This window comes from Xyrauchen texanus, chromosome 43 (assembly GCF_025860055.1).
Source record: "Xyrauchen texanus isolate HMW12.3.18 chromosome 43, RBS_HiC_50CHRs, whole genome shotgun sequence".
Classification (NCBI taxonomy): domain Eukaryota; kingdom Metazoa; phylum Chordata; class Actinopteri; order Cypriniformes; family Catostomidae; genus Xyrauchen; species Xyrauchen texanus.
The window spans coordinates 16,241,904-17,232,238 of NC_068318.1; the positions used below are offsets into that span (position 1 = coordinate 16,241,904).

Consider the following 990,335-nt stretch of genomic DNA (forward strand, 5'->3'; position numbering starts at 1 on the left):
AATGTAACTGCATCTCTTGGACCTATTATAAAATTCCCTTCAGTCAGATCAGCCTGCAAGAATACCATATCCAGGCGGTTCAATCTTTCCCTGACTGGCATCAGGCTCAATTGTATTGTTTTCAGTTAATTCATTATTTTACTCTAATATTATAATAATGAAATTAATACATTATACACAATATAAAATTATCACACATGTGAGGGGAAATTATTTTCATTTATATAGCACATTAAATATACTATTCTTCTCTGATCTGCTCAATAGGTGCGTCCCAAAACGCTCACTTCTGCACTTTTCTACGGCATTTTGTAGCGCGATTAGTACGTATACACTGAAAATGCAGCAAAAAGAAGTGTACTTTAAGTACCCGGATGAGCGCACGCGGCTTGCCGTAGATATCGGAAGGGGCGGAGTTAACTGGCTGCGCAAATTGTCTGACAAAACAATTGTAAATAATGAAGAATGTACCAGCTAACGAAACCTCAGTGGACACAGCACCTTACAAATGGGAGTTGAAAGCTTTACCATCACCCCAAGCTGTCTGAATATGTACGTTGTTTGAGAGGCAAGTGTTGAACTGAGGTTGGCTAACGGCTAAAGCTAGTGGCAACACATCACATGCGTTTGAAACGTCACTTCAGTCAGCTATTAAACGCCGAACGCTTTCGTGTAGTAAAAACCGTTAAGTGTTCCATTTGGGACGATACTTCATTTTGAAAATGCATTCACTACATGGCTGAGTGCATAGTATATTTTATTAGTGTGTCGGTTGGGCCACAATTCGTATGTTCTGAATCCACTGAGGTGGGTAGTGGCAGATCACGTGACGCGCCTGTTGCCCCGCCAGCTGCCAGGGAGCAACTGCAAACTTACTGGAGCTGCTGTTTACTCAGTGTGCCATACATTTCCCACAGCCACATTCTCTCTCATTATGGGGGACAAGGCGGGTACGCGGTGAGTGTTTTTAACGCTTCAGACTTAAATAAAATGTGCCCGTTTACAATATAATTATAAAGCTAACAGCAGGATATCTAGTAGCTGGACGTGGCTGAAGAATCCTAGCGTGATGGAGAAACGGCAATTTGCATGCACGTTTATTATAGTAAAATGTTTTATGTTTCTGATGTTTTTTTTTCTATTTTTTTTCTAATATACCTTTGAAGTATTTTCTAAGGTTTTATTAGAAGAGAATTCATCCTTTGCAATGCATGTCGGATAGCCTGCCAGCTAACAACAGCTGCTCGTGCAGAACCAATGCAAATGTCGCTTATTGCTTCTTCTAATAACTTCAGCCATAGTGTCCGTATTATTAGTATTATTGTTAAGCATGCACTCGTACTAATTCTGTTCTTCGCGAGCAAATTAGATCTCTCTGCATGCCATTTGTTGAATTTCACCATTTGTTTGCACCTCTTGGTTGTCTCTGCAAAGCAAAACCAACATCTGCACCTGCTGTACTTTAAACTTATCATTCCTTATAGTTTTACACCTGATCAATGATTTTTATTATTATTTGCATTGTGGTGTTCTGGTGCTCTTATAATGTCTGTGATTATTCATACACTGACTGATTTGCATCCTTAAAAGGGTATTCAAGAAGTCCAGTCCAAACTGCAAGGTAAAAACTATTTTCAGGAATTATCTGAAGAATCAGTTTTGGTTTCCACAAGTTATTGTTACAGCTTTTATTATTTTACTGTGTGTTTTCATAGGTTACAGTATACCTGGGAAAAAGAGATTTTGTGGATCACCTAGATCACGTGGACCCTGTTGGTGAGTTACTTTATACAATCAGACTAATTGTTTTTGATTCAAAACCAATGGAGAACTTAAAGTCTTGTAGTGGAAGTTTCTGACATGGAAGATCTTATACTTATACAGATGGTGTGATCCTGGTTGACCCTGAATATCTCAAAGATAGAAAAGGTGAGCCAGAAAGCATCTTTGACTTTGCTGTCTGCACTGCAGCACAAAATACTTCTAGAGAATGTTTTGATAGTTTTTCCTTGTTTTTGTTATCTTGCCCCACATTAATTGGTGTCCCATTTGTGTAATTCTGGTAATAATCCAGTGACCTTAATGTATTCTGCCTTCCAGTGTTTGTCACCCTAACCTGTGCGTTTCGGTATGGCCGCGAGGACCTTGATGTTCTAGGGCTTTCCTTCCGAAAAGATCTTTACATCTCTACTTTTCAAGCCTTTCCCCCCATTCCAGAAGAATCCAAGACCAGCAGTCGTCTGCAGGAGAGACTTTTGAAGAAACTTGGCCAGCATGCTTATCCTTTCCATTTCACTGTGGGTGAAAACAGTTTCTGCTACATTTTAGAATCTATGCATATGTTGCAGTACACAGTATATATAAGTGTTTTGTTTTTTTGTGGATCTCAAAATAGTAATGTTAAAAATAAATTCACACTCCAAATAATGTTTTTCTATATTTGTTCATCAACAATTAATTTAATTGTTGTCATTATGGTTGCTTGACACAGCCAACAAACTGTTCTTCTAAAACTTGGTTTAGGGTTTTTTCAGAATCCCTAAAACCAAGACCACATTTTCTAACAATTAACTCCTCCTAGAGCGTTAAAGCTACATCCACCAAACTCAACTCAGCAGTTGGCTCAGACTCACTTAGGCTGGATGACACAAATTACACTACTTTTAAAATCTGAACAGATTTTAAAATGCTTTACTTCGGGGGGGTGGGTAGCTCAACGAGTATTGACACTGACTACCACCCCTAGAACCGTGAGATACACCGAAATGTTTTAAATATGTTATAATTTGTCTGTGACAAGGCTAAAAAAAGTCAAATCTATACATACAAGGCATTTGAAAAGTACCACAAACAAATGACGATGGCATGGTAAAAGTTTCCAATCCAGTTTTATTTGAGACCCTCATATAAAATCTGTTTGTTTTTATGAAAATTAACACTTGTTGAAGTTGAAAAGACACCCATATGTGTGCATTTAGTATCTGGTCTGTACTCAACCAGATACTAGGCTATATGGAGTATTTAGAGTGTATTTTGAAGTTGGAACGTTTGTGTGTGTTTCAGATCCCACAAAACTTGCCATGTTCAGTCACCTTGCAACCCGGGCATGAGGATGCAGGAAAGGTGTTAACACATACAAAACACAACAAACACATTCTCACACCTTCAGATTTGTCACCCAATTTTGCACATCTTATCTAATTTTTTACATTTGGACAAATTCTTAATGTTCTTTCTTCACCTCTATCTGTCTCACTCCAGGCTTGTGGGGTGGATTTTGAAGTCAAGGCTTTCTGTGCCAAATCGATGGAAGATAAGGATCACAAAAGGTTTGCTTTTTTGACTGCTAATTAATCGTGAGGCATTTCCTTGTAAAAGTTTAGACCTTTTTGAAGCTTATTTCTTCTGCTGCAGGAATTCAGTACAGCTGGTTATACGTAAGGTCCAGTACGCCCCCGAAAAACCTGGCCCGCAACCAATGGTGGAGACCACGAGGAGTTTCCTAATGTCAGATCGCTCTCTACACCTGGAAGCTTCACTAGACAAAGAGGTATGATACTGTTAAATTAATTGTTTACCCAAAAATGAATAGCCTGTCATCATTTACTCACCTTCATGTTGTTCAAAATTAGGTTTGTGCGGAAATTTCACTGATGATTAAATGTACGTTTTGGAGTCGACTAGTATAAAAAGTAAGAAACCCCCAGAAAACTGTCTAAATCATTGTGTTTATGCATCCCATTTAAAATACTTAATGTTTTCCAACAGCCAAATCCAACTGAAAAGGGGCAATTAACTGCAACGTGCTTACCTTGCATTATGATCATTGTACATAAATATAGAACATGATGCATTCACTGAATCAACAATTCTGAATACAGGCATACAGTATTTATTGAAAACAATTGAACAAATAGTGCAGGACCAATCGCCTGTTCTAAATGGAATTCTCCAAGTAAAAGTTACTTTTCATATAAAAAAAATCAGGACATTGTTTGTAATTAACAGGTAAGACAAATCTGTGTGAGAAAAAAATGTGCTGAAAAGTTGTGCGCATTTCACAACATGCATTAGCCTATGATCTAATATGACAGCAGTTCAGTTAAGAACGTTTAACCAAGGGCCTGGGTAGCTCAGTGAGTAATTGTCTTTGAGAGGATATTTTCCTGCGCGCCACGAGTGAGAGCGGAAAGAATCACGTGCTGAGGTAAAATTATGCTTTGTATACTCCTGCTTCAGATATCCTCTTTTTTTACATGATTGTAAATGATGCATGTAAAATATAATTAATTATACTCTAAATAAATATATATTTATATATATATAATTATATATATATATATATATATATATATATATATATATATATATATATATATATTTATTTATTTAGAGTATAATTAATTATACTCTAAATAAATAAATAAATATATATATATATATATATATATATATATATATATATATATATAGCCATACGTAAATGTGTAAACATTTTTAACAGATTAATAAGGAAAAATATTAATCGCCTAGTAATTCCAGTGTCGACTAGCAGCATCACTTCAGTTTTATCAACTAGCCGACTACTCTTGCATATCCCTACTCCAAACCCATATGACCTTCTTTCATACGTGGAGCACAAAAGGAAATGCTACATCCTCGGTCACCATTCACTTTTACTGTATGCAATGAAAGTGAAAGGTGACTGACAATAAAAAAAACTGCCTTTTGTGTCCTACGGAAGAAAGTCATAAGGGTTTTGAACAACATGATGGTGAGTAAATGACAGAATTTTATTTTTGTTGTTGTGATTTATCCCTTTTAAAGCACAGATCGGTTCTTATGTTATGACAAGTTTTAAGAAATGTTGGCTTCCCAGCTAAAATTTACATTGATCTTCTCACAGCTGTATTACCATGGAGAACCCATCAGTGTTAACGTACATGTCACCAATAACACAACCAAGACTGTCAAAAGGGTTAAAATATCAGGTGAGAGATTGCCATCTATCCTTGCATGACTAATTGAAGTTTATGATATTATTTTCATATCTCTTCTTTCCTCTGTGGTCTGTTAACATATTATTACTGTATGGCTTGCATATAATATCATGTTTTGCTCTCTCTCTCTCTAATGGCAGTACGACAGTGTGCTGATATCTGTCTCTTCAGCACAGCGCAGTACACGTGTCCAGTGGCTCAAATAGAGGCAGAGTAAGTTTCTTACATTCTGTCTTTTTGGAGTGTAAATAACTCTGTTTGGGATTAATTTATCTTTTCTATTTAAAGTTGAGTAATTTTAATTTAAGGAATAGTTTTTAAATTCCAAAATAACAATTCTGTTATCTTTTACTCACCATTGTGTTGTTTTAAACCTTTATGGGTTTCTTTCTTCCGTGGAGCACAAAAGGAGATGTTTGGCAGAATATAAGTGACAGAGAGCTGCAGTGACCATTAACATTCATTTAATTGAAAAAACAAAAGGAATGTTGACTGAGTCTGTCAGTCTCTTACACAGGGTTTCTGTGGGGCATTGAAAAGCATTAAAAGTAATTAAATGGATTTTGTGAAAAATAAGGCCTTAAATGGTATTAAAAAGCATTAAATGTTATTCCTACAAGCATTAAAAAGGTAAATGGTTTTGAAAACAATAATATTACCAATTTATTTTGAAAATAAACTTAATAATTAACAACTTCGATTTGATGTCGCAAAATATGTTCATTGGTGTGACAGTGGCAGGCTGGGACCTGTATGAGTTAGAACAGAGAAAGTACATTTAGTAAAGTCTCAAAGAAATGGGGAAGTGCAAATTCCAGCAAAAGTGGCTGGAAGACAAAGAATGTAGGACATGGTTGCAGCCCGTTGGTTGTCAACATGGAGCCGTTAAATCTCATATGCAGTCCGATGGCCACAAATTGGCTGTAAAAGGCAGACAGCCATTAACTATGTCTACCTCTTCAGCAACTACTACTACCACCACAAACACCACAACTGCTGCTGTAGTGACCACCGCTTCCAGCAGAGCCACTACCGAAGGAAAACAAAGAGACCTTGAGCAGCATTTGGTTCGAATGCGACGCTGCAGGCAGAGGTGCTCTGGTGTCAGAACAATGCCGTTCAGCACCAATCATACACATCCATTCGTTTAATTAAATGTGAAATATCTGCAAATAAATGTTGACATTTTAAGATGTCTTCTGAACCATTTCTAATTCAGTTCAGAGTGATACAGTTTATTTAAATTATGTAGATTTTCACAAATATCCAAGATTATCATCGACAAATTGAATGGTTACAATTAGGACATGTTTTAAAAAAAAATAAAAAGTCTAGTTTGTATGTATGTGTGTGTGTGTGTGTGTGTGTGTGTGTATATATATATATATATATATATATATATATCTCCGTGGTTAGTCATGGGTCGTGTATGGCATTAAAATTGATAAAAAGGTATTAAAAAGCATTAAATTAGATTTGATGATACCTGCAGAAACCCTGTTACATTTCGCATTTTGTGTAGAAGAATGCAAGACTTTACAATAAGGTTCCACTTGATAACTAACAATGAACAATACTTCTTCAGCATCTTGGTTAATTTCATCATCATACTCATAATGTTTTTTTTTTTAATCAAAATGTGTATTTGTTAACATTTGTTAACGCACTATTAACTAATTATGCACTGTTGTGTTTTTATTAACTAACATTAAGATTAAAAAAATGCTTTAAAAAATATTTTGTTCATTGTTTGTTCATCATACCTAATGCATTAACTAACATTAAAGAATGGAAGCTTATTGTAAAGTGTTACCCATATGGGTTTGGAACTATATGAGGGTGAGTAAATGATGACAGAATTTTCATTTTTGGGTGAACTATCCCTTTAAGAGCTACAGATCTAGATTGTAGATCAAATAATACAATACGGTTTTCCAAATTGGTTGTTCAGAAACTCATTGGGAAAACAAACATGCTCAAAAGGACATTTTTAGAAAAAAACTTGATCTCATGTGTCTTCTCCAGTCTGTTTAGTGACTTTGTTTATACTCCTCTGATCTACCTGTTTTCTGCAGTGATCAGGTGGCATCCAGCTCAACGTTTTGTAAAGTGTACACACTCACGCCCACCCTCAACAACAATCGGGAGAAGAGAGGCCTAGCACTGGACGGAAAACTCAAACACGAGGACACCAACCTAGCGTCCAGCACCATGTAAGTGTTTATCTTATTATTTTGATTTCAAGTCAAATGAAATCCACACTGACCCTACTTCATTTCTTAATCCTAAAATATTAAATATAAAAAAATTATAGTTCATGGTCTTCTTGTGCATGACTCGTTTGTGTGCATTATTGAAAATAAATGTTTTTTTTTTCATCACAATGAAATTTAAAACTGGCTCTGCTTCTGAAATGGCAACATAAATGTAGCCAAACGAATTGCTGAAAATACAGCAATTTTTAATGCCATGATAATATAAGTTTAATGACGGGATAATGTAATATAATATAATACAAGTATTCCTGTAGCGGTGCTTTTTTGCTCGTCATGCACAAGATCCCTAAATTCAATACAAATATGCAATAATTAAAGAAAAGACTGTGAACCCATTTTTACTTTTATGTAATGTTTTTAATGTTCTGATCAAGGTTATAATAGTTTTACATTTTTAATTTAGTTTATATTTCTATTTAATTTTAAATTGTTCACTCCAGCTTAGTTTGGTTTTCATTTTGTTTGTTAGTTATTTGTTCATTTTAGTTGAGTTTTATTTTTGAAATATTTTATAGTTTAGTTTTTCATTAAATTAAGTTTTTATTTTTGTTTTTATATTAAGTTATACATGTAGAATGGGGTAAACAGGCATTTGTGCAGCGTGGGCCATATTGCTGGACACCCAAATGTACAGTTTGTAAATAAACTTATAATATAGAAACGTTTCATTTTAATAAGACCAACAGAATTTCATTACTGATATTACAGTAGAAGAAAACACATAGTTCTGATTTAAGAATGCTTCTTTTTTTATTGAACTTTAACCAAAAAGTCCTCTTTAGTGCTTTTGACATGAGAAAGTAAGTCTTGTTGCAACTCTGAAAACTGAACATTAAACAAAAGTTAACTGTGCCATTAAGTAGCTTTAGGCAATGAGCCAATTAGCATCTGATAGGCTAATTGAAGTCAATTGGAGGTGGATGAATTTTAAGGTCTACCTTCAAAGCTTTTTGCTTTACAACATGGGAAAATTAAAATAAATCAGCAAAGATCTCAGAAATAAAATGTGGACCTCCACAAGTTTGGTTCATCCTTGGGAGCAATTTCCAAATTGCTGAAGGTACCACGTTCATCTGCACAACAATAGTACACCTGTATAAACACCATGGGACCATGCAGCCATAATGCCGCTCAGGAAGGAGATGCATTCTGTATCCTTGAGATGAACGCAGTTTGGTGCGAAAAGTTCAAATCAATCCCAGAACAACAGGGCCTTGTGAAGATGCTGGAGGAAAGTATCTATATCCACAGTAAAATGAGTCCTATATCATCATAATCTGAAAGGTTGCTCAGCAAGGAAGAGTCTACTGCTCCAAAACCGCCATAAAAAGCCAGACTACAGTTTGCAAGTGCACATGGGGACAAAGATTGAACTTTTTGGAGAAATGTCCTCTGGTCTGATGAAGCAAAAATTAAACTTTTTGGCCATAATGACCATCATTATGTTTGGAGGAAAAAGGTTGAGACTTGCAAGCTGAAGAACACCATCCCAACTGTGAAGCATGGGGGTGGCAACATCATGATGTGGGGGTGCTTTGCTGTTGGAGGGGCTGGTATACTTCACAAAATTGATGGCATCATGAGGAAGTAAAATTATGTAGATCTATCGAGGCAACATCTCAAGACATCAGCCAGGATGTTAAAGCATAGTTACAAATGGGTCTTCCAAATGGACAATGACCCCAAGCATACCTCCAAAATTGTGGCAAAATGGCTTAAGGACAATAAAGTCAAGGTATTTGAGTGGCCATCACAAACCCCTGACCTCAATCCCATAGAAAATGTGTGGGCAGAACTGAAAATGTGTGTGCGAGCAAGGAGGCCTTCAAACCTGACTCAGTTACAACAGTTCTGTCTGGAGGAATGGGACAAAATTCCAGCAAATTATTGTGAGAAGCTTGTGGATGGCTACCCAAGTAAAGGGGCAATGCTACCAAATACTAACAAATTGTATTGGCTAAATTTTTTCTACGTGAAATTGTATTTTTTATATATATATATTGTTTTATACGATTTTAACAACATTTTAGATATTTGTAAAATGTACAAATTCCATTGTCTATTCTATCCATATGATGTCATATTGCATGTGTAATAATGATATGACTTTTCAGTGCTTGAAATTTCTTGTCATCTTCACAGAACTTGGAACTTATTGATTATTCCACATTTTCACATTTGAGTGCTTGTACTATTGAAAAAATACATTAAAAAATACAGTTGTATGAATATAACCTGCAATCTCTAATTTAACACTGTGGCCATGGAAAAGTGAACATTTACAGTCACAACAAAAACATTTCAATTCCATTTTCACTTGTTGCGCAAAGAAATAGATCTGCTACTTTCAGCTTGTTGAACATTAATTTTCAGGTGGGCATTTATAATTTGTGTTGGATGATGATGGCACCAAGTGTGTTGTCACGGTAAACCTGTTTTACTTGATTTATTCGAATTCATGTTTTTTTTTATATTGCAGTACCTTGTGTTATATCACCCAGGCATTAAAAAAGAGAAGCTTGGTTTGGGAGCTTATTTGGAATGTACTTGTAGCAAAATAAATGCTTACTGTTAATATAAAGACCGAAAACACTGGACAAATGTAACAGCTCTCTTTACATCTCTCTCGCAAGAAAACACAGTTTCTATATTCCAAAATGCATCAAAAACATGAAAAGAACATAATGAAAAAGTTATGCAAAACTAGGTAAATAAATGCCTTAACAGCGTTAAATATATTAATCTCATGCATTGACAGCTGAATCCATGCATCAGAATAAATGTTTGTGGAACAGCACCACCTACTGTACAGGGGTGAATTTGTTTTTCATTTTATTTGTTTCGCTCTGTGTGAATAGATCAATTTGTCTTGGATTTGGTCTGAACAGGCCTTTACTCAGAAATGTGTCATTTTAAGTTCATTAGAAGAATTAACATGATTCTTATAGACAAGATGGGTTGTGGTAAGCTGACTGACTGATATTTGTTTGTTTGGGTTCTGCAGTGTGAAGGATGTGAGTAATAAGGAGGTTCTGGGAGTCCTGGTGTCATATCGGGTCAAAGTCAAGCTGGTGGTCTCCCGCGGAGGGTGAGTCATGTGTTCTGTCACACCTGCTTCCGCCTACTGTCACGCACTGGGAAACATTTGTCATTGGTGTGTAATCTTCCCCAGATTTTAATGACTGATCAGCCCAATTATGTCTCATGTAATGTAGTTAATTTTGTGTGTGTGTACTCGTACACAAATCACAAAAGTCACATGCAACATCAAATTAGGATTCACCTGCCTATGCTGTTTGTGTCACCTGCTCAAATTCTCTATTAAAATAGAGTAGTTAAAGGGATAGTTCACCCAAAAATGAAAATTCTCTGATCATTTACTCGTTTTCTACCGTGGACCACAAAAGGAGAAAATGTGAAGAATTGTATGGTGCTTTTGTGTCCTTTTTGACGTATGAAAACCTTAGTCACCTTGCATTGCAATTATATGTAAAACAATGACCAGTTATTTCGATATTTTTTCTTTGTTCCATGGAAAAAAGTCATACAGGTTTGGAATGACATTAGGGTGAGTAAATGACAGAATTTAATTTTTAAAGTGAACTATCACTTAAAGGGTTTGTGTAGATTTTGTTTTGCAGGATTTTGAGAGAGCCTTTTTGATATAGATTCCCTCCCTAAACTCTCGCCTCTCTGTGCTGCTTCGTTCAGGCTGTTGAATCATTTTGTCAATCTCCCATTGTTTTATCTCTCTCTCTCTCTCTGTATGTTTCCTTCTCCTCCATGTGTCTGTCGCATCAGGCTATTAAGCAGCTTGCTGGAGAGGTAAATACATCCAATGTGCAGTCTGGTGGCTTGCTGTAGTGCCTTTCTAGGTTTGCATTAAAAGGAGATTTGCATGGTGTTCAGCGCTCTGCTCATCTTTACTCGGATGTTGCCTGTCTGCTAACTCTAGTTTTAGAGCACTAACCTCAATACAAACATTTTATGTGTGGTTCTTGCTCCCGGTGAGGCACGTAGTGAGTTGTGCGTGGATGCCGTGGAGAATAACGTGAGCCTCCACACACACTAGGTCTCCACGGTAACGCGCTCAACAAGCCACGTGATAAGATGCACGGATTGACGTGTCAGACGTGGAGGCAACTGAGATTCATCCTCCGCCACACTGATTGATCCTCGTGTGGAGTCACTACATCACCACAAAGACTTGGAGGCTTTGGGAATTGGGCATTCCAAATTGGGGAGAAAAAGGGGGAAAATAAAAATACACACATTTTATGGCCACATACACATTGAAGAGTTTTAGGATTGACAACTGTATTTAAATGTTGTTTAGTGGTTTGTGTGTACAGAATACAGAGTAACTGCTGAAATGGCATTGCTTTATACAGTTATAACCATAGCAACACTTTATGTATAGCTGCTGTGAACAAACTTGTTTAGTGTTCACTATTATTGACCAAAATTATATTAGCGACCAGAGACATAGTATTGTCTGTGAATTTTTAGTTAACTGTCATCAACAGATGACCATGTTTTGTTTATGCTCATTATAGCCACAACTATGCAAGTATGTGAATGGAGATGCTTCTAGCTAAGCAAGCTTGATTTTTCATTCCAAAATGTGTCAGACCGCCATTCATAACACATCAGAAAGCGTTGCATTCTTAACGTTAGCACAAGAGGCACTATAGAGGACATTAGTGTGAACTGTCCGTTTCTACGGTGAGATAGATGCTAGCCTACTGTCATGGCAGAGCAACAGTTTGAACCGAATATTGCAGAGAAAGTAAGCTAGGATTAATATATTTATAGCAACATTCCTGAATAATAACACTTAGTTTAATTGCACAGACTTTTAATAAGGTAACTCCACAACAAACGCCAAGTTTGTTTTTGACTGTGTTAGCCAAGACTTAGTTTTATGCTTTGTCAACACGTTCGTTTGAAAACACTTCTTTTTCTCTACATTTTGGCCTTCCATCCACACAGAGATGGTATTTTGTCTGCGAAAACTGAGCTTTTTGAAAAAGTACTCCAAAGTGGATACATTTGAAAACACAGTTTTCGCATTGTAGTGTGAACTGTGAAAATGGATATATCTGAAAATGATGATGTATTTGTTGTCATGTGACAGAGTCCTGTGATCTATCCAACCAAAACAATCAAGATGGTGGCGACGCTGTTGTACTTGATACTCACTTTGATAGCGTTTAAAAAAAATAAATGTTACTTTGTAGGGTTGCAACGGTATGATAACGTCTCAGAAAATGTCACTGTATACGGTATTACACAATTACTATTATCAGTGAAAACAGAAGGGTTATTTTATTTATCTATTTATTTTTGAGCAAACACTTTATTATAATTGAAACTTGAAACCATTTATTTTACTGAAGTATGTAAAAATAAAGTCTCCCTTTTGAAAATAGAAAAAATAAGAAAGCTAACAGAATTATAATAAACAGAATTATAAACATGATAAAAAAAATTGCATGTAACTATAACATGTTATATAACTAAAGCATGTTAGCATAGAATGTTAAATTAACTACTAAATGAAAAATAACTTCAGCTGTATGAGCTTTTAAAGTAATGTCCTATGATCATTAACAGTTAACATATACTGCAGGTGCATGACAACACAGCCAGACTGCTCCTGTCTGTACATTTAACTAAACTGGTTTTGCTTCAGGACAGATTTTACATTGGAAATCAAGCGTCAACCTGGCATAGATTAAACATAACCTGTATTTAATGTATCCTGGGTTGCATGTCCTTTTGTGTTGTATAGTTTTGTTCATGGTTTTCCAGTACAAGGACATGCATCAAGTGACATTATTTTTGTTGATGTCAAAATCTACAGGAAGTTGTCTCTCCCCTTTTAAAAATTGAAGAGCATATTTACTTATATGGGCCCATTATTATCCTATTTGTTACCTAATATTAAATATTTATACACATATTACACAGAAAGAAATGCTCCTCATTACCATGGTTAGGTCAGTGTTCTAACATACACCTTCTGGTGCTACTTGGACACGTCATCAGTGTTGAACCCGGGGTCAAAAGGTGTTTCGGGTCTTTAATCAACAGACACTCTCGCCCGGGCGACCCAGCCGGGGGTGATCAGTCCCCGGCCTGTGTCCAAGTGGCGTGCTACTCCACGGTTACCCCTCCTGATCCACAACCATCGTGAGGCTTTTTCGGCAGCCTCAGAGATGTTCTTTATGGCTTGCCTGCACAGTTGTCCTTTAACTCCAAGGAGTTTGAGTGTTCGGGGTAACGACTGTCCTGCAAAGCCCCGGCAACCGACCTCCACTGGCTCATTGCGTGTTTTCCAGCCGCCGCTCCTGCACTCCTCCACCAGCGATACCGCCCATCCCCCAAAGCCTTTGGACAGCAGCTGAGGATGTGCTCCAGTGTGCCACTCCTTTGGCACAGTTGGCATGTTGGTAAGTCTACCAGGCCCCAGTGGTGTAGGTTGGATGGGCTAGGTAGAAGATCGTACACCGAACGGATCTGGAACTTGATGCGCTGTGGTTCAGAGCTCCACAGCTCTGCCCAGGTGATCTTGCGCTGCTCGGCGTTCTCCCACCTAGTCCAGGCGCCTTGCTGTTTCATACCGGCCATCTTGGTCATGCGGTCCTCCTCCACCTCTGCCCGCACCTCGTCCAGCACCAACTGACGCTTCTCCCTCCCTCTTGATTTGTCATAGCGTGGCTTAGGGAAACTGCCCAGGCCTGCACGTCCCACTGCCACGTTGCAACCAAGACACCATGCCTCAGCCGAGCCTCCGCTCTGTCCACCGCTTCCTGTGCCTTCCACTTCCTTCCCGTCTTAACACAGATTCCAGCTGAGGAGACTTTGGCATCGGAGGAATCTCGGTACATGATGACCTCCCGGGCACGTGTGACCTTGAATTCCTCGGACAAGCTGCTGATGGGAAGTTGCAACTTGGTGGAATGGCCATAGAGAGCGATGTTACTCAGGGACTGTGGGAGTCCTAACCACCTCCTTAGGAACTGACTGATGGTTCTCTCCAGTGCTTCTACTGTTGTCATGGGTACCTCGTATATAAGAAGGGGCCAGAGAAGCCTTGGTAGGATTCCATGTTGGTACATCCAGGTTTTGTACTTTCCTGGAAGCCCCGACTTGTCGACTGCCGTGAGCCAGTTCATCATGTCGCTTCTGGTTTGTTGGAGCGTGGTTGTGTCCTTCAGGAGCTGTCAAAGATCTTCCCCAAGCTCTTGACTGGTCTTTCTGTTACTGAAGGAATTTGTGTACCCTCCAAGTTAAAGCGGAACCTATCGGCCACTTTGCCTTTCTTTAAAACCAGGGACCTGGACTTGGCTGGCTTAAAACTCATCCTTGCCCATAGGATGAGGCGTTGGAGCCCCTGAAGAAGCCATCTACACCCGGGAACTGAAGCTGCTGTCACAGTAAGGTCATCCATGAAGGCTCTTATGGGTGGCTGCTGAGTACCAGATCTAGACATGGGACCTCTACATTCCACCTCTGCTGATTTGACGATCATGTTCATGGCTAGAGCGAAGAGTGGTACGGAGATTGTACAGCCAGTGATAATACCCTTCTCTAGCCGTTGCCAGGCAGATGTTACCGTTCCTGATGAAACTCTCAATCTGAAACTGTTGTAGTATTCCAGAATAAGGTTGCGGATCGTCTCTGGCACATGATGTCTTGTCAGTGCTTCTTTGACCAGCTTGTGGGGAATAGACCCGTAGGCATTGGTAAGATCCAGCCAGAGTACGGCAAGGTCTCCTCTGTTCTCCTTTGCCTCACGGATCAACTGGCTCACCACTCCTGTGTGCTCTAAGCATCCAGGTACTCCTGGGACTTCCCCCTTTTGCACTGAGGTGTCTATATACCCGTTCTTCAAGAGGGAACTCCACTAGCCGTTGTGACACGATCTTGAAGAAGATTTTACCTTCAACACAGAGCAGCGAGATTATGCGAAACTGCTCGATGGTACTTGCATTCTCTTCTTTGGGTATCCAGATCCCCTCTGCTGATCTCCATTGGGAAGCCACCTTCCCTCTCTGCCAGAACACCTTCAGGATTTTCCAGAGTCGTAAAAGGAGCCTTGGGCACTGTTTATAGACCTTGTAAGGTATTCCGCTGGGACCAGGAGTGGAGTCTTTAATAATAATAATAAATTATTTATGAAAAATAAATTCTAGTTGAAACACATCTTAAAACTACCATTGTTGATATAAAATGAGGTCTAATACATTCTACCTTTTAGATGATTTCATATGAAACTAAAACATTTTGTCAAAATATAACACTTCAGTTTTGATGTCTGCGCTCCGCAATAGCGAGGGAAGCCCAGTTGTTGAACGCGCATGCCAGAGAGAAGAGCAGATAATTAGCACAACTCATTACACTCGCGAAAGTGCAGATGAGAAGCCTTTAGCTGTTTGCGAGATTATCATTAAATCTGCCTCGGCAGTCCTAAATAGTTGATTACTTGGGCGGCCGCCGAAATATCTTCAATGGGGGTCTGACAGACAGTCGAGAAGGAAAGGAGATGTGCATGTGAGAATCTCCATCCGGTTGCATTTTTTTCTCAATACCGTAGATAAGCAAATGTACATGGTATGATAACCGTCAATTTTCAAACCGTGGTATACCGTGAAACCGGTATACCGCTGCAACCCTATTCCTTCAAATCCTATTCTTTCAAAGGGGAAGGGACTGTAAGGGGGACTGTAATGGTTCGAGAGAGAGAGAATTACGGGCATGTCCGTCATGTGCGTGATATGTTTGTGCTTTTGGTTTAAGTTTTCATTAAATTATTATTTATATTGACAAGCCGGTTCTCGCTGCCTCCTTGCCCATTACAGTGGTGAACCGGCTTGTCAATATAAATAATAATTTAATAAACTTAAACTAAAAGCACAAACATATCACGCACATGACGGACATGCCCGTAATTCTCTCTCTCTCGAACCATCGTCACCGGCCGCCTTTATCCTTTGCGCGCCCCATCAGGCCGATTGGGGACCGGGCGTGCGACATTCTAGCCCGGCCCTGCCCCGCCCCCCTCCGCTCCACAGGGACGTTTACTCGGAATTGGTGTCCTGCGACGGAACACAAAGACAATTGCGTTTCAGACCATACATGCAAAGGGGAACTTGCGCATGCGCAGTACAATTATTTCAGCGTTTTCATACGTTTCAGTGTGGACAAGCAACTTTTGGAAAATGCTCGAAAACACTAGTGTGGATGGAGAGCATTTTGAAACAAAAACGGCAGTTTCAGGATTAATGTAGATGTAGCCTTAATTTCACGTCTAGAGGCTGCTATTTTAACTGTTGAATCCACCAGTGCTGGCCACATAAAAAAAAAGTTTTTGCCGAGAACCGATATTTCTAAAAAACAAAAGCAACTAACGGCACAGATTAATCTGTGAAGCCACAGTCTTTCTTGCAAGTCAGTCCAATATCGGACATCTTTGGAATGCTCCCGGAAGGCTATTTCCAGTCATGCCAGTGCAGCTCCAATTTACTTGAATTAACACCAAAATTTCAAAAACCTTTGGTCAAGTTTACATTCAAAGAGCATATTTTAAATTGGCAGTATAAATCTGACAATACTGGTATCATAAATTGTGCTTCACCTCATATCACGCTAAAAAGAAAAAATTTCTCGGCTTGTATGGCTAATGCGCAATAGTTGATTGACAGGTGATGTCTGTATCTAAAAGGTGATTGGCTGGTTTAACTAAGGCGGGACTTCCTTTCTACATCCATGACCATTGGGTGCTCGGAGCTGCTTGGTTGGGCCTTCCGATTTCTCCCATTCATTTTAATAGAAGTGGCCCGTCTCTGCTAAATAATCTCTGGTAAAGCCAATATATTGGTCTACCTATAGTATTTATCTGATGTGTGTATGTGGCCTATTCTGAGCTAACACTCACCATAAGTATTTAAAATGATGGCAGCGTTGGTTTTGTTTTTCTCTTTTTCAGGGATGTCTCAGTGGAACTGCCATTTGTCTTAATGCATCCAAAACCCACAGACTCCACCCTTTCCCATTCAACCTCAGGTACAAATGAAACCATGATTAAACACAAACCACATCATTCATCACATGTATACAGGTGCTGGTCATATAATTAGAATATCATCAAAACGTTGATTTATTTCAGTAATTCCATTCAAAAAGTGAAACTTTGATATTATATTCATTCATTACACACAGACTGATATATTGCAAATGTTTATTTCATTTCATTGTGATGATTAAAACTGACAACTAATGAAAATCCCAAATTCAGTATCTCCGAAAATTAGAATATTACTTAAGACCAATTAAAAAAAAAAAAAGGATTTTTAGAAATGTTGGCCAACTGAAAAGTATGAACATGAAAAGTATGAGCATGTACAGCACTCAATACTTAGTTGGGGCGGCTTTTGCCTGAATTACTGCAGCAATGCGGCGTGGCATGGAGTCAATCAGTCTGTGGTACTGCTCGGGTGTTATGAGAGCCCAGGTTGCTCTGATAGTGGCCTTCAGCTCTTCTGCATTGTTCCTCTTCACAATACCTCATAGGGTTATGGTCAGGCGAGTTTGCTGGCCAATTAAGAACAGGGATACCATGGTCCTTAAACCAGGTACTGGTAGCTTTGGCACTGTGTGCAGGTGCCAAGTCCTGTTGGAAAATGAAATCTGCATCTCCATAAAGTTGGTCAGCAGCAGGAATTATGAAGTGCTCTAAAACTTCCTGGTAGACGGCTGCGTTGACCTTGGACCTCAGAAAACACAGTGGACCAACACCAGCAGATGACATAGCACCCCAAACCATCACTGACTGTGGAAATTTTACACTGGACTTCAAGCAACGTGGATTCTGTACCTCTCCTCTCTTCCTCCAGACTCTGGGACCTTGATTTCCAAAGGAAATGCAAAATGTATTTCATCAGAGAACATAACTTTGGACCACTCCAGTCCTTTTTGTCTTTAGCCCAGGCGAGACGCTTCTGACGCTGTGTCTTGTTCAAGAGTGGCTTGACACAAGGAATGCGACAGCTGAAACCCATGTCTTGCATACGTCTGTGCGTGGTGGTTCTTGAAGCACTGACTCCAGCTGCAGTCCACTCTTTGTGAATCTCCCCCACATTTTTGAATGGGTTTTGTTTCACAATCCTCTCCAGGGTGCGGTTATCCCTATTGCTTGTACACTTTTTTTCTACCACATCTTTTCCTTCCCTTCACCTCTCTATTAATGTGCTTGGACACAGAGCTCTGTGAACAGCCAGCCTCTTTAGCAATGACCTTTTGTGTCTTGCCCTACATGTGCAAGGTGTCAATGGTCATCTTTTGGACAGCTGTCAAGTCAGCAGTCTTCCCCATGATTGTGTAGCCTAAAGAACTAGACTGAGAGACCATTTAAAGGCCTTTGCAGGTGTTTTGAGTTAATTAGCTGATTAGAGTGTGGCACCTGGTGTCTTCAATATTGAACCTTTTCACAATATTCTAATTTTCTGAGATACTGATTTTGGGGTTTTTCATTAGTAGTCAGTTGTAAATATCAAAATTAAAAGGAATGAACACTTGAAATATATCAGTCTGTGTGAAATGAATGTATACATTATCCAAGTTTTACTTTTTGAATGGAATTACTGAAATAAATCAACTTTTTGATGAAATTCTAATTATATGACCAGCACCTGTATGTTAAAATAATAACAATAAAGAACTAAATTGACTTAGCCTCTTAAATTGTCTACTTATGTGTTGAATTGATGGAGAAATTATATTTCAAAATCTTTGTCTAAAAACATTGTAGGATGATAAATTCATTATTGACTCAGTGTTCCAGTCACTTAGATAAAACATATAATGTTCAGCTTATAAAAAGTACTCTAATACTGTCCCCCCCACCCCCCTTTTTCTTTTAACAGCTCCTCTAATGTTGGATCCACCGATTGACATTAACTTGATAGAGTTTGACACAAAGTGAGACAGATGTTTAATTTCCTGAGTTAAAATGTGTCCGCAACAAACATACTGTTCATTTGAATATTATCCATGTATTTCTCTTGTTCTAAGATTTGTTTTCCATTTTGCTCTTTCTAGCAGCAGTTTAACACCGGAAGATGACATTGTATTTGAGGACTTTGCCCGCCTGCGGTTAAAAGGAGTAATCGACAAGGAGGACGACTGCTGAACTTGCACTGTGCCCTTTTTCACATCTAATTAAGAAAGAACAGAAGATCTTAACATCTTAATAGACATCACATGAGGTGCAGAATCAATTGTTGCTCTATTGGCATAACAATTAAATAATAATTCTCAACTCATTGAGGTTGTCACAGTATTTGGACATTTTATGGAAAAGTGGAGAAGTAAGCTAATCATAGAGGAGATCCCAGGGAATCACATTCATTTTTGCATATTCATATTGTAACATTATCTCTCATATTGTGCCAACTGTTATGTTAAAGGAATAGTTCACCCAAAAATGAAAATTCATAATTTACTCAATTCTCATCATTTAATCACACCGATATAATGGTTTATATTCCATGGAACACAATAGATGTTAGGCAGAATGTAAGTCACCATTCACTGCATCTTTGTTTTTTTTCCATACACTAAAAGTGGATGGTGACTTACGCTGTCATTCTGCCTAGCATCTCATTCTGTGAATGAAAGTCATAAGGGTTTAAACCAGAATGTGGGTGATTAAATTATAACGATAATGATTTTTCATTTTTGGGTGAACTAGCCCTTTAAGAAATAAAAGCTAAATTTAAATTTTTAAGAGCCTCTATTTATTACTTTACAAAGACAGTCATGCTTTTCCTGTGATTTGTGTAAAATAGCCCCCTGTGCATTACAGTTATGGATGGTTTGTGATTTAGTCTGTGCATGTTTCTCAGTGCTGCTGTTAGGATAATATGTGACTGAATACATACTGTTCATTTAGGTTATAAATATATGAAAGTGCTGCTTTGATCTTTTCATTTTATCTTTTAAAGCCAAATTTGTATTTACTTTTTAAAATAAAAACAAAGAAAAATAACAGGACTGTTTCATTGAATAATAAGGATGTTAAAGGGATATGGATTATGAAAAGGATAGTTCACTCAAGTGTATATTTATTTTTACTATAAATATACACTTTCAAACAGCCCTCCTAAACGCTCCTCTCTTCTATGTGTTTTGTTTTTGTGATTCACATTCTTTGTGCATATTGCCACCTACTGAGCAGGGAGAACTTAAAGTAAAAAAGGAGTTAAATATTAATCGGTTTCTCACCCACACCTATCATACCACTTCTGAAGACATTGATTTACCCACTGGAGTTGAATGGATTATTTTTATGCAGCATTTATATGCTTTTGGGAGCTTCAGTGCTGAAATCACAATTCACTTACATTTCATAGATCAACGGAGCGGATTTTGTGTTCTGCTTTAGAAAGAATGGCATAAGGGAGGTTAAAAGATGAGACTTTTCATTTTTGGGCAAACTAGCCCTTTAAAAATAAACTTTATTACTGAACGTTTTAAAAAGAAAGCGTTTACTCTCAGGTCTTACCTCAGGTCCGTTTTTCTCTATTCTCTAATTTATGAAATCCTTATACTAAAACATTTACCTAGAGTGAAGAGAACTCTTCAAAAACAGCATAAAATTACATTTACAAGAAAAGGTCTGTAAAAGTATGTCTTAAGGAGGGAGCTGATCTTTAGCATCTGTGGGTTTGATATCTGAGGTAATGTGTGGATATGGTGGACGAGATCCGCCGCGGGGACGCCTCTTCAGTCGACCAGCCAGACGCTGCCATCTGGTGTACAAAAACAGAACAAATTAAACGACAGTATTTCAATGATGTAGGTACAATTCCATTAAGAATCAACGTAGCTGTTAAGAGTTTTTCAAAAATGCGACATCGCATGCCATGAATAGTACAAAATGTTTCTTTCACCTTTCTTGTATTGCATTGTGCCTATTAATCCTCTCTGCCTCCTGTTTTTTCTCCTCTAACCAGCGGTCTAGTAGCTGCTCCTTCTGTAGGTTTGCGGCAGTGAGCTCCTCCCTCAATGCCCTGTGCTCCAGTCTCAGCACTGTCAGTTCTTTTGATTGACACTCCAGTTTATACTCATATTCTTCTAGATCAGCCTTCAGTGAACAAGCTCCCTGGGCCAACAGGACCGCTTCAGTCCTGTAGCGGGCAACTCTACAGCAGTAAGACGTAGAACTCAATAAAGACCGCTTGTTTAAATGATTTCATGATCATTTTTAAAATGTCATTAAATGTTGACCTACTGGGAGTGACAATATTGTAACTCCGCCTCCTTCAGGTATAGACTGCTGGTCAGTTCTGAGGCTCTCTGCTTCATCTTAAGAACAAAATCACCAGCACACAGTTGCAGTGTATTTTATAGTTAGTAGTGACAGACTAACTTATTGGCCAGGCTGGTTAATCAGCTGAAATTTGACCATTTTGGGTTTATTGCAAACAGTGTTGGGTAGATTACTTCTGAAAATAATCTAGCACTGATTACAAATTGCACAACTAAAATTGTAATCAGTGACCTAATCTTTTAGATGGCACTTTAAAGGTAATCTAATCTTTAGCTCTCAAGTTTAAAATGTATTGGAGGATGAATTTACACTCCACAAACGCAGATTTATAAAATGTAATCTATATTGCATGTCACGTGTAATCTGATTACACACACACCAAATTACATGCAGTCCATTATCCAACACTGATCGTAAATTAAACTGTTAATTTCATCATCAATTTTATGTACATCTCATTTGCTGTCATTAAATTGTATTTGAGTTCAAGTCAGAAGTTTATATACAGCTTTACCTCAATTTTTCACAATGCCCGAGATTTAATCATCAACGTTCCCTGTCTTAGGTCAGTTAGGATCACTACTTTATTTTAAGTATGTGAAATGTCAGAATAAAAGTAGAGAGAATTATTTATTTCAGCTTTAATTTCTTTCATCACATTCTCAGTGGGTCAGAAGTTTAAAATACACTTTGTTAGTATTTGGTAGCAATGCCTTTAAATTGTTTAACTTTTTTCAAACTTTTTGGGTAGCCTTCCACAAGCTTCTCAGAATAAGTTGCTGGAATATTGGCCAATTCCTATAGACAGAACTGGTGTAACTAAGACAGGTTTGTAGGCCTCCTTGCTCACACATTTTCTATCAAACTGAGGTCAGAACTCTGTGATGGCCACTTCAATACCTTGACTTTGTTGCCTTAATCCATTTTGCCACAACTCTGGAGGTATGCTTGGGGTCATTGTCCATTTGAAAGACCCATTTGCAACCAAGCTTTAACTTCCTGGCTGATGTCAGAGTGGTGGTGGTGTAGTGGGCTAAAGCACTAAAACTGTTAAGCACTAAAACTGTTAAGCAGTAGGTAGACGGTTCGATCCCCAAAGCCACCATCATTGTGTCCTTGAGTAAGGCACTTAACTCCAGGTTGCTCCGGGGGGATTGTCCCTGTAATAAGGGCTCTGTAAGTCACTTTGGATAAAAGCGTCTGCCAAATGCATAAATGTCGCTTCAATATATCCACATAATTTTCCTTCCTCGTGATGCCATCCATTTAGTGAAGTGCACCAGTCCCTCCTGCAGCCAAACTTGTAGAGGTCCACAATTTGTTTTCTGAGGTCTTTGCTGATTTCTTTTGAATTTCCCATGATGTCCAGCAAAGAGGCACAGAGTGTGAAGGTAGACCTTAAAATAAATCCACAGGTACACTTCCAATTGACTCCAATTAGCCCATCAGAAGCTAATTGCCTAAAGGCTTGACATAATTTTCTGGAATTTTCCAAGCTGTTTAAAGGCACAGTTAACTTAGTATATGTAAACTTCTGACCCACTGGAATTGTGATAGTGAATTAAAAGTGAAACAAGCGGTCTGTAAACAATTGTTGGAAAAAAATTACTTGTGTCATGCACACAGTAGATGTCCTAAACGTCTTGCAACTATAGTTTACAAATATGAAATCGGTTTAAAAAATGTTTTAATGATTTCAACCCAAGTGTAAACTTCTAACTTCAACTGTATGTCAATATCGGCCACATATTGATCTAATGGTTGAAAATGAAAAAAAAAACTACAACAAATCTGAAATATAAAAAATGTGAACAGTGATAGAATGATAAAGTAAAAAGCAAACAAATAACACATTTCTCAAAAAAAAAAATTCAATTTAAGTTACTACCATGCATTAAACATGGAGTTTTGTGTCATGTGTTCTTTCTTTTTTGTATATTAAGACTTAAAAAGTACAACTGTCATTAATAAAGTTAATCAGTGATGTTTATGGTTCTGAATATTTCTCTCACCTGCTCATTTAAAAACTCTACTTCATTCACTCGCAGGTAAAGGGTACCACTTGTCACAGATCTTCCATCTTCTTTAGAACTGATTCAAAGTATAACAGCAAACAAAGGCATGTCAGGCTAGACCATAATGCTTGAAGGAATATTCTGTATTCAATACAACTTAGGCTCAATTGACAGCATTTGTGGTATAATGCTGATTACTGCAAAAAATTATTTCGACTCGTCTCTCCTTTTTTTCTTAATATATAAATAAATAAATTATGGGTTACAGTGAGGCACTTACAATGAAAGAGAATGGGGCAAATCAGTAATCCTTAAAATACTCACTGTTTCAGAAGTATAGCCACAAGACATTAACAATATGCAAGTTAACACTCGGTTAGTAGTAGGTAATTGAAAAGTAGAAAAGGTAATAATACATCCACAGGTACACTTCCAATTGACTCCAATTAGCCTGGTTTTCTGAGTACAGTTATATCCAATTTTACAATTCCTTTGCAATGACAACAACCATAAACGACAGTACAAATGATTGAAACATCTTTACAGCTCAAATAATACACACATTTTAACGGAAAAATGAATGCAAGTACTTTTATGAAATTATAAGCCTCAAATTTCTGAGGGACGAGGCAAAATACATTTTTGTGTTAATTAACATTATGCCACTGCTGACTAAGCTTGTATTGAACCCAAAATATTCCCTAAATACAGATAATACTTAACTAATTTCCTAAGTTTGCCTATTTCAACTCTTTTAATAAGTAAACAAATAAAAATGTCTAATAAAAAATTCAAAAGCATTTTGTGTCCTACCTGCAAGTGTCCTCCCAGAGTTTAATGTGAAAGTCCAGCATCTCCTCCAAATTAGCAACTGTTAAGGTGCATTTGTGCATCCATTATTGAATGAATAGTTTTTGCTTCTTTGTACACAATTTACACTCTCTGCAATTATACTCACCCTTGTCAAAGAGTCCCGAGAAAGAATCTTTCTGCCTGCAGTCTCTGTTATACAGCTCTGCTCGCACGTGACTTTTCCAAGACTCCATAATCTGGTTTGAAGCTCAAACTACCTATCTCACACTCTTTTCTAATGTATTTTCCGGCAGGTTTTTAATCTTAAATATTTAATCCAGCTCTAAACAACTAATTATTACCAGAAACGTCCTCCAGATCGTGCGCAAATACAAATAACTACTAATTAAACACCATCCATGTTTTGTTTTCTGTGGCAGGCTTCAGGATTCGCGTTCCATTTAATACGAGTGTTTTGACCGTCTGCGGCTGCCGTACTCTAGCTCCAACTGTTACATGTGATTAGTTTCAGTGGAAAATCTAATCAAATTTAGCCTTCTGCTGTAGTTGCAGATGTAAATTAACTTTCTATTCTTTTTTGAAAATGGTAACGATTTTTTGTTATCTTTCTTGTGTTTATCAAATTGTCATGCTGTTCTGCAGTCGATAAGAGGTTAGCGCCGTCTTAATTCGTTTTTACACATCTCTGTGTTTGTAGGTTGTGTGGTTGGAATGGCTAATGACGGGTTGAGACACTGGAGGCTGTGGAGAACGAGATTTATTGCTGCAGAGAATACTTCCCCCAAAATCTGGGAAAATCACATTTCTCCAAGTGTTGTAGTATAAACAGCAGCGGACCATTGATGTGTGAACTAATTTTGGTGACACTACACTGCATAAGAAAAAAGTTATTGAATATTTTTCCCAATAAAAATTCCCCAGATTTATGCAAAAGCCTTTTTTCTTTGACTAGACTCCAAAACTTTAAATTAGCTTCTTTTGAGCCATTCAGAAGTGGACTTACTCCTATGCTTTTGATCATTGTCTTGCTGCATAATCCAGTTGTGTTTGAGATATAACTCCTGGACTAATGACCGGACGTTCTCCTTTAGGATTTTCTGGTAGAGAGCAGAATTCATGTGTCCCTCAATTACTGCAAGTCGCCCTGGCCCTGAATCAGCAAAGCATTCCCACACATCACACTTCCACCACCATGCTTGACCGTAGGTATGATGTTCTTTTTTCAACTCTGTTTGAATTATGCCAGATGTAACGGGACCCCTGTCTTCCAAACAGTTCCACTTTCGACTCATCTGTCCACAGAACATTCTCCCAAAATGTCAGCAAGGATCATCAAGGTGTGTTTTGTCAAAATTCAAACAAGCCTTAATGTTCTTCTGGGTTCAGATTTTTTTGCCTCGCCACTCTTCCATGGATGGCATTTTTGATAAGTGTCTTTCTGATAGTGGAGTAATGAACAGTGACCTTCATTGATGCAAGAGAGTTCTGCAGTTCCTTGGATGTTGTCCTTGGCTTTTTTGTGACTCCCTGGATGAGTTGTCGCTGTGCTCCTGGAGAAATGTTGGAAGGTTGACAACTTCCGGGAAGGTTCCCTACTGTGCCAAGTTTTCTTCATTTGGAGGTAATGGCTCTCACTGTGGTTCTTTGGAGTTCCAGAGCCTTTGAAATAGCTTTGTAACCCTTACCAGACTGACATATTTCAATCACCTTTTTCCTTATAATTTCTTTCAAACTTGGCATAGTGTGACCATTTAGCCGACTTCATGGTGCTGATAAAGTTCTATTTAGGTGTTGATTTTATTGAACAGAGCTGGCAGTAAACAGGCCTGGGTGTGTCTAGTCCAGCTGAATCCAATTATTAATGCCGTTTCATAGATTTGGAGATTTAGTAACTGAGGGGGCAAATACGTTTTTTCCACACAGACCCAACTGGTATTGAATAGTTCCCTCATGCCATGCTCACAGAGGATGTGTGAACCTGGCGTTAGCCTACATCATTCAAATATATATATAAAAAAATTGCAATTCACACAGAAAAATAACTTTAATACACCTCTTCTTCTGTGATGAGCATGTTTTCAATTATTGTGTTCAAAGTAATTTCTGGATTGTATTTCTTGGATCTTAAAGTAAACAATGTCATATAGTATAACCAGAGCCCTTCTGTCAAGGTGAGCCTACAAGGTAAGCTCCAAAATGCCTAATGCGCCAGTCCCATAGACATTCTGTGTGCGGTACTCTTTAGAAGAGACAAGAGGCCGTTCTTTTTAAATGGATGTCAATGAAGGAGATGCTTTATGCTGTACACTGAATAAACTGCTTTTTTGAGGAAACATCTTATCAAGTAATGAGTTGACAGCCTGTCGGCTAATCTTAAACATGGTTTACACTAAACAGTCGAGTTTACTACTAAAATATTGCTGTTTTATAATAGAAGACATGGACAATATAGCGACAGGTGTCTGTTTTCGCCTCTCTTCGTTCATTTGTATGGTATCTGCAGACGTCGACTTACTGTCGTAACATGCGAAAATTATATCTAATTTTATTTATACAACAGTTAGTTCCAGTCCTCGAATCTGATTGGACAAGAGATGTTCCATTAGTATGATGTCTCGCACCATCAGCACTTTACGCTTTACTGTTTGTATCATTTCACTTGTGTTTCATGCCGTTCTAAACTAAAGTGTAAGAGCAGCACAGATGTGTAAAAGAGCTACAGTTGATATGTGTCTTTCCATTTTGCCCTGTAAAGGCCTGCATGGGCCTTAAAATAAAACCCAGCCTGTACCCGAGACCACATGGCCCGAATGATACCGTCAGATTTTAAGCGCGAATCCGAAATCGCTTAATATCTAATTTCTTCTCCTAGCAAGTAATGTTGCAATAGTCTGTATTTCTTGTAAGCATATATGCAACATTCGTAGCAGTACTGAAACAGTAAACATATACCGTTTTTACAAGGCACAGCAGTCCCTCAGTACACTAGAGCAGAAGGGGAAAAAAGCATTGCCTTACCATTTATGTGCTGAAACTTCACTTTGTGCAGAACAATCTGGAATAATATTAAACAATGCTACAGTCCCCTCTATACAGCATGAACTTGTTTAGAATGTTGAGTCTTTGTGACAACTGTGCTAAAAATAATCTAGATCCAGCGCAAAGAATGAAACAGAGCGCAGGTGTCTCAACATGCGTTTTAAAAATTTTAAGTTCTTTTTAACTTTACATGGTGTTTAAAATATGCCGGTCCTGCACGAGACGCTGAAGAAACAGCAGAGCAAAAATCAAAGACATTTGTCCAGCATGTGTTTAAACAATGGGAAAACAGAAGAGGAAGCCGTTGTCATGGACCCCAAGCAAGAGAGGGGCACCAATACGGATCTTACCCAGAATGTTCAGAAACAGCCATGACTCCTACTACACAGGACACTTTTTCTTATTCTTTTACTTAAAAAAAATTCAATTTTTGGTGAGGAAAAAGATAGGACACCCCCACATTTATTTACTACTTAAAATGCATTAAATTAGAATCAGGTGCAGCATATCAGGTGCAAAATATTAGAACATTGTTAGAGAGGATTGTGGAGGAGCTTATTTAAACCACAGACATTTAGTTGTTTTTGCTCTTGATTGTTGAAGTGAGTGAAATCACCATAGTGACATTAAAAGACCTCTCTGAGGCCTTCAGAAAGAAGGTTGTAGATGCATATGAGTGTGGGAAGGGATTTTAAAAAATCGACAAACAATTTGAAATCAGCCATTCCACTGTCTGGAAAATAATTTACAAGTGGACATCATTTAAAACAACTGTCAACATGCCCAGGGTCAGGCCATCCTAGCAAGTTCAGCACAAGAGCAAACCGCAAGATGTTTAAAGAAGTCTCCAACAATCCTAAAATGTAATCCTACAGGTAGCTCTTGCCACAATTGATGTCAAAGTACATGCATCTACCATAAGAAAGAGACTGCACAAGTTTGATTTACATGGGAGGTGTGCAAGGAGGAAACCCTTGCTGTCAAAAAAAACCCATCAGCTTTGGACAGATGAATCCAAAGTTGAATTGTTTGGGCACAGTAACAGAAGACATGTGTGGTGCAAACCCAAGACAGCATTTGAGCACAAGAACGTCATACCAACTGTGAAGCATGGGGGTGGAAATGTCATGGTTTGGGGCTGCTTTGCTTCAGCAGGACCTGGCCAACTCACTATCATAGAATCCACTAACAATTCTTCAGTGTATGTAAGACCATCTGTCCGAAAATTGAAGCTGAAGCGCATGTGGACTATGCAACATGACAAGGACCCAAAACATTTCAGTAAATCCACCAAGGAATGGCTCAAAAGAAAGAAATGGAGAGTTCTGGAATGGCCAAGTCAAAGCCCAAATCTTAATATATATATATATATATCTTTCAGGAACTATTGTGCTAGAACTTTCCAAAGAGTAGTCCAGTGCAAGTTTATTAGATTGACAGCCAAATCAGTTTCAGACCTCCATCAACAGAGTGGAGAGTGAACTCAATCTAGTAACTGTATATGAGGAGATTTTTACAAGAAAAAGGTAGCACTGAACAGTCTGAGATCTTTGAACTTTCTGGTGTTTGACTGGCACTACAGAGACCCAGATGATCTGCCGCTGTGCTGGTCTAACTTTCTTTTTTTTGTTCTTTTAAAGGTGGCAACAAGTCAGCCTCATGAGGGATCAACATACTCCGGCAGAAAGGACTGCCAGATGGTCCTTAACCATGCAGAATACACCAGTGTTAAACTGGGAGAGCTGGGACAGACCTGTGAGATAATGCTCGATCCACAGATGTAAATCATGTATTGAATAGACCATTGCTTTGTAATATTTGGTAGTAGACCTGATAGGAAATGTCAAACAGTCTCCAAACCACACACTGTTTCCATAATGTAAGGAAAAGTTGAACAACCAATCCAGTGATTTACTGAAATATATGCATCTTTTGTTGTAAAATTGCACCAGAGCATTTTGTCTTGAGAAATGTTACATGTGTACTATTTTCCTGTTATTGCTTTTTGTATAATTTTGCCAAAAGAAAAATAATACGTTTTTTTTTCTTACAGTATTTTATTCAAGGGAGGATAGATTCTCCATTCACTTTCTGTTATCTTGTTCATCCATTAGTGGTCATATCAAGTATACAGCAAAAGGGTTGAAGGTTACACTTAAATCAAATCACAGACATTATCATCTATTACCACACAAACATTTAAATAATGACATTTAAAAAATAAATATCCACCATACACACATAGATCCTACATGAACACCAGTTACTATAATAGGGACTCATAGTGTCATACAGTGATTTTCAGCCTATTTATCACGGGACAACCATTTGCTGCATCCAGCTAAATTTTGGGTTGATGGCATTATTTTATTATACTGTTCGGATTTAATTGACAGGGAATGTACAGAGAAAATTACTTACTGTTCTCAAATTTTACAGGAAAATACTAAGTAATAATTTGCTTCATATAACATGCATTCACAGTACTAATGCACACATCATGTATTACTCATCTTTACTATATCTTTTACATTATAATTGGACCTTTTGTTAATCAATGTCTTTTTCAGTATAGGTAAACCGATTTTGGGGAAAAAAAATTGTGAGCCAAAGGTAAACTGCCAATTTATTCCAATATACCGATTTAAAAAACAAAACAAAATTTCCTAGATTTCTGAGATTTCAAAAAAGTAGGAATAGTTATAGTAATGCTGAAATTGTCTAGGTTTATGTGACCATGTACTCCTGGCGCTTGTTGAGGCGAACTTGACACAATGACACTGCCCCGACACCTACATAGATGGCAGCAGCGATGAAGCAGTTAATGCCAACTTGGTTGTAGAGTCCATAAATTGTCTGCGGTGGATTCTTGCTGTTGAAGATAACATGCAAATCATGTCTTACAGAGTTAACATTTGCATTCTCACTCTTTGAATGTAGTTAAGACATGTATTCATAAATACATATATATATTATATAGTATAGCCTATACATAAGAGATATTTTAAGAGATATTTGATCAGATTGTTCTATGAAACATGACATTAGAGGAACTCACTCGCCACGGATGTCTTCCTCAGTGAACGGAACATCTTCGATCAGCACAGCAGATTTTGCACTGAAGAAGATCCCCAACATAGACTATAAAAGAGGGGAGAATAATTTTTGCTTTGTTTTGCTATGAATCTTTCATTTTAAGACCTTAGGTGAAATTACTATTACATATTTCATTTTTCTTTCCTTGGCTTGAACCGTTTTTTAGTCCCTGATCAAAACACACACACAAAGACAAAAAGAGCCTTAGAAATTTGTATTATATGTTTGTAAAAATTATATTATATGAATGTTGTTATTTGGTCAAACCAAGGTGGTAAACAATACTGAGGGACAATAATGTATTATAATGCCTTTGCATGCAATGGTTTTGACACCTGCTATAATGTTCCCTCTGCAGGGTGCTTATAAATGGGTATTAAGTAATTGAACATATCAATGTATGCATTTACACTAGTGGCCACATTTTTTTGAATAATGTACAGATTTTGCTGTTTCGGAAGGAAATTGGTACTGTAATTCACCAAAGTGGCATTCAACTGATCACAAAGTATTGTCAGGACATCACTGATGTGTAAAAATAGCACCATCACTATTTGAAAAAGTCATTTTTGATCAAACCTAGACAGGCCTCATTTCTAGCAGCCATCACTCCAACACCTTATCCTTGAGTAATCATGCTAAATTGCTAATTTGGTAATAGAAAATCCCTTTCCATTATATCAAACACAGTTGAAAGCTATTTGGTTCATTAAATTAAGCTTTATATTGTCTTAGTGTTTGTTTTTGAGTTGTCACAGTATGCAATAGACTGGACAAAAATGGCAAAAAAGAAACAGCTTTCTCTAGAAACTCATCAGTCAATGATTGTTTTGAGGAATGGATGCTTGGATTTCCTACAAAGGTGTACACTACATTCTTCAAAGACAAAGGACATCAGGCACTAACAAGGACAGAAAGAGATGTGGAAGACCAGATGTTCAACTAAACAAGAGGATACGTACATCAGAGTCTCTAGTTTGAGATTTAGACACCTCACATGTCCTCAGCTGACAGCTTCATTGAATTCTACCCGCTCAACACCAGTTTCATGTACAACAGTAAAGAGAAGACTCAGGAGGCCTTATGGGAAGAATTGCAAAGCCACTTTTGAAACAGAAAATGTTATGGATCTTAACCCCATTGAACTTTTGTCAGATCAGCTAGACTGTAAGGTGAGCTAGACCGACAAGACAGCCAAATCTATGGCAATTGAGAATTTTTCAAATTGTGATGGTAATTTTTTACGTTATTAATGTCCTGACTATAAATTGTGATCAGTTGAATGCCACTTTGGTGAATAAACATACCAATTTCTTTCCATAAGAGCAAAATCTGTAAATTTTTCCATACTTTTGGCCGAGTGTATGGGTGTGTGTGTGCACAGTGCATCCGGAAAGTATTCACAGCGCTTCACATTTTGTTATGTTACAGCATTATTCCAAAATTGATTTAATTATTTTCCTCAAAATTCTACAAACAATAACCCATAATGACAACATGAAAGAAGTTTGAATGAAATCTTTGCAAATGTATAAAAAAAATAAAACAAAAAACATAACATTTGCATAAGTATTCACAGCCTTTGCTCTATACTTTGTTGAAGCAACTTTGGCACCAATTAAAGCCTCAAGTCTTTTTAAGTATAATGCTACAAGCTTGGCATCCAGAGATGTTCAATCAGGTTCAAGTCTGGGCTCTGGCTGGTCCACTCAAGAACATTCACAGAGTTGTCCCGTAGCCACTCCTTTGTTATCTTGGCTGTGTGCTTAGGGTCGTTGTCCTGTTGGAAGATGAACCCTCAACCCAGTCTGAGGTCCAGAGCTCTGGAGCAGGTTTTCATCAAGGATGTCTCTGTACATTGCTGCATTCATCTTTCCCTCGATCCTGACTAGTCTCCCAGTTCCTGCCACTGAAAAACATCCCCACAGCATGATGCTGCCACCACCATGCTTGACTGTAGGGATGGTATTGGCCAGGTGATGAGCGGTGCCTGGTTTCCTCCAGACATGACGCTTGCCATTCAGGCCAAAGAGTTCAATCTTTGTTTAATCAGACCAGAGAATTTTGTTTCTCATGGTCTGAGAGTCCTTCAGGTGCCTTTTGGCAAACTCCAGGCGGGCTGTCATGTGCCTTTTACTGAGGAGTGGCCTCCGTCTGGCCACTCTACCATACAGGCCTGATTGGTGGAGTGCTACAGAGATGGTTGTTCTTCTTGAAGGTTCTCCTCTCTCCACAGAGAAATGTTGGAGCTCTGTCAGATTGACCATTGGGTTCTTGGTCACCTCCCTGACTAAGACCCTTCTCCCCTGATTGCTCAGGGTACAGAAATGTTTCTGTACCCTTCACGCAGATCTGTGCCTCGATACAATCCTGTCTTGGAAGTCTACAGACAATTCCTTGGACTTCATGGCTTGGTTTGTGCTCTGACATGCACTGTTAATTGTGGGACCTTATATAGACAGATGTGTGCCTTTCCAAATCATGTCCAATCAACTGAATTTACCACAGGTGGTCTCCAATCAAGTTGTAGAATCATCTCATGTATGATCAGTGGAAACAGGATGCACCTGAGCTCAATTTTAAGTGTTGTGGCAAAGGCTGTGAATATTTATGTACATTTGAGTTTTACTAAATTTGCAAAGATTTAAAACAGACTTCTTTCATGTTGTCATTATGAGGTATTGTTTGTAGAATTTTGAGGAAAATAATGAATTTAATCAATTTTGGAATAAGGCTGTAACATAACAAAATGTGGAAAAAGTGAAGCGCTGTGAATACTTTCCGGATGCACTGTGTATATACATATATATATATATATATATATATATATATATATATATACACATACATACATTATATACAAGGTTGGGTTACTTTTGAAATGTATTCCACTACAGATTACAGAATACTTGAAATGTAAAATGTAATTTGTAAAGTATTCCATTAGATTACTCAAGGTCAGTAACGTACTTTGGATTACTTCTTCAGCACTGGTAGATTTTTTCACTTGTTTTGATTATAAAAACTCTGCCAGTACAGTAAGACAAAATACACATTCTAAAAATACATTCTCTGAAAAACCTAAATATCTTATGCAGAGTTGTTTCTAAAACAAGATTAATCGAATTGATCTTGTTTTAAGGAGTTTTATAAATTTTTACAGGAAAACAATACAAAAATTATTATCAAGAATAAGATTTTTGCCCTAATATCAAAGGTCTTACTAGAAAAAAAGAAATGATGATCTAATGTGAATTTTCTTGATAAATAAATATGATTGTGTCTGGTAACGTGCATGTAAAATGGCTAGAAATATAATTTTAGCTTAGCATTTCTATTTCTTCTACTTCAAACTTCTCTGTCTGCTAGTATAAACGTAACACATAAGAACGTTTTTCACTGCTGTTCAAATGCACTTTGGATCGCATCATTTATGTGCATATATTTTTCCATCTGAAAGGACTAAATAATAAAACAAATGACAATAAAATGCAAAGTAATCTCTTCAGTAATCAAAATACTTACTAAATGTAACTATTGTAATAACCAATTATTTAAATTGTAACTGTAGTGGAATACAGTTACTTATATTTTGTATTTTAAATACGTAATCCCGTTACATGTATTCCGTTACTCCCCAAACCTGATTATATATCAAGATAACAGATTCATGTATTTCAATCAATGTAAATCCATTCACGTACATTTACGATACATTTATTGGTAAAATAAAATACATGTCGTTGAGATGAATCCTAGCTACAGCTAGGAAGCAATGTCACGAAGATTATGATCCTTACCAGCATAACGACTCCCCATATGCTCAACACGATCCCACAGGCGGCCAGTTTGGGCCCACAGAATAAAAGCGATGGCATTTTATGCGAGATCACCCAATGATTCTTTCTCTCGAAATTGGGGCGAGAAAGATGCTACATTCAGACGAGGTGACAGTCTGCCTCTTCCTTCTCGACCCAGTCAACGCGAATAGATCTATTTCGCTTACACTCGGATTAATTCGGTTATTTCCGTAAGGATAACCGATACTACTCGGCTATTTTTGTGTGGAAGTTGACACTCTGTATTTCGGCTGCACTCGGATTTTATCGACTACTCGGCTATTTTCGTGTGGATGTAGCGCAGTTTGTATGCGATCATTTGATTGGCGGAGGGCGGAGTTGTTGCCCAATCACACGCCTTGTCTTAGAGTCGCACTGTACTCTGGGAATTTTTAGTTCGAACCATTATGTTACGCGCATGCCTATTATAAGGAATTTATATTAGATATAAAATAATTATCGCATAATTTATTTATATAGCAAGCCAGCGCATGACCCTAACAATAATAGTACTGCTGTTTTAAAAGTTTTCAACCTTATATAGAGCCAGCCTGATTGAAACTCAACTTCATTGTTTTGTATTTGTGTCATTTCTGTTGATTTGGTCTCATCATTCCAGCATGACCTCGGCTTCCACGAAGGTAAAAGATTAGCTCTATCTGTTCTGCATCAGAAATATGACTAAGCAAGTGAAAAATGAACTAGACATATGTCCGTCAGGTGGGCGAGATCTTCTCGGCAGCAGGCGCTGCATTCACCAAACTGGGCGAACTGACCATGCAGCTGCATCCAGTGGCAGACTCCTCTCCAGCAGGGTGAGATATTTTCCATTAGATTCTTAGGAAACCTGCTTCCTTCCTAGTACATCTGCAGCTACAGAATTGTAATTGCACTGTTTGCTTCTGGTCTATGCATAACTGTTAAAAGGGACTCATTGTATGGATACAGAATCATTGTGTGGCCCTCACACTGGCATATAATGTGAATTATCTGCCTTTTGTGGGTTAAACTGTGCATTTAGGACGATAAAGACTATACAAATGTAATTTGGCTACCAAAACTGTATGCTTACACAAGCAAGAGGGGGATGGAAGGTCAATGTTGTTGAACTGAGTCCTTTTCCTGTGCATGCATCTCCTTACTATCCCTCTTAGTGCCAAATGGACCGACACAGAGATTGAGATGCTGCGTTCTGCAGTTCGGCGCTTTGGTGATGATTTGAACAGCATCAGCTCTGTCATAAAGGAGCGTACTGTGTAAGAGCCTGAAGATCTCCACCTATACTATTGATAATATTTTTATATATATATACACATATATATACATATATATACACACATACATACAGTATCTCACAAATGTGAGTACACCCCTCACATTTTTGTCAATATTTGATTTTATCTTTTCATGAAGACTTCATTACACTGAAGAAATGACACTTTGCTACAATGTATAGTAGTGAGTGTACATCTTGTATAACAGTTTAAATTTGCTGTCCCCTCAAAATAACTCAACACACAGCCATTAATGTCTAAGCCGCTGGCAACAAATTGGGCCCAATTAGCCATTTTCCCTCCCTGGTGTCATGTGACTCGTTAGTGTTACAAAGTCTCAAGTGTGAATGGGGAGCAGGTGTGTTAAATTTGGTGTCATCGCTCTCACACTCTCACAGTCTGGTCACTGGAAGTTCAACATGGCACCTCATGGCAAAGAACTCTCTGAGGATCTGAAAAAAAGAATTGTTGCTCTACATAAAGATGGCCTAGACTATAAGAAGATTGCCAAGACCATGACACTGAGCTGCAACACGGTGGCCAAGACCATACAGCGGTTTAACAGGACAGGTTCCACTCAGAACAGGCCTCGCCATGGTCGACCAAAGAAGTTGAGTGCACATGCTCAGCATCATATCCAGAGGTTGTCTTTGGGAAAATGACGTATGAGTACTGCCAGAGCATGATCCCCTCCCTTCAGAGACTGGGCCGCAGGGCAGTATTCCAGCATGATAATGACCCCAAACACACCTCCAAGACGAACACTGCCTTGCTAAAGAAGCTGAGGGTGAAGGTGATGGACTGGCCAAGCATGTCTCCAGACCTAAACCCTATTGAGCATCTGTGAGGCATCCTCAAACAGAAGGTGGAGGAGCACAAGTTCTCTAACATCCAACAGCTCCGTGATGTCGTCATGGAGGAGTGGAAGAGGACTCCAGTGGCAACCTGTGAAGCTCTGGTGAACTGCGTGCCCAAGAGGGGTTAAAGCAGTGCTGGAAAATAATGGTGGCCACACAAAATATTGACACTTTGGGCCCAATTTGGACATTTTCACTTAGGGGTGTACTCACTTTTGTTGCCAGCGGTTTAGACATTAATGGCTGTGTGTTTAGTTATTTTGAGGGGACAGCAAATTTACACTGTTATACAAGCTGTACACTCACTACATTTACATTGTAGCAAAGTGTCATTTCTTCAGTGTTGTCACATGAAAAGATTTACAAAAATGTGAGGGGTGTACTCCCTTTTGTGAGATACTGTATGTATGTGTGTATATATATATATATATATATATATAAACATTCATATATTTTGTTTTTCAATGAACCATTTACTATTTCACAATTTCAGTGAACTGCAAAAAATCTAAAATGTGATTAAATATGATTGAACTTAAAGAAAATGTTAACCAATCACAATACCAAAGTTATACACTTTTCTTCATTTATATACATTTTTGCCTAAAATATGAAGAAAAGAGTTATTGGACACACACACTATATATTTTCTACCTGTCTGTCTTTGTAGTATAAAAATAAAAATAGCAGAAAATAACCTCCCCTTATAGAGAAAAGTTCTGTTATTTTGTTTTCTCATTATCTTGTAGTGCCCAAATTAAGACCACAGTGAAAAGGAAGCTGTATGAGGACAGCAGGGTCCCACTCTCTTCAGAGTCCCCTAAAAAAACAATGAAGAAAACCACTGTGACGCTACCACCTCCTCCAGCATCAGTGGCCCCCACAGTTATCTCAGTGCCAACCTCTCAGGTTGTCGTGACAACAGGATTGCAGAGTGCTCCGTCTTTACCACCAGCAATTAAGAACCCTAAACCAGCAGGTGACTCACTTTCATGACATGAAATGAAGGAAGAGTTATTTCTAGAATTGCAATTAATAAGAAAAATACTACCCTCGTTACAAGTTGTGTAATTTCAGTTTATTTTTGGTTTAGATATTTACCTGTAAATGCGCTCACTTTCTTTATCTGTGTGCTCTGTCTGGCTCTCTATTTTCAGATGTTACTCTGAGTGCTCTGAACGACTCCGATGTGAACAGCGATTTGGTGGATATCGAGGGGCTTGGAGAGGGCTCCACAAAGAAACCAAACTTTGACCAGGGTGAGTGTTCATTTTCTCCATAAGTTGGGATTCTATGCATTTAAAGGGATGGGTCACCCCAAAAAATTGTCATCATTTACTCACTCATGCTGTTCTAAATCTAAGAATTTGTGGCACACTGAAAGAGAGGTTTAGCAGATTGTCCTGGGTACTCTTGTCCAATGATTAAAACATACAGTAACCAAGGGCTGTCGAGCCCCAAAGAAGCTGAAAGAAAACCATAAAGGTTGTCCATATGACTTTTGAAAATGGTATTCCAAGTCTTCTTAAGCCATATGATTGACTGAAATTTAAGTTATTATTCACTGAATTAAATGAGGATGATAAAATTGTAGAACTTAAAATTTTCTTTGAATTATTACTTTAAAGTTTGAATAATAGAAATGAATGTATGATGAAAATTATCTTTTCCTTCTCTTTTTTTTGACAGAGAGCTTGAATCTTGATTCCAGTCTGATAATGAACTCCAGTGATCTGCCCCTCCTGTCACGCTGACCCACAGCTGTCAGTCATGTTTACATTAAGGGCAAAAGCGCTTCAAAAGATTATTAAGAACAGCTCGTGAAGAAGCAGCAGTTTGATCATATGCTGTTGAAAATGCTTTTTATGAAACTGTAAATGTTGCTGTTGGCACCTGTTACCACTTTTCCTCTGTCGGTCTTAAGAGCACCAGACGAAACCTGAACAAGATCACCATCACTGAACTATTTTCCATTTACTGAAATATACTTTTACTCTATGAAATAACTTCCTCAGCTCTTATGATATGGCAAAAATGGAACATAACAGTCAGAATTTGATGGAAAATTTTTTTTAATTTGAACCTATGGAAGAAATGATATGCCAATAGTTGAGAAAAGGTTTACAGGACCATGGTGCAGTGGTCAAACGGATGTACTCCTGTACTTGTAAGCATGTTTTTGTTTTGTTTTTGACATTTATTTTTTTTTATTATTTTAACAGGCCTATTTTTATAAAAGTAAACCTTTTTTGGTTAAAGAAATAGTTCACCCAAAAACGAATCAACTTGTATGGCATTCTTCCTTCTGTTGAACACAAAACAAAGATTTTTAGAAGAATGTTTCAGCTCTGTAGGTCCATCCAATGCAATTGAATGGTGGCTAGAACATTGAAGCTCCAAAAAGCACATAAAGGCAGCATTAAAGTAATCCCTATAACTCCAGTTGTTTAATCCATGCCTTCTGAAGCAGTATGATTTGTGGTTGAGAAACAGATCAATTTTTAAATCTATTTTTACCATAAATTCTCCTCCCCAAGTAGGTGGCAATATGCACGAAGAATGCAAATCACCAACAAAAGAAGAATGTAAATGTGGAGGGTGACAGTAAAAAAAGGACTTAAATACTGAACTGTTTCTCACCCACACCTGTCATATAGCTTCTAAAAATATAGGTTTACCACTGGAGTCTTATGGATTAGTTTAATGCTGCGTTTGTGTATTTTGGCGCTTCAAAATTCTGGCACCCATTCACTTGCACTTTATGGACCTACAGAGCTGAAATATTCTTCTAAAAAGTTTTGTTTCTGTTCTGCTGAAGAAAGTCATACACATTTGGGATGGCATGAGGGTGAGTAAAGGATGAGAGAATTTTCATTTTTCGGTAAACTGTCCCTTAGAGATGCTGATTGTAGGGTAATATGTCAACATGCAAGCACGGAAGAAGTGTTATTTTCTTTCACTGCCACTGTATGTTAAGTGAGCTTTTAATGTATGTATGTAGTGTAGTAAATAGGACAATGTGTATATATATTATTTTTAACTGATAGCTATTAAACAGGTCATTTCAACTGAAAACACAATGTTGCATCTGGTTCTACTTAAATTACAAATGTACATTTTCGATGGCTCACCAAAGCATAAAAAGAAAGCGTGAAAATCAATAAAATGAGATTTTATTATCTTTTTCATAAAGAATATATATGTTATAATATACATATTTGACGTTGCATGAAATGTATCTTATAATTGGACATTCATCTTGTATGACTCAGAGGGAATACATTGATTTTTGCTACCAACATGTAAAAAAAATATCCATCTATCAGTTTTATTTTCTGGCCTCTAGAATATATTTACAACATTTGATAGGCAGAAAGCTATTGACTTTGGCATTTGATTAGAATGCTTTCTGCATGCTTACAATCCTCGATCCACAAAACTGTTTAACTCGTACACTGGATTTTCCACTTCTAATTGTTTTTACAAATAACTTAGTAACGGCACTCTTACTTGGAAGAAAACATTTGCAACAGAAAAACATCCTTCATTCTCAACTCTTACCCACAGATATAACTGATCCTATCGCAGGTGTGTATGACCATTTTTAAAAATAAATGACAAGTTGACAATGGGAAAATTAATAATACAACTGAACTGATTTTACAGAATATGACATATAGATCACTCAGTTCTCAATCTTCCTAAGTTGTCTATTCAGAATCTTGATAACTAAATGGAACTTATTCTGATGAACATGACAAATAATCATTCCAGCAACTTTCAATATTCAATTAAATGCGTAATTCACATAAATTATTTTCAAGACCCATAAACATTGGTATCAATCTTTAATCTCTCAAGGACCTCGACAACTGGAAACAGCAAATGGCAACCAGTTCAAGTAACTTTGGAATTCAAACTTAAAAATAAAACACTTCATTTTCAATCACATTATTGTGATTGAAAACGAAAGACAATGACATCAAATTGAACAAAATATTCCTCCTGATATTTAAAGGGTTCACCCAAAAATGAAAAAAAAAAAAAAGAATCTGTCATAATTTGCTCACCCTCATGTTTAAATCATATAAGTTTTTTGTGGAATGCAAAAGAAGATGCCAAGCAGAATGTTAGCCTCGGTCACCATTCACTTTCATTGCATAATTTTTGCATACAATGCAAGTGAATGGTGACTGATGCTGTCATGAGTTTGGAACATGAGGGGGAGTAAATTACAACCAAATTTTAATTATTTTAACTGATTATTCCTTTAAAAATGGAAACAGAGAATCAGTAATCTAGAACAGCAATCTTTGTAACTAAAAGTGTCTAAAGTTTAAAGCTAGAACAAGTGACAAATCTGTTAATTTCCAATGCCAAACATATTAAAAGGATAACAACCCCCCCCCCCAAAAAGAAAAAAAAATCTGTCATCATTTGCTCACCCTCATGTTGTTCCATACCCGTATGACTTTCTTTACAAAATATTTCTCAACAAAATATTTTAGGCACTATGCTAGTCTATGTCACTTTTACATAACATCTTCAGTGTTTCATGGAAGAAAGTCATACAGGTTTGGAACAAGAGGGTGCGTAAATGACCCAATTTTCATTTTTGAGTGAACTGTCCCTTTAAGGTGAAACAACGCAAGTAAAATGTACAAACAATATCTGTAACAACACAAGTAAATATGATCCCACTCATGTAACAGCAAGATTGATTAACATTATCTAACATTGTGCAAATAGTACAAAAATTGAAAAAAATATTATATTCACTGAAACAGTGTTTGTATGAAAGTAAAAATGGTCTATTTTTTGTTATTACATTTGTATAACCCATTTACGCAATATCCCATCCCTTGCAAATATATCGGTCCTTGACGTTTGTACATAATTCACAAGTTAAGGGTCTCAAGGGTTTTGCTGCACAAATGCAGTATTTCGTTAGGAGGAAAACAGTTTGATAAATGCTTTTCACACTTTGACGTTACTGAATAAGCAGCTTGCCTTAGATCAGTTTCATTCTCATTCTAGACATTCTTGGTCAGTTTTTGACATGGGATTTCAAATGCATGTGCTCGGAGAATAAATGACACCTCACCTCTACACTAAGAGCAAGCAGCGAGATGGTCTTGTTATTATAAACAAACACCACTTCGTTGACTATAACGAAGTTGCATGCTTGCATTGTAGAAATCTTTGATTATTACAGCTGGGTAAATCTCACAAAACCTGTCCAAAGAATGAAAGCTGTAAGAAAAAAATTTGCTCGAAGTCGATTGAGATTTTTTGCACAGCGACATTATTACATATTTACATATATTCTGATTCGTCCAACTGTATTCTATTTTTGTTGCGTCGCTTACATGCAGTGTAAACACTGTGCGAGAAGTTTGCTCTTTACGATACTTATTTTAAGGATTCTAAACGAAAATCTTTAATCAAAATGTGTAGGTTGCATTAGTGCTCTGGTTTTATTTACAATATTTTTAAGAATATGTTGCAAACTCTGAAGGTTCAGCCCAAACTAAAAGCTATATGGAAAAATAAACATATTTACAGATATCAGAGCCCTGGGATAAACAAAAGAGAAATGTAGGCGTATTAATACATACCAAAATAATATTTCATTATTCACATATTTATACACTATTCACATATTAACAAAAATGTGGACACTAAAGCCCACTGATTCTAACACTTTTTTCCTCCATTATCTGTTTTCAAGACTTTTGCTCAATCTGGATATTTTACCAGATCTTTGGACCCCATCAATGGAAGCTGATGATGTACCAAAATACAAAAGTGTTTTGCCACAACCGGTCTATTTCTTCCAACTATACACTGAAGTTATTCATTGCATCAGGCTGCAATAGCTTGAACACTCAACTGCAATCAATTTTTGCAGATACTATATCAGAAATACAAGTTTCTAGTCCACAGGCACCAAAAATCTGGCAGAAGACAATTATTCACAAATTACATGATAGCCTGCAGCACTCAGCTTCTGTTGTCATTTTAGATCCAACCAACGCTCTTGCCTTTGTCTGCTTATCCAAATAGATGACAAGATTTTCCTGATGAATTGGATGAATTTCCTTTGAAAGTGATTGAACTGAATAGAGTATTATCATAGCACCAAACTGAAAAGCAGAAGAACAGATCTTCGAAAGGAACAGAACCAAGTTCGGAATGAAGATTTGTCTTCATATAAGAACACCAGAGCTCTGGATGTGGTGAATACTGTGTCTGATGTCTAGACGCTGGGGTGGTGAGAGGTGAAAGCGGGTGGAGGGGAGAGGGGGCTGGCCTGGGCGTTTGAACCTACAGGTGCAGCTCCAGAGGAAGAGTCAACTGACTGTGAAACACTATGTACAGGAAATAAGGATTGATTAGAAGTAATTAACTGGATCCGAACCAATTCTAAGAAGGCACAAATTTACGGTCAAACAACTAATATCTGAGCAGCGTTACAAGATGCTTACCTGAATGTGTAACTGGTTATGTGAGCTGGGTCTGTGACTCCGGCAACAAAGAGCTTTTTAGGCGGCCCATCTGATTCCACTCCACCTGATTTGAGACTTCATTACTGTATTATTATTTTTTTTATTGTATTACTTGATTGTTTTATTGTTAATTAGCTTTATTTCAGTTCTTTTTTATAACTGTATTATTACTATTTTTTATATAATTGTATAAAAATTTACTTTTATTTTAATTATTTGTAAAAAACAATTTTATTAGTATGTTTTTATTATTTTACAATGTTGTATTTACAAATACACACAGGTCCTTATTTATAAAAACATGAGCAGAACACTCTTTTTTTACTTTTGTAACTCATTCATGAGTCCATTTGTGAAGAAGTTGTCCCATTGAACTGTATGCAACAGTTTACATAAGAATGGTTTTAGGTACGATTTACACTTGTGTTAAGAAATAAGATATAAGGCCTAATGGAAATGTAAACATGACTTACCTTTCCTTTTCAAAGGTACAACTGATGGCCATCTCACTCCAGAGCTCACAGATCCTCTGTTTGATCAAGATCACATCAAAAGTTTTGTTCTCACATCACATCAAAAGTTTATTTATGAAATCCAAACTTGTTTGTTTGGAAATCTGAAGAAAGAATTAATGTCCTATATATAGATAATCTTCAATGGTAACTGATAACTCATCAAAAAATGACAGAAATACTGTTGTTTTATTCAGAAACGTACCCGCGAAACCTTCGAATTGGACTGGGTGAGGAATTAGGAGTGACACCACTGTCCTGGGAATAGAATCCCTGTGTGGGACATATAGAGAGAAGACAATGGATTGAAATCCAAGAATTTATGACCAGAAACCTGATTAAACCTTAACAGAGAGAAATACTCACTGGAGACAGTTGGTCATGCCAATGACTCGCAGGAGGGAAGGGAATATCAGGAGAGGCACTTATGGGGGGGGTGGGGGGGGACACAAAACCAATAAATAAGTAATAAAACAACTTTGGCTTTGATACATACACTGTGCACAAATGTGCTTGGCATTTGTGAGGAGTAGTCTGGTTACCTTAGGCTCTGTAAATTCCCTCTCAGACTGAGCTCCATATTCTCATTCTGGGAGAGAAACAGTCATGTTAGTGAAGATAATTCTTATCTAAGCAATGGCAATGAATCTAAGGGACTTGGGTCTACCAGGTTCTGTCTTAATTATGTCAAAATAGAAATCGAATGGAATGCCTAAATGTGTTGAACACCCGAGTGTGCTTTTCCATCAACAAGACTACTTGTGTTCCTCATCAAGTCTTTGGTGCTCACCTGTCTCTTGTGTTCGGATCTCTCACGTGACAGTGAGAATGGGGACAGAGGAAGGGTCTGCAATACAAAAGCAACATATTAATGACACCTTCAAAGCAAATGCTCCACCTTGATGTTTGCAGCCTCAGTGCACACTCACCCGCGAGGGACAGCTTGGATTTACAGACACACTACTCCGACGATACCGAGCCAAACTATTAGAGCTGTATAATGTCATTCCATCACTGTTGTGACTGCAAGACAAAAAAAAATTATAAAATTACTGGAATCCTTAAAATACACCCATATTTAATTGTATATATTTACTCACCCTCAAGCCATCCCAGATCTTTATGACTTTCTTCTTTCTTATGAACACGAACTAAGTTTTCATATTCGATTTCAGTTTGGCAAGTCCTTAAATGCAAGTGAATGGTGACCAGAACTTTGAAGCTTCAAAAAACCCATAAAGGCAGCATAAATGTAATCTATAAGACTCAGTGTTTAAATCCATGTCTTCAGAAGCAATATGATGACATGTACTGGGCAGGGAGGAGAATTTACAGTAAAAAAGGAGTTAAATATTTTTTTATATCTGTTTCTCACCCACATTTGTCATTTAGCTTCTGAAGATATGGATTTAACCACTGGAGTCTTATGGATTGCTTTTATGCTGACTTTATGTGATTTTTATGCTTCAAAGTTTTGGACCCTGTTGACTTGCATTGTGTGGTCTACAGAGCTGAAATATTCTTCTAAATGTCTTCATTTGTGTTCAGCAGAAGAAAGAAAGTCATACACATCAGGGATGGCATCAGGGTGAGTAAATGATGAGCAAATGAAAAACATTTGGGTGAACTATCACTTTAAAAAATGACACAGTAACAGATATTGAGCAGTTTCAACATGTATCACACATCTTGAAAAATTGCGCTGGGATCAGATTATTTATGTTTCACAGTCATACTTACAATAAAATTACCTATTCATAAGGCCATACATTCTAGTCTATCCACCTTTTTCCTGAACGCGGAAATGTTCCACGGTTTGGTCTCCAGTGTTTTCGCTCACATCTGCGTAAATTCTTAGTGGGTACATGTGGGACATATATCCCTAGTGGGATATGTCACTCTCAGGGAGAGGAGATGACGCTCACTCGCTCCATAGGAGGAGGTGATGTGTGAGTCTCAACAGTGGCGGTGAATTAATTCCACCTTGTTGTCCATGTTGTCTGAACGAACCAGGACGTGACAATTCATTATTTCTGACTGAAAAGCCTTTAACCCTAGAATTACAGCCGATAGCTCTATGCAGATGATATTCCACGCCCTGCTCGCACCTGTCCAGGTGAAAAAAGTCCATTGCATACTGCCCCCCAACCTGAGTTGAAACATCTGTAGTCACCACTTTCCGCCTGACACCTTGTCCCAGAGCGACACCTCGCTGGTAAAAAGCAGGAGCTGTCCATGGTACTAAAGTAATTATACAATGGTGGGATATAATGATGCGCATGCACCCTTGGTGCCAAGCATGTTGTGGTACACGGTGGCTTCAGCCAGCACTGCAGAGGTCTCATGTGTAAGAGACCTAATGGGATGACGGCTGATGCCGCCGCCATAAATCCCAATACTTTCTGAAACAGCTTCAGAGGAAGTGTTCTCCCCAGTTTGAACTGAGACAGACACTGTACAGCCATGGCCAAAAGTATTGGCAGTGACATACATTTTGTGTTTCGCACAAGTTTTCTGCTTCAGTTATTGTGGTGTTGATTCTCATCGTTTCTAGATTATTGTGCAGAGTGATCAGATGCATTTTAAATAATTTCAAAAAGCTTAATTGGCCAAACAATTTACTTTATCACAAAAACACAAATTTCACAGTTTTTTGGCCCTGGCACAAAATGACCAGCTAACATCATTTCACTAATCATATCAGCAGCACCTGGGAAAAGTGTGAAAGAATACTAGTCTGATTTTATTATAAGCAAACTATTACTTGCTCAATATTGGCAGCAGGTTGGTGTGAGTGCATCTGCACGCACAGTGAGATGAAGTCTTTTGGACAATGTCCTGGTGTCAAGAAGGGCAGCAAAGAAGCCACTTCTCTCCAAGATAAACATCAAGGACACACTGAAATTCTACAGGAAGAACAAAGATTGGACAGAAGAAGGTGCAAAGTTATTTTATCTGATAAAGCCCCTTCTGACTGTTTGGGACATCTGGAATATCAATAGTCCAGAGAAGAAAAGGTGAACGCTACCATGAGTCCTGTGTTGTGCCAACAGTGAAGCATCCTGAGACCATCCATGTGTGGGGCTGCTTTTCATCCCAGAAACACTGCCATGAATAAAGAATAGTATCAAAACGTACTGCAAGAGCGTAACTCCTCCCTATGATCCAGGAGCAATTTGGTGTTGATCCGTGCATTTTCCAGCATGATGGTGCACCATGTCACAATACAAGAGTGATAATGAAGTGGCTTGGAGATCATTACATTGACATTTTGGATCCGTGGCCAGGTAACTCCCCGGATCTTAATCCCATAGAGAACCTGTGGTCTCAAAAGGTGAGTGGACAAGCAGAAGCCCGCAAATTGTGATCAACTCCGAGCACTAATAAGACAAGAATGGATCGCCATCAGTCAGGATTTGGCCCAGAAGCTGATATCCAGCATGCCAGAGTGAATTGCAGAGGTTATGAAGAACAAGGGTCAACACTGTAAATATTGACTGTTTGCATATATTGAATGTTTTTGCCAATAAAAGCCTTTAAAACTTATGAAATGCTTATCATTGTTTTCCAGTATACCATAGAAACATGTGAAAAAAGTATCTACAAATACTGAAGCGGCAAACTTTGCAAGACAAAATGTATGTCACTGCCTATACTTTTGGCCACGGTTGTAGAATGGCCTGAACGTGCCCACTCGTGGAGTCGAGGCGAACTCCCAAAAAGGAGATTTTTTGGCAGGGAGAGAGCGTGCTATTTCCCCAGTTTACATTGAGGCCCAAGCTGTTTAGATGCTGAAGCAGTAAGTCTCTGTGCTGGCATAACAGAGCCTCTGATTGTGCCAGTAACAGCCAATCGTCGAGGTAGTTCAAGATGCGTACACCGCTCAGTCTCAGAGGGGCGAGAACTGCATCGATGCATTTCATGAATGTGCAAGGAGCCAGAGACAGTCCGAAGGACAGGACTTTGAATTGATACGTTGTTCCCTCGAACGTGAATCTCCAAAACATCCTGTGATGTCATACAATTTGGATATGAAATTATGCATTCTTCAGTTCTATTGATGTAAACCAATCCTGTGGACACACATGCGTAAGATCAGTTTCTGAGTAAGCATTTTGAATTGGTGCTTTATTAGTGTGCGATAAATGTCTCCAATCTAGGATAGGCCGAAGTCCGCCATCTTACTTTGGGACAAGAAAATAAAGGCTGTCCACTGCACAGGTAAGTTCCTCCCTTCTGTGCAGGGTGGGAGCTGATACGGCTGACTCTGTTTGGGCCATGGCCTCACCGGTGGCTCGGTGGCGGCAGGTGCTGGCGCCGAGTTAGCAGGCATGGGTCTTTTAGCCAGGCGCTGGCTTGACAGAGTACCTCTTTGTTTGGAATACCTGGAGCACAGCCATTGCATGGAGTGCCACCTAGTAGGCTTTCCCTGCCAGTGTGGACATCTGTCTACGTGGCTTAGAAGGATTTATGGGCATGATTTCCACGCCCTGTTATTCGTAGGGCAGAGGTGTGTCGCTACCGCCTCCTCCACAGAGGGTAGTTGGGCATAGCCGTTCTTTTCCCTGTGGTCCACGTTCATGAGAACGGCATCACTGCACATGTGCGCTGAGAAGGGTGCATGCCAGGACCTAGATAGTATTTTGGGGAAAAAAGAGGCAGATCTGTGGGATGCAGACACTCGACGTCATCCGGACTGCAAGAACCACTCATCAAGGCGAGACTGCCCAGGTTCCTCTGTGGGAGACCAGTCAAGGGTGAGTTCTTCGACTGCCCTTGCAAAGATGCAAAGCATCTCCCTGTCAGTGGTGTGTACATGGTCCTCACCCTCGCTGAGGGGAGGGGCGGTAGCATCATCCACTGACCATTCGCCTGATGCGGCGAGAGACATGACATCGTCATCATCCCCAGCATCAGATCCGTCAAACGAGACGAGGCCGCACACTCCTTCAGAGGGCCGGAGCTCGTCTTGCACATAGCGTACTGGGAAACATGTGCTTAGTGGAGATTGAGGGGCTCGTGGGGCATGTGCCGGGACGAAATACACCTCAAATTCATCCTGCTCGACTGCGCGGCCCCGCTGTGCCTCCTTGTTTGAACCCTCCGGTATCACAGAAGAGGCGGGTAAATAAATATATATTTATATAATTTATATTTATATCACTCAAATACAATTGCTTTTTAAAAGGATACTCTACACCTGCCGACGCGCTGCGGAGAATAAGGATGCTGAGGCCCGTTCACCAATGAAGCGTCAAGTGGCGAGGCTGAGAGATGTTCACCAGAACACTGCAGGGGACCGGAGAGTCTTCTGGCTGCAGTGAAGATTCCGTCCACTGACTCGTGTGTATCGACAGCGAAGGGTAGAGGGCTTCGAGACAAGAGATGATCGCTGTCTTGAATGAAGAAATTCTGAGGAAATGGTGTCTGTGCACTTGTTTTTATAGCGGTCAGTTTTGCGCAAAAACAGGCGGGGCTCAAACACCATAGCCAATATTAGAATACTGGCGTTATTGTAGAGCGGTCAGTTTTCATACACGACCTATTATTCAAATAGGTCGTGTATGAAGGCACTCCCCATATGCGTTACTACGCAATGTCAAGTGGACTGAGTAGTAAGGAAACTGTGGATTCTATTTACTGCTATAAGTGTAATTCTTTTACCTGACGTTGATCATGGGGGCGCTGTTCGACCTTCGGAGGGATCCTCCTGCGCCTGCGCACTGGTCCACCTCCATCCTCTCCATAGCTCGTCCTCTGGCACCGAGACTGCGCGTCACTCACGGCCGGGCTGAGCGCGCCCCGACTCCGCCTGAGCCTGAAATATCCCCCGGCAAAAGCCCGACCAGCAGGCCTCTCGCCAAAACACCCGATCCAATTTCACTCCCCGGGACTGCTTTCCCTTGACTTGTTGTCTATCGCATTTTATCGAATGCTTTAAGGAAAATCGAGTCGGTTCGATCCAATAATTCAGTTAATACTAATGAGCTCGCGCTCAAACTTCGTATAAACTCCTCAAGTTGATTTCGTCGCCGTAAGCGCGAGCAGAGTACAGTTATTTATTTGCATTAAGGAAATTGTCTTAACATTTATAATATAAATCATGTATATTTTGTACAACTTCCAATGCAAATCCCCAAACTCGACAAGGTCCTTTGGCTTTTTAATCCAAACCAACTTCAAAACGTAGCAAATAAAAAACAACTAAAATATCGACCAGCCTTCAAGCGAATAAGCACAGATGAAAGTAATCGGGAATACGTTTTTCAAGTATTTTTAGGTCAAATGTCGTGATAAAGGTGAATCTTTCTGGCACGGCTTATTTTTTTCAAGTTTACCTGCTAGTTTGTAAAGCAGTCGGTAAAATGACATAACACAATCCTGATCAAACATGTGTTCCTCGGGTATGTCGGTGGAAGCATCCTCTTCTGAAAGTGCCTGCTGATACTGTCTCAAACACGGGATATATTAAAAGTTTTCCGGTCATATCTTAATTTAGAAAATAAAAAATATTTCCCGCAACCAAATAGAGATTGTGCATCTCCTTGTACAACAGCGCCTCGCTCTGGTTGACTAAAGAATTGCATGAAGAGATAAACCACTGCATTACAAAGGCTTCAGAAAAGTGAATATGTGACTTACATTTTTCTTCTGCATATTACTTTGCCCATTACTCTTATATTATATTTTGAGTTTTTTGCTTTTTGTCTTAATTTGATTAAATTAAAATTAATAATATTAACGAAAAGGAAATGTAAATATTTAAGATAATTTTCATTGTTGACTAAGGCACCTTTGGATACACGTCACAAATTATGTAAAAGATTTCATCAATGTGAATAACATTCATTTCATGAATGCCTAGTGTTACGTATGAAATGGTAAATGCTCAGGAATTATAAACTTACATATTCAAGCATAAATCAAGCATAATCATTTACGATAGTAGTTTGAAAGTTTCTGACTTTGACTGTCTGGATGGGGGAGTGCCAGCATGTTAATAAGACCCGTGACCCCAGATCACCAGGTGCTTATAAGATTCCATACTGAAAAATATGCTTTTATGTTTTTAAAAAGGGACTGCTTTATTTATTATAGAGTGCATTTAAAAACAAGGCTTTATTAAACTGTAAAATACTAAACATGTGCAACTTAAACACGGTCCAGGATCTGAACAAGATACAGGGCACGCCTTGCCTAATAATTTAGAGCTAAACAAGATGTAAATTAATAACTTTGTTTCCTGTTTCTTGTGTATATTATTTCCACCTGTTAACAGTTTCTTGTCAGTCAGCAACTTGTAACAACTTTATATAAGTTTACTTATTGTTTAATAAATCCCTTTTTTATTCATACTATAAGGTTTTAATTTTGTACTCATCAACAATAAAAAGAACATTTATTTTTAAAAGAGAGGGGTGGATATACTGTAACTACTAGATCAAATACTTGTATGAACAATAAAACATGCAAGTAGTACACTCCCATTGAGATATCCTCCTGTGCATTCCTGACCTGCAGTAGTCAACTATGTTATTCATGATGATTTTGAGTCACTCTCATGACCTTCATCTGCTTTAGGTGGATTCCCCTGCTCTTGATCTTCTGCTTCTTTTTGTCCTCCAAGAATCTGTAAAGGCCAGTGAAGGTGTGTTTGCTGACCTGCATTGGTCCGTCCACAGCAGGCTAAACTTTTGTCCCCTGTTAAGAAATAAAGGAGCGCATTGAGCCACGAATTGCAGGATGCCAGGGGCCGAGTGATCTTGTAGCATATGGAGACCATCCGCATGGTTTGGCACTCGACTACCTTTGTTTCTTTGAGGATGAGGAAGAGAGTCCTTGTGATGTGAAAAGGCAGAAAGCAAAGTGCAAACAAAAGCGTGATGGTGATGATGGTTTTGATGGACTTACGGCGCCTGTTGATGTACGGAGCATTCTGAGAGCCAGAGATGGACACGGATGTCCTATCCTTGACTCCTTCATCCCCACTGCACATCCCTCCTTCCTCCTGCATTTGGGGCTGGGACGGTAGCGACTGGAAGATGGTACGTACCACTTGTGAGTAACACCAGGCAATTACGATGAATGGGAAAAAGAAGCACAGCAGATGAAGAACAATTCCATAGGGCACATACTCTGAGAACTCACTGTCTATGGCATCGTCCCAACAGTTCCGGTATACTTCAACTTTTCCTGAATTTGTGCTACCTATGGACAAAGGATCGCCCCCTTCGTTTATCCCATCCCCTAACATCCTTGTTACATCCCCAGTTTTGGCAAAACGCACAATGGGGCAGGTAAGTATGAACACTACTACCCATACAGTTGTACAAATGCCTCTAACCGTCCGCTTGCTCTCCAGGGCGATGGTTCTGATTGGATGGCAGATGCCCATGTAGCGATGGACGGATATACAGGTGAGAAAGAAGATGCTGCAGTAGAGGTTGAAATAAAACAGGAAGCGCACCAGCCTGCACATGAAGTCTCCAAACACCCAATGATCACGCATGACATAGCTGGCCACGAGGAACGGCAGAGAGAAGCTGTACATCAGATCTGTAGATGCGAGATTGACCATGTAGATGAGGGAATTGTTCCACTGGCGGCCACCCCTACAGCGGTAGGAACGCAGTAGAACGGTGGAGTTCAAGACGAGGCTGAGCAAGAAGGTCAAGGAGTAGCAGAGAGGTAAGATGACATACTTGTAGGACTCATCGATGCTGCAGCTGTGTGGTGCAGTGTGGTTTTGAAGATCTGAAGCATTTGCTGCCAACAGCACCATTATGTGAGGCGAAGCCGTGGTCTTCATGATCGTCTACCGTTTATCTTGAAACCACAAAGCTACATCATTGTCTTGTCCACAACTCCTTGGAGACTTCTCAACTTCAATCTAAAAGGTCCACATTCTTCAAATGTCAGTTTTCTCATTAAAATGTCTCCTGTAAGTACATAACTCCACAAAAATGGACAAAAAAGGGGAACATTACTTTTTTATCCAATAGTTGGTCCAATATATAACAATAACACTATCATGACATTGTAACTCTTAGCTTTCAACTTTACAGTCTGCCCTGTAGTATATTTCCAAGCAAACTGCAAGTTGACCAATGACTTAGCCATTCAACTTTATCTGCATGTTGTGCTGATTCAGCCTCTTCTGCTCTATTACCCCATCAATAAGTAACAAACAATCCCGTAAATCCCTTCATTCATCTCTCCAGCCCCTATTTTCGGTCCCATTCAAAAGAATATTCCGGGTTCAGTATAAATTAAGCTCAATCAACAGCATTTAAAGCATAACGTTGATTACCACAATAATTATTTTGACTCACCCTTAATTTTCTTTAAAAAAACTAATATAGAGGTCACAGTGAGGCACTTACAATGGAAGTGAATGGGGTCAAATTTTGTTGGGTTTAAAGGCACAAATGTGAAGCTTATATTTTTATAAAAGCACTTACATTTATTCTTCTGTTAAACTGATGTATTTTTGGACTTGATATAAGGGATAATGTACAGTACAGTCAGCCGGTTATTATCGCAAAATAAAACTTGACCTGGTGATGAGAACTCCTGATCTCCTTAAGGGTTTTTTTATGATAACAACTGGCTGACTATACATTATCTCACTTATTACACAGCTACTAAGCAAATAAATAAAGTAATGGACATGAACCATTGATTTGAGTTGAAATTATTTTATTAGCTTACTTGTTGAGATTTCACAGTGATCCGAAAAGCAGCACAGATGACTTGCAATAGCCGAATGATACACTTATACAATAGTCTGATACACTTTAATCCCTATATGTGCGGTTGTTACTAAGAGAAGTCAGACTTATAGATGGCGCCATTAACTAATCAGAATCGAGTATTCCAGAGCACCATGTTATAAGCTATTTTTATCATGCTACAATCATGTAAACATGCATCTTTTTTTAAATCTTGTTGCTATACTTTTGAAACTGTGAGTATGTTAATGTTTATGGATTGGTCCCATTCACTTCTATTGTAAATCCATTGATCTTAACTTGTATTGAACCTGGAATTCAATTTTCTTGTCAAGAGAGATTACATCTAACAATCTTAAACCAATTATACTAAATGTAAACGTCTTAAATGGCTTCCCTTTATCCGGGTAAGGTTATAAACAGTTTAAGCAACAAAAAACAAACAAAAAAAAAGCACAATAAATAGAAAAAAGGATCGACACATGTAGGTTTTTGATTTAGATTTTGCGTTCTAAGTAAACACTGTATCGCCGTTTTTACCGGTTCATCCAACATGCTGCAGTGTTGTGCGCATGCCTGTTCACGTTTTAATATCAAAAGCAGAGAATAATCAGATTATTTCAAAACTCATGTAAACGCGGTTCTCTTGTTTTGCCACATTTAAAAATAATAATAATAATAAAATAATAATAATAATATATATATACACACACACACACACACACACACACATATATATATATATATATATATATATATTGGTAGGCCTAGTATACTCGCTTATAATTTCCCTTCTTTTCTTATGCTGAAAAGTTTTTCTTTGCATATATTACAGGTATGATCAGTACACGCTTCATTTCCTAACCTAGCTGACCCTGACGGCAGTGAAAACTGGAAAGCGTGTGCTCTAAGATTCCTAATTTATGTTTGGACATGCCTACATGGCTGATGCTTTCATCTATATGCACAGTAGTACCTACATAACATACAGCCCTGATGCCATGTTTCGTTCATAGACGAGCTTGTTTCTTTAAAGATATGCTTGTGTACTACAGAGGCAACTTTGGTATGACAATATCATGTGTCCAGCAGATATGTTCCAGTAAATAATTAATACCCCATTCATTCAGACAGAAATGCTGAGCGGAAACCCAATGCAGCGTACAGTACAACACAAAACTGCATAATCAATTATAAAAACACCAAGAATTTGATTATTAAAACTTAGAAAAAGAGAAAATATTATTCAGATTTTAAAAAAGATTTTAAAATGTAATAATGTGTATTCATTTATAAAGGCTGATCATTAATTATTTCCAAATAAAACAGCAAAGTGTGCTTTTACACAAACCAAGTAAATATTTATGAAATATCTTACCTGTTTCAAAGGTCAGCAAAAAACATTTATAAGATAACTCCAATATGCAGGCAAAATTCATTCATTTCTTCATGCATTTGATAAAAGGTCAAGACCAAAAATTCAGTGGCACAAGTTTCATAATGCTGCACCTGTTTGTCTTTTTCTCTTGGAACTGCAAATTTCTGTTTACAAATTACTTTCTCAAGCAGTTAAGCTGCGAGATATGAACTAATGACTTTTCTATCAGTTATGATTTCCTCCTTTCTCCCCAGCTTTTCTAGTCTCTCCACCATCCCTCTCTGTGTCCACTGTGCATAAATAATCAGTCAGCTGAGGTGCATGCAGTTGAGTACATTTACATTTAGCAACCTTACAGAAACATAAAGTTTGGCATATATATGGCATAGAAACCTTCTCAAAATTGACTGATAGAGTGTATATCGTGAAGAAATGTCTAGATCACGTTTCACCATAAAATCAAAAGAGAAAAATGTGAAATTATATTTTTTATGTGACATTATTTTTGACAATTGAGCCCATTTCCCCCAAGAGACATTTTTATTTTAATTGTAATACAATAATTAAAAAATATTACATAAAATCAGCATAAACAACAAATATTACTATAACATATACTTACATATATATATATATATATATATATATATATATATATAGTCATAAATACAAAATCTTTATGGTCCTGGAAATATAGGCTTCATTTTCTTTGTGTAAAATCAAATTTCTTTTTCTTTTCATTAAATGTGAATTACTTGATTTTTTTAAAAATACTACCCATGAACCAGACATAAAGTAAGCTCTGCTTTTCCAGTAAAATACAAAACAAAAAAAAAAAACAGACAACTCAATATGTCATATAAAATAAACAATTTATTAAATTATTATGAATATTTAGCATTGAGATATACTTCTTTCCCACATATAAGTACAATACTTAAGAGTTTTAAGGCACATTCATGACAGACAGCATAATTTAGGCTGTTTGTATTCCCATGATGGTTACATACATTATACTGTATTTCAAAGGAATGCTTAAAGTAGTTGATGATTAATACATCACAGTTATTGATCACATATGGCTTTGACAACAGCATTTTATATTCATTATGTATGAAAGCAACATTAAACCATGAATTATGAGACATTAGGTTTTGTTATTACGGCCAAGTTTCTCACAATAAAACTTGTGACTCTATACAATGTTACCCACATAACTGTGAGCATTAAAACAGGATATTCTGGCCTTTATTAGTCCCCAGGATGAGTAACAGTAAATTACTGCTTTCAGAAAGTGCCAACGTTGAACTGCAGTTTACAAAGAGTTGCAAACAAGGGTCATTCACGAAGATGTCATATCCTGTACATCCATGAGCAAGGCATCTTGCTTATTCCGAAGGTGGTCCCGTATTACAAGATGTTTCACCAGTTCTGAACTCAATTCTAAAACCACAGATCAAATCAGTGTATGAGTAAAATCAATCTAATGAATGTGAGAGGTGATGTCAAATATGAAACCGAAATATACGCTACATATGTATTTCTTTACGAAATTAATCTTTGAATAAAAAAATATGAATTTTAAAATGTTGGAATGGATTAATTGGACCAGAGAGTGAAGGAAGAGCAGACAACAAGTGTCCAGCATACATGGGAACCTTCAATAATAACCTAGGCAATAGGTGGCTTCTTTGAAGAGGCTAAGAAACAAGATTACGTTTTTTTTTTTTTTGGTCAATATACAATTTCTCTTACTCTTTCATAGTTTTGATGACCATCATTCTAAATGTGGAAAATAGTAATAATACAGAATGAGAATGAGGTGCGTCAAAACGTTTGAATGGTTTTTACACTGATTAAAATAAGTTGCTGTTTTATTGATTGAAAATGTTGTTGCAGTTCTATGATTACAGTGATTACAGCGTCTTTAAGGATTGTTTGTGCCCTTGAAGAAAAACTTACCCTGAATGTCTTCATTAAGTGAGGCCCTGAGCGCATTTAGCTGTAGCAAAGAGCAAGTTTGCAGATCACTAAGACTAAGAATTTTTCTCCTTATGTTCATCTTACTGTGGCTTGGTTCCTAAAAAAAGAACAAAAATATAAAAAAAATATCACAGAAAAGACCACAACAGCCGTGTACACACTGTACAGTTGTGAACCTGGCTTAAGACACAAAAACACCACACTTGATTAAGGGATAGTTCACCCAAAAATTATTTGATTAAAATATTTACTCACCCTCATGTTGTTCCAAACCCCTACGACTTTCTTCCATGGAACACAAAAGGAGGTCTTAGGTGGAATGACAGCCTCAGTCACCATTCATGCTCAGTGTACGGAAAAGAAGATGCAATAAAAGTGAATGGTGACTGAGTTTAAAATACTGCCTAACATCTCTTTTTGTGTTCTACCTTAAGAAAGAATGTCATATGAGTTCTAACAACAACATTTATATTTTGTGTGAACTATCCCTTTAAGTTCAAATAAAACAATATCCTCACATTTCTGCAAACCTCTCACCTCCTTCTCTTTCTGTTCGGCCCATAACTTGTCTCGGAGAGCCCTGATTGCTGTTCTCACTTCCTGTTTAAGCCCTGGAGAGCCACTCCTACGTACCTCTGTCTCACATGAGCTCTGATGACGAAATAACTTAATGCCTTTTGGAACCATATAAATCATGACCTGAGATACGACTCATAAATCGAAAAACACAAATCTCTGCACCCACCTCTTTGTTTGATGCCCCTTCGTCATCCTCCCCTTCACTCTCACTGTTATTGATGAAGCAGAGCTGAAGATTTTTAGGACTATTAAACCTGTGTGATGGAAACAATATCTGTGTTGAATAGACATATCAGAACACATTTTCTATATATTATGAACCTGCGTATGTGAAATACCGTGACGTTATGACTGGGACACGGCAGGGACTATAGTCTTCATCATCTGGCCATGGCTCCCTATGGAGTGAATTGTGTTTCGAATCTGTCCAGCAACCAAGTATTCTGTCTCGCTCCGGTAAACCCAGACTCTAAAAAAACAGACGGTATTTACTGTAGTTTAACTATTTACAGTACAATCATTGCTGGATGTGTCAAACTTCCATACAGGGAGGTGGTTTTCAGGAAAACTTTTTGTACAATGTTCACTGTAAAAAGTGACTATGGGCAGTTTTACCTTAAGGAAGTACAAGTACTTACACTTGTGATATTTGGTCATTTTTAGATTATTGGCATTGGGCAATAACTGCACCTAAATGGCTGATTATGTAAAACAAGTATTCGTTTAAGGGATAGTTTACCAAAACATTATAATTCTCTCATCATTCACTCACCGTCATGCTGCCTTTCTTCTGTGGAACACAAATGTAATTTTTTGAAGGATGTATGAGGTGTCTATTTTCCATTCAATGCAAGTCAATGGGGTCTAACACTTTCAATCTCTAAAATGGACATAAAAGCAGGATAAAAGTAATCCACAGGATTTGAGTGGTTTAATCCACATCTTTTGAAGCAATATAATAGCTTTGGGTGAAAAAAAAGAATAAATTCAGTCCTTATTCACCAAAAGATTTTCCACCCAGCTCTCCTATGCATGTTCACGAGAGAAGCTCATTCATGAATCCTCGCAAGAACATGCACATGCATCAAGTGCAAGGACACGCAAACAAGCATCTCTCATGAACATTCATAAAAGCTTTCATATCATTCATTGTTGATTACTTTTATGCTGTCACTTTGTCCTATTTGAAGCTGGAAAGTTTTGAACCCCATTGACATTCATTGCATTGTTTGGACAAAAAAAATCCTTCAAAATATCTTTGATTACAGAAGATGTTTGGAAAATATCTTCCTGCAGAAGAAAGAAAGTTTTAGATGACTTGAGGGTAAGAAAATTATAAGAGAATATTTATTTTTAGGTGAACTGTCCCCTTTAAATTTAAGCAATTTTGTGCACATCTTATTTGCTATCAATAATATCTTATGAATTTTATTATTTATATCAGCATTTTATCGACCATCAGCCATTAAAGAAAAAAATATATATATTGGTCAACCAATCATTTCTACCCGATCAGACTCTTTAAGAAACTTTTTTATGGAGTGTCTATTGGCATCCCAATAGTCTTGTGAAACCACAGAAATACACGACAAACTAGACAATAGATGTCGCTATCGATTTTGCACGGGGTGTAACGACGGTCTGGATGCATACTTTTGTCCTAGCGACTATGTTTCGAATGCGCCTTCTGTCGCACTCTTTTTTATTTTCTTTTATACTACTTATACTACTTAAAATATCAGATGAAAATGAATATTAATGTTGATTTCATCGCAGTGATGTTGGTTACGTTGAATGTCGAGGAGTGAAGAGAAGGGTTTGATGTGGAGGCGGGGTCTGTCGATCGCACTCGCTCCCACGGCTCAGGATCGCTTGTGTGTAGATTGCATCATACTATAGCAATATAGAATTACTATATTACTATAATATTGTAGTAACCATGCTTTTTGGCAGAAACAATAGTTTTAATGCAATTAACAATGGTGTTACTACAGTATTACTGTACTACAGTTACTACAGTAATATACTACAGTAATGCTACTGTAAATTTTCAATAAAATACCATGCTGAAACAGGTTACAGAAGTAAAACCAAGGTTATTTTTTCTAAGGTAATGTTAAGGTTAGGTTTGGGGGTAGGGGTTAATGCAGTGTGTCTGTGGGATTCAATAACACAATAAACACTGCAGAGATGCCCATACTGTATGTTAGTATTTAAATATGGGTTCAAGTAGTATCTGACACTATTTGCACTAGGGTGCTATTATTATCTACCATTATTTGCACCAGGATGCAACTAGCATCTGCCAACCTTTTATTGGTATAAGATAATGTATTCAGGTTTATTCAGTCATTTCAAATAATATATTTGACATTTAGTTGACATTATTAAGTCAAATAGAAATAATTACAATGTTATGTTACCATATGAAGTTGAGTTAAAGGGTTTTAATACTGGCAACAACAACACAAAGATTTCCAGTGACTTACAGGGTACCCTACCTGTTTCTCAACTGCCTGTTTTCAGAAATATAACCAAAGGTGAAATATAATAAATACAAAATGTTCATACCTCTGCTTTTACCCTTCGTTGCTCTTCCTGCCTCTCTAGCTCTGCAATTCGCAAGTTTAAATCCTCCCAATGCATTAAAGGTAGGTCGTGATCATCCAGGGGGGAGTCACACTGCAGTTTGGTCCCCTTGTCAGAGGTCGAGGGGTCATCAGTGGTCTTCTCATGCTGCTCACTATCAGGATTCTCCTCCATCCGTGATGCTAATCCAGTATATACAGAATAGATTGTCAAGAGTAGATTACATGCATTTAAATTCACAACAGAAACATCCACACTTCAGACTTCATATGATAATTTCCTAATTATCTTATATCACTAAAATAAGATTGCTTGCCTTTGACTTGAAATAACCTACAAAATGTAAAAGACCAGGAAGTTGTATTTGATTACAGAACATAAAAGTGGTTCCTTTCTGCATTAAAATTCCTGCTTTCAAAGAAAACATCTATAGCACTGACAGTTGCCCAATCTCTCTAAAGTGCAGTCTCTTTTCGGTTTGCGTCGTGACTCGTGAGGTATGAAAAATGCATCTTTAAAAATATCTCGTGTAGACCTATGTGAGTGTCAAGATGCTTTTCTTTAAATCTTACACTTTATACTTAATTTTAGAAGTGACAAGGCTGGTTTGTATCACTACTGAGTCCCTCCAGTTCTTATTATTCTCAAGAAAGGGGTCTAGAAGACAACAATTCACTCACCTCTTTATTGACAAACTAAACTTGACATCGCGACTGTTCAACCACGACCATAAACTTCAACGCATTAACAAAATCACGCTGTTTAATGAATTATTTCTCACTATTCAGTCCTTCCTCTGTTGGAGAGGAAACACCCCTTTGGCGTTCCCTTTCCTCCCGCCCTCCCTCTGTGTGTTTCTTCTCACAGTCTGTTTTCTTCAACCAAACAGCTAGAAGTTTGATCGTATGTAGCGAATTTTTGTAGATACTGATCTTTTTCTGAACTTCTTAGGGAAGTTACTTGTATTAAAAGTTTGGATTTTGAGTAAATGTTTTGTATACTTTTATAGTTGCAGCTGGAAAGTGCAGATAAGGCTGTTTGGGAAGGCTTGAGAAAGTAGGTGTCCGATTTCACGATGACAGTTCGGAGCAGATGCGGGACTGTGCCGTGTTGTTCACACTGTTGATAAAAGCTATGATGCAATGTTTCAATAATGTAGAACATCCGGTGGGAAATAACATCTTTAAATCCCAACTTTATACTGCATATTTACATGCCTATAAGAAAGGAGCTCGAGGTTACTGATTTGCTGGCCTCGAGTTTAGACCTTCAATTTTAAAGTAGTTTACTACTGTAATGCAAATGTGTAAACAAACATTGCTCAATAAAATGAATAAAGAAACATAACCGACAAAATAATTGCACATATTCTTACATAAGATAATTCATTCTTTTAACAACCACAACAACAAAAGAACAGAATTGTTACAATAGAGTAAAACATTTTACAATATATGTAAACCAATTAACAGTTTGTTTTTACTATAACATTTTTACATTCTTTTAATCGTTAAAAAAATATTTTTTTACAGTGTACATTTTTACACGTGTAATTCATATCCCAACATTATGCAATATCATTCAGTAAAAAAAGAAAATGTGATGGAATAAAATGAAAAAAGATTCTAAATAAAGTGAACTAAAATAAATGAATATTAGAGGGATAATTCACACAAAATTCTGTTCCATGATTCGACTGTTTTTAATTTCCGGTCTCTAGTGTTTTCATTCATTCATCAGCATATATTAAGGAACATTTACACGACAATGATGTACTAAAAACTGAAAAGTTTTTCCTTTGCTTTTTGAAAAGTTTTGCGTACAGACATCAACGTTGTCAAAACGATCCCAGTTCACACGGATCCACGAAAACAACTAAAAATGCTGTATTATGCATGCCAGGCCAGTAGTTGGCCATGTCACTTTGTAAAGAAACACTATGCGCACATAAGCATTCTTCCACAGAGCGGTGAATACAAACAATGAAGAAGGCTAAAGCATGGAGCAATTTTTTCTGGACGGACGATGAGGTTGCTTTATTATTACTCGTTGGCCGTGGCAGGCGTGGGCGTTGACTCGTTGGCCGTGGCAGGCGTGGGCGTTGGCTTGTTGGCCGTGGCAGGCGTGGGCGTTGGCTCGTTGGCCGTGGCAGGCGTGGAATGTTTAGAAGCTGAACCCGGGATTGAGAGAGGTGGTTCCTCTGCAGCGAATGTCTCCAAAACGAGCTCCACATACTCCTTCCAGATGTAAGCACCGGTCTCCGGCAAATCCCCCCATCGGCGTGTTGGTACACCGATCCGATAAATGTCCTTCAGGGCTTTGTCATCTAAACCAGTGTGGATGGTCATGCTGGAGAAGAAGTGGGAGAACTCTCGAATTGTTAAATCCACCTGGGTTAGTTCCATAAAGTACGCCGCTAGATCCATTTTGTGGTCAGTTGTTCTGTTACATATTGGAAGGAAGTTCAAGAGCTGGATCTAGGTGCTGCAAAACTGTATTTAATAAGATAAACAAAGTACAGATTAACGGGGTAAACACGGGAACAAAAGAAACATCCACATTGGAGAAAAAACACAGGATCAGAGAAAACATGAACACAGGTCTAGAACAGAATCAAAACACATACAACAACTGACAACCAATGATACAAACAACAGGGCTTTAAATACACAAAGGATAATGACTAAATAAAACATAGGTGAGGACAATGAAGGACAGCTGGCAGAGATGAAAGCAGGGAATTATGGGACGTGTAGTCCGGGAACAGATGACAAGGGACAAACACAGGGCAGACAACAGTGAATCGTGACAGTGTGCATGACGTCATCGTTTTCACAAATGTACGTTTTTATATGTTTACACAGAGATGATAACGGCATCGTTTTCAAAAACTTGCACTTTGAAACCCATTTTTAAAAGTTAGCATTTTCAGGCCCCAAAACGCCATTGTCATGTAAACGAACAGCCAAAAAGCATAAAAAGTTGTCAGTTTTTAGTTGAAAAGTTTGTCCTGTAAACGACTCCTTAGTGAGTAATGTAATGTTCAAGATACTTCATAGAGTCAAGATGACAGTTTTTTATGTTTTGAGTGTGAAGATGTCATTAAATAATTATTTGTTTGTAAGTTGTTATGACAGCTAACAACTGCACAAGTTGAGCATGAAGAAAAAAAAATTAAATGGTTGTTGTTCTCCATTTGAATTACTTGTTTCGGTGGTTTTTACACTGAGTCTCGAGACCAGAAGCAGGAAACAGTCATGGTGCCGCCCAGTGGTTGTTTAGGAAAACTCTGTATAAATCTCCAATTTAATTTCCACATTCTTCTTCTTCTTCTTCTTTTTTTGGTTATTCACATTCTTCGTGCATATCACCACCTAGTAATTGGGGTTGGTCAAAGGTGGAGATTTATAGTAAAACAATTACTGATCTGTTTCTCACACACACCTATCATATAGCTACTAATATATGGATTTAACTGAGTCGTATGGATTACTTTAATGCTCCCATTGTGTGATTATTTGTCCTTCAAAGTTTTGGTCACCATTCACTTGCATTGTATGGAACAACAGAGCAGAAATGTGCTCCTAAAAAGCTTTGTTTGTTTTCAGCAGAAGAATAAAATTCAAACACATCTGGGATGGCATGAGGTAAATGATGAGTGAAATTTAATTTTTGGGTGAACTTTTCCTTTAAATACGGTTTAAAATATTTTAATATGCGAGAAGAATGAGACCAAAGAGTGATGGAGCAATCGGTCAAAGGGAGCAAAATTGCTCACTTTTGATATTACAAAGTTATTAAGACTGTGTTCCTTAGGCAAGTGGAACTTTAAAGACGTCATGTTTAATTGGGTGCTTCCCCCTACAAAAAGACTTGAAATATGATACAGAGATGGAACAAAGTCACTGAAAACCAGGAAATATCAGGGAATTTCTCAAAAAGTAAGGGAAATTTCTTCAGTGAATATACATTTTTCTAGTTATGTTTAGCTTTAAAAATACTTAATTGGCTAGACATTGTTCTTTATGAGTACAGATCTCTGAAATTATTCCTAGTACATACAAATGATTGGTAAAAGTTAAAGCAAATTTGTTTGTCAAAAGGTTTGGGAACCTTGATGATGGCTAAACACTGTGAATCTAATTCATTTGTCCTTTTTCACTTTGTTCAGGCTGGCCTTTCAAAATCTCCCACTGTGTGGCATCAGTGAGCCTGTACTTCATCTGTCTGTATTTCTGTGGGTGTTTCCGCCTCTGTCTGCCCACCTTCTCATACAGGCTCTGAATGACTGGCCTTGGAGGAGTGAATCGACCCGCTCTGGCCAGATCCAAGTAATAATCCCACTGACCAGAGTCCAAATGGAGCAAATACTTCACCTGCACACCTGACTTCTGTTTTTTTCACACTGTGCTTCCTTCTCCAAGTCCTTGGGTGGGCAGCTTGACTGAAGCTTCAAGGACAGCAAGAGCGAATTGAAATATGATGGAGGGAGAAAGAGAGTAAGATTTTATAGATATTTGATATTCAATATTCAAACCACTGAATTTTACATTTTTAAAGGGACAGTTTACACAAAAATCAAAAACTAAGCCCCACCCATAGGACACAAAATGAGACTTTTTACAAAATGTTAGCCTCAGTCAAAATAAAATATGCAATGAAAGGGAATGGTGACTGAGGCTATTATTTTGTCTAACATCTTCTTTTGTGTTCCATAGAAAAAAATAATATGGATTTGAAACAAGATAATGGTGAATAAATGATGACAGAATTAGCATTTTTTGGTGAACTATCCTTTTAAGATGCTCTCTACTTACCTGACAGTGGAAGTGTATGAAAATGCAAATAATTTAGCAAATAAAAAGCAAATATCAGCACCAATAAATTGGTAAAATATATTTATGTGTCAACGATATATGTGTCAACCTCTAAATGTGAGAAAGTTCCAAAAAGCAACTATCGGCACCAATACATTGGTAAAACCGATATATCGGTCAACCTCTAAATGTGAGAAAGTTCCAAAAAGCAACTATCAGCACAGATAAATTGGTATAACTTATACATTGGTCAACAGTGGCACCAGTAGCTGTATGGTCATACGCACTGTGCATACCATGAGCGCTTTGACTGACCTGAGAAACATCATCTTTCAGAATATTTAATGAATCGTGAAGTGTGTCACATATTTCTGTTGGCTTTTTAAAAGAACTCGCTATGCCCAATTTGTGAATGAATAATTCTTTTTTTTTACATTCTCTTTATTAAATGTTCTACATTGGTACAAAAAAAACAACATTCCAACAAAATTAACTTAACAGACAGTGTATACAATAATATTCTTCCATATGTAAACAAATTATATTTTAACACAAATAATGATATGATGAATAATTCTTTTGAGTCGGTTCTGTTCAGTGAATTGGCTAAACGGGCTTGCAAAACAAACTGAATCGACAATTCATCACACTGAATCAGTACAACCGCTCTCTCTCATGGAATCATTTGGACCGGTTTCTCACACAGTAAAACTGTATCGGAGGATTTACGAACACAGAACAAACAGCGCTGGATAAAGTGGAAATTTGCCAACAATCAACTGAAACAAAAAGGCTGTCATTTTGAGAGGCAACTTTGAGAAACTTCAGCTAGTGCTGTGTCATGTGAACAAGGGCCTGTTCAAACTGAACATGTTTTTTTTTCAATCCTTTTAAAAGTAAACATTAGCTAGATGGATGTGCGTCACATTTCTGTGTTTTTAGCATCTCTCAATGGAGTGCTGCATTTTTAGATGCCATGTAAAATTAACATATTAAAATAACTTCTTCAACTGAAAAAAACTCTAACGTCTCTATAACGAGCGATAGTGAGAACAAACAGACCCAAGAGCAGAAGAATATAGGATTTATTTACAACAAATAATAGTCTCTGTGTGTTGGGGAAGTCAGGAATAGAATGGTGCAATCCTCTGTTGAAGCTTTGCTGACTCTGATTGAGAGAAGGATCTAAATCACAAACCTGAGCATTGGCTTGGGCTAAATCAACAGAAATGTCAACAGCAGATGCTCCAGCCCCCAAAACCACCACCGACTTGTTAGCGAAAGACTCTGTATAGTGGTATAAGTGACTGTGTAACACTTTCCCAGCACAACAGCAGTGGAAGCCAAAGATACATTTTGGAAGATGAGAGACAGAGAGATAAAAGGGGAGAAGCAGAAGTTTAATGAGACTAATGTTTAGGGCTTTCAGGGTTATCCATTTGTAGTGATCAGTGATCATTTGTTGTACCTTTAAAATGCTGTATTCGAGAAATACGGGGCAGGTGGGGGGTCGGAGTAATGCCTGCAGAAAGAGGAAAGAAATATGAGTCAGCGCAGAGGTGCTAAAGGTCTACTGTGGTCTTCTGAATTTCCTCACGGAAATGCCACGTGAATACATAACATAATACTCATTCACACGGCATCTGAGAGAATTCTTATCCTCCCTTTCGAGAGATGAAAGCCACTGGGTGTATTATGGGGTTAATGAACCTGCCACTATTTGAATAATGCTATGCATTTAGAATATCACCGCAAAGGCGCAATCTGAGATTAGATGCATTTGTGTCCATTTGAGCATGTCTGGGAGATAAAATGTCTCTTTAGATGGCATTACTCCTCACCCACTGCAGACAAACACAGAGTCGAATGTCTGCGTGTTCCGGTTTCCACGTGTGTTACGCGAAATTACCTCCCACGTCACAGCTCCCCCCTTGTCTGTCTCCATGGAGACGGGCTTCACCTTTTCCACCACGGTGTTGAACTGTGAGGGACAAAGCAGTCTGTCATAAGCAATATTCTTGCATCCGTTGATAAGAAAATTACTTATTAATACTGAGAAACTTTACTTGATCGATTGTATGATGTGACGCTCAAGTCTTTGATTGATGAGCAGGGGTCAGTGGGCCTTACACCCCTGAACAACGGTGCAATTTCATAATGGCTTCAACATGTCTGACCACTAATGGCTGTACAAAAACAAATGCCTTTGAACAATAATAACCCAATAGGTTTCTGTTTACTTGAATAATATGTCCTCAGATGGACCCGGTAATCTATGATGCTATTGTAATAATTGTGTTGTGGATGTTATAAAGTTACAAATATTGTCAACCCATGTTTCCTGCATCATTTGCTTTGAGACAAATGCACAGCATGCGGACTGATGACTGATTAGGCAGTGGGTTGTACATGCAGTCTTGTTTAAAGGTCATAAAGACTGGAGACAAACAGATACCTTAATATAAGGAGCAATAACATGATGCTCACAATATTTTTGTGTGGTGGACAAAAGATGGTAGGTGCTCATTAAAAGGGAAATCAGGAAACATCATAACCTCCTTAGGCAAATTTAACCTGAAAACATACATAGGATTTCCTAGCATGTTATGTACCTGAGGTCCATATACATACTACTGTAGATGGGTTATCCACTGTCATAGGTGCCCGTTCGTTCCTCATAGAACCAGGTGCCACCCACATGCTCGGGGCAAGACAAGATGTGTCGAGCGCTGCAGAGCCCTGCAGCCCCGGTCCCTCATTACTACACGTACTCTTCCACTTTGCTCCATTCAGATAAACATGGGAAAATTAACAAGCTACATAGCTACCCAGAAACAACTATATAAAACTTTGTGGGCGTTTCACAAGAACGTGTTTGTGGAACCATCTGCGCTGTTTTTCAAATGTTCTTCTACGTAAATATGTACTAGAAATGGACATTTTTGGCAGTTGAGCAGCTTCTCGCTGATTTTTTTTTTCAACGTCTTGCGCAGGAGTGCTGAGTTTTGTATACAGCTTGTCAAATTAAAAGAACTTAAAGGAATATTCCTGGTTCAATGCAAGTTAAGCTTAATCAACTGAATTGCCACTAACAACTCTTGTTGATTGCCACTAAAAACTCTAATCTCCATTTCTTAAAAAAAAGAAAGAAAGAAAGAAGTCACTTACAATGGAAGTGAATGAGGCCAATTTTTCAAAGGTTTAAAGGCAGACATTTTAGGCTAAGCTTTATTTCTAAAAGCAATTACATTCGTTTTTCTGTTAAAACTTCAACTTAGTGTATTATTTGAGCTGTAAAGCTGATTAAATAGTTTTCAAATAGTTTTTACTGCAATTTTATGGGTTTAGAGTTACGTCGTCATTGAATATTCACACAGGGAAAAGATAAGTGATTTTATCACACTAAAATAACAAGCATAGCCTATTGCTTACGTGTTTCATCTATACTTTTGAATTATAATTTTTTCATTTATTTTAGTATTTTAACGTTTATAGATTGGCCCCATTTACTTCTTTTGTAAGTGCCACACTAGGCTAACCCAGATTTTAGCTTAATTCGTTTTTTAAAGAAAGGTACAAGGTGCATGAGGTACAAGTCGAAATATTTTTATTTCGTAATCAACATGATGTCACAAATGCTATCGATTGAGTTTGATTTGTATTTAAACCGGAATATGTCTTTAAACTTTTAAAAACTTGTCACAAGACATTCATTTTGTGTTCTAGCTTCTAGATTTATAACACTAGAACGCGTTTGATCTGAACAGCCCCTAAAACGTATATTTGTGTAACGTGTAATTTTAATATAACATCACATAATGTCAAGATTTATTGCTCGAAGGCAGATGCGCATGCGCACTGTAATTCTTTATCAGTCCTGCTGCAGGTCTCATATGAGTCAGAACCAATTACCTGTTCTGGATCGGAAAACTCTGCGCCGGTAATCGCTACTCACACACGCTACACAGTTCACACAATGCTGTTTGCTGCGGAGATTTAGAGAGCATAATCCCTCATTTTGAAAGCCTTTCTTAAAATAAATGCTTGGTCACCACAAGATGAATAATGTGTCACTAATGTGAAATTCGGTCATGTCTTTAAGATTGTTGCCTCCAATCAATGCGGATTTCTCTGTTGTTTGCCGTAGTATGGCTGTAAATGAATATCTGCTGTCGTGGTCAGTTTATGACTGTCAGTTCTTATCAGTAACAATAAACATACACACACACTCACTGTATCCCCACTGCCTATTCTTAAAAAGTGTCACGATAGCAACGGGACATTTCCTCTCTTTTATTTTCCTAAGAAATGATCTGACTGTCTGGAAAAGGGGGCGGAAGAAACTACAGTAAGGCCCGTAAAATGAAATAAAAATAAAGGTACAAACCCTCGAAAAACTACGAAAAAGCAATCAAAAACTATCTGCAGGTGTGAAAACCTGAGAAGGACCACTTAGAAGTTTTTTGAAATAGTTACAATTTCATGGGCTCAGTGAACCCTTAGGTAGCTATTTGATGCTTGATGTTAAAGGGATTGTTCACCCAAAACAATTCTCATCAATTACTCACCCTCATTCCATCCCAGCTGTGTATTCATTTTTCTTCTTCAGTTATGTATTCATTTATTTTTTAAAAGCCCTGTTGGTCCATTCAATGCAAATGAAAGGTGAACAGAACTTTGAAGCTCCAAAAAGCACATAAATGGAGCATATGTGGCATAATGTTGATTACCACAAAAATACATTTAGACTCATTCCTCCTTTTCTTTTAAAAATCATAAATCGAGGTTACAGTGAGGCACTTACAATGAAAATGAATGTGGCCAATTTGTGGAGGGTTTAAACAAAAATGTGAAGCTTATAATTTTATAAAAGCACTTGCATTAATTCTTCTGTTAAAACTTGCATATTATTTAATCTATAATGTTGTTTAAATTGTCATTGTCACAGTCATTTTAGGGTATTAGGGTTTGTTGACATTACATTGTCATGGTAACAAAGTTGCAAAATTGGCTTTACCTTTACATAGAAAAGGTTTGTAAGTGATTTTAGCACACTAAAATCATGTTTATACACATATTGTTCATGTCTTGTGGCTATACGTTTCAAACAGTGAGTATTTTAATGTTAAAAATAATAGGACCCCATTCACTTCCATTATAAGTGCCTCCCTGTAACCTTCGATTTTTACTTTTTTTTTTTAAGAAAAGGAGGAACGAGTCAAAATAAATTTTTGTGGTAACTAACATTATGCCACAAATGCTTTCGACTGAGCTTAACTTGTATTGAGCCCGGAACATTCCTTTAAGTTATTTTTTTACTATAAACTTTCATTCACATTCTTCATGCATATCACCACATACTGGGCTGTTGTTCAAGTATGATTTATTTATTGTTTTCTTTTGCTTTATCCGTTCCTTTTTCTTTCCCCTTCCAGAATGTGGCGATATGCACAAAGAATGTGAATCGCTAAAAACAGAAGAAAAGCTTGGTCCTCTCATGAATGCGCATAGGAGGGCTGGTGAAAGTGTAGATTTATATAATAAAAATGGACTTAACAATTTATCTGTTTCTCACCCACACCTATTATCACTTCTGAACAAATTATTTTAACCACTGGAGTCCTATGTATTACTTTTATTCAGCCTTTATGTGCTTTTTAAAGCTTCAAATTTCTAGTCACCATTAACTTGCATTGTGAGGACTTACATTCAAAACAGAAGGTTCCATGCATGGTACAGTCATGGTTATATCATGGTGCTTTGATGTACAGTGTACTAAGGTACTGAATGATTACTATACTCATTTACCTTGATATTTTCATTACAAATTAAGGAACTTCAAAGAATACCTTGGTGCTACCATGGTATATGACCAAAAAAAAAACATGGTATTATAATTGTACTTTTTTTTTTGTTAGAGGCCACTTTGTTGAACATAGACAATTGTATAGATATTGTTGACAGGAAAGTGTAATTGAATTAGATTACAAGTCACAAGCTGTAAAACTAATATCAAATGGGATCTCTAACTGTACAATTTTGTTTATCAATGGACTTTATCATTCCTAAATGCTACAATTCCCTACATTATATAAAAATACTATAATTGTAGGCTACTATTAACTTTTTAAATATGGATATATAATGCTGAGTGGAACAGGAGTACTTGAGGCTGAAGTACAGAGAATTGATGTTACATAAGATAGCAAATCTCCATAAAGATTATATTATGTTTAATTAGATTTAATTATGTATGATTATAATGAATTAGAATTCACTGCAGGCAGTTACAGTCAAGATTTTTATTGAAGTAGGCTAAATTAGGCCTGTATTATAATATGCTCCCTCCAAACAATTTCTGAGGTAAATTATTCAATTCTTGGAAGGGCATATATGAAAAACCCCATAAAAGACACCAAGTTTGGTGAAAATTAAAAAAATTGGCCATGGTACCTTGTATGAATAGCATACATTTCCAATTAAAATTTAGGTTGACTGGTGACAAGTCATGACTGGTAACAAGATTGAGGTTAAACATAAGTATCTATAGTTTTGTGTGTATACTTTGTGGTTAAGCTTTCCTGTCTACAAAGTTTTTCCATTTTCTAGTCCTTTTTTCTTCAAAGTTATGTCTCTTTGACTCTTTGGAGTTCACTGACATTTATGGAGCTCACTGATCCGACGATGGCATTTTATCAGAGCTTTTCTGGTTTGAATTTCTATAGAGCAAGATGGACAGAGATGCGTGGTTGAGGGCTCCATTATATGGATTTAGAGAACATTTACTATGAGATCGGAAACACCAGTTTTTGCCTATATTCTCATGCATAAACGCCATTGTTCTCTCTTTTCTATTTAACTATTAAAGACTTGGCCCAGGGAAAGGAGAGACAGACTGACCTCACAGTGAAATCAGAAACAGTAGGTTCAACTAGGATTACTTTTCTTTAGCTGAAATTAGTCTGTGCTTACCGAAATTTAAATTTTTGCCCTCAGTGGCCAAAGCGATGTGTTGTTGGGGGTATGGGCACATGTGAGCTCCATTGTAATGTCCACAGAGTTGTGCAAAAAGCGAGTTGTGAAATGAGTTGTTTTCAGCTACAGACTAATACAGTGAAGAGGAAAATATATTTTAAAAACGGTATCCTGTAAACCAAACCCCAAACCTAAACCTAACCATCAGTGGACTAAAAATTTAATGTTACAGAGAAAAATGCAACCTCAGAATCGCGCTTGTCACTGATTTCGTGAACATTATTACTTCCTGGTTTCAACGCAGGATCTGAACCTGGGTCTCCCACGCTGCTGACGCAACACACCTCTCTGGTCACGCCACAAAGGAAGGAAAAAACACTGGAGCTGATGCAAAAATGTCTTATAGGAGATGCTGCTTGACAGTGAATCAGTATAATGTGGCCGATCCTAGGGTCCCGGAAGACAGACTGTATACAGATTGTAATTAGTCATTAGTGGTGATTTGAACAAACCCTATTATTAGTATTTCGCATCATAAAATTTATTTTTACATTTGTCAAAATCCTAAAACATTGTTTATTTCCAAGTTTTAATTACATTTTGAATCACAGATTTTCAATGGGATTGTAGACATTTAAATCCCAACTATTAATTTACAGTACTGTGTAAAAGATATTTCACTAAATCATTTGTCTTAAGATGGTTGTTTTATATACTCTGCTTTAGTGATGATAGTAAAAATCTGTTTTAGATGTCCAAACATTCCTTTTGTAAATAAGAATAGAATGGAAGTAGAACAAGGAATCTTGCAACAGATGGCCCCCACAGAGGCTGGATCTCAACATCATTGGGTCAGTCTGGGATTACAAGAAGGAACAGAAGCAATTGAGACAACTTAAATAAATAGAAGAACTGTGGCAAGTTCTCCAAGATGCTTGGAACAACCCACTTGCCAACATCCTTGAAAACCTGTGCTCAATTGTAACTAGGAGGATTGGTGCTGTTTAAAAGGCATAGATTGGTCACACAAAATCGTAATTTAGTTTTTAAGTTCATTGATAAATTTAAATTATCATGGCATTATTCTTTGGACAGCAGAGAGATAAAAAAGACGCATGCAGTAGCACAGGTACATTACAGTACACATCATTCAGCATGAGTTTATTTTTTAATACAGTGTGAAATTTGCATTTGTCTCTGAGCCTTTGGTTAAAGGGTTGTTGATCAGTCACATCCGATGCGGTATAAAACAGCCCAGGTTTCCCACAGGCATGTGGGCCGAGAACATGAAATTAATTTTTGCTATTTTTTCTGACAGTGTACATCCAAAGCAACAGGTCGCAGTTTTCCCAGAAGGCCACTTGATGGCAGTAATAAGTCAGCCTCTTTGGATTGGCGCCCTAAGGCATGATGATTGGCATTGTGTGTGATGTGTACAACAGCAAAAAAAAAAAAAAAAAAAATGAAACACCAATGTTACGTGTTTTTGCCAATCATTGATAAGAGAAAAGATGCTTTTCTCCAATGAACATGAATAAACTCTTGCGGGGGTTTAAATGATGTACAGTGGGGGAGGCAAGGAGAGAATGTTTTGGAGAGAGAGGACATCTGGCAGTTCTTTGTCTCAGACAGGCAAAAGCATTCAGCCCACCAGTTGTGTGTTGTGTGGTACTGTCGCTGTGCTACAGTACAGTGGCATGGCCTTACTGTGATATATGGAGAGGGGGTGTAGCCTACGATTCTGTAAAGAAAATCTAATCATATAACGACATGCAGGTGCTTTTATTATATCAAAGTGTCAAGCACAATGGAGTAATCCAAAAATGAAAATTCTGTCATTTTAATTACTCTCAATTTGATGCTGTTCTAAACACATATGACTTTGTTTTGAGGAAAACAAATCTCAGTAACCCTTAGAAAGTCACACGTGTTTGGAACAACATGTATGTGAGTAAAAGATGTCAGAAATGTCATTTTTGGGTGAACTATGCCTTTTAAAAAGCACAGAAATTGATCAATACAAGAGCAAGAATAACATAAAATTGAGAAGAAGGGCAAAGCAAAGAGAAGAGGAGGGGGAGAAAGAGCGAGGCAGAGAAATTGAAGGAATGGAGTGAATCAACCCTATTTTCCCCCGTCTTTGTATTTTACATTCAGCGCAGGTCGCTTCCTGGCACTTCATGGTTTCGACCCAGTCGTATGACGCACTGCTCCCAGATGAAGGGGACCTGCTGCTGCTCGGGCTGATAATGATAATAGTTATGATGATAACAGTAATAACCAACTTCCCATGTCGCTCTCGTCCTGCCAGCTGCTTACGTGTTAGGATTATCTGCCGCTCCGACACACTGCGGTGGAGATGCGGCGGTACCCTGGAGCTCGTGTGTGCGCGTGCGTTCGTGTGTGTATTTGTGCATGCATGCATGTGTGTGAGTGTCCACCTCCCTCTATATCCTGTCGATTACACTCTTGCCTGAGGATGGTGGCCCATTCAGCTGTATGCCCTGTTCTGACATATGATTTCTGATGGTGGTCAGGAGAGGGCAGTTACCAACTCAGCCTCTCCACCTTTAGAGCCCCTTCAGATGCACCTGCGCATCTGAAGGAGAGATACTATTGCTTCTAAATGGTGCAAAGAGCATATTGGAATTCTACAGGCCCTGGTGTGCTTACCGTTTCACAAAGAAACAGACATTTCTCAGACTGTCGTCAAGGACAAATGCTACAGAAACCATGAATACGTTTTACAAATGTCTACAATTATCTTTAAAGGGCTGTACTACTAATTTATGTCAGTTATTACACAGTAGTGATGGGAAGATTAGCTCATATGACTAACTTGAATAGAGAAAAAAAACCAACCAACCAATGGATATTGGTAGGCCTATTACTAAGTTTAACCCCTTATCAAAATACCCTAAACCTAACTATAAAGTCTATTGTTTTGGATGTCCTAAAAGTCTTACCATTTCGTACAATGGCCATCTTAGAATTTTACTTGTATCTTTGACCACCTTAAGTAATGGTCTTATTAAAAGTGCATGAATTTCCTTTCTTAATGCTTTGGTAAAACATTTGCCTTCTTATCACACAGTATAGGCAATTGAATATAAATTGTTTGTCTTTCAGTTGCTGTATTTGTTTTTTTTTTGTGTGTTTTGAGTCTGGCTCATGGGTACTTTGTGCCTCACTACACTTTCACTGGTACTGTATTCCTATCATGCCTTATATACTGATGACTTAGACACTCTGACTCAGTAGAGAAACTACATCCTTGATTTGTACTGGCACAAATGCACTGAAAGGACATTTGCTCTGAGAGCATACTCATTTCGAGGGATGAGGATAAGCACTTAAGTCAATTAAAATGGAATTTAAGCTTTGATTTCCAAGGATAGCATCTAAAAACGCTGCCAGTAAACAACACGCAAACACAGGTTGCACGTTGGCATTTCATGGTGAGAATTTTTGGTGGTTTCGTAATTAGCCTTCTTTCAGTATGTAAATAAGCAGCTGTTACTTTTAGATAGTTAGCTGCCAAGATCCCTAATCAGGTGTAATACAGAAATTTGAGAGCTAATGTGGTCACAATCCAGCTCTAACGTAACCACCTGAGACATGAGAAAAAGTTTTGGGGATTTGGATTTTAATTATAATAGTGTTACGAAAATAAGAAATAGATTACATTACATTATGACAAGATCCTATGTATTATATTATATTATATTATATTATATTATATTATATTATGTTGTGACAAGATCCAAAATGACCTCCTTTTTACCTTTCTTATGGACCTTAAGAAAAGATTAACCCCAACGGGGCAATTTTTTTTTTGGGGGGTTTATAAGCAGAAATGTGAAGCTTATAATTTTATAAAAGCACTTACACAAATTCATATGTGAAAACTTGTGTATTATTTGAGCTGTAAAGTTGTTTAAATCATAATTTCTGCAGGAATACAGGGATTACAGGTTTCCGAGGACTCTTATTTCGAAGTGTTTTACCAGACTACATTTCCCAGTATGCACTGCCATCTGTTCCTGATTGTTCTCACCTATTTACTATTCCCTCATTAGAGTTTGTATGTATAAATACCCTCTAGTTTAGTTCCTACTTTGTCAGTTCCCATTTGTTTATTGACTGTCATAATTTTTATTATAGCCTGCACATCGATCCTATGAGTAGGACACAGATGCTTCGTGACCCTTCCCAAAAGCAGCCGCTTTAGGGGGCTGTATACTACTAAAGTATAGTACCAAAGACTGTAAATACCTGAAGAATTGAGACCTCGGAATCCCATATTAATGTATAATATTATCACAATACTCTGTTTCTGTACATGTCTCCAAGTGTAGCAACACCCCTCTCAATCCACTCTGTCCAGCAGAAAGGGGACTTTTTAATGCATAATTTATCACAGGATTGGGAGGGTTACTTTTGAAATGTATTCCACTACAGATTAAATAAAACATGCTGTAAAATGTAATTTGTAATGTAGTTCCTTAGATCAGTCAAAGTCAGTAACGTATTCTAAATACTTTTATAATACTTCTTCAGCACTGGTAGATTTTTTTCACATGTTTTGACTATAAAAATTCTACCAGTATAGTAAGACAAAATATACGTTAAAATACATTCTCTGAAAAACGTAAATATCTTATGCAGTGTCGTTTCTAAAACAAGGTCAATCAAATTGATCTTGTTTTAAGGATTTTTAGATATTTTTACAGGAAAACAATACAAACATTATCATCAAAGAATGCAAATTTTGCCGTAATATCAAAGATCTTACTAGAAAAAAAGAAATGACGATCCAACGTGAATTTTCTTGATAAATAAATATGATCGTGTCTGGTAACATGTGCATGTAAAATGGCTAGAAATATAATTTTAGATTAGCGTAAAGCTGACAATTTACACAAGGTTAATTTCTATTTCTTCAGCTCCAAACTTACTTCAAACTTACTTCAAACTTACTTCTCTGTCTGCTTGTATGAATGTAACACATCATAAGAAAGTGTTTCACCGATGTTCAAATGCATTTTAAATACATAATCCCGTTACATGTATTCCGTTACTCCCAACACTGCCCAATCACAGGCTAATGTAAAAAAGTCCACCTTTCCATATCACTCGAAAACCTTTTTAATAAGTGTCAATATTAAATCATTCAAACTTGACGGAAATAAAATGCCCAAATACTTAAGGCCCTGCTTGGGCCACTGGAAGGTGCCATGCTGAAAAGCTGTTACAGGGCATTACACTGCCAGAGCCAAAGCTTTGGATTTAGACCAATCAACTCTGTATCCTGAGAATTTAGAAAAGGATTTCATAATTTTGTGGAGGCTAGTTACATTTTCAGAGTTTTTTGTGTGATGTATTGGGCACTCGGGTTTCATTTCATTTTGCCCTAGGTCATAACCAGTGCCTGGAACCAGTGGGGATGGAGGTTGGAGCACCCTCATTTCAGGAGTGGAGATGGGGAGGGTGGTGGTCTTTGAAAAAGGGTCATTAGGGAAAATTAACTTGTTTGTGGAGAAATGGGGTAGATATCTGACGTTGCTGGATGTGTGATTATTATTATAATTTTTTTGTGTGTGTGTGTCTATAATCATGTACAATAACTGGGATGTTGTTGGGGGCCAGGGTGGGTTTGGGAGTTCTGTGTTCAATATGTGAATCAATAAAAAATTGTTGATCAGAAAAAAATATTTCACAGAAGGAAATGGTAGAAAAAGACTCTCTCTATTTTATATATCTAGCCAGATGCTTCCCTGCTTTGTCCCCCAATTAAAATTATGACTGTCTTGCCCTAAATAGTTAAAACTCTACATTCTGCGAAAAAATAGTTTTATATCTGTACTACAATCGGGTCAATTCTCTGAAACCATAATACGACATTCGGCGCTTCAGCTCTGCCTTTGCACTTTTAAAATTCCCTTCCAATTCCACAAGTTCTTGTGCTTTGGATTTTTTGGTGAATGAGGCATACTGTATGATCCGGCCCCTAAGAACCATGCCTCCCAAGCCATGCCCATAGAGGATACTGAGGACCAGTTGGTCTCATTGATTTGGTCTCATTGATTTTCAGCCTTTAGCATTTGTTGGAATTCATGATTTTGCAAAAGGGATACATTAATACATCCTTTTCGTTTTTTACATTTTTATTTTATTTATTATGAAATAAATTAATATGGTGGCACAATTATATTGTTGTCTACAAAACTCATTTAAATAAACATTTAAGCTTACACCCTCCGATCAAAAGATTTTTAAGTTCATGAGAAACATTTCAGTCAAGTGTTTCAAAAGTTTTGACCTGTAGTGTATAAGAAAAAATAGATTGTGTGTCAAAAACAAGATTATAAAGACCACTTTCCAACATTAGTGCACCCATCAAAACTTGAACATCCCCCAGAACAATGTCCTGCAAAAAATACTCTACAAAACAAACTCCTGCCAATAGGTGGAATAAGCACAAAGAGCATATAGATTCATCCATAAAACTGTCCTGATGGTGTGTTACTCTAGAAAATAAACTCCAGCCGCTAGGTGGAACCAGCAAAAAACAAAAGTGTGCAGTTTCCCAAACAGTCAAGCGAATGTTCAATGAGTCGGTCCACTCAGCTTGACTTTATGAAGGACATCGCTTGCTGTGGGCATGTGAATGTTTTACAGCCATCCTTACCATCTATTCTCAAATTGGCTGGGAATATCAGTGCAAAAGAGACCTTACGCTGATATTAAAGTTTCTTACATTCCTTGAATTGATCACGTTTCTCTCTTGTCGAATTTGCAAAGTCTGGGAACAGGAAGATGTTGTGGTTCTTACAAGAAAGCCTTCCTTTATTCCTTTATTTTCGGATGATCTCAGAAATTTGGCCAGAATTTATCGGGGCCTGTCTCCCTCCGCGGGTCCCTGAGCGGGAACCCTGTGAGCTCGCTCGATTTCCATCCTATGGCCTGCTATGTCGAGCAGATTCATATGGAGTCCATCCAGGAATTTCACCATATCCTACACCGGCTACGGTTCTCCATGTCCTCCAACTTCTTCCAGACATGCTCCAAATCCACCTTTGGCGCTAGTGGATTAGCAGATAATTCCCCCTCTGATAACTCCAGGTAATCGATCCATTTCTCGACATCCCCCACTTTTGTAACCACATCAGTGAACTTCATCTCCATGGCAGTGATCGATCGACGCATCACAGCAAGATCCTCCAAGTCAGCAACGACCTTCGTTAGCATTGCTGACATGTTCAGCTTCTCTCGCCGCACCTCCTGCACTTCCCTGACTAAATCGACTCCCAGGCTTGCTCGGGGGCATCCACTTGAGCACGTGTCTTTCAGTGTCTCCAGAGCCCAAGGATCCCAAATTCCCCAACACACTGTCCTCCTAGAACAGCCATGGAACAGAGTGCATTTAAATAAAAAAAATAACAAGTGTTACAATTAGCAAAGTGCGCATAGCTCGCCATTCAGACATCCGATCCTCGCATGGCATGATTCCTTATGGACTATTCTAAGTATTTTTTTCTTGTTATATAGTTCACAAGGCCTAAAGTATGTCAACAAGTCCAATATTTATTTTACTCAAAGTAGTAGTATTCTCAAAGATCTTGCAGCCAATACTTCGAAATAACGTTTAAGTAAGGTCCAGGTCATCTTTGTTTGTTACATCTTAAAAAGACAGAATAAACCAATAAAGGACCAACCAATTGTAAGAAAACTGCTAACACCTGTTCACCCAACATAATTCAAATTTATATTTACAAGAGTAACAGATATATATATATATATATACACATTGCATCCGGAAAGTATTCACAGCGCTTCACAGCATTATTTTCCTCAAAATTCTACAAACAATAACCCATAATGACAACGTGAAAGAAGTTTGTTTGAAATCTTTGCAAATTTATACAAAATAAAAAACAAAGAAAAATCACATGTACATAAGTATTCACAGCCTTTGCTCAATACTTTGTTGAAGCACCTTTGGCACCAATTAAAGCCTCAAATTTTTTCGAGTATGATGCTACAAGCTTGGCACACCTATTTTTGGGCAGCTTCTCCCATTCTTCTTTGCAGGACCTCTCAAGCTCCATCAGTTTGGATGGGGAGCTTCGGTGCACAGCCATTTTCAGATCTCTTCAGAGATGTTCAATCGGGTTCAAGTCTGGGCTCTGGCTGGGCCACTCAAGGACATTCACTGAGTTGTCCCGTAGCCACTCCTTTGTTATCTTGGCTGTGTGTTTAGGATCGTTGTCCTGTTGGAAGATGAACCTTCGCCCCAGTCTGAGGTCCAGAGCTCTGAAGCAGGTTTTCAGCAAGGATGTCTCTGTACATTGCTGCATTCATCTTTCCCTCAATCCTGACTAGTCTCGCAGTTCCTGCCACTGAAAAACATCCCCACAGCATGATGCTGCCACCACCATGATTCACTGTAGGGATGGTATTGGCCAGGTGATGAGCGGTGCCTGGTTTTCTCCAGACATGACGCTTGCCATTTAAGCCAAAGAGTTCAATCTTTGTTTAATCAGACCAGAGAATTTTGTTTCTCATCGTCTGAGAGTCCTTCAGGTGCCTTTTGGCAAACTCCAGGCGGGCTGTCATGTGCCTTTTACTGAGGAGTGGCTTCCGTCTGGTCACTCTACCATACAGGCCTGATTGGTGGAGTGCTGCAGAGATGGTTGTTCTTCTGGAAGGTTCTCCTCTCCACAGAGAAACGCTGGAGCTCTGTCAGAGTGAGCATCGGGTTCTTGGTCACCTCTCTGACTAAGGCCCTTCTCCCCCGATTGCTCAGTTTGGGAAGAGTCCTCTTCCATTTACGTATGATGGAGGCCACTGTGCTCATTGGGACCTTCAATGCTGCAGAAATGTTTCTGTACTCTTCCCCAGATCTGTGCCTCGATACAATCCTGTCATGGAGGTCTACAGACAATTCCTTGGACTTCATGGCTTGGTTTGTGCTCTGACATGCACTGTTAACTGCGGGACCTTATATAGACAGGTGTTTGCCTTTCCAAATCATGTCCAATCAACTGAATTTATACAAGGAGGTCTCCAATCAAGTTGTAGAAACATCTCAAGGATGATCAGTGGAAACAGGATGCACCTGAGCTCAATTTTGAGTGTTATGCAAAGGCTGCGAATACTTATGTACATGTGATTTTTTCATTTATTATTTTTAATACATTTGCAAATATTTCAAACAAACTTCATTCACGTTGTCATTATGGGTTATTGTTTGTAGAATTTTGAGGAAAATAATGAATTTAATACATTTTGGAATAAGCTGTAACATAATAAAATGTGGAAAAAGTGAAGCGCTGTGAATACTTTCCAGATGCCCTGTATATATATATATATAATTTTTTTTAAATATTTTTTCCCTTATCAAATCTTAGAAATCAAGAAATTAAATCAAACCCATAATGAAAGGATTAAATAACACAAAACTTTATAAATAAATACAGAATTAAATCATTCATAATATAAATAATGCATACAGATATGAAGGCATATTTAACTGGCTCTTTTACATTACATTATATTATGTTATTTTATTAAACTATATTATATTAAACTATATTATATTATATTGAACACACTCCAAATCTTTGGCATCAATGAAAAGCCCAGGATGTCCTCTTTAAAATTAACCAGGACATAAAACAGTGGCATGCACGGTCTCAGAAATATTAACAAAAATATGTCCCCTACAGTGGACATGAAAATGAACTGCAGGGTCTCTAGAGAATAATTGTATCTGAAAGGCATTTAACCTCAGGTTGCTCCAGGGGGACTACTCCAGCAACACTAAATCTCTTCAAATAAAAATAATCCACTCGGGAAATACTAATTCCCAAGGTAATGTCAGATAGGATGTTTATGTTTTTTAAAGAGCTTTTAGATCCCTAAATACATACCCAAATCAATTTAGACGGCAAGTCTAAAATGTCACATGGAAAACAACCAGTCTCCAGATAAAGGACACAAGCAAGCACATTGTGAAATACTTCTTAACCTGCCTCCACATCATCATGAATCACTGAGGACGCTTAAGTCCCAGGTGCTTGCTTTCTTGTACAGTAATTAAAATACACATTTTGCGAGCACAACAGAATTAATTGTTAAAAATTGGGGCTCTGAGTGTGCAAATTTGCTTTGAAATAACAGACACTTAATTACTGGCCATAAATGAAGGAAAAGAACTAGTGCCATTAGTTGTAGGGCAGCGAGTATCGAGGCCATTAGCAATGTGCTAAATTGGTCTAATTTTCCGTGAGGGCTGTGTGTGTGATGGAGTGATTGAGAGGGAAAAGAAAGAAACGGAGAGGGGGAGGAGAGAAAGATGGGGTTTGGATGGGGGGTGGAGGCTCCATCAGTTTGGAAATGGTGAGTAATGGAGCCACAGCCGAATGAAGTGTATGAGTCAAACATTTAGGAATTAGATGTTCTGTAAATTAAAGATGTTTATCATGACTGCGCTGCCTTCAGCTGCCTTTAAGCATCTTTTAAACATGTGCGAGTGTTTCATTACAGCCGTGTCTCAATGGAGTCACATTGCCCATTTAATGATAAACATCTGCTCAGTGGGACAATTCTAATTTATGCACCTTTGTTGTAAAGGATTAGATTTGTCTTCTTTACTGTGCTATTTTTTAAAATGCTAAAGTGTTACGAACACTCTGCTCAGACAGTAATACATCCACACACAATTATATCGGAACATTAGGGTTAAAATGATTGCAATAGTTGGATACCAAACACACAAGTCATGACTTATATAATAATATAAGTCATATAGGGTGTGCAGTAGGTACACAAAACTAGTTCAGCTGAAGGCTGATTTTTTTTCTGGAATGTTACGGTTAAATATATTGCAATAGTTAGACATCTAACACTTAAGTCGTAGGGCACATATTATGTACACTGTTTACATGGCAATACAAATACAGAAAATTTTTTCAAAATGATACATTAAAATGACTTAACCTGTTCTCATAGAATCATGTTATTGTTTGCTAAATAATATTTATGTGCCTTGTGCTCAGGGTTGGGAGGTTTACTTTTGAAATGTATTCCACTACAGGTTACAGAATACATGCTGTAAAATGTCATTTGTAACGTATTCTGTTAGATTATTCAAGGTCAGTAATGTATTCTAAAGACCAATCAAATTGATCATGTTTGAAGGATTTTTTTATATTTTTACAGGAAAACAATACAAAAAGTATTATCAAGAATAAGATTTTTGCCCTAATATAAAAAATAAAAAAAATTATGATCCAACATGAATTTTCTTGATAAAAAAATTGGATCGTGTCTGGTAACATGTGCATGTAAAATGGCTAGAAATAGCATTTTAGCTTAGCGTAAAGCTGACAATTTACACAAGGTTTATTTCTATTTCTTCTGCTTCAAACTTACTTCAAACTTACTTCTCTGTCTGCTTGTATGAATGTAACACATCATAAGAAAGTGTTTGACCACTGTTCAAATGCACTTTGGATCACATCATTTATATGTATAAATGTTTTCCATCTGAAAGGACTAAATATTAAATAAAACAAATGACAATAAAATGCAAAGTAATCACTTCATCAAAATACTTTTTGAATGTGACTGTATTCTAATTACCAATTATTTAAAATGTAACTGTAGTGGAATACAGTTACTTATATTTTGTATTTTAAATACATAATCCCATTACATGTATTCCCCCACACTGCATGTGCTACATATTATGGCAGTTTTCTGCTGAAATAAACACTAGAAGTGCTACCACAGCAATAACTTTTATTTTAATCATGTAAAAGTATTTTAGGACATTGCAAAGAAACAGGATATAATGTCATGTGAAAGGGCTTTTGGTTACAAATAATAAATCACAAATAGAAAATAATGTTATATTCAATATACCATCTGCTCACTTCCCTACAATAAAAACATGCATGCTATCTTTTAAACAAATATCCTTTGAATTGAGCCAAAAAGTCAGTGTGTTACTATTGATCTTCTGTTGGTCACACGTCTTGTCCTCATCCAGCTTCACAGGTCAGAGTTCACCAAACTTGATCTTTCTCTGCAGCAAACATTTCTTCATATGAGATTGCATTTCCGATCTCCCACATATGATTGGGAGTGAAAGGATTGTGAAGTGTAGTGTGAGATTATCAGTTCATAAACACTTACTTTTCTCCCTCACACAATGCTATGACATCAAAACACTTTACTATAACACATGACTTGCAAGGTGACACATTAGAATGTTTGAATTACATAACTAACTTAGTTTACAAGCTTTTTCAAGTGTGATTAAAATAGCAGAGTAGCTCAACGGATAGAGCGTTGCTGTGCAAAGGACTGGGGTATGAGTCCTGAAGAGCACGTGAGTGGATGTGTGAACTGAAAGTGTCATAGAAGTACCACAAAATTACGAGGTTCAGCAATTGCATTTTTTAATCTCACATTTGCCTTAAAGTTCAGTGTAGGGAGCTTAGTTTTGTTAATTTAAAACTCTATAGAGCATTAACCTTAACCTCATCTGTTTGGGAGAAAATGTAACTCTCTTTTAGTACAGTGGAAGTTTCACCTCAAAACACAGTTGCGAAACATGTACTGTAATGAACCACGTAATATCATTTTGCAAACATTTTGTCAGTCACAAAATTTTCATGACATCTGGCCAATGAGGCTGATCTCACTTTAGTCACATAGGACTCATATTCCAAATATTCTGCATGAACTAACACAAACACATACATTTTTATAGGAACATTACTGTAAAAATTATTACAATAGTTACACCTAATCAAAAATATAGTATGTCCATTTTATAAACACCTCTTAATAATTATTTAACACAAACCCAAATGAGTAGAACATACATGCTTCTCACATGAACTTGTCCCAGACAGACACCTGAGCAGCCAAACATGCCTGTGAAAGCACTTACTCGCCATCTCGGCTACCCAGATAAAGACTGTGTGTGCGTCTGATAACAGCCATCGTCTGGGCTCCAGTGCCCTTAGGGTTTTAGGCAGAATGGGAGAGGCTAATCTCAGACACAATAACCAGCAGAGATGACAGACCAGCACACTGCAGCTGTGTCACGGTGCTGTGCACACCACACATTAGCCATTCACCGAGGGGGAGACGAGAAAATAAAACCTCAGTGAATACCAGGATTTGCTAAATGACTGACTGCTTATGTGTATGTCTTAAATTTGTCTTGCAGTTTTTGTGTAATTGTTTGTGTTTTAGTTATTTTCTGGCCCATGTCAGTTACGTTGGCGTGTGTGTGATTATTCTTTTATTGTGGTCCTTTATGATAGAAAATTGTCTTCCATTAAGCTCATTTGACATTGGTGCCTTTGATGTGCTCTGCCTGATAGGAGAGTGTGTGTGTGTGTGTGTGTTTTCTCTCAGAGGCCTGTAATATGTGTGTGCTTTGTGGTAGAGTAATGGTGTTGTGTGCTTTAATCCTGGTTCTGATGCTATACCTCTAAGCCTATGATAACCTAACTCTGTGTGTGTGTATGTGTGTGTGTGTGTGTTGCGTTTGTAACAGTGTTTATATATAAATATATACAGTATGTATATATGTGTGTGGGATAATGTTTCTTTAGACATCTCTCTTTTTTCATCTCTTTTCGTTTTTTGAACCTGTTTAACCTCAACATTTTAATCCCTTATATCAAAGAGACTGAGATAAAAAGGGAAAATGTGCTTACTCTTCTTAGTCTGTGCATATGTGCATAATAAATTTATATGTGTGTATACTGTCTATGTGTGTCTATGTGGCATTTCCATAAAAATGTGTTATAATAACAGCTTTGAAACAATATAATTACAGGGTCAATTATGACAGAATTGTATTGGGGGGTTGGGAGTGAGCCAACGCTTTAAAATGGGAGGGGAATACAGTAAACAAAGATTATTTTGTTAAATCTGTTAACCTACACTTTTAATGTGATTTTAAAGTGTCCCATTGCTGTGATGACGAACGTTTGTCATCAAAAATGAATCCATACTTTGTGTTGTTTTGACCATTGTTTGATGGTGACTCACCTGCTTCATACATACTTTTTCTCTTTCTTTGTGTCCCCATCTCTCTCACTTTTTCTGTGTCTGTTTTGTCTGTCTCCATCTCTCCCTCTCAATGTAAAAAGAGAGCACACACCCTGACAGGTCACTTACTAATGTGAGAAGACACAATTTCACATTTAGCATCAGAATAACCTGCCATCCAATCACAGGACAATCCACATCATCACCCCTCACTCTGTCATGATGATGTCACAGGGGTGTGTTGAGCGTGTAAGCGTGTTGCGTAGCGAGTGGGCACGTGGCAGTGCGGAGCATCGGCTCAAATCGAGCTTTATTGTGAGTGTCGTGCAGTTCTTTTTTCACTCCACCCTCTTTTTCATTTAACGTCACATTCACATCAATCATCACTTTTCTGTTGTCCCCCTCATCAGTTCCTCGCCATCCATCTCTCATCCGTCTTCTCCTCAGCTTCTCCTTCTTCCCTTATCAGTCTGTTTATCCCCCCTTTCCGTTGATCGTTATTGTTCATTTGCACTCTGACAGTATGAAAACACCTCAGGCTTACAACAGCTTGCTGTGCTGTTCTTTTTGATGAAAACCCTGGTGCCTGAAATAACAAGAAAGTGGAAGAGTTAAAAAATAACAGACATCATAAAGCCACATGGTATACAGGAATTAAACTGTCAGACAAGTAAGGACTGTGGCTCCGTGCGGGTCTGTAATCAGCTTTATTATACTTGCGTGCTACTCATCCCTTTGGTGGTCTATCACAAATTTTTTTTAAAGGAGAGAAAATGCCTTTATTTCACAGCCAGGGGTGATTGCTGAAGCGTTTCGAAGCCATTTGACTGAAAATGAGTGCAGCTCAAGCGTGGAAATGGCAAGCTGTTTATGATGTCACCTAAACCCTGACTCATTCTGTAGGTTCTTATTCTGTACTTTTTGAAATTGCATATCGGCCTGGCAGCGCAAATCTCTTTTGAGATAGCAGCTTGTTTTGGCAATTAAAAAGTCATACCCCCCCCCGACAATTCAGAGCAAAATCTGCCTGACATTTGTGCTCCATGTTTTGAGAGATGGGCCAATGGCGTGCACTCGGCTCACCCGTTTCTGATTGAACAATGACTGGAGTCTCACTTTCTGAGGTTGCTCCATTAGAGTATTTATACTACAGCACAACGATCCCTTCAGTCCAATCAGCAGCTGCCATATTAGAGCTGAAATGAAATGGTGGCGTGTTATGTTTTGCTCTTGTGTTCTTTGAGAGCTTGCAGCCGCATTGGCCAATCATTGGCGCAGCTTGCAGTCTCTCCCTTCTTTGTGATTTATTTGGAATGCTTTTGTTTGCTTAAATTGCTCTCTTCTTGCGCAAGAAAGCAGGAACAGAGTGCATGGCTCGAGAAAGGGCGGCTGATTGCGGCTATTGTCTAGCGAGTGTGGCTCATGTGCACTCACGGGGTAATTGCCGCTCAAGGAGGCTGAGGCGGGCTCTGTATGTGTACGAGAGCGAGCGTGTGTTTGTGAGGACGATGAGGATGGAGGCTACAATGGTGTCGAAAGGGTTTGCATTATAATTTACGATAATTTCAGAAAGAACGCTCTCTAGTCAGTAACCTGAGCTATGCTAGCATACAGTACACTCCAACGAAAAGACAATTGAGTAGGGATTTATAAAATTTTCCCAAAACAAATTCTCAGCCTATAAGCTGAGTTCCCATCTCTCACAGTGATGTGTGCCTTTGCCTTGCTTGGAGGTGATGTCAGGGAGATAGAAATGTTCAGACAGTAGTCTGCTCCATCAAAGGCACAGAGCCAAGAGCCATCATCATGATTTTAAAAGACATTATCTGTTAATGCGATGATCTTTGAGGTTTCATTCCACTTCAAGAGATTTACTTTGTGCTATCTCAAAAGATACATTTGCCTTTAAAGTGAAAACTCTGATTTGTTTTCTTGGCTTTTCCATTCTAACACACTGGATTCCATAAATTTAGTTGAAAAAAGAGAGCTCTCTCTACATCTGTTTCTCTAATGACAATATGCAATGCTGCCAAATCTATATTTGCATTTATTAGTGATTGTGTGTTTGTGTTTGTGTGTGTGTGTGATTGTGTACACATCAGTACAATTGTAGAGATTTTGGTGGCCTGAAATACTGTCACGTGTCTGGATGTGAGGGTCTTTGAACGTTCATGTTATCATATGTTGGCATTATCACAGGAGAGATTGGAGAGAGAGAAAGGGGGAGACTGAATGTGTGTGTACACTGTATATAAATTGGCAGATTGTAATTAAATGTGCAGACCTCTCCACTATCTCCTCCTCCAGCCCTGCGTCAGTGACGCACAAGCGGCTGCAGCAAAGTGAGTCATCCAGCCCTGAGGATCGCCAACCCTCCCTCTATCTCTGTATCCCCCCTCTTCCCCAGTCTCCCATTTACCTCGCTTTCTCTCTTACCCTCTCTCCATTCACTCCCTGCCACTCCATCCCTCTTCTCCGTTCCCCACTTTCCCCACTGATTTTTCCAGTCACATGGTTTTCACTTCTAGACTGATTCCCCCTTTCTCTCACTTTCAATATTTTCCTACTTTTTCGCTATTCTCATCTTCCATCTTTTTCAGGTATTCTGTCATTTTAGCAGTCCCTATTATATTTTGCCATCTTTCTTATTTCGTAGCTGCAACACAGTTTGTGAAGTTAAACTGATGTGTTAGATGACAGAAAGGGCACATAAGTTTAAGCACTAAGTTAAAGAAGGTAGAAACAAAGAGAAATAGAGTATTTGCAGTGGATTTATGCTACTTGCTGAAGTAACAAAACACTGTATACAGTACTTGTGTCTACATAATCGTATGACAACTTGTAATCATTCATATGGAATACTAAACTGTATAAGTAAGATATTATACAACATAGCTTGTTCAAAAAGGTATGGCTTTTAGACCAACTTACCAGGTATCACATTAGCGAGCCTTTATTTAATGAAAGGAAACATCAGTGAACCAAGTTTGGCAACTCATTCCATATTTTATTTCTGCAATATAAATGATTGATGCATGTCAATAACGTGTATTTCGCTTCCCTCATCTTGTTCCAAACCCTGATGTTTTCTTCCATGCAGCACAAAATAAATTTTCCTATTAAAGTCATGGTTAGAGTTGGGTTAGGGATTAAATTGTGAAAAATATTAATAACATTTAGAAGTGTTTCTCTATTGGAGCAAAAGTCATATGTTTTTTTATGAGCCAACTTGTACTATTATGACTTGTCATGAGATCAGTTTGCTTGTTTATACTGTATACTGGCAAGTAACCTACCTTAATCTGTCAAGAATGTAAATGTATGTATATTTTTAGGAGCAAAACTTGATTTACCACATGAGCCAAACAATATTCTGACTCAATATATGACTCATTATTAATCACTACATTTGAATAACATGCAACCTTTCAATAGTCATCAGTTGCAACCAAAACAAGCAATGTGTGTTTTAGGAAAGTGATCTGTAAATTGTGCAAGCAGAAACTGGCCATATGATGACTATAGATCGATCAGAACAGTTGTTACATGCCTGGAGCTTTAATAATGCTTAAATTATTGTACTCTTCTGAGGTCAGGTGCTCCAATTCGGTCCTTTAGGACATTTTGAAGGTAGTGTGAAGATGGCAGATCACATCCATGTGTCATATAATTGTTAGCACTACCCTGGATGGCTTTAACTGAAAAAAAAAAAGAAGTTCATCGCCTGAAATAAAAAAGCAATTTAGCACCTAACTTGCCGTGGTTATCCAATTAGCTTCATCTTAAACACGGATATGCATGGGGAGCAACATAATGATGTCAGTAACCATTTAAATGCTTTCAAAAATGTGCTTAAAGAGTTCTGCTGAAACACAATATGTTATGGAATCTATTATTTTATTCAAGTAAAAGTGGCCATAGAATAATAGCTGACTGGAGAGCCGGTTACCCGTGTAAATGAAAAGAAGCCGGAAAGTAACTTTTCAGACTCTTTAATTGGTTACAGCTCTGACTCATTCAGTTTGCTCTGCCATTGCAGCTGTGCGATGACTAGCTAAAGAGTCACTCTATAAACACTTTGATTCACAAACTCTCTATACTCTCAATTATAAGTTTGTTTTTGTTTCATACGTTAGCAAATATATACATTAACTATGTAAAATATAATTTTGCACAGATTTGTACCACTGTAATGGTACAGCATTAATAGAGCTGTTTTACTAATTGCAATTAACAAGCAATTATATTGTTGTTGAATGAAGTTACACAAGTTTACACTGGTTATTGATATAATAATAATAATAATAATAATAATAATAATAATAATTTGATATAATAATAAACAGCGAGCCATTTGTGCAGATCATTACTTTGATTATTTAGTTAGCACAAGCTTTATGCAACCTAGCTGGCAAGATGTAACCTACGATATATTCATTTATGACTACAGTGCAGTTTTGAAATTTGGCCTCTTTGTCCTGAAAAGAGGCTTGGAATGGAGAGGCAGCATGGGCGACATGGAGGAGATGATGAAATGCAGGGTAGCAGGTATGTCTTTATCGAAACATTATCTGGGACAACAAGGTCGTTGCTTGCCAGAGGACACTGCCTGGTCATTTCTATACTCAGAAAACACTATTAAAAACCACCCACCAAGATGCAGCTTAAAGGGACAATTCAAAAGCTTACTGTAGGTTGATTCTGCATGAGGCCAGTAAAAGAGTATGGACACAAAATTCTAAAATTACATTACAGTACATACAATGTAATCATTGTGTCGATGCTATAGCACAGTAAATAGCATCAAACATATAATAGAACCCATTTTTAATTGTCTGAAATATCAAAGCCTTATGAATGGAGCCCCTTATTCAGGGTAGATGCCATATTTAATTTAACACATATGAAAACAAGGGATATACGCTCTGTGAGGGGTAGATGTAAAGTCTGTTCAGTCTTAAATATTCCAGTTTCAATACAAGTCAAGCTCAATCGATAGCATTTGTGGCATGTTGATTACTGCTAAACTTAATTTTGACATGTCCCTCTTTTTCTAAAAAACAAAACAAAAAACAAACAAAAAATCTAGGTTACAGTGAGGCACTTACAATGGAAGTGAATAGAGACAATCCATAAGCATTAAAATACTCAGTGTTTCAAAAGTAGAGCTACAAGACTTAAAACAATTTGCATGTTAACATGTTTTAAGATAAAACCATAAACCCTAAAACAAACGTTAAGATGACTTAAACAACTTTACTGCTCAAATAATACACAAGTTTAAACAGAAGAATTAATGTAAGTGCTTTTATGAAATGATAAGCGTCACATTTCTGCCTTTAAACCCTCCAAAAATTGACGCCATTCACTTCCATTGTAAGTGACTCAAAGTTACCTTCATTTTTGTTTGTTTTAAATAAAAGGAGGCACGAGTCGAAATAATTTTGTGGTAATCAACATTATGCCAAAAATGCTGATGATTGTGTTTACATCCACAGAGTGTAACTACATTTTACATAGTGAAAAATACTGTGGTCTGTTCTCACCCAAAACTGATTGTATCCCTTCAGAAGACATGGATTAAGCCACTAGAGTCTTATAGAACACCTTTATGCTGCCTTTATGTCCTTTTTTTAAGTTTGGGAGTGTTGGATGCCATTACCTTGAGGGTATGTTTACTGAAAAGAAGTATTGTCAATGTTTCAAAGGCTGAACGATCAACACCAATGAACACAAATGTGCACCACACTTGCATGTGTATGTCATCCTCCCTTACAAAGATCCATATAAACATTACTTTAATATAATCGATTTTGGCAACTAGTACTGTATATTAGTCAGTGGCCACAGAAATACGACCTAACATCTATTATTATTTTATGTGCCTACCTTAAAGTCCTACTTTCTTTTATGGCACTTGAATGAAGAGTGTCCACAGATTCTGCTATGGAAAGTTGAGTAGTGAGTGATCTGCAGACTGAATATTGCAATATTTGAAGTGAGGCAAGCAAGTAAGTGGAGTGGATAGAATATTAGGAACATTTTCATCTGAAACATATGTTTACAAATCCTGAGAGTAAAGAGTAGCACAAAATAATAAAGAAGATTGTAATATGTTTGGTTTGTGGAGAATATAGCCATTACAAACAGAGAGGCAATATTGCTGAAATGAATGCAAATGGAACATTATTCATGTTTTGTAATGTGGCTCCTCCACAGTGATGCTAGATACTCAGTCAACAGTTGAGAAACAAAGGCAACAACAACCACATTCTTTTATCCTCACAGACGTTGCCCTTCTTCTGTATCATCTGAATATTCCCAGTGAATCTGCTGTCCTTTTGCTGGGGTTTATGTGCTAATCTTCAGTCATAATAGGTCTCATTATTTAACATATTGCTCTAAACCAACACAGCCATCTGGCACACTGAATGTGGCACTGAACAGGACAACAGCTACTGTTCCTTTCATGTCACCTAGTCATACCACACTATAAAAACACAAGCTGATACGATAGCTGGTTGAAGGGTGGTGGCGGTGTGATTTGATTGACGAGGGCATGAATGACCTCATAATGGATGAATTTGTATGAGGCGATGCAGAGAGGGCTTTGATGGACTGAATCAGCCAGTGGTAATTAAACGATTAATAGTACTTAGCTCAACTCAGATCATCTCCTGTGCTGGCTCCCGTGGGGCCCGTCATCATGTTGAAATTACACAGATGTTATCACTTTCCTCGCCTGTAGACAGACACGCAATCAGCATTGGGTGAGGACGCTCGATCATATACACTCACAATCCAATGTCAAATGACACAAAAATATATATTGGTAATGTTAATATGGTGCTGTCCTCATGATTTGATCAATTTGACTCCATATACGCTAATTCAAAAAGTCTAAAAGGCAACGACCACTGTTCCTAAACCCCTGCTTATAGTCCCCTATCGATTTTGATATACTGTAACTTTAATGCCATTACTGACTCTTGTGAGCCATACGAGTGATATTTACATTTGATCATTTAATAAAGTGACTTGGAAGAGAGTTGTACAAACCAGCAATTCATCATAAGGAGAGAATTACTTGAGATTTGGTGCAAAACAAAGTTCCATAGTTGGCTGGAAGGTACAAGCTACACTGAAAAAAATTATAATATTGTGGTGAAGTAAATATAGCACAAAAGATTAAAGGGATAGTTCAACCAAAAATGTAATTTCTCTAATAATTTACTCACTCTCATACCATCTTATATGTGTATGACTTTCTTTCTTCTGCTGAACATAAACAGATTTTCAGAAGAATATCTCTGCTCTATAGGTCCATTCAATGTTAGTGAATGGTGACCAGAAGCTCCAAATTGCAAATAAATGCAGCATAAAAGTAATCCATATGACTTTAATCCATGTCTTCATAAGAGATATGATAGGTTTGGGTGAATAACAGATTTTTGTAACTTTAAATTCTACTCCTTGCCCAGTAGGTGGCGATAAGTTGAAAACATGGCATGTTATAATAATATGTTCAGTTAAATTGTACTAAGTTTAAGTGTCATGTGTAACATATAAAACTGTATTTACTATACTATTTACCCCCCCTTTCTTGTGTTCATTATGACTGGGTAGTCGATTCCAAAAATAATTGACTGCTCAAAGGAATCGAATCCTCTCAGGGGCATGACGTGATCTTTTGACATTATAACAATCATACATTTTTCGAAGATGCTTACATTGCACTGTTTATTGTGAGATTTTACATTGCTTCACATTTTTTTTACTTCTGAAATTCATCTGGAATTGATTCATCGAATCATAAATCTGGAATCGGAGTTGTTTCCCAAATTTCTGGAATCTAAAAGCCTTGGTGTTCAAGGCAATACGCAACAAGGGATGTTAAGCGTCTGGATTAACAGATGTTGAGTGTTGACGAGGTGACGAGAACTAATGGAAAGGATCTGTCTAGACCTCCTCTTTACTCACAGAGCATTTTAAGAGAACGTGACTCTACTTTCTGCACAGTTACAAAAATTTTTGGGGGGGCTTGTGGAATGTAGCGCACATTCATAGTCTGTTTCCATTCATCTTTTTTTTTTTTTTTTTATCTCCCTCACCATCCCTCCGTCCGTCCGTCCGTCCGTCCGTCCCTCTCTCACTCGCTCGCTCGCTCGCTCACACACACACACACACACACACACACACACACACACACACACACACACACACACACACACACACACACACACACACACACCTCCCTCCCATTCGATGGATCAGATGCTTTTGGGTGTCGTGGATGAGTCATATCAGCAATTTGCCCAGTTTAAAGCATCTTTCAAATTACTTCCCTTCCAGTCGGGCACCGTGCTGATAACCGATAATAGTTTTCGTTGCTACAAGGAGTTTTGGAGGACACTTGTGCGCTCGTGTTCTCAAGCGCGTTGTTAATGGCGCGAAAAATTTGTGCGTTTCGTTGAGGTGCGCATGCGCACGTTTTGTAAACACAAATATTGTGGAAAACGTAACACTTTGTGACTCTGACATGAGCCGGTTATCGAGTCCAAATTGGGTTAATTGAAGGCAACAGTGCACTTTTTTCGTGCGGGAAAAAAAGGGTTAAATTTGTAAACCATTCGTTATAACGTTAACGCTTTCTTCCTGCAGGTCTAAAGGCTGCAATTTTTTACTGGGCCTCTTATATTTATTTTAATTATAGCACACGTCATTTGCTCGTTTATTGGTGCCATCATCTATTCACTCTTCAAAAACCTTATTCCAATGAAGCCACATACCATATCTTTCTGAAATCTGACAGAAAAAAAATAAAACTTTAATAGATTATATTCTCTCTCCCTTTCTAAATTTGAAGGCAACTTTAAATGTGAAATAAGCAACATCACAGGGGAATCGTAATTCATGAATCCAGTTATCACGTAATGACAGCGCCCTCTCCTGGATTTAACTTTGTTTAAATATTGAAATCACTCGGACAACACTAAGAAGTGTATTAAATACTATCTAGTATACTTTACATTTACTAAATCTTTCAGTCTTTAAAACTATCCATATAACACTAAAAATGAGGTAAAATGATTCAAATGAATCTGTATAAAGACATATTAAACTCCACTGTTACATTCAATGAAAACATATCTGTATTTTGGAGTTTTCTTTGTGTGGGGAAAAAAATGAAAAGAAACAAAAAAAGGGAAAAGGTGTGAAATTGGGTAGAAAGCCCGTGTATTATCAATGTATATGTTGCCTCACACTATAATGTGGCAAACCACAGGATTTATCTACACCACTGTTCTTCCAAATTCATGTGATTGTCTCACGGCCACTTATTAGGTCAAATCCATATTAGTGATTTTTAAGTGTTTATTATTGATTTTATTTTTCTCTATTTTGTTGTATTTTAATTTTGGTGCTTATTCATTGCATGATGTTTTGGTGAATTCACTTAAATATTATTCAGTGCATGATGTTTTGGTGAATTCATTTAAATAATATTAATTGCAAATTAAGGGACTAGTTAAGGAATTTAAATTACAATTATGCCAGGAATATATAAAAACTGTGCACATCATAATATTTTCACAATCCTTTTAAAGATTGTCATATCGGCCACAATTAAATCTGCTCTAATATTTACAGCATATATATATATATATATATATATATATATATATATATATATAACAGGCTGGACACGATATTTATTTACAGTAATTTATTTTATAAGGGTGGGCACACTAAATGCGCAAAATTATTTAATTTTCTATGACCATTACGCATTGGCATTTCTCATAAAATGTTGCCACATCACTCATTTTTCATACATTGTAATAATTAAACGAATAATGGCTATTTTATTTGAATGGCGCTTATGCCAAGTCAAAATGCTATGGGCGAGCTGATCTATCCCTCTCCCCGTGAAAGAACGAGAGATTGATGGCAGGGAACCGATGACTCTTGCTGATATCAATCGGCTCATTAACTCCAAATACGAAGCCAACCTCCGACGTAATATGCCACCAACCATAGCTTTTCATCGTATGGTGAAAATGCACATTGTTCTGTTCTCCAAACAAAAGGCTTAATATGCTGAATGTGGACAACACTGTTTTAAGAAACAGCATTGTTTGTCAAATTATTATTGGGAACATAACTCAATTGAGTTCAGAATAAATTTGATTTTTCTTTTCAATGAGTAGAAATCAGCTCAAATGTGTAGTAAGCAACCAAATCAGCGCGCATTTGCAAAAATGTCGATTTTCGCAACAGAATTTAAGCGAAACGCTGGTTTTGACTTCAGCCTGATTATCATTTAAATATTTCGAAATGGCAGAAGCATTAATCAAAAACGCGAAAATACAAAGCTAAATACTTTTGGTGAACGAGTCCTTGGGAGCGCGCACAGCTCTAATAAATGACGACGCACGCGAGGACGCAGTACGTATCGTTCCAAATGTGCAAACTGTAAATATGGAGAAATTCCAGGGTCAGTCATGCTCGCATACAAATTATGCTCCCTTGAGTCGAAATGTGTGAAATTCTGGCGACGCAGAGATTAAATAAAACAAACAACACATTTCCCGCAAATTGGACCAGTTGGAATGGTCAAAGAGCGCCTGCTGACACATTATGAATGCTCTCGATGGGGACAGTGCTACATTGACAATATTTACGTGCAATATTAGCACACCATTATTCGGGTTGAATTGTCTGACTCAAATGACTAAAATGTGACCGGTTCATATGTAACATGGGGCTTTTTGCGCGATGAGACACCTTTCAGTCCGACATTTTCGTCAAATCAGAGCTTATTGCCTCTAGAGAGAGCGGTCGCTTACGTGAATTTACCATAAAAACAGATGCGGTGCTCGTGTGTGGGCGCAAGGCATGGGGTTGGCTACACACCATTAAGCTTGAGTGAAATGGGAGAATAAATCGATCCCAGGACGATGCTTTTTTTCAGTCTAGTGGGAGTAGAAATTCTTGTATTCATGAAGAGCATGTTATTTCACTTGCATTAGGCGCTTTTGCACTTGATTTTTTTGAGTATATTTGAACATACATTTTCATAATTGCAGCCAACAAGTCTACAGTACACTTAAAACCTGACGAATATTTGTTCTTGCTTGTGGGGGTTGGAAATGTGGACGTGAACAATAATTCTCATTGTGGGCCTCATATAGGCTACACGAAACTTCAAAGTACTTTTTTGCACTATTTTGGCAATTTGTTTTACTTGAGTTTTCAACAGATAATGTATTCATTCGCTTCTTGAGTGAAATGGTCTGTGGGCTTTTTGGCTCTTTTATGAAGTGCATGGGCAGTTTGGGAGGAGGTGAGTCAGCGCGGGGGATGGAGAGCGCTGGTTAAGGGTCGCAACTGCGCTAATGCTGAGTGGCAGTAGATAATGCCAAGCCGTATCAAAATCTGACCCTTGGCCCGTACAGCTTTTAAACTATATGCCACCAAGGTAGAAAAGAACACGCATCCATCCTCATGGCTACGCACGCTTTTCGTTGCGTTGATATGTTAAATTTTCCTTTAGAGAATTTCCTCAAGATAATTTCCTCACCAACTTTATAATAATAATAATAATAATAATAATAATAATAATAATAAATAAATAAAAACACATGGCTGCTGAAAATATGTATAGCTTCACCACTCTGTAGCATAAATATTTCACCGACCTGATTAAGTCATTGCAAAACAGTAATTTAAAGACAAATAATATAGCAATCATTCTGTGTAAGAATGGGTCTTAAAGTTGCATGGCAATTCACAAACATGGGTCTATTGGATGCAACCTTTTAAATATTGAAATAAGGTTCCCACTCATAATGAGACAGCTTTGATGCTGCCATTTCGAGTGTGGCTCGTGGGACTTCAATAGACGCTCTGCAACTAATTCAATTACACGAATCATAAACTGTGATTGGCGGGATCGCTGTTGGCTCCAATGCCACGCGAGCTTTTTCCAATTAGGCCTATTCCTGAAACCTACAGTATTCATGTAAAGGTTCGAAACCAATTCAGGGGGAATTGTTATCTCTAAAGTATTGGTTGCACTCAAGTACCACCATATCACCTATCTTCATGAAACGCCTTGACATTTTTCCAGCGTTGTTTGTAGGGCAATGGAGTCAACTGGAGCTGACCTGTACATTCATATAATTAAACAAATACATGCTAATGTGGGAAAAAATGAGAATGAGGAAGAGACAGATGGATGAAAGTTAGGGGCGGCAGGAGACAAAGAGCGGAAAATTGAACGAGCTCGGGAAATTGAGCGGAAGTAGAGCAGTGAAGCTGAACTGCCTGCGTCACGGTGGGTTCAGCCGTTCGGTCTCTCTCCAGCACTAATTAAGGGCACCTCACAAACAATCAACAGGCCAAAATGGAAAACGCGCGCTAAAAGGGGATACTGAGTCAAATTAGACTGGGAACTACGTCGCACCTCCCCTAAATACAACCCAAGCATAGTGAATGAACGGAGATTAAATCTTAAAATGCCAATTGTTCCATACAGCAAAATCACCAGTGTCCAATCAACTCTCCAATTAAATTTGACATATGTTTGCGTTAATTTTACAGAGGTGCTTTCGCTGTGTACCACAGTGCTCTGTTCTTAATGGAGAGACTGTTTCATTCATGCAATCTCTGTTCATTCATCAGAGCACCGTAGCGTACCCTCTGAGTTCAAACGAGACACGAAATTCTTGTCAATGGAGAGACTGACGTCAACAGCAGCGCGATGACTCGTGGATCACATGTTCGGTCGCGTCTATACAAATTGGAGTTGCGCTGTCCGTGGTCCTGAATGAAAAAAACCCACGCGCCGCATTCATGTGTGAGCAAATGAAATCTCTCAACAGTGCAAGACAGATCGAAGTGTGTTCCAAATAGTTGTCGTGGGAACAAAACCTATTTTACTGAAGTTTTATATGAATTTAAGGATTGCAATTGTTTCCAAACCTCAACTGTCAAGGACCAAGACGCATACGATTTTGAGTTCCAGCTAATTTATTCAGGAAATCAGGTGAGTAGTGCATTGCCATTCCCTAATTTAATGCACCCTAAAACAGTTTATATGTAACCTAATCTATAGAAACGAAGATATGTTATGAAGGGCTGGAATGACGTTTTAATACAACGTTAACCGTTTAATACAACGTTCATTTTAGCTTTAGTCATTCCAGGAGCTACAGGTCGATCGACCAAAAAGCTTTTTTTTTTTTTTTTGTTGCAAAAATTAAAAAAACGATTTTTTTCTAACAATATCGATGTTTCTAATTTCATACAGTATGTAGCACCTTATGCATTTTTCCGTGAATGGCTAATTTGATCTTTCGTATCACTTTATTTTGTTAAGGCGATTCCAGATACCGTTCATTTGTGCACTGATTAATATTTGGTCATTGTGTGCACAAGAATGAGGATTTTGATGAAGTCTTAAGTCTTTCTGATAAAGATTAGTTCGCTGGAAGTTTATTCTTTGAAAACAAACGTTCAGATGGAAAGAGAACGTTCGTATTCGTGTCCATATGGCGTTTATATGAATGAATGAAAAGTAAATGCATATTGCTCGGACTGATTCATATTATAACGTGTGTTACGCTCGTTCTTTTCACGGCACAATCATCAGTATTGTCTTTATATTTTACAAGTAGCCTAGCTTATAATGCCATGTGATGTCTAGTTTTATCAGTGTTTCTTAAGCCTTTTCTGGAGTGCCACTAATACTACACAGTTAGCATATCTTCTTTATCTAATACACCTGATTCGACTGATTGGCTATATGAGAGTGCCTCATGATCTGAATTGAGTGTGTCAAATAAGAGAAACATCCTAAATGTGTAGTGTTAGTGGTACTCCAGGAAACGATTGAGAAACACCGGTTTAATGCATATGCCTCTTTGTTCGTTGATCCGAATCGAGAAGTGATTATCTACGTTGAAAAGGCATCCAGGGAATTCGCTCGACAGCAACGCGACATCTTGCCTTTTTGTGGAACTATGTAGTGTTGTGTGGACTCAGTAGGGTTGAAACAACAAAATCGATAAAAAGATTAAAAAAAAGACAAAATATTGTGTTGGACACAATTCCTGTAATTTAAAAGCGCATGTTTTAATGTTTAAACAAATTTCAGCGCACCCCAGTTACCCGCTGCTCTAATTGACAAACGTTAAAATTCTAAGTGTCAGCAAACTGTAGTCAAAATGTTAATGATCAGAAAACAACAGAGAATAATCTTCCTTTTTTTTCTTTGTCTTAATAAGGTGCTCCCCTCTCCCCATCACCCCATCCCGTTCTCTCTGCATGGTCATGTTCTGCTGTTGCTACCCCTCCAGCACCTCAGCTCTCCTGATAGTCCTCCTCAGCCTCACCCCCCTGCTGGCACTGGCAACACCTGCACTTCAGCAGAGACCCTCAGTCCGCAGCAGCATCAATGAGGCTCTCCACTTGGCAAAAAAGGACCAGGGGGCAGCAGAAGAAGCTGCTTGGACACATAGGAATTTGGAGAACCTACTCCAGAAACCCTTGGGACAGGAACATGTCTCAGATATGGACTATTCCAGTGCTCTAGCCTCTGTTCTACTTGAGGCCCTTGACCGTCCAGCCAGAGAGAAGATGACCATTAAATTGGATTCTGAAGAGAGACTCACATTGGAGGCAATGGGGGATCAGGGATCCAGCAAAGACCATGAACAGAACAGAGAGCATGAGGAGGGCATAGAGATATTATCAGATGCAACACAGAGTAAGAAAAACGAAGAAGGAGAACACAAGGAGAATGAGACGAATGTGGCTGAAGTGCAGAGCCAGTCTATTATGGCCAACCCCCTTAAGCGCAAAGCCAGGGGCTATTTTCAAAACATTGACCTCGGACTGCAAGACAATGAGATTCTCCCTCCTCTAAAAGGCTACAAAGCCTATAACCAACAGCTGGCCCAGGCCACCAAGAAGCTTAAGTGGCAAGAGGAGCAAACTAGAAACCCATCCCAGCTCGAAAGAAATTTCATGGATGATTTTGATTTTGTGGAAGAAGAGGAGGAGATTCTAACCCACAAGGAGGAGGAGTCACGGGCACGGGCAGAGCAGGAGGAGGTGAGGCAGCAAGAGGCAGAGGCACAGGAGGCACGCGAGGAGGAGCAGAGATTGGCCGACATCGCCTCTGACATGCTTCTGGACTACATGGGCAGAAAGCAGAAAGCATCCACCTACATGAGAGACATGAAGAAGGTGGCGCTTCTAAACAATGTGGCCGAGGACAAGCGCTCTAATGAGGTGGAGGACAGTGATGATGATGACGAGATGGATCCTCAGACGATCGACAGGCTAATCGAAATCTCAAGCAAGCTGCACCTGCCTGCTGATGATGTGGTCGAAATAATCAGTGATGTTCAGGAGAAAAAGAAAAAAAGGAAGGATTTACCACAAAGCAACATCCCTCGTTTCCGTCCTCTGGTTCCTCTCAAAGCCAAACTGAGGCCTCAGGCATATCAATTTTCTAGGTCACCTAAGAAATCCTCTAATCCAGTCAATCCTTATAAGAAATGGAAGAAGGAGAAAAACAAAGCCAAGCTCAGTAAGCAGGACTACTGGTTTAAGCCACAGAAGCAGTTTCTGGCCTATCCCTCATTTCCCTATTATCAGAAGCCATATCGAGCCTATTATCCTGTCTTCTTCCCTCCCCCTAAGCCCCGGTTCTATACCAATCCTGCTCTCTCCTTTGACTATAACTTTGGGGGCTCCTTGGGGTATGGCCTCAAACCTCCAAACCGTAGGCACAGAGACAGGGCAAAGGCAAGGGACTGGAAATGGGCACAAGCCCCACAACGCTCCCAGAGCCCATACCCACAACCAGACAGTGTCATATCTAATTACATTCTCCCACATCCTCGAACTTACCAGGCTCTCCCCATGCCCAAACCACGCTCTCCTCCCAGCGGGAGATCACCCTCTTACATCTACCCACCAGACTATGTGTACGATGAGCCAGAGTCTCCGCAGGACAATGATGAAGAGCTGGAGAACTTCATTGAGAAGATTTATTACAACCGTAGATTATTTTAGTCTGTGAGATTTCAGGAGTTTTATCCTAAAGCGATGAAACTAGCGATGAAAGATTGAGGAGAATGCTGGCAAAACCTGAAAGCGTTTTGAGCGTCAAAGCTGTGAAAAGACAGTTAGGTGTTTCTTCTCCACTCTTGTGTTTTAATACATTCCAAATCAGAAGAGAAGGTGCTGTAATCAGAACCTCTCTGCGTGCACTCATTTGGTTTCTCTCGCAGTTTACATTTTAATTTGGTGAGAGAATACACAGGTGAATTTGTAAGGTTTCATTCAGGTATGTTTTTGATTCTCTTGTACGTATGTCAAAAAAGAAAAAACAAAAACAAAAGAAAAAATTGAAAACAAAAATAAAACTGAAAATAGTCAAATTAACAACCAACCAAACAAAACATTATAGGTGCCAATTGCAAGAGACCCATGTTTACACACATATTATTTTCTTTAGGAAACACTTGATTAATTGTGAAGCAAAGAGATGTATTCTGGAGACTGCAGGGCACAGTAATAATGGCTATGGTATTAGTTACAAAAACAAGTAACAGTCAAATTGTCACAGGCTTTTCCTGAGGGTCTGTTGGAATGTATTGATCAATGTTCCTATTGCCTTAATACTGATCACTGTTTTAACTCATTCATGTGCATGCAGGTCTTGCACCACTAAAAATAAATCTGTCATGTACGCTGTATACAATGCTTGAAACAAAATCTTCCATTTTATGCCCTGTCAAACTGCTTGGTGGTATATACCTGTACACATGTGATTTAATGTAAACTTTACATCCTCCCAAAATGTTCAACAAATTTTGAAAGGCCCCTATTATTGTGGGTTAGCACCAACGTACAACCACTGAGTACAGGATTTTTGTCACAAAAGCCAACGGAACGCTGTATAGTAATGTTTGTTCCTAAAAAAAGTTTTAAAATGTCTGATATTTGTGAGGAATAATCTGAGGGTGAACAGTTTGCACGTCTATCTGTATTTGCATCTTAAAAAAAAAAAAAAAACTGATACATTTGGGGAAAATCGCCTCTGATCAAACTATGATTATTAAAAAAAATTATAATAAAAAAAAAGAAAGAGAACTTAATTACTATAGCAAGTGTTTTCATCAGTGAACTGTCTTGTGAAAGGAATTTGTTGTTGTCAACTTCCAGATTGTAAGTTGTACAGTGTCAAATAAACAAATGTGTGTGCAATGTGTAAATAACAGCATGTTGATTACTAGTTTTGCTATATGAAGAAAATAAAATCAATTATTTTATTAAAGTCCGTTTTTTAAAGAAATGTCTTATTGGAAAGTCATTGATCAGATTCTGAGCAGAATGCTCTGTAATTAATTAATTTATGTACCACATAGTGTGCTCACCAAGACCATATTCTTATCTCACCTGTAACAGAAATTGCATTTGACGTCACAAAGAGTTTGAACCGGCATGGCCAGTAAATCTTGGAATTTTATCTGTGTTTTTTTTCGTGAGTCATTGACATTCTATATTAAAACAGAACACTGATAAACACACATTGATTTTAGGTGGCACAGAGTCCAAGACAAATTTTAGTGTCAAGTTACTGATGTACCAAGACATGCACCTGTCAAGATCTCTTAGAAATGACTAACAGAAATAAAATAGGTAAATATGCAGTTCCGCAGTACATAAAAACCTTCACGACTGTGTTTCTCATGCATCCTGTTCTGCGACAAACATGCTAATGTATCATAATATAACTGAACAAGTTTAACTGGTATTATTCAGTTAAAACAGGACAACAACATATTTTCCAAACATCAGAACAAATCAGTTTTTCACAAACAAAATAACAGGCAAAAAATGAAAATTGACACATAAGGAGATTGCGTTCTATATGCATCTGTAACTCAGATCAGAAAAAAGCAAATAAGAAATGCATGTTTTCAACTTAATGGAAAGATGCCATTCGCTTAGGCAGTGGTAGATGAAAGTCATTCGTAAATGAAAAGGATTTGTAATAAAAAGAGAGTAATGTGAATGGCACAGACATGGAGACACACTGAGACCAAATGAAAGAGAGGGGTGGGGAGAGAGAGAGAGAGAGAAAGCTGCAGTGATTAATGAGTCACATGATTGACGGGTGAGTCATCTACTGCCATGCACCACCGCAAAACCTGGAGCACTTATCCCCCCACCCCCCCACACCCCGCACACATACCAGCCCATTCCCCCACACCCTGAATTTGGACACAATGCAGAACTCAATTATGCACAAAAAACATCTGCATTGGGATACTGCCACACATGCAAACACACACAAACGCTCATCAGCCCAACATTGCCATGAGGCCCTGCACTCTAATTTAGATTGCATGTATATTTTGCAAAGTCACACCACTGTGACCTCAGAATGGGCATTATTAGTGCGATTTGACCTCAAACACGTTCATTGTCATGTTGGTGCATTCTAAACGTCCACTATGGCTTTCGATCCATTCGCTCTAAGTGCTCGATCCCACGGCAAATTAACTATTGCAACCACAGACGGCTGCTGGAACATTTTCCATTAATGAACAGATCTCATGAAAATCCATACAGAATTGACAAGTTGGCTGACCCAAACCCCTTATTTAAACTTGACCAATCAGTAGAGTGTGTAAACATGATAGGAAGCTGTTGTGTGTGAGAGAAGCAAGTAATTGTCACATATTAGATGGAACCGATGCCCAGTGACGTCATTGGCTGTAGTGAAAGTCGTAGGGATTCAAATGAGTGCAGTCGCACAATATCATACAAATTAGCCAAATTTAGAAAATCCTGATGATTTCACCATTAGAGTGTGTTGGCCTTTGATGTGTTTCTCTCTCTCTCTTCTTTTCTTTCTGCTTTTGTGTCAAAATGCAGAGGGCCGAGAATGAGCGCAAGTGTGGAGAGGTCTCACGGCACTGCTGGTGGAGGCTGGTGAGTCATGGCCACTTGCATTCTCTTTCAACCTTCATTTTCAACAGTTTCATCGAAATATGCAGAGTGTGTTAAATTATGCTGATAATTACTGTAAATGGAAGCTTGATTGTTCAAAACCTTCACATACAAAATGTCATTAATGTGTGCAGCTGCCCCATGTTCTCCATCTGTCACTTATAGGTATGATCACACGCACACACTCATGCAAAAATCAGGCATAAACACATCCTGATGCACTGATGATAGAGGCGCCAGTGCTTCAGAGGTAAAAAGTGCCTGATAATGACTGTGACTCATACGGAAGCTCTAATGATGCATTCAGCCGAGCCAACCAACCAACATGCCATGGGAAAAACACTCTCGGCTAAAACTTTCTCTGTGACACACGCGCTCTGAGGTGCTTCAAAGTGCCTTGAAGATAGACAGCCCCATTTATGCCCTTCCTGGATTTCAGTGATTAGGCATAATTGAACAGAATCATTTAAATCTCAGCGAGGTTGTTAAAAAAATAATAAAATAAAAAATTCTCTTCCCCCCGTTCCTTTTCTGTATGCCAAACCTTTATGCATGATGGTAATTATCATGTAATTACCATTCAATTATACCCTCTGCTCACCCCATAAGAGCTGTCAGTGTGTCCGCAAAGAGCTGATTGCCTCGTCCGCCATTCTGTCTCACAGGATGTCTTTACATTTACATCGTTTTTTAGTGTCAAACAGCTTTCAAATGTACCTGCTCTGTCATGTCATAATGTATACTAAAGTATGCAAGGCATAGAACTTCAATATGTCACGTTCTAGATTAAAGACTGTGTGAAATGGTTTTCTTTCTGAATCAATTCAAAATGTTCCATTTCACCCGCCGGAGGGTAAATGCTCTTTGACAGCACTGGTAGGGGAGGCAGGTGTTGGGCTTTATGCTCCCAGCATGTACAAGCAGTCATGTTTCCATTAAAGAGCTTTGAATATTCAGACAATGATACAAGAGTGATGCAATAACTGTCGCATGTAGATGCTTACAATGTCTGACTAGAATTAATGCTTTGAATTTATCTAACTAGCTTTGAATTATGTATTGTTCTATGTGTTATGAGGTGCATTTCTTCTACACACACACACACACACACACACACACACACATTCACACACACACACACACACACACACACACACACACACACACACACACACACACACACACACACACACACACACACACACACACGTTGTGTTTCCATGTTTTATGGGGACTTTCCATAGACATAATGGTTTTTATACTGTACAAACTTTATATTCTATCCCCTAAACCTAACCCTACCCCTAAACCTAACCCTCACAGAAAACATTCTGCATTTTTACATTTTCAAAAAACATAATTTAGTATGATTTATAAGCTGTTTTCCTCATGGGGACCGACAAAATGTCCCCACAAGGTCAAACATTTCGGGTTTTACTATCCTTATGGGGACATTTGGTACCCACAAAGTGATAAATACACGCTCACACACACACACACACACACACACACACACACACACACACACACACACACACACACACACACACACACACACACACAAACCTCAGAAGCTAAATGGTGAGGACCTCTAAAAACACAAGGGTTTTCATACTAAGATAATGATATTTACAAAAGCCAACTCATAAACCTAATCCTCATCTCAGAATGCACAACATGTCAGAAGACCATGTCGGGCACTTTATTAGGACCATAGTCTATATATACTGTGTATATATATATATATATATATATATATATATATATATATATATATATATATATATATACTGTAGGTTGGCTATAATTTTGAGGGTCAAATTTTTGAAAATGTCTTCACAAATATAAAACATGTCGAAAAGTACTTCTGAAGTGCATGGTCCTCACAATTTTAAATGCTATTCTGCTCTCTACAATTGTACAGATGGGTTATCTGAGTTACCATAGCCATTCTATCAGTTCAAACTCGTCTGGCTATTCTCTGTTGACCTCTCTCATCAACAAGGCATTTCTGACGCAGAACTGCTGCTCACTGGATGTTTATTTTTTTTGGCACCATTCTGAGTAAACTCTAGAGACTGTTGTGTGTGAAAATCCCCTGAGATCAGCAGTTACAGAAATACTCAAACCAGCCCGTCTGGCACCAACTAGGGCTGGGCGATATGTAAAAAATATATTTGTTATAGCATTTCTTGTCATGTGTCACTCAGAGACAGGTCGCCCGCCTGTTGCGTGTAGATGAGCAAAATTATCCGTTAATGAAATATATATTGGATGAAGAGCTTGCAAACTGTGCCGTCACATTTGGTGGGTGGCGGGTTCTAGTTTCACACCTTGGCCACTGTTTAATATATTTGACGACTTCCCAGATCCATGGTTATGCCATATCCCGATATTGTCGATCATCATCTGTTCGCAATCGGCATCAGGATATTTGTAATACATTGTCGATATCTGATTACTTAGCCATATTGCCCAGTCCTAGCACCAACAATCATGCCATGGTTGAAATCACTGAGATCACATTTTTCCACATTCTGATGGATGATGTGAACATTAACTGAAGCTCCTGAACCATATCTGCATGATTTTATGCATTTCACTTCTGCCACAGGATTGGCTGATTAGATAATTGCATGAATAAGTAGGTGTACAGGTGTACCTAATAAAATGGTCACTGAGTGTACTGTATATATATATATATATATATATATATCTTTACTCCTGTATATGTGCAGCTCGTCAGAAAGCAGAGTCCCCGTAGCATCATAATCCCTGAGATGCTTTTTTTACATTGTAACGTTATTTTTACGATAGTTACGCATGTTTCACCCCACAGTTCTCAATACTACAATGCAAAAAATATAATTATAATAATATAATACATTTTTTCATTACCACAATGTTATGAAATTATACTGTGTATTTGAAGGGTTGATTCTCACAAAAATTGTTCAAGAAAATAGCCTAGTCATGTTTTATTCAAAAATCAAAAGAAACAAATTAGGAATTTTATGTTTTAAGGGTCTATAAGATAGTTTTTTTTTTACATTGTGACATTATTCTATGACAGTTATGCACATTTTACTCATTACAAAAAGAATGGTCATTATGATATTTTCATTGCCACAATGTAAAAAAATATATATAATTATAATGTATAATTAAAATTTTAAAGTATTCATACACAATAGTAATACTCACTTGTTACTGCCTTTTACTGCTACTGCCATTTTTTCTTAATAAAAACAATTGTGAAACAGCATTTTTTGTAATACAGTAAAACATTTCTTTGTTATGGTAATGAGAATCATAATTGAAAAGAATTGGAATTGTAAAAGTAAAATGTCCATATGGGTTATGGTAATGAGAACGAGGGGGTAAAATGTGCTTAACTGTCCTGAAAATAATGTCACAATAAAAAAAAACTTAATGGTCCAAAATGTAGACTTTATTTTCTTTATGCCAAATATAATTTCTCATTTACATTTTGTTTTTTTCATCTGAGGTTATATATGACCAGGACATTTACTTGACAAGTTTCGTGAAAATCCTCCATAACATTATTTATACTGTTATTACTGTAGACAAGCAATAACCCATATTTTTAGATTTTTTTTTATTATTTTTGTTTATTTATATTTTATGACTGGTCTTTCCAAATGACAACATACCCAGATTTCCCCAAAGTGAGGTTTTGTCAGATTTAGCTAACTTCTGAAGACAAATTTGTCCCCAAACTATAGCACAAATTTATACAAACACAAATAGCTCACACTCTATTAGAACTCCCGCTTGCCAATTCTTCCTGAAAAGTGTTGATCACGATCAGTTCCCGCAGAAACACCTGCAGAAGGTTAATAGTTGGAACTGCAGCGAGTGGAAAACAACATTAACACTTCATTTATCTGGGTCGGTGCTGCATCTTAAAAAGAGGAGAGGGGAGGTGAAGAGGGTGAGGAGCTGATGGAGTCAGAAAGAATGGAGGGAGTGAGTGAAACAAAGACAATAAAGGTGAAGGGCTGAATGACTCACTCTCTATAAGTACTTATCCAGCAGCTCGGTAAAGTGGCACACCACCTTCAGAGTGAAGAGCTCATTGCCTGGTTCCTCTATAGCACAGAACACACACATAGACATACGTATAGATATTGCTTAACAACACACTCATGCAGTACACTCATTTTCTGGTAGTGGTACTATTTACAATGGCCCTTAACTGGTGACTGTTCTAATCTGTCGTCCAGCAGGGAAAAAAACTTTGCTAAGTGCAGATAATAAAATGCAACTATCCATATAATTATGCATACAGTGGCCCCACAAAGTATTTAGACACTTAAGCCACACTTAAAAATGTATGAATAACTTTGCATATATAAAAAAACTATCATACCAAATGGCACATTTTAAAGAAATACAGCACAAACACACATTTTTCACAAAAATATGTTTGTTGGGTTTCAGATTATAAAAAAATGTATTTAATAGATACAAGTATTTGATAATGGGAATCCATTGTAGTTAAGAATAGGATAATAAATGATAAAATAAATGGGCTTATCTATATCATAAATGGAGAAAACACTTGCATGTAAAATTGCATGCAAACAAACTAGTAATTTGTACAATATTTTTGTGCATATTCATCTGTCACATGGTAGAATCTGGCAAAATTTGACATATGCAGACATGGACAGGTTGCATGACATGCCCTTATTCTTAAAACCCATTAACAAAACTATGCAAGGTAAAAGAAATTGCAATCCAAAATACATTAAATATAGGTTTACTTTTTAGGCTGGTAAATCTCACAAAATTGTCTTTTTCAATTTAGCCTATGCCATTTTAATAATTCAGACTGATCATACAGTAAATTTAACAACGATTCTGTGATGAAATCGATCTCTGCTTCTCGAAAACTGAATTACTGCCCCCCGTGGCCGAAACTGGAAGTGAAGTTGAACGTTCGGGCAGTGTGAGCTCCAGTTTACGGGTGGAATGTCCACAGAGTGGCGCCAAAAGTGAGTTGCATTGTTTGTTGAAAATGATATATTTCACTCAACAGGAATGCATATTTAATAAACATATATAGAAACAATACTTGGGTATAAAGTCCATACCTGCTGGTGCTCTGTGGAAAAGGGATAATCTATCTCATGAAAAAGATATATCCAAGACTTAAGCACTGAGACGTAAGTATAACTTAAGACTGAAGAAAGACTTTATTAAACCATGGCCAAAATAATGAAAAACCATGAACCGTCGTGTTGCGGGTAGAAATCCTTCATCAGGGCATGGGGGGGAACATTGAGAGTCCTTAAATAATGTGACTAATTTGTATCATGTGACATTTTCACATGATAGGACCACATGACACAATCACCTGACAGTGACACCTTCTAAGTGGGAAAAACAACACTTGAGAAGCTACACACAAAATCTCAAACATCAGTACCAACAAAAATGCATGAAAGGGAAATAGATACATAAATATAAGTCAGCAATTTTAAAAGAATCTGTAAACATCACAATATACGCAAGTACAGCTCAATATAAACTTTATAAGTAACATATTAAAATACAAACAAACCATTTACAAGTATGGTGAAAAATCGAATTCTCCATTTAAATCTGGGAATTGAGTAGCTAGCTTTCAATGTATAGATCCAAACAGATTCCCTCTGCAATAACATTTTTATCCTATCTCATCCCCTTATTGGATTTGGGATATATTTAATCCCAGATATTTTCAGTGTACTGGGGCCGCCATGATCTGCATCTCTGTAATGTAAGGCCACTGGATACTGAGGACTGCAGATTCGAATGGCATTGTTATTTTCTGCTAATCTGATTTTCAATTTTTGCTTTGTCCTCCCTATATAAAAACAACCACATGGACATGCTAACCTATACACTACAAATGAACTATTACGATTAATGAATGACTTTGTCAAATTTACGGCCTGATGTTACATCTGTAAAGGTATTTGTATTAACACAATTATCACAATTACCACATCTGTGATTTCCAATCTTAGGGCCTAACCAGGTATTTAGTTTTAAAAGAGGGAGATGGATTTTCACCATTTTAACTCTAATAGAAGGTGCTCGCCGGAAACTAATGTGTGGAGATTCAGGGAAAGTTTCCTGAGGAAGGGATCACTCAACAATATTTGTCACGAACCCCGCTCCCTTGCTCCGCCCCCTCGAGCTTCCACGCTCGTTCCGCCCCCTCGAGCTCGCACGCTCGTTTTGCTCCCTCGAGCTTCTGCGCTCGTTTTGCTCCTACGAGCTCTCACGCTCGTAGCAAGTCTCCCTCCTCATGCTCGTAGCAGGTCTCCCTCCTCGGGCTCACATGCCTGCTCCCAATGGCCAGAACATTATGACCACCTGCACTCGTCTCAATCACCCCTTTATTCGTTTCACCTGCACTCGTCTCATCACCTTTCATTGTTTACACCTGCACCTTCCCCTATAAATACCACAGCACATCCGTTTCACGGGTGTTGGTTATTGTATTTAGTTTCCCGTGTCTTTGCCCCCGCTAGTCTCGTCTAGTTTTGATCCCCTCTTGAACTCCTCTTGATTACCCCCTTAGCTTGCCAGCTCCTCGTTCCCCTAGTACCCCTGTCTACTCCCTTTGTTAGTTTACCCGCCTCTCGATCCTGTTTACCCCGGCTTTGACCCTCGCTCCCCTCGACTACTCTCCCGGATTTGCCCCTTTACTCTCTTTGATTCCCCGGCTTTTGACCCTACGCTTCCCTCGACAACTCTGCACTGGATTTGCCCGTTTGTACTTTTGCCTGCTTTTATTGTTAACAATAAAAGCAGTTTTTGACTTACATTGTGACTGTCTCATCTTGTGTGTGTGTGTCCGGGTTACAGAATAACCAACCTCACCGAAGACAGTCACAATGCATCACGCGGAGAATTCGCGCAGCTCACTAGAGCGGATGTTTTCAGCGCACTCTGCCCCAGGATCTACCGGTGGGAGTCATGATCGCGCGCTCACAGCCCAGGGCCAGCAGGTACGTCGCGATTTTTGATTTTTGTCACCCTGCTTCACCTGTGTCTGCCCCTGAGCCCGTTTATGCTTCCCATGCATATTTGGCGCCGTGAACTCTCCACCCCGGAGAGGTTTTTGGCTCTTCGGACGCTGACCAAGGGGTTTTTATGCGAGGCAGCGGTTGTGTAAATCATAACCCCGCCCTCGACATTAAGGAGCCAGCGGCCCGACTCTTGGGGTTAGCGTCAGGGAGTCAACCCTTGGAGGTTTTTGTTATGGATTTTTGTGCCCTGGCGTACCAGGTGAATTTTGATGAGGTGGCTCTGAAAGACATTTTTCAATGTGGACTGAATGAGCCAACCTCATCATTCATGCCAGGTGGTCGCTGCTCTCTCAACCTGGCTCAGTTTATTGACCTCGCCCTACTGTACGCTGGTTCCTCGTTTACTGTGGGGGAGGCAGAAACTGAACCAGCGTTCCATACCATGGCCCCCGTCTTGAAGCCTACCACGGCCCCCGTCTTGAAGCCTACCACGGCCCCCGTCTTGAAGCCTACCACGGCCCCTGTCCCGAAGCCTGACACGGCCCCCATCCCGAGGCCTGTCACGGCCCCCGTCCCGAGGCCTGACACGGCCCCAGTCCCGAGGCCTGACACGGCCCCAGCCCCGAGGCCTGTCACGGCCCCAGCCCCGAAGCCCGCCACGGCCGGCGAGTCAGCGCCCATGCCCGCCACGGTCGGCGAGCCAGTGCCTGTAGCCTCGACCGTCCCCATGGCCACATCCCCTGTTGGCCGAGGATGCAAGAGAAGGAAGAGGGCCCCTTTTCCCCAGTCTCGTCTTGTGCTCAAGACCGCAGAGGTTCCCTCAGAGTCTTCCATGGCTCTGCCGGGTTCTGCTCCACCCCCAGAGTCTTCCACGGCTCTGCCGGGTTCTGCTCCACCCCCAGAGTCTTCCACGGCTCTGCCGGGTTCTGCTCCGCCCCCAGAGTCTTCCACGGCTCTGCCGGGTTCTGCTCCGCCCCCAGAGTCTTCCACGGCTCTGCCAGCCTCTGCTCGCCCCTCAGAGCCCTCGCGGCCTTCGCCCTCCCGAGCCTCCTAAGGCCCCTCCTCCCGAGCCTCCTAAGGCTCCTCCTCTCGAGCCTCCCAGAGCTCTACCCCTCGAGCCTCCCAGAGCTCCGCCTCTCAAGCCTCTCAGGGCTTCTCCTCCCGAGTCTTTCAAGGCTCCTCCTCTCGAGCCTCCCAGAGCTCTACCCCTCGAGCCTCCCAGAGCTCCGCCTCTCAAGCCTCTCAGGGCTTCTCCTCCCGAGTCTTTCAAGGCTCCTCCTCTCTAGCCTCTCAGGGCTCCTCCTCCTGAGTCTTTCAAGGCTCCTCCTCTCGAGCCTCTCAGGGCTCCTCCTCTCGAGCCTCTCAGGGCTTCTCCTCTCGAGTCTTTCAGGGCTCCACCCCTCAAGCCTCTCACGGCTTCGCCTCTCGAGTCTTTCAGGGCTCTTCCTCCCCTCGAGCCTCTCAGGGCTCCGTCCCTCGAGTCTTTCATGGCTCCACCCCTCAAGCCTCTCACGGCACCCCCTCTCGAGTCTCTCAGGGCTCCTCCCCCTCTCAAGCCTCTCAGGGCTTCCCCTCTCGAGTCTCTCAGGGCTCCTCCTCCCCTCAAGCCTCTCAGGGCTTCTCCTCTCGAGTCTTTCAGGGCTCCACCCCCTTCCAAGCCTCTCAGGGCTTCATCTCTCGAGTCTTCCAGGGCTCCTCCTCCTCCCGAGCCTCTCGGGGCTCCGTCTCTTGAGTCTTTCATGCTCCCCCCCTCGAGCCTCTCGAGCCTTCCAGGGCCCCACCTCTAGAGCCTCTTGAGTCTTCCACGACCTTTTTCCCCGAGCCTCTCACGGCTCTACTCCCAGAGACTCCAGAGCTTTCTATGGCTCCGCCACTCAGGCCTCCTACGGCTCTACCCCCCGAGACTACAGATCCTGCCAGGTCGTCGCCTCGGGGACCTCCCACGGCGCCACCTCCATTGGTTCCACCCCCAGAGCCTTCCAGGCCTCCACCTCTAGAGCCTCCCACGGCGCCACCGTCATTGGCTCCACCTCCAGAGCCTTTCAGGCCTTCGCCCCTAAAGCCTCCTTCGGCTCCACCTCCAGAGCCTTCCAGAACCCCACCTCCAGAGCCGCCTACAGTGCCGCCTCTGACGGCACCGCCTTTCACGGCTCTTCCCTGGCCCCCTGAACCTGTCCGGTGGCCCCCTGACACTCTCCCTGTCCTGTGGCCTCTTCCCTGGCCTCCTGACCCTGTTCCTGTCCGGTGGTCACCTTCCAGACCCCCGGACCCAGTCCCTGTCCTCCAGTCGCCTTCCAGACCCCCTGACCCAGCCTCTGCCCTATGGCTGCCCCCTAGATCTCCCGACCACCCGCCTGTCCGCTATGTTCCCCCTGACCTTGCCTTGAAACTGCCCATTGACCCCATGGACTGTCTTATTTCCCTCTGTGCCCCTTGGACTGCCCTCAATTTTGTTTGTGTGTTTTGTGGGTTGTCTGTTCAGGGTTTTTTGTTTGTTGGGGTCGTCCAGCACCACTTCCTCGCAACCGAGCACGGCCGTCAGGAGCCGTCCGTTTTAGAGGGGGGAGTACTGTCACGAACCCCGCTCCCTCGCTCCGCCCCCTCAAGCTTCCACACTCGTTCCGCCCCCTCGAGCTCGCACGCTCGTTTTGCTCCCTCGAGCTTCCACGCTCATTTTGCTCCTACGAGCTCTCATGCTCGTAGCAGGTCTCCCTCCTCGGGCTCACATGCCTGCTCCCAATGGCCAGAACATTATGACCACCTGCACTCGTCTCAGTCACCCCTTTATTCGTTTCACCTGCACTAGTCTCATCACCTTTCATTGTTTACACCTGCACCTTCCCTTATAAATACCACAGCACATCCGTTTCACGGGTGTTGGTTATTGTATTTAGTTTCCCGTGTCTTTGCCCCCGCTAGTCTCATCTAGTTTTGATCCCCTCTTGAACTCCTCTTGATTACCCCCTTAGCTTGCCAGCTCCTCATTCCCCTAGTACCCCTGTCTACTCCCTTTGTTAGTTTACCCGCCTCTCGATCCTGTTTACCCCGGCTTTGACCCTCGCTCCCCTCGACTACTCTCCTGGATTTGCCCCCTTTACTCTCTTTGATTCCCCGGCTTTTGACCCTACGCTTCCCTCGACAACTCTTCACTGGATTTGCCCGTTTGTACTTTTGCCTGCTTTTATTGTTAACAATAAAAGCAGTTTTTGACTTACATTGTAACTGTCTCATCTTGTGTGTGTGTGTGTCCGGTTTACAATATTTCCCAATTCTTTTTAATGATTTCTTTCATTCTTGCTTCTGTACTATATTGTGTTACAAAATGAATCTGATTTTCAAGATGTTGTGATTTTTGTTTTTGTACCAATAATCCTTTTGCTTTATTGTAAGCTCTGCTAATAACACAATGTTCATACCCTCTTTTTTAAATCTTTCAACTATATTCTGAGCTTTGATGTCAAAATCTTCCTCCTCATCGCAGATTCGTTTCAACCTCTGAAACTGTCCAAAAGAATATTTTCTATTAGCCAGGGGGGATGAAATCTGTCTGCCCTTAAAATAGTGTTTCTACACCACCACACATTCTTCTCTAAATACAAGTTAAGAGTCAGAAAATACAAATTTCTTTTCCCAAAATCCTAAAAAGAAATTTGAGTAACTGGGGGCAAAACATGCACCCATAACTGTACCTTTAATTTGTTTATAAAATTGATACTGAAACAAAAATACATTATTATTCAATGTCCATTCTTCAAGCTGTAAAATAAAGCCAGTAGGTGGCATTTGTTCAGGTGATCTAATTTCTAGATAGTGTGATAATGTGATGGCGTAGTGGCTAATGCACAGGGCTGTTAATCAGAAGGTCACAGGTTCTAACCCCATGGCCACCACCATTGTGTCCTTGAGCAAGGCACTTAACTCCAGGTTGTTCTGGGGGATTGTCCCTGTAATAATTGCACTGTAAGTCGCTTTGGATAAAAGCGTCTGCCAAATGCATAAATGTAAATGTATATTAGTATGATTCTAAAAGTCACCAAGATAGATGATTTTGTATATTTCATCTCCTTAATAGTATTCAAAATATGAGTTGTGTCTTTAATAAATGATGGAATTTCACTAACCAGTGGTTTAATAAAGTTATCAACATATTTTGAAGCATGTTCAGTAATATACTCATTTCCACTAATCATAGGTCTCCCTTGTGGATTTTCAAGGTCTTTGTGGATTTTTGGAAGCATGTAAAATGTAGGGAATCTGGGTTTTTTACTAAGAAGAAAGTCGTATTCATTTTGTGATATCCATTTCTCATTTTCTGCTTGTTATAGTATATCAATCAGTTCAGTCTTAATTCTTTCAACTGGACTGAAACTTAGGGACTGATAGTACTCAGAGTTCTGCAGTTGTCGCAAAGCCTCTTTGATGTTTTGGTCTCTGCTCCATACCACAACAGCTCCTCCCTTATCTGCTCTTTTAATTATGAGATTGTCATGATTTGAGAGCCATTCCAAGGCTGTTGTTTCTTCTTTTGGAAGATTATACTCTTTATACAATTTTGTCAATTTCATATGTCACTTTTTATAGAAATAATTAAGAGTTGAGGAGGATAAACAAGGTATGAATATAGACTTAGGCTTGAGAGTTGCTGCTTTAGATGTATGATACCAGGCTTTTAGTTGGAGATTCCGGCATTCTCAGAAGTCAGACCTTTTGACAAAACAGAGACATAACTTGTTGAGAGGGTGATAGTTGAAATATTTATCACTATATCTTTTTGTTTCAGGATCAGTATGTATTTTCTGACTCTAACTTGTATTTAGAGAAGAATGTGTGGTGGTGTAGATTCATTGATGATATTATACGTATTTGGTCCAGGTCAGAGGCACAGTTATTGAAATTTCTCTCATATTTGAACAATACCAATAGTATTTTGAATCTCACTTTTTTCATAAACTGAGATTAACTTCCTCGATTTAAAGATCTTCAAAGATATTTATGGTGATTTACATATACGTCTATATATAGAAAAACAACAGATAGAAATACTAGGGCAGACAGATTTCATCCCCCCTGGCTAATAGAAAATATTCTTTTTGGACAGTTTCAGAGGTTGAAACGAATCTGCGATGAGGAGGAAGATTTTGACATCGAAGCTCAGAATATAGTTGAAAGATTTAAAAAAGAGGATATGAACATTGTGTTATTAGCAGAGCTTACAATAAAGCAAAAGGATTATTGGTACAAAAACAAAAATCACAACATCTTGAAAATCAGATTAATTTTGTAACACAATATAGTACAGAAGCAAGAATGAAAGAAATCATTAAAAAGAATTGGGAAATATTGTTGAGTGATCCCTTCCTCAGGAAACTTTCCCTGAATCTCCACACATTAGTTTCCGGCAAGCACCTTCTATTAGAGTTAAAATGGTGAAAATCCATCTCCCTCTTTTAAAACTAAATACCTGGTTAGGCCCTAAGATTGGAAATCACAGATGTGGTAATTGTGATAATTGTGTTAATACAAATACCTTTACAGATGTAACATCAGGCTGTAAATTTGACAAAGTCATTCATTAATCATAATAGTTCATTTGTAGTGTATAGGTTAGCATGTCCATGTGGTTGTTTTTATATAGGGAGGACAAAGCAAAAATTGAAAATCAGATTAGCAGAAAATAACAATGCCATTCGAATCTGCAGTCCTCAATATCCAATGGCCTTACATTACAGAGATGCAGATCATGGCGGCCCCAGTACACTGAAAATATCTGGGATTAAATATATCCCAAGTCCAATAAGGGGATGAGATAGGATAAAAATGTTATTGCAGAGGGAATCTGTTTGGATCATTGAAAGCTACTCAATTCCCAGGTTTAAATGGAGAATTCGATTTTTCACCATACTTGTAAATGGTTTGTTTGTATTTTAATATGTTACTTATAAAGTTTATATTGAGCTGTACTTGTGTATATTGTGATGTTTACAGATTCTTTTAAAATTGCTGACTTATATTTAGAAGAATAATCCTTTATTGTGGTCACACATTATACACACAGTTTTTTGCATATATACAGTGAAATTTATTAGTTTTCACATATCCCAGCTAAGCTGGGGTCAGAGTGCAGGGTCAGCCATGATACAGCACCCCTGGAGCAGATAGGGTTAAGGGCCTTGCTCAAGGGCCCAACAGCAGCATCTTGGTGGTGCTGGGGCTTGAACCCCCATCCTTCTGGTCAGTAACCCTGAGCCTCAACCACTGAGCCACTACTGCCCCCATTTTTGTTGGTACTGATGTTTGAGATTTTGTGTGTAGCTTCTCAAGTGTTGTTTTTCCCACTTAGAAGGTGTCACTGTCAGGTGATTGTGTCATGTGGTCCTATCATGTGACAATATCACATGATACAAATTAGTCACATTATTTAAGGACTCTCAGTGTCCCCCCCCCCCCATGCCCTGATGAAGGATTTCTAGCTGCAAATATGTAGGTTTGTGGTTTTTAATTATTTTGATCATGGTTTAATAAAGTCTTTCTTAAATTGTATACTTTATTCTGAGTGCCTTGGATATATCCTTTTCATGAGATAGCATATTTAATTAACGTTACCCCAACCCAAACCCCAACCCTTACCTTCGTGCTATCAGTAACGCCAGAGGGAAATGTGTTTGGGTTGAAATTAATACCAAACATATCTGATGAGGAATGCCGCTTGACAGTAATTTGACAGAATGGGGTTGATTTTAGGGAATATGACCTTTCAGAAGCAATGTTGATTTCCTGTGTGATAGTTTTTCATACTTTTGCATATTGTTAGGCCTATGCAGTTCACTGTAATATTAATACATTCGTTTTGTTTAACGATAAAACAATTTTGGGAACATCTTCGGGTGCCACTTGAAGTTAAATCAAAATCTGGGTCCTGAGGCAAAACCACTTGTTCTACAATGAGTGTGTAAACAGTCCTCTTGTCTCAAGGGCATAATCCATTCGCTGTTTACATGAGGGCTATTGTGGCAGATGGGGTTAAATATCCCTCAGGGCTGTTTCTCCTCAGCTGTGAGGACCAGACTGCTTACTGACTGCGGCAGACGAGGCCTGACACCTGAGCTCCAGTGCTATCACTCTTTACAGCAAATCTGCTTGTGAGCCATTGAGATTCATCCAAAGAGGCCAGAGTTTCTGTTTTGTGGGTAGAAGGGTTGAAAGAGGTCAAGCAAGAGAGAAAGAGAGAGCGCTTAAAACAAAAAGATATTGCTCCCTCGGAAATGGGGGGCTTGAGTGTCCCATGCCAAGACATTTTTATGCACACTGAAGCTAGTCTCACAGGTCAGTGAGATGGCAGGGATGGTAAACAACGGCCAAGCAGCCTGAGGGAGGTAGGTGAACTCTCCATGTACACAAGTCTTAATTGCTGAGGATTTTGGCTAGCTTCAGAGTGCATGAAAATGTATTGGCATTGGACACTAAAGCCTCCCTGTGTGTAATTTGGAGGCAGATGGATTAACTTATAACCTCCCGGGGAGCGGTAAACTTCAGAAATTGAGATGGACAGTCTAGGGACTGTCAAAGGACAGGCAATGCCATGTGTCAGGAACATCATATGTTAGATGAGTAAATCAAGGAAGTCAAATACAAGTAATATATAAGTTGAATTTTCTTTGCTTACAAAAAAGACACATACAGTGCCCTAACCTGGATTTACACACTTTCAAAAACACAGAGTGAGACCGACTGACCATGGTAATGTGGAATATAACATCTACCAGGACTAACAGGAACAGGTCAGAGTTGCTTTCTATCAACCACTCTCTATCAGCACAAGATTAATAATGATGTCACAATAGATCCTTTTGAATGCCAGCAAGATAAAGGAGCTGATAGTGGACTTCAGCACAAAGCAGGCGAGGAACTACCACCCCATTATGATCAACGGGGCCACAGTGGAGTGAGTTACCTTGGTATAAACATCTCACATGATCTGTCATGGTCCTGTCACATTAACACCATAGTGAAGAAGGCCCGTCAGCATCCTTACCACCTCAGGCACTTAAATTACTTAAAACTGCCCTCTATGGTGATAAAATTATTTAAAAATAAATTCCATTGAGAGCATCCTGACAGGACACATCACAGCCTGGTTTGGAAACTGTACAAATCAGGATAGACTGGCTCTACAAAGAGTGGTGCGATCAGCTAAGTGCATCACACACATCAATCTCCCTGACCTGCAGTCCTTCTACAGCAAACAGTGCTGGACCAAAGCCAGGAAAATCATGAAAGACCACAGCCATCCTGATAATAGACTCTTCTCTATGTCGCGGTCAGGGAAACGATTCCACTCCCTGATGGCCAAAACGGAGAGAGGAGGAGCTACTTTCCCCAGGCCATCCGTGTACTGAACAAAGGACAACACCAGGACTATAGGTTCAATATTCAACACCACACACTTGAAGCAATATTCTTCAGCAATATTCTGACCTGTTGCAGGTCTACATTACTACATACTGAACATTACTGCACAATTGCACTTTACCCTGCACAATATAAATATATTGCCAGCCTGCCAACTGTTGCTGCTTCTCTACATCTGTCACAACGCACTATTTCATATCAATATGCATACTTTGTACATATAGTAGATTTTTTCCCCCCTGTTTTATTGGGTATTTTATTGTTTTTAAATGGGTTTTTTTTTAAAATTGTGGTTATACTTCTAGTTCTACTCCTTATCTACATACAGTATATATATATATATATATATATATATATATATATATATATAAATCTTTATCGTTTATATATATACATTATATTTGTTAAGTAGCTGTCTAATAATATATGGATAATAGTCATTATCACAAAAATAAACCACCCTTTTACAACATTATGCCTTCCTTATTCAATATTTGATATTGTTGCACATATTCATATCGCATTAATTTTTCTTCAAATTAATTGCATTTTTGAGGGCCGAAACATACTCGAAAACTCATGAAACTTTGCACACGCATTAGAAGTGCCGATAATTTACATCTGATATAGGTTTAAGAATTAGGTGTGGCAAAATGGCTTGATAGCACCACCTACAAACATTCAACGATGTGCGCTATATGCTACGTTTCACCTACACATATGGCAATCGGTGCACATGTGTAACCTGCCAATACCTACAAGTAAGTCTCTTGGATCCATGCCCTAAACTCAACAGGAAGTCAGCCATTTAGATTTTTCTCTTAAATTTTATCTCAGTTTTTGCCATTTCCAGGCCTCATACTTTAACAAACTCCACTTAGAGATTTAATCCGATCTACTTCATATTCGGTCAGTCTAATTTAAAGGCCTTGGCAATACTAAATTGTGAAGCTTTTGAATTTTCACTGCATGGCGTGGCCGTGACGGTATGACAAGGTCCGATGTTTTGCCATGAAACAGGAAATTGTTATAACTCATCCATACAATGTCAGCCATTGTAAATTTTCTCTTAAATATTTGCTCAGTTTTGCCATTTCCAGGACTTGTACTTTAAGGAACTACTAAAGATTAAATCAGATCAACATCATATTTGGTCAGTCTAATCTAAAGGCCTTGGTGATGCTAAATTGTGAAGCTTTTGAGTTTTCTTTGAACGGCGTGTCCATGGCGGCCTGACAAAATTCGATGTTTCGCCATGAAACAGGAAGTTGTTATAACTATAAAATGTCCAATCTGCCCAAAACTTCCCATGTTTGATAACAGTTCCAGCCTGAAAACTTCTATATGCCAATATTCAGTTATAGTCATAGTACCACCTACTGGCAACAGGAAATTACATGTTTTACACTGTGCTAAAAAATGCTAAACAAAATTGGAGTGACATTCCCCTGGCACAGCAGCTCCAACATGCACAAGGGTGTGAGGGCCCGTTCATCACTGCTTGCAGCTATAATTATATATTTAATTCCATGACACAACGTGAATGCAGCATTAATCACTCTATTCTATTCTATTGTATACAGGGTGTTCCATGTGAGGTGGAGAGCTTTTGATTTAGTGAGTGTGATACATGAGAAAGCTGAATCCAATATGACCCCAAACATTACACAAGCCTTGGCAGCAGCACCTCTACAAACACAGAGTATGTCTGAATCCTGTCACTGTTACCCAGCTGACCAACTCTCACACAGAGATAACATACATTAAATGTGCTAAGTCATTTTAAACTGAGCAAATCTGCAGCACTAAAATCCAAATGCTGTTTACTCAGGTGGCCGATTGGAGACAATGGCCAACACACAGGCTTAATTTACTTGGGTATTTAGGGCTGTTTGTCCAGTGTTCAAAATAAAACATTGTAGAAACAACATTATTTCTGGGAAATTTCCCTGCTGTCTGTGACCCTATCAGAAAAGAACTGCAGCCCACCATTTGAGAACCACTGTGCTAACATATCCACTATGTCAAAAGTATAGCCACAAATGGGTAAACATTATATTAAATGTTAACATGACTATAGTGTGATAAAATCACTTACAGGCTTGACCGGCATTGCACCATCATAGACTAAATCTCTAATGATATGGTTAAGTGAATTTATCACTTAGAAATCATGTTAACATACAGTATACAGTACAGTATAATTTTTACATTTTGTGGCTATACTTTTGACAGTTTATGTTAACGCAGTTGATCTCATCTGGTGGCTACACTTTTAAAATGTGTATTTTAATGTTTATGTATGAATCCCATTCACTTCCATTTTAAGTGCTTTTCTGTAACAGTCATTTTTGCCCTTTTTTCTTTAAAGGTGCAGTAATTTTTTCCATGTTAAAAAAGTTTCACTCCTAAAGAAATGTTTTATTTTATTTTGAAACATTTTTAAAATCGTGACCACTCACATGAGATGGAGACTTCAGTCGGACTTCAGTCTTCAGTCGTAACCTTTTGAAATGAATGTTTTGTCTCACCAGCCACTGTGGCTAGTAGTTTTTCAAGGTCACTAGCCACTCAACCAAAACTGCCCACATTGTAAAGAGTGATAAAGGTAAATTAAGACTGTAGCTGTATATCCATTTGTTTGGACATACTATTTAAACAAGAATTATATGAGTTCAGCATGCCTAATGGATTAAGTAACCTATAAATATCCAAAGGTGAATGCCGTTAGAACAAGAGTAGGATAGAACAGAAGGAAAATATGTCTGTAATTTTTCCATAGATCATGGAAGTTTCAACCCCTACAAATTGCACTTGCATATGAAAGGTTACTATTGTTCTACCATTGTTTAACTGTGACATTTGTAATGATTAGTTAATACCATGGGTGGCTTCACATTACTGTGGTTAGGTTAATGTTGAAAGATTTTTCATTGTGTTTGAAAGATGCTGCATTCAAACCGCTAGGCGTCAGTGTAAGTCCAAGATGACAAATTAAAAAAATTACTGAGCGCACCTTTAAATAAACAAGGTTGAAATTATTTTTTGTGGTAATCAACATAATGACACAAATGCTGTCAACTGAGCTACATTAAATGGACATGAATGATACCTCAAATAATGGTTTGTTGAGAAGGTGTGCTATTACTTTCCTAAGCAAATTGACATTTATTGAATGGACTAAATGACTAAACAGGAGAAAAAATCCTGTATACTTAGATTGAAGGATGGAACCAGGGATATTGAGGAACCAAAATATCATATCCACTTAGGGGAGTACTCTTATGTTGTGGGCCAGTAATCAACGACCTAGCAACCACATAGTACCAAGCTATAAACCACTCAGCAGACATTAGCAAATGCCACTTTATCATAGTGGCAGAGACTTTATTTCAAGCAATACATTTCATTTAGAAATTGTGAACTTCTTGTTTATATCGAGAGTGCTATGTTTGAGACTGACATCTTGTCTGATTACTATAGGAGTCGCTCTTGAACTCTGCTTGTATTGCTTGAAATCTCTCTCTCTCTCTCTCTCTCTCTCTCTCTCTCTAAACATACCACAGGTACTGGTCGTGACTCTTGTTCGTTCTTGAGGTACATGATAACAATATAGGGCATGCTGTAATAGATTAATTATCTATTTTATCTGCAATAGATCAACACTCAAGTTGGGGTTCACTGACGTGGCATGCATTCAGTGTCTTGTTGCAACCATTTAAGCTGCTTGTAAATTTTGTAGCTGACTTTGTCGTTGCAAAATATTAGATGACATTCCAGTATCTGTCCATTAGATAGAGCAGTTCTGTGGAGAGTGACGATTTAACACTGCTCTCTAGTGGCGAGTATTTGAATTACCAGCGAGACACCAGGCCTTCTTTTGGAGAAGAGCACTCATTTCGCTCTCAATCTTTCCCCATGTGGGACAGTGATCGGCCGAGAGAGATGAAGAGGGAGGTGGGCGTGAATTCGGGCAGCTTTTGTCCTCACTGCTATCTTGGGCTGCCAGATGACACAATGCGCTGGGTTGAGGTGAGCACTTATTTACTTACAAAAATAAATAAATAAATAGAAGTATATATATATATCGTAGAAAACATTCCCTGTCAGTTAGGATTACTCATTTATTTTAAGAATGTGAAAATTATCAGAATAATAGTTTTTACTTCATCACATTCCCAGTTGTTCAGAATTTTTAGACTTTCACAAGCTTCTCACAATAAGTTGTTGGAATTTTGTCCCATTGCTCCAGACAACTGAGTCAGGTTTGTATGCCTCCTTGCTCACACACACTTTTCCCGTTTTTTTTTTCTTCAATTTTTTTTTTATTTGCATAGCGCCATTCACGAGACACATTGTTTCAAAGCAGCTTTACAGAAGATCAGGCATTAACAGAAGATAAAGCTGTAATGTCTATAATGTTGATGAGTCATCATTGTGTGATTAGATCAAATATGATTGTTAATCGTGTTTAAAAATAAGTAATTAAATAATAATTGTATTAATAACCCCAGTGAGCAAGCGAAGGCGACTGTGGCAAGGAACACAAAACTCCAGAAGATGTTGGTTAATGGAGAAAAATAACATTCAGAGAAACCAGACTCACTGTGGGGGCCAGTTCCCCTCTGGCTAACATCATGAATATAATGACATTATTACTTATGTATAGTGCAAACAAATTAAGGGACAGTGTTTAAACAAAGATTTTGTATGAAGTGTAAGATGAATGACTAATGTCTTTGAAGTCCATTCTGGATTAACTGCAGTTCTGATCACAAATTTTCTATCGGATTGAGGTCAGGGCTTTGTGATGGCCACTCCAATACCTTGAATTTGATGTCCTTAAGCCACAACTTTGGAGCTATACTTGGGGTCATTGTCCATTTGGAAGACCCATTTGCGACCGAGCTTTAACTTCCTGGCTGATGTCCTGATTGTTGCTTCAATATATCTACATAATTTTACTTCCTCATGATGCCATCTATTTTGTGAAGTATACCAGTCCCTCCTGCAGCAAAGCACCCCCACAACATGATGATGCCACCCCCATGCTTCAAGGCTGGGATGGTGTTCTTTGGCTTGCAAGCCTCACCCTTTTTCCTCCAAACATGACAATGGTCATTATGGCCAAACAGTTACATTTTTGTTTCCTTAGACCAGAGGACATTTCTCCAAAAAGTAAGATCTTTGGCCCCATGTGCACTTGCAAACTGTAGTCTGGCTTTTTTATGGTGGTATTGGAGCAGAGGCTTCTTCCTTGCAGAGCAGCCTTTCAGGTTATTTCAGTACAGGACTCGTTTTACTGCGGATGTAGATACTTCATTATCTTCACAAGGTCCTGTTGTTCTGGGATTGATTTGCACTTTTCGCACCAAACTACATTCATCTCTAGGAGACAGAATGCATCTCCTTTCTGAGCAGTATGATGGCTGCATGGTCCCATGGTGTTTATACTTGCTTACTATTGTTTGTACAGATGAACAGGGTACCTTCAGGTGTTTGGAAATTGCTCCCAGTAATGAACCAGACTTGTAGACATCCACAAAACATCTTGGCTTATTTCTTTTGATTTCTCCATGATGTCAAGCAAAGAGGCACGGAGTGTGCAGGTAGGCCTCCAAGCTGCTAAAAGGCACAGTTAACTTAGTGTATGTAGTCTTCTGACCCACTGGAATTGTGATATAGTCATTTAAAAGTGAAACAATCTGTCTGTAAACAATTATTGGAAAAAAGTCTTGCGTTATGCACAAAGTAGATAGTTTGCTAAAGTACTATAGTTTGATAAACTATAGTTTGCTAATATGAAATCTGTGGAGTGGTTAAAAAATGAGGTTTAATTACTTAAGTGTATGTACATTTCTGACTTCAGCTGTATATATATATATATATATATATATATATATATATACAACAAACAGCCCCAACATTAAAACCACCTGCCTAATATCGTGTAGATCCTCCTCATGCTTCCAAAACAGCTCTGACACGTCGAGGCATGGACTCCTCAAGACCTCTGAGGGTGTCCTGTGGTATCTGGCACCAAGACGTTAGCAGCAGATCCTTTAAGTCCTATAAATTGCGAGGAGGAACCTCCATGGATCAGACTTGTTGGTCTAACATATCCCATAGATGCTCAGTCGGATTAAGATATGGGGAATTTGGAGGCCACGTCAACACCTTGAATTCTTTGTCATGTTCCTCAAACTATTTCTGAACAGTATGGCAGGGCACATTATCCTGCTGAAAAGGCCCCTGTCATCAAGGAATACCGTTTCTATGAAGGGGGGTACGTGGTCTGCAACAATCTTTAGGTAGGTGGTACGTGTCAAAGTAACCTCCACATGAATGCCAGGACCCAAGGTTCCCCAGCAGAACATTGCCCAGAACATCACAATGCCTCCACCGGCCTGCCTTCTTCCCATAGTGCATCATGCTGCCATCTCTTCCCCAGGTAAACAATGTACACACATCCGGCCGTCCACATGATCTAAAAGAAATGTGATTCATCAGACCAGGCCACCTTCTTCCATTGCTCCATGGTCCAGATCTGATACTCACATGCTCATTGTAGGCACTTTCTGCGGTGGGCACTCTGACCGCTCTGCAGCTACGCAGCCCCATATGCAGCAAGCTGCGATGCACTGTGTGTTCTAACACCTTTATATCATGGCCAGCATTAAGGTTTTCTGGAATTTGGGCTACAGTAGTTCTTCTGTGGGATCAGACCAGACGGACTAGCCTTTGCTCCCCACGTGCATCAATGAGCCTTGGGTGCCCATGACCCTGTCGTCGGTTCACCGGATGTCCTTCCTTGGAACACTTTTGGAAGGTACTAACCACTGCATACTGGGAACACCCCACAAGACCTGCCGTTTTGGAGATGCTCTGACCCAGTTGTCTAGCCATCACAATTTGGATCCTAACGCTTGCTCATTTTTCCAGCTTCCAACATATGAAATTCAACAACTGACTGTTCACTTGCTGCCTAATATATCCCACCCCTTGACAGGTGCCATTGTAATGAGATAACTGATGTTATTCACGTCACCTGTCAGTGGTTTTAATGATGTGGCTGATCAGTGTGTGTGTATATATATATATATATATATATATATATATATATATATATATATATATATATATATATATATATATATATACTGTATACAGGCTAATATATTTATACTGTATAAATATATACATCTATCTATCTATCTATCTATCTATCTATCTATCTATCTATCTATCTATCTATCTATCTATCTATCTATATACATACTTAAAAACGTAAGATATATACAAGTATATTATATTTGATTAATGATTAGCCTACTCAATTCAATTGGATGGAATTTTGTTATGATATTTTGTTTTTGTATTTAATATTATTATGATATTATTTTGTTGTTTTTTGAGTGTATAAAAGATTATGTATAAATTGTTGAATGTGTTGAATATTTTTTTTTGCAGGCAAAATGTCTGTTATTTGATTGACTGAGTTCATCAAAATAAAGTTATCGGAAAAAACTACTTGACAACTGTCACTCCAACGATTGATGACAATGTAAAATAAATTATAAATAAACTGTGAATTTGTTCATATTGTTTTTCTAACTACTGTATAACCTTTACCAGAATTATTTATTTTTGGAAAACAAGTAATGAATTTTTTTCAGTTATATACATGTGCACCATTTAGGGGTTGGACTGTGACAGAATATAATTGTTTTTCAATAATACAGTATTAATGCTTTTTGAGGTCAAGGACAGTACTTAACTGCTCTTCTGTTACCAAGCGAAAACCAATTATTTGTTTCAGAGAAACAGAAACTTTTTTCAGAAGTCGCATTTCATGCTTTTTATTTGTCAACAGTGAGGAAATTCAACCTTTCAAGAATACCTTCCTGCAAGCACTGGATATTACGCTAATAATCCAAAAGTCATGGATATCTTTTTTGTTCTTGGTATTCACTATAGTGCTGCTTTTATTCATTTAGTTGAAAACTTGAAATGACACTAATGTATTATGTGCAATGTTGTCAAATAGCATGTATTTTGAAAATTGCCCAAATTTAGTTGCTTGTATACAAATTGACTTCATTATGTCAAAATTGTAAACATTGTGTAAATTAAAGATTGCATCAAAGGTCTAGAGTGTCTTCCAAATTGTTAATTTTATTTATTAGTTTTTGTATGTTGTAAAAACGTGTCATGGTGATGCAACAATAGTGATTATATCATAAACAAAATTACCTTTGTTGTGGTATTTTTTATGTTAAAATGTCTGTTTGTAACACAGTGAACTGGAGAATTTGTGCTCAGATGAATGAGCAAGGTAAACCTTCTTACGTTTTAACACTCTCATGACTAATATATATATATATATATATATATATATATATATATATATATATATATATATATATATATATATATATATATATATATATATATATATATTTTTTTTTTTTTTTTTCCATACATTTCCAAGTGTCCTATTGAGTGATAAAGGAAATATTCAAAAGTTAAACCAATCATTCTTTGATTAGCAAATTTGATGATCAGAGTGATTTTCAGAAATGAAGCTTGAGCTTGAATAGAGTGTTTGTGTCTATCGTATTAGTAAGTGATGGACTGAAAGCATTGACAGACCTTTCTGGGGTGTCATCCATCATAGGAAGTCTCTAACAGTCCTTGTCTTTCCAATCACTGCACCAGTGAACACTGCCAGGTTTAGTTTATTGTATGTTTGAGCTTATGGTGGAGATTTGGTGGCGTGTGCTCTGCAGGTGACCCTAGAAACCATTCTTAAGGCTCTGATTTGTCTCTGCAAGATCAAACATTGGACCAAATTATGTGTCTGGAATACTCTGTTTCGGAGTCTGGATTGTTTTGAGTTAAGTCATCTTTATTTTATGGGAATGAAACTTATTAATGTGGCTTCCATAATCAACAGACCCAACCTTGTGTCTAGTTATAGTGATTTGCTAGATGCTTTGATTTTCTTGAATTCAAGTGACCAAAGAGCAGAGGCTGGAGAGGTGCATATCTCTTTAGAATTCCACAAGCACAAACTTCACTTTCAGGTGTTATATGAGGCAGCCAAAATCTGGCTAACTCAAAGTTGCCTCAAGCTTAGATTTGATGTACACGTGGAATGACATGTCAACACAGTTCAGTCCAGAAACTCTCTCTGGCAGCTCCTTTGGGGTAATCATATACTATTGGTTTATATGTCAAGACAGGAGTGCCAAAATAATTTTCAATGGCTTTGTAAATCAAAACGGAAACAAATCATATTTAGCATGCATTCATACAGGCCAGCAAGCATGAGAAACAGGAATCTTTTGTTTCTTATAAAATAGAGGATGTTACCTCTAGATTGAAAAGGCTATAAGGGTAAGGGAAGGACTCACGTTATAATGATATATAATGTTATTGAGGAAGTTGTGGAATGTTGACACCATAATGGATATTGCTTGATACTGGATAATTACAGTAGTGCAAATGTACAATCACAGGATTCACATTAAAGAAAGTATCTGTGAAAAAATTAAGTAAAAGTTAACTTCACATAACTACAAAAAACTCTCAATTTGCAATGCACTTCAATGTTAGTCTGATTGTAGTTATGTGTAGGCCTATATGTAAATGTACTAATACAGTATATGCCAGAGGTAGACAACAACTACAGTACATGTGCGGAAAGGACCAACAAAAAAGGAAGAACAATTACCAAGTTCTCAGCATAAATTGCCAAAACACTGAAACTGTGCCTTTTTTAATCATTCCACTACATACTAATTCAGTTATCAAAGGTTTAGCTGTATTGCTCAGGGTGCGAAAGTAATGTCTCACTTCTTCATTTTGTGGATAGACCACTGTCTAAATGGGTTAGACGAGTAACAGCCTTATTGTAAAGATTCCAATATACCGTAAACACTAATGTTTCTGGAAATATCAAGTTGTCTTTATTATTGTTAATTAAGTTGTCTTAAATGTAATGTTTTGGGCTCATAACTCAAATATTTAAGTTCACTGAACTTATTTATCTTAAAAAACATCGACATAATATTAGTGTTAAGAACTCTAACTATTGAGTAGAAAACTTGGGGAATACCCACAATCCCTTGCACTTACATTATTTAATTATCTTTCCTTGGTCAAAGGAGTTATAGGTGCATTTAAATAGTTGTTATTAAGAATTCAAGGAGGTTTTAGCTCTTTATTATGTTGTTTTGCTGAAAATAGTTGTTTTGTGTGATGCCACCAACAGGGTGATCAGTGTCCCATTTGGTCAAATTGGACCCCGTTAAGCACAATTCTACTTGTAACTGAAGTACAGGTATTGTATTACTGTGGAGAATTAAGTTCATTCAATGACTGATCTCGAATTGCAGTTGTAATCCTAAACTGACCTTTGCTATTGTTTGATCTGTGCATGTTGTGTCATCAAATTAATATCACAAAAATAATTTTTTGATTAATTTTCCAATATTTACTTAATATCTCAATGGGGACATTTAGAAATATATAGAAAGAATAAATATTATAAGGACATAAGTAGATAAAGTTGCAGATCTGAAATTGTTCCCTGAGTTTGGGAGCTACAGGGTTTCAAATAATCATGCACACACTTTGAGTACAATCATATTTAAATTGGGATCCTTGGAATTGTTTGGACAAAAACAATTCAAGGCTTCAATCCAGGTCCTAACTAATTTCCTAGCAGTTCAATCTCCCTTTCACTCATAGTGATGGAGCAAAACCCTCCATCATTGTCACCATGGATGTCCTATCTCTGGCCCAGGTCCAGGCTTTCAATAGGATTGTGTGGCCAAGAAATGGGTGCAGAAATGGAACACTGCTGGCAGCATGAAGGGACACATCTGCGCTTCATCACTGTTGCCATACACCGATCAGCCACAACATTAAAACCACCTGCCTAATATTGTGTAGGTCCCCCTCGTGCTGCCTAAACAGTGCCAACCCGCATCGCAGAATAGCATTCCTAGATGCCATTCTTCTCGCCCCAATTATATAGAGCGGCTATCTGAGTTACCGTAGGCTCTGTCAGTTTGAACCAGTCTGGCTATTCTCTGTTGAACTTTCTCATCAACAAGGCATTGTCTTGATAAATTGGAGCATAATGCGTCTGCCGAATGTTTGCAGCCTCTTGATGCCATCTCAGAAAAATTTAGATATGTATCCACTTAGGCAACTGGAACTAAACTGAACTGGTGGGCTTAAAAGGCCCCTGTATTTAGGGGCGGACTGGCCATCGGTAATACCGGGAACAATCCCGAACGGCCGGTCCATTTCAGGCCGAAGACCGGCCGGTGGTCAAAGAGTTTTTTTTTTTTTTAATGATACGCGACCGGCCTAACCGGCCTCTCAGCTGCAAGCGGAACGCTGTGTGTGTGTGTGCGATTCAGACCGGGCCAGACCAATACTTTCAATCTGAGGGGGGATACGAGCGGCCCCTCCCAACTTGGACTGATCCTCGTTTTTCCTGACATCCGATTGGCTCAAACTAGGCGCCGATCAAAGGAGTTTACTTTTGGTCATGTTTGGCGGGTTTGTGTGAATGCAACAGATAGGAACGGTAAAAATGGCAAAAAGAAGGATAGAAGAGAAAGAAATGGGTGGGGCCGAAAAAATAAGAATTAAAAAGATAAAATTTTTGGCACAAGAGGCAGCTAAATGCGCCAAAGTAACAGATCTTTTCCGTAGTGGAAAGAGTGCTGTGGCAGCCGGAGGTGCAGATGAGGAAGGACCCAGCAGCATGGACAGGACAGGTGCACGATTAGGGATATATTACTGATTTATTATACACTGAAATTGTTTATATTTGCATTTAAATATAGGCATTTATTACATGGCTTGGTAGAATTCCAATGTAGGAAGAGAGAAGAGGAGCGAGGAGGAGGAGGAAGAGGCGGAGGAGCAGCAGAAACCAGGAAACAGACAGGTAGAGGGGCAGTGTGCAAGGCTGGGTAGGCAATCATTTTAGGCATATCAATCAATCAATCAATCAATCAATCAATCAATCAATCAATCAATGCTTTATTAAGGACACACACACACAAAATAGAAAAATACAGCACAATATTACATATTTACATATAGGATAAAATGCCAATAGTTCCACATACTAGATAATAACCTGACTGAAGCACAGATTGAATTAGAAAATGTATTATTTTTAGTCATATTTATTACTGATGTTCTTCTCAGCTGTACAATCAGTAAGCAGAGGCAGGGTCCAGCACAGGGGAAACTGAGCTGAAAGTGAGGACACACACACACACACACACACACAAATCTCTATTTTATGGGACTGCATTGTGTTTTTTGAGTATCTGAGTGGGTATTTGTTAGTATTTGTAACCATTTTATCACTCCGACTGACTGTACACATGACATGCTGGTAGTTAGCAGTATACTAACTATACTGTGACTTATGTGTTCGAGATTAGGTTTTGCTGACCTGGTTGTGTTCAGTGCAGTGGTGACTTGCTTATACAACCTGAAGAGGCAGGTGTCATCCTAAAATTTCTTGAAGGTCTTCAGTGTAATCTGATTCTCTTTATACCATAAAAACACTATTAGAATTAAAATAACTGCAAAAAATCCTTCTGCTCGTGCACCAAGGGCACTCGCGTAAAAGGCCTCTCCATCTTAAAGTCCCGGGTTGAATTTCAGTCCCAGTACGTCCCTGCCTGTATTTATACTACTATTTATATTAGCCTACTGAACGTTTCTAGAAGTTATTCCAAGTTTACTCAGCAATGAATCTATCTGGAATGTTCTGGAAAATAGGTACATTTCACAATATCACTGTCCTGGTCACAAAAGCAAAGTTTGTGGGGAATAGCAGAGATGGGGCAGTGGTGGCTCAGTGGTTGAGCCTCAGGGTTACTGACCAGAAGGTTGGGGGTTCAAACCCCAGCACCACCAAGATGCCACTGTTGGGCCCTTGAGCGAGGTCCTTAACTCCAGGTTGCTCTGGGGGGATTGTCCCTGTAATAAGTGCACTGTAAGTCGCTTTGGATAAAAGCGTCTGCCAAATGCATAAATGTAAATGTAACAGCCATTTTCTATGAAAAAAAATAAAATAAATTGTTACACGGTGTTATAAAACGTCACATTTTTGTTTCAAAAGAACTCTAGAATGTGGATGTGGCGGTCACATGTTAACACAATTGGTTCTTACATCCTATTAATTTTACATGAGATGAATAGCGTAATAAATTAACCAAATAAAACAACGGGCCAATGGCTAAGCTCGCTGCATCACCTCATTATTGATATTCATGAGCCCAGCACTGCCACGCCTTAGAGTGGTCTGCCTGTGTTTGTGTTGGGCAGACGCATCGTCATACTAAACAGGGCAAAAAGGGCGAATGTTCATTTATATTATTTATTTTTATGTAAAATATCATTAGAGTATGTCGTCGTTGTACAAACCGTTTTCTGTTTCGGAGAGGCCGTGTAAAGATGCGGGTTTGAAACGAGGATGCACACCGCAACAGCATCCCGCGCCGTTGACCCGGCCTGGCGGCGGCTCGACGTGCAATTTTACCCTAATATCCCAACATTTATTCAGGTCAAAGAAATTTAGCGGCCGCCGCCATCGGAGGGAGAAAAATCACCCATCCGTGGAAAGCTATCCTTGCAGGTAAAAGGTCCCATTGTGTTTGTGTTATAAGCAGACACGCTTTAATGTTTGGTGTTCACGCGATACCCTATTATGCACGAGCGCACAACAACAGTCATGCTTGACTATGGATCAAATATCTAGAGGAGCCCTAGTGTGCATGCAGTTACATGCATGTCCCTTTCCACAGCCCTTTCAAATTCCATAGCACTTTGTTGCTTTGCTTTTGCCATTGTTTCACTGTGTTAGTCCATGACCTGCATGTCTTTGGTGGGTCAACCAAATGGTAGCAGTTTATAAAGGTTTAGACATATTAGTACTCAATGCATTGAGATTTTCTCAAATACATTACAGTTTTATTATGTCAACAGTGTTACTTTGACAACAACATCGATTTCGTTGCAGTCATGTTGGGAATTGTGTGTGTTGTTGTAATTAAACGACTTTGTAAGAAACCAGCTTGTACTTGATGGCAGATAAAGAGCTGTACGCTTAACTGAATTTCACCGATTGCCGCTTGTGTCACCCAATGTAATTTGGACACTGTTTTGCATTCATATTCACTGATGATATAATTTTTACCCAGGTGGTATTGCAGGAGGTATTGAGATCTGCATCACATTCCCTACGGAGTATGTGAAGACCCAGCTACAGCTAGATGAAAGAGCAAACCCTCCTCGGTACAGAGGCATAGGTAAGGTGCCCAGGAGTTGGGACACACAGGTTTTGATTAGTTTGTCTGGAAACAAAAGTTGTGTTTGCAAGTTACCTCGATGCAATAAGCACTTTTAACCCTCCTGAGATCCGAGCATGACTGCTGTGTGTTTTTTCCATGTCCCTTTTTGATTTGTAACTAAACTCTGCAAAAAAATAATCGTCCTCTCACTTTCAACTGCTTTTATTTTCAGCAAACTTAATATTTGTAAATATTTGTATGAACATATAAAGATTTAACAACTAAGACATAAACTGAAATACTTGTTTCTATCCACGTATTTTGTGCTAAAGTTTTAGCGCATCCAAATAAAGCTTATGGAAATGCTAATTATCACTAAAATTTCACAAGTGTCGACATAATATTTTTTCGTTTAACTCTAGTGCATAAACTCTACATCAAATGTCGTGAAAAACTGGTTTGGAAACACTTGTCGAGAAAATTGGCATAACGCAAAAATGTAGTTTCACATTACAGAATTTACCCCAATCATTAGCCTGTGTTAATCATGACAACGAGGTATGCATCCTTAAAAGCCAATTTATTGTACGTGATTATGGATTGTTTTTAACGGCATATAGATCCAATGCTGCAAACATGACACTTCCAGGAGTACCAACACAAATATCTCATATCATTCACATCTACAAGTGCACAGAAAACAAACTAATGGCCACTGTTTGTGAATAATTTAATCATGTTAGTCATCCTTTTATTTATTAAAGCTGCTTTTCAACACCATTCAAAATTATAGACGGCAGTCATAGAATTAGCCCATAAAACATATCATTTTTATGCACAAAGATGTTTTAAATTAAAAATAAATACACAGTACTAGGAGAAAAGCTTCAGTGTGCTTTTTTGGAACACTAACATGTCGCCCAATTCTATGAAATTATTGTTTAGCTTACATTTGAAAAAATGCAGGCAAAATTACCTGTATTAAATCAAATAAATTACCAAACAAAAAAAAAAAGCATTAAATAAAAAACTATTAATTCCATAATGACACAATTTTTTTTTTTAGACCTATATATGCCTTTTCTTTACACAAACTTAAATTAGTCTTACCCTGTTCTGGTAGATGAAAAAAGTCGGCTGAATTACATTCTTGTACTGTTCTACACTTTTTTTCAAGACTATAAATTATCAGAACTATTTGTCCAATGAGTTCACTTTCAGAAAATTAGCTTTTGAACATTTTAAAACATTTAAATATTTAAAATCTAACCCTTTTTACCTCGGATCGTATTTGCTGAGCTTCTTCAGAAAATGTACTTTTGCTTTATAACGCTAAATACAATTTTAGAGGACAATCAAGGTCAGTTGGTCATTAAAAGTTGCTGGAGAAATATGCGGGATATAATGCAGTTGTGATGGTGATGCTTTAGATTAGATGATTGTTCAAAATAGCCTATTGAATATCAGAAACGTATCATATGTAAACTCTGATATTACACAGCATAATTTTTTCATTAATAGCAGTGCACATAGCATATATTTATCGATGGATGTTCCTTATTCTAAGACAGAAAGTTTCCCCCACTACTTGGTGCAGGTTGCCAGCTTGAACAGGGCCATGACGATTCACATTCGTGTCAGAACCGGTGGCAACCTGTGATAGGCGCAACATCAGGACCAATATTACAGTCCTATAAGTAGGGCAACTGTTCCTTTTTGATTGCAATTCCTCCTCTTCTGATTGATTTTATTTGTGAAATTAAAATTACAATAAACTGGCTAATTTCAATGAATTGTCTCAATAATCTCCCCATTTTACCAAAACTTCAGAGGAAAAAGATTAGAGACATCTGGGAGGCGAATTAGTGATAAATACAGATTTCTGTATGGAAACAGCTTAAAGGCAGATTTCTGTTTTGCGATAAACCACAACTTATGCGACAAAGTGTTTTTTTAGGCATGACGTCATCACACACCAATTTTATGGTGAAGGCATTTTCACTTTGTCTTTAACAAAATAGTGTGAAAAGTGGATGGAAACTAGGCTACAGACAAAAGTAACCGTCAGTATCTGGTGTGGCCACCAGCTGCATGAAGTACTGCAGTGCATCTCCTCCTCATGGACTGCACCAGATTTGCCAGTTCTTGCTGTGAGATGTTACCCCATTCTTCCAACAAGGCACTTGCAAGTTCCCGGACATTTCTAGGATGAATGGCCCAAACCCTCACCCTCCGATCCAACAGGTCCCAGACGTGCTCAATGGGATTGAGATCTGGGCTCTTCGCTGGCCATTGTAGAACACTGACATTCCTGTCTTGCTGGAAATCATGCACCGAACGAGCATTATGGCTGGTGGCATTGTCATGCTGGAGGGTCATGTCAGGATGAGCCTGCAGGAAGGGTACCAAATGAGGGAGGAGGATGTCTTCCCTGTAATGCACAGCATTGAGATGCCTGCAATGACAACAAGCTCAGTCTGATGATGCTGTGATGCACCGCCCCAGACCATGACTGACCCTCCACTTCCAAATTGATCCTGCTCCAGAGTACAGGCCTCAGTGTAATGCTCATTCCTTCAACTATAAACGTATAAAGTCTGACCATCACCCCTGGTGAGACAAAACCATGACTCGTCAGTGAAGAGCACATTTTGCCAATCCTATCTGGTCCAGTAAAGGTTGGTTTGTGCCCATAGGCGACGTTGTTGTCGGTGATGTGTGGTAAGGACCTGCCTTACAACAGGCCTACAAGCCCTCAGTCCATCCTCTCTCAGCATATTGTGGACAGTCTGAGCACTGATGGAGGGATTGTGCATTCCTGGTGTAACTAGGGCAGTTGTTGTTGCCATCCTGTACCTGTCCCGCAGGTGTGATATTTAGATGTACCAATCCTGTGCAGGTGTTGTTACACGTGGTCTGCTACTGCGAGGTTGATTAGCTGACCTTCCTGTCTCAATGTAGTGCTGTCTTAGGCATCTCATGGTACGGACATTGCAATTTGTTGTCCTGGCCACATCTGCTGTCCTCATGCCTCCACGCAGCATCCCTAATGCACATTCACATTCACGCAGATGAGCATAAACCCTCGGCATCTTTCTTTTGGTGTTTTTCAGAGTCGTTAGAAAGGTCTCTTAAGTTTTTATAACTGTGACCTTAATTGCCTACGATCTGTAAGCTATTAGTGTCTCAACGACCATTCCATGGGTGCATGTTCATTAATTGTTTATGGTTCATTGAACAAGCATGGAAAACATTGTTTAAACCCGTTACAATAAAGATATGGTAAAAGTTATTTGGATTTTGTACAAAATCCAAATAACATCTATAAAATACAGTGTCCTGGAAAAGGAGCATTTCATTTATTGCTGAGTTTATTAGCCCCTAATAAACGTGCAAAAAAAGTGTGTGTGTGTGTGTGTGTGTGGAATGTATATATATATGTATGTATGTTAGAGCAAATAGTTTTCCTAAAAATTTTATTTAGAAATTTTCAATAATACCAAGCTATAGAAAGTCAGATTTGTTTTTGATCCAGAAGTGTTGGTTATTCATGTTTTGAGATGTAACAGACGTTACAGTTGATGTTCTGTAAAGCTGCTTTGAAACCATGTGTATTGGGAAAAGCACAAAAAAAATAATTTGTCTTTTATATTACAGTGTTTTTTCTACTTTGGCGACCGAATTTCAGTGATCTCTTTGCACTGTCAAACAAACAAGTGATAGCCAGTGTTGAAGAATTTTACCTTTCAGACATTGGCGTAATTAATTCTGATTTAAGTAATAGCCATCATCATCCGATCACTGCCAACCACATTAAAATAAAATTATGCATTCTGAATCTAAGTAATGATTACCATTGCGCCATGTCTATCAACCATGTTGAGTGGTCCAAACATCATCTGCAGCCTGAAACTGAAATTTTGGTTGGATTTTAGAGTGATTGGACTTGGCTGGATAGGAAGCTTGGCTGGATAGGGAAGCTATAGGATGCTCCCTTACTCTCTATTTAGTCAGTTATTTTACCACCAGTGTTCTGTCTGCCTGCACTGGTCTCAGAACAGTTCGAAATGCACCTAATTTTCATTAAAAAAATGTTGCTTTTGGATGAACCCATTGATTCTCAATGTGATAATCTACAGTAAATATAGGATTTCTAAGGGAACAATAGCCCTATAGTCCACGATAGTGCTAATTTAGATTTTGTGATAAACCGCTCCAATTTTTAAAAAGGCATATCGGATGAAACTAGAGACTAAAATTTGGACTACATCTGGTTTCAATGTACAAACTTAATTAGGTTTCTTACCAGATATAGTTTTGTTGGCGTTTCTCCCTGAACTGAGATCAGTCGGTTTGAATGAAATTAAATGATGCACAGTGTAGCAAAGATAAAATACACAATCCATGCAGAAGGAAGCTGGGTCACGAGGTTAAAGGAATAGTTCTTCCAAAAATGAAAATTCTCTCATCATGCATTCACCCTCATGCCATCCCAGATGTGTATGACTTTAGTTCTTCAGCAGAACACTAATGAGGAATTTAGGAAGAATATATCAGTGACTGATGAGATATTGAGAGCACCTGGAGAGTGCACATGTTTGATTGACACAGCAAGTGAGCATTTTGAAGGGAGTGAAGCTGAAAGGGCTCCTGATCGCCCAAACAGTCTCAATCGCTCAACACAATGTCTGATTGTCATAACTCGCATTACATCACATGTAATCAGATTTGTATACGCATGTTTATTTGTTGTTTAATTCATTATTATACCCGTTTGCAGTCTCTTTAGCCTCTCAGTGCAGTGAGTCAGAATTGCTACCATAATGACTGTAGAAAATGGGCAACTTAATATTTATGCACATGTAATTCTTATGATTCATTCACATGATTCATCTGAATAGCAGCATGTCTGAAAGTTTAAATTTATGAATACCTCCAGAGGCCACACTGTCATGCATCAAGTGCTGAGAATGCACTCATTCATTAGAGTAGCAGTGTATGTGTGATTCCCTGCGTGCTGGATAAAAAATAATGTGTCTAGACACGATCGAAGTGTAAACGAGCTTGAAATCATTATAACCAAAGGAGTTATATTTTGGTCTGTTCTTACCTTAAACCTATTGGTTCACTTTAGAAGACATTGATTAAACCACTAGATTCTTATGGATTACTTTTATGCTTATTTTATTAGCTTTTTTGAGCTTCAAAGTTTTGGTCACCAATCATTTGCATTGAATAGACCTACAGAGCTGCGATTTATTCTTTTAAAGATCTTTGTGTTCTGCAGAAGAAAGAAAATCATACACATCTGGGATGGCATGAGGGTGAGTAAATAATGAGAGAATTTTTGTTTTTGGCTGAAATATTCCTTTAGGAAAAACAAATACTTGGCTAAGTGAATGTTTCCTGGCCAGAACTGGCTGCATTGTTGACCAGACATGTGCTTAGTCAAAGTTCTGGTTTTGTGAGACTAATGCAAGCATTTAAACCTGGTTCTTTGTGCAGGAGACTGTGTGAAGCTGACGGTGCAAGATCATGGGTTGAGAGGTCTGTACAGAGGGCTTAGCTCGCTGCTCTATGGATCCATCCCGAAATCAGCAGTACGGTAAGAATTGCAGGGTTTCACATTTTTATACTGTGCTCATCCTTTAATGTGTCTCACTGTTTTGTTTTGATATAATGGCAGGTTTGGAATGTTCGAGGTCCTTAGTAACCCCATGAGAGATGCCACGGGTCGGCTTGACAATAAAGGAAGTTTGTTGTGTGGGCTTGGAGCGGGAATAGCTGAGGCGGTGTTGGTGGTCTGTCCGATGGAGACAGTGAAGGTTGGACTGTAAACAGCATGTGAATGAGAGAAACTATCAATCTATATGTAACATGTTGTACATTCTGGGACATCTAAACATGACAAATGTTTTGCTTAAACTTTGCTGACTGTTTTATTTTCAGGTGAAGTTCATTCATGACCAGTGCTCTCTGAGGCCACGCTACAGAGGGTTCTTTCATGGTGTGCGAGAAATTATCAGAGATCAAGGTACTTGAACTAGATACTGGGGTTGGGAATTTTTTCTTTCCAAAAACCACTGAAAAGAATAATCAATAGAATAATTAATGAGAATTTAATCACTTAGTAGAATAAGAAACGGAGTTGTTAAATTGCTTAAAGACAACATGAAATGGCTTGATGTTTATATTCCTATGTTAACGTTTGCTATTGTAATAGAGGGCATATCGAAGAGGTTATATCTTTTTTTAAAAGCCAATAGGCTTTAGGTACATCACAGTTGTGAACTGTGGTTTTCTGTCTACTGTTTGGATAGAGATGGTATTAGGGGTTGGTACATTCTCATTCCAGAGAGCATTTGATTGGCTAAAAATCTGTGTAGTGCAAAATGAGTAATCAGGTCATTTGATCTTTTTCTCTGGAAGAATTTCTGCTTATAAGAAATGTAATCTTTATCTGAGGATCTGTATGAGTCATAATACACACAGAATAATTGAACCCCTTCATAACCAGAGGTAGGGAGGGAGGTTATTTTCTATTTGAAGTAGGGCTGCAAATAATGATTATTTTGATAATCGATTAATCTAACGATTAATAAAATGATTATTCAACTATTGCAATTATTATTGCAACGATTAATCATTGGCTCTTAACCGATTATTTAGCTTTTGCCCTGACATAAAAGGTTGTATTAAACGTGCTTACTAACAATAAAGAGGACAAAATCATCTTTTAAAAATACCTCTAAACAAGCCAAAACAAAAACAAATCAAAAACTTGTTGCAGTGTATAATGGGGCGAAGACTACGCCTCTCACCTTTCTGTTCACTTAAATCCATCTTTATATATAACTGCATTTAAGAGCTCCGGCTCTGCCTATTCCTCAACAAAAGTGCTTCTGTATTTATTTATTTGGTATTTTTGCATTATAATTCTCTAATACTTTGTGATCTATATCACCTGAAGCTGTGAAAGTTTGGAGTGCATCTGGACTGTGAGCTGTGTAATTCTTCCTCTCCTCAGTCAGGCGTGAACTGCAGTGCTACTCTCTCACATCATCATTTGAGTTTAATGTGATCTTGTGTTATGTTAAATGACATCAAACGACTATTCGACAACGAAAATTTTTGACAATTTATTATAGTCGCCGATAACGTTGACTAATCGTGTTTCAGCCCTAATTGGAAGTGCTTGTGACTTCTAGTGAGAGTAAATTGGATAGCGGCTTACACAGGTGGCTGTATAAAAATCTTAACAGGTAGCCCGCCCGAAATAAGGAGCTCAGGCTTACCCGCTGGGTGATGGATGGCTCTCTAGACAGAGGACTTGCGATGTGACGGATGCCACATCTATGTTATAAAATCTCTTGAACATGTTTTATGACAACACTACTGCTGCAAAGCATATATCCTGTAGGGATATACCGTTTATCCATGCCCATGAGGAAGCCATGCCTCTAGTTGAATGCGCCTTTACGCCAATAGGGCATATCATGCCCTGTGATTCATAAGCGAGGATGATGCAATGCCTGCAAAGGGCATAATAAATGCACTAACTGCTCCTCATCCGAATTAGACGGTGGAGAAGAGAAAGATTGCAGGTGCACCTTAGGCACATAGCCTTTTTGGGTTTGAATGGGGCTTTTGAAAGCCCCGGACCGAATTCCAGACATGAACTGTCAACTGACAGTACCTGTTTATCACCAACCTGTTTGAGTCAGGCCACAGCCAACAACAGTGCAGTCTTTAAAGAGTACACGTTACTCAGCGGATTCTAATGGTTTGAAGGGGGGGGGGGGGGTGGGCTCGTGAACAGAGCCCTCTGCAAAAGATTTATGTCCCCTGTTGGAACCGTAGCAGGGCGAGGGGGTTCAAGAGCCTCAGTCCCCTAAGGAAGTTTATGATCAGATCATGTCTGCCTATAGAGAAGTGTGGTGATATTTGTGGAGAGCGAGGCATAGAGAGTAATGTAAGGATTGACACCTGTGGGAAATCACCTCTAACAGCAGTTTTATGTTTGCAGTGAGAGCGAAGAGGGATTTAAAGGGCTATCCAGACCACATGAGGGGAGAGAGAGTTGCAATGTATTCATTGTGTTGAACTTGGAAAGCATTCTGAAGTTTGTGTGGGAAATAAAAACGCACGTTCAATTAATACCATCTCCCGCTTCCTCTTTGAGAGAGTTAAAGAACCTTGTCAGAGTGGTGCCAAAATCTGGTAAGGAGGAAGGATACACCACCATGAAGTCATCACTGCTGGATGAAATTTTCAAGTCCCTCACCAGCATCCACCAAGCACAACACCAGGCCCTCATGGAGCTAAAATGTTATGTAAAAAAACATTTTTTTTTAAATTGATGACTTGGACCAAATAATAAAGAGAAGCAGCCAATAAGTTTCCAACATAGATGGGAACTCCTTCAATACTGTTTAAAAAGCATCCCAGGGTGATGCCTCAAGAAGTTGGTTGAGAAAATGTCAAGAGTACATGTTTGCAATTTCTAGGCAAAGGGTGACTACTTTGAAGATGCTAAAATATAACACAGTTTTGATTTATTTTGGATTTTGTTTAGTCACAACATAATTCCCATAGTTCCATTTATGTTATTCCATAGTTTTGATGACTTTACTATTATTCTAATATGTGCATGACATGAGTCATTTTTCCAACAATTGTTTACAGACAGATTGTTTCACTTTTAATTGACTATATCACCATTCCAGTTTCTGAAATTCTGAACAAATTGTGCTTGAGCGCTCTCCTGTATAGGGCAAATGTGCGCCTTAAAGAGCGGGGCTCAAACACCATTGCCAATCATTTCCCATAGCGTTCAGATGCAATGTTGAATGAACGGAATCAATAGGGAACTGCTTTTGAAACTGAGGTCTCATAATGTCCACTCTGTGTTTTCAGGTTTTCGAGGGACATATCAAGGACTGACCGCTACACTTTTGAAACAGGGTAGCAACCAGGCAATTCGCTTTTATGTAATGAATTTGTTGCGGAACTGGTACAAAGGTGAGGATGAGATCGCATAATTTTACCACATTAATAAATTAATATATTTTAAGAGAAAAATTACTGAAATAAAAATGGAATGAAATCTGTTTATCTTGGCTTGATCTTCAGGTGATGATCCAGCTTGTGAGATGCATCCATTGGTTACAGCATTGTTTGGTGCCACAGCCGGGGCGGCGAGTGTTTTTGGGAACACACCGCTTGATGTGGTGAAGACCAGAATGCAGGTTAGCAAGGGCAAAAAAAAAAAACTTGTCAAAATGAAAGGAATGTTCAGTACAAGTTATGCTCAATTAACAGAATTTGTAGCATAATGTTGATCACCACAGAAAATATTATTGTTTATCTAAAAAAAAAAAAAAAAAAGCTTTCAGGAAGGCATTTACAATGGATGTGAATGGAGCCAGTCCATCAACATTAAAACAAGTACTGTTTTAAAAGTATAGCCACATAATGTAAACATTATACATGCTAAAATTTTTCAGTGTGATAAAATCACTTCTTTATAGACGTGTTGTTGTCATGGCAACAACGTTGTAAAATGGGATATAACTTTACACAGATAAGGTTAATAAACGTATTGATTACACTAAAATCATGTTCACGTATCTCGTAGCTGTACTTTTGAAACAGTATTTTAACATATATGGACATGCCCCATTCACTTTCATTGTAAGTGCATTACTGTAACTGCATCTCCTTTTTTTAATAAATGAGGGACGAGTCAATAATTCTTTCGTGGTTTTCAACATTGTTGTTGTTGTCGGTTGCTGTCAAATGCTGTCGATTGAGCTTAACTTGTATTGAAACCGCAACATTCCTTTTAGAGTAAGAAAGCTGAGCAAGTGCTGTCAATACAGGTATGTAGGGGATAATGTAGTCTCACCTGGTCATTATTGCAAAATAATGACCCAACATAAAGCTGATCCCTCTCATTACAAGTCTACTCACCAGCTAAATAAAAGGACATGAAATATTAATTTGAGTTAAAATGGTTGATTATGTGAGAAGTAAAAGACAGTGAAGTTGTATGAGAGAAACTACGTGGCACAGCAATGTTAGAAATTGGCTTCAGAGACAACGGTCAAATATGCAGTGTCATTTATCAAAAATATATAATATAAATATACAATAACTATTTATATTTTGCTAATTTAATGTATATATCCTGCAGTGACCTGATCCATGATCATCTAGCTCACTTTGACGCCATTTAAAATGGGCTTAATATTAATAAAGTCTTTTAGAAATATGTTATATTTTTAGAAATATGTTAAACATGTTCCCATATATAAACTGATTTTTAATATTTTTATATTTAGGGTTTGGAGGCTCATCGCTACAAGAGCACAATGGACTGCGCTTTCCAGATTCTGAAGAACGAGGGGCCTCAAGCGTATGTTTGTACTTCATTTATTAGTTTCAACAGCCATACATTTTGTTGTCTTTTGCCTAAATCTTTTCTATCGTTTGTTTGCATTACAGGTTCTACAAAGGCACAGTCCCACGACTGGGTCGGGTGTGTCTGGACGTAGCCATTGTCTTTGTTCTGTACGAGGAGGTTGTGAAGCTACTGAACAACATCTGGAGAACAGACTGAAGATGGACTAGGCCATAAGTCCACACAGAACTGATTTAGAATGAGACAGAGAGGACTATCCAAACACAGTTGGCCTCGTCAAGCAAGTTAAAAGATCCTGACTTCAATGGTGACCTCTGACCCAGAGGAATGGATTAAACTAGCCATCTGTGTCCATATAGATCAGCGGGAGATGTTGAAGACAGGACCTTGAGTCACGAGAAAGAAACTCTAGCTTATATTACGCACAAAATTTATTAATACAAGGATGAATAGTGTATCATTAATTTGCACTCTTCACTTCTGTAAAGTCATGCAAGTGTCTTCTCATCGCCACGCTTTTATACAAATAGTTGGGAGACAATCCACTTATGTGGCTTGAAACGTATAGTAGCACAAACAAGTTTAGTTATTGGTAACACGTTACAGTAAAGTTGTATGTTAACATTAATTAATGCAATAGGTTAATATGAACTTGCAATGAACAAAACTGAGCGCGTTTACATGCACGTTCATATCCCCATTATGCTTAATAAGCCGACGTGTGTGGTAATGTAAACATATTAAACAGCTTTCCCTTATTGGTGCACAGTCATAAAGGCCATAAGAATAAATTATCGACATGTAGATTTTTGCCCATTACCCTGATTTTGCATTGCATTTAAACATCTTTACTGGTGTAGTGCTGAATTTTGTCTCTCTTGTATCCTAATGTTAGGGGTAGGGATGGGTTTTAAGGATAGGGACCAATGAGGTTAGGGGTGGGGCTTTAGGCATGAGGACCAAGCAGGGAGTCAGAACTGGCAGCAAGTCAGATTGTGGCACATCATTCTCGGGGGCTTATCCAACGTCTTGTGCACATACCTCTTTGCTGTTTGACGTAAAAAGCAGAGAATAACGTGATTAGTTCAAATCTCATGCAAATGCATATTTTTTTTGGCTTTAAAAAAAAAATCAGCCTGATGGTTACATCATTTATTAATATTGTTGATTTCTACATCTGGTACACTTTTTTAGTGTATGTGCTACACATATTACTATAGCAATAACGATACCAATATGTAAGTATAGAAGTAGTTCAACAATTTACATGTAGTTCATTACTATTCCTCACTAAATTGACATAGAACATTAAATGTCAGTGCATTATAAACTAGAAACAAAAAATATGATATTTATAATTGAACCAAGATTAATAAATGTTTAACAACATTGTTCATTCTTAGTTCATGATACCTTATGCGTTAACTAATGTTAATATATAGAACCTTATTGTGAAGTGTTACCAAAATATCAATGTAATCCACACTTTTCTTCGTTCCATTTTACATTTACAGTTAGTGCTTGAGTAACACTAAAATATGTACTGAAATGGTTTAAATGTATTTTGTGGCTTTGTAAAAATGTTTGTTTTCATGCAACTCAAAACTGGTTGAAGCGCAGACATTTGTGTTGGAAAAAACTTGCATGCTTGAATAATATTGTCTGGTATTGTGACAGAAAGCCAGGCCATTCAAGCCTTCCAGAGCCAACTATCTATGTGATTATCAAGTCACAGAAACATGCCAAAGTGGGAACAGCTGAACCATTGCTCCTTTTTGCTATATGTAAATTTCCATTTTTTTTTTTTTTAATAAGATGGCAGCTGCTTTTAGTTGCACTGTTATATTAAGCTTTTTTTGTCATTAACCTAAGCGTCTCTCTTGGGTTGCTCATTCTGCCAAAGCAACTCATACAAGTTATGCTATTGTTGTTTGTGTCAGAGAAGTAACCAGTGCCAAATATGTAACCAGTGCTTTAAAACAATGCAGATTGCTGAATACTTCACACAAACTCAGTAAACTATATAGGTAATTTTTAAGACCCTGTGACCTTTTTGAGTGGCTTTCCTGTGCTTTTGCCCTTCACCAATTGAGGCCAGTATTGATAAATTGATCTAAAATCTTTGAATTCTGCTCTAAGCTTCTAAACTTAACATATCAGATGCCTGAATAACATGTGGCTAAAGGTGTTGTGCGATAAGGACAGTCTTTAATGCTCTACAGTCCTTTATTCAAGATAAGAAAACCACACACAAACCACAGATCCAATAAAATTCCTTTTGCTTCTTATTGAGAAAACCTCTGCTGACATAGTATGAACCATTGTGACGATGCTGGTTATCGCTTAGTGCTGGAACAGACCCGGTTTATGCTGCCTGTATCAGAGCATTAAGGATTAAGTTAATCACAAAGAGAGTGTGTGTAAGAGATTACACTGGGTCAGCTTGGCTGCAAATTCCACAAGGCAATTGCTCATTTTACTGTTGAGTTACACAGTACATTTCATCAGTCAAATATCGCCATATCATATTATCTCCATCAAGCCCGACAACATCAGAAAGCTCAATATACATCAGCTATTGTGAAGCCAACCAAGCCGTTTCATTAAGCTTTAATGAAACGGCTCATTGAGGTTTAAGTCTTCTTGCTCTGACATTGTTGTCCAGTGGGTTGGGTCGTCAGTCGATGCATCAAGATGCCTGATTGGCTGTTGCATGCAGAGCCAATGGTTTCTGCCGTTACCTCCTCCATCTAAAGGGGAAAAGAGGATAAGACATAACAGGTGTTCAGACCAGGTGGCGTGACATACCGCATTGTCGAAAAAATAAATAATCTGTGAGGTGTATAGGGTCGCTTACATTCTTAGACACTTGTCTTTACCACCACTGGCCACTCTCTGCCCATCAGGGCTCCAGTCAACAGCAAAAACCTGAACAATACAAGATGACATTTTTTTATATTTTCTGGAAAATATGGTGCTTGCTTATGCAAAAATCACAGCGAGGATGCCAGGGTATTGCTATGCTTTGCTTTATACAACAGTTGAATAAGATAATATTGATTATCTTGAGTTTCAGAAAAAAATTGTCCGGTTCGTGCTTTCTTTTCCGCCAGCATAAAAGTTCCAAAAGAATCAACTCGCTCTGCACTGCTCTCATACTCTGGTTTTGAACTTGCGTTGTTATTTTTGTAAACGAATCCGTGTTTTTGTACAAATCATCCTCATTCTCTTCCATTGTTTCAGTGGCGAACGACTGTTTTTAATTAATTAGTTGAAAAAATTATTTAACGACTCACTAAAACATAAAATAAGCTCATATGTTACCACCTACTGGGTGAATATAGAATCTCCAAAAATGGTCACTGATGGAATCAGTGAATGAAATCAAAATGAACAATTACTTATAATCCCCACCAATACTTGTAAAACTGCAAACATAGAGAAGCATTAAATGCATTCAATATTTAAAATGTTTATTAAAACACTATAGTATTAATACACAGCAGATAAAGATGTACTAAATACAAGGCTGTAACCTCTGAATTAAATTCATTGTGTCTTACCTCATCAGCATGGCCTGGCAGATCTGCGTTCAGTTTGCCTGTCTTGATGTCCCACACCTTCAGTGTGCTGTCACTGCTGCCACTCACCAGCAGACGGCTGTCTGCAGACCACGCCACCTGGTACACAGGCCCAACATGACCACGCAAGGAGGTCAAATACCTGGACAGCATAAAATGACATCAGATCAGGATCTTAAAATACTAATGCAAATTGATTGGTCTAGAAAAAAAAAACCCATAACATGTTTGACTCTGTATGTTGTTTAATTTTTATTGGTGGTTTTTCCTGTTCTAGAAAAGACCATGTGCCAATAAACAAAACATGCCAACGCTGATGCGACTTGAGTGCCCCCTAGTGTACACTACTGGAAATACAATGTTTCCTTATGAGGTTTCTATCTACTGTAATCAGGAGACTGAAGGTTTTTCAGAATGGAACACTATTGAACTGCTTGGCTGCATTCTTCCCAGTAAATACTGTATTAGTGCCTACCATGTTTTTTTAAATAGTACATGAAACAATATGCAATATTTCAAAAAGTAGTATGTTACATTGTGTTTAGTTTAAAGGAATATTCCGGGTTCAGTACATGTTAAGCTCAATCGACAGCATTGTTTTTTGTTTTTTTGCAGTCCAATCAAAGATTCAAGAAGAGAGAGAGAAAAAGGAAAATATATACATACTGTAGAAATAGTATGAATATTATGGCAGTATGCTATTCCGAAGCCAAATCTGAGTCAAAGCCACAAAAATGTGAGTTATGTGTGACAATTTCCTTACTTTCCAGTCTTTCCATCCCATATCTTGATAGATTTATCGAATGAAGCACTGGCAATCAGTCTCGTGTCCGGTGAAAAAAGCACCTCGTTGACCAGCGCCTGATGACCCGTCAAACGGGCCACTGGCTTCTTTTCCTCTGCTGGATTCCACAAAAACATTGTGAAGTCATCTGATCCTGACACCAGCCTCTCATGACCCTCACCCTAAAGAGAATTAAAAAAAAATGCATTTAAAGGTTTCTCTTTCATTAGACACTGATTTTCACATTCAATTCTGCACCAATCAGCCACAACATTAAAACCATCTGCCTAATATTGTGTAGGTCCCCCTTGTGTGCCGCCAAAACAGCGCAAACACACATCTTAGATAATCACTTGTGGTGAGATAAAAACAAACTCTCCCAGAATGCTATTCTGAGTTGCTGTAGACTATGTCAGTTCAAACCAGTCTGGCCATTCTCTGTTGACCTTTCTCATCAACAAGGGATTTCCATCCACAGAACTGCTGCTCACTGAATGTTTTTGGCACCATTCTGAGTAAATTCTAAAGACTGTTGTGCGTGAAATTCCCAGTAGATCAGCAGTTACAGAAATACTCAAACCAGCCCATCTGAGACCAACAATCATCAATGCGATTATCTAATCAGCCAATCATGTGGCTGCAATGCAGTGCATAAAATCAGGCAGATACGGGTCAGGAGCTTCAGTTAATGTTCACATCAACCATCAGAATAGGGAAAAAATGCGATCTCAGTGATTTGGACCATGGCATGATTGTTGGTGCCAGATGGGCTGGTTTGAGAATTTCTGTAACTGCTGATCTCCTGGGAATTTCACACACACAACAGTCTCTTGAATTTACCCTGAATGGTGACAAAAAAAAAACATCCAGTGAGCAGCAGTTCTGTGGACAGAAATGCCTTGTTTCGAGGGTGGCTGTGGCTCAGGTGGTAGAGCGGGTTGTCCAATAATCGCAGGGTTGGCAGTTTGATTCCTGGCCCACATGACTCCACATGCTGAAGTGTCTTTGGGCAAGACACTGAACCCCAAGTTGCTCCCATTGGCAGGCTAGCGCTGCCATCATTGGTGTGTGTGTGTGTGAAGGGGTGAATGAGTCACAGTGTAAAGCACTTTGAAAACAGCTAAGGTTAAAAAAGTGCTATATAAGTACAGACCATTTACCATTTGTTGATGAGAGAGGTCAGAGAATGGCCAGACCATTTTGAACTGACAAAGTCTATGGTAACTCAGATAACCACTCTGTACAATTGTGGTGAGAAGAATAGCATCTTTGAATGCTATTCTGAGATGCGGGTTAGCGCTGTTTTGGCGGCAGAATGGGGACCTACACAATATTAGGCAGGTGGCTTTAATGTTGTGTTGATCGGTGTGTGTGTGTGTGTGTATATATATATATATACAGTGGGTACGGAAAGTATTCAGAACCCCTTAAATTTTTCACTCTTTGTTATATTGCAGCCATTTGCTAAAATCATTTAAGTTCATTTTATTTTCCTCATTATTGTACACACAGCACCCTATATTGACAGAAAAACACAGAATCGTTGACATTTTTGCACATTTATTAAAAAAGAAACTGAAATATCACATGGTCCTAAGTATTCAGACCCTTTGTTCAGTATTTAGTAGAAGCACCCTTTTGATCTAATACAGCCATGAGTCTTTTTGGGAAAGATGCAACAAGTTTTTCACATCTGGATTTGGGTATCCTCTGCCATTCCTCCTTGCAGATCCTCTCCAGTTCTGTCAGGTTGGATGGTAAACGTTGGTGGACAGCCATTTTCAGGTCTCTCCAGAGATGCACAATTGGGTTTAAGTCAGGGCTCTGGCTGGGCCATTCAAGAACAGTCACGGAGTTGTTGTGAAGCCACTCCTTCGTTATTTTAGCGGTGTGCTTAGGGTCATTGTCTTGTTGGAAGGTGAACCTTCGGCCCAGTCTGAGGTCCAGAGCACTCTGGAGAAGGTTTTCAGTCCAGGATATCCCTGTACTTGGCCGCATTCATCTTTCCCTCGATTGCAACCAGTCGTCCTGTCCCTGCAGCTGAAAAACACCCCCACAGCATGATGCGGCCACCACCATGCTTCACTGTTGAGACTGTATTGGACAGGTGATGAGCAGTGCCTGGTTTTCTACACACATACCGCTTAGAATTAAGGCCAAAAGTTCTATCTTGGTCTCATCAGACCAGAGAATCTTATTTATCACCATCTTGGAGTCCTTCAGGTGTTTTTTAGCAAACTCCATGCGGGCTTTCATGTGTCTTGCACTGAGGAGAGGCTTCCGTCGGGCCACTCTGCCATAAAGCCCCGACTGGTGGATGGCTGCAGTGATGGTTGACTTACTACAACTTTCTCCCATCTCACGACTGCATCTCTGGAGCTCAGCCACAGTGATCTTTAGGTTCTTCTTTACCTCTCTCACCAAGGCTCTTCTCCCCCGATAGCTCAGTTTGGCGGACGGCCAGCTCTAGGAAGGGTTCTGGTCAGTCCCAAGCGTCTTCCATTTAAGGATTATGGAGGCCACTGTGCTCTTATGAACCTTAAGGGCAGCATACATTTTTTGTAACCTTGGCCAGATCTGTGCCTTGCCACAATTCTGTCTCTGAGCTCTTCAGGCAGTTCCTTTGACCTCATGATTCTCATTTGCTCTGACATGCACTGTGAGCTGTAAGGTCTTATATAGACAGGTGTGTGGCTTTCCTAATCAAGTCCAATCAGTATAATCAAACACAGCTGGACTCAATTGAAGGTGTAGAACCATCTCAAGGATGATCAGAAGTAATGGACAGCACCTGAGTTAAATATATGAGTGTCACAGCAAAGGGTCTGAATACTTAGGACCATGTGATATTTCAGTTTTTCTTTTTTAATAAATGTGCAAAAATGTCAACAATTCTGTTTTTTTCTGTCAATATGGGGTGCTGTGTGTACAATAATGAGGAAAAAAAAAAAATTAAATGATTTTAGCAAATGGCTGTAATATAACGGAGTGAAACATTTAAGGGGATCTGAATATTTCCGTACCCACTGTGTATGTGTGTGTGTGTGTATATATATGAGTAAATCACATCTCTCACAGGTTGAGATTTGTACTGTATACAAACAGGTCACACTCACTCTGATGTTGTTGTAGCGCTTCAAAGCTTTCTCTTTAATCTCTTCCACTGTAGGAGCCAGAAACATTTACAAAAACGATCCAAGTTACATAGATAAAAGACATAATAAATGAATCTGTTTTTGTTGCTAAAACAATTGTGTGGAATGTGTGTGATCTTACATGAGCCACTAAGATCCTGAGGGTTTATAGTGGCAGTCGCTGGCTCAAACGCTCCAGTTCGCAGAACATAGTCAGTACTGAGAGCCAACGTGTTGACCCAGTGAGCATGACCTTGCAGAGTACGGCACTGAACTCCCTGTAACATAAGCAAGAAAAAAGCCTATTTATGCATTCGTGGGTGGTTTGGAATTCGATTAAAATCAGATTTTTGTTAATGTGTCTTAGCCTGAACAGTCAAATCGGATTTCATGTTTTCTTTTGTCATTCGCACGATGCGTTGTTTCGTCAGGTTTTACGACGAGAAAAAGTACTGCATTCCAAAGATCATAAATTATGTCTTCACAGGGCACTTAGAAGGGAAAACAATAATGATTGCCATGCTGTAGGATTGTTACAAAAAACAGACTTTAAAAAATGTGTTCTAGATGGCGGTTTTACCCCATTCAGACCTCTCAAACTGTCACAGAAGAAGGTATAGTCTATGATTTTAGAATAATACAATAGTCCCGTATGACTTCATTATTTCATCCAAAATATGGGATGTCACGGTTAAAAAGGGACAGCTGTATACCCTAGAAGCAACAAACATTGCATATACCATCTCTACCATTTTTTAAACTGCTGTCTGTGATGAATGTGTAAATATTTGGATACTGCCTTCATAAAAAAAACATAACCAATGGAAAAGCATCCATTGCTAAGCACTGTTACTTTGCATCGTTACTATGACAACTAATGTGGACATTCAAGCAAAAGCGACTGCAATCAGATTTTTTTTGTCTTGACAAACATGCTTTGATTCATTTATTACATTCATGAGGAAAAAAATATCAATTTAATCTCTTACATCTTTGGCTCTCCAGACTTTAATGGCTCTGTCCTGAGATGAGGTGTAGAGGAGTCCATCTCCTCCCCATTTCACACACGTCACAGATTGTGTGTGGCCTGTCAGAATCTTGTCACAACGACCCAAAACGGTGTCCCATATCCGAACTGAGCAGTCTTTAGAGGAGCTAGCCAAATACCTACACTCTGGGTTTCTGTGAGAAGTGAGAGTTTAGAGGATCAAACTTATAGGAATAGTTCACCCAATAATGAACATTCTCTCGTCATTTATTCACTGTCATACCATACCAGATGTGCAAGATTTTTTTTTTAATCTGTAGAACCCAAATTAAGATTTTTAGAAGAATATCTCAGCTCTTTAGGTCCATACAATGCAATTGAATGGTGACCAGAACTTTGAAGCTCTAAAAAGCACATAAAGGTAATCAATATGACTCCAGTGGTTTAATCCATGTCTTCTAAAGAGATTTGATGTGAGAAACAGATCAGTATATATGTCCTTTTTACTATAAATCTCCACTTTAACACTTTTTTTTTTTTTTGCTGATTTGCATTCTTCATGTGAATTGTCACTTACTGGTCAGGGCTTTTCAAAGGTGAAGATATATAGTAAAAAGGACGTATATACTGATCTGTTTCTCACATCAAATCTCTTTAGAAGACATGGGCTACTTTTATGCTGCATTTATGTGCATTTTGGAGCTCCAAAGTTCTGGTCACCATTCACTTGCACTGTATGGACCTACAGAGCTGAAATATTCTTCTAAAAATCTTCAATTGTGTTCTGCAGAAGAAAGTCATACACATTTGGGATGGCATGAGGGTGACTTTGATTACAAGACCCGATCTAGACAGCAAAGAACATATGTTGAATTTTTTTAAGCTCACAGGTGCAGAGGTTCCCAGCAAAGCCAGGTGATCCACTTTGTATGTCCCATCAAAGCCTTCCCTATCTGACTTCCTGTGACTGGATCCCACAGGCAGATCTACAGAAATCACAGCATACAGTATGTAAAACAATATATTAGACCTAAAGACCCTCCTTATGGCAAACGTGAATGTCAGTAACAATGCACACTACGTGCTCACCTGACTGTTTTTGCACCCTGATGCCAACTTCTTGCCATCTGTAGACCAGGCAATGGATAAAACCCAGTGTGTGTGGCCTTGACAAACATGATGATCAAAACTGTCAGCTGCATAGTTTAAAAAAAACAGACACACTGTATTGATACCATTTAGAAGATAAGCAGTGAACTGACCTCTGGCAGTGTGGTGTGGAGTTTCTGTACTCAGATCCCAGAACCTCACTGTAGTGTCACCGGATCCACTGGCCAGATATCTGAGTAAAAATACCACAACAATAACAACAAATTCAGGCACTCCATTGCATAAACCCAAATAAACACTAAATTTATACAGTAATTTGTAAGATATTAAAGTGTTAAGCGATCAACTCACTTCCCCGTAGGGCTGAATGCTACAGAGATAACAGCCTCTGTGTGGCCCTCTAAAGAGCTGGTGCATCGAGCTATGGCCCGCACGCGGAACACAGCCTGTGGCTGGTACACCACTGGAAGCACCTGCTCCGTCTCCAGCCCCAGAGTCTGTACACAGGTACCCAGAGATGACACCACCTCTGCATCCTTCACAAAGAACAGGAATGGCACAGGCTCCTCCTGTATCCAGACAAAAAGAGACAGATTGATAAAAGAGAACACCTGCAGTTCATTACTCAAAACTGGCAAATTGTAAGATGTAAATAAACAGATGCTATCAAGCAATGAACATCATCATAACCAAATTTGTATAAATGATTTACACTGTGCCACAGTTGTCCAGAATCTCCCTGGTACCAGTTGCAAGAAACCCCTTAGTTTTAATTGTAAGTGTATTGTCCAAGGGGTTTCTTAACTTTAAGGGATAGTTCACACAAAAATGAAATGTTTCGCATCATTTACTTACCCTTGTGTTATTCCACATGTGCTTGACTTTATTTGTTCAGCTGAACACAAAGAATTTAGAAGAATATCTCAGCTCTGTAGGTCCTCACAATGCTAGTGAATTGTGACTAAAACTTTAAAGCTCCAAAAAGCACATAAGGCAACATATCCATGACTTGTGGAGCTTTATGATAGGTGTGGGTGAGAAACAGATCAATATTGAAGTCCTTTTATTAGAATAAATTCTCCTCCCTGACCAGAAGGTGGCGATATACACAAAGAATGCAAATTGGCAAAAACAAAAGATTGTTGATTTTTAGTAATAAAGAACTTAAATAATTATCTGTTTCTCACAAACACTTATCATATTGCTTCAGAAGAAATGGATTTAACCACTGGAGTCATATGGATTACTTTTATGCAGCCTATATATGCTTTTTGGAGCTTCAAAGTTCTGGCCACCCTTCACTTGCATTAAGGTAAGGAGCTACAGAGCAGAGACATTCTTCTAAAAATCTTGTTTGCGTTAAGCAGAAGAAAGTCATACACATCTGGGATGGCATGAGGGTGAGTAAATGATGAGAGAATGTTCATTTTTGGGCTAACTATTTCTTTGAGGAGTTTCTTGCAACCAGCAGCTGAGCCTTTATGTTTTAAATATACAGTACTGTGCAAAGGTCTTAGGCACATAAGATGTTTCACAAAAGCATTTGTCTTAAGATGGTTATTTATATCTTCAGCTTTAGTGTGTCAATAGGAAATACAAATGTTACCACACAAACATTACTTTTGCAAATAGAAAAGATTAGAATAGACAAACAGGAAGCCCTGCATCAGATGTCATGGCCCCCCACTGAACGGCATTTCTGTCTGAGATTACATAAGGAGACAGAAGCAATTGAGACAGCCTAAATAGATAAAAGAACTGTGACAAATTCTTCAAGAAGCTTGGAACCTCCTATCTACCAACAACCAAGAAAAACTGTGTCCAGGTGTAGGAGAATTAGGCAAAGGTGGTCACATCGAATATCAATTTAGCTTTCTTATGTTTACTGGACTTTGTATGACATTAAGTGATAAATGAAAACTATGTATGTCACTATTTTTTGAAGACACCCTCACTATGCAACATTATTTATAAGTGCCTAAAACTTTTTCACATTACTGTATATGTTTATTTTATTAGATAGAATATTTGGCACCCAAACTGTTTCCAGTCCAAGACATCATGGGATCTGACAGTTGGATGAATAACATAATTTCTGTTTCCTTATATCCCTACCTTCTGTAGGAGAACATTGCAGACCAGCTGCAGCTTATCCGGGCTGATGTCCAGCGGCACATCGAAGGGAGATCCCAGTATCTCACCGCTCTCATCTTGGAGCTGGATCAACACACGCTCCACGTCGCCGCTCATCCTTCCCTTTGTAAACCGATGGAAATGTACATTTTGACAACAGCACGTGAGGCATTAACTTGGGGAAACACTAAATAATAAATATAATGATCTGTCAGTAGACAAAACATTACAAATTGAAGAAATAAACTGTAATTTCACATGTATACAAAACAAAAAAGAAAACATATTTGTATAAACTAAAATAACTCACTTCACTGAATAAATGATCCACGCGTGTAGCAGTACTGGTGCGCACAAAATTACGTAGCGTGACGTAATATTCGCGCGCCTTCAATGTCACTCACTTATTTTATTTTTTTTGCCTTCAACGTAAGTGCACTGCCAGAAGTCGGAAAAGAAGATGCTTCTACGACAGCAGCATGGGAGACCAAAATAAAACAGAGATTGAAAGGAAATGTTCCTTTATGACAAATAAAAATGTCTCGAATTATAGCCTGTTTATAGCTACAAGCCAAATCTATGCAATCATTCATTAGTGAGCCGAACAATTGACACAGTAAAGATGAACCACCGACAGCCATATCACAAAGAAATTATAGATGTATTTATACAAATGTATTTTAGAAGTATGTTTGTTTGATAGTTTGAACATTGGATCCTTTTGTCGAGATTTATTTTCTTGTTGACGTCACAAATTTGTAAATCTGTCTTCTTGGACTGGTGACTTCAGAGGAGTACTCCAGAAAGCCAGGTTAATTTACGTGACATAAACCCTGAACTCTCGGTTGATTAACCCAAATCTTGCTTACTCGCGATATGCGAGTTCCAGAACACATGCGCGGGATTAATTCACTCAATCATGTGTTTGAAACTCAGAGTTTGTGCGCATCTCGGTTAACTCAGAAAGGCATTCTCAGCAGATCACCGAATCCACGCGTCTCCGTGGAAACAGACGCTAAGAAGAAAGGCGTGCCATATTTCAGTGAAGCAGAACATGAAGTTTGCAAGACTGCAAACGAGCATTATTTCATCTTCACTCGTAATAGCGATAGGAGCTACATTGGTTTAGGAATGAGAGTTTGGTTGACAGAAATTATACTGAGTCATTACCTGCATTTTTTAATTAATAAAACTATAAAGTTCTACCGTACGCTTTATTCAACATTAATATTAGACCTCTCTCGCCTACATTAATGTTTAAAAGGTCGACCGTTACGTTATTTGTTTGCACTGAACTTAATTATAAGTATTAACATTCATATTCTATTAATATAATGATAATAGGCTATAGGTTTACTTTATATTTATCTGTGCATGCTAATTGTATTTTACTGTATGTCATGTGAACTGAATGTATTTCCTTTATTTTTAATACCATTTGATGTACCCAGTTGGGGTTTCTAAAAACTTAGAATCATATCACCTTTAATTTCCCACAGTTGCTGATGTCTCATTGTATTAATAAACCCTCTTTCCATTGTAGGATCTCCCACAGTTGCCATCATTTCCCATAGATTTAATGTTATGTTTTTTAGTAGGCCACACATGATTATTCATGTGCATTATAAGATGAAGATCTGCTGTAACAGTGGTGGGCAGTGAAAGGAGTTACGTGTCCATTGTGTTCTTTTCTCATTTGATGTGGCATTAAAACTTGTCATGTCGTGTTGTCATGTACAGTAACGTCCATCTGCCTCCAGCAACTTGGTACAGAATGACGTTGTTTGAATTGAAGATCATGTGTCTGACTGCACATTATAGATGTTCATGATCTCAGCATTAGGGACATTTAATCTCTTCCTTGTTAATAGGAAGCTGTAAATGATCTCTACTGAAAGGCAGAACAAAAATGTAATTTTGAGATGGACCATATACAGCTTCTGATGGAGTAGAGGAGGCTGAGCATCAGAAAGATACATCTTTTCATTAAATCACCTGACCACCAGCTAAATGAGGGCACTGTGCGTGACTCTAGATGACAGTCTCATTTATATTTTCAGATAATAAAGTTCAATGAACACGTCTGGAAATGTGTGCATGTACATGTACAGTAGCCTAATTCATGAATTAGAGTGATAAGAAATACAATCTCTATCCTCTATATCTGTGGTCTGTGAAATTATCATATTAGTGAAGAAGAATAACAAGTGATTAATTGCTTAAGATTTTAATTAGCAGACATTACCTACATATTGATAATATGGAATGTCATTTTATAAATAACATGAATATTCATTGACTTTAGGAACTGTAAATAGAATGTGGGTGCAATTCAAATCTGATTCTATGAAATTTATAGATCAAAAATGATTTATTAGAAGGGCTAAATATAAATACATATTTTAGCCCTTCTAATAATTAATTTTCCTGTCTTCACTGTGATGGTCTACGTTAAAAAATATTACAGTATTAAAACCTTCCCATTAAAAGTTAAAGCACAACGTACACAGTTTGTTCACTTTTGAATGCAAATCTGCGGTGTGAGACGGGATATGCTGGAGTAAAGAAGATTTGTGAGGTAAAGTTTACCGTAATATTGCTTAAAAGTAGGCTATAATATTGTGCGTAATCTGAATTTACACGGCCACTGTGCTGCTATTAAAAGGGCACGCATGCGCTGACCGCTGACAGCCTCTGTCTGAAATGTATTAGCATCTACCTGAAATAAACTAACTGAAACATACATAGCCTACTCCGGAGCAGGTTACGTTCAGAGAGTAAGTTGCTATGGCTACTTACATACCCGAAAAGTTCCCTCAGTTTTTGGAACAGAAAGCTTAGGTTATCCGTAAAGTGCCTTTGAGACTTCACAATTTCCACAAAAAAAAAATCTGAGATTTTCCATTTAACTTTATATGTTTTGTATTAAGGAGACCTTAGGCTGTTAGAAATGCATATTGGTCAAGCTCCAGCACTTTTTATAAATTAACTGCAAGCTGACAATATACAACCAAACCATAAAATATGTCCACCCTGTCATGGACAAATTCAAAGTAGAATAAATACATTTTCATTGCATAGTGATTATAAAATGAAGATCTGCAGAAAGATAATGTGTCCCTTTCCCAACAAAACATTTTAGTTAATGGAAAAAGTATTTTGATAATAATGAAGTTAATGCCTAAATATGTTTTGCCCAATAAAATATGCGATAGTTGCACATTCTTTTCTGAATAAAATCTAACAACAAAGATATTTAGTCAAACTTTCAAACAATACTAACTGGGCCTCATTTGTTTATTAAGAAATTACACACAAGGTTTTGTTAACTTAATTAGTTAAAATAATTTGTTTATTTTCATAAAAGTTGAACATGACAGGGTGGACAACAAGATGACAGGGTGGACAACAAGATGACAGGGTGGAACCTGGCATGACAGGGTGGACAAATGCTTTAATGGGTGAACTAGAAGAGAACAGGAACATTAAAGAAACAACAGGAACAACAAGAAACCCTTATTTCCTACTGCCAGTGCAAATGCAACCAGAAATATGGTCCAGGGGGAAATTAGTTCTAACCCTAACCTAACCCTAACCCTACCCCTACCACCCTGCTAGAGCTATGCGGTGCAAAAGCCCCTTATGGAGTACGTTGGATTATGGACTGGAACATGTATATAATCTACTGTTATAATATGTGTTATAACGTGTTATAACTGTTCTGATATGTGAAATAAAAATCAAAATGTGGCAAAAACTGTAAATGTCCTCCCTGTCATGAACCATGTCCACCCTGTCATTGGAAGGCTTGGTGACAGGGTGGACAATGACAGGGTGGACATTTTTGGCTAAAGTTAGCATTTAATGAGCACATGGTGTGTAGCAGTTAGCAAAGTGATTCGCTGACTGTGCACTGTTTAAAATATATATTTTGAATTTCTGAAATGTTTTTATATTAATTAATATTTCACAATGACAGGGTGGACATATTAAGCTTGACAACACGCAACTACAAACACAATATGATGAAAATTAGGAAATATAAGTGTAGCTACTTACTGTGTGTGCAGCAGATGTTTTAACCTCCACTGAAGAAAGACCAAATGGGGGAGGGGATGTCACTGTGTACATCAGTTGGTTTCTTAAAGGGCGTTTACCCAATAATGACAGGGTGGACAGCAATTTCAGGGACACATGCAAAATGCTTAATATTATTATGAAAATAAAATATAAATAATCAAAATGACTTGTTTTATTAAATAATTTGATGAGGACAATAAGAACATTCAAAAAGTATTTTAATTTTATGTCATTTAACCACTTTTTAGACTCACTGAATTTAGCTGAGTAGCGTGTGGGACATGCCAAAATCACATACATCCAATCAAAGAAAATGGTATAAAATCAGAAAAACACATTTCAAGAGACTTATCATTGTACTTGTATGTGTGTAAGTGTTTGGCCATTTATAATAAAACCTCAGAATTTCATTATTTTGCATTATGATCATGATGACTGAGCGATTCTGATGAGGACACCAAAGGCACTTTATAGTGATATTGACTCCTGAGTAAATTTACCCCGTGTAAGTCACTTAACCTGCTTTCTTGAATATCCCTCAGGTGTCAGTAGTGTAACCAGGCAGAACGAGTTGGTTATTAGTTCTGTAACCTAATATAACAAAATGTATTAGGGCTTGATTGGTATACAGTCTTCAGATGTTAATGTATATGACCATCTATGATCTGTGTAGAGGTGAGAGAGAGAGAGCAGATGAATGCAATAACAGCTCTGTTTCTCTTTTTTGAGCCTTCCAGCAGTGGTAGAGCTGCTGATCTGTTGGCCAGGGAGAGCGGCGTGGTACCTGGGTTTGTTGGATTCTGTGTTTTGACCACCTGTAACCCAGGATATGTACCTGCTGTCCAGTGAGCTTAAGAGATTTTCGCCTGGTCTTGCAAAAGTTGTCTAAAAGAGATGCATTCACTAAATTAAAGGTATGTTGTGTTACAGTCAGAACTCCATCTCAATGTCTAGTGTTTATGAATTAGCTTTTATCAATAGGACAAACTTAGACATTTGATGAGTGAGCAATGTCAGGGTAATCTCTGGTGAGCACATATTTTGATGTGATTGAATTAAAGAGTGGTAACCGGTCTGGACTCTGAATTTACTCTGAAAGTAGCAGTATGGGCACACTTTTTTTCAGGAGGGGATTTTATGGCAACAGTGAATGTCGTTTAATCTAGAGGCCATAAGACTTGGTTTGGTCTGATATATATATAATATATAATTAATAATAATACATTTGTTATTTTAGAATTATTTGGCCAAGTTGGGAGCCCTACTGAAGATTTGTGAATTCAAAATGTACCTTTTATTTATTTTTTATTTTTTTTGGTACAGTTAATTATTTAGAAAATGTACAAGTAAACCTCTTAACTTGTTAATTTATATTGTATTAATATACTCTCGTTTTTAATACATATATAATTAATAACTTAATATATAATAAAAAATTAAAATAAATATTTACATTTATAATTTAGTTAGGCAAGTAGGGATATGATGTTTATAGGGAGGCCTACTGAAGAATACTGTGAATTAAAATGTATCTGTTGTTGTTTCTGTGTAATTTCTTGTATGGTACTTAAAGAATGCTCAACTAAACTTTTTTATAAGCACATAACTGAACTATGAACACTCATTTGTGCTTTCGTGTTTGATCCAGATTGTCGCGTGAGCGTGCCACGTCCAGTCCCTCAGAGAGTGCTGCTATCATTTTTGCCATAATGGAGTGCTTGCGTTTTATCATGCTGCAGAACGCTGGTGACGAGCAGGAGCAGAAAAGCATCCAGGACATGCTCCTCTCAGAACAGGTCTTTTGGTCATGAGGAGAGTAGTCTCGCAGAGCCATACTTTAGACAATTCTGGTCCACTTTGCAGCTTATTCAAGAACCGTCAGCTTAGACAGAAAGGGTTGTCTGACTGACATGTTAAGCCACCTACCACAATGCATTATATGACATTTCGGGGCGTATAAATCTGAATTAAATTGTACCACAAATTAGACTTGCATGGAAATAACTAATTCAAATAATGGCATAGCAGCATCATTAACAAGGATGTAAAGACAACACTGAAAATATTTGTAGACTTGGGTCAGAATATCAGTCCATCCAAAAATAAAAAGTACTGATTGTTTCACGGACAACTTGATATGTTACAGCAAAAGATGTCTTTATTATGTGTGTATATGTTTGAGCTTCATATGTCTAACTCTCTTTTTTGCTCTACAGCTCCTTCCTTTGACACAGCTCAGGGGAAGCCATCACTGCAGGCTGGACCTCTGTTCCCTCTGGTCTCAAATATGCTACTGTCATGGGAGAAGCGGGTGGCTGGGAAAGAAGTCACCACCTTCCAAAGACTGCTGTCAGACTTCTGCAGGGGTTTTAGTCCATTATGCACACACTACATTGACTGTGAGGAAACTGATCAAATTGCTCAGCAGGGCATTGCATTGCTCCTTCAAATTGTACAGAACCCAAACAACTGTCCCAAACAACTTGTTCTTAATTAGAACAAGCAGAAGAAAGCTGTGAAAATCTGCTTTATGGATCAGGAAGAAAGAAGCCAGGACGAGGAACCTCAAATTTTAACTGCAGCACTGAAGCCCATGAGTGGGCTGGAGAAACGGGACAATCCCTTGAGAACAGGTCACCGGTTGGATTTGGTGTGCCAGTTGTCCGAGCTCAACATGGTATACATGAGTGAACGTGACTCAGAAAGACACCTGTGGTTTTTGTCTCAGCTGCTTGGGGCGTTCCCAAGCCCTCAGGAGTTCCAGGTGCTGTTGAAGCCTGAGGAAATGAAGCCTGAAATGGGGTTGGTGCTCGGACCGCTCGCAGAGAGCACAGCTGTCCACTTTCTGCTGCAGAGAGTGGAAAACCAGTAGATGGCAATATGCATGAAGATTGTTAGTCACCAAAAAACAAAAGAATAATAATTTGGAAGTGAAAGTAAAAGTGGAGATTTGCAGAAAACCGATTTTAATATTGATCTGTTTCTCACCCACACCTATCAAATCACTTCTGAAGATAGGTGGTTAACAACTGGAGTCATATTGATTATTATAAAGCTGTCTTTATCTGCTTCAAAATTCTGGATGCCTTCACTTGCATTGAATGGACTAACAGAGCTGAGATATTTATCTAAACATCTTAATTTATGTTCTGCAGAAGAAAGGAATCATGGACGGCATGAGGGTGAGTTAATGTTGTGAGCATTTTTATTTTTGGGTGAACTATACCATTAAAAGTCATTGAATAGTATTTCTAAAGTGAATTATTTTTTTTTTCTTGTTTTGGTCTGCTCTGAAATATGCCATTGGCTAGATATTGCAAGGTAATGATAATGTGAGGGCTTGTGTTCAGTAAAATTTTCTTGTGAAACTTTAATCTGTGCATTTGCATACAAATTGAAATCCGCCCCAGCAATATCTGTTAAAATTGTTTCTAAAAAAAATCCTTTCCTATTTATTATACAAGCAACTTTAAAGATAAAGGAACCATGATCGCAATTTTTTAGATTTATTATTGTGAAATATCAGAAACATTCATTCTTCTGTCAAGTAATAGCTAGTGTTAATAAGTATAATAATAAGTGTGCTCATAATTTCGAACATGGTTTATCCAAACAGATAGAGAACCATCTGTTTTATAAAGCACATTTTCTTTAATTTAAACACACAAAACAACAATAATAATCAAATTAATCACTTATTTGTCTCTTCATAACAGAGGGATTTGAATTGGGCTGTGACTCTTCAACTTAACCAAAAGGTACCTATTTTTTTATGATTTCTTTTCAATAAGGTTACACTTGTTTCAGTACTCTTATATTAAACATAGATGAACTAACTAAATATTTTCTTGTCTTTTTGTCAGGCTTGTACAGATCTTGTTCATGTGGAGGTATGTGTTGGCTGGCTGAGGGGTCCCGTATTAGGTGAAAGGTTAGTGGGTTTGGCTGGAGAGCTGTGTGCGGTGGGTCTTCGAGGATCCTCGTGTCTGTCTTCCCATCACAGATGTTATCTCATCAGCTTCGACCTATCACAGTAGCACAATAATGGTGAGACATATTTCTGCATATCATTAGGTGAAATTAACCAATATAACAATTAACTAATAATATAACAACATAACATGTTTCATTCCGATCAAATCCAGATTGATAAAATTAAGTCCCGCACTGCATTATTTTTTAGAGTATTGTTTCACTCGGATATTTAAAGTTAACATGTTAACATATGAAATCAAAATTGCCCATACATACTTAGTACATGCTACTGGTCTTATTGAGCAGGAGGGGCAGCAAGGGGGTGATAGAGGGTCGTATAAAATGTAAGAGAAAACGTAAATGTTTTCCTTCCTTACAGTGTATATTTTAATTAATAGGTATGAACCGATACATACAGTATGCATTATCCTTCTAGGAAACTGTTGTTTTTAGCTTGTTCAATGTTGAATGGCACTGTTTCCTGTAAAGCTGCTTTGGAACAATAATTACTGCAAAAATGCTTTACAAATGTTTAATGCTCAAATCCAACCACCTGCCATTAAGAGACTACTAATAATCTAATAATGCAATCATTTCAACTGAATCTATAAAATCACATCCCACTCTATTTAAATTTTCCTCATTGAATACATTTTCACTTAAATACATCACATTACAGTATTAAAATAAGTTGCAAACATTGTTTCATGTTGTCTTTAATAATAGATTGAAAGTGACATAAAAGTCGTGGATCTCTTTAAAAAATTAAGCCATGTCTTTTGTGTAAATTTCACAGTAAATGGTGTTCTCCTACAATTTTATCTCTCCGCAGAGCCTCTCATATGCAAGGCAAATGTGGAACACATCTTTGACAAGCTCCACGCCACCCTGTCGGAAGCAAAGGGCATGTCAGATGCTGGTAACATGGAGCCGCTGGTCTCTTTCATCTCTGATGTGGCTGGCACCTTCTTCTCTTCAGTGAAGGGCTGCCTGCTGCTGGCATCTGCCGAGGAGCTGCTTATTACTGTTTTCCAGCTGTGTGCCCAAGACCAAACAATCACTCCCCTCTCAGGTACATACTGCAATCTTTAGAAAGAGTTCCTTTATTTCCCAAATTTTCTTTCCTGCTATACTTCGCACAGTATTATTGGACTCATCCATTGTAGAGCTGAGGAGGGCGGGGCCAGGCTGGAACAACGCACATCCGGTCCCCAATCAGGCGGCCGGTGACGACGGTTCGAGAGAGAGAGAAAGACATGCAGCTGCTCGTTGTGTTTATGTTTTTGTGTTTATTATTAAATGAATTATTTATATTGTCAAGCCGGTTCTTGACGACTCCTTTCCATTGAACTGCTTTCCATCCATCCATCATCCATGTTAAACATGCAGTGAAAACATACTGCAGCCTGTATCTGTCGATCTCTATCTCTCAATAATTTTTAGATTTGTGGTTTTAGAAATATTGATCTCCACCAGTACCATAATTAAATGCTTTCTGAATACCACAAATTTTGTGAATTTTGTCTTTAGATCAAGGATCAAGTGGTGGTACTGCAGGGGGTCCGCAAATTATTGTTTGATCCACCATTAACACTTGTAATAATCACTCACACGTGAGCGATAGCTAGAGTAAGTGTATTTTAATCCATCGATATGTTCCTATGCCAAAACTTCCTTCTTTTTAATCCTTGCTCATATTCGTGGATCCTGTTGTATTTAGTTATGAACTGATTGGAACACTAAACGCTATTAAAGTGTGATGAAACTGAGCTAGTCAGCATAAGCGTGCAGCGGGGACAAACCATTCATGCGCCCATGCTCATCACGAGCCGCTCAAAGCGCAACACACATCAGGTTCAGCAGTGCTGCAGTAGAGGGTCGCATGAGTAAACACATCTGCTTTGTGTTGTTTGCACTGTGTGGTTTAGCAGATGACAGCCTTCAGTTTATTTTATTATTAGTTACGTTTTCTTTCAGAACAACAGCCTTTTTGCTGGTGTAAATAAATAGTTACCACTAAGATTGGCATACACGATCCCTAATGTTCCACACACACAAGACGGTGACTCTAAAAACAACATAATTAAAGGTGCACTCAGTCATTGTTTTCCTCATTGCAAAGTTTTACTCCTACTGAAATAAAATGTTAAAATATATGTATTAAAATGTATCACTCACATGAGATGAAGACTCCATAATGGTAACCTCATAAAAATTGTTTTATTCTGCATGGAGAGGGTCTGTCTGTCTGTTTTTCTGTCTGTCAAACTGTCTAAAGAGGGGGTGTGGAACAGTGATTCATAAGGAAAATAAAAAATGTCACCATGTCTGAAAAGTTGTGGACCCCTGCTGTACATTATTTAATGATTATTTCAAAAGCTTTGCAATATATACATCATAAAGTATGTACATACAATAATATGGTAGCCTATCATACACATTTTTATAGGCATCAATTTTATACAATATGTTACAGGGGTCCTGGCTCCGTCTCTCTACCCACCAAGGGGTCCTTGGTCCGAAAATAGTTAAAGACCCCTGCTTTAATGAATGAATAAATGGAATATGGTCCTGTAACATTTAAATATTGCTGCTATAAAGCATGCATCTTAACTGTGTGTGCTAAAGCATTTAAGTTAATTGGATGTCTGCTGTTGTGTCTGTTTCTTGGCTGCTCAACAGCTGCTCTCCTCCTGAAGATGAAACATGAAAAACCTGGGTGCAGGGGTCACAAAGGGCACCCTCCTCCACAGTGTTGCTGTCTGGGTTAAAAGTCAGATGCTCACTGTGCCACTGAGAGTCAAAAGGTTTGGCTTACTTTAACAGCAGTCTCAATATCAATGTGCTTTTTTGAAAATAGTACTACTTGCAGTTTCAAATGCTAAACACATAAAGTCCCATATAAATTGCAACTTAATTAATTTACCATATGTTTCCATATGTTTGTTTAAAAAAAACTGTTAAAGGAATATGTGGGGTCAATATAAATGAAACTCAAGTAACATCATTTGTGGCATAATGTAGATGACCACAAAATGTATTTTGACTTGTTCCTCCTTTTCATTAAAAAAAGCAAAAATCAGTGTGACAGTGAGGCACTTACAATAGAAGTGAATGGAGCTAGTCCGTAAACGTTAAAATACTCACTGTTTCAAAAGTACAGCAACAAGATGTAAACAGTGTGCATATTAACATTATTTTAGTGTGATAAAATCACTTCCTAACCTTTTCTGTTGGAAGTTACAGTATATCCAGATTTACAATGCTGTAAACCCTAAAACTAGCATAAAATAATTTACAGCTTAAATAATTATGTTAAAACATGCATTAAGTGCTTATTTATAAAATTATATGCTTCACATTTCTGCCTTTTAACCCCTTCAAAAATGTACCTTAATTACTTCCATTGTAAGTGCTTCACTGGAACCTAAAGTTTAGTTATTTTAATGAAAAGGGAAATGCTGTCAATCAAATGCTGTCGACTTAGCATAACTTGTTTTGAACCTGTAATATTGCTCACTGTTCTTGAGATAAGGGACAAAACATGTTTTAAATCTTAGTTTTTAATTTTTAATGAATTAATTTGAAGTTAATTTGAAATGGACATATTTGTAGTCAAAGGTCATGTAACGGAACAGGTTTTTATAAAAATGCTTTTTTTCAGAAAAATGTACATTTATTCACTTCATAACTTACATCTTACTGTAAGTTCTGTCAGACACACCGAACAGCATGCTATTTCAATTTGATCCATCCAACAATAGTGTTAAGTCTGTAATGGTGTTCAGTAAAGGAGTTGTGATAAAATACATTCTGTACATTTTACACACTATTCTAAACATTATGACAGAGTTGACAAAATTGAATATTTTTCTGTCTTAATCATGTGTTCGCAGAGTTATAGCTGACCATGACATTGTCTGATTTATTCAGAATTATAAAAAAAATATGACGGAGTTGACGCAAAGTGAGGACACGACTTTGATAGGGAGTTGTTTTATGGAAAATATCATTTAAAGTCAACTTTATGTATTGTTTGATATCTTACAGATCCCTACCTTTCAATATACATTTGAAGTCAGAAGTTTACATACACCTTAGCAAAATACATTTAAACTTTTTTTAATTAAGATATTTAATTGTAGAAAACATTCTCTGTTTTATGTCAATTAGGATCACTACTTCATTTTAAGAATGTGAAGTGTCAGAATAATAGTAGAGAGAATTATTTATTTCAGCTTTTATATCTTTCATCACATTCCCAGTGGGTCAGATGTTTACATACACTTTGTTAGTATTTGTAGCATTGCCTTTAAATTGTTTAACGTAGACTTCCACAAGCTTGTCACAATAAGTTGCTGGAATTTTGGCCCATTGCTCCAGACAAAACTGAGTCAGGTTTATTGGCCTCCTTGCTCGCGCATGCTTTTACAGTTCTGCCCACAAATTTGCTATCGGACTGAGGTTAGGGGTTTGTGATGGCCACTCCAGTACCTTGACTTTGTTGTCCTCAAGCCATTTTGCCACAACTTTGGAGGTATGCTTGGGGTCATTGTCCATTTGGAAGACCCATTTGTGACTGAGCTTTAAATTTATGGCTGATGTCTTGAGATTTTGTGAAGTGCACCAGTCCCTCCTGCAGCAAAGCACCCCACAACATGATGCTGCCACCCCCAAGCTTGATGTGTTCTTCGGCTTGCAAGCCTCACCCTTTTTCCTCCCAGCATAACTATGGTCATTATCCATCAATTTTTGTTTTATCAGCCCAGATTAAATTTCTCAAAAAAGTAAAATCTTTGTTCCCATGTGCACTTGCAAACTGTAGTCTGTTTTTTTACTGTGGTTTTAAAGCATTGGCTTCTTCCTTGCTGAGCAGCCTTTCAGGTTATGTCAATATAGGACTTGTTTGACTGTGGATATAGATACTTGTCTACCTGTTTCCTCCAACATCTTCACAAGGTCCTTTGCGCTTGTTCTGGGATTGATTTGCACTTTCCGCACAAAAATATGTTCATCTCTAGGAGACCGAATGCGTCTCTTTCCTGAACAGTATGATGGCTGTGTGGTCCCATGGTGTTTATACTTGCATACTATTGTTTGTACAGATGAATATGGAACCTTCATTTGGAAATTTCTCCCAAGGATGAACCAGACTTGTGGAGGTTTTTATTTATTTGGAAGTCTTGGCTGATTTCTTTAGATTTTTCCATGATGTCAAGCAAAGAGGCACAGAGAGTTTGAAGGTAGGCTTTAAAATACATCCCTCAGGAACACCTCCAATGCAGTACACCTCCTATCAAAAGCTAATTGTCTAAAGGCTTGACATAATTTTCTGAAATTTTCTAAGCTTCTTAAAGGCACAGTTAACTTACTGTATGTACATTTCTGACACACTGGAATTCTGATATAGTCAATTAAAAGTGAAACAATCTGTCTGTAAACAATTGTTGGAAAAATGACTTGTGTCATGTACAAAGTGGATGTCCTAAACAACCTGCCTAAACCATAGTTTGCTAATATTAAATCTGTGGAGTGGTTAAAACATGGGTTTTAATGACTTCAACCTAAGTGTACGTGAACTTCTGATTTCAACTGTATTAATATTTATGAATTTGATGCATTTTAAACATTTTAGCAGTTTAATATTGTGACGTCTTGCTGAGGACAGGATAAGTTACATGTGCTTAGTTTAGAGCATGCATTTAAAAGAAAATTCTAATGAAATTATTTGAAAATATAAGTAACGTATGCCCTGAATATATATATGTTATGTCTTGTCTTTGTTTTGTCATGGTATGTCTTGTCCCTGTTCTTTCTCTTTTCTCTGTCGCCCTCTGCTGCCCTCTTTGGTCATTTCTCCTTTCCCTCTTTTCTCCTCCTCCAGCTGTTCCTTATCTCCCCTGAATACTTCGCTAATTCTAGACCCAGCGACTCCGGATCCGTTCCACTCTGCTGTCGAGTTCCAGGGAGCGATGTTAGGCAGACACGAAGAGGAGCTGTCTGCTGCGCGACATGCCGTCGAGGCCCTGGCTGCTCAGGTCACCGACCTCACCAAGCAGATACATCTTCTTCGCCTCGATTCAACGCCCGTCTCCAGGGCTCCCTGCTCACCTGAACCCAGGATCAATAATCCACCGTGCTTTGCTGGTGAGCCTACTGAATGCCGCGCATTCCTCACTCAGTGTGACGTTGTTTTCTCTCTTCAGCCCTCTACTTACTCCCAGTGCAGAGCACGCATCGCATGTGATTTCTCTCCTCTCCGGACGGGCTCGTGAGTGGGGAACGGCGATCTGGGAGGCGGAGGCTGAATGCACCAACCGTTATCTGGACTTCAAGGAGGAGATGATAAGGGTTTTTGACCGCTCTGTTTTCTGTGAGGAGGCTTCCCGGGTCTTGTCTTCACTTCGTCAGGGGAAGCGATCCGTCACCGATTACTCCATTGAGTTTCGCACTCTTGCTGCCTCCTGTGACTGGAACGAGCCGGCTTTACTCGCCCGCTTTCTGGAAGGACTCTGCATGGAGGTTAAGGATGAGATTCTCTCTCGAGAGGTTCCTTCGAGTGTGGACTCCGTGATTGAGCTCGCTATTCGTATAGAGAGAAGGTTCGACCTGCTTCACCGAACTTGTGGAAGGGACTTCACGTTCACCACTGTTTCCTCTTCCTCAGCACTACCATCTTCCTCCGTAACTGTGGATTCCGAGCCCATGCAGCAGGGGGGCATCCACATTTCTGCTAAGGAGAAGGAGCGGAGAATCATCAATCGCCTCTGTCTCTACTGCGGTTCAGCTGTCCACTTTGTTACCTCCTGCCCGGTAAAAGCCAAAGCTCACCAGTAAGGGGAGAGCTACTGGTGAGCGCTACTACTATGGTCTCTCCTTCGAGGTCTTGCACTACCCTTTCTGTCCATCTCCGTTGGTCCGGCTCGTCCGCTACCTGTAGTGCATTGATTGACTCTGGGGCAGAGGGCTGTTTTATGGACGAGACCTGGTCACGAGAACATGATATTCCTCTTCAGAGGTTAGATGAGCCTACGGCCTTGTTTGCCTTAGACGGTAGCTCCCTCCCCAGGGTTCAGCGTGAAACGCTACCTTTAACCCTCACTGTTTCTGGTAATCATAACGAGACAATTTCTTTTTTTATTTTTCAGTCACCCTTCACTCCTATAGTCTTAGGCCATCCCTGGCTTGTTCAGCATAACCCCACTATTGATTGGTCTAAGAATACTATCCTTTCTTGGAATGTGTCTTGTCATGTGGAATGTTTAATGTCTGCTATTCCCCCCTTTCTTCTGTCTTTTCTTCACAGGAGGAGCCTGGCGATTTGACAGGGGTTCCGGAGGAGTATCACGATCTGCGGGCGGTGTTCTGTCGGTCCCGGGCCACTTCTCTTCCGCCGCACCGTTCGTATGACTGTAATATTGAGCTTTTTCCGGGTACCACTCCGCCTCGGGGTAGACTTTACTCGCTGTCGGCCCCCGAACGTAAGGCTCTCGAGGACTATTTATCTGTAGCTCTCGCGGCCGGTACTATTGTCCCCTCCTCTTCGCCCACCAGAGCGGGGTTTTTTTTTGTTAAAAAGAAGGACGGATCCTTGCGCCCCTGCATTGATTATCGAGGGCTGAATGACATAACTGTTAAGAATTGTTACCCGCTTCCTCTTATGTCATCGGCCTTCGAGATCTTGCAGGGAGCCAAGTTTTTTACCAAGTTGGACCTTCGTAACGCTTACCATCTCGTACGCATTAGGGAGGGGGACGACTGGAAGACGGCGTTTAACACTCCGTTAGGACACTTTGAATATCGGGTTCTTCCATTCGGCCTCGTAAACGCCCCAGCTGTCTTTCAGGCACTGATTAATGACGTCCTGAGAGACATGCTGAACATTTTTGTTTTCGTTTACCTCGACGATATCCTGATTTTTTCGCCGTCAATTCAAGTTCATGTCCAGCATGTCCGTCGCGTTCTTCAGCGCCTGTTAGAGAACCGCCTTTACGTGAAGGCTGAGAAGTGCACTTTTCATGCCTCCTCTGTTATTTTTCTCGGTTCTTTCATTTCTGCAGAGGGTATTAGAATGGATTCCGCCAAGGTCCAAGCGGTTATTAATTGGCCCGTACCCAAGTCACGCGTCGAGCTGCAGCGCTTCCTCGGTTTCGCTAATTTCTATCGACGCTTCATCCGTAATTTCAGTCAAGTGGCTTCCCCCCTGACTGCCCTTACGTCTGTCAAGACGCGTTTTGAATGGTCCATTTCCGCCCAGAGGGCTTTTGATCTCCTTAAGAACCGCTTTACGTCCGCGCCCATCCTCGTTACTCCCGATGTATCCAGACAGTTCATCGTCGAGGTTGACGCATCTGAGGTAGGCGTGGGAGCCATCCTTTCTCAGCGCTCCCCTCTGACGATAGGGTCCACCCTTGCGCGTACTTTTCTCATCGCTTGTTGCCGTCTGAACGTAACTATGATGTGGGAGACCGCGAGCTGCTCGCCATCCGCTTAGCTCTAGGCAAATGGTGACAATGGTTAGAGGGCGCTACCATTCCGTTTGTCGTTTGGACGGACCATACAAACCTTGAGTATATTCGTTCCGCTAAGCGTCTCAACGCGCGTCAGTCCCGTTGGGCTTTGTTTTTCACCCGTTTTGAATTTATTATTTCCTATCGCCCTGGCTCCAAGAACACTAAGCCTGATGCCTTATCGCGCCTCTTTAATTCTTCAGAAGCCCCCGCGGACCCCGAGGGGATTCTCCCTGAGGGATGTGTCCTCGGATCTGCTGTCTGGGGAATTGAGAGGCAAGTTAAACAAGCGCTCGCCCACGCCCCTGCACCGCGCGCCTGCCCTAGACACCTTCTTTTCGTCCCCGTCCCTACTCGCCTGGCCGTTCTTCAGTGGGCCCACTCAGCCAAGTTGGCTGGTCACCCCGGCATTCGGGGCACGCTTGCTTCCATCCGCCAGCGTTTTTGGTGGCTCACTCAGGAATGTGACACGCGTCGTTTCGTGGCTGCTTGCTCCGTCTGCGCGCAGACTAAGTCTGGGAACTCTCCTCCTGCCGGACTTCTCAGACCTCTTCCTATCCCCTCTCGACCATGGTCAAACATCGCCTTAGACTTTATCACCGGTCTTCCTTCGTCGGCGGGCAAGACCGTTATTCTCACGGTCATCGACCGGTTCTCTAAGGCGGCCCATTTTATTCCCCTCGCCAAGCTTCCCTCCGCCAAGGAGACGGCACAAATTATCGTCGAGAATGTTTTCAAGATTCATGGCCTCCCATCCAACGTCGTCTCGGACAGAGGTCCGCAGTTCACCTCTCAATTTTGGAGGGAATTTTGCCGTTTGATTGGTGCTTCCGTCAGTCTCTCGTCCGGCTTCCACCCTCAGTCTAACGGTCAAGCCGAACGGGCCAATCAGACTGTTGGTCGCATCTTGCGCAGTCTTTCGTTCCGTAACCCTGCGTCCTGGGCCGAGCACCTCCCCTGGGAAGAGTACGCCCACAACTCGTTGCCTTCGTCGGCCACCGGTCTGTCTCCTTTTCAGAGTAGCCTTGGGTACCAACCCCCGCTGTTCTCGTCTCAACTCGCCGATTCCTGCGTTCCGTCCGCCCAGGCTTTTGTCCAACGTTGTGAGCGCACCTGGAGGGGCGTGCGGTCCGCTCTTTGCCGCTATAGGGACCAGACTGTGAGAGCTGCTAACAAGCGTAGAACTAAAAGCCCTAGATATTGCCGCGGCCAGAAGGTATGGCTCTCCACGCTCAACCTCCCCCTTAAATCCGCCTCTCGTAAATTGACCCCACGCTTCATCGGTCCGTTCCGTATCTCTCAAATCATTAGCCCTGTTGCGGTGCGACTCCTTCTTCCCCGCCACCTTCGGCGTGTCCACCCGGTCTTCCATGTCTCTTGTGTTAAACCCGCTGTGCGCTCTTCCACTCGTCCTGTTTCCCCCCCCTATTTTGGTTGAGGGCGCTCCTATCTACAGGGTCCGCAGGATCCTGGATATGCGTTCTCGGGGTCGTGGGCATCAGTTTCTGGTAGACTGGGAGGGATACGGGCCCGAGGAGAGAAGTTGGGTTCCCTCTCGGGACGTGCTGGACCGTTCAGCTCATCGATGACTTCCTCCGGAGCCGCCAGGGTTCCTCCTCGGGAGCACCAGGAGGCTTCGTTGGGGGGTACTGTTATGTCTTGTCTTTGTTTTGTCATGGTATGTCTTGTCCCTGTTCTTTCTCTTTTCTCTGTCGCCCTCTGCTGCCCTCTTTGGTCATTTCTCCTTTCCCTCTTTTCTCCTCCTCCAGCTGTTCCTTATCTCCCCTGAATACTTCGCTAATTCTCTTCCCACCTGTTCCCGTTTTCCTCTGATTAGCTCTCTACTTCTTTCTCTGTTCTTGCTGCTTCCTTTGTCGGATTCTCACTAGAGTTTCTCCCGCAAAGGAATACAAGCACTGTCTTGTTTGTCGCTGTCCAAGTCCTGTCCTGTAGGCATCCGCCTGGCTTTACTACCTGTTCCCGTCTAAACTACCCATTATTTGTATTCTGTCCAGCTCACCAGACACAGCGAGAGGAGCTGGATACAGCTAGTGTTTTCTCTGGACCCTAGCCCTCCCTGGGGAGACCTACCCTCGGCCGCTACTTTGTGACGCCTACTGAAGTTCTCTAGGAAGTCTTCTGTTTGCATCGCCCTCTCTGCGGGTTGTTTATGTTCGCTGTCATTCTCTGAAGGAGAACATTTGTGTTTTTCATTATTGCTTCCTGAACTGACATTAAAAGACTCTTTTGTTATATCGCTTTTGGGTCCTCACTTACCATTGCAACAATATATACATTAAAACAAAATTTGTTTTAATTTTGCTTTTTCAGTATTTTTATTATTATGAATTTCTTGATTTTTAACAAAGATGACTGTTGTATGCAAGACATGTTTTGTTCCTTATAATCAGCCTCTTTAAAGATACTTTAATTGTTTGGTATATGGGCAATAAAAAAACAACAACGCATAATTTCGGTATATTTTCGAAGTGTGAGTTTATTTGTATTGTGAAATCTTTTTTTTTTTTGTGTGCTGAAAATGAAAGTTAGACAAACACAATGTTTTCAGAACACGAAAACAGGCTTCATATCATCCAGACCCTTAGCAGTGTTTCACTGCTTGTTCACTTGAACTCAGTTTAGTCTGTTTTATATCACAGTCTGCAAGTTCTGGTGCAGGCCGTGGAGAGACTAGCTCAGACTATCAGCTCTGCCCAGAATAGCAGCTGTCTCCTGTGTCAGTTCATCTGCTGTCTGATCCCTACCGAAGAGCTGTGGAGCCGCATCAGATGGGCCCTGGTGGTCCACAGGTACTCAACCAATCACAAATGACACTCAAATGAGGCAAACATGCCAAATGCAGACACATTTTGAGATTAAATGATTGTGCAACCGCTGTCCCATTTTAAATACAAAAGGTACTTATGTTGGCATATTATTTCTTCTTTAGTGTCGAATCATGGATAATCAAAAACTTTTTTGCTGTAAGCAATGTTCCATGTTTGTTTATGTATCTATGTTTATTTTCTGTGAACAAATTCCAGTATACCTGTTAAACAAGCCAGCTTTCACTCTGTATATATATCTGTAGTGGGTGAAACTCCCTCTGCTGTGTGGCCTTCTCAGAGTGAATATCCCTGTAGGGATGTGTGGAAATTCAAGGTGTCCACCTGTGTGTCAGTGCAGTATCACCTGATGACCAGCAGGTGAAGCCAAAGTTCCCTGAAATTCCTGTTCTCAAACACATAGGTGAAAACATCACTCATACGTTAATTAATTGTGCTCTTAGTAGCTTTGTTGTTTTAAAATAAGCAACAACAACAACAACAACAAAACAACAAAAAAAAAACAGGCACACTTGCTGTTAATCTGTGGTCAGAAGTAATTTTTGGGTGAACTGTCTCTGAAAGGGATTTGCTCTAGACATATTTGAACCATAGTGTTCAATTGGGTGGAGCAGGTTAAAGCCCCCCCCTAAACAAATGTAAATAAAATAAAAAATAAAATAACTGTCTGCTTTATGATTACTCTGTGAAATTGTATTTATCCTAAAAAATATATGTGGAGCGGAGGGGGGCGGGGCCGGGTCGGAATATCGCGCGCCCGGTCCCCAATCGGCCTGATGAGGCGCGCGAGGGATAAAGGCAGCCGGTGACGATGGTTCTCGAGAGAGAGAGAGAGAGAGAGAGAGAGAGAGAGAGAGAGAGAGAGTGAGAGAGTGAGAGAGTGAGAGAGTGAGAGTGAGAGTGAGAGTGAGAGTGAGAGTGAGAGTGAGAGTGAGAGTGAGAGAATGAGAATGAGAATGAGAATGAGAATTACGGGCGTGTCCGTCGTGTGTTTATGTTTGTGCTTTTGGTTTAAGTTTCTCATTAAAATATCATTTATGTTTGACAAGCCGGTGCTCGCCTCCTCCTTGCCCATCCTTTAACTGTTTTACAATAAAATAAAGCAGCTTGCTAACTTGGGGCCAGATGATTATTCCTCTTTACATGTTTTATTTTGAAATTATCTATCATTCTGAATAAAAACACTGATTAAAACTAGATTAGAACTATTTAAACAGTATTTATTGTGTTGTGTATTTTCAGTGATTATCTATGCACTACAGTGGTGTGATGAAATGGAGCTGTCCCTCATCCTCATCGTCTCTGAATATCATAAACTACTCCAATCCTGGAGCTTGAGGAGAGAATCTACAACAACATCATGATCAGAACCGATGTTGCAGATACAATTTTCACAAGGTGAACTCATTCATAAGCTCCTTTTTTAGAAATATATATTTTTCTTTATTAGTCTGTCCTTAATCACTTTTTTGGTGCCCACATATAGTCAAATGCCTTTAAGTGATCTTTTAATAGGCCAAATTAATTGACCTTGGCATTTACCCTTTTTAATCACAGGTCACAGGAAGAGGACTCCCTCTGGTCACTGTCTCTGGAAGAATACATCCAGAACAGCAAAATGGACACAAGTGATATCAAGAGCTTATATAGCAATGTAGAAAGGTAGAGAATTCTCCACAAAACATGTGACATTTTCTAGGTGTGACAAAACCTACAGTGGTCCCCCAAAATATTTGGACACCTAAGCCATACATCAGAATCCATGAATATCTTAGCATTATGTGACAAACTGTCAAGCAAAGTGGAAGATTTATTTGAAAGAAAAATAACATGAAATATTAGTTTGTTAGGTTTAAAAAAATTGGATACTTTCTGTCAAATGTTTGGGGCACTAATGTAAAAAAAATAACTTTCACATTAAAGTACAAAATGTTTTGGTGTTCAGGAGGATTTTTCCTTTATGAGGACAATTTTTGTCTGAGAATATAAAACTGTCTGATCTATCTGTTAAGGTCAAATACTTTTTTAATACAATTTAATCAATAAATTAAATACAAATTCTCTAGACTGTGAATTTATTAAATCTGAACCTTAAAATTAAATCAACATCAACTCAAATTCAATGCAAAAATATACACTCAGTGGCCACTTTATTAGGAACACTTGTACACCTACCTATTCATATTATTATCTAATCAGCCAATCGTGTGGCAGCAGCGCAAAGCATACAATCCTGCAGATACGGGTCAGGAGCTTCAGTTAATGTTCACATCAACCATCAGAATGGGGAAAAAAATGTATCTCTGTGACTTCGACTATGGCATGATTGTTGGTGCCTGATGGGTTGGTTTGAGTATTTCTGTAACTGCTGATCTCCTGGGATATACTCTCTAGAGTGTATAGGGAATGGTGCCAAAAACAAAGGTTCTGCAGACAGAAACGCCTGAAAGACTCACGCGACCCTCTACTGCAGCATTGCTGAACCTGATGTGTGTTGCGCTTTGAACGGCTCGTGATGAGCATGGGCGCATGAATGGTTTGTCCCCGCTGCGCGCTTATGCTGACTAGCTCAGTTTCATCACACTTTAATAGCGTTTAGTGTTCCAATCAGTTCATAACTAAATACAACAGGATCCGCGAACATGAGCAAAGATTAAAAAAAGAGGAAGTTTTGGCATAGGAACATATCGATGGATTAAAATACACTTACTCTAGCTATCGCTCACGTTTGAGTGATTATTACAAGTGTCAAAGGTGGATGAAACAATAATATGCAGACCCCCTGCATTACCACAGCGGACCCCCTGTTGAAGACCCTTGCTCTGTACAACTGTAGTGAGCAGAATAGCATCTCATAATGAACAACACTTCGAATCTTGAGGCGAATGGGCTGCAACAGCTTAAGACCACGTTGAGTTCCACTTCTGTCAGCCACAGAACAGAAAGCTGAGGCTGCAGTGTGCCTTCTGTATACCTTAGCAGAAATCCAGATTCATCTGACCAGGCAGTGTTTTTCCAGTCTTTAACGGTCCAGTTTTGGTGAGCCTGTGCCTATTGCAGCCTCAGCTTTCTGTTCTTGGCTGACAAAAGTGGAACCTGACATGGTTGTCTGCTGTTGTAGCATAATAAAGTGGCCACTGAGTGTATTTTACAAAATAGAATATTAAGAACTATTTCAGATTTTACAAATAGAATTTAGTACAGAGCATTTTTTGCCCCAACACTTTTAATTTCTGGGGCATTTTTGTCACTTTCGGTTGCATTTGTGCCCCGAGCCCCCATTAATTTCTAACCCTGAGTGGCACATGTCCATATTTCATGTGATAAACTACACATGTGGGTGCTGCAGTTGCTAGACATCTGTGTGAACCTGAGGGGAACTAACTTCATACATCCACTAGAAATGACCTAGGGAGTTGGTTAAAAGTAGACTGGTGGCCAAAAGTTTGGAATAATGTACAGATTTTGCTCTTATGGAAATATATTTTTTCCCACTTAGGTGGCATTCAACTGATCACAATGTCTAGTCAGGACATGAATAATGTAAAAAATTACTATTACAATTTGAAAAAAAAAAAATTCTCCACATGCAGCAATGACAGTTTTGCAGATCCTTGGCATTCTAGCTGTCAGTTTGTCCAGATACTCAGGAGACATTTCACAACACACTTCCTGTAGCACTTGCCATAGATGTGTCTGTCTTTTCGGGCACATCTCACGCACCTTTCAGTCTAGCTGATCCCACAAAAGCTCAGTGATGTTTAAGATCCATAACACTCTTTTCCAATTATCTGTTGTCAAATGTCTGTGTTTCTTTGCCCTCTCTAACCTTTTCTTTATGTTTTTCTGTTTCAAAAGTGGCCTTTTCTTTGCAATTCTTCCCACAAGGCCTGCACCCCTGAGTCTTCTCTTTACTGCTGTGCATGAAACTGGTGTTGAGTGGGTAGAATTCAATGAAGCTGTCAGCTGAGGACATGTGAGGCATCTGTTTCTCAAACTAGAGACTCTGATGTACTTATCCTCTTGTTTAGTTGTACATCTGGCCTTCCACATCTCTTTCTGTCCTTGTCAGACTGTAGTGTACACCTTTGTAGGAAATCTTCAGTTTTTTGCAATTTCAAGCAATGTATAGCATCCATTCCTCAAAACAACGATTGACTGACGAGTTTCTAAAGAAAGCTGTTTTTTTTGTTGCCATTTTTGACCTAATATTGACCTTAAGACATGCCAGTCTATTGCATACTCTGGCAACTCAAAAACTAACACAATGTTAAGCTTCATTTAATGAACCAAAAAGCTTTCAATGTGTTTGATATAATGGCAAGTGATTTTCTAGTGCCAAATTAGCAATTTAGCATGATTACTCAAGGATAGGGTGTTGTAGTGATGGCTGCTGGAAATGGGGCCTGTCTAGATTTGATAAAAAATGACTTTATTCCAAATAGTGATGGTGCTTTTTTTACATCAGTTATGTCCTGAATATACTTTGTGATCAGTTGAATGCTATTTTGGTGAATTAAAGTACCAATATCCTTCCAAAACAATTCCGAAAAGTTTGTTCTGAGAAAAGCTCCTGAATAATTTCTTTGCAAATGCTGCTTGGTTTGATAATACTGCTCATAGCAGCAACCTCATTAAGATTTCCAGTGGAGTTGTGGTGGGAATGTTATGTGGTAAACAGCATATGCTGATTTGAGAAGTCTAGTGTGGATGTGTTATCTTCACCTGGTCTTCAACCTGTCTGCTACATAGTATACACATACACACAATGTGCTATTGATCAGATAATTACTTGTTTGTTTCACTTCTGGAGAACAGTATTGTTTTGTGTGAAATGTCAGTCTAAAAACACACTATGGGTGATGTTTTTGCTAACTCTGTGGCATGTGTGTGTGTCACAGTTTCTTCTCCCTCTCAGAACACAGTGCGAGTGGTGCTTATAATCTATTGTATGTTTTTTCTCTGTCCATACGTAGTGACCTGGGAAAGGTGTCCACTCAAGCACTGTCTTTGGCCGTCAAGATGATGCGTTTCCTTTGCAGGTTGGTGGATCTTTCTCTCACAGTTTTGAGCAACACCCATTGGGATCTCCTACTTTGCTCAATGCTGGCACGGCTTGAGGTGAGATTTCTCCTTTTGTCTTCATTCACGCTGTTTATATGCAGCAGAGCATTTCACTGCAACAATTTGCCTGTGCTTTCCAGACATTTCCACCTCAGTGCCCAATCAAATCTACATTTTAAACAGATCACATTTTAATACCAGGTGTAAATGAGGTCTGAGATGCTTTACACATATGGCTGATCTCAGAAATAATCACATCTGCTCAAAAAACTACAGTGCATGCAGGGGATATCTAAATGAATGTCTTTTCTAATCAGTACGATATGTGACTTTGTCTTTTGAAGACTGCCTGTGAGAACAGAGCAGTGTTCTGGAACCCTTGGGAGCCGCTGTTTGTGTGTGAGAACTGTGAGCTGATTGTGAGGCTGAGTGAGTTCTTCACATCGCCCCCTGCTGGTGTGGGTGCGCAACTGCCTCCAGAACTGACTATCTGAAATGACAGAAGAATACACCATCTGCTATTTGATGCAATCTAAAAGAATTGTCTTGTAAAAAACAAGTTTAACATTTAAAGTTAAATAATATTTAACTTTAAATGTTTATTTAATGCTACAAAGGTAGATAGTGTATTAATAGACATTTTTTTAAATTACGTTTACTTCCTTAAAAAAATGCAATCATATTTTTTGATGAGTAAATAGTCAATAAAAATTACCTTTCTGAGGGCAAGATGCTCTTCCAAGAAACTTTGTTTTTAAGTACATATTTCAGATATATCCGTAATTCAGGTTTTTTCATTACTGCTATTATGGAAATTTTGCGCAGTATTGACCTGTTAAGGACTTTTCACAACACCAATAGCAATATTTAGTCTAAAAACCGAGCTGTTCTTTTGTTACATGATTGAAATATTACTTGATGTCTGGTTAACGGACAGCTAACTGGGTATGTGCAAAATTACCTTTTTATTTTTTAAGTGACTAGCCTTATTGAAACCTTGGAGGAAGTTTTCAACCACATACTGCACAAGTGAAACTCAGCTCTGTATCTCTTTGTCTTTTAAAGCTGTGTTTCCACAATATAGACAATTAAATGGGCCATATAATTTAAAACAGGATTTTCCTTGGTCTTTTGAAATAGTTCTGTCTGCTATATAGATGTACTCTAAGGTCATAAACAGACTTATTACGCGAGCACAGATGTGAGTGCTCAGCCAACATATCGAACATGAATATACTTAACATGCATTCTTGCTTTATTGTGGCAGTAACAAACCTCAACAGTCAAGATGGCAATAGAGTTACCTTGAAAAACTGTGACCTTAAACTGGATGTGTAATTATACAGGTATGTTGCTATAAATATACTGACTTTTACTTGCTTACTCAGATTCTCTTCAAACTGTTGCTCCAAGAATCAGTTCACAGTAATGTCCGCTAAAGGGCCCCTTGGACAGAACAATATTTAAGTGCTTTTTTATGCTAAATCTCCACTTTAACTTTCACTTTCAGATGTAAAAGTGAAACTAAACAGGCACCACGTGTGACTTTCAGATGTAAAAGTGTAAGTGAAATTGGAGATTTTCATCTGTTTCTCACCCACACCAAATCAAATCTCTTCTGAAGATATAGATTTAATCACCATACAAAGGTCTGATCACCATTCACTTGCATTGTATTGACCTACAGAGCAGAGATATTCTTCTAAAAATCTTCATTTGTGTTCTGCTGAAGAAAGTAAGTCATACACATCTGGTATGGCATGAGGGTGAGTAAAATATGAGTGAATTTTTATTTTTGGGTGAACTATCCCTTTAAGTTTAATTGTAAGTGTTAGAGAGAGGGTAGCAAATGGTCTTGTTAAACAAAACAATTTTAGTCCAAGAAACCTTAACAAACATTACACGTGGACTTCAGGTGTAAAAATAAAATGCTACAAAAGAGTAGAATATAGTCCAAGTCAGCATTAAAGATTGTCTGAATTTCTTCAGACCACCTAGACATTATCTTTGTTTTCTACATCGTCTGCAGTTGTGTGGTAATGGACTTGCCTGTAAGTTGCTTTGCTAGGAAAGTATCTGTGGAGAACATAATTGTAAACTTAATGGAAACAAATACTCTAAGGGATGGCCAGTTTTCGCACAGCCTTGAGGTCATATAGCACTGAAGAAGTTTAATCCACAATGTGTTTCGCTTTCGCTATAATTAAATACGCTTCATTGACGCGCAAGCCTCCGGGAGAGGAACAGTTTTATATTCCTCAGGGTTAGCTGAGATCTCTGTGCTGTTGATGTAATTATCTGTCCGTTATAAGCTTATGAATAAGTCGCGATAGATATTTTAGTTGGTTAACTCTTGCAGAGTGACAACGAAAGTGCCAGCGCTAAATCTGAGGATGAAGATGAAGTACCATGCTTGTAAGACACATACAATCAACCATACACCTGTAACTACTCTAACTGACGCCTACAATTATGAAAATTGCTGCTTTTAATTTGTTAAGTTGACAAGTTTATGAAAAGTATAGAGAGCATTTACATTAAATAAAAAATGAAATGCCATTCGCAACACATTTAAAAGGATAGTTCACCCAAAAATGAAATTTCTCTCATAATTTACTCACCTTCATGCCATCCTAGATGTGTAAGACTATGACTTTCTGTCTTCTGTAGAAAACAAATGAAGATTTTTAGAAGAATATCTCAGCTCTGTTGGTCCATACAATGCAAGTGAATGGTAACCAGAACTTTGAAGCTCTAAAAATCACAAAGGCAGAATAAAAGTAATCCATATGACTCCAGTGATTAAATCCATGTCTTCTGAAGTGACATGATAGGTGTCGATGAGAAATAGATCAATATTTAAGTCCTTTTCTTATTATAAATCTTCACCTTTGAGCAGACCTGACCAATAGGTGGCGATATGCACAAAGAATGTGAATCGCCAAAAAACAAAAGAAGAATGTGGAAGTGAAAATGAAAGCGGATGAAGCACAAAATGACAAATTTTGAAGAATGTTGCTCTTTTCTGTGCAATTACAATGAATGTGCTATTGTGCATTGAGGTGCAAATGCAACTTCTTTCTATGTTAATTAGGCTTATTATAGCATGTACTTTATTCACAAAACTCTGTGCTGTTTGTTGCAATGAATGTTGCGCTATTATCATGCCCACAGAAAGCAGGCAGTAAACTGTGTTTTATTAAAAAGGGAATTTTGTGTACATTTTCCAATGTTCATGGCAGCAGTAATTCATCAAATAATGACCAAATGATGTAAAACAGTTTTTATAATCGGGCATATATGGAAGATATATGGATATGTGCAAGATATGGTTTTGGCCATACACAACTGCACACATGTTTGAATTGGGCACCAAACCAATGCAGCAGCGGTGCAAATAAACCAAACTCGCTGGTGCAGTTAATTAGTAGTGATTTTTCCCCCCTTTGTGGTTACTGTCTGAACCTTAGAGGTTAAAAACTAAATAACTGCATCTGTTTAGGCTTAAATTGGCCCAATTGGACTGGTTTATTAGAGTTGCAGTTTAAAAAAGTAATTTTTGTATTAAGTGTTTAGTATATGATGGATAACTAATTATAGAACTAATTTAAAGATGATGTTTGTTTTTTTGCTGTGAGCAGAATGGCAGTATCCTTGAGGGTCTGTCTCTGTGGAAGAACAATGTTGACAAGTGTTTTGAGGGGGTAGAGGACTGTATGATCTGCTTTTCTGTCATCCATGGATCCAATTACTCGCTGCAAAAGAAAGCCTGCCGTACCTGCAAAAAGAAGTTCCCCTCAGCCTGTCTGGTGAGTGCCACACGAACACACAAATGTGCCTCTATCTTAGTTATTTTTAATGCTGTTAAAGCTGAAGTGCTAGGTTTTTTTTTTCCAACATTAAAATACTTTCTTCTATCCCAGCTAAACATGCAGAGACAACTAAAATTGTAGGTTGATTTGCCCCAAAAGCTGTAAACATTAGCTTCATGGTACTCTTTAGACATTGTTCCGTTTATTCGAGCATCTTAACCAGCCCAACATGCCTTTATTGCATGTGTTTTGAGGTGGGACTATCTGTTTGTCAGACCAGTGGGGAGTGTTTGGGGAAACTTGTTTGAATACTATGATTATTTTTGCAATTCTGTTTGGTGTCAATTGTGGGGCTGCAATTACAAACTTCAACTTTATAACATTGTGAATATGAGTGTAGTTTTGATTATTTATATGTTAAGTATATAAATTGACAACATTATCTTTAATATATTCAGCTTCCCTGCTTAAAACCAGCCTAACCAGTTAGCTGGTCTAAGCTGGTCTTTCAACCCGATCAGGCTGGGAGACCAGCTAAAACCAGTTCAACCCGACTAAGACCAGCAAACCATCTTTAGTAGGTTTTAGCTGTTTGTTTTTGAGGAGGAGAAAAGTCAGTTTTTTTATTGTTGCTGTATGACAATGAATCATATTCACTTCAAAACCAATGGAAGGTCAGCACTGCTCTTGTGTTATTAGTAGTATTTTTTATTTTATTTTTGAGGTCCTCAATCGCAAATCTATCTGTATTTATTACTGCAATTCTGCACATTTTTCAGAATCAGCAAAACGTATAGCCTTGAATGTTCCAGAACACTTTTGCTTCTCACTGATTGGTTGTTTCCATTTCCTTTTCATTTCACAGTATAAATGGTTCACATCTAGCAACAAATCCACGTGCTCTATGCCGAGAGACTTTCTGTCTCCATGGACACGAATAACGGGTGAATGACGTCGTCTACGAACAGCGTAGTCAGAGACAAATGTTCTGTTTGTGTGTTTGTAGATATGATTTTTGCAGTGCTGCAAATTACTGTGGCCTTTTAGTTTCTGACTCTAAATATGCACCCAATAACCTTTGTCTCAAACAGAGGAAAAAAATCAAACCAAAGTCAACCAAACTTGATCAAAGACAATAAACTGGATGGTACATTGAAGGCTGAAGAAGTAATAGCCAGTGTGCTGCTTTAGACTGAATTTATTTACTTCATTTAGTCATCCTCATGTCCTTTCAACCTTTTGTCATTCTTTGTTCTCTGGAGCACAATCTGAGATATTTAGCAGAATATCCAGCTGCTCTTTTCCATTCAATGAAAGTCGACTGGGTCCAGGGACAGTCACTGTCACCAATCACTTTTATTATATGGAAAAGAGCAGCTTGGACATTTTGTTAGATTACTCATTTTGGTAAAAATATGGGTGAGCAAATGATAAAATTTTCATTTTTGTGTTAACTAGCCCTTTAAATTCATTTGAAATGTCATAGATGGCAAGATAGTTCCCTAAATATCAGGTTACAAGAATTTGACATCCACAAGAAAAGTTTTAACTGTTTATAGCTTCAACTGAAATGGAAAATTGTGGATTTTGCTCTGACAAATGTGGGACCATACCAACGACTTAAATAATGTATTGAGGTTTGGGTTTTAATCTCAGCTTGATATTCTGTATAATGACACATAATGCTGAATGTTGCAACAATTTCTGCTTGCTTTGATCTTTAGTTGTCATGGACTGTGTAAAAGAGGATGAGCACAATTTGTGGCCCTGAAATACAGATGTTTATTACAGTTTATCATACTTATTTCCTACATATTATGCTTCTGTCAGTCAACATGTGAGTGTGTGGTTGTGAATGCAAGTCCTCAGTTTCACAGGGAAAGGTACAGTTTCCATCTGTGTAAGGAAGACATGAATTGAAGAGTCATTTCAGAGATAAAAATGCGATCAAAGGACATCCAAATCCATCTGTTGCACAGCTGTTCATATTTAATAGACCTTCCCACTGAAGAGCCATATGTGTTGCATGATTCAGACACTCCCCGAAACAAATATGAACAAAGCTATGATGTCTCTTTAGATTTTAAACCCAGTTCATGTTATTTAAGCTTTTGTAACACTATAGTATCTGACAGGTGAGACTGACAATGCCTCTGATCTTCAATTCCATTCATGTATGGATTTACTCTATACAACCAGATTAGTGTGTCAAATCACCACATGACCATGAGAGTGATTTGACATAAATACAGTGAGTAAGATTTTCATGACGATGGCTTTGATGCATTTGGATATGGTTTATTGGCAGCTTTACAGTCCAAAACTCGTTCACTGTAAATATAAAGAATTTGTATCTAATAACAATGTTATAATGCACGTTCAGTTATCTTCTAAAGCAAAGGGAATGTTAGGCAGAATGGCAGCCTGAGTCACCATTCTCTTTCATTATATACACCGATAAGCCACAACATTAAAACCACTTGCCTAATATTGCGTACCGGTACGTCACCCTCGTGCTGCCAAAACAGCGCCAACCCACAGAATGCTATTCTGAGATGCTGTTCTTCTCACCACAATTGTACAGAGCAGTTATCTGAGTTAACTGAGTTAACTGAAGCTCCTGGCCAGTTGGCCTGTTTTGGTGGAATGAGGGGGACCTACACAATATTAAGCAGGTGGTTTTAATTTTATGGTTGCTCTGTGTATATATAACAAGCCAAAGAAAGTGAATGGCGACTGAGACTATTAGATAACATTTGTTATCACTATTGTGTAACATGGAAGAAAAAGTCATACTGGGCTGAAACAACAGAAGGTTGAGTAAATGATGACAGAGGCAAAGCCTGTACTTGCTGTTTTGGGTCACCCTTATTTAATTCTGTTGCTCTCTCTTCTACTCTAAATGGCATAAGAAGCTTATATCTTCAGAGAGGACAGGGAAAAGGTCCCACAAAACCAGAAATAAAAAATCATTTTCTGTTGCATCTGGAGGAAGCTAATACTCCTGGGTGGAGAGAAGAGGAATTTAGTGCTATCCGGGAGATTTAGCTGCCTATGACAATAAAAATCAATAGCAGTAAAGACTACAATAAGCACAGAGAAGAAGAATTGTCAGAAGGTTTGGGATATATTAACCTAAATATCCCAAGGGAAACATACCTGTATACATTCTCATCCTGCTCCTAGACTAATAGGCCATCCTTAAAGGGATAGCTGCCCCAATAATCACATTTCTGTCCTTATTTACTCACCATCACAACATTTAAGACCCATATGGCATTCTTGCGTGAAACACAAAAGTTGAAACAGTTGTAGTGGTCGACTTGTTCCATGTAATTACAATGCTACCTGATCTCATAGAATATACCTGACCATGACAAATTTTAGCAATTCAAACTTTACATGATGTATTACGTTTGGCTGTAGTTTTCTAGTAAAATGTCCAGTTGGGGGTACCAAAAGCAATTGAAATGTAACCAGACAAGGTTTTAAGGTGAATTTTAGATGGATGTTTTAATGATTAAAATGTACCTCCTTAACCTAAAACTTTAGCCTAACCTAACCAATAGTGTTTTAAAATATAAATGAGACGTAAAACAAGACATCCTTATCCAACTAAAGCCAAACTTAACTGATAGTATTTTAAAATGCAAAAGTGAAATTTTCTGAGGCAACCACATCATTACGTGACAATTTTTGACACTGTAGTTTCCATCCACTTTCATGCCATTTTTTTATCGACAAAGCAAAAAAATTAAAATAAATAAAGAGGTTTGGGAAATTTGCCGTCTTCTGCCTGTTTTTATTCAAATGTCCTATAATCAATAAAAATTGATTGTTTGATGACGTCATGCCAAAAATTTTGTTAAAATAAATTTGCACAAGTTTTGGTTCTGCCCTTAAGCCGTTTCCATAAAGAAATGTTTTTAGCGCTAATTTGTCTCCCGGATGTTCCAAAATTTTTTTTGCCTCCACAGTTTTGGTAAAATGGGGAGAATATTGAGACAATTCATTGAAATTAGACCGTGTCATTTTAATTTCACAAATAAATGCAATCAGAAGACGGAATTGCAATCAAAAGGGAGCTGTTGCCCTTCTGATAGGACTGTAATATTGGTCTTGAGGTTGTCATCGGTTCCAACACGAAAGCGAATCATCATGGCCCTGTTCAAAATGGCAACCTGCACCAAGTAGTGGGGGAAACTTGGTCTTAGGTCAGACTTGGTCTTAGTATAAGGACCATCCATCGATGTGTATGTTCTGTGTGCACAGCTATTAAAGAAAAATGTATGTGAAAAAAGTGTCACATACACTTTTTTCGACTTCTTTCATCTACAGAACAGGGTAAGGCTAATTTAAGTTTGCGTAAAGAAAAGGCATATATAGGTCTAAAAATATTTTCATTTGGTAATTCTTTTTATTTAATACTTTATTCATTTGGTAGGCTCATTTATTTAATTTAACTAAGGGAATTTTGCCGGCATTTTTTCGTTAGCAAGATAAACAATAATTTTATAGAATTTTTATTGTTCCAAAAAAGCACACTGAAGCTTTTCTTCTAGTATTTTGTATTTATTTTTAATTTAAAACATATTTGTGCATAGAAATGATGTTTTCTTTTTTTCATAACTGCTGTCTATTATTTTAAAATGTGTGGAAAAATAGCTTTAATAAATAACAATGGAATAAGTGTATATAGGCCTACGTAGGTGGGTCTGTAATACAAATCTGTAAAAAACTAAAAAAAGAAAGGCATTAAAATGTATCGTTTTTCAAATGATGCTCTAGAGTAAAAATGTGTTGATATAACACAGCAGGATCTGCGTAATAGAGAGCAAAATTTCACAAAAAAATATGTGATTTGAGTGAAAGGGAATAAAACAGCTGTTGTATCGCCTCTAGTGTTGATTTCACCTCGAAACTCCAGGGAATTGTAATTGTACATTGTATTGCAAAAATGTACATTGGGTCATGTTTTCACTATGAGACCAGGTTGTTACAATGAATAGGGAAGTCTTCTGAAAAAACAGCAATACATTTTAACGTCTGCATTGCATTGAACACACAAGTCGACATGTGAGCTGAAAATGTCATAGAAGCACCGCAAAATGACGTGGTTGTTTCAGTAATCGTATTTTTCATCTTAAATCAGCTTTTTATGACACTGTCTTTTAGGTGTAGGGTAGGGAGGTAGGCTTTGTTTAAACTCAATAGAGTATTAACCTTAACTTAATCTGTTTGGGAGAAAATTGTACTTACTTTTAGCGCCACTCAGTGGATATTTCACCTTGCAACACGTGTAAGGAACCATGCAATATAATTTTGCAAAAATGTTGCCACAGCCACATGATTTTCATGAGATCAGGCTGACCGTATCAGTTTGAATATTGCATACAAGTACTATAGACTGCTTTTATGACCCTGGTCCTCATGTGATTATTTTAAAGAGAGCAGCGTGAACATTGATCAAAAATTCTCCTTTTGTGTTCCACAAAGAATTCACATTTGTTATGTGTCATATGGGTAAGAAAATATTGACAGAATTAACATTTTTGGGTGAACTATGTCTTTAATGGTTAACAAAATGTAAAAAAGAAGTCTGTGTGGAAAGAAAAGGGAGGGTGTCTGTGATTAGTGCAAATGAGAGGAAAATGTAAGTGGCAAAAAGGTCAACCTTCAAGAATTTGCTGATGAAGTTTTGCAGAGTTCACGCGTATAATGAGCAATCTGTCACAACAATCTCCTGATTTCCTCTCAAAAAGCCTTTTATCGGATGTATTAGGCATGGAATGCCAATAATAATTTCAGTGTTACAGTAAAATGCTAACCCCATTGCCGCTAGTTCTTGGAAACCCTGCCAATTAGACTGCTACCATTGGCGCCAAAATGGCAGTGGTTATCGGGTCTCAGGTCTCTCGTGTTTCCATTTATTCATTGGTTGTTCTAATGGAGGCTTTTCCCCCAGTACATGCTTGTTTGAAAGTCTCAAGCTAATTAAGCATGACATGTATTCATTGGCCTGGCCTGAGCAAACGTGGTGTTTTAGGACCCCAATATTTTTAAAACTGCAATCACTGTTCATAAACTTCAAGTGTTAAATTCACTGTTCTCAGTAATATTTAAAGGTGAAGTGTGTAATTTCTAAATGGAATAGCAAACGGGTTTCCCCAAGGACTTACTTTTATTTGTTTCTGCATATTTAGCTGTGATATGAGAGCTATGCTGGCCTTTCCAACAAATTGGTAACAAAGCAATTTGAACCACTAGGTGACAGCATTGTATGGCGTTATGGCAAGTTTGCCATGGGCTCTGTATTCATTGAAGGCTTCTGTATAAATATTTCAGGGCAGTTTTATTAATTCACTCAGTGTCAAAAAGAGCTTAATTCTCTTATAAGTATCAGACCATTTACATCAGCATCATTTTCTGATTCACGTAGGCTGTGAGAGAAACTTCTATGTATAAACACTAGTGTACATATTTGAATGGGGGTGTCGTGTGCTAGTTTTTATATCTGTAGTATCTATCTACTAGAAGAACTGGTCTTTCATTTGTTCCATAAGAAAAACAATCAACATCTTGCACATTTACCGTTTGTTTGTTCACATTTTCCCCTTTTTTACTAATTGATTATCTATATATCTGTCTGTCTCTCTGCCTGGTGCTATTCTCTTGTCTATTTTAATAAAACCGTAGAAACATGCAGTAAATATCTACAGCATTGTATTTCGTATCCAAGCAGTCCATTATGCATTTTGTAGCTGAAATTTACTCCAGTAAGGCTCTGAATACTAACCATTGATCTCAGTGCTGACCTCATCACTCTTTATGAATTTGTACGGAGAACTGAACACTCTCAGGCTCTTGCTTGTTGTATAATGTTTCCTAGTGCTGCATTATGGATCAACAAACTCACTTAAACCAAAGGCCACAAGGTCTCAGAACATTTTCAGCATCTCCATAGAAATTCTTATAATCTTAATGCAATCAATGTTCTTACTGCCATTTCAGTGTGTATGTGTGTGTGTTAGAGACAAAAAGCGTAGGCAGGGATAGAGCTGCATGTTCAATTTTCAGCATAATTCTGCAGGAACTAGTGCAAGGGGCTTAGTTAATATTCAGTCCATCCTGACCCATTTGAGGACTGCTGGTACTTCCAGAGTTGTCATGCCTCAGTTCAGTGCTGTAGGCTTCTTTTCAGCTCTCTAAATAGCAGCATGTCATTGCTGCTCTGCCAGTACAATGAAATCAGGCCAGCTCTTCCCTCACCTACCCTGCCTTCTTTCCACTATCATTATGCCATTAAAGTAGCCAATTTGCATGGCCAGCGGTCTGGCTGACCTCTAGTGGAAATTGGCTCCACTGTTCTGCCTTTAGTTTTTTTTGGTCTAGTTTTGCACTTGACTAAGGAAATGCCCTTGTTTGGCAAGGAGTTAAATGTTGTACTTTCAGTGGCTTTTTCTTCTTCTGCCCATTGACATTAGAGGAAAGATGAGAATATATCCAATCTCATCTTGGAGTTCTGCTGTTAGGGTACTGACTGGACAATAATTGCCAGTTGCAAAACGCTACACTACATGGCTGAATGTTTGTTTCTAATGCATTTTAATAAAAAAAACTGTAGCAGATCAGAGGATTTAGGTGCCAAAGAATCTTTTCATGATAGATGAAAAACTTTCAGCATGTGTCATGCTGTCACATTATTATACAGATGTTCCAGCTCTAGAAATGGTAAGATGAGCTACGTTTGAAGTCTTGCACTGATTAAAGTAAACTTGTGACCGCACATTGATTGGGTATATCCACTTAGTGCCCATCTAGATGACCCTATTATTGCTCTAGCAACCACCCTGAACTATGGAATGATATTCCGGACATTATTCAAAAGGAATTGCAAATTGTATTTGCAATTGCGTTTTCAATTTGTGGACGCATAAAATGTGACATAATCCAAACGCAATTGCAAATCGCGCATTACGGTTTGCATTTTCGTTTAAGCGAACGCACAGTGACTGCCAAATTTCAAATGGAAAAGCAAAGTCCGTTTGCAACTGTGTTTCCCATATCTTACGAGTTTTGGCCCTGTCATATTTAAATAGCAATTTCAATTACCACGTCTGCTTTTTCACTTTCTCAGCGTCGCGTATGTAGCCAGCCAAAACTCAAATGGAATACTATTTTTTTTTTTTTTTTTTATTGCAATATTAACAAACAGAACAAGACGATACATACAAGAAATATAAACAATCTTTTAAAACAAAAGAGAAATTATGGTTCAGAATACATTAAGAGAGGAAATGTGAAAGAAATTTAAATATATTCAACAATAGTCTAAAAAGAAAAGAGAGTAAGAGAAGAAAGAAAAAAAAAAGAAGAAGAGGGCACAAAAGAAAAAAACATTAAGAGAGAATATTAAACATGACACAAATTCTGGATGTTTTCATTGCTTTCTTGTTAACAGAAGTTGAAATTGTATTTAAATACATCTTCAATTCTTCTTTGAAAAAGCTAAAGTGGGGTTTACTTTTCATATACAGGTGAAACTCGAAAAATTAGAATATCATGCAAAAGTTCATTAATTTCAGTAATTCAACTTAAAAGGTGAAACTAATGTATTATATAGACTCATTACAAGCAAAGTAAGATATTTCAAGCCTTTATTTGATATAATTTTGATGATTATGGCTTACAGCTTATGAAAACCCCAAATTCAGAATCTCAGAAAATTAGAATATTGTGAAAAGGTTCAGTATTGTAGGCTCAAAGTGTCACACTCTAATCAGCTAAACACCTGCAAAGGGTTCCTGAGCCTTTAAATGGTCTCTCAGTCTGGTTCAGTTGAATTCACAATCATGGGGAAGACTGCTGACCTGACAGTTGTGCAGAAAACCATCACTGACACCCTCCACAAGGAGGGAAAGCCTCAAAAGGTAATTGCAAAAGAAGTTGGATGTTCTCAAAGTGCTGTATCAAAGCACATTAATAGAAAGTTAAGTGGAAGGGAAAAGTGTGGAAGAAAAAGGTGCACAAGCAGCAGGGATGACCGTAGCCTGGAGAGGATTGTCAGGAAAAGGCCATTCAAATGTGTGGGGAGCTTCACAAGGAGTGGACTGAGGCTGGAGTTACTGCATCAAGAGCCACCACACACAGACGGGTCCTGGACATGGGCTTCAAATGTCAAACGTCTTACCTGGGCTAAAGAAAAAAGAACTGGTCTGTTGCTCAGTGGTCCAAAGTCCTCTTTTCTGATGAGAGCAAATTTTGCATCTCATTTGGAAACCAAGGTCCCAGAGTCTGGAGGAAGAATGGAGAGGCACACAATCCAAGATGCTTGAAGTCCAGTGTGAAGTTTCCACAGTCTGTGTTGGTTTGGGGAGCCATGTCATCGGCTGGTGTTGGTCCACTGTGCTTTATTAAGTCCAGAGTCAACGCAGCCGTCTACCGGGACATTTTAGAGCACTTCATGCTTCCTTCAACAGACAAGCTTTATGGAGATGCTAACTTTAATTTCCAGCAGGACTTGGCACATGCCCACACTGCCAAAAGTACCAAAACCTGGTTCAATGACCATGGTATTACTGTGCTTGATTGGCCAGCAAACTCGCCTGACCTGAACCCCATAGAGAATCTATGGGGCATTGCCAAGAGAAAGATGAGAGACATGAGACCAAACAATGCAGAAGAGCTGAAGGCCGCTATTGAAGCATCTTGGTCTTCCATAACACCTCAGCAGTGCCACAGGCTGATAGCATCCATGCCACGCCGCATTGAGGCAGTAATTAATGCAAAAGGGGCCCAAACCAAGTACTGAGTACATATGCATGATTATACTTTTCAGAGGGCCGACATTTCTGTATTTAAAATCCTTTTTTTTTATTGATTTCATGTAATATTCTAATTTTCTGAGATTCTGAATTTGGGGTTTTCATAAGCTGTAAGCCATAATCATCAAAATTATATCAAATAAAGGCTTGAAATATCTTACTTTGCTTGTAATGAGTCTATATAATATATTAGTTTCACCTTTTAAGTTGAATTACTGAAATTAATGAACTTTTGCACGATATTCTAATTTTTCGAGTTTCACCTGTATTTACATTTATGGATATGAAACTTTCCAATATATAAAAGAAGGTTTATACAAAAACATGCATTAATTAGATTCTTGTCTTTAACATAAAATCCAAAAAGAATGTGTCTATATGATAAAGAAAAGTTTCATAAAACCTTTTGGACAATCAGAGCATCAATATTGTTCCAGAAAGACAGAGTCAAAAGACATTCCCAAAACAAATGATCAACAGTTTCAGAGGAGGCTTCACAAAAAGAGCAGGAAGTATCAATATCATTTCTAAATTTCTTTAAAAAAGTATTTAACTGGATAAAATCTATGAATAATTTTATAGGATTTTTCTTTAACTTTATTAGTTAGAAAGAATTTCTGAGGATGTGACCAAACATATGACCATTTAATATCATCAAAAAGGTTATTCCAATAAGAAATGGAGGAAGGAATTGAAGTAACAGGGTCCAAAAATAATGACCTAATTTTATAATTGGATTTATGTATTGAAAAACAAATAGAACCAACCACAGTAGATTCAGGGCTAGGGGGAGAAACAGAAGTCACTGTAGCACTATTATTGTTTCTAAACAGCATACAGATTTCCAAAGAGATGGCCTTGAAAACGATATTAAATTCTTTACTAGATACTGGGAATTGGTATCCTGAAACAAAATCGGAATAATTAAATAAATTACCTTCACTATCAAATAGCTGGTTTACTAATATCACCCCATTATTGAACCAGTTTTCCTCTTATGAAAAGATTTCCTCTTATGAAGAATATTACAGTTGTTCCAAATTAAAAAATTGTGTGGCGAGAAATTATGCTTGTATATAAGTTTCCAAGCCATAAACATCTGCTGATGATAATTGGAAAGTTTGACAGGAAGTTTACTAATTGAATAATTGCACATTAAAAGAAAATGTATACCTCCTAATTGAGAAAAAATATATCTTGGGATTATACTCCAAATAGAAGATTGATTGTGAAGGAAACGTTTAAGCCAATTAATTTTTAAGGTATTGTTAAGAGAATCAAAATCAATTAAATTTAAGCCACCTTTATTATAAGAATTCAAAATAACTGATTTTCTAATACTCAAATGGAATACTAATTCCCTTAGTATTTCCATTTCCGATGCCTTACACAGAAACCTGTCAATCAGGGTCAAGGGTGGGATTATGCTATGGTGCGTGTTTGTCTTGGGAAGTGACGTCACTCACAGTCGACGGTCAAGAGGTGATGCCCTGAACAGACGCCGGTTTATCAAATCAAATCAAATCAAATCACTTTATTGTCACACTACCATGTACACAAGTGCAACAGTAGGTGAAAGTCTTGTGTGCAGTTCCGAGCAACATAGCAGTCATGACAGTGACGAGACATATACCAATTACAATAACAACATACTTACACAACACATTTCACATATCAAATGTACACACACTTACACAACACAATAATTATATACAATGTACAGTAAACAATACACACAATATACAATACAATAAGTAGGAGTATATGAAATATATATATATATATATATATATATATATATATGAAGTAGTATATTGAGGAGAATATGTTGACAGTCCAGTGTGAGATTATAGACACTGACGTGCGGTCTGGGTAGGCAAACTAGGCACTGCCTACCCTGCCAAAATTCAAAAATAAAATGTTTATTAAATAATAAACTTGTATTTGTATTTTTACTTTTTATTCTTGTGATTTATATATGCAATATGTGTGTTATTCCAATTGTTTAGACGTTATGATGACAAATGTAGCAGTTACGCATAATCAACTAAAAACAAATGGTAGAATAAGCAGTGCTTTTACGGTCCATTCATTGCAGACGACAAGCGGAAAACCCATGTTGCGCATGCGCACTTCGATCCTGTATTCTTTAACATGTACGGCAAAAAGCACAAATCTGCTGTGCCTTTTGACGTAAATATGTTATGCCCGTAATCATCTATCAGACATCAGACATGATGTCTGATACGTATCAGACATGGACCAATTAAAATCGAGATATTCCTGGACATTTGCGTAGCTAACGTCATTACACCACAGCTAGCGTACATGCCTAATCCCCGACAAATTCAAAATCAAAATGACAGCACTGGCCGTAATTACGGAATTAAGAATTTTTTCCAAGCTCGATTTTAATTCCAAATATGAGTTAATTGCAAGAGGGAGGTCTACGCCAGCCTTAGATTGACTAGTACAGCAAAAGGGCACAAAAATTATCCGATCATTTCAAACTGATTGGTATGTAAGAAAAGATTGGCTATGTGGCTGTGCTAACAATCAGCGGCTGTACTGCTATCCCTGCCTGCTTTTTTCAACCAGTCAGACTGTTTGGACTTCAGCGGGATATTGTGATTTGAACAACCTGCTCGCAGCTTTAACCAAGCATGAAAAGTCGTCAGCTCACATCCAGTGTCAAATTACACTGAAAACCTTTGGAAAATCTCGGATCGACCTTGCACTTGACGAGCAAAGGAAGCTGTATATAACCTACCACAATGAAAAGGTAAAGGATTGTTGTATTGTATCTTCTGTTATAAAGATGAAGATTGCACATAAAAAAATAAGCACATAATGTTGTAAAAAATAAACAACTTATGTTCTGTTATATGTTCTGTGTTTTGACTACTGAATTTTGTATAATAATATCAAATGAAGATATATTAACAAAATCGTATATATTATAACACATATATAAAATACATACATTTCTTGATATGCCGCGCTTGTGCGTAACGTTCACTGTGTTTGTGTGTGTGTGTGTGTGTGTGTGTGATAGAGAGAGAGAGAGAGAGAGTACACGATATACATCCTGATTTTTTTTATTGACAAATAATTCATCCTGATTTTTACATTTCTTGATATGCCACGCTTGTGCGTAACGTTCACTGTTATTACGTATTATTAGCTTAAACAATAAATCAGGTAATCTGGCTTTCATATCTCAGTGCCTAGCCTCTTTAAGACATCACCGCACGTCACTGATTATAGATGAATAAAGTGCAGTGCTAATTATTGATCCTGATAGACTGTGAGTGACGTCACTTCCCAAGACAAACACGCCCCATAGCATAATCCCACCCTTGACCCTGATTGACAGGTTTCTGTGTAAGGCATCGGAAATGGAAATACTAAGGGAATTAGTATTCCATTTGAGTTTTGGCTGGCTACATACGCGACGCTGAGAAAGTGAAAAAGCAGGCGTGGTAATTGAAATTGCTATTTAAATATGACAGGGCCAAAACTCGTAAGATATGGGAAACACAGTTGCAAACGGACTTTGCTTTTCCATTTGAAATCTGGCAGTCACTGTGCGTTCAGCTAAACGAAAATGCAAACCGTAATGCGCGATTTGCAATTGCGTTTGGATTATGTCACATTTTATGCGTCCACAAATTGAAAACGCAATTGCAAATACAATTTGCAATTCCTTTTGAATAATGTCCGGAATATCATTCCATACTGAACACCCTAGAAAATGCATAGCAAAGCACTAAAACTATGCATAACTTCAAAGCAACTGAATAGCAATGCCCTTGCAACCTCCCACTTGCACCATAAAGACGACTTTTGCAGCAATTTGCATGGCATATTCTTTACACAATCTAAAAATCTAACTGAACATTTGTCTTTCATCACACTGGTTCATTGAAAAATATGGTTGTCTGTGGTGATAAAAATGAGAAATCTTTTAAAAATCGAATTTTAAACCATTTTGTCAAGTTCTTAAAAATGCCATCTTTGTGTATATTTTAGTTTAATCGATTTTTTGAAAAACTTTAATAGCATTTTATACTATAGAACAAATTGTGTTCATCTAAAAATGGATTGAGCTGTTTAAAAACAAGCTTTTCTAAAATCTTACTTAAAAACTGTATATTTGAAATTGGTCTAAAATGATTGAGAACAGTAGAATCTAGGTTGATTTCTTAAGTAGTGGTTGCACAATGCACATTTAAGGGCATTTGGGAAATTACCAGTTTCTATGGAGTAATTTACAATATCAAGAACATCTTCAATCAGGCAGTCTGCTGCTACTTTAGAAAATGTTGTGGGAATAGAGTCAAGAGAGCATGTAGAGCACTTTAACTGAGATATTATTTACAAAAGCTGTTCTTTATTAATTGTCCTGAAGATTTTCTGGGTGCAATGTTACTAAAGCGTAATATTAGATTTGATTTGAGCTATTTTCTGATAAAATATTACATAAATTCTTCACACTTTGATACAAACAGCTGAAGTAAACTATCCGAGATTTAAAAGGCGATCTATTTATAGGTGAAAAAGGCATTCTGGGATTGTTACTCTTCTCATTTTGTAATCCTGGAATAAAATGACTGCCGTTCAGAGTGTACCACAATGTTCAAGAATGTGATTCAATAAGATTCTGCAATTTTAATTTAGTTTTCTGCCAGAAACCCTCCACTCTGCAGCATTCTCTCTTAAAGTGACAAGTGTACTCATTTCTTTAGTTAAACTTTGATTTTTACTGGAGCTATAGCATCTAGAGTTGATTAAATAATAACATTGAATTTATTAACCTTTTCATTTACTGTGAGCATTTCATTGTATATTGACTGATGTTGAACCATATTCACAAACATTGCTGAAATCGATGTATTAATATAATGTTTCTTAATTATCCTCTCTGTAGGGAGCTTTACATTATCAGCTAAAATGTCAAAAATAAGCATTAATGATCTGAGACTGAAAAGTCATTTGTATCATTTACAACAATAGGAATTCAATGTGAAATTACAAGATCTAACATATGCCCTAGATTGTGTTTTGCTCCACTGACATGTTGAATGAAATCAATCGAGTTTAAATGTTGAAAATATTCTGATGCTTTGTAGTCAGTGCAGTCATCAACATGAATATTAAAGTCACCAACAATAAGAGTCTTTTCATAATTAGTGACACACAAAGTTAAACGTTCAGAAACTGATAAAAAACAGGAATTATGCTTAGGAGGGCAATATATAATTATTAACAATATTGATTGATTCCTGACAATTACATCACTAGATACTCACTGGAACTAAAATATCCAAAAACAACCTCCTTACAGGACAAATATTGGTTAAAAATAGTGGCTATCCCACCACCCTTCTTGCCAAGGCAAACCTTCTATTGAAATGTATAACCTGGTGGAGAGGCCTCAATGAGGGATGTAGCACCATCTGAGCCAAGCCAAGTTTCAGTTAAGAACAAACAGTCTCATTGTCGCTCAGATATAATATCATGGATAATAAAAATGTTTTTACTTCATAGAGCTCTCACGTTGAAAAATGCAATTTTTAGTTTATATTCACTTTTCAGAGTACATGTGGAATTTGAGTCTTTTAATAATACATGTATGAGATTTGACTTTCTCATATGCTTAGACATTTTAATGTGGTAATTTCTACAATGTTTCAATATCAGTGACGACTGTTTCGTTATTACACATTTCAAGCTATTGTCACTTACAGGTATGCTGCTCACTTGTCACCAACAACTCAAGGCATTCATAATCTCCAACCATTTTATTTCTCTTGATGAATTAAAATAAACCTGTGTTACTTGAATGAAGTCCTGACGGCAAAAATCAGGAGCTACCGTTTCACGCATTCTCAGCAAAGTGTGTGCGTGATGTAGAAGCAGCAGTGAAGTTTGAGTGAAGTAGTTCTGAGTAGAGGTTGATTGACACTTGTTTAGGTGAAATTCGTAGAGAATGCACCGGACAGGACATTGTCGATAAGACATGTACCTGCATTAAATATTCAGAACCACCCCCCCACCTTTTTTTTCCCGGATTTACACAACTCATGCGGATCACATTTTTAGGTTGGAAAAAATTTATTCTGGATGATTCCAGAGGAATCACATCCCTGATTAAGACTAATTTAATCCCTTTATATGCTTTAGACACGCAGAAAATCCACAATTTGTATATCAGTGTCAGTATTGGGTGCTTTAGTTGCAAAACTTTAATGTAGGATGTACTGTAAGATCACTGAATGAAACACTGACCGTAAACACACTTATTAGACAAAATGAAATAATCAGCAATATGTGCTTACATCTGGCTTTATTGAATGTGTTTGTATTCTACGATGCCGCAGTAGCATTATGTACAGTGACTTCATTATGTGATGACGTAAAATAACTGGTGAATCGTCTTTTTTTTTAACCGGTTCATTGAAACTAACCGTCTGAAAGAATCAGAAGTCCCATCACTAACCAATATGTCAAACCCACATTAACATGCTTAGTCTTTCAGAGAGTTGTTATGACTGAATTAGGGTTACTCCACCTGAACAAAATGTGCCTTTTAGAGATCGATGATAATCAGATTTTCCAATATTTTTAAGTCTAAGTATTTTTCTTTAATCAGATATTGTTTTTGTAATATCGGATCCACTGATAACTGGCTTCATCTGGCGGGACATTCTAAAATTGCATGCAAGACGGCCATTGCAGCAGTATGTGTGAGAGGAAACAATGCTCGGGGTTGTCCACAAGTAAAGTAACTTGCTTTTGCAATGTATTGCATGAATTAATACATTTTATTAAAAGTAACAGCCACTCATGCTTTAGTGCAGGGGTCTCCAACCTTTTTGTGAGTGAGGGCTCCCTGAAGGAATAAAATAGTCTAGAGGGCTACTTGTTTGATATAGGCACACGCACACACACACACACACACACGTTTCAAGTTTTGAAAAATACAACAACAAACAGTAATATTGTTAAATACTATGACAATTGAATTTATAATTATATATTAGGGGTGTAACGGTTCACAAAATTCACAGTTAGGTTCAATATGATACAGTGCTGACACGGTTCGGTACGTTTTCGATAGAGCAAAATGAAAGAAATGCATTTTTTTATATAAAAATAAACAATTTCTCATTTTTAAAATGTCATAAAATAAACATAAACACTGTGGCACTTTTTTCACTTTACTTTTAATCACCAAAATATGTCTAAGTAATGAAATGATTATTGACATCATGGCTTAATAAATGTAAATCATTTCTCACAAGCATTTTAAATTATTATTAATTATTAGATTATTTTTATTCATCAATCAATCCTATTTATAGGAATTTATATAAAAAATTTACAATTATAATTGTATTTATAATTTCTCTCTGTAGATCCCATTACACTGAACACATTTAAACACAATTTTAATACAAAATGTCAAGAGTTATTTGTCACACTTACAACAATAAATAGGCCAAATCAGCCTGCTTTTATGGGCAAAAAAACAACAACTACCTTTTTAGCGGGTTTTGTAAAAAATGATTGCTGCCTGCTTAATGTTGTTTTCATCTCACTAACTTTTTCTTTTCTAAGTGATGTACCTGGTGGATAATGAACATTGAAGGTCTTGTGGGTTGTGGTGAAATGTCTCTCCGCATTGTGTCTCTTGGCAACCGCAATGCTAGCTCCACAGATGAGGCATACAGCTTTATCTTTAACGTTAGTGAAGAGGAATTCTGTCTCCCACTCCTCGTTAAAATAATAAGTGTTCTTCTTTTTTGCATGACCTGCATCATCAGCCATAATTAATCTTTTTTTCTTTTTTATAGTTCAATTTATCTTATGTACTGTCTGCCCGCGACCGCCTCAACTCACAGAAGTTACGTTACGTTTTTTTTTTTTGAAGCGTGCTTCGACGTGCAGATTCTAAATATTTTAAATTATTTTATTATGTTTTAATGGTATATGAAATGTTACCATTAGTTATTTTCTCATTTTATGCCATCATCATAAATAAAAAATAAAAAAACTAAATGAAAGATTACAATTCAGGCTATTTATAGAACGTGCTCGGCGGGCGACTCAGAGACTCCATGCGGGCTACCAGGTGCCCGCGGGCACCATGTTGGAGACCACTGCTTTAGTGAGATGTTGTGTTACATAAATGCTTGATGTGTTAAGCTCTAACAAATGGAGGCGAACTCACGTGAAGACAAATCTTTCGAAATCCCAAAGACGTAATATTACTTCACATTAATCAACTCAAAGAGCCTTGGATGAGTGCATTTTAGAAAAATGACAGTTTAGTTATAATCTCTGTTGGCTGTGTTTATCAGTCTTGTAAAGCTGCCATTCACATCGATGGTCATGTTCCAGTGGAATTGTCACGGTCCCGGTGAATTCGCCGGTTTGTTTTGTTTGTTTTGTTTTTCTCTCCCTCATGTGTCACAGGTGCTGCCAGCATATTCCATGATTCCAAGATTGTTTCCATGGGAATGCTGATTATGCCTCTAATTAGTGTGCTGACAGCAACTGTTCTCCATTGATTCTCTGCCTACCCTTCGTTGTGCAGTGATCTTTGCTAGATTGTTGTTGTGTGTTCAAATAACTCTCTCTCTGCCTCAGTTGGTCGTCCCTCGTGTATCTGTATTGGTTGTCCGTCTCTGCCCGTGTGTCTGGAGTGCGGTTACCTTCCTTCTGCCCACACATTCTTCAACTGAGGATACCTCACGGATCTGCTCCCTACTACCATGATGCATTCATGCCTACAAACACATTCTTCAGGATTCCTCACGGATCTGCTCTCTGAACATTAGCTTGACTGTTTGAAGAATCTGCATGCTCTTTTTGTGCTAGTTCCGCCTAGTGGCTGGAATTTATTCTGTACAGCAACACTCCTTCGGGATGGTTTTGTGGATGAAACCACATGCACTTTGTGCTTAATCTGCCTACTGGATGAAGTTTGTTTTATAGATTATCTTTTGCTGTGTAATTCTGTCTCACAAAGTATGTATAGAAACAACAGACTTGGGCAATCTGATGGCAAGGTTGTTGCGTGCGCTCTCGTAGGTGTGCATGGACTGTTTGAGTTAAAAGGGATAGACACCAGTTGGCACTATCATGTGCGGGGTTAATGCACACGTTTTTTTTTTTTTGGTTCAAGTGGATGTTTGGGTTTTGACTGTTGCACTAATGTTGGAATGTGGTCTTCATAATCTTGTCTTTGACACACAATCTATTTTTTCTTATATGTCAAAATGTCAAATGTAAATATGAGTGGATTGTCTCTCTCAACATGGAATGTAAATGGGTTGGGGCACCCCATAAAAAGAAGGAATGTAATTTCTCTTAAGCGTAAGAAATATGATATAGTGTTTCTTCAAGAAACGCACCATTTCTGCAGGAAGCTGAAAAATGTGAAAAGATATGGGGTGGGCATTTTTTTATAGTGCTTGCATTGCTTGAGTAAGAGCAGGGAAGTCATAACACTGATAAGTAAATGTCTACTTTCAAATGTCTCAAACAGAGTAAAGATAAATTGGGAAGAGTCATTATTGTTTCAGCTGAAATTCAGGGACAAAGTCTTATTTTGGCTAATATTCATGCACCTAACATTGATGATCAGTGCTTTTTTATATATTTTGAAGGGATCTTGCAAGCTGCTGGCACCCCTCAAATATGTGGAGACTTTTGAACCCATCTGGTAGGGACTATAATTTTTTTTTTCATCATTCCATTAGATTTACTCTAGAATATATATATTTTTTATATCTAAGTCCCTCATTTAATCTGTTGTTGATTGCTCAGTCAGAAACATTTTAGTCTCAGATCACGCCCTAAGGTGTTTAGAGGTGATGCCACATACGAAGGAAAATAAATCACATAGTTGGTGCTTTAATGTATCCCTTTTGCAAAATCATGAATTTCAACAAATGTTAAAGGCTGAAATCAATGTCTATATTGATTCCTCAGTATCCTCTGTGGGCGTCGCTTGGGAGGCACTTAAGGCGGTTCTTAGGGGCCAGATCATACAGTATGCCTCATTCACCAATGGTGAAATATTTACCTCGGCCATTGATATTAATAATGCTTTTAAAGAATTCTATCTTGATCTCTATAGTTCCACGTCTTAGTCTACTGATGAAGATATTAGAAAACTTTGAGGAACCATTAGAAATCCCTAAATTGACGACTGAACAAAAGAATTCTCTTGATTCTGAGATAACCTTGGCATGGTAATTAAGGCCTTGCCTACCGACAAGACTCTGGGGTCAGATGGATTTTTTAGATCTTATGCTACAGAACTGGCTCCTTTTTTTTCTAGAAGTTTATACAGAATCATTAAAGAATGGGAAGCTTCCGCCAACCATGACACAAGCACGGATCAGTGTGATTCTTAAAAAGGACAAAGATCCAAGCGAGTATAATAGTTACCATGCAAGTTCCCTGATTCAGCTAGACGTTAAAATATTGTAAAAAAAAATGTAATAACCAATTCAATAAAGTTATGACATCTCTTATACATATAGATCAGGTGGTGTTTATTTGGGGCTGCAGCTCTTCTGATAACATTAGGCGTTTCATCAATGTCATGTGGTCAGTGGTGAATAATCAGACTCTGGTCGCTGCCATCTCACTTGACACCAAAAAGGCATTTGATTTGGTAGAATGGGATTATCTTTTAAAAATGTTGGAAATGTACAGGTTCGGAAATCCATTTGATGGATTAAGTTACTTTATAGACATCCGGTAGCGGCGATACAAACAAATTGATTAATTTCAGATTATTTTACTCTGGATGGGGCACCTGGCTGGGATGCCCTCTTTCACCCTTACTGTTCTGTCTTGCCCTGGAACCATTAGCAGCCACGATAAGAAAGGAGGATAATTTTGCAAGTGTGGTGGCGGGAGTTGTGGCGGGTAGGCTTTGGATGATATTTTATTATTCTTCTCCGACCCTATTAGATCTATGCCTTGCCTCCACAGAATTATTCATTCCTTTTCTAAGTTCTCAGGATACAGAGTTAATTGGTCTAAATCCGAAGCTTTGGCTCTGACAGCGCACTACCCTGTGATGGCTTTTCAGTAGGGCATCTTCCAGTGGCCCAAACGGGACATTAAGTATTTGGGTATTTTATTCACAACCCAACCCAAGATTTCATTTTATTATAATGCATCCATCATTTGGCTCATTCATCGCTTCCACCTGAGAGAGCCCCTCCCTGGTATTGTATTGAACAGAAAGTTCTTGCCCTTATTTTTTCATTGCAAAGCATTTCCATCAAATTAACCGGAGAAGTTACACCCTGTTATCTCGCATTTGCTCTCGGTATGGACAAAAGAGTCCAGAGTGTTTAATTCAGACATTTATTTAAATGTTGTTCGAGCATATGGCTGAACCCAAAGTTATGTATTAATAAGTCCCCTTTTTGAGGTTAATACGCTTGGTGGCCTATATGAGAGTGGAGTGTTGAGATCCTTTGGAAATATGGTTCAACATATTGGGATTTCCAGGTCTCAATTCTTCAGGTATTTACCGCTGCGCCACCTGATTTGTACTATTTTTGGGAGTCGCATACACCCCCATAAAGCGGAAGATGCTCTGGAAGTGATAATTACTTCTTTTGGAAAAGGTCATGAGGCATCAGTGTATTACTCCCTGCTAATTCAGAGTCTGAGGGACGGAGTTCAACTTCTATCAAGAGAGTATGGGAGAAAGATTTAAACCTGGTATTGGAGGAGGGAGTGTGGGCAAGGATTCTAAAAACATCAAGTCTACACCTAGAGATTCTATTGGACCCCCTCTAGATTGTATAGGCTTGGCCTTAAAGACACACCCACCTGCTGGTGATGCAATCAGAAGATGGGGACACAAGCAATGTTTTTTTGTGGTGTGTTAAGATCCAAGAATTTTGCTTGAGGGTTCAGAGATGTATGTGTGACATATTGGGCACTAAAATTTCATTTAGCCCCAGACTCTGTATTTTAGGCGATGGGGCGGTCATTAATATAGGGGTGAAGTACATAAAAAAAATTGTGTCCTAGTCAGTGTTATGATCGGCAGGCAGGTCATCCTTAGGGATTGAAGTTGGCTGAAGTACCCTCATTTCAGGAGTGGTGCACAGAGATGGGCAGGGTGGCGGCATTTGAGGAGGTGTCATATATAAAATTTGGCATACGGGGGTTGTTTGATAAGAAGTGGGCCAGCTATTTGGTCTTTTTGGATGGATTTCGGGAAGGGGCTGTGTAAAGGGACTTATAATTTTAAATGTGATTAAATATATGTTATTTAATTAATTAATGTGGAACCATTTTTCTTTTTTGTGTATTTTTTATATCTTTTTATGTCATCGAGTATTTTCTTTGGACTGTCGATTTATATGTGTGTCTGTTGTTATACAATGTCTGACCACTGGAATGTATGTTGGGTGACGGGATGCATATTGATAAATGTTGATTCCATGTTTTCATGTACTGTTTGTGTTAATTTGAGTATGGAATAAATTCAAATTGTTAGAGAAAAATGGCTTTCAAATAGTGATGGCACTGTTTTTTTGTACATCAGTAATGTCCTGACTATACTTTGTTATCAGTTGAATGCCACTTTGGTGAATTAAAGTTCCAATTTCCTTATGAAACATCAAATATTTACATTACTCTTTATATGAAAATACTGACAGCCAAAAGTTTGGAATAAACATATTTTATCTAATGTACATTATTGTATTTATTGTTAAAATTAAGTATATTTAAACTCCATACAAGCTGGGTAGTGTTTCTGGGTGCATAGTGCCCTCATCCACCCAAATGATCATAAACTACATGTTATAACACAATTTAAATCAATATTTCAACTGTGTGCAGTCACCTTAGTTAAAATAATATCACCTCATTGAATTATTTAGTAAATAAATAAATCTTCATCTTAATGGCAAAATTCTGTATACATATAAATAAAGAGTACATTTTAAAATGTATGGTTTGCCTCTCTATATGTTATAAAGTTATTTTAATCAAGTAATGATTTGTCAAAATAATTTAATACATTCAGAATGAAATAAAACATGTGTGAAAGCAGGACTGAAGGAAGCAATAAACTCCTAGCTCGTATGTCTTCGCCACAGTGGATTATGGGCAATTAACTGTCGTCGAGTGTACATCAAATGTACACTGGAAATTAGAGTGCATTGTGAGTAAGAATGAGTGAACAAAAGTAGGGAATGAGTGGCTCACTCAGAAGTCAGACACTCCTACAAAATGGCAGACACCCAAAATAGTGCACTATATAGCGGATGGTTTCAGACACAGCAAGTTTTTTGCAACCAGGGTTGGTGCCCTACACGGTCTGCGTACTCTGCGTTTAGAGAGCGGTGGTACTGCTGTACAGAATTAATGATCTAAATTCCTTTGACACTGAAAACTGTTACTACACAGCGACTTCCGGCGACACGAGCTGTCGCGACCGTTGGCGCTAGATGTGGGCGTGTCCAGCGACGCGACAAAGTTGAGAAAAGTTCAACTTTGGAGCGACTAATGGAAGCGACAGCCAATAGGAGAGACGACGGGAGAGCTCACGTGATCTCTCTCTCTCTCTCTCTCTCTCTCTCTCCTGCAGTAATGGAAAGATGGATGAAAGGCTAATTCTTGCTGTTAGAAATTTTCCAGTGCTCTATGATATGTCTCTTCCCACGTACAAGGACATTTTAAAGAAAAATACTGCGTGGAAAGGTGTATCTGAGATCGCGGGGATTTTATGGACCCAGACAGACCGACATTTGCATTTTCGCCGCAGATAAACAGCCACTCTGGCAAACAGCACGACTTGTTTCTCGTTCATCTTTGATATTAAGCATTTTATGTACTGATTCCATTTATATTTAGTCTTTTCCCTCCAAAATGTTTGTTTTTAGTGGCAAGAAAAGAGATTCGCTGTCAACAGCAATGGAATGACATCTGTGAATGTCATTTATAAACGTTACTAGGCAACCAGTAGTGGGAACACCAACTAGCGACTTCACCGCCAGCCACTGGCGACCTGCAGCGATAAAGTCGCTGGCAGTGTGTACGCAGCTTCAAGCATGATTTGGTTTATATTTCAGCATTATATATAATGTCCCTGTGGGACATTTTTACGTTTTCAGTGTAATAATTACTAGAAACGTTACCAAACCTCTCTTCTTGACAAATTCATCCAGATCTGACAAGAGCCCTTAACTCTTTCCCCACCAGCGTTTTTAAAAAAAAGTTGCCAGCCACCGCCAGGGTTTTTGACGATTTTCGCTAAACTTTAATGGCCCGCAGAATATTTTCTTCCATGAATATATGAAGATGCTATATATCACAATAAAGATCTGAGCCTCTGCTTTTAGGCAAAAAAAACCGATTTTATTTTATCTTCATTTGTTCTTTTTTTATTGCGACTTGAACAGAGGTAGGTTTTGTCAAAAAACAACATTTCAGACAAAAAGCTGAGAAAAAGGCATGTTTATGTCTGATATTTTGATCTTCTCAGTACTCCACTTCTTCATGTTTGAGACGATCGCATTCTGTTTCTTTGATCAAAGAGTTGCGTACTCTTTCAAAACATGTGCAGGGGTCTTCCTTACCGTATAACACCTAAAACACGGAAACCCGGAAAATTCCGTGTTTGGCGGGGAAGCGTTTTTTCATAAAACACGGACAATTCTGTGTTTGGCGGGGAAAGAGTTAAAGGAATAGTTCACCCAAAAATAAAATTAGCTCATGCCATCACAGATGTGTATGACTTTCTTTCATCTGCTGAACACAAATTAAGATTTTTAGAATTATTTCTAATTTATTTTGGTCCACACAATTCATGTGAATGGGTGTCAACATTTTAAAGCTCAATAAAATTGCACAAGTCAGCATAAAAGTAATCCATAAGACAACAGAGTTGAGACTCTATTTCTATTTCTAAGCATTCTGTCTAATATCTCCTTATTGTGTTGCATGGAAGAAAGTCATATAGGTTTAGAACAACATCATGGTGAATGAAGATAGAATTTCTATTAATAATAATAATAATAATAATAATAATAATAATAATTCTGTGACATTTGTTAAATGTGCATTATGTAATGGAATACAGCGGAGTTAATGCCCATTATTTGTGAAAGTAATGAGTTACTCTCTACTTGAGTACTCTTTTAATTGGATACTTTCATACTCTTACTCAAGTAATTATTTATGTTAGTATTTAACTTATACTTCAGTAATTTTTTTGAAGTATTTGTACTTTTAATATAAGTTTTTGGCTATTCTACCCACCTCTGGTTACCAGCCCCCTTTGTTCCCCACCCAAGAGCCCAACGTTCAGTACTGTCCCGGGGGAATTCACCAGTTTGTTCTATTTTTTTGTTCTCAGGTGCTGCTGTTTTCCATGGGAAATGCTGATATACAAACTGTTCTCCGTTGATTCTCTGCCTACTTAAACCCTTCGTTGTGCCATGATCCATGATCAAGTAACTCACCTTGCTGTCTCTGCCTCAGTTGGTCCTCCCACGTGCATCTGTATTGGTGCCCGTCTCTGCCCATGTGTTTGGAGTGTGGTTACCTTCCAGTTTGCTGCTGCTCTTGTCCTTCTGCCCACACATTCTTCAATGGAGGATTCCTTGCGGATCTGCTCCCTACTACCATGATGCATATACTCCTACGAACACTCTCTTCATGCAGGATTCCTCACGGATCTGCTCTCTACATGACCACGGTTAACACACATCTGCAAACATACTCATCACCTTCCTGCTGTAGTCGGTGCCTAAATAATATTCAATTCAAATTTACTATTAAACTTTATTTCACTATAAATCATCATCTACATGTTTACAGCTCTCTGGAAATTAATTATCTCATGCACAGCTGTCAGTAGGTGTCAACAGACCCAACACTGCAGTATTATTATATTACAATAATATACAAGAATGATGTAAGTATTATTAATTTATGCAAATTATGTACTTTTAATATTTGTAGTATTTTAAAGATTCAGGTATTGCAAATGAATTGCCAAACTTAGCCAAATTAGCTGCAAAAATAAAAGGCATATTGTGGAGCACTTGATTCTGTTTCACACATGATAATAAAATGCGGAGCGCAAGCTGGTCCTGAATAAATTATTTAATCAGTGATAATAATGACAATTGTGCATGTGCATAATTTATATGTATCCAAGTAGCTTGAGTGTTTTGACTTAGTTCACCAAAATTAGTTCAGATCCAATTAATGATTCAGTGACCATTTCTGGTGATGCCAGAAGGTGGTGACAAATGAGTGTCTTGTGTGTAATGAGTTAGTCACTGAATCAACAGTCAAAATAAAATTTTAATCCTTTTAAATTTGCATGTCTACAAGCCTACAAAGAGACTTTAGTAAAGGTTTTAAGCATTATAAGAACAAAGCAAATCTATAATTTCCTTTGACTTTTATCAAAAGACAACAATATTAGTCTTATAGTGAGTTTCAATTACAGTGTGTCCATAGATTTTCATGTATTAAAAAGCATATCTATTCACTTCAGTAATAGTGTTCTAAGAACACAGCAGAACTATCTTATATCTTACAGTTTGTCGACAGCACACCAACATGGAGGTAAAAACAGGAGCTGATATTAAAAATAGCTTTATATATTTAACACAGATCTAGTAATCTGCTTAAATTGGCAAAAACAACTGATCATACTATTACCTCACAAACATAATGTAAAAAGTATAACTTAATAGAGTCTCATGTTCTGATTTTAACTTACAATGTGTGCTTAAAAGAAGGATTGTTCTTTGTCTTTTTTCTACAGTGCATTTCATGTAATGCTGCCAATCAAGAATGATATGCCGATAAATAACTAATCTCTAGATTATTAATTTAGTTTAACATCAATGCTGAGAAAAAAACATGGAAAATTGAGCATTGTTTAAAGCAACTTTGTGAACGGAGCCGCGTTGATTAGACTGTCTGACTGACGGCCTGTTACATAAGGGTTGTTTCGGCTCATGAAACTCACCTGTGATTTGCTGGATGGCCGCTCAATCAGCCTTGGAGAATTTGGACTCGGTATGGGTTTAGCATGGAAAAGTGCGAGGGACAAAAATCACCTTTTGAAAGAGTGCGGGGGATGTATCCCTATCCCCCCACGGCTGTTACGCCCTTGGTGTTGACAAATGAGAGCAGTGATGAGATTTTCATGTCATTTGCTTCAAGATATGCTGCAGATGTGCTGCTCAATGTAAAACAATAAATGTCAACTCTCTCAGCAGGTGTTTCCTGAGGCAGCTGCTATAATCTATTGGCCGACAAAACATTATTAATAATTCTGATGCCATTCCGGATAGACTCTGTAATCGCAGTGATGTATTTGTTGTTTTTCACTGCATTTTTACCTATTAAACAACACCTAATCCTTTTACAACTGTAGTTTAAAATGGAATATTACATTCATGCAGCAACTCCCTTGTCGTGTTTTTAATTTCTCCATTTAAAACCAGATGTTGACAATTTATTTGGACTATTATTATTCTTGTTGTAATTATTAAAACATGGTATGAGATTATTATTGTAATATAAAATTTTAAAATTTTAACTTTTAAATATTTTCTCTGTAAAATAAAGATGAAATAAAAAAGAAATATAATAAATAAAAAAAACTGGTTCTGCATATTGGTTATCGGACATGTAAACATACAAATAATCGGTATCGAAATGTTTGTAAAAAAAATCAATTTCGGTCAATCTCTAGTGCCTTTTAATAAAATTGTCAAAATATCTTATTTATTTTTTTAAACCACATCTTAAGGGTCTAAGGACCCCTTCCTCTCTATTTTATTTATTTATTTTATTAACATGACAAACAAAACGGCAATCTACATGTACATGAATCTACAACTTAATAAATCTGGGGGAAACTAGCATCATGTCATTGACCCTATTGCTTTTTGCTGCTGGAGTTTTAAAGGTGCCCTGTACCCCTTTACCGTGGTAAAATCACTGGAACACACAGCTTCTCGTGGCTTATTGTTTTAATACAGTTGTCTTTGCATTCCAAATACATTCTGCTCACTCACCCCTCATTGCAGAGGACTCATCTACCATCTTCATCAGCTCATGCTGTCTGTCTCATTTTTTTGTTTGGCGGGAGGGAGTGAGGTGGTGGACAGACTGTGATATGTACCCAGATGGCATGTTGCTGTGGCTGTAGGCCGACTCCCATGCGCCACACTCTTTAATCTCCCTCAGCTGTGAAGCCGGGATATCTAAATTATAGAGGAGCGTAGAGCTGGTAATTCTCCATGCTTCAGGTTGTTTATTTGCTGTGACTGGGCTGCAGAGGTAGAACAAATGGAGAGCCTAGGGAGAGGCTTAGGACTGCCACACGGCTAAAGAGCCTCTTAAGAGGGGAGCCATTAATGGTAGGCCTCTGCAGTCCTCCACTACACGGGCCGTACGCAGTGGTAAAATTGGGATTTTGGAGGTGGGGGCACCCTGTGGTAATACTACAAAAATACAGTGGGCCCAAAAAGTTTTTGAATGCTTTTGGACACTTTGGTCACACTTAAAAATGTATGAATTTCATTGTATATCAAAATATCAAACCAAGTTCCACCTGTACAGAAATTATTCTAGACCTTTTCTCAAAACTAATTTAACTTTTCAATTACTTTTAACCAACCGGTCCTATCCTCATTTTTTGTTTACAACCCCTGGCAAAAATTATGGAATCACTACACTTAACAGGATGTTCACCCAGATTTTTTACTTTGTAGCAAATAAACAAATCACAGATATGATGCAAAACTATTTTTGTTTTATAGCTGAACATTCTGGCTTTGTGAAACATCTCTCAAACAAATTAAATTACATTATTGGAATTAATGATATCATTTTTTCCAGATCAAGTTCAAAAAATTATGGAATCACTCAGTGTTGAGGAAAAAATTGTTGAATCATCAACAAAAAATGTAATGAATTCTTTGAGGCATGGACATCACTAATGAAAAACAATATTCTATTTGTTGAATTTCCACCATAAATGTTCAATCGTATTGAGATTCAGGCTGTGTGCTGGCCATGTCATTGAGTTGATATGCCTTTCTTGCAGAAAAGCTTTAAAACTCTTTGCTCTGTGGCAAGATGCATTATCATTCTGAAAAATGGCTTCATCATCACCAAACCTATTTTGTATCAATGGAATAAGAAAAGTGTCCAAAATTTCAATGTACATCTGTGCATTGACTGTTGAGGTAATGATTGCCATCTCCGCTGGTTCTTTACCTGACATGCAACCCCATATTATAAATGACTGGGGAAGTTTGATTGTTTTCTTCAGGCAGTCATCTTTACATGTTTCATTAGAACAGCACCAGACAAAGATTCCAGCATCATCGCCTTGGCCAGTGCAGATTCATGATTCATCACAGAATATCACTTTCATCCAATCATCCACACTTCATGATTGCTTCTCTTTAGCCCATTGTAGCCATGTTTTCTTCTGTTTAGGTGTTAGTGCTGATTTTCGTTTAGCTTTGCTATATGTAAATCCCATTTCATTCAGCCGATTTCTTACAGTCCTGTCACAAACATTGACTCCTGTTTCTGCCCAGTTGTTTTTCATTTGTTTTGTTGTTCATTTTCTATTTTCAAGGCATATTGCTTTAAGTTTTCTATCCTGATGCTTTGACGTCTTCCTTGGTCTACCCGTATGTTTTATTTTTATAACCTTTCCATTTTGATTATACTTACACCAAATTTTAGACACAGCTGACTGTGAACAACCAACTTATTTTGCCACGTGTTGTATTTCCTTCTTGAGTTTTATAATCATTTCCATTGTTTCATTTGACAACTCTCTTGTAGGGGCCATGTTTCCTTTCAATTAGCCTTGTCCAACAGCTCGTTAAGGTCTTTAAGCACTCTCTTCTGCAAACTAATTTGCATTTTTAGACTTGTGCCGGTATTTGTTTAAGAAATGCATATTACAAGGTGATTCCATAATTTTTTCTCATCATTTAGTGATTCCATATATCTTTCCACTACTTAATCTGAAAAAAAATATGCCATTAATTTAAATAATGTAATTTAATTTGTTTGAGAGATGTTTCACGAAGCCAGAATGTTCAGTATACAACTTAATTTTGAAATATTTTAAATGTTTTACTTGAAAGGTGTGTTTGTTCTATATTTCTTTAAAATAACTGCTACTTTTAATTGCAAATAAAATTTTAATTGTAAACTAAATATCTTTTTTGGGCCACTGTACATTTTTTTGGAAAACACAAACTCTGTGTTTTGTAAATAATAATAATTATTATTCTGACTGCATGCAGAAATCCTAATCAATTATTAATCAGATGTGGTGTAATTGGGGGCCTGGATAGATCAGTGAGTATTGACGCTGACTACCACAACTGGAATCCGGTTGACCCGGTTGCTAGGGAGGGTAGTGTCACATAGAGTAGCCTCCTCGTGGTCACTATTATGTGTGGTTCTCGCCCTCGGTGGGACGTGTGGTGAGTTGTGCATGGATGCCGCAGAGAATAGAGTGGGCCTCCACATACGCTATGTCTCTGCGGTAATGCGCTCAACAAGCCACGTGATAAGATGAGCAGATTGATGGTGTCATATGCAGAGGCAACTGAGATTCGTCTTCCGCCACCCAGAATGACGAGAGTCACTACATTTCAACATTCATCTGGCGAGGTGCAGGTGGTTTAGCATCCAGTGCGACGAGTCCGTGGACAGCACAGCGCAGCTGATGGTTTTTATCTGGATGGTGTTTGAAGATTTCTCCACAAGAGAAGAACTCCTGACACTACTGCCCATAAAGACAACTACGAGGGGAGTTGACATTTATAACACAGTGAAGGAGTTTTTCGTGCAGAAAAAGGTACCATTGGAAAAGCTGGTAGCGGTGACCACATATAGGGCTCCTGCTATGATTGGCCGACATGCAGGTTTCATCGCTCACTGTAAAGGTGACCCAGACTTCCCAAAATTTCTGCATTACCACTGCATCATTCACCAGCAGGTATTGTGTGCCAAAGTGATCGGCTCTGGGCACGTGATGACTCCCGTTGTGAAAATCATAAACAATATCCGCTCCAAAGCAAAACAGCACAGGATTTTCAAAATGCTATTGGAGGAGATGGCAGCTGAATATGGTGACCTGCTACTACACACAGAAATCAGATGGCTCAGCAGAGGATGAGTTTTACTTCAAAGAGTTCATGCAGTCCAAAGGCAAAGACGTCTCACTGCTAGAGGACACAGAGTGGACACTTGACATTGCATTTTTGACGGACATTACTGGGAAACTAAACCAATTAAACTGCGAGCTGCAAGGTAAAGGCAAGACTGTTGTTAATATGATAAGTGCTTTAAATGCATTTAAAGCCAAAATGAACATTTTCTCTGTGGATCTACAGAGAAAAAAGGTGCTGCACTTTCCCTCTGTGCAGTCAGTGCTGAAAGACAATGCTTCTGCATCTGATACATTTGACAAAGTTGCAGACAAGTATTATGAAGTCATAAACAGACTTGGGCAAGAGTTTGAGAATAGGTTTTGTGACCTAGATCAGCTTGAGCCATGTGTATCATTCATTTCCAATACTTTCATGAATGTGGACACAACAAGCTTTGCTGAGCAAGTAAGTACAACGTTCAACTTGGATGCTGGACAGGTGGAGATTGAAATCATAACATTGCAAAATGACCTCCACCTCAAAGCCTACCAGGCTGCACCAAACTTTTGGTGCCTTGTTGACACAGAGAAGTACAGTGGTGTGTGTGTGTACAGCAGCTATGAAGGTTGCCAGCCTGTTTGGTTCTACCTATCTATGTGAATCAGCATTTTCTGACATGTACTTCATCAAGAACAAACACAGAACACGCCTCACTGATGCACATCTGAAAGAGTTACTCACAGTTGCAGTGTCAAGTTACACACCAGATTACAATACAATGGTAAACAGCATGCAATGCCAGTCTTCCCACTAACAAAGAAAATTATACCAGATGTCAGTGGCAACATGTCAGTGCCATGGCAAAGTTTAATTAAAATATTGAAGAATTGTTCAATTTAAAATGTGTGTTCATGACATGTAACAGTTATTATTTTATTAAAAATACAGCAGATTTGGTCATTAGTTCAAAATGTGACAAGATTTATTTAAAAATATTTAAGATTTTTCACTACATTACAGACATTACAATGTACATAATTGATAACTTTTTGAAACATGGTGCAACATAGTTCATGATTTGTTTAAAAGGTTTGTCAGTGGCTAGTGAAAATGGGACATTTTTCCTAAGAAATGTAATGTAAGTGATCATCTGAACATTTTACAATTACTGAGATAAATAGAAATAAAGTGCTGAATATTGATATCTGTTTCCCACCTTGTCATTGTTGGTAATTATTGTGAGAAATCATTAACGTGATCAGAGTCTTTACATTATTAATAATGTATAAGGCAAACTAAGCAAATTTGTTATTTCAGAAGAGTGTATCAAACTGGTAGCCCTTCGTATGACTCAGTACCCATGAAGTAGCTCTCAGTATCAAAAAGGTTGGTGACCCCTGCTCTAATGTAAATGTGTCACTGCATACTCTATCGTATTGGTAAACAGAGCAAAGGTTAGATGCCAGCACTGGCCCCATACTAGCCATGGTCCCCTAATTTGGACCTTTATTCATTACAACCGAAGTCCCGTTGCTGCTCGTGCATCAGCACGTGAGAACGACCTCTGCCCGCATTATCTGTTGTTCATGCAGTGCGAGGCTATTGTTTATGGAAAGCATAGTCTGCTTACGGCAGTATGCTAATGAGGTCATAGCCTCTAGGTCTTGAGATCAGAGGGGCTCAGCGTTGACTGGGAGCCTGAGGCGGCCGCCTCGCAGGGAGCCGAAGGGAGAGAGTGTCTTACATGACAGTAATGCTGAAAACAATTCTTATAAGGCCCTGTTTATGACATGCTCGGTGGCAGAAAGGCTGTTTGCTGTTGAGATGGCTGAATACACTGGATGAGATGCTAAAATCAAAGTCAAAGATTCTGCTGGGTGGGGGGATTCTTTTTTTATTCTAAACGAGAATTATTAGGATAATCTAAGTAAATTTGTTTTTGTTCTATACCATTAAGCAAATCCTAATTGCCAATTACCTTGATTTATAATCTGAAATGGTCTTCGGGAGTTCATTTAATGGTGTATTGGTAATTGACCATGGTAATTGCTTTCTTAAAAAAGAATGAAGAGTGTCACAGTGTCTATTTGGGTGTGTTAAGATTTGTTAAGTCGGTGCTAAGCATCTTTCCCTCGTAGATCAAATTCTATATGACAAAATGTTTAGGCGTGGACCAATTAAATTATGCAGATTCTACTATTTAGTATCAGATTGTGAATGTGTACTCTACTCTTGTAGAGGATGCAACTATATAATACAAATACATTACTGATTAGACAGAATTAACTAGAAGCTAGTAACATGACAAGAATGATTTAAACTTTAGCAGAATTCCATTCAATGCTATTGCTTTTGCTAAATGAAGAAAAAATGGACAAGTCAAAAAATGTCCCTGCAAATGGAGACGTTTTTGAGTTGTCAGACTATGATGATGGGCTTGGAGTTGGTTTCTTCTCTTTATATATGGCAATCTTCAAGGGTAGAACCAGTGAAAAAAATAGTAATAAGGCTTTGCGTTTTTATGACTCGAAAGTGGATGTCTCACTTAAAGATTCTAACAAGGTCACAGTTGTCAACAAGTGGCAAGGCCGTAAAGTGATATACTGCCGCCTGAAGCAAACAGCATTTCTCATTGACCTATTGGAATGCTTAGTGTGTGAACAGCACAGGAAATCAGGACACCCATTGCAGATTTGATGTTCAAGGTGCTTCAAGCTCTGTCACAGGCTAACTCATTCTGCTGATGTATGACTGGCTCTAAAACAACCTTCAAGCTGTAAGATATCTGTCAGTTTCCCTCTCTACGACTTACATTATCTTTCTTCCATTCTCTTCTTTTCATCTGGTTTTGATAGAACTCTGTACTAATAAGTACAATAATTCAAGGGTTTAAAAAAAAAAAACATTTGCATATTGCTTTGGAAGGTTTATGTACATTGAAATCAACCCAATTTGGCCGAATTACTGACAAGCGTCATCCCTCAGACATTTTTGCATCAATTGAAGTGTGACCACATATTCCTCCAGCATTACAGAAAGCACATTGTGTGAGCAACTGCTAAGTAATGGGGTCTGATCCCATGGAACAAGGAAGTACTCCCTTTCACATGAACAATAATGAGCATTATTCAGAGGTTGCATTTTCACTCTAAAATTACATTTTTACTCCATTGACGGTTAGGTTTAGTGTTGGGGTTTGGGTTAGGGGATAGAGTTAATATAACATGTACTCCTGTTGAGTATATTATACAAAGTAAAACAAAAACTTAAAGCATTTCACCCAGAAATTGGAACTCAAACTTCAAGAACACCTCCAGCTTTGGCTGCTTCAGCAGTGTTTCAATTTTTGGTAAGAACTTCCAACCTGCTTTTGCCCAGTTCACTGTGTGATCACAATGATGTTTTCAATGTTACCATGCCTTGTCCTGTTTAATTGAAAGTAGTAATATTGTTTCTCTATGGGGAATTTCCATCTTTGTTTCAGCTGTTCGAACAGAACCTGCAGTGCACAACAAAACAAAACTTCGACAAAAAACATTCTGCTTGGTTGAAGACTTGGTGGCAAATCTAAAAATGTTAAATTCATATTCATGTAAAAAAAAAAAACTGCTTCTAGACATCAACATCTTAACAATTACCTTAAAATAATTGTTCACCCCAAAATGAGCATTTACTAAACACCAATGGAGTTGAATTGGGTCTATGTTAGGCTTGTTATTTTTTTACTATTTTTACTATTGTCTATCTGCTATTGTCTCATCACTTTGGTCCATTCAACAGGACCTGCATACTTTGGCACACACCTGAACATAGAGTCCTGGCAATTGTTTCCTTGCCCAGGTACATCCCTCTCCCCAGGTCTTAATTCGTTTTAATGGAGAGCTATTAAGTCATGGCAGAGTGGACCCACCTGCAGGTGGCTGGAATTGCACACTAATTGAAAAGCAGTAATTACGGGGGCCTGGGTAGCTCAGCGAGTATTGATGCTGACTACCACCCCTTGAGTCACTTGTTCGAATCCAGGGCATGCTGAGTGACTCCAGCCAGGTCTCCTAAGCAACCAAATTGACCCGGTTGCTAGGTAGGATAGAGTCACATGTGGTTACCTCCTCATGATCACTATAATGTGTGGTTCTTGCTCTCGATGGGGCGCATGGTGAGTTGTTGATCCTGCGGAGAATAGCGTGGGCCTCCACGTGTTTAGATGCGTGGGCTGATGTCTCCGACGTGGAGGCAATTTAGATTTATTCTCCACCACCCAGAGTCACTACGCCACCACAAGGACTTAGAGCGCATTGGGAATTGGGCATTCTAAATTGGGGAGAAAAGGGGAGATACAAAATTTAAAAAAGCAGTAATTAAAACCCCAGGTAGCTGGCCTGTGCATCCAAGGGAGGTCAAAAGTATTGGCAATTCAGTACCATGTCAATAACAATACCAGTCTTACTAAATTATTGGTAATACAGAGTAATGATTAAATGTAGTCCCCACTTGCTTTGACTAACAGGCCTGTGCTTTCAAAGGTTTGGTGGTGCTTTGTCATTCCAAACCATTATTACTTTTTTCATTTGTGAAACAATAGTAGATGTTTTAATAAAGATCCAGCAGTGTCTGTGTAATATAATGCCAGTGGATTGTGACTCCCTTTAAAGCTTAAAAAAGACTCTGAAGTGTCATAAAAGTAGTCAAACCATGCCTGCATCATATTCCAAGTCTTCTGAAGGCATAAAATAGGTTTTGGTAAAAAACAACCAGAACATGGAAGTCATTTACTAGTGAAAATCATGACGTTCAGTGCACTTTCATGGATGGTTCACTTCAAGAGGCTCGTTCACACAATAATTTTTTTTAGGGCTAAACAATGCAAGATCTTGGTGAAAACAACAATGTTTACTTAACTGAGTTAGTAGTTAAAGTCTGAAGGCTGCCAGTCTTGAGATTCATGAAATGTAACTAGTATTGGCATCGACAACAGAAATGTTGTACTTCAGCACAAGAAAACTGTCCATAAAGGTCTCACTTTTGTCCCACAGTCCAATAGTACTTTGTGTAATCTCACTGAGCTCAGAACCTCCGCTGGGTTTTTAGAGAAAGGAGGTGGTATAACTTCGAGATTGATGGAAGCTAGACAGGTACAGGACTCTACAAAATGAGAATGTGTCAGTCACCCAGTTTAATGGTGTTCATTATTGAAAAGGGAGTTGCTCTACTGCATTGATTTACAGTTGTCACTGACACATCAGCTCCAGTCACTTCCATTCTATCAGGCTGCAATGGGAATTTGTGGTATCACAAGCTACTGTTTTTCATCTCTTGTGGCTGATCTGATGAGGCCTGGACCATCTGATCGCAGATTATTGTGCTGTCTTAAGTTCTCTGATGTCAGTGGCAGATACAGTTCTCACAAGCCCATGCTGTCAAGTGTCTAAAGTCTCTAAACCTCAGGGATTGGGCCCTAAAATCACACCCAATATGCTGTGAATGCAGTAAATAATTTGCTCAGTGGAATGAAAAAGTATCACCAGAGTAATCTGTTTTGATAAAGGTTAGTGTTGGCACAGGGTTGAATAGGTACTGTCTTTTGAACAAAGTCATGATGTGCCTTTTTAACATCTGACTCCTTGGACCAAATGGGGTGAACTTAATAAATAAACAATGGTGATGTGATGCAATGTTAAGATCCATTCTAACAGAAAGTTACAGTAAGTAGTGTTCACAGCCAATCAAATTCTGCTTCAATGTCTCCAATGCTTCTGTGATGACTATAAATAAGACAGAGGCTATTTCTGTAATAGCATAATACCATTCTATTCTTACTACTTCAGCAATATGTTTATAATGTGCACAGTATCCTTATTAATGATGTGCTTTCTCCAAAAGTTGCAATTGTGAAAATATCCCATGATGAAATCCACTCAACATTCCAATTCTAGTGTAATATCATTGGAATGTTACAGAAAGTAATATTAGCCATGATTTCTTCAATTATTATTATTATGATTATTTTTAAATGTACTTTTAACCAATACTTAAACCAATATTTGGTCTGACTGCCAAGAGTTTTTTTTTCACAAAAGAGATATTGTTACATATTGTTTTTTTTTTATTATTTCTGATTAGATTGTCACGTGACAAAAATGTAGTGTACTACTGTTTAAAATGTTTATTTCATAATGTGTTTCACATAAAAAAATAAAAATATGTATGCAGTATTCAGTGTGTACTGCGCAGTAAGCAGCATGCTTTATTCCATTCTGAACATCCAGGGTTATGATCCCATACAGTAATCTGTTACATAGTCATATGAACATATTTATAAAATTATAGTTAATATATTTGAGCATACTGCATACTTTCACATTCCACCAGTATTTAGGAAAATATATGTAACATATATACAATTTTTGTAGTGTTTTAAAATGTTTCATATATAGTGTATATATAGCAGAAATCCTAAACTAAGGTACTAAAGTATGTATATATATGTGAAAACCATATATGAACCTATTTCACATATGTTTTTACATATATTTCCATATTTCAGGTCTCTGTATGGGATAGGTTTAAGATCGATAGGTTTAAGGTTAGATTGAGTTTTAAGAATATTTATAAACTCACTTTCCTGACACAACTAGTTTAAACCTTTCTTATAAGTACCCTTTCTTTCAGGCACATTTCACAAAGAAACAGACTTTATTTTTCTACTTAAACATGTCCTGTATTTTTTGTTCTTGCCCTGTGGTGATCTCATTTGTCTATCAGTTAAAGGTGTTTTTTATAAAAGCAGATTCAGCGTTTGAGTTCTTCTTTACTGTTCCTGAGTACCTTGAATCCCTTCGAGCAATAATGGTACTGTTGACAGGTGATTTACGGAGGCTGTTTCCAGAAAGCAGGATTAAGTATGCACGCATATTCAGCTGTCGGACAGAGATAGCAGTGTCTGCTGTGTTTATGGACTGTATTTAAACAGTGGCATAAGAATCCTTGCAGACTCTCAGCCTCACAAGAGGATAAACACAGTGCTCAAGTGTAAGCCATCATGTTCTGCTGTGTTACACAGAAGTAAAAGGTCTCTGTGCACCACAGATTACAGAATTTAGAATGAGCTGGGTAGTGTTATAGAATATGAGTTTTAGGAGTTTGTCTACATAGCTGGTTACAGCCTTTACTATCAATAAATGTCACCATTACGTATCAGTGGCCTTTTGTTGGTGGTCACGGCAATCAAAGAAAATCAAATTTAGCTCTAATATCTCCAGTGTTCCTGTGGTGATTATAGGCTATGTTCAGAATAGCATCCTACCATACTACTCTTACTATTCCTGCAGTATATGGCCGAAATAATAAAAACAGTATGGTAGTATGCTATTCCGAACATACCATCTGAGTTCGGGATGGGATATCGTAATACTATAACTACAGAACCAGCTTTTGAGAAATATTATAGCCAACAATGCAATTTGAGTAACTTGGCATTTTATTCCCAGAGTGACAAAGGAACTAAGGTGCAATTTTTTACATCTTTTTGACCCATTATTTGATTTGAAAGTGAAAAATCAGACATTCCACATGAATTAACATTGCCTATTTTCCTCGTTGTTTACTGTGTTACCAACATTTTAAACTGCTGTTTCGGCTCTTGTTTGGGCTTTTGTCTTTGATTGTATGACTAAATGACGAAGAAGAATTGAGTTTAGAGATGGTTGGCATTGTTCCATGCCAGTTGGTACTTGTGCCTCTACACAGAACATGCATACTGATTTGGCTCAGAATTTGAGTGGGGAATGGTTGGGCCCTTGAAGTGCGTGTGCAACGACTCATGTGCACACCAGAGCCCTGCACCTGCTTCCATTTCCACTGAGTAGTTTTCACTGCATACATACAAATGTGATTAACCATATTAAGATGAATCCTCATCTTTAGCCATGGCAAACTAGGATGTTCGAACAGCATTACCCAGATTTTCCAGGCTATTATAGAATTGTATTGCCTGTTAGAAAGTGGACCTGTTAGAAAAAAGCTGGTCTCTATTGCAGGCATCTCTGATATTATACTGAGGAAATTTAAAGGAGTAGTTCATCCAAAAAAATGAAAACTAGGAATTTACGAGACATAGGTTCTGGTCCTGTGGTAGCCAGGAAGAAATCATGTTCACATAATCAATGGTTAGCACGTTTCGGAGGTTGCATTTTCTCTCTAAAGTTAAAATTTTTACTTCACTTAGGTTTAGGGTTGGGGTTTTGATTATAGAACATATGGTAAATAATAGACACATTTCTGTTAATTGTATAATGCCTTTTCAACTAAAATACAACTCGCTTTTGGGACCACACTGTGGAGATTTTCCCTGGAAACTCTAGCTCGCACATGTCCATACATTCAACAACACGTCCAGCTTCGGCCACTGGGGGCAGTAATTCCAATTTCGGCAAGCACAAATTGATTTCAACAGCAAAACTTTCAACCTACTGTTGCTGAATTCTCACTCTATATCACTCTGGATATTTTGTTATCTGATGCAATGACTCATTCATCTTAAAGTGTGTCTTAAGTGTCCACAATATGCAAACACACAGTTCTCGAGAGACGCTGTGAAACTGCAGGTGTCATGATTCTTTCATAGAAGCAATTACACTTAACTATTTTAACAATAGCTGTAATATTTTTGAAGCTCTAAAAGACTGTGAAGGAGAACAGAGACATATTGATTTAAAGGAGCAAAAGACCCAGTTCTCTGTGGTTCTCACCCGAGCAGTAAATGTGGACCCCGTTCTGCCTAGGGGGCCTTTAACTTTACGCAAACCCTGAAGTATCTGCGCCTGCTTGGGCCGGGTGGCCACGTTTCTCCCCTTAGCCACTGAGGAAAATGCACATTTTAATTGAGTCCCTGCTGAGTCTTGGGAAAGATATTCTGACTCTCTTGCTTTAACAGATGGTGCTCTATTTTTACCCCCACCTGCTGTTCCACGCGGTGGGGAGAAATGCTGCTGCTTAATGGTCTCCCATGGGCTTTCTTTGCCTGACGTGCTCCATGGCAGGTTTGAGCACACCTGGAGGGAGAGGCTTCAGCTACAACACAGCCCTCTGACTAACCCAGAAAAGAGTACATGAATTGCATGCTTTAATTGTTCAAGAAAATTGTCAACTGTCAGCGGAAGACCTGGTTATTGTAACTGCCTTGCCAGTAATAGCTGTGTCGATTAGAGTAAGTCAAACCCCTACGACCATATCTAGCTCAGAATGGGGACAGCAACTGTTAGTGAAATATATTTTATTTATATTCGCTGGCCAGTGATAGCTTACTTGACAGGTTAACTGTGAAATGTGGATTCGATTTTTCCATTTCTGTTAATTGTGAATCTTTGAAATCAATAGCCTCAAGATGATTCTGAATGATGTTTTAACACTCTGTTCGATTGTTTGGTACGAATTTGATTCCACCCACTCCTACTTGCATTAATTGGGCCCAAACTGAGGGCCCAATTAATGCAAGTTATGATTTCTAGCACTGATTGTTTACCACTGTAACTAGGTAATGACTCCAGACAAGAAGATGCCAGCTTTACTGTTTTATCCATGCTTTTGCCCTTTCGAATTCAGTTTACCACCAAAACTTTACTCAAAATGCTCAAATGGTTTCTTTTTCTGAGATAAAACTGCAGTGTGTAAAGATGCAAATGATATGTCATGATTAGCGGAGTTGGAAAAAAGCAAGTACAAATACTTGTTGCTTTTACAACTGAACACCACAAAACATAACTGTATACGACTATTGATAAAAATGTATAAATTGATGTTTGATTATTTTATTAAGTGTTTGAATCAAATCTTTTGATCAGTTTGATTATTCTGAATCAGTCAAATCAGTTAGATCATTTCAATCATGTGTTGCAGTTAAAGCACATAAGACTATATATAACGGAGTAAGCCTACATTACATTACAGTACTGTAAATTATGTAATATCTCCAGTGTTCCTGTGGTGTAAAGTATATGAAAATCATAGTCAGACTCTACACTTCTGGAACAAACAGTGGACAGAAAAAATGGAACAAATATAATATGCTGTACAACTGTAAGTAAGAGTTGTCACAACATTTTTTATACCCGTCAATGTAAAATGCTCCTTAGTTCTGCAGAATTGAAAGCATAAGCGATAGCTCTCATTCATTAATTCAGTTCCAGCATCTCATCAAATCGTCATCTAGTCTCCAGTATCTTTTAAAAGGCCTTCCTTTGCTCGTTCGATACACTGCTTCACCCACCTCCACCCCAACTTCATAAATTTAGGTCCCGTCCTGCTCTTGGTGTAAGCTCCTCTCCCCTGCCATCTTCGCCTTCCGGCAGGATCTGATGGTTCAAGCGATACTCCTGATGGTGAACCATAGGACGGGGTTTACGCTAAAGATATTCCATAATATCTAGTACTCTGAGAGAAATACAATACATTGCAGTAGAACATGTACTGTCTTATTAGACAATGTAGACATCCATTTTCACAAATTATCAGAGCAAGTTTCATGAACATGTGATACAAGTACATGCAGAACACAGTACAGCACATGACCTCTAAACTGCAGTAATGTAATGCATGATAGGAGCCCTGCAGGTTACCTTCTTGTCTACAGTAAGTTTCAGTTTTATCCGGAAGACACGCAGGCTTGAGTGAAGTTTAAGATGCCATTTATTTGATAAATGTAAAACAGGAAGTAATGTCTCTCTCTTTGGTGTAGGCCCCGTCCGGTGGTCCGAGGGAGTTGTACTCGGAACCGTCATGTCCTGCAGGAGATAGGAGGCAGGGGCGGGGAGCCTACCCCCATGCGGGACAGGGCTCAACTGGTGGCGGTGGGGTGGTGGAGGTTGCCTGTGTTAGCACAGTGAAACAGCAATGTGATAGATTGTGAGCAGACTTATAAAGCAATGGCTTACATGCGATTGGCTAGGAATTACCCAGCTAATGATGTGATGATGTACAGCTGCTAGTCTTCCCACTAGAACTACGCTGCGCTTCCATTTACTGCAGTTATTGTAGCTACCTGTTTTCTTGTCTGAAAATGTATGCAAATGATAGATGAATCCATAAAATGACTCAAAGAGTTAGTTGGACTTGTTGAACTGTTGTACCATGCACAAAAAGAGGTAACCAGAATATTGTAGGGCAAAATCATCAGATACAACTGTTCTTCTGCCCGTCATCTCTGCTGCCTTTGCCTTCCCTTTCTTCAAACATTGTTAGAGTCAGTTTTCCAAAGCACATAATAATTTTTATTTATCCTAAAATTCGTACTTGTGTGAGCGATTTTGATACTTAGTGTTTACACATGGAGAAATGTATGTTAACTGAGTTCATGATTTGATGCCTTGAGTGAATTATTTTGAGTGTTTGTGTTTTCTGAATGTGAACATGGTTAAACGTGCAAATTGTGCCAGAGATCACATGAGCTGTACCCCTAACCAGCTTTTAAAGAAGACTCAGGTGGTCCACTGGTGGTGCCCCCGAGTTCGTAAAATTACTTTATCACCAAACAAACAAACAAACAAACCAAACTCTGATGCCCAGCTGACTTGGGTCCATCCCAAAAGATATAGTGCCCTTTGTTAACTGCAGTAAATGGAAATGATTTGATCTAGCATAGGGGTTAGGATCATGCACTTTATTCCAGTCTGGTGCTTTTAAAGTGATGATTATATAACACAAGTCAAATGCTGCCTTTCATTAGATTTTACCCATTTGCAGAATATTTTACATTCCTTAATTCACGTCTCTTAAGGCATCTCAAAAATATGTTCTCTGCTTGGAGGCCAAAAAGATAAAAAAAATGTTTTTTCACATAACTCAGACCTCTATTATATGTTGGAGTGTCAGACTGCAATTGTTTCTCATGGTGACGTCTGTAAAATGGCCCCTTAGTGATAAAACCCATGCGTTCGGATGACAATTAAAATACTTTTTGTCGATCACTTGATTGGAGTAGCATTTATATGGAAATGTCCTCAATCCACAAACTGTGTCCTCTTTATTTGCTTTTAAGTCTGTTTGGAATTGCTGAAGTGAAAATACTATTTTTAAAGCACGAGGGAACCATGCTGCAAAGTGCTGCGGACATTTACAGTGTACATTTTCACACACGAAGCAAGCCAGAATTATTGCAAAGAGCAATTAAACAAATCATGAAGGGGGGGTACACGTTTCGTCAACCGCATTGCCTCAGTTTCGTTGCTTGCGCACTCTCTCTCCTAAGTGCATGCAAGGAGATATAGCAGCTGTACATATCAAGGACAGTAAAGGTATTTAAAATTAAATTTGTGGAGATATGGTAAACATTGTTTTCTTATGTTTTATTATCAAAATGACAGACATCATTTGGAATTATCTGTCATCTGTAAAAAGTGGAAATTAAACCTTTTAAATATGAATAACCCAGCAACTCTTCTGGCACTACGCGACCCGTATAAACGAGTAGTCATGCAAGCCCTATGTGTAAATGTATTTAGCAAACGTTCCTACATTAAAATGTGATGTATTACAATTGTATTGCAATAATAGTGGAACATTTCAAAAGTTTACATGATCTGGCTAATGTTTTTCTTTCCCTTCTACTAAAGAGTTCCCACTCACTGTGATGGAGTGGCAACATCATTTTATTATTGTGAATTATAAAAAACATGTCTGTTACACAATCCTCCAACTTTCACAACTGTCCACTGTGAAAGCTGTTACCACGAGCAGCGCAAACGTACGGCACTTAGCAGTGATCAAAAAGGATTTCCAAAATGGCTTTTGGATTATAAATGCAGAGATGTGGATTCCGGCGGTAATTAAATTACCACATGCCCTTGATGTTTGTCAAAAAACAGTTAAAATAAATTGCTAATTTGGCGGGGAATTTTCTTGTGGGAGATGAAAAAGAACAAAAAACAGACACTTCGGATTTGGATGGCAATAAAATCAATGACGACCCCCTGTAAATGCTAGAATTACCTCACGTCCCCATGTAAAATAATTGCTGTCCGAATAGGGCTTTAGATGGGTTTTATCTTCCAGGCCTACTTAAAAATCATTATCTCTTGCCTGGCAACTCTCTCTTAGAACCCTTTAGTATTATATGCTCCTCATTAACGTTGTCCTAATTTCTATAATAACTTATTTGGCAGGAGTTTGGATATTTCATGTAGCAGCAACATCTAATTGATGTTAATGATTTAAACTTTACATTGTCACGTCATTACAGAAAATATATTTTAGCTGCCCAAAAGAACAAAATAGTGAATATACAGTACATCTTCACTTTTATGCACTACAGGAGGCTTGCCAGATTTGGTTGGATTTATCAAATTGACGGAAGAAATGTTTGGAACGATGTCTTACACGGCCAGTTATATGTACATTTTTAATTTTGAACCGATCCAAAATCATGCGTTATTACTAGGGATGTCCGGTTATTCGGTTATTTTGCACGTGTTTAGAGGTCTTACACACGTGCGTCAAGGCCATGTACACATGCACTGGACAGACGTCTTTGATCGTTGTGCCCAGGGCCGGCCCGTGGGTTTGTGAGCCCTTAGGTGTAATCATGAAAATGGCCCTCCAGGTGCGAAAATGGTCATAATTTTAAAACATCCACAGAACCACTGCTAACATGATGAGCAGATTTTTTTAACAGAAAGCACTTAAAAAGAAGCACTATACAGTATAGCTCGGTTGATGACAAATAACGTGCTCAATAGCTTTTTTCCAACATGAAGATGCTTGGATAAAATGTACATGCATGCTAAATAGAATATGTGTATTTTAGGTGCTGTGACAAGTCACCATTTTATTGCCTTATATTGATTGCCTTTCAACTTTTTTCTAGAAGAACAAATAAACCAATGTCCAACTACTATGAGGTCATGGAAACGGTAAGAATGATAATTACTGGGTAACAGCATTATGTCTAAATAAAATTACATATTTTAAATAGGGCCTATAAACACAACACCTCAAAATATATATTTGTAAACAAATATAAAGAATAAACACATACCTCTTAGAGAGCAGATAACTCTGCAGATGGTTTGGTTATTTTCCAGATTAACTGCACATATTTTCACTCTATGTGAGTTTTTTTGCATCTGTTTATCGACAGTGTCTGAATTTCTTCCCCAGCAGATTATTCTTTAGAAAACGTGAAAAGCCATAATGATTTGACAAGCGCTGTTTCTGTTATCCTTTGCACAAAATAAGCGTCAAAGTCTCAAATAGACACAAAGCAATATTTTTCATAACTGATTTCCTGAGTTTCTGTCAGGCGTGCATGCATATTATTCAGCAAGGTGCGATCTGTATCTAATAATACTGTTATGAAAAGCGGAACACAAGTACCCATCAATGCTTTGCGTTATGAATAAATTATGCAGATTAGTGTGTACTGCTTAGCTTTACTTCTTGATGATTTTAGATACACTGCTATCATTTTATTTGTTGCAACTTTCAGTTATATGTCTTTTTGGGATTATTTAGAGCTCATTTTACACGTAATAAGTTGTTTTTAGTTTTCATCATCATTGTGATTTGTATGTTAAATGATCAGATCCCCACATATTGAATGGAATACTGTTTGTTTCATGTTAGAATCCAAAGGACTGTGGGTAATTACAAAATAAAAGTTATTAGTGTTTATTAACCTCTTAACTTGATTATTTATTTTACATGTGTCCCTGGTGTCTCATTAGGCAAGTCAAGGCTTATGGCAGCAACCTGTATCGTCTGAAGGATGGGCCGGCCCTGGTTGGGCTACAACTCACTGTAAAGTTTAAAATAACTTAAATATTTACTACATCTCGAGACACCTGTGTTCTCTTTCACCATTTGTTGCACTGCATAAAGCTTTTTCAGCTCAGGTATCACAAATCGACATTCTGATGAAGTTTAGGTTGCAAAGAGGACTTAATGTGACTGTTACACATTATTCCAGATTGTTGTTCACCTTTAAATGTTTCAGCTCTTAATAAACAGTGAGCCAGTGCTTTCCCCCCTTTTGCTCTGGTGTGAAGACAACAATTACATAAATTAAAAGCTGAATCATTTAAAACTCAAAACATCCCGAAGAGGTCCTATAATCCATTCATTGAAAGTAAACCTGCCTGGGCAGAATTACACATTTTCCATTGATTAAGAATAGGCCTACTATGTTGCAGGCAGTGACGCATTATTTTTGTTCGACTTTAATGTGATTTTATCATTTGAAGATCTATGTATTGTGCTATTTAGGCTCATAGCTCACTGTGCACTTTATTCCCTGCTATCTGAGATCAATGGCAATAAATCATTTGTTATTCTGAGTACAGACTTCTAACAAATAACAGAATAACCATTTGTAAACTCTCACAGTTAACCAGATATTACAAAAGGTTACAGTGCACATATTTAGGATATTAAGGCACCTTTCTCTTTATCATTAAACATGTAATGCATGCAGTACTTTTATTTATAATATATATCTCAAAATAAATAAATAACTGATTTAGAGCCCGGGGCCCTTTAGGTTTAGAGGCCCCTGGGCTATGGCCCAATCGGCCCTGTGGTTAATAGGTCCTTGTCTACATTTGACATTAAATAACTAAACCTGAGTCCCTTATATTTGGATAGGGTAAAGCAAGAGACCAGATAGATTCTGTTCAATCTTTCCAAGTCATCCAAGAGACTATTTTTGTCTTAGAGTTTTGTGTAGATCAATACTGCACATCAAGATAGTCAATCACTAATAAGGATGTTTGATTGCATTTTAAATGAATAAACAAGTGGCAATAAATAAGACACATGATGGGAATCTCATGTTGAGAGATGATGAATTCAAGCTTGGGTAGATCATCAACATTACAATCAAACTGTATACGTTTCAGCAGTTTTTCAATTTTGAACTTTGCAGTTGGAAAGCTTTTCTCAGAAAACCACAACCAAATTTGCTTGATGGGGCAATGTGATTTGATCAGACGTAATGAAACCGAATTGATTGGTTGATTGTCCATAAAAGATTTGTCCACCAGATATCAGATTGCCTTGTTTAACTGCAGCCTTTTAGGATTAAACAAAATCACTGAGGTTAAACAAGAGTTGTTTACAGATTATCTAGGTTTGTGTATGTAGGTTTAGGACCCTCATACACCACTTTTACAAGGGCCATTGGGAGGCTATTTTAGGAACATTAATTTTACATGCCCTTTAAAAACCCTCCTGATACTGATCTGAATAGTTAGTAGACCATGAAAACGAATGGAAATTTTTTGGACAGTGCATGGACTGGCGAGATATCATTGGGACATTGGGAGAGGGGACGTGATTGATGAGGGCAACATTTTTAAAGTTCCCATATGGCCACTTCCATTAGAGATCTTTTGTGAACATTTCTAAATGTTCTTTGGAGAACCATCCTGGCAGCCCATTTTCCTGGAAAGGCCTCAAACACAAGACAACACTGCTTGATTATTTAATTTAAGCATCAAATCCAACCAACCAACCAACCAACCAACCAACCAACTCCTTCGCATTCTAGACCTCATGCCGAGCGGTGTGCTTCAGTCAATAAAGCTTAATATTGGGGACATTTCCTTCACTCTCATCTCTTCTGCTCTTCCTCCACCTTCCTCCCTTTGTTGAAAGGATCACACGGTCATTAATCAGCCTGTATCAACAGAGGCTCAGTGAAGTTTGCTGAGGCTAAATTTGGGCCATCCATCACCCTGCTGGGTTGTCTCATAATAAAAGGCTGCATACATTTTTCTTGTGTTCTCTGTGGCAGGCCCTGATAGGATCTCTTTGTAGAGTTTGGTCCACCCCTGATTCATTAGCTTGCAGAGTGGTAGCGACAGAATAAACGCCTGCTGGATGTAGATGCTATCGGAGTGTGATACATACCCCTGCCTCTGAAATTAGGCGGGTGGACACTGAGAATTTAGAACGGAGCCGATCGCAATTGTGTACCACTCATTTAGATAACTGTTGCAGAGACTTGAGATGGTGGAAAATATGACAAAAGCCATAAAAGACCAGCCTAGGGTTCTTATATACAAAGCTTGAGAAAGATTTAATGGATTGTGGAATTGGAGTTTTGGTAAAGAACTTTTTTTTTTAAAGTTATTGAGTCAAAAATAGAGTTTTGTGGCCTTTAGTCGATGTCTTTTAGCTTTGAGGTAATCTATATGTTGGAGGTCTGCACAGGCCTCCGAGATGAACCCTACCATGACCTGAACGGTACCTTCATATTCTAATCCTGAACCAGAAATCATTCACTCTCTTCTTCAAACAAGTATTGTTGCAATATGCTGTATTTAATGTAAGCAGCTTATGCATGTGGCCAGTTGATTTTATGATTTTCATAATGATATTATGCTTGTAATCAATTATAATCAGCTATGAAGTCAATTCTAATTTATGCATGCTCATGTATTCTCCACCATATTCTCCCCCACCTACATTCTTGGGAAGGCACGCATGTAAACACGTTCAGTGTAATCTTTGTGACACCTGCACTGAAAACAAGATAGACGCAGCGGTGGTTTTGCCGCGAGACGTTAAAGAAACAGCGAGACCAGTGCAGTGGTCAAAGATGTCCCTCCAGCATGTGTTTAGATAATAAACAGGGTTGTGATGTTTACTTTTGCAATGTATTCCACTACAGATTACAGAATACATGCTGTAAAATGTAATTTGTAACGTATTTAGTTAGATTACTCAAGGTCAGTAACGTATTCTAAATACTTTGGATTACTTCTTCAGCACTGGTAGATTTTTTTCCCTTGTTCTGACTATAAAAACTCTGCCAGTACAGTAATAAAGAAATTATGATCTAATATGAATTTTCTTGATAAAAAAATTAAAATAGCCTGGTAATACGTGCATGTAAAATGGCTAGAAATAGCATTTTAGCTTAGCGTAAAGCTGACAATTTACACAAGGTTAATTTCTATTTCTTCTGCTCTAAACTTACTTCAAACTTCTCTGTCTGTTCATATGAATGTAACACATCATAAGAAAGTGTTTCAAATGCACTTTGGATCACATAATTTATATGTATAAATGTTTTTCATCTGAAAGGATTAAATATAAAATGAAACAATAAAATGCAAAGTAATCTCTTCAGTAATCAAAATACATTTTGAATTGTATTTTATTGAACTGTATACTAATTACCAATTATTTAAATTGTAACTGTAGTGGAATACAGTTACTTGTATTTTAAATACGTAATCCCATTACATGAATTCCGTTACTCCCCAACCCTGATTATAAACCAATGGAATAACAGAGAAGATGTGCACAAATTCATCACGAGAATGGATAAATGCGTTATCCATTCTCGTGTGTCTGTGAATGAGATAGGCCTCTTCATTTTTTTATTAAAAGGATAGTTCACCCAAAAATGTAAAAGATTTTTTAGAAGAATATCTATGCTCTATAGGTCCATCCAATGTCAATGAATGGTGACCAGAACATAGAAAGTCCAAAAACCACTTCAGATCACAAAGAAAGATTTTTAGAAGAATATCTCTGCTCTGTAGGTCCATCCATTGTCACTGAAGTCTAGAACATAGAGGATTCAAAAATCACATAAGTCAGCATTAAAGTAATAAGACTCCATTGGTTAAATCCATATGTTCAGGAGTGATGTGATAGATGTGGGTGCAAAACAGATCAATACATATGTCCTTTTTTTACCATAAATCTCAACTTTCACTTTTACATTCTTCTCATTCTTCTCACAAATACATTACCCATCTTATCTTCTCGCATTCTTTGTTCATATCACCCCTTACTGGTTAGGGCTGGTCAAAGGTGGTGATTTAAAGACAAAAAAGGACTTAAAAATTGATTGTTTCTCACCCACACCTATCATTACACATCTGAAGACATGGATTAAACCACTGGAGTCTTATGGATTACTTTCATTCTGCCTTTGTGATTTTTGAAGATTCAAAGTTCTGGTCCCCGTTCACTTGTATTGTGAGGACCTACAGTGCTGATATATTATTATAAAAATCTTTGTTTGTGTTTAGCTGAAAAAAAAAAGTAATTAATATCTCGGATGGCATGATGGTGAGTTAATGAGATAATTGTAATTTTTGGGAGAACTGGCCCTTTAACTACAAACCCGAACCCTAAGCCATAGTTACTGTACTCCTAAACACTGACAAAACTCTTTTAGCAGCTACAGTATGTGTTTACTTTTTCTTCTGGGAAAATACACTCAAATATATTGACTACTCATCTTACAGTACATAGATTTGATCAAATGCCCTCTTGAATGAGAATGTCCCTCCCCTTTATACAGGGGTGGGGAACATCAGACCTCAGGGCCGAATAAGGCTCGCAAGACCATTTTACCCGGACCGCAACGCCATTTGAAAAATAATTTGAAAAGAAAAAAAATGGCCTTGATTCAGTTGACTGTAAAAATAAATAAATAAATACAATTAAAATAATGATGCGTGAGCATGTAACGGAATGCATACATTAATTTCAACCCACAATGAGAAATGGCAAGCAGTTGTATAGCCCACGGAATCCTTATTTCGTAAATATTTGAATGGCCCTTAATGGGAAAAAGGTTCCCCACCACTGCAACCCACAAGCAGCAAAGTACGGTTTATGTGTGCGACATAACTAAAGCTTACTGGTCCTTTGATATTTCCCACCTACACTTTGTTTCAATAGGAAAGAAACTGCACTCTTCAAGTGATTTCATGGTTCTAATGTCAAATATAGGCATCATGGTGAAATTTGTCCTTTCTATCATGACAAGCATATTTACATGCAGGAAGCAGAACGATTGTGGTAGGGAATGTACTCTTAGAATGCCAGAATATTCATGAATGCGTTTTTTCTGTTTAGACATGGTGCAACAGTGTGGTTTCGTTGTAGGGTCTTTTACTTTTAAAAGTATAATTTACTCTAAGTGCTTTAAGAAGGATTTCTGAGCCAAGAATGTCATGCCATCATCAACCTTTCTCCAACGAATATTAATTCTGAAAGAGAGTCTAAAAATATGTATGTGATCAGTCCATGTATTATTGAATAAAAGAAAATCTTTGATTGAAAAGAGCCTCTCTAACCATAGATGGCAGTAATTTACCACAAGCCTGTGCTGACCGGCAAAAAAGGAGACATTCCCTAATGGTTTGTGCAAAAGAGCTATGTTATGTCAAATTAGTCGCTTATTTCTTCTAAAATTGCTGTCCCAACACTCCATGCTTTGCACTGAGGATTCAACTTGCCATCATTTAGTGCTACAAGCAATGTAATTACACACAGGAGGGAAATGGGACTTTACACATTCAAATGGCTTGAATTCTGGAGAATTTGATGAGGGTAATCATAACATAGCATTCATATTTATCTTTATTTTGATCCTAGATAGAGATAAATATTTAAAGTCAGATTTATTTAAAATCAACCTAAAATCAAAATGTCCAAAAATTGTTCCTGGTTTTATTGTGAATGATTAATCTGTGCAGATTATTCCTAAAGCCATTTAGGCAGCACAGGCTTATTTCAACCAACAGTATAATAGCTGTTTTGTTTTAGCCAACACTGTGAATCCATTCTAGTATGTAATGGCCACTTTCCACAAACCAAACAGATTACTTTCTTTCTTTCTTTCTTTCTTTCTTTCTTTCTTTCTTTCTTTCTTTCTTTCTTTCTTTTTCTTCACAAAAGCCATTAGTTTCCAATGAGAAACTTGCAAGCACATGATGAATTAGGAAGAGCCAGAGAATAGTTTAAATATAGAGACGAGGATATGGAAGTTCTTCATCTTGTGGACACCACAAATAAGAAATGAAAAACTACTACGTCAAGAGGTCAGTGGGTGATGAAGTGTCTTTTTGCTATATTCATTTCCGTTCAGAGTTTACTGAACTTGAACTTTGGTACACAACACATTAGCTTGCTAAAAAAGAGATGGACATAAAAGAGCTCAAATACACAATGCATGATGGATGCTACAACCAGAGAGACTAGTTTCAATTTCATTTAGCACAGTTTAACCAGCACTTCCCTATCTTCAGCAGCTGATTTTGACTTTGATCTTTTCCCCTAGGCAAAAAACTGGTTAGATCGATGTTGAATCAACAGCAGTTATTGGCATAATTTTCATGTGGTTTAAAATGGGTAGAATGGATATTGAAATTGCTTTCGACTGGACACAGGTGGTAGAAAAGATTAACAAGCAACTTTGTGGTAATTTGGTTGAATGCAAACCTGAATGCTTAACCATCCAAATATGAAGCCTGTTTAGAATAGACAACTAGCATACTATTTAGAGAATACTGCATAGTGGTGATAACATCACAGCTGTTATTACTTCTGGTTCATCCATAACACTGGAAATGAAAGGTCAAGTCAAGCGCATTACATTGCATGATACAGTATTCTGCTGCTCATTTTGACAAATGTAGTAGGTCATCTGGGTACTCCGTGCATACAGTAAATGTGTATACTGTGCACAGTAGTATGCATATAACCTGAAGTAGTAAGGTATTATTCTATTCCAAACATAGCCTGGAAGTCGCAAACATCCTGATAATGGAAGCATAAAGAGTTGAGAGATTTTTGTGCTGAAGGTCATGTCTGGGTTGGTAGCATCCAACCACGAGCGGGCTGACACACCTCAGCCGCTGCCAATACATTCTGCATGGGGTCTTGTTTCAGGAAGTGATATTCATCAAGTAAAGGTGTGGGGTGATAAGAAAGGGTGACTAGCCGCCAATATTCATACAGATACCATCTGCTCAAGTGTGACATGCCATACATAAAAATGTAAAATAAGACAATGGCTCCCTAGACGGGCCCAAGGTGAATGAGGTAGACATACGCTAGATGGAGTCGAACTGTTTTAATATTAATGGTTACATCTCTCACACCTTTAGAGGGTAATGACTGTGACTCTGTCAAGATGGCATCAGTCAAGTGAAAGGGTATAGAGAATGTTATGCAAATGCATGCTTTTCTGGTTAGCTGTAGCACTTCACATGGAGTTTCAGAATTGTGAAAGGGCTTTTCAACTTTCAGAAAGGCTATATAGAGACTTATGTTAAGTGCGTCATGTTTGTGTATCAGGGAAAGGCCTCCACATTGTAGAGGCTGACAAAGAGACACAGTGATGGTTCTTTTTTTAGTGGGGAATGAATATGGATGACACCATTGCACAGAATCTCAGTATGTATCTGTGCATGGTAGTGTATCATCATCATTTTTTATCAGTTTAAACTAGAAGTTGGGGGGAAAATCAGCATTTTACCTAACAATAGATATTCTAACACTAATTAGCAATTATTTTTAATTAAAAGATTTAAAAAAATTGTCTCATGAAAAACATTTTGCAAAATTATTGTGCATGGCTCCTTACAAGTATTGCGGTGAAAAATGTCCACTGAGTGGCGCTAAAAGTGAGTTACATTTTCACCCAAACAAATGAGTTTCGTAAAGTTTCAATCTACCTCTCTACCCTAAACCTAAACCTAACCGATAGTGTCATAAAAAGCAAATGAGCGATGAAAAACACAATTGCTGAAGCAACCATATAATTTTATGGTGCTTCTGTGACAAGTGCGGCTCAAGAGTCAACATACATTCCAGGACTCGAACCTCAGTCTTTTGAATTGCAAGTGCAGCAATCTATTATTTGAGCTATTGCACAATATTATTGCACTCAAACAACCTTGTAAATGTTATTGTTATGTAATGCAAACAGTAAAATGTATCACCTTACAAATGTATCATGCACTTTAGTAAAAGTCTTTTGATGTCAAAAGATGTGTTAGAAATAATGTGAGATGTGTTTATGAACTGATAATTTGCCATTTTATACGTGATTTGAGCAAGCAATAGCAAAAGAGTTGTTTTAGTGCCTGTAGTGTTAGTTTCACCAGGAGACTTCTGTGATATGTACAATGAGCCACACAAAAACAATTTTGCAAAGATTTAGGTATAGCAACTTGTTAATGAGTTCAAGTCAATTTTTCACATGAATATTTTCTGGTGAAAAAAAGAGACAATCCTCAGTACAGCAAGGGAATTTGTGTAAGAATAAACAACAGAACCCAGGCATGTTATTCCCTTGCAGGGCCGTAGCAATGTATTCTGGGCCCCCTGACTCTATATTGCTGGGCCTATTTCCTATTAAAAAATACTGATCAGAATTTGTTGTGTGGCCCCCCTGGACCTCGCAGCCACTAGAATCATTACCAACTTTCACCCCACTAGCTACAGCCCTGTTCCCTTGCATTGTTTTGTTTACTGACACTGTCTGTGCTCTACACTACTTCTATGTCCAATGTCAATGAAAGAGAAATGAGTGTGTAAAATATTGCAAATTAACTTGCAGTTGTTTGAAATTCGTTTGGAATTGCAATAACCTAAATAGAAAGAATCACAATATTATATCATGGCCCAGATATAACATGGTCCTTCAAGGTCCTTGCTGATGCCAATACATATTCTGTGCAACCTTTTGCTTTTAACAAGGGGGTGCCCATCTACTTTGTTTTTATGTGTTTATGTTAAGTGTGTTTATAGCGTATGGCTCTGTTTGTTGCATTTTTAATGCTCAGGCTCAGGTGAGGCAGAAATTCTGGCAGACACGTGACATTAACATAGAGTGCAGGCAGATATGCCACAGGAGACAGCAAGCCAAAGTCTCCATCCTGCTACTGTGGCAAAATGCATGAAAAAGAACAGAGAGTGCTGGAAACCATGCATTTGAAAATGCTTTCTGTGCCTTGTTCATGAACGTGTGCCTTGTATCAGTGGTTTTCATCTGGTTTTGCTTCAGGACTCAGATTTTACATTGGACATCAAGTTCTATCAGTAACATAATTGTTTATTTTACAAAAGTAAAAAAAACAACAACAAAAAAAAAAACCTTGCAATCAAATCAAAAGGCAAAATGTGTTAAAATAATCATGAAGCCTACAATAAGCAAAATGATTAACCTGACATCAATAGGAAAACTTGACAACATTGTTTCTTAATGTGGCTTGAATTTCAATAGATTCTTGCTCTTGGCAGCCAATTATTCACCTCACAAAACAAAATATTCTCGCTGCTAGTGAAGTCGGATTTAAAGTTGTCTGGGTCATATATTTTTTTTTACTTTGAATAGTTTTGTTCATGGTTTTCACGGATGAGAGGATGCCAAGCAACCTGCCCATGTTGTCAGCTGCCTAAATTGGCTAGTGTCTACCAAGTGACAGACGAATTTGCGCCAAAATTCTGTAAAGTTTAATTGGACGCAGTGCCTTTGTTGTCAACAGCAGAAGAAATGGGAAGCGTTTCTTCTCCCTTTTAAAAGTTGATAAGCCTATTTATTTTGCAATCCTATCTATAAAGGATTATAAGATTAGTTCCATTTTATCATTGGTATTTAGACATGTTTTTTCCCTGATTAGAAGAGATATGCAACTCATATTTGGGTCTAGTTGAGAAGCACTAATTTAAACACATGCTTATTTCTTCATTGTGAATTCAGTGCTGCATTGTTAAATCCATATAAAATATTGCATGCATTGAAAGTGTTTTAATCAAAAGCTTTTCTCAGACATTAAGTGTCAGGTCATCCTTCACATGCTCTGTCAGGCACATGACTAGATTATTAAATCAATGTATACATCCTTATTTGGGTTCTAGAATGATGCTTTCTGTTGTCTGTGACACCATATTTAATATTAGTGAAGTTAAAAAATGATCTGTGCTGTAATAGACTGCCGTGGAGAAAGAAGTGGTTTGATTAATAGCTTCAGTTACAGAAAGGGTGACGGAAGTCTTGTGGGTAAGAAGCAGTGACTGAGGCAGGGTCAGCTCATGAATTGGAGAGATATTGAAAGATCTTTATCACCATTGTGCCCTTGAATAAAACACTTTAGCATAGATTTCTCCAAGGTGAATGGTCCCTGTAGACATACTGTAAGTTGCCTTGGATATATAAAGTGTAAATGACATCCATCCATCCATCTTCTATAGCTGCTTGTCCTATGCAGGGTCACGGGTAGTGCTGGAGCCTATCTCAGCTGTCTCGGACCAAAGACAGCGAAACACCCTAGACAGGTGGCCAATCTATCACAGGACGTGTAAATGACACGTAACAGTAAAATAATAGTCACAAAAATAGATTGAGCTACTAGACTGTCCCGTTTGAATGTTTTGCCCCGTTTTGGGTATATTCGATGCCCCCTTTTGGTTAGCATTCCATATGTTACATATACCCCATTTTTTACACCACCAGCTAGCACCAGATGTGAGAAACTTTGGCTTCACTGAGTAATTAAAATAATGGTCGGTAACTTTATTAGGATAGGTCAAAGTAGGGGTTGGATTAAATGACTTGGATCAAGTCAATATTTATAAATCTCTTCTTTGCTAATGTAGGCAACATGATCGATTCATATAAATCACATACAAACCAGCTTCTAAATATCTGTCCTGACTGGCGTGTTTACTATCAACTTTTACCTAAGTGGAAATTATTTTTAATGATTTAATAATAAATATTGAAATAATTATTATATAATTATATTCAAATAATTATAAATGCAATATGTATAATAAATATAATAATGTAGATAATTACAAAAGTGGCTTTAGAGGACTTGTACTAATACTTTAGAGTACTGTCTATTTCCATGTCATTGTTGATCATAAGCCAATCATTGACCTACAGTCCACAGCAATCAATTTAGCAATTAAATTCATGAATCTTTTGAGAAAGATTCAATATTAGGGATTTTCTGTGGATGTCTACATTTATGTACACAAGTCAGATTTGAGTGTCTCGTCACATCATAAACACCGTGTATTTAGGATGCTGTGTCAAGTTATACATAGTTCGAAACTTAGAAAAACACATCTCGAGACTCCTGCATTCAGAGCTGTCCAGTTGTGTTTAAACAGTTATGGCAGGTAGGAAATATTTTTGGTCTCTAAATACACCCACCAATGGCAGGTGTGGCAAAAAGTTAATTTTGGACCATGGCAACAATCCTCTGAAAGAGTGGACTTAAAAGTTTTCTTGACGTGGATGGCATTCACATCACTCTGGAATACCAGACTAGAAGGTCACATGTCCAGGGAATGATTGATGGAAAAGGTGATATTCTCATACCTGAGATCATATATCATTAATATCTCTCACACCTGGCAAAAAACACATTCAACTCAGGCTCCTGATTCAGCAGTGTGGAACTGTACACAGAACAGGGATGTACAGTTGTAGGATAAAGTGTTTACCTGGATTTCTTTATAAATTGTTTATTTACCACTAGTTTAGCCAGGTTGACTCTCATACTCTGTTTTGAACCAGTGTGTTTTGTTTTCGTTCTCATTCACTTCCATTGTTTGGTCATGAATGACTCTGTGTTGTCAGTTAACATATAATTTGTTGCTACCCACTGGTGTAAAATTGTAATCTGCAAAAATCAATTAGTGGATTAAATCAAAATGAACAATGCTTGAAAATTCACACTGCTTCTGGGAAAGCCATAAACACAGAAATTGGAGTGATATAAATAGAAAGTGTCTCAGTTTTGTAGGGCTGGGCAATATGTAAAAAATATTTTATCGATAATTTTCGTAAAAAATATTGCGATATCTGATTACATCTTCAACCCACCTGCCGAGGGTCGGTGAATTCTTGCTTTATTGATTTTGCTTTAAAAATTATAGTAATGTATTGAAACACAAAAAAAATGTGTAAATTCAAACTGAACTTAAAAAAAAAAAAGCTATTAAAATAAGGAAGTGAACACAAAATCTTATATAACCACGTCCCCCAAATCCAAACATTTACCGTCTCCAACAGCCCTATTTGCTATCACACCAGTATCTGTCAATGACAACAGGTGTAAAATTACTAATAGACTATAGATTAAGAACTAAGGACAATTATAAATGTAAATATAATAATAATCATAATAAATAAGCATAATACATTCCCTTGATTTCCCAAAATAATGCTGCCATATCTGTGTTGTTTTCGAATTTGTGTTTGTATGGCGTTTCGGTAAAACAGTTAATGCTGCATAAAGAAAAGAAAATAGAATTCAATTTTAGTTTCAAGGTTATGTAGGAAATTTGGTAGAATAAATGTAGATGTACACAGTATGGATTGCAGCAATTCTCCACCATTGTATGCAGGAAAACTGTATGTGAGCTAGAAATTAAATTAAACTGTCCTTATTCTACATTATTATTATGTAAGGAAATTTACAACGGAATTATTTGAGTTCGACAACCATTACAAGAAACATAAATGACAAATAACTAGAATATTTGTCTGAATAAAATTCTCCACTATTAAAATAGTAATATAGCGTCTCGTAATCGAGTCTTCTCTCAGCACCAAAGCATCGGGATGCGCTTTTGCCTCCCGACTGGACACTACCTGCTCCGCCCCACTGTGAAGCCTCGCCAGGTACGTCAAAAGTGATCGTCCCCTTAGTACCCCTTGCACGGAGCTTGGACGCATGGCTTTCACTTCCCAACCAATCGCGCTGACTGGCCAGGACCATCCGAAGACTTTGAGTAAAAGGGTATTAATAGAGTAATAGAGCCTGTCCCTCCAGCCGAGATGAAGAAGGGTTTCTACAGCCCTTACTTCATCATATCCAAGAAAGGCGGCGGCTTACGATCGATCTTGGACTTGCGAGTTTTCAACTGGGCCTTGCACAAACTCCCGTTCAAAATGCTCACGCAAAAACACATTCTAACTTGCGTCCGGCATCAAGATTGGTTCGCAGCGGTAGACCTGAAGGATGCGTACTTCCACATTTCTATCTTTCCTCGACACCGTCCCTTCCTACGGTTCAGTCGAGCTTTAGATGTTCTGAGGATCTATTTGTCTGCTTTGGTGGACAGCAGAAAGGGAACGCTGAGTGTGCAAGTTTGATGTTACTGGCCCAATCAGAGTTACGACCTTAACACACAATTCTTTGAACAAAGCCCTTGACATTCGGAAATGGTTAACCCACAGCTGGTCTCCTAAGTGGGTCTTCACAGTCCACCTGGGCCTCGTTTCCCAAAAGCATCGTAATTCGTAGATTAACGAGTGCTCTGGAGTAGAGCTCTTCATGGGTCCACCCTAACCCGAGGATCCGACCCAGGAACCGTATGAGTTCGGATCCGCATTTTAATACGGTCAGCCGGGTCCGGGTCAGGGTCTCATTCTATTGCTGAGGGTCCCGGGTCTGTTTAACATTATGTGTAAACCGAGTCGATCGGAGAAGACCCAGCCATGATCAGACAGCGCTGATGATGATGGTGCTGTGTGTGTGTTGTAACTTGCAACATTGTAAAATTAGGATGAGAAAGTGCGAGCCAGAAAATAAGGTGAAAAACGGAGCGGAGCTGCAACAAGCTGAGTGACATCAGAGGCAGAGTGGAGTTAAGGCACTCAATAACAAATTAGCAATGCTAACATTAGCAGCCGTTGTAATGAATGAACAATCGTTACTATTGTTCAAATGGGCAAACAGTCTTATGCAAGAGTTATCTTATTGCAAGATACAAAAAACTGCAAAGCTGATTCTAAACAAGTCGTGTTTTTCATCCGTCACCGAGACAGCAAGTGGACTTTTGAAGCTGAAATTATGAGTGGATTAGCTTTGCTGTTTCAATCAGCAAGAGAGAAATCACAGAAAACCTGGATGTATTTTACCAACTTTCTTGGCAAGGAGGATGGATTATATGCGCCCTCTACTCTGGAGTACTCATACAGCGCTAAGAACATCGTAAGGACACAGACTTATGCAGACCACTGCCGGACAATTGCAAAATTACACCTAATACAATTTAACGCCTACAGCTACACTTTATGCTAATTTAGTATCAGTATACAATTAGTCAATATTGGATGAACAGATAAATTAATAAATACACAAATAAAGTTATTTGTGGATTAGTTGGTAACAACACATTTGTGGCATGATTATTGCAGAGATCTGTAACTATTACAATCAGAGCAAGAAAGAAAAAAGTAAATATCTTGCTGCCACACATGAAAATCGTCCGTACAGTATATTGGCTCCTCATTCTCGTCGTTTGGGAATAAAGAGCAAATCTCCCTTTGATTGGTGAGTGTCCCTAAAGCGCAGCTTCCATGAGACTCCTTATTTTGCTCTCCACAATAATACGGTGAACCTCATTATATTCAATTAATGCTTGTTGTCATTATCAGGACCATACACAGGGTCTCCGCTGTCTTCACGGATCCTGGAAGCTTTAATATCAGTCCGTGTACAGTATATTCCATTCATTCCATGTCTGTTTTGAAATAAAAAACGGATGACGAGGGGGGCCTGGGTAGCTCAGTGAGTAAAGACGCTGAATATCACACCTGTAGCCGCAGGGCGTGCTGAGTGAGTCCAGTCAGGCTTCCTAAGCAACCAATTGGCCCAGTTGCTAGGGTGGGTAGAGTCACATGAGGTAACCTCCTCATGGACATTATTATGTGGTTTTTGCTCTCGGTGGGGCATGTGGAGTTGCACGGAGAACAGTGTTGGCCTCCACACCTGCTAGGTCTCCACTCAATTGAGACAAAAAAAACGGATGACGAAAATTATGGTTTATGTTTATTTTTAAATTTTCCCCACAAAATTGAAGAAACAAAGACACATTTAAAAAGGAAGAATTGTCTTTTTTTCTGCTCAACTTAATTTGTGAAAACAAAAAAATTATGAAAATCTTAAAAAAGCTCTATTTTAACAAAGGTGCTTTCTGATCTCGTTAACATTCACAAAGATCACCGGCAGGGGGGTCAAGATGCGGGAAAGTCAAATACATTACCGTGAAACAATTTACATTATGTCATCTTTAGTAGGACACGCAGATATGATCATTAACATGGTTGATGATCATATGACTTACTTAACATTTTTCAGCCAATCTATCCCAAATGGGTGTGCAAAAATGCTCTGCAATGAGTGTTCGCACATTTTGCAGTGACCAGCTCTATAAATGAGGTACATTTATGAACTAAGCTTAATGTTTATTATCAAAGTTTAGGCCTATTTATAACAGGAGTATCCCAGGAGAAACTAACTACTGTTTTTACTTTATTAACATTTGACAAAGCAAACGTTCAGCCTGCTGAAGTAAATGTAATTATATTTGATTGATAAATTTTCTCATCACTAAGATGATCGAGTCTTTCTCATTTCGTGTTCCTTTCACATTTGCACTTAAATAATGGAAACAGAAAGGAGAGCGCACCTGCGTGAGATAGGGAGGCACAGCCACAGGACACATAGTGTGGTTTGAAAGGCTCCTGATGCTTATATGATTGAAAATAACCAATATAATCTATGTTAATATTTTTTCAGAATTAACAATGCCTTTATTGCATCATATGTAATCAACCCATGTATGAAAGCTACCACTGAATACTATTTTCTTGACCCAGGAAAAACCCTGATTAGGCTGCAAAGTTACAATATTAGATATCAGTAACATCATAGCACGTTCTAGCATAACGGATACTAGTGATTTAAAATAACATGAAAACACAACAAGATTTCCTCCATTGTGTTTTTAACAGGTGGGGCCAACTTTTGGCCACAAATTCATGACAGGTTACCTGTCATTCAAAAGAAATTCATGCAGGTGAAGTTCGGGTTGGAAAAGTGTTACTCCAAGCTCATCGTCCACATCGTCGTTATTCGGTATAGTAGGCCAATCATTTTGCGTGAAAGTTTATTATTGCTGTTTATTCCTGTTTGATACTGTCATGCAGTGCTGTTATAACCATTTCTTTTCTGGTTTATTAGGGTGCACGCAATCTAAATCAAATCCCCTACAATGCAGAATACATGAGACATAAATTACACCTGGACCAAAATGAGAAGCTGGTGATGTTTGGAGTGACGCATGTTGTGGCAGTAGATGCTTCAGCAGCCAAATAGTTGCCTATACCACCATGCCTTTTAAAAACAACTTAACAATCTATCAGAAAGTTTACAGGTGTATACAAGTCCCATTAACATTTACTCTTTATGTTAGTGTGCCTTAGATCTGTGGTTCTCAATTCCTATCCTGTGGGATCACAGCACTGCATATTTTGGATGTCTCCCTTTTATCTGATTCACACACAGTTCAGGTCATCGAGCCGGTACTTGATGATTTCCATCAGTTGTTTTAAATATGGGAGATATCAAAATATGACACCTGTGCAGTGGACTTCATGAACCGGAATTGAGAACCACTGCCTTTGATTAATTCAGCACATTCTATACATTTAAATTGTCACTTTCAATTCACAATGAACATTTTCTTTCAGAGATGCAGTGATCAACAATGGCATGTGGGATCATGTACGAGTTGACTGTGGAAAGGAGTTCTATATGTGCCTGTACATGCAGGAGCTGCTGTCCAGGCACAGACACGATATTAACAGGCAACCATATGTCCAGACAACATCTTCAAGGGTGAGTTTTTTCCAACCATAATAATAATAATAATAAGAAGTTTATTTTATATAGCGCCTTTCACAAACCCAAGGTCGCTTTACATAGTGGAAAGGCAATGAAACACAACTGCAAACAAACCAAAACAATTCAACAAAGACATGTTATCTGTATGATGCTATGAGTTTGTTGTGGAGAAATGATCATTAAACAGAAAGGTTTTGAGATGTGCTTTAAAGAAAGGAAGAGAAGCACAGTCACGAAGAGGTTGTGGGATGCTGTTCCAGAGTTTGGGGGCCAATGCACTGAAGGACCTGCCACCCAGGGTTGAAAGTCTGGAGCGAGGGATAGCCAAGAGATTTTGGTCAGAGGATCTCAGTGAGCGTGAAAGAGTGTACGGGGTCAGGAGGTCGCGGATGTAGGGGGGAGCAAGGTTGTGGAGGGCTTTGAAGGTGATTAGTAGTACTTTGTATTTGATCCGGGACGGAACTGGTAACCAGTGGAGTTGGTGGAGAATGGGTGTGATGTGTGCTGATCGTCTGGTACGGGTGAGCAGCCTGGCTGCCGAGTTTTGAATATATTGTAGCCTTTTAAGTGATTTAACAGGGAGACCAAGGAAAAGTGCGTTGCAGTAGTCAAGACGGGACATAATGAAGGAGTTTACCAAAATCTGTGCATCACTAGCAGAGAGAAAGGGTTGGAGGCGAGCAATGTTACGGAGGTGAAAGAAGGCAGTCTTAGTGAGTGATTTTATATGAGGATCAAAGCTAAGGGTGGAGTCAAGCAAAATGCCAAGGTTTTTAACAACAGGAGTAGGGTGGATAGGTGAACCATCAATGTTGAGAGTGAGACTGTGAGATTTGGAGAGGATGCTTTTAGGGCCAATCAGCAGAATTTCGGTTTTATCTGTATTGAATTTGAGAAAGTTGTTTTGCATCCATAATTTTAAATCAGAGAGGCAGTCAGTGAGGGAACATGGTGGTGGATCAGATGGAGAAGGAATGGTAAAGTAGAGTTGGATATCATCTGCATAACAGTGGAAGTTTAGACCGTGGCTGCGTATAATCGGGCCAATAGGGAGGATGTAAACAAGAAAGAGGAGGGGCCCCAGTACAGAACCCTGGGGAACACCACGGGTGACAGGGGACTTGGAAGAGTGATGTGAACCAAGTGTTACAAACTGCATTCTGTTGGAGAGGTATGACTGGAACCAATTCAGGGCTGTGCCAGAAACACCAATAGCAGACAGACGGGCGATTAGAACATTGTGGTTGATAGTATCGAAAGCAGCACTAAGGTCAAGGAGGATGAGAATGTTAAGTGAACCAGAGTCAGCGGACAAGAGAAGATCGTTAACTATGCGTAGAAGGGCAGTCTCTGTACTGTGACATGAACGGAAGCCAGATTGAAAAGGCTCATACAGGTCATAGTGATTAAGAAAGGTGTGTAGTTGTGAGGCCACCACTCTTTCTAATACCTTGGCCAGGAAGGGGATGTTGGAGATAGGACGGTAGTTTAATAAAGATGTTGGGTCGCAGTCCGGTTTTTTGAGAATGGGTGTGACTGCAGCATTCTTGAGGGCAGCAAGCACAACACCAGATTTGAGGCAGGTGTTTACAATCAATGCAATGGGTTCAGATAATGATGTGATGCAAGCTTTAAGTAGAAGGGTGGGGGCAGGGTCAAGCTGACACGATGAGGAGTTGGACTTATTTATAATGTCAGTGATAGTGGGGGAGTCTATAGCAGTGAAATGGGAAAGCTGAGGGCCCAGAGAAGGAGGAGAAGAAGAAGAGAGAGAGATAGCATTGGGGTTGAAGCAGTGATAAATTTTGCTAATTTTGTCATCAAAGAAGTGTAAGAAGGCCTGACACTGCTCAGGGGTCTTAGGACAGGCAGTGACAGGGGGTTTGAGGAGTTTGTCCAAGGTCCTGAACAAGGTTTTAGGCCTGGATATGGAGGAGGTTATGAGCGATGAGTAATAGTTTGAGCGGGCAGCATTGAGGGCATCCTTATATGTCTGAGTATGTTCAGTGTAAAGCATGGAGTGAATTGTAAGGCCAGTTTTCTTATATAGCCGTTCAAGACGGCGGCCAGCAGCCTTAAGTTTCCTGAGCTCAGGGGTGAACCAGGGGCATGTATGGTTTGCTGGTACAAGCCTAGTCCTAGCCGGGGCTAGGCTATCAAGCAGGCTGGTCAGGGTGCCATTGTACATATCAACCATGTCATCCCATGGATCGAGAGCTCGTCAAGGCCAAACAGTGGCGAGGCCTGTATAGAGGCAGCAAACATGCTGTGGTCTATTGACCCGATGTTACGACATGTAATAGCTGTTTTCTCTGAAGAGGGAGGAGGAGTGTTCATATGAAAACGGCATTCAATGAGCTTATGGTCGGAGACACACGTTAGCTGAAGCCCACAATTTCCTTACACAATACATTATAATATTAAAATGATACATTCCCCACAGAACCTCAGAGCTGTGCGAATATGGCCAGAAATAAATAACAGTCAACTATCCCCTGAAAAAAGCCTTGCTGCAACTTCAACATCAGGAGATCAACATGGAGGACAGCACAACAAAATTTTGTGTATCCAATCTCACTTGTCAGGTTTCCCAGTTGGGATTAAATGAACTGTGCTATCATGGAATGTACATAATATCCCTGATATTTCTAAAAATGCGTGAATCACAGGCTGCTATATTTGTTTGGATGTTCATGTTTTATTACACTTTTTTTGGATGTTGAAAATGTTACCACAAGTCATTATTATTTTGTCTATGAATGTATGATTGTCAAGCAAAGTATAGATCAGCTAACGTTATAATTACTGTAACATGTATAGTAGGTCCTTCCTATGACAGAGATAGTATAAACATTGTTTGTCATTGTGCACTCTTTGCCTATGTTTGGATGTGTATTTAAAGGCTCCACTTGTCTTACATTATTTATTTGCTGTTGTAGGAATACAGATACCAGAAACCTTGGCTGAAGGTTGGTGTCCAGCAAAGATTTCCACGGAACTGCTTCCACAGGCCTCTGTGATTGCAGAAATGTACCAGCAAGATGTGGGATCCATATATACAGTATTTGGTATGATCCCTTTGTTTGTGAGGAAAACAGAGGAAGATTTTCCTGATCTTTAACCTGACATCACGCTGTGTTTTGATCAGGCTGTAGATTACAACTTCACACCATTTAAAGAAGCTATACATGTGACAAGACATCATTCATGAAGAAAAAAAGATGTTCTCTAAGAATAAGTTCTTTAACAGAAAACAACATGTAACGTATTCAATGGAAAGGACGAGGCGAGAACCGGCTTGATAATATAAATGATAGTTTAATGGTAAACTTAAAACAAAGACACAAACACATATGACGGACATGTCCGCTAACGATCTCTCTCTCCCGCACGGCCCTCTGCAGTCAGCCTTTAAACCTCACGGAGGCATAATTAGCCTAATACAAGACCGGGTGTGTATTATCACGACCCGGCCCCGCCCTCCACCCTGCCACACAACATTACATATTTCTAATAGAACTAACATTTATTAAAAATGTCTGTGAACAACAATTAATTTATGTCATACAAAAGATAAACAGATAGTCTTTTGCCCATAGGCATCATCCATTATATTACAAAAAATGCTGCAATCTGAAGTGTAAAACTTTTTTTACATTAAACATGTTGAAGAAAATATTGTGCTACCCAGTACTGCATCTTAATTTCAAAAAATCAAAAGTTGAACTTTTGGTTTTGGTAACTGGTTTATACTGTATATTATACAGTGTATAATTACTCTTTTAATAAGATCAACATGGGTGTAAACATCATGTCACAAACATCAGTCACTCTTATGAAGAGTTGTACTAACAGTGTCACACTAAACTGAAAATGTTAAACATCTGACACTTATAACAGTATTATATTTTGCTTTTGTTAATCTTTCATAAGGTCACTAACACTGTAACACTCTCTGGAGCTGTCTGCTCTGTATTTCTGGCAGGTGTTGGAATTCTGCTGTCATTGGTCCATGAAAACTTTACATGCAAGAAGACTTTGACAGCAAACTGCAAAAACAGGATCATTCATGGGCCCTAGAGGTTGAAAATAAAGAACATTAAATGTTGGTCTTTTATTAAGGTTTTAAGGGATCTCAATTTAGAGGAAAGTGTGTTACAGCTTAACACAAAATGATTTTTTGGGTACCACCAAAACTTTATATTTAATTTTCTTATTTGTATTTTTTCTATAATTTTTTTTTTTTTTTTTTACAAACCTTTGCCAATTAAGCAAGTTCATGAATTTTTCAAGTGGCAAATTTTCAGGGCCAGCAAAGCCTTCTCTGCTGCGATAACATGCCAAATAAATAAATATGTTTTATTCTTTCATTCTCAATCACCTTTTTGCATGTATTTTTAATGTCTTTACACTCTTAAATAATCTGAAAACAAATAGAGAAAAACTAAACATTTATCCAGTTAGAATTTATTCCTTGATGCTTACAAGCAAAGTGTGACAACTGTTTCACAAATAACATGCCCGAACTAAACTTGTTAGCCGAAGCAGCTCGCAGCTCAGCTCCATCCCCTCAGGCCTTCAGAATTTCCACAGAATTCCTCAACAGTGTAAATGAATGAGCAACTAAAGTCAGAGAGTCAGATTCATCAGCCAATCAGATTGATTTATTTGTTCATGGTGGGTGTTATCTTTAGTATAATTCCCGGTCAAGGCCTTCTAGCTGGCCTTGAGTGACGCAATCATACTTTAAGTGATGTACGTAATTTGAAAGCAGAGAGCGCATGATCTTGCTGACGAGTCCGCTGTAATCACTGCTGGTATTGCCATTGAGAAAGAGATCCTTATGGATTTACAAACCTGAGATGTTCTGCATGACTGTGTGATTGCTTATTTTATTTATTTAACAGGAAAGGGGGACTGATTTCACTTCAAGCAAATTGGTAAGTGCTTTGCATTGTTATAGCAACATCAGGAGTTTTCTAATTGTAAATTACGCTGCTTGAGCATTCAGTGTCAGATCATGTTTTGAAAAGTAATAGAAAAGGAAAGTGTAATGGGATGCATCTTGAAGTCAGAATTACAATTTATAGGCTCGTGCAGAAATTCTCAACTTTGATTTCGCCGAGATGCAGGGGCATGATGTCACACAAACATGTCGACACTCAGGGAGATATACAAAGCAAGTGATAAACATTCACCTTATTAAGTAATATTGATAAACAAGTTTGTTTCCACATTACATGATATTAAAACTTGTTTAACAAACGCCTGCAGAAACAGGTGTATAAAACATTATAAACTCTTTTGATAATCGTACACCTGAAGCACAAATGCTGGCACTGCAGGATTGTTTATCAGTTGGGTTGCTAAGAGAACCCCTGTTAAGCTAACGGGAGCATTGCCGTTCCGAATATCGGGAAATGGAATGCATTAATGGTCAGAGATATCAAGTAGGAATATCCCACATCCGTTGTGCAAATACATCTACTGATGCTACTGGACACATCTTCAGTGATGTTCCTGGAATCATTGGGTGTTTCGGGTCTCTCAACATCATACACCCTCATCCAGGCAACCCAGCTGTGGCTGATCAGACCCCAGCTTGTGTCCAGTTGGCAAATCTAGCTACCCTGCCCCCATGGATCTCCTCTCTTGAGCCATAGCCATCTTGAGGCTTTCTCTGCCGCTTCAGTGGTATTGCGGATGGCTCTTCTCCTCCGCACTCCATCAATGCCTAACAGACTAAAGGCTCTGGACAGGGATCGGGCTATAAAGCCCCTGCATCCTACCTCTATTGGAAGACACCTTGCTCTCCATCCGGCTTGTCGACACTCGCTGACTAGTCCTTCGTACTTGGTAATGTAAGGTATGGCGGAGGATCAGTGCCTTAACAGATTCCCGAACAAACAAGAACTTACTGTTAAAAACCCCCCTAATTACTGAAATAGCGCCAACCAGCCTCCACAAGCACAATAAATGTATTGACAAAGAGACAATGAACTATTGACAGAGAACCGCATGTGACATCCGCATGCTCACCACGTGCTTATCATGTGGACAGGAAGGGGGAAACTTTGAACGTAAAAATGTGTGTGTGTGTGTGTGTTTTTCAGTTAAACACAGAACTGCATATTGCTAATGAAATACGTGTAATCCCTGTATGTTGTGTATTTCTGAGGTATATCAAACTCGTTAGAACTGTTTCGTTGTGTGTTTTAAACTCTGAGGCCTCATATTTAATAGCCTCAGTGTATATTCCCTTATTAATTGTACTAAATATACCTTTCTTGGTATCAAATTAAACCTTACGATTTGTCCGAGCTAAATTCGAATATAAGATCTTCGTAGAATGATATTACGTTATGTTTTGCCATCTTTTGAGTCATTCAGCCCAAAATCTCTTACCGTCATAAACCCAGCCAGAAACATGCAAATGAGCCGTGACGGAACAAAGGAATCATTCTCCTGCCCAGAGTAATGGAGGCCTTTACGACCTCCAAAGGAATGTTCAGAGAAGTGCTGACCCTCCCTTCATTCTCTTACTGAGAAAGAGAAATGAACCCTGTTAATCCTATATATATATTCTATATATCCATGTGATAAATATTGACATGTATCTAATGTGCCATCTCACATTTTCCCTTAAATGTGCTTGATCTATGTTTTCTTGCAAACTAATGGGTTAATGTTTCAGACTTTGCATACTATGGTTAACCAAAATCATATGTGTGGCATATTTGGTCTCTATAACTTGGTATTTTGAAGATTGAAATGACTGTGTACATGATATGTCGATAACAACAGCATATTAGTATTACCAGTATGTTTCCTATTTTCTTTCTTGCACATGCAATGGGCAATTTTACAACAAAGAGCAATAAACCAAATTCCCGCCTGGAACCCAAACCCTTCTCATTGGTCGAGCCAATGAGAGGTGGGACCTGTTTCCCGAGGGTATAAAATTGCTGCGCCCACTTCCTCTCATCTCTCTTATCTTACCAACTCTCTTATCTCTCTTCGCTCTGTTATGCTCCTCCGGCTTCCTGCCTTTCTGGTTCTCTGAGCCTTGTGCTCTCTCACTCTCTCGCTGAATGATGCCACACTAGAAGGCCCCAAGGACTCCCAAGCATGTGCCAGGCTACGGCCTCGACTGCCCATTCACCAAGATCCTCTGACTCTCACTGGTTCTCTCTCATCAAGACAACATCATCAAAGATCAACTGGAGCCTCAACAAATTGCATCAGGACAGTTTAATTCAAATGGGACATGCAAGTATCAAACTTAGTCTCATTATTTGATACATTAAGTATCCTTAACCCCTTTCTAAAAAGGGCGTGTCAGAACTAATATGATGGTTTGCTCAGGCTGTTGATCTGCTGAACTTCAAACAATGCTATAACTTCTTGCCTTCCTGTATTCTGCTTCAGCCCTCTTTCCCTTGGTAAACTGTATGAATGTATGTATATGTATGTTAGAGTAGTTTAAATGTTTAGTCTAGTTAATAAAGTCTTGTTCATGTCACATGTAAAGTTGTCTGTGTCTCAAGCTCATATCTAAAGTCACTAATCATAGATTTTGACTACTTGCTCTTAATACTTAGTAAGAAAGACATTTCCCATGCCCCGAAATGTACCTTTCTATTAATTAATTAATTAATAACCAATATTGAGTGTTCACGGGATGAACCGAGTATTTGGTTGTAATGTTAATGTAGCTACATCAAGTTAACCCGATTAACTGATCCAAATATTCATAATTGATTATAACAAGTTATGATTGATTATTAATATTTCATAGAGCTGATTCGCTACCTAATGGTGGAAGAATATAGAGCTGATTCGCTACATAATGGTGGAGAATATGCGGGCATGATTAAACAAAGGTTATGAGCTTTAACCACTGTCAACCTAAAAGTGTGCATTGAATAATTCCGGTCAGAATAGGACATGACATGCGAAACGGCATTTGCTTCACTAGTTGCTGGCTTGTTTGGATGCGGATAAAGTGATGGCTTGAATTGACATCTCTACTGTAATTGAAAGAGTCTTAAAACATTTAAGCATATTTTCAAAAGGTATCAGTGTACGAGTAATATGATTTTAGCGGAGAAACCCTAATTTCAGTATTAAAGTGTAAGTCTGTTTTGATGAAGGAATCTCAGCTCAGCGGCATGTAAACTGTACCAGAATTGATTGCTTAACCTGTTTCTGATGAAGAAATCTCAGTACAGTGTTATATAAATGTAGATTTGGGTGATGCTCCCCTTTTCACAGTATAAAGGCCTTACAAATTATAGTTAGATTGATGTCCTTCATCTAAACTTTATCTGTGCATCTAAAAGGCTTAGCTTCCTGGTGATCAAACCTGTGTTTCACTCACTGAAACTCTGAAGTGCATTGGTTCCCATGACAACGACTTGTCACAGGAAGTGCTCACTCCAGATAGCACGTGTTTCCTTCCGACGCCATTTTGTAAACAAACCAGCCTAGATGGCTAAGCTAACCCAACTTAGCAGCCCCTTAGCTTAGGCTAAGCTAACTAATAGCTTCAACAGTTAGCTGCTAGCATAATTTACATGAAGCCTTTATCTACAGCTTGTGTGCATGCAGAGTGAAGTGATCTAAACCATTTTCCTTTAACCCCATTTCTGGTTTCTGAATTCTCACTTTCTCTTTCCTTAACTTTAATTCTTCTCATCTAACTTCACCTGCACCTTTCAGGTGCATCCCTTACTGAACGCTGTTCAGCTAAATTTGCAGTTACTTTGTTAATTAAATCTAAAAACTTAATTACATGTAAACTGTTTAGATAGAGAATAATTTTTATAGTTATTGGGAACTTTCAATGGCACGTTGACTAAACTTTATAGAGGGACAAACACATTGTGTGGTCTTGAACACGCAACAGCTGTGACCAACTATAGAATGATGTCCAAAGCAAATCTAATTGTTAATCATAAGTGCTATTGATTATTCCCAATACAAGGTTATTCTGCTATTTTAATCACTTCTTCAAGTCTTTTTATTATTTTTACTAATAATAGAAGTCAGCTATTCATTTTCCCATTTAACCCTCTTGGTCTAGTGTGGTTTTATTTCCCCATAAAACTGCAAAAGTAACTAGACATACTTTTCTTCTCGATTTTGTGTTTATTTGCAACAAGTTGCTTAAATTTTATGAGCCAGCTACACTAGTAATCTAGACGATTTCTATGGCATAATTTTGAGCAACACTAATAGACACAATCTAATAGGAAAGCTCTTTTCTTCCTCTTTCTTTCTCCTCTTCATGTGTTCAAAGATCAAGCCTGTTGTATGCTATCAGTAAGTGCTGATAAATAATTTGACCCAAAGAAACATCTTAAGTCATTTATTAAATCTAGGCTTACGCTCTTTTAGCAAAGCCACTCAGATCCACACAAATCTGAGCATCCTGCTATTTGCAGCTAAGATAGTAATAATCAGGAACACATTTCAATTGTTAACCACACCTAGCAAAACCTAGCTGTACATTATACACCTTGCTGTCTCACTTTGCCTTTAGCTCCAAATTCTGTTTGATCTTGCATTAGTCTCTTGCCCTTACTCTCACCAGAAGTGTGCCAAAATGTTGCAGATGCTCAGCCTAACTGCCCAGATGGCAGGCCAAAAGGACTGGCTAGGTGTTTTGAGGAACACCCTTTTATCCATGGCTGCTGACGACCTTCAGCAACAGAACAAAAAGCAACTGGAAAACGAGGGAAAAGAACTAATGACAGACGACTCAAACCAGAGGTATGAGCACAAATATCTGACTGAGGTTATCGTCCTGGCCCACAACCTCACAGGTTTGAAACAGGAGGTAAACAACCTCAAACGCCAGATCACTGAGTCCCAAACGGAGCTGACACATGCTAAAAACCGCATAGACCAGCTAGAGATGGAGGCTCAGGACAGACACAAGGACCCTGGCAGAAGGGAGTCACAGGAGGTAATCCACAGACTTCAAACGGCTCTGACAGCTGCTAAACAACAAGAGCAGTTGGAAAAGACAGCTAGAGAGCACCTGGAAAAGGTACTTTTTCACAAAGATTCACTGTTAAAAACAGCAAATTCTGAACTCTTGGACAAAGATGCCAGAATCATGGCCTGTGAAGGTCAACTGAATGTGTCCAGAGCTGAAGTTAAAGTGCTGACTCAGCAGCTGGAAAACACCAAAGATGAACTTGACATGGTCCAACGAGAACTGAGACACTCTTACCTGCTGCAAAAGGAACCACAGCAGGAGAGACATCTCACTCCCCCACTTGCAATCAGCAGAGAAACCTCCCCCAGCCAAGCACAGATTTACAAAGGGGGGAGACAAACCCCACTGCTTAACACGTCATCGGACAGTTTCCTTAAAGCTTCTGCAGCCGCGGAAGGAAAAGGATTGATTCAGACGAATCTTGAAACGACACGTGTAGCGACACTCAAAGACCTCAACCGAATGGCCAGACATATCCCTGCATTTACACCAGAGCTTGCAGGAGACCACGACGTCCACGCTTACCTGCGAGACATTGACTTTCACCTGCAGTCTTTGATGAGTGTGAACCATCAAGATAGACTCCATCTGATCTGGATCACGTCCAGCCCAGAGTTGCGACGCTTTCTGGCTCGACAGCCAGAAAACATCCAGTCTAACTACCAGCAGCTGAAACAAGCCATCATAAGGGAATTCTCAGAGTCTAACAACGGACTGATCGCTGCCCTAGACACCAAACAGGGTCGGCATGAAACTCCCTATGTTTACTACCACAGACTCAGACGAGCTTACTTCGGAGCTCGCAACAAACCTGGGATGGAGGAGGACACCAGCTTCAAGAGCCTTTTCCTCCGAAACCTCCATCCTATGGTAAGTCACCATTTAGGCATTATGGCCTGCCCCCACACAATGCCTATCCAACAACTGCGTGACCTGACACAGAAGGCCTTTAACAAACACAAGGCCTCACCCAGCAAACACCACAGGACGTCCCACAGCAGTCTACAACAACATCCTCCTGTACACCTTTCAAACAGGTGCCAAACAGAGGCTGCACAAAGACAGCTAGAAACGCCTGTTACTGAGTTACAAGAGCTGCTAGCACTAGCAAAAGAGCTCCTGGAACAGAACTCCCCTGAGGAGTACTGGGAAGAACAAACCTCTGACTCTTGCCCAACACCACTCAGGCAAGCTCAAGTCAGCACTGCTGCCAGAGCAGAGTAACACTGCAGACTTCAGACACCTGGTGACTGGGTGCCGAACCAAGGGCTGAACGGCCACCTGCTGCCCTTTTGCTACCAGTACTAGGTCAGTCTGAAACTCTCTCCACACTACACAATGCCCATAACCACTCCCTGCAGCCACAAACAAGCACCTGCCTCAAACGAACTGACTTCATAATGACAGGTGACACACTGTCAAGGCACCTGCTGCCTCTGCACCTGCTGCAGAGACCTGGATGTGGCTACTGTCTACATCACCCACCGTGGAACAACTACCTGCTACAAAACCCTCATGATTCACCTGCCATCCGCCATTGTGATGATTGTCGTCCGATGATGTCTCCAACAGGGACACCACCTGGCGAAAAAGGGGACTGTAAGGTATGGCGGAGGATCAGTGCCTTAACAGATTCCCGAACAAACAAGAACTTACTGTTAAAACCCCCTAATTACTGAAATAGCGCCAACCAGCCTCCACAAGCACAATAAATGTATTGACAAAGAGACAATGAACTATTGACAGAGAACCGCATGTGACATCCGCATGCTCACCACGTGCTTATCATGTGGACAGGAAGGGGAAACTTTGAACGTAAAAATGTGTGTGTGTGTGTGTTTTTCAGTTAAACACAGAACTGCATATTGCTAATGAAATACGTGTAATCCCTGTATGTTGTGTATTTCTGAGGTATATCAAACTCGTTAGAACTGTTTCGTTGTGTGTTTTAAACTCTGAGGCCTCATATTTAATAGCCTCAGTGTATATTCCCTTATTAATTGTACTAAATATACCTTTCTTGGTATCAAATTAAACCTTACGATTTGTCCGAGCTAAATTCGAATATAAGATCTTCTGTAGAATGATATTACGTTATGTTTTGCCATCTTTTGAGTCATTCAGCCCAAAATCTCTTACCGTCATAAACCCAGCCAGAAACATGCAAATGAGCCGTGACGGAACAAAGGAATCATTCTCCTGCCCAGAGTAATGGAGGCCTTTACGACCTCCAAAGGAATGTTCAGAGAAGTGCTGACCCTCCCTTCATTCTCTTACTGAGAAAGAGAAATGAACCCTGTTAATCCTATATATATATTCTATATATCCATGTGATAAATATTGACATGTATCTAATGTGCCATCTCACATTTTCCCTTAAATGTGCTTGATCTATGTTTTCTTGCAAACTAATGGGTTAATGTTTCAGACTTTGCATACTATGGTTAACCAAAATCATATGTGTGGCATATTTGGTCTCTATAACTTGGTATTTTGAAGATTGAAATGACTGTGTACATGATATGTCGATAACAACAGCATATTAGTATTACCAGTATGTTTCCTATTTTCTTTCTTGCACATGCAATGGGCAATTTTACAACAAAGAGCAATAAACCAAATTCCCGCCTGGAACCCAAACCCTTCTCATTGGTCGAGCCAATGAGAGGTGGGACCTGTTTCCCGAGGGTATAAAATTGCTGCGCCCACTTCCTCTTATCTCTCTTATCTTACCAACTCTTCTCTCTCTCTCTTATCTCTTCGCTCTGTTATGCTCCTCCGGCTTCCTGCCTTTCTGGTTCTCTGAGCCTTGTGCTCTCTCACTCTCTTGCTGAATGATGCCACACTAGAAGGCCCCAAGGACTCCCAAGCATGTGCCAGGCTACGGCCTCGACTGCCCATTCACCAAGATCCTCTGACTCTCACTGGTTCTCTCTCATCAAGACAACATCATCAAAGATCAACTGGAGCCTCAACAAATTGCATCAGGACAGTTTAATTCAAATGGGACATGCAAGTATCAAACTTAGTCTCATTATTTGATACATTAAGTATCCTTAACCCCTTTCTAAAAAGGGCGTGTCAGAACTAATATGATGGTTTGCTCAGGCTGTTGATCTGCTGAACTTCAAACAATGCTATAACTTCTTGCCTTCCTGTATTCTGCTTCAGCCCTCTTTCCCTTGGTAAACTGTATGAATGTATGTATATGTATGTTAGAGTAGTTTAAATGTTTAGTCTAGTTAATAAAGTCTTGTTCATGTCACATGTAAAGTTGTCTGTGTCTCAAGCTCATATCTAAAGTCACTAATCATAGATTTTGACTACTTGCTCTTAATACTTAGTAAGAAAGACATTTCCCATGCCCCGGAAATGTACCTTTCTATTAATTAATTAATTAATTACCAATATTGAGTGTTCACGGGATGAACCGAGTATTTGGTTGTAATGTTAATGTAGCTACATCAAGTTAACCCGATTAACTGATCCAAATATTCATAATTGATTATAACAAGTTATGATTGATTATTAATATTTCAGAGAGCTGATTCGCTACCTAATGGTGGAAGAATATAGAGCTGATTCGCTACAGTAAGCTTCCTCTCAAAGGCCTCCTCCAAGCGATCTTCTCAAGGGACTGTAAGCTCCAACAGAACCACTTGTTTGGTGGACTCAGACAAGAGAACGACATCTGGTCTTAAGGAGACTTGAATGGAACGCAGCATAAACGTGTAGCTTGATAAAATGAAATTTATTGCAAGCAACATTTAAATCACAAATATTATTAGATTTTTCCAGGTATTATAGACCTCCTTGGTAGATACATATGAACAATTATAATTTTTGAATGTCTGTTTCACAGACAGTCATGCTCCAGTTAAAATTAGGCTTGCTTAATTACGGGTATAAAAGTAGAGAATCATGCGTTTGTCCATTCAGATTTTTTCTTTGGATCCGAGCTGTTGTGTGTTCAGCAAGCTGGTGTTCCACTACTGTTCCAGTCGCCTCTAAGATCATTGCTGTTGGATCCTACGGCACATTACCTGATGCTTTCTCCCTTCTCTGCATGCCAGTGCAGTCCACGCCCCTGAGCGCTTCGACAGCGTTTCCTTAAAGAGCAAATAGACCTGTAAAAGAGTATATTTCCTCTAAAAGAGTATACACATTGGCTTAGAAAGTTTAAAGATGTCTTTCCACCTTTGTGTATGTCCTGGATGCGGCAGATTTATTTCCGCTTCTGACGGTCACAACCCGTTGCGCTGGCTGGCCCGGGACTATCTGACTCAGCTATGCGATTTAGTTTACCAGGCACTCGCCCCACAGGGATGCGATAGAGCCATCCCTCCAGCCAAGATGAAGCCAGGGTTCTACGGCCCTCACTTCATCGTACCCAAGACAGGCTGTGTGTGGCGGCCAATCTTGGACCTACGAGTCCAGAACTGGGCCTCACACAGACTCCCGTTCAAAGGTGCTCAGGTGAAAATGTATTCTAATGTGTGTCTAGCATCTAGATTGGTTTGCAGCGGTAGACCTGAAGGATGCGTACTTTCACGTCTCACTTTTGCCTTGGAATAGACCCTTCCTACGGCTCACTTCCGATGGCCCGATGGACCAGTACCAGGTCGTCCCCTTCGGGTCGTCCCTGTCCCCTCGCATCTTCACGAAGGTTGCAGAGGCTGCCCTTGCCCCGCTAAGGGAAGTGGGCATCTGCGTACTCGATTTCCTCGAAGACTGGCTGATTCTAGCTCACACTGTGCGTCCACAGGGACCAGGTGCTCAGGCACCTCAGCCGTCTAAGGCTTCAGGTCAACTGGGAAAAGAGCAAGCTCTCCTCGGTTCAGAGCATCTCATTTCTCGTCATGGAGGTAGACAGTCTCACAAGCGAGCACACACAGCTGGTGCTGAACTGCCTAAGTTCGCTCAGACAAGGAACAGTGGTTCCACTGTGCTGGTTCCAGTAGCTCTTGGGGCATATGACATCCTTAGCGGCGGCCGAGCCACTCGGGTTGATGCCTATAAGACCGCTTCAGCAGGGCAAGCACATCTTGGTCTGTTCAGACAGCACCACGACGGTGGCGTACATAAATCGCCAAGATGGTGTACACTCTTGTCACATGTCACAACGTGCCTGCCATCTCCTCCTTTGAAGTCAGCAGCGACTCAGGTCACTGCACACCACTCATATCCCGGGCAGCCTCAACACGGCAGAGGACACGCTGTCATGAGAGGGAATGCTCAGCGGAGAGTGGAGGCTCCACCCCCAGGTGGTCCAGCTGATTTGGGAGCCGTTCGGCAAAGCACAGGTAGACCAGTTTGCTTCCCAAGAGACCTCCCGCTGCCCGCTCTGGTACTCCCTAATGGAGGCTTCCCTCAGGACAGTTGCGCTGGCACACAGCTGGCCCCGGGGGCTGCGCAAATGAGCATTTCCCCCAGTGAGCATACTTGCACAGGTGCTGTGCAAGGCCAGGGAGGATGAGGAACAAGTCACCCTAGTGGCCCCCTATTGGCCCACTTGGACTTGGTTCTCAGATCTTATGCTCCTTGCAACAGCACCTCCCTGGCAGATTCCCCTGAGAAGGGACCTTCTTTCTCAGGGACGGGGCATCCTCTGGCATCCACGCCCAGACCTCTGGAACCTCAATGTCTGGCCCTTGGACAGGCTGCGGAAGATCCAATTGGCCTACCACCTGATGACGTAGACATGATCTACCAAGCCAGAGCTCCCTCTATCAGGCAGCTTTACACCCCAAAGTGGCACTTGTTCGTGAATTGGTGTTCTTCCCTATCTGAAGACCCGCAGATATGCGCAGTCGTGTCAGTGTACTCATGTCTGCAGGAGAGGCTGGAGGGGAGGCTGTCCCCCTCCACCTTGAAGGTCTATGTAGCCGTCATGTCGGCTCACCACAATGCAGTGGACTGCAAGTCCTTAGGGAAGTACGACCTGATCATCAGTTTCCTTAGAGGTGCTCGCAGGCTGAACCCTCCCAGGCAATGCCTATTCCCCTCATGGGATCTCTCTGTGGTTCTTTTGGCCCTTCAGAGACCACATTCAAGCCACTAGAGTCAGTCGAGCTTAGAGCCCTCTCCTTGAAGAAGGCTCTCCTGATTGTGCTCGCTTCCATCAAGAGGGTTGGGGACCTGTGAGCATTCTCTGTCAGCGGCACTTGCCTGGAGTCCGGTCCGGCAGATGCTCATGTCATCCTAAGACCTCGACCGAGCTACATGCCCAAAGTTCCTACGACTCCCTCAGTGGTAGTGAACCTGCAAGCGAAGCTGCCCCAGGAGGATGCAGACCCACCCTTATCGTTGCTGTGTCCAGTGCATGCTTTGCGTACCTATGTTGACCGCACGCAGAGCTTTAGATGTTCTGAACAGCTCTTTGTTAGCTGTGGCAGACAGTGGAAAGGGACGCTCCAACAAGCCTTCTGCTTTGGCACACAACTGCCTGCCCACACCTGCATCAGCAGTTCACGTACAGGGTTCAGCGCATGGCGTGATTGAATAGGGACCCCTAATGTCGCTTCATTCGACACAACATCGAGTGAGCGACAGACGGGTAATGTCTAGGTTACTATTGTAACCCCCATTCTCTGATGGAGGGAACGAGATGTTGTCCCCCCCCCGGCCACACGCTGTACTGAGCCACTGTAATGGCCGAACCTCATTCTCGGCTCCTCAGTGCAAAACCTGAATGGGCAGAAGCACGATTCCCTCCTTTTATACCTGTATGTCCGGGGGAGAGACGTGCAAATTTCTGCTAATTTCTCAATGGCCTTTTCTCAAGTTCAGTGGTAACCGAGGCCTTCAAGAAAGAGCCCTAGTGTCGCTTCATTCGACACATCGTCTCGTTCCCTCCATCAGGGAACGGGGGTTACAATAGTAACCTAGACGTTTCTTACTGGCATGAATCACACTGAAGGCCCAGGCTTTTAATGCACAGCCCGCCACTGCATTTTCGCTGTTCTTTCTTCATCTGTGAAAGACAGGGTAAGCCGTCTGTTTGCCAAAGCAAGCTCTGTTAATCCTCTGATAGCCTGAGCAACATCTGGCAGTTCTTGTGATGCCAACACCACCTCTTCAATTCTACCCAAAACCTCTGGTAGCTGGGTGTCATCATCTCGTCGGGGGGAAGCAATAAGAAAGTGCACACCACATTTTTCAAATTTTTAAGTTTGTTATATCGAAATATTGATATCTAGAAAGACATATTGTAATTACTACAAACATGCCATATAAGCACCAATAAAAATAATAGCCAGCTTACCTTACTCTTCTCTTTTTGGCTCTAATCTCCAATAACTTCTGCTCTTGAACAGCAAAGATTTAGCTTCCAGTAAGCTGATCCTGATGAAATAATGACTATTTAAAAAAAAATTTAAAATCAAGATGAAACAAAATAATTAAAAAATCTTGTCATAGAAAAACAACAATACTATTACAATGGAGACACCAAAAAAATTCCTGAGTATGTCCAAAGCTTTTTGCCCTTTTTTTGGCTAATTGTCACATTAAGGCAACAGCTTAATCAAACTTACTGAGGGTCAGGACAACTAGCCTTTAATTTGAATCAATCTGTATTGTATTGTAATTATCTGACTTTCCATGTGACCATAAGAATTTTAAAAAACATGTATGTTTAGATTTTATTTTATATATAGCTCTTTGGAATAGCTTGTGGTCCAACTTATCTTATGTGAGCACCTTTTGTTCCCTCTGTATTAAGGATTTAATTCCCCTGTCCATCAGTCAGTATCATATTATCCTCTTATCCCAAAGCATATTGGACATTTGACAAGATGCCAGGGACTGATGCCTCGTGTTCATAAAAGTTGATTGCCACCGTCTTCTGGGGTGTCCACATTCCATCCACCAGATCAGCAAGGAAGATATTCCAAAACGTAGGACAATAAGATTGCTTAAACTAATTTCCAAACAACTTCCCATCTCCTATGGCTTGGGAAAAAATACCATGTAGGTTTTGCAACCATCCTCTAAAAAGTTCATGTGAAAAGTCACAAAAGTATAACTCTGTTTTCAAAAATTCAGCATAAAAAAACACACCAATGCTAGTGAGAATACTAGTAAATTAATAAATGCTGTGACCTTTACTATTTGCTTGTATTTTTAATTTTCAGATATTTATATTCCACAAGAACACTGCTTTGATTATAATTATTTATTTTTATCATGATTGCTAATAACATTAATCCCATGGGCAATACAATGTTTTTAATACAGATTATGTACCTATTAAGCACAAATGAGTCATTATCCCCAAGAAGAGTGGGGATACCAATCATAATCTTTAAATACAACATCAAAGTGTATAAATGACCTCTTTTTAAAAAAAATATCCAAAAGTGACATCTGCAGATTATTACAGGATGCAATGTTTCTCTGCCTTCATCAAGTTTTAAAAAGTTATAATCACTGAGATCAGTGATTGTTAATAAAAATGACTATCTTTGTGTTGATATTGTAACTAGACAGTACCTGTTCAGAATAAATCCAGAAGAGACAAATATAAAAATGTAGTATAGTACTTCATATTCAGTATGTAGTATATACTCTACGAGAATTTACCTTTACTTAATGGAATTATCCCATGCATTTGCTTTCATTTCTGGAATATGTTTACCAGCTAGTGAACATTAATCATTGGCAATCAATAAATCAATACTTCCACAATCCCCTGACCTATTAAATTATAATCAGAAAGAGGTTTATTGACATATATGCACACTCAAGGAAATCATAATAATAATAACAATATATATTTGTTCAATAACACAATTTGTTAATGTGGCTCGGGATAGGGAAGTTTGGGGCCCCCTGCTGGAGCAGCTGCCCCCGCGACCCGACTTCGGATAAGCGGTTGAAGCTGGATGGATGGATGTTCAATAACAGAAGCATCCAAGTACACACAAAAATTTAATATTAACCTGAACAATACAATAAACATTTGAAGATATATAGGGCAAATCTGGATTTAACAACAAAACCACAGCAAGGCAATTTAAATCAGCTTTCAAAAGAATGGTAATAAGCCATGCCATCAGAGCTGGTGGCAACTTTTCTTTACTGGATAGCACAGTGACACTGGAGGTAACATCTTCTGATATGCTGGCATTTCAGGCAAAGTGACACAGAGACAAATATCACTGTAAGTCTTTCCAGCTTGTCCATGTTCAAAGAGGCTGTGGTGGGGTACATTGCAGGCTTCGTAGTTAAAACAACTATTAAGAATTTTCAGTGCACTACCTGTTTATCAGCACTCAGTGTCGAGAGCTCTTCCCAAGATGAACTTGGACGCACACTGATTGACATGAAGTCCCGAGGTGGATTTATCAGACCATCAGACAGCCTCCTGAAAGTCTGCAAGACTGCTGAGAGATGTATACAACAGCAAACACTCACAAGGCCCATCTCTGAATTTGACACCAAATTTAAATCCAGGGTCTCCACAAAGGTCCTGGAACTCCATGGTGGTTCTGCATTCAAGGAACTCGAGGCACACATGTTTAACCTAGAACCATACAACAATCACATCTTCATACTCAGTGCATTGCAGAAATCTACACTAACATCAGGCACCACTTCATTGCCAAGGAAACATGTGCTGCATCACACTCCAAACGGCTTAGGAAAACTCTAGGCAAGATTGTACTGCAAAAAATTCAGTAAGATATAAAGATCAGTTCCTATTGCCAGCAACCCTATGTAAGAGCCAAGCCCTTACATAGAAATTTAAATGTTAAAATAATTATATATATATTGTTTTATAACAATATGTAACATAGATAAAAAAGGGATAGTTCACCCAAAATATAAATGATGTCATCATTTACTCAACCTCATGTCCTTCCAAACCTGTATGACTTTTTCTGTGGAACAAAAAAGATGATATTTTAAAGAATGTTTTTGTCCACGTAATGAAATTCAAAGGTGATCAAAACAAGCTATTTTACTCACCATTTACTTTCCTTATATGGAATACAAAATATATTTTTTGGCGTTCTGCAACAGAAGTGGAATAAAAATGGATATGGAAGGACATGAGGTTATGTAAATGCTGACAGAATTTAGATTTTTGGGTCAACTTTTCAATTAACGTTAAAAGTTATAACTATAAGAAGCACAGTTATTTTAAATGACTATTGTTATACTGCATGTTACAAAAGTATCTTCATTGCAAATAAAAACAGAAGGCATAATCTTAACTCCGCTATTGTTGTCTATTCTCTAACATGTTAAGACAGCTATTCAGTGAAGCCAGGCTGACAATTGTCTCCTCATACAGCTTTTTCCTGCTGTTGCAAACCAATTCCGGTTTTATCTAACTGTTACGAATGCGGACGGAGGCAGACAAAGGTTGAGGATCCAAATGCGAGTTTATTGAACAAAACAACCACGATGGGTAAAAATGAAAGCAAAACACAAAAATGCTGGAACACAGGAACTAGGAACACAGGAACTAGGAACACAGGAACTAGGAACACAGGAACTAGGAACATGGGCATGGAAGCGAACATCAACAACATTCAACAAACGACAAGGTAATGGAGGAACGGGCAGGGTTATATACACACAAGGCAGGATGATTACAAACAAGACACAGGTGAGAACAATGACAGTGAACACGAACGCTAACAAGGAGACTATGGAGTTAAATAATGGACAAAAGTGAAAACTAAGGAGCAAGGTGAAACACGACAGGGTAATACATGACACTAACATTCAATGGGGTGATTACTGAAATCCAAACTGCAAACTTACCTTGTTTAACTTCTAAAATATCCATGTGCTCCTCATGAATTCCAATTGACCACTTTAGAAATTATGCCAGCGAGCAGGGCCGTGTTCAGTCCTGCACTGCAAAAAGTACAAATCACACACTGAGAATAAATGCAAGTCCACAATATATTCATTAGTTGTATCACTGGTGCTGATCTGCAAGTACTTATCCAACTTGACCAAAAAAGCTAACTTGGTGAGCTATTATTCACTGTGGTTATTTTCTTAGCTAATGTTAGCAACATAGCTAATATTCATTTAGCCTAAAAATAACCACAATGAATGTTCAACGTAAACAAAAGTTACACAGAATAATAATGTATTGGAAGATTGTATTGCGATGCAGTATACTGCCCTGCAAAAGCAAAAGACCTTAACTCACTAGAGTGTGAAACTGAGAAAAATGACTTTAAAGTTTCTGTTTTGTCCAGACAAAAGTATTATAGGTAGGACTCCCAAAATTTCACAACTAGTTGCTATACAGAAGAAATGTTTGTATGCAAAAAATCTTGAGCTCAAAATTGACCTTTGACCCTTGTTTGGCAGTTAATGTACTCTGCCTTTGTATCATGTGCCAAAAATCAGGAGTCATGCAAAGGCAAAAGGCCGTAACTGACATATAATCAATATTTACTTGCTGTTCACCATACTTACATCCATTATAAGAACACCTAACCAAGGTCTAGTCATCATAGTATTTGTTTTAAATTATATAGAAGACCTTTGGTTGTTCCTATTTAGTGCTATAATGATCAGGATAGTGCGGCAACACTAACACAGTTAAACAGTATAACAGATAAGTTACTTTGCAGTACAGTATGTACAGTATGAATAAATACAATACATATTTTCACAATAAAGATAATTTAATTATAATTGAATACAAAGGTATACAGGTCCTTCTCAAAAAATTAGCATATTGTGATAAAGTTCATTATTTTCCATAATGTAATGATAAAAATTAAACTTTCATATATTTTAGATTCATTGCACACCAACTGAAATATTTCAGGTCTTTTATTGTTTTAATACTGATGATTTTGGCATACAGCTCATGAAAACCCAAAATTCCTATCTCAAAAAATTAGCATATCATGAAAAGGGTCTCTAAACGAGCTATTAACCTAATCATCTGAATCAACTAATTAACTCTAAACACCTGCAAAAGATTCCTGAGGCTTTTAATAACTCCCAGCCTGTTTCAATACTCAAAACCGCAATCATGGGTAAGACTGCCAACCTGACTGCTGTCCAGAAGGCCATCATTGACACCCTCAAGCAAGAGGGTAAGACACAGAAAGAAATTTCTGAACAAATAGGCTGTTCCCAGAGTGCTGTATCAAGGCACCTCAGTGGGAAGTCTGTGGGAAGGAAAAAGTGTGGCAAAAAACGCTGCACAACGAGAAGAGGTGACCGGACCCTGAGGAAGATTGTGGAGAAGGACCGATTCCAGACCTTGGGGGACCTGCAGAAGCAGTGGACTGAGTCTGGAGTAGAAACATCCAGAGCCACCGTGCACAGGCGTGTGCAGGAAATGGGCTACAGGTGCCGCATTCCCCAGGTCAAGCCACTTTTGAACCAGAAACAGCGGCAGAAGCGCCTGACCTGGGCTACAGAGAAGCAGCACTGGACTGTTGCTCAGTGGTCCAAAGTACTTTTTTCGGATGAAAGCAAATTTTGCATGTCATTCGAAATCAAGGTGCCAGAGTCTGGAGGAAGACTGGGGAGAAGGAATGATGGTCTGGGGTGCCATGTCAGCTGCTGGTGTTGGTCCACTGTGTTTTATCAAGGGCAGGGTCAATGCAGCTAGCTATCAGGAGATTTTGGAGCACTTCATGCTTCCATCTGCTGAAAAGCTTTATGGAGATGAAGATTTCATTTTTCAGCACGACCTGGCACCTGCTCACAGTGCCAAAACCACTGGTAAATGGTTTACTGACCATGGTATTATTGTGCTCAATTGGCCTGCCAACTCTCCTGACCTGAACCCCATAGAGAATCTGTGGGATATTGTGAAGAGAAAGTTGAGAGACGCAAGACCCAACACTCTGGATGAGCTTAAGACCACTATCGAAGCATTCTGGGCCTCCATAACACCTCAGCAGTGCCACAGGCTGATTGCCTCCATGCCACGCCGCATTGAAGCAGTCATTTCTGCAAAAGGATTCCCGACCAAGTATTGAGTGCATAACTGAACATAATTATTTGAAGGTTGACTTTTTTTTTTGTATTAAAAACACTTCTTTCATTGAATTGATGAAATATGCTAATTTTTTGAGATAGGAATTTTGGGTTTTCATGAGCTGTATGCCAAAATCATCAGTATTAAAACAATAAAAGACCTGAAATATTTCAGTTGGTGTGCAATGAATCTAAAATATATGAAAGTTTAATTTGTATCATTACATTATGGAAAATAATGAACTTTATCACAATATGCTAATCTTTTGAGAAGGACCTGTATGTATTTAAATGCAAGATATAGAGTAATAATTAATTAAACATTAGACCAATACATTAGAGATTAGAGACTGCTCATTCCAAGTTTTTTACTGCGCCCAAATAAAATCTTACTGAAAGCTAATTTTTTGAGATATCAACCTAAAATTTGGAACACAACTTGTCCATAGGTATATATGACAAAGCATTCTTGAAATACAACCATTTAAGTTTGGATAGTGATTTTCATGTCTATGCGAAAAAAGGGGGAGGGGTGACAGTTAAAGGGTTAAGGGCCACCAAACTGCTCAAGATGCTCAGTCATCGAACTTGACTTGGATTACTACTTTTTAATTCTGAGATAATATAGACAGAGTATACCGAAAAAAAGTTGGAATTACTTTTACTATTTAGGTTAGCCTACTTTGTACGGACGTTAGCGATAACTAGCTGTAAAATCTGACATGAACACCTGCAAGAAGGAAATATGGCTCAAACACGTATGGATTGTTGTGGATACAGCAGATGATGTGCATTGCTATGGATTATATCTTCTATGGATTATATCGGATTGCATGGAAAGGTTTTATGCCTCTGTATTTAATATTTGGTTTTCAGCATCTGATGTGAGGCGAGTGTCAGCGTCAACGTTAGCGCTAATTTACGTGACACCGATTAAATTTAGCTAGCTCCGGGCTGTCACTGACATTGACAGATCTGAACCATCGCCCTATCACATCGCTATCACAGAGTAATAATACAAACAAGCAGTCGGCAGTCTACACTTTATTTCAAAGATGTGTCGTGTGTATGTTACGCGGTTTGGTGACAATAAAAGAGCGGTAATCTTTGACAGTATGACAAAGCCAGAGTACAGTAACATCACAGCGGCACCGTAACATCTCTCTTGATGCCCGGCGAAACAAAGTCAGAACACCTTAAACTCAACTTCAGCGTGCCGGAACAAAGGCTAAGAGCCGTAACAACTGTTACGGCGTTCTGCTGTTGTTTCTCGTATGGTTTTGGATGTTACGGTTGTCATAGCCCTTTAATTTCTCGTTAAAACAATCAAATTGACTCACGATATTTATTCACATGATAAAGGAGGTCTTGAATACCCCAAAAATGACATTAACTCATTTTTGACCAAACATGATGTTACGGCGTTTTGCCTTTGTAGGGCAGTATACGCAGTCTTCACATTTTTAAGTGTCTGAATGGGTAAAAATTACTCACCAAAAACAGATGACTTCACATTAAGACCCATAAGGAGTACAGAATGTTAGGGAATACAAAGATGACGGCATAGTAGCTTCACTTTTGTGACGTCATGAGCAATACTGTTCTATATTATCCATCTTATTTTGCAATACGGAAGTACAGTAAGCAGCAGCTGCGTTTCCTGTGAATGTGTGTAAGTTCCGCTGGCATTGACCGCAGTATAAATAAATAGAAGGTTACAATACCAGAGATAGTGATCTGGGCTTATAAACTGTCACACAACCACAGGATATACAGCAGAATTATGTGGCAATGTCTCATAATTTCTAACGTCAACATTTATAGTAAAAGAGTAAGTAAGCCATTCACTTGTTGTTGGGTTCTTGTATTGAAGAGATGCTAATAAAATCTGCTTCTTTCTTTACAGAGATTGCGACCATGCAGTTTTTCATGTCTCTGTGTAAACCTCCATACATAACCTCCAATGATGCCTTTATTTATTTCCAAAGGCGATGTTTCATAAGCCATGCAGATTGCCTGATCTGCGTGTCTGTTTACTATACACTGCTAATAAAGAGAGAATGCTCTTTGACAAGAACAGAGAGTAAAATGTGTTTATTATTAAGATGAAACAAGATGCAGTTTGGTGCAAAGAAATCTGAAGCAGCATTTCCCCGGCAGGTTTCTTCTCTCTGTTGGTTGTGTAAAGTTTGTGGAGGCATGTCAGATGGTGCGGAGGATTGTCCTGTTAGCACCTAATTTTATTCATTCTGCCTGTGCATTCTGCTTGTGTGTAATGAATAATGGCAAAATGCGATAAACAGTAAAACTATTTGCGATCAAAACCAATGTGTTTATGAAAATAGTAATTAATGATAATAATATGTTGACATTTAATGCCAGCCTGTAATCATTAAAGTAGTATTTTTGTATAGCTAAAATAGCTGGAAGTGGTACACATTCACGGTTGATAATGGCAGCACTCTAATTCACTGAAAAATAAGGTAGATAGATCAGAGGATAAATTATAAGGGTTTCTGTTCTTCTGAAAGTTCCGTACATGAACTTACGGGTCATATAACTTAATTAAGAAATTACGTTACAAATTTAGTTTTTAGCATAATATTACGTCATGTAAATTAATGTAAATGTTTAAATATTTCCAGCGAGCTAAATTACAAACTTTTTTATATTATGCACAATTATAATGAAGTTGCAATGACGAACAGCACTATACGGTCACATTTCAGCACTTCACAATTATGGTCAACATCTCTCTAAAGTAGAACTTAAAGCGTGTCCTCGCACGTTCATGTTAAGTGCAGTTTTGGGAAACGCGTGTAAAAAATAATGAACGTTCGTAAAATCGCTCGTAGAAAATGCTCTTAATTGCTAAGATCAATCATTATTTGGAATGCGGAGGCTGATGGCGTGTGGACCCTCATTATATCAGATATTATACTTATTCTCCTGGCAGCATTTATTGCAATATGTGTTACGATTCCTTGGTTGTCTGCCCCGTGTTTCTCTCGTCACCTGTCATGAACTCCAATTCCCATGATTCCCGGCCCTCATCACTGCCATCCCCGTGTCATTGTTCTCACCTGATTGTCGTTTTGTCATTATCGTGTCTCTGTGTATTTAAACCCTGCTGTTCCTCCATTCCTCTGTCGATCGTTGTTTGTGGATGTCTGGAAGTCGATGTTCAGCCCAGTTTACCCTGTTCATGTACCCTTTTGATGTTTTCATGTTTTTGTTTCATTTTTCCCATCGTGGACGTTTCCTTTGTTCCTGTCTGTCTTGTTTTCACCTAGATAAATAAAACCCGCACTTAGATCCTCACTCCTCGTCTGCCTTCTCCTACTAACGTAACAATATGGAACAATTACTCCAATCCAAATAAACACATTGAATGGAAATGCATGTCGATTCGTATTTTCCTTAATCAAATTTTTTTAAATGTGCATAACAATGCTAACACAGCTATTGTTAAACGAGAGGCTGTCACAAAACGTTATTACATTCTCCTTGTTGATTAACAACCAAACAAATACGTTGAGTATTTTTCAATACTGATGTATTTTATTCAGTGTGTTTCATTTTTGTATTTCAACTATCCCTTTAACTGGTTATGTAAGCAAACATTATTCATAGAGTTTTCTTTATGTAAACAGTTGCTTTCTGGTATATTTTATCACACTAGACTTATCACAATTTAACATTAAAACTGCCCTAATATGTTTCTCTACTCAGTTAAGTTTAATTTTATGGGGTGCCTGTTCTGTTTAGTCTTTTTATACACCTAGTTATAACAGACAAACTCTTGAAACAGTTTTGAAATGGAAGAGATGGTTTTTGTGGTGTTGTTGACCTCGGTGTGAGTGTGTGCAGGAGTGGAGACATGTCCCCAGTGGTGATTTTACAATGATCGCTGTTTCTTGCCCTGCGGGCTGCTGTCTCACTTCCCCTCAGGGGTCTGCTGCTTGCTTTATCTCAAATAGTTTCTAGCTGTCTCCACACTAGCAGCCATATCTGTGTTATTTTACCCTCCTGAACATTCTCAAGCACAGGAGAAAAGAATAGCCTACAAAAAATTTTTTAAGCTGAATTACAGAGATCACTTAAAGGGACTGTTATATATCAATATATAGACAATTCTGTCATCATTTTGATACAATTCTCAATTCTTTTTTCTGTTGAACACATAAGGAGAATTTTGAACTATTTTCTATTTCAAGTTGTCATTAACATGAAACATCATTGGTTCTTGCGTCTCATCATAACTAATCGTCAAGCCTGCACCGTATTTGATTTGAGAGCTGTTCTCAGGCTGCAGCGGAGGAAAAGATTTTGGTGAATAATGACAAATTTCAGTCTGTTTGACAAAAATATATAATTTGGCTTTGAAAGACCTGGACAATAGTGCACAAATTGAATAGACTACTTTTATGGTGCTCTTTTTGTCCTTTTGTGAGCTTGATAGAACAATTCTCCTTTATGTTTCACAGAAAAAAGCAGAAAAGGGGTTTGTAAACCCATACTTACATGAGGGTCAATAATGATAGTATTTTCATTTTGGGGCTGATTATTTCTTTAACATATTTATTCCTTTTACTTTTGTTTTTGATATCTTTTGAGCAGTCTGTTAAGGGCAAGACACACTAATGATCTGGCACAGAACAAGAAATAATAAACCCACACACTTTAAAACGGAGTTTTTAGAGCTCGTGTGTAATGAGGCGCTCAGAGACCGGAGGAAATTAATGGAGGTAATCCAGATAAAGTTGCACTGTATGTAGACAGTAAGAAAAACAGTAAGGACATTTTTGGTATTTCTTTATTTAACAATTTCATTCCATACATGTGAATTAGGCTTAAAATCGAATTTCGAACCAACTAAATACACAAGGAACACATAAAAAAGAAGAAAAGAAACCAAATGAGGCGTTTTCATTTCAGCTTGCTACAAGAAGCACAAATACCTTCGTGTTCTGAAGCCACTATCTTTTCAAGAGCTAGGGAGGCCGTTTTGCTTATAACCAAGTAACCGTTCTACCAGTGCACAAAATGCTACCCACTACATCTGCTTCACCGGCATTAGGAATATCTTTTTCAACATGAGAGGAAAAAGGTGTGCGGCAATGAAAATGTAGAAGCAAATCTATTTTTTTAAATAGTTTTAGAAAGTTTATCTTGTATAGTTCATCTACAGATGTTTCTGGAACAGTGGATGTTATGCAGTTGGTGCAGGTGCTAATTCTAGCAAGGTCATGTGAAATATTTGTGAAAACAGTCTCCTTCAAACTATTTGATCTTGGCCTACATGTAGCCTGTCCTTACTAATGATGACTGCCCTCTTAGTGTGACACAGTACAAGCTAAATTAGTGTGCATGCCCGGTTCCAGATCAAAATCTCTGAGGGTGCTTCTGAATATTTTGGGGATGCTTTAGTATTTAAATTGAAGATGCAATAATGCACCAACGTTAATTAATTGAGGGCGTTTTAACGTCTGTTTGAGGGTGCTTAGCACCCTCAAGCACCCCTGTAGAACCGGGCCTGTTAGTGTGTATCTTCTAAAGTTTGCATTAGATTGTAATAACCGAACAGCTTCTTCTTTTTTATGCAGAGATATGTTAAAATAATATACAGCTTCTCTTTTTTCAGGGTTGGAACACATTAGAGTTATGCAAACCAATACACATACACACAATGGTGTGGAAAATAGTGGCAGATTTCAACTTTCAATATTTTTAAATCTAATGTATATAGAATTAAATAAATAACAAGATTATTGAAATGATTGTAATTGTAATGAAATATGTTTAAATGCAGCATGTACAGTGATTCAGCAAATAAAAATTAACTGGTATGAGGTATACTTGTATGTGTGTGTGTGTGTGTGTGTGTGTGTCAAAGTAGAAAAAACTACAACAACTGATTCATACCTGAGATGTAAATGATATAATTAAGTGATATGACTGGATGATTTGGTGGTCAATGTTTGACATAATTTTATCGTTTTAATTTGCATACAGACGAATTAATGCTGTAGAGTAAAATGCTGCTGCTAATTGAGTTTGTCAGAATGAGATATGAGCCAGGTGTCTTTTGTGAGAGCATATGCATAATTATTTATTTTTTCTGATCATTGTCTTAAAACACAGTATGAAATAACAGTTGAATATTAACTGTTGTCATTTGCGCATTTATGGTTCTGATTGACAGGGACTCATAAAATATGGTCTGTATTTGTAGAGTTGCTTCTAGTATCTCTGGTGATCAGATACAGTAAATATACTGGGGATAAAATGGTAAATAATGTACAAATTACAAGGTAGGCAGATAAAGGTGGCCTTATTATTAACAATCTAGCGATGCTCTAGGTCAGGATGGTTGGCGGAAAAAGTCAACATAAAACGCCCTCCACAAAACCATTTTACTTCCACAATACATATTATATATAATGCATCACAATCTCTCAGAAAATTTTACGCCCACAAATTTAGTCCTGCTGTGCCGAATTTCTTACAAACAGCACCATGCAGTGAATGTTCATGCCCTTAAAGTGGTCCCGTTGTGCCTTTGATGTCACATTCCTTTTGATTTCAGGCTAGTGAGTTAATGCATTTGGAAAGGAATAAGTGAAATAGTGTAGTTTTAGTCTCAAGTGTGCATACTAGGAACATATTAATGTAATTACAAGTAAAACTTTGTGTTCAGATAATGTTTGCTCATGTCTTGTGCAGTGTGTCGTGCAAAGTTACTGGAACTGTAGTTCCATATTTGGCCACTGGGAGCAGTTCATAATTCAGAAGGTAGAGACAGATTTTTGTCCCTGATTTCCAGCAAGAAGAATTTCCATAATGTGAGAACTGCATATGCAACAGAAAAAAACTTTTTTTTTTGACTGGATCGTGAAAGTGGGCATTCGATAATAAAGGCAAAATATATATATATATATATATATATATATATATATATATATGTACCGATCAGCAACAACATTAAAGCTACCTGCCTAATATTGTGTTTGCCCCCCTTGTGCCGCCAAAACAGCGCCAACTCATGTCTCAGAATAGCATTCTGAGATACTACTCATCCCACCACAATTATACAGAGTGGTTATCTGAGTTATTGTAGACTTTGTCAGTTCGAAACAGTCTAGCCATTCTCTGTTGACCTCTTTCATCAACAAGGCATTTCAGTCCACAGAACTGATGCTCACTGGATGTTTTCTGTTTTTGTTTTTGGTGAATTAAAGTACCAATTTGGCACGAGGGGACCAATTTGGTGAATTAAAGTACCAATTTCCCCCCGAGGTAGCAAAATCTGTACATTATTCCAAACTTTTGGCTGCCAGTATATATATTTTGGGTCAGCATGTGATGATGATTCATTCACAAAAAGACCAGGAATGGGGATTATAAAGTAAATGTTGTGTGTAAAGTTTGAAGGCATTGTTTTACCTATGAACACTTTAAATTCCACTACAAATGACTACTAGCTCAGCAATAGCTTTTTAAACAAGTGAAAAGGTGAATAAGTAAGAATAATAATAAAGTGAAAATACACCATGCAATGTATAAAAGAGAGTTTAAAAGAAACAGTGAGACATGAAAGCCCACAGACAGTGCTTGAGCTCAACAGACAAAACACAACATGCAGCTCTCACTACAAACACAAACGCAATTTTGTTGAGAAAAGAAGCTGATTTATTTGTTCTTCGAAATGTTGAGTACGTCCTGTAAGGGGTCAAAATCTGAGCAGTTGGACATATTGTCTTGATAATAGCAAGTACCAAAAATCGTATGCAATTATTATGCAAACAGAAGGTATCGAGCCAATCTACAAAAAGACAAAAATAGGAAGAAAATAAAAATAAATAAAGGGAATCTTGACTTGAGCAGTAGTATCGAAACACATCACCGATTACGTTTCCTTTTATAAGGCTACAATTAATTGATTTCATTGTGTGCACTGATAAACGTTTTGGCTGTAATAATGATTATGTAATCCAGTCACACACAGCCCAGTGACTCTGTCAAAGGATACCATATTCTTAACCATTATTACATTCACACATATTAGGGATACATGTGACAAGACAATTACATTTGAGTAAGATACTTGTACATGGAAGTGACATGTGTTTTCGTAATGCATTATGACAAAAATGATAACCTTTTTTGTTGATTCTGCTTTGAAAAGAACTTATGTAAATTTGAACATCTATTGGTTCAGTGATATCTTTCTATGTGAAAACTACGGGTGGTGAAAACAACTTTACAAGACAGTTAATGCTGGTAGCCAGGTATGAACATTCATTTTCATCATTTACAGCAAACATCAGTTAAAAGGTGTTTTAAATGCTAGAATTCTCCCATTCAAAACATACACAACTTTGCAGTATTTAAGTATATCCCATTACTCTCAAATGTTGTCATACTCATTGAGTGGTTTTCAATTAAGAAGCAAAATTAAATAATTTACAATGTGATTAGAACAAAAAATTTCATCCAAAAATGTTTTTTTTTTTACCAAATGTGATACTTATACAGTATATACATGCCTTGAGCTAAAAGAAAATGTTGAAATGAAGAATCTTTAACTGACAAAAAATATTTTTGTTCCACCAATATTTAGATCAGCTAATATACAAACTTGATGGAATTGGGATCCCAAAGCCTAACAACAATTTTCACTAGTTACCACATATAGCAGATATATTATACAGCCTTAGCAAGGTTGTCTATTCACTGTAGAAATCAACAAAATAACAGAAATAAAGAGACCGTATTCTCAAAAACACTTCCAACCATTCATCAACACAACCTGCAAATTTGGTGACCGTAACACATGTATTGATGCTTTTGAGTAATGAAAATCAAATTTCGGTTACTTTTATATCATGAAAATCATCAAAGTAGTCCATCACATAAGACCTCATTCATGAGTTGGCATTAAAAGAATCGTTCACCCACAGATTCAAATTCAGTATTAGTTTACTCATACCCATGTTGTTCAAAACCACAATGACTTTCATTGTTATGTGGGACACAAAAGATGTTTTAATTAAGGATGTTCCAATATTGATACTAGTATTCAATACTGAGCTTATGTACTGGTACTCATACTCATAAAAATGCTCAGATACCAAAAAAACCCAATACCATCTGATGTAAAAATGTCCTTACGTAATCATTCAGTGAGATTATTTAACCGCAAAAGCTAATTTAATGAGATAAATACATAGTTTGCATGTAAATCAAATGTGAGCACTTGTGTGGAGACAGTGTTGTGCTGATGCCGGCTGCTCATACCTGTTAAAGCTCCTCCTTGGATCATACATGGAAGATACCGTCATGAACATCGCTTGCTCAGTTTGACAGCAGAGTAGCAGAGGACAGTAAACAGAGTGGAAATTCATGTAGTAGCATGAGGCACATACAGAGTACATACTTATTGAATTAATTAGCAGCATTTGCGGTTTAATAATCACTTTGAGTCACGTAGCGACCGGCTTTTCCAGAGTGGGAATCTGCCGTCATCATGTCAGAGCTCCTTGATCAAAACAAAATTATACTTATCTGTGATGCTCTTTTATGCAGCACATAATTTGACCAAATATAACTCCAATGTTGCATTTTGGATTGTGCTGTGAGGTTCTGTATATAAGCACTTCCTTTAATAAAATATTATACAATATTATGTTGAAAATTAATAGTTATATTTTCATTTGTTTAAAGTTTTAATTAACTAATTTATTTAAACACCATTTTGATGATAAAAAAGAAATAAGCTGCTGATATGGAGTTTAGGGAAAAAACAAACAAACAGGTATCGGACTCGGTATCGGTGAGTACCAAAAATTAAGTATCGGTACTCATACTCGTTCTCAAAAAAATGGTATTGGGACATCCCTAGTTTTAATGAATATCTAGGTCCGACTCTTCAATACAGTGGCAGTGGAAAGTGCCTCATTTTAAAGCTTAAAAACGGACCCAAATGTATCATAAAAGTAGTCCATTCAACTACTGAAGGCGTATGATAGGTTTTAGTGAAAACAAGCCAAAATTTCAAATAAAAAGTCTTTTATCTCTGAAAAAACCTGACATCCTGACAACATGTTATGTTGTTTAGTGCTAAAGACAACAAAGGCCACTTTGAACGAGCTTCTCTTTTAGAAAAATGTATATAGGTTTGGAACAACATGATGGTGTATAAATTATGCATTTTTTTGGCGAACTATCCCTTTAATGCTGCTGTTCCACGTGGTGAGTCAACTTGTGCTTGTTTTACATTTTGCCTAAACCTCAAAGTGGAATGAGCAGGTGGGTCACATTGAGCTTGTTTTTTGCTCATTGTTATCATAATGTATGAAAAATGTTGAGGTTTAAATAAAAAGTTGTTTTGGATTGTTGATGGGCTTTAAATTGATTTGACCAATGTGGTGAAGGCTTAATAGCACTGAAATATAGTTGCTCGCAACTTTTTGTCCCTTCTGGTGTTATGAGATTTTTCGTCTTCAGCACAACGGTTGTGTAAACAGCTGAAAGGCTGATATATCGTACATTTCCTGCCCCTCCCTCTCTGTTGTTATGACGATGCTGTTAGCAGGGGGACATTCAGTGCAGGAATATACAGACTGGTGCAGAACCAAGTATCATGAGACACATATAGAGAGTGGAGAGATGCATAATCACCGATTGGGCTGTTCTTTCTTGCTTGCCTCTTGGTTGCTAACTCACTAACCGACCCACTAAAGTTTATTTGGTGACAAGAGTAAGTTAAACTAAAATACAAGCTGAGTGCTCTGTGGTATACACTAAGCCCTTCTGTGCAACTATTCATTTACTTAACAATATCTACATGTCAAGTACAGAATACTGATGTCATGTAATGGTAATTTGGAGAATGGAGCATCTCTATGTACCGATAACATTTTTAACACCTAATAATCTGCAGAATTAAAAAGGGAACCTCCCTCACTTCAAGTCTGAGTGTATTTTTACTACTGTACATAATTCTTTTTTGGGGGCGGGGAGAGAAACATCACAATAAATGGATTCAGCATGAATCACAAATGAAAAAAAAAAAGAAATCTAAATAAATTAAAGTAAAAATACAAAACAATAAAAAAAAAGAGTACAGAACATTTGTAAAATCATAACGCTGAAGATAAAAAGCAAGCAACCAATCAGAGGTTTACTGAAAAACATGAAGGCATTGACTGAAATTCAATGGTCATCTGTATATTTTATTTAGGCACTGTGAGGGAATGCGAGAATGAGTCCTTACTGAAAGATGGCTGCAGATTATTTTTCTTTTCTTTTTGGATGTTTCACAAATGGACATTTCACACTATTTTGGGGGTGTCCTACAGCTATGTAATGATTATAAAAGGTGACATCTTCAGCAAATAAGTCGCTCGTAAAAAGTAGCAGGTGAGATTGGAGAGCTGTTATAGAAAAACCAAACCAAACCAAAAAAAAAAAAAACACAACAAAAGGAAACTTAAAGTGTGAAAAGAAGCTTCCTTTGCTCTCTGAAGGACTTCCCACATAGAGGAAGGAGGGGAGGAATGAGAGAAGAACAAGAGGGGAGCAGAGTGCCACTTGCAGTCTAAATGAAATACTCTTTCTTCTCTTCTGCATGTGCATGGTTGCCGTCGGCATTGATTATGGCTGTGTCTGCGTCCGGGGCGTCGTCTGCTCCTTTAGCCTCGTTTGTCAAATACGTGCCTAAAAAAAAAACCCACACGGTCTTGATTTAAAGAAAGAACTTGATTTTCCAAATGTCATTGAAACTTTACGATACCTATTTGTGTGTATTGTGTTTAAAATTAAACATTGTCAAGGTCAAAGTGGAAGAAACTTTAAAATGGCAAGTCTATTTTGAATAATTACTATATTGAGTGCATTACTATTATAAGAAGTGATATTTAGCTTGTGTCATTTCTAACAGAAACACAAAATTCAACAGGCATGTGTATACTGTAGAATAGGGCGGTCAAATAAAAATTGTGCTCATTGTGCTCACTTGCGCCGTCTTGTGGGCTTAGGAGACAATAAAGTTGTCTTTAGAATTCGAAAATAATTTGAAAATTACTATTATTTAAGTTTTTCAACCATTTTGACAGCCCTACTGTATAATATTGCTTTATATATTGTGTTTTCTTGAGTTTGAATATGTGGCATTGTAGAGGAGATAACGTCTCGGGTTACTTAACTGTAACCCCTGTTCCCTGATAAAAGCGGAACAAGATGCTGTGCTGATTTAGCGCTTTTGGAACAACTTTAGGTGTGACCAGCTGTGAATATGTGTGCAACACGTCAATGAAATTTACCGGACACTTGGCCTTATCTCTGAAGGTGCCCGCACTCAGGTCCTTCAACATACCAGATCAGCCTGGTATGGCAACACTGCCATAGAGTGTAGGGCAGCACCAGCCTGACCTGCTGCCTGATAAGCCTTCCCCACATGCATGGAGGTGGTCATGCATGGCTTTGTGGGGAAGAGTGGGTCTCTTTAGTGATGATGCCGAGCCAGGGGATAGATAACCCACAAGCGTCTCTTCTATCGGTGGCATCACTGAATACCCCCGTGCCTCGGCACCTACGATAGTTGAATATGTCGACGTCGAGGGCATGAAGACACGGGAAGTATAATGTGTCCTCCATGAATGAGAGAGCTCGTCATGGAGGTCATCAAAGAAAGGAAGGGACTGATGTTGCGTTCCCTTCCCTTTTTTTTTTTTTTGGGCCACTAGACAGAAATCTATCTTCTAGTTTGGAGAGTTTGGGGGTCTCTTATTCGCGTGGCCAGTCTAACTGTAGCCTAGCCACAGCCCAAGTAACCACCTCGAGTAATTCCTCAGCCACTTTATTATTGTGCGTGGACTGTTCAGAGGTTCAGCATCCCCCTCGTGAACTGAAGAGGCACCGAAGTGCGCTTCAGGCTTACGAGAAGGATCAGCTGGATCTGGGGAGAGAGCGAACGATAGGGACGGACCCGTCTCCCGCTCCTCAGCCAGATCTATGCCCCAACGCAAGAGCAGCATGCTCTTCCCCCAAACACACAAAACTGGTTTGTGTCCATTTCAACCATAGAGCGTAAAAATGGGAACACACACCGCTTGCTTTGTTTATCAGTCATTCATTTTCTTCTTTTTTTTTTTTTTTAAAGAAAAGAGAAAGGTTTCTGCACACTGACTAACAATTCTAACTCCTATCAGTGGAAAGTAGAAAGTTCTGACAGTCAAGAAGCACAACACACACAAAATTATCTGAAGACAAAAGATCTGATGATGCACCTGTGACACATCAATTTATAGCCCTGCTACAGATGCATCCAATGATGTCACCAGCAGAGACTATAAATTCTGGTCATTTTCATTGACGTGTTGCACACATATTCACAGCTGGTCACACCTAAAGTTGTTCCCAAAGCGCTAAATCATCGCTGCATCAAAGTGTAGCTTTTTGACAGGGAACTCAGTATCTGCAGCACACAGTATCCAGAAAAGTGCATTTTGCACAGACATAAAGTTTGCATTGCCTCGATGTCTGCTTTGGTTTACTACACATACACAATCTTAATATTTTGTGCTGGCTTGCTCAAATCAATCCATGCATATTGCCTTCATGTTTAATTATTATTTATTGTACTTTTGTATATTTCTAATATCTTTATAAACATCTCAGTGTACCTGAAAAATGACCTGATTTGAACTGAAAGGGAAGGAAAAACTCACCTTTATGCCGTGCCAGATAGCGTCCCAATACAATAATTAAGCACAATGTAACAAAAACGACAACAGCAACTACTCCGCCAATGAGAGCGTGATCTGGCCCACGTTGCTCCAGGGCATTAGGATCTGTTAAAAGGGGGGGGGGGGGGTAGGGGGATTGAGAGATAAGAAAAAACTTATTTGGCAAACTGCACTTTGTCATTTCATCATATTTTGTTAACTTCTAAGAGGGCTGTAGATTTAACATTAATTTAGTGCGATTTAACTATTTACAGTAAAAAAGCTGTTATACATGACTCCTGAATCATATGTAAATTCAATAGTAAAAGTAAGTATTTTGGTATAAAAAGAGTAATTCAAGCTTAAAGTACATATAACTTTGTGTTTTTAAGAGCCGCATCAGCAGGAGGCAGTCAGCGCTCCTCAAAATACCTCACAAGCAGTGACACTAGGGCTGGGCGATATCACGACTTTTAAAGATATTTTGATATGTTTTCAAACGAGATATATGATGAGACAATACCATTTATAAAGAAACAGTTTGATGTTGCATTACATAACCCGTTTCTTCCGTAAAGCCATGCAGTGTTCTCTCTCACACTCTCTGCACTCTCCGCCCCCGCCCCAACCTTTGCAGACAACTCCCTATGTATGCAGTAGATAGCAAGGCCGTTCACAAGGTTTTGGAACAAAGTCACTGTTTCCCCTATTGCCATAATTACCAAAACATACCTGCACACACATTCAATCAAACACAATACACTTGAGGTTTTACCAAGGCAATTTCATGGTAAAAAGTCAAAACCTGCTCTTCAAATTAAGCTTTAGCTGACCTCATCACATCCACAGCTGACCACAACAACAAAAGACAGTTAGAGTAACAGCCACATCATCAACGACCAAACAACTCTGTGGAACCTTCAAGCGTATTGCTAATTTGTAAGACAGACCTTGTCTTATTTCACACTGAGCTGTGGCTCTATATTATTTCTCTGCTTAGTGCTATTTTGAGTGGTATATAATAATTGACAAAATGTGTTGCATCTGTTACTGCATGCGCATTTTATCTGGGCTGTGCTTTGTGCTGCGGGAGCTTTGTAATCACTGCCTGCAATTACTGTATCAGCCGCACAAAGCTGGGGTAAACTCAGGGCCACAGAGCCATTCAAACAGTCCATCTGCTCTCATTTTAGTAATGGAAAATCTAACCTCGGATCAGCATCACCTGGGAGCCAGAGTGTCTGTTCCATCCCTTTGATTGACATCTTATAGACACTCTCTCTTTCAATAATATCATGTCTTCCCTTTGATGTGTTTACAGGAGGACTGTAAGACCTAAAAGCTGCATCTGACTTCCCCGTGTCAATCAATCACAATAAAAAAAAAATGTGTGCAGATTTCTATCACCCTTTTATCGGCTCACTGAAATATGAAATGTGGAATGGCTGCTTGTATCTGACAGGCACATGTTTCTGAATTTCCAAAAGTGAAATGCTGCGGTATTAAATTCTGTATATTTTTATGACATCGATAAATCAAACTTAAGCTCTAAAAAGCATCTCACTGCAGGTGTGGCTGATTTTAGTTCAGCTATCAAACAGCCTGTATTTTCACCCCTTTTACACTAACAGGCTGCTGGTGCCCAATCTGGAACCATTCCACATGTGTTTCCACCTGTGGAAAAACTGCCTCTGTACTGGCCCCTTAAGCGTGCTGGTTTTGATCCAGGAATCCCTAATGTCAGAAGTCGGGGGTGGGACTCAACATGTTCTGACATGTTACTACCAAATGTTCCATATTTTGAAATCGACCCCCCATTTTCCATGTTACTGACAAGCACTAACCCCCTTTAGACATTTTCCAATCAATTGAATCGTGATTATCTTTTCCTGTGTTACTACTGATTACTGATTACAAATACTGCACATTGCGTGAGCAGTCTCGTAGACATAGTTTCTGGTCCTATGAAATCCTGGACGTAATCAGGTTCACAAAACAAATGATGAGTCCGATTCAGGGGTGGCATTTTCCCTCTAATATTAAATTTTTACTCTTTTGACGGTGAGGTTTAGGTTCAGGGTTGTGTTTAGGGTGTATGTTTAATAAAATATGCATTCATTTTGTACTATATTACATCACTTACAACTAAAAATACAACTTAAAAGGTAATTCCTATATATGCAGTAGACAGCAAGCAAGTTCTGTCACTGGGGGCAGTGGCTCTAATCTCAGTAAGCACAGACCTTTCCCCATCTGTCGCTCACTTCAACGTTGTGTTGAATGAAGTGACACTAGGGGACTTCTTTGAAGGCCTCGGTTACCTCTGAACTTGAAAAAGAAAAGGCCAATGAGAAATTGGCCCACGGGTACTCGGAGGTCCCCCAGGTGAAGAGGTTGCAATACACCTGTGTCCTGAGAACGCCGCCACCTGGTGGGATCGCCCGGTGATCCCCTGCAAGGCCAACAGGATGACATCGTCACTGACCGCAAAAGCCTACAGCGCCGCTGGACAGGCCACCTACATGCCATGGCCTTCCTGAAATTTCACCAGGCCAAGGAACTCAAATATCTGCACTTGGGTTGTCCTGACCCCAACGTGTTGCAGGAACTGCCCTCTGAGACCGACCTCGCCCTCAGGACCACTCGGGCAGGTGATGGCCACCCTCGTGGTCCAGGAGCATCATCTATTTCTGAACCTGGTCGAGATGCGAGATGTGGACAAAGCACATTTCATCAATGCCCATGGTCTATTCAGCAACACCGTTGAGGACTTCGCCCAGCAGTTCTCAGCATTTCTCATGCTGTCACGACAAAGTATGCTCTCTCTTCCCTCTGGAACCTCCACGTCGGGCCCCTGGACAGGAGATTTAAGTGACATACCACCTGCTGACGTGATCAACCAAGCCAGAGCTCCCTCTACTAGGCAACTTTACGCCCTAAAATGGCATAACTTTTTTTTGACCAGGTGTTCCGCTTGCCTTTCCCCTCCACTGAGGTGATCACGTGTGCTCTTTCCCCCAGGAGAGTCTGCTAGATTTGCGCTCCCTGAATGTTCTTCCTCCCCAGTCCTCTGATCCGTGAATTCAGCTGAGGAATTCCCCGGCCAGACCAATAAAATTGGAATAGGTGCTCCAGAGGATGGGACTAGTGTGGATTAATCCCCCTGTGTGTATTTTCCGGGGTACGGTCCCCCTACGGGCGGACCCACGTCTCTCTTGGGCAGTCCCCACTGCCCCCCCGTCGCCGTGTTTGTAGAAACTCCTCCCTCGCAGCAGGTAGGATCTACCACCGCCATTCCCACATGTGGACTGAAAACACGTGACGTATTTTGACACTCTTTACCTCCCCCCAGCCTGGGCAGGTGGTGGTCTCCGTGAGGTCTTTTCCCCCTGAAAGAATAAGAGTTGGAAAAGAACGCCTTCCCCGATGCATGTGATAGCATTAAGATGGCCCCAACCTGGCACGGCCTACTCCCATGCTTGGGACGTCACTTTGTTCCCCCGTTCGGGGTGCCGGGAATCTAAAAAGTTTATGACAATTTTGTGGGGCGTTGGGGAAGGGTACGTGCATTCTGTTGCAGCTTGTCCCTTTGTTTCACAACTGCCTGCCCGCACCTGCATCAGCAGCGCACGTACATGGTTCAGCGTATTGAGTGACTGAATAGGGACCCCTAGTGTCGCTTCACTCGACACAACTTTGAAGTGAGCGACAGATGGGGAACATCTAGGTTACTCTTGTAACCTCCACTCTCCTGATTTCAGTGGTAGAACTATATGTCTACTGTCACCGAATTCAGAGTAAGATCAGTCTAAGGGATGTCTTCCCAATGTAAAGTTAAGAACAACAACAACTTAATCTAGATGCCAAAAAACAAAATCACTCTCAATAAAAGTAATGAAGCTGCCTTCAAGAAAGCAGCTGATGCACATTCAATAGATGGACACCCAGTTCCTATTTTTGTTTAGCTGGATATCTACTCCAAATACTTTATTTATAATATAATAAAAACATTTTTGAAACAAATAATATATTTGAGGTTTGCAAGTCATTTATTTACAGTAACATCTGACAGTTCAGACAACTTCAGACATCAAAGCCAGCTTATGATTCAATTAAGACGCTGAATTAGTTTACTTTAAATGTTGAAATATGTTCTCAAAACAAGGTGTAAGACTGCTAAGGCTTGTTCGTTTGTGGAAATGTGGAGCCATTTGTCTATAGACATACACTGGGTTTAACAGAGCGGGATCCACCAGCAGAGAAGTGATATGTTTCCTCTCCCCCAGCACACATTATCTTTTAATAAGGCTTGCGACAGTCCTTCCCTCATGATTTAATATTGCAACACTGCACGCAAATTCCTATTTTAATATTTATAATTTCTTCCCCCGGCCCCAGCATTGTGTGGCTTTGGCAAATTTAACAAATTAAAGGCATTGAAACTGCACAGCTCTGATGGTGTGGGGTAAAAACTTGCCGAAGGCACATCTGAGAAGAGGCTTCCAATCCAGCTGTGGCTAAACAAGGCTGAAAATGGCAACAGCACCCAGCACACGCAAACCCCTGCAGTCACATAAATTCTTAAAGGAACACTTTGAGAGGAGAAACATGTCGGAAGCAATCTCTTAAGAAATCCACGTGGAAGGGGGTGGGGGTTATGAAGAGGCCTCGAGGGGGCAGGAACAGGAGGTGTGGCCATGTTGCTCTCTCGTAAGGATGACATTTCAAGGTTAGTATTACTATTACCTCCACATGTGGTGACTCAAGCCCTCGAGACTTGTACATGCTGTCTGGGAGATCACTGTTACCATAATTGTGGGAGATATTTGTATAAATGGCTTAAATGGTGATGGTGAGCGTGGGCTGAGTGTAAAATGGATGGAGGAAAGTGAAAGTGAATGCTTCAGTGATCTTCTTTACATTGGTGAGCTATTGAAGGACAGCGACAGAGAAAGTGCTAAATTGGAAAGCTTCACCTTCATGGTACAATCGAACACTGAAAATGAACATTTACAGGGCAACCGGTGGTGTGCTTCCAATTTGAAAGGTGCAGAAATATGGTTGGCCAACTGAAACAATTACAACATATCAAAACATCACGCTTGTTCTGAGCAATTGTCTATGCAAAAGGCTCATTGAATGGAAACTTCTTAATAAATTGCCTAATATGTAATTCCTGCACAAACTGTTAAATGGTAGTTATCGTTTGATTGCTGTATGCATCATTTGTGCAGACTCTTGGATTCAAATGTTCCACCACAATCAACCAAACCAAATTACGCATAAATTGTTAAATGCAGTGGAATGGAAAGATGCCATTATTAACCAAATTATGAGTTTAAGTGTGAGCTCATTAGACTTGATTAGAAACTCAGTTGGAAATTAAGCTGTTTACCAAAGATACATCAACATTAGTCTGAGACTATGATATCTAATTCCTCTATGTCTGATACAAAAGAAGCATTCCTCCTAATTTAGATTGTCTATTTAGAAATTCAAGGCTCAGAATAAGGCTTGCACATGTTTAGGTAACTTTTATGTATTGTTATTTTTAAAACATATGTAAAAAAAAAGAATAAAATATATACAGTACATACACTCACCTAAAGGATTATTAGGAACACCATACTAATACTGTATTTGACCCCCTTTTGCCTTCAGAACTGCCTTAATTCTACTTGGCATTGATTCAACAAGGTGCTGAAAGCATTCTTTAGAAATGTTGGCCCATATTGATAGGATAGCATCTTGCAGTTGATGGAGATTTGTGGGATGCACATCCAGGGCACGAAGCTCCCGTTCCACCACATCCCAAAGATGCTCTATTGGGTTGAGATCTGGTGACTGTGGGAGCCATTTTAGTACAGTGAACTCATTGTCATGTTCAAGAAACCAATTTGAAATGATTCGAGCTTTGTGACATGGTGCATTATCCTGCTGGAAGTAGCCATCAGAGGATGGGTACATGGTGGCCATAAAGGGATGGACATGGTCAGAAACAATGCTCAGGTAGGCCGTGGCATTTAAACGATGCCCAATTGGCACTAAGGGGCCTAAAGTGTGCCAAGAAAACATCCCCCACACCATTACACCACCACCACCAGCCTGCACAGTGGTAACAAGGCATGATGGATCCATGTTCTCATTCTGTTTACGCCAAATTCTGACTCTACCATCTGAATGTCTCAACAGAAATCGAGACTCATCAGACCAGGCAACATTTTTCCAGTCTTCAACTGTCCAATTTTGGTGAGCTCTTGCAAATTGTAGCCTCTTTTTCCTATTTGTAGTGGAGATGAGTGGTACCCGGTGGGGTCTTCTGCTGTTGTAGCCCATCCGCCTTGTGCGTGTTGTGGCTTCACAAATGCTTTGCTGCATACCTCGGTTGTAACGAGTGGTTATTTCAGGCAAAGTTGCTCTTCTATCAGCTTGAATCAGTCAGCACATTCTCCTCTGACCTCTAGCATCAACAAGGCATTTTTGCCCACAGGACTGCCGCATACTGGATGTTTTTCCCTTTTCACACCATTCTTTGTAAACCCTAGAAATGGTTGTGCGTGAAAATCCCAGTAACTGAGCAGATTGTGAAATACTCAGACCGGCTCGTCTGGCACCAACAACCATGCCACGCTCAAAATTGCTTAAATCACCTTTCTTTCCCATTCTGACATTCAGTTTGGAGTTCAGGAGATTGTCTTGACCAGGACCACACCCCTAAATGCATTGAAGCAACTGCCATGTGATTGGTTGATTAGATAATTGCATTAATGAGAAATTGAACAGGTGTTCCTAGTAATCCTTTAGGTGAGTGTATACTGCATATACTGGCAACCAAAAGTTTGGAATAATGTACAGATTTTGCTCTTATAGAAAGAAATTGGTACTTTTTTTCACCAAAGTGGCATTCAATTGATCACAATGTAAAATCAGGACATTAATAATGTGAAAAATTACTATTACAATTTAAAAAAATTGTATGACAGCTTTGCCGATCCTTGGAATTCTAGCAGTCAGTTTGTCCAGATACTCAGGTGACATTTCACCTCACACTTCCTGCAGCACTTGCCATAGATGTGGCTGTCTTGTCGGGCACTTCTCACCACCTTACAGTCTAGCTGATTCCACAAAAGCTCAATGATGTTTAAGATCCATAAATCTCTTTTCCAATTATCTGTTGTCCAATGTCTGTGTTTCTTTGCCCACTCTAACCTTTTCTTTTTATTTTTCTGTTTCAAAAGTGGCTTTTTCTTTTAAATTCTTCCCATAAGGCCTGCACCCCTGAGTCTTCTCTTTACTGTTTGTGTTGAGCGAGTAGAATTCAATGAAGTTGTCAGCTGAGGGAATGTGAGGCATCTATTTATCAAAATAGAGTCTCTGATGTACTTATCCTCTTGTTGAGTTTTACATCTGGCCTTCCACATTTCTTTCTGTCCTGTTAGAGACAGTTTCTTTCAGACTGTAGTCTACACCTTTGTAGGAAATCTTCAGTTTTTTTGGGCAATTTCAAGCATTGTATAGCCTTCATTCCTCAAAACAATTATTGAGTGATGAGTTTCTAGAGAAAGCTATTTCTTTTTTGCCATTTTTGACCTACAGTAATATTGACCTTAAGACATGCCAGTCTATTGCATACTCTGGCAACTCAAAAACAAACACAAAAAAAATGTTAATCTTCATTTAACAACCCATATAGCTTTCAGCTGTGTTTGATATTATGGCAAGTGATTTTCCAGTACAAAATTAGCAATTTAGCCTGATTACTCAAGGATAAGTTGTTGTAGTGATGGCTGCTGGAAATGGGGCCTGTCTAGGTTTGATCAAAAATGACTTTTTTCAAATAGCGATGATGCTGTTTTTTTTTTTTTTTTTTACATCAATAATGTTCTGACTATACTTTGTGATCAGTTGAATGCCACTTTGGTGAACTAAAATACCAATTTCCTTCAGGAAAGCAAAATCTGTACATTATTCCATGTGTGTGTATATATATACAGTATATGCATGTAAGATAAGCATATCATATAACTTTATATAAATGCCAATTTTGATACATTGCTTTTTCAGAGCTAGATATACCAACAAGCCCCCAAAACAGGTTAATAAAACATCTCAAGAAGGTTTTATGAGTATTTTACTGTCTCTGTCAAACAATCTAAACTATCTAGCTCAACCAGCATTGGCTGCTTTCCCAGTTAATGGATATTGCAATGTCCTTTCTATCTAAGAGGGCATATTAGTGTTCAGCCTCAGGCATGAAGATGCTATAGTTCCTGTTCTCTCTGCATATACAGGCTTATTTAAGACCACATTTCTTCATGGAACACCACGCAGCAGTAAAAGCCATCCAAATAAATAACATTAGGTCTCTAAGACTCTGTAAATAAATAAATAAAGATACATACTGGCTTAATGCACTGTTTAGTACATCAATTATTCCCCATTTCCTGCTGACAATTTGAGTCTAATGGAAAAAGCTGAACTATTACCAGGTAGAAACAGAAGCAGTTGGTATGATGGGTCCTCATCTTTGGGCCTAATTCTGTTGATGGGAATGACATTCAAACTAACCAAACCATTTACTCTTAGTTGTGATCCATATGTTTTATTTATTTTTAACCCCAAAATATTGTTGTGCAAAATGCAACAAAAAATATAAATTCTTGGCAATAGAATATCAATGCATTATTGTGAGATAAACGATTGCTATATTTGGAAAAATTGAACCCCACCCCCAACTAATTTAATCTTCATTCAAATACAAAGAAAGAAAATAGCTAGGTGCCCTATTCACATCCCTCTGCACAGCAGCCTCTGCAATGACCTTTGAGCAATCAGAAGGTTAATTACATACAGGATGTACTTGAGGGTTGATCTGTAGCCAAACAGGGGCACAAGGGACCGCTGAGTTGGTCAGCACAGTTTAATTAGATTTTCAAAACAAATTACAGCTTCTAATTGTGGTTAAAAAAGTAGGTCTGATGAGAGACACAATGATTGAACCCAAATAGGGTGAAAAAGAAAGCAAATACAGGTGATATCCACCGAGAGGCAGAAGCAAGTTATTGCAGTCATTTAGAGTATGTATTGTGGAGAGGGTCAGTGTCCACTGAGATATTACATGGTAACATTCATAATTATGCCATCATACTTTCAACTTGATCCTCAATGAGTGCTGAGAAATAGCAAGAGTGTTCATTCGGGCAAATTAGAGAAGCTCGAGGCTTCCAGAGGGTTACTTAAAGTTTTTCCTTCCTCAGCAACAAAATAAATGAAGCGACTGTTATTTGTAATTCATATTCAGTGGATGATTTTTCTTTTTCCTTTTCTGTTTTATTTTAAATTGTTACCATAAGTCTTCCCTCGACATGACTTAATGTGACAGATCATCAATAACTGTGCTGCGTGACTGAGGAAAAAGACCTTTGCATTGCATTTTAATTCATCCTGTGCTCCATCACTTTTAGAAAGGAGAGGAAGGCAAGCGGTCAGGACTGCTGTCTCAATATTTAACGGACCCTCCAGGGACACAGCAGCTGAATTTTTGGCTTTATCCATTTAAAGGTTTCTGCTTGTGTCCTCTGGCAGACCCTCAGAGGAAGTGTTTTTTCATTCCAGGGTCTCTCTGAGCACCTTTCTGTAAAGTTAAATTAATTCATTCTGTAATGTTTGTCCACATGTTCTTAGAAATCATATTAATTGTTCTATTGAGGATAAATAAACAACAAAAAAAATTGTATGTACACCACTTTCGAATTAATGGGTTTGGCTGTTTCAGGCCTCATCATGTGGCCATGTTCCAACATCTTGCCGAAAGCCTTCCCAGAAGAGTGGAAGCTGACATAGCAGCAAATGGAGGACCAAATCCGTATTAATGCCCATGGTTTTGAAATTAAATTTTCAACAAGCACACATTAATGTTGTGCACACATACTTTTGGCAAGCAGTGCAGCAAAATGTATGACTGAAGACCACACTGAAATTCTGAGTTTATGCTTATAAAAAAACAAGCTACTCTTTTGTAGAACCCACTGGGTTCGTGTCTAGATGGTAACCTTTGATATGCCCTAACCCAAGCCCAAGCCCTAACCCTAACCCTGATCTTGGTAGCAGGAAATGCAAATCACACATTTTGCAGAACAAGGTTTACCATCCATCACCAAAATAGAGCTACAAATATTTACTTGACCAACTCAAGGAAATTAAACAAAAGTACTGAACTTCTCATAAAAAAACTAAATGGATCAACAAAGCTTTCCAAGACAACCTTGCTAGTGGACCAGTAACAAAGTGTTGGAAGTTGTAAAGAACTCTCTGTGGATTGCTCATTTTTTGCTACTTACTGGGACTACAGCCCATGAACGAGGCTGTATCCAACCCACAATTGACAGGCCATGTCTGCTCATTATGCTCCTGTGGTGTGGCCATGTTAAGTAATTGCTGAATTTCTGGTCAATGCTTCAAGGAACATATGTTCCGCTCCACGCCATGAGATTCCTAGCAGGATGCTACAGTAGCTACCAGCCATGATTATTATGACTTATTTGACGAAGGGACTTGAAGGAATCCACAATGACTTACAGCGTAAATAATAGGACATTTTTGAAAAAAAAAAAACCCCCCAACCAACACACTCCAAAGACCTGAAAACTTGAGTCCTTCTATAATTTCTGCCTCCCTGTGTTTATGTCCTAAAGTAAATCCAATTAAGCCTGGTAATTCTTGGAAGACGCTGGACAAGTTAAGAAAGTTTTGCAATAATTCAGCAAAAATGCAGTGCTTTGTTTCCATCCCTTTAATTTCTGGCCTTGGCTAATGATCCTAAATCCAGATCCTCCCTAAAATGGATGAATTTCTGCCGGGGTTCTGGGTTGCGGCAGGGTGCTTTCATGCTGATTATGAAAAGTGAGCTATAAATATTTTAAAATTCTCCACATCTCTAGTATTTTAGTCAACCTTTCAGCCTCATAAGGTCATAGCTAATTTGCAAGCCATAAAAATGCATTTGGCAGATTTAACTGGGATGGGAGACACACTGATGACATCGTCTGGGCCTCATGCTTCTTCAGGGAAGAGATATTATTCCCATTAAGCCTGGCAGAATGGCAAGGCAAGAAATTCGCTGCTGGTATGCCCCCATTGATCGCAGGGAGGAGGATGAGCTGCTGATCCATTAAGTGAAATAAGCTCTGATAACACCATAGACTTTCAGCACTACAAACTCAAAGATAAATTCTGATCAATGGAAGGTGGGTGTGCAGCAGTGTTTTTATTTTTTATTTTATACAAATATCTGTTTGCATTAAGCAGTTGAAACAGGTTTTATTTAAACACAATACGTATATTTATACAGTATGTTACAAGATCTGCTTCAGGATAAAAAAACAGCTGGGAACTACAAGTCAGAGCCTGTCAACAAGCAGGTTACTCTGATACATACAGTAGCTTACATACACAAAATCCCATGTATATGCCAGGTTATGCTGAAATGTATATGGCTAGCCCACTAATCTACATTCAAAGATCCCACTAAATCAAAATATGTCTGTTCATGTCATCTATATGCTAGTGTACTTCTTCTTTTTTAAAACTTCACAAAATGAACTTTTATCTGGTAAATGTATTTAAAATTTTCAGTCATTCTCATTCAGATGTATAGAGGACAAACCAAAAGTATAAATGACTCATCTTGCACTGCACGGATTTTGGTCTAATTAAATGCTATCTAAAATGAGATTGTCCCTCCCCCTAATACAACCTGCCAAGCAAGCAGTGCTGGGTAGTAATGGTTTACATGTAATCTGTGTTATGTAATCAGATTACAAATTTAAAATTCTTGTAATTGGATTAAATTACATTTTAATATACTCATAATCGGACTACAGTTACTTTTACATGATAGGATTACATAATCATTCTCTTTTTTCAATCTTTTACATTTTTCATGGCTGATATAGGTTCAATAAGAGTGGCCTATCTCAGCATTTAACCCTCTGTGGTCGACAGACGCGCCGAAAATTAAAATTTAAAACAAATATTATCCTGCAATGTAATCTGTATGAAACAAAGCAATGTACAGTTTCTCCTGGCTTAGTGAATTAGCTCTAATTTGATCACACCCACCATTCGATCACACCCACCAGCACAGTGCGCTATTCATACGCTAATGTGGTGAGAAGATCAATGCAAATGGTAAACGCCTCTGACTGTGCCTTAAAAACAAAGTTCATAAATTTTTCTGTGCGTTTGAAAGACAGCAAGATACACAAGTGAGAAAACTCCTGGATAGTGATGAAGAGTTACAATTTTCCTCAGAAGAAGAGCGGGACTCCAATGAACTTTGTATTTTGAAGAGAGACTTGATCCAGCCGAGGATACAATTTCGGACGAATAAATCATTTAGTTTTCATTAGTTGACATGCTATTTTATATAAACATGTACATATTTTACTAGTGGGACTGTTTCCAGACTTGCCAGCTAGGATTCAGAGTTTTGACATTTGAAATATGACTCCTAAAAAGCAAGTTTTAGTTATATTTAAATGCTGTTTCTGCTAAAACAGGTATTTAAATTGTATGCTGTATAATATAAATATGATGTGTAATATGATATAAAAATAATATGAATGTTTAGATTATATTTTAACTAGTGTTTATGCTGCCTCATTATTATCAACAAAGCTTGTGCTGGCAAATATGTGTTCAGGTTAAATTAGTAAATTACACTTTAAATATGTCCATATTAGAAAATCACCATCTTATAATGATTTCTGAAGGATCATGTGACATTGAAGACTGCAATAATGCTGCTGAAAATTCAGCTTTGATCATAAATTGCATTTTACAATGTATTCAAATAGAAAATTGTTTACAATATCACTGTTTTACTGTATTTTTTATCAAATAAATTCAGTGTTGGTGAGCAGAAGAGACTTCTTTTAAATGTTAGTGTAGGTCTAAAATTAAGTACAGTCTTTATGTAAAGAAAATGTATAGTCATTACTTCTTTTAACTTAAAACTTGATTTTGATCATTAAGTCTCCTAACATTTTCTTTCTGTCACATTCCTCATTGATAGGCCTAGGGGAGGGTCTTTTGTCGCCTCAGGTTTGAATTACAATCAATATTCATTATAGTTCATGCCTCCTCGCATATGACCTTTCTAACACTAAAATTGTCTTACAAAAGTTAAATTACTATATTGTTTTGTATGAATGAGTGATCAGGATGGTTTTCACAAAATTTTGTAGCAAAACCTCTAGGCTACAAGACCCAGTTCTCAAAAGGCTTGTGGACAAATGTTTAGTATGTGTTATATGGCCTTATTTCAATGACTTAAAAATTTAGTTTTTTCAAAAACCATGCATAAATGTTATTTTCTCAAAAATACAAACATGTACACACATGTTGCTCACATATTATTGTATCCCAGTTTGTGCTGAATACAGGGTTATCAGGCTTTAGCCATTAATGTGTTTTTAAGCAACTGAAAAAAGCACAAGTGTCAAGGCATGTCAAAACTTCTCCAGGGCCCAAAACACCCTCAGACCCCAGAGGGTTAACCACTGGATCCATAGTGATAATTCATTTTTAAGGATACAGCAGGCAAAAACATCACTGTGCAATGTAAACTCTGGCTTCCAAAATGCAAACGATTTTTCATCAAATCTTTAGAAGCATTTGGAGGAATGGTTTCATATTTTTTTAAACTTTACATCGCAAATCTAAACAACTCAAAAAAATATTTTTAACTATCAAACACATCAAAATGCACCATTTAATGTCATTTCATAATCAATTGGATTTGCGCCGCAAAGTTACTTTTAGTTTCTTAAATTGCTTTTGTAGTCAGCTTCACAACGTAAATGAATGCACCTTTGGTGTAGTGATAACTTTAACTGGTCTGATCTCTTACTACACATGGATGCAATCATTTATCTGAAATTGTGCACCACGATTAAACCACGCAGAATTACGTTGAAAGTAATACAACATTAATCGAATTATTTCACCCCAAAAATTGCATCTACAAATTATGTTACGACTGCATTTTTGTCATGTAATTTGTAAACAGTACCTAATTACATTTCACAAGTAATATTCCCAGCACTGGTAGCAAGTTATGGTTTATTGCTATGACATGAATACAACTTATTGGTTCTTCAATATTTATTTCCCAAACATCCTGTTTTAACAGGCTTGAGGAGTAACAGAATACTTGTAACTTGTGTAACTGTAATATATTAAACATAAAAACCCATCATATTCAGATTACAGTTACATTTGTGAATAAAAATTGGGATTACAAGCAAGTTTTCATGTATAACAAAAGAAACAAAAGATCCTCCTGACATAAAATTATATAGATTGCTGCTTTCTTTAGAGTGGCACAGATATGATCAGATGTGCACTCGATATCTCTTCTGGTTCTCTCGTGACTCACATGAATCAGGTGCTATATACTGTTGCATGTGCAAAATAACAACTATTTCACATCAACACTGTACTCTCTACGTTAATGAGGTCAAACCATTAAAAGAGCTGTTTCATTGTGATGGGACAGGACACCTATACTGACAAAACTTCTCATTGACTGTCACTTCTCATTTCCATCATAACTTCATTTGAAACTTCAGTTTAAATTGTTCTCTGAAATGCTTTCGTGATGTAATAACAACTACCATAGGGACAGCATTTATTTTTTATTTGTAAAAAAAAAAAATCTAAATTGTACACAAGTAACAAATTAATAATAATTTTATTTTTTACAGGGAAAAAGTGCAGTGGATAATTATAGTATCTTATTTTGAAACGTATTATAAATGTATTGTTGAGGACAGTTCAAACGTCTATGCGAGGGAAAAACTCAAATGTATTATTTAAAATCTAAAAAAGTAAATAAAGACACACTAAAAGGTTTGATCTATTCTTTAAATCTTTTTCATTTTTTTTGGTATGCCTTTATTTTTACCTTTAATTATGCCTTTAACATAACCATACAGAAGAATCACCCATAAACATTAGCTGGTAAGGTTGGGCTGAGTATCGTGAGCAAGCAATGGAAAGGCACTGGAGGCACTGCATTAATAATAATAATTATTACAAAGATGAAGATAGCATGCGGTCAACCTATTGCAGCCAGAAGTTAATGAATGGTGCCAATTAGTCTACACGCTAACTGCAATACATGGGACAATTACATTTCGCAGTGTTTTTGAATCTGAGGTATATCCTGTCAGACTGTTTAATGTTAACCAAGACTGTGCATCTGTTCTAATGATATTCGCTTGATGAGAAAATAAAAATATTTCTGTAGCAGATAGAGGACTCACCTGATATGTTTTAAGTTTAAAGTTGTTCTGAGGAGGCAGTATCCCTGTTTTTCATGGTTTTAATGTTTTTATTTTGAATTTATTAATAATAATGCTACATCACTCATAACATTATTCAAACACAGTTTGTTTTCATTAAGAAGGCATAATTAAACGTCTTCGAGATCATATTGCATATGCATTTATATATATATATATATATATATATATATATTATATATATATATATATATATATATATATATATATATATATATATATATATATTTATCTGAGCTAATAATATAGATACAATACACTTTTTTTAACAACTATTATATAGAAACCCATGGAGCCCTCACAAATGCAGGGCTTAAAAAATGCGGCTTGAAAATACGTGGACGTTCCAATGACCTTACAGTAAATCTACAGGGAGTGTGAATTTTAGTTACACCTTATAAATCAAATGATCTATATTTAACTGAGGCATTCATATACAAGATACAAAACAGACCCTGATAACCCTGAAGCTAAGGTTGCAGAGCAAGGATCTATAGAACGGTCACATCACAGTTATGCCTCCAGACTTGGCATCTAACCACATAGGCTAGGGTAGTATGACACTTCCAGCGAATAAGCGGAACAGAACTGAGGGAAATTGTTGTGAAATCCTTCTATAGATGCACTACCATCCCCAAAGGATAGAGAATAATCAAGGTGACCAATCACTGTTGCATCTAAAACACAAAAATAATCTTTCACCTGGTTCATTCAAGCAGATGGTCACCTTGATGAATGAAAATTCTGCCAATATTTTCTTACTCTTACATTGTTCCAAACTCTTAAGGAATATTCAGACCACACACACCCTTGCACAAAAACAAGCTAGATGCAACAAATGAAATAGAACGCAGGTGTCTCGAGATTTGTAAGTTATAATTTTGTTTTTTTAGTTGACACAACATTCTAAACATATTTTTGCCCTTTATGGAACTTTCATTGTATGAAAAACAGCTGCATGAAGATCCTTCAAAATTCTCATTTTGTGCTCCACAGAAAAAAATAACAGAATCTGATTTTTGAATGACAAGAGGGTAAGTAAATAATGACAGAAGTTTCATTTTTGGGTGGACTATTCCTTTCATATAGAAGTGTGGAATGAAGAGAAGGACGCAGACCACACACACACACACACACACACACACACACCTTTCATGGCAAAGGTAAATGTACACGGGTAAGATGATAAAGAACATAAGTGGAGGGATATGGGGGAAAAGATACAACCTAAACAAGGAGACGCAAAGGTGAAGAGTGACCATAGGGTACTAAAATGCTCCTATCCAGATGTAGCCTGGATATGTCCTTGGAGCTGCAGACCTCAGACTGTGAAAACTGGCTTGGGGCAAAAGAAAAAGAGATAAAGGGAGGTGTGTGATGGAGATGATGAGGAAACAGAGGAAGGGAGGTGGGGTTGTACAGTACCTCTCTTACCGGTGACAGCAGGAATGAGGATCTTGGAGTCTAAGGGACCTGTAGTGTCTGGGAGGGTGGGTGCAGGGGGAGTTGTGGATGGTGACGGTGTGGTGGGGGCATCTGTCGTACGCAACAAACACCAATGATGACAAACACGTAATCAGGAATGGACAAACAAAAAGACAAAACAACAATGACAAGGGGAAGAAAACATTAACATACCAATGGAAAAAAAAAGAAACACAATAGTTATATGCTGACAGCACTATGAAAAAAACTCATTCAACAATGTACACATGAATAAAGTATTGAAATAAACAACAACAGATCTAGTGCACCTGACACTCAGAAAAATGTATGTCTTTGTTTACCGATAATGGAAGTTTGGTTTGTGTACAATATATCAAGCCGTTCAGGATGATATCAAAGTGACAGTTTTGTACAAATTAAAAAAAAAAAAAGGCAAGCATACAGGGAGAAAAGAATCACTATTTGATGAACCATCAAAGGCAGTCCGTTAAGCCGACACAATTCTGGGTTACAGTGAGGCACTTACAATGGAAGTAAATGGGGCCAATGTGTGAATGTTAAAATAATCTGTTTCAAGGGTAAAGCCACAAGATGTAAACAATATATGTGTAAACATGATTTTTGTGTGAAACAGTTGCTTACAAATCTTTTCTGTGTGAAGATATAGCCAATAATACAACTTTTTTGCCATGACTAAGTAGCACTGTAAACCCTAAAACCCTAACATTCAAACCTGTGTTGGTGCTGCCGCTGAGCTGGAGAGAGTAGTTATCATGTATAGGTATGAAACAGCTTCATAAACAGTCTTTTCTAGTCCTGGACTTACAGCCCAAGTGAGTGTTCATGTCTGTGTTTACAGCAATTTCACTGTCTGCTTGATTCAAATGAGGATGAATGTATACACATAGATGTGTGCACACTGCCAGAGCTGTTTGAGAACACTACCATGCTGCTTTTGTGGGGGTGGGTAGGATCGTTAAATAAAAAAATAACGATTTCGTAACATTCTAAAAGCTCTTTATTCCGTAGATACTACAAGCTAGTCAGTGTATTCAGTAGGTTGCTTCAGAGGCATATGGTATTGTAAGTATTACATACAACAATGCAACAATATTAAAACAATGCATTGACATAAAAAAGGAAATTTACTTTTGATACTTAAGTATGTTTAAAACCAAGTACTTCTGTACTTTTACTGAAGTAAAAATATGTACAAATTTCACTTGTAATGGAGTAATGTTTGACCAGTAGTATCTGTACTTTCACTCAAGTAATGGAGTTGTGTACTTTGTCCACCTCTGCCTAAAACGACTAAAAAAACTTGAATTTAAACAACTTTACAGCTCAAATAATACACAAGTTTTAACAGAAGAATGAATGTAAGTGCTTTTATAAAATACAAGCTTCACATTTCTGCCTTTTAACCCTCCAAAAATTGGCCCCATTCACTTCCATTGTAATTGTCTCACTGTAATCTTTGTGGACAAAATAATATATATATATATTTTTTTGTGGTAATGGAAATTATGCCTAAAATGCAGACGATTGAGCTTATTAATAATTAATTTGCAAAACCAAAGTTCACACCATTCAGCATTAATCTCATATAACTTCAATGTGCAATTCAAATGTATACTCTTAAAAATGGCAGCTATCATTCAAGCCTCTTAATCGTAATTATAGTTCCACAGTCAGCTTAAAACTGGCAGCCATTTTGCATGCATAAAGTACATTAAGTACAGTGATAAAGACAGGAGAGGAGAGTTGGACTCAAGTTGATAAGATATCTCACCAGTCTGCCATTGCGATAATAGACTCAAGTAGACAAGCAGCTGATAGCTGGATTACTTTTAGGATTCTGGATTAGCTCAGACCTCATGTTCCAGTAGCATACATTAATAAACAGCAGCTCAAAGCTCAAGTAAAAGGCAAGATTTTTTGTCCACTTAATTGTCTACCAGACAAAATAATAATAATAATAAAAAATATATAAGAATAATATCTAAGATTAGGAGTTTGTTGAAATCTCTAATCCTAATAGTGATAATGTAATAATAGTAATGCTTACCTTACTAGAAGAGGTAAATGTTTTGATTTCAAAATACAAATGTATTAGTTATGTTGTACTTCACCATGCAGAGAAATGTTTACAAATCTGCCATCTGTCCGGAAATGAATCAAATCATTTCTCATATCTTCCTAATAATACAATCTCATGTGTAATCACTTGCTTTTGTAAAAAGATCAGCCATGTATATACTGTATGTTAAACATATACATACTGTATGTTTGAAAAGCCTAAATATATTGATAAAGATATTGACAGAGAAATGATTTTCTTTTAAAAATGACAGCTTATGGAACTATTCAGCATGTTGGGAGGTATATGGTATATGTTAGTGTTATAACCTGTTCAAATAGTCTAGATACTATTGGCTTGCTCTAATATTTTATTTGAATGTCATGGCCCAGTTTTAATTAAGTGTGAGAATTGAAAATAATATTGACTGTACCTCTCTCAAGACTCCTACAGAACCCTACTGACATGGCAGTCCCTGCCAGGAATACCAACTGGCTGCATAATGAATGAGAAAAATCATTGCGTTTCCAATTGTTACAATAAAAGAAAGATGATGAGGTAATGAAGGACAGCAGCCATTATATTTTTCAGATTTTTGTGCTAATCACCGATGGAAGGACAGTATCATGTTTTGCCATTTAAAAAAAGGCAGTAATGAATTCATACAAGGTGCTTTATATTTGTGACGCCCAATTAGCTTTTTATTCCTACAGAGAAGATGTCAGTTTTATAGCATCAACATCATTAAGAGCTTTGGTTCGCCTTGTTGTTACAGTGTCTTGACATTTCAATGAGCCAGTGACTGGACCCCTACATTCCACCATAACGGCTAATTAAATCTTCTTAAGATGCTCTGTGAGAAGAGTCAAATACCGAGATCAAAAGAGAAAGAAAGTGATAGAGAAAGCAAAGAAACTTCTGGAACCCAAAGAAGCATTTTGGAACCCGGAGGGTTTTAAAGTCAAGGGGGGGGGGTGCTTCTTCAACTTTGTACCCACTGTCATAACCATTATGAGCCTGTGATCATATCCACACAGCTGCCGTTGATGACACAGACAACAGATGTGGACACAGCGTAGCCTCTGATCATCAGGGTGTGGAGAGACTCATCATGCTTTGCTGTTATGTGCTAAGTGAGGAGTGGACCTCATTGACTTCATATGAAGTCACAACTGGACACAGGGAAGATCTGTGGCTTGTAGCATAGCTGCACATCTTTTGTGTAATATTTGAGCCATAGTGGTGATTACACCTTGCTATGTGGTTTCTAGGGTGTCCTGAGTGGATACTAACTGGCCCAAAACGTTTTGCTATTCTGGGACCTAGTTATGGTTCATGTCTAGTGAGATTTTCTGCCATTCTTATTGTCCACCTGTCAAAAGTCATCCATCTAATTGCTTATAAAAGTAATAGCACACCTTTCATCAACAAGCCACATGGATTGAGGTAACATTTATGTCTGTAGCACAAAAGGTGCAGGAGTTACATGCCAGAGTTTAATATTTAGGATTAACAAATGGCTTTATAACAATAATAGAGATGCTTACCATTGATAGCACCACTACCTAAGCTTAGATTTTTGTTTTGTGGCAACAAACATTGCAGGGCATTGCAGCTTTCAAAGGCGTCAAAATAAAATGCAGGGTAGATGCATAGATTTGATTAGCAGACAGCTGCAAGGGCTCTGTTAGCATGCCAGACATGTTAATGTAATCTGTCTGTCACTCACCATAAACAAACAGCACATATTCAGCGTGATTGGTGCCCAGGTGATTGGTGGCTTCGCAGCGGTAGGTGCCGTTGTCTGTTTTGTTCAGTGACATGAAGGTGAGCTCTCTTCCTTCAACAATCATGCGGTCCAGGTCTGGTAGTTCTCTGCCATCTTTGGTCCAAAGCACTGGGTCTGGACTGATGAAACAACACATTTCAAAGTTTATTTCCCCCTAATGCTAATAGAAATAAAAAGTGTCATGCTAAAGACTGCTAAAAACCAATAGCAATGGATTTGTAAACACTAGTGTTTTTCAATTAGATTATAAGAGTCCACATGAAATGGAATTCACGACCCATTTTAATTGCATAATATATTTCTGCATGAACCACTGATGAATTGTGCCCAATAATACCAGGAACAACAAGAATGTATTATGATTTTATGTTGATTTTAAACTCAGACTTCAAACAATTTGAACAACTAACATTTATTGAAGATTACAACCTTGTCTGGGAACTATTGGAAACTATTGGCCTTTATATATTTTAAGTAAAATTGTACCAGTAGCTAAGGTCTTCTTAAACATGTCTTCCATGTGAATTTATGGTTAAATATTCATAGCTATTTAATTTCAACCGGATCACATTTATGAGTCATCACATTAATACAAGCATGTGGTTAGAAGTCACTAGCCGTAGGCCTGCCCACAGGGCGATTTCCACCAGGTGCAATAAAGATATGCAACACATTTTCCCAAAGCTCTCTGCAAACATTATAATTCAGCGAGATGCTGATAATTTGCAAATGCTTACGAGGGGTTTCCTTTAGATACACATTCCAGTTTAAGGTACTGCCCCTCCTGTGGGATGGGTAACGAGTGTTTGATCTCAACACGGGGAGCATCTATGACAGAGACAGAGAGAGACAAACAATGAAATATTGTTTTAGACAACAGCATCCAAGCAGAGGAATAACAATCTATGGAGATCAAAGAAAGCGATGTGAAATGTGATCAGGCTCAAAAGCTCCATTGTTCAGTATTTCAGTAGATTTATTAAATCTCATAGCTTTAAGAGAAACTATAATGGACAAATTAATTTTGTCTGTAATATTGAGCTTCTTGATTTTTGCATCAGGTCACCATATTCTTTTTATAAACGATTTAAAAAGTGCCCAAATTACTTTGGATAAATAACTTTATTGTAGCATAAACAAAAATCTGATATACAGCCATTTAAAATTATAACATAACTTTTTACATATTTTAGTTAATATAGTTGGCCTATTTTGCCTATTCAAATTCCACAATGATTTGGGAAAATATATGTTGCATTATGATGCATATGTACAAATATGTGTTATTATATCAGTGAAAACCATTCATTAACATACATATTATATATGTGTTCTACATACTGTATATTGCCATATATCAGATTTCTGTAATGTTGACATTAGTTAAGCAATAGTTAACATGAACTAACCATTTATAAAGCATTTGTTAATATTGGTTAATGCTTGTTAATAAAAATACAATTGTTCAGTGTTATTTCATAATGCATTAACTTATGTTAACAAATAAAACACTTGAATTTAAAAATGTTTTTAGAAATTGTACTCATCCTTTAAAATAGTAAAGGTGATGAAATTCAAAATTTCTGAATAAAGTTTTTTTTAAATGTTACCAAAATTGTATTATTTTTGGTTTTAAAATATTTTTTCAGTTCACACAGTACAAGTCAAACACTGTGTCTGCATTGCTAGCAATATGCCAGTTTCGACATGTTTATTTTGGGCTGTCTCAAAGAAAATATGAATATAATTTGAATTTCTTTTCATCACTGATGTATCTGTAAAATTATGACATCATCTAGCTAGCAAAAATAAAATACACAAAATGATTTACTGTCAACATGTTTTGCCTCATTGTTTTTTCCTCCCAGTAGAATCTTAAAACAACATTTCTGTCTAGAATCCTAATGATGCTCTTTCACATACAAAAACACTTAATATTGTCCACTGCTGTCAAGGTCCAAAGAGGAAAAAAAAATCATCATTAAAATACCATAAATGTAGTCCATATCTAAGCTTTTCTATGGCCCCAGAATGACTGGAATATAATGCATGAGTCATATGGACTGTTGTGATGTCTTTATACTGAACCTTTAGTAGTGCTTTGTCCTTTATGAAGCTTGACTGCTCCTGCTCACTATCAACTGTTTGGAATAAAGGTGCTTAAAACATCTATTTTTATGTTCCAAGAAAAAGTAACAGCATGAAGGGTTTGAACAACATAACGGAGAGTAAATGAGTGGTAGTTTTAGGTGAACTACTTTAACTGGGGGTTCGTTTTTTGAGCACAGACTTGACAAGGACATGCTCAAAATAAAACGGTCTCTTATTAAAAGAAAACATCATGGTTACTGTTGTAACCTCCGTTCCCCGAGGGAAGGAATGAGACATTGTATCAAATGAAGTGACACAAGGGGTCTTCCTGGGATGACAAACGTACCTCTGAACCTGAGAAAAGGCCAATGTCAAGTTGGCAGACAGAATTTGCATGATGCTGAAGACTACTCTGTTAATGTTTTCACATTCACAATTGAGCACGCTAAAAATTTAACTTTTTTTTAAACCTATGTGTTATTCTTGCAACAACTTAATGACAGCTAGACGGCGATGCATAATGGACTGCAACAGAACAGCAACAAGGATATCAATTATTGGGGGGACAATCTGGCCATATCTGATTATTGGAGGGGACATGTCCCCCTGAATGCATATTGTGGTTATGGTCCTGGTTTAACCCAGATCTGTAGTTTGTGTATGTAAAAATTATAATATTTAAGCAATTAAAATATGAATCAGATTTTCATGAAGTGTTTGGATGTACTGTACATTAATGATCTGTTTCAATCAAATAAAGATTATGTCCTCAATGAAAGCAGTTCTAAAGAGTTATCTTACTTTGCAAACTGTTACTTTGCTATTACTTGATAAACAATTCAATAATACTGTTTCAGAATGTAATATCGTTAGTACAAAAATGGGCTTGTATTATGGAATATGCATTTGAGCATCATTGGATGATGGCTTGAGTTGCAGCACAACTACACTTACAATGGACCTCCAACACCTCAGTGGTCTGCTGTGGGGTGGCAATCAGTGCCACATGGTCCACTCGACAAGTGTAGGCCACACCGTCATCATTCCGATCCACCTGGAGCCTCAGGGAACTCTTCACAGTGAACGTCTTGCCACTGACATTCACCTCTTTGGCACCTGAGAGAGGCATATTTGAAAGGTTTATACATCTATGGCATAGCAAAGATGTTTGTCATATTCATCATCAGGGTTTGAAATATTTTTTTTGGCTCACCGGTCACTGTGGCTAGTAGTTTTCCAACGTCACTAGCTGCTCAGCATTTTCACTAGCCAAAATCAATAACCACACAAAAAGTGATAAATGAAACTGGAGACTCTAACTGCATGCATTCATGTTTGAAACTTGTTTGTCATGTGTTTTAGAGCTTCATATAATTACAGTCACTGTTACAGTGATAATTTAAAGAGGTGAGTGTAGTGGTTCCTGAAAGATGCACCACCCTTTTTTAAGACTTTATGTTTCAATAGAAAACTTTAGGTGAAGTGAAGACAGAGTTGAGTAGCATTCATTATTTTCAGGCACTGACACACATCACTGTGTTTGGAATCTTTTCTCACATTCAAAACAGGATAAAACTTGTAAAAGTAAAAGTGTGACTGTATTGTAAAAGATTTGTAAGGAAAACTAAAAATATAGATCGGATTCTTGTTTTACTGCACTTAAAGAGATAAACTGTCTCCAAAAAGAAAATTCTGTCATCATTTGCTCACCCTCATGTCTTTCCAAACCCATTACTACACATATCTCATGTTATATGGACAACCTTTATGATAATTGTGTGATGCCTCTGTGCCCAATTTAAAACTGGAAACCTTTACTGGCAAGTACATTTTTACATACTAGTCGATTGTGTGTGTGTGTTCCAAAGAAGAAAGAAAATCAGACATGAAATGACATGAGATAAATAATGACAGAAATATATATATTTTTTAGGTGAACTGTTCTTATATTGACTTGAATTCTCGGGGCAAATAAAGCAGGAATTAGTTTATATCATGTTTTCTAACTAAGGCATGTAAGTTCATCTGTTTAGCTGGGAAATTCTCATTAAATATGTTAATTCAATAACATTTCTTCTATGCATTAGCTCTGATGTATAGTATTATGTTTGTCACATTTATCAGACTAAAACAGCTCCCCGTACTCCAATGACGCTTGAAAACTCCATTCGTTGAACAACAGATTGTGTTTTGTTTTGTTCTGGTTGTTTCAATGTGCTAATGGATTCTAAGTTTAAAAGCTTATGCTGCACACACTGCTGTCTAGTAACACTTACAATACAAATTCAGGGCAATTAATTTACAACATCTCTAAAAGCTCAACAAATATTTCACAATTGTCATCAAAATGATATCAGTGCCTCTGTAAGAATGCATAGTAAATTACCATTTTACTTGTGTTGGATAGGGGTTCTAATGAATATAGGGAACAAAGAACATGCTCAATTTATGCATCAGCAGGGAAAATATGAACGTCTAGGTTACGGATGTAACCTCCGTTCCCTGATGGAGGGAACGAGACGTTGTGTCGGAGAAGTGACACTAGGGGTCTCTCTTGAGCGCCGAATATGCCTCTGATCCATTGAAAAATTGACTGATTAGGACGTGTTTGTCTCGAACTAACGGGAGAAACCGCCGCAGGGCAAAGAAGACAGTCAACAACTCTAGGCAATTGATATGCCAGCGCAGCGGGGCCCCTCTCCAACGGCCCGCGGCTGCGTGCCCTTTGTACACGGCGCCCCAACCCAATCTGGAGGCGTCGATAGTGACCAGGACGCGTCGGGACACCTGCTGCAGGGGCACTCCTGCCCGTAGAAAGCAGAGGTCTGTCCAGGGTTGTAGTGTTTTTCGGCAGGCGTGGGTGATTGTCACACGGTGCGTGCCGTGGCGCCATGCTCGTCTCGGGACTCGAGTCTGAAGCCAGTGCTGAATTGGTCTCATATGCATCAACCCCAGCGGCGTGGTCGCGGCGGAGGGTGCTATATGCCCCAGGAGCCTCTGGAAGAGTTTTAAAGGGACCGTTGTGCCTGGCCTGAATTTGGCGAGGCATTTCAGCACCGACTGCGCACGCTCGTTGGTGAGACGTGCGGACATTGAGACTGAGTCTAACTCCATGCCGAGAAAGGAGATGCTCTGGACCGGGGTGAGCTTGCTCTTTTCTCGGTTGACCTGAAGCCCCAAGCGGCTGAGGTGCCTGAGCACCTGGTCTCTGTGAGCGCATAGTAACTCTCGGGAGTGGGCTAGTATGAGCCAGTCGTCGATATGCGAATGCCGGCTTCTCGGAGCGGGGCAAGAGCTGCCTCTGCGACCTTCATGAAGACGCGAGGGGACAGAGACATGCCGAAGGGGAGGACTTTGTACTGAAACGCCTGGTCGTCGAACCCGAACCGTAGAAAGGGTCAGTGTCGCGGCAAAATTGAGACGTGGAAGTACGCGTCCTTCAGGTCTACCGCTGCAAACCAATCTAGGTGCTGGACGCTTGTCAAGATACACTTGTGCGTGAGCATTTTGAACAGGAGTTTGAGCAGCGCTCGATTGAAAACTCGCAGGTCCAAGATTGGTCGTAAGCCGCCGCCTTTCTTGGGTACAATGAATTAAGGGCTGTAGAAACCCTTCTTCATTTTGGTTGGAGGGACAGGCTCTATCGCGTCTTTGAGTAAGAGAGTAGCGATCTCCGCGCGCAGGAATCTGGCATGTTGGCCGTGCACTGCGTTAAAGCGGACGCCCGTGAAGGGGGGCGGGGGCCTGGCAAACTGAATTGCGTAACCGAGTCGGATGGTCTGGGCCAGCCAGCGAGACGGGTTGGGAAGTGAAAGCCACGCATCCAATCTCCATGCTAGGGGCACCAAAGGGACAGTTACTTTTGACGTACCCGGCAGGGCTTCGCAGCGGGGTGGAGCAGGTAGTACGCCGTCGGGAGGCGCGGACCACAAGGGGGGCCATCGCGTGTTCGAGTGCAGTTCCTGCAGCACGTCAAGAACAGGACTACACAAGTGCACATTTTTGGAGCCTTGACCCGGTGGACTGCGGGGGGGGCCATGGCATGCAGGGGGGGAGTGGTCTGGGACCGCTCTACCGCCGAGGGTAGTGAGAGCGGAGGAGCGAGGAAGCTTGGCTTGCTCAGCTCGTCATGCACGTTCGGGAAGAAAGGAACCGGGGGTGGGGCGCGGCTGTGAGCGGCGCACATGCCCGTGGAACCAAACAAGTAGCCGTGAGGGGGAGGGGGACGTGATTTTCCAGTCCAACCTCGCGCTCGCTGTACCCGGGGAAGCATATCGGACCTCTGTGCATCAGGCTCAGACTGGGCGCGCAGACCCGAAGGTGGCGGTGCAGACGAGTCATCAGCATCAGACGCCGCTGTAAGGCTCTCCGATGCAGCGGTGATTATCGTCATCCGATCCCGGGAACTCAAGGGACCGGCAGGCCGGCCGTGAAGCGGGCCGCACTCATCCCGAGCAGATGGGAGCAAGCAAGTGTGCTGGGGAGGCGGGTGGTTCGCGGGGATTTACCCGGCGAACACAGCCCGTCTTTATCCCCAAATCACCTTCATCGCCCGCGGCGCCTGCCCCAATCCCGTGGGAAAGAGGCGAGGCGCGGGGGGCAGCTGAAGTGGCTTTCTCTTATGACAAAAGAAAGCCTATGACCGCAATGCTGCAACAGCTATGTTCTCGCACTGAGAACATAACCTTATTGGAGAGAAAACGCTCATCCCGAGCTCGGACGGAAGCCAGCAAGCGTACCGGGGAGGCGGAAGGCTCGCGGGGGGGTACCCGGCGAACACAGCCCGTCTTTATCCCCAAATCACCTTCATCGCCCGCGGCGCCTGCCCCAATCCCGTGGGAAAGAGGCGAGGCGCAGGGGGCGGCTGAAGTGGCTTTCTCTCACTACAAGAAAAAGCCTACGACCGCAATGCTGTCATGGCTATGTTCTCGCACTGAAAACATAGACAATTCATAAAAATGCTGCCTGCGTGTAATCGCAACCCAGGTACGCCAGGCAGTTTTTCTGACCGTAGGAGGTGGGAGAAATCGACCGCATCCGGAAACTACACAGAGGCGGAAACACGTCTTTAAAAAGACGCGTCCTGAAAAGGACGTTCAACGCCGCTGTGTATTGCTCTTTTAGAGAAAATCACTCTCTTAAACAACTCTCTTAGAGTTGGGTTTCTGCACTGTCGAGCTCCAGGGGCAATTGCACTGCCGTGCAAGAAGGAGAAATCGCCGCTGTAATGCGCCCTCAATCCAACAGCATGCAGAGCGTCAGAGGAATACAGGAACTGGTGTGATCTCACGCGAACAGCATGCACAACCATCGGCTCCGAAGAAAATTTCTGAATGAACTCTAGTATTTGCCTCGCCTTTATGCCCGTATGTCTGGGGGCGGGGTATGCAAATACTGACTGCCAACTTCTCATTGGCCTTTTTTCATTGGATCAGAGGCATATTCGGCGCTCAAGAGAGACCCCTAGTGTCGCTTCTCCGACACAACGTGGAGAGAGCGACAGACGGGGAACTGGAAAATTCATCAAGATACTCTTTACACTGAATCATCATATTGTACAAGGAATCTTGAAATGTGGTAATACAAATACTAAAGGAAATCACAGGAACTTCCAGACCATTTTCAACATTGGCACACACACACTCATAGACTCTGAGCCAACCCAATATAAAAAGCTATATTTTCTCTGTAAAACTTTATATTACCTTGCATCAAAAGAACATTAACAACATTAATATATTATATAACTTGCAGACACCCTAGGTGATAAACTGAATTTATAGGGACTCCCCATATAATCAATTACTTAGCTATAAAGTGATACAGCTGAATTAGTACACAATGCAAAACATATCTTATTCAGTTGTTCGGTGTGAAAATAGAGTATGTGGAATTAAAGACAGAAGCCACATAAAGGCTTTAACTCCTTTCAAAACCTTTAGATTCAGGACCAACTGAAAGGCATGAATCACCACAATTCTTGCCTATGCGAATCAACTTCTTTCAAGCCTTCTCACTCTCTCTCTCTCTTTTCATTTGCTCTCCTCTGCTTTCTCTACTCCCAGCATCGGTCTTGCTATCACTGCCAAGCTGTCAATCAGGATCCTCTGGGGGTGTCGCCACCCACCCAGGAGCATCTGAGCATGCAGAAGATATCATTTAGAAAACTGAACACACACACACACACACACACACACACACACACACACACACACACACACACACACACACACACACACACACACACACACACACACACACACACACACACATACATACAAACGTACATGCATATAAAGAAAGGTCCAGTTCTATGGGCATTCTTACTCTAGGGATGCTTATGAAAAGCATTTAAGAGGTTTGGGGTACAGTTTTTCTATTCCGGATTTACAACAACAACAAAACAAAAGACTATTAGTGTGTTCATAAGAGCGTTTAGATAAATAACACTTTCTATGGTTGTGAACAGAGTGAAAAACCTTCATTTGAGAGTAGAGAAATACTCCCAGCAATTAAATGTGGAAGTGGGAAGATGGTTCCAGCCAATGGTTAGAGCTTGTGAAGATTCACAGCATGCTTTGGAAAGTTTCTTAACATCAAGTTCAATTTATGTTACAGTCAGTAGAACTAACAACTAACGCCCACTGCTTTTCAGCGATGTGACTGCATACGTAAATATATTCTTCACTTTAGAGTTGGATGCAGGGGCAGACTGGGAAGGGAAATCTTCTCTTGATTTGAAATAAAAACCAGCCCAAAAGTTGTTGAGCATCTCAAATGCATGCATACACAAATGCACACACAATCCCATATTTAAAGCATACAAAAATGCTAAAACAGATTCTAATCTTCATTACACACACACACTGGCAAGAGTATTTACATACAGAGTTGGACACAATTTAATGTGAATCGGAATTCCCTCAAAAGTGCTAATTTCAGGTTTTAAGGCAATGATTTGCACTCTTTTTGGAATTGGAAAATGTTTCTGTAACTCTGTGATAGCTATTGGATATGGTGTGCCCAGAGAGCAACCGAGAACAGGAAAACAGAAAACATGGGGAGAGATTAGCATTTCATTCCAGCTGTGCACAACTCTCCATTCAAATGCTGTTTTGCACCTAAAAAGGAGAGGTTTTTAGAACAACAGGAGGAAACCCATTAGAGAGAGTGAGCAGGATATACAAAAAGAGAGAATCTGAAAGGGGAGGGAGAGAGAGAGAGAGAGAGAGAGAGAGAGAGAGAGAGAGAGCGAGAGAGAGAGAGTAAAATGTTCTTTATCAGATCACCATGAATTGCTCTCAGGGTAAACACAGTGGTCATTCTGAGTGGATGGATATTTATGTGTATATTTGACTGAAGTTGGCTGTTGGCTGTGTTGGCATGGTGAGAGCTAAAAAAGAGGCAGCAGATCAGAATTTCCACACAAAATGTGTCAGTCAGTGGGGATTTCTTTAAGACTGCAAGGGAAGCTCAGCTTCCCCTACAATGTCAAAAAAATAATGGTCAAATATGTACTATTGTGTAAACAATTTATTGACTAAAAATGCGTTAGAACACGTTCATCTCGAAGACGAGTTCATTCAGAATCAGCTACATTACATATAGCAGGTCGGCTGACTCGATTTACTTCTCATACATTCCCGTAGCGTCAGTGCATTTCCCTGTTGAAGCCGAGCGTCCATTGACTTCAATGGGGCTGCTCTGAACAGTTTTTTCAGTGCTCGAAAATAGATGGTCATTGGATAAGTGCTGCGATTATGTCCCGCCCACGGACGCTCAGCGTCTCTGGGGGTGAATGAGGAGTGGGCTGGCCCGGACTCGGGCTTCAGCGTGATGATTGGAGGATCTGTCGAAAGACTGCATCTCCTTTTGATTGACAGCGAATCTGTACTATAAGAAGTCACTGAAGCTATTTCGCGCTCAGTCCCATCGCGGATTTCTCAAGTGTAGTCGAAAGACAAACTGCTGCAACCTATTTCTTTATATTTGTTTGGCGAAATTGCTAGTCAGTTTGCATAATACATTTCACACAATTATACACCACATTCCTTGTTTCAGTTTTACCAAGTTTAATATATTTTGTTTTAGAGCGTTCGTTCGTTCGTTCGTTCATTCATTCATTCATACAGTAGGCTAGGCTAGCGTCGTACGGGTGAAACTGTGCACGATGGCAGACGGTGCTAATATTGTCGACCTGATTTTGGCGAAGCCATTTGAAAGTCTTCCTTACGAGGAAAAAATTAGAATTAAACAGCAGGGCAGATCAACACCTAAGATTGATTTAGTGCAAAAAATAGGGTAAATAAGTTTATAATGTAGGCCGAAAATGAGCTTCCCCTCTTTGAAAGACCAGCAGCTGCCACTGGTGTCAGTTTATGTTTATTTATGCACAATAACCTACTGCCTGTGGTGAGAGACTTGTTGGTTCTCCAGACGTGAGTGGAGCTCTGCAATGAGAGACTGAATGGTCATGTCATCTATCTAATGGTAATCCTTATGTCTCAGAGACATAAAAACAGATAACGTCAATATTCTTTCAACAACTGCACCCCAATCCTTCCAAAACCACTATAAATATCAGTTTCTCAACACATATCCCTTCCCCCACCACCGTGGCTCTCTGTCTGTTTAAATATCCTTCATAACTGGGCAATGTGGTTTTCAATGTGGAAGCTCTGCCTGGTGCTTTGCAATTTTATCTCTCTAATCCACACAAACAGTCTCCCCACTGCCATTTCTCTCACTAGGGTCAAATACACCAGGCTGAGATGGGATTTGTTGATGTGATTGTCTGTGCATGGTGGGAATTAATGATCTTGTTCAGACGTGCACACACACACACACACACACACACACACACACACACAAATGTCAACCAACACACTCTCTGGGTGCTGACAGTGTGATCATATTACCTTAGACAGGACGCAACTGCATCCCAGGATAAGCTGTTTTATCAGTGTTGTTACTACGGACTCCCTACAGCTGATAGAGACACACTTACAGTGAAAAAAGCCAGACCCACTGCAATCTGTCAGATGCCACACTCAGCAATCTATCGATTCGAATGCCCCACCCACAGTGATCTTTTAGAAGCTTGCCAACAGTTATATGTCATGCCAACAATAATCTATCAGAAGTCACACCCAAGGTAATCTGTCTGATGCCCCGCCCAGAGTAATTGGTCAGAGGCTCCAACCAGCAGTCAATCAGAATCCCCGCCAGTAGTATGTAAGAAGATTAACCCATAGTTATTTGTCATCTATCTGTACACTACCCAGTAATCGGTACAAAGCCTGCTGATTACTGGGTAGAGTACCTTGCACTGGACCCACACAAGCATGTGAGAGTAACTTCAAGGCTGCGTATGAAACCAGGAAAATGCTGCCTCCAGAGGCTCCAGAAACCACTACCAAAGTAATCAGTCTGAAGCTCTGCCTAGTAGTCGGTAAGAAGCTCCACCCATACTAATTGATCAGAAGCTCCGCCCCCTGGTCGTTCAGAAGGGCCATCCATTAATTTGTTAGAAACCCCTCCCAGTAAAAGGTCCCAAGCCCCACCCAGTAATCTGTCTGAAGCCCCACCAACAAAAATCCATTTGAATCCCCTTCTAGAAAAAGATCTGAAGCCCCTCCCCCGATTGGTCAGAAGTGCCACACACAATAACATGTCTGAAGCCCCTCCCAGTAACAAGTTAGAAACACCACCCAGTTATCTGTCAGAAGCCCCACAAAACATTTTCCTGTCTGAAGCCCCTCCCAGTAAAAGATCTGAAGCCTCGCCCGCTGATTGGTCAGAAACCCCAACACAATGACCTGTTTGAAGCCCATCCAAGTAAAAAGGAGCCCGTCCCAGTAATCTGTCAGAAGCCTCACTTACAATAATAATAAGTCTGAAGTCCGCCCAGTAAAAGGACCTATCTGAAGCCCCTCCAAGTAAAAGTTCCGAAGTCCCATCCAGTAATATTTCAGAAGCCCTACTCACTGATTGATCAGAAGCACTGCCTAGTAATCTGTTACTTTTTGGACATAGTCCTAATCTCTGTTTGTGAAACTGAAAAACTGCCACATATCCACATTGCTGTTTCTGATGTTGTCCATAATTGAGTCAGTTGCTGGCAGAGTTGTGTAGATCAAATACATGCTAGAAAGGAAGAATCTACCATCTGAATTACCTCTTTTTCTTCACATGTTAGAGATTAGTGAGTTCAGCCACCACTGAGAAGTTGAACCCTGATTCTTGACTCCTTCATCCAGGATGAAAGTGGAAGCTTAAACAGCGAGGAGCGCTGTGTTTTCAGACTCAGTGGTTGTCTCTGGTCACCCTACCTATCATAAGCGGCTCTAAGAACTTCTTGCTTTTTCTCTTTATCATCCTCTCTCTCTTGTTGGGCAGTGAGCTTTTATCTAGACTCCTGTCTGTTTATAATTTTCATCAGCCAAGACTGAGCAGATATTTGCTACTGGTGGTTGGATGTGTGCAGCTTGTCCCTAGAGGCACTGACCACAGAGAAACACACAAGACCCAGACAAAGTGAGTTGCCATTCTATGTGCAACATTTTTAAGCCTTTTTTTTCTGAGTGTCTATTAGCATGAGTAAATAGCTATTTGCACCCAATAGTCTGGTGAAACCAGAACAAAGTATTCAATAGATGTCGCTGCAGCGGTGTGGGGTGTAAAGACGGTGTGTGAATGTGTATTGCCCCGTTTTGCACTACCCTTTTTCCTATCTGATTTCCTGATTCTACTATTAATATTTATTTTAATACTACTTATAATAATAGCTAAAAATTTATACAAAAAATTATTTCATCACAGTGATTTGACCATGGTGAATTTCGAGGAGTGCAGAGAAGGGTTTGGTCTGGAGGCGAGGTCTGTCGATTGCATTCGTTCCTGTGGCTCTGCATTGCTTGTGTGCACATAGCATCAAAGTATTACTAATATTGTAGTTCCCGTGTATTTATTTATTTTTTTGGCAAAAACCGAAGTTTTAATGCAATTAACCATAGTGTTAGTACAAAAATATGATGGTAATATAGCAACCATGCTTCATTTTGTGGTAACTGTAAATTGAAAAAAAAAACATGGTGATACCATGTAGTAAAACCAAGGTTATTTTTTTCTAAGGCGAGTTTAAGGTTAGGTTTAAGAGTAGGGGTTAAAGTAGTGTGTCTGTGGGAATCTCAAAATAAACACAATAAACATACTGTAGTGATTCCCATATACTGTATGTTAGTATATAAATATGGGTGCAAATAGTGCAAATAGTGTTGGGTTCGAGTCAAGTCTGAGGCTTTAAACAATCAAGTCCGATTTGAGTCTGAGTCCAAAAGGGGCAGAGTCGGACTTGAGACTGAGTCCATAACAGGCAGAGTCAAAGTCAAGATATTAATCTGTTCAATAATCTGAATTAAAATTGTAACTGTAAACTCAACATCCATATTTTAAGGTTATTTTAAACTTCACAATTAAGAAAAACAGTTTGTCAATATAAAAGTAACAAAAACACATTGCATTTCATATACCGGTATACATTTTGTGATTAGTATCCCGCTGAACAGACTTCAAAGTGGTTTCAGAATGAAAGCATATGCTTTAAGTGTATGAAGACAAAACTGTCCTTCAACACACACCTTACTGTGTTCTGTTGACATTTCAATTATTTGTTGCTTTTCCCCCTCCACATAAACATAGACTAAAGAAAGTGAAAGCTGCATTAGTCATTACAAACAGTGTTATTATGTTTCAAATTTTAACATTTTCTATTTCTATTTGTCAATTCAGTTTAATTTTGTTTATTTAGAATTATCCCTATCTTAAGAAATAATAGTATATACTGAGATTTCTTTCTAAATCTTTTTCTCTATCTGCCAACTGATTTGGTAAAATACTGAACAAACGAATGAGTAAAAAGAAGTAATCAGCACTCACTGAGAAGTTACGTCTCATGATTTGACTGCAAATGCTACATCCAAAAACACTGGAGAAGCCCACTGATAATATTAGGTCCATGTCGTCACGGACATGATTTCTAGTCAATTTGCGGAAAACACCAACCAAAGAAAATTTAACAGAATTGTGCTTCAAAATTGTCAGAGATGTAGGCTAAAAAATGACGTGCATAAGTTACTCAGTGGTTTTACAATAAAAATAAAATAAATACAAATATCCTAATATTTTATTGTGCATGGTTGAATGTTGTGAATGGTGAACAAATGCTGTAAAATAATGTATTTTAATCAGCTGGTCAATGCTTTGAAAATAGTCAATCAATAATAAATAGGTGCTGTTTATCTGTTTAGAGTCGCTGTCTGCTTTAGTAAAATAACACTTATTTCCCTGACTATTTAAAAAGATTCACAGTTAATTCATCAAGTTATTATGGACCAGTTGAAGCTGACAACACTGTGTGGACCACAAGAGACTACAGAAGCCTACATGTATAAATAAATTACACCTAAAAAGACTTACTATCCAATATTAATTCTATTTTTATTACAATATGCTGTTTTTAGTAAACTGTGAGACACATGATGTGTGTGACTTGACACAATAGGTGCTGGATTTTAAGTTTTTAACCACGATGAAACCGCATTGCGAGCACCGTCTTGGCTGCGCAAATGCCACTTGCAATTTTACTAGTTGTCAGGTCCTGTGACATGTGAAACTGCCTTGTTTAGTTTCTATTACATTGGATACATGCCCATCTTTATGTTTTTGTCAAGCCAGCTATCTCGGTAGTCGATGTTATACATTAGTTGCTGTAGTGACATTCAAGTGTATTGGTTGACTGATGAGTGTGCCTGTGCATGTGCGTATGTGTGTGTGTGCGTTTGTCAGCTTAAACACAGTGAAAGAACTCTGGCTATATCTAAGAATTCAGGGGATAATACAGCTTACAGATGTAGTGTGCAGACAGAGATGTGTTCATAAATTTCTGTTTTGTTATTTCTATTTTAATTGAATCACAAATGTCATGAACTCGGCTGGACTAAATAAAAAGGCCCTCCCAAAGAACTGCCAAAAACTCTTAAGGAACCACCCTACACTCTCAAAGAACGAATCGGTTACTAACGTAACCTCAGTTCTCTCTAGATGAGGGAACGAGTATTGCGTAAGCTAGCTTACGCTACGGGAAAGATTCATCTTTTCTGAGATATTGAAGCCAAAAAATTATCCTTAATTTTGCATCCATTGTCAACGCAGTGCGGCAGCTGCAGACCTTGAGCGGGCTAGCTAGCGAGCTCATTGGTTGCTCTGCGGCAACTGCTGCAGCCTATAGACGAGCTTGGGCTGAACTCGCGATCCAATGAGAGGCGTCCGCACGCCACTGCATCAAAGCCCGCCAAAAGGGCGTGACTAGAGTGCATATAAGCGTAGTTCGTAGGCTGGAACCCTGGTTTTCATTGAATGAAGCGAAAAATCGCCGTGGGCGTGAGCACGGCTGAGTTACGCAATACTGCTCCTCATCTAGAGAGAACCGAGGTTACGCTAGTAACCGATTCGTTCTCTTACGAGAGGTTCTCTCGTATATGCGTAAGCTAGCTTACGCTACGGGAACCCTTTGTCAACGCCGCGCGCGCCAAGCATCCACTGCATGAGCCCCAGGGAATTAAGGGGACCCGGGGAGCCCTTGTGAGTGGGGAATTAATATTTGGCCGGCAAGAGTGCGGGCCAGTGTGTGTGTAGTACATAAGCACATAGACAGAGGCGGTGCCGGTCTGTGTGGACTGTGTCCCATTAATGCAGCTCACCAGGGAGCTGTAGCGTATTAAACCGCTAGCAGTTTAGCCTGCAGAGCGGGTACTTCCAGATTGTAAAATCTGACAAAGGTGGAGGGGAAGCCCAGCCCGCTGCCACACATATGTCGTGAATGGAAATCCCGCTGGACCATGCCCACGAGGAGGCCATGCCTCTAGTGGAGTGAGCCTTAATGCCTAGCGGGCATGGTAGGTCTTTTGACGCCGCACGCGGCAGCAATAGCTTCCACTATCCATCTGGACAGTGTCTGTTTCGAGGCGGCGAGACCTTTGGTGCGCCCTCGAACGAAACGAAAAGCTGCTCGGAGCTTCTGAAAGATGCGGAGCGCGCAGTATACAATCTCAGTGCTCTGACTGGGCAAAGGAGATTGGCGTCGCGTTCGCTATCAGATGCTGGTAGCGCCGACAAGGAAAATGATCTGTGCTCTGAAAGGAGTACCGACCACCTTGGGGACGTAGCCGTGTCTAGGCTTTAAAATGACCTTGGAGTCACTTGGTCCAAACTCAAGACACGCAGCGCTGACAGATAGCGCGTGAAGGTCTTCCACCCGTTTAACTGATGATAGGGCAGTTAGAAAAACGGTTTTAAATGAGAGGTGTTTCACATCCACGGATTGAAGCGGTTCGAAAGGGGGGGCTTTCATAGCATCGAGAACTATAGAAAGGTCCCAGATAGGAACCGATGGGGGGCGCGGAGGGTTCATCCTTCTAGCTCCCCTGAGGAAGCGGATGACCAGCTCGTTTTTACCCCGTGACTGGCCGTGCAGGGGTTCAGCGAACGCCGCGACGGCCGCCACGCATACACTTTGAGCGTGGATGGGGATCTGCCCTTATCCAACAGCTCTTGTAAAAACACGAGCAACGGCGTCACCCCACATGTCTGTGGGTCCAGGTCTCTGTCGGTGCACCATTTTGAAAACACAGACCATTTTGACGCATAGAGTCTTCTCGTGGAGGGGGCTCTAGCGTGTATGATGGTGTTTATTACTCCTTCTGGCAAAGCGATGGGTAGTCGCTGATCACCCACGCGTGTAGCGCCAGCTCTGGGTGGGGATGCCAGATCGCTCCGCGAGCTTGCAGAGGAGATCTGCTCTCACTGGATGGGCCACGGCGCTGTCAGTGACAGCCGCGTAAGCTCCGGAACCATGTTTGATTCTCCCAGCGCGGGCTATGAGGAGCACCGAGTGGCGCGTTTCCCTGATCCTCTGCATTACCTGTGGAAATAGCGAGACGGGAGGGAAGGCGTAAAGCAGGCGGTTGGGCAAGTCCTGGGCCAGCGTGTCCTCACTTTTCGAGAAAAATATTGGGCAGTGAGAGTTCTCTTCTGACGCAAAGAGGTCTATCTCTGCTCTGCCGAATATGCGCCATAACGACTGGACTGTTTGAGCGTGCAGGGACCATTCCCCTGGGGGAATATTGTCTCTGGACAGTCTGTCTGGGCTGTCGTTCAGGTGGCCTGGCACGCGCGTCGCCCTCAGCGAGCGCAGGTGGTGCTGGGACCAACTCAGTATGCGTTTCGTCAGATGGAAGAGGTTCCTGGATCTGACACCGCCCTGACGGTTTAGATAGGATACCACAGACCTGTTGTCCGAGCGGACCAGGACGTGGTGACCCTGAATGATCGGGAGGAAGCGCATGAGCACGTACTCGACCGCTATCATTTCCAGACAATTTATGTGAAGGAGCTTTTCCTGAACTGACCATAGGCCAAAAACCGGAGAGCCCTCGCGAGACCGCGCCCCAACCCGTGTTGGACGCTGCCTGTCGAGATGACTTTTCGGCGAGATACAGCTCCCATCATCACTCCCCGCTGATACCACTCGCCACTGTCCAGGGCTGCAGAGCTGAAATACAGGTCTGAGTCACTCTGATTGGCTGGCGGCCTGTGGCCCAAGCCCGGCGAGACGCCGGGTGTTTAGCCAATGCTGAAGCGGGCGATGCGCAGTAAACCCAGTTGAAGTACTGCTGCGGCTGAGGCCATGTAGCCTAGCACTCTCTGAAACTTCTTCAGAGGTGTGAGGCTGTTCATCTGAAATGACGCTGCTAGTCGCTGCACACGGCGCCGCTGTGTAGATAAGCGAGCCGCCATTGCCACTGAGTCTAGTTCTATTCCAAGGAAGGAAATTGTCTGACTGGGCTGTAGTGAGCTCTTGGTCCAATTGACTGCAAGGCCCGAACTGTTCAGATGACTGAGGAGAACTGTCCTGTGAGACAGAAGCTCCGTATGTGATTGTGCCAAAATCAGCCAATCGTCCAAATAGTTCAGAATTCGCAAACCCTGACTCAGCAGGGGTGTGAGCGCCACGCCCATGCACTTCGTGAAAGTACGGGTGCTAAGGACAGGCCGAACGGAAGGACGGTGTATTGATAAACCTGGCCGTCGAGGCGAATCTCAAGAATGGCCTGTGACGGGATTTATCTGAATCTGAAAGTATGCATCTTTCAGATCGAGAGAAATAAACCAGTCCCCTGGCGCACATGCACGAGGAGTTTGCTGGTTGTAACCATTTTGAACGGTCTTTTGCAAGCGCTTCGTTCAAAACCCTGAGATCTAATATTGGTCTGAGGCCGCCGTCTTTCTTGGGGACAAGAAAATAACGGCTGTAAAACCCCGACTCGCTCAGGGAGGCGGCACTCTCTATGGCCCTTTGCACAGAAGGTTTGTTATTTCTGAACGAAGCATGCACGCTAAGCTTCCGTGTTCACAGTAGTTTCGAGCCGGCTCTGAAGCGAGGAGGGCGGCGATCGAACTGTAGTAAATAGCCCTGTTTTATTGTGCTTAACACCCATTCGGATATCCCTGGGATATCTTCCCACGCTTTGAAGCGTAATGTTAGAGGGTGAGTGGCCAAATCGCTCTGATTGCCGCGACACAGCCGCTGAACAGAATGTGTGAGCCGCTTACTGTGCTTATGCTGGACTGCTCGCAGACAGCATGGACAGGCTGTTCTGTTGAGTGACTTCCGATTGAGGTGAATGGGGAAAGAGTCACGCCTGTTAAGTGATACGCAAGCATAGTCACGGGCACGGGACTTACATACAGAGAAGTGTTTGCTGGCCGTGTGACAGAGCGGGCAGAGAATGGGCGCACGCACGTATTCGTGAGCGCATTTATTGACTCTAACACTCGAAAGTGGTTCGTGAACCGCTTTTGAGTGTGCTCTGATGGGGACACGGAACGTGTAATGCTTGTGTGTAGAGGTGAACACTGGATTGTGGGCACATTTTCTACACATAAGGCTGGTTGTGTGACAGAGCTGCCAGAGAATGGGCGCCGCGACGGATTCGTGGGTGCGCTTATTAACCCTAACACTCGAGTGGTTCGTGAACCGCTTTATGTGAGTGTGCCGTGATAGGGCCACGGGATGTGTAATGCTTGTGTGTAGGGGTGAACACTGGATTGTGGGCACATTTTCTACACATAAGACATGTTTGCTCTCTGGTATGGACACCGGATGTGTAATGCTTGTGTGTAGAGGTGAACACTGGGTTGTGGGCACATTTTGTACACATATGGCATGCTTGCTCTTTACCAGATTTATTTGGGTCGCCGTGAAAACGGCGTTTGAGCGCAGGCAAGCGGCTGGTTAACACCGGCTTGTTGGCTGCTGAATCTACCATTGTAGTAGCCTGAAGGAAGGGGACTGACAGGGGGTGAAGCTTTGACGGTGGTCCGGCCGCAGCGGGACTGATCCGACATTTTGTCACCAAAGCTAGGAGGACTTCGGTTGTTCAGGTTTCAGCGCAATTCTAGTCCGAGGCCCGCGGGGGGGCGGCGGTCTGCAGCGGCTGTCTGAGCGTGATCGAGGGCGGCCGCCCTGTCGACGCTGAGAAGTCTGGCTTTGTTGAGCTGGGCGCTGTGAAGAGGCTCGTGCAGGAGGCTCACCTGGGCGGCCTGCAGAGGAGCTTAGCCGACGAGGCAGAAAGAGATTCATGGCTTGTGTGGCTTTTGGACCTCTGAAAACCGGTCAATGATACCACTCACCGCGGAGCCGAAGAGACCAGATGGAGAGAGCGGTGCGTTGAGGAACGTAGAGCCCTGCTTCTCCCATGCCGGCTAGCGCTAGCCACAGATGTCTCTCGGTCACAGTCAGCCGCCATGCACTTCCCTATAGCTTGGGCTGCAGCTTTGGTAGCGCGGAGGGCGAGGTCCGTAGCACTCCGTATGTCCGCAACCGCCTCTGGATGCCTGCTTTCCTCATCCCACTCCCGCAGAAGGTCCGCTTGGAGGATCTGTAGGACGGCCATAGAGTGCAGAGCAGATGCAGCTTGGCCGGCGGCGGAATAGGCGCGGCCAACACAGGCGGAAGTTGTTCTGCAGGCATTAGACGGGAGCACTGGTTTAGACCGCCATCTCACGGAGGGCAGGCAAAAGGTATGCTGCTACCGCATCCTCGACCGGAGGGATGGAAGCGTAGCCCTTCTCAGTGGCGCCGTCCACCGATGTTAGTTCCCCTTCGACTCCGGCGCGGGTCCTGCTGGATTCCTGGGCCGAGGAGGAGGCAAGTGAGCCTGACCACTCCTCGCTGTCCGAAGCCATGATGGAACAGCCCTTATCCTCCGCTTCTTCGTCCGAGATGGCAGCAGAGCAGCTGCTCGGCGGCAACTGCGCGTCCCGGGTGGGCGGGGAGGGTGAAGGCGATGCTCGAGGGATGGGCTCCGGCGAGGCAATCGCTTCTACCACTGTTTCCGCAGCTTTTGAGAGCGGCGTTTTTCTGCGCGGCTGAACGGAAGGCGCGCGGCGGCTTCGGTCCTGAGCGCTTCGAGTCGAGCCCGCAGGGTCGACATCGGCAGCTCCTCGCAGAGATCGCGATCCGCCGGGCGAGGGCGAGCTCTGCATGCCCCAGTCCCAGGCAGAGAGCGCAGATGATGTGGCGGTCTCCGGTGCTGAGAGGAGCGCGCATGAGGCGCAAGTGGAGCGAGGCATCTTAAAAAGACGCCAGTATGCTTTTGAGAAGTTCTTTAAGAACTAGCTTGCTTTTAAAAGGATACGCCGCCGGATGGCGTAGCTCGCAGGACGGCTGAAGGTGGCGAAGACGGCCGGCTTCTTCGAGCGCTGTCCACGCTTGCTTGATGCCCCTCGAATGGCGACGCGGCTTCCAGTTCAGTGATGCGAAGAGCTTCGCTGAAGAGATGAAAATCAGGGTTCCAGCCTACTGAACTACGCTTATATGCACTCTAGTCACGCCCTTTTTGGCGGGCTTTGATGCAGTGAGCGCCGGACGCCTCTCATTGGATGCGAGTTCGCCCAAGCTCGTCTATAGGCTGCAGCAGTTGCCGCAGAGCAACCAATGAGCTCGCTAGCTAGCCCGCTCAAGGTCTGCAGCTGCCGCACTGCGTTGACAATGGATACAAAATTAAGGATAATTTTTTTGGCTTCAATATCTCAGAAAAGATGAATCTTTCCCGTAGCGTAAGCTAGCTTACGCAATACGAGAGAACCTCTCGTAAGAGAACTGCCCTATACTCTTAGAGAACTGCCTTACACTCTCAAAGAACCACCCTACACTGAATTAAAGCCCTACAATCTTAATAAACCACCCTACACTCCACTACAAGAAAACAATAGTTCGACCAATTGGATTCATCATCGCCTAAAATAAATATATTTTAGTTTACTTTTACCACTCTGACATGAAAACAAATAAACCAGATAGAAGTCCCAAAGGCTCGAGTCTGAGTCAAGTCTGAGTAAAAATGCATCATGACAAGTCCAAGTCCATTCAAATTGGACTTGTGACTTGTACTCCAAACTCAAGTACCACAACTCTAGCAATCTGATCTGACACTATTTGCACCAGGGTGCAATTAGTATCTACCATTATTTTCACCAGGGTTTGGGTGCAAATAATATCTGGCACTATTTACCCTGGAGTGTAACTAGCATGTACCATTATTTGCACCAGTGTGCAAATAGCATCTGCCTTTTTTCATAAAAGTTAACTTTTAATGTTAGGCAGGACAGCAGACAACAGTTATCATTTATTTTTTAAATGATAATCCTCCACCCTCTCTCAGACCCTTACAAGTAAACCAGCTGTTTCTGCAACTGTACTAACCATAACACTTCCATATGTAATTAACCTCTGTTAGGACTAGAAAACTGATTTGGAAACTTGCATGTGACTAATTGACAAGTGTTGAGCATTGAATAGATGTTTATATGTGAGTGGCCATTTAATAATGTACTCACTTTTGTGACATTGTTAACATGAATGACCTGTTTTTGCAGCTTAGTTTCATTAAATGGTTTGAGTGGACAGGAAAGGGAGATTTACATTGTGAATGTTAAGGCAGTGTTTTTTTTTTCTCGTTTTTTTTGACACCATGTGGATACCCATCCCAAAATAAAAACCAAGTTTTTGTATTTATCATACAAAATTGCATTTCAAACTCTTGTTAGCCTATACATATCCCCCCAAAAGCATTGTTGTTTGCACAAACCTTGTCCTTGTGGCAAGTAAACCCATATTTAATGCAGTCTGGGTCATATTTGCTATTACTTTGCATAGCTTTGTTCATAGTTTTGGAGGTCACACAACCAGTCAGTTGCCATCTGCCTAATTTGGTGGGTTTATACCAAGTGACATATGAATTTGCACCGAAAGTAACGTGGAGCTTGATTGGACAACCTTTTATGTCAACAACAAAAGACATGCAAAATATTTTCTCCAACTTTTTAGAAGTAGATAAGCCTATTTATTTAGCTAGCTATTCAAATAATTCATGATTATCTGGTTTGTTGCATTTTATTATTTGCATTTAGCATTGGTTGTCCCCTGCTGTCCATTACCCTATCAGAACAGACCTACCCATGCTACCCATTAAAAACCACTGTTTAAGAGTATGCTTATATAGTACATTAAAATCGTCTTATTTCAAATGATGTACATACATATACGTACATGCACATTGTGTTTCTACAATTGTGTGTACATTGACAATAAAATTGTTAAATCAACATTGCATGCTGACTTAATGACTTCCATGCTGCCATTTTATATTCAAACTGTTAAAATGAGAGATATTTTCTGAGGTCAAGCTCTCATTCTTTCATCTGCTCTGGAGATTTTCCTGTCGGCTAATCTGTTACAAGTTCTCATAGTTCTCCTCAGGGGGGTTCTCCTCCCTGAAGGAGGTCTGGGGATAGATGAGCACCCTTATCATCCTTGAGGAGGATACAGAGAAACATTCTCACTCTCGGAGACTACACAGGCAATAAAAGAGAATTATAAAAACCATTGAAAAGTTCTGTAAAAGGTTTATATCTTAATATGTACACATAAACCTAAAATACACACTAAGATGGGGAATAAGGTGGTTGTCAGAGAGATTTGTGGTGAGGTCTGATTGAAAATGTTGTTGAGGTCCATGTTTTATTCATTTTTCTGCCAAGGGACAGGAGGCATTTTAGAATAAATTTTTTAATGACTATTGATTGATTGCTCTAGATATGATGTAAAGGAAGCTGTGAGGGTAAGAAGGCTGTGTGCAAATTCCTGTACATGCACAAACTAGGAGTGGGCAGTCTGAATTTTATAGTACTGTAACTATATATCACAATGTGTTTATTTTTTATGGAAATTCAACCCCCCAATTTGTGTTTTTTTTTGTATGACATAAGTATGCCTGTTTTCTATAAATAAATGACTTAAATTGATTTTTAAGCCATACATGGAAAAAAGGCTTAAGATAAGATTATTCACAACAAATTAATGTTAAGCTTGACATGATTACAAAATCAGCTTAACATTATGTAAACCTGGAGTTCAAGGAAACACATTCTCAAAGAATCCACCCTACACTCTAAAAAATATGCCCTATGCTCTCAAAGAACTATACTTCACTCTTAAAGAACCACCCTACATTCTCAAAGAACCACCCTATGCTCTTAAAGAACATCCCTATGCTATTAAAGAACCACCCTACACTCTTAGAAAACCACCCTGCACTCTCAAAGAACCGCCCTACACTCTTAAAGAACTAACTTACACTCTAAGGGAACCGTTCTACACTCTTAATAGGACCACCCTACACTCTCAAAGAACTGTCCTACACTATTAAAGAACCACACTACACTCTTAGAGAACTGCCCTAAACTCTCAAACAACTGCCATACATGCTTAAAAAACCACCCTACACTCTTAAAAACACACTACACTCTCAAAGAACTTCCCTACACTATTAAAAAAATCACACTACATTCTTAGAGAACTGCCCCAAAACTCTCAAAGAACACTCACACTCAAAGAACCCACCCTACACTCTCAAAGAAATGCCCTATGCTCTCAAAGAACCGCCCTTCACTCTTAAAGAACCACCAGAACCACCCTATGCTATTTAAGAACCTCACTACATTCTTAGAGAACTGCCATGCACTCTTTAAGAACTGTCATACACTCTTAAAATGACCACCATACACTCTTAAGAGCCATCCTACACTCTCAAAGAACCCATCCTACACTCTCAAGGACCTACCCTATGCTCACAAAGAACCACCCCCTTCCCTTTTAAAGAACCACCCTACACTCTCAAAGAACCACCCTGCACTCTTAAAGAACCACCCTCCACTCTTAAAGAACTGCCCTACACTCTTAAAAGTACCGCCCTACACTCTCAAAGAATCACCCTACGCTCTCAAAGAATCACCCTACGCTCTCAAAGAACCAACCTACACTCTCAAAGAATAGCCCTACACTCTTTAATAAAACGCCCTTAGAGAACCACCCTACACTCTCAAAGAACCACCCTCTTAAAGAACCACCCTACACTCTTAAAGAACCGCCCTTCACTCTTGGAGAACTGACTTACACTCTCAAAGAAACACTATACTATAGAAAAAGAAAACAATAGTTTGACCAATTGGATTCATCAGCACCTAAAATAAATATATTTTAGTTGACTTTTACCTCTCTGACATGAAAGCAAATAAACCAGATAGAAGTCACTGACATTGCGAAAATGCACATTTACTTCCTTTGTATTATTTTTATTATAAGCCTACTTCATAAACACATGAAACTACTTGAGCAGCAGAGTTTTTAGTTCTGTGTTGACATATTTCCTAATACAATACGTAGTTAGAGCAGGACACTGGCATATAAATTGCCTTAAAGCTAACATACATGGACTGAAAGCCACAAAACTCTACTTCTGATTTCTTTGGGTCTTGTTGATTACATTGTGTAAGTATGTGTTTTGCATCTCTTTCAGTCACACTCTCTTTCATGCATCCTTGAAATGTGTTTGTCTTATTGGATCCATCCATCACTGTACACATTCATGATGAAAATATCCAAGACTGACACTTTACAATCAACTGAGAGCCCATAAACTTTATGGTATATGAGACTGTGGACTGACAGAGAAATCTTAGCAAACCCCTCCTGAGTTCACAGTACAGGCTACATGCGACATTATCTAAATATATTTACCACATGCTACTTTCTTGTTAAACCATCTGCTCACAAATTCTGAGGTAATACTGCTCTTGCAATTTTGATTGATGAAATGTGTCATATTTTGTTATGGCTCTGTTCCAAAAGCTGCCTTATCGCCTACTGCCTACATTGGTTTCTATGGCAGATAAACAATTAATAACTTGCACCTATATTACAAAAACACATCTAAAAAAACACACCATGGCTGCAGTGGGGTCTCAGAATCAGAGAGGAAGTGAATTTTTCAGTGTTAGTGGTCATATTTGTCCCTGGCCTCAATACTAAAGAAAAAATAAAGCTTAACTAATCAGGTAACAGCTTGAAAACAGAATTCTAAAGAAATACTGAGGGAATAAGTATGAAGACCATCTGAAAGTTGTTTTGTCATTAAAACATCAAAATGTTTCTCACATTCGCCAAGGTTAAATGCATGTTTTCTTGTATATCGTTGCCAGGCATAAAATTATCACTGTTAATTAAAGGAAACATCCAAGCTTACTCAAAGACTGTGATTGTTAATGAACATGAAGATCGTATCTGTAATTTAAGACTACAGCAAAACTGAGTTGCATGTAAAGAGATCAGTTTCTTAAAAGAATCTTAAACAAAGCAGCTTACTTGTTCGCCATTCTCATCTGAAACATCACTGATCTCTTAATGAAATGAAATAAGCTCTCAAAATCCTCCCGTGCTTACAAATTCAGTCTGTTTATCAAATGACCAGAGGGATTGACCGTGGATGTAATATCTGATAAGACACTTAATCAGGATTCCTGTTCAGAGTCAAAAATATGAGAACCCTTGGTTAGACACTGATAAGAGGCTAAACTTTCTTGCTCTGGCTTGAAGTACTCCTATTATTTCTTTATTTTGGTCACGGATTAAAGCTCTGGTTTGACGGATTTTGCTGAACGCAGAATTATGAAAAGCTTTCAAAAGTGCCCTGACGAATCAAGAAATACCCGCTCACAAGTACTTCCATAGAAACTCTCAATTTCTTCAAAGTGCTACCTTGAAGTGGTATTTTTTTAATAGCTTCTCATGGGATACAATGGGTTTTTATGCTCTTGATTGCTTGTACAGTTCTCTCAACAAAGTAACAAGAATCTTACACATAAGAACAGACTGTGGGACTTGGGCTCTGAAAAATAAGGAAACTCCAGCCTCCATTGTTGAATATTAAGTTAAATTAAAGGAATAGTTCTGTAAATCATTCTGTAATGTAATATACAGAAAAACAAGCTACTTTATCCAAACAAAGTCATTACAAAGACACATAAACACTGTTTAGTTCTACTTCATTCTCTGGGGTTCATTCCTTCCTCACTGTGGAGGCCTCTCCCCAAGGTTCCATCCACAAAAGACACAATAATCAGTCAGCGTGGGAAACTTAGTCTCATCACTAATTAGAACCGCTGTATTTTTAGAAGTACAACAAATATGTGACAAAGGCACTCAGTGGTATGCAGAGCAGAGAAAGAGAGTGTGAGAGAGAGAGAGTGAGAGAGAGAGAGTGAGAGAGAGAGAGAGAGAGAGAGATAGACTTGGCTACTTAGAGAAATCCTTCGCTTTCCTATGTGTCTTCCTGCCTGACTAGGAGGGAGCATCAATACTGATGGATCTGTGGAGAAGATGCTATGGAGTAGCTACAGTTACCTAATTTAACCTTTAAAGGGATAGTTGACCCAAAAATGAAAATTCTCTCAGCATTTATTCACCTTCGTACAATGCCAGATGCGCATGACTTTCTTTCTTATGCAGAACACAAAGAGTTTTAGAAGAATATTTCAGCTCTGTAGGTCCTCACAGTGCAAATGTATACCAAAATTCAGAAGTTCCAAAGACACATAAAGGCAGCATATAAGTAATCCATATGACAGTGGTTTAATCTATATATTCAGAAGCATTATTATAGGTTTGGGTAAGAAACAGATCAATACTGAAGTCATTTTTACCACCTATTGGGCAGGGAGAAGAATTTATAGGAAAAAATGGCTTAAATATTGATCTGTCTCTCACCCACACCCAGGAGCGTAGCAATCATTTAAAAAGTGAGGGGGGCAGAATGTTTAACGCAAGGCGGTCATAAGTATATAAGATGTATATTTCTATAGTAGTTAAGTCCAGAATCTACTTTATGCTGCTGTAATAACCAATATTGGATCAAATTAAAAGAGAGCACACAGAATTTCATTTACCAGAAAGCTTTAGTCATATGGCCTACACTATGAAAGGGGTCATTTTTACATTGAGGATTAATTTCTACCTGATCTAACCCTAAAAAAGATGGTATAACTTGAAGTAATAAGATTGATATAGTCATATTAAATTATATTTTTCACTTTAAAAAAGGAGCTCATTTATATGTATCTGTATGAAGCACACTTTTACCTAAAACAATCTAACCGATTCATTTTTTTTACATGAAGTATATTTGCGAAATTGGTAAAAAAAAACCAAATACATAAATATTGTTAAACAACAATACTGACCTTCAAAGGCAAAACACAGCGACAACAGATTTGGTCAAAACTGAGTTATGACTGGGGTCTCTTTAGAAAAAATTAAATGTCAACCTAAAAATGTGCTTTATGTGGTAACATCTAAATTACCGGTAACTGGTAAAACATTTTAATTAAAACATTTTATTTAACATAACTGATTTAACAAAATTAGAAATAGCACCAAAAGGTAACAACTGCAGTGATCTGTCCTACGAAAGACGGGTTTGGCTCAACTATCCTAAGATTCAGAGAAAACAAAGGGAAAAAATTTGATAATTAATATTTTGCTGGAATATCAAAAAACTTTGAAGTACATTTTTTTTTTTCAGTTTTAGTGTTGCCATAGTTACTGCCTTTTGCCTTCGTGGAGCAGAATGTAACAGCAGATAGCCAGAGAAAAACACTCACTCTGTGGTTGGATAAATTTAGATTTTTATAAACCATCTTTCCAAGCAATAATACATAAATTATATGGCTAAATTTAATTTACAGACCTACTTCTCCATTAAACTCTGAGATTAAAGAATCAGTAGGCTACTTACTGTATTATATCTAATGATCATTCAGTGGAGATTGGAAGCTTTAAGAAATTACATTTTTTTTACGAATTTTTCCTTGTGCCTGCCATTATTGCCGTGAGTGACTCACACAATTGTCAAAATGGGCAAATTAACTGGTTTGCTCTGTTACAGTTGTGTCACCCACTGTGATTCAGTGTTGGATGAAAAGAGCAAATTTATTTGCGTGTAATAAGTGCAAGTGCAGAATGCGTGTGTAATTAAAATAAAGCTTCTTCCGCTTTTAGATGTGCTACAATACCATATTAATATCATAGATCATCATCAAACACAACAATAGATTCCACACAACAGTGCTGGTCCTAGCCTTTTTGGGGCCCTAAGCAAAAATTTGCATGAGGGCCCCCATCAGTATGTTCGTAACACTACTTAAAGTGTCTTTGACAGTATGGGATCCCCCTGGTGGATCAGGCACACACACAACAAATAACATTGCTTGATATCACAGTAAAACATGAGTGGAGAATTGAGCATGAGTTGAGTTCATGCCCAAGATTGGTTGCACCAGCTATGTGGTGCAGCTGGTGATATGGTCGCCATGGAAATGATGCTACAAGAAGAGTTCATGAAGGAGGTGATTGAGAAGCTGCTATAATCGCTAAAAAGAATGATCAGTGAATTGTAACATTTGTATTTACACATCAATACATTTGCCCCATAAAAAAAATTGTGCATCACTTGCATATTCTACGCACATGCCCAAACCTATCATATTGCTACAGAATATATCAATTTAACCACTGGATTCTTATGGATTACTTTTATGCTGCCTTCATGTGCATTTTTAAGCTTTGAAGTTCTGGTCACAATTCACTTGCATTGTATGGACCTACAGAGCTATTCTTCTAAAAAATCTTAATGGGGAGAGAATCTTCATTTTTGGGTGAACTATCCCTTTAAATACCTAAATACCACATTAATTTAACTGAAAGTGTGATTTATGTGCTTAAAATGCCAATTTTGTTGCAACTGTTACGAATGAGGCAGCGAGAAGAGAGGATCTAAATGCAGGACTTCTTTATTTAGCAAAATCAAAACAAACACAAAGGAAAAACCCTCGATGGGGAAACAAACATAAACTAAGAACTCAGGCAGGGAAACACAGATCAGGCTTGACAACATTCAACGAACAACAAGGAGTGAACAAAAAGCAGGGCTTAAATAACCAGGGAGTGATGACTGCATTAGACACAGGTGAGAACAATGAACAAAATGGCAGTGGTGATGGCAGGTGGATTCTGGGAAGTGTAGTACATTTAACAATGACAAGTGAAACCCAGGGCAGACAACAAGGGAATCGTGACAGCAACTGAGATACATTGAGAAAATATAATGGGAACCAGAAGTCTGAGACCACTTAGTTTTTCAATATATATATTTTAAAATATAAATTATATTATCAGCATAACAAAGTAAGTAAAAATGGACATGCATTTCAGAAATTCTTAGTATTTGGTATGTCCCTCTTTTACTTTAATGACAGATGCATTCAAGAGGCCATGAACTTCACAAGTTTGTGCAAAACCTGTTGGTCATTCATGATTTGAGAATGTTCCATAGAGCATCTTTTGGGCTTTGACGGAAGTAAGGAAATCTGAGTTTTTGGAGTTCAATATCACAAATTTGTTAACGCCTTATTAGTAAATTCAAAAAATGACGGACTCTTCAATTTGTCCTTCTTAATATCTTCATATTAAAAATATAATGTTTCTTTTTTTTTCTTCTTAAAATTGTATAACTGTTTATTTTGAGATGTACATGGGAGTTGAAATCTCAGATTTTAAATGTTGTTTCAAATTTTGAAACAACAATTTCATGCGAAACATGTTTTTTGTGCTCTGTAACATCGTAAAGTTATTGGTATTTTCACCAACGTCCCTCACCTTTGATCTCTTTCTCATTCCTGAACCATCGGACATCAGCCGCAGGTTTGCTGCCAGAGGTCATACAGGTCAGATTGATGTGATCACCCTCCATTGCAGGCTTGGTGAGTCCCTTAATCTGTGGTTTCTTAGGCACACCTGTATTTACAGAGAAGGAGAAAGTGTAGATAGAGGGATTATTACTTTATGCTTTATGCATTTCCAAAATATGAGCAGTAAGTGAGAGTTTAATGGAAATAGATTAGAGATATTTTATTTATTACCTATTCCAGTCTTTTATTTTGCCTGGGGTTTTGTCATTCATTGAGGTTAATTTGAATTTAGACCCTTTACTCAGGATGGTTTTGCAGTAAAGCAGTAAATCTTTAATAAAATAGAGGTTATAACAAATGACACAAGTGTATCAGACAAACTTATTTTAAAGTGCCTTTAAAATGGCTACAACTTATCTATACAGCACTGTCTGAGAGAGAAGACGTTGAACCTCATATGCTTGTGATGATGATGTCATTTTTTTGTTATCCACGTAAAAGAGCAATCAGCATTTCAATCTGATGAAATATTTGAAGCACACAGGAAATTCTGTGGCCTACAAATACATTACTGTGTCATGCGCTTCCTCTCTGATGTAGCAGGCTGAGACAAAGGAAAATCAATAGGGAACATTAGTCAGGAAAATTAGATATTGGGTTCACTTTGATTGAAGATGAGATCAGACGTTTGGCATTCTGTTCAAAGGCCTTATTCTCCCCTGTGTATTAGGCCTTAATCACATTCCTTCAAAATAAATCAAAACAAAAACAACCACAATTAAAACAACCTAAATGTACTATGCATTAAAAAAGCAACAGGGTAAGTACATCAGTCACTCCACAGCAGTGTGGCCTATAACTTCCACTGGACTCTGTGCCATTTGTTAATATTGTCCTAAGATGAGGATAGGCCTGGAAGACACCAAGACACTTTTCTGTAGCTTCTGATTTTATTAATTTCTTGATATATAAGAAAAATGTGTTTTTAAGGCACCACGTGAAATTTAAAAGTAGCTGTTCTTTTAAAAACACATCTGATATCGAAATCATCAAAGGATCACCCATAAGATCCATGATATGTGTTACATATATATATAGATAATATGAATAACTTATGTAACAAAATATATCATTAGTAAATACAGTAAGTGTTGTTTATGTGATTATATATTATTTATTTTTCCTAGATAATATTTATAACATGCAAATTAATTCACAATGAGCAAAACATTAATTCATTGCAGGCTTGTTGACAAAGAGTGTACAATTCTGATTTTGCTGGTGTACGTCAATTAATTAAAATGAGACTAGCTAATTGGGCTCCTAATTAATGCAAGAATATGGCATTAAGCAATGTTTGGGGGCTGTCACAGCTGACATTAACAGTGGTATGTTTGGGACTTCATACAACGTCTGTTTGACTTTTGATTGACAAAAGAAGGAAAAGTTGATAGAGAGAACTAATTAAACTTCTTTCTGTGTCATTTCTCTGTTCTGTGATCAACTGTGCCTTTATTGAAGGCGACCGGGTGAATCCATTTAATTAAATCCTGATCCCGGCCAAAGTTAGATTTGTAACGCCCCCACCGCATTCTGAAGTAAAATTCTAATTATCTAATTACCTACTTTCAGAAAACCACACATTTTTGCCATTTTCTTTTGAGTTGTTAATGGTTACGTGCAACTCCTTTAAAAATATTCTCATTCAAACCCAATGTAGACCGATTGCACACATTAAGTAACAATATAGCAATATCTCTATGCTCCATATAACTAATAGTGGAATTTCTGAAATAATAATAAAATAAATAAAAAATAAAAAAAAAATAAATCTAAGATGTGTCTTCTTTTTGAAATAATGACTCGTCACAAAACAATTGGCTTTATCTCTTAAATGGCTGAATGAGGATGTACAGATCCTGTGTGAAATGAACTCTTACCGAGGACGGTGAGGAAGGCCTTGGCTGTTTTGACAGGCATGGTGAAGAGGGAGCAGGTGTACAGGCCCTCGTCTGCCAGCGTGACCTCACTGATGCTGATCGTCAACTCCTGAGATGTGGCGCGGACCAGCTCAATCCGGTTATCTCTCAGTGCTGTGGTAACAAACAATCAAGGGAACGTGATCAATTGTGACACCTTCATTAGCATTAGTATTTAAGAGTGGCAGAATCTCTGCCACATTCCTACTATTTGCAACCTGCCATAAATTATTTTTATTAGCTTACTACACCTCACTGAGTAACCAACAGACAAGCAGTATAAAACAGTATTATTCAGAAAGAGATGTTGGCACAATATAACATACGAAAATAGTTGCTCCAAAATAGGAAATTAAGTAATATGTAGGCTAATTATTGCCACTTAAAAAATAAAGCTAATTTCAGTTCTTTATAAAGACTTTTTACAGATGTACTTTTCAACAAAGGCAAACATGTTGCAATGCTTCCTAAGACAGCAAGGACAGGATTTGAGTGTTATGGTGAATAAGGATGATAATCGGAGAATAATTTGGTCTGTTCCTCACACAAAGCAATCATATGGCTTCTGAAGACTTGGAATTGAGTCAATGAGTCAGATCGAAGTTTTATGATCATTTTGTAGTGCTTTGTGCCTCAGCTTAAAATTCAGTTTACTTTTGAGTAAAGTTAAAAATAGCACCAGAGTGATGTTTCATTCACAGTATGTTACAAAAGTGACATTTTGATGGGGCAGGATAAATGTCAATTTCCTTTTGAGAGACATTTTTTAAGCCAACCAGACATTTTGCAACCATTTACTAAACATGTTTTAATTGTTCCTCAGTTTTTAGTACTGAGGTTGAGCATTAAAACACGCATTCACAAATTGTGTTTTAACTGTTCTGTGATATTGAAAAATGTTAAACTATAATTAGCAAAAAGGTACATGTCATTCTATAATTGCGTTCACACACTGCACTGTGTATGAAGATCAATTCCATTACTATAGGGAAAAATTATTTGTGATGGCTTTCAGTCAGAAGCCAAATGGAATATGGATCAGTCAGAATTCAAATCTAACATCAAATCAGTCAGCAGAGTGTTCAGAATGAGCATTCATTGATTTGAAAGACTCATGTTGAGCTCTACCCCACTCGTTTACCACACAAACACACACACACACACACACACACACACACACACACACACACACACACACACACACACACACACACACACACACACACACACACACATGTTGTGTTTCCATGTTTTATGGGGACTTTCCATAGACATAATGGTTTTTATACTGTACAAACTTTATATTCTATCCCCTAAACCTAACCCTACCCCTAAACCTAACCCTCACAGAAAACTTTCTGCATTTTTACATTTTCAAAAAACATAATTTAGTATGATTTATAAGCTGTTTTCCTCATGGGGACCAACAAAATGTCCCCACAAGGTCAAAAATTTCGGGTTTTACTATCCTTATGGGGACATTTGGTCCCCACAAAGTGATAAATACACGCTCACACACACACACACACACACACACACACACACACACACACAAAAAGAAAAAATAGAGAAAGATTGGCAAGTCAGTATTTATATCACTTGCATGTCGAGTATGAATAAAAGTTCAAACTTATTATGATTCTGACCCACGTGAAAAAGTCCCCTAAGGATATACTGTAGTTTAAGTTATTAAACCTTTTAGTGTCCGTCATCACACAGAGCTTAAGAAAAGGTCAAAGTGCTTATGCAAAGGTCAAAGGTTAAAGTCAGAGACGGGGCATAACTCCTAAGGTATAAGAAACATATTTTTTATGGGCACACGTGTTAAAAGTATCACACATCATCAGACATTCGCCATGTGGCAGTAGAGTTTAATCTACAGAGACAAGGTAACTAGTCCTAACCTTCTGCCTTCCATTAAACCCACTCAGACATTTTAAGTCTCATTAACGCTCTGTAACAACCTGCGGTAATATAATAATAATATGAGCTTTATGGATCTTTTTCTCCCAGGCAGAACAGAAAGAACACATCCTCATGGTCAATTATTGGTGTGACCTTTCGCAACTCTCATAATAAAAAAATGGTCAATAACTTAGTCGTTAGCCTTGTCAGAACACCTGAAATCTTGAAATTGAATACAGCAGTGTTGGGGAGCCTACTATAAAACTGTAGTTTCCCCTCATAATTTAAATAAGCTAGAGTCAAGTTAACCTTTTAAAAAAGTATCAGAAAAAGCATAAACTTAAAAAAGTTGCTATATTGATATACAGTATAAGGAGCAATGTCTTTTCAAATACATAACTAATGACGACAATCATTTTTGCACTGAGAATGGTATTTCTATCAGGAAGACTCACAGACTTGAATGAAATTTAAGATGACATTTATTTGATGAATATAAAACAAAAAAGTAATGTCTCTCTTTGGCGTAGGCTCGTCAGGCGGTCCGAGGAAGTTGTACTCTAAACATATCATATCCTGCCAGAGATAGGAGGCTGGGGCAAGGAGCCTACCCCCATGCAGGACGGGACTCAACTGGTGGTGGTGGGGTGGTGGAGCTTGCCGTATTAGCACACTGAAACAGCAACGTGCCAGGGGCTGGAGGACTGCCTCCGATCCGCCCGGGCCTTTTCCCTCTCTTTTAAATTTCCAATTTGACAGTGTTTTTTTTGGGAGCAATGGCTTACATGTGATCGACTAGGAATTACCCAGCTAATGTTGCATTTAAGTTTTTCATTAAAATATTGTCAAGCCGGTTCTCGCCGCCTCCTTTCCCGTATACTCGCTTTACACTGGTGCAGAAGACCCGGGAAGGAGGAGGGATACGCCATAGTAGAGTTCTCGCCACGGGGAGGGGCTCGCTGCCTACCGACTGGAGCGGGAGAACCACTGCCAGGGGCGGGGGAGACCACTTCCTCCAGGGGCTGGAGGATCCCGTCCGCCGGCCTTTTACCTCTCTTTTAAATTTTACAGTGTTTTTTTTGGGAGTACTACACTTTTACATGAAAGTACCCCCCAATTGTAATTATTTCTGTTTCCCTCCCTTGTCCTCTCCCTCATGGAAAGAGGGGTGTAGGTCATGCTCCCCGGCCTGAGAGAAAGAGGGAAATGTGACAGGGCAGAGGACAGGGCCGGGTGTTGATTCTACACACCCAGTCCCTTATTAGGCTAATCAAGCCTCCTAAGTTTTTCATTAAAATATTATTTGTATTGTAAAGCCGGTTCTCACCTCCTCCTTTCCATTGAATGCTTTACAACAGTGATGAACAGCAGCATTTATTTTAATATTTTGTTACACAAATTTATACATAAATAGCAGCACAGGAAATTGATTTTTGTACTAGTTCAAATACATGTACTAGAAAAGCTACTCTATTATGACAACAGCTGAGCTACTGAAAAACCTTCTTACGTTAGTAGCACCGCTGCTTTTAGTTCGTTCATCCCCAACAATGGAATACAGTCATAATTGCTTCAAAAAGTATTACAGAGATAAATTGCTGGTTAAACCTCCCAGTCAGAGACACAACAAAACACACCAATTACGACGTTAAGTGAACTTTAAAGGAAACCGTAGAGTGGAATCATACAGAAACACTCCGGGTACCCAAACAAACATCCCACAACCCACCAAACACCCACGAGGCTCACAGGCTGTCATGATTTTAATGAAACAGCCTAACTGATGGTGTGTGTTGACTGTGCGCTTTCAGATGCGCCTCTCTAGAGGCCTTAGTTCAGCTCTCTCTGGACAGCAGCATCTCTGAGGTAATCGAACATAATGAGGTTCATTACAGGGAGGAAGGCGAGCCAACCCTGTAATGAAAAAGGACCTGTGGTACACACTGATTTTATGCTTTCCTATCCTCTTTCCCACATGAAGTGCATTTACGTAATATGAACACGGTACAGAGGCGATATCTACCTTACACTGTATATAGACTGGGCGTGACCAACTGAAAGTGCCAAAGCTGCGTGTTACCACAGAATATCCACTAACCGCAGAGCAATCAGTTGTGAAATCAAGCCTAAACTTCAGCCACAGAAAAATGTAAAAACATACACAAACTAAGTTGTGTATGTACCTGTGGCAATATGGTCTTTTAGGAATTTAAGCGAAGATCCTAACTTAAGGCACATACAATGCGATGTGCCATGTGTCACAATGGCAAATTCCAGTGTAAACAGCTCCATTGGTTCTGCAGAACTCTGTATGCATTTGATGTAGACTCACATTTAAATACAGAAAAAGACTCACTCCAACACACAAACACACTTGTACACACATCAGAATTCTAACCTCACCACTTCTGATATTTGGCATTACATGAGTTGAGGAATAGATGCTCTCTCTTCTGAATCTAATGCATCACAAGTATTCTGTGGAACGGAGGCTTTGCTGAGCATACACATACATATTGAACAGACTATATTGTACACACGGTCAGATGACCACTGTTCACGACACAAATATCTGGCAGCTCATGCTGCTTATTCTTGGCCCCTAAGCCCAAACCCGCCGCCTGAATCTGAATGCTGAACAGAAGAAGCTTCAAGAAAATGCCAGTAACTTCTGTCAGTTGTAGAAATGCCAAACAAACATTCTGTTCCATAGTAAATAGCAAAAGGGGGATATATATTCATCTTAGACTAAAGCTGTGACTCATCTTAGACTCTCTGAGAAATGTATGTATCTTAGTAGGGTACATTAATAGTGTCACATAGTTATATCAACATCACTTTGACTATCAGAATTAAGTCTGGTCCACTTTGTAGCTTATTGTTTGGTGATATATGATTCTATTTTAGAAACTATAAGGCCTATGTGCTTAAAAAAGTGAAATAGTGATAATGTTCTAATAAGTAATTTATTCTGTGTTATGTATTTCATGCTTATTACTTCTTTAGAGATCCAGAACATGGAAAGATGACCTATTGCACTGTAAGAATCAGATATGATTGCATTTAGTAAAGTTTCTTTTAAACAACAAGATCAAGTCAAGGGGTCATGTGTAAAATTGCATTTACTATTGATGGTTGATGATGCTAAAGCTCAGTTCAGCAAATTAATACATATAACAAGCATGAATCTGTGATGATGCTTATTTATCAAAATAAAATGCAAGCATGCTTTCTCCCACCCAGAATGACAATATAAGACATGACATGTGTTTTTGCTCTAAAGTGGCATATTGGCACAGAGATCGAGGTGAATTGATAGGCGTTCAAGTTAAATATCTCGAGGGAGACATCTGTTTAGTGTACGGACACTGTTGACTTGGCAGATTTTGCAATATTCATGAGGCAGTTCAGATTTTAAAACAGCAGTTTTATTTTATAAGCTGAAGGGTATAATTTTTTATGTTAAAATAGTTTCTCCTATCTCAGCTTAATATGCAGAGACAGATATATGTATGGTATTTGTAGGCTGATTTCCCTGAAAAGTCTAACCACTGTGGCTCTGTGGCACTATCAAAAAGCTCTTTTTTTCAAAATCCCTAAACGAAGACCAAAATTTCTAATACTAACTTTCAAGCTACATCCACCAAACCTGGTTCAGACCTTTAGACACTTCTAAATTGTGTGCTCTGTCTTTATTTAAAACAGAAAAATCCCATAGACTTACACTGATGGAATGTTCAAACAGGCCAGGACACCTATTAATTCAAACTCCTACACCCCATCTATACCAGGCGCGTCAGTTAACAAAATGCCGCAGTGGCTTGAGGCTGTCTACACTGGAAGTGTCAATGCGAACATTATAAAACGTTTAATTTGTGTAGTGGCTCCAGCACGTGCAGCACAAAATGGAATGTGAAACCCGTTTATTGTTGCCACAACAGATGCTTTCAGTGTAGACAGGATCAATGATCAGGTAAGTATCATATAATACTGAAGAAATGACTTGAGAGATGCATAGTGTGCTGCAGAAAATACAACTGTGACTACTGTAAATTGGTGTTTCGAGGTCATTTCTCCATAGAATTTTAAAGTAAAACATAATTTCATTTAACGTTCCTTATCAAAAGCTACACTTTGATGCTGCGCTGATTTAGCGCTTTGGGAACGTCTTTAGGAGTGACCAGCTATATAGAATTTATAGCCTCCGCCAGTGACATCATCAGGATGCACCTGTACAGGGGCTATAAATGGATGCACCACAGGTGCATCGTCAGGTCTTTGGTCTTCAGACCATTCTGTGTTGTGCTTCTCAACCCTGTCAAAAACATTATATTTTCCTAAAAGCGTCTAAAGCCTTGGCTAGAGGTGTCCCTGTGCAGCATGTTTGGAATGTGGCAGGCTGGTCCTCTCCACACATATTCATAAGAGTTTATAGTTAGATGTTCATGCCAGTCCGGGCTCTTATGTCCTCGAGTCAACATCACAAGCTCATGTCTGAGACCTTTCGTGCTCTTGTGAGCACAACTACATAACCGTAAGGGGTCCAGACATCCGCAGTGTGGCGGCGTGGGTATTCTCGTTCCCAAAGCGCTAAATCAGCGCAGCATCAAAGTGTAGCTTTTGATAGGGAACGTCTTGGGTTATTTAACTGTAACCCCTTTTCCTTGAAAAAGCGGAACGAGATGCTAAAGTAACCCGAGATGTTTCCTTGCATTGTGAAACCTTTGGGAAGTCTGAATCCCAAAGGTTCACATGCTTCTGCACACAAGGATACTTCATGCATTAAGTAAATAATTCAAATATATTCAAACTATTTGTGTTTTCTGTTAATCGTGTCATATTTTATCAGAAAATTTAGAGTAGATGAAGACATAATTAAGTATGTCTAAAATAAAAAAATAAAAACTGATTTCCAAAGGGGTTCATAAACTCACATTAATTCAATCACTATATGTAATTTGACAATATGTAGATTGCCCAATAAATGATTAATATTCATAGCTCCACAGTTATTGGTTAATTATCTGATGAACATTTATTTTATTCTTGTGTATTTCCCTTTTCCCCTTCTCTATTTAGTCCTATTGTATAAGACAATCTACAAATTGGCAAAATGCATATATGGTTATTAAAATGTTTATGTAATTTAGTTTTGATTGTTGTTAAATTCATAAACAAGTAAAACATCTAGTTTTCGAGGGGATCCTCGAGACAAAGATAATACAATACATATACATTCACTCACACTAAAGCTCTACCTCATCCCGCCTCGCCCTGCCCGCCAAGCCCACCAGGCCCACTAGTGGGCTGATTTTATTGCCACATTAATATGAATCTTCTTTCCAGATTGTCCTAGCCCCACTGACATAGTTCCAGGTGTAACAACAAGCCAGACAAATGAGGATTTACTTCAACTGAGCCCAACCCAAACATTAACCATAAGTGACTTTTGGCCTTTAGCATTTGATGAGTTAGAGGCAATTGCCCATTTCAGTGCATTACTCAGCTGTTGACATAGGGTTGATGTAAATGCATCAGCTGTTATTAATATCATTCCATTTATTTAACAGATTTCTAATCAGTGTTTCCAACTCATGGCTGCACTTGCAGCTTCACAGGTCAGTTTGGTCTTTTCTGTTGTGTTTGGTAATACATAATATAATGGTAATGAAAAATGTATAATGACACAAACTCCACCCTTTGTTTCTATTTCTTCAGGGCAAAGATGTCTTTGCTGTAAGCAGTAATGTGGTGGTGACCTGGCTGCCACCATTTGACAATGATCCTCTGCCAGCTTTACCTGTTAGTATCCTTTGAAATATGTGGTGAACACACATTATAATGATTTGCTATCTGAATTGTTTGTGCAGAAGTCAGGGAATGAATCACAATAACTATAAATTGCCATGATTCTCATCCCAACTCACAGGATGATGCTGCAACCAAGGACTTTATTGTACTCCATTCATGGGAGTTGAAGCACTGGATTGTTTGTGTGAGTAATCTATTTTTCCATATTTTGATGTAATGTATAGAATTGGGGTATGAATTTATGTCATTGTATTTTTTCCCCCATTGCTGTTTTTCCTTTTAGCCAGCCATGCACCTTCTACAATGTCCCTTGTTATGGAATGTCCCTTTCTTTTGTAAACTTGTACTTTTTGATTGTTATGCATATCATTAAAAAGTGAGGATTGTGGGCTCTTAACTGATTCAATTACTAATGTCATGTTCTTTTACAGATCCTGAAGCCTAAGTCAAGGGAAATTGTGTTCCTAGACTCCATGAACCCTGTAAAAGTTGGGCATGGAAGCTACATAAAGAGTTTTTCATGTTTTGCTTTCAGGATAGCAAGTTCCGGAGTTTCCAGTTCTACTGTTCTGCGTTCATACAAATAATATGCATATGTTTACAGTGGAGCTGCTGCCCCCGCAACCTGAATTCAGATAAGCGGTTGAAGATGGATGGATGGTGTTTACAGTTCATAATAACACAAATCTCTGTCTGCATCTTTGTGTAAACAACTTGTTTTACCCTGTGATAGTATTTGTTTTTATTCATTTTTAAATGCACAGCCTACAAATTAATGCTTTTTACAGGTGTGGCGAGTGACAGAAGAGTACTTTCACTTGACTCCCAAGAACCCATGTGGTTTGGAGATTGCCGTTAACTTAATGTTTTCAGATTTTGCATGGTTCTGTTCAGTTTAAACTTGAGGGCAAAAACATTTTCTATTGTCATCTTTTATCAGTCTGTCATGCCTTTTAACAAATTATCAAAACCGGATCTAAACGATATGGGGTCACCCCAACTACAAGAATCCACAGGAATGTACAGGGAATGTTTATGTATTGTTTGACAATTGTTTGTTTATGTAATTACCTTTCCTGTTCCATAAAAGTGTTTGAGCAGCACTTGACTAATTACATTTATATTGAAATTGCACAAAGGACTCGGCGGGGATGAAAAAGATTCTGCTCGCCTGTGACCGGGTGGAGGAGAACAGAACCCACTTTACTGGGAAATTTCACTTACCACAGGTCGTAAGGATGAATGAGGATGATGCCTTGTTGGCCATAGCAATGCAGGACCTGTTTGACACCATTTTCTATGAAGGTGAAATGGATGAGGACAAAATCCAGGCTCCCTTCCTTTTCACCTTTGAGAGAATAGAGGACATGGAGCTCTTCTTGCAGGAAAAATATATATTTGTGTCTTTCCTGCACAACCCTCACCTTTAACAAGCTAACTGTTGGTGTAGATCTGGGTAAATATTGTTTTGTATTGTCTTTTAGTTTTAGGTTTTGTGAAATGTCTTGTTTTTTCTTTTAACCAATTAAAGTTTTGTGGGAACAAAAAAAGTGTTCTTGAAACTTAATATACTAAAATAAAATTTTGTATCATATCTTATTATATATTTTGTTCATAGATTGAAGATTTTACATTTTGCTAACAAAGGTTAATAGAAATAAATTTAATACAGCAACACTTGAGGGCAGTGAAGTATGTGACTAATAAATTATAAATTAAGTAACACTTCCAGTCTACTAATAAATGTTCTAGTCTCAGAGCAAACTTGTCCTCTTGATTTTTTCTTTAGTGTGACACGTTGCTGGTTTGAGACTACTGGACAGGTTACTTATTACCATTTGATTAAGATGTGGACTGAGTCCATCAAAATTATATTCCATCTAAATTATATTCATAACTACATTGTTGTTCATGCATTCATTTTTCTTTTTGAGGTGGAGATCCTAAGTGTACATTTAAAAGGAATAAACGAGATAAGACAAGCATTTATACAATTTTTGTATCACACCTGCAAGGACAAGCAACAAGCAAAAGATAAATTCACAAATAGCCTACATAGAAAAGAAGGCAGGGGTGCACAGATTTTCTCAGAAATAATGCAGAGAAATCATGAAAAATTGTAAAGAAACGTTAGGCAATATTAGCTATGCCAGCATCTCCAGTTCCATACAAGTCTTATAGTTACTTTGACCCAATATTTGTGCATCAAAAATAAAAAGAAATCCTCATTAAGTTAAAGTTCAATATGACAAAGGGCTTGCATTAACGTTTACAGCCACTAGGTGGCAAAATAAGTGGCACTTCACTAGATCCATAGAGGTGGAGCTAGACTAGGTAAGCTAAACATAAGCTCCACCCATTTGCTCTGCAGTGAGCACCACTTGCATATTTTCATTCTCCATCTCTACCTAAAATTCTCAAAATTCTCCTTCTCACTTTTAAATCTCTGCACGGCTTGGCTCCCTCCTATCTCTGTAATCTGCTTCACCCCTACGCACCGACTCGCTCTCTACGATCCTCCGACTCTAGCCTTCTCGTCGTCCCTCGGCATCGCCTTGTTTCGATGGGGGGCAGATCATTCAGTGTTGTAGCACCCAAAATATGGAACTCTCTACCCCGATCACTCTGTTCTGTTAACACTATCTCTGAATTCAAATCCATGCTCAAAACTCACTTATTTGCTGAATGTTATAACTCTTAAGTTGTACTGTTTTTTTTTTTTTTTTTTTTCCGCTGGGTGCTGTCCCATCTACCTAACCTTCTCATTTTCTGTACCTTCACTGTTATCTACCTGCTGTTGTTTTGTCTGCTGTCTTTGTCCTCTGCCTTTATTGTTGCTTGTCTATTGTAAAGCGTCCTTGAGCACTATATAAATAAAACTTATTATTATTATTATTACCTATACTACACCTCCCAGTTTCCTATCCCCCGAATAGACCCTAGTGTGAGGCTGCCTCCACTAGTGGCCCCTGCTCGTTCTATCATACTTTGGCACCTCTGCCCACTAGTAAGTGCATCCCCTCCCTCAAATTCATCTCATCAATACCCAGGGGGGTATTTGTTTTGGGGGGTATTCATGCTCAGTTCAAGCCTCGAGCCTGGAGCCCTTCGCCCAGGACAGTGAGCCACAAACGTTTACTCTATCCTCTAACAAGGATTAAATTAACTTGCAAACTACTAAATTCATAAACACTCAGTATAACGAGGGCACAGAAAAACCCTGCTTCTCATTTAGACAACCTCTCATCAAAGACAGAGATTACAAAAAGAAGATTAGACTGATGTTCGAGTCAAGAAAATGTCCCTCATTTTATTTCCTAGAGCTCAAGGAAGATGAAACTTACCCTCACATACAAATAGACATCACACTAAACCCCCTCTTCTTTAGCGCTGCTCAGATAAAATGGTTTGTTTAATGGTGCTAAAGTTTTGTGGGGGTTTGTCTCTTCTCAGCTAAAAAACAAAACAAACTTTAGCACTAAAAAGCACTAATAACCATATTCAAGTTGGATTCATGTGGAAGAAATGTGGTAGAATTTTGACAGTGTGCAATAATGGCAGAGGAAATTGTATGGAGTCTGACAATCCGTTATCATAAAGTTATACCCATTCTTTCCCCTCATTAACAAATGATGTTAGTTAGAAAAATAGTGCCATCCATTCACCAATGACTGAAGAACCATCTAATTATCATGTTTAATTATACCATAAATCAGAGCATGATTGATAAATAAGTACCATCATCAGAATCACTAATTAGGTCTTTCATTACATCTCACTGTCTCAAGCCTCTTTCAGAGGAAATCATCCCACACTATGCAAAATGTAACTACAGCACTGTCATGGGCAGGAGGAAATGGGAAGTGAAATAGAGGAGGTAGATTCTTTAACATTGTGTCTCAAAAATTGTCTGGGCTGTATGAGTGACAACTTCTGATACTAAATCTGTAAATCTAAGGCCTTTTCCCTGGCTGCTACAATCTGCCACTAGTTTAGCATGGATTATGCCGTCTCAGCTACACATCCTTGTAATTAACACATATTTTCCATTTACTGTAAATTGCTTTGATAATAAATTGCCTTCATGAACAATCCTGAATCTCTAATTTTGCACTAGAAGGCTTTTTTTGTGCATCTGAAGAAACACAATACTGCATGATCCTTGTGCCTTCAAAAGCACTTGCAAATCATTTTCACATTTTTCTGTTTGCAGTAGAGGCTCTACTTAAAGCAAATTAGAGACTATGAAACATGAACAATTTAGCATGTGAATCTCACACACCAACAATTTCAGGATTTTGATTCACACTTTATTTTGTGGTCAATTACATACTGAGTTCATGTTGTTTATTTATGTGGATAGCTTAACTGTGCAATTACATTGTAATAATTAATTATATTAATTATAATAATATTATTACAGTGTAATTACACAATTAAGCATTAAGTAATACAAATACATTAAATGAAATTAATATGTAATAATATTGTAATTCAGCTTGTAAATACAAATAAATAAATATATAATTTAATGAAATGTCTGAATCATGGACTATATATATGAAAGATAAAGTGCTTCTGCATTGTGTTTTATGGTATTCGAAATGTGAGCAAAAGAAGCTATGGTTTCCTTGTCTCCCAGTGCCCATCTCATAATAAATTCACTACTCTGATGTGCTTGGCTCTCCCTGTTCAGCCCTGCTTCTAAATCTCATCTGACGGGACTCTTCCCAAGGCCGTCACATCTCAGTAACTCTCTCTGACATCTCAGCAGCCCCTCCACAGGGGAAAACCACCAGGCTTCTGAGCAAATGTTTTTATGAGGCTCCCAGTCCGTACAAACAAAATACAAATATTGCCCCTTTATTGGCTCCTTGTTCTCCTTCTCTATTTCTCTCTTCTTCTTCTCTTTTGTTCTCTCTTGGGGTCTGTAATTCCAGCTACCCCTCTTTCTCTGTATCATCTTATGCCTGAATGACAAACCATACATGGCATGCTAGTGGAGAAAATTTTCTTGTTCTCAAAACAAGACTAAACAAGGCTAAATGATTATATACATATATATACATTTTTTTGTTGTTGCAATTTTCACATAAGAGACCGATATTGACGTAATATACACTACCAGTGAAACGTTTGGAGAGACCTGCCTATTAGTTATTATTATTTTTAGAATAATTTTAAAGTCATCAAAATAATTAAATATTTCAAATGGGAGAATGTAAAGTATGTAGTAATGAAAATAAACAAATAAATAAAAATTAAACAAATACAATTATAAATATGAATATATGCTTATATTTGAGCTTCTACAAAGTAGCCAACATTTGACCATATAAAAGCTTTGTACAGTCTTTGCTTTTTCTCAACCAACTCCATAAAGAATGTACATGGTATGCTTTTTAAACAGTTCTAAGGTATACTGGGAAACTGGCAAATTTTTCTTTACATTTGGCTATAACCATTTTGTTAAAGAATATAGCCAACATAGGCACAATTTATATTTGTCTACACAACTAGTTTCAAGCATAATCCTGCACTAAAAAAATCTTAAAAGTCTATTTTTTTATTAAAGTTTAATAAAGTTTATTAAAAAATAATACAAATATAAAAAGTCTTTTTTTCAGATTTATGCATTTTAATTTCTTTAAAAAGTTCCATCAAATTGAATTGTGTGATCTTTAAAAAGTTAAATTGATAAAGCTTTTTTTTTTTTTTTTAATGATTCAGTTCAATTAATGGAAATTTGCAATTAAATTCAAATATATTTTTTGATGCGTGTAGATAAAAAGGGTTTTAAATTCATGAGAAAATTCAGTCAAGTGTGTCCAAAAACAAGAGGTGCCAAATACAGTGACAGCTTTTCACAGCATTACAAGTAGCATCTACATGCTCCTGCCGTTAGAAGGTTTGCTCGCTATTGCACAATGCCGACAGATAATATTCCACGTGACCTTGCGTTCTGAATGTGTGCCAACACATCCCTCTGAAAATGACCAGCTAATAGCTTATATTAAATCAATCTCTCAGGGGCAATGGAGATTGTGGCTATTATTGTTGCAGTAAATGATGTTAGCATTGCTGAACTAGCACTTAGCATCGCATAATGGTGATTTGTATTCTGCACGCACTAAGTGCCATGTTCTGTGCATCACTTCAGAGCAGCCTGATGCTGTGAACATCTCCCCAGTTGAACACGCCTGCCAAACGATTGAGCGGTAATGTTGTTACATGCACTATCCATCATCGTGCACATGCTCCATACACGCAGACGCCTAACCTCAAACACACCCTGTGCACAATAAATCCAGCTGCGAGGGAAGACAGCAGGTGTTGTGGCTGATACCTTGCTAGGTTTAGCCATGCTGGCAGGGGAATTTACTGCGCCATTGGCCATAGTGATGTGGTGTCACTGTGGGATTTGGGTGTCATTCAAATATCAGGCTTTGTTAAAGCCTTTCAGGATTGCCTTGAGAAGACAACCAAAACAGTGAGCTCTACATTGGCCTTGGGTAATAAAATCTGAGAGTACATTGTCCCATTAGGATCTCTAGATATTCAGCCTGTGTCTCTGGCTGTTTTGAGTCACAGCTTCTCTAGTGACAGAGAAATCAGTGTGTGGAGGTACAGAAATATGACTTGCTCCACAAGTTGGGAGACTTCTGAGAGTTTGCTTTTTAAAATCGCATTCCATATGTCTGATGAGCTCCAAGTAATACTTTTTCAGTTTTCCAGGCCACTGCACTGTTCTCTCAGAGTGTCATTTAAATAACTTGTTTGATGTTTGGTCGCACTGCCTAAGAGCTGTTAATGCAGTTTGCTAGTGCTGTGATCCCGTCTTAGCCACTGGGCATGCTTAGTTAACCACATAGTGTTGCTAGGTGGAACTCTTTCCTGTAATGCATCCTGAACATGGAATGAGGTGAAGAGTTTAACTCTTATTAATAGAGCCGAGTGTGGCAGAGAGCGGTTGGAGATTGTACGGCATTTGCTAACAAAGAACTTTGCTGTAAATAAATGATGTTTGCCATCAGATCAGTTGCCATGCCACTCATTTTCCACATCTGAGAGTTAAGCTGTGGATTAATCTTACATGGGAATACCATAAAGATGTTATTCTGCAATATATGTAGAGTGGCTGTTTAATAAGCTAAAGGAATGGCTTAATTTGGCATCTATAAATTAAATTACTTGCTGGATTACTCCACATTGCATCTCATTTTTGCCAAAGAACTGCCCCCTCAAACAAGAAAGGATTGTTTGATTGCCATGTAAAGCGACTAACACCAGTTTATTTTGGTTTTACCTGCCAAGTAGGAGAGTTGCACAGTATACCAGTGCTACGGAAGTATCATGATACTAAAGCTTCAAAATATTGGTGGTGCCACAGTATTTTTTTAAACGATAGTACCATCAATGTGGTACCGTAAGTTATGTAGTCTGTGCGGATGTAAATATAATTTTTGCTAAAACCTATGGCTGCAAAAACATTAAAAAGTTTGTCTTTTCGATTGGTGACCCCTTCACACAGTGCCCAAACACACATGTCTGAATCCCAGCATGTTAATTTGGTGTTCTTGCCTCCTTTAAAAAAGACAATTCAAACAGCGAGGTTTTGAATTATTTTGGATTTTGCCTGATGAGACTGGAAAAACCCATCTACCTCGAAACATCTACAAAGATTTCAAGCCAAAAGGGGAACACCAGAAACCTTATTAAACACCTTCAGACACATTCTACTGCTTCTGCAGAATACACATAGGTTAATGTCACTTAATTTTACCTAAATACTTTATCTTAACATTTACAGATTTACTGTTTCTCTGAAAAATTGAACATTACACTCGTTTAATCTGTTCCAATTACAAATGCATGGTGGCGGGAACTTTGCCCTTATGATTAGATTTATTTGATCATGTCCTTAAGGCGTGATATCGTAACGGGAGCCAGCTAGTACGTGATTGCTGTGAAGTGTGTAAACCTCACTCCCTAGCCTAAAGAGGTGCACTAGTGACTGACGTTAGAAGCTGTAGCCTTTAGCCTCCTCATTAGCACACACACCTCCGTTGCTGGAGACACCGGTTCGAATCCCGCTCGGAGCAGGTCTAGCAGGACCGGTCACACGATAAAAATATTGTTTGTGTAATCTGCATTTGCGCTGTTATTTATCAGGAGAGAGAGAGAGAAGCAGAAGCGGTTGTATTAATGCTCAAAACTTTCTTTTCAATGTAACAATATCTTCATATTTATGTTAAAAACATTCAAATAATCACAGAAACAATTTAATAAAAGTTTAATGCCATTACTGTTTGAACTGCCTGTTTTGATGTGGCGAAGGTTTTTACTATTATTTATTTATTATTTACATCAAACTAGGAATGCATTAGGTAAAAAGGTTGTCCATTTGAGCCTTCTTCCAGTTCATCCATTAGTTATTTTCACCACTTCCGCAGCAACAATTTCTGTATCTAAAACCCCTTTTTATTAGTCAGAAAGCCCTAAGTTACACATAACTATTAGAGTCCTGGTGAAATTACAGTTGACTATTATGAGAAACACCATTAAATCACAGTTCTTAAAGTCTTGCTTCCTAGGTGTGGGCACGGTTTGGACAAAAGCTCCTCTAGTTGCAAATTCTATTCTGTAAGGACAACAGAAAATGCAGACTGCATGGGGGAAATATTGAAAGTGGGTTGAAGTAAAGTCATCCCTTAATTGCAACTTTTATCAGAGTCTAAATAAGAGTGTGTGAGAGAGAGAGAGAGAGAGAGAGAGAGAGAGAGAGAGATAGAGAGAGAGAGAGAGAGAGAGAGAGAGAGAGAGAGAGAGAGAGAGAGAGAGATCCCAACAGTATGCAGTGTCTATATGGAGCTGGGAACTGAGATTTAATGAGGCCCTGTCTGTATCCATGTCACAGCCACACAACACTGACATAAAGTCAAGGAGAACAGAGAGTAAGCTTTTATTGCCTTCACATGCTAATACAAATCCTTAATACCCAAACCTGAGATACACTTGAAGCTCTATAGGGTAGAGTTAGCTGACTCATAGGGAGGTAAGGACAATGTTGTCTGTTTAGCTGACATTTACAAAAAAGAAATTGAAAAGTGAGAGAGTGAAGAAATCAATTTTTTCTTCTTGTCTTTCTTTCTTCATACGTTGATGTTAATGACATTAATTTAGCTTTCTTTTCCATCCTTTCCATGGAGCACAGAACTAACTGTTTTTCAGCCCCGGGTGAGAGGAGGGCTTATTTAGAATGCTAGGAGATTTATAACAAGGCTACTGCAGCCAAATTCCAGCAAGCCAGCAAGAGTCATAGACATAGACATAGAAGTCTTTAAAAAAATAAATAAATACAAATAAATAAAATAATAGCAAACAGGACCAGTATCTTCACAATTTCCAAACTTTTAAGGCCGACTCTCAAACTCTTTTCAGGCACAGCAAATTTTAAATGCATCAAAGGCTTGACAAATAGATTTCTGAGTACGATTCAGAGCGCAGGGAGATTGATACAGTTGAATATTATATTAGCTTTCTGAAGAGTTTCATATTCAGAAAACTGCTTTGTGATTACATTTGAGCAATGGCTTGACTGCACCTCTCACTGGTCATCTATAACTCAAATTCTGATGGTCCAGTTGTGAGAAATATACCATGAAATATTTCAATATTTCAATCTGGCATGACTCACCATGGGGAAAATCTCACAGAGGCACAAGACAGCCAAGCCTCTATCTCCAAATGTATCTATGAATAAAACCTCCTCACCTGAGAGTGAAGGAATGTAGCTCCGCAATGCAGAAACACTTTCATCGGAACTAACGAAAAAAAAAAAAGTCAAGCTTATTTCGAATTTTCTCAAGTTAAGTGTACAAAGAAAAAAAAAAAACTCTCACACACCTGAATGGTTATTGGCAGGTGCACAGGAAAAAATGAATAAATATGAAGACTGTTACCTCAACCTAAAATTAAGTGCAAAAAGAATCGTGTACTTTCTTTCCACAGAACACAAAAGATGCAATGAAAGTGATTGTTAACTGTCACTTATTGGCTGCCTTATTGTCATATAGTTCAAATTGTGATTGACATCTTCCTCTTTTGAATTAAAACAATTATGTGACACCACTACAGAAATCTAAAGTAAATTGCACAAATTGCAATCAGTTTATAATTGAATCAAATCCAGAAGTGTTGAATCTGTTGTACTGCACTATAAGAAAAGGAACTTGCGAACGTTTACTGATGTCTGGCAGGAGCTGTAGAGCCAGGAAATTGTACAATAGTTGCAGACTGTTTAAACGAGGGATGACTTAATAGGGATGTTATTGAGAAAAAGAATGTGGATCAAGTCGTTTAACTTGTGTTGATGGTTAACATTTAGTTATTTTAATAATAGCACAGAAATTTTCATGTAAATTTCATACATTTTGAAGTTTAATCTTAATTGTATCTGAATGTCAAGAAAAGTTCTATGCACATACTGTCATACTGCCCATAGTTTATAATGGCACGCAGGTTAATTTAGTAATTACCTTGCTACATTTCTCTTATATAAACATTCACATGGACACCTGATATGGACAGAGAACTGCAAAGCAGCCCACTGTTTCGAAGCACAGAGCATTTTCATCTGCTCATGAATGTAGAGAACTGATAAATTTCATGATGCCACTCAAAGAGGCTACACTTACAGCAACCGAGCATTTGTTTCTCAATAAACAATGCAATGTGCATACAGAGGAAAAGAGATGGAGAGAGTGCTCAGCTCTCTCCAAATCACTCAGAATTCATGAATGCCAAACTTCCCTGTGAAGTGCTTACAGGCATTTGTGTAAACAAATCACATTGATAGCACGTATCTCTCAAACACACCATTAGTATTAAACATTCACTATAATAGCTCATATTTCATGCAAGTTCAATGCATTATTCATAAAAAATGTTTAAGCCATGAAACAAAATTTCTTCAGTTCAGTTAGAAAAATACTTGGCCATTACTTGAATCGGACAAGCTCTTACATATCTGGTCTGCTGTTTACAACTTTCTATCCCAGAGATTGCTTGCGTAGTGTGAAGATTTTATGCATTTGGATATAGTGCACAAATGACAATTCTATATTATCCAGAGGCAGTTTCTGATTTAAAGAGCTCTGAATGTGGTGGGAGCTGCTGTTGCTTTCAGTAATGTTTTCTGAAGTGGCGGTTCTTGTGTGCATACACAAAATTGCTTCATAATGCCACTAAACACCTAAAGGAAGACTGCAGAAAAACAAAGAGAAAAAAATAAAAATGGAGAGTAGGATGCAAGGATAATAAAGAACAAAAACAAATAAACAAAAAAGAACCACAAAAAGCAAATAAATAAATAAACAGAAAACAGGTTGTAGAGATCTCATGAGAATATGGCAACTGTGCATGTGTAATTATTTGGATAATTCATATTTTATGTGATTAAGTCTTTGATAGAAAAACCAAGACACACAGAACTGCATTTACATCATCTAAAACAACACCACTGTTGCCATGGTCACAGAAAGACATCACAGTCCTGAGCAAAGGGCCTTATGGGTAATTAGTCAGATAGGTACAGAGGCTGTGAGTCAGGATGCCCTGGAGGATTCAAGCCTTACTGATCTGCTCTATATGAAATGGAAGTGGAGAAGTGTGAGGTGGAAGGTAAACATAGTTCTGCTCATTCATTAATTCTTTCCTTTCTCATCTCTCTCTTTTGCACATTTCCCATGATGCTTTGAAGGTCAGTCATGCTTAGATGGTTACAGAAAATGAGAAAAAGAACATGTACATGCCTGTGATCCATTAAATATGTGCTTTTATCAGGTCAGTGTAAGTTTTTATAAAAGTATTAAAGAAGTCTTAAAGTTGAACACACCAAAATGAAGGATCCCTTTTATCTGCTATAACCTTCAGTGAAAGAAAAATCAATGAATCCTTGTGACAAAAGAACAACTTTAAATTAACTATAAAAGGTACAGCTCCAGTCATGGATACTAACGTAAATACAGCCTTACATCCATGCTAAAGAAAATAAATAAATAAATATATATATATATATCGTGCAAACAAATTTTTTCATACAGCAAGAACATTTTTTATAAGATATATAAAAACAAATATAGATAAAAAAAATATAGATATAAATATGTAGATAAAAAAACTATTTACAATAAAAAAACTAAAAAGCTAAAAATAAAACCAGCTTTAAGAAAACAGTAGACTTTTATCTACAAATACCAGGGCCTCTATTTTGACATTCTGCTCTCTAGCTCACAAACAGGTATGGGAAATATTTTTCTCTTTCATTAATTTACTACATTTTGGAATATAAACATTATACTCAATATCAGCAGTCATGCATCAGCATTATGTCTTAAACGAGTGATCGCTCATTAAATATCTGGTATTGCGGTAATCCAATATGATTTTAAAATGACATTTCTTTTCTTTTCTATGTACATCAGAATTAGCAAGAGCATATAAACATGCTGATTTAAAATATATACAGTGTCTTTAGATTTATAGTTTTATCTTCTGCTTTAGCGTGTTAATAAAAAATATAGATTTTCGATTCCCAAACATTTCTTTGGTGAATAGAATAGTATAGAAGAACAAGGAGCCCAACAGCAGATGGCATGACCACCAGAGAATCCCACACTGAACGTCAAGTCAGTCTGGGATTACATGAAGATCTGTGGTGAATTATCCAAGATGCTTCAAACATCATCTTAAAACACTGTGTCCAGGTGTATCCAGGAGAATTGGCACTGCTTTGAAGGGGGGTCACACAAAATATGAATTTAGCTTTTTTTATGTTTACTTCACTTTGTACAATGTTAATTGATCAATCAATTAACAAACTATAGTTTTGGAAATTCGTTTAGGACTACTCTACTTTGTACATGACACAAGTATTTTTTCTGTCAATTGTTTACAGACAGATTGTTTCACTTTCAATATTCTATATCACAATTCCAGTGGGTTAGAATTTTACATATACTAAGTTAACTGTGCCTTTTAACAGCTTGGAAAATTCCACAAAATGGTTCAGAATGGCTGATTGGCTAATTGTGGAGGTTCACCCGTGGATGTATTTTAAGGCCTCCCTTCAAAAACAGTGCCTCTTTGTTTGACAGCATGGGAAAATCAAAAGAAATCAGCCAAGACCTCAGAAAAATATGTGTGGACCTCCACAATTCTGGTTCATCCTTGGGAGCAATTTCTAAATGCCTGAAGGTACCACTGTCATCTGTACAAACAATTGTATGCAAGCATAAACACTATGGGACCATGAAGCCTCAGAAAGGAGACACATTTTGTCTGCTAGAGATGAATGTAGTTTGATGCGAAAAGTGCAAATCAATCCCAGAACAACAGCATAGGACCTTGTGAAGATTCTGGAGGAAACAGGTGGACAAGTATCTAAATCCACAGTAAAACGAGTCCTATATCAACATAACCTTAAAGGCTGCTCAGCAAGGAAGAAGACACTGCCATAAAAAAAGCCAGACTACAGTTTGCAAGTGAACATGGGGACAAAGGTCAAATATTTTGGAGAAATATCCTCTGTCTGATGAAACAAAAATGTAACTCTTTGGCCATTATCAACACCATTATGTTTGGAGGAAAAAGGGTGAGGCTTGGAAGCTGAAGAACACCATCCCAACTGTAGAGCATGGGGGTGGCAGCATGGTTGCTGCAGGAGGGACTGGTGCACTTCTCGAAATAGATGACTTCATGAAGAAGGAACATTTTGTAGATATATTGAAGGAACATATCAAGACATCAGCCAGGAAGTTAAAGCTTGGCCGAAAATGGGTCTTCCAAATGGACAATGATCCCAAGCATACCTCCAAAGTTGTGGCAAAATGGCTTAAGGACAACAAAGTCATGGTTTTGGAGTGGCCATCAAAAAGCCCTGACCTCAATCTAAACATTTGTGGGCAGAACTGAAAAAGTGTGTGCGAGCAAGGAGTCCTTCAAACCTGACTCTGTTACAACAGTTCTGCCTGGAGGAATAGGACAAAATTCCAGCAAATTATTGTGAGAAACTTGTGGAAGGCTACCCAAAATGTTTGACCCATATTAAACAATTGAAAAGCAATGCTACCAAATACTAACAAAGTGTATGTAAACTTCTGACCCACTAGGAATGTGTTGAAAGATATAAAAGCTGAAATAAATCATTAATATAAATGATCTATAGTAACCTACATTATTAAATCTGCATAATGTCAATGCTCAGTGATGGAGATTTAACTGTTTCAAGAGTGATTTCATCAGCTTGTGTTGCTTTGTCCTTCGTATGTCTCATTACTAAGGCTGTTGAAGGTTGGAAGTGCCCTCTGAAGGCAGTGGTATACCAAGAGTCCTCGTCGTAGAATTACCTTTAACAATATGGCTTTTGTAGTACATACAGGCAGAAAAAGAAGAAGAATGTATAATTGTTTCATATGCCAGCATGCCTCTCTCTTAGTGAGAAGGGAATTTCTGAGGTTAACTTAAGTAGAGTTATAACATAATAATGTATTTGAGAAAGAAAAGAAAATGAATTTTGAGGCTGTACTGGGCCCCCCTGTATGTGCAAGCATAGGCACATGCCAAGAATGCATAAGCATAAATCCTTGACTATTACAAGGTAATTCATTTCAGAGTAAACAAAACATAAACAAAATAGAACAAATCAAAAACAAACACAAAAAAACAAACAAACAAACAAAACACAAAACAAAAAGACCTCTCACAGTTTAAGCACTGTGACCTCTGTATGTGCAAGCATTGGCACGTGCCTAGAATGCCTAATATCCTTAACTATTACAAGGTAATTCAGTTAAGAGTAAACAAAATGAAAAACAAAACAACGCCCTTGAGGTAATGCTGTATTTAGATAACAGTCATGGCAAGTAACAATCGAAAAACACAAAAAATAAAATAAATAAATAAATAATAATAAATAGCACAGTGTACACCTGGTTTTAGCTATTTGTACACATGTTTCCTAAAGACAAAACTGAGCAACTTTACATTGGAGGTTTAATGCCTATAATCTGACAAATTTGCTAAACCTTTCCCAAAATGAAGGTCACGTAACAATGTCCAGTCGAGAAACAGCTGAACAGACAAAGCAAACACACAGCCGAAAGTAGCAAGACTTAATAAGGAATCATCCGTGGCAGAGCAGGGTGCTACATGAGTGCCAACTTTCTCCGCAGACCGGCTTGTTTTCCCGTGCTTGTTTATTGGTGAGAGGCACGCACATTAGCTCCAGATGGCTACATTTCAAGAGAAAATAACACAAATGATTCAATGCTTCTAACACCCCTGACAACAAATGCTCCCGCTAACCTTTGCAATTATTTTTTCAATATCGTGCTCTGTTGAGCATTTTAAATATACGCATAACAGAAGCAATTAAGTGTGTGATGGCATTTACCTTTTTAAAGAGCTAATTAAGGCACAACTGTAGATGGTAACCTGCCCTATTGCAGGTGAATGGCAGATGCTAACACAGACAAGAACAAATTAAACTGATTACAGTATAAACAATGAAAAAGAGATAGATACATAAATAAATAATTTACTAAAGCGGGAACTGGGGAGAAAAAGAATCACCAGCATTTTGAAGTGTTTATTATGCTACCTCAAAAATGATGTTCCAGTGCTATGCATGAAATCATTGAGAAATGTAATTTGGTTAGCATAATACAGTGTAATGTGAGAGAACATTAGGGATGTAACTGTGAGCTAATGGCTAAAAAAAGTACCAATCACATGCCACTAATATCACAGTATTTCAAAATCGAAGGTGTGACTATTAAAAAGTAATTCATTTCAAAGTATTTTATCTCATGCGATAAAACTAAATCAGTCCCATATTATTCAACAACAAGGACAAAGTTAGCTTTATAGCAATGCCACATGCTGCTTGTATTCAGATAAAGTGAGTCCATCGCACTGCATATGGATCTCAACATTTAACAAACAAACCAGTATAGAGGTGACTACCAAAAACAGAAAATATCCCTGAATTATCATATAATGACATATAACTGAATTATTTTAATATTTGTATTACCTTTTGGCTTCTTGACAGTTCAACTTAATGGTCCTGCATTGTGATATTTTCAGTGGTTCTATGGCAATTTTCATACTGGTTCTTTCAAAAATTACATTTAGAAGGCAACATAAAAAAATGAAAGAAGAATAACACGTGGATATTTGTAAGGTGCCTTTTTCTTTGATAATCCAAAAAGGAATCCCATGAGCACAATGAGCATTAGCATTTTGCATGAACACCAAATTCCCACATTTCTGATTGATGGAATAAGGACAGAATCATGTACTGTAGGGAAGCTTCTTTTTAAATTAGAATAACCTTTGTGCCTTTACAGCAGCGCCACTGAGACATTCACGTCAAAAATGATTTTCCTCTGAGCAAGCATTTCAAATACAAACCTCATTCCCAACATCAAACATACAAAATGGAGGCAAATTTCCAAAATAACCTGCGATTAAACTATGTCAACACATATGTCTCTTTAGCCTGTGCATAAAGATTAATCTATTAAACCAACCCCTATTAGGCTCTTCAGCAGACTGAAGGCAGAGCTAAGCTGAAATCAATACTGTCTCAGACGATAGAGAATAGAACAGATTCATTCAATAACATTAGCACAAAATGATGGCAACAGGGGGCATTTTTTATTCTGGAAAAAAAAACTGAAACTGAAAAGCTGAAGCTTGAGCTTTACTGCATAGAGCTTTGAAAATACTTTTTAGTCAATTTTATTATTATTATAAAAAAAAAATCAAATTCAGTTTAGTTAGCTTTTAAGGTGAATACATATTTTTTCTTTTATTTACATTTCCTGAAAAATAGATTGTATTGTTTTGTGTTTTGTTAGTCTACACTGATGGTCAAAAGTCTCACTTGGGAGATTACTAAAATCAGACCGTCCAACATTGATTGAAAATATAAAAAGTTAATTAATTACATCTTTAATTCTATTTAGTTTTCATAATTTTTTATTTTCATTTTACATAATGAAATTGTGGTAACACTTTACAATAAGATCACATTCATTAACATAAGTTAGTACAACAGTAAACATGTTCCTTAAAAGCATTTTAAAGTAGTTTATAAAATATTTTACTAATGTAAATGACATTGGAGTAGGTTTGGTCTTGGCAGACTAGATCTGCTTTATGCATGCTGCTGCTACTGCTTGATAGAAGTCAATATACCGCTGCTATTAGAAACGTGCTGCATCTGAGAGGAGAGTCATGCTGTTACTATACAAATTCAAACAGATATAGACCTGTGTAGCTGGGGAGGAGGAGGGTGAAAACTGACTGAGGTTTTCGTAGAGGTGTATTTGTAACTGAATCTATTGGTCTGCGCCATATTGAGTTTCCTATCTGAAATTAATAGAGTATTTATTCATCTCAGTTAATGTTAATTTCTACATATATTAAAATGTTCAATTAAAAAATGGTTTAGGTTAACATTGGTTAATATCTTATGAACTACAGAAGCATGAACAAACAATGAACAACAGCATTTTTAAATATTAAAATGAACACATATTAATAAATGCTATAAAAGTAATTGTTAATTTTTAGTCTATGATACCTAATCCATTAACTAATGTTTAAGAACCTTATTGTAATAAATTATATATGAGTATGTGAGTGTTTCGACATACCAAAGTGTGGTGCTCATGAGAGACCTGTACGGTCTGGACATGCAGCAATCATGTTCCCCTTTGACTTCCTGCCTCTCTCTACTGTTGTCTAAAATGTGGCAAAAAAAAAAAAAAAACCTTGGTAAAGCATTAACCCTTTGACATGTACAATCAAACCGGTGTGATCATTCAAGAGTGGTCCCTGGGGTGTACGATCACACCAGTGTGATTACAATGTTTTTGTCTGATGTCTTTGACTTGCAACATTTTAAAATTCAAATCTGCTTTCACACTGCGAAGCTGTCCCTGCCGCAGAGAGTTACTGGTTAAACGCTTGTCATTTATATGTCTAAAACAGCAGCTCGAACAGTCTTTTCTACTACAGGATATGTTTATTTTACGTTACATGCTTTCAAACAAACAAAACAAACAAACAAACAAACAGAAGAATACATGTTTACTGTTCATATCCACACACTGTGTATTACAGCGGCATATCTAGATGAGAAACTCACTCGATGCTGTATAGCTTCCTTTGCTTTAGAGAAAGGGACTGGCTAAGCGCTTGGCATTTATGTCTAAAACAGCTGCTCGAAAAGTCTTTTCAACCACATGATATGTTTATTGTATTCAAATAAACACAGAAGTATAAGAATACAAGTTTCCAGCACATATCTACGTACTCATGTCTATGACAACAGCAAAAACAATCACCTTTCAAACACAATAATTTATTCACATGAAACATATTATGTTGTTCATTATTTTTAATTGTGAATCTGTGTATAAATATATATTATGAACAATATATATTATTAGACAGGCTCTGGACTCTGAAAAATAAATAAAATCATAAAGCCATATCAATAGTCTTCCTTTTCCCCCGGTGAAAAATGACATCAAGGCACGTCACTTATACCTCAGACTCGCATCGGAGCTCATCATTTATTTTACACACACAATTTGAGTTAATTTGATTTATTTACAGTTTTATTTACACAACTGCCACAGAAAAAGTTGTCTGCTTTAAAAACAAAAACAATTTACAAATGAGGAGGTCAGAGAAATATTTTTAATTCTGATGAGGAGGAGGGAGAGTTTGACAATGAGGAAAGTGACACTTCCCTGGGAGATGCCCCCAAAACTCCAAGCCCTTGATGCTGAGGATAAAGATTCCTCAGCCACTGCTCCTACGCCTGCACACAAAAAACCAGGGGAAGGACATGCAAATTCTGTCTGCCAATTTCTCATTGGCCTTTTCTCAAGTTCAGAGATGCGCAAGGCTCTCAAGAGAGACCCCTAGTGTCGCTTCTTCGACACAATGTTGAAGTGAGCGACAGACGGGGAACCAAGGGAGGTCGAGGAGGTAAGCTCTTCCTGCTGGAGTTCTACCAGTAATTTTACCCCTCCTGGACCTCAGTTTTTTTTATCCTGCAAAGTCAAGAGTTCAGACCCCATCTGCATCCCCCACAGAGATCCAGTGTTTTAAAATGTTTATGACAGTGGAGCTTTTTGAGGAGATTGTGCAGGAAACAAACCACTACGCTTCAGATCAGCTGGAGAAAACACCACCTGGAGTGAAAGGAAAGCTGGAAAAGCGGCCAACTAATATCATTGAGAAGTACTCATTTTTTGTGACAGTTGTCCTTATGGGAATTGTGAAAAATAACTCACTCCATGAGTACAGGAGCACAGACCCCATGCTTCAGACCCCATTTTCAGGTCCTTGTTCTCCCAAGACTGCTTCCTCCCCTTAGCAGCAAAGCTGGTGCCACTGTCAGCAATCCTCTGTAGTGAACATTACATCTTTGTACCATTCAAGGATGTTTGTGTGGATGAGTTACTAATGAAGTGGAAGGGCAGGGTGGCATTCCAACAGTTCATCCCAGAAAAGAGGCATAGATTTCGGATCAAGGTTTTTGTGCGTGTTATGTTCTCACTGGTTACGTGCAGGACACGATCATCTACACAGGATCCACCACTGATATCCACCACTATGAGGGGCTTGGGATCTCTGGGTCCATCGGCATGTCCTTATTGGCACCTTAAAATCATTAGGACATGCCACTGATTCCCTGCAATTCAGTGTCAACCTGATGAGAGGGCTGCTTGAGAAGCACAGTTCACCACGGTATTGGTGCAGTAGGGGCTGTCCAACCTCAGACAATCCCCTGTGTCTGACAGCCAGGCATTTCCCCTCGGAAGTTCCTCAAACCACTTCCCAGGGTTGCAGGACCAGGTGGCACCGCAAGGGATGTCTCTCCAGCACACGGTAGACAAAGGAGAGGCGGCTTACAAAATGCATGTGTGTGCCATGCACCACTCCCTCATGTGTTACTCCATGCTTTGAGGAGAACCACACACTCAAACATGGTTAAACCTAGAAATGGTTATATATATATGTTCTTTACAGTTAATATTTAATGTTAATTCATACAGCTTAGTAAATATTATTATATGTACATTGTAAGTAGCTCTTATATGAAATTACTATGGTCTAGAAATGAGTATTTTTTTAGTTTAACCATAACTGTTAACATTTCATCATTATTAAGTATGTCATTCATTATGCCTCTTGATAAAGCAGAGTCAAGTAACATAGTACTTCACATCATGCAGACTCTATAAGTGAATAACACACCTTTCAGCATGATTTTGTTCCATAAAAATTACACTCCATGGATGAATTGTTCATGAAGTGGAAGGGTAGGCTGGCATTTCATGAGTTTATACCTGCAAAAAGAAACAGATTTCACATTATTTTTTGTGTGTGTGACATGCACTCTGAGTATTTGCAAGACATGATTATTTATATCGGATCCACCCTGTGGTAATGTCTGTACATTCACCATTATGAGGGGCTTGGTATCACTATGTCTGTTGTAATGACCTTACTGCCGTCTAATGTAAGGAAGGATACTGGCATACCAGTCCCGCATTCTCCCAGCAATGATACAGGGCCTGAGGTACAGGGGGGCAAATAGGATGAGAATGACCATGATCACCTGTAAAATGACCAAAGAGAAAGCACAGTAGTAAAGTAGTAGGGTACTCACCAAGTACATGAGAGCTGTACAGCACTTTTTGTGGAGTACCACATCCTGGAGCCTTATTGAGACTGCAAAAGAGAGGGCAATGTTATTATTTATTCATATTATTTACTTACCATCATAATATTTTGTTATTGATAAATGTAAAAAATGACATGTTATTTTACTGAATAAAGACAATGTCTAGCTTCATTGCTGTAATGTTATGTTCAATACTATTATCAATATCAATGCAATCCTTCTGTAACGTTTGCTGATATATATATCCTATTTAAAAATCCTAAAAAAATACATTTTCATCAAAGTGAGCATGAGTGTACACAAAAAAAGAAACAGTAATAAATGCTGCAATGTGCTGAGCAGGGCTGTGCCAAAGAGATTAGAAAGGCAGTGAAAGGGAATGATGGCGTTGTACAGTGATACAAAACTAATGTCATAATGAATCACAAGTATGATTGTACAGTACTGTGAAAAAGTTTTAAGCACTTGTGAAAAATATTGCATAGTGAGGATGTCTTCAAAAATAATGCCATAAACAGTTTTCATTTATCACTTAATGTCATATAAAGTACTGTAAACATTAAAAAAAAAACTAAATCATTATTCAGTGTGACCACCTTTGTCTTTAAAACAGCACCAATTCTCCTAGGTACACCTGGACACAGTTTTTCTTGGTTGTTGGAAGATAGGATGTTCCAAGCTTCTTCCAAGCAAGCTGCTGGAATCTATTTAGGCTGTCTCAATTGCTTCTGTCTTTTCATGTAATCCCACTGACTTGATGTTCAGTGGGGAGCTCTGTGGGGGAAATGCCATCTCTTGCAGAGTACACTTCTATTCTTCTATTCTAATCTTTTCTATTTGCAAAAGTAATGTTTGGGAGTCTAACATGTATTTTTCCTATTGACACACTCAAGCTGAAAATATAAATACCCATCTTAAGACAAATGCTATTGAGTAACATCTTAAGTGCCTAAAACATTTGCACAGTACTGTATATGTAGGACAAACATCTTTAAGTCATGCATCTATAATAGTCTATGCATATTCTTTTGGAGGTTTTGAAGTGAAAATGAAGCTTAACAATTACTCACCAATGTTTAGCTCTCCCGTGTGCGTCGGCTGTAAAATCCCAAGAACCAGCAAAATGCAAGGCTCAAGTAAAGTGAAAATAATGGCAACATAAACTGTTGGTTAATATGTTAATTATAGCTTCAATATATATATATATATATATATTTATATATATATATATATATATTTTAGAGGTTTTGAATTGAAAATAAAGCTATGGATGTCCTAGTTTACTCACCTATACTCTGTCCTCGTGGCACACCAGCTGCGAAGTGTAACATGACTACAAAATGCCTTGTGATTGGCTTGTTGCACCAGGATGGAATTAAGATTAAGTTACATATTGCTACATTTAATTTCAAGTGCATACAAAACTCATGCATGGGGTTGTCAGTCAAAACAATGGAACGTACATGTGAAAAGGTTAACAGATGCACTTTCCTGTGCTTAGAGCTGCATAAAGCTGTACCCCTGTAATTGCTTAGAAACAGTAAGTGGACGTCCCTCTGATTGTCTCAACACCCGTCATACTTTAAGGGATCAGTCTCTGAGACTGCCGTCTCTGTTTTTACTGAATATAATTGGCAAGGGGTAGAATGGCCTACTCTCCCTTTGAGAGTTGGAATCCAAGATTGTCACTTCTCATGATGCTTCTCTATTGTCATATCTCTTCTTTTGTACACTCTTCATCAGCTCCATTCCTAAGATACCAACTGTGGAATCCCAGACTTAGACTCTTTAACTTAGCTGTCAGCCATTAAATGCTGCAGTATTTCGTTCTGTTCTTTCAGAATGTTACTCAGAGAAAAAGCGATAAGATGACATTTGGGGCCTCGGAGTGTCTTACAAGTGACCAGGGAGAGTCTAACTTCACAGCATATCTGAACAAAGCCAAAAAAGATATTCGTACCTCTGTTATCACAGTACATCATCTGCTACATGAAATACTCTCTCTCTCTCTTTCACACAGACACATGCAGGCACAAACACTCTTTCAAAGAAAAAAAAAAAAACATGAATTTCATCACCTAGCTACGGTCCCTATTTCACACACTATAACATTTGGATGTCACGAAAGTGTGTATCTTATTTTCGCTCTTTCTCTGCTGGGGTAATGGAAAAGACCGGAAAACTTTTCATTATCTTCCTCTGTGTGTCAGGTATGGCAAACTCTCAATCTTCAAGTCTGTTCCTCAGCATTGTTATTTGACACTCAAGTAAAACATAGGAAAAAAAAAACAATCTTTTTGGAGTCTGTTTTCCTGAGGCAGTATGTGTGAAAAGGTATGTCTGCGTCTAATTTTTTATTTTTTTTGTTTGTTTTTGAAAACTTTTAACTTAATGCAGTATTTGCAAGTTTGCTGATCCCAAGAGACTCGAGCAGTGTGAGTGAAGACTAAACAGCCCAGAATATGTTTTTACTCAAAGGGTATTTAAAGGAATATTTCACCCCAAAATGAAAATTCTGTCATTATTTACATACACATGAGTCGTTCCAAAAACTCTTGTGCTGTTTTTATTTATAAGAAGCACCATTTTAAGCTCTTTTCTTCATGGTGACATGGTAAAGTTAAAAAAATTACAAAAAACACCATAAAAATAGTCTTTATGACTTTGTGTGCTATAGTCCAAGTCTCCTGAAGCCATACAAAAGCTTTGTGTGACAATCAGACCACAACTAAAGTTGTTATTAAAATTATCCAGATAATCTTTCCCTTCTCTGTAATGTAAGTTTATGCCTGGCTCAATGTGTTGGAACAACCAGAACAAACAATCCACCTCTAAATGGTGATGCCCATTTTTCAATTAAACTAAAAACATCTATGGAAATACTCTGGCAAATAGCTGTAACTCATTTCAAACACTTGCACACCACCAGAATAAAACTCACTTGCATAAATTCCCAGAGCTGTTTATTCAGACAGTTATGGGCCATGATGATTCATAAGCAGTCACATTAAACTAATACAATGCAAGCTGCCTTATTTTCTGAAACATTTCAAGGTGGGCATGCCAAAAACAGAGATGGTTGTGTTTCTTCAGGGTAAACAGATAAAGTTGGAAGATGGTGGGAGAGGTGGATAGACTTGTTTTTATAGTATAATGCCATTCAGAAAAACTTATATTTTATGACCCATTTTTCACTTATGGGCACACATTACATATACAATATTTATGTAAAACTACCAGTCAAAAGTTTGAACACACCTACTCATGCTTCATTATTACTACAGTATTTCTAATTTTTTTGTTTTGACGGCCATGATGGGGACACAGATGTGGCGGCTGTAAGGATTACCTTGTCTTGTTTCACCGTTGCCCTTTGTTTATCACTTTTTTTCACTTTTGTAACTCCTTAGTTTTCACTTTTGTCCCTTGTGTAGCTCCATAGTCTCCCTGTTAGCGTTCGTGTTCTCCGTTCATTGTTTTCACCTGCCCTCTTTAATTTGCCATTGGTTTCTGTTCATCACCTTGTTACCTTGTTTGAGTTCTGTTTGTTCATTGGTCCCTTTTCCCTTGTTCATGTATTTAAACCCTGTCTGTTTGTTCAGTCTCTGTCGGTCGTTGTTTGTTTGTGAATGTTGTTAGCCTGGTATGTGTTCCCTGTCCGTTTTCTCAGTCTTGTGTTTATTTCCCCATTGAGGGTTTTCCTTTGTTCCCGTGTTTTCCGCGGATCCAAGTTTGTTCCTCAAAGTTGAACTGCACTTGGATCCGCATCTCCTCGTCTGCCTTCGCTGCCTCATTCACAACAGCGGCTGCTGAGGGGGGGATGACATCCTTATCCTCCACACATACAGTAAATGCCAAACCACTGAGCAATAGGGCAGAGTTGATGTATTGTGCCAGAGTTCAAGGAACTCCACCACAGGGCAACATGGAGTGCACAGGCTCATTTACTCCCACTTGAAAATCACTAAAATCTACCTTGCAGGACAAGGTGCAGATATCCTCCACAAAATTCTCAAGTGGGCAATTCCCCTGGTAAAGTCCAGTACTTTATTAAGTAAATGAAAATCAAAAGCCATAAAGGTAAAACCTAAATGAGAGCTGAGCTAAGCAAACAAAAACTAAGCAAAATAACTCCCAAACTCACCAAACTACAAAGACATCAATAATGTAAGACAAATGACAGAGAAAACATAAGGGCTATATATATATACCCAAGAAATAACAAGGGTAACAAGACACTGCTGGAATTAATCAAAGGGAACACAGAGAAAAGAGGCACAAAACAAATGTTTCACCAAAAAGTCTTAAGCCACCTAGTGACCTCTATTACAAAGTGTTGTGAAATAATTTCTTCTATTCCAGCCTAATATGTAGAGACAATTATACTTTAAGTTAGCCATTTGTAGTTTGGTGTAAAAAATTTAAGAGAAAGCATGGAAATCACACACTAAAAAAATTTAAGAAAAGAATAGTAATGTAATGGGGAAGAGGTGCAGAGCCCAACTTCCTTCCACTACCCATGGCTGTGCTAAGAACTGCTACTATAACACAGCTGAAAATACTCAAAAATCAGGAAGGTAATCATAATGCACTCATTATTACTCATCATAAAGTCATTTCAGCTGAAAGTAGTAATACAGAGTAAAAGAGCAAGACTGAGATGTCAAAGCAAAACTACTTTCATTTAAACTCATCTAATCATGTCAATCCAGTGGACCTTAATTAGGGTAGATACCAAATTGAATTAAAAATCAATGAAAATAAGGCTGGGAGGGAAAGATGTATAGTCTATTATAGGGATGTCCTGATGCACTCGGTCTCCAAAAAAAATGTAAGTACCAATATTTCCTCTTTGGTACTCGCCGATACATTTACATATTTCTCACATACAATACTGTGAGACTGATGATGGCAACAGTGAGAACATTTTAGCTAACACATCTCACACAAAATGGTCAAAAATCAAAAATTTCAATTTTTTTTTAATTATAACCAATATAAGTATTGTTTTACAAATGTAAGGGGCAGGCTGTTTTTCATGAACAGAAACATTTTGCATTTTAATATATAAGGCCCTTTTTTTTCTTTTTTTTTTAACCAAATGTATTTTTATTTTTGCACAAATTCCATGTTTTACATTAAAACATTTCTGAATTCCATATTCGACAGTTAATTAAATGTTATACTTATAAAAGTGTCTAAACTCTTTCGACTACACTGGAGTCATTTTTGTCAAATAAGTGCTGCACATCAGAGCATCACAGATGTGAGATATTGCTTAAATGTATTATAATTATTATTGATTAATTAGTATTACTATTAGTATTATTGATATGACAGTGAATATTATTTAACAACCACACTATTTATATATTTGTGTCATATTTGTTTCCATTTAAATTGGAGCTTTTATTTTGGTGGAAAACCTTTTTTGATGACAGCTTCACAACTATGCTAAAGCAGTTCGCTACTAGTGTGATAATTCAACTGCAAAAGGCAGTGATTTAAGTGAAGGCCATTGCAAGTATGCAAGACAGTAATTAGGCATCAAGTGCACTATTTAGGACAGTGCAACAGACGGCTGTCACACACTACGAATTAGTTGCTGATTCAGTTAAAAGCAAGTAGACTCCAAACTCTTTAAAACATTCCTCTCATCTCGGTATGCACGCTAGTTTAGTCTCCTATTCTTAAGGAACAAATTGTGACAGGTTGGCACACACTGGAAGAAAATAATGAATTCCAAATATTCCACTCTCTGTTTGCCTGAGTCTGTCTCACAGTGATACTGTGAGTTGACGGGTCACGTCTCTAATAAGCTATCTGTGACTCAGGCTTTTGTAACAAGACATTTTTCTCAATCATTTCTACAATGTTTTGACTTCTTGGTGAATCAGGGCATACATGGTGCAATTTTCACCTGTCATGCGAGCTCCCGAATAATATTTCTTGTTGGGAGAAATAACATAGAAATGATTGGTGCTTTTGTAGTCATGTCTCACATCACGTGAGAGGAATTACGAACAAGTGACTTATGAGCAGCTTACGACCTCCCATCATCTTAAACATGTTGGAGAAATTCGGGCACTGTCCTTTTTAATTCATGATGTGTGTGCGGTTGAACGAGCCAATTTGGTGATCTACCTGAAGTTGACCAATAAGGAGAAGGCATTACATCAATGAAAACTGAGTGTTAATGAAAGTTTTACACAGTTTGAGAAAATGGTCATGTTAAAACTGTGTTTTTCCCATATTATTCACAACTACATCACTGAGAAGGATTCTAGAGAAAGGCCATGCTGTTCTCTGCTCTTCAAAAAAAATATCTATACCTAGAGTTCACTCTGATGGTCTGTTTTTATCCATCATATCTATCTATCTACACATAAATAATTAGTTCCGTTCCCCGAATCTGATTGGATGAGAGAAGTTCCATGAGCATTGTTGGTCTGAAAGACACAACAGTTAATGTGTGCTGTTTAAAATGGCGGAGGACATTGCGGTTTCTATAGTGATCGACACTTGCGTACCAGCTACAACAAAATAGGGAAAAATACCCCTGCATGGACACTATTTTTTCCACTGAGAAATCTGATCTTCAGAAAGCTAACAGCATCTCTGCTTGGGAGTGGCAACATGTGATCACACACGCTCTGTCTCTCTCTCTCTCTCTCTCTCTCTCTCTCTCTACACACACACACACACACACACACACATCCATCCTTGTTTACTAATGAAGGCTTGGACACATCATTTGTTTTGAACCAGCAAAGGCAGATTCTGATCCATCATGTAAGAAATTAGTTCCACGCACAAATGCGTTTTTATGAACGTACTCATTTTTTCCTAATTTTTACATTTACTTGTTCATTGAACTGTTGTATATATGCAATATCAATCTGGCAATTGTGCTATATGGCCCTAAATCAGCACTGCTGTGGATTCGGCCGCAGGCTGATTGCCGTAGGTAATCACAACAGTGCTGATGTAAGGCCATATCGCACTCTTGCTCGTTGTGATATTGCTATATATATATATATATATATATATATATATATATATATATATATATATATATATATATAATACAGATAGCTTACTACACAAAAACAACTGCTCTTGTTTGCGCTTAGATTAAATCCAAGTATAACTGCCAGAAACAGTGCACTGATTTTGTGCTCTTTCTTTTTTTTTTTTTTTGCTTTATTATCATGTAATAACTCAGTAGCACACTAATGTAATGACTGATGCATGCAGTCATAAAATCAGACAGCCTCCCCTTGAAATCTGAATCTGTCAAATGTCAGACAGCATTTGGAATAATTATCTGTAATTGTTAAAAAAAAATAAAAAAAAATTTAATGATTCAGTTTTCAGTTAATGCAGCCCCTGGCATGCCCTTCTTTTTTTTTTTTTAGCCTCACAAGCTATTAATGCCACAAGGGATTAAAGCAATCTCCTCCTCCATACCACTTCATCTGTATGATTATCAGATAAACTGACTTGTAACGTGTGATGGGGCTTTCAACCTTCCCAATTGTCAGAACTTGCTCTGCGTACTCCTACCTTAAGAGAGAAGGTTTGCCCCTTGATTTAGGAGTAACTTTCACCACACTACAACTGTGAGTCACAGTGTATACTAACAACATGGAATATTCATCAACTAGAACAGAGTGCCTGTTAGTCAAATCTTAAAATGGGCCATACTGTACACATTCGTAGCATTTACGTTTTGTCCCAAAAAGTCTATTTATAGTGTTAGTTAAGGTTTATTGAACAAAAACCAGTTTAATTTTTAAAATGACCATTTCATGTCCTCCATCTGATAATTTACATAAAAGATTTTTTGCAACTGTACCAATAAAATAAACATGAAATGACATTCATTATACATTTTACTTTCGTAATTTAATGTATTTTTAAATGAAACTGGGTGGGACTTCATTTTATCTATTTAAATTAATTGGATTGTGAAAAATTGGTATTCTACATAAGAATAAATCCAAGAGGTTGGGGGTTGAAACAAAAGGGGCTGTAATGTCAGCTGAAAGGGAAAGTCATGTCAGATTCAGAAAAAGTTATTATATTTTGATGAAATATTGCTATTATTATTTTTAGTTTTATTTTGGAATAATGTGAACCAACAAATAATTCACAAGAAGACAAGGAACAAGTATTAAAAAAAGGAAATAGGGTCAATTGTTGAATAAGGTTCAAATAATGTTCATGTTGACTACATGTAAATGGAAGTCATTTACAAATACTCACCATAAAATCAAAATAAATAAATTAAATATGTGATGTCACGACTATGAACATTTCTAAACTACACGTTTTTTCAGCTTTGTTTTCATATGTAGCCTGGATAGAGTATGGAAGGAGCTAAGTATTATGAAGTTTGTCCACATAATGCTTCAAAAATAAGTAAATTCTTTCTATGATATATGTTCCCTTTCAATCAAAGTCTTTCAAATCAATTACAGAAATGTAAAGATGAATCAAACAATATGATTCATAATTTTAACGCCATCTGTTGATGCTAAAAGCTTGTTACGATCATTGTTTTTCTGTTATCAATAGGCTTCTCCAGTTCATCCCAGCATGAACTCAGGGAGCCACTTTCTCCCATCAATCTGTGTGTTCAACTGTGAAGAATTACTGCAACAAACACCTCAAATTCACCAACAAGCGAGGAATCACTTGGTATCACAGCAGGCCATCACATTTACAAACTCAACACTCGAGAGGTCAGGTGAGGTGCATTCACTTCCCCAAGTAAACTGCGCACACGTAAACAGCTGTCCACGTGATGTAAAATAAAATGGGACTCGTTGGACCAGGCGACCATCTTCCACTGCTACAAGGTCTAGTTCTGACGGTTGCATGTCCATTGTAAGCGCTTTTGACGGTGGAGAGGGGCCATCATGGGCACTCTGCCCTTGCGTATAAATGATCCTTAGGTGCCCAACACCCTGTCTCCGGTTTGAACTTTGTCCCTCCTCAGACCACTGTCTGTAGGTAAGCACCACTTCAGACCAGGAGCACCCCACAAGCCTTGCTTTTTCAGAGATTCTGTCGCCGGGCCATAAAAATGTGGCCCTTGTCAAAGTCGCTCAGGTCTGGACTCCTGCTAATTTTTCCTTCATTCAGCACATTGATTACGAGAATTGACTGTTCACTTACTATCTAATCTACCCAGACCTTGACATGTGGCCTTGTTAGGAGATGATCAATGTAATTCACCTCTCCTGTGAGAGGTCAAAATGTTTTGGCTCATTTGTTGAAGACCACCTTCCTAATATGCTGTTTGTCCTCAGTGTGCCACCAAAACTGCGCCGACCCGCCAAGGCAAGGACTCTACAAGAGTCTTGTGGTATATGGCAGTGTGAAAGTGTGCATTATCCTGCTGAAATAGGCCACTGCCATCAGGAAATCCCATTGCCATGAAGGGGTGTACCTTGTCCGCAACGATGTTTAGGTTGGTGGCACATGTCAAATTGATGTCTACATGAATAGTCGGACCAATGTTTTCACACATTGCATCCTGGTGCCATCACTTCCCCAGGTAAATGGTGCACACTTACAAGGCCGTCCATGTGATGTAAAAGATAACAGGACTCATCGGACCAGATGATCTATTTCCACTGCTCCAAGGCCAGTTCTGACTCTCGCATGCCCAATATAGGTGCTTTCAATGGTGGACAGAGGTCATCATGGGCACTCTGACCGGTCTACTGCTTCGCAATGCAATGCATTGGTGCAATGCATTGGTGCAATGCATTGTGTGTTGTGACAAATTCCTCACGTTACCATCATTACAATTTTGTGACTTGTACCACAGTAGATCGGTTCAGACCAGACACGATAGCCTTTGTTGCCCTTGTGCATCGATGAGCCTTTGGCACCCAACACCCAGTCGCAGATTTGTGGTTTATTCCTCCTTGGACCGTCTGAAGGTACTCACCACTGCTAAACTGGGGCACCCCAAAAGCCTTGCTGTGTCAGAGATACTCTTACCCAGTCATATGGCCATAACAATTTGGCCCTTGTCAATGTCGCGCAGGTCTTTACTCATACCCATTTCTCCTGCATTCATCACGTTAACTAAGAGAACTGATTGTTCACTTACCATCTAACATACACAGACATTAACATGTGGCCTTGATAATATATGTTTACCATTATTCACTTCACCTGTGAGTGGTCATAAGGTTTTGGCTCATCAGAATATATATATATATATATATATAGAAACCAATAAACAAAATTGTGACTGAGCTTGACAACATCACATTTTTGTGATGTGTGAAAAGAGAAGCTTTGGCATTTTGACTATTTTTCCTTTTCTACTAAAAATATCTAAACAGACTGAAAACCACAAACATTTATTTTTGGAAGCAAATATATTCTTGTTTTCAGAGAAATCTAACGTAATTTTTGTAGGTTTTTGCTAACTGAAACAAGACATTATTTCTTGTGTCATTTTAATTCTCATGTAAATGTATCTTGTTTCAAAGTCTTGTTTGAATATTATTACTAGAAAAGAGTAAATAATTTTTGTCAATATTACATTTTTTATTTATCTATTTTTTTTTTGTAAAGAAAAAAGTTAAACTAGGGAGTTTTTATCATCATGGTTAGATGAAAATTCAGTTTCAATCAAAAGATTTGCAGAAATGGTTACTTGATTTGACTGATCAAATACAACATAGAAAATGGTGATGTGAATGGATGACTTCTGGATTTTTTGGAAGATTCGTTGAAAATATTCTGCAACGGTTGATGGAAAGGACAAGGTGTATAAAGCCCACATTTAAATAAGAGTGGACACACTCTCATGGTTAATAGGTATCTGTGTAATATGCCATAACACTTATTCTAAATTAGCTAATTTGTTGGTCTGGTGAGCACACATATCCCGTTAAGGTGTAATTCACGAGTGGTCAGACTGTGCAAACTCAAAGGTGAGGAGCATAGAAGGAATTGTGGGTATCGACATGCTTTCAGTGAGAAGAAATATAGAGCAGCGGAACAACTGCAGGAGCCCTTGAGAGAACTATAAAGATAGCCGCACTCTCCGTGAGCTGTTAAACGTCGAATTAAACAGTCAATCAATTTCAGGGTGAATAAGAGAGGAGAAAAATGAGAGACAGAAAGCAAGCGAAAGACATAGAGCAAGGATGGTGGTGTGCATTGGCATGAGTCAGGCTGAAAATAAATGGGGTCTTGGCTCATAATAAACCCATATTTGTAATAAACAGATGCTGTAGAGCCATAAAATTGTCTTTTTAAATGGAGAGGGATTTGGCTGATGACGCACCATTACACACAGTGTTAACTCCTGACAAGGCCAGGAAGGGCCAGACAGATAGATGAATAGAAAGATGGCACGCTTGCTCTCCATTACACTTTCATACTCACTCTTTCCTTAGGTGTCTCTTAGTGGAATGGAAACTGAAGGTATTTCACATAGATAGAGAAGCTAATTTTATTCATAGGACCCAAAGAAAGATACAAGAGAAAGAGAGTACTAGAGAGAGGGAGAGAGAAAAGAAAAGAGAGATGGGGCAAGAAGAAAGCCAGACAAAATATGAGGAAAGATGCATTGAGATTCAGCTTCATAATGCCAAACACCACAGTAAAACGGCAACAACCTGAAGATGAATCCTGAAGAAAACCTGTCAAGAAAATGTCCAGGCCACATTTCACCCCAAAATAATAAATATATATATATATATATATATATATATATATATATATATATATATATATACAGTGGGTACGGAAAGTATTCAGACCCCTTAAATTTTTCACTCTTTGTTATATTGCAGCCATTTGCTAAAATCATTTAAGTTCATTTTATTTTCCTCATTATTGTACACACAGCACCCCATATTGACAGAAAAACACAGAATTGTTGACATTTTTGCACATTTATTAAAAAACAAAAACTGAAATATCACATGGTCCTAAGTATTCAGACCCTTTGTTCAGTATTTAGTAGAAGCACCCTTTTGATCTAATACAGCCATGAGTCTTTTTGGGAAAGATGCAACAAGTTGTTCACATCTGGATTTGGGTATCCTCTGCCATTCCTCCTTGCAGATCCTCTCCAGTTCTGTCAGGTTGGATGGTAAACGTTGGTGGACAGCCATTTTCAGGTCTCTCCAGAGATGCTCAATTGGGTTTAAGTCAGGGCTCTGGCTGGGCCATTCAAGAACAGTCACGGAGTTGTTGTGAAGCCACTCCTTCGTTATTTTAGCGGTGTGCTTAGGGTCATTGTCTTGTTGGAAGGTGAACCTTCGGCCCAGTCTGAGGTCCAGAGCACTCTGGAGAAGGTTTTCGTCCAGGATATCCCTGTACTTGGCCGCATTCATCTTTCCCTCGATTGCAACCAGTCGTCCTGTCCCTGCAGCTGAAAAATACCCCCACAGCATGATGCTGCCACCACCATGCTTCACTGTTGAGACTGTATTGGACAGGTGATGAGCAGTGCCTGGTTTTCTCCACACATACCGCTTAGAATTAAGGCCAAAAAGTTCTATCTTGGCCTCATCAGACCAGAGAATCTTATTTATCACCATCTTGGAGTCCTTTAGGTGTTTTTTAGCAAACTCCATGCGAGCTTTCATGTGTCTTGCACTGAGGAGAGGCTTCCGTCGGGCTACTCTGCCATAAAGCCCCGCCTGGTGGATGGCTGCAGTGATGGTTGACTTACTACAACTTTCTCCCATCTCACGACTGCATCTCTGGAGCTCAGCCACAGTGATCTTTGGGTTCTTCTTTACCTCTCTCACCAAGGCTCTTCTCCCCCGATAGCTCAGTTTGGCCAGACGGCCAGCTCTAGAAAGGGTTCTGGTCGTCCCAAACATCTTCCATTTAAGGATTACGGAGGCCACTGTGCTCTTATGAACCTTAAGGGCAGCAGAAATTTTTTTGTAACCTTGGCCAGATCTGTGCCTTGCCACAATTCTGTCTCTGAGCTCTTCAGGCAGTTCCTTTGACCTCATGATTCTCATTTGCTCTGACGTGCACTGTGAGCTGTAAGGTCTTATATAGACAGGTGTGTGGCTTTCCTAATCAAGTCCAATCAGTATAATCAAACACAGCTGGATTGAAGGTGTAGAACCATCTCAAGGATGATCAGAAGAAATGGACAGCATCTGAGTTAAATATATGAGTGTCACAGCAAAGGGTCTGAATACTTAGGACCATGTGATATTTCAGTTTTTCTTTTTTAATAAATGTGCAAAAATATCAACAATTCTGTGTTTTTCTGTCAATATGGGGTGCTGTGTGTACAATAATGAGGAAAAAAAATGAACTTAAATGATTTTGGCAAATGGCTGCAATATAACAAAGAGTGAAAAATTTAAGGGGGTCTGAATACTTTCCGTACCCACTGTATATATATATATATATATATATATATATATATATATATATATATATATATATATATATATATATAATAAAAAAAAATTACTTTGTATTTTGTTGCGTTGTGGTACATAAGAAGTGGAGGAGTTAATTATCAAAATTCACAAAACCAAACACAATTTCAAACTTTAATTTTCATTATGGAAACTATCATTTCTTCCTTTTTTCCTTTTGACGTGGACATGTTCCTGAGAGTGTAAAGCAAACACCAACAAACAGCATAGTTTAAGCTTTAATTCCTTGTATACCAATAATAAAACTATGAATACATTTTTTTTTTTTTTTTTTATAATAAAACAAAAGAGTAGTAAAACTTCAACAGTATTCAGAAGAACACCCTGCTGAAATACATCTAAATGGCACTTGATTTTACATGCTTTCTAGCCAATTCAAGCTAATTGAGCGGTTGATCAGCTGGATGGTGGTTGGTCAACCTGGTTACAGTTGGTAGACCTCCTTGACCATATTCCAAAACACAGCTAGAACTTACTTCCATCTTGTCTACCTTAAATTATTATGTTCTGATTTTTCCAGCAGGGCATGCAGTCATGCACCAAAAAACTCATGTGTAGCCGTCCATATCACATTTGTGCATCCAGTTGCAAACGGGATATGCCACAAAGAGCCGCATACATACCATGCAAAGACAAAGGGATGGCAGGCATAATAATGTGATTTGTCAGTGGGAGAATAATGGAGCACCTGTAAAAGCCGAGAGGAATTTTCCTACTCATTTTCTTTCTGCTGTGTCTGTTTGAGAATGTTTCAAAATCAGCACCACAGGAACGAAAGAGGAGGAGGCGGAGGGAGTGAAGGCCTGTGGTCCACAGTCACACACACACTTTACTCTAGTAATTACCTTCTTTTCCAAGGGTACTGTGTCCTCCAATGTCGCTTTTGAGTCTTTTCAAGAGAGTTGTTAAACGGCATACAACCTCACATGTGCAGAACAAACACGTAATTAAGGTACCATAGTGATTAGCGCGCCGTTTAGAAAAAACTCTGCACCTGTACCTGCGCTCTGAGGGACTTCAGTAGCAGATGATTAAAAATATAGCAGCTGTAAATATTTCCCACAAACTCCCTTTGACCAAGTACAAAATGTTTGCAATCTCCCTTTCTCCCTTGCCTCATTTTCACTTTCCTTTATGCTACAAAAACTGCCCAAAACCTGTTACAAGCAGTACAATAGAGCACTTTTCCCACAAATACACTCACAACCTTCACATACCTGTCATCATGTAGCATGAGGAAGGGACTAAAGTGTTAACTGTTACTTTTAAAAAGGCTAAAAGCAAAAATACTTTTTGGAAACGGCAAAGGATGGGCAGATGTTGAAGTGGCAATACTTACAATACAAATATCATACAACAGTTGTGTGTGAGGAACATACTGAATTTAATTTATTTACGGATTCAATCTTTCTTTCCAATGAATGTTAACTAATGCGAATGAATCCGCATGACAATGAGTTGAACTAAAGAATCAGTCCGATTTGTGAATGAATTATTCAAACAGGTTTGGTGAACTTGATCAACCGATTCATTTCGACATTTCGAAAGATCAGACTCAGTAAACACAGCTACTCCATTGAACCTACTCAGGAAATCTAGTGTGGATGTCAAGATTTTCAGTGAATATTCAGTAAAATTTCTGCCTGTTCCTCACACAAAGCTACAGTACAGTACAACAGACAAGTGATTGATCTATGCAGTGTAACAGATAATTAAATTTGTGAGTAACAAGTGATTGATGTTTTCTGTCAAAGCTGAGATCAGATAGACTGACAACTTGCGAGGATAAACTATTCAAGCAGCTCCCTGGTACAAACTGGAGCCTGCAGAGACTCTTCCTCTTGGTTCAGCTGGATTGCACCGAGCTCTAAATCAAATCAGACGCCATCCCTGGCAGGCGGATTTCACAACCTCCCGTTATCACTTCCTCCTCTTCGCTCTTGACGTGTTTCTTATTACACTGTTTACCAAATGTGAAACTATTCAGTCGGATCTGAAGCTTGCTGTGTAAATAATTAAGCCATCGCTCTGGCATAAAGAGCGATCCATCTTGACGCTTTAATGGTTGAGTGGCTCAGTCTATCCACACCTGCACACTTATTGCAGTCAACACAGCATATCGAAACAACCTTCCACACTCTATCTCTACCCCCCCCCCCCCCACATACATAAACAAACTTGTATTTATATCATTGTGTGGACTCTCCATAGACTTCCATGAATTTTATGTATTTTTTAATGATTTAATGATAATTTGTATCCCCTAAGCCAACACCTAAACCTAACACAGAACCCCTCACCCTTCACAGAAAACTTTTTGCACTTTTACATTTTCAAAAAAAACATTGTTAAGTATGTTTAATAATCAATTTCCCTTGTGGGGACCGCTGGCTGAGCCCCACAATGTAAGTGATCTCAGGTTTCACTATCCTTGTAGGGACATTTGGTTCCTACAATGTAGTATAAACATGTTAACACACACAGCTCAGCCAATCACAAGTTGCTTCCATTGTGTTTGCTTCTGGAGGTTGTAATTTCTGGAAATGGTGAGAGCATGAGAGAAAATCTCCCCAAATTAACTCTTGAATGCTTTAGAAAACAGGCAGAAGAGTGGTTAGCCAAGGTGGGTTAAATTACAGAGCCATGGAACATACCGTTATCATGTCACACAAAATATTCAGGCTTTTAATAATTACAACAGCTAATGACAACATATACTGTATGATCATGTCTAGGAATCTGTAAACATTAAAATATTCACTTTTCACAAGACATAAAACAATATACATGTTAACATGATTTTAGTGTGATAAAATCACTTACTAACCATTTCTGTGTAAAGTTAGAGGCAATTTTACATCTTCATTGCCATGACGACAATGTCAACAAACCCTAAAATGATTGTAAAAAATGACAATTAAATCAACTTTACAGCTCAAATAATACACAAGCTTCACATTTCTGCATTTCAACCCTCCAAAAGTTGGCCCCAATCTCTTCCATTGCAAGTGCCTCACAGTAACCAAATGTTTTTTAAAGAAAAGGATGGACGAGTCCAATTAATTTTTTGTAGCAATCAACAATATGCCACAAATGTTGTCGATTGAGCTTAACTTGTATTGAACCTGTAATATTCCTTTAATATTTGTGTGTAGGGTTTGAGCACATGACTTTGTCTTTAGGTGTGTTCGACTTCATGCAGCGCTGCGCAGACCAATCGGTGTTGGACTTGAAGCAGTGCATGTTGGTTAGAAATTTACAGCTCAAAGATGGGCAAGGAAGAGGCGAGAACCGGCTGAACAGTAAACATAAAGTTTTTATGTCAAACTCAACTAAAAACCAACATAAACAAACATGCAGTGCGGCCACATGTGTCTCTTTCTCTCACGAACCGGCGTCTCCGTGTCTGAAGTATCTGAATAACATTTCGTCTGGAAACATTGCATGATCTTCTGTGACTGGTGTAGGTTCAGCAAATGATGGGAAATGCAACTCCTCTGACTGCTTTCGTGCTTGCTTCCATCATGTCTCTGCTAGATTGTTTTATGTGTTCATTTGGTTCCTGTCTTGTACTTTTTTATAGACATTTTAGTTATTCTTGTTTCTGTTGTTTTATTCCATTGTGAGTGTTTATGTAGCTGTTGTGATTTTTGATAAATAAAGCCCATTCTTTTCCTCCATCTTTGAGTCCTTACATCTGTTCACTGATAGTAAATTTTTGCCAAAATGTATGAAACCAACATAAACAAAAATATTACATTTCTACAAACTTGACATTATCACCTCGGACATCCTCATTTGTCAATGACTCAATAGCTCAACACACTCGGCAAGGTTTACCCTGCAGATCACCTAACCCTGTCCATAACCTCTCCCCCTAAACTTTCAGTTAACCAATTTTGAACCACTTCATCACAACTTTACCAATGTTAAATCTACTATAATCCACCTCCTAATCAAAATACAGTACAAAGGGTTACAACTTCAAGGCTTAATGGACTTTCAGACAAGGCTATGTCAAGTCAACATCAAAGTCTTGAAGAACCTTTCTTCTCTTGTTTCAATTTATTTATTTTTTTGCTGCTGCTGATTGCCAAAAGTTCCAGCAAATTAAAGTCAGATGGATGCCAGTGCTGCCCTTGAAAGATGCCACAGAGAAATGAAAAACAGCCATTCAAAACTAATTATTATTCTGATTCCTTTGCTCAAGCAATACACCTCTGTATCTCTATGTGCAAGGATGCACCAATATAGGTCTTTGACACACAGATCTTTTAAAAACCAAAGAACATTTATTATCTCCATATAAACAACCTTGGGAATTCTCAGATATGGAGAGCCACAATCTCATTATAAAATCGAATATGTCCCATAATTATTTCCACATGAAAAATTCTGCTGACATAATAAACGGGGCATTTTCAGTGGCTGTGTCAATGCTCCTGCTCTGTACAGATCTGATCTACGAATTGTAGATATCTTTAACGCTGCAGTCTTCGACTGGAGAGTCCTTTAAATGGCTCACCTCCCATACCTCATTCATCAAATGTAATCTGTTAGTATTCCACAACATTAATCAAACCGCTGTCCTACTTTCTTGTGTGTGCATGTGTTCATGATTGTGTGTGCTGTAGTGGAAGAGAGCAAATGAGATTGTCTAGATGTTGATTTTGCATCTGCTCTTGATTAAGGGTGTTTATGGGTGAAAGTGTGTCTTATAAAGCCTGCGCGGACCAATATTGATTCTCTCTGGATTTATAACAAATCAGTCATGCAACAGGTGAGCAAAAATCCATTTTACAACATCCAGCCCCATGTGGAAGAAAATCCAGACAACTGACTCAGAAAATGAGACACAGCCATATCCATTCATACATAAAAATGCTACTCAAAGAGAATTTATAGAAGTTCATACTAGATCATATTGAAATCGCAATCTTAAACAACCAAAACAGTAATAAAAGTGTCTAGCATAATCCTTGTGAACTTTAAAGTTAATATTAGTTCTGTAACTTGACATATTTCAAAGTAAAACAATATATTCAATAAAAAATTGTAGGCAAGGATTTGATTTTTATCCTTCAGGAATTGACTGGATCTTGAAGAATAGCTATTACATACTTGACTGGAACTAGGAAGTTGAAAAAGATGGACTGATGACATCAGAGGCCAGGAAAATGAATTAAGAAGTTAAATCAGGTCCATTTTGATTCATGATTACTTTAAAGTTCATACATTAAATCTCAATAGTTCTCTGGCCCAACTGATAACACAAAATATAAAGATTTGGAGCCATATGGATATGGAGTTCCATTGCTTCACACACTCACTCACCTTTCTTGTCCCCAAAGAAGAGTGTCTGCTGTGCCGGGTTTGACCACTGGAGGGAAGTGTTGTCATTGTGTTCCACACGACAGGTCAAGTTGGCTATATCTCCTTCTGTCACGGTCATGTTCTGGACGATGGGGAACTGACCTTGAGCTCCTGAAAGACACAGTCAAAAAGGGGTTAAGAGAGGTGTATGACCACAGCAACATACAGTACTGTATGGAGCTGCTGCATTCAACCTTCAGCATTAACTCTTAATATGGAGTATGTCCTACTGAAGTTCAAGTCATGTGGTTTGGTTTGCAGGAGAAGTGTTTCATAAAAACAGAGAGGAAGAGTGCTATTCACAGCTAACGTGGGTGAAAAGTACAGAAGGTGATGAACGTTACTTGCATCATTCAACACTAAATCATAACTGAGTCACAAACACATGATGAGTTTCAGGCATGTAAGATCTGTGATTGAAGATTAGATTGTCTTAATTTTAAGGCAACTAGATGGCAATAAGCAGCTTTTGTGGTAGATATAGAGTCCTTTCTGGAAGTGTTAAGCCCTCAAAGAGAAATCATAATTTAGAAATAATAATAATAATACATAAACTAAAATTCCAAATTGGTGCCAAAATCTTGTTGCAGAATCTTTGAGTTTGTGGATGTGATAAAATTGACCACAAAACAGAAAGAAGGATCTGCCACTAGCTTAAACAAGAAGCAGTTTAAGAGGAGGAAACGGCCCACTAGTAGAAAAATTATTTGAAGAAAACATATCTTTTAATATGGCAGCTGAAGGAGTGGAAATCCCGGCTTTCAGTTACAGGAACCAATCACCTTGTTGGTATAGGTAGTTGGTACACACATGCACATTCACTATACCACCCAAAATAATGCAATTTCTTAGATTTTAGCTATAAAGCCAAAATGAATAATACTATTGTTGTCAACATTCATTGTTGATTTGAAATGCGATATATACTGTACAAGTTTTTCCAACCTGTTCTCATAGAAGCTCTGTAGAATAGTATACTATACAGTACCAACATTTTTACTAAATGATTTTATGTGGTGCAAGTAATGAACACTAGAGGTGCTACAGTACAACAACAACAATGACTTGTTCCCTTTCACACAAATCACAAGTAAAATGACAAATGATTCCTTTATACACACTTACGTTTCACTCTGTCCCTCACACAATGCTTTCTAATGATATCTAATCAATTTTAGCATATCAATTTGTTTTTAACATTTAACATTTCCAACTTAATTTACAAGCTTGTTCAAGTGTGATCAAATTGCACAGAGCAGTGCACTTGCAATGCTTTTTGTTATAGTAAAGGTCAGGTTTATGTTTAGGGTTTAGTGTAGGAGGTAGGTTTTGTTGATTTAAAACTCAATAGCACTTTAACGTTAAAAACCTAATCTGTTTAGGAGAACATTTAACTTGTTTTAGTGCCACTCAGTGGACATTTTCCATAGTTCCATTACCATGGTACTGCCACGATACGTCTAATGAAACATTGAAACCTTTTAGATACAGACATCGCCTGTCAGTCAACTTGAGAACGCACATGCGCATTAGCTAGTCAAGCCAGGAAAATATATATTTTTTTTGCTTGATTGGAGCTAGAGAAACACAATTTATGATACCAATGTTGTCAGATTTTACTGAGAGTTTGAAATATGTTCTTTGATTGTAATCTTGACCAACAGAGATTTCTGTCTTTTCCCCATTCAAGTTGATAGGAGCTGTACTATGCAACTAGTGCCTGGGAGTGTTTCAAAGATGGTCAACATTTGGACCGACTTGCACTGAAAGAGACTTTGACTTTGCTTACACATCTCCACCAACTAAAAATGTCCCCTATGCAGGTAAAGAGAACACATAAGGGTCACTCATGAGTTCTTGCTCTTCAATATCTGAGTAGGAGTCTGAATAAAGGTTTAGCACAGTGAGAAATAACTCACAAAATGACATCCATCATGACACCCCAGGGTTAGACAGGCAATAAAAGATCACCTTGTGCTGGGAAGGGACTCATAGGGGAGTTAATGTAACACACAAACGTACAAACACACACACACACACACACACACACACACACACACACACACACACACACACACACACACACACACACATATGTTATATATAAGACAGCCCTAGAGAGGACATGATAGATGAATAATCTCTATTTATTTAAAGTGAATATGTGATGGCCCTCACACCAGAGGTCAACATCTCCTGTATTGAAGCTGTCAGCCAATGGGACATCAGCATGGATGAAAAAAAGTAAGGATATGTTGTAGTGGGTAAAGTAGAAGGACAATTGTGTGAAGGAAGTATGTTTTAATTTCTCACTGAAAGCTTAATGCCAACAAATTCACATGATAATATGGTAATCCTGGTAATAATGTGTACGAGATACCATGTGACTTGGCTCTTATGAAAAGGTACGACTTTTATTTTCATAGGGACCAGCCAATCAACAAACATAATTTCAAACAGAAACAATGCAGGCATCAAAATTTAGCTATCCTCCAATCCAACACTTAATTTTAAGAAAGTATACATATGTGAACAGATTTCATGACTCTTTTCATTTATACAAATGACTGATGTACAGTATGTTAATAACCAGTTATTAACTTCCCTCATCCACATTTAAACTCAGAAGTTTTCTTTTCTTATTATTTTTATAAATAACTTTCCAATTAAAATCATGGATAGGTTTAGGTTTAGGTTTGAGCTAAGTGTTGAAGATTGTTTGCTGTTCTGTTTATTTTTCTCTATCAGAGTAAAAGTTGCATGCTTTTGTATGAGCCAACTTATGCAATTTCACCATCTTGGACTAATTATTATGACTTATCAAGAAATCAGGATGGGAATGCTGTGTGAAGCAAGAAAGCATTTGATGTTTATGTGCGTTTTATATGCTATCTACAGTATATGCAAGTGCAGCGTAGTTCTAGCAGGAAGACTCACAGCTGTACATCATTGCGCCATTAGCTAGGTTACTCCTAGCCAATCATGCATCAGCCATCACTTTATAAGCCTGCTAACAATATATGGCTGTGTCTTATTTGGATGACTGCGTCCACAGGAGGTCGGTTTTTTCGGCCACATACGTCATCGAGGCAGTCTAGTTTCAGAAAAGTGAGTAGGACAATCCGAATGCAGCCTTCAAATGTGACCTTCTTTCACGGGAATTCGGAGAATGCATGAGGTGTATCCTTCGTGGGCACTCACAACCCACAATTCTTTGCTTCAACGAAAATGTAAAAAAAAAAATTACAATAATTTGCTCATAAATATGATGTTCAAATGCAACTAATGTTAATTCCAATGTTGAAGTACCTCAGTAGATGGGTGCAGAGTATATAATATGTCAAATTATATTAATATAAAATAAAATTAAGTTTTAGACTAAAAATACACCTGTAAAATCTATTTTCATTTCACTTTACATCATTACAACTCTCCTAAAATGTACCTCATACATTCCCTTCTAAAGCGACCTTCTAACTCAAAGCGCAACTGCTTGTTAAAGAGTGGCGTGCTGTCATGTTACATTCCATTTCTGTTCGTCCCATGAAGGCCGTCTCATTTAAACGAGACTTGCTAATCACCTGAATTGATTGTCCCTTTTCCATAACAAATCCCCGAAACCTCAGACGGCATTTCCTTTTTCACAGATGCGTGCCCTCCGCATCTTGATGCTACTATATAGGAACATGATTTGTAGGGAAATCATCCGCATCTTCGAAATTCACCCCGTTGTCACCAGCGTATTATGGGGTCCCCCCATGGCACACAAATGTCACTGTTTTTTGCGACACCACCACCACCACCGTCGTGATCAAAGGCAGGTCCTCCTCCAGTCTCCTTAGTCCCTACTGAGACATTTGTCATGGCAGAGCACCAACCAAAACCTATTCTCTCAGCCGAGCATATGCCAGCGATTTTTCAATTAAATCGCTACTCTCTATCTTGTTTCAGGTGTTCCATCGACTATGGCCCTCCACCAGCATACTTCTTTTCCCCTACCCACACCTTTTGACCCTCTACCAGACTAAGCCCCTTACTCCTCTCCTTTAGATTCCACTCTGTATTTTAAAGGTAATTTTGTAAAAATACAAATAACTTTACAGATCTTATTTGTAAAGGGTTTAAACAATGTTTTCCATGCTTGTTCAATTAAACATAAACAATTAATGAACATGCACCTGTGGAACGGGCTTTAAGATACTAACAGCTTACAGTCAGTTGGCAGTTAAAACTTAAGGCACTAAAGAGACCTTTCTCCTTACTCTGAAAAACTCCAAGAAGAAGGACGACCAAGGTCCCTGCTCATCTGCGTGAACATGCCTTAGGCATGCTGCATGGAGGCATGAGGACTGCAGATGTGGCCAGGGCAATATATTGCAATGTCCATATTGTGAGACGCCTAAGACAGTGCTACAGGAAGACAGTAAGGACAGCTGATCATCCTCTCAGTGGCAGACCACGTGTAACAACACCTGCACAGGATCGGTACATTTGAATATCACACTGGGACAGGCACAGGATGGCAACAACAACTGCCCAAGTTACACCAGGAATGCACAATCCCTCCATCTGTGCTCCGACTGTCTGCAATAGGCTGAGAGAGGCTGGACTGAGGGCTTGTAGGCCTCAACAATGTTGCCGATGTGCACAAACCCACATTTGCTGGACCAGACAGGACTGGCAAAAAGTGCTCTTCACTGACGAGTCATGGTTTTGTCTCACCAGGGTTGATGGTCAGACTCGCGTTTATCGTCGAAGGAATGAGCATTATACCGAGGCCTGCACTCTGGAGCGGGATCGATTTGGAGGTGGAGGGTCCTTCACGGTCTGGGGCAGTGTGTCATCAGTCATCGGACTGAGCTTGTTGTCATTGCAGGCAATCTCAATGCTGTGCGTTACATGGAAGACATCCTCCTCCCTCATGTGTACCTTTCCTGCAGGCTTATTCTGACATGACCCTCCAGTATGACAATGCCACAAGCCATACTGCTCATTCTGTGCTTGATTTCCTGCAAGACAGGAATGTTAGTGTTCTGCCATGGCCAGTGAAGAGCCCGGATCACAATCCCATTTAGCATATCTGGGACCTGTTGGTTCAGAGTGTGAGGGCTATGGCCATTCCCCCCAGAAATGTTCAGGAACTTGCAAGTGCCTTGGTGGAAAAGTGAAGTAACATCTCACAGCAAAGAACTGGCAAATCTGGTGCAGTCTACGAGGAGGAGATGCACTGCAGTACTTAATGCAGCTGGTAGCCACACCAGATACTGACTTTTACTTTTGATTTTGCCCCCTTCTTTTTTCAGTGACACATTATTAAATTTCTGTAAGTCACATGTCTGTGAAACTTGTTCAGTTTATGTCTTATTTTGTTTGGAATGAACGAACACATCCTCACACGGTTCTACACCAGTACTGTAGAGAGCATCCTGACTGGCTGCATCAGCTGCAAAGCCCTGCAAAGGGTGGTGCGAACTGCCAAAAACATCATCGGAGGTGAGCTTCCCTCCCTCCAGGACATATATACAAGGCGGTGTGTGAAAAAAGCTTGGAGGATCATCAGAGACTCCAGCCACCCGAGTCATGGTCTGTTCTCACTGCTACCATCAGGCAGGTGGTATCGCAGCATCAGGACCCGCACCAGCCGACTACATGATAGCTTCTTCCCCCAAGCAATCAGAATGTTGAACACTTGATCTATCAGGATCAATAATTAGCACTGCACTTTATTCATCTATAATCTCACACTGGACTATCAACATTTTTCTCCTCAATACAACTACTTATATATATTTCATATACTCTTACTTTTTGTATATTTTCTATTCTATATTGTGGGTATTGTTTACTGTACATTGTATATAATTATTGTGCTGTGTAAGTGTGTGTACATTTGATATGTAAATTGTGTTGTGTAAGTATGTTGTTTACTGTAATTGGTATATGTCTCGTCACTGTCATGACTGCTATGTTGCTCGGACCTGCACACAAGAATTTCACCTACTGTTGCACTTGTGTACATGACAATAAAGTGATTTGATTTTATTTGATTTGATATTTGTTGAATCTGTTGAATATGCTCATACAAATATTTACACATGTTAAGTTAAAAAATAAAAAGCAGTTGAATGTGAAAGAATGTTTCTTTTTTTGCTGCGTTTAGTACACAATCCGCATCTGACCTATCAAATATTGTGATCCCCTCCCCTAGTCTCGGGACACTCATTCAGAATTGGTTTGGCAACAATGGCTGCTCATCAAGGACTATCAGAACCCACAATCTGATGTTTGGACACAGGTCTTCATCCTACCAGAAATATAGTCGAACCAACCCTCATATCATCACACATGCTCAACTCTCCATCAGCCATAAGTTTTCATAACAATCTGGTGGTGGTCGGGGGCTCTCACTGCTCATCATAATTTTTCCCACACTATTATCAAATTCAAGCACGTCTATTGTCCTGCAAGGACTCCACGTAACCATATCCACCCTACCCACCAGGGCTTCCAAAATCCCAAACATGGTTTTCCTTTGCATAGGTACTGCACAAGTCTAGATCTCCCTCATCAGAGGGCTCATAATCAACATGGGATATCTTTCAACAAAGGGTATTGTATGCAACGTCACCATTATCGTATGGCTTTATGCATGGTGTTCACCCTTTGGCAAAGATAACCATTAAACAATGGCCGCCCTCTTTTGAGGGCTTGAGCCTCATGGGATATCTTTCAACGAAGGATATTGCATGCAATTTCACCATTATTGTATGGCTATGCTACATTGTTCATCTTTCGGCAAAGATATTCCACACAACGCTGCCCTCATCGGAGGGTTCATAATCAAATGTTTATCTTTGAACAAAGATACTTCACAACAACACTGCCCTAACCTTGTTTATCTTTGGCAAAGATTCTGCACAGCCACGGGCTCCTAGAACAGAGGGCCCAAAATTGAACTCAAAAACAAAAAAACATACAAACAAAAAAAACTTCTATCATAAAATCCATACGTCAAGGAAAGCACAGCTTATCCTTTTGCAAAGGTATTTCACAACCTTGCCAGGGATATTGCATATTTCATGCAATTGTCAATTCTAGGTGTTCACATTTCCTTTTTTCTCTTCTCTAGAATGAACGGCAAACATGAGACCTGGTTCGTACCTTACTGGATCTTCTCTTTTAGGGGTAGTATTTTATTTTCTCTCTTTTGGGGTAGTCTTCTCGCCCCCTGCATCCTATCTCTGGCAGGATATGACGGTTCCAAATACAAAATCTTCGGACCGCTAGACGGGGCTTACGCCAAAGAGAGACATTTCATTTCTGTTTTTTATATGACAAATAAATGTCATAACATTTTATTCAAGAATTTGAGTCTTCCTGATAGGAATGCTAATGACTTCCTAAATGCTCACTTTAGCAGATATACGCATTTCAAATTATGTCTTTCTCTTCAGGAAAATTTTTATACTACAGACCTCTGTCCAATCCAGTTCTCTCTAGAATTAAAATGTTCCTCCCCTTCAACCAACCAGCAAGTAGCAAATAATGGTTCATGGCTGCGATGAAGACAAAAGCCTATTGGCTATTTACAAAAGGGGCAGATCCTTCACAAGTACCCACCCAAACTTCCTTCATCAACAGAAAACAGTTTTTATTTTAACACAGCAGAAAACTATACTTGTCAGGTGATTTCACAAGCTATTTAAAGGATAACTGGATAAATTCTGCTCCTTTTAATGTACAGTTAGTTGTTTGTCAGTTTGTCAAATTTCTATTTCGATTTTACAAAAAGTCTTGTCATGCAGTGTTTTATCTCTTTATTGTTAGCATGCAAGAGATGTGATTTATTGCATTGTTTGGATACAGTGAAAGAGAAGGTGATTTTGGTGCGGCTGATGAGAGAAAGAGAGACAGACAGCTCACTGCTAATTGCAGTGTGTCAAAATTATCCTGATTTGAGAGGCTGTCCTCAGCCATAGTATAGCTTTCACAAGAAAACTGAGAGGACAAGAAATACAGAGAGAGAAAGCAGGAGAGAGACGGCGAGAGCGAGAGAGAAGTTGCTAAGGGCCTCTCCACAGGCTGCCGGACTGAAGAGGACATTGGCCAGCTGTGGTGCTTAATTCTTTTCAGTGCCTCTGGCACACACACACACACACACACACACACACACACAATGAAGAGGTGTCGATTTGGGTTCCTGTCCTGTTTTAGCAAGAGAGACACCTGCATATCCATAATCATGGTTTACAAAATTAGGCTATACAAAGTTTGGCACCAAAATGCTAATGATGGCACCGCAGTCCCACTAAGGCTATTTATCTGCAACAAATTTGCAGTTGCAATATAGGTTAATGCTAATTTCCAAGTACAAATAATAGCTTCTTTTTGAGTTGACACAATATTCGGCAAACGTTTGCTACTATATTTTTGTAAGGGTGGAAAAATTAATTCACAAGATGGCCAGAGGAGTTTTGAGCACACAAAAGACAACATACAGCTCTGTGGACACCAGTCAAATAAGAGAAACCAGGAGACATGTCCCCTGACAGATTATGCTACATAAAGGCTGGTTGACCCAGGATGGCAAGCCGATTTCTGATCACATCTCTTGAGTGTCTCAGTCTGAGGAGCCAATGGCTGCTCCTCTTACCCGCTCAGGAATCAGACAAGAGGAGGTCATTTACTACTCTGATTAAGGTCTCCTACAGTCCACTGCATTATATGTGAAGGAAGAAAGAGACAGAGAAATGGATTCGTATTACTCTAGGAAGGCAGAATACATTATTCATCTGGATTTTGCATGAAGCATGGCCTGTCAGACTCTCAGTGCTTCCTTGTTCTCTAAACCCATCTCTTTCCAACTTTATTTTGTCATTCCATTCTCGCTCTTCACTCTATAATCAGGAAAAAAGTGTCAAGGTCTGTGAATGGGAAATCTGTCAAAACTGTAGGTGTAAATATGGTCCTATGTTAATGCATATGTTGAAAACAAACACTTAAATTAATATCATAATTACATTAATTGCATTATTACAATAATTTGCTTTCAAAACATTGCTGTTTGTTTGAGCGGTCCACCATGTCTATTTCAGGCTCAAAAAATAGTGTGAATTTGGAGGCAGGACTACTTGTTTGAACAATCCTGTTTAGAAACAGTCATTATTTTTGCAATTCCATTTGGTACCACTAGTGGTGCAAAATTTATACACTTCACTCATTAACATGTTGTAGTATGGAATTATAGAAAACAAGATGAACTCTAAATGAGCTAATGAGGGTTAATGATTGGTAAATGATAATTATACTATGTTATAGGTGTCATGCCAGAGGGTTATTCCAGAAAGCAGGTTAAGCGACTTACCTAGGGTAAGTTTACTCAGAATGAGCGGATAACCTAAGCTTTCTGTTCCAAAAACTGAGGGAACTTTCAGGGTATATAAGTAGTAGACCCCGAAGCCGCCGCCAGGCATCTGATAAAGTTTGGCTGAGCCGGCTAGAATTATTTGCATCAAATAATAATTCTATCACATAGTGACATACACACACAAAATATATAAACATTACACGAGATCTATTTTCCCACTGGATTCATAACAGCACAGTCTTGTGCCCGTTGCTACGATACACAGACTCACAGTGAATTGACGACCAATTAAAATTGCTCGTTTTCCGTACAGAAGAAGCGATGCATGTTTTTCTCGCACTGAGGTGAAATGGCGGAAAGAAGCAAGCAAGGTAATTTTGATCTCACTTCTCACATACTTTCCTAATTCCTACTTACTTTTTTTTTTTTTTTAACTTAGGCCTACCCAGACTTTTGTTAAATCTTCAGGGCACGGTTGCACAAACACCTGAATCAAAGATTGATGTTATGAACCAAACATTCTGGAACGGAGAGATTTATAGCACTGAACGTGATATTACTGCAGTAACAAATCACCGTTTCCACATTGCCAATTCACGACGCATGCTTCAGTGTACATTGAAGTGAAATGTGCAAAACTTTGTCCAAAATAATACAGATAACAGTGTGTGTTTATATTAAGGCGAGACACGGCAGGCAAAAACATGTTTTTTTTTTTTTTACTGGTCAATTTTGAGATTTTTGGATATTTGTCTTCAATAACATGTCTTCTTTCAGACTTGTGGTGAAAAAAAGTCCGAAATACACATTTACTACACTTCGTCTGTTTGAGTCTGTAGATTTCTCATAAATTCAACAAAAGTTTGCGTTCTTAATCAGCATAGCCTACCTCTCCGCGATCTCTGCCGTCACTCACCTCTCATCACATGCACCGTTAGGAAACTCTCTCTCTTCTGTACAATCCTGTTGGATCCAAATATGGTCATTTCCTTTTTATCAGCAACCAATCGTGAAAGTAAAAAGACTGAATGCGCGATCTCATTGGCTGATGATAAATCTTTAAAGCCCGTTTTCTCAAAATAACCTTTCTCTCATACTCCAAGTCCGAAATCTCCACTTCAGTAGTACCTAGTTATATTATGAAGACATTTACAGAGGAATTTGTAAATATATTATTCCTAGCCGGATATATATAACATTTTATTCCAAAAAACATGGCGAAAATCATTATATTCTGATTTACAGGATAACAAAAGTAGATATCCATAAATCCCTCTGTAATTTTTTTCCCATCTAATATGTGAACACAATGAAAAAAATATTTTTAACCTGGCTTTATCCAATACTCAGATTTCGTTTTTTAAAATATATGCAAATTAGCACATATTTAATTAGATATTGCCTAATTTGCATATTTAAACATTAAATTAAAGAAAACTTGTAATACATTTTTTCTCATCTTAATGTAACTAATCAACTGGGAAAGTTTCATGGTGATAGCTGCTAGTTAAAAATGTTACCCTATTCACCCATAGTGTCTCACCTTAACTATAAAGTTGAACAGCGAATTACTGTACATGTCATAAATATATGCATAACGTTACTCTGTGAAGTTTGACAAGTGTGCATTCTTACACAGCATCAGGGACATTATTCACTAACGTTACAGTGGCTATTGAATGCGCCTAGCACTATAGCAAATATGTACATACGTTGTGAAAGTAAAATCTGGTGTTTTCTGTATTGCATTTTGTAGAAATATAGTGTAAGCCATGCATTGCTTGGAAATATTGAGATCTAGTAAATCAGTATAACATAGACATCTGTAGACATGAAGTGGCAGCTTCAGCCATTTCCAGCTATGAAAAGTTTGGCGGCTGCAGCAGCCATTTAGGTTTTGGCTGAGCCGGCTAGCCAGCCAATAACTTCATCAGCCAGCCATTATTCTCAAAACAAATGGCTTCGGGCTCTGGTAAGTAGCCATAGCAACTTAATCTCTGAACGTAACCTGCTCTGGAGTAGGATATGTTCCAGAGTTAGTTTATTTCAGATAGATGCTAGTACGTTTCAGAGGCTGTCACAGCAGCACAGTGAATTCAGTAAATTCAGATTACGCACAATATTATACTTTTAAGCAATATTACGGTAAACTTTACTTCACAAATCTTCTTTACTCCAGCATATCCAGTCTCACACCGCAGATTTGCATTCAAAATGAACAAACTGTGTATATTGTGCTTTAACTTTTAATGGGAAGATTTTAATATTGTAATATTGTTTAACGTGGAACACATTGGAAAGTCTCCCACACTCTTCACTGTGAAGACAGGGCTTTATGTATTTATATTTAGCCCTTAAATATTTTTATTCTATACATTTCATAGAATAAAATGATTCTATTTCTATTTTCACATTCTATTTACATTTCCTAAAGTCAATGAATATTTATGTTATTTATAAAATGACATTCCATATTATCAATATGTAGGTAATGTCTGTCAATTAAAATCTTAAGCAATTAATCACTTGTTATTCTTCTTCACTAACTAGATCAAGTGATAATTTCACAGACCACAGATATAGAGGATAGAGATTGTATTTCTTATCACTCTAATTCATGAATTAGGCTACTGTACATGTACATGCACACATTTCCAGACGTGTTCATTGAACTTAATTATCTGAAAATATACATGAGACTGTCATCTAGAGTCACGCACAGTGCCCTCATTTAGCTGGTGGTCAGGTGATTTAATGAAAAGATGTATCTTTCTGATGCTCAGCCTCCTCTACTCCATCAGAAGCTGTATATGGTCCATCTCAAAATTACATTTTTGTTCTGCCTTTCAGTAGAGATCATTTACAGCTTCCTATTAACAAGGAAGAGATTAAATGTCCCTAATGCTGAGATCATGAACATCTATAATGTGCAGTCAGACACATGATCTTCAATTCAAACAACGTCATTCTGTACCAAGTTGCTGGAGGCAGATGGACGTTACTGTACATGACAACACGACATGACAAGTTTTAATGCCACATCAAATAAGAAAAGAACACAATGGACACGTAACTCCTTTCACTGCCCACCACTGTTACAGCAGATCTTCATCTTATAATGCACATGAATAATCATGTGTGGCCTACTAAAAAAGATAACATTAAATCTACGGGAAATGATGGCAACTGTGGGAGATCCTACAATGGAAAGAGGGTTTATTAATACAATGAGACATCAGCAACTGTGGGAAATTAAAGGTGATATGATTCTAAGTTTTTAGAAACCCCAACTGGGTACATCAAATGGTATTAAAAATAAAGGAAATACATTCAGTTCACATGACATACAGTAAAATACAATTAGCATGCACAGATAAATATAAAGTAAACCTATAGCCTATTATCATTATATTAATAGAATATGAATGTTAATACTTATAATGAAGTTTAGTGCAAACAAATAACGTAACGGTCGACCTTTTAAACATTAATGTAGGCGAGAGAGGTCTAATATTAATGTTGAATTAAGCTTTTATATGAACTGTAGAACTTTATAGTTTTATTAATTAATAAATTAACGTAATGATTCAGTATAATTTCTGTCAAGCAAACTCTCAGTCCTAAACCAATGTAGCTCGTGACTCGTGGATTCAGTGATCTGCTGAGAATGCCTTTCTGAGTTCACCGAGAACGCGAACAAACTCTGAGTTTCAAACACATGGTTGAGTGAATTAATTACTATTATTATTTTTGTTTGAGTTTAATGCAAGATTTTGTCATTTGAAGATTTATGTATTGTGCTATTTAGACTCATAGCTCACAATGCACTTTTTTGCTGTTGTTTTGAGAATTGTTTGAGGACGTTCCATTACAATAAACATTCTTTATTCCCGCGTCCCCACTTTAGATTAAAAAACGAATTAACAGTTCATGAAACCTCACGGTTATCCGAATGTAAAAAATGATAACTGTGCACATCCTTAGTTTTTACATGTCATTTGAGAGGAAGGGGAATATTAATTCAATTTAAAGGTATTAAAGAGGATGCACACAATTTTTCAATTTATACTGTTGTTTGTCCAACTCGTTCTACCCTGGAAATATATGAAGCTGTGGACCGTTTGTAACACGCTAAGAGTAAATTCAAAGTAGCTGTTGAGTTCTGAGCTTGTGCTTCCAACAATTCAGAAATGAACATAAATTAGCATTTTCCTGCTAAGAGCACTTGTGAAAAACTAAGAACTGCTAAGAGACACCTGCAACTACTTACATTGCCTAACAGCACAACTATCAACACTGAGAAAAACCCCTCTAGAAATTATTATTATAATTTTTTTTTTAATAGAGCCAATCCACCAAAATATGCCCAAAACAGCTAAGGATGTGTTAAAAAGTGTTATAAATATTAAAAGTAAAGGAAATTAATAAATTAATAAATCTAGAAAAAATAAAAAAAGTTTGACTTCAGCTGTGTGTCTAGCATAATAAGAAATACTTCTTGAAGAGAATTGTAGACAGTAATGTAATATGACAACAAGAATTTGAAAGGTCAAGCCAAGAAACAAAGCAGATATCTAATTAAAAATACATCTTACCGACAATACCTACATCTTGAGGCTTCTCTGCTCACCTGAGTGAACTACACTCTAAACATTTCACTATCGATAAAGTAATTGACTTGTTATTAAATGAATCTGTGGGAACTTTATTTTACCTTTAGACAAATTTAATTTTGTATTTTTGCAATAAAAAGTTGTGAATTCTGGTCCAAAATCTAAAACCAATTCAGTTTGAATGTGTGACTCTTTGCTGTAAGAGACTTCCAATGAGAAAGGTTTTTATTTTAAGATTGAAATAACTGAGCAAATTCTGAGAAAAATATTTTTAGTGTTGCTATTCAATATTATAGTGTCTTTTTCTCTTTTCATACTTTTGGATTCAGATTCATTCTGTCAAAGTCTGCAATAATAAAGGAGAATTTTACTAGTTGTCATCTTCAGTTATTCCAAATGTTAAATAATGGAACCTCTGACCACAGTGCTTTAATTTTATGTTTTGCAGTCTGGAGTTTATCTAATATATTGTACAGTACAACAAAACTCTCATTATTTAATTTTAACCAACATCATATCAATTCAAACTAAATAAAAGAGGATACAAATTTGTGCATTAGACAACATCTACACTTTTAATTATTGTATTTTTTATTTTTTTGACCAGATTCCACATGCTTATCTAATATTTATACTGTATGCTGCTCGTACAGGCATGGAGCCCTCTATGTGTTACTTTTGTTTGTTAGTCAAGTTTTTTTGTCACTCTTTCTCGATCAGTTTCACCAGGGATGAACTGCTGAATATTCGGCAGAGGTGTATTTGATTATTCAGACGTTTTATTAGACATCTTAGTTGGAGGCACAGCGGTGCTCTGCAAGTGATCCAAAAGACGCATTTGAGGGAGGCTTGTGAAGCTTCATCAACATGGCTTTAGGACTCTGCTGACGAGTATTCATCTGGCGAATGTCCGCTCCCTTGTCAACAAAATGGATGAACTTTTTCTGCTTACTCAAACAAATAAAGACTTTTCTAACTCCGCTGCTCTGCGTTTTATTGAAACCTGGCTGAGTGAAGCCATCCCGGACAGTGTGTTACATCTGCCGGGCTTTCAGCTGTTCAGAGCAGATCGCATCACATAGTTATAGGGGAAAATGAGAGGTGGTGGAACATGCATTACATTAATGAAAGTTGGTGTACAGATGTAACAGTGTTAAAGAAGATGTGCTGTTCTAATTTAGAGGCACTCTTCATCAATTTTAAGCCTTTTTACTCGCCACAGGAGTTTTCCTCATTTATTCTGGTGAGTGTTTATATCCTGCCACAAGCAACAGCTGGCTGATCATATCACAGAGATGGAGCAACAACACCCAGGCTCATTTGAATAAAGCTAACCTCACCCATGAACTGCCAAAATACAAACAACATATCACATGTGCACCCACCAGAGGAAGAAATATATTGGACCACTGCTACACCACTGTAAAGTATGCAGATCGCTCTGTCCAATTTGCAGCTTTAGGACTGGAACCCCCCTCCTCCCCCCTCCTACTACTCAATCTGCACTTATGATCCATGAGGAGGATCTGTGCCGGGTCTTTCAGAAACAAAGACTAGCAAAGCTTCAGGCCCAGATGGTGTTTCACCTGCCTGTCTGAAAGTCTGCACTGAACAACTGGTCCTGAACTTCACACAGATCTTCAATATATCACTGGAGCAGTGTGAAATTCCCTGCTGTTTCAAATGCTCCACCATCATTCTGGTCCCCAAAAACCCCCAAATCACAGGACTTAATTACCATAGACCTGTCGCTCTCACTTCTTTGGTCATGAAGTCATCTGAGAGACTGGTTTTGACCTACCTGAAGGACATCACTGGACCCCTGCAGGACCCCTTTCAGTTTGCTTACCAAGCAAACAGGTCTGTGGATTATGTCCTGTAACACCTCGACAGAACAAGGACTTATGCAAGGATCCTATTTGTGGACTTCAGTTTAGCCTGATCTTCTCTCAACCAAACTGACCTAGCTCTCCGTGCCCACCCCAATCTTTCAATGGATCACCAGCTTTCTGACAGATAAGCAGCAGCAAGTGAGACTGGGGAAAGTCACGTCCGTGACTCTCACTATTAGCACTGTTGCTACTCAGGGATATGTTCTCTCTACACTGCTCTTCTCCCTGTACATGAATGACTGCACTGCAAAAGACCCCACTGTCAAGCTTCTGAAGTTTTTAGACAACACCATGTCATCGGCCTTAACCGCAATGGTGATGAGTCTGCATACAGATGGAAGGTTGATCAGATGGCTGTCTGCTGCGGTCACAACACCCTTGAGCTGAACATGTTCAAAACACTGGAGATGATAGTGGACTTCAGGAGAAATCACCCTGCACTCCCCCCCCTCACCATCCTGAGTCATTCAGGTTCCTACCATCTCTCAGGACCTGCATTTAACTTAAAATGGCTTACATGTAGTTGAATCTCCATTTTAAAAAGGGATACGAGAACAAGATTTTTTGTCGTTTTTTACACGAACAATCATAAAATTGGTCTCTGTACTTTTTACATCAAGAAAATGATGTAAAAAGTATGATTTTTCCCTTAATTAAACATTAACGTTTAACAAGAGAGTACATTTTTTTAATATCAGTTATATACATTGGGGTGTTCTGTGATATATTTGATTTAGTTTAGTTAATGTTTATTGTATCATTTTAATTATACATGTTTTACCCTGATGGTGTTTATTGTTTGTGTGAGTGACAGTGAGCACTGTCTCTACATATTTATTTACATTTACATTTATGCATTTGGTGGACACTTTTATCCAAAGTGACTTACAGTGCACTTATTACAGGGACAATTCCCCTGGAGAAACCTGGAGTTAAGTGCCTTGCTCAAGGACACATTGGTGGTGGCTGTGGGGATCGAACCAGCGACCTTCTGATTACCAGTTATGTGCTTTAGACCACTACGCCACCACCACTCCATATTTATTGGCCATTGCTCCTGGAAGGGCCTCTATTGATGAACTTAATGTCATCATGTGCCCTTCTGTGAAAAGTAGATTTTAACAAACCTTTTTTGAGAAGGTTAATATATTAAGTAAAGAATATAAACGATGGTAAACTATACTGTAGTTGTTCTGCAAATTTGTTTACATTTTTACTGTATTGTTTACATAATTATTCTGGCAACCACAGCTGCCTGGATTTTTTTTTTTTACAGTATGGGCTTATGAGCTACAATGCTATTTTAAGTGGTAGGAGGGGATTTCCTTTTAGTTCAGTGATACCGCTCTTGGGACACTTTGTGTGTTGCAATGATTTTATCAACGCTGACATGCTCCTGTGTCGTCTTAATTTAGCAGTGAAGTGAGTGCTCTAAATGACTAAATTTGTCTATCCAACTTTCCCCCCTGGTCTGAGCTGATTGAAACAGATCTCTCCTGGGATCATGCTGTCTGATGTTGGCTAATCTCTCCCTCTCACCCCTCCTTCTCTCTTATACCCCTCTGTTTCACCTTCCTCTGTGTATGGCACACCCTCTTTCTAAGCTCAACGAGCAAAATAGAAAATTAGCTTCGCTCTCTCCAAAATATCTTCAGTGACTGTCCCACTGAGAGGTGTAGAAAACAAAGAGGGAGAGAAAAAGGAACTGACATTTTGACATATAGCAAATTTAAAAGATTTTCCTTGTCTAAATATCAATTAACATATTGTTATTGAATAATAATTTCTCCCTCCACAGTAACATTCATATTTAATTTGCACTTCTGTATATACCTACAAAAAACTAAAAAAATAATGGTGTTCAGGATCATTGATATCAAACTTGAATTGTGTTTTGAATTGTGTTTTTACATGGCATATTTGTACGCATATATGTGAATGAGATTCTAAAGGAAGGGGAAGATTATCTTAGAATATTTCAGTCTGTTCCTCCTTCAATCTGTGCTTTTCAATTAATGTAATTTAATTTGTCCTTTTTGGAGCTCAAAAAGTCGTGTTCACTGCTTGCTTTAATTGCAAAGAAAATCTTTTTTTCAGAATTTGTCCTTTATTGCTCCACGAAATACTGGTTTGGAACTACATAGGGATGAGTAAATGATGCCAGCATTTTTATTTTTTGGGTGAACCATCCCTTTAAATGTGCATTTTTTTTGGTGCTAAGTTCCAACCACCATACATGCTGCTCACATTTCGATATAAACATAATTTAAGTCACACGACTGACATTTAACAGCTGTTGTCCTGTTTTGAAGAAGAAGTTCACAATCTGCTGCAATTTAGAGGCTTCTCACAACACTTGAGATGACGCTAAACATGAAACAGTTGCATGAGCAATCTGTCTTGGCTCTCAAAGTCCACATATTTATGTAACCTTTTGGTGGAGAACTATAACAAGATGACCTTTAGTAGGTCTGCTTTCGTTCTCTGAGATGCTGAGACCAGCCTGGAGGTAGTCATACCCTTGACCTTTAGCCCTGACCATGCTGACAGAATACCAGAGGAACACATTTTTCTGCGCAAATGTGCCATCATGACACTTTTTTTCTGATTTGAACACAGATCCACAAACCAGTGATATCAGTGATTCTTTTTTCCAAATTATGCTCATTCTTATAACATATCAGGAATTACGACCAGTTTCAGCCTGAATCAGTTTGAGATTAATAACTGGAATTCTCATGGGGTTTTACTGCTTTCTCCCAATGGATACCAGCAGGGGCCTTGTTTAAAATGGTGGTGAACATCCTCAATAATTGTTTTATTTAGCACTCACAGTCTTCCCCTTGGGCTGAGAATAAACATTTGAGGGGTTAAGTAGCTTTGGGACACTCTGCAAAGAGATGGTACCAAGCAGTAGATGATGAAAGGTATATAACATTGATTTGAAATTAATAGCGGTGCCCAGCTGATCTTAAGGGACTTTGTGGCAGGGTATATTTACAACATCAGCAATAACAGGGGAATAAAAATGGGGTATGCAGTTTATGCAGTGCATAACCAATGATTTGGCTATGATTTTCAAAGAAAATCTTCTTTCATATAAGGCTATAAATAATCAAAAGCATATGTGTTAAAAAATTATGAAAGGAAACATTTTTATTTAACTTTTGTTTAGCATTTTAAATGAGTTCAAAAATGTATTTTATTATATCAAGTGATTACATATCAACCGTTAACCCTCCAACATTACTCCAAGTATGTCAGAGACACAGTCACATGACCAAAATGTATAGAGGAGTGAAGCGTTATCGGGCGCAGAGCAGAAAAAAAAGGGAACATTAAAAACAATGCATTAAACTGAGGACAGCAATGTCCAAGTGGATAAACTGAGATTGGTACGCTTAACCTATAATTTATTTCACTGTAAGCCTTGAAGTTAATCAACATTTAATGTTGTTGCCTGAGAGGGCAAAGTGATTAACGTTAATATCAGTTCCCCTTCTGTCGCTCTCTCCACGTTGTGTCGGAGAAGCGACACTAGGGGTCTCTCTTGAGCGCCGATATTCACCTCTGACCTATTGAAAAGGGCCAATGAGAGTTGGCAGTCAGTATTTGCATACCCCGGCCCCGCATACGGGTATTTAAGCGGGGCAAATACGGAAGTTTAGTCAGAAAATTTCTTCGGAGCCGATGGTCCGTTTGCAGTCTGCTGCGAGAATATACACCCTGAACGTTCCTGTATCTCTGACGATCTGCTTGCTGTTGGATCTGACGGCGCACAACAGCGGCTTTCTCTGTACTTTGCACGGCGTGCATTGTTGCCCCTGAGCGCTTCGACAGCGCAGACAGACACACACACACACACTGTGTATTAAAAGAGCACATTTCCTGTAAAAGAGCAAATTTCTCTAAAAGAGCAAACACAGCGGCGTTGAACGTCCTTTTAAGGACGCGTCTTTTTCAAGATGCCTTTCCGCCCCTGTGTCGTTCCTGGATGCGGTAGAAGCCTCTCTGCTTCAGACGGCCACAGGCGCTGTCTCGTGTGTTTGGGCCACACCGAGGCGGCGTTTGTGGATGGTTCATGTTCTCACTGCGAGAACATGACCATGACCACGTTGCGGTCACGGCTTGCCTTCAACAGAAGCACCCCACATTGCTCCTTCTTCCCCGGGATTGAGGACGATGCGGTTGGCGCTGGGGGCGATTTGGGGGCGGCAGCGGGTGCAGTTTCGCCGGGTAGCCCCCCGCGAACCTCCCGTTCCCCGACACGCTCGCTGGTCCCCGTCCATGCTCGCGGCGATAGCGGCTCGCCTCACGGCCCGGCCGTCTATCCTCCCGAGTCCGAAGCGGATGAGCTCGCCGCTGCATCGCAGAGTGCGGTGTCTGATGCCGAGGACTCCCCTGGACTGCCGCCTTCGGGCCAGCAGGCCCAGGCTGAGGCCGACGTGCTTTCCCGGGCCGCCGTGAGCGTGGGGTTGGATTGGAACCCTCCATCCTCCCCACAGCCTTCACGGTTGGATGATTGGTTCCTGGGGGCAGCGCGCCGTTCGCGGCCTCGCATCCCCCCGGTCCCGCTTTTCCCGGAGGTGCATGATGAGCTGACGCTCACGTGGAGAGCCCCGCTCTCCGCTCGTCTAGGTGCCAACCGCTCCACTCTCTCCACCCTCGACGGCGGAGAGCGCCACGGATACGGCGCGATTCCCCAGGTCGATAGGGCAGTTGTGCACCATCTATGCCCCGGTAGCCCTACCTCCTGGCGCGGTCGCCCCGTACTCCCATCCAAGCCCTGTAGGACAACATCCTCGCTTAACGCGAAGGCCTACAGTGCGGCTGGACGCGCTGCCTCCGCCCTGCATGCGATGGCCCTCCTGCAAGTCCACCAGGCCAAAGCTCTCAAAAAACATGCACGGGGGTGGACCTGATCCTGATGTGCTGCAGGAACTGCGCTCAGCGACCGACCTCGCCCTGAGAGCGACGAAGGCCACAGCGCAGGCACTCGGACAGACGATGGCCACCCTAGTGGTCCAGGAACGCCATCTTTGGCTCAATCTGGTCGAGATGCATGAGGCTGACAAGAATCGCTTCCTGGACGCACCTGTCTCCCAGATTGGCCTTTTCGGTGACACCGTCGAGGACTTCGCCCAACAGTTCTCCGCGGTGAAGAAGCAGACGGAGGCCATCTCCCACATCATGCCCCGCCGCAGACCTGCCGCTACGGGCCCTGCCCCGTCTGCCCGCCGAGGGCGTCCCCCTGCGAAGAAACCAGCTCCTGCTCTGCCTCAACCCGGGCCCAGCTCTCAGCCCCAGTGTTGAGCACTCCGCAGGCGGCGCACGCCCCCTGTCTCACGAACCCCCTCTAGGACCCGGAAGGCTCCCAAGCGTTCCTGAGACAGCCGACCCAGAGCCGAAGACGTTAGCTCCGGAGGTGGTAAGACCAATCCGTCCCCCGGTGGAGGGCCGGGAGGAGAATCCTTTGTTTTTTAATTTGCCGGTTCAGACGAGTCCAGAGGACGCCAGCATCAGACCTCCTCCTCAGTCACGAACCCGCCCCCTGCCGGGTGCGCGGAGCAAGGTAAGTGCTTTGAGTCTATTCTCAGCACCTCAGCCTCAGGCCGCAACGAAGCCGCCCGACGCTGCATTACCTGTTCCGCCCCGCTACGAGGCCCTGCCGGGTACGTCCAAAATACTCGTCCCTTTGGTGCCCTTAGCGCAGAGCTGGGAAGCGTGGCTTTCGCTTCCCAATGCATCACGCTGGCTGCACCGGACCATTCGACTCGGTTACGCAATTCAGTTTGCCCGGCTCCCGCCGCCCCCCTTCAGGGGCGTCCGTTTTTTCCGCAGTACACGGCGATCATGCCAGTTCCCTGCGCACGGAAATCGCGACCCTCTTAGCCAAGGGCGCGGTAGAGCCCGTCCCTCCAACCGAAATGAGGAAGGGTTTCTACAGCCCTTACTTCATTGTACCCAAGAAAGGCGGCGGCTTACGACCAATCCTGGACCTTGTTAATCGGGCCTTGTTAAAACTCCCGTTCAAAATGCTCACGCAGAGAAATATTCTGGCTGGTGTTCAGCATCTAGATTGGTTCGCAGCGGTAGACCTGAAGGACGCGTACTTCCACATCTCAATTCTGCCATGACACCGACCCTTCTTACGGTTCGCGTTCGACGGCCAGGCGTTTCAGTACAAAGTCCTCCCTTCGGCCTGTCTCTGTCCCTCGCGTCTTCACGAAGGTCGCAGAGGCGGCCCTTGCCCCGCTACGAGTAGCCGGCATCCGCATACTCAACTACCTCGACGACTGGCTCATCCTAGCACACTCTCGAGAGTTACTATGCACACACAGAGACCAGGTGCTCCGGCACCTCAGCCGTCTGGGGCTTCAGGTCAACTGGGAAAAGAGCAAGCTCACTCCGGTTCAGAGCATCTCTTTTCTCGGGCTGGAGTTAGACTCAGTCTCAATGACAGCAGGTCTCACGAGCGAGCGTGCTCAGTCGGTGCTGGACTGCCTCGCTTCAGTCAAGCCAGGCACAGTGGTCCCTCTAAAACTTTTCCAGAGGCTCCTGGGGCACATGGCGTCCTCCGCGGCGGTCGCACCGCTGGGGTTGATGCATATGAGACCACTCCAGCACTGGCTCCAGACTCGAGTACAGAGACAAGCATGGCACCACGGCACGCATCGGGTAAGAATCACCCCCGCCTGCCTCAAAACACTCCGACCCTGGACAGACCTCTGCTTTTTACGGGCAGGAGTGCCCCTGCAGCAGGTGTCCCGACGTGTTCTGGTCACAACCGATGCCTCCCGGTCCGGGTGGGGTGCCGTGTGCAGCGGGCACGCAGTAGCGGGCCGTTGGAAAGGGGCCCCGCTGCATTGGCACATCAACTGCCTGGAGTTGCTGACCGTCCTTCTTGCTCTCAGGAAGTTCCTCCCGTTAGTTCGAGACAAACATGTCCTCGTGAGATCGGACAGTACCGCGGTGGTGGCGTACATAAATCGTCAAGGCGGCGTACGCTCCCACCAAATGTCACGACTCGCCCGCAGTCTCCTCCTATGGAGCCAGCAGCGACTTAGGTCGTTGTGTGCCACTCACATCCCCGGCAAGCTCAACGTCGTAGCGGACGCGCTATCACGACAACGCCTGCCCGGCGGGGAGTGGAGGCTTCACCCCCACTCGGTCCAGCTGATTTGGGAACGGTTTGGCAAGGCCCAGGTAGACCTGTTTGCCGCCCAGGAAACCTCCCACTGCCCGCTCTGGTACGCCCTAACAGAGGCTCCCTCGGGACAGACGCAGCTGGCACACAGCTGGCCCTCCGGGCTGCGCAAGTACGCATTTCCCCAGTGAGCCTTCTTGCACCGGTGCTGTGCAAGGTCAGGGAGGACGAGGAGCAAGTCACGTTGGTGGCCCCCTACTGGCCCACTCGGACTTGGTTCTCGGAACTCAGGCTCCTCGCGACAGCTCCTCCCTGGCTAATTCCTCTGAGAAAGGACCTCCTCTCTCAGGGACGGGCACGCTCTGGCACCCGCGCCCAGACCTCTGGAACCTCCACGTCTGGTCCCTGGACCGGGACACGGAAGAGCTAGCCGGCTTACCGGCCGATCGCTAGAATACACTTAACCAAGCCAGAGCCCCTCTACCAGGCACCTTTACGCCCTAAAGTGGCGCTTGTTCGCAGATTGGTGCTCTTCCCGAGCTGAAGACCACGCAGAGATGCGTGATTAGGTCAGTGCTTCTGTTCCTACAGGAGAGGCTGGACAGGAGGCTGTCCCCGTCCACCCTCAAGGTGTATGTTGCCGCTATTGCCGCCCACCACGATCCTGTAGACGGCAAATCTCTGGGTAAGCACGACCTGATCCTCAGGTTCCTGAGAGGCGCCCGGAGGTTGAATCCCTCCCGGCCAGGCCTAGTTCCCTCCTGGGATCTCTCGATAGTCTTGGCAGGACTCCAGAGACCTCCCTTCGAGCTGCTTGAATCAGTTGGACACAGGGCCCTGTCTTTCTCAACGCATGATTTTGTGTAGACTGTTGGGCGTCAGCAGGGCAGAGTCTTTAATTTGTAATGTTGAGGAATTTTGGGGGCCTATCTGTGTCTTAGTTTCAATAACTTGGAAGGAAACATCAGCGTAGCTCCTGGATTCAAGTCATTTTGCATAGAAATTGTGTGTTCTTCTGCCCAAAATATACTACAGAGTGAATCGCCTTCCTCGTTTACTGGCATCAGATTTCTTCTCTTAAAAATGCCCTCATGTCTGTTTATTTTGTAACTTTGGAAAGTGTTGTGCTTGTTTTTGTCATGATTATCATCAGTATGGCATTTTGTCAGCAAAAAGACCATCACTGAGAAAATACTTTTGATACGATTTGAGAAGGACACAAACACTAAACAAAATTTATTGGATTCAGGATATTCTTTCCCTTCAGCCAAACACATGTTTTATAATATTGCATGCAATTTTAAAGGGGATTTGAAAATTTAAACCAGATTTTTCATGCTCCTTTGCAATCTGGCCTCAAAGAATCACGTTACTAACCTAGATTTTTGCAAAATTATTTTTACATTGCTACATTTACTGTAAGTACAGTGTCAGTTTCCTGGTCAAATGAACACTCAAGGCACTACAACTTCAATGACTATCCTTCCCTTTCACACAAACCACTAGTAAAACTGCAGATTATCAGTTCATAAACCTATACTTTTCCCCTATGCCTTAAACAATGCCATTATATGGGATAATGTACAGTCAGACGGTTGTTACAGCAAAATAATCTCCAAAAGCGTGGACATAAAAGATTCCCTCGAAACTATGCAATAATATTACGGCTGCAACAGTACCTGTATTCATGCCAAACCAAACGGATACAGGGCCTTTAGTACAGTACACAAATGATTACATATTTTAGCATGCATGAAACCAATTTTAAAACAACATAAAACGTACAACACAAACATTGCGGAGCAACACGGGACCTGTGTTTTCAAAATAAAGAATTTAAATATAGATTCTTTGTTTTCCCTGCTGTACCGAAACCATACTTGTGCAATTGTGTTTTTCATCTCACATTTGCTCGTTATGACACTATTAGTTAGGTTTAGGTTTAGGGTAAAGAGGTAGATTTTGTTGATTAAAAACGTATTAGAGCATTAACCTTAACCTCATCTGTTTGGTAGAAAATTTTACTTGCTTTTAGCGCCACACACACATTGTACATTTCACCTTGGAACTTCCGCAATACATGTATGGAATTATGCAATATAATTTGGCAAAAATGTCGGTACTGTCACATAAGAGACAAGGTTGCTCCTTTAAAGAGTAAAGAGTATTTTTTTAGCTCAAAATTATTAATTATAAAATTATTATTCTCCCTGTTTTTGTGGTTAAAGAAGAGCTAAATTATATTTCCCAAATAAGTCGGCAGATAGAAAAAAAAATATTTTTCAGAAATATTAGTTTTTTTAGATGGGGATAATTTTAGATGAAACAATTACATTTAATTGAAAAATTTAAAATGAAGTAGAAATAAAAATGAAATAAAAATTCAAAACATAATAACACTGTTTGTAATGACTAATGCAGCTTTCATTTTCTTTAGTCTATGTTTATGTGGAGGGGAAAAAGCAACAAATAATTGAAATGTCAACAGAACACAGTAAGGTGTGTGTTTAAGGACAGTTTTGTCTTCATACACTTAAAGCATATGCTTTCATTCTGAAACCACTTTGAAGTCTGTTCAGCAGGACACTAATCAAAATATATATATATGAAATGCAACAGAGGTATTTTTGTTACTTTTACATTGACAAACTGTTTTTTCTTAGTTGTGAAGTTTAAAATAAGCATAAAATAGTGATGTTGAGTTTACAGTTACAATTTTAATTCAGATTCATGAACAGATTAATTTGGACTCAACTCGGACTCGGCCTGTTATGGTCTTGAGTCTGACCCGGCCCATTTTGGACTTAATTGTTAACTAAGGTGGACTGAAACCCAACACTACAGTGCAGGACAAGATTTTTTACAAGACAGTGCAATTTCTGATTTAGAGAAGTCTAATCAATTAGCAAACAACAAATGAACTGGCCTCAGTGGTTCCACTTTCATTCGCTCTTGCCATTGTAAACAAACATCCCAATCACAGTTGCTTTATTGTAGCAAGTCTTTTTTTCTCGCTTTTTAATTCTGTAATTTACTGCACAAAAGGGAACGATGCCTCTGTGCAGATCAAGCTTGCCTATGGAAGTGCTGTCGACAAAAAGAACTCTGTAACTTGCTAAGCGTGCACACACACACATGCCGAGACAAGGCTATGCAGGAAGCGGCAAAGGGTCCCATAGAAGGCAGATGGCACACAGGTAAAATTGTCATTTGAGGTGAGTGTGTGAAGAGTACGAATCATGCATTATTCATGAGGTGAGCAGCTGGTTTGGAGAACTCAGTCACTGATAGCGTACAGTTCATTCTGTATGCATACATGTAGGTCTCATTTCATACAGAGTCCAAATATTTGCAGGTGATAGTTTTTCTTCCACAAAAAATCAGGTGGACTTTTGGGACAGCAAACAAATGTCACATGCAGATTTTCACTTTTTACAATAATGCATACTTATGAATCAACTGGCTATTGTTGAGTTAAATATAGCTGTTGGAATGTATTGACTTTGTGTGACTGTTTGTGTTTAGGTTTACTTAGATATTGTTATAAGTTAGCTAAATCTGACAACTAGGGACGTCCTCAATTGGAAAGATGATTTCTAAAATATCCAGTACATTCATTCTTTCTTAAATTAAAAAAACACCAAACATTTTATTTTTGGGGTACGGTTTGGAATAATCTGTAGTATTAATAAATAAATAAAAAAAAAAATATTCATGCAACATATTCTACATCAAACACTTAACTGGAAAAATAATGACTTCAATGTAACTTGGTTTCAGCATGGATTTTGTAGTTACTGCAAATTTGACATTCCATTTCCTCTGAATCTGAGCAGAATTGAGCCAAATCCATCTGTCACAGGAGAGATTATAGTCTAAAAGATTTGACTTTGGTCAACTGAAAATATGTGTAGTTACTGTGTTATGCCAGCTTGCAGTATTCATGTCCTTTATTATATAGCTAAATAAATGTGTGTTTATTTGTGGGTGAATAAGAAGTGTCTTTTATATGTAATGTCTAACTATGTGGCAAACAGGAACCATGAAATTATACAGCCGTGGTCTGAAGGACGCACTGTCACAATATAAGCGGAACTGAATACAGTAAACCACAGGGTCAGTTTATAGGCAGCTCTGCATAAAGTAAACACTTAGTCGTGAGCCTTGATATAATGCAAGTGAAATCTTATAAAAAAATCCTTTGTCAACACTTTTCAACAGTGTTTGAAATGCATACAGCTGTAGGTGACTCACACTGCTTGGCAAACAATTTCATTTGGACACCAGTAGTTAGTCAAGATATATGATGTATGAATGATCGAGCTCCAGAGCTACTGTAAATATACAATTAGTAATGAAGCTTTTAAATGTAAGAATATTAAATATATTTGTGCGGCCACAAATAATGAAATATTTTTTCAGACATCAGAAATATTTTTTGTCAAGAAGAATTCAACTTTAATTTACAAAACTAAAATATATAAGGTAAGATGTGTCCTCAATTTTTGTCAATGTACTGTAAAAAAATAAAAATAAACATTTCTTTCAAGTAACATGTCTCTGATCTACAGTATGTTGCAGTTTTACTTATTAAATATATTTTTTAATGTTCTGCCTGTTCAAAAAGGTTTGCTGTAGGGTGTTCCTAAGTAGTTGCTTATTGATCCAAGTTTAAAGTGGCCAGCGCTGAGTTTCTATAATATTCTGGTCCCCAGAAATGGCTCTTTTCAAATGAACTGTGTGGACTTTTTATCACGGCTCATATAAATCATGTAAATCATCATATCATTGATTTTAATTTCATTTTCACACTACAATATCTTGTTCACTACTTGCTAAGCTTCACTACGTGCAGCACTGTTCAGAAGCTCAGAAGCTTTGCTGTTAGTACATAAAGTTGACAAGAAATATACAGTAGCTGGAAAAAATGGCTTAGGAAGTAAAGCAAAAAGAGGGAGTATTTGGAGGAGGATTGGGAGTAGAGAAATAGAGAAGGGCAGTAAATAGCAAAAAATAACTCCCCTGAACCCCCATGTCTAACTGGCTCAGAGCAGTGATAAGGCGGCTATCTCAGCTCAGCTTATTGAGAACAGTGTCTCCCCATTTATCAGGCAGCAGGGAAGATGGAGTATCCAACTCACCTCTCACTTTGTTTTTCGTGGCCGCCACTGGAATCGCAGAGCGTAATGAGGAGGGAGGGATGAGGAGGATGAGGGAAGAAAGACAGGAAGGGTGAGAAAGACAGGATTGGAAGGAGGGAAAGAGAGAAAGACAGAGGAGGAGAAAACATTTGATTAGAACAGTCCAGTTTCAAGAGGGTGTCAAACTAGTTTACTAATCTGTCTGTTGTGAACATCTAATTCAGATCTGTCTGATTCCCAACAAAGAGCCACTTGAAATAAAAAAACCTTTCAAGAGTGCTTATCGTTTAGCAAACACCACCCACGACAGAGGTTCACAATACAGTTGTGATAAAATTCTACCACATAGACAGGCCAAATCCACTATCTGCATACGCAGCTCTCTTAATACCACACAAATGGCTTTGATGAAACGTACTGTATCATAATAGCATATTTACAATGTCCTGTTACACTCATATGCGATTCAAGGCCTCAGGTAATAACACTCATCTGTCTAAACCAGAGGGTTTTAAACAATGGGCCACAAGGAGGCGCTAGGGGGTTCATAGACAATTTTAGAAAAGGAAAAAAAAAAATAATGGCTTTCTAATTTAACTTAACTAAATCATTTTTTTTAAATAACATTTTTACAAAAAAAAAACATTTTTTTGAGTGCCAAATGAAGACTTTATGAATACAACAAAAAAATTTGTTTTCTGAATTAAACTAAATGGTAAAAAACTAAATCATAAAAGAAACAAAAAAGAAAAACAAAACAAAAAAAGAAAAAGAAAAGAAAACAGAGACCAGAACATCACAAGTAACCACAAGGGCCTCTGGGTTAGATAGATTTATGGAATTCATGTTGGTCTCTCTCAGACTAGTCGAGCTGCAATCCTCTGTTATGTTATTGCTTCATGAATGGCTATTGATTAGACCAAACTGCTACAGACTCCCAATTAGCCAGACCCAACAACCCGTCCATGCCCAATGAATGACTGAACAAACAAACAAACAGTCCTAAATTTGCCCATCTTCTGGTGTGTTTTAGCACCAGGAGCATCCACTATAACAAAGCTTTCCATTTATATGTCATTAAAGTTGAGGGCACACACCGACCAATTATTGTATAATAACAATAAAAACAGGAAATGCTATAGACTGAAATTACAGCGAAGGTGGAAAATTGCTGATATTGTTTCAGATAAAGCTTTTCACTGATAATGAGGGCAAAATGACTAAGAAAATGGCAGCGAGTTGTGTTTCTGTACATTAAATGCATGTTTCTACACCAACAAATCTGGTGCGGTTTGGGGGCACGATAATTATTGCAATCAGGAGGGACGTGCACTGTTTTTGAAATTGGATTGGCATGCTGATATGTGTAACGAATAATAACAGTTTAATCCAACTCTGTGCTAAAAGTGTAAGAAGGAAGAACTCAAGACGAGATTAAACTTTTCAAAAATCTCAGTTTCACCCTCTGAAAAAAATCTAAGAACCTCACAGTGAACTGTGAATCATTTGTTAGTGCTTCGGAAGCCTATAAATACATCCATGTATCATTCATTGGTTCTACTTCCTTACCAGAAGCTAGAATAAAAGTAAACAGATATCCTCAAAACTCTTGTCATAAAATGTATTGTAAAATGAAACCTCTGTCATTTATTAAATAAATGTTGTTCCAAACCCATAAACCCAGAAAGTCTCTTTCTTCCATGGAACAAAAAGAAGATGTTTAGCAGAATGTTGACACTGCTCTTTCCCTTACAATGGCATCATACACAGTCCAGGGTCTATCAAGCTACAAATAAGATGAAAAAGCACCATAAAAGTAGTCAGTATGACTTATGAGCTATATTCCAACTTTCCAAGTCTTCTGCAGCCACAGTTGCTTTGAGGAACAGACTTAAATTTAAGTCGTTATTTGATAAAAATATTTCCTTCTCTCAAATCACATCGCATTTTGTGTTTTACAGAAGTCATACAGTTTGGAACAACATGTGAGTGTGAGTAAATTATGACATAAATGTTCATGTTTGTGTGGTATCAATGAATCACTGTACCCACTCAATGTGATATAAAACAGTGGCTCCTAACCTTTTTTGGTCCCAACCCATATTGGTGATTATCGACAAATAGCCCTGCAGCTGCTTCATGGTCTCATTAAAACATGTCAACAAGGTATGCAGTTTTAATTGGTTTTGCAGTGTGGGACAATGAAGTTGCAGAATCCTGATTCGTTTTAAAGATCCAAGAAAAATAAACATAAAAGCACCTTGTGCGTTTTGTCCACATGCAGTTGTGAAAAGATGCAGTGCACATTTAATACAGTTTTGTGACAGTTGCCACAGAGTCAAGGTCTTTGGACAGTTTATATCAGCCCTGTACAATAAACTAAACCAAACACACACAAAGACTGTGATTGGGAACCACTGATATAAAACAACATTTCAAATTTGTTGCCTCTTACTGTGACACACTCAAAAGGCTGAAAAATATAGATTTGGTCTAGTTCTGGTCCAAATATTGACATTTATAACCCAAATTGTCATAAAAAAGAAAGCAAGCTGGTAAAAAGTAAGGAAGTGCATGTCATTTTGCAGATTTGCTGACTATCTTCCTCATATCATTGGTTGAATGTTTTGAGTGACAGGGACTAAGCAACATCCTCTAGGGATAAATGATCCAAGTCTGGTTACAGAGCTAACTGTAGGAGGAGAAACTGGGAGTAAAGGAAAATAATGCGATTTGGAATGATTTGTACACCAGTCTGCTGCAGCCAGAGAGGTGACAAAAATCCCACTATGCCATTTTGAAAATTCTGGGTCCCACTAAATAATTCAACAGACCTGCATTATTGATGCTAGGGAACACTTCGATTAAGAGGGCGAGACCTTCGGTACCACGGATGACAACTTGTAGCTGAGCAAATATTAGCCCTGCAAAATAAACTACACCAAAGGCACTAACACATGATTTGAGATCCGGTTATTCAATTTATATATTAATAAAGCACCAGATTTCAGCAAAAGTCTGGAAGTGTGTATTTGTGTTGAGCTGCTTGGCATGCAAAATGATTTGAAGTCTTTTGGCTTGGTTCGGTTCAAGGAAGTCTTTGTTGGGTTGGATGGTCTTGAAGTTCTGATGCAGTTGGAGGGTTGATTTCGGCAGATGATGGAAAATGATGATAACTCTCGGAACTCTGAGTTCTGAAGTGAGAAAGAGGCGAAATTTTTTAAACAAGCTGGTACACAGACAAGAGGACGGAAGGAAGAACGGAAGAGAGCTCGCCCACACGCACGCACGCACACACACACACACACAAATATGCACAAACATGCATGCAAACACACACACACACACACACACACAATGAAGGATGCCCCTGTTAGACTAGTTGGTGTGGGAATGATTAATTGACTCTGATTAGTTGTGAGCCCTAAATTTTGTTTTAGTGGGAAAGACCTCCCGCTGAATCAAAGCAGTAAATTCTACTCTCCGTTATACCATTACAGTGACTGAACAACCTAAACAAGAGGAAAAACAAATGGACTTGATTTCGCCACATTGGAGAATCAGTCACTATTGGTGGACAATGGAACTGAGACATTTCAGCACACTCATTCCTCAAAAGACTCTCCACAACATTCCTCAGAGGAAGTTTGATTTTATACAGATTGTGGTACATTAAAACTATCTGTCTTGCCATACGGATCAAAAAACATTATGGTGTGTCATTTGGGAGTACTGCACATCAGCACCATTTTGTAACTATTAATGCTGATCTGAGATCAGTTTTAGGGTGAATTAGCACTGACTGAACATGGAGGATACTTAGAAAGAGAGTGTGTGTGTGTGTGTGTGTGTGAGAGAGAGAGAGAGAGAGAGAGAGAGTCAGAGAGAGGAAGAGACAGATAGTAGGTAGACTACGACATTATGTTCTTTTTAAGATAACTTGTTTTGGACAAATTCCAAGGCTGAATATTTTTTTTTACTTCTTGGTTAGCTTAGCAACATGCTAACACCAAACTCACACATTCTTAGTCAAGTCTCACTTGTGCTTCATGCTTTTTTTTAAAATGGAGTGTGTAATTTCAATCCAATACACTTTTTGTCAAATTCCGTGAATATCTCTTCACGGTCCACTAGCTGTCAGTTCTGTTGCGCTGAAAAAAAAATCTGGTGTTTGTACACTGCCCTGGCTCTGTAAATGGGAAAATACACCAAGTGGATTGAACTGACCCAAACAAAACTGATGCAATCACACAGCATTGACAATGGGTGAGCATGAATTTCGGGGATGGATCTTATGAAGGACCACTGAAAGGAGGGGTGTGTTAGTTTGGCTGTTGATTTAAAATATCAACAGTCTTTCTCAGGAATCGATTACTCCACCTTTAACATGAAAAACAGCTGAACTGTAACACCGGCAATGTTATCGGACAAGCCGATGCCTCTGCACGGTTACTGTCCGGTGTGTTTATGTTATAGTGGTCTTGTTTATTACTATGGTTGGGAACTGAGAACCGGTTCTTGTTCCATTCTTTACAAAATACTGGAATCATATGATCTTTGTGACTTTCGGTTCTGTTAATGGTTCTACAGCATGCAATTTTCCACCGATGTGGCTGGAACACTGTCCTCAAATACTCTGACAGTGTCTCCAGCAGAGCATCTCTGCAGCAGTGCTGCCCTATACTGACTTTACAGTGTTACAGTTCTACCAGTGTATTTAATTCCCAATCTAACGAGTCTCGAGCCGGCTCTTTTTACAGAACGAAACATATACGCTTCTGGTACAGTTCGATTCCCGAAATAATTATTCAAAGGAGTCGGTTCTTTTGAATCTACAGCACAAAACATACAGCGCTTCCAGTTTACAAATAATCTTATAATGATGTGCAAGTTATGACCAACTCAGAATTTATTAAGAAATGTTGAAGACTCACAAGCCTGAATTTTGTAATGGAAGTGGAATTTTATAAAATAATAAATGAGTTAATTAAATATACCATCACATTTGGTTGGTTTACATTATTTTATTTAATATAGAGTAGGGATCTATTATTGGATTGAAATTATGTCTCTAAAAGGTCTACAAATACACCTTTTACAAGAACTGTATTAAATGTATTTCTGATTTGTTATATCTGCTCTGTACAAATCTGAATTTATCTCATTATATGGTAACTGTTAGGAATTCCTTGTCTTGTTTCACTGTTGCCCTTTGTCTGCCACCTTTGCATTCCTTAGTTTTCACTTTTGTCTTTTGGTTAGCCTTCGTGTTCACTTGTCATTGTTTAGAACTACACTTCCCAGAATCCACCTGCCATCTTCACTGCCATTTTGTTCATTGTTTTCACCTGTATCTCATTCAGTCATCACTCACTGTGTATTTAAGCCCTGCTTTTTGTTCACCCCTTGTTGTTTGTTGAATGTTGTTGTTAGCCTGGTATGTGTTCCCTGCCCGTGTTTTCTAGTTTTATGTTTTATTTCCCCATTGAGGGTTTTTCCTTGGTTCCCGTGTTTTGTGATTTGCGATTTGCGTTTTGCCTGTTTGTTTACTTAATAAAGTTGAACTGCGATTGGAACTGCGCATCTCCTCGTCTGCTTCGCTGCCTCCATTCGTAACAGAACGAACGACCAAACGTGGATCCAGCGGTTCGAAAAGCGAGCTGTCAGCTGCTCAGCCTTAGTCAGGGAAATCGTCCGGTGGAGGACCACATCCGCGATTTCCTCGCGATTGCGAGTGCCACCGAATACCCTGACTCCGACCTGGTGGGGTTTTTCCGGGCAAGCCTGAACAGTGTGCTCAAGGAGCGGTTGCCACAGGCAACGCGCGGCTGGACGCTCCACGCGTTCGTGGAGGAGACTCTGCTGGCTTGCGGTTCACCGTTTACTGTGGGCGTCATCGAGGAGAACCCTGCCACTACTCCCACAGTGGTAAATCTCCCTTCACCCGTGGTTCGTCCCTTCACGCCTACCACGGCCAACAAGCCAGCATTGCCAGCTTCGTCCGCCCGGCGGAGGAGGAGAAGAGGAAAGGCTTCTGCTCCCCAGTCTCCGCCTGCCCCGGTCTGCGAGCCAGAGCACACGCCTGCCCCGGTCTGCGAGCCAGAGCCCTCATCAGCTACGGTCTGCGAGCCAGAGCCCTCGCCTGCCCCGGTCTGCGAGCCAGAGCCCTCGTCAGCTACGGTCAGCGAGCCAGAACCCTCGCCTGCCCCGGTCTGCGAGCCAGAGCCCTGTCAGCTACGGTCAGCCAGAACCTCGCCTGCCCGGTCTGAGCCAGAGCCCTGCCAGCGGTCAGTGAACCCAAGCCAGCGCATACCACAGTCACCCAGCCAGAGCCTGTCGCCTCAGAGGTCAGTGAGCCAGTACCTGTCACCTCAGAGGTCAGTGAGCCAGCGCATACCACAGTCACCCAGCCAGAGCCTGTCACCTCAGAGGTCAGTGAGCCAGCGCATACCACAGTCACCCAGCCAGTACCTGTCACCTCAGAGGTCAGTGAGCCAGCGCATACCACAGTCACCCAGCCAGAGCCTGTCGCCTCAGAGGTCAGTGAGCCAGTACCTGTCACCTCAGAGGTCAGTGAGCCAGCGCATACCACAGTCAGTGAGCCAGTGCCTGTCACCTCAGAGGTCCGTGAGCCAGCGGCTGTAGCCTCGACCGTCCCTGAGCCAGCGGCTGTAGCCTCGACCGTCCCTGAGCCAGCGCTGTAGCCTCGACCGTCCCTGAGCCAGCGCCTGTAGCCTCGACCGTCCCTGAGCCAGCGCCTGTAGCCTCGACCGTCCCTGAGCCAGCGCCTGTAGCCTCGACCGTTCCTGGGATAATGCCAATAGCCTGGACTGACCAAAAGCCAGCGCCAATGGTCATGTCCGTCCTAGAGCCTGCGCCCCTCGAGCTTCCCAGAGCTCCGCCTCCCGAGCTTCCCAGAGCTCCGCCCCTCGAGCTTCCCAGAGCTCCGCCCCTCGAGCTTTCCAGAGCTCCGCCTCTCGAGCCTCCCAGGGATCCGCCTCTCAAGCCTCTCGAGCCTCCCAGGGCTCCGCCTCTCGAGTCTTCCAGGGCTCCTATTGAGCCTTCCAGGGCTCCGCCTCTCAAGTCTCCCGAGCCTCCCAGGGCTCCGCCTCCCAGGGCTCCTCCCGAGCCTCCCAGGGCTCCTCTCGAGCCTCCCAGGGCTCCACCCCTCAAGTCTCTCGAGCCTCCCAGGGCTCCACCCCTCAAGTCTCTCGGGCCTTCCAGGGCTCCACCTCTCAAGCCTCTCGGGCCTTCCAGGGCTCCGCCTCTCAAGTCTCCCGAGCCACCCAGGGCTCCTCCTCCCAAGCCTCCTAGGGCTCCGCCTCCCAGGGCTCCATCTCTCAAGTCTCTTGAGTCTGCCAGGGCTCCTCCTCCCGAGATTCCCAGGGCTCTGCCTCTCAAGCCTCCCTCTGCTCTGCCTCCTGAGCCTCCCACGGCTCTGCCTCCCGAGCTTTCCATGGTCCTCCTCCCTCGGCTCCGCCCCCTGAGGCCTCTGAGCCTCCAGAGCCTCCCTCAGCTCCGCCTCCAGAGCCTCCCTCAGCCTCCAGAGCCTCCCTCAGCTGAGCCTCCCGAGCCTCATACGGCTCCGCCTCCCGAGCCTCCTGTGGCTCCGCCCCCTGAGCCTCCCAAGCTTTCCATGGTTCCTCCTCCCTCGGCTCTGCCTCCCGAGCCTCCTACGGCTTCACCGCCAGAGCCTTCCAGGTCACTGCCTTTGTGGCCTCCTCCCAGGCCTCCTGACCCGGTCCCTGTCCTGTGGCCTCCTCCCAGGCCTCCTGACCCGGTCCCTGTCCTGTGGCCTCCTCCCAGGCCTCCTGACCCGGTCCCTGTCCTGTGGCCTCCTCCCAGGCCTCCTGACCCAGTGCCTGTCCTGTGGCCTCCTCCCAGGCCTCCTGACCCTGTTCCCGTCCTGTGGCCTCCTCCCAGGCCTCCTGACCCAGTCCCTGTCCTGTGCCCTCCTCCCAGGCCTCCTGACCCAGTCCCTGTCCAGTGGCCTCCTCCCAGGTTCCCCAAACCTGTCCTTGCCCGGTGGCCAGCTCCCAGACCACCTGAACCTGTCCTTGCCCTTTGTGCCCCCTTGAACTTCCTGCCTGCCATCTGTGCCCCCTTGGACTTCCTGCCTGCCCTTTGTGCCCCCTTGGACTTCCTGTCTACCCTGTGTGCCCCCTTGGACTTCCTGCCTGCCCTTTGTGCCCCCTTGGACTTCCTGTCTACCCTTCGTTGCCCCCTGGACTGCCTGTCTGCCCGTCGTTGCCCCCCTTGGTCTATCTGCCCACCACAAGCTCCCCCCCCCAGTCAATGGACATTTTTTGTTTTATGTTGATCGTCTGGAATCCGATCCTTGAGGGGGGGCTATGTTAGGAATTCCTTGTCTTGTTTCACTGTTGCCCTTTGTCTGCCACCTTTGCATTCCTTAGTTTTCACTTTTGTCTTTTGGTTAGCCTTCGTGTTCACTTGTCATTGTTTAGAACTACACTTCCCAGAATCCACTTGCCATCTTCACTGCCATTTTGTTCATTGTTTTCACCTGTATCTCATTCAGTCATCACTCACTGTGTATTTAAGCCCTGCTTTTTGTTCACCCCTTGTCGTTCATTGAATGTTGTTGTTAGCCTGGTATGTGTTCCCTGCCCGTGTTTTCTAGTTTTATGTTTTATTTCCCCATTGAGGGTTTTTCATTTGTTCCCGTGTTTTGCCTGTTTGTTTACTTAATAAAGTTGAACTGCGATTGGATCCGCATCTCCTCATCTGCTTCGCTGCCTCCATTCGTAACAGACAGCTGAGGGTAGTAAATGCAATAACAACTGCATTTCTCTTTCTAAATAATTATTTTAAAAAAGTACTAAAAGAATTACTGGAATCATTACTGGAACTGTTAAGGAACTGGAATAGTTAAGAGGAATCAGAAACGGAATCGTAAAAATCCTTACGTTTTCCAACCCTATTAATTAAGACTTTAAACGTTTATCATCTTTTATTTCGAATGGCCTATTTGTTCATATGGAATCCGAGAATACAAAAGGGCGTGATGAGTCTGAGGGGGGTGTTGGTAAAGGTTGTTTGGTAAACACTTTACTTTTGTAATTCCATTTGGTGCCACTAGTAGCACAGACATTACACACTCCACCATTAAAGGTGATGTGTAATTTTTAAGTTAAAATGCTTTTTACTTCTCAAGCTTAATATGCATGGACAATTATAAGTGAATTGTTCATATGTTGATTCCCCTGAAAGTGTAAACAATGTAGCACAAACACAATATAAACACACATATTAATGCCCTCAAAGTTTATAGCCTCAAAAGCCCAATTTTGACCTCATAGAGTCTCTAACAATCGTATTTATTAACTTAATAAATACTTAATCTAGGTATTATTTCTGTGTTCTCTGAGTTCTGTAAGCTGTTTAATCAGTTGGGTTTAGTGAAAATGCTGCACTTGCTGACATATTCTCTCTCTTTCTTTCACTCCTTGGTGATTGCACGTCTACTTTGACCCACCATCTTCTTTTTTTGTAGGCACTTTAAATATTCAAACTGAGGTCCATTAACGTAGAGTCACGCCACATGCGGTGCAAATCACAAGCAGACGTCTGCGCTCTGTACCTTTCAAACGCTCGAGAGGTGGCAGCGTGGCAATAGCTCATGATTGCTAATACCCTGTTTGTGCTGTTTCATAATGGTAATTTGACAATTTAGCGTAGCCGCAAGCACTCGCTGTGCTAAAGCGCTCTGTGGAAAGGGAGAAATAAATAGCATAAAATCAAATGAAATAACATGAAATAAAATTAGGAGGAGTCAGTGTTTAGGGCTCATTACTTTTCCACTCCTGCCGAGGGTTTTGGTGAAACCTAAATGAGGCAAAATAGCACTAGCGTCACACACACACGAACTCTCTTCAAAGAACCGCTGTTCTTCTCAGAGTGAGAATATAAGCTCATATCTCCCTCACAAAGCTATTGTTACATCCACGAGTGACGTTACTTACTAGAAACAAAGTTTCATTAATACTACTGTAAAACAAATAATAAGAGAGAGAGAGAGAGAGAAAGAGATAGAGAGACATAGCGAGAGACAGAGAGAAACAGAAAGAACTGTCATGCAGAATATCCAAAAGACACAAAATAGAGATGTATTCTTGCCAGATACACACTCGTTTAGACATCAAGTGTTTATGTTTCTGGACTCGCCAACTTCGGATATCTCTTTTTGTATTGTACATGAAAGTAAATTCTATATGATCTATGCAGGTACTGGAAGCTTAAAATGCTTTGAATGCAGAGACATTGGGCAAAAAAAAAATATAAAAAAATGCCCACAAAAGACTCTCAATGAAAATAATGAAAATCCAATTGATTCTGAAATGGCTGGGCCGAGCGCACCAGTAGAGAATGAAATGAAAACAGACAAAAGAAAAGATTTGGATGAGACTGAGAACAATGAAAATGAAATCGTACAGGACGAAATGCAGAAAAGTCAGGAGGAAATTGTGATGGATGTGGTGAGGAAATTGTGGCGTGTATCAGGGATGAAGTTGGAGTGGAAAAACTGAAAGGAAACTGTGCAACATGATTTAGTAATGAGCTTTAAAAGTGATGGAGATGTTGCAAAAAAAATTGTCACAGACGGGGACAAATAGTACCACTGAGAAAACAGTTGAGATAGGTGATGACAATTTTTCAGAAATGTCAGACATTATTTCTCAGAATGGAGATGATCAACTGTATAAAGTGAAATAAATTCACCGGCAAGCCGTCTGAAGTGCGAGAATTCTATCAAGACAGAAAATCATGATATTGTTTGCAAAAATTCAGAAGACAGATTGTGTTGTTGACTGCATGAACAGTTTACTAAAGGACGTGCTAAAGTTGAATGATGTTCAGAGATAATGCCTTGAAAAATAATTAAAGCTGGGAGAAATGTCAAAATCTGTGCAACAACTCTTGGTTCTATTGGTTGGACGCCAGGCATAGATGGACTTCAAATAGAGTTTTCTAAAATAATATTTGTTTGAGGTCTACAAGTTGTCTTATGGAAAAAAATACATAATTGCCAAGCAGTTGTAAAAGAGCTGTATTGACATTAATACCTAAGAAAGGTGACTTGGGTAAGTTAAAAGAATTGGAGACCAATCTCATTTCTTTGTACAGATTATAACATTTTGCGAAAGTGTCTTTCAAATGGATTGAAACAGTTCTTAGAATATGTGATAAATAATTACCAAATTATTGCGTGCCAAATCGTACAATAATGCAAAAATTGATTTCTGTTATGGGATGTAATTGAGGTGGCTAATGGGAATAATGAAGATATAGGAATACTTTCAGTTGATCAAGAGAAAGCCTTTGATAGGGTTGATTATTGTTATCTCTTTGAAACTCTAAAAGCTTTTGGTTTTGGCATAAATTGTACTTCTTGTATTAAACATTTATATTCAGGAGCATCTATAGTGTGGAAGATAGGAGATAGGTTAAGTAAGCCAGTGTTAGTCAAGAGAGGTATATATATCATTTTTAAATATTTAAAGATAACTATGTATAATTATATATTGATATAAATATGCATAATCATTATATATTGAATTATTGCTAGGAGCTTTCTCAGCAAATATTTGTATATGCGATTAATCACGATTAATTAATCGGGACACCATGTAATTAATTCGATTAAAAATTGTAATCGATTGACAGCCCTAATATACATATATGTAAATATTTAAAGATAACTATGTATCATTATTTCAGCATTATATATTGAATTATTGTTATATGAGGGGCTTTCTCAGCAAATATTTGTATATGCGAATAATTAATCAGGACACCATGTAATTTAGAGAGATCATATCAGTGCTGAATGAAAGCTCTAAGATTTTTTAGAAGCCCTTGTATGACATTTATAAAATTTATAAAATTAAAAATGTTAATCGATTAACAGCCCAACTAGTAATAATTGTAACTGTAGTATATGTAAGGAATACTACATTAATTATTTTATTATTATTATTATTATTATTATTATTGATGTGCTCTTTTTATGTATAAGAAATTGATTTTTCATGAACAGTTTTGGTTTAAGAGGTACTGTAAATGAGATAAATAAAGGAGTGTGAAAGTAAAGGAGTCTCTCTCTCTCTCTCTCTCTCTCTCTCTCTCTCACTCACTCACTCACTCACACACACACACACACACACACACACACACACACATTTACATATTTCATACTCCTAATCAAAAGACAGCAGTGTCTGGCACATACAGTGTGTGATTTGGATCCACGTTAATCCCAGTCACACACTTGAAATATTATAAATGTCATACAAGGGCTTCTAAAAAATCTTAGAGCTTTCATTCAGCACTGATATGATCTCTCTAAATCCTTCATCATCAATATGACAGGAAAGAGCTTTATTTTGAGGCCCAAGACACCAACAATGTCTTGAATAAAACAATAGGTTACTCACGTAATCCCGGTTCTCTGAAACATAGAGTGGAGAGATCCACCTATGGGAAAGGCATCCGTAACTGACCTCTGCAGAACCCACCCCCTTACCTAAGAGCATATAACGACCTGCACGCGCTGCTGCTCCTCAGTAAGTGTATTCGCTTCTCGTGCAGCAAGCTGGGCAAGCTTGGTGGATCTCTCCACTTGATGTTTCAGAGAACCAGGGTTACGTGAGTAACCTATTGTTCTCTTTAATCATCTCGTGTTCGAGATCCACCTATGGGAGACATGGACAGCTCTCCGATTGCACAATACACTCACAGTGAGCCAGTTAAGGGAATGGTCGCCCCAAGGAGGCGGTGCTTGACACGTCCCATAATCACACACATGGCAACTCTGAAGAACACAAGTGAGAACTGTGTACAGGTAGAGCATAAGTAACATGTTAGTGGCACAAACATAAAAATCAGCCCAGCAGCATACAGTAAAGACAACACCCAGGCAGGAATGTTAATGCATGCTTGGTGACATGAATGTGCCAACCGGCCCATTACCCCTTTTTCTTACTTTATATATATAAAGAAAAGGAGCTAACAGGGGAGGGGCTATGAAGAACCCACCCCCAAGACAGAACGAGCTACCGGGGTCCTGGTAACATCCAGCCGGTAGTAACGTGCAAACGTATGGGGCGAAGCCCAGCTGGTAGCAGAACAGATGTCCTGCAATGAAACTCCCCTGAACAGAGCCCAAGAGGCGGCCATGCCCCTCGTGGAGTGGGCTCTGATGCCTTCTGGAGGCAGCACTCCCCTAGATTCATAAGCCAAAATTATAGCTTCCACAGGCCAATGGGAGAGGCGTTGCTTAGAAATGGGATTCCCCAAGTGAGGGGGAGCCCAAGAGATAAAGAGCTGATTACTCTTCCGAAAAGCACTGGTCCTATCCAAGTAAGCCCGCAGGGCACGGACCGGACACAGACCATTCAGCCTTTGATCCTCCGCAGATGAAAAAGGAGGAGGGTGAAAAGCGGAAAGCTCCATTACCTCACACGAGAATGCTGGGAAGCATTTTGGCATAAAGGCCGGGTTAGGCTTAAGGAAAACCTTATCTACACTAAGAGATAATTTAGTGCACGAGGAATGAACAGAGAGTGCATGCAGGTCACTGACACGTTTAGCTGATGCTAAAGCCAGGAGCAATGCTGTCTTGAAAGACACCAATTTTAGGGAAATGCTTCCCAGGGGCTCAAAAGGTGGCTAACATAAAGCCTCCAGCACCATGGAGAGGTCCCAATCAGGAACATTTTTCCTAGTAACTGGGAGAGAACGGCGGGCACCCTTCATAAATCTATGAATGAGTGGGTGCTGCCCTGCTGTTGAGCCGTCAAACCCAAAATGACAAGCGGAAATAGCTGCCAGGTAGACCTTAATAGTGGAAAAAGACCTGCCTTTATCCATAAGGTTTTGTAAAAAACAAAAAATATCAGAGACTGAACACTGATATGATGTGGAACCACGCCCATCACACCACCCTTCAAACACTTGCCACTTACAGTCATATAGGGACCTTGTGGAGGAGGCCCTAGCGTTCTGTATAGTGGCAACCACCCGTGGTGGAAGCCCCATCGAGCTTAAATGAGCCCAAAGAGCCACCCTGTCCAGGTGTGGGTGATATATTTCCCTTTTAGCCTGAGACAACAGGTCTGTGCGTAGAGGGAGGGGCCACGGTTGGGCATGCAGAAGAGGAATTATCTCTGCCAGCCATGGTGCCTTGGGCCACCTGGGTGCTATCAAAATTAGGGACATGCCCTACTCTCTCACCCTGGCCAGGGTAGGTATTAATAGGCACAGGGGAGGAAATGCGTAGAGCAGCACTTTGGGCCACGGGTGGGCTAGTGCGTCCATGCCGAGGGCGCGTCCTCGTCCTTTAGCGAGAAGAATATAGGACAATGGGAGTTTTCACGCAAGGCGAAGAGATCTATGTTCGCCTGTCCGAATCTTTCCCACAACATGCCCACTATCTCGGGGTGAAGTCGCCAGTCTCCGTAGAGTGGGTTCCCCCTCGACAGAAGGTCCGCGCCCCGGTTCAAAATGCCTGTAACATGGGCCGTGCTTAACGACAGGAAGTGCCGCCTGCTCCACACTAAAAGCCTGTAGCCTGAAAATGAGCTAGGGCATAAAGCTTGGGCGAGCGCATGCAGCCCTGGCGATTGATGTGTGCCAATGCTGTAGTATTGTCGCAGCGAACGAGCACATGATGCCCCTGCAAGCGGGGCAGAAAATGATTCAGAGTTTTACATACAGTCATGAGCTCCAAATAATTTATGTGGGCTGAACGAAGTTCGCTTGGCCACGAACCGTTTACCGTCCTGCCCTCCTGAGTGGCTCCCCGGTACTGTCTGAAGGGCAAACACGAGTCACATGGCAGACATGTGGCCAGCATGAGCACGAGGCTTGACTGAATCCCTTCCAAAGGAGGCAAGTGCCTCACAAAGTTTCTATGGGGTTCAGGTCAGGGGACTGGGATGGCAATGGCAGAACCTTGATTTTGTGAACCATGTTTGTGTTGATTTTGATGTTTGTTTTGGATCATTGTCCTGCTGGAAGATCCAACCAGGGCCCAAGTAAGCTTTCTGGCAGAGGCAGCCAGGTTTAGATTTTTTATCTGTTAGTATTTGTCTGTAATGCCATGTATCTAAGCAAGATGTCCAGGACCTCTGGCAGAAAAACAGCCCCACAACATATGACTGTGGGCATTGGGTACTTCATCTCTGTGTGCACCAAACCCATCTCTGATGTTTGCTGCCAAAAAGCTCTTTTTTTGGTTTCATCTGACCATAGAACTCAGTCACAATTTCCAATAGTTTCTGGCAAAATGAAGACACTTGAGTTTGTCGTTGGATGAGAGCAGTGGCTATTCTTCTTGAAACCCTCTCAAAAAACGTATGGTGATGTAGGTGATTTTGTTTTTTTGGACTTTCTGACCCCAAGACCTAACTAATTTATGCAATTCTCCAGCTGTTAACCTTGGAGATTCTTGGGCCACTCCTCCTCACTGTGCGTGGAGACAATATAAACACTTCCTTTTCCAGGCTGATTCTTAAGATCTCCAGTTGTTTGGAACCTATTCATTATTGCCCTGATGGTGGCAATTGGCATTTTCCGTCTAACACACTGTGATTGATGATCAACCCTCTGGGGTCGACGGACGGGCCGGCACGTCCTGCTGGATATTTTCGTCATTACAGAAGAACCAACTTAAAATACTAGGTCATTTTTGGGTATACAGATAAGTGTAAGACATCATTAGAGACTATAAAGGGTCTACTTTTATTTGTGTACACTCACAACAACAAAACAAATCTTGTGCTTTTGTAAAATAAAGAAAATAAAAAAGTTGAGCTTTCAGCAGTCTCTGTGTTTACGAGCATATTTCAGAAACACGTCACAAAAATGAACTGAAACTCCGTGAATACTTATCAAACAAACATGAAACATATGTCTAAAGAAAGCTTAAAATGTCTACTTTTAAATATAACTATTACAATTTAAAACAAATATTCTCCTGCAATGCAATCTGTTTGAAACAAAGCGATGTACAGTTTTTACTAGGCTATCTAATTATCTGTAATGTGATCCCACCCACCAGCAGAGCGCGCCATTCATACGCTAATGTGCTGAGACGATCAATGCAAATGTACACGCCCCCCACTCTGAAGTTTAATGTAAACACAACACAACTCAACTTTTCTGCGTGTTTGTAACGATACACAGGCAACTGTGAGGTTTGATTTAAACACATTTCATTAATTTTTCTGCACGTTTGCAACGATACACAGACAAGAAAGCTCCAGGATATTATGGAAGAGTTAACATTTTCCTCAGAAGAAGAGTGGGACTACGATGAACGTTTAAAGCAGGTATTTAAATTGTATGCTGTATAATATAAATATGATGTGTAATATGATATAAAATTATATTAATGTTTAGATTATTTTTTAAATAACGTTTATGCTGCCTCATTATTATCAACAAAGCTTGTGCTTGCAAATATGTGTTCAGGTGTAAATTAGTAAAATGCACTTTAAATATGCCCATATTAGAAAATCAGCATATTATAATGATTTCTGAAGGATCATGTGACACTGAAGACTGCAGTAATGATGCTGAAAATTCAGCTTTGATCACAAATTGCATTTTACAATATATTTAAATAGAAAACTGTTCTTTTAAATTGTAAAAAGAGTTCAGAATATCAATGTTGTTTCTGTATTTTGGATCAAATAAATACAGTCTTGGTGAGCAGAAGAGACTTCTTTTAAAGGTAGTGTAGGTCTAAAATTAAGTAAAGTCTTTATGTAAAGAAAATATATAGTCAGATTAAGTTCTTTTAACTTAAAACATGATTTGGATCATTAAGTCTCCTCACATTAATTCTCTATCCCTCATTGATAGGCCCAGGGGAGGGTCTTTTGTCTCTCATGTGTGAAATACAATGAATATTCGTGATCATTCACACCTACTTGCATATTACCTTTCAACACTAAAATTGTCTTACAAAAGTTAAATTACTATATTGTTTTGTATGCATGAGTGATCAGGGTGGTTTTCACATCATTTTGTAGCAAAAACTCTAGGCTACAAGATCCAGTTCTCAAAAGTATTGTGGACAAATGTTTAGTATGTGTTATATGGCCTTATTTCAGTGACTTCAAAAACCACGCATAAATGTTATTTTCTCAAAAATACAAACCTGTACGCACATGTTGCTCACATATTATTGTAGCCTAGTTTTTATGCAACTGAAAAAAGCACAAATGTCAGGCATGTCAAAACTTCTCCAGGGCCCAAAATACCCTCAGACCCCAGAGAATTAAGGGAATTTGGCCTGTGTGTTAAACAGGGAGTCATTGCTGAACAATTTCATGTTCCTAGTCACACAGGTGCACTAAAAATGTAAAATATGAATGGGAATATACTTCGGATATATTTTACTCATAAGAATTTCTAAGGGTGCCAATAATTGTGCCTAACGTGTTTTGGAGAAAAAATTATATTTATTTAACAATGAGATATTTCCCCTCTGAAGTTTTACTTCAATTAAGGTTAGATGTTTGTGAATTATTTTAATGAAGGATCGAAAGAAAAAACTATGGAGTTTTTTTTTTTTTTCCACAGCCTTCTTTGCTCATATCTACCAAGTGTGGCAATATCTTAAATTTATATATATATATATATATATATATATATATATAACATTTTTTATTTTTGTTTTGAGTATCAGCTATTAACACAATTGTACAATGCTGGATATTTAAGCTGAGTCTGATCAAGATGATTCTTTAATAAACACCCCCAAAAATAAGCCCATATTTTGGCACCATCCCTGGCATCTGACCACATGGTACACCTGATTTATTACCACGGCAACATAATTGATAAAATATTTTCATCTTATATTATTACCTTGTTCTAAATTTTTCAAAATGCATAAAATATCAAGTTGATACAGTTCAATTTAGCATCTTTGGCCTCTTTTTTAATTTATAAACCCCCAGGTAATGAATTCACAGAATATACGCACATATTTTGAATCTCTGCATTTGCGTATGTGTCAGTTGCTGTGGCAGAGAGCAATATTAATCATTCCTACCTAGCAGGGGGTTTTATGTATATTTTGCTTAGGGGCTGCCACAAACCACACTTTACACAAATGCAGAATCTCATGAAATGTTAATGTGCAGTTTGTCATTTTGTCAAGTCTGGGCACCATACAACAAAATTTACCCTGTTAGCCTCTTTTACCACTCTTGGTTAAATACAAAGGGAATTAATCCCATGAAATGGTCTTGACTGTGGCCTAGTCTAATTCTGCAGTCAACATCTGATCATGATTTTCATTGGAATGTTAGCACAGATCTAAACATAAGGTAAATGCTCAGTAGCTGAGGAAAACAAATAAGATATAGCAAGAGCATATTTGGATATATCCACGTTGTTGTCTACTAGTCACCAAAGCTAGTCATCGTTTGATAGGTGAACGGTGACAATCTTCATGCAAATTGACTAATAAATCTAATCACGCCCACTTAAAAAAGCTTTTTTCCAAGTTACCTTTATTACATCTCCTCAAATCAGCCTTGTTGTCTAACATTACAAAGAGGCACTGTTGTGTTTGTTTTTCATTTAATCTGGAATATTTGATTTATGCTGCTTAAAGTGATTACTCTTCTGTTCCTCTGCACCAACCTGCTCATCAGTTAAATAAACAAAAAGGCCCAGCTGAGCAGTAAACACAATCACCTCCATGCACAATACGTGACTGTGGGTGATCTTTTGCAAATAATCACCTGAATGAACACAGGAAGTTTTTTATGACCCAAATACATTTGATGAGCTATTTCTAAAGCCTCAGACAAGGCTACTTCAGAGCAGTAAGCGATTTGAAGTGTATAGTGGAATCATATTCAAATCTGTTTTTCTTTTTCAGAGTGCCTCCTCCTTCTAAAATTTTAGCTATCTTCTTGGGAAAAGTCATATCTGCATATTACATTCTTTTTCACTTTTATATCTTTCTTCTCAAAATAGTCAATGCACTTTCATTGAGAGGCATATTCTTGTCTCTATAAGATATTTTCATACTTAATAAAGTAACATTTCTATATAATTTCGGAACATTATAGAGCTAGAAAAAAAAAACATGGCCAAGCTGGTTAGGTGGGACTGTTTTCATGGTTTTATAGGGGTTTGCATCAGTTTTTCAGCTGGTCAGGGTGTAGTAACATCTTACCAACCAACATAATAATAGCTTGTCCAGACTAGACCAGTTTAAACCAGTGAAGACCAGCAAACCATTTTAAACTGGATTAAGCATTTATTTAAAAAGAGTATATAATCTAATGTGTCATTGTAATATTATCATCATTTCCAGGGAGAAGCAAGAATGAAATGATTGTTCAAATGTATACAAATGTATAAAGAAACAAGAAGTAAAATGAGGCCCATTCCGGCTGAGGACCACATTTTCACAGGCTGTTGCTTTAAATAATAAATTGATAAATTGTCACACATTATACATACATTTCTGCATATACATGGTGAAATTATTTATTTTTCTAAGCTGGGGTCAGAGTGCAGGGTCAGCCATGATACGGCGCCCCTGGAGCAGATAGGTTCAAGGGCCTTGCTCAAGGGCCCAACAGTGGTGTCCTGGTGGTGTTGGGGCTTGAACCCCTGACCTTCTGGTCAGTAACCCAGAGCCTTAACCACTCCAGTATGATTCAATGTGTATGTGCATAATGATTATTAGCATGTGCAATAATATCTGTGTACTTATGTACTTATATCCTAACACTGCTTCTGTATGCAGAAATACAACTAAATGATTATATGTAGAAGAATCTGGTGTTATTACATTGCAATTACAAAGTAACAAAAGTGTCATTAATAAATTAATCCATATGATGAACCTGAATTACAACAGAAAGGTCTTGGGCCCGCTCTCGACTTGAAAAATTATTTAAAAAAAAATCCTGACTTCACAATCTACCAATAAATGTACAACTGCACCATAATACGAAACACTCAAAATAAATATGCAACAATTCAGCCTGAGGTCACAACGTACAAATGCCTAAATCATACCTTCTGCCACATTTCTCTTAGGTACAAAGAACATAACACTTTGATCTCTAAATATTCTGGCCATCACCCCAGGCTTTGTGTTCAGTAAAACCCTGGACCCCTGCAGTGGCCGGTGCAGTCTGCAGCTCTATAAAACCTTGGCACTTTGGACATTTAAAAAAAAAAAAAAACCTTCTGTGCTGGTTACATTTTCCAATTTCCAGTAAGCTGATATAGAAATCATGAATCTTTCAAACGAGTGGAGTCAAACAGGTACTGCTAAGAATGACAGACAGCTCAGCCATGCCCATGACTCAAACAAATACATTTTTTTATCGCAGTTCGCTCTGTTTCTTTAAATTAATAGTTTAGAGTTTGCTCGTATCTTGTGATTGATGGATGGTGACATTTCATTCCACTCCACAGCCAACACCAAGACCCGGTAACTATAATTTTTCTGCACATCAAAGAAGAAGTAAATAGAGGAGAGATCTTCAAACAAAGAGTAATGAAATAGTGAGAAACTCGTTGTCTCAAAGAATGATAATTCAAGCTAAATTAGAATAAAAATAACATTTATTAAATAATCTCTATCGTAACAGTTCACCCAAGAATAAAAATAGAAGTCTTTAATATCGCTCCAAACAAATATGACATCATTTCTTCCGTGGAAGATAAAAGAAGAAGTTTGACAGAATGTTCATGCATATATGAATCATGGCCTTAGTCTTATGGTCTACTTTTATTTTTATGTTTTTTAGATCTTGACAACCTCTGGTCACCATTCACTTTTATTGTATAAAATGAGCAGCGTAGACATCCTGCCTTGCATCTTGTGTGTGTGTGTGTGTTTGTGTGTGTTCGTTCCAGGAAAGAGTATGTTTTCCCTTTTTTCATTTTTGTGTGAACTTTCTCTTTAAGACTCAGAATAGTTTCTATAAATATTACAAATACATAAGTTGGTCCGTTAGCACATATTGATTGTGAGTAATAGAAAAGGGGTAGAGCGTCATATTGGCCTTTTCAGATCTACACAGAAACTGAAGACAGAATGAAAACACAGACCATACAGAGCAAAATGTCAGACTTTCAATATTTCATAACAAGACCTGGCCTCTCATTTTCAAACTACTTTTATTTCTTTTCACTGTGTCACTTTGTAAAAACTGGCTAACAAAGACTTCTGAGTTGAGTTTTGAAGTTTGGTGACTCCTGAGGGAAGGCTCTTCATCAATGGCATCAATGGAATCGATGCCAATAGAGCAGCTGTACGTCTCTGTGTTGGCTTTCTTTAATGAGACAGGCACGAACCCCTCAAAGGAAAAGATGGAGATGGAGAGAGAATGAGAAAAAAGAGAGAAGAAGGTCCATCGCTGAAGGGAAGCATTCCCAAGAAAGCAACTGCATCTCTTAGATGGTGCAGATAAAGACACATGTAGTTTTCTCTGGCTTTTAACTCCTCCAAATGTTAGCTTTCTTTTCTTTCCATATACCTCTTTTCATAAGAAACTGTCCGTTCTGGAAAAAAAAAACAGCATGCTTTGTGACTCTCTGGGGGTGTTTGTCAGAAGAGGGATAAAAGGAGAAGTTTATCCACCTTTATCCACCCTTAGGCCTGCTTGTATAACTTGTCTATATTCCACTCTGTCTATTTTTCTTTTGCCACACTGAAGCACAGGCCCTCATTCACGGCACGCAATCCACACACAGCATTCATAAATGCATAAGGGGCCACTTGATAAAGCAACTTAAAGTGTGTCTGACAGCACAAAGACACCTGGGATTTTGGCATAAGGCTGGAATCGAGGTCAGGAGAAACATTTCTCTAGTCCTACTGTAACCACAAGCAGAGACACTACCAGCAAAAATAAACCCCTCTGATTCTGCATTATTCAGGACTTCCTCCGTCATTTAGGATACAACATTCATCAGAGCAGCACAGAAAGAGTTTGGAGACCATTACTTACACAACCTGCAAAACACTTAATGTATGTCCAGGATGATTTCTATCATCCAACAGACCACATGGTTTGATCACTTCCTCAGAAAAATCTATTAGAGTTAATATTTTATATTATTTCCTATAGGGATGCATCTAATCTTTCTATTTCAGTTTTCTACAAAACTATCATCAGAGAGGAAAAAACTAATACAAACAAACATCTACGATCATGTACATTAGAGCAGGGTATCTAAAAATGCTGACGTACTGTATTTTTGTGTAAGAGTGGGTGTCTGCGAGCAGCATTCGACTACTTTTAATAGTTCCAAGCAGATGAGATTCAGTCTCAGACTTGATTTGCTCTTTTGGAGCCCAACTGAAGAGCCTGCAGTTTCAGTTAGTTTGATCTATGGGGTACTACTGTTTTCGCTGACATCTGAGATTGCTTTCAGCTATGTGCCTCTAATGAAATTTGGCTATGACAGCACTATTGAGTAAGCCATCCCAGTGTGAGTTACCATGCAAGCTTCCTTTCTGTCTAACACTGGTATTATTTGGAATTAAAGACAGATACTTAATCATATATTTAAAAGACCCCTGCCCCTCTGAGCTTCTGGGGCAATAACCTTGATGGACAATTCAAATTATATTGTGACGGAGAAAATTATTGTAGCTTTGTGAAATGTAATCTTTGATTATCTAAGGCTAAAGGGGAAGCCAAGTGCCCCATAATAACACACCTCTTATAACAGCTCATATAGAATATTGAGCTCAATTCCAGATCGCTTTATCCTCTCATCTTCTTAGTTCACTAATTAAATAAAAAAACCTGAGCACTAGTAACAATATTTATTTATTCATTTATTCATATGTTTTTATTAACATTCTCTAAAATGTATAAATTATTTAATCATTATTTTTATAATAATTCAAATAATTTTATAATAATAAAAATACAAATGATAGTATAGTTTTTGTCTTGTTGTTGCTATCACTGACAAAATAAAAATAAAAAACATTTACCAATTAACATATTCATCAATAATTTCAAATACAAGTTTAACACCATAATAACTCATGTTATTGGTTTGTGTATTACTACTGATATAACATTTACAAACAAGTACTAATTTGTATTAATTGACAATGTTTACTGCTTCAGATATTTCAAATCTGAAAGAGGAGTACAAATCAACACTTCATTTATTCTTCAGCATGAACATTCAGTGACCTTTTAGCTGGTGTTAAAGAACACCATGTTTATCTGTTTACTGTCAGCTTTGGCATGTTATGTCTACCAGATCAGATGTGACCTCTTGACCTCTTACTCCCATGGAACATTGATTTTGCTCATCACTGACTGGAAATTAAATACTATGAGATCTGAATTCCTGTTGGCCATGCCCTGTGTCACATCCACCGCTAACATATTCTTGTCTGGAACGTTGCGAATGCACAAAAGTGGAGTGATACATACAGTGAATCTTCAGCACTCTTGTAACACCACTCAGCCATTCAAATGAGAGGACTGTACATAAAAAAATACATAAATAAATAAAAATACATACCAGAAATTCTAATCGAGAGAGAGAGAGAGAGACTGAGCAAAAGTAAACAAAAGTTGCAATGAGGGCAAGAAAAATTAATATAGGGAAGAAGATTTGTCTCCTGTATTCAGTTAGTGAGTCCAAACAGAAAGCACAGCTGTAACAATGATGGATGGCTGCTTGCACCCTTGGCATTTCACATCAGCATAAAGCTTCTACATTCCGCCAGTTTGAGAGCGTATATGCGTGAGTGCGAGAGACCTGGGGGACTGCGAGAGCCTCAGTCAGGCTCCGCTGAAGAGCGCCTGTCTCATCATTTATGTGAAGCATTCACTCCAGTTCTGTAAAAAGAATGGAGAATAAAGTGAAGGCCTAATCAAGGGCCCTCATCAGTGGAGCTGGTGGCATTTTTGCTGCTTTATCCAAATGAAACAAACTCAATTACCATTAGAAAGCTGCCCCTCTAATGCCGGCGAACAATGGCAGGCACTTGGAGAACTGTTAGCGTCTGCCTCCCTACACCAGTCACTCAAACCTTGGCGTGCGGGCCTTCTAATGGCCACGATAACGGTGACTCATTACGATGTCATATCCTTCATGCCTGACTTCTTGTCAACCCAGACAAAGACCTGTTACACACTCTACATTAGGAGCCAATCAAATTGAAGGAAAATATGCAGGGATCATTTTAAATTTCCTCTCTGTATAGACAGCTTTTGAGATTGACTGACAGTGAGAAATGATGGGCAAGCACACTGAATGTATAATTCTGATTATAAAATGAAAGGTGGGATGTACCACTATAATCCCCTTTTCCATTTCTTTCTAAATGGATCATTTTAAAAGCTGATTTTTTCCTCATAGAATAATATACTTTTTTAGAACAAAAAGAACAAAAAACGGTCTTTTGTATATTTTGTCTAATGGCAAACTTCTTCTGCACAGTAGTCTCAGGTTGAAGTAGCTTTTTGCATCAGGAACCAGATTTTATACTGGTCATCAAATGGTCTCCAACACAACACCAAACTCATAACACATTTACTTTGTATAGTGTTATTCATGATATTCAAGTATGTAGACATATGTAGCCTGCCCACATTGCCATTTGCCTAATTTGTCTAGATTCTTCCAAGTGACAGATGGATTTGCCCCAAAATACATACAAGTTTGACTTGATTCACAGACTTTGAAATCAATAACAAAATATATTTTAAGCATTTTCTCCTCCCTGTTGACAAACCTATTTATTTTACATTTCTATATGCATGATTATATAGTTGGCTTTGATTATTTGCAGACCTGCGATCTGACCATTGTCTGTTTCGTGTCATTGTTGCATACGATACTAGGCAAAAGAGGAAACTGAACTTCTGATTGCTTTGTATTATAAACCATAAAGAGGGTAATTCACTAAGAGTGAACTGCACCCAGAACAAAGCACATAAATAAAAGTATTTTCTGAAAAATTCATGCTGCCATGATCAAAAGAAAAAGTACAGGACATAAGCATCTTTTTTAAATAAAATTCAGTTTACCTCCTGCTTTCCTCGAGTGGTAATAATGTAATGTTTAAATGTATATTCGTTTCTAAGATAAATGCTGAATATACTGTAAAAGGACAAGATAATAAAATGCTGAATATATTGCAAAAAACTAAAAAAAGTAAAATGTCTGAGGTTTATGCTTAAAAAAACAAAAACACCAACTTGGGAAACAAGACAAAGATACTGGTTAGGAACAGGATTTTACATAGTGTAGCTCTATAAGACACTTTCAACCCTGTATCCCGAATCAGATGACTGAAGCAAAGAGTGCATTTTCAGGAAGATTACCTTTAAAGACTGGTTTGTGTGGAACAATGCATTTCAGTGACATGCTAATAATTGTGCCTGTCTTTTGCATACAAACATAATGGACCACAAAATGACTTCTGTCATGTCGTTCAGTTGATCCGACATTTAAAACCTCAGGTGGGAGAAATTGCTCGGAGAGACGAAGGGAGATGAGGGGAGGGAAAAGTTGTCTGACAGTTTAGCAACAATAGTTTTAGCTGGCTTGCCTGCTGAGTTTGTCTTTCTAAAACTGGAGAACAAAGCAACCATGATGAACTACCTTGACAGCTAGTAGTTAGGATCTTCTAGAATAAAGAAGAATGCCTGAGCCTGCAGGCATTCAATATGTGTTTGATTTAAATGAAGCTTAGTGTCACATGCCATTAGACAAAGGAAGAAAAAGGGAATTATGATTATCTGAGACATTCAGTGTTCTGTACAAGGTTATCGGACACTGAAATGAAAAGATACCTACAAGTTACCTTGGCAAATTTTAGCAAAAACAAAATTGTTTGCTTCAGTACACGTTAATCTGCAGTTTCCCATTGAACTGTCCAGTAGGGGGCAGTTACAGCAGGTGAAAAGGTGTCATTATCAGACAAGGTATAAAAGGTGAACGGTAGATGGAGGTTTTAAGTAAAAAGTACCTAAAACTTTACTTAAACCTAACCAATAGTGACCTTACAGCAAAAGAGAAGTAAACAAAACAGACATCTTTACCTGAGAACGAACACCTAAACCTAACCGACAGTGCCTTCCAAATCTAAAGTCCAACACTCTGTCAGGTGAGCTACCGTTCATGCTAATCATGTTGGAATAATGGGGTGGTCACACTACATTTCTCACTCCATTCATTCCCATTCAAATGCATCTGAACGTAGAAGGACGGAAACGCAAGCTCATGCAAAGAAATTTAGTACAACGCTGTGTACCAAAGTTCAAGCTTGGTGAACTCTGATCCGTGAATTCATCTAATGAGAGGATGCGTGACCAACAGAAGTTCAAAACACCCTGACACCCTGACCTCTCGGCTCTATACAAAGAATATTTTTTTTTAAAGCTTTGTGTATTATTGTCACAGGAAAGTGACTAGAAAATATATTTAAAAAAATTGTGATATAATATTATTGGTTATTTGTGATGTACTTACAAATAATTGACTTACACCAGAACGCGTGCATTCGTTGCATTTTCCGAAAACATTTGCATGCCCAAAACCTAGTGTGACCTTCCCTTAACACCCTGTCTACATGAGGCGTGTCCATTGACATCTTGAGGCCGTCTACACTGGACACGTCGACACGAACATTCTAAACCATTTAATTGATGTAGAAGCGCCAGCGCGTGCAGTGTAAAATGGAACGCGACACCCATTTATTGTCGGGGCAATGGACGCTCTGCAGCGGACACTTCCAGTGTAGACATCATCACTGATTAAAATGGGGTTATATTGCTTTTGATGTGATGCGATGCGCCCCTCGTGTCCAGTGTAGACAGTGTGAAAGTGTGTAAATGTAGCTAGGTCTGTAATACAACTGTAAAATTTTACATTTTCACTGGTGTTTTGAAAAGGTTTTTGAAATTTGGTGCCACCCAAATCACTAGATCAGATGCTGCTAAGTCAAACTATGAGATTTTGAATTTTTATTATCATTTACGACTGCATTTAATGTAGACCTAAAGCATTTTTTTTAGGTGAATTATATTTTAGGCGTCTCCTGTGTCCTTATAAACAAGCAAAATGACAATTTTGGAAATGTATTTCTTAACTGGCTAAAACAGAATGAAAATTATTTACACTGAAAATGATTAATCAGATTATTTTCTTATAGCAGTTTCCAGGAAGGATGGTAAATAAGGAAATTAAAAAGAAATTATTTGTATTAGTTGACTGGATATCACATGTTCTCTGTACTTAACACTTTGACATCAGTGGAGTCCTTTATAAGTAGAACATCAGAAAGCAGAACTTTTCAAAGCAGTGCAGTCCATCTAAATGGAACCACAATGGAACAATATTCACCATTTGCAGTGTTAAAATGCTGGATTGTAAAATATCAGAGAAGACATGCATTATTTATGAGAATGTGAACAGGACTAAGTCTCAAGGAATGGACAGAAAGGGAGTGATGGTGCATTCTATGAGAGAATATGACTTCAAGACAGACTCGAATACTAACACACACCAACCACCAACATATCACAATTTGTATAAGTGGAAAAAAATGGAGTGAAAATTCAGCTTTATATCTGTCATCCTCAGTAAAGTGAGTGTGTAAGGAACAGAAGCAGCTACAGTGTGTTTGGGGCTGCTGGCTGCAGTCATAGTATTGTGTGCACAACTCAATACAAACATTCACCTCAAGAGTAGTTTTACCAACTTCATAAAAGAGAGAGATAGCAGGTACTAACTGAGATAAAAGCGCAAAGTAAAGAAAAAGATCAAATACTAATTCAGAAACAAAACTTGATGAATGTAATGAATGCACTATTATCCAAGAATAGAAATCTAAATAAACAAAGTAAACTCAGGAGAAAACCAAACTCTGGAAACATCTTCATGAAGTAAATAAATAAATATCAATTTTGACAACATACATTATTATTGTATGCTAAAAGCAGATCTGGTTGTGCAACAGGTGGATGGATTTTTTCCAGTTTTTACTACATTTCCACTAAGAAGTAGAGCTGGAGATAGAGTAGAACATACTGTACAGAGAGAGGAGCAGATCTGATGATCATAAAGAGCAGAGAGGAACAAGAAAAAAAAAATTGTTTGTTCAGAAATTAAGATAATTACATGTGTTCCTGGTTCATCCATCATACTAGGAGTTTGTTAAGAACGTTACTGCTGTTAGCTACAGCAGTAACTGTAGGGTTTAACTGTTAGGTCTAACTGACAGTGATGAAGAGGGCAAGTGGAAATGGATCAATGGCATCACACAGACCTCTGGGTTAGAAATCACTGAATTTAACTGATTATTATTCAATAAATGATTCTCACAGTCAGTATCAATTCACATAGACAGCATCATGAAGATCTAATGCTGATCTGTTGTTTCAGGTTCTGGGGATAGAGCACAATGGCCAAAGAACAGAGATCTATGCTGTAACTGCATCATTATGGTGGTATGATTATCCATGTAAAGATGCTTTTAACTGGATCTGTTATAAGAGCCTCCTTACCATTGTAGTGCTCTAGGGAAATATTTTATCATTAGACCCAAATTTATGGTTACAGCATTAAAAGTAATTACTATAAATTCTGGTGAATTTGCTGTATTTTACAAATATCAATGATTTACCTGGTTAGCACCAAGTAATTTTTGAAAAAGTTTGCATAGGTCTTTGTATTTTTGCATAGGTCTTTATTTAAACCTTTAATATTAAACAATTTAAATTATCTTTATTTTGAATAAACAAAACCAGTCAAAAGGTAAAATATATATTCTCGTTCTTTAATATTAATATTTTCCACATTTTAGAATGACATTAAAATCATATAAAATATTAAATTATATAAAAAAATGGAAGTATGGAAACAATGCAGTGACCAAAAATTGCTAAATAAATTGAAACTATCTCATTCTTTGTATTCTAAATAGTTGCCACACTGTGCCTATCACTAGTTTTCACACTCTGGACATTCTCTCAATTAATTTCATGAGGTATCCACCTGGGATTCTTTTTAAATCATATTAATGCAAAAAAAATAATAATTTCACTCGCTACTAATATTATTTTTTTTGCTATTAGAAATTTTAGCTCTTATTGCTCCCTGATTCCTTGCGCCCACCTAGGTAAACCATGACCAAAAGTTGGTTAAAGCTATGCTATGCAATATTTTTTGGGTCACAATTAACAAAAGTCATGATAGGTGTGAGTGAAGAACAGATTAAGTCATTTTTACTATACTGTGCATTCTCCTCCATGCTCAGTAGGTGATGATATGCACAAGAATGTGAATTGCCAAAAACAAAAGAAGAAGAATGTGAAAGTAAAAGTGGACATTGATAGTAAACCCACACTTATAATAATACTTCTGTTTATATCGATTTAACCTATGGAGTCTTATGGATTACTTTTATGCTGCCTTTAAATGTTTCAACATTTTGGTACCCATTCACTTACTTTGTGAAGACCTACAGAACTAATGTATTCTTCTAAAAATCTTTGTTTGTGTTCAGCAGCAGAAATAAAGTCATACACATCTGGGATGGCATGAGGGTGAATAAATGATGAGAGAATTTTCATTTTTGTGTGAACTACTCCTTTAAGGTCACCTTGTGTTTTATGGCACTCTTATTATGAAATTTAAGTCTAGTGACTTTTGGTTTGGGTTACTGTTTCTTAAATCTTGTCAGTTGTGCTGTTTTTTGTTAACATACATAGCCTTGCTTTGCTCATCCTTTGTCAGAACACCAAAGTATAACAATACCTGAGACCTCCATAGAGATTTTTTCTAATGTTTATAAAGATGGTATTATATGTTAAGATTGTGTTTGGTAAAATTTACATTTTCTTGTCCCCATGCTATTTAATGATGTCCCTACATGCAGTAGGCTTACAAGACTTATGCTTTTTGGATTCGTGGAATTTCTATTTGTAGTAAGCATGTGTGGTGTAGTATTAGGGGTGCAATAATATTATAAATAGCTCTCAACCTTTCTTGCACATAATTGTCACATGGTTTTGACCACAAGTAGTTTCACTGTGTTACTCTGACTGGTGTTGAAAAAAGAATCATAAAAATAATCAAAGCAGAGCCAGCATAAACATAACTATAATACTATTTGATTATTCAAGGAGGTTTTTATTTATTCATTTATTTTATTTGTGTGCTGTTGTACTGTATTAAACAAATTCAAGTCCAGATCGCATTCCCCTTTTTTCTCGTCAATATATTTTCTGGCCACATTCGTTGTACAGTATCTCTATTAAAAGGATACAAAAGACTGAAATAAATTGGTGCTTTTCTGAGAGGATATTTGTTGAATTTATTTTCTGTGGTCTTCCAGGCTGCCGTTTGGTCTGTGTTTGTGCTTGTACTGCTGTGTTGCAGTGGAGTTAGTCCTATACTTGCAGCTAATGGGGCATTCGGGAAGCACCAGAATCCAGGAGTTCAACAGGAGGTGTTTTTGAGTAACCTAATATGGTATTGGCTTATGGATGCAAATTTTAGTACATTCTTTTAACAGAGTAACTGCCACTCATAACTGGTTATTAACCGGTTAACCATCTACATCCCTACAGTTACAACCTGAAAAGTTTAGCAAAGAACAAAGACTCCAAACCCAGTCTTCAATGCTTTCACACCCCTGCCTATTCTACTATGCCATAGTATCGATTAGTCCTATATGTAATGGAGTTGGCAACCCAATTACCAATGAGTACCAATGTTAGTTTGTTGCTTAGTTCTGAGTTAGTTTTACATGGCGCTACTTCTCAAATTCAAGCTCTGATATGCAGTACTAAGGAAGTCTTGTAAGTCTGAGCAACTTCAATTGCATACAATTTAGCAAGATGATAGTTCCTTTCTTGCTAATTTGAATTTGCTAGACTTCAAGGAAGAGAGATGTGCAGCTTAATATAGAATCAAGAAACACCATCCCTTAACACCACTACAGCACTACTCTGCAAATGAAATGTGTATAATTTGACGGCATATACAATATCATGCTCTTACATGATGACATACTTTGTCAATGGAAGCTGCTAAAAGTAATGTCAAAAAGCAAACTACTACAGAGCACTGCAGTCCACCAAAAACAGAAGCACACAGGAACAGTTTGCATTATTTAAACAAATGACTCCAAGTGACTGAAAATGTGTCAAAATATTTATGGCAATATAAATGTTAATGGAACATGGAAGATGGTCAGAGAAGATGCAGAGGAGGTGAAAATGTATGTCAACGCAGACATTATAAACAGTCATGATGCCAGGAGAAGGACAGACAACTCAAAGAGACACCAAACACTTCAACGCACACACAACTCTTAGTAGTGTATTTAGAATTATAGAAGCATTCTTTTTTAATCCTGTGGTCTATAGGAAGTGAGTATGTGAGGAACAGAAGGTCCAGAGCAGCTACAGTGTGTTTGGGGCTACTGTGTGTTCTTCTGCTTACTGCAGTCATAGTGCTGTGTGTACAACTCAATACAAACATTCACCAGTGTCACATCTAGATCAAAAACCTCACAGATAAGAGAGACCATGGTGCATGCCAAGATCACAAACTTAACAAAAGAAAGGGATGGACTATCAAACAAGAATAACAACCTAAGTTAAGAAAAAGACCAGTTCAATTGAGAGAGAAATTAACTGTAGAAGATTCTTCATGAAACAGGTAGTGTTGGACTACACTAAAACCATGCATATACAATATACAGTATATTTACAGTATATAGAGAGAGCTAACAGCTGAACTGATGGATGGTTATACTATCGATTTAGCTTTTACAAAATGTCCACTGAAAAGGAGAGCTGGAGAGAGAGCAGAAGATACTGTACAGAGAAAGAAGCAGATCTGATCATCATAAACAACAGAGAGGAACAAGTAGAATGTGCTCTGCATACAAGGTTTTCACAAGTCTATGTACATCTGTTTGGCAATGAAGATATTAAACTATGCACGTTTTCCTGGTTCATTCTATTAGGAGTTTGTTAACACGATTTCTAGTTAGAAAAGTGCCTGGATTGTTCTATCTGACAGGGACGGAGAGGGCACATGGAAATGGGTCGTGGCAGAACACTGACCTCTGGGTGAGAATCAATGAATATAAATGACTGTTTTCCAATAAATGATTCTCACAGTTAGTATCATATCACACAGAAAGTAGCACTGACGATATAATGCCGATCTGTCGTTGCAGGTTCTGGGGGTCTGGAGAGCCTGATGGCAGAAGTAAAGAGAACCATGTTCTATCATATTCATCAATGTGGTATGATAGTCAGGGTAATAAAGCTTATAAGTGGATCTAAGAGAAAGGCATCTTAAAATCAGTTGATAAATGAAGTTCATGATTATTCATTAAATTGTAAACAGACATAAAGGGACAATTTTTAAGTAATTTAAGTAAATTAAAGTCTGCCATGTACAGTAGGTATTCATCCAGAATAGGCTTTCTGCCACTGCTATCAAGGAGAAGGCCTGCAGACAGTGCTCCAAAAAGGGTTAGGAGCTCCAAACCAATAGCAAAGACAAAGGGAGCCCCTTACCTAACCATTTCTAAAACCCTAACTATCTGTGGAGGTGTCATCCCCTTTTGGATTTAGTGCAACCCCCTTTTGGAGACCCCCGGCCCCCTTTCTGGAGAAATTATGCCCTATTTTGGAGATTCCACTCCCATTTGGAAAATTCTGGCCTGCAGCTATATCTACCTGCTATCAAGGGAAGAATACACTCACCAGCCACTTTATTAGGTACACCTGTACACAGTAAAACATTTATGTAATTTTAACAGTAAAAGACTGTAAAAATGCTACCGAAATAATATGTTATTGATTAACTAATATTATCTGTAAAATATAGAGTAATATTTTTTATATGTATATATTTTAAAAGACAATACTGTAAATATTGTAAAACATTTTTTTATAGATGTAAAAAGTATGATTTACCTGAATAATTACTGGAAAATATGTACATTGTTTAACAAGAGATTACAGTACATGCAAATTATTGTAAAATGACAGTAAAAAAACAATTATCGGGTGTTCCCACAATTCCCTGAATGAATATTCCATTATATTTCATGGGAATAGTTATGTTTCTTCTTATTTTGAATATCAGTTAAGTACACTGGGGTGTTCTGTTTTATATTTAATATAGTTTATTTCACATGTTACCCTGATGGTATTTAGTGTTTGTGTGAGTGACACTGAGCATGTCTCTACATGTCTATTGGCCATTGCTCCTGGAAGAGCCACTATTAGTGAACTTCATATCATCATGCACACTTCTGTAATTTTTACGGTGATTAACAATACCTTATAAAGTAAAAAGCAAATATTAATATCAAGTTTATGTTTGTTTTTTTACAGTAAATATTACAGTTGTTTATACAGTGTCATAATGGTCATGTAAATTACAATAGTTATATTTTGTTCTGAAAAGTTGTTTAAATTTTTACTGTATTCTTTATATAATTATTCTGGCAACCACAGCTGCCATTTTCTTTCTCTTTTTTTTTGTAAAAACAAAAGGATTTTATTTATTTATTTATTTATTTTTACAGTGTACATCTACTTATTCATGTGATTATCTAATCAGCCAATCTTGTGGCAGCAGTGTAATGTATAAAATCATGCATATATGGGTCAGGAGCGTCAGTAAAACATCAGAATGGGGAAAAATATGATCTCAGTGATTTACACCGTGGCATGATTGTTGGTGCCATAAGAGCTAGTTTGAGTATTTCTGTAACTACTGATCTCCTGTGATTTTCATGCACAACAGCCTCTAGAGTGTAAAAAGAATAGTGCAAAGAAAGAAAAAAAACAGCTAGCGAATGGTAGTTCTGTGGGCGAAAACGGCTTGTTAATGACAGAGGTCAGAGGAGATTGGCCAGATTGGTCCAAGCTGACTGCAAGGTGACAGTAACCAATCTAACCACACATTACAACTGTTCTATGTGAAAAATCATTTCTCAACATACAACACATCGAACATTGAGGCGGATGGGCTTCTGCAGCAGAAGGCCCATCCGGGTATCACTACTGTCAGCTAAGAAGAGGAAACTGAGGCTGCAGTGGGCACTGGCTCACCAAAACTGGACAGTAGACGATTGGAAAAACATTGTCTGGTCTGACAAATCTGGATTTCTGCTGAAGTACACAAATGGTAGGACAACTGCAGCCTCAGTTTTCTGTTTTTGGCTGATGGAAGTGGAACCTAGCATGGTCTTCTGCTGTTTTAGCCTATCCACCTCAAGGTTTGACATGTTGTGCATACTGAGATGATAAGTGTGACCCACAGAATAACTTTTCTGTTTGTGTATTTCCTGCTGGACGCACTCATTGCATACTTGTTAGTAAAGATACGTGCTAGGCTTAATTCTTAATTGAGTGCACATGTGTTCCATTGATGCGATTAGCGCACACTAATGATTTGCTAAGCAGTGCCGTTATAAAGTGGAAGCATGGTTTCAGTGTTGTTGCTTCTGTCTCCCTGTGAGTTGTTTGTTCCCTGAGAGCCGTGTAGTCTCTGAGCTGTTTAATGCGTCTCGTGCATGTCATTTTCACAAGAAGCTGGATTAACCTGGCAGCTTTAGGCACTCTTTCCCTATCCTGTGGTGAGTTCTGCCTCTTGGCCTGATATCATTTATCATTGTCCTGCAAATATTTATTTTAGATTAGGTTGAGGTGCATCAATGTGGCGAGTCTAACAACATGTAGCACAAATCTTCTCTGTACCGGTAAGGGTGTTTTTATTATAGAGTATTTGGGCGAGACTGTTAAGGGTCTTCATTTAGAGAAATTCAACACGGTCTAATGTCTGCCATGTAGCACCAAGTCAGGCTTAATGAATGAATAACAAATCTGACCTGACGACATTTCTGGTAAGGAAACATAGTTAGCAACAATACTCCCTGGTTTTAACGGTGCATTCTGGGAATTTTAAATGAGCAAATGTTTCAGTGCATTGGAACGATTTTGTGACAGGGACAGCCCTAGAGCCCCTGACCAATGCCCTGACTACTGAACTTGGATGCTGATTGAGACACACCAACTCCCTCTGATCCTGCAGTGATCTGCATTAATTATATTTTATTTTTTATTGAATGATCATTCAAAATATAACATTAAACTTGAATGAACCAATTAAACTATGTTCTCAGCTTCCTGCCAAATGATTGACTGGCAAAAGTGCATCAAAGTCCTCTGATTGATTAAACGACACACAATCAGACTATTGTTTTGTTTTACAGAAGCTTAGGTCAAGTTTGATGCATTTTAGGAGATCTATATTAGTTGCTATGTTTACATGCACCCTCATAATGCGATAACAATGCGATTAAAGGGGTCATGAAATGCTATTTTCTTTTAATTTGAATTATCTTCCATGAGATCCACTGACCGAAGTTTTTTGCACCAAAACTGTCATAGTTTTTGTTATGATAATCACAGTAAGATTTGTGGAGTACTCTTGTTTGAATTGCTTTATACAGACATGTAAATGCTTAAATCACATTTCTTCCACTCTGAAAATGTGCACCTGCACCATTGCTGCAGACAGATAATGTTCCATTCAAGCACCGGTTCGAAAAAACATAGCAAAACAGAAGCTGCCCTTACATTTCAGCATCATGTGAAATGACAGTTTCCCAGTAATGTGCTCAACCACTACAGTATCTACAGCCATGGCAAAAGAAAACTAAAGTGTACAGTCTGAATTGTATGTTGGTGAGATAAAAATCCATATACCACAAAATTATGACAATGAAACATGTCCTTCAATTGAGTTTGTCCTCACGGATGGAACACAACAACATCCAGCGCATGTATTCTGATTTGCAAACAAACGACTCGTAATGATTCTTTTTAGAGAATCAAAACAGTCAAAAATTACTATTATGAACCGGTTCTTTGAATTAATTGTTCAAAAAGACTCACAGATAGATTGACTAATTTTCTTCACGCCAAGCTGTATTTGAAGATACATATTTGCAACAAGATGTTTTATGTAATAAATATGAATATATAAAAAAAATAATAAAACATTACGTTACTCAGCGAATAATCAGAGTAATAGCAAGTATCATGTGAACAGGATTGAAGAGGTTTGCCCAAATCATGCAAACATCTTAATTTAAACACTCCTAATACTTTGATTATTGCAATAATCAGAGTTTTGGTGTACATTTAGGTATAGCCAGTGATATGTGTAAAAGGTTCAAATGAAACTTTTCTGTGTGGCAAAAAAATTAATAAATAAATGTTCGTCTTAGCAGGTTAGCGCCTTTTTGAGGTTTTGATATCACATGATCTCGGTCTTCAAAAAAATTGTATCATCTTGTTGTTCCTACTGGTGTTAAAAAGAAGTGAGCTGGCAACTTGATTAGATCTACAGAAGAACAACAAAGAGTGTGCTATAATATTTGACTGTAAAACAGTCAGGAATGTCTTACATGAGAGACCAGCTACTAAACAAAAACACAAAGCTATCTGATGATAAAGACCAGAGCCCAGTTATATAAAACACCTTACATTTTTGCCTTAATCATAACACTTAAAGCTTGATTTTCCCTTCCCTAAGGGAAAGCCTGTTTTAAGTACTTTTCCCCCGTTACTAGTACTTTGTATTTCACACCTGGGGAACTATAGTTCTTTGGAACCGTTTTAAGGGACATTTTTAGCTCCTATTCTGGGCTAGGTACTTTTTTGGGGCGTAGAGAGACTATTGGGGGGGGCTGCATCCTGTTATTAGTCAAAAATCTGTGATGCACCAAGCATTGACAAACGCAGAGTCAGCCGCTGCCATTTGCCTTTAGCTGTTAGCCTGCTACTCGGAGGATTCCCCTAATTTTACAATTCCCTTAAAATAAATAACAAAAAAAAAAAAAACAACTGAGTGCCCAAAGAGAATCACCCATTACACATATGTTAGGGTGAACAGACATCTCCATTTTCCGTGGACAGTCCTGTTTTTTTATGGTCTGTCCCAGACTGAAGCTGTCCGCGGAAATGTCCCAGTTTTTACTGCATGTTCAAAACTGTCCTCAAAGTGAAAATACATGGCAAGAAGGCCCGTATTGAAGCCTACCGGCAAAAAGGTTTACTGTGTGCAGTTTATTTTGACCAACAGAGGGGGCTGCTCGCTACAGCAGCTTTAAGTCATTCATCTTCCTTTACTGATAACTTGTTCACACCAGTTTTGCCATTAAGAACTGGACCAGGGAGCAAGCGCAATTGAAAAGAATACTAGCTATGTTATAAAGAATTTATCTTGTTATGTATTATATAAAATTAATGCATTTAACATAAGCATACAACATTAATAATGTGGAAAAAAGTATCTGCAAAGAACAATAATAAATGTAAGTCAGCACATTACATCATAGATTATTACATTGCGCCTTGCTGGGAAACAAGTGACTGAAAAGAAGCATTACAATGAATAAGAGCTGACCAAAATAAAAGGTATAATTAAGAAAAACAGGTCAATATGAGATACCATATGAGAACTGATAGAAAAGGGTGGGTGAAATAGTGTAGTAGTAATAATAATAATAATAATTATTATTATTATTATCATACAATATTGAATATCTTTGTGTCATGACTGCAAAGTTGGGGGAAAAATCCCCAATAATATGAGGCATCTAAGGGGGGCAATCCCCCCATCAGAAATTAATTTCAAGCCCGATATTGTCCATAGTGTTTCATATGATTTTAGTTGTAATGCTAAGGGAAATGGTAAAGTGAGCTTGTTTATTTTTAAATTCCTCTGCCAGTTTGCCAGCAAGCAAATTAGTAGCCTACCATCTTACTTTTAGGAAAGTGCCAGGTACAGGTGAAGGAAAAGAGGAGAAGAGAAGGAAATTTAGGAGAGAGGAAGAAGAGTGAAGAGTATGACCAAGGGCAAGGGACCCTGTTCTGTGGAGTCAGTTGCAATAGTTCCTATTTTCAATCATTGTTTATATATGTTTGTTTAGTTCACTTTTATGCCATGGTGTCATATACTGTATACAGTGCAGAAAAGAATGAACTCGTGTAATAGAAGACAATTAAAAACGATCAACTTTACCTCTGTATCGGAATTTCATTGGGACATATTCAACAGAGTTTTATATACCATAGTTCATCACATTACTACATCCACCTTGGTCAAAATACATAACATCCATATCCATCCCTTTTTTAAATCATAGATAAGTAACATGTGAAATTTAAATGACACATTACCACTAAACTAGAAATGTCCTCATTTATAATTTCAGAAATGTTGTTAACTTAACATATGTGTGTGTGAAGGGTCAGCCGAGCTGCTTGGTGACATTTGTCATCACATCTGTACTGCATGACTATATAGAAAATAACAATATGTCTGGATTACTACATCAATTTATTCCTGGGATGATGGATATAAATCATCACATGTTTATTATACATAAACAGTCATTAAATCCAGTTTACATGAGGGAAGAATTGCATGTCTGTTACTGCATGGTTAACTTGCATGAAGACGTCTTTTTAAAGTCAATAAGAGAGAAGTTCAGTACAGTAATATGTTGAGTCAGAAAAGCCTTTACTACAAAACATTAAGTTGATAAATAGGTTTAAAGTGCATTTTCAACATGTTGTCAGCTGAGTTCAGCGTGTGCTGCATGGTAGCTAGGCGTCTCATCTTTCATTCCGGCTGCAGCACGGAGCACCGCATGCACAGCTCACGTGCCAAACTGTAACCTGAAGACAAAGGCTGCATCCGATAACAGGAAAATGCTGCCTTTGGGGGCTGTATAAGGAGGTAGGATCAAATACGTTGTTGTCTAAACCATTAACTGATTAGGTTGCAAGATAGCTGCCTACGTTTGTCGATGCAGCCAAAATACGTGTAAAACAGCCCTAACAAAAGTGTATCGCTGATCCTGGCATCCTCCATCGGTTTTTGTTGATTTTGAATCACACATGGAAACTACGTCAGAAGAATTACAGTCAATACTAGAGCATTATTACGAGGGTTACTTTTGTGGGTGCGAAAGCAGCAGGGCAAAAGTCTCCTTGGATGTCCTGTTCCTCATAAGAGTTCCCATCTAGCAAGTTACTAAGGGAAAAGTACCAGGACTGTAGGTAGGAAAGGGGCTTATGACTTGAGAGTGTTGCTTGTAATCCCATAGCCATTTCAGTCAGGTAAGGGAAACTGTTAAGGGATTTACTACAGTGAGCCAGGTTTTATTGTGATAAAATGATACTGTTACCATGGACATGTCACTGCCAACTTTAAGAAGATCAGATATGTCCCGACCAACATTTGGGGAATTTAACCACATAGAAAATACTATGCTTTTATTTTAATGACTATTAAATTTGCTCTGTATCGTTATTCATTTTAAAATGATAATCCTACCCCTTCTGAAGCAACGCCGTAGTCATGTGGCACCTGTTAAATTTCTCAGCACTTTTCAGGATGCACCAATCACAGTCGTTTGTGATTCCTTCTGGATGTTATGAGGTGTGTTAGAGTTGCAAAATGTGAAGATGCTTGTAAAACTGTGCAGAGAATTTATTTACTTAGGACAATGACAGATAATGGGCTTTATGCAACACTTAATGGTTTTTAAGGGCATACTTAAGAGAAAATCATATACTTAAGGGAAATCATAATGTATTATGAAGTTTTACCAATAAAAAAACCCTAATTAACATTAGAGGTACATTTTCTGCAACATCCTTACGTTTAAGGGAAACTTTAGGGTGATTTTAAGGGAAAATTACTCTTGCTTTATGCAACCTGGCACAGTTACTTCAGAGGAACAGCAACCTTACTAAAGAAAGCGAGCAGTTCAGGAACGAGCAAGATCTTCAGACCAGGCTTGATAAATGAAGTATTCTTGGTATTCTTCCTACAAGATAATGAGGGCGTTTCCACAAGAAACAGCTTTTAGTGCAGGTTGTTTTCTTCTTCTTTTTTTTTTACTGCATTTCATCTGTGTGGAAAATATGGAGTGAGAACAGACGGTACTGTTTGCAGAGAGAAGCAGAACTGCTCAATATAAACAACACAGAGAATTTGATCTCACATAATATCTGTTTTATTGTTTGTTTGTGGTGTGTTATTGTTTATCTTTCCTGATATGTATTAAAAAGATTACCAGTACTAACAAAGTCTGGATTAGTCTGACTGACAGTGATGAAGAGAACACATGAAAATGGGTCAATGGAAGCACACTGAACTCTGCGTGAGTGTTACCAGATTACTTAACAATATTTCATTCTCATAGCATCCTATCACACTCAAATTATAAGACAGACATTTTAATGCTGATGTGTTGCTTTAGGTTCTGGGCCAAAGGAGAACCAAACATCAAAGATGTAATGAAGACTGTGGTGTGTCAATGTCATTAGAATGGTGTGACTATCCATGCCATTTTGCTTTTGCATGCATCTGTGAGAGGTAAATTTAAATCGCAGAATTCCTTGAAAAAATGCGCACATATATCATAATCATAATTTCATGAACAACTTCTGACATGATTGACAGAAAATGTACACAAGTATCTCTTTCAACCCTTCCAGACACTGGGTCCATTCCAGTGGACATCACTTTTTACTACTACTCTCTCTAACTCTCTCTCTCTCTCTCTCTCTCTCTCTCTCTCTCTCCCTTTTGCTTTGCATGTTGGGATTGTTGGGTGTGTGAGCGTGTAAGCGTTTTGCTGGTGAGAAGAGCGACTGGTTTTTTGTTTGTTTGTTTTTTTCTCTTTCTCTTCTGCGTTGTGTTTTTGTTTTGTTTTTGTATTATTTCTGTGTTTGTTTTGTTGCTTGTTTGTTTTTCCGATCTCGTGGCGGGGTGTAGAGATGGAAGCTCACTCGAGTGAGTGGAATTCCTCTCTTTCACTCCGTCATGGAGTCAGGTGCATGCCCGATGCCGGCACGTCAGTGGAAGATGTGCTCGTGGCTGTAGGTGAACAGATTGGATTTGAGAATATTATCTCAGCCTCAAGAATGAACAAGGCTGTCGTGATCTTTTTTGAAGGAGTGTAGTTTGGTTGGCAGGCTGATTGAGAGCGGCGTGTGGGTAAGTGGCGTTTTTTCTGCTATTTCACCGCTGGTCTCACTCTCAACGAAGGTTACCATCTCCAATGTCCCGCCGTTCATATCGAACAGTGATATTGAACTTGAATTGCTGAGATTCGGTAAACTTGCTAGTGGAATAAAAATGATTCCACTAGGTTGTAAAAGTCAAGCGTTAAAGCACGTGTTCTCATTTAGACGCCAGGTATTTATGTTTCTGGAATCACAATCTCTGGATATCTCTTTCCACGTTCGATGAAGGGAAATCCTACATGATATATGCAAGTACTGGCAGTCTAAAATGTTTCGAGTGTGGAGATATTGGACACAAGAAATTTGCTTGTCCACACAAAACTGAGAATAATGTGACTGAAACAGTAGTGCCAGTAGCAGAGGAACAAAGGGTTGAAGCAGTTGAAGATCAAAATGTAACCAAAAATAAAGATGCACAAGGTGTGGTTGTGCAGGAAAGTGTGGAAAGTTCAGCTGGTGTAGTGGTGGAGAAAAGTTCAGCTGGTGTAATGGTGGAGGAAAGTTCAGCTGGTGTAGTGGTGGAGAAAAGTTCAGCTGGTGTAGTGGTGGAGAAAAGTTCAGCTGGTGTAGTGGTGGAGGAAAGTTTAGCTGGTGTAGTGGTGGAGGAAAGTTTAGCTGGTGTAGTGGTGGAGGAAAGTTTAGCTGGTGTAGTGGTGGAGGATAATTGTGAAATGATAGAGGCTGCTTGTGTTGAAGCTGAAGTTATGTGTACTCTGGAAACTATTAGTGGGGGTAATACAAGTGCAGAACAGTCTTCTCTTTCACAGATGGAGGCAGGAACTAGCGATGGTATGGAGGAGATGGGGGATGATGACAATATTTCTGAAATGTCAGACATCCCTTCTCAGTGTGGAGATGAAGAGCTGTACACTATAAAAGAAATTAATGATTTCTTAGATGAAACTTTTGGCAGAAAAGTTGAAGTGCAAAAGTTTTTTCCAGACATCAATAAGTTTTTGATTTCAGTGGGAAAAATACAGAAGTCTGTGGGTTTTGAGGAGCTTAGTAGAAGAAAAAGGTTTAGATTGAAGAAAATTGTCACAAATTTACGAAGAGGGAAAACCTCAACCAAAAGAATAACCAAATCATGTTAATGTCACAAGGGGTGAATCTTCTGTCTTGTCTTAGATTGTTGTCCTTCTCCTTTCTTGTTCTTGTTCTTTTCCCTCTTTTCATGGAAAGCTTAAAAATAGGAACAATTAATATTAGTGGAGGGAGGGATCGAAATAAAAGGGCAGTCTTATCACAATATATTCAGACTAAGAACATCAATATAATTTTTTTACAAGAAACTCATAGTGACATGACAAATGAAATAGACTGGAAAATGTTGTGGGAAGGAAATATCTTTTTAGTCATGGCACTAATGTAAGCTGGGGTGTTGCTATTTTTTTGGGAAAAATCTAAAAATGACTGTTGTTTCTTCTTGTGAAATAGAAAAAGGACTGATGTTTAGCTGTTCAAGTTGATATAATGGGCCAATTATATATATTTGTTAGATATATATGCTCCAAATAATGGAGCAGAGAGAACTAGGTTTTTTAATAAAGTACATGATGTTTTAAGGCAATTTGATAAGAATGCTTTTTTCATTTTAGGTGGTGACTGGAACTGTACCCTAGATTTTACTTTAGACAGAAATGGGTAGGAACCCTGAAGTTTTTAAGTAATATTATTAGAGATTATGATTTATTTGATGTATGGAGAGAACAGCATCCAAAAACAAGACAATACACCTGGGTTAAGGCGTCTAATGCACATATTAGTTCAGCTAGGTTAGATAGGTTTTATATTAGTAGAAACAAAAATAATAGAGTTTTAAAATCAATTATTTCTCCAAATGGTTTTTCAGATCATCATTTGTGTTTATTTGAAATAAGTTTTAAAAAATCACAATGCTCTAGTTTTTATTGGCATTTTAATGTTAAATTATTGCATGATGTAGTTTTTTGTGAAAAGTTTGTTTTATTGTGGCATGAATGGAGAGAACAGAAAAGTGAATATGATGATCTTGTACAATGGTGGGAGGTGGGGAAAACACAAATAAGAATGTTCTGTCAAAATTTTACTGCTCACAATAATAGTTTGTTTAAAAAAACTATTAGAGAACTTGAAAGAGACATTGAACAACTTGAAATAAGTGCAAGTAACAATAATTTAGCAAATGTGGTAATGTTAAAGAAAAAAAGAATGCTCTAGGTTCTCTTCTACATGAACATGCAAAAGGAGCTTTAATCAGAGCTCGTTTTTCCTTGTTGCAGGACATGGATGCTCCTAGTTCTTTCTTTTTTAATCTAGAAAGAAAAGAATCCGAGAGAAAACAGATGCTACATCTGAGACGAACCGATGGAACTTTGACGTCTGATCCAAAAGAGATGCGGACAATTGCAATGGACTTTTATAACGAACTGTTTGGAGCGCAAGAGTGTGATGGCTCTAGTATGAATTTTTTACTTAAGGTTTTGCCTAAATTGAGTGCTGAAAAGCAAAAGAAACTGGACTCCAAAATAAAAATACAAGAATTGTCAGAAGCAGTTCAACAGCTTTCAGTTGGTCGAGCCCCTGGCATTGATGGACTCCCTGCAGAATTTTATAAACATTTTTGGGACTTATTCAAAGAAGACATGTTAGAGGTTTTTAAAGTTTCTTTTGAAAAAAAGGAATTGCCAACAAGTTGCAGAAGAGCTGTACTGTCGTTACTGCCCAAGAAGGGTGACCTTGGTCTTTTAAAAAACTGGAGACCAGTTGCTTTACTATGCACAGACTATAAGATTCTTGCTAAGTGTTTTTCAAACAGACTAAAGCAATACCTTGGGTATGTGGTACATAAAAGCCAGACCTACTGTGTTCCCAACAGAACCATTATGGACAATCTTTCTTTATTAAGAGATGTAATTAATTTAGCTTGTATGGACAATCAAGATTTGGGTGTACTTTCTATTGATCAGGAGAAGGCTTTTGATAGAGTTGACCACTTTTACTTGTTCAGCACTCTTAAAGCTTTTGGAATTGGGAAAAAATTCATATCAGGGATAAAACTTTTATATGCTGGGGCATCAGCCATGTTAAAGGTAGGAGGTGGGCTTAGTCAGCCAGTTTTAATACATAGAGGCATTAGACAAGGTTGTCCTTTATCAGGGCAACTATACTCTCTGGCAATTGAACCCTTACTTTGTCAATTAAGGAAGAAATTGCAAGGTTTTTTAGTTAAAGGGTGTGAAAACAGGCCTGTTAATGTATCTGTATACGCTGATGATATATGTTACGTTCCTGTGTTGTCTGCCCTTTGTTCTCGGTTTCACTATCACGATTATTTCACGTTTCCTTGTTGTCCGCTCCGTATTTTTCATCTCACCCGTCACCGATCCCGGTCCATGTCACGTTTTCCCTGTTGTCCGCCCTGAGTCTCACTGTCCGTGTGTTAAACTACATTTCCCACAATTCCCGGCCTCCCTCACTGCCTGCACTCATCATTGTTTCCACCTGTGTCTCGTTCAGTCTCCACTTTGTCTGTGTATTTAAACCCCGGTTCTTTGTGTAGTCTCTGTCGATTGTTGTTCGTTTCTTGAATGTTGTCTAGCCTGGTCTGTGTCCCTTACCCGAGTTCTTAGTTTTGTTTGAGTTTTGTTTCCTTGTGTTTAATCTGTTTCATTGTGTTTTAGTTTCCTGTTTTCCCATCGTGGACTTTCATTTGTGTTTACCTTTGATTTCTTATGTGTTTATCCCAATAAAACCGCATTTGGATCCGCACCTCTTGTCCGTCTTGTCCTGCTTCAACACCCATCATAACAATATAACTGTTTTTATAAAAAATGATAATGATGTAAGAGTGTTAAAAGAAAGTTTAAAAGTCTATGAAAATGCCTCATCTGCAAAAGTCAACTGGGAAAAAAGTGAAGGATTTATTATAGGGAACTGGCAAGAGAGAAATCTCCCTGTACTTCCAGGTGGAGTTAAATGGGGTAGTGAAGGGTTAAAAATACTTGGTGTCTATTTAGGAAAGGAGGGGTATCAGGGAAAGAACTGGGAGGGTATGGTGGAAAAGGTGTGTGCTAAGTTGTCTAGATGTAATTGGGTGCTACCCCAGCTATCATATAGGGGTAGAGTTTTGGTTGGCAATAATCTAGTTGCTTCCATGCTCTGGCATAAAATGACTGTGCTTAATCCACCAGAGGATGTTCACAAGATACAAAAGAGACTGATTGATTTTTTTTTGGTCTGGATGTCACTGGACAAAGGCGGGTGTGCTTTTTCTGCCCGTTCATGAAGGTGGGCACGGATTAATAGATGTACAAAGCCGACTCATGACCTTCAGACTTCAAGCTGCACAGAGACTGCTATATTCTAGAGGATCAAATTGGATTGATACTGCCTGCGCTTTGCTACAAAAAGTGGACATTTTTAAATATGACATGCAGTTGTTTTTAATAAGGCTGACAGACTTGGATTTGAGTGGCACTTCGCCTTTTTATCAGTCAGTTTTAAAAGCATGGAGATCCATTTTTAAAGTGGACAGAGACTTTTCAAATCTAGGAGACTGGATAAAATTCGAACCTCTTTTCAATAATCCCCTAATACAAGCTAAGGTGCTAAACCTTAAGAGCCTAATGTCAAAAGCCTGCTGTACCAAAATTTCAGATCTGAGAGCTGGTGAAACCTGGAAAAGTCCTGAGGAGATGTGTTTCCTGACAGGCATCAAGTCTGTCAGGTTCATGAAAATGGTACTTAATGAAATTTTTTCTTTTTTACCTTCGGTCCTTAGACGAAGTTCTGAGGACATCAAGATATCTCCACCAGAGGATGATGGCCATCTCCTTTTTCCAGAGATAAAAGTTTCTGCTGCTATTGAGGAACAACCAATGGAGGACTCAATTCTAATTTTCAGAACTCCAGATCTAGCAAAGTTTGAGGAAACCTCTAAGAAAGCAATCTATATAACATGTGTGAAAGTGTCTCATCATGCCTCCCTAAAGAAGCTGAAGGAATCAAAGTGGCTAGATCTATTTGGGCCAGACTCGTCCCCTAAGGGCTGCTGGAGGTCCCTGTATAAGCCTCCCATAGAGAAACGCACTGCGGATCTCCAATGGAGGGTTATTCACTGGGCGGTAGCTACAAACAGACACGTGGCACACATCGATTCCTTTATGGATAAGGAGTGTCCCCTGAAAGTGTTGTTTCAGACTCTGGGGGAAGTTTTTAGGAATTTTGGAGAAGGTTTTAGTGAAAAACATTTTATATTTGGACCCAAGTATGTTGCTTCAGAGAGAAAGAAAATTTCTCTGATAAATTTTATAGTAGGTGAAGCAAAGTTGGCAATATGGTTGACAAGAAAATGGAAATTAAGGGGGGGAAGTTCAGTAGATCCTGATTTGACTTTTAAAGCCCTCATAGCAGCTAGAATTAAAACAGAGTTTGCATTTTACAAAATGACAAATAATCTGGTTGTTTTTAATGATTTTTGGGGTATTGGTGGAATTTTATGTACAGTTGATGAAGAGAACAATCTAGTTATAATTTTGTAATTCCTTTTAATCTATTTTTTATTTCATTTACATTTTTTTAGATTGTTTTTTTCTGTTGTCATAATGTGATTGATTTTGGGAAAATGTTTTAATAAAGGAGTGTTAAAATTTAAAAAAAAATCTCTCTCTCTCTCTCTCTCTCTCTCATGTTTCACTAACTATTTTTCACTTACTTTTTCTTTCCTCTTAAAATATATTTGTCTGCTAAATAAAAGGGGTTTAATGCTTACAAAAATTACGAGGGAAGACACATTGCAAAGGTTCTGCCCTATTCCAACCAAGCTTTGGAAATCACATGGAGCTGAATAAAATGCCTGAATCGAATGTGAATAATGATAAATGCATTAACCGTGATTACAGTTTTTCTGAATCACATTTCTGGAAACCTTCACCCATTTTCTCACAACTTTAAAAACAAAAACAAATCTTCAAACTACATTCACAAAACCCTTGACTCGTCTGGCAAAACCAAACAATCGCCTCAAAACCGTTTCATCTGTGCTCAAAATCAAACAATGCTTTCAAATCATACACACACACAGAAAGCCAATATATGCACACTACAGAGCATTAATTAGACACTACATCAGAAAACGGAGAACACAGCATACAGGGCATTTGTTTTTTGTTTATTGTATATAGTAAGCACATTTTTCAATTACTGTCAAAAAAGTATAGTATAGTACAGTTAATATATTGTATACTGTAAGTACTGCAATTTATATAGTATTGAATGTTTGTAAATTCAGCACTTGCATACTGTAAAAATACAGTCAAACCGTGCAGCTGCAAAACCCCAAAGAACACTAAAATAAAACACAATATTTTACACTCACACAGAAATGTTATATAACTGCAAAAGCAGTCAGTGAGAGATGTTGTCATTAGAAACAAGTGCGAACAATTCTGAGTCATTGTGTGTAAACGATGACAACTGTGTTGCAGTTGAATTTACCATTTTGCAACACAAGTGCACCACAGTGCGAAATGTGTTTTTGTCACGATTCCCTTGTTGTCTGCCCTGGGTTTCACTTGTCTTTGTCTAAAACTACACTTCCCATGATCCCCGGCCCTCATCACTGCCAGCCCTGTGTCATTGTGCTCACCTGATTGTCGTTTGTCATCATCATGTCTCCAGTGTATATAAACCCTGTTTGTTTCATTTGTTCCTGGTGTTGTTTTATTTTAGTTATCCTGTTCACCCTTTTGTTTATCTCATTAAAGAACTGCACATAGATCCTCACTCCTTGTCTGCCTCCTTCTGCCAAACCGTTACAGTTTTAGTGAGTGAGAGTGTGTTTATAGTTTTGCAAAAAGACTGATTTATTCGACAACGTGTTTAGGCCACTGACCATTTGGTTCAGAGAATGGGGCTTAGTGTTTTAGCGATTCAGAAAAAAAACTGTAAGACTAGGGGTTGCATGGCAACTCCATTTTAATATTTGACTAGACAAGCCAATTAGTCGAGTCAAATTTGACTAGCTGGGATGTCACATTAAAAGTTTAATTTTCAAACTTCTTTTATTTCTTCTGGAAGGAGTAAGAGATTCTTCCAGTATTTGTAAGTATCTGTATTATCTTTAAAAGTCAGCTGATAAGGGCTTGATTTCTGTCAAGTGTTTTGTTTTTCTTCTTTTCTTAATGTATGCTTTGCTGCAGGGGTGTCCAAACTCTTGCTCGCGACTGCTCTGATGCGGCCCGCGAGAGATTTTAGAAATAGAATTTGGCATGCTCTGGAGAAATTATATGAAATTCATCTTCTGGACACTGGATGTCATGTACAGCCACTGTTCTCAGTGCATATTCTCCAGTAGTGCATTCTGTGCTGTCTGTCGCCACCAGCGTTCAACAGGAGTATTGAATACTTCTAATTTCCAAGGATGAAGAGGCAAGAATGATTCATTTATTAAAGGATTTGTATCAGGTGAGATTCTTCACTCATGTACTTGTTCTCATTAAACTATCCTGATCGTCCAGCCGAGAAGAGCTGCTGTTGTGCAAATGGCTGCATGGAGTTCATTGAGAATGCACAGAGACATGCGAACCAAGCACACTCTACCAGAACGTCCTCTGTAGCACTGGGAAGTATGATGTAATTAAAGGGATAATTCACCTAAAAAATTACATTCTCTCATCATTTACTCACCCTCATGCCATCTAAGATGTGCTTGACTTTCTTTATTCAGCAGTACACAAATTAAGATTTTTACAAACAAAATAAGCACTTAAAACTTTAAAGCTTTATGCAGTAGATGATATTGAAGAGACTGTGGCCGTGTCCCAAATGGCACACTTGATGTGGCCTTCATTTGTGCGTCCCTGTGAAGTCCACAAGACCGTAGGATGTCTCAGTTCATATTAAGCGCTCAAAAGAGTACTCAATGCGCTCTTTGGCTGAGCCCACATCAGTGTAAGCTCCACAGCAGTCTATTATCCAACAGTCCCCGCTGCTGATCCTCATGACCAATCACAGCGGACTGGAGCTTCGAGCTGGAGATAAAATCATGACAGACGATTTGCCCCCTGATTGCCAATGACAACTTTTCTAGTGCATATAGCATCAATTATTAGTCTGATGTCTATAATTGGTTCAAATTTGTTTTATTACATTTTCCATGTAATTACTCCTATTCAGTTTCTATTGAATATTTTTTTCCTGAGGAAGTTTTACGTTCTTAAAAATAATCTTACCCAAAACCTTTGTTATTGTTGTTTAAAAGAGTATCTGAACTATTGTGAGTCTCTAAAATATCAAAACAGTAGAGGAAATGTCTCTGCACATTGCTGTACATAGTTTGTGAGATTGCTTGTATTTGTTGATATAGCAACGTTCCATGTACCAGTGATATATACATTATATACCTGAAGAAGTGTGGATTTGTGTAGAAATATGATTTTTGATATCTGTGGTGGTGTGTGAGACATATTATGTTCTCCTTTCTTTAGATTTAACTGTATTCTAAACACTTGCTTGCAACCATCAAGGTGCCTGTGTCATGGTTATTTCTTTTCTAAAACTATATTTAAAAAAAATGGGTTTTTGTTGTTGTTACGTTATACTGTATGTGCGCTTTGTTTTTCAGAGGTTCTTGATAAAATTATAAAGTGTATTAAGATTATAAAGTGTTTTCCTTTACGCAATCTATTAATGTCATGACTTTTCAAAACTAATTTGTAAAACTGCATGTTTGCAAATAAAAACAAAAAAACAACGTATAGAAATGTGTCATCTGACTTAAAACTGTCCCAAATGCATGCTGTACATAGATGGATGGTCATGAGGCAAATTCACCATGGCCCTATGAAAGTTGATTTGATATTTATGACTAGAGAACAAATAAGGTACTATATGGTGCTTGCAATGCCACGGTCATGGGTTTGATGCAGGGAACACATATATGGACTAAATGTATACCTTTAATGCACTGTTATTCAATTTGGATAAAAGTGTCTGAGAGAGAAAGAGAGAGAGAGAGAGAGAGAGAGAGAGAGAGAGAGGAATATGTATATAAGCTAAAATGGTTTAAGTTTAAGCTTGCACAGTTATAGCATTTTCAAACCATATTGGAATAAATTAGGAAGTAAAAAAAATGGTACATTTTCTTTATACAGGTTTCTGTCATCTTCAGGAAGTGAGTATGTAAGGAAGAGAATCTCCAGAGTAGCTACAGTGTGTTTGGGGCTACTGTGTGTTCTTCTGCTGGCTGCAGTCATAGTGCTGTGTGTACAACTCACCAGTGTCACATCAAGAGCAAAAACTTTAGAAAAGGCAGGAGTTACTAGACAAGTACAATGATACTATTAAAAAAGTGAACAGTTTCTAAATCAGGAAAAAAAAAAAAAAATTTAAGTGTCTGTGGAACAGTGGAAGTGAAATGAGTAATCTTGAACCACACTAAACCTATACAAAATATGATTATTATAATAAATGCGGAAGAGTCTTCGTAAAATGCTCTGTCTTACCTGTCTGCTCTGTCTTACCATGGCTGATAACTCATCCGCATTTATTATAATAATATAACATGGCTGTAACTCTACATAGAGTCATCCCACAGAAGGCTGCTGGACCAGACAACATTCCTGGCAGAGAGCTCAGAGGATGTGCCAGACCAGCTGGCAGATGTTCTTACCGACATCTTCAACATCTCTCTGAGCAGCGCCGTCGTTCCAACGTGCTTCAAGGCCACCACCATCGTCCCCATGCCAAAGAATCCTTCAGTGTCCATCACACTCACACCCATCATCATGAAGTGCTTCGAGATGCTCATCATGAGGCACATTAAGACCCAGCTGCCCCTCTCACTAGACCACTGCAGTTCGCGTATGGTCCAAACCGTTCAACAGACGACGCCATCGCCACCACCCTCCATCTGGCCCTCACCCACCTAAATAAAAAGGACTTATACGTTCAAATGCTGTTCATAGACTTCAGCTCAGCATTCAACACAATAATTCCTCAGCACCTGATTGGAAAGCTGAACCTGCTGGGCCTGGACATCTCCCTCTGCAACTGGATCCTGGACTTCCTGACTGTGAGACCTCAGTCAGTCCGGATCGGGAACAGCATCTCCACCACCACCACCACACCGAGCACTGGGGCCAACCAAGGCTGTTTGCTCAGTCCACTGCTGTTCATTCTGCTGACTCATGACTGTGCAGCACAGCTCGAACCACATCATTAAGTTTGTGTGTGAGAGAGAGCGAACAAACAGTGGTGCATGCAATTTAACGGAGGATACACGTTGAATCGTTAGCCCAGATCACTCAATAAAATTACATTTCACCCAAAAATGACGATCTCACAAATCAAAACAGCAATGAGCGATCGTAGTTAAACATACAATTGTAATCAAAACATCAAACATTCAGCATCAATCAGCAAATCAGCAATATGATTTATTTTTATAAGAAAAGTCACAGTTTCTAACCTAAATCTGCCCAGATATCAAGCCTTACTTGAGAAATCCTGTGTGATTTCAGCAGCGTTGTCCGTTTGAATTCCTGTTGCATTGAGCGGTCATCTGGAGTGGGTCCTTTGTCTTACGCTCATCACTGAAAATACGCGTCTCTGTATTATTTCTCGGGTCAGGTGATGGAGAGAAATGCAGGAAGTAGTCAATGTTGATAGAAAACGATTGAGAAGGGAAGCTGGTCGCCTTTTCCGTTTTCTAAATAAATTCACTGTTGTCTCGTAGTGAAAATGAAATGAACCGGTTGTAATAAGTATATTACGCGACTGGAACAAATCTAAGTTAATCTTACTCTACGGTGGCCAAATGATGAGGTTAGAAAAACGTGGTGTAGATACTCGTCTCTTTAAACCAAAGGCTTGCACAGCTGTATGCAGAGAGACCGAACTCACCACTGTTTGCCGGTTTTGTTGACAAAATGATGTCATCGGTCTTAGGCTACTTTTGACCAATGACGTTTGAGGCCGGGTCCATGGGCGGGACTTCACATCCAGCTGTGGAACTGTGAAGGACTCTGGGAAACAGAGTTCTATGTCTCACCTTTGATCATAGAACAAAGGGCCATGCTGTCTCCGCTGCCATTTTGAGTGGGGCAAGGCCCTATACCAGACTGTGTAACAGCTTCTTCTCCCAAGCCATCATACTCCTCAATACTCAGAGACTGGACTGACACACACACACACACACACACACACACACACACGTGTCCTGAGTTGCACTTAAATTATTGTCACTTTATACCTGGCTGCTACCTCAATAACTGCTATGTGCATAGAACACTATCTCATAGTAAGTTATGTTTACATTTGGCATTTTTTGCACTGGTCGGCGCTGCACTGTTTCTAACTGTGCCTATTGTCCTGGTAATTTTTAGTAATTTATTGTACTGTCCCGTACTTTTTGCACACGTTTGCACGAGCACTTTATAAAGGTATTTTATTTAGTTGTGTAGTCTCATGTGCTTCTGTGTTTGTCCTATGTTGTTTTATGTAGCACCATGGTCCTGGAGGAACGTTGTCTCGTTTCACTGTGTACTGTACTAACTGTATATGATTGAATGACAATAAAAACCACTTGACTTGACTTGACTTGAAAATTGGTAATTTGACCTACACCAAAATTCACACATTTGAATACTATAAAAATACAGTGATATGTGGTTATAATCATGTTATAAATATGTTGTGTTTTTAAGCATGGATAGGAGCTAATAGCTGGTTGTGTTAATACTGTAGATTGATGGATTTTCTATCAGTTCAGTTTTTACTTCATTTCCACTGAGAAGAGAAGCTGGAGTGAGAGCAGAAGATACTGAACAGAGAGAGGAGCAGATCTCCTGATCATAAACAACCTAACGGAACAAGTCAGTGAAAGACTGTGTGTGTGAGTATGATTTACTATCACTTAATTTTTTACTTTATTTCCACTGAGAGGAAGAGCTGGAGAATGAATAGAAGATACTGTAGGGAGAGAGGTGCAGATCAGATCATCATAAACAACAGAGAGGAACAAGTGAGAGAAATATTGTGTGTATGTGACTGTTTTGTTGAGAGGAGGACGCTTGAAATATGTTATTATCATCAGATCATGATATAAATGCTCTTCCTCTTCTAATGATTTTCTGAAGAAATGTCTGGTAAAGAAACAGTCTGATTGACAGTGAAGAAGAGGGGACATAGAAATGGGTCAATGGCAGCACACAGATCAAAGGGTGAGAAATCACTGAATTATCCTAATTAATATCAAAGTCGGTATCATGTCACAAAGAAAGCATTAATTTGTTGCAAAATTGGAGCTTTGACAGCTTATAGTAACATGACTTAAAAGGGGATGAATTTAGAGAAGAAAACTAATAAACCCAGTAAACTCTGAGCAAGTTTACTCCAACAGCATGCGGAAGCACAACACACTCACTACTCACTGGTCAGTTGTTGCATGACCAGTCAACCATCCTGACACATCTCTAACAGTAACAACATCCAGAAATAGTATTATGTTTGTTTATAAAGACCTGATGTCTTCAGAGAAATGTATATGAACAAGCTGTTCAATTGTGTCTATAGTGCCAACCTACAAGAAAAATATAAAAATACTACACGTCTAGATTCCCCCAGTTACCTGCAGAACAAATGACCACATGAGGAAGGAAAAAATAAGATTGTTTTAATCAGCTGACAAAACATGTTGTATTGGCAGACAAGATATGCCATGCTGTTAACCTCAGTAGCTAAAAGCAGGACATCAAAAAGCAGAATCGCTCAGAGCAGTGCAGTCCACCTGACCATACACACACGCAACTAACAAGAGCATTTATTCCATTGACTCGACAAGACCAAATATGTCCATGAGCACTTATAATAATGATGGAATTGCTGACATTCATTTATATTCCAGTCTGGACTTTTTAAGCAATGATAATGTCAGGACAGAGAGGGGGGACTCAAAGATACAACAAACCTCTCAATATACAGGTACTGAGATTCGTTTCATTCTAATAATAAACACCCTCGTACATACATTTCAGCTGTATAATGGTTTAGAAACATTTATCTTCATGTTTTTCCAGGTAGTGAGTCTGTAAGGAAGAGAAGCTCCAGAGCAGCTACAGTGTGTTTGGGGCTGCTGTGTGTTCTTCTGCTGGTTGCAGTCTGTGTGTACAACTTTTTAGAAAGACCAACCACTTTAATATAAATAATGCAACAGACGAGATGGACCTGCTACAAATCAAGACTCTACAAAATGAAAAATACAACTTAACCAAGTGCAACAACCTGATTAAACAAAATGAACAGTTCAGTCAGGCGAAAACTGATATGTATAAACTTTTAAATGGTAATCTTGAATTGCAGTCTTACAGATTTAAAACATAAAAAAAAAATCTATATGAAAATATACGGAATATATTTTAGGTGCAATCTGTTATAAATATATTGTGTATTGTATAGTGTGTAGAGTGTTGATGGGTAAGGAGCTAACAGCTGAATGGGTTGTGTTTACAGATGGATGGTTTATATATCAATTCAGTTTTTACTACCTTTCATCTGAGCTGAAGAGCTGGAGTGAGAGCAGAAGATACTGTACAGAGAGAGTAGCAGATCTGATGATCATAAACAACAGAGAGGAACATGCGAGTACTGTATGTATATGTGTGTGTGGGGGCATGTTTATGTGGTTTACGAGGACAATTGTTTAGGTTACAAACTGGTAATTACAAGGGTATTATGCTATAATATAAATATATATAAATGTGGTTTATGAGGACATTTCTAGTGTCCCCATAATTTAAATAGCTTAAAAAACACATTAAACAATGTTTTATTGAAAATGTAAAAATGCAGATGTGAGGGTTAGGTTTAGGGGTTGTGTTAGGTTTAGGGGATAGAATCTATAGTTTGCACAGTATAAAAATCATTATGTCTATGTCTATAATGATAGGTAGACCAACATGTTTGTGTGTTTGTGTGTGTGTGTTTAAATATTCCAAAAATATTGAACTGTACACAAGATCCTGATTCATATAAATATATATATATATAGGAGTTTGTTAGAAAGGTTTGTGTTCAAAACTGGGTCTGGATTGGTCTGATTGACAGTGAGAAAGAGGGCACATGGAAATGGGTCGATGGCAGCACACTGACCTCTGGGTGAGAAATCACTGAGTTAAACTGATTATCCAATAAATAATTCTCACAGTCAGCATCATATCACACAGAAAGCAGCATGAAGATATAATGTTGATCTATTGTTTCAGGATCTGGTCAACTGGAGATCCCAATAGCTTAGAAGGTAATGAGGACTGTGGTATGTCTATGTCATCAGGATGGGCTGATTATCCATGCACCTGGGCTATTAAATGGATATGTGAGAAGAACATTATAACATAAATGTCTGTTGTGTGATTGCAAAGAGGATGTAGGTCAAAATAAGTTGAGCAATTGTGTCTACTATATATTCCCATAGAGATGGTTGTTTCTCTTAAACACATTAATTTTCCCATTTTCTATTGTATTAATAATTGTTCTTTAAGTCATAAATGTAGTACATCTTTATCATTCCCTCTAATAAATCTTAATCATTACAATATTGAGATTTTTATAAATATATAGGTATAACTTTTTATATTTTTAAATGTTTTACTATTTCAAATTAAATTTGGTCCTTGACAGTTTTTAAGTTTGTCTTCTTAAGTTCACAGGACGTGAAGGGTTATAATGAATACTGCTTAGTAGCACTAACAGCTGGTCTAATTATGACTTAGATCGAGGACATAGCAGAAATGTAGTGGGTGTTCTGTCATTATTTTCATGACTTGATATCTCTTTATGAGCTTGGGTGGCCGTTCACAAAGGGCACATTCTTGTATTCCATCAGCAAGTGAGAAAGTCAAAGTGCAAGCTCCAGAACTTTTGGTTAAGCTTATTTCAAACAGATGCAAAGAAGAAATCAATGTAAATGTACATATTTATGTATTTAGCATAAAAACATCTTGCACCGATATTAATTACGTCATTAACAACTAGTTGTTCATTTTGGTTTTGCACATGATATACGAATTTATGAAAATGAGGTTGTCGCTACCTGAATTGTTTGGAAGTTGATTTGGCTGTACAATACAGTCATCTCTCCCATATATTCCCAAATTGTGTGTGTACAGAACAGGATTAAACACTCAAAAGGGGAGTGACAACCACATTTAGCTCCAGTGTTTACATGACCAATAACTGATCAGTTCCCTGAAAACAACTCTCATGTTGGCAGGCTGACTACAGTGGCACACAAAAGTATGTGCACCCTTTGGAATTAGCTGGTTTTCTGCATGACTTTGTCAAAAAGTGTGATATCATCTTCATCGAAGTCACATGTATAAACAAACATAATGGTGCTTCTGCTAACAACGTACAAACAATTATAACATTGTATGTATTTATTGAACACATTCCATTAAAGTGATAGTTCACCCAAAACTGAAAATTCTCTCATTATTTACTCAACCCTCATGATATACCAGTTGTGTATGACTTTCGTTCTTCACCAGAACACATTTGAAGAAAAATATAAAATGTTCTCAGTCCAGCAGGTCTTTGAAATGCATGTGAATGTAGATTTCCCTTTTGAAGCTCCAAAAATCACAAACAGTCCACATAAACGCCATCCATACAACACCAGATAAATATTTAAGTACTTCTTTTTATTCAAAATCATGCTTCCTTTCTGCAGCGGTACACGCATGTTATGTAATCGCACCGGCATTTGAGAAGTGACACACGTGCTTTACAGCTGGAAGAGCAGCACTGTTTACAAGTGAGGAGGAATGCCGTACAGAAGTTTTGTTGTTTTTTGTTTAGATCTGTATTTATCTGTTTCTTTACTCACAATGGTGCATTTGTGTGTTTATCTTGGATGTTTTAACAGAGGAGAATGTGAGATTACTTCTGTATTATGGCAATGGAATACGTCACACGAGAGACCACTTGAACGGAAGCGATGGTTTCTAGTTAAAAAGTACTTAAATATTGATGATTTTTCACACCAAAAGTGATTATATCGCTTTAGAGTCGTATCAGTGACATTAATGCCGACTGTCTATGATTTTTGGAGCTTCAAAACAGAAATCTCCATTCACTTTATAAGGATCTGCTGAGCTGAGATATTTTTTTGGGGTTTCCATGTTATATGGGGACTTTCCATAGACATAATGGTTTTTATACTCTACAAACTATATATTCTATCCCCTAACCCTACCCCTAAACCTAACACTCACAGAAAAAGTTCTGCATTTTTACATGTTCAAAAAACATAATTTAGTATGATTTATAAGCTGTTTTCCTCATGGGGACCGACAAAATGTCCCCACAACGTCAGAAAAGTAGGATTTTACTATCCTTATAGGTAGTACAACTGGTCCTCACAAAGTGATAAATACACACTCACACACACACACACACACACACACACACACACACACACACACACACATTTTTGGTAACATACAGTTGATGCCTTTATGCCTTTAAGTTACTTTTTTGACAATTTGTGCTTGTATTATGAGTGTGCGACACTGATCTACAATATCAGTGATGAGCGATAACTTGTTATGACTGGCCCAACAAAAGGTCCGACCTTGGCACACAATTCTTCAAATATAGCCCTTGACATTCGGAAGTGTTTAACACACAGCTGGTCTTCAAAGTAGGTCCTCACAATAAGTTTTGGGTGTGTTTTACGGCATGTGCATTTCAGCCATCATAATATCAGATAATACCCTATTCTGAGGCATCAACAAGCAGCATTTATATAACAAGGTACAATTGCTGCAATCTTGCAAATACAACACTGAAAATAAAATACACCATCATGACAAGGTGGGCTACCTCAAGAATGGAAATGCGCAATAATTAATATTTTGAATAATCTTTCAGTTGTTTATCAGTTGTCTTGTTTTTCTGTTAGCATTATTACTGCAGCCTTGATTTTGTTAATTCTTTGTCAGACAGAATACTAAGTATGAAGGCACTCCAAAAGAAAAGATGCCTCCAAAGAAATGGTCATAAACAGGTTATTATTATGTAAAGTTGTTTTTATGAAAATATAAGACACAATTATGACCATAGTCCAGGGCCCTACATGTCTAGTGGCAGCCACTAAAGTCACATATGACCCACTCACTGGGCTTGGGTTAGGCGGGCCCCTTGAATTTTGGTGACAGCCCTGCATGCAGAAGGCTCTCATGACTTCTCCTATTGGCCACATTCAAGTTTTAAATGTGAAAGTGCTATCATATAAAGGGTAAAAAAAAGTCACTGTCTTCTCACAGGAAATGACACTGAGTGGCACATGACTATCAGACCAGCCACACCATATATCAGCTACTTTATACAAATAAAACTGACAGACAAAAGCGTTCAGATACATACAATGGAAATATCTCAGAGTGTTTATGGCAATATGATCATTGATGGAGCAGGGGAGATGAACAAGGACGATGGAGATGAGCTGAATATCTATATCAATGCAGACACTGTAAGCAGTCATGATGTCAGGACAGACACAGAGGACTCAAAAAGACACCAAAAATCTCAACACAAAGGTACTGAGACTCATTTCATTATAATAACACTGAAGTACTTAGATTAAATAATAAAATAACACACGTAGGCACGCATGCAAGTGCGGGCACACAGACACACACACACACACACACACTAAAATGAAATAATATTAAATGTAATGTCTGTGATCTTCAGGAAGTGAGTATGTGAGGAACAGAAGCTTCAGAGCAGCTACAGTGTGTTTGGGGCTACTGTGTGTTCTTCTGCTTGCTGCAGTCATAGTGCTGTGTGTACAACTCAATACAAACATTCACCAGTGTCACAACAAGAGCACCGAAGAGAGACACCGACTACTAACCAATAATACCATTCTAAAGGAAGAAAGAGACCAGCTACTCAACAATAAAATAAACTTGACAAAAGAGATGGATGAATTAATAAAAGAGAAAAACAACTATATGAACCAAAGTGAAAAGTTGAATCAGGAGAAGAGTGAACTGCGGAACAGTCTTCGTAAAATGGGTAACATTGAGCTACAAAATTTGAATACTATAAAAATGCAGTGCACTGATTCTTGACTTAAGGACCAATACATGTTTTAAATATTTGTTTTATTTTTTGAATTCTAAATTAATTTGAAATGGACATATTTGTAGACAAAGGTCTCAGCTAATGAACCATGTAAGGGAACAGGTTTTTTATAACACAACATTCTTAATTGCACCAATTAATTAGTCAATAAAAAAGCACACTCGATTGTACATCATAAAAAACACAAAATGCACAAGACTTTTAAATACAGCTAAAAGCTAATACATTTCATACATACATATATATATATATACATACACACACACACACACAACAGTTAGTTCCGGTCCTCGAATCTGATTGGACGAGAGACGTTCCATGAGCACTGATGGGCTGACACCATCAGCACTCGGACGCTTCACTGTGTGTATAACTCTGCTTGTGTTCATGCCATTCTAAACTAAACTGTAAGATCAGTGCAAATCTGTTAAGAGCTACTGTTTGTCTTTTATTTACATATATATTTTTTTACATTACATATGTTACCCTGCAGATGATGGCAAAAGATAATTTTTGTGTGTAATATGAGCCAGTTAGGTGACGTGAAGTGAATCCGAGTCAGCCGTTTACATACAATAGCGCTCTGTGATCGCTTACTACACTTACTACACTACACTACTAAAGCTAGAAAATAGCTTTAAACAGCTTTAAACTAACAACTTTAGCATTACGGCTCATCACAGCTGAGAGACATAACAGACTGATTAATTACACAATGTGTGCTGTTGGATGGCGGAGGATGGCGGAGGACATTGCGGTTTCTATAGTGATTGACTCTTGCGCACCGGCTACTGCAAAATAGGGAGAAATACCCCCGCTTGGAGTCTATTTTTCCACTGAGAAAGCTGATCTTCAGAAAGCTTGGGTGTGGCAAAAGGTGGCACAATCCGTCTCTCTCTCTCTCTCTCTCTCTCTCTCTCTCTCTCACTCACACACACACACACACACACACACACACACACACACATACACACACACACACACACACACACACACACACACACACACACACACACACACACACACACACACTCACACACAAACACACACACACATACACACACAAGCTTCCTTGTTTATCCAATAACTTGTTCAAAACAGCACAAGCCATGATACTATTTCTGAATTGACATTTGATGGTTTGAACCAGCAATGGCAGATTCTGATCCGTCGCGTAAGAAAGTAGTTGCACAAATGTGTTTTTTATGTAATCTGTACAGTACTCAATTTTTCCTAATTATTAAAAATGTATTTGTTCATTGAACTGTTGTATATAAGCAATATCACTCTCGCAATCACGCTATATGGCCCTAAATCAGCACTGCTGTGATTACCTATGGCACTCATGTTATATGACTTATATATATATATATATATATATATATATATATATATATATACAAATATATACAAATTCTGCCATTTCCAACTCTTCATTCATTCATTCCTAGAAGAGATAGATTTTTAAATAATAAATCCAAAATGCCTCCCTTTTCTTCAAAAATGGTCCATGTTACCAACTTTTACAGAGAGTTTTATCTGTTCAATGCCTAGTAACAAAAAGGACGACATAGTGTGTTTAAATTTATTAAAGTGCCTAGCTACAGGGTTGGTCAAATCCTGTGTTCTGATAGCATTTCTATATTTTTTAATACGGTCTTTGAGAGGGGAAGAAATTTCCTCCATATCGACATTATCAAATTGGCATTGGCAGTTTTTATGATTTAATATGTTTAATATATTTTTTTTTTATTTATTTTTGTACTGGACTTTGAAATGCATTATATTTTAGCTGTATTTAAAAGTCTTGTGCATAACTTTACTTGGCAAATTGTTTTTTTTTTAATCAAGTCTGATTTTCTTATTGACTTCTATAACGAATTACCTATTTGGTGCAGCAGATTAGTTCCCTAGCAGACAATGACATTTTCAGATTTTTTCAGGATTATAAAAAAATATGACTTATTATGAATGTTATGTTATATGTATGAGTTGATGCAAAGTGAGGACACAAATTTGATGTGCAGTTTTTAATGGAAAATATAAAGTTAATTTATGAATTGTTTGATAGCTTAGAGATCCCAATTCATATTTACATATATTTATGAATTTGTTGCATTTTTAAACACAATTTTGACAGTTTAACATTGTGACTTCTTGACAGGATGAGTTACATGTGCTTCCAAGTGTAGAGTGTACACTTGTATAAGTAATGAACGCCCTGAGTATATACATTTCCTTTTCTTTTTTCTTTATATATAAAGAGGACTTCTATATAAGACATTGTATTTTCCTTATCTCAAGAATCAGTGAGTTATATGTGGTTATAATCATGTTATAAATATGTTGTGTTATTCAGCATGGATAAGAGCTAATAGCTGGTTGTGTTAATACTGTAGATGGATGGATTTTCTATCAATTCAGTTTTTACTTCATTTCCACTGAGAAGAGAAGCTGGAGTGAGAGCAGAAGATACTGTACAGAGAGAGGAGCAGATCTCCTGATCATAAACAACCTAACGGAACAAGTCAGTGAAAGACTGTGTGTGTGAGTATGTGTGTGTGAGTATGTGTGTGTGTGTGTGTGTGTGTGTGTGTTTGTGTGTGTTAAATTAAACTGCCTGTGTATCTTCACCAAAAATATGTAGGATTTGATATGTAAATAATTAGTTTAAGAATCTTGGCCGTGGTTGATAGGGAGGGTAGGGTCACATGGGATAACCTCCTTGTGGTCGCGATTAGTGGATTTTTACTCTCAATGGGGCGTGTAGTAATTTGTGCATGGATCGCAGAGAGTAGCATGAGCCTCCACATGCTGGGAGTCTCCGCAGTGTCATACACAACGAGCCACGTGATAAGATGTGCAGACTTACAGTCTCAGAAGCAGAGGTAACTAAGACTTGTCCTCCACCACCCAGACTGAGGTGAGTAACTAAGTAGTGTGAATTGGGCATTCCAAATTAGGGATAAAAAAGGGGATTTAAAAAAAAAGAATCTTGTTGGTGTTCTACCACCAAAATAATTTAGGGAAATATATGTAAGCTAAATGACAAATGAGTATATTGGAAATCTGATTAAAATTCTCCACCATTACTTTTGTAATCAACAGGCTCATTGTATCCACTTATAATTTATATGCAAGGAAATTAGATCATGAATGGAGCTAAGTTCAGGGAATATTGAAATTATTAATGTTTACATCTGATCAACCTGTGGCCAGTGCAGAGTAGATGTGACATATCTGTTAACACTTTAGAGCAATACTATTCCCATGGCCATTGAAAATAATATCACAAATATATTAAAATATTGTTTGAGCAGGTAGCTTGATATTAAATTCAAGTGAAAAATGTATCAAAAAATACCACTGTCAACTTCTCTTTGAATACAAACAAACTTTATTTTACTTATTTTACTTTAAACTATTCTGCAACATAAAACTGAACTAACACACATCACACAAACTTGAACATCTTAATAAATTAGTTTTGACAGAGAATGAGTAATATGTAACAGGGAAATGAATGTTATGGAGTCTATGGACCTTGCCTTAAAACCACCAATGCCTGCATTTAGTACGCCGTGATTTGAGATCGGGATATTCAAGTTATATATTAATAAAGCACCAGATTTCAGCAAAAGTCTTGAAGTGTGTATTTGTGTTGAGCTGCTTGGCATGTACATTTATTTAATTTCTTTTGGCTTGGTTCTTTGTTGGGTTGGATGGTCTTGAAGTTCCGATGCAGTTGGAGGGTTGAAAATGATGATAACTCTCGGAACTCTGAGTTCTGAAGTGAGAAAGAGGTTACATTTTTTTGAGACGAGCTGGTACACAGACAAGAGGACGGAAGGAAGAACGGAAGAGAGCTCGCACGCACGCACGCACGCACGCACGCACGCACACACACAGTCCAAACCCGAAAAGGCTCTAAGCCAATCAGAAGTGGCATGTGGTCCATTATCTCTACCTTATTAAAAGGTGATTTATGAGTTATTTGTGTCTGTTAAGATTCAGTTTCCAGATCTATAAAGGGAAATGATTTAGTCATGAACTTTATATCTTAAATACAACACATTATCACAATATTAATTCACCCATTGTTATTGTTATCTTCATGGAAAGACAAGCGTTTGCATTTCAAACACAATATTTCTGCTCTGAATAATAGTTGACTAACTATTTCAACAAGGATAATACAAGATTAAACATAATAATAATCAGTTATAGAAGCGATTGCAAGTCATCACACATATGTTAAAGGTTACATAATCATTTGTGTAAGATGATGATAAAACTGTAAAATTGTCTTTTGATGAGACAAGGAAAACATATTAATTTGTGTCCAACTTAAAAGAGAATACAAAAGGATAATTCCAAATATATTATTCTTAATATAATTATCTTATCTTAATTGTTCTATCAAGCTCCTCAGGTCCTACACTTACACTACAGTATTATTGTTTTATCTTCTCAGGGTTTTTTAAAAAAAATGTCTGGGAAGGATGGATTCTGGATTGGTCTGACTGACAGTGAGAAAGAGGGCACATGGAAATGGGTCGAGAAATCACTGAATAAAACTGATTATCCAATAAATAATTCTCGCAGTCAGTATCATATCACACATAAATTAGCACTGATGATATTATGCTGATCTGTTGTTGCAGGTTCTGGGATTATAGAGAGCCAAATGGCCATACTGAAGATAATTGTATTATAACTCAATCATCAGTGTGGTATGATTATCCATGTGAAAAAAGCTTTAAATGGATTTGTGAGAACAGCATTTTAATATGAGTAATTATGTCAAATAAATTTTTAGTTTTATTTGTGAACCACATATATTTTGATTAATTAAAGACATGTAGTGTCACATGGTAATCAAGCTAAAGGGATAAAGGTACTCAAAGGAACTACACACCTGGCATTACTATGCATTTTCTGTGATCAGATCACGATCACATCAGATAACAGGTGTAAATACACCTGAGACAAATTGTGATCGGACTGAGTTCAGGTCACTGAAATCACATTTGGAGATTGTCAGGAACAGATTCTGACCACATTCAAAGAAGGTGCAAATGCAAATGAATTTTTCGTTATCAGGATACAACTATGTAAGTAATGAATTATGTGATGAGATTAAGCTAAAGTCAATCGTTGTTAAAGTGCTGTGTTGTGTGTTCTTGCCTTTTTCATGTTTATTCAGCCATTGCAATGAGAACACAACAGACACTGATTTTTTCATCTTGTTATATGAACACTGAACAAAATCCCATGTATAAATCCATTGGAATACACTTGGAATATCTTGTCTATCTCATCATATCCCCACTCGCTCACATCTATTTCCTGTTTCCTGTTTTCTGTGTGACACATGATACCAGGCTTCACTATATACACAAGATGAATATAATTAATTTTGCTTCAGCGACCCAGAATTTTGCTTCGGCAAGCCAGTAAAAAAAATGTAAATGAGGGAAAACCCTGCCTATAAACGTTATAGAACACATTTGAACTATCATCAGTGTTTTTAAAATTTGGTAAAAGACAGAGCTTTTTCAGTTACCACTGCCTCAGATGTAAGTAGCGTTTTGCATTTTGACAAGGTCACTTTGATCAGATCTCTATACAATCACACTGGAGATGCATATGAGTGCAAGTGTAAATGCAATCCATTTAGTTTATCCAGATACTATCCGGATATGAAACGCATGTTAATGCCAGGTGTAAAGTGGGTCAAAGGGATCTTTTTCTTAGAGTGTAAAACTTCAGTTATTTTGACATTTTCAATATCCAAACAGTAATCTGGTGATCTATAATAAATTACACTTAACGTTAAACACACTTCATTGTTTTAAGTCATTACTATGTATTGTGTTTGCATCTGATATTACCCATGAACTTGAATACAACAGAAAGTATAGAGGATGTTGTGGTCATTGTTATGCAGGCTGTACATAGATGGATGATCATGAGGCAAAATAACTATGGCCCTATGAAAGTTGATTTGATATTTATGACAAAAGGAAAATAAGGTACTGATGCAGGGAACACATATACGGACTGAATGTATACCTTTAATGCACTGTTATTCACTTTGGATAAAATTGTCTGAGAAAGAGAGAGAGAGAGAGAAATATATATTGTACAGCGGAGGAGGGCGGGGCTGGACTGAAACAACGCATGCCCGGTCCCCAATCAGCCTGATGGGGGTGCGCGAGGGATAAAGGTGGCCAGTGACGACAGTTCAAGAGAGAGAGAGAGATAATGACATGTCAATGACAATGAATGCCCTGTGTGTTTATGTTTGTGTGTTTTTCGTTCAGTTTATCATTAAAATATTATTTATATTGCCATTGCCAAGCTGGTTCTCGCCTCCTCCTTTCTATTGAACTGCTTTACACACACACACACACACACACACACACACACACACACACACACACACACACACACACACACACACACACACACACATGTTGTGTTTCCATGTTTTATGGGGACTTTCCATAGACATAATGATTTTTATACTGTACAAACTTTATATTCTATCCCCTAAACCTAACCCTACCCCTAAACCTAACCCTCACAGAAAACTTTCTGCATTTTTACATTTTCAAAAAACATAATTTAGTATGATTTATAAGCTGTTTTCCTCATGGGGACCGACAAAATGTCCCCACAAGGTCAAAAATGTCGGGTTTTACTATCCTTATGGGGACATTTGGTACCCACAAAGTGATAAATACACGCTCACACACACACACACACACACACACACACACACACACACACACACACACACACACACATATATATGGAGAATCTAAATGCAAAGAAGCTAATTGAACCTACACAGAAAAAAATATACAAACACACAATAACTACTTTAGGATAGGTAATGACATCACATCCTTTAAAAAAAAAGAAGAAAAAAAATACTTTAAGTTCAAGATGGCACTGTTATAGCATGATATTTTTAAATCATATAGGAATAAATTAGAAAGTAAAAAAAAAATATAAAAACAAGGTAAATATGGGAGTATGCTGGCTGCAGTCATAGTGCTGTGTGTCCAACTTAATACAAACATTCATGAGTGTCACATCAAGAGCAAAAACTTTAGAAATGACAGGGATCAGTTACTAGACAAGTACAATAATATTATAAAAAAAGTGAACAGTTAAATCAGGAGAAGAACTGTGGAAGCTTCTGTGGAACAGTGGAAGTGAAATGAGTAATCTTGAACCCCACTAAACCGACACAAATATGATTATTAAAACTACTGCGTAAAATGGGTAACCTTGAACTACACTAAAACTCACAATTTTAATACTATAAAAATACAGTGAAATGTTTGTATAATCATGTTATAAATAGCATGGATGGGAGTGGTAACACTGTTTATGAAGCCCATATTAATAAGGCAGATGCTAGTTGCACCCTGGTGAAAATATGTCAGATGCTATTTCCACCCATATTTAAATACTAACATACAGTATATGGGCATCACTATAGTATGTTTATTGTGTTCAATTAGAGCCCCACAGACACACTACATTAACCTCTACCCTTAAACCTAACCTTAGCCTTACCTTAGAAAAAATACCATGCTATTTTATTGAAAATTTACAGTAACCACAAAATTAGCCATGGTTACTATATTACCATAATATTCCTGTACTAACACCATGGCTAATTGCATGAAAACTGTGGTTTCTGCCAAAAAAAAAACATGGTTACTACAATATTAATAATACAGTGATGCAATCTACATACAAGCAAAACCGAGCCACAGGAAAGAGTGAAATCGATAGACCCTGTCTCCGGATCAAACACTTCTCTGCACTCCACGACAATCATCGTGACCAAATCACTGCAATGAAATCAACATTTAAATTCATTTTCAACTGAGAAAAAAACAACCAGACAGCACAACACAGACATTCGTTACGTTCTTGCGTTCAAAACATTTGATGGAGTGCAAATTTGAACTAAGGGATCTCAAGATGTGTTCTAAGTATTAAACTATATTTAACTTGACACAGTGACCTAAATATTTTATGTTTATGACGCAACGCACCCGAGATGCTACACAAGCATGTCTGACACTTGTTGAAATTGATGGATCCTTAAAGGGTAACTAAACACCTGCTCAGAGTCTGACTCCACCCACTAGAAATATTTGAAAATGCAGGAAAAGTGGGCAGACACCGGCGGGGATAGAGGGAACGAACCGAGTGCGGGGCTGAGCGGGGGGCACCTGAGACTCCTAGTGACAGATTAATTGACAGCTGCTGTCAGACTCTATGTTATTATTATTCCTCACACGGTCGCAAGACGACATGTACATGAATCTGGCGTGGTGAGCTGGAACCTGCTTACGTCAGTACGTCATGAAGTACCGCAACAGCCAATAGGAAAATTCAACTGCAGTAGCCACCGTTCAACCTGAAGAGGGCAGCACTCAGACGTTTTTACACCATATATTGTAGAATTAAAACACTTTATACACAAATGTCAAAAAAATTACTTGAATCAATGACCAGTACTAATAAAGCCCCATTCTTACAGATCATTAACTAAAAAAAGTTGGTTTAGGGTTTAGTTACCCTTTAAACAAGCCCTCATAATAAATCTCGAACTGATTGACAAATTCACTTGTGAAATGAATATTTGTGAACTGTATGCCAATGATTGACTTATGATCAATAATATGGTAGTAAACAATACATTGTTTTGTGTGTATCAAAGAAAAGACAAATATAATTTGAATTTCTTTTCATCACTGAGGTATCTGTAAATTGACATGACTGTGTCAGCTGGCTATCAAATAGAAAATACACAAACTTATTTACTGCCCTCAAGTTGTCCCTCATTGTGTTTTTATTCCCCTGTAGAATCTTAATACATCCTAACGATGCTCTTTTACATACAAAAACAGTTCATATTGAGCTGTTAAGTTCCAAAGCAAAAAACAAATAAAAGCAGTCCATTTAACACAATGCTGTTGTATGGCCTAAGAAAGCTTGGAATGTAATGCACGAGTCATGCGGACTACTGTTGTGATGTCTTTATACTGACCCTTTAATAATGCTTTATAGTATTTGTCCTTTGTGAAGTTTGACAGCTCCTGCTCATTATAAAGCTTGTTATAAAGCTGATTAAAATATCTAGTTCCCCGTATGTCACTCAGTCGACATTGTGTCGCTGAGTTGACACTAGGGGTCGCTCTTGTGGAGCACGGCCATCTCTGATTTTGAGAAAAGGCCAATGAGAATTGGCGTGTGGAATTTGCATGCCACTCCCCCGGACATACGGGTATAAAAGGAGTGATGCTGCAAATACACATCAGATATCTTTTTCGGAGCCGAGAGAGCAGTCATAGAGCTGAATTCCTCTGCTGTTCCAGTCATCTCTGCAAGCTGTTGGCTTTACGGCGCTTTTCAGCGGTCCTCCCCCTCGCATACTACGTTGTGCTGAGCATACACCCCTGTAAATACTGTAAATGTTGCAAAAAATAAATACAAAATAAAATAAAAATAAACCAACCAGCTGCAAAGCATTTTTGAGTTTATTCAACTTCAGGCAAATTAGTTTCACCAACGTAACAATTTAAGTTGGACTGTAAGATCCATGAGCTTAATACACTAAATTCAGCAAACTGAAAACTATCAATGATTATTAAGTTCAATAAACTTGCATTTTTAAGTATAGCTTGAAAATTATATAAAAACATTATTTTCAAGTGGATCCATATTTCGACATAAGATCATGGACCAGCCCCACCAAAAGACCAAACAGTTGGTCCAACTTTAAAGATGGTGAAGATTACAAGTACTTCAAACTTATAGAAATTGTGTGAACTCTATAAATAAAGAAACGTCATCAAATCAAACACTAATTATTCTGATGTTGACGTTAAACAAAACACAACTTTATCAAAACAAAATTAAAACACATAAAGAGTTAAAACATTTCTTTATTCAAAACGGATTGTTTACAAATATTTACATGTCCTCATAAGTCGGCACGCTTTGACCAAACACACTTAAATAAATTTGTGCGCAATGGACTGTAGGTAATGTCTTCAGCCACAATGCTTCTCCAGTGGGTTGGAGGGTCAGTGATCAAACTGAGCATGCTCAAAAGCCAGCATGTTCTACCTTTACCACCAAACTTAACATTGTATGTGCTCAATGTTTAAAAATGTAAGTTGCTCTTACTTAAATGGTATAAATGTTGACTTTACTGATTGTTTTATGTAAACTCACTTTTTTCGACATTAGATAGTTCAATCAACTTTTAAAATGTAGCTTATCTGGAAAAAAGTTTGATTATTTTTACAGAGCAGGTACTGAGATTCATTTAATTATAATAATAAACACCACTGTACACACATATAACGGTTAAGAAACATTTATCTTCATGTTTTCCCAGGTAGTGAGTCTGTAAGGAAGAGAAGCTCCAGAGCAGCTACAGTGTGTTTGGGGCTGCTGTGTGTTCTTCTGCTGGTTGCAGTCTGTGTGTACAACTTTTTAGAAAGACCGACCACTTTAATATAAATAATGCAACAGAAAAGAGGGACCAGCTACAAATCAAGACTAGTAATTCTGAACCACAACATGACAAAAGATAAGAATGGACTATAAACCAAGAATAACAAAATGAATGATCAAAGTGAACATCTCAATCAGGAGAAAAGTGAACTGTGTAAACTTCTTAATGGTATGGTATATTAAACTACACTATAACACAACTACAAGACTACACAATTATTAAATACTAGGAGGATATATAGAGAATACATTATAGGCGCAATCTATAATCTATAGTTATAAGGTGTTGTAGTTCATAAATTGTGTAGTTCAGTGTGTATGTGAATACATTTCTAATAACTGAACCGGTTGTGTTTACAGACAAAATCTGAACAATCAGCTAATAGCTGAACTTTTTGTGTTATTGGATGGATGGATGTGTATGAGTTATGTTGATACTACATTTCCACCAAGTGTAAGAGCTGGAGTAAGAGCAGAAGATACTGAACAGAGAGAGGAGCAGATCTGATGATCATAAATAACAGAGAGAAACAAGTGACTGATAAACCATCTTTACACTGCAAAGGTGGCACATAAGCTGCATCTAAATTGGCATTTATGTGCATTTACTCAGACCGTTTAAATCTGTTCAGATCAGGCATACTGTAAATGCATTTACCCAGCAATAACAACTGCATAAATAATGTTATGAGATTAATGTTTTAAATATAGAATTATGGAAACAAAAGAATTTATTTGATGACATTTGTTTTAAGATATTCTTTTAAATGTCATCTCACAACAAGAAGGTCCCAGTTCGAGTCCAGGCTCAACCAGGGCCTTTCTGTGTGGAGTTTGCATGTTCTCCCCATGTTCTCATGGGTTGCTGCGGTTTCCCCCACAGTCTAAAAACATGCAGGTTAAGTGAATTGGAAACTTTAAATTGCCCATGGGTGAGAGTTAGAGTGTGTATGTGTATGTGTATGTCCGTGTGTGTTTTCCCTATGATGGGCTGGCCACCTGTCAAGGGTGTTTCCCTGGATTCGGGGATAGGCTCCAGCACTACCCGCAACCCTATATAGGACAAGCGGCTTTAGAATATGGATGGATGGATTCTTGTAAATATTAAACTAAATTATGAAATATATGCTCTATCATAACAACAACAAAGTTCAAGACTGCTCTGATGCATCAGAACTGCCTATGATTCTAGGGGCTGAGGTAGGTCAGAGCAGGCTTAATTTAGTCTGGCTTTTGCATCTTTATACAGAATTTTGATCAGGCTCAGAGCAAGCATATCTCTGCTGTGTAAAGACACCTATAGATAATATAAGTGTGTGTCCAACCAAATTGAAGAGAGGGGATTTATTAAGTTATATAATACTGTACTGTATTGTATTGTACAGGTATGCTATTTAAACTGGCTATTTAGAAAAGCCATATACAATGTCTTGACTCAACTTCCTGTTTCAAAAGGAAATATGTCCACACTGGCAGAAAACCATTTCATTAGTTCTGCAATGAAGCTGACTCTAAGACGTGTGCTTGACCTCAGTGGTTACTTCTAAATGTAGAGTCTCAAAAAGCAGAATAGTTCAGAGCAGTGCAGTCCATTTAAACAGAAACATGCACTGACAACATTCAGAGACCAGCTACTAACTAAGACTACCAGCCGCATGGAAGAGAGAGAGAGAGAGAGAGAAAGAGAGAGATCAGCTACTAACCAAAAATAGCAATCTAATTAAACAAAGTGAACAGATAAACAAGGAGAGAACTAAAATGTGAAGCTTCTTAATGGTAATATTGAACTAGTACCTTTGGGGGTATAATCTGTATATTATTATAAAATATTATTTATAAATTATCAATAATTTTCATGTACTTGGAATTAAAAGGCTAATAGCTGAACTGGTTGTGTTCACAGATGGATGGATTAACTATAAGAGGAAGAGCTGGAAAGAGAGCAGAAGGTACTGTACAGAGAGAAGAGCAAATCTGATCATCATAAACAACAGAGGAACATGTGTTTGTGTGTGTGTGTGTGTGTGTGTGTGTGTGTGTGTGTGTGTGTGTGTGTGTGTGTGTGTGTGTGTGTGTGTGTGTGTGTGTGTTGCTCATGAGAGGTGATCAGTTAAAATATGTAATTAACAATTTATGGGATAAATATGCTATTGTTTCCTCTTGTCAGGAATTTGTAAAGAATATTTCTGGTAATGGAGACTGGATTGGTCTGACTGACAGTGCTAAAGCGGGCATGTGGAAATGGGACGATGGCAGCCCACTAACCTCTGGGTGAGAAATCACAGAATTCTTATTCTCACAGTCAGCATCATATCACACAGAAAGCAGCAGTGAAGATCTAATGTTGATCTGTTGTTTCAGATTCTGGGTGTATATAGAGCCGTATAGTTATGCAGGTGATGAAGACAGTACTGTAGTTATTTCATCAATGTGGGCTGATTACCCATGTAACAGTATTTGTAAATGGATATGAGAGAAGAACTTTTAAAATAATGTATTACATGTATCTTATGTTCATGCAATAATATGCATAAAGGTGCATTTATCTCCAAATGCAACTTTTTTGAGTAATTTGTACTTCATACATTTTGTTAATTGTTTCAAGTTAAACTGCAATTTAATTTTACCATTGCAGCTCTAAAGTGGGCAAATATATATATTTCATCTAGAAATCTGGTTTTAAAATGAGCAAACATGTTCAAATACAATGTAAGTGTTTGTTTGTCAATGTTAACAGTAAATTGCACATGCTAAATATACTCAGACATTTTGTTTGACTTATTGTACTAAGTTTCTTTATTCTAAAAGTATTAAATGTTTCACACTAAATACTAATATAATATACACCTCAGCAGCAATACACAACATTTGCAACAAAAGTTATGATCTTCAGATCTACGCAAACAAATAGAAGAATTACAGTATAAAACAATGGGGTCCTACCACTGATTTATAATATATAACTGGACTGGAAACTGTGCTGCCATACTGCTATGCCCAAACAATCCAGTGAACCTATTGACTTAGGTATTGACATCACATTTCAGCAAGTAAACATTAGTCATTCAATCACCGATTTTTATATCTGAAATCTGTCTGCACATGTATATTTACATTACCTCTAAAAAAACTTACTTGGCGAACAGATCAGCTGAATGTAGACACGTTCATTGAAACTGAAGTACAGTAAGATACAAATATACTTTAATAGATTTATTTCTTGCAAACATCGAAGTGTTTGTTCAGAGTTACTTGTCATACATTCATCAAAAAGTGCCTATTTCTCATGGCCACTTGACTGAGAGCACACGCTCTCTCTCCCTCTACCACACACAGATGTCTGAGAATACTTATGGCAATATAGATATTGATAAGACATGTGAGATGGACAGAGAAAATGGAGAGGAGATGACTATATCAATGCAGACACTTTAAAGATTCATGATGTCAGGACAAAAATAGGGGACACCAAACACCTTGACACAAAGGAACTGAGACAAATGTTTCTATATTACAACTGCAGAGAGTCTTCTGATTGGCTAAACGTATGATCTGCCATCTATGTGATACCTGACATCTGTGATGTAGATCTGAGAAAAGCATGTTAATCAGCTGACAAATTTCTTCATCTGCTCGTTTGAAGATAAGCACTTTAAGTCTGAATTACACAACTTCTAAAATATGAACAAAATCCAAAATGACTTACGCTTACCGACTATTTAAATGGCTACAGACAAAAACAGGGCAACATACACTAAGACCCTGTTTACACCTGGTATTTTGTCTCGGGTGATCCAATCACATGTGGTCAGGTGAGACACATCGCTGTTCTTCATTCTTTTCATTAAAAAAAGAATGTAAAAAATTGTCCTACTCACTGAAAGATATTAATGAAATAAGTGTCCTGAGGTATCAGTCTCTTTGACAGCTGTAGATTTTGTAAATAGCAACCAAAAATGTGTCCGAGTACCTCAGACATTGACACTTTTCACCTGTCAATCAATTTGCTTGTTGTCATAGTTTTGCATTTGAAGTGGATATTTGAGGCTATGATTCATACTGTTTGTCAGTTCAGGGCACTATTGTGCCACTGCTGAATTTGTCAGCCACAGGAACAAACAATGCTGCCCTTTTGCTCGGTTTTGGTCTCAAAATTATCTTTGGAGGGCGGGGTTTTGGAATGAAAGGGTGTGGCTATTTCAACGGCTCAGTCACGTGAAAGATTCAGAACACTAAAATAGCTTACAGCACCTTTAAATTTGTCTCCTGTGAATACTTGTGAATGGATTTGAGGGGAGGTACTCTGTTTCATGACAACATACGTACATCAATCACTATGTCAGTGTGTTACTGCATGATGTTAAAGCACAAAAAGTCAAAAAAGACAAAGAAAGTGCTCTTTCTCCCAGCTGCAGCTGAAATTTAATCTAAGAACAAAAGCTAAATTTTGAGCAGAATAGTTGTTTATTTTAGTGGATTAGTTGTATTAACCTGAGCTGCAGATGTTCGTGCTTCTCATAAGTGTCCCTGTATGTTGAAATCAACACACTGAATACGGTCTGTGAAGTTATCACTTGTATATAGACCATTTCAAGTTGGTTCAAAGAAATTTCAAACAGAATTTTCAATAAAAATTACTTAAAAAGTGAGTTCCAATTGACCCATTTTTGAGCCCACACTTTTAATGGGTGTACAAGACATGCCCCATGTAGCAGGTCTAGACAAGTGCAGCTGGGGTGGAGGTGGGTTTCAGAGAAAAAAAAATTGAAATTGGATTATCTGCAAAACAGAGCAATATAAATGCTAGACGCAAGTTGATTGGCTATCCAATTACATGTCAAAGGACCTATCAGCTTAAACCATGTGAGACAATTCTCTTAACATATCACAATTGGGCCAGCAAATTGGCTAAAGGCCAATTTATACTTCTGTGTCAAACTTATTTGTGACAAAGAGGCACATCTGTTTACAACTTATAAAGTCTGCACTGTTATGCCAGGGCTTTTACTCAGTATATATTATAATAGGTATGTGAGTGACACAATACTTGTTTTATTCTACACAAGACCTTTCCAATCGGTTTTGACTGCATATTTAACAGTTTGGTGTACAATAAATAATCATATTTGATAAGTTATGAAAAGGGAACACTCCTAATTTTCAACACCAATTTGGAATAGCACCTGTTCAGAGTTATTATCTTGCCTAGCATCACACAAACAGCAAAAACTACCCAGAAGAGAGTGACTATCTACTAACCAGGAATATTGACCTCACAGAAGAGAGAGACCAGCTACTAACCACGACTACCAATCTAAATGAAGAGAGAGAGAGAGAGAGAGAGAGAGAGAGAGAGAGTAGCAACTTATTAAGATTACCAACCTCATGGAAGAGAGAAAACGGCTACTCACCAGAAATACCATCATCATGGAAGAGAGAGACCAGTTTATAACCAAGTATTATGATTTAAATGAACAAAGAGGAAAGTTAAATAAGGAGAAAAATGAACTGAGGAAACATCTTTCTGTAAAGGGTAATGTTCAACTGTACTAAAACTATTGTGGTGGGGTGAGCAAGAGACAGACACGGTGACATGGCATGACATGGCATCAAGCCTATGAGCATCATTTATTGGAAATAATAATGCAAATAAAATTGTCCATAAAAGTAGAAAATAAAGTGTCCGGGGAAATAGTGTTCAAAATAAAGGGGGAATCTGGCATCCTCACTGTGAAACGTGGCTCCGTGAAGGGCGGGGGAGTGTCAGAGGAATGGACCAGGTCTGAGCTGGGTCTGTCAGTGGTATGCACTCCCCTCCTGGGTCCATGGTACGAGTTGTGGCGGCGTACTTGGCGGCCTGTCTTTCTAGGCCCATGGCAGGTGAAAGGGGAAGGCAGCACAGCCTCTAGCCCGTCAGCCATGACGTGTGCTGTTCTCCCCCGGCAACACATCTAACTGGAGCTGGGGGTCCAAGGAGCGGATCTGGCGAAGCATCTAATTCGTCCAAACACTCCCAGCTCTTGTCATAGGCGTGTGAGGATGCCAGTGTGTACACACATGGAGATTTGAAGCTGGCTCCCTGAGAAGAAGTGCACTCTGCATTTTAAAGACAGTGGTGATTAAGCATTATCCACATCAGGTGTGCTTCATCTACCGCTGTCAGAACGAGGCTTATTAATTATGCATCTCTTCTCGCTCTCCTCCCCAACTCCCGTCATGAGCCTGGCTAAAGGTCCACCCTTAGAGTCGGGATGATGATGACGAGAGGGTGGGGCGGATCATTCCGAAACACTAAATACACACATGCATACAGCTCAGACTCTGAAAACTGATTGAGGCAATGTCTTACAGTGATTTTACCAAGACTCAACTTCATGCTGTGCCACAAAACACACCTCAACCATGGTGAAATCACTGTGAAGCATGGCACTGAGTGGCAAATTGCTTAAAAAGAAATGCGTATAACACATGTACAAATAAATGGTGTAGATGGGAATAGAAAGCTAATATTGTAGCAAAAATGGTTGGGTTAACAGATTTATGGCATTGCAATAAATCAGGCTATTACTTGATTTACTCCGAGAAGAAGAGCTGGAGTGGGAGCACAAAATACTTTACAGAGAGAAGAGCAGATCTGATGATCATAAACAACAGAGAGGAACAAGTGAGTGAAAGCTAAGGGTGTGTGCTATTGTAATAAGTGAGTGATGTAAAATTTAAATGTGTCCATATCAGTTAATGGTATAAATGTTATTAGTTCACCCTCTTCAGGAAAGTTCTGGAAATTAAGAAAATTTCTGTTAATCATGGAGTCTGGATTGGAAAGCCAGTTATGAAGAGGGAACATGGAAATGGGTCAATGGCAACACACTGACCTGGGTGAAAAATAACAAAAATTAGCTGATCATTATCCAATAAATTATTCTGAAAATAATAGGGCTGTCAATCGATTAAATCTTTTAATAGAATGAATTACTTGTCGGATTTACAAATATTTGCTGAGAAAGCCCCTCATATAACAATAACTGAATACATAATGATTATACATATTTATATTAATATAGAATTATTCACAGTTATCTTTAAATGTTTAAAGATATATATATATATATATATATATATATATATATATATATATATATATATATATATATATATATAAATATTCAGATAATTAAAATGCATTACATTCTTGTGGCAGAAGAGTTAATCATTGATAAGACAATAGAAAAAGCTGCTTTAGAATACAATGTATTGTTTACTACCATATTATTGATCATAAGTCAATCATTGGCACACAGTTCACAGCAGTCCATTTCACAAGTGAATTTGTCAGTCAGTTGGAGATTTATCATGAGGGCTTGTTTAAGGACCCGTCAATTTACACCTACGTCAGACGTCTCGGGTGTGCTGCGTCATAAACATAAAATGTTTAGGTCACTGTATCAAGTTAAATATAGTTTAATACTCAATCTTTAAACACATCTTGAGATCACTTAGATCGCATTTGCGCTCCTTCGAGTGTTTTGAACGCAAGAACGTAACGCATGTTTGTGTTGTTCTGCCTACTGAAGTGTTTTGTGCTCATACAGCTGAAATTTCACTTACTGCCCTCTGGAGTAAAAAGGTGGTACTACAAGCTTGCATTTCTCAGGAATATTCCTTATTATGGTCCGTGGGCATGCGATTAATTGCGTTAATTTTTTTAACGCATTATTTTTTGTAAAATGAATTGCACTTAATTAACGCGTTACATCGACAGCCCTAGAAAGTAAGTATTATGTCAAACAGAACATAGCACTGAAGATCTAATTCTGATCTGTTGTTCTGGTTCTGGAAGTCTGGACAGCCAAATGGAGGTAAAAATGAGAACTGTGCTCAATATTGTTTATCAGGGTGGTTTGATCGACCATGCAATATGGCTAATAAATGGATCTGTGAGAAGAGCATTTTAAAATGAGTCTTTACATGAAGTACACATTATGGGGATTGTGTTCTTTGAGGTCAGCGTTTAATTTAATTTAATTTAATTTGACCAATTGTCACACATTATACATACATTTCTGCATATACATGGTGAAATTATTTATTTTTCACATATCCCAGCTAAGCTGGGGTCAGAGTGCAGGGTCAGCCATGATACGGCGCCCCTGGAGCAGATAGGTTCAAGGGCCTTGCTCAAGGGCCCAACAGTGGTGTCTTGGTGGTGTTGGGGCTTGAACCCACGACCTTCTGATCAGTAACCCAGAGCCTTAACCGCTGAGCCACCACTGCGTTTGAGTGTAAGAGAAAGTTTTGTTTAACATTTTACTATCGATAAAACATGTTAATGCTGTGGAATACATGTCTTGAATCACATTAATGTTGATATGTACTTGTACCATGACATATTCTTGTGACATTCTGAGCACTTATAAAAATACACGTACAATGTTTATTTACATGCTGTGATAAAAGCAGATAACTGAGTCATTTCATGAGCTGATTTTAATTTCATGAATATTCTGTTTATTAAACCTTGCACCTGTCCACTTGTAACGCAGTTCAATAGGAAGGACGAGTCGAGAACCCGCTTGACGACATAAATAATAATTTAATGATTAACGTAAACAAAAGACAAACACACACACATGACGGACATGTTCATAATCTCTCTATCCCACACCACTGCCCGCAATCGGCCTTTATCCCTCTCGGAGGCTTAATTAGCCTGATAAGGGACCTGGTGTACATAATGACGACCCGGCCCCGCCCTCCACCCTGCCACACCACTATTAACCCCTTCAGGTGAGCAATCAATAAAAGTTCATTTGCACAGTGCAGTTAGGAAACAAAATGTCCTAACATAAAATGTAATTAAATATTGGGTGATATTGTTCTAATGTTGTGCATATGCTTATTAAGCATTGCAATTGATTACCAAACAGTTAAACCTGACCAAAACTTCAGATCTTGTGGGTCAATTCTGACTGAATGTTGGTAAATACAGAACACACGTAGCAGTCTGTCTAAATATTAATAATAATATTCCTTTCATTTCATGCAGTAAAAATCTAGATTCATTCCACAAAGGAACTGTGTTTAACTGGTTATGGACAGATGAAACAATGACTAATTTTTGTGTCTTACATAATGAAGAAGTCTAAGCATTCCCGAATGATTCACATTGTTGCTAGATACTGTTTTTTCAGTAGTCTGCAGGAAAAAAAATCACTTCATAAAAAAAAAAGAAGAAATCTTTCATTAATTGTCAGCATAAAGTTTTTTTTTCTTTTTTTTATCAATCAACGAGAAATCACAACAGTGGAGAATTCTACAAGTAAAAGCTCAAAAGCAGAACTGTTCAGATGTCTGAAAATATTCATACCATCAGTGATATTTCAGGTAAACAGGAGATGGACATAAAAAGATAGAGTGGAGAGGAAAAGCTATGCCACTGTCAATAACGTTGTAAGGACAGAGACAGAGGATTCAAAGGAAAACAAAACAACTAACAACACAGGTACTGATACTTTATATATTTCATTTTAATAAAGATATACTGTGGCATTTTTAGCAGTACAAATATTAAGACATTAATAAGAACCATTTATCTTTATATGTTCAGGAAGTGAGTTTGTAAGGGACAGAAGCTCCAGAGCAACTACAGTGTGTTTGGGGCTACTGTGTGTTCTTCTGCTGGCTGCAGTCATAGTGTTGTGTGTACAACTCAATACAAACATTCACCAGTGTCACATCAAGAGCAAAAACTACACCGAAGTGAGATATCAGCTACAAATCAAGACTTCCAAACTCACAGAAGAGAGATATCAGCTACAAACCAAGAATATCAAAAGCACAGAAGACAGAGACCAGCTACTTACCAGAATTACCAAGCTCACAGAAGAGAGAGACCAGCTGCAAACCAAGAATACCAAACTCACAGAAGAGAGAAACCAGATACAAACCAAGAATACCAAACTCACAGAAGAGAGAGACCAGCTGCAAACCAAGAATACCAAAATCACAGAAGAAAAAGTCCAGATACAATCCAAGAATACCAATCTCACAGAAGAGAGAGACCAGTTACAAACCAAGAATACCAAACTCACAGAAGAGAGAGATCAGCTGCAAACCAAGAATACCAAAATCACAGAAGAAAAAGTCCAGATACAATCCAAGAATACCAAAATCACAGAAGAGAGAGACCAGTTACAAACCAAGAATACCAAAATCACAGAAGAGAGAGACCAGTTACACACCAAGAATACCAAAATCACAGAAGAGAGAGACCAGCTGCAAACCAAGAATACCAAAATCACAGAAGAAAAAGTCCAGATACAATCCAAGAATACCAATCTCACAGAAGAGAGAGACCAGTTACAAACCAAGAATACCAAACTCACAGAAGAGAGAGACCAGCTGCAAACCAAGAATACCAAAATCACAGAAGAGAGAGACCAGTTACACACCAAGAATACCAAACTCACAGAAGAGAGAAACCAGATACAAACCAAGAATACCAAACTCACAGAAGAGAGAGACCAGCTGCAAACCAAGAATACCAAAATCACAGAAGAAAAAGTCCAGATACAATCCAAGAATACCAATCTCACAGAAGAGAGAGACCAGTTACAAACCAAGAATACCAAACTCACAGAAGAGAGAGACCAGCTGCAAACCAAGAATACCAAAATCACAGAAGAGAGAGACCAGCTGCAAACCAAGAATACCAAAATCACAGAAGAGAGAGATCAGTTACACACCAAGAATACCAAAATCACAGAAGAGAGAGATCAGTTACAAACCAAGAATACCAAACTCACAGAAGAGAGAGATCAGCTACAAACCAAGAATACCAAACTCACAGAAGAGAGAGACCAGCTACAAACCAAGAATACCAAAATCACAGAAGAGAGAGATCAGTTACAAACCAAGAATACCAAACTCACAGAAGAGAGAGACCAGCTGCAAACCAAGAATACCAAACTCACAGAAGAGAGAGACCAGCTGCAAACCAAGAATACCAAAATCACAGAAGAGAGAGATCAGTTACAAACCAAGAATACCAAACTCACAGAAGAGAGAGATCAGTTACAAACCAAGAATACCAAACTCACAGAAGAGAGAGATCAGCTACAAACCAAGAATACCAAAATCACAGAAGAAAAAGTCCAGATACAATCCAAGAATACCAAAATCACAGAAGAAAAAGTCCAGATCAATCCAAGAATACCAATCTCACAGAAGAGAGAGACCAGCTACAAACCAAGACTACCAAAATCACAGAAGAGAGAGACCAGTTACAAACCAAGAATACCAAACTCACAGAAGAGAGAGACCAGCTACAAACCAAGACTACCAAAATCACAGAAGAGAGAGACCAGTTACACACCAAGAATACCAAACTCACAGAAGAGAGAGATCAGTTACAAACCAAGAATACCAAACTCACAGAAGAAAAAGACCAGTTACAAACCAAGAATACCAAACTCACAGAAGAGAGAGACCAGCTACAAACCAAGACTACCAAAATCACAGAAGAGAGAGACCAGTTACACACCAAGAAATCCAATCTCACAGAAGAGAGAGATCAGTTACAAACCAAAAATACCAATCTCACAGAAGAGAGAGATCAGTTACAAACCAAGAATACCAAAATCACAGAAGAGAGAGACCAGTTACACACCAAGAATACCAAACTCACAGAAGAGAGAAACCAGATACAAACCAAGAATACCAAAATCACAGAAGAAAAAGACCAGTTACAAACCAAGAAATCCAATCTCACAGAAGAGAGAGATCAGTTACAAACCAAAAATACCAATCTCACAGAAGAGAGAGATCAGTTACAAACCAAGAATATCAAAGTTAAAGAAGAGAGAGATCAGCTACTAGCCAATAATACAAATCTAATTAAAAGTGTACAGTTAAATAGGGAGAAAAGGGAACCATGGGACAAACTTTCTGAAAATGGAATTCTTCAACTACATTAACATTTCAAGTATACAGTAAGAAAAGGGTATTTCAAAAATGTTGTTCCAACTGTATGTTACAGTGATTTAACCAAGACGTTTTGTGGTCTTTTCAAGATTGTGGTCTAAACAAACACTTATATGATGAAATAACTGTAACGTATGTCCTTGAGTAGCTAATTGCTTTAATCTTATGGGTATAAAACCTGTAAATAAGTTGTGCACATAATTGTGGATGAACTTGTTGTATTAACAGATGGATGGCATTACAGTCCAGTCCAGTGCTTTTTTTACTTAATTTCCTCTGAGAGGAAGAGCTGGAGTGAGAGCAGAAGAGACTGTACAGAGAGAGGAGCAGATCTGATAATCATAAACAACAGAGAGGAACAAGTGAGTCATAGATTATGTGTGTGCTATAGTGTTAATTGAGATATAATTTGTGAAAATAACATAATTATGATATAAATGTTTAGGATTTCATTAGGAAAATTCCTGGTAATGACAGATTCTGGATTGGTCTGACTGACAGTGATGAAGAGGGCACATGGAAATGGGTCAATGGCATCACACTGACCTCTGGGTGAGAAATCACAGAATTTAACTGGTTATTATCTAATAAATGATCATATGCATAAGTATCATATCACACAGAAAGCAGCATTAAAGACATATTGCTGATCTGTTGTTTCAGGTTCTGGGGGGGCTCAACAGCCAAACGGTCAAAGAAAAGAGAACTGTGCTGTGTCTTTTTTTTCAGAGTGGTTTGATCGTACATGTAACCACGCTAATAAATGGATCTGTGAGAAGAGATTTTAAAAATGAGTCTTTATGTCTATCCAGTATTACCAGTGCAATATTTTTCAGTCTTACGTTTATTTTTCAAGCTGTGATGAAAGCAGATATTTCAGTGAGTCTGTTTCTAATTTCATATATAAGTTTCAATTAAACCTTGCATTTATCCACTGTTAACCAATTGTTGAGCAATCATTACAGTTGTTTCATCTGAATGACTCATGATGTCTTTTACATTAACCCTGAATTGGTCAATGTTAGGGTCAGAATGTTACCCTCATCTTTCACTATTCACTTTGGTTAAAATTCTGCTTAACATCTTATTTTGTGGTCTGATGGGTTTTGAACAACAAAAGATTTTGTGTTAAGAATCCCTTTTAATTTCACGTAATAAAACAATTTATCGCTCACTTTCCACGGGTGGTAATTAATTGCACCAGGCAAATTGTGCTGGGTTTTAAGAACAAGGTGCACTCTATAATAAGCCTAATTTACATAGAAAAGGGGTGATTTCTGTGCTGAAAAAAATGTCAAAGATTTACTGTTAAATAGTCAAAGTGCTATGTCAGTGCATTTAGAATCTTGTTGAGTTGTATTATAAAGACTGCACTTAATTGTGAGCTGTCACTTTAGTACAAACTCACAGAAACTTATATTTGGAGCAAAGCAGAAGTAAAAACTGCAGTTTCTACTTTCAGTTTCACACAGCCATTAATGCCTAAACACAGGAACGTCCCATCCAAGCTACAGTATTCTAGTAGGTATAGATGCAGACTGGAGACCTCCAAATGGGGGCAGAATCTCCAAAAGAGGCGGGGTTACTACAAAATGGGGCATGGTTACTCAAAAAGGAGGTTGCACCCACTCCAAAAGGGGGCATCACTTTCACGCACGGTTAAGGTTAGGAGAAGGGTAAGGTAAGGTGCTCCCTATATCTTCAATGGTGATTTGGAGCAATGCCTGCAGCTATAAACTTCTCAAGCTATGAGCCACAATAAAGGAACAGCTATGATGCAAAAATGCTGATGGTTAATTTTGTGGCACTTAATGAATTTACTAAATAAAATACTGTTTAAAACAATTACGTTGTGGTACCATAAAAAAAATAAAAACATAAACAGGTGTCCCTGCTGAAAAAACACAGGTTAGCTAAGGACAAGTTCCACTAATGTTTAACAACAAGAAAGTGTCTAAATAATAGACAATAAACAATAATGCTTTATAATAAAAAAATATATATATATAAAAAAAAAACTTCACACTTCTTTAGATTTTGCTTAAAATTTGTGCTTGTGCAATATTTGAGCACTGGGTTTAATATTGTGTTATGTCCAAATACATTTTGGAGCCACAGTATGCACACTATATATATATTAATTAAAAAAACAAAATTATGACATAATATTCAGTCCTCACATAAATATGAGAGATGATTGATCAAAGCAAAAAGTAGCTTACTGAGATTTTTCAGATGAGCTTACTGTTAAAATGTTTTAATTCTACATGATCTGCATCATGCAAACTGGCTGATGCTTCAGCCAACATGTTTCCACTGAAGATATAACAAATGCTGTATTTAAAATGCTAATTTTAACTGAAAAAAGACACAAACCTGATACACAGTACAGTTCTATTCCCTTTGAAGGTCTTTTGACTGGTGGGCTCTCAGAGACAGACCAAGACATTCTATCTGACATTTGAAGGTCAGCAGAATGGAGAACATGAAATTAGGAGGTGCTTTTGTATGTGACTTGACCTTTACCCAGTACAGAGAGGGCTTGTGTCTCATAGCAACTGCAGGCAATATTATGTTTCCAACATTAAAAGTTCTTATTTAAAGTTCTGAGCTTTAAGCCCAAGAAACAAGGTGAGACAAGTGTATCAGAATGAATACAGTCAACTTCATATATGCAGTTTCACACACGCATGCATGGAAACACCCACGGAAAGGAAATTATGACCAGGCACTGGCATCTTGCTGAACCTTATCTGTCTCGTCTATGCCTCTCTTCGGATGGCAGCGATTTTAATGCAGACTGGTGGGGACAAAGTCCTTTTGGACTGGTTAATGCTTTGTATGCCTCTTCACATATTTGCTACAACCCAACCGTCTGTCACCACATTTCGTATTTAAAATTTCATCCCTTAAGAGATTCATTCAGTTTTCATTCAAGTGTTTTCCACCAACCAAGGCAACAGTACAGCAATACACAGACAATACACAGAATTGTGTTAGATACTGCTAACACAATTCTATAAAATATGCTGCGCATCAGTTACAGGCTTTGTATTGTAACTATGTTTGACTGTATAGTCCCTGTTAAATAAAAAAATAAAAAAGGGTAGTAAAAAGGATTTGTAAAAAGTAAAAATAATTTGTTTACTTTGACGTTTTACATGTTAGTAGAACATACGCATAGTTAATGTGATGAACTACACCTTTGGTTACTTCACTAGGACACCCTTGTGAACTTGAGGGGAACAGACTTCATACATCCACTAAAAACCTTGAGACCAGTTGGTTAAAAGACACTACAAAAATAGCTCACAAAAGTGATGTTGGTTTTAATAAAAGCTCTAGTATTATTTGTTATTTGTATGTCCCAATGCAATTAATACATTTTGTAAGTGTTGCACAAAAGTGTCCAAATGCTTTTTGGGTCCCCTGCACATACATTATAATAATAAATAATAATAATAATGTGCTCACAAAACCATTTGAAACTCATCTGTGAACTCATTGGGGAGATATGCAGTGGATACACACAATTAATGTCAATAGCCAATCAAGTGGAAAGCTGAGAAGAGCAAGGCACTGAGTATTTTGTACCATGTAAATGCCCTCTAAGGCCCTCATCTCTCTGCTTTATCGATTTAAAGCCTTTTCCAGCCCTTCAGCAACCTTCATTGATTTTCCACTTTGTTGCAATTGTTGGGTATTTGTCCTGGACCTGAGCCAGGGGACATTCAGAAGAGAGGTGCTCATCGATTTGGGTTTTGGGGAAAAGAAAGGTGGTGGCCAAAGGTGGCAAAAGGGATAAAGGTGAAATGAATTGAGAGGTTCACTGAAAAGGTAGATGTTTGTAAATATGCGCTAACGCTAGCTATATTTGGATTTCCGCATACCGTTTAACTCACTCCCTTAGAAGTAGAGGATCCTGCACATTTGCTCATCATCACATTTGCTCTATATATGGCCAGCTCTACATACTCATCTGTACAAACTACTATTGCCAAGCAATCAGGTTAGCATGACCAAGTAAACACTTCTGTAATGTTGTCATCTAATCCTGACCAAAGAAGGGATATGCTAGGGTGGCCATGTGTCAAACAAGTTGATTACCAAAACTCAGCATTTCAAGATCAATCCCCATTTTTATATTTTCCCATTTTTTCTCTATACTATTAATTTGATCAATAAATAAACACAAGGTCACTTTTATAAGCAAACACATTCTTTACACATTTCATGTCTGTGTAATCGTCTTAATCTGATACCCTTTCCGACCACTGCTTGCGACCATAAGCCAACGCTATTAGAGATAATGAGACATTTATTCAAATGTGATTGCATGACTCTTCAACCGTATCTGGGTTAAATGCAAACACACATTAGAAGGCCCTGCAATGGCTTTGTTTGAACAAGATTGTGACTATGGCGACAAAGAGTGTTGGGTTAATTGTGTCCGTCGTCCACTATTAGCGGTGATGAGTCCGCATTCTGTCAGTCGGTTACGATATAGTCCACTCTCCGCTGTGATGAATTGCAATTAAAAGCAAAGAGGTAGCTGTTTATCAAAAACAATTAGATCTGATCAGGCTGACTCGTAATTATCCTAATTATCTGAATTTGCATGCTGATTAAATATTTACTTGAGATTTACTGCACAGTGTGGTTTAAGAAAGATGGAGAGTAAGATAGCGAGATAAATTGGCAGATGGAGGACTATTCATGCCTTTTAGGTTAGACCGAGTTTGACAGAGGATAGGAGGTTACACTGACCCAATAACCCCATGAGAAATTGTGGCTCAACAGCCATGGTCAAGCCAGTAGTATAGAATTCCACCACAGATAAAAGGTTTTTGGTCACGCAGTTTATATGTTTAAAAATGTGGTGTTAATTCACAACAATGTTTAAAACATCTGGCATGAAAACACAATAACAAGATCAACAAAACTCTCTTACACCAGCCCTGAGGCCATCGGGCCATCCTTACTGACCACATGGTCAGGGTAGCTTTCTGCTCTCACCATTTCCAACCCTCTGTGACAGTTACTGAAAACTAAATCACAGCCTGACAATATTAAATCTTCTTACCAGATCATTCTGTGTAACACCTCATGATTTCAGAGAGTCCCGGTCACTTTGTGTCATTTAGTAACTGTCAAGCTCAGAGTGAGCAGGCATGGAAATTGCTGTGGAAGAAATGTACATGCATAGAAAGAAACGAGAAAGGAGAGGGGAGATATGCTACTCAAAGAAGAAACCTGATTCTATCAGTGTGAGATGGAAAGGTGGTAGAGAGAATGAAAGAGAGGGAGTGAGACTAGAAGAGAGTCAGAGAGGCACACAGATAAACAAGGGAGATAGATAGCATGCAGGCAGGCAAAGCAATAGAAAGAGGAAATTCTGTAACCGACATCAGCTACTGAGTATATTTTTGTGTGGTAATTTCATTCTCTTACTACTAGGGGTTTAATGTGCTCTCTCTGTTTAGAAAGGTATTTGGAATATAAAAATGTGCGACGGTAGAAAGGGGCCTCAGGTTGTTCCTGGCAGGGTACACTGCCTTAAAGGCTCCATATTGTCATGATTGGGGGGGGTATAATGAGTAGTATGGTAGTATGCCATTCTGATCTCTATTGACACTCACACATTAGAACATTTTGAAGAATAGTTCAGAAGTATGCAAATTGAGATGCAGTTCAAATTCAAAATGGATACATCTCATTTCTTCTCTAGCCCATCTCAATAGACTGTTAAGCACTTATTAAACCCTATATTGACTTGAGTAAGAAATTAACACACATTAATGCACTCAGAAAACTTGTTTGGATACAGTGCCTCACACTTTGTTCAAATGATTTAACAGTCCAGAAAGATGTGCCCTGCGGCAGACGGGGAAACAGTTGGCATGCCTTTCATTATGGTGTCATGGTACTGTCCCTCTCTCTCTGTGCCACCTGTCCAGCATACCGAATTTCACCCTGGCAGCTCGCCACACCATTGACTGACATCATCAAAGCAAGCAAAGGCAGGGCATCACCCCAGACTGGCAGCGAAGAGATCAGAAGTTGTCTACTGCCATATGTTTTTGCCATTCCAAACCACAGGTCATTACAGGTGTTTTTTTTTATTATTTAAGTTTAATTAACCCGTCTATGTGGTCTTCTAATGGGCCAAGAGGAACTTGGCAATGAATGCCCTTTCCTGACAGAGGCAGAGGGTCTTTAGAAGTGCTAAGCATTTGTGAGATCACTGAAAAGTGGTCCCTAATCACATCGTCTCTACTGAATGCTCAACACCATGTTGTGGATGTCTGACAAAACTGTTGGACCCATCAATCCCCAACAGTTAGTCAAGGAAACAGAACCTCTCACACAATTGGGCATTATGCAAATTAAAAAGAGTAATGGATACTTCTGGGATCAAAATCCCTTCAAAAGTATTGTGGTCACGGATCCAAAAATAATAAGTGTGAATCTAAATAATGAGAGTCAATCAAAAAATGTTATGTGCAGATCAAAATTATAAGCACAAATCAAAATAATTAGCACAGATAAAAAATAACAAGCGTGAATCAACAATATATACACTTTTAAAATATACTGCAAAAAAATTTAAGCAAAGTCATCAGAACTGCAAACAAAATCATGTCTTCTTTGGTTATATTACTGTTTTTTTTTTTGAGTCAACAGTAGCTCATTTTAATGTAACCTAACACATGCACTTCCTATTAATAACCTTACCACAATCAATATGCACATTAATACTCCTGTAATATTATACCCATATAATCTGATACTTTCCTTGTGCTAAAAAAGCATCAAGGCTATATTAAAAGGAATATGAAACCATGTCATACATCTCATCCAAATTCTGAGATACAATTTCACTCCTGTTTTTTGATGTCCCAACAGACATGAACATCCAAGCATTGATGCATTCAGAAGTTTCTTTGTTTAACTTTTTGGCATGAACTTTTGAAGCTCCTTTAAACAAATGAACAAGTATTCCCTCGCTTCCAATATTCCCTAGCAACATGACCCCATGGGTAATGTTGTCCATGCTTGTAATACTGAAGAGCCTGTCTTGCCTTCCCTCTCAGGTGTATATTTTGCTCATTCATCTGCTTTCTCTAGAATATTCTGTCAGGTATCGGAGTCCTAAATGCAATTACTGTACACAGCAGAGCGGAGAGCAGAGTGGGTCCACAGGGATTGCCGGTAAACAGGAAACAGTCAGGGGGTGTGGGAGTTCTGCTTCTACCTAATTTAATTGGTGCGGCTTCTCAGCTACCCCAGGTGACCGTTACACGGAATCTTTCTAAAGAATATGCTTAAATCGCCCCAGGCTACACCAATGCACCTTTATTTGTGATGATCCCTCTGTGCTGCTGTGTTTTTTTGTTGTTGTTTGTTTTTTCTTCTTTTTTTTTAACATTTTCTCCATCCTAGGGAAGAACGGTCTACGTCATGATGAGCTTATAAGGAAGATATTAAGAATGTAAACAGTGGCGGTGTCAGAGATAACAAATAAAGAATGAAAATGGTCTGATGTGTGTGAGAGAGAGAGATATTTGTTCTGTTCAAGTTTTATTAGGAAGTTCCTACTTTAGATTTTGAAAGTCAGAATTATGATGTGATGTGTTCAAGTGATTTCAGACAGAATAAAATTGATTTATTTTGGACAAAATGGATTTCAGCAGTAGTCAGCAAAATGATGCACATTAAGGGTGTGATGGATGCTTTCTATGTGTATTGCCAATAAGTACAAAAAAAGAACTTTTCCTAAAAAAGTCAAGAAACTGGGGTACAGTGAGGCACTTGCAATGGGAGTGAATGGGACCAATCAATAAACTGTCAATAATCACTGTACAAAAATAATAATGTAAGTGCTTTTATACAATTATCTTTACATTAAGCTATACATGTCAGCCTTTAAACGCTTCAAGAATTGGCCCCATTCACTTTCATTGTACATGCCTCACTTAAACATTTTTTTTTTGTTTTTAAGCTACACTATGTAAGATTTATTTTTTGTTAGAAATGAACACAATTGAATTAATGAGCAGGTACACCAAAACTCCATATTCCAAACCATGTTTTTGCCTTACCCAGATTCACTATGGTAAGCCTATAATAATGATTTATAGAGCTGTCGGGATGGATTTGGTGGGATATTGCATACTTCCGTTATTCGTCTGTGTGTGTGTGTTTACGTCTTTTCCATAAATAAAGAAAAGAATGTCCGGAGCTACTAAAGCAGGTGTACTGTGTGGTGGAAGTTGTGGTAGTAATTTGAAGCTGAAAGCTTGTAGCCACAAAAAATTAGCTACATTGATCTTAGATCATTCAAAAAGGCAACCCTCTGGGCAATCACACATTTTAAAAATAAAGAAACCTCAAACAAAGAAGAGTCTGCAACCAAAAAATAAGACAACAGCATAATAAAACATGAAACAGCATCGGATTGGCTTTTCAGAGATGCCGGCGACTCCTAGATCTTAAAGGATTTAAAACCGACCCAGAGAGATAGAGTTTTCTTGCTTGGCAGGTACGGTATTTTATTGGACCGATGGTTAGGTAGGTATTTCTCTTAGCACGGTAGTTCATTATATAGTGTTAGCCACTTTAATGGGGCATTTGATTATGGATTGTGTTCCTGCAGTTCTTGATATAATTTTCGAGGAAGGAAAATTTAAAAAATTTAAACAAACTATATGATGGTAACAACAACGAAACGAGACAACGTTCCTCCAGGACCATATGTTATTTTATGTAGCACCATAGTCCTGGAGGAATGTTGTCTCGTTTCGCTGTGTACTGTACTAACTGTATATGGTTGAAATGACAATAAAAAAACATTTTACTTTACTTGACTTGAATATCAATCTCAAAACCAGTTACTACTTTTTGCATTGCATCGGTCTATTTGCCTGCTAGCTAAGTTATACTAGTTTTAACCGTTTGAATTTGTCTGATATGACTAGTAATCATTATGTCAAATATCATCTTTGCCTAACTTTTGTAACGTTATTTATTTTAAAACAATCATTTTAAATAAGTCAAAACAAGTGGCAGATATGCACCTTACCTGCTTACAAGTCTTTCGGATATCCATATTTTTCTTTCTTTCATTATTTATTTATTTATATTTTGAGGGGAGTGGGCGAATTTTGTTGTCGTTAGTGACATTCGCTCTGATAAGATCACCTGTAACAATGGTTACAACGGTACCATCAGATTCATCCACAGAGGAGAGTAGAGCCGAAGCACAACTTCCCAAAACAATGTTCCTCCGCAAATAACTTGCAATTTAATGCCTCAATCTCTAGAGTAACAAAAGTTATATAGTGTAGCTTTAAAAAAGGAGGTAAATCAAAATAATTTTATTTTATTTGTGGTAATCAACATAATGCCACAAATGCTATTGATTCATCTTAACTCAAAGAGCCCATGTCAACACTCCTGATTGTTCCCCTGACAATGCCCTGGTGGTTAGATAGCTTACCGAAAAAAAGTGTTCAACAAGTGTTTGCCAACAACTCAAAATATTGTCATATTGTTGAGGGACACTGTTACATATCATCCAAACTCCAATTGGTCAAATGTCCCCCAGGAACGACGAGCAAACTCCAAAACAATCCAATATGCCACAGCCAATAAACAGTGCCAACCGTATCCTCAGAGACAATCCCCTCTTCCAAACCACTGTCACCAATTCTCTTCCTGTCCCCAGAGCCTTTTTCAGAGAGGCACATCCTACCCTAACTACATGCAACCATCAGCACAATAAACAAGGCTCAAATGTGAACTAAAAATATAGATTTCAGAGCAACAACACCTGCCATATTCATTCAAATACAGAATTAATCTCAGATAGAAATCACATGGTTTATGCACACATCTATAAATAACAAACTCTGATGGTTTCTAAACAAGGGATAATTTGTTTAATTTATATATATATATATATATATATATATATATATATATATATATATATATATATATATATATATATTTATTTAATGGTGAAGTGTGTAATTATTTAATGTTAAAATTAGGGCTGTTGACCTGATAATTCAGTGTGATTAATTATATAAAAGATAACGTGTACAAAAAAAATATTCAAGTAATCATGTCACCGGACCATGATAAGGAATATTCCTTCCATCTGAGCAATTCAAGCTTGAAGTACCATCTGTTTTCTTCAGGTGGCAGTAAGCGAAACTTCAGCTGTTTGGGCAACTTGCTTATAGGGAGAACAAACCCACTCACCAACAGCAGACAAAACAAGATGAGATCACATTCTTGTGTTAAAACACAGCTTGATGGAACGCAAATACAAACGTCAAGATGTGTTTTTACAAGTTTTAAACTATGTTTAGCTTGACACAGCAACTCAAAAACTCTGTTTATGATGCAATGCAAACGAGATTCTCCAAAAGCGTCTGACGCAGGTGTGCATTGACCTTAGAAAAGCTATCTATCTAGGACTGATTGATGAATTCAAGTGGAAAATGTATTGTGTGAAATGTAGGCCAATTATAGGCAGATGACACAATATTGATTGTCGATACAATAATATTGAAATAAACATATATTGCATACTAAAGCCACTTTTAAAATTGTCCTTTTGGTAACACTTTACAATAAGGTTCTATTCATTAATATTATATAATGCATTAGGTATCATGAACAAAAAATTTACAAAATATTTTTTACAGCATTTATTATCTTTATTAATATTAGTTAATACAAATACAATTGCTGACTGTTAGTTCATGTTAGTTCATAGTAAATTAACTAATGATTACAAACACAAGTTTTGATTGATTTGAGAAATGTATTAGTATATGTTGAAATTAACACTACCAAAGATTAATAAAAGCTGTAAAAGTATTGTGCATTGTTAGTTCATGTTAAATAATGTTTACAAATAGAACCTTATTGTAAAGTGTTACCGTCTTTTTAATGCTTTACTTGTGTGCCACAATGATGTAATGCATTTTAATAATCTATTTTATTATTATTTTTAATATATATTTTATTTATAATTATTTAAATTTATCTATTTATAAGAATGTATTCATTATTTATTGAATTATTGTTATTTGAGGGGATTTCTAAGCAAATATTTATATATGCGATCAATTGCAATTAATTCGGCTTACCATGTAATTAATTCACTTTAAAATGTTTAATCGATTGACAGCCCTGGTTAAAATACTTTCTCTTATCCAAGCTGAATGTACTATATAACTATAACTAGCACACTATTTAAGTTTGATTTCACCAAAAAGTATTTGGACATTCCCGATCGCCCCAGCACAGCAATACTGGCCTCAAAAATGTCATGTGTTTGGAGCGAGACTATCTCAGCTTTGGGAAACCGGTTTAAAAACAATCATTATTTTGCAATTCCGTTTTCTGCCACTAGAGGCACATCAATTACACACTTCACCTTTAACAATTGCCAATTTAGGATTTGGCTGACTGGATTCTGGTATGACATCCTGAAGAAATGGGGAACTTTGTCTTGGCAGCCATCATTGATATGTGTGGAGCATTGCTGGCACCTATAAGTTTCAAGAATCCTTGAGAACCAATGGTCACCAAGCCCCATTAATGATGGAGGCTAATCACACACACAAAAACACAGTTTAACAAGCTTGAACAAACCCACAAGCATACCCACATTAATCTCCTAGAAGCTGGGATTCAGACCCTGTAAATAATCAGTCTGAGTTCTGAGCGGGCTCGTTAGCTGATGCTCTGATAGGTCTAAGTCGAATAGTGACTGATCCACTCACATCTCAAGGCTGTAACTGCCGTCACACAGTCCTGAGCTTGTCGGAGCCTACACTCATTGCTAGAAAATTCCAATTACCCAAACAACATAAACTTTAAATCGCTCAAATCCCATGTTCCTCTTATTTGAAAATACATTATCAGATTAGCGATTGACTTCTTGTGCTTTCCACAGTGGCATAATAAAGATTTTAAAAACATCTGAGATGATTTAAAACCTTTGTCAACAAAATACATGTCACCAATTCAAGCGAGTTAAGCACAAAGGAGAGAATGTTAAACTGTGCTTACCTGAAACGGCGAGAATATCTGATCAGCCGAGTTGCACATGTATAGAGAGAGAGAGAGAGAGAGAGAGAGAGAGAGAGAAAGACAGCAAGACACTGATTAGAATTGAGGGAATCAATCAAACCCAAAAGTTTCTTACCATTAGAATTAATCACCATGGAATGTAATTAACTAGTCATTAAAGGACGTTCTCTAGGTGGTCAGCATTGCTTGGATGAGAACCATCCCACAACTGTAGTGACATTACAAAAGTACATAAATTATCCCCTGATGACAAGAAATAGGCTTTTCATTTTATGTATGGAAACAAACTATAACAGGAAGATTGCTTCTAATTATCCATGCATCAATAGGAAAGCTTTCTTGGTGAAAATTTAATTTCCCCTCTGGATCAGCCTTCTTTATTTCTTCATAAATGTCAATGAGTCAATGCAAGATGTTTGAAGTGGTATATGGGTTGTAAATTAACTATACTTTGTGGATAAAATTGTCCAAACATTCACAAAGGTAAAAAACAAGTCATAAATAATGTCTATTTTTATTATTATTATTATTATTATTATTATTATTATTATTAAAATGCAAAAGGTTTTATGTTAGGGGTAGGATTTGTTTTAAAAATTCAGAGCAGTGCATCATACATTCCTATTTATCCTTCCATTTAATTCCATTTTACAGTGTGTTTTGGGTTTTTCTGCTTTTCTACTGTTTCATCTGTGTGTATTTTACCTGTTGCTGCTGGGGCCTAGCTCGAGTCTGTGTTTGTAGCCTGCTAGTTTATTTGTTTGCATCGCTTAAATATCTGTTCCCTATCTGTCACTAACTCGACATTGTGTCAATGCGTTGACTCTAGGGGTCGGTCCTGCAGAGCCCAGACATCTCTGATCTTGAGAAAAGGCCAATGGAAATTGGCATGTGGAATTTGCATGCCACTCCCCCAGACATACGGGTATAAAAGGAGGGACGCAGCAAACATGGTGGTTACGACAGATGCCTCCCAACAGGGCTGGGGTGCCGTATGCAACGGGCACTCAGTCGCCTGCCCTTAGACCGGCCCGTGACTGTGTTGGCACATCATCTGCCTTCCCTCGGGGCAAAATCCCCCCCCTCAGGGCCGGGTGTGGTCTCTGCAGTGTCCTCCTCTTTGGAGGGACACCCCCTAGCTAAACGATTTCATTCCTTTTTGGGGGGAACAATAGAGATAAAACCACGGCTGGGCCAGCCAGTCCTTATACTTCAGGGCAGTTAGCCATTCCCCTAGGTGCAGGGGATCGCTTCATGCCTGTCAGTGTGTTGGGGGTAGTTATGCAATGGCTTGCTGCACTGGCTACGAGGCACACAGAGGTCTGCTTGTCTCGCACCGCCAGTCTGCGTAACAAGGTTCAGCTGTTGTTGTTGGTTGTTCTTGATAAGCGGTGCTTTGAGATCGATGCAATAATCCATGTCACACAGAGGAGAAAAATGTGTGCACGCTGAAAAAAGCAGTTCCCTTCCGAGGGAACTCGCACTGCGTCGTTGAAAACGACTCTTTGGGGAACGCTCCTTAGCGTGCGCCTCTGAAGTATGAATGAAACTATTCCAATCTTGATTGGTGTTGCGCCATGACGTAACATGTGACGGCATAACCGATGCATAAAAGTGACGCCGCACACATACACATTAGCTTTCGCTCTTCAGCAAGCTCTATGTTGAAATTGTTTGTCTTATTTGGTGTTGTTTGTCTGATTTAAAAATATTATGGCCACCGAACAGTTCAAGAAGTGCGTGCACCCCTGCCCTCGCTTCATTACGGGTAGGGACACGCACGCTTTATGTGTGAACTGTTTGGGAGCGCAGCACGCACAGGCAGCTCTCGAGGATCTGCCTGTGAAAGTTGTGAAGCACTACCCATGAGAGTGCTGCGCCCCGGTTGGCGTGCTTTGATGAGCACGGTCAGGCTCGCGCTCCCCACGGTTTTGGTCCCGCGTCTGTTGAGGCAGCGCGGCGATTGAGATCGCGGGGTTCGCAGCGGATTTTGCAGATGAGAATGAGACTGCTGCGCACTTTCTCATTCTTCGCTTGAGGATCCCGAGCCTACTGTGTGTGGTGCAGAAGCCCGCCGCGCTTCTTCTGCCCATGATCAGGTCCCGATGCTTGAGCTCACTGCTTCCGAGGAAGTGGATATGCTCAGCATCGATGCGGATCTAATCGCGAGCCAAGCACGCCGGTTTTTGGCCAAGCTTATGAGGAGCTGATTGAGGTTATGACGCGTGCGTGGCCAGACTGAATATCAGCTGGCCACAAAATGAGCAGGGAACGCAAGTTGAAAGCAAATTAGACGCGCGCTTCCTGCGGCACAGATCACAACCTCAGCGCGGGTTTGCCGCTTTTCCCCGATCTCCACAGAACGAGATCGTGGGGTAAACCGCATTCGTCCCGTGATCTCCAGCCCCAGTGTTTGATTACAGAACGATGTTTTGGGGGCACGGATATGGGCTAAAACCTCGGCGCTGCCTAGTAAGCCCTGCAGAGATACATCTGCTTTAATAAGTAGGGCTTACATGGCGCACACAAGCGGTGTAGGTTTCCCGCCGCCTCTGACGCTTCAGGCCACATCAATTTCCACCGAACGCACACTGTATGTTCGTGTCAAAAAAAAAAAAAAAAAATATATATAAAAAAAAAAACAACAAGCATCAATTGTGGTCACAAGAACCATATCGACTAAATCCTGCCGGTCTCTCGCTTCAGGAAGTCGAGAACAGTGCTTGAAAAACACCCGGAGGCTGGTTCCCTTAGTTGAAGCTTCGAAAGAGGTCCTACCGAGGTGGTAGAACCTCGGAGGGCTGCTCTCCACTGCAGAGCAACCGAGGTTGCTCTCGCGAGCGGAGTCCTCAGGAAATCGGTGTCGGTTCCCGCCGCCTTTGACGCTTCGGGCCACATCATTTCAGCTTAACGCACACCGCGCCGCTCGTGGTCAAAAAAAAAAAAACAAGCATTAATGGTGGTCACAAGAACCATATCGACTAAATCCTGCCGGTCTTTCGCTTCAGGAAGTCGAGAACAGTGCTTGAAAACACTCCGAGACCAGCCTCGAGAGGCTGGTTCCCTTAGTAGAAGCTTCGAAAGAGGTTCTACCGAGGTGGTAGAACCTCGAGGGAAGTCCCTCGCTGCAGAGCAACCGAGGTTGCTCTCGAGCGGAGTCCTCAGGAAATCGGTGTCGGTTCCCGCCGCCTCTGACGCTCGGGCCACATCACTTTCCAGCTAACGCACACCGCGCCGCTCAGGCCAAAAAATAAAAACACACATCAATTGTGGTCACAAGAACTGTATCGACTAAACCCTGCCGGTATCTCGCTTCAGGAAGTCGAGAACAGTGCTCTAAAAACACCGAGATCAGCCTCGAGAGGCTGGTTCCCTTAGTAGATTTTGTTGAGGCATGGAATCATCTTCCCAACATATCTGCATGGGTCCTGCATATAATAAAATCAGGGTACAGACTGCAGTTCGGCACCACCCCCCAAATTCTCTGGGGTGGTGCAGACTACAGTGGTTCCGAGCAGGCTCAGGTGATGGAACAAGAAGTGCAATCTCTGCTGCTGAAGGAGGCCATAGAACGTGTTCCTCATTCAGACAAGGAGTCCGGTCTTTACAGCCGGTACTTTATAGTTCCAAAAAGGATGGGGGTTGAGGCCGATTTTAGATCTCAGAGTTTTGAACCGCCTTTGAGGAGGTTCAGGTTCAAAATGCTTACTATTCCTGTCATCGTGAGTCAGATCAGATCCGAGGACTGATTTGTCACTGATAGATCTAAAATACGCCTATTTTCATGTACCCATCCTTCCATGTCACAGGAGGTTCCTGAGGTTCGCCGGGGCTTAAGCTTACCAATATCGGGTTCTTCCGCTCGCCTAGCACTCTCTCCCGCGACATTCACCAAATGTATGGATGCAGCTCCTGCTCCTCTGAGACTTCAGGGCATCCGCGATACTGAATTATATCGATGACTGGCTCATTCTGGCCCAGTCTCGAGAAATGGCGGTTCGGCATCGAGATGTCGCCCTTGGCCATATTCAAGTTTGGGGTTGAGACTCAACACAAAAAGAGTGTGTTACAACCATCCCAGTGCACAACATTTCTGGTGTTGTGTGGGACTCGGTTACTGATGCAGGCACGCATGTCTCCTGCACGACGAGTCCCTTATGGCGATGGTGTCCGGTTAGAGCTAGGCCAGGCCATCACTGTAAAGCAATTTCAAAGACTGCTGGGCCTCATGGCAGCTGCATCCAACATTGTACCGCTGGGCCTTCTACACATGAGGCCCCTCCAGTGGTGGCCGAAAGCCAAGGGGTTTTCCCCAGCGGGAATCCATTTCAGTATAATCAGAGTAACGCCGCAGGTGCCTTCGCTCTCTGCTAATATGGAAGAAACCTTGGTTCCTGTCCCAAGGGCCAGTGTTGGGAGCGCCATGTCGCCGAAAACCGCTTCGACAGACGCTCCCTCACTGGCTGGGGCGCGGTCATGGACGGCCGCTTGCCAGGGGTCTGTGGCAGGACCATCATCATTCTTGGCACATAAACTGTCTAGAGATGTTGGCTGTGTTCAGGGCTCTGAGGAGCTTCCTTCCAGACATCAAGGGTTACCATGTCCTAGCACGCTCGACAATACATCAGTGGTAGCTTATCTGAACCGACAAGGAGGACTCAGATCGCGCCTCTGTGCAGACTGGCGATCAGATAATTCTTTGGTCCCAAGGGAAAATACTGTCTATCAGAGCAATGTATATTCCGGGGTTCAGAATCAGGAGCAGACATCCTGTCGAGGCAGGGGCTGAGGCCCGGGAATGGAGACTTCATCCAGAGGTGGTGAAGTTGATATGGGACAAATTTGGACCATCAGAAGTGGATCTGTTCGCGCCTCGAGAGACGCCCCACTGTCCACTTTGGTTCTCCCTCTCACATCCAGCCCCACTGGGGTTGGACGCCATGGTACAGGCTTGGCCGAGGCTTCAGCCTGTACACGATTTCCTCGACGCTCTGCTCCCGGAGTCCTGGAAAGGGTCCGCCAAGAGGGCATCAGTCTACTTCTGGTTGCCCCCATGTGGCCGGCCCGAGTATGGTTCTCAGACATAATTTCACTCCTGATAGCTCAGCCATGGCAGATTCCTCTGAGGAGGGATCTGTTGTCTCAGGCGGGGGCACAGTCTTCCACCCTCGCCCAGAGCTGTGGAAACTGTGGGTCTGGCCCCTGAGGGGTTCAGTACCTAAATGCTGGTCTATCAGTGGGGTGGTTGAAACCATACTTAGCTCTAGGGCTCCGCCTACTAGGAGATTATATGGCCTCAAGTGGAATGTGTTCTCCACTTGGTGTAGAGAACATGAAGTAGATCCAGTTAACTGCCCGGTGGCTTCAGTTCTGGAGTTTCTTCAAGATCGCTTTCATGGGTCTCTCCCTTCCACACTCAAGGTGTACGTGGCTGCCATTTCGGCGCTCCATGCACCACTGAGTGATGGGCCTCTGGGGAGGCACCAGCTGGTCATTCGCTTTCTCCGTGGGTACATGGAGGATGAGACTCGACAACCAGGTCCAGGGTTCCTGCCTGGGACCTGGCGGTGGTTCTCGAAGGGTTATCCCTGGCCCCCTTCGAACCCCTTCAGTCGGCTTCACCCAAGGCCCTGACGCTCAAGATGGCTTTTCTCTTAGCTATTACCTCTCTAAAGAGGGTGGGTGATCTTCAAGCCCTGGCAGTGACGCCAGCTTGCTTGGAGTTTGCCCCTGGCGGAGTTAAAGCCATTTTACACCCGAGACCTGGCTATGTGCCTAAGGTGCCGCCTAACACAGCACGGCCCACGGTCCTGCAGGCTTTTCATCCTCCACCTTATGTGTCGGCAGAAGAAGAGAGGCTCCATTTGCTCTGCCCTGTCAGAGCTTTGAGCTGCTACTCTCGAGAGGTCCTCTTCTTGGAGGAGGTCGGACCAACTGTTAGTGTGTTTTGGGTCACCTAAGAAGGGGCTCCTGCCTCAAAACAAACCATTAGTAATTGGATTGTTCAGGCTATTATCTCGCCTACAAGGTGCTAATTTGCCTTCACCTTTGGCCGTGAGGGCTCATTCAACTAGAGGCATGGCGCCCTCTAGGGCTCTCTTATCGGGAGTACCCTCCAGGAGATCTGTGAGGCAGCCGGTTGGGCTACCCCAGCACACTTTCATCAGGTTTTTACAGTCTGCACCTCCCTAGTACGCCTGGCGACGTGTGCTCTCGCCCTAGCTGAGTGCCTGAGTTCAGTTTCACCCTAGGGCAGGCCTTTTTCGGCGCGTGGCCTAGTGGGCATTCGCTCCCAAAGAGTCGCTTAACGACGCAGTGCGAAGTTCCTCGAAGGGAACGCCTCGGGTTATGACTATAACCCTTGTTCCCTGAGAAGGGAACGAGACACTGCGCCGCCCTGCCACGCCCTCAAGGCCTGAGAGCGGCTTGCTTCATCGCTAGGCTAATGTGTATGTGTGCCGGCGCCACTTTTATGCATCCGTTATGCCGTCACATGTTACGCCATGACGCTAACACCAATCAAGATTGGAATAGTTTCATTCATACTTCAGAGGCGACGCTAAGGAGCTGCTTCTCAAAGAGTCGCTTCAACGACGCAGTGTCTCGTTCCCTTCTCAGGGAACAAGGGTTATAGTCATAACCCGAGACGTTTTCCTCATGTGCAACTCCAATCCTTCGCTATCATAGGTCATGAAGACAAAACTTATCGAAACATCAAAAGCTACAACTTGTTTGTTAGATCCTATACCAACTAAGCTCTTAAAAGAGGTATCTCCTGTAATCTCAGAACCTCTTCTTAATATCATTAACTCCTTGCATTAGCATGGTTTAGGTCATATTTAGCAGACCGCTCCCACTTTGTCTATGTAAATGAGGAATTGTCAAACCAAACAAAAGTAAAATATGGAGTGCCACAGGGATCCGTTTTAGGGCCTCTGCTTTTCTCCACGTATATGCTTCCCCTGGGAGATATTATCAGGAATCATGGAATAGGTTTCCACTGCTATGCTGACGATACACAACTTTATATTTCTTCAAAACCTGATGAGATTTCACAATTCTCAAAATTAGCAGAGTGTATCAATGAAATAAAAGATTGGATGGCCAGAAATTTCCTTCTACTCAATTCTGACAAAACAGAGGTTCTAATTATTGGACCAAAAAACTCCAAACTCCACGCTAAAATATAATTTGGCTCTAGATGGATGCACTGTTACATCATCTTCAACAGCGAAGAACTTAGGTGTTATATTTGATACCAATCTGTCCTTTGAAAATCAAATTACAAATGCAGCAGCCAGAGTGCTAACAAGAACCAAGAAATATGATCATATTAGCCCCATTTTATCATCGTTACATTGGCTACCTGTTAAATTCCGTATTCATTTAAAAATTCTGTTAACTACGTACAAAGCTTTGAATGGTCTAGCTCCGCTTCTACCATGCTATATTCCATCATGTTCATTAAGATCGCAAAATTCTGGCCTGTTAATAGTTCCTAGAATATCAAAATCCACAAAAGGAGGTAGATCCTTTTCATATTTGGCTCCTAAACTATGTAATAGTCTCCCAAACACTGTTTGAGATGCAGACATACTCTCTCAGTTCAAGTCTAGACTAAAGACTCATCTATTTAGCCAGGCATACACCTAATTTATCCTCCAACCCACATTTAGGCTGCTTTAGATGGGCCTGCCGGAACCAGAAACCAGAAACAGTGATCATGATCTCTAACTCAATAAATTTAATGGCATCTATGCTTACATCTTTTTATTTGTTTTCCTGTCTCAACTTCGGGACTCCTATCCTGAGGTCACCAGAACCGGCTGGATCCAGCACCATTCCTGCTTCATGTTGGACTCCACTGCTACATGTCGCTGAATGATGATGACTAAATGCAGCCGGTGCCACCCATATATCACTTCAGTCTGTTATGATGGACTTCAGAGGATGAACTGATGCCAACTCCAACCTGCATCACCTCGGTCTATTCATGCACTACGATCTTGAAATGGAATTCATAGACTAACTATTGCCAACAAAAGCCTTCATCAGCCAATTAACAAGGACAATTGCATCTACGTGAACTTCTGCAATTAATCAAGATGGACTTCAAAGACTATAGTCATTAATCTTACAGTTCAAACACAATCAATGTTTAAACACTGACCCTTAATCCTTACTTAGTTTAATAATTTTAAACCATGATTTTTAACTATACATAAGTAATATTTACATTACATTCATAATATTAGCCAGAGGAGAACTGGCCCCCACAGTGATTCTGGTTTCTCCCAAGGTTATTTTTCTCCATTAATCTACATCTTATGGAGTTTTGTGTTCCTTGCCACAGTCGCCTAGAGCTTGCTCACTGGGGTTATTAATACAATTATTATTTCATTATTTTTAAACATGATTAAGAATCGTATTATATCTAAATTGTACAATGATGATTCATCGACTTTATAGACATTACAGTTTTATAGTCTGTTAATGCTGATCTTCTGTAAAGCTGCTTTGAAATGATGTGTGTTGTGAAAGGCACTATACAAATAAAATTGTCTTGATTTGACTTGACATGATAGATCACAACATTCTCTTGAATAGGCTAGAGAATTATGTTGGCATTTGTGGACTTGCATTAGCATGGTTTAGGTCCTATTTAGCAAACCACTACCACTTTGTAAATGAAGAATTGTCAAACCAAACAAAAGTAAAGTATGTCAAGTATGTAAATAAAGTATGTGAGTGCTACAGGGATCAGTTTTAGGGCCTTCCCCTGGGAGATATTATCAGGAATCATGGAATAGGTTTCCACTGTTATGGTGACGATACCAACTTTATATTTCTTCAAAACCTGATGAGATTTCACAATTCTCCAAAGCAGCAGAGTGTATCAATTAAATAAAAGATTGGATGGCCAGAAATTTCCTTCTACTCAAATCCGACAAAACAGGTACTAATTATTGGACCAAAAACCTCTAAAAGCCGCTAAAATATAATTTGACTTTCGATGGATGTACGGTTACATCATCTTCAACAGCAACAGTTATATTTGATACCAATCTGTACTTTGAAAATCAAATTACCAATGTTTGTAGAACAGCATTCTTCCACCTAAGAAATATTGCTAAATTACGACACATGCTCTCTGTTGCTGATGATAAAAAACCAAATTAATGCGTTCATGAATTCAAGACTAGATTATTGTAATGAATTACTGGGAGGATGCCCAGCAATATCAATAAATGAACTTCAATTTGTTCAAAATATAGCATCCAGAGTGCAGATGAGAACCAATAAATATGATCATATTAGCCCCATTTTATCATCTATACATTGGCTACCAGTTAAATTTATGTTAATTAAAATTCTGTTAACTACGTACAAAACTTTGAATGGTCTAGCTCTGCAGTACTTAAGTTAACTTCTACCACGCTATATTCCATCACGTTCATTACAATCACAAAATTCTGGACTGAAATAATTCCTAGAATATCAAAATCCACGAAAGGAGGTAGATCCTTTTCATATGTGTCTCCTAAACTATGGAATAGTCTCCCTAACACTGTTAGAGATTCAGACACACTCACTCAGTTTAAGTCTAGACTGAAGACTAACTGAAGATCTATTTAGACAGGCATACACCTAATTTATCCTTCAACTCACAATTAGGCAGCTTTAGTTATGTCTGCCGGAACCAGAAACAATGATCATGATCTATAACTCTTCAATAAATTGAATGGCATCTATGCTAATATTATTTTATTTGTTTCCTTGTCTCAACCTCGGGACTCCTATCCTGAGGTCACCAGAACTGGCAGGATATAGCTTCATACCTGCTTTGTGTTGGACTCCACTGCTACGTGTCGCTGTGTGATGATGACTAACAGCAGCCGGTGACAGCCAAACATCACTTCAGTCTTTTAAGATGGACTTCACAGGATGAATTGATGCCAACTCCAACCATAATGCATGGGATACATCATATGCCATTGCCTGAATCTTGAATTTAGGATAGACCTCACCGAAATTACCAGCCAGGTTGAACTGCGATGCATCTAACTGATCTCTGCCTGCCTCGGTCTAATGATGGACTACAGTCTTGAACTGGAATACATAGACTATCAATTAATTGCCAACAAAACCTTAACCAGCCAACTAAAAAGACAATGCATTTATGTGAACATCTGCAGTTAATCCAGGATGGACTTCAAAGATATTATTCATACAAAATCTTTGTTTAAACACTGGTCTTATTTAGTTTAATCATTTTACACCATGACTTGCACTATACATAAGTAATATTGGCATTATATTCATGATGTTAGCCAGAGAGGAACTGGCCCCCACAGTGAGTTTGGTTTCTCCCAAAGTTATTTTTCTCCATTAACCAACATCTTATTGAGTTTTGTGTTCCTTGCCACAGTCACCTTCGGCTTGCTCACTGGAGTTATAAATACAATTATTATTTAATTACTTATTTTTAAACACAATACACAATTGTATTTTATCAAACTACACAATGATAACTCATAGACATTATAAACATTACAGTTTTATCTTCTGTTAATGCCTGATCTTCTGTAAAGCTGTTTTGATACGATGTGTGTTGTGAAAGGCGCTGTACAAATAAAAATGAACTGACTTGACTTTACTAAAGAGAGAACCCATTACTGAAGCACAGTAAATCTGAACACTTGTAAAATTATTTTTATTTCATAAAAACATTTATTAATATTATTATTATTATTACAAATATATATTCAGATTTATAACTACTGTATGTGTTTAGGATTTATAACCATTTATTCAGAATTAAACCTATTATTTCAGGATTCATATTACATTTTATTTATTCAATAATTACATTTATATATTGAGATTTACAAATACAGTACAGTGCAAAAGTTTTAGGCACTTGTGAAAACTGTTGCATAGTGTGGATGTCTTAAAATAATTCCATAAATAGTTTTCATATATCAATTAACGTCATACAAGGTGCAGTAAACATAAAACGAGCTAAATCAATATTTGGTGTGACCATCTTTCCAGCAACAATTCTCTTAGGTAGACCTGGACACAGTTTTTCTTGGTTGTTGGTAGATAGGATGTTCCAAGCTTCTTGGAACATACCACAGTAATTTTATCTATTTGGCTGTCTCAATTGCTTCTGTCTGTTCATGTAATCCCAGACTGACTCAATGTGACTCTGTTCTTTTATATTTTCAAAAGGAATGTTTAGGAGTATAAAATGTATATTTCTTATAGACACAATAAAGCTGAAGATATAAATAACCATCTTAAGACAAATGTTTTATATATATTATTATTATTATTATTGTTATTAGAGCAACCATCAATTTGACCAAACTGCTATTGATGCCAAAGATGTCAAGCGATGAGTACAACAAAGCAATATTCTAGTTAAAAATAATCAGTGACACATTGGCCACACTGTAAACTTAATAATTGTATTTATATGAACCAAATGTATAATACATATAAAGCAATTTCACTAACATTCTGTACTGTATATGTTTATTGAATGAATAAAATAAAATAGTTTTAAATGAATGAAAAAATGACTTTGTATTGTGAACTTCCATGAACTGAAACAAATCGATTAATCCGTGGCTTAAATAATTTCATAGAAATGTATAGTTTGAACTGATTTATGGAACTGAATCAAACTTACCAACTGTAGCGCCGTTTTGCGTCTTAAGCTTAAATCAGAGACGTAATTAAAACATATTAAATGTTCTCATTCTCACAAATCACGAGACAAGTAGGGATCATGAAAGTACCTACAGTATACTGATATTCTCTATTCTCGCAACCTTTGGTCAAATAAAAAGCAAATTAATATCTTTGTGGTATTCATGTTACTTCATTTTATCTCCAGCATAATAATTATAAATACATTGCAAATATTCAATATACATTATAATATAGCCCTACTAAGCAGTTATTCAGACAATCTGGGTTTTTATATTTATATACCCTTTCTTTTCATTTAAATCCAGAATCCTCTGCTGCCTTGTCAGTGTTGTAGAGCTGATGATTGAGAGATTTTGCATAAAGTGTTTTATATAGTCTAATTTTGGTCCACTGCTTTCTGCAAAACTGACAGTCAAAGACGGTCTACACACCCCTCTTCTCAGAATGAGTAACATTAGTTACGCTCATACTCCAGAAGTAACCATACTACACCCCCCAAACTGCTGTACAAAGGATGTTAGCTCCGTTTATATAGATTCATAACAAAATATCTGCAAGTGGGGCTCAGTTCTGAATGAATATGGATTCCAGAGGATTAGGCGCTCTTCAAGGGACCGCTTCTCTCCACACACCATTGCACACACAGACACATTCACTCTCTTTCTCTCTCATTCTCTAAATACTACAGAGTTCGCTGGCACATAGATTGTTCTCTGCACATTCATTCTGATTGTGCACATTATGTACAATAGGAAAAAGGGAAATTCAAAAGTGGAAATATATTGGGACAGAGAAGAAGAGAGGAAAACAAGATCAAAAGAATGAATATCCAGACAGGGAGCTTTTTTTTAATCTTGTGCTTAGAATGCAACTGAGTGTATGTGAACACCAGGGCTCAATTTATGCCAGCTCAATCTAGATCTGGCTATTATGTTCGTGAATTTCCCATCTCATACGCTTTAGAAAGAAATTTATGCTATGATATCTATATATGTTTCAAGAATTACTTCTTTTTTATTTATATATATATATATATATATATATATATATATATATATATATATATTTTTATATTATTATTTTTTTTTTTTTCACATAATAGTAATCAAAACTATAGAATAACATAAATGGAATTATGGGAATTATGTTGTGACTAAAAACTCATGAACTCTTGACATTTTCTCAACCAACTTCTTGAGGTATCACCCTGTGATGCTTTTTAAACAGTATTGAAGGAGTTCCCATCTATGTTTTGCACATATTGGCTGCTTTTCTTTATTAGTGATACATTTTATTTTTATAAAATTTTTGTTTTATAATTAAATAAATTAATTACACAACTGCACAATTATATTTTTGCAAAAATATTTTTGTTATAATTAATTTAAAACATTAGGTTGACTCAGCCTAAAATGAGTACCTGGTGTGGTGTGTAAAACATCGGTGGTCGGGCGGTCGGGCGTGGTGCTGGCCATCCCACCCCCTCGTGTACCGTTCCGGCCTTCATAGGTGCTCGCTAACAGCACTTGCCCCTACAGTCTGTTAAGTCTAAATGGGGGATCTTTGTCTTTGTCTTGTGTGTGCAATATCACACGAGCAAGAGTGCGATATGGCCCTACATCAGCACTGCTGTGATTCGGCCGCAGGTAATTACAGCAGTGCTGATGTAGGGCCATATAGCACAATTGCGAGTGTGATAATGCTAATATAAAACAGTTCAATGAACAAGTACATTTAAATTTTTTTTTTGAAAAACCGAGTACGGTCATAAAAACGCATTTGTTCATGGAACTACTTTCTTATGTGACGAATCAGAATCTGCCGTTGCTGGTAAATGATGCGTCCAAGCCTCCGTTAGTAATTCAAAAAGTTAATTTAAGAAATAGTATCACGGCTTGTGCTGCTTCTAACAAGTTATTGGATAAACAAAGATAGAAGGCTGGATGTGTGTGTGTGTGTGTGTGTGTGTGTGTGTGTGAGAGAGAGAAAGAGTGAGAGAGAGAGAGAGAGAGAGAGACATGGAGCGTGTGCAATCACCTGTTGCCATACCAATCAGAGATGTTGTCAGCTTTTTCAGTGGAAAATAGACACCCAAGAGGGGTATTCCTCTCTATTTCGCGGTAGCCGGTACGCAAGAGTCATTCACTATAGAAACCACGATGTCCTCCACCATTTTAAACAGTATGTATCCAATGTCGAAACTCAGATAAAAGGTAAGCACTTGAGTTCTGTAATAAATTAGTCTGTTGTGTCTCTCAGCATGAGCCTTAATCCTGAAGTTGTCTGTTTAAAGCCGTTTAAAGCTATTTCCTAGCTTTTGTAATGTATTAGTAATAGGAGCGATCACTGAGCGCAGTTCTATGTAAACAATGACTAACGGATTCATTTAACATCACCAACTGGCTCATATTACACACAAAAAAAAATGTTTGCCACCACCTGCTGGCTAACATATGTAATTTAAAAAATAAAGCCAGTAACTCATCCAATCAGATTCGAGGACCGGAACTAACTGTGGTATATATATATATATATATATATATATATATATATAGTACTATAAGCAATTCACTGTTTGTTTGTTTGGAATCATCTCTTTCTCATCATATTTTAATTAATGTTAAAATATTTGTTACCTAAAAATCATTCCTGTAGTTTCATACCATAATTTAAATATATAAGTTTTAAATAATAATACAATTTATACTCTTAATAACAGTGTGAAATCAGTTTTCCCGCTTATCAAGATACCTGAAAATAAAACCTTTAAAAGGCACACAAACCAAACATATCCTGCTGCATTGAGAAGGATCTGTCAAGACTATTCCAGGACAAGCCCTAACCCTAACCAACTAAAAGGCACGTCCACTTCACAACACACCCATTTTACGACAAGCCCACTACAAGGCTAATTGGCTAGCTAGTGAGCTAACTGGAAAACATTTAACAGATGTTTAATTTCACCATTTGTACAATAATAATAAGATTTGTGACGGGATTAGATTTTATTTAATTGACTTTTTATCTATGTCAGCCCATTCATATACATCTACACAGTAAGGATAAAACAATCCTTACCGGTGAGATTTGTCTGTACAGTGGTGGCCAAAAATATTGGCACCCTTAGTAAATATGATAATTGTTTATCCTTTTGATCTTCAATTCAAACAATTCACAAAAAATCTAACATTTCATTGAAGTAAAGCAATTGAACAGGGGAAATATATCATTATTAAATAAATATTTTTCTCCAAAACGTATTGGCCATAATTATTAGGTCCGTTTTATACTTTTATACTTTTTGCAACCTCCCTTTGCAAAGAAAACAGCTCTGAGTCTTCTCTTATAATGCCTAATGAGGTTCGAGAACACCTGACAAGGGATCCTTCAAATTCCAAGGTCCATGTTGGTGAAGTCTCCAAATTTTCTCTGGGGATCAGGTCAGGGGACTGGGATTGCAGAATCTTGATTTTGTGGTCAATAAACCATTTTTGTGTTGATTTTGAGGTTTGTTTGGGATAACTTTCCTGCTGGAAGATCCAACCAGGGCCCATTGTAAGCTTTCTGGCAGAGGCAACCAAGTTTTTATTTTTTATCTGTTGGTACTTGATAGAGTCTGTGATGGCATGTATATGAACAAGATGTCCAGGACCTCAACATTAAAGATCCTTTTTGAGACTTTTTGACTTCAAAGCCCAACTAATTTCTGCAATTCTCCAGGTGGGATCCTTGGAGATTCTTTGGCCACTTGACCCATCCTCCTCACTGAGCATGGAGACAATATAAACACACATCCTTTTCCAGGCTGATTCTTAAGATCTCCAGTTGATTGGAACTTGTTCAATATTGCTCTGATTGTGGAAATGGGCATTTTCAATGCTTTGGCTATTTTCTTATAGTCACTTACCATTTTGTGAAGCTCAACAACCTTTTGCCGCACATCAGAACTATATTCTTTAGTGTAACACACTGTGATTGATGGTTAAGGGAATTTGGCCTGTGTGTTAACTCATATTTATACCCCTCTAAAACACAAAGTCATGACTGAACAATTTCATGTTCCTAGTCACCCAGGTGCACTAAAAATGTAAAATATGAATGGGAATATACTTCAGATATATTTTACTCATAAGAATTTCTAGAGATGCCAATAATTGTGGCCAACGTGTTTTGGAGAAAAATATGAATTTAATAATGATATATTCCCAAAACTTCAAATGTTTTACTTCAGATCAAAAGGAACAATGCATATATATATATATATATATACTTTGCTCATATTTACCAAGGGTGCCAGTATTTTTGGCCACCACGGTATAAATCACAAAGATTGGTGTGAATACTGTCTGCATTTTGCTTTCACAAATGAAGGAGGGGAAAAAAGGCATTTCAGATAAAATTTCAGAGGACATTTGACATCTATTATCATTTGTTGAATTAATGTCTAGGTTATGTATGTAACCTTCGTTCCCTGATGGAGGGAACGAGATGTTGTGTCGGAGAAGCGACACTAGGGGTCTCTCTTGAGCACCGATATATGCCTCTGTTCTATGAAAACAGGCCAATGAGAAGTTGGCAGACGGTATTTGAATATCCCGCCCCCGGACATTCGGGCATTTAAGCAGGGCGAATACGAGAGTTCATTCAGGATTTTTCTGAGGAGCCGGAAATGGTCCGGCCACAACAGGGGCTCGGCTCAACGACATAGCGGGGAAGACACAACGTCTCGTTCCCTCCATCGGGGAACGGAGGTTACATACGTAACCTAGACGTTCCCCTTCTGTCGCTCTCTCCACGTTGTGTCGGAGAAGCGACACTAGGGGTCCCACTTCAATCATGTCATGCACTGAGCCGTGTACGTGAACTGCTGATACAGGAGCGGGCAGGTATTCTTATGTGTGAACGCGACCAGCTGTATCAGGCTGCACGTACCCTTCCCCAATGCCCCATTAAAGTCATCAGAATCCTTCTGGTTACCCTAGTGAGGGGAACAAGGTGATGCTTGCCAACCTGGGAACGGGCCAAGCCTGGCTGGGCCTCTTTTTGCCATATGCAAATACCGTCTACCAACTTCTCATTGGCCTGTTTTCATAGAACAGAGGCATATATCGGCGCTCAAGAGAGACACAACGTGGTCTCTCCGACACAACGTGGAGAGAGCGACAAAAGGGGAACACCATGGATAGTTTGTTTTCATTTAGCAACTTTAATAAATGTGTAAACATTTAAAACTGCAGAACAGGAAATCATCATCGATCTACACACACTCACACCTCAACAGTTACATTTTCCCCCTTCTCTCGGTCTGTCACAAAATTATGTGAAGCCCCTAAACACCTCAGAACTCAGAGAAATGGCAAATGAGAATTGGCGAGTATGCCACTCCCCCGGACATACGGATATAAGAGGATTTGGCATTCCATTCTCTCCATCTGCACGTCTAATGCAGTCTATGCCCCTGGCCGCTTCGACAGCAATGAAAAAGTGTATATATTCTGAGCAAAAGTCTATCTCTATTTGAGTCCACATTGACACATTGACATGAATGTCTTTTTTAAAGACACGTCTTTTTAAAGATGCCCTTCCTACTCTGTGTAGTTTCTGGGTGCGGTCGTTACCTCCCCCCCTCTGACAGCCACGATTGCTGCCTCACGTGCCTGGGCCTTAATTACTTTGAGGAATAGTTTGCAGATGGTTCATGTTCTCATTGTGAGACCATGGCAACGTTGCGGTCACGGCTTTCCTTTTCCGACGCCCCCAGCCCCCAGGGATGAAGGGAAGTATACAATGATATTTGGGGCACTGGGGGAAGCTATGTGCAGTTCAGCTGTTGTGGCATTTTGTATAGGGACCCCTAGTGTCACTACATCGACACAATATTGATTGACAGAAGCGGAATGTCTAGGGAACGAAACGTTGTGTCCCTCTTGCCAAAATGCTGTACTAACCGCTGAAATGTCCGGGACCTTGTCTCGGCTCCTCAGCACAAAACCTGAATGATTGAACAATTCTCATTGGCCTTTTCTCAAAGATCTGAGGGGTTTTGGGGCTCCCAAGAACAACCCCTAGTGTCACTGCATCTAAACAAAGTATCGTTCCCTCCATCAGGGAACGGAGGTTACGACAGTAACCGAGACGTTATCATGTAACATGTACATATAGCATCATTAGCCTAAAACATAAAAGTTATTGGAGCGGTGGCACATAAATGCTCCAGAAATGTTTCAGTTGCATAAGCAAGCAGTGTACTGTAAAGCAATGATTTAATGGTTTATTATTTAAACAGGAGCAGACGGTAAAACACAGTACTCTATAATTTGGTATACGGTATGTTGCTGTAAATTAGAATTACAGTAAATATATTTTTTTTTTACAGTAATGTACTAGCGTCTGTGCTGCCATTAATTTACTGTAAATTAACTGTTAATTTTTTTTACAGTGTAGCCTAATAATGGTAATGATAAAACAGTAACAATTTACATTACTCTTCAATTTGTCAAAATTAATATATGCATAAAAAATACACTGCAAGTGATCTTTTTAATGCAGATTACAGATTCCACCATAATCAACTTGTAGTGTGAAAATCTTCAGAGTTTTTACTGGGAGTTACCAAGGTGGTTTAAAAGATATGCTGGAAAGATGTTTCAAAACTGACCTGATTACTATTTCACCATGGGTGAAATCAAGCCATTTCAATCGATGCTCCATTCAACCACATGAGTTCTCTTACTTCTTGGTTCTCCTTTCCTTTTATCCCTGGCTCCCCATAATTCCAATTGTTATGGTCATTACACAGCGTTGGCAGTGGCAGCAGCTGATTTTTGCTGGCACTAAACATTTCATCAAGATCAGCAGTGATTTCCAGAGGGCGAAGCTAAACTGCCCATTTCCCACCACGAGCTGGCACCACCGGCAATGCTAAAGGTTTTTAACAGTCGGAACTGCCGCCAAATGGGGTCCAAAGTAGTCCAGGAATACAGAGGAAAATGGAGAGAGGCTCAGTCCCATAGAGCACAGCACCTGCTGACCACTGCATGAAGGCACAGCAAGGCATGAGGTGACCTTTGAGGCTGGAGATCCATCACAGATGCTGAATAGCTATATTGATGCTAGGAAGGATACATATAGTCCGGCAATTATTTGTAAGATGAGCTGCTATTTCTTATTTTATTTAATAATTGTTGTATACAGCAGCAAGTCTCAGTGAATATAATATAATATAATATAATATAATATAATATAATATAATATAATATAATATAATATAATATTCAGGGTTTGAAATTAAGTTTTTGCCTCACTAGCCACAGTGACCCAATGTCACTGTGACCCAAGGTCACTAGCCACTCAAAATGTTCACTAGCCAAAATCCTCCACCTCACAAGACTGTAACAGCATGCATTTTGGACATTGTTTAAACAAGAGGTATATTAGTTTAGCAGGACACAGGCCTAATAATTTAAGTCACCTTTAGAATGCCTCAAGGCAAACAGGATTAGGTTAGAACAGGTCAATAATTTGTCCAAAATTCATTGAAGTTTTAATCTCTTCATTAAATTTGTCATTGTTCTACCAATGTATTATTTGTAATGATGAAGTAATAACCACAGGTAAGACCACTGGTGGCTCCACAATACTGTGGTTAGGCTAATGTAGATAGTCTTTGAAAAATTACGATAGTATTCGTCACGAAAAAAACAACAACTAATAGCCTAAACACATTTAAAAACATATAACTACAAATTTCACAGCTGTAATAAAAAACAAACCAAAAAAAGATTTATATTCATAGATTTATTGTGAATCTATACAAATGACCAGTTAATACTACTGCAGTTAAAAATAATAAAAAATTATATAATATATAATGATGAAATAATTATACATAGTTATCTTTAAATATAAAAAATTATATATATATATATATATATATATATATATATATATATATATATATATATATATATATATATATATATATAAATAAAACATAATCAGATAATTAAAGCATTACCTTCTTGTGGCAGAAGAGTTAATCATTGATAAGACAATACAAAAAAAGCTTTAGAATACAATGTAATGTTTACTATATTATTGAACATAAGCCAATTATTGGCATACAGTTCACAGGAAGAGTTATGTGTGTCTTGGTGTTTTCTTCACTCTATAAACTGCACGTACCCACAGAGCTGAAATTTCAATTACTGCCCTCTGGAGTAAACAGGTGGTACTACAACCATACATTTTTCAGGAAACTTCCTTATTACAATCCGGGGCATTTTGATTAATAGCATAATTTTTTTTTACGCGTTATATTTAATAAAATTAATCGCACTGAATTATGTTAAAAAATATGTAAATTTTTTTTATAAATGTTATAAAAATGTTAAATCGACAGCCCTAATATTTATATATATATATTTTTTTTTGGGGGGGGGGGGGAGTTGGATGTTGTGAATAAAAAAACTGATAATGTGTATTATTTGTTTCATCTTTACCTCATCAGTGCAGTGCTGTTTATAATACAATGGCTGTCTTGCAGCTCAGTTCGACTTCCTCCATATAGATTTACACTAGAATTTCAAACCCTGATTATATTATATTATATTATTGTAGAGCAGAGGAGGGTGGGGCCGGGCAGGAACAACGCACACCTGGACCCCAATCAGCCTTATGGGGGATAAAAGCGGCCGCTGACGACAGTTCAAGAGAGAGAGAGAATTACAGGCAGCTGCACTGTGTGTTTATGTTTGTGTGGCTTTTGATTAGTTTATTATTAAAACTATTATTTATATTGTCAAGCCAGTTCTCGCCTCCTCCTTTCCTAAACCCGCTTTACACTGGTGCCAAAACCCGGGAAGGAGGAGGGATGCCCGTTGCAGAGTCCTCGATACTGCTGTCCACCCAGGGGAGTGCCGCTGCCATATGCTGGGGGACTGTGTACACCGACTGCCCGGACGCGGAGAATGGCCGCCATCCGCAAAGCGAGAGGGGATTGGACTCCCCGACCACCTGAAACGAAGGAGCCGCTGCCAGGGTCGGAGGAGTGCCCTGCCACCCCAGAAATGAGAAGGGGTCGAGAGGACCGCCGTCCATGAGGGGAGGAGGGAAACGACAAACATATAGGCAAACTGGACTGCTGGTATGATTGGTTTTTACAGCTATAAAATGAAATAAATGAAACAAATACAGTACAACAGTCATAACTGATTTGTTCACATGTTAACTATATTATATACAGTATTTTATAAAAAATCAAAAATGTAAATAAAAAATAAATAAATAAAATACTCTACACTCTGCCCACCTCTACCAGCTGTGCAGTGTCACATGCAAAAATAACTCACTCCAGGGGGCACTGCAGGGGAGTTTAGACCCTACTCATGCAAAGGTTAATTATATACTTAATTGTATTTATTAATGTATTTTTTTTATTATATTTTCAGAATTAAGATGGGCCAAGTTTAAAGTCAACGGCATCAAAATTTACCCAACATTAACTAGCCTACATTTCCACCCACTGATTTTGTGAGAAAAGGTTTTAGCACATCAAAATGAAGCTGATGGAAATTAAAATTATCGCTAAAAGTGTCGACATAATATTTTTCCGTTTAACTTTAGCGCATAATCTCCATGTTGACACTTCAAATGTCACGAAAAACTGGTTTGGAAACATTTTTTGTCGAGAAAATTGCCATTAAGGCAAAAATGTAATCTCACATGACCAGGGCCGGCGCTACCTATAGGCGAACTAGGCAGTTGCCTAGGGCCTCGGCCTTGGAGGCGGGGCCTCCAAAATATACACATGCTTATCCACCAATCAAGAGCAGCAAAATACTATGCTGTTTGTCCATTGGATATAACAATTGTCATTCACCTGTAGTTAAACCAATTAATATCACCGTTTACATGTGAGTCACTCCCAACCTCTGAATTTATGAATGAAGAGATTGTAGATGAATAAAATCCAACTTTTCTGCACATTTATCTGATGGCGCCGAAGCGAGCTCATCCTTCAGGGGCTGCTAAGCGTAAGGCTAAGCAGGCACGCAAAGAAAGTGCAGCTCGTGATTCAGGTATCATCTATTTTTGAGTGATTGTAATGTATTGTAAAAAATAAACTGATTCTAACGATCAGTGTCATTTTGAGATAGATCATTTGACGGTTATTTCCAGTTCAAAAGAGCACGAGCACCGTTGATGGACTGAATTCGCTTCTGACACTTTGAATCCGAGCGTATGTAGCTACAATCGATTTCCAGCCCTAGTCAGGAGCTGACTCGCAAAATACTACAGAAAAAGTAAAGTTTGCCAGTCAAAGAGCAAACGCACTATACTAAAGCATTGTTTATTATGTTTTAAAACAGTCTGTATATCTTCTAAAACGCAGATGTTTAGCCTACATTAACTGCTCTAGTCTATCATAATAGACTATAGACCATAATAGACTTCATTTTTTTCGTTTTCCAATCATAAATACTGTTGCAATATTTATTGAAAATAAGTATGCAATCTTAAGCATATGAATAAGCACACAATTACAGTTGACGAAATTAACTTGTCTTTTCACTTCCACTAGCAGCTGATTTGTGTATCATAAGGTATTTCTCTACAATACATACCTAATATGACTATATTTAGTCTATCAAAAACAAAACTGTTCATTATCCCAAATAGTGGGTTAGTGTGTTACCATAAATAAATTACTGAACAAATTACTGCAAAAAACTTCCTGACTGCTAAAAAAAAAAAGATGACTTTTCAGATTATTATTTTTTTGTTTACGTTAATTAAAGTTACATTAATATGCACATTTAAGTAAAAATATAAAAATACTGATAACAGGTTTTGTATAAATAAAATGGTTAGGAATCATATTTGTTTTCAAGTCTTTTTTATTAAATGATGTTTTATTAACAAAGTTCGGGAGGAGCACATTCAGATAATCAACGAGATAAGAGGTATATATACTGCAGACTTACCTCTGTTCATTGACAGTTTATCAGCATCCCTCCACCGCCCCCATCTCCTCACTTTGATTTTTAATAATCTCTTATTGGATGTAAACAACACAATCCAAAATACAATGCAATCCAATGCAATACTGTGTAAATCTGGCCAAAATTCAGAGCCTGGAGCCCTCCCCTGGACAGCATGCCAAATACGCATAATCTTTACTCTATTTAATTTGATGTAAGTGTGAACTCGTGAATTCTGAAAGGTGGAGGGGAGGACGGCATGGCGGGGGGGCCTCCAACATACATTTTGCCTAGGCCTCCAAATGTCTAGAACCGGCCCTGCACATGACATAATTTACTGCAATCATTAGCCTGTGTTAATCAGGACGACGAGGTATACATCCTTGAAAACCAATTTATTGTACGTGATTATGGATTGATCATAACGGCATAGCACAGATCGGATGCTGCAAACATGACACTTACAGGAGTGCCAACATAAATATCTCATATCATTCACATCGACAAGTGCACATAGAACAAACTAATGTCCACTGGTTGTGATTAATATAATCATGTTAGTAATCCTTTTATTTATTAATGTTGCTTTTCCACACCATTCAAATTAATACTTGACAGTAATGGAATACAATACAAAAAATAAAAATAACAACATCATTTCTGTGGACAAAGATGTTTTAAATTAAAAATAAATACACAATACTAGGAGAAAAGCTTCAGTGTGCATTTATGGAACACTAAAATATCGTCCAATTCAATTAAATTATTTTTTAGCTTACAAAATAAAAAAAATGCAGGCAAAATTCCCTGAATTTATTTAATAAATTAGCCAACCAAATTAATAAAGCATTAAATAAAATAATTAATTACCAAATTAAAAAAATAATATTTTTAGACCTATATATGCCTTTTCTTTACACAAACGTAAATTAGTCTTACCCTGTTCTGTAGATGAAACAAGTCGGCTCAATGACATTCTCAGAATGTTCTACACTTTTTTTTCAAGACTATAAACTGTCAGAACTATTTTTCCAATGCACTACTTGGTGCAGGTTGCCAGCTTGAACAGGGCCATGACAAACTGCTTTCAGGTCAGAACCGGTGGCAATCTGCAATAGGCGCAACATCAGAGGGGCAACTGCTCTCTTTTGATTGCAATTCCTCATCTTCTGATTGCATTTATTTGTGAAATTAAAACGATAGTAATCTGGCTAATTTCAGTGAATTGTCTCAATACTCTCCCCATTTTACCAACACTTCGGAGGAAACAAATAGGGGCATCTGGGACACGAAAGGTACACAATTAACGATATACACACATTTCTGTATGAAAGCGGCTTAAGGGCAGATTTCTTTTGCGAAAAACCAAAACTTATGTGAGAAAGTGTGTTTTTAGGCATGATGTCACCACACAGACCATTTTTATCAATAAAAGGCCATTTGAATGAAAACATGCAGAAGATGGCAAATTTCCAAAACGTTTTATGCATTTGAACTTTGTCGATAACAAAATAGCGCAAAAAGTGGATGGAAACTAGGCTATTGAGTGCATGTTGTTTACAGACTAATTGTTGACAATAAGACCAGGAACATTTATTAAGAAAGCCAATAGGGTAAGTTTTAATTTCATGTTGTCTTCAAGTTAACCATTAAGCAGGCACAACATGATCTATTTAACAAGTATTGCATAGCATTGTATAATACAATCCCCTGAAACTCAACAGGCCTCAGAGCAATTCTGTTTTCTGAAGCCTCATAACTGAAATATATTAGACAACTCCTTAAGAGGCCAAGTGCCAGACCCGGGAGTGTTAATGGAAGGGTTAACTGCATATCTCTTGTAAGCTGCTGTGAAATATCAAAGCAGCACATTTTCATTTTTTCTCCAAGCTTTTGATGCTGTGTCTCATTTATGTACTGGTGCATCATATGATAACAAAGACAGTACTGATATTCAAGCTGACTGTTTTCACAACTTTACAGATTGTGTAAACAGCCATTGCACCCTTTCAAATAGATTTTCAAGGGATTGAAAATCGAAATGATACAAAGACGAACCATAATTTAGCCATTCAGAAATAAATAATTACACTTGAAGCTGCAAAAAGCAATAGCATTATCCAGAATGTGATATTTACTTAATTGCAGCTTTACAAATGCAAACAAACTGATATTTCTAGGTACTTTTGGCAGTTGTTGGCATCCAAGGTAAAAAATTGGTTCAAGAACAGAATTCTGTAATGGCTCTAATAACCCTACTTATAACGCTAATGAAGTAGCAATGCCGTTGCTCACATTTCACAAGGCCGAGGACACAGTAATATGGGTCACAACTGCAGAGTCCTAAAATTATTCATGATAATAGCACTAATTAAGCTTACACACAATCACAAGATAACTGGAACTAACATTTCTAACAAGTTAAATGACCCAACTTTACAGGAAGCTAAATGTTTGTCCTTTAAAGGTGAAGTGTGTAATGTATCAATGTTAAAATTATTTCTCCTATTCAAGCTTTTACAGAGACTACTTATACAAAAATATATTATTTTGTATGAAATTACATTAGGTTATCTACACTTTCTGCTATAAAAATTATAAAAAATAAATACAATTTATAATATTTATAAATTAAAAAACGAATTAATAAATAAAATAATAATAATAAACCAAGTTGACTAAACTGTATTTCTGAATATGATGGCATCCTTACCTACAACTGTTGTGCAAATTATCCATTAATATATTTAGTTTGCCATCCAAAATTAAACAATTGTTCACTTCAAAGAGGAAGTCATTCTCTCCTTAAAGATATTCTCTTCTTATCACCGTAAAACATTATTTAGCAAAAGCTGAATCAGGAGAGTCCAGTTGCATCATTGATTCTCTACGTTCTGCCACCTATTCATTTGTAACTGAACTTTACTGGGTTTTGTAAACCAACATAGCAAATGAGGAATTGCACAATAAGTTACTGAACAACAAACAGACTAGCTAGCGGACAAGAAAGCAAATCTCTCTAGTTATTTAAAGATTAGAAGGATTTAAAAAAGAAGAGGGGACCCAGATTTATGTTGTTATGGAAATATCTAAGCCGTACTATACGCTAACACTTTCATGGCAACTTTAATAGCCTGAGATGATATAGGTCTGTGGTGTTCAAACATGCTCGTTTCAACTGTATTTACTTAGGGCTACTTTTCCATCATAGGTGTCTAATCTCTGTATTCTATAAGTGCTGCATGGTTGGGCTAGGTCAAGGCGGAGGATTTTATTTTTCGAGTTGCATCTAGCAAGACATGGCACATAAGTGGTGAGCAAAACAACATTTCCACGAGATGTCTGGAAACCATGCTTTAAACTAGTCTTCATTTGCTGGATAAATCCACAGCAGTTGCATAAGAGCAATAGTGGTAAATTAGACAAACAGATACCCAGGTCGAACTTAAACTAACAGATTAAACAAGACAGGCTGTTGTCAGAGAGAAAAATGAGAATAGAGGGAGAAAAACACATGCTGTTCTTGTTTAAAATGTTGTTTTTTACATGGGGTAGAGGGTGTGGTTTAGCACAGCATGCTACTGCTTTAGTAGACTGGGCCTGTTGTCTAAACTTCAGAATCTTCAGCAATCTAGTCCTAAACGCACTGGTGTTTCAGCAGTGAAAATACATGTGCAATGTTGCTATCTAAACTAAGCAGTTAGCATGTGTGAAAGCAACACAATTATGTCACAGTCCAAGTATTTTTCTGTTGCCCGCCACTGTCTGCTCTCCCATAAATGTCAAAACCCATAAAACAAATACAAAAACAAACACACAAATTTTAATCAGTTTGTGTTTGGACAACATTCATATTTTTAGTTTGGTTAACTGAAACTGGACCAGGTGATTTCTAGTTCCCAGCATGCTTTGCATGATACTTGAAAGGGAGAGTAGTGTTGTTCTTGTCATTGAGCAGTTGATGTGTAGTCACCAAGCATGCTAACATTCACTGTCAATAGCTAGTATAGAACTAAGTAAAATAGATGCATTTGAGTTACTTTAATCCAATTAAATTAGGTTTCCTTTTTCACAAAGTATTTGAGTTAAGATTACATAGTAATTTTAAGTTAAGATTACTAATTTTAAGTGGAACCACTGTCCAAAATTGAAATTAAGTTCAGACAAAGAGCTATTTTTTGTGTGTATTAACTGCATTATCAGGGGCACTGTAATGTACACTGTTAAATGTAAAAAAAAAAAAGAATGCCCCCCCACCACACACACACAAACAAACACAAACACAAATGCATCATGTGGTAAATGAGTTAGTTAAGTGAACATATTATGACTGAATCAAGCTGACAATATTTACTTATACCAGTCAAACTCATTTGAAGGGTCAGATCTGACTGAAATAACTCAAAAACGTGCCTTTTTTTAATAATACAAAGTGTTACCTATTACAAAAAATGTAATTGATATGAATGTTAGAACTAACCAAAATTAAACAGTCTAATGTGTTGCATAGATAGTTGGAGGACTCCTTCATTTTATCAAATAAATCATCGAGCTTCCTATATCCTCCCGTTGCCATTGCATGTCTCTGCATACACCTGACGGCAAGGAGATGGGCCAGGGGAACAGACGGACAGGGCAGTGGAGACCTATTTTCTGGGGATACTGCCAGATCTAACTACCACTGGGCCACATGGAGCATTCTCTCTGATGGGGCTATGTCCTTTGATACGATCATGTACGTTTTCACGTGCTGGGGACTGCATATGTCAAAATGGAATTAAAGTGGATGTTTAGGTCACAGGACACCTGCAACAATTTGCCAGCACTGGCAGATAAGCTAGTGTCTGCATGTAGCAGGGCTTCCCGTATGCTAGTATTATGTTTGGAATGAACAAACGAACTGACCGACAGACCGAGCCACAGGACCAACCAATCATCCGTCAGTCCATCCATCTTTGCATATGTGTGGTTTGAGTTGGTACTAGATTACATCCTACATTTAATAAAAATGTAGGTTATGAAGCATGATTTCTCCATTAAAACATTCACAAACCATTTTCACTATCACACACACCTATACAGGCATTTACATTGTTAGCGAATTAAACCGAATCTCTTCATAATATCCAAATACTGATTAATTACACTGACACTAAGAGACAAAGCCCAAGACCAGACACATCTAAACTTTGGAATTGCCAGCTCTAAATGAGTTTATGAAATACCAAATGCCAGAATGGCTGTGGCTTTCTTTTGCCTTTCAGAATGGGCCTTCAGCTCCATCGCTTCCTCAAAACGCTATTTCTCTCCCTTTCTGTCTATTTTTTATTTTCTGCTGGTGTATCCTTGAAGGAAGGAAATTAGCCACAATGATTTACTTCTGTCATGTCTACAGTGCTATTCAAATTCTAATGGGACTCATTTACCTTCCTTTAATCACAAATTTACAGCTTGGGCTCCTGAGACCCTGACACTCTCAACAACTTCCAATGCTTTGATATTATTTATCCATAGAATGGTAGGGCAGGATGATCTTCTCCCACTGTGAGCTGGAGTCAGCTATGCTGAGCACTTTTAAAAGTGTTCTTAAAGTAGGGTGACCGTACGTCCTCTTTTTCCTGGACATGTCCACTTTTTCTGACCTTAAAAATTTCAAAAATTGTGAAAACGGTTGGCATTAGTCGCATTATGAGGTGCAAATGGTCTAATACTTCATTGCGTGTGCACACTTATTTGCATTTGCTTTAACACCTCTTTGTAAGTCCCGCCTTCTTGCACACCATTTGGTCGATTATAAAAGGCTTGCAGCAACTGTTGGCCAAATTCCTGCCTGTCAATCTCTCCACGAACGTGCGAAGCGCTATTGTGTTCGTCATTAAACAGTTGCTTGACAGTAGCAGCAAATGACAGCTAAGTGGAAAGGAAAGTGCAAATTTACCGAAAATTTGCACAAAATTTCCCATGCTTTCGCCCAGGTTCAAGATCTGTGGGAAGCAGAATGTATGACACGAAAAGCTAGCACTTATGTGTCAGTTGCTAATAAAGGTGCAAGTTATTTAGAAGCACACATTAGCTATGTGAAGCATAAAGGGTCAGCAAAAGGTGAAAGATCATCATGTAAATTAACAGATTACTTTTTGTTTGCATTCATAGTAACACTGTTTTGAACCCTATTAAAAAAAAACGATCAAGGCTTGGAGCTATTTTTCCGTATAACTGGATGATCCTGAACTCACATTTCAGCTTATGAAACATAAGCATGAGGATCCAGTGGCAGGAATCCAGGATGAGAGATGTTGATAGGGCATAACACTGAAAAATGAGCCAGTAACTGCTGGGTAACCTTTTCATTAGGTAGCAGGGTACATAAATAGAAAATACATAAAGATAAATCTTTGTTTATGTTTCCGCACACACTGTAGAGTAATTTGGGTTATAACTTACTGAATTCATATGTTAGACATTAAAATGATGGCTGAATAGTGCCATTTTTTTATGGGATCCCAGTTATGAAGGAAATCACTGTGTGCCGATGGGCCCAAGCGGCATCTGCGCAGAGTGAGGCCGGGGGAGATGAGTGGTGGATGAGTTCCACCTCTGCCCCACACCTGTCTCGTTTTCCAGTGAGGAGTGACAGGAGGGACTCATTCACCACTCATCTCCCCCGGCCTCACTCTGCCCAGATGCCGTGCAGCCGCATCCCCATCTCCACACACTACAAAACCAAAACTGCTTGTCAACATAAAGCTGTATTTATAATCTTCTTAGAAGCCCTGTGAATATGTCTGGCTGTATATGTCTCACCATATACTGCTGAGTTCATAAGTGAGATATTGTTGTGAATGATTCTTGGCTGTCTTTCGAATAATGAGAAGTATAGGTTGAGAAAACATTGACTTTCTGCCATGAATAATGCACACTATTCTGGAGAAAACCAATGCAAAAGTGTCTAAACACTTTGAAAAAATTTAGAATTAGAATAATCTATTTTATAAATGACTGTAGACACTCGTGCAGCAAATGAAACAATGACCAACTTGAAAGCTATGAACAGAATTCAACATGTTCTTAATGTTTTTGTTTTGACAGGCTTCACAGGGTTTTGCATGTCTCTGATATTCCCCTGATGATTGTTTCTCTCACAAAGCAAAACCACATTGATTTAAAATGTGGTTTGGGACAACAAAGGCTACTGCAAATGTCATTTTGTTTCATTATGAAGAAAAAAACGCTCTTCTGAGAACACAGAGGAAGATGAAACAGCTTGGCACGGCTTGTTTACAAGTCTAGCATGTCAACATATGCTCTATAATCTAATCCATTCACCAACGTGGGTGTGATTCATGAGTTTTGATTGTCATTTTACTCATCTTTCACTGAATGATACACAAACTATGGTAATTAGACCGTACAGTTTGACTCGTGTAAAGCTTTTTATATTACTTTTAAAGGTATCTGCAAATGCTAGAGCACTACATTCAAATTTCATGTGAAAAATTTTTTTTTTACAGTACATATTTTTATATCTGCATGCCTCTTGATTATACAAAAGAAAAATAATATATATATATATATATATATATATATATATATATATATATATATATATATATATATATTTCTGCAGCTTTCTACACTATCAAATACAACAAGACTAGAAGTTTGTATAAGACAACATTTACAGCGGTTTCAAAAGTGTAAGCCCACACTGCAAATCTTGGATTCAAAAACTTGTCAAATTAATTTTAAATAGATAGATAAATAAACAAAGAAACATGGTGACTCAGAATGAAAAGAAAAAAGAAATATTCAAAGAAAAAGCTGTCTTTTGCTTTGAAAATCAAACTGCTCTAGCTGCTTTCACACTGAGATAAACCAAGAGAACGCTGTGGAAAATGACTTCCCAGCACCCTCTTCCAGACCACCTGCTGGTGTCTCATATGTTTTCAAGAAAAAAAAAAAACTTTGAGAAGAACAACCACTCATCCTTTACTCCCATTATAAATGATTGAATAAGCACTTTAAAACTGCCCCACCAACATGCCAGCCCAGATCTTGTCACCGCAATGAACACAAAGATTTGACAGGCAAACCAAGAGCCCATTCCTTAGACCATGATAGAGTATGGTATTGGACAGAACTGCTGGAAAAGCACATCCCTATGTGGTTTTATGTCTGTGGTATGCCAGGGCCAAATTGCAGTGCCCCTAATTACAGTGCCATATCTGCTGTCTTGAATTCACTACAGTTCTTCAGCCAGTTTAATCATATGCTACAGCTCTGGCTTTGAGCTGGACAAAGAAACAATTGTGAAAGGAACATCACTCGGACCAAAGTAAACCAGATTTTTGCTTTGAACAACATAACATGACTTGGGTAGGTGGGTATCCTTGTCGTTTAGTGAAAAGTGCTAGTAAGCAAATTGTAAAAGTTAAATTCAGTACCAAAGCTAATCTAAGCTAAGCTTTGTGTTTCATTCTAAACTTCTACATATGATAACATGAAGGGGTAAAGGAACAGTCTAACCGCATTGACCAATTCAGAAACCATGACTCTCGGAAAACCCAAAGAAGTGCGCAGTTGGCCGGGTGGAAGTCCAGTATCTGGGCTTCCACTTGGGTCACAGGCAAAGCCATTTTGTTCTTAGGTGCCCAAGACCTAAGACAAAAAGGAGATGAGACAGTTCCTGGGGTTGGCTGGCTATTATCATAGCTTTGTGCCTAATTATTCGGCCATCACCAGCCCGCTGACTGATCTCACTAAAAAGGAGGCACCAGATCTGGTCCAGTGGATGGAGCAGGCATTCACACAAGTAAAAGCTGCACTTTTTTGCGGGCCGTTATTGCACTTTCCTGACTTCTCTCTCCTTGCAGATGGACGCATCGGACAGTGGGTTGGGAGTGGTACTATTCCAGATGGTGGAGGAGGAGTAGTGCCCCATGCTGTACATTAGACGCAAGCATTCGATTAGAGAAACTAAGTACAGCACAATCGAGAAGGAGTGTTTTGGTATATATATATATATATATATATATATATACACACACACACTAACGGTCAAATGTTTTAAAACACTAGACTGAAATGTTTCTCATGATCTTAAAAATCTTTTGATCTGAAGGCATATGATTAAATGTTTTAAATTAGTTTTGTAGACAAAAATATAATTCTGCCACCATATTAATTTATTTCATTATAAAACTATAATTTAATTAAAAAAAAAAAAGAAAAAAAACCTTTTTTAAATTGATGACTTGGACCAAATAATAATTATAAGCAGGCAATAAGTGTGCAACATAGATGGGAACTCCTTCAATACTGTTTAAAAAGCATCCCAGGGTGATACCTCAAGAAGTTGGTTGAAAAAATGTCAAGAGTTCATGTCTGCAAATTCTAGGCAAAGGGTGACTACTTTGGAGATGCTAAAATAAAACACTTTTAAATAAATTATAATAGAGTAAGTGTAAGTGACCGGTAGTGTGTATATACATACATATATATATATATATATATATATATATATATATATATATATATATATGTATGTATGTATGTATGTATGTATATATATATATATATATATATGCATATAAAGCAGTATTCAGACCCCTGACCAATTATCTCATATTACTGCATTACAAATGGTGCATTGACATTTCATTCTGTTTGATATTTTATTTTAAAACACTGGAACTCAAAATCAATTATTGTTAGGTGAAATTGGTTTTATGTTGGGATATATATTTATATATATAAAAACTGTAATAGCTTGCTTGCATAAGGTTTTCAACCCCTGTGCTGTGGAAGCTGCCAGGTTACACCGATGTAAGACATTGCTCTAACAAGGACACAATTACTTTATCATTGACATCCACCTGTGAATCATTAAAGTTGCAATCACATTTTCTGGATAAAAAACCCATTGTTGAAGGATCATTGGTCAGGCTGTGAGAATGAAGGAAAATGAAGACCAAAGAGCATTCCACAGAAGTCAGAGATAAAGTAATAAAAATGCATAGATTAGGAAAAGGGTACAAAATAATATTCAAATGTTTGGATATTCCAGTGAGCACAGTTGGATCAATTATCAGGAAGTGGAAGCACCACATCACCCAGACACTGCCAAGAAAAGGCTGTCCCTCAAAACTCAGTGCTCTAACAAATAGGGGACTTGTGAGAGAAGCCACAGAGAGGCCAACAACCAATTTGAAGGAGCTACGGAGTTCAGTGGCTAATGTAACTCCGTAGCGCTGCACCAGTCAACAATATCAAGAGCACTGCATAACGCTGGCTTGTATGGGAGGGGGCAAGAGAGAAGCTGTTACTCAAAAAGTACCATCTGAAAGCATGTCTGGAGTTTGACAGAAAGCATATGAGTGACCCAGATGTGGGAGATGGTCAGATGAGACCAAGATAGAGCTTTTGGGACAAAACTCACAGCGCTATGTGTGGCGCAAACATAACACTTCATATGCAACAAGACGCACCATCCCTACAGTGAAGTTTGGTGGTGGCAGCATCAAACTGTGGGTATGCTCCTCAACAGCAGGGACTGGGCATCTTGTTATAATTGAAGGAAGATTGGATGGAGCTATGTTTTAACTTAATCATTAAATGAGTATTTATATTGTTAAGCCTGTTCTCACCTCTTCCTTTCTCTTTTACCCTGTTACAGTCACCTTTCAGCATGATAACGATCCCAAGCACAAGGCCAAAGCAACATTGGAGTGGCTCAAGAACAAAAAGATAAATGTCCTACAGCGGCCCTATTTGAAAATGAGAATATGTGGCACTATTTGAAAATTGCGGTCCACAAGCATCACCCAACCAACCTGAACAACCTGGATCAAATCTACCAAGAAGAATGGGCAAAACTCACTTTTTTACTGTGTGCAAATCTGGTACATATGTACTCCAAAAGACTTAAAGCAGTTATTTCAGCAAAATGTGGCTCGACCAAATATTAATGTGTAGATGTGGAATAATTATGTAAGTGAGATATTTAATTTTTTTTTAAATTTTCATACAAATATTTCCAAACAAAAAAACTATATAACCTTACCATAATTGATTTTGAGTTTCAGTGTTTTAAAATAAAATTTCAATCATAATGAAATTCCAGTGTATCATTTGTAATTTGGAAATATGAGAGAATTGTTCAGGGGTCTGAATAATTTTGCAAGGCATTGTATACATATACAGTTCTGTGCAAAAGTTTTAGGCACTTAAGATACCAAAACATTTGTCTTAAGATAGTTATTTATATCTTCAGCTTTAGTGTGTCTATAGAAAATATTAGAATAGAAGAATAGAAGGGCACTCTGCAAGAGATGACATTGCCTCCACAAAGCCCCCCACTGAACATCAAGTCAGTCTGAGATTACATGAAGAGACAGAAGGATTTGAGACAGCCTAAATAGATATAATAGATAGAAGATCTGTGGCAAATTCTCCAAGAAGCTTGGTACATCCTATCTACCAACAACAAAGAAAAACTGTGTCCAGGAGAATTGGGGCAGTTTTAAAGGCAAAGGTGGTCACACCAAATATTGATTCAGCTTTTTTATGTTTAATGGACTTTGTATGATGTTAATTGATAAATGAAAACTATTTATGACATAATATTTTAGATCTCTTTATTAAGACATTCTCACTATGCAATATATTTTAGTGCCTAAAACCTTTGCACAGTACTGTGTGTGTGTATGTGTGTGTGTATATATATATATATATATATATATATATATATATATATATATATATATATATATATATATATATACATACTGTATATTTTTCACTAACAATCAAAAGTAATTTTTTACTGTTTTTGAATAAAGCATTAGTTCACCATCAAAAACTGTCCTCTTGTATTCAGTAACATTCTTCCTCAAAGGAAGAAATACAGGCATGCAGGTTTTGAACACATGAGGGTCAGTAAACAATGACAATCTTCATTATGAGTGAACTATCCCTTTACGTTTATATATATTTTTTTAACAGGTTTACACTCTTATAAAAACTCTCAAGATGAAATGATCACAATACAAGCAGCAGTGTTACTAACTGTGAGAATAATTTTAGAGCAGTACTTCATTTCAATCTCAGCTCAATGGCAACGTTCCAGGAGTGCACTTTACATGTTCGTTAGCATTACGTGTTCAGAGAAAGCTGATTAACACCTCACTGTACGTTCCCTTGTTTTATTACAGTAACTTAATGGCACTACACAAACAAATTAGCTGCCACATTAAAACTCTTAAGTTAGAGCATCTTAAGATCTCTTCCTATCTCTGTAAAATAAGAGCCTGTGTTCAGCTTACTGCTTTTACTGACTGTTTCTTTATAATAGGGCAGAGAGCCCCTGCTGTTATTTAGGAGCTCTACGATGACCTTGCAGCATCTTCAAAAACACAACGTGATAAATCAGGCAGCAGTGAAGGATTGTTTTTTTTCCATCACTTCCAGTGTTTGCGAACATTACATTTGAAAGTAATGTGTTACATTATTGTGTTACTCCCTAATTATAGTAAATTGAATTTAATAAGTATTGAATGTAACAGATTAGTTACTTTAGCACTACTTTTTCTCACTGTCAGTTACCCTCTCTCCAGGACTTGTCTGGACTAGCCTTGGACAAAAATGTGTTTCCAGGGATACTTGCAGTTGAAAATGAAATTCAGACTAGGACTGGGTCTAATTTAATCCATGAAAACAGCCCACAATGCAAAGACATTAAACTTAAACAGCCTGGTGTTTGTGGGGAAAAGCTGAAAACCCTTCCTGATGTATTCTCTAACCCATCTGTTAAGGTTAATGTTCACAGTCCGGCACTTAGTGCGTTGAAGTCAGAGATGGATCATGAGAAAGATGATTAAACATGGATTAGATGCAAAAACTCTGTCAAAAGAACACTTAAGAGACAGTTGCTTTAAATAACCACATCTCTGATCCTTGTTCTGTAAGACAAATCTAGGCTGATGACTAAAACATATGTTCGTTGGCACGGAATCTCGTGAAGGAGTGTTTGGCTCTCATAAACTCTCATAAGCACAAATTCGCTCTTTTCAGTATAAACTGGACCTGAGTAACACAGCCGACTCCAAAAACACAATCTTTTCAACTTTAAAGTTCGTTTGAGTCCTTTATGGCAATAATGAAAACATGGACTAACACCAGGATATATATTGCAGGTAAACGTGAAATTCATAATTGTTTTCAGTCGTCTCCATGGAATGATTATACTGTAGATTTTATACATTAATAGGTTTCTGATTTAATGCTATCAGACTTTGGGTCTGTAAATTAAAATGCGCAATTTCTCATCCTAATTTTGTGTTCAGTTTTAAAGGGCATTTTTATTTATTCAGAAAAGAGCAGTGAATGTTTTTCTCTTTTCAGTGTTGTTGCTTTATATTCCCTACAATTTGATATGTACAAATCAAATGCAATATAATAGACTGTGGTTATTTATATAATAATTATTATATTAGTAGATACCATGTCCCCTTTGTTTTTCCTTGATATTTTTAAAGCATTATAAAGTGAATCTGGACTTTATATGCATCAAACGATCATGTCTTGTGCGTGCACTCTTTATATGTACAGCAAGGTTTAACCATGGATGTTTAAAAAAGTGAGACAATTCCGCAATTAAATTCTTTATGCGTGAGTAGAAATTTTTAACAATCAAATGTTCAATTGTACAATGGAGGCATGAAAGCATAATGCTGCATCTGCAAATTACGACACACTGATCTGCAAGATCACCCATGTTTATTGGTTTTGATGCAGGGATTTTTTTGTGTTTGTTTGCTGGGATTCAATGAAAATGCTTTGCCAATATACAGTATTATAAAGCTTTTGTATTAAATTGAGGGTGCTCTAACGTTTGCAAACCCTGCAGAACCGGTCTTGCATCTAGCTGGCAGCTGCACTGACATGAAGACAAAATAAGATACCTTACTTATCTAATAATCTATTATCGAATAGTAGTGTAGTCTACTAGCTCACCTTTTGCGGCACTACCATTGCGTAGCACATCCTCATGTTCACTGACAATGTGACAGGAACGATTCCAAAAGGAATATTTGCTAATTCTCACGGACTCTCCACACTCCCTTTCCATTTCCTCGTTCTTAGCTTTGATTTATACTTTGCATTTATTTAGGTTATAAGGTTTGCAACTTAACTAAAATAATGTTAGAGCTCCATAACCTCAGGTCTATTACTTATTTCACAGATTTCCAAACCAGCAAATCACAAAGTGCATTCTGAGCGGCCTGAGTGAGCGGAGCGGAATCTTCAAAAATGTGAATTTATCACTGCCCTGCTCACATACTCTGTTTGAGGAACATGACAAAGAGTTCAAGATGTTGACTTGGCTTCCAAATTCCCCAGATCTCAATATGTTTGAGCATATTTGATACCTTTGATAAAGTTATGCATTCTATACTTCTTAATAAGTTATTGAATTATGGATTATCTTCTAGTGTGTTAAATTGGATAAAATCTTATCTGATGGAACATACTCAGTGTGTTAAGGTTAACAATATATTATCTCAACTCAAATCATGTAATTTGGGAGTCCCTCAAGGATCAATACTGGGGCCACTGTTATTTAGCCTGTATATAAATACAGGCTAAATCTTCCATCTGTGTGTGATTATGTAAGTATTTTGATGTATGCAGATGATGCTGTTATACATGCACATGGTGGTAATTCTTATCAATTAGCAAAAAATCTCTCAGGTATAATGCAAAAAGTTTCACTTTGGTCTTCAGATCTTACATTCAATACTCAAAAAATGGTAACCATGTATTTTAATGACATGTAAACCAAGAGCTTTTCCGTATGTTTATGTTGATGTTCAGAAGTTAAATAATGTACAAGAAGTGAAAAATGTAGGAGTTATCTTTGATTCAACTCTTTATTTAAAAAAAAACATATTACAAAAATGAGTAATAACATTGAAATATAATATAGCGACATTTAGACATATTAGAAACTCTTACTTATGAGACATCATGGGTTTATTTGAATGCAATGATATTATCCCATATTAAATACTGTATTTCTTGTTGGTCACAAGCAAACGAGATAACTTTAAAGCCCATTAATATCACCTTATAAACAGGCTATAAAAGTATTAGATAGGGGATCTTTGCTGTACCATCATTGCGGTATATTAAGTAAATACAGGTTATTAAGCTTTGAAAATGTAATTGTTTATTCAAATGTTCCACGGTTTGTTTTTAAAATAGTTCATAACATTGCTCCTCCCCCTTTTAAAAGATTGGTACATCTTTGCTCAGATCAGATGACAAGGGTATCTAGATCTACTGCATGGAGAGATTGCAGAATTCCTAAAAGAAATTAAGCATTTGCACAATCTGCCTTTTCATACAAGGCAATTAAAGAATGGAATAAGTTACCCGATGATCTTCAAATTTGTGTAGATTTTTATACGTTCTACAGAAATGTTTAAAATTGGTTTTAGGACTTCAAACTTGTCATCATTAATTTTGTACGATGTTAGTATTTTACTGTTTAATGTATGTGTGTAGGCTATGTATGTACATATATTTGCATGTTTTTTATTTATAGTATTTTATTTACCTGCCCAGGGACTTCAGATTGAAATTAGCTAAATCTGGTGCAAAGCATCTCTTCTCTTGTGAGATTAACATTTTTTGTGCATGGTCCCTGACAAATAAATGAATTAAATTCAATCTATGGAATGTGCTGGACCAACATGTCCGATCCATGGAGGCCCCACCTGACAACTTACAGGGCTTAAAGGATCTGCTGCTAACGTCTAACAGGACACCTTCAGAGGTCTTGTGGAGTCCATACCTCGACAGGTCAGGCTGTTTCAGCAGCACGAGGGGGACCTACATGTTGTTAGTGCTTCACAGGAGTATTCAGTCCCTTAACTAATTAACTTACTGTATCTCATTTTACTGAAATATTTATCCCACACTAAAAAGATTATATTTTACTTTTGCATTTGGTTTGGAGAATGTCTTAATTTTCTTAAAAGTTGGTTACTGTCATGCTTTTGGCAAATTTTCGACATGCGTCCACAAGGTTCAGTTTGAATAATGTCTTCTTTTGTGGTATCTTCTGAAACAGCTGTTATGAAGAGCTCTGGATATGTTTGGCTCTACTAAACTAAACTTCTCCGCTACTAAATTCTCTAGCTCCTTTAAAAGTGATTATTGGTCTTTCTGTGGCTTCTCTCACAAGTCCCTATTTCCCAGAGTTTTCTGAAGGATGACCTTGCCTGTGTGGTTTGATAAAGCTTGCAGTTCTTGATAATTGAACAAACAGTGCCCACTGAGACATTCATACACTTGAACAATGTATGTGTTTGTTTGCTTTATCTCCACTTATTAGGAATGCTCATTAGTCTTCATTCTCAAAGCTGTCTTTGAGATTCACAGTGTGTATCATACTCCTTTAACTGTGAGATTTCATCAAGAAAATGAAAGTTATTTTAATGATTAACAGGCAGAAGCCAATTGTTATGCAACTGTGTCCTTGTTAGGGCAAAAGTCTCTCTGCAACATGGGGACAGAAAATGTGTACCAACGTATTTTTTGTTGTTGTATTTGTTCAGATTATTATAAAACAAAAACAATGTTTTTTTATTGCTAAAATAAAAAATCTATGATTTTTAATGCTACAAAATACAAATATCAGAAATGTGTAGCCACTTGTATGGTAATAATAACTTTGGAATGCATAGTCACCTCATGAGGTAATAATGTGCAGCTTATGATGAGGTCATAATTTATTTAGAATGTATAGTTCCACTGTTAAGTAAGGAGCATTTTAAATTCCGAAGAAACTGTAATGAGGTAAAAAAAAAAAAAATACTGGTACTACTTCATTGCTATGCAAAAAAGAATCAACCAATCAAAATCAAGAATTCAACAATGCCATGACAACAATAGGCATTGTCAACTCATGAAGTATAATGAAATTGGCTGCAGGGCTTGACATTAACACCCGCCAACCCGCCAAATGTGGGTAGAAATCAGCAGTGGCAGGTAATTCTGTCACACTTACAAGCCATTTCGGCGGGTGGCCACAGCCGAAGTAAATGTAATTGTTTTCATCTAGCATTCAGTTCCAAATAAGCACTAAACATGCTTCTCAAATTTGATAAGCGCATCTCTGTGGGGCGAATGAAGTGTGCATTGGCACAAATGGCTGCAGCGCATATGAGCGCACTCCAGAGAAAAGAGCACCAGATCTCAGGGACAGCATGGGCAAAATTTGCGGGATTCAGTCGGGCATCACCCGATATCACAGCACCCAGCACAGACCGGAAATTGACCCATTTGAATTCTACTGAGAATCTTCTGCTTTAAAGCGCTATATGGAGGATGGTTCTGACAGTCCTGACATATAGCACTGATGAGGTGTAGACAACATTTGTGCCATGCATCAACATCGATTACACATTTTTTTTTTAAATACACATCATCATCCAAACTAAAATGTTTTTAGTGCAGTAACACTAACTGATAACTGGTATAGATGCATATAAATCTTTTAGACTTAATTACTATGAATAAATATTTTGTCCTCATTCACACACCTTTACCTTGATCCAAGCCTGTGCCTGTTTTCAATGAATGGAAAAGAAAAAAAAAGATTTATGCATTTTCCCATTTATGGAAACGTGAATGATGACTGAGTTTAATGAACCTAACATCTCATTTTGTACTCCACAAAATTATTTACTGTGAAAGTTTAGGCTATCAGGAGATTTTAATCATCAGGCCTATGTCCTGCTGAACTCAAATAATTATTGTTCAAATAAAATGTCCAAACAAATAAATGCAAATATAATTTCCAGTTAATTTTATCCCTTTTTGTGGTGTGGGGGATTTTGGATAATGGAAATGCTGAGTGGCTAGTGACTTTAGAATACAACTAGCTGCAGTGGCCGGTGTCCAAAATGTTAATTTCAAGCCATGTTGGCATATATACTGGATATATCAAACCTGACTCACACATGTTTACACACGTACACACATGTTGGTCTACCTATCATTATGAGGACTTTCCATAGACATAATGACTTGTATACTGTACAAACTATAGATTCTATCCTCTAAACCTAACACAACCCCTAAACCTAACCCTCACAGAAAACCTTCTGCATTTTTACATTTTCAATAAAACATTGTTTAGTATGATTTTTAAGCGATTTGAATTATGGGGACACTAGAAATGTCCTCATAAATCACATTTATAGCATAATAACCTTGTAATTACCAGTTTGTAACTTACAAAATTGTCCTCGTAAATCACAAAAACACACACACACATACACACACACACACACACACACACACACACACACACACACACACACACACACACACACAAACATGTTGGTGCGGCTATCCTAATGAGGACTCTCCATAGACATAATTATTTTTATACTGTACAAACTATAGATTCTATCTCCTAATCCTAATCCTAGCCTTAAACCTAACCCTCACAAAAAACTTTCTACATTTTCAATAAAACATCATATAGCATGTTTTTTAAGCAATTTGAATTATGGGGACACTAGAAATTTCCTCATAAACAACATTAATAGCATAATACCCTTGTAATTACCAGTTTGTAACCTAAAAAAAAGTCCTTGTAAACTACTTAGACCTGCCCACAAACACACACACACACCATCATGATACAAATATGTTAACTTCTTCACAATCTAAATCGATTGTACACTTCATGTTCATGAAATATACAGTACATTCTTTTCTGTTTCCAAACTCAAACTTCTGATGTTTATCCCAAAACTCACTCAAAGTTCACTTCTCCAGCCCTTTCCATTTTTACATCTTTATTGAGCCCACTCTCAAACTCTGTGCCACTCTTAGTTTTAACTCCACTTGCACAGAACACAAGCAAGGTCTTGAAGCAGAGATAGTTTTTAGTCATTCAAATGATCGTACTGGTGGTGTAAAAGCCAAGACCAAAACATAACTTCCCTGAAAAACATGCATGACCTATTCTCTTGTTAAAAAGAAAAGAAAATAATAATACATATAGTGGAAACAGAAATCTGCAGTATGAGCTAAATTCAGCACTTTACTGTCCCACTCATGATGCTGCATTCAATTCTCTTCTCTTTACATTCTCTTACAACTGGTAATTTTCCCAACACATTCAAGCAGGCTCGAGTAACCCCACTGCTAAACAAACAACAACACATAACCCCACAGAAACGGTCACTTATACCTTGCCTAGCTAACTCTTGAGAGTGTTGTTTTCAACCAGTTGTCTTCTTTTCATCCACAGAACAACCTACTTAATAGACATCCATCTAGCATTAAAAAGGACACTCAACGGAGAATGCCTGCCTTCTTGCCAGTAGCTGAAACCCTCCAACTGGTGAGAACTAACTCACAATCATCTGTCCTCATTCTCTTCTACTTGTCTGCTGTTTTCAACACAATGAACCACCAGATTCACCAAATTCTCTTGTCTACTCTCTCTGACCAGAGTCTGTTCATCACAGAAACTGCACTTGGATTGTTTGAGTCATACCTCAGAGGCAGATCCTTCAATGTTGCCTGGAGAGGAGAGGTGTCCAAGTCACACCAGCTGACCACTGGTGTTCCTCAGGGATCAGTGCTTGGACCCCTCCTCTTCTCAATCTACACTACATCACTCAGACCTATCATTAAGGCACATGGTTTCTCCTACTTCTGCTTTGCAGATGATATGCAGCTTTACCTGTCGTTCCAGCCTGACGACCCCAGAGTCTCAACTCATATCTCTGCTTGACTTTTGGAGATCTTGGCCTGGATGAAGGAATGTCCCCTACATCTCAACCTTGCCAAGACAGAACTTCTTGTGATCCCAGCCAAACCATCTGTTGAACACATCTGTTGAATGCATCTTGGCTCAACTACACTAACACCAACCAGGGCAGCCTGGAACTTGGGAGTGGTAGTGGATGACCAGCTTAACTTCACTGCCAACATCTCAAAAACTATCAAGTCTTGCAGCTTTTCACTATACAGCATCAGGAAAATCAGGCCTTTTATGTCTGAATATGCTACACAGCTCCTGATACAAGCTCTGGTAATTTCAAGACAGGACTAGTGTAATGCTATGTTGGACAGTCTGCCAGCTAACATGATTGAGTCACTGCCAATGGTCTAGAATGCCGCAATGCGCAAGGGCTCACATCACCAAGCTCTTGATTTCACTCCATTTGCTGCCAGTAGCTGCCCACATCAAATCCACACTAAATGCACTTAATATTAAAAATAAATAAATAAATCATTGGCTCTCTTTTTCTTCTGTTTTAGCATTTTTACTGATCCAGCCACTGTGAGAACTTGGTAGTGCGATAGTGCAGATATTGTTTTTTACTTTTGTATGACAAATTGCTTATATTCATCATCAGATAAACGTATATGCTAAATTAATAAATGTAAATGTAAAATTTACAGAATAAATAACTAACTAATCCATCCATCCATCCATCCATCTTTTATTATTAGGCTATCTATGAATAATAATAATAATAATATATAATTATACAGTTTAAAATAAATGCATTAAATATATAAATAAATCACTGACTCAATAATTACACCTAAATCAATCAATAACCTCGCAGATTTCTATGAAGTTGGTACAAATTGCCAGTACAACCTTCGTTAGATTGGTGAATGTTCAACCTCCAGTCTCCTCAACTTTGCACTTTGCTGACAACACAGTTAACCTTGTTATATTCAATATGTGCTTGATCATTGGCAGGATCACTGACAGGGCCCTTTGTGGCTAACCACAGTCCATTAACGTATGTCTTCACTGACCCAGGAAGCAATTGCACCTGGACCCACAGAATTTGTGACAACGCAACATTGCAAACACGCATCTGACGAACAAAGCAGTGATTGTTTAAAAGCAATAGATTGTTCAGCACAAAATGATCACAAAACTACATTTAATAATGTACTTAATTAGGTTAATTAGGAGTATTTTTGAAAAAAGTATTAATTTTCCCAGGGAGGAAAATAATATGTATTTGTAAAACTATGCACAAATACAATGAAGTTGCAATGATAAGTGACACTACACTGTCCCATTTTAGCACCTCACATACAGAAAATGAATCTCTTAAGTTGAATTTAAAGTACGTCCTTGTATGTTTACGTTAAATGCAGCGTTTGAAAATGCACGTAAAATATAAAGCACATTTGTAAAATCGCTCTTAGAAAATGCTCTTACCACTAAAGATCAGTCATTATTGGGAAACAGGGCCCTGTTTGTCTGAACATCCTAAACAACCCAATAACCAGTAGATTATTTTTAATGGCAATAGAAATGTTCATATTCAACATATTATTCAAAAATATATACATGATTAATGTGTCCCTGCAGTTTAAAACTTAAATGAAAAGGCCTAAATAAATAATTAAAAATATGGTTATCAAAGAAGATTGTGAGAGTGTGCAATGAGCAATTTCCCTCTCTCGCACTTCATCCTCCTCCTCTTCTTCCTTCCTACAAATGGCTGGTTCAAATCAATCCAGTAGTCTATAGCTTGTCACAAATTGCATGTTGTATAATGGCAGTCTATTAATGTAGTTCTATGGTACAATTCTGAGCTCTGTCACATTGATCCTGTTTTATGTGCATCTGTTCAGTTTCCAGCAAAAGAAACAAAACTTTATGCTACATGAGAGCCCCTTACTTTGAACACGTGCATTCACATTATAGGCATTTCTTGCAACACTTTCAATAATCTTTATGAAGTTGGGCATCAGTATATATCTGTCTTATCAAAGCCATCATTATTTATTTAATCAAATTCAGTAGTTAAGAACTTTTGTCACCTTAACTATGTTACATAAAATTTTCATGACTTAAGTATTTCCACATTATTTTCATGTTATGAAGACAATCCCCTGGACATATTGGACAAAGTTTCAGCAACTTCAGACCAGACAGCTCCTGTACTGAATCACTTACTGGAAGTTCTACTTTATAACAAGCGATCTAGGTTTTCCCAGACAGCAAAAAATATCCGCACGGCTTCTTTTTGCCGCCGTCCCTAAGCTGTCGGCTATAGGTGCGTCCCACTGGCGGGGATGAAACGTTTGCCGCCGAATTTGTCACTCCCATTTCTTGCGATATGGCGGCAAGCGGCAAGCCGTTTTGAAATACGAGGATTTCTACTCTCAAAATCGACCAGCCATGTTGGCTATTTTTTGCTCCAAAGCCATTAGGGTTTAAAACAGATTCTTGACTCTTGATTCCATGATAAGGTAAGGTTTAGGAAATTACATTTAAATTACTTTGAAACTCTGAAGCGATTATACAGTAATATATGTAAAATATATTGAATTATTTTATGCACTTGAAAATTGTTTACATTTCTTTGATTGCTGCGCATTTGAGACATGCACCAATAAACCAAAAAGAATTCCTTTTGTAAAACTTACTTGGCAATAAATATCTTTATGATTCTGATTAGGTTTTAAAATAGATATTTAATTCATGGTATGAACAATTTAGCAGAATAAATTGATGAAGTTAGACTTTTCACGAATGCCTGACTATCAGTGAAAGACATCTGCAACATGGCCAAAATCTCGGGTATACATTAATTTTTTTTATTAATTTGCAACCATGGTGATATCTGTCATAAACATGAAAATCCCTGTTTTGACGTGAAGGATAATCTCAATTAAAAAGCGAAATTATCCTCTGGTTTCACAGTTGCTCAGAAATTTCGTTTATGTCTACATTTTTTCCAACCTCGATTTTTTTTTTGTTGTTATTTTACCTTTTACAGGTTTTGCAATTATGACCTGTACAAATGTTTAAGAAAGTCCCTGTAAAGGCAATAAAAAAAAATCTAAACGCATTATAAATGTTAAAAATGTATTGCTAAAACACATTACAAAGACTGAACTGTGAAGTTCCGCTGTCGCCATATCTGTTTCCGGTTTACTTGCGCGTCGCCCAAAATGTCTGTTTTTACTCGATGTCTCCAGAATCTTCCGAAAATACGCGTCAGCGATGTTCATCGCATTGTTGATGCCTGGTCCCCTGCTCCGACAAGCAAGAGGGACAAGGGCTTTAAACTCTACATATCGAGTTATCTGCACAACTACAAGGGTAAGTATTTTGGTGTGCCGGCAGATAGCGGCTAAGCTAGTTCGCCACGTGTTCATTTTTTATGTACGGTTAGTATAGAAGCTTGTTTTTTCTTAGTTTTAAAGCAGACTGTTTGTTAATTTTTGTGATAATTGTAATATCAATTATATTAACTTGCTCTCCTCTCAGTTTCTAATAAAGATCAGGGCACAGGTGAAGTCACTGTCAGGGCATTGTGCTACAGGTCCACGAGGAAAGCAGATAAACCTCACAGTTTGAGTGTATGGTGAAGCTAGAATTGATAAGACCGCAGTTACAGGCTTGTTACTTTAATAGCCCGATGTTCCTGGGGACTCGGCTAAGGTAATTCATGTTTAATGTAACTCAAATCAAATGAAAACAGTTATTGTAGGCAGGTAAGTTTCCTTAACTGGTACCCTCTGTGTAAAATGCGTTCTTATTCAAGTTTTCAACTCAGTTATTCGTTTAAGATGCAATCTTGTGTTATAAGTATTAGGCTATCATGATTATACAGTGAGCAAGCTATATAAATAAGTATTTAATATAATAAAAGTGTAGAGCAACAACCGAGGGTGTAAGGTAAAGGCTGAATATTGTAGATTTATTACAATATGTTGCATGTTTGAATTAAAATACCTGTGGATATGCAGGAGCACACACTCTACAAAGGCCTGACTGGAGATTTGCCTGATCTATCCGGTCCTTCAGGTGAGTAGGGATACAACAATAGCAAATTTCACTGTACAGTATGATATATCAACCAAAATCTGTATACCAATATTTCATTATTTTCTTTTTCCTCCCTTTTACAAACAAATATTCTGCTTCAAAGAAAAAAAATGAAATTGATGTTATCATAAGGGTTCTTCATTATGAACTTGTATGCCATGCATAACATACTGTGGATAGAAATTACAGGGAAAGTTACTGGTATGATAATTGTGGTTATATTATATTACTATTATATTTAGTGTATTGCTAATCAATATATTGTTACTTCCCAGGTGACAGCGGCTCACTTCAAGAGCAGGTGAATCAACTTGGGACAATGTTGAAGACATTTGCTCGCACTGGGCAATCGGGTACAACTTGCAAACAACACCTGTGGTTGTTGGTTTAATTCCCACTGGGGCCACCTGTACATGTAGTAGACCTAGATATAAATGTCATAGTTTAGTAGTTGCAGGACCAGGACTGACTACTTTATTCTTTTATTCTGGGAACCCCTGTAGGTGCAGATCAAACCCTAATGCTGCGACGTCTTGGAGAGTTTGGCGATGTTGTGCGTAGCATGGACAACAAAATGCTATGCTGCAACATTTCAGTGCCAATGTGTCTGTTGGAGAGTTATCCCTGCCAGGGGATCTGTTACTCCCCCCTAGACACCCAGGAAGATTTGGCATTGCTTGACAACAGTTTGAGGCAGGATAAAGAGCTCCAGCAACGATTTGTAAGTGTGCCGATTTCGTTTATAACGCCATAGGGTAATCTAAAAAGTAAAATTAAGATCATACACTGCATATTCTACAGTCTGAATCCACAGCCTGTCACGTTTTAAATTTATGAGAAGCTTCAGAGAAATGTAATTTGTAACATGTTTTTTTTGTATTTTCAGCTTCGGTTTTTGGCAATCAAATGTGGGAGGGACCTAAAGACAACCGTGTGGCGAATGCTTCAGAGTATCTTGTCTAATCACCTTTCCATCAATACAACCTGGACTGGTGTAGGGGATAAAGCATGTTTTAGAGACATGTTCCTGAAGATCATTGTTCAAAGTAAGTTGGATATTTTTTTTTATATTTAAGTAGATATGTATGACCTTATGCCATTCAAATGGAATGACAGATCTTTATTTTCTACAGGAGCCATCTGGAAGAACCCGGCAACCCAGGATGTCACTGATGATGCGATCCAGGTTAACGTTACGCGTTACCTGAAAGGAGCATCTGAACATGAAGGTGGAAAAAGGCGCCGCACAGCTGAGAGGGACCCACAGCCGACCCCTTAAACCAAGGCTGACTACTGACACCCCAGCATCACTGACAACTGGAACCCTTTCTTTATCCTGCAGTCAGTAACATCAAGACCCCTAAAAAAGCCTGCTAAAAGTGTCAGACTACACTCACCCAATCCACACTGTTCACTGTGGAAATTGTTTTTTTTTTTTCTCTCGTGACCCTGCTTTGAGGGCAGCTCCTTGGATGAATATGGGATGGTTTGTCCTTTTATACAGGCATACGAGGAATCACTGAAGATATGCCAATTTGCACTGCCTCATTCTGGAGGTCGGGGAAAACCAGTGATTCTTAGCCCACTACGCCACGCAGTCCCCAACCTCTCCAGACATTCTGATTGGCTGTGTTCTCTACAGCCAGATTTTCTGCTGTTAATTATATTTATTCCCACTTGTTGTCATGTGTAAGTTGAATGTCAAAATGTATATTAAACCTGTTATCCTGCACATTCCTTGATACCAAAGATCTCAATTATTTCATATACAATTTGCTGCTTATTTCATTGTTACAGTGCTTAACTATTCTATTTTTAAATATAGCTTGTAAATCCTAGATTATACATCTAATACTTGATATTTGCACATTATCTGGTATCAAATATTCTATTTACCGTGACTTTAGTATTGTCTTATTTCATTCCGTCAGTGCTGAACGATTCTATTATAGTTTGTAAATCCTATTTCATACCTCTGATACTTGATATTGCACATTAACTAGTACCAAAAATTCTACTTTCATTCCGTCACAGTGCTTAACTGTTATTCTATTGTTAAATATAGCTTGTAAATCCTTGTGCCACAGGTCAGCATTGCAGTTATAATGGTATATTCTACTCCAGAGCTTTACTCTAAATTATTACCACTTAACCTATTGTTAGAAATGACTTGTAAATATGATGTTATACCTCAATTTATTTGGTATCCTGCACTTTATTTGGTACCAAATATCCTCATTGCTTATGTTTACTGGTAATTATTTTCATCCCAGAGCTGACCTCTTTATATTATTAACAATTATTGTAAGTGTTACAATAGTGTCTTTTAAAAAAAAATTTTTTTTTTACCAAAATTGAATTGGAAACCTGCATGTTCTTTAGTGTGTGTGTGTGTGTGTGTGTGTATATAATGTTTGTATTTTTCTGTTATTTATATTTCAGTGATCTGACATCTTGTTTCAATGACAGTTACTGTACTTTGAAATGTGGAATTAAAACGCCAAATGGAAATTTGTCTGGTTTGATCAATCATTATTCTTGATAAACTGCATGCTATATATATATATATATATATATATATATATATATATATATATATATATATATATATATATATACAATAAGCGGCAGCAGATCGCTCGAAAAAAGCGCTTGCCTCTGACGGTCCGCCTTCGATATAACGGCAGCGGAACGGCGGATAGCCAGCGGGCCGGCCGCTGAACGAAGGCGGTAGGAAGGCGGCTGCCGCTTTTAAAAAGCGGCTGCCGCTGGTGGTGCGCCGTCAAACGTGTTTGCGATATCGCCATTCTGCCGCTTCTACTGCCGCCGGAGCACCGCCAGCGGCCCGCCGACTTATTGCTATCTGGGTTGTCATTGCTCAATTGAAAATAATGAGTGATGTTTGTTATGAGAGACCCAACCTATGTCGATGTGTTCTGAACATCTTTGTAAGAGGCACAAACATTGCACAGACAACTTTCAGAGTGGTACTTTTCGATTTCTGAGTTCTGCCACGCACCTCACAGTGTACGTACTGTGGAAGAGAAAATCAACAAATGTTCCTCCTCCCTTTTACACTAGTTCTTTCCCCCTCTCTCTGTCAATGAAGGTGCACTGGAAGGAACACACCGAGTTGCCACAGGCTGAATTACATTATTGACTTGGCGAGGCAGTTCAAAATGACCGAAGAGTGAGAGCAGCCACTGTTTGACAATGATCAGAGCCCTGTTCTGCGCGAATTAAACTGTTATTGATTTGTCTTTTCGTATTCCTTTCACTCGTCTCACCTTCAGCACTGTTCCAAGGGACACGCCGCCTCTCAGACAAGGCAGATCCCATGAAAACAAACACACAGTTGTTTAGTAAATAATCACTGTACAATCACAACATCGGCCATACAATATTTCAAGTGTCCAATTCTAAATATTCTGCTATTTTAACAGTCTTCTGAAGCAGTGTGATTGCTATGTGTGAGAAACGGGACAAAAATTAAGTTGTTTTTTATTTTTATTTTTTACAGAGACTCTTCCACATTGCTCTCAATTAAAATTTTATAAACACATTTTTTAACATCAGTCAAATGACACATGAAAAAACTATTGTGTTTGCCCTCAATGATCTCAAACATGTCCAAATTGCAATTTGTTAATTGAACATTTACATATACAAAAATTACTAAACAAAAATAAAAAACAGCAGAATGGAAGATCATCTGAGAATAGTGACTTAAATGTTGGTAAGTGCTTACACACCTATCGTATGGCCTCAGAACACTTGGAACATGCACACATCTTGTCACAGAAAATCACTGTACAATTTTGTTGTATGGAAAAGAGCTTCTCTGGCATTCTGCCTAAAAGATTCCTTTAATTAGTAAATTAGCCCAGGTACGAACCCAGAGCTGAAGGCCTGCTGTAAGCCTTACTGGGTATGTCCGTCTCCCTAGTGACGCCACTGTGTATCTTACTTGGCCTAATGAAGATGTGATTCGGGCACTTGGCTGAAGCCTGATGTGTGGATACCAGGCTGTTCTACTTCCTAAGCTCTGTTCAAAGCTTGTCAGATAATCTGATTAATATTGAAACATATATATATATATATATATATATATATATATATATATATATATATATATACAGTGGGTACGGAAAGTATTCAGACCCCTTTACATTTTTCACTCTGTTATATTGCAGCCATTTGCTAAAATCATTTAAGTTCATTTTTTTCCTCATTATTGTACACACAGCACCCCATATTGACAGAAAAACACAGAATTGTTGACATTTTTGCACATTTATTAAAAAAGAAAAACTGAAAAATCACATGGTTCTAAGTATTCAGACCCTTTGCTGTGACACTCATATATTTAACTCAGGTGCTGTCCATTTCTTCTGATCATCCTTGAGATGGTTCTACACCTTCAATTGAGTCCAGCTGTGTTTGATTATACTGATTGGACTTGATTAGGAAAGCCACACACCTGTCTATATAAGACCTTACAGCTCACAGTGCATGTCAGAGCAAATGAGAATCATGAGGTCAAAGGAACTGCCTGAAGAGCTTAGAGACAGAATTGTGGCAAGGCACAGATCTGGCTAAGGTTACAAAAAATTTCTGCTGCCGTTAAGGTTCATAAGAGCACAGTGGCCTCCATAATCCTTAAATGGAAGACGTTTGGGACAACCAGAACCCTTCCTAGAGCTGGCCGTCCGGCCGAACTGAGCTATCGGGAGAGAAGAGCCTTGGTGAGAGAGGTAAAGAAGAACCCAAAGATCACTGTGGCTGAGCTCCAGAGATGCAGTTGGGAGATGGGAGAAAGTTGTAGTAAGTCAACCATCACTGCAGCCATCCACCAGTCGGGGCTTTATGGCAGAGTGGCCCGACGGAAGCCTCTCCTCAGTGCAAGACACATGAAAGCTCGCATGGAGTTTGCTAAAAAACACCTAAAGGACTCCAAGATGGTGATAAATAAGATTCTCTGGTCTGATGAGACCAAGATAGAACTTTCTGGCCTTAATTCTAAGCGGTATGTGTGGAGAAAACCAGGCACTGCTCATCACCTGTCCAATACAGTCTCAACAGTGAAGCATGGTGGTGGCCGCATCATGCTGTGGGGGTGTTTTTCAGCTGCAGGGACAGGACGACTGGTTGCAATCGAGGGAAAGATGAATGCGGCCAAGTACAGGGATATCCTGGACGAAAACCTTCTCCAGAGTGCTCTGGACCTCAGACTGGGCCGAAGGGTCATTGTCTTGTTGGAAGGTGAACCTAAGCACACCGCTAAAATAACGAAGGAGTGGCTTCACAACAACTCCGTGACTGTTCTTGAATGGCCCAGCCAGAGCCCTGACTTAAACCCAATTGAGCATCTCTGGAGAGACCTGAAAATGGCTGTCCACCAACGTTTACCATCCAACCTGACAGAACTGGAGAGGATCTGCAAGGAGGAATGGCAGAGGATACCCAAATCCAGATGTGAAAAACTTGTTGCATCTTTCCCAAAAAGACTCATGGCTGCATTAGATCAAAAGGGTGCTTCTACTAAATACTGAACAAAGGGTCTGAATACTTAGGACCATGTGATATTTCAGTTTTTCTTTTTTAATAAATGTGCAAAAATGTCAACAATTCTGTGTTTTTCTGTCAATATGGGGTGCTGTGTGTACAATAATGAGGAAAAAAAATGAACTTAAATGATTTTAGCAAATGGCTGTAATATAACAAAGAGTGAAAAATTTAAGGGGGTCTGAATACTTTCCGTACCCACTGTATATATATGTGGCAGCGGGGGCGTGGTCAAGCGCCCGTCCGGGAGAGGAAAGCGGTAAGGGCGCTTACACCTGAGCTAAATTATGCCTAACACCTGTCTCTAATTCCAGTGAGCACGAGGAGAGCGGCATAAAAGCAGAGACAGAGCCTCCAGTCGGGAGGAGACGACAAGCCAACTCAGTGCGTTTGTGTTACATTGTGCGTTGTAAATAAAGAGAATTTAAAGCTTACCTTGTGCTGAACACCTGTTTCCTGTCCTCCTTCCTGTGGGAAGTGTTACACTGGTGCCGAAACCCAGGATTTGTTCATCCAAGTATGGAGATGGGTCGCCCCGTAGAGTCCTCCCAGCTGGCGGAGGTCCTCCAGTCCCTCGCGAAACTACACCAGAGCCACCAACAATCCCTGCTTGAGCTCCGGCAGGACAAGGATCGCCGTTTTTTTGAGATCATGCGGGCTCAGGCAGAGGACCGGCATGCCATCCGGAGCCTCCTCAGCCAGGAGGCCGCGCCGCCACAGCCGCGACCCCGGACACCCGCTCCACGCTGCCCCCTCACGCTACAGAAGATGGGGGTAGCAGACGATCCTGAGGCCTTTCTGGATTTGTTTGAGCTGAACGGCAGAAATCTGGGGCTGGCCGCATGAACAATGGGCAGCCCGCCTAGTTCCTCTCCTGTCCAGGGAAGCTCAACTCGCGGCTCAACAACTGCCGGCAACTAACCTCCTGGCCCATACAGACCTAAGAAGAGCCATTTTGCAACGGGTCGGTCGGAGCCCGGAGGAGAATCGTCAGCTCTTCCGGGGCATGAAGTTGGGAAAGCCCGATCGCCCGTTCGCATTTGCCCAACGGCTCCGGGACGCCTGTCGGAGGTGGCTGCTCGTGGGGGACCACGACGTCGAGGGTGTTATCGATCAGGTGGTACTGGAGCAATTTAGTCAACGGCTGCAACGGAAAACGGCGGAGTGAGTCCAGTGCCACCGCCCGGCGTCGCTGGAGGAAGCCGCTCGCCTCGCAGAGGACCATCTGGCGGCGATCCCGAGGGCGGACGAGCCCTCTTCTTCGCTCTCTCTCTCTCCCCTTCCCTTGTGTCTGCCCCTGCCCTCGCCCCTCCCCTTTGTTCTCTTCTTCTGTTCTCTCCCCAGGGCCCGCTCCTGCCCTCGCAGCAGGCGTGGAGGGTTCCAGAGACCAGCTTCCCGGCCTTGGGAGAATGTACCCTCCCATTCCCCATCTTTCAGCCGCTCTCCTCCTCAGGTGGGGGCTCGCCAGCACAAGTGCGGCTGCAACGCCTGGGCCGCCTGTTGGAGGTGCGGAGACCCGGACCACTTCCGGGATCAGTGTCCGCTGATGGAGGTGGGGACGGTGGTGCGGGTCTCCGACGCCCCGCAGGCTGCCCCTATCGGGCTGGAGCATACCGGATTCGGTAAGGATCAGGGGTATTTACCAAGCTTTGCTGGATACCGGCTGCAATCAGACCACCATCCACCAACGCTTGGTTCAACCCGGGCTTTGGGTTTAGCTAAACTAGTGAGGGTGAGGTGTGTGCATGGGGATGTTCACGAGTATCCCATGGTGACTTTGGCGATTAAATTCAGGGGAAAACCATAGTGTGGAGGCAGCGGTTAGTTCCTCACTCACCCATCCGCTAATCTTGGGTACTGATTGGCCGAATTTTAAAGATATTTAGAGGGTATGTGTGCGGATGGGTCCTGCATAAAGAGGTGTGCGGTGTGCGATGCTTTGGCAGGGGAGGCGGAGCCGGGCCATCCTCGGCTGCTCGGAATGACGAGGGAAGGGCGAGGTGGCCGCCCCTCCTCTCAGGGAATTCCCTGAGGGGACTTCCCTCTAGAGCAGTCACGGGATCTAAACCCTTAAACATGCTCTTGACCAAGTGAGAGTAATTGATGGTCAACAGCTCCGCCGGGCATCGCCATTTCATACCCATATTTTGCCATGATTAAAGATTGGTTATATAGAGTGACGCAGGACGCTCAAACAAAGGAGGAAGTAACGCAATTATTGATTCCACGGAGCCGCCGGAAATGGTTTTCCAGGCGGCTCACTATAATCCTATGGCCGGTCACCTAGGGGAACGGAAAACACTTCTCCATCTAATAGCCCGCTTCTATTGGCCGGGCATTGGCGGTGACGCCCGCGAGGTGGTGTGCGGCGTGTCGTGAATGTCAGCTGGTAAACCCACCGCCACCCCAAAAGCGCCATTGCGCCCTCTACCATTAATCGAGGTCCCCTTCGAAAGAATTGGGATGGACCTCGCCGGGCCATTAGAACGGTCAGCACGCGGACATCGCTTCATGTTAGTCCTAGTGGATTACGCGACGCGATATCCGGAAGCAGTGCCTCTGAGCAACATCTCCGCGACGTAGTGTTGCAGGGGCACTCTTCAAGATAATCTCCGGGTGGGGATTCGAAAGAAATCCTCACCGATCAAGGCACGCACTTTTATGTCACGAACACTTCGCGAACTTTACGAGCTCTTGGGCATTAAATCGATTCAGCACTAGCGCTTACCATCCGCAGACTGATGGCCTAGTGGAACGATTTAATAAAACGCTCAAGAACATGATTCAGTAAATTGCATACCGATGACGCCAGAAATTGGGATAAGTGGCTAGACCCCTGTTGTTTGCAGTACGAGAGGTCCCACAAGCCTCCACAGGGTTCTCCCCGCTTGAGCTGCTGTACTGGCGACGCCCGCGGTGTCCTTGACGCCATCCATGGCGTGGGAGGAGGGACCTTCTAATAGCAAAAATTAAATTCAGTTCGTTCTCGATCTTAGAGCAAAACTCCACACACTGGGGCGATTAACACAGGAGAATTTGCTCCAAGCTCAAGAACGCCAACGCCGGCTGTATGACAGGGGTGCTCGGCTATGGGAATTTGCACCGGTAGATAAGGTACTCAGTATTACTCCCAACATCGAAGCTCTAAATTACTCGCCAAGTGGCAAGGACCCTTTGAGGTCACACGACGAGTAGGGGATCTCGATTATGAAGTTAAACGTACCGATAGAGGGGCGACGTCAAATTTATCACCTCAACCTCCTGAAATTATGGAGGGAGGAGGCGGCCTCTGTGACGTTGGCCACGGTAGTTCCGAGAGGGCGGAGCTTGGACCGGAGGTAAACAAAAACTACAATCTTAACACTCCGGTTACTTGTGGAGACCAACTCTCACCGCGGCAACTCACAGAGGTTTCCGAATTACAAAAGGAATTTGTGGATGTGTTTTCCCTCTACCGGGCCGTACAAACATCATACAGCACCACATCGAGACCGAGCCGGGCGCTGTGGTGCGTTGTCGCCTCTATCGCTATCCGAACATAAAAAGAAAATAGTACGGGAGGAATTAGATGCGATGCTTGATATGGGCGTAATAGAGGAATCCCACAGTGATTGGTCCAGCCCGGTTGTTCTTATTCCCAAGAGTGATGGGTCTGTTCGATTCTGTGTGGATTATAGAAAAGTCAATGCAGTGTCTAAATTTGACGCGTACCCAATGCCCCGTGTTGATGAACTGCTCGATCGGTTAGGTACTGCTCGATTTTATTCGACCTTGGATTTAACAAAGGGTTATTGGCAGATCCCCTTGACACCAATGTCCCGTGAGAAAACAGCCTTCACTACGCCGTTTGGATTACACCAATTTGTGACGCTTCCTTTCGGTTTGTTTGGGGCTCCGGCCACGTTTCAGCGACTCATGGATAGGATCCTCAGACCGCACACCGCGTACACATGCAACATCTGAGGGCCGTCCTGAGATCGCTGCGGCGGGCGGGGCTCACAGCAAACCCTAAGAAGTGCGCGATTGGGCGGGTGGAGGTACGGTATCTGGGGTTCCTCTTGGGTCATGGCCAGGTGCGTCCCCAAATTGATAAGACCGCGGCGATTGCGACTTGCCCTAGACCTAAGACCAAAAAGGGGGTGAGGCAGTTCCTGGGGCTGGCTGGCTATTATAGAAGGTTTGTGCCTAATTATTCGGACGTCACCATCCCGCTGACTGACCTCACTAAAAAGGGGGCTCCAGATCCGGTCCAATGGTCAGAGCAGTGCCAACAGGCGTTTATGCAGATTAAAGCCGCACTTTGTGGGGGGCCGCTTCTTCATGCACCTGATTTCTCTCTCCCTTTTATTTTGCAGACGGACGCTTCAGACAGAGGGCTGGGGGCCATACTCTCGCAGGTGGTGGAGGGGAGGAGCCCAGTGCTGTACATTAGCCGGAAGCTCTCTTTGAGGGAGACTAAGTACAGCACCGTGGAGAAGGAGTGTTTGGCCATCAAGTGGGCGGTCCTCACCCTCCAGTATTACCTGCTGGGGCGGGCCTTCACCCTCTGCTCGGATCACGCCCCACTCCAGTGGCTCCACCGCATGAAAGATACTAACGCCCGGATCACCCGTTGGTACCTGGCTCTCCAGCCCTTTAAATTCAAGGTGGTCCACAGACCGGGGGTGCAGATGGCTGTCGCTGACTTTCTCTCCAGAAATGGGGGCAGTAGTAGGCGGGCCGGATGATGCCCCGGCCTGAGTCGGGCGGTGGGGGTATGTGGCAGCGGGGGCGTGGTCAAGCGCCCGTCCGGGAGAGGAAAGCGGTAAGGGCGCTTACACCTGAGCTAAATTATGCCTAACACCTGTCTCTAATTCCAGTGAGCACGAGGAGAGCGGCATAAAAGCAGAGACAGAGCCTCCAGTCGGGAGGAGACGACAAGCCAACTCAGTGCGCTTGTGTTACATTGTGCGTTGTAAATAAAGAGAATTTAAAGCTTACCTTGTGCTGAACACCTGTTTCCTGTCCTCCTTCCTGTGGGAAGTGTTACAATATATTATATAATTTAATAGCAATATGACACTATGTAAGCTACATATATTATCCGGACCTTTGCAGGGAAGGAAATGTAGAGACTGGACCTCTTGGAACTTTTTATTTTTAATACTCGATGAAGCATTAAACTTAAAAAATTTACCTGTTTAGGAGAAGATTTAACTAGCTTTTAGCATCACACAGTAGACGTTTCTCCTTAGTACTGACACGATCAGTACGAAGAAACCATAAAATATTTTTAAAAAGTGTTGCCAAAGTCAAGTTATTTTCTTGAGATCAGGCTGAAAGAAAAAAATAATAATAATATATATATATATATATATATATATTAAGCTTACAAAAGCTGTCATCCTTTTTAATGTAATTCTTACTGGCTTACATGATCATGACATTAAGTTGAAAAATACATGCTGTAACTACAAATACAAGATCAGTTGTCAACAGGTATGGTGTTTAAGTCGTAAGGCTATATTTCTGAAACAGGGTGTATCTTAACATGTTTTGCCTTGCCCATGCTGTGAGGGCCTTACTGTAACCACAATGTGTTTCTTTATCATTATTTTAGCTGACTTTTTAGCTGTATTAATTTATGCATTATAATCAACATCATTTCACAAATGCTCTTCATAGAGCTTAAAGTATATTGAACCAAGACAGTTTCTTTTAACATTGCATACGTAAATGTACAACTCCATATGAAATTAATATAATGTAACAGATTTTTTGAAAGAAAACTCTCTCGAGACATTTCATAACACGAATCACTGCTTTTAAAACCAACAAAGTGCTCCTCAAAAATCGCCAGTAGCACACTGATAATTTAAACGTAAACATTAATAAATGGGGTCACAAAGAGAGGTCAGGTGTACGGATGCAGTACACCCACGGTCATGCAGACATACATAACACACAAGAACAGAGAAACTGCCTGTCTGTTGAAAAACATGCTGAGTTACACATTTAGTCGGATATCCACGTCTGTCTGAGGCTCTCGACTGTGCTGGTGTGGGCTGCAGGGACTCAATCAAAGCCTTTGTTGACTAATAGCCGCCTGTGACTGAATCAAAGTGAGGCTGACTGAAAGCTCCTCAATGTAAATGTGTCAGTCCAGGGTTAGCCACAAGGATACTCTGTAATTGGCACCATTGAATAGAAGACTTCGTCAGGCAACCAAGGCTTTATTTCCATAGAGACAGCTCATCTGTTGCTATAGTTTCAACATGGCTTAGTGTCTCTTCTTAAGGCTGAGGAGAAAAAGCAGGCATTGTCCCTCAGGATGTCTTTGGAAGAAAACGAGATAAAAGCAAATATGTTTGCTCTGTTGGAGTCGGGGACAGTGCTTATAAAAGTCAAAGGCTTTCAAGGATTCAAAAGACCAAAGATGAATATTTTGATAAGCTGACGCAACACCTTTTAGAAGTCCTTTTTTATTTTATTCCTTGAATGTGGCTGTTTCTCTAGACACTTCTAAACATAGCTAACACCTACAGTGTGGAACACTGGAAGTTAGATTAGAAATTCAAACAGAAAATCTTGTTCATGTTCACACAACAGCACAATATAGTTGTTTTAGAGTGCAAAATGTAGACACGTTCATACACAGTTCGGTTAAAAACAAGATTGGATTCTAACTGAACTGATAGACTGATCTCACAGGTTTTGACTTTTGAAGAGCTAAACTCGATCTGTGTTTACCAAAATTGGAAACACTGCCCCAGTGGCCAAAACGGGAAGTATTTTTGAACGTAAGGGCACACAAGAGCTTGAGTTTCCAGATGAAATGTCCACAGAGTTGCACCAAAAGCAAGTTTTAAGTAGTAAAAATGTATCTTAGAGTGAAAATGGAACCTCCAAATAGCGATCACCACTGATTCTACGAATGTGATTTCTTCCTGGTTTAATTGTGGGATGAGAATCTGGATCTCCCATGCTGCAGATGTCATACATTTCCCGTCACTCCTCAGGAAAGATAATCACTAATTGTATCTATCACTACTATCAGGAAGGTAACACTCATGAACCAATGCAAAGATGTTTGATGGGATCTGCATAATGGGGAAACATTCGGAAACAACATGTCAACTTTCCTTATGATCATGCTGAACCTTAAGAAGGTTATACAATTTTTAACGGATTTTGTATCCCAAACACTGATTGTGAGAACAAAGCCAATGTGTCTGTACTTCATATTTGAGTGAAACCAAATCTTCACCAATACAATTCTTTATATGAAAATTCACTTCTGCTAATTCCCTATGTCATGTCCCCCAGGTGACAACTAAATAAATAAATGGAAATTGAAATCAAGACTTCATCATGAGATAATTAGAAAGGAACAATGTCACAGGACTTAAATGAGGACATGGTAGGTCAAAAGCTTGATTAAGAAATAAAGCTCATTAATATTCAGGTTTGTCCAAGCTGTGTCACCACGTCTGGTCTTCTTGCATTTCTTCTGTTTGCTTGAAAACACATCAGTTTATGTATACAGTAAATGCCATAGCGGATGCAGTTAGACAAATTAAATACTAAAACCATAATCAAAACTCAAGTAATGAGCAAACAAAATACAGTACAGGGCTTGCCTGAAAATGTCAAGTTATTATAAGACTGATCTCGAACATTGACCTTGCTTTGATACTGGTGGATGTAATTGCATTTGAGCTTTGTATAGGAAATTGAAACAGATCTCTGTTGATGTTTAGACCGTTGGGTGAAGTCTCATTACATGGCTATTACAATTCATAAGGAGACCAAGCTTAGTGGAGGATTTGAGAGATTAGTTAATGACATCAGGCACTTCGGACCGCACTGATCCGTAATAAAGCAGCTGAATGGAAATCTGGAGCAATTAATGATGCTGATGTGCCCATTTCCGAGAGTTCCCCTTGGTGCAGTCTGATAAGGAAGCATTCCCCTTTAGAAATAATGTAAAAGATATATAATAAATAATTAATAAGATAATTAAGTATTGATTGAAAAGAGTTGGTTGCAGTACAATTAGAATTTAATAAGTTAAATGCATACTGTCTAATAGTGTGTGATTAATGAAACGTCACCACAATCACTGGATTATATTTTAGAATATATGGGTTTTGTCACTATGGCCCTGCACAAGAGCACATTTATGATTCATATGTTTCTGTTGATGCTGTATCACTACAGTTCTGAAATTTGAAATAATCATACAGTCAATCCATTTACAGTGAAGACTTTCATAAGGTTATATGTGTAATTTTACATAAACATTTTTGTCAAAAATAGATTATTTGTTATTGGTAAGTAAAAAAGTTTTAATTATTTATGGGAAAGACTATTAAGTAAACATTCCATGAAGGTCCAATGTGCCTCATCTATCATTTGTGGATATTAATATCAATAATTATGTTCATTTCATTATCACTCGTGAACTTTGTAATTTCATATTTATTGCATTATATTTGTATAGTGCATCAACTTTATTGTGTTTGTTTTTAATTAAAAAATTTAAAATGTACAGTACTGGAACCCAAATTTCATACAGTAAGTATGATTTTGATTACTCTGTCTGTTGTGTCTCTCAGCTGTGATAAGCCTTAATGCTGAAGCTGATAGTTTCACCGTATTTCCCAGCCGTAGTGTTGTCCGAGCAATCATGCAGTGAGACTTAATAGAAACTGCTCGCTGACTGACATGACCGACTAAATGCACGTCAAACTTCACTGACTCATAACCAGGTTTGGGGAGTAACGGAATACATGTAACGGGATTACGTATTTAAAATAAAAAATATTAGTAACTGTATTCCACTACAGTTACATTTTAAATAATTGGTAATTAGAATACAGTTAAATTCAAAATGTATTTTGATTACTGAAGAGATTACTTTGCATTTTATTGTCATTTGTTTCATGTAATATTTAGTCCATTCAGATGGAAAACATTTATACATATAAATTATGTGATCCAAAGTGCTTTTGAACAGCGGTGAAACTTATGATGTGTTACAGTCATACGAGCAGACAGAGAAGTAATATTGAAGTAAGTTTGGAGCAGAAAAAATAGAAATAACCCTTGTGTAAATGGTCAGCTTTATGCAAAGCTAAAATGCTATTTCTAGCCATTTTACATGCACATGTTACCAGGCACAATCATATTTTTTTATCAAGAAAATTCATGTTGGATCATAATTTCTTTTTTTTGTAGTAAGACCTTTGATATTAAGGCAAAAAAAAATCATATTCTTGATAATCATTTTTGTATTATTTTCCTGTAAAAATATCTAAAGATCCTTAAAAGATCAATTTGATTGATCTTGTTTTAGAAACAACACTGCATAAGATATTTAGGTTTTTCAGAGAAAGTATTTTTAACATGTGTATTTTGTCTTACTGTACCGGCAGAGTTTTTATAGTCAAAACAAGTGAAAAAATCGAATCCAAGTAATCCAAAGTATTTAGAATACGTTACTGACCTTGCATGATCCAACACAATATGTTACAAATGACGTTTTACAGCATGCATTCTGTAATCTGTAGTGGAATACTTTTCAAAAGTAACCCTCCTATTTGCACCCATACTTAAATACAAGAATACAGTATATAGGCATCAATACAGCATGTCTATTGTTTTTATTTAGAGTCCCACAGACACCCTACAGCAACCCTTACCCCTTAACCTAACCTTAACCTTACCTTTAAAAATGTAAATAGCTACACTGTGTGGCAGATGCTATTTACACTGGGTTGCAAATAAGTCACTCTGAATCCTTAATGTCACAAGGAAAAATGAAAAGACATATCTAGCTCTTTACACATCTGCACTGCTCTTATTGTTTAGTTTACTCTTGTCCAATCAGATTTGGGGACTGGAACTAAATGTCTTATATTACAGTATATATATATATATACTGTAATATAAGACATTTAGTTCCAGTCCCCAAATCTGATTGGACAAGAGTAAACTAAACAATAAGAGCAGTGGCAAATTCTCAGGGCCAGCAAAGCCTTCTCTGCTGGCGTAACATGCCAAATAAATATTTTTCATCCTTTCATGTCCTGATCGAGGCCTTCTAGCTAGCCTTGAGTGACGCAATCATGATTTAAGTGATGTAATTTGAAAGTGAAAAGCGCATGATCTTGCTGACAAGTCGACTGTCACTATTGCCATTGAGAAAGAGATCCTTATGGATTTAAAAACCTGAGATGTTCTGCATGATGGTGTGATTGCTTAATTTATTGAACAGGAAAGGAGGACTGTTTTTCACTTCAAGCCAATTGGTAAGTGCTTCTTGCATCATAATAGCGACATCAGGAGATTTCTAAGTGTAAATTAGGCTGCTGGAGCATTCAATGTCAGATCGAGTTTTGAAAAGTAGTGCTGCATTTCATTCAACTTGGAAAGTTGGGAAAGAGCAATGGAATGCATCTTTAAGTCAGAATACATTTTTTTAGGCTCGTGCAGAAATTCTCAACTCCGATTTCACCGAGACGCAGGGGCATTATGTCACAAAAACATGTTGAGATATACAAAGTAAGTGATAAACATTTACTTTATTAAGTAATATCGATAAATGAGTTTGTTTCCACATTACATGATATTAAAGCTTGTTTAACAAATGCCTGCAGAAACAGGTGTATAAAACTGTAACACAGTTCAATGGAAAGGCGAGTACCTGCTTAACAATATAAATAATATTTTAATAACTTTAATAACCTAAACTTAAGCAAAAAAGTCAAACACACAAAGGTGTCAGGCAGCTGTCCGTAACACTCTCTCTCTGTCGAACTGCCGTTTCCGGTCACCTTTATCCCTCTCAGGCTTAATCAGCCTAATTAGGGTGTGCGGAATCACTGCCCGGACCTGCCCTCCGCCGTGCCACAAAAACATTATAATCTATTTTGATAATCGTACACCTAAAGCACAAATGCTTGCGCTGCAAAATTGTTTATCATTTGTGTTGCTAGGAGATATCTCTAATGAGAGTCAAACCCCTGTTAAGCTAACGGGAGTGTTGCATTTCAGGAATGTCGGGAGATATCAAGTAGGAATATTCCACATCCAACTTGAATGGAACACAGCATAACTGTTATGAACGAGCAGCGAAGGCAGACGAGGAGATGCGGATCCAGTTGCAGTTCAACTTTATTTCATAAACAAACAGGCAAAACACAAAGGAAAACCCTCAATGGGGAAATAAACATAAAACTAGAAAACACGGGCAGGGAACACACATCAGGCTAACAACATTCAACGAACGACAAGGGGTGAACAAAAAGCAGGGCTTAAATACACAGGGAGTGATAATACAAATGATAAACAGGTGTGAACAATGACACAAAATGGCAGTGAAGATGGCAGGAGGATTCTGGGAAGTGTAGTTCTTAAACAAAGACAAGTGAACACGAAGGCTAACACAGAGACTAAGGAGCTACACAAGGGACAAAAGTGAAAACTATGGAAAGCAAAGGTGACAAAAATGGCAGACAAAGGGCAACAGTGAAACAAGACAAGGAATTCCTAACAATAACAGTGTACCTTGATGAAATGAAATTTATTGCAAGCAACATTTAAATCGCAAATATTATTAGATAGATTTGTCCATGTATTATAGACCTCCTTGGTCAAGTCAAGTCAAGTGGTTTTTATTGTCGTTTCAACCATATACAGTTAGTACAGTACACAGCGAAACGAGACAACGTTCCTCCAGGACCATGGTGCTACATAAAAACAACATAGGACAAGCACAGGACCACATGAGACTACACAACTAAATAAAATACCTATATAAAATACCTATATATACCTATATAAGTGCACGTGCAAACATGTGCAAAAAGTACGGGACAGTACAAGACATTTCTGACAATGAACAGGACAATATGCACAGTGAGAGACAGTGCAGCGCTGACCAGTACACAGTAGTGCAAAAAGATGACAGTTTCTAAAAACATAAACATAACATACTATGAGATAGTGTTCTATGCACATAGCAGTTATTGAGGTAGCAGACAGTTATAAAGTAGGTAGATTCGTATAAAAAGTTATGACTTTTGAATGTCTGTTCAGGAGATGTTCATTTCACAGACAGTCATGCTGCAATTAGGCTTGCTTGAGCATTAAGTGTCATTTCAAGTTCTAGCTTTCGTGCGTGGATGTGTTTTTAAAATGTCAATTGGTATTATTGGTTATCTGCGACATAATGTATGATGCCCAAAGGCATGGGGTGTCTTATTCATTGTGAAACTGTGTTTTCTTAATGGCATGATTCACACTGAAGTTCTAGACTTTAAATGTACGGCCCAACACTGAATATATATATATATATATATATATATATATATATATATATATATATATATATATATATATATATATAGAGAGAGAGAGAGAGAGAGAGAGAGAGAGAGAGAGAGTATATAAACATATTTTCTAGTCCATAATTGCCTGCTTCAGCACTGAAACACAAACAAAATTCAGTGTCTGCAATTTTCTTGAACTCTGTGGTAATGTTTTCAAATGGGTTTAGTTGCTATGGTAAAGTAAAGGTGATGAGAAGAGATAATGTAGAAGGAAGGGGAAAAAAAGAGAGAACTAATTACATTTTAGTAGCGTTTCTTTTGAGTGATGCATGTTGTAATGGGGCGGTAATTGAAGACAGGCCAGCTCTGAATCAATAGCAGACCGGAGCATGCAGCATGAATCAGACAAATCATCCTTTATGACATGGCCACCAGTCTTTAATAATGAACGAGCAGCGATCCCTAAATTGGCAACTGATCTCAGCTGTTACGAAGGCAGAGTACGTCTGCAGAGTATGAAACTACAGTATGTATATAAAGAGGCTAAATGAATAGAAATGAGAAATAGAAAGACAATACGATGAACAAATAAACCCCCTGACGTGCTATTCATCCTATGTTTGGCAATGGAGAGCAGATGGGCTGTATAGTAATGGAAATTTGGCACAGGATGCTAGTTCATATTAAGCCTACGTAAACAGCATTTGTCTTTCTGTTGTGATCTCAGCTTCAGAATTGAAAGAAAGAGACCTATATAATCACAATGCATTGTTCAATGAAGTTCTATGCAGTTAGCAGCCCAGATTTTGTTCTTTTTGACTTTAGCTTTTGAGGCCAAAACTGCCTTCTGTTGGTGTCATGTGTTCCTCCAAAACTATTTGGTAAACAGGTGGCTGTTGTTAAAATGGCATCTCATGTATCCCATCTGACATGCTGATCAGCAGACACCCATCAGAATAAAATAATTCATATTTTAATCAGAATTAAAAGAGACTATGAGTGCAGTGAGACTCACGGCATCTGCTATAGATACATTTTCCATAAATTTTTTGATTGGTCAGATCAAGTTTGCCAGAGACTTCCGACTATCGACGTAAAGTGATATAAAACATTGCGGTCAAAAGAGGTGTTCAGTGTAATTCTGAGGTTGCACTTTTCCCACTAATAATTAATTTTTACTCACTTACGGTTAGATTTATGGTTTGGGTTGGGGGGTAGAGTCCATAACATATGCATACCTCTTCACTGTATTACATCCTGTATGGCTGAAAGGAACTCGCTTCACAACTAGCTTTTGGCGACCTCTCGTGGACATAAATGGAGCACAATTGTGCACATATGCCCAACAACAATTACCGCATTGGCTACTGGGGGCAGTGTTTTACATTTTGGTAATACCAATTTTTACTAAAGGAAAGTCGGCCTACTCTTTCTGATTTCTTTCACTGCTCTAGTGAGTTTGTCAATTTATTTTCCTCTTGTCTCGCAGACGTGATCATGCCACTGATTAGTGTTCCAAGCAACACCAGTTTGAGTAGATTGTTGTTTGATGTTGAGTACTAACCACACCTCTGCCTAGTTGGTCCTGTCTCATGTATCTGTTGGTCGGGTGTCGTGTGTGTGGTTGCCTTCCAGTTTTGCGGCATGTCAGCTGGTCGTCCACAGAGGATACCTCGTCTCTACCCACGTGTCGAGAGTTTAGACCTCCCATTTCTGCTAGGCATTGTTTTGAACCTCACTAAGCTTCTACGGAGGATTCTACGAATCTGTTCCTGACTTCCACAACACACACACTCATCCTACGAACACACTCTTCAAGAATTGCCCCTTGCACGGCCACGGTGCGCATGCTATCGGAGATCGCTTCTTGCTGCTGCAGCCGGTGCCGGGATCTTAAACATTCCACAACCAGTGAATGCTCATAATTGCTATTAATAAATCCTTTGAACTGTTCCTCTGCTCTTGGGTCTGTTTGTCTTACTAACGCTCATTACACTGTGAAATCAGGCTGTCATGATAGGACAATTTTAAGATTTTAAACGTATGTATTTTCCTCAATTGTGAAGTCATGGAGCCAATCACCAGTTACTTGCCAAGAAATAACAAATTTATTGTATTAATTATTTTATTTGTCAGACATAAGAGAGAGAGAGAGAGAGAGAATTTTTTTTTCAATATCAATAAAACTGATTGGCATGAAAATTAATTATATCTAGGATTTTAACTTAATACATTCAGCTAAAATATACACTATTATATATACTTCTTCCAATGAAACCAATAAGGCTGATCTCAATTTAGCCTAAATGACTACAGTTTTGAGACGAGAGGCATCTAATTAAGACATTTAAGAAGCACGGGCTATGAACGAATCATATAAGCCTTCCTATTCAAGCCTGGCCATTTCATTGGACCTGTAGCTAATGGTGACCCAGAGGGTCAGACTCCCACTCAAGCATGTGGGAGAGAGAGCATGAGCACATCTCCTTTTTTCCCCCTCAAATATAATTGGAAAGATTATTCACCACTCTTGCCAGTCCACTTGTCCTTGCCTATGTAATTGCTCCACATTAGTCATCTACTCAGAAACATAACCAGGCTTATATTTTGGCAGGACCTTCATGACAAATTGTTTCTTCGTTAAGGAGCAAGTAGACGCTAGTAGATGACCTTAACCAAATCTGCAATGAATCATACATGACTGTTGCTGTAAAAAGATATATAAACAAGCAAACACTATAATGGCGCTTCAACCTTCTAAAGGACAACCAAAATAACTTGATTTGAACATTTTCTAAAGAAAATACAGGACTATTGGATTTGATTCGACTGTTTTATCATCAATCAGTCAAAAATAAGTCTGATTGCTTAGAAAAGTAATATGCATGTCTTTCCGCAACAAGCCCAATGATTTGACAAAATCAGCAGCGGGCTGTGCATTTTAAGTCTAGGCCTTCAGTGCAATTCTTGCCTTTAAGAAAACAGTTTCACAAAGAATAAGACACCGTTTGTGCATCATACATTATGTGGCAGTCAAATAGTAATAACAACTGACATTTTAAAAACAAGCACAAAAGCCAGAACTTGAAACGACCCTTAATGCTCAAGCAATCTTAATTTTAACTGCAGCATGACTATTTTGTGAAATGAACGTCAAAAATCAAAAGTTGTAATTCTGACTTCAAGATGCATTCCATTGCACTTTTCCTAGAAGGCATTTGCAAAGTCCAACTTTCCGAGTTGAATGGAACGCAGCACTTCTTTTCAAAACTTGAACCGAAACTGAATGCTCAAGCAGCCTAATTTACACTTAGAAAACTCCTGATGTTGCTATAACAATGCAAAAAGCACTTACCAATTTACTTGAAATGAAAATCAGTCCTCCTTTCCTGTTTAATAAATTAAGCAATCACACGGTCATGCAGAACATCGCGTGTTTTTAAATCCATAAGGATCTCTTTCTCAATGGCAACAGCGTCAGTAATGATGATCTCGCAATTTTCGCTTTCACTTAAAGTACGATTGCGTCACTCAAGGCCAGCTAGAAGGCCTCGACTGGGAAATATACTAAAGATCACACCCACCAAGAACAAATAAATCAATCTGATTGGCTGATGAATCTGACAATCTGCACTTTTAAGGGATTCGGTGGAAATTCGGAAGGCCTGAGGGGGTGGAGCTCAGACTCACGAGGTGCTTTGGCTAACAAGTTTGGTTCGGGCATGCTATTTGTAAAACAGTTGTCACACTTTGCTTGTAAGCATCAAGGAATAAATTCTGACTTTATAAACTTTTCATTTTCTCTATTTGTTTCTAGATTAATTAAGAGTGGAAAGCAATTAAAAATACATAGGCAAAAAGGTTATTGCGAATGAAAAATATTTAATATTTGGCATGTTAGGTCAGCAGAGAATGCTTTGCTGGCCCTGAGATTTCACCACTGGACAACATCTATATCATGTCTCTAGCACAAACACTGCAGGACAATTTATGCAACATTTAAGGATTTGAAATAAAAAGCTGTAATAGCAAGTGCCAGTAATTAAAACAAGAGGTAGTAACTACTGTATAGGATGTGTACTAACTCTGAACATTTCTCTTTTGCACATGCATACGAAGTCACACTTTCAAAAATATACATTCAGACCGTCCAAAGGGCTTCTTGAGGGGTGAGAACTTCATCTGCATCACTGAAGTAATTATGAATGAGATCTCTCTTTTAATTCCCATCTCTTTTTCTGTCTCTTCCATTAACAGACACCTCTCCGACACATAACACACTGGCACACCATGCGAAACAACTATCTAAGAGCATCTTTTCTGTATTTGTGAGAATCGTGTATTGTTAATCTCTTTCTGCCAACAGATCCAATTAACGCTTAACAAAATATCTAACCAAAGCACACCACAAGATTTTTAGAATTATAAGTGTTTTTGAATGCTTGTGTATGTATGTGTGCATGTTTTGGTGCATTAGCCTCAATTTCAATGTTGGTTCAAAAGAAAGACGGTGCTTATCTGGTGAAGTGAATCCCCCACAACTGCAGCTGTGCCCTCTGTTAGAGTCCTCACCAGCAGCGTCTCACTGCTGATAAAGCTAAATCACCACCTCTGAATCATAAGCTCTCCAGCTCTCAAACATTAGCCCCAGCAGGTCAATACCAAGAGTTCTTACCTACAAAGGCAAAAGAGAAACAGGAAAAAACACCAGTCAGATTCACTGTTAGAGATATAATACCTTTAGAAGCTGCCATGTGTGGAATTTGTATAATTTGTATAATATATAAAATTTGTATTTATGAATGGTCATAAAACATCTATAAGATACATATAATTATGTTATAACAACATAAGAACAGCACTAGGAAGCATTACACTTATAGGGAACATTTATTGACAGTGTACCCAACTAAAAACTTAAAACAAAAAAAAACAGCTGATTTGCTGGTCTTGGCTGGTTTAAGCTGGACTAGCTGGTGTCCCAGCAAGGCAAAACTGGTCTTTAAACTGTCCTGGCTGGTCTATCAGCTTACAAAAACCCAAAACCAGCAAATCAGACTAGTCTGACCAGGCTGGAAGACCAGCTAAGATAAGCAAACCAGATGAAGCCAGATGTATTTTGGCAAATGGTAAAACATTTCATTTCTATGGTTACAAATTCTCTATTACATCTCCACACTGGCCTGGGGGTCCCCCAGTCAGAGCTGGTTAATGTGGCTCGGGATAGGGAAGTTTGGGGCCCCCTGCTGGAGATGCTGCCACCGCGACCCGACTTCAGATAAGCGGTTGAAGATGGATGGATGGATGGATGGGTTACACAATTCTTGTGGTGTAATAGTATATATATATATATATACACACAATTACACCTTCATAGTTTAATATAATGATAGCAATGGCATTCTTAGTGAACAGTGAACTCTTGATCTATCACGATCATTATACATCAGTACTGCATTTTATTAATCTCACACTGGACTGTCATACATTATATTCTCTCTTAACAACATACTGGCAACTGACCGACAGCCTGAATGTCAATACAGATCAATACAAGCTATTGTATATTTTATAAATACTATTTTTATTGAATACTGTGTATTCTATATCGTGTGTATGTGTATTCCATATTGTGTGTATTGTATAATGTACATTGTATATTATTATTTGTATATAATGTTTGTGTAATTATGTGTATATTAGATATGTAAATTGTGTTGTGTAAATATGATGGTTATTGTAAATTAGTATATGTCTCATCACTGCCATGACTGCTATGTTGCTCGGAACTGCACCAAAGACTTTCACCCACTATTGCATTGATTTTATTAAATTTAAACACAGTGTCTTTTTATTATCAGTGTCCCAGCATGATTTAGCTGTGATACAAACAATAACACAACTATAGAAAATCTACTGCAATACATGGATAAGGAATTTCTGTTATGATGCACCACGTTATGACAGTCTAGAGAGTAAAGCATTTTGCTCTTCCAAGTATGTGCCCACTCAGTCTATACTTCTAAATAATGCAAAAGTGGGACCTGTACAACAGGATCTTACAACCACTTTGCAAGTCCATCACAAACAAATCAAATCAACGCTACTGTGGTTTGCTTTGCCATATTATGAGGCTGGTTGTTGCTGAACATGGAAAACTTTAAATTATTTAGTAGATTTGCTGTTTCTAAGAAACTGGTTCAAGCTTTGAAACTGATAAAAGTGAAGATTCAAAAGGTTTTGTTCACTTGAAAAAAAGAGACATGCTACAAACAGAGGATTGGTTGTACATTTTAGATTATAAAGAAACTTTTTTTTTCCACATACAGTACACATATTCTGCTCTCCAGAGCCGCTCTAACCCTCTGGACAGCCCTTATTGCACACTCCTGCTGAGGTCGCTCTGTGGAAATGGTGAATATTGATCCTGAATTCTGTGCTGTTATTACAAAAACCTCCTCCTTCGGGCATGATTACAGGCCACCCATTACACCCCACCCAAGGTTATTATCATAAACTAAAACTAAATATATATATATATATATATATATATATATATATATGTATGTATCATGAACCCCCATGGTGTCCCAGTTTGACTCTTCAAAACCTGGTCACCCTATAGAAAATGCACTAGCCATGTCTCGGACTTCAATTAAGACACATTTGAACCTTTATTGGAATGACTGTTTGTTGTGTTGCCAATGCATGTTGTTAAAACAAAGTGAACAGAAACAATATAATATCTAGTCATTTATTCTGGCATTCTCTCTCTCTCTCTCTCTCTCTCTCTCTCTCTCTCTCACACACACAACACACACACACACACACACACACACACACACACACACACACACACACACACACACAGCCTTTTCATAAATATTATTAACAAACTGTACATTTAGGTGTCCAGCTATTCGACCTAAAAAACTAAAACAAAATAAAACTACAAAGAACTAACTTACAAAACGAAAGCTAAACTAAATTGGAGCAAAACATTTTAAACGAAATAGAAATTAAAACATTTAAATTAAATTTACAATTTAAAACTATTATAACCTTGGTCCAACCACCAGTCATTAAAGAAAAGCATGTGACCCCTTAATGAACAGTGACTGTCACTGCAAAGAACACGCTAACCCTACAACTCAACAATCCTCCCTGCTAGGCAATCATTGCACCTGAGGCCATAAGCATATATATATATATATATATATATATATATATATATATATATATGTATATATATATATATATATATGTATATATATATGTATATATATATAGGGAATATATATGTTTTACAATTTGGATATATATATATAATTTAGTGGATTATATATATGGATATATATATAATTTACTGGATTGCTAGGACACCTATGGCATGCATTTTTAATGCTTTCATAACTGCCACACAAAGCCATAGAGAAGGACTTGTCTTCTGCTGAGCAGAAGATTTATAGCCCTATCTTCCATTCCTGTGCTGAAAATAACTGCTAAAACATAATCCATAAAGCAACACCAATAATTGAAAAGCGGTAGCCTGACAACTTGTCCTAACCAGACATGACGCGATAAGATTCCAGTGACAAGCAATCTGTCTGTCCACACCACGCGTGATGTGGCACTGCGATATTCATACACTAAAATGAGGGTAACTGACAATAAAATGTAGAATACAGAGCAATCACAGAAGTAACAGAATGTTTATTGAATACAAATCATCTTCTCACATAAGCGCCGTAAGGCCATAAGCAGAATGAGTGGTGTGTTTCCCCTCTGCCATTCTGATACTGTGTGTGTGTCTGACAGAGCTCTGAAAAAAGAGAATGAGACCCCAAGTACAACATTCAGTAGGTGTGTGACACCCTATGCCAAAATCAAGTTGTTCTGATCCTTTAGACTCATTTGTTGACTGCCCTGTCTGGTGCGATGTTGTAGAAATAGAAACCATTCCAAAAATAGTAAGCCCTGTCGCTCATCGTGGCTGGTTAGGACAAGAACTCCTATTAACATGGAAAAGATACCTTTTATCTCATGTCGCTGCATCGCGTCTGGTTAGGACATTTTGTGAGTGCCATTATATGCACTTGACAGTGAGAAAGTTTTTTTTTTTTTGCAACGTGTGATGATGGGTAAATAAAAATAAAAAAAACATACACAAAACATTTTCCTAGCTCTTGTGAATTTAAGGAGTCTGTACAAAAAAAACAAACAAACAAATAAATAAATAAATATATATATATGTACGTATGTGTGTCACGATACCAGTGTTTGTACAGTACCGTTACAGAGCACCAACTCAATTTGATACCCGCACATCTGACTGACACAACACTGCTTCCAACTGCTCACAAACAAATGTGACATATGTCCTACTGTAATTATCAAACTGTGAAAGACTAGAATCTTAGTCTGCATAACCATCAGGCTTTAAAGGGGTCATATAATGGTACATGCACTTTTTCAAGTTGATTGTACTGAAATGTGTGTTGGCTGTGCCTGTACACAACCATCCTATTATGATAAAAATCCATCCAGTGTTTTTGTTTTAATCTCCTTATATATTTTCCCCTGCCTCAAATCGAGCCGTTCGACCGTGTGACGTCACACGGTCGGACGCCCTCAGGATTGTTGATTGACAGCAGTGTTTCAACACAGACCGCCCTCGCTCGTGAGCGAGCTGTCAATCATAGTCCGTCATCATTGTTGATACACTGGAGCAGAATGGCGCCTAAGCGATTGTGGTGTTCTGTTCTTCGGTGTAATAACGAACACAGCAGTCATTTTGATGTTCCTAAATCTGAACCGCTGAAGACGCAGTGGCTGAGTTTTGTTTACGATGGGAATATTCCCCACGAGCAACGCCAATGCGTTCATGTTTGCGCGAATCATTTTTTACCAGACTGTTTTATAAACGAGGGTCAGTATAAAGCTGGTTTTGCTAAGAAGCTGCTGCTGAAAAAAAGATTCGGTACCAACTATTTATATTCCCTCTGCACCTCCAGAAGAATTAAGTGTAACGTTTTATTAACCTTTATATTAATCTTTGCAAATCGCTTGCACGCTTCACAATGAATGTGGCTAATGTTTACACTCAGAGTACATTACGGCATGTTTTCCATAACGTTACGACGTTCTCTATATAATTCATAATCCCACGTTTATAATGAACAACGCGTTATGGTTATTGTGTTATTAAAAACTGTGTACGTAGGTGTTACAGTTAACATGGTAACACTAAGTTACACCTGGTTTACTTGTATGTTACTGATTAAGAAGTAATGTCAAAAAAACAGTTATACGGAGAATAACTCCAGAACGGAGGGGCGGGGTGACCAAAGCTCATTATCATTTAAAGTCATATGCTCTGAACGCAGTGCTGAAAACAGAGCTGTTTTTGAGCAGGTAAAATTAGTGTTTTCTTAAAATACTAATGAGAATTTTTAATAAAAGTATATTACAAAGTTTTCATTTAGACCCTAAAGATTCATATTAACTTGTACAAAAATGGCATTATATGACCTCTTTAAAGTGAATGTGTAAAGAAGACCGCTACAAACTCTGTTATGTGTTTTATGAGATGAGATCCAATGTGAATATATATATATATATATATATTCAACTTTATATCTCAGCATTTGTACAGCATTTGTGTTTTAATGATCACACTGGGTCACATGTAGCGAACTGATTATCTAGACAAGTGAGGCTTCTGTCAAAAACACACATCAAAATAAAAGCTCATGTCAAAATTAATGCTCAATTCAAAATAAAAGCTAGATGCTCGAAATGTAAGCAAATGTGACAGAAATATATTACAACTGTAATGTAAAATACAATATTCACTGTAGTAATAATAATAATAATAAACAACAATGACAACAACAACAATAATAATATTAATAATAATAATAAAACAAAATGAAATGGTTTGTTTAAAAGTAATTGTTCTATATTCATTTAACATTTTTAGGAATTGATTTGATGAAACTCTATTTTCATAATGAAATGTAATTCAAATTTAAAATATGAAATTCTAAACAGTAAATAAAATGGAAAACACAGGATTTGGGGAAACTTAAATAAAACTGACTTCACTAGGGCCCTGCCTAAAAAAACACTTATTCAATGCAACTTCACTGACAAAAAAATAAAGGAAAAAGAAACAAAATCTTGAAGGACACAGGCATTTGTTTTCATTTATAATTTACAATGAAATAAAACTTTTTAAATGGGCTAAAGGAGTGTGTTCAATAGCACATTACCATATTAGAGCTATAGCATATTGCTGTGGTATCTATATTGGTATCGAGATCTGTGAATTTCAATGGCATCAGTACCGATGACTGAAATTTTGGTATCACACTTAGTAAACACTATTCAACACCCATAAATAGTATGGTAATAAATGATAAATTACAGTGTGAAATACAACAGTGTTATTGTATGCTTTATTGTGCCAGTACCACTTGTTTGTATTAGTAAAGGAAGCACTTTATTCCTAGCAGAGTGTCTGCTAAATGCCTTAAAAGTGCACGTTTACTTTTTTTTTTACCTTTATTTTTGCTAATTGCTTAACTCATTTTATTTTCTTGATTACTTCAAAAGGTCAGAAAGGAGGTGGGAAATGGTCACGTAAAACTATATAATAACTGTTTTGGGAGCAAGAAACTTTGACTAACATTATAAATGGATTTTGTTGGAAAGAATACAATGCTACAAAATATGTTGCCCATGGCCTCTTTAAATGTACAGAAGCCATTTTAGCCATCTGCCATATTAAACATGGAAGATGAACGGCATGTTTTCTAACATGAAAAAGAAAATCTGAAGTGTGTGCAGGATGTGCTTTGCCTGGCTTTGCCAGATACCTGAGAGGGGAGATTTGGGTAATGTATATCGATCCATTGGGTGTTTTTGGATGTTTGCGAGCAGGCAACAAGGAGCGTAGGAAAGGTTATGTGTTGGAAAAAGTCTTGGCACAAGAGAGTAGCTGCAGGTTTGTTTAGCTGTGCTGTTGTGAATGCTAAAGCAGGAGGAGAGGTTGCAGCGTTACTGCGGCTCAGGCCACTATCAGTGCTGTCAGACCCGAGGCACTACTGGAATTCTCAAACACTCTCCGCTACACAAGTAAACACATGCCAAAACTAGCACACAGCTTCATGCGCACACACATAATAGCTTACAAATTCAAATTGTTAAAAGTTCAAATTGTTACAAGACCAATTCTTTTTGACAACTACAGAAGTATTGCAGCAAAATGAAAGTATTGGTCTGAAGCCATACAATATCTTTGTGTGAGGAACAGACCAAAATCATATTTGAAAGCAATTAGAGAGTGTCAATGGATGGTAAGGTTTTTAGGAGACATGGATCAATACAAGTTAAGCTCATTGATTACCACAAAAAAATGTATAATAATAAACTTGCCCTTCTTTATTAAAAAATCTCTCTCTCTCTCTCTCTCTCTCTCTCTCTCTCTCTCTCTCTCTATATATATATATATACATACATTGAGTCTCTTACAATAGACATGAATGGGGCCAGTTCAAAAACACAAAATTATGTTGTTTAAAAAGTATAGCCATAACATGTAAACATTATATATGTCAACACAATTTTAGTGTTATAAAATCACTTAATAACCGTACCTGTGTACAATTATATCCAATTTTACAACTTTGTTGTCATGACAATGAAGGAAAGGATGAGTCAAAATTATAAATTATATACTTATTTATTTATTTTGCGGCAATCAACATTATGCCACAAGTGTTGTTGACTGAGCTTAGCTTGTATTGAATCCTGTATAATTCTTTGAATTTCAGGTTGTTTCTTGCCTGATTTCAGAAGACTTGAAATATCATGCAGGAGTCATATGGATCACTTTTATTATACTTTTATGGCACTTTTTGTCATTTCTGGAGCTCAGCAAAACACATTATCACTCACTTTTACTGTATGGAAAAGAGTAATGATTTGGAATGACATGAAGGTGAACAAATGATGACAGAATTGTGATTTTTAGAATAACATTTTCCTTTAAAAGAGAGGGAATTTACATGCTGTACTATTTTACAGAGACTGATATTACAGGTTGGAGTTAAGGTGTGCATGAATAATAGTATATGCCAAGCCGGTGAGTATGACTTTCACAAAACATTCCCCTGTAATGCTCGGCCTCCATGCACTGGACTCGTATGTGTGAAATGGCCCTTCAGTCTTGATCTCCGCTTATAAACTGCTCTCTTTGGACTCTTGTGAAATCTATAAGACTTCATAGGATGGACAATTACTTCAGCACAAAGTGGCCAATTCATCAGTGTTTGTGAGCGAATGAGGACAAATAGATGGGGGGAATGGCCTAAGGTGAACCCTTGTTAAAGAGTACCTCATCAAAGATCACGTCACTCCCCAACAATGCACCCCACAGAATGACTTGGGATTGGTTACCAGCCTTCCTCTCTGATTGGTCGAGACAGATAATTAAGTTGTCACCCTGGGCCCTGGGTGCAACATGCTGGGAGAATGACACAGCAGGCCCTCCTTGCTCTGTGCTCATATAGATGATGTGGCCTTTCCAAATCCTTTCTCCCTTTCTGGCAGTGTGAAACTTTTTGAAAGGCTGAATGAAGACAGTGACAGTAATAAGCAGAGGATCTGTACCGCTGATAACTTGATACTTGGCTGACTTCTAGATGTGCCATTAAATCAAAACTAGTGGTGCTGTAAATGTAAAAGAGAGTGTGTGTGTGTGTGTGTGTGTGTGTCTCTATCTTTCCCTGTGCTTTTGGTTAAGATGCTTTTTAGCAGACAGCTTTACTGTCAAAATCACTATCAAAATGTATTTTGTTACCATGATGTGGATTTTGTATATGTAATCAGTCCTAAAGTGGACCCAGAAAGAATTTAGATGCTTTTGGACAATTAAAGGGATAGTTCACCCAAAAATGAAAATTCTCTCATAAATTACTCAACCTCATGCCATGCAAGATGTGTATTAATCTCTTTCTTCTGCAGAAAACAAACAAAGATTTTTAGAAGAATATTTCAGCTCTGTAGGTCCTCCCAATTCAAGTGAATTGGGATCAGACCTTTGTAGCTCCAAAAAAAAATAAAAATAATAGAAGTGAGCATAAAAGTAATCCATACGACTCCAGTGGTTAAATCTATATGTTCAGAAGCAATATAATAGGTGTGAATGAGAAACAGATCAAAATGTAAGTATTTTCCCCCTGCTAAATCTCCACTTTCACATCTGAAAATCACATGTGGTGCCTGTTTGGTTAAAGTGGATATTTAGGATACAAAGTAACTTAAATATTGTGCTGTTTCTTACCCACACATTTTATATTGCTTCTGAAGATATGGATTTAAACACTGGAGTCATATGGAATACTTATTTGTTTCCTTTATGTTATTTTTGGAGCTACAAATGTCTGATCACCATTCATTGCATTTAAAGGACCTACAGAGCCGAGATATTTTCCTAAACATCTTCATTTGTATTCTGCAGTAGGAAGAATGTCATACACATCTGGAATGACATGAGGGTGAGTAAATGATGAGAGAATATATATTTTTTGGGTGAACTATTCCTTTAACCTTTAAATGCATGGGTGTTTTGCCAATACTCTGGGTCTTTAGCAACATGACACAGGGTGCAACAGGGCTGAAGGCCCCTCGGGGTAAAATGCTCTTTTGATTTGATTTTCTCCCAAAACACTAACTAGTATAAATAACTAACACAGTACTTTCCAAAACACCTGTTTGTCTCTAAGCACTGCAACATTTTCCTGATCCATGAGATCATTGCATGTAATGTCTGAAGGTTGATTTTGAGGAAATTTAATCTAATATTTAATCATGTTTAAAATATTGTACATTTATGTAGCTAATGAATATCCTGGAAATTATCACATTTATTTTGAGACAAAAAAACTTGTCATTTTAAATTCTGTTAAAAATCTGTATCACAATTTTGAATAACTGTCTAATATGTGAAAGGAACGTATTCGGGGTAAAAACAAGCCCGAAGCTAAAGGTTCCTATTAAACACATTTCTTAAGTGGGGCAAATAGGTTTGTTATGATAAATGTTCAATGTGGGCTCATATTGACTGCTTGAATCACAATAGAGATTCATTTGTTTATAGAATACTTAATATGTAATGAAATGCAAAATGTGATTGAAACTAACATGAAATGGAGCACCCTTTTCTGAGGTTATTTTAAATTAGCATAATCCTAATTTGTTGCTCAAAAAACATCTTTCTAGATATAACATATCTACTCTATATCAATATTGTCCCTCTAGGGGCCTTTTACCCCATCTAAGGGGACCTTTTACCCCAGGCATGGGGTAAAAGGACCCCTGGACACTTTTTAAATGTATTTTTATACACTTTATTCAAAACAACCTTCTGTTGTTATTTCTATTCACACAAATTTTGTTGCTCCACCATTATTCAGTAAAAATAAAATATATTTACTTCTTGAATCTTGACACAATTGTTTCCGAGTGAAGCATCTTATCGGACAAGAAAAGAAAATGCAGGACGGGGACTTTTATTGAAGCCCCCTGTTGTTGAATGGATTGTGAAAAGTGGCCATTGCATACCAGAATGGAGGCATATGTGAATGTGAGTTTGCAGTGGACACAAACACACACCTCTTCTTCCACTGTGCTGCTCCCGCCAGAGCACATCATGGTCTTTGCTTACGAATAGGCTGTGGACTTTGAGAAGTGAGTGAGTAAAAGATAACATTTTAATGTTTTGAATCACAATACAAAGGGAAAAAAAATAAAAATAATAATAATTATAAACTCCAGAGGTATCTGACAGTCGTTTCACTAGAAGAGCAAATTATGTCATTTTGATTAAAGAATACAAGGTCAAATTTGATAAACTAGCCAATAAGCATGGATGAATCATTCATAATAAGACCAGTAACATGCATCAATAAAATACATAGGGTCATAGGTTTTGATTTCATGCCAACTTTAAGGTGTGCCTTTAGCCCCGCTGAACACTATATCTATCAACCAAAAAGGGATCTACAAAATGCTCAGAATGTAACTTTGCTGGCAACGACAGGCTGATGAAGACGAAGACGACGATGAAGTTAGAACCCAGGTGCAGTTTATTTACATAAGTGAAATCCAACAACCGTAAATCCAAATGTGAAACAAAACATTAATACAACAATGTTACACTTACAATACCTGACAATGGACAATGGCAAACATGAGGCTTAAATACATGAACAAGTGAGAAACATGACAAGGATAACCAATGACGAGACAGAACTGATAACAAGGTAACAAGACAATAAACCAATGAAAGCAAGACCCATGAACATGGAGGGAAACATGAAATCACATGACCAAGTGACCACATGAAATGAAACAGGGAATCACGTGAACTAGCAGTGGTGGCTCAGTGGTTGAGGCTCAGGGTTACTGACCAGAAGGTCAGGGGTTCAAGCCCCAGCACCACCAAGATGCCACTGTTGGGTCCTTGAGCAAGGCACTTAACTCCAGGTTGCTCCGGGGGGATTGTCCCTGTAATAAGTGCACTGTAAGTCGCTTTGGATAAAAGCGTCTGCCAAAAAAAAAAAAAAACTAGCAGGGAAACAGGCAATAACATGAAATGGAACACATGACTATAAAAACAGAAATACATTTCCAAAATAAAAAAAACATGAACAAAAACACATAAAACCATGACACAGATAGTGTAAACTTTCAAGACATATATATAAACACACAAAAGTCCAAATGTTTTTTTATCTTCTTCAGTTTAAAACAAACAAAACAAACGTCTTTTCTGATACATTTTGCTATTAATGATTGTGCTATATTTAGGTCAAATACACACCACTTGATTTGATATTTTCTTATCTGCAGTGCAAAAAGACGTTCACAAATTTTTACATTTGGCTTAGGCAAAGTGTCCAAATAAATTTTAGGGCCACTGTATAGCCTCACGACACTAGCACGTGAACTTCAAGGAAGCTAATCCATTACACATCGCCCCCTGTGGCTCACTTTAGGCATTGCATAACATTAACATGCTGGCAAAGTATACTAGGCAATGAGCCAAAAGAAACCACTTGCCATGTGTCTGCCCTGATGTGTTACAGCATTCAGATATTAGCACACTTTATCAGTGAATCCCCTAGAGACAGATGGGACTGTAAGTATCGGCTGAAGGACATTCTGAAATCACTTTCTTATAAGAGAGTCCTCAAAGAACATACCCAAAATAACTACCATCAAGTCTTGCAGCTGTAATCAAAGAGGTGACCCAAAGGCTAGAAATCAAAAGGAGAATACACCACAAGTGTTTATGTGTGTGTGTGTTCAACCTTCAAGCCATAGCTCCTCTTGAAGAAGAGCAGAGAGGTTATCTTTACTCTCCTTTAAAGATGCACTAAGTAATTCTATTCCAATACACATTTAGTCAAATTCTGCAAATATCTCACAGTCTGCTAGCTCTCCGTTCTGTGGGTGGGCTGAAAATGCAATCTAGTATTTGTACACAGCCCTGGCTCTGTAAATGGGACAAAAACAAAGTGGATCAGACTGATCCACACAACACTATTCCAGCCAATAAGCAACAGGGGTGGTTCTTGCGTGTGCACAGGAAGGGGGGTGGGGGTAGAGCTAGAGGGAAATTCATTACAAAAGTGACTGCAAATCTGAATGATGTGAACTTTCTAAACTCCAAGGAGGAAAAATGGGTGAGAAATAGACCAAGAGAAAAAGGTCAGATGAATATAAACTAAAAAAGAATGATTACGATAAATCGAGGGCTAGGAGCCATGCTAAAATCAGCGAGGCTTTTCAGCGGTGGAGAAACCTCCGAGAGGTAAAAGGCTTGAAAACAGATGAAGTTGCTCTTTTTCTTCTCAAGGTGAGTAATATAAATGTTGCTATGTTTCAAAGAACCCATATATGCTGTTGTTGTGATGTTAGATTTAGTAACAGGAGAGTTGTGAGTGTCTGGATCTGGTGTGCGTAAAACCGTCTCGTCTTCTCTACAAGTTATCTTAGCAGTAGCAAGTTACTGTGGCAACAGTTTGCTAACCCATTACATAGTTAACGTTATTTATAGTGCCTGACCGATTTATCGATATGATTTATAAGGTGTCATAACTTCCGTTAGTGTTTTACCAGCAGAGCGCGCTCCGACTCCATTGTTAACAGCGCTGAACTGATGGTGGTTCTGCAGACAGGGCCAAGTTAAGCATTGCGGAGTTAAGCACTGTCTTCATTGTAAGTTGTTAACTAGTTTGTGAAATACATACTGGAGATTTATAAAGCAATGACCTCATCATTTTCCCTTTTCAATATAACTAATATAACATTATCCCTGTCCCTGACAACCATGTCTCACATGTTTATCACATCTGTTTGCTGTTAGCCAGCTATAGTTTGTCAGTGCAGTCAGTAGCATAGCAGATTGAAAGGTAAACATCAGAACATCTTTTTGCAGCTCAGCAGACAATGGTGCGGTGGTGGATTGTGTCTGTTGAGTATTGATTTCACGCCACGTTGTTATCTAGTTGGTGAGACGCAATGCTGGAAAGTAAATAAAGTCCATCTTTTACTCTTCGTAACAACGAGTTTATAGCTAACTAGCTAACAATATAGATACTATAATACCTTGCCATCTGAGTGGAAGCTCATGTGCATTCACCAAACTGTTTTGTTCAGGATTCGTAGTTTGGTACCCCCTTCAATCGAACAATTCCAGCTGTTGCATTTACAAAATGCAATATTTAAAATTCTGGTTCCCTGTCTGTCACTCACTCGATGTTGTGTCGATGTAGTGACACTAGGGGTTCGATCTTGAGAGCCCTAATAACCTTTGCTTAAAATAGAAAAGGCCAATGAGAATTGGCAAGGGGAATTGGCATGCATCACTCATTCAGATTTTTTCTTCGGAGCCGAACACATTTTTGTTTGTCACTATCACCGACACTTACACTGCTGGATTTACACAGGTGCTAAAAGAGTATATTCTAAAGAGTATATTTTCTTCTAGAAGAGATTTTAGAAGAATGTTGTGCTACAGGATGTGGCCATTATCTCTCCCCTCTGGATTCCCATGAGATCTGTCTCGAGTGCTTGGGGTGCCAGCTCGCCGAGGCAGCTTTTGTGGAGGGGTCACGTTCTCATTGCAAGAAGTCAAGTCATTTTAATTTATTTGTATAGTGCCTTTCACAACACACTTCGTTTTAAAGCAGCTTTACAGAAGGTCAGGCATTAACAGAAGATAAAACTGTAATGTCTATAATGTCTATGAGTCATCATTGTGTAGTTTGAAAATACGATTATAAATTGTGTTTAAAATAATTAATTAAATAATATTTGTATTTATAACCCCAGTGAGCAAGCCGATGTCGACTGTGGCAAGGAACATAAAAATCCATTAGATGTTGGTTAATGAAGAAAAATAACTTTGGGAGAAACCAGACTCACTTTGGAGCCAGTTCTCCTCTGGCTAACATCATGATAACATGCCCAAGAGAATTTTGCGGTCACGGCTCACCTATTCTTCGTGAAGCAGGGAGCCACCATGGCTGCTTCCCAGCCCAGACCCGTCCTGGGCTGATACTCGGGCGGCCGGGTCGGCAAGTACCACTGGCGATCTGGATGAGGACATTGGAGTTCTTCCGCCAGCTCAACTCCCGCAGACCTCCCATCCCCAGCACACTCGTTCTCCCCTGAGGAGCTATCGAGCGATGCAGGTGATCTGCCTCAGGGTGGATTTAATGTCTCATTCGGGGCTCCTGACGAGGATGAGTTATCATTCGCAGCATCGGTGGATGGGCTTCTGCTGCCGGAAGCAGACGGATCTTCTGAGCTCCCACCCATGGGCGGTAGAGATCAGGATGAGGTGGACACTGAGATGGCAGCTGTTCTTGCCCGGGCGGCTGCGAACATTGTGCTAAAGTGGAACCCTCCACCCTGCCCTTAGCGTTCGTGGCTGGATGAATGGTTTTTGGGCTTGGAGCGTGACTCACGGCCACGCCTGACTCAATGACTTCCTTCACGGAAGTGCACAAAGAGCAAACAAAGTTGTGGAAGGCACCTTTTTGATGACGACATCACAGAGCTGGTGGATGTTAGAGACCTTGTGCTCCCCCACCTTCCATTTGAGGATGCCCCACAGATGCTCAATAGGGTTAAGGTCTGGAGACATGCTTGGCCAGTCCATCACCTTCACCCTCAGCAACTTTAGCAAGGCAGTGGTTGTCTTGGAGGTGTGTTTGTGGTCGTTATCATGCTGGAATACTGCCCTGAGGCCCAGTCTCCGAAGGGAGGGGATCATGCTCCGCTTCAGTATGTCACAGCACATGTTGGCATTCATGGTTCCCTCAATGAACTGTAGTTCACCAGTGCCGGCAGCACTCATGCAGCCCCAGACCATGACTCTCCCACCACAATGCTTGACTGTAGGCAAGACACACTTGTCTTTGTACTCCTCACCTGGTTTCCGCCACACACGCTTGACACCATCTGAACCAAATAAGTTTATCTTGGTCTCATCAGACCACAGGACATGGTTCCAGTAATCCATGTCCTTAGTCTGCTTGTCTTCAGCAAACTGTTTGCGGGCTTACTTGTGCATCATATTTAGAAGAGGCTTCCTTCTGGGATGACAGCCATGCAGACAAATTTGTACACTCACTACTTTAAATTGTAGCAAAGTGTCATTTCTTCAGAATTGTCAAGTGAAAAGATATAATCAAATATTTACAAAAATGTGAGGGGTGTACTCACTTTTGTGAGATACTGAATATACGCATAAATACACACGCACACACATGCACGCCTATACGTAAGTGTGCACGTATTCACGCGTGTATGTAGAATGTATCGACATGGCGGCAGGTGGTGAGATGAGTGACGGTGACAGGTGGTACTGATAAGGAATTTAGCTGATTAGTGACTGATGAGCTTTCCTGATGTGGAAACGATTGGATCTGATGTCGGTGTGATATGCGTCTGAGGACCAACGACCGAGAGATTAAATTTTTTGTTCTGATAAACCTTTTTTGGGTAGCTGTGGTTGGCGCACCGATACAGAATGAATGACTGGAATACAATTTTGCCAGGATGCCAGAATGGAATAGGACTGATTTAAGGTGCTTTTGAAACCAGAATCTTGAAACTGCATGGTTATTATCATCGGTGAATAGCGGATCCAGAGGTGACTTGATGTGGGAATGTCTGTAAGTGAAAGATTGGTAAGGTTGGATGGGGGAGGGAAATTGAAATTGTAAATCGAAATCCCCTTTTTAAATTGATCTGCTTTGCTTTGTTTAATGAAGAGTTTGATTGTTTCATTATCTATAATTTGCAGGTCTGAAAAGGTGGGATGGATTTTGGGTTTTGACAGTGATTTCTGAGCAGCACAGAAAGCCGTAAAAGTCTTGAATGAACATAGTGTCAGGCTGTGTTTAATGAATGGTAACCGAGGCATTCTGGAGTCTAGGCGTGCAGGTTGGGATTTTTTAATTACTTTAATTAGCAGAAAAAATTTGGGTTTATTTATTGTTGTAAATTCAATATTAATTTGTGGAAGAAATGTATGCTGCTCATATAGCCTTTGATGGTACCTGGTTAAATGTCTTTGAATTGATTTAGGAAATAAATAAAAGATAAAATGGATAATAAGGAAAAATTTAGGAACTGCAGGTTTGGTGAAATTGTTAGAAGCTTTTCCAAGCTGTCCAGTTGGTTTGGAGAGTTCTCATTGATATTGCTCATATTAGGTCAAGGGATGCGGTGAGAAGTTGTTTGAGAGGATGGTCAATGGGAATCTCAGCTCCGAACAGGAAGGTACCAGGTTCGGAGTCAGAGATTATTCGACACTTTTGGAGGTTCCATGGCTGCAGCATTTGAGGGAATAGCTAAAGGCATAGCTGTATGAAGGGTGAAAGTAGAGGGACTGGCTGGTTTAGGCCTGCCGAGGAGGAGTGGGGTGGAGCCAGCTCTGAAGGCGAAGGCATCCTCACGCCTGGGCGGCTCTGAAGGTAGGATATAGTGAGGGAGAAGGAGCTGGAAAAGCTAAACAATGCACATTTGTCATTAGTGGAGGCAGCCTCATGCTCGATTCTGCTCCTAAAGCCCAAGAGTAGGACTGGGCGAGAGGCTGGGGAAGACTGGTTGAAGAGAAGGATTTAGAGCCTCTGAGGTTGGCAAAACTCCGAGTGTCAGGGTGCCCGGTGGTTGGGAGCGAAGTGAGCGGATGCTGGAATGAGAGAGACAGGATAGGTGGTGGCTTGCTAGGCTCTTGGTCTGATGCTGATGGTGCGCTGGCTGAAGGCCTTTTACGGGATGGAAGTTTGGTGAGGGAGAAATGGCCTGTACCAGAAACCCCAGAGGGTTGTGTGCGGTCGGGTTGTTTGCGAACTGGAACGCGTATGGAGGAACTAGTAGAAGGTAAGGATTCGGCTATCACATTTTCAGGGGTTTTAGAGGTAGAAGGAAAGTCATGTTGGAAGAGACATATACATCCTATAATTGGAATTTGCTTAGCCTGCAAGAGAAGTGGATGTTAGAAGCAGCTAGAGCTTGGCGAAGTTTATTAACTGTCCATTTTGAAATTACAATGCACATGCACACAAATTATATCTTTGAGCCCGATTTTTTTAAGCTGTCAACAAGCAATTTCCAGTTCTTTTCAGGTTCAGTCTTACATTAAAATGTGACAGTAACATTTGGGTCATATCACGTCAAATAGAGTCTTGTTTAGGGGCCAGGATTGGACAAAACCCAGCCAGTATACTGTGGAAGAGAATGCAGTTCTGTCAGGTTCAAAGTCATCCAATCACAGACAAAAGTGAACCACGTTACCTTCATGACATCACTGTCCTGTCTGACCCAGATTCAGCAACCTGTCTGGTCGTTGCAACCCATTTGATCTCAGTGACCTGTGCCATTTGTCATGTCTAGTATATCAACATGCAAGTCCCAGAAGGAGGACATTGAGATGAATGATGAGTTATGATATATTTTGCTCACTTTCTATGTATATTACCATCAAATTTGTTCATTCAGACGTTGTTAGGCATTAGATTTTGTAACTTTATTAAAACTAGATGTGTAATAAAGACCAATCACAATTAGGAAAGCCAATAGATTAAATAAAGATAATCACAATTCAGTATGCAAATATGTCAAAATTTATCTCACAGAAATGCACTTTTACATCTAACACACATAACAGACACACAGTGTATATGAAGGCAAGGTCCAGGCGATATTTCTGTAAAGATACAAATAATAATTTTCTCTTATCACATAACCAACCCCCTAATGAACTCCTCTTTTTCACCTCAATCCTTAGAGAGAGAGGGAGAGAGAAAGTGGCAGAGAGAGAGAGAGAGGGAGATGTTTTTGACTACTCTCCCTTTCAGACAGAGGAGGTAAGGGTGTGAAATGGTTTGCTTGTCTCATAGCACAACAAGCTTTAACATCTCATATATTTCATTGCCTCAAGTTTTTTTTTTGTTTTTTTAAGTGGTTCCTTTTTCTACAGATGTGGTTGCTATGGCAATTGTGGGGATGAAGAGTAAAGTAGGCTGGTGTGTGTGTATGTGTAGAGGGAGATGTTTGAAAAGAGAGCTTGTGGGAGTGGAGAGGTGTTATGAATGTAGGTAATTTTTGCACCTGTTCTAAGTGATAACACATTCCCATGGTCCTGACACACAAATCCACTATATTTTGGCATGTCTGATACAGGAAGCAGTTTAATCTAAGGTAGTACCTCCTCAGGTATTCCCACTTTTTTCCTCACTCTATGGAGTTCACAACCAACCAATCAGATTATCCAGGAGAGACTGGATTTGTTCTTGGTGGCAAATCTCAAAGTCATTAAACAAAGACTGTTTTAAATAAGTCCACAACCATCCATTCAGACAACAGCAGTGAACATTAGATTAGATTATTTATTTATCTATTCAGTATTGTTATTCATGTAATAAACACAATAGTCAAAAAAGGAGAGGAGATGAAATTGAGAAATGCATAGATGAGACAAGAGGTCTCCTCTTCTCAAAAGGAGAGAATATGAAACTGAGTGAAGAAGAGATAAGAGAGGAGAGGATAAAGGTGGATAAAAAGTTGGGGTAAATCCTGTCTCCTCTCATCCATGTTTAAAAACTGTGAAATCTTTAATAAAATTGCAAAGATTTCAAACAAACTTCTTTCACGTTGTCATTATGGGGTATTATTTGTAGAATCTTTAGGAAAATAATGAATTTAATCCATTTTTAACAAGGCTGTAACATAACAAAATGTGGAAAAAGTTACACACTGTGAATACTTTCCGGATGCACTGTATATATGTGTATATATATATCTACACACACACTCTACTGGTCAACATTTTTGAAACAGTTACTCATATATATATAATTTTATCCCCACATTTTAGAATAATAGTAAAGTCATCAAAACTATGGAATAACATAAATGGAACTATGGGAATTATGTTGTGACAAAACAAAATCCAAAATAAATAAAAGTTGTGTTATATTTTAGCATCTTCAAAGTAGTCACCCTTTGCCTAGAAGTTGCAGACATGAACTCTTGACATTTTCTCAACCAACTTCTTGAGGTATCACCCTGGGATGCTTTTTAAACATTATTGAAGGAGTACTATGAAGGTTGGGGACTTATTGGATGCTTTTCAGTCATCAATTTCAAAATCTTTTTTCTTTTTATTATTACATTTTTGTTTTATAATGAAATAAATTAATATGGTGGCACAATTATATTTTTGTCTACAAATGTGTATACATATCTAATTTTAAAATATTTAAAGATAACAATGTATAATTATTTCATTATATTGAATTATTATTATTTGAGGGACTTTCTCAGCAAATATGTGTATATGCAAATAATTGTGATTAATTAATTGGGACACCATGTAATTAATTCGATTACAAATTTTAATCGATTGACAGCCCTTTTTGAAATATAAACTCATTAGTACATATCTATTACATAATGCCAGACTCAATCAAAAGGGCTTTTGCTGTGCACAAATACAGTTGATCAATTGGCAAGAAGAGCATGTTTACCTCTGTAGCTAAAAAAAGCAATAGTCCCACCTAAAAAGCTGTATTCCTGAAATAATCACCGATTAGTCACAACATACTGCACTGTGTTTTACACAGACAACAGGGAATCGATCTTCTGTAATTATTTTCCATAATTAAAGTGAAATCTTGGAAATAGAATCTCTTTCTCATCATCTCGCACAGCCGAATTAAACCTCACCACGAGACACAAAACAGCTGACCGTTCACAATCACTCCTGTGCTGTTCTCAAAACATCATAACTACCCGAGAGAGCTGTGCTAGCACCCTGACTGCATATGATGCCCCTACACCTGGGTCTCTACATATGGGTCTCTCACACACACTTACAATTGTTTTATTTTTTTATTTATGGATGTTATGAGGAGAGGATTTTCATGAACGGCCTTGATTTTTAGAGGAATTTTATTTTCAACATTATGATGGCATAATGTTTTCTATCAATGTAAAAACAAACAACATGTAGTGCATTAACGTCAACTACTTCAATTGAATCAATTAACTGACAAATCTCAATCAACAATTATGGCTATTACAAATCAAATAAAATCAACTTCAAATGGCAAAGTATCTGTTAAGAATGCATATGATATCATAACATAATAAACACTACAAGAAAAAATAATATCTGTCCAAGTCCTAGGATAGGTTATACAGCTCTCCACACTATCTACTGTCACAGTACATTTTTATATAATAACTGTTTCAAGAGTTTTTGGGAGTGATTATTGTACTTTCAGTGTTTTCAAAGCCATTTATTTTTAATTTTTTTAGGCTTTTCACCAAAAAATATTTAATAAAATAAAAATACTTCCTAAAATGTCACCCTTGGTACATATATATATATATATATATATATATATATATATATATATATATATGAAATATCACTCTGATGCCGTCCATATATTAAATGTCACTCTGGTGGCATATTCAGCTAATTACAGTGCATTCCATTTTACCCAATACTAAATTTAAATAATACATAATTTTAAAGGTCTGTAATCATTTACTCATTGCTTTATTTATTTATTGCTTCTTTGCTCATTTTTTGTTTGCTGTTGGAGTGTTATGCTGATGGGAAGAACGAGACGAGAGATTGTGGATGCAAACACAGAATATTTTATTCAAAAAGAAAACGCGATGATGATGAATATAAAACATAAACACTTGGCTAAGAAAGGAAACTATATGTCACAGCAGTAGGCTGGAGAAATAACATAACTTTTAAACTCACAACCATACAAACAATAACCGACAAGAGGCAGGAGAACAAGAGGACTATATATACACATGAGAACTAAAGACATATCAAGAAACAGCTGGGAGCATGAGAGAATTGGGAACAGGTGTGTGTGATGAGGATGTCTGGAATGTGCATGATGGGAAATGTAGTTCAGGGGAAAAACTTCAAAATACAGAAAGATGACAAAAAGTGTTCACACTGTGACTCCTGGTGCCCAAAGACAGATGGGAAGGAAGGCAGGGACAAGCAGACCAGGAAGGATGAAGAGGATGGGCCGGGACTGGGTCAAGAGGCCTGGGAGTTGGCAAAAGGGCCAGGATTGGGTCAGGAGACCTGGGAGGCAGCCACAGGGATTGGGCAGGCTCAGGAAACCTGGGAGGCAGCTACAAGGTAGTGACAGGGTCAGGGGGGTGGAGCCAAAGTTGTTTCGGGGAGTTGAGTCTCTGAGGGAGCGAATGTGGCCACTGGAGGAGGATTCTCTGGAAGAGCAGATGGAACCGCTGGAGGAGGAGTATCTGGGAGATTGGGCAGAGTCGTGGAAGACTCTGAGGGCAGAGTCAAGGAGGACTCTTAGGGGGAGTCACCATGGTCATTGGCACTGGCATTGATGGGAGAACATCCTTTGTGCCTGTGAGTACTGGCAGTGACAGGGGAACAACCTTTGTGGTCGTGGACACTGGCAGTGATAGGGGAATGACCTCCAGGACCACTGAGGCTGGGGAGAAAGTGGTCTCCGCAGAAGGGAGCTCGGAGACCACTTGAGCCATAGTGGGAGTGGGCATGAAAGCTGGATCTGGGATGGACGAGGCTTGCATTGTTGGCTCAGGGATGGACGAGGCTTGCAACGCTGACTCTGGGATGGACGAGGCTTGCAACGCTGACTCTGGGATGGACAAGGTTTCAAGAACTGTCTCGTTGGCCATGGCAGGCATTTGCTCATTGGCCGTGGCAGGCATTGGCTCATAGGCATTAATGGGAAGGAAGGCAGGGAGAAGCAGACCAGGAAGGATAAAGAGGATGGGCCGGGACTGGGTCAGGAGGCCTGGGAGTTGGCAAAAGGGCCAGGATTGGGTCAGGAGGCCTGGGAGGCAGCCACAGGGATTGGGCAGGCTCAGGAAACCTGGGAGGCAGCTACAAGGTAGTGACAGGGTCAGGGGGCGGAGCCAAAGATGTTTCGGGGAGTTGAGTCTCTGAGGGAGCGAATGTGGCCACTGGAGGAGGATTCTCTGGGACAGCAGATGGAACCGCTGGAGGAGGAGTATCTGGGAGAGTGGGCAGAGTCAAGGAGGACTCTTAGGGGGAGTCACCATGGTCATTGGCACTGGCATTGATGGGAGAACAGCCTTTGTGCCTGTGAGTACTGGCAGTGACAGGGGAACAACCTTTGTGGTCGTGGACACTGGCAGTGATAGGGGAATGACCTCCAGGACCACTGAGGCTGGGGAGAAAGTGGTCTCCGCAGAAGGGAGCTCGGAGACCACTTGAGCCATAGTGGGAGTGGGCATGAAAGCTGGATCTGGGATGGACGAGGCTTGCACTGTTGGCTCAGGGATGGACGAGGCTTGCAACGCTGACTCTGGGATGGACAAGGCTTGCAACGCTGACTCTGGGATGGACAAGGTTTCAAGAACTGTCTCGTTGGCCATGGCAGGCATTTGCTGATTGGCCGTGGCAGGCATTGGCTCATAGGCACTGGCTCGTTGTCGTTGGTTTGTTGGCATTGGCTCATTGGCCATGGTATTTGTGGCCATTGGCTCATTGGCTGAGTAAGTCCTGGAGGATGGAGCCATGGAAGGCCTAGAGGAAGGATCTGTAAAAAACAATTCATGCTATTTGTGCGCTGTACTCTGGATCTTCCGATACCGTGTTATCGCTTTGTGTGAAGAACAAATCCAACTATAAGTCTTCCAGCAAATCAGTGCTCCCATCCGTTATAACAGTCTGATCCTGATCCGCACTAATTTAAACATTTCAAATTCCTGCCTCAACAAGCTTTTTAGCCATTAATCCCTTCTGCTTTATCTGAAGCTATCATACAGTTTCAGACTTAAACTGAAATCTTTTTGCAATATTTTTTTGATGCTTTTTTTATTATTTTTACAAGTACATGTATGTGCTTGTTACATCTTTTATATTGTAGGTTGGTTATATTGTTGCTATATTATTGGTTAGGTCTAGACAAAGGGGTGGGGTTAGAATGTATATTATATATCTATATGTAAATTATAGTGTGATGTAGATAATATTATTGTGACTACATTTACTTTCCTTTTACATGTTTGATATTGTTTATAAATGGTTAGGTTTCAGAGTGGGGTTGGGTTAGGGGATCTAAAATACTGTATCAATATGACAGTATAATGTAACTCAACTCATATTTATAAATATAATGAAAACAGTACAGATATCTGACAGACACAGGTCACTACATTGACTGCAGTGGCACTTAACACAGGACTTTACAGGAATTATACCAAATGTTAAATAGCATAACTCATTATAGGGGCGTTGTTTTGCTTCCACAATTTTAATATCTGGTGTATTTTTGTCACCTTCAGTGGCATTTTTACCCCAAGATCTGGATATGTTTATTTATTATTAATATTATTATTATTATTATTATCCTGGATGCTGAGCACATGGGATAGATCAGTCTGATCCATCATTTATATTATCTTCAAACCACAGATGGTTGAGAAATCTAAACTATAAAAAAGAAAGTGAGAAAGATAGGGATGGCAGAAAAATAGGGTGTAAGAAAGAGATAAATACAGAGAGAGAGACAGAAAGACAGAAAATTTGTGTGTCTCGCACCCCAGACTTCCCTACAGTATCAACTTATGTGAGAGCAGACTCCACAGAGAGCAATCAGTGTCTAAAGAACACATATAAGTGCAAAATCGCTCTTTCTCTAACAGCAGGGTGACGGTGATACCCGCCATTTTAGCCTAGGCTGACATCACTGTAATCAGACACTCTTGAGAGCTGCACTCAGGACAGTGACTTTTCGTATTAAAAAAAAGGACCCAGTAAACATACCCCCATCCCATCTCCTTTCTCATTCTCACACTTAAGCGCTTGCTCTCATCTTGAACTTTCACTCTTGCAAGCCATATCACACCACATCTGTCTAGAATTAATAATTGCATCAGATGATAATGTCAAACTGCAGTATCATGAAACGAATAGCTTCATTCTAGAAATACAAGCATGACTGCATAACAGACTGATAGAGGTAAAAGCATCAAACATAATCTGTTTAATCTGGTAGATTCATAATCCCAGATAATATTATATAGACATAATCCAAATTTGGCTCAGACCTACTCTGTTAATTCTGTTATCAGAATGCCAGAGAATGCAAAAATCCAAAACAGAATTAATGTGCATTGTCTGCAGTTAGATCTTGATACTGTTTAACACTTCAGTCCTAATATTTAATGTTGAGTAATCTCAAATTTGATTCGATGAACTTTCAAAGGTCAAAAAACCTTGATGTTTTTATAGTCCTTCAGACTCGAGTTAAACAATTACAGGTATCTCAAGACCTCGACATACATGCCTTTTTAGTGCATCTTCGTGACAACGACTCAAATGTGAGTGTTGCCACCTTTTGGTCCCACTAATTAATACAAATAATTTTAGGTGCACGACCATTCTGTGCATTCAAAGTCATGTGGTTAGAAAAATCGGGCTCAGCACGTTCAGTGCTCCAGCACTCTGCTGAATATGAGAATTATGTCACGTTTCAGGTATGCGGATGAACCTTTATCACCCTGAAGGGGTTTATTTTCTGATAACAACCAATTGACTGTACATTATCCTGCTTATTACATGGCTACTAACCAAATAAATAAATACATAGACATGAAATATTGATTTGTATTGAAATTATATAATTTGAGAAGAAAGAAATCCCTGAAAAGCTGAAATCAACCTCCATTTGCATTGGAGTTCTGTTAATGTTTATTTTGTTGAAATGACCTTCTGACTCCTCAATATTCAGCCTATTACAAGACTGCTAAAAAAATAAAAATAAATGAAAAATAGATATGAAACATTGATTATGTCATTATATGAGAAGAAATAAATGTTTTCCAGAACCTGGAAACGAGTGAATCCATTAGTGTGAACTCAGCTACCACCAACTGCTAGTTTACACTTCATAACCAAGAGATGAAGGGTTCAAATTCAGCCCCAAGTTTGCTGAAAAGGTAGAAGATACTAAACAGTTTATTCCAGATTTATCTGCTGTGCTAATCTGAGCCACATCCCAGTGCCAAGGGAAATATCCTCTTCCTGGCAGAGTTAGCACTTTCACAAAGCAGATTAGTAACCATGGCACGCAATTACTAACATACATACAAATATCCTATGAGTGAATCATAACACTTGCACACAATCACACAGGTGACACAGGCATCTGGTCCTGTGTTTGTAGGTGAAGTGACATAGAAAATGATGAGAAAGGATGCTGTGCCCAGCTGAGAAAACAAACAAACATGAAAAAAAAAAAAGATTCACTAAGCCTAAGCAGATCAGGTTGGGAAACCAGCTGACCAAACAGCTAAACCAGCTAAACCAACTGAATACTAGCTTGGCCAAACTGAGAGACCAGTTTTCAGTTTTAACGGATGAAAACCAGCTTTCCATATTGGAAGACAAGGTAAACCAACTGAAAACCAGCTTGGCCAGGTTGGGAGACAAGACTGACCTACTTAAAAAAAAGCTGCGAGAAAGGGAGACCAGCTAGATCAGCTGAAAACTAGCTTGGCCAGGCAGGATGACCATCTTAAAACTGTCTTTGCCAGACTGGGAGACCTGCTAGACCACATTGAAATGAGCCAGATCAACTAATGACCAGCTTGGCCAGACTAGGTAACCAGCTAACTAGCTGAAAACCAGCTTTTCCAGACTGGGAGACTAACTAGACCAGCTTAAAACCAGCTTGGCCAAACTGGGAGGTCAGCTAAAGATCAGCTTGGCAGACAGGGTAACCAGCTACACCAAATTAAAACAAGCTTGGCCATGTAGGGAGACAAGCTGTAAACCGGATGGGCCAGACTGGGAGACCAGCAAGAACAGACTGGGAGATGAGCTTGACCAGCTAAAGATCAGCTTGGCCAGGCTAAGAGAGCACATAGACAGATTGAACACCAGCTTAGCAAGACTGGGAGACCAGCTAGACCAGTTAAAAACCAGCTTTGACAGGCTAAGTAATCAGATTTTACCAGAAACCATATTAAATTACATAACACCTTCAAATCATATTAGGCCGGTTGAAGCTGCTGTGGAATGCTTGCTTGTTTGTATGTGTTTGTATAATGAAACTTGCAGTTCTTGTTTGTTTGTGTGTGTATGTATTTGTGATTTACTTGTGTATATATGTGTATGTGTAAACTCTCTTCTCCTTGGTGTACATACTCGATTTTTAACAGTTGTCCAAGGTGATGACTTTCAGGAAGATGTATATGGTTTAGCACTGAGCTGTCCAGCAGCCAATTTACACAGTTGTGTCCCATAGCACCTCACACACACACACACACACACACACACACATTGGTGTGGCTATCGTGTACGAACTATAGATTACAAACTATCCCCTACCCCACCCCTAAACCTAACCCTCACATCAAACTTTTTGCATTTTTACATTTTCAAAAAAACATAGTTTAATATGTTATTTTTTAAAGCAATCTGAATTATGGGGACACTAGAAATGTCCTCATAAACAACATTTATAGCATAATACCCTATTAATTACCAGTTTGTAACCTAAAAAAAAGTCCTTGTAAACCACCCACACACACACACGAATGCCTGCATATTTGCTGTCACATACAACATGCTGTTGCACTGCCCAGGATGCCCATCTGTCTTCCTGCCCTAAGTGAATGCAACAGGGACCTGTGTCCTGAAGGAAACCCATTCAGCAGGATAAAACTCATCAGTAAAGGGTTCTAATGAGCAGAAAACAAGGGTGACACATTCCACATTGAATCAGATGCATGCAAATGCGTGTATCTATTTTTATTGTTGAGGGAGTTGTTTGGGTGAGAGTGCTAAACAAAGAAAAGGAAAATAAAGGAGAAGACATAGAAGAAAGATGCATTTGCTTTCCCATCTGTGGATTTGAACAGCAGACAAAATCTGAATGCAAATACAGCCCTGTGTGTTTTTGATGTGATTTATAATTGTGTTGCTTAGGACCATGGTGCCCTCAACAGGATAACTTTTCTTTGTTTCACAAGGACAGATACAGACAAACCAAAGAAAAGTTAATATATTGACATAAGAGAGCAACAAAGTGTAGCATAGCTTCCTGACATCTCTCTACTTCCACAGTCAAAAGTAACAAAATGCCACTCTCCCACATAAATCATTTTAAGAATGCTAAAGAAAATCATAGAAAAGGAGAGAAAGTGAGAGATGAAGAGAATTTAACAGTTAGCTGACAAACGTTTTGTGCTTCCTGCCAGAGGAGGCCATTTTCAGAGAAGTTAATAGGCAACTTATGCTGAAAGAGATTTTTATTTTCTTTGTTCAGCTGTCAAAGCACAATATGCATAATGATGAGTATAGTACACACCCCATTAGATGCAGATATGGAACTGTGCATCTTTTAATGTGACAGCTCTGTCTAAGAGAACTGAATATAGGCTGCAAAGAAGCAGTACAATTAAGAACTTCACATATGGAAGGGAAACTACATTGAGATCAACACAGCACTAATGATGATGTCACGTTTAAATGTTTTTGGTCATGTTTTGTGTACATGTCTTTTATTTTTAACATTTAGTTCCTTGTTCCTGTTTCCTCTTTCTAGTCATGTGATCTTGTCATTTGACATCCTGTTCCCCTCATGCTCATGTGTTGTTCTTATTGGTATATTTTCTTTATAACTCGTTATCAGTCTTGTCGTGTCATTGGTTCATGTTTTAGTAATCTTGTTAACTTATAACCGCAAACTTAAATAATAAGTATTTCTTACCACAGTAACATGAAATTGAAACAGAACTGCTTGGATCTGCTTACACCTTAATAAGAAGCAGTCCTGTGCTGACATAAATTAGTCATGAAGCGATGATTTGAGAAGGTATGAAAAAGTCTAGTGGAGAAACTTCTTCACAAGTTCAAGAAATCTAAATGCTAGCTTGCCTAAAATTTAAATGGGACAGGGGCCTGTGTAGCTCAGTGAGTTTTTACGCTGACTACCACCCCTGGAGTCGCGAGTTTGAATCCAGTGTGTGCTGAGTGACTCCAGACAAGTTTCATAAGCAACCAAATTGGCCAGATTGCTAGGGAGGGTAGAGTCACATGGGGTAACCTCCTCGTGGTCATGATTAGTGGTTCTTGCACTCAATGAGGCATGTGGTAAGTTGTGAGTGGATCACAGAGAGTAGCATGAACATCCACAAGCTAGGGGTCTATGGTGTCATGCACCAGTGTGTTAAAAACTTGGATGAACTTGTTTTAAATAAGTTATTTTGCTACCATAATTTAATAAATAGGTTGTAATCCAAGAGTTACACTACTTAGTTTAATATTTGTTTTTAAAATATTAAAATTATTTCAGAAATGAAGACATTCTCCTTGATTATGCACAAACCATTCAGCTGCAGCCAGTCAGCTTTTCCCTTCTCAATAATAATTAAGGTTTGACTGTGGTGGGAAAACTGATCCTAGACCAACAGTTATAAGCAGTGTTTTCCCTGAGTGTCAATCAGAATTCTACATTGATACCTATTTTCATTATAGATATACTGTAAATATACTGTACATATATATATATATATATATATATATATATATACACACACACACACACAACAGTTAGTTCCGGTTCTAGAATCTGATTGGATGAGAGACGTTACATGAGTACTGATGGTCTCACAGCATCAGCACTCGGACGCTTCACTGTATGTATAACTCCACTTGTGTTCCTGCCATTCTAAATTAAAGTGTAAGAGCAGTACAGATGTGTTAAGAGCAATCTGTCTCTTTACATTATTATTATTATTATTATTGTAACATTACATATTTTAGCCAGCAGGTGGAGGAAAAAGAACATTTTTGTGTGTTATATGAGCCAGTTGGTTTCGTGAAGTGAGTCAGCATCACTCAGTGTTTACATTCAACAGCACTCTGTGATCGCTCATATTCCTATCGCTCGTATTCCTACTACACAACTTAAACTAGAAAATAGCTTCAAACAGCTTTAAATTAACAATCGCAGCTGAGAGACACAACAGACTGATTAATTACACCATCTCAAGGCACTTATGTTTTACTGGAGTTTCCACACTGGAGAGAAAATACTGTTCAAAATGGCGGAGGAGATTGCGGTTTCTATAGTAAAGGACTCTTGCTACTGCAAAATAGGGAGGAATACCCCTCTCTCTCTCTCTCTCTCTCTCACACACACACACACACACACATAAATCCTTGTTTCCCTAATAACATGTTAGAAACAGCCCAAGCCATTATACTCGTAGTTCTCATGAGTGTTTTTGAGATACCTGGACAAATCATTTGTTTTGAACCAGCAATGGCAGATTCTGATCCGTGGAGTAAGACAGTAGTTCCATAAACACATTGGTTTTTTAATGACCGTACTCAGTTTTACCAATTTAAAAAAAATTAATTTATTTACTTGTTCATTGAACTGTTTAGGGGTGTTTTCTTAGAAGCTACCTACTTTGTTGAGGGTATACAGAGCATGTGCTCCGCCTACCCTTAACAAAGTAGCTACAAAGAAAACACCCCTAAACGGTGCTAAAATCACTGTATCGCACAGCCTCTTGTGGCTTATTACATTAATTTGGCTAGAAAAAAGATTTTTAGAAAACTATTGAGTGATGACTGAAATGAATCTATGAATCATCTTTTTTTAAATAGTTCATTGAAATGAACCATCCAACCAAATCAATAAATCACTAAAATGACTTTCAGCAAATCTTCTAGGAAATTCTAAGCACAATTGATAACTGCCTCAGCTTGCACAGTTGTAAGACTGTGCACTATACAATGTGATGTAAAAACAGCAATGTAGCATTTTGTCATACTACATCGCTAGCTGTTAAACAAAAATAGCATGTTACTGGAAAAGCTTCACTATTTTGGAAACAGCTTAACTACTTTTAAGCTACTGGGAAAAGTAGTTATAGTAGGGATAGTTTGCCCAAAAATAAAAAGGGCTACAGATATTGTTGAGCTGGTTAGCGTTGAGCATAGTTCTAGTGTATACATACAGTACATACACAAATAAAGATGTTCTTCTAATAAGCTTGCACTCTATTACACTATTGTAAGGGCCTACTGGTGTGATATATAGATTATGACAGTTTCAGTGAAGTGTGAAATATCTCTTCTGCATCCCCTTAGCTCTTTCTTTCACAGCGTTCTCTCTCCTGCCATCAAAATAATGGTCATCCGTCTTGTTTTGCTGCAATTTTTTTCTATCCAAGTTACGGAACCATGTGGCCCACACCCCCTACCGTCTCTCTACACCACGCTCTTGCAACTATCTTATTTACAAGCAAAACAACAAGCCTCCATCAAATTCACTATTTGTTATATCAAGAACTAGACAAGATGGTAGGTCTACTTCAGAGTTGCACTCTATTATGACACAAAACAGCCTTTAAAATATTCACCCAGTGAGGGCCAATCCGATAAGAGGCGGTCAGGGAGCTTTAGCAAACTTTGCTTCCTTTCCACAAATAATAAAAGGAAGAACCTCATAGAGCCGCCATGCCCTGAACTTCATGCCAGCTTTATTCTCTAGCTTTTATCTGATGACCCCAATCTGCCGAGGTCAAAGGTTAATCAGGGTCATTTTCTTTTCTAATTATACACACAGAACTCATCATCCCAGACCCACACACAGGCCAGAGGTGCCCCCACACACAGGTAAACACACACACACACACATACATCATCGGCACCAATAGAGGCTGGGATATTACTGGATTAGAAAAGGCATTCAGTTCTTTCCTTTCAGCTTCTCTGTTCTGCATTCATTTACATTAGCAAATTAGCTTGTGTCTTTCATCGTCTGTAAGTAGCATTGAATCTGTGAGTGGGGGAGTGTATCCTTCGCTAACCATAGTGCACATTGTGAATGTGAGTGGTGCTCACCAGCACAAAGCACTATGGAGTTGTCAGGGCTATGTGGTTGCTATGGCATTCTGATAGCTTTTAGCATGTTGCTATGTGGTTACTAGGGTGTTTCCAGGTGATTGTTTACTGGCTCAAGTCCAAAGTGATCACAACCCAGTCTTTGATATTTTTTGGTCAAAGACTTCAGTGTAAGTCCATGGGATTTGTGTCACCTGTTTTTGTTATGAATGAGCAGCGAAGGCAGACGAGGAGATGCGGATCCAAGTGCAGTTCAACTTTATTAAGGAAACAAACAAGGCGGGTACACGGAAAACACGGGAACAAAGGAAAACCCTCAATGGGGAAATAAACATAAGACTGAGAAAACAGGCAGGGAACACATACCAGGCTAACAACATTCAACGATCGACACCGATTGAACAAACAAAAGTGAAAACTATGGAATACAAAAGTGACAAAAATGACAACCAAGGGGTAACAGTGAGAACAAGACGAGGTAACCCTAACAGAGCCCCCCTCAAGGAGCGGATTCCAGACGCTCAAAAGTGACATAACAAAAAACAGGAAGAACAAATGTCCATTGACTGGGGGGGAAGCTTGTGGTGGGCAGACAGACCAAGGGGAGCAACGAAGGGCAGACAGGCAGTCCAGGGGGCAATGAGGGGCAGACAGACAGTCCAGGGGGCAACGAGGGGCAGACAGGCAGTCCAGGGGGCAACGTGGGGCAGACAGGCAGTCCAGGGGGCAACAAGGGGCAGACAAGGAAAAGGGACCGGTTCGGTGGGCCTGGGAGGTGGCCACAGGACACGGACAGGTCGAGGAGGCCTGGGAGACGGCCACAAGACGGGGACAGGTCGAGGAGGCCTGGGAGGCGGCCTTCGGCCAGGGACAGGTCCCGGAGGCAGAGCCGTAGGAGGCTCGGGAGGCGGAGCCGTAGGAGGCTGAGCCATAGGAGGCGGAGCTCTGGAAAGCTCGAGAGGAGCCCTGGAAGATTCGGTAGGCGAAGCTCTGGAAAGCTCGGAAGGCGGAGCTCTGGAAAGCTCAAGAGAAGCCCTGGAAGACTCGGTAGGTGAAGCTCTGGGAAGCTCGGAAGGCGGAGCTCTGGGAAGCTCGGAAGGCGGAGCTCTGGAAAGCTCGGAAGGCGGAGCTCTGGAAAGCTCGGGTGACGCTGGCTCTTGGACGGTCATGGCTACTGGCTCTGGCTCTTGGACGGTCATGGCTACTGGCGCTGGCTCTTGGACGGTCATGGCTACTGGCTCTGGCTCTTGGACGGTCATGGCTACTGGCTCTGGCTCTTGGACGGTCATGGCTACTGGCGCTGGCTCAGGGACGGTCGAGGCTACAGGCGCTGGCTCAGGGACGGTCGAGGCTACAGGCGCTGGCTCAGAGACGGTCGAGGCTACAAGCACTGGCTCGGAGACGGTCGAGGCTACAGGCGCTGGCTCAGGGACGGTCGAGGCTACAGGCGCTGGCTCGGGGACGGTCAAGGCTACAGGCGATGGCTCATTGACCTCTGAGGCGACAGGCACTGGCTCACTGACTTCTGAGGCAACAGGCTCGCTCACAGTGACATGCGTAGGCGCAGGTTCGCTCATAGTGACATGCGTAGGCGCAGGCTCGCTCACAGTGGCGTAGGCTCGCTCACAGTGACATGCGCAGGCGCTGGCTCGCTCACCGATTGAACAAACAGACAGGGTTTAAATACACTGACAAGGGAAGACAGGAACCTATGAACAACAGAACTCAAAACAAGATAACAAGGTGAATAAACAGAAACCAATGGTAGACTAATGAGGACAGGTGAAAACAATGACAGAGAACACGAACGCTAACAGGGAGACTGTGGAACTAAACAAGGGACAAAAGTGAAAACTACGGAATACAAAAGTGACAAAAATGACAACCAAGGGGTAACAGTGAGAACAAGACGAGTTAACCCTAACAGTTTTATTGTCAAACAGGTGAATATTACAAGTCAAACCATAAAAAAATTTAAATAAAACACCTCTCCCCAATAAGCTGAAGGATTTTTGGTATCATTAGGTATCATTTTAGGTTTTTGGACAAGTGAAAATCCATAAATTTTTTATAGAAGCATTGTTATTTGCCTTAGCAAAAACCCACTAATGAGCTTTTTTTCATTGCAAAAGCTTCTATCTCTTATTACATGTTGTTGTCAACTAAGTCCTTTTTTGTATTTTATAATGCATCAGCAATTTGAGCAGTGGCGGCCCATGCATTTTAAGTCTAGGCATCCAGTGCAATTTATGCCATTAAAAAAACACAGTTTCACAATAAATAAGACACCCAATGGACATCATACATTATGTCGCATATAACACCAACTGACATGAAAAGATTGTTTCATCAGGGTACACGATTACTTTTCAAAACTTGAAACGACACTGAATGCTCAAGCCAGCTATAAGGCTTCGACCGGGACATATCCTAAAGACCAAATCCACTAAGAACAAATAAATAAATCCAATTGGCTGATGAATCTGACATTATAAGCCTATTCATTTGCACTCTTGAGGGATTCTGTAGAAATTCTGAAGGCCTGACTGGGTGGAGCTCAGGCTCAGGTGCTGCTTCGGAATGCAATTTGTGAAACAGCCACCACACTTCGCTTGTAAGTGTCAAGGAATAAATTATGATTGAATACATTTTTTGTTTTACCCTATTCGTTTGTAGAGGAATTAGGAGCAATTGAAAATGGATAGGCAAAGAGGTGAATGAGAATGAAAGAATAAAATTAATAAAAAATGATCAGGCATGTTAGGCCAGCAGAGAATGCTTTACTGGCCCTGAGATTTCGCCACTGCATTTGAGTGAGAATTCCATAAAGTGAGTCAGCTTGTTTATCTGTGTAATGTATATACTGACAGTTGTATGACTGATCAACTAAATATGGCATTTAAAAACCTTCCTGTGTGTCTAAGTTCAATAAATGTTTGCGTACTGGCTGCATGTGCTGTGTACAGTTTAATCTTCTTTAAATTTTCATACAATTACAAATAACAAGCAGTATAAAAACTTGACATTCGTCTTGCAGCTTGAGCAGATTTGTCTGCAGGCATACTGTTTCTTAATTATGAACTTCATTAGTGTCAAACAACTCCTTACATGATAATGCTCATCATTAATAATGGAGTAATATCTGTTGCTTATTCTTAATTTGCACACTCTAAACTAATTTGCTATGTCACTGCCTTCAGATTTGAGTAAGAAAATGTCAATCCCTTACTGTTGATGTTATCATTCATCATATCATTGAAAACTCCACTGCTGTGGCTCTCCAATCAAAAATGGCACATTTAATCAATGATGTCAAACATAATTGGTTCTCAGGAGTCTCGTAAGTCTTTGAAGTCACACCTGACGCGATACATCTAAAGATGCCATATTTTCATCTAAAGGCAAGATTTTCAGAAAATAACGACTTTACTCACCCATATTGTTGGTGCATTCTTTTTGAAGCTTGAAAGCTCCAGACCACATTTATTGTGATTGCATTACAAAAAAGAGCAACAAGTACATTATCAAAATGTCTTTAAGAATAAATCAAGTCATAAAAGTTTATAACATATACTGTATTTTATGATACTTTTATGGTGATTTTTGGAGCTTGATAATGTTGTACCAAATCACTGTCATTTTATGGAAAAAAGCATGTTGGAGATTATCCTAAACGTCTCCTTTGGTATTCCATGGGAGAATGAAATTCATTCAGGTTTGGAAAGACACGATGGTGAGTAAATTATGACAGAACTTTACTTTTTATGTGAACAATTCTTTTTTTATATATTGTGCCTTGTATTTTTTTTAGCTGTACACCTTTTAACCATTTCTTTCGGTTTTAAAGTTTAAACATGGACATCTCAGAATGGTTTCTTAGGTGAAATCAGATGTTTTATAGTAATTGCCTTCTGGTCAGGCATCAATATAGCCAGAGGCGGTGAATCTGCTCTCTGAGCTCAAGCCTTTGTTTACCGCTCAGCATCTTTCCTGAACTGCATGGTTTAAAGATCAGCAGACATCTTAGTGATTTAAGATGGCTCCACACTAGCTGGTTTTTCAATGATTTTTAGGTGTTAGCTTCATTAACATGATCACTGGCAAGGCAGAGGGAGACACAGCGCCTATTAGCACCTCTCAGTCTCTTGACTGTCTGGACTATCAGCTGAGTTAATGCCTTGAAACACTGAAAATACACATCTGGCTTGCTTGAAATTATCACTGGCTGTGGGTGGGGCAGGAACACAACACCAAGTCAGTGACCAATGAGTGCAGTTCATGTATAAAGTTTTTAGTTTTTAATTTTTCTGCAGAAAAAGCATGGCATCTGGAAAGAGCTTGTGGACGGTTTGCTGCAAGTTTATTGCTCCTTGGAGTCAGCATGTATATGTGTATGACATATCTCATATCATGAAAGACCATTAAAAGGAAACAACTGGTTGGAGATCACTGCCGAACTCAGTGTACAGTACATGGTAAGGAATCTTTTAAATATGCAGTAACCGAACGCAAGTTATTCTGAGTCAGCTAGTGTAGAGAAAGCTTTACTGTTCCTAGAAACTCAACTCAACACTCAGTCACCACATACACAAACACACAAAACCCTTTAAATCTCATATCCACAATCTCAAAAACAGACACTCACACACAAACACTAAAAAGTGCAATATGATTATTGCAACAAGTATCAAGCAACAGAAGATATAGGCCAATCTAATGTGCTAGCTCAGTGTGCTCTTTTCATTTGGACAATTCATGCAGTAAGGGGCAAGCAGGTGTTTATGCACTTTCTTTCTTTTTCTTGTGTGGCTCTCAAATCAGGGCTTTTCAAAAGCACTGGACATCACGTAGGTTTAGCAGGCAGAAACACAATAACAGATATTGTGTACTGAGTATATATGACATTCTGATAAAACATGTGTGGCAGCGGGGGTGTGGTCAAGCGCCCGTCCGGGAGAGGAAAGCGGTAAGGGCGCTTACACCTGAGCTAAATTATGCCTAACACCTGTCTCTAATTCCAGTGAGCACGAGGAGAGCGGCATAAAAACAGAGCCTCCAGACGGGGAGAGAGGAAAAAGAGCAGACCCAGCGTTTGTGTGTTCGTGTATTTGTGTATGTAAAACATAATTAAAAAAGACGTACCTTGAGAGGAAGACCTGTTTCCTGTCCTCCTTCACTAGTATAGTGCGACAACATGCTAATGTGAAAGACATTGGCCAAAATGTTAGACACAAAGGATTCCACGTGTTATTGCATAGGAGATATTTAAAAAGAATAGTTCATCCAAAAGTCTTAGATCTCATTCAAGCTTCAGCATATTCAATCTTGATGCAAGCGCCAATGATGTTTGAGTGCTATAGCAGAGGGCAAAAATAACATTTAGATCTGTTCAAAAAAAATCATCAAAATGTTTTAAAAGACTTGGCACACTAGTCTACATTTAAGGTTGTTGTATGGTGCTTTTTGTTCTTTCTGGAGCTTGATAACCCCTGGTTACTAAATGGTTCCATTGTACTGTATGGAAGGGGAAAAATGTATTAATACAAATAAATAAATAGCACAAGCATTCTTCAAAATACTGCATGTTGAAGTAACAGTAATAACAGAAACAAGAAAAAAGAAAAGAAAAACCTCACTGACCCACACCATGGAACGCAATCCACAGCACCTCCTAAAAAGCGTGTGAAGATCAACTGCTTATAAAGCACCCTGATTAACCTGAAGTTCACACCAAACTCACGCAAAAATATAAACAAGGATTTTGATAGTGAGCACAAAGCACTCCGGTTTCACTATTATTTATCATTTGAATAAAGGGAGGATCTGCTAACTCTATTTATGTGGAGATGTACAGAAAGATTCTCAGATGTCTTTCTCCTAGTGAAAAAAAGGTATTGTGGATTTTATCTGAGATCCTTAAAATAACATGTGAAAGTGAATAATTAAGGAAAGAAATATTACCATTACATTATTACATTATTACATTATTATACAAAATATAATACAATTTCATAATATAACATAATATGCTATTAATTATAATGGTATAATGATCTTAAACAGTGACAACAGATCTGTTCATACTTTCTATAAACAGAATAGCAATAAATGTTGATGTTTCAACAAAAACAATATCAAAAAGTAATATAAAGTGGGGAGCATTTAGTTGCAGTCTAATACTTAATGTTTTAGCAAACACAATCTACTCACGTCATTAATATTATAAAATGACTGTGAAATTATAAGTGTGGCCCTTGAGGCTAATGGGATGCTACTTTGTGGCCCCTGAGCTTTCCAAAGTTGAGACGAGCTACTCTCTGAACATCTCCCTAGGACTAAACTAAGAGAGCCAGGTCAAAAATTCCAAGTGTTTTGGGTGTTGATTTCCAGCGCTAGGGTCTACAGGGTAGAGCTGGTCTCCCAAGCGCTATAAATCTCAACCCTGCAGAGCAGGAGGTCACAGCTCACTGTGTTATTGCCTGCTTCAGGCTGAGGAACCATTTTGTGCTGTTGTTTACTGGCAGAGGAGTAGTTTAGCTTCCTGCTGATGGAAGCAGTTTAAAAACACAGCACTTTAAAAGTAAAACGAGCACAGGTGCAAGAGAGAAAAAGACCACCTCATTACTCATGGTTCAGTAGCTCCAGTATCAGCACCAATGGATGTACTGAAATTCTTTTTAGGAATCAGTATTTTTGTCTTGCTTTCCAGTGAAACAATTTATAACAATAAAAAAAAAAGTGTATTTCCCTTACACAATTGGCAGATATTATTATTGATTTATTTTTAAATGTATTTTTTATGTATAAAAAATATATAAAAATAATATATATATATTTATATATATATATATATATATATATATATATATATATATATATATAAATTACGTAATTAATCGCAATGCCCCCAGACCGTAATAATAAATAATTCCTGAGAAATGCAAGCTTGTATTACCACCTGCTTAGTGAAACTTCAGCTGCATGGCAACGTATAGTTTATACAGAGAACAAAATAACCCTTCAGAAGGCAAAACAACACAAACATGCGTTACGTTATTGCGTTTAAAACAAATGATGGAACGCAAATTCAAACTAAGGGATATCAAGATGTGTTCTAAGTATTAAACTATATTTAACTTGACACAGTGACCTAAAAATATTATGTTTATGACGCAACGCATCCGAGACACTACACAAGCATGTCTGATGCAGGTGTAAATTGACGGGTCCTTAAACAAGCCCTCATAATAAATCTCCAACTGATTGACAAATTCACTTGTGAAATGGACTGCTGTGAACTGTGTGCCAATGATTGACTTATGATCAATAATATGGTAGTAAACAATACATTGTATTCTAAAGCAGCTTTTTGTATTGTCTTTTCAATGATTAACTCTTCTGCTACAAGAATGTAATGCATTTTAATTATATGAATATTTTGAATTATAATTATATGAATTATATGAATATTTATATATATATATATATATATATATATATATATATATATATATATATATCGGTACAACATGTAATTAATCCGATCTCCAGTGTAAATACCATCCGGATCACATGAATCCAGTAGTAATTATTATATAAGCAATATATTGACACTACTTATGTTGACAGTGTAGGCGAGTCATTCGTCTTCTTTAACGAAAAAATATATTTGGAATTATGCAAAAGATAAAGCTACGCTATGTAATTACACCAACAATAAGTCTTCCAAACGATGTTTTTGGTTTGCCCCGTTTCACTATGGTAAGCCTATAATAATTATTTGTATTTTAGAGCTGTAGGGACGGATTTGGTGGGAAGTTGCAAACTTCTGTCAGTCGTCCGTGCGTGTTTATGTCATGTTCATAAATAAAGAAATCAAGGTCCAGAGCTACTACAGCGCATGTGTATGTGCGGTGATAGGCGTGGTAGTAGTCTGAAGCTGAAATCTTCTTGCCACAAAAGATGAGCAACACTGACCATGGATCATTCAAAAAGGCAACCCTCTGGGGAGTCACCCATTTTCAAAATAAAGGAATCTCGAACCAAGAAGAGTCTGCAAGCAAAAAGGAAAGCTACAGAGGCCATAATAAAACACAAAACAACACTGGCTTGGCTTTTTCAGAGGTTTATTAGACTGATAGTTAGCAAGGTGCACGATAGTTCATTAGATAGCATTAGCCACTCTAATGGGGCATTTGATTATGGAACTGTGTGGTACTTATGTAGTACTGCAGTGCTTGATTTCCTTTGAGGAAACAGAATGGAAAAAAACAAAACAAAGAAAATGTTATGCTGGTAACAAAACCAATCTCTAAACGAGTTACTACCTTGGTCTATTTGCCTGCTAGCTAAGTTCTAACATTTCCACCATTTCACTTTATCTGATATGACTAGCAATTATAATGTCTAAAGCCAAAACAACAGCGGAAGGTATGCTACTTACCTGCTCATAAGACATATTTTTTGGATATCCTTCTTTTTCTTCCTTTCGTTATTAATTTTTTTATTTGTTTTGTTTTTTGAGGGGAGGGGGTGAGTTAAGTTGTCATTAATGACCTGTAATATGCTGATCACCTGTATCCATGGTTACACCAGTTCTTTTCAAACCATCAGATTCATCCTCACAGAAAGCACAGCTCAAGTAATAACAAAAAAGTGTGCAAAACTTGCAGTTCTACGCTTCAACCGCTTACACAGTGTAGCTTTAATATAAAATAAACAGGAGCATTCTGCATTCATAAGTCATGTTATTGTTACAATAAAAGGAAATGTGAGAAAAGATCATTTGGAGTGTTTCATTTACATTTTTGCAAACAACCCTGAAACGTTTGCAGTGTGGCCCAAAGCCAGATAGAAAATTAGTGAGTGGGATAAGACTATTTTGCACCATTTATGACAATGCAGGCAGCATGAATCGGGTAATGGTGATGCATTTGCATTTTTGTTTCTCACTTGCTTCATCTCAGCTGCGTGGAAATCCTCTCGACTCACACACTAACACAGCATTGCAAAGACCCAATACAAGTTGTATTGAGTCATTTACAAGTTGACTGCTTTTCTGAAAGTCTAGTTGACTAGAATAAATGAATAGTTGTGCAAGCCCTAATTCCCATACTGTATATACATAAGGAGTAATTGCATTGCTTTATGTACACATGGATACCACCACCACAAACAAGCTCAGGGCAGTAGCATTTACAGAAGAAGAGTACAGCACATCTGCCAGTCAGATTCAAAATAATTCCCTTTGGAATTGCATATGCCCTTGTAGCTTTGTAAACTAGGAGAGATTAACACAGTGAGAGTTTAGCCTTATGAAATCTGCTCTCACAGTCTGTGAAGCAGCAAAAATTACAGGGAAATATCTGATATGATTTATCCACCAGGGTAACATTTGTTTGCTGACATTTATACAACGAAACCTGTCTGATTTATGTGCATTCCAGTTCACCAATGTTTGGGGTGACATGACCGCTTACACGGCTGGTTCAATTAGCCGAACATTGTTCATTTTTAATGGCTGCAAAAGCGTGGAGGTCAGGCAATGTCATGTGGGAAATAAAACATTTTTGTCGGTCTTCCTTTGACTGCAATGCATATTCCACTCCTCCACTTTCACTGCCTGTAGACATCAATCAAATTCGGCAATTTCAATTATCCAGCAAATGGAATCCCATTTCTTTCATCATTTCTGATCCTGCCAACAAAATGCCAAGGAATATGCATTCAAGGTGCTAATCAAACCTGGGACAGGAACCCAGTCACTGTTCAACACGCAGCAGATGAAGACAATGAGTGCCCGAATATAACTCAAGATTTTATGTACAAGCCTGTTTTTATTAAGGACATTGGCTTGCCGTTGCATCTTTACATTACCAATGTCAGTGCACACTAAATTCTGATGAATGTTGCCCTAAAGGGTCTGGGGAATACATTTCAGAGATAACAAATCACCGCCTTGTATTGAGAATGACAGAGTAGGTAGTATGGACTCATACAGAGAGGCTGTCACTAGTTGTTACAGATGAGAACATCACTGAGATTATGAATGCATTCAGGAGTGCTGCCTGGATCCCAAAAAAATAAAATAAATAATAAGAATTTGACTATATGTTGTTGCGCTAACTATTGTTGAACTATTATTTAAGTAGCTAGTTTTAAACACAATAGATGTATTTGTGCCCTGTGTACAGTATACAGTATATCCATGTATTCACCATGGTCAATATATGGATATACTGTATACTGTATAGCACTCTTGAAGACCTTGATTAGCTGCTTCAGGTGTGTTTAATTATGGTTGGAGTTAAACTCTGCTGGACCGGGGCCCTCCAGGAACCAAGTTTGACACCCCTGCTGTACACTGTGCACAGGGCACAAATACAACTATTGTAAGCTAACTGCCTAATTGTCTAAAGGCTTGACATATTTTTCTGGAATTTTCCAAGCTGCTTAAAGGCACAATTAACTTGTGTGTAAAGTTTATGTTACCTGCTGAACCACTGGAATTGTGATATTGTCAATTAAAAGTTAAACAATCAGTCTGTAAACAATTGTTGGAAAAATTACTCACGTCATGCACAAAGTAAATGTCCTAAACGACTTGCCAAAACTATAGATTGCTAATATTAAATCTGTGGAGTGGTTAAAAATGAAAAAAGTTAAAAAAGTGTATGTAAACTTCTGACTTCAACTGTGCGAGTGTGTATATATATATATATATATATATATATATATATATATATATATATATATATATAGGTGTGTGCAGATATTTCTTTTTTAATTTAGAAAGTCTAAATTTGCACCACATATATAATATATAGTTTCACCTCCTGAGGTTGATGACCAATATTTTAGGAAGGTTAAGCACCTCTTTTCAGTTAGTTTCAGGCATATTTTTTACCTTTTTCGTGGATGTGCCATACAAATTTGTTGCCGTCTTACTAAACAAAAATACACATAGCCCATCAGAGTGTGTGTGTGTGTGTGTGTGTGTGTGCGTGTGTGTAAACCAAGGCAAATGTAAACATGGGGCTGCTTTTCTGTTCTCTTTTTTTTTTATAAAATGTGTCGTGCTGAGCAATGGCTTCAGCATTAATGACAGATTCTCTAATCAGGCATAACAGTATTATATAATATGCCGAGGAGAGATTCTATAATTAGAGCCTGTCTTAGCAATGATTTTACACCACTGTCTCTCTGACACTCTTTATAACAAGCTCTGACATATTAGCGGCTGCTGAAGACTAAGGCATTATGTAGACTGTTTGGTCAAGACATCTCATATGGTGCCACAGAGAGACCATAATTATGAGAAGCATATTAGAGGCATTCTCAAATTATTTTCTGAGATGAAAGAAAATGGTTACACTATATGCAATACATTCTTAGTGAATTTATTTTTGCATGAAATTGACATTAAGAACTAAAAATTTCTGAACAAGTTCACAGTACTCTGTGGCATAAACTGTTTTGCATAATTGGTTTCTGAATAGGAATGGGAAACTTTAGTCACCTCATGCTTCTTGATTAAATTCAGCTGAAAGCGCTATCCCACATCAGACAATTTTGCATCAGTTCAGACATGATCACCTTTTTATTGAGCACTACTTTTCCTTAAGCACTATAGCACCCACAGAGACACCAGGAAGTAATTATGTTCACATACAATGGTGAGTACAAATTAGAGGTAGCATTTTTACTCTAAAATGACATACTCCACAAATGGGTTAAGTTTAGGTTTTAGGTAAGAAAGTATGTTTCATAAAATACTATATACATTCCTTTTGAATGTATTACTTCATGTACAACTAAAAATACAACTCACATTTAGTGTCACTTCATGGTCATTTCAGCTAGAATCTGGAACTCACAGGTGCCTATATGTTCAACAACAGTTCCATCTTCGGCCACTGGGAAGCATTCATTTGAATTTTGGGAATCACAGACTGATTTCAGCAGCCAATCTTTCGACCTACTGTCTCCGAATAAAGGAGGCTTGTTACCAATTTCTGGGTAACGATTATGTATAGAAAGTTATGACCCACCAATGTATATAAAGCTCTGACCCACCAGCAGAAATAAAATCTGCAGCTTTCGTTCAGTGTGTAAATTAATTGCCACAACAGAGCAATAATAATAAAAAAAAGATTTGTCACTGTCAATCAACACTTCTTGTTTTCTAAGGCTATGCATGTGACAGTATAGTTAGCCTGCATATTCCCTTTGAGTTCATCAAACAAAATGTTGGTCGTTTCTTAAAAATGTTAAAAAACAATTTGTGCTTGGACGTTAAACTTATCTTAAGGCTCCAGCCAGTGTTTGAAAGTGCACCTTTTCTTGGTTTATTTAGTGTATCTGTAATACTTTTACTTACAGGCTCATTGAAAGGTGTTGAGCAGGTCATACCTGCTTTATCACAGGACAACTGCCCATCCATCTCCTGACTGCTTTAAATAGATTAGCTGGCAATTTGGAGTGAGGCCAGAAACCAACAGTGGTGGATCTACGAGATAGCAGCCAGCTCTTTCCACCAGGAGCCATTTCAAATAGAGCTACTCTAATTTATACTAGCCTGACTCTTCAGGGCTGAAAGTTTTGCAGAAAACTCTACATAATTTGCCACTACTTCCTGGTCTTATTCTAGAGTTGTTTGGAAAACCTTTTAAACTTTTAGGCTTATGAATTCTGAGGGCTGCTGTTTTGATCCCAGCATGGACTACACCATGAAGTACAACCATTGTGAACTGGGGAATTGCCCAGGAGCACTGTGAATCACTTTGGATTAAAGTGACTGTTAAATGACTAATTATTTGAGTATTTTGACTGCTACTTATTTGAATATTCTGTTTTTGCTGAATAGATTCTTTGCATTAGAGAGGTGAGGAATTGTACAGCAAAACAGACATTGGTTAATTTTTGGATCCCTCACGATTATAGCAGTCTTGATGGTTGTTGCCCACTTCTGCTCTAAGACCAGTGTTATTACTGTGTTGCTATATGGTTTTTAAAGTGTCCTGGGTGGTTCCTAGGGTGTCTAAAATATTCGTATTCTTCAAAATGACTCGGGTTCATCCTTCAATGTAAGCCTGTACGATTTTTTATAATCCACCAAGCAGAAGTCGAATCTATATGAAAAGTAATAGAACATCTCTTCTAAACAAACTGTAAGGTTTTAGGTATTTTGCATGTGTGAAGCACATATGTTTGGGTTAAGTTTAATAGTTAAGTTTAGGGGTTTTGAAAAACATCAAATAAGCCACATTATGAGCTAACAGTAATAGGCAAGCACCACTAATGAAAAATAAAAACCCAAACAAAGCATTACAAAGTTTTGGATTATTTTTTAATCTGACTCTCTGCAGCACATAGCATATGTTCTTGCCTTAATCTATTTCTGTGGAATGTGGAAAGCAGAATATATCCCACTGTGCCCCTTTTGAGTGATGTACCTTTGTCCTGATTCACATCAAAGACAGAAACAGGCCCCCAGGACACCATGCCACAGTCTGCCCTTATCCCACAAAATACCTCTCAGTCCTGCCTGTGTCCTGGACTTGCATCACATGGTCCATCCCAACAGGGCCTTTGTGGAGAACAACCAAAAGCTCTGCTGGCTGCCAAGAGCAAGTTGAAGAAAAAGGACTCAGAAAAAAATAAATACAATAAAAAAACTATAAAAGAAAACTGTGAAAGAATGTGAAAGTAAAATATATATATATATATATATATATATATGGACAAAAAGAGGTACTGACATACAGGTTTGTATCAGTAATTAGTGGTGCTTGCTATGTAAATAATGTTTTTCTTTGAAATTCTGTTTGGTGATGCAATTCTCACAGAATTTACACATTTTAGCTTTAAAGACATATTTGATGTGAAATTTGAAATCTTACCATGTTACAAGGAGAACAAAGCACTTATAAAAGAGTGCAGGATGCGCCATCCATTCGTCTAATAATAATTACCTGAGTAAATAAATCTGTAGTGAGGGTAGCTCCTCTTCCACCCTGAAGACTCGTAAACTAATTTGTTCAGTGAAAATGTGTCCGCTTGCAAGTCTCAGATGGCAAACACTACAGGGTTCTTCACCCAGACCCCCCAACCCCTTCCAATTAAAGGCTTCAGTGTTCATTGGGGGTCATTTGCAGCATTAAATCACGTCTCACCCATTACATCTCTCATAAGCAATTCCACTCATATCGCTTGATCTTTTTTCCTTTCCTGTCTTTCTGTTCTGATCCCTTCCTGATCTTGCTGTCACTAGTACTCGAAACTGCATTAAACACATTGAAATCGACTCTCCCTACCAATTTTCTTGCACATAACACTATGCTACTAAGCCAGAATCTCTTGACACCATTTAGCTCTACATTTCCATGTGACATAAACATAACCCTTGTGTGACAGAGCAGCTAAATCTCTGGGGCTACAACCAGCCATCAACCCTGACAAAATGTGACAAGCATCTGAGAAGAAGCTCTTAAAAGGGGTGGAGTCTTTAGGGCAGATATTAAAAGAAGTTATTAAGCCTTTATAGGGGGCATTGTTTATAGACTGTAATAAACAGCAGGGGTATAACCAAATGGAAATTTGTATTTCCTGATATGGTCGATGCCACATTGACAATGACAAGAACAAATTTCAAGGAGCTATACCCTGAAGGCACAGCGTTCCACATGATATCAGACATCAAATATCTTCCCCCTCATTAATTAAACTGCATGCACAAACAAACTTTTCTTAAAAGGATGCTTTGCTGCCATATGAACAGGAAATCAGTGGCCCAATCTGCAAAATTGTGAATGTGCACAAAGGCTGCTTTGTCAAGCACCGCACTATTGGTTTAAGACAGCTTAAAGACCCCATGAAATCACTTGAAGATCACAGTTTTTTTCAAATGTTGACATATATCACATTTAAAACTGGGAAAAAGGAAATTGGGGTGGGGCATAAACCATGATTTGCATCTTGATAATCAGTTGCAGGTGGTATTTTGGGCAGGACATTCTCATTCTGGAGAGTATTTGATAGGACACAAATCTGAACAGTGTAAGAGGAGTCACCAGTATTTTTGTCTGTTTTCCCAGAAGAGACATATTGTACATTTTAAATGTGTATATCTGTTAAGGGTTACTTTTGTCAACTTTTATAATACACAGTAGATTACTTTAAAGCTAAGAGACATGGACTAAAAGATCGCATGGGTTATATAACCTTGTACGACCACACGACCTTCTATTTGGACAGTGTGTTTTGTCTTCGTTATATATCTTTGAATTTTATTTAAACCGACTGATCTCAGTTCAGGACACTCTGGGCAGTCAGTAAGGGGTTGAATTTTTGACACACCAAGTTATGTGACAAAACAACATGGCACAGATCACAGCAGAGTCTGGCTTTGGGAGAATTGCCAACAAAACTGCATCTGGTAAGAAACCTAATTAAGTTTTTCCATTGAATCCTATTTGAGTCAAAAGATTGGAGCCTCTGGTTTCATTTGATATGTAATTTTTTATTTTTTTTGCGATTTATTGCGAAACTGCACGCTCTTAAACACAATGACCACTGACGTGAAATATAGTGCTATTTTCCCCTTAGAAATCCTATATTCACCGTTGCATTATCACATTGAGACTCAATGGGTTCATCCAAAAGCCTTTATTTGGAGTTAGGTGAATATGAAAATAAGGTGCATTTCGAACTGTACTGAGACCAGTGCAAACAGACAGTACACTGGAGGTTATTTAATTCACTAAATAGGGAGCAATGAAGCATCCTGTAGCTTTCCTATGCAGCCAAGTGCATTCATTACAAAATTCTGTCCAAATTTTCAATTTCAGGCTGCAGATGATGATTGGAGCAATCAACATAATTAGCAGACATGGGACAATGTCTTAGTTTAAAGCACAATTACTTAGATTCAGAATTCATAATGCTTAATTTCTGACTGGTAAAATGCTTTAGCACTGGCTATCCCTTGTTGATTGAGATTTTGTTGCCAAAGTAGCAGAGCCGGTACAATACGTGACAACTACATCGACAACTACAACTTCCGAATGAGTGAATGCTGGCGTGTCTGTCTACTGCTGCTCTTAGATGATTCTAGTTGCTTTTATTTAATGACCTTTTAAAGGAGCGCTGCACAAGTGTTTGTAAACTGCTTAGCATTGCTTATTCTTATACTCATATGTTCGTCTTTTTATCCTTTGTCATTTTACCGCAAGTTTTGGGTTTTTCCACTTTTCTACTGTTTCATCTGTGTGTATTTTACCTGTTGCTGCTGGTGCCTAGCTCGAGTCTGTGTTTATAGCCTGCTAGCTTTTTTAGCATTGCTTATATATATAAGGAATTAGTCAGGCTGACAGAGAAGGTTAATGAGTGAGAAAGAGAAGCCAGTAGGTACTGTTTCGGATGCAGGCAGTACAGAGAGCAACACACACAGTTTGGTTCCAACTGTAGAGCCCACACAGCTGGGCATTTCGGTGAAGTCTCTGTGGCATACACGATCAGCAAAGCGACACCACTCTCCTGTTAGGGATTCCAAATGATTCTCCCTGCTCAGTGATGAACAAAAATACTGGTGACTCCTCTTGCACTGTTCAGATTTTTGTCCTATCAAATGCTCTACAGAATGAGAATGCAAATGATTGAATGCAGCTGCAGGTTTTGTTTCAATTAATTGTAAGTAAATATTCACTTCATTGTTTTTGTTCTCTATCTTCTAAACCATTCTCTTACTGTTTTACTGCATCACAAAGAACTTCAAATGATTCAGCCTGCATGTTAGACGAATTAATTGAGAAAAAACCTCTCAAAAGACTGATTAATTCACGCATCATTTATCGCTTCGATTTACAAACCCTGCCCACGTGAGTCTATGGCTGTTTTCACAAAGGCATACTATCCATGCTATTCTCACATTTATTTATTTTTTGCCAAACACAGGTATAACAGAAACAGTAAGAGTAGTAAGGCATTCAGAACACACAGGGTGCATTTTGTTCGACACAGTTTCAACACATACATATTGGCTCGGTAGATTGCCGCCCGCCTATGTCGCCTAATGGGTTGACCGGCACTGCAAAGTAGTCAAATCAAGTTAAATAATTTGTATTTGTCTAGTTTTTTATTTTTTATTTTCCAAATACATATGATTCCAAATTGGCTTTACAGAACATCTCAAAAACATGAATAACCAACACTCCTGGAAACATAATATATATATTTTTTAATATAAAAAAATATACTTCTGCTATAGTAAAAAGTATTGAAAACAATAAATGTATTGTTTAAATTTTCACAACTCAGTCCCACTGTACCCATATGAGGACATACGTTTTACATTTACATTTGACATACATGTAATTTACAATGACATACATTTACAAACTATTTATTTATTTATTTATTGAATGTTTATAAAGGGGCTACTAGTTATAAATACAAAATAAATAAATTAAAAAAAAAAAAGCGATAAATTTAAAATGCACTCAGCAGTCACACTCGGGTCTCAAGAGGTTAAAATAAATTACTTAAACTTACATTTACTGGTTCCTCCTACAGCTGTCACATTTCTGTCACTCTGTCAGTCTGGGTTTTTGTCTGACAGGACGATGGCATTATCCTCCCAGGCTTGACTTGTGTTTCATTGTCTATCTTTGTGTGAGTGCATCGTTTTGGTTATATTCCCTGCCATGCGTGTCTTGCATATGTCGGGAGCATGGTGTCTGGATCCTGACTTCCTGTCTGGATCGGTTTCCTTTGTGTCAGGATCCGGACACTCGTGCTCTATGTCTGTCTGTTATTAACATGGGTGCATCGTGCCTATGTCATCTTGGCAGCATGCAAATACCAAGCAGTGTCCCGGCAACCACACAGAAATTTGCAAAAAAACAACAACAACACTAAAAACACCTAAGCAACTGCAAAGCAACACCCTGGAAACCACCCAGAACACCTTAGAATTGTGGCAGTGAGTTTCCCATGGGCATGTACCAATCACATTTTCTTAAAAAAAAAAACAACAACAACAAAAAAATCAAAAACTAGTTTATACCATTTTGCTGCTTTCTGTTTAGTTTGGGTCAAAATTAAGAAGCTGAGAGCAAATGCAGCTGTCTATCAATTTATTTATCTATCTGTCTGTCTGTCTCTGGTTTAAAAAAAATGCAAATGCCTCAGATTTACACAAAGAGGGCAAAAGAGTTCTCTAAAACCCCATCTGTTCTGATCCGAAAGACTGCTCTTCACTTTCATGTATGTGTCTGCCTGGGCATAACAGCTCAGACTGTTTGCACTACACCAAGCCCATCTGCTGACACACATACACACAAACACATACACATACAGAGAGATAGGTAATTATTAGTGAGCACCAAGGAACCTTTTGTAGATCACAAGTGAAATGAGAAGACAAATCAACATGCAGTTCCTGTGCGGTAGCCGCCACATCTCATTTGGCCACCCACTCCTGTTCTCTGAGCATGCAACCAACGCACTAAGCTCAGCGGAGGAGGTGAGGGCAGCACTTTGCATAAGGAGCAACTTAACAAAGACCAGATTCATACTTTTGTCTTCATATACTTTTTACACTTCAACCAGACCACTTAACCATTAACAGACCACTCCATCAGTCCATTACAGTTTATCTCAATATACATGCACACAGCATTTTCCAATCATTTATGTCAGAAAAAAACAAATAATGCCTCTAAAGTACATTAGCAATATTTATTAAATAATTTCAATTTGTAGCAAATGGTGGCCCAAAAATATTTCAAAAGGATTTTATTTCTATTAGGCCTGAAACATATGTGCAAGAAAATGAAAACGCTTCTAGCTAAATATTTCAGAACGCAAATCATTTTGGATGTCAAAGTAAAGGCCACTCAATCTTGAATACTGAGGTTTTTTGTTATGTACAATGGGACAACATGCTAACAACATGTTAGCCAAAAATTTGAGTTTGCATTTGTGTAGAATGTGTTTTTGAAATTTGTATAGAGTCCAACAAACAAGAGATTTTAATTATTAAAAATCCAACCAACATCAGGGGGCTTTTACACAGGACTGTTCTTGTCTTTGTCTGTGATTATTTTCTCAATGTATGCATTAGTGGTGTAACGGTTCTTTTAAAAAAACAAACACAGTTCGCCACCCACGGATCGGTAAGCATTTGCACCACGGTTCATCTCAAGTTTAATGATGCATCTGGATCATACAGTTTGGTGAAGAAATGAAAGCGCCAAATAGAAATGCACAGTTTGAACCTTTACTAATGCACCTGTAATGCTCTGTAGATGGACATGCTCTACCTGTGTTTCACGTGGGTCAACTTACAGAGAGAATCTGTCCTATTAACTGTTATTAAGTTAAATCAGTTGATGACATCACAGTTCTGCATGCATTAGTGTGAAGTTGAAAATGGCAAGCAGAGAAAACAAGCCGCAAGTCTCCTGTGTGGGAACCGTCTCGGTTACGTAAAAACATAACCCTAGTTCCCTGAGTGGGAATGAGACAAGCGTAATCACACTGGCAAACGCACTGAATCAACAGCAGGGACGCTGACAGAATAAACATTTTCCCTGGTATTTGAATGGGGAAAAGAGTATGAATATTGGGGAGAATGTTTATTTCTGAAAACTGGTTTACCACAATGGCCCGACATTCTTAATGGGGGGAAAACACATGTTCTTTGTATGTTTTGTGTACACTTATGCTTGATGAACATTGAATCCTGTTATGCATGTCTCAAAACCTTTGGTGAAGGAGAAAGAGTCTGAATTCGGGAAGCGTTTAAAAAAATATATATATATGTTCGCTCCACAGCAAGCTGCGGAGGAAAACTGAACCGTATTCTGGTTGTCGGACATTCGAGGCGCATACAACAGCAAACTCATCCCGATACTGACCAAACGGCAATCAGGAGAGAAACGGATGCATTTATACGGTTCAATTTCGTTCACTAAATAAGGGCACATCCATCGTTACACCGCAAGCCCAACAGACGTGTGTAGACCTATTTTTATTGTACACTGAGAATATGCATGCCCAGAGACCCTTGGTCATGGAGGCAGAGGTAAACCTCAGGTTGTCAATATTCAATGCTCGTTCGCTAGCGTAAATTATGGGGGAGACTGAACTAAATTGGTGTACTGAATAAACGGCTTAGAACTAAACCGGTCCCAACATATAATGGGGGTGGGGGTAGGGGTGGCAGGCATAGTAACCAACAAAACACCCTTGAAACAAAAGCATCACCTTGACCAACTCGTTCCCCAGCACGAGCCGTGGGGGGAAACATAAGGAAAATTCCAAACGGAGCTGATATTAGCTCAAAGTATTAATTAATGCGATGTGCTTGGTTGGACGGCAAAGCCATCATGTAGATCCAACAGCTGACTGAAAAGAACGACGTCCCTGCCGCCACCAAAAAATTGAGCAGAGATAGCAGTGCGCGTATCTTGTATCTTGTCTAGACAAAAAAAAAAACAAAAACAAAATGAGTTAAAATACCTCACATCTCCTGATATCATCCCGAAAGTATAATGGCAAAGATGAACTGCTGGTTCACCATCACTCCATTGGGGAATATTCTCTTATTCCAGCCCCCTCATTCTGTGGCCAGGCTCACTGGTCGATGCATGATCTCCTCTGCTGTAAGCAATACACTTTGAATGGGGAAGGGATAGATAGAAAGGCCAAGGCCGCTCCTCTGCCTTATCCATGTGCATAGAACACAGAAAAAGACAATAGGGACAAATGGGCCACTTTGTTTCCTGACCTTCATGCAAATTCTCTCATACAGCATTTTAAACCTTCCTATTATCTTTGGGGTCATGAGGAGTGTGCAGGTCAAAAGGAGAAGCAACAGCAAGCCTTTGGAATGCTGACACTGGAAACGCAATATTTCCAGCCACCATGTCTCTAAAGACATTCCATGTTTTCTCCTGTGTCATTCGCTTTGATGACAGAGAAACAAGGCAGGGCCGACGAGAGTGTGACAAACTCGTAGCAATACAGGATGTATGGGACAAGAGGCTCCAGTGATTACCCTTTCTTTATAATCCAGGCCCCCACATCATTGTGGATTAATGTCTGGTTGAATTTCGTGAGCACTGTCCCATCAAACATGCCAAGCAAACCGGACAAATACATCCACACTATCAAAATATGGGCAGCATTTGATGCACACTCCAGCTATGCCTGGAATATGCATGTACATTGGTAAATCCCCTGGGGAAGCACCTGAAAAAATCAGGGCATGAGGGTGGTACTAGACACGACTGAAGGACTGAATGGTCATAACATTACATGTGATCATTTTTTCACATTGTACGCCCTTGGTGAGGAACTGCTAAAAAGGAAGGTGACCACGTTGGGTAGAGTGAGAAAAAAACATGCCGAAGCTGAGCTTCTTGCGATGAAGAACAGGAAGGTAACATCTTCAGTGTTTGCCTTCACTGACAGAGCCATTGTTGTCTCCTATTGCCCAAAGAAAGGGGAAAATGTCCTGCTGACCATGCACAAATATGCTGTCCCGAGCACCAGAGAAGACAGAAAACCACAAATGGTCTTGGACTACAATGAGACAAAGACCGAAACATGACTGCCCCTTGGCCCCTTGTCATTTTCTTCAACATCATTGATGTGAGTGTCTACAATGCCTTTGTATTATGGAGTAAAATAAAAAAGGATTGGAAAACTGAGTCGAAGGAAGATTTTCCTGGAGCAGCTGGGTTACGCACTGGTGAAACCTCATTTCGACAAAAGACGTTGCCTTCCAAGAGCATCAAAAGCTACTGCAACTGCTGTGAAGGACATCCAAATGGAGACTCACACCACAGTGGTTTAAAATGCAGGCAGGAAATGTAGCAGGTGCCAGGTCTGTCCAAACAAAAATTACTCAGCAACACCTATGTGCAACACCTGTGTGAAATGCAAGAGTAGTGCGGACAAAAGCTGGACTTTAACTTCTGGTGGGCTATAGAATAATATGCTGTTCATATTCTGTCTATGCTGTTTGTATTCTGTCAAACTCATTTTGGTGACTACGTAACTTTGTATTACTCACGCATACATATTTGCATACATAGCACTTACAGTAGCATAGAACAATCCCTGACAGGTGGTTTTTTTATTATATAAAGAACTGTTATGTGTTCCTTACTGATTTTCTGATGATGGTGATGATGATGATGATGATGATATTCTGCTTTACAAATAAAGTCCTTCTAAATGTTTGAAAATGTGTTTGTTTTTCCTGGGGTCAAATTTACCCCAAACACATTACATGCCATATACTTTATAACAGAAATTGTTCTTCTTTCCAAATGTTATAAATAACATAAATCTGTACTTATAAATAATATAAAGCCGTTAAAAAACCAAAAATATTTGGTCATTCAGTGAGATTTTATGGTGATTTGCATATTTTTCCATAGTCTCACAATAGGTATTCTGGATGTATGGGGGAGTTATGTTTTTATTTAAAAAACTATTTAGGTAGTCAACAAAGAAACATAAAGTAAGTGACACATAAACTTGGGTAAAAATCATATTTTGGAGGTTTGACCCCAATGATAAAATATGTTAGTAAATTTGAGGATAACAGGAGGTTTAACTGAGGCTGTTTTGGGCCCTGGAGAAGTTTTGACATGCCTTGACATTTGTGCTTTTTTCAGTTGTTTAAAAACATATTAATGGCTAAAGTCTGATAACACTGTATTCAACACAAACTGGGCTACAATAATATGGGAGCAACATGTATGTACATGTTTGTATTTTTGAGAAAATAATGTTTATTGATGATTTTTAAAAAAAAGTCATTGAAATAAGGCCATATAACACATACTAAACATTTGTCCACAATACTTTTGAGAACTGGGTCTTGTAGCCTAGAGTTTTTGCTACAAAATGATGTGAAAACAATCCTGGTCACTCATTCATACAAAACAATATTAGCTGAACTTTTGTAAGACACTTTTAGTGTTAGAAAGGTCATATGCGAGGAGGAGTGAATGATCATGTATACTGATTGTAATTCACACCTGAGCAGACAAAGACCCCTCCCCTAGGCCTATCAATGAGGAATGTGACAGAAAGAGAATGAATGTTAGGAGACTTAATGATCAAAATCTAATTTCAAGTTATAAGAAGTCTGACTATACATTTTCTTTACATAAAGAATTTACTTAAAATGTTAGACCTACACTACCATTTAAAAGTTTTAGAAGAAGTCTCTTCTGCTCACCAACACTGCATTTATTTGATCCACAATACAGTAAAAACATTTTTACAATTTATATTTTTACAATATATTGTAAAATGCAATTTATCATCAAAGCTGATTTTTCAGCATCAATACTGCAGTCTTCTGTGTCACATGATCCTTCAGAAATCATTATAATATGCTGATTTTCTAATATGGGCATATTTACATCACATTTGACACAGTTACACCTGAACACATATTTGCAAGCACAAGCTTTGTTGATGATAATGAGGCAGCATAAACACTAGTTAAAATATAATCTAAACATTCATATTATTTTATACCATATTACATATCATATTTATATCATACAGCATACAATTTAAATACCTGCTTTAGCCAAAAAAACATTTAAATGTAACTAAAACTTGCTTATTAGGAGTCATATTTCAAATTTCAATACTCTGAATCTTGGCTGGCAAGTCTGGAAACAGTCCCACTAGTAAAATATATACATGTTTATATAAAATAGCATGTCAACTAATGAAAATTAATGTCTTACTCATCCGAAATTGTATCCTTGGCTGGATCAAGTCTCTCTTCAAAATGCAAACGTTCATCGGAGTCCTGCTATTCTTCTGAGGAAAATTTTAAATCTTCATCAATATCCAGGAGTTTCCTCGCCTGTGTATCATGCAATCTTCAAAATGCGCAGAAAAGTGAATGAACTTGATGATTTTAAGGTACAGTCAGGGGCTTTTACCATTTGCAGTTTATTGTCTCAGCACATTAGCGTATGCATAGTGCCCTCTGCCCATGGGTGTGATCACTTTAGGTATAATTAGCTGAGCCAGGAGAAACTGTTCATCGCTGTGTTTCATACAGATTACATTGCAGGTTAATAATTGTTTTAAATTTGAATTGTTTTATTTAAAAGTAGACATTATAAGCTTTCTTTAGACATATGGTTCATGTTTGTGTGATAAATATTTACGGAGTTTCAGTTCATTTTTGTGACGTGTTTCAGAAATATGCTCGTGCACACTGAGACAGCTGAAAGCTCATCCTTTTTATTTTCTTTATTTTACAAAAGCACGTTTTGTTGTTATTGTGAATGTACACAAATAAAGGTAATCATGTCTTACACTTATCTGTATTCCCCAAAATGACAGAGTATTTTATGTGGTTTCCGCTGTAATGATGAAAAAATCCAGCAGGACGCACCGCACGTCCATCAACCCCAGAGGGTTAATAGCGATGGCTCAAGACGTGCATGGTAACTCTTTAGCATGCTTGTTCATCAGAAAATGGCCGCCTCAGAGCATGTCCGAAGAGACTTGTGCTTTTACTACAGGGGAGGGCAACAAATGCGAGGAAGAATCCGATGTCCGTTCACACTCCAATCTTCTCTGACACAAAGCCGAAAAACCCAAACGGCTCCCACACACTGAGCTCCAAACTGGAGGCCATGGAACTGGAACAAGTGGGGATAACACATCTTGGTGAGAAATTGTGAGCCTCGAACAGCATCACTGTCACCATCAACCCTTGTAATGTTCGGAAAAAAACACATTGAAATTGCTCTGAAATTACGCTGTATAAAACGATGTGAGTCACTTCTTAAATTCCATTATGTCTTGCCACTCAAAAGGGACAATAATAATAATGATCCATGCTTCGACGTGAGTTATTGTTACAATACGGGCCAGATGAGATTGTACGCTGGAGAACAGAAAATCTGACTCGATGGTGCCAAAGCGAGCACTTTAGGGAGCAGTGATGTAGCTCCCTATGGGTGTCACTTAAGCGCCACCAGCCAATAAAATGGCGTGATTGTACAAGGGCTTCATACCACGTGAAACTCAGGGTGTGTCCCAATATGATTACGCAGCTCGAGCTCCTACTAAAGGGAATTTTACTTTTTGCAGTCAATCACAACAGAGATAGTCAAAAACGTTTACAAAACAGGCACAGTTTGCAAACATTGCTTGATGCGAGTGCCATATATTGGTAATATATCGCTATTTGATTAACTATTTACTCGACATCACCGCAAGCTGTTTTTAACTTTAAAACTACTTAAAAAAATGTGTTTCAGCATTATAAGTGGAGCATCTAATTATCCAAACCTAATTTTTCCCTTTTTAATAGCTTTTCGAATCTTTTTGCACTGTCAGTTAAGACAGTTGCACTGTCTCCTGGAAAATATTTCTGGCATGTAGCAGCCATATATGTGCCATTTTACCCAAATGTTTTCCCTCCCTCCCTCCATCTATCCCTATCTCTTACTCCAATTTCGAGAGGCTTCTAAGGGCACAGCGTAACTGCTCAATGCATGTCTCGTCACATTGCTGAACATACCCACTCATCACAACACTTGAAAGTCATTATCCAAAGATGTGCTGTATTATTACTAAGGAGGTGGCATTTTTAGCTGGTAATTAGCCACTTGTCAAACCAAGAGCCCAGCGTGATGCTTATCTATCAAGGTAGGAAAGAGAGAAAGAGAAATTACTATCATCACATGCAGGCGTGTCAAAACAGCGGCATGTCAAACTTCCGGCCTTATTCACAGACGCTTAAGAAAAACATATGAGAACGTAGTGTTTTTTGTTGTTGTTGCTGTTGTTTTTTTTTTTTTTAGGATGGCTTCGTGATATTAAATTGCCGTTATGTTAAAAAATAATAAAAAAATTATACAATTATGTCAACCGTTTATCAGCTGTTCTGTGAAGAATTTTCCAGCCGTATCGTGTTAGAATAATAGGGTTCAAAACAGTGTTACTATGAATGCAAACTTTAATACAGTGAAAAAGACACACTATTAGCATAATATATATATATATATATATATATATATATATATATATATATATATATATATATATATATATATATATATATATATAAATAAAATTACCAAACTTCTTTTGAATGTCCATGTACTAAAATAAAATATTTGATGCCATGATTGTACATTCATTAACTATTATGAATATTTTAGAAAATAAAGCAATGTGATAACAATTTTACCTGGTCACAAAAAGTAGTCCATTAATTTACCTGATGAACTTTCACCTTTTGCTTACCATTTATGCTTTGCAGAGCTAATGTGTGCTTTTAAATCACTTGCACCTTTATTAGCAACTGACACATAAGTGCCAGATTGTCTTACATTCTGCTTCCCACAGATCTCGACCTGGGCAAAAGCATGGGAATTTTTTGTGCAAATCTTCTGTAAATTTGCACTTTCGTTTGGGCATTGTTTCCACTTAGCTGTCATTTACTGCTACTGTCAAGCAACTGTTTGATGCCAAACACAACAGTGCTTCACGCATTCACGGAGAGATTGAAAGGCAGGAATTTGGCCAATAGTTGCTACAAGCATCTTATAATTGACCAATTGGTATGCCAGAAGGTGGGACTTAAAAAAGAGGGGTTAAAGCAATGCAAATATACACGCCCACACAGAATGAAGTATTACACCATATGCACATCATAATGCAACTAAAGCCAAGTCCTGGACATTTTCGCAAATTTAGAAATCCCGGCCAGATGCTTTTTTAAGGTCTGAAAAATAGGACATGTCCAGGAAAAAGAGGACATATTGGTCACCCTATCTAAAACCATGTGAGCTGGCTAAATAGGCTGCATTTTAAGGCACAATAGGCATGCTATCGACATGAAGAATGTTACAAATAAACAGCACAATTATAATAAATGGTGAGCTGTTTCAAGATGGTAGCACCTCTAATGTTTATTTCTCAAGGAAACCGTTGTGATACATGCAAGCTATGTAAAGATCCTTTTTGCAAAAATGTAGGTAAAGTAATGTGATTCTAAGAGACCAGGTAGGAAAGAATGTCATATGGGTTTGAAATGGCATGAGGGTGAGGAAATTATGAGAGAATATTCATTTTCGCATGAATATTCCTTTAAATTATCTCCTGAATAAATCATTTGTTTTGTCAGCATTGCTGATTACACTTAATGCATATTAGATAACCAAACATTGTGTTGAGAAAGGCATTTTAATCTATTCATTTGCATCTTGATGCTAGCAGACAACTATTCCACAGCAACTCAGATTGCTACAAGGCTAGTTTTCGTGCATCAACACCATTAAAGGGGGGCAGATGGGTTAAGAATAATTCAGCTTAATTAACATGCAAAAATCCTTGAAAGTGCACCCCAGTGTACGGAGGTCAGTTTGTAAGGCTAGATAGAGATAACAGCGTGCCAGCCTTCCAGCTGTAACTTTACCCAAAAGGCACAAACAGATTCACCTTTCCCTCTCTCTCTCCACCCTTTACGGCTCACCTCTAACCGTTCCATATTTCAGTCATAATTTGGCACATGGGAATGAAATTATCCTTGTGCTCAGAAGCAGCAACGGTGAAAGGGCTGAGCACAGATAATTGTTAACAAATCTGACTTGTGTGGAGTGTGTTTTTCCTGGCCCGCTGCGTTTCGGTTTGTGCCGTCGTTCCGATCTCCAGAAAATCTGTCTATGCTTTGGCAGTCACCCCAGAGCAAGCATCTGTCAAAACAAATGCTTCTTGTGTTGGCAATAAATAAATTAAAGAATAAATGAATAAATGAATAGATAACACAAAGAAGAAGACACAGCAGAGATGGATAGACAAAGAGTGATTCAATGGCATCGCAGCAGAGAAAGCCAAAAGAGTAACAAGAGGCGAAGAATTGAGTTCTATCAAGTTAAGCTGCGATAACATGCATTAAAACAACAAATATATGATGTCATGACTTGAAATTTCTCCATATTTTAAATATATTTTGAGAAAAAACCCTGCAGTAAATCAGCTTTGATGTTAACTTCATGAATTATAAAAGGAAATAATATTAAAGGCATAGTATACCCAAAACTAAAACATTTTGTCAATCCTAACCAGTGTGACTGTCTTTTTTTTTCTTTCTGTGAAGCACTAAAGGAGAACTTTAGCAAAATATCTTAGCTGCTATTTTACATACAATGCAAGTTGATGGGGACCAGGCTGACAAGCTCCAAAAACAACAAAATCAAACCATAAAGGAATCACAAAAGTAGTCAATATGACTCTCTCACTACATTTGAAATGTTTAGAAGCCATATAATAGCTTTGTGTGAGGAACGGATTTAAATTAAGTTGTTATTTACTGAAAATCTTGCTGCAGGGTCATGATCACCATTCACTTTTATTGAATGGAGCAGTTTCGACATTCTACCTAAACAACTTCCATAGATGAAAGAAAGTCATCTGGGTTTCGAAAGAGACTGGATGTGTAATTTATGACAGAAATGTCCATTCCGGTTAAATTATTCCTTTAATAATGAAACAATAATGACCATATTTTATTCCGAATGAAGGTTTGAGTGTACCGATGTTTAAGTGAGGCCATAAACCTTTAACTGAATACATCTATGGCATCATGGAATTGTTCAATGCCAGCCTATCAAAGACTCGTAAATACACAAATGGAACATCTTTTTACTGCAAGAAATAATTTTCCTCTCTCTCTCTCTCTCTCTCTCTCTCTCTCTCTCTCTCTCTCTCTCTAAAAAGTTTAAGTGTGTTACCATCTTAATGAGTAATGCATTAAGCTATTGGAGAACCCTTTATAGTGCTAGACTCCCTTTGAGTAATTACGCAGTGCGGGTGAGGATTGTCTTTTGATCCGGTAAGAAATTTCTCTAAAATACATTAGTTATTATTATTCATTTGTCAGTCAAATGTGTGCCATTTGAAGCTCTCTGCCCAGCTGAATTAGCATTTCATGGCTGTGCGATTGCTGTGAGGAAAACTGTAAGGAAACGCTTGTGATTTCAAATTGAGGGTACATCCAGCATCCAATTACATTATTTATACATGCTGAAATGACCCTAATAGGTTGCTTACACGCAAAAAAACCACACACATACTCACATTCAGTATGCAATGAGGTGACAGGCAAAGAGGTGATGCTTCAGGCAAGCAGTTTAGAGCCTATTTTCCGCTATAAGCCTCAAACGGTTCCCCATTTACATTTATGATGCCTCCAGGCCATTTTCGACTTGATGAGGAAGTATGTCCTTTCTCGTCTACTCATGAATACAGCATTGATTCAGTCACATATTATGTTTAATTGACTGAATATGACCAACTTTACTTAGGTCTGGTTTTATCATTCTAAAAGCCCTTCGTGGCTTCTCAAGCACTGCTCAGTTTAAACATCATTACAAAAAACAAGCCACGCTTTCCTTTAAAAAAATTGTCATTCAAGAGACAAAATTGCTTCTATTCAAGCAGGTCAGAAAGAGGACTCGTATGTCAGAGTGACTCAAAATGAAAAACATCAGCAAAGAAGATACATATTTCTCTGAGAATCCAGACATAGCAACATTGGCTGAAACCAATGTTGTGAGTTTAGAGCTGGACTATTTGTTTTGCCGACCAATGGAAGATGAGGGGAGTGTCTGGGAAACGTGTCTGAAATTAGCAATTATTTTTGTAGTATTCACTCTAGTGGTGTAGAAATTCTTCAACTTTAAAGGTCAATGACAAAGAAGGATGCCCAGTATTTCCTAAAAATGTTGTACATTGATACTTTTCTTTCTGGTTTTGAAAAAAAAGTTTTATAGAATTTAAAAAAAAGGACTTGCTTTAATGACTCATGTCAAGTGGTGCAACCATCAGAAAAATTAAAAAATAAAAATAAAATCACATTTTCCTTGAATGAACACTTGGCTTATCCTATACACACCATGATGCAATAGACCTAAGACTGAAATAATGAAAATGATCCAACGGATGTTATCAAGAGTCCAAAAGAGTTAAAGCGTTCAACAACAGCCTGATACCAAGAAGCTCTGAGAAGACAATCATTCTAGCACTCATTCATCTTTTGTTATTCAAGCCTTTGGATTGGTTAAAACCTTTGTGTCCTGGATCAACTGGTGGGAGCACACAGACACAACATTGAATTATCGTATCTTTTTTAAAATCGAAAGTGTCCCATCTTAACACCTAAGTTTCAATGGTTACAATCAATATTAGAGCCCTTGCATTGACATTTTTCCTTCCTTTTTAAAACAAATCAGAGCTGTTTAGAATGAATGGGCCCTGGAACCTTGTTTTGCTAGCATCCAATTCACCAGCATGCAGACAAACCAAATACATACTTAAAGTCTACATACTTTGACCATTGGGAATTTTGGCACAGGACAGATCTTACCTAGAAGAGAGAAAGAAAAAAAGAAAGGATGAGTCAATAAAATTCATATACAAGACTCCAGCTATTAAGGAAAGACACTGGAGGCAAATGGAACCAGACTTCTCCTAATTACGAGTCATCATCTCCCAGCCTAAGACCTGTTTGACACCCAGCAGAAAAAGAGATTAAAGATGAATTAATCTCACTGATCATTTCCCTGACCAGGAGTGTGACAGCATGTTAATAAATGTGGACTCCTGAGAAGTGGCGGCCCCTGAGTTGCTCTGAACAAGAGAGGTCACTCCTTCGTTTAATAGTCATTCGTCACGTCTCAGCAATGGCTCAGGTGGGCCACGACACAGAGGGCCGCACACAGATGTCTACTGAGTAAGACTGATTTTAGAGATTGGACTATCCGGTAACTGTGAAGTTGAATGTGAGAGGACAGCATGTTGGAGACAGACACACGGCGGGACATGATTAAGTTGGAGGTGAGAGGTGTAGGGTCTGCTGTACGCTGGCGATAGATAGAGACCGCACAACTGTGATGGAAACATGGAGCTAGGAGTCTCAGCAAGTACTCTTCGAATAAAGACATTATTGGAAATGGTTTTGATACAATTATTTTCGACTTCCACAAAAACAGGTCTTCCCTCAACTTTTGTTCAAATATTACAATTTTAACTGTTAAATGTTTTTATATATATATATATATATATATATATATATATATATATATATATATATATGGGAGGATCTTTTTGCCATGCCTTCATCATTTATGTGTGCTACTTTTAAAATGTCTTATAAAATATATATATTTTGTATTAATGTTTTAACCTTTTATCACTTTAAAATATAAAAGTTCATCATAAAATATTAATCATTATACTTTTTAAATCTGACGTGTAATTTCTAAGCAAACAAATCACTCTTTTCAAACAGATTGCAGGATTACACTTTTAAAGGAAGTCAACTATGGCTGGGCGATATGGCTTCAGCAAATTGACGATATTCAATATATATATCAATATTTATGTTTTTGCTCTGAAATAGCATACAGGTGTTTGTTTTTTTTTTAATCAGATTACCCATCATTTAATCTAAACAGCCATTGTAGCCATTGTAGAAATAATATTTCAAAGGCATTAAATACAAATCTATTTTCGATAAATTGACATAAGGGAGAGTAAAATGTAATCCCGTATTTACCGTCATATGTTTTTATTATAACATGCTTCTTTGTGAATGAACAAGGTGGGCAAAAACTGCTTAACTTATTTTTTTATTTTTTTGGAAACCAGATGGTATTGCATAGTAATTATTACTGTGGAACCCAGTCAAGTTTATTATTATAATATAATACTGAATTATTATTATTTTCAGGATAAGATTGGTTAAAGATAAATTATACAATTTATGTCCAATTTGCTTCACATTAAACTGGGGTTTTTATTTTGACACTGTAAGTGCGGTCATGTTTAATTCACCTTCACCAGGAGCTTTTACAATGAAATGGAAAGTGCACTGTTTGATTGACAGTTATGAGTTTCGCATTTTGTGAGCCATTGTTAATTTGTATAATTTGTAGATTTGTATAATAACTTTATTGCAGTTACTAATGTTTGGAATTGTGCGAATGCTTGAACTGGCAGTCCATCAGTGCACAGATCAGAGCATTGCCGGTTCATTCTAAAGCACATGTAGACCATGTTTATCTGTCTTTAATCGCAGTCTTCGGCAGTTAAATAATCAAATATGATCATATCTCCATTTTTATGTTATTTTGATTAATTATACAGCCATGAAGGATCGTAAAATTAGTCTACTGATGCACTCTATGAAACTTAACGGCCAAATAAAATACTCATTAAAAGCATTGCGATAATCACAATATTGTTGAATTTTATATCATCAGCAAAATCGTCTTGATTATATTGTGGGTTTTTGATGTATTATCCAACCCTAAAATCAACCTACAAATGCATCATCTTTAAAACTATTATATTATAATTATAGAGTGAAACAAACATTTCAATATTTATTATGTGAAAATGACTTCTAGCAATTCTTAGCAAGACAATTGTTCATGACATTTCAGGGAGAAAAAAAAAAGTGAAACTTCTAAAATCCACAAAAGTGCCCATAGTTGGAGAAATACTCGCACATACTGTTCAGGTGATAAATGATTCATTTCAACAATGCTACATTATTTTATTTCTAGAGAGCATCTACCTGTACAATCTGAAGCATCCTTAGCTCAGCTTTGCTTTTATGCTATCTAAGAGTGCCACATTGTTCTCATCTTTCTCAGCAGCAGGTCTCAAGTAAAGTGATTTACTTCTCCGGAGTGTAAGACTGTCTCTCAGCTCATTCTCCTATTCACATCACCGGTGCGTCGGAATTTCGGCAGAATATTATAAATGGACAAGTGGATGATCCATCTCTAAAACCACTCGCTTTTAAGTCTCCAAGAGGGATGACTGATGTCATCTGCTCCATTTGCCTCAGTAGGGTCACACAAAAATATGACACTTTTGCACTGAACCGAACAATGTTCTCACCAGACATATGAAGCCCAGTGATAAAAGAGCAGGGTGGTAATGACTAGTCAGAACTTAAACTTGACTGCAAGAGAGATAATTATCAAGAGCTGATAGGCAGCACTGACATTGAAATGTAGGTAGTATCTCGTCTAAGATAAAAGCAAAGACTTTTTCTTGCATAAGAGGACAACTTTATGAATTAAATATGTTTATCTTTGCACTGCTATATTGTTTATCATAAATCTAATGCAAATGTATTCCTAGCAATTGCCTTGCAAAGAGACTGAAAGAGTGTAAAATTCACATTCTCTGAGATGAATTTAAAGTAACTTTCTAGTAACATTCTAACATAAATTAGTTAATTAAATTATAATAACTAATCAAAGGCCAAATGTGGCTAAATTTAGACTGCAAAATCCTGAGTGCTTCAGTCACCATACATATTTTTTTTCACACAATGAAAGTGAATAGTGACTAAGTCGAATATTTAGCCTAATATCTCCTTTTGTGGAAGAAAGAAAGTCACAAAGGTTACGAACTTGAGGATGAGTAAATGATGGCAGAATTCCATCTTTCAAGGATGTTTAGACATTTTTACAGGAAAAAAACCATTAAAAACTACGTTTAAGAAAGTGTTTTTGCAGTGAGACGGTTGGTACAAAAAGTTGTTTAAAAGATATCTCAGATATAGCTCAACTCACAGCAACCGCTTAAAACAGCAGTAATTTAACTCAACTGAAAAATGGGTTTATTCTCAACTCCAGCAGTGTGCGAGTGAGTGCGGTACCATTTCGATTCTGTATGCAAGGTCATGTCTGTAATCTCCTTCTCCCGCCGTTTTACAGATGCCATACTTTATTTGCTCCCACATTAACTTTGCTGCCGAATTTCCCTTCCCATCTAAAACACATTTACAGGTGGGAGAAACATAAACAGGCTTGAGCTGCCTCATTAAACAACAGCGCACACTCTCCCATCCAAACAAACCAACTTTTATTCCTCAATCATCCCCTCATTCGCCTGCCTCACCATCTTGTTTGTCCTCTGTTTGTCCTCTAAAATACTGCCGTGTACGTGACTTTTCTTCAATGCTCTGTAGGTCATGCTGTGGGCTCATTCTGATATGTGAATGTGGACACATGAGGTCTGTTCCAAAACCTAGTGAGCTGCCTCTGGAGGCAACACTTTTAAGACATCAGAGGTGCACTCTCAACCCGAAGGCTGTTCCAAAAGGTATTCTAAGCTAGCGTTGTATTTATCTTTCCCCGGGTAGGTGATCTCAGAATGCACAACGACAAGCTCAATGGAAAAATAAATCCAAGATGGCAGACGAAGAGAGATACATTTTTATTTTAAATATACTTAAAACCTATTCAATACTAAAAAGTGTAAAAATAGTTTAATATGATCGAAAAGTGACTATTTTATCAAAATGTGTGTGCTATGCTTTTTATACTCATTAAAGTATGGCGTTGTTCCTCTAGCATCACCTGTGTTAAAAAATCAGTTGCAAATCGAGTCTCCCATGAGCTGTGTGAATTATTCTACATTGGTCTCTTATGTTCATTTAGTTAGGATGCTGCCATAGAAGACAGTTGCCTAAGTTTTGGAATAGACCCATGGAGTGACCCCTTCCACCAACCCCACCCTAAAAGGGGTATTCATGTCGTCGTACCACCCGCGTTCGATAATTCGCCCCCTTACCATACCATAAGGGAATAGAATCTGCTAGCTGACGTATGTATGTGTGTTTGTGTACTTTTGTATTCCTAACTCAAGTGTAAGAAGGCAATTTAAGTGTATGTTAATGTGATACAACGTGGGCTGAAAAAGCCTCTGTGTTGAGATATGGAGATGAGAGAAGGAGAGGGCAAATAAGAAGCTTTAATGGTCTGTGACAGCACCAAACCCCCTCCACAATCTACTTTTCTCTGCTGCATCCACATTCCCTGCTCTGCTCAATGTTTTATTTTTTACCCCTTTTCTCTCTTTCTTTTGCTCTGTTTATCTGATAGGGATCTGTAGGCCTGCTTCAGCTTCGGTGATGGTGTTGGCTATAAAGCCCTGAGCACCTTATCTGCCCCCTGCTTCTGTCAGTGGGGATTTCAGATCAGTTTCTGCTCAGACACTTTAGAGCAGATCAAAGCCACTTCATCTCTTTGGCTGGGACCCTTAAGCAGGGCCCTCTTTTACCCTCCAAAAAGGCCAAATTAAACCTCCCGGGGCTTTCGCTAAGATTCCTGTATGTGTGCTAGGGCATTTTTCACACCTGGCTTGTTTGGAGTATTTGTTTCTGTACCTGGTGCACTTTCACCCTTAGTTCGATTTGTTTAGTCATATATGAACAAGGCAATTGCACTTGGATCCTCACCAAATCAATCAGTCTCCTCCTGAACGACCTCCTGAACGAAGTGGTCTCGGACCGATTGCAAACAAACCCTGGAGTCTGGGTGCGACCCTATGGACCAACAATATCACTATAGAAACCATGAACATACCGGATGGATCTTTGAAGAAGACATAGCTGTAGGTCAGTACAACACAGCGAAATGAAATCATCACATCATCAAAATGTGGATATAGCCTTTTGGTGACTATATAAAATATAATTGCATGTTTAAAATATGAGTTGTATATAATTCCTGAGGTAATTTTAGTATGATCACTTCTATTTTTCAGAAATCTGTAGAACAAAGGTAAGACGGCGTCAGCAACTTTCCGAGAAATAAAAACGTCTTTACGTGGCTTTACCCTCTCTGCTGTGTGTGTGCCACGCAGGTGTGTGTGTGCATGTGCGTGCGTGCATGTGTGCAAGAGAAAGAGTGCTTTGTGACCATGACAACAGGCAGTTTCAATGCAGAAATAATGCTAAAACAACAGTGGCAGTGTTGTATAACTGTGACCTAAACAGTTTTAACAGGTTTATTGATGTACGAGCTAAATCCCGGATCAGTTCTCAAACATTCTGACCAATGAGGGGGACAGTGTGCTCACATGTGACCTTTATTAACACATTTTTAGTCTGTTTTGAAATGTTGCCATGTGAAAGTGAACCGAACCAAGAAGAAAATGCAACATTGTAAAATTTGTAGCGCGTTACAGAACAAAATAAACAAGCTACAGGTCTGAAAACTAGGGATGCACCGATACCACTTTTTCTATTCCGATCTGATTCCGATATCAGAAATCTCAGTATCGGCCGATACCGATCCCGATCCGAAACCAGTGTTGTTTTTTGCATAATCAGTTTAGAATATCTTTACATTATTGTGTGGAACTAATTGGGTGTGCTCGTTAATATGTAATGAAACACAAACCTCTAACTAACAAAAATTAACAGTAATTCAGGACAAGAAGCTGTTTTTTTCAAAATGTTCTCAACTTGTGTCTGGACTTTAAAGGATTCAGATGTCTAATATATAATAATAATATATTATTATAGAAATATAGTAATATATCTCAATCATGCACCTTTAACTTTTAAACCCTCGCGCTTTTATTTTGACATTCTAAACTCTCCAGGAAGTCCTGTATGTGTCTGTTTGTAGGCAAGTTCACAGACGTTTAATTCAATTCTTAATCAAATTCTGGTAAAAAAAAAAAAAATGTTTACCTCTAGTACCATTCTAAATGCATATTTATAAGTGAACCGAACTTTTGAGCATGTTGTTCGTGAGTAGTGCTCAAATATCGCGCACTGTGTGAAGGCTAAAAATAGCCGCATATGTGTGTGTAAACAGAGCAGCGCCATTCACTGACGCGCTGGAGCTGCATGTGCATTTTAGGTATTTACTTATTAACCACAGCCTTTTGTGATTCACAGAGCTATCACACATCTTCAAGTGGCTTTGAATAAAATGCACGAGTCATATGAACTACTTCAGTTGTGTTTTTATGGTTCTTTTATGTCATTTTTGGAGCTTGACAGGAACAAACATGACTAACACACAGTATCGGATTTGGATCAGGCTCGTCGGACCGATAACCGATCCGTCTAAAAGCTTCAGTATCGGAGCCGATACCGATCCAGGACCCAGGCATCTCTACTGAAAACAGCCCACTCACTCTACATAATTGTATGAATTGTATATGAAAGCTCATGAATAAATGGATATTAATGTTCATGATATTGCCAGCGACATCTCTAATATTTTTATTTGTTTACATTTTTGGTGCCATATCAAAAAGTTAATTAAGAAAAAAATGTGTTGACTCTACCCCATTCATTTCAGTTTAAACTTGGGATCTATTTTTCAGAGATAATTACTGAAAATTAGAGAGCAGTGGCTTTGTTTATTTAGAATAAAGCAAACAATTATGGAGGGATTAAAAGTTCAGAGTGACTTTGCTTTAGATCAACATCAAACAATCTTACAAATTCAGTCTCATACATTAATTTGAAGACCACATGAAATCAGTGGACAATCACAGTTTCCATGTTTAAATATCTCCTACTGAAAAAGGACATTTGGGTGGAACAAAGTCAACAGGCTTTAGTTATTTCACAGCAATGAACCATGATTTGCTACTTAGTGCAACAACTCAGAATTTTTTATGGAGTTGTACACACATACACACACAAACGCCGCACACACACACACACACACACACACACATTATTATGTTTATTATTATATTATTTTTTTTTATATTATATATATATATATTGTCATTTAGAGCATTTATTTGCAGAAAATGACAGCTGATAAAAACTGGTGTTTTCAGACCTTGAATAATGCAAAGAAAACAAGTTTGTATTCATTTTGAAACAACACAATACTAATGTTTTAACATGTTTAATGTTAAAACATTTTTTAACAATATTTGGTGGAATAATCCTTCTTTTCAATCACATCTTTAATGTGTCTTAGTATGCTCTCTACCAGTCTTTCACATTGCTGTTGTGTGACATTATGCCTCTCCTGGCGTAAAACTCAAGCAGCTCTGCATTTTTTGATGGCTTGTGGCCATCTTTATTCCTCTTGATCACATTCCAGAGGGGTTCAGGTTAGGAGATTGGGCTGGCCATGATAGGGTCTTGAACCGGTGGTCCTCCATCCACACCTTGATCGACCTGGCTGTGTGGCATGGAGCATTGTCCTGCTGGAAAAAACAATGTTCTGGAACATTGTCAGAGCAGAAGGCAGTAAATTTTCTTCCAGGATAACCTTATACGTGACGTGATTCATGCGTCCTTCAAAAAGAAGAATCTGCCCGATTCTAGCCTTGCTGAAGCACCCCAAGATCATTACCGATCCTCCACCAAATGGGTGCAAGACACTGTGGCTTGAAGGCCTCTCCAGGTCTCCGTTTAACCAGGTGGAGGATCGGTGATGATCTGGGGATGCTTCAGCAAGGCTGGAATCAGGCAGATTTTGTGTGAAGGATCCATGAATCAAGCCACTGCTGCCTGTATCAGAGTACACAGACTTTAAGAACAGTCGGTCTGTAGCACAGTAAGTGCTTGGTTCATGGGTACAATGGTGATACCAAACGTTGTTGACACTCCAGTTCAGGGATTCTCCCCTAGAGGATTAAACCTGCAACCTTTGTATTACAAACTCAGATGCTTTACCACTAGCCTGTTATCATCCTTCAAAAACACAGATTGTTTTTCTCGAGTCACAGCCATCACAATATCTGGACTGTGCAGAAAACACAACTCTGAGTATGATGTCCATCACAGGTGAGTGGGCATCTCGGGTCTGGATGGCCCTATTGTGAGGTGGGGTTTTTATACGAACAAGAGTCAACCCATTCTCAGGCCCTGCAGAACAAATACAGACTCTCAAAAAAGGCTTTCTCCTTTTTCCCCAAGTGTGCTGGTGAGAAATAATCAACCCCTGATCCTCAGAGCATTTTCAACTCTGCGGGGCAGGAAGAGAAGCCTTGTAAGATGAATTAAGTGCAGAGCAAAAAAAAAAAAAAGCTTTTCTCTGTGATAAGAAGTGGCAATATCCTGACAGCTTTCAAATCAGCCATTCTTGTTTCCCTGGACACTGTTACCATGTCAACGGCAGGAGTGCTCTTACCGTGTGTATTTGTTTACAGACACCAATTAAACGAAGTTGTGCATGAAACAAGAAAAGGATGAAACAAAAATAAAAATAATAATAAATAATAAAACAGAGTGAAGAATGTGCCATCAGTCCATATATGATGACTGGGATTTTTTTCACATATAGTGCCAAATTAACATTTTGCAAAGTTTACACAGATCTAATGGGAAAACTGAAATGATGTTTTTTGGGAATGTACGCACAATAAGGTACAAACACACACACACACCCACGTGCACGCGCATGGATGCACACACACACACACACACACATTGTGTTTCCACATTTTATGGGACTTTCCATAGACATAATGGTTTTTATACTGTACAGACTATATATTCTATCCCTTAACCCTAACCCCTAAACCTAAACTTCACAGAACACTTTCTGCATTTTTACATTTTCAAAAAAAACATTTAGTATGATTTAGAGAGGTGCAGACCACAATCCAGTTAGTTTGGTTGGTGTGAAAGCGGTTTTCTGAGCAAGGCTGCAGACCAATGAACTGCTCCTAAGTCCACTTAAAAAAGGGTACCGTGTTCTACTGTTTACACTCAAGTATTATTTACAGTTGCTATGAATGCAATACAACGCAATCTGGCTTAATTTGCAGAAGTTAGAGTGGAAAATGCATTACATTGCTGCTTGTCTCTACAGAAATTGCCTTCAGCAAGCAGCTCTAATACTTTGAATCTTTTGCAATGTGAGGCAGACAGATGCAAATGTATAAGCTGGGAAAATTTATTAGACCCCACCCTCAAATTTATGATATTCTGGTCCTTAGATATGTTCCATGTCCCTAATTCAATGTACATTTTTATATATTTTTGAGCCTATTTTAGTTGCGCTTCAGCTGAAATACGCAAGTTTGATCACTTACAAAATAAATTGAACACCTATTCACAACAAGCTTGTAGTACACATGTTTGAGACAAGTTATGCCACAAAGTATAATACTTAGGGATTTGTTAAAATACATTATGAACACATTCTTAATCCAGTGGCACATGGCTATGCCCCTACCCAGGCCCAAAGAAAGATGTGGCCTTTCCCCAAAGTGGCCATTTTACTTTTGCCGTGATGTGACAATCTCCCATTTCAATACTCTGTGAGTGAGATTGATGGGTTTATTCTGTGGCGCCTGACAGAGAGACTTACAGTGTCTGACCAGACCTGCAGGTACAGCCACCTCTGCCTACTGTTATTGCACTCTGAGGTCCCACAAAATTTTAAATAAATTACACCAGAGATGTGCCCAGTGTTGTTACCCTAAATTAAAATGAAAGCTAAATGAAAACATTACCCTAAACTAAACTAAAAATATAACTAAAATAACTTGCACTGCATGTTCATGTCTCCAAACTTAACTAAAAATTACAACAAATTATTTTTATTTTTGATACATAGTATTTAATCAAATTGAAAACCTTTACAACCTGCCCATATTAAACCAGAAATTACCACTAGATAGTGATAACAATAGACAGCCCTAAGAAATTAAATGCTGCTAAATATATTTAAAGGAGCAATATGTAACATTGTCCTCAAGTATTTAAAATGAGTACTGAATTTCAAATTCAAAATATTGGAGAGAGTTGTCTCCCCCACCTCCTCCCTTCCAAGACTCGAAGCTGAAGCGGGTTGCCAGGTTGAAGACATGCAACAGGAATGGGCAAACTGAAAATGGCATGCGACAAGCCTTACACTGTAATTTGATCAGCTAATGTGTAAGTTTGCAATATTTTTATTGTTTGCAAATTATAAACCAGCTCATGTAGATTTTTTATAACTCTGTCAATGTTAGCTAGATGTATTGCTGGCTTCCATGGCTGCAGCGTGCTTGTGTATGCCCACTAACTTGTTTCAAATCTGGTAACCTGTTGTGTCAAAATACTATTGGGAAATGGGCAGTGTGTGGGATCACACAGGCCAAAACACAAACAGAAAATCCAGCCCAGAATGGCCATTTAATAAATGGTCAGCACTTGTGAGCAACTTGGGGTTCAGTGTCTTGCCAAATGACACTTTGGCATGTGGAGTCATGTGGGCCAGAAATCGAACCACCAACCCTGCGATTAGTGGCTAACCAGCTCTACCACCTGAGCCACAGCCGCCCCGACAGAAAGAGAAAGGAAGTGTGCATTTTAGAAAAACTAATTATTTGAACTGAATATTTGCTTTTTTCAGTGTGTTTGTGTGTTAAAGGCCAATCTGTCCTTGGCTTTGTGTTGTGCTCCATCAGTTAGTCAGCCAAACTTGTAATCCACCTGAGCACCTTCTCTCGACTCGTAAAGTCAGACTGCACTGATATAACCTCCATGGGTGTGCACTGAGCACAAGCCAACAGGAAGTCCTAATCTAATCAAGCCTGAATGCTCAGCCAGCAAACAGAAGCTCAATTCAAACATCACAAGATAACCTCTCTTCCTGGTTCATTACATTCAAACAGTGTGCTGAGTAATTGGCATAAGCCAAGAACACTCCCACTTTCCCATAGAGAGCATGATAATCAAACCTCCAAACAACTGACTTTGCTCTGGACAAAACAAGCACAGCTCCCAGTATGCTTGCTGCCTCCTCTTTCAGCTTCTCAATTTCCTTGACAAAATGAAAATGGCAGAATTGTCAGTGCCTTTCAAGATAGATATCTGTGAACTCTGCTTTGAATGGCATGTAGATTCACACCAGCTAAGGAATTAAATCAATATAGATGTTTCCTGTAAAGCTATTCAACTCTGGGGCTGAGCCACAGCTGAATCAGCACCATTGCCATAGAAATTATACAGTATATCATATATTGTGAGCTTGCAGGCAGTTTGAATTTAATTTGATAAGTAAAAAGGATGCAAAATGGCTGGCTGCATGCAAAAATAAACATACAGTACAGTACTAATTCTAATTCAGTCTGATTCACTTACTGACTGGATGTTTATTTATGAACAAATATGCATTTACAAATGTGTTGTGATGGTATTCTAAATTGTATTTTACTTACATTAAACAATATTGGTTTGTTTGGTATGTAGTTATAACCAATTAAGGTGGCTTCAAAAACTGAATTTTGGAGAAAGCACTGATGTTGTGATGTTGACTGATTGGAGGTTCAATGGCAAACATACAACCTGAGCCTGTAACACCGAAAGCTTTGTGAGAACAGATATACAGAGATATGTAATAGAGAGAAAGAGAGAGCAAGTGCAGCTACTTCTGAAGTAGTTCATACATTTCACACAGAACAAATGCTTTTCGACAGAATGGAGAACAGCTATACCCAAAGGGAGCTAAATTACTTTAGAATTATTGTAGAAACCCACTTATTTGGAAAACCTGCCATTATGATCCAGACCTGTGCTACAGTGAGAAGGTTTGTGGATCAGTTTTGGTGCTCTCAAATGCCTCTACACATTGAGAGGATTAGTTGCTTTGAAGCTGCCCAGTCATGTGAACTAACAGAGTAAACATGACAGATTTGGGGAGAACAAAGAAATGGAATCAAAATACGTGGAGATGCCATGAAATCTCTGAGACTGGGTGAAGTTTTGAGTTGGATAAAAAGATTAACCTAATGCTTCCTTTGTTGTCAGTTGTGGTTTATTGTTCATGCAGAGTGAGGAAGAAAGTTTTCTCATTTAAACTTTCTGATTTAAATGCAAGGCATATTGTATTTGTTAGGGGTTACACCTATAAGCCTTTCTTTAAATCAACATGCCATGGCATTATAACCCATTTTTCCTCCATAACATGGCTTATTTTGAGTTAAATGGGATATTATATGGGGAAAATGTTGCAAAGTACTTGATTTTTATCCAAAGATAATTGACTGAATTGTGAAAAGTTATTATATTTCGAAGAATCTTGACCAACCCAACACATCATAATTGACTCAACAAATGGCTTAAGATAGTGATGAGACTATTTGTTTGTTTGACCAATGGCAGATGGGGGTGTGTTAAGGAAACCCGTTTGAATACTTTATTTTTTTCATTATTTTTGCTATTCCATTTGGTAATGCTAGTGTCAACTTACAATAGACATTTCTTTTTTAATATATGTGTGTTTTTATGTCTGCTCTACATGCATTGTTCTAGCTGGTAAATGTATTCCAGTTATTAATATTTAACTTGGATTGGACCTCCAACAGTTATCCTCAGTGGACGAAAACTGTTGATTCTCAGGAAGACCTAAACAAGCTTGGTTCCCCTTCCCTACACTGGTACTTGTCAAAGGTGAGAATACCAACATGAGTCCCCAATCAATAGAGAATGAATGAGAAGGTTCAGAGAAATTAATTCAACAGTTATTAAATTAATTGAATTTGAGATTGATTGGAGGGAAATTCAGTTAAAAGGCTGAGATCTCTCATTTAAGTGGTCATTAGTGTAAATAGGCATGCTTTTTTCCCCTATTTTATATTTATTTATATATTTTTGATAGGTAAGGAAATTATGGTAAGAAGGAGGTAGAATAGAATTCGGAAGCCAAAACTGAACTTGCATCAAGAACGTTTAGATCCAACATGGGTCAACACCATAAGTTTATTTTGATAGGGTCACGGAGAGCAGGACAAAACAATACTGAATGCAAATCGTAAAATGCATAGTTAGAATATCAAAATAAAGGTAAAGCACACTTCTACTTGTTTATGCCTTTAAAAAACAGATGATTGTCCTATCCAGACTATATGCTACAGGATGTTAGTAATTGTGCATACTGCTGGCAAATGCAGCTCATTGCTGCATTCATATTTCAATGTTTGATTTTAAGGACATTTTTGTTTGCTTTTACATGCAAAACAATACTAGTCTGTGTTGGGATGCTACTTAATGTCTGATGTAAAATCTGGGTCCTAAAGCAAAACCAGTTGGGAATAGTTGGCCTACTGCACAAGCTGTAACCACTAGACCACGACTCTGACCTCCAAATCTTTGAATACCTCTAAAACTCACAGTAATTATTTTCAGCATGCAATACAGACATTACAATAAATACCACCATCTCTTTTGGGACTTATTAAGGTTGTGCATCTGAAGTCTGAATTGATTCATTACTACCTGAGGTTTAACACCTTGGAGAATCAACAGAACAACGTAGAAAGAAAAAATAGGTCGCCAGACAAGGAACTCAAATAAACTGACAATTCCAAGATGTCGAACTTAGAGATATCGGATATCACCCATTCCCTATATGTGCATACTTCTAAATGATTGTGGATTTTAGAAACTACCTTTGTAATATGGGGTGTTTGATGTTATATTAGTACTTTGTATATATTAATACTGTAATGTTTTAAAATTTTGTATTTTTAATTGTGGTTTAGTTAGTATTGACGTTTTATTGTAACAGCAAAATAATTCAGTGTTCTGCATTGACGAACGTCTTGAAAAACCTGTAATAATGCTGAAAAGTCAAAAAATAAATAAATAGATAAATAAATAAATAAATAAATAAATAAAACAACCAAATGGAAGCAAAGAACTTCTCCATTTGCTGGACGCAGCAGAATGGTAATTGTCATGATTCATGTCACCCAGGAAGAAGTGGTGGTTCTGCCCTCTATGTAATACCCGTGAATCTGCTTAGCAGACCATGACAGAGCCACAATTACTAAGCTCACTGCACTAATTTATTCAAATTTTTGTGTGAGTGGACTAAATCAAAGACCCATATTGAAAGTGTAAATTTAAAATCTACATACAAGTTCCAACCAAAATAAGAACTGTGAGACTCCTGTTTTTTTATCTTTAGTTTTTTTCCCCACACACAAAAGACGCTTGGCCTCCATAGGTAATTACATCATCAGCATGGATAGATTTGCTAAGCTTTCAGCCCTGTCAAATAGAAAGAAAAGCAGAAAAAAGGCAGAGAAAAAAAGCAATAGATGCACAAATAACTCTTAGCATGGTTCTTCATTGAGAAGAAAACAAATTATTTTGCCAGAACATTATTTACTTCTGTGCAATGTCATAGCTTGAATAAATAGCATACTGTAAATTAAGATGAATGCAAATAAGAAAAGAAAATAAATATTGAAAACGGTAGTGTTCCATTCATCTTCGGGGAGTAAGCTGTCTTGTGTTTAGCAGCTGCTAGGTGACACACATAATCCTATGAGATGTTCATTTCAGTGGCGGAAACCAGTGGAGTTATTCCAAGGGCCTAGACATACATACAAAACCAGGCACAGCAATAAACTACTACTTCCAAATGAATAAATAAATAAAAAAAATACTATAGAGCCATTACTGCAGTGAAAAAAAAAAACCATGTATTTTCCCAGAGAAAAGTTAAGCTGCTTTACACTAATTAATTACTAATCTGTTATTTAATTAAATATGTTATTTATTCGGTTACTTTATCTAAATATACTTAATTATACTAGGTTCTATTTAAAGTTAGATGCAAGGTATTTGTCTGTGTCATTTGATGCTCAGAAGCTGACATACTGTATAAAGAAACAATTGGCAATGCTAGTATTAGTTTAGCAGGTGTATGATAATGAACAGAGGAGATTGTGTACTTTTTATTAGTCATACTATTAAATAATATTATTCATATTATAACTTAATTTTTTGAGTCATGAATTTTATTTTAAAGCTGTTAAAATAGACAAGTTATGGGTAAATCTCACATTTAACTGAAAAAACAAATCCTATTGCTAGGATCATGAAGACTATGACACTATTTTTGTCACAAATAATCACATTTCCCTTTTTTTCATATTTTCTATTATTATTATTTGCTAAAAAGTGTTTATCATCAAGTAATGTAGAAACTTTAACTCTTTTATGCATTTATTTGCTTACAAATAAATGTTTATCACTAATTATGTACATTTCCTTGGGTAACACAATTTTTGCATGACAACAAATTACAGCCACACATTGCTGAAGTCAGGGTTGAAAACCCCAAGTTGGAAGTTTGATTTCAAGCAGAATTTGATTACACTATTCCAATTTGAAAGTTCTTACAATCTAAATTGATTTGAATATTCATCTGGAGAAACCTGGCATCAAACACCATGTTCAAGAACACATTGATGATGGTTGACGGATCGCCCCTTATGATATTTGAAGCTACAACTGGTTAGTTACAAGCTCAGATCCTAAACTACTTGACTACACCACCCAAAACCCAATTATCTTCAAATGTGGATGCTCATTTGCTTTGAACAGCTTTGTTATTATGCAGTACATAGCATTGGGAAGGGAAGTCAACACTCTCAAAAAAGGTGTAACCATTTAAGATAAAATGCCATCACATGGGTGTTAACATTTGTTTTTCTTCCCAGAGTAACAAAGCATGTAAATGTACCTTTAAAAGTGCCCAATAGGTCCTTAGGGTACAATTATGTACCCAAAAAGAATTATATATTTTAAAAAGAGGTAAAAACAATGTCCTCTTGAGGGTATAACCACAGTGACAGCCATGATACCATGAATTTGGTCATGACAATCCCATATGACTTATAAATCGTCCATGGAACACTACAGGAGAATGTTAGGGACTGACAGTATTGAGAGCCATGACAACATTCAGGGGTTTGGAATAACATAAGCTCAGTCCTCATAGTGGCACAGCGAGGAGGCAGATATAGGGTCGTGATATGGATCAGATGGTGGGTCAAAGAACAACCTCAAATGTAGCTTCCCATTGATTCCGTTGACATTGCCTGCAGATGTAAAACCTTCATCCTTCAGACATGACAGATAAAGACCCTGGCTTGAGTTCACTCATATCACCTTACACATGTAAACAGCTTATGATTGTGAGGGAGGAACCCCAATGTTTTATATTTTTCATGGCCAGTGTCTGAGTCATGTCAGAGAGCCACCGTGCTCAGAGCTATCTGATCACAGACGTGTGGGATCGAGCCATTGCCCTTGTCTCTTCTCTCCTGCAGATGACTGTGGCTTTCACAGATATGCCTGGAGAGAGGAAGGCAAATTAATATTTTTGTGGCAGACAATGCATATTTCTGACACATAGCGCTTCGCCTTTCTGACACAACTGACAAAGCGGAAGAGGAAGGAGGATGTCTTCCTCTGAGCTGGGCTGTAAATGAGGATCCCGCCAGTGTGCGCACACTCACACACACACACACACACACACACACACACACACACACACACACACACACACACACACAAAATGTCTCGAATATATATTCTCTTCAAATCAGGACACAGGTAAAACATTGTATCAACTGTTTGATGGGGAGAAGAATACCAGAAGAATTAAATGCTTCACATAGCTGCACTATTACTTTGTGAACAGCTCAGCGAAATGTGACTTTTCAGACTATGTGAAGAATTTGAATTATAATCTGAAGTCTCCAAAATCTGACTGGATAATCTGCGTTCAAATCCATAAAACAGCCGATATATGGGCGAATCTAACAAAAACATGCCTAGGTCACATTTCACCTTACAAAAAGAAAGAAAGAACACAAAATAAGAAATTGTATTTTGCATTCAAATATAAAACCTATTTTAATACAGGCAATACAACAAATCATACCATGATGTATACATATTTTAAAATGACAATATGCATGTCAGATAAAGAAAATTTGCAGTATCCTGACTAAGAAGGGAGCAGCACAGTTGAGAGTCCTGACCTTATGAGAAATAACTGAAAAAGAAAATGAAGTTTGAGGTCCATACCTCATGGGAGTAAAACCTCCATAAAACTCAAGTAAAACATCATGCTACAGAGCACAAGCCACACAACCATGTGCAGCCAGTGAGACGAGAAGGAACTCAGAGGTCGTAATGCCTCTGGAGTGGAGACACGGCATGATCTGTGTGCATTAAATATTTAAAGCAGCCCTCATCTGCTCCGGGCTAGTCTACTACTGACAGGAGCAAACACACATTAGCGACTGCTGGGTGTTTGTGTGGTCCAGGGCAGAGCTTTTATAAGTCCCACAGGAAATCCAAACGCTTTCTGACTTTTCTGCACTCTCCATCAAACACCAAAAAAATGGACATGAGACGAGAGGGCAGCATAGTGTCAAACTCAAAGCAATTGAGGACAACTCAACTGGTTTACAACAAAACAGAATCATAAAGGCCTTTTGGTATATTAGGGTTTCAATACAGGTAAGCACTACATATAAAAATAATTGAATACATTTTAATTTGGGAGGGGTAATGCAAAATATAGCTTTATCTTTAGCTTGAAAAAAAATAAAAAAATAAAGAGTTTTGTTTTTAAAATGTTTTGCATTAGAATCATGAACTAACAATGAACAATATTTTTTACTGTATGAATTAATTAGGGGTGTGTGAGACTAGTCGACTAAATGGTTCTGAAGCTGATAGTCGACACTGGAATTACTAGTCGGTTAATATTTTTCCATATTAAACTGTTCAGCATTTTACACATATATGTTTGTCTTTATATCTTTACTGTCATGTTAATGTTACACATTTTAAATAATAATATATATATATATATATATATATATATATATATATATATATATATATATATATTAGGGCTGTCGATTTAAAAATAACACATTAAATAAATTCACGCAATTAATCGCCCCCGGACTGTAATAAGGACGATTCCTTCCTGAGAAATGAAAGCTTGTAGAGGGCAGTAAGTGAAATTCAGCTGTGTGAGCAACACACAGTTTATACAGTGAAGAAATCAAACCATCAGCAGACAGAACAACACAAACATGCGTTACATTCTTGCATTCAAAACACTTGATGGAGCGCTAATCCGAACTAAAGGATCTCAAGATGCGTTCTAAGTATTAAACTATATTTAACTTGACACAGTGACCTAAAGATTTTATGTTTATGATGCAATGCACCCGAGACGCTACACAAGCATGTCTGACGCAGGAGTACATTGAAGGACCTTACACTCATAATAAATCTCCAACTGATTGACAAATTCACTTGTGAAATGAATATTTGTGAACTGTAAGCCAATGATTGACTTAAGATCAATAATATGGTAGTAAACAATACATTGTATTCTAAAGCCACTTTTTGTATTGTCTTATCAATGATTAACTCTTCTGCTACAGGAATGTAATGCATTTTAATGATCTGATTATATATATATATATATATATATATATATATATATATATATATATATATATATAATTGCTGGTTTGCAAAGTTTAATTTCACCCCAGCCACGTGCGCTTCTTCCCTCTCTTATTCGTTGCGCACACAGGAAAATGTCCTCTCGCAAGACCAGCAAAGTAACTATGGAAATTACTTGTGGGATGCGAATTTTCGAAACGTTGGATTGCAATTTGTTATGAATGTTTTCACATTTGTTTATTCTTTAAAACTGTGTGTGCTTTCAAGTTATTTTCCCACCGAGTAGGCTTTTTCACATGTAGGACAATCGCCTCAGGTGAGTCAGGTCCCGTCTTTCACCGGACGTTAATTTTTGAGTAAGTATCCAATAAATGACTGTTTTAGGCAAGGTAAGCCATTTTCTTTACCTTGCTGATCAACAAGGCAATTTTCAACTATTTTCCGACTGCTTAACAGGTTAATCTATCTTTTATTCTGTGCATGTCACATTAGCACAGACACATTAGTTTTATTATATTTTTACAACTTAACTGTTATTGTTAATGTTATAATTGAACAGCTGTCAGATTATATCATAGGCTCATAGCCTTTTTTTTTAGCATACCATATTTTAAGTAGCTTTTACTTGGTGATTTCCATTTAGAACAGGATTTCCATTTAGTGTTGCCATCGGTCCTGCACTTTTCCTTCAATTTTGTTCGATAAATATGCCTGTATTCGCTAACATTGATTCATTAAATGCATGTTGTGTTCTATATTTAATGTAGCTTACAATGGTGACAGTGCAAGTTAAGCACATCACAGACAAATGCCCCTTTTTCAGCTAAATTTAGCATCAGATTTGGCTGTTGGAATTATTTTAAATGGGTCGCATAAACACACAATGGTTTTCAAGGGTTTTCTGAGGGTTTCTTTCTTTTTAGACTAGTCAACCCCCAAATTTTCTTTAAACATTGCGAGAATTTTTTTTTATTTGTTTATTGTTAGATCATAATGCATTAACGAATATTAAAATATACAACTTTTAATTAAAAGTTTAAATGATTATTAACCAAGATTGATTAGTGCTGAAAGAAAATGTTGTTCATTGTTAGTTCATGTTAACTAATTTATTTAACTAATGTTAATGAATGAAACCTTATTGAAAATTTAACTGTTAACTTAATATAGAATTTTTGATTAATGCATATTATTATTTTTACAAAAAATAGTCTAAGAATAAACCACCATGTGCCAACACAGACCACTATCGAAGCCCCCAAATCTGCCTGCAACACTATGTTGGGTCACACTGTAGCTTGAAGATTTGCATTAAAGTTTTTGATGCAAGTGAAAGGGCTTCAACAGTAAAAAAAAATGATGTACAATTAATGAATACACTTTATAACACAGAAGAAAGAGTGAAAAGACAGAAATGAATGTAAAACGGAACATATCTACTTTACAAGTCTATTCAACAGTGTCACTGTTGAAAAATAGCATCAGAAAATGTGATACATTTCTGAATCATGGCCTGCGAGAAAGGAAAAAGAAAGTCCCAATTAAAGGATCAAGGAAACCAATCAGCTCAACAAAGCCAAACGGAACACTAGACCAGCAATGATAAGTAATTAACATTCAGACGGCAGGTGTAAGAGATCACGCATGGACACAGACTTGATGCTCACCGTGAAGATGGGAGGCAAGCAGATCTAGAGAAAGAAAGAGCAGAGCCAGAAGTAAAAATATTTATTTCCTCTTTGATTTAATCTGATTTCCTCTCCTTGACATGAATGCTCAACTCATTAAAGTGGGACCTGAGACAGACTACTACAGACAACTAATACTTCACCCGATACGCAACAAGGACAACTCTAAATGAGTGATTTACTGACACATTGCAAATGCAAATTGAGAAAAAAGGCTGACAGCTCCACTCAGTGCTTCCCATAAAATAAAAAAACAAAGAAACATAATGGCCTAGATCCACATTTATAAATATCCGCTTGCAAAGAACATCCGTCTTAATGTAACGTCTCATATGCGGAAATAAGCTATAAAAATGCATGGCGGAGCGTTATGTGTGAGATGAGTGAGTGGACTGGTAGATCTGAGGTCTGGGAGAAGACAGGCGTGGACTCCTACTTAATGTGAGCAGGCAGGTGGAGGAAGTTCACAGATCTTTCTGGGAACATCCTGAAAATGGTTGATTGAGACATTAAAAAGAGATGTTTCAATCGGCCCGTCTTTCGCTCTCAATATCTCCCTGTATTTCTTCATGAGATGAATATAGATAACCTTATCAAATGCTAATTACCTCATCACCGAGCTGAGCCGTAAGTTCACTTGGCAGATCTGCGAGATGAACACTCGCATATGAGAGCTATCGCAGTACCTCATAAGATGTGTCGGATCTTTAAATTGCGCATTGGTTTGGTTCTAAAACCATTAGCAGCTTTTTAAGGGATCATATCCTAACACAAATGCTGTGCCAAAAGTTAGGCAAGTTTAAGTTCATTATTTTACCTAAAAATCCAAATCAGAGGATTAATTGCAGTAAGAATGCTGCCTTAGAAACCTTAACACTTAACCTGGCACACAAGGATGATGCCACAAATCGGTGACCGCAGCACAGAACATCACAGTATTTACCAGTCTCCATCACCGCTGAGTTTTTCTTTTGCGGCAGAGGAGTTCTGCACCATGACTGGACAGGGAGCTTATTTGGAGGGCAATCTGTTTCCTGCATCTGTTTTGAAAGCATTGTCACGTGGGTATGCCTACATCGTTACCAAAGCAACCCATACAGATAGGTTGGTTATGTCTGAACAAGCAAATCTGATTTGATCACTTGCAATTAATAGTGCAGACAGTCTGCCTGAAAATATCTGATTTGCCTGCAGTCTGAAAATAGCCTAAGAAACCAGGTAATATGAAATGTCTCATTTCATCATCAGCATCAATACATTCACTGAGCATTAGACAAGCGAGGGATGAATGGAAAGGTAGAGGGATAAATGGATGGAAAGATGAAGAGTGAGTGGAGCCGGAGAGGCATTTAATCTATTGTAATTCAATGGGTGCCTGGCTTTATTGATCATGATCTACTCAAGCAGAGATGGTGTTAGAAAAGGTATTAGAACAGATTTGGAGCATAAGTGTGCAGTGGTAGGACTTTTCAGTTCACATCAGTATACTGTAACAATCTGTTGGATTGTTCAAGATCATTAAGTTTTCATCACCATGTAGAGAAGAAGTGAGTGGCAATTGGAGGATCTCTGAAGTTTTTGTATTGGTATAGCATGTTATCGTTCACAAGCATTCATTCAGGTGTCGCCGAAGGATGCATAAATATTTCTGGAGAGTATTTATTTTCCTCAATCTGAACATCTATTGGTTTATTAACTTTTACAGATTTGATTTCACAAACCATGTCAGTTTCAGCAAACTTCCTTACAGCAAATATGGAAGAATTAAAGGGATAGTTCAGCCAAAAATGAAACTTCTCTCATCACTTACTAGCCCTCACGCAATCCCAGATGTGTATGACTTTCTGTCTTCAGCAGAACACAAGGAACATTTTTGAAGAATATCTCAGCTCTGTAGGTCCATACAATGCAAGTAGATGGTGACCAGCACTTTAAAGATCCACAAAGCACAGACAATCGTAGTAAAAGTAATCGATACAATTCCAGTGGTTAAATTAACCCGTTCACACATACCATCACTGAGATTACAATTAAGGTTCAAATTTGGCCCCCTGCAGAGAAGCGGTTTTCATGCCGACACAGAGTTGGTCTTGTCAAGAACTTGTAATTTCTATTCACACAAACAGTTACTCATACAGATTTTTGAAGCACAGGATATATTTATTTTATTTACATACATCTAATTTGTCACCAAAGTATCACATACATCTAATTTGTCACCAAAGTATCACGATAAAAAGTTTACATATATACGAACAGTCAACACATCATACATGAAACGTGCAGCCGTGTTTGTTTACATTAGTAGCGGCTGTCATTCATCACACAAACAGCTACTCAAACAGTCTTTTCAAGCACATGATACATTTATTTTATGTTACAAACAGCCAAATTGTCACCAAAGTTCCACAATAAAAGTTCACAGCGTATACAGTATATGCACAGCCATCACATCACGCGATCATCCAGTGCACGCAGCCACGTCTGCAAATTAGGTGCATGTGCATGTGCAGTCTTTTCAAGCACAATACGTTCATTTTCTGAAACAGACAGCCAGACTATCACAGAAGCACCACGATAACAGTTTACAACTGTGATACTTAAGATCAACACATACATAAATGAGCACGATCATTCGATACACTCAGCCACGTCTGTATACATTAGCGTTTGTCACACACACACACACACACACACACACACACACACACACATGTTGTGTTTCCATGTTTTATGGGGACTTTCCATAGACATAATGGTTTTTATACTGTACAAACTTTATATTCTATCCCCTAAACCTAACCCTCACAGAAAACTTTCTGCATTTTTACATTTTCAAAAAACATCATTTAGTGTGATTTATAAGCTGTTTTCCTCATGGGGACCGACAAAATGTCCCCACAAGGTCAAACATTTCGGGTTTTACTATCCTTATGGGGACATTTGGTCCCCACAAAGTGATAAATACACGCTCACACACACACACACACACACACACACACACAGTCTGAGATGTCAAACAGTGCACAGGCAAACTGTACACTTGATCCTACAGTATTTTTCAATTTATGTTTTTATAGATATTTACAGTATAAAAAAAATTTATAAAACAAATTAAGTACAGCATAAATAACCCATTTTTAACCCATTCATCTACATTAACCCCCTCTACCGGCTGTGCAGTGTCACTTGCAGAAATGACTCTGGTGAATTGAGACCCTACTCATTTAAAGTTTAATGTCTTCTAAAGCGATATGATCTTTTTGGGTGAGAAACAGATCGATATTTGTGTTCTTTTCACTATAATTGTTTACTTCCGGTCACACTCCAATGTGTGTTCATGAGGGGAATCAGTTCACACAGCCTCTTGCATGACATTAGCACACTGGCATGTTCAAATGAAAGCAAAAACAATGAAGTTGGTGAACAGCATTCTCTTGTAAACAACTTGAACTGCACTTTCGGTTATATTGCGTCAGTTCTGGTGTGAAGATGCCAACAAGCTTATGTCCCGCAAGAGGCAGCGGGAACTGGATCGCCTCATGGACAAGCATTGGAGAGTGACCAAAAGTAAACTATTATAGTGAATAGGACTTAAATATAGATCAGTTTCTCACCCAAAGCAATCATATCGCTTTAGAAGGCATTCATTTAACCACTGGTTTACTTTTACTACAACTGTCTGTGCTTTAAGGAGTTTTACAGTGCTGATCACCATCAACTTGCAGTGTATGGACCTAGAGAGCTGAGATATTCTTCTAAAAATATCTGTTTGTGTTCTATTGAAAAAAAGAAAGTCATACACATCTGGGATGGCATGAGGGAGAGTAAATGATGAGATGATTTTCATTTTTGGGTGAATTCATCCTTTAAGCGGCAAAAAAAATAATGCAAATGCTGTTACTGATAAGGCTAAAGATAAGCACAAATTTAAGCAATGTACACTACCAGAGTGCAGTTAATTAATTTAATAATCAAAGTAGAAAATGGCAATGACAGGCAGACGAAGACGATGATGAAGTGAGAACCCAAGCGCAGTTTATTATAACATGAAATACAAAACCATGAATCCAAAGTGAAAACAAAACAGACATAAACGTCTTGACTTGACAGAACAATGACATGATGTTACACCAACAATACTCAACCAAGGACAATGGCAAACATGAGGGCTTAAATACATGGACATGGGCAAACACATGACAATGACAACCAATAACAAAACTAAACTAATAGCAAGATAACTACAAACACATAAGCTGAAAACTGTAGATGAGCTAAATGAAAATTAATCTTCACGATATACTGTAACAGCAGAGAACCTAGGGTCTGCAAAATATGTGTAACTGCTTGCCAATGAATCCAATGTGTAGGCTCTTGTGCTGGAGTGTATTTGTGTGTGTGAGTGTGTGTGTGTGTGTGCGTGAGTGAGTGGTGGGTGGATTACCTAAAACTCTCTAAGCTTCACCAGTATTCTCTTCTCATCAGTGTGGACAGGAGCAGTGAGTGGGTGTTAAAGAACACAGCCAAGTGCAACTCTACCTGTCCTACTTTAAAACTTGGATAAAAAGTCTGTGTGTGTGTGTGTTAGCTGTAGTACTGCATGGACTGTCTGCTCAGGTGAATATTTCTCCAGTATGGATCTCCAAAGGTTCTCCTCCAAGCTGTGCAAATATAAATCTGGTTTAGAATAGCATACTACCAGACTACTCATACGATTTCTGTAGTATGTATGCACTGAATACACAGATTACTATTGGACTATTATATTTGCCAAAATGTGCAGCATTCAATAGAGTAGAGTTGGCAATGAGGGTACACGAATACAATTCTGAGATTTATCTTTTGAGTTTGGAGGGGTACACCACTGTAAAAGGTTTGGGACCCACTGCAATAGAGCATACTTGATGCAATGCTCAAGCCTATGCAATGCACACAAATTGAACGTCTATTATAAATGTGATTTATTAACTGAAAGTAATTCGACACCATTTTTGTTGTCTTTTTATGACCTATTATGTGATTGTATTTACATTTTGTATTATTATTTCCATCCATCCATCCATCTTCAACCGCTTATCCGAAGTCGGGTCGCGGGGGCAGCTGCTCCAGCAGGGGGCCCCAAACTTCCCTATCCCGAGCCACATTAACCAGCTCTGACTGGGCTGACCCGAGGCGTTCCCAGGCCAGTGTGGAGATGTAATCTCTCCACCTAGTCCTGGGTCTTCCCCGAGGCCTCCTCCCAGCTGGACGTGCCTGAAACACCTCCCTAGGGAGGCGGCCAGGGGCATCCTTACCAGATGCCCAAACCACCTCAACTGACTCCTTTCAACGCAAAGGAGCAGCGGCTCTACTCCGAGCTCCTCACGGATGACTGAGCTCCTCACCCTATCTCTAAGGGAGAAGCCCGCCACCCTTCTGAGGAAGCCCATTTCGGCCGCTTGTACTCGCGACCTAGTTCTTTCGGTCATGACCCAACCTTCATGACCATAGGTGAGGGTAGGAACAAAAATTGACCGGTAGATCGAGAGCTTTGCCTTTCGGCTCAGCTCTCTTTTCGTGACAACGGTGCGATAGAGCGAGTGCAATACCGCCCCTGCTGCCCCGACTCTCCGGCCAACCTCCCGCTCCATTGTCCCCTCACTCGTGAACAAGACCCCGAGGTACTTGAACTCCTTCACTTGGGGCAAAACTTCATTCGCTACCTGGAGTACGCACTTATTATTATTTTTTTAAGCATAACTGCATTAAAAACGTACTGTACATATTTCAGAGATTATCATTGGTCTCCACTTGCTGAAATAAAGCAACGTAGTGTAATTATGCAACAAAAATGTACCACATACTGTTTTAAATCATTTATTGTTACATTCTGCATTGCATCCTTAGTGGGCAGTATGCAGTATATACAGTGCAGTGTGTAGAAAGTACATAGTATGCTAGTATTCCATTCCAAACATGACCTTCTACACTGAATGAATGAGCAACTACGGTCAGATTGTCAGATTCATCAGCCGATCAGATTGATTTATTTGTTCATGGTGGGTGTGATCTTTAGGATATGTTCCAGTCGAGGCCTTCTAGCTGGCCTTGAGTGACGCAATCACGCTTTAAGTGATGTACGTAATCCATGAGCGAAAAACATGAGCTCTTGCTGAGGAGTTGGCTGTCATCACTGCCTCATCACCATTGAGAAAGAGATCCATATGGATTTAAAAACAGAAGATGTTCTGCATGACCGTGATTGTTGAATTAAACAGGAAATGAGGACTGATTTTCACTTCAAGTAAATTGGTAAGTGCTTTTCGCATTGTTGTAGAAACATCAGGAGTTTTCTAAGTTCAAATTAGACTGCTTGAGCATTCAGTGTTGGATCAAGTTTTGAAAAGAAGTGCTGCGTTCTATTCAATTCGGAAAGTCGGATTGTACAGCTTCCTACTAGGAAAAGTGCAATGGGATGCATCTTGAAGTCAGAATTACAACATGTAGGCTCATGCAGAAATTCCCAAAGATTTCGGTGTGATGCAGGGGCATGATGTCACACAAACATATCGACATGTCGACAGATATACAAAGTAAGTGATAAACATTCACTTTATGAAATAATATCGATAAATGACTTTGTTTCCATATTACATAATATTAAAGCATGTTTAACAAACACCTGCAGACACAGGTGAATAAAACATTATAATATATTTTGATAATCGTAAACTTGAAGCACAAATGCTAGCGCTGCAGCATTGTTTATCAGTTGGGTTGCTAGGAGACATCTCTAATGAGAGTCAAACCCCTGCTAAGCTAACAGGAGCATTGCAGTTCCGGATATCGGAGAATGGAATGCATTTCTGCTGTGCAAAGGCAAAAGGCCGTAACTTAGTTTTTGGTCGAAAATTAGTTATTGATATTTTTGAGACATTCAAGACCTCCTTTATCATGTGGATAAGTATCTTGAGTCAATTTCATAGTTTTTTCAAGAAAATAATTGTTTGTCTTAACAGTAACTTCCAAAAGCCCAGGAGAAAACAAAGCAGAATTCTATAACTATTTGAATTATTATTATTTGGATATATATTTGTATATATATATATATATATATATGTTCAGAATATTATTCCAAACCCTTTGGCCTTGTTTTGTAACACTCAAATTAGGGTACTCTGCCTTTGTTTAGCCGTGCTTCAAAATTAAGTTATTAAGTGCCGGCATGGAGTTACGGTACTCTGCCTTTGTTTTTACAATAAAGTTTGCCGAGTTTATTTGACACTGTAGTCTGTGTACTGCCATACATCTGTCATTGAAGCAATCTGACACACACCAAACCTGAATATATGTGTAGTAAACAAATATTGTTGAGTGTTTTTACTATAGCGTTTAACCCTCTGGGGTCGACGGACACGCCGGACACTTAAAATACTCCGTCATTTTTGGGCATACAGATAAGTGTAAGACATCATTAGAAACTATGAAGGGTCTACTTTTGTTTGTGTACACTCACAATAACAACAAAACCTTGTGCTTTTGTAAAATAAAGACAACACATAGGATGCGCTTTCAGCTGTCTCTGTCTCCGCGAGCATATTTCTGAAACACGTCTCACACCCACGGGCAGAGGGCGCTATTCATATGGTAATGTACTGAGGCGATCAATGCAAATGGTAAACGCCCCTGAGGCAAGTCCTTCAGAAATCACTCTAATATGCTGGTTTGCTGCTCAAGAAACATTTATTATTATTATCAATGTTGAAATCAGTTGTGTACAATTTTTTTTCAGGATTCTTTGATGAATAGAAAGTTCAAAATGACAGCATTTATCTGAAATGAAAGCTTTTGTAACATTATACACTACCGTTCAAAAGTTTGGGGTCAGTAAGAATCTTTTCTGGGGGGGGTTTTTGGAAAAAAAATTATACTTTTATTCTGCAAGGATGCATTATATTGATCAAAAGTGACAGAAAAGGCATTTATAATGTTACAAAAGCTTTCTATTTCAGTTCAAAATACTTGTGGGGATATTGATTGTGATCCAGCACCCAAATCAAAAACATGGACAGTTCTTGATAGTTGTCTGGATATTAGTTTTCCAGCATTTGGTTCTGATGAGCTGTTCTGCAGCACACCTGACACCACCCTTGTTGCTCTTATGGAGTTTCCCCTCACTCCAGCCATAGCACCACCACCAGCACCAGAGCCCGCCCAAATCTATGTCCTTTTATGCCCCAAAACATGAGGGCTTTCTGGTGTTCACTGCATGTGAGCAATGTTGTGGAGGATGACGAGTAAGAATACCATGAAACAACAAGAAATTAACAGGATTCCAATTTCACTTACTTGTACATGATTTATTATCTCTTATAACAATCCCATGCATTTTAAATTTGTACATGATTTGTTATATCTTTTCATTCCATTATTAATAAAATTATTATTTTTACTCATTAGAAATATGCTTATCTTGTATTTATTCATATCATTCAGTGTCACCTATCTGCAGTCAACCTGTTAGTTTTGCTGGACACCAATTAAAGTTATTCTTTACAGCTAAGGAGGTATGTGTCATGTCTAATGTATTACATTATAGCAATAAGTACATGGCTATAAGTAATTGTAAATCATCCAAAATAAATGCAATGATCACTAGATTTTATACAGGTGTTACTATAATGATTTTGTAAATGATGATCAGCAACCAAATATTGATAAAGTGGAAGTTACTGCCTTTTGCCTTGGAGAGACTCGACAAAAGTCAAGTTTGAGCTCAAGATTTGAGCTCAAGAACTTTAAAGTTATTTTTCTTAGTTCCACACTACAGCGAGTTAAGGTCTTTTGTCTTTGTAGGGCAGATTTATGGTCAGAGATATCAAGAAGGAATATCCCACATCCAACTTGAATGGAATGCAGCATAACCGTGTACCCTGACAAAACGAAATGTATTGCAAGCAGCATTTAAATCGTAAATATTAATAGATTTTTCCAGGTATTATAGACTTCCTTGTTAGATTCATATAAAAAATTATGATTTTTGAATGTCTGTTCGGGAGACAAACAGGCATGCTGGAGTTAAAATTTGGATTGCTTGAGCAATAAGTGTTGTTTCAAGTTCTGGCCATCGTGCATGGACGTATTTTTAAAATTTCAATAGGTATTACTAGTAAGCTGCAACATAATGTATGATGCCCAAAGGCATAAGGTGTCTTATTCATTGTGAAACTGTGTTTTCTTAATGGCATGAATCACACTGAAGGCACAGTTTCTCAGAGATATAACGATGGAAATTTAGAGCATCAGACAGGTGTTGCCTCAATAAGTGAAGGTGAGGCATGCCTTTAATTTCTAAGACACAAACATATAAAAGAAAGATAGCCAGAGGCAAAAGTCTCATCAAACGCATATCCAGCAAGGTGTACAGGAGGAAAAGTAAGAAAAGAAAATGGTGAAAAGAAGAAAGGGCATCAATAAGCCTCACTTTGAGTATCCTTATGAAAACTATCAGCAGCCAAAGATATCTGTAAGTGCACATGAGGGAGTTGCACTGTTCCATATCCTAGTGAGCTGCCTACGGAGTCTGCATTGTTAGGCAACATGGGCACGTTCCCCACGCAAAGGCTATTTAAAAGGTAAGCAACTAAATATGTTGCCTACTGTAAGATACCAGGTTTTAACCCATCCCAGTCGAGATAAATGTCTATTAATTATAAACACATGTAGGCATTTAATTAATGGTATATCATTATTCACACACACACACACACACACATGCATATACAAAATGAAGACTATTTTTAAGACCATTAAGATACATTTTGACAAAATATACAGTTACACACACGTCACCCTCTAATTCTCATGAATTCAAAGCAAAACATTATGGTCATTATTATATTCTTATTTCCACAACTTGAAATAAAAAAAATATTTAAATTGAACAGAAAGAATACATCATATATAAATATAGATTTATATTTATATATATATATATATATATATATATATATATATATATATATATATATATATATATATATGTTTTGGCAGCACTAAGGAGACCTACATAATATTAGGCAGGTGGTTTTAATATTGTGGCTGATCGGTGTATATATATATATATATATATATATATATATATATATATATATATATATATATTAGAGTTGGGGTACTTGAGTTTGGACTCGGACTCAAGTCCGAGTCACTAGTCCAATTTTAATAGACATTTTTACTTGGACTCGAGCCTTTGGACTCGGTCCAGCCGAGTTCATGACATTTGTGATTCAATGAAATTTTTTTTAATCAAAATTAATGAACACATCTCTGTCTGCATGCAGCTGTATTAGCCCCTGAAGTCGTAAATGTAGCCAGAGTTCTTTCACTGTGTTTTAGCAAACAAACGCAAACAAACATATGCACGTGCACAGGCACACTCATCAGTCAACCAATACACTTGAATGTCACTACAGCGACTAATGTATAACATCGACTACTGAGGTGTCTGGCACAACAAAAACATAAAGATGGGCATGTATCAAATTTAATATAAACTAAACAAGGTAGTTTCACATGTCACAGGACCTGACAACTAGTAAAATTGCATGTGGCATTTGCGCAGCCAAGATGGTTAAGTTAAAAACTTAAAATCCAGCACCTATTGTGTCAAGTCACACACATCATGTGTCTCACATTTTACAAATAAAATAGTATTTTAGGATATTAAGTCTTTTTAGGCGTAATGTATCTACACATGTAGGCTTCTGTAGTCTCTTGTGGTAGACAGTGTTGTCAGCTTGAACTTGTCCATAATAACTTTTTAAATAGTCAGGGAAATAAGTGTTATTTTACTAAAGCAGACAGCGACTCTAAACAGATAAACAGCACCTATTTATTATTGATTGACTATTTTCAAAGCATTGACCAGCTGATTAAAATACATTATTTTACAGCATTTGTTCAACATTCACAACATTCAACCATGCACAATAAAATATTAGGAAATTTTGGGCAATGAAATGTTTTGTTTATTAATATAGACTATAAAATAAATATATTATTATTTTATGACAGAGTTTGTGTATGAAGCTATCTTCGTTACAAGATTAGTTTAGTTGGTTATGATGTTTTTATTTTAAATTTTTATTTTATTTTTATAGTAAACCACCAGGAAACTTATGCATGTCTGTGGAGCGGAGGGGGGCGGGGTCAGGTCGGAATATCGCACGCCCGGTCCCCAATCGGCCTGATGAGGCGCGCAAGGGATAAAGGCGGCCGGTGACGATGGTTCGAGAGAGAGAGAGAATTACGGGCATGTCCGTCATGTGTGTTTATGTTTGTGCTTTTGGTTTGAGTTTAATTAAATTATCATTTATATTGACAAGCCGGTTCTCGCCTCCTCCTTGCCCATCCTTTAACTGTGTTACAATGTCTTTTTTAGCCTATATCTCTGACACTATTGAAGGACAATTCTGTTAAATATCTGACTCAAAATTATTATTCTCCATGTTTTTCGATTAAAGAAGAGCTCAATTAAATTTTCTTTGGTTGGTATTTAAAGATTGCCGACCAACACGGCTGCCGCTCAAGAAAAAAAAAATATTTTTTGTTGTTTATTTGAATCTTTTGTAGCAGCTTCTGCGAGACGAACATGGACACATCAGGGATTTGGGTACACGAGCAGCACACAGAACTGCCCTGCATTGTTTAGTTTCCTGCAAATTAACTAGAAAATCATGTCCGTGATGATATGGCCCTAATATTATCAGTGCTAAATACTACTGTGTTGACTCATTTGTACAATATGTATTTTCCCAAATCAGTCGGCAAATAGAGAAAAAAGATTCAGAAAGAAATCTCAGTATATACTATTATTTCTTTAGATAAGGATAATTTTAAATAAAACTAAATTAAACTGAAAAATGGAAAATTAAGTAGAAATAAAAACTAAACTATTTTTATTTTTACAACACTGGTTGTAATGACTAACACAGCTTTCAATTTCAGTGGTGTTTGAGTGGAGGGGTAAAAGCAACAAATAATTTAAATGCCAACAGAACACAATAAGGTGTGTGTTGAAGGACAGTTTTGTCTTCATACACCTAAAGCATATGATTTCAGTCTTGAGTCTGACCCGGCCCCTTTTGGACTTGGACTCAACTCAGACTCAATTGTTTAAAGACTCGGACTTGACTTGGACTCGAACCTAACACTAATATATATATATATATATATATATATATATATATATATATATATATATATATATATATATATATATACATACATACATACATACATACATACATATATATATCTTTATGCATCATAGTAGTACTCCCTTGGTACTGCCTTTCATTTTTGCTGATTTATATATATATATATATATATATATATATATATATATATATATACAGTATCTCACAAAAATGAGTACACCCCTCACATTTTTGTAAATCTTTTCATGTGACAACACTAAAGAAATGACACTTTGCTACAATGTAATGTAGTGAGTGTACAGCTTGTATACTCAACACACAGCCATTAATGTCTAAACCTCTGGCAACAAAAGTGAGTACACCCCTAAGTGAACATGTCCAAATTGGGCCCAAAGTGTCAATATTTTGTGTGGCCACCATTATTTTCCAGCACTCCTCTTCCACTCCTCCATTAGGACATCACGGAGCTGGTGGATGTTAGAGACCTTGTGCTCCTCCACCTTCCATTTGAGGATGCCCCACAGATGCTCAATAGGGTTTAGGTCTGAAGACATGCTTGGCCAGTCCATCACCTTCACCATCAGCTTCTTTAGCAACATAGTGTTCGTCTTGGAGGTGTGTTTGTGGTCGTTATCATGCTGGAATACTGCCCTGTGGCCCAGTCTCCAAAGGGAGGGGCTCATGCTCTGCTTCAGTATGTCACAGTACATGTTGGCATTCACGGTTCCTTCAATGAACTGTAGCTCCCCAGTGCCAGGAGCACTCATGCAGCCCCAGACCATGTCATCAGACCACAGTTCCAGTAATCCATGTCCTTAGTCTGCTTGTCTTCAGCAAATTGTTTCCAGGCTTTCTTGTGCATCGTCTTTAGAAGAGGCTTCCTTCTGGGACAACAGCCATGCAGACCAATTTAATGCAGTGTGCGGCGTATGGTCTGAGCACTGACAGGCTGACCCCCCACCCCTTCAACATCTGCAGCAATGCTGGCAGCACTCATATGTCTATTTCCCAAAGACAACCTCTGGATATGACGCTGAGCACGTGCACTCAACTTCTTTGGTCGACCATGGCGAGGCCTGTTCTGAGTGGAACCTGTTCTGTTAAACCGCTGTATGGTCTTGGTCATGGTGCTGCAGCTCAGTGGCAGGTTCTTGGCAATCTTCTTATAGCCTAGGCCATCTTCATGTAGAGCAACAATTCTTTTTTTTCAGATCCTCAAGAGTTCTATGCCATGAGGTGCCATGTTGAACTTCCAGTGAACAGTTTGAGAGAGTGTGAGAGCGATGACAGCAAATTTAACACACCTGCTCCCCATTCACACCTGAGACCTTGTAACACTAATGAGTCACATGACACCGTGGAGGGAAAATGGATACTTGGGCCCAATTTGGACATTTTCACTTAGGGGTGTACTCACTTTTGTTGCCAGCGGTTTAGACATTAAAGGGGTCATATAATGGTACATGCACTTTTTCAAGTTGATTGTACTGAAATGTGTGTTGGCTGTGCCTGTACACAACCATCCTATTATGATAAAAATCCATCTAGTGTTTTTGTTTTAATCTCCTTATATATTTTCCCCTGCCTCAAATGGAGCCATTTGACCGTGTGACGTCACACGGTCGGACGCCCCTCCTAGAATTGTTGATTGACAGCAGTGTTTCAACACAGACCCGCCCTCGCTCGTGAGCGAGCTGTCAATCATAGTCCGTCATCATTGTTGATACACTGGAGCAGAATGGCGCCTAAGCGATTGTGGTGTTCTGTTCTTCGGTGTAATAACGAACACAGCAGTCATTTTGATGTTCCTAAATCTGAACCGCTGAAGACGCAGTGGCTGAGTTTTGTTTACGATGGGAATATTCCCCACGAGCAACGTCAATGCATTCATGTTTGCGCGAATCATTTTTCACCAGACTGCTTTATAAACGAGGGTCAGTATAAAGCTGGTTTTGCTAAGAAGCTGCTGCTGAAAAAAGATTCGGTACCAACTATTTATATTCCCTCTGCACCTCCAGAAGAATTAAGTGTAACGTTTTATTAACCTTTATATTAATCTTTGCAAATCGCTTGCACGCTTCACAATGAATGTGGCTAATGTTTACACTCAGGGTACATTACGGCATGTTTTCCATAACGTTACGACGTTCTCAATATAATTCATAATCCCACGTTTATAATGAACAACGCGTTATGGTTTGTGTTATTAAAAACTGTGTACACAGGTGTTACAGTTAACATGGTAACACTAAGTTACACCTGGTTTACTTGTATGTTACTGATTAAGAAGTAATGTCAAAAAAACAGTTATACAGAGAATAACTCCAGAACGGAGGGGCGGGGTGACCAAAGCTCATTATCATTTAAAGTCATATGCTCTGAACGGCAGTGCTGAAAACAGAGCTGTTTTTGAGCAGGTAAAATGAGTGTTTTCTTAAAATACTAATGAGAATTTTTAATAAAAGTATATTACAAAGTTTTCATTTAGACCCTAAAGATTCATATTAACTTGTACAACAATGGCATTATATGACCCCTTTAATGGCTATGTGTAGTTATTTTGAGGGGACAGCACATTTACACTGTTATACAAGCTGTACACTCACTACTTTACATTTTAGCAAAGTGTCATTTCTTCAGTGTTGTCACATGAAAAGATATTGTGAGATACTGTACATTTATATATATATATATATATATATATATAAACTTTGAACAAAAGCAAAAACATAATAATTGTGTTTTGGTACTGAGAATCATCATTGAAACAAATAGGAATGGTAAAAGTAAAATGTCAGGAAATGAAAGTGTCCTAATACAAAAATTCTTAATATTCCTAAATATAGACTTTTTTTCATTTTTTTATGTACATATATATATATATATATATATATATATATATATATATATATACAGTGAGGAAAATAAGTATTTGAACACCCTGCTATTTTGCAAGTTCTCCCACTTAGAAATCATGGAGGGGTCTGAAATTGTCATCGTAGGTGCATGTCCACTGTGAGAGACATAATCTAAAAAAAAAATCCAGAAATCACAATGTATGATTTTTTAACTATTAATTTGTATGATACAGCTGCAAACTGATTTTTTAACATTGATTTTCTCAGGTGTTCAAATACTTATTTGCAGCTGTATCATACAAATAAATAGTTAAAAAAAATCATACATTGTGATTTCTGGATTTTTTTTTTTAGATTATGTCTCTCACAGTGGACATGCACCTACGATGACAATTTCAGACCCCTCCATGATTTCTAAGTGGGAGAACTTGCAAAATAATGTATTTTCACACAGCGGGTTCCTTTTTTTGACCCAACACAAACCTTGTTCATAAGCAGTGTGCAGATTTTATGATTTCTTCTCTCTGCCTCTTACTCTGCTTCTTACTTTCAGATTTCCATTTAGGTTTCATACATTAACTAGGATGAGACAGACACAGAAAGAGAGAAAGAAATGGGGAAGTTATTTTTAACTGGGGATCAGTCTTGCTCACCCAGTCAGGGGTCTGTGAGGACACAAGACTGGGCTGACAGCACATTACAGGAATGATCCCCCTTTCTACCACCGCTGCTCTTTTCTCATTCCTCTAAATCCTTCTCTGTTTTTTTATTATCTCTCTCTAGTCAAACACACTAGCTCTGTTCCAAAACCTAGTGAGCTGTCTACTGCCTATATATTGCAGCTGCCTTCAAAGGCAGCATTCTAGTGTTTATGGAACCTCCATCAGTGACTGATTTGAAGTGATCTTAATAGGAAGCAATTCCATGTGTCAGACAAAGGGAGACTTAACAACTTATTTCAGTACAGTCGAGGGGAATTTTGGGATGTGTAATAAGCATAAATAGGTGTTACTCACCTGTCAAGAAAATGCTCTGGTCATATTTAAACACCAATACAATAAAATAAGTAATATATATATAGTGAGGAAAATAAGTATTTGAACACCCTGCTATTCTTCATTCCGAATGTTCAAAGTTATCGTCTTCAAGCTACTGAGAGCTACATGTATTTTTCACAGTTGCAATTTCACATTATGCATTCACAAACACACACTGTGTTAGTGATTATGTTTTATGTGTGTGGTTGCAAGACGCACTTACAATAAAAAAATGTTTTAACTACAATATTGATTTTACCACAGAGATTTTATTTCTCTTAAAAGAATGGAAAGGCACAAGAGAAGCAGAGAACGAATGATGAAGTGAAGGAATGAAAGAACAAAAGGAAAAAGAAACCCTCTGACAAATCCAATTTTGAAGGGCCAGGCAGACGGCATTCGGACAGAGCCAGATTAGTATTAGTTATATCATCCGAGGCACCATATCCATCAAGTCCAGCAGTGAAAGTGTGGAGAGGCCAGCCAATTCCCTGCCTCCCTCAAACCCTCTTGCTCTGCCTGTCATCATTTTGGCCATTTTCACACTGGATTTCTCAGCCTGAAACCACCCAGGGGTTCAAAAGACTAACGTTTTGATGTTGCAATTTTCAACCCGAGTTAACCCTGCAAAGGACAACTACCTGGGTAGAAAATGTAAGCCTAAACTGGCCCGAGTTGATCTTCAATGAGTAAGTCTGAGAGGCCATAGAATCAGATGTATTCAGACTAGCAACTTATTATGATAAATTTGATTGATTATAAAATCCACTGAATATCTTTAAAAAAGGCATTTGCAGAATACACTATATGGCCAACGTATGTGGATGCCACGACCATCTGTGTTTGTTGAACACTTAATTTCAACAAACATAGGAAAAAAATTGTTTGTCCTCCATTTACAGTACAACAGCTTGCACTCTTTTAAGAATGCTTTCCACAAGATGTTAGACCATGGTTTTCGGGTTTGCTACCATTCAGACACAATAGCATCAGTGAGGTCAGCCACTGCAGTAAGGTGATGGGTCTTTACTATTAGCTAGTTAGCATTACTATTCATTCAAAAGGTATTCAGTGGGGTTCAGGTCTAGGTTTTGTTCTGTCCATTCAAGTTCTTCCACATCGGACTCAGTTAATCATTTCTTTGTGGACATCTCTTTGTGCACAAAGGCATTGTCATGCAAGAATGGAAAACTCCTCAAACATTTTAATACAATTATCTAGAATGCCATTGCATACTAGCATTAAGATTTGCTTTCACTGGAATTAATGGACCTAGCCAAACCCATTAATTAGAAGAGGGTGTCCTCTTACTGTTGGCCGTGTTGTGTATATGGACCATTGACAGTAAATGTCAACCATCCCATGGAAAAATAACGTTTTAAGCAAAGGAACAAACCCCCAATTGTTAATTGAGGTAGGGCTGCTAGCATCACTATGACAACATCCCCAATGCAATGATAGAGTGACACTGTGGTGGCAGAGTGCCACTGGCAGTTATGAATGTGACGTAAATACTTCAACTTACACAAAAGACTTTGTGAAAACTTTAAATAAAATAATGTAATTTAATGAGGAAAGTATTACATCCTTTTTAACCCTTTATTTCCTGTATTTGTTTTATTTAGAGACTTCTTGATTTTGCACTACATAGCACATTGCTATGGAAATGGCGTACTCACAAGATACACATTTAGATTAGGTGTATGAACTACATGTCCATTCATCCCCAACAGAAGTTACAGGACCATGTAATGTTATCTTTGAATAAGTCATCATAGTGCATCAAAAATATTAACTTTTTCTGTTATTTATAAGTCTAAGGGATGAAATAAAAGAGTTAAATTCAGCAAGAAAAAGAGGAAGGCATAATGGAGACTTAAGCCATATTTGCTTGTGGATGAAGAACACAATTTCCATGAAAGAATAGAATAGATAAGGAAGCGTGTAACTTACCAGGCAAAAAATTACACTTCAAAAGGAAAGATAGGCCACCAATTTTGTTGAAGATGTTATTTGGAATATAAAAAAACATGATGACATTGGGTTCACAAGACATATTTTTAGCCAGTTTACTTTAAATATGTTTCCAGTATGTGCGAAGTCCAAAAAAATCAAGGCCACTTTCGCCACTAGAATTACAAAGTATTTAGAAAAAAAAATATTTTGTTGATTTCCCTTATAGCTTTATAATTAATAAACAGAGGAAGAGCAGAGTATACTAAGTGGGAGAGCCCTTCCACTTTAGATAAAATAACTCTGTCATATAATGAAAGATCCCTCTGAAGCCAGATGTTAAAAATATTTTTGTTTTAGTCATTTTGTTAGATACATTTAAATTATTTCTGGTAACTGGGTTTTTAGTGATATGAATACCCAGATATTTTACATTGTTTTTAACTGGTATACCTTTTAAGGATGCATCGTCTATATCATGAATTGAAATAATCTCACTTTTAGAAATATTTCGTTTTAGACCAGAGGCACATGAAAATATTTCAACCAATTCCAAAGCATTAGGTAACCGTTTTTTATCCTCCAAGAACAGTGTGATGCAAGTTTTAATCTCCCTGTCAAATATTGAAATTCCAACCAAACTTTTATTTTGGTTGATTCTAAGGCAAAGTAATTCTGTAGATAAAACGGGAAGATCGGACAGCCCTGTCTGACTCCACAATATATCTCAAATCTTTTGGATGTGTTAAAGTTAACAATCACAAAGCTGATAATACCTCTTTGTGCATGGTTACAGTATCTACAAATTATTTACCAAATACAAATAACTCTAGAGTATGGAAAATAAATGTGTGTTTTATGGAATCAAAAGCTTTATGAAAGTCAAGAAAGAGTATGAGCCCATATGAATGAATCAGATCTGAATAATCCAGCAAATCTAATACTAATCACGTGTTATTAGATATATGACGGCCTTTCATGAATCCAGATTGATGAGATTCTGAGATAATATGATCTAGACCAGCATTTAATCTTTAAACATAACAGAGGCTAGTATTTTATAGTCTAATGTTAACAAAGTAATAGGTCGCCAATTGTCGATTAATAAAAGGGTCCTTATCTGGTTTAGGTATAAGGGAGATAACTCCCTGTTGGAGATCAAATTCTACTGAAAGCCTGTCGATACCAGGGGATTTACCTTTTTTCATTGACTGCAAAACTTAATTTCATCTACTGACAAATCGACATAACAAATTTGACCATAATCACGATCACTAACTTTAATACTGTGTTTAATTAAATCAATAAGATTTTCACAAATGTCATAATTAAAATTGGAGGTATAAAGATTGCTATAAAATTTTGTAACATATTCTGATATTTCTTTTGGGTCTTTGGAAGTAACCATCAATATTAAGTACTGAAAGAGCTTTCCTCTGACCATTTCTTTTTTCCAGGGCAAAATAAATTGCTAGAATTTTTTTTCCCCTCCTCAAGCCATTTCATTATTAGATCAAGCCATAGATCATTATTCATCATTATTCATGCTATCAAGTCTAGGGGGGTATCTATCCAGGTAATCATCCATACATTCATTAAAATCTCCTTCCAAAATAAAATAAGCATCATAATATTTTCTGTGTAATTATTTTAAAGTTTATCCATCAGGTGAGAAAACATTACCCTATTGGATGCACGAGAGTTGTGTCCATATACACAACAAGCTACAGTCAGGTCCATAAATATTATGACATAGACACAATTCTAATCTTTCTGGCTCTATACACCACCACAATGGATTTGAAATGAAACAAACAAGATGTTGTTTAACTTTAACTGCAGACTTTCAGCTTTAATTTGAGGGTATTTACATCCAAATCAGGTGAACGGTGTAGGAATTACAACAGTTTGTATATGTGCCTCCCACTTTTTAAGGGACCAAAAGTAATGGGACAATTGGCTGCTCAGCTGTTCCATGGCCAGGTGTGTGTTATTCCCTCATTATCCCATTTACAAGGAACAGATAGTTCATTTCAAGTGTGCTATTTGCATTTGGAATCTGTTGCTGTCAACTCTCAATATGAGATCCAAAGAGCTGTCACTATCAGTGAAGCAAGCCATCATTAGGCTGAAAAATCAAAACAAACCCATTAGAGAGATAGCAAAAACATTAGGTGTGGCCAAATTAACTGTTTGGAACATTCTTAAAAAGAAAGAAGGCACCGGTGAGCTCAGCAACACCAAAAGACCCGGAAAACCACGGAAAACAACTGTGGTGGATGACCGAAGAATTCTTTCCCTGGTGAAGAAAACACCCTTCACAACAGTTGGCCAGATCAAGAACACTCTCCAGGAGGTAGGTGTATGTGTGTCAAAGTCAACAATCAAGAGAAGACTTCACCAGATTGAATACAAAGGGTTCACCACAAGACGTAAACCATTGGTGAGCCTCAAAAACAGGAAGGCCAGATGAGAATTTGCCAAACAACATCTAAAAAAGCCTTCACAGTTCTGGAACAACATCCTATGGACAGATGAGACAAAGATCAACTTGTACCAGAGTGATGGGAAGAGAAGAGTATGGAGAAGGAAAGGAACTACTCATGATCCAAAGCATACCACCTCATCAGTGAAGCATGGTGGTGGTAGTGTCATGGTGTGGGCATGTATGGCTGCCAATGTAACTGGTTCTCTTGTATTTATTGATGATGTGACTGCTGACAAAAGCAGCAGGATGAATTCTGAAGTGTTTCGGGCAATATTATCTGCTCATATTCAGCCAAATGCTTCAGAACTCATTGGACGGCGCTTCACAGTACAGATGGACAATGACCCGAAGCATACTGTGAAAGCAACCAAAGAGTTTTTTAAGGGAAAGAAGTGGAATGTTATGCAATGGCCAAGTCAATCACCTGACCTGAATCCAATTGAGCATGCATTTCACTTGCTGAAGTCAAAACTGAAGGGAAAATGCCCCAAGAACAAGCAGGAACTGAAGACAGTTGCAGTAGAGGCCTGGCAGAGCATCACCAGGGATGAAACCCAGCGTCTGGTGATGTCTATGCGTTCCAGACTTCAGGCTGTAATTGACTGCAAAGGATTTGCAACCAAGTATTAAAAAGTGAAAGTTTGATTTATGATTGTTAATCTGTCCCATTACTTTTGGTCCCTTAAAAAGTGGGAGGCACATATAGAAACTGTTGTAATTCCTACACCGTTCACCTGATTTGGATGTAAATACCCTCAAATTAAAGCTGAAAGTCTGCAGTTAAAGCACATCTTGTTCCTTTCATTTCAAATCCAATGTGGTGGTGTATAGAGCCAAAAAGATTAGAATTGTGTCGATATCCCAATATTTATGGACCTCAATGTATAAAGGCACTATCTTGTTTGATTACAGCAATAACCCATCTGCCTTCAGTAGAGCACAAAGTTTCAAATACAGTCCCTTTAAACTGATGTAACAAAATAGCAGTCCCAGCCAAGTGGCTGCTGCCATGGTTAAAGAAAATTGAGTTTTCCCATTGTGTTTTCCAAAACTTAACATATGTTTTCCCTGAAATAATTTCTTGAAGATAAGATCAGCTAAACTTCTTTTACTAAACAACAAAATGGCTTTTCTTTTCAGATTGTCCGGCAAACCTCTAAAATTTAAAGTTACAACCGACAATGATTTAAACCTACACTCCATAACAAAAACACCCAAACAAATTAAATAAAATAAAAAAAAAGATGACATTCTCTAAATGTACCTTTAAAGTAAAGATAACAATAATTAAAGAGGAATATATATAACCTTCATATTGTCTTCAGTTTAAGGGTTTTTGTACAGTTTATACTGTTAGCCAATTTTTCATTTTTTAATCTTTGCATGAGAGAAGCTATAAATGCAAGCAACAGCTTAGCTCACTTAACGTCCAAGTAGAAGACTTATTTTTCATCAATCAGAGCAAATTAATTGCAGAAGATTGCTTTATTTCCCTCCTTCCTTGCCTTCTTCACTAGGGGCCACAGCTTGTCCCGCACTGCTCTATCCTCAGGAGACAGAGGCTCAGAGAGATGCAGTTTATTGTCAATTAGAAATTTGCAACCTTTAGCAGCACCCCAAATAATGTTGTGAATGTGGAACTGTGAGAAGAGAATTAGGATTGATCTGGCCTTTCCATCCGCCCGTTCAGACCCAGACGATGCAGACATTGACACTGTCCTGGAGCCCATCTCCGACTCCAGGGGCAATCTTCCCTAAGATGTTGAGAATCACATTTCGGACATCCTCACTGACTTTTTCCGCAATGCCGTGCAACTTTAGAAACCCTCTCCAACTGTAACGTCTGCATTCCTGTACACTTGCTTTCAGTGATTTGTTTCTTCTCTCAGAGCGTGGATCTCAGAATCTAGATGATCGAGAGCTTCTTTATGGATGCCAACATCTAAAATAAGCCATTGCACCGTCGCTGTCAGACTCTTAATTTGTTTAGAAGTTGCCTCGGTGGTAGTCTCAATCGCCGAAATCTTTTGGTAAGTTTTGTCATGTTTTAAGGCAAGCTCACGTATAGCTGTCAAGACATTATCATTCCCATTTCCGCTAGATTCCGCACGTTTAGATTTTTTTGCAGCTGGCTTCTGTTGCAACAACAACCTCATTGTCAAATTTTGGACATGTGTTAAACATTGTGATTCCGTATCTTTCTGAAGTTTCAGTCCAGTGCTGCTCGGGGCTGATGCTGCATCCTCAAACTGATCGACTGTGTCAGACGTGTTGGAAGATGATGTCAAGCAAAGCTCGATTAACTTTCTTCTTGCCTCTTTTTCCCAGGCACAAAAATGCGAAGGAGTCGTCGTACAACTTTTTCACTTAATTTGTTCACGTTATCACCAGATAATTAACAGATTATATCACCACTTCATCTTTATTTCCCTGAAAAGCAGAATCATGCTACCACCTACACCACCGCCATCTTGGCCTCCCTCCTTCACAAACTCATGCACTGGAGGGTTTATTCGTGATAACGCGTCAATAAACAACATAAAAGAAAGGGCGCGCACCCATTTACACTCTCTATCTAGAAGTCAAGCTTCGTTGTGCATTCGCTTCATTGCATATTTAAGTTGTAATATTATATTTATGTTATTGATATAGCTCATATTTACATATTTGACAATTTGGAAAATAGGTAAATAAAATGTGCTTTATATTACCAGGGTTCAGCGCTTTCATCTCATAACACGCAGCTCATGCACATGGGAATCCTCTCAATCCTCTTTCTAGAAGTTCAGCTGGTCAACATCCGTAGTGCATTCACTTCATTGCAGATGTAAGTTGTAAAATTATATTTATGCTGTTGATAGCTTGTTTATGTCATATTTATGTGTTTGAAAATAGGTGATTAAAAAGTGCTTCCAATTACCGGGGATCAGCTCTTTCATCTCATAACACGTAGCTAAGATGAGAAAATCTTCTTCAAAAGTTTCTTCTTCAAAAACATTGTCAGTGCAATATCCTGCAGCATTATTTATTTCTTGTCATATTTTTGCCAAACATATTTAATAAAAATTTTTTTATCACCCTCATGATCCATTCTTTGTTAACATAATCAAATAAAACCTCACACATTTTGGTCAGTGATTTCATAGATGAGGTTAACCTCTCGGTTACTGTCATAACCTCCATTCCCTAATGGAGGGAACGAGACGTTGTGTCAATGTAGTGACACTAGGGGTCTCTTTTGAGAGCCTCGGTTACCTCTTATCTTTGAGAAAATGCGAATGAGAATTGGCGAACAGAATTTGCATGCCCCTCCCCCGGACATACGGGTATAAAAGGAGGGCAGCGTGCATCTGTTCAGACTGAGGATCTGAGAGTAAGTTCCATTTCAGCCACTCCATCAGGGAAGGTTACGAGAGTAAACAAGATGTTCCCCTTCTGTCACTCACTCGAAGTTGTGTTGATGTAGTGACACTAAGGGTCCCTATCTAAAAACGGCACAATACTGAACCGTGTTACATGGACTGCTGATGCAGATGCAAACAAGCAGCTGCATGTAAAAATAGCAGGTGCATCAGACTGCACATAACCTTCCCCAATGCCCCAAAAGACATCATGTAGTTCCCCATATCTCTGAGGGGGGGAAGCGATGTAACTAGCATGGGAGCAGGCCGCACCAGCCGCTGCCTTTTCTCTCTCTATGTTTTCTCTCCATAGAGTGTAAGATGCAGCTGGGCCATCTAACGCTATAACACGCATCGGGGAAGGTGTTCTTTTCCTATCCTATTCTTTCAGGAGACTACATCCTGCCTAGCAGGGGAGGTTAACATTTGGCAAAATACGTCACATGGGCTTACCAGCCACATATGGAATTGGTGCTGTGGTAGGTCCTGCCTTGACGGGGAGAAACTCTACAAACGCAGCAACCGGGGGGTGGAGGGAACTCTGTCCAAGGAAGACACGGGTCCGCCAACAGGGGGACCATACCATGGAAAATACTTCAGAACAATCAGAACCTGTGGAGCACCTGTTCCAGTACAGGCATGTCGGTCCCTGCGGTGGGTCTTGCCGCGAAATTAGGAGCCAGATGGCAAGGGAAGAAGGACATCCAGGGTCCGTGACTTGTGGACTACGTAAACCTTCAAGGTGGAGGGGGACAGCTGCCTCTCCAGTCTCTCCTGCTGGAATGAGAGCAATGACCAGACTACTCACCTCTGTGGGTCTTCAGATTGGGAAGAACACCAATTTGCGAATAAGCACCACTTTAGGTCATAAAGCTGCCTTGTAGAGTGGTGGTAGACAACTTAGATCTTCCACATCCTGTCCTTGGGCCAGACGTGGAGGTTCCAGAGGTCTGGGCACGGATGCCAGAGTGTGTCCTGTCCCTGTGAAAGAAGGTCCTTCCTCAGGGGAATCCGCCAGGGAGGTACTGTCGCGAGGATTGTGAGATCCGAGAACCAAGTCTGAGTGGGTCAATGAGGGGCCACGAGAGTGATTTGTTCTTCGTTCTCTCTGACCTTGCACAGGACTTGTGCAAGTAGGCTAACTTGCGCAGCCCCCAGGGCCAGCTGTGTGCCAGCACATCTGTGCCGAGGGGGGCTTCTGTCAGAGAGTACCAGAGTGGGTATTTGGTGGATTCTCAGGAGGCATACAGGTCTATCTGTGCTCTGCCGAACCGACCCCAAATCAGCTGGACCACCTAAAGGTGGAGTCTCCACTCTCCGCTGAGGGTTACCTGTCGTGACAGAGCGTCCACTGTGGCCCTGAGGTTGCTTGAAACATGAGTGGCACGCAGCAACCTTAGCTGCTGCTGACTCCATGGACAAGAGCGAATACCACCTCTGCAATTTATATACGCTAATGTCACTGTGTTGTCTGAGCGGATCAACATATTCTTGCCACAGATCAGCAGCAAGAATCGGCGCATGGCAAGAAATACAGCTAGCAACTCTATGCAGTTGATGTGCCAACCCAGCAGTGCTCCTATCTAGGAACTAGCAGCTGCGTGCCCATTGCACATGTCACCCCAGCCCGACTGGGAGGCGTCTGTAATAACTACGATGCGTCTGAACACCTACTGTAGGGGGACTCCTGCCGTTCTTTCCAAGGGATGAATAAGTGAAGGCAGGAAGGGGTGAGGGTCACGGTATGTGCCGTGTCACCATGCCCATCTCAGGACTCGAGTCTGAAGCCAGTGCTGAAGCAGTCTCATATGCATCAACCCGAGTGGCGCGACCATCGCTGAGGGTGCCATATGCCCTAGGAGCCTCTGAAATTGTTTCAGTGGAACCGCTGTACCATGTCTGAACGTACTCAGGCAGTTCAACACCGACTGTGCGCTCGCTTGTGAAGTGCGCTGTCATTGAGACAGAGTCTAACTCCATGTCGAGAAAAGAGATGCTCTGAACCAGGGACAGCTTGTTCTTTTCCCAGCTGACCTGAAGCCATAAATGGCTGAGGTGGCTGAACACCAGGTCCCTATGTGCACAGAGCAACTGTCGAGAGTGTGCTAGGATTAGCCAGTCTTTGCGGTAGTTCAGTATGCAAATGCCCACTTCCCTTAACGTAGCAAGAGCTACTCCTGCGACTTTCGTGAAGACGCGATGGGACAGGGACAGACCGAAGGGGAGGATCTTGTACTGATACGCCTGGCCGTTGAAAGCGAACTGAAGAAAGGGTCTGTGACAGGGTAATATTGAGACATGAATGTATGCATCCTTCAGGTCTACTGCCACAAACCCATATTGATGCTGGACACATGTCAGAATAGGTTTCTGCATCAGCATCTTGAACGGGAGTCTGTGTAAAGCACGGTTCAGAAATCGCAGATCCAAGATTAGACGCAACCCACAACCTTTCTTGGGTACGATGAAGTAGGTGCTGTAGAACCCCTTCTCCATCTCGGCTGGAGGGATATGCTCTATTACGCAGAAGTTTTGCGATCTTCCCACGAAGGGCGGAGGAGTTTTCGGCCTGCACAGTGGTGAAGCGGAAGCCGCTGAAGCCTGGCAAACTCAATCACGTAGCCGAATCGGATGGTCCTGGCCAGCCACCGCAATGGGTTGGAAAGCGTAAGCCACGTGTCCAAGATTTGGGCGAAGGGCACTAACGTGGACGTTTAAGTTTGACGCACCTGGAGGTGAGGTCTCGCAGCAGGGGGAGCAGTCGACATCATGTCGGGGAGCGTTGCTTCGTCCCGAGGTCGTTGTGCAGTTTGTGTGATTAAATGGATACATCTTGATACATTTTAACAACTTTAAATGTTTTAATAATTGGTTAATGCTTACATGTTACAGTTGGACACATTCACTTCATTGTGAACTAAAATGCAATTTTCATGCATATAATTTTAATCAGAGTAAACTTTTCTAAAATTAGTGAGTATGACATAACAAAATATTTACAAAATATTAAATATAAGACATAATCAAAAAATAATAACAAAACAAAAGTGTTTTAAAATTAACACTGCCATCAGTCTAGTTACCTCAAGTCATAGAAACTTAATGATTTGTGGTTTCTTTGTCAATGCAGATGTCAGTGTGAAAGCCCCTTCAGGGTCAAAGAGTTATTATTATTATTATTATTTTTTTTAAACAAACAAGAAAACAAAAACTTCCCAGTGAATGACATCAAGGAAAATAAAAAGGCTTAAAAAACTGTAGAACATGGTCGGAGACGTGCTGAAGCATGGTAGTCGGTGCAAAAGCTCTGTCATGTTGTGGTGGCACTTAAGTGCTGCCATTTCCTGTTGGTTCTATACTGTCCTATCATGTCTTACTTGTGTGTATGTATTCTTGCTATTATATTCCAATGAGTCATCAAATAAAACAGAAAATAAAAAAAGAAAGTTGCACATGTGAAAAAAATAAAAAGAAACCAACACAGAATCAACACAACAAAGAAACATGAAGTAACAAAGATTTTGTCCAAGATGCACACATAAGACCATGTGTGTCCATGCAGGATGGATAGGTGTGGGCAGAAAAAGACAATCTAATCCTGGTGGAAAGTGTGAATAACCCTCTTCCACTGCTGTAACTGCATTGTCACTCAGACGAAGGAACACAAATGCATGTTAGCTGCCATAGATAGACATGTTAGCAGAGCAGCAAGTGGGGACAGGGCTGAATTCAGTGTAAGAAGTTCTGCTCTGCTGTCTTCACCGGTTGTCTCTAAGAAAAACATGCAGGAAATTGCAAAACATGCAAAAACATGGAGTCCATCCATCATTGTAGTTGAGGTATTTGATCGTAAGGCTTGGAGTGAGACAGGCATAATGCATACACTAACAGTACATTAGCATTCATGCTTGTTTGTTATGATGGAACAAGGAGACACAGATGCATACACAAACACAAACTACAAGCTTATTTCTCAACTCTAATCCCCAGAGCATTAAGAACACATGTATATGATCCTGTGAAACTGTTCTGCCTTGGCTGTACTGAACATCTTTTTTCATACAAGAGGGCATCAAATGGGCTCAAACAAATGTACTAAGTATGAAAACAAAATGATACTTAACATGATTGTGCAGCTATTAAATGTATCAATAATACCCTGGGCGTGGAAATGCTAGCACAGGGTATTATTGATACATTTAGAAGTGATCTGCCAGATACCACTAGACTTATAAGACTCATAAGTTCCCTGTGTCCCAAATTCACCCTTCACATGCAATTTGATGAACTGCAGTAAATGGCAGAACGATGTTGTGCATTTACTGCCATTCTTGTGTGGTGATGATCGGCAATTTTAAAGTAATTCATGGTGACAAAGTAAAGTGGTTTTCCTCGTAGCAAAACCACCTGTTGATTATAGGTGCATGTACTTATTTTTTTACTTTAGAAAGTTAAGCACAAGCAGTGCTGGGGAGTAACAAAGTAAAAGTAACAACCCAACTAAATTTTTCAGTAGTGTAACAGTAGCTCAAAGGCTTTTTGAAACAGAGCAGCTTTTCCAGTAACAAGCAATTTTTTCCAATAAGCAGTGTACCATGATAAATACCTATATCACAGTATTTTTAAGCTCACAGCCTTAAAACCGACTGAGCTGAGGCAATAACCAAACATGCCCTCCTAAACTGTCCTCTCCCTTATGTTCTTTATTATAATTAGTGTATTTATCAAAGGGGTCATGGCATGCTTTTTATTCTTTGTATATGTTCACTGAGGTTCACTTACAATGTTAGTAAAGTAAAAAAATCTTTTTTGTTAAACATGATACTTTTCCACCATCATTCTGAACCTCTGTCAGAAAAACTTGATTTTGGTGATGCTTTTCCTTTAAGATTTGACAGTAAATGCCCACAGATATGATTGGCTCTCTGTTCATGACTGGGGCTATGGAAGTGCATTGATGTGTTGTTGTGGAGTGGCCAGATGCAAATGTCTACCACAGTGTGATATCACAATGTGGAGGAAGTGGAGAACGTGTGCCACCCAGCCCCACCCCGGTCCTTCTAGAAGCGAGGCTCAAAAACAAAGCGTGGTGAGTTGTGCTCCCCCTCGTAGAGACTGGGGACTGGCTCTTCGCCCTCAGCAGCCCCCAATGCAAGACCTCAGGGCAGTCATTTCTATGAGGAAAAAAACCCTGATGGTCTTGCACCCTACTTTGTGGGGGTAGCCCCCCTTGGGACAGGGTACGTGTATCATCCACTTCTAACCTCCCTATACCCGCATCAAACCTCTCCATTCCCGCTGCCTTTGGTGTTTTGGGAGTTAGAGGCTTCCAGCAAAATATTGTGTGTACTGTTGTTTCCTGCCTTAGTCCAGGACGCGGAACACTTGACATCCCCTCAACAGGAAGTGTCAAAATTAATACCCATCTCAGAGAACCTGGCAGCATGGAAACTTCTGCCAGGTATTTCTATGGGGGTCCTAAGAACAGTAGAAAAAGGCTACAGAATTCAATTAGTTTGCCGTCCTCTGCGTTTCAATGGCGTGGTTCCCACTACCGTGAAACTGGAGCAAGCATGTCTATTGTGGAAAGAACTACAAAATCTCTTGGTCAAAGTGGCGATAGGACCATAAGAGTCAGGTTATTACAGCAGATACTTCCTGGTTCCCAAGAAGGGTGGGGGGTTGCGTCCGATCTTAGATCTTCAAGGCTTGAATCGCTCAGTCAGGGCATTCATGTTCAAGATGCTAACTAGCAAGTTGTGTCCCAAATCTAACATCACGATTGGTTGGTCACAATCGATCTCATGGACGCATACTTTCATATAGAAATTCTGCCACAACACAGGAAGTTCCTGAGTTTCGCTTTCGGGGGCAAAGCGTTCCAATATCGGGTTCTTCCAATCGGCCTAGCCCTATCACTCCGCACATTCACAAAATGCATGGATGCAGCACTGGCTCCTTTGCGACTCCGGGGCATCCGCATTCTGAATAACATAGACGACTGGCTGATACTAGCACAGTCTCAAGAACTGGCAGTTCAGCACAGGGATATCATCTTAGCTCATCTGGTTTCTCTGGGTCTGAGACTCAACCTCAAAAAGAGCGTTCTCTCTCCCACTCAAGGAATTACCTATCTGGGCGTTGCTTGGAATTCGATCACAATGTGGGCAAAATTGTCTCCAGCTCGAATTGTGTCCATTCAGAACACCCAAGGGCCAGTCCCCTAAGGCTAATAAGGGTTACGCGCCACGCACTTCTTACCATTTCTATGTGGTTCAGACCCCGGTTCCTTACTTTGGGTCCCACTCTAGGTGCGTCTTGCCGTCGCAAGTTGCTAATGACAGACGCCTCCCTGTCGGGGTGGGTAGCGGTCTTAAGTGGTCGTCCAGCTCAAGGGGAATTGGAGGGTCATCAGCTCGATTGTCACATTTACTGTCTCTAGTTGATGGCTGTATTTCTGGCCCTGAAATACTTCCTCCAGAGGCTGCCATGTCTTGGTGCGGATGGACAACACACTGGTAGTCTTTTACATAAACCATCAAGGAGGTCTATGTTTACACCAGCTGAACAGACTGGCACAGCAGATTCTCCTTTGGGCCCAGGGCAAGCTCCTGTCAATCAGAGCAGCTTATATCCCTGGATGCCTGAATGTGGGAGCAGATTTACTGTCCAGACAGAAAATACAGACAGAGGAGTGGAAACTCCACCCCGAGGTAGTGGAACAAATCTGGGTGAGATTTTACAGGGCAGAAGTGGACCTCTTCGCCTCTCAACAGCTAGCGCAATGTCCCCTCTACTTCTCTCTGAGTCACCCAGCCCCCCTGGGTCTGGACGCGATGGGGCATTAATGGCCCAGAATGCGCCTTTTGCATTTCTCCTGGTTTTTCTTCTCCCGGGAGTCTTGGCCAGAGTTCGCCAGCAAGGGTCCTGTCTCTTACTGATAGCGCCGCGCTGGCCGAACAGGGTATGGTTCTCGGAGATAATGTCTCTCCTCGGTGGCTCGCCTTGGGCGATTCCGGACAGGAGGGACCTTCTATCTCAGGCGCAGGGGACAATATTTCATTACTGGCCCGATCTGTGGAACCTTCATGTTTGGCCCCTGAAGGGTACCAACTGAGGGACACTGGGCTTTCACCTGAAGTTACTGAGACCATTCTAAGTGCTAGGGCTCCCTCTACTAGAAGATGTTACACCAATAAAATGGGGTGTCTTTGAAAGATGGAGCAGTGCACATAATGCAGATCCAATTCACTGCAAGATTGCTTCAGTTCTGGACTTTCTGCAGGAAAAATTGTCAGCAGGCACATGCCCTGCCACTCTCAGGGTTTACATGGCCGCTCTATCGGCTTGCCACGCCTTGATTGACGGGGTGCCATTGGGGAGACATCCTCTGCTCGCTCGCTTCGTTCATTGAGCCATGTGACTGAGACCTCCTGCTAGGACCAGGATCCCCTCATGGGACTTAGCATTAGTCCATGAGGGTCTGGTTGAGACCCCCTTTGAACCTCTAGAGTCAGCGTATGATAATCTTCTGACTCTAAAGATGGTTTATCTTATGGCAATTACTTCTCTAAAAGAATTGGGGATCTGCAGGCTCTGTCTTGCCAGCCTGTTAAGATTTTGCCCAATGGCTAAAAGCAATATTGCACCCTCATCCTGACTACCTGCCTAAGGTTTCTTCTCGACCGTACATCTGGTCACTCTTGAAGCCTTCTGCTCCCTGCTGTTTACAACGCCGGAGCAGGATATACTTCATGGACTCTATGCTCTTCAGACTTATATCCACCACACTAGCAAGTGGCATAAGTAAGGGCAACTATCCGTTTGCCATGGGGGCCGCCACCAAGCAGTCAATGTCGCATTGGGTTAGGAATCCTACTGCCCTGCCCTACGAGGCATGTGGTCAAGCTTCGCCAGTAGGGATCATGGCTCACTCTACCAGAGGGGTCGCCTCCTCTAAAGCCTTGGTTAGAGGTGTCCATCTGCAACATGTTTGTGATGCGGCAGGCTGGTCCTCTCTGCACACATTCATAAGATTTTATAGTTTGGATGTTCATGCCACTCCGGGCTCTTATGTCCTTGAGTCAACATCACAAGCTCATGTCTGAGAACTCTCGCGCTCTTGTGAGCACAATTACACAACCGTAAGGGGTCCAGACAACCACAGTGCGGCGGCGTGGGTATTTTCGTTCCCAAAGCGCTAAATCAGTGCAGCATCAAAGTGTAGCTTTTTGACAGGGAACGTCTCGGGTTACTTTACTGTAACCCCTGTTCCCTGATAAAAGCGGAACGATATGCTGCGCTTCTTTGCCGCACTGGGATGCCCCAGGACTACTCTTCAGACAAAACACCTGACGATGCACCTGTGATGCATCTATTTATAGCCCTGCTACAGGTGCATCCAATTGATGTACATTTTTGTGACATGTTTCAGAAATATGCTAGCAAACCCAGAGACTGCTGAAAGCACACCCTTTTAATTTTCTTTTTTTTTACAAAAGCAAAATGTTTTGTTGTTATTGTGAGTGTACACAATTAAAAGTAGACCCTTTATAGTCTCTAATGATGTCTTACACTCACCTGTATGCCCCAAAATTATGTCGTATTTTATGTTGTTTCTGCTGTAATGACGAACATATCCAGCAAGATGTGCCGGCGCATCCATCGACCCCAGAGGGTTAAAGACACAATTCAAACGTTAAAAAAACATCAAATCAAACCCTCAACTTCCATCTACTGGCCTGCTGGCTTCCTCCTGAGACTCACTGTTTATCACCATCCCAGTCCACTAATGAAGGATAATCAAATCCTTCATCCATCTGATTAGCATTAACAACTCTCTCTGTCAGCATGTTAACTCATTAGATTGATCATTTCCCTCTCAGTTTCCTAGAATGGAAAAATACCCAATTATGTTATTGTCTCAGGCGCAATAGAGATTGGCAGGTCATCAAAGCAAAGTAAAATATTTAGCTGTTCTTAATATAATCAATATAATCCATGTAATTCAGTGTTATCACAGTGGGGTGATACTTGGTACAAAAGCGCAATGAGAATGATAACAAGAATGAAATTACTTCAATACAACAATTACAAAACAAGAAGAAATCTTCGAATGACATTTGTACAATCAGATTAGAGGAGCAGAACTAACTGTTGTATAATCAAACATCAATATCTGTGATGAAGGTGAGCCTTGAATCCAATAATTACTAAAATTTTGGTAGTTATTTTTTATCTTTCCAACCATTACTTTTTCCATCCAGTCACATCTTCTCAAAAGTTGCCTAATATGGAAGTCCTTGAGTCTGTGTCTCTTGTGGCTGTGACTCCAGTGTGGTTCCAGAGGAACTAGGGATGCTTTTGAATTTAATGTTCACTTACAGATGGATTCCCAAAGCTCTCTATTGAGCCATAAAGGTGCTACACAGAGTCTTTCACCACAGCCGAAATGTATCCAGAGCAGAAAATTAGCACAAGACCCAGCTTTCCCTCAAGCTAAAATAAATGTGGACAACTCTTCTTGAAAGACAGTGCTCTTCGTAAAAAGAGTCTGTCAAGTTCATAATAAAATACATCTCCATGACCACAACATGAGGAAAACCAGATGAAAATGAAATGATCTTCCATATAATTAAATTAAGTCTTAATATTTCAGTGGAGAGTAGCAACTATGAAATAGCTTGTGATAGCTTGTCAAAATATACATAGCGTAAAATGTTTTATTCTTTTGAGCATTTTCAGTATATATTTCTGAAATGGCATAACATGTTTTTGTGTGTGTTTATGTTAGGGGAGCACCGATCAGTCAGCCACCGATCTAAATTGGTTGATCTTCATCTTATTTCTGTGATCGGCCGGCCGATCCTGCCTAGAATCAGGGCCGATCTTTTTTGCAGCACACAGGGAAATCACACATACACTGCTACTCTAATGAATGAGCACTTTCTCAGCCCTTGATGCATGACAATGTGGCCTCTGGAGAGTGAATTGTTGGCAGTTCTAAGTATTCACAAATGTAAACTTTCAGACATGCTGTTATTCAGATGAATCTGCAAGTTTGTTTTAAAAAATGAGTAAGAATTACACGTGCATGAATATTAAGTTGCCCATTTTCTACAGTCATTATGGTAGGGTGACAATACGTTCTCTTTTTTCTGGACATGTCCACTTTTTCGGATTTCAAAATTTGCAAAAATGTCCGGGATTCCGCTTACGTTGCATTATGATGTGCATCTGGTCTAATACTTCATTGTGTGTGCATGCATATTTGCATTGCTTTAACCCCTCTTTGTAAGTCCCGCATTCTCGCACACAAATTGGTCGATTATAAGAGGCTTGCAGCAACTATTGGCCACATTTTAGTCGGGAGGCAGCGGAAACAGTCAACGTGAGTATTTTATTACTCTTCAGTGTCGTTCACAAAGCTCAAACAAAAGGGCACTCAGTGGCCAAGTAATCACACACAAACGAGACAATAATTCATGTCACACACACAGGAACAGTCTCTCTCTGGTCTCTCTCTTTCTCCCCACTGAGGCACTTGTCTGCCTTTTCAGGTCTCCCTCTGCCATCACTATAATGAGAGACAAGTGTTAATGATAATGACATACCAGGTGACGAGCTTTACCGCTCTCCCTCTCCAGCAGACAGACACATGACTACGCCCCCATCCCCACCTACCCCACTGCCCGACTCAGGCCGGAGCAACTTCCATTAATGTTTGAGGGGAGGGGGTCTGATCAAATAATACAAAATGCAGCCACCAAACTGTATTTAAAAATGAAAATAATTAACCAAACATGTTCTGTATTAAAGGTTCTCTGGCTTACAGTATGCTCCTGCAGGATGCCTTGATGTGGGTTCTGCATCTTCATCATCATCGGCACCACCATGACCCCTCTTCCTCCTCAGGAAGTTGAACAAATTGTTTTATTTTTTAGTAGTTTTAGGGAAAGTCAGCGTGGTGTTCATAAGCTCTAATGGCAAAGGTGTTACTGCTTTCACAGCCTTGCTGACCAAAGAAATGCTGAGCCACAGGCCATCACCAACCACCTCCATAAAACTTCCCACAGCACAATAATGCCACCTCAGCTAATAACTGCACTTCTGGACTTAAGGCATAGTTACTTCTTGTGGCCCTCTGCAACCTACAGCAATTCAAGGATCTTGGTCCTTGGTCCTTGGAATCCAGAATTTTCTTATGATGTTGTGATCAGAAAGAGAGTCAAGTAATCAAAAACAAACGAGACAATAATTAATGTCAAACACACAGGAACAGTCTATCTCTGGTCTCTTTTTTCTCCCCTCTGAAGCAGATGTAAATTAGCCTGTGGCTAAATCTGGTACAATGCATAATTATATATTTATATTTGAAATTGTGCATGGTCCCTAATAAATAAATAATAAAAAAAAAGTAGGTAGAAATTCGACCTCATGCAGGCATTTATATACATTACCTGACTTCTACGTCATCTTTTGTGCTCAAGCTGTGGGATTATTTGTAAAGTTGCCATTGTTGAGCATTTGATACACACAGATACTGTATTTATTAGGGGAGTCATTGATGTACCTGAGGAATGATAGAAACATCTTGGTGGCAAATAATCATCTAAATTAACTAGCTAAATGTGAGTGTTTCATCAATGATTTGTGATAGTAATAGGGCACAGCTTAATTTGATTATCAAATTATTGTATTCATCTATTAGTGGGTTTTTGGTTTTAAAATAAGCTGCTTTCATGCTGCTTTTTATATAATTGTCATGCTGTGGCTGGGGAAAAATGAGAAGTAAGGTCTCTCTTTAGAATTGTCTAATTTTAAATAAAGGATGTGTTTTGTGTCATGTTTAGCTTATATTATCATAACTATTATTTTGTGTATTGCGAAAATCTTTACATAGCCGGCTTTAGTTACTTGACTGTTATAATGTATGTGATGGTGGGTCATCGAGAATGCAAAACAATAAAGGTTTGTACTTCATTCCATATATTGGATTCGTAATCACACTTACAGTATATAGTTTATCAATGACATTATTCTGGTAGTTAATAATGAAGTAATGACATTACATGACATGATTCACAATAATTGCTTACATTTGATCTGGCATTTCAATGCTACTGTGATGCACCAAGTCACAAGTATCACCTATTATGTGCTCATTTCTACATGCTAATATACTGGATGAATTGACAATGTATTAGAAAAGCACTAATTCAAAATACATGCTTAGAGTATTTTTGGTCATCAAATGGGATATTATATGTTGTTTTTAAATTCAAATTGTGAAGGGTTTTACAGAAAAGCAAGTTGAAAATCATCTTTGTTGCCATGCAGCACCACACAGCTTCACCAGAGCCCTATTTGACAGACCCAGTTTATATCTTTCACTCCATGCATATTAAATTATATATCTTTCATTGTTTCAAGAATAAAAGTGGCGTTCTTATTGGTTTTTGAAAAGTGTGCATATTTATGTGCTCAAGTGTGGTAAAGTGAGGTAAAAGGGAAACTCCACTACTGCAGCTCTATGCTGCGAGAAGTCGTGATGAAAACAAACACACCAGAAACAGAGGGGTATGTCAAAATAAAGCGAAACAACGGAGAACAGAACAGCAGTAGTCCTCAGATGTCATGTTCGCTATTTACAGCAGCGTCGTGGGGAAATAATGTTGCTGTAGAGCTGCTTACTGACCAAACCGCTTGTATACTCTAGTAAAGATTATGCCATTTACAAAGTGCATATAAATATAAATGTCTAGTTCATGTCTCAAGCTGTTTTAATAAAGGGATTTCTGTCCATGTAAACGAGCTTTTACAATTTGAAATACTTTTGATCTCTGCAGAAGTTATTACTCTACCCTCTGAGTAACGTCATTAACGACAGCTCCACATTGTTGAACCAACGGGGTTTGAATGATGAATGTGTGACATAGTTACTAGGGTTTCAGGAAACAATTGTGACTAGCTAGTTAGTTTCTCAAACAAATCATCATATAATGGTGGTTCAGCAGTGAGTTACATCGTTGTATAGGAAATGCACCCCAGGCTGATAAATCGGCTTATTTGTTGTCATTTTGCGATTATTGGCATCGGCCAATCACAGTGTTTGCCGATTAACTTTTCCTTATGTCAGTTCCAAAAACTACCAACAGATCTGTCTATGGATAATAAACAATTTATATTGTTTATTGTCTATCTGTTGTTGTTTTTTGCTGTTGTTGTTGTTTTTAAGTTTAAGCAAATCATAGTATAGTAAATTATAATACTAATTAAATATTATATAAAATAAATGTGTTTCACTTTTTTTATTTTGTGTCCACCTGACTTTCTGTTGTTAAATTGTATTTTGTGCCATCGCCCAACCTACTTTCGAGATATCAGCATTGGCCATAAAAAAAATTAATAATAATAATAATAATAAACTTGTCAGATATAACAAATATAACAATAGTTAGTTAGAAACGGTAATATTGTCTGTATACAGTAGCAAATATGATTTTTTTAGGATTTTATTTTTTTTATATACTATTATTGTGTGTAAGTTACGTGGAGACTTCAATGAACATTTACGAAACAAAGTTATTAATCAGTTTATTAGACATTTTGAAATAATTCACAAAAATTAAGCAAACTTTTAAACTTTAACATTTTCTTTGTTTGCTTGTTTTTTTTTTACAATAAAAATTCAAATGAGATATGTTATTACAATGGTCTCATACTGCAGATTATTGCAAATAATAAGCACAAATCATAGTGATATTCTTTATTTTGCTTATTTTTATGTTGTGAGCAATATATTATGAATATCTGATATATCGCCCAGTCTAAGAAACAACAGCAACAACCCTGCTGGTTTACTAAAAAGGTGTATGGGAAATGGACTTGGTGGACTGACTTGTTTATGTGCACATTACAATATGCAACACCTAAATTAGGTTTGGCACCTTTAATGGGTTGCAGTCAAAGCTCACATCTGGGCATTAAATTTACAACATCAATACAAAACCGTTTCAATCTAATTTCTGCAGTAACCCTTCAGTGTGTGACTTTCCAGACTGTCTCACCATTTCCCTCCCACTGATGGTTATTCCTCCTGACTTCATTCTGGTGTATCGATCCGCTAAAGGGCACCGGCAGCCTCCCCCACAATGCAATGCGGCCATGTCAAATGGCCATATCCCAGAACGAACACACTTAGAGGCTTAGAGAACTAATAAATGGTGTCTCTTTACAGAACTCTACACCTTACTGATCAATAGATAGGCCTGACCGAGTTTGTCTTATGCAAAATGAATGTTGACTTCTCAACTTGTATATTCTCATACTTAAAGGGATCGTTCACACAAAAATTTAAATTCTCTCATCATTTACTGACCTTCTTGCTATCCCAGATGTGTAGGACTTTCCATCTTCAGCAGAACATGAACAAATATTTTTGTATGAATATTTCAACTCTGCAGGTCCATACAAAGCAAAAGAATGGGTGTAAAAATTTGAAGCTCCAAAAAGCAAATATAGCCATCATAAAATGAGAGAATATTTTTTTTTTGGGTGAACTATTCCTTTACTATGTAGAGACAACTATGCTTTCGACATTGCTGTTTGTTTAAGTGGCCCTATCATTAAACCTATAAGAAAACAGTTGTTATTTTTGCAATTCTGTTTGGTGACATTGTGCCACATTATTAACCTGGAATAAGTCTCAACTGACCTCGGCTAACCTTTAAAGAATACTTTTTTGATTATCTGTTATTCAAAGTGAGTAAAACAAGAAAATTATGACACATAGAAGAGAAACTTAACTTAAATAGGAAATGCTCATTTAAGAGTTATTCTACAGTGTCAGCTAAAAATATACTGTTTAATAAAAAAAAGAAAAACTTGTGGTCAATTTCACCCATCTGGCATGCAACTGCAGTGAGAACTAATCAAGTAAGCCACTGGAGCACACACTGCTGCATTTCAACCGGCGAGTACCCTGTCTCCAAAACAAATGACCATCTAACCACACACACACCCCGACTACGCCATCTCGTTCAACCACACTCGCTTTGATCTTCATTATGATTCCATCTGTTTCACATCTGGGTCTCTTTCAAGATGGTTTGAAGGACATATTAATGCAATATAGAAGCACAGTAAACGTGCCAGATCTAGCCACTGAATTTATTTCACTTTTACTCCCAGAGACTGTGGTTTTATTTGTTCTTATAAAATGGAGTTTGCTATAAATATACACACACTGTTGGTTATCTGTATTCGATGTGGCATTTTGTGTTGGGGATGTGAATCTCATCTGAACTACTAGTTAACAGCCCTGAGACACTAGAGACTGTGGCCTTCTGTGAAACTGAAAACAGTATGAGTGTGGGAGTGTGTCCTACCATAATCATGGTTATTTGTCTCTGAGATAGAAAGAATATGGAACCCGCTGACCTCTTTCTGAGGGTCCCTGCCGCTGCCCTGAGGGCAAACAGAATGACATTGTATGCGGTGTGCGGCTCTGCATGGGTAAGGTCTTTCTAAAGTTATAATAACTCTATGCAATATTGGACTTTCAAGGAGCCTGATGTCTGCATTGTTTTGACCTCAAAATTATGTTTTGATCATACAAAATGGTACACAGGCATGAACCTGATATTATCTCTCTAAACAGAAAAATAAGTAAGGGATAGACTACTGTTAAATGGTCATTACTGCAAAATAAACCCAGACAGGGTGATCAGGTCTTGAATGATTATTTTGTGATAATGACTGGCTGACTGCATATTATCCTTCTCATTGCATGGCTACTTAGCAAATAAATATATACATAGTAGATAGAGCTTGTTAAAATCAATTTCTGATTAATCATGATCTTCACTTGAACAATCACAATATTGATTCTTAAAATCCCTTAAAATCTTTTACTTGCACTTTAAAGTTCACCAAACTCTTGATTCTATTGTATATGATATATATTCAATAAATATCAATTGAACTGAATAGTTTGGGACCTGTTGTGATTTACTTTTTTTAAATTAATATATTCACAGTGTACCAAGGTAAAGGGTTTCTTGTATAATTTACAGCATTAGCTAAGATAATTTCTTTCCATTGTAAGAAAAATGGGCATTATATCTGAAATATACCCAAATTAATTCAAAATCAGAAAATAATAGAATCGAGAGCTTATGAATCTCAATTGAACCAAATTGGGAAATCTGTATCGATATCTAGCAATAATTAATGGACATTAAATTTAAGTTGCATACAGTGAGATAAATTCAATGCAAAGAAAGAGACAATAAACTAGCACAGCTATGTAGAAATTGGTTGACTGGGACAACAGCCAATTATACAGTGTAGTGGTCTTTATACAAAACATATTTGACTGAAGAATGCTGTGATTGACCAACCAAAATCAAGTATTCGAATGAGCCATGTAAAAACTGTTATTGAAGAAAAAAATAAATAGTAAGAGCTAACTTGCTAACAATAAAGATGTTTATAAAAAACAATATGTAGAATCTATATACAAGCTGTTTACATTATAGGTTGATTAGGGGGGAAATCCATTAGTCAAACTGCATGCTTCTGAAAACCACTTTCTTTCAGCACTGTACTAGCTTTGTTTATTGCACACAGCAATTTTATCCCTGAATGTCTAGAACATAATTTTGACCAGACCAGACATTTCTGACATGGTAGCAATGTTAGTAACAATCACTGAAATGATTTAACAGGAAGTTATTAGTGAGAGTAAGGGGAAAAGGGAATCGGACACCATCAAACCTGCATTTCCAACATTAGCACCAAGGATAAATATTTCTGGAGCACACAAACTAGCTGCTCCTCCACAACTCCAAATTCTTTGTCATTCTCATCTTTGTCCATACTCATTAGTGGTGCATGGATCAGGAAATTTGAGGCCGATACCAATATCCGATTTTATAACATGAAGATCGGCCGATACCGATTTTTTAAAAAGTGCCCTTTGCCACACTTTTGCGAGTTATATTGAGCAGTTATATGTTTACGCCCCACAGAGTTAAATTACGGTAACACTTTCTAAAAAGGTTCCATTTGCTAAAATTATTTAACAACATTACTGTAGTTAACATGAACAATTTAACTTAATGTTATTTACAACATATACTATAAAAATTTTTTAAATCAAAAGTTGTATTAGTTAACATTAGTTATTATGGGGTTAGAATGGTTTCTAATTAACAGACAAATGGAAAGAGATTCACAAATAATAACACAAAAATAAAAATTGTAGTCATGTTTATTCAGGCATTCTGTAGCGTTGCTGGCAGTAATGACAATGATGAAGACGATGACGTAGTGAGAACCGAAGTGCAGTTTATTAAGTGATATCCAACAAGCATAAATCCACACAAGAAATAAACATGAACTAGAATTGACTTGACTATGACATGACTAATAAACAAGATGACATTAACAGAATAAACATGACAATGGTTCACAAATAAATTGAATGAGATCCACGACTAAATATGAGTTTTTTTTCTCTCATAAACGTGTAGTGCTTGTTAAATATCGACAGCTGATTCGTAGAGTGTCCTGATCATTAGCATTATAGCTAACCTGGCTGACTGTATGAGTCTGCTATATTAATTTTAACCACGTTTCTTGACTGAAACTCCTAGCTACTTAATGGAAATGTATGTATGTATGTATGTATGTATGTGTCATTAAAACCTTTACTCTTAATGTTACATGGCAGATCCAATCAGACACACTTTTAGACACTACAAAAGATCAGTAGTACAGATAGTGCCTTTATAAAACATGAATCATATTAGATGATCTTAGGAGCACAAACCATATATTGATAACCTATATTAAACAGTGTACAAGATACACTATGCCAATAATTTGGTTTCACATTACGTTAATGTATTTATTAAAAGCTCCATCTTTTTCAGACGTTTCACCTGTGTACTGCCCATCAACTTTGAGCACTCGACTCACCTGCTCCAAAGTGGTTCCAGCTCCAATACAGGACATCTTTTAAAATGTGTAAATGAGATTCTTTATTTTTCTGATATGTCAGATTTCTTAAAAGTTACAATGACATGTTTTAAAATGAAAGTGCAATACAACATTTTAATAAACCGCAACATTATATTTGGGTTGACTTGCGTAAAAAAATATATTCTGTCATTTACTCAACCTCATGTTTTTTTAAAAACCTGTACTATTTAGTTTCTTCTGTGGAATATGAGAATACATTGTAAAATGTAGAAACTGCTTATGAGGCAGAAATGAAAGCGTTACCCGGTTTCGGCGGGTAGATCCTCACAAACCACCCACCCCCGGCACGCTCGTTGACTTCTGTCCGAGCTCGAGTTGAGAGCGGCTCGCCTCACAGCCAGTCTGTTTACTCCCTCGAGAGGTGGAGGGCACCCTTCACCCGCATCCGACCACCTCGTTCATCCGCGCTCACTACCCTCGATGGTGGGGTGGCCCACGGGTATTCGGAGGTCCCCCAGGTGGACAGAGCTGTTGAGATCCACCTGTGTCTCGAGAACGCTGCCACCTGGTGCGATGACCCAGTGCTCCCCTCCAAGGCCTGTAGGATGACGTCGTCACTGATCGCCAAAGCCTATAGTGCCACTGCATGCCATGGCCCTCCTGCAAATTCACCAGGCCAAGGCACTCAAAAGATCTGCACTTGGGTAGTCCTGACCCCAACGTGTTCCAGGAACTGCACTCTGCGACCACCTTGCACTCCGGGCCACAAAGGTCACAGCGTTGACCTTCGGGCTGCGGTACACACAATCTCAATAATAGAGTAATTTCCACTTTTCCTGGGTCATATGGCCCGCAAAGACTCCAGCAGTCCTGGCACCCTGGACGCGGACCCCTCGCCTCCGGACCCATGACTGCTGCCCCCTGGCCGGCCGGTTATGACAAGTCAAGAGGATGCGCTGTCACAAAGGTGGCCCCGGGGGCTGTGCAAGTATGCATTTCCCCAGTGAGCCTACTTGCACGGGTGCTGTGCAACGTCAGGGAGGACGAGGAACAAGTCACTCTGGTGGCCCCCTACTGGCCCACACAGACTTGGTTTTTGGATATCACATTCCTCGAGACAGCCCCTTCCTGGCGAATTCACCTGAGGAAGGACCTTCATTCTCAGGGACAGGGCACCCTCTGGCATCCGCGCCCAGACCTCTGGAACCTCCACGTCTGGCCACTGGATGGGATGTGGAAGATCTAAGTGGCCTACCACCTGCTGTCGTAGACACAATCAACCAAGCCAGTGCTCCAACTGGGTTGTTGATGCCATGGCACTCGCCTATCACACCCAGGCCATGCCTGCCCTGTACGAGACGTTGTGTCCCCCGGCCATGATGCTGAACTGAGCCACAGCAATTACCGAACCTTATTCTCGGCTCCTCAGTGCAAAACCTGACTGAACGAAGGCGTGATTCCCTCCATTTATACCCGTATGTCCAGGGGAGGGACATGCAAATTCTGTCTGCCAAATACTTATTGGCCTTTTCTGAAGTTCAGAGGTAATCGAGGCCTTCAAGAAAGTCATCTAGTGTCACGTCACTCGACACAATATCTCGTTCCCTCCATCAGTGAATGGAGGTTACAACAGTAACCTAGACATATCCTTGCAACTCTTTTAATCATATTATTATTATTATTGTCCTCCTGTATTTCATAGACCATCTACTTCCTGAGCAAATATGTGAAACAAGCATTTTTTTACAGGGTTAACATTATTCTTTATTGTGAGTAACATTGAACTGGTCTGCCATAACACGAAGTGCTACAAATATAAATCCTTTGAAATATTACGTCAATTTTTTTTTTTTTACATTAATATAATGTGAAGCCATATTAATGCTATAGCAGATCTTGTGCACTGTGTAATATAGGGTATTAATTTATGGTTTGTGCTCCTAAGATCATATAATATAATTAAGGTTTTATAAAGGCACTATCTGTACTACTGATATTTTGTAATGTCTAGTAGTGTGTCTGTTTGGATCTGCCATGTAACATTAAGATTAAAGGTTTTTATGACATATACATACATTTATATTAAGTAGCTAGGAGTTTCAGTCAAGAAACTTGGTTAAAATTCATATAGCAGACTCATACAGTCAGCCAGGTTAGCTATAAGGCTAATTACCAGGCTACTCTACCAATGGGCAATTTTCAGCTGTTGACATTTAACAAGACACTAAACATGTTTATAACTGACAGAAAATAATACAAACTTTAAGCCACAGTATTCTACTTATGTCGTCCATTTCTTTAAAAGTTTGCGGCCTTGGAGCTTCTCTGTATGTGCTTGATTCCATGCTTATGAGAGCACTGTTACTCTGGTCCTGTCCTGATAGTAAAACAAAGTTTGATTGAAGATAGAACGTGCTACGATTGGTCCAAGTAATGTCTCCATTATCTGATTGACTTGAGTAGACAATGGGTGGAGTCCACCTAATTATTGATTGCCTGCAGCTCCCGCAACAAGAAAAGTTTCAGAAGTCACAAATGCACAGCAAGCGATCCACAAAAGAATGCTTTGTGTTTGTGAGTTAAAACATATGGCAAAATGGACAGATTTTGCTGTTTCAGAAGGAAATTGGTACTTCAATTCACCAAAGTGGCATTCAACTGATCACCTGTTATTAATGTCCTAAATATACATTGATCAGTTGAATGGCACTTTGGTGAATTAAAGTACCAATTTATTTCCATAAGAGCAAAATCTGTACATTATTCCAAACTTGTGGCCACCAATGTATTTGTAAATATTTTTTTATTTCTAAATATAATTTTAATTATTTATGAATTCACTTTATTTTTGTGAAACTCCTAACATATATTTGTAAATCTTATTATTTTTATTTGTGAATTCATTTTATTTTTGCAAAACTCCTTACATTTACAGTATTTGTGGATCTCATTCAATTTATTTGTGAACCATTTATTTTATTTGTTAATCTCTTTCCATTTGTTTGTTAATTAGAAACAATTCTAACCCCATAGTTAATGTACTATAAACTACATGAACTATTGATGAACAATTGTAATTTTAATATCTAACAATGCAATTAAACATTTTTTTGTAAAAAATATATATTGTTCATTGTTTGTTCATGATACTTAATACATTAACTAATGTTAACAAATGGAACCTTTTTATAAAGTTACAAATTTACATTTAAATTACATAAATTGTGAATTGCTAACATTTATTTGTTTTGAAACAGTTATGACTAGTTCTACTGTCAATGTCAAAAAGGTCATTGTGACATACTGGTAAGCAGTAAAAACCATGAGAACATCACACACAGCAGATATACATGTAAAAATAAGAAAGATATATCCATTGCAAGCTCTAAAACTGCTCCAGTGAGAAATCATTAATATCTATCATTTGTTTACTGTCTTTGGCGTTTTTCTGTAACACAAATCACAAATTATTAAGCAAATGTGTGAAGAAGATGCAGTGCTGTTATGATTAAAATGTGATTGCTGTGATTAGTGGTAATGTGACCAACATTAATCTGATTAAAATTGGGATCCTCACTGAATAGCCTGAGATGAGTGACTGATGAGATATTGAGAGCACCTGGAGAGTGCACATGTTTGATTGACACAGCAAGTGAGCATTTTAAAGGGAGTGAAGCTGAAAAGGCTCATGATCACTCAAACAGACTCTGTTGCTCAACACAATGTCTGATTGTCACAACTCACATTACATCACATATACTCAGATTTGTATACGCATGTTTATTTGTTGTTTAATTTGTTATAATACCTGTTTGCAGTCTCTTTTTTATCTCTGTGCTCACAGAGCAGTGAGTCAGAATTGCTACCGTAATGACTGTAGAAAATATTCATGCACGTTTAATTTGTACACATTTAAAAAACAAAACAAACAAAAAAAAACACAGCATATTCATCTGAATAACAGCATGTCTGAAAAATTACATTTCTCCAGAGGCTACACTGTCATGCTTTAAAGGCTGAGAAAGCACTCATTCATTAGAGTAGCAGTGTATGTGTGATTCCTTGCATGCTGCAAAAAAGATTGGTCCTGATTCTGGGCACGAATGACTGATTGCCGATCACAGACTTAAGACGAAGATCGGCCAATTTAGATCGGTGGCCGATTGATCATGGCACCCCTAATACTCATCTTTGTTTATTTTAATCTTTATCCTTACATATTAGGTGCATTTCAAAACCGTCATGTGTGTGTTTGAGGAGGGTGATGAGCTGGGATAACTAAATAGGCTAAGTGTTATTTGATCTGATATAAGGATAGCGACATGGACTTGTGGTTACTCACTACTTCAAATGATTTCTTGTCGTGTGGGCTATGGCTAACAGACCCTGTGTGTGTACATGTGTGGAAATCTGATGTTGGTTTCTTGCTGCTCTGACAAACATACTTCATTTCTGTATATGACACCTCTACAGACTGAACACACTGCTCTTCTCATACAACACAGATACAAGCCTGTTTACTATTTATCTCAGAAGATGAGATATGAAAATATTGATTCACAAACACAAAGAGAAATGAAAACAGAGACTGGAATTTGGCTAACATATGAATGTCCAGGAAAATCTTGAGAAGTTCAGCTGTTGCCTTACTTTTTTTTCCCTCTCCTCTGAGACAACAGAAGGCTTTATTGAATCCGCAAAATACTTGTGCTCATCAATTGGAGAGAAAACAATATTTTTTCCCAAGCCATTTCATAAGCCTTCACTGCTAGAGAGAGAGAGAGAGAAGCCTATTGTTTAAAAAGAGGCATGGTATCCTTTGTAAAGCAGACAGCTTTTGGAGCCATGAATCATGGGCATCAGAAAATAGCCAGAATTCCCTGAGAGGATCAGCGGCACATAAGGGAGATTATCTGTTAAGGAACTCCTGCTTTTTGCAGGAAGATCTATAAAGTATGGAGGGTACCATTCAGACTTGCTCAGAAAACAAGAGCTTTGGAAATTATCCTGACAAGTTACATTTTAATCAGACTAAAACAATAAAAATCACCTCTATTTTGTGGACCACCCAGAATTGCTCAAAAGAATAAAAAAATAAAAAAGGCTTGAGCATTGTTCTGGGTTCAATCCAAGTTAATCTGGGTTACAGTGAGGCACTTACAATGGAAGTTATAACCAATTTAACAATACACAATTTTTAACAGAATAATGTAAGTGATTTTATAAAATTATAGACTTATAATTTCTGCTTTTAAGCCCTCCAAAAATTGGCCACATTCACTTCCATTGTAAGTGCCTTACTGTAACCTCCATTTTTGCTTTTTTTAAAGAAAAGGAGGGATGACATGAAATACATTTTTTGTGGTAATCAACATTATGCCACAAATGCTGTTGATTGAGATTAACTTGGACTGAACCCAAAATATTCCTTTGATAAGCATGCAAATAATGTTTAATTATGATAATCTAGAAAAGCAGACAAGTTTGTGTAAGTGTTTGGTTTAGAGGGTTGGGGATAAAAAACCATTAGCTCACAATAAAAACAACATAAATTAATTGAAAGTCCACAAAATGATAGAAAAACCAATGTGTGTGTGAGAGAGTCGGTTATGTGTACTGTAAGTGTATGTGAGCGTGCGTGCGTGGGTGTCTGTTTTCTGTAATGTGCAATGTGTGTAGCATTTTGCCCTAACCATATGGAGATATGGAATGGTGAAGGCAAACCCTGATTGGTCTCAGAAACTAGTTATATAATTTAAATAAAATCTCACAGTAATGAATGATCATTTAAATTGTCTAGCTGAATTACTTTTAATTGGGTCAGTTTCTTTTCCTTTGACAATGCATCAGAATGTAAATTAAAGCCCATTTACTCGAAGGCCAAGATCAAAACAGCATACTACCACTCTACTCCTATTCCTTAAATATACAGTATGTTTGCAGGGCACATGAATATTTCGACTTAACTTTTCATTTCCGGTGTGAAGAATGAGTAATATCAGCTGCAATTAAGATCTGTCTTGACGCTGTATTTAATAGGACTGCCAAGAAGTAAGGCATTTTTATACGCAAAATTTGATTAAAAATAAAAATAACTGTATTTTCTGCTGGGATGATAACTGGACACCACTTGTGGTACTACTCATGCACGTAATGAGGTCATCAGCCAACAATGCACCATATTTTGTTTGAAATGTGTATTACATAAATCATACAGATTCATGTACTACAGTATTTAAAAAAGAAATAGTTGCCAGTATTTACTGAACGCTGTGCAGTATTTAGTAAGCAGAACTTTAGAAATGTATTCCAAACATAGCTTCATATAGCTGAAGAAAAGAAAAAAATGCCATGTTTTTCAAAACTTAAAGCAGCCAGTTACAAATTAAACTAAATTACACAAGTCAGAGGAGGAGGCCAACTTACAAGGAAGCCCTCTGTCGCTGTGGACAACACTGATCAAGTCTTTAATTCTGATAAACAGCCTGATTCATGCCCTTTGCTCGCCACTAATTAGCACTCGCTAGCAGAGTCAAAGTGGTGCCATTCAGCACAAAAAAACTAAGAGGGCTCGAACAATTACACAAAGTAATTACATGTGCGATTCAGCACCCCGTCTGCATCAGCAAGGTCAATGAGACAAAGGCATCAGCCATATTAAACAAAGGCTGACAGAAATGAAGGAGGCTCATACGTCGAATTGCAGATTGACAGGGACCTTTATCACCTCATTTATCAACCGGTATTACACAGGTCAATGCTGATGCAATAAGATGCTCTGAAAGGTAATTTCTGAAATCATTGACATGGTTGCAACAGTGCCCAACAACCATTGTGATGTCACTCCAAACAAGTGTGTTAGGCATGCTAACGAGCTAACAATGAGCAAACTTGCCAGCAAGTGGGTCTTTTGAGAATTTCAATTATTCAACAACAGGATATACCTGCAAATACCAGCAAAATACCTGAAAAAACCTTAAAAAATTATTTTAACTGAATTTTCATGCTGATCCAAGTTGGTTTATGTTAGATAGTGATGGTATGGTGTTGGTCTAGCTTGTCAACCAGCGTAGTAATGTTAATTGTTAGCAAATCTTCTTGTTTGTTCCTGATATTTTGGGACTCAAAGTTCTATCAGGAAGACTCACAGACTTGAGTAAAGTTTAAGATGACGTTTATTTTTATGAAAATGAAAAAGAAATGTCTCTCTTAGGCGTAAGCCCCATCTGGTGGTCCAAAGAGATTGTACTCAGAACCGTCAGATCCTGTCGGAGACAGGGCGAGGAGCCTACCCCCGGTATGAGAATCAACTTTCGGTGGGGTGGAGGAGGTTGCTATGTTATCACACTGAAACTGCAATGTGATAGACGCTGTCAGAATGTTATCAATGAAATGGCTAGCGTGAGGAGGCGAGAGATGGAGCTCCTTGATGAATGATGCACATGGCGAAATAAGGTGACCCAAAGGGACAGAAGATTGCATACAGAAACTGAAACTGTGCATCAGGAAGGAAATGTGAACTAATGATCTGTCTAATTTATAGGAGGTGGGTAAGCTTGCATCTGGGGGAAATAGGGCCAGATGCCAGAAAATGAGAGACAAAGGGATCTGTTTTTTCCACTGGAGAAGGAATGCCCAGTTTCTGCTAATGTTTCTTTAAATGTCTAGGTGGAGCTGAGAGTTACATGGGAATAAAGGAGCAGAGAATAGAAGCAGGTGCATATGGATGGAGCTTAAAATATTGCAATGATCCGGCACGAGTATTATGACAGAGATTTTGATGTGGAGACTACAACTATGATCCAAGATGGTGGCGCGGTAGCATGCAGCAGCCACTCCAGATCCAAAATGGTGCTATTTTTGTCACTTAGCCTGACTTTTATGGCACATGGACATCAGAGCAACTGGTGTTCTTGTCTACCATTGCCAGACACTGCTAAAATATAAGATCCATGCAACAACCAAGCTGCATTATGATCTGCAGTAGCTGCTATGCGAACTCGGCTTGCTGCGGAGACCAGGCCTCCAGTCCTCTGCGTCGCCTGATGCCGGTGGCGGGGACATCGTAAGCGGTATGCGGGGAAGCAAAAGCGCGGCAAGAGGGCGAGGGTCCATGCTAGGGTAAAAACAAACCCTAGCCGGCCGGCTCTCCAATCTATCCTGCTTTCAAATGTTTGCTCCCTGGACAAAAAACTGGACTACATACGACTACAGCAAACTATGCAGCTTGAGCTTAGAGACTGCTGCGTATTGGTTTTCACGGAGAAATGGCTCAGCGATAGAGTTCCGGACACCGCCATTCAGCTAGATGGGCTCGCCTCGTTTCGTGCCGACAGAAATGCAGTTCTGTGCGGTAAGACTCGCGGTGGAGGCTTGTGTGTTTACATCAACACGGAATGGTGCAATAAATCTGTGATAGTCTCTAGTTACTGCTCATCGCTGGAGGAGCTTGTAACTGTTAGATGCAGACCTTTTTATTTACCACAGGAATTCACCACTGTTATACCGGTGTTTACATTCCCCCCAGCACTAACGCTAAGGAAGCGCTCTGTGAACTGTATGGGGCTATAAGCCAACTGCAGAACACTCAACCTGACGGACTGTGTATTGTCGCCGGAGATTTCAACCATGTGAATCTCAAGACAGTGCTCCATAAATTCCATCAGTATGTGGACTTTGCAACGAGAGGGGTGAACACGCTTGATCTTGTTTACAAAAACATCCCAGGCACGTACCGGGCGGTGCCCCGCCCCCATCTCGGCTACTCAGACCGCATCTCTGTTATGCAAATTCCAGCATACAGTCCACTCGTCAGACACACAAAACCGCTCCAAAAGCAGGTGAAAACATGGCCAGCAGGAGCCATCTCTGCTCTTCAGGACTGTTTTGAGTGTACTGACTGGATTATGTTCAGGGAGGCTGCAACATATGGCGACTCGGACTTGGACCAACTTGGAGGTATACACAGCATCAGTGACCAGCTATATCAGCAAGTGCATTGATGATGTCACCTTCTCCAAGACCATCACCACATGCTCCAACCAGAAGCCGTGGATGACTGCGGAGGTGCGTGCACTACTGAAGACCCGAGACTCCGCCTTCAGAGCAGGTGACAAGGCTGCCCTAAGAACAGCAAGGGCCAAACTGTCCCGTGCCATCAGAGAGGCAATGCGTGCACACGCCCAGAGAATCCAAAGTCACATCCAGGACAGTGGCGTCACTCGGAGCATGTGGCAGGTCATCCAGGCGATCACCAACTACAGAATAACATCAGTTGCCTGTGACAAAGATGCCTCCCTTACAGATGCGCTGAACAACTTCTGCTCTAGGTTTGAAGCACAGAACTACGTGGTGGCGAGGAAGACCACCCCTCCTCCCAACGACCAGGTGCTCTGTCTTACCACGGCGGATGTGAGGAAAACTCTATGTAGAGTCAACCCACGGAAGGCTGCTGGACCAGACAACATTCCTAGCAGGGTGCTCAGAGGATGTGCAGACTACCTGGCAGATGTTCTTACCAACATCTTCAACATCTATCTGAGCAACGTCATCGTTCCAACGTGCTTCAAGGCCAAAGCTCAATATGTCTGGAGCCCATGCTTCAATGGCTAGGCCAACTATTTTGTATGTGTTGTCACATATGAAGTTCCTAAAATGTAAGTTTGGGAGCAGCAAGTCAATCTAATCTTTCAATTAACAGCCAGAGTATATAAGCAGCTGTTTACCTCTCTTTGGTCTCAGCTGTTTCTAGCTTTTGGCTCCGCCCACCCGCAACAGGTCCATACAATGTCCTATTACTCCGCTTGAAGCATTCGTCCTCCTTATCAGATAAGCTATTTTATAAAAATAATGATGTGGTCCAAAGTAAGTTCCAAACTTTTATAGCAGTGCATCTACAGCAATGGAAACACAGCCACCAAATACTCAATCCACTACCACAGCAGTAGTTTAAACTCCGCTCCCTCAGGAGCGCCCTGCCAACCCCCGCACCCCCCTTTTACTATTCCATCTACTCTACTCTACTGCCACAGCACTGCCTTAACACTGTTCCTGCAGAAGGCCCACTTTACTCTACTGCTGCTACAGTGTTTTCCCATGCTTCTGCTAAAGCCCTTTGTCTTCTTTTCACAGCAGTTGTAACCTGTCTCACCCCCTTCCGAATCGCAGTGTGATCCTTCATGTTCTCAACCATGAAGGATCTCCCATTTGGATCGTGGGCCCTCCTATCTGAACAACAGGCTGGAGGTACCAGGATTTGTTTGTCCCCCAAGTGCAGCGGGCCCCCATTCTCCTTATGTGATCCAGGCCCTCACGTCGGAAGGATTGTAGATCTGTATCTTATCTATATACTGTAGGCTCCTACCTTCTGATACTGGGAGGTTTTGCTTTGGATATTGTTCGGTCCGTTCCACTGGGGATGAGGACCTCCTTCCCCGTCTGTGACATTTGTGAGTCCATGCACTTTTGAATCATGGGCTTCATGTCATACACGCTGCGGCGGGATGTACATCAGCTCTACTACTTTAAACCCTCCAGTCCAAACGCTGCTCCTGCAGGAGCATTCTTGGTAGATAAACGCAGCGGAAAGATGCGTCCCAGCGCTAAGCTTATGAAATCCTAATGCAACCCCATAAGCTTCCAGGCTTTCACACTGGGAAAGTGAAAATGTGAAAGTGCTCGCAGCACTACGCCGCAGTACCTCAATCACAGCATTCGTCATAAAATTCGTCATCGCTGGGACACGCTTTCCAAATGTAAATCCTGCTGGATTTTTTCGTCATTACAGCGGAAACAACATAAAAATTCTCCATCATTTTGGGGCATACAGATAAGTGTAAGACATTATTAGAGACTATAAAGGCTCTACTTTTATTTGTGTAAACTCACAATAACAACAAAACCTTGTGCTTTTGTAAAATAAAGAAAATAAAAAGGGTGAGCTGTCAGCAGTCTCTGGGATTGCAAGCATATATCTGAAACAAGTCAAAAAATGAACTGAAACTCTGCTTATACTTATCACATAAACATGAAACATATGTCTAAAGAAAGCATAAAATGTCTACTTTTAAATAAAACAATTCAAATTTAAAACAAATACTCTCCTGCAATGTAATCTGTATGAAACAAAACGATGTACAGTTTCTCCTGGCTCAGCGAATTATCTGTAATGTGATCGCACCTGCCAGAAGAGCGCGCTATTCATACGCTAATGTGCTGAGACGATCAAATCAAAAGGTAAATGCCCTCGACTGTGCCTTGAAAACATATAGTTCATTAACGTATCTGCACGTTTGGAGGACAGCGTGATACACAAGTGAGAAAACTCCTAGATAGTGACGAAGAGTTAACATTTTCTTCAGAAGAAGAGCAGGACTCCGATGAATGTTTGCATTTACAATACAATACAAGATACAATTTCGGACGAGTAAGTAATTTAGTTTTCATTAGTTGACATGATATTTGATATAAACATGTACATATTTTACTAGTGGGACTGTTTCCAGACTTGCCAGCCAGGATTCAGTGTATTGACAATTGAAATATGTCCTAATAAGCAAGTTTCAGTTACATTTAAATGCTGTTTTGGCTAAAGCAGGTATTTAAATTGTATGCTGTATGATATAAATATAATATGTAATACGATATAAAAATAATATGAATGTTTAATTATATTTTAACTAGTGTTCATGCTGCCTCATTATCATCAACAAAGCTTGTGCTTGCAAATATGTGTTCAGGTTAAATGAGTAAAATGCACTTTAAATATGCCCATATTAGAAAATCAGCATATTATAATGATTTCTGAAGGATCATGTGACACTGAAGACAGCAGAAATGATGCTGAATGATGCTGTGTGTGTGTGTGTGTGTGTGTGTGTGTATGTGTGTGTGTGTGTGTGTGTGTGTGTGTGTGTGTGTGAAGGGATTTGAGTTTGCATTGTTGCACCCGCTGTCTGATCATCCATCACTTTTCCCAACAGCCTTGCACTCTAATGAAGCCACAAGGGCAGAACACACACACACACGCACGCACGCACGCACGCACGCACGCACGCACGCACGCACGCACGCACGCACACACACACACACACACAGCATGGACCTCCAGTACTGTACCTTCCTAACCTTCCTGCCCCCTGGTGCATGGCACCTCAAGTCCCCTAAAACTCCACCACCAAATATATAGAAGATGAGGATCGAGTTGTTCTTTTCCTCTGTTACTGAGGCCGTCAAAAGGCATGGCTGATCTGTTCCAGATAAAATGAAAGCTTATTGTGGGTTCTTAACAGCCCAAGAGCCCACAACAAATCCATTGAGGGAGCTTCAGTTCTGGGTAATGTGAGCTTACTTGCCAGCCCATCACTGGAGCATGGGCATCCTACATTAGAGTGTGGTCATGGAAGGAGAAGAGAGAAAGAAACCAGCTTTCAGCCTGCCATGTCATTGCAGGCCCCCACCCCAAATTAGCTCTCTGTGGTTGGGAAGTGTTCATGGAAAGAAATCTAATCCAAACCAAAGCATACCAACCAAGACTGTTTTGAGATACGAAAACAGAAAGCTAAGCCTTCAAACTCCACAATTTACTGGGAATGTCTATTTAGTCTCCAGACTTTGACAGAAAGTCATCCTAAAAGGTACATTACAGCTCTGGCACAATATGTTGCATTAACTAAGATGGCTTTGCCAATTAAAGGTACACACATTTAGATTTATTTATTTGGCAGAAACTTTTTATGAAAACTTGCAGTACTTTTTCACAACATGAACAGTTCCCCTGGAGCAACCTGAGGTCACGTATCTTGTTAAAAAGGGATAGTTCACCCCACAATTTGTATCTGTCATCATTTACTCATTCTCACTTGTTCCAAGCCCATTCAACCCATTAGTACACATAATATGTAGACCTCAGTCACCATTCACTCTCATCGAATTGCTATACATGACAATAGTTTATAAATACAGTGGTCTTTTCATTTAAAACTCTATTTTAACACTTTTTATTATTATTATTATAAAGGAGTTTGCTACATTTAGTTTATATATGTGAGTAATATATGACTGATATGTGTTTACTATGGCGTTCAATACAATTAACCTAATATTACATACTGTAGGTAAAGCATTGATTGTTTTCATTTTCCATTTAATTTTGTTGCGTATTAAATATATGCTGGATACCATATTCATGGCGTATTTCTATAGTAATTAAAACAAATTCAGCCCTTGCTTTAAGAAAAGACAAAGTAAGAAGGAAGAGAATGCACAAATGACCATAAGCCTCAAAGAGAAGGAGTCTGGCCAGGTCAACTCTTAGTTTTCTTCACTTGAATTAATTCTTCCCTCTGATGCTGACTTCATTAACAGTCATTTCACACTGGTCATCCCATGGTATCCCTTCTTCCTTTTCTTTTTCTGCTCCCTGAGGGGCAAGAGGGTGAGAGGCCTTTTAAAGACACAAGCCATTTCATCTGCCCAATGTGGTAGCATTCTGTGAATGTTTTATCCACTTCATGGCACATTAATAAGTCTATTCACAGTTAACTGCATGGTATATGAAGGCAAGCACACTCTCTAGGTCAATCACTGCGATCACGCAATACAGTAAGTGAAAAACACAATTCATCCTGCTTACAAATTGTTGGTGGATGAATTATTAACCCTTTACCTAGCCCTGCCACACACACATCCATACAAATCCACACACATTCATCTAAACAATCATGTACACAACTCATGTACACAAAAATCCACAACTGAACCAACTTACTACAGAAACACAAAGAAGCGCACATACACACAGGGGCCATAAAATCCAACTCCTCCTCCCCATTCAGCCAATGTGCTTCAGCATGATGTATTGGCATACTTATTAACATAAACAACACTGTAAGCAGGGAGCAAAGTGTTAAGCAGGAAAAGAGCAGATTATCGTCACAGAATAACTCCCTCTGCCACTCTCTATCACAGTTCAACAGCAAAAAAAACAAGAAATACAGAAAGAAAGAAAGAAAGAAAGAAAGAAAGAAAGAGAAAGAAAGAAAAAACACTGAATGAAAAACTCAATAAAGGGTACCATGAGATGCTTCATGATGTTTCATTCAGTTTTTACTCACCTAGAAAAGAAGATAAAAAGAAATCAGGGTTAGTGATTCAATATCTATTTATTTAATTACCCCAAATAAACAATAGTTTTAATATCCACACACTTTAGTACCAAAATAAAGCGGTTTTAGTGGCTGTTCACACCAAAAGTGCAGTTTTGTCATCTGTGCTTTATTTTTTATTTTATTATTTTTATTTTTTTATTATTGTTTTTCTATGTATCTACTTCATAGTAGATACCCAAACATTAATCTTAAATAGCATAACATTTATCTACAATGTTTGAAAGGAGTCTGTATGCTTCAAGCAGAATTAATTGCTGAAAATAACAAAGATATGGAAGAAAAATTAGGAGGATAAAAATAGAATGTTTGAAGAATATCAGTATAGAGCTGCCTTGCAAGCACTGTAACAACTACAGCTCCAAGGCTACATGGAAAATAATTTGTCTTTGAGTATAATTGTATATCCCATTCAACAAAGGAATAATGGCGGAAGGGAAACAACTTTCCTTTAATAAGCCCCAACCGGGAGAACTTTCCATCAGGGATTGATGTTTGTGCTTTGGGCAGAAGTGTTCACAATTTCAAATGTAATATAAGCAGAAGAATAAAAAAGCCAGTTATTGTTTACATTACATTCTTTTTCTTTTTCCCACTTATAGTTGTTCGTAGTAGCGTCAACACCATTAATCAAATCAAACACATTAAAATGAAAGTGTGAAATGAGAGTGTGTCATAAACCATAGTATTATGACATCATAATCACGATCATCATCATGAAAGCATGTCATGTTATCAACGACTGCTCTCTTCGCACTGACAAACCTTTCTAAAGAACACTTTTCTTTTCCCTGAGGGGTTTGTTATATAAGAGATTTGCATTACTGCATTGTGTGTGGTTCATGCTCTAAGTCATTCAGTCTGATTTATTTGCAACTGCATATACAATGAATGCTCAATACAGATAGCACAGCCAACAAAGACCAACAAAGATGTATTTATTTTTACATTTATTGAAGAACATTGGAAGTGTAAAACTAGTTTTGGGTTGTTGCTAAGGCTTACTACGCAGTTGTTAAGATGTTCTGACTGTTTTAGTATGTTGTTATGCAGTCACTAAGGTGTTCAGAGTGGTTTTTAGCCAGCCTTGGAAAGCACAACTAACAAATAAATCTTAATTTTTTTTATCAAGAATGTGATTCATGCTAGTGTACTTTTGGGGTCTTTTTAAGCATTCCTCTTCTTGCTGTTACAAAATAAATAAGACTCATTTACTTCCCTAAATTTCCCAGAAGCCCCTGGCTGTGCTTTGTGAATCCCTGGTAGTGATGTGCTTACCAACTAAACAATTGCACCCCTCCACCTGTCCTGATTACACTAAAGACAGTTCATTGCAGTGCCCAGTTTAGATTTTGCAGAGGGGCCGGCCTTGTGACTTCATGATTAAGGTGCCTGGATTCCACTGCCGGGGTTGTGTGAGTTTTTGAGCTCAAACTTTTCTGTTTCCCTAGACAGTGCATTGATCTGCTGTCACCTCAGACGGCCTTGTTTTCAGACAGCCATGCCGCTGTGGCCCTGTTCCTCTCTCTTTCTGTAATTTTATCTTGGCTGTCTTCACATAGTCAGTGCTTGACAACAGTATTTATTAACAGGTGTGACCCGAGAATTTTCCTGTTTATAAAGCAGCTTTCAGCACCAGCAAAAAATTCATTTCTTACACCATGATCACACAGAAAATCGAAATTCGGAAAGTTCACCTATCATTACCTGATGTAAAATATATACTGTATTACATCATTTGAAAATAAAAATACAACTCACTTTTAGCGCCACTCTGTGGACATGACACTCTAAAACAGGACTTACATCTGTGTTCTGCTGCTGTGTAAACATAACCTTTAAGAGGAAAGAAAAGAGAGACACCGGAGCTAACTGAACCTCGATGTTTTCCTGGAACACACAAATTGACACGACAAAGAGATTACTCTGTCTCAGTTCCACCACTCAGACTGGCATGTAAATGTAATTACAGCTGGTGGCCTGGCACACACAATGGGCTTTAATTATGTTGCGGCAGAACAGCTGCTGAAGTGAAGCTGAGGATCAGTCTTCCTGCTGTTTGGACATTACACAGCCAGCGGGTGCAGCAGGACCCCCCTCCAGCTCACAGTCCCATGGAAAGATAGGGTCCTTTTTTGCCTCTGGTTCACCAGAACCTTCCGTGCAATCTGCCCATTGAAGAGAGCTGGTCTTTGCACTTCAAACAAGGCCACTATAATAGATTTGATTAAAGGGGAACAGACAGACAGGCCCTGGAGAAGGAACCAGAGCAAAAGGTGCAGGACGTCGGATCCTCGACTCCCCACAGAGCACAGAAAGCAGGCGCATGCAAAAAATATCTGCTGTTGCCCCTTCTCACACAAGGACGAATAATGTATTTCTTTTCACTGAGGAGACTGGAAATTATGCCGAGAAAATGTATCCTGAGGCATTGACAATTAGTCAAGAATTTTTTTAGGGATGAATCACGATGTTTGACTAGTGCTTGAAAAAGTCCAGTGTTTCTCAACCTTTTTTTGATGAACACCCCCCTACTTCATTTTTATAGTTTTAACAGTGGTATTTGAAACAAGACCATAGTAAGCACATGGAAGCATGGATCTTCTTCACTACCCTGGTTAGATGTAACATAATTTCTATTAAAAAAATTATGGCATTTTTGTAGTTATAAACTGTGGACCTAATTTAAATACATATAAACAATAAATACAAAATATAAACATTTTAAAGTTGTAACAAAAATTTATTATATTCCCTCTCTACCGTAATGTAGCCTATGACAAAAATTATAGAGCTGAAGTAGTGATATAATGTATTATGTATCTATTTCTGCCGAAATACTTTATTAGTGTTACAATAGTAAATTCAAGGGTGGTCATGTAGAATTCTGTGCTGAATTCAAATGATTTCTGAGTCTCGCGTCATGCTTCTCACTGATTCACGCAGTACTGCAATGATCAGAGTTGCGCGCTTAAGAGCTCGAGACCGGTCTGTAAGAAAAAATGCACCTGCTTTGCACTCGTACTGCTTTGTCCATTGAGCTGTATCATCTTACAGAGCCATAGAGGTGCATCAGCGGAGGTTGTAACTTTGCCTGTGTCTTTGATGATGGTAAACCAGATACTCCAGATGCATCGCTAGACTTCAGACTCAAATTAACCATGGTACAAATGCATACTAACCCATATAATGGAGTCTAGATAGACATTATAATGCAAACAGGAACTTGACGGTAGATTTGATTAACATGACTGATAAACGCCCCCCATTTGTAACCTAATGCCCCCCTCTCTACTAATTTACATCCTTTGAATGCTGACTGGGGACGGTCCCGCCCCTGTTGAGAACTATTGAACTAGTTGATTAGTTAAGTCAGCTAGATTATCTAGATTTTAGATTTATTTTATAGAGGCCCTACAATAACTTTTTTATTAACATTCACACAAATAATAAGGTCAAAAGCTGATTAGGACTTTATAAACACCTCTTTTTCTCTCTATTACTCATACACTGCTATGTTATGATGTAGACACACTTTTATTATGAGACATTTTTTACACTTGACAACACAGTGTCATGGAAGCGAAACTGAAATTTGCTTTTAATTTTTGCTTATGCATTGGTTGGGTTTAGTCATTGGTAGGCTAGTTGCTTCAGAAAAAACAGCTTTTAAAACTTTTGCATTTTAAAACACTCAGTTGGGTTTAGGGGTTTGTTGGGTTAGGTTGTCTTTTGTATTGTCTCATTTAAATGTTAAAACATTATTGGTTAGGTTTAGTGTCAATTTTTGTTAAGGAATGTAAGTTTTACTCATTATATCCTCCAAATCCACTTTCAAAGGCTCATCTCAGCTGGATATTTCACTTTCAAACTGCAGCCAAACGTTTAATACCACGTAAGTTAATTTTTGCAAAACGTAGTAATACCCACATAAATTTCATGACACCAGGCTGTTTAAAAGCATGTCTCGAGACTCTTGCATTCTTTTCCATTCTACTGCACTTCCTCTAGCTGTTTTTAAATACAAGAACACACCTTTTTTGAGCATATCACATCAAACATTGCATTTTTTAAGAAAATGTAGGTCAAAAAAGGCCACCTTTAAAAAACATATTACAAGCCCCACAATTTTCTTTCCGTCTGTTTTCATCTTTTTCGACAAGTCATCAGGCAAACCACCAACTTGTCGATTTAAAAAAATATGTCGCTTTGCACATCCCTATTGACAATGCACTGCAATTTATCCTCTGATCCCAGGGGCCTTTCACGTATTGAAATTGTATTCATGCCTATGAGTAAATAGCAGTCAATGTCAATAATAAGTTGGTAAACCAATATCATTGCCTCTCAAATTGATAAGACCTCACTTTTCAGGCGAATGTGGCGTAATTTCTCATGTTGACTGAATATGGGAACATCTTGAGTCCAGTGCACACTCAAATAGACTCTCTGGGAAATGGCAACATTTCAATAAATCTGCCCAACTGCTGTAGAGGGTAAATTATTGGATCATAGGAATCTGTGATGACTACTGCTGTCAGGCACTGTCGGGCCTCGTGGGTAAACAATAAGGGTCCCTGCATTAGCCAACCATTTATTCAGATCTGTCAATAAGACCCAGATTCTCATATTGATGGATGTGTCGGATCTTCGCTCAATGGAAGACTGTACATAATTAGGGGCTCGGGTCAACAAACTGCCCAACACTGGAGAAATTAATGTGTTTGCCCAGGTCGAAGAGGACTCAAGGATAATGCTCAGTGCAGGCATTAATGTGCTTACTTAAGAGAAATGGACAGACTTTCACTCTAATATGTACAAGGCTGGAAGAGCAAACTTAATGCTGTGAACTAGATAGAAGAAAAGGGGAACAGAGAGGAAGTGACTGGTGCCTTACAGTGGCCAACCAATATGGGTTTTTGAAAGGCCGGTAGCGAAACTGATATAAAGGTGGCCTATGGCAGATACAGTATAATGCCAATATACTGTATATTTGACCCTAAAAAAAGTTTTTGGAAACTCAAGTCATACTTGAAAAATGCATGAATTTCATGAGTGTCCTAGCAGAAAAATCACACGTGGAGTTCATCACATTAAATATTGACATTTTCCAAGTTGACAACAAGAAAGTGTCAAATTCTTTGTCATAATTTAAACAATATATCTATTGTTTCTACTGGCTTCAGTGTCCAAATACTTTTTGTTGCCAACAATTTAATGATGTCAAATGCGATGAATTAGATCATTTGACTTTGAATTAAGTAACTGACACAACGTGGAGCACAATGAATAACCCTGACTGCTATCTAGGTCTACTAATACAATGCAATATGCAGTTCACCCCTGGCTCTTTCTAAGAACATCTGATTTGTCATAGTTCAATTGGCCAATATGACCATTAGCCTTGACTAACTTCTCGTTCAATCTTAATGTTGATAAACTTTCATTTTTCCTTCCCTCTGGCCCTGCACATAAAAAAAAAAAATCATAAAATACGTGAATAAAAAAACACTGAGACCACACAGGATCCACGTGGATGCAACTATCCTTTATCGAACAAGGCAACATCTGGTGTGTCTGCTCTAGAGAAAATACTGATCCACCATGTTCCCAGTTGCACAAAAAATTGAAAAGCACTCGACCATATTTAACAAAATAACAAAATGACCATATTTTCCAATATAAGGCAGTCTATGTGCAAATGAAAGGGCAGACTGAAATCATGCATGGAAAGCTAAACGCAAAACAGTGAAATAATTGGCTACATACTGCATGTCACTAATATACACTTTATGACCAAAGGTATGTGGACACTCAAAACTCCACAGTCATAAGTGCTTGTTGAACATTTAATTTTAAAACCATGGACATTAAGAGAAAGTTGGTCCTCCATTCCTTTTTAGAGATCAAGTTTTTACATATATAAATATGAGAGAAATATCAAACATCTTTCATCTTTGTGTGTACATGGGATTTTCACTTGAGAATGTGTAAAAATATAAGATTCCATCTTTTCTTCTAGGCCCTGTTTCGACAGCTGTATTTTGTGTATAAGTGTATGTCTTGTTCCCCTTCTGTCACTCACTCGAGCAATACACAGCGGCGTTGAACGTCCTTTTCAGGATGCGCCTTATTCAAGATGCCTTTCCGCCCCTTTGTTGTTCCTGGATGTGGTCGATTTCGCTCCAAGACCGACGGCCACAGACGTTCGTGGATGGCGCATGTACTCATTGCGAGAACATGACCATGGCAGCGTTGCGGTTGCGGCTCTACTTCCTCAAGGTGAATGCCACTTCAGCCGCCCCCCGCATCGCTCCTTCTTCCCACGGGATTGAGGACGACCCGGCGATATGGGGATAACGACGGGCTCGGTTTCGCCGGGTAAATCCCCACGAACCACCCACCCCCGACACACTCGCTCGCTTCCGTCCGAACTCGGGATGAGTGCGGCTCGCCTCACAGCCAGCCGGCATTCTCACTTGAGCCCCTGGACTTGGATGATGATATTGGCGCTGCATCGGAGAGCGTCCAGGCGCCTGATGCGGAAGACTCGACTGGGTGGCCGCCTTCTGGCCAGTCTAGTCTGAGGCAGACGCTCAGATGGCCAGCATGCTTGCCCGGGCTGCCGTGAGCATGGGCTTGGACTGGAACACTCCATTCTCCCCACAGCCATCGCGGCTTGACAACTGGTACCTCTGCTCCGGCGCCGATCACAGCCACACACACCCCCACCCCCCACCCCACCACCACCCCCCGGTACTGTTCTTCCCCCTTCAGGGACCAGGTCTTGAACCTGCAAGTACTGCCCCGGGAGGAGGCACACCCAACCATTTTGTTACTGTGTCCGGTATGTGCTTTGCGTATCTATTTGGACTGCACGTAGAGCTTTAGATGTTCTGAGCAGCTCTTTGTCTGCTTCGGCAGACAGCGGAAAAGGAAAGCCATCTCCAAACAGAGGTTAGCTCACTGGGTCATTGATGCTATTTCTTTAGCTTATCACACCCAGGCCGTGCCTGCTCCTTGCTGGTTCGAGCACACAAGTTGTGTCCCTCCTGCCACAGCACTAGACCTACCACTCTAAACGGTCGTACCTTATTTTTGGCTCCTCAGTGCAATTCATGCTTGTGGTATGTTTGGCGTCCCAGGAAGACCCCTTGTGTCACTTCATTCGACACAACATCTCGTTCCTTCCCTCGGAGAACGTTTTGTGCAGTGTGCAAGGCTCTGTGCCCTATCCTCTGCCTTCTCCTATCAACCTCAGCAAGCAACACAAAAGTAATTCCCCAAGACCAAAATATATTTAAAATAATTGCATCCCTGAAGCCATATTTGATGTTCTCCAGAGCACAACAACAGCGACAGAAAAAAAAAAAAAAAGACTCTTTGTGTTCCTTTCAATTTAAGTTATTTTCTCTTCTGAGATTCCTCACATAATGACCGTGAGTGTCTGGGTCTCTCCTTGTTTCTTCAAAAGGAAGCCTGGCTGTTTGAAGTCTAGTTAGCATACTGGAAAGCCTCCATAACCCTATTCACATGAGTACAGGGTTAGCGGTCAGCCGGACAGTGGGGAGGAAGGAAAACGCTTCTTCTTGTGCAGTTGACAAAATTATCAGATAGACGGCATGTCAGCTAATATAATGATGAATAATGCTATATAGAGATAAAAAGAAATGTGTTCTATAACTGATATTTTAGGCTTTCAAATCTGATTGGATGAGTAAAAATATTGTTTATATAATATGGAAAAATATTTGATAATATATAAACCTGTGACTGCATATAAGTTGAATTATATATTAATGTGACAGCTCTACATACTGTATCTACAAAATCTAGCAAATTTCTGCTGTAAGAATGCAAATAGTATGAATACTCCCAAAGAAACGCATGTGATTGTGGCTGAATGAGCAGGGCTTCCTTAAGACTGATTACTTAACCAGTCACTCAGACGACTGACAAACTAGTCAATTTTAATCATCCTTTAACCATGGTAAAATCAATGTGTAATGCATGGTCTGACGTGACTTATGGCTTAAGGAAATAATTGATTTCAAAGCAATTGTTGAATTATTGAAATGAAAGCAAGGCATCTATGGAGAAAGCAATGTATGTAGTCTGCTGATGACTGGAAAATATTAATTCTCATAAACAGAGATCATTTCAGAAACAGTCTAGTCTAGTCTTTCCTACTGTTGCTTGCGGCCATAGTCAACACAATATGGACAAAACATCACATACAAAGCCATACACTTGGGTGAATGCACATGTTTCCGCTCCATACGCATAAATAGAGCACCTCCAGGGAAGAAGTGATGGACATATGTGATGACAGATTGTTGTGTCTGTTTGTTTGCACGTTCACTGGTTCTTTTCTCCTCAAAGAGACTTTGTTTTACAATGTCTTTTATTGACAAACAACAAAGTTTTTATAAAAAAAAAATCATCCTATAACACCTTGCATCATGTTATGGGATACATTTGTGAAATAATTTTGAATGAATGAATGTCATTCCCAACATTACATAGAAAGAGAGATAGAAAAAGAGACATTAAAGGGGCTATATTGAAATAGTAACATTTAGAATGTAAGTCAAGCCTATTTATGGAAACTATACATCATTTAGAAATCTTGTTTATTAAGTCACAATCATGCACAAAACTAGCATATGTGTAAGCGTAGATTTATTTTAGGATGATAGGGACATGTCCCTACCAACTTTCAGAAAATCGAAAATGAGCAACGTTAAAACTTTTATAAAATAATTTGTTTTTCTTTTAATTTAAATGACTATTAGAAATTCTCAGTATCATTATTCACATGTAAATTATTGTCCAACATCTTCTAAAGCAGCGCATAAAAGGTATTTTCACGTCACACCTGTTACTTTTCTCTACGCTGTTCAGGATGCACCAACCACAGTCGTTTTAGATTACTGTATAAAGGCTTTTCTTTGGAGATTCCATTTGTATTTTAGGAACAATTATTTAAACTAATCGATTTAAACAAGCTTGCGATATGTATATAAAATGAACCATGCAAATAAAAAGAAGTTATCCAATCAAAACAGAGGTAATTTACAAATAGAGGACTAAAAGTTTAAGTGTGTAATTTCTGCATTTCATACGTCACCAAATGCAATTTATAAAATTCAGACATGTTTGTTAAATACTCCCTCAATCTTTCATTTATCACCCAAACAAATAGTCCGACCCCAAACTAATGCAATTGATACAGCTAGGGATATTTTTGGTGCAAGAATCACTGACTAAAATTATAAGATGACTTAGGGTAAAAAATAAAATATTACATAAGTGTAGATTATGGGTTCAATAACTAAACAGAAAGAGAGAAGTGACCATGTAAGGTAAATGTGAGTAAAAAAATTTACATAAGTACATGAACAAATTTAAAAGCACGGAAGGGCCAGCTTATCTCCTCAGCTGCCCTCCACAGATCCTCTTTATCCGTGGAAAGTGCCGGGGCACTCCAGCTTTATTTCACTACGCTACACAAAATAGTGGCAAGCTGATGTGATGCTTCTCGCAGTCTGTGGCAGGGGTACATGGAAAGCTCAGTAATTATGTCCTTTTATCCGAACCGCGGCATTTAAATGAATTCTTATTCTGTCTGCCTATCTGTGCCTACTGTGATAGACTTCAGCTCTCTCCTTAATTAAGCCTTTAGCCCAGACTGTTTACTGAATGACTCCCTCTGACTCACCGCGGTGACGAACACACACTTGAGCGCCCACAGAGTGAAGCGCCCACAAATTTCACACAGATGAGATTGTGGATGACTGCTCGGACAGTTCTGTTGCACCATGAGGGGCTGAAGAAACACTCTTGCTGTTCCACTTTTCAAAAACAACCTAAAGGTTTCATTGTGCACTAAAGATCCACCTACTTAATTTAATTCATGCAAAACAAATGACTGTATACAGTAGACTCTGTGTAGAAGTAAGCCAATCAGCTCAGACCTGGATAATACAGCCAGTTTTTGCCATTTCTGGAGTGCAAAATGCATCAGATGATCTGTCAACACTCATTATGGCATATGAGCAACATACAGTACTGCTATTAAATCTGCTGTATTAAATCCTTTCAACATCTTTGAAGAAAATGAGAAGCAAAAAGGAGAGAGAGGAAGGGGGCGGAGGTCACACTCTCAAGAAACTGACCTTGACCAACGAAATGGGCCAAGAGACACGGTGAAACAGAGCGTGCAATTAATAAGGGGTGAAAATAGAGAAAGAGATATAAATGAATGAAAGCATTGCACAGGTGTATAGCCAACATCTGTCAGAAAGGATTTAATCTGTTCCACTGGGTCGATCAGTCAGTTTAAGAGAGCGACAGAGAGAGAGAGCAGAGTAGCATGGCCGTCTAATGCAAGGCTGGTTCAGGTGACAGCAGGTGTTGAGCGAAAACGGCTCATCTTTATGACAAGGCCTGCTGCGACACACATCCCTTCTAACACACTACTTGAATTAATCTAATCACATCTTGCTAGAGAGGGAACTAATGGAAAATAGTCTGGCACTCTTTTCACCTTGTGTCTTCACTGCTCTTGCCCTCTGTGAGTAATGTCACCCATGTGCCCCTGGAGAAGACGAAGGACATGATGGTGAATTAATCATTTAATACACCTTCCCCTCGCTTATGAGTATATATCCTTTAATACTGGGTGCCGGAGTTGTGCTATTCACATATTGAAAACCCTCCATTGCGCTGGTTAGAATTGTGGGTCGAAGTGCTGTTATTGCTCATGGGTAAAATGGTAGTAGACAAATAACTTGGACATTCAACATGGACATTTAGGTTACAACTTATCTTGCATACAGTGTAGATATTTGCACAAAGTGAACAGGACACGTTTTGAGTGTGCACACGCACTCTCTGAGCAGAATCAGGGAGATTTCATTTATCGCACGGAGCGTGCGTCCAGTTTTGTGTGAGAGTGAAGGAAATCTGCATGCAAATATAGAGATTCACGCTGTAACAATGTAACAACAGTATTATAACGCAATAGAGCTATGGTGTATTAACCTGGAATATGGCCTGTAAAGCTATTAATTCTCATTTTTCTTCACAATACGTTTTGATTGTGTTTATTTATCTTTTGATTTTACTTGGTGAATTTATTATCACTCCCCAAGCATCCCCTGACATGCTCTGGCGCCCCTGTGGAGACAAGCTTCCAAGTTTAAAAACATTGGCCATAAACCAACCCCTAAACCTATCCCAAACCTTCCCTTACAAAATATATGCCATATATTAACTACAGTAACCATAGTATCACCAAGACATCACCAATAACTTTAGTATTTTTACCATGAAATTAAACATGTTTAATGTAGCAACACCATATTACTGTAATAACACCATTGATAATTACATTAATACTATGGCTTCTGCAAACACCCCCTAAAAAAAGACAACAACAAAAAACAATACAAATATTACAAATGTTACTATAGTAAGACCATAGTTAATTTCACCTCGATCAAACCATTCTCTCAACTCCCTAAGCATCGCTGTGACCAAATTACTTCAAGGAAATAAATCTTTATATTACTTTTTATTAATTATTATAAGCAGTATTAAAGGAAATATTAAGATTGCAGACAGGAAACTGGATGGGAAAATTCAAACTAGGTTAGGAATTGATCCCATGTTGTCCACACGAAAGAAACATAATCTCACCTTCGTAACACCCCACGCCAGCACAGCGATACTAGGGGTTACAGTTTCTATTCAATTTCTGTATTTCCACCAGACTACTGGGGTGAAAATACTGTGCTGTGTGACAGGTGCTATTTACACCAAGTGCAAATAGTCACTCCGATAAGCAAAATTGTATCTTTTCTCACCGGAGAAAAAGAGCCATTGTATTCAAATATTGAATTTAAATAAATAAATAAAAACCAACGGAAGCTAGATATAGAATGTTGAGAAAAATAACTGTAGTCAAACTGCCAAAACAAACACCAACGGGGTGAATACCCCCTCCCAAAGTCAACTTTAGGTTGAAGTGTACTGCATCATGTCTGCTCAAAACTCAATGCATTTGAGCCAAAAGTTGACATAGAGCTGCAGTTATTTATTAAAACTTTAATGCAGAAAATTATTAAATAATTTTTTTTCAAAACAATTAAATTATATAAAACTCCCAACTCTTACAATACTCTTATAATATTGCCAAAAGATAGGCTATTAGTAGGGTACAATGGAACTAAAGGCACCACTTTGCTTTTAACATTTTTGATAATGTGCTTTTTTTTTTGTTTTTGGTCGCACTGAGGATCAAGATAAAAAAAAAATACAATAGTCTCCTTTATTGAATATTGGCAAAGCAACATAATTTAAAAATATAATAACAGAATGCTATCTTGATTCAAATGAACTTTAACAAAATTAGCAATAGGGTTATAGAGAAATTTTTGAGATATCGGTATCAACTTAAGCAACAAATTTTAGAAAGGGGAAGGGATACGTTATCTATTATACATTTTATATTGTAACTGACCTAGTAACCTACAAACAAACAGCATTGGCTCTGATACTGTACATCGCCAACTTGTTTCGGCATGCACAGGAAGGACCACTCGATAAAATAATAATACACAAATAAATACAAATAATGCATTGTGCAAGACACATTAGATATAAATGGCATCAAATGAACAACACAGCACACCCCAATTAGAGTTCAGTCTGCAAACACTCGAAACGACTTCATGCAACACAATTTAGTAAACAGGCTGGCTCGTTCTCTGCTCTCTGTTTAAATATAGCAGCTCTGCCCTCTGGCTTTCCATTTGCTTTTGCAGCGTGTAAAATCGTTTCACAACAAGTCTCTGACATTACACTAGCACACAGAGGGGCGCTGATGAATGGGAGCTATTTGAAGGGTGCAGCCTCAGGTATAAGTGAAACCATATAAAAACACAAATAGTGTTTTGTGGCACTCGTTCACACCTGAGGAAGTCAAAACATGAGCAGTGTGCACAATCATTGCCATTCGGGATTGGGGAAAATGGTCCCTTTTCCATCTGAAGTGAAGTTATTTGGATGCCCAGACAGGCATGTGGGTATGTCTGCCCTACATCAAGGGTTTTTGTAACCAAATTTACCTTCTTTTAGCCAAAGCAAAACTGCAACACCATCCTTGAGAATTATTAAAGGTATAGTTTACCCCAAAATTAAAATGCAATTATTATTTATGCACCCCATGTTGTTCCAAACCTGTGTGGCATTCATTTTTATGCATAACACAAAAGCTGAGGTCAGGCAAAATGTTAGCATTAGTCTGCTCACTTTTATTGTATAATACAATGAAAGTAAAGGGTGACTGAGACTGTCATTCTGCCAATCATCCCCTGTATGTGTTCCACGGAAGAAAAGAAGTCATACGGGTTTGGAACAATATGAAGGTGAGTAAATTATAATATAATTTTCGTTTTTGGATGAACTGTGCCTTTAATGGCTATCTTCAGCAGTTTTGGAGATGTTCCAGAACTGCTTTACCTCTGTAAGACAGGACTTTATTGTGTAAAGACATCCAGGACCAACAATTTCAGGCAGTGACAAGAACAAGCTCCAACTGTCATGCATGCTGTCATGGCATTTGCAATTGACGCACAGGCATCTGGGAGTGTCTGTATACAGAAGAACATATATGTGCAGCGGATACACCCGTGTGCTATGACATGACAGATTGAGATGTCTCTTTAGGGATCTGGAGCTTTGAAAGTAAAATGAGCAGACAGACGGTCAGCCAAGTGAGACATGGTCAGAAGAGTATTTACACTGCATCCTGTTATAGGTTGACAAGCCACAAAGGACAACACCAACTGTCAGGACATAGAAAATGGCCAGGGGAAATCAGTTGTAGTAAAATATCCTATGATGAAATTGAACTGGAAAACTCAACTTAAAGTGACAGTTCACAAAAAAATTAAAGCTCTGTTATTATTTACTCACCCTCATGTTCTTCTGAACCCATATCAATGAAAAGAAAATATAACTGCACAACTCAAAATGCAAGCTTATTTATCGACCAACATTTCGGCTACTTGCAATTTTTAAGGTAAAAGGTTTTCAAAAGTGATTTGCTTGGTGTGGGTGAGAAACAGATCAACATTTAAGTCATGTTTAATTATAAATGATCCTCCCTCCCTAGTAGGTGGTGTTATGCATGAAGGATGTGAATCACTAATCCACAAGAATGTATAAATGAAAATGTACATTTATAGTGAAAAGAAAAAGAAAAAAAAGACTTGATTATTCATATTGTTTTTTCTTCATATTGCTTCTGAAGACATGAATTTAACAACTGGAGTCGTAGAAATTACTTTTATGTTGCCTTTGTGTACTTTTTTGAGCTTCTAAGTTCTGGCCACCATTCACTTGCATTGTATGGACCAACAGAGCTGAAATATTTTTCTAAAATCTTTGTTTGTGTTCAGCAGTAGAAAGAAAGTCATACACATCTGGGGTGGCATGAAGGTGAGTAAATGATGAGAGAATTTTCATTCCCCTTCTATCACTTACTCAACGTTGTGTCGAATGAAGTGACACAAAGTGTCTTCTTGTGACGGCAAACGTACCTCTGAACCTAAGAAAAGGCCAATGTCAAGTTGGCAGAAAGAATTTGCCTCCGGAGCCCAACGGTTGTGCAACAGCAAGCTAAGCTCACCACTGTTTCAGTCACCTCTACTGGCAATAAGCACTGCTGTTGGATCTACGGCACGTTTCCAGCTGGCATTCTCTCTCTCTGCACGCTGTGCAGTCTACGCCCCTGGGTGCTTCGACAGTGCTTTCAATGCCTGAAAGAATGTTTCTCCTCCTAAAAAGAGTTTATTTCCTCTAAAAGAGTTTGAGTTCCCACTCATACAAGAGCAATACACAGAAGGCGTTGAACGTCCTTTTCAGGACGTGTCTTTTTAAAGATGTCTTTCTAGTTCCTGGATGCGGTTGATTTCTCTCCACTTCTGACGGTCATAAAAGCTGCCTCGCGTGCCTGGGCTGCGATCACATGAATGGTTCAGCATTTCATTAATGGTTCATGTTCTCAGTGCGAGAACATAGCCATGGCAACATTGTGGTCGTGACTTTCTTTTCTCAAGCCACTTCAGCCGCCCCCTCCCCGTGTCGTTCCTTCTTCCCACGGGATTGAGGACGACCCGGCTGGCGATGAAGGCGATTTGGGGATGATGACGGGCTTGGTTTCGCCGGGTAAATCCCTATGAACCACCCGCCCCCCGGCACGCTTGCTTGCTTCTGTCCGAGCTCAGGGTTGAGTGCGGCTCACCTCGCGGCCAGCCGGTATTATCCCTTGAGCCCCCGGAATTGGATGACAACATCGCCGCTGCATCGGAGAGCGTCACAGTGGCGTCTGATGCTGATGACTCGTCTGGGCTGCCACCTTCGGGTCTGTTCGCCAATCTGAGGCTGACGTGCAGATGTCCGATATTCTTTCCAAGGCCGCCATGAGCACGAGGCTGGACTGAATTGGTCGGAGAGGTTGGACCCCCCTCACGGCTACTCGATCGGCTCCACGGGTCGGGGTGCCATGCCCCCCCCACCCCTTTTACTTTACTCTCACTACCCTGGATGACGGGGCGGCCCGTGGGTACGTAGAGGTCCCCCAGGTGGGCAGAGCTGTTGCGATCCACTGTGTCCCGAGAAGGCCGCCACCTGGCAGGACCGCCCGGTACTCCCCTCTAGAGACCGTAGAATGACATCATCACTGACCTCGAAAGTCTACAGCGCCACCGGACAGGCCGCCTCAACCCTGCATGCCATGGCTCTCCTGCAAGTTCACCAAGCCAAGGCGCTCAAAGATCTGCACCTGGGTAGTTCCGACCCCAACGTTTTGCAAGAACTGTGCTCTGCCTCACTCTCAGAGCCACAAAGGTCACAGCGCAGGCACTCGGGTGGGCGATGGCCACCCTCGTGGTCCAGGAGCTTCACCTCTGGCTGAATATGGTCGAGATGCGAAACGTTGACAAGGCACTTCTCAACGCCCCCCGTCTCCAAGTTTGGCCTCTTCGGTGACACTGTCGCCGACTTCGGCCAGCAGTTTTTGGCGGTGAAGAAGCATATTGCAGCGGCGCTGCCAATCCAGCGTGCCCCGCCTGCTCGCTGAGGGTGTCCCCCTGTGGCTAAACAACAGGTAGCCCTGCCTCAACCCAGGCCCAGCTCTCAGCCCCAGCGTTGAGCACCTCGCAGGCGGTGTATGCCCCCTGTCTCCAGGACCCCTTCCAGGACCAGGAAAGCTCTGAAGAACTCCTAGTCAGGCGACCCAGGCAGTCAGACGTTCGCTCCGGAGCTGGAGCAGGCCGGGAGTAGAATCCTTTGGGCATCGACATTCTCAATAAAGAGTGATTTCCTCACTCCCTGGGTCATCCAGCCGGTGCACGCCATTATCAAGGCACCCCGGCCCCAAAACTCTACAGTCCTGGCTCCCCGGACGCAGTTCCCTCGCCTCCGGCCCCACAACTGCTCAGCCCCGGCAGGCCAGCGCTGACGAGTTCCGAAGACGCTTTTCTAGGACCTCTTCCTCAGTCTCTAATCCGCCCTTAGCAAGGTAAGTGATTTGAGTCTTTTCTCAGCACCCAAGCCTCGGGACGCTCTTCTGCCTCCCTACACGCTATTACCTGACCCCCCCACCGCGAAGCCCCGTCTGGTATGTCAAAAGCAATCGTCCCGCTGGCCAAGACCATCTGACTCGGCTACGCGTCTTCAAGAAGATCACAGAGGCAGCTCTTGCTCCGCTAAGGGAATTGTGCATCCGCATACTTAACTACCTCGATGACTGGCTCATCCTGGCTCACTCTCGAGAGCACGTCTTGATCTGTTCAGACAGCACTGCGAGGGTAGCGTACATAAATCGCCAAGGCGGCGTGCGCTCTCATCATATGTCACAACTCGCCCGACATCTCCTCCTTTGGAGTCAGCCGTGACTCAGGTCGCTGCGTGCCACTCACATCCCTGGCAACCGCAACATGATGGCGGACGAGATGTCGCAGCAGGTTTCGCCCAGCGGAGAGTGGATGCTCCATTCTCGGATCTTACGCTCCTCACGACAGCACCTCCCTGGAAAATACCCCTGAGGAACGACCTTCTTTCTCAGGGACGGGGAACCCTCTGGCACCTGCATCCAGACCTCTGGAACCTCCACATCTGGACCCTGGACAGGATGTGGAAGATCTAATAGATCTACCACCTGCAGTCGTAGACATGATCAAACAAGCCAGAGCTCCTTCCACCAGGCAACTTTACGCCTTAAAGTGGCACTTGTTTGCGATTGGTGTTCTTCTTGAGCCGAAGACCCGCAGAGGTGCGCAGTTCAGTCAGTGCTTTCATTCCTGCAGAGAGGCTGGAGGGGAGGCTGTACCCCTCTACCTTGAAGGTGTATGTAGCTGCTATCGCAGCCCACCACGACGCAGTAGATGGCAAGTCCCTAGGTAAGCATGGCTTGATTATTAGCTTTTTGAAAGGCGCCCGGAGACTGAACCCTCCCGGCCTAGCCTGTTCCCTCCTGGGATCTCTCTCTGGTCCTCTTGGGCCTTCAGGGACCCCCCTTTGAGCCACTTGATTCAGTTGAGGTCCAGGCCCTCTCCCTGAAGACAGCCCTCCTGATCGTGTTAGCCTCCATAAAGAGGGTTGGGGACCTGCATGCATTCTCTGTCAGCAACATCTGCCTGGAGTTTGGTACGGCACATTCTCACATTATCCTGAGGCCACGACCAGGCTACGTGCCCAAGGTTCCTACGACCTCTTTCAGGGACCAGGTCGTGAGCCTGCAAGCAAGCTTCCCTGGGAGGAGGCAGACCCAGCCTTCTTGTTGCTGTGTCCAATATGTGCTTTGCGTATCTATTTGGACGGCACGCTGAGCTCTAGATGTTCTGAGCAGCTCTTTGTCTGCTTCGGCGGATAGTGGAAAGGGAACGCCGTCTCCAAACAGAGGTTAGCTCACTGGGTGCTATTTCCTTAGCGTATCACACCAAGGCTATGCCCGCCCCTTGCAGGTTCGAGCACACTCTACGAGAAGTGTGGCATCCTCATGGGCACTGGCCCATGGCACCTCCTTAGCAGACATCTGCAGGGCAGCGGGCTGGGCAACACCCAATACCTTTCTCTCAGTGTTGAGTCGGTCTCGTCTCGTGTTTTGTCAGGTCCGAGCTGGTAGAACATCGGTAATGCGGCACAACCGACCAGGTGTTCCGCTTGCACACAGTGCCCTTCACGAAGTTGATCCAGTGTGCCTTCTATCCCAGGTTAGCCACTAAGTGTCGCTCCCTGGATGTTCTTCTCCCTAGCCTTCTGGCCGGCGAATTCAGCAGAGAATTCGTGGCCAGACCCTCTACGAGTCACAGGTGCTCTGTATTTGGGTCGAGCTCAATGGGCTTAGTTCCCTTTTCAGGCAAACTCCCCATGATATATTTCCCATGGTACGGTCCCTCTGTCGGCGGACCCGCATTCTTGTAAAGTCACCCCTAATTAGGCTGGACCTACCACCGCGCCATTTCCCACGTACGGCTTCACAACCCTCGTGGAGTATTTGCAACATGTTACCTCCCTCTAGACTGGGCAGGATGTGGCATCTGCAGGGTCTTTTCCCCATGAAAGAATAGGAGCTGGAAAGACTGCCTTCCCTGACGCATTTCATGGTGTTAAGATAGCCCCAGCCGCTTCTCGTCCTATGTGAGAGTGAGAGAAAAGGCACGGCTGCCGGGCTTGCTACCAGGCTAGTCATGTACCGCCTGTTCCCCCCTCAGGGGTGGAGAGTATTGGGGATGGCTATGTGCAGCAGACACAGTTGCCACTAGCACGTAGTAGCCTGCTTGCACCTGTCACGGCAGATCACGTAACACGGTCAGTGCGTTGCATTTTTATATGGGACCCCTTGTGTCACTTAATTCGACACAATGTCGAGTGAGTGAAAGAAGGGGAACGTCATGGTTACTGTTGTAGCCTCCGTTCCCCGAGGGAAGGGACAAGACGTTGTATCCCTCTTGCCACAGCACTAGACCTAACACTGTAAACAGCTGTACCTTATTTTTGGCTCCTCAGTGCAAAATCCTGACTGGCACTCGCTGCCCCGCTTCCCTTTATACCCGTATGTCCGGGGCGGGGTATGCAAATTCTGTCTGTCAACATGACATTGGACTTTTCTCAGGTTTAGAGGTATGTTTGGCGTCCCAGGAAGACCCCTTGTGTCACTTCATTCGACACAACGTCTTGTTCCTTCCCTCGGGAAATGGAGGTTACAACAGTAAGGACGTTTTGGGGTGAACTATCTCTTTAAGCTGGTAGCAGTGTTTTAGAACATGGTAGCTTGTTTCTTCCATGTTTAAAAACACAACTAGCAGCATAAGATTCAATTTCCAGCTGCAACAAAAGCTGTAAAACTATTAAACCTGCAGTGAAGATGAGTTATTGAAATCTTGCTGAATAGTGTTCGCCAAATGCGACTGGTAGTAAATTAACCTCAGTTCCAATGATTGTCCAAGGTTACCTTATCTGTAAGTCCAGTTTGATACCAAAATGCCTGGCTTTAGGAAAATGGTTTAAAATGAAATAAGGCAACAAGACTTTCCAGAGCAACTGAAGCTCTCTCATCATATTGCTAAAAGTATTATGAGAAGCGAAGGGCTGGTAATATCTAATACTCTGATACCCTGATAAAAAATTTGGCAGAAATAGCTGTGTAAAAGATGAGCACACATTAAAGTGAATTGAGAAAATGGGTCATATCAGGAGGATATCTGCATTTTGGTCATGTTGAATGACAGGGAACAAGTTACGTCCCAATATGCCAACATAACTGATCACAAATTATGCAGCAAATAAAGCCATTGATAAACTAAAAAAAAGAGTTTTAAGCCATACAATTATTGTGTTTACATGATTGATCATTGCAAAAATCAATGGTTTTTGTTTATCAATGTAATTTTAGAAATGTGCTTCTTTCTTTCTTTCTTTCTTTCTTTCTTTCTTTCTGTGACTTTTTCATTTCCAACCAAGATGCCACATGCATCAACAAATGTGTCAGTAATCATTGTGTGCTGTGCTTCCTGTCTTTCTGGCCAAATATGTGGATGTCATGGCAATCAAAGGCGAGTTGTGAAGAATTAATTCGATGTGTTATCGAATCCTTCATCTGCATGGAGTAAAAGCAATTTCCTCTTCCCAAAAACCTGACGACCACCCCTGGGATTAGAGGAACCGCTGAGGCAAGATGATGAGGCACAGCAGTCACCGTCACAGCAAATTTAAGTTCATACTTCCCCCTATACTATAGCCCCAAAAAGGGCACTAAAGGCACACTCACACCAGAAACACCACAACTACAAAAATAATTTGTTACATGTAAAGATGAAGATGGAAAAAGTGATAGGAGTTACTCTCTGTCACTTTACTTCAGCCCAATAAAATCACAGAATAAATCAATCAGACGTCGAACTCAGTCAGGCTCAACGCAACAAAACCAGAATAATCAATCAATACTAAAGCTGCACTGTCCTCTCTGTGAATGTACAGAACAATATGTATAAAATAAAAACAAGCATGAAAAATCTATACGTGTCAGCTGGGATACTTTTAAAGGTAAGCTACACCCTATTAAAACAGTCCTGAATTGTCATTTTAAATTACTGAAAATGTAAATATTGTCAATGTCAAGACTTCAAATGCATATCGAATGGCATAAGTTTACAAAAATTAGTATTGGTGCACCTCTAATATGTGTATATACACATATTAGAGGTGCACCAACACTAATTTTTGAAGGTGATACCTAGATTTGGGTATCGGCTGATACTGTGTACCGATACAGAGTAGTTTTCTTTTTGTAAACTTTTGCCATTTGATATGCATTTGAAATCTTGACATTGACAATATTTACAGTTTCAGTAATTTAAAATGACAATTCAGGGCTGTTTAAATAGTATAAATATATATACACTGGTGGCCAAAAGTTTAGAATAATGTACAGGTTTTGCTGTTCTGGAAAGAAATTGGTACTTTAATTCACCAAAGCGGCATTCAACTGATCACAAAGTATAACATTACTGATGAAAAAAAAAATAAAACAGCACCATCACTATTTGAATAAAGTCATTTTTTATCAAATCTAGACAGGCCCCATTTCCAGCAGCCATCACTCAAACAACTTATCCTTGAGTAATCAAGCTAAATTTCAAATCTGGTCCTAGAAAATCACTTGCCATTATATCAAATACAGTTAAAAGCTATTTAGTTTGTTAATTTAAGCTTAACGTTGTCTTTGTGTTTGAGCTGCCATAGTATGTAATAGACTGAAATGTTGTAAGGTCAATATTAGGTCAAAAATGGCAAAACAGAAACAGCTTTCTCTAGAAACTCATCATTGTTTTGAAGAATGAAGGCTATACAATGCTTGGAATTGCCAAAAAAAGTTGTACATTACAATCTTCAAAGACAAAAGACAACTGGCCCTAACAAGGACAGACAGAGATGTGGAAGGCCAAATGTAAAACTAATCAAGAGGATAAGTACATCAGAGTCTCTAAATTGAGAAATAGATGCCTCACATGTCCAGCTTAATTGAATTCTACCCACTCAACACCAGTTTCAGAAAAAAAAAAAAAAAAAAGTGGGCAAAGAAACCCACTTTTTCAGATAATTGGAAAAGATTGTTATGGATCTAAATACCATTGAGCTTTTATGGGATCAGCTAGGAAGCGTTATTATATATATATATATATATATATATATATATATATATATATATATATATATATATATATATATATATATATTAGTTACAGAAATACTCAAACCAGCCAGTTTGGCACCAAAAATCATCCATGCATTTATCTAATCAGCCAAAAGTATGGCAGCAGTGCAGTGCATAAAATCATGCAGATACAGGTCAGGAGCTTCAGTTAATGTTCACATCAACCATCAGAAAGGGAAAAAATGTATCTATGTAATTTGGAGTGTGGCAAGGTTGTTGGCTAATCTCCTAGCATTTTCATGAACAACAGCCTCTAGAATTTACTAAAAAATATTTATTGTCACATCTAGATGTGTTCTTGTTTTGTGTTTATATGTATTTTATTTTGAAAAGTAGTGCCATGTCATGCTATTCATCATGTTCATGTGTCTTGTTCCTATTGTTAGTTTTGTTCTTAGTTCTGTTATGTCATTGGCTCATGGTCATTGTCTTGTTATCTTGTTTTGTGTTCTGTTTGATCATTGGTTTATGTTCCCCCATGTCATGCATTTAAGCCATCATGTTTAACATTGTCCTTTGTCTAGTATTGAATGTGAATGTAACTTTGTTGTTTTGTTCATGAAATGTCATGCTAAGTCAAGTCTTGTTTATATCTAGTCCAGTTTTAGTTCAAGTCAAGTTTATGTTTAGTTCACGTTTAATACTAGGGTTTTTGGATTTCACGTTTTGTTTAATAAACTGCACTTGGGTTCATCGCTCCATCGTCAAAGTCTTAATCATTGTCTATGCCAGCATCGTTACATATGTATATATACATATATATACATATATATATATATACATATATATATATATATATACATATATATATATATATATATATATATATATATATATATATATATATATATATATAAAGCTGAATTTACAACCCCATTATATGGCTGTAATACTGCAACACTGCAACACAGTGTTTCTAAAACATCATAGCACAGTGTAAAAAAGGCCATCCATCAACACAGACCTGGTCACCCTTTCATCAACATCCAGGATCTACGATTCCTGTTTTCAGCCAAATAGAGAAATTTCCTCAAATGAACAGATCATTCTGTCATCCATTACTACCATCACATCAAAGAGAAGCTATTTTATGCCAACACTACTGTGTGGAATACATTTTTAGAGAGCCATAACTTGTAACAAGCTTTTGTCTGTTTACAACTCTGTCTGCTTTTCTGCAGTTGGTCAACAGTTTGATAATAGGTCCCCTATTTCTACCAAATACTAACTTTTTTGGTGTTACACTTTAGGTGGAATCAATCTACAGATTACTTTCTCTATTTGACTATGCATATTAATGATATGAGATACAAGAAAGAATTTCAACACCAAAGCAATTACACACATCAGCTTTAAGACTAAATCAGTCGACAAGTTGTTCAAGCAACCCACGACCAGCTGATTTTGAAAATATGTCGTTTTGCACATCTCTAGTTCACTCCATATATTCTGCCTCACAAATTCCTTAGAACATAACATCACAGTCAGTATCAAAGTCTATCAAGAAAGGCTAAGACCATCTCATCTCCACTACAGAAGAAAATCTACTCTCTGCTCCTGCCTCATTCTATACTCCTGACCCCCGAGACATCACCCAGTAATCCAGTGGGTAGCTCACCTACGAAACACTGCCGAGCAAGCGGCCACACCAGCAGGGAGTCCAGCCCTTGAGCAGAAGGTGTGCTGACCTTTTACATTCTTAGAGAAAAGGAGTCTGGGCTATGTGAACACTTCTTCTGCCTAGACATGGGCCACAGGTCACTCGAAGCAACGGAGCAGAAAATAGAGGCAGAAAACTCAGTGCACCGTGCAGTTAGACTTTCTCACTCGCTGCAGTTTTTTCTCTCTCTTCTACCGAGTACGACCCATGCGATCTCTACTGCACAATGGAAGAGAGAGCAGGAATTATGTGAGTGAGTTAGAGCACCTTGTCGCATTGTCAGGCTGAATTTAAAATCCGTTGATGATATTCCGAAGAGACATGTGCAATCATACTTTAATTGGAAATGAACATTGAGTTTATGATGAACAGATGCACACTGAAGACTCAAATGTTGCACCAAATGATCAGTTTAGTTTGTCCACCATGCAGTAATTCTTTCATTAATACAGAGCAGAAAAAAACACACATTGAAACTCAATAATGTAGTCCCAAAGCTGTACAAAAGGCATTTTATAAGTCAAGCTATTGGCTCAAATGGAAATAATGTTCTTTTGCTATTCGTTCAAATTGCTATATCAATGTATTACAGAGGTCTCTGGAATATTTGATTCTGAATGGTTAATTTACGGCATTCCGCAGTGTAATATTTTTGCATAACGACTGCAATACTGTATATTTGAACGTTGTTCTTAGCAATCAATTTCCTAAATTGCTGTGCAATTGCTGTGTCTCTTATTTAATTCTACACTATTATTATATATAAACTCAACAAAAAAGAAACTATAATTTTGTAAAAATCCAAATAATTTTACAGATCTTTATTTTAAAGGGTTTAAACAATGCTTTCCATGCTTGCTTAATGAACCATAAACAATTAATGAACATGCACCAATGGAACGGTCGCTAAGACACAAACTGCTTACAGACTGTAGGAAATTAAGGTCACAGTTATAAAAACTTATGACACTAAAGAGACCTTTCTACTGACTCTAAAAAATACCAAAAGAAAGATGCCCAGGGTCCATTCTCATCTGCATGAACGTACCTTAGAACGCACACTCCCTCAATCAGTGCTCAGACTGTCCGCAATAGGACTGAAGGTTTGTTGGCCTGTTGTAAGGCAGGTCCTTATTAGACATTACTGGCAACAACGACAGAAATGTTAGTGTTCTGCCATGGCCAGCGAAGAGCCCAGTTCTCAATTCTATTGAGCACGTCTGGCACCAGTTGTACCGGAGGGTGAGGGCTAGGGCCATTCCCCCCAGAAATGTCTGTGAACTTGCAATTGCCTTGATGGAAGAATGGGGTAACATCTCACAGCAAGAACTGGCAAATCTGGTGCAGTCCACGAGGAGGAGATACACAGCAGTACTTCATGCACCAGATCCTGACAGTTACTTTGGATTCTGACCCGGTCTTAATATACTGTTATGAGAAGAACCAATTTTAGACCAATTTTTGACTGGGCTGGTCAGTGTGACGTCACATAAAATAGAAACATTCCAAAAATAGAATGCCCTGTCTTGGCTGGTTATGACAAAAACGCTGATTAACATGGAAAAGATACCTTTTATCGTGTGTCACACCATCGCATCTGGTTAGGACACGGCGCGACAGTGTGAATTAGTTTTCTATCATGGTTTCTTTTGATCAGGATTTTGCTGATTAAAATGCAGTCATCTGAAGACAAATAAAGTATTTATACAATCAGAGAGCAATAGAAAAGACTTTACAAAGAAGGAAAGTTCCTTTGTATCCATAGTTTTAACTGTGGTATTTGCAAAAATATCATAGTAACCAAAGGTAAAAGTACAGCCATGATTACATGGACAGTAACCATAAAACAAATTATGCATTTTTCATAAGAAAAACACATCCCTGAATTAAATTGTATTCCCTCACTACCCTGATATATTGATATAAGTTCATAAGTTGTAGTCTTGCAAAGTTTAATTGCACTGTTAGGAAAAATGGTTGCAAAATGCAACAATTTTGTTAAAGTCTGGAACCCTGTAGTAGATTTTAAACATATATAAGTATATATGTATTTATTTATTTTATTTTTTTAATCATGTACATCATGTTAACAGCTTGTTAGAGAAATGGGTGCAAAAAATGCACAAGGGCCCATTAGTGGGTCAGAACAATCCTGCAGGGGCAACAAAAGACACTGTGTTCTTTTACTGGCTAAAGTGTCTGTTGCAATTACATATCAGCAAATTGCTAGGGCTCAGTGCAGGCGTGAAATCAAAGCAAAGAGCCTTTTACAAGTCTCTAGAGTATGATTGTTGCTCAAGGTTACAGATATTTCCAAATCCATGGGGGAGAAATCTATCAAGACAAGAGTGTAAAGCCTTAAGAGAAATACATTGAGAGGAGACATTGTCTAAGACCTTTGATAAGATCAATGTTGAAATATGGGAAATATTCCTATTGATCAGTACAGAACAAGCCATGGGGTGGGGGGTGGGGGTAGATCAATGACAACGCAATACATAACAGTTAACTTAACAGTGTCATAAAAAGCTAATGTGATCCGAAAAATGCAATTGCTGAAGCAACCATATCACTTTCAGATCATGTGTTAACTTGTGTGCTCAAAGTGCTTACATCATAAAATCACTCTGGAATAAATTCAGTTGTGATCACCCAGTATTTATGAATGATTTAAAGTTATGATTGATTTCAAGTAAGTGTTAACCAAACATTCTGTCATAATTTACATATTTTACTCATTTTCCCACAAACCATTACAAATCCACAACAAAAGATGATTTAATGAAAATTGTGGTTCATTAAATTTATCATAAAATATTTTAAGTATATATCTTAAATGTATATTTAAAGGAATAGTTCCCCAAAAAATGAAGCACATAAAGGCAGCATAAAAGCCATCCATAAGACTCCAGTTGTTAAATCCATGTCTTCAGCCATATTATAGGTTTGGGTAGGGAAATTGTTTATTTTTTTTAATAAGTTTTCCTCCCTGCCAAGTAGGTGGCGATATAAATGAAAAATGCAAATCGGAAAAAAACTAAAGAAGAAGAATGTGGAAGTGAAAGTGGATATTTATAGTGAAAAAGGACTTAAGAAGTGATTCAATATTTCACCCACACATATCATATCGCTTCAGAAGATATGGATTTAACCACTGGAGTTGTATGGATTACTTTTATAATGCCTTTATGTGCTTTTTGGAGCTCCAAAGCTTTGGTCATGATTTACTTGCATTGTATGAACCTATGGAGCTAAGATATTCTTCTACATATCTAAGAGTGTTCTGCAGAAAAAAGAAATTCATAAATATTTGGGATGGCATGAGGGTGAGTAAATGCTGAGAGAATTTTTATTTGTAGGTGAACTATCACTTTAAAACCATTTCAAAGGATTATAAATTGGGGTTTTATCAGACAGACTTTACATGATCAGAGAAAGTCCTCTGAAGCCACACGATAGGTTTTCATGTGAAACAACACAAAATTTAAGTCGCAAAAAGTTAAATATTTGGTTTACTCTGACTGAGATCTGCAAAAGTTGCAAAAGTGTCCTTGACTTTGAGGTAAAGCACCACATTGGTGTGGAGAGAGAGATAGACAACAAAGGCAGAGACAACAATACGTAAAGTTCTGGTCAGAATGGAGAGTTAATCTATCACCAATCAAACCACATTAAAGAGCACAGGCCTGAATACAGAGCAGCATCAGATCAGATATACACCCAGATAAATCACTCTGAATGAGACTGAACCAGTGCTCGACACTGGCACCACGCCCGCCTGTAAACACTTACCGATTTTGCAGGGGGAATGTTTCAACACCATTGTGATATTGATTAGTCATTTTTCATGCCGATGGCCATCGTAATCAGCAACGACGACGTTGCAATATGATGCATGGGAAAGGAAGTAGCACGGATAATGGAATCAGTGTCACATGATGCACACCGTCAACACATTGAGAAGCTATTGACACAGATCTTATTAACTGCCAATGAGCTCACAGTCTTAGATCAGTCACAATGACAAGTATTAATCTCACCTGTGTCATGGCACTGTAGCAGGTAATACAGTCCTATACATTTAAGACAAAGAAAACAAGTTTCATATCACCCATAAATCATTTAAATGGTCACTAAAAGCAAAAGGATATTGGCTACATGACAATTCAAACAAACAAATGTTGTCATGATACTGACTGATGTCAAAGAATATAAGAAAGGTTACTAAATTTGATTCATTCGGTACTCAAAATTCCTTCAGTTGACTGAGTCACAAATCACACTTGAGCAGAAGGCAGGGTCTTGGGAGTTTTGAACACTGCAAAAACATTTTCATAATCAGTATTTTTGTCTTGTTTTCCAGTATAAATATCTAATCTTAAAACAAGATCAATTTACTTAACACATAACACATGCAAGATTCGAACCTGCACATCCTGTATGAGAACCAATGCTGGAGCTCGCTCTCTCTCTCTCTCTCTCTCTCTCTCTCTCTCACTCATATATATATATATATATATATATATATATATATATATATATATATATATATATATATATATATATATTGTAGAATGTGCTGTACCATTACTATCACTGGCACACTTTGAGTAGGCTGATCCTGACCCTGGATCAGAGGGAAATGATAACTCCTACACAAAAGCATGAGACAACACAATTGCCTGTAGATAAACTGACGTGCCATTTTGGACTCCATCATTCTTTCACACACTCCATTGATTCACAGTAAATATGAAGGGGGGGACCTGACATTTAGTGCTGGCTTTGGAGACTATTGACTGTCTGGATAGATGAGCAATTTAATTTCCATTGATCAAGTGCTGCTGCAAAAATTAAAATGGTACTATAAATAAGAGGATGAGTTGATTTTAAGTTTGTTAGTGTGCAGAAATGCAAACTTAAAGATGGCTTCAGTACACATAAATGATCATAAAATGTTTATTTGTGTGGTATCCTTAGATATACCATAAGAAAATGTATATTATATTTAGACTTAGTTTAGTAGTGCATAGCAATACAAGAATATCTGACCTCTGCAACACACTCTCTTGGATATTCTAATGCATCTATAAATGTTGGAGACAGCAATATGATAAAAGACACAAATATATTAATAACAATATTCAGAATAAAATAACTCTTCGTTTGCCAAATGTAGTTAATTTATGGTTGCAAAGGAACCAAGAAACCTGGCAAATTAATAGAATCAGCAGATGTGAGGTCACAGGTGTGTGCATATTGGTAATTTTAGTGGCTTTGAAAGTGGCACCTCCAATAAGAGTCGAAACTATCAATATCGTAAAATCTAGAAGTATCTACATAAAATATATTGATACAGTTACAGTCATATGAAACCATCCATGCATCCACTTATTTTCTGTAACAAATTTGGGGACTTCAAACCGAACACATCCTTGCACTAAAAAAGATAGACAAACTGTCATGAACAAAGCAGAACGCAGGTGCATTGCCAGACCCATACTTGTTTAAAATGAGGTATTCTGTTTGTTGTGTCCAACTCTTTTGTTCAATTTGTTTGCCTTCTGTGGAAAAACAGAAACAAAAACTCTGCTGTTAGGAGGTTAACAATACTTTACTCCTGGTAATGGTATTTAGACCTACATTTACAATTATGCATTTGGCAGACGCTTTTATCCAAAGCGACTTACAGAGACCTTATTACAGGGACAATCCCCCTGGAGCAACCTGGAGTTAAGTGCCTTGCTCAAGGACACAATGTTGGTGGCTGTGGGGCTCGAACCAGCGTCCTTCTAATTACCAGATTACCAGTTATGTGCTTAGACCACTACACCACCACCACTCCATAGAGCTCTGCACCAAAGAGACAGCGATGAGAGCAACACGTACTTTAAACTATTGAATAATGATTTCAAATTGGTTTAAAAAAAAAAGTGTTGCATTTTTATAGTAACTAGTAACAAATAAAGTAGTAACAAATACCAAATGAGTCTGAGTTGGCAATATATTACAGAGGACAAAAAAGCTGACATAAATAAAAATGCACACAAATATTTGCTAAACCAAGTGGTAATTGTTCCATTTTTAGAAAGTGTTGATTGTGCTGAGCTGCTGCATCTGCCTGATAATTGTTTTGTCGGTTTTCAGCAAGAAGGAAGAACATGGTGGGAGTCTTGCCACCTTTCTTCCTTCCTTCCTTTTCTTTTTTTTTTTTTTTTTTTTGCAAAGATCAATATGCATTTAATTTTTAAACTACCATTAGAAATGCCACAAGGGCCTTTAAAAAAGAGCTTTGAAAGCAAGTTAACATTACAATAATGGAAACATGGATGTCACCCACTGATATAAATATTGATTCATATTTGGCAGATTTTGATTAAGAAACAGAACTTCATCTAAAAATCATATAGAGTTTAATAGAACAAATTGCATATTAATACGTCTGTCTTATCCATTAAGTATAGTATGTAAGTGATGCATCAGTCATACATTAATGTCATCTTGCTTGATCCTATGTTAGAATCCTGGACCTGATTCACTGTAGTACTTAGTTTTGAAATTAAATCTTAATGGAGCACAAAAGCTATGGATCTCTTGAAATGGTCTGATGCAATTGTCTTTCCTGTGTTGACATATTTCCTATTGAAACAAAAGTTGGGGCTGGAACTATTGAAGGGCTTTATTTCTATGATTTCCACCTTACTATTTTTAGTCAGTGGCATGTGGTAAGGGGAGAGAATGTACTCATTCAAGAGAACATGTCATTGGGCAAAAAATTGTATATGCCCCTGAATATGATGACTCATCAATTGTTGTTGCCTTCAGTCTATTTTGGGTCCAAAAATAAATAAAACCAGACTCTAAAGGAATTAATATCTTCATTGCTTGAGCCTTAGCAGAAGCAACAAAGCACTGATCAGTTCTGACCTAGAGGAATCTCACTGCTTCATCAGTGAGAACACAAAGGCAACTGCCTCATTACAATCAGTCAATGCTTGTCGTAGATGCTTCCTAGAATCATAAAGGGCATTTAAACTTTCTCAACTTCTCTCAAGTCATTAATTGAAAACTGCTTCTTTATTTTCATTCTCTCCCTCCAGCTTCCCATATCTGGCCAACTCAACCTCCATCCTGCCACAAACCAACGACTTGCCAAGTTCCCAGAACATTAACCGTTGTCAAGGTTTCAACTGGAGTCCTGTGCGGACTTATCAATAAAAGCGAGCAATTGAAGATGCTGCATTGTATCAATTTTAGAATGCAGTCTTGTGTCATTTATTAAGTTAGATTGGCAAATTTTCTAATTTCCATAAAATACTGAAAATTGACAGTACTCCGGAAATTACTCCATTTGAATGCTCCAATTAGAAATGCAAATGAGGGAGAATATTGGTGTCACACCTGCTTCCACCATTCCCCACTGCGCCAGCAGAGGGAACCCTCACCCGAATTCTGAACTCTCCACACACCTGCCAGCCATGACTCATTAAGATCACTATAAATAGTCCTCGACTCACACTCTACATTTGTGAAGTTTTGTCTCATCAACGAACATTACTGAGCATTATTTACCTGCCTGATCTATTTACCCTGTGTATTACCTTGAAGCCCATTTCCTGTTTATTCTATGTGTCTCACATTTTGGATTTGTTTGCCTGGTTGGACTGATTACTGTGTACTGGACCATCTGCCTGTTTATGACTCTGATCTGTTTACTGCATAATAAATACTGCACATGGATCTTAATGAGCCTGATGAGTCTCCCTCATTACAGAAGACTTCGCCACCGATAGATCTAGCAGAGGAGGCGGTGCAGACCAAACTTGCTACACAAGCAGCCATGTTAGGTGAGCATCACCAACAGCTCACCCGGCTGTCTACCGCTATGGAAGAAGTGCTTCGCCTTCTCCGCCAACCAAGCGCATCACAATCACCTGTGATGCCCAGTCCTCCAGGTTTTGCTTCCAACCCTCACACAGCGCTCACTTCCGCCCATGTTTACCAATGCATTGCGTTACTGGAGAAGTTTGATGGTACCCCTGGATGCTGCAGTGTATTAATTCTCCAGTATTCTCTCTACTTTGCTCTGCTGGCTCATGCTTTTCCCTCCGAACAAGCCAAGGTAGCTTTTGTCATTAATTTGTTGTGTGGAAGTGCACTAGAATGGGCTATTAATGTATGGAATAACAATCCCACTATCCACAATTCTCTCTAATATCGTTATCTCTCATCTCTCTTTACTGGTGACAATAAGCTATAATGGACAGTCTGCTACAATTACTGCTCCAATTGACCCTGGTTCAGCAGGGAATTTCATTTGGAGCTTTTCCACTGCACGGTAGAGTCGACACAACTCGACTCTGCTCGCTTTTTGGGGGTTTTCCACTGTGAAGGAGTACCTGGTATCTTTTTTTAGTACCACCTCGGTTGAGGTTAAAAGTGAGCCGAGCCGATAATAAATGTGATGTCAAAATCCTGCAGATCACTGATTGGTCAGGTAGAATCATCAATACCAGCATGACTGGATTTCTAACACACAACATCAACCCCCTAGTTTTAAAGTTATTAGTAACAGCGATAGCAGTATCATTTGTTCACCCGACTTTTGAATTGTGAAAAATTAAATGGCTGTGTGCAAAACCACGCCATGGTCAATAAACAAGATGCAGACGGTCCACTCGTTAGCGATGAATGAAACAAAAAAGTATCTGAGGAAGTGTCTCCACTGTTGACAGCACACCGAACCTACCAACGGTGTAGGAAAAAGTAAAAAAAAAAAAAAAGATTGCGCCATTGATATTCTCCCAGGTACACATCCTCCCAAAAGCTGTGTATATCCTTGTCTTTTCCAGAAACCAAGGCAATGGAGGAGTATGTGGAGGAGGCTCTGCTCCTAGGCTTCATCCGACCTTCTACCTCTCCTGCTGCTGCAGGATTTTTCTTCGTTGAAAAGAGGGATGCAGTCTATGCCAGTGCATCGATTACCGTATGTTCAATGACATCACAGTAAAATACAATTATTCATTGCCATTTGTACCTGCAGCTCTTGAACAAATGAGAGAGGTTAAAGTATTCACCTAGTTGGACTTGCGCAATTTGCTGTGGTCTACATGGACGATATTCTAATTTATTCCACTTCTCTAGAAGCACACAAAGAACATGTACGCATGGTACTACAAGGTATGGTAGAGAATCAGTTGTTTGTGAAAGCAGAAAAATGTTTTCCATGTCCCCACTATTTACTTCTTAGGATACATACTGAGTGTGGAGGGCACTCGTATGGACTCTGCAAAGACCCAAGCGGTGGTGGAATGGCCTACTCCAACATCTGTGAAGGAATTACAATGTTTCCTAGGATTTGCAAACTTCTACAGATGGTTCATCCGCAACTTCAGTCTGGTAGTCGAACCTATCACCTCTTTACTCTGGGGGAAACCACATTCTCTGAAAACTCCCGCGGCTGATCAGGCATTTGCAGACCTCAAAGCACACTTCACCAGCGCTCCCATACTCAAGCACTTCACTTCCCTTTGTGGTCGAGGTCAATGCGTCAGACACAGGTGTGGGAGCCTTTCTCTCTCAGCATCATGGTTCACCTGCTAAACTGTTCCCTTGTGCATTTTTTTTCCAGGAAACTTTCAGCCACTGAATGCAACTACAATGTAGGAAACATGGAGTTACTGGCCATGAAGGTGGCTTTCAAGGAATGGAGACACTGGCTAGAGGGAGCTAAGCATCCATTTGTGGTTCTAATGATCATAAAAATCTAGAATACATACAGTGCACCAAACAACTCAATCCACATCAAGCCAGAAGGGCACTGTTCTTCTCAATTTCAATTCTCTGTTTCTTATCACCCAGGCTCCAAGAATGTTAAAGCAGATGCTTTTTCCCATATATACGCCGATGTGCCATCTCATTTCGGTCCCACGTCATTCAGTCAGTTCACACTTCTCTAAGCTCAAGACACCCGGGAGAAAATTGCACTACTCAATTGGCTCGGAATCGTTTCTGGTGGCCCAAATTAAACGCAGAGTTATCTACTTTCGTCCGTGACTGTGCCATGTGATCAGATGAAGTCCTCAAAACATTTTTGTTTCCTTATTCTGTCTAAAACGTAAAACATGATTTAGAAGTGTTGTTTATAGTTTGTTGTGTGGCTGGTGGTGACTTAAACATATCTTAAATTACAAGGTGGAAAACAAATACAACTTTGTTTCTTCCCAAAATAGGTGTGATTATCAATAACAACAAAATTTTGTAGGAAGAAAAAAATATAAAAATAAACGAAAACAAGTTCATAAGAAAACTTCACAAAGTTAAAGGAATTCTGTTAAAATATATATGCAGTGCAATTAAGCTATATATTTGAAAACATGACAAATTTAAAATAAAACAAGAAGAAAAGGAAAAGGTGATGACAGATGCGTCTAACACAAAGCCCAAATTGTTGCATAAGCTTTCATCTACATTTTTAAACAACCTGTATAAAATACAAAATAACAAATCAGCAAAATATTGGATCTGAAGTAAAAAAATAAAAATAAAAGAAATCAACACACACACACACACAATGGTAATTAGTCTGTCGGCTGCAGATGCATTCAAGTGATTGCATAAGCCAAGCAACATGTTAATGGCTAAATTAAGGACATAATGAGAGAACACGTTATGCAACAAACAGACGTTTTTCTCTTGCCTCAGAGCTTGTCTGTCCTTGACAGCTTGCAAATATCTGAGCAACTGTTATTAAGCTTATCTATTGCAGACTCAGTGACAAATCATTCGATTTGAAGACAAAAGCTTGTGTTTTAGGAGTCCATACCAGATATCATGAATCCTGTTATCACAGACTATACGACAACAACTAATACGACCAAACTGTCACTCCATCCACTTGATACAAGATTTGAATATTAATTCAGGGCTGCTACAACATTTCAGCTCTGTCATCTCTCTTACTCCGTTTCAACAGCATATAGCTGTTGCAACCAAATTTATAATCTTCAACCCATTTTAACTAGGTCTAACATTTCAAATGTTATCACAAATCATTATCACAATTCTTACAAAATCTCATCTATGTTAACCAGCTAGATAGCTTTATCTTGGTGGGACCAGCAGAAACAACAATATTCTGTACATTACAGAAAGCAAGATGTTTAAGTTTGCAAGGCATAAAAAACACATGTATTGTATATGCTCAAAAACAATGTGACAATGCTGTGACAGTTCTATCAATTGGCCTGAAACTCTCTCACACTGGTCCCATACCATCGGGCCATCTTGTATCTGACTGACACATAGGATCTCTTGGGCTTTGCTGTAGACTTGCACACTCCTTACACATATGGACCAAAGCTTCATGAGGTGACATGGTCATGACCGCTGTCTGTCTTACAGGAACATCAGCTAAACTCCATAGAGAGGTTTACCCTGGAATAAATCCCCATCACATGATCCTCACACATTTCAAAACATTGTGAGATAAGAAAGTTGAGAGACGAGGTATCATCTTGATAATATTTGACACACTGCAGTGAAATTGTGCATGAAGGGGTCCTATTGTAATGAACAGACGATCACTACGTCCCCAGTGACATTTTTACGAAAGTCCCCCTAGAGCGTTTTGCTGTTTGAATATGGAATAGTTTGGTGAAAAAAAGTAAATCCAAAAAGGTGGGCACAATGAGAAAAAAGTTTATATACTTATTCATTCAAAAGTATTAATTAAACAATTGTTTATTATATTGCAACATTGACTATTTTACCAAATATTTAGGCATACCATGCATATTTATGCTTATTACAGTATTGTGTTGCTAAGAGACCAAACTAAAATAAATCAGTTGAGTCAAGTTGTTTAAGGTTTGCCAGTTTGATGACACACAGAGTTGCTGCCAATATAGCACATTCCAAATCAGTCACTTCTAAGGTTCCATTTCAGTTAGGATGATGCTTTGAATTGAGCTGCCTATGTAGGCAGTACACAGTGCAGCAGCTAACTAGATTTTTGAACAATGTGTGGTTGTGTCATCGAAGAAAAAGAAGAACAGAAATTGTGAACAGATTCTTTAGCACTCCCTTATTTACTCCATTTCAAACTTTGGGCTGCTTGTGAATCAATCTTCTGAGGCTTCTCTCTCTTTCTTTCTTCCATTCATTCTCTTTCTTGCACTTTTAGATGAAGTGTAATCCAAATTCTGATAGTTTCGTTTGTAAGCTGTGATGAATTTCATTTTGTAAAGAGGTAGACAGAGAGAGAGAGACGGGTAGAAAAAAAACAACAGAAGGACAGAAAAATCAATGATAGATAAAACATATCAGAACTCCTACAGCAAGGTCAACAGGATATGATTCTTCTCAACTCGAGCTCTTTTCCTTGCCTTGAGAAAATCGCATTGTTATTCTGGTGTGGTTGAGGCTGCTGTCTCGGTGCAGTGCTGCTGCTTAGAGGAGGCATCTCCTCTCACGCATGCTGATTCCACTTGCAGTTTAACTCCTACCTCAGCACCCCATATGTAGAGCCCAAACTTAGCCTTTTGGCTATAGACAGGGTACTAAATTAACATGTTGCCTGCCAATGGTGGGTAATCTGACCTTGAAACTGTATTTAACAATGCAAAAAAAAACAATAATCATTTTCTAACTCAATATTTCTGTCTAGAAATAGAATGTTTCCAGTAGAAATAACTTTTAAACAAGATACATTTACATTGACACAATATTAAGTTTTATCTGAAGAGAAATCTAACAACATTTTGTGAGGTTTTTTTTATTTCCATGTTTTGAGAATTAATAAATAAAAAAAGATATATTTAAAAAACACACTTCATGTCATGTATCGTCTCGGTTACTGTCGTAACCTCCATTCCCTGATGGAGGGAACGAGACGTCTTGATGAAGTGACACAAGGCGTAGCTCTTGGGAGCCCGATTGACCTTCAGATTTTTGAGAAAAGGCCAATGAGAATTGGCGAGTTGAATTTACATGCCACTCCCCCTGACATACGGGTATAAAGGGAGACCAGCAGACATGTTCATTCATATTCAGGTTTTGCACTGAGGAGCCGAGACAAGGTCCCGGCTGTTAAGCGGTAAATTTCTGTCTGTGGCAAGAGGAACAGAACGTCTCGTTTTCTCCGTCAGGGAACGGAGGTTAAGACAGTAACCGAGATGTTCCCCTTCTGTCACTCACTCGACGTTGTGTCGATGAAGGCAAGATGTGCTGTATGGCCTCTGTCTGTTGCTTCACCGCTGAGAACTGCTGGCCAAATTGCTCTACAGTGTCACCGAAGAGGCCGGCCTGGGCGATGGGGGCATTGAGGAACCGCACCTTGTCTGCCTCCCTCATTTCGACCAGGTTCAGCCATATGCGAGTGTGCACATAGCCTGCCCGATGGCTTGTGCTGTGACCTTCATCGCTCAGAGGGCGTGACTGGTTGCCAAGCGCAGTTCTTGTAACACCCCGAGATCAGAACTACCCTCGTGTAACTCTTTCAGAGCTTCGGCCTGATGGAACTGTGAGAGGGCCATGGCATGAAGGGCAGAAGCGTCCTGCCCAGCAGTGCTATAGGGATTTGTCGTCAGGGACGACGTCGCCCTACAGGCTCTGGAAGGGAGTGCCGGGCGAGTCTGCCAGGTGGTAGCGCTCAGCGGGTACAGGTGGGCTGCGATCGTTTTGTCCATTTGGGGTATCACGGCATAACCCTCAGCCATCCCCCTGTCGAGGGTAGTGAGAGCGGACGAGCCAAAGGACCGGGTTCGGGCAGTAAAAAGATGCCCTCCATGATCGCGTCAGCTCTTCATGCACTTAAGGGAAGAACGAGACTGGAGGGGGGCGTGGCCGCGAGGGGCGCACCGAACCCCAAACGCAGTCATCAAGCTGTGAGTGCTCAGGGATGGGAAAATGTTGTGTGAGTGCAAGCATGGTGGTGAACTCCACATCGGCCTCAGACTGGGCTGCCACACCCGAAGGCAGCAGAGACATAAGGCTAGTGGTGAGGCAAGCCGGGGAGTGGGCGGCGTGAGGAATTTACCCGGCGGAACCGTATCCACTGAAGCCCCGAATCGCCTCTAGCGTCAACCAAAGCGGTCTCGTAACAGTAGGTAGGAGGAGCCGCGAGGGGGACAGCCAAAGTGGTTTTCCCTCAAAAGAAGGAAAGCTGCGACCACAACGTTGCCATGGTTACGCTCTCGCAGTCAGAACATAAACCATAAACGAACGCTTCCCCAATGCGCTTATAGCCCAGGCACGTGAGGGAGTGATTGTGACTGTCAGAGGTGGAGAGCTAACTTCTGCATCCAGAAATGGCTCAGAGACGGAAAAGCATCTTTAAAAAGACATTCAATGTCACTGTGCCTGCTCTAATAGAGGAAACACACACTCTTTTAGAGGAAAAGTTCATTACAGCGTTGTCGAAGCGCCCAGGGGTGTAGTCTGCAGCGGAGTACAGAGTGGAGAGAGAAACGCTGGAATGTGCCATATATCCAACAGCAATGCTTCGCAGAGAGGTGAATGGATGGCCATTAATACAACCGATCGGCTCCGAAGAAAAAGTCTGAATGAACTTGCCTGGTGGCCTCCCTTTATACCCACATGTCGGGGGGAGTGGCATGCATATTCAACTCGCCAACTCTCATTGGCCTTTTCTCAAAGATCTGAAGGTGAATCGGGCTCCCAAACGCGACCCCTTGAGGTTTCTGAGGAAAGCGGTACAACAATTCATTACATTTAAAAGTCATCAAAGGAAGCTATTCATACCACACTTAACTTGTCTTTTTTTCTTAGAACCAATGGCAATATGATCAAATAAAGACAAAAGCAAAGATCAGTGGAAAGTGGCCCATTAGTGCATTATAGTTTCCTGTAGGAGGCCAGAGATGACACTGTGATTGGCCTCTCTGCCCTGACCATGGCTTTGCATGCATTTTTAATTTACAATTTCAGACACCATCATTAAATTTTAATTTATAATCAGGCAAAAGTGGGTCAGCTGACAAACATGCTCCCATCACTTAAGGGCAATATCCTTTTAACATGAATGTTTCAGAGGTGTTTGGATATGGGGCATGGTGCCATAGGAGGGATATAGAGACAGCATAAAACAAAAGGTTCCTTTAAACATGTCAAACAAAAATACTTACATCTATCTATCTATCCATCCATCTTTTTTTAACTTTAATATTTTTTAGCCGTGGTGCTTTTTGAAGTAGTGGAGTGAATTCTAGCATGCTGACACATATATACTACTAGATGGTACCAGTACTCATACTGATCAGCAGTGGTCACCCAGAACAGCACATATTGTAATGCTGAAGTTTACAGTATATCAATGTGGACTACATGGAAAATAACATCAATAAAGGACTGATAAGGAGAGTATTAACTTATCTGGAGTTCTTGACGGGAAAATAACTGTGGTCTGTCTCTTGCAGAAGCAGATGTCAGTCTGTGTCAAGAAGGCACGTTTATCACTTGGCATAACTGATGCTCTCAAAATTACAAAATATAGACTCATTAATATTCCTGGTTGATATTCAATATAATGAGTATTAATAAGTAACTTTTATTTGTTTAAAACCATAAGAAGCCTCCAACATGATCACATAAGATAAAAGAAGATGCAAGAGGCAAACATAAAACTAACAAATATGTACCAAGGTAGGAATTTGTTTTTTGTTACTTCTGGACATACACCATGTATCATGTATACCATGGAATTTATGGTAATCATTCAGTACCATGGCATATATCACAAGCACCATGGTGTGGAGGTGGGGCCATGGTCAAGTGCCGATTTGTGAATGGAGAGAGAAACCGGGAGATGAGAGTGGTAAGGACTTACACCTGTGGGCAATTTTAATAACAGCTGTTCTGTGTTGCAGTGAGAGGTGACAGATGAGGAGAGATCAGGGGAGTTGAGAGCCACAGAGGAGGAGAGGAGTGACACATGCTTGCTATGTGTGTGTGTGCTGTGTGTGAATGAGATTAACGCCATGGAGTACATGGACCTAAAGCAGGCTAGCTTGCAACTGATTGGCCATAACCCTGAACAATACTGGCAGCACTTCCATACGCTGCCGTACAGTAAATGTGGTCACCCATTTGCCTTCGCCAAACAGTTCCGTGATGCATGTCGGAGGTGGCTGTTGGCAGAGGATTGAGATGGCGAAGCTGTCATCGACCTAGTGATACTGGAGCAGTTCGTCAGGCTAAAAGGAACCACCCGACATGTGTCCAGTGCCACCCTCCCGAGTCGCTGACGGAGGTATTCCAGCTGGTTGAGGACCATTTGGCAGCCTATCCGGGGCCTCCATCTCTCGCTTTATCTCCTCTCACCTCTCGTCCTTCCCCCTACTCTTCCCCTTTTCCTGTGCCTGAAATGGGGCTGTATTCCACCAAAACCGGCACCTCATTCTCTGGGTTTCCCTAACCCGCAGGCTTCCTTTCTCTCTCTTGGTGACTCGAGCAAAGCCTGGGCCAGTCTGCTGTGAGTAACCCGGACATTTTCAGGACCAATGCCAGGCGATGGAGGTAGGGATGTTGGTTCGGGTCCCTGATGTGCCACAGGCTGCCCCTGATCGAGCAGGGTTGTACAGGATATCAGTGAGTATTCAAAGGGGTACATACCATGCCTTGGTGGATTCAGGATGTAACACCACATTGGATGCAGCAAGGAGGGTGAAGGTGAGGTGTGTACATGAGGATGTGCATGAATACACTTTAGTGGCTGTCACAATCCAATTTGGTGGACAAAAGCATAGTATTGAGGCTGTGGTTAGTCTCCGAGTCACACATCCACTAAATCTGGGTACCAATTGGCCAGAGCTCGCATATTGGACGTCCTGAAGAAAAATTGGAAGGAGGGAACTTCACAGACAAAATGTTTTATTTAGTACGTACTTGACCTGAGATCAAAACTCCACATACTAGGAGCATTTGTTATAGCCTCAAGAACGCCAGTCCCGCCTGTATAATAGGGGTACTCGGCTGTTGGGAGTTCGCACTGGGAGATAAAGTACTTGTATTGCTACTCACATTGCGCTCCAAATTACTCGCTAAATGGCAAGGGCCCATTGTGGTCACACGGCAATTTGGGGACATCAACTATGAAATCGAACGGACAGATAGAGGCGGAGCAAGACAGGTGTATCACCTCAATCTCTTAAAATATTGGAGAGAGGTGGAACCCGTGGCTTTGGTGACAATGATACCAGAGAGGGAGGAGCTTTAACCGGAGGTCAATCTAAAACACAAAATAAAGTCACCCCAGTCCTTGTGGAGACCAACTCTCACAGTCCCAAATCAAGTATATGGCCAAATTACAAAGGGAATTTTCCAACATGTTTTTGCCTCTGCCTGGTCGCACAAATCTCATAGAACACCACATTGAGAAGACCCCAGGGGTAATGGTACGCACCCGCCCCTATAGATAATCTGAACACAAGAAACAAGTGGTACGGGAAGAATTTAGGGCCATGCTCGATATGGGAGTAATAGAGGAATCCGTCAGTGACTGATCCAGTGGTTCTAGTACCTAAGGCTGATGGGTTTGTTTGGTTCTGCATGGATTTTCAAAGACAATGTGGTGTCTAAGTTTGTATACGATGTATATGTATACGATGCCTCGTATTGATGAACTGTTAGATCGGTTAGGCACAGCTCACTTTTATTCAACACTGGATTTGAAAAAGGGATATTGGCAGATCATCTTGATTCCCATGTCCTATGAAAAAAAACAGCATTTTCCTCTCTGTTTGGTTTACAACCTTCTGTTAAGTTTGTTTGGGGACCCAGATACGTTTCAGCGGCTCATGGACAGAGTCCTATGCCCACAAGTGGCATATGCCGCTGCCTATCTGGATGAACAACAGTATCATCAACAGTAATGATTGGCAGAGGCGCTTTTAACACATGAGGGCTGTCCTGAGATCGCTGTGGCATGCGGGGTGGGTGGACTTACATTAGCTGGGCTTCCACTTGGAATATAGGCAGGTGCACCCCCAAATTGAAAAGACCGTAGTGATTGTGACTTGCCCAAGACCAAAAAGGATGTGAGAATTTTCCTGGGGATGGCTGGCTATTGCCATAGGATTGTGTGATTATTCTATTGTCACCAGTCCACTGACTGATCTTACTAAAAAGGGAGAGCCAGATCCGGTCCAGTGGACGGAGCTGTTCCAACAGGCTTTTACTCAAGTGAAAGCTTCACTTTGTGGCGGACCACTTTTACACTCTTCTGATTTCTCTCTCCCTTTTGTTTTACAGACTGACATGTTGGACTGGGGGTTGGGAGACATATTGTCCCAGGTGGTCGATGGGGAGGTGTGTTCAGTGCTGTACATCAGCCAGAAACTCTCGGTGACAGAGTCGAGGTACAGCACCATTGAGAAGGAATGTTTGGCCATCCAGTGGACAATCTTTACCCTTTGGTATTACTTCCTGGGATGGGCTTTCACTCTCTGTTTGGACCACACCCCACTCCAGTGACTCCATCGCATGAAGGATACCAACGCGTGGATTCACATGTTGGTATCTGGCTCTTCAGCCGTTTAAGTTCGAGGTGGTCCACAGACTAGGGGTGCAGGTGGCTGTTACAGACTTCCTCTCTAGAAATGGGGAGGGAGTAGGGCAGGCCAGATGAGTCATGCGATGGGGATATGTGGAGGTGGTGGCGTGGTCGATTTGTGAATGGAGAGCAAGACCAAGAGATGAGAGAGGTAAGGACTTACACATAGAGGGGAGCTGAGATCCACATAGGAGGAGAGGAGTGACACATGCATGCTGTGTGTGTGCTGTGTGTGTATGAGATTTACTGTGACACTGAAAAGTGACTTGTGCAATAAAGATGAGAGAAGGTGGACATTCATCTGGCTCCCACTTCCTCATTTAACAAGAGTTAAAGAACCTGTTAAAAAAGGCTTTACCATTTGATAACATCACTGCACCATGGTACCACAATACCAATAAACTCAATGTCTGTCAGTCTGTTCAGTCTATACTATCATGACATGTATCAGACGGAGCATTTAGCATAATGCCCAAAATGGAGTGTGTAGAGTTACATTACATTCCTCCAGAGGTTCCTCTATCAATGCGTTCACAATAAACACTCACAGTCACTTACGGAAACCACAAGCCTTCTAATGTACACAGATTCCTGAATCTCTCTATAACATTAGACAACAAATCCATAGACCAAACAAAGTTTTCTTTAGCTTTGACAAAGAAACGCTGATGCACAATGGGTTTATGTACTTGTTGCCCTTGTTTGCTCCTTTGCTCAAAGACAGAATATTTGAGTGTTGCAAGTGTTGTGTTTGTGTGTTCTAGCCCACCCTTTTGGGCTGTGTGTCATCCTTATTCAACTGTAAACACTTCATAAACAAACACATCAAAGGTTGTTCACTTGACGAGCTTAATTGTTTCTGCAGGGGTGTGTACACCAAAAACCTCTTAATGTGAGGCAATCAGACACTTTAACACTGCAACAGAGATCAACAAAGTTCTCTAACTCTTTTTTTGGCATGGTGAGTGGTGCATATAGCAAGACTATGTCCACAAATGTGCTGTCTGAGATACATTTGCAGAATTGATTTCATTGTAGGGCAACATTGGTAGTCTTTGTTTATTTAATGTGACTCAGAAGTTTTGCTCAGTCTCTGCCTTATTAAATTAGATTAGATTATATTAGATTAGATTAGTTGAAATTCTAAAATTCAACCTCTGAATCGTGCACACCACTGTTAATGTGAATGCAATTACTTCCTGGTTTCCACAGAGCCAGAACCCATGTCTCAGAGGTTGCTCGCACAGTGCACTAACAATAGTGCTAGAGGGAAAACAAGATTACTGGGGTTGATTTCAGGGAACAATAACATTCATGTCGATTTCACACATGGTCATGTTGGATGCCATTTGAGTCACAATGTACACAACAATAGTAAAGGAAAAAAACAAGCTGCACAGCTTGCACCAGACTTACGGTAGAGGCCTATAACTTTTTGGCATCGTTAAATAAAAATTTGGCACAAATTAGTAGTTTTAGTCTGAGCTTTCAGACTGTGACTAAAAGAAGCCAATTTCAGGCATTTTTTCAGTGTCAAACACACACACAAACACATACAATCACTGACTATTCTCAATATCAGAAGGCTCTGAAAGATCGAGAGACGGTGGCAAAGGTTCATTACAGCACCATTTAGGCCCAATGAAAAGACGAGCAAATGATATGTAATTTAGCAGCACTTCACGCTTCAGGGCCTCTTAAAAGATTGAGCAGGTCGGCTTCCCTACAAACTGCCATACATAAACACAGCTTTCTGCCTCAATAACGGAAACTCACGAGAGCCAAAAAATGATTGAGATACTGTATACAGAAAAATATTTCAACCCTGTCTGTTCATCCATCCATATTTATTGATCCGGCTACCTATAGATTTATTTATTGATCTATTTGCTATGCATTTCTTTACGCAACTTTGTGTATGTACATAAGTATTAATAATGTATCTATTTTTTCCCTTTATTTTTATATCATTAGTGGTGCTAGCTAAAGCAAATCTCACTATTGCTACTGTGTTCCTTTAGTTCAAATGGAAGAGCATGGGAAAAGCAAAACCAGGTCACTGATGCAACACCAAGGTCACTTTGATTCCTAGAGAATGTACATACTGATGAAATGACTTGAATGCACTGTGAGTCATCAGTATGTACATTCTCTAGCTAAAGCAAATCTCACTATTGCTACTGTGTTCCTTTAGTTCAAATGGAAGAGCATGGGAAAAGCAAAACCAGGTCACTGATGCAACACCAAGGTCACTTTGATTCCTAGAGAATGTACATACTGATGAAATGACTTGAATGCACTGTGAGTCATCAGTAGGACTGGGAAAAATATAGATTTTTCAGTGTGTCATGATCTTCAAGATCCCTAGATCTATATTGTACTCTATGAGGCAACCTTCTACAATGCAAGTAATTACTAACATATGCAACCAAATTTCACAATATGCAACTAAGGACGTTTTCAGATATTCACATTCACAAGGCAACATTTCAAACAGGACCAAATCTGTTCATAAAAATAACTTGTGCAAACTGTCCCCTAAATGGCCAGAATGTTTATCCGCTGTTCTGGGATTTAAATCTTAGAATGATATACCGGTAAAAATGATATACCTGTAAAAATTTGTCAACCGTTAAAAATGTTCAAGTACTGTTTATGTCACACTTATGCAAAGTGTCGCCGCATGGTACAGAATGTGCATTCCAGTCAGATGTTGCACTGTAAACACACATTATCTGTCAGTCTGCTGGATTTGAATTATGAAATTTCCATCATGTTTTTTCTTTTTTATCCGTCATTAGTTTTTTGCATTATTTCTGCTTTGAATAGTGCCTGTTCTCACGGTCCCTGTGCGCTCTCTCTCTCTTGCGCACACGCACAAGCACACACGCAGACACACACACACACACACACACACACACACACACACACACATATATCAACAGCAGTGATGCCATGTAAAGGTGTTTTATTATCTGTCAAAAAGAAGCCGTTCTGCCTGTGTTCAGCTGCTATATGAAAGAGAGAAGCGATCTTACTAAATTATTAAACAACTCTCTATTTTAAACGAACAATTACTGTATATCTAACATAGTGGCCAAAAGGCTATATCTGCATTTTTGATGATGAATTACAGTGAAATGCTACAGATTTATTCTCTAAAGATCCATCAGGCATATTTTTTTTTTGGATGAGGCTGCATGCTCACGACACTCCAGAGGTTGCTTGCAAATGGACCAAATATTTAAAGTGGATCCGAAAGCAACTGCCATGTTCACACATGCCTAAATGAACCGAAACAAGGCAGAAAACTCACCAGGTTCCAAAAGAAATGCTCCGAATGAGCCAGGTGTGAAAACACCCCCTAAAAATACTTGCAAATGGTACAAATTATGCCTTTATATACTATATACGATACATATATATATATATATATATATATATATATATATATATATATATATATATATATATATATATATAGAAATATACAGTATTTATATATATGCATACACACACACAGTCATATTTACAGAAAAGGATATCATATAGACTTGAGGATGAGCTTGTTTGCCTTGGACCAGTGAGTAACCTCCTAGCAATGTCCCAGCAACCACCCAGAACACCAAAGCAACCATTTAGCAAGGTCCTGGAAACCTCCCTTGCAACCGTAGCATCGTTACATAGAGTTTTGCAAAGGCACTCACATTTCCTTCAAGAAATTTAAAAATGTAGTTTTATTGGTTGAGCCACAAAGAGATTTGATAATGACACTTCCTGAGCGCACCATATAAGATTATCCAAATAATTTGCACATCAAAACAATATTTCCACAGCTATTGCTTGGCCTGCAGAGTACAAAACTGACAGGCAGGACAAATGTACAGTGAGGGAATTTATTTCAAAACAATCACTAAATGGGATGAAGGGGACCAAGCAGACCTGAGAGGATAAGACAGGCAGGCACAGCAAATTTAGGTACTCAAACTTTTACCAACACAACCCAATGACGAAACAATCTATTCAGCACCAGGTGTCTATGTGTGGATAGAATAATTTAAGACAAGAAGAGTGATGCTGACATCTAACAATTCTGCCATTGGTATTCAGCTCACAGATTGTCAGAGTGAGAAGGGAGGGTGGGAGACAGAGAAACATTGGGGAAAAAGAATGACAGAGAGTGAATCAGTGAAAAATACCAATCACTCAGCACAGCAGCAGAAAGCAGCCAATAAAGCAAAAAATGAATTTGTGGAATTTTGCGTGTAGAGGTTTACAACACCATTTTATGTATGTGTATTTTTTGTCCAACTAAACCCTATCTAATGCTGGCCGATGAGTTTGCTGGCAGGGTTGTAGGGTAACCTGCATGGCTGCCTGTGAGAGGGGCTGTGCTGCCCGTCTGGGATGGAGAGCTCTCGTTCACAATGGAGCTCAATTGGGAAAGCAGTGCAGCATGCCAAGGTCACAAAACCCAATTTCTGCTTGCAAGAAAACAAGTTACGTAAATGCACTGTGGGATCCGAGAACAGCAAACAACCAACCTACAGTTTTAGTTATGTTTGCATATTGCTGAGATCTACTTTGATCATTAGAATGATTCTCGTGAAAACCTGTCGTAATTTTTATATCACCAGAACATGAATTTGAAAAAGCCTCCGAATTCATGATCTTGAAAAAAGACTGGGTGTAATTTGATATTATCGAACATTTTTGCTGTTAATTTTAAATTTTTGAAAATATTTTGTATGAATTCACCTAAAATGATTCAAGTTGAAATTCAAGTGGTGGATTTCAGATCATGAAATTCAGGTATCAGTATTCAGGTTGTTAAATACGTGTTGAGAAATTCAGGTGGCAAAATTCGAGGAAACGAGCATCGATGTAATCCATCATTCTCTTGAACAATCGCAAAGCGATGTAAAAAGCTCAAGAAGTCATTTTAAATGAATATATACAGCATATTATACATATATAGCAGTAAATATATATATCCTACATTTTGAATAATGTGCTAAATGTCTTTTCTTTGCTCCTTGGCAATGCACATTGAACGAATCTGCTAAAAAGTCAATTAAAATTATTCACGTGCACACATACATGTCAAAATGTCACAATCCCCAGTTGATCCACAACACCGGCCAATCTCAGTGGAACATCACTATAAACATCTCTCATTCAGAAGTTTCAAATGTTTTTGTGTTGTTTTGTGGTCTGATTAAATACAAAATGTCTGTGATGATCACGTCTGTATGAATTTAAGAGCTGCTTTACTCATGAAGAACACGCAAAAAGCAAAAGCAACTGAGGCAGTGTTTATGACTAATGTTTACATTGTAGTCTGGCGGTGTGAATAAAATCTGTGCTTCGTAATCTTATGTGTTGTTTATTGACCAACATTAGTATATACACATAAAAAATAAACCATAAATTGACATTATAGTGCCTTTTTATTGTTATTATTATAATGGGTTTCAATCATGTCATAGTCTGGTTGTTATGAACTTATATACATGAATGGAAATATATACTGTATTTGATAAGTGCACAGATAACTGAAATGTCTAAATAAAGCAGAAACATAAAAGTGTTATATCTCTGTTCTCCCCTTTCATTGCTGATTGACTCGGGTGAATTGAAGCCATGTCAGCTGAAAGATAAAACTTTAATGAAAGAAAAATAAAATGCTGGCTCTGGTAAGTAAACAGCAGATTAACTTTTTCAAGATGTATACATAGAAAATATTGCTGGCTTTTGCACATCCCACAGCACAGCACATTGTCTGAAAGTAAATGTGTTTTTGGTCATAAAGACTGCGTGTTCATACAGTGATGTCACATGTCAAGTATATTTTTTTGGTATATACATAAATTGTGTGTATAGGAAATTAATTTAATAATACCTGATTAATAATAGCTACAGGAAATGACAAATAATACTTTACAGGCCTCTGTATTATCATTATTATGTTTTTGTTGTGTGTGTGTGTGTGTGTGTGTGTGTGTGTGTGTGTGTGTGTGTGTGTGTGTGTGTGTGTTAATACTTAGAAAATGTGAGGAAGAAAAATACTGACATTTAAGGTTAAATGACTCGTGTAATGATCACTTTTGGACTTTCACGCATACATTACATGCAAAACAATATAAATTATAATGGAATACTGCGGTCGGTACTACAATTAAACACATTTTACACCCAATTCTCATTACTGTAATGGAAATCTGTTTTACTTTTAGCCTACTCATTGTTTTAGATGACGATTCTCATTACCATAACAGTTTTTTCTTTCTGTATTACATAAAAAAATATGCTGTTGAACCATGACTTATTAATGCAAATAAAACAAAAATGAAAGCCAGTACTAACGGAGTACTATAATGATGTATCAAAATTTCACAATTTAATAATATACAGTATATATATATATATATGTATATATATATATATATATATATATATATATATATATATATCACATTGTGACTATTTAATGAATATAATGACTATTTATTTTCCTGATGCGGTAATAAGGGTTTGGGGATAAATGTGCATAACTGTCATGACAATAATGTCACTGTGACGAAGCAGGCGGAGAATGGGGATCTATATGCAGCAGTTTATTCAAAAAACATAAAGAATAACTCAGAAGAAAGCAAAACAAGGGAGACCTGGCACAGAGCATCCAAAACATGCAAGAACTAACAAGGGAAACAAGGAAACTAAAGGGCTTAAATACACAAATGGAACAGACAAGGGAATAAGGAACACCTGGGGAAATAATCAGGGAAAGAGAACTAATCAGGGGAAAACCAATCATAAAATGAAACTACAAAGGACTACAAAAACCAAACAGGAAACAGGAACTAAACTAAACTTCAAAATAACAGCACAAAAGACAACAGAGAACATGACAGAGCCCCCACTTTAAGGAGCGGATTCCAGACGCTCCAAAAAAGCAAAATATAACAAGAAAAACAAAAAACAAATTGTCCAAGGGGGCCAACAGGCAGACCAAGGGGGCACAGGGGGCAAACAGGCATGGGAGGAGGCAACAGGACGGGAACAGGGTCAGGAGGCCTGGGAGGAGGCCACAGGACAGGGGCCGGGTCAGGAGGCCTGGGAGGAGGCCACAGGACAGGGGCCGGGTCAGGGGGCCTGGGAGGAGGACACAGGACGGGGACTGGGTCAGGGGGCCTGGGAGGAGGCCACAGGACTGGAACAGGGTCAGGGGGCCTGGGAGGAGGAACCATGGAAGGCCCTGGAGGCGGAGCCATGGGGGGCTCAGGAGACGGAGCCGTGGGAGGCTCGGGAGGCGGAGCTGAGGGAGGTGGCGCCGTAGGAGGCTCTAGAGGCAGTGACCTGGAAGGCTCTGGAGGCAGAGCCGAGGGAGGTGGCGCCATAGGAGGCTCTAGAGGCGGAGCCGTGGAAGGCTCGGGAGGCAGAGCTGAGGGGCGTGGCGCCATAGGAGGCTCTAGAGGCGGAGCCGTGGAAGGCTCGGGGGGCGGAGCTGAGGGAGGTGGCGCCATAGGAGGCTCTAGAGGCGGAGCCCTGGAAGGCTCTGGAGGCGGAGCCGTAGGAGGTGGAGCCGTGGAAGGCTCAGGAATTGAAGCCATGAGAGGCTTGAGGGGCAGAGCCCTGGGAGGCTCGAGGGGTGGAGCCCTGGGAGGTAGAGCAGTGGAAGGCTCTAGAGGCGGAGCCCTGGAAGGCTCTCGAGGCGGAGCCGTAGGAGGCGGAGCTGTGGAAGGCTCAGGAATTGAAGCCATAGGAGGCTCAGGAGGCGGAGCCCTGGGAGGTTCGGGAGGCGGAGCCATAGGAGGTGGAGCCGTGGAAGGCTCAGGAATTGAAGCCATGGGAGGCTCAAGGGGCGGAGCCCTGGGAGGCTCGGGAGGTGGAGCTCTGGGAGGTGGAGCCCTGGAAGGCTCGAGTGACTTGAGAGGCAGAGCCCTGGAAGACTCGAGTGACTTGAGGAGCGGAGCCCTAGGAGGCTCGAGAGGCGGAGCCCTGGGAGGCTCGGGAGGCGGAGCCCTGGGAGGCGGAGCCATGGGAGGATCGAGGGGCGGAGCCCTGGGAGGCTCGGGAGGCGGAGCCCTGGGAGGCTCGAGTGACTTGGGAGGCGGAGCCCTGGAAGACTCGAGTGACTTGAGGAGCGGAGCCCTAGGAGGCTCAAGAGGCGGAGCCCTGGAAGGCTCGAGAGACTTGGGAGGCGGAGCCCTGGGAGGCTCAAGAGGCGGAGCCCTGGAAGGCACGGGAGGCTCGAGAGGAGGAGCCCTGGAAGGCTCGAGAGACTTGAGAGGCGGAGCCCTGGGAGGCTCGGGAGGAGGAGCCCTGGAAGACTCGAGAGACTTGAAAGGCGGAGCCCTGGAAGGCTCGGGAGACATGGGAGGCGGAGCCCTGGAAGACTCGAGAGACTTGGGAGGCGGAGCCCTGGAAGGCTCGGGAGACATGGGAGGCGGAGCCCTGGAAGACTCGAGAGACTTGGGAGGCGGAGCCCTGGAAGGCTCGGGAGGAGGAGCCCTGGAAGACTCGAGAGACTTGGGAGGCGGAGCCCTGGAAGGCTCGGGAGGAGGAGCCCTGGAAGACTCGAGAGACTTGGGAGGCGGAGCCCTGGAAGGCTCGGGAGGAGGAGCCCTGGAAGACTCGAGAGACTTGAGAGGCGGAGCCCTGGAAGGCTCGGGAGGAGGAGCCCTGAAAGACTCGAGAGACTTGGGAGGCGCAGCCCTGGAAGGCTCGGGAGGCGCTGGCTCTTGGACGGTCATGGCTGCTGGCTCTGGGACAGTCGAGGCTACAGGCGCTGGCTCTGGGACGGTCGAGGCTACAGGCGCTGGCTCGCTGACCGTGGCAGGCGTAGGCTCTGGCTCGCTGACCGTGGCAGGCGTAAGCTCTGGCTCGCTGACCGTGGCAGGCGGAGACTGGGGAGCAGAAGTTTTTCCTCTTTTCCTCCTCCTCCTCCTCCGAGCGAATGGAGCTGGCAATGCTGGCTCGGTGGCCGTGGGACAACAGAGAACATGACAGTCACAATGTGAAGAACCTTAATGGCCCTTAATTTAGGCTTGATTTTCAAAATACAAAATATAATTTCTTATTTGTTTCTTTTGATTTTGGTGTAAAAACGGACCAGGACATTTTCATCACAGGTTCTATGTGAATCACCCATTATTGTGTATGAATGTGCAAGCGTATATATGTTTGCACACAGCATACAAGCACATCATAGGCATGTTTGTGTTCCTGGGACAACAGGTTACATAAAAAGTGATGGTATGGGGCTTGGCACTCTGAATAAACAGTAAACAGCTCCAAATTCTTCACCCCAGTGGCCCTCAATTACCACTTCATAATGGGTGGAACAAAACAATTACAGCCACAGTTTATGACAGTGTTCTGGATTATGAACCTTAATTAGAAAATAAACATGACTGTTCATTAGACACTCTATGCTAGTGTTGAGGCAGGTATAAAAACACCTGATGATGCGTAATGAATGAGAAAAGATAAGTCTCGACAAAAAGACGTGATTCCATCGCTAACCTCGTCTGACCCCTTGCTAACAGTTAAAATATTTGAGCTCTAATCCTCTCCAACTCAACTCACTTAATCACTAGCCCACACATTTGTCTTACTAATCTTACTTGTCTAAAATTGTAAATAAGTCTAACTTCCAATACATAATCCATAATTGCAGTAAATATCATTAATGCAGAACATTTGCTAAAAGTCATCAAGATCCAAGTCTCAATGCAATTCAAACACATCAAGCACACTTATTGTGTCTCATGTCATTTTAGATGATGGCATGGATCAATTTGCAACAGAAAATCAAAAGCCAGGTCACAGTTAGGTCAGTTAGAAAAGAACAGCAGCCAATGTGTGGTGAATATACATTAGACTTGAGTTAGAAATGATATTTAATGGCTCAGTAAAATAGTCACTGCTTGCACTGATCCAGACACAGTGGTCAGGCTGTAGCACTCTGCAGCAGCTGCATACGGCCCCTGCCACGATTTTTCACCTGGCTGCATTAGTGATTCGTGTGATTAATGTGGTGCACATTAAAACAATTATCTGCCCTGTTTGCACGGGAGAAGAAGATAAACATGGCAACGTGGCAGATCCTCGTGAGCACAGGAAGGACAAGGAAAGGACAAATATCCTCGAAAATAGAACTACCTGTATATATACACAACGACTAGTTAGATTTAGTTCAAGCAGAATGCAAAAGATGGAAAGAGAGAGCATTTTTTTATGTTTTATTTAAATTTTTTATATTAATAGTTTGTGTATATGTCTTTCTATTTCTATAATAATTCTTAGGATTTCCTTTTTTCATTAATACCTATTGTATTTATTATTGTATTGGTATATTATTTAAAACATTTTGCACGTAAATAACCTTAAAACGCATTAGAAATACCGTACTCCAATCGCCATACCAATAAAGCTAAATTGAACTGAATTGCATTACATTGAACTGAGAGAGAGAAGAGAGAAAAAGAGGGAGAGAGAGAGATACTGAGACCTAAAGTATCTGTAGCCTAACATGATTAGCCCAGACTGCATTGACAGGTTAGTGGTCTCACATGTTTTATGGGGTCATCAGAGCTGTGATTATCAGCATTGCAGGACCACAGACTACATTTACACTGCAAAATGTTTAGTAAACATAAATCTGCTTTTAGCAGTGTAAACACACAAAATATAATGTATCCTAATCAAATTGGGACACTTCTTTAACACATTTGCAGTGTTAAACACCTTTAAAAATGAGACTACTCCAAAACTGAGATGTTTGCTTGATGACATCAGCTGAAAAGGAAAGTAATTTCAGTGTCGGAGCAAGTTATAACTTTTGTTAAAAGATTTACAAATACAAACTTTTTATTTATTTGCAATAACATAAACTGTGAATGCTGTTTCATGATGAATTTGAAGAGAGATTTGTCAAGGATAACATTTCATTATCTGCACTTGCATGTGCAAGCTCATACTGTATGCATCAATTTGATCCAAGGTCGATAATAAATGAAGAGACCTGTCTGTTAGCATTTCCATTTATCTCAATGACAGATGCTTAGGCCGGATTCGCATATACTCCGTGAGCGGGTTGTGAGGAGTGTGTTTTCGTTTCTTAAAAAGTTATAGCCTTCACATTGCCAGTTGCGAGGTGTTGCTTTCCAAAAGAGTCCCAGACACGGCAGTGAGTGCTTAGATTCAGTGTTGAGCCTATTTGTGCCACACAGCTCACACTGAACTCTGCGGCTCTGGGTGTAGTAGAAAACTAAATTAATCAAGAGATTATAGAAAAGACACAGAAGCAAATTAAAAATATATGCACTGTAATTTACAGGTCTGCACACAAGCAAACACAAAATAACTAAATAAAGGAAAAAAATTATAAAGTGCAGGACTTTTGCCAGTTTATGTATACAGTGAGGAAAATAAGTATTTGAACACCCTGCTATTTTGCAAGTTCTCCCACTTAGAAATCATGGAGGGGTCTGAAATTGTCATCGTAGGTGCATGTCCACTGTGAGAGACATAATCTAAAAAAACAAATCCAGAAATCACAATGTATGATTTTTTAACTATTTATTTGTATGATACAGCTGCAAATAAGTATTTGAACACCTGTCTATCAGCTAGAATTCTGACCCTCAAAGACCTGTTAGTCTGCCTTTAAAATGTCCACCTCCACTCCATTTATTATCCTAAATTAAATTCACCTGTTTGAGGTCGTTAGCTGCATAAAGACACCTGTCCACCCCATACAATCAGTAAGAATCCAACTACTAACATGGCCAAGACCAAAGAGCTGTCCAAAGACACTAGAGACAAAATTGTACACCTCCACAAGGCTGGAAAGGGCTACGGGGAAATTGCCAAGCAGCTTGGTGAAAAAAGGTCCACTGTTGGAGCAATCATTAGAAAATGGAAGAAGCTAAACATGACTGTCAATCTCCCTCGGACTGGGGCTCCATGCAAGATCTCACATCGTGGGGTCTCAATGATCCTAAGAAAGGTGAGAAATCAGCCCAGAACTACACGGGAAGAGCTGGCCAATGACCTGAAAAGAGCTGGGACCACCGTTTCCAGGGTTACTGTTGGTAATACACTAAGACGTCATGGTTTGAAATCATGCATGGCACGGAAGGTTCCCCTGCTTAAACCAGCACATGTCAAGGCCCGTCTTAAGTTTGCCAATGACCATTTGGATGACCAGAGGAGCCATGGGAGAAAGTCATGTGGTCAGATGAGACCAAAATAGAACTTTTTGGTCATAATTCCACTAACCGTGTTTGGAGGAAGAAGAATGATGAGTACCATCCCAAGAACACCATCCCTACTGTGAAGCATGGGGGTGGTAGCATCATGCTTTGGGGGTGTTTTTCTGCACATGGGACAGGGCTGACTGCACTGTATTAAGGAGAGGATGACCGGGGCCATGTATGGCGAGATTTTGGGGAACAACATCCTTCCCTCAGTTAGAGCATTGAAGATGGGTCGAGGCTGGGTCTTCCAACATGACAATGACCCGAAGCAGACAGCCAGGATAACCAAGGAGTGGCTCTGTAAGAAGCATATCAAGGTTCTGGCGTGGCCTAGCCAGTCTCCAGACCTAAACCCAATAGAGACTCTTTGGAAGGAGCTCAAACTCCGTGTTTCTCAGCGACAGCCCAGAAACCTGACTGATCTAGAGAATATCTGTGTGGAGGAGTGGGCCAAAATCCCTCCTGCAGTGTGTGCAAACCTGGTGAAAATCTACAGGAAACGTTTGACCTCTGTAATTGCAAACAAAGGCTACTGTACCAAATATTAACATTGATTTTCTCAGGTGTTCAAATACTTATTTGCAGCTGTATCATACAAATAAATAGTTAAAAAAATCATACATTGTGATTTCTGGATTTGTTTTTTTAGATTATGTCTCTCACAGTGGACATGCACCTAGGATGACAATTTCAGACCCCTCCATGATTTCTAAGTGGGAGAACTTGCAAAATAGCAGGGTGTTCAAATACTTATTTTTCTCACTGTATGTATGGGTATAGCATAGGCTTTACAACATTAACCAATCACACTGATAAACATAAACATGCACGTGACTGCCTGGCATTCAGATTTTCAAGGCCACAACATGATAATACCTGACTGATTGTGGAGGTTAATAATTATGAAGTAGAGTACAATTCTTAGCATTTATTATACAAGGATTTAGTAGCAAGGAAAATGTGTGGGAAGCAGTATCTTTTTGTTTTGTGCAGTAAGTTAATGTTTCAATTCATTTCATGTCATACCTTGGGGTCCTAAGAATAGTCTATCTAACAAAGCTTTGTCAGGTGCTTTTACAAATAAATGCCATTATTTATTATTACTTATTTAACAAGGGACAGGGACTCAGAGAACAGTTTCTGTTCTGAAAGCAGATGATTTAATCACCCAATGCTGTGTGGGTTGGGGTCTACATAAATTATTTACCATTGTGAAGTAAATGTGGTCCTTCTCATGTAAATACCATTTCATGTCGACCAAATTTGTTTTAGTCATTAACTAATAACCTGCCATAAGAACCCAGATACAACTTATTTTTCTGTGCATGGCCGCAGCTCTGTCTTGCAGAATTAGAGATGTGGCCAATGTGAAAGCCCATCCTGACCATGTGGCTAACGCCCTGCTCACGGAGTGTGTGAATCAGGCATTAGCTGGCACTTTTAGCCCCTGGAAGTCCATTTCATGATTTGAATAGCCCTCAGAAATAATGTCATTATTTACCAGAGTTATAATAGTATAAAATAATTAAATATTTGTGATATACAGTATATGGTGATTGCAAAAAACAATAATAATACAAAAATTAAAGAAAATTGTCCAAATACATGGTTACTTTTGAATGATTGCTAATGGAGAAGCATTTTTGCCCCCAAAATGGTGTAGAAAATCTCTGACCCCTTGGTTTCACCCCGTAAGTATGGATGCCCATGTGTGTGCAGGAACAGATGTGCATGTCTACTCTAGCCAGTTATCCACCAAAGCCCACATTCTAAGAGACTACAGCCAAAATAATAAAATTTTCACTCAGAATGAAACAATCTTGATGATCTCATGAGGAAAACTGGGATTAGCTGTCATTCTGGTGATTTGTGAAAGATGCACAACCATTTTTAAATTAGATGGTGTGTTTTTTGAGTGTCAAAATATCCAAATTATCCTTTCTTCTTCAGCTGAGGTTGTACAAATCGGCAATGCAGAGTCAGACAATTTCTGTGACGAAATGTCATGGTTAATGTTGTAACCTCCGTTCAACGAGGGAAGGAACGAGACGTTGTGTCGAATGAAGTGACACAAGGGGTCTTCAATGGAACCCCAAACATACCTCTGAACCTGAGAAAAGGCCAATGTCAAGTTGGGAGACAGAATTTGCATGCCCCGCCCCGGACATATGGGTATAAAGGGAAGAGGGAAAGTGAGTGCCAGTCAGGATTTTGCACTGAGGAGCTGAAAATAAGGTACGGCCATTTACAGTGGTAGGTCTAGTGCTGTGGCAGGAGGGACACAATGTCTCAGGGAGTACCAGAGCTGGCAGTGGGAGTTCTCTTGGGAGGCAAAGAGATCTATCTGTCCCATTGGTCCCAAATCAGCTGGACCACCTGGGGGTGGAGCATCCACTCTCCACTGGGCGAAACCTGCCGGGACAGCACGTCTGCCATCATGTTGCGATTGCCAGTGATTTTAGTGGCGCGCAGCGACATGAGTCGCGGGTGACTCCAAAGGAGGAGATGGTGGGCGAGTTGTGACATATGATGAGAGCGCACACCCCCTTGGTGATTTATGTATCCTACCGTCTGAACGGATCAAGATGTGCTTGCCCCGGATTAGTGGGAGAAGAGGACAGGAGATACAGTCAACAACTCTAGGCAGCTGATGTGCCAATGCTACCGGGGCCCTTTCCAGAGACCAGCGGCAGCATGCCCGTTGCACACGGCGCCCCAGCGCTGTCAAGAGTCGTCTGTGGTTACCACGACACATCTGGACACCTGCTGCAAGGGGACTCCAGTCCGCAGAAAGCAGAGGTTTGTCCAAGGGTTGAAAATCTGACAGCAAGATGGGGTGATTGTCACACGGTATGTGCCGTGGCGCCATGCCCATCTTGGGACTCGAGTCTGTAGCCAGTGCTGAAGCGGTGCGAGATGAAAGAAATGCAAACAAGGATTCTCCTCCCGGCCCTCCACTGGGGGACGGAGTGGTCTTGGTACCAGCTCCGGAGCGAACATCCGACTGCCTGGGTCGCCCGTCTCAGGAGCGCTTCGGAGCTTTCCTGGTCCTGGACGGGGTCCTGGAGACGGGGGGCGTACACCGCCTGCAAGGTGCTCGACGCTGGGGCTGAGGTCTGGGCCCAGGTTGAGGCAGAGTTACCTGCTTTTGTTTGGTCGCAGGGGGCTGCCCATTTACAACTAAATGGTTGTGGATTACATCCACCCTACAAACCTCTTTATATTGAGAGGTGCGTAGCTGGCGGGTCCTCCATATCTCTAAACACATGAGATGTAATTGTATAAACACACTAAGCAAGACATGTGAATTAAAGTGGCAGCATCTGTATCACACGAACAAAGACTGGCAAAAGTAACTCACAGTGGATCGAGATTTCGTTTGCTTAGCAAACAGATGCCCAGTGCTGATTTAGTACAATCTATGAAGGATAAAAACCGCAGCTTCCAATATTCCCTTTCCTCAGTTAAGAATCAGCTGAAACCCCTCAATTGTAGCCGTAAGGAGTGTGCCAAACTATATATTTTCAATAATGCCTGAACGACTAGTCTACCAATAGGCATTAGGTAGCAATGCAAAATTAAGAAGGTTTCGGATCCTCCTGATCCTGTTTCTTGGAGCTGTTTACATAAAATGCATTCTTACATTAAAAAAACAGCAGGTTGAACACAATGGAACAGAATGGAACATAATTCAGTTGTCACAATACACTTCTTTGGACAATTTTTAACTTGTACAAATACAGTGCAAGACAACTTGCGAGAGGCTTTTACAGTGCAAACTATCTGACAGCTAAGTCCATCATGGTTTCATAGGGAACATTCACAACACAAGTTTCGGGATTGACAACTGCATTTAAATGCGGGAGAGAAAACCCCTACATTTTATTTTCATGTGTTCAGAATACAGAAATTTCTCCTGCACTTACTGTGATTAACAAGTGAAAACTTAAGCAACGCTACTGCGCCTTGCACATGTGAACAAGAAACATGAATGCCGCCCAGTTTTGCCCATTTTGTATTTGCTATTTTTAAGCAAAGAGATTATCCACCAGAGACAAATTATCATCTGTTCTTTGTTTAGCTGCTGCTGTTAAACAGTCCCTCTCTGTCTGGACTGTAATATATGGGATACCCCAGGACCGCAGGGCTGATAACAGAAACTACAGTGGAAAGAGACGGACTGAAAATACCTCTGTTTGTGTGATTGGCCCACAGGAGAGGATGGACAAATCTCGCAAGCAGTATTGATCACGTCATTAAAAACTAGTTGGCTTCTGTTGACATGGAATGTATGTAAATGCAGTTATAACTACCTGAATTTTCCGGGAGTAATTTTGGTTGTAGAATGCAGTTGTCTCTCTCATAAATTACAAATCTGTGTGTACAGAACAGGATTGTAATGAGTATATGTCTAATAAAACATGTTACAATACCTACATTTTGGGAACATTTGGTGAGACATGAAAAACTTTTTCATGAGATAAGGCTTGCATGGCATGCTGTCAGTATGGTAAATATACGAAGAAAGAAAAAATAGATAAATTAGTCGACCTCATATACCGACTAGTCGGTTGTTGGACGACTAGATGACCATAACTAATTCCCAGTTACTGTCAGACAAGAATAAACCTTTCTTGACTTCAGCAAAGGACATTTTCTTTCTCTGTTTGTTTTGAGTATTTTCTTGTCCTAAAATGCCACTGTCTAGACACTGGGTATACGAAAAGGTCTTTATAAGGCTTCTGCTTAGCTGCAGTGCTCAAAACAATTTATACAGCATATTTTTTTCACTAAAGCGCTCAGCCCATCTGTCCTCTCTCAAGCAAGTTTCTGCCCACCAGAGAAAGCAGGTGTTAAAGGACTAAATGGAGAATAAGGCCCTCTAATCTCCCAGGTGGGCAACCGGTGGGCCTGCAAAGCCTCAGAAAGCTCAGCATGAAACATGGTCACATGTTTTAAATTAACTACAGTTGACTTTATGAAAGTTAAGCTGTAGCTATTCAGTTTTCTGACATCTGCACTTTTTGTAATAACGAGACTAAACAGTGTCTTGAATCCCTTATGGAAACATAATAGTCTTTTATACCTTGATGATTTAGAATTATTGTAAATCATTTAGAAAATATACAGCATCACACAAACAGAGGCTCAAAACATTCTCAATGTATGTATGTAATCGCAAACACTACTAGATGCACATGCTCAATTGCATGTGTAATTATGAAATATGGCAGAAAGAATGCAGTACTGGTATGCATTATGAATCTGCATTTGCATATTTGCAAAAGCATGTTGCTGGCCTAAAAACCGAACAATGAATCAATCATTTGAACAGAATGAGGATGAGTCTCCTATACACATCTGAAACAATGAGTAAGTAGTCAAACGTTCTGTTCTTTCAGCCTTCTGCATCACGACTGGCTCCAGGCTTTGCCTGTCAGAGTTAAAACCTCACTAGCATGGGTTCCTTCACATACCCACAAACAAACTGCTTGTGCCTCCCAGTATATCACCGTACTGATGGAACCTCAACTGGGAACTCGCATGCCAGAGACAGGCAAGTTATATTCATAATCCTGTTACATGGATGTAATCAGATAGTGTTTAAATGATATAAAAAGAGGCTGCAGACCCAGGAGGAGGAAGTCACATGGACAGGGGATGAAGTAAGTGGTGGGACCTTCCTGTGCCAAGCCGTCATATTTTGTAATGTGGTAAATCAAAGACAAAAATCGTTATTTCAGCAGTGCAAAATAAGACTTTTTGTGAGTTATTAGAGACAGTGTATGTATGTATTCACAGGGAAGAAACTCCTTATAGGGATAGTTCTGCCAAAAATGAAAATCAACTCATTATTTACTCACTCTCATGATATCTCATGTTTATGACTTTCTTTCTTCACCAGAACACATTTGAAGAAAATAATCTTAGCTCAGTAGGTCCATAAAATGCAAGTGAATGGATTTTTCTCTTTTGAAGATCCAAAAGTCACAGACAGTCAGCATAAACGTCATCCATACGACACGAGCTGTTAAATTAATGTCTTCTAAAGCAACACGATCGCTTTTGGTTAAAAAAATATGAATATTTAAGTACTTTATTAAACTTTAAATCATGCGTGTGAAGTAATCGCATTGGCATTTGAAATGCGAGAACTGTGGCAAGTGCATCAGAGCCGAAAGAGCAGCAAATGTCGAGTCCCCGGATACAACTCAGGCCCCTCTTTAAATGCAAGTCTATGGGTCTTTTTTCGAGGTACAGTATCAATCATGTATGTCACAAAAACAAGTTATGCACAAATATTTTGCGATTAGGTTTGTTATAATAGTATTTTTTTGGTCAACTTCATCTTCGCTTTTAATTCACACAGACCGAGACACTAAACTCCTTGCACATCCTTGCTTAAATTAAATTAAATTCACCAAGATCACATCCTAATCAAAAGCAATGTTAACCAGGATTGACAAATTCAACAGCTACAACACATATTTCTTTGACACTGTAATATAAAATAAATCAAGACATACCTTTGATCTGAAACAGTCTTTCTCTAATTATCTTTCTGTGCTTTCCACATCAAAATCAGTTCATCTGAAAAATTTGAGAATAGATAATGTGGTTCGAAATGTCTACATACTGTCCCACAAATATGCAAAGTGCATGCTGTAAATTAGTCTGACACTGACATTAATATTCCTCAAGCATATGCTTTTATTTGAGAAAAAGAATGAAGCCTATTTGGAAAAACTCTTCATTTGGAAACAAAAATTAATGAAAGGAAAGTGACCAAACACGCTTGATGAATTCCAATGACCTCCCACGTCATTGCAACTCACAAAGAATACACAAACACATAATTTGTGTGTCCAAGGCCAAAAGAACTACATACACATGGGCCAACTTACACTTGAACAGGAAACAAATGCCTGCAAACACCTGACTCTGTTTGCATTCAAAGTCAGCTGTGTGACGGTGAGCCTGCCGACTCAGACAGGTGGCAGGTAGTCAATACATCTCACTGAATAATGGATGACCACAAGTGTAAGATTCCACACACACACACACACACACACACACACACACACACACACACACACATAAAGTCAAGATAAAGATCAACATTAGTGTTCAGTGGAAGAGCTTTGTTGTGTCTGGAATGAGGACTTGTATTGATGGATTAATGTGGTCTGTGAAAAAACATTAATGTGGAAAGGCCACAGGTGTAATGCTAAACACCATTTCATACAAGACAACAAATCACTACATATCTGTTATGCAAATTATTTCTTTAGAACTAAATGTGCTGTAAAGTTTGGAACATCAACAAATCTAAATTCTCCCTGAAAAGCACTACACCTACGTTTTGAAATACTGTAAACAGTACAACTATCTTGATAGCTGGTCTTTGATTTGTACAGTTATATATTCAGTCATATTAGTTATATAAACAAGAACATGTTTAGCTTCTCTTTCTCATTATCAAGCATGTAAAGTATAGGACTCATTTGTCTGACAGGTTTAAAAGCTGTTGATTGTGTAACTTCCATGCAAGTCTGCTACGTTTGTGCCTGTTTGTGTGTTTATGTGCAATAGCACTGCTGAATTATTCTTTAAAACCAGGACTCATAGAAGAAGTCTCATAGTCGCACTTTAGCTGAAATTTAAATACTGTTCAATGAGCTGAATTCTCTCTCATACACTTTAAAAGGTTCACCGGGGACATACAATTAAAAAGCATCATCTGCTCACAAAAACACAAGCCTCTTTCCTGTGAAAAATCTTGTATTTCTCTATAAAAGCATATGTGAGCGGTAAAGAACAGTTGAAAGGACAATTGATTTTGTGTATGAATGTATATGTAGTGATTAAATCAGACAGAATGCAGCTGTTCAGTGCTTGCACAATACAAGCTAACCTTGAGGATTCTATTGATATGTGAGACATGTAGAGCTGTTTATCTCTTTATTAAATTGGTGTATTCAAAATTAACGCAGGAGAGCATGTCTAGAATATGGCTACTGGCCATACAGATGTTTTAAAGCTGTGAAATTTAAAACAACACATTGTTCATTTGAAATCTTAATTGGAAATTGTAAAAGCAGTCGGAGTCATGTATCCGATCTGGTTCAGGTGAACCAGAAACCAGCATTCTTATGCAGGGACTCCTTCAGATCAAACAGTTGACTCGTTCAGGCAACCCACGACTAGTCAGTAGAAAAATATGCAGTTTTGCACATCCCTATCCTCCTTATGTCTCAATCAATAAAAATATTGTATATATATAAAGTGGATTATTCTTAAGAAAGTGTTGAAAAATGTAAGATATGTGTTGACTACACAAGTGATTAAGGATGTTCTAGCTCTAATTGCTTGCCAGTGCTTGCAGAGGAGACTAATGGCTCCGAGTCTGCACATGCATCTTCGGATGGCAAAAGGGAAAAACATGTCATTTGAAACTTTATGACACCATTTACACTGTCGCGTGAGAGAGAATGACAGTTTACAAACAGCCAAATACTGAATTACAGCAAGAGCTAAAATTTGTTGTCTGACACAGATCAGTCTAGGGCAAGGCAATTTTACTTTTATTCATACCTATTTAAATATCTATCAAAACAAGCTATTAGGCATATTTGGAGGGCTCTCGTGGAGGGGCAGTGGGGAGAGAAGTATAGTTTTAAATGCGTGTGACTATTATATATTTTGTGTGTGTTTGTTTGCATGTGTATTCTCATGTGTGACCACAGGGATGATTGATGAGTGTCAGAATGGGGTTGGGGTTGGGGTTTGAGAGGGGGAGGGGTAATAGTGGGGGTTAAATGTTGATTCTGTGAATATATGTTTTGGTTTTCTTTATTAATTGTATGACTCAATAAAAACTGTTAATCAGAAATATCTATCAAAACATAAAGACAACATGAAGTAAAAATGTACCCATATAAACCCATTCAAATATAACACTGTTGCCAGCTAGTTACTGTAAAAGCCTGGTTCGGTAAGCTACTGCAATGTCTGTTTATAGTTATTTACTGATTACTGTAATTTGTGGCTGTATATTACTGTAACTATTACAATTTGAAATTGCACAGTAAGTACCTGTAATTGTCATATTCTGTAAAAATGGGTTACTGCAATATATAACCATTTTTGAATTATTATAATTTTTTTTATTGAGAGAGAGAGAGAGAGAGAGAGAGAGAGACAGAGCCTGTGCGATCACCTGTTGCCACATCCAAGCAGAAATGCTGTCAGCTTTCTGAAGTTCAGCTGTCTCAGTTGTAAAATAGCCGTTCAATTGGGGTATTCCTCTCTATTTCGCGGTAGCCCATGCACAAGAGTCTTTCACTATAGAAACTGCAATGTTTTAAACAGCACGTCTTCTCCCATGTGGAATCTCTGGTAAGAGGTAAGCGCCTTGAGTTCTGTAATCAATCAGTCTATTGTGTCTCTCAGCTGTGATGAGCCGTAATGCTGAATTGTTCATTTAAAGCTATTTCACAGAGCGCTGTTGTATGTAAACACTGGCTCATATTACACACACAAAAATTATCTTTTGCCACCACTTGCTGGCTAACATATTTAATGTAAAAAAAAAATTATGTATAGAGAGACACATCTAATATGACATCTAACATGGATAGCTTGTATTATTACTATTTTCATCTTTCATCAGTTCCATCCTCTGCAGGCGAGGAGCACTTCACAGCACGTGCATCCACTGATCCTACCGTTCCTTCCATGTCTGTTTCAACCTCACAGATGTGGCAAGTTAATAGCACAGCAGCCTTTGTATTGGCTCAGTTTACTGAAGAATATCCTGAGATTCATATTTCTAATTATAATTATTAATGTAATTTCCTTATAGGTCTTTCTACTTCTGTTGTCATTGGGATCGATGTCACATCTACCCCCTTAGCAACTTCCAGCCTACACCATGGATCAGCAGCTCCTCCAGTTGATCCAGCTGAGTGGTCATCAATCCTGTCCGACTCAGAAAGGACTGATCTGCTAAGCAGAGGGCCACTCCCTATAAAGGAAAACTTCACATTCCCTGAAAAACCTGATGGCCGAAGCTTCCACTACCACTACACCTACAGAAAATTAATTAATGGGGAAAAAATTTAAGTGGAGCTGACTCACTTATTCAAAAATAAATCATACAGTCTACAACTTCTGCTGCAAATTGTTCTCTAGGAAGTCCACAAAACTGGTAACAGAGGGATAACAAGATTGGGTAAATATAGGTGTGCTACTGTTACAATTAAAACCGTAGAAGGGTAAAATCATGCCAGGCAGACATTGGAATGTTGTAAGCAACACAACTACAACTAATACAATTGATAAGGGGTGTGTTAGATTATAGTGTGCGAATAATCAAGCATTGACAATATTCAATCATATTGGAGGCAACGAGTGGCCCCCAAATCAAATTCTGCTTAGGGCCCCATAAAGGCATGGGCTGGCCCTGTTAACAACAATCGACCAGAAAGTTAAAAATGGTGAAGTACCAAATAAACAAAGATAATTTGATCTATAGCCTTTTTTACCTTTCTATTTTTGTACTTCACCATGCCATTCACTTCAGAAATGCATTATGGTCAGTCATTATAAAGCCAGGATTAAGAAAATACTGACAATAATAATAATAATAATAATAATAATAACAATATTGTTACCAAAAGGACAATCTAAATGCAACCCACAGCACACTCATCTGGCTAAACACAGTTCAGTCACATACTTTATAAGTATGAAAACAATAACTTCAGACACATTTTTGTAAATATTTCCATAATTATTTGCCTTTAAAGGAATAGTTCATCCAATGAATATTCCATCATTACTGTATGTACTTAAGCTTAATGTTCCTCTAAACATGGATGTCTTTCTTCTGTGGAATATAAAAGGGAATGTTTTACAAAAGGGAAGAGACTAGAGTCGTATGGAATATTTTATCCTGCCTTGGTGTTCTTTTTGGAGCTTCACATTTCTGACCACCATTTACTTGCATTGTGAGGACCTACAGAGCTGAAATATTCTTCTAAAAATCTTTATTTGTGTTCTGCTGAAGAAAGAAAATCAAACACATCTGGGATGGCATGAGTAAATTTAGACAATTTAAAGTTTTGGTTGAACTATACACAACATTTACAGCAATTGAAAAGGTAACAAAAACTGTATACAAATTGAAGGAGAAGTTGTTGGCAGTCAGTGCAGGGCCAACAGTATCAAGTGAACACTGAAAGTGCATTTTTCCTCTAGAATTACTCAGAGATCAAACAGAGTCTGCCTATGTTTGTGTTAATGCAAATAATTACTGGTATTTTTGAATAAAAAAATAAATAAAAGAGTATGAACACAGAAATACATACTTCTCTTACGAAAAGATATTGTGGGATTCCTGCCGATATACATCTACATTAATTTGCAGTATTTATTTACAGTTTGTAACTGTATTAATTAGTATAAAATAATTAACTATTATAAATGAGTGACATCACAGAAATTACGCATGATGCAAAGCATATTACAGTTAAATACTGTATGATTATATTATAGTAATTTAAAATTGTAATAATTAAAATTAATAAATGCCATGAAAGGCGTTTGTGTGTCATTCAGTTGAATTTTGAGGGTCATTGAGCAACACCAGCTCCGGGCCATGTGAAGCGTTTCTCAAGCGTTTCGTATGTACCATCAGTAGAGGCTTGTTCCAAACTCGGTAAAAATATAAACAAATAAATATCAATTTTAATTGTGAATGCAAAGCAGTCAGGCTTCACTTTAATTCATGTAATGGTAAATATTCATCAAACATGCAGTGTTAATAACATGCACTGACACAGAGGAAGAGACGCACACTTTATTTCTGTGGAGTGATAAAATGATGAAACAAAATATCAAAGCTTTTGCTTCACAAGAAATAATGCCCATAGGTTTAATCAAAGAGTGTTAAAATAACATTTAATAAAAAATATAGCCCTATATGTATATTTTTTTAGTTGACCAAAAAGAGAGACATAGTTTAAGTTTTTAGAAATATTTTGATATTTAAAACATTACTTTTCATGTTGTTCATTAGTTTTTAGCCAGTTAAAATCCACGATCCCGGTTCCGGGATTTAAAATTACGTCAGTAATAATGTACTTCCAATTTTAAATGTATGCGGAGGAGTTATGAGCTCATATCTGGTACCATTTGAAAGCTTAGAATGTCTACTTTCTTGAGATATGCATCACTTTGGCATTTGTTTTACACTAAGTAACTTATTTACAATAAATTACATAGTTCCACCCATCAAAAGTCGTGTCATAATTATGTGCGTTTTTGGATACATATGTCTCATATCGCTCAAATATGACGCACATGTACAAACCATGTATCAAATGAAAGCTCTCATTGCCAGTAAGAAGTTCCAATAAGTCTTTTTATTGAGGTATAATCACATATCTAATACACTTCGAATGAATCATGAAGTATACAATCATACAAGTGAAATTATTGAATATTTGCCGTGCTACTCGCACTAGACAGCACAGTTAGCCACAAATGCTACATAATCCTTTACCTTAGGTTATTCTCTGCAAAATGAGCCGTTTTTCAGTGTTTTCTGTGGTTGTGTGCCCAAGTAATCCCTCGAGTGCAGAAACACCACAAAGTAATGTTATATGATATTCAACAATCCAGGAAACTATGTAAACATCCGATCCGGATAAAGCATATATTGCCGTAAAGCTTAGACCCTCTGCTTTCCGGCAATGTCTCTCAAGATCAAATAGACCAATCAGGGGCTGTGATATTGCATCCAGACTGTGAAGTGATCACTGGGTAGGTTACGTGCCCAAAACACACAGACACCAGAGCGCATATTTACCACTTTCAACAGTGTTTTATGTAATGACAAAGGGTTTTCTGTAAAATTACACTGGGATTTTGCATTTATAGCACTGTATATGGGTATGGGGAGACTTTAGATTTGGGTAGGCAGAAAGTACACCAAAAAAAGGTAATATTCCTCCCTTCAAATAAATTGAAATAGATATTAAATAAAACATGATACAGACAAAATTCCTTTTTCGGGTATTTGCTGACATCTAGTGGAAACAGCCAAAACTGTCTGCTTGCTGCTAGGGTTTACAGGGCTTGAGTTATACACTTTCAAAAATTAATTTATATAAAAAAAATCAAAAAGCGCCTCTTTTTTTAGGAGGGTTATTACTGTTCAGACAACATATATTTAATTTTTTTTAATTTTTAGCAGTGTTTTATGCAACTTCAAAGGGTTTCCTGTAAAATGACACCAAAACTGTGTATTTAGGCCAAAGTATGTGGGAATGGGAAGCTTTTTAATTTGGGTAGGCCAAATCCTGGCGGAAATCCCCAAAAATGGCAAGGATCTTAAATCCTTAAAAGGAAATCTTACAGTATATACCTATTTTATTATTAGATATTTTTTTTATAAATATATTTGAAGTTAAATATGTAAACTTGACATCTTAAGGTGTATGAAGCACACATGCACCTTAATGAATATGACAATTTATATGACAAATAATTGTGAAAGCCCTAAAAGACATAAATATATCGGAATAGCATTAAAACATTCAATTAATCATCACAATCACAATAATATTGTATTTATTTAAAAGAAAATTCTCCCCTTTTTCTCCCCAATTTGGAATGCCCAATTCCCAATGCGTGACGTAGTAACTACCCTCAATCCAGGTTGCGGAGGACAAAACTCAGTTGCCTCCGCATCTGAGCCCGTCAATCCACACATCTTATCACAAGGCATGTTGAGCATGTTACCGTGTAGACTTCACGCTATTATCTGAGGCATCCACGCACCACTTAACAACAGAATCAGAATCAGCTTTATTGCCAAGTATGCTTACACATACAAGGAATTTGTCTTGGTGACAGGCGCTTCCAGTGCACAACTATACAAAAAACAATACAAAAACAGCAGGAAGACATAGATAATAAAATTTTTAAAATATATATATAATTATATATATACGTACATACACACAGACACACACCTTCATACGTACACACATATACGTAGTGCAAATCTAAAACAAATTGGTTATATAAAAGTACAAAAATACAGTATGTTATATACAGTGCAAAAAGTTTGTTTTTCCTTTGTATATAATGGCAGAATAGGATATTTTAGATAATATAAATAGAAACCGGCTCAACCCGGAGGTTGTAAAACCTTGCAAATGTGTTAGGTGTTGCCCAGCCCGCTGCTCTACAAATGTCTGCTAGAGAGGCGCCATTGGTCAGAGCCCAGGAGGCCGCTACACCCCTGGTAGAATGGACGCACAGCCCCGCGGGGTTGCCATAGCGATGGCGTCAATGACCCAGTGGGCGATCCTCTGTTTGGAGACAACGCTTCATTTCCTCTGTCCACCAAAGCAGACAAAGAGCTGCTCTGAGTTTCTAAAGCTCTGCGTGTGATCCAGATAGATGTGTAAAGCACACTTCGGACACATCAATTCCAAGGCTGGGTCTGCCACCTCCTGGGACAGCACTTGCAGATACACCACCTGATCACTGAACGAAGTCGTGGGAAACTTGGGCACATAGCCCGATCTGGGTCTCAGGATGATGTGAGAGGAACCTGGAACAAACTCCAGGCACGGTTCGCTGACAGAGAATGCCTGCAGGTCCCCTACACTCTTAATGGAGGTGAGTGCCGTCAGGCGGGCAGTCTTCAAGGAGAGGGCCTTTAACTCAGATGACTCTAGGGGCTCAAATGGGGCTCCCCGTAGGTCCCAAAGGACCACAGAGAGGTCCCACGAGGGAACGAAGTACGGTCTGGGGTGCAGGGTTTAACCTCCTCACACCACTCAAGAATCTGACCAGCAGGTCGTGTTTCCCTAAATACTTACCGTCTACTGCATCATGATGTGCCGATATAGTGGCAAGATACACCTTCTAGTTGGAGGGGGACAAACTTGGCCTGAGTGATCATGTCTACCACTGCAGGTGGTAGGCCACTTAAGCCTTAAAATGCATTCATAGGTACACCTCCAATTCAGTACACCTCCTATTAGAAGCTAATTGGCTAATTGTCTAAAAGCTTGACATAATTTTCTGGAATTGTCCAAGCTGCTTAAAGGCACAGTTAACTTAGTGTATGTAAACGTCTGACCCACTGGAATGGTGATATAGTAAAATAAAAGTGAAACAATCTGTCTGTAAAAAATGTTGGTAAAATTACTCATGTCATGCACAATGTAGATGTCCTAAATGACTTGCCAAAACTACAGTTTGCTAATATTAAATCTGCCGAGTGGTTACATTTTATTTTTAATGACTTCAACCTACGTAAGTGTGTGTAAACTTCTGACTTCAACAGTATGTGTGTGTCTATGTGATATAGATACATGTAAAGAAACTGATATTCACTTCCCTGCTTTTCTATACACACATTTGTGTATTTGAGATAGGGAAGGCATGTCATGTTTACTCCGTCACTGCCAGGCATGTGTGTGTGTATGTATTTGTGAGATGTCGCCATGGTTTTCCTCCCGTCTCGGCAGCAGACAGGTGGGCAGAGTGAATGTGGCAGAGGCTCTTCAGCTGTGATTTGGGCTGAGAGAGCCTCTCCTCACCTGCCACAATCACTTTCTGTGTCCCATATCTGACTCTACATCCCTCTCAAAAACACCTCCAACTACTGAGACAGCACCGCTTTTTCCACTCCATCTCTGTCCTTCAAAATCTTTTCATCCTGAGTTGATTATACATTTTCTCTCTGTGAAATGAATGAATGCCTTTTAAACATGAATGGACCTTAAAGCATTTAAAGACATGGACGTTTTCTGATAAATATCTTTAAATAATGGATTCCATTATTGCAAAAGTAACAAAATTTGTTGGAGTACTAAACATGCTAAGAGTACAAAAAGATGGTTGTTAGTATTGAAAGAATAGCAAACATATAATCATTAGACACTATGAAATAAACATAAAAAAACTTATGTTCTCGTTCTGAAAACTATTATAAAAAATATTGATGACTAAAGCTGCACTACACAGATTGTTGTCCAATCAAATGCTTTGTAGAATGAGAATGTCCCTTTCATTGTTAACGACTACAAAGTAGCAAATTATGGTTCATGGCTGTGATGAAATTAACACCTGTTAGCTTTAGAAAAAAGAGACAAGGCCTTTATTATGTCTAGAGCCCTATGAAATCATAATTTTTTTTTTATGTACATTTTTTTATTATTATTTTTTCACAAATGCAGTGATTTCATTTAATGTTGTCTGAATTCTGAGTTTTTAAGTTTAATTACAGGTTTTTCTAATAAAATACATTTATAGAACTATAACCAAATGACAACAGAAGAACTACTTTTCAACATACCAAGTGCCTCATCATCACAGCACAGTATTTTTTAATAAAAAAAATGTGTGCTGCACAACAGAGCATCACAGTATTAATGCAATGATAACAACTTTTATTCAGCACAAAATTACTCTTGTTGTTCCCCTTCTGTCACTCACTCGTTGTGTCGAATGTAGTGATAGAAGGGGGGTGGGGGGTCTTTCTTGAGAGCCTAACGTACCACTGAACTTGAGAAAAGGTCAATGAGAAATTGGCAGACAGAATTTGCATGTCCCGCCCCCGGACATACAGGTATAAAAGAAAGCGGGCGTACATCTGTCAGTCAGATTTTTTCTTCGGAGCCGAGGGGTTGTGCAGCAGAAAGCTGAGTCTCACTACTGTTCCACTCACTCATGCCAGGTAAACTCCCAAGAACAACCCACCTCCCAAGCACGCTCGTTTGCTTCAATCTGGGTCAGATGCAAGACTGGCTCGCCTCACGGCTAGTCCGTTGTCTCATGATGATGGATGATGGTTGTACCACTGCATTGGAGAGCATCACAGCGGCATCTGGTGCTAATGACTCGTCTGGGCTGCCTCCTTCTGGTCCGCTCGCCCAGTCTGATGGTGGCGCGCGGATGACCAGTATGCTTTCCCAGACAGAAGACCCTTTTTCTGCGGGTGTTGGGAGGGTTATCTGTGGCTGATACAGTTGATTCTAGTATGCAATTTCACGTAACATGGTCTAGTGCATGGCGTTTTTAAATGGGACACTTTTTGTCACTACATTCGACCCAATGTCGAGTGAGTGACAGAAGGGGAATGGCATGGTTACTGTTGTAACCTCCGTTTACCACTGTAAACGGCCGTACTTTATTCTCGGCATATATACGCTCGCTTTCTTTTAAAGGACGTTCAACGCCTGCTGAGTATTGCTCTTTTGTGAATGAAAATACTCTCTTTTAGAGGGGAAAGATACTTCTCTTTTAAAGGTATACACTCTTTCACAGAAGCGCTGTCGAAGTGCCCAGGGGCATGGACTGTACAGCGTGCAGAGAGGGAGAAAGCCGTTGGTAACGCGCAGTAGATCTAACAGCAATGCTCTGATAGAGGTAAGTGGAACAGTAGTGAGACTCAGCTTGCTTCTGCACAACCGCTCGGCTCGAAGAAAAATTCTAACAGACAGACGCACACCAGCTTCCCTTTATACCCGTAAGTCCGGGGGCGGGACATGAAAATTCTGTCTGCCAATTTCTCATTGGCATTTTTTCAAGTTCAGAGGTACGTGAGGCTCTCAAGAAAGACGTCTCATTCCCTCCATCAGGGAACGGAGGTTACAACAGTAACCATGACATTATTACTATTGTTGTCATTTTTGTTGTTGTTGTTTTATCATTACATTGAATATTACATTTTACTATCCATTAGTAATATATTTATTTGGCCATTTCTTTAATTTAACGCATCTAGTTAAGTTTAACTTTTATTTTGGGAGAAAACTGATTAAAGCCCTATCAGTATGATTTTTTTTGACGACAGTTTCTTACCTCCGGATAAGCAGTTCACTACATGTCCTAGTGTGCTTATTAAACCAAAAAAGGATGCAATTTAAGTATATGGACATCTTGTCTGCATGTGCTGCTTGCTTCAAATTGAATAAGCGCTCTGCTTCCTGTCATCTACTACACACACAGAGTGTGCTTGATGTTCATGATGAGGTGTTTTCAATGTATGAGGAATCAGCTTCACACATTCACTTTGAAGTGTGCGGCATATGCAGACTGTATATTTGTATATTTGTATTTTGTTAAATCTCAGCCTTTTTCAGTTTAATAATCACACTAGGACATATCACAATTTTTATTTGATTAATTGTGCATTCATTTATACATTTTATATTTTTATATTTATTAATTAAGATTTTATGACTGGATTCTGTCCGCACATTTTTCACACGTTTTCACATGATGACAATTATAGGGCCCCATATTTTGTTTCAAAATTTTCATTTTGTAGTTTTCATTTTTCTACTATGCTTTTTTTCCAAACAGACAAAAATCTTTCTATACTGGATAACAGTCACATTTACAAAATGTGCCTGTCTATAGTTTTTGAATAGTTCTTATAGTTTTTGCCTTGGTCTTTATGATCTACCGAGGCACCTTGGCCAATTGTGCGGCAAATCAAAAGTCAAAATGTCATTCTTTATTTTTAGAGGAGATGGGCGACATTTCACAATAAGAATAAAAAGTAAGGAATATAAATGACTGACATGTTCCAAGTTCTCTTCTGCAATAAAGACGGACATGGTGAGAGGATTGGCTGACCTTTTATCTAAAAGTTCGAGTGATTGAACCACAGGGGAACAAAAGGGGTGTAAGGATACACACACAGTGAGACACACACTAGAGACGCCCTGCCTATCAAGCCGTAATGACTCTCTCATAAGAGCCATTGTATGGCTGGACAAAGGCAGTTACCAGATGATTTTACACTGGCCCATCTCTTTGGCTGTAGCTCTGCCATCTTTTGCTCTGTGGATATGATATTCACAAGCTAGTGCCCTCTTAGTCAAACCTTATTGCACACAAACACACATATACTCTCTCACTTTGTCTGTCTGTCTATCTGTCTGTCTGTCTCTCTCTCTCTCTCTCTCTCTCTCTCTCTTATTTTTGTATTTGAAATTCTTAATATGTATTGTTATTGCTATTATGATGTATTGTATGTGTCAGTTTGTGTCTGTTTATCTGTGCTGCACCCAAATTGCCCATAAGGGATCTTAATAAAGCTTGACTTAGTAAGGTGACTGAAATTTTTGAGCCAAACTTTTCAAGTTCTGAGGACAGAATATCTCAAAGGAATGGTTCACCCAAAAATGTAAATATTTAATCTTTTACTCACCCTCATGCCATCCCAGATACGTATGCCTTTCTTTTTTTCTGCAGAACACAAAGAATTTTCGAAAAGTATCTCTGCTCTGTAGGTCCACACAATACAAATGAAAGGTTACCAAAATTGTTAAGCTCCAAAAAGCATATAAAGGCAGCATGACTTCCGTGTTGATTTTGGGTGAGAACAGACCAAAATAAAACAAATTTAATTACATCAGCAGTCTCATTGGCAATCATGAATTCAAACTCGATTACACTGCCTAGGACCATCTCAGAAGTGCAATCGAGCTTAAAATCAGATTTTAGAATTTAAGCTTAGCCTAGAGACTGCAACTGCAAGATGTAACTGCAAAATTGATTGGATCGAAGCTTGTTCACACTTCCTTGTGCTTTATGGATAATCAGAGCACAGTACAGCAGATGTAATTGCTTTTATTCTGCCTTTATGTCCTTTTCCAACCTGGTCTCATACTGAAAGCGTGACTCTATATACATTTTGCAGAACTTGTTCTTGTTGCAGAACCATATCTCCAGGTACAATTCCCTGCAGTTTCCAGAAGAAATTAACACCTGACAACAACTCTGTGATTTATACACTTTCACTCAGATCATGACTTTAATGGCTGATTATGACTTTGACAAATACTTATTTTTCTCTCTGTTACTCAGACCCTGCTATTTATTTGATATCCACATGCTTTTACTCAAATGCATCTTTTGAAAAACAATACATTTTAATACTTGTATTACAGACTCACTTACATATCTACACTTTATCCAACACAAGTAGCTTGTGTGGTAGCTCACCTGACAGAGCGTTGGTCTTAAAGTTGGAAGACTGTGGTTAAAATCCAGCTATGAACTCATGCTGGCATGTGACATTACAGAATCATATGACAAAAAATGAGGTGGTTGCTTAAGAAAATTAGCTTTTTCATTTCGCTTCTGCATTTTAATAAACTAATGCTTAGAGTTAAGCATTGACAAGGTGAGGATTACTTTTTTTTACTTCTCATATATTATATATTTTAAACACTATTGGTTAGTTTCAGGCAAAAGTTTTAGGTTAGGGAGGTATGTTTTATTTATTTATTTATTTTCTTCCTAAAATTCACCTTAAAGTCGCATTTAAATACGACACCATTTTACTTGCTTTTGGCACCCCAGCTGGAAATTTCACTAGAAACCTGCAGCCAAATGTAATATACAGCACATAAAATTTTAACTGAACATTGTCACGTAACCCGAGACGTTCCCTTACAAAAAGCTTCACTTGATGCTGCGCTTTGCTAAGCGCTTTGGGAACGCAATACACACGCCGCCGCACTGGGGCTGTCCGGACCCCTACGGTTGTGAAGTGTGCTCACAAGAACGCGAGAGGTCTCAGACATGAGCTTGAGATGTCGACTCAAGAGCGTAAGAGCCCGGAGTAGCATAAACATCTAAACCATAAAATTTGATGAATGTGTGCAGAGAGGACCAACCTGCCGCATCACAAACTTGCTGCAGAGGGAGACCTCTAGCCAAGGCTTTAGAGGAGGAGAGCCCTCTGGTAGAGTGCGCCCTAAAACCTACTGGCGAAGCTTGACCATATCCTGTTCGGCCAGCGCAGCGCCATTAGTAGGAGGCAAGACCCTTGCTGGAGAACATTGGACAAGACTCCCGGGAGCAGAGAAACCGGGGAAAGAAACGCATACAGACGCATTCTGGGTCATGTATGTGTCTTATCGTCCAGACCCAAGGGGGCTGGGTGACTCAGGGAGAAGTAGAGGAGACATTGCGCTGTTCATAGAGGCGAAGAGGTCCTCTTCTGCCCTATACGATCTCACCCAAACTTGTTCCAAGTGGAAGAAGCCTTTAGAATGGTCTCGATAAGCTCAGGAGAAAGCTCAGTTGGTACCCTTAGGGGCCAAGCATGAAAGATTCCACAATTCGGGGCAGGGATGAAATATTGTCCCCTGTGCCTGAGATAGAAGATCCTTCCTGTTCGGAATCGCCCAAGGCGAGCCGTCGAGGAAAGAAATTAGCTCCGAGAACCAAACCCTGTTTGGCCAGCGCGGTGCTATCAGTAAGAATCAAGACCCTTGCTACTACCTTAGGGTGGAGTTTACACTCCCCCATTGGTATTTTCTGTCTGGACAGTAAATCTGCCCCCACATATGGGCATCCAGGGATATAACTGCCCTGAGTGACAGGAGCTTGCCCTGGGGCCTAAGGAGAATCTGACGTGTCAGAAATACAGCTGACAAGAACGTGGGTCTCCTTGATGATTTATGTAAGAGGCTACCGCTGTATTGTCCACCCGCACCAAGACATGGCAGCCTCAGGAGGAAGTATTTCCTCCAGGGCCAGAAATACAGCCATCAACTCGAGACAGTGACTGTGACAACGGAGCTGACGACCCTCCTATCCCCATAAGCTGGACACCCACTTAAGGCCGCTACCCAGCCCGTCAGGGAGGCATCTGTTGTTAGCAGCCTGCGACAACAAGACGCACCTAGAGTGGAACCCAAGGCAAAAAAACGGGGTCTGAACCACATAGAAAGGGAACGTAGCCCGAGGCGCGTAACCCTTATTAGCCTAGGTGTTTTGGCCCTTGGAAGAAATCCCCTGGCTTTGAGCCACAACAAAAATGGTCTCATGAGCAGAAGGTACAGTGAGGAAAATAAGTATTTGAACACCCTGCTATTTTGCAAGTTCTCCCACTTAGAAATCATGGAGGGGTCTGAAATTGTCATCGTAGGTGCATGTCCACTGTGAGAAACATAATCTAAAAAAAAAAATCCAGAAATCACAATGTATGATTTTTTAACTATTTATTTGTATGATACAGCTGCAAATAAGTATTTGAACACCTGAGAAAATCAGTGTTAATATTTGGTACAGTAGCCTTTGTTTGCAATTACAGAGGTCAAACGTTTCCTGTAGTTTTTCACCAGGTTTGCACACACTGCAGGAGGGATTTTGGCCCACTCCTCCACACAGATCTTCTCTAGATCAGTCAGGTTTCTGGGCTGTCGCTGAGAAACACGGAGTTTGAGCTCCCTCCAAAGATTCTCTATTGGGTTTAGGTCTGGAGACTGGCTAGGCCACGCCAGAACCTTGATATGCTTCTTACAGAGCCACTCCTTGGTTATCCTGGCTGTGTGCTTCGGGTCATTGTCATGTTGGAAGACCCAGCCTCGACCCATCTTCAATGCTCTAACTGAGGGAAGGAGGTTGTTCCCCAAAATCTCGCAATACATGGCCCCGGTCATCCTCTCCTTAATACAGTGCAGTCAGCCCTGTCCCATGTGCAGAAAAACACCCCCAAAGCATGATGCTACCACCCCATGCTTCACAGTAGGGATGGTGTTCTTGGGATGGTACTCATCATTCTTCTTCCTCCAAACACGGTTAGTGGAATTATGACCAAAATGTTATATTTTGGTCTCATCTGACCACATGACTTTCTCCCATGACTCCTCTGGATCATCCAAATGGTCACTGGCAAACTTAAGACGGGCCTTGACATGTGCTGGTTTAAGCAGGGGAACCTTCCGTGCCATGCATGATTTCAAACCATGACGTCTTAGTGTATTACCAACAGTAACCTTGGAAACGGTGGTCCCAGCTCTTTTCAGGTCATTGACCAGCTCCTCCCGTGTAGTTCTGGGCTGATTTCTCACCTTTCTTAGGATCATTGAGACCCCACGAGGTGAGATCTTGCATGGAGCCCCAGTCCGAGGGAGAATGACAGTCATGTTTAGCTTCTTCCATTTTCTAATGATTGCTCCAACAGTGGACCTTTTTTCACCAAGCTGCTTGGCAATTTCCTCGTAGCCCTTTCCAGCCTTCTGGAGGTGTACAATTTTGTCTCTAGTGTCTTCGGACAGCTCTTTGGTCTTGGCCATGTTAGTAGTTGGATTCTTACTGATTGTATGGGGTGGACAGGTGTCTTTATGCAGCTAACAACCTCAAACAGGTGCATCTAATTTAGGATAATAAATGGAGTGGAGGTGGACATTTTAAAGGCAGACTAACAGGTCTTTGAGGGTCAGAATTCTAGCTGATAGACAGGTGTTCAAATACTTATTTGCAGCTGTATCATACAAATAAATAGTTAAAAAATCATAGATTGTGATTTTTGGAGTTTTCTTTTTAGATTATGTCTCTCACAGTGGACATGCACCTACGATGACAATTTCAGACCCCTCCATGATTTCCAAGTGGGAGAACTTGCAAAATAGCAGGGTGTTCAAATACTTATTTTCCTCACTGTAGATCAGAGGGATCACTGAGGATGCGGTCGCCCTGAGACCTGGAAATCGTTGATACTGATAACAGTGCAACTTTGACCTAGCCTGACTTTGCTCAGTGTGATCTGAATGGACTCAATTCTAGCGGGAGACAGTTGTGCCCACATTGTGACTGAACTCCATACGATGCCCCGATAGACAGTGTTCTGAGTGGGAGAGAGGACACTTTTCTTGGCGTTGAGCCTCAACCCCAGAGAAACCAGATGAACTAAGACGATATCCCTGTGCTGAACAGCCAGTTCCTGGAACTGCGCTAGGATCAGCCAGTCGTCTATATAATTCAGAATGCAGATGCCCCGGAGTCGCAAAGGAGCCAGCACTACATCATGCATTTTTGAATGTGTGGGTAAAAAGGGCTAGGCCGAATGGAAGAACCAGACAATGGAAGACTTCTATCTCCTAACTTGGAGGGTTTGGGAGTCTCTTTTTGGCGTGGCCAGTCCAACTGGAGTCTGGCAACCGCACGAGTAACTACATCGAGCAATACCTCCGCAGATTTTTTATCACGGACGGAAAGCTCAGAGGCGGGAAGAGAATCGTGGTCCCCCTCATGAACCGAAGAGGCGTTGGAACGCGCTTCAAGATCATGTGAAGGACCAGCTGGGTTTGGGGAGAGAGCGAGAGAAAGGGACAAACCCATCTCTTGCTCCTCAGCCAAATCCATGCGAGAGCCCCATGAACTAAGCGTGGATGCTGACTATATATATTTAAAAATATATATATTATTTTCTTAGAAAGAAGAGAAAAGGAGAAAAGGTTCACTGCACAATGCCTAACAAATTCTAACTCCTAGCAGAGGAAAGAAAGTTTTGACAGGGTTGTAAAACACACACACACAGAATCGCTCTGAAAAAAAGAGGATCTGACGTCACCTGGTGACGCATCCATTTATAGCCTGGCCACAGGTGCATCTAATGATTACATCAGCCGAGGCTATAAATTCCGGTAAATGTTCATTGACGTGTTACACACAGCTCGGTCACAACTAGGATTGTTCCCAAAGCGCTTAGCAAAACGCAGCATCAAGTGAAGCTTTTTTTAAAGGGAACAAATAATGTATCCTTCTAAAATTATTTGTTTGTGTTCAGCAAAATAAACAGGCATACAGTACGAATTTGAGACATAGCATAAGGGTGAGTATATGAAGAGGGAATTATAATTTTTGGGTGAACTGTATCCCTTAATAAACCTCTTAAAATTAGATATTTGATCATATTCTAACATTGAGATCTCATCTGATTTAGCCTATTTCAGAGTTATACAGAATTTTCAAAATAAATAAATAAATGTAGGTTGGGACTTGATTTAATCCATCAGAAGTTGAATGGTTTATGAAGACAGAATAGTGGACATTTCATACCAGAATGGAACCGGATGGTTTTAGGGGATACAAAAAATAAGCAGGCTTTGTGTCATTAGCTGAAAAGCAACGTTGATTCATAAGTTGTATATTTCATTAAAGACTACATATTTTTTTTCTTTTTTGAATAATATGCACTGTTGTATCATGTACAATAAGACCAGGAACATACACTTAAAAAAGTAAACGGGGACCATTTTAATTCATTAACTTACTGTAGCACATTCAGAAGTCACACACTCCATAATGGGGCTGTGTGAACTTTTGCGGCAATCGTTTCTCCTAACTATTCACTCCTAAACTTAAAACTTATCATAAGCAGCATACATTTTTCTTTAACCTAAAGCACTGCTAGACACCCACATATACACATATGTTTTCTAAATGAGTTTATCACAAATGCTGACCCCACAGCATTTAAAGAGCACTCACTAAACCAGGAAGGCCAGCATAATGCTAGCTGATAGTGTTGTTGATTAGCTTCAGATAACATTATCTCTATCACTGTCAGCAATTCCTATCCACGAAATTCCCCACATCTGTGTACAGTGTTCTTGGCAAAACAGGATAGAGAAATAGAAAGAAAGAGAGAGATGCTGACAGAGACAGAGGTTGATATTAACCTGTTAATCTTAAACAGATAAAAATGAAAAACCCTAATTACACCTTCCCTCCCTTCATCAAAATACGAGTTATAAACTATTTTCAGGAAATACAACATAATTAAATATAGCTAAGGTAATATTTTGTTTGATTTACAGTGCATGACAGGTGTACCATGAGATATAATTAACCGTTCATTCACAGGTCTTATCTATCCCTGTGAAAACTGAATCCTTGTATTTTACAGCTGTTGTTGGCTACGATCGTCAGCAAACATCATCTTTGATGATTCATGGAAATGTTCACAGACCCAAACAGTCAGACAGTGATCAGACTCACTCTTAGTTCAGCTCTTGAGGAATATACAGAGTGTCAGGCGCACACACACAGAATGAGAGCAGAAACAACTGGGGCAGAAAAAATGCCTGCCACAGACACTCAGACAGAAAGAGAAGAGGAATTCTCCCTAAAAAACATCTGAGTGCCACTTGGGAGATAAACAGAAATAAATCTTTGACTATATGAGTTGAAGGTTAACTTGGGATATTCCTCTCTTTATAACATTTTTAAAGGGTCAGAAATGATTGCAATTTTAATAAAATTTTGGCAAGAGAACTTGCATAAGCTCATATGCATCTCTTGGGGATACTGATACAAGATTCACATGAATGAGAGATGCGATCAAATTATTGTATGGATGAATTTCACCAAATAATGTTTCACTCCGAAATCAAAAGAATGACATTTAGTTGTAATGAGAAATCTCTTAAATGGGCAGAACGGAACATAATGGATAAAGTAACAAACTAAAAATCTCACTGTAATGCAAAAAAAATCCCTCTCTCATTACTGTAATACAGTTTTTATTATTGAAATCAGCATAAAATAAACTTAATACATCAAATTTGTAATAATATTGATGTATAATGATGTATAAATATTGTATAAATGTATATGGAAGCGCAGCATAGTTCTAGCTGGAAGACTAGCAGCTGTACATCATCACATCATTAGCTGGGTAATTCCTAGCCAATCGCATGTAAGCCATTGCTTACATGCGTCCGTAAGTCTGCTCACAATCTATCACATTGCTGTTTCAGTGTGCTAAACACAGGCAACCTCCACCACCCCACCACCACCAGTTGAGCCCTGTCCCGCAAGGGGGTAGGCTCCTCGCCCCAGCCTCCTATCTCCGGCAGGACATGACGGTTCCGGGCACAACTCCCTCAGACCGCCGGACGGGGCCTACGCCAAAGAGAGAGACATTACTTCCTGTTTTAAATTTATGAAATAAATCTCAAGCCTGCGTGTCTTCCCAATAGAAATATATATACGTGTTATAAATGTCCTAAATGTTTAAAATTACTTTTGTAGACAAAAATATAATTGTGCCACCATATTAATGTCACCATTACAAACTAGAATTCTATAATAAAAAGGTTTTTGAAATTGATGACTTGGACCAAATAATAATTATAAGCAGCCAGTAGGTGCCCAACATAGATGGGAACTCATTCAATAATGTTTAAAAAGCACCCTAGGGTGATACCTCAAGAAGTTGGTTGAGAAAATGTCAAGAGTACATTTCAGCAAAATCTAGGCAAAGGGTGACTACTTTGAAGATGCTACAAAATAAAGTTGTTATTTATTTTGGATTTTGTTTAGTCCCAACATGATTCCCATAGTTCAATTTATGTTATTCCATAGTTTTGATGACTTTACTAAAAAGATCATTCTTTATTATAAAATTATAATATATATATATATATATATATATATATATATATATATATATATATATATATATATATATATATATATATATTAGGGCTGTCAATCGATTACAATTTTTTATCAAATTAATTACATGATGTCCGATTAATGTACAAATATTTGCTGAGAAAGCCCCTCATATAACAATAATTCAATATATAATGATGAAATAATTATACATAGTTATCTTTAAATATTTAAAAATTATATTTAAACATTATTGTGGCAGAAGAGTTAATCACTGATAAGTCAGTACAAAAAAATGGCTTGTTGTATTGTTTACTACCATATTATTGAACATAAGCCAATCATTGACATACAGTTCACAGCAATCCAGTTCGCTAGTGAATTTGTCAATCAATTTCGAGATTTATTATGAGGGCTTGTTTAAGGACCCGTCAATTTCAACAAGCGTCAGACATGCTTGAGTCTCGGGTGCGTTGCGTCATAAACATAAAATGTAGGTCAATGTGTCAAGTTAAATATAGTTTAATACTTAGAACACATCTTGAGATCCCTTAGTTCGAATTTGCGCTCCATCAAGTGTTTTGAATGCAAAATCGTAATGAATGTCTGTTTTGTGCTGCCTGGTTGTTTTCTTCACTGTGCATTGACACACAGCTGAAATTTTGTTTACTGCCCTCTGGAGTAAATAGGTGGTACTACAAGCTTGCATTTCTCAGGAATCGTCCTTATTACAATCCGGGGGCATTGTGATTAATTGCGTTCATTTTTTAACGCGTTATTTTTAATAAAATTAATCGCACTGAATTAACATGTTAAATCGACAGCCCTAATATATATATATATATATATATATATATATATATATATATACAAATAAAATTGATTCGAGTCATGGCATGATTGGAGGCAAATGCAAAACTCATTTAATAATAAATTCATGATCTAATATTTAGAACAACATCTGTACTCACAACACCTTTAACCTCATGCAAATCGTTCAGCTGAGCCACGTGCAGGATGTGCATCATGACCACAGATGGCATTCGGAATGAACCGGAGCGAGATCTGTCCACATGTCTCTCTCTTAAAACTCAGCGATGCATAAATAAACCTGAGCTGTTTTGCACTGCCTTCACAGGCGACACATATTATGGAGAAGATTCCGGAGAACTTTGTAATGGGCCCCAGTGCGTGCGATCACAGTGCCTCTGCTGCCAACCATGACAGATGGGTGACTGTAATGAATGAGCTGTGTGTATGCATTTGTGGGATTTGAGTGAGTGTGTATTTGTGTTTCTGCAACAAAAAGCAGGCTTTGAAAATTATAAAATAATTTTTTCTCCACTTCACAGTTCTGATGTCTTTTTCGTCTTTTCTTTCCCTGGCTAAATTACTCTCCTGTCTGTGTGTTTTTAACTTTGGTTTCCTTTTATATATAAGCCACTCCAGACAAGGAATTTTATTAGCAATTCGTGCAGAATGGGTGCAATTATACTCTGGTTTATAACATCTTCGAAATGGGTTTAACTTTTTTTAGATGCTGCATTTCACAGAACGCTGAATATATTGTGTTCCATGAATTAAAACAGTTCATAAACTTTTAATGAAATTACTTTGCCCTTATTTTTCTTACCAGACAAACTAACCCACAGCAGCTAATATGACCATAAAAGTTATGTGCAGGAAAATAAGGCAATAAAAATAATTAATTAGACTGTAGCACAGACAAAGAAAGTAGGATTACAAAATGAGGGCAGAAGTCCTTTTAAGATACTGTTGGCAAAAATCATATCTGATACAAGATAATTCTACTGTGCAATTAGGAGTAGGACTTGATATTCAATATACATATCATGTATTCTTTATTGTTATTTATGTGTCTTATGTATGATTATTTATGCATATATGTGTGTATAAATGGCTTATAAGGGCATCCACAACCATACATTTAATAAAAACAGCCAATATTGCCAAGTTTAATATAAAAAAATTACTATGCAGAGAATTTCATGAATTTTTTAAATCAGAGTTCTGATTAGATTAATTGAAACAGTTTGAGCTGATTCATCTGAATCAAATGAATTGAACTTACTGACTTTCACACTGTTTTTGCTACTGAAAGGGACAGGGACAGCTAATTGAAGCTCAAATATTCATGATAGAACAAATGATAGTGAAAGTAGTCTATTACCACATGTTTAAGGAAACTTAAAGTCCAATTAAAAAGACCATTAAATCATGGCTATACACAATACTTAATTTTATATAGCCAGCAAATTCAAAGCCAATATTCTTGATTTTTTTTTATACCACCCAACCTTAGTTACAAGTCCTAAATCCTAAGAACCTAATTCTGTATACAAAAGAAGGTTTGTATCTTTGGGAGTGTAGCAAGTAAGTGGGCTGGAAGTCCTATCCAGAATAACTGTCAAACCTCCGTATTTTAAAAGGGATTCAGTCTTTATCAGAGCCTTCAGTCAGAGCAGATAGAGTCACTGGACTGATTCTGAAGATGGGGAATAAATTTTAGACAGGCCAAGATGCTGTCACAGTCTGGACTGCGTGGAGAGGGGAAAGCTAAAGGTCACAGGGGAAATAGTATTAGCTCTTCTCCTTGAGATTATAGAGCGATCTAGCCTCTGATAAAGCCAAAATGTTCTTGCCGAGCATTCAGGCAAGAGAACGAGGGATGGAGAGAGAGGCAGAGACAGAGAAAGATTAAGACAGACAGACAAAGCAGTGGCGGTTGGTGCTCAAAAAATTGGGGGCAGAGTGCAAACAAACTGAAAATCACAACGTCAGTAATGGGGGCCTGAATGTAATTGTTAAATAGGTGATAAAACCAGTAGTGGTTTTAAACACCACGCAACTGCATGGCGCCCCAGATGTTGGGAGCCCCGCCCCAGAAAGCTCTGTAAAAACCACTTGAAGGATGACATTGTTCTGTGTGCTCATGCGAATACCCTGTTGTCAGCGCTCTTAGAGTAGATCACATTAGATATCTGCCGGTTTCGGGTCAGTTTTTCCAAGAAGGACTTTGGGTTCAGGTTATTTATGAAAACATATACAGGACTTCTGAACTTGTTTCACCCATGAGTTAGGGGCCGTTCACACCAAAGGCTTTATTGCGCGTGTCTGCTATGTTTTTCATCGTTTTCCTATGTAAACGCACAGGACGAACTTCCTTGCTGCTGCACCTCGTCTCACTGTTTCTTCAACGTCTCACACAGGACCGGCACATTTTTAGACACTGTGTCAATTTAAAAATAACTTTATTTCTCAAAAACACATGTCGAGACACCTGTGTTCTGTTTTATTCGTTGTGCTGTGCCTACATTGTTTTTAGCGCAGGTGTCACACATCTTTAACGTTCTGAACAAGTTCAGGTTGCAAAGAGGTGCCTGTTACAATGTTTAACATTATTCCAGATTATTCTGCACCAAGCAAAGTTTCAGCGCTTGATAAATGGCATTGTTTTTATTTTTTTTCATTCTGCTCTTTTGTGCTGATTGGCCGCCATGACTTGTATGTGTACTGTTACTGTTACAAATCGTGCCTACTATGCGTACATAAAATATAGCATTTTGCAACATGATGAATAATACACGGCAGCATTAGAATAAGCTCTAGGTCAAAGTAAATAAGACATAAATATATGATTATTGTATACAACAAATCATCAAAGGAATAATAATAATACTTGATCATACTGTATTATAATGAAAAACTGGACAAAAAATGAATAATTGTTGGGTTATAATAACAATAAATAACAACTGAATTCCAAAATGTTAGTGAATGAAGTCGTAGGTTTTGCACACCGTTCATTAAAAAGTGCTTTTTTTATCAGTGTATTGTCGAAAAAAATGAAAAACATGCATTAATTATCTTGAACTAGAATAGTATTTCTTTAAATAGGTTGAATCTACATGGCTACAATGGCTGTTAAGGTGTATTTAAAATTATGATTTAAAATAAATTTGATGTATTTCATTTCATCAAAAAATACATTTAAAGAACTGAATTAATCAAATTATCAGTATAAAAAAAAGATACGGTTCACATTCTTTGCATATTATTGTACATATTAAAATAACAGACATGTTATGACAGGGATCTTGCGAAAGTGACGGCCGAGAGTAGAAGAGTTCCATCTGACAGTGTGGGTAAAAGATGACTACTTGAAGAAATAAGTAAATAGCAGCTAATACTCTTTTGAAAATAAATTAGGGACGACACAGCTTAGAAATAATGCAGGAGAAAAAAGCAAAACAACCAAAGCTATTAAGAGCAAACCCCACACATTCAAACCTGACACAGAATCCCCATGAACAAGAATGACCTTTTCAATCACTTAGTTCATTTACAGCACAGAAAATGCTCTGCAGAAGTTTCAGAAAAAAAAAAGAAAAGAAATCTCACGCTCGCTCTTGACAGGCTGCATTCAGAAGTGCTAGAGTCAGCAGGCAAAAAAACAAATGAGACAGTTTAAAAAGAATCATTAAAATATCATTGCTTTCTTTCACAGGACTTTTTTCAAAGCATGTCCTTGGGTTTAACAATATTCATGAGAGAGACAAAGTGAGAAAAAGAAAGAGCTGCACAATCCAAAACTGCCTCAGAGGGGAGTGTACTTCGAAAAAAAAGCCATTTTCCTCTGACAATAAATACTACAATATGGGTAATTTTCAAGCTATCCTCGTGATTAAGCCAGAGAGCTTTAAACCAAACTGCAGCGATCACAAATCATCAAGCAGCACAAGGATCAAGTTTTGACTCCCAGTGCAGAGAAAAAAAAAAAAAAGCTATTGTACCATTTAAAAGAGAAGATGTGTCCTCATTAATATGGAGTGGGAAAAGGCAGACAGGAAAAATTAGGCAGCAGTATAAACTTCTTTTGAAAATGCAGACAGTTTTTTATTCATTTTATGCAAACTCAGATTCAGAGCTCATTTTAAGTGCTGCTATTGCTAAAACGTCTCGGTTACTGTCACAACCTCTGTTCCATTATGGAGGGAACGAGACATTGTGTCGATGTAGTGACACTAGGGGTGAGAGCCCCAAAACACTTAATATTTTTGAGAACAGGCCAATGAGAATTGCCGATTGGAATTTGCATGCCACTCACCCAGACATACGGATATAAATGGGAGCTGGAATGCAGAATTCATTCAGGTTTTGTGCTGAGCAACCGAGACTAGGTCCCGGACATTCCAGCAGGTAGTACAGCCTATGGCAAGAGAGACACAATGTCTCATTCCCTCCATCAGGGATCGGAGGTTATGTCAGTAACCGAGACGTTCCCCATCTGTCGCTCATTCGGCATTGTGTTGATGTAGTGACACAAGGGGTCCCTATATGGAAAGCCACAATGACTGAACTGTGTTACGTGAACTGCCGGTGCAATTGTAAGAAGGCTACTATGAGCGTCAGACAGATGCTCTCGGACTGCACGTAGCCTCCCAAGACGCCCAAAAAAATGTTGTATAGTTTCCCATATGAATGAGACGTATCTAGGAGCCAGCCACGGCCTTTTCTCTCTAAGTTTTCTCTCCACTGAGTATTAGATTCGGCTGGGGCTTTTAAATGCTCATAAAATGCTCCGGGGAAGGCAATCTTTTCCTTTCTTATTTTTTCAGGGGGAAAAGACCCCACGAGGACAATATCATCCCCCAAAGGGCAGGACACATGGCAAATACGTCACATGGGCTCAAGGCCACACGTGGAAGGGGCGTGATGGTAGGTCCTGCCTTATAATAAAAAATATATTACATTTATAGGTCCGTGGTCAAGGTGCTGTCAAGAGATTTAACTTTTCTTTTTTTTTTTTTTTCACAAAGTGTAGCCTACATAACACACTTGAATTTGCACATTGTTTGAAAGAGACCCCTGCAAATGATGTGAAATATCAGATTGATTAATCAACTAAATAAATATCAAAGAAATAAACAATATTGTTCAGACAGCATGCATTCTTGCATTAAAAACAGCTATAAGCAGCAAAATGAATGGAACAAAACACAGGTGTCTTGTTTTTAAAACTTCAAGATTTTTTAACTCAACACAGCTTCTTAAAGATGGTGACAATGAAAAAAAAAAAATACAAAAATCAGCAAGATGCACCACAATGTCCAAAAATGTATAGCTAGTGCATATTTGCACAGGAAAAAAAATTAAGAAATACAATGCAGATGGATACACAAATGTTCTGTAGTAGGCCCCCTACTCCTTTTGTTTTGTTAGAGATTGTAGCTCACAAGGTGAGCGAATGGAAGGGACAGATGATGACAGACGTGTGCCGTGTGAATGAATGGATGGTGGTCTGGACTGAATACAGAATTTGGGTGCTGTTCCTTTCCCTGCTGATGTTTTATTCAGGCTATCAGCAAACCTTACCCTACCTCTGCTGTCATGCTACAGAGCTCAAATACCCATGCGTGAAAGTGAGAGAAAACAGACAATAATTCTGCCAATCAAACTGGGCATCCCTCAGGGATACAAGAGAGGCTGACAAGAGATGATCTGTGCTGCTGCTGTGTTAGTCTGTGTTTGTGGGAGAGTCTTTACTTAAGTCCGCTATACACTGTAGGATTTTTACAGTTCTATAGGATTGTTGTTTGTTAGACTGTACGATAGGAACACAATGATATCACTATGGCACACTGTGTGACATTATGTTTGTACGATACACATCGTAGCCGACCCCATACATCGTAGTGGTCCCAGTCATCCTGATCAATGAATGTGACTCAAGTTACAGGAGCTTTGTGAAATAGAAAAGAAACAGTGAGATTTGCCCGCCCCGGAGGAGCTTTTTTATTTTTTTTATTTCTGAAAGTCAGGACATCAGCATTTCTATTGCTCCAATACCACTCCATCATGAGCATAGGATAACATATGAACAGAAAGATGGATTTTGTAAAATAGGCCTATAATAAGCCTGATAACAAATGCAAAAAATTACAGATGTTCAGAATGAACATAAGTGTGGGAGGTAGCCTACAGCAATAATTAGCTACTTAAGCAAATATTCATTGTGGAAATAAAAAGACTTGTGGCCTGAAAAATGACAAAATTCTCCGTTCACATTGTGGAAAACGTGGGTTCTAGTATGACTTTCTCCTCTTTTAGAATAGTAACCTATCAGCCACACAAAATGTTGAAAATTCTTATAGACTGATAATATAATGTGCTTGCAAATTCCCTATGGACAATTCACAAACACGACATATATTTCTAGAATTGTATTCAACTGTATCTGCTGATTTGGATTAAAACATCCAATAAATACTTAGCTATATAAATTGTTTAAACTTTTTTATATATATATATACAATTGGAATGAATCTTAACTAGTATATAGATGTTTAAAGTAAATTCATTAAAAATAAAATAGTAATTCAAATAAAGTTGAAAAGAAAATGCATGATAAATGTAAAGAAAAAATGTGTTAGAAAATACAATAATTTATTTATTTTAATTGTGTAAGCTCTGTATTTATTTAATTCAGGGAATAATGCTTTCATATTGCTGTGATGGTACATTTTTCTGTGGTGGCGTAGTGGGCTAAAGCACATAACTGTTAATCAGAAGGTTGTTGTTTCGATCACCACAGCCACCACCATTGTGTAATAAATTCACTGTAAGTTGCTTTGGATAAAAGCGTCTGCCAAATGCATCAATGTAAATGTAGAAAATGAAAAGAAGAAAAAACAGAGCTTGTGTAGAGTGATAACTGGACACAAATGTTGCTATGGTGGTGCAAACATGGAGCAGGTTTTTTCCAAGTGAATTTAGGTGAGAAAGAGGAGCAGAATATCTCATCTGGCCATCATAATAGCAGTCACACTCTATGGCTGCTATGCTATATTTCTGACTCTGCCAGAACTTTGTTGGAGGCTAAAGATCATCGCAAAGGCTATTAATCGCCCATCGGTGAACATGTCACACTATAAGAGTGTCTCATTGTAAGATTGCCGATTTTGCCCTACGACGACAGAAATGCTTTAGGATTCCCGAAATTTGTGTCGGACGGCAGAATCATGATCAAAATCTCACAGTGTGCACAGGGCTTTAAAGGAGCTTTGTACGTAACTCATCACAACACCTTGAAAATTAAACAGAATGCTTTGGGGTAACAAGAAGGGCAACAAAAAAACTATTAATCATTCTATGATATGTATTGCTGAGGCTAAGGAAACGGACCACTGAGAAAGACAGCGAGACAGAGAGGCAGAAAGAGAGAACAGAGATCTGTCTGGCAGTGCGGTCACGTATATGTTGGCTGAGTGCTGGGCCTCGGCGGGGCTAAGCGAGAGAGAGTGCAGCTAGCTCAGCACCTTCCTTAGTTTAATTTAGCCAGACGTGACTCACATGAGGGTGATGGGCACGGGGTGGTGATTAAATCTAACCTGCTGCATGCAACAGCCGCATAGACGGCAATGAAGATCACAGCTGCAAGGCAAGGTGCTCATTTGGTCGAGATTAGGTCTAACCTCCTCGCCCCGGGGGAAGAGAAGACACAGTCACACCCAGATCATCTGCTTCTATTTTCTCTTTTATTAGGTTAATAGGGTTCCAGCTAGGAAAGAGAAAGAGAATGAGGAAAGGAAGGGAAAAGACAGACAAAGGAGGGGGGATTTACGGAATTATGAAAGAAGAAAGGTGATTATCCTATATACAGAGAAAATGGAGGTAAATAGTGCAGACATGTATGCAAGAGAAAGAGTTGGAAACAGAAATGGAGTGAGATGTTTCAGTGCTACGAACATGACATTTGCAGTGAAATGCAACTGAACCAGTATTTTGAACCAAATTAACATATATAATCCTAAATGTAACAAGGTCTGAAACTACTGCATCTTTTTGTTATTTTGACAAGTTGTCATTTTATGCAAATAAATGCTCTAAATGACAAAATTTGCATTACAAATTTGGGAGGAATGTTGTCAGTAGTTTATAGATTAAAACAAAAATGTTCATTTTACTCAAGCACATACCTATAAATAGTAAATCCAGAGAAATAGAACATTTAGAGTGGTCTCTTTTTCCAGAGATGTATGTTTACTTATTAAACACAGCCTTTTGCGCTTCACAGAGCTATCTCATGCCTTCAAGTGGATTTGAATAAAATGCATGAGTCAATTGGACTACTTTAATGGTGCCTTCATGGTTCTTTTGTCATTTCTGGAGCTTGACATTAACGAGCATGACTAACAGATGGCATCAGATTTGGATCAGGCTTGTTGGACCGATACCCAATCCATCTAAAAACATCAGTATCAGAGCATCAGTATCGGAACAGTGTATCCCTAGTACAAACATAAATTCAAATAAATTGAATGAATTGTAATGCACAATTCAAAACAATAATAGCCACAGAATGTAGAAGGGTTGGCTGTCCAAAGAATGCTTGTATATCACTTAATTGTAATTTAAGCATCATTTAATACATCTTTTGAAAATGTGAAATATGGCTGGCTGAAAATACTGTTTTAGCATTTGTTCACACCTCATGTGAGATGGATATACATTGCGATTTGCTTAAATCAATTATACCACTTTCCTGCAGTGAAATACAGACATGTTTGAACACTTTAAAAGGGTTTTTGTTCCACATATGGGTGACATTTCTAAGAAATTGCCTAGATATAGAATGATCCAGGAACATTTGAGCAGGTGACTCATACAATGGGTATGGAGGCTCTTCCGATCAGCAGGAAGACAGTCGTTGGCAGAGATGTGAAAAAGGAATATAATCCAGTTACTACTGTTATCAACATGAATCTGCTCTTCACCGCAGAACCAACAGGGAGAGATGTGGATTTACCCATTATGATACCAACCACATCCTTTTTTCCCAACCACCGCCCTTGCAGACACACTTTCCATCTGATTTTTTGATAGAAAGCAGCTCTGTGTCATCTTTAAGTGGATTTGACTATACCTGATTTCACACTGACGTCAGGTGCAGACACACAAGAAAAACAAAAGGTAGAAGAGGTCCTTCATCAAGCAAGAGGAGTTCGTGAATTGAAATATAAGTGTTAAAAAGGAACTTTTAAAAAATAAAGAAATGTTAAAAGTAAATCTAATAAAAGATGGGCTACAATGTTTTTGTGATTTTGTTGTTGAAGAACGTGTCATCCATAACAATAAATTTACAGAAAATATGTGTCCTGATGATACAAGGAATGAGCTCCATTGTAAACAGAGACAAAGCCAAATTGCTAGGCTGAGTGAGTAAAATGTATTCATTTGTGCCTTAAAGGCAAAAAAAAAGTATTAAGAGGGGATTATTGTGCACTAGGGAACCTGTGCAAACTGACTTGATATATCCACTAAAAATCACCTTGGGAAAGTTGGTTATAAGTAGTTGCAAAATGGTTCAGAAAAGTGGGGTCCAGCATCATGCGTTTACAGAAGCCACTTTTTTATGCAATGAAATTCATACTTTATGAAGTCCAAATACTTCTGGGGTCAAAGAAACATCTTCCTGTATATTACGTTTTTAAAATAAAATTTTCTTTCTCAATATATGTTAAACTCTGATAATATGTTAAATCAAGTATTAGAACAAGTTATAGTATGTCCTGCCATGGCCTATGTTATAAATGTTTAAGCCACAGATTTACACATTTAGTCAGTACAATTTATTCAAAAACTAAGATTTAAGTTCTAAATAACAAACATCCCATATGTCTCTGATCATAGTGATATTTTTATATAAATGTGTGAAAGTGAACCCATATCATCCTGTATCAGGTCTATACTGTATACTTTCTCTGCATTTGACCTTGGCCTGTCTTTGCATACTGCTGGGGCTCTCAGATACTGAGTGGTCCCATTAATGAGCATGCAAAAGAGATCTAATGAATCGCCTAAATGAGCCTCTCTGAATACTGAACTGGTTCACTTACTATCCGAAAGACAATAATATTTCATATGGAAATGTCGAAACATGCTTAAAATGTCTAACTCATTCATTGGAATCTATTAAACAAGATCTTCGTAAGATTTATCTCTATGTCAGCAATACAGACTTAACTGTGTGTGTTTCTTGAGGGTTCAATGTTTCACAACATGTAGCTATTGACCAAAGGCAAAAATTGGTAAATAATTTTGACACATGAATACACAGACTCACTCCCTTTTAAATCCGAGTGTGTAATTACAGTACTTGACAGAGTCAAAGCTGATAATGTACTGTACAGATAATGGTTAAATAAAATGTTCAAGTTGTATCGCACCATTTGACAAGCCTCAGTGAAATGAACCATATGCATGAGTGAGCAACAACAATACTCAACATTCCAGATCATCTCCACGAAGCCCTTCTTCTCTTCCCTTCTTACATCTCTCTTGAAAGAGAACTGACATTATGTGTTTTAGCAGGCGAATGATGAAAGAGGGAGCACTACCGATTTGAACGTGTGCCATGGTAAGATCCTTAAATATGGAATCTCAACCCACTGAGCACAAGCCACCAGGCATAAATTTAAATTTGTCCATGGAACTCAAAATATGTAACGGTTATTAATTAAGCCCCATTCAAATGAAAATGTTTGTAGACATGGTAAGTTACGCCTAGTTTTGTATGTCTCGAGAAGATGTCAAAGAGTAAGTTAGATGATGGTGGATAGATGTGTGAGCCATAAAAGGACTCAAGGAGCTTTTCTACAGTTCTTGGAGATACAGCGAGGGCCTCTGCTTACTCACGCATGGAAGCATCGCAATACGCGTCAGCACGCTCACACTCTGTTGGCCTGGAAACCACCTCATATGCATCAGGATTTCTGGAGGGAATCCATAAATGGTTGAGGGGACTCCAGTAATGCAAGACTCCCCTGCTTTGAAATTAGCTAGGTAATTTATATACTGAAAAATGAACATTAGAATAAAGAAGTAATATATATTTGGGTTGAAACTAGATGTAAGTCCTTACATGGAAAAACTGTGGTATAGTGACAATTGCCTGGGTCAGAGAGCAAAACTAGAGTCAACCAAGTGAAATATATTAAAGTAAATCTAAAACAAGTAAATGCCACCAAGGGCAAAATTTATTGGATCTAAGAAATATTTGAATAATGTTCCATGTCTAAAACTTTTGGGAACTTTCAAGATTAGGACAGAAATGTTCTATGCTGATAATTTTATCAGCTCCTCTTTGCATACTAAGTGTCACTAGAACACATGCATATTTTATTCTGAAAAATTTATATGCTCTTGTAGAAGGTGCCTTTTATATGAATTTCAGGCACACATTTTGTCTGCTCAAAGATTAAAACTATTGCTAAATGGGAGCTCATTATGCAAATGAGGCCAGGTATGGCTGCTGTTGAACATAAACCAATGACAATGGAGACAAATTAGTGCTTTACATGCCCATATGAACAAATCTTGATGGCACAAGAAGAATCAAGAAACATCAATCCTTTTCTGCTACACCCAGAACAACACATTCGTAACAATTAACATTAACTGCTTATGCAATCAATGAATTAAAATGAACCACAAAATCAAGAGAGAAAGAGAGAGAAGAATGAGTGAGGAAGAAATAGGAAGACTTCTAAATAGGAATTCAATCATTTCAAAGATGCATGCAAACTCCTCCTACCTTTTACTGTCTGCCAGGTCCATTTCCCGTTTTCAGTTATTTTAGGATGCAGAGACTCTAATCCAACAGAGAGCAATTTAAACTTTTAAATCTATAAAAGTTTCAAATTGATTGCAGAGGTGAATAAGATACAGTACATTCTTAATTGAGATATATTAAACATTAAAGGAAATAAATGATTTAAAGGTAGGCAGATGCAATTTCACATCCCTTGCTCTTAAAGAAGCAGTGCTTGTTTATTTGAGGAACACAGAATGCCACACGGCATGTTTTACCCTTGCAGATCTTCAAGAGGAAAACCTTTTAGGTCTGCTAAGATCCATTAGCATCACGACAGAGTGGTGAAATGTTTCAGAGATGGCAAAGGAGGGTGTTCATTATTTATTAAATTACTTATTGATTCATAACTGCTCATCAGTGTCTCTAAGAATACCAGCCATGAACTTAAAAGGAACTTTCACCTCAACTAAGAGCTGCTGTACATCAAAAGCAAGTTTCATCAATTTGAGTTGAAAAGCACAAGCACAGACAGGTATGTGGTTCTATCAGAAAACCATCTATTGCAAAAATGAATTCAACATCTGACTCATATAATTACAGTGGGCATATATTAAAGCTCTGGAATCAGGACATAGACACAGATCCATTTGGTCAGTGTTTGGTTATTTATTTTGTGGTTTGCTGGTTTTAGAGTGGTTTTGGGCATTTGTCAGCTAGACCAGGCAAGGAGACTAGCTTAAACCATCTAAGACCAGAAAACCTGCTTAACAATTAACTAATTTTTGCATCTGTCTGTACTGCTTTTAGTACCGCCACTTAACCAACTCCCTAGGGGGCACCAGAAACTCCAAAAGCTGCCCTTACTTGCACATTATGTATTATTCAAGGAAATGGTCAAAAAGGCATCCTTCTCTTTCAGACACACCCTTTCTCTCCATCTCTTTCTCTTGCTCACTCTGTCCTCATATGCCCTTTCTCCTCAGCCTCCATAACTAAATCTCAGGGTGTGTTCACACTTGAAGTTCGGTTCTCTTGGTCCTCTTGGTCTGGACCAAAAAAGAAAATGATACATTTAGTCCTGGTTCGCTTAGCGTTCACACTGACATTTTTAACACCGAACCTAAAGATATGAAACAAAAGGCATCAGGAAAAAGTCACAACCTGATTGGACATCTTTTATGATGTATATTTTGCCTATGACGAAACTTGCCAAACATCCAAAACAATACTGCTGGGCTAAATGTGCTCATTGGATTTATATATATATATACAGTATATATATATATATATATATATATATATATATATATGCTGGTATTTTTACCAGCTGAGAACAAACGAAGAGCTAATAAAATGTGTAAAGGAGTCAAAACAGCACCAGGAATTCCTCCATTGTACACACAAACGAAGATACGCTGCAAGGATGGCTGATGGCGATGCCTGTACCAAACTATAATGGGCAACATAGCTCCTATGATGAGAAGAACCAGGTATGCTTGAGGTCAGTATTAGGCAAATTACTTCCTGTTTTTGGTCTGTTTAGACGTCTTTGGTCCATGTTGCATTCATATATCAATCGAACCGCACCAGAGTTCATTTGGAAGCGGACCGAGACCCACTATTCAGGTGGTCTCGGTCCGCTTCTTTGGTGCGCACCAAGGTTCGGATGGCAGTGTTCACATTTGTTCAAATGAAACGCACTAACAGAGCAATCACACCAGAGTTCATTTTAATCGAACAAAACCTGCCAAGTGTGAACACACCCTCAAAATACCTACTGCAGTGGCAGGCGTGAATCCTGCTGCTGCCCAGAGTAAAGATGAGCCTGATAAATATGCTATTCGTACCTCTCATTCAATTCACCTCTGGAAGATGCACAATCACTGACCCTCATTAGATTAGATTTAGCCCAGCAAACCGGTTTTACTGTGGCTGACAGCACTGCCATGGCTGGCACTGGGCCTGGTACTGAAAATGGAATGATATAAGGAAGCAGGATGGAGAGAATTCCACTCAGCTGATCTCTCATTGAAAGCATATCTGCTACTAATGGAAAGGACATTGGTCGCTGTGTACCAGTGGACAGAGATAGCAATAATCTGACCCTTATAATCCATCCAGCTGAACAGCAAACAATTTCCTTCTCTATCTCTGCTTGATATCTCTCACTGTCGTTTTTTTCTCTCATTCGTTTCCTGTTGCAGTCATTCTCAGCAGCTGAGAGGTTTAGCAACTGTACCCGATTGCATAAAACACCTTAAGTTTTCCCTTATGTATAACACTTAAAGCGTGATTTCTCCTTACATAAGGGATTGACTTGAGGTTGTTGCATATAATATAAATCTACAGTGAGCCAGGTTTTACCAAAATAAAACTCTACTTACCATGGACACAGCATGTCTCTGCAAACTTTCAGAAGATCAGAAATGTCCTGACCAAAATTTGGACAATTTATTCATATTCATGTGTAAATTATTGTCCAACCTCTTCTGAAGCAACACATAAACGGTGTTGTCACGTGGCAACTGTTTCTTTTCTCTCCACTTGTCAGGATGAACCAATTACAGTCATTTTTGATTACACTATGAATATTTTTTCAAACTTATTTTTTGAAGTGCCAGTGCCAGTGATTGGCTGTGCTTAGGCATCAAGAAAAAACACTAGTTTACGCCGGTTATTTCCTGAGATGTGGCTCACACATGAGGCTGTAGTGTGTATGTGTCTCAACCCCCATGGATGTAAAAGATGTGGAAAAGATCAAAAGCGTGGCTACATTTCACCAGGCTCGATGCCAACAGCACGTGATGCAATATTGGCGACAAGATAATTGCTGCCAAGACCGGTCTCTATCTGAAAATAATGTGTGTTCAGATCTGCGTGTGCGTGTGGGACCTGTCATGACTTGCAGTTTTGTTATTTCTGCTGGCGACTTTTTAATTTGTGTGCACAATCATATTTTTTGTGCTCGAGTTTGGGATTTGCAAGTTCTGCAGGTTTACATTTTGTGTGCGAGCTTTGTCATGGTGCTCACACTGTTGTGATTCACTTGTGCGCTGTGTTTATGAGCTTGTGCTGTTTTGTCCAACATTTAACGCCATAAGAAGTCTCCGTCTTCGACTGCAAGAAGACCGAGCCGGTGCAGTCATTCTCTCAGCGTCCTGCCAAAGAGCTTCCTTGAACATACCCACCACACGAGTCCTCCTCCAAAACTACTGATGAATAAAGCAGCGCTATGACTGGGACACCGACAGGTAAGGTTAACGTTTAGCAAATAAACCAACAAACAAAATCGGCTAACTTGTAGTGGTACATGCTTGTGTACATGTTAAATTAAAGTTTCTGGACATAGTCCTATAAACTTTGACCTGCGTAACGTTAGATATTGCTTGGATGTATGCCTTTAAGGTTGACAGTAATTGATCAAGTTTAATGTACATTAAACTAGTTATCTTGTTAAACCATACTTATCCTTAGGGTTGGCTGAATTAACAGTTTAGCTCTCTTGTTTTTTTTTCCCTCTATACATTAATGTTATAGCCTCTGCCCATGCCGACCCTAGCATGACGAGACTAGAGGGCTCAGGAGTTGAGTCTTTGAGTCTATAAAAAAGTTAACAAACTGAAAAAAATAAAACCAATGTTTTTTGAGGTAATGTGTAATGTTTGTAATCTTGTTATAATGGATTTCATAAAATTGGTATCGAAAAAAGTATCGAATTCAAGGTATAGGCATCGATATTTATTTATTTTTAACAATACCCAGCCGTAATCGTTACCAGAGAATTTGAATGTGTGGTTGTAGTTAATTAAAACTTACTTGCACATCCACTGTAAATCCAAAAGTGGTCTTTCCTTCATCCCGATGGCATGAACACTCCTGTACATTACTTTCATCTTGCATCGAGATGTACTGCTAACGGTACATGCCCACTGGCATGTTAGAACTCCGCTCAGCCCCACTCACCATGCCAGAGAGCTGCCACTTCAGGGTGAGTTTGTAATATACAAAGCCAGTGTTTATTTTCTTCTATTAGCTTTCAGTACACAAGCAATGATGTCATCTCATATAGGCATGATTACAGTTGGAAAAATGCCAACTTTATTTTCAAATGCCCAAAGTATACAAACAGTGTTGATTCAATAAACATTTGCTACAGAATTGCCACAAAGAATGAATCATCATTTAAAGTCTGGATTAAAAGCAAAAATCTACCTTCACTCACCACGCGCCAGTGGACACAGTGTTTGCGTTACTGACTGTACTGTTGGCATACAGAGCCCCCTTAAGGACAAAACTGTTTAAATTTATTTTACAAACTGACATAAACTGATAGACAGCAAAAACCACCCGCCAGAGTGTAAAAGAATTTCCAGAAATTCACCAGCCAAACAAATGTACCCGCATTTGGTGCTTCACATGTTTTAATTTCGAGCCCTGTGTGTATTAAAGTAAAAAATATATACTTAAAGGAAATCATAAGGGGTTGACTTGTTTCACCTATAAAAATACTTCAGCAACACTTACGGGTTATTTTCTGCAACACCATGCATTTAAGGGAACTTTAGGGTGATCTTAAGGGAAAATATCTGTTGAACATCTGAAGCTGGCACCACATGTGCAGACCTTTTTACAGAGATCTCACAATATTTAGTCTGAGGTATGTCACACATCCCAACACAAAATGGTGGAGGGGTGACACATATGACGACTCACCGCAACTATCTCTTACTGATTCCAGTCAAGTGGAGCTCACATGAAGTACTATGTGAGCACAAGCAATTGCAATAGAGTGATTTAGTGCATTTCAGACATGTAGCTTGCTTGAACTGTGCCAAAACGGGCTAAAATAGTTACATTGTTGCATTTTCTTTATAGGTTAAATTGGCTTTCACAAGGTTATATTTTAGAATGGACCAAAACTGGAAAATGTACTGGTTAATTTATCCATCATTAGTTGCTTTTGCATTCTATCTGCATTGAAGTACATGTTCTCACAGTCACAGAGCTTGCTCTCTCTCTCTCCCTGTGTCTGTTCTGCCACTATTCAAAAGAGAGAAGTGATCGTGAGTAACTTTACCTTGTAAAAATGCATGATTGTTCATCAAATGGCTTGTCGTAGAACGCATGACCATATCCAACTTTCAGTGAGTAAAGAACTACATCCAATAAAAACAGACTATTGTGGCTCATATTAGTGCAGGAAAAAAGACAGATCAGAGTGCAACGAAAACATGCATATCAGCTTGACATCTTGTCCAATCTTCAGTAAAAGAAGCAGCTCATTAGTCACTTGACGAGAACACAAGACCCCACCTCAGTGACAGAATGATTTTTTCAAGCAAGTCAGATGCGTTTTTTTTTTCAGTTATTGAAGCCATTATCTCAGCAGGGAGTCCAGACAGTCAAGTGATTAACACTGAGAGACGCTAATGCCTGCTCTGTCTCCCTCTGCCGGCCAGTGATATGTTAATGAAACTAACACCTGAAAATCATTGGAAAAATCGGCTAGCGAGATGCAGGCTTTAGACGGAGATAGTTTCAGTTAAAAAAGGAGCAGCACAGTCTGAAATGTATGAAGATATCTGTTTTGCTTGGAAACAAGGCTTGATTACAAAACAGAAGCTAGTGACTCATTAATCTGCCTTGGAAGAATTGAGTGTCTTGTTCATAAGTGCAGAGCAGAAATCCTTCCTTCTTCTTCAGGTGTTTGTGCAGCCCTGGCTAACTATATTTCCTCTTTATCCATTTTCATTAATTCAGTGAACATTTCTTTTTTTCATAATTATGTGTTAAATATATATATATATAATTTATTTATTTATTTTTCAGAACTTGGTATGTTGTTAATTAAAGGGCTTGGTATTTGAAGTTACAGGAGCAGGGATATATGCATGTGTAATTTCCTGTGCTGCAAGAGCTTTGGAAAAGAACACAAATACTTTCCCTTTTGAAATAATAAGAGTAAGTTGCTGCCTTGCATTATTCAAAATACTGTGCTGCCCTGGCAATCAACCGTGCTTGATGAACCCTCTGAATATATTATGACTGTTGTAAGACATTAGAGCTTGTCAATCAGATAACAGCATATATTTCATAACATAAAGTCTTAAAATTGCTAAAACAGAACACTGTTGGCCAAACAAATTGAATATAAACCGACCATGGTCAATTTTTACTTCAGATACTAGGCCTATGTCCTGAATATTTCCTGAAATTCTAAAGATAATGCTAAGATTCTGGTTGTGCATTGTGCGAGCATGCTCAGAGACACAGGTTCTAGTCACATGGAAAAGAGGAAGTAATCATGTTCACATAATCAGTGATGAGCGTGAATGCATTTTTGTCTAAGAGTAAATTTTTACTCCACTAACTGTTAGGTTTGGAGTTTGGGTTAGGGCATATGAGTAATAAAATATGCATTCATGTTGACTGTATTACATCATTTACAACAAAAATCAACCCAATTTACAATGAACATTTGGTGCCAATCTGTGAACATTTCACCCCAAAACTAAAGCTCTCATCTGCCCATGCATTCCAGCCTTTGGCCACTGGATGCAGTGGTTCAAATTTCAATAAGCACAGTCCAATGTCACAGAATTCACAGTGAGATCTGTAACAAAAGTGCATTACAATTATTTCCACCATATTCACAAAATATTTGAAAATAGTTTCAAACGTTTTCCTAAACTGTAATCTGCAAATATGATGACTATATACACTGTGTATTGAAAGCAAACATTGATGATCCTGAAGACAACCAAACTACACGTCATACGGAGACACAAAGTGCAAACTACACATCATACGGAGACACAAACAAAGTGCAAATCTTGAGTGTTTTTGGCAGTATTGGAAGGGTTTCTTCTGGACCAGTAGAAATGTAGGTAAGGCATTGGAAAAGTGTCTGCATGAGGAAGTTAAATAAGAAGAAAGAGAGGGAGAGGAGAGTAAGGAGTTCATTTGTTTCAAACAGCTACTGAGCCACTGCTGTCTCTCAGATCCATGCAGAGCAGAGGAAGACAATGCAAGAAAATTAAACCCCACATTATCAGCTTGGTACAAAAGCCTGCAGTAATTCCCCTTCTTTCTCTTTCTCTTTCTCTTATTCTCTCCCCTCTAATTCCAGTTTTTTTTTATGCAAACCGTAAATCTCTTTGCTCCACTTGCACTACTGTTTTTATTTTTTTTTAACAAACACTGCTTCAGTTAAAAGCACAAAGTTGAGCTCAGAAGACTCCTTTGCAATTCAACAATGCTAGCACTTTGGACTGTCTTAACATTTGAACAGAAATAATGTTCATTTGTTCATTACTCAATGTTCAGTAATACACAGATGTAATGATTAATGTATGTCCTCATGAAATCAGAGAATCTTTCCTCGAAATCCGAACACAAGTGGTCAAAAGAGATGACCAGTTGTGATTGGATCACCCAAAACACATCTTAATACCAGTGTACACATGGCCTCAGTCAGGGACAAATGGTTGTGTAATTGATACACTTCAGTCCTGTATTGTGCGCACTTGCACAACGGAAAAAGTCGAAGAGCACTGACTGCAAGTCGTGTATGCTTGACTCATATACAGACGACCATCAGGAATAAATCGTGATACCTCTTAAAATTTAAATGCATTAAAATTTTCATTATCTAAAGGATTAACAAACAAACCAGACTTGCACCTCATTCTCTGGCTAAGACCCGACTCACGTCTCAGAGGCAGCTGAAAGTGACGAGAGCTGAAACTCCTGATTGCTGACTTGTCTAGCATTTAAGTTCAAAGCATCAGCAAGAGATGTCAGGCTGAGCTTGAGTTGGTGCTGAGGAGCCGGGCTGGGGCACAGGACCATAATGAACCACGCAAGTATCTCAGATCAGCCAGCCCCAATCCTCCCAGGATCCATCAGCTTGTCTTATCTTTACTCATTAGAGGGAGGAGGCATTAAGAATAGTGGATGAGTTAAGAACTATTGTACCCTCTAAAAACAGGCAATTACAGAGACGCCCCAGTCAACCTAACCTGAAAAGACCTTTATTAGGTGTAAGGAAATTATATTTTTATAATATCCTGTTTTTTTAAGGTTTCCTGTGACACAAACATACACATATTCTTACACAGATTTCACACCCATACATTTAATTCTTGAACTGGTGTACCAGAGTGGTATAGCAGATGGTGAAAGGTCATTGTAGACCCCTGGATTATCTAAGCTTAATGTGTGTGTAGACCAAGAGACAGGGATATTAGAGTTTGGTCTGGTTTGAGTATGCAATTGTCTGGCCACATGGCTCTATTTTTAGTAGCACTTGACAAAAGAATTAAGAAGGATTGTCCGCCTTGAACAAGTTTTATAGTTAGGGTTAAGTTAACACTTACAGTCATGTTTATTTTTGGATTCAGCAACATATATAGTTGGGCATGAAGCTGAAGCATCAGCTCAGACAAGCGTCTGATGCAGCTGAACCTAAACAATATCATGTGGAATATAGGCCTACAATAATTTGTAAACAGGCCTGATCAGCAATCATAATCACATGCCTGCCAAGATCTGTTAAAGGTATTTAACCTACCAAGCATGAGAGAGTGAACATCTTTTAAATCAATGACCTGTGATAAACTGAAGTTGATTATGCCTACCAATGCTTTAACAAAAAAAACTAACACCCTGTTTGTAGGAAGAGAATAACAGTAAGTGTAGATTGTAGCCACACAAATAGCAGGTCAGCCCGCCAATCAGGGGTGGATCTACCAGGGTGGCATAGGGTGGCAAATGCCACCCTAAGAAAAAGCATTGCCACACCATCTGCCACCCCAACATAAGTATCCAAATGTATTAAATATAAATGTAACTATATTTTAGTTGATGTTGACAATGTTTAGGGGTTTATACATGTCAAACTGCCTAAATTCTCACGAAATGCACAAATGACTACCGACCCAAAGCGTTATTGATTACAGCAGCAACCAATCCCGTGACGGTTTACAGCAGCTGCAGCAGCCAATCACAACATCGACAATCGCCTACCTACTACTGCAGCGTGCTTACAGTGTTTGTGCTCTCATGGGTTGATGAGCTAATTTCCTCAACAACAATGACCACATGGACAAATAGAAGGGGGAAAAAGAGGTAAAAGATGAATTTCTCAGTTCACTGAATAATTATTTGATACATTGCTGTAAATTATGGGTTGCGATGGGTGAGACAAGACCTCACCACTTTTTTAAAAAGCTTTCTTCAGGTATGTGTTTAATCCAGATGAAACCTCTCCAGTTCTTGACTAGGAGTTTCTATTTCATCTGTGTGTTTTGACTTGCCATCCTGAGCTGATATATGTTATTTTGAATGTTATAATAAGTGTTCATTGCGACTGTTATAAGTGTCGTTTAGTGTCAGCAGTTTTTTCCACAGATTGTGCTCTTTTACATGTCCCCCATTGTGATGACCTTCATGCCGTATTGTTTGTGTGTATGTAGTGTGTGTGTGTTTTATTTTTCTCTTTCTCTCCCTCTCTCTTAATCGCTCTCAGGTGTGGGGTAACCAGGTGAGCAGATTGTTGTTTGGCCACAACGGTGCAGTCTGTTTCCTCCATACATAAACTGAGTGTTTCATGGCTGAGTTGTGTAATTGGAGACGGTTGTTCGTGAGCTGTGTCATCTCAATCACAGGCTCTCAGGTGCATATTGGCCTTTTTTCTAGGTTCCCACTGCTGGAGTGGCTGTATTTTTATATATAAAGAACTGTCAATTAATGTGTCTGTGTTTCTGCTACTCTCATCTGTTATTGCATTTTATTTTTAAATACTGACGTACATATGCAGTCTTATTTTATTAAAATAAAATAGTTAAATTCAGGCAAATTAGAATCCAAAACCTCTAAAAACTAAAGGCAAAACGTTACACCAGCTCAATCAGTCATGTTCTTAGTCAGTAGATGAACACATAGATCAGCACTTTGATTATCATAATCTGAAGACTGATAGTGGCAGATGTAGAGATAAAAAAACATATTACGTGAAATAGTTGGGTGCTTGAATCGGTCATTAAGAATGACTGTTGATCAAAACAGGTAATTTAAAAGAATCTTTTACTGTGCATAGCATAATTCATATTCATGAGTTATGCAGAACTGCCTCACAGTACAATTTTCAGTACAGTTTATTTTTAATTCTAACTTTGTGATAATCTTTGCTTTCAAATTGATTATTCCAGCTCAAACAAGGGTGACAGGCCTATGGGGCTTTATTAGCAGAATAACATGGGATATGTATGCAATTTCCATCCATGGGTACACTTAACCAAATAAAAACATTTGGCCTGCATAAGGTGGTGACGTTTAGTCCAGATTGCCAGATTCCATATGTGAAGATTCTATATGTGAAGCTTAGGAACATTTTTAATTTGTAGATGTGTTTAATAGACAATGTCTTGGTGCTTTGGAGATTTTGTTACTTATTTTATCATGCATTTCCTTTTTTTTTAATGTTGACAAATTAGTAGCAAAATGGTTACTATGTGGTTTATGTGGAAATACAGTTGTATCGCAAATACATTTTCATTGGTAATTTGACTCCAGTTAATAAACTGAAAGGACATGTTGCAATGAAGCTTGGTCCCATAATCCATAAGAACTATGCATGGGTGCCAATCTGAAATCACAAAACACAGTCTCTTCTAGTCTATATAGTTTAACCTTCAGCAAACAGATTGCATCCAAAGCATTCCTTAAACTGATCATTGAATACATTTCATGACTGATTATTTAATTCATTTCTCAAAGAACACAAAGAACTCTAATTAGATTACACTGCACAAAACACATTCGAAACATGAGACAAGGTTTATGCCAGATTATTCATGTGGATAGCAGAGTATAGCATGAGCCTCCACATGCTGGGAGTCTCTGTGGTGTCATGCACAATGAGCCATGTGATAAGATGTGTGGACTGACGGTTTCAGAAGTGGAGGCAACTGAGACTTGTCCTCCACCACCTGGATTAAGATGAGTAACCGTGCCACCACGAGGACCTACTAAGTAGTGGGAATTGTGCATTCCAAATTGGGGAGAAAAAGGGATAAACTAATGTTTCAAAGCTCATTATGAGCTTTGAACATTATGAAATGTTATTTCTACAACTATGTTTGCCTAAATGCATTATTTATTTAATTTTAAGTTACCAATGCATTTTGCTCTTTGCTTTTCACTGTAAATACATTTTGGTCAGGGCAGCTACATTTAGTTATGTTTTGTTTATTCATTTGATGAAACCTATGCCGAGATTAGACTTTCCAGTGTGCGAAATTTCCAAAGTTCATTATTCTACCACTGTTCATATATTTATCAGCTGGTAAGGCATAAGTTTCTTTTTAATGCTTTCTAAGTTAGTGCTACAAACATGTTTGTCTAAGCGCATTACATTTAAGTTACCAATGCATTTGCTCTCTGCTCCATTTACTATAAATGTATTCATGGTTAGGGCAGCTACATTTAGCTGCAGGTAAGTAGGTTGTTCACTCAGACTAAACCTGTGCCGAATTACTGTTTCTTGCAAAGCAAATACCGAATATTCAGTTGACCAAAGCTTTACGTGTTTTGGACCATGCGTCATGTTGCTGGTACTACAGGCTATCAGGAGCTTCAACTTCAAACATCAAATATTTTGCATATACACACTTCATACCCATCCAAGTCTGGGCACAGTGTCCTCCTCACCAAAGAAAACATATAGATGCTTCCTTAAGTAATGCCCATCCAACCTGCTGACTGGCCCATCTCAGCATCATCTGAAATTTTGACTTTACTGTCAGGCTCACAATTGAGCGCAGAAGCAGTCCGCACATTTAATTCTCTGTCGGAAGGCTTATGTCGGATCCTTCCGATATTCTAATCTCCCGTCCGTATGCACCAGCTCCAATTCTCTGCTCCTCTATTCCAATGCCAGCTCCACTCTGGATATTTAAACAAATTTCTCACAAGCCGGGCATTCCCCCTCCAGTGATGAAACTATAAGCCCCCCTCATCTCTCGGATTTTCCAGCATCGCACTCTATTTCCCCATTCCTTGCATCACTATAAATTAGACTGATCATTATTTCGTACTTCCTTCCTCCCTCCAGACTCAGTTTCCATATGCAATTTCCTGTCCCTTGGGTCAAATTATTTCGTCAAGCACATCATTCATCAAGGCCGCTCCATCTCTTGCCTCTCCACGCTAGCCCCATTCTATCAATAACTCTCTGACAAGGTATCTATTGAAGGCGACTGTCGATCGGACCTCCAATTTTGGTCATTGTTACTAAATCACTGGAACAGAAATTCACATTTCCATAATATAAATACCTAGAACTTCAGACAGCATGTACCTTTTTCATGGATACACGCCCTCTAAAGGTCTTGGAGGCTACTTTATCGGAACATGGTTAACAGGGAAATGGCCAGACAAATTGCTCAGTCTCGCACACAGCTCCCCTCAATCCGTATCTTTGAAAATTACCCTTTCAACATCAGCGTATTATGGAGTCCCATCCGTGAACACAAAATTTTCCAGAGTTTTTCAATTCAATCGTTGACACTCTTCTCGTTTCAAGGAACTTCATCTACATGTCCCTAAACCAGCATACTTCTGTCTCCTGCCTCACAACTCCTCCATTTATATTCTGCCAAAACTCATGCAGAAAGGACACACCAGTCCATCTTTCAACAAAGGGTATTGCACGAAAACTTTCCCCTTATCATGGGGCTTTACATTATGCTACATTGTACATCTTTTGGAAAATACATTCTCCAAACAACATTGTCGCCCCATCACAGGGTTCAAACGAAACGTCGTCCATCCTCAACCTCGACATCACAAAATTAATGTTCACCTTCGTCAGAGGGTTCATAATCATACGTCATTCACATCACTCATTTAACCACCCACTTCGGAAGGCTCATACCATATGTCAACAATTTTCAGCTAAAAGGTTTGCACAACAAAAAGGATTGCACAACAAACTAAACACCACCCATCCTCTGAGATATCACACAAACCATGCCCATTTATCATAAGGTTCATCAGCAAAAGCAAGGATGGCTTATCCTATCACTATGGTATCATGCACCGTTGTCTATTCAATCATCACATCTCCTTTTGTCTTCTCAGATTGAAACTTTAGCCATGAAGACCTGGTTCATAACTCTTTTCTCTTTTGAGGGGTAGTATAATATCTCTTTTTGGGGTTTACCACTTTGCGTTTCAGTATGCCAACATGGCTACCTCTACCTCCCCACCGCCACCAGTCAGGTCCTGTCCCACACGGGGGTAGGCTTTCACCCCCTGCCTCCGCCAGACAGGGCTTAAGCCAAAAGAGAAAATATATTCTGTGGTTCAATATCATTTCATCAAATAAATTTAATGTCAACTTTACCAAGCCTTTCTGATAGAAATGTATTTACTGAATAGGCCAGTTCTGCAGTCAGTAGAATTTAACTGACTTTTCAGTAGAAACAGATATCTGAAATCTGGGAGGTTTCATTTTTAGTGATTGAATCAGATCAGCCATGATTGAAACTGTAAGACAACTGGAGACAAACACACATTCACATACACACACACACATACAGAAAAGCTAGAAATTGCATGACAAATCTCAAACATGTATAAAACTGTCTTCATGAGGATTTTGCATATATGGACCAGTTCTGTCAGCTTACATTCCATACGGTTCAACAAACACCCTTCCTGCAACCTCAAATAAAAATTAAATCAGAGACACAAAAACAAGAAAATAAAACTATCATCTACATGACAAAACCAAAGAGCCATTCAAAGCGATGATAAATGTGTCTATTCGGCAGGGGGTTGAAAAGATTTGGCAAGTCATTACATCTGCATGTAAGTTTTCAGTCAAGCACGTGCACTAATCATCTGAAACAGAACAAATAGACGTAGGAGGAACTACGAGATCATGAGGATTGCAGGGATTCATGTGAAATTCATGAGATGGATCCTTATTTTAAGAATCATTTGTGCAAGTTAATTATGCATACAGTATGTCTGGCTTGAAATCTCAAAATAGTAAACAAAATAGAGCTACTGAAACCACCTACTGAAACCCATGACCCAAGATCTGAAACAGCACATCTGAAAAAGCACTGAAATATATATAGCAGGGTTCCTCAATAGGCATTCCGCAGGCTGGAGACAAATGTTTGGCTCATGCTAAAGTCCTGTCAAATCCATGACAATTTTGCAAGACAAACTTCAGACTAAAGCATACCCGCCAACACTCCCAATTTTAACAGGTTTTTTTACTGAATTTACCACCCCTCCTCCCGCGGTACTCACGATTTACAATTTCCAGTTCCAGATTGTTAATTTAACAATGATATAAATTACACAGATCCAACAATATATGAATAAAATCACTGAGCCATAAAGACAAGTACAGGTGAAGGAAAAAATATAAAAAGTAAAGTAAATTACAAAAAACAGCATTTTTTCACAGACGTATACATAAATAAGATAAAGATAAATAATCAAAGATAATATGTTTGGGTTCCTGGGTAGCTCAGAGTGTATTGATGTGACTACTACCCCTGGAGTTGCGAGTTCGAATCCAGAGTGTATTGAGTGTCTCCAGCCAGGTTTCCATAGCAACCAAATTGTCCCAGAGAGTAGAGTCACATGGGGTAACCTCCTTGTGGTCACGATTAGGGTTTTATGCTCTTAATGGGGTGCAAGGTAAGATGTGCGTGGATAGTTGAGAGTAGCATGAGCCTCCACATGCTTTGAGACTCCATGGTTTCATGCACAGCGAGTCACGTGATAAGATGCATGGATTGACTGTCTCAGAAGCAGAGGCACTTGAGACTTCTCCTCCACCACCTGGATTGAGGTGAGTAACCATGCCATCACGAGGACCTACTAAGTATTTGGAATTGGGGATTCCAAATTAGGAGAAAAAAAAGATAATATTTTTATGTCATTGTGGCAGGGCGGAGGGCGGGGCCGGGTCATGATCCTACACACATGACGGACATGTCCGCTAACGATCTCTCTCTCCCGCACGGCCCTCTGCAGTCAGCCTTTAAACCTCACGGAGGCATAATTAGCCTAATACGGGACCGGGTGTGTAGGATCACGACCCGACCCCGCCCTTCGCCCTGCCACAGTCATATAGTCCATAAATTGAAAAACTATTTCACCCCTGTACAATAGAGGGCCCTGTTGCTGTAATATAAACATTTATACCAGTCTCCTGCCTTGCCCAGACTAGCTGTCAGAGCTAGAGATGATTATATTGACTGCTTTTAAAGTATTTATTTACCTAATTTGGCATAACTTTTTAATTATGTTCTTTCCATGTTTATGCATTATTTCAATGTTTATGCATTCTAAGGTGTACAGTGCATCCGGAAAGTATGCACAGTGCTTCACTTTTTCCACATTTTGCATATGTTATAGCCTTATCCCAAAATGGATTAAATTAATTATTTTCCTAAAAATGTGAAAGAAGTTTGTTTGAAATCTTTGCAAATTTATTAAAAATAAAAAACGAAAAAAATCATATGTACATAAATATTCACAGCCTCTGCCACGACACTCAAAATTGAGCTCAGGTGCATCCTGTTTCCACTGATCATCCTTGAGATGTTTCTACAACTTGACTGGAGTCGATTGGACATGATTTGGAAAGGCACACATCTGTCTATATAATATCCCACAGTTAACAGGGCACGTCAGTGCACAAACCAAGCAATGAAGTCCAAGGAATTGTCTGTAGACCTCCGAGACAGGATTGTATCGAGGCACAGATCTGGGGAAGGGTACAAAAAAAATTATGCAGCATTGAAGGTCCCAATGAGTACAGTGGCCTCCATCATCCATAAATGGAAGAAGTTTGGAACCACCAGGAATCTTCCTAGAGCTGGCCGCCCTGCCAAACTGAGCAATCAGGGGAGAAGGGCCATAGTCAGGGAGGTGACCAAGAACCCGATGGTCACTCTGACAGAGCTCCAGTGTTTCTCTGTGGAGAGAGGAGAACCTTCCAAAAGAACAACCATCTCTATAGCACTCCACCAATCAGGCCTGTATGGTAGAGTGAAGCCACTACTCAGTAAAAGGCACACGACAGCCCGCCTGGAGTTTGCCAAAAGGCACCTGAAGGACTCTCAGACAACGAGAAACTAAATTCTCTGATCTAATGAAACAAAGATTGAACTCTTTGGCCTGAATGGCAAGTGTCATGTCTGGAGGAAATCAGGCACCGCTCATCACCTGGCCAATATCATCCCTACAGTGAAGCAAGGTGATGGCAGCATCATCCTGTGGGGATGTTTTTCAGCGGCAGGAACTGGGAAACTGGTCAGGATCGAGGGAAAGATGAATGCAGCAATGTACAGAGACATCCTTGATGAAAACCTGCAAAGAAGAATGGGAGAAACTGCCCAAAAATAAGTGTGCCAAGCTTGTAGCATCATACACCTCATTGATCTCTGCCTCCATCACCTTTGTCTATTGATTGACTACACTCTTGAAATTGAGTAAATGGACTACCATTTAATTGCCAACAAAATCCTTAATCAGCCAACAAACAAATGATAATGCATCTATGTGACTTCTGCAGTTAATCCAGGATGGACTTCAAAGATATTAGTCATTAATTTTACAGTAAAAAAATGACCTTAACACTTACTTAGTTTACTAATTTTAAACCATGACTTGCACTGCACACAAATAAATTATATTGGCATTATATGTATGTTGTTTTGCCAGAGGGGAACTAGCCCCCACCGTGAGCCTGGTTTCGCTCATGAGGTTGTTTGAGGTTGTTTTTCTCCATTTTCTCTTATGGAGTATTATGCTCCTTGCCAGTTGCCTATGGCTTGCTCACAGGGGTTCTAAATACAATTATTATTTAATTATTAAATTTTTATAAACAACAAACTATGTGTTGTGAAAAAGTGCTACACAAATAAAAATGACTTGACTTGAACATCAACAAGGCATTTCTATCCTCAGAACTGACCCTCACTGGACGTTTTTTTGTTTTTGGCACCATTCTAAGTAAATTCTAGAGACTGTTGTGCGTGAGATCAGCGGTTACAAAAATCATTCATGCAATTATCTAATCAGTCATGTGGCAGCAGTGCATAAAATCATGCAGATAGGGTCAGGCGCTTCAGTTAATATTCACATCAACCATTAGAATGGGGAAGATTTTGATCTCAGTAATTTGGGCCGTGGCATGATTGTTGGTGCCAGATGGGCTGGTTTGAGTTTTTCTGCAACTACTGATCTCCTGGGATTTTCACACACAACAGTCTCTAGAATTTGTTCCAAATGGTGCCAAAAACATAAAGAAACCAATGAGTGAATGCCTTGTTGAAGAGAGGGGTCAACAGAGAATGGTCAGACTGGTTCAAACTGACAAAGTCTACGGTAACTCAGATAACCACTCTGTACAATTGTGAGGAGAAGAGTAGGGCTGGAACTGTTTTGGCAGCACAGGGGGACCTACACAATATTAGGCAGGTGGTTTTAATATTGGTGCTGATCAGTGTATAGTAAGTCAGTTTAGACAGTCAAAAAAAAAAATACAAAATTGAGGATGCTCTACTCCCAGTTTATATATAAGTTGTATCAGTAATACTGTGGAAGGTGGGAACATGGTAAGCTTCCTCCTACACATGCCATGACACTGTGTGTCTAATACACTAAGGAGGATAGCTGACTTTCTTAGAACAGGCGGACCAGTTTGAAAATCCCTAAGTATAGACTTCAGCACATACATTTTCCCGGAAGATTTTTCCCCAGTGAAAGCCAAAACACTGAAAGAGGGGCATATTGTGGGACCACACACATAATCACATAGAGAAATGCATTGAAAAACACCAAAACAAAAATTTTGCACAGGCAAGAAGCACACAAATGCTTTCAGCAAATGCAAAAATCTACTTTTGGTATAAACTTGATCATTTTTCCAACTGATTGCTAAATTGGTCCTTCTTTATTAATCAATGATCCTGTAATACATCACAGATTTCCTGTAATACCAAGTATAACACCTACAATAGATTTGTTGTATAGTTTAATAAGACTGACTGAATTATTTGACTGAAAGACTTTGACATAAACTCATGTAGCTACTGCAACTGCATAACACTCAACGTATGGTCAATTAAATGCAATACTGACAATCTGGAAACCATGTTTACATAAATGTCCTAGCTGCAATCAAAAAATGTAGTCCTCTGTAAATATGGAGAGGTGCTGAGATGCTGTTGGCTGCTGAAGAGCTGATGGTCTGTTACTGACTGTGAAAAGGAGGAGTGTATGTGTGTATGTGCACACTCTGGCAGGTGCATATTGTCTTCAGCTTCTGATTAATTTATTGTTTACTGTATTTGCAGGTGTTAAATTTTCTCTCACAAGAGGCAGATGGCCCTGTATAGCCCCACCGCAGATGACAAGAGGAGAGAGAGAGGTGGGCAGAGAGAGAAATTGAGAGAGCTAGTAAAAGAGGGTAGGTATACAGTCACTGCAGGGATTTGATCCTGCTTACTGAACTCAGCTTGCATTGCTGGAGCCAATGGAAGAACACAACTGTCTGGTTTCTGAAGCACTCCCATTATTTTTTATATATTTTTTTTTTTATATTATTATTGGGGAATAGCTTTTTTCAGGAAGGGCATCTGGCGTAAAACCTGTGCCAAGTCAAATATGTGGATCACGGATGGCCCGCTGTGGTGACAACTAATGGGAGCAGCCGAAAGAGGAAGATGATTGGGGAATAGCTTTTTAACAATAACTTACAAAACTTTAAAGTCAGACTTAACATGAGCTGTGAGGTTGTTCATCAATGGTACTGTATATGCTTCTTTTGAAGCACACAGTTCATGTTATTGCATCTTTATTTATTTTTTTATTGTGTTTGATAGTGTGATTCCTGGTGAAGAACTACACTACCCATCATTCTGAAGGGAAGCAATCCACCAATCAGTGAATCGTGACGAACAAAGCATGCCAAAGGAGCCTTGCAGTGACCGCCAACTCCCATGACATACTGTGAATGATGCAGTGGGTCCCCTTACACTTTCAAATAACTTGATATTAGTGGTCGACCGATATATCGCAAAAGCCGATAAATCTGCCGATATTCTGACTTTTTTAATTATCAGCATCTGAAACATTTTCCTGTTAGAACGATTTTTTCTTGAGGGTTCCGAAAATCGCTTGCTTATATGTAAAGTGACTGAGACATGTAAACAACCAGTGATGGTTAGTTTTGTTGTTACGTGCATCATATTACTACAATAATAGTCCAGTGGGCAACACAGTGTCATTTAAACGGTCTGCATATCAGAGCAGATGCGTTTGAGCTCATAATGTTAAAATGCTCACCTGTTTATTCTCCCTCTCTCTCCTCAACAGTTCCTTGTAACTTCTAACTGTCTTCTCTAATGATAAAAAGGCAAATATCAATAAAACTGATATCACCTATACTGTCTGCTAATATGTATATATCTCATTTAAACAGATGTAATAAACCAACCTCACAACTTGAGCAGATCCAACATTCTGTGGAGTGCTTATTTATTTACCTCTAAACCACGTTGTTACAAAGGAGGCGCATAGATGCCGTCTAGCGGCCACTGCCAGATGCGTCAAAAATGAATGTGCATGAGACTGAGAAAGGTGCATGTCATTAGCAGTTGTGCTCTGTGAGTGAAGAGTGTTTGAGAAGTTGATTTTATGGTGTTTATTCATAACTTTGTACATCCCTTCGAGAAATGTGAGTTACATTTTTCCCTTTTCGCTTAAGTTTGATTAGAATAATTGAGTATTTTGTTCATGGAGTCATGCACACTCCCATATCAATTACAGACAATTAATAGCATTGTGAAATGATTATTTAAGTTATTTCTGTGTGATTTATATGTTATGGTAATACGGAAACTGATATTCCATTAGTTGTTTTATACGCATTCATATTTAGAAGAATGGCGATTTATAATTTATAACTTTTCTGTTCATGTTGTTTATATGGAGCCTGGCAAGATGTTAAACTTATAAGAATATATAAATAAGGTTTCTTTATACATGTAACATCTATCAATGTTTGTTTATTTGCAGCCACACATATATACTCCTGAAACCTGCTATAGACATCAATATAAGCTGAGCTGCAACCACTATGTCCAACTCTGTGTCTGAACTATGCCAATGTAAATCATTGCAGTCTAATGTATGTCTGTGCTGTCAAACAAATGGTTCAGTAAAGTGTTTGAACTGATTCCTGATTCCTGCCTCCTGTCTGCGTTCTGACCGACACCCCAGTGTGAGAACTATAGCCTCCTAAGCGCCTGTGGTCCTTTCTCTCACACACACATATTTTAACAGCCTCTCCTTAGCAGTTCCCTGTCACTTTTAACTTTCTTTTCAAATGATAAAAGGCAAATATCAATAAACTTCTATTACAGGTGAAACTCGAAAAATTAGAATATTGTGCAAAAGTTCCTTAATTTCAGTAATTCAACTTAAAAGGTGAAACTAATATATTATATAGACTCATTACAAGCAAAGTAAGATATTTCAAGCCTTTATTTGATATAATTTTGATGATTATGGCTTACAGCTTATGAAAACCCCAAATTCAGAATCTCAGAAAATTAGAATATTACATGAAATCAATAAAAAAAAGATTTTAAATACAGAAATGTCGGCCCTCTGAAAAGTATAATCATGCATATGTACTCAGTACTTGGTTTGGGCCCCTGTTGCATTAATTACTGCCTCAATGCGGCGTGGCATGGATGCTATCAGCCTGTGGCACTGCTGAGGTGTTATGGAAGACCAAGATGCTTCAATAGCGGCCTTCAGCTCTTCTGCATTGTTTGGTCTCATGTCTCTCATCTTTCTCTTGGCAATGCCCCATAGATTCTCTATGGGGTTCAAGTCAGGCGAGTTTGCTGGCCAATCAAGCACAGTAATACCATGGTCATTGAACCAGGTTTTGGTACTTTTGGCAGTGTGGGCAGGTGGCCAAGTCCAGCTGGAAAATGAAGTCAGCATCTCCATAAAGCTTGTCTGCTGAAGGAAGCATGAAGTGCTCTAAAATGTCCCGGTAGACGGCTGCGTTGACTCTGGACTTAATAAAGCACAGTGGACCAACACCAGCCGATGACATGGCTCCCCAAACCAACACAGACTGTGGAAACTTCACACTGGACTTCAAGCATCTTGGATTGTGTGCCTCTCCATTCTTCCTCCAGACTCTGGGACCTTGGTTTCCAAATGAGATGCAAAATTTGCTCTCATCAGAAAAGAGGACTTTGGACCACTGAGCAACAGACCAGTTCTTTTTTCTTTAGCCCAGGTAAGACGTTTGACATTTGAAGCCCATGTCCAGGACCCGTCAGAGTGTGGTGGCTCTTGATGCAGTAACTCCAGCCTCAGTCCACTCCTTGTGAAGCTCCCCACACATTTGAATGGCCTTTTCCTGACAATCCTCTCCAGGCTACGGTCATCCCTGCTGCTTGTGCACCTTTTTCTTCCACACTTTTCCCTTCCACTTAACTTTCTATTAATGTGCTTTGATACAGCACTTTGAGAACATCCAACTTCTTTTGCAATTACCTTTTGAGGCTTTCCCTCCTTGTGGAGGGTGTCAATGATGGTTTTCTGCACAACTGTCAGGTCAGCCGTCTTCCCCATGATTGTGAATTCAACTGAACCAGACTGAGAGACCATTTAAAGGCTCAGGAACCCTTTGCAGGTGTTTAGCTGATTAGAGTGTGACACTTTGAGCCTACAATACTGAACCTTTTCACAATATTCTAATTTTCTGAGATTCTGAATTTGGGGTTTTCATAAGCTGTAAGCCATAATCATCAAAATTATATCAAATAAAGGCTTGAAATATCTTACTTTGCTTGTAATGAGTCTATATAATATATTAGTTTCACCTTTTAAGTTGAATTACTGAAATTAATGAACTTTTGCACGATATTCTAATTTTTCGTGTTTCACCTGTATATACCGTTTGCAAATATGCAGATATCTTGTTTAAACAGTTTAAAATGTAATTCACAAACCTCACAAAAATTCAGCATTTTATCCAAATAATAGCTTCCTCTGAAGTGCGTATTCTATCAGCCAGAATCAAAACTTCAGGATCAAAAGTTCCTCTGAATCACAAATCATGATGGACAGTGGTCACAATCCAAGCAGGCGATCCAGGCTGTTTAAACCGTGAGGAGGTTGTGGTGCTTCTTTACCTTATATTATGCTAAAAAACGCAATTTTCCCAGATTTGATAACTAATGCGTATGCACGTTCTCGAGTTGATTGACAGGCGATGTCTGTATCTAAAAGGTTATTGGCTCTTTTACCCGTATGCCGGAACTTCCTGTGTATATCCATTGACTGTTGGCTGCAGATGGGCATTCTAATTTCTCCCATTAATTTTAATAGAAGCTAAATAACCTCTGGTGCAACTACAAGATAAAAGTGCATCATGTGTGCTATAAGTTAATGTCTTATTCACTATGCACAATTGGTTTGATTCAGTATTTTCTGAGTAAATGAGATTGCTAACGTGGACATGCCATCCATGGTTGCTGGACTACTGTGTGTACTGTTATTTTCTTCTTCCTAATATATTAACAATTTCTTCATGTGCAAATAAATTATAAAAATTCGGTGACAAAACGAAGAAAAACAGGAAAAAGAAATCAGAAGAAACTGCTATCTCCTAATACAATATAATATTTTTTTATTATTTTTACAATGTTTTGTGTGAAAATTACTAAATATAGTGCTAAATAAGTGTTTAATATTTTTTAGCAATTTTATGTTTATGTTATTTATATATTAAATTGTGTGGTATACCAACCTGTTCTCTGAATATCGGTATCGGCCATTAAAAAAACCCATATCAGTCGACCACTACTTGATATTATAAAAATTATATTAGTAAAAAAATATACTGATCACACACAACATTAAAACCACTTGACATATATTGTGTAGGTTCCCCTCGTGCCACCAAAACAGCGCCAAACGACATCTCAGAAAAGCATTCTGACATTATATTCTTCTCACCACAATTGTACAGAGGGGTATCTGAGTTACCATAGAATTTGTCAGTTCAGACCAGTATGGCCATTCTCTGTTGATCTCTCTCATCAACAAGGCATTTCCCACAGCAGAACTGCTGTTCCAGAAGTGCAAGATGGGCTGGTTTCAGTATTTCTGTGATTGATAATCTCCTGGGATTTTCACACACAACAGTCTCTAGAATTTACTCTAAATGGGAAGTCTATGGGAACTCAGATAACCGCTCTGTACAAATTGTGGTGTGAAAAATATCATATCAGAATGCTATTCTGAGATTCAGTTTGGTGCTGCTTTGGCAACATGAGGGGGACCTACACAATATTAGGCAGGTGGTTTTAATGATGTGACTGATCGGCTTGGATTAAAGATGTCAAGTACACAATACCTTTGTCTTTTTGCTTGATAAAAACAAATGAATGGGAAAAATACTTCCGGAAGAATGGTGGCTGAAAAAGTGGCACTGTTGTACTCCAAATACGTTTCAAATGATTTTACAATAGACAGCTCCCAAATTTAACTATCGCAGGAACTGAATCAATAAGATGAAAAAAAAAGTGCTGGTCAGAATAGAAATTCTGAAAATCTTAAAAACATATAAAAGGTAAAATAACTGAGTGTTTAAAGCTTAAAAAAGGGCTCTGTGACTGCCTAGTTTAGGCATTACCCATAGCTATATCCCCCAACAAACCAATGTGTTTAGATTTACTTAAACATTGTGTAAATAACTGATCTCTACAATCCTGCTCTTAAATGAATGTCCTCTTTTACTAAGCCACCATTTGTTGCCAAGCATGCTCATACATCAAAGCCAGACAGTGTAATTGTTAAAAAACACACTAATGCGACCACTTCAAAGCCACATCAATCGGTGAAGGAAAGATGGAGTGACAGGCGACAGTAGGTGGAAGAAAATAGTGTCTGTAGATAATCTCTCTAATAGGAGAGCCTGCAGGCTGCTATTTTCAAGCATTTGATTTACTGACCCCCATTCCCCAATGCCTCCATCTCACCATTTGCAAATATTCATTTTACTGAACTAACTCTTTCATCCACCGTTGTCAATAAAGGTGACTGATTATCCAATCATTGAGTAAGCCCAGAGCATGTGTCGTCTCTTGTGAACGATTACAGTACAAAATCTGAGATTATTTGCAAGAGAGGGTAGTTACTTTTTATTTTATTTTTTATAAAAGAGAACACAATGGCAACAGGAAGGTGTTATGAGTCAAGGATGAATCATGTACTCTTTCAGGTCTGGTGCTCTGTGGTTTCACTTTTGGTTGCATTTGTTTTCCATTTATAGTCATATTGCATCTTTTCATAAACAAAATAATCTTCAAATCAATTCTACCAGTAGAAAAGTTGCTGCATTATATTTTCCAGATTTGTTTGCCCTGTTCTTATTCTTCTTTTTTCTATACCTATAGTCATATCTTAATCTTCTAATTCCACAAAGAATTTATTTCTGTGTGTCTCTTTGCATAAGCTTCAATAAGATTACCAGACATACTGTGAGCTTAAGCAAATCATTTAAATTAGCCAACACAAAGGCTAATCGGATAGAAGAAACCAAAGGAAAAAGCCATTATAGAGCCTGTCAGTCATTTAGCAATGAAAATCACCTTGGAGAAATCATTAAGACAAAGGTCAGAAAACTGGGTTTATATACATGTGTACAAGACAGACTTGACAGCTATAAAACAACTGCTACATGACATAAATAAAACAGAGAAGAGGAAGTGTTTTTTTCAGAAGATATCTGATCCAAGAGCGCTTGTGCCATTTCCTGCAATGATTCTGGGAAGAGTTTGTGTTTTGAAAGCTGATTCAAAATCACTGCAAAAGGGCATTTTTTTGCAGGGCCTTTGGGATAGAGAAAGTGTTATGCCAGGCACTAGCTGTACTGCGGAACAGTTGACAGTTCCACCCACTTTTTGTTTTAACTTTTTAAAACACCTGGAAGAACAAAAGAGGACCTTTGATCATGGGAAATCCCTCACGATTGCAGCGGAGCCTCTGCAGCTCAGCTCCATTCCGCACTCATCTAAGTCTGGGGAAAATGCTCAAAGACCTAGATAATTGTAGGCAGGCAGTAAAGAGAAGGGGAAGTGTGTGTGAGAGAGAGAGAGAGAGAGAGAGAGAGAGAGAGAGAGACAGAGACAGAGAGAGAGAGAGAGAGAGTGACTCAAAGAGATATATAGAAGGTGAGACAGACAGAGAAAGGGCAAATATGTCAGGTGCTCTGTTTAGAAGGCTTTCTGCAACCCAAGAAGGGGACAAATACAAAGAAGAGGAGGATATTCACTACTAATCCTGTTCTCCATTCTGGCTCAATCAGCCAACCAAACAAACACCCACATATGCACATAAAGTTAGAAAGAGGGACACGCTCAGCCTCTTTCCACACTAAAGAAATGAAAGAAAGGGATTTGGAATAAAATTATAGCACACGCAAATGACAGGATATGCCATTGGAAGAGCCCAGCATTGTAGCCTGGTGAAAGACAATAGTGCAGTCTTGTTTCCCTGCTAAATTAATGCCAAACAAATGCTTATTCTAGTCAGCAGAAATGGCAGCTTATGCCTGACTCCATTTCTCACCTGTCTGAGCACATTTGCCTGAGCTGCCGCTTACCTGCACAGATGCTTTTCACGCTCCATGACTGACAAAGACAAGTGACTGAGAAACGAGGGAAAGGCTATTAACCCCACTTTCAATACACACACACACACACACACACACACACACACATGTTGTGTTTCCATGTTTTATGGGGACTTTCCATAGACATAATGGTTTTTATACTGTACAAACTTTATATTCTATCCCCTAAACCTAACCCTACCCCTAAACCTAACCCCCACAGAAAACTTTCTGCATTTTTACATTTTCAAAAAACACAATTTAGTATGATTTATAAGCTGTTTTCCTCATGGGGACCAACAAAATGTCCCCACAAGGTCAAAAATTTCAGGTTTTACTATCCTTATGGGGACATTTGGTCCCCACAAAGTGATAAATACACACACACACACACACACACACACACACACACACACACACACACACACACACACACACACAATCTGCATGCCATCCATCTCCTGAAGGAGCATTTTCCCACACTGCTTCCATAAAAGGTGCGGGGTCAGGGCTGAACTGGGAAGAGAAATTGGCCTGTGATTTTACAATGCAACTGGCCCAATTGTTTGGTGTGTGTGTGTCAACAAATGTTGTTGAGAGTTGTTTGCTGTCCTTTTCTGCATATTGCGGCACCGTTTTGTGGTCCGTTATGCATAACCCGGCGGCTCATTGCTGCTTATCACAGCCCATATGGCACGTTTCGCGGCCAACCACCGGTTCTCTCGGTTCTCCCAATGTCCATTACGCACCAGATTGGCCCAAAAATGCGTCGGACCACCAGAAAAATGCCCGTAATTACAGATTACCAGTCCAGCCCTAGTCCGGGTCCAGGAAGGGCATTGCCCAGCTTGGAGTTACTCTGCCGGGATAAGCTGGCTGAGAGGCAGGGGGCCAGAGGATTCCCTCAATGCACAGTGGTTTCCTCAGTAAGGAATACCTCCCGCTCAATGATATACAAATGAAAGGAGCATTTTGAGTCATAAATAATGTATTTTGTTCTTTCACAAGGGCTGGACAATTAATCGAAAAAGCAGTTGAGATTGTGATTATAACTACCGTGTTCAACTAATCGTGAAAACTGATGACTACAACATGCCATTTAAGTCTACTCCTGTTGTGTCAAATGTTTCTATTCACAAACGTTTTGCAGCAATTGAGTATTCTAATCTACATTATAGTCCTATCAGTAATGACAACCAATCCTAAAGTGCAACAGATTTATGACCACTTGATTTGTGTTCCCTCAATTGTTCATGGTGGCACACAAAAATTTGTGCAGAAGCGACATCATCTGCGATTGAAAAGAAGCTTTAGAACAAATGTGAAAAACATAGTCTGTAATTTGGAATTATCTTAGATTCCTTACTTTGCACTTTCTAACAATGTAGATGGTAAATACATTGCGAGGAGCCATGTGACAAAACTAGAATGCTTCCTTATAATTACAAGGCATAGACATTGTGTAAATAATTGATTTGTTGTGCTATGCAAACAGCTTAATTTATAACAAGAGTATTAGGTAAATTGCTGTGTAGAATTCTTTCAAATAATTGAATAACAGTTTATTTTCATCATGCTTTGTCAGCAAAAAATTAATAACACCTTAACAGTTCTCAGTTTGTTTTGGATGTGGTACCTACATAAATAATATGGCATGGCATTCAACAAGTAAGTATTTCATGTATTTAAAGGGGTCATGACATAAGGAATACAATTTTCCTCAATCTTTAGAACTCAAAACAGGCGTAGTACTGTACTGCAAAAAGAGCATGTTTCGAAACCAAGCTGCCAAAATGGCTCGTTCTCTACTAGCTCCAAATTGTTATGTCACACTGTGGTAGACATTTGCATCTGACTCTATCTACAACACATCAACACCTACTATACCATATCACTTCTGTAGACTTGCCCAGTAGTGGTGAGCAGATAGCAAGGAGAGAGCAGGTCAGTCAAGAGCAGAGATCCAATCATAACACCAGGTGTTTACTGTCAATTCTTAAAGGAGAAGAAGCACCAAAACTGAAGGTTTCTGAAATAGGGTCAGAATGACTGAGAAAAAGGATCATGTTTTACAAATATATGACTTTTTTGTGCAGAAAAACCCTTCCCTAATATTATAATTGAACATCAAGGAATGTATCTTCTTCTTCTTAACCTTTATTTAACTAGGAAAATCACATGGCCCGTGTAAATAATAATAAAAAAGTAATGTCATCACACCTTTGTTGTAACTTCTATTAAGTGATAATAATTGTGAAATAATACAATGTGAAAATCGCAATTACAATACTAACGAAAACGATTGGAAATTATTATTTTTGTCATAATCATGCAGCCCTACATTTTGCCACTCCTAAAATCGTTATTTTATGATTTCATAAGCCGGTTGGGTTGGCTACAGAATTTGGGTATGCTTTGCATGAGAAGGTTAGGGAAAGGTTTCAGAGGGAAGGATTGCCGAAGCATTATAGAGCCAAGAAAACAGAAAGAGGAAGACAGATTCTGTGTACAGAATCGCAGCCTATGAAGTGGGAATGTACCCACAAACAAAAATGAGTATAAAGGCATACATCCTCTATGAACCAGGACCACACAGTCCTCACACTCAATGAGTCTGGAGCCAAGATTTGCTATTACACAAAGCAGACCACCACACAACAGCACTTCACAGTACTACAACTCCACACACTGGGAGGAGTGGCAGAGTCTGCAACACGCTTTGCATAACAGCCATACTCCCCCAGCTGCTGGCAGCATGCAGAGTTGCCTCTGGTCGGATGTGCCAGGGTTGTGTCCACACTTGTGTTGCAGACATGTAACCTCACAGAGGAGGAGTGGCATTGATTTAATGGCAATTAATGGCCAGAAAATATAATGCAGCTGGAACTTTTTTTGCTCACAGCAGACTGGCAATGCAGTCTAAATCCCTATTCGGATAGCAATTGTTTCTCAGGGTGACGTCTGTAAAATTACATTTTCGTGGCTCCTCTGTAATAAAACTCAGGTACAATTGAGACTTTTTGTCGATCACACGATTGCAGTTGCGCTTGTTATATGTAAAATTCATCAATCCACAAACTGTGTCCTCTGTATTTGCATTTAAATATGTTTGGAATTACGTTAATGTGAAAATATTTTTTTTAAAGCATGATGGAACCACGCTGCAAAGTGCTGTGGACATTTACAGTGTACAGTTTCACATACGGAGCAAGCCAAAATTCTTGCGAAGAGCAATTAAATGAATCAAGAAACAGTAGGGACAAAACTGTTTATCAATGCAGCCAAATAAATATGTCAACGGGGGTACACGTTTCGTCACCCGCATCACCTCAGTTGCGTTGCTTGCGTGTTTTCTCCTAAGTGCATGCAAGGAGATATAGCAGCTGCACATATCAAGGACAGTAAAGGTAGTTAAAATGAAATTTGAGGAGCTATGGTAAAAATGTTTTTCTTATGTTTTATCTATCAAAATGACAGACATCATTTGAAATTATCTGTCATCTGTAAAAAGTGGAGGTGAAAATTAAACTAATTAAACTTTTAAAATTAAATTAAAAAGATAGAAATTAACATAAAAATTTTGGACACATCAGCAAAACCATACATTTTGTCATAGTCATGGATTTTGTTTTTGTGGTTGTGAAGGGAGGGGAGGGGAAGGGAAGGCCAGGGTTTTTGATGGGAGAATTTGTGTCATCCAATTTTCAGATTAAATCTTCTCCACTGGTTTAAATGGCAGATTTTTGGTGAGAACTTATCCCATACAGTGAGACAACAAGTTGTCACAAAATGTCAATGTGTGTTTAATGAACTGTTTTGTGTTTATTTTTAATTTTTTTCTTCTGTGCAATAATGGTGAAAATATTAAATAGCATGTCCCTTCTTGACATGTCACACCCACTACCCATTTACCAAAAACTCAACATTTTAAAAACATGAATATTGTCTAATGTTTGAACCAAATTCAGCAGTCAAACTGTTCTGTGATTAACATTTAATTTAGACTCAAAATCATTCATCATCATACCAATAAAATAACAATAATCAGATCTACTGATAACTGATTGTGGAACTGACAAGGCTACTGGAACCTTCTGACCTCATCTAAAAACTGTGTGGAAACCATTCTGTTTAGCCACACACATGGCAAGCATGTGCATCCTGGCTCTGACGGTGTCTGTGCGGTGAGTTAAAGAACCAAAGGAGAAAGCGGCACAGCCAGTGGGGCTGTTGACTGGGGGCTGAAAGACAGACACCGTGAGAGAAGGCTTGGGGAAATCAATACATTGCTTCAGTCTCACGCTTGCTGCCGACTCATTAGAAGTGAAGCCTTGAGGAATGTGCTTAATTATCTCTGATTATTAATGACCCACCTCTCAGACTGATTATCAACATGCAGCGCAGGGGTGTTTTGTCAAAAGATGGGGCAGAAGAGGAAAGCCACATGCATATGCAGAAAGGCCTGTGCAAATACTCTCTTTCTCTTCTGTCTCTCTTACATTGGTCCTGTGCATTCATAAACTGACAGGTCTGCAAGCCAGTCTGTTTGAGATGTAAATATCTCTGGTCGGAGGGTCATGTTTCACTGATAGCCAGACCGGTTTGGAGTACCTGAAGTACATAAGTAATCATAATGAACAAATTATGAGGTGAACACACACGTTTGTGTTATGTAAACGAACTGTAACACGACATGAGTTGGTACCTGGCGTTATCCCTATCAAATTCATGGATGCATTTATCTCTTATGGTCCGAGGAGGAAACCGGGCGGTGGCTTTGCTCACGAAATTTTGGCGGGACAGATGTCTGCCTCACGCGCTGCTTAACCTTACTCCAAAAAGACACAAAACTCGTATAAGCTACATACACTTGAGTGGTCACACAACGGGTCTTTCCTACTGAGACTTAAACTAATCCCTACATCCACTCTTAAAGCAAACATTCCCAGTGCTGCAAATACACGTTCAGTTGACATATTTATCAAGTATTCCTGACACAATAAACGGTCGCGAACACGCGCGCGACCTTGCCCTGCTGATCCTGTTTACAACGTTGAGCATGAATGATGTGCACCAGCCAAACCTATTCCATCACAAAGCGTCAGGTAAACATGAACATAGAAATGCTGACATTTCTCTTATTACTTCTGATTTACTGTACTGCGTATATAAGCATTTAACTCTCGTTTAGGGTAATAGCCTACATTACATTTGGCTACTATCTGTTGACAGGTGTAGCCTACTTGTTCTGCATATGTTTTCTCTGATAGGAAAACACGCTGATGCTACTACGACCCCAAGACGCTGATTTCCGCAAATACCATCCCAGAGACTGGAATCACAGTGAAATTGTCCCAAAAACGCCCAACCAAACGTGAAAGTATTTAAGCAATTGTTATGTGGATACTTCGCGTGGGAAGTCTAGTACTGTTTTGGCCAAAACAAACAAAAAGGACGATAAGAGACCACATTATAGGCTATGGGTCAAATATAAGGCTATGTATAACTAAATAACAATGTCGTGGTTGTCTGAAAACTGCAAATCTCAAACTGTATTCAAATATACTGGTATAGGATTTATGGTAACACTTTATTTTAGAGTGTCTGTGTTACACATATTGAATGTTACTATGTAAGTGCAAGCAGCTCTACAAAACAATTAGCCTACACAGCAAATGTATGCAGGTGATTTGAATTAATCGGTAATTAGGCTACCTATGTATATATATATTAACATGAACAATATAAAATAAAGTGTGGGCAGATGTAATGCTATAACTTGTTTTGCTAAGAAAAATAAGTCGTATTTCTTTAAACGAAAAATAAATTCAATTTACTTTTGTATGCATATTCATATGCGTTTTAAAATACATTTAAATCAATGCATTAATCAGTTAAAGGTTCCGATCAGGACAAATGTATTAGGCTGTATCAATTAAATTGCATCCCCTTTATGATGGCGAGTTCTATAACACATTTTGTCTGGTAATCCATAAAAGCGGAGCTCTAGCTCAGCAGTCTGTGCAGGATTATCCGTGATAAGATTCAGTATCAGTGGGTTATGTTTTGGGCAAACGTGCACCATACAATTCCTTCAGTGCAGCGATGACTAACGGGCTGTCAGAGCAAGAACAAGTCCCCGTAATCACTCGATGCCCTTTCCGACATATTATGCAAATACAAATCCTTATCATTCTAGAACATTAATGATTTCCCTATGGTGCGTAATGATGATGAGACAGTTTAAATCGCGGCCAGATCAAATGCCCGCAATTTGCAAAGCTCACACGCTTTGCGCTGTTGAGAGACCACTGTACAGGCAGCTTAAAGTTTGAAGCGCTCTTACCTTTAAGGATGATCCCGCAGATGCTGTACAGGGTAAACAGCATATGCTGCTTAACCATCATATTGCCTTCCTTCAAGAACAGCAGCGTGCTTTCAGTCAACACACTTTCTTCTCTCGTGCGCTTCTCCGCGTGCTGCTGATGATGGGGCTTATCCAGGTGCAGGCTGCTGCAATCAATACTACAGGCTCCTTTGATAACTTGTCCTCGGTTCAAGTCCCACTGCGTTTTTCGCACGGCGTTCACTTGACGCTCGGACTGAGCTTGAGGAGTGTGAAGCGCTCCAACACAGTAGAAAAGTGCAGCTCGCGCATCTATGCTCTCCTGGGAGCGCGAGCAAGCAGAGTCCCGCCTACGCACATTGACAGATGAGGACGGGGAACCAATAGCGCGCGACTGGAATTATTCTCTGCAAAAACTGGTTCGCGATTCCACAGTCCGTATGAATAAAGGATGAGAGTCCGCACAATGGCACTGTTTGCCCCCTAGCTCGTTTTAAAGCGCTGCTTATTGGAAGATACTGATAATAAGTATGTAGTAATGGTGATTTGGGGACTTGGACGAGGACGCGATTTCACGTGGATCCCATTACACAGTTGGAAGCGCGTTTTAAGAACAGTACACCTAGTCCTGAATGGATAGCAACCGTGGGATCTATTGGCCGCGCACTCTCTCAAAGAGATCAAATTGACAGGGCTGCGCGCACAGTTTTAGGCTACTTCTGGTACAAACCACTAGGTGGATAATATTGCATCATCATTCTGGGCTGCATTATCAATTCAGAGAGGAAAAATCTGTCTCTTAAACAAAGTTGGCCAACTTTGTTTATAGTAAACCTTTCATAAACATGTATGTAAACATTTGTTCCATATAACTTCCAATCATTTTAGTAATCTCACACTAAATCCTAATATTAGACACTCTATAATGTATATAGGCTTTTCATTACACACATAATTGTAGGTCTTGTCAAAACATGCTCCCTTGAGTGGAAATTAAATGTCAGATCTTAACATTGTGACACTATGTAATATATTTTATATCACACAGAGACAGCAGTTTTATCTCATCCACTGAGCCGAGGAAAACTTAAAAGAGCCAAATGATGATTTAACCAACCATTCATATGAAAGAGAAAATAAAGTGGGATTTTTTTTCCAGTGTTTTCAGTGCGATATCTCAGTAAAGTTGCTTTTGAAAGAAAAAAAAACTGCTGAGGAAAATCCAATTTAATTTAATTGTTTTAATATAGCTTCTCTTCTTGCATGCGAAGATAAATGTGATTTCTGAAAACGATCGCAGCCAAGTATTCGTCCAAAAATGTAGAAACTCTCTGAACGTTTCTTATATGTAATGACACATGTTCCAGAGGTCAATCTGCAAAACTCAAAAGTTAATTTGACCCTCAACTGCTACTCATCAAGCACACTAACTTCTGAAAGTGACTTAATCAAAACAGCATACCTGAAGCAAATTCTTTTCCAATAGTATAAATGAAAATAGATGTCAGTGCTGTGCAAACATAATTAGATCGTTATGCTTTTTACACCAAAATTTATGTTTCAAATATAATAATCTTAACAACAGTAATTATTGTGTTTTTTATTTTATTTACATACTAAATCTTTCTAAAAAAATCTAATAAAGTCTCACTCTGACTGTGTTAATGATGTTGCTTGGCATTTCTCTCACAATTTTCACTGTATATCATCCATACAAGTAATGAGAAAAGCCCACTGTAAGAAGTTAAGCATAGCACACGTTCCTCTTCACCTGCTCTTTCTGCACTTCTCTTAACTCTTTCACTTCTTTCACGGATCTCAACATCATTGAGTCAGTCTGGGATTACATGAAGAGACAAGCAATTGAGACAGCCTAAATAAGAATTGTGGCAAGTTCTCCAAGAAGCTTGGAACATCTTATCTGTCAAAACCTAGAAAAACTGTGTACAGCTATACCTTTGAGATTGGCAAAGGTCACACCAAATATGTAATTATTTATTTATTTATTTTTATGTTTACTGGAATTTGTATAACATTAATTGATAAGTAAAAACTATTTATTGCATTATTTTTTTAAAGACATCCTCACTATGCAACATTTTCCACAAGTGCCTAAAACTTTTTGTATTTCACAAATAGTAACTAACCTTTAATTCCTCAGTCTTCAAGCTACTTTGGTTTACAAGGAAAAGCACTAAACGGCCATTGCAGTGGACTGGGGAGGCAACGTATTTTCTAGGTAAGGTCATGTGTGAAATCAAATTCATATGTATTCATTGAATTCAGAGATAGCAAATTCCTCTGAAAAAATAAAATAAGTAAAAAAGCAGTGGTATTTTTGCTGGAAAGTAATTGGTAAAGATGATTAAAATGACAAGGCATAAACTGAACAGACAACATGAGACATGGGAGATAAACACAGACAGTCCCAATAAGTGGTCAGTATCCATTGTTGAGATTTAATAGTAATACCCAGACTTAAATTTCAATCTTTAACGAATGTCACACATCATAAGTTTTCTGTACACATGCAATATAAGGCTCTTGACCTAAAATAAAATATAAAACCCAACAGCAGTTTATTACTAAGAGGTGTAATAAAGAATAATGCCCTAAACTAAACTATATTCACAAAAAATCCTCAAAAACACAAAATGATCTGAATATCAAACAAAACTTGACAAAAAACTTGTAAATACTCACCATGACAATCAGTTTAACACACAGTATGATGTATGCACAATTAGGGGGCTGGGCAAAAATGCTAATTAAAAATAATTAAACAGGAACCAGAGACTATTTACCTAGAGACTTCTAATGAAATACATGGGAGAAATTGGAAGGCCTAACCAAGGAGCTCTAAACACCCAACGGTCAACGGAAGTGGAAAGGAAATCACGCTTTATAAGTAAAAGAGCCAAATGCCTTTTAGATTCAGACATCACCTGTCAATCAACTTGAAAACATGCATGCACATTTAGCTATACAAGCTGGGAAAATTTAGTTTTTTATTTATTAATTTATGAAACCAGTTTTGTCAGATTTTACTGCTAGTTTAAAATATGGTCATTGATCATAATCTTGGCCAACCATTTCTGAGATTTCAGTGTTCCCCCATTCAAGTAGATAGGAGCTGCACTGACATGACTGGAAATAGCCTCCCGGGAGTGTTCCAAAGATGTCTGAAAGTGGACAGACTTGCTAGAAAGACATTTACAGGAACAAGATATATGGGAAATGCAAAGACAGGAAACAGAAAAGACTTTTAAAATACCGAAATGGCATATCAAAATAAAAGTCCAGTATGGACCACACTTGGGGTAAAAGGCCCTCAAGGGATTTATAGTGATATCGTATAGAAATTGGGCCAATAGTTAAAGTGCAAAATTGGTCATCTAATGCAAATACTTTTGAGATAGCAAAATTAGTATCAAATTAAGATAATGCTTTTTCAAAATAATCACGTTAGAAAAGGGGGCACAATTTAATGTTAATATCAATCACATTTGACTTTTCATAACATCTCAAGGTATTCTACAAACAAATGAATCTCCATTGTGATTGGATCAGACACTGTGAGCCCATTTTAAACATCTTAACAAATCTATTTCTCCCCTCTATCAATTTTTTTTTTAATAAATATTGAGGCCTTTAGCACATGCAACAGATGGGCCTTTTATCCCACAAATCCTTTCATTACTTGGACATTTATTGAAAAATGTTTGATTTAATCACCTTGAGCATAACTGAAATTGACAACAATGTTTTCCATGCTTGTTCAATGAACCATAAACAATTAGTGAACGTTAAGGCACTAACAGATTACAGACGGTAGGCAATAAAGGTCACAGTTATAAAAACTTAGGACACTAAAGATACCTTTCTACTGGCTCTGAAAAAACCAAAAGAAAGATACCCAGTGTCCCTGCTCATCTGCATGATCATGCCTTAGGTATGCTGTATGGAGGCATGAGGGCTGCAGTTGTCCAGGTCAATAAATTGCAATGTCCGTACTGTGAGACACCTAAGACAGCTAATCATCCTCACAGTGGTAGACCATATGTAAGAACACCTGCACAGGATCAGTACATCTGAATATCACGCCTACTGGACAGATACAGTATGGCAACTACAACTCCCTGAGTTACACCCGGAATGCTCAATCCCTCCATCAGTGCCCAGACTCTCTGCAATAGGCTGAGATAGGCTGGACTGAGGGTTTGTAGGCCTGTTGTAAGGCAGGTCCTTACCAGACATCACCGGCAACAATGTGGCCTATGGGCACAAACCTACCTTCGCTGGACCAGACAGGACTAGCAAAAAGTGCTCTTCACTGATCAGTTGCGCTTTTGTCTCACCAGTGGTGATGGTCAGACTCTTTTATCGTCTAAGGAATGAGCATTACACCGAGGCCTGTACTCTGGAGTGGGATTTGGAGGGTGAGGGTCCGTCATTTTCTGGGGTGGTGTGTCACAGCTTCATCGGACTGAGCTTGTTGTTATTGCAGGCAATCTCAATGCTGTGCTTTACAGGGAAGACATCATCCTCCCTCATGTGGTACCCTTCCTGCAGGCTCATACTGACATGACCCTCCAGCATGACAATGCCACAAGCCATACTGATCATTCTGTGTGATCTCCTGCAAGACAGGAATGTCAGTGTTCTGCCATGGCCAGGGAAGACCCGGATCTCAATACCATTGAGCACATCTGTGACCTGTTGGATCGGAGGGTGAGGGCTAGGGCCATTCCCCCCAGAAATGTCCGGGAACGTGCACGTGCCTTGGTGGAAGAGTGGAGTAACATCTCGCAGCAAGACCTGGCAAATCTGGTGCAGTCCATGAGGAGGAGATGCAGTACACCAGATACTGACTGTTACTTTTGATTTTGACCCCCCCCCCTTTGTTCAGGTATACATTGTTCAATTTCTGTTAGTCACATGTATGTAAAACTTGTTCAGTTTATGTCTTAGTTGTTGAATGTCATACCAATTGTTACACATGTTAAGTTTGCTGAAAATAAAAGCAGTTGAATGTGAGGATGTTTCTTTATTTTGCTTAGTTTATATATATATATATATATTGTCTCAAAATAAATGTGATAATTTTGAGAATTTTCATAGCTAAATAAATTTGCAACATTTGAACAATTATTAAATATTAGATACATTTTCATCAAAATCAACCTTTAGACATTACACACAAAGATCTCATGGATCAGGAACATTTTGCAGTGCATAGTGATCATCGTGTTTCCGAAAGTGCAAAGGTAGTTTTTGTTGCTATTTAGTGTTTTGAGAGAAAATACAATCAAAAGGTACATTTTACCCCCCCAGAGGGTGTTTAGCCATGTTGTACCCTACATACCACCCCCTCTGGGCTGTATAAAACACCCACTTTACTCAATAGCAATCAGCTATTAAGTTTCAAATCAGTTGTCTTTAAATAGCTATATAAATGATGGATAAAGAAAATCACACCCACTTATTCTCTTTCTCTGTGCCATTCTAACAGTGTTTTAAAGCCATGCCAAATGCCTTAAATCAATTTTTTCAATGCAATTTAGCAGAAAGGATACTGGAGATCGGTGTGCAATGATTGGTCTCACTAAAAAATAACTTGCTGATGAACAAGGGGTGGAAATGAAAGATGCTTAAATGGTGTTTGGCAGGATGAGTGAAGGGTATAATGGGGGAACGGGTTGATCTGGGCAGCTCTCACATACATAAGTGGCCACTCAGTGGCACAAGCACATGGTGAGGAACACACATCTCTATTCACCAGCTGAATGGGCTTCAGTATTGCTCTTACCATGTTGAGTTAACTTAACAGTTGTGTAATAGTCTAATATAATAATGTAATTATAATTTTTTTTTTATTTAAAGTGAAATAAAAGTGCTGAGTCAGTGGACATTATTTCTAATTATGAGTCTTAATAGTTACATTCTGCTCACACACTGTGCCTGAAAGTGTCACAAACCTTCAAATAATCCTGATTGCTTGATTCCAATTGCTAATGTATGGATAAATGTTAAAGAGATAGTTCACCCAAAAATGAAAATTCTCTCATCATTTACTCAACCTCATGCCATCCCAGATGTGAATGACTTTCTTTCTTCTGTCGATCACAAATAAACATGTTTAAAAATATATTTCTGCTCTGTAGGTCCTCAAAATGCAAGTGATTGGGTACTAACATTTCGAAGCTCTAAAAAGCACATAAAGGCAGCATAAAAGTAATCCATAGGACTCCAGTGGTTAAATCTGTATCTTCAGGAAGGATATGATAGGTGTATAGGTAAATTAAAAGCTGCATCCAAAATGAAAGCAACCAATCTGTTCCTTTATTCCATCATTTAGACTCCAAAACTGCTACAGCAACTGTATGCCTGGGCGACAATATGACCCATTTGTGGTGAGGGAGGCCGGCTGTCCTCTATATTTAACGAGCCAGCAGTGTTTCCCAGTACAGAAGTGCCTTGCCAAGCAGATGGAACAAAGCTAGAATGACTGAACCCTCCCAAAGTTATCGCTTACCAAATGGCAAAGCTAATGTATTTTCCTGACACCATGAGTCTGCTCTATACCATGTCCAATATGTGAATCGCAGTGACATGGATTAGCTGCAAAACCGCTAAACAGATTTCTCTTTTAGGCTATATGGACTGAAAATTGGATGAAATATTCACAGCAGGTAGTTAAACACAGTGTATAAACCCAGATAAATGGCAAAAGAAGGTCGCAGTTCTGCTTGTTGTCTGGTACAGATTCACGTGGTGCACATGAGATGAAGTCTGATGGGGTCTAGCACGTTGCAATGAGCTCTCATCTGCTTGCACCTCTGGGATTTGTGGAAACACGAGCGTGACTGTCCACAGCTGGGGCTCAGACAAAAGACCACAGAAAGGGTACACTCTGTTAATTTTCGCAACATATCTTGGATGTTACACTCGGTTTAACATTCCCGCTATGTTTCATCCCGTTTCACCACTGTGGCCTTTTCTTACTTCTGTTTTATCTGTCGCTGAAATGCCAGACTGTACACCATGTCGTCCCCTAAATGAGCTTTCTGTACCCCAATGACACTGCAGTTCTAGTCTACTGCTTCTGTCTACCTGAAAGCAGAAGTTGGACAATGGACAAAATTGGTCATCTTTCCATAGCTCTGCTCCATCTACCAGCAGATATGTGTTGGACCTTAAATGACCTTGTAATATTGGGTTGCTGATATCAAATGTGAATGTTTCTCTGGACTGAACATGTCCAGCTTAACAGTGTCCCTACTGTGATAGATGTTATATTTAAAGGGATAGTTCACCAAAACTTTTATACAGTATGACTTCTTTCATTCCATGGAATACTAAAAGAGAAGTTAGGCAGAATGTAAGGGACTGGTAACCTCAGTCACTATTAACTTTCATTGCATCTTTGTCCTATATATTGGTTCCATTGCTGCATACTGTTTAATAAATACTTAGGATTCAGACATCCTTTTATATGACATTTTGCATTTGGCATACAATATTGTGCTACATATACTGAATTGTAGGGAAGAATGTTCACACAAGGGTGCTGACATAGATTTGTTGTCCCATTCATTTCTAAAACAACAAGCCACATGTTTAGTTCTCTAGCTCTCTATTTACTTTGAATGATGTGGGTGTATGTTATCCTAATTAGCAATACACTTATTAAAAAACACTAGCACTTTCCAATACCTGTTTTCGCGGTTCACAGTGCAGGTTTACAAAGAGAATGACTGTAAATGTATGCTTGTAGTTAACTTATTTGGTCTCTGCAAGCCTTCATATTGAGGACTTGGTGAGTATACCAAGGAGGTCTATAATATGTGCTATCTATAAGCATTTCTATTCTTCTCAATGTTAGTTGTTTCACTGTTGCTTACACATGTTGAAGTATACAATCTGCATGCTGCTACTTTTTTTCCCAACCCAGTCTATTGGAACAGTATTACTTCTGTGCATTTTTGCAAAAACACTTTTATGTTTTTGTTTTTTAATAGATAGCAATTGCAAATCAGATGTCTACAACACGCTCCAAAAAATGTGAGACAGGGGCAATTTAAGACTAATAACAATTGGATGAGTTTAAATAACAAGGCAATGTGACACAGGAGATGTTAAATAGGTGAGGAAATCATGTCTTGGTATATAAGAAGCCTCCAAAAACAGCCTAGTCCTTCAAGAGCAAGGATAATTCGAGACTCGTCAATTTGCCAACAGATGCTTTAGCAAATAATCCAGCACTTTGAGACAATGATCCCGAAAGACAAATTGGAAGGATTTTGGGCATTTCACCCTCTAGAGTGCACAATATAGCTAAAAGATTCAAGGAATCTGGTCAAATCACAGTGTGTAAAGGGCACGACAAAAATGACTTCTGAATGCGTGTGATCTCTGATCCCTCAGACAGCGCTGTCTTAAACATCATTCATCTGTAATAGATATCATGAACGTGTTACAAAGTGAGAGCGAGACAAAGAGACCCAAGAATAGTGGACTGGAAGGTAACCACTCCCTGGAAACGCTGATTCCGTGTGCCAGCAGCACCTGAAACACATGAGGGAAAATGTCAAAACAATTATACCAAACAAACAGAACCTGGAGCATGAGTGTCCAGATTCCGAAACAGACCGAAACTGAACCAGACAGGAAGTCAGGATCCAGACACCATGCTCCAGACACGAAAAAGACCAACTGAAGAGCACATGGTGATAACTCACAATTGGATCTGTGCACTCACACAAAGAACGTACACGAAATGCAAGACAAACAGGGAACGATGATGTCATGGTCCAGTCAGAACAAAACCCCAACCTGACAGAGTGACAGGACCGTGACATTACCGAAGAGTGCTTAGTGGTAACTCATAGATGCTGCACACCGTGGTGGTTGAGGAGAGTCCCCCAATATTGTTTAAAGCAATTTGAGTGCCTATTAAAAAAATATACATGTAAGGAATTATTATTATTAATAATAATTATGAATGTGGTCATTATCATGTTGATTGTATAAGACAAGAAATCCTAAACTTTTTTAATGATTTTTAATGATCAAGTGGCTGAAACCACCACCCGACTAAATTTAGGAATTGCATTTCCACAATCTCTCTGCATTACTTGGTAATTGGACTTCTAGTCAGAACCCATTTCTTTCATTCACTTATTTACATTTAATATCTGCCTTTAAATATACTAAATGACAGATAAAGAGATTCTATATATGTAGTAAAATGCAAACAAAACTTACAGTAATGGGAAATTAAGATTTTTATGTATTTATTTTATCTGATTATGCCTATGTGATACAAAATAAAAATTTTCAGTTTTGAAAAATAATATTGATCAAATTAGACTAATTAGACCAATTAGAATTTTCATGACTAGAAACATAGATAACATTTCAGTTTTGAATAGGCCCATTTTTAATCAATGGTGATTGGATGAGCCATGGCACAGCAATGTGGTGCTTATTCGGGTGATGAATATTCAAGTCTGGCTTGTTTTGTGTCCTGATCTGATTCTCATTATAGCCACCAAATGTTGTGTGTCATTTTCTACTGTCTCTCTGATAAATAGAGGCAAGCCCAGTACTGCAATATATCTAGTTTTCTGAATTAAATAATGGAACAATATAAACTATACTAGGATTTGTGTCACAAAACATTACCCTGCTAAAATGAAAACCATTTCCCTGGTAAAATTAAACCCAAAATTTGATCCAAAATTTGAGCCCACAGCTGACTTAAAGTGCAAGTCTTCCTGATAAAAGAACAGCAGGCAGTGACTGAGAGAGATAAGTGATCAGAGTCAGTGCTCTCATACAGTGTGAGGTGAATAAAGAGCTGCTGCGGCCTCCTGGAGTTACATCATTTAATGTTTTCATTCATACAGTACCTTGAGGATCTCAGTCATAATGTTTTGCATGCTGTGAAATACACCCTAAAATAGAGGTAATACTTTACAATAATTTTCTATTTGTTAAAATTAATCAATGAATAGTTATCATGAACAAACAATGAACTACAATTTTACAGCGTTTATTAATCTTTTCTAAAATTAGTTAATAAAACATCCTGTTACTTCCATAACCTCCATTCCCTGATGGAGGGAATGAGACATTGTGTCGATGAAGTGACACTAGGGGTCACTCTTGGGAGCCAGAGACATTTCTGGTCTTTGATAAAAATGCCAATGGGAATTGGCGAGTGGTATTTGCCACTGCCCCGAACATAAGGGCATAAAGGAGGGGCGTGCATTCCGCTCAATCAGGTTTTATGCTGAGGAGCCGAGGGTAAGGTCCCGGCCGTTTCTGCAGGTAGTCCAGCGTTGTGGCAGGAGGGACACAACGTCTCGTTACCTCCATCAGGGAACGGAGGTTACAGAATAACCAGGACGTTTCCGATCTGTCATTCACACCTGTCACTGAATGGGGTCGTGGGAACCTTGGGCAGGATCATGTGAGAGTAGAAGGTCCATCCTCAGGGTAATTCGCTAGGGGGGGGGCTGACAGGAGGAGCATGATTTCCGAGAACCAAGTCTGGGTGTGCCAGTAGGTTGCTACTAGGACGACCTGCTCCTCATACTCCCTGACCTTGCACTGGGTCTGTGCAAGTAGGCTCACTGGGGGAAACGTATATTTGTGGAGACCAGCGTGTCTATACCGAGGGGCGCCTCAGGCAGGGTGTACCAGAGCAGGCAATGGGGGGATTCTGGGGAGGCTGGACCGCCTGAGGGTGGAGACGTAACACGTCTTGACGGTTGATATAAGCCACCATCGTCGTGTTGTCTGTCCGAGCTAACACGTACTTTCCCTGGATCAAGGGTAAGAACCTCTGCAGGGGGAGCAGTATTGCCAACAACTCGAGGCAGTTGACTTGCCAATGTAGCCGTGGGCCCATCCAGGAGCCGGAGGCTGAATGCCCTTTGCATACAGTGGCCCAGCCCGTCTTGGAGGTGTCGGTCGTAACCACAACGTGCCTGGAGACCTGTTTTAGGGGAACACCTGCCCGTAGAAAAGTGAGGTCAGTCCAAGGGCTGCAGAGGCGGCAACAGATCGCTACGCGGCACCATGCCCATCTCGGGACTCGAGTACAGAGCCAGTTCTGAAGTGGTAAAATATGCATCAACCCGAGCAGTGTGGCCACCGCTGAGGATGCCATATGCCCTAGGAGCCTCTGAAATATTTTCAGTGGAACCGGCGTATTCTGTCTGAACATATTCAAACAGGTCAGCACCAACTGGGTGCGCTCCTTCGTGAGGCACACCATCATTGAGACTGAGTCCAACTTCAGACCGAGAAAATAGATGCTCTGAACCAGGAGGAGCTTGTTCTTTTCCCAGTTGACCCAAAGCCCTAGCCGGATGAGGTGCAAGAGCACCAGGTCCCTGTATCATCAAGATAGTTGAGGATGTGAATGCCCACTTCCCTTAGCGGGGCAAGAGCTGCCTCTGCGACCTTCGTGAAGACACGAGGGGACAGGGACAGGCCGAAAGGGAGGACTTTGTACTGGTACGCCCAACGTTCGAAAGCAAACCTCAGGAAGGGTCTGTGCCGATGTAAAATCGAGACCAGGAAGTACGCATCCTTCAGGTGTACCGCCAGTTCAGTACTCACAGGTCCAAGATTGGCCGCAACCCACTTCCTTTCTTCAGGAACAGTGAAGAAGTGGCTGTAAAATCTGTTCTTCATGTCAGCTGGAGGGACAGGATCTGTCCAGTTGGTGATGTGAAGTGAATTCATTAGTCATCGTTTACATAGAACAGCACTCCATGATCGCTCGTATTACTACTACATTACTAAAGCTGGGAAATAGCTTTAAAATGCTTGAAACAAACAACTTCAGCATTACGGCTCATCACAGCTGAGAGACACAACAGACTGACTAATTACACAAACTGAAGGCGCTTACCTCTTATCAGACTTTCCACACTGGAGTGGACACACAGTTTAAAACGATGGAGGACATTGCGGTTTCTATATCGTAATGTGGACACACAGTTTAAAACGATGGAGGACATTGCAGTTTCTATAGTAAAAGACTCTTGCGCACCAGCTACCGTGAAGTAGGGTGAAATACCCCTGCATGGACAGCAACTTTTCCACTGAGAAAGCTGATCTTCAGAAAGCTGACAGCATCTCTGCTTGGGTGTGGCAACAGGTGATCACACACGCTCCGTCTCTCTCTCTCTCTCTCTCTCTCTCTCTCTCTCTCTCTCTCTCTCTACACACACACACACACACACACACACACACACACACATCCATCCATCCATCCATCCATCCTTGTTTATACAATAACTTGTTAGAAACAGGCAACAGCACAAGCCATGTTACTATTGATATGATTGCTAACAAAGGCTTGGATGAATCATTTGGTTTGAACCAGCAATGGCAGGTTCTGATCCACCGTGTATGAAATATTTCCATGAACAAATGCGTTTTTATGACCGTACTCAGTTTTTCCTAATTTAAAAAAATGTACTTGTTCTATGGCCTCGTGCCTGCAGCCGAATCACAGCAGTGCTGATTTAAGGCCATATCACACTCTTGCTCCTGTGATATTGCATGATTATAACTTCTTGTAATTATACAACAGTTCTGGTGGTCTAATTTTATTAGACAAGCAGTGTTTTTTTTTTGTTTTTTTGTAACAGCGCTGGAACATTTTACTCTATGTATCACTCCACTCATTTAATGTTGCTTTGCTTGCAACTAATTTTGTTGATAGAGAAAATAAATAAAATTACTGATCACATTGCTCTGAAATTTAGGTTATCACTTGATACTATGTTTTTTATTTATTTATTTATTTTTAGAACTGTTATACTGTATACAAGCAACATTAAACTCAGCACTGCTATGGATGAAACATAGCCTATTTGGAAATAGGCATTATTGTTTTTGTTTTTTTTGGTGATGCGAAAGGCAAAATTGAAACACATCAGTTTTAATAATTCTACATATATTCAATACACTTTTTTAAGGATCTTTAATTAATAAATATACTCTAATGTATACTTGTATTTTACATATCAATATGTTTTTGTATGTTTTTAAAATGTATTTAGTTGTCTTTTTATGTATAGCCAGGGTTTACATATCCAAATAACCGCCTTTGATTTCCAGATTTAAAAAAGACACAAATGAAAGAAAAAATATCCAGCACTGATGCCAAATCCACATAGTGGCACACAAATGAGTTTTACCTGAAACAAGTAATAAACAGGAACACAGCATGTGTAAACCTGATTAATCTGATAACAGCAGAGACTAAACATGGCCATCCAAATTAATCCCATGTTACCACACATCATAATCCATCTGCTTGATTCAGAATCATAATGCTGTCTCTTCTCTGTTGGACCTGCACACATAATCGCCATTAGTGGAAGCAGAGGATCTAAATGTTTAATAGTACATTAGAGTCCCCATCGACCCTACGGATGTGCTGAGAGAGACATTTTCCCTTCAGGCAGCCTTTAGGGGCGAGAGCACAGACTGTCTTGAGCAAAACTGTGGAGAATTTTCATTAAAATATCGATACCGAGGTGACCAATGCTCTGTGCTTTTAACTCTTCTGCTCTCTAAAGTGTCTTGAAACCGTCTCAGGTACATCTGAGGTAGAAAAACAGAAAATGATTCTCCTGTAATGCAATGTTAAAGTAACATTTCAATTCTCATGTCATGTGTTGTCAATATTTCAGTGAAACTCTTAAGGAGAATTTTGAGAAATTTTCAAGTAGCTGTTTTCCTTATAATTATTAACAGCTAACTGGAGGAGAAGATTATCAGTAAACATTTCAGCCTGTTCGTCACACAAAGATGGCTTTAGAAGACTTGTAATATACTGTAGTTTCCATTCGATATGGACTATGAACTACTTGTATGGTGCTTTTTTGTCTTTTTTTTTTTTTGTGGAGCTTGACAGACATGGTTTCATTGTTTAAACTGTCATTTTATGGCAAATCTTAAAAACATTTTTTTGCATAAGGCAAATCAATAACTTCAAGAAGAAAAATCTCAATATATAAAGTTTTTAAAAAACTTTCTAAAGACCTTGACACATTGGCAACTGTAGTAAAACATCATGAAATGTAGCTCTACCAACAAGAACCTCTTTGCACATCTACTTGAGGATGAAGCACACCTGACATATCATGCTTTTAATGGAGGTGCGCAGGCTGGCACGTGGCCAAATTAGGGCTTGTGAGTTTCTTTTTCTTTGATCTTAAAACATTCATGTAAATTCTGCATATAACCACGCACTGGAAGACTGCAACAACCTCTTAAAATGTCATACCTTGTTGACACATTTAATGCTTTATAATGAGACCATCAAGTGGCTGAAGGTACAATATACCAGTATAAAATGTGTCAACCACTAGAAATGTTAAGTATCGTTTCTGTTGCAAGGAAATGAAAAAACGTTGGGAACCACTGGCATAAGGATGTCAAGAGTATGACAGAATTTGTTTTTTTAAAGAATTTTCATTTTTGGGTAAACTATTCCTTTTAGGTCACGCTGAAGCCTCTATGAATCAACACATGTAAGGCTGTTTTTTTATGGATGCTTAACATTAGATTTAATGCTTTGCTTAGCTTTGCTTTCCGGGGTAATAGAGCTTTGATGTAGGACTGAATTAATTAACAATTCTTGAATTACAAGGTGCAACCATGCATTTCTATGTGCAAATATACATTTTAGCATTTAATAAGCAAAGCCTCACAGTATTTTAGTCATTAACCAAGACACAAAATAATATTTGTTTTTGCACATATACATTTACATCGCATCATAAATGGATCCACAAAATGCCCAGATGGTTTATAATTGTCATAGCATTTTCAAAGAAGTTATATATAATATATTCTGTTATGTTTTGGTGTTGTATTTTTGATTCATTCTTTAAAGAGATGATAAAACAAATGATAAAATGGGACTCATAACTTTTATGAGATGCAATGGCTATCAAACACATGTTGAAACACACATACTGTAAGCTAAACTTATGTATTTTATCAGGCACTGATTGTGTCAAACCCTTTTCAGTTATTTCAGTACACCTGACATTATGGTCCGATCAGAAACTCTCTAGAATGAGACTATCCCTGTCCCCAATACCACCTACTTCTAATTAGCAATAGCAAATCAGGTTCATGGATATGGAATAAACAAAAGGCCCAACTTCCTGTTTTTATAGGATATACATTAACACAGGTAAGAAAACTGTGCCTGTCAAGTGATTTCATAATTTCTTTTAAAGATGACCGTTTTCCACACTGTTTTTTGCTCATTTTTGTTCATTATCTGGTTCCCAGTGAAGTCTCTTTTAAGAATTCCCAGTGGTATGTCCTTAAATACTACAAAATGGAGAGTGAGAAGGATATAAATAGTATGAGAGAGACTGCGAGAGAAAGCACAACAGCAAGGGGTAGATCATTGGATTATTGCGTTGAAACTGCAGTTGTTAAACAGCTCTGCAGCACAAAATCAGTACTTTAAAACACCTTTACATGGGGCTCCATTATATAGACAAGACTGAAACAAGGCTCCTAATATGGCCACATCCGAAATTCCAGCCAGGATTAAAAAAAGACTGAAAGAGAGAAAATGTGTTTTTAAAGCATAAATGCTGCAGAGTGCTGAGCAAAATCTGCTCTGAAAGTTTTTGGATCAGTAAAGTGTGATAGGCTGTATAGTGAATGATCTGAGGAGTACATGTGGATTAATGTCTTTAATTAAAGATGTAATAATCACATAATGCTTCTCTAGGACATTCAGCTGACCTCACATCTTGGGTACATGTTCCTGTATAAAATTACTACCAAGGAGTTATAATATACCTGGAGAGAGCTATCAGTTGACATCCACAATCAACTCAATGGTAGTTGTTAGGCTGGCATAGGACCCTCCAGAAATAAGCATAATGAAGCCATCTTTATCGTAATTATCATAAATATGAGTTTCATATTCAGAAGCTGTACATGAATGCCCCCTCAAGTTGTAATTGTGACTAAGAAACTCAGAAACAATTTTGAAAGCAGAGTTTCTAAATTGGGAGGAGACATAAACTTTAAACATGGTGGAGGAGAATACGGTGTCTGTAGTGAATGATAGTTTTTTTAATCTTTTTTTCTAAATGCAGCTTGATAGAATTTGCCATTTTGGTCATAGACATTTATTTATATCCGTCACCATTTATGGCATATTGTAAATTTTTACAAAGAGAAAATATAATGTATTTTACCAAAATTCCATTATCGTCAGACTAACAAGTATTACAGTGTCATAATAAGAGTTCCCCAAGAAATATGCAACAATGTACCTGCATCCTCCATGCTACCTACTGTCATCTCACAGCAAAGCAACTGAACTTGACAATCTTGTATTTTTCACTTCTGAAGTGGAAAGCAGGATAATTCTGTTACGATGTAAAATTAGATCACCCTCATAATCAATGAGGCTGTCTTCACTGGAAGCACTGGCACTTGCAACATTTTGGTAGAAAAGGGTTAACTTCCTCATAAAAGCAACACTGCTGTTTTACCACACCGCAGGCAATTTCACCTGTCAAATATCAAATACAGTCTGTCCCTTCCTGTGATGTGCAGTGTGATCTCTTGGTTGTTGCCCTATGATCCTGTTTACATTAAGCTCACTAAACCTTAACACACAACAAACCATGAAAAAATCTCACAAGGAATGTATACCCAGGTCTAACATAGCCATACTGTATCTCAGCTTAAATGCAATGTGTGAATTCATGCGCATTACTTTCAATATTTCTCTTGGAACTGAAGTGACTTATGTTTGCTGCTCTCTCGTTGCTTCAGGCAACACAATCAAACTTGTTGACTGAGCAGCATACCTGTGGCCTTATGCGTGCCTTCCCCGTGGCTATCAAAATGGTGAGACAGATACCAGAGCTGCAGTTTTGACCAGCCTGTGGGACCAGAATGTCCTGTAGCTAATTAAGTGACAAATAGCAGCTATGGAAAGCCGCAGGCTAGAAGGTCATCCCTGGCAGAAAGACATATTCTGATAATTTTAATATAATGAGATGCCAGAATTATCATTCATTCTTGACACAATCCATTATATGGGAGAAGTGTGTCACATGCGTGTGCATGAGGAGACGGAGCCGGCTGCCTGTCATGCACATTTAGCACGTGCTGCTGGTGTCCTTTCACTTCGGGAAGGTTAAATTAAATAAATCTTTGCAGCCTTTCCAGTCCCCGGAAAGATGTTCAGAGGTGAGTTAGCCTGAAGGCTGATATTAACGACTGCACATTCATGCCCATTTGACTTCCTTGAGATTTGAATTCCAACCAAATGATATTATAAACTTGATACCAAGTGCACATTTACTTTCAGGTACATTGCTACAGATTTATTTTTTTGATCTCGTGTTGTCTAAATTTTGTGGTTTATGCTTGAAACAGGGTGAAGTACATTTACAGCCAATCGAGCAAGAAAATACATTTATATTCAAGATTCACTTTTTTCTGGAATTTATGTTTGTTTGTTTCATTGATGTATCAACTTTTCTCAGATAAAAGATTTATTTAGATACAATTCTAAATAAAGAAATAAAAATAGACAACTGAGACACAAATAAGTAAATTGTTCATGTACAGAGTGTATAGAGTAACAAAATTAATATAGACTCCCTCAGGTAAGTTGGTATTAGAAGAATTGAATGAGAGATGTTTGAGGGGATATTGAAATCTGTGACTTTTGATTACAGACTTTGTAAACTTGGCAAATCTGAGTGAATTTTGTGGTATCTCATTGGGTCTATTTTCTCTAGAGCAAAATCTGAGAGGCAGGAAAGCAAAAGTGTCCCATTATCATCCATATATCATTGTTACTTCAGAAACAAACATTAAGATATAAAAAAATGCTCATTAGTCTTTTTTCTTTTCTAGCATTGTTTATTTTCAGGTAGACCAGAATAACCTCCATGGGAGATCAACCAAAACCAGTATGACATTTTTCTTACATAATGATCTTTAAACTAGTAAGTAACTGAATCAGCTTAGTTGGTCAAAGTTGCTATTTTCTTTGCTGTGCATATTATATTATCAAGGGATACATGATCTACAATAGTTATATAAAACATATAGTATATGTGTAGCTAATTTAAACAGCATCAGAGTGCCTTCTATTTACTCTCTGATGTTTACTCTCTGATTTTGGCTCCAATTCAACACCTACAGTGGAGGAGAGCGTCAGTTTGTGTCTCATTATGATCTTTAACTGATTTTCTGAAGAGCGTGCTACTCCTGCGGGTGGCAAAAATTTACTCCCAACCCCCACCATCTCTCTCTCTCTTTCTTTGCTCTCTCCCCTTGCATGTGTGAGTGACTGAAAAACTCTATGTTTAACCACAGGGGGGAAAGTATTGCCATAGTAACGCTGTCGTTTGTCATGTAATCATTTATATCTTCATTCCCCTCCATCTGTGTCAGAGAAAAGGAAACGAGTGCCATGCACTCGTTTAAGAATAGTGTGAAATCTTTAAGGACAGTTCACCCAAGGACCTAAACACATATGACACAAAATGAAATGTTTGGCAGAATGTTAACCTTAGTCACCATTCACTTTCATTGCATCTATTTTTATTTTTTTTAACATACAATGAAAGTGAATGGTGACTGAACATTCATATGGTTTGGAACAGCATGAGGGTGAGTAAATGATGGCAGGGTTTTTATTTTTGGGTTAACTATCCCTTTTAGGAGACCTCTTATTTTAGGAAGCAGATTGTAGTTTCAGTCATTGTTTTCATGCTGTCAATGTGATTAACAGATTTAGATAAACTGTGCTTAAACTCCTTTAAACTACTAACTTTTTTAAAAAGGTTTCATGCCATAAAGGCAGATCTGGTACTTTAGTTCCTTATCTGTTCCCTATCTGACATTGTGTCGATGTACTGACACAAGGGTTCACTCTTGGGAGCCCCAAAAACCTCATATCTTTGACAAAAGGCCAATGAGAATTGGTGAGTTGAATTTGCATGCCACTCCCCTAGACATAAGGGTATAAAAGGAGCTAGCTCACAACCACTCATTCAGATTGTTTCTTCGGAGCCGAGCGGTTGATTCAGCAGACAGCCTCACGTGTCATAATCACTTTGAGGAAACGTTCGTGGATGTTCTCATTGCGTGACCATGCGTGACATGACCATGGCAATGTTGCCTATCCGGCTTTCTTTCTTCCGGGGGAAAGCCACTTCAGCCGCCCCCTCACCAAACCTTCTACCTACAGGTACGAGACCGGACCAGTTGACGTTGGAGGTGATTTGGGGTCTCCAATGGGTTCGGTCCAGTTTTGGGATGAGACAGGCAGCTCGGCTCAGTGCAAGCCTAAGATCTCTTAAGGAGCTCGCGAGATAGATGATCTGTCGATTGCTGCATAGGAGAGCACCTTGGTGATGCCGAACAGTGAGGACACGACTAGGGCTAGCGCCCTCGTGTGTGCCCGCCCAGTATGAGGCCATCAAGGAGCTGACCTTGAGATGCTTGCCCGGGCTGCTGTGAGTGTCAGGCTAGAGTGGAACCCTCCAACCGCACCTTAGCACTCGCGGCTCGAAGATTGGTTCCTGAGATCGGGGCACCGCACATGGCCACGCCTTTTTCACCTGGCGAATGATGGGCATGGCGCTGCGGCACACATCACGTGGCCATCTCGCAGGTCTGCCGCCACTTGTTCAGCACTTGGACAGACCTTGCATTTCTGCGGGCAGGAGTCCCCCTACAGCAAGTGTCCAGGCACTTCGTGCTTACGACAGAGGCCTCCAAATTAGGCTGGGGTGCTGTGTATTGCTCGCTCTGTGGAGGTTATTGCAGTTGATCTAGGACAAGCACGTGTTGATCTGGATGGACAATAATGTACTGGCTTACATTTTCGTCTGCCATCTCCTCCTCTTTAGGGCTACGCAAACACGCGTTCCCCCCAGTGAGACCCTGTGCAAGGTCAGGGAGAGGAGAGGAGAGGAACAAGTCACCCTCGTGGCAGCATACTGGCCCACCCAGACTTTTTTCTCGGACCTCATGCTCCTCGTGACAGTGCCTCCCTGGCAAATTTCCCTGAGGGAGGACCTCCTCTCTCAGGGATGGGGCACCATCTGGCACCCACGCCCAGACCTCTGGAACCTCCATGTCTGGTACCTGGACAGAACTTAAGTGGTCTACCACCCGCGGTGGTAAACATGATCACTCAGGCCAGGGCTCCCACCACAAGGCAGCTGTATGCCCTGAAGTGGTGTGTGTTCACGAGTTGGTGTTCTTCCTGATGCGAAGACCCCCAGAGATGCACAGTCAGATCAGTGCTTTCCTTCCTGCAGGAGAAGTTGGAGGAGCAGCTGTCCCCCTCCACCTTGAAGGTGTACGCAGTTGCTTTAGCAGCACACCACAACGCAGTGGATGTTAAGTCTCTTGGAAAGCACGGCTTGACCTTTGGAGAGCCCTGTTCAAGCCCCCTGTTCTTCCCCGGGAGGAAGCAGACCCAGCCTTGTCATTGCTATGTCCGGTGCGTGCTTTACTCATCTACTTGGACTGCACGCAGAGCTTTAGGCGCTCTGAGCAGCTCTTTGTCTGATTTGGCTGACAGCGGAAAGGGAACACTGTCTTCAAACAGAGGCTTGCCCACTGGATCATGGATGCCATCGCTTCGGCATACCAGGCCCAGGCCATGCCCACCCCTTTGGGAATAAGAGCACATTCTACAAGGAGTGCAGCATCCTCGTGGGCACTGGCCAATGGCACCTCTCTAGGAGACTGCGGGCTGGGCAACTCCCAATACCTTTGCGAGATATTATAATCTTCGGGTTGAATCGGTTTTGTCCCGTGTTTTTTCAGGTATGAACAGGTAAGTTTATGATTACGGGACAGTTGGCTAGGTGTATCGCTTGTGTACAGCGCCATTCCCCTCTGTGAGGAGAAGAAGTGCTCTTCTCCCATACAAGTTCACGGACATGTGAATCCTGGATGTCCTTCCTCCTTAACCCTGTGGCTCACAAATTCAGCAGAGGAATCGCAGCCGGACCCTGTATGTTTTCAAATATTCCCTGTACTTAGGTAGGTGCTTCACATGTGCCACGCCTCCATTGAGCAGAGCTCTCTCTGCCCTCGGTCGCTGTGTTTGTAGAGCTCCTCCCCTTCGAGGCAGGACCTACCACCGCACCTCTTCCATGTGCGGCTGGTGAGCCCATGCGAAGTATTGCCACATGTTACCTCCCCTTCGGGCAGGATGTGGTCTCCGTAGGGTCTTTTCCCCCTGAAAGAATAGGAAAGGAAAAGAACACCTTGAGCGTTCAATGGCCCCAGCCGAATAACTAAATACTCTGTGGAGAGAAAGGCAGCGGCTCGCATGGCCTGCTCCCTTACTAGATACGTCTCTTCCCCTTTTACAAAGAAACATGCACATATGCACACAGACACGCACATACACACGCGGCTGTTAACTTAGCTATCTAGATGAGGACATACCATAGACTTCCATTTATTTTATACAGTATAAACCTAATTAAATTTCCATTAACAAACTCTTATCCCCACACTAAAAACTGCCCCTAAAAAAAAACTTTTTAGAATTTGAATTTCTATTCTACCCCCATCATTTCTCACTGTCTCTGTGTTTTCTCTCTGTAGTAGAATAGCCGCCTTGACCCAGTTAAAAATGTGGAATCACCAGCTTTGGTGAGCTCATCAATCATGGCTCATCAGGCAAAATATACCCTAATTAAGTAATAAAATGTAATAATAAAAATTTAAATGTAAAATATATATTTGAATAATACATATTATGTTTATAAGAATTATTATAAGCATTACTATATACAAATAATCTTAATTAACACATGATTAGTTAACACACATTTAGTAGAATAAATAGTTAGAAATGTCATGCAATTTTGAATAAAATTATTTTATATTTGAATGTACATCATCTAATGATTTTTATCCACAGTTTTCCTGACCAACCACTGGGCCACACCATAATGATTCTGGTAATGGTAATGGTTCCATGGAGCAATGTATCTTTCAAAACAAGCAATCAAGATAGAGATCGACAATCATTTTAAATGTAGCACCTGCTACTCTGCATATTCTTCCGAACGATATTGGGTTATTGTTTAGTAAATTTATAGCACCATTTATCATCAACTATTAGCTACTAGTCACTCCATTTAGATGTATGCATCCACATATATTTTGGTAATAGTATGATCAGGACTGTTGACACTATAGTATCAAAGTTTCAAGCTGTTCCTCACACAAATCAATTATTTTGCTTCAGAACTTGGAATATATCTATTTTTAACATACTTTTATGGTGTGTGTGTTTCTTATACTTTTTGTAGCTTTGTTGTCACAATTAATGACTGTTTTATGGCAAAACTATGTAAAGATTATTTTATTTTAAATATCTCCTTTAGTGTTCGATGAAAAAAAAAAAGAAAATAACAACGTAGAAGTTTGGAACGATATGAGAGTGAGAAAATAGTGACAAAAAAATAAATAATTTTAAGGTGAACTTTTCCGGTGGTCGAACAGGCCTGGCTAAACATTGTCAATTGAAAGTCATTGCAGTGCCCTGCATTTAACAAGCCCTATGCCCCACGGTCATATGTGCCAAGGCCTCGTCAGCTAGATATCTCAGGGGTACAGAAAATAATTACAGTTAATCGAATGCTTATGAGGCTTTTGTTTTGGCTTAAGACAGCACTGAGTGGATAAACACCTATTATAGAGTCAATGTCATACCAGGAGTCAGTGCATCACAGTGGTTTCCCAAGAGGTGTTGGAGCTTTGGTTAGGACAGGCTTTGAGTAGAGTGTATTTGCGCTCTAATGTGTGTGCTTTTAGTTCTGCTGTAGTGGAGCTTGGGATAGCCCTATTGTGAAACAGTTTATTGGGCAAATTCTGTGACCTGTCAAGGGAGTAAAAAGTGTTTCCACTAAAGTTCAGTGCTTTTAAACCATAAAAAAAAAAACAGAATGTAGCATCGTCATTCTGGCTTAAACTTCTGTTTTTCAATGATGGACAAAGGTGACTCAAGTATTTTTGTTATATATGTTTGATTTATAAATGTTTCCTTTTGTCCCATTTACTTAAGGATGAATGGATCATTATGACCATTGTTGCCAAGTCTTTGTATTTTCCACAAAACTGTGCCACTTTTAAATTGTAGCTGTAGGTTAATTTTTGTTCAGTGGTCTGAGGGCTTAAAATATCACACAAATTTGATTTTAATGTAAGGATTTTTGATCAAACAGCAGCTATTCTTCAAAACAGGTAAGGTGTATACTATTTTTGATGGATACAGACATGCTTACTGTGGTTATGATTACAATACAATGTTTTTAGGTAACAGACTGTGTCAGCACAAATAATGAAACTAGGAGTAAAAGGCCTACATAAGAAGTAAAAGCAGCATGGTTTTGAATGCATTTACAGTATATTATTCAAGCAAGCCCATAAAGCCTGTTTGCCTCAGTTAAAATGTGTTGTGTGGTTACTTTGCAAAGTATTCAAAGTGTAACCACACAGGACACTTCTGGGGGTTTACTCTGATGGCTGTTTAATAAAATAAGAAAAAAGCAGTTGATGGGGACGTATACAATAAAAAACAAAGAAATAATAACCCCATGGTCATGGCACTAGGGTTGATTTATATTAGTCCGCTCCAGCACTGGCTTCAGACTTGAGTTGCGAGATGGGCATTGCACCACGGCATGTATCGTGTGATCTTCGCCCCCCTCTGCCATCAGTTATTCAACCCCTGGACACACCTCTGTTTCCACTTCACACCCTGATTCCACTAAACTCACGCTCCCTGGATGTCTTTCCTCCCTAGCCCTCTAGTCCGTGAATTCAGCAGAGGATTCAGACCCACTACGGGTACTAAATACTCTGTACTGGAATAGGTGCTCCACATGGTTTGGCCATCATGGATTAATCCCCCTGTGTGTTTTTCCATGGTACGGTCCCCCTGCCGGCAGACCTGCATCTCCCTTGGGCAGTCCCTCTGCCCCCCCCCCCCACCCCCACCCCCCACTGTGTCACTTCCACATGTGGCCTGACAACCCATGTGACGTATTTGCCACATTTTACACCTCCCCCCAGCCTGGGCAGGATGTGGTCTCTGCATGCTGGGAACCTAATAAAAACAGTATGATGTCTTAGTGGGGCGTCGGGGAGGGTTACGTGCAGTCTGATGCTCATGCTCATTTGGTACGCTACAGCTTGCAGCACCAGCATCAGCAGATCATGTAACACGGTTCAGTATAGGTGGCGCTATTGAATAGGGACCCCATGTGTCACTACAATCCACACAACGTCCAGTGAGTGACAGAAGGGGAATCTCTAGGTTACTAGTGTAACCCCCATTCCCTGATGGAGGGAAATAGACGTTGTGTCCTCCTTGCCACAACACTGTACCAAGCCGCTGTAATGGCCGAACCTTATTCTCGGCTCCTCAGTGCAGAACCTGACTGAACAGATGCACGAACCCCGGATGCACGATACCCGCCTTTTATACCCGTCTGTCCGGGGGCGGGACATGCAAATTATGTTCGCCGATTTGGCATTGGCCTTTTTCATATTCAGAGGTATCCAAGGCTCCCGAAAGAAGCCCCTTGTGTCACTACAATCGACACAATGTCTTGTTCCCTCCATCAGGTAACGGGGGTTACACTAGTAACTTAGCCATTTTTTTAATCTCACATTTGCCTTTTCTGACACTAATGGTTACATTTAGATTTAGGATAGGGAGGTTGGTTTTGTTGATTTTAAACTTAAGGCATTAACCTTAAAAACCTCACCTGTTTTGATGAAAATGTTATTAGCTTTAAGCATCACTCAGTGGACATTTCACCCTGGAACAGCTGCCATATGTATAAGCAGCCACTTGATATAATTTTGCTAAATGTTAGATCAGACTAAAAATAGAATGCAACTTTAAATGCTGATATGGCTTTATCAGGCTCAATTGTTTCAGTGGTTGTGAACATTACTTTTATTATTTTTATTTTATTATTATTATCATTATTATTATTATTGTTTTACTGCTTACATTACACAATAGGCCTACAAATGAAAAAAGAAAGACAGACAGAAAATGCATAATAACAACTCTGAAATCTGTGGCATACTTTGAGTTTTGGTATTGGGCTGGTTTTATTGGTTACTGGGTGTTTTTGGGATATTTTTGAAAGTTGGCTTGTTTGTTTGTTTTTCACACAAACCTGGCAACTCTGGTTATGACCTTCAGTGTACAGTAGGATAAAAGCTCACTTTCTAAGATTGTTCACTTCTCAGCCTGAGCTATGAATCAAATCAATCAAAATCTCTCTAATGTTATATCTCTGTCACATTCATGGATACACTAATTTTACTCCATGTTAGTTTAAAGTTTTACCTGTAAATACTTCATGCTTCAGCACTGAGGTGTTCATTAATTATGAATCTCCTGTGTTATTTGTGTGCTCTAATCCAGAACAGCCATTTTGTTGGCAAAATGCACTTGCCAGATTGTTGTTTGATCTGTCGTTTGTAGTGTGATTGCATCACATTCAGGCTGTAAGTGCAAGAGAGATCAACAGATTGCAACTGCCTTGTCAAGCTGTAGCCATTGCATGCATGATCGTATGTGTCATAACTTTAAAGTAATTACTTCATGAGGTCATATGAACATTCTCTGTTGTGTTCACTTTGTCTGAATATTCTTTTAGTATTTTTATAAAAATGACTTTATAAAAGAAAGAGCACTTAGTTACAGGTTTGAATATATTTAATGGATAGGTCAAATTTATAAACCGTTCAAACAATAAAAAAATTAATAATGAAGAAATTAAGATATTGATCAAAACCAATATTGGGCCTTGGATTTTTACATTTTGCATAGGCGTGAGGATTGCTTTGCTGACTTTCAATTACATTCCCGAAATTCTCCTGTGATTACAGATTGTTATGAACCCCACACACACAGTTGTAACATGAAAAGCTTCAAACACACAATTACAGTGGCCATGACTTTAAAACCCCAAAGTCCCTGCATGTCTCGTTGCCCAGGATTTTTATAGAGCACAAGTCCCATCCCTTTCAATTAATATACATTTAAGAACAGAATTCCACTCTCATTCACTCCTGGGAATGATAACAGTCCTCCTGTTCTTATTCTATACAGGCTCTTAATTACCTGAGATAATTACTTTGTACACTGAAGCAATTAATGCCATTTCTGCTGGGACGTGTGGATGAATCTGAGGGGAGTGATGGACTGAAATAAAGAATTAAAGATCTAAAGCTACATTCACAAAACAGCAGAATATGGTTGTCAGTCCTGTTTTAGAGTGTTAAATAGACTTACATTGCCACACAGGGTCGCATTCATATGCGTACACAGGTATTTGTTTGTAAAACTTTTGTGTGCATACTTTCTCACGTTCCCTGAGACCATGGGAATTAGACATTGGATAGTAACGCATATGGGGAGTGCCTTCACACACGACCTATTTGAAACCTCTCTATAATAATGCCAGTATTTTAATATTGGCTATGGTGTTTGAGTCCTGCCTGTTTTGGCGTGAAAATGACCGCTATAAAAGCAGGTGCAAAGACATAATTTCCTGCGTTTAGCCGGCATTTAGCCGGTGGGTTTAATCGTCTTGCTCCTTTAAGGAACTTCATGTTTCATTCATGCTTGTCTATAGAGGCACCGGTTTCATGTGCGTGATACGCAGATATAGTTCCCACATACACTTTGAGCATTGACGGGGTGAGTCCTGTGTCTAATCGGTCTTGGAGAAATATTAGAATTTCATGTATAGGGCAGTTTACTGGGTCCTTGCTATGTGAGAGACACCAATAAGTGAAAACCTTCCATTTCAGTGCATAGAGGCATCTTGTGGACGGTGCTCTGGCATGTAAAATGGTGTTCAGAACGTGTCAGTTCTGGCGAGTGTAGTGCACTCCATTCAGGGGCCACACATGCAGGTTCCACCGCTGGGGCTGGGGATGCCGGATTGTGCCCTGCATCTGAGAGAGGAGATCCCTCCTCAGTGGTATTTCCCATGGTGCGCTGCACAGCATCTCCATCATTTCCATTTACATGGCTGGTTGGGCCAACTAATAGCACCGTTTCCTTGTCTTCTCGGATTTTGCATATGACAGAGTGGATCAGGCATATCGGAGGAAATGCATACTTTTGATTCGCTGGCCATTTGTCTGCCATTGCATCCGGTCCAAATGGGGCTTGGGACTTTGAATACCAAAGGGGACAGTGAGTATTCTCCACTGAGGCAAATTGATCAATTTCAGATTGCCGAATATTTACCAAATCCTCAACACCGTTTGAGGATGAAGTCTCCATTTGCCCAGATTTAACCCCTTGGCGTGACAGTAGGTCCGCGCTGTAATTCTGATGGCCTGGGACATATGTCACTCTCATGGAGAGGAGATTATGCTTGCTCCATAGGAGGAGGTGCCGCATCAGTCTCAACAGTGGCGGTGAATGAATTCCACCTGGGCGGTTTATATATGCCACAACTGTCATGTTGTCAAAAAAAATTATACAAACCAGGACATGACAGTTAGCTAATTCTGAAAAGCCTTCAAAGCTAGAATTACAGCCGATAGCTCTAGGCGGCTGATATGCCACGCCCCCCTCAGACCTGTCCAGGTGCCGAAAGTCGGACGCCCATCGCACACCGCCCCCCTACCTGTGTTGGAAGCATCCGTAGTCACCACTTTCCACCTGAAAATGTACGAGTGATTGCGCATAATGTGTGGTTTGAAGAGGAAAAAGGCATTTTTTTGAGATGAATGAAATAGTCTCACATTCTAACTGTAACTAATTATCAAAGTCTTTCTAGCAAGTCAGTCCACTGGCGACCATCTTTGGAATGCTCCCGGGAGACTATTTCCAGTAATGGTAGTGCAGCTCCTATCTACTTGAATGGGGGAACACCAAAATCTAAAAAAACGGTTGAGCAAGGCCCTTGAACCTATCTGCTCCAGGGGTGCTGTATCATGGCTGACCCTGCACTCTGACCCCAGAAAAATAAATAATTTCACCATGTATAATGTGTGACAATTGATCAATTAAAATTAAATTGTGCTTCTTTACCTCAGATTACGCAAAAAAATATATTTTCCTAGTTTGTATAGCTAATGCTATCGAAATGATTGACAGGCGATGTCTGTATCTAAAAGGTAAAGTAAGGTGTAAGGTGGGACTTCCTATCTAGTGTTTATTGGTTGGGCATTCCAATTTCTCCCATTGAGTTATAAAGGAGTGGCCTGTCTCTGATATATAGACTCTGTTCTTATTGGCTGCTGAATTATGTGTAATTGTTTTTCTCTCTCACCCAAAGAGGAAGAAGTGTAGCACCATTAGCTAGTTACTTTTCTAAGCTAAATATTTCCATGTTTGACCGTGTTAAGTTCCGGAACAAAAGTTTGTCTGTGTGAGAAAGTTATCGCTTGTGTCTTTACTGGGTTGTGGTGGTGATTTTGATTAATGTATGAAGACACTTTAAAAATAGAGTTTAAACACCATTATCATTTTCACCACAAATGAAAGGTCTGATTTTTCCTTTATTTTGTCAAATTCTGGGCTTGAGATTTTCCAAGACAGAAAAAGTTCAAGACAAGCCTAAATATCATATACTGTGCACAAAGCACAACATTGAATTTCGCAATTCATGTAATTTTAACTGTATGATATTCAGTCATACATTCATAAATTCATGTCTCACTCTTGGTTTAAGCTGAAAAGCAAAAAAGTATGGTATGTAAAATTCACATGTTTATGGCACCATCTAGTGGTTATTTGTGAAAAAAGCGGTTTCAATGTTTATATCGATCTATTTAAAATGGTGGCTGTCTTTGCAAAAAATGAATCTTATGTTGGGATAAATGACAGCTTATTTTAATTAAAGTAAAAGTGACAGTAATTATTATATTGTTACTTACAGGGGCATAGACTCCACCATTATAATCACCATTATATTCCATTCATGCCAACTAAAAATAAAAAACACAGAGCTTTAAAAATTCTGTCAAATACTTTTTTAAAGATATGTGTAAAGTGTGAACTAATATTTCTGTGACTTTTCATACATGCAGTCTGCTCTGTCATTTTTAAGATCTCATTATTTTACATTACAAGCTATTATTAAGTCATCTTACCGTAAGTTACTGAGACCCAGCAAAAAAAGTCATTATAGTGTTTGGTATTTTATTCATATTGTATTTGATGTGGTGAATTGAACTGTGATACATTTCAATCCATATTTATAGACCAAGGAGAGGAAGCTGTCATGGCCAAACTCTCAAACATTTGGTATCTCTGAAAAGCCCAGGGAGTCCTCTGATATTACCCCAAGATTTACCATTGTAGCATGTATGGGCTAATTCTTTATATAATAAAAAAAATATATATATATAAAGTGTCCTACACAAAAATTAATTGCTGGGCCTCTGGAGGATAGTGACATTTGAAGCCTAGAATCTCATATGTGATACATAATACTAGATTTTTTTTTTACAAATTTTTTTTTATGATTTTGTATATTTTGTCTAATGGTACTAAAAATAGTTTAATGTAAAAATAAAAAATAAAACAAGTATTTTCTGACAATTATTTCATATGTCAGGATTAATTAGTCAGGTTAATCCAGTGGTTCTCAAACTTTTTCGGTCATTCCCCACTTTGGACAAGGGGGAATTTTCAAGCCCCATCTGCCCCCATCGCCCCAACACAATGCTAATGAAATATGCAACAAGCTTAAAATGTTCCAATTTATTGAACAGTAGTAACAAGTAACAAGTAGTATCAGTAACAAGTTGTATCTAAATCCAAACTAACTATTTACATGAAATAACAGCAAGTTCAAAAATAAAGAAAATAAAAGTGCAGCTGTCATAACTTGCATGAAATTCAAAAATAGAGAAAATAAAAGTGCAGCTATGTCAACATTTGTATCGAGATAAAAAAAATTTAGAAAAGAAATACAAGTGCTACTTTGCAATCTGTTAAAAAAAGAAAAAAAGAGAAATCCATTTGGCAAGAAAGTATTTAAAGAATTCATTTTCCCTGCATTAGTGGCTGCAATGAGCTTGTTTTGCATTGCACAGTTTCTCAAAGCAGGGTTGCAGGCTTGATACTGCCACTCTCAAGTCATGCTCAATGTTCAGTTGAGATCTGTACTTAGTTTTCAGTGAAGCAACAGCTGAAAAGCCCATCTCACAGAGATATGATGTGGCAAAGGACTAACATCATTTTGTACTTAAAAACGTGAAATATATATATATTTTTAAATAGACATAACATACTGTGTTTGAAATTGGATTAAAATTATGGGCAGTGTAGCTATAAGATAAACTAATGATTCATTATTCTAATATTCCTTTGTTCCGATCAGAGCATGTGAGCGGAGCGCGCATTTCTGAATATTCCGCTCTGCTCGCTCATTCCGCTCAGGGTCGCGCGCTCAACCCAGAATGGCCTGCTGGTTCAAAAATATGTGAAATAAGGGCTGCCTCCGACTAAAGTTTTTTTCTAGTCGACTAGTAGTTGTTCATTTAAGCCATTAGTGGACAAATCGCTTTATATTGATTTAATAACTTAAGTAGGCTATACAGGATACTGAGCGTTATATAGCCGCACTCAAGCGCACGACCGCACGCATAAAGCTTGCCACAAAGAACCGGCAAAAGTAATGATTATGAATGTGAAACAAAAATAGCAAGGAGACATTTAATTGTTTATTAATAAACTGGTGTTTTATGTGTCACTGCAAAGATGAAGTTGACGATGCGGACTCGCCATGAACGAATAAAGACAGAAATGCATAAAAAGGAAAATTTCCCCCCGTTTGGCGTGCCCCACCTGTCACGTCTCTATTCCCCACCAGTGGGGCGTCGCCCCACACTTTGAGAACCGCTGGGTTAATCAGTCTTTACAAGCATGAAAAGGCAGTCTTTGCTTCGAAATGATGGGACATCAAAATTAAATAATTTATGGAGGTGAATGAGACCTATTTGTTCCCAAATGAAACTTTACTATCACTAAGACATTGCACACACACACACACACATATACATACATACATATATATATATATATATATATATATATATATATATATATATATATATATATATATATTTTAAATCTACCCCCTACCCAAACCCCAATACTAAGCCTAAACCTAAATCATGTGAACATGATTACTTCCTGGTTCCCATGGGTCCCCTGTCTTGGAGGTTGCATTGACAATGCACTCTCAGAAGCACTAGTAGAAAATATGTTCATATATGAATTGATGTAAAAATGTCTGATGGAGCATGCCATTTGTCAGTAATTCGGCAATACTGGATGGATTTCAGGGTATACATGAAAATTTGGAAAGCAACATGTCGATTTCCTGTGTGATCAAGTTTGAGCTGCTGTATGGACAGGAAAATTTGAGAGTCACCTGTGAGTAAATACATTTGTGAATCCCAAACACTAACTGTGTTAACATTGCTTAAGAGATGCACATGGACATGTGAGGCGATCAGCTCCAAATGAGGTTCCCCTTCTGTCACTCACTCGATGTTGTGTAGAATGAAGTGACACAAGGGGTCTTCCTTGGGGGCCTCGCATACATCTGAACTTGAGAAAAGGCCAATGTGAAATTGGCAGGCATAATTTGCATGCCCCGCCCCGGACATAAGGGTATAAAGTTGAAACAACAAAAATAATTTACAGTATAGGATGAGTCAAAAGTAAAGGCATCAATAAATGGAGAGAAGAATTAGGGAGATGAATGGTTTGCTCTGCTGTTTGTTAGTTTACTGTTTGTGTGTGTGTGTGTGTGTGTGTGTGTGTGTGTGTGTGTGTGTGTGTGTGTGTGTGTGTTTCTATCCTTCAAGTACAGCTGCTACTAAGTATCCTTTCATTTACAGGTGGCAATGATCAGAGACGCAACATACAGTAGATTTCACTCTCTCTATTTCCCTCTCATCTATCCAGCTATCCATCCTTCTATTCATCCATCCATCCATCCATCCATCCATCCATCCATCCATCCATCCATCCAAATCACATATACGAGAGCAAATCCTTCCATCCATCCATCAGTTTATGGGACAGCGGGGCTATATTGCAAAAAATGTAAGCAAACCATAACTTAATATTGCAAAACCTCAAAGATGCTCTAAAAGTGCATTCTTTGATAAACAAATTACAAATTAAAATAGAGTTCACCATCAAATTTATCATCAACCGCCCAGAGCACAGTATGCCTGAAAACCGTGCCTAGCAAACTCAAAATAATGCAAAAAAATAAAAGACTCCAGGTGGCATCCAAATTATTCTTGTACTTCTGAATAATAACAATAATAATAAAAAAAAACTATGTTGAAACTCTCACAGGCTGTGTACGCAATGTGACACAGCAATGTCTGCTGCTATTCAGGGCACGCACCCCATCACACTGTGCTTGTTCTCCCAGACCAAACAAGAGGCAGGTCGCCTTTGAAACCCGTTTCCCCTCCGAACCCCCTGCCATGCCCACACTATCCGCACGATGCCATCAAGGGGCATATTTTATTGGGCTTCAGAAATACCATGTGTCATTAATATGCACACATGGGAGAGGCCCAAAATGTCACGCACACAAACGCAGTCCATTCAGTCCCTTTGAGCTGCTGAGCACAGGCATGCACAAAATATATTCGACTTACTTTGTGCTGTTGCACACACACTTATACACACACTGGTCATGTGATAAATGCTGAATTCCAAAAGGAGTTTGATTCAGATAATGTGACTACATGAATTTCATTGAGCACCAAAGAGTGCTCGCCCAATGCGGAGATGTTGGCTGTCCGCTATTCCTTGCAAAAACTTCCAAAGCAGTCTGTCCCCTAAGAGCCTGATTCGTATTAATGAGCCAGTCAATGCTGACCAAGGGAAAGGGGATTTATAAGCATTGCCTGTGAGCAAGAGATGAGATTTGAAAATTTAAGGATTTAAAAAAAATATAATTATTGATTTTCTTCATGCCAGTTTTAGCATGAAAACAACATTAATGCTGATCTTCTGCTGACTTTGGGAATGAGAATCCTGCAGAGTAATCAAATATCATGTGCCATGACCTTGAATGGTTGTTCTCCATTCAACAAAATGGATGTTCGTTTACCATCATTCATTCATTCATTCGTTCATTCATTCACTTAATAAATGATTTTCAGCTTATATTTAAAAATAGGAGCTATTACTTAATTGAATTATTAATAAAAATAATTATTATGTAGCATAATTATTATAAATATATAACAAACAAATATAGTAATAATAATTATAATACATGTATAAAATGAATGAATTAATTATATTGATAATCTTTAAAGAGAGTAAAACAAGGATCACAAAGAAAAGTTACTGACATGCAATAGCATTATATTTATTTTTTATTATGATCTAGCTTTTCCCATTAAGGACAGAAGAGTGAAGAGCTGACATAAAAAATGGTGGAAAATAGTATAAAAATATGAAAGGACTATTTCAATAGAGACTTCAATAAAAGGCTTTAGTATATGCAAATTTCTGTACTTTTTACTTTTTACTTTGTCAGGTTTGGCTGAAGACAATAATTTATATATCAGAGTACATTCCTGTCAACAGTGAATGTCAGGTTTCAACTTAACAGTCTTTAAAACCAGGAATTGGCCCTCTCCTTTCTTTCCCCCTTTTCTGTTTTCGACAGGAATTCATTTGACACATTCAGGCTTCCTATAAACAAGGCTTGAGGTAACAATTGAAGCGTCAATTCCCCAAGATAGCAGAGCTTCTTCCTATTATATCGGATATACAAACATGATAACGGTCACAAAGAGAGGATAAGGGTACAACAAAGGAAAGACTGAAAACTGACATTGGTGAAACTGACGTCGTCGAGATGGAAAAGAGTAGGAAGAGGGTTTGGAAGCGCCAATTGTTAGTTCAATATGATTTGATGGGAGGGGGTGAAACCGCATTGATTTGTACTGTGCTCAGTGGCTGGCTTTTTGTTATATGTTCGAATAGTACAAAAGGTATTGTGGCCACCTTGCCATTCTCTGCAGGCTAACATTTGTCACTGTAATCCCATAAGATGAAAACCAGCCCGCAGTGTGGTAATCATATAAGGCTGCTCGGCAGTCACCGTAGGATAATGGTTAAAGTTGAAAGCAATCAAATCTCACCCTCGCAATAACTGAGTAAATTTCACATTTCCTTAAATATCTTTGTGCTTTATTATGTTGCTGCAATGGGGGATATTGTTCATTGTAAAGCCTACTTTAAAGCTCATTATTTGGGCCTTTTTTGGAATATAAAGATTACGTTAAATGGCGCATATGTTATTAACTCTGGCATCAGATTGACACCCACTGGCTTTGTATTTGGGAGTGTGGTCTATAACTCACATCCATTGTGTCATTATTTTCAATTAAACCCCAATTAAATTTATAACTGTGTGTGGACGATGTTAATATGTGAGTGCTTAATTAAATCTCTCTCTGTTGGGTGCATTATATGAGAAGATTTTGGAAAGTTTCCCAAGTTGTGCCATGGGCTACAGTGCTTTAATGTTTTTAAGTAAATTTTGAGAGTGATTAAAATAATCCAATAATCACGACCATGAACTGACAGGTCACAACCCAAAAAAGGGTTGCAGATCTGTTCTGATAGGGACACAGACAGCATGGAAAAACTATTATATGTGCAAATAATAAAATGCTAAATACATTTAAAAAAAAAGATTGACAAAAGCAACTTTTAAAAGAGATTACAAAACATTTAGAGAATAAATATTTTTTTGTTGACTTGTGCATCCAGTCAAACTATGTTTGCACAGATAAACACGGTCACTTGGTAGAAGCTAGCCAAATAAGGTAGATGGCAACACTGACAGGTTGTTTGACATCCCCTTGGAATTCAATAATTATTTTTAAGCCAAACTGTCCATTTCCCTATTCAGCCTATGCCATGTTTGTAATGTTGTATATTGTTAGGCCTATGCAGTTCATGGTAATATTATTAAATTTCTTTAATAATTTTTAGGACATTTTTGTTTACTCTTGGGGTTCCAATGTAAAATATGTATACTAAAGCACAACCAGTTGAGAACCTGAGTACTGAGGACTGAGGACTAACTGGCCATTAGATACATTTTCCCTTTATTTGTTTGTTTCTCAAATCCATATGAGAAATCTAATGCCATTTTGGATGTTTTAAGTTGGTGAAAATGTCAATTACAGTGATTACCAAAACATCCTATTGCGATATTTTAACCTTCTTGGGCTCGCAAGGATTATTAAGATGTCATATTTTTGTGTTCAGCCGTTTGCAAAATGTGTTCAGGCGTAATTATTTAATATGGTACAAAAATTATAAGTGTGAAGTACCAAAATAACATTTACATTTACGCATTTGGCAGATGCTTTTATCCAAAGCGACTTACAGTGCACTTATTACAGGGACAATCCCCCCGGAGCAACCTGGAGTTAAGTGCCTTGCTCAAGGACACAATGGTGGTGGCTGTGGGGATCGAACCAGCGACCTTCTGATTAACAGTTATGTGCTTTAGCCCACTACGCCACCACCACTCAAAGGCAAAATACAATAAAGATGTAGAAAAAAAAAAAAGAGTAATAGAGTAAATAAATGTGTAAAAGAATTATATCTGCAGTAACTGTCAAAAAATCTGAGCGATGCACTCAGCGTGACACTGGGCTGCTCGAAGGGTCCCAGAAGTATATAAAAGGATTTTCTCCCACACATGGAGAGTGTCAAAGCCCAACACCATGTTCCACACTTTGGAGTGCCACATAAAATACAATGTGTTCTGACCTCAAGGTAATTGTGCACATTTACAAGCTTTAGTTGTCAGCTATGGTAGAGGCAGCAAAACTAACATTTGAACAGAGACACATACATCAGTAAGACAAAAAAGAGCTGGTGTACTCACAAACTATCATTATAAAAACATCTGGACAGACCGGTGACATACGTAAGGATCCTTTTTGTGGACTTCAGCTCGGCTTTCAACACAATCATACCAGATATACTCCGGACTAAGTTAAACCAACTCCCTGTTCCCACCTCTACCTGTCAGTGGATCACCAGCTTTCTGACGGACAGGCAGCAGCTTGTGAGGCAGGGAAAATTCACTTCCGCCACCTGTACCATCAGCACTGGTGCCCCCCAGGGATGTGTGCTCTCCCCACTTCTCTTCTCCCTGTACACCAATGACTGCACCACCCTCTGTCAGGCTCCTGAAGTTAGCAGACGACACCACTGTCATCGGCCTCATCCGAGATGATGATGAGTCTGCATATAGAAAGGAGTTTGAACGGCTGGCTTTCTGGTGCAGTCAAAACAACCTGGAGCTGAACACGCTCAAAACAGTGGAGATGATTGTGGACTTTAGGAGGAACACCCCAACATTGCCCCCCCTCACCATTCTAAACAGCACTGTGGCAGCAGTGGAGTCATTCAGGTTCCTGGGCACTACCATCTCACAGGACCTGAAGTGGGAGATACACATCGACTCCATTGTGAAAAAGGCCCAGCAGAGGTTGTACTTCCTTCGCCAGCTGAGGAAGTTCAACCTGCCACCAGTGCTGCTGAAACAGTTCTACTCAGCAGTCATTGAGTCTGTCCTCTGCACTTCAATAACTGTCTGGTTTGGTGCAGCTACGAAATCAGACATCAGGAGACTACAAAGGACAGTTCGGTCTGCTGAGAGGATTATTGGTTGCCCCCTGCCCCCCCTTCAAGAACTATACACTTCCAGAGTGAGGAAAAAGGCTGGTAAAATCACTCTGGACCCCACTCACCCTGCCCACTACCTTTTTGAACTGTTGCCTTCTGGCCGACGCTTCAGAGCTCTGAACACCAGAACCGTCAGACACAGGAACAGTTTTTTCCCTCAGGCCATCCATCTAATGAACAATTAAATTGCCCCATTGAGCAATAATTATGTGCAATACACAGTTTAATTTTAATTTTAATTTATATTATCCAACATATCCACTTCTGCCATTACTTACATTGCTCTGTACATAATATACAGGTTTTTGTTCTTTATATAACAGATTGTATTAGATTTGCACTCACGTGTGTGTATGTGGGTATGTATGAAGGTGAGTGTATGTACGTATATGTATAATTATTTATTTTGTGTTCTTTTTTGTTTTTAATTACCAATGTCTTGCTGCTGTTTTTGGTATTGTTTGTATTGTTGTTGACTGGAAGCTCCTGTCACCTAGACAAATTCCTTGTATGTGTAAGCATACTTGGCAATAAAGCTGATTCTGATTCTGATTATAATTTGTACTGCATTTCTTGCACAAATGCAGATAGACGTTTTTGCCAGTTGCATTGCGTCTTACATTGTTTTTTCATCCACCATCCATGAGTGTTGCATTTTTCTGTTGTGCCCTGTCAAGCTCTTTTTTCAAAATAACACATTCTGTGTGAACATTCCGATGAAACATGTCTGATTGGTTTGTGGTGGACATGACTCTAAATCAACCTAATTATATAAGGCTACCATAAGACTATGACTAGTCATTCAGACAACCCACCAAGTCGATCATGAAAATATGTAGTTATACCTAATCCAAAGTCCCACTTTTGTTGTACAACGTGGGTTGTAAACAAAGGATTATATGTATGAGTTTGTGAGTAAGTGCCTCCAGTAAAAGTTCTACTCAAAGAAAATACAACTGGTAATTTTTGTGCATCCAGCGCTGTAATATTATAAAGTATAATCACTCGTGTCTATGGCGACTCCCTCTAATGAAGGAAAATAATGCCTCCCACAACACAGCAGACTGTTTATCTTTGTCAGTGAATTAGAGATTCCCAGCAGCAACTGGAACAACCGAAAAGAAAAAAGCACCTCGAATGTGGATGTTTTTACAAGTTAACAGCTGTAAGTTGTCACGAAAAAAGTGTTTTAACTAATTATAGTGGCTAATTAACCTTATTAAATTTAAATCTTATAAGGAGTAATAGAAAGCCGCAGCCCAGCAGGTGCTCTATTTCTCTCTTTGGCTTTCACTCACTCATTTCTCATTTTCCTTTTCAGTGGCGGTACGTAAGGGCATTTTCCAGGGAGGCTGATTAGTGATCAAAATAATATAACATTGTACTTGGTTTCATAATCATATATATGTTTTTATTATCTAATGATTAGGCTTGTACCCAGTTGATCTCTCCTTCATATCATAAAATAGTCTAGATAATTAAGATTGCATTATAATCTTTCTGATAACCTACCCAACATTTGTCAATAATACAGTAGTAAATGAATGGACAAACTAACAAATCATGCAGTGTGTAAATTTATAAGCCTCCGCTGATGTACTACCATTGTTCCTTTCCATACACTGATTTATTTATTTATTTTTTTACTAAGAAAATTGTCCTCATCTTCACTTGTTCCATTATTTTTTGCACCTAAAGCAGAGTGAGTGTGATGCATGGCCCTTTTCAGTTTCAAAAATGACACAAAAGAACCATAAAAGTCGTCCACAAACTTGTGTGATATATTCTAAGTCACACAATAGAGCATGCGTAGTATGGACAAATTGTATGATACTTTTATTGTGCTTTTGTGACTTTTTTGAAGCTTGAAATCTCCAGTCCCCATTCAAAGTTATTATGGGAGAAACCAGTTCAAAATTTCTCTTTTGTGTTTCACAGACCAAAAAAGTCATACAGAATTTCAGAACAACATGAGAGTGACCACTTTTTTAGGTACCACTATTCGTTTAACGGTAATGGTGCACATGGGATTTGTGTTACTGTAATAGGTGAGCTGCTTTAAATAATACACAAAAATAAATTTCACCAGAACCACAGATAAGCTTTATCTTCCATTAATTTTTAATTTCTAAAGAGTAACTTACTTTCAAGAGAAGAAAATTCCTGTCTGAGGTTTTGAGCACCCATTTGCTGTTTGTATGCATTGCATGCCAAGATCAGCCCTGAGAGATTTGACTCTAGGTGCCCAAAGTTCTCATTCATTTCAGCTCTGTTTTAGAGACAGACAGTACTATAAACTAAAAGTACTATAAAAAGGATATAAAAGACAGCACACACTCATTGAATCTAATAGTCAGCACAGAGCACACACACTCACACTGCACCTGTTTTCTTCTCCTGGGCCACAATGTGCCTGGGCAGACAGTTATGTTCTCATTTAAACATTCTCATAACTCAGCATAGTTTTGATTTAAATAAAATTGTCCTTCAAAGGACAAATCTAGTGTATTACAGGTCATCTCCAGTGACTCTTCCTGAATTGGGACTTCTTTAGAAGAAACACCTCTAAACATTACCATCTCATAGACATGGAAAATGCAATTGCTGTAATGGGACTGATTGAAAATAGAAACATTATTATATAAACGTTAATCACTCATTTATTACTGGGGCCCTCAGAGTGTGCTGAAAATGGAGAATCCTTTGAGACAGTATATCAAGCAAACATTGGTGGTTGTCCAGGCAAGTGAGCCAATTTACTTGTTGTCACATCTTGTTTCTGTTGTTTCAGCCAATAATTAAATAAGATGGTGACGGCATTATAGGCAGAACTTTCCTAAAACTGATTTATTCTGACAGATGTTGTGGTCTGTACTGTGGGGATAGGGTTAGACTGAAATAGTTTACCTCAAGTTATGAAGTGGTTATAATATCCAATTCACTATAAGAAATGACTGGTGACAAACCTCAACTGAATTCCCGGAAGAAATGAGATGATCAAATTGCTGGTCAAGTGCCCAAGTAAACGAAACAGACTTTGTGGCAGTTCTTTAAAAAGCCACATAAAAACTGTTTTCTTGATTTGATCGTAATCTTCACTGCTTACGTAAAGTATGAAGAAGATAAGTCTTGTTTAGAAAATATGGACATGATCTAAATTAAACTAAATATTAGTTAACTAAATATTTTGTTGATACCTCAGAATGTAGAAATGTTTGTGTTCCACTGATGAGCTAAAATTAACCCAACTGAACATTGCAGAAATAAAATAAAAATAATATATATATATATATATATATATATATATATATATATATATATATAAATTACTCTTGCATGTGTCTAAAATAGGTGCAGCATTATCAGGGATGTGCACCACTCAGAATTTAATGAGGAATGCCAATTCAGTTCCTGAATTTGGTCTGAATTTGAAGTGATGTAGCAAAAAGGATTTCGACGCAATTCGAATTTGAATTGAGGTAAGTAAAATTAAAACGGAATGAAATTCAAATACATTCAGATGACTGTTTTAATGTTATTTTTTGGGGTATTTCCATAAGCATTACTGTGTAAAAAAAATACGGTTGCATTGTTTGGTCATTTGCATGGTTTTATTTACATTTTTGTTGTTGAATTTGTTGTCATGGTAGGTAACTTGTTTTGTGATGTCTGGATTATTTTTTTTTTCTCTATCAGTTTGTCAATTGTTAACCTTGTCAGGTTTTATGTACCAAGGGTCGAGGTCTGTGCGTGGCATTTTAAAATACTTTAAATGTTTAAAACTGTTCATGTGGTGAGTAAAAATGTTATATTATTGGTTTAAGACAGCAAACACATCAATCTCCAAGAAATATATGTTTAAAGAAATGTTGAGATGATATCTTAAAGTGCTCAGAATATTGAACAGATTCAAACCATGTAAATAAAAGAAGAAATTGTTATAGGACCAAGTTCAGAGTTCAAGAAATATTTCAAATTTCAATTACAAATTTCAATGTGTAATTGTTCAAAATGTAAAATTAACATTTAATATATATACAACTAATATGTAAATGTCATGGCATGTTTACATTTTAAGTTACATAAAAAATCAATGCAAACCTAATTTCTTTAAGTTGTACAACCATCTCACTTTTTATAGTTTTAATAATATTTAATAAATATAATAAAATGTAATAATGGTTAAAATGCAACCTATACAAATTTGTATCTAATTTAATACACTGTATTTAATAAATTTTTATTTTATGGATGATGGTGGGTACACTTCTTTTCCCAAAATGTTCTAATTTGCTCAATATATTAAACAATCAATAAAATCAAATGTTGAATACATTTCCATGAACTTATTTGCAAATAATGTACTGTACAGCAAAAACAATATCCATTTTGATTGTTTTGTTAATTTTAGCTTTATTTTATTGTTATTATTATATTTTTAGAGAAATTTGTTAAATTTAAAAATGCACTTCTACCTATTTGGGAATAAATAGGCATACATGGTCAAATATAATAACTTAATTATTTGTTACAATGTGTCTTGGACTAATGAAAGTCCAAATAGTGACATTGACTGGTTTGATTTTTTTTTTTTTTAATTGCAATTTGATAAATTCCACTTCCTGTCATTCCAATTCGAATTCAAATTCAACTTCCTGTGGGGCATGGCCAATTCAATTAATATTCCAACTCATGAACTGAAAGGGAGTTAATTCTGAAATTCAGAATTTTGCACAACCCTGAGCACAATAAAACGAGAAGTAATAAAAGCAAAACTTGAGGTTCATCATTTACTCACTCTCATGCCATTTCAGATGTGTATGACTTTCTTTCTTCTGTTGAACACAAATGCAGATTTTTTAAAGAATATTTCAGCTCTGTAGGTCCATAAAATGCAAGTGAATGGGTGCCAAACTTTTGATGCTCCAAAAAGCCATCATAAAAGTAAATGATACAACTCCAGTGTTTTAAAAGATATGATAGGTGTGGGTAAGAAACAGATCAAAATGTGTCATTTTTTGCTTGAAATTCTTCTCCCTGCCCAGTAGAGGGCGGCGTGCATTAATAATGTGAATCAACAAATACACAAGAAGAAGAATATGACAGTGATCTCTTTCTCACCCACACCTATCATATAGCTTCTGAACACATTGATTTAACCACTGGAGTTGTATGGATTACATTTATGCTGACTTATGTGATTTTTACCGTGTCATAATTTTGGCACCTATTCGCTTGCATTGTATGGACCAAAAGAGTTCTTTGAATTCTTTAAAAAATATTCAAGAAAGTCATCCACATCTGGGATGGCATAAGGGTGAGTATATGATGAGAGAATTTTCATTTTTGGGTGAACTTTTCATTTAAGGTAAATGGATTTGGCACGATGTCCTCTATTTAGTCCCCTCCCTTGGACTAAAGCAAGAAATAGAAAGGCAATTTTGAAATAACAATTGGTTTAAGCATTATAAAATATAGAGGTGGAGATGTGGAGGTGGAAGTATGCTGGAAGAATAATCACCATTGCGAGTAATGCAAACACATATATCCTTGGGATAGGATTTGCTGACCTAACAAGATGAACCAGCTCCGCCCTAGCCTTAGCAACCACATAGAAACGCTTTAAAAACCACTCTAAACACCTTAGAAACCACATATAAACAACCTGGCAACCATCCTCAAACAAGTGGGAGTGAATTAAAATGAACTTTATCATGAACACTGCACTCAGTAACAACAACAATACAAACAACAATAACAAAACAAATCTCTCTTACACTTTGCAATTCACACAGAAAGTGTCCTAGCACTAAAAAAAGCTAGATGCAGAGCCAAAAATAGAGCTGAATGCAGGTGTCTCGAGATGTGTTGATGTTTTTTTAAACTCGACATGACATTTAAAAAAGAGGCACTCTTGTGCAGGATGCTCCATCCTAGCTGACTTTCAGTTGTTTTCAGAATTTTGTTTTTTTACGCAGTCAATTTAAAAAGAATTCTATTTGTAAAAATGCAACTTGAGACACCTGCATTCTGCTCTACTCATGTCGCTGCACCTAGCTTAATTTTTTTTACACAAGGACACTTTAATATGAGTGGCCTTTTATACAATCAAAAGTGACAATTGACAGTAGATTTACCACCCACAGTGAAATCTCATTGGTCCAAAATCATGTTCCACACTCTACATTAAACATCAAATATCTTCAGATTGGCTTTAATTTTCACAGGTGCAGCCATTTCACGTTCAGTGTGGACAGTAAAATTGATTGGCACTGGAAACATTGTATATACTAGTTAGGAAACCATGTTACTTTGAGGTAATCAAGTGTCCAGGCATAAAACTGTCTGTATTAATAGGAGTAGCATCATTAGCCTCAGTCATGACCTTGGATGTGCAAAGGAAACTCTCTCTCTCTCTCTCTCTCTCTCTCTCTCTGTATCTTCAGTAGTCTGACCTCCCCAGTCCGTCTTTGATCTGCACTCCAGTTTCTGTGCCACCTGCTGTACAACCATGCTGTCTCATTAGACTAATATGTGTTTTCGCATTGAACCTCGGGCAATCTAGAATAAAACAGTAATTTCAATTTAAAATCTATTACATATAGAAAATGTTCACATAACTGTGTGCTGTCCATTGTCAAAGGTTGATCAAAGTACTGGCATTATAATGTCTGTTGGTGCATTGTCAAATGATAGTACTTCACAATTTAACCCTCATGACTGGGATCTGAGAGACCCCAAGCCATTACAATAGCTCAAAAAACATACTTACATTTTAAATCAGGTTGATACTGTACTTGATGATTTTTTAATTACTAACATATATCAGATATAAAACATGAATAATTGCAATTAATTTTAACATGCTAAATTTCTGACAGTTTTTTGTTTGTATGTTTTATTGTATTGTTCGGTTTTTGCTCAGGTCAAACTGACCCCAAATAATTACACTAGAGTTTATTGAATCATGTGAACAGTAACTTTTCTGAAAAGTATGTGTCTATTGTATGATAAAATAGATCAGTCAAAGATGCAAGAAAGAAAATAAAGGTTTATTTCAAAATTATTTTCACATGTACAGCATTAGGGTCTCTGGGACTAAAGTCAATCTCAACAGAGCATGAGGGAAAAAATGTGTGTCATGATGAAAAATATGTGACAGCTGTCTGGAGATGAATGTAGAAATACCCCAGCTGTTGGTAAACAAATTAATATTGTGATATGCTTCCATTCAGTCTATGTGCCCTTCTTTTTCATTTTTGCTCTCTTTATTGTCAGCCCCTCGGTGGTTACCCTCGTTATTCAATTCCAACTGCAATATCCCAAGGCAAGTTCTTTGTCCACTTCCCAGGCCATCTTTGCCCGGTTGCCTGATTTCTGTCTTTCTAGCTCTCTAGTCTTTTCGCTTTCTTTTCCTTTGTGCCCACCCACTGCCCCTCATGAGTGTGTGTGTATATGTACCTTTGTTGGACCTCCTCTGAACTGCTTGCAGATGAGTTCCCCTAACACATCAAGCCATCTGCCATTTTCTCTATCTTCTCGTCTCTTCTGCCAGACAAGACTGTTTCTCTAGTCCCTCTGCCAGAATCACTGCCTTCCTCTACTGTCTGGGTAAATCAATGACAACACAGACACACCTGGGTGATTATTTGAATTTTAATGTCATTTATATTACTATTTTATTTTATTTTATTTCTGTTTCAATGTTGTCTTTTTTTTTTTTTTTTGCTTCAGTTAATAACATATTTTTGTCAATTATAACTCTGAGACACAGACATACACATACAAGTATACTGCACACATACATATTTGTCTTATCACCTATTTTCATGCTTTGCATTGGAGTGCAATTCCTTATGTTTTCTCAACAAACATAAATGCGATCATGTATCATATGATGTATCTGTTATGCTGGGTGTGGAAGCAGGACAGGACAGACAGAGGTGCGGATCCAAATGCGGTATTTATTATGGCAACTAAAAATCACATAAAAACACAGGAACAAAAGAAAACATCCACAATGGGAAAACAGAGACTGAACCTTTGAAAGGACACGGGAACATCTACAAAGGGCACAGGAACCTCGAACGGGTGAGTAATCACGGGAAACACGGGCAGGAAACAAGGAACTAACACATACAACGATCGACAAGGAGTAGAAAACACACAGGGTTTATATACACAGACACAGGAGGATCACAAACGACAAACAGGTGCAAACAATGACACAGTGATGGCAGTGAGAAGATCTAGGAATTGTGGGAAGTGTAGTTTTTCACAAGGACAGTGAGACTCAGGGCGGACAACAGGGAAAACGTGACAAGGAACGGGATCGGTGACGGGTGAAACGGAAAACACGGAGCGGACAACAAGAAAAGGTGGAATAAACGTGATAGTGAAACAAAGAACAGAGGGCAGACAACACAGGAACGTAACATACCCCCCCCCCCCCCCCCTAAAAGGACCGGATTCCAGACGGTCCTAAAGCAAAAGAAAAACCCACACAGAAGAACCAAAACAAAAGATCCAAGGAGTGAGGGGGTAGACCCGGGGGGACACAGACAGAGAAAAGGGAGCACAGAGACAGACCAAGAAGGCACAAGGGACACGGAGACAGACCACAGGGGCACAAGGGGCAATTAGGCAGTCCATGGGGGCACACAGGGACAGGTTTGGGTGGTCTGGGAGGTGGCCATCGGACAGGGACAGGTCCAGGAGGCCTAGGAAGCGGCCACAAGACAGGAACAGGTCTGGGGAGCCTGGGAGGTGGCCATCGGACAGGGACAGGTCCAGGAGGCCTGGGAGGCGGCCTCAGGACAGGGGCAGGTCTAGGAGGTCTGGGAGATGGTCGCAGAACAAGGGCCGGCACAGGGGTCATGGGGAGTGGCTCCGGGACAGGGACAGGTTTAGGTGACCTAGGGGGTGGCCACAGGGCTAGGGCTGGTTCAGGGGGCCTGGGAGGAAGAGTGGCCCCTAGGGGAGCTGCAAGGGGCTCTGGAGATGAAGCTGAGGGAGGCTCTGGAGGCAGAACCGATGGAGGTTGCGCCGTAGGAGGCTCTGGAGGCGGAGGCCTGGAAGGCTCTGGAGGCATAACCGATGAAGGTGGCGCCGTAGGAGGCTTTAAAGGCGGAGCTTTAAAGGCTCGAGTGACCTGAGAGGCGGAGGCCTGGAAGGCTCTGGAGGTGGAGCCGAGGGAGGCTCAGGAGGTGGAGCCGAGGAAGGTGGCGCCATAGGAGGCTTTAGAGGCGGAGGCCTGGAAGACTCTGGAGGTGGAGCCGAGGAAGGCCTAGGAGGCGGAGGCCTGGAAGGCTCTGGAGGTGGAGCCAAGGGAGGCGGTGCCGTAGGAGGTTTCAGAGGCGTGGCCTTAGAAGGCTCTGGAGTCTCTGGGAGCAGAGCCATAGGAGGCTCGGGAGGCGGAGCCGTGAAAGGCTCGGGAGACGGAGCCGTAGGAGGCCCTGGAGTTTCTGGGAGAAGAGCCGTAGAAGGCTCGGGAAGAAGAGCCGCAGGACGCTCTGGAGGCGGAGCCGTAGGAGGCTCAGGGAGAAGGGCCGTGGAAGGCTCGAGAGGCTTGAGAGGCGGAGCCCTGGAAGGCCCGAGAGGCTTGAGAGGTGGAGCCCTGGAAGGCTGGAGAGGCTTGTGGGGCAGAGCCCTGGAAGGCTCGAGAGGCTCGAGAGGCGGAGCCCTAGAAGGCTCGAGTGACTTGAGGGGCGGAGGCTTGGGAGGCTCGAGAGGCTTGAGAGGCAGAGCCCTGGGAGGCTCGAGTGGCTCAAGAGATGGAGCCCTGGAAAGCTCGAGTGACTTGAGGGGCGGAGCCCTGGGTGGCCCGAGAGGCTTGAGAGGAGGAGCTCTGGAAAGCTCGAGAGGATGAGCTCTGGAAAGCTCGAGAGGAGGAGCTCTGGAAAGCTCGAGAGGAGGAGCTCTGGAAAGCTCGGGAAGCTTGAGAGGCGGAGCCCTGGAAGGCTCGAGAGGCTTGAGGGGCGGAGCTCTGGAAGGCTCGAGAGGCTTGAGGGGCGGAGCCCTGGAAGGCTCGAGAGGCTTGAGGGGCGGAGCCCTGGAAGGCTCGAGAGGCTTGAGAGGCGGAGCCCTAGGAGGCTCGAGAGACTGGAGAGGCGGAGCCCTGGAAGTCTCGGGAGGCGGAGCTCTGGAAAGCTCAGGAGGCGGAGCTCTGGAACGCTCGGGAGGCAGAGCTCTGGAAAGCTCAGGAAGCTCGGAAGGCGGGGCTCTGGAAAGCCCGGAAGGTGGAGCTCTGGAAAGCTTGGAAGGCAGAGCTCTGGAAAGCTCGGAAGGCGGAGCTCTGGAAAGCTCGGGTAACTCGGAAGGCGGAGCTCTGGAAAGCTCGGGTGACTCGGAAGGCGGAGCTCTGGAAAGCTCGGGTAACTCGGAAGGCGGAGCTCTGGAAAGCTCGGGTAACTTGGAAGGCGGAGCTCTGGAAAGCTCGGGTTACTCGGAAGGCGGAGCTCTGGAAAGCTCGGGAAACTCGGAAGGTGGAGCTCTGGGAAGCTCGGGAGGAGGAGCCCTAGAAGACTCAAGAGACTTGAGAGACTTGGGAGGCGGAGCCCTGGAAGACTCGGGAGGAGGAGCCCTGGAAGGCCCTGTGTAGTGCCTTTGACATCACACATCGTTTCAAAGCAGCTTTACTGAAAATCAGGCTTTAAAAGAAAATTAAACTGTAATATGGATAATGTCTTAGAGTCATCATTGTGTAGTTTGATAAAATATGATTGTGAATTGTGTTTAAAAATCAGTAATTCATTAATAATTGTATTTTGAACCCCAGTGAGCAAGCCGAAAGCGACTGTGGCAAGGAACACAAAACTCCATAAGATGTTGGTTAATGGAGAAAAATAACCTTGGGAGAAACCAGACTCACTGTGGGGGCCAGCTCCCCTCTGGCTAACATCATGAATATAATGCCAATATTACTTATGTATAGTGCAAGTCATGGTTTAAAATTATTAAACTATTATGTGTTAAGGGTCAGTATTTAAACAAAGATTTTGTATGAACTGTATGATTAATGAATAATGTCTTTGAAGTCCATCATGGATTAACTGCAGAAATTCACATAGATGCATTGTCCTTATTAGTTGGCTTTTGAAGGGTTTTGTTGGCAATTAATTGATAGTCTATGTATTCCATTAAAAGAGTGAGATCAGAGACAGAGATCAGTGAGGTGCATCGCAGTTTAACTGGCCAGTAATTTCGGTGAGGTCTATCCTAAGCTCAAGGTTCAGGCAATGGCATATGATGTATCCCATGTATTATGGTTGAAGTTGGCATCAGTTCATAATCTGAAGTCCATTGTAATATACTAAAGTGACGTTTGGCTGGCACCGGCTGCTAGTAGTCGTCAACACTCAGAGACACGTAGCATTAGAGTCCAACACAAAGCAGGAATGGAGCTGGATCCAGCCGGTTCTGGTGACCTCAGGATAGGAGTCCTGAGGTTGAGAAACAAATAGAATAATATTAGCATAGATGCCATTCAATTTATTGCAGGTATAGATAATGATCAATGTTTCTGGTTTCTGGATCTGGCAGATCCTAACTAAAGCAGCCTAATTGTGAGTTGAAGGATATATTAGGTGTATGCCTGGCTAAATAGATCAAAATCAAATCAAATCAAATCACTTTATTGTCACACTACCATGTACACAAGTGCAACAGTAGGTGAAATTCTTGTGTGCAGTTCCGAGCAACATAGCAGTCATGACAGTGACGAGACATATACCAATTACAATAAACAACATACTTACACAAAACAATTTACATATCAAATGTACACATACTTACACAAAACAATTTACAAATCAGATGTACACATACTTACACAACACAATAATTATATACAATGCAGAATATAGAACAGAATATACAATACAATACAATAAGTGGGAGTATATGAAATATATATGTGTATATATATATATATAGCAGTTGTATTGAGGAGAATATGTTGACAGTCCAGTGTGAGATTATAGATTAATAAAGTGCAGTGCTAATTATTGATCCTGATAGATCAAGAGTTCAACAGTCTGATTGCTTGGGGAAAAAGCTATCATGTAGTCGGCTGGTGCGGGTCCTGATGCTGCGATACCGCCTGCCTGATGGTAGCAGTGAGAACAGCCCATGACTTGGGTGACTGGAGTCTCTGATGATCCTCCGAGCTTTTTTCACACACCGCCTGGTGTATATGTCCTGGAGGGAGGGAAGCTCACCTCCGATGATGTTCCTGGCAGTTCGCACCACCCTTTGCAGGGCTTTGCAGTTGTACGCGGTGCTATTGCCGTACCAGGCGGTGATGCAGCCAGTCAGGATGCTCTCTACAGTGCTGGTGTAGAACCGTGTGAGGATGTGGTGGTTCATTCCAAACTTCCTCAGCCGTCTCAGGAAGACGAGTCTGTAGTCTAGACTTAAACTGAGTGAGTGTGTCTGCATCTCAAACTGTGTTAGGGTAAGCCAAATATGAAAAGGTTCTACCTCTTTTGTGGATTAAGGTATTCTAGAAACTATTAACAGGCCAGAATTTTGCGAGCATAATGAACGTGATGGAATATAGCGTGGTAGAAGTTCACTTAAGTTCTGCGGAGCTAGACCATTCAAAGTTTGTACGTAGTTAACATAATTTTAAATGAATACAAATTTTGACAGTTAGCCAATGTAAGGACAATAAAATGGGGCTAAAATGATCAGCACTCTGGCTGTTGCATTTTGGTTGAAGATTATGTAACGTCTCAGGCTACTTAACAGTAACACCTGATCCCTGATAAAAGCGGAACGAGATGCTGCACTGATTTAGCGCTTTGGGAACATCATTAGGTGTGACCAACTGTGAATAAGTGTGCAACACTTCAAAGAAATTGACTAGAATTTATAGCCTCTGCTGGTGACATCATTGGATGCACCTGTAGCAGGGCTATAAATAGATGCGTCACAGGTGCATCGCCAGGTATTTTGTCTGAAGAGCAGTCCTGGAAGAGCAGCAATGAAGCGCAGCATCTCGTTCTGCTGTTATCAGGGAACAGGGGTTACAGTTATGTAACCCGTGACATTCCCTATCAAAAAGCTTCACTTTGAAGCTGCGATGATTTAGCGCTTTGGGAACGAGAATACCCACACCACCGCACTGTGGATGACCGGACCCCTTACGATTGTGTAATTGTGCTCACAAGAGCACGAGAGGTCTCAGACATGAGCTTGTGATGTAGATTCAAGACATTAAAAGCCTGGAGCTGATTAACAGGAGCTTGCCCTGGGCCCAAAGGAGAATCTGCAGTGCTAGTCTGTTCAGCTGGCGTGAACATAGACCTTCTTGATGGTTTATGTAAGAGACTACCGCTGTGTTGTCTACACGCACCAAGACATTGCAGCCTCTGGAGGAAGTATTTCAGTGCCAGAAATACAGCCATCAACTCGAGGCAGTTAATGTGACAATCGAGCTGATGACCCTCCCAATCCCCTGGAGCTGGACGACCACTTAAGACAACTACCCAGCCCGTCAGAGAGGCATCTGTCGTTAGCAACCTGTGACAGTAAGACGCACCTACAGTGGGACCCAAAGTGAGGAACCGGGGTATGAACCACATAGAAAGGGTACGTAGCACGTGTGCGTAACCCTTATCAGCCTAGGGGATTGGCCGTTGGTTGAAATCCCCTGGCTTTGAGCCACAACTGAAACGGTCTCATGTGCAAAAAGGCCCAAAGGGATCACCATGGACGCAGTTGTCATGAGACCTAGTAGTCGTTGATACTGATGAACAGTGCAACCTTGGCCTAGCTTGACTTTGCTCAGGGTGTTCTAAATGGACTCAATTCGAGTGGGAGACAATTGTGCCTGCATCGTGATCAAATTCCATACGAGCCCTAGATAGGAAGTTTCTTAGTGGGTGTTGAGCCTCAACCCCAGAGAAACCAGATGAGCTTAGACGATATCCCTGTGCTGTAATGCCAGTTCTTGTGACTGTGCTAGTATCAGCCAGTCGTCTATGTAATTCAGAATGCGGGTGCCCTGGAGTCGCGAAGGAGCCAGTGCTGCATCCATAAATTCTGTGAATGTGCGGGATGATAAGGCTAGACCAAATGGAAGAACCCGATACTGGAAAGCTTCGCCCCAGAAAGCAAACCTCAGGAACTTCCTGTGTTGTGTCAAACTTTCTATATGAAAGTTGGCATCCATGAGATCAATCGTGACCAAACAATCGCGATGTTGGAATTGAGACACTACCATCTTGATGGTTAGCATCTTGAACTTGAACGCTCTCTGAACGATTCAAGCCTCGAAGGTCTAAAATCAGACGCAACCCCCCATTCTTCTTGGGAACCAGGAAGTATCTGCTGTAGTAACCTGACTCTCTCTCAGGAAGGGGAACATTCCCCTTTGACCAAGAGATTTTGCAGTTATTTCCACAGTAGACATGCGTGTCCCGGTTTCACGATAGTGGGGACCACGCCATTGAAACAAGGAGGATGGCGAACAAATTGAATTATGTAGCCTTTTTCTACTGTTCTTAGGACCCACATAGAAACACCTGGCAGTAGTTTCCATGCTGCCAGGTTCTCTGAGATGGGTATTAATTTTGACACTTCCTATTGAGGGGATGTCGAGTGTCCCGTGTCCTGGACTACGTTAGGAAACAACGGAACACCCAACATTTAGATGGAAACCGCTAACTCCCGAAAACCAGAGGCGGTGGGAATGGAGCGGTTTCGTGGGGGTATCAGGATTTCTTTTTAGAAATAACTGCCCTGAGGTCTTGCTTTGGGGGCTGCTGTGGGCGATTAAGTCTTTAAGAGGGGGAGCACGATTCGCCACGCTTTGTTTTTGAGCCTCCCATCTAGAAGGACCGGGGCGGGGCTGGGTGGCCGACGGCCCCTCCCCCTGAGTGCGGCGAGTATGGAATTACCCGAAGGCTTCCTCGTGGCTTTTTGCTCCTAGAACCTGGTGATAACTGCATTCATAGTGTCATCAAATATGCCAGAAAGTGAAACCGGGGCATCGAGAAGGAAAACTTTGTTCTTATCTCTAATGCCCGACAGGTTGAGCCATAAGTGTCTCTCTGTGCTGACTAAAGCAGACATAGACCGGACAATAGCGCGAGCCGTCTCTTTGGCCGCACGGAGAGACAGATCCGTGGCTCAATGAAGCTCAGAGAAAGCCTCTTCGTCGACCGTGTTGCCCACACTCAGATCCTTCAACAGATCAGCCTAGTACGCCTGTAACACTGCCATAGTGTGTAGGGTAGCACCAGCCTGACCAGCTTTCTGATAAGCCTTCCCCACAAGCGTGGAGGTGGTCCTGCATGGCTTTGTGGGGTGAGTGGGTCTCTTTAGTGATGATGCCTAGCCAGGCGAGAGATAACCCGCAAGTGTCTCTTCTACCGGCGGCATCACTGAATACCCCCATGCCTTGGCACACACGATAGTGGAATATGTCAACATCGAGGGCACGAAGACATGGGAAGTATAAGGTTTCCTCCATGAATGAGAGAGCTCGTTATGGAGGTCATCAAAGAAAGGAATATAGCGCTCCCTTCCCTTTTTTATTTTTTTTTTGGCCACCAGACAGAAAAATCTGACATCTGAATTAAATGAAATCTGTCTTCTAGTTTGGAGCGTTTAGGGGTCTCTTGTACGCATGGCCAGTCAAACTATAGCCTGGCCACAGCCCGAGTAACAACCTCAAGTAATTCTTCAGCTGCTTTATTGTTGTGCATGGAATGTTCAGAGGTTCAGCGTCCCCCTCGTAAACCGAAGAGGCGCCGAAGCATGCTTCAGGCTTACGAGAAGGATCAGCTGGATCTGGGGAGTCAAGAAGCACAACACACACGGAATGATCTGAAGACAAAAGATCTGACAATGCACCTGTGATGCATCTATTTATAGACCAACAATTCACATCATAATGAGGTATCGACTTAATCCAGTACGGATATATATTTTCTCATCTTTTAAAGCAGAGATGCCCAAACAAGGGTATTTATAGCCCTGTTGCACACATATTCACAGCTGGTCACACCAAAAGTTGTTCCCAAAGCACTAAATCAGCGCAGCATCTCGTTCCGCTTTCATCAGGGAACAGGGGTTACAGTTAAGTAACCCGAGACGAAATTGCTCCTATATACTATTTCTCTGTAGAAATGAACACAGTTGCGAGGATACTACCTTTTCAAGTATTTTCGAGAGAATTGAAATCGGTCTATAACTAGCCAGTTCTCCAGGATCAAGTTGTGGCTTCTTAATTAGTGGTTTGACAACTGCAATTTTAACGTTTCATGGGACATGTCCTTGGGATAGCGGGGAGTTCATAATATTAAGAAAACGTTCTGAGATTTCAGAGAATCCCTCTTTTAAGTGCTTAGGTGGTATTGGATCTAACATAAATGTTGTGACTTTTGATGTTTCGATAAGTATTGTTAGCTATTCATGACCTATGACAGCGAAGGATTGAAGTTGCATCTGAGGAAAATTATGAGAAACAGTTTTTTGAGGTAGTGTGACAGATGATTGCATTATTCCAATTTTATTTCTGATTACTTCAATTTTATCTGTAAATATATTCATGAAGTCAGTTTCTCTTGTGCTGGATGGAATATCTGGTTCAGTTGAGGCTTTATTCCTAACCAATTTAGCCACAGTACTGAATAAACACCTAGGATTGTTGTGGTTATTTTCTATGAGTTTAATAAAATATGCTGACCTGGCAGATTTTAGAGCCTGTCTGTAACTACAGACACTATACATCCTGGAATACCTTTAATTTTGTATTCTTCCTCTTGCACTCCATTTTCCGAGCTGCTCCCTTGACAGCATGAGAGTGATCATTGTACCATGGTGCAGGGCTTTTTTCTTTAATTGAATGGGACAACACTATCAAGAGTGCTAGAGACTACTATATTTATATATTCTCAGGGTTTCTGCAGGTATCATCAAATATAATTTAATGCTTTTTAATGCCATTTAAAAAAAAATTAATGCCATACACGACCCATGACTAACCACCTAAACACACACACACACACACACACACATATACATATACTGTAAAAAAAAAAAAAAGCTGGAGCCTATCCCAGCTAACATTGGGCGAAAAGGCGGGGGACACCCTGGACAGGTCGCCAGTCCATCGCAGATATATACAGGTGAAACTCGAAAAATTAGAATATCGTGCAAAAGTTCATTAATTTCAGTAATTCAACTTAAAAGGTGAAACTAATATATTATATAGACTCATTACAAGCAAAGTAAGATATTTCAAGCCTTTATTTCATATAATTTTGATGATTATGGCTTACAGCTTATGAAAACCCCAAATTCAGAATCTCAGAAAATTAGAATATTACATGAAATCAATAAAAAAAAGGATTTTAAATACAGAAATGTCGGCCCTCTGAAAAGTATAATCATGCATATGTATTCAGTACTTTGTTTGGGCCCCTTTTGCATTAATTACTGCCTCAATGCAGCGTGGCATGGATGCTATCAGCCTGTGGCACTGCTGAGGTGTTATGGAAGACCAAGATGCTTCAATAGCGGCCTTCAGCTCTTCTGCATTGTTTGGTCTCATGTCTCTCATCTTTCTCTTGGCAATGCCCCATAGATTCTCTATGGGGTTCAGGTCAGGCGAGTTTGCTGGCCAATCAAGCACAGTAATAACATGGTCATTGAACCAGGTTTTGGTACTTTTGGCAGTGTGAGCAGGTGCCAAGTCCTGCTGGAAAATGAAGTCAGCATCTCCATAAAGCTTGTCTGCTGAAGGAAGCATGAAGTGCTCTAAAATGTCCCGGTAGATGGCTGCGTTGACTCTGGACTTAATAAAGCACAGTGGACCAACACCAGCCGATGACATGGCTCCCCAAACCAACACAGACTGTGGAAACTTCACACTGGACTTCAAGCATCTTGGATTGTGTGCCTCTCCATTCTTCCTCCAGACTCTGGGACCTTGGTTTCCAAATGAGATCCAAAATTTGCTCTCATCAGAAAAGAGGACTTTGGACCACTGAGCAACAGACCAGTTCTTTTTTTCTTTAGCCCAGGTAAGACGTTTGACATTTGAAGCCCATGTCCAGGACCCGTCTGTGTGTGGTGGCTCTTGATGCAGTAACTCCAGCCTCAGTCCACTCCTTGTGAAGCTCCCCACACATTTGAATGGCCTTTTCCTGACAATCCTCTCCAGGCTACGGTCATCCCTGCTGCTTGTGCACCTTTTTCTTCCACACTTTTCCCTTCCACTTAACTTTCTATTAATGTGCTTTGATATAGCACTTTGAGAACATCCAACTTCTTTTGCAATTACCTTTTGAGGCTTTCCCTCCTTGTGGAGGGTGTCAATGACGGTTTTCTGCACAACTGTCAGGTCAGCATTCTTCCCCATGATTGTGAATTCAACTGAACCAGACTGAGAGACCATTTAAAGGCTCAGGAACCCTTTGCAGGTGTTTAGCTGATTAGAGTGTGACACTTTGAGCCTACTGAACCTTTTCACAATATTCTAATTTTCTGAGATTCTGAATTTGGGGTTTTCATAAGCTGTAAGCCATAATCATAAAAATTATATCAAATAAAGGCTTGAAATATCTTACTTTGCTTGTAATGAGTCTATATAATATATTAGTTTCACCTTTTAAGTTGAATTACTGAAATTAATGAACTTTTGCACGATATTCTAATTTTTCGAGTTTCACCTGTATATATAGTGGACTGGACAGTGAAGGAAAAACTCTGAAATTTTTAAGGCTGGAAATTAATTAATGCAAAATTCAAGTGCTATAGAAATTACACAGTTTTAACTTTGTGTAAATAAGAGAATTAATCCATGTGCCTTAGTTTGTTCACTTTTAGTTCCAACTCTGACTCAACATTTTTCATTTCATTGCATTTGTCCTTGTATCTCCTCAGAGTATTAGATTTTGTAATAATTTGAGCCATGAGTGTGTTAGATTTGTTTTTGGCCTGCTCAGCTAGTTGATCGACATCATTATGAAGGCTGGTGCACATCTCCATCAACACCTAACTTTTCTTTTTCAGTTCTTCCAGCTCATCTTCCAAAGCTTTCCTCTTTAGTCCACACATGGCACCCTCTCTCTTCCTCCTCTCTTCATCTAGGCAGATTCTGTATATGGTCCTGGCTGAGGCTACATTGTTAATCACAGAAATCAGTTTATTTTTTAAATATGGGGCAAGTCCACATTTTAAAATGTAGTTGGTTTTGTCCTTTCCACAGGTGAAAGATTTGGCTATTTGCGAATCAGGAAACATTCCCTGGAATAACTCAGAAATAACTTAATTTGATGGGTATGAGTGTTGCTGTACGCTCTGGTGTCTGAAACGTCTGCCTGAACCTCTGCCTGCAGGGGTGCATTCGAACCAAATGCTGCTAAAAGGTCGATCGATTTTCCTTCGGTAGTGGCTCCGCAGGAAGCGGTGGTAACTACAGCAGCAGTTGTGGTGTTTGTGGTGGTAGTAGTAGTTGCTGAAGAGGTTATTTGTGGCTATCGGACTGCATTTGAGATTTAACGGCTCCATGTTGACAACCCACTGGCTGTAACCATGTCCTAAATTCTTTGTCTTCTAGCCACTTTTGCTGGAATTTGCACTTTTTACTAAATTTTTACTAAACGTGGCCACTTTTTACAGATTTTACTAAATTTAGGTTCTGTGTTCTAACTCCTCCAGGTCCCAACCTGCCGCTGTCCAAACATCAGGCGTTACGGCAATTTTGCATCGGCCGGAGGCAATTACCAAACTGGTTCCGCATGTTTATCACACCAATGAACATATTTTGCTACAGCAAAGTTATTAATTTATTAATAAATTATAAGTTATGTGGTATCCTGAGATTTAGGTTATAGTTAACAGCAGTTCCTCTCCACACCACAAGAGGTGCAGTGGACCTTCTGGATCATATGGGGTCCTAGGGGAGAGTAAGACGTTGTTATGAGAAAAGCGTTCCTGTCACATGTAGGCTCTGTAAGACTGGAAGACAATAAAGTGCTATTCCAGTTATCGTGTGTAATTCAGTTCCTACATTTCTGAAGATACTACATATTGGCGACGAGGATATTGGAAGAATGAAATAAATGTCGGCCTGAAGACGGATGATACTGGGCGAGCTGATGGGAGAGCGAGGGGCTAGCATTGGACCGGAGGATTCACGGAGACAAAAGCAAAGATGACTACGATGATAGGCACTCTGTCGGCTTTTGACGTGAAGGAGCAGACATGGGAAGAGTATTGTGAGATACTAGAACAGTTTTTTGAAGCTAACGGAATTGATGACGGAGATAAGCAGAGAGCTATCCTCATCAGTGTGGTGGGACCAGCCACATACAAGCTCATAAGGAACCTGGTGAGTCCAGATAAGCCCAGCTCGAAAACTTACGGTCAGTTGAAAACTTTAATGAAAGAGCACTTCGACCCAAAACCGAGTGAAATAGTACAGAGATACAAATTTGACTCGCGCTCCCGCCAGCCGACGGAGACCGTCAGTGTGTACGTAGCTGAACTGAGACGATTAGCACATGATTGTAACTATGGTACAACACTGGAACAGATGTTGAGAGACCGACTGGTATGCGGTATTAATGATGACAGGATTCAAAGACGCTTGCTATCCGAAACAGACTTGACGTTTGAGAGAGGGTTCCAAATTGCAGTAGCTGCGGAGGCCGCTAGTAAAAATGTTCAAGATCTCCATACAGCACCGTTAGCATGCAACAGCGTAAGGGCAGAGGGTGCACTGAAAAAGGAGGGTGAATGGAAAAAAAAAGATAAAGAATGCTACCGATGTCATGGGAAGCAACACAACGCGGCCGCGTGTAAATTTAAGGAGGCAAAGTGTCACTGTTGCGGGAAAGTAGGGCACATAGCCAAGGCTTGCCGTAATAGAAATAAAGAAAGTGCCAGCTACAATGAGAAGAAAACATACCGAGCAGAGCGGCGTCCACGTCCACATCGATCATATAATGTAGAGTGTGAACAGCAGGATGGTAATAGATCTGAAGAGGAAGTGTTCACATTAAACTGCATGGAAACAGAGACATCAATTCAGAGGATAAAACCGTTTGAAGTGACGATGGCAGTGAATAAGAAGACGGTACATTTTGAAATTGATACAGGATGCAGCGTAAGCATAATGAATGAGCTGAAGTTCAATGAGATGTGGAACAAAGAGCAACGACCGCAAATAAGGCAAACTAAACTTGTACTTAAGTCATATACAGGGGAGAAAATCAAAGTAGTGGGGGTGGCCAAAGTGAAAGTAAACTATGAGCGGCAAGTAAAGACATTGCCTCTAGTGGTGGTTAAAGGTACAGGACCTAGCTTGTTAGGAAGAGGATGGCTAGAGGCTCTAAAAGTGAAGTGGGAAGAAATAAAAAATGTGAGAACTGAGGCACAGAGTCTACCACAAGTACTTATGAGAAACGAGGATGTTTTCAAGCAGGAGTTAGGCATGTTGAAAGGTATGAAAGCAACCATTCGTGTGTCTGCTGAAACACAGCCTAAATTCTATCGGCCCCGCTCAGTTCCGTATGCCATGAGGGCAAAAGTAGAAGCGGAGATAGATCGGCTGCTTAGGGAGGACATTATAGCTCCCGTTAAATACGCCGAATGGGCCGCGCCCATAGTTCCTGTTTTAAAGCCAGATGGGTCGGTCAGAATATGCGGAGATTACAAGCTAACCGCTAACAGTGCCTACTCACTAGAGCAATACCCTATTCCCCGTGTGGAAGACCTGTTCAATACTCTGTCAGGAGGGAAACAGTTCACCAAGCTCGATTTAAGCCACGCCTATCAACAGATTGTAATGGATGATGCCTCAAAGAAGTACCTCACAATAAACACACACCGAGGATTGTTCACCTACAATAGGTTACCTTTCGGAGTTTCATCAGCTCCCGCCATCTTCCAGCGTACGATGGAAAACCTGTTACAAGGCCTTCCAAGAGTAGCTGTGTACTTAGACGACATTATTTTGACAGGGAGAGACGAAACTGAACACCTGAGTACGCTGGAGGAGGTACTTAGTCGATTGAAAGACGCTGGCCTGCAACTTCACAGAAGCAAATGTGCGTTCCAGCAAAATGAGGTAGAATACCTAGGGCATGTGGTGAATGCTGAAGGCTTACATCCAGTGCAGAGCAAGGTGAGGGCCATAGAGGAAGCTCCACCACCAACCACAGTGACTGAGCTAAAGGCCTATTTAGGTCTCTTGAATTACTATAACAAGTTTCTCCCTAGTCTAGCTACAAGCTTAGCCCCATTACATAAGCTGCTGAGGAAAGACATTTTGTGGGTCTGGAACAAAGTGCAGGAAGAAGCTTTTCAGAACTCAAAACAGTTGCTGAAGTCAGCGAAAGTCCTGGGTCACTATTCAGCGGACAAAGATTTACTGCTCACCTGTGACGCCTCGCCATATGGGCTAGGCGCCGTACTGTCACATGTCATGGAAGACGGTAGTGAAAAACCTTTAGGCTTCATGTCGCGCACGCTAACACCATCAGAGAAGCGCTACTCACAGCTCGATAAGGAGGGGTTAGCTATCATTTTCGGGATCAAGAGGTTTCATAAGTACATCTACGGATGAACATTCACAATCAGCACTGACCACAAACCACTGATATCACTCTTTCATGAGAAAAAGCCAGTGCCTCAGATGGGGTCACCGAGAGTGCAGAGGTGGGCAACTCTCCTCAGAGCGTATGAGTACAAAATCATATACAAACCTGGGCAGGGACATGCAAATGCAGATGCGCTGAGCAGGTTACCATTGCCACAAACAGGGGAAGAGGACGAGTCTGACCAGGTCTTCATGTTGGAGGTCATGGAGGACCCACCAATCATGACAAAACAGGTTAGACAGTGGACTGCTAAGGATGAAACACTCTCCCAGGTGCTAGGCTGGTGTCTGAAAGGATGGCCAAGGGAGGTGGATACACTGTACAAACCCTACAGTCAGAGAAAACTGGAGCTGAGTGTGAAAGATGGGTGTGTGCTCTGGGGGGCGAGAGTGGTCGTTCCACAGAGGGGTAGGAAAGCCATATTAAAACAGTTACACCACACACACCCAGGAATATGTAGAATGAAGGGTTTAGCACGTTCATACATTTGGTGGCCAGGAATGGACTCCGAAATTGAAAAAGAAGTGCAGTCCTGCCATACATGCCAGGAAAACAGAAATCCTCCAGCAGGAGCACTGCTACATCCATGGGAGTGGCCGGAGACACCCTGGAGCAGACTGCATGTGGATTACGCCGGCCCTTTTCTAAGGAAAATGTTCCTTGTCATTGTAGATGCACACTCCAAATGGATTGACGTGTACCCAGCAAGTACAGCAACCAGTCAAGTTACCATTGAAAAGCTCAGACAGTGCTTTAGTGTACATGGTCTGCCCCAGACCTTAGTATCGGATAATGGAACTTGCTTCACAAGCCAAGAGTTTCAAGCATTCCTAAAACAGAATGGCATACAGCAAATAACATCTGCACCATTCCACCCGGCGTCGAACGGTCTAGCGGAAAGAGCTGTACAGTCGTTCAAACAAGGAATAAAGAAAATAAAGGGGGACACCTTGGAAACAAGAGTCGCTAGATTTTTGTTTAATTACAGAATCACCCCGCAAACCACGACGGGATTGTCACCAGCTGAAATGCTTATGTCCAGAAGGTTGCGCTCAACACTGGATCTTCTGCTGCCGGATGTGAAGTCAAAGATATGAAAGAAACAACTCAAGCAGAAGGAACAACATGACACACAGTAAGTGGAGGAGTTTTTCGCCTGGGGAGGATGTGTACACCCGGAACTACAGTCATGGACCTCGTTGGATACCTGCGGTCGTTGAAGAGAACACCGGACCTGTATCCTATACCGTACAGACAGGAGATGGAAGAGTCATCAGGCGCCATGTCGATCAAATCAGAAAACGCCATGTAATAATGAGTGGTGATACGCCCACACATGAAAGGATGGAGGAGCCTATCAGTCTTCAGGTTTCAGAGACACGACTGGAGGCCTTGCCTGCAGACTCTGCCGTCACCATAGTGCAGAGAGAGAGAATGACTGCTTCTGAAACAGACCAAGCACACTCCTCCGTGGTTGAACAGACAAAAGCAGGAGTAGATTCACTGCCTGGGCTGCGCACAAGGCAGACTCCTGCTTATCTGAAAGACTTTGTGAAATAGTAGTGAGATCCCTCAAGTCAGAGCAAGAATGAGCTCTGGGACTCACTGGAAGGATGGCAGTCTACCCACCTTCCTAGTTTTTTTTTTCTCTGTTCATGCAGTGATTTCCATTGTAAAAAAAAAAAAAAAAAAACAAAGAAAGAAATGTGAAATACTAGACGTGTATGTCTGTGTTAACAGTATTATGTTCAATTTCCCTTACCATACTTAATACTAAGTTTTTTTTTTTCCTCTTAAGGGGGGAGGGATGTGGTATCCTGAGATTTAGGTTATAGTTAACAGCAGTTCCTCTCCACACCACAAGAGGTGCAGTGGACCTTCCGGATCATGTGGGGTCCTAGGGGAGAGTAAGACGTTGTTATGAGAAAAGCGTTCCTGTCACCTGTAGGCTCTGTAAGCCTGGAAGACAATAAAGTGCTATTCCAGTTATCATGTGTAATTCAGTTCCTACATTTCTGAAGATACTACAAGTTATTAATTATGAAGGTTATATTCAAGAAAAATTGGTAATATTATTTTTTCAAAACTATCTATATTTTCAATGCGTGTAGAAATAACATGTAATGCTTTTTAATGCCATTTAAAGCCTTAATTTTTGCAAAACCCATTTAATGACTTTTAATGCTTTTCAATGCCCCACGGAAACCTTGTTTCTCTTATTTCATCAAGTTTTTCTAGACTTTGGGGCTTACTGAGTGTATGAGATAGATCTGGAAGTTTATTAGTGAAGCTATCTTTAGTGGTCAAAAGAATAGTTCTACTTAAATGATAGCATGGTGTAGACTGAGTGACATTAGCTGATCGCAGCATACAAAAGACGAGGTAATGATCTGAGACCGCTCTGCGGTGGAATTACTATAGTTTTAACATCAACACCATATGACAGAATTAAATCTAGCATATTATTATGGCAATGAGTTGGTCCTTTCACATTTTGTCTGACTCCAAGAGAGATGATACTATTGATAAATGCTAATCCCAATGTGTCATTTTCATTATCTATTTGAATGTTGAAGTCACCAACAATTAAAGCTCTATCTACAGTAACTACAAGATCTGATAAAAAAAATCACAGAGGAAATCAGAATAAGGCCCGGTTTGTAAAGTATTATATTGTGCTTATTATAGAAAACATATTTCCCAAAATATTCAAAACAAAAATATTGATGTTTCAACAGGTAATTTCAACCATCATTAAATGTAAACTTTAACTTTAACTTTCCTTTCAGGTGAATTGAGGCATTAGACAATCCCAGTGATGTTCTAGGATGACATTTGATCTAGCAGGAGGTCACTACACAGGGTTTTTCAACCAATATTTGGCATAAGTCAACATGAAATCAAAATGGACCTCTTTACTGTAATTTCTTATTTAGAATTATTCATTTGTGCATGCTACAGTATTCCAAAAGGGGGAAAAAAATTATTGTCTTTGTAATCTTTAATAAAATGTCACAAACAGCATTCTTTTTCGGCTGACGTAACGGAATCCATCTTTCTTTCAACCACCTACTCCATTCTGATATGTAAATTTTTATTTTTAAATCTAACAAATCGTTGTAAGTGACATTAACTATTCTGATGTGCAAAGGCAAAATGCAGAATCTACACATTATATGACCAAAATTGTGTCTCTTAGACTTGATGGGTTAGCTCAACTATGCTCAGTATCAAAGAAAATAAGTGTGAAATTAACAATAAATACAAAAACCACACAAAAAACAACTTACTTTGAAGCCAGTTTCAGTGTAGGTATAGTTACTGCATTTTGCCCTTGTAGGTATTTAGTAGTATTTAGTGTAGTATTTAGTTTATTTATCTTATTTGATGATACTATATTTAAGGAAAATTAGTAAAACAAAATTTCGCAAAAAAAAATTTCTCCGCCAATTTCTCAGTGGCAACTTGCGAATGCAAAACAAAACTGAACCTATCAGATTTTTTTTGTGGCTATGTTCCAGCCTTCCTCCCTTCCTTCCTATGCCTAATTAATCCCCAATGAAACACCCAACCAGTGGTCAGCATGATTCCACATTGGGAGGAGACAACAGAGCCCCAGCAGAGCCCCTCTGGTCCTCCAGATGGAGAGGCTGGCGGAGGAGGCCCTGTAGGGGGTGAGTGGTACAGCATGAGGGCCTGGTCTCCCACCAGGCCTGGCCCAAAGAGTGGCCAGCACACCACTGCTTCCTCACATGCAACAAATGTCAAGCTGCCTGTCCATGTTTCTGCTCCCCTTCAACATGTCATCCATACAAACAGCTCTGTCGGCCAGCAGGGGGCCTGCCAGCTTGCATTGCTTTTGACAAATGGCATGAGAAAGCATGCAAACTGTAATGAATTAAAAGTGTTTCATGTTAGTTCAAATGGTGAATGTGAAATTATGTCTTTTGTGATACGTTACGATGTGGTAAAGTTTTTTTCCGATGTGTTTGACTTTAAAGGTGTCGAAAAGTTCCATAAAGCTGCTATAAGGGTTTGTGAATTTTGAAAGAAATAGTGAAAATGTAGTAGTAATCTAGAGTAATTCAGACCCATTATGTTCTTTTATTGGTCCCCTGTGAACACATTCAACTGAAAATACTGAAGAGGTTCAAGAGGGATTTTGCTTCTTTATAAATACACTTGTAGCATTATGAGCCTTATTTGGGCAGCGGATGATGAGGTGCAGCTGATGTGAATATAGCCTCATCACTGCTGCCATAAGAACGTAGAGTATGCTTCTCCTCTGGGAGCCAGATTCTATCTACCGACACGAGTTAGATGTGTCACTGGGGATGACAACATGCATTGAGGCCATCAGTCTTGGATGCCAGGCCGCCCTTCCCCTCACAAACCGTGGCCCCTGGGAAGATAGGTCACCAAAAAGTGGTGTCCGGGAAGGAGGGGACCAAATCCACATCCTGGACCATCCAGTGGATACTACCCCATCCTCCACAATGCCCATTCATCGCAAGGGCACCAGATCCCCCTTTTTCCCCTTGGACACTGTATTCTTCCTTTTTGGACATTTTATGTTTATTATTATTCCCAATAAAAGCCTCTCCGAGGCCTGACCACAAAGCCATTATGTCTGTCTCTTGCTCACCCCGCCACAGTCAAGCATGAGTGGAAACATGACTACAGTCTTCACTTGTATTCCAGTTTATCTCTGTGAGGCATGTAAACAAATTTAATAAAATACAATTTCACAGCCAGGTCTTCTTTAGAACATTGCAGGCCCTCATTTAAACCAGCTCTCGTTTGGCACAACTGCCACTGAACACAGGTGTATGTAGAACACTGAAAGTGGATATAGAGCTCTGAATACAGAACATGGAATACGGAATAAAATACATGAACATTACCATTATATACCATTACATAAATTTAGATAATTTGTTGTTTGTTTCATCACAAATTAACTTCTCAACATCTAAAATAACTTTTCCTAAGATTTCTTTGGAAGGAGTCTGATGTGTACACTCCCAAAGAAACAAATGCAGTTACAAAGTCAGAAATAGTTTTTTTTTAAGGGGTGATCAAGAGAAGATTTAAAAACACACGTTTAAATGCTGCAATATGCATGATTATTGCATATGTTATGCTACCATACGCATTTAATCGAGGAAACAAGATGACTGAGGTAATCGTGATTTTAAGCTTAACCCACATCAAAAGAGAATACATTTATTTTAACAAGTCATGATGAGGAGATCATATTTTTAGGTTAATAAGGCTCTGGGAAACCAGAGTGCACGGAATCTATTACCCATGTTGGCATAGAGGAGACTAGGAGACACAGGAAGATAAACTATTCCTGTAAAATGGAAAAAAAATAGTGGTTTTGTCACATACACAGTAGACATTTAAAAATATTTTACAATACAAGGGCAAAATTTGTATATAACTTAAAATGTTTGGAATTGAACGAATGGGTTAATCTGCAGCATGTTGCTTTCATTGCATATAAACCTCTCTGAGACCTCGTACATGAACAGAGAACAGAGCATTCACAATCATGGCCTTTTGGGGTTTAGCAGTCACATATGACCATATTAGTGATGTTTTGTTCCTGAACAAATGCTCTTTTTGAACAAATCTTTTAAGTGAATGAATTGTTCTCGGTCACCTCCATAGACTGACTCATATTTGTTGTTCACTGATGTCTCTCCTTTTAAAGGTGCTTTTCATGCCTGTAAAGACCAACTATAGCATGCCTGTAAAGACCAACTATAGCATGCCTGTAAAGACCAACTATAGCATGAACCAATAGCATTCGAGTCATGCTGTGAAGGAGCATACCACTGGTTTGAACCACTGAATGTATACACCCCTTCACTGAACTATTTGAGTCTGAATGAAATGAGAGGTAGTTCAACAAACTGAGCTTGTTTGCGAATGACTCGTGAACGAAGATCTGCTAAATGAATGAACAAGATGGAGGCGTGTCAACAAGGAGAGACAGGTGTGAAATACACTTAAGACAAGTTTATTGGTATACACAAAACATGATGTATGAATGTGAAAAAATGACTGCAGACGTACAGTAAAAATGTAATGAATTAATGTTGGAAATGTTGTGCTTTGATGCATAGTGTAAGATATTTAGGCTTTTTATATTTCTTTGTCTAAGTAATAAATGAGCCCAGCATTTGACAAAATATTGGGTAAATAAGACCTGCCATTTGTGGTGAAAACAATTATGGTATTTAAACTCTATTTTTAAAGTGTCTTCAAACATTTGTTCATATGCAAATTCCATTTTTCTTTCTTTGTTTTAGCATGAGCCAATAGAATTCGAGAGTGGGTGTGAAGGAGCATATCATTGGCTGGATCCACTGAAAGAATACACCCTTCATGGAACTAGTCGGTCATTTAGTTCGTGTTGTGAATGAAACATGTACTTGTAACCTTGATCACGACCGACATGGAATCTTTTTGGTGAACAGAATCAAAAGAATTGAGTCACTGAAATAATTTAAAAAATCACCACCACTAGATCATTTAACTTTTTGTTGTTGTTGTTGTTATTTTGATTAATTTGTTCTAATGATGCACTTGTTTAGGCAACATAGTGGCAGTAAGTACAGTAAAGTACAATAAGTACAGTACAGGATATGCCACTTGAGCATTCTCCCGCCCAATGTCTGGGTCACCATGCAATTGGGTGGTTTGCTTGCCGGTTCACACCACTACTGTCTCAGTTATGCTTCTCAGATAAGCTTCTGTTTTAGTTTATTCTCTGCATATTAAACTTCCAGGCATTTAACACCAGGGTTGGCAGGGTTACTTTTAACACTACAGTTATGATTCAGACGAGGGCAGACGAGGAGTGAGGATCTAAATGCTGTTTTTAATAAAGGAACAAATGGTGAACAGGATAACAAAATATAACTAAACAATACAGGGAAAAAAACAAAACATCCACGAGGGGAAAACAAAATATAAACATGAGAAACATCCATGGAGAACACGGGCAGGAGAAACATACAGGACAACCATAAAATTATTTGACGACCGACAACGAATGAACAAACAACAGGGCTTAAATACAGAAGGAATGATGATTAAATTACAAACAGGTGAGAACAATGACACTGGCAGTGATGAGGGCAGGGAATTGTGGGAAGTGTAGTTCGGAATTGCTGACAGGGGAGAAACACAGAGCAGACAACAGGGGATCGTGACATAACCCCCCTCAAAGGAGCGGATTCCAGACGCTCCAAAAAAGTAAGAAAAAAACCCACAAACAACAAAACAAAATCATCCAAGGAGTGAGGGGGGGAGGGGGGGCAAACAGACAGTCCAAGGGGGCACAAAGGGCAAACAGGCAGTCCAAGGGGGGCACAAAGGGCAAACAGGCAGTCCAAGGGGGCCACAAGACAGGGACTGGGTCAGGAGGCCTGGGAGGTGGCCACAGAACAGGGACTGGGTCAGGAGGCCTGGGAGGTGGCCACAGGATAGGGACTGGGTCAAGAGGCCAGGGAGGTGGCCACAGGACAGGGACTGGGTCAGGAGGCCTGGGAGGTGGCCACAGGACCACATCCATGGAGAACTCCGAGGGCAGAGCCGTGGAAGGTGGAGCCATGGAAGATTCAGGGGGCGGAGCCATGGAGGGCGGAGCCGTGGAAGGCTCAGGTGGCAGAGCTATGGAAGGCTCAGGAGGCAGAGCCATAGAAGGTTCCGGAGACAGGACCGTGGTAGGTGGAGCCATGGAGAACCGTGGGGGCAGAGCCGTGGTAGACGGAGTCATGGAAGGCTCAGGAGGCGGAAACGTAGAAGGCTCTGGAGACGGAGCCGTGGAAGGCGGAGCTGTGGAAGGCTCAGGAGGCGGAGCCATGGAAGTCTCAGGAGGCAGAGACGGAGCCTTTGAAGGTTCTGAAGGCGGAGCCTTGGAAGGCTCAGGAGGTTGAGCCATGGAAGGCAGAGCTGTGGAAGGCTCAGGAGGCGGAGCCAAGGGAGGCTCTGGAGACGGAGCCGTGGAAGGCGGAGCCCTGGAAGGCTCAAGAGGTGAAGCCCTGGGAGGCTCAAGAGGTGGAGCCCTGGAAGGCTCGAGAGGCGGAGCCCTGGGAGGCTCGAGAGGCGCTGACTCTGGGACGGTCGAGGCTACTGGCGCTGGCTCTGGGATGGTCGAGGCTACAGGCGCGGGCTCTGGCTCGCTGACCGTGGCAGGTGTGGGCTCTGGCTCGCTGACCGTGGCAGGTGGAGACTGGGGAGCAGAAGCCTTTCCTCTTCTCCTCCTCCTTCGGGCGGACGATGCTGGTAACGCCGGCTCTGGGACGGACGAGGCTGGCAATGCTGGCTCTGGAACGGACGAGACTTCCAGCGCGTCGGCCGTGGCAGGCATGGGCGATGGCTCGTTGGCCGTGGCAGGCGTGAAGGGACGAGCCATGGAAGGCTGGGGGTGACCACCGTGGGAGGAGAGGTGAAGTCCTCTTCCTCAACACCCACAGTAAATGGTGAGCCGCTAACTTGCAGAGTCTCCTCCACGAAGTCTAGGAGCATCCAATGAGGGGTCGCAGGTGGCAAAAGGTCCCTTAATGCCTCGTTGAGGTTTCCCCTGAAGAACACCACCACGGAATACTCTGGGAGGTCCGCCACATTTGCCAGCTACAGAAACTCACGAATGTGGTCCTCCACTGGGCAGTCCTCCTGCTTGAGGCAGAGAAGCCGGTAGTTTGCCTGGTGATCTGCTAGATCCATTTCGTGGATGGTCGTTCTGTTATGATTCAGACGAGTGCAGACGAGGAGTGAGGATCTAAATGCAGTTTTTAATAAAGTAACAAACGGTGAACAGGACAACTAAAAATAACTAAACAATACAGGGAACAAACAAAACATCCACGAGGGGAAAACAAAGTATAAACATGAGAAACATCCACGGAGAACACGGGGCAGGAGAAACATAGAGGACAACCATAAAATTATTTGACGACCGACAACGAATGAACAAACAACAGGGCTTAAATACAGAAGGAATGATGATTAAATTACAAACAGGTGAGCACAATGACACTGGCAGTGATGAGGGCAAAGAAAACTACAGATTATAGAATACATGTTGTAAAACGTATTTATTACTTGATTACTCAAGATCAGTAACGTAATCTTTTAAAAGTAAAGTACTTTTAATAATTTCTTCAGCACTGGCAGATTTTTTCACTTGTTTTGACGATAAAAAGTACAGTACAGTAAGACAACATACACTTACAGTATATTAAAAATAAATTATCTGAAAAAATTAAAAACCTAAACATCTTATGCTGTGTTGCTTATAAAACAATTAATTTATGGATTTTTTTTATATTTACTCCACATAGTATAAAAAACAACATACATTTATACAGTAAAATCTTATCTGATTGTATAACATCATATCCAACTTTTCACTCATAACAATGTGAAAGTGCCCTCTGTCTGCTTGTATGAATGTAAAACATCACAAACACACAAGAAAGTGTTTAACGGCTGTTCAAACACTCATTGGATTGCTTTATTTATATTCCAACAAAGCAGACTAAATACTTAATGAAACAAATTACAATAAAATGCAAAGTAATCTCTTCAGTAATCAAAATCCTTTTGAAATGTAATTGTATTCTGATTACCAACTATTTAAATTGTAACTGTTTAACACACAGTTATTGAAGGACATGAGGGGCACCTTGTCTGTTTGACTACAGAGGGCATGTACAAATAAATGGCATTTTTCTCCAAAGCTCTGTCAGACAACACCTGTTCTCATGCCTTTCACAGCTTTGTCACTTTCCTCTCAGGCTCTGAATGGGACTGTGTCTGGGCTGCTACTACTCACATGCAAGATACTGTGTGGCCCCATGCCAAACAGCTCCTATATGCCAGCCAGTGCTTTTCTCTATCCGTACTGGGACCTGTGCCAGGAGTTGGACACCAACACAACCCACACCACTCAAAACATTGAGAAAACTAGCCATACAAGGCAGGAATACATCCACCTGGAAGCTGTACTCTGTTTATCTGATATATACTGTAATCTGTGGCATGTATATACAGACCTATGGTTGAACATAAAGCTGTGTCATAGATGTATTATGTAGGGACTTGAAAGGGGTTTTTCTCAGGTTGAGCCACATATCTTCAAATTGTCTGTGCATGATGGCCCTGCTAAAAAATATAATGAAAGAGAATAGAGGAGCCAACCTAATCAGAATCAGACAAGAACAACTTTTGTCATAGTGTCTCAGGGAATAGGCAGAGAGCGAGAGAGAGAGTGGAAATGATGGTGGTTATCTGAGACTGATCTTACTGTGAAATTGTGAACAGTGGGTTTAGTTTTCTTTAGCTAAAATCAGTCTGTAAAATGGCCTGAAATTTTAAATACTGCCCCTATTTGGCAAGTTGGTAAGTGTTTTTGGACGTTTGGGTACATGTGAGCTACACTTTTCTGGTGTAATGTCCACTGAGGGGCACCAAAATCAAGGTGTGAAGTCAGTTGTTTTCAGCTGTACAGGCTGTTATACATAGAAGAGGAATGCATGTCTTATAAACTGCATCCCCTAACCCAAATCCCAAACCTTAACCTAAACATTAGTGGAGTAATAATGTAAAATACAGAGGGAAAAATACAACCTCCGTATCACACTCGTCACCGATCATGTGAACGCAAATACTTTCTGGTTTCAACATGGTATCCGAACCCAGGTCTCCGATACTGCTAACAAAACACGCTTCAGGTTGTGCCACAAGGGAAGGTAAACATGCTGGAGCCCAGGGCTGTTCCAAGCATTCTAGTGGCCCTAAGCAGATTTCAAAATGGGTCCCCCTATCTACAAGTTCACCTATCCAAACTAAGCCAACATCAATAACTAAGCAAGCTTATAATTGTGCAAATAAACAATCTATTTAGTAAAAAGTATTATGCTTAAAAATGCAAAACTATTAACTGTAGTTTATCAGCACAGGTATAAGTACAGGTAAGTATAACTCACACATATGCATATCACATGCACAAGTGAATAATTAAATTTAATTAAATTCTGTGCAAATGAATAATAAAGAATCAAATTATCAAGCTAAAGGGTTAGTTCACCCAAAATTGAAAATTAACCCATCATTTACTCACCCTCAAGACATCCTTGTTGTATATGACTTTCTTCTTTCAGCCAAACACAATCAGAGTTATAATTAAAAATATCCTGGCTCTTCCAAGCTTTATAATGGGATTGAATGGTACCTTAGATTTTTAAGCCCAAAAAGCGCATCCATCCATCCATTAAAAAAATAAAAAATCATCCATATGGCTCCAGGGGGTTAATAAAGGCCTTCTGAAGTGAAGCGATGCGTTTTTGTAAGAAAAATATTGTGTAGGTTACGGATGTTACCTCCGTTCCCTGATGGAGGGAACGAGACGTTGTGTCGCCACGCCTTTGTCATACGCAGGAACTCGACTCTCTTGTGAACATGCGGACGGCCATTACCGGAAGCCAGTGATTATAGTTTATAAAGTTATAAATATGGATATGTTTCTTTACAAAAATGCATCGATTTGCCTCAGAAGGCCTTTACTAACCCAATGGAGTCATATGGATTACTTTTTGGATAGATGGATGGATGGATGAGCTTTTTTTGGGCTTCAAAATCGAAGATACCATTCAATCCCATTATAAAGCTTGGAAGAGCCAGAATATTTTTTAATATAACTCTGATTGTGTTTGGCTGAAACAAATACAGCTAGGATGGCTGTATTTATTATGGGATAAATTAAATTTAAAAGGTGAACTAACCATTTATGGTGGGGTTGTGGTACAGTAGATGACATTTACACTTATTGTAAATAGTGGCATATGTAATTGGCACCCTGGCTTATAATAAAAAGTATATACAATATACAATATATACATACTCAATGTATGAAATATTGTGATGGAACTTAAAAATGTTTCACGTAATGGGATCTCGTCACTGCTGTCTTGCCAAGTCAGTTTAGAAAGAGCGATCTCTTCAGGTCCAGGAAATGGGTAACCGCATTGACCCTTGCGTTCCACCTGCCCATGAGATGCCAAGCCGCTGGAAAAATCCACCACCCAACATGTTCCAGTTCGGGAAAGGCATGTATGTCACGTCCGCCCCCTGATCATGATGAGAACACTACATTTACTTTCAGTGAAATCACACCCCCCTTAGACATTTACATTACACCTTTTGTGTTCATTTCTATTTAGAATAAATTACTTTCCGATGGCATGTACAGTCACTGTCTATCTACACTTGTATGGATTGATAAGGGGAAAATAGTGAAATGCTTGAACCTGGGTTGCCCACGCAACTAATAAGCTGCCTTGCTAATGTCGCCACATCAGATCTGTCAAATTCACATCCTTATCTATCTATGTCTTTTATTCAAAGCCTCTGTGATATTTTTTATAGATTTGAAAGGTTCCATCAGCCTATTGGCTTGCATTTAGCAGGGATGTGTGCCCATTGTATTTACACTTACTGCAAATAAATATTTGGCCATACTGAGACTGTGGTAGGGGCAAGGGGCCCTATGCAGCCGCTTATGGTGTTTAATAGGTAGGCCCATCACTGCAGGAGCCCATGTAAACATGTCTGATAGGAGATGGCTATTGTCAGTGAGTCAGCATAATGTGTCTGATCTGAGTGTACCAGAAGTATCAGAAACAACATCCAGACCTCTCGTGTAATCATGTTGGTTATCTGTAAGTACAGAGTCTGTGAGCAATAACGACTTCAGGGTGAGAAAGATCAGTTGATAATCAGTATTCACTGATATCAAAAAAGTGACCAGCCTAATTATAGAAGAGTTAGCCTTCAAGAAATAGTTAACCCAAAAATGAAAATTATGTTTAAATTTACACTCTTGATTTTACTCCAAACCCATATGATCATCCACCTTTTTAATACAATGGAAAACAGCTGATACAAACAGCTGATAGTAACTCAATTTAAAGCTTAAAAATGTAACCAAAATATTATAAAAGTAGTACATGCGACTGTTGTGTCTGTCCTGTAACACCAAATAAAATGAAGACCATGGCCCTGTGCCATCCTCCCTATAGGCAAACTAAGCAAGGTGCTTAGGGCCCCCAATCCAGAAGTGCTCCCCCTCCCCTCCCCACATCAAAGACATTTTAAGAAGTGTAATACAAACATAAACAAAATGCAGATGGCGCTACCAATGTGCCTAGTACATTCGACTATCTTGTTGTATGCTCAAGAGTGTTATGAAATAAATTCTTCACAGCGACTTGCATGTTCTTGAGAAAATGTGCATTGTTTTCTTGCTAGAATTTTTTATTTAGTAATACACACTACTAAAAAACCTTTGGTGCTACAAAAAGCACACAGAGCAAAATCTGATTTTGTTAACCTGCAGTCCTGCATTACATTGGTATGAGTCTAGATAATCAAAACCTGATGTCAATATACACAACGAAAAGGAGTTCCCCTTCTGTCACTCACTCTACATTGTGTCGATTAAGTAAAACTAGGGGTCGATCTTGAGAGCCCGAAACACCTTCAGATCTTTGAGAGAAGGCCAATGAGAATTGGTGAGTTGAATTTGCATGCCACTCCCCCTAACATACTAGTATAAAAGGGAGGCCAGCAGGCAAGTTCATTCAGATTTTTTCTTCGGAGCTGAGCGGTCGTACTACAGCTAACTGAAGTCGTCTGCTCATTGCCACCTTCTCTCTCTCAAGAGTGATTGCTGTTGGATTTACGGCGCTTTCCAGTGGTCTCCTTCTGCACTCCGCTGCAGACTACACCCCTGTGCTTTGACAGCGCTTTGAAAGATTATATATTTGTCTATAAGAGTGTGCACAGTGACGTTGAAAGTCTTTTTTAAGATGCCATTCCATCTCTGTGCAGTTCTTGGATGTGGCCGTTACCTCTCCGCCTCTGATGGTCATGATCACTGCCTCATGTGTCTGGGCCAATGCCACATTGAGGAAGCACTCGTGGATGGTTCATGTTCTCACTGCGAGAACATGACCATGGCCACTGTACGAGCGTGGATCTCCTTCTTCAGAGGGAGTGCCTCTTCACCCCCTTCCCGGCCCTCCTACCTACAGGTACGGCTGTAGTCACTGGGTACGGTCCTGACGGGTAATTCCCCGTGGGCCACGTGGGCCACCTTCGGGTGCGGCAGCATGGTCTGAGGCGGAGCTGAACTCAACACCATACTTTCTTGGGCCTCCACGAGTGTCGGGCTTGAGTGGAACCCTCCGCTCACCCTTGATCACTCGAGGTTGGATCCGCTCGCAGCCTCGCACCACCCAGTTCCATTCTTCCTGGAGGTGTATGATGAGCTGACGCGGTCAGCCGCAAAGACCTCTAAAAGGGCTCCCAAGCGTCCCTGAGACGGGCCATCTGAGGAAGGAGCTGACTGCAGGAACCCAAGAACTGGTGTATAGACCACTGCCTCCCCCGGTGGAGGGCCAGGAGGTAAATCTTTTGTTCCCTTTTCTGTTCGACGCACCCTGTATAGGTTGTGGTACTAACATTGTCAAGAAAAGAGCAGTCTCCTCTCTCCTCAGGTTAGATTGCCGGCATTCCCAGTGGCCCATTTCTCCCCGCCTTCTCATGCCTGGCTGCACCACACAAACCACATTCCTGGAGAGGTCCTCCTCCTCAGTCACCAGCCCGCCTTGTGCCGGACGCACGAAGGTAAGTGCTTGGAGGGTCCCCTCAGCAATCCCGCCTTGGGTTGGAGCCCCGCTGTACTACTTTCATATCTCGATTTTACCTCGACACAGACCCTTCCAACGGTTCACGTTCGTCGGTCTGTCGTATAATTACAAGGTCCTCTCCTTCAGCTTGTCCTTGTCCCCCCCGCGTCTTCACAAAGGTCGCGGAGGCTGCCCTTACCCCGCGAAGTGGGCATATGTCTCATGTTCTTTCAGGTGTGAGCAGGTAAGTTTCATTACACGGACAGCTGGCCGGGTGTACCACTCGCGCATAGCACCTTTCCCCTCCAAGAAGGTGAAGTCGCACACTCCTCTCTCCCATGCGTGTTCACAACTTGTGAACCCTGGATGTTCTTATTCCTTGCCCTCTGACTCACGAATACTGCAGAGGAATTCGTGGTCAGACCCAGTACTTGTGCTACATGCACTGTACCGGGGTAAGTGCTCCACAGGTTTTTGGTTTCCTTGTTAACCTCCTGTGATGTATCTTCTGCAGCACGGTCTCCCCTTCCTTGTGGTAGACCCGTGTCTCCCTTGGCCCTCTCTACCCCGGTTGCTGTGTTATAGAATCCCCCCATATGAAGGGCAGGATTTATTTATTTGTTAAGTTAAATCATATTATTATATATATATTACTGTAGATCCCATAAACTCAACTACTTCAACAATAGTACAAATGTAACAGGCAGATAGACAATATAACTTCTCACAGTTAGCATAATCCTCCTGATTCCCAAATGAAAACGCTCCATTCCTGCCGCCTCTGGTGTTTCGGGAGTTAGGAGTTTCCAGCACAATGTTGAGTGTTCCATTGCTTCCTGTCATAGTCCAGGACAAGAGACACTCGACATCCCCTCAACAGGAAGTGTCAGAATTGATACCCATCTCAGAAAACCTGGCAGCGTGGAAACTACTGCCAAGTGTTTCTCTGTGGGTCCTAAGAACTGTAGAAAAAGGCTACAGAATTGAATTTGTTTGCCGTCCTCCGTGGTTTGACGGCGTGGTTCCCACTACTGTGAAACCAGAGCAAGCATGTCTACTGTGGAAAGAACTGCAAAATCTCTTTGTCAAAGGGGTCATAGAACATGTTCCCCTACCAGAGAGAGAGAGTCAGGATACTACAGCAGATACTTCCTGGTTCCAAAGAAGGATGGGGGGTTGTGTCCGATTTTAGACCTTCGAGGCTTGAATCGCTCCAAGGGCGATCAATTTCAAGATGCTAACCGTCAAGACGGTAGTGTCTCAAATCCAACATCGCGATTGGTTGGTCACGATCGATCTCATGGACACGTACTTTCATATAGAAAGTCAGCCACAACACAGGAAGTTCCTGAGGTTTGCTTTCAGGGGCGAAGCTTTACAATATTGGGTTCTCCCATTCGGTCTAGCCTTATCACCCCGCATATTCACGAAATGCATGGATGCAGCACTGGCTCCTTTGCGACTCCAGGGCATCCACATTCTAAATTACACAGACCACTTGCTGATACTAGCACAGTCACAAAAACTGGCATTACAGCACAGGGATATCGTCTTAGCTCATCTGGTTTCTCTGGGTCTGAGACTCAATGTCAAAAAGAGCGTTCTCTCTCCCACTTAGGGAATTACCTATCTGGGCGTTGTATGGAATTCGATCACGATGCGGGCACAATTGTCTCCCGCTCAAATCATGTCCATTCAGAACACCCTGAGCAAAGTCAGGCTAGGCCAAGGTTGCACTGTTCATCACTACCAACGAATATGGCATCTGCGTCCTCGGTGATCCCTTTGGGCCTTCTGCAAATGAGACAGTTTCAGTTGTGGCTCAAAGCCAGGGGATTTCATCCAAGGGACAATCCCCTAGGCTGATAAAGGTAATGCGCCGTGTGCTACGTACCCTTTCTATGTGGTTCAGATCCCGGTTCCTCACTTTGGGTCGAACTCTATGTGCGTCTTGCCGTCGCAGGTTGCTAATGACAGACGCCTCCCTGACAGGCCAGGTAGCGGTCTTAAGTGGTCGTCCAGCTCAAGGGGAATGGGAGGGTCATCAGCTCGATTGTCACATTAACTGTCTCGACTTGATGGCTGTATTCCTGGCCCTGAAGTACTTCCTCAAGAGGCTGCCATGACTTGGTGCGGGTGGACAACACAGCGGCAGTCTCTTACATAAACCATCAAGGAGGTCTATGTTCACGCCAGCTGAACAGACTGGCACGGCAGATTCTCCTTTGGTCCCAGGGCAAGCTCCTGTTAATCAGAGCAGCTTATATCCCTGGATGCCTGAATGGGAGCAGATGTACATGCCAGACAGAAAAAACAATGGGGGAATGGAAACTTCACCATGAGGTAGTGGAACAAATCTGGTTGAGACTTTACAAGAGCAGAAGAGGACCTCTTCGCCTCCCAACAAACAGCACAATGTCCCCTCTACTTCTCTCTGAATCACCCAGCCCCCTGGGTCTGGATGCAATGGCAAATACATGGCCCAGAATGTGGCTGTATGCTTTTCCCTGGGAGTCTTTGCCAGAGTTTGCCAGCAAGGGTCCTGCCTCTTACTGATAACGCCGAGCTGGCTGGACAGGGTATGGTTCTCGGAGATAATGTCTCTCCTCTACGGCTCGCCTTGGGCGATTCCGGACAGGAGGGACCTTCTGTCTCAGTTAACTGCCAGATCACTTCAGTTATGGACTTTCTGCAGGAAAAATTATCAGCAGGCACATGCCCCGCCACTCTCAGTGTTTACGTGGCCGCTCTATCGGCTTGCAGCACCTTGATTGACGGGGTGCTGTTGGGGAGACATCCTCTGCTCGCTCGCTTCGTTCGTGGATCCATGCAACTGAGACCTCCTGCTAGGACCAGGATCCCTTCATGGGACTTAGCAATAGTCCTTGATGTTCTGCGTGAGACCCCCTTAGAACCTCTAGAGTTAGCGTCTGATAAACTTCTGACTCTCAAGATGTTTTTTTCTTATGGCATTTACTTATCTAAAAAGAACTGGGGATCTACAGGCTCTGTCTGTCTTGCCAGCCTGCTTAGATTTTGCCCCAGGAATGTCTAAAGCAATATTGTACCCTCATCCTGACTTCCTGCCTAAGGTTCCTTTCAAAACTGTACATCCGGTCACTCTCGAATCCTTCTGCTCCCCGCCATTTACAACACCGGAGCAGGAAAGTCTTCACAGACTTTGTCCAATCCGTGCCCTTCAGACTTATGTCCACCACACTAGCCAATGGCGCAAGTCAGGGCAACTATTCTTTTGCCATGGGAGCCGCAACAGAGTGGCAGCCTCCACCAAGCAGACTGACGCATTGGGTGAGGGACGCTATTGCTACGAGTTGCGCAGTCAAGCTTCGCCAGTAGGTATCAGGGCTCACTCTACCAGAGGGTTTGCCTCTAAAGATGTGGCTAGGGATGTCCCCATGTTTGTGATGAGGCAGGCTGGTCCTCTCCGCACACATTCATATAGTTTGAATGTTCATGCCACTCCGCTTACATACACTTATGTCCTTGAGTCAACATCACAAGCTCATGTCTGAGACCTCTCGCGCTCTTGTGAGCACACTACACAACCGTAAGGGGTCCGGGCATCCACAGTGCGGCGGCGTGGGTATTCTCGTTCTCAAAGCGCTAAGTCAGCGCAGCATCAAATGTCTCGGGTTACTTAACTGTAACCCCTGTTCCCTGATAAAAGCGGAACAAGATGTTGTGCTTCATTGCCACATTGGGATGCCCCAGCACTGCTCTTCAGACAAAATACCTGATGATGCACCTGTGACGCATCTATTTACGGCAGTTTTGGCAAAGTCTTCTGTAATGATGAGTCAGAGTTGAGATCCAAGTGCAGCTTTTAATAACAATAAACCTAGAAATTCAGACAGGCGGCAGACAATCACAGGTTATATCCACATAAACAAAGCAGTAAGAGTAGGCAGGCAGCAAAGGGTCAAAACAGGGTAAACGGACCAGGATCATTCACAGACAAGATAGTAACACAGGTAATGCTCAGAAATGTCAGCCAGGGCAAATCAAGACTTAGCAATGAGAGCGTGAGAGAGTGTCTTAAATAGCTGTATGGATTGGAAACAGGTGAACAGGTAATCACTGACAGGTACAGGGAGTATGGGAAATGAAGTCCAGAGAGTTAAAGTCAATCCCCATGTGATGGGGCCCGCCGGTGGTGAGCGGGAGGAACAATAAAAGGCAGAATTCATGACAGAACCACTTTGTGCAGCTAAAAGAACTAAAACTTTTTAAAAAATTATCATGGTACATGCTTTCTGCTCATTCGCTGCACTGTATCCAGCTTTTTTTTAATGCAAAATTCGCTTGAATGGCCCTTAACTGTTTTTAATTCTCAGATCAGGGCTAGACTGGTAATCTGGCATAATGGTTTTTTTCCCGGTGGGCTGATGCACTTTGGGGCCATTCAGGGGTGGACTGGCCATCAGGAGAACCGAGCGGGCTGGTGGGTCGGCCGTGAAATGTGCCGCGCGATAAGCTACAATGAGCCGCCATGTCATGCATAACGGACAATACGGTGAACCCACCCACCCCAAACAATTTTTGGGCCAGTTGCCATGAAAAATCCTGGGCTGATTTATCTTCCCAGTCCAGCCTTGTCTCAGATGATAACTGGACAACACTCACTGAATTACCTTAAACATGCAGTATACAGTGTTAGTAGCAAGTAGTAAGCTGTTATTCCATTCCAAACACAGGCATAGACACCACTCATGGAGGCAGTGCTTTGTAACCACTTTGAGTTACAGTCCTTCTAATGATTCATACACCAAGAAAGTGGAGTTTATTTTCCATTTCAGGAGGGCTCAGTTTTCTTTGTTGCTATTTATCAGATTGTCAGCCGGAAGGGATCAAATTTTCCCTGAAGACACCGTGAAATTACACATACTTCCTCCCCTTCCCTCAAGACCCCTAGGATAAATATCACAGTTTAAGCCTCTGGAGCCAGCTGAGCTTTGTGACAGATAAAAACGTGACCTCTGTGTTCGCCCTGTTTGTCCTGATTATTGAACTCAGCGAGAAACTCTGTGATCTGTCACCTCTAATACACTAGTCTCAAATCCCTTTCTCCTTTAATGCATTTAAATTTGAATGTATATTGAGGAGACCAGGGCTAGTTGTCACATGGAAAAGTTGTCAAAAGGACTATCAGGTTCTGAGACAAATGTCTAATAAGATAAATGGTTGCATTCTCTAGCAGTGGTTATTTATGTTGGTTTCAGACACCTAGTTCAAAACTGTCATGTGGCAGAGTACAAGGAATTCACAATCCAAGGTTAAACTAACGTCTACGCCACCCAGGGACTTCTCAATGCGAAGACCAATAATCAGGCCACTCAAGTCCCAGTTCCATAAACAGGGCAGGAGACGTAGGTGTACAAAATAATGGTTTGTTTATTTCACAAGCGTCTAAAACATCTACTGCCCTATACAAGGGGCACAACACACAGGCAGTAGATAATAAAACTGTGATGCAGCACTGAGACAATAAGTTATTAAAAGTTCCAGGTATCACAACATCTTCAGCATTGGATTAGCAAAAAACAAAACAAAAGAAAAACAATTAGAAGACTTTTACGAGACTGAGGCTTAACAGCAGGGAGTAAGCTGAATGAAGGTGTTATCAACAACCAAAAACAAAATCCCACTTACACACATGCACGCATGCCAAATCAATGGTGATTCACAGCACAAAGGGGAAAAGAAAACACTGCAACCTGCAGTCCAACCCCCTGCTCTCCAGGCCTCAGCTCCTTTAACAAATCAAAACATAGACACACAATGAATAAAGTTCCCCACACAATTAACAAAGAAAATAAATCCTAAAGAAAATCATAATTTAAACAAATATACAGAATGCAGCAATACTCAATGAGCGTTATGGACATACATAAACACAAAAATGAAAAGAAAATCAAAAAGCACTCAAACACTAATTCAAACCACATGGGCTGTAACAGCAACTTAGCTCAGGAGCCAAACAGGACATTGACATCCAGTGAGTCCGAAGTGGATCACAAAGCTGGCGTTTAGTTCACACACTGGCTGCCATAACTGAAAGACCAGAAATCATTAAGCGTACAGAGAAACACTGGCCTTAGATGATGAGCGGCAGCTCCAGTGGCGGTCGAGAAGTGTTCTAAATTTATCCAAATTGACAAAACATTAAAAAAAATAAAGCAAAACAGCAGCGTCTTGAAGACAGCGAGTTCCCTGCAACCCCGGCAATGGGACTCTCAAGAAAGAACGCACTCGGGTCACTTAAAACAAACATATACAATTCTAATATATATTCATTTCAGAACAATCATATGAGAAGGGCTACATACCAGGAGTGTGAGGAAACAGCAAACACAGATCAATGCTGAACAGGTCATAAATTTGCACTGTAGATGGAAATCAAACATTTACTATAATAAATATAAAATTTCAGAACAATCGTATGAGAAGGGCAACATACCAGGAGCGTGAGGAAACAGCAAACACAGATCAGGTCAGAAAGACGCACGGTGAATGGTAAACAAACACCGTTCTTTATATATAAACCTACCCCCAAGGAAGGGGAGAGTGAGGGCATTACTACGGAATCAAAATGATCTTCCTACCTGTGGATGGGCAGCGATCAAACCTGTCAACGGCCAGAAAACACTCCAAAACCCACTCTCTGACAATGACGTGTAACAGCCAAGAAAAAGGGCAGTTATTCAATGACAATTCTTGGTGGAAGAACACAATCTATATATACTCTCTCCCCAACACTAATAAGCCATTGGGGAGAACAAACAATGCTGACTGACTGATTAATCATCAGGTAGGGGAGGTGGAGTTACCAATAACCCTGCCACATATAGGTACATTTAAATGTTTTGTAGTTTCATGAAATTTGTTTGTGTTTTTTAATTATATTTGCTGAAATACCTTGGATGTTGTTTGTTATTAAAAAAGGCAATTTGCTATTGCTCTTTGTGGTACCGATACGATTTTATGTATTTGTCAACATATGAAATAGTTAAAAATAGATTCCAACATTTCTGTGTCCATTTTTATCCATGGGAGGAAGGTTTTTAAAAACTTAAAAAAAATAAATAAAAAAAAAAGTCACAACTTTTGGCCCAGGTCACAGTATGATGGACGATTCTGTTTCTTCACACCACTGTTGAATTAAAAATGACACTGGACGCAGTAAATGTGATATCAAAAAGTGCAGACAGTCTATTTAATTCTCCTTCAACTGGTCTTATCTATCCATTTTCAGATTGCGCTGGACATTATCATGAGTCAGCATTATCATCAAACATAATTACACACCTGGATAAAGTCAACTGAGAATGGGGAGGCAGAAATATTTCCATATTTATTAGCATCTAATCTTATTCTCTCATTTGGATGCTTCATCCCCGCGAGTGCGCCAGATACTGTCTCAGACTTGTCTATGCAAAAAGCCCTAATCAAAAAGTAATTTCTATCTCCTGAATAACAAACACAAGCCTTTTATTAGTTTTTCTTTAGCGATGTCATATAAAGCTGTGTGGTGCATATTTCCACAGTTCAAAACAATACACCCATATTTATAAGCAAATGTAATAGGAAACTCCAAATACAGAGTATATCTCCATCCTTTATAACCAGATTGTGTGCCTTTCTTGAAATTATTTCAGCTTGATATCACAGCTGGGGTTTTTACGAATCTTATGATGTGGGAAAAGGTTTGAGCAAGAGGAAATATTTATGCCTGTCAGTCTTTTGGGCTCATTGAAACATAATAGGGGATAGTTGGATGGGGGAGTTCCTTAGCAACACTTTAAATGGCCTATCCCTTATCCAAATGTTGAACAGTGTTAGGTCTGTATGTTCATATGTGCATGTTATATTTAGACCCGACCAGCGGATTTCACCCAAACGGTTTTCAGGCATCTTCAAGACCACCAGAGACCCAATTAGTTAGCAATCTATCTGATGCCAAAAAGACTTTGCTTGCTTCTATTCTTCCTTGCGTGTGCTTGCCATAGGCTGATTTAATAAGAACACAAGCAATCCCAGGATCTCTTCTCTGTCTCTTGAATAAGTTTCTCAGTTTGAGGTCACTTCTGAGTTCATTTTGTCTTTTATTGCGGTACATTCAGGCCATTATATTTTCATTGACAGGATCAGTACCTTTATCTGTCAATCATCTGTTTAAAGGTCAAAGGTGCAAGTTGTAATTTCTGAGCCACTATCAGCAATAAAATGGAACTGAAAAAGTAATTATTATTTTCAGACAGGTTCCCCAAATACTCCACCTGTCTGGCATTTTGCAGAAGAACAGTTAGTATGCATCTAAATCAGCTCCATATCTCCCTTTGTTGTGAATCAGTATGTTATGAGTGATCGCTCGAGGACTGGCAATGGTGTTAATTGGGACACTTATGACTCAATCATTATTATAAGTTTGCACAATCAAAAAAAAAAGCTGGTCATTAATTTCAATTAATCAACAATATTGCTGTATAAATGACATTGTCATGCATTTTCGTTGAAGATACTCAACCATACAGTATTATTATGAAAGATAAATGATACAAATAAAGAAATAATTAATGTGTATTTACAACATTCTTCTAAAAACTCTAATATTTAAAAGATTGTTTACCTTTCATGGTCAAAATTGTTGAAAGGTACTAACTACATCTTTTTAAAGAGAAAATAAGGCTTTGACTTAAAAGTTTTACACTTGTGGTCTTGTAATGACTTAAAAGCTTTTAGAAGACATGACATTGTTTCCGGCAGAGGTAACATACTGAACAACGATGCTCCTTGGTTTTTACGGTGCATCCTGGGAAATTTGAGGGAGTAAAAATAGAGTAGCCGAAAGCTGTACTCAAGTAAAAGTACAATTACTTCAAAAACATAATTACTCAAATCGAAGTAAAAATACTTGCATAAATAATTACTCGAGTAAAAGTAAGAAAGTATCCAATTAAAAGAGTTCTCAAGTAGTGATTAAATCGTGACTTTAACAAATGACATAATATACGTTTATTCCCCTATATTCCATTACAAAATACACATTAGACATGTACTACAGAATTATTATTATTAATGTAAATTCTGTCATCATTCACCATCATGTTGTTCCAAACCTGCATATTTTTCTATCTTCCATGCTACACAATAAGGAGACATTACACAGAATGTTTGCCTGAGTCACTATTTACTTTCAGTGAATGTTTATATATATATATATATATATATATATATATATATATATATATATATATATATATATATTGCATTGCTGCTCACCCAGTAATACACAGCAGGCACTGAACGTCCTTTGCAGGACCCGTCTTTTTAGAGGTGTCTTTCCGTCTATGTGTAGTTCCTCGATGCGGTTGATTTCTCTCCACTTCTGACAGTCATAAAAAGTTTTTTAAAGTGTTATTTTTTTGTCAAATTAATCACACTGAATTAAATCGTGTTAAATCGATATATGTCATATGCATTCCTATCAGTTTTAGGATTTTGCGTATGCCCTCATGAAATAACTGATGACACGTGTGGCTGCCAGAACAAGGAGCATTTGACCCGGAACTTTTCTAATAATCTAATAACGCAATGCCACTGCACCGTTGAGTGAATTGCATTTTATTATTTTTTCAAATTTTTTATATTTGAGTTTTTTACAGGTATTCTCTCTAAACGTGCTCGGAGATGCACTAGGGGGCACTGGCAAGACAGACAGTTGGACTACGCTGATCCACCAATCGGAACATTCATTTCAAACACGATTTTGGATAATTGCCAACCAATCATATTTTATGTTTCAGTAAGGGGGCGGGACATTTCCAGCATGTGACACACATGCATCCATGGAGAAACTATCATTTGCGCTGCATATTTATTTCCCTGCTAAACGTAAATATATGTATATACATTTAAATGTAACTTATAGGAAAACAATTTCAAACTACACAGAAAAGCACATAATATTACACAAATAAAAAATAAAAAAAAACATAAATTTTTATGTAGGCTATATATGGTAATACAAGATAAAGTGTTAACGTAGACATTACTACACTCATATTAAGCCTTAACAGTTTATTGCGTATTATTAATTAGTTTATTAGTTTGAATAATAATCAAGTATTAACAATTTCATAGTAGCATAATACAAGGAACAATAATGACACCTATTTATTTAAATACATATTTAACATGAAGTTACTATACCATTGAACCCATTGATTTACTACAGTAATATTGTAGTAGTAACCATGGTTAATTGTGTGGTAACTATGGTTTAACTAAATACAATGGTTAAACTATACTGTTAATTTTTGTAAGGGTAAACAAAACAGAAGTCTAATCATTTTTCTGTTTAGGCAAAAAAATTATAATATTAATAATGTCTTGAATTAAGTATTATTTTAAATGACCCATTTTATTCAAAGTAATCGCAAAAAAATAAAGTTAACAGAAGTATCTGTATTAGTGTCGACAATATTGTACTTGAAAATATTGATATAGAATCAAAAAGAAAATAAGTGTATCGCCCATCCCTAGACTGAGGACGCAGCGTGGGATGAACAGAAATGACCTCACGACACAAGTACAATTAATCATAAAACTCTTTTTCCCAAAACTACACTGATAAATTTCAAAACAAAATTAGAATGTATTATTCTGTATAAGATAACAAAGTAAACAAATAAAAACTGACAGGAAGGATTATTAGTGAAACATTAATTTACACTGTGAATATACCCTGTGAATATAAACATCCGTCACACACTGTAACTGTTACGATTGAAGGTGGAGGCAGACACAGGATGAGGATCTAGTCGCAGCGGAGGTTTATTTAGACAATGAGGGTAATACAGAACATGAACAAAAGTAAACATCCATGATGGGAAAAAGCTAAACAAAACACAAAAGGCAAACAAAGGGTTAACATAACACGGGAGGCGTACACGGGGATAACAACAGAGAGAACAATGATGGAAGCATGGGAAACAGGCATCAACTTACAACAAAGACCGACGGGGGAAAGGAGAAACAGACACCTAAGGCCATAGCACACCAAAGCCACCCTGATTATGAGGCGAATCACCGATGAATGGCCCTTCCGCATATCAAATTTGGCGAATTATCGGTGTTAGCATATTCACGCCTTAACAATAGGTGGCAATTATTGACAAGCAATTTTATCCCCATACAGTAGGTGTGCTTGCTTGTATATATATATATATATATATATATATATATATATATATACATATACATATATATGAGAGAGAGAGAGAGAGAGAGGGTAACAATAACGTCTTAGGGTGACAACATTAAATTCATAAATATAAATGTAATATTTAAAGGTTGTCTTCCGTTAGAGGGTGGAGGAGTGGCCGAGGAACAATCTAAGGCGTATCGGAGAACTGACGAGTACGTTTTTTTTTTTTAAATCTCTCTCTCCTCTCTCTCTCTCACTGCTGCTCTGCGTTGGCCTTTTCCCTCTCGTTTAAATTTTACAGTGTTTTTTGGGGGGTACTACACTGTTACAGGAAGTACCCCCCCCCCCATTTAATTATTTTTGTTTCCCTCCCCTTGTCCCCTCCCTGGTCCAGGTAGACTGGGATGACCTGCCGGCAAAAAGGCACACCCCTCCCCAGGGAAAGAGTGGGGTGGGTGTACGTCATGCCGGGGGCTCCCCTGCCTGAGAGAACGAGGGAGGAATGTGGCAGGGCGGAGGGCGGGGCCGGGTCGTGATTATACACACCCGGTCCCTTATCAGGCTAATCAAGCCTCCGAGAGGGATAAAGGCCGACTGCAGAGGATTGTGCGGGAGAGAGAGATAGTTTACGGACATGTCCGTCATGTGTGTGTTTGTGTGTCTGTTTAAGTTTTATATTAAAATAGTATTTACATTGTCAAGCCAGTTCTCGCCTCCTCCTTTCCATTGACTGCTTTATACCCTCATTAGATTTTCTTTTCGGAGCCGAATGGTCGATGGTTCAAGCTGAGACAAGCAATGCCCACTAAGCGACGCCACCTGGCGCGGGTGCCCGAAGCTCCCATCCAAGGCCTGTAAAAAAGAAAAAAGTGGGAAAAGAAGCATGATTAGGACAAGCCTGTCCCTATCCTTTGGGTAGTCGACTCGTCCCCTGGGGCTGTTCAGCACTCACACTAGTGTCAGGGGTATTTACGGGCTGGACCGGTGCACTGGCTATGCGGCACACAGCAGTCTGCCTGTCTCGCACTGCCGATCCACATAACCCAGTTCAGCTAGTTGTGGCGTTTTTGTAGTGGACCCCTAGTGTCACTACATCGACACAACATCAAGTGAGTGACAGATAGGGAATGGAGGTTACGGAAGTAACCAGGACATTTCCAATGCTCAAAATAAGTTAATCGTTTACATTGTTACTTTTTGGAAAATTTACCTTTTTCCTAGAAAAGCTACACTATTGTGAAAACAGCTTAAATACTGTCACACTACTGAAAACTGTATGTAGTTAAGTTAGTAGCATCGCTACTTTCAGTTAATCACTCCACAACACAGCACATATCACCGAGTACTTCTTTGTGCAATTTGTTTATACAGCCATTTAGGTGTTTAATTGCATCTGTTAATCAGTGTTTGATTTCTTTAAAGCAAGAAACTCCTGTCCATGTAATCTTTGCCGATAGCTAAGCAAACATTGTTTTGAAGAACACATTTACATTTCATCAAAGAGCTCTAGGACGCATCAGACTGTTTATGTTGTTATACGACTCTCTGATGATTCATAATGTTTAATTTTCTCCAGTTTCTAGATGGCTTCTGTTCTTTCCTCTGTCTGCTAGTGCACATGTAAAGCAGTTTTGATTTTGCAGACTATGCTCAGTGGCTTCATCCCCAAGACCTTTGTAGGACGCTGCTTGTTTGGTACAGCATTGATATAGCACAAAAAGTGGCCCATGGGAAGGCTCTGCATCACACCATCTGTGAAAGTGAAGAGGGCAGTTTTGTGAGAATGAACTGTGACAAGGTCTCTGACTGTCTTATGAAAGAGGAAGCGGGAGCAGGGTGAACAATCCACATCAGCTTTATTATTACACTTTTGAGCATCAACATACACACTAATGGCTTTTCAGCACACTGACCACACGCACACACACAGTCAGCTTTGTGCATCTCTCCCTCTCCCTCCGGCGATCTGGACACCCTTTTTATCCCTCTCCAGCTCTCACTGTAACAGAACAGCTGTTAGAGATATTTTCCCACAGGTGTCAATCCTTATCATTCTTCCTCAACCTGCCTCACTCTGCATAGACGTCACTCGGCCACACCCACATTACCACATGAACCTGTGACTTGTGACTTTGATGTGCTTGTAATTGAAATCAAAACGGACCATTTCGTGCAAAAAATAAATAAATAGGAGAGCAGATTTCACTTTGAAGGTGCCTAACTAGTGAAAAAAAACAAACATGAAATAAATAATTACATTGAAAAAAAAAAATATGCGTCTGTTTTTTTATTTTTTTTAAATTGACATCTGTGCTTCCACTATTCTGAACACCACCAGCCGCCACTGGCCTGGGGGTACTGGTGCAAGCTTTCTGCATCCATTGATGTCATTGTCAGATTATCTACAATGTGATCTGATTTTGACACCACTTCCCGTTAAGACAAATTCCATTTCAAGGACTTAAAAGTTCAGCTCTAAGTTTGTGTCTTTGCCCCAATATGGAATTTAAGGGGGGGGGGTTACAGAGAGAGAGATAGAGACAGAGAGAGGGAGAAAGTCTTGGCGTTTCTGTGCACTCAGTTTGAGATGATGACCCTCCGGCATGGAGGGCATATAGCACAGATGGTTCCTCTCTTTGGCTTGCCATCCATCCCGAGGACGGCCGCAGGTCGGGTCCGGTAGTGGCGGGGCCCATATGGCTGTGAGGGCACCCTGCTCTGCCTCTCCCTCTTGCCCTTTCCATGCCCTCAACGCCACCTTCCACCTTATAGAGCGTTTCCTCACCGGCTCTGGCAGTAGGACCAACCACCCTAGTCTCAGTGTTAGTTATACAAAAGCATTCTGACTTTACAGCTTCAGCGATCATTTTACTCCAAATGTTATGGAAACATATTCAATTTATCCTTGTAATTAACTCTATTTAAAAATGTAATGGTGGCACTTGTCATGCAAGTGCTCTTAGCCATATTCTCTGTAGCAATGATAAAACTTCAGCATGCTGGTTTTAGAAAACAATTTCAGACATAGTTTGCAAAATTATATTACAAGGCTTCTTAAATGTATTGTGATAGTTCCAAAGTGAAATGTCCACTGAGTGGTGCTAAAAGCAAATAAAATTCTCTCAGAAACAAGTCAACAAAACCGATCTCCCTAAACTTAACATTAAACTTTAAACCTAAACCTTACCAATAATGTCAGAAAAAGCAAACACGTAATTTTGTGTAAAATGCATCGACATAGAAGTCATGTGCAATAGTAAAAGGGTTTAGATGTCATAAGATAGCATTGTGTGAGAAAATATGTTTATGAACTGATAATCTGCTCTGGAAATGAAAAACAATTTTTTGTTTCATTGTGTAATTTAGCAAAGATGTGAGTACAGTAATGTGATTCAATGAGAACATGTAGAAAAAGCATTTTGACAAAAAAAGAAAAACGGATTCTTAAGAACAAAACACCAAAGCTCTTAATTTCATCTTTTGTCTCATTTCTGGTCTCAGTCTCTTGGTAAAGCGCAGCAAACACCTCCACACTCTGTGGGTTTATCGAAGACATAACATGAAGTGAAAGCTGAGGAAAATGATTTTTTGTTTACAACATGTTTTACAACTGAGCTCTGTGCTGGGATCATGCCAGCAGATGTGATGAGTGGGCACTGATATAATCACTATAGTGTTACGACTGCTATAGGTTTCACGGAAGAGATGTTGGCAATAAAGTTTAACTGTATTTTTAGACTTAAAAATAAAAAATTGTAAGTGATTTTTGAATGCAACATTGTCTAATATCTGTCCCAGTTTTTTTATAAATAACCCAAACCAGATTTTTCACGTCAGAAATTTCTGAACACGAATGAGTGTGCAACATGCTGTTTTCTGAAGGAACTTATACATGTTGAGGCTGACAGAGTGAATCCTCATTTTCACCTTTAATGGTAAAATATATTTCTTTGACGCCTACATTACTAAAATTAAATTATTAAAAACTAAATTGTCACTAGAGGTTAATTAATTTGCACACCATTTATATGCACATAGATTTATCTAGCACATGTTAGTTCACGATCAAACTGTTGAAGAGTTATTTAAGGAATGCTATGAGAAACGTCTCAGGTTACTTAACTGTAACCCCTGTTCCCTGATAAAAGTGGAACGAGATGCTGCGCTGAGTTAGTGCTTTGGGAACGAGAATAACCGCCCCTCTGTTGCGGCCCCCATGGCAAACATATAGTTTCCCTGACTTACGCCACTGGCTAGTGCGGTGGACATTAAGTCTGAAGGGCACTAACTGAACAAAGTCTGTGAAGTCTTTTCTGCTCCAGCATTGTAAACTGCGGGGAGCAGAAGGCTTTGAGAGTGACAGGATGTAAAGTCGAGAAAGGCACCTTAGGCAGGTAGTCAAGGTGAGGGTGCAAAATTGCTTTAGCCATTCCTGGGGAAAAATCTAAGCAGGCTGGCAAGACAGACAGAGCCTGTAGATCCCCATTTCATTTTAGAGAGGTGATTGACATAAGAAAAACCATCTTGAGAGTCAGAAGTTTATCAGACGCTGACTCTAGAGGTTCGAAGGGTGTCTCAACCAGACCCTCGAGGACTATTGCTAAGTCCCATGAAGGAGTCCTGGTCCTAGCAGGAGGCCTCAGTCACATAGCTCCACGAATTAAGCGAGTAGAGGATGTCTCTCCAACTGCACCCCGTCAATCAAGGTGTGGCAAGCCGAAATGGCGGCCACATAGACCCTGAGAGTGGCAGGGCATGTGCCTGCTTACAATTTTTCCTGCAGAAAGTCAAGAACTGAAGCAATCTGGCAGTTAACTGGATCTGCATTATGTGCACTGCACCATCTTTCAAAGACACCCCATTTATTGGAGTAACATCTTCTAGTAGACGGAGCCCTAGCACTTAGAATGGTCTCGATAACTTCAGGTGAAAACCCAGTGTCCCTCAGTTGATACCCTAAATGGGCCAAACATGAAGGTTCCACAGCTCGGGCCGGGGATGAAATATTGTCCCCTGCACCTGAGAAAGAAGGTCCCTCTTGTCTGGAATCGCCCAAGGCGAGCTGTCGAGGAAAGCCATTATCTCAGAAAACCATACCCTGTTCGGCTAGGGTGGCGCTATCAGTAAAGGCAGTACCCTTGCTGGCGAACTCTGGCCAAGACTCCCGTGAGCAGAGAAACCGGGGGAAACGCATACAGACGTATTCTGGGCCATGTATGCGCCTTCGTGTCCAGACCCAGGGGGGCTGGGTGACTCAGAGAGAAGTAGAGGGGACATTGCACTGTCAGTTGTGAGGCAAAGAGGTCCACTTCTGCCCTGTAAAATCTTACCCAGATTTGTTCCACTACCTCGGGGTGGAGTTTCCAATCCCCGTCATTATTTTCTGTCTGGACAATAAATCTGCTCCCACATTCAGAAATCCAGAAACTGCCCTGAGTGACAAGAGCTCGCCCTGGGCCCATAGGAGAATCTGACTTGCCAGAGTATTCAGCTGACATGAACGAAGACTTACTTGATGATTTATGTAAGAGACTGCTGCTGTGTTGTCCACCATGGACATGGCAGCCTCTCAAATGCTGGAGGAAGTATTTTAGGGCCAGAAATACCTCCATCAACTCGAGGCAGTTGATGTGCCAATCGAGCTGATGACCCTCCCATTCTCCTTGAGTTGGACGACCACTTAATCCCCAGCCCGTCAGGGAGGCGTCTGTCGTTAGCAACCTGCGAGGACAAGACGCACCTAGAGTGGGACCCAGAGTAAGAAACCGGGGTCTGAACCACATAGAAAGGGAATGAAGTGCATGGCATGTAACGCTTATTAGCCTTAGGGGACTGGCCCATGGATGAAATCCCCTGGCTTTTGCCACAACTGAAATGGTCTCATGTGCAGAAGGCCCAAAGGGATCACCAAGGATGCAGACGCCATGAGACCTAGTATTCGTTGATACTGACGAACAGTGCAACCTTGGCCTAGACTGACTTTGCTCAGAGTGTTCTGAATGGATATGATTCGAGCAGGAGACAATTGTGCCCGCATCATGATCGAATTCCATATAACTCCGAGATAGGTAATTCCCTGAGTGAGAGAGAGAACGCTCTTTTAGACGTTGAGTCTCAGACCCAGAGAAACCAGATGAGCTAAGACAATATCCCTGTGCTGAACTGCCACTTCTTGAGACTGTGCTAGGATCAGCCAGTCGTCTATGTAATTCAGAATGCGGATGCCCCGGAGTCGCAATGAGCCAGTGCTGCATCCATGCATTTCGTGAATATGTGGGGTGAAAGGACTAGGCCGAAGGGAAGAACCCAATATTGGAAGGCTTTGCCCCCGAAAGTGAACCTCAGGATCTTCCTGTGCTGTAGCAAAATTTCTATATGAAAGTATGCCTTCATGAGATCGATCGTGACCAGCCAATCGTGATGTTGGATTTGTGACATGACACGTGCCCCGTCCTGAGAGGGGCTACCCCCACAAGGCTGGGCGCAAGACCGTCAGGGTTTTTTCCTCTTAGAAATTACTCCCCTGAGGTCTTGCTTTGGGGAATGCTGAGGGCGACGAGCCTGTCCCCAGTCTTTACGAGTGGGAGCACAACTCACCATGCTTTTTTTCTGAGCCTCCTTTCTAGAAGGACCGGGTGGGTCTGGGTGGCCGACGGCCCCTCCCCCTGAGTGCGGCGAGGAAGGAACTGCCCTAATGCCTCCTTGTGACTTTTTGCCTCCTTGAACCTGGTGCTAACTATATTCATAACATCACCAAATAAGCCAGAAGGCGAAACTGGGGCATCAAGAATGAAAACGTTGTCCATATCTCTGATTCCCGACAGGCTGAGCCATAAATTTCTCTCTGTGCTGACTAAAGCAGACATAGACTGGCCAATGGCACGGGCCGTCTGCTTGGTCGCATGGAGAGATAGATCTGTGGCTCGAAAAAGCTTGGAGAAAGCCTCCTCATCATGCGTGGTGCCCGCACTCAGGCTCTTCAGCATATCAGCCTGGTATGCCTGTAACACTGCCATAGTGTGCAGGGCAGCACCAGCCTGACCGGCTGCCTGATAAGCCTTCCCTACTAGCATGAAGGTAGTCCTGCACGGCTTTGTGGGGAGAGAGGAACTTTTTAACGATGATGCCAAACCCGGTGAGAGATAACCCGCAAGTGTTCATCATCACCGAATACCCATGTGTCTCACCACCCACGGTAGTCGAATATATCAACGTCGAGGGCACGTAGACACTGGAAGCATAGGGTTTCCTCCATGAATGAGAGAGCTTGTCATGTAGGTCATCAAAGAAAGGAAGGGACTGATGAGGAGTTCCCTTCCCCTGGCTACCAGACAGAAATTGTTCCTCCAACTTGGAGCGTTTGGGGGTCATTCTAATTGAAGCCTGGCCACCGCATGAGTAATCACCTCGATAAATTCCTCCGATTATTTATTATCATGCCTGGAATGCTCGGAGGTGGGTAACTCTAAGTCCTCTGACTCAAGAGATTCAAGGTCCCCCTCATGAACTGAAGAGGCACCGGGGCGCACTTCAGGTTCACGGGAAGGACCAGATGGATCCTGGGAATAGAGTGAGCGATAGGGACGGACCCGTCTCTCGCTCCTCAGCCAGATCTATACGAGAGCCCCATGATTGAAGTGTGGGCGCTGACTCTCAGAAGTAAGCAAGACGAGTGCGAAGCATTTTGACTGAGAGCAGATCGCAATGCTCGCACACGCCGTGCCCCAACACGAGAGCAGCATGCTCTTCCCCCAAACATACAAAACAAAACTGATGTGTGTCCCTCTCAGAAATAGAGTGTAGACAAGGGAAGACACTCCGCTTGCTCTGTCTTTCAGTCATTTTCTTTTTCTTATTTTTTAGAGAAAGAACAGAAAGGTATCTGAGCACTGCCGAACAAAATCTAACTCCTAGCAAAGAAAAGTAGAACGTTTCTGACAGGATCATGAAGCACACAAACACAGAGTGATCTGAAGACAAAAGATCTGACAATGCACCTGTGACGCATCTATTTATAGCCCTGCTACAGGTGCATCCAATGATGTCACCAGCAGAGGCTATGAATTCCGGTCAATTTTCATTGACGTGTTGCACACATATTCACAGCTGGTCACACCTAAAGTTGTTCCCAAAGCCCTAACTCAGCACAGCATCATAAGTGTAGCTTTTTGACAGGGAACATCATTGTCCAATTATTATGCCGAGTCTGTGACAAGCGGCCCTCCCACAATATCTTTAAATAAGCAAACCATGCTGATAAACAATTATTGATAACTTTTTTTTTTTAAGCATGTTATTTATTGCCCTTCCTTATTAAAATGGATTATTGAACCTAACATCTTACTCTTGTCTTAAAACTCATCACAATATTAAAATTACACATTTTTATTAGTATATCAAATTATTCTATGAATGTTTGGTATGGATTCCTGTAGTTATTTTTAGGGAAATCCTGCTTAAGTCTGATGAAATGTATCAGTTCAAATAGAGTAGACAGTCCTGTGTCCCCAACATTTGTTCTGGGCTCCGAACCCTTTCCTCTCTCACCTTGATAACATCATCATGTATTAATATCATTAATGCATTAGAATTTTTATGTCCCGATATGACACTGTAGAGATGTATTTAATGCATGTAGTCTGGAGCAGAGATAGCGAGTTACAGCATAGAACTGAGCTGAGAAAGAATATGAGGCATCAGTGAAACTAATTCAAGAGTTGGACACTTCCAGAGCAAAAACCACAGTTGAATCAGGTAAACTTTGTATTTGACGTTTGTGGTCAGGTAAATATGTGGTGCCCTATATTGTTTACGTAGAGAAACCCAAAGAGAAAGGAATTAATACAGTGATAAAGATAATAACAATATATGAATAAAGAGGTTACCATAAGCAGCTGGATTAATGTTGTAAATTTTGTTTAGGGGGTGGGGGTGGAGTCGGTCTAAAGGAACCTCCCCACCCCCCAAGAGTTCAGACTCAATTCGAACACTGTATGATTCATTTTGTTACACATAATTAATTGCATTAACATGTTAAATTAAAAGGTCTGCTTTATATACATATATATATATATATATATATACATATACACCAGGAGTGGTGGTGGCGTAGTGGCTAAAGCACAGGGCTGTTAATCAGAAGGTCACAGGTTCACAGGTTCTAACCTCACGGCCACCACCATTGTGTCCTTGAGCAAGGCACTTAACTCCAGGTTGCTCCGGGGGGATTGTCCCTGTAATAATTGCACTGTAAGTCACTTTGGATAAAAGCGTCTGCCAAATGCATAAATGTAAATGTAATGTAATGTATAACAAATAGATAAAAAAAGAGATACTGATTGGATCAAAAAAAGAGATACTGATCTGTGTGGAACAGACTGAATTCATGCAAAATAAAAAGCAACTGAACAATTAATGTTCGTGTGTGTGTGTGTGTGTGTGTGTGTGTGTGTGTGTGTGTGTGTGTGTGTGTGTGTGTGTGTGTGTGTGTGTGTGTGTGTGTGTGTGTGTGTGTGTGTGTGTGTGTTGCACCAATATACAAAGTAATCCAACAAGCAGGCAGCATTCCCCAAAATGCACAAATATAAAAATGACCTGAAAGATACATAATAAAAACTAACATTTGAAGACACTGGTCTTCATCGATTTTAGGACATATGTAAGAAATATATATTTAAAGGTTAATGTACAATCAGCCAGTCATAAATCTCTTGTGCCACCCTGAGCGATTTTATTTATTTTTTTGTAATATCTTCCGACTTCCGCACAGCTACCAAGCAAATAAATAAATGGCCATGAAATATAGATTTGAGTTGAAAGTATATTAAAATGTGAGAAAAAAAAAGAAAGCATGGGGTGATATGAGAGACATGAAACTAGTTCATCTATGTAGGAAATCTGTTGCCTTAATTGTACAGTTTAGCGGTCACTATATAGAAATGATTGACAAATTAAAATAAAGTTTTCCAGAGAACCATATACTAATTAATATTAATTCAGTGCTGCTGTTGATTGTTGGTGTTGTATTACTTGGAGTTTGTTTTTGCCCTATACATTTCCAGGCACGGGGCAGCACTTTACTTAACGACTGTAATAACGTTAAGTTAATTCACCAAACTTCAAAGCAAAACCTCCAGAGAGCAATTACTAATAAAAAAAAACCAGACAAATAAATAAAGCTTGAGAGTATGACAGAGGAAGAATACTGGTTAGTTTGGCTGATTAAATAGGACTGGCTGTGCTGTATTAAAACAGGGATGATGAAATGGAGAAATGAAGGAATTAAAGAAATGTATCATATTGCCAAAAATATTTGCTCATCCCAGTGAGTAAATATTCCCGCTCGATTATGTAGAATGATTGTTAAATATAACACTGTTTCATCAGAACACTCTAGAGGAAGAACTTCTTATTTTAAAGAATACACAAAAAATATGGACTAGCTTTGCCAAAACATGTCTTGTCAAAAGCAAGCCAGACTTTTCACTATCTGGTGCACAATTGAACTTATTCTGAAATACATACGGAAAAACATACAGCTATTTAAACAATAGAGACGCTGATCAATGTTCATCTAATAATTATCAACCTATGTCATGTATGTTATTATGATATATGGGTTTTAAAGGGATGGCTGACACAAAAATGTTAAATCCTTCATAATTTTCTTTCCATGAATGGCATGACTTTCTTTCTTCAGATGATCACAAACTATGATTTTTAGAAGAGTATCTTTGCTCTATTGTACCTTTTTGAAGATCCAAAAATCATTTAAAGGCAGCAGAAAAGTAATCCAAACTACTCCATTGGTTAAATTCATATCTTCAGAAGCAGTATGATAGGTGTGGGTGAGAAATAGTTCAATATTTAGGCATTTTTAACAACTTTCACTTTCACATCCTTCTTGTTTTTGGTAATTTGCTTTCTCTTGCATATCGCCACCTACTGGGCAAGGAGGAGAATTTATAGTAAAAATGGACTTAAATATTGATCTATTTCTCACCCACACCTATCATATAGCTTCATAGGACTTGGATTAAACCACTGGTTTGACCATTGCTTGGATTATTGTGCTGAAGATCTTGTGTTGTCTCTTTTTCTCAATCCTCCAAGTACTTTATCTGTCCATGAAAGTTACTATCATGAAAGTGCAGAACACTAACGGCTTATTGCTCATGCTTTTTTGTTCTTGTTTTTGTTAATGTACTTGGAAATGTAACAGACATAATGTTTGTATTACTGTAAGACAGCATAATTGCATCCCTCTTTTGCATCTTTGAAATTGCATTCCTGTAATATCTAGCACTCGATCACACAGTTTGTTCCTCATTATTTCTCCCTAATGGGCCTCACAGTTTGATTGAATAATAGACTTTGTGTCTGGTGGTTGAAAGAACACAGAGCAAGAAACATAAAATAATAACTGTGCTGTAAATCAAACTATACATTCAATAAAATATTCTGTTTTAAAGTGAACTTTGATTATATAAGTACTGCTGTTTGCTGGTTGAGCTGTTTGCACTGTATTTCTGAATTAGAGGGAAGATGCAGCTCTTACCCTGTGTGGTAAAGGCCAAGACTTCTCCCTTCCCTGCTATGCCCTTTTCAGCGGGTGCCACAAAGGGGTCTTCAAACACAAATCAATTAGATACTTCTTGATGGTGAATTCTGACATTTGCTCTGGATGGATTATGCCAAATGCCATTGTGCTTATCCAGACAGAGGAACTCTGAAACTCTGTGACTTTGAAACCAACCTTGTGTCTCGAAATGTTATACCTGCTATTAAAATATAGACAATTTCTTACTTGTATATTTGATAGAATTTTGTAATGTCTGAATACTTTCATCCTCTTAGCCTAAATTCTAGTAGTTTGCAGAAGGATTGCACTGCCCTCATAGAATATGTGAAAAGGAATATCTCTTATGGTGCATTCAGACCAGAGGTGTCGAATGCGTCAAATCAACTGGAAGTCATTCATTTTCTATGGCAGCCAGTGTCTCTCGGCAGCGAGAAGCGGCACGTCCGTGGGCGGCATGTCTTGGGCGTCATTGGAAAATTCAAGTTCGGGCAGCATTATGGTAATGAGCTTTGACGCAGTTCAGCGGCAACCTATTGGAATATAGAAGTGCTCCGTTCTAGTAAAGTCTAGAGAACACAACTGTGTAAACTTTGGTTCCCACCAAACAATAGTTCTGAAGACAAAATGGAGGAGAAACAAATTATTGCCGGGGTGGTTGGCAATAATTAATTATTGCAGTGGTAGGGCGATGATATACATTCTCAGCAAGATATGTCAGATCGCGATGGTCTGCTGCATTCTTCACAACCTAGAATTAGAAACATTCAGCATATATTTTAAGTGGGTTTTAGCAGTTAACAGATTTGCATAATTAGTGACTCGTGTGCTATAACAATGCAAATGCCAATAAACGATGCTATCAGCAGGTGCAATTCATCCTTAGTGAATCCCACATTATGTATTAGTAGCAATTTTCGAAAGAGCTTTCATTAAATTTCCAGAGTAAAAATTAAGCACATTGTGCAAAATATCAGGTGCTGTTTAATGAACAAAGTATTAGGGTAATTAATTAACAACTGAAGCAGAATGTTTGTATGCTGGGAAATAACAAATTCTGATGGATTTTGAATGTCTCTCTTTCAGTAAGTGCAATCAGGGTTACTGTGGCACTAACAGACATATCATGCTAATTAGCATTACTGCATTGACACAACCACACGAGTTGTTGTTGTCAACAATACTAATAATACACTTTACATCAGCCTCTAGTTAGGGCAATCTAATGCATTAAAGATATAACAAATGCTATTTTAAAAGCCCTTAATTAGGAAATAAAGAAAATAAAAAGGGAATAGGTTGTGAGTGGCATTCAAATTTATCTCTCAAAATAATTAGCATTTTAAAATGTATTAGCAGTGGTGTAATTATATAGAATGTGTTCAGCCAATTATAAATATTCATCTAAAGCAGTTTAGTTCCTTCAAACCCCTTAAATCTAGCATTAAAACTTTGTGAAATGTTCAGACAAATTATTCTAATAAATAAAAACATCTGAATGAAAGAAAATGCAATCTTTGATTGACGCAACACAAACAGATCTGTTTTAAATTGCTAATGACATACAAAGTAAAATATATGACATTGCTTAGTTTTGAGATTGGCCCTTCAAAAAAATAAACACATATTCTTTCAGAACCATTATTTAAATTAATTCAATATGGCCATTTATTTCCAACTCATGTCATTAGTACAGCAGAACCACAACATTTGTACTGCCAAGACATTAAGCATTTTGCTTTACCCCTGGACAAAATGAAGATTTATTTAATATATTTCAGCCCTGGGCAGCTTTCTGAAGAATAAAAAGATTTTTTATATCAATGACATCAATAGTTACTTCATTTCCTTCTCTGAGACAAGGGCAAGTTCTTTCTACTGTTCAAAGTTACAGTGGGTTCCTGTGAGGATAACTTTTCCCAGTTGTTATAATGGTCTTATTGAAATAAATGAAGTGTGATTGTGGCCCACAATATGCAAAGCATGCTAATTAATCCACATGAGCAATCCTTTTATGTCACAGCAATCATCTGTGTTATAAATACCTAACATATTTCATGGACATACTGTACACACACAGTGCACATACTGTAAATACAGCAGCATACTGTATGTTCTGTATATTTGCATAAATAACCCTTTATTTTAGTATTCTCCATATAAATTGTATAAATAAAAAAAAAAAAAAAAAAACAATAATCTTGTGCAACCACATGAAAAATGCATTGCAAATATTCTGTGAAAGAAAACAGGATTTTGATTTAAGATGGAAGAGAGAGTAACCTTTAGAAAATGGTAAAGAGGCAGATGATTATAGATGAACATAAAAATGAAAAAGGAGATTATCTGAGAAAAGAGAGTTTTTAGAGCATATCTCATTGCTATTAATAAAGCCTTTTTGAGTGATGATAGAGTTTTGACTGTGTACAAAGAACATTATAGACTGATACAAAACAGGCAAAGGGTATTTGGAAAAACCAATAACTTCCAGTGCTAAATCTTAATGGATCTTGTCCATCAATTTAAGATAAAAGCCTTATTTTCAATTGCTCTACGGTAATTACAACCATTATTTTACCAAAATATCCATATTACATTAAATTAACAGTATCTTTTGAAGACCATCAATAACCTTTCATTTCAGCACCTTGTAATTAATATTTTTAAGCATTATTAAAATCTGATAATTGAAATAGCTATACATGTAGACATTATGGTGTATTATAGTGGCATTTGAGCTTAAATAGCCCCAAATTTGCCTCTTGTTCATCCCAAAAATGTAATTCTATCACAATTGACTCTGCCTTATGCTGTTCCAAATTAGAATTCCTTTTTTTCTCCATGAAACACACAAAATGAGACGTTAGGCAGAATGACCATTCACTCTCATTTCATGGAAAAAAGATACAATGAAAGTGAATGGTGATGAGTATGTCAGTCCCTAAAATGATGCCAAAAATCATATTTTTTGTTCCTCAGTTCCAAAAAAAATAAAAAATAATATGGGCTTGAAACAGCATGAGGGCGAGTAAATGATGACAGCAGTTTCATTTTTGGGTGAATTATACCTTTAATGTAGAGATCACTCATTTGTTGCTTGTGTGCATTTCATGAAATTGTTAACACTGTAGTCAGACAAGGTCATTTTGGTCTCATGTTGGGAAATGTTCAAACTCGGCTTTCTATAGATCTAAGGTGTCATGAACTTGAATGTCCTTTGGAGCTAAAGCTTTTGGGTTTTCAAAGGACAGTGACCACAAATTTTGAGCAAAATTATCCTTTACACAGTATGCATTCATCAGTGGTTTAAGGTTGGCTCTGAGAGACACGTAGGCATAGACATTAGACCCCAGCTTGGGCGATAACGAGGACAAAAATCTAAATTAGGGGCCAAGGAAAAGGGGACCACAGGAGATCAAAACTCTGCAATGGCACTTTTAATGATGGCATCCTTTGACCTATGAATACGCAGCGCTCTGGGCAGAATGGTGCTCTCAGTGACGCTTGGTGGGCAGCAGATATTACAGCTACCTCCTGCGGAGAAGAAGGGCCTTGAGGGGAAAAACAAGTTTAACAAGTTTAACTTTGGAATGAATAAGACATGTACAAAATTAGAGCTTAGTAACTCTAGAGCCTTCCGGTGCACAAATACATGTTGTACATCTTGAGGTCTTGGAGATCTTTTTATTATATTGTCGTCATAATATAAGTCATTCTAAACACAAAGGCTGAAATTAAATGGAAATCTTTCAACTCCAGGAAGCATTATACCAGATACTATTTAGCAGAGATGGGCCACTTCTATTAATAATGAATGGGAGAAATTGGAATGCCCATCCAAAGAGCTCTAAGTGCCCAATGGTCAACGGATGTAGAATGAAAGTCCCACCTTATAGATAAAAGAGCCAATCACCATTTAGATACAGACATTGCCTGTCTATCAACTCCAGAATTCGTATGTGCATTAGCTATACAAGCTGGGAAATTTGTGTTTTTTTAGCATAACACAAGGTAAAGTCACATAATTTATGATCCCAGTGTTGTCAAATGTTATTGCTGGTTTTAAATGTTAAATTGTAATCTTGACCAACCGTTTTTGAGAATTAGGTGTTTCCACATTCAAGTAGATAGGAGCTGCACAGTCATGACTGGAAATAGCTTCCCAAGTGCATTCCAAAGATAGCCGCCAGCGAACTGACTTGCTAGAAAGTCTTTGACTATACCAAAGACTATTTAGCAGAGACAGGTCACATCTTTTAAAATGAATGTGTGATATTAGATTGGATGCAGAAAAGCCTTTCAGGTAAGAGAGCCAATCACATTTTAGATACAGACATCGCCTGTCAATCGACTTGAGAACGCACATGTGCATTAGCTAGACAAGCCAGGAAATAGCTGCCCAGTCTGCATAGGAGTGTTCCATAGATGGCTGCTGAGTGGACTGACTTGCCTTGAAGGGGACTTTAACTACAGTATACTCACCATGGGCCGTATTCACAAAGCATTCTTAAAAATAAAATTCTTTTCAATTTCTTATTTTTTTCCAACTTAAGGAAAAATTAAAAGATATTCTCTATATACATAAATACTTTGGGCCCTATTTTAAGAACACTAGCGCTAAGCACAGCACTACAGGATAAGTCATATGCACAAAGACAATGGGCGTGGCTATGAAGTTTAGCTTTTTTTGTACAGGCATGTGCTAAGTCTAGGCACAAGTGGTATTGGACAGATAAAGCGCTAATGGGCTGTATCAAGTGCAATTTAATTCAGAGGTGCACCTTCTGCTAAATTTCCTTCATTTGTTTGATAGAACCTGGTACTCCACAGTAATTTTTTGAGTTAGATTTAACTCTCCCCTCTGATTACAGTTAAAGACTTGTACTTTTGAATGTTTCAGAAAGCTTTTGAAACTTCGCTTGAGAAAAGTTCTTGAAACATTTTAATGTATTCCTTTTTACCGGTGCCACAGAGAAAATATATTATTTTACTTCCTCTCTTGTGAACTTCACAGAAGTACCATCTGCAAACTGCTGTTCCGGAAAAATAGTCAAGAAAAAACTTAGGCTTGGTCCTCTTGAGAGACCATTGCATTTCCAAAGGATAGCTCTCAGCTATCCCTGACGTACACCACAGAGCCCTGTTCCCTTTACAAAAAGCTTCACTACGATGTTGCGCTGCTAAGCGCTAAGGGTGTGAGCCGTGTGAGCTTTAGCTGTGAGCTGAGCTGAATAATGTGTGGAACACGTCAATGAACATTGACTGGAATTTATAGCCTCGGCTGATGTAATCATTAGATGCACCTGAGGCCAGGCTATAAATGGATACGTCACCAGGTGTCGTCAGAAACTCTTTTTTCAGAGTGATTCTGTTTCTGTGTGTTTCAAACACCCTGTCAAAACTTTCTTTCCTCTGTTAGGAGATAGAATCAGTTAGGCAGTGTGCAGTGAACGTTGTTCTATTTTTCTCTTCTGTTTAGAAAATATTATATATATATATATATATTTCTAAAAAAAAAAAAAAAAGAGAGAATGACTGAAAGCCGCAAACGGTGCATGTTCCCCTCTTCTCGCTCTATAGCTGAAGACAACACACATCAGTTTTTGCTGTTTGTTTGGGGGTAAGAGCACGCTGCTCTTGCGTTGCAGCAGGGCAGGTGCGAGCACTGCGATTTGCTTTAACAGGCAGAGTGCGTCGTGCTCGCCTCGCTTGCTTCCGGGAGTCAGCACTCACGAAAAGATCGTTCGTGGGGCTCGTGCATGGATTTGGCTGAGGAGCAAGAGACGTGTTGACCCCTTTCTCTCACTCTCTCCTCAATTCCAGCTGGTCCTTCACATGATCTCGAAGCGCATTCCGACGCTTCTTCGGATCATGAGGTGGATCGCGATTCTCTTCCCGCCTCCGAGCTTTCCGTCCGCGATAAAATATCTACGGAGGAATTGCTCGATGTTGTTACTCGTGCGGTTGCCAGATTGGACTGGCCACGCGAAAAAGAGACCCCCAAACGCTCCAAATTAGGGGATAGATTTTATCTTCCAGTCTAAGAAAGGGAACGCCTCATGAAGAGCTTTTTCGCTCATGGAGAACCCCTAAAAAAAAAATAATTAATAATAAAAAAAAAATATATATATATATATATATATATATATATATATATATATATAAAAATATATATATTTTCTTCCCGTGTTCACATACCCTCGACGTCATTATATTCGACTATCGTGGGTGCTGAGGCACGGGGTATTCAGTGATGCCGCCGGTCGAAGAGACGCTTACGGGCTATCTCTCGCCGGGCTCGGCATCGTCACTTAGAAGCCCACTCTCCCCTCAAAGCCTTGTAGGACAACCTCCACTTTAGTGGGAAGGGCTTATCAAGCAGCAGGTCAGGCTGGTGCTGCTCTGCACACTATGCTGTTTTTCAGGCGTACCAGGCTGACCTCCTGGACGACCTGAGTGTGGGTTCTGCGCTTGACGAGCAAGCCTCAGACCCACCTCGGTCCTGACTGAAGGGAGGCTCAAAAGCAAAGCGTGGCGAGTCGTGCTCCTCCTCCCAGGGATTGGGGACAGTCTCGCCGCCTCGCCAGCCCCTGAAGCAAGACCTCAGGACTATAAATTCTAGTAAGAGAAAACCCTGACGGTCTTGCACCTAGATTAGGGGTAGCTCCCCTCGGGACGGGCGCGTGCTTCACTTCACCCCTCCCGGTACCCCCTCGAAGCCCCTCCATTCCCGCCACCTCTTGGTGTTTCGGGTTGCAGAGGCTTCCGTCAAAATTGGGTGTTTTCGCTGTTCCTGCATTTTATTCAGGACGCGAAACACCCGACAACCCCTCAACAGGAAGTTTTAAAATATAATACCCATCTCAGAGATCCTGGCAGCGTGGAAACTTCTGCCGGATATATTCTTTTCTGTGGGTCTTATAAGGGCATCAGGATTTAATTCTCTCGCCGCTTTTCCATGTTTCAACGGCGTGTTCTCACTACCGTAAACCGGATTTCTTTTTTTTTTGTAAAAACAAAAAAACAAACAAAAAAAAAAAACTCAATCTCCTGGTTAAAGGGGCCATGGTATGTGTTCCCCTTCCAGAGAGAGAGTTAGGTTATTACACTAAATACTTCCCGTTTCCCATGGAGGGTGAGGGGTGGCATCTGGCTTGGATCTTAAAGCTTGAACTACCCGTGGGTGTTCAAGTCCAAGATGATACCTGTCAAGACGGTCGTGTCTCAAGCCCTACAACTCGTTTGGCTGGTCACCATCGATCTTATGACGCACTTCTATACTTCATTTAGAAGTTCTGCCACAACATGGAAAGTTCCTGAGTTTCACTTCCGGGGGCGAAGTCTTCCAGGGTCAGGTTCTTTCACTCAGCCTAGCCCTTTTTACCCACACATTCACAATGCATGATGTAGCGCTGGCTCCTTGCGACTCCGGGGCATCTGCATTCTGAATTACGTAGACGACTGGCTGATCCTAGCGCAGTTCCAGGAACTGGCAGTTCAGCACAGGGACATCGTCATGTCCCTGTGCTGAGACCACTCTAGGTGTGTCTTGACGACCACTCTAGGTGTGTCTTGTTGTCACAGACTGCTAACGACAGACGCCTCCCTGACGGGCAGGGTAGTGGCCTTAAGTGGTCGTCCAGCTTAAGGGGATAGGAGGGTCATCAGCTCGGTTGTCACAGTCACTGTCTCGGGTTTATGGCTGTATTTCTGGCCCTGAGATACCTCCTCCTGAGGCTGCCATGTCTTGGTGCGGGTGGACAATACAGCGGTAGCCTCTTACATAAATCTTCAAGGAGACCCACGTTCTTGTCAGCTGTATTTCTGACACGTCGGATTCTCCTTAGGGCCCAGGGTAAGCTCCTGTCACTCAGGTCAGTTATATCCCTGGATGCCCGTATACAGGAGCAGATTTACGGTCCAGACAGGAAATACCAACGGGGGAGTTAAGAACTCCACCCTAAGGTAGTAGTTGCCCAGAGTTCGCCAGCAAGGGTTTTTGCCTCTTACTGATAGCACCGCGCTGGCCGAACAGGGCTTGGTTCTCGGAGCTAATCTCTTACCTCGATGACTCGCCTTGGGCGATTCCGAACAGGAAGGATCTTCTATCTCAGGCACAGGGCAATATTTCATCCCTGCCCCGAATTGTGGAATCTTTCATGTTTGGCCCCTAAGGGTACCAACTGAGGGACACAGGGCTTTCTCCTGAGGTTATCGAGACCTGTTTAAATGCCAGGCTTTTTCCACTTGGAACAAGTTTGGGTGAGATCTTAGGGCAGAAGAGGACCTCTTCGCCTCTATGGATAGCGCAATGTCTCCTCTACTTCTCCCTGAAATCACCCAGCCCCCTTGGGTCTGGACGTTAAGACACATACATGACCCAGAATGCGTCTGTATGCATTTCTTTCCCCAGGGAGTCTTGGCGATGTTTACCAGCAAGGGTCTTGCCTCGTATTAATGGCGCTGCGCTGGCCGAACAGGATATGTTTCTCGGAGCTAATTCCTCTCCTCGACGGCTCGCCTTGGGCGATTCCGAACAGGGAGGACCTTCTCATCCTTGGCCCGAATTGTGAAACCTTTCATTCTGGCCCCTAAGGGTACCAAATGGGGTTCACAGGGTTTTCTCTTGGGGTTATCGAGACCATTTCTAGTGCTAGGGCTCCCTCCACTTGGAATTGATCTGGGTAGATTTTACAGGGCAGAAGAGGACCTCTTCGCCTTTGTTGATAGCACAATGTCTCCTCTACTTCTCCCCGAGTCACCCAGTCCCCCCCCTCCTTCTACTAAAGTTGTTATTACAGAACCAGCTAACTGCCAGTTTGCTTCAGTTCTGGATTTTCTGTAGAAAGAACTGTCAGCGGGCACTTGCCTCGCCACTGCCAGGTTCTATGTGGCCACTGCGGTTTGCCACGGCTTGGTGGGCGGGGTGCCCTCAAAGAGGCATCCTCATTATTGCCCGGGCCTTCGAGGCACGCGGTCAAGCTTCGCCAGTAGGTTTCAGGGCGCACTCTACCAGAGGGCTCTCCTCCTCTAAAACCTTGGCTAGAGGTCTCCCTCTGCAGCAAATTTGTGATGCGGCAGGTTGTCCTCTCCGCACACATTCATTGGACCTTTTTAGTTTGGATGTTCTGCACTCCGGGCTCTTATGCCCTTGAGTCGACATCTCAGCTCATACCTGAACAAGTTTGTGATGCGGCAGGCTGGTCCTCTCCGCTCACATTTATCAGTTTTTATGACAAGTTTGTGGTGCGATAGGGTTCTCTTCGCACACATTCATCGAACTTTATGGGTTAGATGCTTTGCTACTCCGGGCTCTTATGCCCTTGAGTCGACATCTCAGAACTTGCCTGAACAAGTTTGTGGTGCGGCAGGCTGGTCCTCTTCGCACACATTCATCAAAATTGAATGGTTTAGATGTTTATGCTACTTCGGGCTCTTATGCCCTTGAGTCGACATCTGAAGCTCATGTTTGAGACCTCTCGCGTTTTTGTGAGTACACTGCACAACCGTAGGGGTCCGGACAGCCCCAAGTGCGGCGGCTTGGGTATTGCGTTCCCCGTAGCGCTTAGCAGCGCAACATCGTAGTGAAGCTTTTTGTAAAGGGAACGTCTCGGGTTACATGTGTAACCCTTGTTCCCTGAAAAAAGCGGAACGAGATGTTGCGCTGCTTTGCCGCACTGGGACGTCCCAGGACTGCTCTTCAAAAAGAAGTATCTGACAACACCTGGTGACGTATCCATTTATAGCCTGGCCTCAGGTGCATCTAATGATTACATCATCCGAGGCTATAAATTCCGGTCAATGTTCATTGACGTGTTCCACACATTATTCAGCTCGGCTCACAGCTAAAGCTGTTCCCCATAGTGCTTAGCAGCGCAACATCTCGTTCCGCTTTTTTCAGGGAACATGGGTTACACATGTAACCCGAGACGTTTTTCTTCAATCCTTCCATTCAATTGACCAGAACTGAAAGATGGCATCTGTTCTCAGATCAGAAATGAGGAATTTTTTCCCCATGTTGTACACATGTGCAGCACAAACCCTTACCAGAATGACCCAACCATTAAAAAATTCAAAGGCACTGAATTCATTTTATCAGTCATTGATTCTAGCAAAGACTATCCTGAGGGAAACACTTTGATAGATCAGTGGTGACCCTATTCCACTGTTTGTGCTTAGAGACTGACTTCTTTGATGTCCCTATAAATGTCAGAGAGCCAAAAGGTGTTAATAAATTTTTAAGATTATCTTTAGAATCTTTGCATTGTTGTGTTGCCTCTGTCTCTCACCTCCTGGATCTAAGCGTCTGCGGAAGAATTTCACCCAGTCAAACTGAAAGTCCCTTTAGATGTGGCCATCTCCTGAGCAAGGGGCCTTAGAGTCCTGTCAGACTGCTCGCCTTGTCTGTGGATGGGGTTACAATCACATTGCTGCGATCTGTCATTTGAGAGAGAAAGAGCTCTCTTTGAAAAATAAAGGAATGTGCTGTGTGGCATTTGAATTGTCAAGATCAGAAGGGAGTTGTTCATTCAAGGGCTGGACGATATCTAAGAAATATGTTCAAGCTATTTTTTATAAAACATATAGCAATATCCGATTACATCATCAAGCCCCCAGCAGAGGGATTGGTGAATATTCTTGCTTTATTATTTATTTAACGTTTAAATAATTTGTTGAAATACGAACAATTAAAAACAAAGATATTTCAAAATTCAAATTGCACTTCAAATTAAAATGGAAAATTAATTAAAATAATGATGTGGTCAAAAAATATTACATACCCTTCCATTTGCCATCACACAAGTATCCGTCTACAAAAAAGAATGTAAAATGACTATGCTACTTACATATTAATATCTAATTATAAATATAAACAATAATAAATATGATAATGACAAAAGTTAAGCTCCTGTTCTGTGGAAATAAAGCACACTAAACTTCGAGCACCTCTTGAGATAGTCTGAAGTCATTTGCAGCATTCTCATAGACGACACTAATCATGCAAACAATTTTCATATGACTGGAAAAGCAAAGAGTGAGAACTCTTAAAATGCATGTTTTCACAATGTTCCCACTTCATGCCTCCAAACAAACAGTGCATCAGGCATGTGCATCAATAGCTTTTCTTGTGTTTTTTTCTTTAAAATGTAATAAAGTGTGTTTCATCAAGCACCTGTCTTTGTGTTTAACAGCATTTAATTTCATGTGTCATTCTGAGACGTCTTACAGTTAGCCTGCCACAGTGTCTGTTAGATAAGCAAAACTGCCCACCATGCACATAATGTAGGCTACAGTACCTGCGTTTGATGGGTGGTAATTTCATACCCTGTGCTGCTATCTAATATATTTTGCGACTTCCCAGCTCTATGGTTTTGTAATTTCCTGATGTTGTCGATCAATGAGTGTTGCAATCAGCATCAGCGTATTTGTCAGATATCGACGATATACGATTACATCGTCTTATCACCCAGTCCTAAATCATTTTAGTGTTCAAAGCAAGGATTTTGATACAAACTAATAAAACAAAACTACTAAAATTAAGTATATATACACAGAAGTTGGTGCCAGTGGTGGGTCTGACTATGAACTTCCTCCGCTGAGTTCGGAGCCAGAGGGCTAGGGAGGAAAGACGCCCAGGGTCCGTTACTTGTGGACTCGACTGGGGGAGTAGAGCACACGTCTTCACCTCAGGGGAGGGGAAATGCGCTATGCGCAAGCTATAAACCTGGCCAGCTGTTGTCACCCTATTACCTAATTCTACATGTTCTGATGTTGCCCAGCCTGTGGCTCTGCAGATGTCTGCTAGAGAGGTGCCATTGGCCAGTGCCCATGAGGATGCCACACTCCTTTTAGAGTGTGCTCGAACTTGCAAGGGGGCGGGCACGGCCTGGTTCTCACAGGACAATGCAATGGCATCCACGATCCAAGGGTAAGCTTCTGTTTGGAGGCAGCGTTCCCTTTCCGCTGTCCACCAAAGCAGACAAAGAGCTGCTCAGAGTGTCTAAAGCTCTGCGCGCAATCCAAATAGGAGCGTAAATCATGCACCGGACACCGCAACACTATGGCTGGGACTGCCTCCTCCCGGGGCACCGCTTGCAGTTTCACTACCTGATCCCTGAACAGGGTCGTAGGAACCTTGGACACGTAGCCCGGTCGGGGTCTCAGGATAACGTAAGAGTCTGCCGGACCGAACTCCAGGCAAGTGTCGCTGACAGAGAGCGCTTGCAGGTCCCCAACCCTCTTGATAGAAGTGTGTGAGATCAGGAGGGCCGTCTTCAAGGAGAGGGCCTTAAGTTAAACTGAATTTAGTGGCTCAAACGGGGCTCCACAAAGGCCCTAGAGAACAACGGAGAGATCCCATGAGGCATGGCCTAGGAGCGTTCAGCCTCCGGGCGCCTCTAAGGAACCTGATGATCAGGTCGTGCTTCCCTAATGACTTACCGTCCACTGCATTGTGTTGAGCCACCATGGCGGCTACATAAACCTTAAAGGTGGAGGGTGACAGCTCACCTCCATGGGTCTTCAGATTGGGAAGAAAACCAATATGTGAATAAGCTCCACTTTAGGGCATAAAGCTGCCTGGTAGAGGGAGCTCTGGCTTGAGTGAACGTGTCTACGACAGCTGATGGTAGACCGTTTAGATCTTCTGCATCCCATCCAAGGGCCAGACATGGAGGTTCCAGAGGTCTAGGTATGGATGCCAGAGGGTGCCCCGTCCCTGAGAAGGAAGGACCTTCCTCAGGTGAAATTGCCAGGGAGGTGCTGTAGCGAGGAGCGTGAGATCCAAAAGCCAAGTCCGAGTGGGCAAGTGGGGGGCCATGAGAGACTTGTGAGGACCGGCCCACCGGGAGTCTACAGTCGAAGGCGTGGAGGCGAGGGGACCCCGTCCATGGTGCCATAACTTTAGGTGTAGGTGCAGGTAGAACGATCCTGGGCATTGCAACATGGATTTAGAATCAGTACATCATCCGCCCAGCACCATCTTACCATCAACCCAGTATCAATTTACCATAAGCCCATCAACCCAGCACCAACAAACATTTGTGTTTCTGAGAGGGATAAGAAGCCATAAAAGGAATGAAAAAAAGCAGAATTAGAAAGAAAAATTATATATATATATATATATATATATATATATATATATATATATATATATATATATATATAATCCTTTTCAATTGTTTATTATAATGAAAACATTATTTTTAAAACTGGTTATTATTTATTATATTGTTCCATTAATTTCCATTCAAATCATAGATTTGCCTACACGGTTTTATTTATGGAATCTGCTAAATTACTTACATTTGTTTTAATGGCCATTTTTACCATTTTACATTAAACTTTACATGTTCACATTAAGGAATAAACCAAAGCGATTATAAATTATGAAATATCCATTGCATTGGAGAACATGCTATTTAATTAGGTGATATTCTGAAATTCAACCTCTGCATTTTAAAATATAAATATACATTACATACATTAAATGCAAATATTTGTTTTAATTAGACCATAAGCACATTAAGGTAAGAGCATTAAAACAGGTAATCAAACTACTTGAATGCCTCTTTGCCCTTATTAAAATATGGCTTCATTTTATATATAATTCTAGACTGAATAAATGTCTTAAATAACTCAATTTAACTCCTCATGAAGAAGATTAACTTGCCGTCCATGAGAAAGACATCACAATCAGGTGCTGACAGTGATGCTCATGTTTCTGAGGTCAGCATTACTGTATTTCGAGTCAAGAAACAGCACGCAAGTTTCTCCTGTACTAACGGATCTCCCAGCGTGAGTTCTTTAATGCACACTGTAATTAAAATAAATCTTACCTTACACTTCACAGCAGATGCACTGGAGGACAGATTATATTGCAGCGGGTGCACTAAAGTTCAGATTATATATTATCAAACATAAAATGTTTTTTAGATATATATAATGATTGATTAAGAAGATAGATAAAATGCGATCACGAATGCACTTGCTGGTGTTATGGATCAACCGGGGATCGTGTTAACTGGGGATATGCGCGTGCACACAAATAATTTTACCTGATCAAATGCGATTTTCCAAGGAGCACAGATTAATACAAATGTTAACTGTCATTACATTGTGAAATGTGTTAGCATTTTCAGCATTTCCGCAAGGGACACTAGAGCGGATTTTCTTCTTTCAATCAACAACTGTTGAAAATTTTCCATTCAAACGAATTAGTTTTTTCTCCATGTCTCTCCCCACTCCTCAGCTATCGACTCTTCCACCACATCTGGGCTGAATCCGAAAACGTAGGCAGCTAACTTGCTGCCTAATCAGTTGATGGCTTAACTGACAGCTATTTTGAATGAAAGGAACTCATATGGAAACTGGTCTCTAAAAACAGTTTGTAAAGCAACTTATTTTAATCATGCCTCCGTGTACAACATCTGAAGGCAGCCTTTTCCTGGTATTGGACACAGCACCGGTTTCATGGACATGCCTAAAAAAATCTATTACCCTCTTGTGGTCTGAGGTTTGTTTCCGCCAGAGCAACGCAAGAGCACACGTAATTTATGTACAACGGAACCATGTGTTGACCAAGTGCTCGCATCTGCGTTTGCGTACTTGCGTGAAGTATGTCTCTGCCTTAATTGTAAGAATTGTCTTTGTAACACTATCATAGGCAGATATGTGGCTGCTGTGTACTGTCATGTATTCTGATCGCATATGACAACACATCTTAGCTAAGTTTAAGTTAAATTAGCCAGTACCTAAACCAAACATAGCTTGTAACGTCTTTTACGTTGTTGATTTGATAGTTGATTTTTCCGATAAGAGTTCTCATTTTATTATACCTTCTTCTTCAGATTATTAATTAATTAAATAAATGTATTACCAAGTCTTATAATTTGATCTGCAGTTTATTATTATCGAAATCATATTAATTGTTTTATACATTTTTTGATAAAGAATGTAGAGATAGAGTTGGTTTGTGTTTTTTCTTAAGTGATTTTATTTAGCTGATTTTATTATTTGAAATCTCTTGTTGTACAAGCAGCTGACACATGTCGGAGTGTATGCCTCTGTGTCCTCTACCCTGGACATAAATCTTAACTATGCAAAAGGTCATGAGGGTAACTTATGTAGTCAATAACAATAATAAACACAAATTTATATCAGTTTTATTTGACAACTGTGTGTGAATTGATTGTTCTATCCTCTTGTTTTTGTTCCAGAATGAGACATATGTTTAGCTGGATCCTGATTAAATTCAACATTGGAGGGGGAAGGATTTTGTTCTTTGAAATGGTGTGATTGGATTGCAGGCTTTCTTTGGAATTATGAAAGGCATGTGACTATGCCAGAGAACTCTTATAAAATGACTGATGTGCAACCAATAGTTGACAATTGATTATGAAGGAAGTACAGTGTGTTTTAATTGTTTTTTTTATTATTTATTTATTTAATTAATTAATTTTTCCAACATTATTCATGTTGAACATAACTCAATGTTTGGAACAATTCTAAAATTGTGGAATGTTCTGATTCTGTCACTTATCAGAATCTTAGAAATGACATCAACTGATGTCAACGGCATGAACGGTGTTTCCGTTTTGCACAGAGTTGTGGTCCATGGACTAATTGATGTGACCGACATCTGACAGTGGAAGAGTGGAGAACACTGTGTCTTCAGTAAGCTCTCTTAATTCATGACTTCTTGTCTTCATTTTCCATTCTGGTCTCTCTTTAAGCCAGTTGTATTCCTCAACAGTAGTTCTAAGAAAGCAAGTGATGAGCAGTAAAGAATTTGAAGCCGAATCCTTTAAAATGTGTTTTTTCACAATTCCCATAACTGGAGCTATTCATGTCATGTTTATGGCATGATTACATTTCAAGGTGACATTCAAGGTACTTTAAAATGACATGTAATAAAGTCTTTAACTATTCAGAACTGACCATGCTGTACGATGATGCATAAATTAAACATGAGACTCGCAGTTTTCTCCATAAATGCTCTCAAAGAGTGTGATGACCCTGAATTCAATATGAATTATGGAACAGACTGTAGTTTTAACTATAGGAGATTCAAAGGCCTGAAAGTAAAGTACCATAATTTTCCTATTACCTATTTTTTTTTATAAAAGTACACAGAGTTGGGGTACTCGAGTTCGTACATAGACACAAAAGTCCAATTTTATTGGACTTGACTTATCACGGACACGGATGCATTTTTAATCTGACTTGATGTTTATTCAAGCATTTGAGTCCAACCGAGTTCATGGCATTTGATTTGTGATGCAATGAACAAAATAAATAAAAAATAAAAACACAGAAAAAAATTGACATTCTGTCTCCAAGCAGTTGTAGCACCATGAAACCGGAACAAGCAGGTTTACTGTGAAAAGAACTGCATAGCACCATGAAACCGGAACAAGCAGGTCTACTGTGGAAAGAACTGCATAATCTCTTGGTCAAAGGGGCCATAGCACATGTTCCCCTTCCAGACAAAGAATCATGTTACTACAGCAGAAACTTCCTGGTTCCCAAGAATAGTGGGGGTTTGCATCCGATTTTAGACCTTCGAGGCTTGAATCGCTCAGTCAGGGCGTTCAAGTTCAAGATGCTAACTGTCAACACATTTACATTTACATTTATGCATTTGGCAGACGCTTTTATCCAAAGCGACTTACAGAGCCCTTAACTCCAGCAACCTGGAGTTAAGTGCCTTGCTCAAGGACACAATGGTGGTGGCTGTGGGTCTCGAACCAGCGTCCTTCTGATTACCAGATTACCAGTTATGTGCTTAGACCACTACACCACCACCACATGGCATCGATCTCATGGATGCATATTTTCATATAGAAACACAGGAAGTTCCTGAGGTTCGCTTTTGGGGGCGAAGCTTTCCAATATTGGGTTCTTCCATTTGGCCTAGCCCTATCACCCCGCACATTCACGAAATGCATGGATGCAACACTAGCTCCTTTGCGACTCCGGGGCATCCGCATTCTGAATTACATAGACGACTTGCTGATACTAGCACAGTCACAAGAACTGTCAGTTCAGCACAGGGATATCGTCTTAGCTTATCTGGTTTCTCTCGGTCTGAGACTCAACGTCAAAAAAGCATTCTCTATCTGGGCGTTGTATGGAATTCGATCATGATGCGGGCACAATTGTCTCCTGCTCGAATTGAGTCCATTCAGAACATCCTGAGCAAAGTCAGGCTAGGCCAAGGTTGCACTGTTCGTCAGTATCAATGACTACTAGGTCTCATGGCAACTGGGCCTTTTTGCACATGAGACTATTTCAGTTGTGGCTCAAAACCAGGGGATTTCAACCAAGGGCCAATCCCCTAGGCTGATAAAGGTTATGCGCCACATGCTACATACCCTTTCTATGTGGTTCAGACCCCCGTTCCTCACTTTGGGTCCCACTCAAGGTGCGTCTTGCCATCGCAGGTTGCTAATGACAGGCGCCTCCCTGTCGGGTTGGGTATCGGTCTTAAGTGGTTGTCCAACTCAAGGGGAATGGGAGGGTCATCAGCTCGATTGGCACATTACCTGCCTCGAGTTGATGGCGGTATTTCTGGCTCTGAAATACTTCCTCCAGTATTTGAGAGGCTGCCATTTCCTGGTGTGGGTGGACAACACAGCAGTAGTCTCTTACATAAACCATCAAGGAGGTCTACGTTCAATAAATCTGCTCATCAAGGAGCAGATTTATTGTCCAGACAGAAAATAGCGACGGGGATTGGAAACTCCACCCCGGGGTAGTGGAACAAATCTGGGTGAGATTTTACAGGGCAGAAGAGGACCTCCTCGCCTCTTAATAGACAGCGCAATGTCCCCCCTACCTCTCTCTGAGTCACCCCCCCGGGTCTGGACGCATGGCCCAGAATGTGTTTGTATGCGGTTCCCTCCAGTTTTTCTGCTCCTGGGAGTCTTGGCCAGAGTTCGCCAGCAAGGGTCTTGCCTCTTATAAACGGCGCCGCACTGGCTGAACAGGGTATGGTTCTCGGAGATAATATCTCTCCTAGACGTCTCGCCTTGGGCGATTCCGGACAGGAAGGACCTTCTTTCTCAGGCACAGGGGACAATATTTCATCCCCAGCCCGAATTGTGGAACCTTTCATGTTTGGCCCCTGAAGAGTACCAACTGGGTGACACAGGGCTTTCTCCTGAGGTTATAGAGACCAATTTAAGTGCCAAGGCTCACTCTACTTGGATAAAATGTCTGTGAAATTTTAAAGGGCAGAAGTGGACCTCTTCGCCTCAACAAATAACACAATGTCTCCCCTACTTCTCTCTGAGTCACCCAGCCCCCGGCGCATACATGGCTCAGAATGCGCCTGAATGCGTTTCCCTCTACTAGAAGTTACGCCAATAATTGGGGTGTCTTTGAAAGATGGTGCAGTGCACGTAATGCAGATCCAGTTAACTGCCTGATTGCTTCAGTTCTGGACTTTCTGCAGGAAATACTGTCAGCAGGCATATGCCCCGCTACTCTCAGTGTCTATGTGGCCGCCATTTTGGCTTGCCATGCCTTGATGGACGGGGTGCCCTTTGGGAGGCATCCTCTACTCGCTCACTTCATTTGTGGAGCTATGCGACTGTGGCCTCCTGCTAGGAACAGGACCTCTTCATGGGACTTAGCAATAGTCCTTGAGGGTCTGTTTGAGACCCCCTTCGAACCTCTAGAGTCAGCGTCTGGCAGACTTCTGACTCTCAAGATGGTTTCTTAAGGTGATTACCTCTCTAAAGAGAATTGGGGACCTACAGGCTCTGTCTGTTTTGACAGCCTGTTTAGAGTTTGCCCCAGGAATGACCAAAGCAAATTTGCACCCTCATCCTGACTACCTGCCTGAGGTGCCTTTCTTCACCTTAAACCCGGTTACTCTCGAAGCCTGCTGCTCCCCGCCATTTACAATGCCGGAGCAGGAAAGACTTCACCGACTTCCAGTCTGTGCCCTTCAGAGTTATGTCCACCACACTAGCCAGTGGCGTAAGTCAGGGCAACAATTATTTGCCATGGGGGCCGCAACAGGGGTCGGCCACCACCAAGCAGACTATGTCGCATTGGGTGAGGGACGCTACTGCCCTGGCCTACGAGGCATGTGGTTAAGCTTCACCAGTAGGTATCAGGGCTCACTCTACCAGAGGGCTCGCCTCCCATAAAGCCTTGGCTAGAGGTCTCCCTCTGCAGCATGTTTGTGATGCAGCAGGTTGGTCCTCTCCGCACACATTCATCAGTTTTATAATTTGGATGTTCCTGCTACTCCGGGCTCTTATGTCCTTGAGTCGACATCTCAAGCTCATGTCTGAGACCTCTCACGCTCTTGTGAGCACACTACACAACCATAGGGGGTCCGAACAGCCACAGTGTGGCGGCGTGGGTATTCTCATTCCCAAAGTGCTTTCCAGTGCAGCATCAGAAGAGTAGCTTTTTGAAAAGGGAACGTCTCGGGTTATTAAGTGTAACCCTTCTTCCCTGAAAAAGCAGAACGAGATGCTGCGCTTCACTGCAGCACTGGGCTGCCCCAGGAATGCTCTTCAGACAAAATAACTGACGACGTGCCTGTGACGCATCTATTTATAGCCCTGCCGCAGGTGCATCCAATGATTACACCGGCAGAGGCTATAAATTCCGGTCAATGTTCATTTACGTGTTGCACGTGTTGCTGAAGTTGTTCGCAAAGCGCTTTCCAGCGCATCATCTCGTTCCGCTTTTTTCAGGGAACAAAGGTTACACTTAAGTAACCCGAGACGTTTTATGTAGTACTGACCTTCAAAAGCTACATTGTATAAATTGTGTGTCTGATTGGTCCAGATGCTACACATGGAAATGTAAATTTTAGAACATGATTATTTGTTTAAATTCAATTACTATTTTTTTCTATACTATATGAGTGTATATATCTATATATATACTATATGAGTGTATATGTTGTCAAATTGGTTCTTCAAGTTATTAGAACTAAATACATTTTTATGATACCTCTTATTTTTTTTAAATGATAACACATGGATGCATCATTATTTTAGGTGCACAAGAAGTGCGTAGAATTGCCCCACGCTTTCAGCGAATTAACAATCATGTCCATGTTTATGGCTCTAATGTTAGCAGTGGGCTTTACCAGTGTTTTTGGAAATAGCATTTGCTGTCAAGTTGTGAGATGTAACTTCTCAGCGAGTGCGAATTACTTCTGTGTTGACTCATTATTTTCCCAAACCAGTTAGCCGATAGAGACAAAAAAATTAATCTGTGTGTATATTATTTATTTAGATAGGGATACTTTTAGATTAAACAAATTGAAACAATAATAACTCTAACAAATAATTTGTTTTAGAATGACAATTCAAATTTATGTAAAAATTAATAGTAATTGTGAATACTTTATGTTCTGCTTAGGTCGGAAATGGAAAAGTGGAAGCCATGGTTGCCAATGAGGAATTGTCTCAGGGGTTGAGCAAAAAGATGGAGACCATGGAATCTGTAAAACAAAACATAGAAAAGAGCCAGGAAAAATCAGAAAGCGAAAGATGGAAAGAGGACAGGAGGACAACTTTGTGTTTGGGGACAAAATGTTGGTGAGGAATGTGCGACAAGAGAGCAGAAAGAGAGAAAAAATGTATCCAGATATGTTGTGTCCATTCACTGTCATGAAAATTGAAGGTAAAAATGTTGATGTGGTCTAACTTTTGTTTTACCACTTATTGTTTTAGCTGTATCCATCCACATGATTTTGGGGCAGTTTTGCGTAAAACAATCGATGAACATTTATAGTAATTGACTGGAAGTTTCTTCATTTATTCATAACAGGATACCTAGCCAGAATAGTTCTGTCCAAAGATTATTATCTAATGATACTTAAATACTCTTAAGCTTTATTCTTTAAGGCAGTGTACCTAAAAATGGGAAAGTCCATATATATATATAGACCCTTTTGGAGCCAAACATACAGCAATCGCCCAATGAAAAGATGTGACAATGCAAGTATGTGAAGTCAGTTGAACAGAGAGGGAGGTATCTGTCATTCTATAACATGTTGTTGTTGAATTGTGGCCTACTGACAGGTGCACTTTCTGTTTCATAGATCTTTCATGAGGATGAGGGTTCTGCACATTTCAAGGTGGGGATGCCACACAATTGTGCATCCCACTCAGCAGGATACCACATCCTGTGGTGCATTTGTTTTCAAAGTAAGCAATGGCAATTATTTTATCTAATATTTTACAATATTTCATGATAATGACACATGATTTATGTATGGCATCACTTCTCATATCAGCTAGCAGAGGTCCTACTTCTGGAGGAAGAAATACCTTTTTCTGCAGATTAAGCAGGCATTGTTGTAACGCGCAACAACATTATTACAAGGCTTTTTAGAGAAATGATTGCATTTAAATAGCTTTGATAGCCTACACAAGTTTTCTTTCTGAATTGTTCTGGTCATGATATGACTATCCAACTGTTATAGATGACCTTTCAGAACTGTGACTTTTTTGTGGAGAGCTGCATACATGCAAAGGCCAAACTGACAGGTGGGTGAGGGCAAGTTATACATTGCAAACATAAAAGTAGATGTTTTCCAGTAGCATGTTACCTAATTACAGGTGAAACTCGAAAAATTTGAATATCGTGCAAAAGTTCATTAATTTCAGTAATTCAACTTAAAAGGTGAAACTAATATATTATATAGACTCATTACAAGCAAAGTAAGATATTTCAAGCCTTTATTTGATATAATTTTGATGATTATGGCTTACAGCTTATGAAAACCCCAAATTCAGAATCTCAGAAAATTAGAATATTGTGAAAAGGTTCAGTATTGTAGGCTCAAAGTGTCACACTCTAATCATCTAAACACCTGCAAAGGGTTCCTGAGCCTTTAAATGGTCTCTCAGTCTGGTTCAGTTGAATTCACAATCATGGGGAAGACTGCTGACCTGACAGTTGTGCAGAAAACCATCACTGACACCCTCCACAAGGAGGGAAAGCCTCAAAAGGTAATTGCAAAAGAAGTTGTATGTTCTCAAAGTGCTGTATCAAAGCACATTAATAGAAAGTTAAGTGGAAGGGAAAAGTGTGGAAGAAAAAGGTGCACAAGCAGCAGGGATGACCGTAGCCTGGAGAGGATTGTCAGGAAAAGGCCATTCAAATGTGTTGGGGAGCTTCACAAGAAGTGGACTGAGGCTGGAGTTACTGCATCAAGAGCCACCACACACAGACGGGTCCTGGACATGGGCTTCAAATGTCAAACGTCTTACCTGGGCTAAAGAAAAAAAGAACTGGTCTGTTGCTCAGTGGTCCAAAGTCCTCTTTTCTGATGAGAGCAAATTTTGCATCTCATTTGGAAACCAAGGTCCCAGAGTCTGGAGGAAGAATGGAGAGGCACACAATCCAAGATGCTTGAAGTCCAGTGTGAAGTTTCCACAGTCTGTGTTGGTTTGGGGAGCCATGTCATCGGCTGGTGTTGGTCCACTGTGCTTTATTAAGTCAGCAGACAAGCTTTATGGAGATGCTGACTTCATTTTCCAGCAGGACTTGGCACCTGCCCACACTGCCAAAAGTCCCAAAACCTGGTTCAATGACCATGGTATTACTGTGCTTGATTGGCCTGCAAACTCGCCTGACCTGAACTCCATAGAGAATCTATGGGGCATTGCCAAGAGAAAGATGAGAGACATGAGACCAAACAATGCAGAAGAGCTGAAGGCCGCTATTGAAGCATCTTGGTCTTCCATAACACCTCAGCAGTGCCACAGGCTGATAGCATCCATGCCACGCCGCATTGAGGCAGTAATTAATGCAAAAGGGGCCCAAACCAAGTACTGAGTACATATGCATGATTATACTTTTCAGAGGGCCGACATTTCTGTATTTAAAATCCTTTTTTTTAATTGATTTCATGTAATATTTCTGACCGTTTTCGCCTTCCAAAACGGTCAGAAATCTAGGGGTAACCATTGATGATGAGCTAAATTTCACAGACCACATTTCAAAAACTGCAAGATCTTGTAGATTTACACTCTACAATATCAGGAAGATAAGACCCTTCCTCTCTGTACATGCCACACAACTGCTCGTTCAGTCCCTTGTCATAACTAGACTGGACTACTGTAATGCTCTCATTGCAGGCCTTCCTGCATGTGCTATTAGACCTCTCCAAATGATCCAGAATGCAGCAGCACGTCTGGTCTTTAATGAACCTAAGAGAGCACATGTTACACCACTCTTTGTCTCTCTCCACTGGCTGCCGGTTCATGCACGTATTAAATTCAAGGCCCTGATGCTGGCATATAAAACAGTCACTGGGTCTGCTCCAGCATACCTAAAAACATTTATGCAGAGCTACGTTCCCACCAGAAGCCTGCGGTCGGCTAAGGAACGTCGCCTTGTCGTACCAAAACAAAGAGGCACCAAAACACTTTCCCGGACTTTCAGTTTCATCATACCACGGTGGTGGAATGACCTTCCCAACTCAATCCGGGAAGCTAACTCACTCTCTATCTTCAAAAAGCGGCTAAAAACACATCTTTTCCAAAAGCACTTAACCGGTCAATAATAAAAAAAATAAAAAAATATATATATATATATATATTTACATTTCTTGTTGCACTTAAATCTGTTTTGTATACTATTATGATGATAGTAAAACTTTGTAATATGGCACTTTTTGTACCACTGTCTCCCTAAGATGATTCGCTGATGTTCTTCCTCTTTTGTAAGTCGCTTTGGATAAAAGCGTCTGCCAAATGAATAAATGTAAATGTAAATGTAATATTCTAATTTTCTGAGATTCTGAATTTGGGGTTTTCATAAGCTGTAAGCCATAATCATCAAAATTATATCAAATAAAGGCTTGAAATGTCTTACTTTGCTTGTAATGAGTCTATATAATATATTAGTTTCACCTTTTAAGTTGAATTACTGAAATTAATGAACTTTTGCATGATATTCTAATTTTTCAAGTTTCACCTGTATACTTTTTGTGCTTCCTTCTTCAGATTGAATGTACAGAATGTGGAAGATGGTTCCACTGGGACTGTGTGGGCAGACCCTCCACAGCTGGCAAATACAATTGTGTCAAGTCAATACAACTTTTATTGAATTTGTGTGTCCGCAATAGTTAATCATTTTGTTTTGAATACTTGTGTGTCTCACCTGTTAACTACGGACAAATATGTAAATAAATCACAATTTGCTTCATTAAATCATTCTTGGATAATTCAATGTTTCAGAAGTGGAGTTTGTCACTAAATCTGAAATTTTAGGGTATGGTATTTGCATCCCCGCGACCCTGTACACAGGATAAGCGGTTGACGATGGATGGATGGTATTTGCATCTTCCAAAGCCATAACTATGGAGAGCTTTCTGTTGGATCTGACGGCGCATTCAAGGGGCTTTCTCCTCTCTGCACGCTGTGCAGACTCTGCACCTGGGCGCTTCGGCAGTGCTTCTCTAAAATAGTTTTTTTCTGTTAAAAGAGCAACATACACAAGTGAGCGTGAAAGTACTTTTCAGGACGCGTCTTTTTCTGACCACAGAAGTCATTCCCGAGACACTGTCCATGCCCACGACCACAGAGGTCGTTCCAGAGACTCTGATTATGCCCACAACCAAGGAGGTCGTTTCCAAGTCTCTGCCCATGTTCACGACCACGGAGGTCGTTTCCAAGTCTCTGCCCATGTTCACTACCATGGAGGTCGTTTCCAAGTCTCTGCCCACGTTCACGACCACAGAGGTCGTTTCCAAGTCTCTGCCCATGTTCACGACCACAGAGGTCGTTTCCAAGTCCCTGCCCATGTTCACGACCACGGAGGTCGTTTCCAAGTCTCTGCCCATGTTCACAACCACTGAGGTCTTTTCCAAGTCATCCAAAACTCTTAGATTCGAGCCTCCCATGGCTCCGCCTTCCATGTCATGGCCACAAAGCCCGATTTCCATGTCATCCCGAAAAGCTATAGGCAGCTCCAGGCCATGTCACAGCCACGTCAGAGTCAGCTCCAGGCCTTGTCACCGCCACGCCAGAGTCAGGTCCATGTCATGTCACAGCAACGCCTCAGGCTGCTCCATGCCATGTCACAACAAGGCCAGAGTCAGCTCCAGGCCATGTCACAGCAACACCTCAGGCTGCTCCATGCCATGTCACAGCAACGCCTCAGGCTGCTCCATGCCATATCACAGCAACACCCCAGCCTGATCCATGCCATGTCACAGCAACGCCTCAGCCTGCTCCATGCCATATCACAGCAATGCCTCAGCCTGCTCCATGCCATGTCACAAGCAAACCTCTGCTTCATGGTCCAGGCCCGCCTCTGCTCCACAGGGGACCTCCATTCCTACGGTTTCACCTTGGTCCTCAGCCCCTATGGCTCCACCCCTCGAGCCTCTCATGGCTACAAGCCATGTTTATGTTTAGCCATGTTTTAGTTATGTTCATGTTTATGTCTAGTTTAGTTCTCATTTATAGTTAGGGTTTTGGTTTCACGTTTATTTAATAAAACTGCACTTGGGTTCTTCACTCCTTCGTCATTGTCTTCATTCTTGACAGCATCGTTACACACACAGTGGGAAAAGTGTTCAGTTCCACTTCTGTCACTCTCTCAACATTGTGTCAGTTGTAGTGACACAAGGGGTCTCTTCTGAGAGCCTCGCGTACCTCTGAAATTGAGAAAAGGCCAATGTCAAATTGGCAGACAGACATACGGGTATAAAGGGGAGCGGGTGAGCGTCTGTCAGACAGATTTTTTCTTGGGAGCTGAATGGTTGTGTCACGACTGCTTCACCCACCTCTGCAAGAGAGCTTTCTGTTGGATCTGACACTGCATTCCAGCGGCTTTCTCCTCTCTGGACACTGTGCAGAATCTGCCCCTGTGCGCAAACCCTGAGAGAGTTTATTTTCCTCTAAAATAGTTTTTTTCTGGTAAAAGAGCAACATACACAAGCGAGCGCTGAATGTCCTTTTCAGGACGCGTCTTAATAAAGATTCCCTTCCGCCTCTATGTAGTTCCTGGATGTGGCCGGTATCTCTCCAGATCCGACAGTCATAGACGCTGCCTCATGTGCCTGGGTAGCGATCACACTGAGGCAACGTTTGTGGATGGTTCATGTTCTTACTGCGAGGACATGACCATGGCAACGTTGTGGTTGTGGCTTTCATTTCTCAAAATGAACGCCACTCCAGCCGCCCCCTGCGTCGCTTCTTCTACCCACAGGATTGAGAACGATCTCACTTCCTGGGTCATCAGACTGGTGCGTGCTATTCTCACGGCACCCTGGCACCAAAACTTTGCAGTCCCGGCTCCCCGTACGCGGCCATCTCGCCTCCAGACCCACGACTGCCCAGCCCCGACAGGCCAGTGATGACGAGTCTCGAAGACATCCCTACAGGACCTCCTACTCTGTCTATAATCCGCCCCCTGCCAGGTGCGTGGAGGGAGGTAAGTGCTTTGAGTTTATTCTCAGCACCCAAGCCTTGGGACGCATTCTGACCTCCCGACACACTATTCCCTGCTCCCCCCTGCCGCGAGGCCCCACCCAGTACGTCCAAAACAATCGTCCCATTAGTGCCCCTTGCACGGAGCTTAGACGCATCGCTTGTGCTTCCATGTGAGCCCGTTGCGATGGCTGGCCAGGACCATCCTACTTGGCTACACGATTCAATTTGCCAGGCTCCCACCTCATTTCAGCAGTGTTCGCTCCACACCAATGCGCGGCGAAAACGCCAGCACTTTACGAGCAAAGATTGCCACTCTGCTACTCAAGGATGCGATAGAGCCTGTCCCTCCAGCCGAGATGAAGAAAGGTTTCTACAGCCCTTAATTCATTTTACCCAAAAAAGGAGGTGGGTTGCGGCCAATCTTGGACTTGTGAGTTCTCCACCAGATTTTACACAGACTCCCGTTCAAAATGCTCACGCAGAGGCAAATTCGAACCTGCGTTTGGCATCAAGATCGGTTCGCGGTGGTAGAACTGAAGGATGCGTTCTGCCTCGACACGACCCTTCTTGCGGTTTGCATTCGACAGCCAGGCGTACGGCCCTCCTGATCATGCTCAATTCCATCAAGAGGGTCGGGGGACCTGCAAGCATTCTCTGTCACTTTTCTGTTGTTCGGGCCGGTAGATGTTCAATTCATCCTAAGAACACGACTGGGCTACGTGCCCATGGTTCCTACGACCCCCTTCAGGGACCAGGTCGTGAACCTGCAAATGCTGCCCCGGGAGGAGGCAGACCCAGCCTCTTCATTGCTGTGTCCAGGACGTGCTTTACGTATCTATATGGACCTTTAAATGCTCTAAGCAGCTCTTTGTCTGCTTTGGCGAACGGCGGAAAGGGAACGCCGTCTCCAAGCAGAGGTTTGCTCATTGGATTGTTGATGCTGTTTCCCAAGCCTATCGCACCCAGGCCATGCCCCCCCCCCCCTTGCGGGTTTGAGTACACTCTACGAGAAGTGTGGGATCCTCGTGCGCACTGGCCCATGGCACCTCCTTAGCAGACATCTGCAGAGCAGCAGTCTGGGCAACACCCAACTCCTTTGCTAGGTTCTACAACCTCAGGGTTAGGTCAGTCTCGTCCCGTGTTTTGTCAGGTCCGAGCCAGTAGAACTCTGTAATACGGAACAGCCGACCGGTTTGAAAGAACGAGACATCCTGTTCCCCTTGCCATGTCACTATCCCTACCACTGTAGTGCGCCGTAACCTTACTCTTGGCTCCTCAGTGAAAACCTGTCTGACAGATGCTCGCCTGCTCCCTTTTATACCCATATGTCCGGGGGTGGGACACCTTTTCTCAAGTTCAGAGGTACGCAAGGCTCTCAGAAGAGACCCCTTGCGTCACTACAATCGACACAAATAAAATATTCTTACCAGATTAAGTTAATAATTTTGGATAATCAGTCATACAAATATTTTGTGTTATTCTGATAAAAAAAATGGGGCATAAAATATACTAACAAATCCTGAAATATTTTAATTCAATATTTGTTTTCAATGGTTTTATTTACATATTACATATTTTTGGTGTTCTTGACCATTTAATAAGGTTAATTGTGTGTAAAGGGATAGTAAACAGTATTAATGTCCTTGTGTTTTTCATTTCATGTCAGTAGCCATCCTCTTAATATAACTGCTTTGCACTGTTTTCAGAAATGTGGAGAGTGCAGATTAAATGCAAAGGCCTTTAGACTCCTGCCCGGTGGCTTTAAAAAACATTTCCCACTATGCATTGCTCATCTCGTCTGTGTCACAGCTCCACTTTTGCTGATAACTCAATACTAATGCATGTCTACTCAGAGCTCTATGTAAGCTGCGAGGCTTTGTTTGAGCTGTTCTGCAAACCTTTCTGAAGACAATGCAAGAAAAAAAAAAAAAACAACCATAGAAACACCTCAAGCTGTAGATATTTCCTGAATTAAATTATATGACTAGCATTTCTGGTTCTTTTTTTGTGTTTTTGCATAAAATGTAAACATAATCAAAGTCTTTCAGATTTAAATTACAATACACTCTTCTAAGAGTGTACCCACAATTAGATATTTTGAACGCTGTGCTGTTCTAAAAATGTTGCATCAGAAGTACAACAAGAACTTTTCTTTTTCTTTTGAGAAACAAGAGGCTTGTAAAACATTATTATGAAGCAGGGACAGAAGACAGGCAAAATAAAAGGGAAGGGAAGCATGTATTTGCCAATATGTTGGTCATGGGGCCATCATGATATATGATATATGAGGTAGCCCACATTCGCCAAGCCATTATCTTCTACCGTGCATGCACAAGGGAAGACTAGTCATAGTGCAGAAGAAACAAACAGGTTTCTAGTTTATGGCAGCGGTGATGAGGCAGAATAAGCATCAGGTGTGTCTCATTACATACTGGCACTAAAGCTCCATTGTCACGCTCCTCCTCTTGGCCACCCACTCCTGCCCAGAGGCTCAATGTGGGCTGGCAATGGGAAGGCCTAATTATGCAAATATAAAATCTGCACCACATACATAAATTAGGGACCATTTAGACCAAACATTTTATTGTGTGAAAAGCTGCCACATTTTCTGTGGCAAGTTTGCAGCAAGTTTGCAGCAAATTTGCAATAAACTCTCAAAAATAGGGGTCGACAACATATGGCACATGTGCCAGGATTGGCACGCAGAGGGGTAATCAATGGCACGCCAGCAACAGCGAGAAAGGAGTAATCTATTTTATTCATATGAAATTCCGCACCTGCATTCCAATCTACATCTTGATGCAATCCTTCCTCATGATCACGCTGCGTTTTCATCAGCTGAATGGGAGGCTAAACAAAAAGTTAAAATCTGACGAGACCGCAGTATACCCAACAGACCTGTGCAGCACGTGCAAGCCATTCGTGCATCACGAGCCGGCAGCACTTCATGTTTGGTTAATCACGCTATTAAACGCACTCGCTTTGTTTCAGTCAGGTTGTGTGGATGACAACTTGCATTCCGTGTATCATTTGCTTGTTTTTGCTTTCAGAACAACATGTTATGTAATAAAGAAAACACCACTATATATCCTTGACATTTTCATCCCACCATACAGGCACACTCAAAATGGTCAAACTCAAAATTACATTAAACGATTAAAAGAGAAAACATAAAGTCACACAGTCTATTCAAAATATAAATTAAACAAACTCACATAGAGTGAAAATATGATAGATTAATCTGCTAAATATCTGCAAAGATCTACACTTTAAGAGGCATCTTTATATTTTTTTACATATATTTATTTTAGAATTTTTAATTTATATTTCGGCACAGCCATAAATAATATCAAATATCAAAATTTGCACTCCATATCAAAAAGGTTGTCGAACCCTGATCTAGTGCATGTTTACATAGAAAAACTAATTAAAAACAGATCAGATGGACACAAAATATGGCCCCTTTGCATGAACAGCCCCTTAGTTTGAGAAAGCCACCAACATAACAATATTAAAGGGGCAGTTCCCTTTCTGTCATTCACTCGGTGTTGAGTCGATGTAGTGACACTAGGGGTCCCCTTGGGAGCCCCAAACACCTCGGATCTTTGACAAAAGGCTAATGGGAATTGGTGAGTGGAATTTGCATGCCACTCCCCCGGACATACGAGTATAAAAGGAGCTAGCTTGCTACTCATTCATACTTTTTCTTTGGAGCCGAGTGGTTGTGTTTCAGAGAGCTGAATTCCTATGCCATTCACCTCAACAAAAGCTGTTGAATTTATGGCGCAATACAGCAGCTTCTCCCCCTCTTGCACCGGTTGAGTGCAGAGAATGCCCCTGGGTGCTTCAGTAGCCTACAAGAGTATATTCTTCCTCTAAAAGTGTATATTTCCCTTCTAAAAGAGTGGCACTCATGGAGAGCATCTTTATAAAGATGCTTTTCTGTTTGTGTATATTTCCTGGTTGAGATCGTTAACTCTCCGCTTCCCACAGCCACGATAGCTGTCTCGCGTGCTTGGACGCTGCTCAGGCGGGAACAGCGTTCGTGGACAGGTCATGTTCTCCCTGCGAGAGCATGATTAAGGCAACATTGCGGTCGCAGCTTTCCTCAGAGGGAAAGCCACCCAAACGGCTTCCCACCATTGTCCTTCTACCTACGGGTTTGAGGCCGCGTTGGTTCTCACTACCCTCGATGGTGGGGCTGGCGACTAGGGCCTACAGTGCTGCTGGACAGGCCATCTCCACCCTGTATGCCATGGCTCTCCTGCAAGTGCACCAAGCCGAGGCGCTGAAAAAACTCCACGAGGGTAGTTCTGACATGAGATCGATGCAGGTGCTGCGCTCGGTGAGCGATCCAGCCCTCTGGGCTATGAAGTTCATGGGGCGAACTCTCAGGCAGGCAGTCCTCCTTGGTGGTCCAGGTGCACCACCTTTGGCTCAACTTGGTTGAGATGAGGGTGGCTGACAAGGTATGGTTCTTTGATGCCCCCTTCTCCCAGGTTGACCTATTCGGCACCACTGTTGAGGACTTTGCCCAGCAGTTCTCAGTGGTTAAACAGCAGACAGAGGCTATTCAGAACATCCTGCCCCGGCGAGGATCAAGGGCATCCCCCTGCTGAAGCAACACCGGCTCTGCCACAGCCCGCCCAGTTGGCTGGCCCCGGCATGGAGCCACCAGCAGGAAGCAGATGCCACCTTTCTCACAGCCAGCCGCTAAGAACCCAAGGAAGGCTTTGAAGCGTTCCTGAGACGGGCGATCCAGGGAGTCTGAGGCCCACTATACAAGAGCTGGTAAGAAGACCACACCATCCCCTGGTGGTGGGCTGGGCAGAAAATAATTTTTTGCCTTTTCTTTTGATTTTGCCACATACCCAAGGGGTTGCAGTACCAACATTTTTAAGAAAAGAGTTTCCTCACTTCCTGGGTCACACATTCAGTGTCCACGGCCATCGTTGTCACGACTGCTGGGCACCGTTCATTTATGGTGAGTACGGAGGCGGGCCCAGTTGTGACACGGTCACGCCCACGACAGGATGGTTGCAACAGGTCACGAGGACGAGTTCCCTCCTCCCCCGTCCCGGACCACTCCTACAGTAGGTATACGGAGGGAGGTATGCTCTTCAATTTCCCCAGACTCAGCACGGCCATGACTGGTGCCTCAGGCTCCGCCACACTGCCAAGTTCTGAACCAGGCCTTGAACAGACTCCTGTTCAAGCTGTTGACACAAAAACGCATTTTAGCGAGCATCCGGCATCAATATCGGTTTGCGGCAGTAGACCCGAAGGACGTGTACTTCCACGTTTTGGTTCTACCTTGAACAGGCCCTTCCTATGGTTTGCTTTCGAGGGCCAGGCGTACCAGTACAAGGTCCTCCCCTTCGGTTTGTCCCTGTCACCTTGTGCTTTCATGATGGTTGCAGTGTCAGCCTTTGCCCCATTAAGGGAAGTGAATGTTTGCATCCTCAATAATCTCGACAACTGGCTGATTTGTAGCTCTCCCCAGTTCAGAGCCTCTCTTTTCTCAGGATGGAGAACTCAGATGTTCTCTATGTTGGCGCACCTCTCGAGTGGGTGCTAGACTGCCTGAAGTGTTCAGGCGGAGAGGGCAGTCTGACTGAAACAGGTTCAGAGGCTCCTGGGCATATGACATCCTCGGCGGTGGTCACACCACTCGGGTTGATGCATATTGCTTCAGCACTTGCCTCAGACTTGAGTCCTGAGGCATGGAGCTGCGGGGCACATCGCATGCTCATCATGCTGATATGCTGGCTTTTAAGCCGTTGGTCAGATTCGGTGTTTAAACGGGGAGGGGTTCCCCTAGAGCAGGTGTCCAGGTACGTCGTGGTTACGACAGGTGCCTCCAAGCTTGGCTGTGGTGCCGCGTACAACGGGCGTGCAGTGGCAGGTCACACTCTGGGGAGAGTGGAGACTCCACCCCCAGGTGGTCCAGCTGATTTTGAGTCGATTCGGTCAAGCGCAGGTAGACCTGTTCACTTCCCGGGAATCCTCTCTCTTTCCCTCTGACCGAGGCTCCCCTCAGCACAGATGCACTGGCACACAGCTGGCCCCTGGGGCACCCTACAGGCCCACCCAGTTGGGATCTCGGACCTCACGCTCCTCGTGACAGTCCCTACCTGGCAAATTTCCATGAGGAGGGATCTCCTCTCTCAGGGACGGGACACCATCGAGCACCCACGACCAGACCTCTGTAATCTCAACGTCTGACACTTGGACGGGATGTTGCAGATCTAAGAGGCCTTCCGGTAGTAGACACGATCACTCAGGCTAGGGCTCCCTCTATGCGGCGCCTGTATGCCTTGAAGTGGCTTCTGTTCGCTAAGTGGTGTTGTTCCTGACGCGAAGATACCCAGAGATACACGGTCGGGTCGGTGCTTCCCTTCCTGCCCATTTGACCCTCTGGAGTCAAAGCTGCGCTAAAGGCACTCTCCTTGAAGTCTGCCCTCCTTACTGCCCTCAATTCCATCATTAAGGTGGGACCTGCAGACATTCTCTGTCAGCGACACATGCCTGGAGTTCAGTTCAGAATACTCTCACGTGGTCCTGAGACGCCGTCCGAGCTATATGCCTAAGGTTCCCACGACCCTGTTTAGGGATCAGGTTGTGAACCTGCAAGCGAAGCTGCCCCAAGAGGAGGCAGACCCATCCTTGGCATTACTGTGTCCAGTGTGTGCTTTATGCATCTATTTGGATCTCACGCAGAGCTTTAGATGCTTTGAGCAGCTCTTTGTCTGCTTTGGTGGACAGCGGAAAGGGAGTGCTGTCTCCAAACAGAGGATCGCCCACTGGGTCATTGACTCTATAGCTTTGGCATATCATAGCCAGGATGTGCCACATGGGGCTGTGAGTACAATCTACTAGGAGTGTGGTGGCCTCCTGGGCCCTGACCAATGATGCCTCTTTGGCAGAAATCTGCAGAGCAGTGGGCTGGGCAACACCCAACACCTTTGCAAGGTTTTATAATCTCCGGGTTGAGCTGGTCTTGTCCCGTGTGTTTTCAGGTACAAGCAGGTTAGTTCCGGGACAGATGGCCGGATGTGCTGCTTGCACATAGCGCCTTTCCCCTCCCCAAGGTGAAGACTTGCACTTTTTACCCCAGTCGTGTTCATGAAGGACCCTGGATGTCCTTCCTCTTTAGCCCTGTGACAGGCAAGTTTATGGAGAATATATGTGTTAACTAGGCCCTGTACTGGGGTACGTGCTCCACGTGGTAGGTGCTCCCGTGGTAACCTTGTGTGATGTATGTCCCATGAAGTGGTTTCCCCACTGGTAAACCTGTGTCTTCCTTGGGCAGAGGCCCCTCTGCACCCAGTCACCATATTTGTAGAGCACCCCCGCCCCCCAGGGGTAGGACCTACAATGGGTCTTCTCCACATGAGACATTGCCAACAAGACTTGGTAAGACCATATGTTGTATTTTATCTCTGCGGTGTCCTCTCATTATGACCCTTAGCTGAATGATTTTGTTCCTTATGGGGAGAAAAAAGGAGAAGAGGCTGCGGCAGATAGGGAATCTCCTGGTTACTTTCGTTACCTCTGTTCCCAGATGGAGGAAATGAGACGTTTTGTCCCTCCTGCCACAACACTGAACTACCCGCAGAAATGGCCGGGACCTTGTCTCGGCTCCTCAGCACAAAACTTGATTGAGTGGTTGCAAGCCAACTTCTTTTATACCCGTATGTCCGATGGAGTGGCATGCAAATTCCACTCACCAATTCCCATTGGCCTTTTCTCAAAGATCAGAGGTGTTTGGGGCTCCCAAGGGTGACCCCTAGTGTCACTACATCGACACAACTTCTCATTCCCTCCATCAGGTAACGGAGGTTATGAAAGTAACCAGGACTTTCTTTCAATAATGAAAATGATGCCATCAATTAGTCACCCAGTATTTTCTTTCTGTTGTGGAACAAAAGTGGTAGAAGGTAGAATGTTAGTCACTGAATCAGTCAACTTTCACTTTCATTTTATGGAAAAAAATATGCAATTAACGTGAATGGTTATTGAGGCTAACATTCTGCTAAACATCTCTTTTGGTGTTCCGCAGAAGAAAGAAAGTCTTAACTCTTTCCCCGCCAAACACGGAATTTTCCGTGTTTTATGAAAAAACGCTTCCCCGCCAAACACGGAATTTTCCGGGTTTCCGTGTTTTAGGTGTTATACGGTAAGGAAGACACCTCCGCATGTTTTGAAAGAGTACGCAACTCTTTGATCAAAGAAACAGACTGCGATCGTCTCAAACATGAAGAAGTGGAGTACTGAGAAGCTCAAAATATCAGACATAAACATGCCTTTTTATCAGCTTTTTGTCTGAAATGTTGTTTTTTGACAAAACCGACCTCTGTTCAAGTCAAAGAACAAATGAAGATAAAATAAAATCGTTTTTTTGCCTAAAAGCAGAGGCTCAGATCTTTATTGTGATATATAGCACCTTCATATATTCATGGAAGAAAATATTCTGCGGGCCATTAAAGTTTAGCGAAAATCGTCAAAAACCCTGGCGGTGGCTGGCAACTTTTTTTTTAAAACGCTGGCGGGGAAAGAGTTAAGTGTTTGGAACAGCATGAGGTTAAATAAATGATGATATCAGTTTTTGTTTAACTGTCCGTTTAATTACATTTCAGTGTGCTAAATTCAGTTGAATTAGTTTACTAAGCTTTCCACTTTTCCTTTTTCTCATCCTTTTTCTTAATCTTACACATACACATACATTCTCACAAATACACATTCTCTCTCCTTCCATCTGCGTTCTTCTTTTTCTCTAATGTACATCCCCCACTTACGAGTCAGCTCTAGGCCAAGCCCATTCACGCAGCATGCAAAGAGGAGCAGAAGACCCATGAGTCACAGGAATAACACAAACCTGCTCTCATCAGAGTCCATCATTAATGTCCTGTTTACAAGAACATGCTGCTTGAGTCTCAACCCACAAAGCACTTCTCCTACTGATGCACAGGAACACTGCTGCCTTGAGAAACGTTTTCATGTTTACAACAGTTGTGTGTCTGCATGTGATTGTTTGTGTAAGTGCAAGAGTGAAAGAAGAAAGAGGAATGTGAAAGAGACCAAGAAAGAAGGCAAATTTACCTGAAAATAAATGAGATACTGGGAATACATTTGCTTTGGAGAGTAATTAAAGGGTTAATGTCATTCCAATCCTGTATGGTTTTCTTGTGTCTAATACAAAAGATGTTAGGCAGAGTTTTAGAGACTGCTTCTGTCGACATTAATTCTCACTGAATGGGAAGGGGTGCAAAAAATGAGATTGTTCATTGAGGCTGTGAGTGTCAGTTCTTCTTTTGTATTCCATGGAAGATAGTCAGATGGGCTTGGAACAGCATAAGTGAGTTATGATGACAGATTTGTCTTTTTTGATTGAACTACCCTTTTAATTAAAAGTAGCAATGATTAAAGTAACTTAAGTTCAATTGTAAATAGTGTAAAAATAGCTTAGGTGTTTTCAAAATTGTGTTGCTTTTTCCAGAAATTAACTACTTTTCCAAAAACTAGTGGTTGTGAAGCACAAACAAATACAACAAAAATTTGATTTAAATGTAAAAATTGTGCTTCATGGTAAACACAGATTTACAGTAAACTGAACTGAAGCAATTGTTAAACACTCTCTTCTAAACTGTCCTCTATACGTTGGAAAGTCTGATCAGTGTCTCAGTTCATTGAGAGTTTATATAAATGAACCAATTCTAAAAAGAAAAAATGGTTTGAGTGATTCGAGATCCAGAACATTTTAAGTATTCTATGTTATAGCAAAACATTTAGTTATATTAACTAATATTAACACCACTGCTCAATACTATTTTCGCCAAGTTATATTATTGCAGAGTTTACTTAGTTGCATTAAATTGAAATGTGTGGTGTCAAATTTAATAGTGTCAACCTTACTGAGATCATTGCTTTTGTGCAAGAAAAATGTGGCTCAGCTTTAATTATAAATTATACCATCTAATAGTTGTTTTAAAAGATATTGCTCCCTCAAATAGCTACAATGTAGTTTGCTACCTTTTTGCGTAGCTTGTAGTGCATCTAATTACATTTTTAAAAGAGTCGCTTGAGTGTAGTTTGTCTGTGTGGCAGGGCGGAGGGTGGGGCCGGGTCGTGATCTACACACCCGGTCCCGTATTAGGCTAATTAATCCTCTGTGAAGGATAAATGTTGACTGCAGGGGATCGTGAGGGAGAGAGAGATCATTTATGGACATGTTCATCATGTGTGTGTTTGTGTCTTCTGTTTTAATTTATCATTAAACTATTATTTATATTGAAAAGCCGGTTCTTGCCTCCTCCTTTCCATTGATCACTTTAGTTCGCTTTAAAGGAGACCTATTATGCCCCTTTTTACAAGATGTAATATGTCTCAGCTGTCTCCAGAATGTGTCAGTGAAGTTTCAGCGCAAAATACCCCACGGATCATTTATTATAAATGGCTATTTTTGGGTGGATTCAAAAACATGGTGATTTTGTGTGTGTCTCTTTAAATGCAAATAAGCTGCTGCTCCCCACCCCCTTTCCAGAAGAGGGTTGTGCCTTTACATTTACATTTATGCATTTGGCAGACACTTTTATCCAAAGTGACTTAGAGTGTGCCCTTATTACAGGGACAATCCCCCGGGACCTGGAGTTAAGTGCCATGCTCAAGGACACAATGGTGGTGGCTGCGGGGATCGAACCAGCAACCTTCTGTTTACAAGTTATGTACTTTAGCCCACTACGCCACCACCACTTCTTAACAGCTCATGCTTCGGTTACTACAGCAACAACAAATCAGAACCTTTATGACTGACAGTGTAAATACCAGAGTTCAGGCAGCGCTGGACTGGGAAGAGAAATCTGTCCAGAATTTTACAAAGCAACTGGCCAAAAAGTTGAGCGGGGGGGTGTTTGCTGTCCTTTTCTTAATATCGTGGCCCATTCGGCCCATTTAGCGGCCGACCCACCTGCCTGCTCGGTTCTCCTGATGGCCAGTCCATCAGCCCTTTATCAGCACCAAAGTGCGTAGGCCCACAGGGAAAATGCCCGGTATGCCAGATTACTAGTCCAGCTTGTCCACTGCATCTTCAGTGGCTCTGATGCCAGGAGTACACAAAGACTCCTATGTCCACTTTTACAGCAAACAACAGAACACTTATGATGCTTACAAAGCTGAGACATTATTCTTCTCACTGTATCTGCTTCAGCGCAGAAAATGATGGCGGACTGTATGTAGATCACTCAGGGTAGGAGGGTGGAGTCCGTCACCAGTCGTGGGCGAGGCCTGCTCTAAAGTGATGTCATTTTAGAGCAGAAATGAAGACTGTTCATTTTGACACACTGTTTTTTATTTTAAAAAATAATAATATGAGTGGGTGGACTTTTAGCATTGTAGGGTGGTTGTGTACACACACTGCCGACTCACACAATGTAAAAGTGAATTTTGCATAATAGGTCCTCTTTAAATTGTGAGAAGCTACATTTTCAAAGTAGCATCCCCAACACTGCATTTACCCATAGCAAGAGCATTTACATTACATATTTATGCAGTTGGCAGATGCTTTTATCCAAATGACATGTAGTACATTCAGAGTATATTTTATCCGAACACGCTTTCCTTGTGACTTAAACTCATGACCTCGGCATTGCTAAAGTTTAAGGCCATTGAATTCCAGGGAATTATCTGTCCTTATTCAAAATCAACAGTAAAATCAAAAGCTGTAATTATGGACTCATGGCCTACCTCTGCAAACGCACACACTCACAAACACACCAATCGATTGCACCGTCTGTCTTTTGAAAAGCATGAGATCGGTGACTCGCATCTGATGCGTTTATGTTTGTGTCTATTACTGAAGTGCTGAGGGCGGGAGGTGTCACGAGCTCAGTCTAAATCAATCAATATGCCCTGATCATCCACATCCTGTCTGTTTCATTCCAAATCTCATGTTGGACATGCAACTTGACAAACACATCCAGATTGCTCAGACAAACACTTCTCAAGAACACAAGAAATGACCAACAACAGTGATTGCAGTGATTACGGTGCATAGAAGTTGGTGGAAGTTTTGACTTTTTATTGTAAATAACCCAGAACTGAATTGTCCTGTCTGTTACCGCGACATGGATGTCACTCTAATAGTGTCTCATCTAATGTCACGCCATGTTGAATTTTGGGTAATTGACAACATCATTTTGTGTATGCGCCATGTTGTGAGGATTCCACTGCCTTTCTGCTAGTAAGCTTGAGGCAAGTGTTTTGATTTTCTGTCGTGATTCTGAAAAACTTTGCCATGGTAGGTCATTCCTGCTGCATCGAGAACTGCCATAGTAAGTCACACCATCGTTCAGGGAGAAAACTCACTGGACAATGAATATGTTTTTTCGCCTTTCCCACTTGTAAAAAATACGACGGGAAGCAGGTTGAGGAGACAGAGGAGCCGGATGGCGTGGGTAGCTGCAGAGAAGGAATTACTTTAAACAACATTCCTGCATCAATGAAAATTAGTTCTCTGCATTTTCAGTTGGTTGAGTTCTGTCCTAAATGTCCTAAAAAATAGATTTTTTATATTTCTTCAAAAACCAGCTCTCATTATCTTTCTTATGATGGTCTGTGTGTGTGTGTGTGTGTGTGTGTGTGTGTGTGTGTGTGTGTGTGTGTGTGTGTGTGTGTGTGTGCGTGTGTGTGGGTGGCAATAGATGAAATCATAAAAACAGGCAAATGTAAAACAACAACAAATGCTCAGGGATGCAACATTTTTATTACTTAAGCAACTTATTATTCTCTGTCCAGCCAGGGCATTTAATTTAGTTCTAATGCCAGCATGAGATGTTGTTGAAATTATATTAAGATATGCATCATTGTTTATAACCTATAAAACTGCTGTATTTACAGGACAACTGGCATATAAAATTCTTGACACCCATCCTGACTGGACGCCATCTTCGCTTTTGGGCCACAATGAAATGAAAGTGACAGACAAAGACAGGTTTGCACGTCAGTTAAGGAGACACAAGAAAGATTAGACGACCTGACTGTCAATCCGTGCATCTTATCTCATGGCTTGTTGTGCGTGTTAATGCGGAGACATAGTGTATGTGGAGACCCACACTATTCTCTGCAGAATCCACACACAACTCACCACGCGCCCTTCAAAATTGAGGATTGGAAGATGAGCAAAAAAAATGATAACAAAAATTACCATAACATAAAAAAAGTATTTTTAAATTTTTATTAGAATTTTCAAAATGACCTGACAATAAGCAAAAAAATTTAATAAATATATATAAAAATACCTGTCAATCAGCAAAAAAAAAAAAAAAAAAAACAGTGATGCTGATCAGAAGCTGATTTTGTTTAGACACCTTGGTCACAAGCCAAAAACATTAACCTGAGGAACTACACCTATATAACTTTGAAATCACACCTCAGGTATAATGTTTATAACATTGTTGTGCAATAACATGTAAAATAACTCTTAAGTAACAGTTTTAATAGCACATTTACTTTGAACAAGAGAGACAAAACCAGACATTGTCTGCGGCAAGTGTTGCACAATGAGCACATAAAAAATTGTTGTGCCTTCTGTAGGTGTGCCCTCCAAAACTCTGGATTTGGTTCTATTTGCAGAACAACACAGTCTTTGAGTGTCCAAACCACAAAATTGCAGTAATTACTGTCTGTCACAAATATTTGTGTTTGGACTTGTGTGTAATATTGGTGACCTTGTTTCAATTGTACCTCTCCATCAACAAGTTCAAGGCAGAAGTTGTTGTCTTTGGCCAAAAATGCCTCTTGGACAGTGTTGATTCTGTACTTGGAAGGACATTTAAATTCAATGCTACATCTGTCACAGCAAGTGCACCTAACTATGCCATCTGGTGATGCACCAACTTGAGGGAAAGCTGGATTTATTAAAAACCCACATGTTGCAACCTCTTGGCTGTTATGTTGTGTTGTCCTTGTTTTTTTTTTTATATATAGGGGTTCCTCGCCACTTCTTCATGTGTTATGCCCCAAGTGACATCAGCTGGGGTACATTTGCTGTCCTTAGGATAACAAAACTTTTTGTCAGTTGACAGAACTGGTGACCTAATATCAGTAGCATAAACAGCGTGCAGATTAGAGGCAGTGAAACTTCCTGCTCGAGCGTCAAACCAAAATGACGATTTTTGCTGTGTCCGTGTCCTCTTTTCAATCGGTTCAGCCTGATCCTCTGAAGCATCAGCTTATTTGTTTAGTGCCTAGCAGTGCTGTTCCAAAATTGAGAAATCACATCCATCAAGCCTAGTGTCATGTATATTGGTGGCAACAAGTTAGGAATATTGTACAGATTTTGATCTTTTGGAAGGAAATTGGTACTTTATTTCACCAAAGTGGCATTCAACTGATCACAAAGTATAGTCAAGACAATACTGATGTAAAAAAACAGTACCATCACTATTTGAAAAAAGTCATTTTTGATCAAATCTAGACATGCCCCATTTCCAACAGCCATCACACCTTTTCCTTGAGTAATCATGCTAAATTGCTAATTTGGTACTAGAAAATCACTTGCCATTATATCAAACACAGTTGAAAGCTATTTGGTTTGTTAAAAGAAGCTTGACATTGTCTTCATGTTTGTTTTTGAGTTTTCACAGTATGCAATAGACTGGCATGTCTTAAGATCAATATTAGGTCAAAAATGACAAAAAAAGAAATAGCTTTCTCTATAAACTTGTCAGTCAATCATTGTTTTGAGGAATGAAAGCTATACAATGCTTGAAATTGCCCAAAAAACTAAAAATTTCATACAAAGGTGTACACTACAGTCTTCAAATACAAAGGACAACTGGCTCTAACAAGGACAAAAAGAGATGTGGAAGGCTAGATTTACAACTAAATAAGAGGATAAGTACATCAAAGTCTCTAGTTTGATAAATTGATGCCTCACATTTCCACAGCTGACAGCTTCATTGCATTCTACCCACTCAACACCAGTTTCATTTGCAACAGTAAATAGAAGCCTCTGGGGTGCAAGCCTGAAAGAATTGCAAAGAAAATGCAATTTATGAATCAGAAAAATAAAAGTTTAGAGTGGTCAAAGAAACGTCTCGGGCTACATGTGTAACCCTTGTTCCCTGAAAAAAGCGGAACGAGATGCTGCGCTGCTAAGCGCTATGGGGAACAATCCTAGTTTTGACCGAGCTGTGAATATGTGTGTAACATGTCAATGAACACTGACCGGAATTTATAGCCTCGGCTGATGTAATCATTAGATGCACCTGAGGCCAGGCTATTAATGGATGTGTCACCAGGTGTCGTCAGATACTTGTTTTTGAAGAGCAGCCCTTGGACGTCCCAGTGCGGCAAAGAAGCGCAGCATCTCGTTCCGCTTTTTTCAGGGAACAAGTGTTACACATGTAACCCGAGACGTTCCCTTTACAAAAAGCTTCACTAGGATGCTGCGCTGAGAATAGTGCTTTGGGAATGATAATACGCACGCCGCCGCACTGAGGCTGTGGTCACAAGAGGTCTTAGACATGAGCTTGAGATGTCGACTCAAGAACATAAGAGCCCGGAGTAGCATGAACATCCAAACTATAAAATTTGATGAATTTGTGCGGAGAGGACCAGCCTGCCGCATCACAAACTTGCTGCAGAGGGACCACTCTAGCCAAGGCTTTAGAGGAGGCGACCCCTCTGGTGGAGTGAGCCCTGATACCTACTGGCGAAGCTTGACCATGCGCCTCGTAGGCCAGGGCAATAACATCCCTCACCCAATGCGACATAGTCTGTTTGGAGGTGGCCGCCCCCCTTGTTGCGGCTCCCATGGCAAACTAATAGTTGCCCTGACTTAAGCCACTGGCTAGTGCAGTGGACATAAGTCTAAAGGGCACAGACTGGACACAGTCTCTGAAGTCCTTGCTGCTCCAGTGTTGCAAACGGCGGGGAGCAGAAGGCTTAGAGAGTGACCTGATGTAGGGTCGCGAAAGGCACCTTAGGCAGGTGGTCAGGATGAGGGTGTAAAATGGCTTTGGTCATTCCTGGGGAAAACTCTAAGCAGGCGGGAAAAACAGACAGAGCCTGTAGGTCCTCAATCCTCTCTAGAGATAATCGCCATAAGAAAAACCCTCTTGAGAGTCAGAAGTCTGTCAGATGTTCAACTCTAGATGTTCAAAGGAGGTCTCAACCAGACCCTCAAGGTCTATTGCCAAGTCCTATGAAGAGGTCATGGTCCTAACAGGAGGCCACAGTCACATGGCTCCACGAATGAAGCGAGCGAGTAGAGGGTGCCTCAGAAGGGCACTCCGTCCATCAAGGCGTGGCAAGCCAAAGTGGTGGCCACATAGACCCTGATAGTGGCGGGGCATAAGCCTGCTGACGGTTATTCCTGCAGAGAGTCCAGAACTGAAGCGATCTGGCAGTTAACTGGTTCTGCAATATGAACTTTTAATAAAGGGAAATGCATACAGGTACATTCTGGGCCATGTATGCGCCACAGTGTTCAGCCCCAGAGGGGGGGACTGGGTGACTTGGGGAGAAGTAGAGGAGACATTGCGCTGTTCATAGAGGCGAAGAGTTCCTCTTCTGAAAAAATCTACCCAGATTTGTTCCAAGTGGAGGGAGTCCTAGCTCTTAAAATGGTCTTGATAACCTCAGGAGAAAGCCCTGTGTACCTCAGTTGGTACCCAACAGGGGCCAAGCATGAGAAGGTTCCACAATTCGGGTCGGGGATGAAATACAGACCCCTGTGCCTGTGTTCGGAATCGCACGAGGCGAGCCGTCGAGGGGAGAATTTAGCTCCGAGAACCATACCCTGTTCGGCCAGCGTGGCAATATCAGTAGGAGGCAAGACCCTTGCTGGCGAACCTTGACCAAGACTCCCGGGAGTAGAAAAACTGGGGAAATAAACACATACAGACGCATTCCAGGTCATGTATGTGCCTTTACGTCCAGACCCAAGGGGGTTGGGTGACTCGGGGAGAAGTAGAGGAGACATTGCGCTGTTCATAGAGGTGAAGAGGTCCTCTTCTGCCCGGAAAAAATCTCACCCACTACCTCAGAGTGGAGTTTCCACTCCCCCGTTGGTATTTTCTGTCTGGACAGTAAATCTGCTCGCATATATGGGCATCCAGGGATATAAACTGCCCTGAGTGACAGGAGCTGCCCTGGGCCCCAAGGAGAATTTGAGGTGCCAAAAATTCAGCTGACATGAACGTGGATCTCCCTGATGGTTTATGTAAGAGACTACCGCTGTATTGCCTACCCACACCAAGACATGGCAGCCTCAGGAGGAAGTATTTCAGGGCCATAAATACAGCCATCAACTCGAGACAGTTACTGTGACAACCGAGCTGATGACCCTCCTATTCCCTTTAAGCTGGACAACCACTTAAGGCCGCTACCCAGCCCATCAGGGGGTTGTCTGTTGTTAGCAGCCTGCGACAAAGAGACGCACCTAGATTGTGACCCAAGGTAAGAAACTGGGGTCTGAACCACATAGAAAGGGAACGAAGCCTGCGGCCCGTAACCCTTATGAGCCTAGGGGATTTGACCCTTGGAAGAATCCCCCTTGGCTTTGAGCCACAACAAAAATGGTCTCATGAGCAGAAGGTCCAGAGGGATCACCGAGGTTGCAGTCGGCCTGAGACCTAGTACAACCTTACGAACTCCATACAGTCCCCAGAAAGACAGTGTTCAAAGTGGGAGAGAGGACACTTTTCTTGGCGTTGAGCCTCAACCCCAGAGAACCTAGATGAGCTAAAACGATATCCCTGTACTGAACTGTCAGTTCCTGGAACTGCGCTAGATCAGCCAGTCATCAATGTAATTCAGAATGCAGATGCCCCGGAGTCGCAACAAACCCCCTGGCGTTTCCGCCAGGTGACGGCGATCTGCGGGCACAGGTGCACCGCAACCACCTTGTCCACCTGGGGAATCACCGAGTACCCCCTGAGATCGGAGGAGCTCAGTGATCGGGTCCGGGCAGTGAAAGGTGCCCACCACAACTTCGTGAGCTCCTCATGCACCTCCAGGAAGAAAGGGACCAGGGTAGGGTGTGGCCGTGAGTGACGCTCCGAGCCCAGGAACCAATCATCAAGCTGCGAGGGTTCAGAGCAGGGTGGAGGGTTCCACTTCAGCCCAACGGTCACAGCTGCCCGGGCAAGCATGGCCATCAGCTCCGCGGCAGCCTGCGACTGGGAGACCACACCGGGGGGTGGGAGCTCAGTGGAGTCCTCTGCGTCAGACTGAACCAGCCAGCTCTCCTATGCTGCTATCGAAAGCTCATCCACTTCACGAGCCCCCAATGAGCCACTATACGGCAGTCCCATCCCAGAATGTGAGGTCCATGTGGGGTTACCCGGCAGAGTGACTCCCGTTTTGCCCCTAGTGCTAACCGACACGGCCTCATACCCGTAGGAAGTAGGACCGAGGCTGGGAGCCGCTGGGGTGGCCTTCACTCTGACGAAGGAGAGCCGCAACTGCATGTTCTCGCAATGGCCTTTTCTCAAAGATCAGAGGTGTTTGGGGCTCCCAAGGGCGACCCCTAGTGTCACTACATCGTCAATCTGTCCAGTGAGTGACAGATAGGGAACAAGCAGTGAAATGTTTTGATAGCACCACACAACCACTATTTATTTATATATATAGTTATATATTTTTTATTTAATATATACAACTTACTAACAGTTATCTTCAAGCTTGGATTGGAGAAGTTGTTTTCACAGTAAATAAAAAAATAAAATAACAAATATACACTTCAGATGTAATGCTAAAATCCTAGAACCAGCCCTGACAACTACACACAGCCAACCTCATTTGAAGTGAAACAGAGATAGAGGGGGGTTAATATAATAAAGGAGCAGCATCTGAGAGACTGGTGATTTGGATCAATTATCTCACACTGCTGGCTTAAAGCCACACAAAATCCTGCTTAATCTTTCCTTCTCTCCTCTTTTTTAACATCTCTCTCTCTCCTGCTTTTTTAGATCTATATATAAATATATCCTGTCTTAAATGTACACCCACAAACAAAGGGTAGCTCTAGAAGACTGTGACTGAGAGAAAGAAGTGATTACAAATTCCATACACCTTCATGGATAAACAATATACTCATGTCATCTCGTTACGGTCGTAGTTATCTATCTATCTATCTCTATCCATCCATCCATCCATCCACCCATCCAATTAATCAATCAATCAATCTATCTATCTATCATCTAAACTTTTGCATCCTCATATTTCCTGATGACTGTGAAAATATTTATGTGAACAAATAAATAATAGAATAAAGTTGGTGAAATTTTAGTTCGAGCATGAAAATGAATGGAATACTCCCCCTGGTGGAATGTCCTGCTGGACTACCCTAAGCCTGATCCCCTGCTACTATGTATTTAATCACAAAGGAGTAAACAACTGTGCAGGTGCAACAAAGGCACATACTAAAGAAAAGCTGAAATCCATATGTATAAAGTGACATCTAGAACACACATATGCACATACACACTTTGTGTGTGGTCATGTACCTAGATTGTTGCTGAAACGGAATATGATATATATAAAATTTTGGGTAATCAGAGTTACATATAAAATGTTATGTTTCTGTTCGAGTAAAGTCAAATGAACTGGATAAGACATAATAACTGTTTATCACAGAGATCCACAAATGTCTCACACAAAACTTTTAACATTTCAAATATATATTTATATTTGAGTGCATGGGAGTGGAAAGACGAGTGTAGTTTGGAATTAAGCAATAAGTTATGATAATAAATAAGGCTGTATTATACTGCAAATACATGGCTAAAGGGACATTGTTTGGCACAACATAAAGAGAAATAGATCTTACCACCTTACTGCTTTTATATAACAATTACTACATAAAAAAATGCCATATTTTCTAATTAATCTTTATGAAAGTGTTATATTATTAAAGGGAGAGTTCACCCAAAAACGAAAATTCTCTCATAATTTACTCACACTCATGATATCTCAGGTGTGTACAGTATGGCTTTCTTTCTTCACCAGAACCAATTTGAAGAAATATAGAAAAATATCTCTGCTCAGTAGGTCCTTAAAATGCAAGTGAATGGAGATTTCTCTTTCGAAACTCCAAAAATCACTAATGCAACGTGATCGCTTTTGGTGCGAGAAAGATACAAATTTAAGTACTTTTTTTTTTTTTTTTTTTTACTCTAAATTATGCTTCCGTTCTGCAGCAGTATGCACATGTGACATAATCTCATTGGCATTTGAAACACGTGAGAACTGACACACGTGTGACACAGCCGGATGAGTAGCGCTGTTTAACTGTATTGGAGGAATGCTGTACAGAAACTTTGTTGGTTTTGGTTTAGATCTGCATTGATCTGTTTCTTTACTCACAATCGTACGTTTGTGTGCTTATCCTGGATGTCTCAACCAAGTTTCATGGCAAAAGAACACGTCACACGAGAGACCACTTGAACTATTGTGAAGCCTAACGGAAGCTATGATTTATAGTTAAAAACTATTTAAACAATTATCTTTTTCTTTTTTGCACAAATCATATCACTTTAGAAGACATTAATTTAACTGCTGGAGTCGGATAAATGAGGTTTATGCTGATTTTTGGAGCTTCAAAAGAGAAATCTTCATTCACTTGGATTTTAAGGACCTATTGAGTAGAGATACATTTTCTATTTTTCTTCAAATTTGTTCTGGTGAAGAAAAAAGTCATACATACTTAAGATATCATGAGTGTGAGTAAATAATGAGAGAATTTTCATTTTTGAGTGAGCTATCCCTTTATTTACACACCCTCTTGTTGTTTTAAACCTATATGGTTTTCTTCTTCCAGAAAACAGTATAGGTGTTAACTAGCTCAGTTGTTTGTTTGTATGTATGGCACATGCCCAGAATTTTATCGAGCAAATGCATTGTCACTTTAAAGAAGATTCATATTCAGTTAGAGTCTGTAGCTGACAGCAAAACAAACAATATGAGCTCTGTGTTTATTAAAAAGAGCTGTTCTCTTACTGCACATTTATATTAACAAACAAAAGTCTAGGAAACATGGCTATGTAAATCAACATCACTTTCAAATAGAACATGTTGGTGTAAAGACCTTGTCAGAAACTAATATGAGGAATAAGTGACCCTCAACCACTTATCCACGCATATGTATGCAAATCCGACTACGTGTATGCAAATCCTGACTTGCATATGTAAATCTTGACATGTAAATGCACTATTACTGTGCTTGAGCTACTTAGTGTAGTCATTAGATATAAAACATAGTGTCCATTATAGCATTGCTGTGTCATGAGATCTAACAACTACACTTACATTACTTTCAGTCCAACATCAAACAACTTCAAGAAGTCATTTTAAAAGTTATTTTAGAAATTGCATAGTACGAATCTAAATTCTAATAGGATGTGCCATATTGAAAAGCTTAACATCATATAACTAATTGCACACCTGTGATAGCTTATTCAATATGAGATCTATCTATCTATCTATCTATCTATCTATCTATCTATCTATCTATCTATCTATCTATCTATCTATCTATCTATCTATCTATCTATCTATCTATCTATCTATCTATCTATCTATCTATCTATCTATCTATCTATCAACCTATTGATCAATCTTCCATCCAGTCTAAAAATATGAGTGCACAATCATCCATACATCCCAACCAACCATCCATACATACTTCCAGATCACATATAAGAGTGCACATCCATCCATCCATCCATCCATCCATCCATCCATCCATCCAGAACACATAAGAGTGCACATCCATCCATCCATCAATTCAGACCAAATATATGAGTGCACATTCATCCATCCAGCCAGACATACATGCATACACACATGCATCCATCCAGATCACATATAAGAGTGCACATCCTTCCATCCATGCATCCATCCATCATCCAGATCATATAAGAGTGCGCATCCATCCAACCATCTATCCATCCAAATCACATTAGAGTGCACATAAATCCATCCATCCATCCATCCATCCATCCATTCAGACCAAATAAATGAGTGCACATCCATTCATCCATTCATCAATCCATCTATCCATACATCCAGAGTGCATATTAGAATGCACATCCATCCATCCATCCATCATTACATCCATCTAGGGTTGGACGATATACCGGTAGTAGACATGATAATACTTAGATAGAATAAAAAATAGACAACTGTTTTACATTTTTTTATTATTATCTGTATCATGGTTATGCAAAACCACCACCATCTGGCAAGTATTGTGCACATTTTCATTTAGCACGGACACATTCTGTTAGAGAAATTACTTAGGAAAAATGGAGCGGCTTCATGTAAGACTGACAGAATTGAAGAAACTGGGTTTTTTAAGTACTAACATTTATTTGGTCGGTTGCCAAAGAGAAATTTCCATCCATCCATCCATCCACCCATCCAGATTACATATAAGATCCATATAAGATCCAGCCATCCATCCAGACCAAATATACTTGTGTACATCCATCCATCCATTCATCCATACATGCATCCATCCATCATCCAGATCACATTAGAGTGCACATTCATCCATCCATCCATACATCCATCCATCCATGCAGACCAAAAATATGAGTGCACATCCATTGATCCATTCATCAATCCATCTATCATCCATCCAGAGTGCACATTAGAGTGCACATCCATCCTCCCATCCATCTATGGTTGGGCGATATACTGGTAGACATGATAATACTTAGATAGAATAGAAAATAGGCAACTGTTTTAAATTTTTGATTATCGTCTGTATATGTGAAATATATGAGTGCACATCCATTCATCAATCCATCCATCCATCCATTCATCCATCCCTCCAGACCACATATATGAGTGCACATCCATTTGTCCATTCATCAATCCATCTATCCATCCATCCAGATCACATTAGAGTGCGCATCCATCCCTTCATCCATCCAACCAACCAACCATCCATCCATCTAGATTTGAACGATATACCGGTAGACATAATAAAACACATAGAAATTTAGAAACTGGTATACGATTTGGGTTATCGTCTGTATAGCAGTTAAGCAACACCATCAACGTGTGGCTAAAAATGTGCACCACATTCTATTCATGGAACACATACATGGTACACATTCTGTCTGAGAAATGGTGGAGGATGGCAGAGCGGCTTTATGTAAGTCACTGGTGCTGGTTGAGGAGAGTCCCCTGTACACTGTGTAAAACGATTTGAGTGTAGTGTCAGAAAAGTGCTATATAAATGTAACATTAATTCTTTCATTCATTCAAGTCTGACACAATTGAAGAAAAATAGTTTTTTATGTACTGAAAATGTTTAGCGAACTTAAAAAAAGCGAAGGCGAAACTTGGGGCTACTGAAGCAAAACTGAGGAAAACAGCTAGAAGTGTCATGTGCCAACAATTATGTGTCATCTGTCATGTATTTATCAAACTACACATCATCACCCTAAATTAAATTACAGTAAGTTCAAATGATGTTAGATATTAGAAAACAAACCAAATATTGTCTACAAAGATGACTTAAACCATTAAGAGACTAATGAAGTTTTTAGAATAATAATACTAGTCGGCGACATCAGACTGAAATGTAAAATTTTGCATTTTTGAACACCGCCATTTATTTCAATTTTATTTTTACTCTGACTATGTTTGTCAAGTTCCAAATAAAAGTATAAAATGTTTTATTCAATTACTGGATTTTTCCCAAATATTACAATATTGTTATTTAATGTAAAATCCCATTTCTATAGATTTTTTATTTATCATGATATATATCGTTATCATAATATAAAATTAGTGATATCATTATATAAGATATTGGTCATATCACCCACCCCTACATCCATCCATCTCTCCATTCATCCATCAAGATCACATATAAGAGTGCACATCCATTCATTCATCCATCCATCCATCCATCGACTGTAAGGCTGGCATAACCTTCAAGCCTCAAGCTTTTAAAACAAGACTTTGTCAAGCAAACATCAAAATTTGTCTTGTACAACTTTCCTTAGATGAACATTGTTGTCATTTATCATATACCTGTTAACCGCTTTTAATATAAGTAATAAGCCACTTGAGACTGTATATTACAGTGATTTCACAACTTTGCTTTGTAAGAACAGCTCTTACCCACTGTAAAATCACAGTTTCTTGTTTCTTATCGATTTATTAATTCAGACTTTTTCATCAACATCACAAACAGACAGAGCTGGTCTCTGCTAGTCTGTAGCATCTCTCTGCCTCCATGTCTAAGGGTTTGAATTTGTCTGGGTATGTCTGCGTGAGTTCTTGTTTGACTTGTCTCTAGAGAGGATGCTGTAAGGAAATGTCTTCAACACGATGTGGCGACATGGCCCCAGGGGTCATGTGACAGCTATAAAATGCCCTTTTGATTCCGTTTCACAGCCCATAATAACCCCGCTACCAGATCTGAGGCCCTTTCATGTCACCTCGACAACCCTTTCCAGGGAATTTGTGCTGCTGTCTGGTCCTCTCTCTGCATTTCACCAGGGAAAACCAAGCCGTTGTGAGAAAAATAAAGAAATAGGAGAAAAGAGGTGCTTTGTCTGCATATTCTTCGTAATATCATAACTCACTCTTTTTTCACTCCCATCACTGAAAAAGCCAGGAAATACCGTGGCTCCTCCAGGCAAAGTTATTGCACACAATAAAGGTAAGAATGTAGATCTCGGGGGCCTGGGATAGACAAATCATAGCTCTTACTTTTTCGCTCATTTAAGGACCAGAGAGAGGGAGAGAGTCTTATGCTGCCTCGGATATAAAACGGCAGAAGAAAACAGCTCAATACAGAAAAAGCAGCCACTGAACATACTATATAATATTTGTTTTGTGCCATATGGGCATATGACTGAATAACACAGTCCTTTTTGTATAGTTTTTCTTTTCATTTCAACACACCATATAATCTCTTATATATTTACCCATTTATACCCAATGAATGAATGCAATGCTGACTTGTTTGAGGACTATGAAGAGACCTTGAGCTACAATGCATCCTCTTTTAGTAATCATATATTCACTAGCTTAAAGAAACTGTGAAACATAATACCTAAGAGTTATTGCTGAAGAGGGAAATCAAAATGCACATACAATGCTATCCAGAAGTCTGGGTTGACTTATAAAAATGCTTTTATTTTGTATTTTTCTTGTTATATAGTTTTGTTCCCTGTTACAAATCATATTAGCCTACCTGCATAACAATTGTAATTAAACATTGAATTGAATAAGTAACATTAATTTCAGCACGTCTATGTATGTGGTATGTCCATTTATGCTTTATTAACAGCATGCATTCAAGCTGGCATGGACTCCACTAATTTATGCAAGACCAATGATCCATGTTATCCCAGCATGATTTGAGAATTTGTTTTTTAAAGAGCATCTTTTTTGCTTCAATGGAAGCAAGGAAATTTGGTTCAAAGGAGTTAATGTGGCTAATGTCTCTAGTTTACTTGTTTGAGTAGTGAATCACTCAGAAATTAAGCAGAATCTTAAAAAATTCTTATTCATTTTATGTCATAACATTTCTATGTTTATCATTTCAATGTGGACTTCTGAACTCCACTGTACTATATGCACCTTTTCCATTCCTAACAAATAAACTCTGTTATTCTCTGACTGGATGAAACTGATTTTTCAAATCCACCAATAGCACATGATCACATGATGTACTGTATCTGCAGCTGAACTCCATTCTGTGATGTGGAATGCATGGGGGCAATGTCTACAATATGTTCCCGAAGCGTTTTCATTCAGCCATAATTCCCGGTGTGAGCTGAATAAACAATGGCATAACCTATGACCCCAGGCTTTATGATCTCATAAGCTGAAATCCAGTTTATGGTCTTGCTGGCCATACATACACCTGTGTGTATTTATTACCTGCATTACAGTAAAGTGGACTGGAGCTTGATCTCACTGAGGAATCTCTAGTGTGTAAATCTTCCACAAAGACATTTTCAGCCTTTTCATATTTTCTTTGTAAGTTTGTGCATATGATCCTGTGAGTGTAAAACCTTTATATTGTAGCAAAAGGCATACCACAACCTTTCAGATCCTTTCTTTCTTTATCTTATTTTCATTTACACAACTAATGGGACAAAAATAAATAAATAAATAAAAAGGGTTTAAACAATGTTTTCCATGCTTGTTGAATGAACCTGTGGAACAGTCATTAAGACACTTACAGCTTAAAGACGGTAGACAATAAAGGTCACAGTTATAAAAACTTAGGACGCTACAGAGACCTTTCTACTGACTGAAAGATGCCCAGGGTCCCTTCTCATCTGCGTGAACATGCCTTAGGCATGCTGTATGGAGGCATGAGGGCTGCAGATGTGTCAAGGGCAATACATTGCAATGTCCGTACTGTGAGACACCTAAGACAGCACTAGAGGGAGACAGAAAGGACAGCTAATCGTCCTCACAGTGGCAGACCAAGTGTAACAACACCTGCACAGGATCCGTACATCCGAATATCACACTTGCGGGACAGGTACAGGATGGCAACAACAACAGCCTGAGCTACACCAGGAATGCACAATCCCTCCATCAGTGCTCAGACTGTCTGCAATAGGCTGAGAGAGGCTGGACTGAAGGCTTGTAGGCCTGTTGAAAGGCAAGTCCTTACCAGACATCACCGGCAACAACATCACCTATGAGCAAAAAGTGCTCTTCACTGATGAGTCATGGTTTTGTCTCAACAGTGGTGATAGTCAGACTTGTGTTTATCGTTGAAGGAATGAGAATTACACCAAGGCCTATACTCTTTGTATTGAGCAGGGATCGATTTGGAGGTGGAGGGTCCGTCACGGTCTGGGGTGGTGTGACACAGCATCATCGGACTCAGCTTGTTGTCGTTGTGAGCAATCTCAATGCTGTGCGTTACAGGGAAGACATCTTCCTCCCTCATGTGGTACCCTTCCTGCAGGCTCATACTGACCAGACCCTCCAGCATGACAATGCCACCAGCCATATCTCATTCTGTGCGTGATTCCTGCAAGACAAGAATGTTAGTGTTCTGCCATGGCCAGCGAAGAGCCCGGATCTCAATCCCATTAAGCACGTCTGAGACCTGTTGGATCGGAGGGTGAGGGCTAGGGCCATTCCCCCCAGAAATGTCCTGGAACTTGCACGTGCCTTGGTGAAAGAGTGGGGCAACATCTCAGAGCAAGAACTGGCACATCTGGTGCAGTCCACGAGGAGGAGATGCACTGCAGTACTTAATGCAGCTGGTGGCCACAC

General features: G+C 39.3%; 11 protein-coding genes, 1 long non-coding RNA gene and 4 pseudogenes across 17 annotated transcripts; 8 read left to right on the forward strand and 8 right to left on the reverse strand.

Annotated features, from left to right (window-relative positions):
• Window positions 1-392: 392 nt before the first annotated feature.
• On the forward strand, window positions 393-20,313 carry LOC127635985 (arrestin red cell-like). Of its 4 annotated transcripts, none has more exons than XM_052116320.1 (16): window positions 393-957; window positions 1,591-1,621; window positions 1,716-1,776; window positions 1,885-1,929; window positions 2,101-2,297; window positions 3,064-3,123; window positions 3,262-3,329; window positions 3,415-3,550; window positions 4,907-4,991; window positions 5,141-5,213; window positions 7,076-7,213; window positions 10,281-10,364; window positions 11,078-11,101; window positions 17,271-17,347; window positions 19,207-19,261; window positions 19,382-20,313. In XM_052116320.1, the coding sequence occupies exons 1-16, from the start codon at window positions 935-937 to the stop codon at window positions 19,470-19,472; spliced, it is 1,248 nt and encodes a 415-aa protein (XP_051972280.1). In that variant the 5' UTR covers window positions 393-934; the 3' UTR covers window positions 19,473-20,313. The 4 variants fall into 4 exon arrangements, with proteins under 4 accessions (XP_051972280.1, XP_051972281.1, XP_051972282.1 ...); XM_052116321.1 differs by having other exon boundaries at window positions 19,385-20,313; XM_052116322.1 differs by lacking the exon at window positions 11,078-11,101.
• Window positions 20,314-20,845: 532 nt separating this feature from the next.
• On the reverse strand, window positions 20,846-24,868 carry si:ch1073-143l10.2 (uncharacterized protein LOC565165 homolog). The gene is made up of 6 exons (XM_052116686.1): window positions 24,588-24,868; window positions 24,443-24,500; window positions 23,627-23,705; window positions 21,576-21,649; window positions 21,235-21,486; window positions 20,846-21,093 (listed from the first exon to the last, which is right to left on the reverse strand). The coding sequence occupies exons 1-6, from the start codon at window positions 24,673-24,675 to the stop codon at window positions 20,976-20,978; spliced, it is 669 nt and encodes a 222-aa protein (XP_051972646.1). The 5' UTR covers window positions 24,676-24,868; the 3' UTR covers window positions 20,846-20,975.
• A 38-nt stretch (window positions 24,869-24,906) lies between these two features.
• Window positions 24,907-29,428, forward strand: LOC127635942 (uncharacterized). Its single transcript, XR_007969532.1, has 6 exons — window positions 24,907-25,028; window positions 25,140-25,286; window positions 25,534-25,644; window positions 25,718-25,779; window positions 25,888-26,063; window positions 29,122-29,428. It is a non-coding gene; the product is annotated as an uncharacterized LOC127635942 (long non-coding RNA).
• Window positions 29,429-29,536: 108 nt separating this feature from the next.
• On the reverse strand, window positions 29,537-34,662 carry LOC127635941 (ribonuclease kappa-B). Its single transcript, XM_052116248.1, has 3 exons — window positions 34,378-34,662; window positions 30,540-30,622; window positions 29,537-30,353 (listed from the first exon to the last, which is right to left on the reverse strand). The coding sequence occupies exons 1-3, from the start codon at window positions 34,453-34,455 to the stop codon at window positions 30,209-30,211; spliced, it is 306 nt and encodes a 101-aa protein (XP_051972208.1). The 5' UTR covers window positions 34,456-34,662; the 3' UTR covers window positions 29,537-30,208.
• Window positions 34,663-34,807: 145 nt separating this feature from the next.
• On the forward strand, window positions 34,808-39,702 carry LOC127635934 (chromatin complexes subunit BAP18-like). The gene is made up of 6 exons (XM_052116237.1): window positions 34,808-35,057; window positions 35,137-35,231; window positions 35,571-35,672; window positions 37,297-37,526; window positions 37,705-37,806; window positions 38,237-39,702. The coding sequence occupies exons 1-6, from the start codon at window positions 35,037-35,039 to the stop codon at window positions 38,299-38,301; spliced, it is 615 nt and encodes a 204-aa protein (XP_051972197.1). The 5' UTR covers window positions 34,808-35,036; the 3' UTR covers window positions 38,302-39,702.
• Window positions 39,703-39,749: 47 nt separating this feature from the next.
• Window positions 39,750-50,116, reverse strand: LOC127635933 (PPP2R1A-PPP2R2A-interacting phosphatase regulator 1-like). Of its 2 annotated transcripts, none has more exons than XM_052116236.1 (9): window positions 49,907-50,116; window positions 44,498-44,591; window positions 44,359-44,415; window positions 44,111-44,157; window positions 43,935-43,992; window positions 43,774-43,841; window positions 43,530-43,585; window positions 43,036-43,120; window positions 39,750-42,918 (listed from the first exon to the last, which is right to left on the reverse strand). In XM_052116236.1, the coding sequence occupies exons 2-9, from the start codon at window positions 44,573-44,575 to the stop codon at window positions 42,807-42,809; spliced, it is 561 nt and encodes a 186-aa protein (XP_051972196.1). In that variant the 5' UTR covers window positions 44,576-44,591; window positions 49,907-50,116; the 3' UTR covers window positions 39,750-42,806. The 2 variants fall into 2 exon arrangements, with proteins under 2 accessions (XP_051972196.1, XP_051972195.1); XM_052116235.1 differs by having other exon boundaries at window positions 39,753-42,918; window positions 49,233-50,116.
• Window positions 50,117-51,096: 980 nt separating this feature from the next.
• On the reverse strand, window positions 51,097-52,377 carry LOC127635528 (P2Y purinoceptor 3-like; annotated as a pseudogene).
• Window positions 52,378-55,501: 3,124 nt separating this feature from the next.
• On the reverse strand, window positions 55,502-60,630 carry LOC127636108 (schwannomin-interacting protein 1-like). The gene is made up of 7 exons (XM_052116505.1): window positions 60,509-60,630; window positions 59,811-60,010; window positions 57,578-57,708; window positions 57,406-57,493; window positions 57,198-57,311; window positions 56,640-56,757; window positions 55,502-56,120 (listed from the first exon to the last, which is right to left on the reverse strand). The coding sequence occupies exons 2-7, from the start codon at window positions 60,000-60,002 to the stop codon at window positions 56,020-56,022; spliced, it is 744 nt and encodes a 247-aa protein (XP_051972465.1). The 5' UTR covers window positions 60,003-60,010; window positions 60,509-60,630; the 3' UTR covers window positions 55,502-56,019.
• A 3,337-nt stretch (window positions 60,631-63,967) lies between these two features.
• On the reverse strand, window positions 63,968-67,434 carry LOC127635529 (uncharacterized; annotated as a pseudogene).
• A 31,123-nt stretch (window positions 67,435-98,557) lies between these two features.
• LOC127636163 (trichohyalin-like) lies at window positions 98,558-102,979 on the forward strand. Its single transcript, XM_052116585.1, has 2 exons — window positions 98,558-98,753; window positions 99,994-102,979. Exon 2 carries the CDS (start codon window positions 100,034-100,036, stop codon window positions 101,789-101,791), a length of 1,758 nt encoding a protein of 585 aa, XP_051972545.1. The 5' UTR covers window positions 98,558-98,753; window positions 99,994-100,033; the 3' UTR covers window positions 101,792-102,979.
• A 30,577-nt stretch (window positions 102,980-133,556) lies between these two features.
• slc25a1a (solute carrier family 25 member 1a) lies at window positions 133,557-147,094 on the forward strand. The gene is given in 10 exon segments (XM_052116054.1): window positions 133,557-133,790; window positions 133,792-133,879; window positions 134,445-134,552; window positions 140,040-140,139; window positions 140,221-140,359; window positions 140,484-140,568; window positions 143,451-143,555; window positions 143,667-143,782; window positions 144,878-144,951; window positions 145,041-147,094. Coding segments are annotated over 10 exon segments (1,071 nt in total). The 5' UTR covers window positions 133,557-133,649; the 3' UTR covers window positions 145,156-147,094.
• A 75-nt stretch (window positions 147,095-147,169) lies between these two features.
• On the reverse strand, window positions 147,170-157,045 carry LOC127635818 (notchless protein homolog 1-like). Its single transcript, XM_052116053.1, has 13 exons — window positions 156,998-157,045; window positions 156,670-156,810; window positions 154,906-155,123; window positions 154,707-154,786; window positions 154,534-154,610; window positions 154,333-154,430; window positions 153,446-153,638; window positions 152,599-152,734; window positions 152,439-152,485; window positions 149,302-149,504; window positions 148,521-148,680; window positions 147,815-147,885; window positions 147,170-147,707 (listed from the first exon to the last, which is right to left on the reverse strand). The coding sequence occupies exons 2-13, from the start codon at window positions 156,802-156,804 to the stop codon at window positions 147,695-147,697; spliced, it is 1,431 nt and encodes a 476-aa protein (XP_051972013.1). The 5' UTR covers window positions 156,805-156,810; window positions 156,998-157,045; the 3' UTR covers window positions 147,170-147,694.
• Window positions 157,046-157,563: 518 nt separating this feature from the next.
• On the forward strand, window positions 157,564-210,529 carry LOC127635530 (E3 ubiquitin-protein ligase listerin-like; annotated as a pseudogene).
• Window positions 210,530-281,541: 71,012 nt separating this feature from the next.
• LOC127635447 (cell adhesion molecule 2-like) lies at window positions 281,542-840,071 on the reverse strand. 2 transcript variants are annotated; one of them, XM_052115509.1, is made up of 12 exons: window positions 839,658-840,071; window positions 506,528-506,545; window positions 412,617-412,643; window positions 384,418-384,567; window positions 337,099-337,251; window positions 335,127-335,264; window positions 307,910-308,071; window positions 305,602-305,692; window positions 304,805-304,983; window positions 300,975-301,085; window positions 284,185-284,307; window positions 281,542-282,172 (listed from the first exon to the last, which is right to left on the reverse strand). In XM_052115509.1, exons 1-12 carry the CDS (start codon window positions 839,716-839,718, stop codon window positions 282,054-282,056), a joined length of 1,332 nt encoding a protein of 443 aa, XP_051971469.1. In that variant the 5' UTR covers window positions 839,719-840,071; the 3' UTR covers window positions 281,542-282,053. The 2 variants fall into 2 exon arrangements, with proteins under 2 accessions (XP_051971469.1, XP_051971470.1); XM_052115510.1 differs by lacking the exon at window positions 300,975-301,085.
• Window positions 470,874-474,931, forward strand: LOC127635449 (uncharacterized). Its single transcript, XM_052115511.1, has 3 exons — window positions 470,874-471,342; window positions 471,500-471,826; window positions 474,295-474,931. The coding sequence occupies exons 1-3, from the start codon at window positions 471,090-471,092 to the stop codon at window positions 474,444-474,446; spliced, it is 732 nt and encodes a 243-aa protein (XP_051971471.1). The 5' UTR covers window positions 470,874-471,089; the 3' UTR covers window positions 474,447-474,931.
• A 56,594-nt stretch (window positions 840,072-896,665) lies between the features above and the next one.
• On the forward strand, window positions 896,666-900,674 carry LOC127635726 (uncharacterized protein K02A2.6-like; annotated as a pseudogene).
• The last annotated feature ends 89,661 nt before the right edge of the window (window positions 900,675-990,335 follow it).

Bases quoted from the DNA above. Each gene is read 5' to 3' on its own strand.
- LOC127635818 (XM_052116053.1), bottom strand. From the start codon at position 156,804: ATGAGCGGCGACGTGGAGCGTGTGTTGATCCAGCTCCAAGATGAGAGC. The intron at 155,124-156,669 runs GTAGGGATATAA...GTCTGGATACAG, and splicing joins GCAATGTTCTCCTACAGAAG to GAGGAGCCTGTGCCATTCCT. The intron at 152,486-152,598 runs GTAAGATCACAC...TGGCTCCTACAG, and splicing joins TCAGGATCTTAGTGGCTCAT to TGGAAGAGATTAAAGAGAAA.
- LOC127636163 (XM_052116585.1), top strand. From the start codon at position 100,034: ATGGTCATGTTCTGCTGTTGCTACCCCTCCAGCACCTCAGCTCTCCTG.
- si:ch1073-143l10.2 (XM_052116686.1), bottom strand. From the start codon at position 24,675: ATGGAGTCTTGGAAAAGTCACGTGCGAGCAGAGCTGTATAACAGAGAC. The intron at 21,487-21,575 runs GTAGGTCAACAT...TTACTGCTGTAG, and splicing joins TTACAATATTGTCACTCCCA to AGTTGCCCGCTACAGGACTG. The intron at 21,094-21,234 runs GTGAAAGAAACA...TTTGTACACCAG, and splicing joins CACAATGCAATACAAGAAAG to ATGGCAGCGTCTGGCTGGTC.
- LOC127635447 (XM_052115509.1), bottom strand. From the start codon at position 839,718: ATGATGGTTAAGCAGCATATGCTGTTTACCCTGTACAGCATCTGCGGG. The intron at 301,086-304,804 runs GTGAGTGACAGA...TGCGTACGACAG, and splicing joins ATATGTGCTGTTTGTTTATG to ATGCCCCCACCACACCGTCA. The intron at 282,173-284,184 runs GTGAGTTTTTCC...TTTTTTTTTTAG, and splicing joins CTATCTGGCACGGCATAAAG to GCACGTATTTGACAAACGAG.
- LOC127636108 (XM_052116505.1), bottom strand. From the start codon at position 60,002: ATGGAGGAGAATCCTGATAGTGAGCAGCATGAGAAGACCACTGATGAC. The intron at 57,494-57,577 runs GTATTTCACATA...TCCATCACACAG, and splicing joins GTCCCAGTCATAACGTCACG to GTTTAATAGTCCTAAAAATC. The intron at 56,121-56,639 runs GTAAGTTTTTCT...CTGTGGTTTTAG, and splicing joins ACTTAATGAAGACATTCAGG to AATTGAGTTCAGAACTGGTG.
- LOC127635449 (XM_052115511.1), top strand. From the start codon at position 471,090: ATGACTATCAGACCAGCCACACCATATATCAGCTACTTTATACAAATA. The intron at 471,343-471,499 runs GTACTGAGACTC...TGTGATCTTCAG, and splicing joins CCAAAAATCTCAACACAAAG to GAAGTGAGTATGTGAGGAAC. The intron at 471,827-474,294 runs GTAACATTGAGC...TTAATACTGTAG, and splicing joins GAACAGTCTTCGTAAAATGG to ATGGATGGATTTTCTATCAA.
- LOC127635941 (XM_052116248.1), bottom strand. From the start codon at position 34,455: ATGCCATCGCTTTTATTCTGTGGGCCCAAACTGGCCGCCTGTGGGATC. The intron at 30,623-34,377 runs GTAAGGATCATA...CCTCTTTTATAG, and splicing joins TATGGGGAGTCGTTATGCTG to TCTATGTTGGGGATCTTCTT. The intron at 30,354-30,539 runs GTGAGTTCCTCT...TATCTTCAACAG, and splicing joins GAGGAAGACATCCGTGGCGA to CAAGAATCCACCGCAGACAA.
- LOC127635934 (XM_052116237.1), top strand. From the start codon at position 35,037: ATGACCTCGGCTTCCACGAAG. The intron at 37,527-37,704 runs GTGACTCACTTT...CTCTATTTTCAG, and splicing joins TAAGAACCCTAAACCAGCAG to ATGTTACTCTGAGTGCTCTG. The intron at 37,807-38,236 runs GTGAGTGTTCAT...TTTTTTTGACAG, and splicing joins GAAACCAAACTTTGACCAGG to AGAGCTTGAATCTTGATTCC.
- LOC127635933 (XM_052116235.1), bottom strand. From the start codon at position 49,315: ATGGAGAGGATGGAGGTGGACCAGTGCGCAGGCGCAGGAGGATCCCTC. The intron at 43,586-43,773 runs GTACGTTTCTGA...TTGATCAAACAG, and splicing joins CCAATTCGAAGGTTTCGCGG to AGGATCTGTGAGCTCTGGAG. The intron at 42,919-43,035 runs GTAAGCATCTTG...TCCTGTACATAG, and splicing joins ATAACCAGTTACACATTCAG to TGTTTCACAGTCAGTTGACT.
- LOC127635985 (XM_052116320.1), top strand. From the start codon at position 935: ATGGGGGACAAGGCGGGTACGCG. The intron at 5,214-7,075 runs GTAAGTTTCTTA...TGTTTTCTGCAG, and splicing joins GTGGCTCAAATAGAGGCAGA to TGATCAGGTGGCATCCAGCT. The intron at 10,365-11,077 runs GTGAGTCATGTG...CTGTCGCATCAG, and splicing joins CTGGTGGTCTCCCGCGGAGG to GCTATTAAGCAGCTTGCTGG.